Source organism: Canis lupus, chromosome 4, assembly GCF_011100685.1.
Source record: "Canis lupus familiaris isolate Mischka breed German Shepherd chromosome 4, alternate assembly UU_Cfam_GSD_1.0, whole genome shotgun sequence".
Lineage (NCBI taxonomy): Eukaryota > Metazoa > Chordata > Mammalia > Carnivora > Canidae > Canis > Canis lupus.
Genome location: NC_049225.1, coordinates 45,171,465 through 46,324,897, shown reverse-complemented (window position 1 = coordinate 46,324,897; position 1,153,433 = coordinate 45,171,465). Strand labels below are relative to the sequence as shown.

Here is a 1,153,433-nt window from a genome sequence, read left to right as displayed (position 1 = left end):
TCAGAAGCACTATTATACAGCTACTGGTGGCTCTAGAAAAAAGCATAAAGGACTCAAGAGACTTCATGACTGCAGAATTTAGAGCTAATCAGGCAGAAATTAAAAATCAATTGAATGAGATGCAATCCAAACTAGAAGTCCTAACGACGAGGGTTAACGAGGTGGAAGAACGAGTGAGTGACATAGAAGACAAGTTGATAGCAAAGAGGGAAACTGAGGAAAAAAGAGACAAACAATTAAAAGACCATGAAGACAGATTAAGGGAAATAAACGACAGCCTGAGGAAGAAAAACCTACGTTTAATTGGGGTTCCCAAGGGGGCCGAAAGGGACAGAAGACCAGAAAGTGTATTTGAACAAATCATAGCTGAGAACTTCCCTAACTTGGGAAGGGAAACAGGCATTCAGATCCAGGAAATAGAGAGATACCCCCCTAAAATCAATAAAAACCGTTCAACACCTCGACATTTAATAGTGAAGCTTACAAATTCCAAAGATAAAGAGAAGATCCTTAAAGCAGCAAGAGACAAGAAATCCCTGACTTTTATGGGGAGGAGTATTAGGGTAACAGCAGACCTCTCCACAGAGACCTGGCAGGCCAGAAAGGGCTGGCAGGATATATTCAGGGTCCTAAATGAGAAGAACATGCAACCAAGAATACTTTATCCAGCAAGGCTCTCATTCAAAATGGAAGGAGAGATAAAGAGCTTCCAAGACAGGCAGCAACTGAAAGAATATGTGACCTCCAAACCAACTCTGCAAGAAATTTTAAGGGGGACTCTTAAAATTCCCCTTTAAGAAGAAGTTCAGTGGAACAGTCCACAAAAACAAGGACTGAATAGATATCATGATGACACTAAACTCATATCTCTTAATAGTAACTCTGAACGTGAACGGGCTTAATGACCCCATCAAAAGGCATAGGGTTTCAGACTGGATAAAAAAGCAGGACCCATCTATTTGCTGTCTACAAGAGACTCATTTTAGACAGAAGGACGCCTACAACCTGAAATAAAAGGTTGGAGAACCATTTACCATTCGAATGGTCTTCAAAAGAAAGAAAGCAGGGGTAGCCATCCTTATATCAGATAAACTAAAATTTACACCGAAGACTGTAGTGAGAGATGAAGAGGGACACTAACTCATACTTAAAGGATCTATCCAACAAGAGGACTTAACAATTCTCAATGTATATGCCCCGAATGTGGGAGCTGCCAAATATTTAAACCAATTAATGACCAAAGTGAAGAAAAACTTAGATAATAATACACTTATACTTGGTGACTTCAATCTAGCTCTTTCTACCCTCGATAGGTCTTCTAGCACAACATCTCCAACGAAACAAGAGCTTTAAATGATACACTGGACCAGATGGATTTCACAGATATCTACAGAACTTTACATCCAAACTCAACTGAATACACATTCTTCTCAAGTGCACATGGAACTTTCTCCAGAATAGACCACATACTGGGTCACAAATCGGGTCTGAACCTATACCAAAAGATTGGGATCATCCCCTGCATATTCTCAGACCATAATGCCTTGAAATTAGAACTAAATCACAACAAGAAGTTTGGAAGGACCTCAAACACGTGGAGGTTAAGGACCATCCTGCTAAAAGATGAAAGGGTCAACCAGGAAATTAAGGAAGAATTAAAAAGATTCATGGAAACAAATGAGAATGAAGATACAACCGTTCAAAATCTTTGGGATGCAGCAAAAGCAGTCCTAAGGGGGAAATACATCGCAATACAAGCATCCATTCATAAACTGGAAAGAACTCAAATACAAAAGCTAACCTTACACATAAAAGAGCTAGAGAAAAAACAGCAGATGGACCCTACGCCCAGCAGAAGAAGAGAGTTAATTAAAATTCAAGCAGAACTCAACAAAATCGAGACCAGAAGAACTGTGGAACAGATCAACAGAACCAGGAGTTGGTTCTTTGAAAGAATTAATAAGATAGATAAACCATTAGCCAACCTTATTAAAAAGAAGAGAGAGAGACTCAAATTAATAAAATCATGAATGAGAAAGGAGAGATCACTACCAACACCAAGGAAATACAAACGATTTTAAAAACATATTATGAACAGCTATACGCCAATAAATTAGGCAATCTAGAAGAAATGGACGCATTCCTGGAAAGCCACAAACTACCAAAACTGGAAGGAAGAAATAGAAAACCTGAACAGGCCAATAACCAGGGAGGAAATTGAAGCAGTCATCAAAAACCTCCCAAGACACAAGAGTCCAGGGCCAGATGGCTTCCCAGGGGAATTCTATCAAATGTTTAAAAAAGAAATCATACCTATTCTACCAAAGCTGTTTGGAAAGATAGAAAGAGATGGAGTACTTCCAAATTCATTCTATGAGGCCAGCATCACCTTAATTCCAAAACCAGACAAAGATCCTACCAAAAAGGAGAACTACAGACCAATATCCCTGATGAACATGGATGCAAAAATTCTCAACAAGATACTAGCCAATAGGATCCAACAGTACATTAAGAAAATTATTCACCATGACCAAGTAGGATTTATCCCCGGGACACAAGGTTGGTTCAACACTCGTAAAACAATCAATGTGTTTCATCATATCAGCAAGAGAAAAACCAAGAACCATATGATCCTCTCATTAAATGCAGAGAAAGCATTTGACAAAATACAGCATCCATTCCTGATCAAAACTCTTCAGAGTGTAGGGATAGAGGGAACTTTCCTCGACATCTTAAAAGCCATCTACAAAAAGCCCACAGCAAATACCATTCTCAAAGGGGAAGCACTGGGAGTCTTTCCCCTAAGATCAGGAACAAGACAGGGATGTCCATTCTCACCACTGCTATTCAACATAGTATTGGAAGTCCTAGCCTCAGCAATCAGACAACAAAAAGACATTAAAGGCATTCAAATTGGCAAAGAAGAAGTCAAACTCTCCTTCTTTGCTGATGACATGATACTCTACATAGAAAACCCAAAAGCCTCCACCCCAAGATTGCTAGAACTCATACAGCAATTGGTAGTGTGGCAGGATACAAAATCAATGCCAGAAATCAATGGCATTTCTATACACTAACAATGAGACTGAAGAAAGAGAAATTAAGGAGTCAATCCCATTTACAATTGCACCTAAAAGCATAAAATACCTAGGAATAAACCTAACCAAAGAGGTAAAGGATCTATACCCTAAAAACCATAGAACACTTCTGAAAGAAATTGAGGAAGACACAAAGAGATGGAAAAATATTCCATGCTCATGGATTGGCAGAATTAATATTGTGAAAATGTCAATGTTACCCAGGGCAATTTACATGTTTAATGCAATCCCTATCAAAATACCATGGACTTTCTTCCGAGAGTTAGAACAAATTATTTTAAGATTTGTGTGGAATCAGAAGAGACCCCGAATAGCCAGGGGAATTTTAAAAAAGAAAACCATATCTGGGGGCATCACAATGCCAGATTTCAGGTTGTACTACAAAGCTGTGGTCATCAAGACAGTGTGGTCCTGGCACAAAAACAGACACATAGATCAATGCAACAGAATAGAGAACCCAGAAGTGGACCCTGAACTTTATGGTCAAACTAATATTCGATAAAGGAGGAAAGACTATCCATTGGAAGAAAGACAGTCTCTTCAATAAATGTGCTGGGAAAATTGGACATCCACATGCAGAAGAATGAAACTAGGACCACTCTCTTTCACCATACTCAAAGATAAACTCAAAATGGATGAAATATCTAAATGTGAGACAAGATTCCATCAAAATCCTAGAGGAGAACACAGGCAACACCCTTTTTGAACTTGGCCACAGTAACTTCTTGCAAGATACATCCATGAAGGCGAAAGAAACAAAAGCAAAAATGAACTTTTGGGACTTCATCAAAATTAGAAGCTTTTGTACAGCAAAGGATACAGTCAACAAAACTAAAAGACAACCTACAGAATGGGAGAAGATATTTGCAAATGACGTATCAGATAAAAGGCTAGTTTCCAAGATCTATAAAGAACTTATTAAACTCAACACCAAAGAAACAAACAATCCAATCATGAAATGGGCAAAAGACAGAAAGAGAATCTCACAGAGGAAGACATAGACATGGCCAACATGCATATGAGAAAATGCTCCGCATCACTTGCCACCAGGGAAATACAAATCAAAACCACAATGAGATACCACCTCACACCAGTGAGAATGGGGAAAATTAACAAGTCAGGAAACAACAAATGTTGGAGAGGATGTGGAGAAAAGGGAACCCTCTTACACTGTTGGTGGGAATGTGAACTGGTGCAGCCACTCTGGAACACTGTGTGAAGGTTCCTCAAAGAGTTAAAAATAGACCTGCCCTACGACCCAGCAATTGCACTGCTGGGGATTTACCCCAAAGATTCAGATTCAATGAAACGCTGGGACACCTGCACCCCAATGTTTCTAGCAGCAATGTCCACAATAGCCAAACTGTGGAAGGAGCCTCGGTGTCCATCCAAAGATGATTGGATAAAGAAGATGTGGTTTATGTATACAATGGAATATTACTCAGCCATTAGAAATGATAAATACCCACCATTTGCTTCAACGTGGATGGAACTGGAGGGTATTATGCTGAGTGAAGTAAGTCAATCGGAGAAGGACAAACAGCGTATGTTCTCATTCATTTGGGGAATATAAATAATAGTGAAAGGGAATATAAGGGAAGGGAGAAGAAATGTGTGGGAAATATCAGAAAGGGAGACAGAACATAAAGACTCCTAACTCTGGGAAATGAACTAAGGGTGGTGGAAGGGGAGGAGGGCAGGGGGTGGGGGTGAGTGGGTGAAGGGCACTGAGGGGGACACTTGACGGGATGAGCACTGGGTGTTATTCTGTTTGTTGGTAAATCGAACACAAATAAAAATTAATTTATTAAAAAATATATATCTGATCTTAATATGCTGGGAAAACAACAATCACAAAAACAATAAAGAACAAGAACATAAGTACACTACTTTTTCTATGAAAAAGCATGAGTGTGTTAGATTACCCAATTAGTCTTTCTGCTTCCTCTCTGCTTTGTAATTTAGCCACCATATTTCTTCCAAATTAGTTGTCCTAGTGCAGTGTTTTTTATTTTTCAATTATTTAAAAATATGCATAACAAAATTTACCATCTTCACCATTTTTCAGTGCTCAGTTCTGTGGTATTAAATATATTTGCATTGTTGTACATCCATCACCATCATCCATTCCCATTACTTTTTTCATCTCATAAAGCTGAAAACCTATACCTAAATCTGTATTACATAATAACTCCATATTCTCCCAAACCCCAGCTTCTGGCAACCACTTTTCTATTTTTTGTCTCTATGATTTTGTCTACTCTAAGTATTTCCTATAAGTGGAATAATACAGTGTTCGTCTTTTTGTGACTCACTCATTTCACGTGGTATAATCTCCTCAAGATTCACCCATGTTGTAGTGTTTTACAGGATTTCTTTCCTTTTTAAGGCTGAATAATATTTCATCATGTGTATACCACATTTTGCTTATCCATTTATATATCGTTGGAAACTTGGGTTACTTCCATATTTAGCTGTTGTAAATAATGCTCCTTGAACATGAGTATAATATCTCTTCAAGATGCTGCTTTCAATTCTTTTGGATATATGCTCAGAAATGGAATTTCTGGGGGGATCTAGGTGGCTCAATCAGTTAAGCATCCGACTTTCCAACTCCGCTCAGCTCTTCATCTCAGGGTTGTGAGTTCAAGCCCTGCATTGGGCTCCATGCTGGGCATGGGGTCTACTTAAAAAAAAAATGGAATTGCTGAATCACATGGAAATTCTATTTTTAATTTTTTAGGGGCTTCCATACTTTTCTTTTACAGTGGATGTACCATTTAATATTGCCACCAAAAATGCACAGCATTCTACTTTCTCTACATCTCACCAATACCTATAAGTTTCTGTTTTTTTCATAGTAGCCATCCTAATGGGTGTGAGATGGTTATAGCACTAATGTTTATCACATTACTCTATTGCTCAAAAACCTCCCATGGCTCCCCATTATCTTGAAATAAACTACAAATGTATGGCTTGTATATATTGTCAACAGCAAAGCTTTTAAAAGTTACATCCCCCTAATGCTGTATATAAAGCCCCCTGCAATCTTACTGGTTTCCCCATTAGCTCCTAAACTATATACATGTTTCCTCTTATTTGCATACTATAATTTGCAAATTGTATCTTCCAAAATACACATTTCCTGTCACCTAACCCATTTTTTCTCTAAGAAGCAATATTGGCATTTAAGGCAGAAAAATTTTCCCTTCTGCAGAATATTCTTGCATCTCTACAAAATGTTAAAAATCCCTGGTCCTTGTCCATTAAGTGCCAGTAGAACTCTTATATTGTAGTAACAACCAAAATGCCTTCACACATTTCCAAACACTATTATATTAGTCAGGACTCTCTGGTCATAAGTAATAGAAAATATCAATCAATCCGGCTTAGCAAAAAAAAAAAAAAAAAAAAAAAAAAAGTGTGAATTAGCCAATAGAATTGAAAAATTCGAGAGAAAGTATATAACTAAGGGTACATATGGACTTATTAATGCCTAAAAGATGTGCTTTCACTCTGTATAACCGTTCTACAGTTCAGTATGTTTATAGATGGGTCTTCCTCTATGTCAGCTTAGGTCTTGTCATAGGTCACCAGACCTATGCCCCCATAAGCTCTACTTCAGGCAGAGAAGAGATTGTCTCTTTCCCAGTCACTCAAGTAAAAATTCTACTTATATTTGAAATTGTCTTAGCTGGGATCATGATCCTTTATAAAGGCATCACTACGGACAAAGAACATACTTTTTTTTTTTTTTGCATGATCCTCAAACCTTGGATAGGATATGGGCTACCATTTGAAAGAGGTAGTTTGCCAAAGAAATACAAGGTATTCTTACAAGGAGAAAGAATAATGGATGTTGGATAGAAAAATGGTAAAATGAAGTTCCATATAAAAATATTAGTTGCTTAATTTTTGGCAAAGAGTTTCAATTCTGAGCCACCTCTCTAAATCTATAAAATGTAAATAATGGCAACTACCTTATATATAGATAGTGTGAGATTCAAAATGTAAAGTATATAACATAAAACCTAAAACATCTGTGCTTAAAACATGCCTCATTCCCTTTACATTTCTTCCTAAGGTGCTAATCAGAGATGATTTTTAAAATAGCAATCGGTAAGCGTGAGTATTATCTATTCAGTTTGAGAACTTGACCTGTCAGGCTAGAATTCAGCCAGTACACTACACTCTCATATACAGCTGCTTATCTGCTTTGGTCCTAGTGATATTCCTTCAGGATTACTTTTATCTACACTCATCTCTCTTTTTCCTTCTAACTCAAGGTGGAACTTCTAGTGATTCTGTACAAAAATCTTATATTACCAAAGATTTTTATTATCCTTACCCCTTTGATTTCATAATTTTACTATTTTACGTACATGATACTTGAATTTAGTCTGTAGAGTCTGTTTTTAATCATTTAATTTCTTGTTTTGAATAATAAAAGACATATGCCAGTAAGAGCTACAGGAACATTTAGTTCATATCATTCTTCCCTAAAACAGTGTCAGACACAGAAGATAGCCTGCCCTCATTACACCTTGTAAACCAAGAAGGCCCTGGTTGAGGAGCCCTGGGGGGAAAGTGGCTGGGTATATGGAGCTGCACATACTAATCATATCCAGCCCTCAATGTTCCAATGGCCTCTGTGCACAAAGGTGGAAAACTGTTGATAGTGGATAAAGATTGTAGTTTTTAAGTGTTGGAATCTCAACTTTGCAGTAATGAGCTGTGTGATTTTGGACAATTTTCTTTACCTTGTTAATCCTCAGTTTCTTCATCTATAAAATATAAATTATAATCCTTGGCTTTCAGGAAGAATATAAGAATTGAAAGACAACCAAAATTCCTGACAAGTAGCCATTCAGAAAATGCATCTTCACATTTCATGAAGGTGATGGTTTTTGTGGCATTTCTGCCACCTTTGTTGGTAATTTAACTATTAGCCAGATGTCATTATTGACACCTCAGTTTACTGAGAAGTATTTTGTGCTTGTGAGCTCCTATTCTCTGCTTTGCTTACCACAATGCTTTATAAGCATTAAGCTTTTAGTAAACGAATGCATGAATGAATACGTTTGTTAAGAAGATCCTTGAAAATGAGAATGGGAATAATTTGAGAAATCTTATATGGGATAGATAAAGCTGTGGGGAGTTTTTTATATGTAAGCATATTTTTTTTCTGGAGAAAATCAAGTTTCTAATCAGAATTTCAAAAATTAAGTTATATCTAATATTTAAACATTTTGATAATTTTAGACAAAACTGAGATTTTTATTAAAGCCTATTTAATGTTAAATCTTCATAATAGGCTCTGATATGTCTGAGAGAAATTTGAAATGGGAGCCATAAATGAGAGGCTAAGCACGCCATTTCAATTCAGCATTTAACTTTAAAACAAAGTGGTTGGACTAGGTAGTTTTTATAATTCTCTTATTCATAGATTCTCTGATCCTCGCCAAGATACTGAAAATACTTTTCAGTGCATTTCCAAGTGGATATGCTCAGTGGAAAGCAGAATATTCTCTAAATATATCAGGATCAGAGCAACTTTTTTATGATACAAACCAGGGCAGACAAAGGCTACTGTTCTTTGGAGTTCATATTCTTTTGGAATAAAAGTAAGCAAAAAGCATAATATATGAAGAACATAAATCAGGGCAATATGAAAAAGAGTGAGTAATAATGGCCAAATTAGTTGAATGGTCCAGGAAAGTCTTTCTGAGGGTAAATCTGAGCTATGCCTGGAAAAAAGAAAAGGGTCCAACCATATGCAAAGATTGATGGCAGAAAGAAACATTGGAAGAGAAGTATCTACAAATGTCAAGTTCTAGAGGCTGGCTGGGATTAGCATGTTAGAGCCAGAGAAGAAGATTATTTGGATTATAGTAAGGTAAAGGATAGAGATGGGAAAATAACTGGGGTGAATTAGAGCTTGTCTAAATCAGAGAATTTCATAAACAGATCATAGAACTATAAGACTTTGATTTTGGATTTTATTCTAAATGCTTTGGGAGGTGATGGGGTATCAGATTTATGTTATTAATCCTTGCTTTGTGAATAATTCACATTTATAAAAGCTAGATTTTTTTTTGTAATGGTAAGGTCCTGGTTCAAATAAAAAGAAACTGTTGAAAAAGAATGATTTTATATTAAAAATCTCTTCCAAGTATCTACAGTAATTTTATTCATACTCTCTAATCAATACTCAAGGAACAGGTTATAACGTCATTTAAACAAGTCAGTTCCTGGCTAGCATAGTTATTGCCGGCATGTTCATGCGTTCCAGTTGTTTTTTAAACTGCATTTTACACCAGGGGAAATTGCACACAGTAAATGTCAAGGATTCACTAGGGGCATTACAGTTTCCGAGGCATGAAGCTAATACATATTTGTCTCATTACTGTCAGCCGATCAACTTTATTCTGTGGATGGCAAGGGCTCGGAGCTCATAGGAGATGTAGTTACAAATGACCTTGGGGAGGTCATGGGGACCACAACTTCCAAAATTCACAGTAGTGTCATGTCATTAATAAGAAACTAGGGAAATCGTGTTCACAGGCTTTTTGATACTTGACTTCCTCATAGAAACAGGTGTGTGTGTGTGTGTGTGTGTGTGTGTGTATTGGGGGTGTCACACTTTTTAGCTCTGATTCATCAAACCTTAAATTGAAGACAACATACAGCGTTTGAGTGGGCAGCTTAACCCACTCCTGTGGATTCCATATTACCCAGCAATTTTCCTGAGGTAAACATGTTTTGCAGGATCATCAGGCTGTTAATAGTCTTTTGCTTGAATAGTTCCAAAAAACAGAGATAAAAGAAATCCTGAGTTCTTGGTGAGGGCAGTTATGCAATATGGGAATCAATTTTTTGTGTGTCCAATCTACATGGGTTTATTTTCCATATTTTAGTTGAGTTTCATGATTTTTTGGAATAGATTGTTATTTTCTTATTGTATTTTCATTTTATTTGAAACTACAATTTTCAAAGTCCTTCCTCTCCAAGGTATTTAGCAGTGGAAAACACCCATAGGTAACTTTTTAAAAACTATACTAGAATAGGGTATAATCATAATCATAGGGTATAACATATCATAAACCTTCAGCAAATAATCATTCCTAAGAAAAATAAATAGTGTGAGGGATATTTTCAACTGCTTCTGTTTAGTTCTCTCCTATCTAAATATAGTACTAAGAGACTTTCTCTCTGTTCTATGCCCTCCTCTTTGGCTAGAGCTCTACCACCTATACAGAGGAGATTACAGGCAATGGTGTTTGTGGCATTCAACAGTGTTCATGGTATAAATACTCTACCATGACTGACAACAAGAGTCTTGCAAGATTCTTGAAAATTGTATCATCATAAGATAAGCAGAAGAGATAAGAACAAATCTGACAGTTACTGCTCAAGAAAATCCCATGGCAAAGGCAAGTAACTATGGGGAAGGGAAGAATGCTTCCACAGGACACACAAAGGGAAGGACAACTAGTATGACTCTGAGCACAGGCAGAATGAAAGTGGCCCCTTGAATGGCAAAGGACTCACTCTGGGCATTGGATAGGTTTCTTTGCAGCTTCCTGTTTGTGACTCCAAAGGGTTCCCATTGAGGCAGGAGCTGGAAGTCTCTCAAAGCAAGTTCCACTATTGTCTTTCCGAGGGTAAGTGGCTTCACGGGCCTCCCATCTCATGCCCTCTCTGTCTTCCTCTGTCACAGCCATTTAGTCTCCTGTCAGTTACTGTTTATAGTTAGGTTTTTGCCTTGTTATTTCATAAAACCCCGACTATGCTTATCTTCCTCCTAAATAATATTTAAATTCTTGCACATTAAAATATTCAGTTTTTCACAAATGTTCTCCCTGATACAGAGTTAAAGGGCCTACTTTTAGAAGCCAAAACCTTATTATTGACCCATCTTTGTCTTTGATTTCCTCTTATGTCAATCTCATTCTTCCCTGAAACAAAAGATAATTATGACCACACCGGAAAAACATTCATATAAAGGAAAGAAGGGAAATGAAAGGTCACATTATTTGATATTCTGAAATAATATCTCACTACTAATAAAAAGTTGATATTCAAAATCTTTCATATATTTTAAATATGATGTTTTGGCACACTGCCAGAGAAAAATGAATTTAAATCTTACATATCCTAGACATCAGAATAACTATGCCATTCAGTGGAAAAGCTCCCTTACCTCAACCAGAACTTAGTTTACTATTTATAAAAGAATAAAAGGTAGATTTCTTAATGCCATCAATCATGGTTCCAAGACTCATAATCACCATTAGTAATCAATGTCAACACTACTTATTCTGAGCCAGGATTCAACTTCAGACCTTGTCAGCACATTAACCACTATGTACCTCTTGGATTTGGCACCAGATATGAAAGTATTTAGCAAATCTAAGCTAGCATATGTAAATATAATTTTCTTACAGTAGGAAATTTGTCCTCTCTTATTGTACTCAATAAAGCATTTCATTTTGTGTGCTATTTTGTGATCTATAGTAGTGGGATGCCTGTGTGGCTCAGCTGTTGAGTGTCTGCCTTTGGCTTATGTCTTGATCCCGAGATCTGGGATCGAGTCCCACACCACGCTCTTTGCAGGGAGCCTGCTTCCCTCTCTGCCTGTGTTTCTGCCTCTCTCTGTGTCTCTCATTAATATAGAAAATATTTCAAAAAAATCTACAGTAGTAAAAACAATGTATATATTCAGATAACTAAGTCTGGATTTAAAAGTGGAAGAAATAAAGACCTAGTGATCTTGATAGGTATTCACAGAGAGATCAATGATGAATTTTTTAATGTAATTTCATTTTTCCTCAGAACTCTAATACTTGGGAGTTATTACCATATGTTTTTGGGGGAGCAGTTTAAAATCTTATCCAAGAAATGCCTATCTATGAATCAATAAATTTAATGCTTACTAATTAAGAGTTTTAGCCTAAGAACCAGTGATTGGTGTTAGGATTACAGTATTTAATGGTTTTCAGATAACTGTTGGTTAAATCCATTGTTCTTCAAAAAGTTGTTGCTACTTGAGAACCCAACTTTATATCAACCTCTTTGGCAATTACTATAAGAAGTTAAACATGTGAAAGCCAATAAAACCACTGAAAGGTATTATATGTTATGATTCAATGTGCTTTCTCCACTCTGAAATAGAAGCCCATTTTAATGTTTATCTTAAATCAGTGTCTTTGAAGTTTATTCCTATGACTAGTAATTAAATTATATATAACCCATGAAAAGCTGTAACTGTGTAATTCCTCACTAATGAATGTGAAAGTGGCTAAAACAATGATGATTGGATGCTCACATTTTCCAGAAGTTCAATATATATGATGTCTAAACAAATAACAAACTATAGTATGCATAAGTCAAAAAACTCAGAGATGTGCCTGAATAATGCCAAGAATGTGCCTTAAAAAAAGTTTCAGTTGAATAACATTATTTAGATTTTTTTTTAATTGGATGCATAGTGGAAGCAAGACAAATAAGGTTATGGGAAGATAATTCAGGATGGCCGTTTTAATTTAGCAGAAAGAGTTCTGCTCTCTGCTCCATGGACCCATTCTAGGACCTAAGATGACAGCAGTTTTGCCATTTTCAAATGATGACTTCTCAGTGAGCTCTAGTGTAATTGTCATATAGTCAACAGGAAGTGTGAGAGTTTAGGGAGGGGTGCTCAGTAGAGGTTTCATGGGCCAGTCCATTAATAATATACATCAGATTGACTCACATTTCATTGGGAAGAACTTAGTCATATGACCACACCTAACTACGAGGAAGGCTGGGAAATGTGATCTATAACTCAAGCCTTATTTCCAACTAATTAGAAAGACAGAAAAGACAGATCATGGTTAGCAGTAGCTCTATCATTGGGCAGTAGAAAGACTAGATGGGAAATGAGGCTCAATCTGCTTAACTATGTTAACGTAGTGTTTTCCAGACTTAGTTCACCATGGAATCTCCTTTTAGAAGATACCTATTAAAACATTTTTAAGAAATGCTAATCTAGAGCAACAATTTTATTCTATATCAATGCCCTTAACATAACTGCAATTTCTCTTAAAATTTATGTGATGAAGCAAAACCCATGGCATTACAATGTTGAAACCCCTACATTTGTATATTCCTATAAATGAATGTCACTTTCACCCCCGAGATTTGGACAGGTTTGGCATTAAATTGCAGGAGGGTTTCATCTGTGTTAGGAATCACTAACTTATTTTCATCCAGAGCTTTCATACAACATAGATAGATACTTTTTCTTACTATCCACCAAAAATAACAGCACTGAAAAAAATGACAGAACCCGTTTTATGAAGGCATAATATAACCTACTGCTGGGAACATGTCACTCCAGGCAAAAGCAGTTAGATCTGCTGGCTGGATGCTCTTCTGATGTTTCTCCTTAAATAACTTCATTATTCAATGAGAAGTGTTTTAATTATTTAAGTGACATAAAAGATAAGGTTGTAGTGTTATATCTAGATTGTGTTTACTGATTTTAAGTCTTTTCTGTCTATTTATATTGGAGTTGTAAGCACTTACCAAATTCTATCTGGTAGGGAATCTCTCTCCACATTGAGAAAAACAAAAGATTTCTATGTCCTGAAAGTTTCTGTTTTCCCAACAGGATCCCTGTGATCACTCTTTTGCTGTCAAATATGGTCCTAGCTTTATTAAAAAGAACTTTGTCCTTCCCCTTTGCAAAAACATTTACTTTTTGTTACTGATCCTCAGACATGGTGCACTGATAATGAATTTTTTCCTCATCAATGTAATGTACTATCATTAGGGATTGCTCTCATCATGACAATAGATATAACAATAATTAATCAACATCCTCATTACCTTCATTTATTTAGTGTGCACTATGTGTTAGACACTGGAGAGTTTCATTCACTAAATTTCACAGCAACCTTGATATATAGGGATTATGATCTCTGTGTCATAGATGTAGAAAATGAGGGAATGTTAAATTTAATATTTAAACAATACTTGGGATCCCTGGGTGGCGCAGTGGTTTAGTTTAGCGCCTGCCTTTGGCCCAGGGTGCGATCCTGGGCACCCGGGATCGAATCCCACGTCGGGCTCCCAGTGCATGGAGCCTGCTTCTCCCTCTGCCTATGTCTCTGCCTCTCTTTCTCTCTCTCTCTCTGTGACTATCATAAATAAATAAAAATTTAAAAAAAATAAAAAAATAAACAATACTCAAACAATAAACACAGTAGCAAACAATAAACACAATTGAAATGTTTTTGAACATCCAAGTCAGGATTCTAACAGAGGTCTGATTAACTTCAAGTTATGTGCTCCCTTTTTGCATTATCCTGTGTTTTTCCTAATGCAGAGTTGATAGATATGAAAACATATCTATGTCCTTCTTTCTGCACACCTACTATCTTTATGTAGAGGTTTTGATTCTTGCAACTGTAAATTGTTCTTAGAACTGTGAAGTAGTGAAGCCTTGAACTCAAATAGCAATTTATATATAACATGGAAAACATAGAGCATGAGAAAGAAATGAGAATGTCCATTATAACCTCAGCATGATCTGAAAGAGATCAGTATTGTCTTTAGCATTCACAACCACTGAGCAATGCTCAGCAAGGACCTAACCTTTAGGGATAGTGAGTAGTAGGTCATGTAGGCTGCACTCCATGCACTTCATGTACTTTGCATTCCCTAGAGCAGTGTGTAGCAAAACTCCTCAAACTAAATGCAGACATCTCATTTACAAGTCATTGGTGGGCCAAAGGTGTGGCCAGGAATTATGTCAGGAAAAACAGAAATGAAGAAAACAGTAAAAGTAGGCGAAAGAAAGGTTAATAGAAACAACACAAGAAGGCTCCATTAAAATATTAAAATCTATATGTGCTGACCAACAAATAAGTAGATAATTAGCTGAGAGAGAAAGGAAAAATAAAATGAAAAGGGGGAGAAGGGATGATAGGAAAGGATAAGAAGGAATACATCTCTGTGCTTCCCCTGTCCTTTATTATACATATAAAAACTAGCTGAGTTCCAATCTTACATTTACCAGTTATAATTATTATATTGCAAGCAACAAAGAGTGGGTAATGGTTAATGTAAGAAAAAAATAATAAAGGAAGTGATGAGGGAAAGCTATAGGAATATCCCGGTAGTTCAGCATACAGAAAGGAACAACTCAGAAACCATAGTCCATTATGCATCTGGAGCAGAAAGACCTCTTGTACTCTGGCAAGTGAAGAGCGATGAACAGTCTCTTCAAGCTGCTGACACTGGGATGAATTTGCTTCAGCCTTTTTCTGTCCTGAGTCGTTCAAATAAAGAGGCAAATACGTTGAGTGTTTCATAGGATCAGCTCCTCCCAGGTCACAGGTTCATCACTTGGTAGGGAATGGGAAGGGGAGGCAATGCGCATTAATGGCAGTTTCCACAAAGCCAAACAAAGTAGGGAGGTAGCTTCTTAAAGCAAAATCCTGGTGGTGGTATGAGAAAAACAGTTAAATAGATGTCAGGCAGGCACTGCCAACTGAGGTCTACCATAACACGCAGCTGTGCCAAGTCCAAAGCTCTCAGTTTTCTAACAATTCCTGTGATGGCAATATCAAAAGAAATTACACTGGACACTTGTAGAAAATGGCAAGGAAGAGTTTATCTAAGACTATTGCAGCAGGAGAAAGAGATTGGAATCACCTCCACTGAAACAATAAGCAGATTTTTTTTTTTTTTTTTTTTTTAACACTGAGGTAAGCTAATGGAAAAGTCCTGAGGACTTTAGGTGGGTGGTTAGGGAATGTGATTAGACCATCTATGTTTGTTAGTTGGTGCTCATTGAAGTTGGGTTCCTACCCTTGCACTCTGGGAGGTAGGAGCTCTGTCTTACTTGATTACATTTCAAAAAGAAAAGATCCCAAGTCCTGAGAAAGACATTCCTGTGTAAAGCTTTCAAGAGGTTATGAGAAGATTTACATCTAAAAGGACCAGGGAAGAATTTATACTTGAATGTTTTTTCAAGTAGATGCTCTAAAGAAAGAGAGGTCAGGAACCTAGAGTCAGAAATAAACTTGTCTAAGGTTTAATCAAGCCGAAGGAAATGTTCAAGGGTTCTTGGTCAGTAATCATGTGCTCTGCTGATGAAAACCTATATCTGTTGCTTCCAAGTCCTCCTCCTGTGCTTCTCCCGTCTTCCTGCCCCTGCGTGCTGCTGCCTCTTACTCTGGTCCTCTCTCAGAATTCTCCAGAGCAGCAATAAGAAGCACATACTCCAGTGCTGGTGTATGTGCTTCTCCTGGAAGACCTGCAGGTAGAGACAGGGAATTGCAGCATCCCGGAGGGGAGAGAGCAACTGAAAAGTGAATGTCAGACAGCAGTACTTTTGAATTTAGTTACATGTTCATTAGACTTTCTAGGAACTTCTACCATGTTGGACCCCAGTCTGCTACTGCATTGTTCAGTCCCCACCTAGGCATCCTTCATTCTCTGGCTTCTCTTTCTTCCAACATTCCCCCACTCCCAGTACACACAAGCCTCCAGGGAAAAGTAGAAAAATCTCATTTCATTATTATGCAAAGCAAATCACCCTTTCTTACTTTCAACCTCTCCAAGCCTGGCCAAGCCTTAGGACCTATCTGTGCATATTCAAATAAGAAGTTTCCTAAACAAAAGGGCTTTTGGGCCTGGTTTTCACATTTGAAAGACTAGCAAAAATTTCCTAGTTATATTTCTTCTGCATGCCTCAAATCAAATTCTTATGCTGGGTTCAAAATCCGAACACCAGGAGTTTCATCTGAGGATATAAAAGAGGAAAGGGGGAAAAAAGGCAATAGAAATTTTAGTTTTGCTCCTTTGCCAAAAAAAAAAAAAAAGGTGAAGGTCTTGCTTATTTATTTATTTATTTAGAACCTGAAAGAAAGAGGAAGATAGACAGGGATAGAGCAAGAAATCCTCCAAACCAAAATAATTACAATGGACATAAAGCTACTGTAACTGTGAGATTTATAAAATATTAATTCTTTTACTTACCTGTGTATCTTATATTCTATTTATTGTTTTCATAACTAAAAAAAAAAAAAATAAACCATGGCAAGGTAGGATACCAAGTAAAGGATATGAGATGCTCAAAATATGAAACTGTCATTGATAGATAAACAGATATAAATAGAGATTTGATAATCACTTGCTGGCATCTAAATCATAAAATTCCTGGACATTAAATAGCATGTGAAGATTATTGACTAGGCAAGTGACTGAATAATGACCTAAAAAGCATACCATGGAGAGTACCAAAGAATTGTTTTATATTACAAAATGGTAAAGATTTAGACCAGAAAGCAAAACAAAAGGCTTACACCACAGCAAATATTCCTAACAAAGAATATAGCTAAGATATGAATATAGAAGACCTTACTGAAATGGTATTACTGATACTAGAAGCACAAAATGTTGTGCATGAGCCATATTTGGTCTGTAGGAATATTTAATTTGCTATGCAATTAGTAAAATTTGTTAAATTATATTTTTAACTTAAGAGTACAAACAATTGTAAAATTAAGATCAAGGTTTTCCTTTTATTGTTTTTAAGATTTTATTTATTTGTTCATGAGAGACACAGAGAGAAAGAGAGAGGCACAGACATAGACAGAGGGAGAAGCAGGCTCCATGCAGGGAGCCACTCAACCACTGAGCCACCCAGGTGTCCCAAGCTTTTCTTTTTTAATTGGAAAATACAACCATAGGCTTTTCTTTCTGCATAATGACCACTGGCTAAATACCATTCCTCCCAACATAGACAAGGCAAGTGGCAGACTTGTAGTGTGGCACTGATGACACAGAATGAGGCAGATTTTCTCTCTCTCTTTCTCCTAAGGAGGTATGTCCTGTGTTTCCTTGGAGACTTGGCTACTAGCAAACTGTGCTCTGGATTAGGCTTCCTCCTCCATTTGGCCTCTTACAACTCTCCCTAAGCCACTGGCTTTTAGTGGTCTACCTCTTTGGGGTCACATGGAATGTGATTTTTCATGCATAGAATTTTTTTTAATTTACTAAAGTTGGCTCCCTTCCTCAGAGTCTACATCTGGCCTTTCGTCTGCTATCAGAAGGGCAGTTTGCTTTGCCCCTTCTCCTGGTACCTATTGTTGCTGGCCTTGGCGTGTCTATAGATACTCCTAAGGACTAGAAAAAGGTTACATTTAACTTCCTCTTCATTGGAAGACATTGGATATCTTTTTTAGTGAATATACTCATCCCCTGCCCTGTGAGTATATTTCACAATACAAATATAGTTACTTGATCAAAGTACCAATATTTGGTCCCGTCTTAACTCTCTAGCTCTTGAGCATGGGTCAGCTGGTCTCTTGTCTTCTGACATTTGCTTCAGAGTCCACTGGCTCCAGAGGCACAAAGAGGCAGAAGAATTATGACTATTTCTCCTGTGCTTTTGAGCCACCAGAGTCTGGCACAAGCTTCCTAATGAACAAAGACCCGAATACAATTCATTTAAGAATATGGGAGGCAAAGAGAGGGCTTGTTTGCAGAAATGATGATCTGTGCCTGGTTAACCACCTAAGCCACTTGTGCTGCTACATAATAACGCACCACTTCTCTGTTGAGTAAAAAGTTGAGTTGAGCTGGTAGAGAAAAATGTGCCATAGCAAATTGACCATGAATAAAACAAATTTACAAGTTTCTCCTGGGTGTCTGATTATCTAAAAATCTGCCAGGAAATTGGATTGCCTGTCAGCTGCCTAAATTATTTTACTCACTGCTATTGAAATTCTTGGTGGGATAGGTGTTTTAAAAGGAAAAAATAGGAAATGAGTTGGAAATGATTGATCAAACTTGAAAATAACTGTATATAGAGTCGCTTCTTTCATGCAACAAGGACACATTCCATTGCATTCTTTTGTCATCCATCCAAAGAAGAGAGAATCAAAGACAGGGACCAATTTCAAATGGTACAACTCTTTTACCTGGGGTTTATGATTTTTTTTGACATGATATTGAGAACTAAGCACTATAATCAATCTAGGATCTGACTATATTGCTCACCTATTTCAAAACTAAGAGTGAAATTAATCCATCAATGAAATATGAATTAATGTAAAGAAGAGTAACACAGAGAGTACAATAGCTCTAACGTATACTATATTTAGGTCATAATGTTCAAAATCCACCAACAAGCATTTTTTTTCTTTAGATGGTTCCATTACCTTCTTTTATTACCTGTCTCTTGAGGGCACTTTGGACCTCATGGTTGTATTTTCTTTCATATGTCTTGTCCCATACATGAGACAGATGTCCCTCATGTTTTTCAATACTACTTTCAGACTAGTCTTACTCACATTTCCCTAAAAATTCCAATTTTGAAAATCAATCAGATTGAATCATCAGCATTTCTTATTATTCCTGTCAAATACAGCATCTCAGGTCAATTCTTCCTGTTTTTAGATAACTCTACCCCATGGTTTAATGTCAACGTCTTCAACACTACTCCTGTCTTAACTCATGGTAATAGATGTTCCTTCTAACACCTTAGATCCTCATTTTTAAAACTAATCTTCTTCAAAGGTTTGCATCTTCACCTGACTTCGGTTACTCACTCTCAAAGTCAGACCCTGTGACTATGTCCTCATCATATATAATCAACACCAGTAACTGCTACCCTTCAATAATAACAGTTATGTGCACCAGTTCTCTGACTTCCACCTTGAATCTCCCTCTAGCACTCTGCCCTCTTTAAGAACACTAGCATCTCCACTCCATGGATTCTGTTAACTTCTCATTGTTCTTCATCATTTAAAGTCATTACCTACCCCCTCTTCTCCACATGTAAATGCTATGGTCAATTGTTACAATCATTCCCTTGCTAATATTGACTTTCACTCCTCTTTTAGCTTATACTCAATTGGTAAAGCCAAAGTCCTATAAAAGCAAGCCTTCTTCCTATTTCATACTTGTACCTATGCAATTTAAATGCAATAGAGAAAAACAGATGATCACTCTGATTGGTCTCATTTAAGCTTCACAAACAAAAATCTCAGTTAAGATTATAATGGTGCCAGTTTAACTTCCTAGTCTAAAGGTTCTCCCATTCTCTTGGAAACCTCACAGCTTCTCTCTTGAATTCTCCAGTATTCCTTTCCCATGCTCATTCCCACCTAATTATACTGCTTCTTATCTCACTGACAAAATTGAACCACAAAAAGAAAATCTCCACACACTTCCTCTACCTCATCTACATACCTTGTAGCATTTCCAACCTATATTCTATCCTGCTGCCTGTTACCATAGCCTTTAGAGGAAGCTAGTCCCTGTCTTGGGTGTTAGAACCTGCTGCTGCCTTCCCTGTTTCTTGTCTCCTCTTTTATTCATCCAGTTCATCAGGAAACTTTCAAATCTCTACCTCCAAATATATATCTAGTATCCCACCATTTCTAATCACCTCAAAGGCTGCTAGCACCTTCACCCTAGCCACTACAGCCAATATCTCTAATCTGAATTACTGCAAAAGCCTATTCTTCTTTCTTCTGTTTTTGCCTGTTACCCATCTGCTCCCCTCCCACTATTCTCAAAGTCCATTACTATTCAAGTCTGATCATGTTGCTCCTCTGTTAACATCCTGCAATAGTTTCCTATTTTGTTTAAATGCTTTTATTGTTAAAATGGCCTAAAATGGCCCACTTTGTTTTCTTACCTCATCTTCTTTGCACCCCGACTCCTCCACTTAAAGCTTATGCCTTGGATGCTTCCCTACCTGGAATACCTCCCCCTAGATAGCTCCATGGTAAATTGCCTCACTTCTTTCAAATCTCTCTTCAAATGTGACTTCTCAGTTACCACCTATCCTGACCATTCTCTTTGTCTCACTTGCCAAGTGTCTTTGTACCCTCTACTTCTATTATCTATTATTCTGGTCTACTTAAACATTTTTTGCCATAATATTTGTCAGCTTCTGAAGTATCAAATACTTTACTTGTTTAGGTTATTATTTATCTACTCTTTTTAACTCTAGAATATAAATTCCTCAGGAATTGTTATCTGGTTTACTCACCGATATGGCCCAAATGGTCTAAGGCATCACTTGGCATATGACAGAAGATCAATAAACATTTGTTGAATCTATAAACACTTTTTACTGCTGATGCTCTATAGTGTTGCATGTTCAACTCTTGTTAGTTTGATTTATTTTTATTGTAAATATAAGGGTATTCATATTCTTTTGCCATTTAGTAAGTTGAGTAGTATTTATTTTTCTTAGTACAATTATGCTTTATTTATATGCCAGTTTATGTTTTCTTATGTTAAAACACCTGGATTTTCTCTTATTATCACTCTTTTGCTTAAGATTATTACTTCCTATATAACTTACTTTGTTTTGAAATGCCTCATTGGTCCAGAGCTTCTTTGGCCCACCTTATAGACTACCCATATAGAAGGAATCTTTGAGATAATATACTCTAACTGCTTTATGCATAGGTGAGAGCATTATGACATAGAAAGATGAGCAATTTTCTATTATTTATTAGTGATAAAACTCAGCTTCAATTCTCCTGGTTCTATTCTCTTTTCACTATAAGCCAAGATAGCATACACATGACTCATTCCATCTTCCCCTCCATTGACTTAAAAGCACAGCAATCTTTTGCAGGAGCAAGGCAATGGGTTTGGAGGAAGCAGGTAATAGAAGTAGGGACCAAAGCACAGATTCAGTCTTTTTTGATGGAGGAACTCAGACAATAAGCTCAAGACAATATATTCCTTGATATCACCTCAGAATAATGATGAGGAACTATGCTGGGACTCAGAGGATGATGGTGAAACCCAATGACCTCGGGAATACTAAAGCATTGTTTTCTAGGTCAGATAGGAAAACTTAAGTTAGAGGATGCAAGATGAATGGTGCCTATCATACAGCAGAGCGTTCTAGGTTACTATTATATTGATGTTTATTTCCCTGAAGCTACTGTTACTTGAGCCCTTACTCCTTATCAGGTGTTGGTTGCCTTAACTCTCTCAGTACTTACATTAGATACTACTCTTACCCTCATTCTACAGATGAGAAAAAGGATATCAAAATAATTTAGTCATTTGTCATTTGTTACAAATATAGTAGGTGTGAGCTTAGCATAAATTTGAACACAGATCACTCTGTGAAAATGCCCTCCCCACATTCACTAAAAGAATGTGTTTGGGACTGCTGAAGTATTTCCAGTTTCAAGTTGCAGTTCATTTGAAAATTGAGACAGGATCAAATCTATACATAGGATGAGATGCACACATTGATAAGGAAAAGCTAGAGTAAGTAGGGTTACCAATAAAGTGGGATGATGATTTTAAAAATATCTTTATTTTTTAATTCCTCTCAAGCTGTACAGTTTTGAATTAGTAATATTATTTTGATTGAGAGACTCATGCAATCAGATAAGACCTAAGTGATATTAAAAGTAACATTATTCACAAATACCATTTGGGATCAGTGATTTCACCAACAGAGGCAATTCTTAATTTTGTCAATAAATCAATTTTGGGCCATCAGAGAACTTTTGGGAGTGACATATGTCTTCCAAAATCAGTGTCCTTTGTCACAGAGGGGCCCATCTAATGAGAGGTACTGTGTTCCCACCAGAAAAAGCAGTTGGTTGCACATCAAACTGAATGTGGAATGATAGGGATCGCTGAAAATTTGCCGGCCTGGCAGTGAATTAGTTTTTCCGTGTCCTCAGGGATAGAGTGCCCTGTGAGAATTTGAACCTATCAGTTAGCTGTCAAATTTCATTTGACACCTCATCCAAAATTTAAAAGGGGCTGCCATCTGAAGTCAGAGATGTTCTTGGAGGAAAGGAAAAGGCTATTTTTTTACGGGCTAGCAGGATCGAAGCTGCCAAGTGCTTCTACTGAGGGCAGCAAACTGGCAGCCCTACGCAAGCAAACTTCACAGATATTATGGCTTCCTAATGTAAGCAATTCTTTCTCGGCCCCTAAACTCATTTTTACCCCTCTCTTTTTAAGACAGAGGGCCCCCAGAGGCATGAAATCCCTCAGGGGACATTTAGCACAAGTTGCAGAAGTGCCGCTGGAGTGTCAGTTGGCAGAGGTTACAACTTGTAACTCCTTTGTTTCTTAACTGCAATTGAGTTTTCTACTCTCTCCTTGTCTTCTTCTGGGCATTGCTTTTTAATTTTACCCAGAATATCTTGCATACCCACCCCGTCCTTTGAAATGTGAAGATTTCATTTGGTTTTTTATTAGTGAACCTCACGGTAAAGTTGTTTCTGCATGTTCTGTAGAAGTGTTCCTCACTGGAGATGTGCTCACACTTGGCTGACAGATCACCCCCTGAAGTTGACGTTCTCTAATGCCCCCCATGCCCCACTTTCACCCTGTTCTGCTAACTGCTTTAAATGGCTTCTTTGAGTGAGGGCTTCAACAGTTTGGAAACTGCCCTGAGACAAGGACCCCTTGATGGATTCATGATTGACCTCTTGATTATCCATGGCCATTCGAGGAAGATTAAAAGGGCATGGCATGAGAGGAACATTAGCTGCAATCAATCTGCTGCTCCCTTCTCCTTCTTCCTTTCTCCTTCACACAGACTGATTCATCAAAGGACATTTGCAATGCCTCATTTCAGAGATCCTGGCTTCAAAGCCAGGCTTTATTTCACAAAGAGAAAAATACTAAAGTCTCTCGCTAGATCCCTTCAGGGCCAAAGGAAAAAAAAAAAATCACCCTCTAATTGTCACATCTATGCTGGCTCTGGTAAAAAAAAAAAAAAAAGTGCATATGTAAGGGCAATCATTTGAAAAGAATAAAGGAAAAGCTGCTCACTTTTGTTTTATACCACCTTAATTTCTTTGTTAGTTTCTCTGTGCTAGTCACCTGTACTGAATCTGGACTCTTAGAAAACTACAGAGGGCATATAAAGGTTTTAATTTAAACATTAGCTTCTTAGGTAAATGAAGCTGCGTTCCTGCCTTTGCAATCTAATTCACACAGGGCCAATTTTATTCTTGTTCCATTATTTCATCGAGCTTCTGTGATCATAAGTCTCCCTTTGAAGTTGGTTGGAACTCTGAGCACAGATAGATTCCCTGGGTCTTGGAGTAAAATGAGTAATAGATCTGTAACCTCACAGTTCCTAAGGCTTGCTCACTTTCTCTCTCTCTTTCCCTGTGGTCTTCATTCGTGTTCTGGAAATGACTGGAATTTGTACAACTTCTGAAGTTTGATCTGCCACATGACTAGTTAAATGATAGGAATGTGGTGAACAATAAAACATATGTACAAAACAAATTAAACTGAAGTTGTTTTATACATATATTGCTATATATATATATATATTTCACAAAGAGAAAATACTAAAGTCTCTATATATATAGGGAGAGAGAGAATGGGAATGAGAGAAAACAGAATGAGAGAGATAGAACATTAAACTGAAACCAAAGTTTAATTTTTTTCAAGTTATCTTTTTGGATAGATTGAAGCTGTAGGTAAATATCTATACTATATCTGTCCTTCTCTATCTATCTATCTATCTATCTATCTATCTATCTATCTATCTATCTATCTATCTATCTATCTATCTATCTATCTATCATCTATCCATCTATCTATAGAAAGAGAGAAAAAAATCAAAATAACCAAAATAAACCAAATATAACCCAATAACCATATATAATCCCCCATAATATGTGGCACTTTTGAAGATGTGATTGGTTGAGAGATCATAGAAGCTAAATTTCTGCACCAGATATAATTATTTAGTCAATCTTACTACTGGTCCCCAATTTGTCCTATCTCTAGTTTGGTGAGCAATGCCCCAGTTGATGTGATCAGTAGCCACTACGGGGGCCTGGTCTTCCCATCCCACATGAATTTATGAAGACAATAAGCTTATTATATGTTCTTATGATAGGAATAAAGAAAGATGCAATGAGGTGTGGTGAAAAAGAAATCACTCACACAAAAGTCTAGAATAGAGTGCCAGTTTCAGTTTACCCAGATCTGAGTGGTATCTTGGTATGTAGAATGTCAGTGCTAAAACTATGAATCTCTGGAAAATAAGAATAATTGATCTGAAAGCTTAGATTCTAGCACCTTTTCTTGTATATTTTTATTATCGGCCTCCATGTCTGTTTTCTATATTCTGTGGATAAGACTGGATAAGAGGCTTAAAAGTTGGTAGTCAGAAGCCAAATCCAATTCACAAATCTGTTTTGTTTGGGCCACACCATGATGTGTGAGATTTTGCATTTAGATCTTGATTTCTATTTTATTGTTGGTATCTTGAAAGTAAGAAGGTATTGTAACAATGGGTCTACTACAGGTGTACCAGGCAATGGTAGTTATCTGATGTTGAAGAGTATCTGCCCATAAAATATGGATGGAATGTATATTTTTACTCATTTACATTGGCTACTCAGCTCCTTTAGTCATTGGATCATGCAGCCACTGGACTAGACTAGTGATTGTCAACAAGTCTGCTTGAGGCCTACCTTGCATTGAGTAATAGCCTTTCAGCCAATGTCAGGAAGAAAGGTTGTTGCTTTTAATTCTTAGGTGTGCCCACATATTAAAATCATAGTGGCCTACAAAAATGCCCATCTTCTCCTTGAAATCCCCCAATGAGACTTAATAAAGTTTCAAGGATCTGGAAGATCTCTTGCAGCTCTAAGACTCTGTTAACTAAAAGGTGGAAATTGCCTATTTATCACCTCTTATTGAAAATACTTGTTATTTTATTCTTTTAATCACTGAAATACTTCCTACTTAAAATATGTCAGAAGTATAAGCCTAACCAGTTTACTCTGATTGCAAATCAAGCATTTCCTCCAATATGCTTTTCTGAATTGGGAAAAATGGGGCTCTTGGAGATCAATATGTGGTATTCTGCATGTTGTGATCAATTGGTGATTAAATGAAAACGGTTTAGCTTAATTTGCTTTGAAAAGCTGTGCTTGTGCTGATAAAGTGTAGAAGTGTTTCTGAGATGAGATACAAGGAACAGATGTTTAGTATAAAATATTGATAGCATAGAGCAGAGATAAGCTCAGTATTTAATTTGTCTTAATATTTCCATTGCCACAAATTCAACAGCTTTTATCTTACTGGGTAATTACAACTTTTTTCCCCCCCAGCATAAGATAAGATACGCTCTTCCCCATTTTCTGTCACATTTAAACTCTTTATGCCCCCCTTCTCTCTGTGTTCTTTTTTTCTTCCCCTAGGTCGTGGTTCCTTTATTTTAATTTCAGTTACAATCTTCAGTTAAATGATTAGAGAACTTGTTTGTAAAAGTCGACATTTTCCTTGCCTTAGAGTTTTTAGGTTATCTATTCATGTTATCCTGTAAAAAGGAAGTGCCTGTGTTAGGATATAGGTTGGTGGCTTCAGAGGGCTACAGACTATAGAGATTCAAACAATAGAGGAGTTGGGTTTGGTCCTTCTTTTCCTATAACATTCAGGTCAGGTACAGGTCTCCACTCCATGCAGTCATTTAGGGATCCAGGCTGGCCTATTTTGACCTCTTCAGTGTATAGCTTCCTTCACTGATATACAGCTCGTGCTCCATTTCTTAATGTTTTTCAGGCATATGGAAGGAGGTTGGGGACTGAATAGGTAAGTCCAAGGCAAGCAACTTGTCTTTCAGGAAGTGACCCAGAGGTGTATACATTAGTTCTGTTCTTTTACAATTGGCTTTTTGCAAACATGTTCACATCCAAATGGAAGGGAGGCCAGAGTCCATTTTCCAATGAAGAAAATTAATCTTCCTCTTCTAGGAGTAAGGCAAAGCAAATATGCTGAAAAACAGTCCTTCAAAAATCAAAATAGGCATCATAAAATAATATTATTGTGTTGCTGGAATAAAGGATATGAAGGAATGTCCAAGGAGCAAAGGAAAGAGGAACAGAGATTAAACAATGAACAGAGAAGAAGGCTGTGATCTGTAAGCACATATATTGGCCCTCCTGGGTGAATATAAACCCTTGGCCTACCTCTCATAACTGTTTAAGATGAAGCCAAAATGGGACTGCACTAGGCTCAAGTCAGTAGTGACCCTTGGCTCATGGAGAAAACTAATGAATGAAAGAGAATATCTGAAGAAAAACACCATGAATTTAAGCATTCAGATATTCCACAAATAAGAACAAATATGAACTTCCATTCAGATATTCCAAAATCTGCTGGAAAATGAGTGGCAAGGGAGCAGAAATATTAAACGAAAGATTTAGACCCTTGAGTACCTTGGATCTCACAATTATGAAATAGAGAATAAAAAATGATCACATAAAAATATGTTAATATATAAAATATAAGGTGGAATCACAAAATAAGGAACCAAAAAAGACTAAAAAAGAGCAGAGAAAAAAATAAAATAAAATAATAATAAAAAATAGAAAAAGAGCAGAGGGACTCCTAGGTGACTCAGTGGTTGAGTGTCTGCCTTTGGCTCAGGGCATGATCCCAGGATCCAGGATTGAGTCCCACAATGGGCTCTCTGCATGGAGCCTGCTTCTCCCTCTGCCTGTGTCTCTGCTTCTCTCTTTGTGTGTGTGTCTTTCATGAATAAATAAATAAAATCTTAAAAAAAAAAAAGCAGAAAGTCCTGAAAAAAAGAACCAAAAAGAATTTAAAAGCAGTAGACAATTCTTTTTTTTTTTTTCCTTAAGATTTTACTTATTAATTTATTTTTGGGAGTGAGAGAGTGCAAGCAGGGAGAGACGCACAAGGGGAGTAAAAAAGGCTCTCAAGCAAACTCTGTGCTGACAGCAGAGTCTGGTGCAGTGCTTGATCTCCCAAGGCTGAGATCATGACCTGAATGGAAACCAAGAGTTGGACATTTAACCAACTGAGCCACCCAGGGGCTCCAAGAAAATGATTCTTTATTTTAAAACAGATTTTATTGATTTATTTTGAAGAGAGAAGGAAACCGTGTGCATGTGCAAGTGAGGGAAGAGGAACAATGGGAGAGGGGGAGAGAGAATCTCAAGCAGACTCCCCTCAGTGAGTGAGTGCACAGCTGGATGCTGGGCTTGATCCCAGGACCCTGATATGGAGACCTGACCATAAATTGAGAATCCGATGTTTAACCGTCTGAGCCATCCAGGTGCCCCAAGAAAGCAATTCTTAAAGTTACAAAAATAACTCAGAAAATACAACAACAAAATAGTAACAGCAACATGTATATAAAAATGAGGCTAGCTTCTATATAGAGATAGGAAGTAACTTTGGCCACATTCATTTTTTGGGATCTCAAGTAATTTTCATGTGGGCCCTGAACATCACATATTGTTTTATGAAAAAAGTTTTCTGTGTCTCATTGAAGGAAGTGAAACATATTCTTTCTTGGTAAGGCATTTTCAACTAAAACAACCCAAGTAGACAATTTTTACATTCTTACTCAAGAAACAGTTTTTGATCTTTGGAACTCCATCTCCATTTCAGAGGAAAGTATTTGCTTTACATTTGCATAACTAAAAGGCTCAGTTAGATGGTTTTCACAGAACAAAAGAACATTCTGCCTAAAGAAATAGGCACTGAAGTTTCTGACACTTGAGAGTTAGAAATCACTTGGCTCCTTTTAAATGTCATTTTCCCTTTCCCCACCCTCATTTGTATCCATCAAAGCTTGAAAAATCCTGGGTCAGAAGCCACCCGGACACCCCACAAGCCTTGGTTTGAAGCACTGGCCACATTACTTTAGTGGTTCCTTGTTCTCAGTTGCATGAAATCTGGTAAACCAGAAAACTCAAGTTTAACAGGGAGCTTTCCTCCTCCTATTCTACATGGTACAATTGTGAAACTGACCAAAGGAGGAAAGTCAGGGATTTGTTTGTTTCAAAGGAACAATGAGGAAAGTATTCCTTGTGCTGTATTTAGTAAATGCACTCAGAACTGATCATTGTTGACTCAGTCAGATACTTCATCACCTTAAAACTACCCCTAAATAGTCAAATAGAGATCATTGATCACTCTTTGTATTTGCAGCGTGCCAAAATTGTGTTTTGTCAGTTTTCTTATTTAATCTTCATGAACCTCTCTGCTACAGGGTTTAGTATCACCCTTAATTTATAGAAGAGAAAATTGAGACTCAAGGCATTGCTAATAAATTTGAGAACCACGACCTGAGTCTTTTCCTTCTCCCTATAAAATCTGTTATTTACATTGCACAATGGTCTCTTCTTTACTTATAGCAGAAGTGCTTAAGTACAATGTATTTTTTTGAAGTAGTGTAATTCATAGTTTATATAGTGACTCTCAGTTGTCCAGAATAAATAAAAGTTTATGGATAATGAATAGTTACATATAGGAAGTCAGGAAACATGGTGGTTTATGTAAATCTCTGCAATTAACCAGCTGTGTGACGTTAAACCAAACATTGGGATCCAGGTTGCTTATGTGCATTTGAAGGCTTTAAACATTTTTTTTAATAGATTATTGATTACTAGTGGTTCTTCTGGTTTAAAAAATAGGATGCTTTTTCAGTTCAAAACAAGTTGTCTCAATATCAGCATATATGTATGTGTGTACGTGTGTGTATACACACACACACATATATATGTCAATTTGTGCCAATTCCTTAGTCCATTCAGGATGCTGTAACAAAAATGCCATATACTGGCTTAAACAATATAAATTTCTTATAGTTCTGGAAGCCAGGGAATACAAGATTAAGGGATTTAAGATTCAGTTTCTAGTGTGAACTCTCTTCCTGGTTTATAGACGGCTATCTTCTCACTGTGTCCTCATATGATGGAAGGAGTAAAGGAGCTCTCTGAGATCCCTTTTATCAGGGTCCTACTACCATTCCTGAAGACTCTACCCTCATGACCTAATCAACTCCCAAAGGGCCCACCCCTTATTACCATTACATTAGGTGTTAAGATTTAAACGTATAAATTTTGGGAGGACAGAAACATCCAGTCCTTCAAAAGATTTTTCTCTTTGTTTTTCAATACATGACCACTAATGATTCTCCCTGTTAAACAAATTGTAGACATTTATGTATGATTTTATGTATTTATTTATTTATTTATTTATTTATTTATTTATTTATTTTATTTTATTTACTTTTAGAGAGAGTGAACACAAGAGTGGGGTTGGGGCAGAGGGAGAGGAAGAGGGAGAGAAGCAGACTTCCTGCTGAGAACAAACCTGGAGCTCAGCAACCTGCGATCATGAACTGAGCCTAACAAGAGTCAGATGCTTAACCAACTGAGGCACCCAGGGGCCCCTAGACATTTATATATTTTATCTTTAAAATATATGTTCATGATTTTTCATTTCAAAATTAGTTGTCTCAGTGTTGCCTTAATTTTTTTATATTAGTCAGTACAAGTCACATTACATGCCTGTATCTAAATTTTGCCAATTGTTAAGAAAAAAAAAGGTATTGTACCACATTCTTCAGAAATTCTTTAAGAGGAAAAAAAGAAAAAGAAATTCTTTAAGCCTTGATACTCCTATTTGAACCAAATGAGGTCTGGCCATATCACAGAAACTCTCTTTAAATAACACCATTAAAGTATAAAAAAGAGCACTTTAAAACACCCAATTAACTAAAGTTCATAAAATGGAATATAAAATTGAATCTTAAGTGTGTTTAAAGCTGACACTCATATTTTATTTAGACTTCACAAAAATATAATTTGTTTATTTTTTCCTATTTTTTTTTTTTTGTAGAAGGAATAGAACTGGTTCTTTCAAAGGAAAAAAGAAGCCTATAATTTTATCTAAAGCATAAGCTGTTCCTGAGTGAAAGTTTTGTGATAAAATGGCCACAGACTTCATTTTGTAAATTTTGTCATCCCCTCAGCAATGTCAGTTGCCTCCACGTGACTTCATTATTTTCTTCATCGCCCCCAATGAATCATATTAATATTAACACCTGATTATCCTACATTGAAGATCTATGAAGAAAACGGGCGAAAAGCTTGACAGTAGCATTTATTTAATGTAGAATAAAACATTCTTTAATGACTTCCCAGAAGTCAGAGATGAGAGGATTTTCTTCAGTTTATTTGCGTCTATGCTCCAAATGATTTTTTTCTGGTTTCTGATTTGGTGAGAAGTTTCCCGTGTGAAATTTCAGCTGAGCACAGTATGATACTGCTGCAAACATCTTTGACTTTGGATTGAAAAATTCAGGCCAGTTTTAAGTATTCTAAAAGGGCATTCCAGTGACTCTGGAAATGTGCCATATAACTTTCTTCTGCAAAATGGATAGGTATCCATTAATTAGACATTATTATTAATGTAATCTTCAGCTGCATACTAAAGGGCAGTGTATAGAACTGAGGGCAGGCCTGATGACTTTGGTGATATATGGACAGCTTTCATAAATTACTTACAAAAGATTCTCACTTACCCTACTGCATAAAATCATTAGAAGGTACTGAATAATTGTGAGAAAAGAAAAAACGTACATGGATTAGGTGTATTTCTTGCCCCCTTGTTATTTGTTATTTTCCCACAGTGGTGGGAAATCTCTGTGATGTTGCAGAAGGTTGGGGAATCACATGATTTAAAGAGTGTCATGACCTTTCTTTATGTCTATTTGAACATTCCCTTCCCAGAATTCCCAGGAACCATACTTAGGTATTTCCTAACTCTGTTTATTACTTAACCATGCCATATTGTGCCAGGGTAGAGTTTTCCAAAATATTTTCTATGATATCCTAAGTCTGAGAACAATGAAAAGGCTCTGGGTTCAAATAAGTGTGAGGAAAAGTATTTAGGTACAGGTAATCATTTCTTATTCTAGAACACCTAAGTGTCTTTAACATGCGACAGCATATTCTGAGTTTAAAACAGGGATATTTCACAAACTTAGGTGAATTATATAGTACTCTATAGTGGAGTATTGAGTGGGCCTACTTTTCTTTGGAGCACATGCTGGACATCCTATGTTAAGTGATTCATACAACAGACATATGCCACAGTCCTTAACCTGAAGAAGAACTTTCAGAAGAATAGGCATGTCTGGGTGGCTCAGTGGTTGAGCATCTGTCTTCCGCTCAGAGTGTGATCCCAGGGTTCTGGGATCAAATCCCACATTAAGTCCTGCATCACGCTCTCAACTCAGGAAGCCTGCTTCTCCCTCTGCCTATGTCTCTGCCTCTCTGTGTTTCTCATAAATAAATGCATAAAATCTTAAAAAAAAATTCAGAGAATGGATACATTTGAATCAAGTTTCCAGGTAGGATCATACTGATATATCATATGCTATTGTGCATTATTTCTGCACTAAAGATCAACTTTGGTGATAACAACAGATAAAACAGTCTTAATGTAGGTGTCCTTCAGACACTAATACAAACCTTATAAATTAGTTTCTTTTTTTTAAATAAAAGATTTTATTTTGTTTGAGAGAGGGAGAGAGAGAGCATGAGCAGAGGGGAGGGGCAGAGGGAGAGAGAGAAGACAATTCCCTATTGATCAGGAAGCCAATACTGGTCTCTATCCCGGGACCCTGGAATCCAGACCTGAGCTAGAAGTAGACCCTTAACTGGCTGAGCCACCCAGGTGCCCCTAAACTAAGTTTTCTAAGGGTGAAGGTGCTATGAGGGACTGGTCAATAAAATCTACTGCACCTGATTTTTGTATTATTAATACATAATCAAGTATGTCACCAATCTAGTAAAATCATGATGGAGATTGGTCTGCATGTGACTAAATAATTAAGGCAAATTAATTTACATAAATGATACATCAAATCAATAATTGATTGCCTTTAACATTCATATAAGTATTAGGTTGTAAAATTTACATATTCAAAAGATTGCTTTAGTTGAAAGGTAATAATGGTTTGGGATTAACAATTCAAATATCATGCTTGTCTATAAACAGATGGAGAATATTGAAAACAGATACTTTCTCTGTATTTTTTCTCCATATTCTTATCATAATACCACCTCTGAAGAAAATGTTGCTATCGTGTGTGTGTGTGTGTGTGTGTGTGTGTGTTTATGTTGGAAATTTTACAGTGTTGTGTTTCCTTGAAAAGAATGAGTATCCTTCAGGAGAAAGAATATGTACCAGATATAAAATTTTTATTTACATCAAAGATAGTCAGAAATACATACTTTTCTCTCGTATAACCTTGTCTGCACATCCTTAGGTCACCTGCTATATTGCATGCATTATTCACAAAATGCACTTCAATACTTTTGTTTTTAAGACCTTTAAAATACAATGATATATAATGAAAAAATCAGAATCCCTTCATTTTAAAGTAACTCACAACTTTTATGCAATAATAATATCTATATTATTTTAAGGCAGATTACATTTGCTAAAACATTTTTTGTCTCTGAACTAGAGTTTACATATTAGGTCGTTTTTGTTCAGATGTGCCATCTGAGAAATTTCTGCCTGGTCAAGGAAGCAAGACTCTGTAAGAGAAGGAATGTAACAGTCTTCCTAGCACAGTGCCTGGCACACGGTTACCCTTCATCAACATAGCTCTTAGTAATGCAATTACCCACTGATCTTCCCTTTGGCCCAGTTTTCTTTTGCCCATCATCAGAGTTGAAGGAAAAAGAAATTATGAAAAATGTGGTAGTAACCTTTTCCTGTCTCCATCCCTCAGCTTTAAAGTCTGAAGGCTTTTACTGTCATTTCAAAGATTTGCCCTTCTATCTATTTCAGTAAAACTTAAAACAAACAAACAAACAAACAAACAAACAAAAAACTAGGTTTATCTCATTCACTGTTGGAAATATTTTTAAAACTCCATTAGTGAACTTGAGATGCATGAGGTTTGGGCTTCTTTCTTTTGCATATTTTGCATCTGTAACTAACTCAGAATTACTATTACAAGCAGCAGCATGGAAAAAAGAAGGAAGGAGACTGCAGAATTTGAGATCTGGGCTATACTTTTCTCCTGCTATGCAACCCACAGGATTCACAAAGCTTCTCTGATATTTACATCTGCTGATGGAATTTCTTTAATGGCCAATTTCTTTAACTCCAGTTCTTAAATCTGTTGATAGAATCCCTCTTAAATCCAGTTAGCCTTTGCCAGAGAAAACTTAAACATCCATGTCGTCCATCTTGCCTATGATGGCTACTTTTTAAGGAAAGTGACTAAAATCAGTAGGTGATTCAAATTTAACACTAATATTATATAAAATAATAACACTTGCCCTAATGATAGTATAATCAATAAGGAATGCCTATTTAATAATGATTGTATTGTGGCTGATCTGGTGAAACAAAAATATCTAACTTCTAAGTAAATGTTAGCGAATTGCAGTTTATTTTATTGGTTAAACAGCACCGAGCCTGAATGCTGGCATGTAATAACTTAATCTCAAAGGGTGCACACTTCTCATTTTTAGTTTCCTTGCATAGAAAAGACTTAAGGTCATGATTGCCAATTGAAATTTACAAAAACAAACTGCTGTTTCTCTGCAAAGTTACTTTTACACATTCTTTGCCAGAAAACTACAGTGTAGGGATAACAAAGACACAGGGATCTGTTAAATTATGCTGATTTCTTTTTGTTTCATGGAACGTGTATGTATACTCTGAGAATAGAAAACTCGCACACAGCACGTAACCTTTTCAACTTTCCACAGATTAAAAAACACACTGTATTGCTTTATTGCATTTTCCTACAACAAGGGACATATTTCAGTAGAAAAGGGCAAACCAGGAAATTTACTCATGAAAACCAATTTATATAAGCATATGAATAGTATAACTATTCCCATAGTATGTCTGGTATTCATCTTTAGAACTCTTGGGGACACATGAATAATCCTTAGTGCAACTTCGATTTAGCTTGTGCTTAAATATAGAAAGCAAATGAGGTTGGCTCTGGATTTATTATTATTATTATTTTCTCTCTGGTATCAAGTCAACCAGTGTGATGGCCTGTGAACTCTTTCAGCATTCTCCCTGCAAAATCAGAGTGTGACAAGGTGTCAGCATTGACAGATCAGTAGTGGAGATTGAGCAGACCTGAATTAATAAAGGTCAAAATTGTCAGCAGGAAGAGTGTCCGGTGGCATGTGAGGACTTGCTCCTAACCAGCATTTGAAAAGCAAAAAGTGATTCCAGAACAGAACCCAAGGCACCTAGACAAGCCAGGAGTTTGCTGAGAATCTTCCCTAAAATAAATACCTATACTGAAATGATTTTAAAATGCCCCCCTTCCTCCTCATTTCTTTTCTCTATCTTTAAATGCTCAAAAACATCTCAGGTCCTAAAATGACCCAAGGTGTTAGAGGGAAGAAGTGGCAGTTTGTGAGTAGAGTAGAACACAGTCACTGTGTTTCTTTGTAAGAGGAATAGATCCTCCCACTGCCCCACCCTCTACTCTGCCTCTGTTCCCCCCTCCTTTTTTTCCCCTTTCCTCATAGTTTATGATGTTTTCACAGCAATTTGTAAAAGCAAAGTGCTTTTTCTCTGCACTGCATAATTTGATCTTTGATTCTATTTTGCTGGTACCATTATCTTTTCATTATATGTAAGTTTCATCTCTTAAGCAAAGTATGTAAGAAACTCAAGAGGGGTATCATGTATTTCTCTTACATCATCTAGAGTGTTAGCTGAGTCCACATTAGATACATAGTACATTGGGGATAATTTCACTTTAGTTGATGAGGAATGAAATTTATATCAGTTACATTTGGGGAGGAAATTCAATATTTTTTTCCGGCCCTTCAGTTATATTCTTCAAAATTGCAAGAGTGTCAGTGTTGTTTCAAAATAAATAAAATCAGGGGAAAGGAAAGAAAATGAGTGGGAAATATCAGAGAGAGTGACAGAACATGAGAGACTCCAAATTCCGGGAAGCGAACGAGGGGGTAGTGGAAAGGGAGGTGGGTGGGGGTTTGGGTGACTGGGTGACTGGCACTGAGGGGAGCACTTGACGGGATGAGCACTGGGTGTTATACTATATGTTGGTAAATCGAACTCCAATAAAAAATGTACATATATGAACAAGCAAAATAAATAAAATCATTTAGTACTTATGCAGGAAAAATGAAATTGTGCAACATAAAATTTTCTTGAAGATTTAGAATTCTCTATAGCGTTTTATTTTTCTCATTAGGATTATCTTTGTCAATTTTCTTATCTCTTGATTTTTTATTCAGAGGGCAGATATAGATTCTCTTATAGTGGGAAATTTATCTGTGTGTTTCCAAACTGTATCACTCTCTATGTTCAGTTTTTTGAATGTGTGTGTGTATGTGTGTGTGTGTGTGTGTGTGTGTGTTGTCCTTCTGGCAAGTACTTCATGATGCCCAAACAGCTTCCAAATTATTTGAATGAAAAATAAAAATGACTTTATAGCCACTTTTCTCTAGGAAGTGTGTTCATAGAGCCACATATTAATCTCCCTCTCTCACCCTGTCTTTGAAAGTAACCAAATTCCTTCAGGGCCTCCCAATTTCCTTTTTTTCTTTTTAATAGCATAATAAATGCTATTAACCAGTTTTTTTTTTTTTTTAGTAAGAAATGGTTTATTCGAGAAGTCTAATGTAGCAAACACATTGTTTTCATTCTCTGTTAGAGAAAATATACTAATTAGCTAAAAATATAAACTGGAATATGTTCTGTACATATTTACCAGATTGGTTTAGTACCAGAGTCTTTTCAACTTTCTTTCTTTCTTTCTTTCTTTCTTTCTTTCTTTCTTTCTTTCTTTCTTTCTTTCTTTCTTTCTTTCTTTCTTTCTTTCTTTCTTCTTTCTTTCTTTATTTTCTCAAGACTTTCAGTCCTATGTGACAACACCCTGCTAAAAGTTAGGCAATCTCCTTTCACTGCCGTTTGGAAGGGATAATTATTTTATAAGGCAAAACAATCTAATGATGCCATCTCAGTGACTAAGTAAAATTGCAATCCAAAAGCTTCTATATGATTTTTTTTTCTTTCTTAGCTTATTAAGGTCTCAGGGAATGAAAATGTTAAAACATGGTATCCCCCTAAATTCTCTTTTAAGCTTTTATCTTGTAGCTAATTATTATCTACGGTTAAATGGGTTAACTGATTTTTTGAAATTGCATAAATTTACTTTGGCTCATAAGGCATTTTTTTCAAAGTTAGTTTCTTTTATTTTTTTTATTTTTTATTTTTGTTTTACATTTTTATTTATTTATGATAGTCACAGAGAGAGACAGAGAGAGGCAGAGGGAGAAGCAGGCTCCATGTACCGGGAACCCGACGTGGGACTCGATCCCGGACCTCCAGGATCGCGCCCTGGGCCAAAGGCAGGCGCCAAACCGCTGCGCCACCCAGGGATCCCCAAAGTTAGTTTCTTAATAGTAAAGTCAGATAATATTATCAGCAGCCAAGTACTATGTGATCTGGTTTCAAAAGAAAAAAATGAGTAAACAATTCAACTCTGTTATTTGTAAAATTCAAAACACTCTCAGATCCCAAATGGTTTTATGTTAGAGAATGTGAAATTTTCTGTAACATAAGAAACTAATACTGTCCACCACAATACAGTGCAAAATGAAGGATTTAAATTGAAGAAGATAGTAAAAGTTATCTACAATTTTAAAAAAATATATTATATTCCTGATTAAAAAATAATAGCTTTTGAGGTGAAAATATATTGCCTGTGATTTTAAGAGAACAGAATCATCCTACTCTGGTTAGTGAACATGTTTCTGGTGTGTAATAAAAATGAAAACAAACTCTCAAAAAAAATAATAGCTTTTGGTGAAGAAAATAATAAAAAAGTTATAAAGAAAAAATACCTGTCATCCTATTAATGTCAACATTTATAAAAATATTACTAGCTTTTTTATTTTCACACAGAACTGTGTGTATTTTTACTTGTGTGTCTTGTGTGTGTGTATAAAATATTGGATTGCATTTTTGAAGAATGAAGATTATAGAATGCATATTTGGAAGCCTATTTTTTTTAAAGATTTTATTTAATTATTTATTAAAGACGCAGAAAAGGGCAGAAAGAGAGGCAGAGACAGGAGAAGCAGGCTCCATGCAAGGAGCCTGATATGGGATTCATCCCAGGACTCCAGGGTCACACCCTATGCGGAAGGCAGGAGCTCAACCGCTGAGCCACCCAGGCATCCCTGGAAGCCTATTTTTATATTTAAAAATATACAGAACACGCAATTCTGTATGTCATCAAATATTTTGTTATAAAAATAAGATTTCTCATAGCTGTGTCGTATTTGGAATTTTATTTTTAAAATGGCATATTTGAATACTTTTAGGCTTATGTCTATGTTGCTATAATGTTCTAACTTTTTTCTATAAAATTATGTCTTTATGTGTAGCTTTGCTCTTTTTCCCCTTATATTCCTTTGTTATAGGTTAAATTTCAAGATCTAAATCATGTACATTTTTACAGTTTTGATAGATAGTGACATATTATATACCAGTAAGATTGATTCAAATCACATTGCTCCATTGGTTTATGATCTTATCTCACTGTTTATATCCATATATTTTTATTGTGATTTATTTGCATATTTTCATGCCATTTATATTTTGGTTATAGTTTGTTGTATCCATTTTTTTGTTGAGGTATTTATTGTCTTCCTAGTAAGGTAGTGTACTAATATTGTGTTTAAGTATTTTATGAGTATTTTTCTCTCCTTTTCTAATTTTGTTCAGGTAACATACTAAATTTTAAAGAAGTTAATTTTACAATATAGTATAAAGACTCCTCTTTAATTTTTTTCAGAATCAGTTCTACTTTTTTGACTAGATACAATGTGTGCATATATATGTTTTTGTATTGTGTGTATACAGAGAAAGAGATAGCTTTATAGACACAATTTCTTCACATCTCCTTTTCTTCTCTCCTTCCACTACTTCTATCTTTGCTTACCCTCTTATCTCTTTTTTCTGCCCTGATGACCAGTTTCATAGGAAATCAAAATAGAGAAGAAACTGAGACAAATAGGTTAATTTCACTTTTTTTTTAGTGATCTCATCTTATAATGGACATATTCACTATGAAATTGAATTGCATTTACTTCAAATCTAAGAAACAAATAATCTTAATGTACCCTATTTTAGGATTCTTATGAAATGGAAGAGGAGAAAAATTAATTCTAATATTAAAAATGGTACTTCTTAATTTGCTTAATTGAAAATACAATTAGGAAATTAGAAGTAAAAAGTATATAATGATCTACGAAAATTTGGTAGCATCTTTCATTAAGTGTTACTATTATTAGCTAGGACATATAAACAATAAGAAAGATTGATCTATAGGAGTTAAAAATGAAAAATAGAAAAATATACACTGTTAAAATGTATAATAAAATTGAGTTAGTAATATAAAATTTTAAATAGTGATATAGAATCTATATGAACTAAATATTCTATTTTTTACTCTTCAATTTGCAAGATATGCAGAATATTCAGTGTATCAGTTCTAGACCAGTCCTTAGAATAAACCAAATCTTTCAAAAGACAAGATCTCCAAAAGATATAATAAAATTAGGGTTGACTATTAATAAATTTGTTTTCACTTTTCTTTCTCTTCCTTCTTTTTAATATTATGATCACTCAGTATTTTACTAACATAGATTCTAATTATTGAGTTGTAAGAGTTTTAAAATTTTTCAACTTTTTCTTTTTGTTAAGTAAGGAAACTGAGACATTGTATGCATGAGTTGCTTAAATTCACTTTGTAAATTAGTGGAAGAATTTTTTTTTTTTTTTTTTTTTTTTTTTTTTTTTACCAAATATTGGGGGAAAGAATGACTCTTCAAGACAGAGCTCGACAGAGCTTGTCCAATTTCCAGTAGGTATGTCACTTTACCTTTGAATACAGGTTTTTTTACATATGTAATTAATATAATTAAGATATATACCCCTTTATAGATGTAATTAATATGATTAATACAACATACCAACAACAGTATAATTGGCATAATTAATAAGTCATTCATTAATTTAGAAAATATGTATTAGGCACTATGTGTCTGATTTTATGATTTATTAAAAAATTAGAGGGCAACTTGGTGGCTCAGTTGGTTAAGCCTCTTACTCTTGATCTCAGCTCAGTTCTTGATTTCAAGGTCATGAGTTCAAGCCCCATGTTGGGCTCTGTGCTGGGCATGGAACCTACTTAAAAATTTTTTTATAAAATTAAAAGGATAGGTCAACAGGTAGGCATACAGGCACTTAGACAGTCAATTCAACAGATTTACTTATTTTTGGAAGTTACCATATGTATTTGTCAGGGTTCTCCAGAGAAACAGAACAGAAGATATTTATGATATTTATAATAAAGGACTGGCTCACATGTTTATTGAGGTCAACAAGTCCAAAGATCTGCAGTCAGCAGACTGGTGACCCAGAAGAGCCTATGTTATGTTTCTAGTCTGAGTCTGAAGACCTGAGAGCCAGGGTTAGCTGATGTTTCAGTTAGTTGAGTTAGGCGTAGTTTTCTTCTAAACACAGTAGTCTCAAGATCCAGAAAGAGCTGAAGTTTCAGCTCAGCAAAGGTAGGAGAAAACTTATGCCTCAGCTTGAAGGCAGTCAGGAAGGAGAAATTTCTTCTTACTTATAGGAATGTCAATCTTCTTGTTTTTATTTAGGCCTTCAGCTAATTGGATGGGGCCAACCCACATGAGGGAAGCAGATTGCTTTACTCAATCTATTGATTTAAATGTTAAAGTATCTAAAAACACTCTCAGAGACACAACTGAAATAATGTTAGAACAAAGGTTTCATCACAGGATGCCTGAGTGGCTCAATTGGTTAAGCATCTGCTTTTGGCTCAGGTCATGATCCCAGGGTCCTGAGATGGAGTCCTGCATCAGGCTTCCTGCTCAATGGGAAGTCTGCTTCTCCCTCTGCCCCTCCCCCCAACATATGCATGCTATCTCTCTCTCTCCCTCTCTTTCTCCCTGTCACAAAACTAGATGAGATCTAAAAAAAAAAAAAAAAAAAAAAAAAAAAAAAAGTCTGGTCACCCTGTGGCTTGGTCAAGTTCACACATAAAATTAACCATCATACCATGTTTTCTTCATTGTTCTTGCATCATGTCTATACAGATGCTTTGTAAAGACATAAGCCAGAGTTAAATGGTGCAGTCTTGTAAAAAGAAATATTATCATGAATATCCTTCGAAACACTAAACTTGGTGCATTTGATTACAATATTACTTTAATAATCGGTTAATAAATTACTATTAAAAGTAGGACAGTGATTGACAGTAGAATGACCAACTAATGATTGATATGGGTAATATCAGTCAAGCTGATGGAACACTTGGGTCCTTAGGAAGCAAATATGGATTAAAAAAACAGCCTGAAGGACATTGCACTCTATTGAAGAAATCAAAATAAGAGGCCACGGAAGAGACAATTTACTGTAGAAAGCTGGTGATCTTCGAGTATTTAAAAGCTGCTGATCTCTGTATTTTCAGTGAAATTTTGAAGGACATAAACCAAACACTCAATTGTGGAATGCGGCTATGAAATCTGCAATGAAAAAAGATACTTTTAACTGGATATTCTAGAGGGTCCCTGGAAAGGTTTCATTTGTCTTTTCTTTCCTTTTCTTTCTTTTCTTTTTCTTCTTTCAACTGGGAAAAACATTTCTCCCATCTTTATCTAAATATCTACAGAAAATGTCTCTTTCTGTACCAGGTGACCCAAGGCAAGTATGTGATATAAAATATGTCTTCTTGAACCTTTAAAGCAGCTTGCACTCCCTCTTTCCCTACACTTTCAGGTGGTCTATCTCTTCAGCATTCTCCTTTATCTTCCCCTGCTGCCAGCACAGGTTGTCATGGAACTCATTTATACTTTTCTTATTCTGGATAAATGCTACCAGCTGTTGCCAGGAACTACCTGCCATTAGTAATAACTCATTAGACTTGACAGTGAAAATCTCTCCTACATGGCAAATGCTAGCTGGTAGACTGTATACTGATGAATCCATTTGAATCCATTTTCAGCCAGTGGGTGAACATGAATTAGGGAACTATATAGTGCCTAAGATCAGCCCATTGTATAACTCTCATTACTTTTTTATGGGCTCATCCAGCATGAAAATCATTCATTAGCAATGAACATATTTAATTGTTCTTTCCAGTTCATCCCTTTGTACATTTTAAACAGCTTATCCTGGCTGGCTCCAAACCTGAAATCTAAAAGCAGATGCTGCCTCTAATTGTGAGACTCAGGTACGGTACTTAAAAAACAAAAGAAATACACTATTTTTATGATTTTATGTCAAACTTTGTGTTTGGAGCATGATGGAATGAATAAATGAAATAATACATGCATTGCATGCACTCATTAATAAATTAATGGATAGATGAGCAAAAAATTATCCAAAAAACAGTACCTCCATTTATTATTTAAAAAGAGAGAAAGCAAAGAAAGGTGATGATATAGTTAAAAGGAGGAATGTGTGTCAATTGGCAAACAGTAGCAGATGCAGAAAGATAGAACTGGAACTTCAGACCTCTACACTTATTTGAGGCACAGTGGACAATCAAAAATTATTACTCACTGCTCCCATCAGAAAATAAGGAATTAGGAAGGGAGGAAGGAAGCAGGGAGGAAGTAATAAAGAATTCATAAAGAAGGAAAATGGCTCTAACATTCTGAAAGTTCCACAAATAGAAATATAAAATTAGAGAAGGTTCTTGTAAAATCATGCAATATTTAGTATATTAGAATACTTCACATATTTTGCTAACAAATATTTGAACTACTGTCAAATGATTGTAGAGATGTTTGAACTTCAAGGTTACAACCTTGACATGGCTATAATGAAAGGAATTTAAACTTCTTTTAGATTTCTCATTAGTGCTTATGAAATTATTTAAAAAGATAATTGGTTTTTATCCTAACATCAGATATGCTTCTTGAACAAGCTATGTATTATTTTTCTATTATCTTAATTACAAAAATAAACATACCATGTTTTGCCAACAACCAAAAAATAAAATCCCTTGCTTCGAAGAAAATGCTCAATTTTATTATTGAAGGAAATTAATGCAATCAAATTTTATGCCCAAATACTTTGGGGGTCAAATTTTATTTTGACAAGTGAATTTTCAATGTGCTTCAGGGAGGGGAATCCTGAAATCCGTATAGTGATAAATATAATAAAAATCTACACATGATCACAGGAGGGTAATTGGTAGATAAATAAAATTTCATCAGTTCATGTCACCAAGTTATTCTGTCCGCTAGGGAGATAAAAAGTTTATTTTCAACATTGGGGAAAAGACCCTGTAACTTGATGAAAACTCTAATCAACTGAACCCCAAATTCATGATTTGGAGCCTATCACACGAATGTTAACACAGATACGAAAGATGCTGGTGAATCATCTTTTATTAGTTTTGAGACCTACACAAATGGCAGCTGATCGACATATTTTACTCTTGGAGAAGGGAATTCATATGAGCAAGATAGACAAAATTGAGGAAATAGAGTTCTTCAAGCTTAAGAAAGGAGGTAGAATATTTCAAGAGTGGTTTTCAAGTAAATATGAGGTTATTTAGCAAAGGGTAATAATCAGTTTTTCAACACACTTGTGTAAAATAACAAAGAGCAGAATTATCAGAAGTAAAGTTTCAGTTAGATAAGAAACAAATGTAGTAGTGATTACATGTATCTTTCATTTGGCATTTATTTGAGAACTATAGTTTTGACCTTATTTTTATGTGACATTTTTTAATACCTCAAGAAGAGTACAAGCTTTTTGAGGTTTGAGGTGTTGTTTCTATGTGTATAAGAGAGGGGAGGACACAGTGGGTAGGTGTATCTTGATTATAAGAGGTGTTAAATTGAAACAAGTTAATTTGTGTGTGTTTTTGGCATTGAGCAGTTTTAAGATTCAAAGAATTTCTGCTTTTAGATTTCTTTTTTTGCATTTTGTTTGAAATAATTTTGAACTTATAAAACATTGTCTAATGGTGCAAGGAATACTTATAACCTTTTTATCTAAACTTGCCTATTAATATTTTTCTTTATTTGCTTTGCCATTTATGTACTTTCTCAATCTTTCTCATGGACTCTCTATATATATGTATAGATATGATTTTTCCTGTATCATTTTAAAGTAAATTTTGTATATGATGGCCTTTAACACATAAATTCTTTAGCATAAGATTTCCAAAGAATAAGGATATTCTCCAACATAACCACATTGCTGTTGTCAACTTCATTAACTTACATATGTACAACACCTTTACCTAACCTACCATTCACATTCAACTTCATCAGTTGACACAATAGTATCCTTTATAGCATTTTTTTTCTCTTCTAGTACCGAATCCAGTTTACAGGCCAGTATTGCATTTAGTTGTCTGGTCTCTTTCACATCTTTAGCCTTTTTAAATCTCAGACATTTCTATAGTCATTCTTCATCTTTAAAGACATTATCATCTTAAAAATATGCTCTCCCACCTTTTCAAAAATCGCATATTTCTCATCATGTGTTTGGTTTGGTATTTCCTTGTTGACTAGAAATATTATGTTTATGCCTTCTCACTGGAATGCTGCATAGGAAGTATTTTGTCTTCCTGGAGCCACATGATGTCCATCTGTCCTCGTTGGTGGTATGAATCTTAACATCTGGTCAAGGTGTTGCTCATTTCTCCTTTTTCCATTGTGTACTAGTTTCACCTATTCTTTCACCCCGCCCCTTCCTAGTTCATAGGCTTATAATAAATAATCTCCTAAAAAGGATTTAGGATTTGTTTGCTCTACTGCCTTTCCATCAAATAGCCCATTCTGCCCAAGACTGAGTGTGTAGAGCTGAATGCTCTGTTCGCAAGTACTTAGATTTGTTCTTTCTTTTCTAATCCTTTCAGTATGGTTATGGTGTTCACTTAAAATATGATTAAGGCTCATTTATTTCAGTTTGCTTGCAGTTTTTTCCCCTTCCCATTCTTGTTGGTTTAATTAATATTTTTAACCATGTGGTATATTAACGTGCTTAAAAATTCCCAAGTATGCATAAAAGAATATTCAGGGAAGTATCTTTGTTTCTTATACCCCTTGTAGTCCATTTCCTTGCCTCACCACATGAAGTTAACTTCATTTTATTTTCTGGTTCCTGCTTCCCATGTTGCTTTTTTCTTAAAATTATTTTATTTTTAAGATTTTGTTTATTATGGTGCCTTGATGGCTCAGTCAGTTAAGTTTCTGACTCTTGATTTCACTCAGGTCATGATCTCATGGCTGTGAATAGAATAGAGCTCCAAGACTCTGGTTCCTGTCCACAAGCATGTTCACTCTCTCTATCTTTATCTCTCTCTCTCTCTCTCTCTCTCAAATAAATATGTAAATCTTTAAAAATCATGATCATGATCAGATCATGATCTGAGCCGAAGACAGACACTTAACTGACTGAGCCACCCAGCTGCCCATGTGTTACTTTTTAAAATGACAAGCAGGTATATGCACGTTTTCTTACGTTCTGTTCTCATACAACATATAGTATTATATGTATTTTTTTTACACTTAGCATTTTTCACGTTAGTATATCTTGTTAATAGAGTCCTTCACTTGCTTTACAGAAGCATAGCATTCCGTTATATTCACTCACTCTCCTATGCTTAGAGACTTAGATATTTTCCAATATTTTGTAGTTACCCATAATATTTCAAGAATAATCTTGTTCATTTGCATATAGCAAATACATTTTCATATATTTGAAGGTATATCTTCAGGGTAAGTTTCTAGAAGTAGCACTGTTGTATCAAAGAGCAAATGCACATGAAGTTTGGTAAAAAAAAAATTTCAAATTCTCCTCCATAAGAGTTGTACCATGTTTCATTCCCACTTGCCATGTCAGAGAGAGTCTCTTCCTGCACAGTCTTTCCAACAGAGTGGATTGTCAAGCTTTTGAGTTGCCATTCTGGTGGTTTATAAATGGTACCTCAGTAGTTTTAACTACACTTATCTTAAGAAAATTAAGATGAGTATCTTTTTATATATTTAGAGAACATTTTTATATCTCTTTTTATGCATTGTCTAAGACACGTCCTTAAAAATACCATAATCTTGATTTAGGAGTGCTTTCATACCAACTCAAAGACAGTGGTAGACAATAAGTAAAAACTTAATGAAACAGAAGTCAGAAATTAGGATGTCAACAGGACATTATGTTCATAATATCTTCTCTTCTGTATGTCTGTCTGATCTCCTGCCTCTCTTTTATAAGGACATTTGTGATGGCATTTAGGCCCTACCTTGATAATCCAGCATAATCATCTCTTCTCAAGACTCTTCATTTAATTATGTATTTTGCCATACAAGGTAATATTTACTATTTTGCTATATGAGATAATAATCACAATTTTTAGGGATTAGGACATGAACATACGTTTTTGAGAGCCACCACAGAGCCCACTACATATGGATAGTCTTATAATATGAGGAGGAAAGAGAATATGAATTTCTTGGTATCAAATAAGATTTGTTGTTTGGAGGGAAAGCATTGAGGGAAACATGACAAGGTTACCCTCCTGGCTATCAGTCTTACCATTTCTAGAATAGAAGAGTACTGGAGACTATTCATGCTTCTGGCTGAAAGAGATTTAGTAATTGTTTATGTGTTTTAACTGGCTTAATTTTTTGTTGTTGTAATGTGCCCTAATAGGAGTAACTGCATTATACATTTATATATAAAAAAAGAACCCATCCGAGGATGTCTACATTATACAATAAACAATTTTAAAAAGGAAGAACAAGGCACTTGAAAAACTTTAAGCTTCTAATGAACTTTATTTGTGACTTTGGCAATAATAACAAAACATGTGATTATAAAACTTTCTAGAAGGGTGAGATCACAATTTTCCAGACTTGATTCAACTGAAGATACCATTCAGATATGGTGTCAAGACCGAACATATGTTTGAACCACCTTGTACTTATAGCTGTTGTTTTACACAGTTGATCTTAAACCAAAGCCCAACTTTAAATGTCATTGTAAAGGGCTTTCTCCTTTGTTTGGAGATGAGATCATACAATTGGTTAATATTATTGCCTTGTATATTTTCATAATGCCTGTCCATCAGAAAGGTTAGCATTGTATTGTATATTGTGATTTAAACAAGATGTTATTAGTCATGTAAAGATTAACATTACATTTTACAGTATATCCTAAGGACATTGAAGATAAAATGATGAATCATCAATCATATAGTTGGCAGAGAATGTAGAAGTAAACTAATACTTAATGCTTGAGTAGTTTTCCTACAAATACTTTGCAAAGATAGCATCTAGATTTTGCTAAAATACTTTCAGTTCAGGGAACTCACTATCTTTCAGGAGACTCTATATTATTTTAATGATTCTGCATTAAGAAAAAAAATCATCTTACATAAAATATTAAGTTAAATGTTTTCTGCATATACTTTGCAGATTGATCATTTACCTTTCTGATCTCTTTGCTATACTGACAATCCTGGTTTTTTTTTTTTTTAACTTTCTAGTGGTTTCCTGTTTTGAATTATTTTAGATTTTGTCTAAACATATGGATATTGCTACTGTCTTCATTAATATTGACTGCAACCATTTTTGTTTCCATGTTAGTTTAAAGTGGAAAGCAACTATAAAATCAAAGAGTAGGAGGGATTAATGGGCTGTGGACTTTGGCTAGTGCTTTGGGCCTGAAGAGTCTATGGAGTTCCTTAAGACCTTGGGTTCTTGGTGTTTTTGCTTAAGCCAAACAAGGGTTTTATGTCATAGAAATTAAAAAAAATTCAGGAGCACATGGGTGGCTCAGTTGATTAAGCATCTGCCTTTGCCTCGGCTCATGATCCTGGGGTCCTGGGTTGGAGCCCCAGGTCAGGCTTCCTGCTCAGTAGGGGAGTCTGTTCCTCTCTCTCCCTCCTCTCCTTATGCCCCTTCCCCTGCTCATGATCTCTCTCCCTCTCTCAAATAAATAAATAAAATCTCAAAAAAAGTAATTACAAAAATTCAGAATTGTCATGGAACTGAATTTTAGAAGTGTATCCAAGCTTCAAAAAGGAAGTGGAACAAGGATCTGTAGAGCTTAAAAAGAAAACAAAACAAAACCCTAAAGTCTGTTCATTCATTTTCTCTCTCTTTTTCTTTCTCTCTTTCTCAGTACCCATCTTAAGTCTTATTTCTCCTACGTGTCTTCTGATTTTGCTTTATCCTTTTCTCTCTATACAGACTGGCTTGTGTGACATTCCTGGCTGTCAATTTTACATTAAGATTATCTTAGACCAACCAACGTCTTCAGTTACAATTCCAAATCCCCGAAGAGATAACCCACTTGCCCCAAACTCAGCCCAGGTCAGGCATTTTTCCTCCTCTAACCAGTTGAAGCTAAGGGGCAGAGAACATGGAGTGATGTTATTCAACATTGTCTGGAGGTTAACACCTGTAGATCAAGATCAGGAAATTCCAGGAGTAAGGAGATGGCTCTAGACCAGGACAGGCAATCCTCTAAATGTCTGTAACAGAGAAGGGCAAACTTAAACTTCAAATTTTCTGGAATTTGATAAAACAAACTAAAATATTTTCTGTAGGGGGTAACTATATTGGACACTGAGGCTACAAAATTAACAACTGGGTTGTTTAAGACATTTCTTTAAGCTATTGAGAAAAAAAGAGAGTATCTTTAACCTTTCTTGTCTGGATCAGTTTAGAGGGGGACTTCGGGGAGACCATATATGCAGAAATATTGTATTAATTTTTATGAAACCTGGCTTGATAAACTCAGGAAAGAAGGAACCTCAACACAAAACTCTCTGGATGCATTCCAAGAATAGTTGGTATTGTTGGCAATTAGGTCACATTTGGTGGGGAGGTCTATGCTTATTATATCCTACTAAAATCTAAGTCTTTTAGTAGGATTGCTTTTGCTGTTTTATGTTCCAACTTACCTATACTTATCCAAAATCCCTTTGTACAGGACTTGACATTTATCTTGAACGAATACGTGACATAACTCAGTATTCCAGTCTAATAGGACTTTTCTGAATTCTGATTCAGTACGGCCATCTGGTAGTTATTCCTTAAGCTTCATGTCAACTGAAAATATGATTACATGCCATCAGGTAGTAATAAGGTATTTAAAATAAGTTGGCAACTGTGGTAAAATGTATATTGGACAAGGTCTTAAGATCTATATTGTATGAATTTGGGTAGGCTACTTGGATAGGCATTATACCTTGTTCTGTCATAAATAAATGGAGCAATAAACAATTTGGTAATTATAAATTGAAACAGCATGAAGACAGTTGGGCAATTGCTTGAACTTCTATATAAATTGGTAACATCATTGAACATCTCTAGTCTTAAGTACCTACCAGGAAATGCCAGATGGGATGAATTGTTTCAGTTTTGGCCCTTGGGCAGGCTGATCTGAAAAGCCAGTTGAATTCTTCTCTGCATCTTGAGGAGAATATGAAGTTGCAGCTGTGGAGCACACCTTCACTGGAAGGGTAATTTCTTCTATCCCTAGCATCAAATGTATTTCAAGTGTCAGATAGTGCCTTTAAGGCAGCAGTCAGTACATGCATCAAGGCTGTTAAAGGTGATGCCCGTTAAAGGAATTACATTAGTTTGATTCTGAGACAGCTTCACTGATTGCAAGGTGGCTTCTATACTGGATACATGCTGTTTCAACTCATGCAGCAACCTCTATCTTTATTTTTTTGAACAGCATCTTTATTTCTCTTCAAGTAACCACACTTTTAATCTCTGTCCATGGAGTTCACTTATCTGAACCATTGTCCCAAAGGTAGACATAAGCTACATACTTGGCCAAATAGGGATCCATTTCTACTCATCACAGCAATAAAGTCAGAGACAGGTATGCAAATCAAGTTAGTCCAATCAGACTCTGCCCCAGAAATTGTAGATATTGAATAGAATGACAAAGAGAAAATTAAGTGGCACATGGTCATTGGTTCTTGCAGTATATCCTCCAGACTTTCATAGTTTCTCTCATTGCCAAGGCCTGTGCTGAATTTTGTTACTTGTAAATGCATAACTGAAAGTGATACATACCATGATTTTAGAAAATAAATAAATATGCATTATAAAATCAAGAAAATGTAACAACTACATGGCCTACAGGACTCTCACTGAATCTAAGTCCCAATGAGTTTTGTGCTTTTCCCATTTATGCCAAGAGCACCCATTATCAGCCTGGGCTCTCCCATGATCCCCATAGCTCACCATATAAACCAATCACCTTATCCACTCTGTATCCATCCACACTACCCCCCTGCATTTCGAATATCAGACCAGATCATGCTTTCCCTTGAATATTGGTTTATTAGTTCAATTGTGATTATGATTCATGATTACTTGAAATAATTTGCCTGGTCTTGACTCAGTCTTGCTTCTTTTGACTAAATTCTTTCCAGATCTCAAAGTCAATATTAAAGTAAACTTCTGGGGGCACATGGGTGGTTCAGCAGCTGAGAGTATGTCTTTGGTTCAGGGTGTGATCTCGGATCCCAGGTCCAGGGATTGAGCCCTACTTTGGACTCCCTGAGGAGAGTTTGCTTCTCCCTCTTTCTTTGTCTCTGCCTCTCTCTGTGTGTCTCTAATGAATAAATAAATGAGAACTTTTAAAAAATTAAATAAATTTCTGTATTATTTTCCTTTAATCTATGACTGCTCTTAATATAATAGAGACATTAGGTATTTGTTAGAGACGTTTGATCACAGAAAACAAAGGTTTGTTTGTTTGTTTGTTTTCCTAATGTAATTGTAGTAAAAATCTCCATAGTACTACCTAGACTTGTATGGCATTAAGAAATACATTATTTATCTATTGCTGGATAACAAATTATCCTAAAGCTCAGTGACTTAAACAATAACACATCATTTCATAGTTTCTATAGGTGTGGAGTACAGACACAGCTTAGCTGGGTCCTCTGCTTCAGAGTCTCTCAAGGGATGCAGTCAAGGTGTCATCAGTGTCTATGATCTCATCTTAAGGTTCATGCAGACAAGGATTAACTTGCAAATTCACTTACATGGTTGTCAGCATGATTCAATTCCTCAAGGATATTGGACTGAGGGCTAAGTAACTCATTGACTATTGGCTAGAGGCTGCCTTCATTTCCCTGATGTCTGGGCCTCTCCATATGGCACCAGGCTTCATCAGAATAGGCAGGTAAAAGAGAGAGAGAAAGAGAGAGAGAGGGAGTGAGAGAGAGAGAGAGAGAGAGAGAGAGAATAGGAGAAGATAGGAGTCACAGTCCTTTATTAAGTTAAGTTTGGAAGTGACATCCCATCACATTTGCATATTCTACTGTTACTAGCAAATCCTGTTGCCTGGCCCACTTTCAAGAATAGGGGATTTCACAAGCTCATGCATACCAGGAGTCAGAATCTGCTTTCCACAGTAGGCTTGACCACTTTTTTGTTCATTTATTGATATCATTGAGGAGCTTAATTGCCAAACATTGACAGTTGTAAGGCAGGATGCTACATAGCATTTAATTCACAATGTCCTCAAATTTCTGCACTTTATGCAGTAGTACCTCTGAGCTTGTGAAGAGAAACTTCACACACATTTCTTACTGAAATCGTCTCATTGTCACTTTTTTTATAATAAATTTATTTTTTATTGGTGTTCAATTTGCCAACATACAAAACAACACCCAGTGCTCATCCCCTCAAGTGCCCCCCTCAGTGCCCGTCACCCATTCACCCCCCCACCCTCCTCCCCTTCCACCACCCCTAGTTTGTTTCCCAGAGTTAGGAGTCTTTATGTTCTGTCTCCTTTCTGATATTTCCTACCCATTTCTTCTCCCTTCCCTTCTATTCCCTTTCACTATTATTTATATTCCCCAAATGAATGAGAACATATAATGTTTGTCCTTCTCCGATTGACTCATTTCACTCAGCATAATACTCTCCAATTCCATCCACGTTGAAGCAAATGGTGGATATTTGTCATTTCTAATGGCTGAGTAATATTCCATTGTATACATAAACCACATATTCTTTATCCATTCATCTTTCGATGGACACTGAGTCTCCTTCCACAGTTTGGCTATTGTGGACATTGCTGCTAGAAACATCGGGGTCATTGTCACTTTTAGTTACACAGCAGTGTGTTCCTTTAGAACTCATGGCATTACATACCCCAGTGGCTATGATACAATATGCTTTAGACATACTAGAGACAATATTCTTATTTACTTATGGTGCAGTACTATACAGGGTCCTCACTGACAATCAGCTGTTCAGTCATTGTTCTCGAGGGAAGACGTGAATTTAGTTAACTTGATTCTTTAGGGATGACAGTGACTCTTGGGCTCACTTTTTTTTCTTAAGCAGTTGAATATCTTCTTACAGAAGAATGTCTGGGTTTTTTTCATGTATCAAATAGCCAGTCTTTTTCTTTTCTATTGTCTTTTTTAAGCATATTATCTTAATATGAGAGTTCTCAGTTACTCTTAAATCTAATTTTATATATCTGATTACGGAAAGTTGATTCCGTACATACATGTGTATGTATGTATGTATGTATATGCATTGGAATGCATAAATCAAATGATTTTGTATTTGGTGCTTATTTCTAATTAGTCTCATGGTCGTAATCACCAGTGATCTAGTTTAAAAATAAGTAATTTAGATGTACTATGATTTTTATGATAGAAAACTTAGAATTTGAGTCAATATTAGCCTATATCATACATAGAATACAGGCATTAAAATACCTGTGATTTGGAAAACAGTACAGGCATTCTGATTAACTGAACCTTCTAGTTAAAAGAAAATATCACAAGGTATCCAGAGGCTGTATTAATTGTTTACTATTATATCTGGAATTTTCACACTATAGTGATATAAGTTATGATGCTAAAATATTGTTTTCTTTAAAGGTTTTATTTATTCCTGAGAGACATAGAGAAAAGAGAGAGGCAGAGACATAGGCAGAGGCAGAAGCAGGCTCCTTCTAGGGAGTCCAAAGTGGGACTCGATCCCAGGACCCTGGGATCACAACCTGAGCCAAATGCAGACACTCAACCACTGAGCCACCCAGGTGCCCAGATGCCAAAATATTGTGAGAGCACTGTAGACACATGTAACTAATGTTTTTATTCATTCATACTTGCATTTATTCAGTCACTCAATAAACAGTTGTGGAATCTATGCTTTGTGCCAGATGCCACACTCATTGCTGGTGAGCATAAATAACACATAGTCCTCACACTTTCCATATTCACAGTTTATTTAGATAAATGTAAATGTATTTATATTTATTTAGATGTAAATAAATATTTATGCTATTTTATACAAAATAGTGATAATAGAAGAATGTAAATGATATGGAAATTGTTTTGGAGCCCAAGTTCTCAAACTTCTGTATTTCATTAATCAGAAAACTTAAAAAGAAATTGTAAGAGGCTCAAATAGACTTATTTTGCTAACTTTGTGCTTAGAAAAACAAAATAGATTATTACAATCAAATCATAACATATAGGCAATTTTTTACTAAAAATATAGGAAAGGAAAAATATATAGGAAATATGATCTTAAGTTAAAATACATTTCTTCCAAAGAGAACTAATTAGTTGTTTATTTCTGTTAGCAACTGTATTAGTTACCTATTTCTGCTTAACAAATTACCCCAAAGTCTAGAAGCTTACACATGGATATATTCTCTCCCAGTTTCTGAAGATTAGGAACCTTGATGTAGCTTAACTGGGAAACTGGCTCTAGGTCTTGACAAGGCTATAGTGGATGTGTCTGTTGTAGTTGCCATCATTTCAAAGCTCATTTGGAAGAAGATCTGATTCCAAACCACTCATGTAGGTATTGGCAAATCTGGGGTCCTGATGAGCTGTTGGCTGGAGGCTTTCCTCCATTAATTCTATTGGTGCCTTTACTTATCGTGGAACATAGCAGGGAAGCTAGTTTGCTCACTCAAAATGAGTGAGCAAAGAGAGGGGTGGCTAAATGGAAGCTAGAGTCTCTCATAATTTACTTTTGGAGGTGGCAGCCCAGTATTTTTTTTCTGGATCCTACTTATTTTTTTTAAAGATTTTTATTTATTTATTCATGGAAGACAGGGAGAGAGAGAGGCAGAGACACAGGCAGAGGGAGAAGCAGGCTCCATGCAGGGAGCCCCATGTGGGACTTGATCCTGAGACTCCAGGATCATGCCCCAGGCCGAAGTCAGGAGCTAAACCTCAGAGCCACCCAGAGATCCCCTGGATCCCACATATAAGAAGTGTGATACTAGGTGTTCCATCCCACATGCAAGGGGATGAATACCAGGAAGGAGGGATTTGTGAGCCACCTTAGAGGCTCCCTATCATAGGAAACTTTTAAATTTTCTTTCATGTTATATTGCACTTTATGTTGATGAATCTCTGTAATTAAGTAAAAGGAGAAAAATAAAGGAAAACTTTCTCAGAAGTAATACTGGACAATATATTCCCACATAAAAAAAGAAATTATTAGAATGACTTTTAAATTGATATAAGCAAAAGCTATGGGGTAAGAAACAGCAAGGTGAATTACTTGAGATCAATGATAACATACAAAGTCAGAGCAAATAGCACTGCAGAGGTGCTAGAGAACCTTATATACCATGCTGAGAAGTAGGTCTTATTTTGTAAAAAGTGTTTCAGAAGACATTGTGGGGAGTTCTTGATTTCTTATGATCTTTATTAGTATAATATTTGTGAAATTAATATCAAAGTTACTTTGATAACTATATTAATAAAGTCATTTGGGAAATGTACATATATTTGTTGCTCAATGGTTAGATTCCTGTAAAGAGTGAATCACTTGGGGATCCCTGGGTGGCTCAGCGCATTAGCGCCTGCCTTTGGCCCAGGGTGTGGTCCTGGGGTCCCCGGATCGAGTCCCACATTGGGCTCCCTGCATGGAGCCTGCTTCTCCCTCTGCCTGTGTCTCTGCCTCTCTCTCTCTCTCTCTGTGTCTCTCATGAATAAATAAACAAAATACTTTTTTTTTTTAAAGAGTGAATCACTTAAAATTAATTTTCTAATTACAAAATAAGAAAAAAATCAGAGCCCTTTTCTGAGTTTTTTTTAAAGCCAAGTATGTCTTTTAAACAGTCTATCCCTATAAAGTGTTTAATGGAACTATTAAGCTTAGCCTTCTATCATTAAAATGGTTAATCTCCATTCTCTCCATTATGAAAATTATTGATATGAAATCTTGGTAATAATCAGTAAAGTCCCTTCCTCAGAAGGCATTGTCACATATTGCTTTGATGGTGATTTCATTAAGGAGCAACAGATATCAGTGAAGTATCACTCTTAAAAATGTCTGAGAAACTCTAGCTGGTTCCATTGGTGATTCTTTTTATGGCTTCTCCAATAACTCCATAAAATGCATGTGTGTACAACCTGAACACACGCACACACACACAAATGCATGTGCCCATACATAAAGGGAAACACAATTCCATAGAGAATAGCTTCAGAATATCTCAATACAGTACTCCTGGGAAGGTAGATCCTGGTCTGCAAATCACTTTATTGCATTTTGCTATAAATATGGTCCTATCACCTTCAAACAGATGTCCTGGGGGGTACTTCTGCATGTGCTTCCAGTATGTGATATAAAAACATTTGGCAAGCAGTTTAAATATTAATCCAAGCTTATAAATGTTTCCACCTAAATTTTTAATGTTTTCATCATATAACTAGTTTACTTTGTTTCACATTTCGAGGGCACAAAAATAAGATAACATTTCTTTGTAAAATCCAGATTGTACGGTATGGTACCTTTCTCACAATTAAGGAAATATCATCCTCTCTGCTCTGGGATAACTTTGTTCTAAAATGATCAAGAACTCCTGGGATTATGCTAAATCCAAGTGGTCAGCATTCCTGGTTAAAAATATGAAAACTAGAAAATCCAATGTATCAACGAGCAGAGATCATGATGAGTAAGTTAAGGTAGAAGGGAGTAGGAGTCTAGACTAAAAGAGAGCATGTGCCAAGTCCCTCTTGCAGAAGGGACTATAACAGAGATAAGCAGCTGAGTGAGACTGAGCCTGAAAGAATAAGAGAAAGTATAACTGGAAATACAACAGGGAGATTCCTCAGAGTATTCGTAAAGGTATAGGAAGTGTTGTGATCACGAAGGGAGACTGTACAGAGATAAAAAGAAGTATAACTCAGAATTGACCTAAAACGTCCTCACCTACAGTCTGGGTAGAAGTTAATCTTGCAAATGATAAGAAGCAACCAGACAGATTATCGGCAAACACAATGTTCCAGGGAATATAGTGTTTCCAGAAAAAGGAATTGATTAACAGTGCTTAATGCTGTGGAAGCAACCAGAGACTTTAATAATAGAAAGCTGGAAATTGTCAGTGACTAATGAAATATGTTTTTGCAGAATAGAGGCAGAAGCTAAAATGGAATGAGTTTAGGAGAAAGCGAAGAGTGAATAAATGGAGGCAGAAATAAAGACGGTTCTCCCTAGAAGCTGGCATACTACATGGGGGAAATAGATTGGTTGTAGCTAATAGCACTTGCCTGGTTGAATAAAGGTAGTTTTAAAAATGTGGATGGTTTGGCTGTTTATTAAAAAAAGAAATAAACAATAATTCTGCTCCTAAGTATATACCCTAAAGAATTGAAAACTGGTACTCACACAAATTTCTATACATGCATGTTCATAGAAGCACTGTTCACAATAGCCAAAAGATGAAAATAGTCCAAATATCCATCAATATATGAATAAACAAATGTTGATAGATATGGTGGATTATTTTTCAGCCATTAAAACTGATGAAAAACTGATATGTACTACAACATGAATGAGCCTCTAGAACATATAATAAGTAAAAGAAACCAGACTCAAAGGATTACACATTTTATGGTTCTTTCTATAGGAAATATCTAGAATAGGTAAATTCATAAAGACAAAATGCAAATTGGTGATTACCATGGACTGTGGAGAGAGAGAATGAGGAACAGATCATTATAGGTATAGGGTTTCCTTTTAGGGTTTTGAAAATATTTTAGAACTCAACAGAATTTGGAGCTGGATAGTTTGTTATTGCTCAGCATCATGAATGCACTAAATACTACTGAATTGTTCATTTTAAAATGGTAAATTTTATATTATATGACTTTCACCTCGATTTTTAAAAATAAAACTAATCAATGATAAAGATCTAACAGCAGGAAAAAATGAAGTATGCAAGAAAGAGAAGAGATATCAAAGTACAATATTCCTCAGAAGTCAGACGGGAGTTGGAAGGAAAGCAGAGATAACTTTATTTCTGTAATTATCTGTATTTTTTGAAATTCCATTTTAGGATATCAGTGTACAGAATTTAAAAATTGCAAAGTAAATAAATATAAGAGACATAAATATTTGAATGCACTCTTTTTCACATTTTCCAGAGAGCTTGTATATATTTCAGAAAAATTTCATTTCACTTTGAGTCTTTCTAAGAGCTAGACCTATTAACTTTTGTCCAGGTTTGAATCCTGACTCTGCCATTAGGTGTACCAGTTTGGGCAAGCAATATAATATCACTTTGCCTCAGTTTCTCTATCTGAAAATAGATATGATAAACATGTACTTCAGAGTGTTACTTTGAAGAATAAATTAAATAATACTTGTAAGGGTTTAGGGAAATGCCTGGCACATATTAAATGCTCAATAAAATTAGATATTTTTAATAATCATTCACAGATGAAAGCAATGTTATTAACCCATCATACTTAAAATCTGTGTTAACATCACTTTTCCTAAAGTTGTTCTTTGTACTATACTAAGCATTTTATGCTATGTCCAGCACCCCTTGAGAATCAGGTAGGAAAAAAGGTATTTGTCTTTTGTGTCAGAGTTATAGAAAACTTGTTGTCTAAGTAGAAATTTACTTCAGTCTCATTGGTACTATCTTCTGAATCCAGCTAACAACTAAACATAAAGAGAATCTAAAGCTATTATGAGATGCTATATATTAAAAATAATATGCTGATTTATTTTCTGTGGAACATTAAACACTCAAATAATACAAGTAATCAATATATTACTTTAATAACAAAAAATCAAGTTTCAAATGTTCGTAATTTTCTGTCAACCTTGACAGAAGCATTGAAATCTTTTTCTCTAGTAAACTTCAGGTGAATTAAGATGCATTTTGGTTTTTGTTTGTTGTAATTGAAAAAAATCTATTACGAGTTTGGTTTCCTGGGGATAAGAAAGTCCATCAGAATAAGTAGATTAATCTAAAAGAAAGGGAAAGATTGAGATAGAGAATTTATTCTTTCAGTGTGCATTGGCTTTTGATTAGTCAGTGCTAGAAGCTGTCATGAGAAAAAGAGTTCAAATTGTAGTAGAATATGTATTTGCATCAACTTTTCATTGAGCCAGGATAAAGAAGCTTAATATTATAAATTTTTTAGCACAGTTCCATGATATGAACACATTTTACCCTTAAGAAAACTATAGAGGTAAGAACATAACTTCTTCATGGTTTGTTGTGATGGTTAAAAATATATATGTCTATATCTATCAATGTCTGGCACCTGATAAATATTGTTACTGTTAACTATTATTTTTGTATTATTTGCTTTTTTGAAAAATGTTGTTTACCAAGAAAGTGACACATGATTCAAGAGCAACTGTAGATTGATGAATATATTTTTTTTACTTTGAAAGGTAATGTGAGACACATGACCATGTAAAATCTTTCTCCATATAGAACAATTAAGGAAACCAAGTAGTTTTGATGGACTTCTATATTATAACTCAATTTAAAAGGAAACCAAAACCACATTTTTTTCATATATTCACAATCCTTTTTTGAGAATTATTTTAAATAGCATAAAATGTAAATTCTTTAATCTTCTTTTATATATTGGATGAACTACCTTGATCATTTATCAGGGAATATAATAAATCTGGACTGATGTCTAAGATTACTTTGGAAAAAAAAACTTACATGATTCCTAATTTTCAATATTATTTTCTTATTTACCTAGAGAATAGGGATTTTATTTAACAACATACAAATTTGTCAATTATAAGTCAATATTTGATCTAGCAATCTTAGGGTTAGGAATTTACCAATACACAAGGAGTTCATATTTAAACACAAATGCATAAGATGTCCATTGCAATATTTTTAATAATGAATACTGAAAACAACTGAAATGTTCACCAGTAGAGATTGATTATACCAATTCTGGTTCCTTTGTACAATAAAGGACTACTCAGAAATTAAAATAAATGTGATAGACATTAATGTATTAACATAGAAGTCATTATAAGTTATATTATTTTTTAAATGTCTATAGATTAGTTCATTAGGTCACACACAAGTATGTGTATGTACACATATAGTGGAAGCTTTTGAAATATAGCTTTATTGGCAAGGTTTTGGGTTAAGAGCTAGGGGCTTTCACATTATATTTGGGACCTTCTGATAAATCTAATAATATCTGGTTCTAGTAATGTCAACAACTATATCTGGTTGATGCTATGATGGGTCATTTTCACTTTATTATGTACTTCCCTGTATTTGAAATTAATAATACTTTCTAATTTAAGGTAACATATTGAATATCCTGATAAAATAATACATTTTCCTTAGTTCATCTATATCATTGTGTACTCTTCTTTTTAAATCAATTGTAATTATGTACTTATTTATATTCTCCTTTAAACTATGAGTTTTTGAGAGCTCTGAGAATTAGCATAGCACCTGATATGAATGGTAGATATTTAACAAATACTGCTTATATGATCCAAAATATACATTTAGAACATAGATTTCAAAATAAAATAGACATGGATTTAAATTTTGATTTTTCCAATATTTAGCTGATAGTTATGGGTATGTTTCATGACTACTGAATTGCAATGAAAATAAACAAGAAAACAATCATTCTTTATCATATAGAACTTTATTAATGATTACATGATACACCATTTTTAAAAAGAATGCTACTGTGATTGTCATATAGTAAGCCTTGAATAAAAATAAGATCTCTTTGTTATTTTCCTTTTTCTACTAGTCATTTAATAATCCTCTATAAGCCATCAGGTTCTCCTTGCAAACATTTTAACACATTTATTTTTTTATATCTAAGTCATTTCCTGTTGGAATGAAATAGAAGTTTAAAACTCCAAAGGTAAGTTGACAGAAGATGTGGAAAATGTTCTCCCATCTATATGCAGTAGGGAGTGGCTATGGGACATTAATTTTTGGAAGATATTTTTTATCAAACATTTTTATCATTAATCATGTATATAAATATATACTTAAGCAGAAAAAAATATGATATATCAACTTTGCTTCCAGAGGAGATCCAAGCAATGGCAGGCAATATGAGTAATTTAGGAGACAGTACAAAAAGCTTTAGGATAATATATAATTCAGTTATAGAGAGGCAAGTCATTGTTGTTAGTCTGAAAGAATTATAGTAATTTTTACTGCCACCATTTATTACTTTGGATTCCTCAAGGTGAAGGGTTAAGGGAACTGCTCTTCCAGAGACGTTGTTGTTGTTCATGAAAGTCGAGGTCAGCTTGTCTTTGTTTTATTTTTAATTATTCATTTGTTTTTAAGTTGAGTTCAGAATTTAAGCTTTAGCTACTAGCTAAATTTATTTTTTTCAATGTAGAATTAAATCATGAATTTAGATTAATAGCCTCTTTGTAATATTGTCATTGCCCAGTGGACTAATTACAAAACCACAAGCAGTAGGAAAGATAAGAAAATACAGTTACTCATTTTTTTTGGAATGTTGACATTTGGCATACAGCTCCAAAGTGGATGTTTACACAGTAGCTGTCGTTAATATCCTTTTCCAATAGGTTATATATTATTTCTGACTTGACTGTCTCATCCTATATACAGCATACTAAACAAACATCTGTTAACCTATGCATAATTAAACATATTTCACAAGGCATTTTAGATATTGTAAACATTTCCATTCACTCATTTGCAGGGAATTGTGCCACTGTTTGTTATTGGATTTGAGGAGGTCATCTGATCATAATGAAGTTCAATGAAATCTGAAGACTGGTTAGAAAAGGCTTAACCATAACCACTTGCTATCTATTGAAATATGTAGGGAAGCACAGATTGGATCATCCTAAATTGTCACACATGGTGCAACTCCATTTGCTAACAGTCACAGAGGGTGATACTTGGCATTTGAAACTCTACCATAGTATTAAACTCATTACATGAAGTGATAATATCTAGTACAGGATTTTTAAAAAATGTCTCATTGTTGGTTGTGATTTTTATTAAAGTTATCCAATTTTGATTTTTCAATGTAATAGTTTACTTCTTTTTTTTAGATCTGTGTTCTATGAATCACATATAATAATTTTAGTCATTACTGTTTCTGAGATCAGATCTTGTGTAGCTTGGAAAGGCCAAATGAAGCCAACAGGATAAAGTTTCACATAGGTGTGGTCTCATAGGCCTAGGAGGCTGGGAACTGGCTCCAAAATCAGAAAGACCCAAGTTAAAATCCGTATCGACTACCTCTGAGCTGAGTGGTTTGGAGAATATTAATTCACCATTGATTCATTCCATCAGTCCATCAATAACATTTATAGAGTGGTAACTTTGAGGCCAGCACCATTCTAGGCACTGGGGAAATAGCAATGGACCAAGCAAAATGTAAAGAAACAAACAACGCACAACAAATATTAAGTACAGTGAAACTCCAAAGGGAAAATCTAATCATGCAGGGTTAGCTGAATCATGTCTAATACAGCTGGTGTCCAAGCTGAAGGCAAAGAGTGAATTGGCACATTTGGAAGTAAGAGAACTCAGGGAACCCAGGGCAGGCTGCCAGACCAGGAGCAGTATGTGAGGGGTCCCACAGACTGACTTGTTCGTTTGAGGAATTGAAATGAAGCCTGATTGGTCTACATTGTGGTGGTGATAATATGGGGGTTGCGTGTTTGGAAAGGACAATTGTGGCTAGATTCTGAAGGGCTTTGAGAGGAATGTCAGGAATTTAGACATTTTTCCTAAGAACATTGCTTAACCCTTCTAAATGCTGGTCTATTCAGCTATAAATGAAGTTAATATTATCTAATCTTATAAGGTCTTTATAAAGATTATATGAGCTATATGTATATCATTTGCTGAGGAACAAGGTCTGGCACATTATAAATAATTTATCATAATAACTATGATTCATTTTGTTAAAGGCTATTCCTAGGTTTATTATTAAGTAAGTCAATTTGTGAGTAAGCACACGAGGGCATCAGGAGTAGCAGATCAGAGCTCACTGGGAGCCTATTTGCTAGTGAACAGTAGTAGCATAGGTAGATGCTTTCCAGGAGATATCAACTTCAAGAAGAAAGTAAGAAGCAAGCAGGCATCATGGCTCTAAATTGGTGGGGTCTACTGCAGTGATTCTCAAGCAGGAATGATCGTACTTCTCACAGGACATTTGGCAATGTCTGGAGATATTATTGCTTGCTACAACTGGGGGTAGTGGGTAAAGACCAGGAATGCTGCTGTCAGTGCACAAGATCGCCACCCATGGCAAAAACTGGCAATAGTGCTGAGTTTGGAAACCCCACAGTGTGCAGGCCAAAGTTGCAATACGGGCAACTGCTGGCAAAAGATGCCAATGGTGAGTTCCTGTCTTTAAAGCTCTTTATTACATGGTTGTCTCTCTTAAGTTTGCTTCCTTCTTTTATACTGGAATACAAAGTAAACATCATGTGGTGCATTAGTCATAGAGTTTGTTTATTCTCAAAGCTGCTGAAACATATATACCTTTTCTAACTAATCAGCTTAAGCAAACCTCTGCAGTGGGTGGTAATTGTAGCTGACAATAGCAATCATGTATTTCTGAAGTGGCTGTGGAGAAACATGAAGATTATATGGGAGTGTCAAATCTATGACTTAGGCGGGGAGGTGTCAAACATCTACAAACAATATTGCTAGAACATCCAAATTTAGCGAAACCGTTTTTTAGAAGAATGTAAAGTTAGTGTAATATATAGAATCTGGAAAACATTAATGTAAGAAATTATTATCTAAACTAAACTCAAGGCTTATCAATACATGTTATTGATGGTGCTGTGAGACTCTATATACAATCTCCTGAATTTCTTTAGGGACTTCTATATTTGTTTTTATTGCAATATTACCTTAATTAGATATCAAGTAATAGTAGTGCCTGGGAGTGCTCATGGTTTAATTTGGGCTTTTTTTTTTTTTTTTTTGAGGTGGGCAGTGCTCATGTTTTAAAATTCCTAATTTCAATATTGAATAAGAACAAATGCTTCTGTGGTGTTTTATGTGTAAAATTTGGCAAGTTTATAGTATTAAAAATTATGTATACTAAATGTTAATTTACTTAAGTAGTCCAAATTTATTTTAAATATAAACATTTGAAATTAGTAAATACATTCTAATAATGTATGCAAAGTCAGTTATATGTATATTAATTTTTGTGTGAGTACATTTTAATTTTGAATGAAGCACTTCCTTAAGTGATAATTACTAGAATCTATTAAATTCAAACATTACTTTTCACAATGCATAAGTAACAAGACTCCCAGATAAAAAAGGTATTAGTATTTAACAAATTTCATAGGTCAAATGAAGTTAGGAAATATAACTTTTAAAATTTTAAAAACAATTACTGTTGACCCTTGAACAAAATCTGGGTTAGTGGTACCATCTCCCTAGGCAGCCAAAAATAACAGTATGGGGGGCCTGTGTGGCTCAGTTGGTTAAATATCTGCCTTCAACTCAGGTCATGATCGTGCAGTCTTGGGATCAAGCCCTAAGTCAAGCAGCCTCTCCACTCAACAGGAAGTCTGCTTGCCCCTTGTCTCTCTCCCTCTTCCCCTCCCTCTTCCTCTCTCTACCTTCTGCTTGTGCTGCTCTTTCTCAAACAAATAAGTAAAATATTTAAAAATATTCCTGTGTGATTTTGTCTTCACCAAAACTTAATTACTATGGCCCACTGTTAACCAGAAAGCTCACTGATAACATAGTTGGTTAACATATATTTTGTGTTGTATGTATTATATACTATATTCTTTCAATAAACTAAGCCAGAGAAAAGAAAATATGAAGAAAATCACAAGGAAGAAGAAATACATTTACAATACTATATTTATTGAAAAGAATCCAAGTATGAGTGGACTCACACAATTCAAACCTGTATCGTTCAAGGGTCAATGATATTACATTTTTAACCTTATAATTCAGAAGTAATAAAAACAATCAAATATCAAGATGGGGTAGCTGTATAAAAGCCACAAGATTTGGGGTATTATTTCAAAATACCAGTCTGATTAATGTCATTCCTCTATAGAACATCTTTTCATGATTTCTCACTACTTTTGGTTAAAACAAATGAGCAAACAAGCAAACAAATAATAATAATAATAATAACTCCCTAAGAGTACAGTCTTTTTCTAGGTCTCTGGTCCCCCATAACACCAGATGCCTACTGCCACAGGACCTTTACATATGCTATTGCCTTTGCCTGAAAGTCTCATTCCAAGTAGTCTCTTATACTATGCTTATCAATCAGAGTAAGTCAAATCTCTAGATGATACATACTCAAGGAACCTTAATCTCTTTTTTTTTATATTCCGATGACTGATCATTTTCTATGTACTTATGTGCTGATTTAATAGAGGGAGCAGAGAAGAATTGCAGCCATATTTCTAATGAATTTATCACAGATTTACAGGGTTTACCAGTCTTATTTCCCAGTCATTCCTTGTAATGACACATTTGTGGAAAAGATGAGGCCACAAGAGAAAAGAATAATAATTATAAATAAGATTCATATTTGTATAGGGCTTTATATTTTATTAAACCTATTTTAAGCCTTATTCTCATTTGATCCTTGCAATAATCCCATGAGGAATATAGGAAAGTTATTTAACAAACATATTTTAAACATCTATTATGATGCTGAGTGCTAGGGATACAAATACAAAAATAAGCAGCAATTTTACTCCCCTACCCTCAGGGAGATCCTTTTCTGAGAGGGGTGGGGAAGAAATACAAAAATAACTAACTATAATGGAGGGTAATTAGGGCTATGTTTAATAATAAGAAAAGATTGTCATGTGAATGAAAACAGGAAATTGTTAATTCTGCCTGAAGAAAGAAGTGGGAAAAGCATTGCAAGCAGAGAAACAACTTGAATAAATAACACATGATAGATGGTTTGTGTTGCACAGAATTCAGAGATGTGGAGAAATACTAGTAGAAGACCCATCTTGGTGTCTTCTCCTATCTCTGTGTTGGCACCATTATTAGGCAGGCTCTCCTCTGTTAGCAACAAACAGTTCCAATCTCATATTTGTTCTCTCAACATTTCTAATAATTGTGTCAAAATTGTGTCTTACGGATTTCATTTGGGTAAATCAGACACTTTTCTCAGAGGTAGGCAATGTGTTGATTGTCCATATCTGATTAAAAATTCTACTTCAAAAGTCACATCTAGATTGAAGGTATCCAAACCATGTGCTTTAAACTAGTGGTTCTCAAATTTTAGCACACATTAGACTCCCCTGGAAGGCTTATTAATACAAAGATGCCAGCTAGCACTCCCCAGAGTGTGTTTGATTCAGCAGGTCAGGGTGGCAGTTATAACGAGTTTTTAAGTGATTCTGACACTGCTGATCTGGGAACACAATTTGAGAACTTTGAGACTTTTGAAGAATAGTTTCTCATGAAAAATCTGAGTGATGTTTCCTAAAGATACAGACTGGATTCCAAGCTAGCTAACACCACGGAATTAAATTCTGACTGTGCAAATTTGGGAAGTCTATGATAACTGCTCCCATTTCAGTCTTTTTCCTTTGTCCTTGACCCTTTTTACGTTAGCTGTTCAGTAGCCCCATGATTCTCTTCTGACTCCGAAAAGTTGCTTACCTTCAGGTACCAGATCTTTACCGTTATAAATCAAAACATGTTCTTTTTTTCTTTTCCTCGGAAGAACCTGACCCAAAGATCTGATGGCAGCATAGCCATTAAAAGCACAGGACAGATCCAGAGTTCTTGGGTTAAGCACCTTGTTTTATCTTTTATCTGACTTTGGGCATGTTACTTAACATCTATGTACCTCAGTTTCTTCATATGTAAGATGTTGATAATAAATAATAGTATCTAATAATAATAACACTGTCTTAAGTTATTCTGAGGATTCAATGAGTTAATATATGTAAAGTGCTAAGAACAGCTCCTGACACATACTTAAGGAGTATATAAGCCTTAGCTCTTATTAAAATCGTCCATTGTCAGTGGCTTTAAATAATTAGACTTGATAGATTTTAGAAGAGAACGGGTACTGAAACACTGACAGAATTTAATCCCTTCCTTTAACAGTCAATATGCATCCCTACAGAGAATTAAATGATCTGGCCAAGGGTAAAGAGATGGTTATTGGGCTCAATACTCATGGTTCTTCTGCTATTGCTACTATACAATATAATTTTGACTTTTTTTCTAATGAAAAATGACTTCTCATGGAAAGAACAGGAATTTCAGAATTATAGGTTCCCAATCCGAATCATAGGTTGGGATTCCATTTTTCCATATTCTAACCAAAAAATTATGAGCAAATTAGACATTCTTTTGAGCTTCTATTTTCTTATTAAAATATTAAAAATGATTTGTGTGTTTGTGTGTGTCTGTGTGTGGGGGAGGCTATATACAGATTTGTGTGTAAGGTGCTTACACACTGTGTGTGCTTAGGAAAATATCAGTTTCTTGGTAAATTTTCAAGTCCCTTCTTCTTTTCTGTTTCCTTACATAAACCTATTGCATCTAACATGAACCTTTGTTTGCTATGTTGAGAGGATGACTATGGTAGAAACTGTCGGTTGTACATAGATTATATGAATATGATGGGGAAAATATTCTACAAGAGGGTTTTCTTTTTCTTTTTCCTCTTTTTTACAAGAGGGTTTTCAATGCCCTACCAAGCACTTTTGTCAGTGACTATCCCCTTCAATTATCTATAGAACTATGAGAACAATTATTAATAGCTACCATTTATGGAATGCTTAAATATGCCTGGCATTGTGCTAAGTTCTGATATACATACAGTGATATACATATTCCCCATCAAATGCTAGGGATCTGGCACTACTGTTAGGCAAGTTTTGCAAGGGAAAGTATTTTTACTGAAGTCTGAATGTCTTCTAAGCCCTCATGCAACTTGGTTTATACCTAAATTACTAGGACTTTTGTGCCATGTGCCATGTAAGGGTTAAACACAAGGCAAATGTAAATGGTAGATCTTGATTGAAATGACTGACACCCTATTTTGCAAATGAATTTTAGTTTTTAGAGTGGCTTCATGTATGTTCATACTTCTTCATGGAGATGATTTGGGAAAGGTGAAATATATGCTCATTCTGAAGTCTGTGATATGGGGACACCTCTCTTCATATGGCCTATTCATTTTATGTACTGGCCTGTATCTGGTGAGGAAAATTGGCCCATGCTGTCCTTAGAACATGCTCTGTTTTCTTGCCTCTGACTTTGCTGAAAGATTTTCTCCTCTAAGTAGCTTTATCCACCTTTTCCATTTGCCTAAATCTGATAAATTCTTCAGAATAGCTCAGTTGCCTTCCTTCATGAAGTCCTGCCCAGAATACACTTGATTAATCACTGATCTCAGAGTTCTAATTTGCAAAATGTCTTAAAAGTATTTAATGTACAATTAATACATGTATAAATTTGAAAAATGAAAGAGATAAAACAAATAAAAATAACTGCAATTTCACCAATAAGAAGTTATGCTTACAATTTGCATGCATGAATATGTGTACATGTGAAGTTACATATATATGTAAATATGTGTTTGAGAATTGTATAGGCATCTATTATTCTATATTTTGCTCATCTACTAAACATCATGCTATAAAAATGTTAAAATATAATTCATCTATACATGTTAAAATAGTATCTTCCATCCAAACATTTACATGAATTTCATTAGTCAGTTTTAAGTCCTCTATAAGGCATTCCAAATGACTATGTAACAAGACATAATTTGTTTTCTGTCTACTTATTTAATATAAGATCTTGAGCAAATTACTCATTCTGTTATTTTCATGGAAAAGTATTATCTTATAGAATTGTTTTGAGGACTAGGTAAAATAAAATAAGATGTGAAAACTCATTAATACAAGTTTTCAAAAATATTTATTGTTAGTGTTATTTTCATGATTATTATTTATTTATTCATTCAACATATGTCAGCTATGTATCCAGAAATACACTCGATCGATCTAACTTAACTTCTAGGGGCAGCCCAGGTGGCTCAGTGGTTAGCAACTGCCTTCAGCCCAGGGTGTGATCCTAGAGACCTGGGATCGAGTCCTACGTCGGGCTCCCTGCATGGAGCCTGCTTCTCCCTCTGCCTGTGTCTCTGCCTCTCTCTATCTCTCTGTCTCTCATGAATTCATGAATACATAAATAAAATCCATACAAAAAATCTGTTTAAGGTATTTTCATTAGATAACAGTACTTCCACAATTAACAGAGATATAATGGATAAGCATGTGGCAAATTAGAACAGCCAAGACTTTAGTCTTAAAAATGAGGTAGTGATACAAAAAAATTGCAGAGAACAAGATTTCCCATATTCAATGGAGATTTCATAACGAGCTATCCAAACTTGTAACCTGCAACCTCAGGAATTTTCTTTTATCTTCCAGATTCTATAGTAAAAAAGCAAAAACCAAAATAGCTCTGCCACATCCAGCCACTGTCAATTAATGCCTGGAACTGAATTAACTACGAGAAAACCAATTCAAGTAACAGGAGACTCACCAGCTGTCAGGCAGGGTTAGTCTCCTTGGAGGGACCACATACATATCTTGTTGCCAAGGAAAACAGCCTATAACATCATCTTTTTTCAGGGCACGGGTAAATTCCTGCTTCATCCATACAAAACCTTCAGACCTCCAAGAGGCCAGAGGGTACAGATTAAAATTCATGCCTAGCAGAAATAGCTTCCACCCTCCTCACTATACTCTTGTACACAATATTCAAAAGAGGATCCCAAGGACTAAGCTATTGTCTCAGCTCTGCATTTGAACTCCGTTCATGTACAAGCATAGAGCGGCTAGTGTTTTACAAAGGGCAGGGGTGGTTACATTGAAAGTACTTGGCATTATCAGAAATCCTTGTTTATATCCTTTTTATGGGAGCCACAAAATGTGTTTGCTACATTCTTTTTTACCTTAAGTCTTTGTTGTCAGGTTGGGAACACTGCTGAATTCTGTTAAACAATGGGGAGTGGGTTTTTACAAAACAACCGTGTGTGTGTGTGTGTGTGTGTGTGTGTGTGTGTGTATGTGTGTGTGTGTGTGTGTGTGTGTTCCAAAGACCTGTAAAGCAAAGGAAACTATTAAGAGAAAATCTTAAAGCGAATCTGTGGCTTACCGGGCCCATCTGGGTCTTTACTGACTGTGTTCCACTGGTTTATTTGACTGGAAACACCTGTTGTTTTCTCTGCAGAGCTGTTGGGAAGAAAAGGTGTACAGCCGGAGCTTACTGATTAGAACATGTGGCTGGTGCATGAACCTTGGTAAGTCATAGTAAAGCAAGAGTGTAAATACTGGAGTATGCATTCTTTGTCAATTCCATGCTACTTTTGGAAATTTGTTGGCATTTGTTTTTTTGTACTTGGCACTATAGACTATTTTAATAATGTTTACACTCTTGTTCTGCTCCCTATCGCAACAAGCTGTTAAGAGAAGCCACATTTAAACAAGCATCCCTGCATCTTTTGCTGCTACTTGAAGAGGGTAGCAGGCTGTTCCTCAGAATAGTCTGTAAAAGATCTTCTCCAAATAAACTACTTTAATGCTAAGCAAAATGCCACATATGTAAAATAGGTAATGCCGGATTATGTAAAATGCTTTTTTTTAAGATGTGGGAAAAGGACTTAGCATCAAATAAATCTGTCAGCATGGTGAGTTACAGAAATAGTTTTAAAGGTAGTTTGAACTGTTTAATATTGCAATTACTATTTACTTCTTCAAATTAGCCTCCATTATCTTATGAACAGATCTTAAGAATGATTTACTTGACCATCCAGGGACTTGTGGTCATATTATAAAAAGATGTTTAAAGAGTGTTCTAAGAATCTTCTGAAACCTAATTTAATCTTTGTATCAAACAATTTTACTTATTGCTTATCCCCTTCCAAACACTTCCACTATCCAAATTTCTCAAGGAATCCTTTTTATACATTAGTGTTAATGCATTGGTACGCAGTAGGGAAATTAGCCTTGAGTTATATGTATCAAGAGAAACAACAAAGGGAATGTGCTTTGTTCTTAGCAAGCTTACTTAATCTCTCAGATATGTAAAGATGAATCAGAAGACAATATGAACCAGCTCATGTCCTTAACTGCAATCATAGAACGAATGTTGAACTAAAAATGTATTTTAGAGAGTACCCACTTTAGACCTTTCTTTTTCTTTTTGAGAAAAAAACAGGTTCAAAATGCTAAAACAATTAACCTAAGGCCCACAAGAAGGTATTTGGCAACATGTAAATAATCCAAACGGAACTTTGCACAATATAATTTTATGTTTATCAAAGGCCAATATTATCATTTAAGCCTCTCTAACAATTTCTAAAATATATGAATTTATTTTGGGAGGAAGCCGTACATTTAGACCTGTGTGGTGTCTATTTATAAGTCAATTTTCTTGGAATCTGCTTTTATATTTATGGTATTTACACATCTGTCTTCCATAATATTGCTATTTCTTAGAGTCTGTCTAGAGCTTTGACCATTCAATCAACATTCTATTTAGTAAGATATTGAATCCAAAGATGCACTGAAACAATCCCAATGAAAGACGCGCTTTAGGAACTAATGTCAGGCAGAAGCAGTTAAAATACTTGGCAACTGACTGAACTGCTATGCTTGCCATGTATGAATTTCCTAGAGATAAGGCAAATTGTGCTTTGGCAAGAGATTAGTACCTTTTTTTTTTTTTTTTTTTTTTAAATCATTTCCTCTGTCTCTCTCACACACAGAGGTTTAAAAAAAAAAAAATTAAAAGGCGACTGCTGTCCATGGTGCTAATTGAGAGCTTTACGGGAGAAAGGCACCTTGTACATAGCTAGCTTGTGAAAAACCCTTAACAGATACTGATTTTAATCACTATAATTTTGGCAGTGCCAAGCATATTTAGATACTAGATTCAACACCTACAGAGTCCTCTCCTAAGTCAAATGAGTTAAGGGTACCTGCAATCATTTAAATAGACACATTTGACTTTCATGTAATTTTTAGGGAAAAATAATGGCAAATGGACAAGTGTTGAGAGTTACTCTTTAAAAAGACAGACTTAGCCTCTAAGCTCACATGGTTTATTTTAGCAATTTCAGAGGCTGTGTACTCAACTTCTAGTGTGAATTGTGCTTTATACCATTCCATTTGACAATTAAAATGAAAAAAATGTGGAAAAAGCCATTGTTTGTTTTTTCTATAGTGCCATCAATGTGCACTGCACTGAATAATAGTCAGGGCATGACAAACAAAGGCTCTGCCCTGTGGAGCTTACAATCGAGCAGCATGATACAATACAGAACAATACAATTCAGAACAAGCATGTGGTGATTAACAAGCTTTCTAAGTGACATTCTTTGCAGAATAGGAGTTTTTTTTTTTTTAAATAAATCAGTGGGTGAGGGGGTGGACATACATTAATTGAGAAGCAGTTTCATCTATAGGGACTTCAACAGAAGACACAAATCAGCCTTGGGTGAATAGACCAAGGAGGAAAGATTAGGAGGATGGTATGATCAGTAATTAAAGATTTCAGGGTAGAATATCTCTGCAGTGAATGAAGAACTGAGGAGCTCCTAGAAATAATCAGTATAGCCACATTATAAAGAAGAGAATAAGAACCAAGGTATTTAATAAAGAGTCCTTTTCTAGTATATCAGGAAAGAAGGTAGGTTTGAAAGCATCCATGGAGAGCACATAGGGATGGGAATGTGTGGTGTGTGCTTTATTTTTTTTTAAGATTTTATTTATTTATTCATGAGAGACAGACAGAGAGAGAGAGAGAAAGAGAGGCAGAGACACAGGCAGAGGGAGACACAGGTTCCATGCAGGGAGCCTGATGTGGGATTCGATCCTGGGTCTCCAGGATCACATCCTGGGCCGAGGGCAGGCACTAAACCACTGAGCTACCCAGGGATCCCAGGTGTGTCCTTTAAAGTTAGAAATTTTACTTGAATCATACAGAAATTCTGGCAGGTATTTGATACATGAACTCTAAGTTGGTTATGGAAGAAGAAATGGTGCCAGATAGTTAGAATTGTATGTTGTGAAGTCATGAATCCATAGCAGTAGCTGTGTAGACTCAGCATATTCTGGAATGTAAATCCATTGTTCTGTGTGTACAATATTTCAGTAAGGTAGAACAACTATTGGAAGCAAGAAGGTATTTATTTCACCCCAATAGCAATGGCCAATATTCATTGAGTGCCTACTACAGCAAGGTACTATTCTCAACACACTTGTATTATCTCCTTTATTCCTCACAGCAGCCCTGTGAGGTAGGTAATATAATTGTTATAAAATCCCCTCCACAGATGGATAAATCAAGGCACAGAATAACTTCTGAAAATGGAGTCTGGCTTCAAAATCAATACTCTAAGCACTATGTATAAATTCCTTTCAAAATCCAGATTACCATTCTCAAGAAAAACTCTCTTTGAAGGAATCCTGTATTTTCATGAAGGTTAGGAAACACTGATCTCTTTTGTGCTTTTGTAATTCCATATATCATTTTCCCTATACAGTTTGCATTCTGCTCAAGACTACCTTATGAGTCAGTAGATTAAGATGAATGAGATGCTATTGTTTATGTGGAGTGCAATAGACTTAATATCTAAAATTCTAGATTAAATATTAAGAGACTGGAAAAAATATTATGAATCCTCTCAGCCCCCATGAAAGAATAGAGTTAAACGGGTAAATAGAACATGTAAATTTTGAGCCACTGGAAAGTATTTGCAAATGTCTTTTTGCTATATGTGCTTCATTGCAGGAGGCCCCAAGTGGCTTATGGCAGCCTTGGTTCACCAGTAGCACATCCAAATAGATTATAGCTAAAGTAAGAACTTAAATAGCTTTCCTATTGTTTATCCCATATGTAGCAGTATCAAAGTCATTTCTTGCTATGCAAAGATCCCTTATCTTTCTATTTTTTGTGACTTTGTCACATCCAAGCTATCTCTTTACTCCAGAAGACTTCATAAAATTCTTGAATGTGAATTATTTTAGGTGATATTTTATTTTAAAATACAGTGAGCCCTAGAGCACCTTTTGCTTCAGAAAGGAGGAGATGAAAACCAACTGCTATAGGAAACTTCTGCTATGGGAATTATTGTGACAACCCTATTGAGACCACTAGTTTAAGAACATGAGAGCAAAATGTCAAAGACACTTAACTAGTTGCTTTTCTCACTAAATGTAAATTTGCATGATATCTTTGTTCCTTGAGCTTAAATAACAATTTTTCTTCAAATCTTCCCAACTTGTAACAAGTAGTTTACCAAATAAATAAGAATGGAGAACACAATAAATTTTGTCAAAAACTCTATTTGCACAAGATTTTCTGAAACTCCTGAAATGATTTTCAGCAGCTGTGCTTTAACTTTTAACTATAATAATATAGGCTAGAGTCAATATGAGGGGGGGAAGACCCAATGTAATTTAAGGGCCCAAACATGTTTTCTTCAATGATACAGATTTAGACACAAAAGGCCTTGGATTATTTAACTTTATTCATGAGTACTATTACCAATTTTTAGTTGTTCCTTGATCTATTTTTTCATTCTCCATCCTGTTTATTAATTCTGTCTCATATGCTAAAAAAAAAAAAAATTCACCAGATCTTTCGTAAATTAAACAGTAACAGTAAAACTACCATGTTTCATTCCAAATAACTGTGGGGTCTTTCACCTTTCAAAGGCTGCATTTCTTATTTACAGTGTGTCCCCTGGGCCCCTGAAATAGGAGTCTGTCATTCCACTCCACTGAAATATCTTTTTCAAAGATAATTAAGGATTCCGTTTTTTTGCCTTTTATTTTTTTCCAAACTGAGATATAATTTATTTCAGTGAAAGAGCAGAGAGTTCTAAATATTTTTAAAAATGTGTGCACTACATAAACCATAGACCTTAGTAGATATGATAGTATATTTGCATCATTCTAGAACATTTCCCTTTCCGCCTTACAAATGTGATGAAAGAAATTGGAACGGTTATTCTCTCTGGGGGGATGGCTAATGCATTCTGATTTCTTGTACCATAGATCGTTTTTTCCTGTTGTAGAACTTAAAATAAATGGAATCATACAGTGTGTACTCTTTTGTATCTGGTTTCATTCATGTGAATATATTTTGGAATTCATCAAAGTTGCAGCAGAAGTTCATTCTGTTTTACTACTAGGTGGTTTTTGTGAAATGAACAAACCTCAATTTATTAATCCATTCTCTTGTTTATGTATATTTGGATTGTTTCCAATTTGGGTGCATTATGAGTAAAGTTGTTAGGAGCATTCTTGCACATGTTTCTTTCTGAACATGTTTTCATTTCTCTTGAGTAATTGTCTAGAAACAGGAGTGCTGCTGAATCATAGGGTAGATATATGTTTGACTTTATGAGAAGCCTCCAATTTTCCAAATACATTAACTATTGTACATTCTTACGAGCAATGAATAAAAGTTCTAGTTACTCTATATACATACCAATATTTGGCATTTTCAGGCTTTGTAATTTTGACTCTTTTAGCACATAGTACAATATCTCCTTATGATTTTATTTTGCATTTTCATAATGACTAAGGATATTGAGCACCTTTTCTTGATTTTATTGTTCAATCAATCATGAAGTGTTTGTTCAAGTATTTTGTCCATTTTATTGAATTGATTATTATGATTAGTGTTACTATCATTTAGTGGTGGGCAACCCCTACCTCATAACATACACACAAATTAATCCACAATGAGTGTAACATCAAAGTTACCACAACTGCAAACTTTTAGAAGAAAACATACAGAAGTATCTTTACAACATAGGCAGAAATTTCTTAGAAGGGACAGAGAAAGAACTATCCATACAATAAAATACTGCCATATTAGATTTCATAAAAATTAAAAGCTTTTTGCTCATAAGTTACCATTAGGAAAATGAATAGGCAAGCCACAGACCAAGAGAAAATATTCACAATGCATATATCTGACAAGTTCTTGTAGGAAGAATATATGAATGACTAATGATCTTTTAATTATTAAATATATGGACTTTTCATTTCTCTTATGGCTTATTTTTTCATTTCATTTGGTCTTCTTTGACCAGCCATTTCTTGAAAATTTATTCTTCTTAGTTGTTGGTGCTTTTCTTATTTGTTCATTTTTTAATTTTCATTAATTCATCTATTTTTATAATTTAACTGCTTCTTTTGGAATTTTCTTCTGATGTGTTATCCAAGATCTTTTTATTATTATAATTTCATGTTTTTAGAAAAGAAGAGCTAGTCTATTTTTTTTCCTCAGTGGTCTAAATTCTTGCTACTCACAGTATTATCTGTCAACTAGCAGCACCGGCATCTGTGAGCTCTTTAGACTTGCAGAACCTCAACACCTGACCCACTATATCAAAGCTGCAGTCTAACAAGATCCCCAGGTGATTCCTATATACATTTATTAAAGCTTGAGAAGAAGTAGTATTGTAACTTATACCTATGGTTTTAACTGTATTCTCTTCTGGTAATTCTTACATATTTAGTAAATGCCATTTTAATGTAGTCCAGATTTATATTTCAGTGTACTGAGTATCTTCAGATGTCTGATATTTAAGTAGGTGTGTAAAACACAATATGTTCAAAAACAAACTCATTATCTTTCCCTTCTTTTATTTCAATATCTCAGTTAATGAAGAGGTAGTCAAATAATTTTTATTTTAGAATACTAATTACTAAAGTAAAGTTTCTTAAGTAAAGAAATCTTACAAAAAACTAAAATGGTACCGCACTACTCAATTCTTAATTCTATATGGCTTTGAGGGTATAGGCTGAGTTATTAGGGAAGGAAAAGTAAAGAAGCAATGGAAAAAAAACAATAATAGTAAAAACAATAAAAAATAAATAAATGAGGATAACATATTAATTCCCTAAAAGAAAGACAGTTATTTATGTTCTTTCATCCTAAATACTTTTTGATTTCAAAACTGAAACACCTTTTCCTTCATGTAACCAATTCAGCAATTCATTTATAGGAGAGGAATATAAAATGCTATGAATTTTGCATATGTTATATGATTTCAGAACATCAACAATATTTTTATCCTGTCAAAAATGTCCATCAACAAAAACAAATAATAAAAGTTATGTTTTTATTCAGTTATTCCCAGTAACCAAGAAAGCAAGCTGTTAGACTAAAATGAGGAGGAAATGCAAAGAATTTGATTTATATTATATAAAGACCAAAAATGACTATTGAATTACCGGTATTGAATTACACATATCCCATAGGTACTGAGTCCAATGACAGTTAAATTTTTAGTGAAAATACTTCATTTCATCTCATATGTCAGAACATCTTAATAATCATGTCACAAAAAGGATTTTTCTCACCCTTTCTTGAAGGTGAAGATCCAAATTCATGCATTCTACTCTGACTAAGAAAGAATGTTCAAGAAGTTTTATATCACTCATGGCTCTTTTTAAAAAGGGGAAGGGGTAATTAATTCTCATACTTCAGCCTGATCCTAAACTAAGTTCTTAGCATAAAATATCCATGAGCATGGCTGAAAGATGGTGGTGTCTCCACTGTATTTGGGTTATAATAATGCCATTAGATAACAATTACAGAGAGCTTCTCTTTACCTTGCTTTATGATCATCATTTCATCAAATTCATACAACAGCCCTATGGCACTTAGAAAGTTATCGTGGCTTTCTTGAGATTTCATAGAGAAATGCTACTCAGGATTGGTGGCTAATTCCAAAGTCAATGTTATTAACCACTCCAACATAGAGGGGTAGAAATTTATCTTCATCTTTCTCTTTCACTTCTCCTATTTGGAGAAATAATAAAAAAGAAGACAATCTATCCCCTCTGCACCTCTGGAGGGTAAATTTTCTGCTCTGTGGAGTCAGAAGGAGAGAATCAGTCAGAGAAATAATAAAAATGATGACAACTGTGTCAGTTCTATGGAGGAGAGGAAAATGAATCATTTCATGGCATCAGGGTGCATTCGGAAAGTAGGACTTCGAGTAACCCTAGGAAGAAGCTTTATTTCAAAGCAAAGTGTGAATGTGTGGTCCTCTCCCAGGCCCCAACCTGAGGCCCCAAAGTACCCACTCATTCCTAATAGGGGCAAACATTCACCTCTCTCCTCCTCTATCTCTCTCTTTCTCTCAGCTTCACTGTTAGTCTGGACCCCAAACTTACTACTTGTACAACTAGACACATGAGTGTTTCCAGCTGAGAAAACGAATTTTTCACACATTGCTGGAATCCTAACCCTGAGCAGACACAGCATCCTCCCAGCATATAGGCTTTCTGAGTGAAATCAGTGCTGCTGACAGGATCCACATTTTCAATCTATATTCATCCACACGGCATCATATCTTCTTGGGGAGGGCATTGTCATACAGTTGAAGCTAATGTTCTGTCAGGCTTTTATCTTGCTAGTCTATCATTACAATCCCAACTGAACCAGAAGGCCTCAGGGGTTTTCTGTTGCTCTCAGTCAATCAGTATGGCAGTTACCAACACACTGATCCAAGGGAGGCAGTCCCTGCATGAGATTTCCACGTTTGGCATCTTTTCCTCTTCCTACATAAGAAATCTGCAATCATTAATTGGAAAATACTGGAAAACATTAGGTTTGCAACATTTCACAAGGCTATGAGTTTCAATTAATATTTGTAAATTTCCAACCTTCTTTTTAGCTGCTATTAAAAAAAAAAAAAAGGCTGCTAAAATGTAAAGTACAGGAAGAGCTTTTCAAGCTAAATACTGTTAACTGTGTCTTCTTAAGGAGTTAATATTTAGATTTTTTGGGATAAATGACTTTAATAATGTTAAATGCATATGAGACTATTTAAAAATATATATGTTATAATATGTACATTTCCCCATAACTGGGATTTTCCCCTTCATTGTTTTCCTTTTAATTTTATGAGAATTATTCCAGATATGTATATTCTGCCTTTTTATTTATTTATTTATTTATTTATTTATTTTTATTCTGCCTTTTTAAACATAATACATTGAGCATAATTTAACTTTATTCTAGAAAACTCAGAATCTCATTTATAGATATGCATTGTTGCATTACGAGATAGTGATACTGTGTTGGATTCTATATAATTTAGTAAGTCAGGTCTTCCTATAGACATATGTCTTTCTTTCTTTCTTTCTTTCTTTCTTTCTTTCTTTCTTTCTTTCTTTCTTTCTTCCTTTCTTTCTCTCTTTAATTTTCTATATCTGCTTATCAAGTTCCAATTATTTGCAAATATGGTGCTCAATAAACATCAATAAAACAAAACAGATAAGATCTTTGTCTTCTTGAATTTAGTCCAAGGTGGGTATAGATAGAATAAATACACACAAAAAATACATAATTTAAATCTAATCAATGCCAAGAAGATAAAGAACAGGTTGTCATTATAGAGAGAAGCAGAGATATCTAATTAGATTAAAGAGTTAGGGAAAGACTCTGAGGAAGTGAAGTTTTTCCAATGAGATTTTCAAAATTAGGAATTAGCTACAAGAAAGGAATAGCATGTGCAAAGGATTTAAGATCAGGAAGATATCCGAACACCCAAAACCTGGATTAAAGTTTAATATTGTTGTAGGATAATACAAGAGGGGGATTTCAGAAGGACATCATGCTCTCTAAATGTTTACGAGAAAGAAGTTCTAATAACTTCCTAATAAATTATTTCAAAATTTGGGGAAAATAGCTACACAGTTCAGGAAAATTTGATACAAAAAGAACTCAATATTCTTAAGAATTAATGAGGATTTAGGTCAAATGCAGATATAATCCACAGGTTAACTTTATGTTTGTTATTCATCATCAAATTTTCCCTTAAGTTAATTGAGGATTCCCCATAGAAATTAAAATGAGTTTTACAAGGGATAAAACAAACAAAATGATTAATGCCAATTTAAACCCCCAAGTCATTGTTTCTCAGATTCCTACCTCATTAGACCTCAGGAATCTCTATAAAGGGATTATTAAACAAATGAATTGTTATTTTAGCCCTGTTGTACTTGTTAGTGTGAAAACAGTTTATATGTAAAGCAAAGTAAATTACGGTAAATTAGCATAAAGTTTAGTATTATAATTGTCAGCAAATCTCAAAATAATGGAAGTGTCTATTTGGATTATTATTAAAATCAAGAGTAAGATGAGCTTCCTCAAAGAACCTCCATGCTTTATTTTATTATACCATAGAAACAATTTTCTTTTGGAAAAAATGAGCAAAACAAAAACATATTGTTTATAATTCACTTGAATTATCAATTACTTAAATAAGCATGTAGAAAATATTTTACTTCCTGGGAAATGATTTTCTGTTGATTAAAAAAGAAGAGAGAGGGACCGAGAGATTCTTAAGATACATGGATTACTTCTTAAATTCATCTGGCGCATTGAAATTCATTAGCCAATTAATGACACTCAGTATGTGTTATTCATAATATACCCATAAAATTGATCATTAAAACTCAGAGCAACAGATCTTCATACTAGAATGTATGTGTACTCAAGACAAAACTAATTCTAGTGCTTGCTAATATCAGCATTATTAGAAAATCTTTTCCTTGTTTTACTTTTTAAAGTAATTAGAAATTTGCTTAAAAATCCCCACTGACATGCAATGTTAATATTAGTGCAATTAATGAAATGCTAATATTTATGAATTAATTGGCAGGAATCTTGATGAAAGGAAGCTAACAGAAATCGCTTATGCAGAATCTACCAGAGGACAAGATTTGTCCTTGGTGACTTGCTCATTTTGCTTTCAGATTGTTATTTAGTAAAATAATCAATGATATTTTAGTAAATTTTTGGCTGAAAAAGTTCTCTAAGCCAAATTTAACAAGCTAGCTTTTAACATAGGTATGTTCACCGAAGATATTGGAGATGATATTTCTTACCCACTAACTCAGATATGCAAGGAAAAAATATAATTCTTATTTTCTATGACTTTACTTTGTCTCTATCTTAAGCTTCCATTCTTCTTGATGGTCAGACATATATAGTCTTATTACAATTCATGTGGCCTTCATTATTTTAGAATTAATCTAATTAATATGGTATTTACATCACTATTCTCCTACCAGCATCTTCTGTAGGTTCATCTGATTTTCTGGACATTATATCAGCATTTGCTCAACATTCCTTGTTTCAACCTATTTTCTATTCACAGTGACATACTATTTTCTATTTTGGCATTTTAGCATCGCATCAGAAATTCCTCCCAGTCTACCATCTCTTAATGTCACAGAGTCACCATCTTCAGTCCCAGAAGGAAACAAATAGCAGCCCCTGCCATGTTACAAGGGCTGGGGCTAATTTGTTTAGGCATGTTCTGTCCTCCCAAACTATCTTGGTTCTAAAAACTCTCAGTGGGGTTGGATGCCTACTAAGGCACATAGGCAGGGGTCAAATCTTGCCTAGTGTCAGTGATCCTTCTGTCATAGAGAGGTCATAGCTGAGGTAACCATTTTGGCAAATTTTTCTTCATAAGTTTGTATGTGTGTGTGTGTGTGTGTGTGTGTGTGTTGCCTGGATTTCAGATTTTATACACTAATAAACACAAATTGACCCTATTTTTTTTCTGGTCTCACCACAAAATCTTTTTTGGACAATGATGGCTTTATCAGGGTTCAGGCAACACGTAAATAAATTTGCTGATGCCAAAAGGCCAAATAGCAACTTGGTCAACACTTCACATTGTGCCATTATTATATACTTTCTTTATCATTGTAAAACTTAACACTAAACATAACTTGGAAATTAAGAATTTACAGATGAAAGGGTCAAAAAAAAAAGGAGGGAAGAAGAAGGAAATAACTTATGAACATGGGATCCAAAAACCAGGCCTTTGCAAAGCCTTTAATATAAGCTCCCCTCCCCACATCATTAAACTTAGGGAAAGGAGGGCAAAACATTAAATTGAGGAAGAGGTCTTCTCTCTCTTCATTACTTCTTTCTTGAAAACACTTCTCTCTTTTTGCACAATCTTCCCATGTATCTAGGCCCAGCTTCAGATGATTTTAGCCCTATGTTGTATTAACATCTTACTGTTGAAAACCTTTTCCTTTAGAATCTTTCTCTGCAGAGCCAACCAATATGAAATTATGAGTCAAATGTGGATTTCAATAAGGGCCTCTAGAGATGAATTCTTATCACAAATGTACCCAAGTTATTTTAAAGCACAAAGCAAGTCAATGGTGAAGACTATTTGTGTCAGGCTGGCTACTATGTTGATCACCCCATGGAAGTGGAACAGACCACATCCCAATTAACATGTAAGATGCTGAGAATTTGGGAGAATTTGAAAGAAAGTTCATTACTCACACAGGGGATTCTTGGGAAGAAAGAGTTGGCAATTGGCACAGAGAGATCTGGGATGTTTTGAATAGGGCAGAAGAGTGGGTTGGGGACTTTGTTGTGGCATTAGGGAATTTGCTAGATTTGGGTTGGCAATTTTCAAGTTTTGAATATTCCACAGGGTCCAAAGGAAGGGACATGAGGCTTATAAGAAGTCAGTGATTCAACATTAAAAAAAAAAAAAAGGTTCAAATTCTACTGTACTCACCTTTCTCTGCTGTGAGAATGTCCAGTGCCCCTTATTCTACAGAAGCCAAGGACAGCTGCCTCACAGACTAAATGAAGATAAAGCAAGAATTGCTAAGAGACTAGGTTGACTAAAAAACCTTGTGGAACAAATATTAAGAATGCCAGAGTCTAGTCCCTTCTTTTCTTTTGTAACTATTTCCTAACCAAATGTGGGAGATCATACATAGAAGAGCAGTGACATGCTAGAACCTCTTGATCCTCTTATACATCTTTTCTAAAGGGCTATAAATTATGGAGAGTATAAAAAGTTTTTTCATTCTTTTAACACTATGTGATAATAGAGTGATAATATTTGTAGGGCAGGAGCAAATATAAAACATTAACAGTAAATTTCAAAATCAGACCTCCATGTATTTCCTCTTTCCTTTTTTTCTTTTCCTTCCTTTTTCCAATGATTAAGTGCCTATCTATTTATGAGGCTGAGTACGTTTTCATGTGCTGGGACACATTAATAAGAAAGAGAAGTCACTTATCCTTATGGAATTTGCTTTTTGTGGGTGGTGATAGAATTTTTTTAAAAAAGCAAACAAAGCAAAACAAAACACACAGCTTCAGCTCTATTAAGTACTATAAAGGATTCTGAGTGCCTAATCTAGTCTAGGTACAAAGGAAGGCAGCCTTTGGGAATGATGGTTAGCCTAAAGCCTAAAGCATCAGTCCACAAAGTCTTTGAAGAAGTTAATGCTGGGTGCAGAAGTTCCTATTTTCTAATTCTAGTAGTTATTCAGGACTATATTTAATTGGTCAGATAGAAATAGGGCAAAAATTGAAATGGGCCTCTCTGCCTCTGTAATGAATTAAATAGTTTTCCATAGCATTAGCTGTAAATTACACTACTGAACTGACAATTTCTTTCTTGTTTGGGCTTCATTTAAACTTCTGAATGGTATTAAGAGGTTATTAGAGATTAATCTCCAATTAGGTATTCTGATAGCCCAAGAAATTGTCCAAGGGTCCCTCTGGCCATACTTTCTTAGCATTAAAGAGATATTGAATTAATAATATTTTGCCATCTCTTCAGACCTTTAAACTCCTGTGACTGATGTCCAATCATTTAGCCCACTTAAACAGAATGTCACACTGTGAGTCTTCCATTCTGAATAGGTCACCATAGGCTAGTGCTCATTAATGTTGAGTGTCCATTTCAGAAGCTGCAGCAGCCACTCAGTCCCTATGTTTTAAGAAAATAAGTAGAAAATTGTTTTCTCACAAATGAACGGGTTATAAAGACAATGTCATATGTCAGTATTATTGTGACTAAAAAATATCATCTAGGCTCTGTAGTGCTGTATAATGCTCCAATATTAGGCCATAAAATCAAGTCGGGATAGTGAGTGAAGTTCTTGGCATAGTTCCCAGACCTATCCAAAGTGTTGTGCACTGCACAGGATAAAGTCCAAAGTCTAACATCGAAAGCAGGAGGGGCCGAGCAAAACAGTTGTGATATACCTGGGATTCTCATCCACCAAAGCAAGACTTGAATGAATTAATCAAGTACTTGCGCTGAAAATTTAAAGGGATTAGTTGGTAGAGAATAACCTGAGAAGATACTCCCTTGTTTTGTTGTTTTATTACACTGAAAAGTTAAGGGTTTCTTCTCTTTCTTTTTTACATTTATTTTTATTTTTCTATTTAAAAATTTTATTTATTCATTTGACAGAGAGAGAATGAGAGGGAGGAGAGAGCACAAGTGGTGAGGAGGACAGATGGAGAGGGAGAAGCAAACTCCCTGCTAAGCAGGGGAGATTCCAGGACCTCAGTCCTAGGACACCTAGATCATGACCTGAGCCCAAGGCAGATACTTAACTAAGTCACCCAGCCGTGCCCCTCTCTTACCATTTTTTAAAAAAGCTTACATTTTTCTTTACTAGACTATGAAAAGATATGTCATAACTTAAGAACTTATGTGTTAGAACTTATGTTGTAATTAGCTTTCCCCTTCCTTTACTTCATTTCTGTAACTACATGGCATACACAGGTTATGTGCACTTTAATAATAAGACAACTAATGGTATACATTTTGAGGATTGAATAATTATAATTTCTAAATTGGAAATTTCTAAGGAAGGGAGATGTGGCAGAAAGAACTCATTAATTGGTTTTGATGCAATGACTTTTGGAGACATCTATTGTTTTTGACTCCCAGCATTGCTTCCTCCTGGTAGGAGCTCTTCAATTTGATTTTCCTTTGGGGAACTACATCCTTTCTTCATGCCCACTTGTCTGCACCTTTGTGAGATTATCAATGGAGATAACTCACCTTAAGGAGCTAAGGGTGGATGAACCTGTTATTCAAATTACACCAAGAAATTACTCTCTTTCTCCTATATTTAGAATAGAAATACAAGAGAGGAAAAATGGTGGTCTGATTCATCCCAATGTGGAAAATTGAAGAGAATTCCTGTTAGGTTCCTCTTCTTTCCATTGCTGAAGCTGCCCTGTGTCCTGTATAAATTAAGGCCTGATTGTATGGATTTCCTCATTTTGGAAACTATTCTATTTCTTTATAATATACTTAATTTTAAGCAAAATTAATTCTTTGGATTATGGTCTAAGAGTATGAACTAATACCTTGATATTAACACTTCCATCCAAACAGATAAGCTAAAGAAATAATTACTAGGCCAAAGACATTAAGAATATAGTAAATATATGTGATTGTGTTATAAGGGAAGAGTGTATATTGGGAGGGGCATTATAAAGTTAGCTTGGACCTTGAATTTGGGAGACTTTAAATTCTAGACTCTGGAATTTTCTGCAATGTAGTAAAAAGGAACAGAAAAAAAAAAAAGAAAGAAAATCAATATCTAAACCATGTCCATGACATCCATTGCCTTGTATATGACATCTATGAATTGCAGTTATCTATAAAATAATGGAGGCAGGCTATATGATCTGAAGGTCTTGTTCTTTTTTTTTATTATTTTTATTTATTTATGATAGTCACAGAGAGAGAGAGAGAGAGAGGCAGAGACACAGGCAGAGGGAGAAGCAGGCTCCATGCACTGGGAGCCCAACGTGGGATTCGATCCCGGGTCTCCAGGATCGCGCCCTGGGCCAAAGGCAGGCGCCAAACTGCTGCGCCACCCAGGGATCCCTCTTTTTTTTTATTTAAGATTTTATTCATTTAATCATGAGAGAGGCAAACACATAGACAGAGGGAGAAACAGGCTCCCCAAGGGGAGCCTGATGTGGGACTCGATGCCAGAACCCTGGGATCATGACCTGAGCCAACTACGTAGATGCTCAACTACGGAGCCACTCAGGTACCCCTTGTTTAGTTCTATAACTGTGTAACTATGTATTTCTATTCTGTTTATTTGGGTGCTGTCTAGTATTCCATAATAGATATGCTACAATTTATCTATTATATTAATGGGTATTGGAGTTGTTTATACTATTGACTATAAATCATACTTTACAAACATTCACATACATGCTTTTTTAAGCTCATGTTACTTGAATTTCTACTGAGTAAATATTAATGGGTGGATTTCCTGAACTATGGGTTATATGTATATTCAACTTTAGGAGGTAATGCAAAGTCATTTTCTAAAGAGATTTTAGCAATTTATGATCCAGCCATCATCGTATGAGAATTTTCATTGGTCCACATATTTGACACATGTATATAGTTGATATTTTTAATTTTAACTATTCTTATGCTTGTAAAGTAATATTTCATTGTGATTTTAATTTGCATCTCTCTAATTAATAAGAGGTTGAGTACCTTTTTATGTTTATTTCCATTTTCATATCCTCTTTTGTGAAGTGCCAATTCAAATCTAATTTCTTACATCCTTGGCTTGATAATTTTCATTATATTTGGAAGGTTCACAGCTAGTATCTGTTCAAATATGATGGCTGCTTTTTTCTCATTCTCTTATTTTTCCAGATCTTCTTACTGTATATTTCATGGTTGTCATCCTCCTCCTTGTACTCTCCTTCTTTTGTCTCTCTGCTTCATTCATTATTCTGAGTTATCATTCAGTTCACTAATTCTTTTGTCACCTATTTTTAACCTGTGCTAATCCAATCGGCTGAGTTCTTAATTTCAATTATTGTATCTTTATGTTATGAAATATCCACTTTTTATAAAAAAAATTCTGTCTCTGTCAATATTCTACCACTTTGTCTTTTATTCTATTCGAACAGAATAAAGTGATTACTTTTTAATTCTATGACTGGTTACTCTAGTACCTGGACCATGAGTAGATCTCTTTCTATTTTTTAAATTATTTCTGCTGATTTGGTTCATGTGGTTTTGTCTCCTAATGTACCTGGTTATTTTTTTTTTATTTAGTTGGGCATTATTTTCACAGAATTACTTATAGAAAGAAAATAATTTCAAGTCTCTGACATTATCTTCTTTCAGATAAGATATAAGGTTTGCTTCCTAACCTGGGAAGTAGTGGGAAATAGCAGTCTTTGATACATCTTATTTGGAGATGAGTTGCAAGTCCTTGAAGAGGTCTGTGTATTTCTCTTTTAAACTTATTCCTAAGATGTAGTATATCAGTGTCCTACCCAAAGCAAGGGAGATTCCTTAAGTTTCCTCCACTTGACACCTTAGACATAATATTTATTCTCTTAACCCAACAGGGCTACAAAAATGATGATCAGCAAATAATTTTTAAAAATAAGATGGCCTCAAATTCCAACCTAACCTTTCTAAGCCTATATCTTCCTGGCTCACTAACTCTTTATTATTGTATTAGCCCTTTTATTCATTTGAACATTTTTAAATATACATACATATGTTAAATATTATAAATATAAGTATGTGTGTATTTTTTTCTTCGGTGGAAAGCTTTCCCAAAATATTATACCATTTCTGGAAGTGAAAATCCCTGATTTGGTTTAATCCATTTTTACACTGCTACTGTAATTATAATTTTAGAAGAGACCTTTCATTTGATTCCATTCCATTCAATTCCACTGAGAAAACATCTAAACATCTTAGCTCATAATTTGTAGCTTTCTGTAATCTAACTTTAATCTTACTTTCCAAGTTTATATAATATCATTCCCTACCACATGCATTATTATTCTAAGGCTATGAAACTACATTGTTCCCCAGTGACAGGGGACAATCTAATGTTCTTGTGCCTTTAACTCATGCTGTTTCTGCTGTCAGAGTATGCTTTCATTGTTTGGTGGTAAAATCCTATTCATCTTTCTAGATGGCTTTAATGTCAACTCTTCTGTGAATGTAGGTCCTAAACCCATCTCAAACACACACAAAGACACTACAGAACTGATCATTCCCTCCTCACTTTCTGATATGATCTCCCATGTAGCTTGTAAGTAAGCCACACTAACCTGTTTCCTGAAACTACCCTATTTCCATATCTTCACACCTTTGATCATAATAATCTCTTTGCCTAAGGAAGACCCATCTCATGCCTCAAAGAGATTCCATTGATTCTTTATGGCCCACAAAGGTGAGTTAATATATCATTCCTGCTTATTATAGTTTGTCCATATCTCACTTTGTCCTTACCTCAATTATAGCCATCGTATTTATTTTCTAAATTGCTGGTCACATGTTTTTCTTCCTGGAGGAAGAGATCATATCTAATTCATCTTTTTTTTTTGCCCAAAATTTAAAACAATAACTGATGTACTCATAATATGTGATTGATACACAATTGATACGTGATTGATATGAGTAAACGCATAAATGAATGTATATAACGTATCTCTATTTCACTAGTTATGAAATAGTTTTCCATAAATGGGTTGAGAAATTCAGTTTATATAATGGGCCCAAAGTTCAGGTCATCACATTTTCACTTTTCATGATGGTAGAGGAAAATGGCAGGAATTAATAAAAGCCAGGCAGAATTCCAAAACCTCATTAGCTGGTATTTTCTCTTGTTTCCACCAAAGTGTGACTAACAAATAGAATGATGCTTTATTCTCTCCATTTGGGTTTTGCTTGTTAGCCTATAGTAGAGATATTATTGAGCTGTGAAATTATTGAAAGCACTCATCTCCAAACATTAGTAGACATAAGAATCAACTGAGAAAATTGCTAATATTGAAGATTTATGACCCTAAGTATCTAGTTCAGTAGGGCAGTGTTGGATACCAGAAAATAATTTTTTTATTAAGTGTCTTGGGTAATTCTATTTCAAGATATTCTATTACTGCCATTTAAAAACCTCTAGTTTCCATGTAGTTATTGGTCTACAAATAATCAAACCATTGGGCACAAAAGTAAAGCCTAAATAACCAGATGCTGAGTTCTGGAAAGCTGAATAGAACTGTCTTAGCTATGTGCATCTGACATGATGAGCAAAATGAAACTCCATTTTTCAATATCTAAAAGGGGCATAAATACCAGGCAACAGTAGTGGTGGGAGGGAATTTATCAATTGCCTTAGAAACAAATTAAATATTGCTTACGAAAAACAACAAGTCAGAGGGAGAGACAAACTTAAATTAAGAACATATGTTATCCTGAAAGGTATTTCTTTGGGCTATAATCTACCCCAATCCCCACAGATACTTTTCTTCTAATAATTCCTCTCTTCCTTTTGTCTGCCTGCAATTCTTCTAAATGATGATAACTAATAAAGATTATAATCTGGCAACTGTGATTTGACAGACCATGAAATACTTTGTGGAATAGATGGATATAATATAGAGTAGAGATTTTGATTGACTCAAAGGAATTTATTAATTGATTTCAGAAATATTGTCTAATCAAATAAATAACTTTATTTAGTTCTTTGAAAATGTCTTTTGAGGGCAGCTGGGGTGGCTCAGCAGTTTAGCGCCGCCTTCAGCCCAAGGCCTGATCCTGGAGACCCCGGATCGAGTCACACGTCGGGCTCCCTGCATGGAGCCTGCTTCTCCCTCTGCCTGTGTCTCTGCCTCTCTCTATCTCTCTGTGTCTCTCATGAATAAAAAAATAAAGTCTTAAAAAAAAAGAAAAGAAAATGTCTTTTGATTGGTTTGTAATGGGGCATATTAGCACTTTTTAACAGATGGCTTCTCACATTCATGACCTTGATGGGACTCATTTGATCAAAATAAAAAACATACATGCATTTGTAAGTATGGGCTAATATATATAATCTTTCTACCTAAAAAGAGAAACTGTATCATATTTTACAATTAAAAGGACTAACATGCAATGGTATTTTTGCTGTTTTTTCTAGATTTTTATAGCATTACTTTCAAACTATACCTGCCATTTTGAATTAGGAGCATGTCTCAGTATTTGGAAAGAGTAACATGTTTAAGTATGGACTGAACTCACATGCTGTGTATGTGTAGTTGTTAGCACATTCTGGCTTTCTGAATCCACCAAGTAAGCTGGCCAAAATGGAAACATTAATTGGAATATGTGGGTGTGCTCTGATTTTTATGGTATATGCATAGAAATAATATGATTGGCCAATAAAGCATATTTAGGATTCCTGTTTTTTTTTATTTTTATTTATTTATTTTTTTTATTTACGATAGTCACACACAGATTGAGAGAGAGAGAGAGAGGCAGAGACACAGGCAGAGAGAGAAGCAGGCTCCATGCACCGGGAGCCCCATGTGGGATTCGATCCCGGGTCTCCAGGATCGCGCCCTGAGCCAAAGGCAGGCGCCAAACCGCTGCGCCACCCAGGGATCCCCGTGGATTCCTGTTTTAATTATTAAATATAATTTTCTGCAGGTCTCATTTTTATCTCTGTATATTATTTCAGTTCTTTAAAACTCTATTAATTAGCACATTTAGATGTCAATTGTTTTAATCTGGGTCATTTAGTTTTGAGGGGTTTATCATAAATGAAATGCAAAAGATATCAAGAAAAGAAGAAAGATTTTGTGATTGTTTTGTAATTTATCATTGTAAATAGCAAACTCCTAATTTTTGATGGAAATAATCACTATACATTGTTTTTTTTTTTCACCATTAATTATTTAACCAGTAAGGGCCAGAGAGACTGTTTGAGTTGCAAATAGTCTTTCCTCCAAGATCCAACTAAATATACTTCTAAAAATGAAAGTGTGAACATGATTTTTATTTGTTTATTTTGTTAAGTTTATTTGGAGACTAATTTATTTTCACTAACAGCAGTGGAAAATAAAAGGCATGAGAAAGAGAGATTGAGCCTGAGACTGACAATCTAACAGAAATACTCACTTGAGAATTCTAGACAAGCATCAAAACCTGCAAGAACTTCTAAGAATGATTTTGGTTTACATATTACTATGATGCTCCTCCTTTTCAGCTAGCAAATATATGTATGTTTTAAATCATAGGCCATATTAAAAGCCCAATTCACACTGGTATTTACTTGGTTATCAGGGCTGTATTAGCATAAAAAGAATGATGTTTGTTGTTTCCAGCCATGTGTCCTGAAAAATTGCCTTTATAATAATGACAAGCAACACAATCACACTTTACACAGGGCAGCCTGGAATGTCATAGTCCCTGACTTGAGATGTGTTGTTCAATTAAAACAAAAATGAGGGATATTCTAAAGGATAAGACTTATTTTTGTATTTGTCTGTCAACTTGTTCCTGCACACAAACACTCTCTTCCCCCTTTATCTCTCTGCCCTACTATATAAAAGGATTGATGTAGGTAATAAACCTGACCTACTTCCTAGACTTAAAACTGCATCTGTCGGTAACTTGCTAAAGAGTTTGATCTCTGATGAGCTAATCAAGGCTTATACTGTCACCCCGATAGGGCACACATGGAGTCATAAAATTGTTTCACCCTATTATGTGTTAGTTGGAATAAGAGGGCATTAGCACACTGTCAGCACAAATGCTTCTAGAGTTCTTTCTCTTGAAGAAACTGATCTCTTCCTAAGACACAGGACAAAAGTGAAGAACGGGACACCTAAAGCACCATTATCTACCTACTTCCTTATAGTTAAACACACACAGGCATTTCTCAGTCCTGATAGGTAAGAACAACAGGAGATCATATATGATTTTTAAAAAAACAGGCACATCTTAGTATACAGTCAGCAGCTTTAAGAAGAAACAAAAGAAATGCTTTAATTGGCCTTTTTGGATGCATGACACACATCACTTCTTAAACAGAATAAAGCTCCTGTACGAGTGCTTTTTTATTTATTTTTTTTTATCACTTATTAGATGAAATACCAGCGGACTAACAAGGATGCTGGCTAAGCTAGATCCTGAACCATGATCAAAATTAATCATGCAGTCTGGAATTTAGTGACAAGCATTCGAATGCCACATTGAAAATGGCAGCATCTGCTTAATACCATGAGCCCATTCAACATTGATGTATAACAGCGCTAAGATAGGAAATGTTTTCGCCTGAAAGAATGAGTGTTTATGTGATTAAATGATGAAAAAATGAGCTTTAAAACTGAAGAATTTTAGAAATTATTAAATTGTATTATTGAAATTATTATTTTTAAAAACATTTTATTTATTCATGAGAGACACACAGAGAGAGAGGCAGAGACACATATAGAGGGAGATGCGTGGGACTCGATCCCAGAACCCTGGGATCATGCCCTGAGCTGAAGGCAGATGTTCAACTGCTGAGCTACCCAGGCATCCCTGCATTATTGAAATTAAATTGTTAAATTGTTATTCCTGTTTGAGAAAAGAAAGTGAAATTGCTAACTATGAGTTTACTGATTATATACTTACCTACATTTGATTCAACCTCTTAAGTATCCATAGAGACATTTAGATAGCAAGGTGCTGTATATGTTAGGCAAGATTTGAGTAATTAATACAAATGAAATGTGAAACTATTAACAGGGAATTCATACTAACCTTCTACTCTACCCTTCCATCCTCCAATTTTGAATAAATGTACATGTTACATATACTAGATAATGAACTAAATGCTTATGCTACAGACAAATTAAACTTCAGAAACAAAGCAATTAATCTTTTTTTTTTTTTCCTGTAAGCATAAGCTTAGGTCAAAATGGGAAATGTGTGCTTTTACTCTACAGTCAGTTCTGCTGAAATGCAACATATTTACTTCTAAAAATTACTTTTCTATGCAAAATCACAGTGTAAAATCTGGAAACTTATGGGGAAAATGTGGTTACAGTATAACATTCAATAACTTTATTATTGACATTATTTTATAAGTATGATTATAAATAACCTTAAAAAATAGGAACCCAAAAATACAGTAACAGTTTTACACATATTAAGTGGTTAAGAAATACATAAAAGACACAATAATTATGGTACTTTTCTTGAAAAAAAAAACCTGAGGTGGAAGTATTTGTGGGAGTAGGTGTCAGAAGAGTTTCAGTTTATTTGGAAGGAGGGTTATCTTATAAGGAATGTTGTATAACCGTATAAGGTTCAATATGTCTCATATCAGAGGCGGGGAACTATGGTAGTTGTAGATGTTTGAATGTGCATCTTGTGTATTACAATGAAACGAGTCAGCTGGGTGCAATTTTCTGTATTCACCTAGCATTTCATCCAAATGAAATAGCACATAAGTAAACACAATTCACATTACACTCGTTATTCCCTAGTATCTAATTGCTTGGGTCAAATTTACATTTTTAAAACAAGTGTTATAGCAGACTGACTCTACTGGAATCTGTGAAATTTTTAGTTTTAAATTATATACCCATTATGTCATAAACCTGTCATGATAAAATTCTAATATTCAGAAGTATATTTCTATGGAACACACTTTTCCTTAGGCTGAATATTTTTACTAGGCAGAGGTGTTGGGGGATTTTGCACTTTTGGCTTTCTCAGGCCCACTTACAGTCCACCCTATTGGAAGGATAACAATATTTGTCAACTCTTTGCAAAATCGTTTTCTAAAGATACTTTTACAAACTGGAATCTATTAAGAAAAATCCATGGATAGGAAAAGAGTTAATTTTAATTAAATACACACTATGTACCAGAAGTAGTACTACAAATTCTGACTGCATCATATCATTTGTTGTTCACTTTGAGCCCCTGTGGTTGTTTTGTTGATTTGCTAATATACCCCATTTTATAGAACTGGTCACTATAGCTTGAAGTGGATAAGTAGTTTCTCAAAGTTCATGTAGCAGATAAGTGCAAGGCTAAGTATTTTAGTATTCTGATTCAGACTCTTTAGCACCACTCACTTAGAGATAATTTTAAGTTCTTGGCGTGGAGAATTGAGAGGAAGAGGCTGTAAAGTCTCCCCTCCCTTACCTCATAACTTCTGTATAGTAGAACATTATGCCTATTAACAAATTTATAGCCCTTTTTATCTTTTGTGTGGTTTTAGTTTGTCTTACCAGAGAATTTAGGAGACCACATGTAGAGATACTTAATCATTATCCTTCCTTTAATTCAGAGGAAAAGATGTCCCTTGGGTCAAGAATCTAATTAGCATGAGTGTGGGGTGGGAAGCAGAGCATTGCAAAATATATATTCAACTCAGGGTTGGTAAAGTTGTGGTCAGATAGGGGATCTTAACTTATTACCCATTCTTTAAGAAGCTGATAGAAAGTATAAACTCTCTTTTCTGGTAAGTGCAATAGACACTTGATTAAAGCCCCTTAAAATAATGTACCACCCATTTCCCTCCTTCATTCAACAGCAGTATCCTCAAGTGCTGCTTGCTTATAAGCACTGAAGGGTGGCAGGAGGGAGGAAAGCAATTGAAGATTTGGCCTAAGGAAAAGTTGGTCTTCTGCCCAGGAAAGTTACCTGGCTACTGCTAATTCCCAGCTCCATGATGCCTTATTTTGCTCTTTTTAAGGCCTCATTTCTGCTATCATTCTACCTCTTTATCCACCCATCAAGTGTCACTTAGAAAAACACGGCAGGTGCTCTGAGCTTGTTTGTCAGAAATACAGATGTTTATATATGGTCGCCAGATTTTGTAAATAAAAATACAGGATATAGAGTTACATCTGACTTTCAGATGCACAACAAATAATTTTAGAGTATAAGTATATTCCAGATATTTCATGGGACACACACTAAAAAAATCATTTTTTAAAATCTGAAATTCAAATTTAATTGAGGGTCCTGTACTTCATACAGCATCTCAACATGTATAAGTAATGTATTCCAAGAGGCAGGTGTCTTCAGCAGGGCCCTCTGACAGCCTTGCTTTAAAGATTGTCTTGGTTGACAAGCCATTGTCATTTCTTTAAATTAATTAAAAAAAAATTAGTAAAATATTTTGCTTCAGCTTCAGCCCCTTAGGACTCATAATATCCTATGAGAAGAGTTGCCAGCATCTTGAATTATTGCCTAGCTTCCATAGAGCAGATAAAGGCAGGGTTTTAAGAGCTTTTATTTCCTCTTCTGAAACTGAAGATAGATTCAAACATTCTTTATGCCTACATTTATGAATGCCTATTTATATGTGAAATAAAAGATTCCATATTATTTGACTCTTCTATGTTTCTGTCTTGTGAGCACTACAGTCATGCCGGTATTTTCCTGAACAAATAAAGAACAAAGCCTCAATGTATGGCATCCAGAAGAAGTTAAAATTTTCATATCAGCTCAAATTTAGCTAAGCCTATTCCACCTAAATGTCTCTTTTCAAGACTTTTCAATCTTGGCCTTCCAAAAATATTCATTGAATAATGAACTTCAGAAACCAATTCCTGCTCTATGGCATTTATTCATGCGATAAAGCCCACAAAGCTATCTTTAATTATTACTGTATAGGATATCCCGTTATCTTTAATTATCACTGCCGAATGGTTGCAAAATCAAATACTGCTGGCAATCAAGAGTCATTATACAATAGCATGATTGCATCTGTTCATATTAACAGATAAGCACAGAAAATCAAAACAGTGTCTGATTTAACCACTAAAACTGTCTGAACAAAATATTGTATCTAGCTCTCTTAATATCTTGCGGTGACTTTGATCTGATTAAAATCCAAAGAAACATAACCACAGATGCAAATGTTCTGGTGTTTCTGAAATTAATATTGCTGAATCTTTCACTGGACTGAATTGCTGGAATCCTAGTGAAGCAGAAGTGATTATAGGCACAGTATAAACTTATGATAGGAGGATATCTAAATCTCTGAGGCCGCAGGTGCAGGATTATAGCAAAACCCCAGTGAAACATTCAGTGTTCTGTCTAAATACCCCAGTACAAAATTAATTAGGCAGTTGATCACATAATAAAGCTATGATGGATGATCTAATGGAAACTAGCATTTCAGAGTCAATAACGAACTTGATTCTCTTATTAGATGCAGCTGATTTTCAGTACTGCCATTTACAAGATTGTGTGCATAATAGAAGATAAAAAAGGGGGGTTCTATTTTGAAAATGAGAACTCAGTTACAGTATTTATCTCTGTTGGAAACTATAATATGTAAGCAATGTAGAATTTGTAGATAGACATATCTGCGAGTAATTCTCTAAGATACTTGCCTGAAAAGCACATCAAAGAACAGGGAAATAATGAGACAGGCTCCAGCTGTTGGATTCCTACAGCTTTTGATTTGTGCTCTACTAGAAACTCCAGGTTTTGATCCTGTGTTGATTATTTCCATGGTACTGAAGTTGATTTGTGCATTATTTAAAAACAGACAGTAGGCAGCAAACAAGGAAGAGTTTGCAAACTACATCTTAAAGGACATTTTGTTTCTGTCTTGTCATTTCTAGCATTCCACTTAGGGGCTCGGGTGATGTGCATGGCTACCTGTAGAGGAACACACATTAAAAATGAAGATGGTGCAGAACAGAGCTAATCAAAGGTTCTAAAAAGAAATCAGGATAATATTGCACCTCAAGTGACCATGGCCTTCTGGGACTAGAGGATGTAAGAGTGCCACACGTTCCATGTCGATTTTCAATTCTGTAAAACTGTTCAAATGAGAATGAGGGCGAGAACAGCTGCCCATTTTGAAACAAGGAATATTTACTCAGCATAGAAACCTCATAGTTAAAAATTACTAAGAAGTCTGTCAGCACTGGGCAGCCCTCTTCCTGACCCATAGCTACAAGAAGTATTTGCTGAAAAGGCAGCTCATTTTTTAAACAGCTTATTAGTTATTTCCTAACAGAGGTTTTATCTCCCAGTACAAAACAGTGTGAATTTTTTTCAAGTTTGGTAATAAGGTTTTCTGGAGAACTCTGCCCAAAAGTGTTTTTTGTGTTCTGATGGTAATAGAGTAATGTAGGTCAAGGAAGAGCCCGTAATTTCTGCTGCTGTTTGAGTTTTTGATGATGTTCTTCAGCTGTTTTGGATTTTTGTTTGATTATTTTGGGGGTTTGTGAGGCTGTTTTTTTGGTTTGTTTTTGGTTGAATACAGGTTTATACAAGGTGATCCGTGTTTGGTGTGACTGCTCTTGAGAAAAAAGTGACCCGATTTGACAAGTGACTTGGTTTGGTTGTTTGTGAGCTCCTTTCAGCCCTTCTTCCTTCTTCCCTTTCTGATTTTGCCACCCTCTGTGGGCACAGATATACAAATACATGTCAGCAAGAAACATTGGAACAGCTGCTTTATGGACCAGTGAGAAATTCTTTAAGGGTTATTTTTAGAGAAGCCCTCACAACAGATCAGCTTATTGACTCAGAAAGATATCATTAATCAATATACAACTCTGAGAGTCTCTTGGAGGCCACTGTTTGATTTGACATTGACTCAACCTTCTTCTTATCAACAATCACTTCCTCCCTCTTCATTTGGTCCCTCTTGGTTAGGTTGTCAATATACAGTACTTGGAGACTTCCTTAATCAAATGCAGTGTGAGAATTATAACAAAGATTTCTGTTTCATAGGTAAAAGTCATGAATATTTTTAGTCGCAACTATACCTAGCCCTATGTGAAATAACACAAATTTTAAGACAAGTTTCCTGTATTCTAAAAGCTGTATATGAAGCTAAAAACAGTGAAACAATGCAGTCAGAAAATATGAAATAAAAATATGCAGAAACATTAAAGGAAAAAATATAGTAGTATGGCATTTAATAGGAAACTATATGTTCCAAGAACACAGATATAAATGAAGATTAGTATAGTCTTATTTATTGTTTAAAGATTTATTTATTTGTTTGTTTGTTTATTTGAGAGATAGAGAGCGAGAACAAGTAGGGGGAGAAACAGAAGGAGAGAGAGAGAGAGAGAGAGAGAGAGACAGGAGAGAGAGAGAGAGAGAGAGAATCTCCAGCATTCTCCCTCCTGAGCACAGAGCCTGACTCAGGGCTCAATCTCATGACCTTGATGAGTTCATGACCTAAGCCAAAATCAAGAGTTAGTTGATTAACCAACTGAGGCACCACAGTGCCCTAAAGATTCAATTTTTTAAAGTAATCTCTATACCCAACACAGGACTTGAACCCACAACCCCGAGACCAAGAGTTGCATGCTCCAGTGACTGAGCCAGCGGCACCTGGCAGGGTCAGTTGGTAGAATATGTGACTCTAGATCTTGGGGTGATGAATTTGAGCCCCACACTGGGTATAGAGATTACTTATAAAAAGAGTTAGATGGGCATTGTTTTAAAAGACTTCAAATAATAGGACAGATGAGCTGAGATTAAAACCAATGCTAAGATGACAAAGAAAAATAAATTTGAAAGATTCCCCAAAAGCAGTGAAGAAAATCTCTCTGAAATAGTGAGTCTGCCTTGATTCATAACTATAAAAGATATGTACGCAATTCCCAAAAATAATTTAATCATATAATAAATAGGTATTTTTGAAAGGAAAATATAAAATGCAAAAAGAAGAGGGAAAGAAGAAATAAAATGACAATCTCAAAAGAGAAGGATAGGATTACATATTTTTCCTTGGAGTTCTGTGTAGTTTGCAAACACAGAGAAATTATTAGTCAGATTGGCTGGGTTACACAGCAGTGACAAATTCCCAAATTTCAGAGGCTTAACAGAACAAAGGTTTGTTTCTAATTTGCATCATATGTCTAATGCAGGTTGGCAGGCCTTCTGCTTCCCATAGTCAGAGCCCCAGTCTGTGGGAGGCTCCACCGTATTATAGCTAAAGTCTTTGAAACACATGTCCTCCAAGTTTGCTGGAGTTGATTAAGAGAAGACAGGAGGCTCGTGCAGGATGTTTATAAGATCCAGGCATATAAGTGGTTTATATTACTTCTGCCACATGGTCCCAAATTTACTGCAAAATAAATTGACAAATATAGTCTTTCTAAATGCCCAGGAGAAGTAAAATGAAATAAAGATTTGGAACAATACAGACTTGTTTCTGTCTCCTCCCACACTTCCAGTTTTGAACAAAATTTGAATCATGATCTTTTACAGTTTAGCTTTATTTGAATTAATGAATTATGAATATATGTTTCCAATGTGTGCAGAATATTTGCTCGTGTAAATATTACACCCTTTACACAATGTATTTTTTTTTGCTGTTGTAAATTGAAATACATTATTTTTTATGTAATGTGTAGCAGTAAAGTTGTGGTTAAGAGTGGAGCTTTTCTGTCAGAAGACCTATATTTGAATCTATGACCCCTTTCCTTACTAGGTATATGACTGGAGGAGATTCTTTAAGCAAGTTATGCATTTTCAATGATCTATTAGATGGAAACAATAATGTCTTTCTCATTTACTACCTTGAAGACTAAATAAGATAATAGGAAGTTCTTAGTTCACAGCTCACTCAATATTAAGAGTATAAGCCCAGAATAAATGACCATATTGGAGGCCTTTATGATGATATTGGTGATGGCTTGTGTTACTGCATAGAGTTCTTACATGGACACAAGCATACGAGTTGAGGAGAAGAAATTTTCTGTAACACAGCAGGTCTGAGGCTTACAGGAATTTTGCACAATTTAATCCTGAACAGAAGGATCATCTATATTGCCAATGCTACCCAAGTACCTTTTTCGGATGAGGTCACATTTGAATGGAACCTGAATGGTTTCAAAACTATGGAACAGTACCATATTTTTATATAGGGATCACCCTGCACTGTTCCTCCATAGCTAGCTCCTGCTCTGTGAGATAAGATGTATGCCATCTGGTGCTTTAAAACAAACAAATAAACAACCCAGCCCTGAATCACAAAGACATCTGTAAGGATGTTTATCATAGCAGTATTTATAATTACAAAACATGGATATTATGTGAACAATTATCATTGGTGGTAAATTAAATTATGAAATTTTACAATTGAATATAATATAGGCATGCAAAAGGAAAATGTAGCTTGTACCTATCCATTTATATAGAAAGATTTCCACAATGTATTGTTTTCTGTGTCTCCTCTGTGTGGTTCCTCTATTCTTCCTTTCCTGCCTTCCTTTGCATAAAGTGAATATTTTCTATTGTAGTCCCCACACATCCCCACAATATTTGGGCTTGTCAGTCCTTGTTCATGTGAACCATTCTAATAGGTGTGTAGTGGTTTCACATTGTAGGGTTTTTTTTTTTTTAAGTTTTTATTATTGAAGTATAGTTGACATAGGATGTTATATTAGTTCCAGGTGTGCAACATACTGATTTACAGTTGTATACATTATGTAATGCTTACCACAGTGTAGTTATCATCTATCACCATAAAATGTTATTACAATGATATTACTGTATTCTCTATGCTATACTTTTCACTCCCACGATTTTAATTTATTTTATCACATTGTAGTTTTAATTTGCATTTCCCTAATACACTAATATTTAACATTTCCATATGCAAATATACATGTATATATACATATATATTATTGTTGAGCTATGTATATCCTTTTGTCTATTTTAGTATTGGACTGTTTGGTTTTTGATCAGTGAGTTTTGAAAATTATATATTCCAGATAGTAGTTATTTATCAAAAATATAATTTACTCGTATTTTCTTCCAGGATAAAATTTGTTTTTACATTTTCTTATCAGTGTCTTTTGAGGAGAAATTTTTGTTCTTTATAAAGTATAATTTTTATGTGTCATTTTATGAAATATGCTTTTGATATCATACTTAAGAGACATTTGCCTAAGCCAAGGCTAGAAAAATTTTTTTAACACATTTATAGTTTTAGGGTTTACATTTACGTTTATAATCCTTTTTGATTTAATTTTTATAGATAGTATAAATTTAGATTGTAGTTCTTTTTTCTTTTTCTTTTCTTTTTTTTGCATATGCAATGTCCAAAGATCTAGTACCATTTATGGATGACTACTATCCTTTCTCCACTAAATTGTCCTTGAATATTTGTCAAAAAGCAGTTACCATAGTGTGGACCATTTCTGAAGACTTTAGTCTGTTCCATTTATCTGTTTGTTGCTTTTCTTGTTTTGTTTTGTTTTCTGTTTTGTTACTTTGTTTCATTTTGATTTGTGTACGTGTGTGTGTTTATTTTGCTGCTAGCACGCTATCTTAATTCTGTAGTTTTATAATGCAATCAAAGAATGTTAGCCCTACAATTCTATTTTTTTTTTAAGTTGTTTTGGTTACTCTAGGTCCTGTGCCTTTCCCAGTGAATTTTAGAATAAGTTTGTGAGTTTCCGTCAGGAAAGCTTGATGACATTTTGTTTGGCAGGTGTTGAATCTATAGATCAAATTGGGAATAATTGACATTTTAATAATATTTACTCTTCCAAACATGGACAAAGTATATCATTCTAATTATTTAATTCTTCTTTCATTTCTTACAGCAATATAATTTTTGTGTCTAGATCTTTTTATCTCCTGTCATATTTACCTCTAAGACTTTCATATTTTGATGCTAATACAAATATTATTTAATTGTTTTTGCTACTATATACTGATGCAGTCTTTAAAAAAATATTGATCTTATATCCTCCAATTTTGCCAAATCACTTATATATACTTTAACATTTTTCATCAAATTTTCAACATAGACTTTCATATCATCTGAAAATAAAAATCATTTTTACTTATTTTTTCCTTCTTTATAACACTGGCTAGAACCTCTAGTAAAATATGTAATGGAAATGGTAAGATTGGATACCTTATCTTGTTGATCTTAGTTTGGAAGCATTCAGTCTTTTATCATTACTATTGGATTAACTATGGATTTTTGTAGACATATTTTTCCAGGTTGAAGAAATTTCCTGCAATTTCTGATTTGGTAAGAGTTATCATCAAGAATGGATGTTATATTTTGTCAAATGCTATTTCTATATCTGTCAAGATGTTCATATACTTTGATTCTTTTAATCAGACTTGTGTTTCTGAAATAAAATACTTTTAATAAATTTTTAGATTTGATTTTATAAAATTCTATTAATTTTTTTCACCTATAATTATTAGTGATATGGGTCTGTAGCTATCTCTTCATGTCACACCTTTGTGCAATTTTGGTATCAAAATAATGATATCCCCATAAAGTGAATTGGAAAATATTCCTTTATAATTTTCCTTGAAAAATTTGTGTAGAATTTGTTATTATTTCCACCTTAAATGTTTTGTAGAATTTTTTGTTGTTGTTGTTTTTGTTTTGTAGAATTAAACAGTGAAGCCTAGCATTATAAATTCATTTCTTTAATGGGTACAGGGCTCTTCAGATTATTTTTGGGTGAGTTTTGGTACTTTGTGTCATCCAAACAATGTCTTATTTCTCTAAATTGTCAAATTTTGGCTATATTTCCTTATTATCTTTTCCATACCTGTAGAAATTATAGTGATGCCATCTCTCATTCATGAAATTGGTGATTTCAGTTGTCTCTTTTTATTCTGATTAGTCTACCTAAAAGTTTATCAAGTTTATTGATTATGTACAAAAAACAAGCTTCTGGTTTCACAAATTTTCTCATTTGTTTTCTATTTCATTTATTTCCATTTTTATCCTTTTTAATTCATTTTTTTCCTGCTTACTTTAGGCTTAATTTGCCCTTCTTTTTCTAAATTCTTAAGTTATAAGTTGAGATCTTTTTTTAAAGACTATTAATCTTTTTGGGCTTTTTAATGGACTTTTAGTTCTTTAACTCGGCTACCCCAAATCTTTGATATGGTTTGTTTTTATTTTTATTCAATCCAAAATATTTTCTAATTTCCCTTTTAACATTTGCTCTGACCCATAGTTTATTTAAAAGAGTTTCTGGTTTCCCACATATTTGGAGTTTTTCTGAGTTTATCTCCAAATATTTGTTATTTTGAAAATTTAGTTCATATTTAAATAATATTTGTATGACTTGAATACTTTTAAGTTGACTGAAGCTCATTTTTAGGTTCAATATGTAGCCTCTCTTGGCACATATTTCATGTGGCACTTGAAAAAACTATATTTTGCTGTTGCTGTATAGAGTATTCCATAAAGTTCATTAGTTGTTATCTGTTTTCAATTGTTTTATAACTTTACTGATTTTCTTTCTACTTATTTTTTAAATTGACAAAGTTGTATTGCGATCTTTGTAGATGTGGGTTTGTCTATTTGTCCTTGCTATTTTATTAATTTTTGCTTCACATATTTTGAAGTTCTCTTATTAGGTGTGTAAAATTTATCACAGTTATATCTTCTTAGTGCATTGAAACTTTATACATATCAGGAAAAAAAGTAATTTTATCACTGATAATATTCTTTGCCTGAAATATAATTTGTTTTATAGTTAACAGCTACTCCAATTGTCTTTTGAGTAGTGTTGGCATTGTATATTTTTGTCATTATTTTACTTGACATTTCTATCTTTAAAATTGTATCTTTATATTTGAAGTATCTTTCTTATACACAGCCTTCAGTTGAGTATTGCTTTTGTTTTTATCTAACTGTATAAACTCATCCTTTTTTGGGAGGATATTCAGAACATTTACATTTAATATGATTAATGATATAGTAAGGTGTAGGCCTATCATCAATCTGTTTACTCTCCATATGTCCCATCTATTCTTTTCTCCTCATATTATTTTTTTTCCTGCCAACTATTGGATCAACTGAATGTATTTTGTAATTCAAATTTATCTCCTTTGTTGATGTATTAACTAAAACTCATTGCTTTGTTATTTTAGTGATTGTTTTAGTGTATATAGATTACATTTCAACTTACCACAGTTTACCAATATTATTTATTTTCTTTCTAAAGAACTTCCTTTTTAAAATTTTTTTTTTTAAATTTTTATTTATTTATGATAGTCACACACAGAGAGAGAGAGAGTCAGAGACACAGGCAGAGGGAGAAGCAGGCTCCATGCACTGGGAGCCCGACGTGGGACTCGATCCCGAGTCTCCAGGATCACGCCCTGGGCCAAAGGCAGGCGCTAAACCGCTGCGCCACCCAGGGATCCCTCTAAAGAACTTCCTGTACTATTTTTTGTAGTGCATATCTGGTAATAAGGAATTCTTTCAGCTTCTTTATATCTGAAAATGTCTTTATTTCACCTTTGTTTCTGAAAAAATTTTCACTAGATAGATTTCTAAATTATCTCTGTCTCCTTCCACAACACCCAGGATTTTTAAAATGTTGCTCAACTGTTATTTGGGGTGCAGGTTTTTTCCATCTAGAAGTCTTCAGTCATCATTATATTTATTCCATGTAATTAGATTATATTTTAGAATTTCTTTCTATTACTGGTTTTGAACAATTTGATTAAGATGTGGCTTGTTATAGTTTTCTTCATCTCTTGTGCTTGAGGTCCATTGTGATTTTTAGATCTGAGGATTTATAGTTTTCAATAAATTTGGAGAAATGTAGTCATTATTTTTCAAATTTTCTTTGCTCTCTCATACTCTTTCACATTTGTTGGGTCACTTGCAATTGCCTCAGAGTTCTCTTTCTGGTTTTCCTTGTTGTTTGCTTGTTTTTTGTTTTGTTTCTGCTATTGTTAATTTTTTGCTTCCTTCAGTGTTTGATTTCAGATCATTTTTATCACTATGCCTTCATGTTTTCCTGTTGTTGCTGTTGTTGTTGTTGTTGTTTTAATGTAACATCTTCTCTGTCATTGAACCCGTCTAGGCTATTTTAAAATCTCACACATTGAAGTTTTTATCTTCAGGATTCACATTTCTTAATATCTTCTATGTTTGCACCCAATTTTTGAATATATGGAAGAAAATTTAAATAACTAATAACCTCGTGTATAGATTGTAAAATCTGTGTCTGTTCTGGTTCAATTTAATTAACTACTTTAATACATGAGGCATATTTTTTTGTAAATTTGTACTTTTTTAGTAATTTATATTTGAGTGTGAGACTGTGAACTTTATTTTGTTGGGGTTGGTTTTTTTGTTTGTTAGTTTCCCTATAAATATTACTTAGCTTTATTCTGGGATGTAGTTAAGTTACTTGAAAATATTTTGATCTTCAAGTGTAATGGTTTTAAGATTCTTTAGATGGACTAGAGCAGTGCTCACCCTTGGGGTAATTATTCCTCAGTACTGTGGCATCATTCTCTTTGCTCTACTGAGTGCCCCATGAATCATGGAAACATCACTACTCACAGCTCTGTGTGATGATTCCTTTCAGTTGGTTCTTTCTCTAGCCCAGGTAGTTTCCTCTCATGCATTCACTGATCAGCATTCAGCTAAATACCTGAAGGAACTCTGCAGACTTCTGGAGTTTTCTTTGTGTTGGCCTCTGTTACTCTGTCCTGTTAATTGGAGTCACCACCTAACTTCTCTTAGAATCTTAACTCTATCTCTCCAACTTAGTCCTCCTCTGAGCATTGCCTGGGTTCCCTTTCTTTGCTCTGCATCCAGAAATTCAATAAGCTTCAGTAGTTGATATGGTCTGAATGTTTGTATCCTCTAAAATTTATATGTTAAAATCTTAATGCACTAAGTGATAGTAATAGGGGTACATCTTTGGAAAGTGAGAGATCATGTCGACAGAGCCCTCATGAATATAATTAGTGTCTCATAAAAGAAGCTTAAGAGTACTTCCTTGTCCCTTCTGCCATGTGAAAGTACAATGAAAAGTCTGCTATCTGGAATAGGGTCCTCGCTTGACATGGCTAGCATCCTGATCTTGGACTTCCAGCCTCCAAAACTGTGAAAAATAAATTTCTATTTTTTTGTAAGCTACCCAGTCTGTAGTATTTTGTTATAGCAGCCTTAACAGTTAAGACATTAGTCACAAGCCTTACCTCACTTGTTTCTCATCTTTCAAGGATTACTTACATTGATTGCCTGATATCTAGTGTCTTAAAATTTTTGTTTCACATATTTTGTCAGTTTTTTATTGTTTCTGTAGAGATTGCAAATGCATTCCTTGTTAGTCCATTCTAGTCAGAAGTGAAAATCTTATTTATTTGTAATTACATGAGAAAGTTTTGTAAAAATCAAAACACTATGGATTAATATAGTAGAAGTCTCCTTTTAATACTCTGTAATGTCAATTCCCTTCTCAGAAATAACCACTGTTTTGTATCTTTAAGACTATTTTCCATACATCTTAACATATATATCTTCAAATAGAATAAGATATTTCATGTCAGCATTTTCACAACAAACAATGCCATATCTTTCATATTGTTCAGAAAACTGCTTTTTTCAACCAGTGATGTAAGACATTTCCATTCCCATACATAGAAGTCAATCTCATTCTTTTGAATTTCTTTGTAATGGAAAAATAGTCTGTTTAATCATTTCCACATTGATTAAGACTTGTTTTTTTTCCATTTTTTTTTTCCTCTACTGAAATGGTAGGTCCAATGAGTGGCCTTATATATTCCTCTTTGTGCAGTTGTACAAATATTTCTCTAAGACATAATACAAATAGAGTATCTAAGCTTAAAGGTAAGCACATTTTAAAATTTTATAGATAGTGTCAAGTTTCCCTCTAGAATGTTTCACAATGAAATTGTGTATATTAAAGAACCTCTTCTCAACTCTTGCTAATATGTAACATTTTAAAATGTAATCAATCAGATAAATGTAAAATGTTTTAATATTGTTTAATTTTCTTTTAATTTCTGTAATTATTGGGAAGATCAAGCATATTTTCATATATCACCTATTATATTTTCTTTCCTGTGAACTACTTATAGTAGCTCAATGTATAAATACTTTGTCTATTTTTATAAAGATATCTGTGTTATTGATTTGTCAGTGGTTTGTGTGTGTGTTTATAAACTTTTGTAATCAACAAAATGTCTCATTTTGGAGGGGAAAATATCTGAAATATATATCAGACCATTTCCCATTTCCCATTCCACCTCTGCATCTTTGATAAACTACTCTCTCACCATGGCCAAGTCCAGAGAACTGACCCTCCTTTTGTTCCAGTCACATATAGCTTTTATTCTATATATTGTATTTTTAGGATTATTATTATCTTTCACAATAAACTGTAATAACGTTATTAGTTTTTTTCTGCATGTTAATTTTGGATAGATATTAGATATTGTGTTTAATCTGGAAATTTTCAAACATCCTAAAAGCTGTTTTTATGGCCACTTAGTCTGAATTAGAAATGTGGTAAGAGAAGCTCTGGAATGCAGATTATATTTTATATTTTTCCTTTGCAAATAGCAGAGCCATGGCTATAGATTGGCTTATACAACTTGCTTAGAGTTATATAGGAATTTGTTTTCTGAGACCCTGCTTCTGAGAATGTAGGTAAGACTATGTCAATTTATCAAGGAAGAAATACAAAATCTTACTTTCTAATTATATTGTAACTCTCATGAGTTTATGTAGGGTAATCTGCAGCAAGTTTGAGGCAAAGTCATAATACAAGTGAAAACTCTTAACTGGTTAGGTCTAACTGGTTATATGAACATAAAAATAGTTTGTTTCAATTTCTTTGAACTGACAAGATACGTATTACATGATTCTTTGAGTGACTCTTTTTTTTTTTTTTTTTTTCATTTACTATAACCATTGGCCTTTTCATATGGATTTTCCTGGTGAGCTCCTTGAGAATGCAAGACTTTTCATTACTCTTTGAATCCCTCTCAGCCTTTAGCACAGTGCCTCTAGGCACACTATGCTCAGGAAAATGTTGATTATTATTAAAGAATAGTATTAAATATGCTACTTATATTGACAATAAAAATAATAGTGATAATAATAACTAGAATTGAGTTCATGTTATATATTAGGCAGTGCCCTGTTAATCCATTGCTTTTTCTTATCTATTTATTATTTTTAAAAAATATTTATTTATTTATTTGAGAGAGAGCAAGAGCAAGCAGAGGGAGAGGGGGAGGGAGAGAAAGAATCTCAAACAGATTCACTACTGAGCATGGAGCCTGATGTGCAACTCAATCCCATGACCCTGAGATCATGACCTGAGCTGAAATCAAGAGCCTGATGCTTAACTGACTGAAGCCACCCAGGCTCCTCAGTTCACTCCTTTCTAAAAGTGAGGAAACTGAGGCACATAAAGGTAAGGCAGAGGTTGGGCCTAGATTCTGACTCACGTGTGCTGACACAGAATACTGGACTCCAGTTGCTGTGCTATGTAAGTCAGCCAAAGTGTATAATTTTATAAAACACTGCTTTGTTTAGAAATCTGTCTCCTTCTACTAGGCCTCATGTTCATTGATGTCAGGTATCTGGTTTTGTTTTGTTTTGTTTTTTGTTCTTCCAGGCTATAGCACAGTGTTTCTGGCACAGAGGAAGCTCTCAATAAATGGTATTAAAGTAGTGATTGGATGAATGTCATGTACCTCCACCAGAACCTTCCAGAAAAATGTATAAAATTGTTATGCCTTTTATGGCTCTCAGAATGCATATATCTAGGGCACCTGAGTGGCTCAGTTGATTAAGCGATTAAGCATCTGCCTTCAGCTCACATCATGATTTCAGAGTCCCAGGATCAAACTCCATATCAGGCTCTTTGCCTGGTGGGGAGTCTACTTCTCCCTCTTCCTCTGTTCCCTGCCCCTCCTTTCACATGCTCTCTTGCTCACTCTCAGATAAATAAAATATTTTTTAAAAGAATGACTATTTCTATATGCATTAAGTACTATATGAATGTTAATTGATGATACGACTGAAATTAATAATATTTTTTCTCCTCATAGTCATAAAAGTGGGTGGTTGTATTAGTCAGCCATTACTGCATAATAAACATTACCAAAGCTTGATGATTTACAATAATAACCATTTATTCCTTATTTCTTGTCTGTTGGCTTTCTTAGCTAGAGTGGGCCACAAGGTGGTAGTTGAATCCAAATATGTTTCTGTATCTCTCATCTTCCTTGGGCCAGAGCATGTAATGGGGCAGACTCTTTTAAAAGAGATCATAGAGTTACAGGAAGACAAGTATATCACCAGCATTATTGGCTAAAGCAAGACACATAACTAAGCCCAAAGTCAAAGTGGAAGCTGAACACTCCATCTCCAGTGGAATAACTGCAGAGTTCTATGAAACAGAGCATGGATTCTGACAGTGGTAAATAATGGAGTCAATAATTCAGTCTATCACATTTGTACTGACCAAGCAAGTGATATAGACAAACATTTAGAAACATCAACAGCAAAATTTTGATTAAGCCCTTAAACAAATGTAGTAGAAGTCTGAGGCAAAATCCAAGCCAATTTTTATTTAATCACAGTTTACTTCCACCCTTCCAACAAATGTAGATAATATTACAGTCATTTCTAGAGTAATCAACTGTGGTATCCCAAACAGAAGATTATAACATCAGCTGGAAACTGAGCAGCAGGACAGTTGAAGGCTTAAAAAAAAATCTCAGACTCAAGTGATACTTCGCAATAAGGAGAGAGGGTAGGGGTAGGGAAATTAAAAAATTAGCATCACGAACAGAATTGTATCCCAACAGAAGCCTAGGTTTGTCATTAGAGGAAGCACCAGAGAGAATCTGAATAGCAGAAAATGAAACATGAAGTAAATGTGACTGGCCATGAACAGTAAACACTGAAAGGAATCTATAAAAATAATGAACTAGTAAGTCTAGGAAATTGAAACAGAGAAAACAAAAATTTCCTTTTGCTTCACACCAAGAGCATTATCTTGTATGTTTCTCTTAAAGCTTCTTACCCTTATGGCACAAATGGTACAGAACAATGTAGGAGTGATTATTCCCACGTTTCAGTCTTTGAGAATGAGAAATGGGCTGTTCACATCCAGGCTCTGTACTCATTTGCAGATTCACAGGTGGGTATGGCTCATTCTCTCTTGAGACTGCCCCAGAGCATCATATTGCTCTGTCAATGGCTAGGTCCAAATGAGGATCAGAGAGCAAAGCTGAGACATAAACTTGTACATAAACAAAACACTTCATACTCTACTTAAAGATAAAAATGAAAAGGGGAAATGCCTCATGAAGTAGCAATCCTTCAGCAATAGCTTAACATTTCCCTGTAACTTTTCTGTGTTTTTCAAGCAATTTTCTTTATTTTCCCTTATATGAAATGACATAGACCTGCAATTTCTCACCCCTTGGTGTAAATTGTGTGTCATTTTCTAGTCTCTCAGGCATTTACTGTTTTATATCTGTATAAATGTGTGTATACTTATGTATACACACAGACAAGACAAAAATGTGAACATTGTCTTGACAAAATGTTCTTTATACCCAGTTTAACAGAAAGGACAATAGGTATGATCTTAAAAATACATTTTGATAAATATAAAAACAAGATACGATAACTTTTTCACAAGAGAAAATGTTCCTCAGTTCCCCATCCATACTACATCAAAGGTAAAGTTGTTATAAAATAGTATTAAATTGGGATCCCTGGGTGGCGCAGCGGTTTGGCGCCTGCCTTTGGCCCAGGGCGCGATCCTGGAGACCCGGGATCGAATCCCACATCAGGCTCCCGGTGCATGGAGCCTGCTTCTCCCTCTGCCTGTGTCTCTGCCTCTCTCTCTCTCTCTCTCTCTCTATCATAAATAAAAAAAAAAATTAAAAAAAAATAAAAAAATAAAATCTTTAAAAAAAAAATAGTATTAAATTTATCAAAATGTGATGAATGTCAGACCAAAATCTCCCAAAATGTCCCTACTTCTCAGGCCAGGAATATATTAAATCTGTTCTTGTATTTCTAATGGAAAAGCAGATGCAAATTCAAACACTAGAAGCTATAGGATAATTTTTTTTAAAAAAGGCTGTGGTATTAGTTTCTGAAAAATCAGATTACAATTATAGAAATCCATGGCATGTCAGAAGGTAGAGTGAATATTCTGACTTGACTGTTTTTCCAATATTACATAGAAATTATTCACATACTTCCCATTTCTTTCTTTTTGCACACATAAACCATGGGAGTTTTAGTGTATTGGTATATACCTAGTATAGATTGGCCCAAGAGCTAACAAGCTCAGTGGAAAGTTACTACCTCCTGCCCAAATCATTCACGTAACACAGGGAAGAGATTGGGCCTTAACCTTAGGAAATGCATCTGTCTTCCATATTCTACTTTCTTACATTCATCTCTTCATTCATTCAAATATGTGCTTATTTAGTAAGTATTGTGCAGGCCAGATATTCTGATAAATACCAATGATTAGATTAATGAGGCAAGGACACCACTGTTGAGAAACTCATAGTCTAAAGTAGAAAATAGCCATATAAACAGTTATAAATTATAAGAAAATATCAGTTATTATATACAGAGCACTGTGGAAGCAGGAAGAAAGCAGTTAGCTTTGTCAACAAGAGTCCAGAAAAGCTGCACATGTGCTAGATCATCAAGGATGAGCAGAAATCTGCCTACTACAGATAAAAATGGAGGATGTACCCAGGGAAAGAGCCTTTGCAAATTCACTGAGGCAATCTCTACCTGTTGTGCCTGCTGATGAGTAGCCTGTAGTGTAGATGTGATTTACAACACATCCACAGGGAGCTATTTTCATAGAAATGATCTTCTCCTATCTGTGCCCTAATAAGGCTATAAACAAGTAGAATAGAACAGAACCTGAACTGGATGTACTGTTTTGCTCTGGGATGTCCAGGTGGCTTAAGTGGTTAAGTGTCATACTCTTGGTTTTGGCTTAGGTCGTGACCTCAAGGGTTGTAGGAGCCAGCCATTCAGTTGACTCCATGCTCAGCAGGGAGTCTGCTTGAAGATTCTCTCCCTCTGTCCTTCCGCCTACGCTCATGTGCATTCTTTCTTTCTCTGTCTCTGTCTCTCTAAATAAATAAATAAACAAACAAACAAATAAATCTTTAAAAAAAATATCTTCCTTCCTGCTAAAATACATTTCTTTTGGAAACGTGATTATTCTTATCTTGGTTCAATTCAGTGTGCAATCAAGTAAAAATTTCTTATAATTGATACAGGTAAAAATTTTCAGAAGCATATATAAGTAGATGATATTTGCAAACTTGCCAGTTTGAACTATATTTCATGACATTGTAGTGTTTGTGGGATGGGGTTGGAAAGGAGCAAATTCTTTCTTACTTTTATTTTTTATTTATTTATTTTTTAAGATTTTTAGTTCTTTATTCATGAGAGACAGAAAGACACAGAGAGAGAGAGAGAGAGGCAGAGACACAGGCAGAGGGATAAGCTGGCTCCATGCAGGGAGCCCGATGTGGGACTCGATCCCAGGTCTCCAGGATCAGGCCCTGGGCAGAAGGTGGTCCTAAACCGCTGAGCCACCCAGGCTGTCCTCTTTCTTGCTTTTATTTTATTTATTTTTTACTTATTTATTTTTTATTTTTTTATTTTTACTTTTTTTTTTCTTGCTTGCTTTTAAACAAAGTATTTATTTCATTGGAGATAGTGTCAATGGGGGCTTCTTAAGTAGTCTTTCAAAATATGAGTTCTCATTTATAGTAAAAGATCCCCTTAAAATTCTCCATATTCTCTATTTGTCATATGACTATATTTCCATTAAAACATAGAAATAGGTGGGTATGGCCATAATTTTGTCTGTTATCTTGGCCAATTCCCAGAAGAAGGATGAGAATCCCTTGTGTATCTTCCTTCATCTCCTGGCAATTATTATCTTCTGTGGCCAAAGAACAAAGTTATTAAGCTATATATTTTTAAGGAACAGAAAGAAATAACCTTAGACTTGGTTGTGCCCTTTCCACTAGTTATTTTTGCCTTCCTAATCAAATACTATCCCCTTACCTATTTTCAATAAACACATTTCCTTCCTTTTTAATATTATCTTCCTGTATCCCATTTATTGTATTTATCCAATATTTAAATTTTCCCCTGTCATTTTGATACATAGCATTTTGCCTGCTTAAACAGTGAAAGACCACTCCTTTAACCAGACTTCCAGACCTGGCCTTACCTGTCAGTGCTTTGACAAGTGGGACCCAAGCAGTTCAATTCAAGAGCACTGTAACTTCAACTCTCTATCATTTCCTCATAGTCTTAATTGGATATCATAATTCACAGTGATATGTGTGATTCCACTGATTACCAGCTATATGACCTTGATCAAGATCATCATGGCAGGAGTCCATCATGAAAGTCTACTTGCCATCTAATCAATCCTTTTCCACCACAACCCTTACCTTTCTTACCTTCACCCCCTAGAGATATTGCTTTTCTCTAAAACATAGCATAGTTCATTTTGATAGCCTTCTCACAAAATTTAGTCCTCCAGACTCAAAATCAATCTCTCTCTTTCTCCTGTTTGCTCTTTCTGTCCCCCTCTTTCAGTCCCTCCCTCCATTTCTATTTTGTTTTTTATAATACACATTTTAAATTGTAATGTTTATTCATATTGAATAATTGATTATGCACACATGTACAAATTTAGGTTAGCTTTCTATTTTTTTCTTGACCCTTTTTTTTTTTTTCTAAAAGGGTTTTGTTTTTTCAAGTTTGATACAGTTCCTACTACTCACTTTTTTCTCCTAACTCCTAGATGCTATTTAGCAGCTTACTTTTGCTATTGTTTTCCCTTATATCTGTCCATCAGCATTCACTGGTGCTGCCTATTTGATCTCTGTAGAGATTTGAGTTTATGACCCTTGGCATAGATTTATTTATAGCCACAAGCAAGATAGGATTTATTTCTAGAAAATTGAGGCCAAATAGCTAAGTAATTTTCCCAAAGTCATGTTACTCAAAGCCTAGTCTCTTAATTTAATTCAATATCTTTCTCTTATACCAGTGTTTCTCATTCTTGAATGTGCCTCAGAGATACTAGGAGATCTTGGTAAACAGATCGTTAGACCCTATCCCAGAGTTTTTTATTTACTATGTCTGGATTTGGGCCAACAAATTTGTATTTCTAGCAAATATCTAGTTGATGCTGGTTGGGTGACCACACCTTGAGAATCATTATGCTTTGGCATTATGTTTTTTTTTTTTTAATATCTTTCCAAAGTCTTTTCAGCTTACCTTTATAATTAGATGAAGAATATTTACTATGTCTTCCTCTCAAGATTACTGTGAGTTTCAAATCATTGTAAACTGCAAAAAAAAAAAAAAAAAAAAAAAAAAAAAAAAGGTATAAAATAAATATAAAGCTTGTTTCCTTCACTAGGGCATATGCTCCACGAAAGTTGGAACATGTCTTGTTCATCTCAATATTTTGTTTTTGGTAAATAGTGAGCACTCTATAATATTTTGAATAAATTAGCGAACAAAAGGTAAGATCTAGGGCTTGGTTAAAATTAAATAGAAAAAGAGAGAAGGTAGAAGTAGAGACCTGGTTCCTACCAATCAATGACTATTTAAATTCAAGAAAATAATTCCCGAGGAATGTCTATGCTTCTCTGATTTATTTGGTAGCTTAGTCATGCTTGTGTTAAGAATGCAAAAGGAAGCAGTGTATCATTTGCTGATAGTGCTTGTTGTAATAGTTTCTCTTCTGGGTAGGAAGAGTTTCTACATAAACATTCAAAGGATTGTAATCACTATCCAGAGACCGAATCCTCTGCCCTGACAGTTGGAAAATGACTCTATGCACTGACAGCCCCACAGGATGGGAAATGCAATAGCTCTGCTACTACTGTGTAATGTTGCTAAGCTTAATTGACTGCACCCATAAATAGTGAGAGAAAGTGAGAGTGTGAAATCTATACTACTCTTAAATTATTGTGTGGTACCAACTTCTAGACCTCTGTGAGAATCTCTTGTGAGATAAACCATGAATTGTTTGGATTTTAGATTTTCTTGTCATCCATACTCAGTTTTATTCAATGTTTTTTCCTTTTGCTAAGTCTTTTGTTCTTACTTTCTCAAACATATTTTCCTTTTCTTTTATTTACCTTTGTATCTTTATGCAAAGCCACTCTTATTCCTCTTTTCTCACCTCTCCTTCTTACTGGATTCTTTGCTCGGTGTTCAAACATTAATAATGAAGACACTACTCTTATCTTTTCATTCCTTTCCACATATAGTACTGTTTACTTCTAATTTGCCCTGAAGCTTTTCAGATATGTTGTTTATAAGGCTGTCACACTTTTACCATCATAATTATATTACTATTCATTTTATTTCTGTACCCATGACTCAAAAACAGCTCTGTTAAGCACATCAATAATACCCATTTTAGAAATCCAAAGAACGCTTCTCAATCTTCACCTTACTGAACCTCTCACGACAATGTATCCCCTTCTTGAAACTTTATCTTGGCTTCCATATTATTACAATTCTATGGCTTTGTTCCTTCCTCTCTGACCACTTCTTTTCAGTGTCTTTTACAAGGTACTCACTCTGCCTCACTCAAAACATCAGAGTTCTGCTCTTCTTTTGCTACTGTCTTTCCTTAAGTGATCTTCCGCACTCATGATCCAAATGCTAAAATTCACTACTTCCTATTACTTCTCTCTGCTTCTCATCTAATAGGTAGGTTTATAGATTCATTGTCTTCTGGGGAGCTCTACTTGAATGTCTCTCACATATCCGCAGTTTGAAATGTCCAAGGTTCTACTCTTCAATTTCCATCTTCTCACTTCGCCAAGTGAGAAGAGATTTTTTTTTAAGTGAGAAGAGATTTTGATATTTTCTCTCTCTCTCCCTTGCTGTAACTAACTCACAAATCATGCCAACATCTATATCCACTCTATCCATTCATCTTCAGCTACACTGTACACTCTCTTGTCTGATTCATCATCATTGTTGTCTCTGAAACTTTACCCCTTTTAGTCATCTGACTGAAATGCTCTTCTCTCCAGATAATTTCTATTGATATACAACTCTTAATTTAAATATCATTTCCTCAGAGATCTTCCCAGACCCTTTAATCCCACTGGTACATTCTCAGAGAATTTATCCAAGTCTTTGGAGCAGTTACTATATGAATGCAGTATCCTTGATTGTTTTTCTTTTTAATTATTGTATCACCAGGATATAGCTCAGAATGTTAGGCCCTGAATAAATATCTGTTGAGTAAAACATATCCCTTAAAAATTTTCTTCTCACTAGATTTTTTCTTTCTAGCTCCCATCTCCTTTTACTATTTATCTCAGATTGATTCCTAACTCCCTCCTTCCCTCCCTTCCCCTCTTCCTTCTTGTCTTCTTGCCTTCCTTTTTTGCCGTCTTTGTTCTTTCATGGAAAATATGGACTTGCCAGTTAAAACTAAATGTTCCTACCTACTTATCTAAAGTTCATTCTTATTTAAGGTAAGACAAGTAGTTTAATTCAGATAAATATATGCTCAATAGCAAATTTTCATTTCCATTTATTCTCTCTCTCACTCACTCACCTTCAAATTTAACTTTGTAAACCTAGACATTTTGAAAGCGAGAACTCCTGGTTAACCAAGATACATGATTATGTCTTAAATACCCAGGACTAACTCTCTATATTGATTCATTGAATCTTTTGTGTATTCATTCATTTAATCATTTATGCATTTAGCTAACCAATTATACAGATCCTACTGTGTATTGTGCACTTTTTTTTGAGAGAAAGTATGTGAGTGGGGCAAGGAGGAGCAAAAGGAAAGAGAGAGAGAGAGAGAGAGAGAATCTAAGCAGGTTGCATGACCAGTGCAGAACCCAATGCAGAGCTTGAGCTCACAACTCCGAGATCATGATCTAAGCTGATACCAAGAGTCAGAAACTTAACTGACTGAGCTGCCCAGGAGCCCCTATTATGTACTTTTATAGCCTAAATCTCAGGTCCCCCATTTATTTGCTGAGTTGTCTCTGTGACAAATAAATTATTCATTCCTCAGTTTCCTCATCTCCTAAAATGGGTAAAAATAGTAACCAACTTATAGGGATGTTATGAATTATTACATGCAGAAGTGTCTAACACATACTAAACTCCATGTAATGATTAGCTAACATTATTTTAAACATCACCATTAATTAATCATTACTTTTTCAAGCACTGTGTTACATATTATTGAACAAAATAAATTTCATACCTTCACATAATTTACATTCTAGTGCAGGGCTCTTTGACTGAATCTGGCCCACTAACCAGCTTTGTAACCAACATTTTAATGGAATACAGCTAGGTCATTTCTTTATAATTTGTCTAAAGCTACTTCATGCTGCAACAGAGACTTTGAATGGTTGCTACAGAGATCATATGCCCTGCAAAGTAGGGAAAATTTACTGTTTTTCTCTTCACAGAAAGTTTGTTGACCTTTGTTCTGATTTAGACACCCTTTCTTTAGGAGATAGCCTAAGTTATAGAAAATCCACTGGAGTCAAGAAAAACTGGATTAGCATTCCAATTTTTCCATTCTACCACTGTCTTCTTGCTCGGTTTTAGCTTGCCACTTCCCTAAGCGCCAATTTCTCTCTTTTTTTCTTTTAATTCAGAAATAAGCTCAATTCTTTTCCTGATGTATTCCTGCAAGATCAAATAATAAAATGGATATGGAGTATCTGGAATTGTTGGTGCTCAATAAAAAAAATTATTTTTCCTTTTGGAGAATAAAGGATTTATTTTATACTGATATTATACATATTAACATTACAGCTTTAAAACCAAATGAAACCATTATACATCAGAGGTCAAAATAATCATGGTCTGTATAAAACAAAGTTTGGTAAAAGAAAAATAGATTTTAACTGTAGTAAATGCAAACAAAAGATGTGTTAAACTCTACTTTCCATTGTAGTTCCAGTTCTATTTGACCATTTCATCTCAGTTTAAGTATGTCATATTTAAGTTATAGGTTTAAACCCTTAGATGCTAATGATTTTCCACTTCTATTTAGGTTTCCAAGGTGCTTCTTGTCCAAAAACCAAGTGAAAATACTGTGTAAACGAAATTAGTTAGAAAGAAGAACAATCATGTCTGTAAGAGGGAAATAATTTGTTTTTTTTTTTTTTAAGGTGCCTCTTTACTAATAGCTCAAAACAATAAATCTATGAAGGTTTGTTTTTTCACAGTAGTTAACCAGTCAGTAATGTTGCCTACAAAATTCCAATTTAAAAAATGACCTTTTAAAGATGGCATATAAAATTAAATTTTAATGAGTGATAATAAATGGTGATACTTTTCACAGGAGGAAACACAATGCTTGCCTGGAGCCCTTGCTACATGTCATCCACTTTAGTGCTCTATTATTGTATCTTCCCTTTCATTATTTTCAAGGGAAGATGATGGGACAGCACACTTTGAAGAACTGAAAACAGTTTTAGTATTGTGCTTACCAAAGGCGATCTTCATTGCTAGCTAATTAGGCAGATGGCCCTCTATTGCTTTAGTGATGATTCTTTTGTAGAATGCTGTTCCATCCCTCCACAATGACAGTCTAAGGTGTTTAAACATTCCTTTGATTATGTGGCCTGATTGAAAAATAAATCTTCACGATTGGGGAAAAAAAAAAAAAAAAAAAAAAGCTTTTCACTTTACCAGATGGGGACTCCACTGCAGTTCTGTAGCAAGAACAGAAAGGTCTTCACAATGGTCAGCTTTCAGGTGGAAAACACATTTGACGGCCAATCAAATTAAATCTAGGAAGAAGAAAGTTTAAGGACGAGGGGTCCCAACAAATGACTTGATGGCTTTCTTAAGAAAACAGGAATGATCACCAATGATTCTTAGACCAATATAAGCAGTCTTTTATTAATCCTCTAGGCCACTAGAGTTCATTGTCCCATTTACTAAATGAGAACAATTTATCATTAATGTTCAATAATCATGGCAAACATAATTATTAATTTATTGTTTCTGGCTTAAATTTCAAAATATTTTGAAGCTTTCTACTTTTTATGACGATGCTTTCTCTACCCTTTTTTGCCCTGAGGATCCTATTAGCAGAGAGCTGAGCAATTCAGTTTCATCCCAAATAAATTATGCCTTCATTCTTAAAATATAAGTACTGAAGGACTGTAAAGATTAGAAATCTGTTTGAAGCTCCCATCACTTGAAGTTTTTTTTTTTTTTTTTTTCCTTGATGCATAGAGCTTCTGGTGTTAACGTAAAACAACACATCTTTCTAAAAGTTCAGAGCCAAGTCACCTTAAAAGAACCCTGACCAGGATGGTGGAGGAAGTACAAAATGAAATACATTACCACGGAGGGCGGAGATGTTCGGTTCACCAGAACCTGTTTCTAAGAAGGGCTGCTTGTGTATTACAGAGGGGGGAGGTGACTAGCTAGTCACCCTCCATTCAGAATGATTAAAAAACTGCAATTCTCAAGAAGCAGGAGGTGAATTCTCACTTTCCTCACCAAGGATCTGGGAATGAAATGACACCTTTAATTACGAAGGGCTGTTGGTACCACTCAGGTAACAGGCTGCTATAAATGAAAACCTTAATTGCCTCAGAATCAAGTATTTCATGTAAATGCATTTTCATCTTAAGTACAGTTGTTGGTGCCGGTTTCATTATTTTTCCCTGTCAGCATATGATAGAAGGAAGTAGTTGTGCCAACTTCTTATTATACTGCTGTTTTATCGTCAGTTGTGCCCAATGGCTCAAGAGCTAGTGTGTCTTTGCCAACTATAAATTGTTATCCCAACAGCAGCAGGGCCCCATGGGGGCGCTCAACTTTGACTTAAATAAAATTGCAATTAGAAAAGGAGGTGACTCTCCCATTTTTAACAAACCTTGATCTTTACTTATTTCTCAGAATTCTATATCAAACTGCACTAGATATCAACCTTTTTTCTGATTTATTATTTTTAAAGTATTTAAAATTGATACAAACCAGTTATCAGATACACATGCTTGAATTTTTAAAATTAACTTTTCATGATCTGAGCATTTACTCAGCTATTTCTCTTTCACATCCTCCTCTTCCCTTAATGCTGAAAGATGAGAATATATATAGTTAACATGTGAAATTCCCATGACCTCATTTTTCTTATTTCATATTGAATTTGGCTGCCTGATTGTTTCTTCTAAGTTAATGTAGACATATTTAGAGATGAGATAATTACAGAACTAAGAGTAAATGGGTGAAGAGTGCTGACCTAAATAAATAACAGGAAAGGGAAGATTTGTTCATGTATTCTCTTTGCAATGTGGTTAAAGAAAACAAATTTTCTTTTAATTCCGAAGTGAAGTATAGATCAAAGAGCTACATTTAACTAAAAGTTTAAAGACAGATGGATTCTGAAGAAAAAGGGAGCAGTCTTGGTTTCCCAAACAGATGTGTATTTATCTATTTTGGTTTATAGCAAATAAAGTGGATAGTTAATGATAGCAAACATTAAAACGATTTTCAGAAGAAACTTTGGAGGTGATGGATATGCGTATGGTACAGATTGTGGTGATAGTTTCACAGGTACATACGTATCTTCACACTCATCAAGTTGAACACAGTAAATATGTAAAGTTTTTTGTATGTCAATAATACCTCAATATAGTGTTTTTTATAAAAACAACAACAACTTAACAAAGATAAAAAAGTAAAGCTGCCTTTCAGCAGTTAATTTTTGAATTATATTCTAGATTAAATTATATAACTACTAGGCATACTAACAGTAAGTGCTTCTTGCTTTTTCTTTCTTTAGAAATGAGGAGTAAATGAAGACAGAAATTACCGGAAAGGAGGTCAGGGTAAGTCATATCATATTTATTTCTTTTGAAGTGTGCAGAATACATTGTGTAAAACTTGTTCAGGAACTCTCGGGGGCTCATGTATCAGATAAATTAGACAAATTGAGTTTTTCAAGGGAAATGAAATGCTTGCTATAGCTATGCAAGACAGAAAAACACCACTTGTCCATGACTTTTGAGATCCTGTTTTCTGCATGGCAGCCACCTTACTGTTCCATATCGTTAAGTGTATCAGAGCCAAAGTGGCAAAAGAAACTCTGGATGAATTCCCATTTTAAAATTGTGAGTCTCATCTGTCTGTGTAGCTTTTTGGTTGTTGTTTTCATTTAATCTGGTATGGCAAAGGGTGTGCTCAAAATCACAGGACAGTACTAAGATAGGCTTCTGAATGTGACTGACATTCAAGGCCAGATACAAAACATCACAGACTAGAGTTGATTATAATCATGTTTCTGTATTTTTGCATCATTTAATTATTGCTTTTCTATGAAGTTTAAATGTATTTGCCTGTATGAAAGGATAGAGCATTGGTTATATTATCAATAAGCATGTAAAATCTGAAGCTGTGGGTATTCTTACTGATGACTTAAATGGTTTACTTCACTTCTGAATGTGTTATAGATAGATATGCAAAAAATCATTTTCTTCAGGTAGAGAATTAGGACAAAATGTCTTGAGAAATTTCCTGAAGTTACTATGAACAAAAATGAATAACAAACTCAGAACAAATAACATTTTCATGTGTAATAAATAATAATAAAACCAAGAGCTCCTTTAAAAGAAAGAAGATAAGAAGGGGAAAAAAGGAAGAAAGAAAGAAAAAAGGAAGAAAGAGAAGGTAAGGCAGAGGAAGGGAGGTAAGGAAGAAAGAAGGAAGTAAGAAAAATATGGTTATAGACTTATTTTTTCTACTTGTACATTTAGGTCTAAATTCTGATAATGGTAGTCATTTGTCTTTGATCGTCGATGCCTTATTAAATCTTGCCAATTCAATGTTCCTCAGAACACTGAAGGTTTGTGCGTATTGGGTATTTTATAAAGGATAGAATTCTGAACCTTCCTTCGTCTTCAAATAACTCAGTTCTACATGGTCTTTGCATAGTGGGATTCTCTCTAAAAATTGGTTTTAAGAAAGAAAGAAGTTATATAGAAATTTGCCGATATCAGTTAAATCCAGCTGGTGGGAACATGGGTGTCTATAACATTGATTATTCTGCTTTTCTCTGTTTTTGAAATTTTTAAAAATTAAACATTAAGAATTCAAAAAATATGTTTTGAAATATCTAAACATGTTTAAAAAAAGTTTTTGAATTTTATTGCTGTGGCATGTCACCAACAGGTTAACTGAGAATGAATGAATTTATCAACACTATGGTCAAGTAGACTGCTTTCTTTATGATGAGAATTCTTGGTGGAAATGACAGTGATGGGAAAGTGTTATTGTTTCTTCCTTACAGCAGCCATATAGATAACGGCTGCCCATTTGTCTTGGACATCCCCCAATTTATGCTCAATTCTTATTTCAAAATAATAGTATTTTTAGATGGACAAGAGAACAATCAGAATGAGGACTATATTTCTAAGGCTCTTTTATGGGAAGTTATAACCATGTGACTGAATTTAAGCCAGTGGTATATATTTGCAATATCAGGTGGTAGCTTAGAGAAAACCTTCCTCAAGAGACAGCTGCTTCATAATTTTGCCCTTGGCAAGAAGAACGTTCTATCTACAATGTAGAGAATACTCCGCTGTCTTTGACATTGTCAAGTTTCACAGTCCTGAAATGTGGATGTGATATTTGGAATTCAATCTTGGACTATTAAATGTAAGCCATGCCCTAGGGAGGGGAAAGACGAATATTTTGGGTTTATACAAGCTGAAAAAGAACAAACATCACCATTTTAATTGGTTTTCTAAAACAGCGATTTCAGCTAATATGTATATCAGGGTTTGCAAACTGGTAGCCCCTATAACAATGTGACTCACAGACATTATTTTTTAAAAGGGGGGAGACATTTTACCTAAATATTTAAATTTGGGTCTTCTCTTGAAAAAAAGAAAAAATAACTCTAAGAATACTGAGCACATGTTCTCACATGGCCCACATACTGTGAAATTAAATAGCTGCAGATCCACTTGGAGATTGCAGGGCTCCCACACTCCCCATGATCTCTCTCTCTTTTTTTTAAGATTTATTTATTTATTCATGAGAGACACCGAGAGAGAGAGGCAGAGACAGAGGCAGAGGGAGAAGCAGGCTCCATGCAGGGAGCCCGATGCAGGACTTGATCCCGGATCCCAGGATACCGACCTGAGCTGAAGGGAGCCACCCAACCGCTGAGCCACCCAGGTGTCCCTCCCATTATCTCTTCATATTTCCCCCTTACCTCATTTCACTCACTTGCTCCACCTGATTCCTTCAAGTAAGGAACTGTGCACATAGGGCAGATGCCAGATGGACCTCTTTCAAATGAAAGTTATCCACTGAATTCCAGGAAGAAGTGACTTGACCCTACTGCAATTCCACATTCCACAAAATACCAAAGTTCTTAGTATAATTTCTGCAAACCTCTAACAAGATCAAAGTTTTTGTGATGTATCTTCATTCGATCTCTGTTCTTTACCATGTTGATACAGACATAAAACTTATCCCCACAAATCAGACCACTTATAAAACATAGTCATCTTTAGAGCATAAGGCCCTACATAACAAGATATTATCTTTTTGTGTTAAAGTTCTCCAAAAACTTTTTCATCACCCTAAAGGGTATTGCTGTTGGCACCCTTGCCATCCCTGCTGAAGGAACCCATACAGGGAAAATCTCAACTTACACACTAAGTAAAGTCAGACAAGGCATGACTACATACAGAGAGCCATAAGTGGTTGTTCTCTTCTCCTTGTGGTGTTTGTTTAAAGGAAAATCATGAAATATCTGAAGAAGATGTAGATCCCAAAAGTGTGCTGTATGGGAAAATCTGAAACCTGAGGAATACAGAAATGAATGTTAGACCTGAATATTTTAACATGTGACATTTTGAAGATAGAATTTTTTATTCTATCTTTGCAGCAATGATTGCGACTTCTTAATTTGCATCTCTAAGAAATGTTCTTTTTTTTCTTTTCTTTTTTTTTTTTGCCAGCAATGAAGGCAGCCTGTGTATATGATGATATTTGTGTGTAGCCCAGGAATTTTATCTTGGTGAATTTTGGCAAGAGCATTTGTCTGATTTAGCTAAAAGCAACTGGACTCTGTTTTTCTGAAACCTAGCATTATGTGAGGAATGCCAATTTAAACCCATTTCATTCTCCACAGTGTTCTTCTAGGAACTAAGATGATAAAATATGTCTCACATCAGCCTCCCTATACAACAAAACAATCTAGCCAGATTGTACAATAAGTACTGTGTTATAAGTTATGTAGCATGGAATGCCAAAATGAGGCGTAGCCAGCACACATGATTAACCTGGAGTAAACATTAGGTGCATCTACATTCTCAGTTCAGATAATTAAGGAGACAAAAATGAAAGGGAGGATTTTTTAAAAAGAATTTTTACAGTTGAAAATGGTGTGTTAAACCTGGAAGTTTACATCCTATTATCAAAAGACAATTAATAGTTTCCTAGAATATAAATTTCCTGGTAGTTCAACCTAACTACTAAAATTAATACCAGTTTTATAAAATATCTAATTAGTAAATAGTTGTAGTAGTAGCAGTAGTAATAGTAGTTACTGCTGCTGCTGTTGTTGTTGTTTGTATGCCTCCCAAATTAGCAACTGAAGAGAGCTTATCCTACAAACCTATCGATCTCAGAGCAAATTTGAGTGGGTATCTAAACCTTCAGAAGTTATGGTATACCTTAAAGCTCCTATTGATTTTTTTTTCTTCTTCTTTCTTGTCTCCTACTTTTCTTTCTACCTTCCTTCTTCCTTCCTTTCAAAATTCCATGATTAATGCTTACTCTATCTTTAAAGACAAAAGCAAAAATCCTGCTAATTGGTATTTTTTTATTCTTTCATCCCAAGAAAAATTGTCATCTCCGATAGACATTTTTGCTTTGCCAGATGACTTTCTGTTAGGATGTGGGCACAAGTAGTGTGCTGTTGTTTCACCCTTAGCTGAAATGAATACATTGCTGACTTTTGGTAAAATTAGAAATCATTTTCAAATATCAAAATGTCTGGAGATGTCTGGGTGGCAAAGTCAGTTAAGCATTCCACTCTTGATTTTGGCTCAGGTCATAATCTCAGGGTTCTGGAATTGAACCCCAACATGGGCTCTGTGCTCAGCAGAGAATCTGCTTGAAGATTCTCTCTCCCCAGCCCCCTCTGCCCTCCTCTTGCACATGCATGTGCATTCGCTCTCTCTCAAATAAATAAATCTTTAATTTTTTTTTTAGAATATCACAATGCCTGCTATGGTTTCTAGCATTAAACATCTTGCAATAACTTATTTGCCCTGTTCTGACTTTCTTGTAACAGAATGTATAAAAACTAGTGTATGTATATATATATAAAATTATATTGGCCCCAAATTCTAACAACTGTATACTCAATGACAACTATTTGGTTTGATACCTATATTTATTTATTTGTATCATTCTAGAAGTTATTCAGTAGACTTTCTTCCCATTGTTGACTTGCACATTATTTTTAAATTTGTTTTGTATACATTGAATAAAGATTGGTAAGAGAGACAGATTCCAATTTCTAGTTAAACTTTTTTTAAGTTCTACTTCCAGTATCTAATAAGTTTAAAAAGATAATGGAATAAATATTTAATTCCAAACTAATACTTAACTCTGCTAAATGCATTTCTCAGCATTATTTCTTTTCTCCTTAACTTTTTGGATAAATGGGAAATAATGCTCAAAACTTTACAGTAATCAAGACTTGATTTTGAGAAATTTGAAAAGAACAAGGAGAAGAATTTGTTAAAATTCTATCTTGCAATTATTGTGCTAATACACTATCAGGAGACAAATATAACTCATATGCCAGAGCCCTGCTATTCCATTATGATCAAGATACATACCACGATACTGAAACATATTTATAGTAACCTTCTTTTAATATTTTGGGTAATGCATACTGTAGACATAGTCAACAGAGATCCCCCTTTGCTTGAATTCTCAATTTAAAAGATTTTGAGATGCTAGTGCTCCAGTGCAGGTTGAACATATATTTCCTATTTGAAAAAAAATCTCTGCTTTCTCCCAGACAGCTATTAATCAGTAAGTCAGGGCAATAGATACAAAAACCACATTTTGACATGCTCTGTCTGGTTAGAGTCCACCAATTAGCAGAATTTTTAATCCAGTTGTGATTATAAAAGAAAGAACTTCAACTCTTAACCAATGCTTTTAAGCCACACTATAGATACTAACGTGGATACTCTGAAATAGAAAACAGTTATAAACTATAGCATATAAAACGAACAGGTACCTTGTATTTCTTGCTAAGTCAGGTGAAAAAAAAATGCCCTCCAATTCCACACCCCCTTGAGTTAAAATTACTTAGACATAGGAGGCCTTTTGATATTTGCAAGTAGAAATCTGATACATTTTTAAAAAGTAAGGTTTTCACCCTTTTTCAGGAAAGTATTGTATTATTAAATAGGTTCATGAAATATCCCATTCCAGGAGTTAAGGATTTCGCTAATAACAATGAACATATCCTGAAAACTATTACAGTGAACCTACAATGCAATTATAAATCACAATAATAGTTACATTAAAAAATTAAGAGAACATTGTCTGGAAATGGATACTCTACAGGAATGCTTTCCCCACTCAGTTTCCGAGAAGAGAATCTCCATTAGTTACCATAGAATTATAAGGAATTAAAGACTCAACAAACATGATGCTACCTTATGATATTGCATAATATGAATGACAAGGTTACCTATGCCATGATTTGGAAAGTAGATTACAACATTATTGGATTTAGGCCAAAATAAGATATCCATTTTGTAGCACTTCTTTTATCTTAGCTAAAAGATGTTCATTTTTCAAAGGAAGTCAGCACTGAAAGATAAAATAACAGTAAAAAAAGATAAACTAATATTTTGATAACTTTTTAGAGAAAATTAAGGGAATATTAGTAAAAATGTGAATTAGAATTTGTCAGATTGACTGGAAGTGTTTAAAACTTCAACTCTTAATCCTAGGTTTTATTAATGAAGGCAAAATGAAGAGTAAGAGAATATCAGATGTGGCTACTAAATCTAGAATGTTTGTATTTGTTTCCCTTTCTTCCACACAATGAAAATAATACATAGAAGATGGTATTAAGCCTAGGTATAACTAAGCATCATGTTAGAAGTTATAGCTTAGTGCTGTAATACTTTATCTCTTTAGCCATAGAATGGTCATCAGCACAATTGTCCATTGTGGTTTATTGCCTTTTCATGTGATACTTTGTAGTTTTGATCTAAGATTTCAAATGCATAGAAAAGAAGCAACATATCTACCACCACATTGTAAGTACCTGACAATCAAAAACATCTCTGGATAGTTGAAATCAATAAACCATTTTATTTTTGAACTCACGAAAATATGTCTATTTTTCAGGACTCTAAAATTATAAATGTAATAGACAGCGTATCACTTTTCTCATGAATTGATATCGAATTCACAATAGGTGAAAAATGATCATCAATTTAAAAATATCAGGGTAGAATGAGTCAAATCCAGCCAATTTTTAAAAATTTAATTTGTGAGGGTTACTGTAAAATTATCTTTGTTTTATCAAACCTGACTTAAATGTGTGCATAAAACAAAAGCTACTTAAAGTTCTTTTATTTCCATCTTCTTTTTTCTTTTATAAATACTGACCTGGGATATATTTTAATGCACTGCTGAAGTGGTGGCCTGAATAAAAAATCATTTTTTCAATTTTAAAATAATCATGTATGGATGACACATACTGAGGTTTATGATCACAATGGGTGACACCAGCAAAAGAACCAATTTTAGAAGAAAATGTAGAGACAAATGTTGGGTCTTAGTAAAATAGGAACCATGTTGATCTTCTCAAGAACATTATTTTGATTATTGTGATAGAACATAAAAAATGAGAGCATAAACATTTTCATGAGATTTTTATTACTTTTGTCAGTCAACGAATACAATTATGTGCATAAAAATGTGCAGAGGCTTAACTGACCAAGGTCCTTGCCTTTAAGGGTGATAAGAAAGAGACAGACCCATGGTTCCAACCAGAGAACAATTGTGAATGTATCTATGTCTCCCTACTCATTTAAAAAGGGAGAGAAGCTATGCATTGATGGGTTAAAATATGAAGCTTGCAGGGAGGCAAGTGATATAGAGAATTATGTTCATAAATTAATCAGAAGTCAAGAGAGAGCTATAGAGAATAGAGAACTATAATGTAGCCTTGAAGAATATGGTGTAGAATGTCTTGAGGAGGGAAAAAAAAAGTATTTGGAGAAAGGGAATAGCGAGGTAGCATGTATCCAAACATCTAGTAAAATATCAATTCCTATTTCACTATTTTGGAATTGGTTTAACTTGACACAAAATAAAATTTAAAACTCTGTTATCTCAATATTTTGCTCATTTATTATGTATAGACAGGCCACATCAGTTTTTAAAACCACAGTATATTGATTCTGATAGATTTTCAATTCTAAAAGGCTTTTTTGGTGATGAGGAAATTATTTCAATCTGCTGTCCAAAATCAAGACAAAAAATTTCAAATTAGACATGGCAAGCCTAATATTGAAGACATGTATTTCCCCCTTGAACTTAGATATATTCTCAAAGCTATCTGTGCAGAAAATAGGAACAGTATTTATTTTAAAAAGGAAAAAGAGTAAAAATATGTTGAAATAATCAATGGTTGTATAATAATGTAAAGAAATTGGATAGATTTGTCAGCATGTCAGTCAGAAATGAATTACAATTGTGGTAAAGAAATCAAGGTAAAAGGAATTTCTCTGGGGAAAAGTGGCATGCAAAATAAAAGCATTAGTGTGACATACAGTTTACAGAAACTCTCTTTGTGGAGATTAAAGTTTATGTTTGTTGACAGTGCAACAGGAACATGTCACACAATATAGAAATGATCATGTCATAACCACTTCTTAGTTGATGGCTTGATTTTACATGCAGTGTTTGACATTAGATAAAATTCAACATGCATTTCCATCCACTGACATTAGCTGCAGCAAGTGCCTGCATGCATAGATGCAATTATTTAAGAACAAAACATTTTCTGCCATGAGGTATTTTATGCCATGAAACCATAAGGACTAGTACTTTCGCTCATACACTAGAATGACTAGGGAAAATGAACAGAAATTGAATTATTTATATTTTATTTTACAGACATCATTTATATCCATCTATGGAGCCTTGACATGGGCTTCATAGATTCTCAGAAAATTGAGACCTCCTGGCAAAATTAATAATTACATTAGTAATAATAGAATTAGTGGGAGTGATTATTATAATGTGCATTTATTTGGTGCTTATTTTGTGAAGAACGTTTTTTGTGTTACCTCCTTTAATTCTCATAACATTTACAGTTAGTAGTATGTCAATAATCTTTAAGAGGAAATGAAACGTAGAAAGGCTAGCTATACAAATGAATCAATACCCAGTGAGCAACAGATAAGAAAGAGAAGAGAGGCCCAAGTCATTGTGTACCAAAGATGTCACAAGTTAAGGTGTGATTCAGTTAGTCATTGCAACTTTAAGTCATTTCCCTTGGGTAGTGAGCTGTGTTTTACAAAGTTTGCAGAAAGAAATAATAAACTATCTAATGAGAGTCTTGATTTTAATCATTATAGCAATGCAGATTATTCTTTCGTGTATCTTTCTCTTGGGCTCTAGTTTCCTAATCATGTACATTAATACTAATGGAAATATAAGGGGTGCAGTTTTGATGAATATTAGGAAGTAGTAAAGTGTTTTACTATTCCACTCTCTTTGTATATTTTAAATTATATCACCATGCTTACCTTTCCAATATATATACTGCCATTTGCAGGAATATTTACAAACCTCAAGTGTTTGGGTAGTGGTATATTGGCAAAAGTTTGACAATTGGCTCTTCAGAAAAAAAAAAGTATGCATAGGTATGCATACATAAGTTTATTATAAGTTTTATAATGTACAGGACCCAATTTACAAAAAAAATATTGTAAATTCCACATGGTAAATTGATTCTTGAAAAATTTTTCCTTGATTTCTGCCAAACTCTTACATATCTAACTAATGGTTGCAATTAATTGATTAATGTAGTAGTTCTTTAACATTGGCTTTTATTCTTACTTTAATGAGTAAAATAGAAAACATGTATTTTGGAATTTCACTCAGTCATCAATGACTTGGCAATTTCTTTGCAGAATTGAATATTAGTTTTCAAATACCAAGAGAATATTTCCTCAGGTTTTGTGCTATTAACAATGTAATAGCTACAGATGTAACACTCTGAAATTTGTCTGCATTATTAACATTTTATAATTACTTTCTTAAGTCTAGACTAGGGGTCAGCCAAACAATAACCAAAAGGGTAAACCTGGCCCACTTCCTATTTTTGTAAATAAAGTTTGATTGGAATACTACCAAACCTAGTTGTTTATGTACCACTTATATCTGCTTTTATAGTGTATCAGCAGAGTTAAGTAGTTGTTACAAAAGTGTATATTATACAAAGCCTAAAATATTTACTGGCTAGCCCTATAGAGAAAACATTTACAGTCAAGAAATGGTAAATCAAGCCCTGATTTGTAGTGTTTGCCAATTTATTGTAACGTTTGCTATAGAATAAATATGTACACTTAAGCTCAATAACATAATAGTAAAATGTAGCAGTTAGGAAGTTGTGGATTGAATTGTTTTCCTAAAGAAAGATAATGTTAAAGTTGTAAAATTCCTGGTACTTATGAATATAACCTTATTTGGAAATAGGGTTTTTGCAATTTAAGATGAGGCCATACTGAGTTAGGGTGAGCCCTAAAAGCCAATGATCGATGTTCTTATAAAGAAGGACAAATACGAAAACATAGAAGAGACACAGGGAAGAAGGCCATGTGAAGACAGAGGCAAAGAATAGTTATGATGTCACAAACCAAGGAACATAAAAGGTTACCAATGACCACCAGAAGTTAGAAAAAGTGAGGAAGAATTCTTTCCCTGAACCTTCAGAGTGAGCATGAAAAGAACTTGGCTTTCGACTTCTAGCCTCCAGAAATTGTGGTAACTTTGTGGTCATTTGTTATGGCAAGCCTCAGAAATTAGTACAAAACTATTGAATTTTGAGTATTTATTACCTTTGTTTTACACAGAATCAATTTCATTTTAGGTTTATATAACTTAACTTTTAATGATGTCTTTGTTTAACAAAAATTTCACAAAATTTCTAAAAATTTCACAAAATCGAGAGCTAGCTTGGTCTTGTTTCAGTACATCACTCTTTTTTAAAAACTTTTTAACATATAATAGTGATAAGATTATATCTGTCTGTGAAGGAAAGAATAAATTCAGAGCCCAGGTTTGTATCCAGCCGTCCATGTTTCCAGAATGCCAATTTTGTAAAAGTGGGACATAGCAGCAAGAGATTTTAGGATACAAAAGTGTTGAATCTTGCTGTCGAAACTTTAACTTTTGGATCTGATTTGCCTGAAAGGAACTTAAGAGAAAACTCATGTTCTGGGCCCGAGGGTTGAGGTTTGATTTTAAATTCCACCTGATAGTGTTGCCTCAACTTCTGATATCTGCCCTATTTCAGTCAAGACTGGCTTAGGTACTATATTGGACCGAACCACAGGTGTGAATATCAGTTGGCTCCGTCTTGCACTGCAAAATGGAGAAGCAAAAGAAATAAAAGTTTAGAAATTTAGAAATTCCTCATATGAATTATTCTCTGCCTAATTATCTTATGTATTTCCAAAGCACGTTTTCCCCAAATTTGGGCTTAGTAGCATGTGTCTTTGTGGCCCATATCTCATCTATCTATATGTAAACACTTAATTTTAGTAGTACTTTGTGTTGTAACTATTGCCTCCCCTGCCAAAGGAATTCACATTCTGTCTCATTATATTAAGCCTGAAGAGTGAACTGTTAAACATTTTGCAATGGGAAGATATGTTTACTAATAGAATCATGTTAACCATAAAAATGCATTAGATATGAAGGTCAGTTGAGTAAAAATAAAAGTTCTTTATTATTAATTAAACAAAGGACACAAGACCTTCCTCTCACCTCTGTATCCTTTTCCATGCAGTGGTGAGAGAAGTTGGTATTTGCTGACACCTGCATTTGCCTGACAGATTTCTGGTTTCCTTCTTACTCCATAAGGTCAAGAGCACTATTTTAGATTCTGCCAGTAACCGTGAGGGATTCTAATCTATAGGTTATCTCTTTACAGGAAAATCATTTGGTATACTAAGTAATTGGACACTTGTCCTTGCTCTCCATTTCCCTGTTTAACCAACAATATTATGAGTTCACTATCATCATCTCCCAGATTGTTCTCCCAGGTTAGTTTGGACATTTAATGAAACACCCTCGGTTGCATAATTATTGTCTATAACATAGAGTCTGCACTGTCTTCATAATGAGAGATGCCTGTCTTGTAGTGCATATTGGATGTTGCTCTTCTGGTTGCTCAGTGATAGCAATGTTATAGTCCTAGATACCAGGCCCAAGTTAGTCAGAAATATTTGATGTGAAATTATATCATCTGTAAAATTGTGATGCACAAAATGAAAATGCTCTATCTCATGGGGTGAATAAAAGTATATCCCTAACACATAACATTTGACTTTTTTATGTTGACTTGAATTAATAAGAAATTAATAAGAAAAGTGCTAAATTACTCTGCCTCCAAGTTGTACAGCCAAAGCCCTGTTATGGAAAATGAAGCTGAGAGAGGCATCTTTTTCAGAACTGTTAACTGGTAATGTCACAGACTATTTCAAAAGTTGTTGAATAAACTGATTAGGGAAAAGTCTGTTTGAGCATTTTTTTCTATCTTTTAACCAAACTAGGAATAAAAGCAATAGTATTTTTATATCATGGGTATTTTGTGGTTATTTTGTTTTGTACAAACTGAAATTTAATAATGGCATTTATGTGAGAGCATTAAATTAGTTTCCATAGTTTAATTTCCATTAATTTTAGGACCTGTAGGAATAAATAAATGGGAAATTATGTACAGACATAAACACATACATACAGGCCCATACCCATTTTCACCCTTGCTCTAAAGATATATTTAATCAACTCTGTCAAACCTATATTCTTGCTTATGTTTGAAGCGCATTATCCATTTAATGTGCGGGTCATGACTTGTAGTCCGTTTCCCTTGTGTTCTCCATGTGGGAGGAGCTCGGAGGAAGGAAAGTGGCCACTTAATGAAGCTTATTCTCGTGTTCTTTGACATGATATGTTCCCCTTTTGAAAAACAACCATTGCTTCAGTGTGAAATAAAGAGTTTTAGAAAATAATATTTAAATTTCAGTAGGTTGGATATTAAAATATTCAAGACTCTTCAGGTCTAGGTTCAAATTAGATTCTTGTAAAGTAGTATGGTACTCCTAGGAGCTTATCCAAGAGAAATGAAAACACATGTCACCAAAAGTCTTGTACAAGGATAGTCATAGCAGCAAAACCCGGAAACAATCTTTCTGTCTATTGTCTAACTATATTATTTTTATATAATGAACTACTTCTGGAAATAAAAAAGGAACAAACTATATTGATTAATTTTAGAAACATTATGTGAAAAAATTCATACCTAAAATACTATGTATTCTATGCTTCCATAACTATAAAGTTATAAAGTAGGCAAAGCAAATCTATGATAATAGAAATCAGAAGAGTGGTTGCTTCCATCAAATTATTTGGTTTTTGCTATTGTAGGAGTTTCTTATATATTTTGCATATTAAAATTTCAAATACATCTCTTAGTAGATCTTTGGTTTGCAGATATTGTCTCCCATTCCATAGGTTGCCTTTTTGTTCTGTCGATTGTTCCCTCTCCTATGCAAGAGCTGTTTATTTTGATGTAGCCCGACTTGTCTATGTTTGCTTTTGTTGCCTGTGCTTTTGGTGTCATATCCAAGAAATCATTATAAAGACTAATGCCAAGAAAAATTTCTCTTATTTTTACTTTGAAGAATTTTACAGTTTCAGGTCATACATTTAGATCTTTCATTCATTTTGAGTTGATTTTTGAGTATGGTGTAAAGTAGGGGTGCAGTTTCATTTTTTTGTATGTGGATATCCAGTTTTCCTATACATTTGTTGAAGAGACTACCATTTCTCCATTCTGTGTTCTTGGCACTTTTGTCACAAATCAGTTCATCATATATGTGTTGGATTGTGTCTGAGCTCTCTACTCTGTTCTTTTGGTCTATATGTTTATCTTTATCCAATTACCATACTATTTTAATTACTGCAGCTTCATAATATATTTTGAATCAGGAAGTGTGATGCTTTACTCTTCTTTCTCAAGGTTACTTTGGTTATTCTGGATCTTTTGTGGTTACACATCAATTTTAGGATTTTTAAAATTTATGTACATTATGCCATTGAGATTTTGATGTGGTTAGCATTGAATCTGTAGGTTGCTTTGGATAGTATGGGCATTTTGACAATATTAATTCTTCCAATCTCTGAACATGGGATGTCTTTACATTTATTTGTGTCTTCATTCTTTTGTTGTCTTATAGTTTTCAGTGTACAAGTGTTTCACCTCAGTAGTTTATTAATAAGTATTTTATTCTTTTTTGTGCTATCATAAAAGAGCTTATTTTCTTAATTTTCTCTTCAGATAATTTATTGTTAATGTTAGAAATGCAAGTGAATATTGATTTTGTATCCTGTACTTTTATTGAATTTGTTAATTTTAATGGTTTTCTTTTGTGAAAGTTTTAATTTTTCTATATATAGAATCATGTTATCTTAAAAGAAAAGTAATGTTACTACTTCCTTCTTTATTTGATTTCCTTTTATTTCTTTTATTTTTTTAATTTTTTTTTTTTGCTTAACTGCCCTAGATAGGCAAAGGATTTGACATTTCTCCAAAGAAGACATACAAGTGTCAACAGGTATATAAAAGATGCTCAGCATTATTAATAATCATGGAAATACAAATATAAATTATAATGATAGCCATATTAACAGTTGTGAAGTGGTATATCATTATAAAAAATAGAGAAGTGTTGGCAAAAATGTGTAGACGTACATTGTGTACACTTGCATAGTCTTGATGGGAATATAAATTAGTATAACACCTATGAAAAACAATGTAAAGATTCATTAAAAATTAAAAATAAAACTTTATCATATTATCTAGAAATCTCACTTCTGGACATATATCCAAATAAATTGAAATCAGAATCTTGAAGAGATATCTGTACTATCATATACACTGCAACATTAGATATAAAAACAACTGAAATGTTCATCCATAGATGAATGGATAAAGAAAGTGTAGTACTACATAAAATGCAGTGTTAGTCAGCCTTAAAAAAGAAGGAAATCCTGCCATCTGTGACAATATGGATGAACCTGGATGACATTATGCCATGTAAAATAAGACTGTCACAGAAGGACAAATATTACATGTACCTAAAGTAACCAAACTCATTGAAGCAGAGAATATAGTGGTGGTTGCCAGGGGCTAGACAATGGGTGAAGAGGACAGTGTTCAATAGCTATAAAGTTTCAGTTATAAGTAAGATAACTTTCTTATCTCTAGTAAGTTCTAGCGATCTGCTATACAGCATGGTGCCTATAGCTAACAATATGGTATTTTGCACTTCAAAATTTGTTGAGAGAGTAGAACTTATGTTATATGTTTCTTATTACAAAGCAAAACAAAGGGACACAAGGAAACTTTGGGAAGTGTTAGATATGTCTATTACTTGATAGGGGTGATGGTATCATGGGTGCTTGCATAAGTTCAAACTCATCAAATTGTGTACATTAAGTATGTATGGTTCTTTGTATCAGTTTTAAATCAGTAAAATGTAAAAAAGAATTAAATAAAGAAAAAGAGTAGTTGCTTTGAGTAAGTGGAGGAGACTGGCTGGGAAGAGGCATAAGGAATCTTACTAGGATGACACGAATGCTGTATATCTTGAAGGTGGCATGTAGGTTACTGAGTGTACATATTTGTTAAAACTGATTGAGCTGTGTTCTTCAGACTTATGCACTTACACTGTGTAAATTATACCTCAATAAAAAATAACCAGGTGCTTTGGACAAAATATTGACTTATTAATAGCTACTTTCTATTCATCATGACTTGTCTTCTAATTCTCTGAATTTTTCACAGCACAATCTCATCTACTATATCATTTTATTCCATGGTTAAGAAATCATGGATATTATCTCTGTATTTATAAAAGAAACTATCTTTGAGGAGCCAGAGATGATTGCTCATATCATAAATTTCTAGCAGAACTAGAGATTAAATTATGATTCCTAGGTCTCTGATTTACACTTTAATCTAGACTGAATCTGCTAAAATGTATATACCTCAGGTATAAGTAAATGATAGGAATATAAGGAAGTGCTTTTTCTGTCTGACTCAACCCACAGCTCCTAGTTAAAACCTTGAAAACAAATGCAGCAGTGTCATAAAAGCTTGATTTAATTTATAGTCTGCTCAAGATGTGTACATTAATTTAATGACTGAAGAAGTTTTATTGAGTAAAAAGTATGCAAAATCTCTCTAAGCTAAGCTATTGAATGATCCCAGAAACAAAGTTAAGTGGATTAGTGGTGACTAACAATTTATTTTGTGCCTTTTGTGGGGAATATCATTCTTTTTCATTACTTGATTCAAAATCCTATATATGTATAATTTCTATGCTTTTTTAAAGTTTGGGTTTATATTTAAAATCTAAATGTAGAGTATTCCCTGAGTTGAGATGTAACTTAAGAAATATGTACAGGAGCTGTCCAAGGTATCCTCAAATAAAAATCTTGAATATGTATTCTGATGCACAGAGAAAGTTTATAAATGGCTATTCCTGCAACATAATAAATATAATACTTCTCCACAAAGATGAAGATATATAAATGCTGTTGGCTTTCTTCATACAAGAAGTCAACTCTAGTATGTTGATCAAAACTGTTAGGTCAAAAAATTTAAAGGAAAATATAGACTTACATTTCACTAGCTATTTGTTCTGTATGTCATAGTTTAAATAGAATCTAAAAGAACCACTTGATGGTTGAAATGTGTTGACTACAAACCATTTAACTCATTGTTTTGTGTCAATTTGACATTTTTTACTTTTAATGTGTTGAGTATTCCATGTGAATTAGGAAGTCTGCTAAGTACTTTACATGTACTGTGCCACTAACTTACAAATGCCCATAAGTTTAATATAAGTATTGTTCCAATGATTCACATAAGAATATTGAGTCTTTAAAAAGTTGCCAGTTAGTGCAAGTTAAACAGATGGTAAGCCGAAGGACCAGGTTTTATATCTAAGCAGTTTGATCTCAGAGCATTTATCCTGAAATATTATTTTATAGTATTCCTGAGCAGAAATGTTATACATACATAGAAAAATGGGAGGTATTTCCTGGGAGAATCTCTTTCCATCACTCCTTTTTAAAAAGGAGAAGAAATCAAAAGTTATCATACTTCACTCTGACTCCTAAAATACCATGAGCCCTGTTTCTGGTTGGAATTTGTTTCAGCACATGTTTGTAATAAGAGACACAAACTTAAATGCTGGCCTGGTCTTGGTAAGTAGCTAATAGAAGTAAAGCAGGCCAGGGCTCATATATGAAGAGATACTGCTATGGATATGTAGCCATGCACATGCTGTGTTAATCCCCTTAGTCACTTTTGTTAATCACAGGCTAGCAGAAACTATTCAAAATGGATGATGTATTAATATTGAGCATCTTTTCATGTTTGTTGACCATCTGTATATCTTCTTTGGAGAAAAATGTCTCTTCAGATTCTCTGTGATTGGATTGTTTGTTTTTTGGTGTTGAGTTGCATAAATTCTCTATATATTTGGTCATTAATCCCTCATCAGATATGTCATTTGCAAATATCTTCTGCCTTGCAGTAGGTATCTTGTCATTTTGTCCATGGTTTCTTTCACTGTGCAAACGTTTTTTATTTTGATGTAGCCCCAATACTTTATTTTTGCTTTTGTTTCCCTTGCCTTAGGAAAAATATCTAGAAAAATGTTTCTGTGGCCAGTGTCAGAGGGATTATTGCCTATGTTTTCTTCTAGGAGTCTCATGGTTTCAGATTTCACATTTAATCTGTAATCAATTTTGAGCTTATTTTTGTGGATAGTGTAAGAAAGTGGTTCAGTTTCACTCTTTCGCATGTAGCTGTCCAGGTGTCCAAGCACGATTTGTTGAAAAGACTTTTTCCCCATTGTATTGTTGAAGATTAATGACTTCCTCATTGTTGAAGAGTAATTGACTCTATAAGTGTAAGCTTATTTCTGGGTTCTGTTTTCTGTTCCATTAATTTATGTGTCTATTTTTGTACCAGTACCAAACTGTTTTTTTAGAACCGTTTTGTAGTATATCTTGAAGTCTGGGGTGGTGATACTTCTAGCTCTGTTCTTTCTCAAGATTGCTTTGACTCTTCAGGGTCTTTCATGGTTCCATACAAATTTTAGTTTTATCTGCTCTAATTCTGTGAAAAATGCTGTTGCTACTTTGATATAAACTGCATTAAATCTGTAAATTGCTTTAGGTAGTATGAATATTTTAATAATATTTCTTCCAGTCCATGAGCATGAAATATCTTTCAGTTTGTCTGTATTGTCTTTAATTTCTTGCATCAGTGTTTTACAGTTTTCAGAGTGCAGGTCTTTCACGTCCATGGTTACAAATACTCTGAGGTATTTTATTATTTTGGTCTAATTGTAAATGGGATTATTTTCTTAATTTATATTTTTGCTACTTCATTATTAGTGTATAGAAATGAATATATTTCTATATTAATTTTGTGTCATGTGACTTTATTAAATTGATTTATCAGTTACAGTTTTTTTGTGGAATCTGTACCACAATAACACCTTATACTTGTTAGAATAGTGGGAATCAAAAAGACAAAACATAATAAGTGTTAACAAGGATGTGGAGGATAGAGAAACCTTGTGAACTGTTGGTGGAAATTTAATTTGGTGCAGCCACTGCAGAAAGCAGTATCTAGATTCCTCAAACAGTTAAAAATAGAAATACTGTATGATCCAATAATACTAATGTGTATTTACCCAAACAAAACAAAAACAAAAAAAAAAAAAGAAAAAGGAAAACCAAAACAAAACAAAAGAAAACAAAACACTAATTCAAAAAGATATATACACACCTGCATTTATTGCAACATTATTTACAATCGTAAAAATATGGAAATAGCTTAAGGGTTCATTAATAGATGAATGGATAAAAATGTGTGAGATATATATATGTTATATATATACTGCACATATATATGTATGAATATTATTGAGTTATAAAAGAAAAATGAGACTTTGCCATTTGCAACAACACGAATAGAGAGCATAATGCTAAGTGAAATAAGTCAGAGAAAGACAAATGCCATGTAATTTCACTCACATTTGGAATTTAAGAAACAAAACAGACAAACAAAGAGACACAAAGCAGACTCTTAAATACAGAGAAAAAAACTGGTGGTTGCCAGAGGGGAGGTGGATAGAGATATGGGTGAAATAGATAAAGGGGATTAAGAGTTATGAACAAGTTATAAAATAAAAAGTTATGGAGATGAAAAGTACAATATAGGGAGTATAGTCAATAAGATTGTAACAATGTTGTTTGGTGAAATATGGGAACTGTATTTACCTTGGTGAGCACTGAGTAATGTACAGAATTGTTGAATCATTATGTTGTATACCTTAAACTAATATAACAGAGCATCCTAATCATACTTCAGTTAAAAAAGTGAAGTAAGCATCCTAATCATACTTCAGTTAAAAAAAAATGAAGTAAAGGAACTATTAATAGGCTTACATAGAGAAAATTCCAAACTTCATAAGTCATGAATAAATAGTATCCAAAAAAAACAAAAACAGAAGAATGGTTTGGCAAGCTTCTCAGAAGATTAAGGAGGAATAAACTTTTCTAGAAGCCCCAGAAACTACCTCCTTAGATCTCATTAGCCCATATTTGGTCACATATCCTTGAAGAAACACATTTCTGGCAAAATTGTGAGGGAGTCACTTTTCCTGGAGTCATAGCAGTTATGTGCAGTAGTGTAACTGAACCAATAAAGTTCAATCAGGAAAGAGAGAGGGGTATGTAGATCCACTGTCTCCTACACCCTTGCTTAGGTCCAGCCAATTATTATTGGGACTCAGGGGTCAGGTCTTTTGGTTTTCTTTTTCAGGAAAAACTGGAAATTTTAATATTTATGAGAATGACTTCTGTATTTTAAAATAATGTACAAAGAAAGAAGCATCTTCAGATAAGGTATACCCTAAAGGCTACAGTGACATCTGCTCTAGGTTGTGTTCTAAAATTTGGTGGTATTAACCCTAGATTGCTGAGAACCAGAAAACTATGAAGAGGCATTGTTTTATAAAGCATATTTAATTCATGAGATTGCCAAGGGAGGGATTCTCATGAAGCCAGAAATAGAACTGAACTAATACCTGGAGGAAATGACCAGAACGACTAGAAGGAATGAGGTAACTTGGGGAAAACTGACAATATCAACTTTTTTTTATATGATGCTTTTAAGTAAGCTATTTCCCCCCACTTGCTAGCATCATTCTGAATTTAACATAAATCCATAAAGTTCTGTAGAAACTGAAATCAATTCTTATGTCATTAGTCATTATCCCAAGTCAGTTTAACAATCCACAGTTCCAATGACCCATATGATCACTACTGGTCTTATTACCTCCTTCTATCATTTACTGAGCTCTTACTATCTGCCAGGCACTGCCCTAAGTTTAACACATATTAACTCATAAATCTTGTGAGAAGATCATTTTTCTCATTTTACAGATGACAGCACATAAGTTCAGAGAAGTCAAATGACTTTCTAAGGTCAGAGGCCTGGGAAATAATAGAGCCAGAATTTAGTTCCAAATCTGTTGGACTTCAAAACATGGATATTTTATTACAAAGCTATTCTGCTTTTCCTGCCCTTATCCATACAGAAACCATCATGTAGTAAATGAGCATGATCCCACCATACTCTTTGAGATGAACTCATGGTATTAGCATAACATTAAACCCAACTTCTGGGGAAATAAATATTGATAGCTAGATAAACCGCATTATTTAATTTTTACTTAGATGTATACCATGCATGCCTACCTGCCTTATACCTTATCTGTCTTTTTTTTCCATACTCATCTTTGCCTTGATTAATCTGCTCTAGGGTTAGCAGGTTAACCAAGTAGTTTGACCAGACATTTGTTAAGGGCCCAGTTCTAAGAATTATGATTTTTTCAGTCCTCATTTGTATGTTTCTAATACCCCTCCTACTTATTGCCCAGAAATCTAAGATATCTTTAAACCTTTTTTTTTTCTCCTTTGTACCTTTAAATTAAGATAAATTGGAAACTAAAGGAAAAAAAGCATCAAGAGTTTAGAATATTTTCCTAGATTCTTGGACTTTGAGATTAATGGTGAAATGTGGATAAAATACCTAGAGTTGGTGTGTGTGTATATGTTTGCTTTTATATTGACTTCCATTTGGTGTTAATGTCTGAAGCAGTCTACTTTCTTCTTCATTTTCTGTGTGGTGTATACATGGGGAAGCATCTCATTCTAGTTAGTCCCTGAAAATAGAGCATATTTCCCTCATCTCTCCATCTTTCCAGCACTCAGATTTTGTTCAGATTTTGAACAAACATTTGTGGGATAGTTAGATTTCTTGTACTTCAAAATATGTATTTATTATTCAAAATTAAAAATATCAACTGTGAGATATCATTCCTAACCACATGTTTTCTGAAACCTATTCCAAAAACATACAAATTCTTTTTTTCTTTAGTGTTTTTCGGGGTGAAATAGTACAGTGGAAACTTAGAGTCATATTTGATGTGGAAAAGAAAGCTTTACCCTGCTAGGAGGCCATCCAGAGAATCTTTAATGAAAACACAATAAACCACCTCATTCTGGGCTCTCAGCATCATGACTCTTTGTGACTTAGGATTCCTTCAAAATCAAGTACAAATAAGTCTGTGTCTTTAAAAAATAAAGTGCATCTTTTATATGAGACAGTTTATAGTTTATCCAAAAACTATACATTAAGCGCTTATACATTAAAGTGCTTAATAAATCATGCTACATACAACCCAGGGACAAGAAAGCACAATTGTATAAAATAAAATACATAAGGAATATATGAAAACCATATATTCTTATTATGATAATCAGTGTCCTTACACATCAATCAGAAAATGTTTATTAATTGCTTACCAATTTTAAAGTAGTAAATGAATAATTTTTAAAAAGACATCGTCTTTTCTCAGTGAATATGCAAGGTCTGGCTGCTAGGAAATTAATGGCAAATCTTAGTATTTAACCAGTTTTAATTTTTTTGTTATGACTTTGTAAGAAACACATCAACATTGCAAAACCAAATTTATTTGTCTTAAGGTAAGAGATAGTCCCTGTAGGGGCAATATTATAGAGTCAACAGAAATGAATCCCAACTTGTGTTCTTTTCAGCAGATGGTCACTGTCACTGTCCTACTCTCTACCATTCTGGTTTTGCCATTTCCTGCCCCATCTTGATCAGACTTCCAGAAGGCAGATCTAAAAAATATCTCAGAGGCTGGGACTCAGATGTTAAGGTGATCAAGGGAGTCACATTCCTGACTGAATGACTCTAATGGATTTATTGATTAAGTCAGACAGTTTATGGATCTAAGAAGGTTGTCACTCAAATGATCCCTTGGCTCCTCATGTGGCCTAGAGGAATCCATCCAATCATGTTTAGCTATCTCTCCTCCAACTGCAAGGAGCAGAGGAAGAAGTCAGCAGTTTGGTGAAAGAAATATCTGGTAGTGACTGCTTCAATTAGAACACTGTTTGGTGTCACAGAGGCCAAGGGGACAAGGGAGCAAAGGTTACTAACTAGAGGATAGGGGAACTTAGCCGAGCAGCACTTTATCTTGGGCAGAGAGAAGGTCTCTTTAAGCTCTATAGACAGAGAAACAGACTACTTTTTTTATTCAGGAGGCATTTAGAATGTCAACCGCCAGGTACTTGTGTTTGTGTGTGTGCACGCACATTAAGTATTTGGAGTGGGCCTTGTGGACTACTCCAGGGAACGAGCAGAAGATGGAAGAATTTGTTTTGGCTTTGCAGTTAAATAGTCAGACCCAGCTTATCCACTTATTAGTTCTGTGATTTGAGACGAGTCCCACTAAGAATATTAGTTTCCCAAGTATTTAAGATGGGAATACTAACCTCTATGTCTCAGTATTGTTGCCACAATACCTGGCATAGAAATGGAAGCTCAGTCAATAGTGATTCCCTTTTTTCCCTTCAAAACCTTCTAATCAGGGATCCCTGGGTGGCGCAGCGGTTTAGCGCCTGCCTTTGCCCCAGGGCGTGATCCTGGAGACCCGGGATCGAATCCCACATCGGGCTCCCGGTGCATGGAGCCTGCTTCTCCCTCTGCCTGTGTCTCTGCCTCTCTCTCTCTCTCTCTCTCTCTCCCTCTCTCTCTATGTGACTATCATAAATAAATACAATAAAATAAAATAAAAATAAATAAAAAAAAAACAAAAACAAAACCCTTCTAATCATGCAGTGCCCTGCCTAGAATTCTACATCCCCTTAGCCCTGTAGAGATAGGAGTTACACCTATGGGTTAAGCTCTCTGTGACTCCATGACTCCACCTGTTTCAGAACAGATATAAGGAGTCCCAGGCAAGTATCTGTCAATTCACTATCAAATCAGCAATGCTACCAATTCTTTTCTATTATCAAAAACCAATACCTAAGTTTTTTTCTACTTCTTTATTTTTTGTTTTGTTTCATTTAAAGATTTTATTTATTCACGAGAGACAGAGAGGGAAAGAGGAGGCAGAGAGAGACACAGGCAGGCTCCATGCAGGGAGCCGGATATGGGACTCAATCCTGGGGCTCTAGGATCATGCCTTCGGCTGAAGGCAGGAGCTAAACTGCTGAGCCACCCAAGGATCCCCTTTTCTACTTCTTTGTGATCATGAAACTGCCAGGTACCCTACCTAGCTTCTTTCTCCATTACTGTTGTTGTCTTGATTCTCTTCTCCAAGGCTAATATTTTAACTAGGAAGTCGAACAGATATTTGTGGGAGTCTACTATTCCCTAAGACTAAAATACAATTTCCCAATCCTCATTTATGTATTTTCCATATCCCTGCTTCTTATTGCTTTGAAGTCTTAGACATCTTACTGGTTTCTTCTTGCCTACTATTAGGAACCAGTCCATAGTTCCACTGTTACCTCCCTTTGTCAGTTATCTCTAGGTCCTACACATCTCCAGTTTGATTCACCCTGGATTTAAACAAGAAACGTTTTTAAAAATATAAACTATTTGAGAAGTCAGATCATCCACATGTTTTGTCTTTATAGACATTATAATACAAGACATTCCGTGACAAGAACACATAATCAAACCTCAGAATAATCTTCAACTCTTCCCTATCTCTCGCTGTGTACATTCTTTTCCTTACTGAGTCGTGCTGTTTTTTTTACATAGCATTTTTGTAAACTCACTGTCCATTTTCCATTTTATTTGCTACTTCATTTGTGGCTTGCCCCCCACCTTACTCCTAGCTATCAGAAAACCTATTTCCTGGGCTGTCTTTTAAAAATCATTCCTCTTGATTTCCACTAGATTTACCTTTCTAAAATCCAGATTACTCCTCTGTCTATCTCTTGTAGAACAAAAGAACTCCTCAACATGGGATTGAAGGCCCTTTAAAATCTACCCTAATCAACAGCCCTGCCTTTCCCACTTTGTATTACTTATTTTTCCTTAAATATACCATATATGTTATTCTCTTGGGCCTTCTCCTTGGTCTGGTACTTAGAAAAAACCTACTTATTCTTTGCACTCCTGTTCTGTTTTTAAAATCACACATCTAGTTACTTTACTTTCCTGGATTAACTTTTCCATGCCTCCATTTACCTAATTGGATACAATTTTATAGTCCCTAGTAGAAAAGAGTACTAAGGGTATTATGTTGTTGTCAATACTATGTTGATCATGCTCTGGCCTGACCAGACCCATGAGACTCTCTCCACTTCCACTATGGCCTCAGATTCAACATACCCATATATGCAATGATATTTTAAGCCTCCTTGTCTTTTTACATGCTGAGCCACAGATGAACTTCACTCTGGCCATCTGGCAATTCCTTCTTGTTCTTTAGGTCTCAGTAAGACTTGTCTTTTCCTTGTGAAGCCATTCCTCAAGTACTCAAGCAGGTGCCTGGCTCCCTGTTGCCCACCTTCCATATGTCTGTTGCTACCCTTATCTCACTATTAATCATTTTTTAAGGCTATCTTCTCTACTAGACTGTGAACTTTTTAAGGGGAGACATTGTCTCTTGTTTGTATGTGTGCTTCTAGCATTTAGCATAATACCAATCTAACATTAGATATCTGATAAATATTCTAAAGTAAATAGAAAAAAATATTTCTATGAAATCTTTTTCCTCCTTATTCATAATTAATTTGTCTTTTGCCTCAGTTCCATAAGCATCTAAGTACTAAGAATTTATAATTATTTTGGGGGGGCTCAAATTACTAATCTTTTATTTACTAATAAATAACTTTCTGAATTGTTAATTATCAGTTTCTTCCTCTCTAAATAATGATATTTGATTTAGGTTATTTGTTGAACAAAGTAATGCTACATAGTAATCAGCAGTTGTTAGATGTTGTTATAAATTTTGCTGTTGGTAATGGTGAAAGTAGTGACTATTGTGTTATTAACTTATAATTAATTCCATGTGCCTTGTTAATTTCATGTACCTTGTCCTGCCAGGGCATGACTACTTGAGGGCTGCCACTATTTATATTTATCTTTCTATTCACAGAATCTAGAACACAGCCTGTTAACAGGCTCTCTCATTCTCACGAGAGAGAAAGAGAGAGAGATAGAGAGAGAGAGAGAAAATACATATACATATATATATATATCTTTGAAAGGAATTTTAATATGACATAAAATGCAAGAATGAAATCAATTCTATGTATATTTAAAATGCATACTACATATTAAAACTGCATACTGAAGACCATTTGAAGAACTAACTAGATCTAGAAAACAATATAATTTGACTCACGGAAATATTGACATTTTCTATGAATATATGTATAACAGAGGTATAGTGAGGGAATTTGAAAAGTTTAAAGAGAAATTATTTGAAGTTCAGGTACTTAAAACTGTGCCAACCAGGGGAAAGATTTAACTGTGTCCAATTATGACCAGGTAGATTGTCATAAAAAATATGTTGTCTAGCTTCGGAATTATGGAAAATGTCACTTACTCAAAATTGAGCTCTTGATCAAAATGCAAAATTCATTGATGTGTAGCTTTGACTGCAACAGTGAATCAAAAAGAGTCTGCATAGCTCTGCCCCTTGGCTTAAAAGCACTCTTCTAAGCCCTTGGGATGAATTTGTACATCTTAGTCAAAAGACCTATATCATCTGCCAAAACAAGATTTCCTAGGTTTATTTCTAAATATAGCTTTAGTTTGGGTAATTTGCTATAATCAATTTTGAAGAACATTTAAACTCAATTTAATGTTTATTTTCTTTGCCAATTTTTGGTGCCTGCATATATGATGACTCTCATTCAAACTAGAAGATTACACACCTATTAAATATGTACATGCAAGTGAAATCACTGTACATCATAGAAGCACAAATTTAACTCTGGAAGATGTATTGCTTTCACTGATGCATTTATTCATTTGCTGAAGGTTTTTTTTTCAAGTATGCATGTATTAAATATAACATTTAGAGAGCTTCACTTAGAAAATTCCTTAATTTCCTAACAAAATAGCACAATTATGAAAATTTCACTAATCTTATATTACCATTGCCAGTACATTTTATACACAGCTTTGAGATCTGTGGTAACTTTATAAGGGCCATATTTATTTACGAAGTTGTTTACCAGTTTTGAGTTTACTGATATAGGACTGTAATTATTTTATGTTTGCCAATAGTCTTATAGTTAGCAAATTTGACAAAGGTAACTTTCTGCCAGAGAATAGAAATACCAGTTGTAAAGAGCGTCTTTCCTAAGCATCTGTCATTAATAATAATAAGATTGCAAAGGCAAGGCTGAGGTTGCCTCATTTGGAATGACCAAAAGTAAGACTTGCCCTAAACAGGGGCCCAGAAGTGGATTGCCAAAGTGGAACTGAGAAATAGTGGAAGCATTTCAGGCCCTAAAGATGGGATTTAAGATATGGAATGGATAGAAGTCATGTTCATATGTACCAGAGTCAAATTAGGGCATCAAAACAAACAAGGAACAAAGAGAACAAGGATACCTACTTGGAGAAAGAATAAGATATGATATGAAGCCATGTAGAAGTCTGCAGAGGGCAAGATCTGGCTGACAGATCTGGCTGGATGGAGGGTTTTTTTTTTTTTTAATAAGACTTAAAAATTAAGTTATCATTCAGTGTTTAAACATTAGGAGGTGTTCCACAAATGCCCATTTCTACTCTTCATGAATCATAAGTTCTTAAAGATTCTATGTGAGCATTGTTGAAATCTGAGCATTCATTACCATACGAATGGTAGAGATGACCATATATTCAAGTTTGTCCCCTTTTATACTTATTAATCTAGTGTAATTATTAATAGCACTCTTTTTCATTTTCATAGTGTTCTATCTTGAAAGATAAATTTATCACTCTCCTATAAGAAGGGGTTACACACTATTGCATGCCCTGCAGTCTCTATCCTTTGCTAGTCTTTTATGTCCAATCCACTTGAAATATTAGCTTTAAATGCCTTGCTTCTGGAAGTGTTGAGTTTGTGATTCCTATTCTTAGCCAATAATTAGGAATTATAATTGGAAATGCATTGAAAGACACAACTATTTTGATGACCAAAAAATTACAGGTCGAGAGGAGCGGGTTGAGCTTTAGAATCAAAAGAGCAGTGATAAGACAGATCTTATTCTACCATTGTGTGGTTCCCAGAGGATGGATGGAGGAAACTAGGTTCCCACAAAACACAACTGGCCTGCACACTTTTGTTATTTGATATATATAGGCTATTGCATTACCAATTTTTAAAAAATGTGGTATATTTCACATATAAAAGCTGATCTCTAGCTTTTCTTGAAATATTGAAAAACACAGTGATGCTAGCGGGGCCTACAATCTCAAAATGGCAATTGATGACAGGACTTGCTAGAATTTCTCCACCTTTAGAAGGCACACACATTCTCCCAATTACCATAGTGTAAACAGTGATTCATTCATTTATTGTACCGGCCTCACTGAGTTTTTGTCTTCTGGGGGAAGACACACATTAATCCCTATATATCACACTTAGATCCAAAAGAATTCTTTAAAACCTGATTGAGATGGAGGAGTGGGGTCTAGATAAACAAGGGATTTCAGGCAGTCTCACCTTTGCATGCCACTATGGATGCCATCCTACTTTTAATCATAGAGATGACACAACCACATGGAGGGAGTCCCGATAACAAAATTAGTCTAAAGTAATTATTGCTTTTCTTTATTTGATCTGATAATGTGCTGCAACATGAACATGACCTTGTATCTTTCAGCAATAATTAGGTATAAATTCTATTAATATACAGATTAGGAATTAAGTTGCCTGTGTGAGAGCCAACTCCAAAACCCAGGCCCAAAACATCAGGCTGAGGAGTTTCTACCTTATGTAAAATACTGGAGGATCCACACAGCCTGGAACTTTTTCCTTAAGAATTCTTTCTTTTTCTTAAGTTAGAACATAGGTACAATATTCTCTCTAATCCTCTGAGCAGGTTCATGGAACTGTAGCACTATATAGTAGTATAGATGGCCACAAGAATATTAAATCCGGGGTTTGTCTGCATTCTCATACCTTAATTTCTCTTGCAGAAGCCAAAGGCAGTGAAGTAAAATTCATGGATTGTTCCTGACATTGCTCTTAAAATTACAGTAGTCACCTCTGTGCAGTTTGTCATCAAGCTGCCTCTAACTTCGATCTCATCATTACTTCATTTAAATTAGCATCAAATTCTGTGCTACTATGTGGTAACTTAACTCTTTTCTGTGTTCCTCATACTTGCTTTTACAAAATTAGTGATGTTGTTAACTGCTCTATGGGTTATAAGACAAGTAGACTATGATCATGTATGTGCTCCCTAGGTAAATGTAATTTACTCCCCACTTGCCCTACCACTTTATGATACCCACAGTGAAATTAAATAGCTCAACTGAAACATCAAATTTATTTTTCCTAAGTTCATAATAACTCTTTTTTGATTCATACAATTTGAAGAAAAAATATACAAGAAAAAGAGTGGACACCTCTTGGCAAAATTTAGAGTTGAGATTGTATTATACTTCAGGGAAATTATTTAAATATCTATCTCATACAACAGTCCTCAGTATTGAACATTGAGGTTGTGTTCCTAGAATCTATTCTACTACTCTATTGTGTATAGCATTAGTTTTTAGTGTGCAAGACCACAACTCTGGCTGCAGATGGACCCTGATTGATATAAGTTGATTAGTACAGCCCCATCTCTCTTTCTTAGACATTGATTTTACAATGGGCATATCATCTACATTGGTTTGATAAAAGTGAAATACAGAAATTTTAGTCAATTTGGAAGATAAAAGTATGTCCTTTTCTGTGTGATAGTTTAAGAATATAACATGTGAAACTGGCTCAGCTATTGCTGATGGAATTGAAAATCAATCTGAACATAAAGTTAGCACCTCGAGGAAAGCAGAGTTAAAAAATAATATAAACCTCTAGATTGAAGTATACCTGAAGCCAATATTATTACCACATTACTTCTCAAGCATATAAGCAAATAAACTATTTTTCTGAAACCATCACTGATATACCTTCTAAAAGCTAAGATAATGGTCATAACTCTTAAAAGTTGTTGAATGCCATTAAGAGCCTAGAATAATCAGAAAATTAAATACAATCTTAACTATAGGCTTTTACTCATATATTTTCTGTCATCCTCTTTATTAATTCATTAATTTGTATATCAAGCTTAATATTTATATGAAACATCAGCCTTTTTAATATTTGGGGGGGTTAAAAAAAAGAAATAAGGTTAAGATTTGCATTTTGGACCACTAATTCTAAAATTCTGTTGTACATAAAGATTACTTAGAGGACTTGTTAAAAGATAGATGCTCAGGATTTGCTCCTGCACTATCCTAATCAGAAATTCTGGATTAGAGGCCCAGGTATCTCTGTTTCTCAAAACCACTAGACAATTCTGAGATGTATAAAAGTTTGAGCAACTCTGACCTAATCTTACTATACAGCATCAGGATTTTATAGAAGGTATTGAATTGTATTTCATTAGAAGTTTGGAATGTTGACCGCTATTACTAAAACCCATGAGGGAGGAATTATGCTTCTATTACTTTACAGTATAATGAATAGGATACAGTATTCATGTAGAGATCTAGCAAAGTAGGTGTTCAGTAAATACATGTTAAATTAGCATTTGGTCAAGTGAGGATGTTACAATTTTCACACAGAAGATATATTTATATAGAATATATGGAATCCAATTGGCATGGAAGAGTTTGATGACATTGCATTATATCCAGTCTCAGGGACTATATTTTCTTTTTTTCTAATTTTTTTATTTGAGAGAGAGAGAGTCAGAGGAGGGGCAGAAGGAGAGGGAAAGCATCTCAAGTGGATACCGTGCTGAGTGTAGAGTCCAATGTGGGGCTAGATCTCAAGACTCCAAGATCAGGACTTAAGCTGAAACCAAGAAATGGACACTTAAATGGAGCCAAATAGGGGCCCCAACTATATTTTCTTTTTTGAAAACAAATATGAACTAGCCAGAACCTCCTGGCAAGGGAATGTATCAATTGAGCTCAGAGATAAAACCTAGAGTGCATATGGTGAGTGCTTAATTCTTATCAAATTGACTTATGAATTGTTCCTTATAATCTTTCTTACATTTAACTGAAGGATAAACCAGCTAACAACAACAACAAAAAAATGAGTGAATTTCTCAACTAAAGAGTTTAAACTTAATAATTAAAATGATACGTAGAAAAAAAACCTGATATATGATCCTGACCTCAAGAATGCATTTATATTGTCAAGGTATGAACCAAGTATAACATTGCCCACATTTCACCTATATTCAAAAATATTTGATAATATTTAAAATAGCTGACAGAATTTTCCTGTGCACATTTATTCAGTAGGGAAGAAATAAATAATTTAAGTATCATGCAAATATATATACTATTCTATAGGTAAATTCTCTTTTTAGATGTAAGGAAAGAATGAAGACTATTATTTTAGAGATATCCCTCTCTTTAAAATTCAATTTCTGAACATATTTTTATACTCTGGGTACATTTTGAAACATTGGTAACTTTTCAGAAATGATGACATTAAAACCCTCAAAAATAATCCTTCCCAGTGAATTCAACAAATAATACAACATCAGCAAGTTTAAATTATATATATATATATTTATATATAATATAAATATATATATATCCAGCTACAAGATACATCAATACATATAATGTTCTATGTGTATATGTGTGTATGCATACATACATAAAATTTTATATAAAGCAAGAGAGTTGAATCTGCCCTGGTATCTAGGGAAATGTCTAAAAACTGACACCAAAGCTCCTGAGACAGGTACAACCACAAAGCTAGAAACCTTTTATCTTTCTGTAGGAATTTGGCACTGGATCCAAGGGATTCCTTTGTAAACATCCTCCCAGATAAGTTAGTAATATCAGATGAGACTTGAATACTCCTAGCAGTACCACATGAGAGAAGGTGGCAATTTGTCTCCCCTCCTTTCTGCTGCAGAGATAAAGAACTTAAATCAATCCACTCAAGCATATGAGGAAGAGAAAATTTAGTTTCACAACTAAAGCAATCAGATTATTATGCTGTGTCTCGTGCCACTACACAACAAAAAGCAAATTGCTGCTTCTGTTTTTAAACTGAAATATGGCAAAAGTGAAATTCTCCCCACACCTACTCTGTTCCTACACAACACGAACATATATAAAATGATTGCTAATGAAATTTCCCTCTCACTTACTGCACAAATTCACTTTCTAGCAGAATTTCTGAGAGAAAATAGACCCAGACAATTGTCCAAAGTTTAAATCTGAATCATAACTATGTTTCACATTCAAGGGACCCAAGAATCTAAGACTTCTCCCTTGCATTTATGGTGAACTTAAATTACAACGGAGTTAAAATAGTATTTTTCTAGGCATCTTATAATAAACATTCCAAGTGAGAAAGGTGGAATAGATCATTATTCAGAACAATTTACTTCTAGATGATGAATCAAAAGAATTACTGCTGAACAGTCCCTTATTCTCAGCCAAGATGGGCAGCATTTGGGATAACAGGTTGACAAGTAAGTCTGAAGTGACATTTGTGCCATGCCAATGCCACGATCATCATGCGGGGCTCCTTTCTCATTTTCATATAGCAGTCATGGAGACTGAGCGCAAAAAATAAATGACTTGAGAGAGATGAAAAAAAATATGTTGTCAGAGCACCAAAGCTGGAACAGGGTGCTTAAGACAAATATTAATGTATTCATTCTGTTGGAGCAATGAAAAAAGAGACTGATTCTAAAGACTTGGGATGTCGTCACAATATTAGGAGGTTAAAAACAAGATCCAAGCCAAAATTGCTGAGAAATGCACCAAGAAAAAGTAGATAATTTTGTAAAAGAAAAGGCCTCATCCAAGCTAAACTTTGGTTCCCATTCTTCATGAAGAACAACTTTTGGATCAGCAATCAGCTAGAACCAAGGGTTCAGATCCCAAATGGGTTGATGCTGCACTCTCTTTCTGCCAAGTTAGATAAATTGAGTTTGGCATGGAACACAGGCCTTTTGGGAAAGACCTTAAAACCCCATCTGTTCTATTTATTCTAAAGATCCCAGTGCAATTTTTAAGAGTAGGCATTTATTCTGAGACAAAATTGGGGTACCATGTGAGAATTCAAGGCTGATAGCCATAGTGCTAGTGACACTTCATAACAATGATTGATACTATTCACCATTACTACCATCACCACCACTGTCTTAGCATGCTTAAAAATTAAAAACAAGCTATCAAAATCAAGCAGTAGGGAAAAAGAGAACAAGCCCTTTTCGATATTATAAGTCATGACCAAAAATGAAATCAAACCTAATACTATTCATATAGCTTTGTACATCATTTTATTATCTTTAAAAAATTCAACTTGTTGACCAGGTTGCACTTAAGGAGAGAAGAAAAGGAAACTTTGAAAGATTAAGTGTGCCCACTGCTTGTGTGGTTTCCATCATCCCCTTACTTCCTCTGCTAATACAGAGGTACATAGAGAATACATGCTTTAGCCCAAACGCAGCTTTGAGGTGCGGTGGCACTTACAGGACACAGCTAATAATGGCTATGGCTTTTCATGACATCTCTTTGGTACGCTTCAGCATGACCTTGTCAAAGTTAAAAGCTCATAAAATTCCTATTTACTTTTTATGGCATTACGATTCTGCATAACAGTGCTTAAAACAAAAACACAGTATAATTATACTGTCAATCAAGCAGCTAAGAAAGGCATTTTCCACCAGCCTCATACCTAGCAAACTGTAAATAATTTATAAAACCAGAAGTCATGACTAAGTGGCAGTGTTCGGGGGCTAGTTAAGCACTTGTCATAATGCTGTGGTTTAAGAGAGCTGGGCACAAAACACTGCTTGTTTACTTTTATCCTGTGAGTGTAAAAAATTGTTGTTTGTGCTTGTCGCCTTTCCATGCGGGCTCTAATAAAAATATCAAATTGTCAATAGAAATTTGAACAGGTGTACAGTGAGAGTAATAATGATGTTTTATTCATATGTATTTCCAGCCCATTTAACTTCATCCAACAAACAACAAAAAATATTTTCTTCATTACCTCCAATTAATGTAAATGTCAAATGTGTTGAATATATTATCACACTGATAATTTGTTGTGTTGATTGATTTGTGGAATGTTTTGGATTAAAGTAACAATTTTTCTTACTTGACTCACAATTGCATGTTGTTATCCGTCACCTCTGGATTATGTAAATAACAAATTTGTTTTCATTAGATCTAGTGCTAATTCTGGTAAACAAGATTTTCAAAGTGTCAACGATTTCTGAGATTTCCAGCTCCTTCATTATTCTGTTATTTTATTTATTATTAACTAGAATTTATCAGCTCTAGAGAAGTTATATATCTCCCTCATGCTAATGACAAAACAACCTTTTGCAAACCCTTTGTATTTATAAAGCAGAAGCAAAATCATATCAAAATAATTAAATTCTAGGTTCCATATCCCTCTTTGTGTTTTGAATTCTATTTGTCTCTTATAACACTCCTTCATAATAATCAAGATTATGTAGAAAAATATTTCTGTAATTGATTTTGTGCTATTTTTTTCTTTTTTTTTAACTGCTTTGGCCATTATTTAATCTTCTTGTTAAATATTATTAGAATGAAAAATTTGTGGTCAATTTTCATAACCAAGATTTAATGGTATGTTTAATAGGTTTCTTAATATGATAATGAGAAATATTTTTAAGTTTAGATATCAATATATTTTATGTTCATATATAAAGTTAAGTGAGAAATTTAGATTTTTTTGCATGATTCAGGAAAAAAAATCTAGTGGTGTTTTGTTTTGCTTTGTTTTGTTTTTACTATCTTCCATTATCTAGTTATTTCAATTAACCTTTCTTTGTTAAGTGGGAAAGATAAAGAAGGCTTGAGTATATATGAACATAGCACTAAATTCTACCTTGGTCATTTTTTAATCACCCTGAGAAATGATTTGTCCTCCCTATGCCTTGTTTTTCTATTCTGTGAAATGGGGATAATATTATTTATGATATGGGGCTTATGAAAACACTAAATATTTCTGAAACATCTAGCTCACACATGGCAAGTAGCCAACAATTTTTATGGGTCTTTCTTCCTTTATTTTATTTTTCATATGTAAATATCATCTAAATATGGACACTGCATTCTATAGAAATGTGATATTTAAAAAAATATTTTCTTGTATATATGTAGCTGATAAGGACTGAAGCCTAACTTAAGAGGTAACAAAAAGTATTATTTAATATTTGAAGAACTAGCTTAATTTCTAATATGAACTCTTATGCATTTTCAAAACGGAACTGACTCTTGATTTTCTTCTACCCTCCCCCCGCTCCGTGGTCTGGATATAAATACTTCAAAGCTTATGTAAGTGTGTGGGTGAAAGGAGCTTTTTTGATGGTGGAGGGATTTTTCCTTGCAATGGGCAAGTACTTCTCACTGTTAGCATTGCTGTGTGTCTGTCATTCATCCAGCTTACACATCAATTGTCCAGGCTGAGTCAGCTTTCAGTTCTGTCTTCACAGATTTTTCTGGTTAAGGTCCTTCATCGCCATGTTAATACTATTTTTCTATTGCACTGGCACAGAGGAAGTCATTGAGACTCTTTCAGATCTTCTTTATCTCAACATTCTATCCTGCCTTATGATTTCTGGCATCTTCTAACTCTCCTAGGGTTCTACCCAGGAAGGAAAGCACAGTTTCCTCTGGTAGCAGATCCCACAGACTTCTCAGGGATTTTCCTCTCATCTCTTCTCAACTTGGAGCTTGATCTAGAGAGCAGAGAACAAGCTCTCTTTCTCAGGGACCCACATCCATTTACTCTTAGCATCCTCTGCTTCTTTCTTTTTCCCCCTATCTTTGAGAAATATAGGTCACTGTTTCATGTCAGGTAGTGTCCTGAATGTATTGTTCATGCCCTGCATTTTATTCCAGGCTTCTAAGGCCTAGAACTGAAACCTAAAGACCAAGAATTGCCTCTTAGCTTTCTCCTCACTTGCTGAGGTGGAAGGTGGCCTTCCTGAGGCAGTTCTGTCAGTTAAAGAGTTCATATAAAATACTGAGCTGATGACATGGGAAAATAGCCACATGGTATAGGGGGAAAAATATATATATATAAAATATTATCTTGCTATATAAAGTTTTAAAAATAATCCTACCACTAGAAAGGTATGAAAAATAATTGCAAGGGTGAATAACAGAGTAGCATTCATTCTTTGGGAGTCGTTTATTTTAGCATCCATTCTCATCCTACCTTACCTGAGCCTGAAAACCACAGAGTAGCAAACAGATTGGGGTCAAGATTGAGAGTAGGGAGATAAAGAGACTGAGAGGAGGAAGGAACGGAATCATCTGGGCAAATAAAAGGTAAGATATTGAAAAAGGAATCTATCTCTGTACAGCAGAAAAAAGCACACTAAGGAAGTAGACACTGGTTTCTTGCCTAGGACATCCTGGACACATGACATGGCATATTACAATATCACAGGGACAGATATGGCAAAAGTCACCACTTACTTGCTATAAACACACCCAATTTTTTGAAGAGTGATTCTAAAATTGTAAGAATACTTCTCGTTTCCATTAAATAAAATTAAACATACTTAGAATTGTTTAAGTGCCTGCTTGCCTTCATATTTCATGTTAACACACATATTCCGAGGTATATTTGTTGCAATCTCTTTACCCCAAGACACATTGCTCCTGTTAGGCTTAAGTTTAAGAGAAGGGCAAAAAAAAAAAAAAAAAAAAAAAAAGGAAAACCCAATAGCTAAGCTAACAGAAAACTCTGGCAGTGGGCATAATGTCTTTCATGACTGGTAGCAGCATTAGGATTTCAGTGGAAATGCCTTTTGTAATCAGTGTAACTTATTGAAGTCTGGTCAAATTTTCTGTCACTGATGTAGTCAGTCAGGAAGGCATTCTAAACACTTAGAACCTCTATGTATTCTCAAAGCAATATTTCTTCAAAGAATTCTAGAAACAGAGGCCAGTTATAACCTCTAGTCAGTACTATAATACTTATAAGAGCATTGTGTAATGAGGATGTTTATCTCTGGTCCACATCCTGAGATAAGGGATGAACTGAGAAATTCAAATCTCATGTTAAGAAAAAAAAAAAAAACTATGCACCTACACATGTGTGTATATGCACATGTATAAATACACTTAATAATAAGCACACAGCTAAGACCATATTTTATGCTTCTTAAAATATCACCTTGGTAATACTTAGCATTACTTTGCATTTTTTCTACATTGCACATCATCATCTTTTGCTTGTTATTCTAGGTCAGTGTATGGATGCATCTAAGTAAATGGATGGGCTGCCATATATCATGTCTGTCTTATGTATTGAGAAAATCTTTCTGTTCAAGAGCACTTGCCTACCATAGGCAAAATAGTCTCAAAATAGAGATTATGATAAAACAAATAAGTAGTTCTTTGTCACACTGAAAGAGAAGTGGTCTGAATAATCAGTATTGGTTCAAAACAACAACCAAAAGCAATTTTCCATTATCAATAAATAGAATAAAGACTATTTAATAAATTAATGAGAAACAAATCACTTTTATTTATTGCCTAGATTGGGGAGAAACCCAAGGTTTATCTGGAAATTGACTACTAGGGTAAGCTTTCTATTATAGCCAACCAAGTGGAAATATTCAAATGCTCAAGCTATGATATCAGTAAGCTGGCCTGCAGTTGAGACTGAGCATATGTAGTATTAGAGTTGAAGTACAGTTAGAAGACACTCTGTAGTAATAAATATTATGTTCCAAGCTATAGGCCAGCACTTCGATAGGCTATTGAGACTCGCTGTAAGATTGACAGGCCCTGGTGGCTCCTTACTGGAGGGCCACTCTGCAAACTCCAGAAGTGTTTAGAACAAGTCAGGAACTTGTCTTTAATTTACCTTTTATGTACAGATTAAAAATAGTCTCAGAGTTTTGGAATAATACAAAATGGCCTTTAGAGGCTGGAACTAAGTCACAACTTATTCATTAGGCCTGAGTCAAAATTTGCACTAAAGAAAACTGTGTGGAGGTTCCTCAAACAGTTAAAAATATACCTGCCCTATGACCCAGCAATTGCACTGCTGGGGATTTACCCCAAAGATACAAATGCAATGAAACGCCGGGACACCTGCACCCCAATGTTTCTAGCAGCAATGGCCACGATAGCCAAACTGTGGAAGGAGCCTCGGTGTCCAACGAAAGATGAATGGATAAAGAAGATATGGTTTATGTATACAATGGAATATTACTCAGCTATTAGAAATGACAAATACCCGCCATTTGCTTCAACGTGGATGGAACTGGAGGGTATTATGCTGAGTGAAGTAAGTCAGTCGGTGAAGGACAAACATTATATGTTCTCATTCATTTGGGGAATATAAATAATAGTGAAAGGGAATATAAGGGAAGGGAGAAGAAATGTGTGGGAAATATCAGAAAGGGAGACAGAACGTAAAGACTGCTAACTCTGGGAAACGAACTAGGGGTGGTAGAAGGAGAAGGGCGGGGGGTGGGAGTGAATGGGTGACGGGCACTGGGGGTTATTCTGTATGTTAGTAAATTGAACACCAATAAAAAATAAATTAAAAAAAAAAGCCACACACACACACACAAAAAAAATTTGCACTAAAGAGAATTTGATTACTTAGGAAATTTCCACCATGACAACTAAAATAAACTGTATTTAAAGGTGACCAAAAATTGGATCCAGTAAGAAATACGATGATAATAACCAAAGCCAGCTCCCTAAAAATTACATTTACTCATGGAGAAATTTGGAAATTATTTTTCCTGACTTGCATACCATGTGGAATCCTTGGAAATCACATACAAGTCTTAGAAGTCAACCATATACTAAACGGGTTCTGTAGTTTCTTAATAGCATATCACTTTGCTTAATAAAGATGAAAATGTTTAAGTGAGCATTAGAATTTTTTCTGTTCCTCAGTATATTAATACAAAGTTATTAATCATCAGTGCTTAATACTCTGCTAGAGCTTGTGGTGGGGCCCATATAAATAAAAGGGCCACTTCTTTTGAGTGAATTACAATAAGGTTTAAAAGGCAGGAGGTCAATTCATGGGGAAAATCATTAATATGTGACATATGACAAAATGGTAAATTATATGCTATTTCAGATAAGAAAATAATCTAGAGAAGTAAAGATTATAAGGAGCTAAACGTGATCAAGAAAATATTCAGGAAAATTCTATTAAAGGAAATTAAGAAATTAAATTTTCAAATAAGTGGATGGGGACAGCTCAAAAAAGGACAACATGAACCAAAACATTTTTAAAAATCACACTGTATAGCAAATATGATAATGAGAACCTTAGCACTCATTAGGCTATAATGTATACTTAGTGTACAGGTATACTTCACAATTTCTGGCCATTAGAAGAAGGATGACCAATCTGGAGTGATGAAAAACTGTAAGTTCATATAATTTCACATATAAGAAAAAAAACAAATGAAAATTAAAAAGCTAAAGAAATATTTTGTGATAGAGCTTTCTGTTTTTAAAGATTTTTATTTATTTGACAGAAAGAGACTGAGAGAGCACAAGAAGAGAGAGCAGCGGGCATAGGTAGAGGGAGAAGCATGCTCCCTGCTGAGCAAGGAGCCAGATGTGAGGCTCCATGCAGGGCTCTATCCCAGGACCACAGGATCATGACCTGAGCCAAAGGCAGATGTGTAACTGACTGAGCTACCCAGGCACCCCTGATAGAGCTTACAATAAGACTTGGTATTGGTATTGGTTTGTAATAAAGAGGAAACAATGCACAGAATGTATGGTACCAAGTTTGTTGAATCAGGTGAAATGTGGTCCCATAGAAAAAAATGGAATAATAATAAATTAATGTTAGATATGACTCATTGTAAGGGATATTTTTAAGAACCTGGTCTGGGTGGAGTTGAGTACTAATAGAAGCCTTCCTGGGCAACAGGAGTATGATCAATATTATTATTATTTGAACATTTTGCATCTAAAATATGCTTTAATAATAAAAAGTTAACAATTATTCAGTGCTTAGTCGGTGCTTAACCACAAGGTAAACATTGTATCCAGAATATCCCATCTAATCTAATTATACAGTTCTGGGGATTTATAGTGAAGGAGTAGTCAAAGTAATTTTCTGGTTAAGCCTGATCTTAGTTTTATAATAGTCAGCAGTCTCCTAGACCTTAGTGTATATGGTCTGATTTGCATATGGTAGAGATTGAGAGGGCATAGGACAAGGAGCTTATGAGCAGAAGTTTTTGCTTCAAGGAGCTTAGAGTCTTAGATGAAAAAAGAAACAGAAGTAAAAAGAGTGGTATAAAGCTTGTTCCCCACCTTGGGCCCTCAGAATGCATTTGAACCCGTTTAAAGGAGAGGTTTTATGTAGAAACAGAACTGTTTAAACAATGATGTCCAAGAAACATGAGGCAATATAATTTCACTTAGGTGTTGTTAGGTATTGACCCAGAATGGGACAAGATGAGCCTTCCACTCACTACAGCTGGGCACAGAGAGCTTTCTGGTACCACCACAATAGTTCTAGAACACCTCTGGCATTGCTGGATTATGGAAAAGTCATAGCAGAGCACTGGTGGAAATGAGATGCCAGTATGAGATGACAGATGCTGGTAGTGGGAGGTAGGAAGGGAAAGTATCCATTTGGTGCCTGATATTGCACCAAAATATTGCAAATGCCTAGTGGGAATAGACGTTTTTGTTTATACATGAGAAATACCCTCTTAAGACTCCAAAAAGTGTCTGAGTGGAGATGAAGGAAAGAGGACATTGCAAGGGGATAGAAAGTCTGTGTTATTCAAGTGAGGGCAAGAACAGATAAAATTTCATCAATTCATTTATTTGGTAATTAACTTCTGTATACCTGAAATGCTTCTGAAGTTATTTTGGAAATTAGAATAAGCACAGTGAGCAAGCAAGACAGTGTTAATGGTCAGTATAATGGAGATACACATATATTAATAAATAAATGGTGATATAAAAATTTTATACAACTCAAGAGCAAAATAAACAAATAAGCAATTCCATTAAAAAAAAATAGTCAGAGGAACTGAACAGAGACTTTTTTCCAAAGAAGACATACAATTAGCCAACAGGAACATGAAAAAGGTGCTCAACACCACTAATCAGGAAAATGCATATCAAAACCAAAATGAGATATTCCTCCCACCTGTTAGAATGGCTATGATCAAAAAGACAAGAGATAACATGAGGATATGGAGAAAAGGGAACCCTTGTGCACTTTTGATGGGAATATAAATTGGGGCCACTATGGAAAACAATATGCAGGTTCCTCAAAAAATCAAAAATAGGTAAAAATTCTACTCTTGGATATATATCCAAAAGAAATGAAAACAGCATCTGGAATAGATATCTGTAATACATGATTATTGCAGCATTTTTCAGAATAGCTAATATATGAAAACCTAAGTGACCATCAACAGATGAATGAATAAAGAAAATTACTATATGAACTGGTGCAGCCACTCTGGAAAACTGTGTGGAGGTTCCTCAAACAGTTAAAAATATACCTGCCCTACGACCCAGCAATTGCACTGTTGGGGATTTACCCCAAAGATACAAATGCAATGAAACGCCGGGACACCTGCACCCCGATGTTTATAGCAGCAATGGCCACGATAGCCAAACTGTGGAAGGAGCCTCGGTGTCCAACGAAAGATGAATGGATAAAGAAGATGTGGTTTATGTATACAATGGAATATTACTCAGCTATTAGAAATGACAAATACCCACCATTTGCTTCAACGTGGATGGAACTGGAGGGTATTATGCTGAGTGAAGTAAGCCAGTCGGAGAAGGACAAACATTATATGTTCTCATTCATTTGGGGAATATAAATAATAGTGAAAGGGAATATAAGGGAAGGGGGGAAGAAATGTGTGGGAAATATCAGAAAGGGAGACAGAACGTAAAGACTGCTAACTCTGGGAAACGAACTAGGGGTGGTGGAAGGGGAGGAGGGCGGGGGGTGGGAGTGAATGGGTGACGGGCACCTGGGGTTATTCTGTATGTTAGTAAATTGAACACCAATAAAAAATAAATTAAAAAAAAAAGCCACACACACACACACAAAAAAAATTTGCACTAAAGAGAATTTGATTACTTAGGAAATTTCCACCATGACAACTAAAATAAACTGTATTTAAAGGTGACCAAAAATTGGATCCAGTAAGAAATACGATGATAATAACCAAAGCCAGCTCCCTAAAAATTACATTTACTCATGGAGAAATTTGGAAATTATTTTTCCTGACTTGCATACCATGTGGAATCCTTGGAAATCACATACAAGTCTTAGAAGTCAACCATATACTAAACGGGTTCTGTAGTTTCTTAATAGCATATCACTTTGCTTAATAAAGATGAAAATGTTTAAGTGAGCATTAGAATTTTTTCTGTTCCTCAGTATATTAATACAAAGTTATTAATCATCAGTGCTTAATACTCTGCTAGAGCTTGTGGTGGGGCCCATATAAATAAAAGGGCCACTTCTTTTGAGTGAATTACAATAAGGTTTAAAAGGCAGGAGGTCAATTCATGGGGAAAATCATTAATATGTGACATATGACAAAATGGTAAATTATATGCTATTTCAGATAAGAAAATAATCTAGAGAAGTAAAGATTATAAGGAGCTAAACGTGATCAAGAAAATATTCAGGAAAATTCTATTAAAGGAAATTAAGAAATTAAATTTTCAAATAAGTGGATGGGGACAGCTCAAAAAAGGACAACATGAACCAAAACATTTTTAAAAATCACACTGTATAGCAAATATGATAATGAGAACCTTAGCACTCATTAGGCTATAATGTATACTTAGTGTACAGGTATACTTCACAATTTCTGGCCATTAGAAGAAGGATGACCAATCTGGAGTGATGAAAAACTGTAAGTTCATATAATTTCACATATAAGAAAAAAAACAAATGAAAATTAAAAAGCTAAAGAAATATTTTGTGATAGAGCTTTCTGTTTTTAAAGATTTTTATTTATTTGACAGAAAGAGACTGAGAGAGCACAAGAAGAGAGAGCAGCGGGCATAGGTAGAGGGAGAAGCATGCTCCCTGCTGAGCAAGGAGCCAGATGTGAGGCTCCATGCAGGGCTCTATCCCAGGACCACAGGATCATGACCTGAGCCAAAGGCAGATGTGTAACTGACTGAGCTACCCAGGCACCCCTGATAGAGCTTACAATAAGACTTGGTATTGGTATTGGTTTGTAATAAAGAGGAAACAATGCACAGAATGTATGGTACCAAGTTTGTTGAATCAGGTGAAATGTGGTCCCATAGAAAAAAATGGAATAATAATAAATTAATGTTAGATATGACTCATTGTAAGGGATATTTTTAAGAACCTGGTCTGGGTGGAGTTGAGTACTAATAGAAGCCTTCCTGGGCAACAGGAGTATGATCAATATTATTATTATTTGAACATTTTGCATCTAAAATATGCTTTAATAATAAAAAGTTAACAATTATTCAGTGCTTAGTCGGTGCTTAACCACAAGGTAAACATTGTATCCAGAATATCCCATCTAATCTAATTATACAGTTCTGGGGATTTATAGTGAAGGAGTAGTCAAAGTAATTTTCTGGTTAAGCCTGATCTTAGTTTTATAATAGTCAGCAGTCTCCTAGACCTTAGTGTATATGGTCTGATTTGCATATGGTAGAGATTGAGAGGGCATAGGACAAGGAGCTTATGAGCAGAAGTTTTTGCTTCAAGGAGCTTAGAGTCTTAGATGAAAAAAGAAACAGAAGTAAAAAGAGTGGTATAAAGCTTGTTCCCCACCTTGGGCCCTCAGAATGCATTTGAACCCGTTTAAAGGAGAGGTTTTATGTAGAAACAGAACTGTTTAAACAATGATGTCCAAGAAACATGAGGCAATATAATTTCACTTAGGTGTTGTTAGGTATTGACCCAGAATGGGACAAGATGAGCCTTCCACTCACTACAGCTGGGCACAGAGAGCTTTCTGGTACCACCACAATAGTTCTAGAACACCTCTGGCATTGCTGGATTATGGAAAAGTCATAGCAGAGCACTGGTGGAAATGAGATGCCAGTATGAGATGACAGATGCTGGTAGTGGGAGGTAGGAAGGGAAAGTATCCATTTGGTGCCTGATATTGCACCAAAATATTGCAAATGCCTAGTGGGAATAGACGTTTTTGTTTATACATGAGAAATACCCTCTTAAGACTCCAAAAAGTGTCTGAGTGGAGATGAAGGAAAGAGGACATTGCAAGGGGATAGAAAGTCTGTGTTATTCAAGTGAGGGCAAGAACAGATAAAATTTCATCAATTCATTTATTTGGTAATTAACTTCTGTATACCTGAAATGCTTCTGAAGTTATTTTGGAAATTAGAATAAGCACAGTGAGCAAGCAAGACAGTGTTAATGGTCAGTATAATGGAGATACACATATATTAATAAATAAATGGTGATATAAAAATTTTATACAACTCAAGAGCAAAATAAACAAATAAGCAATTCCATTAAAAAAAAATAGTCAGAGGAACTGAACAGAGACTTTTTTCCAAAGAAGACATACAATTAGCCAACAGGAACATGAAAAAGGTGCTCAACACCACTAATCAGGAAAATGCATATCAAAACCAAAATGAGATATTCCTCCCACCTGTTAGAATGGCTATGATCAAAAAGACAAGAGATAACATGAGGATATGGAGAAAAGGGAACCCTTGTGCACTTTTGATGGGAATATAAATTGGGGCCACTATGGAAAACAATATGCAGGTTCCTCAAAAAATCAAAAATAGGTAAAAATTCTACTCTTGGATATATATCCAAAAGAAATGAAAACAGCATCTGGAATAGATATCTGTAATACATGATTATTGCAGCATTTTTCAGAATAGCTAATATATGAAAACCTAAGTGACCATCAACAGATGAATGAATAAAGAAAATTACTATATGAACTGGTGCAGCCACTCTGGAAAACTGTGTGGAGGTTCCTCAAACAGTTAAAAATATACCTGCCCTACGACCCAGCAATTGCACTGTTGGGGATTTACCCCAAAGATACAAATGCAATGAAACGCCGGGACACCTGCACCCCGATGTTTATAGCAGCAATGGCCACGATAGCCAAACTGTGGAAGGAGCCTCGGTGTCCAACGAAAGATGAATGGATAAAGAAGATGTGGTTTATGTATACAATGGAATATTACTCAGCTATTAGAAATGACAAATACCCACCATTTGCTTCAACGTGGATGGAACTGGAGGGTATTATGCTGAGTGAAGTAAGCCAGTCGGAGAAGGACAAACATTATATGTTCTCATTCATTTGGGGAATATAAATAATAGTGAAAGGGAATATAAGGGAAGGGGGGAAGAAATGTGTGGGAAATATCAGAAAGGGAGACAGAACGTAAAGACTGCTAACTCTGGGAAACGAACTAGGGGTGGTGGAAGGGGAGGAGGGCGGGGGGTGGGAGTGAATGGGTGACGGGCACCTGGGGTTATTCTGTATGTTAGTAAATTGAACACCAATAAAAAATAAATTAAAAAAAAATAAATAAAATAAAAAAAAAAAAACAAATGCTGACTTGCATCTCTACCTAGATGTCTGATGGACATCTCAGATAGTTATCTGAGTTTTATTCAAAGCTGAATTTCTTCTCCCATATCCACTTGTTTTTGTCCTATTGAGTGGCTTCCCCTATGTTCTAGGTCCTTTCTGGTCTCCCTACTTCTATCCTTGCTCTTTGCTAGCAAAGGGACCTCAGCATTGAGTAAGTAAGGAGACCAGTTTTAGGGCCTTGCAATAAGCCAGGAGACAGGTTGGTGGCTGAACCATGGTGGTAGAAAAGTGGGTGGGGAGCTGTGGTTGGATTGTGGATAGATATAGTTTGAATTTATGAAACCTATTTCAGAGCCTTTGCCTGGTCCCTTTGATTTAATCCATTTCCAGCAGATACTCCCAGGGAAAACTCCCTTACCTTCTAAAGGCTTCTAAAGGCCTCCTTATCTTATATTTCACCTTTTCCCACATTTAATATTCCTTTTTGCTAACATATTTCTTTCTATTATCATGGTCACTAACATTCTATATATGTCATCTACCTACTATGTGTTGCTTATTGTACTCCTGGAACATAGTAAAAGTTTAATACATATTTGTAGGATGAATGGGTGAATTAATTCCAAAGCATCTGAGAAAGTATATCATTTAGAAATGATAGACTATCACTGGCAGACATTCATTTCTCAGATATTAAGGGACCATTTTGAGAGATATACTAAGGCATTTTCATACCAAGAAACTCTAGAGTGGCTCAACAAAGTCTAAGCACCATTTACGACATTGGCATGTTAAGAATTTTGGAATAAAAATCTATCCAAAATTAAGAAAAAGATTTCTAAACAATGTAATTATATATTTTTCCAAAATACAAGAGAATGGTTATATCTTTAGAAACAAAATATCAAAACTCTTGATCCCAAAGAAAAATAACTGCTAAGAAAAGTAAAATATTTCTGCAATAATGTTTTATTTTCCTTCTGTGAGATACCATTTCTCTCTCTAGCAATTCAGTAGATTAGAACAACAAAAGCACTGCCCTCGACCTATTGTATAGAGATATTTTGTATTCTAAGGGCTTTGTTTAATGAAGCAAATGTTTAACCGCTTACAAATGTTAAGAACTTAGACTTTGTCCAGAGACAATAAAACCATTGACGTGATACATCATTGAATGGACATGTCAAGGAAGAATCAAGATTTTCACATTTGTTTCTTTTTACTGGGATTTCCTTTGCTTTCAAATAAATGTAAAAAGAGAAGAGAGTGTGGAAAATATTTTTTGCAATTGTAAAATCATAAAATCTATGAATACAAAAAACTAATTGCAAATTAAGTATATGCGGCTTATAAGAAAAATATTTCTGGGTGCTACTCAGTTTCTCTTTTCTATGTAGAGTACAGATAATGAGTCTCAGTTGTTTTCTGTTATACTCTATCATTTTCCAGGGGTTCATAAATTATACAATACTCTGCTTAATCTTCTACACCTTCTTTTGCTTCTCTGTTCTCTGTTTACACATTCTGAGTATATGTCAGCCAATATCAGCATTTTGATTATAAACAGACTGAAACTTCTTCTAAAGCCTGTTAGCATATAGAACAACACATTTTGTAATGTTTTCTGTCTTTTTTTTTTTTTTTTTTGCTCTCCACAAATCCATAAGTGGTATAACATTTCTTTTGCCATTGCATGAACTTGGCATTTTTAACTAGCCTGGGATTAGCTTTTCTGTGTGTTCATGAAGCATTAAAGCTTTGCTGAACAAAACAGTTCCTTCTGACCTCTGCTAGAAAAATGGAATATCTTTAAGTATGCTCTTTTTATTAATGGATTTTTTCATTTGTAATTCTTTCACCAAACCTCTTCCTCATGGCTCATGCAACAGCAAGCCCTGCTTGTGTGACAGTGTCTAGAAAAATCATTACTTGTGTCCAGGAAAAATTTTCACATCAGTAAAATCTGGGGTCACAATGAAATTAAATTATACTATATTTGGCTAATAAGTAAATTATTTCATTAGATAGTTTATTAATGCAAAATCATCAGGGTCTGGCCAACTTTAGATTTAAAAGGGGATCCAGATACATGTTTCACATTCCTCTTCAAGAACAGGGAAATATTAAGATTGTCATTAAGATATGAAGCATTTTAAATGGAACCAACGAAATATTGTGAATTAAATGAAAAAAAAAGGATAAATGCTCAGCCTGGTGGGTAAGTAAACAAAATATGTATATCTATATGGTAAAAAAGAATAAAATACTAATGTATGATACAAAATGAATGGACCTCAAAAACATTATGCTGAGTGAAAGAAAACACAAAAGATCACATATGAGTCCTTCTGAATGAAATTTCAAGAAAAGGCAATTGTATGATACAGAAAGTAAATTACCGGTTGCCTGAGCTGGGCATGACTATGGGAATTAAGTATAAAGAAATTCAAGAATCTAATTGGGGTGATGAAAATGTTCTAAAATTAGATCATGGTGATAGTTGCAAGACACCTAAGTTTGCCAAACATCTTTGAATTGTACAGTTAAAATGCATAATTTTATGCTATATAAATTGTGTCTCAGTAAAATTGTAAAAAATATACATACATGCATACATATGTACATACTTAAGTCTATGTACTATTAAACTATATGCTATTTTGTAAGGTCATCATGCTTTACCATGACAATAGCATCCCAAATGGCAATAGCATCCCAAAATGGCAACCAAAAACTACCATCAAAAAGTATAATGCCTTTAACATATATGAAAACAATAGGAAGTAGTAGACAATTTGTCTACTTTTAATGAGAGCAAAAAACAAATGAAAAAAGAATAGTGAGTTCTCCTTGACCATTGAGTTTCAGAAAAGTGTTACTTTGCTGACTAAATGCATAAATATTATCCTCGTTTATTCTATGCCAACAAATACTAGAAACAGTCCCATTAATACTTTTTCCATATTATTTTTTCTCCAAAACATGAGTTGAATAAACATGTATTATTCCTTCAGAAATCACACTAGCAGTTGCATCTCTTCTAAAATACGAAATGAATAACTAAATGTATTTTCTACATTCAAATAAATAACACCAATAAAATTGCCCGCCTGGTTTCAAATATCTTAGTGTAATTTGATGATTTCATAAAAATGAACTACTTTGGGGAATTTTATTTAAGATTATGAATAAAGTTAGATAAATAATTAAAAGACTTTTTTCCCCCTTTCTGAAAATATGTTTCAGCACTTAGTATATGGAACTATCTTTTGACAAAGCTATCTTTGTCATATCTGTACCCATTTGTACCATCTATAAAAAGGGTACCCATCTGTACCCTTTTTATACTCATTGTTACATATGAGTTTTACTCGGGGATTATCTATATGTTTTCCACTTACTTTCTTACTATTTTTATAGAAATTTGAATATTAATATAGATAATTACCAATTGACTTACCTGAATATTTTATTTTGAAATTTATGTATTTCTTAAAATTTTAAATGATAGCTTAATGGTAATGATAATCATAGATCAAGTAAATTGACTTGTATTCAAGGAGATAGAACTTGTGACTTTGACCTTTTAGGTAGTAGACAATAATCAAGAGAAGTCCTCACATCAAAATACATCTTGTTGGAATCAATGACTGACTTTCTCAGAAAAAGAAGTATTTAGAAAATAGGTCACTTTGATACATCCTCCACTGGCCAAGAATTTCAGGTTCTAAGCAGCTCAGTGCTGTTCAAAGTTAAAAGTAGAAAAGATATAATATATAAGCTGCCTTGGTCATAGATTTCAAAGGCCTAAAGGATTCATGTATACATCGATAAGAATTTGAGTCTGAGAAACAGATAAACCATTAAAAAGGGACACCCATCACCTAGTTCTAATTAAGCTTTTCTACATGGAGGAGCATATCTAGAATGTTAATTTTTTTCTGAATTTAAAAAGGAAACTAAAAAATAGTATGTTCATGTGAAAATTCCCAAATGTTAGATGTTGACAACTAACTCACAAATTGTAGAACATCATAGATGGCAATATTTACAGAGGACTGGACTGGGTCTCCTAATGGTGAACTCAATCCCTCTGCTTCACAATGCAATCTCATCTATTCCAATCCTTCATAATTGTGTACGGTATATATATATCAAGCTCCTGCCACCATTGCAATCTGACTTTTACCTTTGCTCATGTTGATCCTTCAGCTTAAAATATTTTCCTTTCTCATACTTACTTAACAAACTCTGGATTTTTATTTAAATTTTAATGAAAGTTTCCATTTACATTTCTGATGCTCCTTCTTTATAGCCACTACTCCTTTATTAAAGCAAGTTTTATGTATACTTTTTAAAATGCCCTTGTAGTGGAAAACAGTTCTTCAATGTTCCTTGAAAGCAAGGTGTCATATGTTCTCATTTTGTATTCACAGCATACTAACTACAATGCTTTAATGAATGAATGGGTGAATTAATGAGTTAGTTGTATGAAAAAGAGATAAAATTCCTACCTCAGCTCACTACTGATTTGTTATGCAATCCTGAACAAGTCATTTCCACTGCTGGGCTTCAGTTTCCTCACTTATGTAGTAGATACACTAGTCTGGATTTTCCCTGTGGTCTTCAATATTCTATTTTGATGATAGTAATAATAGTATTTACTAGTAAATAAGTAATGTCCCTTATTAAATTCTTATTGTGTGCAAGGTGCTGTGATAAGTGCCTTCAACACAGTATCCCACATAATCTTTACATACTGTAAGGTAGGTATTTTTGGTCCCATTATACAGATTATAAAAAATAGGTTTGGAGAAATTTATTTGTTGTCATTCATCAAATAAGAAATGCAGCTTATTGTCCAGTTCTCTATCGCTTCTTTCTTCTCGAAAGTTTGTGAATTATCATAATTAAAGTTCCTACGGCTTAAGACTTTAATTACAGCAACTGGCAAGGCTAGTGATTATTGGCCCAGCTCTGTATAACATGCATTTTTCCTACTGCAGATCACACAGAACCATGCTACTCTAAGTGTGGTCCGTGGACAAGTAGTATCAGCATCATCTGGGAACGTATAGCAATGTAGAATCATTATCTCCACCCCCAACCTGCTGAATCAGAATCTAAATTTTAACAAAATTTTTATGGAATTCCCATGCACGTTAAAGTTTCTGAAGCACAGACATAGAGAAAAATTATTCCTGGTTTATCACTAATCCTATCAATATAGAGGTAGATAAATAGGTAGTGTCTTCAGAAAGGAGATCTTCAAAAGTAGAGAATAAGAAAGTGTAAAAAAGCAAAACAAAAACAAAAACAAAACAAAAAGCATCTGCCTCCGGCTCAGGGCTTGATCCCAGGGTCCCAGGATTGCGCTCCGCATCAGGCTCCCCAAGAGGGGCCTGTTTCTCCCTCTGCCTATGTCTCTGCTTCTTTCTCTGTGTCTCTCATGAATAAATAAATTAAAAATCTTTTAAAAAAAAAGATTTATAAAAAAATGTAGAAAGAAGTGTCAGCGATGTGATCCTGAAGTCATGAGACTATATCTAAATGGCAGTTAAATTCATATTTTACAGAATACATAATACCCATTTGTGTCCATTTGTACTTTCCATAATAATATCTCTTGATAAAACAATTCACCTCCCAAATTTAGCATCCAATTGTTGGTCACTTATTTTCTTTGAGAGTTGGTTCTCCTATTTTACTGAAGGTTTTCCTTATTGTGATTTCATCCTATGGATTGTTAGGACTCACTGTAATTGAAGTTGTATTCTCTTCAGAGACTTTAATTATAGATATTACAAAGAATCAGGCTGTTTTGAAGCTGAGCCTTCTGGAAGTTGTTTTTTGTTCTTTTTTCTGTAGACACTTGTACATCCTACATCAGTTTTAAACCAAGATAACAAAAGGTCTTCAGTTGAAATCATTACTAATAATTGCTATTGTGAAGCCTGAACAAATGCTATCTTGAGTGGTAACAGGACAAGAAAAGGTTAGGTGCTTCACTGTATTCAGTAAGTTAGAGCAACAGGTATAATGTGAACTTGAAAAAATGATCGTCCTTTTCAGTGAGCAGAATTTACTCTGTTTCTTTTTCATTTGAAAAAATCATGTTTAGGTGGCTGAGATAGAACAATGGGGATATGCATCACCTCAGTATCATGTATGTTCTAAAAGAAATGATTCTTCCTTTATTCTTTGTCTCTTCTAGACTAATTGGGTATATGGGAAGAAACTTCTCTTGTATAATTCTACAGTCTTTAAAAATGTTCTCAGTGTTATTTTAAGAACCTCTTTCTTTTGAGGATCATACCTCATGCTTATCAATGAATTATTCCTGGAAGCAATGGAAGGAAAGAGATTTATTCAAGGGGGGTCACAATCTTACCTTAGAGTAAGGTTGTACCATTTATAAATATATGGAGGTATGCATTTCTTCTTTCTGCTTTATCAATAAGGAATAATTATATGTACTTGTAGAGGATAAATCAAAACCATATTATACTGAAATTGACAAATGGTGTCAAGGTCACCTGGACAAAATCTAAAATAATAGTAGTTAAAATTTTTTGTATACTCTAATCCTAGAGCTGATCATTGGAAGAACATTAGTTATTCCCTAAGTATTGTTATTAGTGTGTAGTCACAGGGTAGGGGGAAGTTTTTAATAATACATGTTACAAATGGGCAGGCGTAGTCTCGGACAGGATATCCAGCTGAAACACCAGCAAAGATTCAAAGCTGAGCTTATCCATCTCAAACATTTTCATTATCATTTAATTTGCCTATTTCTGAGAGTATTTGTGTGGTAAAAGCTGGGAGAGTAAGTTTTCCATTCTGACTCTTTTTTCTTCAATGATTCCTTGTTCTTACAATCCAATAATAACTTTTTTATCGCTGAGCATTAAGTGAGACTCTAATAATTTATTTGTCTGCTTTATAGCTAAGTTTCTATTTTTCTTCCTTGGCAATGTAGCTATTTAAGATCCATGATTTTTCAAAAATGATATTTTAAAATAAGCACTTGTTATATGCAAATACTTTCCTAGTCAGCAAGTTCAGCTGACTTTTCTGAAACATTCTTCAGCAAATCTTGATATTTGCATATTTGCTCTGTCTTATGGTGATTATATCCAGCTGATTCTTCCTGAAGAATAACATTCTTGTTTGAGTCAAAAACAGCAACAATAACAACAAACAAAACAGTTCTTACTCTTGATACACTAGCTCTTAAGTTTTTGAAAAGCTGATGCCTTTACCAATACCTTCCCTTGGCTCAGAAGCATATACATAGGTGTGTAGAATCTAAGAGTCTATCATCCAATCAAAAGTTTGTTTCCTCACTATTCATGCCATTATACATATATACATACATATCTATGCACATGCATATAGATATAACTGCATACATTTGTAAACATATATCATCACTGCTGATTGTATTCATCTGGCACTCTCCACTTTCTCCATATATTTTACCTTGCTCTTTAAAGTTCTGTTTATAATGGAAACCAACTATATAAACTTGTAGTATCTCATCCCAAACATTTTGCCTTAAAATAGGATGTTTGCTTCCTAAATTTTCTACTTTCATGACACTCTGTTGACATATTTTGCATTAAAATTTATTTTAAAAATACACAGTATAGAGCAAAAATTGAATTCCAAATTTTAAGAAAATTTACAAGAATCTGGTGGTTGTTTTAAGAGTAGCTGCATCTAATCAAATGAGTCAAGTTAGCTATCCACAGATTTGTCAATAAGAGCCAATCATTCAGGAATTTATAGTCCTAAGCGTGTTTGGAATGTTGATATTTTCTTACTTTTTAAAGATTTATTTATTTATTCATAAGAGACAGACCAGAGAGATAGAGAGGCAAAGACATAGGCAGAGGGAGAAGCAGACTTCTCACAGGGAGCCTGATGCAGGACTCGATCCCAGATCCTGGGATCACACCCTGAATCAAAGGCAGACATTCAACTGCTGAGCCACCCAGGTGTCCCTGGAATATTGATATTGATGTCTTATTTCAAATAATAAAGATTTTAAAGTCAGAATAGAACACAGTCACAACTATTAATCGTAAGTCAGGGGACGCCTGGGTGGCTCAGTGGTTGAGCATCTGCCTTCAGCTCAGGTCGTGATCCCGGGATCCCAGGATTGAGTCCCTCAATGGACTTCCTGCAGGGGGCCTTCTTCTCCCTCTGCCTGTGTCTCTGCCTCTCTCTGTGTGCCTCTCATGAATAAATAAATAAAATCTTTTAAAAAATCATAAGTCAGATATTTCCTGTGGCAATCATATTACTGTTTTTTTCTAAAAAATGATGCACCTATACATGTATGCATACCTGTGGTGGAGGTCAAGGCAAGGGACTTTTCATCTCTTTCTGCTTTACTTCTCACAAGAATAAGAGTTACTCATTCATATATTCATTAATATTTTTGCTTCCTGCTGTGTATGATCCATTGTGCTAGCTTAAAACAAACCAACAACCAAACCCTGGAAACTAAACTTGAAGATAACAGTGAAATTAGTTTCAGTTCAGTACATCAAGCTGAAGGTATACTTAATGGCTTCCAAACTATGTGCTAGCCTTAAAGTTAGAGGAATAAAATATAACATCTTTGTCAGAGAAACCATAACATCTTGGGAAAAACAATACAAGAATCAAATGCCAACTGCCAACTGTTGTTCTCTGCTGGTGATAAAAATTAAGTGCACACACTAAAAGGAGTCATTAGCTCTTTTTAGAAGTGAAAGATATGCAAGGAACAAAGTGAGTGGGGATTCTCTGGAGATGATGACAATACCTCAGACTTGAAGAAGATAAAAGATCTAAAAATTTTGGTGTAGTGACATTTGCCATGTGGGAGTTTGTGAAAAAGTATATAGCCATGGAAATGCAAGGCATGCTCAGATTATTTCCAATAGTCCATTAAGGCTACAAAAAAGAGAGGCAGAGATAAGTGGCAAGTTTGAAAAAAGAAATGTTAGCACAAACATCTCAAACACTTTGTTAAAGAATCTGTCAACTGTTCTATAGAAACCAGTAATAATTTCAAATCATGTTGCTTTGTGATCTAACATTGATATACAACTTAAAGCAGCAGTGGGAAGTTCTGCTTCAGATAGCTCTAGGAAATAATTAGTAAAAACTCTAAGTGTCTTTAAGTGTAGAAGAGGCCAAAGAGAAATTGTTGGTATTTATAGTAACATTGGCAGAAATGAGTATTGAAAATCAGATCTGTATAGCCAGATCTATCATCAAATCCATAATCACATCACTATTGTAATGTACATTAAAAATTTAAGTTTACCTTGGAAATCATGAATTTTTATCTTTAAGGACAAAATATAATGCCCTTTTGATATGTCTCTAGACATGTTTATTTTTCCCTATGGTATTAGAAATTAGATTTAAGTGTGAAGATCATAAATATAATTGTTAATTATAACAATTTTTTATGATATTTTCAATAAATATTTACTTTGTGCAACCAACCAATGCTGTATTGGTACATTTTATTACAAGTGGTGAATTATAGAAAAGTCTCTGTGATATAGGTATATAACTTATGTTTCACAAAGGGGATTTCAAAAGTTTTTACCTTATTGTTGTTCACAGGTAACTATCAATGGCAGTTCATCAACATACTGATATAATTCTCAGTTTTATTTACCACTGTGATAGATATGATATAATTTTCTCTTTCTTTTTCCTATTTTGGTAGTGGTAGCAGATAATAATAATAAGTTAATGATAATAAAAATTCCCATTAATTATATAGCTGATAATATTGAGCTTTTATTTATCATGGGCCCTGTGCTACTGCATATAATGGTACTGACCATTATGTGCAGAAACCCACTTAGCCTTCAAATCAAGGAAAAGTCCTGCTATTTCCTTCATTTCACATATAGTGGCTCAAGGATGTTTGGTAACTGTTTGAAACCATAAAGTGAATAAATGGCAGAACAAGGATAAAAACGCCAGTCAGCCTGTCTGAGTCTAGTACAGACTTAATTTTCATGTTAAGAGAAGTATATCCTCTATCCTAGATAGCTGGTTTTATCATTTAATTCATCCTTCATCTTCCATAAAATATATCTGAGAATTATAGCCCATTTCCGCATTTCTGGTATATTTTTCAAAAGGATCTTGTCTTACATTTGTGTTGTTTGTTTTTTTAACCAACATCTTTTGTTATGGCTATTTGACCCTTCCTTCAACTCAATTTAAACAATTTATAAAACTACAGATTATTTTATTAGTAACAGAGGGCATTGCCATAAATGGAATAAAAGAATCTCTATGTACAATGTCATATTTTACAAAAATTTTAGATTACATATGTTTTCATTTTAAGACCACTACTTAATTCTTAGATTCACAAATCTGTAGCTCAAACTTACTTCAATATTTTTGATGCTACTTTACATATCAAAATTTAACATTTGGTGACTTGTTATACTATTCAGCCTTTTAAATGATAATAGGAAATTTTATGGATATCTGTGTCTATATTCTAATCATCAATACTATTCTGTGAGAACCCTAAAGATGGAGAAGACATGAAATATTTTATAAATACTGGAAGCTTTCTCTTTCATTTGTTTCTTGCATATATCTAAGATGACTTCACTATCTATTAGATAAAGTCAGCCCCCATAAATCTTAAACAGATACAAAATCATTTAAAGAAAAATTTGAAATAGATATTTGAGTGAAGTTCATAACATATCTACGACTTATCTATTATATTCTATTTTTCATAGTCATTTTCATAACCTAAATATCCTACCAATAATAACAATTATAAATAATAATTATTTAAAAAAAACTAAACTCTTATGGATTATATATGTTCCATAAGTTATGGAATCTGTTAATAACTTATTTAGCAAGTGTTTATTGAGTTCTTACTAAATATAACACACTGTGATAGATACTATGGAAAAGAGAAGGATAGAACCTCCCCTTAATTTTCAATTTTACTGTGAAAACTATAGAAAACTATATACTACTTTGTAATTAAGTAAGAAATGCAACAAATTTTTAAATAGAAAATAAAGGGTAAAGGATAATATACTTCACTTGGAATGATAAAAGAAAGCCTCTTTGAGGAGGTGACTTTGAAACTGAGAAGTGAAGAAAAGGAGAAAACAAAGACCAAGAGAAGAGTAGCTTAGGTGTCATATTAGTTATCCATTGCTGCATAACAAATTACTTCAAAAATAATTGGCTTAAAACAATATACATTTATTAGTCATGGTTTCTGCAGGTCATGAATCTAGGTACAGCTATTCTGAGAACCTCTGATTCGTGTGGTTTCTGAAGATTCTACTGGAGCAGGATTTGCTTCTAAGCTCACTCATGTGGATATAGTCAGAATTAGTTCCTCACCAGCTATTGGACTGAAGACTTCAGTTCTTTGATGACTTTTGGTCAAAGACCTGCTTCAGTGCTCTGCCTCATGGCCCTCTCCTTAGCGCAGCTCACTACACTGCAGCTGGCTTCTCTTAGAGGAAATAAGAAATAGTATTCAGTCTTTTATACCTAATCACTGAAGTGGCATTCCATTATATCGCTGTAGTCTATTCATTAGAAGCTGATTACAGGATCCAGTCCATACTCAGGAGAAAGAACTAAACAAGGATGTGAATTTCAGGAATTAGAGATCACTGGAGGCCATCTTAGAATCTGCCCACCATAAGTGGAAAAAAACAGTGTGATATCCACAGTCCTGAGTGAGGAAATAGCTTGGAATATTCTAGGAATTGTCAAGAGACCAGTGTAACTAAAAAGTCAGGAGGGAGACAAGAATGTGTAATGAGATTGGAATAATACAAAGCAGATAATTTAGGGCTGTGTGGGTCATGGTAGGAAGTTGTGAGTGTAAAAGTGAGAATACCTTTCCAGAAAATCTTCCTTTTAATAAAAGATATGGGATTTTAAAAATGAGTAAAAGAATGTTGAATATATTCAAATTTATACTTTCAATGAACTAGGGTAGCAGTGTAACCCTGAATCCTCACACGCATACATCCAGTGATGAGGGAACTATGAATTATGCATGTAACATTTCTCAGCTTCTCACAGTTTTCACTGGAGCCTGCATTTCAACACTGATTGCAAACGGTCCATGAATCTACCCAAAGCCAGATATGCTGAACAAAAGCTGCTGTTGCCTGGGACAACCCTAGCCTTTAAGCATGTTAGGACATAAATTGTGTTTCTAGGAATTTTACACAGGATTTTTTTTTTAAGCCTGTCCTTGCAAACCAAATGTTTCACATAATTTGAAGTTTCTTATGAATTTTTCCAAGTATGTTGTTTGTAACACCACTAGAGAGATGAATTTTAATGTACAATTGGAGAACATATTCGCTGAGATATTTGATCCTGTAATTTACGGTATTGTTCTTTGTATAGTTGACTTTTTCTGCCATGGAGGCAGTGTTTCTTGGAAATTTTTCTACTTCCATAAAGTGGATAATGGAACCTAAGTACTTGCTATACATATATAATAGAGTCTAGAGATTTATTAGATATAACCTGGAGAGAGAGAAAATGTCAAAAAATTGAAAAAATATTCATCTGTAGGGAAATGAAATGGAAAAGAGCAATAACTTCCCATAATAAGTATTTTTAAAAACATCCTACCTAAAATCATTCTATTGGAGAAGCCATTCTCTTTGATCTATCATCTAGGTTACAATAATATTTTATTAAGTAAGTCAACATATACGATTTTTCTTAGCTATTTGACTATATATCCATGCATGTATCCAGGAAGACGGAGATCATATTTTAATTTTATCATGTGCACAAAATAAAGTTATACCATAGTTATAAATGGAAATATCATTTCATTTTAGGTCATGGCTCTTTATTTTGTTCAACATTAGTGTTCAAGCTATTAATTATTTTATGTCTTAGCAATACATTAACAAAGAGCTAATTGAAGAACACAAAATAAGTATCAAGTAATTCCCCTAAACCCCCTTTCTCAGTAATTGTTTCTCCTTTTAAGAGAACATTATCTTTCTCACAGATGGTTGAAGTGATGTATTGTGGGAAATTAAACACATTTGGCTTTTTTCCTGAATTTTCTACTTCGCAACTAAGGCCGGTAACCCCAGAAGTACTATTTAACTCTTCCCCAGATACCTTCTTAATCAACAGCAGTAGGATTCACAGTTGGAAAACTTTTTTCTTTTATGGTCCCCAAACACTGTTTAACTTTCTTTTTATTCCTCTTTTAAGGATTTGTAACATTTTAGGATAGCATGTGATAAAGAATATTTATTTTTAATCCAAAGGTAGGATTTAAAACAGACTTACTTGTAATCATCTAAAAATTTAATACTGTTAAGAATGTAGAGAAATGTCCCTAGAGATGGATACGTGAACTGATGCAACCTTTCAGGAGAACCATCTAGCAATATCTCAACATTTTAAATGTGCAAACCTTTTTTTAATCTATTAATTCAATTTCTGTTAATTAAAGGGGAAAATATTTTTACACAATAATAAATATAAGAATATCTATTTTAGGTGTTTATGTGATGAAAAATGAATCTGTATGCTCATGCATAATTGATAAAATAATAATAATAATTAATAGTAGATCACTTTTACCAGGTTCTTACTATGCATCAGCAATATACTAAGTACTTTACATTTGTTAAATCATTTAATTTTCTCTATATCCTAATAATAATGTAATTGTCCCAATTCTTTGGGTGAAGAAGATGAGCTGTAGAGATACTAAATACTAGCTCAAAGTTAGATAGCGAGTAAGTAGCAGATTTAAACATATTATGAATTCATATTATGAAATAATTAAGCGAAAGATAGGCTTGACATTTATGTACTGGTGTGAATGATAGTTAAGGGTTAAAAGCATACAGTAGAATAATATGTTCAATATCACATTTATAAATAAATGTATTTGCATATGGACTATAAATAAAGGGCATCCAATCAATTTCCTATAAGTTGTGGAATATATATCTGTTTGCTTACTCTAGTTCATATCTCTAGTGATGGCCCCTAATCCCACTCTCCTGCTGGCTCCCATGTTTTATAAAGATGAGACTGAATTTGACATCCAGAAAGCAGCAGAGAGAGCCAGGGTGAGGGGGGCAGAATAAGAGAGTAAGAGGCATTATTGGCAATACTGAATTTCTAGTGTAGAGAGGAGAAATAATTTTTCCTCCAGCCTTCCAGATTCCTGGCTGAGAACTCCTCCCCACTCCTCTCCTGCTAATAAAAAGATTAACAGGAGAGGAACAAACACAAGTTTAATAACATAAATACCTCTTGTATAATGGGAAATATCCAAGAAAATGAAGTAACTCTCCAAAATGACCTAAGTCATCGCCTTAAATACTATTTCCAACTAAAGACAGAAGAAAAATATTGGAAGTTGGTGGAAGGCCAGTAATGCAAGGTTACCAGAAAAGCAGAGTAAAAAAGGGTATTGTTGTTACACAAATTTGAATCTGCATTCTTATTTTTTTTTTTTAAGATTTTTATACTTGAAAGACAGGGAGACATAGGCAAAGGGAGAAGCAGGCTCCCTGCAGGGAGTCCGATGTGGAACTCAATCCTAGGACCCCGGGATCAAAACCTGAGCCAAAGGCAGATACTCAATCACTGATCCACCCAGGTGGATGATGACACTATTTTTAAATTCAAATGTGCTGTTAATGAGTTTTTAAAAGAAAATACAGACAATGACAAACTTATTGGTGTTCATTGTACCCATGGTTTAAACAGGACTGGCTGTCTCATCTGCGGATATTTGATTGATGTACAAGGCATGAGGCCAGATGATGCAAATGAATTATTCAATAGGTGCCGTGGACATTGCTTAGAAAGACAAAACTACACTGAAGACCTTCAGAAAGATCTCATCTCATCAGAAGGAATAGGGATTCCAGTGTATCCAGATCAAGTGGTTTTAAAGATACAACACATATGATGGAACCAGTCCACACCACTATTAAATCTGTTCATCAAGGACATTGGTATAACCTACATCAGACCCAAGGTTACCCAGTACCTTCTCAGCATTTCCACAGTCAGACCCAAGATTTGTAGCAGTCAGTAAGAAAAATTTCACAGAATCAGAACATTTACCAGAGAGGCCATATCCCTCCTCCTGGTGCCACTGTAGAGGACTATTCACAAAGGAGGTACTCTTGGAACGTAAAGCCAAATGCCAGTCAAGGAGCCCAGAATGCAATGTGGTATCCTGGCAGTTATTACAGACTATCCTGTCCAACCTATTGTGGGTGGACTGAATGACACAAACCTGTCCTGGAAATCTTCCTATAGGCAGAGCAGGACTGAAGACAGCTGGAGTGACTTCTTATAAGATCAGGCCAAATGAGGTTTATAATCTATTTTATTGCTCCCTTATGTGTTCATGCTTAAAGAAAAATGACTCGATACTTACCTCTTTGCTGATAAATTTACATTATTTGCAACAGTAAAGGAAATAATCTGTCATCCAGTTTTAAATCTTTTTTAAGGAAGATGATATTGTAGAACTGATAATATAATAAAGAATTTCCCGTGTAATTTTTTTTAAAGTACCCAAATCTGCATTCTTCATTAATAAGAGTTTCTAGAGATGGTGTAGAGAAGGACACCCCCTTACAAGAGATTTCCCTCCTAAGAGTAACTGTGTCTTTTAAGAGGAAAAGTTCTACTCTGTTTTCAGAGCCTTTCAAAAATGGTTAGCCCCAAATAAGTTTTATGGCACAGAGTCATATTGTGGGGTGACTAATTCTGCTCCCCGGTTCCAGCTCCTCCTCTGTATTTACCAACTATTTCAATCGTGAAGGCTGACTTTTTCTTAAGCTACTTTGACCTGGAACTTTATCATTTGAAATAGTGCTTTTTAGCTGTTGAAGGGTCATTTGTTTGATCCTGGGACATTGTAGGTTATTCCATTCTGGGTTAGTTTTTATTGTATGTGGGTATTTTTTGTTTGTTTGTTTCATCTTTTTGCTTAGTTTTTTATTCTGTGCTTTCATTTCACATACAGATTTCCTCCATTACCTGAAAGTAGAGGGCTCCTATGAAAACTTTTGTAAGTTGAAATGGCATGAAGTAAAGAAGCAATTACCATTAATTTATATGGAAACATCTTTGAGAGTTCCCAAACCCCAACACTAACCTCTCTTAGGCTTTTCTGATATCTTAAGATATATCTTGCTAATGGATTCACAACATAACCAAGATAAAACATAGATGTTCATAGGCAATTCAAAGCTACAGCAGCTTGATGCTGAGATGCCGAGTATGGTTCCTCAGGAAGAAGCCACGTGGGCCCCTCAGGATGCTGCTACCTGTAGAGTGGCTCTTTGCAAAACAAATGTTGAACACTATATTTACTATATTTGCTTTTTGCTCTTCTTTTTTTTGTAGAAGTAAAAATCCTCTTTGGATTTATTTCAGTTAGGAAAGACAGGTACTAATGTAGGTCTTTCATAAAAGTTAGTGGCATGACATGAACTTTAAAAAAGCAAGGGATACCTGTATGTGTATTTTAAACATTTTTATTGCAAATATACTAACAAAGCCACACAAAGTATAATTCTTGGTTAATTTTCATTTCTGGTTCACTTGTTACAATTAGCTGGCAAAAAAAGGTAAAAAATGGGTCTAGAAAGGAACATAGTGATGCTTATGCATGGTCTATGATGTTTACTTGTTACATTATTAATTTCTTGATTAGTGATGGCAAATCATAGCTAAGACCAATGGTTTCAACATTATTTCAATTGTGATCTCTACTAGCCAAGAATATTTTTGTTAGATTCTATTTATGTGATTTGTAATGAGAAAATAAGAGATGTTAAAAAATATTGTGATATAAAATTTCTCATAATATCAAAATACTTTCTCAGAGTACATATACATATACACAGACATATATACCACCTATGTATAGGTGCCTATGCATACACACATTCTTTTGCCTCGGATATCACAAGTCATTTTCCTGCTAGGCAAAACATTGATTGGAAGTTATACCAGACAGTTTATGGGTTCACCAGCACTACCTAGAGACCATTAGATCTTATTTAAATACATCAGAGCTTCAATTCATAGTAAGTGACTCAAGTAGTCCTTACTAATCAGATTCCCAGAATACTTCTGGGAGCTTGGAACTCCATTATTTCTACTTCATAGGATAACTATTTTGGAGGAAATATCTAAATTGTGAAATATTGACTTGTTTTCTAAAACAAAAATGAAAGCAGCAGCAATAGTTAGAAAAAGAATACTGCTCCAAACATTCTAAAATCAATATCCAACAGAGCCTCAGTGGACAAACAGAAGATAGCTATGTTCCAGTCTTCTGGGGCATTTTTCTCTACCATTTTGGGTATAAATTGCCTTGTTATCAAGAAAAAGAAAACCAAAACAGCAATGTCTAGGAGAGAAAGAAAGACGCATCATACTCCCCAGTAAATTATTAACAAAGAAGATAAATCAACATGTTTTGCAGGCCCTACTACAACATTTATGAATTGCTCTCAGTCCTGAAGAGGAATATAATAATTTAGTTCTTGGATTTCAAGAGTTGTATTTAAATGTATTTTAAAGATTTCAAGACAGATTTGTTTTTGCCTTTCAGGTGTTACTTAACAATCATTGCCAAAATTCTACTTGCTTTGGTTATTTCCTTCGAACAATTTACCATATTATGTACTTATGCTCTAAACACCTGTGTTTTTAATTTGCTTAAAAACATTTCTATTAAATGTTCTTTCTTAAAATTTTGTTGGAAAAAAGTACCTTTTGATATTTACTAATTTTGTATTTTAAGTGAAGATGGCCTCTCATATGGCTCATTTGTATACTCACTGATATTTCTAAGTATTTTTTTAGATTCCAATCTTTGCTACAAGTTATGTTATGCTCTGCCAAGATGAACAATGAGAAGTAAAGCTGAGAGGAAGCTTTTCATATCAGGTTAAATTTATAACTTGTTGAAGAAAATTAATACCTAAAACAATAATTTTACTAGAAGTCGATAAGGGTTATAATGCTATGACAATAATGCTTTGAGGGAACACATAGGAAATCAAATCTATTTGCCTGAGCAACTTGGGGAAAAGCACTTGGTAGATGAGCAGGAACTTGCTTTCTCTTTTTAAAGATGTATTCATTTATTTATTTGAGAGAGAGAATACAGGGAAAGATCAGAGGGAGAGAATCCCAAGCAGACTCCCTACTGAGTATGGAGCCCAACATGGGGCTACATCCTACAACCCCCAGATCATGACCTGAGCTGAAACCAAGAGTTAGATGCCAGACTAACTGAGCCACCCAGGTGCCCCATGAGCAGGAGCTTTCTTTTTTTTTTTTTTTTTTTTAATTTATTTATGATAGTCACAGAGAGAGAGAGAGAGAGAGAGAGAGAGGCAGAGACACAGGCAGAGGGAGAAGCAGGCTTCATGCACCGGGAGCCCGACGTGGGATTCGATCCCGGGTCTCCAGGATCACGCCCTGGGCCAAAGGCAGGCGCCAAACCGCTGCGCCACCCAGGGATCCCTAGCAGAAGCTTTCTATGAGCTGTTATGCCACTAATATTTCCACCACAGGGACTATGCACCTGCTTTTTTTTTTTTTTTTTTTTTTTATCTGCCTGGAAAGCTGTTCCCTTCCATTCTACCTTCCTCCTTCCTTTACCTTATAAGATACTCTCCATCCTTTATTTATTAGCAAGCACTACCCTTATCCTCTCAGGGAGACTTCTGTGGTCCTGCAATTTGAATGTTTTCTTCATCTGCACTTTAGTCAGATGAGTGACTGAATGCAGTTTACTAAGGTTTACCATCCTCATTCATCAAATAGACTAATATCTACCCTATCCCCAATAAATGATAAAACGGGAGGTGTTTAAAAAATGATTGCATTTTATCATCATGCACACTGTTATAGTTAACTATTTCATTTTAACTCGATATTCAATCCAATTTTGCCCATCTTTTAAAAATCTTTATGTTGGCAGGCTGAACTTCAATAAAAAATATATATTAAAAAAAAAGAAAAAAGAAAATTCATTAGTGTTAAGAATATTTTATAGTCGTGTCTCTTAGGATTAGTAAACTAAGATCACTTGCCCTTTTACATGTAGTTTATATCCTTAGGATTTCTTTATGATATTTTTTATAATCCTTCTTCTTTATTATCATCAGAATTAACAGAGGCACATTACACCTCAGGATTTCCTACTTATATATAAATCTACAGTGTAATCAGTACTTTGTTTCCATTTTTCTCTCAAATACCAAAAAATATCATCTAACTTATTCTCAGACAATTATTGAAAATAAGTCATTATTATCTTTTATCATTCTTGGTCATTTTTCACGTTTGGTTTAATGTCCCTATATTTCTTCAATAAATCGTAATTGTCTAGCACATGCAAAATAATGTTCAATGCATGTTGTAGGTTATGGTGTACTTTGTATCGTCACGGGATAAAACATCGTAAAACTCAGGTAGGGATTGCTATCCTTTAGACAAAACACAGGTAGAGAATCCTTTTCCTTGTGAACACTAATTAACCTAGTCTGTGCCATTGCTAATACTTTCTCCCCTTCCAGTATTACCACCAATTCAGAACCCAGATATATTTACCTACTTTTCTCTCCTTTAAGTCTTTTTTCCCCCACCTCCTCACAATAAGGAAACCAGCTTTCAGTTCACATTTCTAACTCTCCTCATTTACATTTCAGAGCTAGAATGTTCTGCCTTCGCACATGTAGAGATTTTTTTCAGCAGTCTGACAGTTTTTAATTTGATCTTGTTTTGCAGGTCATGAATTCAATTTCTAAATGCTTTACCATTTTTCGTTTTCTCAAATAGAATAATGTTCCATCCATCAATTGTTATCTCCTTATCTTCAGGGTTTTGGTTTTGTTTTTTTTTTGTTTTGTTTTGTTTTTTTCCATTTCCCCTGAACCAAGGTCAATGTTTGTAAAATCTGCTTTTTACTAATTAAATCTGACATCACTTGATAATATCAATGATACCTAAATAGCATATGAAATTATCTTCAAGGGAATCCACCCTGGTGAATTGGAAGGTATTAGAGATTACATTTACAATAATAAACAAGGCATGTACATTATTTTCAATAATTTTTGAATTATTCAGACTCTATAACTGGTCTGTGAACTGGTCAGACATGTTCTCTCTAGCATTCACCAGAGAGAAAAGGTCTGATCACCTTTTAAAATGGTGTGTGCAAATTTTATTAATTATGTGTCTCCTTAGACTAAAATGTGCTGAATACTGCTTCTTTGAGACAATTTCTGCTTTGTTACTCAGAAACCTGACTTTTAAAGGGGAATAAAAAGTAGCTTAAAAGCATGTAGATTAAACTAGCATAAATTTTATTGGAAGACTTCACCTAACTTTATAAAAAATAATCAATTGGTATTGATGAAAATACGTATAATGAGTAAACAGTATCATGTAGTGAGAAAAACCTAGATGTCCTCCCCAAGGCATCTGGGGAGGCTCATCGGGGATTAAGGCCCATTTTCTGCCGGGCTTTTATGTGCTGATAAAATAAAAATGCAGACAGCAAGGAGATGTCCTTGACTATATGAAAGTTCCATCAAACATGAATTTGAAGATACTAAAGAACAATTATGATATTAATAATAAAGGGACATGTCTCTGTGTTTTATATTTACAGGGTAGAATCTGATACTAGTTAGCAGAACTGATAACCAAACGTGGTAGATATTAAATAGAGCTTAATATACCTTGCCTTATGCCTTCTTTCTTTTAGACCAATCCCAATTTTACATTCAAAGAGCCACGTAATCAGACTATAATACCATTGCTCTTTGGAAGTTCATAATTTACTTAGAATTAAAGCCACAATCATGCTCTATGCCTCAGCGTATTCAGCAATAAGCCCAGTCACTCCCCATTCTCGGAAGCAAAGCTTGGCTAGGGGGCTAGGGCTAGTCATTTGGCTCCAAAACAGAACTGTGGCTATGACTCAACATCCACACTCCATCATGTTTGTAGATCTAATAGATTCTGTGTGCCTGTATAAACTCTAGAGCTATCTTGTAGTTTCTATCTGTGGAAAATAGATGAGTATGCATAGCCAGGTTGAATACAAGGGAGCAAGATTTAAATAGAGCATCTTATCCTTAGCATGATGCTCTTCTCTCCAGTGCCTAAGTGTGGCAGCAAGGAAAAGGAGATTTAAACTTCAATTGAGAACAAAACGGGCATCTGGGTGCCTCAGTTGGTTATAGGTCTGCCTTCAGCTCAGGTCATGATCCCAGGGTTCTGAGATCAAGCTCCACATTGGGCTCCCTGGTCAATAAGGAGCCTGCTTCTCCCTCTCCTGCACACTTGTGCTATCTTGGTCGCAGTCTCTGTCTGTCTCTCTAAAATAAATAAAATCTTAAAAAATATTAAAAAGTTGAAAACAAAAGTTAGTCATGGGTAACAATCCAGTAGGGTATGGTTGAGAAAAGCATTGATTTAGAAATCAAAAGACCCAGTCTTCTCTTCTGGCTCTGATGCTTACTAGCTCTTTGGTCTTAAGCAAGATACTAAACATTTCAAAATTCTCATTCCTCATCTCAAGTGAAAGGTCATGAATTTCCTCCTGTTATTCACACATAGATTTCTTTTTTTTTCTTTTTAACGATTCATTCATTTATTTGAGAGAGAGAGAGACAGAGAAACAGAGAGAGGCAGAGCAGCAGGGAGGGGCAGAAGGAGAGGGAGAAAGTCCAAGCAAGCTTCCCAATCAGCACAGAGTCCAACACTGGGCTCAATTTCAAGGCTCTGGAATCATGACCTGAGCCAAAACCAAGAGTCTGTTGCCCAACTGATTGTACCACCCAGGTGCCCCCATACGTGGATTTATATAAAAAACAAATGGAAATCCACATCTGAAGCATCTTCTTTAGAATTGTGTTAATTGCAATGGAACCACTGAGGCAAAAGGATTATGAAAGGAGGCTGGGAGGAATTGGATTGCAGCCATGCCAGGGCCCCTGAGGCATGGAATCTATCTACACCTCTGACTATTTTTCCAACTGTAACTTTTGGAAAGCTTCAGATGCCTCATCCATAAAGTGAGGCTTTAATAATATGTATTTCTGAAGAATGTTGGGCAGGTTAAATGACAGAAGTGATGGAAGCCATTTAGCAAATGGTGGGGCACATAGTGCATGAGAAACACTTGCTGCCTCCTTTGTTACTGTTGTCATTAAACTTAATAAAAGCCTTCACCTTGTTCCCTCCCAGGCACATTTCTCTCATCTGTCATATACTTGACACTGAACATTGCAATTTTACCACCAGCAGAAGCCAGTATGAGAGACTGGGACATCTGGTGCTCAGGAGAGGCTAGGCTTTGACAGAATATGTCTCTCAAATCTTTCAAAGAAGAAGAGAGTAAAATTGAAAAAAAAAAAAAAAAAACAGTACTATTAACAGGGTTCTGCAAACTACAGCCTGTGAGCCAAATCCTGCCCACCATCGGCCACCTGTTTTGTAAATACATTTTTATCAAAGCACAGCACATCTATTCATTTCCATCCTGTCTCTGGCTACCTTAATGCTGCAGAGTTGAATTGAATGGTTGCAAATCAAGACCCTGTGGCCCATAAACATGAAAGCATTTCCAATCTGAACTGTCACGGAAAAGGTTTGTTGACCCTGGTATAGTTCAGGGGGCTGTGTGGGAAGACACAGCACAAGAAGTCAAGGAACTACTATTAACTAAAATACCAAATACTGAAGTAATTCATCAGAAAACCAAAATTCATGCAAGCAACATTAAGATTCTGAAATGGATTTTTAAGTAAAAAGTCTCACAAAATCCTGCTATCAGAAGACTGACCCTCAACACAAGTCTGGCTTAGAACATAGAGCTGGACAGAGGTGCCTTAAGCAGCCAAAGGGAAGGGAAGCATAGACATAAGGAAGAACACTGTGGGCTAGTGGTTATATGCCAGCCATAAACATCCATGATGCCTCTCTGAAAATGAGTCCAAAACTCAGTGTGTAAAGGTCTAACAATAGATTCATAGAATATAAAGGAGAGTTCTATAGCCTGAGAGCTAAAGAAAGTAAATGCTTAATTGCACCTTACCTTTTAGAGTGAGTCCATGATGATACATATTCAATATTTTATAAGCAAGTTTTATTTTTATTTTGTTCTTTCCCATCACAAATGTGTGTGGTTGACCAGCTAAATATACTCTTAGAAGAAGCTAATGATTACTATATTCCTCTTAAATGTACTTCATATATAAGACCTAATATATAATCACTTAGGGGCCAAATTGAATAAAGTATTTAAATGATTATGCAGATATTTTTGTACAAACACAAATTGTGGTAATGTTGAGACCGAACCAATGGTTTGTGTATGGGAGCCTCTGATATTGCTCAAAATGTTAATTGCTGATTGACTTGTGAGAGAACAAATCCATTGTACATACATATCAAGGAGTGTTAATTGTGATAAACCAAAGAAAGGGCTTATTTTTCAGAATTGAAATAGGTTTTTAAAGTTGAGGGGCATCTCTGAAATCATTCCATTTGTCTGTTTGCAGGTATTTAAAAGAATCTCAAATGCAAGCTAATAAGATATAATGGATAATCACTCTTAACAATGTAATTGTTATACTCAAGTTATATGCCAAGAAAGGTCTTACTAGTTGTGATAACACAGACACAGGTAGATACTGGCAAAATGAATCTTTGAAGCCATCTTACCTAATTTTCATGGTCCTTTAGAAACATTCTAACTTAAGCTTTTTTTTTTTTTCCTTTGACAAGAGTTAGCCTTTAAAAACAGTAAGCTTAAATTTCTATCTTTGCCTTTCTGAAATTGATTTATTTTATTTAACTATATATTTCAGTTATCTCCTTTGTGTTCTTAGAGCCACATTTAATTGTTCCCATCTCCAATAACATATTTTAGAAATACCTCTTATTTCTGAAGCTTTCTATCATTGTGATATTGGTCAGGATTGGAGGGACATACCATATTGTCTTTTAAATCTATTTTACTTAAGTTCATCAGTAAAACCCCAATTATGACATTTTTATCAAGCATTGTCAGAGTATATGGACTGAATTTGCACAATCTGCTTACTAGATTGATGGTTTATATTAGTAATTGACAGAAATGCCGGTTTCTAGATTTCCCTGTATGCTTTGCAGATCAAAGCATACAGGGAGGATAAAATTATTTTATAAAAGCCTCATCCATCCATTATCACTAGACAATATGCAATGGGAAGACAGGAGAGGAATGCCAAGAATCAGACCTGCAGGAACAATTGTGGAATGACTCTCTTCCCACCTCCAGAATCAAAGGGCACCTTGGGATCATCTCTGAACAGCAGTCTGGGCTGGTGTCCAATACTGTCAACTCCCAATTAGATACAGCTGCAGAATCTCCTAAAAACTCTACTGCCAATATATATTTTTAAGAAAATAAAACAAATACAATTATATCCATTAAAGGATATGCTTATTTTCTGAACCAATTCCATGAGAAATACTTCCTGTGAAGGCCTCAGGCAGGTTCTCTGCACTAAGACACATGAGTGGACTGAGCCCCATGTGAAATGCAGAAACAAATCTGACTGTTAAAATGTTCATTACACCCATGGTCACGATGACTCATCATCTAGCCTGAGACTGTATAGAGGAGGAAGAGAGAGGACTAATTATAAATGGAGTTTAATTAAATCTCTAGAGCCAAACTGAGTAAGAAAGAGAAAAAAGATTCTTTCACAGAGGTTAACTTAAATTTGACCTCTATCCTAGACCTATAGTTGCAGGCATGATTGCCCCATTTTGTCAGAAAGAAAAAACCTCAAAGCAGAGAGGCCAAGGGGTTGGTCCCACATTAAACAGCCAGAAAGAGGCAATGCTAGATTCTGAGCCCTGAGTTGTCTGTTTCTACCCATAGCCTCTCCATTAGACCATCCCTGTGCTGTGAAGGAGGATGAGGTAGGAGAGCAAAATGGGGAGCATAGCGACCTGTGTTTGAATCCCACTTTTTAGCCTTTCTGTGCTGCAGCTTCCTTATCTGTACAATGGGGAAAATAATAATAGTGTTAAAATTAGTGTATATAAATAACCTGTTATTTACTACTAAAGGGTGTGCTATTATCATTATACGCTATTTACTCTCCAATTCTAAGCATTTTTTCCAGAAAAAATTTTTAAAGGAAAATTGCATAAATTTCCTGAATAATCAAAATGTTCAGACTTTACTTGGCTTGTAGAGATAGAACACGCACACATACACATTTATACATACATGTGTGTTTATATCAATTTATAAAGTCAAGAATTAATTTTAGAAATAGTAACTCCACTTAGACTATGCTGCATTTTCTTTCCCCAAATTAATGCAAAATCTACATTAGAATGGCTTTCAGTGTTTGAAGAAATGAAACTATTCAGGAGTTTACATAGGGAAGCAATTTGCTTGGATTGAATAAGGTAATACATAAGTATGTAAAACCCTTTCTCTGTAAATGCTGCTTTTAATTAGGAATGGAGCTCTGAAAGAAATCCTAGTTATTATACCCACGAATTGAACTCAGGCAACTATTTTAATTGGAACAGAAAGAACCAAAATGCAGAAGATTTATCAAGGAGGTTTAAAAAAAAAAAACTAGTTCATAGAAAACAACATTTTGTGTTCTTTTTCTTCACTCCAGCACAGAGATTGGAATAATCCCCTTGTCAGAGGAGATGGATGGCGTACATTCGGGATTCTGCAGGGCATTAAGTAGTTGTTGCCATGTCAAACAACTCTCTCCTGTTATTAATACTGAATAAAATCAACATTCTTCTCCTTATTTCCTTGGCTGGAGCATATATGCATATACATGCTCATATATTCCCCTCCATTCTCAATCCTCCTTCCTATCTTTTCATTCTTAGCATTTGTTGTAGTACTTACTCTATCGGGGGTTTTCTTTTCAGCAACTTCTCTCCCTTTTTAGATGTTAGCTGAAGAAACCCTGACTTCATTTCATTTTTTTCCCCTTCCTTTGGCCATTTTATAAGGGAAAGAACATGTTTCTGTCATTCTCCCTCAAGTGGACTTATTTGCTAGGAGCAGTCTGTTCCTGTGATAGCCATGTCTGGATGAAAGGGAAAAGGAGCACTCAGTATGGGCAGATATAAGTCTGGAGAGGGCTGTAGTGAGGATGACTTCAGCTGCTACTCAATTGAGCCTCCCCTGCATAACACTTGATAAGACAGCAGAGCTGATCTTGTGGGCTTTCCTCTTGATCAGCCTCCTCCAGTTCCAGGAGGGGGACTGGGACAGAGCTAATTAGCATGCTACAGGAAGTGTGTAATGACTCAGTGAGCTAAGTGTCCAACTCTTGATTTCCACTCAGGTTGTGGTCTCAAGGCAATGGGATCCAGCCCCACATTGGGTTCTGTGCTCAGCAGGAAGTCTACTTAAGATTCTCTCTCTCCCTCTGCTCCCCCTGCAAAATAAATAAATAAATCTTAACAACAACGACAAAAAAGAATTGTGTAATAGTCTAACAATGATTAAACCAGTAGTTCTATGTCACTTGGTAATGTTTGGGGCAGGTAGAGCACACCCTCCTCAATGAGTTCATGAAGAATGCAGTGGGGGCACCTGGGTGGCTCAGTCAGTTAAGCATCTGCCTTTGGCTCAGGTCATGATCTCAGGGCCCTGGGATTGAGATCATGCTCAATCAGAGATCCCTGCTCAGCAAGGAGTCTACTTGTCCTTCTGCTCCTCCCCCGGCTGGTACTCTCACTCTCTCAACTAAATAAACAAAATCTTAAAAAAAAAAAAAAAATGAAGTGAAAGTTTCTGAAAATACTGGAAATGATTTTGAGGTAAATGAGGTCTAGAATAGTAGCAGCAGCAACAATGGTAAGACTAAAAGCAAAATAATTGGTAGTAGTAATAATGGTAGTAGAAGTGCTGGTGATTGTAACAGTGGTAGCAAGACTGAATTTCTATTGAATATTTATTATATGGAAGGCACTATTCTAAGTGCCTTATGTGAATTCCCTTGTTGAATCTCTGTAGCTATTAGGAGACTACTACTATACTTCACAGAGAAGGAACTGAGGTAAAGAGAAATAATTTGCTTTGTTAAGGTCACATAAAGTAATATGTATTTGAGGAGGGATTCAAACAGAAGTCTTTCCTACTCCAAAAGTGAAGCTTTTTTCCCTGATTCATACTGTCTTGTATTGTGTTATGTAAATTTGTGCAGAGTTTTGTGAAAATCTTAAGGAATTGAGATTCTTCCTCACTAGGAGAGTCTGTTTTAGAGTTCAGGTTTTGAACCACCATAAATGTAATCTTTCTTAAAACTAACATTTTGTAGTATTGTATGAAAGATACTGGAGAGGAGTATGGCAGGGTCTGTGTCCATTCAGTGTGACACATTTGCATGGCATATGCCTCCAGGATTACTTAAAAGGAGGACACCGAGTTAAGATAGCCTTACTGTTGTTAGCCTATGTCGATTTAGCTTCATAGTTCTCGCCTTATTATCATTTTACATATTCACTGAGCAAATTTCTGATCTTTATTTAAGTAGGCCTTTCTCCTGGGAAAGAACATGCTGACCAGCTGTTTTAATATTGGGCTCCACAGCCATTATACATTCTATTACTCATTATTTAATTGACTTGCTTGTACCAATTAATTTTGGGTTTGAGATACCTTGAGATGATTGTCTTCCCCCTCCAAGGAATTAATCACATATGGATATATTGATGATCAAAAACAAAGATCTATAGAAGCAACACAGACATTGGAAAGGTTTTTATACATATTAGTGGCATTAGAGTTATCACCTTATAGTCTATTAAATGTTCTTACATATATTACACTTATTTAGATGGTCTTTGTTGATATCTATGTGAAACTAGGCTATTAAAGCACAAGAGCATGGACCATGTCTTTATTCATCAGTAAGTCCCCCAAAACTGGCATCGAAGCTGGCATATTATAGGTTTTTGATAATCATCTGTAAAATGATCAAATGCTCTTGTCTGATCCTCACCAAGTCTTTAATATAGGTAGAGAAGGTTATGTTATCTCTATTTTACAAATGAGCTAACTAGGGCAGAGGAAAGTTGAGCAATTTGATCATGGTTCAATATAAGTGATCAATTACTAAATCCACAATATTTTCATTTTTATTATTTTGCACTGTAGCAAACAATGGTGAGTATTATGAGTCCCCAGACTTATAGTTTCCAGGGCTCACTTTCCAAAACAAACAAACAAAACAAAACGACGCTGCCAAGTACAAAATCAGGTAGAGTTTAAGAGACTTGTGCAAGTACTTAAGCTTGAAACTTAAGCTTTATTTGGTTCATGTTTTATCTGTCTTGGATATGCTAGTTTTTCATTGTTGTTCTAATAATCAGTTGTTAAAGGCTCTGCCAGACCCCAAGAGAAATGTGATTTTTTTTTTCTTATAGAATTTTTACAAAAATTTCCTTCTTGGAGAAATGGCAGTTCTTTTATCCTGACACACTTCCTTAAGTCAGGGCATCAGATGCAGAATAATCATAAAACCAAGATTCCCTATGGCTGGGGTGTTTCATGTAACATCTTTAGTGATGTGTCTGATTTAGATATGTGGGAGTTGAGGGATTTAGGGGAGTAGAATCATGTCATTGAAGGTCCATGAATAGTAAAGCATAAAGAATATAGAGAGAACCCAGAATCAGAGAGATTAATGTGGGCTGTGGAGAAGAAAAATCCAGGATGAGGTGGGAGGGTAGGTTTGGTCTCCAATCCTTAAAGACTGATGAAAATGTCTGGACCTTAGATAATAGGCCCTGGGAAGTAATAGATTTTTGAGTTAGGTGATGATACGATAAAAATTATATGTCAAGAAGAAAAACCCTAAAGCATTGTTAAGATGCAATATGTTAGCACTACATTTCAGTCACAGAGTAAAGGAAAGAGGAAATCTTGGAAAATCAAAAACATTATTACTCCACCAGGAATAATCACACTGAAATTATCAGCCAAAAATCTTGTCCCTTGGCACCACTGTTTATGTGGCCTTTCTCATACCATACCTGGAACTCTTTCTCAGACTCTTTTTGGCTTTTCCTCTCTGAGTTCCCTAAATCTCTATGCTGAGTCATTGCCTTTTCTCTGACTACATAGTTTCATCACTTTCAATATTATCCATGTGTTGATGACTCCCCAAATCCATATCTCCAGCCTCCACCTTTTATTTAAGATCTAGACTCATTTAACCAAGAACCCCATCTACATGTCAGACAAGATTGATTGATTGATTGATTGATAAAGATTTTATTCATTTGTCGTGTTTGACAGTATTTTTAAAATCAGTATATCTAAATAAAATCTCTGAATTTGTGTCCATGTGTTGTCTCTGCCCCCAACCTATAACTCTCCTAGCTTTCCCTGTCAGAGAAAATACTTCCGCATTAACTCAGCTACCCATATCAGAAATCTAATAGTTAAACTGAATTAATTACTTTCCTTCATTCCTTCATACCCCACATTCAATTCATTAATAATTTGCTATTGATAAAATATATTTTGATTAAAAAAAAGCCATCCTCTAAGGATTCTGGATATACATTAGCAGCAGAAATAGCAGAGGTGTAAAATCTCATGAAACACCACATTAAAAACAGACAAAGCACCTAGAGAGCAAACCAAAAATCCATAGATAATATTCACTATAGATTTAGACAACAGTGTCCCCTGATCTCCAAAATATAGTGAGAAGATTATAATCTGTAGGCAGCATTTCCCACTAAATTAAACCTCCTACAGAGCTCATTTTAGGTCTGGGGCAGGAAATACACAAGCTAGGCCTGGGTTATTTTGTGATTCCAGATACCAAGGAATCTATCCAAGCCTGCTTTGGGGTCATGTTGAAATAATGCTATAACCATTCTGAATAGTCATTGGCTAAATATGGGTCTTTGAACTTCTTTGAAATAATAATTGCAGAGGCACTTCGGTGGCTTGATCAGTTAAGCATCTGCTTTCGGCTTGGGTCATGATCCCAGGGTCCTGGCATCCAGCCCTGCATCAAGCTCTCTGCTCAATGGGGAGCCTGCTTCTCTGCCTATTTGTGCTTTCTCTCTCTCATCAGATAAATTTTTTAAAAAATTTAAAGAATAATAATTGAAATATATCAAAATCTAACAAATATTGTTTAAATCCATGAGTTGAAAATGATATTTTTTCAATTAGTCCCACCCCTTTCTCTTGCAAAATGAGTAGAATAAAGAGCAGTCTCTCTATATATACACTGCCTTTCTTACACAGACATGTATAACCATACTTCCCTGAACATGCCTGATCTCTATATACATTGCCCTTCTCAAAGATAATTATTGACCAACCAATAATTTCTTTTTTTTCATTTTTTTATTTATTTATTTTGAATCTATATATTTTAAAAAATCACTTTTTTTGATATATAGTTTTGGCAAATGTATAGACCCGGGCCAGCACTTTCATCATCAAAATATAGAATAGGTCCATCAACTCAAAATATTTGCTTGTTGATGCTCCTCCTTGCCATCAACCCCTGGAAATCACTTACTTGTTTTCAATCCCTATTGTTTTGACTTTTCTAGAACAGCATGTAAATGGAATGATACAGTCTGTAGTCACTTGAGTCTGGATTCCTTCATATACCATAATTCATTTGAGATTGATCTACATTGTGTTTATAAGGAGTATGTTTTTTATCATTGCTAAGTAAGATTATATGGATATACCATAGCCTGTTTATATATTCACCAGTTATAGAACATTTGGATTATTTTCAGTTTGACTTATTATGAAGAGAGCCACTATAAGTATCCATTTATCCAATGAAAACAAAAGTTTTCATTGTCTTATGTAAATACCTAGCAGTAAGATTGCTAGGTTACATTGTTGTAAGTGTATGCTTAACTTTATAAGAATTTCCCAAACCTGCTTTCTAAAGTGGCTAAACCATTGTAATATTTAAAAAGAAAGAAAGAAGAAAGAGAAAGAAGAAAGAAGAAAGAAAGAAAGAAAGAAAGAAAAGAAAGAAAGAACAAAAGAAAGAAAAAGGAAGGAAGAAGGAAGGAAGGAAGGAAGGAAGGAAGGAAGGAAGGAAGGAAGGAAGGAAGGAAGGAAGGAAGGAAGGACAAACAAATGTGTCATGTTTGGAAGATGATGAGGAAGCAATTTGTTATCTTCAAAACTATCATATTAGTGGTAACTGAACTATACCATTGGGTAACCAAATAGCAGATAAGAAGTGTCTCTTACTAAAGTATTTCTGCTAAGAAATGAATTATCAGATTAAAATATATCACCATTTTTCAATTTCTAATTGAATATTAGGCATAGATTAAGTATTGAGCATTAAATATAAATAATTATTGGCATCACTAAAAGAAACATATCAGACATAATGTGCCTCCTAATGAAAGAACACAAAACTACTACCAATCTTGATAAAGGATCAAATCCAAGTCTGATGAAGCCTCTAGATCCAGCTGCCAATTTTCAGGAAGAACAGAGGACAGAGGATCACAAGTGTCCAACTGCACCATGTTTATGCAATCAACAAACTCCAGATCAAGGAAATCTTCATTTTAAATATCTCAGGACTTTTAACAAATATTTTTAGAAAGGATGAGGAAAGCTATAATTTCAAGGAGGCTTGTAAGATGCATGAACTTTAAGAAAAAAATTGACCTAGTCCCAACTAAGTTGGCTAGGGATGCACACTAGGTGATAAAAATATAAAATTGGGAGGAAGAGATAAGGGTAAAAGTGAGAGTAGTGCTAATTTTAAGAGAGGAAAAGGATTTTGAGAATGTGAACATGAGATTAGCGAAAGAAAAATTATCTGAAACAGACCCTTGCACAATATCACTCTTTATAAGGTAGGAGAACAAATAATAACTAAAGAAGGAATATTTAGAAGTGTTGGGGGCAGCCCCGGTGGTGCAGCAGTTTAGCGCAACCTGCAGCCCTGGGTGTGATGCTGGGGACCCAGTATTGAGTCCCACATTGGGCTCCCTGCATGGAGCCTGCTTCTCCCTCTGCCTGTGTCTCTGCCTCTCTCTCTCTCTCTCTCTCTCTCTGTCTGTCTCTCTCTTTTCTCTCTCTCTCTGAATAAATAAAATCTTTAAAAAAAAAATAGAAGTGTTGAGCAAGAATCCTACGTGTTTAGTGTTGCAGTCGTTTCAGCCAGACAGTATTCTCAAGAAAGTACTCTTCAAGCTATAAACTTCTTCATAAATCTCTAGTAGGATCAACCTGAAAAGGAAATTTGGGGTTTGGACTTTGGAGAGACCTGGGTGACCAAGAAGCTCTTTTCCAGAAGTGGTAGGGGAGGCAAATTGAGAATAAAGATAAAGCAACCAAGTATCTTTTGTTTAAGATGTGTTCCAAATTTTCCTTCAACACTCCATTAAAAAAACAACAACAACAACAACAACATGAAATATATTAGATATTGGACCAGATATACTAGGATCTTAGTTATTTATTGAATAAATGAATGAAAAAGATCAAAGATGTTTTGGAAGAACCTGAGATAAAGGTTGTAGGAATGATAACACTGGATAGAGTGTGAATTGGTACCTGCTTAACAGGATTTTGTGAGCCATGTAAGACTTCCTCCCAAAAGTCAAAAATTAAACTTGTGAAAGCAATCAATATAAATTTGAGGGAAGGCAGAAGCATCAGCTGATGCTCACATTAAAACAAATACTTTCTCAAAATTAGTTCAGAATCTACTTTGTGCATATATTTCTAGCTCCAGCAATTAGTTGTTTTATTTGCAAATAAAGCACTTTCTACAAAGCACATTTCCATCCACATAACAAAGCTCAATAAAGTGTTTTATTCCCTGCTGGCCACTATTACAGTTCTATTTTTTAATCAGCAGATGTTCACTTATTTCTAACTAGGTATAAACATGGCATTGAATGATATCACTGTGGTTCATAGATGTGTGCCTTGCTTATCTGAGGTTTAGCACCCTTTTCTCTTCTCTTCTGAGAAGTAAACAGCCTGCAAAGTACTGAAGTACAGAACATTTGATTTAAGGTGGATACATTAGTTTGCATAATGGATTAAAACTTAGAAAAGTAAAAGTGAAACTCATAACCCTGCCATGAGAAATCTACTCATTGCTGTTGATGCCTACAAGGGACTTGCCATTCCCGTAACTTTTTGCTTCTTTGAAAATATGGATATGGTCTAGTGAATTGAAAAGAAAAAAAAATCTATAATGTCGATAGAAAAATCAAACACAAAATTTAGGATAAAAACATCAAAGGAAATAGATGTCTGCTTTTATCTCTTGTTATAAGAAAACACTTCAAAGAAAATCAAACTACTCTCTTTTCACTTCATTGCATAAGGTTTCCATGGATAATTCTTACATAGATCATGCCAGCCATGTTTGGACATGATATAACACATTTGGTGGACATTTCATTCATAAAACTTCTCTCTCAATATACACTACACAGGTGGTTTCTTTGGATATTGGGGTATTTATTTCAACCCACTGGCTTATTCATGCTTTCATTAATGTTTCAAACTACCTGAATTACATTTTTTTTGCAAATATTTCTCCCAACTTGATATATTTCTGGATAAATTGATTCCTAGACAAAGAAGCTGCAACAAAACCAGAATCACATCTCTATCTCAAGTCTCTATTCTTCCTCCTTCCTTTTAATGCAATCTACAGATGTAGTAGCTTCTACTTAGCCACATGTAATGCAATATTTATTACAAGTAAAGCTTTGATTCCATTAATCTGGTGTGCTCATCAGCTTCAGTTCAGAAAACTTTATCTTTTAGACTATCTGAAATTGTGACAAAGATTTTAAAGTCATTAGCATTTAGGTCTGTGTTTCTTAAATTTGAGCATATTTAATTATTATTCGGCAAACTCCCGTAGAGCGGCAGGACTGTTCTCAGTGTATTACAATTGTTAACTCATTTAATGTGCATAACAGTCGTATGAGGTAGATACCATTAATATCCCCATTTTGCAGATGAGGAAGCTGAAGCACACATCTAAGTAATTTGTGTATGGTAAATTGTTGAGCTGAGTACAGGAACACAGCCAGATTGACTCCAGAATCTATAACTATTATGCTAGTCATAAGAATATCTGGCCATGCTTGTTTACATACAGATTCTAGGGTCACATCACTAGGAATTCAATCCCATGTGCTCGAGGCCCAAGAGTTTATATGATTTCCTGCATTTGTTCGCTTAATGAGCAAGCACCTTCAATGTAGCTAACCTGATACAGTTATTTCATATATTTCATTTTTAAAGGGAAACACTGGTTTCCATAAGTCCTCTAGTCCTGGTTCCCTGCATTTTAAATGTCACTGTACACCTGCATTTATTTTACCCGTGGGCAGAAGAAAGGACTTACTACACTGTGTGAGTTTTATAGGTGCCAAGATCCCATATGCTTCCCAAGCCCTTTGGTTTCAAATGTAATTCCAATATTTTTCTTCACCTAAACTGGTTTCTTATGAAAACGCAACATCTCTTCTTAAGTGTAATAACACTTACAGTGTTAATCTATCATTTGTGCACTTAGTGTAAACGAAAAATTAGAAAACAAGCACTGAGAACAGGGTTTAGAGTGGGGAGTGTGAATGTAAGGGTTGCCTAATAAGGGAATGGGAGAGAAGGGCCTGGCAGATGCCACCAAAAATATGGAATGAACAGCCCAGGAGGATGCTAAGGATAGCTATGGATCCTTGGTTTGGCCAAGGGTTGGCTATGTTGCTAATACAGATATGTGGTTTTTAAAACCTTATCAGTCAGCTTCAGGTAATACCTGTCCTTAGAATCTGCCTCTCTGGGTGACATACCTCTTTGTCAGTAACTCATTTATAGATTTTGCTGCCAGTGAATTTCATTATCTAAACTCTTTAGGCAAATAGGTTGTAAAGTAGCCCAGTTTGGAGATGCATTTCAGTATTGATCATGCTGAGGCTATGTACAGTAAGGAAGCTAAAAATCTTCATGTCAGATCAAATGCTTTTGAATCAGTTGGGAAAAGGGATGGAACACAAAGATCCTGAGTACACTTTCTTTCCATTTAGCACCTCTATGAAATAGAGGGAGAAACAGAACCTAACTACTCAACCATTCCTATTTTAGCTGGTTTTAAGCCAGGGTTGATTGTGAAATTTGACAGTTATAGTGTTTCTCACATGATTAGTAGTAACAGTCCCTAAAAGCTAAATCTCTTTAAAAAGTAACCACTACGCTGCTGTTATATGGCTACGTTTAGCCAGTTGTAAACTAGTCCCATTTCAGCTCAGGTTAAATTTTCAGTATACTGCTATAGGATAAGAAGTGTAATTGTTCCAGTCACTGTAATTTGAAATAATTGATTTCGGCGTTACATCATAGTTTTTGCAAACCAGCAAGTAAGAAGGACACTTGTAGTATTACAGTAACTATAGTTTTTCACCACCAACTTGTAAGCATTTCCCCCACTCCTGGGAGTACTAATGTCTGGCTATGTCTTTGAAAGTAAATGCTACCTTTGCTCCAGCATGTTCCAAGTCTTTTTCACTGTAGTGAATAAAGGGAAGGAATTAAAGAGCATTTAGTCATCCCAAAGGTCAAAAAGAATATTGTAATTCCAGAAAACTTCACTTTGCAGCTAAAACCCTTCATTGTTTTGGCTTGGCAGCTTTACTGGAGGGGACAATTTTTGAGACTGAATTATAGCACTGAACATGCATTAAACACAACAGGCTTGCTATTGTCAAATTATTTATGCCATTTATGAATTTTAGCAGTTTGACCATAAAGAACAAATACTCAAGACCTTTATGAAAAGAAAAATTCAGAAATACTGAAACTATTCATTGGCTTCTTGTAACTCAAGCCCAAATTTTTTATTGAGTTAGAGAAAGAATATTAATAATGGAGAATTAGAAAGACACATCATACCTTGAACATTTGTATAGGGTTCTATTTAAGTTTCTATGGCATAATGCAGAACTGCATGGCATAGTGTGAAGACCATTATATTTTTTTAATAACACGGGCCTAGGCCCGAAACCAGTATATCCTTACTGTAGGACTATTATCAACTTCTAAGATTCTGTGGCTCATCTTTGAAATAGAAATAAAAATATTACCTATCTCATGTTTCATTGTATAAACCACAGTAGAAACAGCCCATAAAGAGGGCAGCATAGTATCAAGTACTGATTTAGAACACAATAAATGTCATCTATTATTGTCACTATCATCATCATCATCATCATCAGCATCATCATTATTGCCACAGTTTTTATGGTAATTCAATTAATTTAATTTTTCTGGAAAAATTTGATAAATTGAACACTGTGGCAAAGAATGAAATAGAGGTGACATATCTGTTTCAAAGTCAAAGCCAGGGTGTGTTCAATTTGATGAGATATTACCTAATTTACTGTAATGCTACTATGATGTAACCCCTTAGCCAATTATGTCGAATTTCGGAGACTGGAACAATTAGACTTTTCTTCAATAGCAATGTTCCAGCTACAGAAGTTTCTGTTTATGATTGTGCACACTAGACTATAATTGTAATCTTCTTTTGATATTAGTTATAGCCATTTGACTGGGTTCTAGCAAATGAAAAGTGGTTGAAAGTGGCATATGCCACTTATGGTTAACACATAAATACCTTTCACCATACTATGATCTGTCTCTTTCCCCATCTGCTAGCTGGAAATTAGCACCCATCCATATACTAAAGATAGATCCTAGTACCTAGTTCCTGAATAATACTTGAGCAGAGCTTCCCTACAGGAGCAAACATAAGATACCATCAGCTGTAATTTATGTTAGAGAGAAACAAATTTATGTAACTTATGCTACTAAGCTTTGAGAGTTAATTAACTAGGGCAACAATTAGTGGCTTGAGCGATACAAGCATACTTGTTTACCTTTCTTCCTTCTGAAACATACATTTAAAAATCACAATACAGGAGGGGACCTGGATGGCTCTGTCATTTATGATTTTGGCTCAAGTCGTTATCTCAGGATGTTGGGAATCAGTTCAGTGGGGAGTCTGCTTGGGATCCTCTTTCTCCCTCTCCCACTGTTCCATATCCCCTACTTTCTCTCTCTCTCTCTCTCTCAAATAAATAAATCTAAAAAATCATAATACAGGTATTTTTAATTGTAATATTGAAAAGCAGGAAGTGCAAGGTGATTGATTTAGTAGATTAGGAAAAATATCAAACCAAGGGAAAATTGTTTGTAATCTAGAATTCTTCTCTTATTCAAACTATCAAGTAAGAGTGAAAAGCATAACATGCACATTTTCAGATTTGTGGTCTTATTGTAATATCCCCCAAAATGTTGAAGAATATTCTCTATCAACAGAAGGAAACAATTAAGAATAATATCCATGAACTAGAACGTTGAATGTAGGAGAGAGGCAATGGGAATTCCCAGGATGACATTAATGAGAGGTACCAAAAAGATAACTGTACAGCAGTCCTAGAAATCAGCCAGACCACAGTGAGGAAAGAAACAAATGTAATTATTAGTCACCTTAGTCTCTGTGTGTGAAAAAGTACTAGGCACATAGGAAACTGGTCACATGGGACGCCTGAGTGGCTCAGCGGTTGAGCGTCTGCCTTTGGCTCAGAGCGTCATCCTGGTCCCGGGATCAAGTCCCACATCTGGCTTCCTGCATGGGGCCCAGTTCTCCCTCTGCTTCTGTCTCTGCCTCTCCCTTTCCGTGACTCTCATGAATAAATAAATGATGGAAACTGGACACATGAAAAATGAGACAATAAGGCAAAATACTGCATGAAAAAATAAATGCATTCACATCATATAAACATGATTCTACTGTGGTTAATATTTGCATAATAAATGTGACATAGTTTTAAATAATCTAATAAAAAATTATGACGCAGTTACATTAAAAGTCTGGGAAGGTGTGTGTGTGTGTGTGTGTGTGTGTGTGTGTCTGTTAAGAGAGTATTTAGATAAGGTGCATCCTGGGCACCTAGGTGGTTCAGTCAGTTGAGCACCCAATTCTTGGTTTCAGCTCAGGTCATGGTTTCAGAGTCGAGAGATCAAGCCCCACCTTGGGCTCCCCATTCATAGGGAAATCTGCTTGACATTCTCTCCCTCCTCTCACTCTCCCCCAACTCACTCGTGCTCTCTCTCTAAAATAAATACATCTTTTTAAAAGGCACATCTTTATTTTTCAAAGTAGGGAATACTTAGAAAATATTTAAAACTGAAAAATTATACCTAAAGCCATAGCTTGACAATGTTCTCTAGAAAAGGGAAAGTAAATGTCACCTGAATGTAAGGTAAGATAACATAAGGTAAGGCAAGGTAAATGTAACTTGAGAAATAGATTAAAGCATGGAAAACTGTATTCTTTGGAAACAGGAATCAAGGTTGGGATGGGGGAAATGGGGAAAACTTGCAGAACTAGTGAATTTGTAACATTATATACATGTAAATTTGACTTGAGAAATTAAATATGTTTGTCGATGTCACATACCTTTTCTTGTCCAAAGATCTTGTTTTCCTTTGCCTTCTTTAGTCCAACTCTCTAGCTCTCCCTGCACTCTGCTGATGATATGCAGGAATTACCTACAGGCCTTTTAAAATACAGCTTCTCTGGCCCATCTAGAACTGGATTTTTTGATGGTAGACCAAAGTGTTAGTGTTTTTTAACATCACTACTTAGGCCATTCCAACACTTACTTGGTTGGGAATTGTTCCACTAAATTGTGAAGAGGGTTATTAACATGACTTATACTAGACAATGTTTATTGAGCATTTATCATGTATCAGGAACTATTCCAAGTACTTTACATGTGTCTGTCTATTCCTTAAAGTATCATGAAGTGTATATGATTTTTCTTTTATTTACAGAAGAGGTTCAGAGAGGTTAAGTAAAGTCACATAGGTCAATAGTGGTAAAAGCCTGATGCAAACCCATAACTGATTATGGATTTGAGAAATGTTTAATCACTATTCTATACTATTATGTTCTGCTGGTCTTACAACATTCCCCTCATAATTGTGATTACTCTATGGTCTGGAAGGGCCTGGCTCAACTAGATCTTGAAAAATGTTGTCAGTGATCATCATGAATTATGTTAATTAATGTCTCCTAATACTGTTTGCATTCTTAACTATAGAATGAAAGGTTATAATTTTCTGTTAATGGAATTCCATATTTAGTGAGTCGGTTGACAAAGCTATGTCAGACAGAAAAAGACCTTCAGGAGTCCTGTATTTATAATGTGTAAGTCATCTCATGTACGAGGCATTCCTAAACCTGGCTGATTGGAATTCCCTTGGGGTGCTTCATAAAAACTACTAAACTCCCTGGGAGTATTATTAAAAAAACTACCAAATTAAAATCACTGAGAGTGTAACTTGGCAACTGTAGTTTCAGAACACATCCCTGGCTATTCCATAATCAGCCAGATTTGAAATCATACCACCTATGTAGACAGTCATACCAGTCTTTCATGTTTCTTTGTCATGTTTTTCATCATTAGTAGGAATAACATTCTTATGCTTAGAACAAGGAATTCTAATTACAAATCATCCTCATACTCTACATGAGGGCCTGGTACCAAATATGGAATTAACTAAAGTAGAAAGGCCATATTCATGCATTGAAACAAACATTATTAGAATAAAAATTTGTGGCATTTCTCAATGTGTTCAGAAGATTTTTCAAAGCATTTAAAATGATCTTAAAAATGGTCTAAGTTTTGGTGCTACTTAACAATGAGAGTACATGGTGAAATTTATTTCTATTTTTGTCTAACCACATATTGGCTGTCAAGTTGAGACCCACAACCCGGAACTTCATTTAGAATGTCATTCTACCTTGTTTTGTTCTTTTTGAATATGACCTTTACTTTATCCAAATATCATTTTGTCTGTAAATATTAAAATGAGTTTCTGGCCATTCAGTGTTGCAAAATACGTGAAACACTTTAAAGGATTTTCTGGCTGGCACAGAAGCTCTTATTGTGCAAAGTTAATCTCTTGAAAATGTTTTACTATTGACAGCATTGCTTGCCATAATTAGGCAAGTAAGAGAGTCACTCATGAAGCTGTAACAATTGAGTATTATGCTTTCATCTCAAATAATTTCAAATATTAAATGTTCATAGAATCGGATTTAAAAAAGGTTTCTGCATCTTAAAGGCCACTTAGGCTATAGTGGAATTGCCTAGGCCCAGCATGTGCCAAAATGTTTTTGCATCCTTAGGTAATAAAATTGTGAACTCCTGTGGCTACAAGGGAATTTGAGACATTATCCTGTCCCAAGCTCCCAGTCCAGCTTTTGGTAAGGAGGTCATTTACCCCATCCCAGACATTTAGGCATTATTACCTGCCTACTGTGGTGTTTAATAACCTCTTCATCAGGAAATGCTTCTACATATCTGAAATTTACTGATTTTTTGTTGTTGTTGTTTTGTTTTTCCAGAATTCTGGTGAGGAAAAATTAAAGGCTGCTTTAAGGTTGAAGGCTCAGGCTGCATAGTGAGTCTTAGAATTTGTTCTCCCCTTTGGCTTGTAGTCCCTCTACATTTTGGTTCTTGGCAGCATACCCAGAGCCATCACATACAGTTATGCAATTTATGCACTGCACAAAAGCACCAAGGAGAATGGTAATGGTGGGGTTGAATTCATAGGCACTGATGTCTAAACTCAACACCTACCAGTGTGTTAGGTCTACCTCCCCACTACCACCACTCCTCCCAAGAGGCATCTTTCCTAATCTTCTGCACCAGGGAGAAGTCCCACAGGGAATGTTTCTATTTTTGTGTTTCTATTTTTGTGTTTGCTTTACCCAGCTTGTTCAAAGGTGCCCTAATAGGAACATTGAAGACAGTGGCTACAATAGTGAGTCTCAGTCCTAGAGGGCCTAGATTTACCTAGGATACTGTGTTGTAGTTGTTGTTGTTATTGTTGTTGTTGTTGTTTTGTATCACAAAAACAATTCTGATTCAGTAAGTCTGGAACAGGATGTTCTTGTTTTTGTTTCATTTTGTTTTGTCCAACAAACACTCCATGTTACTCTGATGAAGGGGGTGCAAAATCATGTTTTCAGAAAAAGGAATTGGGTAGTTTAGCTTTATTAGGTTGGCACCTGGTTGTCTAATCATGCTACTTCCATTGGGATCATAGAGGCTTTGGCTATCTAGTTGGATCTCATTTGATTTGTAGTCAGAAACCAGTAGGAGTATTTCCAGCTATCAGTGAAGTTAACCAGTATCCTTCAATATCCATATAATTCTTGTCATTACAGATTTCACTTTACATATGTATTATTTACACTTTAGGTATTTCCTGCATATAATCTTTCTTTATTCAAAAAGCATTTATTAAGCACAGTACAATGCACTGTACTGCTCAGTACAATGCATGGTATTTGAAAGACACTGATGATCCAGTTACAGTTTAGTAGGCTGCTTCAAATATGCATGAAAATACCCCAAATTAAGGTGTAAAGTAATACATTTCATAAAAATTTCAGTGCTTTAGAATATAGAGAAAATGAATCCTATAGAAAAAAGGATATAATACCATTCACGTTATTGTTACGTGATACATGATTTTATACTATCTACAGAAGCAAAGACAGGATTCAGAGATATTAATAATTGGATTTTTTTAAAAACTATATTCTTCAGTTCATATATTTGATCACTATTTTGCTTTTGGGTGTTATAATAGCACACTGATAAGTCCATTGGCCATCACATTTCATGTGTGCTATATAATTATAAATTTGAAAGTTTTCAGTTAAGATTTTTATCAGATAGATATAAATGCATAGCACAGATTAAAATGATAATTCCTCACAGAGTATGTCTACTCAGGAGCCACTAACTTTCAATTTAGATATTTGTTCCAATATTGATTTTTGTATTGCCATACAAGAAATAAATTCTGATTTAGAGTTGACAGCTTAATGCTTTAAAGATGTTAAATTATTTTGGCTCCAGCAGTTTGTTTTTTAGTTGTTTTGGTGTTTAACAATATGGCCTAGGTTATAATCTTTTTAGACAACCAGTATTTATATTTATTTTTAAAGATTTTATTTATTTATTCATGAGAGACACAGAGAGAGAGAGGCAGAGACATAGGCAGAGGGAGAAGCAGGCTCCATACAGGGAGCCCAATGTGGGACTCCATTCCAGGACTCCAGGATCATGCTATGAGCCAAAAGCAGATGCTTAACTGCTGAGCCACCCACGTGTCCCAAGACTACCAGTATTTAAATAGGGAAAGAAAGGCAGGTTGATTGTTGACCCCTGGGCACTAAAGTAAGAAATCTCATCATCAGACTGTTTTGTAGTTTGTAACCATGTAAGAGGACACCTGTATCTCTCACCTACACAATTGCTCCTATATTACACATGAGATAATATGAGTCAATGAACAATCCTTTAGAAGTTGTATGTAATAAATTTGGACATTTCCTTAACTGATCACAGAATTAGACAAATAGATAAAATTGGTGAGGGTAGGAAAGGTGAATTTGAAAGTTCTTAAAAGCTTTCCTTTCAAAGTACCTGAATTTCTCCTTCATTAAATGGGGATAATAATAGAGGTTTCCTGATGGATTTTTATGAGAGTGAGATGATATGTTGGTCAGTACAGGGCTTGCTAAACACAGAATACATGCTTCAACTTAACCCAAGAGATGTATACTGAATATGTGCTATGTGGCAAGCACATGTGTTCTAAGTGCTGGGGGATCAGAGATAAACAAAACAAAGTTCTTGACCTCATGGGCCTTAAAGCAGGGGACACATAATGCCAAGGTAACTCCAAATACAGAAAGTGGTCTGAAAGAACAACTGTGAGAGGCTTATTTATTTCAATTGGTACCTTTCAAATATGCTTCTTTCTTCTTAGTCACACCAGATTTAGTAGCTCCATTTATGACATACCCAATAGTATTCATTACCTGTCAAACAACAATTTAAAGATAGAATCCCATTTGTTCAACTCACACTTGTTTTTCTTTCTACAGCTTCAGATAAACTCTATTAAGGAGATGATGTAATAGGAAAATTACCCACAAGAGTATAATAATTATCTCCATTCTCATTTCAGCTTAGATCAATTTTGAATGACAACTGGAAAAAACACTTAGCTTTTCTCGGTTTCAGTTTCCTCAGTTGTTTCCATGAGAGGTTACACTTATTAAAATAAGGAGGCAAGGCATCTGGGTTAAGACGTCAGTGGTTGAGCATTTGCCTTTGGCTCAAGGCGTGATCCCTGGGGTCCTGGGATTGAGTCCCACATCAGGCCCCCTGCAGGGGAGAAGGGAAGAAGCAAGGAAGTAGTGGTTGTGAAGGGGGCTGTGTTTTTGCATATGGGTTGTCAGGAATAGCTTCCTTGAAAAGATGCTGTAGGAACAGAGAACAGAGAACAAAGGAAGCCAGGGGATAAGAAAGTGGAAGAACTTTCCAGGCTGACGGAACAAGAAGTATAAAGGTCCTAAGGCCAGAGGAATGGGGGACAGGGAGTGATCTTAAAAACCACAATAACAGCTTTTTGTTTTTCTCTGGGTGAAATGAGAAGTCATCTGGAGAGTTTTCAGCAGAGAGATGACTGTTGATGTCAGGAGGAACACGGTGGAAAGGAGACTACAGAATTAGATTGGGTGTATTTTTCTTGATCATTTAACCTACAGCAGGGAACTGACAATCTGAATGATGGTATAGGTTTTCCTTTGGAGAAAAAGAAATCACATTATTTCTATATGCAGAATAGTTGTGTCGGGGCATAGTGTTTTAAGTTTTCTGTATACTTTGATCAATTCTGGATGTTTCTATTTTTTTTTTTATCAATTCCTTGTGATTTTCTTTTAGCTGTAGAAAAATACTTGATTGAGACCATATATCAGACTTAATGCTTCAGACCAATTGGAAAACTGAAAAAAAAATTAAACCAAGTCATAATCATTTTAAAGATAAGAGTCAACCTGGCATTGCAATATAAATAGAGACCAATTTAGACAAGAGACATAAGGAGAAATCTGGAAATCTCTTTCAAGATATGATAATATATCCATGTGTGAATATCATTGCATGCAAAAAGCTTCATTGGATAGAAAACTTAATGCCGTTTTCCCAGGGTTAGAAAACTATGGAATTACATTAGATGGAGGTCCTAATAGAGACACAGAAATCCTTAGAAAAATATTAGTGGTAGGGGTTTTATGTATTTAGACTTTTAACTTTTGATTATAGACAATCTCATGTATTCACTTTGCTTTAGGATTTCAAAATGTTTAGTAATACTATTATTATTCTTACTGGGAGATGAAGTGTAGCCAGCAGTCATATTGTCCTGAAAATTGCACTGTCTCTTTAAGAAGATTGACATGCTTTGTGAATTGTGAATCTCTGCTTTGTTTTCAAAAACAAATGGACACATTTCCCATTTAAATAGTGGTCTTCACTGTCTGCCCTTTGAATAAATGCTGGGAAAGTGTCTGATGTGCATGTATTTATCTTACAGCTTGACAAATGGAATTAATGCCAAAGTGTTAAGCCATTACTGTGTAGGGGAATAGAGGTCTTACAAATACATTTGCTATTTCACTTTCTCTGCATGTTCTGTGTATTGAAGCCTGGGTTAATGATATCCTCAGAAATTGTATGGTCTGTTAAATGGTAGTGGTGATGAAATATGGTTGGTCATTGCTTCCAAAAAGAAAAGTTTTATTTGGCAATAAATCCACAATGTTGGAAGGGAGAGGATAGGAGTCAGGGATGGATATGAGGCAAAGACTCAAAAGGTAGAACCAATTAATATCCTCCAACTTCTGGAAGCATACACTGTGGTCCTAGAGTTTCTCTCTTTCAGACTAAGAACCAGACACTACCAGCACCAGTTACCTTCTCTTGAGGGTTTTTTATCATGAATGCAAAGACATGGCCACCTTGTAGACCACATCTCCCAAGATAACACCTGAAGCTGAGACTTGGTTTCATCCTCAGCAAACATTAGAACCAACATAAAGACATAACAGAAATATACAATGCCCTCACGAGATTTCAAACTCCACATTTTGGAGAAAAATATAAGAGAAAAAGAGATAAATTCCCTTCACCCCTCCTTTCCTCACATCATACCCCCTGCCCCTCCTCCTTGCCCCCATCTCTTCATATCATCTCCCTTCTCCTTTCCATTTCAAAGTAGACCCAAACCTCCACCATCCTTAGGGATAGGAAAGCCTCAGGGCAAAATGAAACCAAAGTACTGTTTTTAATTCTTTGCTTTTGAGCTTCCTGGAGCCCAAGTCCTCCAAATATAAAGAAGTTTCAAGGATAATTTTGACAATCAGTAATGTTTACCTTAATTTGCATTGTTGAATTGAGAACCTAGCTCTTGTATTTGAAGAAACAATTTCATTGCATATGCAGTCTGCTTCCAAATTAGCTGTTTGTTTGTTTTTTAAATAAAAATATCCTATTTTCTTAGAGTAGGGACTTTCTGTTTTCATCTATAAAAACTCACAATGTCTAGATCAGTGCTTTGGACAAAATAGACTCATATTAAGTGTTTCAGTTGAATTATGTAAAAATCTCCTGCCATCTTTTAAAGAAATTTTAGTCAGCAATGTATCTCATACACTGCCTATCCAATCTAAGAGTATAGATGAAAGGTTTTCCATATGCTTTTTATTTAAAATTACTATTTTTCCTTGGTGAACAGAATAGAGTTATCTCTGAACTTGTTTTTTTAAATTGGGACACTAGAATGATTAAAGTTTGGTATTATTTATCAATCAAAGTTATTCTCTAGTGAATATGCTTCCTTAAAAGTATTTAAATTTTCTAAAGCCACTGTGCCAGATAATCTAAATCCATAGGACACAAAGTAGCAATTTTATTTGATGCTGACATCTTCTCTTTAGGTTTTCCTTTAAAAAAAAAAAAAGTCTATGCGAAATCCACTGAGCATAAAAAAAGAACCTCTATTTCTACTACCTACTGATGCCTTTTTTGAGCTTCCCTTGGTTGGGAATTTAGCATTAACAAAGGAATTTGTGATGTCTTATATACTCTGTACTGTAATCTAATATTCGTCTGTGATATCATTCATAATTACTATATATTTAAATCTCAGTTTGGAATTCAGGTGTCAAAGGAGAAATAGAACTGGGAAAGTCTTCATTATCAGTTATGAGCTGCTGTAAAAGTTACAGTGTTAAAACATCCCTTGAAATAGACATTAGAGACCTGAAAAAGGGATAATATAAAATTGATCAAAACCTAAATTTCAAAGCAGCTTTCCCCACCGTCCAAAAAAAAAAGGCTGTAGATAGAAGTGGTTTAGGGTTATTTCATACCTGAACACTTAAAATCAGGCAGAATTTTCTGTCCTTTATCGGAAAACTTAGAAAGATAGATAGATAGATGATAGATAGATAGATGGACATATGAATAGATGGATACACTAGATCAAGAATAAACTCCAAAAATAAACAAACTCACCATAAAACTCATCTCTCTAGGGAGAAAAAAAATCAGAGGCTCATTGACTGCAAAGGTTAATCAAGATTCTGGGGGGACATCTCCTGTGCAGCAACTGACAAGCATTTCATTAGGGAAGAAGTCTGAAGCTTCAATGAGATTCTGGAGAACAAACCCACCAGGAACCAGATTGCTGGGAGGAGGAGAGATCAGAGCTGGTTGGGGTGAATGGACTTGAATATTGACAGAGCTCTGAGTCTCTTCCTGAAACGGAACCTACTTTACTCCCCCAAGAAATCTTCCTGCTCGGTACCACACAGCACTTAGCAACAGCATTACCTATCAGTGTGATTGTGGATTCCTGCACTTAATAACTTAATACATCATTACTTTTCCCATCAGAAAATCCACACTAAAAATCTTACTCCTGTGCATATGTTTTATGTTCATACGCAAATTGTGAATAATATATTTTGGTTATTATTTTTGTTTCAGGTATCACATATTTCCTCTGGCAATATTTTATCATTCCCACTTTCCATTTATTCCACTTGTTTGGGATAGTAAAAAATAAATGTATGTATTTGAATATATGTATATATATATATTCAAATTTACCTTTAAGGGGATTTTTTGTTGTTATTTGGCTTTATTGTTGTGTACATTGACTTATCAGATCCAATCTCTGTGTTGAAACAGGTATGTTTTTTCATTAGTACTATTGAAAATTAGGGGCCACTCTTAATTGTTCAAACAAAGAGATTGAAAATATCGTGACTATTTTAGAGACCATAAAAATGTAAAATCAACATTTGAACCACAGCAGAGTGAAATCACAGCTCAGTAACAAGTTCTTATGGCAAGAATTATTTATAATAATTAAGGCCAGTTTATTAACTGGAGAGAAAAATAGAGGTAAAAAAGAGGACCTTTCAAGACACATATTATGGGGAGTGAGCCAGAGTTATTTTTAGATTTATTTTTGTACCATCTGTGTGTAATGTTGTTTATCTGTGAAACCCAGGAACAATAGAGTTTGGCGATTTCTAAGTTGTTACTGGTGTCTTGGGTAGGCCTATTACGGTTATGTTGTTAGGTAGAGGAGTGTTATAATAGTTTCCAGTTCTTTTCCTTCCCATTGCCTTGTTTTCCTGCACTTCTTTCTGAAGGTAAATGCCCAACACATGACATGCTCTCATAGAAAACGTCTTATGATCTGCAAAGCCAGTCTCTAAAGTAAATAAAACACCAGTCAAATCCACTTTGTCAGCAGCTTATCAGGAATCATTTTTGTTTTGGTTGGTCACATTTTTTTTTTTTTTTTACGCTGTGTTTGAAGGAAACTTTTATATTTGAAAGACTAAATGAACACTTGGATGGCAATTGATGGTCCCCATCACATTCCTGCTGGATATGCATCCAGCTCATTTTCCAACAGCGCAGCAAGGGTTCTGAGTTTTTAGTATTAGCACAGATCCCCAAGGATTGGGTATGGCGAAAAAGCTGACAAACCTTTGTTACCCAGAGCTCTGGCCATCAGAAGCAGATGGAGACAGAATCTGCTTCTCTTGCTCTTTCCCTGATCCTCCGGATAAATTCATTACCTTGATCCTTAAAGCAGTAAATCTGACACTTCTCAGCAATACTAAATTCACTTCCTCCCCATTTTGAATAGCGAGACGTTGATAGCAGTCGTGGGTCAGCTCCTCAGAATCACAAATCCAGGACTGACAGTGGGACTGGCACCCCTGACTGTCCTGCCAGTATCTGTGGCCCAGTATGGAGACACATGCATATGGAACAGAAGGCCTTTTAGTGGTGAAAGCAGCACGTCACAGCCGAATACATTTATTATAACATCAAATGGCTAAAACTGTTTATTCTGTGAACATAATGGTTTTCTGTGTCTTTGGTTCATCTTAATCTGTTTTAGTGCCCAGCTTCTCTCAAAAACCTCTTTTGAATGCAGAGTTATTCATTTCAGAGAACAGCTATAAGAGGAAGAAGAATAAAACAAAATTAGCAGTTGATCAAGAGTACTTTAGGCTGCCACCCTTTCCATTAACGATTTGATTTGATGTGAGTGCAATGCTTTCCCTGATACATTATGATAGAATAACACTGACAGAGGGTAAAACCAGAGAAAACTAAAACTTGATCGGAGCTACAGCAGCCTGCCACCCTCTCGATTAGCATTTTAATTTGTCGGAACTTCATCTCAGTTCCCACAAAAGGCTTTCTCATTGAACAGTGCGTTATCCCTATCAAGTCATCCTGAGCTTTTTAAAGAATTTGTTTGTTTATTAAGGATCACCTCTGCTTTCCCGTTAACAATGGAAGTAGTTTATCAGACACTGCTTTACAGTCGAAATCTAAGGCTGCCTCTTGATGACAGATTGTAAGTCTTCATCAGGACTAAAGTATGCACTTAAAGAAAAAAATATTCTGCCGATAATACCTTTGTTGAAGTGGCTTCCTACAAGAGAACCATGTTAATAGTCAAATTTTCATTCTTTTTGCTTGAAATTATCTGCTGCCTTAAAAAGGAAGTGAATAGAAAAAAAAATTATTCTTAGTGAGATCAATCCATTCATCATTAATTGAAGTCACTGCATTATTCCTACAGTATTTGGTTAAGGGGGGGGGAGCTTAAATTTCTAAACAGACATTTGTTCCACACACATGGGAATGAAGATGAAATATTTATTTGTTAATCCCAGCTCCGCCAAGTCCAATGCTTTCCTTCCCCTTGAGACTTCCCAGAACTGGTCTTAGTGACCTGGCTTCCCATGGAAGATGTGGAGTTTGAGAACCAGTGACTTCGATCCATCGAAAAGGAATGTTTTTCTTGTTCTGAAGTCTTAACTCAGAACATTTTATTCTCTTGCCTGCTTCATCAGTTATCAACCAGAAACAAACTATGTAAGAATCCAGTTTGACCCCCGTAAGGGTGATGGAGTGCTTTTTTTTTTAAATTTAAATATATATATATAATTTATATAATTATATATATAATAATATATATTAATTTATATATATAATTTATATATATAATTCCCACCCCTCTCAGCATCCACAGAGACTCAAAACATTTTCTATACCTCGACATTTGGAAACTCAGATCTGAAAATCTGAAAACAAAAAAAATGAATATATATAATAGTATTTTATCACTATCATTTTATCCGAAGGGAAAACTCCTGTTTCTTTGAATTTCTTAAGTTGCCACCCAGTACAGATAGGGTTCTGGTTCACTGTATTTTTCTATTTTTCTGAGACTTTGTGTTAAGGCTTCCCTTTCAAAGTCATTTCTCATATGCATATTCCCTAACTAAGAGTCATCCACATCAAAGTTACACTTTGAAGCTTTCTAGCAAAGTAGCAGCTCGGCAATCTATGACAACAGCAATAATTTAGTTGCGTAGTTTTATTGAAGAAGAAGTTTCATCCTTATTTAAATAGTGGTTTTAAAGCCTAATTAACTAAATTGATAGCTTTATGTGTGTAAATTGCCATGACAGAAAAAGGGAATATGCAAGATGGGGTGGGGGAAAGTGAGTGCAGTCTGCCCTTGTCCTATAATGCTGTTTTATTAAACAGATCTGTATGCTCCCTGGGTATTCAGAGGCCTGTCTGTGGTGTTGTAATCTTTAACAGAGGGATTGTACGGAGACAAGTTCTTTAAACGTTCAGAAGCTAATCTAGCCACAATCTTAGGAGGATGAGATGGGCTCATTATTTGGAGATTTATTGCTTTGGTACACTAATGCCCTTTAAAAATCAGATTCTTGAAAATAAAATATTCTTACCCAGTCAGCCCAGAGACCAATGGTAGGATACACAATGTCACCAAAGTTTTTCCATTACCCTGTAAACACCTGTGTGTCTGACATATGTATCGTAAAGCTCTAATAACAGCTTATATCTGAATAAAAACACAGCCATGTACAAACACATTTACCATATATTTATCAATTACTATTTAAGTATTACACCATTAAACATACTATTTGCGTTATATTAAAATGTTATTTTAACTCATATAAAATGTATTTATCTTTGTAAGCTTATAATATTTATTAGATTAAACCAACTGAAATTCATGGTACTCAGCTGTGTTTGACCTATATAAAATGGTCATTCTATGTGATTTGATGTACTGTATACAAAGATAAATATAATTTCAGTTGATATACATTCATTAAATGACAATTTGGGATCGTTTTTCTTTGATCACAAATCTGATAAAAGCTATGGATTTCTCCTTAGAAAAATTTAGGTTGTTATAAAAATTTTGCATATAAACTTAGGGTGTTCACTGCTTTCCAATGAGCATCGCATATTTTATCCTCTGTCTCTTAACAACCTTCACACATTGTCTGAGATTGTAGAGAAAGGCAGACCCAGAGAACCAAACGGTGTCTGGCTGATTCGCGGCCTAAGGGAGGGTTAATATGAAAACAAACTACAGGCCTAGGACCCACAAGGATTTCTAAATGACCACTTTGGGGAGAAAAACTGCAGTCTAAGGATATTAGAGTTTATTCTCTGGATAAATTATGGCCCCCCTTTGGCCTCTTCTGGCTTCTTTCTTTGAGGCTTGGGTTTTCTTTTGGCAAGGAAAGCAAGAACAATTGCTCTTTCAGACCTCCAAACTGTAGACCGTAGACTGAATTTCATCTCTGTCTTAATCTGCCAATTTTTCCTAGTGTGTTATTTCATCCCTGAGACCATTTCCTTGGCAATCAGAGTAAACCATGGGCATGAACCTAAATGAAGTACTCTAGGAAAACCTTAGGAGAGAGCCATGAGTGCCCAAGATAAAAATCTTTTAGAGTTAGTTTACCCTGGAAGAGTAAATAATGTAATGGGCTCTTTCAGTTTCAACAACTCTTACAGACCGCCCATCTCCATTCACCTCTTTGAAATGCATGGTGACAACACATTGATATTGCCTAGGTTAATGACTGACTGATTAACAACAGAGAGCACATTTGCAGGCAAATGAGCTGTAATAATTGTTGTAGGAACTCCTTTGAAGAAAATGTCTTAAATAGGTTTATAAAGGCTCTTGAAATGGCTTTTTCCGCTCCATCCAGACAAGCTGCTCCCTATTCCTTTTTTGCCTTCTGTGCTCTTCCCAGGAGATTGGAAGAGAAAACTCCATCAAGCTTATCCCGAAATATCTAAAAAGTGGTACTTGTTCATCCAGTCTGAGGGATTTCAGGTAGCAGTCACCTTAAAAGGGTAGAATTGACACTTTAAGCAGCCTTGATCTTTAGCTTAGGTTTGCTGATTTAGAAACCATGAGTTAGAAGTTAAAATCCACGAAGACTCAATGTGCCTGTTTTCCTGTGCCTTCAAAAAAGGAGTTGGGCATTTATTTGAAACAGTGAAAAAGAAAATATTATGTAATTTTTCCTGCAGGTATCACATACATGGAGTTACAAAAAGGAATATCTCTCAACTTCTTTTAAACTCATGTACTGTTTTGTTAGGAGAAGTTCTTAATCTTCATGGTTCCCAAATTCTATCGGATTTAGGATGATTCTCACTGTCTCCTTAGGATTCACACCTTTGGCCTTGTGTAATTGCCAATGTGGCAGCAGCCTTCAAAATTCAGCATGCATCGAAATCACCTAGAGGGCTTTTTAAAAAGGGAGGGAAAGAAAAGAAAAAGACTTTGAGGTCCTCTTTCCAGAATTTCTACTTCAGTAGGTCTAACAATTTGCATTTCCAACTCAGGAAAATTAATACACATAGTGCTTGTCCAAGGACCTTCCTTTGAGATCATTGTTCTTGAATTACCTCTTCAGGTAGAGATGCCTACAGCTGGTCCTAACCCTTCCCATTCTCTTACCCACCGTCCTAATCTTTCCATACACACAGGCAGGTCAACTGGTTGGAGTAGACAATCAATCACTCTGCCTTTCTTATTATGCTCTATGGTTTTCTTTTTATCCTTGTTTTTAGTCATTCACTTAGTCAACAAGCATTTGACAACTTACTGGCCTGGGCATTAATCTAAAAGATCTTGGAGTTACAAAAGTAACTGCTGACAGTCTGCAGTCCAGTTAAGGACCTTACTGAAAGCACTGCCATAGGAAAGAAGGCAATAAATTCAGGTGCCTCAAACAAATGGAATCATTATGGCATCAAGGGGATGGGGACACAGTGATCAAACTTCACTAATCCACACACTATTTCTGTAGTATTTTTCTTTTAATTCTTTCTCTTTAAAAATATATTAAATGTATTTTTCAAATGATCAGAATATTATTACCACAAAAATTAAAACAATACAACTTCCCATGAATAGAAGGCAACCAAAAATAAATAAAGATGCCCTACAACAAGACAAGTTCATTAAATTCTAGCTAGACACTATTACCTACAGAAAGTTCTGTGGCTGGGGTTTTCTTAGTGAAAAAAGGGAGATGAGCAAATGCTAGGAGGATATTACAGATATTTTAGCAAGACATAGAAGTCCACTTGTATGTTGGAAGAAAATGGGGAAAGGGAGACTTTTTCATTATGTAATATTTTGTTATTTACTGCTATTTCAAATATGATGTCTATAATGTTATTAGGACCCCCAGTATGATTTATCTCCCTTTCCTAGAAAATAAACAAAACAAAACAAACAAACAAACAAACAAAAAAAACCTCAGCTAGAAAAAAGCAGAAAAGAGCAAGAAAAATGGGATTGACAGGCTGGAGTGAAAGTCTTTAACAACTAAAAGACAGAGACAGAAAAAAAAAAAAAAAAAAAAAGACTGAGACAGCCAGGATGAGGAGGATGTATCAAAATGTGGTATATAAGACAAAAAAGATGGACTCATAACATGAACTGTACCTTCTTTATGGAGTCACCTCAGCTCCTCTGTATTGCCCCAGCTTGGAAAGGTACATTTGAATCTAACATGTTTGGGTTTTCAGTTTTATTGAGATATAGTTAGCATATAACATTGTATCATTTTGAGGTGTACAAAAGTGATTTGATTTATGTGTATAGTGAAATAATTACCACAATAAATTTAGGCACCTCACATAGTTTTTTTTTCTTATCATGAGATATTGAATATCTATTCTTATAGCAACTTTCAAATATACACTATTGTTGACTATATTTATTATGCTAGACATTACATCCCTAAAACTGATTAATCTTATAACTGGAAATTTGTACCTTTTGACCACCTTTATCTGTTTCCCTCATCTCCCACTCCTTGCCTCTGGCAACCACCAATCTGTTCTCCGTTTTTGTTTTGTTTTAGATGGTAGATTCTCTATATAAGTGAGATCATCCAATATTTGTCTTTGCCTTCTTTCACTTCACATAAGGCCCTCTAGGTCTATCCACATTATCACAAATGGCAAGATTCCATTATTTGTTATGGCTGAGTGATATTCCATTGTATATATGAATACCACATTTTCTTTATCCATTTATCCATTGTTTCTGTGCCCTGTCTATTGTAAATAAATTGTAAATAAATCCAATAGATCAAATTATAACTTCAAATCTAATATTCTTGATGCAAAACGATGGCCAGCATTTCATGGGAAACTTTAGCAAGCAAATATTTCGAAAGGTGTTCTCATTGCCCGGAGTATCTATCAAACTACTAATGCAGGAAACTGCACCTAGAAGAGCAGTATTAGGGATCACATTTTATTATAGTGACTGTTTATGTGATCCATGCTTCTGATGTAGGAATTGGACAATATTGTATTATGTCAGAAAATGCCTATGAATGAAGTTATCACCTTAGGTAGGCAGAAAAATAAAGAAATCAACTTCTTTTCTTGGCCACTGATGCATATTGTGAGTTGAACATAGAATGGGAAAAGCAGTTTGACATCAAAATGGTAAGAGTAGCTACTAACAAATAATACCATATCACTCTACCTCTACCACCATTGCATATAATTTAAATCCATATTTACTGGATGAAAATAAGAAGAAGAAAAATAAAACTTACTTTATACTATTTTTTCTAACTTTGACATACATTATCTCAATTTATCTTTAAACTCATTTAGCAAATAATGAAATTTGATCCGAGAGTAACTTAATTTACAAGGACACATTTGAATTGATGGCATAGCCACTATTTGAAGCCAATTCTGATTCTCAGTAGCCATTCACTTGTAACTAGTTGTAATAACTATAGTATTTGTAATAATAATAGTAATAATAATAATAATAATAGCATCTGTTGAGTGCTTATGAAGTCTTACATGAATTATCTAATTTAATCTTGACAACAACCTGTGAATCAAATATTATTATTTGTCTCCTAATGTGATAGCTGAGGAAAAGTTGCTCAAAGAATTTAAGTAATTTTCCTGAGGTTATATAACTAATAAATGGCAGAGCTGGGGCCATACACAGACTCATTTTAATTTTGTGAACTTTGGAGTTCTTATATATCTGTTCTCAAACCATCTGGAATGTATTTTGAAAGTATATCTAATTCTTGGAGATAGACATTGCTACAGAATAAATATCAGCTGCTAATGTTCATGTGGACCCCCAAGAACCAGAGCTCTAAAGTTCTCTTTGAATCACCTGGGGCATTATCCTGTCTCTAACTTCCCCTGCCACATACTCAAGGAGACATTAACTCCTTTCATTAAATGAATTCCTGCTACAGGGTTAATAAGATACCATTATGGCTTTGTAACATCATTTGCAAACAATATTTTCATGTAAGGACTTTTTTTTTTTTTTTTCCTGATCCCAAGGCAAACAACTTCAGGTACTCCTAACTTGATGGTGGGGAATAGGATCTTCTATCCCATATTGCTTTCTGTGAGGTCAGTCCCTAAATGTAGGCTCTTAACTTGTCTACCATACCATAACCAAAATACTTAAAAGCCCTGCAAAATATGACTTCTGAGTTTTAACAATATCTATCTCCAAGGTATAGCAATTATATTGCTTTCTAAAAATATCTGATTTTTAAATAATCAAGTACTAAATGAGAATATCATCCGGTACAAAAAAAAAAAAAAAAAACAAAAAAAAAACCTTAAAGGTAAGGTTGACATCCTCATAACTTCATTCTTTGAAAGATAATTACGTTTTTATGGTGGGATGTGTGTGTGTGTGTGTGTGTGTGTGTGTGCGAGTGTGTATGTTTTATTTTCCCTAGGCCATTTTCTACCTATTTATATGTATCTATGTATCCATAGGAAATATACAGTATTGTTTTCATTATTTTCACATCAGTTGTGTTATAGAATATACATCTTTACCATTTGCATATTTTTTTCCTATTCTAAGTGATTTAAGAAACTTTGTATACGTATAGTTTTTACTTCATTCTTTTTACAGCTCTCTGGCCTTCTGTAATTTGGATATGCTATAAGCTTGCCATTGTCTTACTGATGAATGTTTAGGCTGATCAGTCTTTTACTATTATAAACAAACTTGCAGTGAGTATCCTTGCCTAGCACATGGTTGTCCATCAGATCCTTATCCCTTTATGTGAAGTTTTTTCTATGAATGAGGAGTGAAATTCTGGATCATAAGACATGCAGGTTTCAAATTTCAATAGCTAGTATCCAATTGCTTTTGGCTGTTCCAATATTTACTCATACTAGCCAAATAAAAGAGGGCCTCTTTTCCCCACCCTCAGAACCACATAGTACTTTAATGCGGCATCTACTTTCTTGTGAATATTCTAAAGAAAGGGAGGGAGTGAGGGAGGGAAAGAGGAATCATAGAAGATTAAATATACTAGTGTTGCCCTAATTGCCTGTATTAGGGCTGTGATTCAGAAAGGGTGAGGCTCAGTTGGTCTGAAATATAACCCTTTTAACTTCATCATTTAGCATATTCCAGGCTTTTCACCTCAGTTGCCACTTCAGAGCCTGTCTCATTTATCTCTGCTCTCTCTAACATTAGCACCCATGGAAAAAAGACTCCACGAGGTGGGAGACCTGACAGTACAGTGCAGTTGAAATGTTAGAGACAGAATTCTGTATTGCCAAGGGAGATGTACTGTGCCTCTGAATATTTAAAAGTTAACTTTTTACTTTTCCTGGAAATGCAATTAAAATGAGTTGTACACCACCAACACCCCCAACACCCCCTCCCCCATTACCACCCCCAGGCAGCTCCTAAAGAATTAATGACCAGCTGAGGTTAATGAGTCCCCACTCGGCTCTGGGCCATCAACTCTCCCAGCTGGCCATTAATCCCTTAGAAATGCCCCACGCCTTGGTAGTTACTCCTTAATTATGGAAGGCATTAAGGATCAGGAGAGGATCCTGAGCCAAATGAAAAGGCCATTTTTCACTGGTGCTCAGCATGGGACACTTCAAGTCCAGGTGGCACCAGGAGACACAACCAAACTGCGATTAAACCAACTGCTTCCGAAGAAGTGTCATCAATCTCTATTTTGTCCTTTGATCATCCAAATTCAAGGAGGCGATTCAAGGCTACCCTAGTTCTGAGACCAAGCAAATAACTTGTTTCTAATGAATTCTTGATTAAACTGTCTGAGGACCAATACTTTGGACTCATTCAAGCCAGAGATAACTTTATTTTCATGTCTGGGAGGAGTAAGTGGTTGTCTATATGGTTTGAAATTTTTAAAGGAGTCTAGGAGTTCTACTATGCATCCATCTATTTATCTCTACTTGCTTGTGTCTTAAACTAATCTGTTAATTATTCCCTTGAGTCTGAATAGTAGATTTTAAAATGGATTACTCAGAAAACTAGAATTATTTTCCCATGGCCTTAGTAAGTTTTTTTCCCAGCTGATTAGGTTGAAGGCACTAGCCATTACCATTTTATTAAGCAAAGCAGGGCATCTGTGTTTAATGTGAGGGTCCCGGTGCCTGCAAATGTTGAAATTTGTTAGATGAATGTATTAAGTTTAACATTAAAATGAGAGTTTGGGGATCCCTGGGTGGCGCAGCGGTTTGGCGCCTGCCTGTGGCCCACGGCGCGATCCTGGAGACCCGGGATCGAATCCCACGTCAGGCTCCCGGTGCATGGAGCCTGCTTCTCCCTCTGCCTATGTCTCTGCCTCTCTCTCTCTCTCTGTGTGTGTGACTATCATAAATTAAAAAAAAAAAAATTAAAAAAAAATAAAAATAAAATGAGAGTTTGGGGGAAAGGCTGATTAATAAGCATTAACACTTTAGTCTGAATTAAGTTAGTGCACAACTCAGTCCAAAGTGCTTGCGGGAGCCCTCAGAGTGAGCCAGAGACAATACTGAGTGAGAGTTGAGGGAACTGTACAAATTAAGCCTAAAGCAAACTTTACCTGCTTAACCATTTTGTTCCAGTTGAAACACGCCCCATTATTTTTTCTAGCATGAAGATAATATTAGATTAATTTGAAGTTAATACTGTATCACACAGTAAGCCTACCTTTAAAACAGGACATGCCAAGTAAGACAGCTCTGTCGAGGGCTTCTGAGACAGAGAAACTGGGCACGAATCCTGATTCTGCCCCTTATTTAATGATATGACTCTGGGCAAATGCCTTACCTCCTTAGGGAAAAATAATGCCTCCTCTGTTGTGAGGCCAAAAGAAAATAATGCTTATAAATAATTGTACTGTTCTTCACAGTTAATTCTTAATAAATGGCATTTTTAGAGATGTTTAATCCAATGTCTTTCATGAAAAATAACACTTTCATTTACCCTCTAAATCTAATCTGTCATAAAATCCACTCTGTGTGTTGTGCACATGTGTCTTTGCTGCCCCCACTTCTGCCAATGAAACTTCCCAAACTAATGACTCCTCTAGCTTCTCCATTTGGACCACTTAACAACCTGGTCCGAGTTCATATCTATTGCTTCTTCTGATCCTACTATTACCCATCTTCAACTGATCCTCTGGCAATTCTAATGTCTCTTTTTAAAGCTTTCTTCCAAATGATAATGTTAAGTTTTGTGACACACTAGGAACAATCCAGAATTATTTTTTCTTTACTACTTATTGAAATCTATCACATCTTATAAGACTCAATTCTAACCCCATCTCATTCTTGCCCTTGGTCCACAGCACACTGCCCTCTTCGAAACTGCATTAGCCTGTAGTATTCCTTCACCACCCATCTCACATTCACTCAGATTGTTATTTTGCTTTTCTTTCTTTCTTTCTTTCTTTCTTTCTTTCTTTCTTTCTTTCTTTCTTTCTTTCTTTCTTTCTTTCTTTCTTTCTTTCTTTCTTTCTCTTTCTTTCTTTCTTTCTTTCTTTCTTTCTTTCTTTCTTTTTCTTTCTTTCTTTCTTTCTTTCTTTCTTTCTTTCTTTCTTTGTTTCCTTTTCTTTTTTCTTTTCTTTGTATGTGTGTACAAGCCTTGAATGTTGTACATTCAAGCAATTGTTTACATTTTTCATTCATTGATTATTCTCTGAATATTATTTTTGGCATGTCCTTCATTTTCTAGGCAATACAAGTGGCCCCAGGGATAAAGTCATTACAAAAGAAAGGCATGATTGAACTCCAAATTAAAAAAAAAAAAAAAAAAAGGCATGGTTCTTCCTTCATGAAGCTTATGGGTTGAGAGGGAAATATACAAAGTAGATGTCAATGAAATGATCACTAATGTTTACATAACCTTTATTTGCAGAAGGAACATATAACAAAAGAGTCTGAGCTTTGAGGATCAAAGAGCTTACTTGAAGAAAATATGGAAAAGGAGTTATCTGATTAAGAGTTACGTATTTGAGGAGGGTAGTAAGAATGACCGCACCAAAGAGAACAGAGATATCAAGGGTCAATAGACAGGAGGAACTGGAATGGATTGGAGGAAATGGGAAGCCAATGGGGTTTCAGCCAGGGAATAATGGAGAAAAAGTGTGAGATAAGGCTGAAGAAAGAGATAGTCTATTATGGTGTCTGCCACTTCTCCTAAGAGAAATGGTATATATTTATAGTTTGTAAAGCCCCCATGCCTTCCAGGTCCCTGGTGAATATCTGTGGAATGAATGCCTGAATGAAATGGTGATGTTTATATAAATGCTATTTGTTCCTCATGTATAACTGGAGAATGAGTAGGAAATCTGTAATGATTTATTGGCAGGATTTTCAAGGGCTTAGATTTCTGACCCAGCTTCTAGACTGATAAAAATACTATGAATTATGTGGGAAAACAATGAAATAAAAAGGATAAAGCAAAGGGAAGGTATTCTACTTAGAACTATTGAATGTTTAGTTCCGGAAATGAATGATTTAAAATAGAATATTTCCTTTGCTCTTATTTTTTTAAGCTATGCCAAGTGAAACATCTCAAAATTTAAATAAATTCCCACTCCAGCTTCTATAATGATCTTATACAGTGTCTCTATAATCGTAAAACATAAATCTTTGTGACTTTGCTGTATTTTGTATCAGGAGCTTAGCTTCTTTAGTAATGAAAGCAAAGTTTAACATGACTTGACAAGAGGTCCTACTTTACTATAGACAAGTATTGCTGGTGATGACCATAAACATACTGAAGTATATAAGTGGATCATCTCCCTATAGGATAGGTAAAAAGAAAAGCTTAAGAATGATTTATCCGTGTTACCTGAAAGTATAACACACTTTTTGGTTAAGTCAAGGCAGAATCTTGACTTAGAATCTGCATGCTTCACTCCTTGCCTCCCATTCCAGGAAGCTTTATTACACAGAATGGTATTTCCCCCTTTTCCTCCTGCTAAGACATCATCTGGTCTCTATCAAAGATTAAACTCAGTTCTTTAGTCAGTCCAGGGCAACACATCTATTTAAAGCATTAATGGATAATCAGACTCCTCAGGGAAATTTAATGTGGTTAAATAGTAATAAAGGAACTTTCCAATAGAACATAAACAATACCATAATGAAGAATATTAAATCATATGTTTTGTCACTGAGCCCATTATAGAGCCAATTTAAAATTATAATAAATTTGCATTTGGCACTTGCTAGAGATTGGCAAATTTATTCATGTGAAAAATAGAGAATATAGATTAAATGTCTTTGGATATCCCCCTTAGGGAGAACTAAAAAATAATCACTCCTGTATAAAGATATCTCTATCTATCTATCTATCTATCTATCTATCTATCTATCTATCTATCATCTATCTCCATTTATCTTTGTTAATATATACAAACATGAAACACACATACCTTCTTAATCTATTAAATGTCCTTTACTGACTCAAAAGATATATTTTAATTGAAACATTTTTAACACTTGAAAATTAATGACAAGCAACAGAAAAATTAGTGATTTGATTTTAAATGCCTCTTTCCTCCCAGAAACTGGCTAGCATTTTGTTCCAACACATGATGTATGATGTATGAAGGGGACTGGACAAAGAGAGAAGCAGCGTGAGCCAGGAAGAGTGATTCAGAATTGGCTGGTGCAAAAGCCAAAATGCACCCAGACTGTCTCTTCAGCAGCAAACAGAAGACAATCTGGTCACCTTTAAATGACTGGCAACTGTACCCTGCAACCAGTTGCTGGCATTAGTGCAGCTGGTTTTTATATCATTCCCTCATTTCCTAAAAGGTCTCCTGACTTTTTTTCCAAGACAAACAGCAATAATCCTGGACACCCTGTCCCCTTTGTGACCTATAGTTTCTTTTGCCTTCTAAGAAGGCAGTACCAAAAGTTACTAGCTTGTTTTAATGCCATTTAGTGATGACATGCTAATGGCTCCAGAAGAATAGTACAATTTGGTATTTTTCAACAGTATTTTTACCCAGAAATTCCACTCCCAAGTACTTGTCTTGATGCATACTGGGATGCTTTTTTTTTTTTTACTGTCACCTATTATATAAAGGATTAGAAGCATCCTAAATGTCCAACAGTAGGAAATTGGTATATAACAAATGAAAGTGATGTATGTTTATTGAACTGAAGGATACTTGAAATATATCATTAACAATGAAGGTAGCGTATAAAACAGTATAAGTGTGCACACACATAAATATACATATACGTATAAATAGTTATATTTGATGTGATGGGGAGCTTTTAGACTTTTCTAGGTTTTGTGTGTTTTGTTTTGATAGTAAACATGTATTATTACTTGTATAACCCTGGATAAGAGTGGCAATAGTTATTTTTTCTCTAACTAAATATGTCTAATAGTTATAGAATTTCCAGTGATCAAAGGAGACACATTTTTCTTACACAATGTGCAATTGATTAGGGTCTTCCAGAGAAACAGAAGACAGACAAAGTGATAGAACTGGAGAGGACAGAAAGAGAGGGAAGGAGAGAAGGAGAGAAAGAGGAAGACAGAGAGGGAGGAAAAGTGGGAGAGGTTTATTATAAACCTCTATTCTATTACATAAGAATAATGGAGGGTGATAAATTCTGAGATCGGCAGCCAGCAAACTGGAGAGCCAGAGGAGCTGATGGTATACTACCAGTAAGTTTAAAGGCCTGAGAATCAGGAAAGCCAACACTTTGAGTTCTGTCTAAAGGCTGACAGGCTTGAGAGTCAAAAAAAGATGATGTTTCAGTTTAAGTCCAAAGGCAGGGGCAGCCCGGGTGGCTCAGTGGTTTAAGCAACACCTTCAGCCCAGTGCCTGACCCTGGAGACCCAGGATCGAGTCCGACATCAGGCTCCCTGCATGGAGCCTGCTTCTCCCTCTGCCTGTGTCTCTGCCTCTCTCTCGCTTTCTGTCTCTCATGAATCAATCAATCAATGTTTAAAAAAAAGAAAAGAAAAGCATTAAAAAAAAAAAAAAAGTCCAAAGGCAGGATAAAACTGATATTCCAGATTGAAGACAGTCAGGCAAGAGAAATTCCTCCTTACTCCTGGGAAGGTTTATTTGCTCTATTCAGACCTTCAGCTGACTGAATGAGGCCCACCCACATTAGGGAGGACAATCTGTTTTACTCAGTCTACTGATTTAAATGTTAAACTTATTCAAAAACTTCTAACAGGAACATCCAAAATAATGTTTGACCAAATATATGAGCACCCTGTGGCCCAGTCAAGCTAGCATATTAAAGTAACCATCACACAGAGAATTTCCCCTAGGCTTTATCAATCTTCCATGCTCTGGGACCAGAGAAATTCTGTGGATTACAGAATTGTTTCATTCAACAACAGAAAATGAAGAAAGAATTTTCAGCTACAAGGCAACCTTTATGTCACCTATGCTCACTCTGTTAAGTAAAATTTTGAATGGTTTGGTTCAGAGAAAATCTAAAGAATTGAGGGATTTTGTGAAATAATTTAGACAATATCTTTCTACTGAGTCATTTTCTTTGGGATAATGGGTTATTCTCTATTACCATGATGGACTTTTTTTTACATTAATTCTAGGCAGTGGTACATTTCTTATGTCACCTTTATGGCTTCTGAATAGAACAATAGTGGAAACATAAAAAGCATAATATAAAATCAGAAATCTTATTTTGGTGGGATAAGTACCATATATATATATGTACATACATATATATATATATGGAGAGAGATATTTTAATTTTGATTTTGATATTATAACCATCAAACGTTTATTATAATTTTAATGACCTTTTTTTCCTGCTAGGTAATTATATTCATCTGCTATTGCTGCTTTAGTAAATTATGGCTTAAGCAGTTCAAATATATTCTCTTTCAGTTCTGGAGGTCAGAAGTCCAAATAGTCTCAGTGAGTTAAAATCGAGGGTTTGGCCAGGCTGCATTCCTTTCTGGAGGCTTTCGAGGGACAGTCTGTCTCTTTGCCCTGTTGAGAGCATCTGGGAGCCACCCCTATTCCAAGGTCCCTGTCCCTTTCTTCCATCTTCAAAGACAGCAGTGTTTCATTTCTCTGTATCTTTCTTTCATAGGCACATCTTCCTCTAACTAACTCTCTCCTCTGCCTCCTTCTTCCAGTGTTAAGGACCCTTCTGATTACATTGAGCCCATGGAGATAATTCAGGATAATCTACCCTTTTTAAGGTCAACAATAAGCAAACTTAATTCCATCTGCGATCTTAATTGCTCTTTGCCATGTAACCTTGCACACTCAGGGTTCCTGGGATTAGGGCATGGGACTCTTTGGAGGACCATTATTCTACCTAACACAATAATTACATCTTTTCCACTGAATACAGCCTCATGGGGACTTTAATCAAGATGTCCTGTACTCCCTAGTCTAAGAGCTGTCATGTAACTGAGGCAAAGCCAATTGTGCTTTACTCTACAAATTCATACTAAGAAAAATGATCAAAGACTGATAAAGTTGGAGCATATTAATTTCAATGGTAGAACCTGAGACTATCATAGAGTTCCTCTTACAAAGATTCTCTGGAGCTACTGCCCCCTGTTGTTTATTAGTTTCATTGCTTTATTCTTTATTCTTCATTTATATCTGAGAGCTCTGATATATTTCCAGTTAATTCTGTTTTTCCTTAATGTAGCTAGGGCGAATTTCCTTGGCTTACAACAAAATAATCCTAATGTTACAAAAAAAGACAAAAAACAAGGGAGATCGAGGATAATTAGAACCACCTCCAAGTGAAAAATATGATTTATTTTACGCCATTGTGCTTAAATATTATAAGTACTTTAGATAGTAAGTGGAATTTCATACTTTTCTAACAGCACACATGTAGAATTACAAAACTGCATTATTGTTCCATAGGACTAATCATAGAGATGAATTAGGGTACAATGTGGTTATTTATGTATTATTTTTATTTGTTTAAATGAACTCATTGCCCCAAGGCCTATGGGCATGTGTACAAAAATTAATAAACACAAAACTAACTTCTCACAGCAGTTTCTGGAAAACTCCCTGGCTTTTGAAATTCTCCACTGAGTATAAAGAAGAAAACAGCTATAGAATTCTAGGGTGCCTAGAGGGCTTGAAATCTATGCAAAACAGATTTTATTAAAAAATAAAACTAAAAGTCGTGTATTTTCTTTTTTTGTGTGTGTGTGTGTATTTTCTTTTACGTGTGGTTTTTACTGAAGTAAACTGTAATGGAATTTCTTTAAATGCTACACAAAGAATTCAAATAAGATAAATGGCTGCCTTAGTAAGAGGGTGTCAAGAAAGAACCAATCATAAGTATCTCCCCCTTTTTTAAAGTTTGTGTTATGCTACTTTTATAAAAGACTTATACCAGTACCTGTTTTTTTACCCAAATGAAATCCCAAGAGGATTTTCACTTTTACAGAAAAACGGGAGAAGCGTAAAAGAACATTTGGTGTTTGTTTTGCAGTGAGCTTTTAGAGAGGTAGCTCACACCCTGAGCATTGAGAGTGGCCCTGTCAACTTCCTTCCCCAGGAGCTACACTTCACTTCTCAGCACCAAGCCACCATGGCTTTGAATTGTGTCTGTGAGCCTCTGTGGTTTACCTTGATTTATTTTGTGCATCTGTTGGCAAGATGTGTCCTAAGGTATCAGGAAAGCCTAAGAGAGGTTATTTTTATTTATTTATTTATTTATTTATTTATTTATTTATTTATTTATTTATTTATTTTTGGTATCTAGGAACATTCAGAATTTATTTCCATATAAATTAATGGTAATTGCTTCTTCACTTCATGCCATTTTGCCTTACCAAAGTTTTCATAAGAATGTTCTACTTTTGGATAGTGGGGGAAACCTGTGTAGGATTTGAGTCTTTGTTGGGTGATTTTTTTTTTAATTTATTTTTTATTGGTGTTCAATTTACTAACATACAGAATAACCCCCAGTGCCCGTCACCCATTCACTCCCACCCCCCGCCCTCCTCCCCTTCTACCACCCCTAGTTCATTTCCAGAGTTAGCAGTCTTTACGTTCTGTCTCCCTTTCTGATATTTCCCACACATTTCTTCTCCCTTCCCTTCTATTCCCTTTCACTATTATTTATATTCCCCAAATGAATGAGAACATATAATGTTTGTCCTTCTCCGACTGACTTACTTCACTCAGCATAATACCCTCCAGTTCCATCCACGTTGAAGCAAATGGCGGGTATTTGTCATTTCTAATAGCTGAGTAATATTCCATTGTATACATAAACCACATCTTCTTTATCCATTCATCTTTCGTTGGACACCAAGGCTCCTTCCACAATTTGGCTATCGTGGCCATTGCTGCTATAAACATCGGGGTGCAGGTGTCCCGGCGTTTCCTTGCATTTGTATCTTTGGGGTAAATCCCCAACAGTGCAATTGCTGGGTCGTAGGGCAGGTCTATTTTTAACTGTTAGAGGAACCTCCACACAGTTTTCCAGAGTGGCTGCACCAGTTCACATTCCCACCAACAGTGTAAGAGGGTTCCCTTTTCTCCGCATCCTCTCCAACATTTGTTGTTTCCTGCCTTGTTAATTTGCCCCATTCTCACTGGTGTGAGGTGAGGTCACAATTCTCATTGTGGTTTTGATTTGTATTTCCCTGATGGCAAGTGATGCAGAGCATTTTCTCATATGCATGTTGGCCATGTCTATGTCTTCCTCTGTGAGATTTCTGTTCATGTCTTTTGCCCATTTCATGATTGGATTGTTTGTTTCTTTGGTGTTGAGTTTAATAAGTTCTTTATAGATCTTGGAAACTAGCCCTTTATCTGATATGTCATTTGCAAATATCTTCTCCCATTCTGTAGGTTGTCTTTGAGTTTTGTTGACTGTATCCTTTGCTGTGCAAAAGCTTCTTATCTTGATGAAGTCCCAATAGTTCATTTTTGCTTTTGTTTCTTTTGCCTTCATGGCCAGCATCACCTTAATTCCAAAACCAGACAAAGACCCCACCAAAAAGGAGAATTACAGACCAATATCCCTGATGAACATGGATGCAAAAATTCTCAACAAGATACTGGCCAATAGGATCCAACAATACATTAAGAAAATTATTCACCATGACCAAGTAAGATTTATCCCTGGGACACAAGGCTGGTTCAACACCGGTAAAACAATCAATGTGATTCATCATATCAGCAAGAGAAAAACCAAGAACCGTATGATCCTCTCATTAGATGCAGAGAAAGCATTTGACAAAATACAGCATCCATTCCTGATCAAAACTCTTCAGAGTGTAGGGATAGAGGGAACATTCCTCGACATCTTAAAAGCCCACAGCAAATATCATTCTCAATGGGGAAGCACTGGGAGCCTTTCCCCTAAGATCAGGAACAAGACAGGGATGTCCACTCTCACCACTGCTGTTCAACATAGTACTGGAAGTCCTAGCCTCAGCAATCAGACAACAAAAAGACATTAAAGGCATTCAAATTGGCAAAGAAGAAGTCAAACTCTCCCTCTTCGCCCATGACATGATACTCTACATAGAAAACCCAAAAGCCTCCACCCCAAGATTGCTAGAACTCATACAGCAATTCGGTAGCGTGGCAGGATACAAAATCAATGCCCAGAAATCAATGGCATTTCTATACACTAACAATGAGACTGAAGAAAGAGAAATTAAGGAGTCAATCCCATTTACAATTGCACCCAAAAGCATAAGATACCTAGGAATAAACCTAACCAAAGATGTAAAGGATCTATACCCTCAAAACTATAGAACACTTCTGAAAGAAATTGAGGAAGACACAAAGAGATGGAAAAATATTCCATGCTCATGGATTGGCAGAATTAATATTGTGAAAATGTCAATGTTACCCAGGGCAATATACACGTTTAATGCAATCCCTATCAATATACCATGGACTTCCTTCAGAGAGTTAGAACAAATTATTTTAAGATTTGTGTGGAATCAGAAAAGACCCCGAATAGCCAGGGGAATTTTAAAAAAGAAAACCATAGCTGGGGGCATCACCATGCCAGATTTCAGGTTGTACTACAAAGCTGTGGTCATCAAGACAGTGTGGTACTGGCACAAAAACAGACACATAGATCAATGGAACAGAATAGAGAATCCAGAAGTGGACCCTCAACTTTATGTTGGGTGATTTAAGGAGAGTCTAAAGAAGTAGGGATTTTCTCTAGAGTAGATAGTGTCAGAAAGTGGGGGCAGTTCTAAGATTGGGTATTTCAGTAAATCTTATCTAGAGGAGGGGAGATTAGCAGAAGGATAAATCTGCAATAGGTAAAGAAGTAGCAGTCATTTTGAACTAGAGGGGGCATTTGTTATTTTGTGAATGGTACAGTGACCTTGTTTTTGTCTGTGCTTAGCCAAATTATGAAATGGCTTGCTTTGTCTCACTTTCTCATGATTTTTAAAAAATATTTTATTTATTTATTCACGAGAATACACAGAGAGGCAAAGACGTAGGCAGAGGGAGAAGCAGGCTCCCTGTGGGGAGCTGGGTGTGGGACTCGATCCCAGGACCCTTGAATCATGACCTGAGCCAAAGGCATATGCTCAACCACTGAGCCACCCAGGTGCCCCTCACTTTATCATGGCTCCAGAGTCACCTGTTTTGAGGTTGGTATTCTGTGAGAATTGTTTGTCTAGGAAGAGAATAATACAGTCTAGCTCAAGTGTCAGGCCAGGTTCTAAATGTCAGCAGCTACCTCTTTTCTTTCTTTCTTTTTCTTTCCTTTCTCCTTCCTTCCTTCCTTCCTTCCTTCCTTCCTTCCTTCCTTCCTTCCTTCCTTCCTTCCTTCCATTCTTCCTCATTTCTAACCCCCCCACTAAAAAGAAGTATTCAACACAGAATGTCAATAGGACTGAGATTGAAAAATATTCTGCTAACTGAAAGTAATAATAATAATAATAATAATAGTAAATTTGGGGATTATATTTTGTGAGGTGATTTTTCTGAGGCTTCAAGAAAGAAAAAGAAAGGTGGAAGGAAACATCAAATTTCCTAAACTATTCCTTCTACCAGTTACTTCTTGCTATAAATGGAGGTAAATAAGCACTTCTCACTGGGTACCACAAAAAATTTCCAGATGGATTTGCCTGAGAGCTGGGGCACCCAGAAGAGAGGATAGTCCAGAGGCAGAGGGAATCCAATAAGGGTATTCTGAAATGGATTTCAGGATGAAGTGTGTTTCATTTTTAAAATGGCAAAGTGATCCTTGAGTTAGACTATGAATCCAAGTCCCTCACTATCTGTCCGTGTTATCCTCAAGCTTGGACCTGCTGGTTTCTGTTGCTTAAGACACTCATATACCATCTTCAAAGAGCTAGCTCCCTCTTTTCATTTGATTATGCACACCCTACCTCCACTCACTCCTATTACTATGTCTTAATTATTTCATAAGGATTATACTAAGTGTAATTACATTATTTATTACTGCATTTACCTATATTTTCTGGTAGAAAGTAAACTCCATGAGAGTGGAAGCCTTGTCTCTTTCACATCCATATCCCCCATACCAATAGCAGTGTCTGGCACGTGACAGTAAGTGCTCTGTGATGCTTGCAGAATAAATGAAATGAGTGAATGAATCAACCTTGGCTCCATCTCTGTTTCTGTGAAGCTCTATGGTCAGAATGACAACCAAAGCTACCCTGGGAGAAAGAGGGACATTTTGAGACTATTAGCTCTTTAGTAATGGGAGGTAAAATTCTCCACACAAAGAGTAAATTAAAAGAAAAAAAAGTAGAAGAGATACTGGAGAAGGATTTTTCAATTCTATAAAAGCAAAACCAAATCAAGCAAAACATCAGGTACTGATAGGAAAAGAGATATGTTTGATAACAGACAAATTGGGGGGGGAACCCCTGAAATGAAAACTTCAGAGATTTCATTGTTTTTGTTTTGGATTTTTTATATCTGTCTTTAAGAATTTTTTTTTTTTCTTGAGAGAGAAAATCAGAGAAGTGCTGCCAATAAAGTCAAAATGAAAAAAAAAGGAAGAAGCCAAAGGATAAGAAGATAGAAAACGTTTGAAGATACTTGACAAATCATTGTATATTTAAAATCAGTGGGGTCAGATGGCATGACTTCTACATGTTCAGAGATAGATACACATTTTTGCAGAATATCCTACTATTAATTGCTAGAACTTTTAAAAGACAAAGGAAGGTTTCAAAAAAAAAAAATGCTGCATTTAGACCTTGCCTTAAAGAATAGGTGTTTGGAAAGGCAAGCACCCAGCTAATTACAGATCGGTCAGCTTAGTGGTAACAATCAAGAAGATACTAAAGGAAATTACCTTCCCCACAAAAATCATATTTCAAGCCCCTAGAGAGGAGCACAGTTCTGAGAAGCAAACAAGATTTTGTGAAGAGTGAATCATGCCAGACCAACTTAATTTTCTTCTATGATAGAGTGGCAGGCCGAGAGATAAAGGGGAAGTAATAGATGTAATCTACCTCAAATTCATTGAGGCTTCTGATTCTGTCCTACAGAGCATTCTCATCAGTGGGCTAGGAAGACTGCTCTGTGCTGTACCATTATTAGGAAGGGGCATAAATGCCAAAAGACAGCCCCAGAAGAATGGTTATCTGTGTGTCAGGATAGAAGCATGTTTCAAGGAATGTAGGGCATTATAGCCCACAGTATGTTAAGAAAAAGCAATGGTTAGTTTAGCAAGGGGGGACACAAGAAGTCTTGTGCCCACCTTTATCATTAATCATTGTATCTTTGAGCCTTTTGTTTCCTTTCTCTGGAGCTCAGTTTCATAATCTGTAAAATGGGTGGATTTAGAGTAGATATTTCTAAGGTCCCTTTGAGCTTCAAACTTGTATGATCCTTTGGATAATAATATTTTAGGGACTTCCTCATGACTTGGGTAATAAAGTTGAAGGTTCTCATAGATATGTTGGCTATTTCAACATTATCTACAACTTCCAATTAACAACAACAACAAAAATTACACAGGGGAAGTTGCCCTTTTTCTCTAACTCTCATATCTATATAGTTTATTTATTTGCATAGTGGTTATTTGCATGTTTTTTTTTGAGTGCCTAATACGTGTTCAATGACAGGAAATTAAGGAAATCAATTTTACAAAAGCAGCAACTCTCACCTTTTAGGTATCATACGTAATATCTATATCAAAGTTTTCTGAAAAGCAATAATTACAGAAGAATGTTAAAATGAAGTATTTGCTAACAGATTAAAAACAAGAACTAATATAAACCATAAGTTAAAAAAAATTGTGTTTGGAGTCATACAAATTAATTATGTTTGCTACTTAAATTATAGCAAAACGGTTTATTGCAATAAATGAAAACTCAAATGCATAAAATCTAGACCTCGCTTTCATTGACTTAAAAGCTACTTGCTTATTAAAAGCCTATGTGATTTTCTTTTTCATTAAATAGTTTATTCAGAAAACTAACCAACCTTGGTCAAATCCAAACTATTCTTAATTCCTGAGAGCTGATTGATTTCTTATAACGTTAGCTAGTTTATATGGAAAGCATATCTTTAAATTTCTTGTAAAAAGCGCCCAGATGGAATAGCATCCTAAGGTGGTAATATGCTTATTGTTCATTACTTCACTTTTTAAGTTGGCATTTCAGATTAGTTAAGCATTTGATAAAGTTCATGTTTATGTAAGTGTTTACAAATTAGGAAAGCTGTTAGCGGCATTTAATTTGTTTGAATATATATATTTAATTTACTGTTTCTAATGGAAAGAAGCTTAAGGGAATTTAAGAGTCATAGGCTTATTGATAGACATTAAGCATATGCAAAATGTGGTTTTTATTGCTAATATTTTACATTTGCTGCATCCCACCAGTTAGGTGCAGTAAAGAAGCCCGTGTAATTCCAAAGGCAAGAAGGAACGTGTGCTGAACATGCAGAGTGTTTATATCACTATATGTATTTATCTTTTGTGGGCTTTTTCACTGCCCTCTAAATGAAATGTGTTTTCCTCCCACTAATTTCCTCACACCAGTGTTATAATGAGAATGGAATGCTCCTCTGATCCTTTGGCATAAGATTTGTCTAATCACACAGAAATTCTGGACACAGCTCAGATCCCATCATGACAAATATCATTTCAAGCTTTTGCCAATGGCCAGTTTATCTCCAGGAATATGTGATTAAAATGAATCATTTAGAACAAGATATCATCCAGCTATCTTTCTGAAACCCATGCAAGGGGTTGACGTTGATCAGGATTCCTGCTGATCCATCTATAGACATGCTGTTTCTGGCTATGGATCTATGAGTAATGATGACTTGATCTTTATTATTTTTGGAAATTATCTGATTTCAAGCTGGCCAAAATCATTTATTCAGACATGATTTAAGCACCTACTTTGTGTCAGGTTCTGAGTGGAGAGCTAGAAGTGCAAAGGTGAATAAGAAAAGGCTCTTCTCATCATCATTTCCAAACTAGGTTAGTAGAGGCAGCCTTCTAATTTCCCCAATCCTGATTTTACTGGCCCCTTCCGATTTATCCTCCACCCAGCCACTAAAAGCAACCCATCTCAAAAATAAATCAGAGCATGTTGGACCATACATTTAAGGCCTCCAATGACTGCCCTATCTACCACCAGATAAAATCTGGGCTTTCAAACATAGCATCAAAAGTCTTTCATAATTTGGCCTCTTGCAGTGCTATTTGTCACCCTCTTCACTTACACTTTTTGCTTCAATAACACTGAACTGCCTTTCGTTCCTCTATACACTGTTTCTTGCCTTGCTTATTCTACCTCTGGCAAAAAATTCTCTCTATCTGCTATCTTCTATTCTTCCTCCAAGGCTCAGTTCAACTACATCTAATTTTCTGATCTCCTTTCCAGGCAAGGGTCAGGCAAATTAGGGCCAATTGTGTTAAGGCACTTGTCACACCACCTACATATTTCCATAACTGCATTTACCACCTAGTTGTGTAATTACCTGTTTATTGTTTCAACCCCACTACTAGATTGATGTTTTTGTCTTTGTTTGAAATAAACGACTGTGCTTTTTCATTCCAATAATACTAGCTGGTTCTTTTTAAAATTCCCACCTGCTTTTATTTCCTTTGTACATGAATTTTTTTAAAAAACGCTGTTCCATGTTTTGAGTGTCATTTCTTCACTTATCTTGAAAGATCCTAAACATATTCAGTTTCAAGTCACTTTTTTCTAGACTCTTAAGTCATTTCCATTTATATTAGAGTGAATTAATCACCTGATTGTCAATTTTGTGATCCTACATTTTGCTACTTTCTCAATCAGTTTCAGAATTGTGGCTTCAAGTTTCATCATCAATGGAAAGCTCCCTACAACATTCAGCCCTTAAATAGGCCCACCTGAGCCCCATGGTCCAAACCAAGTCCTTATAGTCTCACAGCTCAGGATTTCTGTCCTATGGGGTTCAAATCCAGTCATAAAACTCATGAGCAGCCTGCCCAGGTTTGATGGAGAGAGAGAGAGACAGAGACAGAGAAAGAGACTGTGCCTGTTCTTATCCTTTTAATTTAGTGTCATATAAGCTTTAACTGCAGGCATCACTCAATCATATTTTGTTTCCCAGTCAGAAAAGAGGTGTGTCACTCTGTCATTTTTAAAAATAAACCTGGGTCCAGTCTATATGAGGTATGAGACAATTCTAACCCCTGCTATCTCACCATATACATACTCTACTTCTTCTATTCTGAGACTCAATGCCCAAGAGACTTTGAGAGAGGTCAGTCTTAGTTGAACACTGAGTTTCTGTTCCATTTCTCATCTTCAAATTATTCTTCTTTGGGCCATGATTGTGTCTTTTTAATTTTTCGTTTCTTGTATTTTATTTAATAATCTTATATTTGTCATGAAAGGAGGAGGAGTCAAGGAATGAACTAATATGTTCACCTGCCATCTTCACTTCCCTTTGAGGAAATAAGTAAAAATGGGACATGGGCGCATTAGGAGGCTAAAGGAATACAATAAGTCAGTTCAATACATTAAATGAAAATATTCTATGATAAGAAACAGTGTTAAAACCCAAGACAATGGAAATACTAATAAGATAGAGGCCTTGATCTTCAAGGGTTAGGATGATATATATTTATTCTTATCCATTCATAAAACAAACACTTATTGACTACCTAGTCTATGGCAGACATTGGTTAGATGCTAGGAATTCACTGGGAACAAAATAGACAAGATCCCTGAGCCCAACAACTGTTGGAGAAGATTGCCATATACATTTTTTAAAAATTAATAATATAGAAATGTGGGCCATTTTGAGGAATCTAAGCCATCCAGAACACCAACCTTATGATTAAGCTGACAGTGGATGAGGATTGAAATTAAGCATTCATCAAGTTAGGGTGTTCTCAAAAGGGGTAATAGCATTCAGGAGGCCCTAGAAGTTGGAAAGAGTATGGTGTTATGGAAGTACAAAACTAGTTCACCGAAACTAGAGCAGAGATGGCAAAACTCGGGTCATCCAACCCCTTCACTGTACTCAGTTCCCTCTACAAGAAATCACTTTCAGTAATGGAGAATGCGTCTTAGACACTGCAAGTCTATCTTTGGCAATGAATGTGTTCCCTAGGTATTCACAATGATACCTGGGCACCTCCTCCTTTTCATTTTCCATTAGCTCATTTGATATTACACAGTCCAAACTGAAGTTTTAAGAGCTGATATAAATTTCCTTCCAAAGGTCTCATGTCAAGTATCTCCTAATTGTTTGAAATCCAATTGAATAAATTATAATATGTGTGACTATCTTTTTTCTCCCAGCCTATCATGAACTCTGAAATGATGTGATGTCTCACTCCCAAATCACTTAGCACTGTTGAAATGCCAACTAATTCCTCCTGGTTGGTCAAAAATGAGTACAGGATGGCAGTTCCCCCAGGAAATTTTCTCCTCTGGGAAATGAAGCTGTTAACAAAGCAAGTCAAGGACCTGTTAGACATTCTGCTGTTAACCAAATGAGACTTCCAGCAGATGTCTGGAGAGTTGAAATCCCCATCACTACTCTGTCTTTTCTCTGCACTGATTTTGCAATCTGTGTCTAGTAATACACCATACATTTCCTCCATGTGTCCCAGTGTACTCTCATAAAGATAGCACTTCTGTATTCTTCATTTGTCCTAATCCATATGCTCCTGCCCTCAGGTCTGGGGATTTCCATATGAATGTATATCTTCATGACATTTACCCCTGTTCTGCCTCCTGTCTAAGCAGTATGTTTATTTAGGAGTGGGTATATCCTTCTATTACAAAATTGTAACACCCTTCCATTGAATAATTATAATATAGAACCCACAAAATCCAGGTAATAATTACAAAATCACTCTACTCTTTCTGGCCTATCTCCAATGCATTCTATACATTTTTTTCCCCCTCAACTGATTTCCAATCAAAATCACCAGGAATTCGGTGTTGAAACTTTCTGTGTTCCTTGCTACTCTGGACCAGCAGCCGGGACCTCTTCTCAGAGCCTCTTAGAATGCAAAATCTCAGCCATCATCCCAGACCTACTAAATCAAAATCTGCATATTTACAAGATCCCCAGGAGATTTACATTAAATGCATTTTAAACTTGCAGAGCACTATTCTCTAGTACCAGATTTCCCCTATATATCTAACCTTATTCTCACTTCATCATGCCATAAAGCCTTCTGGATCAGCTTCATTTGGCCTTTCTGCAAGCTCACAAAAAATAATCAATCTCCGTCCAATTCATCCTTATGATATAGAGAAGACAACTGATCCATTGGGTATTTAAATATTGTGACACTGTTTGCACCATGTTTTCTCCAAATAGCATACATGAATGTACGGACCACTTTCTTGACTTCAACATATCTGGGTTCCACTGCATGTAACCTCTGGAAAGATGCCATCTCACATAACCTACTACCTTTTTTGTAATGTTTACAATACATTCTTAACTATTATTAAGTGTTTTTATTTTTTAATTTAACATATTAAAAAACTTAATTTTATCATCAGTTGTTATGAATAGAAAATAACTTCATCTCCCCCCCCACCAAAAAAAAAACCCACAAAACTAGAAACAAAAACAAACCACTATAATTAAATTCTAGTTAGATATTGTTATCTGCCAAAAACTCTGAGCCTACAGCCTTTTCTTTGTTAAACAGAGATTGTGAAATATTAAAGGTATGCTAAAGAAATAGAGCTCCATGTTTTTGTTTTTTTTTTTCTCTCTGTTGTAATGTGAAGCCCTGAAAGACTAGAAAAGGAAACTTTTTGGATGCAATGTGTTTAAATGTTATTACAAACCACAATTAATCTTACCATTGAGTCTTTGGAAAATACCGTGCTATTCAACAAAGACTACCTGTCACTTAAGCCCTATTTTAATTAATTGGATCAGAGGAAAATTTTTAGCCACTTCTCAAAGATGATGCTTCCTTGACGTATGTATGGTATTCATAAGTAACCAGTGGTCATGAGTCATAAGTGACTTGTATTGGTCTATTTGCTACCATAAAATAGGGAGCCTCCTTATCAAAATGAGACTTACAGTTTCAAATTCAGTGTGAAATCTTTCTTTGTGCCAGGCACACGTTTGGAAACAACCTCTCTATTCTGCTAAGATCTCAGTGTTTATACTGATACATTTTCCACAGTGACAAGTAATGTACAAGGGCAGAACAAAACATCACCACAGCCTTGCAAAAGCTTTATAATAACATTGTATTGCTTTGAACCATTCAATCAATTGTAGACATGGTTTAAATGTACAGAAAAACTAAATGCAGTACCATGGGAAAAAATGAAAAGTATTTTGCAGCCTAACCTCAGCATAAAGAGTTTGGGAGCATATTTTTTTTTAAGAGAAGAAAGTTACACCTAGGTTCCCTGGATTATTATATTTCTAGTATGGCCATAATAATTTCTCTTTAAAGATTCAGAAACCCAGTATTTCACTCAACAAAGCATGTTTTATGCTAATTAAAAGTGCCCAAGAAGTCATGAATTCAAAAAAAAAAAAAAAAAGAAGTCATGAATTCCCTATGATCTTTATGGAGAGAAATCAATACCTGTATCTATTTCTATAAAACTCCAGGGTTTTACTGGTAGATATTAGAATCCAGAAAGGTAGGCTTTTATGTTGTGTTTCTTATAATAATGAGCAATCTAGGGTCAAATAGAAGTCTCATGCAGAGTACAGAATAAAAGAGTAACTATGAACCATTGAAAAATAAATGCAGAATCAGATATTTGTAATGCTGCTTAAAGTGAGGCTAATCTTTATTCAACATTTTTACTCACATATAAGACTCCCATTGTGTGCTGTCTTAGCAATGGTTATATTACTGAGGTTCTAAAAACTCAGTATTAATGCAAAGAATTATGGTTTTATAACTCCGTGGGGGAATGCAGGTACGCACACAGACACACATACACATAGACCCCAATCATTGCTATCTCTAGCAGCATTTATTACAATAGGAATCCTTGAGGAGTCTTGGTTTTGCAGCAATTCAAAACTACTGAAATGTGTTGAGGAGGTGGACTGGCTGATATCTACGTGTTCACCCGAGAATAAATGACATGGATAGTTTTAAACTGTGCTAAAATATCTCACTGCAAGACTCTAGTGGATATCATTAAGATTGGCCACAATCATAATCCTAATCATTGTTACGAAAAACTTAAAAGTCTATTTAATCATATTTGATTTTGTGGCCAATAAAATTACAACATAATAGTCTATCTGCAGCATTGACTGATATCACAATAGAATGAGTTTTATTGCTGCAGATTCCTAATGTGTTTTCAGCAGATTTTTCAGTGGAAAGGGGCAAGATTTAGTGAAGGAATGTGTTTCAAGAGAGCTTCCCATTGCATATTTATTTAAATATTAAGTTCAGTATTATGACCGCTGTTCTTCCTCAAATGATGTTGTTTTTTCCTGAAGTGCAAGGGTTTCAATATAACAATGGAATTATTTCGGAATTCCAACTGTAATAACTCATGTATTACCAATTGACTGATAAAACTGGTGACTCCATAGGAAAACATGGGCATATGAAACATGCACATCCAAGCAACATCAAAAATAGAGTGAAACAATAAAATGTCATACTGATTTTGGAAAACTAAAAGCAATTCTGTGTTAGTTGTATAATTGACAGTTATATCCTCTCACAGGTAGTTATCTTTATTTGACATTGCCAATAAGCTGGCAGTAACTCATATTAATCATAGATGAAGGTAGTATTCAGGATTTTTTTTTTTTTTTTTCTGATTGCTGTCCTAAGTTTACCCAACAGAGGCTATTGTTAGTACCTTAGTGCCTTAGAATTTATTCACAGCGCTGGGCTGTGTTCTGAAGTCCTCCAGGAAAAAGGGCTTCAAAATATACCTCTCCCTGTCCCTCTTGTTGAGAGCTCTTTTCTTGTGAGCCGGTAGGAAGTAGCATCGACAAATCTGTGCTCTTTGATAATTGGCATATACAGGATCCCTGTGCATTCTGGTCCCTGCTGACTCAGGAGAAAGAAGATGACAGGGGGCGGTGTCTTGGGCGGGCCTTTTTTGCTCAGGCTGCATGCTGAACACAGCTCCTGGGCAGCCATCATTTGTAGACTACCTTTTTATTGGAAAGTAGGCCTTCACCTTTGGCAGGTGGCTCTATTATACTAAGCAGCTCACAAATCTGGTGGGGAAGCGCCTCAAACTTTCTTTGAATGGTTGTGTTCCACATTCATAGGTGGTGTTCAGAAAACCTGCATGAGAGCAATAATTGTGCTCTATTTAGAGGCAGTGGTATGTCCTGAAAAAGCTCGCATGGATGAGCCATGTGTGGCCCCTAAAGCCATCCACCACAGTTGTAACAGAACACACCAGAAGCCATAATAATGAAATGCTTGGTGGATTTTTCTCTCAGCTGCCTAATTATGAAGCTTATATTTTACAACCATTTGAAGTTTTTTTGTTGTTTCTTATGGTGGTATGTGTGTGTGTGTGGGGGGGGTTGTTATTTGTCTCAGCATGAAGGCATCCCACGTGGGTAGTTTACATAGTCATGAGATATAAGGTTTTAGTTTTATCTTATTTTTAAGTTAGATAACATTCAGGGATAACTTTCCCAGCAGGCTTTGGTCCAAGAGATATTGAAAGGAATGCACCAAAATCTCCTGCCTCAAAAATGTCTCTCCTTATCAATGTTTGAAATCCACAGTTAGGGGATCCCGGGGTGGCTCAGCGGTTGGTGCCTGCCTTCGGCCCAGGGCATGATCCTGGAGTCCCGGGATCGAGTACCGCATCGGGCTCCCTGCATGGAGCTTGCTTCTCCCTCTGCCTGTGTCTCTGCCTCTCCCTCTCTGTGTCTCTCATGAATAAATAAATAAAATCTTTTAAAAAAATAAATCCATAATTAGAGATTGTCTTTCAAAATGTACAGATGTCTACAACCTAAAGATTTATTTATTAAAATAAAGAGTACCAGAAATGAGTAAGCCATAAAATTGTTCCTTAGCTCAGTTCAAAAGCATGTACTGAGCATCTCTTAGGTATCTGAAACTCTGCTGGGCAGCAGAAATCCAAGGAGTGGATATATATTTACTTCTCTTTCAAGCAGCTGACATGAAGTTTATGCTGGGTTGGAAATTAGGCTCATGTTTGGAAAAAAAAAGTAAAGAGAAAGAAATTTAACTTACTTCACAATCTTCACAAGAAATAGACTCAGTTACATTCAGTTAAATTGTGTGCTTGACAGCTGCTTGTCATATGTCATTCGGTTCCTAATATGCTTTATTTACATTCAGCAATAAGCTTAGGCATAAAAAGATAAAAGGGGTGAGGAAAAACACACTTAGAATTATAGAGCAGTTATTTAACATTTAGAGGGCTGATGGGAATATATGAAATACCTAATGTTTAGGGATGACCCCACTATCAAGCCATATTGCCAGATACCATAAACAGATATAAATTGTCAGAGCAGCAAAAGTACACAGTGACCCTGTGTTCAACTAAGCACAGCATTCACGATAGTAGTTAACCTTTGACTGTAGTAGTAAATTAATGCAGATCTCCAAAAAACACTCCTGTGCAAAAATCACTCTGGAAACACTGATGCATAATAATAAAAGTCTAACAGTGACTTGACCTCCAAAGCTTACGGCTAGGGGAGGTATCATGTGGCGTTGAACTAGGGAGGAGCATATGTTCATTAGGAAGGTTGTTGAACACTAGACGTCTTATATTTCATGGTTAAATTCTGCCACCGCCAAAGAACAGCAACTTGTGTTATAAAGACAACAATGTCAGGTGTTCCAAGCTATTTTAGTAACACCCCTTTATTACTGAAAGTGCCTCCGGTAAATGCCCAAATTGCCTATTTGCACTAAATAAAATGTCACTTTGTGAATAAATTAGGCATTTTATGCTACCTTCTGTATGTCTAATGACATCCGTTGTAATATAATGTTTGCTTGTCTCTAGAGGCTGGCTCTAGAAATCAGCTTGCACCTGTGGCTTTTGGGAGATATTAAGCAGAGCTCTTTTGTGCTCACTTCCCCTGGCAGAATGTCAGCAATATTCAAGGAAAGACTTGAAAAATATTACCAGAGTATTTCTCGATACACCCCTAGGGCTTAAAGTTTTGAATTTACATGGACCTTTTGACATGTCGCGGTCCCTGTCCAATGGGAGTTACTAGCAGCTTGTAGTTCATACTCTTCACCTTGATTCTGCCTGTGAACAACTCGAGTCAGATTAATGCTGTGTGCTTGGCATAAGTGTGACTAACTCCACCAGGTTTTGTTTTGTTTTTTTTTTTTAATGGTCTGGTTTTGCTTTTATCTGTTGTTGCCTCTATCCTTGAAACAACTCAATTGGGATCCCTGGGTGGCGCAGCGGTTTGGCGCCTGCCTTTGGCCCAGGGCGCGATCCTGGAGACCCGGGATCGAATCCCACATCGGGCTCCCGGTGCATGGAGCCTGCTTCTCCCTCTGCCTGTGTCTCTGCCTCTCTCTCTCTGTGTGACTATCATAAATAAATAAATAAATAAATAAATAAATAAATAAATAAATAAATAAAAATTTAAAAAAAAAAAAAGAAACAACTCAATTTCTGCTTTCTTTTTTTTATGCACCTTGATTTCAACAAAAACTGTAAATTTAGCATGACTACCATGCATCTGTAGTGTATAGTGATCCAAATAAATCTTCAGTTGCAAAAGTCATTCAAATTTTGTGTCATTATGTCAACACTTAAAAAGGTTTCCTCTGGTGGCTTTCTTTACCCTAGATAAACCAAAACACTGAAGTTGTGAACTGAGTTATTGAAAGACATTCCCTTAAAAGAATGGTCCAGATAGAAGTTTCATCCAAAAGTGTAAGGTATAAAGCATTTGTATTCAGCATTTCTTACCTTCCTCTTTTGTTTGATTTGACAAGAGGTAGTAAAAGTGAAGACCCAGGTAAAAAGAACACTTGACTCTATAGGAATTTCAAATAATAGCAATTGTTAACATAAATTGAGTATTTACCATGTGCCAATAATTATCTAAGGCATTTTACACACATTATCTCTTTGAGTAGTTACAACGACCCACTGAGATAGGCAATGTTATTATCTTTGTTTTTTAACAGAAGAAATTGATACTGTAACAAGCTAAGTTAAAATTAGGACAAGTCCTTTAAATAAGTCATATTCTTTGTATTAAAAGTTCTCCTTTAAGTTGAAGAGTTGTACAGCATATTATTTAAAGGAAGTGAAGGAGTCAGAGAATCTTAGTTTGAATACCCTTTTGCCGCTAACTCTTTAGTTGACTTTAGGTATTAGGATATCTTCTGTTGCTAGTTACAGAATAACACTTGCTCACACACAGAGAAATATTGGGAGAAGAAAAATTTATTCTTCATAGAACTGAATTGTCAAATAATGCCATTTCAGGCATGGCAAGTCTCGAGATTTCAACAATGTCACCAAGACCCAGTCTATATACATATTCCAACTTTCTTCTCTTTACTATTGACTTCGTTCTTAGACTTCACTTGGTGATATGATGGAGGCTGGTAGTTCCAGTCCTAAATGCTCCCAGGTTCAAGCTCAGTGGGGGAAAAAAAATAAAAACAAAACAAAAAGCAAAAGAACAAAATTATCTTAGCCCATCAGTTTGAACAAAAGTCTTAAGCCTCATAGATTCATCTCTGAGCCAGTAACTAAAGCCAGGAGAATGGAATGCATTGATCTGACAGCATTAATTCACATGCTCTTTCCAGGAGCTCCAACTTAAGCACCTATAAAAAGAGTGGATGCGAGTGGCTCACCAATAGAAAATTGGGCTATTCTTATTGGGGAAAAACGGTGGAATGGAAATGGAGGAATTGATTCTGAGCATCAGAAACAAATGTCCAGTACAACTTGGGAGATTTTCTTCATCACTCTAAACATCACTTGTTCATAATAACTACCTCGTAGATTTGTGAGAATCCAAAGATTATGATTTGTGAGTAGATTTGTGAGTATCCAAGAGTACAAGGTATGGCATCTAGCAATTTAATTGGCTTCTCCAGCTCTTGTTTCTCTTCTTTTTCCCCTTTCTCTTCCTCTTTTCCTTCCTTCCTTCCTTCCTTCCTTCCTTCCTTCCTTCCTTCCTTCCTTCCTTCCTTCCTTCCACTTTGTCATCATCACCATCATCATCATCATCATCATATTCATTACTCAATTACTACTGATCTGGCCCCAGATCAAGAACTACTGACCTAGCCCATGGCAAGACTTACAGATGGAATTGAATACAGAAAATTCGATAGTAGGTCAGCATGTGATACCTGGAAGTCAAACTCCTCAAAAGAGGTATCCCGGGCTTCAGTTAAATGTCACATCTAAGTATATTTACAATTGCCTAAACAGTACTGCATACATCATTACTGGCTTAGAGATCATCGAGACCTCTATAAAATCCAGCTTCTGGTGTTAAAAGGTTATTACATTCCTTGTGTTGGAGCAGCAACCAGATAAAAATGTTCCATCACACCTTATAAGTTTCTCCCAGAAAAAGGAGTGAACCCTAACCTAGCACATGCATCTCTCTTAAGCTTGCACTGCACATCTGCATGAAAATTATACATTTTGTGATTTATAACAAAATTATAGAAGACAATCATGTTCCCTGTCTTTATCTCTGATTGGATCCATCACATAAGCCATGCTTTATTACCAATCCCCAAATGATGTGATTGGATTATAAATGCTAAAATTCACAACTTCTTCATCATTGCAAAATAGCAAGCTGATTAGTAAAAATATACTTAGTGTTTAAACCGAGTCACCGCCTTTTCTGAACATTAAAGCTCAGCATACATTTCAGTTCAAATTAACAAGTGTACAGTGAGTGCCTGCTTGACTTCGTTAATTTCCAAAATAAAATTCTAGGGCAGGGATTTACTGTTCCAGGATAGATCAGTTGCATACCTCAGGACAAATGAAGATAGTCCCAGGAAAGTGACATCATATCATCATATCATATCATCATATCTCCCCATGGTATCATGGGGGATGGATTGAAAGCACAATTCCAACAAAGGAAAAATAAAAGGCTTCTGGAAAGAGTGTTCTATCTGTATCTAGCCCCAATAAAAACCTCTCAGAGCAGCTAGAAATTATATATATAATTGAGGTATGACTGACAAAATTATGATACTTTTTAAAATTATAAGATAAAGTGTACATCTTGATGATTTGACATGTGTACATTGTGAAAGGACTCCTAGTCTAATATATATGTATTATATACATATATACATACAATATATAATACAACATATTACTACCAATATAATATATATATGAATATTTTAAATTCTACCCTCTTAGCAAATTTGAATTATACAATATGTTATCAACTCCAGTTATGACGTTATACATAGATCATCAGATTTCATTAATCTTATAGCTGAAAGTTTGTACCCTTTTATTAACCTCTCATTTCCCCTAACTTCAGCCCCTGGCAATCATGTTCTTACTTTCTCTGTCTATGAACTACACTCTGTTTTATATTCTATCTATAAGTAATACCATGAAGTATTTGTCTTTCTCTGTTTTATGTTTTTTAACATAATTCCCTTAAGATCCATTCATGTTGTCAGGATTTCCTTCTTTCTCATGGCTGAATAATATTTTATCATATACACTCAGAAATAGACACATGTACACACAGGCACACATATCATGTTTTCTCTATCCATTCATTCTTTGACAGATACTTAGGTTGTTTCTATGTCTTACCTGTTGTGAGTAATGCTGCAGTGAACATCGGAGTGCAGATATCTCTATAATATTCTGATTTCATTTTCATATACCCAGTAGTGGGATTGTTAGATCATATGGTAGTTCTATTTTTACTTTTTTGAGTTACCTCCATATTGCTTTCCATAGTGGCTGCACTAATTTACATTCCCACCAACAGTGTACAAGGATTCCTTTTTCTCCACATCCTCATCAACACTATTTCTTTTTGATAATAGCCATTCTGACAGGTGTGAGGTGATATCTCATTGTGGTTTTGATTTGCATTTTTCTGATGATTAATCATGTTGAGCACCTTTGCATGTATCTGTCGACCAAGTATATTTTTTTCTGGATGTTTGTCTTCTTTGAAAAGATATCTATTCAGTTCCTCTGCCCATTTAAATCAGACTGTTAGGGTTTTTTTCTTATTGAATTGTGATTTCTTTATATATTTTGGATATTAACCTGATATTAGATATATGATTTGCAAACATTTCTCCCATTCCATGGGTCGCCTTTTCAGTTTGTTGATGACTGCCTTTGTGGTGCAGGAGTTTTTCAGTTTGATGTAGATTTTTGTAAGTTTTAAATAGCTGTGTGTTTCTTTAGGGGAAGACAGTCATGAATAAAACTTACCACGTTCCTTTCCAGATGCCCATTCCTTCCTTCACCAATCAGTCCAACTTTCATTTGCTCTTGGTGTCAAAAAAAAAAAAAAATTACTGCCAAGATCAATGTCAAAGAGCCTACTCCCTATGTTTTCTTTTAGAGTTTTCATGGTTTCAGACCTTGAATTTAAATCTTTATTTTAAGTAGATTTTTGTGTATGGTATATTATAGGAGTTCAGTTTCATACGTTTGTATTCAACTTTCCAATTTTCCTATTACCATTTATTGAAAAGACTATCCCTACTGTACATTCTTGGCTCCTTTGTCATGAATTAGCTGATCACATATGCATGATTTTATTTCTGGGCTCTCTATTCTGTTTCATTGATCTGTGTGTCCTGTTTTCATGCCAGTATCATACATTTTGATTACTGTAACTTATCAATGTATTTTGAAATCAGGAAGTATGATGCTAAACTTTATTTTTATTGTCTAGTCAAAATACCATTTACATCTTCATTTAGAGTTATTCATTCAGAGTTTATGATAATCTAGAATTACCTCAAAAATAATTTATTTTTTATCTTTGCATGAAAGATGTAATTCTAAGATTTATGTATTTTAAATAGTTGTGGGTTTTCTTTGCCTTGGGACAATCTTGAACAAAACTTACCACCTTCCTATGTGTCTAAAACATGATCCTTTCTTTAAGATTCAGCTTGACATTTCCTTTTTCAAGCATCTGTAGCTAGGAATGTAGAACACAAATACTGTGTTGCCTTTTTAATTATTTTTTTTTAATGTATTTGTCTTACCCTCTGAACTGGATTATAAATCAAGGGAAAACAGTGAGTTCCATTGTTCATTGTGACCTTGGTATTGAGACCCAAATCTTCTATAAAGACTTTTCTTTAGTTGCAGCGCTTGTTGGAAATAATAATAGTGACTGCATAATGAGCTTCAAGAATGTGTTGTGCACTGAGGTGAGCATTTGGTAGTCATTGATCTATAATTCTCGAGAAATGCTGATCAGGCAATTGCTATCATCTCTGTTTTAAGTATACAGAAACGGAAACTAAACAATAAAGATACCTATCCAAGATAGCATATGGAACTCCATGCTCGGTTTCTTTTTTAATATCCAGAGAGTATTATTAATTACCTATTAATCTAAAAGCCTTCAAATATGTTTCTTCACAATGTGAAACAGTGCATTTGTCAATATTAATACACTGAGGGGTATAAGATGCTTATATCACAACATGTTTTCAGGCCTACATTGAACCCCTAATATCTAATTCCTTCTATGAATTTCTCTAATAACCTTTACACGCCAGTATTATTGCATTGTTGGGAATCTGCTAAACTGTGAACAAATGATGAATGAATACTATGTTGTATTTAACTTTTTTTTTCCTGAAAACTTGGTATAGCACCTGACATATTATAGCAGGTATTAAATAGATAATGCTTTCATATATAACTTAAAGAATGAATCAATCCATCCATCCTTCTATCCATAAATGCAACAATGAATAAAGAGGTTAGTGCTACAGAGATTTGTCTACAAAATATCATGCAATTTGGTAAATAATTAGCAGTATGTGACTTTCCTAGACTCTTACCATGTTGGACCTTGGTAGAGCACAGCATAGAGCAATCTCTAGGACTGATAGCCAACACACTGCTGCCAACACAGCGCCAAATTCCCTTGACTTGCATTTGTTAGTACCTTATTCTCACTTATTCAATCTAAAATATAGTTTAATATTAATTTATGTACTCGAATCTTGAGTTTTGCTATCAGCAGTGAACATTTTCACGTGACATAAACAAATGTGAACATTTAAACAAGCAACAGATTACCCAGCGGTGAAATTTATTCACCACTGCTAAAGCAGGGATCAAATTCAACGTCTGCTGTGCATTGAGTTAGCAGATTAAACTCAGCTAGAGTTGTCAGAGTTTGCACATGCACCCTTCCTCATAAGCATATGGGGGACCTCCTATGTTGCCACCAGCCCTGGACCTGGTAAAAGGAAGATGATATGACTGAGAGAGGTCATTTAATACTGCTAATAGACTCAACTCTTGAAAGTGGTTTCCTCCAAATATTCTTAAGTTCCATTTTATTTACTCTATCCTTAAAAATCTGTAATGCAACTCAAAACATCATTATCCCTTTAGTGACTTTTTTAGTTTCTACTTTAACAACATGTTTCTTTGTAACACCATTGTAATGTATCTGAAAAAGCACAGGTTAAGTCACATTACCTGATCTTAATAGATGGAAGATCCATTTACTTTTGTGTTTTTGTTTTCTTTTTGCTTAATGTGGAGTTACCATATCCAAATTCAAAGCCTGAAATGTTTCAGATTATTCAAAAGATTTTGAATAATTACATGAGCTAATAAATGTGGCTCAGTATTCTCATTCATAAAATGATGTATTTTTACCATTTTATACGTGTATATAAGTATAAAAATTTATATATCTTTATAAAATAACTATTTCCTGATTACACATAATGCAAAATTTGCATCATGCTTTAATTGATCTAAACATATCTGACCTCTAGCTAGATAAAAGAGAATTATATTGAGCAACACTGCACTATAAATGAACAATATATAGCACAAATGTATTATCATTACTAGATAATAAAGCAATATTTGCCAACATCACCTAGTGTAGATTGATACACAGACACCAAAAAATAAATATGATGCAATCCTGATGTTTCTTCCTCCTCTGGTCTCCCCTTCCTTCTCCATTTCTGTTTCTGTCTATCTCTGTCTCTTTCTCTTGTGCATGTACATACACATGCAGAGCTTATTTATACATAGTTGATTGACAGCTGGATTCAACTGAAAGAAAAATTTTTTCTTTTTAAATCAGTATCTTCATAAAATTAAAAATGTTTGAACACACAACCACAAAAGCACATGAAAAAAATATTGGTTATACTTGTGTGGCTTTGTTGCTATCATCTTACAGTTGCAGCCAAAACTTCATTAGGGATGTAGCTAAATGTTCATTTGGCAATGACTTCCTATTTGAATAGTATAGAGTAAGACTTTCAGGATGTTGTGATTTCTATGCTTTTGCTGATAGATATACTTGCTGTCCTCATAATTGGTTTATCCCAATAGATAACCTCCTCAGAGACCATGCAGTCACGGAAAATATCACCCAATTTCCTTCCAAGAATTGTTGGAAGGTTTAATCAAAAAATGTTTGTGAGGTGCATTGGGGAGGGAAGTACTCTCCAGAGGCAGAGAGAAATGATTATTACTGGAATTAGTCTTTACAAAAATCTCTAATCGTCACCCAAACAAGATGAAGAGATGATGAAAAAATCCGACACAAATTAGGAACGAAAATTTCCAAATACATTTTTTTCTTTAATTGGAGCACAGTTTTTTTTTTTTCCCTTTTAATGTTAGTTGCCACAGGGGGTCTAATATTTTAAATGAGTTTTTAGAACTAAAAGAACATTAAAATTAAGGATTTGGACTTCATTCATTCTATGCTTCTACAATTCTAAATTGCCTATAATTTCCTTCTTTACACATGCAGTGTAGGAATGGTTGTTTTTCACACACCCTGCTTTTCTACTAATTAGTTGCCAGAATTAAGTTTGCAATTACCCAATTGAAATATTTTAAGAAAATGTGTCATGTATCAGAAAAATAATTAAAATGCATAATTTGAGGAGGAATTTGGAACTCATGGTGTATATTGTAATAATTTGAGTATTCATTGCAAGTGAGAGGGATCTGATTCAAACTGACTGAAAAAAAGAGTATGGATTTATTATAAGGATCCTTAAGTCACTCATGAAACCCAAGAAACAGAATATAGCTGGGTCTGAACACTCATTGAAACAACAAATTCCAACGTATCTGAGATTTGCTTTTCATACCTTGTTTCTTCTCTCTACTGTTTCTCTCTATAACAGGATTTTCTGTTACTTAGTCCTTGTGGAAGAAAACCTAGTTGCCAAGAATTGCATCTCACATTCTAGGCTCTTCGAAAGAAACCAGCACACTTTTTCCTGTTTCAGTCCCAGAATTCCAGAATTCCTATGACTGGGAGTCATTGTTCCAGTGCCTACTTTTAACTAATCAACTGTAGTTAGATGGGGGTCTCCCTGGAACTAACCTATTAGTTCCTAAAATAATCATGTGGATAAAGATTGAAGAGCAATCGCCAGAAACAAGTCTTTGGGAGGCAGTTCTCTAAGGACCTCCTACATACATTTAAAAGATAACATTTCTAAAACAATCCACAGGTTGCTTTTTTAAGTGTAGAATAGGTTAAAGAAATCATACAATTAATTAATATTGTATTTAACCTTATAAAAATAACCTGATCTAACTTTACTCCCAAAAGGGTAAGAGTGAAATTTTTCAACTGGATAAGACATCATCACTACACAAGGGTGATAAACTTAAAAGAGTGAAAAACTCAAAACTATTCATGGATGATAGATATTCTCCTTAGTTCAAGCATATAGTGAATAATGAATCTATGGAAACCTTTGCGCTAGGAAGTGGGAATACAACAATGAGCAAGACAAGCTAGTGAAGCAATTGACACATTAACAGATAACATACAGTAATGCAGAAAATGCAATGATGGAAACATCTTCAAATTATTATGGGAGTACTGAGGAGGAACAAAGCCCTGTTAGGAGTGAAGGGCAAGTATAAGTGTCTTCCCAAAGGAGTCAACTCCTGAATCACATCTACAGTGACAAATAAAAGTTATTCAGATAAAGAAATGGAAGATGAGCAAGGAGAGGAAAGCAGGGACAGATGATATAGGAGCTTGAAAACCTAGCTACAGAGCTTGGGTTTTCTGAAAGTTCCTAAGAAGAGACCATGGGAGTGGTGGCACTATCAAATTTGCTCAGAACTAGGTCTGAGTTACATTTCCCACAGTCCTAGACAGTTGGTTTCTAAGTGACTTCTCAAGTGATTAAGTAAACCAGGCTAATTTTGGAAAAAAAAAAAAAAAAAAAAAGATAATCCAGCACATTCTGTCATGCCCTAATTATACAACACCCCTGTCCTACACCCACACACTTCCACAAGTGGAAGAAATCTACTAGTTTCAAGAAATGATTGCGTTCAATCAAACAACAACAAAAAAATCAACAGAATTAACTATTTGGATACCTTTTTCTTCTTTGTTCTAGGAATGAGGAACACATATTCCCTTGCTTTGTATCACTCACCCTCACCAGACCCAGGCTTTCAATTATAGTCAGACTAAATTGCCTGCCTTCCTCTGCCTTTACTCATCATAAAGTCATTTGAATTTGCTCTTGGGAATTTTCATGCCCAGGAGTGACTCTTTCTCCCTATCTTCCAGAATCTATGGTTCTCATTATTAAAAACTCAGTTTGAACAAGAATGTTGAAAAAATACTCAATCACAATCTCAAAAAACAAAATCACGGTCTCTGGAAACTCATCAGTTAGGACACTTAGGAGCTGGGTGACCTAAGGCAAGAAATTCATACTCTCTAGGATTGTCTCTTTCTTTACACTAAATCAATGGTTTTACTAATGCATGTTTTTCTTTCTTTCTTTCTTTCTTTCTTTCTTTCTTTCTTTCTTTCTTTCTTTCTTTCTTTCTTCTTTCTTTCTTTTTCTTTCTTTCTTTCTTTCTTTCTTTCTTTCTTTCTTTCTTTCTTTTCTTTTCTTTTTCTTTTTCTTTCTTTTAAGCAGACTTTATTTCTTAAAGCAGTTTTAGGTTCACAGCAAAGTTAAAAAGATACAGAGATTTTTTTTTTTCCTACACACTCTGCTCCTATATATGCATAGCTTTCCCCATTATCAGCATCCTTCACCAGGGTGGTGCATTTGTCACAACCAATAAACCTATATATCATTATCAACCAGAGTTCTTAGTTTACACTAGGATTCATTCTTGGTTTTGTACATTCTGTGAATTTGGACAAGCGTATGACATCTATCCACCATTCTAGGATCATACAGAGTAGTTTCACTGCTCTAAAAATCCTCCATTGCAGATGTGTTTCTTGTTTCTGTTTCTCTTTACCGTGTTATTTTTATTTTTTGTTTCTGTGAGTGACACTATCTCTTCATTTTAGTTTTAACCAAATCTTCTGTTGAGTATGAATGTTTAAATCAAAAAAGGAGAATAACTCTGTTTAATGAAGAAATAGAATACCTGAAAACCTGTCTCCTATGATCCATCTTACCACATCACCCCAGACTCCTTGTTTATGCTGGCCACAGATACCACAGCAACATAGCCTGAAAACCACTGCTAACTCACTCTTTACATGGCTTTCATTCATGAGATATACCTGGGATGGAGCTGAGAAAGTGAACCCTTGTCCAAAACAGTGCCTCTTTAACACATTCTCATGGCAGTTGTTGAGATGATATTAGAAAGCCACTAGTGTTAACAATTTAAAAGGCTAAAGCCAAGCTGCTCAACAGACTATCAGATCCATTCAGAAGATACTCAAATGTTGACACTATTTTGTGTGCTGGCTAATTCTCCCAACCATCAAAGAATAAGTATCACAACACTCTCAACCCAGTGGGTCCTGGCTTGTCTTGTTTCCCACGCTGCAGAGCTGGCATTTGTTTTCTATCATCTGTCCTGCATCAGCCCTTCTCAGTTTCCAAAGTTGGGGATTTCAAGGGACATGTATATGCTTCTTAGAGACCTGGCTCTGCCTATATGATCTGGACTTACACGTAACAGAAAAATTGTCTTTCCTGTTATAAAAAAGAAAGCAAGACAAGAATATCAAAAGAAAGTTACTTCACAGAGTTACTAAGAACTCCAATTCAACTATGAACTACAATTTCATATAGATTTTACTTTCCTTGTTTAGTAACTATAACCTGTGATTCATTCTTAAAAGCATTTGCTTAGACCCCATAGCTGTTGAAAGTCAAACTTGATGACAGATGCTGCGTACTTATATATTCCATTCAGATTTGCTAAGAAACTTGTCCTTATGATATCGTACATTTTGATATAGTAATTAACCACACAAAAAGCCACAGAGAATGTATGAAGAGTTAATATAGACATGTGGGATGGACAATGGCAAATGCTTTATTGTGACATGTGCAGTAATTCTCATTTCAAGTAAACTAACTAAATGTCATTTTATATAACATTTGAGGTTCGAATGTTTATGGCAGATATACATAATTTTATTTGATGTAAAGCCACAGACAAGTGTCAAAATTAGGAGATCCAGAGGGAAAAGCTTTATTTTCAAGGCTCAGTGCAAGTTTTAAGAGTACATCAGTCTTCAGTATCATAAATCTCCAGTGTCCCCTAGTCCATACACTGAAATCTAGACTCAGTCTGGCTTTGAGGCAATGAACAGCTGTACCACAAACACCTCCATATTTCCTTTACTTTGGTTATCTAATTGCACCTCTTGTCTTCCAAAAGCCTACAACAATTAATGGTTGATATTATGCAATTTAACAATCGATGTCAGGGTATCTTTTGCAGCTCTCTAGTTATTTAACATCTTATTTTCCTTCTCCATAGCCTATGAACAACTAAACATATTTATATATATATTTTTTTCTTTTCCTTGTTCCACTCTTAGAAGGATTCTAGAAAGGGTCATTGGGCACAGTCACTGAAGGAGTCCTTCACAATTTAGTGAGGATAATTGATTGGAAAAAAGTAGAAATAGAAATGAGGATGAGGTCCAAGAAAATAAAATAGGAAACATTGAAACAATTGGGGGGAACCACTATCTCAAGTTTAGAGCATGTGCTTCAGTTCTGTGCTCTGGGATCTCACAGAGTTAACTATAAGACTTGAACATCATGTGTTAGCATTTCATAAAATTTATGTTGAGGGAAGTCACTATCATTGCTGTTGCTGCTATCAGTGTCATATTTGTTATGGGATCGGCAACTTTATTATTATTTTTTTAATTATTGACTACAGGCCACAAATCCAGAATGATTAAAGTCTTTACCTTCCATCCATTGTTTTGTTTTGCTAGAAGGTGGAGTGAAACTTACAATATTGATCAATGCAGTGTCTAAACAGTGAACTCCCCTCTCAGCAGCCCTGAGTAATGTATTTGTGAAATTTGACTCAATTAAATAGTCATTTAAAGACTAAAATTATAAGACTCAATTAAATAGTCTTTTAAAGACTAAAATTATAAGAATTTAAATTATAAGAATTAAATTATTTATAATTATTTAAAAATTATAAGAATTATAAAATTATAAGAATTAAATTATTAAAATAAAATTACATATATATAAAATATATCTTCCTGAGATAAACTATTTTAAGGTAACTCTACCTATAAGTCTTTGCATACCTGTGTATGTTTTAATACAATTTTTTGTTGTTTAAAGAAATAGAGGCTACTGTGAGTTTATGTGATAAGCTTGGATTGTGATCCAAAAAAAGCATACTTGTGCCTTATAAGTGAAATGATTGGTCTTGCATTTGTGCTGTCTCCCCCCATTGAAATGAACAGTAACTGTGATAATTACCGAATGTCTATGTTTATATAAAACATACCAAATATAGACATTTGCTAACTATCAACATATATGCCGGCTTTTATAAATGCATTTGGCATGTTTAGCAATTATCACTGAAAGTATTTCCATGAACTTGAATGTAGATGTTGAAAATTCTATTTAACTAACAAAATAAAAAATACCATCTTGACATTATTAATGTCTCAGAAATGTGTTTGTAATTCAGTGAATTCAAAGTAAAGGTAGTTTTTGCCTTGAATGCTTTATTCATTTATCTTTAATTTTTATCTTATTTAAATTCTGCCTTAGCCTATTTTGATCACAAAAATCCCCCGTTTAATTTCATTTTGTCAACTTCTTAACTATTAAGCTCAAAATACCACTGTGTCTGTCACACGATCAGCAAAAACTTACTCCTTAGGATGAACAAGATGTTTTTATTTTTTATTTTTTTATGCTGACTGACAAGCAAAAGCATAGGCCTCAAAAGACTTACTTGCCACTTCACTCCACTTTTTCTCCACTTATTCTCCACTCTTCTTTCCTCAATAAAAGTAGATCTGACATTTATGATCACTTTCGTAATGAGTGGAGGAGTTGATTATTACTGTTTGGTTGTCTGTCTTACCACATACGGGTTCCTTTACGGCAGACTGTGTATATTTTCTTCACTATGGCCCTCTGGTGTTTGCCACAAAGCCAAGTCTTAACAAATATATTAGTTGAATGAACCAGTATTTTATTTTATTCACTTGTGTTGGGCCAAAACTGACTTCCTAATGGAGTAAAAATCATACTATGCTTCACATGATGACTTTCTTTTTTTTAAATCGTGCCACATGTTTATTTTATGCTCATCGGTATCTGATTTTCCAATACAGTAGCCAAGTTTCATTTCTCCACTTACCAGAGCTGCCCTCTGAGGTCCTCATCATTAATTGATATTTATTGAGCATTTGCTAGCATGCGGTTTTACACTGGCCCCTCTGTTTAAAATATTCCTCCCGAAGTGTAAGAGTCTATCTTTCACATTTGACACAGTCCACCATGAGATGCATAGGAGTTTCAAAACCAGCATTAGCTGGCCCCTAAATAATCAATACCCAACACTGCTGCTCCTCATTTGGGGCTGGGTGCCTTCTCAGCCCTGACGGGAAGGCCCGGAGGAGCGTTGATTATAAGATGTTCTGACTACAACTTATGCCGCTTAATAGCCATCATGCGGGAAATTTACAATCCTATATCACACTTTAGGGAAGCTTCTGCAACTTGCCAGCGCACTTTGTTTGCAGTAGTCAAAGCCCTGGAGGCATCAGCATTTAACTGTGATTTGAAATTGCTGAAGTGGGCCGTTCCACCAGGCTGGGTGGCCTACACAGCAAGTCTAATAACAGAAAGCGTCTGTTTGGGGGGAAATGGCCAGACATGCTGTATTGAGATTATCCTCAGTGAGAAGGCCTTAAATGCCTGAAGGAACTGCTTTTCTCCTTTACCCCCATGCCACCTCTTTTTCTGTTTTAGGATGGAGCACATATGTAACCTGAGCTGACCTTGGGCTCAATGTATTTATTCATGGTTTGTTGAACCCTTGGTCAAGTTTCTGCCACTGTTATTAATCACTCAGATTCCAATTGTCAAACAGACAATTGGAACCCTTCTACACAAAAGCTGAATAAACAGGGTGCAGTAGGGGGGAAAGAGAAAGAAAATGAAAACAGAGATTAAGGCAAATAAAATGGATTAATCCTTGACATGATCAGGACTAGGAGTCCAACAGAAGAGCTGTTGTAGATTATGTGTGTGATTAATTGCTGCTTTAGTTTCATCAGTGACAAAATGATTAATAAAGTTTAGGACAAAACCAAATCCTTTTGGATCTGCACCTAAAGTGTGTGAAATCTAGCAAGGGCTTCTCATTCAGATCTTGGGTCCCTTGCAAGACAGACAAACTTCTAATTCATATATCTGAGCCCTCATTAGAAGACAGCTCCACCTTTACAATAGATCCACCCTTTATTTGCTTGCAAAATATTAAGGGGTTAGAAACAAGAACCCATTTCTGAAAAGACTTCCCAGGGAGAGGTTTATTTGTGTTCAACTACCAAGAAGCATAAATAGTGCTAGCCAGCATATTAAGTATTATTCCCTCTAGCCCTTCTTTGCCCAAGTAAGCAATTGTGCATTTCAATACAAAATCGGAGAGCAACCTCAGAGATTGCACAGGAGAATGGATGGATGCAAGAAAGGATTTAAGACAGTATTTTATTTATGATTTTTTTAAAATCATACTCTTCAATAGGGTACATGTCAGCTTATCACATTCTTTCATATACTTCATACCCTTCAACTCCTTAAGACTCGGGATAACAAAATTTACTGTGGATAAAAATCAGAGGCACATACAGGTATATATATGCAGATTCCTAAGTCCCTCCCCCCACTACCCCCCACCCCCTTTGATTCAGTGTCAGCAGAGGAGGGGGGAAGAGGGGGACTATGGGTAACTTGCATCTTAATAAATCTCTGCAGATCAGTCTGATGCAGGCAGATCTAAAAAGGCTTCAAGGAATGCTGCTTGAAGGCAAAGTATGTTATTATTATTTTTAATTGCTGAAGAAACTAAGGATCAGAGAAACTAACTTAAAATCAGAAAGCTAGACAGCAACTTTGATGTTTTGACCACTGTCCTTTCTCTCTGCACTGAGCATTTTGTATGCAAAGAGTTCCAACAGTCACAATAGATAACCACAGAGAAACATGGTGTAAACAATACAAAACAGGGCTTTCCAACCTTGACTACACATTGAAATCACCAGAGGAGTTTCAAAAATATGGATGTGTCCATATGTGTCCTACTCTTATATACTTGATTTTATTGGTCTTGTGAGTAACTTGGGAAATGGGGATTTTTAAAGATCACCAAGTGATTGAAAGTGCATCTAAGTTTTGGGATTACTGGTGTGAACCGATGAATTAAGACAATATTCCTACATTGACTCATCATGTCATATGATATATGAGATGGCTTTCTGTAGTAGAGGAACATTTTAGTTTTAACAGTTATGCATTTGTTTTATTGCATTTTTGAAAAATGTATTAATAAACCAGACACTTTATTTGATACATATTCCTTAAGACAAAGCTAAATTAGGCATTTAATTTTTTAAAGTGAATTAATTAAAAATCTATTAACCAATTAATAGGATAACTGTATGTGGAAGTAGCAAAAATATGGAAGTGGTATATAAATAACTGAAATTTAGAGAAAACTGGGTTAAATTATTTTGTCTCTAAAAGGGATCCATTCAATAAATGCAAGGAAGTTATGAGACAATGTCTAAGCCCTTAATTATTTGATTAGTGTATTAGTATATGATAAGTGAACATGTTGTCAGCAACACACAGAGGTCAGATTCAGGTAGGCAAGACTGTGAAGCATCTGGAATGACAGGATGGCAGAGGCTTGACAGGGAATGACTAGAAACAGTTTTACCTTCTTTACAAAAAAATGAGCCACATAGACATGAATTAGCTACAGAGATGAAGTAGAGATGCAGAAGGAGATAAGATATTCCTCCAAGTAACTCAGGACTCAGGACTATTCTTATAGAACTGAAATGATATTATTGAAAATAATACTGGAAATTATCTGATTTCTAAATATAAGATAGCAGAGAAAATCTTATAAGGCCAAATGGATGAGAAATTGCCCAGCTGAATATTATAACATAAAATCACAATCATCACCATAATAATAATAATATTGATAATAATATGATATAGTACTGGCAAAGAAATATCTGAAAAAGATCAATAATATAAGCATAGTATCTAACAGTCTGTCCCAATATATTAATATTAAATATGAGGTAAAGATAATGAATGTCCAATACCTTGGCAAATGGCATTGGGATAGTTAGCAAATAAAATAATGTTATATCTCTAATTTGTCACTTATACCAAAATAATTTCCAAATTAAATAAAGATATGCATGTAAAGAAAAAAAGGTAAAAGCATTGGGAAAACATAGTAAAATCTAAATATGTATAATATATTTGAATAGGGAAAATTTGCTTTGATGAAAGAGAGACAAAAACCATTAAGGAACATGTTGGTACATATAAGTAATTCAATTCTCATAAAACAAAATTAGTCAAATCAAAAATGGATAAAAATATTTGCAATCTATATTATAAAATGTTACTATATTTGGTATATAAGTAGGTCAGTAAGCAAAGACAAATATGTCAATAAAGAAATGGTCAATAAACACTACTATGCAATTCTCAAAGAAAAAAATATATTTATTAAACATAAAAAACACAAGTAATGAAATGTAAATTAAGATAATGATAAAATGCATTTTAATCAGCTTAGCAAAAATATTAAATTATAAATAGATTATAAACAGTCAAATCAACTTTGGAGGGCTATTGGACAATAAATAGCCAAAGCATAATTTTATAATGACCTAACAGTTCTACTCCTAAAACCATCATACCACAGGGTGAGGGTGGGGGTGGGTTAGGACTTGAATATATAAATTGAGGAAGGGCAATACATTCAATCCATAGTAAAGTGATAAAAATATATAAGTATGGGAGACTCAGTGAACCAAGAATGGCAAAACATTGCTAAACTTGGACCTGAGACACATTTGGGATCATTATACTATTTTCTCTCCTTCTTTTTATGCCTAAAATTTTTCATATATAAGGATATATATGAAATATATATATATGTATTAAATGTATGTGGTACATTTAATGTATGTGGTAGGATAATATATAATGACATGGAAAAGATTTTAGTTAAATGTATTTAAGAAGCAAACTAGAGAAACTTACACTGATCAAATCTGAAATTTTGGAATAAAAAATGGCAAATATCTTTGTGATCTGTATGGGGGGAGAAAATCTCATAGCATAAAATACCAGGAGGTTTACAAATTAAAGCAATGGTATTAGGGCTACATATGATTTTTTTTAAATAATCCATATCTCCATCAAAAAACATGTTACATTTTTAACAAGAAAACGTGTTATAAAAACAGTGCAAGCATTTCACCTTGATATTTAAAAATATAAATATAAACTTATAAATTTTCTTTAAGTAGTCAATTATTTTTTGACATTTATTAAGCACCTAATATGTGTCAGGCTTTGTGCCTAGAACTGTAAATAAAAGTGTAAATATGATATAGTCTCCTGTCCTCATCATATTCACATGGAAGTTAGGTATACAAATCAAATAATTATACCATTAGAAATACTATCACACCAGGGTACATAGACAACTATGAGAACTCACAGAGAAAAAGGACATTATTTTGTTTTTACTTTAGGTCTCCTAAAAAGCAAACAAGAGAAAGTTATCAACTACTACCAGTGAACTACAAGATTTCCTGTCATGAAGAGGTTTGAGTTTTAAGTAGACCTTCCTATAGCCATTCCTTGTGAACTGACACTTTGCCCAGACCATTCTACCTCTGAGCCGCTCCATATTTTCTTGATTCCTTGTCAGGTTCCATCAAGCCGGGAGACCAACCAGTGATCTTGGGCAAGTGGAGGAATTAGTATAGGCCTTGATTAAGCCTTCATATTATTAGAATATCTATAGTGACCCTACATTCCTTATAGTTATTATCAGAAGGATGTGAAATGAATCCAGTTTTAATAAACCTTATCTATGTGCAGAGTATTCACTCAAGACTGAGAGTTACCTATTATAGGACTACTAGGCCATAGAACATATAAAGTAAGTGCAAACTGCACTGCACTGTAACCAAAAAATACGCTCCAAATTTTGAAAATCTTTTTAAATGGGGGCTACCAGGAAATTTAAAATTACATGTGTGGCTTACATTTGTAACTTCACATTACAGTTCTATTGCGCTACAGCACTGTATTAAAACCTTCAAGCAGATGAGCATCAGGGTACTTCCGATGCTGACATCTTATAAGTATTTTATTACATCTTCATAACAATTCTGTCTGGTGAGGATGGTATTTTACAGACGAGAAAACCATTAATGCATGGCCCATCAGCTCAATTCCCAAGTTCACTAAAAAGCATTAGATAACTTATTTCTTTTGTTTGTTCAGTTAAGCACTTAAGTACCTAAATATTGTGTGGAAATGGGAAATATACACCATTAGATCGCTTGGCATGTTGCTTTGTTCTGGGTATTTTCTATGTGATAAGGAACATGCAGATAAACAAGGTAACTCATCAGTTCAAATAATCTCTCTCCAGATCTCTCTTACATACACACAAATGCATGTTATTTACACACACACACACACACACACACACACACACACACAGCCTTTTTGCCATTTCAAACAGTCTTTGTAAAATGTATGATTTTTGGAAGTGAAGGGAAATTTGAAGACTTCTAGCCCAGAACCTGCCTCTCCTTTGCCCCACCCACTGAATTCCCCCAGCTATGGAATCTTTTCTTCAAACTAGCTTTCATATAGAGTGCCCCTTCCAAATGCAGATAATAATTTGCAGTTCTGGTGGACACAGGAAGGAGATCTCCAGGAATCCTACTTCCTCCACTTCCCTCTTCATCTCCTGAGGTAATTCCAGATTTCTAGCTTAAAAAGGAAAGTGAGGCCCAGAGAAGTCAATTTCAGAAATAGTACTTGCTATTATAGCACTGAAGACGATACTTTCTGTATCATCAGGTGCATTTCCAGAGCTCATCCAAAACTCGATTGAGAAAGCAAGGATACACTTTCATTCTAAGAAAAGAATTAAATAAGGATCTTTCTTGGTTGTGTAGCCTCAGGAGACTGGGTAGATAAGATTCCTTAAGAGAGAAACCAACTGAAACAAGTCAAATTCACAGTACTTTATCCACTTCAAAATTTCACAATAATACCCTTCCAGAATTAACTTTTACATTCTGGAAAGGCTAAATGCATTTTTATCTCAAGTTTGAGACATAGTTTTCTTTTGGAGCTAAGTGAACACTGAGCTTCCCTTTTTCCCCCTTTTTTCCTTGTCTTTACTACAATTCTTAAAAACACTCCATGGCCATGGCCAGCCTGCTCTCACTTCACCCTCATGCTCTTCAAGTTTAGGATGGTCACATCTGGAATCACAGATGGCTATCACTGAAGGCAGACAGAAGGTGGAGACCTCCTTGGGTTTTCAGCTACCCCATGTGTTTGTTGTTTTAGCCCTAATAACTCTTTCTTTGAGTACCAGTACAGCTCAGCCACCTAACCTTTTCAGGGAACTTACTCTCATTCCTCAGAAATCAATGATCAGGAAGACATCAGGATTTGGTTCTGAATGAATACATGTCACTCTACTCGGAAGAAAAACCAATGTTTACATTTTTATCCGTTGATATTTTAATTAACAATATAAGTGCAATGTTTGCCCTGTGAGTTCAATGGGAAAAACTCTGCAAATAAACAGCAGTTCCCTCTTGGACAATCACTCTGTAAATTAGCTTACTTTGTCAATAAAGTGCATGCCTATCAGGCTCTTCAAAGCAGCAGGGGTAAGGATGTTCATTTACTTAAGCAGTAGGTTCTACCATTAGCGTTTGTGATTGGTGTTAATTAGAACTGTGTGTGCATGTCTCTCCGCCACAGAGCCCACATTTTCAAAATCCTAGTAACAATCAAGCTATTAATAAATTAAGTACCCATATTTGTTTGTGTTCTTTTTTAATCTAATTGAACCTTTCTGAGCAATACCATCTTGATAAGCATTTGAGAACCAGTTCCTCAGTGCTATGATGGCTTGAATCACGCTTGGTTTCTGTTTTTTAAAAGATGATACAGATATTTAATATTTACGTTGGATTTTTTTACAATGGGTACAGTTGGAATCCTACATATTTTCACTATTTGAGGCAAAAACTTATTGATTTAATTTTAAACTTTTTTTTTGCATTAAATGGGCTTTGATAAACTAAGTGTTTTATTTTCTCAAAACCAAGCATTAAAAGCATGTAAGTTAGCTTTACCGGCATCCAAAAGAATTTAGAGGGTTTTATGAAGAATCTAAGTAAATATTGTTATGTCAACAAAGTTAAGTAGTTAGAGCCACTATGTAGGTAGCTGAGATGATGTAGATAGAGACATAGGTAGGGAGCTCTGTCATCCAGTGGGGAAGAGAATATTTCCCTTGGGCCTAAAGTATTCAGACTGGCTAGATTATTTGAGGCTCTCTATCTCACTTTGCCTCAGGAGATATAACCTTAATGTTTCTCACTTACCCTGAAACTGGACATCAAGTGAGCCAATGCAACTCAAAGCCATTTACAATAGTGCTAGCATTACAATGAAGAAAAGAAAAAAAAAATGGTTTATCTATTACTCTGATGGATTTTTTTTTTTTTTCAGTTTTTCTTTTATCAGCCAGCACATATTTCTCTGGAGAAGTTCAGCCACATCTCAATCCAACTTTGTGCTTTGTATTTGCATCTTAAAGAGAAACATTTTAAAAAATATTTATTTATGTATCTTAGAGAGGGAGCATGCACGAGTGTTGAGGAAGGGCAGAGGGAGAGGAAGAGAGAGAGAATCCTCAAGCAGACTCCCCACTGAGCGTGGAGCCCAATGTGAGACCACATCCCATGACCCTGAGATCAGGACCTGAGGTGAAACCAAAAGTCCGACACTTAACCGACTGAGCCATCCAGGGGCTCCCTCCTTAAAGAACATTTTAAAACTTATGCTCCTTGAAAAATCCCCAATGGATCAAGTAGGAAAATCACAATTGCTGTTTTGCAGTAGTTTACGTCTGGTTTGAATATCACCAATCACCCAGTGAACTGTTTCTTGACTTACTATCTTAATGCCAGTGGTTTGATTCTTGGCTATCTGAGGATCAATTGTGCCCAAGCTTGTGAGTTCTTCCATCTTTATGGTTATATTTTGTGAAGATTAGAAAAGCCAAAATAAATCTTACAAAAAAAGGAACTTGGGAACAATTATACTTTAATATCTAATTTTCTTAAAAATAATTATGGCATTTAGCTTGAGACAATGCAATTTGTTATGTTAATAAATTTTAGCCCATTAGCTCCTGATTCTTATGTGTGCTCTTGAATTCATGCTTGTCAATTGGTAGCATCCCTGTAATTCTATGGTAAACTATGCAGCATGCTACAAAAGGATGATTACAGTTGGCAGAAGAGTAGTCACAAGTTGAGGACACTTACAGTAATATGAAAAGGAAACTAGAAATGTCCAACATGCATGGACATCGAATTTGTTTCTAGATTATGTGCTCTGGCACAAAAGGAGAAGAATTTTCTACATGTTAACACACTCTTTATATTTATGTATTCCTTCTAGGTGGCATTTCTGTATTTAAGATTGTTTTATTTTTCCTTTAATTGTATTGAAGTCTGTGTGTAGACACTTAGGAAAAGCAGAATGTTGCCTACCCCACATTACATTTTGCTTATTTCCTAGATTTTGAATAGTATCTTATTACAAGGGAGACATTTCTCATAGAGATACAACATAAACTCTTCTTAACTGGTAATCAAGATATTCAGTAAATTAAATTTCTAATGAAAATGTTTTGTGAAGAGACAACCAGACTATTGTTCCTATCACTAGATACTTAGAATTTGCGAGCTATATTTATATTTTTCTTTAAAAAAAAAATTAAAGGCGGAATTTTAAAAGAAAACTGCCAGTTATTTTCAAATATATGATTTCCTTTTCATAAAAAGACCAATTCTTTTTTAAACAATAAGCAATTTCATGTATGGTATACTTCTGATAATAATAAAAGATAATGTTAAACGTATATATATCTTAAACATTTCATGAAAAGAGAGAAAAAAAGAAAGAGAAAGAGAAAAGCTGCTTAGGTCTACTGAGAATAAGTGTACTTCTATATAATATCAGAGATTTGCAGGTTTTTCCTGGCCTGAGGCATGGGAAAGATAAAGCATTGATTTGGTTTTAAAGGATTTTGTAAGCAAATGTATACAAAGTGTTTATAAAGGCCCTTGGAGTATGTTGGGAAAACATACTGCAAAGATACTGCTGAATTTATAAAAATAGCCACTAATAGTAGCCAAGATCACAAGTGTTCCTATTTATTGTATAAAGGTAAATTCTATTTTTTATATTGTAAAAAAAATATATGTTTAGCCTCAATGACATCGTATGGATCTAAGAGTTGCTAATATTTGCAAGTTAATGCATGTTCCTTCACCATTGTAAAGGTACATCTGACTCATACAACCTTTGGAATAAGAGAAAATCTGACTTCATTTTTAATTTGGCATTCAGTAGTATGCAAATATTTATTTTCTTAATTTTTAAAGAATATGAGTTTTCTAAATTGAAGCAGACAGTCTCAGTGCCTTGCTTATTTCCTCCCACCTCACAGGTCATTTGGAGCCTGCAAACTGGACTTAAGAACTGTCAGTACAGGAGAATCTTGGCCTGAAAGAACTCTGTACTCTAAAGCCCAACTCTACCTGTGGATAAGACAGGCTGCAAATGCCAGCGTACTAATGCTTTTGAGAAGCAGTGCTCCATGAATGACTGAAGGGGATGTGTTCTGAGGCATGTGTTCTACACTGTTTCCTAGAGTCTCCCCATGGGATTATGCTCACAGTGGCCGTCTGTTATTGTAGACTTATTGGCTTCCTGCCCTTTCCTGTCTTCCTTTCCTACTTCTCTACCACTGAATCTTGCAATAGTGCCTCAATAGACTGTGTAAAAAATAATTCTTGTTTTAGGATCCACTTCTAGGAAAGCCCAATATGAGTCATACATTTTTCTTAATTTAGTTACATATCCATGCAGTTAAAAAATTTATAGGATAGACTACATAACATATAGTAGTGCTGTATACTACTACCCTTGTCCCCCAACAGTAAACTACTTAATAGGTATGGGCAAGAGGAGTCTTTGTCTTGTTTCACATGTTTTAGAGACTCATGTGTGTCTCAAATACACAAAAAAAGTTTATTAAAAAGACAAGATGTTTTTACTCTCAGGTTCTGGCATTTAATGCTGGCACAGGGTCCGTCCACCCTTAATATCATAGTTCAGACCCCATGAAAGTACTTGTTCATATCTCTTGCCTGAAGTCTTGAAATAAAAGGCAATTGTGTTCAAATGCTCTGCAAGTTGTGGATTTTGTTACAGTCGATGTTGAAAATGGACACTGCTTCAGAGGACAGGGAGGTTGAAGATGAACACTTAAACAAAAGACAAATTAATTAACTCAAGTCCTTTCACTGAGTATAAATGTAATAGATTCCTGAATGATGAAATATTATTTCCCAGTAGTGCTAAATATCTGTTTCTTGTTCTCTCTCTGTTCCAATTTGTGGTCCTAAGGTATTCGTGAATTAACATGGTGTTCACCACACTTACACATAGAAACTGAAGAAGTTTTGGGCAGCCCGGGTGGCTCAGCGGTTTAGCACTGCCTTCAGCCCAGGGCATGATCCTGGAGACCCGAGATCAAATCCCACGTTGGGCTCCCTGCCTGGAGCCTGCTTCTCCCTCTGCCAGCGTCTCTGCCTCTCTCTCTCTCTTTCTCTGTCTCTCATGAACAAATAAATGAAATATTAAAAAAAAAAAGGAAAGAAACTGAAGAAATTTTTAATTTTTTAACAATTTAGATTCTTATTAAGTTTGTATATATTATGCAAATCTATACAAATATATTTGAAGTATATTTGGAAGTTAATGCATGTTCCTTCTGATACAATTGTTTTTACATTATCTACTAGAGAGACAATGCTGAAAGTATTTTTTTATAAAATTGTCTTTAAAACATTAAGTTTCAAAAAACTAAATAAGCATTGCAATTTTATTTGGCTGACTTGGTTAAAATTATGATATTTGTTAATTCTAATTTATTTTTGCTTTTCAATTTTTAATAAATAGTTGAGTTTTTAGAATAAGGTAATTTTGAAAGCATGAAAAATGCATCCATTTTGGTATGCATATCCCTTAACTTACATTTTTAATAAAATTATATTCAAATTTTGCAAATAATGTAATTCAATTACTTTTTATATAATTAAAATTGTAAGTCAAGATTGGGACAGAAATAAAAATATTACATTGGCATTCAGGGACATGATTGTAGAAAGTTAAAAAAATAGACACATTTTCAATGAGGTGATCTAATTAAATTGTGAAATTAAATAGACTTCTGTCAAATAAGACCCAAGAATTCATGAAAAGGGCTTTCCACATTCTTTACTTAATAAATATTTAATTACCGCTCAAAACAAGGAAGGTGAACAAGAAAACTATTTTTATCCATTCAGCAAGGTGAACAGGTTTGAATTTTCACATGCTTTACTAAATAAAATTTTAAGAACTTATAAGTACAATGAGAGTGAAAAAAGGAGTATTTACATCAAATTCACAATTCAGAAGCAACAATTATATCTCCTTCCTGCACATTAGAAGCTAAGGAAATTGTATCCACAAAATTGTCAATTAGACAAGAAATATAAAATAAACTGGAGCTATATCATGCTTATAAATGATGGTTTTAGAGCACAGTCATCACAGTTCTCTGATAGTGCAGGAAAGGTTTTCTAATCAAACCCAATCCAATTCAAATTAAGAATTACAATTTTCCATTGATTTAAGATGGCAGAAGAGTATTAAATTTTACACAAAATTATTTCAAACTGATAAAGACTTTAGATTCTAATCTAAATGTAATCTAGAATGTAACCTTTTACATTCTAATTTCAAAGTAGATATTACAAAATATTTGGCCAAAGATTATCTTTTGCAAGAAATCATATTTATAATTAGAAACATTTAGGCTCTTAAAGGAATACAAAATATCACTTGCACACACATACACATGCATATACCATATGAATCCTTAGAACTAAAGAAAAGATTTGATAAAGAGCAAAAAATTTTATTTCACAAAGACAAGGAAACCTTTGAAACACAACATTTGCGTGATTGGTTAAAAGAATATTATATGCCCAATATTTATTTATTTATTTTTAAAGATTTTATTTATTCATTCATGAGAGACAGAGAGAGAGAGAGAGCCAGAGACACAGAGGGAGAAGCAGGCTCCATTCGGGGAGCCTGACGTGGGACTTGATCCTGGGACTCCAGGATCAGGCCTTGGGCCGAAGGAAGGTGCCAAACCGCTGAGCCATCCAGGGATCCCTATATGCCCAATATTTAGCCAAGCATGAAATTTTACACAATATAGACAAGAACATAATGCTGAAAATTATGTTTACATAATAGAAATATTTTGAAAAGTGATACTATCATGGCCAAACATGTAAAATGACTAACAAAATTGTTATGATATACAATAGTACGTTCAAAATGTGAAGATTAACTTAATGGGTAATAAAGTGAGAAATTAAATCATACAATAAATTTTTAATCAAAAATAAACATTATTTTTTAAAAATAAACCTTATTCATGGAGATTTCATCATCGGAAAAAGTCATGTTGAACATTTGGTATTCCTCAAGAATAGATATTATTGAGGTTTCCAAAGAATAAAACAGAATAATAGAAATTATTTCATTGGGTTTACCCTTGTTCTTTTTAAGAAGCACTTGTTTTGACTTAGGTGAAGATCTGAAAAGACACTTAAGTATTGGCATTGATTTAAAACATTGTCTAATGCTTTTGATAAGAAAACTAACAAGGCCAGTAAAGAAAGAGGCACAAAAGCCAGAATTTTGACTTAAAGTTCAGAGCCATTCTTTGTGTAAGGCATGGCACATAGTCTAAATTGGTTACTAAGAAACATGGTCTTAACTGTGAATAATCTTTGAAGCAATTCAAGTAGTAAATATGGCATTTTCTGGATCTGCTATAAGGTGGAAGATCTTGATGAGACATTTTTCAAATTCAGCCTTACACTAAAACTCTTGGCCAATTGAGGAAACTAAATTATGTTAAATCATTAACAATTAATTTAGACAATACTTGAAATGTATTAAAATGTAAGAGTTGTGAACCAACAGCATATCTTTAAATAAAGAATGTATCAGGATCTTTAGTAGAAAAGGGAATCATTACTCTCCACACTTTTTGATGATTATGAATAGTGCTAGCAAAAGATTTGCAAGAAAGCCTAAATAGATCTAAGTTTGGCAATATCACTTGTTAGTACAGTTTTATTTCTTTAACTGAAAAAAACTCATAAATCAAAAGAAACTGTGAAATATGCAACATAACTGGCTCTGCCCATACATTCAGATAGATAATGTCTATGGATGCTTTTGCACTACAAAGGCAGAGTTGAGTGGTTGCTGCAGAGACCAAATGTCCCTCCAAGCTTAAAGTATTTACAATTCGTGTTTTTACAGAAAATCTGCTTCAACCTCTGATGTAGAGAGTGCTTAAAGAGACAGTCATCTTTGATATTTTGTCCATTTTTAGTTATAAAACCATAGCTTCCCACCGATTTTTAAACTTTATTATTAGAGTTAGATTTGTCAAAGGAGAATATAAACTATTTAATAATTTTGTTACCTTGATTTATAACTTTTAAACATTTTTTAAAAGATGTTATTTATTTATTCATGAGAGACACAGAGAGAGGGAGAGAAGCAGAGACACAGGCAAAGGGAGAAGCAGGCTCCGTGCAAGGAGCCCAATGTGGGATTGAATCCCGGTCTCCAGGATATACCCTGGGCCAAAGGCAGGCACTAAACCGTTGAGCCACACAGGGATCCCCTAAATATTTAAACAAATAGTATGTGGCTTTCATTTTAGTCCTCACCCTGGGCCTGCCAATATAAGGACTGGACTTGTCCCTCTGTTTCCCAGTTATCTTCTCCCAGCCTACATTTTCTGCGACATCCTTGCAAACATACATATATGTATGCACATACACAGGAATATGAAGTTTCATTTATTCTCCTAGCTTGCCATTATATTACCCAAAAGGAATCACAGCATCTCTTTCACCTTCTTCCCTACTGAGGATGACAGAACCATGAGGATGACAGAACCATCAGAAATGATGACGCCAGTGGGAACTACAGATGCTCATGATACAGATTTCTAAGCTGTGTTCAAATGTTCCCCAAGTAAATTATATTCTCTCTCTGGCCTTTATATAGTTTCATCTGTACCTATATTGTAAGCTATCTGTGTCTTTATTTATTTTTGTCAGAATTCTTTCTGTATTTTTTTAGACAGCTGATATAGCCTTCAGGGGTGATAGATATTTCTTCACTCTTAGGAGTAAGATAATGAGCATAGAGGCATAAGTCTGAAGGTAGAGGCCACAGAAGGGATGAATTGGTTTGCACAATTAGTGAGGAAAGAGGGAAATCAAGGGAAGTACACAGATTAGAGGAAATCAGAACCAGAGAGCCCTATATCCAGAAGAATGGCAGAGAAAAACATGACTGCCCCTCATTTCTAGTACCCTTGCCCCACCCAGTGGGAAAGAGGATGTCAAAAGTACATGATACCTGATGGAGGTCTTTAAATTTTGGGGAGTCAGATGTGGGGTTAAACCCCTCCTCCATTTCTGCCACCTAATTTTAAGCAAAAGACTACAGACTTCACTTATATTTCTGGCAAGGGAAACCCTTTCTGGAAAGTACCAAGAGATGTTTTAGTACTACATGGAATTTGAAACAGAATAAAATTGGACACAGCATGTGGGGACAGCTGACATCTGGATTACTTTTTTTATATGTCTGTTTTTCTTTCCCAGGTCTGTAGTTTCAGATCGCAAGAGAATATGTCTTATTCTTTCCTATTTCTCCAATTCTAAAAAGGTACTTTGGTTGTAGTTATGCAACCATTAATTATTTGGAAATCTTCATAGGTGAATCAGTTTCTAATTTCCAGAAGGTATGGCTATTAAAGTTGACTTTCCATACATCCCAAAGATATAGTGAAGAATCTGAAGTTTTAAGTTGGATGATACCCAAGCTCTATCTCCCCTTAGTTAAAATAGAAGCACAAGTGTTAGCTGTTCTCTAATTTAGTGTGATGCTGAGGTTAAAAACCCCATTGTGATAAAGGGGTATCCCTAAGCATCTAATTCCCAGGAACCAGCTTACATAACTGAAAAGACTCTCATTTATTTTGTAATTTCTGTTCCTTTACAATATACTAATAAGAACCACTTTGGAAGAATCATACACGATTCATTTGAGTCTTTGCAATGAATTGAAACTGAGGCATTATGAAATCCTTGCAAGGATTCCTCGTGTTTGAATTTGATGCTCTCAGTGTTTAAATGACACCCCTTGAAAAGATTCATACAGTTTTTGAAAAAAAAAAAAGACCAATTTCAGCTCTGTGAAGAGAATATGGAGAAATTAATTCCTCTGCAAGACATCTTGAAATGCAAGATTGGTTTATAGAAACAGATCGTGTAGCGCGATCTTATTTCTATTCCATAACCTTTTTTTCTGTAACTTGGATTGTTTTTGATAGAACACTCTGTTGATGGAAATGCAAACATCCAAGGAAAAATAGATTTTTTTAATGATCAGAAGGAACAGCTTTCCCATAAAATATGGGGTTCTCTGAATTCCCAGGCACACAGAATTTTTTTTATTATCTGTGAATTTTTTATGAACCAACATTCAGAAAAGAGGTTCCATGGGCCTAAAGGGAATAAAAAGTGTCAGATTATATTGATTGAGTGAGCAGTAATAATGATAATAATAATAGCTAAAATTTATTTTGTATTTTTCTTCTAAAAAGCTCAAAATAATTCACATATATGCAGCTTTCTTTTCACCCTGTAGAAGAGTATTTTCAGGAGAATGCTGACCCATCAGGAGGCCATAGGGAAATAGTTTCATTACCCTTTAGTGCCAGCCTCTGTAAGAAGAATATTTATCTTTCTGAGGCCTGAGATAAGGTAAAACATACGTAGTCATTCTCATCATATAGTTTTGAAGTCCCTGGGGTCCCATTTCATGGTCTGCAAGTAATTTAAGTAAAAACACTGAAAGTACATAAATATGGAAATTCTGCTAAGACATTTCCTCCTTTTGTAGAATTCTCAAGGTTCACTTTTCTTAGTCTTAATGATCTATCTTTGTGGGTTTTGTTTTGAGCGGTGGTGTGTAGGTGATACTGAACTAAGGACATATGTGCTAGCCATGTTCTAAGATTGGCTGCAACCTGGGCAGTATGAAGAAGACAGATTCATAGCCAAAAAATTACAGTATTTAGAGTGGACAGTACAGTATTTCTCAAATAATCCACTACTGAGATGAGAAAACAAACTAAATAAAGGGAAATGACTTGCTTAACATCAATCAAATCTCTAGTGTTCAAGTGAGAAAGAATTCAAATCTCCTTCCTCTCTCCTTGACAGTTCAAAAGGGCAAGGCTTTCAAAGAAAATCACAAGCCCTATTAGCTCTTATTACATTTGAGCTGAGCCACTGATAAGGGATATATTAACGTCCTTTCCATTTTTTCAGAGCAAAGTAGGAAAAGCCTGTGAAATTCGTCCTCATTCCTTCAGTTCTTTCCAAGTTCTGCCTGCCACATTCTTACTGACACACCATTCCAAAAGGGCTACCCTTTTCTTCCCTAGAGGGAGAGTTATTAATCACATTAATTTATTTGCCATTGTCACTTTCAATTCTAAATGAGTAAATAAAGAACTTTTCCGTAATAAAGAAGTAATTTTGTACAACCTTAGTACAAGAATCTTTTCTAGAATATTCCTGACATCTATCCTCCTTGTCTCTGAATGAAGACCTCCAGGGATTAGCATTCTCTCCACTACAAGGAAGTTATATTAATTACTAGACCATTCTTAATGTTCATGTTTAAACATTCTTCATTATAATAAACTACTGCCTGCCTTCCTCTCTATTATAGCCACTAGCCCTAGTTTTGCCCCCAGAGCAACACAGATTAAAATGAGTCCTTCCTGTGACAATCATTTTCATATCTGAGGAGAGCAACTTCATCATTCTTCAATTCATCTCTTTTTCAATATAATATATCTTCGAAGAACAAAAATAAGGTGCCTCCCTTTAATTTTGAATTAAAATTTGGAAAAGGTAACTAAGTCATATATATATATATCAAAAGTCTTTAGAAGTGGAAAGTGATCTAAAAGTCTTTCAGCATGAAGCAGGGGGAAGACATCCAATATCCAGCCATTTCTTTGTTGCCATGAACAAGTTTCTTTCCTTTATGAATTACTTTTTGAGTAATATTTATAAACTGAGAAGATTGGATTAGATAATGATCCTGTCTCCCACTTCTAAATGTCCTATTCTCACCACATATTTTGGAAAGAAAAAACAATATTAGGCCTACTGCTCCCTTGAAATTCTATTGGTGGTTGGTAATTTTAATCTACATGTCAGGTAAATTCTAAACCATGTAGTGAGCTGAAGATGAATGTCTTGGACAAACTATACTAGAATCTTAAGAGCCCCTAGTGGTCCAAAAAACAAATAACAGAAAACACCTTAGTTTTGTAAATTTCCTGGAATTTTAAGCAAATCTGTGACAAAGCCAATTAAACAGGTTTTCAGACTTGTGAAAGCTGTAAAATCCTAGTCTGGTTTGTTTAAGATAACATACCTTCTTACGTTAAGTGAATAGTATATGTTGTTTATTGTTTTGTAAGGAGGAGGGCAAATTAGATTTTTAATTCTATCTTATATAAGGACTGGATCTAGGTTATTTGTAGACTAAAGGTTCAGTGTAGTCTCTAGGAGTGCCATGGTTTGAGTAAGGCTAGGTCTGGGAACAGTAGCTAGCTCTCCTTATATAGAAAAAAAATATTGTTTAAGATACAGAAGGCACAGACTTATTAAATTTAATAAAATTCAATAAAACCAATAAAAAATAAATATCTAATTTTAAAGCAGCCAATAATAGTTGTAAATCCAGATACAGAACTCACAAGTCTTCTCATGGAAATGCAGTTGTTCCTATTACAGTAAAAGGCAACCACCTGGAATCTATACATAATTCATTATTATTCATTATACAATTATTTATATCATTTGAGATCATACGTTAACATTTCAAAAATTATAATTCATTTGGACCAATCAGCTGACGTTACAGTTGTGAATATTTTTGATTCAGAAAAACAAATTGATGGGCAAGATATGTCTTCTTCCTCTTCTGAAAAAATGCTGTTGCAAGGTTGAGGGAGAAAAAAGTAGCTCTGTGGTCTCCAACTGGACACTCCAGTATCTCTCACTAAGACTTATTTGCAGATTTGGGGGGGGGGGGGATGTGCATGAATGTATGTGTTATTTCTTCCTACTACTTTCCTACGGCACTACTAATAATCTCATGAACACTGCACAGATGTTTTCTCCATTCTGTGGCATACTTATTTTTCAAGTGGCTTCTGAGAGCAGATGTTCCCATGTGTCTTTGTAACTTCTTTTCAGTTGATGCTTTTACAACAGTAAAAAAGGGGGGGTGGAGAGTGTAGGGGTAGAGAAGAGGAATACTAAGCACCAATTATAGAAGGAAATAAAAAACTATGTATGTTTAACCTTTTTTTATTGTGAAAGAACCTCCATTCAATTTAGTTGAATTTAATAAGTATTTATTGGAAATCTATGTGTAAGGCCCTTGGCTCAGTTTTGGGAGGGTTCAAAGTAGACAGATGTCACATAGGTTGGAGGAAGGATATTTGTAAAACAAGAACACATTCACAAGGCATATATGAGAGCTGGTATCTCAGGCAGAAGGCAAAAATAAAGTACGAATGCTTAGAACATATGCAAAGAAAAGTAAAATTATCAGCAGGATCTGGGTATTGCCTCATGTGGTGGAATAATTGGGAATTTAGATTCAGGAGGTAGTTTAAGGCCAGAGTATAAAGAACCATGAACAATAGACTGAGGAGTTTGTGATTAAGTGGATTTGTACTGGTGAATGTTTTTGAGTAAAGGAATAACACAATCAGAGCCATGTATTTTAGAAGATTATTTTGGCAGCCATGTATAAAAAGGATTGGGGAAAACAAAGACAACAGAGATAAGAAAACGCAGCTATTCATTCTATTGGTGATGAAATAATAAGGTAGGATGTAATCTATAAAAATAAGAGAGTTATAGATGTGAAGATATTGAGGTAAGAGAGTCATTGTTTATAGAGTGTTACTTTTGTTTCTTTCTCTTCCAAAAGGTGTGAGTTAGGAAGATAAAGAAAATAGTGCCATTAATAGAAATTGGGATGTAAAAAATGATAATGTAAGGGTAGAGATTATGAGTTTGATTTGATTGTAATATATTCAGTTAATGTCCAATAGGTATGCATATCTGGTGTCAGGAAGAAAGCTTCAAGGAAGCGATAGATACATAATGTGGCTGTCTGCATAGAACTAAACAGTTATTAAGAAAGAGGCTGAGGAAAGCTGGGAAAAGGGACCTGAACACATCGTTGGCAATTAGTGTGCTACTGATAAGAGAATCAAGGAAGAAGAGGCTGTTTAGTTGACTGAGGCTGTAAGTTCAATGAAATAGCAAGAAAAGCCCTAATAATTAATTTGAACAAGAGATCCCAAAAGAAAGGAGAATCTAGCTAATTCCATATGGTAGGTAGTTTGAGGAATAAGTAAAGATTAAAGGATTTGCCTGTGGAAAGGTTTTGATGACAAAACTGGGTTAAATATTGGTTGGTGGTTGGATTTAGGAATGAGAACCTCAATATGTGGTTTAATTAGCTGATGTTTAATGGATAGAGAAGGCTTTTTTTTTTTTTTAAATAAAGAAACTTGGTAAAGAAGATTTGTTTTACATAAGAGACTGGGTGCTACTGTCTCGCTGGCTGAAAATCTGTTACATCAATCAGATAGACCTGAACTCCCAAGCTTGGTCCCAGAAATTGCATAATCTCCCATTGTCCTCCCTGCAAGATACTCTTCATTGCAAATCTCAGCCAGACTTCTCTGTTAATCTATTTGTCACTCATCCATATCAGGAAATGACTTCTTTTTCCTACTCTCCTAATTTGCCTAATTATAATAATATTATAACCTGACAAAGGCATTGCTTCCCAGAATCCATAAATTGACTTTGACTTTCTAGGGTAATCTTCCTATGAGGGAGTTTTTGCTTCTCCACTTCTGTTCTGGACTTTTTGCTTTAGAAGCTTTTGAGGGCGTAGCTTTTCCTCTCAGCAGGAAAAGTGCTTTAAGATCTCAATTCTAATTGGTTTTAATTGTTGAAGATCACCATTTCCAACAGAATTGGAAAGTGTATGATGGTTAAGCCCATTGTTGTACTCTTTCTGATTTTAGGAATCCGTTCTTTATATTCAACCTGAGTCTTCTTACCCCCAAATTCAAACTATTAGTCTTTTTCTCCCTTTCAGAGAAAAAGAGAATAAGAGACATCAAACAAGTCACTTAATGTATGTTATTGTTACTTTTTCTTCTAAGATTGATATGATTATATGTGAAATTGGTTATGGAAGTGTTACATAAAATTGTAAAGCATGAACAGGTTTTTAATTGTTAGTGATATTAATTATAAGTAGGAAAACAAGCAGTTAGAATAAACAACCATGGGGTGTGACAGCTGGCTGTAAAAAAGACAAAAGTTATATTAATTATGAGAATATAAAAGCAAATGTGTGTGGAACCATATAGTGAAGGGACAGCTATGCTAGATACACAGTGATCCATGTTAACATTAATAAGTAATTTACAGTACCTCAATCGGGCATGAATTAATTAGTCTTGGCATACTAACATAATAAAATATGAATTGTAATAAAAATGTAATATTTGTAATATTGATCCAAATTTATCAATAAAATGTTAGCAAGTTCCGTAAGAAAATTATATTCAGCATATTCTGTATAGAAAGAGGGAAGAATGGAATGCATTCAGAAATATTTTCAACTCAAATATTTGAAATCTTTACAAAAAAAGTCCTATACTACAAATTTAAGCCTCAGTTATTTGTAAAACTATTTTTCATGATCCTGATTTTCCTAGAAATGCTGGGTAAACCCAATCATTCAGCACATTCATTGGACCTAGTCATGCACAAGCCCTTCTCCAGCAAGATGAAAAATAGAGGTAGCACAATCCTTATAAACACAGAGCATCTCTTTCAGGACTCTTCACTTTTCTCTTGATCTTTTTCATCTTCTCATTTCTATTGCTACAGTTGCAGAAAGTTTTATACACACACACACACACACATACACACACACACACACACCATTTCTCCTCCCTGGTGTAAAGATGCACATTATGGCAGCAAAAAGCTACTTAATCCTTGCTCGAACCATTACATGTTTGAAATAGCTAAGGAGAAGTAAAACATACCTGGAGTTCTCCTTCATTGATTAAATGAATGCATAAAAATGATGACTTCAGGGAAGTCTTCTCAGTGGAAGAGGAAATATGTGATAAAGAAAAACAAATACTTATTTGTTTCTATAATAGTACCTACTACATAGCTATGTTCCAGCAGGTACCTGATAAATAACATGCAGTTATCTTTTAATGAGTTTCTACCCAACGTTGTTCTCCAATGAGGAAGTTGAATGCATTCCTTGCAAATGTTTAGCTCTGAGTTCTTTCTAAACAAGAAGTTATATCAGGAGAGAATTATGTCTTATTTTTAGCTTTTGTCTTCTTTAAAGATGAGATGTTGTATACTTAAAGCCAAAGATTTATATTTGTAAATCGTCTGGAAGGACACTTTCATTCTTTCCAAGGGAAGTAGCAAAAACTACTTTGTGCCCAGGAAAAGGTAGTCAGATTACGAACAATCTCTGGTTAGAAGTATTAGAAGGAAGACCCCCCCACCATCTGATAGTCTACTAAATGAACAAGCAAAATCTAGCCCTGCATAAAATAACTTCTACAAAGAATATATGTCAGTCATGAAAAATCCCTTTGGACTGAAGGATATATCCTTCAAAATTGATGAGAATTGACCTTCAATTATTCAACTTTCTTTTGATTTAGATTATATGTTTACAATATTCCTTCTCCTCTTATTTCTTTAATGAGCAAAGTTTTGATATTTGGTAACCTGAATAGACTTCTCAGTAGGGTATTATTGTTATAAAAACTAGCTAATAATGTTACAAGGATCCTCTTGCCCTACATTAACTTATGAAACATAATCAACTCTGTCGATTCTATCTATGACATAATTTTTTAAAGATTTATTTATTTATTCATGAGAGACACAGAGAGAGAGAGAGGCAGAGACATAGGCAGAAGGAGAAGCAGGCTCCTCACAGGAGCCTGATGCGGGACTCGATCCCGGATCTCGGAATCACGACCTGAGCTGAAGGCAGACGCCCAACTACTGAGCCACCCAGGTGTCCCTATGACATACTTTTAATCTGCCTTAACACCCTCTGCCACTTTACCACTTTATTATGTAGGCTATGCTGAGGAAATGAAGACTGGCATCAGAACCAGTAAAACACATAAACAGAAAGGAAAACCCATCACATTTAAAAGACATAGAAGACCAAATAGAAAGCCAAATGAAAAGCAATTGGTTATGGTTTGTTTGTTAGACCTATTCATGATTCTTAAGCCTATCCACTGATGCATACATCAGACACTTGGCTATATTATTCCTGCTTATTCTTATTCTAAAACATTAAGAAAACTCCTTACTTAGAAATTGTAACTGAGGAGATGATTTGCTTTTACCCCGGCAAAGCAGTGATACCTATCTGTCCAACCATAAATCTACCCAGTCATCCATCTTTCATTCAAATCTTCCTCTATGCAAGCCATGATGTTCTCTAGTTCCCACCAAGCAAAATATTCTATAGGTATTTCTAAACATTTTACAATTAATATATATGGTTTTCATTAAAAATGGATAGGTGTTTAAAATAATAAATAGAAGACTTTGTAGTACATTGCCCATTCTTCCCCCAACACTGCTGATTCATATAGTCAAATTGCGTCATCTCTCTCCACTCCTTTAGATCCATAGAACAAGTTGCAAGATGAGCAATTTGGCCACTCAGACTGGTTGTTGATATTATCATTCTTATAACTACTATTATTATCATAATATACACTCCCATCTCTCATCTCTAGATACTCATGATCTATCTTGCCCTGTTCTATGCCATGTAATTTAGGCTTTTTAATTATGTTTATTATAAGTCTTACCAATGTTAGAACATAAGTTCAACAAGGGCAAGAATGTTCCTTGTTTTATTCTCTGATGTGTTCCAAACTTTTAGAAGTGTTCTGTGCAAAACATGGGCACTTAATATTTGTTTAATGAACCATTTATGTCCTATTAATAACTACTACTATATGCTTGCTTTGAAGCTCTGTGAGTGCTTCTTATGCACAAGGGCAAGCCCACCACTATAGGCTTCTGGATATACAAAAGGAAGATTCTGGAAGATTTCAGTTTGCAAAGTGGAATGAGGACAATCATTGCTGACAGTATCTGCATATGAGGAGCATAGTTGCCCCATGTGCTAGACACTATGCTAAATGCTTTGCAAATAGTATCATCTCATTTATCTAATCTCAAAAAGCATGTTATACGATGTTTTATCATTCTCCTGTCTTATTGAGGAAAGAAGGTCCTTACCCAAAGTCACAGACCCAGTATGCTTAATTGAAACTGAATAATACACTGCATAATCCATACTTTCACTCCATTTTGATATATTATCTACATGTACCATGTTAATAAGTCTTTCTCAACTCTTTGAAACAAAAGGAATGTGCAATTTTAGAGCATTACCCATTTTTAAGAGACAAGTATTGTGTTTCCCTTTTTTAGAGGAAAAAAGAGAAAGAGAGAAAGAGAAAGCTGTCCTCAGCCATCCCTGGTAAAGCCTTTGTAATACCCATGTAAGTCAGTAATTCCTTCACTTAACTGTGGCAGTTAACAACCACAAAAATAAAACCAGTCAGGGCTCTCAACAACCCTTTCCCTTTATTCAAGTGAGGTTTTTGCCATAAACTGTCTTTTAAAAATAATCTCTGAGGTTCAGGTGACACTGTCCCTTTGGATTGTTTGTGTCCTGGACTGTGGAGAAGCTGCTGACTGCAACCCCATCATTACCTGCCATAAATGGAATCCAGAGGAAAGCAAGGCTCCAAATGAGTGAGGAAGTGGCTTCTTTTATAGTCCAGTCATTTTCCCTACGAGATCATCTGAGTATCAAAGAGAAAATTCACTACTTCTCTCAAACACCAAATAAAACAAATGTCATTGTATCTGGGAGGTGGTGCTGCTTTAAACATATTGATGAAACTTAAGAACTGATTGTAACATAGGTAGAGCTTGTTTACATGACTCACAACTAAAAGTGATTGAGATCACCTGAACAATGACAAATGCAGGGTCAGAGAAGGACAACAAGAGATTTATTATGGACAAGTACAAAGTAATATATGCGTGTGGCAAAAAGGCATCAGACTTTTACTTCATAGAGGGAAGCTGGCCAATCTGTGTTTCCAGTGGGGCAGAGAACAGCCTGGGTCTGGTTTAAGGAGACATTAAGCCATAGAAATTGCAGGATCAGACCTGGAGTCCTGGGAAAACATGGTCTGTGAAAGAAAGTTGTGGGCATGTGAGATCAGACTTAGGTTCTAACTACATTTTACCTCCAACTGGCTGGGTGACTTTAGACAAATTGCTTCATCTCTCTCCACTCCTTTAGTTCTAACGTGAATGAGGGGAGAAGCATGCTCTCCCTGCTTACTTTGCATAGGTTTCATTGATATTAAATAAGAACAAAAGGACTTAAAAGGAGGTACGTTGTTAAAATTGTTTAAAATTAGGACACAACAGTAAAAAATACCATAATCCCACAAAACACACTGATCATAAGCATATTTAAAATAGCAATTTTATATTTTTCCTTTTTCTCTGATTTCTCTTTGTGATAAACATCTTTTTGTTCCCAATCATTTATATTTTTGTAAGAGAGAGAAAAGAGAATAGAGAGAAAAAGAAACCTTTGCAAAAAAAAAAAAAAATGAAAATTGTAATGCTGTAAAAAGGGAGAAAGAAAAGAGATTCCAAGATTAGCTTTTTAAATTTGTACTTTCTTATTTTTAAGTTTTTATTTAAATTCTATTTAGTTAACTAATTATTAAATTCTAATTAGTTAACATATAGTGTAATACTGATTTCAGGAGTAGAATTTAATGATTCATCACTTACTAAGATTAGCTTTTCTTTCTTTCTTTCTTTTTTTTTAAAGCATAATTCTTCACATTAGAATCTTGAGAAAGATTAGAAGTAAGAATTGCCACTTTGTTAGGAGGGCACATGTGGTAAGTTTGGGGCAAATATTGATTAAGTGAGTGTATCATATAGCTTTAAGCCCTGACTTTTGTATTAATGGAATAAGGGAAAAACTGCTTTAGACTCAGAGGCTACAGACTTGACTTGAGTGAAGGTAGCTTTGACAAAATATCCAAGCTCATTTGAGGGTAGAAGAGAGGAGTAGGAAATTTAGTTTTCATTATATACCCTTGCTCTGACGCTTAGTGTTTTCAAAGATGCAAAACAGTATCTTGGAGCAGTAAATAATGTAACTCATCTCTCCTCAGACCCAGGTGTACTCTCTCCTTATACTTACCTTATGATTAAAAAGAACACACCACTCGACCCAGCCTGCTAGTCAGACCTAAATCTCTTAATACAAATCTTGCTCCTTCTTGGAGAATAAGGGGAGGTCTATGAACTCAAAGAGGAATTTCAAAGTTTTTACTAAACTTTGGTATAAACAGAATCCTGTAGTTGACATAACTAGGAAGTGGTTGCCTCTCACTTATTTGTCAAAAGCTAAGTAAACGTCAGCTTTTGTGATTCTCTTAGTTTTACAGAAAGTTTAAATAGTAGGAATTATTCTAATTATTCAAGACCGAAGTTTTGAAAATAAAAGGTATATTACTTTTCCACTTTTTTGAAGTAGCTAGCTCCCCTGGTGACTTTAAATCGTTAATACTGACCCTTAACTACTTCCAGGAAGGCAGGAAGGGAAGAGACACAGGATCTGGAGGTAAAAGAGAGGTCCTCTTGGCAGTTGTTGTTCAAGCATAAGTGAAGATAAATCATCTTAGAGATATTAATGTGAGTCAACAGTCAGATGGGGCTCTATTTGCCAAAACAATAATCAAAAACAACCAAAAGAAAGTGTCTCTACAACTTTTCTGGAAACCAATGACAGTTGAATTTGCATTGCTTATCAGAGTGAGAAGCCTCTTACACTGGGATGCTTTAAGAAGCCTCTTACACTGGGATGCCTGGGTGGCACAGCAGTTTGGTGCCTGCCTTCGGCCCAGGCATCCTGGAGACCTGGGATCCAGTCCCGCGTCAGGCTCCCTGCAAGGAACCTGCTTCTCTCTCTCTGCCTGTGTCTCTGCCTCTCTCCCTGTATCCCTCAAATAAGATCTCAAAAAAAAAAAAAAAAAAAAAAAAAAGCCTCTTAAACTAGTAGGTGAGACTCTTCCAACAATTGGATAGAAGACAAGATAACAAAGTGATAGCTAAATTGCTCTGTTTTATATGACCTAGGAGAGGAAAGGAGGGATATGGGGTATGGCTAAGTAATATATCCAAAGACATTTTTAAAAGGAATGTTCTATGATTTCTAGTCAGTTTTCTTGCTACAATATAATGCCTCCACCATCCTTCTGAAACCCTCAGAAAAGCTGCTATATTGAAAAAATCTTGTGTAAAGATCACTGTTTTGATAGTAGTTCAGAAGACAACTGTGTTCCACACCTGGGTCAGTGTCATAGAATAAAGGCAACGTGTGTGTGGCATTTGGGTGATCCACAAATTGAACTTCGGGGAAGGTGCTGATATCAGCCCCGAGGGAACTGAGGAAATCGGATTTTCCCCTCCAGAAGTTTATCTATACAAGTGATTGGGAAAATAAGCCCAGATGACATCTGTGTTACAGAGAAGTCTAGGTTTTTGCAGAAACAGCATTTCTTTTGATGTGCATACAAAAATATGGCCATTGATGCAAAACAGAGGATTGCATGCCTCTGAATCATAGAACTCCAGCACTCACTCTTTGAGAATACCTCACCCAAGTGACTCATTTTACAGATGAGGACAAAAGCCATGCAGAACCAAAAGTACTGAACTGGCCTATCTAATGCCAAGCATTGTTCACTCTACTAATTTCAATTTGGAATGATACTGACTTTTTTCTTAAGTACTTATTAATCACTATGCTAAGTTTTATGTGTTTGAGCACTTAATATATGCTAATTTATTTTATTTAGATCCTGAGAACCTATTAAATATCATGGAGGGAAAAAACAGAGAAAACCAAAACTGAACTTGAGTAAGAGAAATTGTAGAGTGAGGAGACTATTCCAGAATTAAGAAAATAAGGCATGTATGAGATCCCCCTCTCTCAAGAGCAACAAGTTGATCACCAAACAGGATCTGTATTTGAATGTCTAAAGACAGTCACAAACTTTTCAAGCTCTGCAGGGATGTGTATTTTGAGATGTAAACATAAGAAATGGAAACAGACTCTGACTCAGCAGTGAAGTTAGTGGCTTGAGTTCAGGAACGTTTCACAAGATGTCTTTTCATTGCTCTAGAGCAGAAGTGATAGGAAAAAAGCATCTTTCTTAAACACAAATACAATTTAAAAGTAGCAACAATAACTGAAACAACTATTTTTGGTCCTTCTGGAAAATCTATGCCAAAACCTTCAAATATAGGGAAAGTCAAGTAGCATAAACTATCTTAATTGCAAAGAAAAGTAGCTATATTCTGCTAAGTCAATAATTACTAGATGTTAAGCATTTAACATATACTCTCTCATTTAATAATTATGTCTCTTAGAAAGGACAAAAAGTTCACTCAAAGCCAAAAAGATGACATAATAGTAAAATAAGCCGCATGTCAGAATTGGACTCACTAGTCAGCTTCTCCATTTTTATATACATGTCTTTCTTGAAAAATCATGAAGAGCACCAAAAGAAAAGAGGCTTTTGGCAGAAAAGGCTTTTATGGCCTTGATTCACTCTCACATCATCTGGATTAGAGGACATTCAAAGATTATAGGGCACCATGACAAAGCAGAATGTTTTGGTACTAGATTTTGACATATGTCTGGGTATTCTATCATGGCAATGTTATAACTTTAATAACTGACAGTAATAATGGTCAGATATTTGGGGAAACTCAGAATTGTAAAATCAAATCAGTACTAAGCTGCTGATGATACATAGAACATCATAAAATAAGGAGCAGAAGCTCTGTTTTGGGATTTTAATCCTATATATTTTATAAATCCTATATATTTTTATCTTGTATATTTTATAAATTTAAAAATCCTGAATGTTTTTAATATATTTTAATACATTCCTTGAAGGCTCCAAGCTTTGATCTTTGGCTTTCTCTTCACTCTGTAGAATTGTGTACAAAGCAAGTTCTAAGAGTAGAATTTGGCACCATTTGTTGCTAGTCTTAGGGAAACCAAGTCCAAAGCCAGAGATAAACATTTTTCTACTATAAAATTTTGAAAGCAACAGTGCTTATCTCACTCTGTTTGATAAGCAATGCAAATTCAAGTGGCTCTCATTTTATCCACGTTTGCTTCAATTTAGAAGATTCTCAATAGCATATGTGTGGAAACTATATTGTATATTTAAAGAACATGATATTTAAATTGACTTGAATACATTTTTAAAACCCATTATAGGCACTACACTTTCTACCTTGGAGTATTAAAAAATTATTCTTATTTCCCTTTCTTTCACAATGAGTTTTTCCTAGTGATAGTCCATCTTTACAATACTGATGTAACCCTGTAGATCCATGGCTGCACATGGCCCATCTTCTTTCTGGACTGGGCAGTGAAAACACATACTGAGATAAGTTGACAAAACATTATCTTTGGATATAACTGCATGGAAGCTGACCACAGTGCATATTTGTCAGTCGGATATGAAATTTTTAAGGAAATCTTGATGGAAAGATGGATTAATACAAAGCAAATTCTAAAGTATTGCAAACATTAGAATTCTGTTTGGTAATATCAGCAAAAGTCCTCCCTCTGCTATGATCCATCCTAACCAGATGAGCATGTGTCTGTCCTGTGTTTCCAGCAAGTGTGATGATCCCACTTAATTTGCCTAGATTTCTCTGGTACTTACTCTAAATAATTGAGATGGGGCCTGACCCAAGCTCCTTTTCCACCTGTGGATTTGGCCTTTTCACTCAACTTTAAGGAAAGTTTAAGTACTTATTGGGATGACTCCTTGGAGGGCATTACTCATTGAGGTACTTTATATTATAACTACGTATATAATTCTTTCTGGCTTCTCTCACTAGGAAAAAAAAAAGAAACAGAGAGTGTTGGCATTTTTAAAGCCTGTGTCTCTGCATTTTATTCTATAAATCAGTTTTCTTTCTGGAGTCAAAGGTCACTCCTCATGCTGCATAACAATACTTTTCAGCCTAATACTAAAAGCTGGCTTCATTTTACTTTGTAATATGACAAAGCTTCACTTTAGCATTAATATCATTCAAAAGTCAGCTGCTCACATAATAGGTTCCTTTTAAGCAAAATGGGAAAACACACATTTATCAAACAATTTTCAGTTTGGAGGCTACAGTTTCAATTACATCAAAAAACCTCAGCCAATCAGGCTATTACTTCTGAAAGATGTCAGATCCATGCATCTGACAGGCTATCGAATAGTCAATGAGTTTATTGTTGCATAACATATTTATAAAATCTTTTATAATGTGGAGAGGAGGGAAGAAACATGGCTTAAAAAATATTTTCTAAGTCACTTTTAAAGAGCCCATGTCAAAACTGAGACGTACTTTCTGTAAAAAAAAAAAAAAAAAAAGTACTTTTCTGGGTACTATATAACATGATGAATGGTTAAAGCAAAACTGAATTTATCTCAGTATTAGTGCCACTTAGTAGCGTGGATTTTTATGTTAGTGATGAGACTAGAAATGGAAGCATTCTGTTTTGCTTTTTGTAAGTTATTGTAGTAAAATCCGTGTCACTTGAGCACAGCTGAACCTAGATCCAGCCTGGACATGAACTATCCTACCAGAACTGATGTGAATTTTAACCATTGGGAGACAAATTTTTCCTGTGTATTGCATTTCAACCATATACAATGTTAGAATAGAGTTTGGTTTACAAAGTTATGTAAAGCTTCTTTTCATTATCTATACATATATTTTTCTTTACCTTTTCTGATATATTCCAAAGCATGCAGTATTCTCCCTTAGCTTATGATTCCTGAGAGCATCATTTTCAAATAATTAATGAAAGTAGAAAAATAATATGGTGATCAATCCATCTAACATGCCCACTTGCAATTTATTTTTTCTATTGCATTTGACATTTAATTGCAAATACTGAGATGGAATTGACCCAGAGAAGTCTTGCCAAACCAACCCACAAACAAAAGCCATAGTCAATTCTATCTGTCACTATGATTGATAAGGAAACCAGTGCATTAATTTCTCAGGTGATTTTCCTCTCATCCTGATGAATCTGCCAATCAAACTCAAGAGATAGGCAAGAAAAGATATATGTTTCAAAAGACGGTGTAGTGTTGCGCGCGCTGCGGCAACACGATCAGGGTCCTGAGGATAAGGGGATGAGGAAAATAAAAGAAAAGAGATGGGGACAGGAGGGACACAGTGGATGATGTCCAAGCAGTGTCAGCTTTATTCAAGGTGCTACAGCATTATATAGCATAAGCAAAGCAAAGATAAGGAAGTGTCCTTTCTTAGCATATTTGTGAATCCCTCCAAGCTTTCCCTTTATCAGCATACAAGACAGACCCACAGGCGCCAGAAGATTTAGGGTCCTGGTTAATAGATAAGCTTGTTGCTCCAGGTGTATGTACCTCGAAGGAACATTATATATGGTTAACAGATCAGCAAGGACAGCACAGACCCCAATTTAAGTTTATGACCAGGCCAGAATAAATTGTATCTATTGTGTTATGTGAGAGATCCCGTAAAAGCGAGCTCTGAAAACCATTGCTCAAGCCCTTTCTAGAGCATCTACCAACTATTCACCCTTTAGGCTCCCGAGCCTTATGAGTGAACGAGGGACGCAAGTCCGGGCCTGATTTGGTTTAGTAACTCTAGCTAGTCCGTGGCCGCCCACAGTGTAGCAGCTGGTGAAGGCCTTCATTGCTACCACTTCTACTTTCATTTTTTTCCTATTTCTTCTTCTTGGTATTCTTCTTCTCCTCCTTTCCTTCTTATATCTTTTCTAAGATATTCACCTCTTAAAAATATCCAACCTATTGCAAAATACTTGCATATGTCACTTAAATGCCACAACTGGCTATGCCAGGCTATGACCCTCCAAGCTCTTGTATCTTTAGGTTTCGGTGCGAGTTTTTTTTTTTTTTTTTAATATAACTTTTTAACATCAGCACCTCTGACATACAAGTCTCATGATCCTCTTTCATATCACAGAATGATATTCCAGAACCATCTGTGTTTAGATTGCTGTGTGTGGTAGAAGCTAAAAACATGACATGCATTTCCAGGCACCCTAGCACTCCTCTCTGGCATTTTCCCCTTAAACAGTAAACACATATACACGTGCATGCATACACAATTCTAAATGGAATTCAGAAGACACAGCACTGGGAACAGCTCACTTCTTAGGAATTCTGGAGAGCTAGATTAACGTCCTCCCCCACCATCAGAGACTCAATCAGTCTCCACTGAGGGGAAAAAAAAAAAAGACAGAATAGAAAGTGGCTGCAGTTGTAAGAGACAGCCTGATCTAATTGATCCCAGCCCCTTAGGGAGGATGTTCTTCACTTAATTAAGAGCACAGCCACCTGCTTGGTGTATCGGTGTCTAGCAATTCAGTTGAGCAGGTCCATCCGCAGATTAGGACACGAGCTTTTACTGATGCATGCTACAGAAACATTAGCATATTAAGCTCTAAAGCTGGTTCTTAAACTGTCATAATGCTGGCTGAATTATAGCTGATTGGAATACCGAACATGAGAAAGCTGATTGGCTGAGAGCAAATCAAATCTGAGTGAAACCATACTGCACTAATAGAATAATAAGTCAGAATGCTTGAGAGAAATTATTTATACCATTGCTTCGCAAAAGTCCTGATCATTCGTTTAGTTTATGTTCTCCAGGAACTATTCTAAGATGTTTAATCAAAACCAGTGTTATCTGTTCTTCCGAGTGGTATTGGTACACTGTTGCCCAACACCATATTTTACGAAAGAACATCAGCTCCTTTAGGCTTGTACTATGCGTGTGTTAGCTCACACACTTAAAGCTGTTTAAGGGAACAGGTAAAAATTGGCATTTGCAGATTTTAAAAAACCCAAAATATGACCAATTTCTAAACAAATTTCAAAGATTCCTTGAGTTTTGGGGTAGCAAACAAAAGCCCTAAGTGAATATAGTTTATTTTTTTAAGGAAAAATACGGGTTCTACCTCTTGACATTGTGGTGGAATTATAAATTCACTAAAGCACTAATTAGAACTAATTATCATATGAAGTTAAAGGGCACCAACAAGCCAGCTTAAACCAAACTTGCATTTGTTTTACATGATTTAACTGTTCACCATTTTTCTTTCTACTTTTTATTACTGCTTGGGCTCTATGTAGCAATGACAATAGTTAGTAATATCAACAGTTAATAGTATAGTAGACCTAAAATAAAAATGTATAGCATTCTTTAAATATTAAGAAAAATCAAAACTATTTTTGATCAAGTGTGTAAAGCTACTATCCTCTACATTCTAAAATACACTCTTTAAATTCTAAACTGTATTCTCTTTATGTAGTTGTTCATTACCTTTAAAAGTTCTAAAACCTTTTACGTTACAGGTACTATGGGTATACAGAATGATGTTTGGATTTTTTATATATTTTGTTTAACCACTCATGTTGGTAAGAACAATCATATGATAAAATTATTTAACATATTTACAGATTATTCAAGAATATTTTTGTCTTAAAAAGTCCAGCACTAAAAACGACACCAGTTACATATTTTTAGAAAGGACCTTTTTGTTTTGATTATTTTTCATGAAAGTTAATACATGGATTTTTATAGTAGTATATTTAAAGTTTCACAATACCAACAAAAAGCAGTAGTTTTCTCTTTGCTCTTAACTCATCAACAGAGATGAGATGATTACTTTTGTAATTTTTATAAATATCCAGTAATTTTTAAGTTTTATATATACATATATATAATGTGTGCTAGTTGTGTTTTCATAAATTTTTAGCATGAATAAAGTCAAGTTCTAATTTTTTTTTTTTTCTGGGACGCCTGGGTGGCTCAGCAGTTGAGCATCTGCCTTCAGCTGGGGGCGTGATTCCGGGATCTGGGATCAAGTCCCACATCAGTCTCCCTGAGAGGAGCCTGCTTCTCCTTCTGCCTGTGTCTCTGCCTCTCACTCTGTGTCTCTCATGAATAAATAAGTAAATCTTTAAAAAATAATAATAATTTTTTTTTGCAATTAAGTTTTCAAAAAGCAGTATTTTTGGAGATGTTTTCATATCAGTTCATATAGATTAACCTATTTTTTCAAGTGCTACTGAGTTTTTTATTGTGTAGATAAGTCATAATGTATTGAAACAACCTGATGTTGCTAGAGCTTTAGGTTGTTTTTAACATTAACATTCACTCTTTTAATGTTGCAATGAAAATAGACGTAGATACAAGAATGTTGACCATATTTGATACCTAGAAGTGGAACAGCTGTGTTCAGGAAAATGCATTTTGTATGTGATGGGGATGTGGGCCCTTAAGTGAGGTGAAAAAGCACATCAGTTTTTCACTATTCCCTCTGCCTGAAGAACTTTGCCCTCTAAATAGTCCCGTAGCTTTCTTTCTCACTCAATTAAGATTTCTGAATCTTCCTACACTCTGTCTGTAATAAGACTACTACTCTTTCTCCCTCTACTACCTAACCTTTAGGTTTTTTTTTTTTTTTAATTTTACTTACAACCATCTGATCTATAATGCATTTATTTGTTTCATTATTTATTGTATAGATTTATCAGTTTTACTCTCTGCTATAATCTGTTACCCAGATCAGTGCCTAGTGCTTAATAATACTTGTTGAATAAGTGGGAGAAATAAAATAAATTAATGATAGCTTTGCCTCTACCAGCTACTATCTTGGTATTTGGCTTTCCATCTTGAAAGAATAGGCACATGGAAAATCAGGATGTGAAAATTACATACTTTTTAAAAATCATATTTAAAGCTTTTTGTAAAGTTACTGTTAAAAATGCATGCCAGTTCCTCTGCTGAGGGAAACGTAGCCTTTGTCTCTGCAAGAAAAAGCACATAATCATTTACGAACTCCACCAAATGAGAAAAAAAAAAAAAGTAGTCACAGAGGTTTTTGTGATCATCTGAAATGTAATCCACTTAAGGTATTAGATATTTTAACACAAGGCAATTTATCTACTTTTTGATATAAGTACAGAATGGAGTAATCTCCCAGGGCCTCTTATATCATGTTTGGTACTTGAACAACAGGAATCTTATTGACTGGAATTAATATTATGACATCAAAGTCTATTCCTTGGTGTTCCCCGAAGCTCTGCCCTGAGATACTTCTTTCCAATTACCACCATGTTTCTCCTTTGTCTTTTCTTTTGTGTTCCTGAGACTTCAAGTGGGATGCTTATGCAGACTATGATATTACTTACCACTGATAACCAAATAGAAAATAAGAATTTAGAACATTGTTGTCAATCTATCTTCACTGTCTTTGGGTGCCTGAGTGGCTCAGTCGGTTCAGTCTACCTTTGGCTGAGGTCATGATCTCAGGGTCCTGGGATGGAGCCCTGCCTTGGGCTTCCTGCTTGGTGAGGAGTCTGCTTCTCCCTCTCCCTCTATCATTCCTCCATTGCTCATGCTCTCTCTCTCTCTCTCTCTCAAATACATAAAATCTTTAAAAAAAATTTGCCTTCACTCTCTTAATTGAATTTTATCTGGTACTTCAGAATAGAAAGTTTGGAGGATTTAATTTGTAAAAGCTAATATTCTTTTTCTGATCATTTTAATACCTTAACTCCCTAAGTAGAATTTCATGGATTGAACAACTTATCAACCCAGAGATACTTCGATGAAAGTAATTCAGGAATTTCAACGCATTAAAGGTCAAAGGACATAAAATTATAGAATAAAGCTAGTTTAAGAGAAGAAAAGGCAAATCCAGTGTTGATTTCTGAGGTAGGATTTATTGCCTTCTAGAACAATGTACATTTTCAAAAAATATTTTTGGAAAAAATCCTTCTATTAAATGTACACTCATCATGCACTTAGAATTGAAAAGAAGCCAGATAAAACCTAATGGAGGGATCCCTGGGTGGCTCAGCGGTTTAGCATCTGCCTTCGACACAGGGCATGATCCTGGGGACCCGGTATCGAGTCCCACATCAGGCTCCCTGCATGGAGCCTGCTTCTCCCACTGCCTGTGTCTCTGCCTCTCTCTCTCTCTCTCCCTCCCCGCCCCCCCCCCCATGTGTGTGTGTGTGTCTCTCACACGTAAATAAGTAAAATCTTAAAAAAAAAAAAAAAAAAACTAATGGAAACTGGGGTGCCTGGGTGGCTCAGTTGGTTAACCATCTGCCTTTGGCTTAGTTTATGATCTCAGGGTTCTGGAATCGAGCTGCACATCCAGCTCCCTGCTCAGTGGGGGGCCTGTTTCTCCCTGAGCGCATGTTCTCTTTCAAATAAATGAATAAATAAAATCTTTAAAAAAGTTTTGGAAGCTAAAGCAACTGATGAGAGTTTCAATATTTTGGTCTCTCCTTTTTTTATATTAAAAGGTTTTTTTAAGACTTTATTTATTTATTCATGAGACACAGAGAGAGAGAGAAAGACAGGCAGAGACACAGGCAAAGGGAGAAGCAGGCTCCATGCAGGGAGCCCAGTGTGGGACTCCATCCCGGGACTCCAGGATCACACCTTGGGTGGAAGGTAAGTGCTTAACCGCTGAGCCACCCAGGCATCTTTTGGTCTCTTCTTTTTAAATCTCTTGTATGTGGGATGCCTGGCTGGCTCCGTAGTTGAACATCTACCTTCAGCTCAGGTTGTGATCCTGGAGTCCCAGGATCAAGTCCCACATTGGACTCCCTACAGGGAACCTACTTCTCCCTCTGCCTATGTCTCTGTCTCTCTCTGTGTATCTCTCACGAATAAATAAATAAATAAAATATTTAAAAAAAATAAATCTCTAGTATGTTGTGGTTTTCATTGACATCACTGCTTATAAGAAATTATAAATGACAAACTTCAGGCAATGATTGAGATGGCTTGTGGTATATTAGGGTTATGTACATTCAACCTCTACAATTAGAAAATATTCTAAAATATTAAATGAGTAATAAATTGTTATACCTCAGAATATAGAAAAATGCTGTGCATTTCAAATGCTTAGGTTGTCACTAGCTAGTAGGAAAAAAACATTTGTGCCAACTTCATGCATATTAAACAGATACATGCCATGTGGCCCAAAAAAAAAAGAGAGAGAAAATTGGTTGGAATGTAAAAGTAACTTTTTTAAAGGCTACTCATGTATGTCTGCACTCCCTTTTAATCTCTTTGGCATTTTATAGTTGGCACTTTTCTTTCAGTTTTAAAAAGAAATTAAATGCTTTCCTCTGAATAAGAATGAATCACCAACTTATTTCCATGTTTACCAAGAGCAGCTCAAAAGTTAGTGTTGTTTTTCTTGTTGGCAATAACTTCAAAGGACCTTGCCTCTTGTGAAAGTCATTACAAGATTTCAATTTTTTTTAAGTTAGGTTTATAACTTAGTTATATAGTTAACTTATAGTCAAATAGGTTAATTGATTGCTCAGTCCACTCCAAAAAAAAAAACTCTTATCTATTTTATGACACCTCGATTTTGTGTTTTTGAATTACAGAAAAAGAAACTTTATGCTTGAATCAGGGGAAAAAAGAAGACTCAAGTCAATAAAAAATATTCCAAGACTTTTGGAGTTGAGTCATTTTTCTGGACTTAAAAGTCCAATGTATTTTGCAGATTATGTTTAAATTTGATCCCGAGGAAAAAAAATTTTTGTCATTATTTCAAGGACCATGCTAATGTGATAACTTGCAGATCAGAAATCAAACTGTTTTTAGTATTTTTTGAGGTTTTATTAAAATTCCAGGTAGTTGACATACAGTGTAATATTAGTTTCAGGTGTGCAATATAGTGATTCAAGAGTTCCATACATCACCCAGTGTTCATCCTTGGATGTTGATTAAAAAAAAAAAAAAAAAAAAACTAATGATTGTGTGAACACATTTTATTTAACTCATTTATTCCAATTTACTCATTCACATATTCAGCAGATATTACTGAGTACCTGCAATATGATCAGACTCATGCCAAATTGTAACATCATGGTGATTCAATGATGAATGATAACAGATAAAGTTTCTTCTCCTGTACCTTCAGAATCCTATACAATAGTTTTCAGGAGGGAAATCATTCCACAAGAAAAATATTTTTTCGCCTGCCAACCCTCCAGAAGTTTCTAATCAGTCTATGGAGATACTAAAAATTTAGTTACAAGAAAAATTTCTTGACTCCATCCAGGCAAATCTTAAAAAGTAGAGAATTTGGTTGTACCCATGGTTACAAGGTTATTGCTGATTACAGATGGAAACAAAAGTTCCAGGTAAATCTTGTGACACTTTCCAGTTTAGGATTAACAAGCTTTTGCCTCACAAGAAGTGGCTAAGGCTTACAGACAACAATCCTTCCTGATAGAACTTCACTTTGGCTGCTAGAAGATTTTGGCCACAAAGACTAACAATTAATTCAAGAATGGAAAACAATTAGAAAATTAAGAAAAATTCACAAGGTATATTCAAGGTTGTATTAACACTCAGATTGACCACCAGGTGAAATAAAGTAATTATTTTAACTGTAGGAGAATGAGAATGTTGGTAAAATGGCAGAGAGACTTCAGACTAAAATAAAAGTCCAACTGCAATGAGGAAGAAAAATATTGCCTTTCAAAAGAGAGAGATTTGGGAATTTGGGATGGTAACTTGTAATAAAGTGATTTTATGATATTGCAAGGTAACATAAGATGAAAACTGGGAGATCCACATTTTTCTGTTTCTCTTTGTGTTCATCTTCATGTTTAAAGGTTTAAGTCACTTGAGGATCAAAACACCCAAGTTAATCTCTGAATACTTTATGTTCGTCCAAGGTTGCAGTGCTCCCCTTTGAGGAAGACAGAACAGTCTTGCCAGAAGAGGTGGAAAAAGCAGGGTTTATAAAAAGGTTGAAGAGGAATCATTTAATTCGCACCATACTTGGCTTTCCCAGGAACGATTATGCATTTCTTATGAATGTGACATTGAAAATCTGTACTTTTTATAGTACGCAGTGGGAAAAAATGTAAGCTGTAAAACGTTGCTTTAAAAACGTGTTTAAAAACAGTGTTCTGACACTTTATTGCACAATGAGCTCTTACATTAAGCATTTATGGCAGCTACAAATTCACAGCATGGTTTTGATGCAGTAATAAAAAGCACCAAAATGGGTCCAACTGACATTTTACAGCCAGAACAAAGGGTTGAAAGTTTAAAGCTTATCTATAGCTACTACATGTTACATATTAGCTACATTATCTATAGCAAGATTACAGGTTACTCACCCTAAAAATATTTCTAACAGTCGGTTATTAGTAAATTTGGTATTTCAACTCCTCTAAAAGACAAAGAATATAAATTTATATGGTCAAACAAACTTAAGATAATTAGGAGGGACTGGGTTTGTATTTGTGACCACCAAGTGCAAACATAGCTTATCCAAAATCCATCCTTTCCCAAAGAATGAACCAATCTCATGACTATACTATTCTGTAATTTTAGAGGGTTTTTTTTCTGTATTAGTGAATACTAACGGTAATTGAGTCAAGAATTCTTTAGATATTCTGAAATTTGGCAAAATATTGAGAATGTGTTTTTTACTTTCAATTAGCCAACAAAATCACAAACATGTAGTGGCATCCAATCTTCCTCCCACTCAAATTCCCCCACCTACCATTACCAAAGATATGGCTCTTTATCAATATCAGATTAGTATTTTGGCTGAGTGATGGTTTGCCTAGACTTTATCCAAAATATATGACAATCTTAAAGTTGCAGTTTTGAAACCTTAAGAGACTTGATATTTGAAAACAGGTGTCTTATATAACTCTGGCAGCTCATGAACAGGGTTTCCCAAGTGCATTTAGTCTTAAAAGATACACAATTAACTAGGTAGCTACCTATCTACCTATCTATATAGATAGCATTTTCAATGGGAGTGAGCAATCTGACATTTTACTTAGTTCATGAATTTGTCTATGAAAAAAGAACTAGAATTATTTTCCCATGCCAACATCTGTGTGTGTGTGTGTGTGTGTGTGTGTGTGTGTGTGTGAAATTTCCACTGCCAAAGGCTCATGACTTGGACACAGCACAGTCCAGTTTCTTAGTATTGCAACAGAAGCCAAGATGTGCTCTTCCCCAATGACTGGTTGCATTTGCCTGAATGCCATGTTCATCAATTTTAATGTTGGACAGACATTTTGGGATTGACTTATATAAATATATTTACCAGCCAATCTATTCTTAATATTCTGGACAAATCAAGTATATGCCATCAGTAATCAAACTTTTTAAGATTTTTTGTAGTTGTTTTATGGATCCAAAATATATAAATCCATAAATATTTTATCACATTTTATCATTTTTAGAACACTTTAACAAACTGTGCTTCATTTGATTTATGCCCATGCTCTTTGATAACACAAGTGTCATTTAGATATATGACAATGTATACCTAAAATCAGAAAACTTGGGGCAGCCCGGGTGGCTCAGTGGTTTAGGGCCACCTTCAGTCCAGGGCCTGATCCTGGAGACCTGGGATCCTGTCCCAAGTCTGGCTCCCTGCATGGAGCTTGCTTCTCCCTCTGCCTGTGTCTCTGCCTCTCTCTCTCTCTTTCTCTGTGTGTGTGTGTGTGTGTGTCTCATGAATAAATAATAAATAGGAGATGAAGTGCAGAAATGTCTGAGAGCTCAATAAAGTTACCAAATTACATTAAAAAAACTATCCAAAATATATATTCTGTCAACACAAGAATTATCTAATTCCATTAATGTTTTAAAAAGTCAGTGTACTAAAAAGAGAGAGAGGGTATCAAGGAGAGTGTATATAGGGCTAGGAAAGAGAGAAGGGAAGAGAAACAGTTAAAAATATAGTCTACTTTGGGGTGTCTGAGTGGCTTAGTTGGTTAAGCATCTGCCTCTGGTTCAGGTATGATCCCCAGGTCCTGGGATCAAGCCCCACATCAGGCTCCCTGCTAATCAGGGAATCTGCTTCTCCCTCTTCTGCTGTAGCTCCCCCTGCTTGTGCTCTCTCTCTCTCTCTCTCTCCCTGTCAAATGAATTAAAATCTTTAAAAATATATATAATCCCTTTTAATGCACGATTGTATTTCCAGATTCTTTTTAAAAACCAACAGTGAAAATATTTTCCAGGTGTATAGTTATAGATAAGAATGGAAAATAATGTTTGAGTCATTGAAATGTTAAATCAACTAATTCAAGTCTCGAAATTTGGATATTTACTTAAAAATTCTTACAATACTGGGGGCACCCAGCTGGCTCAGATGGAAGAGCATCTGATTCTTGATCTCAGAGTCATGAGTTCCAGCCCCACCTTGGGTATAGACATGACTTAAATAAATAAACTTTAAAAAATAAAAATAAGAATAATAAAATACAAAGAAAACTTCAGTGGTGGTAATGATGATAACAAATAAAAATTAAGTGTCAACCTTAACAACATCCATTTGAGCAAGTTAACATATCAAATTGAAAGTAATATTGCTGGGATCCCTGGGTGGCGCAGCGGTTTGGCGCCTGCCTTTGGCCCAGGGCGCGATCCTGGAGACCCGGGATCGAATCCCACGTCGGGCTCCCGGTGCATGGAGCCTGCTTCTCCCTCTGCCTGTGTCTCTGCCTCTCTCTCTCTCTCACTGTGTGCCTATCATAAATAAATAAAAAAATTAAAAAAAAGAAAGTAATATTGCTATTAGATATCAATAATATAATATCAAGGGATCCCTGGGTGGCGCAGCGGTTTGGCGCCTGCCTTTGGCCCAGGGCGCGATCCTGGAGACCCGGGATCGAATCCCACGTCGGGCTCCGGTGCATGGAGCCTGCTTCTCCCTCTGCCTGTGTCTCTGCCTCTCTCTCTCTCTCTCTGTGACTATCATAAATAAATAAAAAAAGAAAAAAAAATTTAAAAAAAATAATAATATAATATCAATAATATAAAATTAATTTCAGTAATTTTACATAAATTTCTTTAATTTTAAAGTTATTATTGAAGTAATAATAAAGAAGGAAAAAATTGGCATTTGATTAGATACTCAAAAAAGGAGAAGGAGGAAGTTGAGTGGAGAATTGAAGCCCGCACTGCCTTTTTAGAAGATTCCTCCTTATAATTCAAAATAATAGTCTCGAAGTGCCTGTGTGACTCAGTTAGTTAAGTACCTGACTCCTGTTTTATCCAGTCCCATGTTGGGCTCTGCAATTCAGCATGCAGTCTACATGGCAGTTCTCTCCCCCTACCCTTCCCCTGCTTGCATGCACTGTCTCCCTCTCTCTCTCTCTCTCTCACAAATAAATAAATCAATCTTTAAAATAATAATAATAATAAAAATAATAATAATAATAATGATAATCTCATATTACATAGGTCTGAAGTTTTTAACTTAGGGTGCATTGAACACCTAGGTATCATGGAGAGGTCCACAAACCCCCTGAAATCATATGCAAAGTTCTGAAGCTGCTTGTGGTGGTGATATGTCCATGTGTGCATTCTTTTCATATAAATCACCTGTGGCTTGTGTCACAATTATAAAGGAATTCATGATCCCCAAAGGTTAACAATCAGTAATATAGACCTTCAGAGTGTACAAGGCACTTTCACAGTTATTAACTAGTTTGATCCTTACAACATAGGAGCAGACTTGGCACTAAGCCCCAGGACGCTTAATTTTTTCATGTGGTCCAGAGAAAAGTGGCCTGGAAAAGCTATTTTTGCTAAACTACACTTAGTAAATGTAAAAGCCTCTCCTATAGTACTTGCATTTGCCACTGAAGGAAAATGATGCAAAGATGTTTTATAGATCCTTAGATGAGGACAAATAATACTTTTTGTGGGATAGGAGGATGGGAGCCTTCCCAGTTTTTCTTATCTAGCACCCATTAGACAAACTTACCATCAGTGAGTGAAGAAATGAGTAACACATAATAATAAGCACTTCAGTTCCATGGGGCTATTTGAGGGGGAAAAAGCTTCTTTTATATAGTTGAAGTTTTGTGCATTTCATTGAACCCCAACACTTGAATGCCAAGGCATTAGAGACAAGAGAGTTATTACCCTTAAATTCTAATTCAACTATTATTCTTCAAATTAGTTTATTAAAACACATCAGGGGGAAAAGAACCTACCTTTAAAACAAACAAACAAAAAGCTCAAAAATTTTCATCCTTATAAACATCCGTCCTTTCTTAGAAGAGTAATTTTCTTCACTTCCTTCTCCTGAAACACACATTCAATCATCTGAACTTCAGTCAAGTTAAAGCAGAATGAATAAGCTGAAATCTTTTTTAAATGTCTAAATTTTAGCCATTTAGAAACCTGACCATCTATCTATCTAAGTCTTACTCAGTGCTAGTGGCCAACTTGAAGTACTTCTTTATAGGACCACTTTTAAAATGTTTAGCCCTAACTGATCTCCTCCTTCAAGATCATAAAACATTTACCAAATCATTTGAATATGGACTTTTAATGTCTTCTTCTATTTTTTATGTTATTATTAGAGTTTCTTTAGAATACAAAAAAACATGTCTTTATACAACATTGTGATAAAGAGCACATACTCTGCCTGGAGCCTGAAAGCTTGAGTTTTATTTTCAGCTCTGCCACTTAGAATGTAATTTTGAGTAAGTTACTTAACATTTCTGAGGCTCAATTTTCTTATCTGTAAAATGGTAATAATAGTCCCTATGCCATGGGATAGTCGTGATGATTAAATGAGTTATATATGCAAAAGTTAGTCAGTGAATGATATAACCTGTGTATATATTAGCTCTTGTTGTTTACTGCTTTCACATGGTTGACACTAAGAAAGGATTTGTGCACTGATGAATTTCAGTTTTTATGTTCTACAGTAATTCCTGAACCAAAGAAGACGTTGAGCTTAATTGATTCCTGTGATTTTTTTTTAACCTTTTGTTGTCTTTGGTAGTATTGTATTTATTTATCGAATATTTTAAGAACATGATTTCCCAAATGGAAACAAATACAGACTTTAGGACTTCTAAATTCCTTACCCTAAAGTATTGAAAACAAGGGAATTTAGCCTGAGAGACTTATTTATAAATGTTAAAGATTACATAAAAACATAGATCTCCTTATTTCTAGTGAGTTTTTTTTTTCATTTCAGAACTTAATGATTCAATGTCTGTGTAAACTACATATAATATTTGATGCTATTTGTTATACATTTACTGTAATAAGATGAATCAAAGTGTAAATTAGTAGCTTGGCCTACACTATTACAGAAACTACACATAGTATAATAAGTTATGAAGAAGTTCTAAAAATTAGAAGGTAGATTATAGAGATATGCTTATCATCAATAGTTACCAAACAAGCTATAGTACTGGCATATTGAAGAAAACACTTTGAATACATAGAAGAAGTTTTTGAATCAGGTAGACTTAGGTCTAAATTCTCCATTTACCCTGACTTGGCAGCTGTAAGTCGTCATCTAAATTATTGGATCTTTTTGAGCTTTAAATGTGGCAGGTGCTCACAAATTGGTCACCTATCTTCAAAATTTCATGTTATCTTCCCATATACTAAACTGAATTAGATTTTCAAGATCTCAAGTCTCAAGAAAAACAGAAAAGAATATATTTCCTTATAGAAGTCATTTGCCCTCCTAATTTAAAATTTATATCATAGTGTCTAGTGTACTATACATACCAAATGAATATTAATTTCCTCTTTCCTCTTGTCTTACCCAACAGTCCTAGGCTAGGTAAATAAAATACAGCTGGTGGTATAATGCACTTAGCGCCTAGGATATACAGATATAGATAGAGCAATTTTGTATTACTTCATTATTTTGAGTTCCCTTTTGCCATATGCATGTTTTACAACTTTCAGTGTGCAGCTTACATTATTATGTGATCCTAATTTTTAAGTGGCCTCTATTTTAAATTTATTGGGAGTTTCTAAATTTAAAAAAATTAAGGGATAGAGAACCTGTTAGTTTTTTTACTTGTATCAGTTATGGTAGGTTCTGTTTTATAAGAAATCTATTCATTTTATTAGATTATCCAATCTATTGGCTTAAGTAGTTATTTTAATATCTATATAACCTGTATGATATCTTTTTTTTAATTCCTGATATTTATAGTTTGTGGGGTTTTATTTTTCTTTTTTGTTAGTCTTATAAGGATTACAAATTTTAGTAAACATTTCAAAGGACTAAATTTTGTCTTTGTTGATTTTATCTATTGTTTTGTTATTTTACAAAGTTGCCTTTAAAGATTGTGTTAGCAGTATCCTACAGCTTTTGATATGCTGCATTTTTATTGTCAGTATTTGCTCGCTTTTCTTTCTTTCTTTCTTTCTTTCTTTCTTTCTTTCTTTCTTTCTTTCTTTCTTTCTTTCTTTTTCTTTCTTTCTTTCTTTCTTGAGAGGGCAGGGAGAGACAGAGAAAGAATCTTAAGCAGGCTGCATGCCCAGCACAGAACCCAATGCAGGACTCAGTCTCACAACCCTGAGATCATAACCTGAGCTGAAATCAAGACAGAGCCACACAGGTGCCCCATCAGTTCAGGTTTTTAAAGAATCCTTGTGATTTCTTCTTTGGCCCATTGGTATTTCAAAGTTTGTTATTTAATTTTCAAATTATTCCTAAATATTTCAAATGACTTCCTATTATATGCTTCGAATTTAATACCATTGTTTTTGGCCAATTTATTGTGTAGATTTATGATCTTTAGTATTTTTTTGATCTTTATATTAAGACATTTTTTTATGTTTGAGCATATAGCCTACCTTAGGAAATATTTTATATTAAACTGAGGAGATGTATTCTATTGATGATTCACAAGAGTACTGATGGGTTGAGATGGTGTTATTTGAATCATCTATATCCTAATTGATATTTGGGCTTCTGTTTCCATCAGTCCCCAAGGAACCAGTGTGAAGTTCTGAAAATGGATAATTTTTCAATTTAGCCCTTCAATTCTGTTAATTTTTGCTTCATGTATTTGGAAACTGTGAGATTAGGTAATTAAAATTATTATTACTGTTTAAGATCATTATGTCTTCTTGATGATTTCACTCATAATTCAAAATGCTTCTCTTTTCTGTTGATAATACTCTCCATCCTGAAGTTGGCTTTTTAATATGGCCACACCAGCTTTTTAAATAATTTTTCAATGACATACTTTTCCTTTCCATTTAGTTTCAACATAGCTGTATATTTATGTTTAAATTGTCTTTCTCCTAAAAAACATACAGTTGAGTGTTTCTTATTCATCCTGTTTGACAGTATCTCTCTTTTAATTTAGGTTTACTTTATTAACATTTAACATAATAAATTTAGGTTCAGGTCTCATATCAAGTTTGATTTTTCTTTCTTCTGTTTGGTTTTTATTCTTCCATTTCTCCTTTCTTGCTTATTCTATTGAATAGAATAGATTGAGTGCTCCATTTCTTCTTCTATTGATTGCTTAGTCATGGATTTTTTTTTTTTGGTACTCCAGATATTACAATGTACTTCTTTAAGTTATAAGTCTGACTTTAAAAATTCTATTTTGCCCATCAGTAGTAATCTTACAATGATAGATTTAGTTATTACCTTCCTGCCTTTTTTCTCTTGTTTTCATGTAGTTTACCTTAAAATATGCTATAAATACCATATCACATTATTAACACTTACACAGTCAATAGATTTTAAGAGAGATTTAAAATATCTGTCTAGCTACTAATCTAGCTATCTCAAATTCCTTTATGTTTATTGATATAGTTACCCTAGATGTTTGTCATTACATCCTGAAAAATTTGTTTTCTATCTGATAGCATATTCCTTTAGGCTAGAGAAATTTTTTTAAATTTCTTGTAAAACATATCTATTGGAGAAATCTTTTCAATATTTTGGCTCTGAAATGTCTTATTTTGCCTTTGACTTTAAGGCATATTTGTGCTAAGTATAGAATTTCCTTTCTTTTTTCTTAGCTTTTTAAAGATGTCATTTTGTTTTTGGTGAGAAGTCAGCTGCCAGTCTCATCATTTTTTCTTATATGTAATGTATTTCTTCCTCTGGCTAATTTTGAGATTTTTCTTTTTGTTTTTGCTTTTCAGTAGTTTGACTGCAATGTCCTTGATTTGAGTTTCTTTGAATTATCCTGTTTGTAGTTTACTGAATTTACTAAATCTGTGGGATGATTTCTTTCATATATGTTGGAGAAATTCATGGTCATTATCTCTTCAATAGTTCTTCTGTCCTATTTTCTTCCCTTCTTCATCTATAACATATATATATATTTATATATATATGGAAAGAATTTAAGTTATATATATATATATATTAGACTATTCAATATTATCTTTCAGATCTTGTGTATCTTTTATTGTTCTTTTTTATTTACTTGCTTTGATCTGTCTTCACATTTACTGATCTCATCCAGTATTTTCTCTCTCTGCTGATGAACCCACACAAAAAAGTTATCTCTATCACCTTTTTCCCCCATTATTTCTAGCATTACCATTTAGGTCCTTTTATGGTTTTCATCTTTCCATCTGCTTTTGCATGTTGTGAACCTTTTCCAACATATTCATCACAGTTGTTTTAAAGCTACTCTCTAAAAATTCTAACATCTGGACTATATCTTGTCTAATTCATTTCCTTTATTGATAGATCACATTTTCTTGTGAATTTGTATATTTCATAATTTTTTATTGAATGTCTAACATAAAGATAGAAGTCAATAATTCTACCCCAGCATTAGTATGTGAGTTGCCAATCTAGTACCACTCTAATCTGTATTTGAAATAAAATTGGACTTTGTGCTACTTTAGTTAGATTCATTTTGCCATGAGCTTAAAAATTATTTAATGAAGGATATGAATGTTTAGAGTATCTCTTTGAGAGGTAGAGGAACACTCTCCGCTCTTCTGCCCCTCCCCCACTGGTAGCCAGCAGCTCCTAGTTACTCAGTGCAAGGACTGAACTATCTGCAGTTTCTCAAAGTTCTTAACTCCACTTTTAGATATTAGGGATCCACTGTTCCTGTGTCTCAGAAAGTGCCTCTTTCAGCTGCCTTGCACTGCCTCCAGTTTTCCTCATAAACATCTGGTGAAAGCCTGTTGAAAAAAGTGTGGGGGTACAGATTTCAATTGTTTCTGGAGTTCCTGGGATTGTAAATTGCCATACCAGTGTATATTCAGAGTTCATTTTTTTTTAAATAAATGTAGATGCTTTTTACTCACATTATGGATTTTTCCCCCCTCTTTCTGATTATCTGTCAAGGAGGAAAACAGAAATGGCTTTCTTTTGTTTTAGAAGCAGCTTGGCATTTTTTGGATTTTTACTTAGTTTCTTTGTGACCCCTGCTTTCTAACATCTTTAATAAACTGTGCTTATATATGTTATTTAGCTATTTTTTTATTATTTGGGTGGGAGGAACATTCTCTTGTGACTTTCTATACTCTACATGGAAAGATCGGCTGGTAGATTGGAATTCTCATTCAATTTTATTCTAGCTACTAATTACTTTTTTATCTAATATGTCTCATAGAAGAGATTAGTCATAGCAAATATTTACTTATTAAGAATATACTAACTAACTCTCAGTTTATGCCAGGCAATAACTTAAGCATTTTAAAATCTATTAGATCATGTATTCTCCACGACTAACAATTAAATCCTAATATTATCCTCATCTTAATGCAAGGAAACTGAGCTTATGGAAGGAACTTTGAGTAAAAGTTATAAAGAACTCAGATGATTCAATGAGATAAGACAAACAATGAAATGGAAAAATGGGGTTAAGAAATGAGTGGCAATACCACAAAAAAGGAAATGCAGATGGCTCATGAGCATATGAAAAGGTGTTCAACCATATTAACTATATTAAATTAAAACCATCATTTCTTCTAGATAAGCTTAAGTCAAAAAGTCATATAACATCAAGGGTTGTCAAAGATATGGGACAATGGGGACTCTCATCCAACACTGATGTGCTTATCTACTGACACAACCACTTTGGAAGTTAGTATGATAACATCAATAAGTCAAGTTGAACATTTGAGTATCCTGAGCCAAGAAATGCTACTACTTGATAAATACTTGTGAGAAATCTTGCACAAAGGCAACAGACTTGCATATGAAAACGTTTTCAGAACTGAGATTCAGATCCAGATACTCTGTCTTTTGAATTCTTCCTTACAACTACTACCATATACCAAAAGTAACCAGAAGTTCAGTTGTACTCACCCAAACAATGTGCCTGCCAATGTAGAACTCTTATTAAGTTCCTAAGAGGCCTTTGAAGGAACAGAAATGTGGAGAGCAGATGATATGTTCAGAGACAGTGAGGCATCCAAGTAGACACTAATCACCAGTCAGGATTCACTTATTTGGTAAAAGATGTGTGGATTCCAAAACAACAGAGCAATCTTATTAAGAAATAAATGACCATACTGACCTTCAGTGGATCTGTGTAAGGTTCTGATTAAAGCAAAGTAAACCCCTCTTTTGTGAGTGTTGCTTTTGGATATTAACAGAGTCCTCTTCTCCCTTAGAGATAGATACTGTATTGGGAATTAGAGAAAGGTATCAGTTTTACCCAGCGGAAATATACAACCAATGCAGTTCAATTTATTTAAACATAGAAATCATTCCTGTTTGTACTTCCAAATGCAGTATCAACATCTGTAGTTAATAGGTCATCCAATAAGAAACACTCTTGGAACTAAATTCACTATATATGAATATCAAACCATTCCAGCCAATGTTGCCATTCAAAATATTACTTTAAAACAATCTGTTTACAACTAATAAAATTCTTAAGGGGTTCCAGGAGCCATCTCTTCAGAAAATATTGGTAAATCTTCTGTCAGAGGAAAGCCCAACAAAGTATTTCCAATAATGTCACAAGACTATAGAGGTTTTTTTTTTTTTTTCAAGTTTTGTGCTTAATTATAGGATTATATACCTTATCACTAAACAAAATTATTTTCTTTTCCTAAAATTTCTTTAAACTACTAAGATAAGTAACAATAGACTGGATTTTGCAACATCAAAGAAAACATTCTGAACTTAATATTGAGTAAGTAATTTGTATGCAATGGACTCTATCCAGCCATGGCACTATAGCATGGTACAAGCATGTGTCAGTGAAGATCAGTGTTTTTAATCACGATCAATTCTAAAATGATGCTTATTGGTATTGCATCTATGTGTGTGAAAAATGTACTGAGTGACAGTGCCATGTCAGAGCCACCATCTTCAATGTTACTACTAATCATCTAACCTTTTTCATTAGGCACCAACTCCAGTACGGGAGGAGTTGGGGGGGGGAGGGACAACAACAACAACAAAAGAATTGCATTTAGTTGTGTTCTGCTCCACTGAGCCCATTGAAAATGGCTTTTCTGCCTCACTCTAATGGTTTCATGGGGGTGGGGATTGGTCTGTGACTCTCTTGCATGATATGATTGAAATTTTATATGAATGTGAGGTGTCAGGTGGTGTCAAATTCTCTCATTACCAGGCAGCAGAGGGAGGCTGGGTTGACAAGGACTTATCATTTTTGTAAGATATGGCTCTGTTTTGATTTTTGTGGACAGCAGGTTTTGTGCTTTTTTGCATGATGCAGTCAAAGAAACTAGTGTTGAGTACTTGACTTAAGTATTGTGAATGGTAAATAAAAGCTAGTTTTATTGCATGCTGATTCCCTTAAAAGCATCCAGTTCAGGAGACTTTCCTTAATATATTTTCCATGTGTTTCACTATATCTTACAGATTGCATTTCCCTTAATAAAATCAAAGGGAATATCTGTCACTTGTCTGTTCAATAAGCTACATCTTCTCCTCACCACTAACAAGGTCAGTCCTTTCTCCTCTAGCACTCGAGTACACATTTCAAACAGAATTGGTCCTTAAGCCAATAGTAGAAGAAATGCATCATGGGACTACCATGTTTGAGCATTCATTTCAAAGTCCCTCTCTCTCTCTCTTTCTTCTTCTTCTTCTTCTTTTTTTTTTTTTTTTGAAGATTTATTTATTTACTTGAGGAAACAGAGGGGAAGAGGGAAGAAGGAGAGGGAGAGAGAATCTCAAGCAGACTCCCTGTTGAGTGAGGAGCCCCAAGCATGGCTCAATCTCATGACCTAAGCTGAAATCAAGTCAAGTGCTTAATCAGCCACCGAGGTGCCCCAGTCCCCTTTCTCTTAATTCCACAAATTCCTAAGCAAGAAATGAAGCACCAATTGAAATGAGACATGTTGATTTCCTAGATGTTTTTCTGTTTACCGTTCCTATTGTCACAGTTCATGTGGCAAAAGCCTACATTAACACTGCTAAACCCATGCATTTCTGTATTTTGTTACATTCAAACTTGACAGAGACATTTTTACATTATAAAATATACAACACGTTGTGCTTCTTAAATGTTTTCATTGCCTGAAACTCACATCTTGTAGCTGTGGGAATAAGAATGTTATCTTGAGGTCAAATTATTGTGTGGTGAAGCATGGACCAATTTTCAGTTTAATGCAAATTCTATTTTGGGATTCTGCATGAAATACCCATTGCCTTTGAGGTGATTATTTACATTTTATTAAAGAAATGCAGATTGCAAGTTATGAGATGCTATTAAGTTGAAATGGCTTTATTTGGAAGCATCTCCACTTATATGATGATATACCAAGATCAGAATTCCAATTATGGGGCATGACAGAAGTAATATTACACAAGCTTTTCATATTGCAGATACTTTCCTTCATGCAATATTTTAAAAAATATTGGCACATTATAATTTTCTTTAATTTTCATGATTCCTTAAAATAACCAACCATGGCATTATGAACACATTACTCCTGAATCTTCAAAATTTGATAAGTCAGACAGATAAAGACAAATACTATATGATCTCACTTATATGTATAATCTGAAGGAAAAATTAAAAACAAAAAACCTCAGAGATATAGACAACAGATTAGTGTTTGCCAGAGGCAGAAAGTGAGAGAAGAAGAAATGGGTAAAGGGAGTCAAAAGGTACAAACTTCTTGTTATAAAATAAAGAAGTCATGAGGTTGTTATTTACAACATGGCAACTATAGTTAATAATACTGTATTGTATATCTGAAAGTTGCTAAGAGAGTAGATCTTAAAAGTTCTCATCACAAGAAAAAGAAATTCTGTAACAGTGTATGGTGACAGATGTTAAGTAGATGTATTCCACTGATCATTTTGCAAAATATGCAGATATACACAAACCATAATGCTGTACACCTGAGACTAATAGAATGTCTTATGTCAATTATACTTCAATAAAAAAGCAAAGGAAAAGAATTTAAGTAATTTCCAATTAATCCTTGGCCTCATTATGATACTAGAACTCATTTTCTGAGAGTGGGCATGTGAAAGTTTAGAAGGTCTCTTTCCACTAATTCATGAATTTAATTTGTCCAATTTATCAAACAATAGGCGGCATTTGTTCCTTCCATAACCTTCAAGTTCTTTTGCCGTGATCAACCCATAAGAGACTTTGCCAACTTTTCAAAGTTACTTTTTATGAAACCACACAGGTAATAATTAAAGTCTAATTCAGAGATTTGTGGCATAGTAGCAAAAATCTGTTGAATAATTTTTCCATCCAAGTGGCAAAAAAAAAAAAAAAACAGTTTTGGTGTTTGGAAAATCCATTTCATGTTTTATTACTTTTTTTTCTTTATACTGCAAAGATGGTTTTTTTTTCCTGAGAAAAAAATAGAGCTCTTCTTTGTGCATTTTCCCAAAACACATGAATGCTTCCTTTAGCTTTGCATTTTATTAAATTATGAACACATCATTGAAAAGTATTTTAACATTATAGCCCAAGCCCATTTATTCAAATGTCCACAAAAACAGAATAAACAAAAATTGAAAAAGATTTAAAGAACTCTTAGTCTTTAAGTAATTATCTTTGGGGCATCTGGGTGGCTCAGTAGTTGAGCCTCTGCCTTTGGCTCAGGTTGTGATGCCAGGACCTCCCCACAGGGAGCCTGCTTCTCCCTCTGCCTATGGCTCTGCCTCTCTCTGTGTGTCTCTCATGAATAAATAGATAAAATCTTTTTTAAAAAAAATAAGTAATAGTCTTTTTCTTCAGTGTTGGTATGAATTAAATATATAAACTGGAAATAAGAGTGCACAGGTGGTTCAGGCATTTAAGTGTCTGACTCTTGATTTCAGCTCAGGTCATGCATGATCTCAGAATTGTGAGATCAATATCAGCCTGCATCAGCCTTCATCAAGCTCTGTGCTGGGCCTGGAGTCTACTTAAAATGTTCTCTCTCCCTCTCCCTCTGCCCCTACCACCCACTTCTCTCATTCCCTTTCTTTCTCTTTCTCTTTGTCTCTCTCACAAACACACAAGTATAAACCAGAAGCAAGAAAGTGCTTGAAGTATTCATGAAAATATTCATTTTTAAGCTCCTTAAAGAATTTAAGAAGCACCTACTGATGTACAAATAATTAGAAATCTTTTTTTGGCCTAGTTCATTCCATCCTTTCTCAGCCCTAAAGCTTCATTAGTGAAATTCTTTACAGGTTTTGACATTATCCCAGCTTTAGAAAACATAAACCAAATGTCATGTGTCTTTTTCAAAAGAAACACAGCATGCTTCATAGTGAACTGGACTCCTTCTGATTTTCTGTGATTTCTGTGATGGAATTTTTATTTATGTCAAGACCAAGGTCAAGGAAAAAAATGATTTTGCTGCATAATCACACTTGTGTGCAAAGAAAAGTTTACCAGTCTATTTATGCTTTGATATATCCTGCAAAAAGGGAACTTAAAAGTATAGAATTATGACATTTTAGAATTGCAAAGGTCTTCAGAGATAATCAATCCCATTCCATTTGTTTTAGAGTAGATTTGATCTAGAGGAAATTGAACCCTAGAGAAATTAAGTGACCTAACCACATTATTAATGGCAGACTTTAGAGCAGCCATTGAATCTTAGACTACAAATCCCAGTCCAGGGTTCTGGCTACTATGATTTAAATATTTTCCTTTGTCCACTTGTAAGTTTGCTTAGATTTTATTTCTATTAGTTAAATTTTCCAGTTTGGTTATATTGGGTAATAGGAGGTGGGTGTGTATCTCTCTGTAAGATATTTTACAATCAATTCTTCTTAGATTGTATATATGCAATACAAAGGAAAGTAAAATGTAACATTTGCATGGAATTTGGAATAAAACACATATAATTTTAGCAGTATATTGCTTATATTAAATGAACTAAAAAATGAATTTGAATTATTTGGAATACCTAAATTCACTTTACTGAAATATCATCCTTCTAAAATTATAGCATTCAGTTGCATAGTAAAACTGTCTGGCATCTTTTAGCTAATTTTCCCTCTTTTTCTGTTTTGCAGAAATGCAATTTATTATTATTATTAAGATAATAAAATTATTCCCTGTCTTCAAATATGTCACATATATTTAGTGCCTACCATGTGTCAGGCATAGTTGCAGGGTTTTCTCCCAGTATTGTTACTTAGAACAATCTAGAACCCTACAAAATAAGTTTTGCTTTGTCAAAAGAGAAACCTAAGGCTTAGTAAAGCTAAGTATCTTGTCCAGGGTCGCAAAGCTAGTACGAGTTAAAGCAGAAATTCAAACCTGGCAGACTAACAAAGGAACCTCTAGTATCATATTTAAAATATGATCTTGTAGGGGTGCCTAGTGGCACAGTCAGTTAAGCATCTGACTCTTGATTTAAGTTCAGGTCATGACCTCAGGGTCATTGGATTATAACCCCCTGTCAGTCTCCATGCTCAGCATGGAATCCATCTAAGGTTCTCTGTCTCCCTCTGCCTTGGCCCCTCCCCCTCTCATGCTCTATAAATAAACAAACAAACAAACAAAATCTTCAAAATAGAATCTTATATGATTCCCAAAGTTAATTTCTTTCTCAAGGGAGGTTATATCAATAATGGCACTCTTTTATTCATTTCTCCTTTTATTTTATTTTATTTTATTTTATTTTATTTTATTTTATTTATTTTATTTTATTTTATTTTTTTACCTTGTAGAAACTACCAATAATCATCAGGTCATTAGAAGTGTTCAAACAGAAATGACAGTCATCTTTCAAAGATATATGCAAGTGCTGAAGAGTATAAATATGACTTCTAAGGTTCTATGAATTTTAGATCCCTTCTGAGATGAATTTCATTAGGATACAGTTTTGAGAATAATTCTTGTAGGTTTTTTAGTTAGAATAATGTCTGCATTCCCACTAAAATTTTAAATCGGAGTGTTTGTTGTTGTTCAAATAGTATTTCAAAGACACATATTTCTCTCCCAATTTCTCCTCTTTGTTTAGCTTTTATGGATTACAGCATGGTAGAGTATTTGTAAGATTGCTGTCATTTGAAAACCAGATATCAGAATACCGGTGTCTTTAGATGCTTTCTAAATTATATATAAATATATATATATATATATATATATATATATATATATAGTTTGTACTGTTCAGTCTGAGTTTTCCCCATCTTCCAAAGCAGAAAATGAGGCAAAGATTTATGCATAGGTAGTTGATTTGGAAAGACCAGAGTTGTGAAGGATGGAGTAGTGGAACAGAGAAAGAAAAGAAGAGAAAAAAAGAAAAGAAAACTAGTATACCTGTCAAGTTGGCCGCAGAACTCAACGGCTATGCAGACTGAATTTAATCTCCCCTATGACCTTCTGAAGAGCCATATGAAATGCTTTTCAGAACTATCCACCTGGGGCAAGAAGGGGGAAGTATTTGTTCACCTGCATTTGTCTCTTATTGTCAAGTTGCCTGCACTTATTGTTTGCACAAGCATGACCACTGAGATAATTCCCACAGGCTCTAAACTTTGCATTCAGAAAAGCCCCAGGACAAGGAGAAGGTTGAATACCCATATGAGGTCAGAGCAAAGCCCCTTGTGGATGCATCTGCCCAAAGCTGGCCAAAACCTGCTCAACTGGTCACTGTGCCATATGAATGAAGTTCAAGAGGAATTGAAGTAGCATATAAGAGAGGTCCATTTCAAGGGCTATTAAGCCTTCCAATTTTATACCTTATTCCATATTTCTGATAGACAGAGAAGCACATGCAGCACAACAGGAAAAAAAATCCATAGTTTTAGAATAATAAGTACCTTCAAGTTCAGAGCATGACCTAGTAACCTAAACTCCGATCTAACTGGTCCAATGGTAAAATTAGTTAGAGATGTCCTGAGGAAAGGAAGACAGCTTTACAGACTCATGGAGTTGTAGATAGAGGGATCATGAAATATCACTTAGTCCATATGCTGCCCTGAAGCATTAATTTGTAACATATTTTATTGTCTTGACATTTAAATATGGTCAATTGACACAATTATTTTTGGAACAAAGTTTCACTTACTCTCTTGGAAAGGGTATCAGCATTGACTACCGGAGCCACAGGAGGAATTAAGAAAGTTATTCTTGTGTCTACTAAAGGTAATTTAGTAGCTCTGGGCACATCACATTCTTACTTATGGCTAAGATTATTCAATGACTAGAGATTCAATAAATAGGAAGCAGCCATACCTGAAAAGAAACGTTGCATACATCTTTCCCAACAGAAGTGTCTGTTTTCCTTAGTTTAAATATAGGCTTATTGTAAGCTGGTTCTTAGATTTTTTTTTAACCCTGATCTCTAGACTTATATGAAACCATCATCTTCACCTTTGTTTTTGATAGGTTATAAATATTTTATATGAAATCTCCTTTGGAAATCTTTTGCTGCCTCCTCTTTGGGACCATGTTCTTAGAACTTTTTGTTTGCAGTATATGGGTACCAATTCAAACTACAACAAACAAACCCATGCATACATTCAGGCAGGTAATTATATATATATATATACACAAACACACACATACACACACACACACACACACAAACAAATATCTTTTAACGGCCCGAATAAAAAGTTTATAGATTTTCTGGCTATAGTAATGACTGGATTCAAATGTTCAAGTGATATCTTCAACTCTTAATTCTGATTTTGCCATTGTAGCTTCATTTCCAAATGTGAGCACCAACATTTATGCTCTGTCAGCCTAGGAAACTCAGGGGAAAGACTTGTTCCTTCCCACAAACTCTAGAAAAATTTCCAGGAAATTCTCTGGTTGTTGTGATACTTACCCATTGTTGTGGGTAGGAGGATGGAATGCCAGTTGCCCAGAACTAGATCACATTCTCACTGTTAGAAGGAGGGGGTAGAAACAATTTTTCCCTAACTGCGCAGATTGACATTAGTGGAGCCAGTGAATCTTTAAAAGTTAATCTATGTGCTGGTACCAGAAGAAGGGATATTGAGACTGAAAAAATAGAAGATATATCTTCCATGTTTCTCTTTGTAAACTTTAAGAATTTATATAGTCTGTCTCCCACTGGTCCAGAAGCATCTTGAGGCCAAAGGCTGTTTCTTGTCAATTTTATTGAAACTATAATCTGTCACAGTGCGTGGCATTTACTACAGATTAAAAATTGAAATGTTCATCTAATAAAAAATATCCCATGAACTTCAGTTTGGTTTATTCATGGACTAAGCCAAACACTTTAGAACTATATATGACAAGGAGCAATCATCATCTAATTCAGATTACACCATGCAAAATAGATCAATAATTAACATTCTACCCAGCAGAGAGGATCAAATGCTTAAAAAGCAGTATGGGTAGTGCTGTTGACGTCTGGTTCCAGTTTTATCCTCAAACATTTCATGATCAGTAGTAGTTCTGTGGATTTTTATGCATGTAAATAAAGTAAATGTGCAAATTAATAAAATTGTATCATGTTTCATCATGAATAATGAATAGCTGCAGAGTCTTCAATGAGAAAACTAGATTTGCTTCATTTTAAGCACTTCAACAAAAAGCAGAAGTGGGAATCCATTAATATGTAGTCTAGGTGTTTTTCTTTGTGTTTAATCTGTTACAGAAAACAAACTGTAATATCATTAAATAAAATTAAGGCAATTGCATATCTATTCAGGTTTGGCCATTCTCTTACCATTGCATCTTATCTGCTACGCACATGGAGATAAAATAATATCTCCTGCTTTAAAAGAAAAATTTCCAAAGTGCTGAAACAATTTTACACAATTCATGGTGAATGTAAAAATAACCTACAATAGGGTCTTATGCCAAATTAGGCAGCACTTTAGAGAAGCAGGGAATAAAGGCTCCAAGTGAGAGGGAGCTAGGAAGAGAGCATTCTCCTCCTTGTCAGAATAATTGGTTCATTAAATGGAAGGAGAGAAGGGGAAGAGATAAAATGGGAGGAGAGTTCCCACTATTAAATATGTATTGCACAATGTCTCTCTCAACTTGCTTTGCAGCATCACGGCTGATATACACACACCCTAATAAGCAGCAAAGTGAATAGGGAGCTGGACTCCCAATTGTTCAACCTGTTTTTCCCCCCAGTGATAAAGAGGAGGGTGCATTGGGTCCCCTAATCCCAGGGATCAGGCCCTGAAGCTAAGCAAAAGGAAGAAAGGGCTGATTAAAGCCACAGCAGTCAAGACCTTTGTGCAGTTGTGATGTGTGGGTGTGTATAGACACATGCCTGTATAAAGTGCACACATGTGGTCAGTGGAGTGCTGTGAGTGAGCCTCTAGGATGAATAGTGCCATTATAAACATAAGTCATTATTAGTAGCCAGCATAAATAGGTTGGCCTGTCATGGGGTTAAGATCTGTGATCCACTGAGACTTGCTACTCTTCAGAGCGAGGGGATGCAGCTGCTGTTAACAGAAAAATCTGTCTTGAGAACATATCCAAGGGCCCATGGAAAAGTGGTTGCTCGTAGATGTGGTCTTTAATTAAAGTGGTTGTTGTAGAGAGAAGGTCATCAATTGGAGGTGACCCTTGGATCGAGTTTTGATCTCCAACTCACTGTTCAGTTTTATTCAAGGGACAAAGAGTCAGGAGGGAACCAGAGGGAATAATATCAAGGCAGGAGACACATTCACTTGTGATGTGTAAAACCATAAAGGGTTCAAAGTTTGGGTTTTGGTTCAAATAAAATTCCAAGAGTTCAGATGGTTTTCTAAACCCTCTGAACTCATCAATGCAGAGAACCAGCTGAAAGAAATCTTGCAAGAGCAAAATGGTCCTCAAAACGTTTGGCTACTTGACTAAAAAATCTGGCCAGAAAAATACCATCAGCAATATAGGCAAGTCCAAGCAAATGGCATGGAAAAGTATGCTTTAAATGTCCTGCAAGGCAGATTTCCCAGATTTTAGTTACCACTTGCCTAAAGAAAGTGAGATCACGAGTGGAGGCACACATGATGTACCGAACATTTAAAAGAAGTCTTGTCAAGAAACAAACAAACAAAAAAAAAAATAGAAGGGTTTACAGAGTCACAGATTATTGAGATTAGAAAACAAATCATAGAACCACAGAATGCTCAAGATTTGGTATAGCAACATGGTCACCCAACACAAATTCTGTCTTGCATGTGTCCCAACTTTTCTCCTCCTAGAATAGAAGCTTAGGAAGAACAATGATGGAAGAATCAGTCAGTGAGGAAGGCGGTAATCTAAATTTTCATAGCTGCCTATTCCATTTTCATCACTTCATCTCCATTGCCATTACTTATCCTACAAAGATGTAGGACTGACCGTGGGTGAATCTTAACAGAATTTCTTCTCTTAGCATCCTCTCTTTATCATCCATGAGATGATAATCTTCTAGATTCTTTTTACAGTCTTTCTCTACTGTGATTACTCAGGGTTTCTCAATTGTGGATTCTTCTCACCTTCTATATCCTGGCCTTTTCTCCTTTTTTACCCATAAATATCCTCTTAGCATTGTAGCTGGCAAGCACACAGCAAGCAATAATCAGGTACACATGTTAGAGAATAGCTTTATGTGTTTTCTCTTCTGAGGTAAATTCCCTTTTGTGAAAATAATTTCCTAATGAAAATGATGTCCATTGGAGAATCTTTAGAAGAAAGAATCCTCAAATTCCATCATGTGTACAACTGTAATGGGTAATGTACTATGTGGATCCTCTCACCCTTTCCCCCAGCTTCCGGGATATGCACCCGGGATGCATCTCTCACTGGAAAATGCTCTTGAATCTGGCTTCACCCAAGAATACCCTTTCCCTGGGACAGCTGTGACCAAAGATTGGCAGATGGGGGAATGAAGAGCTTTTCACCCCTCCCCCCATAATTTGCCCTGATTTGTGACAACTCTGAAAAGCCAAGATCATTGCTTTGTTTTGGGATCACCTAAGGATTTAGCCACAGTCACTTGTCATTCATCTCCTTCCACCTCATCCTGCCTTACTCACTTGTTTACAGATGTGTCTCCTGAGATCATTCCATAATAAACCTCGTGCATATAGCTCTCTGGTTCCAGAAATACTCAGTGTAAAACAGTACTTCTTACATTCTCAAGTAGGCCAGTCAGCTTCCCATAAATACTACCGTTTAGTAGAATCCTGCTGCAGATAGCGGAGTGGTTTATATCTTGCATTAGGAAGAGGAGGGTGTTGTAGGGGGAGCTGCCGCGGAGACAGCAGGAGGAAGAGTGAATAGAGGTCAGTGCGGGCCTTGGCAATTATGGGTGCATAATAATGGGTCTTAGCATACTAGAGGAAAACCCTCGCCTCTGTCAGACAAGCTATCATTCCATTTTCACCTCCAACCTGCAAATTTCAAAACTGATCTTTACTTTTTATATCTGCCCTCCATGTTGCAGGTACAAAAACATTTCAGAACAAATGTGATCTGATCATTTTCCTATAAATAGAGATCTTAATTATCACATTTATCCATTTTATTTCTTTTGAAAGGTTTTTAGAGGTTGTATATCAATGACATCCCTTCCGAAGGATTTGCATTTGAAAGGCTGTTGTTCAAATTTAATTCACATTTGACACAATGTTTTCTCTTGCAGAACATTATGGAGTATCTGAAAATCAGTTTTCAGCAGGCTCTATTCTACATCCCTCTGATCATTTTCCTTTTTATTATGAGTATATTCTAAGTGAATTTCATGTGTGTTGTGGAAATGAAAAAAAAAATCAGAAAATGTTCATATCCTTTATTCAGTTCCATTTTGATTTTTAACCTGCTCTTCCTATATTGTCTTCCCCACGGGGCATGCTGCCAACAGGAGCCTGCAGGACAGTGTCTCCGGGCTTCCTGGGATTTCTGGGGGCCAGAACAAGCATTAACCTGAAGGGAGCACAGTGCCTTGTTGATGGAGAGTCGCGATTAATTTTTATCTCTGACTCTTTGCTCTTCTCCTGTGAGAGCAAGTCTGTATGAAATCACTCCACATGCCCCGATGGTTTGTTTTGCACGTCAAGCTCCAGCAGTTCTCAGTGAAAACTAAGGTTACATCCCACAAACCCAAGCTAGAGTGAGGACTCTCTATAAGGGTAGCAGGATGTACAGTTTTGCTCTTGGCTAATCCCATTATCTCCGGGGGGTGGGGGTAGAATAATGTTGGGTATTGATAGGAGAGGTACCCTTCTTAAGGAGAGCTGTCCAGCAAGGAGATTAGAGACAGCAGGAATTAGCAGCTGTTTGTTTTGTATGTTGTCCTCATACTAGGAAATCTTATCGCTGTAGTGAGATCCCCCCCACCCCAATAGATGCACAGCAAAATCAGATGCAAATGCAGGATAACAGAGTAAACTGCAGAATGGTATGCTGTCTTCGTATCATTGCTCATTTTGCAGGTTTTGTCAGTTTCTGAAAAACGGTGGAGGATAATTGGCCTGAGATGTAAAGCCACACTCGGCTGTTCCAAGGAACAAAGAAAGACAGCTTTAGCCCACAAGGCCATATTTTGTGAAACACACTCTTCCTTTTTAGTAATGAGCAGATACACAGTGCTCCTTCTCAGCTCTGAAAAATCTGTACTTTTCCCCCTGCAATGTTGTACAAGGCACTTAAACCGGTGCCATTTGTAATGCTGTGGTCGGTCTCATTGAACCGAGAGCCTACACTTGTTATCTTAACGAAAGGCGAAGGACTGTGGCGCTCCGGCGAGGCTGTGTGAGAGCCGCAATATCCTTCCAGCATGTTTGACCTCATGACGATAGCATCAGAAACAGGGATGGCAAATAATCAGGACCCAGAAGCTGCCGTCCCGGCCGCTATCGTGATCTTCTAGATGCATTCCATGTTTCCTGTTTAAAAGTGGGCAAATATTTGTCAAGAAGTATAAATAGGAAAATATCTGACTGGGGAATTCAGGTCACACGGAGAAGACAGAACTAGTAGCCGGTCCTCCCCGGGGAATCGGACACATGTTGTCATAAAGGAAATGCGTCCCCATCCAGACTTGGTCACCCTGCTGCACCGCTGGCACCGTGGCATTGCCCAAGGTGACTGTGGTAACCCCTTCACTTTTTGTTCTTGCTTTCCTATTTGAACTATGTCACCATTCTGACTTTTTTCTTTAAAATCTTTAAAGTGCCACATGTCACTTATGCTGTAATTTACTTAAGCTACTCTGGATGCAACAGTCAGAGTGATCTTCTTATGGTAAATTTGATTATATCACCTCCTTAATAAAAATTTCCAATCACTCCCATCGTACTTAAAACATAATCAGAACGCTTCAGCAGAGGCCAAGATTGGGCATGATGTGTGCTTCCCTCTCAACTGCTTGTCCCATCACACTGCTCTTCTTCTCCCTCATTATACTCCAGCAACAGTGCCTTTCTTTTCTTTTCTTTCCTTTTCTTTTCTTTTCTTTTCTTTCCTTTTCTTTTCTTTTCTTTTCTTTTCTTTTCTTTTTTCTTTTCTTCTTTCTTTTCTTTTCTTTTCTTTTCTTTTCTTTTCTTTTCTTCTTTCTTTTCTTTTTTCTTTTCTTTTTTCTTTTCTTTCTTCTTTCCTTCTTTCTTTCTTTCTTTCTTTCTTTCTTTCTTTCTTTCTTTCTTTCTTTCTTTCTTTCTCTTTCTTTTCTTTCTTTCTTCTCCTAGGACACACCAAGGTTTTTCCTTCCCCAAACCTTTCTTCAGGTTTCTGCCTCTCCCTACTACTATTTACTTAACAGGCTTATTTACTTCCTTAAACTAATGATTTCTTCTCACCACTCAGGTCTCAATAAGTGTTACTGTCCAGGTGAAGTTTTTTTTTTTTTTTTTTTTTCTCTCCTTTTTACAATGCTATAGTAGTCTCAGGTGCACAACCTAGGGATTCAACAACTCCATACACTAAGTTACGCTTAGCTCCATCCTTGACCACGTAACACCATTACAACTATACTGTGTATATGTCAGCTATTTTTGCCCATGCTGCACCTTTTGTGCCTGTGACTTATCTGTTCTATAACTGGAATTTTGTACTTCTTAATCCCCTTCACCTATTTTGTCCAGCCCTCTATGCCTCACCCCTCTGGAAACCACCCATTTTTATTTATGTTCTCTGTATTTATGGTTCTGTTTCTGTTTTGTTTGTTGATTTGTTGTGTTTTTTTTGTTTTGTTTTGTTTTGTTTGTTTTTTTTTTTTTTTTTTTAGATTCTACATAAAAGTGAAACCATACGGCGCTTGTCCTTCTCTCTCTGACTTATTTATTTAGCTAAATACCCTTTAGGTCCATCCATGCAGTCCAAAATGGCAAAATCTCATCCTTTTTACAGCTGAGTAATATTCCATTATATATGCCACATCTTCTTTTCCATTCACTTATCAGTGGACACTTAAGGTGCTTCCATGACTTGTCTTGTATAAATAATGATGCAATAAACATGCGGGTACATATATCTTTTCTAATTACTGTTTTCACTTGGGGGGTTAAAAATCCAGTAGTGTTTTAATTGTTTTAAGGATACTGTTTTAATTGTACTGTTTTAATTTTTTAAGGAAACTCCATACTTTTTCCAGAGTGGTTGTACCAATTTACATTCCTACCTACTACAGTGCACAAGAGTTCCCTTTTCTTCATATCTTCACCAACACTTGAAATTCCTTATGTTTTTCATATTAGCCATTCTGACAGATGTAAGGTGCTATCTCATTGTGGTTTTGAATTGCATTTCCCTGATGATGAGTAAAGGTGAGCATTTTTTCATGTGTCTATTGGCCACCTCTATATATCATCTTTAGAAAAATAAATGTTCATGTCTTGTACCCATTTTTAATTGGTTCATTAGCTTTTTCTGGTGTTAAGTTGCATAAGTTCTTCAGCTGAAGTGTTTTTTAACCAACTGATCTGGAGTAGTTTTCTCCACTTCAAGCGGAGTGAGAAAGCTTTTACATCTAAGCTTTGAGATTATTCCTTACAGGTTAACAGGTATAATCATTTGTAATATTTCGAATGTTTGTTTTCTGCCTCCTACTCTAAACTATAAACGTTCTGAAATCAAGGACTGGTCTTTTTTCTCCCATTCCCTTTTTCCCCCCATTTTCTGCAGAGCCTACCACAGTACCTGTCACATATTCCATATTTAGTAAAGGTTTCTTGAATAAATAAATGTTTTCACATGGCCTATTTTATTTTAGTACTTATCTTAATTTTCCTCCTCATTTGACCCCCTAAAGAGTGGAGCTTAACATCCCATCCTGTCCTCATCTTCAACAGTTTTGTGGACTCATGGAACTCCTTCTTTTCTCCTCCTTTATCTTGTATGTTTCAATAGGGAAAGACAAAGCCAAAGTAATGTCATTGAGCATAGGAGAGGGCATCACAGATGGGAAGGAGAGATAAACATATGATGGAGGGCATCAGCATGGTTCCGTGTCTTCTCAAAGGGCTCCTGGCAAAATGAGAGCAGAAACAAGCTAAGCAGATGGTAGGAGTCATCTGCTTTTGCAATTCAGTTGTTTATGTTTTGCCTGCCTTCCTGTCACTTTCAGCTCTTGAGCCCTTATAGGCAAGATCTTGTCCATGATTATTATTGGAGGTGTCACCTAATGAAGGTTGCATACTTTATAAACACTGACCAATTAGTAGTAAACTTTCTAAGGCAGTGCAGGGAAGTTCAGGAATTATATATGATAAACTTGACTTGAACCAATGGTGTTTCAAATTAGTTAGATGACCTTGAATAGAATTGGCCAGAGTTTCCTATGTACATTTTCTCAAACAGCGTTTACAATGCTAATTACTCTAGTGATATCAGGTAGACTCACCATCTGAATGTGAAAAAACAAACCATTTTTTAAGTAATTGAACAGTCCTAAAGCATAGCAACAGTAGGAGCTTTTAACATACAAAGTTCACTCATTCGATTCGCACTTATTATAGTGGACACTATTTGTTGATGATATAGAACACAAGGAGAACTAGTCCTTGTCTTTTCACCTTATTCTATTTAAACTAGAAAGATGAACAAAACAGAATATATACATACATATATATATATATATATATATATATGCAACTATTTAGTTCTCTAGCACAATCAGATTTGTCTATGTTTAATACTACCCTTGCATAGTCAGTTTTTTCGTTTTTTGTTTTTTAAAGATTGACATTTTTTCTTGGATTGGGGCTTACACTGACCAAATGTGTTGTTCCTGGGTTTTTACCAACACAAAAGCTTTGAGCTTGATAATCATAGGGAGGCCAACAAATCAGACAAGAAACCATCAGAAAAGGCATTTATAACTATGATTTTGTGGTTGGGTTTTTGTTTCCTCATTTTTTTCTATGATAATAAATTCCAAGCATATATAGGTAAATTTATTTTTTTTAAGATTTTATTTATTTATTCATAGAGACAGAGAGAGAGAGGCAGAGACACAGGCAGAGGGAGAAGCAGGCATCATACAGAGAGCCTGACGTGGGACTCGATCCAGGGTCTCCAGGATCACGCCCTGGGCTGCAGGCGGTGCTAAACCGCTGCGCCACAGGGGCTGCCCAGGTAAATTTAATATAAAAATAAAACTGTAATTTTTAATATTTTGAAACTATTTTTTATAAAAAATAGAAAGCATGTAGGAAAACTCTAATTTATAAATAAATGTCAAAAATGATGACCATGGATGAGCAGGATGCGCATCATATCTTAGTGGGCTATTACAATTGTAATCATAAATGTTACATATGTCGATTTGGCATTGTATTTTTAAACAGCATTTGCATATTATGTTTAGAATATCCACAGTGTATTACTAACACATTGTGTGAGTTTATTGTGTGTTTAGAAGCTAATTCTGTCAATAACTGTAAAAAGTTTGAGATTTTACCCTACTTTCAAATTAACAAGGTAGCTTCCCACAGTTTCATAGATGCTGGCAGAAACATGAGACTTATGGATTAGAGACACATGGCTTTATTACTCACAGTCCTGCAGGAAGCATAACTTTATGTTTGTATTAGTCCCTCTTGACCTGCAAGTCCCAAGGAGGCAATGAAACATGGACCCAGGTAGATGCTGCACACACAGTAGGTCTGTGTCATTCCGAAGGACACTGACATTAGGAAACCCCAATCTTTTAAAGGCACTGCTAGCAAAGCTACCTCGTCTTTGCTCCAGAGGGAGTAATTATTATATTCCTTAGGTGTATGTATGGGCGGTGGCGTGGGGAGAAGTACCCTTTACCTCTGAGGGAGACACTATCTCTATCTTCCAAAGTTCTTGAAAAGATAGTCTGAGACCAAAGCTGTTATAAGACACACATCATAAAGAATTACCCTGTAAAAATATCTCTCACTCACTACTAAATAGCATGCTAAAAAAGATTCTCAATTTTAAATAAAACACTTGAAGCAACAAACCAGAAAACATAATGAGGGCAGTTTATGTTTACAATTTGAATGGGAGTTTTTTGCATGAAAAATTGATATTTAAATTTCAAGTTTGGGAAGTCACATTCTGACATTTTTTGAAGAATGTGAGCCCAGCTTTGATATACGATAAGCCATCATCCTGACACAGAGAGATGAATACAGTTTTCAGAATGTTTAGTCCAGAAATTTTGAAATAAAACATTTAATTTCTGAGAAAGATAAAATTGCTTCTTTAAAAAAAAGTTAAAATTTCAGAATATTAGAATTTAAAATTCTTAGAGGAACTCTGTCACAACATAAAAATTTTGATATTCAGTAGCATAATTTAACTCTTACAATCCCCACATGCTACACAAGTACAATTAATTTCAGTATACGGAATATGCCTCAAAGATTAAGAAACACAAGTCCACACATTGCTATGGCCTTTGGATGTTTAGGATCTGCCTAAAGTGATGAAAAGAGAGAAAATTCAGATTCCCAACAAACTCAGGCAACTGAAATTTGCCTCTTTACATAATTTTCTGGTTTAATTAATTCTTTACATTTCTGTCAAATACCTCCTATATGTTATGCCACTTACAGTGAGCTGGGAAATAAGCAATATATAAGATAATGTTTGTACTCTCTAGGAACTCACAGTCTAGAAGAGGAGTATAGGTGAAACTTATATTGATCCAACCATGCTGCACTGTACATTTCCTAAATAGTAATAAATCATATGGAGCCAAGGGTTACTTAAGATTAATCAAGAGGAAGAAAAAGAAAATACCTTCTACACATAACTACACTTTCTTTGCCTTAGAAACACCAAAGTTAAATCCCCTAATGAAAAATGGCTTGATGAAAATGTACAATAAGCTGAATTTAGCCTTTCAAGCTTTGTTTGTGATCTTGAGCAAGTTAGCTAACCTCATTTTCCCATCCACAAACATGGGATGTCTTTTCATTTACTTATGCTTCTTGTAAAATCTTTCAACAATGTTGAACAATCTTCACTTCTTCTGCTAAATGTATTGCTATTTTATAATTTTTGATGATATTATACATGGAATTATTTATTCATGTTCAGACTGTTCATTACTAGTGTATAGTAATAGAAGAGATTTTTACTTACCCCATATACTCCAACCTTGCCAAACTCATCTATTAGTTCCAATTATTTTTTAAAGGATCTTAGGATTTTCTATATCCATCATCTATGTTCAAGATTTCATTTATTTCACTTACTTGCCTAATCTTCCTGGCTAAAGCTAATTGTATAATGTGCACAGAAGTAGTGCAAGTGGACATCCTTATCTTGTTTGTAATCTTAAGGAAAAGCAATCAGCTGTTTCATCATCATCATCATCATCAATATCATGTTGACTGTAGATATTTTTATTGATGCCTTTTAGCAGACCGAAGAATTTCCTTTCCATTCTTAGTTTTGTTGTTCTTGCATGGATATGCGTTGGATTTTGTCAAATACTTTTTGTGCATCTATTGAGAATATCACATAGTCTTTTTTATTTTAAATATTTTATTTATTTTTTCATGAGACATATATAGAGAGAGGCAGAGACATAGGCAGAGGGAGAAGCAGGCTCCCTACAGGGAGCCTGATGCAGGACTTCATCACAGGATCCCTGGATCACGACCTGAGCCCAAGGCAGATGCTCAACCACTGAGCCATCCAGGTGCCCCTATCATGTAGTTTTTTATCATTTAGGCCATTAGTATGGTGTCTATGAAAAGAGAGAAAATTCAGATTTCCAACAAACTCAGGCAACTGAAATTCGCCTCTTTACATAATTTTCTGGTTTAATTAATTCTTTACATTTCTGTCAAATACCTCCTATATGTTATGTCACTTACAGTGAGCTGGGAAATAAGCAATATATAAGATAATGTTTGTACTCTCTAGGAACTCACAGTCTAGAAGAGTTGACTTTCAGAAATCACAGCACCCTTAAGTTGTGGCATAAATCCCATTTGGACATGTTGTATAATTATTTTTATATGTTGCTAAATTCAATTTGCTAGTGTTTTGTTGAGAATTTTCACATCTATATTCATAGGAGGTATTCATTTGTAGCTTTATTTTCTTGTGAAGTTTTTGTCTCATTCTAGTATGGAAATAATTGTGGCCTCACAGGAATGTTACTTCCTGTTACTTCCTATGCCTCCTCTAGAGCATATGATTAGATCTCTTTTTTCCCTTTCCCTTCCTTCCTTCCTTCCTTCCTTCCTTCCTTCCTTCCTTCCTTCCTTCCTTCCTTTCTTTATTTCTTTATTTCTTTATTTCTTTGTCTTTTTTTTTCCAATCTGGCAATTTCAGCCTTTTGATTGAGTTTCCTCATACTTAATATTATTATTGACATAGTTAGATTTATATCTCTCTTTTTACTTTCTATGTTCTACATGTCTCCTGGGTTTGTTTTTTGTTTTTTGTTTTTTTTTTTTGGGGGGGGGGCAGTTAAAAATTCTCTCTACTTTCCTTACTGCATTTTTTGGAATTAAGTAACTATTTCTAGGGTAACATTTTAAGTCTCTTAATGATCCTAATTTTTTTTTTTTACTATTTTCTAAGTTCTTTGCATAATGATTGTTCCAAGCCTTACCACATACTCAAATTGTGAGAATATAGTTCAGATTTATGCTAGATTCAAATGAAATATGGAAATGTTGCTTCTCTATAACTCCATCCTTTCTTCCCAGTTTTTGCTATTGTTGCATACATATTATATCTGTAAATGTTACAACCAGCAATAGCATATTGTTATAATTATTACTTTATGTAATTGTATGTTTCTTATGGACTCTGAGTGAAGAAAATAGATTAAGTAAATGTTTACAGAGACTGTTATGTTAACTTTTTAATTTACCATCTCTAGTTCATTTAATTTGTTCCTATGGCTTGGTGTTAGCATCTGATATCAATTCCTTACTGCAGTACAGCTTTGTTCCTGCCTTCCCCCTGCTATTATTGTCAAGTATATTACATTTCTTTATGTTATAGGCCCAACAATAAAAATGTATGCAATTGTTTTATACACTTGCTCTTTAGATTACTTTAAAGAATCAAGGATAAGAAATATGCCCTTAAACTGTGTTTTATGGGGCAGCCTGGGTGGCTCAGTGATTGAGCACCATGCTTCAGCCCAGGGTGTGATCCTGGAGACCTAGGATCGAGTCCCACATCAGGCTCCCTGCATTCTCCCTCTGCCTGTGTCTCTGCCTCTCTCAATCTTGGTGTTTTTCATGAATAAATAATAAATAAAAGCTTTTAAAAAAACCAACTGTGTTTTATAATTACATAGTTACCTTTACCAACACTTTATTTTTGTGCATGAATTTGAGTTACTGCCTGTGTTCACTACCTTTTGGCTTGAAAAAAAAATCCCTTTGGTAGTTCTTATAAGTCAGATCTGCTATTAAAAAATATGTTTTTGTTCATCTCTATTTTACTTTCATTTTTGAGAAATGGCTTGTTGTGTATATAAGATTCTTGGTTGACAGTATTTCTCTTTTAGCACTTTGAATATATCATCCCAATGCCTTTGGCCTTTATTATCACTGATGAGAAGTCAACTGTTAATCTTATTCATATTCTCTTGTACGTTATGAGTCATTTTTCTCTTGCAGATTTAAGATTTTCTCTTTGTCTTTGTCTTTCAGTGTTTTTACTATTATGTGTTTGGGTATAGAGCTCCTTGAATTTATCTTCCTTGGAGTTTGTTGAGCTTCTTGGATGTGTGGATAACTTTTTTTTCATCAAACTTGAGACATTTTGAGCCATTATTTCTTCAAAAAAATTTTCTTTCTCCTTTCTCTATCTCCTCTCCTTTTTGTACTCTGACTGCACACAGGTTAATGTGTTTAACAGTGCCTTACAATTCTGTAGTATGCTCATTATTCCTTATTCTTTTTTCTCTTTGTTCTTCAGATTGCATAACTTCTATCTACCAATTTTCCAGTTCATGATTTCTCTTTTCCATTAGCTCAAATCTAGTCTTGAGCCTTTCTAATGTAATTTCTATTTCAGTTTTGTATTTCTAAACTCCAGAATTTCCAATTGGTTTTTTAAAGAATTTTTATAACTTTATTGATAGTCTTTACTTAATGAGGTATTATCCTCATATCTCCCTTTATTTCTTCAAACATTGTTTCCTTTAGTTCTTTGAAGTCTCTGTCTGCTAAATCCACCATCTGAGCTTGATCAATGACAGCTGCTATTATCTGCTTTTTTCCCTGTGTATAGATCTGACATTCCTGTGTCTACACATCTAGTGATTTTTTGTTTAAAACTGTACATTTTATAAAATGCATTGTAATTCGGGATATTGACATCGACTTTTGGAGTCTTGTTTTTGTTGTTTTCTTGTTTATTTGTTTAGTGACTTGGTTGGACCATTTTAGTGAAGTTTATATCCCCTTTAATGCAGCCTTGGCATGAACACAATCTCTTTGGCATGGCAGTGGTTGTAGCAGGGCTCTCTTTCTTTTTCCTGGTTTCTCAAGTAAGTTATCTGCCTTTGCTGATATCATACCCAGCTAACAAGCCTCCGGTATTTGCCAGCTGATTGCCATATTGTTTTCAACAACGCCTCAGGGTATGAATTGCCCTAGTGTCTGATACAATTGAGTTTAGTCCTTTGGGCAGGAGGGAGCTGGTAGTGTTTGTGTAATTGAGGCTCACTCCAACCCCAAGAGAAATCTTATCTGCCTTATGCCTGGTTCTCCCTTGTCAACTTCTACTTCATTTATAGTTTAGCTTGTTGCTCTCATGGGACTATCTGCCATCTCTTAATTACTTAGCCAGAATCTCTATTGTTTTTGAGAACACTCTTTACTGCCACCACACACACACACACACACACACCATACACACTACTCTAAATAATGATTTTCTTGAAAAGAACTTTGAAGTTTCTTGTTCTCACTGCCTACATCTCCCCCTAGGTAAAATTTCTGTGCCACTGCTCTATAGCTGTGGAAGGGAAAAGTAGCTTTCTTCTCTCAACATGATTTTGTGCTTTAGGAGTGTGACATTGAGTGGAGGTGGTAGATATTAGTGTTTGCATTTTGCTTCTTCTAACAAAAAACTTACACCCTATTAGTGAGCTCTGGTGAGGGCAGGTGGTACTCCAATGTTCTCAGTCTGTCTCTCCTATAGTAGAGTTTCTGCCCTAAGAATGGAAGTTGGGTAGAGGAAGACAGCCCTAGATTTCTCAGCTGCTGTTACTTGAAATAGAACTTCTTCTGCAACACAATGCTGGGGAGGATGAAAAATACTGGTGATCTAGACTGGCTGCTGAGGAGAGAGGATGTTCTATATTCTTGGCTTCACGTATCCTGGGGAGGGCTTCCCTTAGGCTAGCTCAGGTGGAGATAGGATTCTTGGTTCAAATGTGACAGGCTCTTGTTCTTAACAAGATATGATAAAATATTAAAAATAAATATTCTTTTCATTTGCTGTATGCCTTTTGACAATTTTCACAGACTCTATATGGTTGCTGTTGTTGATGTTTTTAATAGTTTTCACTAGTTATGACTCTTCTGCTGGAGGATGGTCTGCACTGCTCCTTACTCTTCCATTCTTAAACTCATTCTGCACTATACTTTTCAATAATAAATTTTAGCAATGTACAAAATAATCTCAATGTTGTACATTTGGGAAGAAAACAACTAGCTATTGTCTGATTTGTCTTACTCACTATAGCAGGAAATGATGTCTTTGTTATACCTTCTATAATAAAGGTAGAGATGTATTCTAACTGGTTTCTCAAGCATCATGCATTTCAACCTGACCTTGGAATAACCATGGGACTTTCGTGGGAACAACAGTAAGACCTGCATTGCATTATAAGGTCATGTTTATAAAGGACACTTGACTTTTCCCATAAGGTTTTTTTGTTTTTGTTTCTGTTTTGGTTTTTAATACTACTCCTAGGCAAAGTTTCTCAGGATATGGGTCTCTATTCTGTCCTACCCTGCAATTTCATGTTTACATCAATTTGATAGTTAAAGAAGATCAGATCGTGCCTTTTCTGGTCCAAAAGTCCAAATTATTAGAAAGAGCTTAGACTGCAGGCATTCAATTTCTGAAGGCTAGCCTGACATAAAATTTTATTTCCATTTTTATCTGAATGTGTTTCCTGCTCTGTATTTTCAATTGAATTAGAAATTATTTTTTCTTGACAACCATTGCCTTTTGAGCATGTGGTTAATCACAAGATTTCACCAAATTCAGATTTTAATTTTAACATAATTTTTGCAAAGCCTTTACCAATAGAAAAAAAAAAAAAGCTAGCCAAAGATGTTTAGATCAGTGATTCTCAACCAAGATGATTTTATTCTTATCCATTACCCATCTCTCCTATCCCTCCCCACCTTGAGGGGACATTTGGTAATGTCTAGAATTACATTGCTTTCACAATGGAGGGAAGGCGCTACCATCATCTAGTGGGTAGAGGCAAGGGATAGTGTTAAATATTGCACAATACAGAGGAGGAGAGCCCTACATCACAAAGAATCAAAAAATAATCCCACCCAAAATGTCAGTAGAGAAAAGTCTAAGAAAGTTTTGTTTAGAAAGAACCAGCAATTCTCATATCATGCAACCCTAAACTTTTTTTTTTCTCTAATGATAATAACTACTAAACAATTCTTAATTTCTACACTTTGGATATGCCTTAGAGATACAGACATTCTAGTTTTCATTAAGTTGTTGAAATACTTGGTTTTATAACAATCCCTAGGATACATTTCCTTACCTTTCTTCAGAAGATGATACAAATTAACAACCTCACTGTGATCTAACAAATCATACCAGTGACTTTCCCTAGAGAAATAATCATTGTCATGTATACATGTTAACAAATACTCAGCAGGAAAGTGCAAATGCAAAACACTTCTAAATAAAAGCAATGATGCTGTCAAAAGTCAGACTCCTGAATTTCATATTTGATTTCCCCATTCCTTCTCATATCCAAGCTGTCAATAAATAAAACTCTTTGCCTTTTCCTCTGTCATAGTCATAAAATGTTCCCCAGTGATTTTTGTCTCCTGATATATGATACAACACTATCATCTCCTCATATTGAATTGAGAAGCCTCTGTGAACCCTAGGTATTGCAGAAATCATGGTTTGTGGTATCTACGCCTGGGTCCTCTTTGATCTCTTGGATCACTTGTTCTGGTGGAAACCAACTACGCTGTCATGAGGACATTTAAGTAATATTATAGTGAAGTACACATAGCTATGGCAAGGAACTGAAGCCTGCTGCTAACAAGCAGTACTAAATTGCAAGGTATGTCAGTAAGCCATTGTGGAGACAAATTCTCTAGCCCTATTCAAATCTTCAGGTTGACTGTATATTGTTGGTCAACATCATGATTCGAACTTTTGAGAGAGCCTAAGCCAGAGCCATTCTGCTAAGGTGATTCCAAATTTCTGTGAACTATATAAGATAGCAGAGGTATGTGAATTAATAAATGTTAATTTCAGCTGCTACATTTTGTGGCAATCTGTCATGCAGCAATAGATAGCTAAAACAACCTCTTTGAACATCTCTGAAAGCCATGTATTTTCCTTCATCCTGACTATCAATGTTTTTCAGATCACAATCTTAAGCAGTCAAAAAACCTGTGAAGACAGCCTGTGTTGCCAGTCAAACTGCCTGGCTGCTTGGACCTTAGCACAGCCATCTGTAGTTCTCTTGGATAAAAGTATCCCTATGAAGTAAATGTTCCTCAGCAAACTTACGTGGTCTCCATAGTATGATATCTCTTAGTGGTACATATGTGTGCACACATACACACAAACATGCTATGAGTCATTTTCTCCATGGTAAGAAAAGATCCAATTGGAAAGGGTCAGGCACATTCAGATGGTTCTATATTGTTCCAAGATCAACAGGAGACCAAGAGTTGGTCTGTGAGACTTTGGTCCTCAAGTGGGAAAAAATATTCATATTCTATTTTCTTTTATATTCTATTCCTCTTTACAGACCTTTTTCTCCTATCTTCAAACTTTTCAATCAGAAATATTTCAGACCTTCATTTCTGACTCACACCTATTTTCATTGATTAAATTATATGAGAGATCAGCTTCATAACAATGAAAATAGACATAAATAAATGTGCATCTTAAAATTGGTATTATCCAGATCCTATCACGAGCAATATTGAAACTCATTTTTTTACCTTAGCAAAATCTGCTCTTAACTTGGTACTTGTATCACCACATTGTAATCATATGCTTGCTGATGTATCTTTCTCATGCTATTATAAAGTCCCTGAGGGAAGGAACTATATCCTGTTAACTTTTGTATTCACACTAACTCAATTCTTGGCATATACTCTATGATTGGTACTTATATTACTGCATGAATGAATAGATGAATTGATTAATTAATTAAGCACATAGATAATAACACCAGGGCTGAAATTGTTAAAAATCTTGTTCTCCTCTTTATTTTTGTCCTTTTTTTTCTTTCTCAGAGGTCACAGATTCTAATGTAGTTACTGACAAAGAATCATACAATTTTTGCTTAAATTTCAAACTGTTAGTGTCCTGGGCACAGATATTTACATACATCAATCTTCTAATGATACTCACTGGGCTTCTACGAGAAACATATTTTAGCTTAGATTGCCTAAGAAAGTAGAATTAGAGCATGATTCTTACTGAACTAACACTGTAGCATGTCTGGAAATATAGCATCATTCTAGAGTGGAACAATTTTTTTTAACTCTTTATAAAATAAATAGCAAAAGAGTTTTCTCAAGGATCAAGCTGTTTTATAAGGATAAAGAGTATATAGATGTCAAAACATCTCCAAATCAGAGTAATACTCTATTTACTGGGTGCCTTGTTTATGACCACACTATGGTTGAAACTTCAGTCTTATGGATTCCTCTATTTGGGCCTTTTTTTCATGTTCCTGGCAGGGAGCTGTTATCACTGCTCCAGGGTCTTATATGCTACCTAGAAGCCCTCAAATCATATGTCTATAGATTTTTTTTTTTTTAATTTCAGCTACTGACTTTTAGAAGTGATTTATCTGTAAGTTCTTCTAACCAAATGATCTTGTTCTTCCTGTTTTCTGAGCCAACAGAGTATCATAGCTACAGTTAAAACTATTGAGTTATCAATTAACCTTCTGCTATCAATCTAATAAAGAGTTAATGGGCTAATTGTCCATTTCCCTTTCATACTAAGTTGAGTCTGTTTCCTTCAGTACTGGGGTCCTCTTAACAGTCTGAATATTATCCAGGTTATCAATATATCCATAATTCACTTCAGAAAAAGAAAAACAGTTAATTTTGCAGTGAATATATCTAATTCTTATGGGGGGGGGATAATAGAATTTCATTGTTACTGTTTAGAGGAAAAGCTAGATAGCACAGTACTTTACAATATTGAGTGCATTTTTAAGTAAATGAATTAATGAATGAACAAACATTGAAATAACTGGCTTTTCTCTTTGGGTGTTTTACTATTTGTCCTCATGTTTGTTTGATATAATTATTATCTTTCAAAAATAAAAAGTGAGAGTTGGATCATCAGAAAACATGCATTAACTTTCACAATTTAGTTCTCTAAATTGTCCTATGAATCAGATATAAGGAAAAAGTATTAATCTGAGTCTCAGTCTCTTTCATCTACATCCTCAGTGATTTTAAAGGACGACTTGTTATTTGACCAACTGAGTCTGTCTCCAGTATTTCCAATCACGGGAAGCTGGATGTATCACCATACCCTCTGAGCTTCAATTAATTCATTTATTAAATGGAGATAATTATACCCAGTTTAGAGAGTTAGTGTGAGATTTAAAATAATTACATTAAATAAAGCATTAAATAAAGTATTTATATAAGTAGCATGAATACTATGTAACTAATATTGGTTATTGTTATTAATACCTTTAAATTTTAAATAATTTCACTTAAAATAGATTAGTTTTCAGTAATTAGCTTCTTTATAATCTCTGTAGGTTTTTTTTTTTTTAAGATTTTATTTATTTATTCATGAGAGACACAGAGAGAGAGAGAGGCAGAGACACAGGCAGAGGGAGAAGCAGGCTCCATGCAGGGAGCCAGATGTGGGAATCAATCCCGGGTCTCCAGGATCACGCCCTGGGCTGAAGGCAGCATTAAACCTCTGAGCCACCCAGGTGGCCCTCTGTAGTTCTTTAATAGATAATGGAACTTTTCAAAATGTCCATTCTTCTCCAAAGAGACTACCTCAATTACAATAGATTTATGGATTTGCTGGTGTGTATAGCCAGCATGGCACACCTTGGCTTTGCTGATTGGCTCCATTCTGGGTTAGTGTCTTTTCTTCTGACCAGGGGAATTAGCAAAATGGATTTGATACCTGCTGAGTTGTGGTTCATCCTGTGCCTGTCAATACTGCTTAGGGACTTTGTGTATGTTTTCCATAAGAATGCTTTCAGCTTGTAGTTCAGCCACTAGTTGTTCCTATTCTGATTGTTTCTGTTTGTGGCTTAAATTATTCCCATCCAAATACTGGCTTCACATCTACCTTCATCTCCCAAACCAATATTATAGTTTAGTCCAGTCTCTCAACAGAGTAAAACAGAAACTTGGTGTAGGTTTTTTCTGTTCGTACTTCCTGAGTTCATCTCTCACCACAAAGGTACTAAGTTTGACCAGTACATGTCTTTTACATTGTGAGAAAAAAAAGTTTTTTAATCTTCCAAATATGAACTATAATTTCAAAGAATATAATTTTATTTTATGTAGCACAACCCCACATATAGGAACTTAATTACTGTTACTCAAAGGAATAACTTCTGATTCTTTTATTCCTTTAAAACATAATGAAAAGGGTATAGTTAATGAAGCCACGGGATTCTGAGATTCAAATTAGTTCTCTATTACAGAGTACACCAAAACAAAGAATGTTTAGAATCTCTATGAATTTCTAACAATTTGATGACTGAACAGTAAGAGTTTAAGTTATCAGTCAAAACCATCTCAGATAGCCACACTCATACATTTTGCTTTAATGTGAAGTAAAGAATAAATAGATTGGTTATTACATGGACAGTGCACACCTCAAAACCAAATGTATCGGAAGAGAGTTTAGATACTCATATGAGTGTAGGCATTCTTGCAACGTTTATTTTTGTTGCTATTGATTTGTCTTAAGATAGATATATTACCAGAGTTTTTACCTAGGTGTAACAATTGCTTCTCCTTTCCTTTTTTCATTTCCATGGAAAAAAACTCAGATAGCAGATTAATCAACTAGTCAAGGGAGAGTAGGTATTCAGAAACTGAATAGAGTCATAGTCTTGTGTGAATACTAGTCAGAATAGGAAAGTGGATTTAAAAAGTGATTAACCAGGGGGTTGATAGCTCAACAGTAGATAGGTAGCTCAGTCAGTTGAGTGTCCACCTTTGGCTCAGGTCATGATCTCAGGGTCCTGGGATGGAGCCCCACGTTGGGCTCTCTGCCCAGTGAGGAGTCTGCTTTTCCCTCTGACTGCTCATGCTCCCTCTCTCTGTCTTTCTCAAATATAAATAAATAAATAAATAAATAAATAAATAAATAAATATGAATAAATAAATAAAGAGTGATTAACCAAAGCCATGAATGAGAAGGCAAGTCCATATTCAGAACAGCCTTCTAAAAGAACAAACAGGTTGCCAAAATTTTCAGCCAAGAGTTCAGTTAAGAGTTAGTTCCTATTGTATGGAACGTCCAAAGGGCAAGGAGATTAAACGAGAGAGTTTTCAGATTTAGCAAAGTCAGATCAGGCAGCAAGAATTGAATGCCTCAAGCAGATAACAGGATAAAGATAGCCATACATTAAGACTGTTACTGGTAGAAAAATTATACATGATTATATCCCTCCATAATGCCTTTATATTCTAATATCAATAAGCATATAGAGACTTACAAATATATATATATATATATATGATATTTATGTTTGTGTATGCATCTGTGTGTATATTTCCTATCTTCAGGTAACTTAAACTTTGGATAAGAAGGTAATATGTATACTTTGCTGGAGTTCTTTAGGAGAGAGGTCTTTGTATATTAGGTTATTCTCTCTCTCAATATTGATGTGTCTGGTCTCCTTTATAGTTCTGTATTGAAAATGCCTCTTCTCTAGGGTGAATTGAACAAAAGGTGATATACTGAGAAATAAATATTTTTCTGCTTATTGTAAGCATTGTTTAGTGAGGGGGATGGCCTTGTTAGAATGGAACTAACGGGCTTCATTTTTATCCCTCAGTTTTATTTGTTCTTCCCTGACCAGGCTATCTAAGGGCATCTATCTCAGTCACCAAACTGGGGCACCACAGTGGTTCCCTAGAGATAACTCAATCCCAAACTTTTCTATTTTTAATAGGTGTAGACTCACCTATTTTACTCCTAGCTCTTAGAAATCTAGATCATATTTTTTCAAAGGAATAACTGTTGAAAAACAAAGTAGATTTTTAAAAATCTATCATCTGATAAAAATATATAATCTTACGGAATCCAGATCCTCTCTCTAATTTCCTACCTGCTTCATCACAGACCACTTTGCTTGGTTCCATTTGTGGAGTTTCAGGCTTTAGTTACTTCTCCACAATTCAACTTCATGTGGGCTAGTTTGCTAAACAAACGTAATAGCTATGTTAGCCTGAAATAAATTTCAGTTGTACCAATTTTCAATTGGGGGCAATAGGCAATTGGGGGGCTCCTTAATACCTTCCAGTATCTATAATTAGTAATGGTGCCTGGGAGTTGGATCCCAGGAGAGCTCAGCTGGTCTGTATTAGTCCACACATCCAAGACCTTGGTGAAAAATTTGATCATTCTGCAGAACAGCATCCTGAATAGATCCTGAGTACCTGTGGGATTTCACCTTTTAGCTCCTGATAAATGCCATGCCACCAATCTCTCAGATTCCCCATGGTGATGAGTTTGTTCCTCTGGTATACCACCAAAGGACTGGTGTTCTTCTTCAGATCCCTCTTATTACTTCCTTCAATATGTGACACTTTCGGTCCCAAAACTATATAGCAAGTAATTTCTAACACAATTTCTAGCCTTCTAACACAAGTACTTGATCATATTTCTTAATGAAAACCTGTTCAGTTTGAATTCATAGACTTCACTATAGACCAAAAAAAAAAAAAAAAAAAGTAACCTTTCCTCATCTCTACCACTGCAATAAAAAATTAACTATTAAAATATGTTGTTAGATGTCTTATTTCTCTTAATTCCCTGTGGGTTTATTCTAATCCATTAAGAGAAATCTTGAAGGTAAAGATTGGCCCTCAGTGTCACTATAAGAAAACTCCTACCTGAACCCATTGCAAAAGGGTCGATTATTCCCAACTAACAATATATTATATTAATATATGTAATATATATAATAAAATATTTATTATTTATTATTTTGTTTAAGTTGTGCGTGGATGTGGGTTTTTTGTTTCTTTTAATGTTTATTATTTGGAGGATTATGGAAGAAAGAAAAAAACAACTAACAGCATCAAAGGGCTTATCTCCTAGCAGCTCTGAAGAAATGTATGCAGAAATAAAAGTATCTATGTGGAACTTTAAAAAGGATACATTTGAGTTGAACCCATTAATTTCTTAACTTGTCACAGGAAAAAAAATCTGTCAAATTATTTTTGACATTCTATACAGTTTACTTTTATAATTAGTGCTTCTATATTCAGGTTGCTGAATTAGGTCCATTTCTGAGTATTTTATTCTTATAGAACATGAGTGATTACAGTGGAAACCAGCAAGGAAGAAGAATTATAATTGGATAAAAAATTTAAAAGACTGAATTAATTATTGGGAACTATAATTAATCAGGGTTATTCTTCTCAAGGTTAACACTTTAAAAAGTATTTTACAGGTAATATAAAATGTTTCACTTAGTTAAAACCTATTATAATGATGATAATACACCTTATCACAAAGATGGAGTGAAATCCCTTTTACACAAAATCCCTGTTTTGTTTCATTTTCATACCTTTGCCCTAACATGAATCCAATGGTCAGCCAGCAGCACAGAAGGCAGGATAATTGGTTTTGGAGTATTATTACTTGCTTATGGAACTCAGAGGGCTGCGGGCACAAGTGACACAGTTTTTAGAACTGTTATACCAATTCCTAATGGACATCTGTCCACTTCCTCAAAGGCTTCCACCTTGCCTTTGAACTGCCTGTCTAACATATATTCAAGAGAGGCCCTTTACTGGAGTGCCCAGGTTTTTTTAAACAGGTTTACATCTAGAGTCTAGAATCTCTTTTCTTTTTATTTTAATTTTATGTTACAGGGAATTGCACATTTGCCTAAAAGTAGATAGGCTCTGTATATATGGAGGCAGACATATGTGGGAAATCTCTGTGCCTTTCTCTCAATTTCACTGTGAACCTAAAACTGCTCTGAAAAGAAAATCTTAAGAAAAAAAAAGTAGATAGATACTATAATGAATCCACCTGTGTCCTTTACTCAGTGCCAAAATCATCCATCTATGAGCGATTCCACCCCATCTACTCCATCCATATCCTTTTGAAATTAATTTGGATAATGGCAGACATGACTTAATTTAACTATTAATAATTTCAGTATGTAAGTCTAAAATCAAAAACCCTTTTTGTTAGCATAACCATACGTACCATTCATAACTAAAAATGAGTCATTCTTTAGAATGATCAAATACATTTAATGCACTCAAAAGGGAACTAGAATCTTTAGTTTAAAAAGAAACAGTTTTCCTAAAAGTCAACTTTTTTTTTAAAAAATCTTACTTTTTTTTTATAGTCAAGTAAGCTCATATATGTAATGCTTTTCGTAATTTCATCTTTGGAACTATTTGGTCTATATGCTTCTGTCTACCTGTTTATCTTTCCATTTGTAAATATGAATAAAGAGATACTTCAACTTGCATTTGCTAATGTAAGCTGTTGCTAGAGAGTGGGATTCAAGTTTATTTTTTTCAAAAATTGTATGTCTGTGTATATGTACACACACCTGCTTTTGGATATTGTCTGAACTTCTAATGAAATATATGTACGTATGTGCATATATATGTTTTCTTTCAAAAATAAATTCATTTATAATAATATAATGGAGTTACCTGTCATTACTAAGTTCAGGGGTATAATTTAGAATTTTAAAAATGTATTCCAGAGATGCCTGGGTGGCTCAGTGGTTGAGCATCTGCCTTGGGCTCAAGACATGATCCCAAGTCCGGGGATGGAGTCCTGCATCGGGCTCCCTGCGAGTAGCCTGCTTCTCCTTCTGCCTCTCTCTCTCTGTCTCTCATGAATAAATAAATAAAATATTTAAAAAATAAAAAGTATACTCCATATGACTAAATATATTGTATATACTTATCAGAACAGTCTTATTATCCAACAGTGGCAAATGACTCCAAAATATCAGTAGCCTAAAATAACAAAGGTTTATTCCTTGATACTTTTGTTGAAGATCTGCTCACTGTAGTCCTTTAGGGCTCCAAGTGACTGAGCAGCCAGTATCTTGAAAGTTATTGGTTGCCATCCCAAATGGAAGTGAGAGAGAGAGAGCTTTGGAGAGGCTTGTGAAGGTGAGTAAATGCTTACCAAGTCACTGTAGTTCAAAACACATTGGCCAGACCCAATCGTATGGTCAAATTCAGAAATAAAGAGCCCGAGACGTGCTTTGTATCATACATCTAAAAGCAGTTAAGAGCCAGAAATATTTGTTAGACAGCACTAATGTTTACCACAATAATGCCATAGTTTTCTACACGAAAGAGTTACTAGTTCAGATACATATTTTTTTCTCTTTATGTCTGATTTTTCAAATTTTGCCTACCAAAGCTGCTATGGCATGGGCCAGGAATAATGAAATTTTCCTCAAAAGGACATACCAAAGAAAGACACTAAAAACACTTGGGAGCAAAAGAAGGTGGACACAATTTCATACATAACCAACTTTCATGGAACCAAAGACTATTGTGTGCCAGACACTGGACATAAAGACTGAGTGAGACACAAATTATTTCCCCAAGAGCTTCATGGGCCAGTTGAGGCACTATAACTTTCAATAAGAATATAAGAATTTATCTACTCTTACCATGTGCTGTCTACCTGGAATGGTAAGTTAGAGCATCAATGCTGTATGAATCCCTGCCAAAAGGAAGTCAAAGAAATTTGTCTCCATTCCATTTGGAAGTTTTTCAGACATCTCCTTTTCAGTCATACTGACAAAAACTGAGACAGATTCCATACTTAGTAGAAATCTTCAGAAGAATCATAGTGACTTCAATTCTCTAACCTATTTCTAGTCATGCTTCAATTTCAGTAACACTGAACTTTTTAATTAATTTTTCCAACTTAGTTTTTTTTTCTTAAAAGATAAGGACAGATGTTAATTATCATTTTTTAAGATAAGCTCAGCTATAAATTACTCAATACTGAAACCCCTAAAGATAACTGTCACCTTTTGGGCATATGTCCATGCAGGTAATTTTCTTTGTGTATGTGTGATTTTTTATGGATTACATTGTGAGTATCATAAGGCACATCTTGGACACTTAATGTACTTTAATTAGATGTATGATATAATGTAAATGTCTACAATGTTATAAATATTACACAAATCACTTTTAGTGTGTGAATTGTGTACAATTTTATATAATTTCCTTAATTTTTAAAAATTTTTACTGAGCACTTATATTGATTCAAATATTCCAGCAAATGTAAATAATATTGGGTTGATTACAACTATAAGTACATATAACCCTCAATTCTACTTCTTTTAGATAAGTTACTAGATGTGAAATTTCTAAGTCAAAATGTATATGCATATATAGACTTTTGCTGTTGCATGCCAATTTATCTTTCAACCTGTATAGCAGTGTAAATCCCACCAGAAATAAGAACACTCTTTGTCTTAGAAATTTTGTATTTTAATTAGCAAATTGTATGTGGCTGCTAGTAAAATACCCAAAATTATAGGGCTTCTGTTGCAAACAACAAAAATAATAATAATAAAAAAAAGAAGGTTGGAAATATAATTTTTAGCTGGATATATTGCTGCTTTCAGCAGTATAAGGTACTCCCTAATAAGGAAGCTGTGGTAAATTAATAATAGGAAATTTACAGTTTCTGTTAAAACATTGCATATGCTCATACATAAAGAAAAATATATTTAAATCTTTATCAATAGGTTAAAATTATTTGCTGTTTTTTAATTAACTTTTTGATCAAAAATTATCAATAGTTTATAATTATTTTTTGGCAAGTTTAAAAAAGACCATGAGATTAAGTAAATTCAGGCTACAGGAATAGATATCTAAAATAAGAAGAAATGAGTATCCAATAATTTCATACAGAGATAAATTCAAATGTATATATATAACTAGATTAATTATTGACTGTACCTTTATTTTCTCTACTGAAAAATAATAGTAATTTATCTATTTAGCAATCTAAAAAATGATAATTTTTAGAGTATTTTGAAAAATCACTGGGAGAAATGAACTGAAAGTCATGATTGAAAATGATAAATGATTTTTCAAATTACAAAGTCACTTGTGGCAGGTTCCCTAATAGTTTAATCTACTCTTATAGTACCTCTCATTATACCTTTTAATAATAAAATATCCCTGAAAGTAATTATACCTTCCATTTGGTTTCTTAGAGCCCTATCTCTGATAAACCTGTTAAACACAAGAAAACACACACACACACACACACACACACACACACACAAGCCACATAATAAGTATGGGTATGTGTTTTTCAAAATTATTAATTTTGGGAGTTTCAGCATGGTGGAGCCATCTTGAAATTCCCATGTTTTACAACATACTTTCTATGGAAGAATCAAGTTAACAATGGAGCAAAGCAAAGTGGTACATAGGTGGAAAGTTCTGAGATGTAAATAAATATAAGATCAAGTGCTACTTTTTACTTTAGATACTGGGTAAATTCCTAAATCCTTCGGAGTTTAAGATTCTGTAAAGGAAAATGTAGGAAATATCTGATTTATAGTCTTGGGTAAGAATATGGATAGTGAGAGATACAAAAATACTTTGTGCATAATAAAACTATTCAACATGAGATGATAATATAAGTATCATATTAATGAAATACTAATAAAAGGAGAGTCATTTGCTACACATTATTTTTCTTGGAGGTAAGGGGCAAAGTAATATAGTTTGTTATTAACTATCTAAGTAAATTTCCAGAAGACCTCAAAAATTATTTATTCTCACACTTCCTGGGTGACTCTTAATTTCAGCTCAGGTCATGATCTCAGGAATCTGAGATCATGCCCCATATTGGGCTCCATACTCAGTGGGGAGTCTTCCTCTCCTTCTGCCCTTCCCCTGGCTCATGATCTCTCTCTCTCTCACTCTCTCTCTCTCTCCCCCTCAAATAAATAAATAAATAAATAAATAAATAAATAAAATCTTTAACATAATTAACCATGAAATGCAGAAATATGAAGAAATGGCTTACCTTCAATTGCTCTCCTGGGAGCCTTGGGACTCAATTATAGAAATCTATAAACAAGTTTTAATTTTGCATAAAATTTGATATATTTCACAAATATGTAACTATATTATGAACAACAATACAATATTAACTTTTAAAAGCACTCTTGAAATATAGAAATATATAGCAAATTGAGAAATATATAGTAAATTGAGTTAATTTTTCACTTAAACTACCTTCATTTGAACTTAGAATTGGGTAGCTGTTTTTTTTTTTTTTTTAATTTTTATTTATTTTATGATAGTCACACAGAGAGAGAGAGAGAGAGAGAGGCAGAGACACAGGCAGAGAGAGAAGCAGGCTCCATGCATCGGGAGCCCGACGTGGGATTCGATCCCAGGTCTCCAGGATCGCGCCCTGGGCCAAAGGCAGGCGCCAAACCGCTGCGCCACCCAGGGATCCCGGTAGCTGTTTTCAATAGTAATTTTCAAGATTCTGCCTTGAATTTCAATTCCAAACATGTAGTATATCTCCTCCACATTAGAGTGTGGAGCTTTTCTAGTAATAGTCCAGTGATTAATGCTTTTAGCATCTTCCAATCCCGTTTCCATCCAACTCCAGTGAAGAAGCCAGAAAACACACTAGATAGTTCTACAGGGGGAATTTAATATAAATAATTAGTTATGCAGATGTTAGAGAACTAAATCAACACAAAACGACCACTGAGGTACTCCAGAGACCGTAATCGCAAGATGTAGCCACCATCTCATGAGCTGAGTGAACAAAAAAAGTATTTGGGGATATCAGAACTGGGAAAATTGGAAGCAGAATTCCACAAAACTGGACTCAGACATATGAGAGGTAGTTTCTACTCACCTGCTGCTATTTTCTTGGGGGCCCTTAGAGCTGAGAGTCAAGACTTAGAGGGAGAATGAATACTGCCCAGGTGATGCTAGTATCTCTATGGGATATGAGGTTGGTTAAGGTTTCTTTGAAAAAATTGGAAGCTGGGAACTAATTGTTATTGCAAAACCAAGAATAACTTATCAAGAAAGTTTGAGAGTCTTGTTCTTATTGTTGGTGCGCTGAAATACGATTATTATTGTTTGAGTAGTAACTGCTTCCTCTCTTCTCCTGTTACCCTCCCTCCTCACTAAAGTAAAATGCTGACCAGTACAGTTCTAGAACCTCTTGTGATTCAAAATTAAGAGAATGGGAGGAGGTGGTAAGAACTTTAAGAAATGAGGAGAAAAGGGTAAGATGCTTCTAAAAAGAACAATTCTAACTACAACAAAGAGGATAAAAAAGCAGAAAAAATATAAGCAGACCAGAATTGAGGTAAGAGGGTTTTATATTTCAGGGTTCGAAGGACTTTAGAATGGATATGAGGTAAGAAAAACTGAGATGTTGGAAGGAAGTGTTTCTAGCAGTACTGGTGTGGGAACTTCATTGTTCTTCGAGAGATGAAAATAAAAGTTAGAGTTCCTTTTTAGTTACTATCTTCTAGACAGAGTCAACTCCATGCAGAAATTAAGTCACACGCATCTCAGTATTTATTTAGCTTGCAATGAATAGAAGCTTCATTCATTTTTAAAATTCTGTATAAATACCTTATATATTCCTTTCTATGTAATGTTTACATGGTATTTCACACTTATATTAACCACAGACAGAAGACCACTGGAATGAAATTCTTCTTCATGTTAAGGAAAAGAGGTTAAAATCATGGAAGAGAAAGGATGAGTTTCACTAGTCAAAAATAAAACATTATTAAAGTTTCAAAACAATTATGCTTATGTGTGTCCTTTAATTAATAAAATGTGAGCACAATTAAAAAGAAAATATGATAATATTTAAATGTTAGTAAATGTCACAATGATTAATCATATTGATTATTTCCTACTGACATCTCAAAAAAATTTTTTTCCCACTGACATCTCAATGAAAGAAAACATTGACTCCAATCATGTTACTTAGAAATAACAAACACCTTAAAAACCTATGTTCAAAAACACGGTTAACAAGCAGTTTTCAAACTTTTGAAAAGCAATTGAATGGAAAGTAGACGCTGGGTCTAGCTTGTGTTGCCACTATAGAATCTTTTTTAAAACTCCCTTTTTTGCTTTTGCCTTGATTTTTAAGCATACCTGTGACTGACAAGGCTTTCATCTCTGTACTCTTGTACAAATGTACATTAAAAGTAAAGTGAGCCGGCAAACAATGGTTGTAATTTACTTTCAATCAAAGAGTTTGCCTGACTTAAACCATTTTAGGTTTTTTAGAACCTTGAATAAGATCTCCTAAGAGGAAGCTTGCTCATCTAGACAGCAAAGCCTATGACAAATGATAATAAATTTGGGAAGTGTTTTGATACAACGTTGTAGAAAAAAAATGTCACTCTCCAGTTCCAGCTTTATTCTACTAAACATAGGACTTTGGGATTGTTACTGACTTTTCCTAAACTTGAGTTACTTCATTTGCTTAATGAGGAAACTAATAATGTTTCTGTTATGGATTTGCTAAAAGAATTAAGTGAAATAATGGTTATTTTAACTGAAACATAACTACTACTTAGAACTTTAGTTCTATTATGTACTCAATATTTTAAGTAGTGTATTTTCTTTTGTATGTATGTCACCTATTCTATCTGTATAGAACAAGAGAATTGCTGGGATTCCTGAAGACTTCAGAGTAATTGATCATTTCTGTTCTTAAGAAATGTCTTTCCCCACAAAAATTGGTTATGGAATTTATTTCTTTTTAAAACTTAAAATAGGTTTAAACAAATGTTTTCATATTCAATTATACACCTCAAAAATTGCTTATCTGCTTGATATTAGTGAGGTTTGAAATTACTTATGTATCTTTGAAAACAAGACTATTGACCCTAAATATTTTAAGTATTGTTATTATTACAGGATAATCTTATACTCAAAAAGCAGTGCTACTAATAATAGAAAAGCTGTAGAGTATGAAAGTTCTCCATGTACCCACTCCATAGGAGCAACCATTTTTCACAAAGACTCCCATAATATTTTCCTCTCACTTCAGCATTATTTATGGCAGGCCCTCACTCCTCCAACCAACCAAGTGAAATATTTTACCTATACTCTTTCTTTTTGCTTTCTGCTTTCTATTTCTTCAGCCTATAGTGCTTTCTTCATTTTAAAAATGCATAGCATTACTGTTTTCTACGCTTCAGAAAATACACATATGTACACACATGCAAGCATGAACGCGTCTGAAAAATTTCAGATTACCACCTGTGATAGAATCAGAAAACATACCTGGAAGAGGTGTTAGTGAATGTTAACTTACACCCCTTTATCTAGAAGAAATCAAGAACCCAAGGTCACTAAATAACAAACCCAAGGTCACTTGAAGACTAGACAGAGGACTGCTTTGCTTTCTTAAACCTGACTGCAACTCTTTCCAAAGTAGCATGTTGAACATTGATCTAATAAATCTTGTTCGAGCACCTTCTATTTGCCTGGCACTTTCTCAGGCACATGGGATATAGCCATAGAAAAGAAAAAAAATAAATGACAAAAAGTCCACCTTCACATTGTTTAATGGGAGAAAATAACTAAGCAAATAGATATTTAGTATCATGTCAAGAACATTCACATTAAATGAACTACACATCACCCAGGATAATTTGTAAATGCAGAGATTCAGTGAGGTGCCTGAATCTCTGCATTTCGTTTTGACTATAAACTCCTGGGGGAGTCCAGTGCCTATCTCTAGCTCTCTTTCTCTCCATCTCTTTCCCTGTCTCTGTCTTTCTGTCTCTATCATCTATCTATCTATCTATCTATCTATCTATCTATCTATCTATCTATCTATCATCTATCTATCTATCATCTATCTATCTATCTTCTATCATCTCTCTCTCATCTATTAATTCATTTTCTATCTATAATGTCTCTTTCCATTAAGTGTTATATTAATAGAGCACCTATTATGCCTATTATTCAGAGAATATATCAGTGAGCAACAATAAAAATTTCCTTCCCTTTGGAGCTTACATTCTAGTGGTAAACTGACTTTCTCTCATCCCTTCCTTTCTTTTTTTTTTCTTTTTTCACTTTATCTAAAATGAGAATTAATAAGTGAAAAAGCTGTCACAGGAATGCACATTATCATTTCTTTAATTAAAAACTAAAGTTAGAACTTTTCTTTTCTTCCAGTTGAAGGTACATTTGATGTGAAGGACTGGTTTGACAATAAGGATTAACTTTGCTAATTAACTTATTCAGTTCATTGAACTAACTCTGAAGCAGTAAACTTTTGACAAATGTATATTTAAAGCACATATGTAATATACCTCACTTCTGGAAAATACATAATTTGTAACTTTAAACAAATGATAATTAAAAATTTAGATATCAATTTAAAAATGTATGAAGACATTTTCCAAAATTCTTTTGGAGAATACTCAAAACTACCATTTTGAAACTCACTGTGCTAGAATTCTTCCACTTTAAAACTAACTGAGGAGGGGGAGGAGGGGCTCAAGGCTCCCTTGAATTTACTTCCTCCCTTACTAGGAGATCAACAAACATTCCGTAAAATTGTTTTCTAATGGAATAAGTGAAAGAAAAGAATGTATTAAAAAGATTTGAAATTTACAAAGTTTTTATATTCTTTACCCTTTGTTTATAGTTCATGCTGTTCTTCCCCATGAGAAGGGCTTCTTACCCTCAACATTATTGACATTTTGGAACCGGAAATTCTTTGTTGTGAGAGTAGTCCTGTAGTGTATATTCAGCAGCATCCCAGCTGTGAGATATCAGCCACAAACCCCTCTTGGTTATAACATTTAAAAAATGTCTCCAGATAGTGCTAAAATGTCACCTAGGACAAAATCATCCCAGGTTGAGGGTTTACTGTGCTATAGGAACAAGATATGTTGACTTTCTTCCTGATAAAGTAATGAGTAGTCCACTTGGATCTGCTTATTCCTGGAACTAAAATGTCAGCAAACTTCTCCACTTACATTCAGTCATCCCAGAACAAAATAAACCTTTTAAAGATCTATTGTCTTGGCATTAGTGACTGAGTGTCTCACACGGGGAGGCAACTATTTAATGGAGTCTCTTCCTTTGGGAAATTTCCTCACATTCTACATCTAGTTAGTTCATTTATTCTTTCAGAGATATGTAATTGTACTTAGCATGCAACTGCTAAGCAGATTAGTTTCCTGAAAATTAATTCTAAACATTTAATGTATACAGTCAGGGTAAAATTAATTACTTATTCCTATCACCACTATAGACAACTATAGGTTGATTTAACTCTAGAATATGATTTTTAAAATGAAAAATGCTATGACATTTGGTGAAACTGTTTTGAGTAGAAAAAATCCACATCAATAGGCTGTTTAATGTGATGCAGATTTAATCACAGCTCTAAGAAAGTAGGTGCCAACTGTCTAAATTCCAAAGGGAGGAGCTAGACTATACAAGCAGGACTTACAAAGAAAGAGACAGCTTAGAAACTAGTCTTGCCAATCTTATAAAAAGTTTTATTTGGAGGGTCCAACAGGTTGGAAGTAAAACAACTTCTTAAAAGAGTTATTTATGATGGAGAATGGATAGATAACTTTCACTTCCTCTCAAACCTAGATAGAATAACCATATGAAGATCCCAGAGATGTGACTCTTACAGCTTAGTGGGATGGTGGATGGTGTCTAATTAGCTCCTGAATAAAAAGGCTACCACAGAGGATGCCTGGATTGTCTTATGGCCTCAAAGAACAGAGCTGTGTTTGGAAGAAACAGGTAGATGCAGGTCAAAAGTGACTACATGACATCCCACTGTAGGAATATTGTCTTAAGGCTGATTTCCTAGACAGCATATGCCCAGTGGCAACTGACCTCAGCAGAAGAGACTGAATATACATAATGAGGTGCAGAACTGAGGTGAAATGGCAAATGACAAACTGAAGGAAAGGTACCACCCAAGTAACAGGAACCTCGAGGACAGGAGGTAAAAGGGCACTCATGAGGAAAAAAACAAACAGACAAAACACCTTTAAATAGCTGCCACCTCCAGAAAAAACCAACACCCCATTCCACATTGTCAACCCTAAAACATCTTTCCTAATGTCATCCTTAATCCCTCTGTTTCAACCCTGGAGAAGCCACAGGCAGCCTAGAGAATGAGGGAAGAGGAGCAGCAGTTAGGGAATCAAAATTACAAAGCCAACCACATGTCCCCATCCCAATATTGGGAGAGGTAGAGGAAGGTGGAAGCTGGCAGAAGAAGGTCCATTGGGAGGAACTTATAACTTTGACCTTCTGAGATTTTGATCAGTACCAGAGTGGGCAAAGTCATTACTAAATGGAGATGATTTTTATGACTGAGATTGAATGAAAAATGGCTTGTTGGGTCAAAGGAAGGAGCTAAACTGAGATTTGCCCAAGATTTCTTTTCCCTTTCTATTTTTTTTTCTTTTTTTAAAGATTTTATTTATTTATTGGACAGAGACAGAGAGAGTAAGCACAAGCAGGGGGAGCTTCAGAGGGAGAGAGAGAAGCAGGTTCCCCACTGAACAGGGAGCCAGACCAGGGGCTGGTGGATCCCGGGATCATGATCTGAGCCAAAGGCAGACACTTAACCAACTGAGCCATCCAGGGACTTCTATGTGCAGAAGAACTGGTTGCATGGAAGGGATTTGAAGAAGCAGTCAGGGGAAAAAAATCAAGTTGTTTTCTGATTACACTCTCTAAGTCCTGCTTGCTCGACATCCAAGCTATGTACAAGCAAACATTGAACAGCTTATTCAGTGATAATCCAATTGACAGCTTGATAGTATAATACAGTATCACTTTTATGTTGCTATAAATTACATATTGCTTGCTCCTTCATCACTCAGACAAAAACACTCTCGGTTCTTTTTCATCATAATATAGTGAAATTTTGCTGTAGTGCTGTACAGGATTTATCAGTCTCTACTTTCAAAGAACAAGAAAAGAAGAGAAGACCACACACAGAAACAATTCAGAAATGCTTTTTTTATTATTATAATAAATATTCCCTAAACACAGTATAAATAATTGATTCAGGTACACATTGATGATTGATGTTATAATTCAATCTCTGCGTTTTGATTATAACATAAACCAACTGGATTTCTTCAAAAGAAAAATAATACTCAAATCAATCTTGCCTTATTGGTATCCTTAATACTCTACATGCAATTACACAGCTTAGAAAAATGTCACATTCCAAAAGCATTTATTCTTCCAATGGATATTCAAGAGAGAAAATTCTCTAGAAAAGCAAAATAGGAATGAATGCTCAGGTTGGAAGTATATTTCAGCCAAAGGAGAAACAACTGTCATTTTCTAAGGAGGTAGCTTACCTAGTTAGTGAATTTTATATACTATTTATTGGTAAACCTAAGTTCCAGACTTGTAGTTAAGACTTGTACACTTGGGCAGCTATTATTACTATCAGATATTATTATTATTATTATTATTATTATTATTATTATTTTGACTACAAAAATTAGTTAGAGGCAAGTAGAGGAAAGAAGAGGAGGGAAGGTAGGAGAAAGAGAGAAAATATATATTTTTTTTATTTTGTTGATTGATTGATTGATTGATTGATTGGATTGGTTGATTTTGAGAGGGATAGGATGAGAGGGAGGGTAGAAGGAGAGGAAGAAGGAAAGAATCCCAAGCAGATTCTATGCTGAGTATGGATCCTGGTGTAGGGCTGAATCTCACAACCCTGCGATCATGACCTGAACAAAAAATAAAAGTCAGACACTTCAACTGACTGAGCCACCCATGCACTCTGAGAAAATCTATTTTAAATGTGGCTGAAAAATTCTAAGGTGGTCTCATTTAAGTATAGCTGGATCCAGGTGCTCAAGTAACATGAAACTATCTCTACATTTCACCTTTTCTCACTTCTTGTTTTGACTTCAAGTTCATTCATCATCTATGTTGACCTATGCAACTAAAGCCTTGCATTCTTTAGCTCCAGGTTTAGAGGAGGAAAGTGTTTTTTTCTCCACACTCTTCTGTCTCAGATTAGTCCTTAATAAATTGGCATGGATTGCATACCCATTTTGAATACATCAGTGTGATCAAGTGCATGGTATATGATAATTTTCCCGGTCTGGAACATATGCCCACTGTGAGTTATGATAGGTAGAACCAGCTCCAGATAAACCATAGGGAAGGGGAGTCTCCAAACAAAATTGTTGAGGGAAGAAAGGAAACTAGGTAGATGAAAACAAGTTCCATTTAAAATGATTTATGTAATCTCTTAGGATATATTCTTTGTATCAGTAAAACAAACAATATATATAAACTCTACATGTTTCATAGGGTCATTATTATATAGCTTGAATTAGATCATAGTTGTAGAAATATATCAAAGAAGTGTTAAGAAAAATAATTTTATGTAGTATGGTAAACTAGCCCACAAATCAAAGAAAGCTATTTTAAATTGCCCAAATGTTGAGACTAACTAAATAGTTCTTCAATGGAGGGTTTTGTGATATTTCTCTCTGTGTATATCAACAATTATTTTGTTTATTGGTTATAAATACTGCATTAAGATGATATATATTCAGTTGTTACAGTTCCTCAAATATATAAAAACTCTATGACATGAATAAGCAATAATGAAATATTGGGATTCAATAAATTTCTGGGCAGTCACAAGGCAAATATTTTTTGGAGGGTGGGAACACTATTTCTTTTTTCCAAGGATGACAGCTGGTACAATGAAAAAATATAAACTTGAGATTTGAACAGAACTGCATTTGAGTTTCTGCTTTACCATTATTCATGTCTGAGATGTTGGACAGTGACATAAGAGATGATAACCAGCTTGTGGGTTGTTGCTGAATTTTAAAGATAATGTATGCCATAGAAGTTTTCACACAGTAGGCACTCAACCAATGGTGACTTCATTCTTTTTTATTATTATGTAGTTATCAGTACTCTCGCTAGTAGTTCTAGTTAATGAAATGCTTTCAAAGGGTAAGGTAATGATGTGGGACTCGAGTTGAGATGAACAGGCTAAATCCTTGCTAAATGACCTTTGCTGTATTTCAGAAAAGTAGGAGTTGGAGTTTGATAGGAGAAACAGAGCCACTGTAAGTGATGTAGAATAAGGGATTTTTAAATAGGGATTAGACTTTATACAACACTGGGAGCTAGTAGAGACAGTTAAGGAAGAGTTCTGGGTGTGGAGAAATGAAGAACACATGGGAGCCCATGTCTGTCTCTCACCACTTGGAGTTGCTGCCGCAGTTGCTGTGCTCTGGTCTTCACCAAGTTGTAACACATTCGATCCAGGACTAGCAGACACTGAAGAAGGAGATAGGGTGGGAGGTGAAGGATTGATGGGTCTAATTTATGTCCCATACCAATGGAGTAACCTATCAGATCAGTGACAGTATGTCCAAACAAGGCCACTACACCAACAACTCCAAACCAAAAGAGGAACCGAAAAAGTAGCACTTTGTGGTTCACATTATCAAGGGGAAGAGCAATTGGAAATGCTTTCATCCTATTTTTTTTTCGACTGTTTACTTTTAAATAATTTCAGTTTACAAAAAAGTTGTGTTGTACAAACAACCTCATTGTATCCTTCACTCAGATTCCCCCATTTTGTCAATTTGCGTAATCTTTTCACTCTCTCTCTCTCTCTGTGTGTGTCTCTCATGAAAAAATAAATAAAATCTTTAAAAAAAGAAAAAAAAACAGAAAACTAGCTGTGTTACAATAATATTGTCTAATCTCCAAAACTTATTTAAATTTTACCTAATTATTACAATAATGTCCTTTATGGCCCCAAAATTTAAAAAGTAAAGAGATCTGGCCAACATTCAAGTCCAGGATCACCTGTTGAATTTTGTCATCTTGTCTCCCTCGTCTTCTTTGCTCTGAAGCAGTTCTTCAGGCTAACTTTGTCTTCCATACCCTCATGATTCTTTAAAAGGATAGTAAGTACTTTTGTATTAGTATTAGTATTAGTCTGAGGAGTTTGTAGAAGAGCAAGAAATGATGTTGTGTTTTTTCTAGTCCATTAGATGAGCTGCTTCTGCCTTCTCTCATTTTTAAGATCTATTCCTATACCTTATATTCACTGGTGGTATTATTGCAGAAGATTTCTGTTTCCTTGAGACTACTGTTGGCAACTGTTTTCTGTAAAGAGCCAGAGAACAAATAGTTTTGACTTTGCAGACTGGGTCTCTGTCACAGTTACTCAATCTGCTTTTGTAGCATAAATATATGTAAACCCCATAGTCAATACATAATGAACTTGTGAGACCGTGTTTCAATACAACTTTATGGATATTGAAATTTGCCTCATACGATTTTCACAAATCACATCTTATTACTCTTTTTTTTATATTGTTCAGCGATTTTCAAATGTGAAAATGCTTATTTGCTCCCAAGTCATACAAAAATAGATTGCAGTCCATCGTTTGCTAAACCCTCCTCTAGACCCGCTGGTATCAATACTTGAAGCTGCTTTCTTCCTCATCATAGCTTCTGTATCACACAGATATCTCAGCTGGAAAGGCCATCTTTGAATGTTCTCTTTGCCATTGAATGGCCTGAAATGTGTGAAGGGAAATCAGAGCTGTTTAACTTATATTTATAGAAACTGATTTTTTTATTACTCCATATTTTTTCCTCTAGTCCTCTTCTTGTACGTGAGTATTGTACTTAGAACTAATTTTCATCTATTGCACATTAAACAATACTATTAGTTTGATTAATTAATGCATAATACATCCTGGAGACTAATTTGTTTACTCCTAGTGGACTCATTAAGACTTGCTCTATGAATGTGGGATTAGGTTTAAAAAGGGAATCACCTTAGAATGATTGACTCCTGTGTCTGTTTGGAAAGAAAAAAAAAATCTGACAAATGAAAATCAAGTAATCTATATCCCTCTCTTTAACCATAAAAGAATATTAAAGGATTTCTAATGTTTCATGCATATAACTTGACTTCCTATGGTGATATTGTAGAGTTGCATGATTTACTTTCAAAAATTGATCATAGAAAAAGCCAATTAAAGCAGTGTGCTAATATTTTCCTCCATAGGTGAATAGAGCAATGAGCGCTTGCATCTCGGCTTTAATTCTGCATGCCAGTGCATATTTTAAGTTTAGTATCTTGCCACCCATGTTAACATTATTGCCCCTCATGCAGGAATAAAGTAGCTTCTAATAAACAAGACTGCTGTTAGGTGAGCCCCAGCCAGCAAGCATTGTCAAAGGCAGGAGAACAAGTTTCTCGATGATATATTTTTGTACTATATTTTGCCTTTTAGGAATAGTTTATGCAACTTGGTAGGATGAGATGGTGGGCATAACAAATTGTAATCCTTCCCCATTTTTGTTTCTTATGCACTATTTTTTGGCTGAGTAATTAGATATTCTGACAGAGCCACCATTAGAAAATTCAGAGACACATAGACCTCTGCACCTGTCCTGTGCATTTTTCACTAAACCCTTACCTGTCCCCTAAAACCTCTTCCAAGGTCTTGCCCACTGAAAAGAGCAGAAATCCAGTTATCAGTGCGGGTTTCCACTGCAGATGTGTGCCTGAGGGTTATTTTAGTAAGAGCAGGTTTGGTAATTAGAAATCTTGGTGCTGAGAGTGTACTACAGGGCTGAATACGCAGACACTTCCCTTTCATTGAGAAATCTCTGTAGAAGGTTTGAGGCAGATCTTCACAGCTTATTTTGCAAGAGAGCAAGTGTATTGTATTTTTATTACTTGTGCAGCTCTGGGTCATCTCTGAGAGTGGCCGTGGCGTAGTTTATAAAGAGTTGTCATTATTGCCTGGCTTTGGGTATTTATGCTTTCGAAAATGTGGAGTAAACAGTTTGTGATAAATTCTCTCTGGGCCAAGGTTATTGGAACTCCTTCACTGGAGATATTTAGGTATTGGATAGGAACCCAACTGTCCTATGTGGTTTGGATGCAATCAAGTCTGCAGGCCTGGGGTTGAAGAAGATGACCTCCATAGATAGGCTGGCCTTGGGCTAAATTGTTAAGTAGGCAAAATTCCCAGTTCCATTTGTCATTTCACCAGAATGCCCTCAGGCTGTTCCCTGCCTCCCCAGAGTTCTTCCATCCCTCACTTCATCAAGCAATCTCTCCAGTCTTAACGCTTCGCTCAAAATTTACCTGGTCAGTGGCCTGTTCCCCTGGGACCTCCATGATTGTATAGAGGGGTTATTTAAGTGAAATCATTTTAATAACTTAATAAGTGATTCTAGCTTACTCTCCTATTGCTCCACATCCTGTTCCTTGGCCCTTCATTCACTTAGCATAAGTGCATTTTAGAAGAAGTCTACTAGAACCTCAGTGTCTTCATGTAAAGGCATAACTCCAATGACAAATATTTCAGATACTATGGCAGAGAATGAAGAAAGTATTATGGAGGGCTTTTCACTCTTAAAACCATCTCATAAGGAAATAGTTCCTGAGAAGAACCAACGCCTTCTCTAATAGTATTATGCCTTCCTTTGTTGAAAGGTTAACAAATATTAATGCTGACATTCAGAATAATTCTTCAGCAGGTCTCCCTGACTCCTTACAAACCAATGCGTGGTAAAGGGACAGGAATGATAAAAAATAATCATAATACAAATTTCAAAATTAATTAAAATAACAAAATAAAAAAGGCTTCCAAAGGCAAATTCGGAAGGAGAAATGAGTGACAAGAAGCAAGAGGGAATACACTTACACACGGATTTAGTTGGGCGAAGCTGCTTTTTTCAACCAGAGAGGAAAAGATGAGCAGTTAGGGTTTGTTATGCTAATACCTGTTTTATATGAAATGCTTCTGATACGCTGTAGACTAAAGAAGAAGTTGTGGAAGCATAGAAGGGATCCTGACATTCAACTAAGCCATGTATTTGGCCACACATGTATTTTAGAGGTGAGGAATTTGAAATACACAATATAAAACTGATTATGAAATACTATTTTGCTAAACCAAGCTTGGTACACTTACCTGTAAAATTCAAATTATTAAAACAAATGAGGACCCAACAGTATAATCTCAGCACAAGGTCTGGCATAATGTAGGCAATTGATCAGTAACATGTGATTTAAGAAGCAATGATTCTCTTCCCACAGATAATACAGGAGGTAGCCCCAGAGTGAAAAGCAATGTGAAATTATTAAAGCTTGTTCACTGTATGAAATATCTATAATCCGTTCATATGTAGGTATACTCCAAAATGTCACTGATAGGAAGGTTTTGTTTTTTGTTTGTTTGTTTTGTGAATGACTGCACTCTGAAGGAAGATAACTGAAGAGAAGAATTAGGAAAGATCTCGGGGAAGAAAATGCCTACAATTGAATTATATTTGGGTGGTTTAGGACAGCAATCTTCAATCTGGATAACAGGAACTCCTGGGTCTACATAATGATTGTTCAATCTTTCCACAAGCATGGAAAGTTTAGAGACTTGATTCGCAAATCCCAACTTATCTAAGAATCTCTTCCTAAAACTGATCTGCCAGGGAACCCCCCCTCCCCCCCGCTGTTATCCTTCTTTTCGTAATTGCCTTGTCCTGAAGTCACAAAAGAAAGCCAGATATCTTATCCATCCCAAATCCTGAATCCTCTAATTGCATTGCTCCATAGGGAAAAAGCAAAAACAAACACTGCTGGGGTGATAAAGGACTTTTCCAAACATACTTGTTGATGTTGAGAATCAAAATGACAGCTCACCCTCACTGTCCATGTCCTGGAGAGAGAGATTCTCATTAAAAGTTTACTCTAGGGACACCTGGGTGGCTCAGCGGTTAAGTGCCTGCCTTTGGTCCAGGGCCCGATCCTGGGGTTCTGGGATCAAGTCCCCACACAGGGCTTCCTGCATAGAGCCTGCTTCTCTCTCTGCCTCTGTCTTTGCCTCTCTCTCTCTCTGTGTGTCTCTCATGAATAAATAAATAAAATCTTAAAAAAAAAAAAGTTTACTCTGTTTAATAACAGTTTTCCAAACATTCATGATATGTGTATTTGAATCAATCATATACAAATGATCATTGATGCTACCTAAATCCTGAAGACCCTGTTTAACCCTCCAAGCCATATATTCATGACTATATACAATATCCCTAGTACAATATAATTTTATTGGGTTTCTTTCTTGAGTTATTTAAATATTTTTTCTCTTATGTTAAAATGCTTGTTTCCTAACATTACTCTATCCACTTTTAAAATTTATTCTGCATTTCATAATTATATCAACAATGCACTAAAAATAAAACCACTAGGTGAAGTTGAAGACGTATTTAGAGTTCTTTTTGTCCTAGAATATATAGTATTATGGATATATTGTCAGAGTAATGTCCTTATTATATATTTAAACTATATATTATGATGAAATCAAATTTTATACAAAATGTTACTCATATTTTACTTTACTTTGGATTTTGAAGTTCTAATGATTCACTTATGTTTTAATACATAAATAAAATCATTTACATGGTTTATTTATTTATTTTTTTAATTTATTTTTTATTGGTGTTCAATTTACTAACATACAGAATAACCCCCAGTGCCCATCACCCATTCACTCCCACCCCCCGCCCTCCTCCCCTTCTACCACCCCTAGTTCGTTTCCCAGAGTTAGCAGTCTTTACGTTCTGTCTCCCTTTATGATATTTCCCACACATTTCTTCTCCCTTCCCTTCTATTCCCTTTCACTATTATTTATATTCCCCAAATGAATGAGAACATATAATGTTTGTCTTTCTCCGACTGACTTACTTCACTCAGCATAATACCCTCCAGTTCCATCCACGTTGAAGCAAATGGTGGGTATTTGTCATTTTCTAATAGCTGAGTAATATTCCATTGTATACATAAACCACATCATCTTTATCCATTCATCTTTCGTTGGACACCGAGGCTCCTTCCACAGTTTGGCTATCGTGGCCATTGCTGCTATAAACATTGGGGTGCAGGTGTCCCGGCGTTTCACTGCATCTGTATCTTTGGGGTAAATCCCCAACAGTGCAATTGCTGGGTCGTAGGGCAGGTCTATTTTTAACTCTCTGAGGAACCTCCACACAGTTTTCCAGAGTGGCTGCACCAGCTCACATTCCCACCAACAGTGTAAGAGGGTTCCCTTTTCTCCACATCCTCTCCAACATTTGTTGTTTCCTGCCTTGTTAATTTTCCCCATTCTCACTGGTGTGAGGTGGTATCTCATTGTAGTTTTGATTTGTATTTCCCTGATGGCAAGTGATGCAGAGCATTTTCTCATATGCATGTTGGCCATGTCTATGTCTTCCTCTGTGAGATTTCTCTTCATGTCTTTTGCCCATTTCATGATTGGATTGTTTGTTTCTTTGGTGTTGAGTTTAAGAAGTTCTTTATAGATCTTGGAAACTAGCCCTTTATCTGATATGTCATTTGCAAATATCTTCTCCCATTCTGTAGGTTGTCTTTGAGTTTTGTTGACTGTATCCTTTGCTGTGCAAAAGCTTCTTATCTTGATGAAGTCCCAATAGTTCATTTTTGCTTTTGTTTCCTTTGCCTTCGTGGATGTATCTTGCAAGAAGTTACGGTGGTCGAGTTCAAAAAGGGTGTTGCCTGTGTTCTCCTCTAGGATTTTGATGGAATCTTGTCTCACATTTAGATCTTTCATCCATTTTGAGTTTATCTTTGTGTATGGTGCAAGAGAGTGGTCTAGTTTCATTCTTCTGCATGTGGATGTCCAATTTTCCCAGCACCATTTATTGAAGAGACTCTCTTTCTTCCAATGGATAGTCTTTCCTCCTTTATAGAATATTAGTTGACCATAAAGTTCAGGGTCCACTTCTGGGTTCTCTATTCTGTTCCATTGATCTATGTGTCTGTTTTTGTGCCAGTACCACACTGTCTTGATGACCACAGCTTTGTAGTACAACCTGAAATCTGGCATTGTGATGCCCCCAGCTATGGTTTTCTTTTTTAAAATTCCCCTGGCTATTCGGGGTCTTTTCTGATTCCACACAAATCTTAAAATAATTTGTTCTAACTCTCTGAAGAAAGTCCATGGTATTTTGATAGGGATTGCATTAAACGTGTATATTGCCCTGGGTAACATTGACATTTTCACAATATTAATTCTGCCAATCCATGAGCATGGAATATTTTTCCATCTCTTTGTGTCTTCCTCAATTTCTTTCAGAAGTGTTCTATAGTTTTGAGGGTATAGATCCTTTACATCTTTGGTTAGGTTTATTCCCAGGTATCTTATGCTTTTGGGTGCAATTGTAAATGGGATTGACTCCTTAATTTCTCTTTCTTCAGTCTCATTGTTAGTGTATAGAAATGCCACTGATTTCTGGGCATTGTATCCTGCCACGCTACCAAATTGCTGTATGAGTTCTAGCAATCTTGGGATGGAGACTTTTGGGTTTTCTATGTAGAGTATCATGTCATCAGCAAAGAGGGAGAGTTTGACTTCTTCTTTGCCAATTTGAATGCCTTTAATGTCTTTTTGTTGTCTGATTGCTGAGGCTACGACTTCCAATACTATGTTGAATAGCAGTGCTGAAGGTGGACATCCCGTCTTGTTCCTGATCTTAGGGGAAAGGCTCCCAGTGCTTCCCCATTGAGAATGATATTTGCTGTGGGCTTTTCATAGATGGCTTTTAAGATGTCGAGGAATGTTCCCTCTATCCCTACACTCTGAAGAGTTTTGATCAGAAATGGATGCTGTATTTTGTCAAATGCTTTCTCTGCATCTAATGAGAGGATCATATGGTTCTTGGTTTTTCTCTTGCTGATATGATGAATCACATTGATTGTTTTACGGGTGTTGAACCAGCCTTGTGTCGCAGGGATAAATCCTACTTGGTCATGGTGAATAATTTTCTTAATGTACTGTTGGATCCTATTGGTCAGTATCTTGTTGAGAATTTTTGCATCCATGTTCATCAAGGATATTGGTCTGTAGTTCTCCTTTTTGGTGGGGTCTTTGTCTGGTTTTGGAATTAAGGTGATGCTGGCCTCATAGAACGAATTTGGAAGTACTCCATCTCTTTCTATCTTTCCAAACAGCTTTAGAATAGGTATGGTTTCTTCTTTAAACATTTGATAAAATTCCCCTGGGAAGCCATCTGGCCCTGGACTCTTGTGTCTTGGGAGGTTTTTGATGACTGCTTCAATTTCCTCCCTGGTTATTGGCCTGTTCAGGTTTTCTATTTCTTCCTGTTCCAGTTTTGGTAGTGTGTGGCTTTCCAGGAATGCGTCCATTTCTCCTAGATTGCCTAATTTATTGGCGTATAGCGGTTCATAATATGTTTTTAAAATCGTTTGTATTTCCTTGGTGTTGGTAGTGATCTCTCCTTTCTCATTCATGATTTTATTAATTTGAGTCTTCTCTCTCTTCTTTTTAATAAGGCTGGCTAATGGTTTATCTATCTTATTAATTCTTTCAAAGAATCAACTCCTGGTTCTGTTGATCTGTTCCACAGTTCTTCTGGTCTCGATTTCGTTGAGTTCTGCTCGAATCTTTATTAACTCCCTTCTTCTCTTGGGTGTAGGATCTATTTGCTGTTTTTTCTCTAGCTCCTTTATGTGTAAGGTTAGCTTTTGTATTTGAGCTCTTTCCAGTTTTTGAATGGATGCTTGTATTGCGATGTATTTCCCCCTTAGGACTGCTTCTGCTGCATCCCAAAGATTTTGAACGGTTGTATCTTCATTCTCATTAGTTTCCATGAATCTTTTTAATTCTTCCTTAATTTCCTGGTTGACCCTTTCATCTTTTAGCAGGATGGTCCTTAACCTCCACGTGTTTGAGGTCCTTCCAAACTTCTTGTTGTGATTTAGTTCTAATTTCAAGGCATTATGGTCTGAGAATATGCAGGGGATGATCCGAATCTTTTGGTATCGGTTCAGACCCGATTTGTGACCCAATATGTGGTCTATTCTGGAGAAAGTTCCATGTGCACTTGAGAAGAATGTGTATTCAGTTGAGTTTGGATGTAAAGTTCTGTAGATATCTGTGAAATCCATCTGGTCCAGTGTATCATTTAAAGCTCTCGTTTCGTTGGAGATGTTGTGCTTAGAAGACCTATCGAGTATAGAAAGAGCTAGATTGAAGTCACCAAGTATAAGTGTATTATTATCTAAGTATTTCTTCACTTTGGTTAATAATTGATTGATATATTTGGCAGCTCCCACATTCAGGGCATATATATTGAGGATTGTTAAGTCCTCTTGTTGAATAGATCCTTTAAGTATGATATAGTGTCCCTCTTCATCTCTCACTACAGTCTTTGGGGTAAATTTTAGTTTATCTGATATAAGGATGGCTACCCCTGCTTTCTTTTGAGGACCATTTGAATGGTAAATGGTTCTCCAACCTTTTATTTTCAGGCTGTAGGTGTCCTTCTGTCTAAAATGAGTCTCTTGTAGACAGCAAATAGATGGGTCCTGCTTTTTTATCCAGTCTGAAACCCTACGCCTTTTGATGGGGTCATTAAGCCTGTTCACATTCAGAGTTACTATTGAGAGATATGAGTTTAGTGTCATCATGATATCTATTCAGTCCTTGTTTCTGTGGAATGTTCCACTGAACTTCTTCTTAAAGGGGAATTTTAAGAGTCCCCCTTAAAATTTCTTGCAGAGCTGGTTTGGAGGTCACATATTCTTTTAGTTGCTGCCTGTCTTGGAAGCTCTTTATCTCTCCTTCCATTTTGAATGAGAGCCTTGCTGGATAAAGTATTCTTGGTTGCATGTTCTTTTCATTTAGGACCCTGAATATATCCTGCCAGCCCTTTCTGGCCTGCCAGGTCTCTGTGGAGAGGTCTGCTGTTACCCTTATATTCCTCCCCATAAAAGTCAGGGATTTCTTGTCTCTTGCTGCTTTAAGGATCTTCTCTTTATCTTTGGAATTTGCAAGCTTCACTATTAAATGTCGAGGTGTTGAACGGTTTTTATTGATTTTAGGGGGGGATCTCTCTATTTCCTGGATCTGGATGCCTGTTTCCCTTCCCAGATTAGGAAAGTTTTCAGCTAGAATTTGTTCAAGTACATATTCTGGTCCTCTGTCCCTTTCGGCGCCCTCGGGAACACCAATTAAACGTAAGTTTTTCTTCCTCAGGCTGTCGTTTATTTCCCTTAATCTATCCTCATGGTCTTTTAATTGTTTGTCTCTTTTTTCCTCAGTTTCCCTCTTTGCTATCAACTTGTCTTCTATGTCACTCACTTGTTCTTCCACCTCGTTAACCCTCGTCGTTAGGACTTCTAGTTTGGATTGCATCTCATTCAATTGATTTTTAATTTCTGCCTGATTAGCTCTAAATTCTGCAGTCATGAAGTCTCTTGAGTCCTTTATGCTTTTTTCTAGAGCCACCAGTAGCTGTATAATAGTGCTTCTGAATTGGCTTTCTGACATTGAATTGTAATCCAGATTTTGTAACTCTGGGAGAGAGGACTGTTTCTGATTCTTTCTTTTGAGGTGAGGTTTTCCTTCTAGTCATTTTGCTCAGTGCAGAGTGGCCAAAAGCAAGTTGTATTGGGAAAAGGAGAAAAAGAGAGGAGAGAAAGAAGGAAAGAAAAGAGAAAAAGAAAAAAGAATAAAGTAAGAAAAAAAGAAAAAAAAGATAGAAGAAAAAGAGAAAGAAAAAGAAAGGAAAAAAAAGGGTGGGGGAGGCAAACAGAAATCAAAAAGAAAAAAAAAAAAAAAAACCACGGGGGAGTATCTTCTGATTCTGTGTACTTTAAGTCCCTTGACTTCCCTGGAACTTGTCCGTCTAGCTGGTCTTCTGGGGGAGGCCTGTTGTGATGATTTTCAGGTGTTAGCACTTGGGGGAGCTGCTCTGCCCCTGCCTGGTGCAGGGCTCAGTGGGGGTTGTTTACCCCGTGAGGCCCCAGGAGGAACAACCCCAGTGGCGGGGCCAGCTCTGGAGCCCTGGATTCAGCCCCCGCAGTAGCTCCTGAGCTCTCGGTCTGCAGGGCCTGGAGGCTCCAAGGCGGGGCCGCTGATCTGCTCAGCTCGGGGCAGGAGCGTCCTTGCTGTCCTGGGCCCTCCCGGCCTCTGCCTGTCCCGGGGGAGGCCGGATCCTGGGCTGTGTCCCGGCGCCCTGTGCCCCGGTCTGCGCTGTTGGATTTGCGCTCCCGGCCCGCAGGCCCCTCCGCGGAGCCGCCCCCGAGCCCCCAGAGCTGCTCCGGGTCCCGCCGTGCGCGCTGCAGCCCTTAGGGAGCTCGGCGCATCTCCCCAGGGCGCAGGTGTCTGTTAGTGTCCCAGGGAGCCCGAGGGCATCCCCGCCATCCTGGGTCCTGCTCCACCTCCCTGCGAGCCCCTTTCCGCCCGGGAAGGTCGGTGCAGCTCCTGCGTCTCCGGGACGGGGCTCTCCTGTCCTGGGGACACTCGCCCCGGCCTCAGCCCGGCTCCTCGCGGGCCCCTCCCCCTTGGAGGCCTTTTGTGTCTTTATTTCTTTTTCCCCGTCTTCCTACCTTGATAGAAGCGCGAACTCTTCTCCCTGTAGCATTCCAACTGGTCTCTCTTTAATTCTCAGGCCGAATTCATAGATTTTCAGGATAATTTGAAGGTTTTCTAGGTAATTTGGTGGAGACAGGTGATTTGGAGACCCTACTCTTCCGCCGTCTTGCCCCTCTGGAGCCATTTATATGGTTTAAAAGAGAAAAAAAATGTTTTAAATTCTCAGAAAACTCTTGCTTTTGTCCTAATTTCCACTCCCTTTTAAGTAAACATTTTTATTATCTCTTTTTCTTTTCCAGTGTTTATTTTCTTAATGAAAATGAACACATCCTTATATATGTGTATTCTTATTTCCACTTCTTTAAAAATTTCATTTAATGTGACCTGGAGATCTTTTAGTACCGGTACATAAATACTGGTCTTCATTCTTCTTTACAGCTGCATCATACAGAAGAATAGTGGTTCATTAGGTTGGTCCTTTCGTGTTGAACATCTGAATAATCTCCAACCAATCGTTATTTCATATAATTTTGTTATGAATAATCATTTGATATTTCATACTTGGGATGGCTTTCTCTCCTCAATGAAATCCTTACAGTCAATGCTTTGCCATTCTGTTTACTTTTGCTAAGTCCTCCTCTGTAGGAGTTCGGGCACTTTTCAGTACCCCCAGCAACACTGCCGAGAGCCTCTTTCTCCATGCATTGCCAATAGAGCATATGGTAAATCTTTTGGATTTTTGTCAACTTAATAGGTGAGAAATTGCCTCTCTTTGTAGTTTAATTTATATGTATCTCATGATCAATGAGATGAATCATTTGGGTTATTATCTGCTTTTTCCATACTCTTAAGTGTTATTTACTTTTTCTAGAACTCACTAAACATTTTTTTCCCAATTTTATATTAGGATTTTTAACCATTTTCTTCTTCATTCTTTAGGAGCTTTTTTATATATTAAGAGGATAAACTGTTTGCCTGTACAATAATTACAAATTTTGTTTGTAATTTATTTATGGTGTTTTATTTTTCTTTTAAAAATTAATGTATCAGTGTCATCTCTTGTTGCTTCTGGATTTTGAATGCTAAAAAGCCTATCTCCATTCCTTGATTACAAAGTAGTCCATTATGTTTTTGTTTACTACTGGTAGTTTTAAAAATTGTTAATCTATTTGGAAATAGTCTGTTGTAAACCACTGGGATCTAGGTTCAGCTTTATCATTTTGTAAATGTTTATCCAGTTGTCCCAACATTATAGATTAAAAAATTTACTTCCCCTAGTGATTGAAGATGTTACTGAAAATATACATCAGGATTTTGGACTTTTCTAAAACATTGCTATCCACTTACTCATGTGCCAATACATACACATTTTGGAAAAAAGTACATTAGAGAGGGTTTTTGATGTGTTTCCATTTCTGATAAGTCTGTCCTCTCCCTCCACCTCCCAACTGTTGATCTTTTTCAGGTTTTTCTCCTATCATTTTTATTTAGTATATTTTTTTCAACAAGGCCATTATAATAAACATGTCTAGCTCCAGATAATAAATTGCTATATTTATTGTGATTTTAATAAACTTACTAACTTGGAGATCATTGCTATTTTTATGATACTAGATTATCGTATCCAAGAATAGAGTTTGGCCTCACTCACATTTGTCCAATTCTACTTTTGACTTTCAATCTTTTGGATTTTTCAGGTATATGATCTTATGACTTATACATAGAAATAATTTTACATATTCTTTTCAATTTTATGCCTCTATTTTCTCTGGTCTGGCTACATTGATAACATCTCTATCCAAATTTTAAATAGAAGTGGAGATAGTGGGTATTTTTGCAATGTTCCCATCTTTAGTAGAACATCAGCCATCATTTCCTCATTATGTAAGATGTTGGCTTTTGGCTTAAGTTATCTATTTGTCCATTTAGATAGATGGTTGATAGATAGGAATAGATTCATATAGGTAAAAATAGATGTTGTATTAATGAAGCATCCATTAATTCCTCTTCCATCAAATAATTCTGAGAATTTTTTTTCTGAATATATCAAAATGATAATGTGATTTACCATCTCAGATCCATTAACATGGATATATACTCCTTTTTGGATATTTTCCTCCCACTCAGATACAAATTGAAGTTGTTTGCCATGCATGTGTAATAGATGATTCCCTTTACTCTTCCTGTTTCCTGTTCACTGTTCTTTTGCTTTGTTTTGTTTAAGATTGCAGAATTAAATTTAGTCAGTGATCATTATACTATGGTCACCTGGAATGTTTAATAGACTTACTTTTGTGAAGTAATATATTTGTAAATGTTTTTGTTTGTTTTTAAAGAAAAGAGCTCTTTCATTTCATTCTTTAGAGGTTAAACTTAAAAAGATAAATCATCCAAGCTAGTATGTAAGACTATAATAATGTCGTCTTCCTAGAAATTGTGGCATTATGGTCTTCTCCCCATGTTGAGTCCCAAACAATTTGTATTTGCCTTTGAAATATTTCCTGCCTTGCAATATCTCTACTGGGGTTTTCTAAAGGGTGCTCTACAGGGTTTTCAACTGAAAGCCGCAGTATAAGTGGGTTATCTCCTCCAAGAGAAATCTTCTCTAAGCTTCCTTAGTGATTATCTCTCTCCTGAGTACTTACAGTATCTTAGACTTGTTCTTGTTTTGTTTGTTTTTGTTTTTACTTCCAGTAGATAAATACCCTTTCAAAAAGATAGATTGAAAACTTTTTAAAAGCTCAGAGTCATGCTATTAATTTCTTTTTTACCAAATGACTATGGTTTAAAACTTACATTCCACAGATATTTCTGTATGCAATTATCAACCATATTTTTTGAAATTGGAAAGCTAACTGACTTCTTTTAAAGTGTTTTGCAAACAAGCCTTTGGTTAAATATAAAAATACAAGTCTCAAAAAATCCATGTACTTGATAGAGGGAATCATTAAAAACTATGCAAATGTCCCTCTATTGAAATTATTACTGCTTCATTCAATTATTACATAGTTTTAAGCCAAATAATTCCATATTCCCACAAAAACATGTTTTTTACTTATATAGATAGTTCAAAAAGTATATGTAAATTTTAGAACCACTGAATTACAGCCCTTATAAAAAATTTATCACTGATGAGTATTGAAAAATTGCTTGAGAACTATTCAGTATTACTGGAACATTGCTCTGTTCTCACTGACAGTCAATTTTTTTTTTTTTTCTAAAAAAGGCAACATGTTTTTCATTTCTTTAAGAAGTTAACCTCTTGTGACCCAGCTTCTAAACAGCTATTGGAAAATAAGAGTGGTCAATTCCCATCTTTCAAAAGAAACAAAACAGCTTAGAACAGATTTTAAAAGATTTTAAGGTTTTTTTGGTTTTTTTTCCATCACAATATGATTCCAGAAATCTTTTGAGAATAAATCTTGTTTTTGAGTCCTAATAGAGGTTATCTTGTGAGTCAAAAAAGAAGAGGTAAGAATGACGAGAAAGGAAAACATCTGTAGACCTGAATCCACCCATAAAGATTACTTAGTTTGTTTATTATTTTATCAGTTGGGTGTAGGAGGAAGAAAGGGAGCTAAAATGTATTAGTTACCTATTATGGGCCTTATCACCTAGTTATATTGTTAGTCCTCACAAGTGTACGTTGAGAAAGGCATTCCATATTTTTGGATTAAGAAACTGAGGAAGGCCACAGAAATTAAACTAATTTTGTCCCAGGGGACTCAGTTGATGAATCATCTCATATCTTGGATGCATGAGTCTGTTTCCTGCTTTTATTGAGTATCTTGATCGCTGTGACAATGCTTTCTAGACTTCTGTCATCCACACAGTACCATCATGTATTACATTGCTATGCACCACTTATACAATTACTCAGTATTTTCCACCTTTAAATTGACTAGGTCTACCCACTTTGTCAACTTCACATTTCTGTAAGATGTTATAGCTAAACACTGATATAATAGACTATTTGTGCTTTCTGTGCTATATATTATAATATATGTATAACTTTAAGCTTGTGTTATGTTCATCCAGGCATTACCTAAAATATTGTCACTGTTTTGTGCTTACGACCTTTTCAGAAACACTGTACTAGAAGAAATGTACTGTTACTAAGATGCATTTCTCCTTAGTCCATTTTCAAGAAACCAATCTTTCCTTGGTTTGGGGCCATCAACCTCCCTTGGGCTCTTCCTCCTCTAAAGAAACTATTAAATAGAATAGAGTAAAAGCAGAAATATCAGTAATTTAGTAGAACCTCAAGACAATAGACTTAAAAGGTGAAATTTAAGAAGGTGGAATAAAATAAGCCTAAGGCTGTAGCTAACTCAACTGTGGACAATTCTTGAGGTTCTGGCAGGAGGAGAACTGACCTATGACTTCCCTGAAGCAAGAGAAAACATGCAGATTATGCACTTTTCCCCCAGGTTTAAGTGAGGAAGATGGCAGAGAGTTTCCAAGGCTAACTCTGGAGATCTTTAAACAAATGGCTTGAATTTAACTCAGTTTAGGCCCTAACCATTGAAGTTCTGGGAAGCCAGTTCAAGCAGTCCTTTAAATCAAATGATTTATAGATATTATTTAATGTTTCCATGAAGAAAAATCCAGGAAAAAAAAAGGGATAAGCATTCATAAAATTGTAGATTTCTTGTTTGCTAGTATTCTGTTTCTGAGAATAGTAGCAATACCCTGATAACAACAACAAAAAGGCACTCCTGTATTTTTCATTTAGTTGATGTTATGGACTAAATGTATGTATATTCCCAAAATTCATGTGTTTAAGACCTACCCCACAATGTGATAGTATTAAGAGATGAATCTTTGGGAGATAATTAGGTTTAGACAAGATCATAAGCATGGGGCCTCCCATAGGATTAGAGTCCTCTAAGAAATTTCACTGTCTGTTATATAAGGATACAATGAGAATATAGCTATTTATAAGCCAAGAAGAGAGCCCTCACCAAGAACCAAATTTGCCAGCACTTTAATCTCAGAGACTCTTTCCTCCAGAACTGTAAGAAATATATGTGTGTTGTCTGAGTCACCTAGTCTATATTTTGCAATAGCAGCTCAAGTTGAAACAGGTGGCAAGGAAATTACCTGGGGAGTAACAAGGGTTTAGGAATTCATTGACTAGTGTCCTAGAAGAGATATAGCCAAGGATAGATGGCTTTAAAAGGAAAAGAAATCTAGCTAAATGGTTGGGATGGAGTAGGATGCAAAAGGCCAAGGATAGAGAAAATTCTGAAAGGTTTAAGATGATGGGAGTTCTTAGGGGTTCCTGGCAGCTTATGTGCAAATTTGAGATGTCAGAAAATGTGAGAAAGTATGGCATAATGGTAAAGTACATGGACATCAGACTCAAACTGGTTTTGTACCTTAGGTCCTTCACTCGCTAGGTTTGTGATGTTGGAGAGTTCATCTCCTTACTATAAATTTTCTCATCTTCAAAATGGGAAGAATTAAGATCCCTAATTCAATGGGTTCTTTCCATCAAGTGAGGTAATTCTTGTAAAATATTGAGTTTATGTGACCTCCTTACAATCAGTATACATCTGTTACATAATATAATACATGTGGAAATATTCTTGCCACTATACCTGGACTACGGAATCAAAAGTTCATGAATAGAAAACTGCCTGGAAAGAATAGATATTTATGACCTTTCATAAATGGAAAAAGGCTACCACATCTCTTTAGGGATATCAAGTTTTTATGCATATTCTACATGACAGTAGTTAATGGGAACAGAAAAGGAAAACATAGTTTACAGATGGTCTTGGTTATTTGGAAGAGCTACTGGTATTTTTAAAGGCAACTTCATCCATCTGTAGCAGATGTGACTGGATTAACTTTTTAGTTAGTGGTGATAGGTTTCAATATATTTATTTCCCACTGTTTCTAAGGGCTGGCACTTTGTCTGCAGCTGCCCAGAGTTTATGGTATTGTGAAAGACTAAAGCCAGTTTGGGTTTCCAACATCATACTCTTTAACTACCTGAATCAGCTAGCACCAGATATTGTATGAATAGCCCTCCTCACTGTATAGGCAAACCTTCAGATAACCATTTTATTTTTTTTCCATACTAATATATGGGCTCATGAAGAATAAAGATACACTATTGCTTCTTTTCCTCTTCTTTAGTTTGTAAGAAAATAAAAGAACCAGGTGGGCTGGGGGCTATTTTAGGGTTAGAGCATTGGAAACTGTAGTTGGTTGAACACTCTTCCTGAAGTGCTCCCCCAGTAAAATTGCATCCACCCAAATAAACTTCTTACTTAGAAATAAGGTCTTTGCACATTTAATGAATTAAAATGAGGTTTACAGTGGGTTAGGATGGATCCTAAATACATTGATTCGTATCTTTATAAGAAAAGGAAAGGACACACAGAGAGACTCACAGACTCAGAGGAGACAGAGAAGAAAGCAAAGGAGGTAAAGACTGGAATGATATGTTAACAGGTCATGGGACAGCAAGGAGTGCCAGGAGCCACAGAAGCTAGGAAGAGGGAAGGAAGAATTCTTCCCTGAAGCTTCAGAGGGAGTATAGCCCTGTTGACACCTTAACTCTGGACTCCTAGCTGCTAGAACCGTGAAAGAATAAATTTCTGTTGTTTTAAACTGATAAATGTGTGGTCACTTGTTATGGTAGCCCTGGAAAACTAATATAGAAATAGATACCATTTCCCCTCCATCCCACATTCTTATAGATAAGGAATGAAAGGTACAGCAAGGTAACATAAGTTGATAGCTAAGAGTTACAATATATTCAGAATAGATTTCTTATCTAGGTCTTGTGGCTTCCTATATGACTTACTGATTATCAAATATCTGTTAAATGCCTTTAATTCCCATAAGGAATGCTAAAGGTCTGTGTGTTTGTGTGTGTGTGTAACACACTTTTTCATTGTATTTAACTTAGATCTAAATTATGGCTTTCATTGCAATGCATCTATGATCATTTTAAAACAATTTCTCTTCATTTCCCTCCATCCATGTTATTATGGTCAGTGAAAAGAAACCTTCAAGATACTTGTTGTTATTTAAATCCTTTCTGTTATCCCCTAGAGGCCCAAATACTCTGATACTTTGTCATTGTGAATCATTTGCAAGGACAACTTCACAAGATAAGGAATAGTCTTAAAAGTGCTTGAATCTTAAAACATAACCCTGTTTAAAAATTCTGTTTGATGACAAAGAGATTCTTAGAACGTTATCTTTAGTAATCTCATTTTGAAGAGATTGAGGTTATTTGTTACTGCCTTTGCAAATTAGGAATAAATTGTTTTTGATTTGCTCCAGTTTTATTTAAGGAACCAAACAATAAATCTTTTAGTAGCAAAAGATAAATATAAAAAATGCTGTCAGAATAATTGAGTTATGCTGAGCCATAAGTATGCATTTTGACAGTAATTTAGTGTATCCTTTCAGAGAGGCCCTAGGAATGGAAGTTCCAGGAAATAGTAACATATGTTATTTGGCTGGAGCTTGCCTTAGGAAAAGTTACCAGATACTATAGTGACACTAATCAGGGAAATACAAAGGCAGGCTGAGTAAATGTGCATTGTCTTTGGGGAAAATGTATTGCATTTCCATAATCAGCGTTAGCCACAGTGCTAACATATCCACAGGAGAAGATTTGTGCCTCTAGTGGTTTGGTGTGTATGAAATGCACTGACATCTTTACACTTATATCATGTCCACAGACTCTCTAAAGAGTCTGCCAAAATTACTCCCATGAATTTTTTGAAATCTCTCACTTTTATCATGTTATCTTGAATATGGCCCTTGAAGAACATTTCCTTTGGTTTCTAAGCCCTCTCTCTAACACATCTTGGCAAAGGAAGGCAAGGAGTGAATGAGTGAAAAATGTGAAATTTAAGTGAGTAGGGCAAAGCCATTTGGTTTTATTTAACAGCCAGGGTCTTCTGAATGCTAAGGAATCCCTTTTTTCTAAGCTCACAAATTTTCTCAGAAAATTTAAATTAACTATAATTATCCCTAAAGTGGTTTTCTAGGGCTGCCATAACACATTACCACAAGCTAGATAGTTTAAGACAACAAAAATGGATTCTTTCACAGTTTTAGAGGTCAAAACCATGGTGTCTGATGGGTTGATTCTTCCTGGATGCTCTGAATAAGAATCTGTTCCATGTCTTTTACCTAGGGTCTGATGTTTGCCAGCAATTCCTGATAATCCTTGCTTTGTAAAATGCAGTAGTGTAATCTCTGCCTCCATCTTCAAATGCCTTCCCTCTGTGCTTCTGTGTCTCAAATCTCCTTCTTTCTCTTATAAGGATACCAGTCACTGAACTTATTGTCCATCCTAAATCTAGGATGTCCTTATCTTGAGATCCTTAATTAAATCTGCAAAGACCCTATTTCCAAATAAGGCCACATGCACAAATACCAGGAGTGAGGACCCAGATACACATTTTGGAGGGATGCTATTCATTCCACACCAATGTCCTATATTCAAGGCAGTCATATTCACCTATGGTCAGATGAATCCTATAATGTATCACTGGTTTATTCTAGGTGCCCATACAATCTAAGTAACTTGAGATGACATGCCTTATTCACATGAATATTATAAACACAATATTCAATAGCACACAATAAAATGAATGAAATTAGGGATAAATTATTTAATTTAGAATATTATAATACTTGAAACCAGAATGCACATTTTTTTTTTCTAATTTTTTTAAAGAGAAGGAGTGGGAGAAAGCGTAAGGGGAGAGGGAGAGAGAGAGAATCTTAAGCACACTCCCACATCCATTCTGAGCCCAATTCAGGGCTTGATCTCACAACCCCAAGATCCTGACCTGAGCCAAAATCAGGAGTTGGATGCTTAAGTAACTGAACCACCCAGGTGCCCCTCTAATTTTATGTTAAGGACAGGACACTTGTTTCCATCTCTTTACCACTAATCTAAACTGTGTATCTACAATGTAAAACAGGTAGGCTGCAGAGTTGATGTTATACCTAACCTTCAAAGATTCATATGAGCACCCAACTAGAAGGTCTCTGCATCTCGCTTGAATAGAGATCTCTAGTTAGAAAGTATTTCCTCCCATTTGGCTTGCTTTTCATAGTTAAAGAAGGAATCTCAGCTTCCCACTCTACTATTCACTAAAAACAAATGGTAATTGTAAAGAATATTAATTATAATAAACTCTAAAACTCACCTTTTCAAAATGGACTTTGGGTGAAATTGGAAAGCAGGGGTGAAGGGCATATCAGAGTGAGCAAGCTGTAACTCCAATGCTTCATTGAGAGCAGATGGCGTTCAGAACCAGTCCACTTATGATTACTTCATAATAAAGATTAAAGTTGCATGTCCCCTTCCAGAGGTATGCTCGGCAGCCTGCCAATGTTCTGAACAAGTTCTTGGCCTACCTTGTTCTGTGTTAGATATTTCTTTCCTCCATTTATCTAAATCACTTCACATTTATGCTAATAAATCTGTCCATTAGAAAGTTAATATTTTTTTAAGAAGCTAATTTTATATCATCGTTATATTTGTTATACTTGGTTGCTAACAGTGACGGGAGATTTTTTATTGTTCCAGCTTTTAATCTTACAATGATGTTTTGAATCATACATATTTGAGCTATAGTCTTTGTCCAAGGTATGCAAAGTTGATAATTAGACAATGAATACAGGGCATTTTTTTCTGTAAAGCTGGCCTTGTGAGTAAAGAAATGTGGGTGTTATAACAAGGTGGCAGCTGTAACTGAAATGCTAATGCACAGCAGGGAGTCTGATCTCCGAGCAGTTTCATTCTTCTCCTGAGTTGGCTGCAAGCCATTATTTCCAGAGGATAAAGTAGTGCATTGTTCCAATCCATGACCACTTGTGAGTTCCATGGACAGCCCACACAAGACCTTGGAATGATTATAGGCACACGAAAAGCAACCAGTGGACAATTTTTTGATACAATTTGTGTAAATCTAGATTCTTAAAAGCATGCAGGTGACTACAAAGTCAAAAGAATATATGTTTGAGGAATCACTTAAAACTAGCCATGCAGTTCATCCTGGGAGAGCCCATTTGCTTCTTTGTCTTATTACACATAATGTTACACAGAGATAGGCTTAGAGTAGGCCTGTCTGAGAGATCCAATGGCATTTGCTCAGCAACAACCCATTTCCTTGTGACTATTACTTTTTTTTCTACTCTAAGTGTAATTTTTAAACATTTTTATTGAAGTATAATACAAATACAGAAATGTGCCCTACATAAGCATCATAAGGGGACAGCAGATGATTTTTTCAAACTGATTATACTCGGGTAACTCACACACAGGTCATGGAACACTACCAGAGCTCCATAATTCCTCTTCCTATGTTCTTGTAGTCATTATCTCCCCCACAATAACTATTGCTGTTGTCTAACATCATAAAATTGTTTTCTACTTTATAACAATGGACTGTATGCAGCTTCTACTCTTTTGCCCCTGGCTTTAATCTACTGTTATTTTTACAAAATTTATCAATGTTTCCATGAGGTTATAATTTGTTTATTCTCATTGATGCATAGTATTCCACTCTGAGAATATACTACACTTTCTGAATTCTCCCAATAATAGATCTGAACTTTTCTATTTTGAGATTATTTTGAGTAGAATTACAAAGAATATACTAGCATATGCGTCTTGATGACTACATATTTTTTGGGTATGCATAAAATTTTAGGAGCACAGGCAATGTTCTGTTCAGATTTTGTAGAAATCAAATATAATTTTAATATGATATCTTCTGCCTGTATTTCAATGAATACATGATTTTTGTTCTTGTTGACTTCCACATTCACTTGGAAAGCTAATACTTTTCATGGTAGGACTTAAAATTATCATTCACAAGGATGATTGTCCCAAAAATTATTGGTAGATGAATTTTGATCATTCCATTGAATATTAATTAGTATAGTTATGACAAGTTGTTTTATCTTCTTAATTTCTCTAAAATCTTTGCTTCGCTGTTATTGTATGCCAAGCCTTTAGTTCAGACTCTTATCTCTCACCTATACTACACATTAGTTACTTAGCTGTTTCAACTGCTTTCAACCAATGACACCTGAACCAAATCCCCACTGACACCCTCACCATGGGTTTGAAGTCAATACTGGATAAACTACACTACTTCTATAAGAGTTATGCTTATTAACTGGGTGTTGTGCTATACATTGGCAAATCGAACTCCAATAAAAAAATACAAAAAGTAAAAATAAAAAAGAGTTATTAAGACGGAATCATAATTTTGTAGTTTCAAAATGTTCAATGTTACATCACATCCAATTTTTTTTTCCCACCAAGTTCCTGCCTTTGCATATAGTTCATAACTTATTGATTTACCCCTATTTCAACAGTAATACTTTCTAGGTTCCAATTTGTTATCTTCTTGTCTTTATTCTTTATCTCAAAGGTTAGGTACAAGAGATATTAATCATACTGTCTTCTCTGATATTTCCTCTAAGTTTATATAGTTTTGTATTATTCTGAGTGCTTCCATAAAATTTGTTTGTTTTCTCTATCAAGCTAAAAAAAAAAAAAAAAAGAAAGAAAGAAAAGAAAAAGAAAGAAAATATACCTGGGCGAGGACTGTCCTCATTTTATACCCCCAAGTACCTTGCATGGTCTTTGGTACATTATATACACTCACAGTAAAACTAAAAACAATGTTGACTGATACTTATTGTGCAGTGTGTGTGCTGCTATTCCCAAATATTTGGACACTTGAGTTGATTATTTCTTATTTTTCCTTGTTATAAATGTCATATACATTCAGCTCAGCTGCTGATATGCAAAATAAAATTCTTAACCAGGATTGATTCTTGATTGTTTCTCTTGCTATCTTGCATTAAGTATGGGTGTGCTTTTAAAAATCAACTAAGCTGAAAATATTGCCCTAACCAGGAAAGAGGCATTAGTCAGTTTTTCAGAGGGGCACAATATTCTAATCTTCCAAATGTCAGAATTTAGTCAAGGTGGAAAACAGCAGCTTCACATTACTGATCAAAATCTTTGCAAAAATGCAAGGTCTCCCTTCTACAAGCTGGTCAGTGACCTCCCTCCAGGCTGATTGCCAATGCATGGTACTTTGCTGACTCTGCATAGAGGCTTCTAGAATGCTCATGTAACTGCAAGATAAATTATGTTTCAATTCCAGATGTGCATTTTCAGAATGCTTAGCATCAAGTCATATGCCATGTTCATTTCCTTCAGCTTTCTTTTTACTTTTTAAAAACTGAACAGCACATGTATCAAATGTGTTAAATTGATGATTTCACTTGCTGTTATAAAGTACCTGTAGTGCTTATCCCATCAAGCCCCAGGGCCTGAATTTACTTCACAAGATTGTAAGTGCTGGAGGTTTAACTAGCACATGTGCAAAGTGTTTGTCTTAAACTTGAAAAATCCTGAACTCTTGTTCTCTTCCATAGCTATCCATTCTAAATTACAACTTCAGTTTTATGACACTGAAAAGGGGGCTCTTGTAAAATACAATTGTTGTACAGGTTTTATCCTTTCTACAATGAAAAGGAAAAATGTGTGTACTAGCCTTCAATAAACATTTAGAAGATTATATTGAAGGCTCTTCAAATCTGTAGAAATCTGACAGAAGCATTGCTGAGTCCACAACCTACAGGAGAGAACTAATATGACTGGCACAACTCGTTTCTTAGTTTCTAAATCCAGGTAAAGATTTCTTGCAAAAGACAAATACACTACTGCAAATGTAAGGGAAGCCCAAAGAGATTTCTGACTCTCAGTACAAAGATGTAAAAAGTAAAATAAGAGATATTATCATCACATTATGATTCAGAAAATATATATATATTCTGTACTCAAGCATTTGAATTCAAGGGGTTTAATAAAAGCTGTTGGACTCTGGACTAGGGTGTTATGAGGTTTTCCGTGGCCAAGCCTATATTCCCTTTCTTAGCCAAGACTACATTTTGTTGGCTAAGTCTTACATTCTCTTTGTGGTTCACAGAGCAAGGTTTTTTTTGACATTTATTAGTCAGTCTCACATTCTTTCACAGCACCTAATGAGGAAGTCCCATCAGCAAGTAAATAAAGAATACAGTCCAGCCAAAATTGGCAAATAAACTACTGATTGTGAGTGTGGATATTGCAGAATCTTATGTGTGGGCTTAAAATAATGAAACACAAAGCCATGCCAGGCCCAGGCAGAGTCCCTGCTGCCTATGGTGCAGCAATACTTCAAAAGTCCAGGGCATCATCTTACAGTACATGGCAGTTCTATTCTTCAACTTTGGCCACGAGAGCTGTCTTTCTAACATCTTCAGAATTCTGAGCCAAATGAATCAAAAAGTAGCAGGCATATGGAAAGGAGGAAGCCAAAAAATAAACAAACAAATGAGGCCATTGGAAAGGCACAACTTCTAAAAAGAGAAAAAAGATGAAAACATCTTCCTTTTAAAGGAAGCTATAAGGAAGTGATATCTGAGCACTCAGTCTCAGGGAAACAAACCACCATTGACCAACCTGAGGTGGCTCAAGAAAGGCAAAGGAGTAATAAGTAATATTATTTTAAAAGATAAAGGTTCTGGGGTGCCTGGGCTGTTCGGTCAGTTAAGCATCCAACTCTTGATTTCTGCTCAGGTCATTACCTTGAGGTGGTGGGATCAAGCCCTGGGTCGGGCTCCATGCTCAGCACAGAGTCTGCTTGTCTCTCTCCCTCTGCTCTTCCCCCTTGAGATCACTCTTCCTCTCTCTCAAATAAATAAATAAATACATAAAATCTTTAAAAAATAAATAAAAGAAAGTTCTAGAATACAGAGAAAGGACACTTTCTCTAGGCAAAAATATATTATGGATGTGCTGCTTGAATACTCTTAGTTGGTTTCTGTCTTTCATGTATTAAAAATGTATTTTCAATTGTCCCACTGTAGTAAAAAATTATGTACATTTCAAACTGGGTACAGTTAATTTTATGTACCTTTTGACATTATTATCATATTTATCATATTTCTGATTGTTACAGGTGTTTGGTGTTACAGGTGTTTCTGGTAATTTTAATGAGTGTGCTCTCCTCTATTGGCAATCCTGCTTATGCTTGTGGAGCTTATAAACTTGACTAATAAAATAGAATTAAGTGTACAACTCAAGGTGAGTTTGAGTGAAAAATCTTTCTTTCTGGTTTATAATTTCCACTTCACAAAAGGAATGCAGATCAATGAGAATAAAAATGTTTATAATTGCAAATTTCTGAAATTTTAAGTGTTTTGAGATATGGTTTGGGTAACAAGAAAACTGTTGAATATGGCTATCTTATTTGTGAATTGATTCAATTCATCTTTCTCTCCTCAAACCCAGTCTTGTTGAGCTCATGTGGAATGCACCATTTGTTTTTGAATTTTGGAAAAGATATAAATACCTGTTGTTTGAAGCAGCTGTTTCTGAAGTACCCTTGCTTTTGTGGATTGAAAAACAGTTCTAGGGATGTTATTTGGTTTGGTATTATGCTTTATACTTTTAAATGTTACTATTCACATTTCACATACATTATCTCATTAACTCTTTCCAACTAGGTTGCAAATTAATTAAATTAATTTACTTACCATTGAACAAAAGGGAAAATAGAATTCAGGAAGATCAAGTGACTTGCTCAGGGTTACTAAGGTAAATGTTGACAGATCTGAAACTAGAAATTAGCTCAACTGAGTCCAGTGTTTGTTTTACAATTCCAGAAGATGAACAAGGCTTTCTCTACTATTCTATATCAGATTTAATGAAAGCGAAATGGACTCTCATGTCTAATTTATTGAATGGAGACTAAAACTTTTAGATGATAATCTAAAAGTTAACTGCATTACAGTTACCAGATTTTCTTGCATGACAACTATAAGCAGTCCCCTCAGTTATGGATTAGCATCCCTTTGGCTATTATTTCTAATACTTTTCAGGAATCAAGTTTATTTCTTAAAATAATCCAAGTGTTTGTTCTCTATTTTTTCTTTTTCTTTTTATTTTTTTCTGCAGAAGAATAATAGTATTACCCCTTTATATCGGAAAGTACTTCTATACATCTAAATTATTTCCACATCAATCTCACATTTATTTGGGGACACTCTAGTTAATACATAAAATAAGTAAAATGATCATAATTTTCTCAATTTTAATAAAGTTTGAATCTTAGAGAAGTTCAAGAATCATTGAAGTTCCCAGAGGAAGCCAATGATTGAGGTAGGACTAAAGTAGGGTTCTTGAGCCAGGTCCTAACCTTTAACCTCTGGCCCTGGTAAAGCAGTTATTCTTGAAGGGAGGGTTGTATTCAGCCTTACAGGGAACATTCAGCAATTCTGGATACATGAGTGGTTGTCAAAACTGGGAGTGTAGTGCAATTGTCATCTAATGAGTAGAGCCAAGGTATGCTGCTTAACATCCTATAGTGATAAGATAGACCCCACCCCAACAATGATCCCACCTGAAATGTCAATAATGCCAATACTGAAAAAGCCCTTCCAAAAAAAAAAAAAAAAAAGGAAAAATCCGTCAGTGTTTCCTCACTTTCCTAACATACACCAAAGAGTAAAATGATGATTTAAGAATACCAATTGAAAATTTGAACCCAATCAGATATAGACCAGAAATTACCAGATGGCAAAATGAAAAGTACCCAATCCACTTTGGAGGTGAATAAAACTGCTTTAAAATTCTAATTCTTCTGCTAAGATATATATTCCCTTGGATAGGCCACTTAACCTCTCTGCCCTAGTTTCCTCTAGTATAAAATAAAGATAATAATTCCTACCCTGTAGGATTTTTGACAAGATTAGAGATTATTCTCATTATTACTATTATTATTATCATTATTATTATTTTCTCTCTTACTCTTTGCAAGCCTTTATCTCACTTGTATCTTTTGTAGCATAATGCACCTAGTATTTTTCCTGTGTGGCCAAGATCCCTCACTTTAATGTCTCATTCTCTGAACATTGATATCATTAACATGACCTGTCTAGTAAACCCCTTTTATTGGTAGATACACACCCCAGTAGGAGCCTGATTCTTTAGTCAGTGCCTTGTTTTCAGAGCTTCACAAGGATCCCCTTGGAGGGATAGTATAATTGACAGAAATTATGATTTATTGATTTACTTTACCCTTATTTGTCTCCCTCAGAATTCGAATGAGCTTAGGGTGTGTCATGTCTCCACTGAAGTCCCAAAAGGAATGAATAAACCTTTCCAGGGAAGAGAATAGATTTGACAATTAGTAAGATTTGAGTTCAATCCTATTTGCATCTCTTCTAGCTGTTTATTTCTATAAATCACTAATGTTTCTGAGTCTCACTTATCTTGTCCATGAAATAGGGTTGTCTTATGAGTGGAAACAAGCAATAACATGCACCTAACTACCTGCTAAATAAATGGTGATTATTTATTTATCAAAATGTATAAATATCATGTACATGCATTATGCTTAGATCATGAGTTTTAATGATCCAACCTTAGGTTTACTCGAAGTCATCTCCATTGCACTTAAAAAACAAAACAAAACAAAAATACTTACAAGCATGGTTTTCCGATGATATTTTTGTACTTCTTTTTTTATGTTTAACTTCTTTTTTTCCTGAAACCTCCAAATTAACATGGCATTATCATTTGATAGAATGTTTGTTTTGTTTTGTTTTGTTTTGTTTTTTAAATCTGGAGCTCCTCGGTGGCTTGGTTTATTGAGCAGCTGCCTTCAGTTCAGGTCATGATCTCAGGGTCCTGAAATTGAGCACCGGGTTGGGCTCCTTGCTCAGCAGGGAGTCTGCTTCTTCCTCTCCCTCTGTGCTCTCTCTCAAATACATAAAATCTTAAAAAAAAAATATAGAAATATATATATATATATATTTTTTTAAGATTTTATGTATTTGAGATTTGTATATATACAAATCTCAATCTCAAATGAGATTTGTATATATACAAATTTTTATGTATTTGTATTTGTATATATATATATATATATATATATATATATATATATATATATATGGGCATCTGTGTGGCTCAGTAGGTTTAGCATCTGACTCTTGAACTCAGGGTCATGAGTTCAAGCCTCGAATTAAGGCTCCACACTGGGCACTACTTTAAAAAAAATTTAAATTAAAATATAAAATTAGCATCTACTATCTAAAATTCAGTAGTTTACTTTAATAAGACAGCACTTTTCCTTTTAGTAGCTCTGGTCCTTGAGGGTTTTGAGGTAATGAACACTGACCAGAATTTAGTGATATGACTACCAGAATAACCCAGGCCCATTCTGGAAAAAGAGCTATAAGAAAAAGTTAAAAATCCTCTCATTTCAAAGACTCTGGTTTTATCCTCTCCCGACTTCATCAAAATCTGTTTTCTATGTGTACAACAGAGAAAAATATTATTATTAGAAATGAGAAAAGTGAGTTTGCCTCTAAGATCTTTATTCTTAATTCAGTGATACTTCTCCTAAGGAAATCTATTTTCTTCAGTACCTTGACACATTTAGTTGAGCAACTTCACAATTGAATCTAGCAGAAGAGATTGAAAGGATAGTGCAATGACATCAATACTACATAATCTAGAGAAAAAGAATAGATGAAATATCTTAGTGTAAAGATATTCCAAAATATTCAATTTCAATTCTTTAATCCATAAGGATATATAGGAATCTACAAGAGCATGAAGAGTACATATTAAGTAGAATAGCTTCACGATCACTTACTTGCTACCTTAATGAGTTGGAGAGACCAGGGCCACCCAATTCTAATTCATTATTTTTTGTTTTAAACAGTCTAAACACTAATGCCATTTGAGCCATCAGATCTCCAACTTGGGATTCTATTCATTTATCTGTTTCAGGCTCTGTGCTGAGCAGGGACTCCTCTTGAGTTTCTTTCTCCCTTTGCCCCTCCTCACCTACTTATGCACTCTCTCTCTCTAAATTTAAAAAAAAAAAATGTATAAGGGAATAACTACATAAGAAGCATGAAATATTAAGCTGAAAAACTCAAACATTGACCTTATTTTGCTAACAAGAAAGAATAGAAGGAGAAGGAGGGGAAAAGGAAGGAAACGAGTTTTGTTAGAAACTTTCAAATTTTGATTAAAATTATTACTTTAACTGATCTCCCACTTTTCCTAAAGTAAAGAAGAGTCTATCTTCTCTCTTTGACTTTCTGTTCCATCTCTGGGATCCTATACCCTACATTGACAAAAGATCTTTTATTTCCTCATCTAGAAGGGTAGAACATTGGAAGCAACTAAAGAAGTAGGTTCAGAATATTTATCAATCTTTTTTATTAGAGGGGAAAGATGAAGAGAGGACAGAGGGTAGAAAAGGAGAGGTGTAGTCTGCTGCAAGTCCAGACTTTATTTTGAAATCCCTCCTCTATTTGTGGAAATGTTTATAGAATCTATGTGCATCCATTTTCCTTTTAATAAAAATATTTTTCTCAAATCTTCAAGTAAAATGGACTTTCAAGTAATATACAATATTTTATTCCATGGCTTCACACACCCTCTGGCATCTTAACTCATTGTACCTCCTTTTTACTACTTTGAGAATCATGTACAAGAATAAAAGTACATGTGTACATTTTTGCTAGAGAAAGGGTATATTAGAATCTCAAGAAAGTCTTTCTTAGAAAATGAATAGAAGAGGATAAAGACTTATATGGTGAGAGCTCAAGCCAGTAAATGAATACAAATATGAATGACTAAAGCTCTAAAACTGACCATATTGTCTTTAACAGACACTCTCTTCTATCTTGAAGCTTTCAGATATTTCCAGGTGTTTGCACTGGATAGGATATTTTCTGCCAGTGCTGAAATGTAGACATTAAGAGTATTATCAATGAAGGTTATTTTTCATTGTTTTTGATTGCTCTAGAAGAACACACAAGCCTACAGCTGAGATTCATTGAAGCACCGTTCCCTTCCTCGGGGAGCTGTTATTTCAATAAAAACAATGGAATCAGTTAGCATAGGTAATAAAATAATTATAGTAATTTATTTTGGCTATTAAATGTTGCATCCCCTTAGCTAATCATCCACTTCAAGCTGTTATTCAAAGTGTTCTGCTCTTTTTGCCTTTAAGTTAAACATCATGAATTTCTATGCACTGATAAATCCAAATCTAATAAATTCCTGATGCGTTTCCTTGTGCTGTGACTACCGACAACTCTCTCTATCTTGTTAATTCAATGTTACTCAACACCAGTAAAAGATGTTTTCTAGTACAATATAAAAGCAAAGAGTTACTTGCCCCTAACTTTGTACCAAGTTGCAAGTATATTTAGCTTTCATTACTTTAAGACTACAGAGCTGCATTGAAAATGATGTATGGGCACTCAGTTACAGAAACCTAACTTACAGAGAGGCAGATGTGGAAAAGTGCTGGTAAAGCCCAAAACTCCTAAAAGAGAATAGCCCTATGGTCTTAAGAGGATTAGAATTAGAGGTTTCAGGGATCTCTAGTGAGAGAAATTAAAAAAAATAGGCAAAGGAAGTATCTGAGATTTTAATCATAGGACCTTAGGAAGCTATACTCTTTCAAATGACCCTAAACATCTCCTGCTAACATTTAGTCCATGGAAAGAGATCTTTCAGGATTTAAAGAACCTAATGCATGTTTTAACATATGACTGAGGTTTCTAATTAATTTCAGTTCTCTTCAGTTTCATATCCATTTTATTTTGATAAACTTTATTTTTAAAAAAAACTTTTATTTATCCATGAAAGACACAGAGAGAGAGATAGGCAGAGACACAGGCAGAGGGAGAGGGAGAAGCAGGCTCCATGCAGGGAGCCTGACGCGGGGCTTGATCCCGGAGTTTCCAGGATCAGGCCTGGGCTGAAGGTGGCGCTAAACCACTGAGCCACCTGGACTGCCCTATTTTGATAAAGTTTAAAGCAGGCATAACAAATAATCTGAAAGTAGAGTTGTTTTCCTGTTTTGTAGGCATGTTATGTGAATTGTTCAGAGAGAAGCCAACTGTCATTCCCGATTCTCATTTTCAGACTCCAGATAATTAAACAAAAGAAGCAGCATAAATACCTTCACATGATTCCTGTAGAGATTGCATATTCAGAGTCTAAAACTCAATCTATCTTTGTACTCTGATCAATGTACTTTAAAGGAAACAATTCATTTTTTAACCTTCCCCATCCTTCTGCTTTTGAACCTTCACATTTCTAACTCACCAAATAAATCAATACAAGTTTGTCTTCATTTTGGAAAAATAAATAAATAATAACAGTTTTTAGAAAACCTTGTTCTTTTGTATGGGCACTAAGAATAAATTCCAGGGATCCCTGGGTGGCGCAGCGGTTTGGCGCCTGCCTTTGGCCCAGGGCGCGATCCTGGAGACCTAGGATCGAATCCCACATCGAGCTCCCGGTGCATGGAGCCTGCTTCTCCCTCTGCCTGTGTCTCTGCCTCTCTCTCTCTCTGTAACTATCATAAATAAATAAAAATTAAAAAAAAATATTTAAAAAAAGAATAAATTCCAAACTGAAAATAAAGCATACTTGGGAAGGTTTTTGTCTGTTTATTTGCTTAAATATTTATTTAGTTAGTTAGTTAATTAGTTATTTGAGAGAGAAAGAGAGAGAGAGCAAGCATGTGCATGAATGGGAGATGCAGGGGGAGGCAGAGGGAAAGAATCTTAAGCAGACTCCCTGCTGGGTACTGATCCTGGTAACCCTGAGATCCTGACCTGAGCTGGAATCAAGAGTCGAGCTCAATGCTTCACCTACTGAGCCACCCAGATACCCTGAGGAGTTTTTTAAAAATATATTATTATTAATCATATCTGGGTTTTAAAAATTATTTTGAGTTTATGAGGACTATTGAAAACAATTGAAAAGCACCTTAAGAACTAATGACATTTTGGGCCCTAAAGTTATAAAATCAGAAATTGCAAGAAAATAGTGTCCCAGTGGACAGTTTCTCATTGTTATTCTACTTATAAAAAAATATTCTAAAGAAATGAATAACAAGCTTCCTATTGAACAACACAGTTGTCAGTTGACATTGAAAACTTGTTTATTGGCTTTTATTCCAGTTGAGATCTCAGTTATAGCCATCTAACTTGTTAGCATCTGAAACTTTACTTAGGTAAGAGAAAAGAAACCTCTACTAGGAGGTAGGATTTCTCTAACAATTTTGAACTAGTGCCCTTGGATTAATGAGGTTTTTCAATAAAGTAATGCACACGTACAGGTGTACACACAATACCCATTGAAATGGATCAATTCTACATCCTGAGTTGTCTTAGTATTTACAGTACATTAGAATATATTGCACTTGGTATTATCTGTAATTTCGTAGAGTAGGAAGAAAGTGTCAGCCAGTGTTGGATAACACTACTTCTCTAACTATAGAGTCACAACACCCTAAATAGCTCTGAACCTTCTGTTTTCCTTATAAAGACATCAGTTATTCACAGTGATGAAAAGCAGAACTTGCAAAAAAATGTTCTACAGGGCCTTCTGAAAGTTATTCTCATTATAGTTTATTTTCAATTATATCTAATAAAATTCTTTCTTAAAAATAGATGGGCTTTGTTTGGTAACCAGAATTGTCTTTATTGAAATATGGTTTGAATATTTTGATATGTCAGGCTTATACTATAGAAGTGAAACAACTGAATATCCATTCAGAAAGGGTGCTGACATGAGAGATGAGCGGCAAGATGGAAATTAAGGTGGCCATTCTGCCAACCATAAGGGAAGGAATTAGAGGGGAACAATAGGTTATATGCATACATCCCCCCATAAGACCTAAAACTACTCCTCTACATTGGCACCAGAGTTAAAGGTGATATTTTTTTTTCCCTAGACATTACTAATAGTATGCCCAATCCCCCTTCCTACTATTTAATAAAATTCATGTCAATTTGCTCTGTCTCATTTCTTTCAGGTCCCTCAATCCATTACGGAGAGCTTTGGTATTACCTAATAACAATGCCAGAAAATATTATTCACCATGTTGATAGTGGTCTTGAATAAGTGATCTTTCCCAACCTGTGAATATATTCTACTAGACAGAAATATGTTTATAAGGTTTTATGGACTCAGTTGCTGAATTAGAATTGGCTTATTGGAAAAAACATTTAAATTAGATTCTTTTGTTTAAAAAGTTATGTGTTGAATAGCTGGGAGCCAGGAAGTGATTTCACAAAGGAAATATAAATGCATTATGATGAATTTAAGTAGTACAAAGAATACAAAAAGCTTTACATGTAAATTGACTTTATAAATTAGATACCATAAGCCGGTAATAGAACATAGTAATACCCATGGACAAATTCCAGTCAACATAAAATTTGAGCGCTTTGAAGATACAGCCAAATCTGTTCTGTTAGAAGTAATAGAAATTTTCTGCCAGTGATGGACTTAACACAGTGGATAACCTTTTCATTAGGCAATTATGTGTTTCAGTCCACAGGATATTCAGTATATATTTTTGTTGTACTTTTTTAGATGTCAGTGACCCCATTTCATAAAATTTAAGTCACACTGAGGTTTTAAACATCTGAAGAAAATCAATAGATGAGACATTGAAGACTATTATATATCCACTGAAAATATTTTTTCATTCTCTCTTTTTTTAAAAAAAATTATTGCTCAAAGCTCCACCTAAACATCAAAAAAATCATTGAAAAACCTGGGTGATAATTACCCGTGTCTTGGATTTTACAGTAAAGCGCTTTTGTATCTTTGTAGCATTTGAAGTTCTAATCCACTTGGTACAATACCCTAGGAAGGGAGGCAAGGAATGTAAAAGCACGCTAATCCATTGAGCAAGGTTAAAAAAAAAAAAGAAAGAAAGAAAGAAAGAAAGAAAGAAAGAAAGAAAGAAAGAAAGAAAAAAGGTATTACTCTAAGTCCAGCTTTATTACCATCACAATCAATAGAAACAAATTTGTAGTCACAGTTCACCTTAAGTGACACTAATTAAAGAGAAAATGGTGTGTAATTAATGTGTAATTAAATTGCAATTCCTAATTAGTTTGTTTGGGTTATTAGGAACTTACCATTTAGGTTTTCAAGAGAAGATAGTAGATTTTGTCTAACTTAAAATGTTTAAACAGTACAGAGTTCTGTGTTACTTTAGAGAATACCTAAGACCACTGAATAAAAAATAAAAAATAAAAAAGGAGCTTACAAATCAAAATAGAACATTTAAAAAAAGGACCTATCTAAAAGGGAAATGAGCTGCCTGCTATAGATGGATGATCCCCACCATTGAAGATAAGCATGGAGAGGTGGGATGACTGATACGCTGACCATTTGAGAGGCAGGCTACAGAATGCATGGGTAGAAATTTGGAGCAACACGTTTTAAGGCTGCTTAAAGTATCAACTGCTCTTGCTGTATGGTTCTAGTAAATATCCCAGGGATATAGGCATTGAACCAAGAGCTCCTAAGTATGTTCTGTCTCACTTGAACTTGTGTCTCAGGTACTTGCTAAAGTTATAAATGAAGACATTTCTGTGTCCACCTCTCACTTAAAATAGCCCATGTATCTCTTCCCACTATCTTCACTGACAAGCTAGAGGAAATGATCTTAAGGATAATCATTTGTGCTTCATTTTGTGCTATATCTAGATCTCATTCCTCTTCTTTGGAAATTTCCAAGAGCAGAAAGAAGCAGGGATTTGTCACATTATAAGGGATATGTAAACAACTGTCCTAATCTGGCTCTAGATCTCAGAAACAGGGTTGAGCAGTTTGCCAGCATCATTCTGTAACTCCCCAATTGGAGAAAGCTATGTAGCGTCTTAATAAATTAAGTATCAGAATTTTATTTGTTTGTATATTGAAGATGTCTGCACTGAAAATAAAGTATGGGTACTCAGTAACAGAAAACCTATATTACAGAGAGACAGATCTGGAAAACTGCTGGCAAAGCACAAAACTCCAAAAAGAAAATGGCCCTATTGTCTTGTGGAGGATTATAATTACCGGTTTCAGGGAGCCTGGCTAAGGGCAGTCTACAGAATGCTGGCTTGAGTGGTAAATCATGGCCATCCCAAATTGTCAGTCTCCAAGATATCCCAAATAGTTCTTCTTCAAAAGTTCATCTGTTAGGTTTCTTTTGTTTCCACAAAAATTGAGAACAAAATAGTGAGGTTTTGTTGTTTTGTTTTGTTAGTTACTATGGGGGTATAATTAAAAGAAGAGTTGGGAAATGCCAAGCAATTGAGCACTGGGAAATACAGGAACCAGGATGACTCTGATGGAACTAGAAAATATGATTTGATGGATTTCCACAACAGGGCAATAGCACATGAGAGAGTCAGTTTCTACAGTTTCCCTCTTTTGCATTATCCCACTCAGAATTCACATATCCAGGAGACGCAGTGCAAGGGTCTGAGGTCGCATATGTATCCCGTTGAGGTCCAGAACAACAACACTTACTTACAAAGGCAATTCTCCCAGAAAATCTGTATACTCTTATTAAAAGAGGGGAAATTGGATGTTGGGCAGGAAAAACAAATGACTACCAAATAAATAGGGAACAAAATAAAAACAAGAACACTTGTATACCAGTAGTTGCAGAAAATAGGCTTTCAACATTCATTCCACAATTATTGATTGTCTGCAGAGTGTGAGACACTCTGCTCACATTAAAACAAGCTTTTCTTTCACACTGCTGCCTGTCCAGAAGGGATACATTATGAAAAGAGACCTTTAGCTTTTAGTGGTCATTTCACATTAAGACTAAATATCTGCATCTGTGTTCACAGTGTTATTTTTTTCTCCATTTAAAGATCTTTCTTCCCTCATTTGAAATTTATTTTTTAAAGGAACTTTTCATGTGTAGATGACTATAACTCCTAGGAAACAAAAGGCTTCAGTCTCAGCCTTAGCTCCAGTGTGTTTTTTGTTTCCTTTTTTTTTTTTTTCAGTAAGCAATAACAAGATGCACAATGTATTCATACACACACACACACACACAATCATAATGTTAAGATATTAGTATATCTACACTCCAGTTTTCTAATCTTAGTTTGGTTCTTCATCTACAAGAAATAAAAGAATACACTTGGTTATGATACTAAAAGAAAAATTCATTCAAATTAGATGAAACGCAAAAAGAGAAATTACTGAAAGGCTACGAAGGTCTCTCATGGCAAGGAAGGTCAAGAACTTAACCTAGTCTCATGACAGACAAATTGGGAACTGAGAGGAATATCTCAAATTACTAACATCTAACATCCAAGCATACTTATGCCTTTATCTTCCCTGAGTCTTAAATGAAATGACACCTCAATGTGGGCTCACTTGATTTCTCTATTAAAACCCAAAATACTCCATCTCCTACTGTGGCACTCCCTAATCTACCCTATTTTCTCTCTCTTCTAAAACATTTAACATCTATATCAGTAATTACGGGCTATGCTTTGCTGCAGTAAGAAATGAGCTTAAATATATTATTTTTTTAAGATTTTATTTATTATTTATTTGACAGAGAGAGAGAGAGAACAAGCAGGGGGAGCTATAGGCAGAGGGAGAGGGAAAAGCAGACTCCCCACTGAGTGGGGCCCCCCCAGGGCTTGAGTCCAGGACCCAAACCAAAGGCAGATGCTTAACTGACTGAACCATTCAGGTGCCCCAACAGTAGTTTCTTATACCACATGTCTATCTCAGCCCATCACACCTCTGCCTCATGTAGACACACATACACACACAGCCCACCACACCTCTGCTTCATGTGGACACACACACACACACACACACACACACAGACATCTCAATAGAAAATAAATTTTAGTGTAATTAATTAAAATTAAAATTTATAGCATTTGTAGCAAAATGTTGACTAGGACTCTCCTGGTTATCCAAGGGTTGTGGCTGAGGATAGCCTGAGTGGGAATTCAAAGAACTGTGCACCTTCTGTATTAAAAAGAGCTTCTAGTAAGCTTCTTTCCTGTGGGGCAAGGCAAGTATAAACATAATTTGTACTTCTCTTATCACTTACTCCCTCCCCAGCCTCTTTCTTACTCTCAGTGGATATAAAAGTAGATAGGATAAAGGAATAGAAGCATCAGGGTCCCAGGATTTGTTGAGAGTATAAGATTGGTGAAACAATGTTTTCTTCTCTTCTTCACAGTGTGCTTTTTCCTTTAAAAACCAAGTATATATGTGTTTGGGATGGGGGAAGGTTGACTTCAGCTAAATCACTCATAAAGTTTGCAAGTGTCAATGGGAAGTAATTAGAACTCCTTGTTACCTGATTAGATTGCTTAGGTAATATGCTTACTGGTCTGTGTCCATACCCATCTGAGTAAAAGAAAGAAACTTGGTAGGATACTTTAGGTGAAATATTGTTGAAAACCTGCATGCCTATCATCTTAGCAAGGATGTGAATTTCCAATGGGTCAAGTAGACACCACTAGCTGGCTTAAGCTATTGTGTTGGCTGCCCACCTTGGAGAGCCACAGAAACTTGAAGAGTGGTGGGAGGTGGAAGAGTGGAAAAGATGACTATGAGCTTGAAGGTCCCATGTCAAGGAATGAGGCAAATGTTGAGACTGCCTGAGCCCTTCTCAAGATTCAACATGCATGTACTTATGAAAGCCAGATTAAAGATGCCTGCCACACAGGAGCACAAATTTAGTGTTATTCAATCATGTGATGGGGTTATGCCTTCAAGGACTTAAAAAAAAAAAAAGATTTGATTGTTTTCTCTCTCTCCTTCCCACCCTCACATGCTAAATGCATTTGTGTCTACAAGTAGGAGGAGGGAACTTCAAGCTTTGAATCAGTTAAGAAATAACTGATTTTAGGCTAGAGAGTCTGAAATTGTAACATCAAAATATATCTAGAATGTTACAGAATCTTCCCAACATGAAATAGCCAAATAGAAAGACTTGACAATTAGGGTTGAAATCAACAACTAGAGAAATATAAAATAATTTTTAAAAATGATCATTTTATATAAAATTTTAAAAAAGATTTGAGAGTAAGGTAGAGATAGCAACAGAGATAGTGAGAGAGAACATGAGCAGGGACAAGAAGGAGAAGCAGTCTTTCCACTGAGCAGGAAGCCCAATGCCGAACTATATCCCAGGACCCTGGGATCATGACCCGAGCCAAAGGTAGACACTTAACTGATTGAGCCACTCAGTCATCTTATTTTTGCACACCAATGATTTGAGGATTTCCCAGTAAACTTGTTAAATACAAAACCAAATAAATTCTATTGTGTCAAAGTCTCCTAAGACATTTCCATTATCATTGGAAGGGTATTTTCCAAACTATATTTCTAAGTGGGCATACCATTAGAAAATGTTTCATGATATGTTAAAACAAGTCATTGTGCACGACACCCTAAATCCAGTGCACATTGGCTTTTTCAAGGCTATGAAAGGTCCTGTAGCTAAGACATCTGTTAACTTGGTTTTAACCCACACTTTCCCCAGTTATCGCAGAGTCTATTGTTGCAATATTGTTATTGACATCCTACAAAAAGTGTATTTCACAAACATCAGGCACTTTAAGAATTCAGTGTTTAGTGTCGTATAAGGCATCCCACTCTTTGATGGCTCCTTAAATTCATAACCTAACCCAGGTCCCTTTGTTCTACTCAAATCAGAGTGTTTCACTCTTCTAAGAACCCACCCTTCATTTCTACATCTATGACTATTTTTCCTCTGATCTTTTCTTTTCTTTTCTTATTTTCTTTTCTTTTTTCTTTTCTTTTCTTTTCTTTTCTTTTCTTTTCTTTTCTTTTCTTTCTTTTCTCTTCTCTTCTCTTCTCTTTTCTTTTCTTCTCTTTTCTTTTCTTCTCTTTTCTTCTTTTCTTTTCTTTCTTTCTTTTTTTAATTGGAGTTCAATTTGCCAACATATAGCATAACACCCAGTGCTCATCCCATCAAGTGTCCCCCTCAGTGCCTGTCACCCAGTCATCCCCACCTCCCACCCTCCTCTGATGTTTTCATAATTAATATTATTTATTCCTACTAACATCCTCCCCACTCCTATTTCAGGTTCTATCTAATAATTCATAAAGACTTCCCTAATCTTATTAGAGATCACTGTCTCCTCCTCTATATTTACACCTTATAATGCCTTCTTTTAATCTGTTTAACTTGGACAACCTTTGATTATTATTACTGATGTTATTTTTAACAATGTATTACAAATTTACAGAGTGGTTGCTATGAATCAGACACTGTGTGTAGTCCTTGTCCAGACACCCTATAAGTAATATTATTGGCATCTCACAGATAAGGAAACTGATACTTAGCAAAGATAAACAACTTGATCAAGGACTCATAGCTAAGAAATGTAAGGGGCGAGATTCAACTCCAAGTCTGTCTCATCTCAAATTCATCCTCTTAGCCACTGTATGATAATCACTGTGCCTCTTTGTGTGCATGCCTTTCTCCTCCACTTGATTATCAGCCCTCAGAGGCAAGGATCATGTTGAGTTCATCTTTATACACACTCTGTGCTTAATAAAGTGCCTTCCAGATACCCAGGAGACATGTTTAGAATTAAATCAAAACTGTGTGCTCTCAGCATCATGAAGCAATGGGAAGGCGTCTCCATGAGAATCATTTGTCTGTAATTTCAATGTGCAGAGTTCTTTGCATTCCACCTGTCATTTCCTCCTTTCGAATTCTCCTCCTAGGGTTTCTCATTATGATGCATCACCTAAATTCCTCTTAGTTACAACATCTAATGCAACATGACTAGCGCAACATGAGCACATAAGCCCTAGAGAACTGAAGAGCAGGAAGGTTGTTTTCGCCACACTGTGGATTTAAGGGAAGTTATAAAAAATATATGTTAAAGGTCAGCAGTGAACCTCCAAGTTAAGAGCCCTGCTGTGGAAGGGTTCCATCCTTCTTCGTAATGCACCAAACCACTGTATTCCCATAGAAATTGAGTTGAATGAGCCATGTGAGCATCCCCGTTTATTTTTCCAAGAAAATTGCCTTATTAATGTACATTATGGAAATAGCGCTCCATGTCAGACCTAACAAGAAGAATTTGGACTGCATGTGCACATTGAAAATTGCATCCTGTGCCTTCTATCCCAGTGGAACTCGGGGAATTTTCTGAAACTTATTTTCAGCCTTTACTTGCTTCTTCAATACTCCCTTCGTCTGAAAACAATTCCCTCTGAAATGACCTCCTTCCAGAATACCCCAGTTGTCAAACAAACATGGCAACCAGATCAGCAGTTCAGTGACCCCAAATAAATGTTTCATGGGGACTAGGTCTCTAGGCCAGAACAAAATCAACCTAAAATAACAGGGAAGTCATTAGAGTGCAGTGGTTAGCTTAGCCACATGGATTGTGGCATCCTGTGGATCTGACCTAAGATTCTCACTCTGTTCCTTAATAACTGTTACGTGAGGGATTAATACATGCTTTCTAGGAAGAGGTAATAATAAAATTCTCCCTTCCTCTTCTTAGAGTTATTACAAAATTAAATTAGATGATATTTATAAAGTGTTTAGCACAATGTATGTTTAACACAAAATAAGCCTCAATAAATAATTGCTAGCAATAATAAAAACGTGTACCAAAGTTTATGTTATATAAGGTACTACCTGCAGAGTGTCTCCTTTTAAAAAAGATAATGAGAGAAGTTAGCTTAAAGAAGAAGCAGCCTAACAAATGAATCTAAGTGGCAGAGTTTCATATTGGGGACACCACCCAATTTTTAACATTGGGAGAGGGGTGATTTTTCAGGTTATAGAAAGCAGACTGTGAACTACCTGCCATTCACTATATAACTTACTACATCAGTTTCTAAGGCTACAGTGGATGAGAATTAAAGGCTAATTTGACATTTCAAGGGGAAGAAAACATTTCTCCAACACAGGACTATTACTACCTTTCGTCTCCTTAGGGCATGCTGGCAGAAACAACCTTGTAAATTGCAAATTCCAGAGGCTATAGATTTTTGCTGTCTCTCTCTCTTTTTTTTTTGTTTTTTGTTTTTTGTTTTTTTTGTTTTGTTTTATGGCAAATCTTCTTTGTCCATTTCCCTATGAAAGCAAGAAGGTCATTAATCACATTTTTATTTAAAAGATACTATCACAAGCATCTTTTAAATATCCAATTGTATGCTGAGTTTTATACATCTGGAATTAGAGGCTTCTTCCCAGGTAGTGTAGATAAATGTTTTTTTACTGCTGTGCTCTGATATTGTGAAACCGACAATCTCCACAACAGTGGCAATCTATTTTTTTTTTTATTTTTGGTTCATTGCTTAACATCACAATTTTTTATTTTGAGTTCATCCTTTTTTAAATTTAAAAAAAAAATTTATCTTGCTTTAAATTCCAGCATAATTAACATACAGTGTTATATTAGTTTCAGATCTACAATATAGTGATCGAACAATTCCATACATCACCCAGTGCTCATCATGACAAGTGCACTCCTTAATCCTTATTGCCTATTTTACCCATCCCTCCACCCACCTCCCCTTTGGTAACCAACAATTTGTTCTCTATAGTTAAGACTATGTTTCTTGGTTTCTCTCCCTCTCTCTCTTTTTCCCTTTGCTTGCTTTTGTTTGTTTGTTTTTTGGGGGAGGGGGTGTTTCTTAAATTCCACATGAGTGAAATCATATGGTATTTGTCATTCTCTGACTAAGTTACTTTGCTTAGCATTATACTCTCTAGCTCCATCCATGTTGTTGCAAAAGACAAGATTTCATTCTTTTTATGATTGAATAGTATTCCAGTGTGTGTATACCATATCTTTTTTATCTGTTCATCTATCAGTGGATACATGGGCTGCTTCCATAATGTGGCTATCATAAGTAATGCTGCCATAAACATAGGGGTGCATGTATCCCTTTGAATTAATGGCTTTGTATTTTTTGGGCAAATGCTCACTAGTACAACTACTAGATCTTAGGGTAGATCTATTTTTAACTTTTTGAGGAACCTACATACTGCTTTCCACAGTGCCTGCATCAATTTCCTTCTCATCAACAGTGCAAGATGGTTTCCTTTTCTCTACATCTGCACCGGCACTTGTTTCTTGTGTTGTTGATTTTATCTATTCTGACAAGTCTGAGGTGATAGATCATTGTGATTTTATGTCTTTAGGTCTGAAATAACTCTTTTGTAGGCAGCATAGAGACGGGTCTTATTTTTTTTTTTATCCACTCTGTCACTATGTCTTTTACTGTAGCATTTAGTCCATTTATTTTCAAAGTAATTGTTGATAGTATGTATTTATTTCATTTTGTTACTTGGTTTGTGGCTGATTTTGTAGTTTTTCTCTGATTATTTCTTCTCTTTCTCTCTCATGGCTTGCTGGTTTTCTTCAGTGATATACTTGAGTTCCTTACTCTATTTTTTGCATATCTATTACAGATTTTTGACTTGTGGTTACCATTTGGTTCATATATAACATCTTCTGCATATCGCAGTCTATATTAAATTGATGGTTGCTTATTTTTGAACTCAGTTTTTACTCTTCTTGCCTCCTGATTTAAAGATTAGTATCATCATTTACATCCTTTTATTTTGTGCTTCCTATTTTCTTATTCTTACTTATGGTTTTTGTTTTCTACTCATAGAGTCTCCCTTAACATTTCTTGTAGTGCTGGTCTAGTGGTCATGAATTCTTTTAATTTTTGTTTGTCTAGGGAATTCTTTATCTCTCCTATTCTGAGTGATAACCTTGCTGGGTAAAGTATTCTTGCCTGGCGAGTTTTCCCTTTCGGTACTTTGACTATATTATGCCACTTCTATCTGGCCTTCAACGTTTCTGCTGAAAAATCAGCTAATAGCTTATGGGGTTTCCTTCATATGTAACTGTCTTCTTTTCTCTTGAAACCTTAAAATTCTTTACCACTATTTTTTTTTTCCATTTTAATTACTGTCTTTCTTGATGTGGACCTCCTTCAATTGAATTTCTTGAGTATCTCTGTTTTTGTCCCCAGATTTGAGAAGGTTTCAGCTATTATTTCTTCAAATACATTTTCTGCCCCCATTTTCTGTCTCTTCTTCTAAGATCTCTATAATGCAAACATTATTTTGTTTGATGAAGTCATTGAGTTCTCTAAGTCTATTCTCATTATGCAGTATTGCTTGTCTCATACCTGCTCAGATTGATTGCTTTCCATCTATTCTCCAGTCAGTGATATGTTCCTTTGCTTCCTGTAGCCTACTATTTATTCTATCCATTGTATTTTTAATTTCATGTATTGAGTTCTTCATCTTTGACATGCTATTTTTTTTATTTCTTTGTCAAAGGCCTCACAAATGTCCTTCACCTTTTTCTGAAGTCTAGTGAGTATCTTTATGAACATTACTTTAAATTCTGTATCAGGCATATTATTTATTTCTCTTTCACTTACATCTCCTGCTGTGATTTTGTCATGTTCTTTCTTTTGGGACATATTTCTCTGTCTTGTCATATTGTCTACCTCTCTGTCCATTTCTCTGTGTTAGGAAAGTCAGCTACATCTGCTCATGAAAGTAGTGGCTTTATAAGGAAGAGATCCTTTAGTGCCCTGTAGTGCAGTGTCTACTATTCACCAGAACCTGGCACTTCAAATGAGTCTCCTATATGTGTTGCTAGTGTCCTGCTAGTGTACCTGAGTTGCTTTTCCTTTCAGTACAAACATCTGAACTGATTTTCTGTCTGTTGTGGGCTGTGATTGTTCTCAGTGATGTTAGTGACATTCAGGCAAACACATTCTGAGAAAGCATGACAGCAGAAGGACTTGAGGGTGGTACAGAGGTGTTAGCAAAATTTGCACTGAGCCATTGGTCCTAGGTTGGGTACCCCACTGCTGGGTGGCCACCAGGGCATGATACACAGAGGTGGTGGTGGCAGCTGGAGTGCACGGCATCTGTACACACAGTGGCTGGGCAGGACACATGCAGAGTGTTAGCAAAATTTGCACTGAGCCACTAGTCTTGGGCTGGCTCCCCCAGAGTGTGGTGGTGGCCAGAGGCACAGCATAAAGCAGTGGTGGCCAGGGGTTCACAGCATCTCTGTGAGGGCAGCTGGGCATGGAACGTGGTGACTGGGTTGCACAAAGTCTGTGCATGCAGCAGCTGGCTGGGCAGAGTGTGGGCAGTATTAGCAAAATCTGGACTGAGCCACTAGTCCTAAGCTGGATCCCCTGAAGCACAGGGGCATGGCCCTCAGAAGTAGCAGCTGGGCTCAGTGCACAAAGCCTTAACAAAAAATTGCACTGAGCCCAGGGTCAAAGCCAGCAGGTTTGGGGTGGGCAAGTCCTCAGGAGAACTCATGAGCAGTGCTCACTGTTAGCAGGTTAAGTAGCAAGTATCTGTGCAGTGCCACCTCCCACAGGTGGCTCTATTTATGCTGGAGGGTGGAAAAGGAAAATGGCACCTGCTAGCTCTTTTGTTTCCAGATAAGTCCCCCAATACACTCTGAAATCAGTATAAACGGATCTCCCTCCTGTTGTGCAAGCTGTCCCTTCTACTTTGCCTCTCCTCTGGCTATTGTCTCTTCATGAGCAGGAATGCAACTATCACTCTCCCTCCCAGGGGTGAGTCAACTGACTTTTGCATCTACAGGCTCCAAGTCCCATTGGTTGGTTATACAAACTCACAGAATTCAACCTCTCTGGTTTTCAAGGCTAGATAATATGGGAAGTGGTGTTTCCCTGTGTGGGCTCTATGGTGTTTCCCCTCTCCATGACCACAGCTCTCTCTCTCCTGTGGGCAGCTCCTGACCACGTTTTCTGTCCTTCCTAACCTCTCTGATGTGGCTTCTACATTAATTGTGGAGATTTTTCTGCCAGTTTTCCCTCTCTGGATATTGACTTGGATGTGAGTGATACCTACTTGTAAACATGGGACTGAGTGACTTACAGACCTCCTACACTGCCATCTTCCTGGCACCCACCAACCTATTGTTTTGGTTATCTACCCCATATTTAAAATTTAAAGGTAGATAGATCATAGGAGAAACATCATTCAGGATGATTTCACAATTACTTGTATTATTAACTGCTGGGCTTTCTATATTCTCCCCATTTTCCTATCAGTTTACTGTTGAAAAAATAATGAAGAGACAGACAGGCTAGTAGAGCTAAGAAGATGAAGATGATATAACAGAAAAGAAAAGGATGGGAAGCAAGAAAAGGAAATAAATTCAAAGACTTTAAAAAGAAAAAGAAAGAAGTGAAATTGAACTGTATGGGACATAAAAAGGACAAAGATATCAAGAAAAAGGACAGGAAAATATAGGAGGAAAATTTACTCAACAAATTGACATCCATATTTCTGGTGACTGGTGATAAAGCTCCTTTACATTGTCTTAGGAAAAAGTTTCTCAAGCCCATTTTCCTCAAAGATTTTCCTTGTGCTTATTCAGTGGATCTAACAAAATAAGGATGCTTTTGAGCTATTGATTGGTGCAAATGTGGTTTAATAGCAGAATCATTACTTTTTTAATCTTGGAACTGCCAGTCTCTACTATTTTCAACTGAACTTCAAGGTGTTTGATTACAGGCTGCCATTACTAATTGTTTTTAAATTTCATAGGCATATCTAGTTCAGGAAGTTTTGTTCTTCAGCAATAGATTTTTTTTAAGGACTCAGTTTTTAGAACTTTATCTGTTCAGGCTTATGAGCATCTAATTTTGGATGTCTTAATCTTGAAACAGCTTGAACTTGGTTGATCACTTAGAAAAATGTGGTCTCATTGACTCCTGAGTAAAATATAATTTGGGTCACCATCTCCATTTGCTCAGTAGTATTAAAATGATGCATTCCTGTAGGTTTATATGGGCTGGTATCCCTGCCTGTCCTATAGTTCTTTACTGGAATTGAGCAGAAAAGGTCAAATGGGGGCTAATATGTCAAAAGGCTGTAATTAAGATTTAGAAAGATTAATACCGATGGTATTTAATGAAATTGGCTTTTAGACGAATGCTCATCTATTACTTTGATATTTAACTTTTTTTTTCTTATTAAAATGTTAGTGCTGAATAGAAGCACCCAATCAGTGGCAGAAATATGAGTTTATATAGCCATCTATGAAGGGGGTTGCAACTAATAAACAGAGGGGTTTTTTTTCTGCGTATGGTACTGATGATAAAAATACTAAGCTTTTCTACTTAAGGTATAATTTTGTTATTTTTTTTGTTTTTTTCCCAGAGTTTTCAAAAATAATATTTTAGTGTGGCAAGCAGCAAATTGACATAGCTATATCACTTCAGTACACAGATACAAGGTTTTTTTTTTTTTTTTAATTAGTCATTTCAGATGTTTATAGTAATCTCAAATACACATGGAAAAAATCTATCAATTTTTTACAGACAGGAGTAAAGTTTGCCTCTAAAGGGAATATACCATGGTTAAATCCAGCATATCACATTGAAAAAAGACTCTAGTCTAAAGTAGCTGGCTGATGCCTTTTGGTGTTTTGAAGAAGGAGCTGTTTCAAATTGTAAGGAAATTTCCATTTCAAAAATAGCTACTGAACGATCACAATGACTGCTTTGCATATATTTTTGGTCACAAAAATACCATTGTTATTTTTTACTATGGATATGTAAATGAGATGTTGATAGGATTAAGTTCTGTCACCTTCTGAGACAGTCTTATGCTTGCACTATTGAAGTTTTCCTCCCCCCCCCCCCCCCACTATTTCCTTTACATTTAATTAAAGCCATCAAACTCATTTTACTTTCTATTTTGCATGAGGTTTCCCTCTCCCTTTTCTTTTTGGCTTTTTCCCTAGTGATCTTTTCCTGAATTCTATTTAGTTCTTCATATTTGCTCCAGGTTGTGACATTTCATTTCATGACATCTTTTTCTACTTTCAGTTCAGGAAATTATTTTTCCATTTTATATTTAAAATACAAGGAAAATTCAAGAGTTTATTATCATAGGCCTATTTGAGCTGATTATTTCCCAATTAAATTTGCTGGGTGGTTTGACATCATGCAAGCAATTTATTGCATTTGTTTATGAATGAAAACTAAAATACGCAATTTGAGAAGCTCATGATAGTATCAAATGTGCATGTGGGTGTGGATATGTGAAAAATAAGGAATTTTTTTTTAAATAAGGAATTCTTAAAGTTGTTATATCTGTTTCTGTGTTTCTAAATCCTACCAACCATTCACTTTTTAAAAAATGCACACACAAACACATACACATTCACACATGCTCCAATAATCAGTGTTTAGGCTTAATAAAAGTGTTGCATGCTATGTTCCGTTCTTGTAAACAGGCTAAACACGTATTCATAAAAAAGGCTTGAATAACCAGCATTTAAAAAAATTTGTCATTTTTGTTGTTTTTAAATAAAACCAATTTAGGTGTGAATGGAATAAGATAGACTCATTGAATTAGGTAAAATGAGAACTCCCACCCTTAGAGTGGGAAGAGCTTTCGCAGCTGAGGTATTTCATAAAGGATTTCCTTCTGGGGCAAAGGAAGAGATAATTCATGTCCTGAAAATATTACCATATTTCCTATGTTAGTTATCCGCAGATCATAAATTGATGTAATTAAATGAGTTGTCACATTGCATGTTCTTTATATACATACCCACACATACATTGCTATCATCCTATCAAAGTAAATATATTCTTTTACGTTAAAAACTATTTTATAGTCCCTTTATAAATAACAGCATAAACATCTCTATCCTTAAATATGTTTTTCCTTAATTCAAGTTAAGATCAAAAATATTATCAAAATAATTCTTTATATTAAAATCTTATATGAATATGTACATTGATAAAATCACTAACTTTTGAAGTTTTACTGCTCTTGGCAAACTGTTTTGTACACGTTGACTTTTCCATTCATGTTATTTCTTTGGAAATGGGATTTGGTAGATATCTCTAAAATTAATTTGCTTTTGAATCCTCTTTTCTGCTCACAAAGCAAGAAATTATCTGTAGATTATTTTAAAAGTCAAATATATACATACAACACTTAAATATTAAAATATGTGTCCAACAAGGAAATTGTGACAAGTGGAGACAAATGTTGTTAAACCACAGAATGAATAAGAGTGCCTCATCAATTCAACTGAATGTTTGATCTGGAAAGGAAGAAATTGTGAACACACATTCTTAATTAACATTTTTTCAATTTTGAATATTGATTTCATTATCTCTGGAGACAGATGAACTATATTATAGGAAAAATATAATTTTGAAGCATTGCAATATAATGTAAGAAAATGCTATAAAACTTAGTCAAATGAGCTGTTTTGAAAATTAGTGAATTATAGTGAAATCTTTTTCTTTGGCATGTGTCCTTCCTACCTTCATCCCTTCCTCTTTCTCTCCTTCCTCCCTCCTTCCCTTCCTTCCTCTTTCATTCCTTCTTTTCTTTTCTATCATTTCTTGAAAGTTTTTATATGTGAGTGCAGCATATAGGACAGTTGTATAATTTGAAGCAAAGACAGTAAGCAGTTTAAGGTGATGTATGAGAGCCACTGATTTGAAATTGGGCTCATAATTTATTCAGTTACATATGGTGATATGGAAAATCAGATGGCAAAACAGTATATATGGGTAATTAGTTTTGTTATCAAATATATAGTTGTAACTATATATATATAACTATATATGTGTGTATATGCATGTGTATGTGTGTGCATGTGGATCTAAAAAAGATTAAGAGATAAAAAGAAAACATTATCTATAGCGGTACCTGGATGGCTCAATCAATTAAGCAACTGGTCTTGATTTCAGCTCATATCACTATGTCAGGGTTGTGAGACCAAGGCCCACATCAGGCTTACACACTGAACATGGAGCCTGCTAAAGATTGTCTCTCTCCCTCTCTCTCTTCTCTCTAAAAAAATATAAATGAATAAATAAATAAATAAATAAACAAACAAACAAATCGTATCTATTTTCTGTACTTAAACCTCAGAGTTCTGATTCAACAGGATGAGAAAGAGTCTTGGAACTCAAGATATCTGAAAGCTCTCTGAAGTGAAACTGCTGCCCATTCAGATATTTGAAGCACTGGTCTAAGATACTGGCATTCAAGGAGTGGGAAGAGAATAAATTCTCTAATGGTCTCATTCAAAGTATTCCCACTGGGATGTGAAGACAAAGAACTCATAGATAGATTAAGCATCTGGCTTTAGCTGGGGTCATAATCTCAGGGTCCTGAGATCCTGCTCAGCATCAGGTTCCTTGCTCAGAGGGAGTCTGCTTGTCCCTCCTGCCTCTGCCTCTATCCCTGCTCATGATGTTTCTTTCTCAAATAATAAATAAAATCTTGAAAAGAAAAGAAAAGAAAAGAAAAGAAAAGAAAAGAAAAGAAAAGAAAAGAAAAGAAAAGAACTCATAGATAATTGGCTCAATGAAAGAAGATTATTTTCAACTTTGTATCAACCATTTTAGTGGCCAGAGATTTTTAGGTGTTCTGCCAATATATCCATCAAAGCAGGTTTGTGCCCAAAGTATATACTTCAGTATTTCACAGGTAATTTAATATGTGGCATAGGACTTTGTATTAAGGTTCTCTAGAGAAACAGAACAAATAGGGGGAGAGAGAGAGAGAGAGAGATTTATTATAAAAATTGGCTCACAGATATTATGGAGGCTGAGAAGTCCCATGATATACTCTCTATAAACTGGAGAATCAGGAAAGCTGGCAGTGTAATTCAGTCTGAATCTGAAGGCCAGAGAACCAGAAGTACCAATGTCTGGAGCCTGGAGGAGATAGATGTCCTACCTCAAGCAAAGAGAAGAAATTTGCTCTTCCTCTTGGATAATGCCCACGCATATTGATAAGGGCAATCATTTTTATTGAGTCTACTGATAAAATTTCTAATTTATTCTTGAAATACCCTCCAACAACCCAGAAATAATGTTTTACCTTAGCACAGTCAAGTGAACATATATAAAGCATCAGCTCTGAATGTCATATTAAATTTTACTGTTGTAAGTCTGAGGACATAATCTTTGAGTTATTTCGGGTATCTTACATTTAGTGCATTCTAATCAAGCCTTACAGTTTCCACCAAGATTAAGTTGACAAAGAAAGGAAAATAACCATACCCACAAGCTTTTTATAGTTGATATGATATCATATATTAGTAATACATAATTGGTTACTATTAGGTGATAAGAGTCCTACCTGAGATACCACAAACTACTGAGTGGGCAATGGGTATTTTTAGCTTTTTGGTTTTATAGAACTCAAGAAGGCAGTCTTAAGGATATCAAATTATCTTTATGTGTGTCATCCGATCATGGTGCTTTACCTGACAATGAATTTTAAACCTTATCCACAGAGCAAATGAAAGGATTTAAGTTGCTTTACCTTCTTTGTTTGTATCATTCTTTGACACCTGCTGAATGACATCAGTGGGCCTCATTGGAGATATTTACTTTAGCTTTGGTTTAAGGTATTAAATGTGTATATTTCTTCTATTAAAGCCCACCACACTTATGTGAGAGTAATAAAACAGCAGAGTTTGGCGCCATCCATCTTTTGTTATAGATTGCTGAAATGATGTTGGAGAGTGTATTTATAAGTAGTGCATACCAGTGTTGCCAAATATTGACTTTGCTTGCTAACTCCATCACATAAAACTTCTGACGACAACCTAAGTAAAGTTCAGTTGAAGATAAAATATTGCAAAATAAATGCCAAAAATGGAAACCATTTTTCAAAACACTAAATTAGGAAGTTAAGGAATCGGGGCAATTAATCAATATTTCAAAATGATGAATATATTTTACAAAACACCACTTGAAATAAAAGCTCAAAAGGGAGGTTTTTCTGTATGTTTAAAACAATGTTTGTTTTAGGCTTCTGTGGCATATTTCAGATAAAGCTTTTGAAAAACACTTTACCTAACATTTTTGCCATAGCTATAGTCTTCATCAAAATGATCTAGAGAAATACATGTAAATCATTTAGTATTTGAGGCTAATAAGTATATATGTTTGAGGGACTCCTGGGTGGCTCAGTGGTTGAGCACCTGCCTTTGGCTCAGAGCCTGATCCCAGATCCTGGCATCAAGTCCCACATCGTGCTTTCCACAGGGAGCCAGCTTCTCCCTCTGCCTGTGTCTCTGCCTCTCTTTCTGTGTCTCTCATGAATAAATAAATAAAATATTTTTTAAAAATTATATGTTTGAGACCCTATGTTCTAAATGCTTTACCTACATTTATTCTGTTCTCTTTACAAGTCTTTATTATTATTATTACTATTATTATTATCATTATTATTATTATTCTGATTTTAGAAAATATACTAATGGTAAAACAATATTCTCTCAGTCATTTCACAATGTTTTGTTTTGTGCTAGACAATTCCATAATTAAACAGCAAGTCAAAGTTACCCAAACTCATGGGCTTACATTCCTTCAAGGTAGGCAAGGTGAGGAGAACAAATGAGATAAATGAAAAAGAAAATGTGTTAAGACAAATCAGGAGATAGGATAGTAAATGTGAAGTTGTCTGGAAGATAAGGCGAGGCAAAGAAGGGAGGAAGTAAGGCAAAATATCATTGTTTGCATGCAGAAATCCACCTGCAGGCAAACTCAGCATGTCTAAAATAACCAAAGAAAACAAACAAGACATTGTAGCCAGAGTTGAATTTAAAATATAGTTGTGAAGATATAGAAATGTAAAAATGTAGATATGAGTTCAATAGTGGCCTTAAATGCTATCTATATGCTAATAGTCCCCTATATGTTATCTCCAGCCCAGTCTAATTCCTAGACTTAAAAATCCAAGTGTCAATATGATGACTTAGATGCCACCTAGCCATCTCGATCTTTGACATACCTATTGATACATCTGTATCTTATATGTGAAGCAAAAGCAATGAAAAAAAAAGTCAAGATAAATAAAGTATATCTTATCCCAGCAAAGGAAAGGGTCATTGGGAGATGCTATAGCAGGAAGGACTTTAGGAAGGATGCTGGATATAAATGTAAAAGTTTGTTTAAAAATGTAGTTAGATGGGGAGTTAAAATTACATTTTTTGAAAGGACCTAAACATCATAAACCAAGTTTAGTATGAGCCACTATTTATTATTATCCTTCAAGCTTTGTGCTATATAACAAGTTCGTTTTGCCCACCTCCATTTCTGCCATGTGGAATTTTGTGTTGTCAACGGAGGTATGAAAGTGCAAGTACACTTTATCTAAAATTTCACTTTTCTCCCTAATTGGCCAACAATAAGCAGTTCCCAAATGACTACTAATTTAGACATTAAACACACCACTCTCATCATTCTTCCCTTTGAGCAATCATCCACATATTTTTTAATGGTAATTAGCTGACTTTTATTGTTTAGCACTTTGTAATTACAAAATAGCTTCCAGTCATCATTCAGCTATTCCTAGCAGCAGCAGTCCAGTGAAGTTATTGGAAACCTATGCCTGTGTGTGATTGGAAAAAAAAAATTAAATATATCCCATACTATTTTGCCATTTTCAATGAGTATCTTTATATCTCACTTCACTTGCTTTATACCTAACACCTCCCTATTTGAATGTGAAAATCTTGCTGCAAAAATTACCAGTTTGTAGCTTTATCTCTAATTAGAGAAACAGAACTTTAAAAAAAAATTTTTTAAAGATTTTATTCATTTATTCATGACAGAGAGAGAGAAAGAGAAGAGAGAGGCCAGTCAGAGGGAGCAGCAGGCTCCATGCAGGGAGTCTGACATGGGACTCAATCCTGGGTCTCCAGGAGTTAGGCCCTGGGCTGAAGGCAGCACTAAACCACTGAGCCACCAGGGCTGCCCAAGAAACAGAACTTTTTAAAAATATTAAGATAATTTATTTTGGTGGCATTCAACATTTAGTCATTAGTATAACTGTACATGTTGATTTTATGGCACAAAGTTCTGGGAAAAAGGAAGTTTCCTTTTTCTTAATTTTATGTTTTCACTTCTAGTTATACCAGTTCAAAATACATGACTTATCATGATTTAATTGAAAGAAACCCAGCTATAAAGTGAAATCAGCTGATATAATTCAAGCTCAGGAGAAATAATTCTAATTAAAAATTGGACAAAGAAAAATCTTGATATAAATGAAATTACCAGAGACTTATTTTGTGTTATCTTGGAGGTATGTGTGATTAAGTTCTTATAATTTGGAATCAGTTTACTTGAATTTTACTTTCCAGATGCCGGTTGACTCCACTTGTGCTCTTTCTAAACCTCAGTGATGGGGTCTGTACAGTGGAATTAAACAGAGTAGTTAATGTAAACAATTGCCATGAGGATGTTCATGGCTGCTCTATGAAATGCTTCTTTAATGCCTACAGAGGTAAAATTCTCCAGAATAGGGAAGACCTTTTTCCAGATAAAGGATTTGCATGTGCGGAATATATCTTGATAGCAGATACTTATCATGAGGTTGTTTCTTAGAGAAATAGACAATACGTAAGACACTTTGAGAGTAGTATCCTGAAAAAAACACCGCTCTATCCTTAAACAAGTTGCAGAATTTCCAATTCAGTAATCTCATAGGCCAACCTACACTCTGAATGACTTTTATTATAGAAGAAAAGCATTTTAAAAGCAGAATCCATCAGTTCATTGGATCAGTTAAGTTTCTATTATATTCATAGACCTTTACAGCTCTCTTTGTAATCAGCCACTTCCATCATTTAACTGCCTTGTTTTGGGTTTTGGCAACAGACCCCAACTGAATGGGCCTAACTGGGGATGAGAAGAAAAGAAGCCACCCAAAGGCCCTTTTTTGCCTTTGCAAACTGATGGTTTCCAAGCAGTATCTGGTGTTTGGAAACACTGTGTAGTAACTGGGGGAAGAGGCAGCTGTGCTTTGGCCCACATGAGGTAATTTGCAGACACATTTTAATTGCCTTTTAGGGAGCATGAAGGAGTTCCAAATAGTCTAATGAGTTCCAGCAAACACCTGTGAAATGCTTTTAGACGGCCATGTAATACTGAAATTAAGAATGTAATGCAGCAATTGGAGGCATGGTGGTTTTTCTTTTTTTCTTTTTCTTTCTTTCTTTTTTTTTTTTTTTTTTTTGGTCTTCTCTGAAAAGAATAGTGAGAGATGTTTGAAAGACCCCTTGACTGTAGTAGGTTTTCCACTCACCAAATTATCTTTGATTTCTTGGGCTAACATAACAAATTCAATAATGTTTGATAGAATCTTCCCATCAACTTTATATTTAAGAAAAAAAGACACTTGATTATACAGTAAAATTCAAATTAGAGGGATATTAGACAGATAGTTATGAATCTAAAACTATGCTTCTATTAGTCAATAAATTGTATTAAAGGGATAGATCTGAAATTTTTAAAAAATCATAATATGGTGATAGATGGAGATTGTGCAAGATACCTACAGCTTCTCTCCCTCCTCCTTCCCTTCCCATTCATTCTCTCCCTGCTGCTTTCCTGCCTCCCTTTCTCTTTTCTTTCTTCCTTCCTTTTGTTAATGGTTCATTGTCAATTTAAATAAAGATATTTTGAGAGATAAATGACATTCTAATCTTCCTCTTAGGCACTTGGGAAAAAATGAACTTCAGCAGAGGGAAGATTAGTATAATTTGGAGATTTAAAAAAAGACAAAATTCAGAAATTATAGCCTCATTCTAACTTCAAACCCATATTACAATTTTATGAGTGTTTTTTTGTGTGTACCACTGTGTAAATACACCTTCTTCCTTTTCCTGAGAAGTAACAACTCTCTTAAAATGTGTGTTCATCATTTGAAAAGATTTCTTTATACTTTTAATACATATGATACATAATACTATACATAACAAACACACACACCCAGTCCAACAAAATAAAGTAAAATACTCTAAAATGAAATCATACTGCATTGTTTTTTCTGCAGGTGATCTTTTCTTCTTAGCATAGCTGTAAGATACATCACTTAATGGATGTAGCTATAATTTGTTTATGTTCATGGCTGTATAATGTACCACTGTAAGAATATTCACACTTTATTCTTTTGTTACTGACACTTAGATTGTTTTTTTTTTTTTTAACTATTATAAGCAATGCTTCACCTGTCTATGGTTGTAGATGTATTTCTTTACTCAGAATGGATTTGATAGATGACAAATTATATGTATTTTTTAATTTTTTTTTTTTATTTATTTATGATAGTCACAGAGAGAGAGAGGCGCAGAGACACAGGCAGAGGGAGAAGCAGGCTCCATGCACCGGGAGCCCGATGTGGGATTCGATCCCGGGTCTCCAGGATCGCGCCCTGGGCGAAAGGCAGGCGCCAAACCGCTGCGCCACCCAGGGATCCCTATATGTATTTTTTACTTAACTATATTCTGCTGAATTTCTCTCCAAAGTGATTTTACCAATTCTTTACCAGTGGTGTGTAAGAATTCCTACAGATCTGTACTTCACTGGTTCCTGAAATTGCCAATCATTTTCAAGTTTGTCCTTTTGATGGAGAGCAAATTCCAATTTAGTGTGTTTTGTATTTCCTGGTGATTAATGAGATTCTGTATCTTTTATATGCATTGATGCTTCATGTACAATATTCTGTGAATTGCCTGTTAATATCTTTCTTTCATTTTGTTCATTTTTTTAATGGATTTTAGGAGTTAATCTACGTGGGCCACAAAAACTTGCTTGGTTATATGCATTATAAATACCACCTCCTTGTCTACAGTTTATCTTTTTTACTTTGCTTATGTTCACTTTTGACAAGCATAAAATTTAAATCCTAATGCTTTATAATTTGTCTTTTTATGTCTTATTTTAGAAAACATTTCCTAGTCTGGTTATATAATAAAGGTACTATATTACAGTCTCTTCTATATGTAATAAGATTTTGTTTTTCCTATTTCTAAAGTTTAATCCACGTGGAGTTTGGGCTGTGTATTTTGTCAGGTAGGGATCCATGCCTTTCCCATACGGCTAACCCATAGTGTTAGCATCTACTAACAGTAGCACCTATCTTGCTCATTTGCAGTGACCTCTGTTACATATTAAGTTTCCATATGAATATGCTTCAAGAGCTGTGCTGCCTAATGTGGGAGCCTATGACTACAGTAGATATTTACATTTAAATGTGGTTAAAATTAAACACAATTTAAAAATGTAGTTACTTAATCACTCTAGCCACATTTCAAGTACTCACTAGGGATATGTGACTACTTGCTACTTTATTGGACATTGAAAATAAAGAATATTTCTATTATCACAGGAAGTGGAATTGGACACTTTATTGGACAATGCTGTTAAAGAATTAGGCTCTCTGTTAGCATTAATTCATCTCTTTCTACTCTTGCCTCTGTTACTGCCCCAGTGCCACAATATCTTAATTAGTACAGTGTCTCTATGATTTTAATATCTTAGAGGGCAAGTCATTTTTTGTTCTTATTTCTCAGAAGTTTCTTCACTAGTCTTGACTTTTTATTTCTCTATGTAATTTTCAGTATCATTTTTAAGGCTGATTGGAATTTCATTGAGTTTACATAGACATCTGGTGACATTTTATGTCTTTATGTGATTACATTTCTAATACTTAAATAGAGCATATTTAAAGTATATTAATAGAATATTTTCCATTAATTTAGATTTTTAAAAAGATTTTATTTATTTTTTCAGAGAGACGCAGAGGGAGTGGCAGAGATAGGCAGAGGGAGAAGGGGAGCCTGATGTAGAACTCAATCCCAGGACTCGGGGATCACTGGGATCACGACCTGAGCCAAAGGCAGATGCTCAACCACAGAGCCACCCAGGTTCCCCTAATTTAGATTATTTTTTTAATTTAGAGTTTTCTCTACAAACATCATGTACATTTTAAAAAGCTTTAATTGCAAGTGCCTTAAAATTTTTGTTGCTATTCTAAATTGTATTTTCCTTTTATATCATCTGTTTATAATTTTAGCATGGTAATATCATTAATTTTTATATATTGATCCTTTATCCAACAATCTCACTGAATTTTTATTAAACTTCTTTTGTTCTATAAAATCTCTCAAGTTTTCAACATACAATCTTAATATTTGTAAATAAGGCCACTTTTTTATATTGTTTGAGTTTTTATAACCTTTATTTTGTTTTCTTCTTTCTTTTTTTATTATTGATTTAGCAGAGATTTGTAGTACCATGTGGACTAGATTTTATAAAGAATGATAGTGCTAAAATCTCATGTACTTTTTGTTTTTAGTAGATACTTTTTTATAAGGTTCAGAGTTTTTTTTATTCCTAGTGTTTGTGTTTTATTTAATTATAAATTACTATTAAATTCTGTCAAATTGCCTTTTTATAGCTATGTTACGATATTGTTTCATTATGCCAATTAACATGGCAAATTAATAGTAAGCATTATGATACTAAAATGTTTTTACATATCTAAAAATATCCAACTAATCATAAATTATTACTATTGTTATTATACTGCTGGATTTAGTTTTCTAACATTCTGTTTAGGATTTTTTTTTCTAAATCTAAAAATAAGACTGGCCCATATATTTTCCTTTATCAAGCCACCTGTCTTTAACTTATCTTTAAAAGGTGTACTAACTTGGAAGCATTTGCTTGATATATGACAGAGCTTGTGAATATCTATTCTTTTACCATCTCTTGAAAAAGTTTGTATTTCAGTTATAAACTATTCCTTGAGTATTTGTTAGAAATTATTATCTAGGCCCTGTGTATCTTTTCCTGGTATATATTTGATTTAATAAATAAATTTCTTTAAGAGTTAGTGGTAATCTTCTGATGCCTTCTTTTGTTTCTCAGTCAGGTTTGGTAAGTTAAATTATTATAGGAAATTTTTCTTTTTTGTCTGTTTCTGAAAATATTTGTTTGTTATATTGTTACTTTCTGCTGTGAAGTCTTTCATACTTAATATTGTTCATTTTGTTTTGTTTTTTTTTTTTTCATAGTTATCCAACTAGCCCTCTCAGAAGTGTATTTTAGTAGTCTTTTCAAAGAATCACCCTCTGTTAGGGTGGTTATTGCTAGTTCATTTTTCTCTTACCTTTTATTACTATTATTTACTATTTTTTCTATAGTTGCCTTTCTTCCTTTTCCTTTGGATCTATCCCATCATTCATTTTCCAGTTTCTTGAGTTGGATAAATGCTTAGACAACTTTTATCTTTCAGCATTTTTTTATTCTTCATGTAAGCATTATGGCTCTATTATACAATTTTCATTTTAATTTCCCTCTTAGCCCACTATATGTTTAAAATAAGGTGTTGAAATTTCCAAATGTTTTTGGAGACTTCATTCTTTTTCCTTTTTTTTTTCTACCTAGATTTCATCCAATTGTAGAATTTGGCAGTATAATTCTGATGCTTTTAAATAAGCTGAGATTTGTTTTATAGCTTAGAATGTATCTGATTTTTAAAATTCTGCATTTATTTGAGCAGAATATCTGTTGTATAATTGTGGAAATGTTCTAATATATGTCCATTTAGCTTAGCTAGATATTGAAATCTTATCTTTTCTTACAATATTTTTTGTTTTTTAAATTTTTTGTTCTGTTTGACAAATGACTTAATAGCAAAGATGTGTTAAAATCCCTAGTATGATTGTGGATTTGTTGAAATCTATACTTTTTTTGTTTATATTTTGAGGTTATATTATTAGGTTTATGCAATTTTGAATTTCTTTAGCTTCCTAGTGAATTGAATATTATACAATTAGACAGCAACCTTCTTTATTTCTAATAACATTTTTAAACTTATGGTTTATTGGTCTGATGTTAAAATAGTTACAAAGTTTCTTTCTGACTAGTAGTTATATAGCATATGATCTCTCCCCATTTTTTTTTTCAATCTTTTCACATTTCTGTTCAGCTTATATGAATAGGGTACTCCATAGAGTGTTTGTTTGTTTGTTTATTTTAGTGCATTTTGACAACCTCTACATTTTAGTAATCACAATAACTTATAAAGGTTAGTTTATTTTTAATCACAATATTTTGCGTTATTTTTCCTCCTTTTTAATTCTCTTCTATCTTTCATTGAGTTCATTTGCTCCTCCGTTCATTTATTCATTGGAAATGATTTATTAAGTACTAAGTGAATACTAAACACTGTCTTATATGTTGGGAAAATAGTAGTGAATGCTTTTGCCTTCAGAGAGCTTACAATGTAGTGTGATGATAGACAATAAACTCACAAAGAATCATAAGATCTTTGACAAACACTAAGGAGAAAAATAAAGCAGGAGAATATCTGTGAATAAAATGATTATTGAGCACCTATTATTTCAAGATTTTAAGGGGAAAAAGGCAGTGATCCCTTTCAGTGAAAATAGCAAAGTTTTATGTTAGTGTGTAGACATAGATTTGGCAATCCACTCTGTGGTAAAATTGGGCGCTGGAGGCAGATCTTCTCTTATTCTTACCCTCATTTTCTCTAATCTTCTTTAATAAAAACATTATAAAGTTTATCCATTCAGTCTTTCTATCATCTGGAGCATTTCATATGGGAAGATGATGGCTGCCCCCTCAGTGTTCTTTAAGAATGATTATGAATGCCTACTGGACATCACTATCTTTCCTTTGTCAACCTCTATAATTTCAGAAATTACGAATTAACTTCCTAAAATATGCCTCATCTATATTATAAGAAAACTATGAGTGTTAATGAGATTATTCTGATAATTATGATGAATCATTTGAAATGCTAGTATTCAGTCATTTTGACTTTGAAACATGGACATTTCATACAGATCGACATTATTCAAAGCTTCATAATACATTGCGATACTCAGATCTGTTGCTTAGTGTGATTATTCTATATATTGGTATTGTTTTTTTTTAAACAATACCTTATCTTGATTCTCCAGAAAACAATAATGCCATATATCTTAAATTGTGCTTACTGCTTTATTTGTGCAATGTGACTTTTTCCCCATCAAGCAACAAGCAATGTTCTTTATTGATAGGTTACAATAAATAAATAAGTATGTTAAGGGTCACCTGGGTGGCTCAGTCAGTTAAGCATCTGCCCTTTGGCTTAGGTCCTGATACCAGGGTCCTGGGATCAAGCCCTGCATTAGGCTTCCTGCTCAGCGGGGAGTCTTCCTCTTCTTCTCCCTCTGCTGTTCCTCCTATTTGTGCTCTCTTGTGTCAAATATATAAATAAAATATTTTTTAAAATAAATAAATAGATATGTTAAGTACATAGCTAATATTATCATTTTAGCAGATAGAATTGTAGATTTGACATTTTCTATTTTGTCACTTAATCTTACAGATTGATTTACGACAGACAATAAAGCTGTCAGAATCCTTTTGTGGTTGGCAATGTTTTAGTTCTCAAACTATGAGAACACAGAGTTTTGCTGTACATGGAGGAGAAAAGTAGTTCTTTGATATGAATGAAATGACAGTTCAACCTAAGAATATGGCTTGGTGCAATGACTGGGATATCACTACTTCCTTAGCCATAAAAAATCCCATTAAAAAAAATCGCTCCTGCTTTCTTCCCCTGGACGCCGCGGAGTAAGCATCGTTAAAGTCTCCCCTGCCACCGCCGCCCTAAGTCAGAGTCTCCCAAAGAGCCCGAGCAGCTACAGAAGCTCTTCATCAGAGGTTTGAGCTTCGAAATAACCGATGAGAGTCTGAGGACCCATTTCGAGCAATGGGGAACACTTACAGACTATGTGGTAATGAGAGATCCAAACACCAAGTGCTCCAGAGGCTTTGGAGCAATGGAGGAGGTGGATGCAGCCATGAATTCAAGGCCGTGCAAGGTGGGCAGAAGAGTCCTGGAACCAAAGAGGGCTGTGTCCCAAGAAGATTCTCCAAGACCCGGTGTCCTCTTAACTGTGAAAAAGATTTTTGTTGGTGGCATTAAAGAAGACACTGAAGAACATCATCTAAGAGATTATTTTGAACAGTATGGGAAAATTGAAGTGATTGAGAGCATGACTGACCGAGGCAGTGGCAAAAAGAGAGGTTTTGCTTTTGTGACATTTGATGACCATGACTCTGTAGACAAGATTGTCATTCAAAAATACCATGCTGCGAATGGCCACAACCGTGTGGTAAGGAAAACCCTATGGAAGCAAGAGATGGCTAGTGCTTCGTCCAGCCAAAGAGGTCGAAGTGGTTCTGGAAACTTTGGTGGTGGTTGTGGAGGTGGTTTTGGTGGGAATGACAACTTTGGTCGTGGAGGGAACTTCAGTGGTCAGGGTGGCTTCGCTGGCAGTCGAGGTGGTGGTGGATCCGGTGGCAGTGGAGATGGTTATAACGAATTTGGTAATGACGGAAGCAACTTTGGAGGTGGCAGAAGCTATAACGATTTTGGCAATTACAACAATCAATCCTCAAATTTTGGACCCATGAAAGGAGGGCATTTTGGAGGCAGAAGCTCTGGCCCCTATGGTGGTGGAGACCAATACTTTGCCAAACCACAAAACCAAGGTGGCTGTGGTGGTTCCAGAAGCAGCAGCTATGGCAGTGGCAGAAGGTTTTAATTACTGCCAGGAAACAAAGCTTAGCAGGAGAGGAGAGCCAGAGAAGCGACAGGGAAGCTACAGGTTACAACAGATTTGTGAACTCAGCCAAGCACAGTGGTGGCAGGGCCTAGCTGCTACAAAGAAGACATGTTTTAGACAATACTCATGTGTATGGGCAAAAAACTCGAGGATTGTATTTGTGACTAATTGTATAATAGGTTATTTTAGTTTCTGTTCTGTGGAAAGTGTAAAGCATTCCAACAAAGGATTTTAATGTAGATTTTTTTTTTTTGCACCCATGCTGTTGATTGCTAAATGTAATAGTCTGATCATGATGCTGAATAAATGTGTCTTAAAAAAAAATAATCGCTCCCATTACACATTTGGCTATAACATGTAGTCAACTTGACTATCACAGCAGTGCTATTTAGGAAATGGAAAATGAGGAATGGAGTCATTCAGCACAGGCCCCACATAATGAAAACTCTGTCTTTGGAAGATTTAAAATATCTTGTCTGAATAATCTAAGAACATTGTTTTACTTAATTTCAGGTATTTTAAAGATAGATATTTAATATTTTATTTTCTTCCCCTGAAATTACTGCTTTTGAGCAAGATAGACATTTTTATCTCTGCTACATTTATAAATAAATAAAAAACAAATACAGTTCTATCAGATCCTTTGTGCCAGTGATACTTCACCAGAACCAAAATATTCTAATACAAATAAGAGGATCTCAAAGTAGCTATCTAGGAAAATCAAGACATGTTGATAACCCACAGAATGACTGGACTAATACCAACTTATTAGAAACTACCTGATAGCACAACATAGCTAAAATAGAGGGTGAGGCATAAAAAATAACATTTGGAAGATGATGGAAAGATCTTTTGACTCTTCAGGGTGAAGAAGGGGAGGGTCAGAGGCCACCACAGTAGGGAATCTGAAGACAATTAGATTTTTTTCCTATTATGAAGGTTAACAATAGCTTAGAATTTCTTCTGTATCTATCTTATTTTACTAAATTGCTTACTTCCCTATCAGATTGGAGTCAAATTGAAAAATTCCTCCAACCGCACCCTCAAAAAAGAGAGTGGGGATTCAGGAGGCAAAAAGGGGGAGGTTATTTTTCTTTTTGTATGCAAGGATTACAATAAAGGAGGTAGTAATTATAAAGGAAATAGATGTAGTTATTTTACTAACTCTAGAGGAAATTGATCTTGACAACCGTGAAACAACCCCATGATACTATATGAAATAATCCAAACTGAGAATATCAATTCTTATATATTAGCTAGTTTCTTTTTAATTACTGCATTCTACTCCATAAATGTCTCTTTAGAATTTTCAAAAGTAAATGTTTTTCCTCACGTAAGTCAAGCTTGCTCCTGTGATTCTTTATCCGGAATAGGTCTACATTTTAATCAAGTCTCAGATGTCATTTCTTTTCACAATTGGTTTGTAAAGCACACAAAATAGGACTCTGAATTGCAACAGTGTCTGAACTCTGTCATAATGTCAGTATAAAAATGCTATTAAGCTTTAATAGCTTGGAATAATTTTTCCATAAGAAGTTGATATTATCTCAAAATTCAGAACATGTAAGATAGAGTTGGCAATATTTGTTCCTTTTCTGTTGGCATGTCATACATAACCCCTTCCTGGTACTGTATAATATAGACCTAGAAGGGAGAGTTTGTGTCAAACTTATTCATTCTATGAGCTTTAATTAAGCGTATTAACATGTGTACTCTAGACCAATTAGTTATATTTTCTTTTATCCCCATTTGAAAATCTTAGTTTTTAATTTGTATATTTAGTTCACTTATATTTAGTATAATTACTGATAAATTTGCATTTAATTTCAATATTTTCTATTTTTTCCAACTCTTTTTTCTCCATTTTTTCCTCAAATTTCTTTCTCTTAGAATAATCAAACATTTTTATTAACTCATTTCATCTCATCCATTTTAAAGGATTAATCAGAAATTACAACATATGTTCTTGTTTATTATTATTATTTTTTATTTACCAGTTTATTAAGTGATATGATGAAGGATATAAAGTAATAACTACAGAGAGCAAGGTATGGGGAAAGGGTGCAGAGCTTCCATGCCCTTTTTGAGGATGCTACTCTCTCCACATCTTTGTGTGTTCACCAACTGGAAAACTCCAGTCTGCATTCTTGAATTATTAGCATCTACCTTCATATAACTTTATAACTCCCTGTACTTTAAGGACCTTATATTTTAACTCCATTCATATCCCCACTTCCTTTTGTGCTGTTTTGTCATATATTTTAATCATACATATGTTTTAAACACACAGTATTTTATTATAGTTTTAAGAAGTCAATATTAATTTAGATTTAACCCAGAAGTACCTTTTTCAGTGCTCCTTATTTCTTCCTGAAATACTATTTCCATCTGGGACTATGTTTCTTTTGCCAGCATAAATAACCTTAGTATATTCTGAGTATGGTTCTGTTTGGTGACAAATTCTCATTTTAGTTTGTGTGAAAATTTTTATATTTTGCCATAATTATTGAAGAATATTTTTGTTTGTTATAAAATAGTAATGTGGCAGGTATTTTCCAATAGCATTCCATTGTTAGTTAGTTTCCAGTTTCTTTGGAAAAGTCATCCATAAGTCTTTTTTGTTTTCTTTGAAAGCAATAGATCATTTTTTCCCCATGTGTCTTTTAATTTTTTTGTATTAGATTTCAGAGTTTTTTTTATTGTTTGCTGTGTTTTTTTAATTCTTCTTCATATTTATTGGTCTTCTCCAAACTATGGCTTTAGGTAGATTAATGGAGTAATTTTAGCCAGTACCATGTCAGTCTGGGTCTTCTAAGAAGCAAAACTAAGGAGAGATTATGTACAAGAAATTTATTTGGAGAAATGTTTTTGAGAGAAAATAGAAGGGATCCAGAAGAAGGTAGAAGAGCTCTTAAATCAAAATTCACATCTGATCCTAAGTGAAGGAAACCAAAGAGGATGTTTGAATGAATGCATTTTAGACTGCTGGGAAGCCCAAGTTTGTCAAGGTCATTGGATACTCCCTGAATCAAAGTCACCCAGAAGAGACTTGTCTTTTCCAGAAACATGCCTGTCTTAGCATCCATGCAGGATGTAGTTACTATCTGGGGGCAGCCTATTGAAACTATAGCCTTGGCACAACAAGGTGATATTTTCAGATGAGCTATAGGTCAATTATGTTCCCTGAAGTTGGAACTATAAGAAGCATGTTCTCATGCCCTCCCCCTATGGTATCTCATCAAATTCTACTTATGTTTCATTCTTTCTGGCAGGCAGCCTCTAAAAGGGTTTCCAATGATACCTTCCTTTGGTATTCATGATCTTATGTAACTCCCTCCCTTTGAGTGTGGGTAAGACATAGTGACTTGCTTCTAATGACTAGAATAAGGTCAGCATAGTGGGAGGTCACTTTGCAGATTAGATTACAAATAGACTGTGGCTTTGGTCTTGGTCTCCCTTCTCCTTCTTCTCTTTCTTTTTTTCCTTTTTCTCCATAATAGAGGCCCTTCTCCTCTTTCTCTTCTTTCCTTCTTTCAGGGGAGCTCCTTCCTCCTCTCTTCTTTCTTTCTCTGGTTCTTCTTTCGAGGAGGGTCTCTCTTAGCAGGAGTCTGATTCTTGTCTTCTTCTTCTTCTTCATTCTTCTTCTTCTTCTTCTTCTTCTTCTTCTTCTTCTTCTTCTTCTTCTTCTTTCTTCTTCTTCTTCTATACCTCTCCCCCACCTCCTCTTCTTTAAGGAACAAAAGTGAATTGTTCTATGGAGAGGCCCATGTGGCAAGGAATTGAGTGATATCCAGCCAATAATGAGAAAAGAACTAAATATTTTCATCTAAGAACCTATGAAGGATCCTGCCAAGAGCTCTATTTAAAAAAAAATCCTCTCCTAGTAAAACTTTCAGATGAGACTGTAATGCTAGTTGTTAGTGTGACTAAAAATATAACTGGAGACCTTGAAATAAAGATATACAGCTAATCTTTGTCCAGATTCATGGCCCAAACAAATTGTTAAATATTCTAAATTATTTTATCAAATTGTCCAAGGTAGTAGGAAAAAAAAAATGTCATGCATGAAAAGACCTGCATCATTCTATACCTCTAGCACTATTTTGTTTTTTCATTGGACATAGTAAATAACTTAGTTTTCTTTTTTTAAAGTCTATAACACTGAATGTTTTCTAGCATATTTTCCATAAATGTTAGTATAAGAAATGACTTTACAATAATGACAATATAAATTGATGAACTTGAGTCAGGCTAAGAAGTTACTAAACCAGTATGTTATAATTATGGGTTTTGAGTTATGCAGTCAATTTTCAGTGCCACTTTGGCCATTTAATACATTATGGTCTTGTTAAGTTGTTAATGTATGCTTTAGTTTCCAAATCTGTATGTTGATAATAATAATAATATCTGTCTGCTTGGGTTGTTTTGAATAAATGAGAATTCATGCGAAGTAATTAGAATATGTTGAACTTTCAAATAAATCAATAATTTTATGTGATAATATTACTAGTATTATCAATATTATTATTGTTATTATTAGGTGCTTAAGTATTTCTTATACCTGAAAAACCCTTGAATATAGTTAATTATAAAAGAAAAGGAAACTTCTTATACCTGAAAAACTCTTGAATATAGTTAATTATAAAAGAAAAGGAAACTATCATGGAATGAGATTATCTATATATTTCTGCATTGATTTCATTATTCTAAAGAAGTAAAAGGAGGGGCACATGGGTGGCTCAGTCAGTTAAGGGTCTAACTCTTGATTTCAGCTCAGGTCATGATCCTAGGGTCCTGGGATGGAGCCCTGAATGGGTACATTAGGGAGTCTGCTTAAGGAACTCTCCCTCTTCCTCCCCCTCTGCCCCTCCCCCTTCTCTCACTCTCCCACTGTCCCTCCTCCTGCTCTCTCTCTCTCTCTCAAATATATAAATAAATAAACTCTTAAGAAAAAAGAAAGTAATAGGACCTTGACAAGGCTATGATAAAAAAAAGTAATATGAGAACTGTGCTATATATTCTCATTATAACTAGGCTCATGTCTACATCTTAATCTTCCTATTCTAAGACATTTGCACTGTAATAGTTTATAACAATTATAGGCTCAATCCTAAGCTAAATTTTGTCATTCTAAACTATGTTGAATAAATGGTGACTTGTCCACTCACATACTCTTCTATTTGCAGAGTGGGATGTGCACAAATAGTGCAGTACCCATCATTGATAAACTAATTACAGAATCACTCCATCAGTAAATCAGCGCAACATCTGTGACCCTATATGTCACCACCACAACCCCCTTGTCTATTCCCTTGGAGCTTCACTGAGGCGGTTCTACTGACATAATATATTCATTATCCATTAGATCTGGCACACGCTCTGCAGTGCTCAATTACGATACAATCGAGCGAAGGGTCTGGTGTCGGCCAATGTAATGACTTTCTGATTATCTGTCTTTAAATGATGAATGAAACGAAAATGTACTGCTCAAACCAAATATAAGATTGTTGGGATGCCAAATGAAAACTGTACATGGTCTCCTTTATGGGAGAATGGCAGAGGCCTGCTTTTATTCAGCAATAGCTCCCTAAAGATAGCGTCCAGGTTATTCTCACCTTTTGGTTATAAGATTACTATGAATCCACTGAATCTAAGTCCTAAATTGACATTTTGGGGTCATTGCAATACCCTGTGATTAAGGATTTAATTCACGAGAACTTTCAAATACTTTTGCACTTGCCTAGTCTTTTGGCTTTACTTTCATAAACTGACCTCCCAGTACTAGTCTTATTGCTTCTAGTTTGTCTCCTGAATCAGATTATTTTTGAGCTGTTTTTGTCTCATGGAGAGCTGAAAAATAATTAAGTAGATTGATACATAGACAGGCATTTAAAAAAAAAAAACATGCCAGGATTATAAATAAGTGGGAGACTCAAAAACATTTTGTTGTTCAAATAATTATGAAGCAGGTGTTTGATAGTACAATCATTTCTGTTTCTGTTTACATCTTTAGTTATTATTCTGTTAATTATAATTGAAAATCCAATAAAGCTTCATATTGGAGCACTCAGAAATCTGACTTAAATTACAGCTACTCCATTTATTCCCTTTAATAGAACACATTGGACTTTTGGTTATTAAAAAAATTTAAATTCCAATCCCCTTCCCAAATCTTTAAATCCCGTATAAAAATTGAGACTTTTGAAAGATACAAGAAATGAACATAAATGTATTAATTTCACATTTTACAGTTAGGCTTATAGGATGTTTGTTGTTTGCCTATCAATCAGGAAAGTTCCCATAGTGGCCCTACTGTCATAAGCTTGGGTAGATATCTGTCATACTCTGCTTCAGTTATGTAAAGAAATTATGGAAAATAACAGATCTTCTGATTAGAATTTCTAAAATGAAGTTTGTTCTCTTTTTTTCCCTGCTTGGGAAGCTGACCTGAAATTCAGCCTCTAGATCAAAATAGAATTCATTTGTATCTCATTTAATTGGAGCAAAGAGATAGTCTTTGTGCTTGTAGGAGATTGACAGCTCCAGACATAAAGGATTGATAGCTCAAAGACCATCGAGGATAATTTGAGAGGTAATGTTCTCCCTACTTGTTTTTATTTGTAATGATTTAAATCTACTCAAGTGTGAAGAAATGTGCATGTGTCTACCAGATGCTCCCATTCCTAGGATTATGACTGCCTTCTTATTTTTTACTGTAAAGAATGACTACACTATATATTGGTTAAGTGTCTTGAGGCCTTTTAGGTAAAGTAAAAAACAAGGGAAAATCGTCTCTAAGGGCACTATTAAATGAGCTCACTAATTAAGTACATCTCAACATTCTTGATTTGTGAACTCTAACAAGAATTTTATGAACTTGTAGTTTGTAAAACTAGATAGGATAGATAAATACATCTGTATTTTCCTCTTGTTTTCACCCAGGATGGAAACTGTATAAGTGGAAACATTAGACTCTCTAGAGAAATGTGAATTAATTTTAAGATCATTACCGGTCTTATTTTTGTTTTATATTTTTTTATTTAAAAATAAATACTGGGATCCCTGGGTGGCGCAGCGGTTTAGCGCCTGCCTTTGGCCCAGGGCGCGATCCTGGAGACCCGGGATCGAATCCCACGTCGGGCTCCCGGTGCATGGAGCCTGCTTCTCCCTCTGCCTGTGTCTCTGCCTCTCTCTCTCTCTCTCTGTGACTATCATAAATAAATAAAAATTTAAAAAAATAAAAAATAAAAAAAATAAAAATAAATACTAACTTAAGGATGTGCTGATTTTTATTTACATGAATTATATAGTAGCAAGAACGTCAAAAGTTCTTTTTACTTTTTCAAAAGAGTACAAGTTTATAGCATTCTCTTCATCTTATTCAATCATTTTTTGGCTAGGAAATAAATACAAAACATACAAAACTCAGAATCTTGCATGTGTTTTACTTTTAATCAGAAGACTTCAATATATTGGAAGGTGATAATTTAATCATACCAATAAAATATCTAGGGCACCTGGGTGCCTCAGTCAGTTAAGTATCCAACTCTTGGTTTCAGCTTAGATCATGATCTCAGGGTTGTGAGATCAAGCCCTGTATTGGGGGCTCAGCACAGAGTCTGCTTGAGATTCTTTTTTCTTCCCTCTCCCTCTGCTCCTTTCCCTGTTTGTGCTTATTCTCTTGCTCTCTCTCAAATAAATAATAAATAAATAAATAAATAAATAAATAAATAAATAAATAAATAAAATCTTAAAAAAATAAGAAAATATCTGAGGCCATGTAGACTCTAGCTTTCTGTCTTTAGGCTAGATTAAATACAAATTTTTTCAGAAAAATAGATGCCTACTGTAAAAAAAATGCCAATTATCATTTACATAAAAATTCCGGATCAGAGAGAAAGAATTTTATTTATTATAGAAATAGGGGTATCCAGAGAGTCAGCATTTTTTATGCCAGTTATTACTAATGTTCAGCAGAGTGATACCATGTCTTACCTGCCTACACACTGGCTTAAATTACAGGATAGGAACACTGATCTCAAGGAATCCAGTTTGTCTTGGTTTTTTTTTTTTTTTTTATAATGAAAAGTTAACTTATCCTTTACTCTAAAGGGAGATACCACCTCTATCTTCCAAAGTTTTAAGGAAACCTTTCCCTTTGCTCTAGCAAAAACATTGTTTCTATGTTCCAAGGCTGTTTACTATACAAACACTCTTGAAAAGGTATTCCAAAGCAAAAGCATGTATCAAGACATGCTGAAATATAACAGATCCATAAAGAATTTTCTCCCAACACCTATAGTTTACATTTTCTAGAAAATAATAAAATTCTTTATATTTCTTTGAAATTCATGGCTTTAGAGAGTATATTTACAAACATTTTATATTTCTTTGACAGCATACCTGTAGATTAGATTTTAGATTTTGACTAATTGTAGATTTTACTAATCCTGTTTTACAGATAAACAAATTGAGGTCAACAGACTAAGTAAGTCCTGTAGCATTAATTGGTGAAGCAGAAACCTCAAGCCAGGTCTTCTGCATCCAAATACATTATATTTTCCAGTACAAGGCCAGAGTACTTCCTTCACTCACCATACTTATTGGCGACTGCACGTAGAAGAATTGGTTAATTATATAATAGGATTTGAGAAATGTTTTGGGAGGTCTGTCATCAAAGAAACAAACAATATACCTCTTTGTTCTGTTGTGTGTGCATAAAGTCTACTCTTAGGGATTTTGTCTTTCATTTGGAATACTATCCTAGGGCTCTTCAAACTTTGAAGATCCTTGAGATTCTCTTCAGTTCCTCCAGCAATATTCCTAAGTATAAAAAGTCACGTGAAGGGATCCCTGGGTGGCGCAGCGGTTTAGCGCCTGCCTTTGGCCCAGGGCGCGGTCCTGGAGACCCGGGATCGAGTCCCACATCGAGTCCCACATCGAGCTCCCGGTGCATGGAGCCTGCTTCTCTCTCTGCCTGTGTCTCTGCCTCTCTCTCTGTGTGTGACTATCATAAATAAATTTAAAAAAAAAATTAAAAAAAAATTAAAAAAAATTAAAAAAAATAAAAAGTCACGTGGAAACAAAGGCTAGCTCTGCCCAGGTATTGATCACACCAATGTTTTGTTCTCTGGAGACAACCAGGAAACAAGGATTTGGAGAAAAACAAACTGGGAATGGAGATAAAGTGTGCTCATTCTTTGCCCATTTTATAACCATTTTTAGTCATGACTTGCATCTAATTCTTGACCTGATCAGTTTCCTCTAGAGTTTCACTTGCTTGTAATCAGGAAATGTTTTTCTACTATCTTTTATGTAATGTCAACTTCCCTAGGTATCCTCTAAAGTTAGAAAAAAAAAAAAAAACAAAAACAAAAACAACTTTGCCCTCTGTTACAATACTGCTAGTACACATACTTAAAGAATAAGTGTATTTAACTGAAATACGGTCGTTTTAAAGCAAACCAAAAAAAAAAAAAAAAGTATGAGGTGATATCTCATTGTGATTTTTTAAAAAGATTTTATTTATTTATTCATGAGAGACAGAGAGAGAGAGGTAGATACACAGGCAGAGGGAGAAGCAGGATCTATGAAGGGAGCCCGATATGGGACTCGATCCCGGGACTCCAGGATCACACCCTGGGCTGAAGGGAGGTGATTAGCCACTGAGCCACACAGGCTGTCCCTTTATCTTTGAATTTTGTTAAAACATACGACACTACCACATTTTCTTTCTTCTTTCTGGTTGTTGTAATCAGATGTCTCAGACATTTGTGTGTTTTTTTTATTAAAGGACTGGAATAATTAATTTTTGGCCATAGAATTATATCCAAAATGTCACAAATCACCCATATGTAATGTTTACTTGGTTGTGTTCCCTAGTTATGAAAAATGTCTATCTTTACCACTTTGTTTACTAAATCACATTTTTATTACATGCCTTCTTTTCCTCTCCATTCTTTTCTTATTCCTCCAACATGCTCTATTACTATTACTATCATTATATTTGTTAGATAAAAAAATCACTGTGAATTTGATATATGTCTCTAAACCTTTATTTTCAATTTCTTTACTTCTCTTACTGTAGACCAGTAGCAAACAGCTTGGTTCATGGACTACACCTAGTGTGGAAATGTTATAAGTTTCATCAAATGAGAATGATATGGTATTCCTAAAGAAAAAAAGTCAGCTACATGATATTAACCTCTATCTACTGCAGACACTGACTCAATGTTCTAGTATCACTATATATATTTTTTTTTCAGAATTTAAATACTGGCACAGACAGCCACTTTGGAAGCCTATGATGAGTAGAAATTAGTTTCTATATCAGCAACAAACTACGTTCTTTACTTTGAAACTAGAAAGAGAAAGTAAAAAAGAAGATGATTTTACATGTGAAAGCAAAGATACATGAATGGTGTTACCCTTTAAATCCTGTAGGTCTGAATGATAAGCATACCTCTTTTTCTGGAGGATTAAGCCTTTGAAGACCATAAATTCCTATAAGAGCACACCATTCTTTTCTCTGTAAATAAAGTTCATTTACTTATTAGCTCCAATATATAGTGCCAGGTAAAAGTCCTGAAATAATAGGAGCAGGAATGGTGCAAAAGTCATTCCTGAGAGAAGGAAGTGACCAAAAAGCCTACTTGTAGGAAAAACTTGTGTTGGCATATGATTAAGCCAACATCCCATTGTGATAATGGTTTGTTAATCTTCACAGTCCAAAGAAACAGGATCTAAAAACTATTTCAGAGGTGATTGACTGGAGAAGAGAATCTCTATGAGACCCCATCCAGTTTTGGAAAGAGAGCTTTGTGCAGAGTTACACAGCCAGGGCCATCAAGGAAAGATTAAGGAACAAACAGCTAAAACCTTAGGATTTTCCTAATTTTGTAATCACCTGATTAGTGTAGGTTGAATTACATAATTGCACAGTGAGACTTGACATTTCAAGACAGAACATGCCATTCAAAAAGGGAAGTAGGGAGGGGTATGGAGATGGAGTTCACAGGGAAACACCAAGGCCTGGCTAAATACTGTATACCAAGGAAAGCTGCTAAACACCACCGGAGTTGTCATCACAGCTTCTGACTTCCCCTTTTGCCAAGTGAGCAGATCACCATGGCGGCTGTTTCTCCACTTAGTGAACTTAAGAAAAGTTACCTTAATTTGGGGTCTTAGGGAGTTCTTTGCTATTACAGGAAAGAAAAGTCTCTCTTTCTCAATATCCCTTCTCTCTTTTTTCTTATCTATTATCTATCATCTATCTATCTATCTATCTATCTATCTATCTATCTATCTATCATCTATCTATCTATCTATCTATCTATCTATCTATCTATCTAATCTCTGTATGTCTTCTTACCACGATTAAACATCCTCATTGTGCTGAATATAACTGGTACGGTACTTAGCACTTTATACACTTTAAAAAATAAGCTCATTTGTGTTTTGCCTTTCTTTTTGTGTGCTTTGCATCTCTTCTTTTTGTCTTCCTAATGGCCCTCTCTTCTAACCATATTATACTTCCATATGTTGAAATGAGGCCAAGTTCGTGAATATTTGAGATTTAGAGTTAGATTTATTCTTATTCAGGGTCTTTGACTTTTTAAATAGCTTATCACCTCAATGGTCATTTTTTAAAAAAGATTTATTAAATATATTTGAGGTGAGGGGTAGGGGCAGAGGGAGAGAGAGTCTTAAGCAGACTTTGTGCTGAGTATGGAGCCCAGCATAGGGCTTAATCTCAGGACCCTGAAATCACGAATAAGATGCTTAAATCTACTGTGCACTGAGGTGTCGCTTTTTTTTTACTACGGTATATAATATGTGTTTTAATTATCTGACTTCCTTCCAACAAAATATTGTGACTCTTAAAGAGTCATTAGTATTAGTTCAAATACTAATACCCAAGAGAGACTTCAACAACAACAAAAATCACCTTTTCTTTGAAATTAATACTGAAATATAATTACTCTCAATTTATTCTCACTTCTAGTAGAAGAAATTTGAACATGCATCTGTATCTATTGTTGCTAAATATTACTTGTATAATATACCTTTTCTCTATTTCTGTTGTACAAGATTCAGGTTTTTAGATTTTTCATATCCATGTTTTTATATCCAATAAATGACTTGTTGAGCAAAGCCCATATTTTAATGGGAACTCATAGTTATTGCCCTTTAAAGAAGGAATTGTTGCAGTCAACTTTAAGTTCACTAATCTGGGAATCTCACTTGCTCCTAGCTAAATTTTCTGAGCCATATGTCTTCAAACATGCATGCACACACTTCCCTAAGGTATCACAGGTATCTCAATCAAGATACTTTTGCTTGAAAAAAAAAAAAAAAAAAAGATACTTTTGCTTGCAGAAGAAAATTTCAACTCAAATTGGCTTAAACAATAAAGGTGTTTAGAGTCTGCATATGTGGAAGGAGAGAGGCAGTGCTAGCTATAGGCATAGTCCCTCAGCTTTAAACTCCCCTCCTCTGTGATTTTCTTGACTTTGTTTTCCTCTCTGTGTCGGCATGATGCTTAGGTCATTATGTGACTGCTTCAGTATCATTAATCACATTCAGGCATAAGAATGTCTACAGGGGAACAGAAGTGACTTTTTCTACTTGTTTATGCTTCTTACTAGAAAGAAGCCTTTTCTAAGACCTCATTTCCACTCTCAGATAACTATACTTCATTTCTCATTGGCCAAAGTTAGTTCACTTTGGCCAATGTCTGTTCCTAACCCCTTCAACTAAAAGAGATGGGATTATATTTGGTCTAGAAATGTCAGGATTTACTCCTGGGCTATTATGAATAGGATCACTGTCCCCTGAATCACATGGAGGAACTTAATATTTTAATAAAATCAAGGTTTATGTAAGAGTTGGGCAGATGAAGAGAATAAATTTTAGTTAGATAAGTAACAACAGTGATCTACAGATAGGACAAGAAAAATTAATAAGTGAATTTAATTTCACAACAGATCAATAATGAGATTTTGGCCCCAAATGGTCCAAATGAAAGTCAAACTTGGGTTTTTTTAGAGGGAAATATTTGGATCTGTAAGTTCTCTATCTATCCCATTATGAATAAAGCAAAGCAGGTAATACAAACAGATAAAGAGAAGGGGAGATTCATATCGATGTCAATGAAATCCTGACTACAGCCAGGTCCAAGGCTAGCTTTAAATCTAGACTTCTAGGTATTTGAAACAATAAGTTATTTTTTGTACAGTCCCTGTTTAAATTAGGTTTCTGCCATCTGTAACCTTCTCCCATGAGAAGGAAAAATGATGATGGACCCAAGACAGCCAAAAAAGGTGAAGCCCGACAGGAACTAATGTTTAAATTTTGCTGCTACATGAACAAAAGACAGTATTGAAAATGAAGCAAAAGAAGACAAAACCTAGAAGAATTCTAAGCCAGAATTCTATTGCTAACTTGTTATGATTTTAGATAGTGACAGTTTTGAATGTAGACATGATAAAAATATTTATTTTTTTAATTTTTATTTATTTATGATAGTCACAGAGAGAGAGAGAGAGAGAGAGAGAGAGAGTGGCAGAGACACAGGCAGAGGGAGAAGCAGGCTCCATGCACCGGGAGCCCGATGTGGGACTCGATCCCGGGTCTCCAGGGATCCTGGAGCCAAAGGCAGGCGCTAAACCGCTGCACCACCCAGGGATCCCCTGATAAAAATATTTAAAGGATCCTCAACTAATTGGACAAAGGAGAATTGCCAATATGATCCAAGTTTGGTTTAAGAAAAATCAGTCTACAAATTGTTTAAGATTAATTACAGTAGGAAGGGACTACAGGTAAGGAAGCAAAAAGGACACTTGCATTATTCTAGCCAGGAATGATGAGGGTGGACCTACATACTAACAGAAAGAAGGAGAAAATATTATAAAGGTAAAATTTATTGAATTTGTTGTAATAGGAAGATCATTAAAATTATTGCCAGATAATTTGGTTTTTACTTCTGGTTCTGGTAATGGCTATATGATCTCAATCAAATGTATAAGAACAAGAAATAGTATGCGAATATCCATTAGGTTACCAAATTTATGAATTCTTACATTGTGTTTTTCCCTGTTTATGATGGTCTTCCAATAGAGATCAATTGTTACATTTCCTGCACAGAAAAAATAGCAAGTAACTCAAATATTATGGCCCTGCCCACTTCCATCTACAGTAGAATAGCAGGGCAATTTAGAGCTATTTAATGTTAGCGTGGCAAGTATAACTATTCAAAAACTTTCAGTGTACTAAGAATAAATGCTGCTAAAATAAAAACACTTAAGAGAAAAATATGTTGTTAAATGAGTTCATTGGTACTACCATATTAATTTACATCTGTCACATCTACAATCAGATGCATTTCACAGAAGCCAAATGTAATGTGACTCCATGGAGACTGTTATTTTTAAAAATATTTATTGTTTTCTTTTTTTGTTCACATGTGAAGTGAATAAGCTGGCAGAAAGCAACTCTGCCAAAATTAATCGAATAAAAATATGAGAAATGTGCCTTTTCTTGGCTTCTCATAAACTAAAAGCTGCCATCTGATCTCTTGAAACTTAGATATAATCAAATATGTGCTAGGAAATGTGTGTGTGTGGCGGGGGGGGGGGGGGGGAGCTTCTCCAGCATAAACTGGAAAGCTTTAAAAGACAGTGAACAAATAGGGTATAATTAAAAGCTTTTTTTTTTTTAAATACATACCAAGAATCAAAGTGTTCCATGAATATACCACATGTTAAATGGAGGATGCTTATGCAAAGTTATCTGTTCTATTGAAATTAAATTATTAATATACCACTGTTAGTATTCTTCAAAATAGTGATGTTTGTCCTAATGAAATTACTACTGCTGATATACATCCAAAATTCTTTTTTTTTTAATTGTTTCTAATGCCTCATCACCTTCTTTTGAATGTCCACAGGAATGGTAAATATTTAATTTAAAGGGAAGGATTATCACATAGAATAAAAAATGAAAACCTAACTCTATGCTGTTTATAATACATGCATTTTATTTAATTAAAGATTTTATTTATTTATTTGAGAGAGTCAGACAGAAAGAAAGAGAGCAAGCAAGGAAGGGGCAGAGGGAGAAGAAGCATACTCCCCACACCCAATGTGGGATTCAATCCCAGGACCCTGGGATCATAGACTGAGCCAAAGGCAGACGTTTAACCAACTGAGCCACTCAGGAGCCACTATAATACAGCATTTTAAATACAAAGATATAAGTAGATTGAAAATAAAATAATAGAAAAATTATACCATACAAACTGTAAACATAAAGCCAGCACAGCTAAATTAAAATCCAACAAAGTAAATTTCAAATCAAAGTATTATAAGATATAAAGTAGAATATTAAATAATGATATGAGAAACATTTCTTTGAAGGACATAGCAGTCCTCAATATATACACATCTAATAAGTGGGGATTAAAATTCAGGAAATAAAATTGGTAGAGACAACAGGAGGAATAGAAAAAAATGTAGTCAGATATCATAACATCTATTTTTCAGTAGTTGATAAAAAAAGCAGACAAAAAATCATTGAGATATAAAGTAAACAACACTATCATTCAACTGGATCTAATTAACATTTACAAGCCCCCAAACACATATTAACCCACATCAAACTCCGAAACTATACAGTATAATTTTTCCAATAGAAAAACTTCATAAAAAGACTTCACTGAGATTGACTACATGCTGGGTCATAAATCTCAATAAATTTCAAAAATAAATGAAATTTTATAAAGTGCATTTTTAACAACATAAATCAACGATCAATAATAATAAGATATAAACAAAAAATACCCAAATAGTTGAAAACCAACTAATTTATAATAACCCATGGGTCAAAGAGAGAATTGCAAATTAGGAGATATTTGAACTGGATGTCAATGAAAACACCATATATCAAAATTTGTGGGACAAAAGTAAAAGCAGTGCTTAGAGGAAAGCACATAATTGTAAATGTCTATATTAGAAAATAAGAAAGGTATAAAATCACCAAGTAAATTTATATTTCACAAAGTGAGGGAAAAGAGCAAGCTAAGTAGAATTTGGGAAATAATAAAAGATAAGACCGGATATTAATGAAATAAAAAAACAAACAACAGATAAACTGGCCAAGCCAAATTGGGTTATTTGAAAATATTTTTAAAATTGATAAGCCCCTAGGAAAAGTTTTCAAGAAAAGACAAAAATCACAAATAGCCAATATCAGGCATAAAAGGAAAAACCTCACTTTAGATTTTACAGACATTAAAAAGAATAAAAGAGTATTGTGATCAATTTCATGTCAATAAATTTGACAAAGTTGATGAAATGTACAAATTCCTTGAAAATCACACCTTACTAAAGTGATTCAAGATTCTCCTCAGTCATAGCTAATATTCATCTCGAAGATAAGATTTGATTGTTCTCCAAAAGCAGTCAGAAGAATCAGGGTGATTATTAGATTTAATAATAACATTTTGTCTCAAAATAGTGTGATGCCTATTAAATAATTATATTGAATTTCTTATGACATTCAAAAGTGATTACTAATCTCCAACTGAAAACAAATTCAAACATATTTTGAACAATAGCATCTTTAAGGAAGAACATAGCTTTTCAATACAATTAGTTTAAGGGGCATGACATTATTATGTATACATCTTATCAAAATTATTCATAATTTCATGGTGATAAAATACATGGCATTTTCTTTGCATTTATGCATGGAGCATTCAGCTTCAACCTGCAGATATTTTCTACAGTATTCTTTAAAAGAAAAGGTCCTCTTTCCTTTTGTCCTATAACCTTAAACTTCTTTATCTGCTCTTCCTCATGCCATCAGAGTTGGAGAATTAGTAATAACACACTTATTCATCGATACAAAGGATGTACATTTATGAACGGTAAATGTGTTTTTCATTGTCATCTTAGTAATTAAAAAAAAAATGAATGCCTTTATGGAGCATGCTGTCTTCTGCTTCTCACAGTCTTCACCACTTGTTCTTATTGTACAATCTAGTATCTTACATATGTTAGTTTACTGTCTGGGTCTGTAGGTATTTGAATTTAAATATATTTCTTCTCTCACCACCACGCTAAAACTGATCCCTCAGTGGTTGCTAATCAGCCCCTAATTGTCAAATAAAAAGGAATTTGTTCAATTTTTATGCTCAAGGATAACTCTATGGAATTTAGCACTGTTGATCATTCCTATCCATCTTTTCCAAACAGTCTGATTTTTCTTTTTTTTAGAAAGAGTGCATATGTGTGTGTATGCATGCACATGTGAGCAGGGGGGAGGGGCAGAGGGAGATGGAGAGAAAATCTCAAGCAAACTCAGTGCTGAGCACTGAACTTATTTGGGACTTCATCTCATGACCCTGAGGTCATGATGTGTGTCAAAATCAAGAGTTGGACACTTAGCTTACTGAACCACCCAGGGGTCTCCGAAACAGTCTGATCTTGCATGTATGTAGTAAATGTGTGTCTATGTGTTTATGAGTATATGTGCGTGTGTTTTCCAGTAGAAATTTCTTGATTCTGTATTATTTTTCTAGGACTACTGAAACAAGGTATCGAAAACTAGGTGGCTTAAAGCCAAGAAATTTATTTTCATAGTTCTGGAGGCTAGAAGTATGAAATCAAGGATTTGGCAGGACTCTCTCTCTCTTTGATAGCTCCAGGGGAAAAATAAATCCTTCCTTGCCTCTCTTAGCTTCAGGTATTTGCTCTCAATCTTTGGCATTCTCTGACTTGTAGATACCTCATGTCCAGTCACACATCTGTCTTTTCCCTGTATGTCTTCAAATTGCCTTCTGTCTATGTGTCCAAATTTCCCCTTTTTTGTAAGGATATCAGTCATATTGGTGTTAAGGCCCACCCTAATAACCTCATCTTAACCTGGTTAAATCTATAAAGACCCATTTTCAAACAAAGTCTCCTTCTAAGGTACTGGGAGGTAGGACTTTAACATATCTTTTTATAGGAACACAATTCAACTCATAACACCTTCCATCTCTTTGATACTCCTTGGTTTCATTCTCTGCTTGCCTTTTCTCCTGCTATTCTATGAAAACATTCTCAAAGGATTGGTCCTTGGCCCTCTGTTCTGATTTTCTATACTCTGTCTCGGCAATAGTGTGATTTCAAATATTTCTGCTGTGCTCACACTTTCTAAGTCTCCATTTCTAGACTGTCTTTTGAACTTTACTCTTACATTTCAAGTTGCCTGCTGGAATTCTCCATTTGGATACCCTGGAGGCATCATGGACCAGATAGATTCTAAATCTAAATATATTTTTTTCTTTGATTATTATTATAAATTTGAAATTCTACAAGTAACATAGTAGGAAACCCTCTCCTTTTTTACTCCATCTAGAGAATCACTTGGACTTTATTTATTTATTTATTTATTTATTTATTTATTTATTTTTATTTATGATAGTCACAGAGAGAGAGAGAGAGAGAGAGAGAGAGAGAGACAGGCAGAGGGAGAAGCAGGCTCCATGCACCGGGAGCCTGACGTGGGATTCAATTCCGGGTCTCCAGGATCGGGCCCTGGGCCAAAGGCAGGCGCTAAACCGCTGCGCCACCCAGGGATCCCTCACTTGGACTTTAGATTTAACTTCTACATATCTAGGAGTTGCTATAAGCTTAGGTTCAGGAGAACATTATCTGGTTCATATTCTAGGGCTACTAATTACTAGATGTGACCTGGGTGCTTCATGTTCTCAACTGTAAAATAGAGTTAATTTTATATAACTCATAGGGTTGCCTTGTGGAAAAAATAAAATGATACGTTATTGCTCTTAGTATAGTGCCTGGAACAATAAATGATTGTTGTGGTTGTAATAACTGCTAATAGTAAAAATAATTACTATATGTCACTATATCTCCATTCTCACTCTCTCTGCTTTGTTTTCAGACTTTATTGTTATTCATTTGCAATTCAAAGCTAACTTGTCCCCTTACCTCCAATCTCTTCATATTCTAATCCATTCTGCAGATATCTCCCAGATTAATCATCCTGTTCCATAGCTCTGTTCATTCCCCAGGGCACCATCCTTCACTGACTCCCCATGGTCTACAAAATAAAAGTAAAACTTCTTAGATTGAAATAAAAGGCCCTCTGGCCCCAAACCTCTTTTCCAACCTCATTTTCCATAACTCACCTTCATATATCAAATACTTCAACCAAACTGAGCTATTTGACATTCTTCACACATGCTGCATATTTTGGCACCTGGGTGCTCTTGTTTATGTGGATCACCTGCCTCAAACTCAATCTCTTCTAAATCCTGACCAGGTTTGTAGGCCCAGGTGGAACACTTTCTGCTGTAAAAAGCCTTTCTTAATCATTTGAGCTAGAAATAATCTCATTCTATTTCAAAATTGAGTTGTGCCTTTCATTTATGTATTAGTTTCCCAAATATTTTTTGAATACTGATATATTTATAGATCGGGCACCAAAGTAGTGACTGGAAAACAATGGTAAAGGTAATAGACATGGCTCCTATGCTCATAAAGCATGTGATCAGAGAGACATATGTTAAACACATTTAAAAATGAATACAATTTCAATGTGTGACAACTACTATGAGGTATCATTAATTTTTATTGTACTAATTCATTTATTTATCTTATTTCCCTAGAGTGTAACTCACTTAAGGACAGAAACACATATTAACTATATTTAGATCATGGAAACCTTTTTTTTTTTTTCATAACCAAGACATTGACAGCAACATGTGCATCTACTTATTTTCTACAACTAACTTTCATATGTCAAATACTTTAACCAAACTGCACTAGTTGACATCTCCAAATATGCTGCATATTTTTGCACCTATGTACCCTATTTATTCCCCTTCATATATAGTTGAATTTTTCCCTTAAGCATGGTTGAATTTCTTACCTAAGAATTAATAAGGAGAGACTGTCACTAGGTAGTATGTAGAAAGTTTCAAGATATGATAATACTCACCTTAATAATAACTATCCAGATAAGCTACAAAATCCTAGGGTTTTAAAAGCATCTGAGAGCAGAGGACACAAAGACATTTAAATTAACTAAAATTAAAACAGCAACAAGTCATATCTAGGAGGGAAAGACTTTCAACTGAAAGAGAATCTCCTGGAGGAGCAAGACAGCAGCTGATTGAAAGCTGGGGAAAGGCATGATAGCTGAGAGGAAACTTCTTAGAACCTCCAGGTTTTTACTGAGTGTGATCCAGTGGTTTCCAAACACTAGAGATGGGGCAAGAGGACTGAAAGAAATTCCACTGAGGTACTCTAGGCCTTTGTCAATGGTGCTGAAAGGTCATTCAAAGGTTGGGGCAAGGAATAGGATAAAGAGAAGTTTCCCTAGGCACAGAAATATGGGAGTGGGACTGAAGAGAAAAGAATACTAACTTCCCAGTGGTCCTCAAAACATTTGAAACCAGTAGTGAACTGAATCTGTTTAAAGCTGCAACAAAACCTAGATTCAGTTACCCTAATGTTTAGATTGATTAACCCTCCATCTCCCCAAGACTATCACCTGAAATAATAAGAAACATGCCATGTACTAGAGATGAATATTGTTTACTTCAATCTTTACTGTGTCTATACAATGCATAGCATATAAACCCCAATTTATGAAACATGTGAGGAAACAAGAAAATGTAAACGGATAAAGAAGATGTGGTTTATGTATACAATGGAATATTACTCAGCTATTAGAAATGACAAATACCCACCATTTGCTTCAACGTGGATGGAACTGGAGGGTATTATGCTGAGTGAAGTAAGTCAGTCGGAGAAGCACAAACATTATATGTTCTCATTCATTTGGGGAATATAAATAATAGTGAAAGGGAATATAAGGGAAGGGAGAAGAAATGTGTGGGAAATATCAGAAAGGGAGACAGAACGTAAAGACTGCTAACTCTGGGAAACGAACTAGGGGTGGTAGAAGGGGAGGAGGGCGGGGGGTGGGAGTGAATGGGTGACGGGCACTGGGGGTTATTCTGTATGTTAGTAAATTGAACACCAATAAAAAATTAAAAAAAAAAAAAAGAAAATGTAACCGATAGTAAAAAGAGGAAATACTCAATAGAAGAAGATCCAGAAATGGCCTAGATTACCACACAAGGACTTTATAATCACTATGATTAATATGTTAAAGGATCTCATGATGATAAATATATTAAAGGATTTAGTGGAAAATGTAGACAATATGCACTTAAAAATGGGGAATTTCAGCAAAGAAATGAAAACTGTGATGAAGAACAATATGGAAATGCAACAAATGAGAAATACAGTATGGAAATGAAAAATGTTGACAGATGGAGCAGACTGTATGTAGAATTAAAAAGATTCAGTGAATTGGTAGATAGATCAGCATAAATTATTCCAAACTAAAAACATATAGAGACACCGCATTCATTTGCTAGGGATAGCATAACAAAGTTCCACTGACTAGGAGACTTAACTGAAATTTATTTTCTTGCAGTTCAAGAAGCTAGAAATCTGAAATCAAGGTGTCAGGTTGGTTTCTTCTGAGGCCTCTCTTCTTGGCTTGTAGACAGTCATTTTTCTCCCTATATCTTCACATGATCTTCCCTTGGCACATGACTATGTGCACATTTCCTCTCCACATGAGGACATCAGTCAATAGTGAATTAGAGCTTACCCTAATGACCTCATTTTAACTCAATTATCTCTTTAAAATCTTACCAAGGAATACAGTCTCAATCTGAAGTACTGGGGTTAGGACTGCAACATATACATTTTGGAGGAACAAAATTCAGTCTATAACAGATTTGTGGGGAAAATATCAAATGGTCTAATATATAATTAGACTGATTAATTACAATTTTTGAAGGAGTGGAGACATGTAGTGGTGCACGAGAAATATTTAGAGATTATAGAGAATTTTCCACAATTAATGAAAGACATCAACATAAAGATCCAAGTGTAGAGAATTGCCTAGATGATAAGTATACCCTGATACATCATAGTCAAACTGTTAAAAACAAAAGAGAAAGAGAAAATTTTAAAAGCATACAAGAGGAGATACATTACATGAAGGGGAACACTTTTAAAGTGAAAAATGATGGCTAAATTCTCATCATAATGGAAGACAAGGAGACAATGAAACAGTATTGTTAAAAGGTTGAAAGGGGGTAGGGAACTGTCAACATTTAATCCCATATTCAGCAAAATCATCTTTGAAAACTAAAGGTGAAATGAAACCTCTATTAGACACCATAAGATGGAAGAATTTGTCTCTAGAAAACTGCACTACAAGAAATCTTAAGATAAATTCTTCAGGCTGAAGTGAAATGACAGCAAATGGAGCCCCAGATCTGTAGAAACCAATGAAAAGCATCAGAAATAGTAAATATCTGGGTAAGCCTTTTAGGCTACTAGCTATTGAAGTAAAAATGATAACGGTGAATTGTGAAGTTTATAACACATCTAGGAACAAGCACAGAAAGAATTATCTAGCATCAAGGTGGTTAATGACTTCAGTACCTAACTATCATAGTTTCTTTTTTTTTTTTAAGATTTTATTTATTTATTTGACAGAGAGAGAGAGTACAGGAAGGGGGAATGGAGAGGGAGGTGCAGGCTTAGCAGAGACCCTGACATGAGGCTTGATTCCAGGACCCTGAGATCATGACCCAAGCTGAAGCCAGACACTTAACTGACTGAGCCACACAGGTGCCCCCATTGTAATTTCTACAAGACAAATGTTATTGCTTTAGAGTACCACTGAGCATATATCAAGAAAGAATTTCTTCTTCCAAATTAACTAAGAAGAAAAGAAATATTCATCTTTCACTGCTTTATTTGATTTCCTTGTAAAAAATGTCTCTCCTTTAAGTTCTTTATATAATGATATAATCATATATATGACATATTAGAAAATAGATGTGTACAGACACACATACATATTTGATGAGTGGATACCAACCAATACTGTCCAAATTCTCTGATCAATAGGAATTTGAGAAAAAGTATGGAGACAACATCAATACCAGCTACAGAGAAGAATTTGAGCACACCCAGTTTTTTATAGAAGTCTTCTGTGGAAACACTAAATTTCTTTGGGTCAATTATCTTTCCCTGAGCCACAGGTTTGCCTTGCCTTGGCGCAACAGAGGCCTCATCATCCCTCCTCTTACACTGGGCACAGATTATCAAACATCCTCTGTTGTGCTGCTTGAACGACCATGCAATTCCCCTGCAGTCAATCTCCGGTAAAACTGAAAGGCTATGTTAAAAGAGCATCAACCTTCAAAGTTGCATGTGGAAAATATTCATTTTCGCACTCTGTGATTGAAGTCGGAGATGTCTTACTGTCAGAATTCTCAAATGTCACTCCTTCTATAAGAGAGTAGAGGCCATAGGAAGTGTGTGAAACTTTCCTTTAAAAAGAACTCCAAGTGAATACTTAGTGGCAACAGAAGGTGCCAGGTTGAAAAATGAAAGCTGCGGGGGCCTTGTGAAAAAACAGCACCAGGATCTGGTTCTGATGGTGATGATATCACTGTACAATGTGGCATTAATTTCCCCATCCCAATTTCAAAATGGGAGGTTGAAATGATGACCTGGCTCAGAGGTCACATGTTGAAAGACTTGACAGGTAAGTGCTATGAATTAGAGATGATAACTGGTGCTGGTACCCGGAGATTTGACTCCCAGTCTCAGTTCTTTCACAATCAGTCTCTATGCCCATAGATATTTTACATCTCTGAGCTTCCATTCCCATGTCACAAAATGAGGCATTGGAATTGATGAGGGTCAAGATTCTTTTGAAGGCTGAAATTTTATGAGTGAATGTCCTGAATTTTCTTCTTGTAGAGTTACTTTTACATAAGGACTTTTACATAGAGCAAAAAATGGCTTATAGTCAAAATCAACCTTGAAAATTCCATGCTGGGGATCCCTGGGTGGCGCAGTGGTTTAGCGCCTGCCTTTGACCCAGGGCGCGATCCTGGAGACCTGGGATCGAATCCCATGTCAGGCTCCCGGTGCATGGAGCCTGCTTCTCTCTCTGCCTGTGTCTCTGCCTCTCTCTCTCTGTGTCTATCATGAATAAATAAATAAAAAAAAAATCTTTAAAAAAAAAAAAAAAAAAGAAAATTCCATGCTGGAGAACAATTTAACATCTACCATTTTTATATCACTTCAACACAGGCTTTTCTTTGATGTTAAGAGATTTATCTATCATCTATCTATCTATCTATTTATTTATTTTTAATCTATCTATCTACAGGTAAACACAAGTTGGTAGTTGGCTTGTGTTGAAGGGTCTGGTGTGAAAAATACTAGCCTTTATATACTCTGTCCAGAAATGTCATTTTTTTTTTGTTGTCTACTGTGTATATTTGGACTATACAAAATATTATTAAAGTGATCATTTAATTTAAATTAAAATTCAGTTCACTAATAACAGATTCATAAACTTGGTGCTTCCTTAAGCTTTTCAATTCAGGATATAACAGTTACTATTCTATTTATAAGTATGACATATTTTAGCAATTACCTTTAAGGAAGTCTTTGATTACTGTGTGATCCCATTTACAAATTTAGTTAATGAAATAATTTCAAACTTTAAATTACATGTATAAATTTAATATATTTGATTTCCTTTTAATTACTTCAATTGTTTGGTGAGTCTCAATAAGAAGTTAAATATTCTTACATATTTTACAAATAAAACTACTTTAAGTTATATTTGTCTTTTTATGTACTTTTATGTCCTAATAATACATATAAACACAATATGATTTTAGCTTAAACACATGCAAATTAATTCCTCAATTCCATTTTAAACTGGAACCGCAAAACTGTCATGTTATTTTATTGGGTCAAAATCTTGTATACATTGTAAACACGTGAAGAAGTCAAACACAAATAATTTCCTTAACACAAAAACTATTAATACTATAACTGTATTATTTTTAGTATTATTATTTGTATCTCATTGTTAATATACCCCGGATTAAAAATATTATCCATTAAGAAAAGAAATATGTCACCTTATGCAATTTAGGGGTTATCTTCTTAGCTAATGAAAAAGCTACTACTAGAGATACACAGATGTGAAGACATGCAGGGTAATTTCTCCTGACCTCAGTTGCTGGATTGAGCCCATTCCTATCGTCACTATACCTTCAACACTGTAACTTAGAAAAGAAGATGATCCTAAACTTCACTTCCCTCAGTTTGAGGTCTATTACTATCTAATTAACCCAATCATCTCACAGAAATCTGCTATTCTATCCAGACTACCACACTAACTTGCTTGAATTTGCACCTTTATGCCTCTTATGATTTTGAAATGCTTTTCTATATGGTTCCAAAAATACATTTGGAATAATGGAATCTTGCACAGAAATATTCCTCCTATTTGGTGGGACTACATAACTTTTAAAGATATTATAAACACTCCTGACTGACTCTGTGGGTCAAACATCTTTACAGTCTTACCAAAGACAGAGAAAGCATTCTTACTATGAGAGTTATATGAAACTAAGACTGAACAAAGACACATCCAATTTTTCTCATAATCACTCTGGGTAGTGGGATGCATGTCTGTTGAAGGGATGAAAAACAAAATCACCTGCTTTATATTTTTGTTTTTATTTTCTCTGTTTCCTCACTTTCCTTATTCACATAAACTTGAATTACTATAAAGTAAGTGCACTTGCAATACAATCCTTTTATACTTTCTTAAATACAGTACTATAGTTCCCACATGCTGCTCTAGGAACAGTAGGGCTTTAGAAAAAGACATATCCCTAGGATTCTTCCCCAGAGATTCAACTTTATAAGATCTCAGTTTTACTGAAGATTCTATTCATTTTTAAAAACTATGTTAGAGCAATGAAGATAAGAGTTTGGAATATCTGGTCTATTGGGCCAGGATCCAGGAATTCTTAATACTCACGTTTGGCAACTATCTAAATATATACCCTGAACAACTTGCTTGGTCTCTCTGAGAGACATAACATCTTCATGTTACAACATGAGGAAATCGAGGAAAAGATGCCATTATGATCTATGCCTAATTTCTTCTCCCAGTGTGTAAGCTACAAGCTTATTGCCAGCAAGTATTTCAAACAAAGAGGAATTAAAACCAAGGAATTAATACAGAAGTATGGGAAAACCAGGAAGTATGATAAATGGCAAGTTGCTGTCCTTCCATGGCCAAAAACAGCATACTCCCTTCAGAAGTCTCAGAATCAAAGTGAGGACTCTGGATGTTATTTGAGATGTCTATTCTAACTGGAATCCCAGAACTGGGGAAACATTTTCAGGACAATCTGTCCCCCCCAATCCCTTGGATATCTACAAAATATAAACATGACAAACTCCATTTGTTATCTAACTGCCCCTCTCTTGGTGACTATGGCATTTTAGGTCCTTAAGAACTCAGCCCGTATCTAGTAATTCCCCAAAGATCTGAGTTTCCTTTTTCTTAGTACACCCTTATCTGGCCAAATGAACGCAGGTCACTTTACAGATCATCTGGAGGGTAATATTTTCAGTATATACTATTGCAGGATCACTTGGAATAGGTGGTATTTCTGCAAAAAAAAAGGGTTCATTGAAAAGGTTCCAGATCTGCTAACCTGTTCAGGTCTAGGAACAGGGTAACAGGCCATTACTCTACAATATGGTAATTCAAGTAAAGTCTCTTATACCAGACCTAGATATTTGACTGATTTTGTATACAAATAAATTCAGTAGTCAGTTAACCATTTAATTCATGGTCAGCAAATATTTTTTCTGTAATTAGACAGATAGTAGTTTTCTTACACTTTGCAGGTCAAATGGTGTCTGTTGTCATTGTGGTATGAAAGCACTCACAGAAAATACACATGTGAAAGGGCAAGATAGTGTTCTAATAAAACTATTTTTTAAATGACTGACATGCCAGATTTGGCCCACGGGCTGGTTTTCCAACCTCTAATCTAATTCCTTCCAAAGGAACTTTGATTTATTAGCCACTAACTAAAATTTCTTGAAAAAAATAGTCTAAAAGACATTCCAGCCTTGCTGCCAGTTATTGTAACTACATTCTCTTTCCCACTAAAATCAGGGAGTTCCTTCAATGTTGTCACCTCCCATAATAATCACCTGCAGAGGTCAGCTACCACAAAGCTTTTAAAGGATCCTAGTAATCCTAGTGTTTGGGCTTCCTCAAGGAAAGAAGAATTGTCCTGACTCTATCAGGGAACATGGAAGGCAGTGAGCAAGGAAGTGGGTAGCGTATAATAAATTCACTACTGCATTTATCTCCTAATCTTTGGATTTCTTCTTGAACATTATTCCAGGGAAGTTCTGTCATCTCAGTCTCACTAAATATGTATCACTGTTGAGTCAATGTTTCAGTCAACCAATTAAGCAACCTGTTAGAGCCACTTCAATCTAACACATTGAATCCACTATTGTGTTCTGTCATTCTTGGCCTAACAATCTCAGAATCCTGTCATATATGTATTACCCAGGTTCTAACAATATAAATTAATGTAGACTTATAATTCCTTCAGTATATGAGCTATCTCCTTCCAGGTCAAACTTCTTATAATCCTGGGCCTACAGAGATCTGACTCAAGTTTTGGGCATGAAGGCAGTAACTTGGGATAAGGGTGTACCTTGAAAATAACTGCCATAATCTTGCCAAATAACTGCCTCAGTTGAGTTTATTTTAGGTTCTTAAGACAAGGGAAGGCGAGTTTCCTCTTCCTTGGGCAACAAGAATGGCTTTTTCTGGAAAAGGAGGCTCAGAGGGATTTGGATTTGCAAAGCTTTCAGAATAATCTAAATTAACTCACAGATCTTCATTGCAATTTTCAGAGTTCTAGTCCTTGTTAACCAATGCTCTGACATTTATATAAGAGACATGCTGAAGTTATGAATTCAACTTTTATTACTATTCTACAGCTTATAGGATCAAATTTTGGGTTTGATTTTCAATGGCTTAGTTCTGTGACTTCATGAGAGTTTCTATTGAGGCCATCACAGAACTTCTCTGTTTATACTTTGGGCTAAGAATTTAAAGCCAGGAGATTGCCATCTTCTTTCTTTAGCATAGTCAGAAGCTACCTAACTGCCCTCAGTCCTCATGCCCACCATGAGGCAGTCACTTGGCATTTACAAGCCCGGCATTAATAAGTGTATCATTCCAGGAGATGAGAGGCAATAATTTCAACTACTCTGTTGTCCTTTTACAGAATGGATTACCCATTTCACATTTTCTACTAGTAATAAGTAGAACTATATACAGGCCTGATCAGATTACATAACCAATTCCAGGTGTTTGTTTCTGGGAACATTATCAGTGTAATACTGCATCAATTAGTGTCCAGTAAGGAAAACATAAACCATTTTAGACATTTCAAGAAGAAAGGTTTAATACAAAGAATTGGAGATAGAAGCTAGAAAAGCAACAGAGAGAAGAAAGGAGGGCTAGAGTACCTAAGGAGCTGTTCCTTATTTGCCTGTAATTACTGCTCTGATGCTCCTGATAGCACTTTTGGGATCACACCATTGCTGTTAAGAAAGCCTGCACTACATGATCCTGCCGAACCTGACACCTATAATGCTTGCTGCCTGTGGTCACACTCATTGGCTCACTGCTTCTGCTTTACTGCTAGACACACTGAAATAAGAAGAAAGGAAGGGAGAGAGGGAAGGAGGAAGGAAGGAAGGAAGGCATGAAGGCAGACAGGCAGGCAAAACCCCTTGTCTTTTACTATCATCTTCTAATCTCCAAGTGGTACCTTAAAACAGTTTTCTGGCTTCCTGTTCTAGGGATAGAAAGAATAGCACCAAAGGTATGCATGAAACAAACAATATCTAGAATTACAAAGAACCTTTGAGAGTTGTATGGACTAGAGTTGATGGCCTAAGAGTTTGTATAGTTTTACAGGTATAACTATCACTGGATTCAGTTGTCTTAACATTTTTACTTTCTACGTATTACTGGATTTTTGTTTTATATGTGGGAAATAAACATTTTGTTATTTCATTTTTGTGATAACTGAAGCAATGAATTCATTATACATATTCTAGTTGGCTTTGTGGAATTCATTTTCCTATTGTAACCAATCACTACAAATCTTCAAATGACAGACTCTTTCACCATTTCAATCCCCTGAGTCATTTATTATGGCTGCAAATGAATAAATTGCTTGGGGCCCAATTCTGCTGGTGTTATGTTGAGAGATTTAGACTAGTCAATGTAAATCCCCTGCATATTGACAAAAAGTGGAGGGAGAGAATAGGAAGGAAAGAAAGAAATAGAGAAAGAGATCTTGTTTTTTGTTAGCTTTTTGCACTGTTAATCAAAACTAGTTAAAATTCAGTGAATTACAAGAAATAGTACCAAGTTGCTGTTTCATAATGGAGAGTATGTAGCTGCCTGTACAGAGGGATTTAAGCATGTGTGGCCCAAAAATACAATATTGAACCATTCCGATGGAAATTCTTACTTTATTCTGAATTCATTATTACTATGTGCAAGTAAATTTTCTATTTCCTAGGGAATTTTATAAAGTGTAGAGTATCTTCCTTGACCTCCAAAATCTATAATTAACTAAGGAGGAAAAATGTACAAAAAGAAGTAACAATAATAAAAATATAAAAATAGATATTTCATAAGAGCTGTATGAGGATTTAATGTCACCACCATTTAGCTTTTGCTTCTCCATCAATCCCTACTTTTGTAGGTATGACCCCCTGAAGCCCTGAGATAATATTGAACAGAAAGAAACCCATGTAGTAGTACATAGTACATTCTATGTAGTACATAGAATTTTAAGCTATTTTGTTGAATACATCTTGTACTTCTCCAACTCTACTTTAAAAGTATAAACTTTCCCCAAAGTTTATAAAACAATGCTTTTTCCATAGTTATATGGAAAAACTTTCCATAGTTATGTCTCTGAACTATACTTTCAATTAGGGCTCTGCCAGCATTTCAATTATCCACTGTGTTAGTTTGCTAGAGCTGCCATAAAGTACACACATACAAAAAATGGGTGGCTTAAAACAACAGAAATTTATTCTCTCACAGTTTGGAATATAGAAGTGTGAAATCAAGTTATCAGCTAGGACATGCTCTTATGATGATTATAGGGAAGAATTCTTCCTTTTTCCTCTAGCTTCTGATCTTTGCTGGCAATTCTTGCTATTATTTGCTTATAGATACATTATTTCAAGTACATGGACTATCTTCTTCCATGTGTCTTCAATTTGCATTCTTCTTTCATGTAAGAATGTCCACAAATCTGTCTTTGTGTTCATATTTCTCCTTTTTATAAAGACACTAGTCAGATTAGGCCCAACCTAATGACCTCGTTTTCACTTGACGGCTTCTATAAATAACCTATTTCCAAATAAAGTCACATTTTGAGATAACAGGGATTAGGATTTTGACATATCATTTTGGAAGGACTACAATCAACCTATAACATCCATCTTCCAAAGTCAGTGTTCAGAACCATAATTTTCTCATAATCCTTGGCATATTTGATTTACTGTACTACCAATTAGGCTAAAGATATTCTAGATTCCTCCAGGTACTACTTTCTTGGCATTTGCTCTGGCACTAAAATCCAAGGTATCCTTACCCCAGAACCAGCATGTATTGTAAAAATACTAAGGTATGTAAATGATATATAACAAATAAGAGAGCTAAAACTAATATATTTATCTGTACTTTATATGATAACGTTTTAATCATGAATTATCTTTAAAATTTCTAGGCAAAGCAAAAACAAAAACCTAAGCAAAAAAATTTTTTTTTGAGATAATTTCCATCACCATTTTATGTGCAGGTCCATTATCCACATTAAAAAAATAGTAGAACTGTCATAGAGAAAGCATCACTGATCATAGAGGACAATGGCTAGAATACAAAGAGAAGAATCTGGGCAGATTTTAAAATTTTCTTTCTATTCTTTAAGCTGGATGTTCAGTAAAACTTACTCATTCCCTGTATAAGCACTCATCTATCAAGTGAATGTTATTGATATTAAGTAAAAGGAAAATAAACAATTTAGTAAAGTGGGCCCTCTCTCCCATCTATTCCACCTGTCCTAAGTGCCTCAATTACTAGCAATGAACCACAACTTACAAAAGTGTCTATCAGAAGGAGCTCTGCCAATTTTTAGTCCACAGTCTCTCCCATGAAACAATGACAAGTAGGAGAGGTGGAATACAATACATTTATATACATAAATGTAACCAGATCATTGAACAAACAGGATTTGTAATCATTAGCAACTTTATTTTTCACTCTCACTTTGTCTTTAAATTTGTTCAATGGATTTGCTTCTTTTCCTGCCCCTCTACTTACAAGGCACGATGACTTTTCTTCTTATTCTGGAATAGTTAAAAACAAAAAAAACAACCCCCCTATGGTCATTTAAACTTCAAAAGCAATTTTCATTCAGAAATTAAAATATATATCTTCTTAAAAGAAGAAAATCACCACATTTAATTAAGTTAAATCTTCTTTTTCCTCCTCCAGGTTGTCTTTAATGGGTAGAAGTACCTTTTGTAAGAGGTGTTGTAGGAGATGGAGAGGGGGTAGGTGGGAAGATAATACATAAGAAAATTCATAATTTACTTTACTAATACATTTGGGAGGAGGCCTTACACTTAAGATTCGAAAGTGTCTTTTTCTCTTATAAGGTGCTTTTGTGAAACTTTCATAGAAACTCTCCTCTTCCTCACCACTGGCCCCTCTCACCTGCAGGTCTCTTGACGATGGAAATACCCTCTTATCCAGCCTGTCTTTTGTAGTTTCTTCCTCAATCTCTGGGAGTGTGGTGATCCCTACAGCCTCTATCAATTGAGCAACACATGCTAATCTAGATGGTATTTGGTCAAGACTTAATAGCCATGCTAGTTCTCTTACAATTGTAAACGACCTCTGATCTATAGGACAAGTTGCATAACCTCTACTCCAACAGACTAGGAAGGCAGGCTTTCCTATGCCCTTTCTTGCCTCTGACTTGTCATTCAACAACAGCAATCCCATTTCTTGATCTTTAAATATCTCAGGTGCAAGTCTGACCACAGAACTCACCAATATTAAGCATATGATACATACCAAACTCCCTGAAACGGTCTCACTGAAGCATCGCCCAGGGAAGTTGAAGTAAGAATATTCCACACAGTGTCTCTCATTGGTACAAGTGGGACCCATCACAGACAATAACTCAAGTCACATATTTCTTTTCTCAAGGCACTTTACAATCCTGGATACTGATAAGGACATTTGGGCTGATCTCATAGATTGACACAAATTTACTTTCAAAAATATGCATCTTTATTTAATATCTCACTTGGGGACTTGCTATTGATTTTCTTTGCTTCTTGGCTGAAACTTCCATCTTAATATCCTGTTATACTGCTAGAGACTTAGTGCTACAGAAACTATACCAATGGGAAAAGAAGACACAGGAACAGTGGCCAAACAGGTCTTCAGTTTGTAGTCTCAGCATTTCCATTTACTGTACCATCTATAACTTCTCCATGTGATTTCATGCTTTGCTGAGAACTCAAACTCCTCCCCAAATCGACCCCATATCTCCCTTAGAGAGGAGCCCACAAGACCACATGTCTCCTCTGACAGAGGGAAAGCCCAAATACAGTGCTCACCAGTCTCCGTCCCTGAGAACATGAAAGTCATCCACAAATCTGTGGCAAATCAGATGTCTGCCCCTTAGCCTGATGCTCCAAGACAAGTAGATGGGCTTTTCCCACACAAAGTCAAAGTTGTATGTGACAGTGAGTAGACTAGTGGAAAGCCATGTCTGCCACATGTTGGTAATGCTTAAAAGAAATAAGTGTGCTGACAGTATCTATTATAAATGCCAAAGTAAAAATACCCTGACATTTATACTATGATGTCCTGCTCTCACTAACCACAACCATCATAAAAATCCCTGTCATTTGTCCTGTTATCTAGTTTTTGGTCTTTTTCATCCACTTCTGAACTCTAATGTTCAACTCCAGCTCCCCACAAATTCCTGGATAAAATCAGTTTGGTTTGGTTTTCTTTTCCTTTTTTTTTTTTTTTTTTTTTTTGCTTTAATTTACCACTTTCATATCTAAGAGTCTATGAATACTCAGTCTGGAACATCATAGAAAAATGACAGCATGACCCAAATGTCATGTCACATGACAAAATGTCATGACCCAATGTCTCATGTCACATCAAGTCTTATGAGAGCAGAGATAATGATTTCTCAAATAAATACCAAAATGGATAAATTGCATTTGCAAAACTAACTGAACAGACAACAACAAAAAATGTAAACAAACAACTATTTATTTATGTCTTCTCTTTTATCCCAGGGGCCTATTTTGACCAGAGAATACTTTTTGTCCCATAGTTTTCCCTACATTCAAAGTACCTTGGATAGATATTATGCATTCCCAACCTGTCAGCTTTGGCTGAATTACAGAGTGCTCAATTATTCTCTAATTGAATAGCTGCCCAATGCAGGCCACGTAATGACTTCCTGATTATCTGCCTTTAAATGATGAATGAAATGAATATGTAACATTCTGTTCAAATATAGCATACTTAGCATGCCAAATGAAAACTGATTTTGTGCTCCTCTCTCTGAAAAACGTATATTTTATTGTAATTCAGTTCAATGGTTGTTCGGCTGCTTGTTTTCTAGTCATCAAGATAAACATTGAATGAGCTATCTAGGAGAACATTAGTCTTCATTTTTGCTTTCCAGCAGATGCTAAAGGTGTTAAACATTGTTTAGATTATTTGGGTTCCTCTCTTTACATCATCTCATTGGAAAAAAAATGAGGAAGGTCATATTTTTACGAACAGTTCTTGTTGGCAAAGTTCCAATACACATTGGCAAAAAAACAAATCTGTTATGATGAATGTGTTGCAAAGACAACACCATTAAAATATGAATAAATTATTTATTGGCAAGAGTGCTTTTTATAAAGCAGCAATTTACAGTATTAGCACCAAAAAAAGAGTACATGATTTGAAAACTGATTTTATGCCTGGTCAATAATAATAGCTGCTTCACGATCACAATAGTTCATTTTATTTTCTTTTTACATGACTTTACCTTCAATATACTAATTTATAAATACCAACCTAAGAAACTGTATCAGAGAACTCATTGTATGTAATAGTAACTTTTAAGAGACAACTTTTCCCACTCACTTGAAAGAAGAGGACACTCAGGCAAGTAACAAAAGAAAGAACTATGGAGAGAGAAGGAAGGAAGAAGTGACGGGGTAAGGAATTTTATTACCTCTTCTAATATGTGGTTGATATTGCACAGGTAAATTGGTGCTTATTTTGCATCCCTAGGAATGGTTTTATATGATATGTATCCTGGACCAGCTTTTATTTATTTTTATTTTTAAAGATTTATTTATTTATTCATGAGAGACACAGAGAAGGAGAGGCAGAGACACAGGCAGAGGGAGAAGCAGGCTCCCTGCAGGGAACCCGATGCAGGACTCCATCTCAGATCCCAGGATCAAGCCTTGAGTCAAAGGCAGACGCTCAACCTCTGAGCCACCCAGGCATCCCCTGGACCAGCTTTTAACAAAATGCTTTCTGAGATAAAGAAGAGAACATCCTTTAGCAGCTTCTTGAAATTTTCCCTAAATTTATTTTATTTTTTAAGATTTATTTATTTATTTTAGAGAGAGAGAAAGAAAGCACAAGTGCATGAATGGGAGGAGGGGAGGAGGGAGAGAGAGAGAAAATCTTTAAGCAGACTCCCTACTGAGTGTGGAGTCCCATCCGAGGACTCTGAGTTCATGGCCTAAGCTGAAATCAGGAGTCAGTGACTCAACAGACTGAGCCACCCAGGCACCCTCCTAAATTTCATTTTTATCAAGAGAATTTCTTAATTAAAACAGGAAAAAAAAAAACCTTTTCACGTATATTTATTTCAAGATGTTAAGATAATTAATTTAGTACTCTCTTCAGAATATGCTTCTTTGCCTTCTCTCTTCTTTTTCATATTCTTTTATTCTTTCTTTTTGTCTATATGTTCTCTTTTACTGTTAGTTTAAAAAAAACCTGATGGTTCTATAGATAAATCTAGCCCCAAAATGTTTTTGGTTTGGTCCACTAACATTTTACAAAAACTTTGAATTTATTTTCAGCATTTAACACAGGCCAGTTTCATATAAACATGTGGCTATCCAATTTCTCATTAAAATTCATTTCTAGGAATACAGTCTAATAAGAATTACCTCCTTTCATGAGCCAAGCACTGTCAGGTTTGCCAAAATCCAGCCCATTTTTCTCAAATGCATTCTAAAACTTGCACTCATAGTCTTTTAAGTTTGCAGTCTCTAGGAAACATTTCAAAATCCGGTGTTGATCCAGTCATATCCATGAAAGGGTGTGCTCAGCTCAGCGAAACACAGAGCCACTCACTAGTTTTAGAAAGCAACATTAGAACTTCTGCCAAAAATTATTTCTATATTAGGTTGAGAGAGAAATTGTGCTTTGCTAAGGTTTAATATACCCATTGTCATGGTTCCCATTTTTATTGCACATATCAGATAGTGATGTGTCTTAAGTGGCTCATGGGCTTTTTGAAGAATGGTAAGCTTTCCACATTGTGGAGTAGTGAACAGTTCAATTTTTTTGGTCACTTTCAACATGGTGTGATGTTACCATTTAATTAAAAATAAGAATTATATGATACACTTTCAGAAAATGGATAGCTGCCATTAGAAGATGCCTATAAAGAAATAGAGGTAATAAATGACATTAATAGTATGAGTACAAGTAAATATGACATAACTGTCAGTACTCTTACTCTCCATACAATCTTTATCAGCCATATTATGAGCTAAAACCATTATGATCTAATAAAGTCTAATAAGTTGTCCACTAAAAATGAATATTTCAAAGTAAAGGTTACATTTTAGCACTCACTGTGAAAGTGACTGTTTTTGTGCTACGAAGAAAACATCATGAAAAGGGATGCTCAAAAATCCTTTTATTCATTTTTGAAAACTATAGTGTGTCATGTAAGAAACAAAATGTCTAAGATTAACCTTTCTCTTAGACATACATGAGCACATGTGCACATATACAAAAAGCTTCAGAATCATTGGACTTGTCTTAAAAATCTCCCAAATATGAAGCTTCTGTGCATTTTTAAGTCATTTCTAAAAATTTTAAAATGCATTCATTCCTTCCTGAAAATTTGCAGTGTGGTAGTAAAACCTTTCACTTAAATGGTAGATTGGATTAAAAGGATTTTATTACTGAAAATGATCCAATGTTTTATTCCTTATATTTGGACCTCTGTCTCTCTACAAATACATATATATGCTAAAAAGGCTATATTATATATTATGTATAACAGATACATATATTTACATATATGTATTGTAAAGTCTCTTTCTCCTAGTTATGACAGCCATGAAATCTAAGATGAGAATTAAAAAATCTTTTTTAAAAGATTTTATTTATGTATTCATGAGAGACACAGAGAGAGAGAGAGAGAGAGGCAGAGACACAGGCAGAGGGAGAAGCAGGCACCCTTCAGGGAGCCTGATGCAGGACTCAATCCCTTATCTCAGGATCACGCCCTGAGCTGAAGGCACTCAACCGCTGAGCAACCCAGGTGTCCCAGAATTATAAAATCTTATAACCAGGTAAAAAGTTCTATTATAATTTAAAATATAATCTTCGAGACTAAAAAACTATTCAATTGGATTTTCCCTTAAAAATTTACTGCATTTCATTAGTCATGAAGTATGTGTGCTAACATCTCTGAGATTGGAGGTATACCTTAAAATTGATGGGTAGCCTATGATAAACTAGATATTTTCCCTTTTTTAGTAATATATGAAATTAAACAACATCTTATATTTGGTGGAATATAGTACTAATAATTATGCTAATGACACTATAGTTAATGGGAAAAATAAATTCTGCACAGTATGTGAATATAATTTATGAAATACTTTGCTTTCATCTTTTTTCTAAAAGTTGTAAAATAAAAACACTCCATTTCCTTATTTATTAGACTTTATAATGTATAAAATACATTGCATAGTAAATATATATATTTCATAAATATTTACATAATGAATATGATAAACATATTCATTAATATGATATATAATCATAAAAGTTTGGATCTACAGTTCCAGCCTATGTACCACATTGTTTAATACCTTTTATCTTTTGAGTATCTGGCCACTTGAGAAAAGAAAGCAAAGAAAAGAGAGACCATGCTTAGAGACGGGGATGGATCTATGCTGCTTTTATGGGTTGGGCTTGCCTTTGTGGAAGAGAACTTCAAAGATAACATCAATGTTTTATTTCTCAAGACAGTTGTAGTCAAATGGATTTTCATTTTATTATTATTCAAACTACATATACTTTTAATCTGTATACCTTTAATGTGTAATATATTAAGTTGTATATTTATTAATAGAATATCAACATATATTGCAGTAAACTCAACTGAAATAAGGCATACCATTTAAGATATAGTTGTTGTTATGTTGTTTCTATAGTTTGCTTATTGCTTAATAGTACTGAACACTATTCTTTAATATTAGAGACATAGGGGTAGAAAATCCATAATATTCTTTTCTAAGAGCTTACATTTGAGTAAGCAATGAAGATATAAACAAAATGTTTTCATAATTGATAAAGGCTAAGAATATAGAATCATGGTAATGTGATAGAATTGATTGGGTTTAGGCTTCAGTATTAGGATTGTTGATAGAAAACCTAAGGTTACGGTTCCTCAAAATATTTGAGTTCCTCAAAATATTTCCCAAATCTGCCCACTCCTGTTCCTCTCCCAAGCAAGATAATCTGTGTCTTTAAATCAAGAGCAGGGACGCCTGGGTGGCTCAGTGGTTGAGTGTCTGCTTTCCACTCAGGGCGTGAGCCTGGAGTCCTGGGATCAAGTCCCACATTGGTCTCCCTGCATGGAGCCTGCTTCTCCCTCTGCCTCTCTCTCTCTGTGTGTCTCTCATGAGTAAATAAATAAAATCTTTAAAAAATAAAAAAAAAAATAAATCAAGAGCAGCTTTCTCCCTGATAGTCCTGCTACCAATATATCTCTACCTATCATCTGTCCTCCACCCAGAGTCTTTGAGTTAGAAAACTTCAGGTTTCATGGAACTTTGGTCCTAATTGTCTTCAGACTCAACAGCCTATGTCTTCACATCTGTGATTGGGAAGGTTCAAGTGTAACATGTTCTATCAAAATGAATGAAGCCTATCCATACTCACTATATAAAATGGAAAAGGACAGTAAATTCCCTCAAGGAACCAGAAGTTCCCTTCAAAGAGAAATCTTCATGACCTGTTAAGAATCTGCTACATTCTTTAGTCTAGGCTCTACCTTTTGCATTTTCTATTACAGTAACTTCCACATACTGGGAATGAGAAAGAGATAATCCACCATTTGCTCTGGCATTTTGGCATTAGTGTTACCTGTTTTTGTTTTGTTTTGTTTTTAAATGATTGTTAATAAAAAAAATAGAGATATATAACTTTTAATCAGATAATTTCCCTTGACAACATGTTTCCTGATACCTGAGCCAGCACCCTAAATGGTGATGGGGTTTTCCAGCATATTCCTGGAAGAAGAGGGCAAGTTAAAATTGGTCAGCCATGTTTCCTACTTCAAAGGAAACTTCCCTTTCTTTCTTTCTTTCTTTCTTTCTTTCTTTCTTTCTTTCTTTCTTTCTTTCTTTTTCTTTCTTCTTTCTTTCTTTCTTTCTTTCTTTCTTTCTTTCTTTCTTTCTTTCTTTCTTTCTTCTTTCTTTCTTTCTTTCTTTCTTTCTTTCTTTCTTTCTTCTTTTTTTTTTCTTTTTTTTTTTTTTCTTTTTCTTTCATTCCTCAGTGTACCTGGCCTCTATGTATAGATCACAGATCTGTGACTATTAACTTTTCTTTTGAGTAGACAGCTCATCATATACTGTTTAGCAAAGCTAAATGGTATTAAAAAAAACTTTTTTAAAAAGGATTTTACTTATTTATTTATTTGAGCAAGCGAGAGAGTGCACAAGCAGGGGAAGCTGCAGGAAGAGGGAGAGGGAGAAGCAGGCTCCCTGCTAAGCAGAGAGCCCACCCCAGGGCTTAATCCCAGTACCTGGGGATCATGACCTGAGCCAAAGGCAGATGCTTAACAAATTGAGCCACCTAGGCACCCTGAAAGGAAGACATTTCTAAGAAGTATTTAGCTTTACACGTATAGCTAAAACCTGAAGCTCCTATAATTCGAAAGTATTAACTGTAGGCTGAGATATCTGTGTTGTATAACCACTAACAGAATTTAGGGGACTTTGTTTCATTTCATTTCCTTTTCTTTTTCTTTCTTTCTTTCTTTTCTTTCTTTCTTTCTTTCTTTCTTTCTTTCTTTCTTTCTTTCTTTCTTTCTTTCTGATTTATTTATTTGAAAGAGTGTGTGCAGGACAGTGAGAGTACTAGCAGGGGGAGGGGGCAGAGAGAACGGAAGAGAGAGAATCCCAAAGCAGACTCCCTGATGGACAGGGAACCCACCCCATAAGGCTTGATCCCAAGACCCTGAGATCATGACCTGAGAGGAAATCAAGAATCAGACAGTTAATGGACTGAGCCACAAGGCACCAATAGGAGGTTTTGTTTCTATTTGTCAGTTCACAAACTCCTAAGAAATTTGTTGGTTGTGACTATTGCTAGCCTAGGTATACCCTGGTGTCCATCCTAACTCTTTAGCCTATTTTCTACCTCTGTCACTGGACTCTGGATTTTGCCACCAGCAGAAGCTTGTACCTTGGCTCTGGCAGTATGATAGCCCCTATCCATGCTAAGCTTCTTAGCATTTCATTTGTATTGTTATGAAAATCCATGGCCTCCAGTTTCCCCCTCCTCATCCTTTGTATCTAACGCTACAATGATGTTTCATTTTTATAAATAGTAATGAATTCACTGGAACTTGCAAAGCACCAAATCTGGTCATAATTTTTGGAGGAGATTCCTTACAATGCTTATTGACTCCTCTTTTACTTCATTTTTAAAACATTTTTTACATTAATGGAATATTATCTGGTCAAAGATAAACCAATAAACTAGGATGAAATTAAGAAATTTTAAAAACTTCTGTTGACTTTAGAACAGTATTTAGTAACCAGATTTTTAATATACCATAATAATAGCTACTCTTCCCTGAGCTTCGACAGATCCATGCCTTGCTGAAAGCTTTACATATAACAACGTATAATGTTATCATTATGCTGTGTGTGTGTGTGTGTGTGTGTGTGTGTGTGTGTGTGTGTGTGATTGAAAGCCCTATGTTATCAGAATCTCCATTTGGTAAAATAGAAACAATACCAATCTCCCAGGGCTGTTGTCATAACACCTAGGTAATGCTTGTTCAAAGCACTTGGTACATGGGTACTACTTCAGGAGGACTGCTATTTCTATGATTTTGATTTATTTTTATTTCTGTCATTCTTACTTGATAGATAAGGGACCTATTTCACAGAAATTAACTTGCTTCAAAGAGTTCACCTAATATGACAAGGCTTAAATTTGAATCAAGGACTGAAAGCCTCCTGCAACCATTTTCTTTCCACCTTCCACCTAGGCATTTTGATTGCTTTGCTTTGTTTTTATTTTATTTTGTTTCACGGAATCCTGTGCCTTCTTGATTAAGGTCTTTGCCTTACACATGCTATATTTCTTTCTGTTTATTTTTTTTTTCTTCCTCCATTCCACTATTTTTTTCTCTAGCACCAATGACTTTGCTTCTCTACAGTGTACCTCCTGGGGCAAAGATGAAGTTAGGAAATAAGCTGCAAAACCATTCACTTTTCACACTCCTCTCATTTCTTACCACTTCTGCTTACTAGATCTTTGCATTGACTTTTTCTATTATATATGTCAAAACACGTTTTCTTATCTAAATTGCAACTGCGGAGAATATACTATTTTATGATTGTATTAAACATGTGGAAAATATTTTTTTTTATTGTTGTTGCTTTCATGTCTATCAATAAAACTTTAAAATTAAATATCATCACCACAAGTGCCAGAAGACTCAGGGCAAGAAGCACAATGAAGTGAATTAGGCGTCTAGGGTACAGAATTTAAGGAGGCACTTTATCTCAGCCTCATGCAGGTAGAGTGAGCACCTCTGAGTGATGCCTCCTTAAGATTTGCATCATAGGAGCTTCACTTGCTTCACTTAAGCCAGGGCTCTAGGAGTATCTAGATATTCTTTCTTAGAATCACAGTTTTCTTAGATTATTCCTGGATTGAGAAGGAGGACACTTTGTTATGCTGGCTTTTTCATAATAATGGGTTTAACTTCTAGCCCTCTTGGAATTTGCTGTGGCATGATAACAAGTTTAAAATCAGGCAACGTTCTACTAAAGGCCAGGTGTTCAAAGTATAATAAACAGCTCCCTAAAGATTAGAAAATGAATATTTAACTAGATGACTACATTTGATTTCCTTCATTCATTTTTTATTATTTCACTGAAAACCTTCTTGATGGAAATCACATTGACAGGATTTTAATATCTTCTGGTAAATGAAACCTGTCATTCTAATAGGTATATTTCTTTGCAGTACTGTCTAGTAAACTCTTGGTGGCCAGTAATTTTCTCCATAATTAAGATATAGAAAATTTCATGCAGATTGTACCTCAAGAGTATAAAATTTATCATGAGAGGTTGATAGTTAATGATGAAACAAGTTATATTAATTAGGTCCTATTTACAAAGAGCTTGTTTTCTTCTTTTTAACACAGGAAAAAAAAATAACCATCTATGGAAGTTTTAAGTGCTTAATTGTTTGTATTTTCCTTTCAAAGGCAAAGAAAACCATCCTGCCCATCAAAACAGAATTTTGTGCAGAGTTTCAGATTCCTTCTTTAAAAAGTAGACCCAAGAAGCAAAGCTCTCTAAAACTGACATTTACTAAAAATTACCAGTTAACACAGTTACCTTGGAAATCGAGGCCAGGGTATCTGCCTTTACATTTCCACTGTGTTTATCTTACGGTTGTAGTTCCAGAAATTCTAATGTATAAGAAACGGTTTAGAGCTCCAGTATCAGACTTTGCTAAGTAAGTATTTTCCAATTATCACAAATGACAGTTTTCATCTGATTGCCTATCAGAACTCAGAGAAAAATCCCAAAGCAATGCAAAAAGCTGATAAAATCATCAGGTTTCTCTATACTTGTACATATTCCTAAATATTGTCTTGTGACCTTCATTCTCATGCTTATGCTTGGAGAGGGCCCAAATGCAATTTTATTGTTGTTATTGTTTTTAACTTGTGCTACTAACATTAAAGGAGATTTGCAAGTGTGTTATTGTTGTTTGTTGTAAATTCTCTAAGATTCTCATGGAAGATTGAACCCAATATAAAGGTATACTCATGGGATAGCCACACAATATAAGCTGTCCTGTTTTGTAACTTTCATAATGCCTTCCCATTTCATTTCTTTGAACTGAATTAAGTCCAAACCTAAGACAAATAATGACTTTCTGATAATCTCTCTATAAATGATGAAATGTAATGTATACAGTCACCCAACAGAAAGACAAATAAATAGTTACTGTGACCTTTGGGAAGAAAGTGAAACTATTAAAAGCTAGAGATCTTTTTTCTTCTTTTAAGTTTGCTTTTGTCTATTTTAAAATATTTTTTCTGTACTTTTCATATCATGTTTGTTAATGGTTATAGTGACAGGCATTGCATTTCAGAATCTACTCAAATCCTCATGGAAGCAGCAACTGAGACTGAAGAAAAACTGGTTCTATCGGGTTAATCTAGGATTTCCAAACTGAGTTTAGATCAAAAAAGAAACCCAAGATTTCCTAGTGAATGGGGATCTTGGTTTTATTCATATAAAGCTCTTCCATCACCCACTCCAGCATGATGCTTCTGAAATGCAGAAACCTGTCACTTCTGAGATAAACCCACTAATCCACCTCTGTCCTTGGCATTCTCCGTGTTCAGTGGGCAGATCTTTTTGGTGTGGATATTTCCTATCACTTATTCTCAGCGCTACCTTTGTGTCATAAGCTGATAGCTTTAACCGATGCTTTTCTTGTCTTCCAGATTCAACGAAGACATCCAGACGGCTCTGTGTGGTGTTTTGAGAGCAGCCCCTGTTGAAGCTCTTCTGTAGGTAATCCCTGGGAATGACAGCACATGTGTCATAAACCAAAAGAGTTGCTACTGTGTTCACCCCATCAAAGCATCTGTGAATTCTTGTTCCTAAGTGAATATGCAAATCAACAATAGCTTCATTTGGTATTTTTCTTGTTCTTAGTCAGGATTCTAACCTTCCTTGTTGTTCACATACATGAAAAAGATGCATATGTTTATCAGAAAAAAACAAAAACAAAAACAGAAAGAACCCTGACTGCTCTTCTTTCCTTGTGAGCTAGTTAGTTATCTGGGGCTCTCATTATACTCTGATTTGCCACTTATCATAATTCTCCTACTTGTTGGTTTCATCTCTAGGCCAAAAGCTTCTTACTGATAAAGACAACGTCTTAATCATTTTTTAACCCTCAGGACCTGATGTGTTGGTGCTTAAAGAAAGTTGTTTAAATGATTGAATGAGCTAATGATAACAAAAGTTTTAAAATTATATCAATATCCATATATAGACCTCTCCATAAAATCTATCCTCTCCCATTTCATCATGTTTCAGTTTTATGTGTTCACACTTTTCACTAGTATGGTCTTGCTTTTCAATCTAAGTAACCATCGTGACTTGGCTAGTTTGTTAAATGAGCACACAACACCATGCTATCTCCTTAGTGGTCTATGCTATACCTTCACACTGAAGAAAAAAATGTCCATATTGGAGGAAGATTTGATGTGTTGTAATGAGGCCAACTGTCTTAGAACTGGTGGCTCTCACCCTAAGAGCCATTCTTGTCACCCGGTGTGGTTCCATCTAAGTGTTAGCCAGTTGGTGAGTGAGATTTTTGGAAAAATTCCAAGCTATAGTTAATTATGTGCTTTTTTCAAAGCTTGACTTTGTTGTCTTCATGCATGCCTTTTCTCTATTTAGTAAGTGGCTTGTTTTGCTTTTTTTGCACATCTAATCTTATTTACAGTTTTCTTGCATAAAATAGAAACACGATGTAATACTGAGGCAAATTGCACATTGCATTTGCTTTACTCAAATGTTTTAAAAAGACAGTGAGATGATGCATGTGCACTCTTAAAACAATATATTAAGAATCCTACAACTAAAAGGAATTTATCATTTTTATTGTCATTCATTTCACTTTAAAAATAACATGAGAATGTCTGACTTTTGGCGGTTGACATGAGACATTTTCAGTACTTTTTGGGTTTGATGTTTTTTTCTGGTATTTTTCTGTTTTTTACACAAGATGAGTTGTGTGTGTATATGCTTTCTAGAGATTTACAGTTTTTTTTTATTTTTTGTTTTTTGTTTCTTTTTCTTTTCTGGGGCTTTTCAGTTGATTCCTTTCACTTTGGTTTTGCTTGTTCATGCCTACCGAGAATAAACTTTATGATAAAGCTGATACATCAACTCTAAAAACGACAAGTCTGTGGGATTTAGGGGGTGGGGGCATTGGAAAAAGAACAAGCTGAGGAAAATTAAATACTTCCCAAAGAGCATTTTACTTTCTGAGTTATAATCCCAAAGAAAATTGCTATAATGTAAAAGGCTTGGAATAAGAACTCTTGATACTAGATACATGTAAACTATGGTCAAAGAAGCTAAGAAATCGACGAGCTGCAGATAATATTGGCTGCTGTGTTTAAGACATTTCGTGGCTGTATTCTGATGTGGAGTCTTCAGTCGGTTAGATACTTTGGCAGCCTGGGTATTATTGATCTATTGAAGACAAAAGGGAAAACGTTCTGATCGGTATGCTAAGAAGAGTTTGCTTCCTAGGGAAGGCAGGCAGTTTCATGCTTCCTAACTTTTCACTGCAATTGTGAAGCCCACCTAGGAAGACAGAGGTTTGAATTATTAAAGAAACTGAGTTTTCTAGCCTTGAAGCAGAATTTTTAATATTCTGCAAATTTTATAACATCTTGTTTGGAAATACATATTTTCCCCTCATGTTTAGAGACAGACAGAAAGAAAATTCACTCAGGGGTAAGAAAAGTTAACCATGACGCTGAAATTCAGTTGAATGTATTAAGATACAACTTGGGTTTTAGATACTTAAAGATTGGTGATTTAGAATTTGAACAGCTGGACTGCTGTTATTATGATCCCAAAATCATCTGTGGGGAAAATTGATGTTTTTTATTTAATATTTTAAAATATTTTTATTAGAAAAGCTGGTATAATAATAATTAAACTTTCAACTCATACCTGAAACTTTTTTCCTTGAAACAACCTCTCTTTGTATTATGACATGAATTAAATCTTTCTTAAACATAAGAAAAAAAGCACAGTACATAACATGAATAAATAAGGTTTTGCTTTCTTCTTTGCTGGTTAACACTAACTAGCAGCTTAGGGTGAGGGTTTTAGGATAATACAGACTTGAAATGAATTGTCTTTACCATTTTTCTAAGTATAAGCTCTTGGCAACCTATTTAACATCTTCAAATTAGCCTCCCAACCTGTAAAATGGAAATTATCAAAGAATCCATTTTATGAGCTTATTACTGGAATATATTAGAAAATAGATGGAAAACATGTAACAGTGTCTGAAATACAATAAATATTTTAAATATGTTGTATATTCATATGATTCTAGTAGCTCTATGGAGGGTATTGTGAAAAAAGATAGAAATCTGTTTGATTCAAACTCCCACTTCTCTTTGGGTTGGAAGTCATGCCTGGCAGTACAGAAGTTCCAAGAGAGACAGAGTTGTGACAAGGTCTTTCTGTTTTGACCGAAGTGCTCATTAGTGCCTGCTAATGAGAAAAGCTCAGGTCAGAGGCCAAAGAGAGTACACTCTCATGGTAAGAAATGGGAGAGGTCTAGAGGCCAAGGTCAGAAATCAGGGACCCAAGTTACATCCTGAGAGTGGATAACCCAGTGTAGAGAATCAGGTGGCCATAAGTAGAAGGCAGACTGTCTTGGACAAGAGAAATAAGCACAGATTTTCATAGCAATTCATTCCTTAATATCAATCAGAATAGCAATAGAAGACTTTCCTCTGGAGTTTAGGAAAAAAAATTAATCTGAAGCATAATCTTTTTGATTAGACAAATATTGTTTTCAAAGCAATATGCTTATATAATATGAAAATATTTGCCTAATGGTATGGGAATGACAGATAGAATTGTTACAACTTAGAAATCAAATCAAAGGATCCTATTTCAAAATAGATATTCTTTGGTCTACCCATGATGCCTGTAGGCCTTATATAAACACATGCCTCAGTTTATGTTTGGGTTTGATTCACTCATTCATTCATTTGTTTGTTCATACATTTTTAAAATTTTGCTTCTGTTAGAGAATATGATCATGCCATAATCTTTCTGGCAAATATTTCTCTCTTATCTCAGTACGTTGACATGTTTGTTCTGCTTTAGTTCATTTTTTCCTTATAGCCAAGACAAAGAGACACTTTCTCTATTTACAGAGCCATATGATCATTGTGTGTCTTTCCTGCTATCATGCTTGTCCCTCTGCAATGCACTTTGTCTCCACCAAACATTCCAAAAGTCTTGGTGAAACATATACTCAAAGAGGTCATTCCCCGCCTACGACCCTTCATCCACTTCCACTTGGTCTCAGAAGACAATCTAAACTCTTTACCTAGATCTAAATGGCCTTGCATACTTTTTCTTGCTTAACTCCCAAAGCCCCATGACATATTTCTCTCCTGCTTGTTCACTACTCTTACGTCAATAGAAGCCTCTAACTCTTCCTGGAGCATCCCAGCCCTTCCTCAGCCAGAGATTTCTGTGTCTGGCTGCTCTTAACTATGCTTCCCAAAGCAGACTTGTTCTTTTCCTTTTTCATATTGCCACTCAGATATTACCTAATCAGGGAGGGTTGTTTTTTTGTTGTTTTTTTTTTTTAACTAACATATGTTATTTTCATCACTCCATTTATTGTCTTTACAGCACTTACCACAGTCTATTAATACTTTGTTTAGGGATCCCTGGTGGCGCAGTGGTTTGGCGCCTGCCTTTGGCCCAGGGCGCGATCCTGGAGACCCGGGATCGAATCCCACGTCGGGTTCCAATGCATGGAGCCTGCTTCTCCCTCTGCCTGTGTCTCTGCCTCTCTCTCTCTCTCTCTCTCTGTGTGTGACTATCCATAAATAAATAAAAATTGAAAAAAAAAATTGAAAATACTTTGTTTATTAAATTATGTTATTATGGTCTCTTTTTAGTCCATTAGCATGTATATTTGCTAAGATTAAATGCTTTCTCTTTCATGATTGTGACTCTTTCTCCTAGAACCAGAAAAAAATAAAATAAAATAAACCACTTAGCAGTTGGTAGGTGCTCAGTAAAAAGTTTTGAAGAAATAAATGAATAAATCATACAGTAAAAAAATTTGAAGAAAAAAATTTGAAGAAATAAATGAGTCAATCATAGACTTATTATGTTATCACAGTCATAGTTTTGGTAATCTTTATTCATGCTTTGAGTTATACGGTGTTTATTGAGGACTTATCACTTGAAAGGGACTTAAAACTTGGGGACATACAGGGACACCTGGGTGGCTTAGCGGTTAAGCACCTGCCTTTGCCTCAGCAAGTGATCCTGGAGTCTCGGGATTGAGTACCACATCAGGCTCCCTGTAGGAGAGGGAATGCCTTAGTTCATTTTTTGTCTCTGCCTGTGTCTCTGCCTGTGTCTCTGCCTCTCTCTCTCTCTCTCTCTCTCTCTGTCTCTCATGAATAAACAAATAAAATTTTAAAAAAAAGAAAAAAAAAACTTGGGGACATACAGATAAAGACTTGTTTCCTCCCCTCTATGATAGTGCTAACACATATATTGTCACTTGTATTGGTGAATTCCTGGAGTGCTGTGTATAGATGGATTCCAGGGCTGAGTCTCAATTCATAAAAGGATGCTAGCAACACAGAAGAGGGGAAAATAAATACTTATATCCTAGATTTGCCATTTTTGTTTACCTAACAGAATAGGCACTTTTCAAGATACTGTTCTTGTAGAAAAAAAAAAAAGGCTTTCTGTAAGTCCCTCTTAGGTGCCATAATGCCTTTAGCCATAGAACTTTTTTGCATAGTCAGAAATTACTCTGCTATCTCCACCTCCACCTCCTTTCCCCCTTCCACTTCCTCCTCATGGCTCCTTTATCTGGTTGACAACCTTCAGGTCTCAGCAAACGGCTCTTCTTCAGGCCTTCACCCTCTTACTACCTTTCCACCCTCCCCAGACTGGGCTGATTCTTCTGCTCTATACTTTTCATGGCCCCTAAGCTTCCTTTTCTAGCACTTAGCACTGTTGCTATTGTACATGGATTAATGTCATTAGTGGATTAATGTCTATTTCTCCAGCTGGACTGTGAACTCCATGAGGACAAGTCTGTCTTTGTTTTGCTTGCTATTCCCAGTACCAATTACATGGGATTACACTGTGTTTTTCTTAGAAGCTCCCTGTCAATACAATATGATGCTAATTCTGAAGCACTGAAGCTAATATGACATAAGTATTTTTAACATTGCCTTTAATGATTTTGTTACATTCTCAATTTGTGCATTTGTGCTTGTATCTGGACATGATGATTTTATCAAGTAAACAATTTTCAACTGTACGACAGTGAATGGTTATGCAACTGAGAAAGCTTATGGCATTAAACAGATATTTTATCACCCAGGCACAAGTGGAAACGTTCTACACCTAATCAAACATTGCCTCTGCCATTTTACAATCCAACTACTTTTGCCTACATTATTCACCTCCTGTTCCATAGTTCTTTCACATCTTATACTATGGAGATTAGAAATGAAAACTTTCCCTATCTAGTTAGAAAACACCATGTAAATAGCCATTTTCTTTCTCATGCTGTCTGTGTCCTTTCTCTCCCAAATGTTGTAGGCATAAAAAAAAATTTAATATTGGCTGAGTGATTTGCTTCACTGATATTATTGGCTGATTTTGCTCATTTTTAAAAAAGTCTCCAAAAGCCCCTCCCTACTTTTTAAAGAGTGAAGAAGTAAAATGAACAAGATACTTACACTTTGAGAGCCAGCTACTTACATTTATAACCTTGAGGTTGCCTTTGATCCTAAATCAGCTTTTAATTACCATCGTAGTTACATTGGTGAAAAAAAACGATTCTATTATTTCCAGAACACAGCAAGGATATGACCAATACTATCTCATGAGTACAGTTATTTTAAGGCTTTTATTACTAATTATAGTTGGTTTATTATAATTCATTGTTCACTGGCCTTCTCGGCTATTTACTTAAGGTTCTATTCAGCATTACAGCTGCTGCTGCAGCTGCTATTCCTCTGAGACTTGACGACTTCATGAGAGTAACAGGGCTCCTATTTGGAAGAGGGTGTAATTGGACTCAAGGGAGATACTTAACTTGGTGTCTCCTGGAATGTACTACAAGAGGGTGCATTATTTCCAACTTCAAGAAGAGGTTAAGAATGTAGAGAATGGTAGATGAGCCCTTATAACCATTACAAACTGACATAAGCAACAACGAAACTGTTCATGTATCTGTTTACTTATTTATCTAGCTATCCATGCCCACTTTTTCCCTTTGTATTAGATTTCCACTTTATAAATGAATTTCCTTTTTTTCTTTTTTCTTTTTTTTAAGTATGTTCCACACCCAAGGAGCCCAAGGCAGGGCTTGAACTCACGACCCTGAGATCAAGAGTCAGATCTGAGCCACCTATTCTTGATTGTGCAATCCCTAGTCCAGCCTTATTTCCTCTTTTGCAAATGAAAGATAGTAGGTTTTTTTTGGTTCTTATTCAATTCATTTATTTCACAAACATGACTGAACACTCCCACTATGTGCCTGGAATGAATTTTGCATCTCCTGCAGACATTTCTTGGCCAGGAGATAACAAATATAGTCATTAGACCTCTTTCTGTAAACTGGAGGAATCCCCACTCTGGCCATTAAGTACTTTGACAAGTGGTTGCATAAAAATTCACAACAACATTCTGATGGGATGTTTGCCCTATTTTCTAATTGAATCAAGTAACAGAATCCTTAAGTAAGTTTGAAATTGGGGGAAGGGCAAAGGAGTATGTAAGGTGTCACAGATTGAAGATATTTTTCTAAATGTGTGAGCTCTGAGGTTGACCAGAATGCTTCTGTTTTACGTTTATGCAAGGACAGACATTTTAGCCACACCTATGTTTTAAACTTCACTCCTTTCATTAATAAAAAAATATATTTTTATATAATTAATCCTAGTTAACAAATCCGTTAGTGAAGCTTTAGACAGGAATATTTAAACTATTTGTCTGAGCCATCTGTAGATCTCTGACAGAAACCTTCAAATGCTAGCTAGCCTCCAATGGACTGAGATTCTGATTATAGTAAATCAAATGTAAACTAGTATTTCCAAGAGAGTAAATTTAGTGCAGAGGTCATCATACCCCATTGTCTCTACTGAAGTATTTTTAAATAAATTACAGATAACGTTAAAGAGAGACTGTTATCTTGCTCCCTGCTTGAATACTTCCTGAGTTACAGAATCAGCAGTCCTGCCACAGGGCTGCAATGGGAGCAGAGCCAAGAGGAATGAGAGATATCTTGGGAGAGCACACACCATGTGAAAATCATGGTGTATGAAAATGTGAAATACACAATACACATGATGAAAATCACGTATGAGTAGAGGCTACCAGCAGCAGTCATATCAGACCAAACCAGAATGAGACATGAGACATCTCCCTACCTGAATCAATTGGTTTATACTATTAAAATCAAACCTATTGCTCCTTTCTCCCTTATCCTTGGCTTTAGCCCTGTGCAGTTAGACATAGAAGAGGGATAGGGGAAGAGCTAAAGCAAAAATAAACAACCAAAAATAAACACAACTTGCCTTCATTACCGACCTACCCTTGTTTCAGGACCTGAAGTTTGAGGTTTACATAGTGACCAAGAGGAGGACATCTGTATTCTGTTGGATGATACTAAAGATATAACTGAATTGAGTTTGTGTGCATATGTGTCTATTGTAGTAGAGTATACCTAACAAGAAATTTACCATTTTAAAGTGTAAAGTTCAGTGGCAGTCAGTATATTTCCATTGTTGTGCAGTCGCCACCACCATCCATCTCCAGAAATTTTTTTATCTTCCTAAACTGAAACTCTATTCATTCAATACTAACTCCTCATTACCTTCATCTACTTCCTTACCCTACAAATTTGGCTACTCTAAGTACCTCATATAAATGGAATCAAACAATATTTGTCCCTTTATGTCTGGCTTATTTCAGTTAGCACAATGTCTTCATGTTTAATCCAAGTTAAAATTTGGGGTCAGAATTTCCTTTCTTTTGAATAATATTCCAGTGTGTGTGTATCACATTTTGTTTATGCAGTCATCTATCAATGGATCGTTGAATTGCTTCTACATTTTGACTATTGTGAATAATGCTGTTAAAAACAGGGATGTACAAAAATATCTGATGGAGTCCCTGATTTCAGTTCTTTTCAGTCCATACCTAAAGTGGAATTGCTGGATTATAAAGTAATTCTATGTTCAATTTTTTCAAGAACTGCTTTGAAAAACACATCATTTTCCACAGAAGCTACACTATTTTACATTCCCAACAGCAAAGTACAGGAGTTCTAATTTCTCTACATTCTTGCCAATATTTGTTATTTTCTGTGTGTGTGTGTATGTGTTGTTTTGTTTTGCTTTTGTCTTGGTAGTGGCCATCCCACTGGGTCTAAATTGATATCTCATTGTGGTTTTGACTAGCATTTTCCTACTGATCTGTGGTGCTGAGCATCTTTTCTTGTGTTTATTGCCTATTTTTGTATCATCTTTGGAGAAGTGGCCATTTAAGTCCTTTGCCCATTTTTAAAATTGGATTTTGTTGTTATTGAGTTCTAAGACTTTTTTATGTAGTCTGGATATTAATCCCTTATTGGATAATTGATTTGCCAGTTTTCTCCCATTCTATGGGGTGCCTTTTCATTTCGCTGATAGTGTCCTTTTATACACAAAAGCTTTTAATTTTGATGAAATGCAATTTATGTGATTTTTTTTTTCTTTTCTTGCCTATGCTTTTGGTGTCATATCCAAGAAATCATTTTTTTCTAGTGTCATGATGCTTTCCCCTTATGCTTTCTTCTAAGATATTAATTTTTTGCTTTTATCTTTAGGTCCTTTATCTATTTTGAGTTAGGATTTATATATGGTGTAAGGTAGGGTCCAACTTTATATTTTTGAGTGTATATATCTAGTTTCCCGACATCATTTGTTAAGAGACTGTTATTTCCCTATTGAATAGTCTTGGCATCCTTGTTGAAAATCTTGTGACCATAAATACGAAGGTTTATTCCTGAACTCTCTATTCTACTCCATATGTCTGTCTTTATGCCAGTACCACACTATTTTGTTATTTGCTTTTTAATATACGACTAAAAAGAACAGTTAGGGAATTTTACCAGGATGTCTGAGATAATGGGAAGAGGACATTGGGCAGTATGGTTAGAGTCAATGATTTGAAGCAATAAAAAGTTATTTTAAAAAGTAAAAATTGGGACAACTGGGTGGCTCTGTGGTTGAGCATCTGCCTTTGGCTCAGGTTGTGATCCCTGGGTCCTGGGATTGAGTCCCACATCAGGCTCCCTGGCCCCCTGCAGGAAGCCTGCTTCTCCCTCTGCCTATGTCTCTGCCTCTCTCTCTGTGTCTCTCATGAATAAATAAAAATCTTTAAAAAATAAAAAATAAAATAAAAAGTAAAAATCAATTTTAATACCCCAACAAGTTGGAACCATTTGTATTGGTCAGCTTATCTCCACTGAAACTGCAAAACAAACAAATATAGACCTCAGTGGCATACAACACTGAACATTTATTTGACACATAATTCTGCAGGTTCCTTGGGTATTGGCTGGTCTAAGTTATGCTGGCTCAGCTGTGGTGGCAATACTCCATCTGTCTTTCATCCTTCTCTTGAGACCAGAAGGCTACACATGATTATCTCATGAGTATGCCAGAACCATAAGAGGGCAAGTAGAACAAAGGAGCCTCTTAAAGCATCAAGCTTGGCACCATCACACTGCCATTTCTGCCTCAATCTGCTGAACACAGCAAATCCCATGGCTAGATCTATTGCTAGGGGTAAAGGAATATTTCTGTCCTTTTAATTGGAAGAATGAAAAGTCATATGGCAAAGGAGTGACTTTAAAACTATCAAGGACATTGGTCTAAATGACTTAAAGTAAAAAATAAACTTCTTTTATTATTTATGTTTCACTTATGACTTTCTTTTAGGGAAAAATGGAGACTAAAATCTAAAGGAGAAAGTTTGGGAGGTGGTGGAATTTAAAAAGATAATAAAAGATGTATTTTACCCCTTCTTAGGTATTTGTTTGGATTCATCTTCATTAAATGTATGAGTGCTGCTTATTCCATGCCTGCATGCCTGGTTTCCTTTTTGTGAACTATTTGAGGCCAGGTACCTTATTATTATTAAAAATACTACTACTAATAAGCAATATTTATAAAGCACTTACTATGTGCTGGACTCTGTGCTCAATGCAGCACAAATACTTAATTCTACTTAATTCTCCAAACAGTAATCTTAGGTAATAATAGAATCATCATTTCACAGATGAGAGAATTAAGGCATAAATAAATTTAGTTACTGGACAGATTAATATAACTGCTCTCCCTGGTAGCTAACCATGAGTAGTAGATCCATAAGTGTACAATGAGGGCAAGACTGCCATGATACAGAGGCGTGGGACACTATTTTTGCCAACTATGCTGAAGTAAATTTTCTATAAGGAAAAAAAACAAATTTGTCAGAAATATTATACCAAAAATTACATTGAAGAAAAATAATCACTTCTATTCGATCCTCACCATTGTAAAGAATTCACAAATTGTTCATTGGAATAAAAGTAATCCATTGGTATAAAAGTAAAGACAGACTATAGACTTCCTTAGAGGGACCTACCACCACTATATATATATATATATATATATATATATATATATATATATATATATAATTCTCACTTCTCAAGTTTTTCTTTGAATTGTTTCATTTGTTTGTTTTCACCTAAGCTTTGGGTACTTGGTAAATTTTGATTGAATGAATAAGTGTCACAAATAATTTAAATTATGAAGGCAGACTCTTAAGACATATAAAACATATCTTATGAGTGAATGTTCTTATATTTTCTTTCACTAAAACAAAGTTATACTAACTTTCCATTGAGTTATAATTTAGTCTTTGGGTCCAAATGTAAACTGTTTGCCTTAGTCCATAAATTAATGCTTAATGATAAAAAAAAAGGTAGAAAAAGATTCTGTGACCATTTTTACATGGCCTACGTTTATTTGGATTCAGAATAGATATAGGAATTTTAACATTTATTATGAAAATAATATGGTGGCATAGAATAAGATGGTCTGAATGATTAATTTCATATGGCCAGAACACTGTGCAAATTTAAATGATATTAATGCTTTTGTTTCTTTCATAGTCAATATTTGCATTTTTTAATAGTGAAAATCTGCTAAAAAAAAAATCAAACGAATCATGATCCTGAGGCCATGAGCATCTGAGGATTATTTTAAAAGCAAATTTCAGGCTTAGCTATACATCTCTTGATAGAGGTCAAAATTTTGAACATTGAGATGTTAGAGGTCTAATTCAGCTGTCCATGGTTTCTAACATGTTTGAATGTTAGCAATCTTTATACTTGGAACCAATAAGTATCTAGAGCTGCTCTTTTTTTAGAACTGCCTTTGATCTTCAGAGGACAAACAGGAGTCTCAGTTAAGCTTTTAATAGGGTTATTTTTATGATGTGAATTATTTACACAATTATTCTTTATGAAATGATCTTCTTCCACTCTCTCTAAAAAATAGTTCCTCTTCAAAAAAAAAAATCAATAAAATGGAAATAGAAACCCTTCTAAACATTATTAAAACCTGAAGAAAACATAGGTAATATCAAATATCATTGCTAGAGGTGATTATGATCACAAAGTTTTTTGGTTTTTTTTTTTTTTTTTGATCACAAAGTTTTTCATGAGACCCTATTTTCTATTGCAAAACAATGGAGTACTAAAAGAAAACAATACTGTAAGCCAAATACAGAACTAGTTAATATTTTTCTATGTATTGGAAATAAGTCATTAAATTAATTCCAGAAAAAAAACATTGATTTTTTTTCATTAAAGAATTTTTCTCTGGAAAATTTCTCCACACATCAAAGATCTTTTATTCTTCCTTACAGAATAAAATGTAAATAACACCTTCAAAAACTGACTGGCATTGTTTGAAAGGCACAGTGCAGTGCTTCTAACTTTCTCTAGGTTAACAAAACAAACAAGAATTCTTGTTTAAAACAAGGATAAACAGGCTGTAAAAAAAGACCTAAGACATGAACCCCATAAACATGGAACACACTGTGTGATAATTATTTTGGCCTTGTTTCTGTACTTATTCTTCATTTCCCAGCATTTGCTAAGTTATAAATAGTGCAGTATAAGAGAAGAGTATCATTCTTAACAATAATGGAACCATCAAGACTGGGCTCTAGAGAAGCATGTTTTATGAAGCTGAGTGTGTGTGCTTGATTTAGGACAGTCCCTAAAGCCCTGCTTGGACTCCTTGTACCCAGATATAATTATTATCATTTCAATCCATTTTGTTAGCTAAAATTTTCTACTTCAGACCTATCTTAGAGAATGACCAAAATGTCTGGGCTAATTCTCCATCTCTCCCTTCCTCTTGCAGAATTTAACGGACTTGTCATGGGTACATATTATGTTTGTGCTGGTAGTGCTGACTTCATGTAATTCAGTTTGTTGATTTCAGGGATATAATTTTATGTCAAACTCTTATTTAAAAAACAAACAAACAAAAAAAAAACCCAGCTTCAGTAATTTGAATTGCCTCAAAGCCCACATTTCTTAGCAAGATCTTCTGAAAAGGTGTTACAAGATACATGGAAAGTTTTTGGACACCAGAGATATTTGCAGACCCCTCCTACCCACAGGTACCACATAAAATGTCCCATCTTTTCTGAAGCCTTCCCTGAATTCCCTGGTTAGAATTTGTGGCTCCATGCTATATCTTTTGTTCTCTTGATCCCAAGTGTGTAATTATCATGGGATATTTATTTACCGATTTTTTATTTCTTACTAGATATTGTAGGTCTTCAAAATATGGACTATATGATGTTCATTTTTATCTCTAATGATTATCCCCCCAAATAAATACCTGTTTATTAGCTGAAATGGTGCTTAAGTAGTTATTAAGTGACTCTAATTATATGTTTGGTTTTGTTCATTTGTTTTTATATCTCCAACCCTTATACTAAGTTCCAAGGAGTGAGAATCCATAAATATTTTGTTCACTACTGTGAACCAAGACCTAATTAATGACTTTTAATGTTTAAGAAGAGTTTCTAAAAATAAAATCATTTAACTCAAAAGAACAAACTTCAAGTGATAAATATTTTGGCATCATGGAAAAGGCGGTTTTAAGATATAGCTGAAATTTTCAAAATGTGGGTTGTGGCTCATATTTACTTTATATGCTATCCATTTACTTGACTGTGACCACCATTTTAGAAAAAGAAAAATGAAGTTGGATTGTATTAGTTTTCTACTGCTGCGTAACAAATTAACATAAATTTAGTGGCTAAAAACAGCATTAATTTATTATCTCACAATGGGTTGGGTTTTGGGGCACAGGTTAACTGGAGCCTCCGCTCAGGGTCTCACAGGTCACAATAAATGTGTATGTGGGGACTGGGTCTTATGTTAGTCTCAGGTTTCTCATCTGTGATATTGTGATTTATAATAGGAAATAAATATTTGGTCTCTGCCTCATTTCTGCTAGAGTTCCTGAAACTCTTGGAATTTCCTGAGTAATGAGAGCACAGAGGTGGCTTTTGTTGTGTTAATAGGTGATTTTTTTGGACTGCACCTAAGAATAGGGGCTGGTTGCTGGTAGAACCAGTCACGTGATTAGAGTTTTAGAACTTTCAGCCTTACCTACTGCCTAACCTCTGAGGATGAACTTGAGGATTAACTAGAGGTTGAATCGGTTGCTACTGGCCATTTTATCAATCATGCCTATGTAATGAAGCTTCCATAAAAACCCAAAAGGACTGAGTCAAAAATTTTCTGCGTTGGTGAACATGTGGAGATTCTTAAAGAGTGGTATGATACACCTGGAGAGGGTGTGGAAGCCTTGCATCCTTTGTCCATACCTTGCTCTATGCATCTCATCCATCTGACTGTTTCTGACTTCCAACATTTTGTAGTAACTGTCAATCTAGTGAAAAACAAGATTGTTGAGTTCTGTAAACAGCTTTAGCATATTAAATAAATCTAAGGAGGGGGTCATGGGAAGCTCAGATTTATAGCCAATCAGTCAGAAATGCAGGTAACATCTTGGACTTGGGACTGGTATCTGAAGCTCCAGAAGGGAGTCATGGGGATCTTCAGTTTATAGCAGGTCAGTCAGAAGCGCAGATGGCAACCTGAGCTTGCAATTTACATCTGAAGTGTGGAGTGGGGGTCAGGCCAGCATGGGAAGCAGTCTTTTAGGACTGTGGAATCTCATACTAGCTCTAGGTAGATAGTGTCAGAATTTAGCTAAATTGTGGGATAACCGGCTCATGTAGTGTCCAGAGAATTACTTGGTGGTCTGGGAGAACCTCGCCCATCCCATGTTGGAATTAGGACCAGAACCCTTTATGTTTCAAGATCTCCTATTTCTTCAAGCCTCAGACCTCTGGACCCTCTTTTAAAGTGATCATCTGATTAAGTCTGGTCCACCCAGAATAATATCCCTTCTGATTAACTTAAATTCAGCTGACTTGGGTCAAGAGACTTTAATTACATCTGAAACCTTTCTTTACCTCTTCATATAATGTAACCTAATCAAGGAGTAGCATCTCATATCATATCCACAGTCATTGTCCCTACCAAGAAAAGGGGATTACACAAGAGCATGACTCATTGGGAATCATTTTAGAATTTGCCTACCATATTGCTTTAGTGATATGTGTGCATACATGTGTACAGGCTTATTGTCTAGGTATGTGTATGTCTGTGAAAGTAGTGAGTCCTAATGTCATAACGCAAAATCCATTTGCACTGTGTATCACATTCAAAAATTTTGAAAACACTGGGCCATAGGATAAATTTACAATGCTTCCCGTAATTCCCAAAGTAGGGAAATGCTTACTCCAACCATAAACAATGCTAAGCAGCTTTAGAAATCCATTGTTTTAATGTTCATTCCTGACTATTGCAATGTTTGCATTCATTCATTCATTCAATCATTATTGAACACATTCTGTATGTGAGGTTTTGCATTAAGCAACAAAAAGCATAAATTTCTTGAGATCAGCAGTCATGATGGAAGATCTATGTATATGTAAATAAAAGGCCAATGTAATACGAGATAGGAGGTGGGGGGGAAGGGGACTGTTAAGAGAATTTTGAAAAGACAATAGTGGTAAAGTTCATATTTTGAAGAAGTTTTAATATTATTGTTTCTCTAAAGGGCCATGTTTCTTTTCCAGCTTTCTAAAACTCAAACTCATAGCTCAATAATAGAAGTAAGACAAGTAATTAAAAGGAGAAGAAAGGAAAAGATTAAAGAATTTATAAAGGAGCCTGGATCTGAAATAGGATTCTCACACATTTTAAAGAAATAATATCATTCTACTCAGCAATTAAAGAAATTAAAGTGCGTTTCTAATATAATATATTTTTTATGTTTTATTATTCCCCTCAAGTCACATCTCAGGTATGGAGTGAGCACCCATTCAAATTATTATTGATAAGGCTTGTGAGTGTTTGCATTTGCTGAGCTGGCAGTTGGTTTGACACAAGCTGTGAAAACCCCCAAATCAAGCATAAACCCTGCTCTCATCTGTCTCTGCCACCAAGCAAAAGCCAGTGGCAATGAGGAGATCATACACATTATACTTTGATTGTTATTTGGACATGCAGACTCCCCAAATTGCTCATAAATGAATGTCAATTCCCCTAAACGAAAGCATATTTTGATTAGCTAGTTTTATTGTGACACACCATCCATTGTTAATGAATTGGAATAGCATTGTACTTCAAAGCTTAGGTTGAAATTTTAAAGCCTCTGTTTCATTTTCTAATATATCATCTGTGGAAAGGGCTTCTCTGTTTCTAACATTGAGGTATTGTGTGCTGCGCAAAGAAATGTTTTTCCTTAGTATTTTGAGACTTCCTGTTTCCAAAAAGTACATTCAAGGTTAACAAACAACAACAGTCATTCCTGGGCAGCTAGATGAAGATATGTTCAGTTTAATGATTGTGAACCAACTGTCAGAGGACTGGGTGTCTGCATGTATCATAAAGTACCCTCTATTCCTTTATTGCCTTAAAATTTCTACCAGGGCCATTGTCTTCCATGATCCTTTGCTATTTCTCCCTTAATATGATAGTATTTTTCATGTAAAGATCTCCAAGAACTTAATGAATGTGTCTAATTATTCTTTTATTAGTGTTGTTGATTAGATTTATGGATTTATGGATTCATAATTTGGGTTCATGAAAGATCTGTTCCTATTGAGACACAAAGCCCAAGAGATAAATTAACTTCCCTCACCCGCATCCTCATTCTTCCTTCATGTCCCACCTCTATTAGAAAAAAATAAGCTTAGAATGCAAAACAAAAGAAAGAATTATAGTTCACTAATTGATTGTTTTTCAGCATTCATGTGCAGTGTATAATTATCCAAAATTATGTTAAAATCCATAATTTATGTGAAATGAAAGAGAAAGTGAAGCCCCATCTAGAGGTAATCTAAATATTATAAACTCTATTAAATCTAACAAAGTACCTAGAATGACAACCTTGAAATACTTGATTCAAACCCTTTATCTCCTGCCCATGAGTTCTGTAAAGATAGCTAAAAATAAATTGTTTACTCATTTTCCTGTAATAGAGATTTCAGTTCTCTATTTGCACAGCTTTCTTAGTGATGTTGCAGCTATTTCCACTTCTGTGTGTATTAATGCAAAAAGAGTTCAAGGGTAGATGTCCTTCAGATAATTCAAAATACATGTTATAGTTGCGAAAGTTCAGTTTCAATTGAATAACCTCCACTTAGCACAGAGTGACATTTAATTTAGATGTTCAGTAGTATAGATTATTGGTCCTGGGGGTTATACCTTGGCCAGTAATGAGTACAAAAGTGACATATGACTGATGTTATTGTTTGCAAATTATTATACTGCTAGTGAAGGTAACTATTAAAGACAATCAAATATAGCTCTGCTGTATAGTGAAATCATTACTTTCTGCAAATATCTTGTGATTTATTCAAAAGCTTTTGCATTATGAAGCACCAAAGAATTTGAGAGACTATCCACCATAATCCAAGGAGGTTGTGACCTCATAGATTAAATGGAATGATGAGTTTCTGTTGTCACAATGACACTACCTTGAGGATGCAGCCTTGGCAGTACAAGGTTAGCTTGATGGGATTAGAGCAATGATTTACATAACATTTGAAATGTTGGTATATGATCTTCTTTGTCAAGCACAATATTGACTTAGCAGAAATTGATTTGCTGTTGAAAACATTAATTTCTGGTGTAGAATAAAATTCTGAAAAACATTTATCTTACTAATAGCTCTTACTCTCCAAATATTTTTTTAAGGGCAGCTTCTCTTTAGCTGGACCACAGTTTCATCAATATCTGGGTTCCTACATATTCAGATTCCTTATCATGATAATAATCTCTTACTACTTCCCATTTCCTCTCCCTGAGGTTCACAGAATCTTAGCAAAGATGGTGATTGGCGACTTTAAAAATGATCTCAGGTTGTTGGATATTCTTTTCCAGTGTAACTTGAGTTCTTATCTGAAGTTCAAGACTGAGTAGCTTGACTCATGAAAAGAGTTAAAAAAAAAAAAAAAAGAAAGAAAGAAAGAAAGAAAGAAAGAAAGAAAGAAAGAAAGAAAGAAAGAAAGAAAGAAACGAAATGACTCCAATTCTCCAGTCCACCATTTCACTGGAAGAATTAATGGCATATTTAAATTTTCAGTTTTCCAAAGAAGCTCTTTCATTGTTCCCCATCCTACCACAGTGCTGAGTTTGTATTTAAATGTTTCATTTTGTGCATTTCAAACTGTCAGGCTGAAGAAATACCAATAAGTGTGTTAGGTTTAGATAATCGAAAATTCCCTTTACTCAGCTTCTTAGTCTATATTTATCTGTCTGGCTGTGAAATCTATTCCAAGAGTATTCATCTACCACCCAAATCTATTCACCAAGCATCAAGACTCATCAGTGAGATGGAATAATGCCATTTAATTAGTCTTTGATATACAGCTTAATTAGGTCTTAATAAGGGGTAGTGCATCCTAAAATCAATTATCTTGCTCTTTTTAATAAGAGCAACTAATTAGTAGGAAAATCACCACAGTTCTCTTTTTATCCTGAAGCTTTCCATGGTGCTAGGAAGAAGGTTATGAAGAAGAAAAAAAATACTCCAAAATATTTAGAAGAAATGTCATATTAAACCTAAAAGGATATATTCAAAATAGTTGCAGTAGGTTAGAAATATTTTACAGAAAAACTAATGCCACCAATTCAGCATCCTTGCATATTTTGTGGTTTTTTAGTTCATGCAATAAAGAAAAGTTAAGTACCTTCCTACCTGTATGTCTAGCTCTTTCCTTAGCATTGCTAAGTATCTTAGACGTAGGTCCACTGCAACTATGTCTACAGTGATTAGGGTGGCACATTTTCATTGAATTATCTTGATTAACTGGTGTCTGTTTTAATCTAGCCTAGGAAGTGCCGCCATGAGCTGCTGAAGACAGTTACTACTTGAGTGGCTATGTGTTCTAGGTCTTTGGATTTTTCTGTTTATATTTTGTTTTCCACAATATAGTAGATTATACTTAGTTATGCAAAAGAAGGATTGCCTTTTCATGATACTCATAAATTTACTCAACACATATTTATTCAACTTCTATGAACTAAGTACTACTTAGTAGTCCTTCTTTCAAGCCACTGAAATTTGGATGTGAATAAAACAGACAAGGTCCTTGCTTTCAAAGAGCTCACATTTTAATGGAATGAAATAGGAAGTGAACACAAACACAAATAAGGGAATTTCACAAAATGGTCTGTAAATGCAGTCAGTTATAGTACTGTGGTAGAGAGTAACTGGGGGCAGAAGATAGATGTAATTCAGATGACGGGAAGGTCAAGGAAAGAGTCTCTGTGAGGTATGTTTAAGCTGAGATCAGAAGGAAAAGAAGGAAATGGTCAGGGGTAGGTCTACTAGAAGCAAAAGTAAAGGTCCTGAGTCAGGGAAAAACTTGTATTTGAAGAATATAAAGAATAGCACTGTTCCCAGATATCAATAATGGAGAGGAGGAGGGGTAAAAATGAAGTCGTATAGAAGTTGGATATCAGCTCAGGCTGAGCCTGGTAAACTTCGGCAAAGAATTTGGATGTCATTCTGAGTCGAGTAAGAATGTGTTCATTGCGGGAATAGTGTGATTGACCTAACTTACATATTTTCACAATCAGAATAAATATTAATTATAGAATCTAGGTGGTAAGTATATAGGTTTTTACTGTACAGTTGTTGCTTTAACTTTCTGTATGTTTGAAGTTTTCATAATCAAATGCTGAGAAAAAAATCAATACAGCCATTGAAATGGAAGAATTAGAAGTGTGGGATGATCTAAACTTCAGATGAGGTTAGTTTAATTTAGGATTTTAGTGGGAGAAATGGAAAGCAAGACCTATCTCCCCAAATGAGAAGGCATAGTGACTGTATTAAAAATTAAAGTCAGGTTATGTTGGCTCTCTGGAAAAAAAAATGTCTAGTGATTATTTTATTGCACTTAGAGTAAGTTCTCTCCATGGCTTAGGGTCACGCAGCAGAAGATAAATCCATTAACAGTCAGAAATGCCTGCCTTGTCAAGTTTGTCAAGAGTTGGGAGAGGACTTCTTGGGGATCAGACTGAGCCAGTGGAGTGTACTCTGAATTATGCTCCATTACTTATGAACTGAAGCAACACTGTACCATCTGTCCAGGTGTATATGACTTGTTTTAATTCAGGCATATTTATGGATACAATAAGGAACTGGATTGAATACAATCACTTACCTCGGCAGGAGGCTTGCTTCCAGGAAAGTCCTTCAAAGAATCCATTAATACTAGCTGCTTGCTACTAACTATTTCCTGGGAATGCATGCTTCACAGGAGGGACAACAAATGAGGGACTTTTTTGAGGAGCCTAGTAATCAAGCATAAGAAGGTATAGGTTACAGACTTTCTGCTTGGTCCCAACCACAGTTGTGTACAATTGGACTTAATAAAAACTACTCTGTGATGGTAAGGGCACCTGTACCAGGAAAGCAAATACATTAAAAGGTTTTTTGTTTGTTTGCATGGTTTTTTTTTGTTGTTGTTGTTGTTGTTGTTTGTACTAAGAGCTGTAAGCATCCTTTCACTCTTGCTTGCCTCAGCAGTACGCAATCAAAAGATGCACTAATACACCTACAGATTGGGTATATGTCACATTTGAGGAGCCCTTACTGGACCAAGTCCTTCAAGAAATTTAACTTATATTTTTACCTTGAGCACTTTCAGAGAGCGTAATGATTTCTCTCACAGAACTCATTAGGTCTTACCTGGGAGATTTAAGAAAGCAAAAAGCTGAACATATACATGGTCTGCAATAAAGGAAGTGCTGTAGCTTTAGTTGGCTGCTCAGAGTTCTAGACTGTGTCATAGCAATGAGCAGGTGCATTCTTGCTTCAGTCTCCGTCACTTAACACTACATTGCTGTGTCTTTTTGTCTTTCCTTCCCATAGTAGGCAGTGATCACAGCACACCACCAGTACTTAACAAGTCTAACATGCTCTCTGTCTCTTTGTTTTTCCCTTCAGTGTGTTAGTCATGCTTTTTTGAGGAAGAATTGTTTTGAAAAGCCAATCTCCCTCATGAGGCCTAGTAAATTGTTGCCTTCCTTTGATAGCTAATCCTGATTCAAATGTTGATCCTGATAGTTCAGGTCTCAGCTTAACATCTTGTGAGTAGTAGCTGCTGAATGGGAAACGCAGTAGAGCTACTGTGAGACAGACTACATCAGAGGTGCCACGGAAGAGAAGAACAGATGTTTTGGTCTCATTTTAATCCCAACACAATGGGATTTGGGGAGGGAAAGTGAGTAGGATGGAGCTTATTGTTGGAAGAAAAGGGTAAACAGCTCCAAGTCTTTCTAAAGAAAAGATTGGATTGAACATGGCATTTATACATTCAGAAGGAACTAAATGTCTGACCTAATCAAGAGCAAAGGATTTAGGGAGAATTCTTTTTTTTTTTTTTTTAAAGATTTTATTTATTTTTTCATGAGAGACACAGAGAGAGGCAGAGACACAGGCAGAGGGAGAGCAGGCTCCATGCAAGGGGCCCGATGTGTGACTTGATCCTGGGACCAGAGGATCACACCCTGAGCCAGAAGCAGAAGCTCAATCACTGAGCCACCCAGGCGTCCCTAGGGAGAATTCTTAATACAGTTTTAAAATTAGAAGATTATCAGACTGAGGTTTACTACTCACAGGTTCAGGTTTATGAGTGTTGTGCCAACACACATATACAAGTGATACTCACATTTAGGACCTATAAAAGATGGACTAAAGGTAGGATGGATGGACTGATAGAGAGGTGAAGGAAGGCTCTCGGAATGAGTGAACACAATTTCTGACCCTAAAATACCATTATTGTACATTTTAGAGATGAAAATCAGAGCCATACTTCATTATTACAGCCATATGCAGGAAACTAAGATTTATGCCAAAGTCTCCAACCTCGTCTCTTCCCAGGCATCTTGGTGAAATGTCACGTTTGCTTTGTCCAGAGTAAGCCATGGAACTGCTAATACTGGAAACCCTAGATAATCAACACACATCAACTGCATAGAGGAACTTGGCTCTAATTGTAAACTCTTAGAGGCCTTCAGTTGACTGAAGCCTTAACAGTTGGCTCTGCGTTACTGCTGCCTCTGCTGCTAAAGTCTCACCCTCAAATGAAACCTCAATAATTGCCTGTTCCACACCAGCTATCACTTTATTACAAGCTTTTATGCTCATTGTTTTTATACTGAATTGGTGTTACATCTCTATGTCTTATCCTAGATAATAGATGGATAGGAGGTACAATTAAATATAAAGAACTGGCTGCAATATTTCAGATTCAGGTTCGTTCATTTTCCTTTGCTTTGTGAGTCTGAGAAAGGAGTTGAGTTCTCTGAGCCTCAGGGATTGTGGTGAGGAATAAAAAGATGCTTATAAAACTCTTAGGATAGGGACACTTGGGTGGGTCAGTGGTTGAGCATCTGCCTTTGGCATCCTGGGGTTCAGGGATCGTGTCCTGCATCAGGCTCCCTGCAAGGAGCCTGCTTCTCCCTCTGCCTATGTCTCTGCCTGTCACTCATGAATAAATAAATAAAACCTTAAAAAAAAAAAAAAAACCTTGGGATAATATTTGGCAATAGTAAGCCCTCAAATGTTTATTATTATTTTAAGGTTTAAAGAATATTTTCCCTCTCTTTTGCATTATTATATTCTATAATTGAGCATGTAATGTTAAGAGCTGAGGTGCTCCAGCCCTTTTTATATTTTCTGTAGAAAATATTTTTTCTTCTTTCTGTTATTTTTTTTTATAAATTGTGTTCTTTTGATATATATTTTTTCATATCCGTATATAAACCTTGAAAGTTAATACATCGTAGTACTTTCACTAAAACCTCTTCTTCCCACCTCCATACCAGGTTGTTACAACTAAACCTATTATTATCATTATTACGTCTCCCTACAAATTAGTGAATTGATGCACCATGATAGCATTTAAGTCCAGCAAATGTTGCCAAATGACCAATAACAAAATTGTCTGAGGTACCTGTTTTGGCCTCTGTGAATTCTCAAATAACATAATTTGAAGCAAGAGTAAAATAGATATTGATTACAGTGATAATAAGAAGCACAACAATGCCTCTGCCACTGTTTTAAGTCCTGTGCAGAGATCAATGAAGATTGGAAGCCAAAAGGAAGCCTTTTTCTCTATATGTTTCACTTCTATATAGTTCGTATAACCATTTATAGCTTCTTTTGCTATTCTCTTTAATTGATTCCTTATTCAGCAAATAGAAGCAAGATACAATTAACCTTGTGAATAGTTCTTTAGGGGGGTACATATTCAGATTTGATTGGGTCTCAGTTGGGTCACTCTCATTGACCTGAAGGTCAAAAAAAGAACATGCTTGCTGCTTTTGGGTAAGTAATATTGAATTAAATCTCTTTAGAGACTAGTTTTAAGCCTGGAAAAGTCTTCTGGCTTAAACAGTGAGAGATAATTGGAGTGTCTTGTGGCATCAAGTGTTTGAGTGCAAATTAATATTTCGGTGTGATTGCTTGCTATATGTTTTTAAAGGACTCCCAGTGAAAGTGAGTTTAGTTTACATACAAGCCTCACAGTTATCTATTGAGAACAGTTGCAAGTAGCCATTACAGCACTAATTACTGGACAACCATTCTTTTAGGATATGAAGGTCAGGTCATGTTTTCCTGACACGTTAAACAAATATCTACATGAGTCAGGGTGTTTCAAAAGTTAAATACCTTCTGAAGAGATATATTTAATTGAAATTCCGTAGAGCAATATTTCTATTTTTCTCTTGTTTTGTGATAAAGATGTCCCCCTCTCTTGCTAATGTATGAGTTGTGAAATTTGGGGTTTGGAGAGTAAATAAATTAAGGGCAAGAGGGATCTTTTTGAAATCTTGGCATACAAATGTCTGTGAAACTACTCCAAATTGAAATACTCTTATGAAGTTTTTAGCTCCATAGAAACACCTGCATCATCTTCCCTACACTCCGATTCTCCTAACTTGATGAATGGTTTCAATTTATTTAAAAAAAAAAAAATAGTTGCTCTGTTCATTTTCTGACCCCAGCACATATTCTAACTTTAAAATATTCCTGTTCTTCAAGGTAACACTCTAGAAACGCAACACTCAGATATTACCATATCTAATTTGATTTATTTTCTTAAATACCATAACCTTGAGGCTTAATTTTTACATCATTTTAAAGGTGGGATATTTGGTCCTCAGGTGTCTTTTATCCATTAAATACTGTGTGCTTAGGACCTATGATCTTATTGAGGGACTTAAAAAAATGCTTGAGACATGAAAAAATATATACATATATCTTAAATCTGGAGAAGAAAAAAACTGATTTTGAGATCAATGCATGCTTAATTCAGCGTGCATAACATAGCATATCAATTCCATTAGTTATTAAGTTTAATATCACCAAAATTTCCTGACATTAAAAAAAAATTTACAGGTTAGATAGCCTTGTTTTATAAGAATTCCTGGTGTGCACGATTACTGTTGAAGTATCGCTGCCAGTCATAAATTAGGTCAGTGACATATAACCAAATAATTTCCAAAACAAAGTTGAAAACAATAACTGTTCATCCCGTGAAAATCATTTTCATGTCAGGCACACATGCTTGTTAATATTTTCAATATGGTTTTGGAAAAGTGCCTCCAAAAAGAAAAGCAACTTGAAGATCTAAGGAATGATAAAAGTGGCCCTCTTGGCCCTCAGCAAATGAAGATATTTTCTACTTACCTCTTATCATAAAATGTATATATTTGGAACTGAAAGCAGGATCTTGAAGAGATATTTGCACACTTCTGTTCATAGTGGTAATAATCAATACAGGCAAGAGGTGGAAGCAATCTAAAGGTCTACTAATGGGTAAATGGTTAAACAGAATGTAGCATATATGGAATGGAATATTATTCAGCCTTAAAAAAAGAAAAAAAGAAATCCTGTTGTATGTTATAACATGGTTGAATCTTGAGGATATTTTGCTAAGTGAAATAAGCCAGTACAAAGGGACAGATATATAATTCCATGCATATAAGTTATTGAAAGTAGTCTGTAGAGATAGAAAGTAAAATGATGGTTCCTAGAAACTGGGATATGGTGAGTTATTATTTAATTGGTATAGATCTTCAGGATTGCAAGAAGTTAGAGATATCTGTTGCACAAAAATGTGAGTATATTTAATGCTACTGAACCACATACTTAAAAATGGTTATGATAGTAAATTTTATGTGCATTTTTTACAATTTTTGTTATAACAAAATTTGTAGCGCTGTAGGTTCATACCTACAATTTTTTTGACATCTATTCATATCCTTCGCCCATTTTTTTAAACTGGATTATTTGTTTTTTGGTGCTGAGTTTGATTAAGTTCCTTATATATTTTGGATGCTAACCCTTTCTCAGATATGGCATTTGCAAGTATCTTCTCCCATTCTATAGGCTGCTTTTTAGTTTTGTTGACTGTTTCCTTCACTGTGCAGAAGCTTTTTATCTTGGTGAAGTCCCAGTAGTTCATTTTTGTTTTTGTTGCCCTTGTATAGTAACCTGTATAGTAAGAATTTGCTAAGGCCAATCTCAGAGGTTGATACCTGTGTTCACTTCTAGCACGTTGATGGTTTCCTGTCTCACATTTAGGTCTTGCATCCATTTTGAATGTTTTTGTATGGTGTAAGAAAATGGTCAAGTTTCTTCTGCATGTGGCTGTACAATTTTCCCAACACCATTTGTTGAAGAATATCAACAAAAACCATTGAATATTATTTCCTGCTTCGTTGAAAATTGGTTGGCCATAGAGTTGTGGGTTCATTTCTGGGTTCTCTATTCTGTTCATTGATTTATGTGTCCGTTTTTGTGCCAGTACCACACTGTCTTGATGACTATAGCTTTGTAATAAAGCTTGAAGTCCAGAATCATGATGCCTCCAGCTTTGCTTTATTTCCCCAAGATTGCTTTGGCTATTCAGGGTCTTTTGTTTTTAGGTATTAGAAGCTTTTGAGCCCCTTATTCCTAGGATTGTGCTATATATAGAAGTACATTGATAAATACAAATTTTTGTTTTGTATTCATGTCACTTTTCTCAATATAGTGGGAAGAAAATATATATATTTACATACACATGCATATATACACATATATCTACATATATATGATATTTCTCAAACTCGAGTAATTTAAAACCCACTTAAATTAAAAATAAAAGTAACAAAAAGGTAAGACATAAATTATTTTTGTGTAAGTTTAATGAGATATGTGCATAAGTGAAACCTGATTGAACAGATAGTATCTAACTTTTGGACAATTATAAAGCAAACAAAAATTAGATATGACTATTCTGTTACTTTTGTTTCCTTTAAATATGTGAACCCTTCTTTGTATAACAGTGTAGAGATGTTTGTTAGGCCTAACTTAGAAGTCATTTTTACATTGTTTATCCCATATTATTTTATTAAGCAATAATGACAATAAATAAAGTGTGATATGTCCAACATGATTAAAAAGGTAAATGCAGGGAGCCTGGGTGGCTCAGCGGTTTAGCGCTGCCTTCAGTCCAGGGCGTGATCCTGGAGACCCAGGATCGAGTCCCATGTCGCGCTCCCTGCATGGAGCCTGCTTCTCCCTCTTCCTGTGTCTCTGCCTCTCTCTCTCTCTCTGTGTCTCTCATGAGTAAATAAATAAAATCTTAAAAAAAAAAAAAAGTGAATGCAAATTTCAGCATTTAAATAGTACCATAGGGGATCCCTGGTGGCTCAGTGGTTTCGTGCCTGCCTTTGGCCCAGGGCGCGATCCTGGAGTCCCGGGATCAAGTCCCGCGTTGGGCTCCCGGCATGGAGCCTGGAGCCTGCTTCTCCCTCCTCCTGTCTCTCTCTCTCTCTCTCTCTCTCTCTCTCTCTATATATATATATATATATATATATATACACACACACATATATGTAATGAATAAATAAATAAATCTTTAAAAAAATAAAAAATAAATAGTACCATAGTATTAGTTACAAATGCTCAATTAGATGATATAAAAATGCTTATATATATATATATATATATATATATATATATATATACTTTTAATTATTGATGAAGTAAAAACAACGTAAAACATTTTCAAAAATAATTTAAAGACACCATCTGATAATACAAGAGGAACCCCAGTTTTGGAAAATCTAAGTTATAATACAAAGTGAGAAGAGATCTTAAAGAGATATGTATAAAATGATATTGGAATATGAGAAGATAATTTATTTTGCTAAAGGGCATCAAGGAAGGCTTCAGAGAGAAAGTGTCAATTAACATTTAAATTGGGCTTTGTTAGAGTATGAAATGCCAGTAGGATAAATGTGTGTGTGTGCATGTGTGTGTTGCCAGAGAAGAAAATTCCAACAGTAGGAGTCACTTTAGCAAAGGCCAAAGCGTAAGACAAAAGTGTGGTACATCTGGGGGAGCAGCATGTAGTTTTTTTGGGAGTGTAGCTGAAGATAGAAAGGTACAGAGGGCCAATTTATAAAGAACTTTGATGCCATACTTAAGAATTTTGAACTTTATTTAATAGCAATGTGGCACTATCAGAGACTATTAAATTACAAAGAAAAGGTTGATCATATTTGTGCTTTAGAAATACACAGATTAAGAATTACATAAGGAGAGGTTGTAAGCAAAGAAAATAACTGCCATCAGGAGTTAAAAATAAACCTAAAAATTTTGTCAAGACTGAAGATAAACCAATGTAAAGGCAATTATTTTGTTTAAATGTTAAGGAAACAATGATTTTTTTTTTCTTAATGATGGACCAAAATTGCAAAAGAAATTTGTATATTACTGTTATCTAGTTTTTGAAATACAGTAAATACTGCCACAAAAACTTTTAAAATAAATAACTGGAGTTTCCATCTGAAAGGACCTAAAGGAGATCTTATATTTGTAAATATTTTTCAAGTGAGAGCAGGTCACTGAATTACAGATGTGGGAGAGATGAGGAACCCAACATTTTAAGACTACCAGTGCTGTGTTTTTCCCAATGAGTATGATTCATACTTCCTTCAAGAATAGAAGTGAGATCTATCTTTTTGTGATAAGCCAAGTTGAGGTAAGAGCAGGCATGAGTATTTAGGTAAGGGCCATAATAGATTGATTTTGGTAGCAACTTGAATTGGAAAGAGAACAGATGAAAGAAAGGTTCTCATTCATTCTTTGGTGTTATAAGACATCACTTAGAAGTTCAAGTTGAGGCAGTCATTAAAAACATGGCATGCCTATTCCCTATTGATACTCCTTCCTAGTTACTGAAGCTATAACCCTGATAGTCCTCTAAAATCATCTCTTTCCCAGATTTCCTTGCCAAATTTCTTTGCTTCTGTATTTATAGAATCCATCCACCCTGCTCTGTAGTAACTACAAGTTACTTCCTCCATTTAATTTCTTACTATCTCCAGCCTCTATTCTTGCAGTATTCTTGTCTCTGGTTTTGCCTTATTCTCACTACATCCTTGACAAATCTACCATAATAATATTTTTTAAAGATTATTTATTTATTGGGATGCCTGGGTAGCTTAGTAGTTTAGCGCCTGCCTTCGGCCCAGGGTGTGATCCTGGAGTCCCGGGATCAAGTCCCACATCAGGCTCCCTGCATGGAGCCTGCTTCTCCCTCTGCCTATGTCTCTGCCTCCCTCTCTCTCTGTATCTCTCATGAATAAATAAATGATCCCAGGACACCAGGATCACACCCTGGGCTGAAGGCAGGCGCTAAACCGCTGAACTACCTAGGTGTCCCCATAATAATATTTTGAACTAAAATATAATCAGTCCCTAATGTTTTGAGACAATATGATTTCAGTATCATGAAGTATTATAATGGGTTTAATATCAAGCATAACACTTACAGGCTGAGGATCATGAGACAATATTATTTAGCTTTCATGTCAGTTCGTCTCACAGTAAAGCTGTGAGAATTAAATAACATGTAGAACAATACATGGTACGTAGTGAATGCTCAGCAGTATTACTATGATCTTTGTTGTATCCTCCCACACACGCACACACATTCCTTATCTCCATCACAGGAAAATCCAACGTGGTTAATCAAGGCCTTTTATAATCTAGTCACTGCTTATCTCTCGGGTCTTATCTTTCTTCTATGATATTAGGAATGTGGGCTTCAGACACATAGAGGGACCCATGTTTCATGTTTCCCTGAATGAACCATGGTTACTCATCCCATTAGGCCCTTACACATTCTGTTCTCTTTGAGTTAAATATCTTTTTTCCTTGTCAAAATAATTTGATTTCTAATTTCCTTCCTTGTTCATATTTATGCTTCTGGAGAGCAGTTCCCCAGCCCTATCAGAACACAATAGCCCTAATGCTATACTGCAACACCTCTCTATCATGTATGTCTATCATGACAGTTATTACACTGTTTGGTCACTTATCTATCTCATCAGCCAAGCTAAACTTTCTGAGGCCAGGGTTTTAGGTCTTACACATATCTGAAATCTCAGGATGTAGGCCAAATGTATCTTGAATGAAAGTGGCATGAATTATGTTAATAGCCTTCTACAATTTCAGGAGATCCTTAGAAATCTCTCTGTGGAGAATAAACCCATTTCAATGATAGATTATTCCTTTTTTTTTTTAATTTTTATTTATTTATGATAGTCACACACAGAGAGAGAGAGAGAGAGAGAGGCGCAGAGACATAGGCAGAGGGAGAAGCAGGCTCCATGCACCAGGAGCCCAATATGGGATTCGATCCCGGGTCTCCAGGATCGCGCCCTGGGCCAAAGGCAGGCGCTAAACCACTGCGTCACCCAGGGATCCCGATAGATTATTACTTATTTATACAGATCAGAACTATATATTTGGAAAATATGTATGAACTATTTAAAATTAATCCTATTATTTTAAAATGTTACAATTTAAGACTTGAAATTGTTCCCTGAAACTGTTGGTAGTTTGTATAGTTAAATGTAATGGATGGACAAAGTATATAGTTTTCAAATGAGAAAAAATAAACATACATTTTTAAAAAGTGGCCACAAAATATCTGCAAGGAAAATTTTTCTCAGAAGACTCTTGGAAGCCAGTTAGAGAAACTAAAATGTCTGGTAACCGGAACAATTGAAATTAAGTAAACTAATTCCATGGTTTTCCTTTTTCAAAATGGTCTATCATTGCTTTGGTTTAGTTTGCTAAATATTTTTTGTTTGTTTGTTTGTTTTCAAAAGATTGTATTTATATTAGGAAAAACAGTTGGATTTGTAATTAGATTGTGGAGAGGAAATTATTATAATGATTCATCTTCTCTTATCCAGTATATTAGATTTGTTTTCCATTTTTCTTTTGTTCTTCTTGGGTTATCAATCTTTTCCCTAGCTTTCTATTTTTTTTTAAACTACAATGTTCAGTGAAATCCCCCAAATAGTCTATACTCTGAGGAATTTATATTCTTCTAAAAGAAAAGGTTCTAAGTTAAAATTGGGACACTGGCAGTGCTTCATAGTCCCAAACTAATTCCCAAAGTAATTCTGAAGTCATTTTTGACCCCCTACAGAGGATATGGCATGAAATGCATTGAGACTTTTCTCTAAGGAGAGAATTTAGCATGGAACCTTATACATTTATTATCCTAGCAATCTGCAGTTCTCTTTTTGTCATTCTTTTTGTGTATGCTTCTGTCTTTGTTTTGTATGTGTGTGTGTACACACACATATATGTATATGTACATGTATATGAGAAAGATATGAAAGATATTTAATATTTTACCCATCTTCTCTATAATGTGCTCCAGTGAAGATAAGTCTATCTGTCCCTGAAAGACTAGATAGGTGACTCAAGCTCAATCAGGTACAACATCAAAATCCACTGACTCTAGATTTTTTTTAACCATTTTATTTAGTAAGAATAACTTTAGTCTGGAGAAGATGCAGTTAACTTGTCACCACAGGACAAGAGCTTGACTGAAAAGATAAGTTCATTTAAGGAGAACTGAGACAGAGACAGAAACAAGGTTATCTTTGAGCTTTTATATCACTTCATCCAGTAGTAGTCACAGCCCCTTGAATTTTCAATTATATGAGCCAATAGATGTTGGGTTTTCGGTTGTTTTTGGAAAAAGGAATCTATACTGATAGATGAGTATTAGTTTCTCAGGTTCCAAAGTCTTGCAACATGTAAGAGGCCCTCAAAAAAGATTTAAAACAAACCTAGATTCTCAGTCCCCAATCAGAGACTTTGGTTCATTTAGAAGAGAGAGAGAGAGGGAAGGAAAAAAATGCTGGATTCTACATTTTTAAGAAGCATCTTCAATTTTTTCTAATGTGGATAGTCTGCACACTACAAATTGGAAAAACTAATGTAATGATTGCCTATTTTCTTTTTCAGAATTGTCCAAAGACTCTGCTAAGGGACTGTTTTAGACTAAGACTAAAACCAAAATGAAAAGACCTTGAATTTATATCCCTTAATCAATTACCTTTGAATTTCTACCCTTTAGTTTGAGTTAACATCATCCCATGTGGACTTTATCCCAAGTGTCTTGGGATAAATTTTTACAATGTCAGCAGCTCTACTATAGATTCTGAAAAACTGACTGTACTTATACTTTAGTATAACTTAAGACTTAAGGGTAATTATTATTATTTATAAACTTAAAGAGCAATTTATTGATTTACCATCAGAGTTAATATTTATGTGAGCCCCAATATTCCAGTCATCTGACTAGCCAATTCTTTGGTCAGCTACCAAAGCCAAAGAAAATTTTACTGTCTAGGCTAATTCTCTAGACCAGGCTCAGATAACAGAGTTTAAAAATCTGCTTGCTTTTTTTAATTCAGGAAAAAGGGAAAGAAAAAAAGGAAGGAAGGCAGTAAGAAAAAATAAACTGAGAAAGAATGAAGGAAACTATTGAGAATTAATTATTGAATCTACTAAGAAGAATAGAAACTATTCCCCTAGCAATTCCATTCCACTAATTTCATTTAATTTACTGATTTGGTCAGTGAAAGTCTGTGGAGTGCTAGCTATGTTCCAAGCATTGCATTAGGAATAAGAAGATGCAGATACATGGTACTGCTTTCAAATAGCTCCTAGCTAATAGAGAAATCCAAATATATTCAATGAATATTTATATTCCATGTTGTGCTAGACATGGTGGTGTTACAAAATGGAACTTTACATTTGTAGTAGAAATGCACTTCTTAACACTAGAGCTGTATTAAATAAGTGATTCAAATGGTTAACTGAGCATACCTCAGAGAATTATCTTACATAATAGGATTGGCCTGGAGAAAGTATAATTTCAAAAGATAAAAACACAGAAAGCAATTTCTCTATATTGGTTAATTGAAGGAGGGCACCCTAAAACACACTTAGAAGAACCCACGGACCTATTTGTATGTCTTACCAAAGTTGTATGAGCTCTAATAGCAGCTCTGTATAAGAGTCACTGAAACTTTCCAAACCACAGTCTCCTAATTTTGAAAGAATGGTAAAGTTTGTTGTTTATATAAGGCATTTGAAATGTTCCTATTCCTCCTTGTAGATCTGTATTTTCATTTGGTTTTGTTTTACTTCTGCCTAAGGACTTCTTTCATATTTCTTGTAGCATGGGTCTGCTGCTAATGAATTATTTCAGTAGTAATTGCATAAGTCTTCACTCACTTTTGTGAGGTATATTTGCTGGGTATGTATAAGCTTCCAGGTTGACATTTGCTTTTTACTATTTTAAAGATTTTGTTCCACTGCCTTCTCACTTATGTTGTTTCTGAGAAAAAATCTTCTGTCCTCTTTATCTTTGTTGTTTTGTACATAATGTCTTTTATCTCTGATGGTTTTAAGAGTTTCTCTTTATTACTGGATGCTGGAAGTGTTATTATGACTTGCCTTGATGTAATTTGCTTCATATTACTTGTATGTGGAATTTTCTTGAGCCTCTTGGATCTATGGGCTCATAGTTTTCATCAAATATGGAAATTTCTACAATATTTTCTGCCCTTTCTTCTTTTATTTATTTATTTATTTATTTATTTATTTATTTATTTATTTATTTATTTTGCCCTTTCTTCTTTTAGGGACTCCAATTGCTTATATATTAATTCACTTAAAATTATCTTACAGTTCATAGATTTTTGGTTCATTTAAAATTTTTTAAAAATCTGTATAGTTTTTTGTAACTTCCTGCTCTGTTTTTAAGTTCACTGATTATTTCTTCCCAATATCCAATGTGCTATCAAGTACCATCCAGTGTATTTGTGATCTCAGAAACTATTGTTTTCAAAAAAAAAAAAAAAATGAAAGAAAGAAACTATTGTTTTCAACCCTAGAATTTTGATGTAGGTTGACTTTATATCTTTCACATCTCTACTTTTTTTGATAATTATGTATATGTATATGTATATGTATAATATGTATAATTATTTTAATATCCTTCTCTGCTAATTCTAACATCTAACATCTGTGTCAGTTCTGTATCAGTTTTAATTGACTGATTTTTATATTCACTATTAGTCAAATTTTATACTTCTTTTCATGTTTGTTACTTTTTATTGGATCTCAAATGTATTTTGCTATGTTGAGTGATGGATATTTTTGTATTTCTATAAATATTCTTAAGGTTTGTTCTGAGATGTAGCTCTGTTACCCAGGAACAGTTTGATCCTTTTAGGTCTTGTTTTTAAGATTTGTTAAGCAGATTAACATGGCTATAGATTTGTTAGCCTAAGGCTAATTATACTCCACTACAGAGGCAAATTCTTCTGAGTATTCTACGCAATTTCTTGTGAATCTTGAGCTTTTTCCAGTTTGCCTATTGGGAACAGGCACTTTTCTGTTTCTGTCTGAGCACTGGGTACTGTTTCCTCTAAACCTTTTGGTCAGTGCTTTTCTTGGCCACAGCTAGTTTTCTTGCCCACCAATCATCACTGCCAAATATTTGAGGGGTACCTGCTACAGATTCATGATTTTTTTTTCTCTCTGGGAAGCTTCTTCTCTGCAATATTCTAACTTGCAAACTCTTGTCTTCCTTAGCCTCCTTGTACTCTCAGAACAATCTTCTTAACTTACAGGTTCTGCTTTAGTTGGTTTCCTTCTCTCTGTGCCAGTATAGTCTCTTTTTCAATGTAGTAAACTGGGGCAATTGTCAGTCTCACCTTGCTTTCAGGAAGCTTTACCGTTCATTACCTGGTATCCAGTGTCTTGAAAATCATTGTTTCATTTCTTTTATTTCCCTTTTTTCTTTTCTTCTTCTTCTTCTTCTTCTTCTTCTTCTTCTTCTTCTTCTTCTTCTTCTTCTTCTTCACGTTTCTAGATGAGAGTAATTCTGGTCTCCATTTTTCCATCTTGGCTAGAAACAAAATTCTCTAAGGGTAATTTTTAAATACCAAAACATGTTTACTCTCAGGGCATAATAGGGTCCATTTTCATGTTTCATATTCCTAGGAGGGCAGGGAGTGAGTATTGCCCTATTCAATCCCTGGAAAAGTGCCCTTACAGAGAGAGATCTCATTATTTGGGTAGACTCTAGAGAAGATTGCAATAGCCCAGCATTCGGTGACTTGTGTGAGCTTGCTTCTTACAAAGAATGGCACACATTTTGGGAATCTTAGGCAAGGCTTTAGTGTTGTTTTGCACTATACCCTGTTGATTGCTGTAATGGTCTGAATTGTCTTCTAACTTCTCACGTGATTCATTCAAGATACATAGAAGGAGAGTTTATTTTGGTTTCACATTACTCTACTAGGTATTGGCAGAACACTGAAAGAAGAAGGAAAATCATTTCTTGATTTTCAGAAGGTGAAAGTCTGGTGGATCATAGAATTTATCTTATTAAATAAGAGAAAATTGAGAAACAGTTTAAATTAAAATCAGCCAGAAACTTCATTTTAAAAATGTAATGGAAAACTTTATTTTTATTAATGTCTTAAATTGAATTACACTAACTGAAACTCATAGGACTTGGTATAATTGATCATAGTCTTAATGTTTTACATTTATATCTGAGTATATATGTGTATGTGTATATATATAATTTTATTGTATGCACATGTATGTATATATAATTTATATATTTATATATTTATATACGGTTGGCTTATTGTTAACACAAATAATATATACGTAATGTATATATGCATGTATATATCCATATACATATGAACAAATATATATATGCACATACATACTACTGTATACATTTTAAAATATAAGTGTCTCTACCCATTCACCCCATATTCTTCCTATATAGTCTAGATGACTCAATTTATTTAACAATATTTTTAATGATGACATTTATGTTCCCCTAAGTTTTCTCTCTTGCAATTAATGTCTTGATAAACATTCTTGTTCATATCTTTACAAAGCTATATGAATATTTCCATGAATTAGACTTTTAGAAGATATAGAATGTATACAATTTTGCTCTGATTATAACTGAAAGATTGCTTTCCCCAAATAATTGTTCTTGGTTTTTATTATAATGTATATTTAAAAAATAATAATGCTTGCCCTTTTGATCTGTCAGTTCTGGTTTGAAAACATTTACTTGATATATCTAACTGTACCACATAATTCACTATACATTTTTAGTTGATTTACTATTATTGTTAATAAATATATAAGGATAAGGTGACAATTACTAATTTGTAACTACTCAACTAAATTGGCAGTCTAAATAATAACTATTCATTATGAATCTATAATTATATGTAATTAGCTTATTACAAAATAGAAGTATGACTCCTCCATGTCAATGTCTTAAGAGACCAAATGAGAACATTTACCTTCATAAATCGGTTTGTGTGCCAATGTATATACCAAATACTCCATTACTTACAGTTTTGTGTTAAGAGCAAATATCATGAACAGTTCTCTTCACTTTGAGAAATCTGGCCTATAAGGAGGTGAATTTCTGCATATAATCCTTTACATATCTTTGTCAGGGGAAGTAGTCAGAATTAGATAAAATTATATTGTGAACTTGCAAGAAAGGAAGCTTGCAGAAACAAAATGAACGACAATGGAATAAAAACAGAGTTGTCTGACTAGCCCTTTTGCATGTGTAAGAGGAATCCAGACCATATTTCTTTTCAGTTTAAGTGTGGAGGAGCAGACATTACTGACCATAATGTGGACAAAACATGCCAAAAAGAATCCATAATATTGCTACAGATCCTTCTGGGACTGTTACTCAAGGAGTTTTTTTTATTGGTATTACTAACTTATCTTAACTGTTGTATGGACAACACCCTCAGGGATCATGTCTTTACTTGCATCTGTTACTCTGATTGCTAATCATAGGAATAACAAACACAGAGAGACGAGAATAGACCCATTTGCTCTTTTCCTTTCAGAGTATTACCAACAGTAATATAGATAATAATCTGAGGAAAATAGGGTTGTTGCAATTTATTGGACATGCTACAGTAATGCTTCCTATGGGCACAGAATGAAATAAGCCAACAGTCTGCATTTTAAACATTGAGTTTTCCTAGTAATGGCAGATGTGGGTAAATAGATCATATCCTCTTAATGAGGACATATTAAACTTTAGCTCTTCTGCTTCATCTACATGCATTGTGAGCCTTTATTTTATTTTATTTATTTATTTTTTAGCATTTCCAAGTGCTACTTATGAGGAAACTAGTTGTGAAATCATCAAAAAGATCTTTTGTTTGGAAGCCGTGAGATGCATAAACCTTTGAGCTACAGAATTAGCATGGAAAATTCAAGGAACCTATACTGTAAATGTTGAAGCATCCCTCTTTTGTTTGTTACTCTGGTACTGCTTTAAGGAAACTTGTCTAAAATGTTCAGGTTGCTGTTTATCTTTATTGTATGGACCAGCTGCTGTTTGTTATCAGTAGATAAAAATTTCATTGAAGCTGGATTGCCATCAGGAGGTATTATGAAAATATGTTTTTTAAGATTTTATTTATTTATTCATTCACTCATTCATTCATTCATTCATGAGAGACACACAGAGAGAGGCAGAGACACAGGCAGAGGGAGAAGCAGGCTCCATGCAGGGAACCTGATGTGAGACTCGATCCCAGGACTCCAGGACTGCTTCCTGGGCCAAAGGCAGGCGCCAAACCACTGAGCCACCCAGGGATCCCCGGAAAATATGTTTTAACATACAATCAGGACAGTTGTCAGTTTCTTTGTATTTCCTAAGTTTTAAATTATAAGAAATATCTTCATTTAATAAACGTTTTTAAAAAGGGCATTATTTTGTAAAAGGGACCCTCTTGTAAAATGAAGCCACCTACATTATTCAAAAGAAATTTTATGTCCCATTTATTAATGTGAGAAATATTCTGAGACCCAATTCTGTGTACATGTTCTAACCATCATAGTTGAAACTTAGAACAGTAGACTCATGAAGCAAACATTATTTGCATGTGTGTATTCAGCTGTCATTCTGATAGTTACGTTGCTATTTTTTTTAGATTTGTGGGTGGCAGAAGGTCCATCTCTGACTCAATCAGGAAAAAAAATAGCCTATCCAGAAATTATCAAACACACTCACATATCCTGTGTTAATTTCTGCAATAAAATAATCCCTCATTTTGAATACAATTCAGAAAAAAAATTTTAACATACCTTATACCAGCTAAGATGCAACTATCATCCTGGAATGTCAGGAAATTCATCAACACCAGTAAATTTGATTAAGTAGAAGCCTTAGAAGCAGGCTTAGGTGAACTATCCCACTAGGCAATATACACCAATCATTTATATTCAGTAATAATTAAGGAATTGTCCCCCAGATCTTTTTTTCAAGGCTCTCTTTTGATTTCTGCATCTTCAGTGTTATGATGGCAAGCCATTGCATGTATATATCTATAGGAACATTTCAAACAGCTATGAACTTTCCTAGGAGAAATGAAGGGAGAGAGTCATCGAACTGTGAGACGGAGTTCTTGTTTTAGGTATTTTCCTTGGAATAATTGAAAACACCACTTATTTTCTCATTAACTTTCATTTAGTGGTGAATTTTTTTTAAAGATTTTATTTATTTATTTATTCATGAGAGACACACACACACAGAGAGAGAGAGAGAGAGAGAGAGAGGCAGAGACACGGGCAGAGGGAGAAGCAGGCCCCATGCAGGGAGCCTGATATGGGACTCGATCCCAGGACTCCAGGATCACACCCTGGGCCAAAGGCAGGCCCTAAACCGCTGTGCCACCCAAGGATCCCCTAGTGGTGAATTTTTATCAAAAGTCTGACTTCTCACGTTCTGAGATATATGTTTGGAATTAAGCATCAAGAAAACCCTCAGCTGTTTCCCAGTGTCCAGTAACTACATACTCTCTTCAAAGAGCCTGCAGCCATGGGACCCAAGCACAGTATACTTGGCAGGTAAATACATTACAGCCTGAGAAATGAAAAAAAGCTCATCAAAATTTATGGACAAAATAATAGATAAATTGATGAAGAAAAAAAGTTCTGAAAGTTATTTTAAATCTGGAAGAGATGAACAACTTGAGAAATATATGATAGTCTCTATCACCAGCAAGTCAGTAGGCAAATACTGACATCAACCATTCCCCCAGATTTTGTAGGGAAAACAGAATTTAGCATTTATTGAAGACAAAATTAATTAGACTTTTAGGGACATGTTATGCTTTCTTTCCATAAATGTCCTCAATTTAGATTCTGTGGTCTATGACCCCCTAAAAAATATCAAGAGGAAAATTGATAGAAACTAAGTAGAATGTTGGATCATATGAATTTCCTTTTAGAAATAGAATCATATTTATAAATCTTAAGGAATGGACTGAAAGCTTAGTTTCATTTTTCAAGAGAAATTCAAGGAAAACTTCACTTAAGGAGTGAAGGGAGGCCTGTTGATTGACTTAAGATTGATCTTGCCCATATAGGTTGACAATATTTATGTTCTTATAAATTAATTATAAGATGGATTGCTAGGGTCAGACTTTAAGGGTATTTATGTCTATAAGAGTGAGAGCTGATGGGAAGAATTAGCTGAAAAATAGCTTTTTTTTTTTTTTTTTAACTTTTTCTTTTGGTTGTAAGTGCCTGTATTTTTTTATCTTTAAATGTTCTGGTAAATATCTTCCAAAGGATAAATCCTCTGTTTCCTTTAAGAATGGGTAATGAATGCATGCAGAAACAGGGACTTCCCTTAGAGGACACTCTCTGTTACTCAAGTGCCATTTTGATTTTCTAACCATGCAGAGTTTTTCTTCCCTTAATTCTCATTTGTGATGGTAAGTAGATATCCGAAATAATTTTGACCAACAAGACATGTCTTTGCAATATGCTGATGTTTCCATGAATATAAAAAGACATTCTCCTGCAGGCGGTTGCATTGGTTTTAAAATGCTAGAACTATCCATTTTGAATGTGATTATGCAAAATAAATGAAAGAAATCTACCCTGCTGATATTTATGTAACAACGTCTAGAATAAATCTTCTGATTTACAAATATACTGGGACCATTAGCTAGAAGCCACACCACATCATTATTTCACAGAACTTTAGGCAATTGTGATGACTTTTTTTCAAATCAGCATTATTTTGCAGAGTAAAATAAAACAGAGAAAACCAATTGACTTTTTCCCTAGCATTTCTGAAGAAAACTGCTTAAAAATCAATGAAGGTTGTGCTTTCAGAAATATTTTTAGAAGTGCATTTTATTTTTTGAAACTGATTCTTTTTCCACAATTCATCTTGTTTTTTTAGAGCCACTTAATATTCTTGAATCGTATTTAACTTCCCTGGGAAACTAAAGAGTGGGTTGAAATCCATAATTGTATTAAAGCTATGAGTCCCAGTAACAATAGCTATTCCAACAGGTGGTGGTGAATGCCTTGTCATAGGTATAAAAGAAGAGAGAAAGTGAGAATTTTTTTCTCTGCTTACTTTTAAGAAGTACCAATCCAGAAAGGGAAGGTGAGGGACTTGGGGAAAAAGACAGAAAGAAGGGGTTTTGTCCAGAGAAGTGTCGCTTGTCAGGTTTGTTTGTAGCCACAAGCATCACAACAAGTTGAAATATTCCATGGCAGCTTTCCTGGGGAATATCCATGCTTTCTTGCCCACTACAGGCATATCTGATATCCTGCCCACTTTACACATGAAACATCCCTGTTATATCCTATTCCTTGAACATCTTAATTCTAGGCCAGGTAGTCAGTATTTAATTTGATGAAATGCTCCCCAATTATAGTTGTTTATAAAAAATCATGGATGACACATTTGCATTTTTAGAAGAACTTAGAAGTAGTGTCTTGACCCAAAGGAATGTCTCCAGGGGTACAAATCTCAAACACAACTTTGTGAATAGATAGGGCATTCATTAATACTTTAGTCTCACCACAGATAATGACTGTGAATAGATAGCCTTGGAGATGACAAAGAGATAATATGAAGGTATCAGGGTAGACTTTTAACTTTTTTTTTTCTTCTAGTAATATAAAGGTGTATATATGTGCATGTTATGAATTCAAAAAATTCATTCAAAAATTCAAAAAAAATCTATTCCTGAAATAAATAAATATACATGTAACTACATATAAATATATATGTATGTGTAAACTCTATACCTATATATAGTTTTCTAGGAATAAAATTGGCCTTTTGAATAAAAATTTTTATGTCTAAGTATCTTTTTTGATATCTCAGAGTTTAAAAAACACAACAAAAAAATTGAAAATATCTAATATAAAGAGGGAATCCAGGAAAATATTATTTATTTCATGTAAAATTAAATGTTTAAATTAAGTTCTCCCTACTCATAACAAAGACTGGGTAGAAATAGCTGTCTGTTTCAGTGAGTTCTATGGGGTGCTAACGTAATGAGAATAGGTATTTTAGAAATTAGAGACATAATTCTTGGAGTAGTTAGTTATTATATGTGTTTATTATGTGCCAAATTCTGTTTTAAGCATTTCACACATATTTTATTTACTTTCTAAAATAACCTTCAGGACAACATTGAGATATGTACTATTACTGGTCCCCCACTTTTCCTGCCTCCAAATGAGCAAACTAAGGCACAGAGAGGTTAAGTAACTTGGCCAAGGTCACGTAGCTGACAAGTAGTGGAGCTGGGATTCAAAAACAGGCGGTCTGTCTGGCCTTAGAGATCTTGCTTTAAAACCACTACAAGGTTTTGTCTAAGGTCTAAGACAGTGCTTCTCACACTTCAGTGTACATAAAAATGGCCCAGAGAACGTGTTTAAAGCATGGACTCCCCAGAGATTCCGATTTGTTGACTCTGGCTGACTTTTCCCCTACTATTCACTTTTTGTCTAAGCCTCATCAATGGTTTCATTTTGGGGTTTAAACTTCTCCCAAGATGATTGATGGAGGCACATCTTTTCCTTTCAAGAGAAAACTTTTATCTTCAAGGATGTTTTGTAACCCTGTGACCTTAACAAGATGATCCTTTGAACAATTTAACATTTAGACATCTCTCCTTATCTGAATTACTTAGCCATGTCCATTGTAACCTTGCTATAAGGAAAACCACTTCCCAAAATATGAGCTGGCTTTCTCTCCTGAACCCCCCAAGATCCAGAACTTTCTCAGGATTTGCTGTGATTTCTAATCATCAATTAGCTTGGGAAGTATAAATTTAAGAAAGAAAGAAAGAAAGAAAGAAAGAAAGAAAGAAAGCAAGCTATCTCACTGAAGAAAGTAACTTCTTGAGCACAGAGGAAAAAAACATCCTATAATTGGTTTATGTCATTTGACATTTTTGAAAATAAAATATACAGATGCCATTGTTTAAAACAATTTTTTAAATTATGCTTTCAGTATGTACAGCAATAGGCTTAGTGAGTAGATTAACTTACATATTCTATTCTGGGGAGAGTTTGTTTATCGTGTGTGTTTATTTTAAGGTTCCTGATATACAGCTGTAATAAGCAGTCATGTACTCTATCAGATTATTAAAAATCACAGCATCTAAGTACCTGTTACTAAGCCCTAGATAGACCCTTGTTGATACCTAGTTTGCTCACGAATTACATAAAGATATAAATTCCATTTTCTCCTGAAAAATTAAGAATCTCATCCAACAAGTTCATGTCCTATTTTTTGATTTTTTAAAAAGTTATATAATCAGTGATATTCAATAACATGCTTTTGTTATAGTATTAAAAGCTCATACAAAAGAAAAGACAACCCTTTACCAATTCAAAGAACAAGTAATCTTAGGAGATACCTATGCCTCTTATTAATACATTTATCCTACTGGAACTGTTTTCTCCTAAGATTTTTTTTTAAGGATTTTATTTATTTATTCATGAGAGATACAGAAAGAGAGAGGCAGAGAGAGAAACAGGCTCCATGCAGGGAGCCCGACATGGGACTCGATCCTGGGTCTCCAGGATCAGGCCCCGCCAAAGGCGACGCTAAACCACTGAGCCACCAGGCTGCCCTCTCCTAAGATTTTTTAACATTATTTTTTTCTGTGGAACACAAGGAGAATATACAATAAACCTATTGTTTATTTGATGGATATTTTCCATAGTTCTTCCATTAAAATATCTAGCTTTGTCTCTCCAGGACTGGTTCTTGGGCTTGCCTTGATAAATAATACAGGTTAAATAATTTGATTTATATCTAGTGAAAATGCTTGCTAGAACATCACCATCAGAACTATACTATTTAGTTACTTCTTGGGATGATGCCTGAGGATTACTTTAAGACTGCAGTGGGCATCCCTAAAAATTTTGCCTAGCATCATAACAAAGAACAAAAAATAAAAACCTTACTTTCTTTCTTTCTTTCACTTCCCATTAGAATTCACCATTTTGAATATCTTGACATATCTATCTCTTCATCCCTCCACTCGTACAGCACTGAGTATCTGCTATCTTACCTAGCCAATTATCAGTCATGTACAAAACCCAGTGGAAATATGTGGTCCACATTTTCTATTTCCTCTGTATTCTGCAGGCTTCATTCTCTGAATCTTAAAACATCACCTTCCCTACCCTGCCATAATCCAAATATAATTTTAAACTGTTTCTATTAATGATACCACAATTCTTCTGGAGTATACAAGTTCTAAACTACAAGTGTCCTTGATAATTCTTCAGTCCAATATATGAAGATGAAGCCTGTGTTCAAATAAGAAAAAGAAAAAAAGAAGAAGACAGGATTCTTGTCCAAGGAAAGTTGGGTGGGGGGGAGTCTGTGTTCACTTAGCCTTCCAGAAATCCTCCAAATGTCCAGAGAAGTAATTTGGGAACCTGTTCCTAAACATGTACTATGAGGTTTTTACAAAATTACTAATGTAGAGCTAGATTTTCTTTTTACATTGAATGCTACATTCTATGCTGATAAAACTAATTTTTCTTTCACTTTGCATTTCTGATCTACCAGTGGCTATAGGGGAGGAAAAAACTCATATAAAACAAACTCAATATACAAGTACTAATGGACTCAGTAACATTTAGTATTGGCAAATTGCTGAAAATTTGTCAGGTAATGTGATTTTGTTTTCAATTTATGCCACTGAAAGCAATGTAATGTCTAATGCTAAGAAGAGGGAAAAAAAAAACCCTATACTCCATAAAACTATATTACTGTATATGGGTTTGGCATTTGAGAAGCAAATGAGAGCAAGTTGCCCTTTTCTCTATTTCTTAAACAGTGTGTAAAGTTGTTAGATTATACTGTAACATTTTAAGAAATCCTTTGTGCTATAAGAAAATTGCTTTCAAGAGCATGGTGATATGCACCAAATGTAAGGCATATGAGTGAGAACTGAAAGAGTAAGGAGTAAAGACCTGGAGCCGAGTTCAGAGGATAGGAGCATCCAGTGATCAAAAATTATGACAAGCTGAGAGTTTAGTTTCTTGACCAAGAAAAAGAGTAATGGTTAAATTCCTTTTACATAAGTGCAATTCTTAGTAATGCAGATTTAAATCCAGTTTCTACTTAGGGCAATTCTGTATTCTTTCAAAATACTGCAAATGCAAATTCTTTACACTAAGATGTTAACTGTTTAAAGAACATAATATGCTGCTTTGAGGGAGAGATATGAGTAAATTATTTGGGGGTAGGTAGTTTTTCTAGAAGTTCTAGAGAAAGTCTAGGTTTTAATTTTTATTGTCATGTACCTGACTAATTTGAACAGCTTTCTTACCTTCTTGAACCGATTTCCTTATTACAGATAATTGGGATAATAAGATCTTCTCTACATATTCCATAAGGTTATTATAAAGATCAAATTAAGTATATGTGTGAATGCTTTAAAAATAAGTTATTAAAGTCATGTATCTCTAAAATCTCATTTCCTGCTACAAACAACTGTCTAGACCTACGGCTTCAAGGGATGATATCCCATTTGATGTCTGACTTTAGATGTGTCAAAGAAGAGCAAGCCATGGACTGAGTATCAAACCACTTAGGTTCTACCCCTGACTCTGTCCTAAGTTTATAATGTCAGAATGACCCAGTGAAAACCCAGTGAATAGAACTCTGATTAAATGATAATGAAGACATAGTTTGACTCAGCTCCTCAGGTAATTCTGAAAGGCAACTCCTGCCTTTACTTAGTGAAGCTCTCTTCAAGGCATATAGAATTCAAAGATGACATTTTGGCAGTTTCTACCAACTGCTTGGTGAAAGTGGTGACATCATCCCATTGAAGAATTCCAGGTGGCCCATATAAACCTGTGAAAAGTGATTCAAAATGTTGCCCTGAAACATCTCAAACATGGTTTCGAACTTTCTCTTTCTTCTTATCAAACTAATATGTGATATTTCTTTTCACTTTCTGATTTTCTTTTCCTTCAACTTTTTTTGTCATCTTTCCTTAGGTAGTTTTTCAATGATTACTTTCCACGATCTCAAAAAATGTTAACTTTCCATACTGACTTTGGTATTTTCTATGTCCAAAGTCTATGTCCAAAGAACTCTGCCTTGAATTTAACAACTTTGTTAACAATTCAAAATAGAGGAAAAAATTAACATCGTGTGAAAGGCATGCTTTCCTATTCTACTGTTTTCCTATTTTTCTCCACAAAATTATCAGTTGGCCTTATTTTCTACTTTTATTCACTAATACTTTTTTCATGAATATTTCAGCAAATAAAAAGAAACTATCTGTTTGTTTCTGTAGATTCCCAGTGTGCTTTTTTATATTGTCCACTTTTGTTTACTATATAAATTTTCCATGTTTTACTATCCTTAGATCACCTCAAAATATAGTTACAACAATATAGGAACTTGAAGTCTAGTTTATGTATACAGATGGGGAGCTCCATGCTCAGTAGTACCAACAATTGATTGTGTTTTATATGTTAAACATTGAGTGTGTATTAGAAGTGCCGGGTACTAATTGATCCAAATTTCTTCTTGTCTTTAATTGTGATGCTTAATAATATTTCAGTCATCCACATTTGTAGAATTTTATTCTCTTTAGCATCTGATGCTCTTTGAATTCATTTATTGCTTAGATTTTTGAAAGTCCTGAAACTTCTAAATTATGTTTTATATTATTCTCAATTTAGTAGTATTCTCTGTACCAGCATCTCATAACAATTTATTTCAGAAAACAGATAAATTATTGAGAAAGATGCCCTTCTCAGCAGTTCCTTCTCTTAGTAAGCTTTTTTCCCCCTGTATCTTTCAGCTTTCTCTTGGCCTTTTATCTTTTCAAAAACATTTCTCCAATTTCTCTATTGCTCTTTGACTTACCATTAAAGGAAGCATTTGTTTCCATGTATTTCTTTTTGGTTTTTTAGTAAGATGCATATCTCACCTTATTCAGCTTAAAAAAAAAAAAAGTCTTCCTGAAGCTTTTCATTATTCATTTTCTTTGTAGAGTTCAATCATTCATTCTCATTTATATGTTTCAATTTATAACAGTGAATCGTTAACTTAATTCTTCAGAATCACCCAAAATCTTTTCATCTTTGCCTTGTTTTTTAACCATTTTGGGTGTTTTGCACTTTTGTCATTTGCCTTTTCAGAATTTCATATTATCCTTTTGCCATGTTTCAATTTCATGCTACACTGAAGTTGTGACTCTTCTCAAGTCCCTTTTCTTTTTGTCATTATTTACTTTCCTTATCTATTACTGTTCTATTTCAGCTTTTCATCTTACACCATTCCAAAATTACATGGACATTTTCACCATTGTACAAGTTTTTGTTACCTTTTTTCACCTTCTTCTTTGTTTTTAATAGATAGTTCTACTGCCACTTTATATACTACAGTTATAATTTAGAATTTTTATGGAATCATACTTAATACTTAGTCATTATAACTTCACTTACTTGCACTTTAATTTTCCACTTATATCTTAAAGTCTAATTTTATCTTCCTATATTTTATTTCTATTGTAAGTTGTTATTTCATATTCTTTTGATATTTCTTCCAAGACTATTTAAATTAATTTTACTGTCTTGACAATTGTCATTCATTTATATTTTGTCTCTTCTTTTGTTTAACATGTAGCACATAGCCCCTAGTCATAATGTTGTTTCAGATTTTCCTGCTTTAATTCCAACTGTTGCTATCTCTCAAATGACATATGATAACAAGAATAGACATATTTTAGGTTTGAATCTGTCTAGATCTGCTATATCTACAACATAGAACAATAAAGGCATATGAACTATTTGCTTTACCAGTGTCATTTAAAATGTTCCCACTAAATAACCCTTACCATAATACATGTCCCATTATGTTTTATGTGTATCTTCTGATCCCTTTGCCTATAACAAAAATAATTGCACTAACCACTTAGCATTTCTGTAGCATGGTGGCGGAGTAAAACTGTTGAAGAAGAATTAACATTTGTAGCATCAATAGATCTTTTTCTCATGAGTATTTTAAAACAATAACAACTATTTTAATAGGGAGGATCTTTCTTGAAACCACGAGATAATAAGGTTGGTTTTCAAAACCACATTATTGAGTGAATATGTCATCTCAGGGCTAGCTATGATGTCATTTATGGAAGATGAGTCAGAAGTTCAAGAAATTTAGGTGTCTCTTTATTTGTATCCTAATTCTTGGCTGTGTAGATATGTTCTCCTTGAGTCCATTGCTTCTCCTAAGATTTAATTATCTTCAATGTTGTTTTTAATGACCTTTTGCTTTCATTTATAATTTTGCTATCTAGTTATCCTTAACTAATAAATTGTTTGATTTTGCCTGCTTTTGGATTTTACAAAGAAATGAATCTCCCTTTATCTGTTCTATGATTTGCTTCTGTCTCAGAGTAGTATGTCCAAGATTCATCCATGTTCAGGTATGTAGCAATAATTGGCTTATCTTCACTGCTGTAGAGTATTCCACTGGTTGGAACTATATATGGGTTTGGACACTTTTCTGATTTTTTTCTTTAAGATAAATTTCTAGAAGTGGTTTGCTAGGTCAAAAACAGACTTATTTGAAAGACTTTTGATATTTATTGAAAATGTATCCTCTAGTTAAGCTTCTAATTGTTTCTGAGAACACTTGTTTCTCTCCCACCTCACCAACACTGTGATTTAGAAAATTCTTTAGATTTTAGAAAAATCTTTATTTTTTCACATTAAATTCGAGACTCATAGACTTAATGATTGGTTCATTACAACATGGATGAAATTTCCCACAAGAAAATGGTGCATTTGAGCATGAAGATATGATGTTAAGGTTGTTTGATAATTTCTGCCTCTGGAGAATACTATTTAAATGTGACCAATGGGGATCCCTGGGTGGCGCAGCGGTTTGGCGCCTGCCTTTGGCCCAGGGCGCGATCCTGGAGACCCGGGATCGAATCCCACGTCGGGCTCCCGGTGCATGGAGCCTGCTTCTCCCTCTGCCTGTGTCTCTGCCTCTCTCTCTCTCTCTGTATGACTATCATAAATAAATAATAATAAAAAAAATGTTTAAAAAAATAAAATAAAATAAATGTGACCAATGAATTGATAGTTCTTGGACATTTTCCTCAAAAGGAGACTATCAGACCTTGGGTTTTTATTGAAAGGAAATTGTTTCCACAAATGTAGTTTTGAGAGACAGTAATTTTGTTCAATTTTAAATCTGTGCATATAAAACTCAATTGCAATGTGTGACTGGCATCTATTTTCTGGTTAGGTCTGCCTTCTGCTTTCCTCTCTCACACTTTGACCCTTGTTAAGTAAGTGGCATCTTTCCAGAGGAAATGATTAAATCAAACAGCTGGTTTGCAATCAGGATCATTCAAAATAAAAGTTTAGCATTCCTGTTAAAGCTAGGACAAAGGGGGAAAAATCTATTGATGATGAACTAATGTTTTAGGAGAATTGATAGAATTTTTTCTTAAAAACTTTTTTTTGGCATGTATCTCTCAATCTAATACATCAAGTCTTAAATATATTTCTTTTTAAATTTCTCTTCCTCCATGTAAGATTAAATTATATCCTAAAATTTGCATTTATTAATACTTTTCTTATAACTTTGAACCTAATTTCCAAAAAAAAGACGCCAGCTAATAAGTTATCTAAGGAAAGAGAATTTGAGAAGACATCGATTCTTTTTCTTGCCCATCTTGGAAATCTTAGGGAAAAAGAAAGGAAGCATGACAGAAGCAATCACCCTAGACCTTTCCCCAGGTAAGAATCAAAGTGATGTTACAGATCTTGATCTTTTGCTTTGACTATTAGATTGAAGTTTTCTCTTAATCTATGGTTGACATGAGTGAAAAACCTCCTCTATAGATAAGTTTAGCATTTGACTCATTCTGGCAGGTAGGAAAGGAAAATGGCAAGTAATTCTATCTCTAATCTCTGTGAATTTCTTCTCCAAAATTACTGTAATGAATGTTTACATATGACTCTATTTGGGCAGCCCGGGTGGCTCAGAGGTTTAGTGCCACCTTCTGCCCAGGGCATGATCCTAGAGACCTGGAATAGAGTCAGGCTCCCTGGATGGAACCTGCTTCTCCCTCTGCCTGTGTCTTTGCCTCTCTCTCTCTCTCTCTCTCTCTCTCTCATGAATAAATAAATAAAATCTTAAAAAAAACTACATCTCATTTATTGATATTTCTGTTTTAGCCAAATAATTAGATGCCTCAAAAATAAAAATTATATTCACATTTAAAGTACTTTGTTATCTAACTTCGATGCACTAGCTTTTCATTTGTAGAGAAATCTCCAATGACCTTGCCTATATTGATCAAATGTAAGTTGGAATATAATAAATTTATTATTGTTAATACATATTATGTGTGTGTATATATGTGTGTATATATATATGTATATATATATATATATATGACATATGGAAGCACCTAGAATGTGGCACAGCACATAAAACACACTGAATACATATTTATTTAATAAATGAAAGAACATTGGGAGTTCAGACTATATTTTTCTGTGAGGACAGTTAACACAGTTGTTATAAAGATTTTCCGATCTTGAAGTTTCAGTTTTCTAAAGTAGGCTTAGTTAGCCTACAGAGGACTACATAACACTAAACATTATTTTGCACTGGTCTTTGGACTAAATGGACCAATTCATCCAGGTCTGAAATTTCTGTGGTATAGTATGCCTACTAGGTGAACTTATCCCCTTGCAAACCTTGATCTTTAATTCTAATTCTGGCTTCTTTGCTTGCAAACATAGTAATTTTTAGGTGAGATACTTATCTGAGTCCCATTTTCTTGATCTATAAAATAGGGATAAGATGTTCAAGTCAGTGATGAAAACTGATATTCAAGTATGTAAAACCCTGCAACATAGTACCAAACACACAGATGTCCAAAGCATGTTAATTCCTCAGCATCAATAATCAGATAGATACACTGTGAATATATTTTTTCCTAAATATATACACAAAACATCTGGTTTGATTAAAGTTATTAAGATTGCTGAATGTAAGCCTTGTCCTAGATATAGTGAAGAGACATAAAGACCATCGTGGTGTCAGCTCTACCCATAAGTGACTGACAGTTTGTAGATAGGGAAAAAGGGAGATCGAGAGAAATACAACTCTTTAGAATTTTGGCATAATGCGAGAGTTTATTAAAATACTTAGAAGTGGGGATATACTTGAGCTAGAATTGCAAAAATGAGTAGAATAAAGGAGGAATGGATTTTTGATGCAAGGAACTATTTCTAAAAGCATAAATAGAGAGGCAGCAATGTATAGGCTTTAGGGATTGACAGGCCACAAAGTATAACTAACTATGATATTTATGAAAGTTTTAATAGATTACCTGATAAAACTAATTAGTGCACATATGAGTTCACAAATTTTAGACTATGAGTAACAGAATATGCAAGTGGACTAAAAGAAATGTATTGGTTAATTTTGCTGCAGGTAAGAGTTGATCTAATGGTTCAACAAGATCAACTGAAAAAAACAATAACAAAACTAGTTTCTTACAGTTTATATCACTGTGTTCTACCTTCTAAGGGTATCAGTCTGCTATCTCTTTTTTGTCAAAGAATGGCTGTCAAAAGCAGCAAGGTTCCATGCTTTCTCATTTTTGCCTCCTGAAAAAGAGCAATCTTTTGAATTCAATGATCAAACAGAGTTATGCATTTTATCTCAATTTAGCTGATATATCACATACTCATCCCTGAAACCCTGAAACTAACACTGTAACTTGGGAATTCCATTCTTATTGGCTCTGGCCTGATTGACCATCCCATCCTTAACCCAATGCTGTTTAAGGGAGGTAGAATTCATTAACTGTCCAAGGCCTCTCCAGCTGAATTGTGGGTGGAGTCAGCCTGCCAAACGGCCAGGGTGCAATACAGTTGGGAAGGTGAACTAAGATGCTGCTCTAGCAAGAATCATGTGCTCTCCAGAGTCTTAGCAACAAGGGCCTCCAATGCCACATTAGGGGTCTAGAATTTATTTCACTATAAAGAGAAACTATCATTTCAAGTGAGCATTTTATCTAGCTGTACTTAGTCTGTTTGTGGTGAGCTGCAGGGGTAGAATTAGACGTAAATAGCTATTATCCTGCTTTCAAGGAAACCATATTCTCATGTTACTCATGTGACCCAAATTTTTTGAGCTGATATTGAGTCCAAGCTATAGATCAAGTGTAGGCATTCATCTAGTTTTTAATGTGTTGACATTAATGCGATATTTTCCTGACATTTTTGGAAATGATAAGAATAATAGCTGATACTTACAGCTCTGTTCCAGATGCTAAGTTTTGTACATAGATAGGTCATTTAATCTTTCTAACAATGTTATAGGTTGTTTTTGTGTGTGTGTGTGTGTGTGTGTGTGTGTGTGTGTGTTTCCTCATTTTGCAAACAAGAGAACTGAAGCTTGGGGAAATTAAACAATTTGCTCAAACAGTAGCAGATCCAGGATTCAAAGAGAGCTTTCTGATGATCTAAAATCTGTACACTGGGCAGCCCTGGTGGCGCAGCGGTTTAGTGCCACCTGCAGCCCAGGGCATGATCCTGGAGAGCCAGAATCGAGTCCCATGACAGGCTCTCTGCATGGGGCCTGCTTCTCCCTCTGTGTCTCTGCCTCTCTCTCTGTGTGTGTGTCTCTATGAATAAATAAATAAATAAATCTTAAAAAAAAAATAAAATAAATCTATACACTAAATATGGTGACATTTGTTGAAAAATAATATATATGAGGTACAGCTTCACATTTGGAAGAAAAAAAGATAAAGTGAACCATAAATCTGGCACAGTATACATTTGAAGGCTCATGTAAAGGGCTTAACAGAACATATCTATAATCTGCATGAAATTTTCAAATGTATAGGTAAGCGCTGGTTAGTTTCAATTATTTTTCAAGCATAAAGAAATTTCTGATATTTTCTCTAAATATTTAAAAGTGAAATTATTTGGATTGAACACATCCTGGAGAAGTGGAGAAGGAGGAAAGAGTGGGACTGAGTGAAGAGATAGGCAGTAGCTTCCTCTTCATTAGTCACTGCTTTCTTGAAAGAGGCCAAGGGGAACTAGCAAGTGATGTTGGCACACTCTACTAAATTATTTTGGTTGATGGAAGCTTGGAATTTTGGATAAACTCCAAGTGGATGTAAGCACTTTAGGGAATTGGATAGTACATGAAATATAACCTAGAATAATGTGAAAAATAATGGATATTGGCAAAAATAGTCTTGAAACCCTTCTGTGCCCTGATAGACTCTGATTTTGAGAGCTCCTTTGAGGAAAAATGTTGAGGAATCATCCTATCATGGGTTCTTTGGACTTTTTGCCCAGTACATGTCAGCAGTTAGAGCCAGAAATAAGATTCCAAGTACATTAAGAAAGGGATAGAAAATACTTAAAATATTATAAATTAATGACATGATTGAACAATGGCAAACTTCAGTATCTGGAATAGATATCCCATTCCAGTTGCTTCAGCTTATTGTCATCTAAGATGCATATTTAATTTTCATAAGCACATAATCTTTTAGACAAAATAAAAACCTTAGAATTTACCTCTTGTATTTAAACTTGGCAAAGTATATTAGTCAAATTCTCTTAGCTTGTAGAAAGAGAGTGCTTTTTCATATAAAAACTTGTATGGTTACATTAAAAAGATAGATTTACGTTTTCTGAGGGTTTGATTTTTCTGGCCAGAAATTCCAAGTTTACATACTAAAGGCGTCCATTAACATTCATCTGTGTTTTACTTTTCAGGCCAGAAAAACTGTTAGAATGATTATCCTTATTTTGTATAATATGTATCTTACTGGAAGGTTTCTTATATTATTATTATTTTATTTTTTACTTCTTACAGGTTGCATTCTTTTTCCTTTTCTCTTTAAGATTTATATTATTTTAGTCACCATTTTGAGTGATTTCTACTCTGTATACTCAAATTTGAGTGTGCCAGTGAGCATAGTCTCTTAGTCCTTAGTCCAAATTAGAATCTAGAATATTTCCATAGTCATTTAAAGGTCCAAAGGTTTTGGATTTCATTTTGAACCATTCCTAGTCTCAGATACATGTCTAAATGCTTTGCAAGTATCAAGACAGACTGGTAAAAATTTGTTGTACATTTTAAGTTTCTGTCAATATGACATGCAAATAATTGAATGAATTTTTTTAACATCATCTGCATACTTGGCATTGAGCACCCACAGTCTTGCTCTATTATTAAAGAAAATGACTTCACCATTATCATGTGTCATGCTGGGGCTTTTTCATGAGTAATAAATTATGTATTGTTAGAGGCCAACATGATAAATTATGTTGTTTTATTTTTAACGAGGGTGTAATTCTAAGACCACTAATAAGACTAATGATTATGCAAGTTGATATAATGCTGGGTGTAATCAATGTTACATTGATGGTAGATGGTAGTAACTGTGATGTCTCAGTTTATGTCCTTGCTTCCATGTATAACTGTTATGGCAACAAGAAACTTAAAATATTCACGTATGTAACAGATCTGTATTATAGTGTTGGATTTTTTTTTTTTTTTTAGTTTTTCAAACTCATTAATGGATGATGTCATAGACTAAAAATACTGATTTCTTTTAGCATTGGATTTTTTTTTTTTAGTTTTTCAAACTCATTAATGGACAATGTCATAGACTAAAGATACTGGTTTCTTCTGGCAATAACCATAAATGTGTCTTTAAGACAAGGCCATGGCACCTGAGTTCATAAGGCCAATGAGTTAGGAATTCCTCACTTTGGACATTTACTCAGTTAATAGTTTCTTAGTCTTGAAATCATTCAAAAGGACACAACTATATGGTATGCATGTATATAGCCAGAGACAAAGCAGGATCTTTCCTTTAAAAAAAAAGATTATTTATTTATTCATAAAAGACACACAGAGAGAGGCAGAGACATAGGCAGAGGGAGAAGCCATCTTCCTATAGGGAGCCCAGTGTGGGACTTGATCTTAGAACTCTGGGATCATGCCCTGAGCCAAAGGCAGACACTCAACCACTGAGCCACCCAGGTGTCCCAGATCTTTCCTTCATTTAATTTTATTTCTCTGTGATGTATATATAAAAAATATATATATTTTACTCTTAGGCTTGAGGTCATACCCCAATAATAAAAACAAATGCAAAAACAAAGATCTGTCACTTACTTGGTGTCAGCCGGTTTCTGTGGAGAAATGAAAAATTAAATAGCATGGTGGTTGAGAGTGTTGGCTACTTCTATCATCTTAAGAATGGCTTCTAACCTCTCTGGGCCTCAGTTTCCTCAACTTTAAATGAGAATATTAACAGTTTGGATTGTTGTGGTAATAAACGATAATGTGTAAAGTATCTGGCACATGCTAAGTTTTTCATAAATATTATGTTATGATAATATTTTTAATTGCCACAAAAACACTGCAAGTAGATACTAGAAAGAGGGTTAGATGACTTAAGACCCATAGCAGGGCTGCAACTCAAATCCAGATCCAGTACCTGATGCCTGAGTACATTTATTGCTCCTACATAGCATTCAATCAAAGCCTAGAAAAAAGGAGGCCTGTCAGTACCATTCTACAAACGGACGTTTAGGAGCATAATGGAGAAAATAACTGGTTACTAGTTTGATTTTTCTCCATTTTTTTTCTGTTAAACAAATACTACATAATTTTATCTAAAGTAAAATTTAAAGGGATTTTAATACAGTCTTTACAACATGCTAGGCATTTCCCTAAAAACATTATAGGAATAAATTATTGAATCTTCACTCCACTGAGTACTTAGTAAATTTCTCAAAATCACACATGAAGAAAATGACAGAACCTGCATTCTTCACTATTATATATATATATTTTTTAAGATTTTATTTATTTATTCATAACAGACACACAGAGAGAGAGAGAGAGAGAGAGGCAGAGACATAGGCAGAGGGAGAAGCAGACTCCATGCAGGGAGCCCAACGTGGGACTCCATCCTGGGACTCCAGGATCATGCCTGGACTGAAAGCAGGCACCAAACTGCTGAGCCACCCAGGGATCCCCAACACTATACTTTAAATAAATGAAAATACATTGTATTCCTGGTTATGAAAACTCAGAATTAATATAAATCTATGAATTTAGTGCATTCCCAATCTTTTTACCAATTATATGAATATTTTGATGCAACTTGATAAAATGAGATTATTAAAGAAAAACTAATAAATTTGTAAAAATTCCCATGATTTGATTATTTTTAAGAAAGTGTTGTTATTAAGCATAATACTCCATACTTACAATCCTCACACTGATTTCATTATACTGGTTTTTAAAAATCACTTCATATAGAAATGACTTTTTATTTATCTTGTTTGATCAAATATATTATCCACAGTAAAAAAAAAAAAAAAAAAGAATAAAAAGGCAGCTAATTGTTGATGTGAAACATAGAAATTCCCACTTTCTATAGTCAACTGATAACATAATGAGCTTGATTCTCTACCACAGGGTTCATGGACGTAAAACTTGTCAGAATTATTAGAATCGTAATATGTTAGGTATCTTCATGATCATCTACTCTAGTCATTTCTCCAAAAAAGTTTTGGCTTCTAGCACCTTTATCAGAGTTCTTTATTTCTTCATACAGCTTTGAGTTACTGTCTAGTGTCCTTTCATTTGAGCCTGAAGAACTTATTTACTTATTTTAGCATTTATTGTAGGACAGGTTTACTAGCAGTGATTCTCCTTCAGCTTTTGTTTATCTGGCAATGTTTCCATTTCTCCTTCATTTTTTGAAAGAAAGTTTTGCTGGTTATAGTATTCTTAGCTGGCAGCTTTTTGTTTCTCTTTTCTTACTTTTCAGCTGATTTTTACTTGCTGTTTTCTGGATTAAGCGTTCTTTTGGCTGCTATAAACTTTTCACTTCTTTACAGACTTCTGACAAAGTAGATCCTGACAATTTTTGCTTGATTTGTTAGTTTGTCTATGGAAAGGTGGGATCTTGGAGCTGCCTGCAATGCCATTTTTACTGACATCATTCTGGCTATATAGATTTTTAAATTTGTATATGACAGAATATAGTATAAAGAGCATTACAAGGTAAGAAACACACTGAAGGTATTTGAAAAATATGTAATGGACAAAAGATTAATATCTAGAATTCGTAAATTAGTTCTAGTAAGAAAAAAAGCAAACCAATAAAAAAATGGGCAAAGGATGTGAACATGCAATTTACAGAAAAATAAATACTAAAGGTTAAAAGCATATAAAGTCTTAATGGGTTGGAGGATAATTGAATAGTTTATGGGGCATCCATACTGTAAGAATCTTTTGCTGGTTTTATTTATTTTTTTTTAAAGATTTTATTTATTTATTCATGATAGTCACACAGAGAGAGACAGAGAGGCAGAGACACAGGCAGAGGGAGAAGCAGGCTCCATGCACCGGGAGCCCGACGTGGGATTCGATCCCGGGTCTCCAGGATCGCGCCCCGGGCCAAAGGCAGGCGCCAAACCGCTGCGCCACCCAGAGATCCCTTTTGCTGGTTTTAAAAAGAATGGATTCTACATATTGACAAGGGATAGCAGAAAGCAATACATAGAAATGTGTCCCCATCTTTGTTTAATAATGAAAAGTCATAGCAGTGATACCAGCATCACTCTCTCTATCCATATGCACCTACATGTATATGGAAGTATAGAAAACGCTCTAGAAGGTAGTAGAGAGTAGAGATGAAGGTAGTAGTTGCCTTTTACCCGAAGGAATAAGACTTGGCAGTTAAAAGGAGATGTTTTCATTTTTTATTTTTGTACAAAAATACAGAATATATTATTTGTAGGGCTCTTGGATGGCTCAGTTATTTAAGTGTCCAGCTCAATTTTAACTCATGTCATGATCTCTTGGCTCATCAGATCAGGCCCCACATTGAGTTCCATGCTCACTGGGGAGCATGCTTGAGATTCTCTCCCTCTGCCCCTCTCACCCACTCTCTCTGTCTCTCAAATAAATAAATGAATATTTTTAAAAGAATATATTTAAAAAAAGAATATAGTATTTGTTATATAAAAACATTCTCAAAAGTTTACTGAAACTTATTAAAAGTAAAAATATGGGCAGCCTGGGTGCCTCAGCAGTTTAGCACCGCCTTCAGCCCAGGGCATGATCCTGGAGACCCGGGATCGAATCCAACGTTAGACTCCCTGCATGGAGCCTGCTTCTCCCTCTGCCTGTGTCTCTGCCTCTCTCTGTGTGTCTCTCATAAATAAAAAAATAAAAAAAAAAAGGTGAATGTTGAGCACCATCTTTAAAAGTAAAATATGACTCACTATCTTTCCATTCCAAGTATCTATTTTCAGAATTTCATGTTCCTTTCCAATCTTTTGCTAACTGATTGACCAATATTGTATTATTGCAATCAAAATACATGTCCAATTTTATTCTGCCTATATTGCAAATATTCCAATATTTTTATTATTAATAACTCTTTTTACATAGCCTAAAACATATTTGGAACTATGCTAGAAATAAATAATTACCAAAATTACATTTGAATGTCTCTCTGCTGAGTGAAGTAGTATACTCCTTTAACTCACCTATTTATTCTTGGACAATTGGGTGTATGGCTCAAACTTCATTTAAAATATATATATATAGCACATTTAATATATATAGTAGCATTGAGATACAGAGAGGATATGTCTCTTATCTAATATTACACACTCTAGGCATGTCAGAGGCCAGGGCCCAGATCTCTTCATTCTTTTTTTTTTTTTTTTTTTTTTTTTGATATTATATCACTAGTTAAGTCTTAAGAGAATAGAGATTGTTAAAATAAGAAGAACTTCTAAAGCACAGTGCAGGTGAAAAATGTAGTGTTGGCTTTTAGTGATGGAAAAGATTTCTGTAAACTAGCTTTATATTACTGGGCTTGAGGTCTAGAATTCTAGGAGGATTCTTTGAGCACTTAGAAAAGGTAGTGATAGAAAAAAGAGAGAAAGAAAGAAAAGGTAGTGATGGGCACCTAGATGGTCAGTTAGTTGAGTGTCTGACTCCTGGTTCTGGCTCAGGTCAGGATCTCAGTGTCATGGAATAGAACCCCACATCAAGCTCTGCACTCAGCATGGAATCTGCTAGAGATAATCTCCCTATCTCTCTCCTCCACCTCACTCACTCTCTCTAAAATAAATAAATAAAATCTAAAAAGAAAAAAGCAAGAATAACTTAAGCTCAGCATTGTCTCACTAACAGCTTTTAACATCAAACTAAAACTTTTTTCTTAGAATAATAGGAATGCTAGTGTAAATTCCCTTTGGCATTCTTGAGGACTGAATAGAGGAATAAGGATCAGGTATCAGATGGATTAAAATGTGGCTTCATCTTAAAAAGAAATGTGGCTTCATGTGTTAATAAAGTAAATCTCTATAGTAAGTTAATTTAAAAAAAAATAACATTAGGATAGGTTGGAGGAAGGCATGGATTTCTATCATACATATATCAACTTAGGAAGCATCCAGGAAGACCTGGCTGGGAAATGAACAAATGGGCTAAGATGGGAAGGAGGTCAACCATAGATAAGATATCAAGCAAACTTCCTTGGAGCACTTTGGCTCACTTTTACAAAGGACCTTTGTAGACAGTGTAGATCATAGTCAGAACTATTCCTCACCAGGGCAGAGGAACCATTCCATACCTGTGGTCCCTTGGCAGAGAGAGAAAGACCCTTCAAACAGTCTCCCTGCTGAGTGTAGAACCTGATGCAGGGCTTGATCCCATGAGCCAAGAGCAGAAACCAAGAGTCAGATGTTTACCCCACTGAGCCACTCAGGTACCCCTTGATGATATTATTAATAAGATGAGCTTGATAAAGGTAAATGTAAGCTTCTTTACTTGTATTCTCCCTAGGCCAGATTGCTCAGGAATAGGACTGTACAGAAGAAGCAGTCATTAACTATATAATATGAATGAGTCAATAGTGTCCTTTGTCTGCTAAAAAAAAAAAAAATCTTTGGAGTTTGCTGATTGAAATATGGAATATGCATGTCTCTTCACTTTGCTTATCAGATTAAACTTGGGTGTCTTTGTTTAGTTCTTGATTATGGCAATTAAAGAGGAATATAAACTAAAATATGCTCTGAGAATGATGTTTAGGCCTTGATAAAGGTAATCATTTAATTGATATTTATGATCACTCTGATGATGTGATGACCTTTCTTACTCTTTTTCCCTCTATATGCAAACCTCATAGGGCTCCTAGAAATTCCTTGAGTAACTCAAGTATTCTCTAGCCTCAGGACCCTCACACTCTTCCTTCTGCATGGGATACTCCTGCTCCAACTATCAAAGCTTGCTCCCCTCCTTTCCTTCAGGTTATTTGCACAAAAATCTTATCAGAGAGGCCTTCCCTAGTCACCATATATAAAGTTCCAACATCCACCTGCACTGACACACATATTTATTAAACTCATTATCCTGCTTTACTATTTTTATTACCATCTGACATATTACATAGTTAGAAGCATACTTGTCTGTTATCTATGTCTTTAAGACATAAGCTTCTTGAGGACAGGGATTTTGTCTGTCTTGTTAACTGTTGTATTGCCAGAATCTATAGTAATTACTGGCATACAGTAGATAAATTACACAATAAATGCTTTTGAATAACTGCATGACTGAAAAAATCCAAATATGAATACGACATGCACTCTCTAGAAAATCAGAAATTAGTAGAGTATACCTGCATAAACAAACACAATACAAAGCATAGTAAAATCTCTAAAGAGTTATAGAGAAGAAATGATGCAAGGGAGAGGGAAGCAGGGAAGGTTTTACTTTGAAGGTAAGTTTTAAAGAATCACTATGCCTTTTCTTTTAGATGGTAGAAGCACCCAGGGGATAGGGAGTCGGTGTGAGAAAAAGCCACTCAAAGCATAGAGAATAGCATATGCAAAGACCCTCACATCTGAAACAGCTAGCAGATATTTCAGTGTGACTGGGGTGAGTTATGGAAAGTGATAGAAAAGGCCGGCACTGGCCAGATTATAAAGTCTTCGATTGTCATGCTTATAAGTTTAGATCCATTCTGTCCTGAAGGCAGTAGAGAATTTCAAAGGAATCTTAAGCAAGAGAGTGATGCGTTCCAAATTCTCTGTGATAAAGAGGAGCATAAGATATGTTGGCTTTATCATTTGGAAATCTAGATGGCTACCAGTGTACTTAGTCAAGATAGACCAAACACCTTATGGAACAAATTTGGATGAAAATATTAAATGAGGTATTTAATTCTAATCTTGTGAGTTTGAAGTACCTTTAGGCCTTTGGTGGGAGGCGATCCCAAATAAGAGGCAGTCAGAAACACCTGTGTACAGTGTCAGGGTCATAGAAGCTGTGAGTGAGATGACCCAGAAAGAAGATCTAGAGTGAGAAATGTGAGCAGGGGACAAAGGTACTGAAGATAGTGAGAATGTTTTACCCAGGAAAGACAAGAATCAGAAAGATTTATAATCATCTGGAATTTCCTATCATATGAAAAGAGGATTTCACTGATTTCTTAAGTCTTCAATGGGTAAACTAGGAATAATAAAAAGACTTTGATACAATTTACATTAGTCATTTACATATTCTGTATTTAAAAAGCCCAAACTAAATAGCTTTAAAAAATCAGTGCACATTTGTTATTCACGTTTCTGAGTCATGGAGTCAGGAGGGGCTTAGGCAGGCGGTTATGGTTTGGTGTCTCTCACAAAGTTATAGTCAAGTTGTTGACCAAGGCTATAGTTTTCTTAGGGCTTAACTAAGGCTAATGACCTACTACCAATGTGGCCACTTCATGTGGCAGGCAAATGGCTGCTTGTTGTTGGCAGGGGTCTTATTGTTTCTCCACAGGTGCCTCCCTGCATGTGGACCTCTCTTGAGGGCTGAGTGTCCTCGGGCTATGGAGGCTGGCTTCTCTAAGATCCGGTGATCCACAGGATAGCAAGTTGGAACAGTTACATCTCTCTGACGGACTCAGTCTTGAAATCACATACTGTCACTTCCACAATATCCTATCAGTTATAGAGCTAGACCTTAATCAGTGTCAGGAGGTGGAGACTACTAGGCAAGAACAATAATACCAGGAGGTGAGCATCATTGGGGGCTACCTTGGAGGTCAACTACCATATAGAGCTGACAACAGAATAAGCTGCTTCATGAGATGGTAAGTTTCTGGTCACTGGAGGTACACAAAGCCTGGACTGGAACTGGACAAATGAAGAGGAGGGCATAGAATATGTGATAATTAGATAAGCTTCCTCCTTTTATCACTGTTCTCCTATGAGTATTTAAACTGACTTGGAAAAAAAAGAGAGAGAGAGAGAGAAATTGTGTTGAAAACACCAAAACAGTTTTCATTTTTATAGCCAAAACATTTGATAAGTTATTTGAGGGTTGCAGTTATGAAGTGAGCCTGGACGTGAGGGCAGACCAGAGCGATCCCCCACGATGACATGATTGGCAGTATACCTTGGAGAAGGTAGCAAGAATTTAAACACTGAGAATTGTTTAATTAGCCTAACTCCATGCAAGACCTCTCAGCCTAATTTTCATTGTTTGTATTACATACCATAACATCTTTCAGTATCAGCCCATCTTTTGGCAGCATCAAGCCCCAAGACTCTGAAACAGTGTTTTAGATAGCCTACTAGGCATTTCATTCTCTAAAGAAACCAATTATATATGAAATTAATAATTAAAAATTATAAATAGAAAGAACAAGAAAACATGCATACTCCATGTCCTCCGGGTAGATTTTTGCATGGTGTGTAGGGAATTAGGTGCAAAAAAATCCATTTATGTTAATGGGCAATGGGCATCGCATGTCTAATTTCTCATGCACCAAGCTGCCGATTTCCCCCCTGTGTCTTTGTCAGTACATGGGACCAATGGAGGGGGGAAGAAAAGTGAATGATTTATTTGATGGTCTGTCAATCATAATGGCAACCAGAGAAATTCCAAAGCTGTTTTTAACCTCTATAGAAAGAGTTAGTTAGACCATATGCTTTTTTCTTCCTGCCAGATGCTGTCATTCATCAATTTCCTATTAAGAAAATGGGATTCTGCAAAAACCACTGAGTTTTTTTCTCATTTGTAATAGATATTCCACAAAGTCAGATTGCAAACGTATTCTGCAGCTTCTGCAAAATAACTTTTGACACCTGATAACCTCCATATTAATTTTGACTGACCCATAATGATGTTTCTTATGTGTGGTCAGTCCATCACCCAAAAATATTATTTTAAAATTACCTTTTCCCTGAGTTTAAGCCTAGAGGTTAAATAGATTTGTTTGTGATTATCCAGCCCATAAAAAGGTGAAAATTAAATGATCATTTAAAAATATCAGTAACCTAATAAAATGCCCTTTAGAGAGTGAAGAGAGGTAATAAAATGTTTGAAAATTAAAGTAAGCAGCATGAGCCAAACATTGATTACCCAAAGATGTCAAAGAAAGTAAAAACATAAAAAAAAACACACCCTATATTCTGTTCTTCCCCTTCCACCAAGTAGAAAGATCATTTTGTTTAGAGCAAAAGAAATACTTGATTGCTTAGTCCTGAATGGATTTTTTTGCTTGTTTTCAAGGATGAAGACACCTATGATACCTCAGGGCTCTTTTTCTCAGGGACAATAAAATTATTTCATCCTATACTAGCAACACTGTGTCTTCAGGCTTCAGCACACCTCTCTAACAACAATCATATTTTGGTTTTTAAATTTGAATGCTCTAGGTAGTCGGAATATATTGACACTTGCCATCATTTCTAACACAGATTTTCTTGAAGTATTCTTATGATAACACAGGTAACTTCAAATGTTTGCTTGTCATGCTGAATTCAACTTAGCAAACCAACACAGAAGTTTAGGGGAAAAGAATATCGTTGCCTAACTTTGAATCTGCAACATTTTGCATTGCCTTATTAATAGGAACTGACTCTTTGACAAACACTGCAAATAGCTTATAGAAGAGAGGAATGCTCTAAAATTCCAGGCAAATTTCTTTCAATAGATAAGCACTGATCAAAATTCTGAATTTTCTTTGGCTGTCAGCCAGAAAGAAACATGCAGGATCTGCTTATTGTTTAAGATTTTGGTAGCAAGCCACTCGGGAAAAAAAAAAAAATCTATAACTTTACAGCTGTCAGACTTTGTTGCATCCACTCCAGCCTAATATTCTCATCTAATTTTTTTTAAAGGTCACAAATGAGCTATAATATAGTTTTTAACATTTTAATTTTCCCTCTTCTTCCCCTGCTGTTTTTTTCCCCTGCTGGGACAGCTCCATTCATGAAGGTCAGGGGAATGATAATGCTGAGGTAGCTCTGTCTTTTTATTCATAGACCAGGTAGAGAGTGCATATAGCCATAAACGTGTACCTCCATCACGCGGCATTGCTATTGACCCCTGCCCCGAGCAGAAGATTGTACCTTCTCAGGGTATAACAAATGATTCACTTTGCAGGTAGGCAGAGGCCTGGAGCTCGTTTAGCCAGACACTGCCAATTTTCCTGAATGATCTCTTGTGATTGGTGTTCTCATATGAATAGACTATTTGTGAGTACACCACTGAACTCTGTTTATTTAGGAATATGTCTTTGACAAGAACAGCTGTCCTAGAGTTAGATGATTAGTACTTTATCTGCTAATTCAAGTTCCCATTCAGCTGTTGTCTAAAAACACATTTTTATCCTGGGAAAACATTGCTGTCACTTTTGGCACCAAAACAAATTTTTGGTGTTTGATCAAGTGGAGCCATTAACAAAATAATCCATTTTTAAGGTCACTGTGGCTTGGCCTCTAACTGCCAACTAAGGTTCCAGTTCTGTAAGGTGACCTAGAAAAATGAGCCAGTTATATACATATAAATAGTAGCCACATTTCCTCTTCCTTATCCATTCTCGACTGGGTGCAAGGTTAAAAGGATAGAAGTAAACACAAAGAGAGACAACATCCTGAATCTGGCTTGACTTGAGGAGAAAGGTCTTCAACAGGTCCACTTTGGATGAGGGTAGATGGAGCCTGAGGTCCATGGCTGGAGAATTATTTAACCTGGAGCTAACATTTTTAAGACTTGCTTAGAAGCATGATGTTATCTTCAAATGCAGTGGTACAAATAGTCTGTTAAGTATAATATTAAAAAGCAAACACTATCTTTTTTATTTTTTGAACTTTATATACTTGAGTGCCTTAAAAAAATATTGAAACTCAAATCTCAGAATTAGCCCACCTTGCTCAGTGTATTCCAGCTACATTCTCTCTCAAAGGAGGTCCATGTCTTGAGGGACTTTTTTTTTTTTTTTTTAACATTTTTTTTAATTTTTATTTATTTATGATAGTCACACAGAGAGAGAGAGGGAGGCAGAGACACAGGCAGAGGGAGAAGCAGGCTCCATGCACCGAGAGCCCGATGTGGGATTCGATCCCGGGTCTCCAGGATCGCGCCCTGGGCCAAAGGCAGGCGCCAAACCGCTGCGCCACCCAGGGATCCCCTTGAGGGACTTTTTAATTCTCAGCTCAGAATTCTCCATTCTGATCACCATCCGTTATGTCTTTACTTTTTTCTTCTCCCAAAATCTAGTAAGTCAGCAATCTCTTAATTTTTTAAATTAAAAGTGCATTGATTCCGCTTGAATTGAACCCTTTATTTCCATTTCTGCTACACTGTCCAAACCCCCATACCTTATACTTGAAGCAATTTAAGCTAATAACTCATTTTTCTTGGGAGTATCCAGGCCAATCCTTTCTACCCCTCTGTATTGATTTCCTAGGGCTACAGTAACAAATATAACGAATTATCACAACTGTATTGCTTAAAATGACAGAAATGTATTCTCCCACAGTTCTGGAGACCAGAAGTTTGAAATCAGCATTAGTAGGGTCATATTCCCTCTGAGGGCTCCAGGCAACAATTCTTCCTTGCCTTTTTGTTTCTTGTGGTGTCTCCCAGTATTCCTTGGCATTCTTGCGTTTGTGGATGTATCACTCCAGGCTCTGCCTCCATCTTCACATCTTCTTTGGGTCTCTGCCTCTTCTATGTCTCTGTGTGTCTTCTGTGTCTTCTTAGACATCAGTCATTGAATTCAGGGTTTACCAGAATCCATTATGACCACATCTTAATTAATTACATTTGCAAAGATATTTTTTCATCAGGTCATGTTCTGAGGTTCTGAGTAGACTCAAATTCTGGAAGAGCACTTCAACCCACTTTATCATCCCAGTGTCTCTTTCTTCACATGGCCTACAGGGATCACGAGCCTTGTCTAGGAGAACAGCAGGATCAGTGGCCTAGCTTTTCCTGTTAAAGGCATCTGAAAACCCAACAGTTGTGAAGACCACAGCAAAAGCATGTAGAATAAACAATGTGAAAGTAAGACTGAGAAACAAAAAGGTAAAGTGGTGTCTTCCTGCCTCCTTTGTAGAGACTGCATATTTCCCAAACAAAAGGTTCAGGTGCACTTCACATTTGACTCCAAAATGGAAATTGTCCCCATCATAACCCAGGGCACAGGAAAATATGCTTCCTCAGCAGGGTCTGGAAGCCACCATATAAATATGACATATTTTGTAGCCATCAGTAGTGACTGAAAATAATATTTTAGGTTAACATAATCGTGACTACTTCTTAAACACTTAATTTTAACGTTTAATTATTAGAGCTTCAAAAATTTTAAGCATTCAGAATGTTCATTCACTCTCTTCTGACATAAGAATGATTTTATTGGAGAAGTCTCTATCCCTTCAGTATGACCACAATCAAATTAATCTCAATATGCTTGCCATGTAGTGAAACTTCAATAAAGATTTGTTAGATTAATAAACCACTCTAAGAAATTGCTGCATTTCTGTCAGTCCTACACCAGGAAAAGCTATTCCAGAGCTTTTCATTTTTTTCTTAAATATTTTATTTATTCATGAGAGACACAGAGAGAGAGAAAGAGAGAGAGAGAGAGAGAGAGAGAGAGAGAGAGAGAGAGAGAGGCAGAGACACAGGCAAAGGGAGAAGCAGGCTCCATGCAGGGAGGCTGATGTGGGACTGGATCCCGGGTCTCCAGGATCAGGCCTTGGGCTGAAGGCGGCGCTAAACCACTGAGTCACCCGGACTGCCCAAGCTTTTCATTTTTTTACAGAGGCCCAAGTCCCTTTTCCGACATCCAGCTTTCTTTGCAAGCTTGTCTGTTATCATTTCCCCTGAGTTCTTTAACCATTATTTTACTGCCCAAATCAAACAGGAATGAAATGCTTCTGTTTGCAAGAAATCCCTTTTACTCAGAATTTGAACACACTGCATTGTAGAATCTGATTGTAGCAGTACCTTAGAGAACTACTGGGTAAAAATGATTTTATTGCCTACTGTTTGGCCCAGAATCTAGTAATTCCCCCACTGCAAACTCAGACTATAAACGTAGTAGATTGCACACAGCTGTCTTTGAAATAATTCTTTATCACCATCACCTTCTCCTCCTGCACTTTCTCCTCTTCTGCATTCCCTCTCTTGCTTTTTCTTCTTCCATGTTAGAAGTTCATCGATTCTCTAGCCAATTCATTTGTCTTATTTAATAGCTTCTTAGATTATTGGTTTGTACCTTAGCTTGAATATTCCTAACTCCTGGCTTGGATTCATTCTACTGACTTCTTCCTCTTTACTTATCTAAATACAAACCAATGAGCATTAGTTGACTGCCTCATCTCCTTGTCCCTTTAGCAGTCATCGGTCCCTTAACCAGACTGGTTATAGCCTGGGTCAATATAAACCAGAGGAGTGCAAATGCAGGGGCTCTGACAATAGATAAGTTATATTAACTCTCCTATAGCAATCTGGAGGTAGGTGGAAGTTCAGGAAGTTGTGATTCTGTAAGGTCATTCTTTCAGGGACCCAGTTACTCCCATGTGACTGTTTTATCACCTTTTAGAAGTGTTTTTTTTTTTTTTTTTTTTTTTTTCCTGCAAGGTAAGAGGAGCTTATCAGCTTACCATGAAGACAGTCCAGCCTTTTGGATGGAAAAAGAGGGGATGTAGAGGGCAAATATCATCCTTTAATAGCTCGATATGAAAGTTATGCACATCTCAGTGTCCAAAATAGTCACATGACCTGACTTTAAAGGAAATACTATCTCTAACTGGGAGTTTTCTTTCTAAACAGAAGAGAGGGATACTGGAGCCAGGTTGCAGTTTGTAGTACCTGCCTATTCTCTATACACTTAACAATCCCAATCTGGTCTCAACACCATCAGGAGTTCTCCTTGATGATTTTAGTAATGGTTTATACCCTTCATTTGGCATTTACTGTACAATGCATTTAAATACTAAATAAAATATGTATCCTAATTCTTAACTCTAAATGAAGTCTTAAAAATTAAAAATATACTTCATAGCGATTAGCATACAGTAGGCACTCGTAGAATTTCTTCCTGGTTCAAACGTGTTGTAATAACGTTGGAGATATTATGCAGCCTCAATTGCTTTTCATGATACTTACCCTAATGTGTTTCAAACTTGAGCTTCTTCATTAATATTCAAGAGAGAGAACTATTATCTTAAAGCAAACTAAACTTTGCTGGCTTCAAAGAAGAGATAATAAACTATGGAACCCACTAAGGGCGAGTGTCTTTGAAGTGAGTATATAGGAAAGAGGAATTAATCACCAGCATTAACTGTTTCTTGGAGGCTTAGAGAAAGCACTGTACTTGCAGAAAAGAATCATTCACTTAGGAGAATGAAAGAGAGATTGGTTATGAGAATCATAGAGGTCAATGACTTGTGCAGCCAGCTCTGGATACTGAAGCTTAAAAGGATGTAACCCAGAAGACCTAGGGCTGGGAAGTTAAAGGACTGCTGCACAGGAAATGAAGAATATGAATCGAGAGGGTATAAGCCTTCATCAGTGTGAATGATGAGAGTTGGGTCATAAGCTTTTTTTCAGATTCAATTCATTTCTTTCTCTCTACACAGAAGACTTTTCAGAGCTTCATTCAACTTTTCTCTACAGTTGTGGTACATGTACAGTACTCTGCATTTTACTTGTCCTAATGGACAATGTATTTAAAGAACAAATATGTCTGCTGACCTAGAAGATCAGACTATCTTTTTGTCACTGATTAAGAGAAACTTCTCTGAGAGGGGAATAAATAAGAACAGCAATTTCTGTGCAGTCGAAATCGTTTTAGGGTGACTTATTAACCAGTAAGCGGAGATAATGTTCTAATAGTACTTTTAGCTTCTATACCTGGTATATGCAAAAACTTTTACTGTGGCCACACTCTAGTTTCCATAGTTTGACGGGATACTCCTCCCAGAAGGGAATTCAGGAAGCAGAAATGCCTCTCTCCTGTTCCACGATGGGAGATAGTATAGCATGTAAGAATGCGTGCCCTGTAGTCAGACTAACGAGGCTGTGATCCTAGCCCCCAAACTTGTACCTGTGGAATGTTAGGCGAATCACTCAAAGTTTCAGTTTCATCTCTTATAAAGTGAGAGAATAATAATACTGACTTTTGAGGTACTACCCCAAAACAAGTGATCACTACCTCATGGAAATCCATACTCCTGTGTGCCCTCTTCTACCTTGTTTTGGTGTTTGCAGACTTCTTAGACCCCTAACACTACTTGCTGCTGAATAGACAGATGATCTTTTGAAATGATAAATCAGATAATGTTACTGATCTACACAGGGCTATCTAATGAGTTCCCATTTACTCAGAATAAACTAAATCCCTATCCACGTGTATAATGCTCCAGATTTGTGCCCTCCCTGACCCAGCTCCAACTGTACTGGATTTCCTTTGAACATGTGAAACTTACTTTCTCCGTGTGGCTTTGTGCCTGAAGCCCTCTTTTCTCTTCTTCCTATGCCTGGCTCCCGGTAGCTTTCAGACTTGAGCTTAGCTGTCACCACACCTTTGTCAGACCACCCATCTAAACAATTCTTTCACATTTACCATCTCGTACATCACCTTGCTTAATTTCTTCCAGAGCATATATCACAAACTTAAATGATCTGGTTTACTTATCTGTTTCCTCATTTATTTTGTCTCCCCCTACATGGAAGGTAAGCAGTGGTTTGTTCAGTTCTCTACTTTGTTCAGTTCTGTTTACTTGATACTTAGAGGAGTACCTGGAACATACTAAGCACTTACTAAATATTTGTTCAGTTAAGGAGTAAGTAAATGAAGGAATTGACATCTCATAAATGTGCATTATAAATTAATTGCAATAGTGTATGAAAGCATTTCTATCAGCGTTGAACACACAGCAAGTGCCCAAGAAATTCTACTAACTGTTATTATGAACCATCAGTATTGTACAACCATCTCAGCTCCCACCTGCAGGCACTTCTCATCCATAGTTCTTTCCAATCCTGACTACGCTCTTTCCCTGAGCCTAAGGATTCACAAAGTGAAGCCTAGTTTAAAGAGTCTTGGCTTATAGGAATTAAACGGCAGTGATAGTCATGACCCATGCTTATTAAATCAGTCATGTGGTTGGTGGGGGGGTGTATCTATAGAAATAACTGCTATTGGGGGTAAAGCATTGGTGGGAAGTAGGAAGAGTTAGAAGCTTTGGAGTAATTTCAGACATAGGTTCTAATACCTGCTCTCTTGACACTGACATTTTCTCTCTGTGTGGGTTCTGGAAATGTACCTAACTTCCCCACTCTTTATAATGTTCCTTCTTAAGCTTGTTTTAAAGGATTGAATTAAAAGAGCTATTTACATACATAGTATCAATGACACATAGTAGGAACCCAATATCTAGGGCTATTAATAATGTTAAATAATGACGTTCATGTGTTCAATCAAACTTCTGAACTTCCAGATGTGAACATTGTTTCAAGTACCTTTCTAGGTATAAATGGCTTCATGGTCCCCCTCCCCAGAGTAGGTGCCAGGTGGAGTTAAGTAAAGGTAGAAAGATAATTGCTCACTTTTGACAGTCTCACTGACTGTGAGGCCAAACCACCAACCTGCTAAAGAATGAGTTTACTCACAAATCAGAAAGTTGATGCAAACCAGCATTATGGTCACACAAGTTTCTCAATCATGGGAAGTACAGACGTGCCATTTTCACTTGAGAGAACTGTACCCCTGACTGTGTGTGGAAGAGAGGAACCGGGAAATTGTGTAAAATGAAATCATCACCTCTTTAGATCTCCTTTGTGCACAGTATACCAGAGGCTTAGTTTTGACTCCGTGATATAGCATGTGCTGAATGGGAACTTGGAGCTAAGATTCCCTCTAGACCACACCAAACTGATTTTAAATGATATTTTTATCTGTGCTGATGATACTTGAGAACATTTTTAAGACCAGCTCGTACTGAGGGAGCAGGTGCTAAATTCAGACTAGTATTTACCCAATCCAGGATTAAAAAATATCAACCCTACTCTTGAGGAGGATACTTGGGAATTTAAAACACACTTTGGAGGACCCATAAGGAACATTTGGAGTCCACCTATGCGGTGTGAAGAGTGGTCATTCATGCCATATTTATAGGCATTTACCATGGGCCAAGATGAAAGATGAGTGAGATCTGGAGAGTGCAGTCACAGTTGGTGATAGTGATAGGGAGAAGAGAGTTAAAAAGTGAAAGGGAAGTTTCAATAAAAAAACAAACAGTAGAAAGCAGATGTTGTGTAAGTGTCTATTATGATGATTCACAACATTCACTGAACAGATAGATATTTGAGTGCCTTCTATATTCAAGCTACAGTAGTGAGACATGTATCCCATCTGGAAACAGATGGATTAACAATTAATTATGTCATGGAAATTGTGTTAAGTAAATTCTGTGAAGGAAAAGTAGGGGTGCTGTGGGAACATAAGCTAGTCACACAGCATTCAACTGCTTACTTCTTCTGTTAGTAATGAGAATAGAGGTATTCAAGTAAAGACTGTTAGTTCTTTAGGCTGAGGAAAAGAAGAGTGAATGATGAACTGGCTCAGACAGGAAAACCTACCTCCTACATACTGCCTCTAGCCCTCCTCTTTTGCATAAGAAAAGCAGAATCTGCCCCAAGGCAGAATTTTTTCTCTTGATGCCAAAAATTGATAAGCTTTTCTTCTTTTTTCATAAAAGTTCATGGTTAATACAATTAGACACATTTATATTTTTGAAAAAGATTTTTAAGAGATATTCAGTATCACCTACATATTTAAGTATTCTTCAGCTATTCAATTTTAAATTTATCTTTTTTTTTTTTTTTTCCAATTGAATCTTTTCTTAGATAGGCAATTAAGGAATGGTTCAGAAGTGGCATTTGAAACCCACTGTACTATTTTTCAAAATGGAATTCATCATTCCCTCAGCTAATGTGTGTGAGACATTTAAATTTTAGAAGATGGCCTTGCTGGTTGTACATGACACCGAGAGCAGGCCAAAGCTGAAATCCTGAAAAGTAGCACACCATGTTATCAAATGCTCTTTTCCCTTCTGGGTAGTATTACTTACATTGTGCAACTGTGTTATGCAAAATAATCTTAAAACTGATTCTGCATCTTTGCCTCAGGTTCATACAATATTCATTGAAAGTTTTACAAAAAAAGGAAATTAATTTAGTATAAAAATCAAGCATTTTAAAGTGTCCACGTATATCAATGCAATTCCAAATGGAAGTTCAGAAAAAGGAAGAAGCAGCCAAGTCAGAATTTCATACATCTTACTTAAGTACCTATGCATATATGTATATGTTTCTAGCACAGTAAAAGGGCATGAGAACCTGACATGAGAAATTTTGACTCTTCCTAGTTTCACAGCCTTGGACAAGTCACTGTGTATCAACCAAGTTCATTTCTCCCTGTCATTTAAATGGTGCTGCTAATGCTGATGCCAGCTATTTCATAAGGTTGTTTTAAATATGAAATCAAATTGTTTTGAAAATTAAACATGTTTTACAAACCGAGAAAGTGCTATGTAAATCTAACTCAACTAAATTATCATGAGTCAACTTCTCTGACCTGAGGATAAAGGTTTGGAGAATCTGATAAACATACTTATGTTTATACATTTAAAGGCAAAAGCAAGTCATGGAGAATTCTGGCCTCTCTGTATATGTGGAGATTATGATTTTTGTCATTTGGCTAGGTCAGAGAAATGAGTTAATATTTTTATTTGCACACAATAATGTATATTTTCTAAAGTTTTTGTAATTTCAGAATTTTTCTTCTGTGATTTATTAGACATATATCATGGGCCCCTGAATCTTCCACAATTTTAATATTTGAGTCTTGTAAGCTTAATATTTCCACTGTTGCAATTATATGGGTTGGAAAGGATTACATGATTGTGAATCACCTTATGTAAGCAAATTTTTAGATGAATTTTCATTGTGTATTTTATCTTATAATCCTGAGATACAAAATTACATCAGAGGCCTCATCCTTTGGGAAGAGATTTTTTTATTATTAATCCCTCATGCAAATCATAAAATGATCTTTTCTTTTTTTTTTTTTCCATTTTCAACTAAAGCTGCTTTGCTCGTTGACTTTTGTGCTTTACAAGTTCGTTTCTATACAGTTTATTTTTATCAATTAGGGAATTCACATTCTTTGTCCAGTGTGTTACTCAGTTACCAGCTCCACTGGGAAGTCTTGCAGGTTCTGTCAATTCTTTCTCGTGACCTGATTTCATACTAATGGATTATTCTGCCCTTTGGCAATTAGATATGTTTTGGCCTGAAAGCAAAATTGTCACTAAGTAAGTAAATATTACTAATTAACCACTATTAGTTTACATCAAAATGTTTTGTGACAGCCCATGACATTGCTAACACAAGTACTTCACAACAGGTTTCTTGTTTCTTGCATGTATTAATAGCAGAATAAACCAGATTTAATTTACACAATGAGGATGGAGAAAAATTACATGGGCAAAATTAAATACGTTGGATTTTTCATAAGACTGCTGGAATCTAAGTTAACAAATTTATTCATTCATGGAATTTGCTTTCTTGAAGACCACACTTTTATATTTATTTGTCATTAATTGATACTTGCATGCACATGATTCAACAGTTGTAGGATTCACCTGCAAAAGGAAATGCAATAATCCGCATGCCCCAGGTAGCAAAGTACCTAATTGAAATGCACTACAAGGAAAAGTCAAGTTTATTACCCTTGCCTACAACTTGCAGTGTGACATTTTGCTTTATAGCATTTGGAATCTTTCACCTCCCAAGAACAATGAACTTCAAAAACATAATACAAGTGGGAAAATTGCCTTAAAAATGTAATTTTAAAAATGATTCTTTGAAAATACTGTTAAATGAGAAAGTTTGGTGAAAAGATGAAACTAATATTTCATTCATCTTCTATTGATTCATATTTAAACCCAATGTAAAGTTCAGATGTTTAGGGGAAAGAGAGGAAAAAAAATAAGGTGATTGAATAAAATAAGTCAGGATGATTCCTCAAAGTTCAACTCAGATATTGTCATTTGAGAATCTTTGGTATATGGCTTGTTGTTTCTTTGGCTAAAACATCTTTTCAAGGAAAAAAGCACAATTATTAAATCTGTAAATTCTTTGGGGGATTCTATTTTCATTTAACATGGGATAATTCAACCATATGCAACACAAAAAATAAATAAATTTTATTATAAAGGAGGGGTAACATAATTGAGCATATGTGCAGGAGTAATCCTAAATATTAGTCTGTGGGTTGCAGATGGGGCTTTCATAATACAGTGATTATAATAGGTAATAGTTCTTAACTGTGATAGGCACTAAGGACTTTACATATATTAAGTCATTTCATCCTCACATCAATATTAGGAGATGAATATATTTATTATCCTCATTTTATACATAAAGAAATTGAGGTTTGCACTATGCCTATGATCTACATTTTAGCACAGACTTCTTCCTATTAGAGTCCATCACTTCAGACCCCAAAGAAGCCTGTAACAAACCACTTCAAGGAAATATATAATCTAAATAAAAGTAGCCTGTTCTCTCTTCATGCCCTGTTTTCAAACTCCCATACTCCTTGTGGCTCCCACCTATCCCCTTCTCCATCTTAGAGTAAACTTCCTTTTATTCTATTGACATATTCAAAGTATAGAGCCAACACTGAAGAGGAGCTACTTTAACGTTTCTCACTACTGAGGAAACCTACAAATTCCCCATCTTCCACAGGGTCAGCTTCTAAGTTTTTTGTTTTTGTCTTTTATAACCAGTAGGAATTTTAGTCTTTTTTTTTTTCCTTCTACTGAGAACAAAAGAAAGAAAAATCAAAATTCTGATATTCACCTCTTAACACCATAACAAAGATTGACCTGAATTGTAGCATTCAGTCTGAGTTCTAAGGAGCACAGGGATTAAGAGAGTGCCACTCCACAACTCCAAACCCCCTGTTTTTATAAATTGATTATGTAAAAACAAAACAAATAAATGTTCAGGGAATCTGTCAGATTACTTCAAACAACATTTATAGTTTCCTGCCTTCTCCCAATATTTTATTTTTGTATGTGCATTTGAAAAATAAACTGAATTCCAAAACACCTAAGGGCCAAAGATTCAAAATGGAACTGATTCAGAGAGGCCATCCCCTCCATTCCTGCTGTTTAAGGAAGTTGCTAATGGTACTGCTGCTTGGGAGGAAGAGCTACCTAAAAGTTTCATGAGATGAAAAACCAAAGAAATGTTATAAATAAATCAAGAAATCAAGAATGAATAATCTAACCATTCTCACTGTTTACAATTTCAAAAATATAGACTGTAAGTTATTATCAAGTCCATAAAGTAGCTTATGAATTATAGGGAAATCATGTGGAATTTGAATTTAACTGTTATGCTTATACCCAGGGGACAAAATTGCCTGGGACTATCTGATAATTAAAAGGATTCTTCACTTCTATAAAGATGGGGAATATCAAGCTCTGTACCTTTGAAGTAAATAATATTATTTATATTCCCCCCATCCAGAATTTTAACTATTCTTCATACAAAACCTTGTAAGTGTCTCCACAATTCATGCATTACGTGAATACCATTTCAGCCAAAAATGAGATATATTTCAAGGAGAATGTTATATTTAGTTAAGAACTGACACAATGAATCTATGGGAATGTTAGAGGTGAGAATAAAAACATCATCTGTAGGTTACATTGCACCATAAGAATTTTGGTTGCCAATGCTAACACTCCTTTCTCAGGCAAAATTACTGAAGTGGTCAATGAAGAGATCTTAGAAAGTTAGAGGAGCTGTAGAATTTTTTAACGGGGACCATAAAAATCTATCAGAACCAGGCATAGATTTCTGTAAAGAAATGGACTGTCCAAGTAATGTGGCCCAACACAATCCTGCTGCCTAGAGCACCAGATGCCATGTTGCAAAGAGAATGAAAATCACCCACTGAACTGGGCAAGTAGATACAACCTGACCATGCATATTCTGTAGCAAAGGATTGGCTCTGTTTAAGAGTCTACAGTCCTAAAATTTCATGAAATATGCATATAGTTATTATTTACCAACCACTTCCCAGGCACAGTATTAGACTGTGGGGACAGAATGTTGTGAAAAGATAGCCCATAGTCTCTGCTCTTAAGGGATTTATATAATAATGTGGGAACAACAAAGGCATAATAATTCAGATAGTAAATGCTATGAAAAGAACTAGATAAAGCCTATTTACTGGGAATCTACTTGAGGTATATTGATAACTTTCTGAGAAGAGAGGGCACTTGAGCTGAGACCTGGAAGATTGGATGTGAGGTCTGGAAAGATCTGGAGAGGAGACTGTCAGGCAGTGATCTGCAGTAAAATATTTACACAAGAAGATACTTTTGTTTAAAAACGGGAGATACAAACATCTCTCTCCTTGTTACTCCATCTTTGACCAACAAGCAAACGTGGGTGCATATTTAGGCATAATAGGATAAGAAAGACCGGTTCCTGATTCAGCCTGGAAGGGGTTTGCTTTCTTTCACTTTGAAAACGTGGGTTAACAATGATAATGCCCTCCTCAACTTTCTCTGGAGCGTTGCTAGGGTGACACTGTAATTCAAAGAACAGAATATCAATAAAGCCAGGATGTACAGGAATGTAAACAAGCTTTAAAAAAATAGTCCAAGTGTTTGTTAAATAGACCACAACGGGACAGGTCCATTATCATTGCAGAAAGCTCTGTACTTAGTATGTCCAATTATCTAAATAGCTCGAAAACATAATCAATCCATCAGTAGTATTCAGCTTTCTAGCTCTGATATCTGATTGTGAATTCTCTGTGTTTATTCATATTTCTGCCAAATGTCGATCCAGAAATGTATTAGCATCTGCCAGTGATGAATAAACATAAGATTGTGCTCCTCCTGCAATTCTTAGGCTGATGAACAAGGGCTAGTCCAATCCATACCTCATAGATGTTTCTGCACATCACAGACTGTGTTCTCTTCTTTAATAAAACCAGCATAGTTAAGGAAGACTCTAACCTTGAATCCTTGGCCTTTAGCAGCAGCTCCTCTCTTTTTTCCCCTCACTCAGCCTACTCAGAGTTATGCATTTTAAAAGACCAGTTCGATTGCTTTCTTGTCCATCAGTTTCATTAACAGACAAATACTTGGAGGATTCCAGAGGTGTTGGCTCTGCAAGTGTCTGGGAGCTGAGAGCATCCAGCAGTACTTGGGTGGAGGGGAACATGAAGGTGAGGAGAGGAGCCAGCAGCAGTGCTTAGCCACTCTGGCTTCTGACTGTGAAGGTGCACAACACCCTGAGTCTTCCTTTGCTCCCGTGCCATGCACTGTGGTATGCCAAATGCCTGTTAGTCCCTTCTGTATGTAAGTTGTGGGATCTGATTGTTCTGGTGACGGTGCCAGAAGAAGCCCGCAACTGTGGTAGAGATGAATGAGTCACACAAGGTACTGTGTGAACATACCAATGTCATTCATTTTCTTGAAGCCCTTTGCAAGGGGAGTATCAGCAAGTCTTCACATATCCGCAGGTCCATGACGTTTGCTGTGCTAGAGCGAGCCATGCACCGTCTTTGATCTCAGTACTATTGTTTTTGTGGTGCGTGTTCCACAGTACAGATTAAAATGTAGTAGAAGAGAATTGAATTAATTCAGTTAATTAAGTTCCATCTATCAGCCTGTTTTTTGGTCCGTCTGAGTAGACAAAGGAACTTTCAGAATCGTTGCCAAAATTGGTGCTTCTATTTTTTTAAAAAGATTTTATTTATTCAATGGAGACCCAGAGAGAGAGAGAGAGAGAGAGAGAGAGAGAGGGAGGCAGAGACACAGGCAGAGAAAGAAGCAGGCTCCATGCAGGGAGCCCCACGCGGGACCTGATCCCGTGTCTCCAGGATCACACCCTGGGCCCAAGGCAGGCGCCAAACCGCTGAGCCACCCATGGATCCCGAAGTTGGTGCTTTTAGAGGCACTGGGGTTGCTGACTACATTTTGAGGTCTCTAGGTTACAATAGAAAGATCTGACATAGTTATCTTGGTCATCCAGAAAATTCAAGAAAAGTGTAGTCTTAGAAGCATTTCCTTGTCCATAGGTGTGTGTGTTAAGAGGGGAGTCTTTGCATTAAACCAGTGTTGTTGCGTATCAGTTGTTTATTGAACTGAACTACCTGCTCCTAGCTATTAACAGAGTATTAGAAAATAAGTCATTATGATAATAACCCTATCACTCTGGTCATAGGTCAATAGTGAATTCCTGCTGTTTCCTGAGCATTCTAACATTTTTTGTATCTTTTTATTTTGCCATTCCACCTACTGGTTACCCCTTTTCCAAATAATGAATTTCTTTTCTTTGTCCTTTAGGAACAGTTTAAATGATATGACTTCCCAAAAGCCTTACAGGTCCTCAAAGATGATCCACTTTTCTCAGAGTATATTTTTATATACCACCACCAAAGCGCTTAACATTGAATTTCATAACTATTTGTTCACGTATCTTCATTTATAGACTGAGCTCCAAAGTCAGGTGGTAGGCAAGTTAGTGAAATAGTTAGGCAGGAACTTTCTAAAATTGTCTATTACTTAGCAAGAAAGCTAGTTTATAAAGAATTGAAAAATATTTTTTGGCTAAATTGTTTTCTGTTAGACTTTTTATATTCTCAAGTGCAAGTGTTGTATCTTTTTCATCTCATGTCCTCAGAAACCTAGTGCCATACCTGAAACAACGCTTGGTAATTTGGTTGGCTCAATGAGTGAGTGAATGAATGAGGGAATGGTTGTCACTTTCTAGCTGAAAATATTTCAGTGACGCATTATACCTGCTGGAAAATATTCATTAGTCTTATAATAAGAAATTAAAGAAACTAGGAGTATGTTAACCTGGTGTAGATAATGCATTCTTTGCATTGCAGAGCTATGTCTTCTGAAAATAATAAAGTCTATTCTTTCTCTAAGTCCCAGCACAGAAGTGGTCAGGAGTTTGAGTTTTATCTCTCTTTTTCTCTCTGTTTGTCCTTCTCCCTCTTTGCCGCTACCCACTTTCTCTTTCCACTTTGTTCCCTGGCTCCCTTATTGTCACTTTCTGTGTCTTCATTGTGTTATCATTTGTTTAATAGTTCTTAATTATCAGAATTTTTAGACTGGATTTCAAATATTTGTGAACACATTTGCCTCCTCTGCTAAACCAGTGATTCTCAACCAGGATTGTTTATCCCCCTCCAGGGACATTTAACAAAAGAACTGGGGATATTTTTTGGTTGTTAGAACTGAGGAGGAGGATGGGGGATCTAGTGAGTAGAAGCCAGGTTGACATCCCTTCAATCCACGAGACAGCTTCTCACTGCTAAGAATTATTAATTTTGTGCGTGAGTTGTGCTGAGTTTGAAAAATTCTGCACTGGACTATGAACTCTTTGAAGGTAGGGAATGTGTCTCTATTCACTGACAATTTTTTGAATTACCAGAGTTCAATATAAAGCTTAGCCTATCTATGTTCAGATGACATTTGATAAATGAATAATTTAATGAATGAATTACTGATTGTGAATGGATGGATGGACGGACGGATGGATGGATGGATAGATGAGCAGGCAGATGGATGAATCAACTGATCAATCTGGGACCATTTTGCAGCCCTTTAAATTCTTGGCAGCATTTCCTTTCCAAGTCAGAATTGCTATTTATTATCCAAATTACAGAGTAATCAAGCCACCAACCAAGATGTTGACCTGACCAGCTCTCATTTTGAGCATGTACTTGACCACAGATCTTGAGATATTCATTCTCAGCAAATATTACTAGCCCTTTTCTGGTTGTTTGGTAACTGGGTCATTTGTATGCTCACCCTTTGTGCTGATCATGTGTTTCTCCTATTTGGTCATCTGTATTAGTGTTATAATACTTCTTATAGCTGCATTAATCTCTGCAGCTGTTGAAGAACCTGATGTAACTCTCACTTAAAAAGTCCTCTAAAGGGTATCCTATTTGGATTTCTCCTAGGCATTTGGACTTGGTCATGATCTCTGAGGTAAAAAGGAAATGCATTTTCTTTTGGTCAATCTCATTGACTTACCTTTCAGTCACCTACCTTATATTTTTGTCTGTGACTTTTTTTAAAAAAATAATCAGGCATAATGGGATGAAAAAATATTACTTCACTTAGTCTGAGAAGGTCCCTCAAACAAAAGTTATCCACATTTTGTGATGTCTTTATACTGTTTTTTTCCCCACTTGTATTATTTCTGCATTTGATACAGCAAGTGCCCTATGGATTTTAGGTAAAAAATATGTGAGTTGCATTTCTCTGATATGCTTCTGAAGTGGTTTCCATCTGTGCACATATTCACTACATTATGATCTGGCTCTGGTCAATGAATACCGTGACACTCCACAATACCTGAGTTGCTAGCCTTCCTTTTAGTTTGGTTCTGCTATTTAAAACAATAAAAATATTTCTATTTATTTTTAGACTTAAACTTTAAATAAAAACAAATTCACACACACACACACACACACACACCTTCCTTAGAATTCACCAGGAATGATGTGGATTGCTTGAAATTTTTGCTACTAAGTAAAAATGCTGAGGAAAATTCTCCTTCAAGGGACACTATGTCTATACTGACAAAATCTAAATTAATTGCATTAACAAATAATACTTAGAAATAAGATGATGGAAAATATTATTGATATTTAGGTATCTTGGAAAATTTACACTCTCCTCATCCAGAAAGCTTTACCCTCCTTTTTTTATTGTGAGATATATTGTACATGAATTGCTGCATAAAAATATATATGTATATATTATTTAAAGAACAAAATAAAATGATCACTATGTACTTACACAAGGCTAAGAAAATAGGACATTGTCACATCTGAGAGTTTTTATGCTTCTTAAATTCATGTCTTTTTTCTTCCCCGTCTCTCATAGTAACTGCTATCTTAAGTTTTGTGTTCATTCTTTGCTTTTTTAAAATAATTTTTACCCCATGTATGCTTCAATAAACAATATATTGTTTAGTTTTACCTCTTTTTAAAAAATTGAAACCATACAGTATATTTTCTTCTCTTTATTATTTCTCTCAATATGATATCTTTGAAACTTGTCTTTTGTTGAAGTGTGTAGCTGTAGATCATTTATCCCATTGTGTGACAACAACACAACTTATTTATTCATTTCACTCTTGATCAAGATTAAAATTGTTTCTTTCTTTCTTTTATTTTCTTTTTACAAATAGTGGAGCTACCAATATTTTGAAAAATACATCCTGGTGTACATTTGCAAGTTTATATAGTTAGTATACCTGTTAATAGCATTATAGGGTTGTAGTGTAAGTTAGAATATGCTGGATATCTAATTAAATAAGGACAACGCCAAATCTCAGTGGCTATAGTAATGGAAGTTTATTGTTCTTTCTTGTTATATGAGCATTATTTGTAGGCTGGGGATCTGCCCCCTGACTTCGTCAGTCTAGGACCAGTCTGAAAGAGAAGCCTCAAATGGTAATATTGCCATGATTGTGCCAGAGGAAAAAGACTGGAACATACAACAACTTGTGAGTAAAAGCTTCTACTTTTAGACAACACTATACCCAACACTTCCATTCATATTTTAAATGTTAAAGTATGGCCAAGTCTGAATTCAGCAAGGTGGCATGTAAAATGCAGAGAGGAGCACTGCAGACAAATGTGAGGGTACATTTAGTGACAGTAATACAATCTACCAATACAGTCTGTATTTAACTTAGTATTTTACTAGTGATGTCAAGCTGTAGTCAGAGTAGTTGCATTAAATTTCACTTCCACTAAAAGAATCAGAATTCTGTTGTTCACATCTTTACCGGTCGGTGATCCATATTATCTCACTTCTAAATTTCTATCAGTCTTAATGGGAATGAGTGATGTCCCATTGTTGTTTTAATTTGCATTTCCCTGATTATTAATGAGATGAACATCTTTTCAAATGTTATAGGCCATTTGAAAAATTCTGTGAAGTTAGTGGTCATTTTGCCTATTTCTCTACTGGATTGGATCCTTCTTTTTTTTTTTTTTTTTTTTTACTAACTCATAGGAATTCCTTCTCTGCTTGTTAATATCGGTTTTGTATTACAAATATCTTCTCCCAAATTGTAGCTGCAGTTATGTCTTATGATAAAAGAACTAATGTTTTTCAATTATTTTGAAATAAGCTTAGATTTGCACTTAAAAGTTGCACAACTATATACAGAGATCAAATATACTCTTCACTTAGAATTCATTTTTCTAAACCATTTGATAGTAAGTTGGGACATGATGCCCCATTGCCTCTTAATATTCCAGTGTGTATTTTTTTATGTAAAAGAATAATCATAGGACATCCATTAAGATCAAGAAATTAACATTGGCCCAATTATCACCTTTAGTCCAAAGATACCATTCAGGTTTTGATATAATTAATAGTGTTCTTTATAGTCCCAGGATCCAGTCCAGGAGCACATTTGTTTCTCATGTCTCTTTAGTCTTCTATAATCCAGAACAGTTCCTCTGTCTTTGTTTCTCTTCATACCTCGACATTTCTAAGAAGCATAAGCAAATTACTTTGTAGACTGTCTCTTAATTTGGAATGTGATATTGTCTTGTCATCCATGCTTTTTGCTTTGAATTCTACAGAAGTCATATTGTGCTATTCTTGATGCATCATATCAGGAGGCATACTATATTGATCTGTCCCATTACTAGTGATGTTAACTTTTATCATTTGGTTAGGATGTTGAATGGCAGAAACCTATCCTCTAAAATTAATTAATTTGGATGTCAATGCCAATTAATTATTGTCAATTAATTTATTGATAAGTCACTTATTAGTATATTATGAGGATATTCTTTGAAATTTTATACAAATCCTTTTCCTCTTTCACCTACCAGATTTAGGATCCATCAGTGATTCTTTTCCTGACTTATGACACAGGTGCTTGACAAGTGGTGATTTTCTAATTCTATCTAGATTTATCGGTTATCAAACTACTGCAAGGTAGAGTTTTTCCTTCCTTTCCATTTAATTAATTAATTAATTGATTAGTATTTGTTTACTTATATCAATATAGACTTATGCATTCCTATTTAACTCAAAGGTTTGCAATCCTTTACTACCACTATCTATTTCCATAGTAAAATTATCCAAGGGTGTAGCTGATGGAAGCCCCTTCAAACCGGCTTCTGTGACCTTTGACATGGCCTTGTCATTCTTTGTGTATTTCCTTACATTCTAGCTCAGGTAGTTTTAGCAGGCTCATTTTATATTTTTCCTGTCAAGTCAGCCATTTCTTTCTTTCTTTTTTTTTTTTTTTTAATTTTATTTATTTATTCATGAGAGACAGAGAGAGAGAGAGAGAGATGCAGAGACACAGACAGAGGGAGAAGCAGGCTCTACGCAGGGAGCCCGACATGGGACTAGATCCAGGGTCTCCAGGATCAGGCCCTGGGCTAAACTGCTGAGCCACTCGGGCTGCCCAGTCAGCCATTTCTTTATGGAGTCTAAGTTCTTTTAGTGAAAGATAGTATTTAGAAACTCGGATTTGGGTATTCAGTAGGTTCACTGCTACTGAGGTATCATCACTTCTAGGTTCTTTTATTAAACACAGATAGGAAATACAGATCTATATGTGTATGTGCTTGAATGTGCACGTGTACACACACACACACACACACACACACACACACACACACCCCTATATATGTAGGTAGACAAGTTAAAAATCTTGGTATTTTCTTTTCTTTTTTTTTTTAATCTTGGTATTCTCTGATGCTTATCGAGCACCAGAGTTTAGTCTAGTCTTTTTTGTTCCAAGTTCCTAATTCCTTTCTCCAACAGTGAGAAATCTGGCTCCCATTACCCTAGTCTATTTATTAGAACAATTTCTCCTGTATGTAGCTAAACTTACGGATGAGTCAGCCCAAAGATGATTCCTAACTCACTGACCATCCTCTTTCACTGGTCCTCACTCCTTTTTGACATGTAATCCAAAAGTTCCACAAAAGAAGGGAAAGCACTTAGGAAAGAAAATAAGTCAGAAAGCTCAGCTCTGGACATGAACCCTGCCCATTTGGGCTACTAATCCAAGATCAAGGCCCTGACATTCATAGGTACGATTTCAAATTTCACATCTCCCCAAAGCAGAAGGAGTACATGCAAAAGTAGTACTTAATTATAACATAGATGAATTTATCAATTTTTTAATGATTTCTGTTTTTTTACAACTCATTCAAGAAGTCTCCTATACCCAAGAACACTGCGATATTCTCAAATATTGTCTTCTCAGTGTAACATATTTCTGCTTTCTCATTTAGGTCTTTTAATGTCCTTGGAATTGATTCTTTAAACTATGGTATGTATTTGGGCTCCAAATTAGTCCTGTCTTTCCATGTGTATAACCAATGGTCTCAGCAACATTTATGAAAATGTCTGTTGTTTCCCTACCGATCTGAAATACTATCTCTGTCATATTTTAGGCTCCACACTCTGTTTTATTAGTTTATTCAATAACTCCTGTACTAACACCTATACTCTTTTATTATTAGAGCCCAGATTAGCTACCTAATTGGAAGGCCCAGAGTGAAATGAAAATATGGAGACCTTGTTCAAAAACTATGAAGAATTTCAGAACACTGAGAGCAGAATATTAGACCAAGCACAGGACCCTTTCAAGAGCAAGTCACACACCCATATGCCAGCCTTCACTAGAACTGAATATGTCTTGTTGTATTGTTAGGTAATTGTGCTACCAGCATGTCTTTCTTCTTTGAAATCACTGCAAATTCATTTTCTTTCTGTAGGAATCCACTAAATATCACATGTAAAGATTTCATTCCTAAAATAAGTTTACTTCTTATATTATGCTTTTCTAGAAGATCTTTTTTTTTTTTTCTTTTCCAAGGGCTGCCTCAACAATGTACCACAAATTTGTGGCTTAAAATAACAAATACGTGTTGTCTTAAAGTTCCAGAGACTATAAATTTAAAACCAGGATGTCCCCAGGGCCAAACTCTTTCTGAGATCTGCAGAGAAAAAGAATATCCTTGCATTTTCTAGCCTCCAGGGTGGCCATCCATTCTTGGAATTCCTTGGCCCCCAGATGCATCACTACAGTCTCTGCATCAATCCTTTCATGGTGCTTTCTGTGTGTCCCCTGTCTTCATGTAGCTGTCTGCTTATAAGGACATTAGTCACATTAGGAGCTCACCCTCCTCCAGGATGATTTCATCTTAATAAACCGTATCCGCAAAGACATCATTTCAAAAAAAGGTCACATTTTGAGGTTCAGAGAGTTAAGGATTTCAACATATCTTTTTCTGTGGGGATCATGCATTTCAACCCATATCAGATACCAGAAAATTCAGAGCTAAATAACAAGGTCAGTGACAATACCTGTAATTTCCATAGTTGTATTTTTTTATTCCTATTTACTACTTCTTAGTCATATTTTATCTACCTAATTATTCACTTCCATTTTTGTTATATTTGGTTATATGTATCTTTGTTAGAGCTACCTTCTTTTTTTTTGTGAAATGATGTGACTAGTGAATGAGTTTTTAAATTTTCACAGATAAATCTTGTGGTGCCATTCAGCTGCCACTCAAACCTGCCAATCTATCTACAAGTTTCATTATGAGGAAGGAGAATACGTGATGGTTATCCTTTCAGGTGTGTTGTTATACTACCTGTTTTATGCACACGTTTAACCTTCTTAAAGTTATATAGCCTCCTTAGTTCTCACATTTTCTAACTTTGAAAATGAGAATAAAATTTGTAAGTATTTCAAGTGCCTGCCGCATGATAAGTACCCAATGAATATTAACTTTGATTAGGTATTTTTGTAACTTACTATGCTTAACAACAAAGGCTATGTGCAGTTTACCTTAATTCTGGTGCAAGTGGCTTAAAAGGGAATTCATTCATTTATTTATTCAATAGATACTCATTGAATGCCTAGTGAATGATAGCCATTTTCCTAAGTAAATCCATGTGTCTTCTACTCCAAAAATAGTAACCAGCACACAGTAGATGCTCAATAAATCAACGTTGAATAAATGAAAACAAAGTCCCTGATACCACAGAATTTATAATCTAGTTGGAGAAATGATGCATTGAGTAAATACATAATGTAAATTGCTATTAAGTTCAATGAAGAAAGATAAAGCAAGATGAGATAAGAGTGATGGAGTGGGGGTAGAAAGCAGTTTTAGAAAGTGAGGTCAGAGGATGCCTTGCTGAATGGGAGATGTTTGAAGAAAACCATGAGTGACCTGTCTGACAGGCTGCAGAAACAGTATGCCAAAGCTCTGAGGTGGGACTGTGCTTGGCAGGTTTGAGAAACAGCAAGAGGCCATTAAGTTAGTAAAATAGAAAGTTCCTTCCACTGGAGTTATCTACTAAGGCCAAATACTATTACAGAAATGTAAATCAAGCCCTGTTTGTTGTCTAAGAGCTCAAAGAAGGGACAGAGAATTTGTTGTGGCTGGAATAATGATTGAAAATCTCTCAAAGGAAGTCTTTAAACCGGGGTGGAAGGGAGTCCCTTAGTGCTTTTTAAAGTGTGATTAAATAAGGGCAGTGTCAGCATCTCTGGGGAATTATTAGCAATGCAAACTTTCAGGCCCCACCCCAATCTACTTCCTAGGGGTAAAACCCGGAAATAGGTATTTCAGTAAACTCTTAGGTGATTCTTATGCAAGCCAGAGTTGAAAACCACTGCTCCATCCTGGCTTCTTGAAATTCAAGGAATAATCACATCACTCATGGAATCAGTTAAAATATAGATTCTCATTCAGTGGTCTGGGGTAGAGCCTAAGATTCTACATTTCTAACTAGCTCCCTAATAAAGCGGACACTGTCAGTCAAAAAAAATGATACACCAGGGCCTGAGAATTGATATTAGCCAACTTCTGTAAAGGACCAGATAGTAAATATTTTAGGTTTTGCCAGCCATTCAGTCTCTGTCGAAACATGAAAAGAGCCATAGACAATACATAAATGGATGGGCACATTCTCGTAAAACTTTATTTATGGACACTAAAATTAGAATTTCATAAAATTATTATGTATCTCAAAATATTCTTCTTCTTTTGGTTTCTTCCAACATTTTCCCAACATTTTTAAGTAAAAATGTGAAAACCATTCTTAGCTCAAAGGCCATAGTTTGCTGACCCATGGCCTAGAATAATGTTGTATAGGGCAGGGCGATTCCATTTGCTTGCCCCCCAGTTGTATAATAAGTGCCTAGCATTTGTACAGGAAAAAGTTAAACAAGATAAATTTTTGCAAATGAGAAAAAAAGGCCTTCAGGAAATTATGTTGTCATTGTTAATGGCATGCAAAGAATCATTGCGTATTAATTATTTATGAAAATACAATACACATTTCATGTAACCATATAAACTGCATGGCCAGAAAAAGTGGAGAAGGGCTAACCTGAATATGACAGAAGATAAACATAATAGTTGGTTTCAAATATATATAAATACTTGATGTATTGTAGAAGAAGGCCACATAGTCTGCTTTTCTACAAAAGCTAAAGCTAGCATCAGGGGAACTTACAGGGAAGCAGATTCCAGTTCAACCGGGGAAAGAACTTAGACAGTTAAAGTTGTGCATCCACACAACTGGTTTTCCCAGGAGGTGATGTTTTCACAGTCACTAGAAGTAAAATAGAGAGTCTGATGAACATGATGGAAGAAGAAATTGTGCATTGTATCTAGGGCAGATTCCACGTCCAATATTTTTCTCAACTATATTCTCTTTTACATTCTCTCCAATTGTCTCTGGCTTAATTCATTTTTTAAAAGATTTTATTTATTTATTCATGAAATACACAGAGAGAGAAGCAGAGACATAGGCAGAGGGAGAAGCAGGCTCCACGCAGGGAGCCCGATGTGGGACTTGATCCCGGGACCAGGATCATACCCTGAGCCAAAGGCAGATGCTCAACCGCTGAGCCACCCAGGCGTCCCGTCTCTGGCTTAATTCTTTTTTTTTTTTTTCTTTCTTTTTTTAAGATGTTATTTATTTATTCATGAGTGACACAGAGAGAGAGAGAGGGAGAGAGAGAGAGAGAGAGAGAGAAAGAGAGAGGCAGAGACACAGGCAGGGAGAGAAGCAGGCTCCATGCAGGGAGCTCGACATGGGACTCCATCCCGGGTCTCCAGGATCACACTCTGGCCTGCAGGCAGCGCTAAACCGCTAAACCACCGGGGCTGCCCTCTGGCTTAATTCTTAAATCTATTCTGAATAACTGTGTAAAAAGTCTCCTGCCTAGCCCCTTCATTGCCAGGCTTACCCACTTAATCCAATTCAACAGTGCAGTGTGAGAGAAATCCTTTGATATCTCACCTCTGATTTTTATTTCCCTCTGCCCAAACCTTCAGTGATGTGACCTTCCAGATTAATTATTCAATAGTTTTCTTATTCTGGCATTCAGTCCCGTCAGAGCCTTTACAAGTTTTGTATTTCCCAGTTCTTGCTCACCCACTTGAAATGGATCACTTGTTAGTCACAGAACTCCCTTATACACTCTATTTTCCCTTGCACAGACTCTTCGTACAAGCTGCTAAACCCTTTGATCCACTTCCAATTCTATTTTTCATTTGTCTAAATCCTATTCATCTTTCACTTTTAAATTTTTATTTTATTTATTTATTTATTTACTTATTTATTTACTTACTTATTTATTTTAAGTTCCAACATGGGGCTTAAACTCAGGACCTTGAGATCAAGACTGAGGAGAGATCAAGAGTCTGATGCTTAACCCACTGAGCCACCAGGTGCGCCCCCCCCCCCCTCATCTTTTAAAGCATATCTCTTATGACCTCCTCCATGAAGATGGGTATTATTCATATACATATGTGCACACACACACAAGCACACACACTCATTTATATCTCCACAGCATTTTGAATTATCCTCATGATATTTAACAGCCAGTAGTTATCTGAGCTATTTTGTTGGTAACTTGTCATGATCTGGGTCCTTTCCATCTCAACAGTTTCATACCTTCAAATCCTCCCTCTCCTATTTTTTTTTTTTTTTTTATTCTGGCCTCTGTGGGCTCCTCATATTCTCTCAGCCCATTTCTAATTCAAAGCCTCTGTGCCTCTAATGCTCTTCCTCAAGTCTAGATCTCAGCATGGCTGATTCTTTTCATCACTCAGATGTTTGTTCAAATTGTTACATCTTTTGACTATGCCATTTGTTGTCTCTTCTGTCATCCCGGTTTTATTTTGCCTTTTTTAAGAGCTTGTATTACTCTCTGGCACTATCTTATTTGTTTACTTGTTTATGATCAGCTTTCCTGCAACATTACTAGAAAGTGAGGCCTATAAAAGCAGATGCTTTTTCTAATGCATGACTGCAGAAAAGTACTAAGAACATGGTGGACATTGAAGGGAATAGATGGTTAAATAAATTAACTATTAAATTATATGTGCCTTAAGGACAGATATATCACCTGTACATCTGTTCATTCCACTCAGTCAGCATTAGCTGAGAATGGGCCAAGATGGCTAGTTCAATGCCATGAATAAACTTTGTTGTATGGAATATTGCCATCAGATTTCATTGCCTATCAAAGCAATGAACATCAATGATAAAGAGCTATAGAACAATTGAGATGAAAAATACTTGATAATAAGTACTAAAAGTTTGTGAGTAAAGCAAGATACGGAGCAGGCTGTAGAATATTATGTCTTTTTTTCGGGAGGTTGGTAAACAATGACTAAAACTTGAGCTATGTAGAAAAATATGTAAAATGCATGTTAAGTTACTTTGGCAAGGACAATGGATAGAACACAGTGTGGGAAATACAATAAAAGTGGACAAATAAAACAGTTTTATAAAACACATGGAAGCAGAAGCACTGTTGAACAGCACTCATGGAAGAAGTTTTTTTCTATAATGCATGGGTAAAGGTTAGGGAATATGAGGGCTAGAAGGTTAATGTAAATCTAACTTCAGGAGTATAGGTCAAGCAGAGAGACTGTGGGAATAGGCTTTAATTTGTCCAGTACTCATCTGATTTGATGTTTCCTCAATAATATCAGTGACACTTGGGCAGAAATTACACTGCTGGACATCTGCTTCTGCTGAGCTTAAATGCCTTGGCAGGGAGGAGAGTTCTCTTTTGGTGTGTGCCTTCTGAAAAGTTATGATGAAAGTCATAGCAAGAGAATAAATAAGGCAAGCTAGTAGGCCACAGTTTCAAGAGTCACTTTCCTGATTCCTATGACAATTTTAAGTACAGGGAAGAAGAAAAAAAAGAAAAGGAGGAAATATTGTCAGAAGCAGAAAACTATATTTAAAATATAATAGAGACTCCTCCTCATAGATCTCCGTTACAAGTCATCTGAGGGCATGTGCCACTGCCAAAATCCTGAGGGCTCTCAAACTTGAGAGGCAAATGAAATGTCCACATCAATTCCTGTGGCATACATATCAAGCACTCTCAGCAAATGCCCAGTGGATGGCACACGCCTGGAAAACAAGGAGCCATCCACATTATCTCTAATTGCATACCATGTGCTTTGAAAACCACCCACAAAAATATCACACTGGAATTACAAAGGAACAGTCCTCATTATCCTTATTATCTTCCTCTTATGGTATTAAAGAAATCACAGTGTGCACAGTAATTTACCATTTTTCTTAGCTTTATAAACACATCAAAAACAAGCTTTGTTGAATCAAGGCAAGTCCAGGAAATAGGCAATGTAGGTAAACTCTTAGGTACTTGCATTTTAACTTTGCCTTAATATGGTGTGTGGTTAAGAGTGGAGGCTCTGGACTTGCAGAATATGTTTGAAACTCTGTGATCTTGGATAAGTCTATCAACTCTGCACTTCAAAAAACTCACTATAAGATATTCATAATACCAGTAGACACATCAATGAATGGTTGTTAGGAATTATATGGAAGGGTAGATATAAAGCCTTGGCCATATGCTTAGTACATAATAAGCAATAGATCCTAGCTATTCTTAATGTTTTCTTATTGACAGAATAGCACTCAAGTATATCTCTGTTAGGTTGGCTTGATAGTTAATGACTTTCAGAATAAATGAAATGTTGGTGTAGGACAGTGTCATTTTATGCCAAAGGTATATTCCTGAAAAGGTCTCATAATTAAAAACTGGCATAATTCAACATTAATTTTGCCCTAGTAACAAACAGAAAGTAATTGGAGTGAATTCTCAAGGTGCTTGAATCTGTAATCATTATAGTTGAGGACTGATTCTGTGGCCATGTCACTGGCATTTTTCCACCTTATTTACTTTGTTATATAAGACAATTTTTGCAAACCCAAAGTATAGCTAGATTAGAGTTGCCTTTTATTTTGCCGGCATCATCTCTAATAATGTGCATGGTATCCTGTCCTAAATTCACAGCATTTATAATGGTAGCTATTTGGCCTTCATAGCTTTCATCACACCTGAATTCTTTCCAAACTTACTACTTTCCAGCTGGAGCACTATTTTTCCTAGAAAATAAACATTTCCTTGACATTATTAAAGCAGATTTGAAGTTATAATAAGAGTGAATGCTCCTCATGGTGCATTATAATAGTTGCATAAGTTGCCAGATCATTCAAAAGTTCTGTTACTTGTAAATAATACCTTGGTTCACCTGATGTTGCAAAAGAATAGATGGTACTTTCCTTTATCAGCCAAAGTGGAGCCAACACAAGTCAATAGCATTAACATGATTTATAATCCACTTGACCTAAAATTTTAAAATGATATAAGGATTGACAATTTTTTTCTTTAAATGGTTGATAGAATATTAATTTATTTCAAAGTTTATGTATATAATATATTTAAAACTAGTATTCTGTTCAATATTTATAAAAAGTGATCAAACTCTAATAGCTTCACATAGCTGAGTTAGTATGATGACTACAGAAACCTGTTACATAATTGTAGGCCCACAAGGTCTTTTTGCCTGTAATTGATTCTCATAAAGTCTCCAAACTCAATAAATCCTTACCATAATGTTAATGTGCCAGCAACTGTTAGGGCTTAATTATTTTATAACATTCATAAATGTGCCTGTTGTCCTAGCTATGTTCAGAATATGGGCCACACTGCATGAAGTTTCCTAGCCTATGAATCTTCATGAGGTAAAGCAGTTGAAAAAATCTCTTAACTTCTACAGTGATATGCAGGTGAATCTGTGAACCTTCCTTGTGGTGACTGAATTCCGTAGCTCTTCACACTAAAGTGTATGGCTCCAGATGCATTCTTTCCTAGGCATTCTCTCCATACTCTTTCATAGACTGATGAGAGATTCCTTTGGTATCATCCTCTTGCCCAAAAATCTTCTAACAGAGTAAGCTGCCTGTCTTCTAACAGGTTATAGTAATTTTGAAATGAGGTGAAATTTCCTATAATTATATAGCCACATTTTTACTAGTAACCCTATATTGGGAAGATGCTTGTTTATCTAAGGGTTGACAAGGAAATTTCTAGAACGTTTCAAGTTTGTTGGTTTCAAATTTCTGTCTTAAATTGGAGTGCCAAAGGGTTAAAATTGGGCAAACTAAATTTCAGTGAAGGGCAGGTTTCTCACTCTTGTTCTTTCTTTCATGTGTGTCTCTTTGAGTCTTCCTGAAACCCAGCTTTCTCTCTCAGGAGAACCTAGAAGAACTGAAGAAAACTCCATGCTTTGATTCTCTCCTTTCTCACTCAGTAAGAATCATTCTACAGTCTTCTTAAATCTGACTCTAAATTTCTGTTAGTTGACAATGGTTGCTAAAGCATTTATTCACTTAAAATAGCATTCCCAAAAGATGTCCCCTGGAACCCACATTCTGTAGGATACTCTGCAGAAAACAATGTTTTTGTGGTTCCATCAGTATGGGAGATGTAATGTAAGACATATTAAATAGTCTGAGCTTTATAGAAGCTGTCCAGCTTTGCTTAAGCTAATTATTTCCCAGAATTTCAATTTTCCACTTACCCAAATCCACCACTATTTTTGTTGTTGTTGTTGTTGTTTTTAATACTATACCTTTAGAGACACTGAGCTAAAATAATCCTTGCTGAGGCCCTGGTTAGCCTTATTGAGGAAGATGGGTAATTCATAACTGTCATTATCTGTAGTCCCAAATTAGCAATTATCAGATAAACCCCTGAGTGTGAGTGTTTGTATCTACACGTATATATTTATCTAAGACAGGTGCCTCACATTCTTTACACACAAGGTTTTATCATTTTAATTGCCTGGTCAGTATTGAAGCATCATCTCAGTAGCTACTAAATTGCAAGTGTTTATCTTTATTTTTTACCTTTCATACTATGTTCTTATTTTTTTGTTATCTTAATTTTCTAAAGACTTCTTTGTGGTTTCGTGGCTGGCTTCCAGCATTCTGGCAAGGGTGGGTTTTAAAATTATTTTTCAAAGATCCACAGACAAAAATCACCCACGTTAAGAGGAGCCATCTCCAAAGTAGGCGATGTTTTACTTTGCAAGAGCAAGTTTGAGCTGAAAGAAGCAGCACTGTATTTTTTTCATGGGTCTGTCCTTTGGCTCACTTTGTGGGAAAATCCTTCTCTCTTCAGATCAGAAAAGAGCACTGACTCCTGAGGAATTACAATATAATCCACATTTGCCCACCCACAATAACACACAGTGACTCCAGAAATCTGAGTTTGTTCACATCTGAGTAATGATGGCAAAAGACCCCTAGTTAAAAGAGCTTTCCAGGTAAATGTGGAGGATTTTGATTCCCTGTACCTCATTTTTCATCTTTGCCTGACTTGATTTCTTGTTGTTTTCCGCTTCACTCTTGTAAAAATCTTCTTCCCCTGCCCAGCCGTTCCTGATTCTCTCTCCTACACACACGCATGCACATAAGCATGAACACACACACAGATACACACACTCAGACAAATCACAAAGAAAAAGTGAAAGGGGGAAAAAGTGAAAGGTCACCTTCACAACGGGTTTTCCAGGATTATTTAGATGTAATGAATAAAATTGCAAATTCTATTGAGGCTTTTAGAACTAATGAAAATTATCAATGTGTTACACAGCTGCATTTCAGTTTTGTTTGTCTGAGCCTGGAACAGAATAGATTTTATAAATAGAACTTAAATGTGACCACAGAGCATGCATACTAATCAGTTCATTTTAAGATATTGTTTTGCAATACTTTTAAGATGCACACATGCTGGGAAAAATTACTTGTCAGAGGAACAATGTGGAGCAATTTCTTACCAAAGTTGCTAATGGAACTACTTTTTTTCTTTTTTCTTTTTCTTTTTTCTTCTTCTTCTTTCTTCTTCTTCTTTTTCTTCTTCTTCTTCTTCTTCTTCTTCTTCTTCTTCTTCTTCTTCTTCTTCTTCTTCTTCTTCTTCTTCAACACGAAGCATCTATCCTTATCCATCTCTTTTTTCAGGTAAATGGTAAAACGCAAAAGATTTAAAGAGAAGGCTTTGTTCAAGCAAATTTCTATAGGAAATATGACTTGGTGGGAAAGTGATTGTTAATTTGGGAAAGTTAGGATAAAGGTAATCAAAATATATTGGTTAGCACATACTGTGTTGTATAGTCTTTTACACACTTTCTTGGCTCATGTAAACGTAGAGGGCCTTTTTTTTTTCCTGGTTGGCTCTAAAGAGATTGGATGCCTGTGGGATTGAGTGCTAAGTGGTCCCCCACTGCAAGTATTCTCTGTTAGCCACTGATTTCCTCTAAGTAGGCAATCCTATCTGAATAGTTCTGTTACCTGGATAACTTCACTCCTCTTTTGACAGCACGCCCCCCTGCGGGAATGCATTTGTTTCACTTGTTTGAAGGTGGAAATCCCAGGGGTGAGTTTTGATGTGGGATGAAGCACTAAGCCCAGAGCTTCCCATAAAGGTGAAATGCAGACAGGTGGCTCAAAGGAAAGCTTCACTTCCCCAATCATTAGCAGAAATGAATGTGAAATTGTTAAAACTCAAATGTATTTTAAAAGCCAGCTGTGGCCTCTGTAAAGGTGTGTCTCCTCCATGTCCCCACTGTGCCTCATGAAGGGGTTTGGAACTTCTGGGTACCAAAAGAAGCAATGAGCCATGAAGAGTTTTGAGGTATCTGTCTTACTGGTGGGGGTGGAATGGAGTGGGGGTACAGAAATGACTTGGATAATTAAAATCCATGGAAAACTGCCATTTCCTATTAGCCATTTTTTACTACCCAAACTGTCACTAAAGCTGTTGACAAGGAGAAGAAAGTAGATGTATGAATACCAATACCTTTCCAAATCAAACCAGCAAATACCTACTAAATACCCACCATGTTCAAAATACTATATTTTTACAAAATTCTGCAGGACAAGCCATTTTTGCATTACAGGGGTCAGCAGCTATGGCCTCTGGATCAAATCTAGCTCACAGCCTCTTTGTGTATGCTTAGGAGCTAGAATGGCTTTTACCTTTAAAGCACATTGTAAGAGAGCCTGGGTGGCTCCATTGGTCGAGTCTCTGACTCTTGGTTTTGGCTCAGGTCATGATCTCAGGGTCTTGGGGTCTAGCCCCACGTAGGGAATTTTCCCTCAGAAGGGAGTCTACTTGAGATTCTCTCTCTTTCTCCCTCTCTGTCTGTCCCTTCTTCCTAACTCTCTCAAATCAATCAATCATCAATCAATCTTTTGAAAAATCGTCAAAAACATTGTAGAAGATGATGAAGACGAAGGAAGGGAAAAGGGAATGACAGAAACAGTCTACAGTTTAAAGATTTACTATCTGGCCCTTGATGGGGAAAAAAATTATGCTACCCCTATACTGTGCAATATTCAGTAATCAAGAAAATAGTCTGCAAATTTGCACAATCCTGAATTATTAAATACTACCTAAAAAAACAAGAAAGTTAAAAAAAATAATAAGGCAATGCAAAGAACCAGGGTGCCCCAGTGTTTTCTTTATAGAACTTGTAGAATCTTGGGGCTGAAATGAATCTCAGGGATTCTCTAATCAAAGGTTTCCAAAATGCAGCTCCGTATAAGATTGTGCACATTGCAGCAGTACCTGAAGAACAGATTTTTATTTCAATATAACTAAGATATCAAACACATGATTTCCCAAGTTTTATTGCTTGGAATGAAGCTAAAGTATTAAATAAACAATTGTGCAAATGCTAGTAGGTATGTTAGGAAGCATTAAGGTGGCTTGTGAATAAATCTAGTCTACAAAGTACAGATTCTAGTTCAATCTCTTTTCTTTCTAATTTTTCAATTGTGAGGGCTAGATTGAGAATATATCTATCTTAAAACCAAAAGAAACACATATCACATACACCTTTATTATAAAACAATGAGTGCACTCTATTTTAAAAATCAAATATTATTAAAAATATATAGCATAAAAAATTAAGTTTCCAATTATCCACTTGCAAGAATTACCCACTATTAATAATTTGCTTTATATCTCTCCAGATCAAATTTTTTAGTCACATAATAACATACTTAATATCTATTATATCTAGGCATGATTTTTTAGTTTCTGACATTTCTAATCTATAAATTATTATTATTATTGGCATTCGAATCATGTTTAGATTTTTAAGGGAAAATAAAAGGGGCTTTACTTAGAATATTGATTGCATTCCAAGTAGTTGCATATTGGGAAGCAGGGTGCAAATTGGGAAGGATTTTATCCATTAAATCGAGACACGGAGAAGGTTGGGAAGCTAAATGAGTGATTGTGAGTCACTTATGTAGTTCTTTCCCACATTCTTCATTTCTACCTAGGCTGTAGGTTAACCTGAAAGGTTAATATAATTGCTGACAGCTTGTGGGCTCTGGGTGATGATAAAATTTACCACCTCTTCCTAAGGAGTTCCTGCTTCTCTTTAAGCTCTCCTCACTTCATATTAACACTAGCAGTTCTCCTAGCAGTTCTCAAACTTTGTAGGTCACAGTCCATTTTTTTAAATAAATTTATTTTTTATTGGTGTTCAATTTACCAACATACAGAATAACACCCAGTGCTCATCCTGTCAAGTGCCCCCCCCCAGTGCCCATCACCCATTCACGCCCACCCCCCACCCTCCTCCCCTTCCACCACCCCTAGTTCATTTCCCAGAGTTAGGAGTCTTTATGTTCTGTCTCCCTTTCTGATATTTCCCACACATTTCCTCTCCCTTCCCTTATATTCCCTTTCACTATTATTTATATTCCCCAAATGAATGAGACCATATAATGTTTGTCCTTCTCCGACTGACTTACTTCACTCAGCATAATACCCTCCAGTTCCATCCACGTTGAAGCAAATGGTGGGTATTTGTCATTTCTAATGGCTGAGGAATATTCCATTGTATACATAAACCACATCTCCTTTATCCATTCATCTTTCGATGGACACCGAGGCTCCTTCCACAGTTTGGCTATTGCGGACATTGCTGCTATAAACATCGGGGTGCAGGTGTCCCGGCGTTTCATTGCATCTGTATCTTTGGGGTAAATCCCCAACAGTGTAATTGCTGGGTCGTAGGGCAGGTCTATTTTTAACTCTTTGAGGAACCTCCACACAGTTTTCCAGAGTGGCTGCACCAGTTCACATTCCCACCAACAGTGTAAGAGGGTTCCCTTTTCTCCACATCCTCTCCAACATTTGTGGTTTCCTGCCTTGTTAGTTTTCCCCATTCTCACTGGTGTGAGGTGGTATCTCACTGTGGTTTGATTTGTATTTCCCTGGTGGCAAGTGATGCAGAGCATTTTCTCATGTGCATGTTGGCCATGTCTATGTCTTCTCCTGTGAGATTTCTCTTCATGTCTTTGCCCATTTCATGATTGGATTGTTTGTTTCTTTGGTGTTGAGTTTAAGAAGTTCTTTATAGATCTTGGAAACTAGCCCTTTATCTGATACATCATTTGCAAGTATCTTCTCCCATTCTGTAGGTTGTCTTTTAGTTTTGTTGACTGTATCCTTTGCTGTGCAAAAGCTTCTTATCTTGATGAAGTCCCAATAGTTCATTTTTGCTTTTGTTTCTTTTGCCTTCATGGATGTATCTTGCAAGAAGTTACTGTGGCTGAGTTCAAAAAGAGTATTGCCTGTGTTCTGCTCTAGGATTTTGATGGAATCTTGTCTCACATTTAGATATTTCATCCATTTTGAGTTTATCTTTGTGTATGGTGAAAGAGAGTGGTCTAGTTTCATTCTTCTGCATGTGGATGTCCAATTTTCCCAGCACCATTTATTGAAGAGACTGTCTTTCTTCCAATGGGTAGTCTTTCCTCCTTTATCGAATATTAGTTGACCATAAAGTTGAGGGTCCACTTCTGGGTTCTCTATTCTGTTGCAGTGATCTGTGTGTCTGTTTTTGTGCCAGTACCACACTGTCTTGATGACCACAGCTTTGTAGTACAACCTGAAATCTGGCATTGTGATGCCCCCAGATATGGTTTTCTTTTTTAAAATTCCCCTGGCTATTCGGGGTCTTTTCTGATTCCACACAAATCTTTTTTTTTTAAATTTTTTTTAATTTATTTATGATAGTCACAGACAGAGAGAGAGAGAGAGGCAGAGACACAGGCAGAGGGAGAAGCAGGCTCCATGCACCGGGAGCCCGATGTGGGATTCAATCCCGGGTCTCCAAGATCGCGCCCTGGGCCAAAGGCAGGCACCAAACCGCTGCGCCACCCAGGGATCCCTGATTCCACACAAATCTTAAAATAATTTGTTCTAACTCTCTGAAGAAAGTCCATGGTATTTTGATAGGGATTGCATTAAACGTGTAAATTGCCCTGGGTAACATTGACATTTTCACAATATTAATTCTGCCAATCCATGAGCATGGAATATTTTTCCATCTCTTTGTGTCTTCCTCAATTTCTTTCAGAAGTGTTCTGTAGTTTTTAGGGTATAGATCCTTTACCTCTTTGGTTAGGTTTATTCCCAGGTATCTTATGCTTTTGGGTGCAAGTGTAAATGGGATTGACTCCTTAATTTCTCTTTCTTCAGTCTCATTGTTAGTGTATAGAAATGCCATTGATTTCTGGGCATTGATTTTGTATCCTGCCACACTACCAAATTGCTGTATGAGTTCTAGCAATCTTGGGGTGGAGGCTTTTGGGTTTTCTATGTAGAGTATCATGTCATTGGCAAAGAGGGAGAGTTTGACTTCTTCTTTGCCAATTTGAATGCCTTTAATGTCTTTTTGTTGTCTGATTGCTGAGGCTAGGACTTCCAGTACTATGTTGAATAGCAGTGGTGAGAGTGGACATCCCTGTCTTGTTCCTGATCTTAGGGGAAAGGCTTTCAGTGCTTCCCCATTGAGAATGATATTTGCTGTGGGCTTTTTGTAGATGGCTTTTAAGATGTTGAGGAATGTTCCCTCTATCCCTACACTCTGAAGAGTTTTGATCAGGAATGGATGCTGTATTTTGTCAAATGCTTTCTCTGCATCTAATGAAAGGATCATATGGTTCTTGGTTTTTCTCTTGCTGATATGATGAAACACATTGATTGTTTTACGAGTGTTGAACCAGCCTTGTGTCCCGGGGATAAATCCCACTTGGTCATGGTGAATAATTTTCTTAATGTATTGTTGGATCCTATTGGCTAGTATCTTGTTGAGAATTTTTGCATCCATGTTCATCAGGGATATTGGTCTGTAGTTCTTTTTGGTTGGGTGTTTGTCTGGTTTTGGAATTAAGGTGATGCTGGCTTCATAGAACGAATTTGGAAGTACTCCATCTCTTTCTATCTTTCCAAACAGCTTTAGTAGAATAGATATGGTTTCTTCTTTAAATGTTTGATAGAATTCCCCTGGGAAGCCATCTGGCCCTGGACTTTTGTGTCTTGGGAGGTTTTTGATGACTGCTTCAATTTCCTCCCTGGTTATCGGCCTGTTTCTATTTTCTTCCTGTTCCAGTTTTGGTAGGTTGTGGCTTTCCAGGAATGCGTCCATTTCTTCTAGATTGCCTAATTTATTAGCGTATAGCTGTTTATAATATGTTTTTAAAATTGTTTGTATTTCCTTGGCGTTGATAGTGATCTCTCCTTTCTCATTCATGATTTTATTAATTTGAATCTTCTCTCTCTTCTTTTTAATAAGGCTGGCTGATGGTTTATCCATCTTATTAATTCTTTCAAAGAACCAACTCCTGGTTGTGTTGATCTGTTCCACAGTTCTTCTGGTCTCGATTTCGTTGAGTTCAGCTCAAATCTTTATTAACTCTCTTCTTCTCCTGGGTGTAGGATCTATTTGCTGTTTTTTCTCTAGCTCCTTTATGTGTAAGGTTAGCTTTTGTATTTGGGTTCTTTCCAGTTTTTGAATGGATGCTTGTATTGTGATGTATTTCCCCCTTAGGACTCCTTTTGCTGCATCCCAGAGATTTTGAACGGTTGTATCTTCATTCTCATTAGTTTCCATGAATCTTTTTAATTCTTCCTTAATTTCCTGGTTGACCCTTTCATCTTTTAGCAGGATGGTCCTTAACCTCCACGTGTTTGAGGTCCTTCCAAACTTCTTGTTGTGATTTAGTTCTAATTTCAAGGCGTTATGGTCTGAGAATATGCAGGGGACGATCCCAATCTTTTGGTATTGGTTCAGACCCGATTTGTGACCCAGTATGTGGTCTATTCTGGAGAAAGTTCCATGTGCGCTTGAGAAGAATGTGTATTCAGTTGAGTTTGGATGTAAAGTTCTGTAGATATCTGTGAAATCCATCTGGTCCAGTGTATCATTTAATGCTCTCGTTTCTTTGGAGATGTTGTGCTTAGAAGACTGGTCACAGTCCATTTTTAGACAGGTAAAGAACACCAAAACCCAACTCCCTGCACTCAAACCCAAGGGTACTTTTGAATGGAACATAAACTTGCTGATGAACACTTAGTTCCAAGAGACAAAATAAACAATGGAACACAGTTTTGCCAGTGATCTACAAGAACTAGGTATAATTTATCTGCTAAAAAAAAAATGCAACCTTATTTGCAAATGCAGTGTCCTAGGAGTTTACATTTATACAGCAATTATAAACCAGTGTCCTATGAATTTAAAATATGCACTCACTCTTAGAGTTTTCACAAGCTATTTAAGTATCACAAAAGTGTCACAAATACATGGGTGGCACATCACTACTGTGACACTACTACTTTACCAATAGGAATATAAGTGGTCTTTGAATGTGTACTTGAATCAAGTTTGATTATTATAGGTGAAAGCCATGGATAATGTAACCTGTAGACTTTAGGGTTAACCAATTAACACAAACTAAATCAACAGTGATGAAACTAACAGTGATTTATAATTTTTTTTTTTAAAGAACAACAGTAAGTGAAAACCACAATCAAATCAAGTCAGTTCTGCTAATAGATTGCAAATAAGATGCCTTGCCCGAAGATTCCAACCATAAATAAGCCTTTCAACATATTCAGCGTATGTCCTTTGCAACATTGACACAGGCTGCTCTTAAAAAGAGAGTATGTTAATCTGCCAATTTTATTTTATTTTATTTATTTTTTATTTTTTTAAGATTATATTTATTTATTTTTTATTTATTCATGAGAGACACAGAGCGAGAGAGAGAGGCAGAGACACAGGCAGAGGGAGAAGCAGGCCCCATGCAGGGAGCCTGACGTGGGACTCGATCCCTGGTCTCCAGGATCACGCCCTAGGCTGCAGGCGGCACTAAACCGCTGCACCACCGGGGTTGCCCTAACCTGCCAATTTTAGCTAACAAATACCAAATTTTGTTAAGCCCTAAATTCACTTATTATACAAATTAAGGTTGGTTTCTCTCTCTCTTTCTCTTTCTTTCTTGCTTTCCAACCCTTCCCTCTTCACCTCACATAAAACAATGCAAAGTCTCCTCAGTGGGTAGGAGCTCCGCTTTAAGAACTCAGAGTTGAGAAGGGCTTCTCTTCTTCAATGTTCAGTGGTAACCTCTGAGATTCTCAGCCCCAAACTACTTGGGGCTGGTAGAAAGTGGGAAATTTATCTATTCACCTATGCCAAATTTGGTCCCAAGACTTTTGCTAGAAGCCCAAAGTTTCAAAGATTATTTTTCAGCACCTAGGCATTTACTTCACCTGGATATAGCTCTGGCTTCTATAGAAATAATTCAGACATTTCCTGGAATTTGGCTGTTCTCCATTCAGAGTTCTCTCTCTCTGTCTCTGTCTCTTAAAGATTTTATTTATTTATCCATGAGAGACACAGAGAGAGAGGGAGGCAGAGGGAGCAGCAGGCTCCCCATGGGGAGCCTGATACAGGACTCCATCCCAAGACCCAGGATCATGACCTGAGCCAAAGGCAGACACTCAACCACTGAACCACCAGGCATCCCAAAAGTTCTCTCTTTTGAAAATAATCTCTTTCTTTTCATTGTAGAGCCTATGCTCATAAAACAAAGAGAAAGTAAAAGAAAAAAAAAGAGCTATTATTTTCTCCTCTAGAAATGAGAGAGCTTACACTTTCAAGGCTGCTCTGGGAAAATTGGGAGTGGAGAGATTATATTCCCTTGTAATGGACCTATAACAAAGAAAAAAAAAACGACACCATTAATTTCTCCACCTGAACTCCTGCTACACTATAAATTGCCCTCCATTTTATACAGAAGTTTGATCACTTGATTACTTCAGACGAATGGACTGCAGATAATATGGTAAGTATTACCAATCTTAATGATTTCAGAAGCTGGCTTCTAGGTCCCTTACCCCATCACTCTTCTCTTCATCTGCTTGAATCAAATTGTCATTCTTTGAAATAAAACCATACAATAGAGCATCTCCCTCTGCCCACAAGGTAAAGAAACCATAGACACTTTCCAAGGGTAAATGAGCCCAACTATTTGTGAACACATATATTTCTCCTGATTTACTTTCCAGATGATACCTACAGGGCAGCTGTGTTCCAAAAAAATGACTTGCAAATTTCTCAAATGTTCCAGGCTTCCTCAACCAGCCTGAAATATATATATTTTTTACCCTCTGGTCCACCCACCAAGCTTTAGCTTTGCCTAACTGGCTAATTTCTCCTCACCTTTATTTTTACCTCAACTGCTTCTACCTCTGGGAGTACTGTCCTGATCCCACCTTGGCTGAATTGGCTTCTTCTGTGTTCCCATGATATCCTGGAAATACCTCATTTAAAGTACTTTTCAGAGTATATTTTAATTTTGGGTTTTCTTACTTGCCTTCCTCACAAGACCATGAGCTCTTCAATGAGGTGACTATATCTTGTTCATTGCTTTATCTTTCAAATTTAGCACAGTCCTGGTACCCAACAGATTAGCAATTATCATTGTATTTAACAAATGATACCTGTTAGCATGGCAATTTAAAGAAATAGCAGTACTAAACATAGTAGATATAGCAATAAAAATCATACTAATATTTATTAAGTGTTACACATACTATCTCGGTTAAACTTCACAACCACCTTTCTTTAAAAAGCTAATGTTATTTAGAAGTGACAAAGTTAGCCCAGGTGACAAAGTAGTAAAAACAGGGCTGGGATTTTAACCTAGGTGTACCTGACTCCTAAGCTGTGTGTTTAACCTCTATAATACCCTGAGCAAATGCTAGAGGTTACTTCTGTGCAGATCATTTTAATCATTAGTTTCAAGCTCTACCACCCTGAAAAACAAATCTGTAGTATCCAGTGGTGTTACTAAAGGGATGAAGAGAATAAATGCCTTTTCCTAAGAATCCCTTCTGTGGGAAGTTCTTCGGCTGAGGACTGTATACTTTACTCTGGCCCTCAGGTCTGCAAACCCCCATCCAAATACTTGACTACTTTACCTGGAACATATTCAAACCATGGTGTAGTTGTTTTATAGTAGGCAATACATTGAACTGAAGAAGCTGTTTAAGAGGTGACTGGATGTTCTAGGAAAGATGACTTGGTCAGTGTTTTTGCCAAATACTTAATGAAAATAGAACCTTGTGTAGTTTTATTCTGAGTTCAAAACCAGATGAAAAATTTAAATAAATTATGTGTGGGTCAGCACAGTCATTATATTAGACCATCAGAATCCTCATCTACCTACAGATTGTTGAAAGCAGTGACCTCACCCCTTAACTCTCAAATTTATAAAGAAAGTTTATAAACAGAATGGAAATTTTATTAAAGTTCTGGGTTTTGTGGCATCTTTTCCCGTGGACTACAGCATGGTTGTACACAGGATGCTAAAACTTTGTTCTGAATGCTGTTAATCAGTTTTCTATGAAGGAAATATTCCGTAGTAGAATCTAGTGTGGAAATGGGGAGTTTAAAAAGTGAGGCAGATTTCTCTCTCTCTCTCTGCTTCCCTCTCTCTCTTTCTCTCTTTTACTGAAAAGCCTCTTGGACCTTTCATATGCTATGCATTGTGACATTCCGAAAAGACGATGCAATTTGGGAAAAATCGATTCTGACTGCATGACTTTTATTTTGGTTTCACTGGTGTTTACTAGAAGAGTATGTATGAATCATGGAATTAAATATTTCCATTAACAAAGCACTTCTATTCTTTGTCAGAACTCCTGTAGCACATACCAATATATCATATAAGGATGGTTTTGAATTCTTTAAAATGTAGTTCATGATTAAATTTATTTTCTCTTCCAGTTGGGAAAATTTTAACAGTCACATTTTCTACAATATAAACCATCCATACATGGCCTATCAACTGTAGGGTTGAGAGAAAGGAGGATCTCTCCAGATGTGGATAATCAGAGGAACTTGTTGTAGAATAATTCAGACGTGAGCTTAGACTAAAAGGTTTTTAGTCAGGGATTGGTAGCAAGGCAGAAGAGAACTTGCTGGAGGGGATACAGTTTGAGCAAAGGTATTGAATCAAGTGTCAGAAATGTCTAGGTAAAGAGAAAATCTGATTCTGATGTGACTGAAGTATTTATTGGGGGTTCAAAGACAAAGAAAATTGGAAGCTAGATAGGTCAAGTGTTAATGTCAGAATATTTTTAAATATCTGAATGCTAGGGTATGACATTGAAAAAGTATCCAGACATCTTGCTAAGTTTTTAGTGCCAGTGCATAACCGACTCCTACTTTTCATTGTTGTTCCTTAAAGAGAAAACTAATACAGACCACCAAAAAGTGATGTGAAACAAAGCTAAATTTTTATTTCCCTAAGTATCACTCAGTTGTGGGGCTTCAAAGCAAGAATTAAAAGATCCATATACAGGGCAAAAAGGAAGACACAAACAAATAAAATGAGATTTTAAGTGCAGATTGATTCATGAAAGAGATCATAGATCCTTCTTTGCCATTAATCATCTTCAAGTTTTATGTCACAAAGCTGATTTCAACCAGGCTAAAGCCTGATTCAGAATGGACTGCCTATGATTTCAGCAGGACCAGGTAACTCAGCAGACACTCTCCAACATGTCACTTGTTCAACAAGCTTTTCCTGAAACTGAATAGTATAGTAATCACTAAACTGTACAAGTACAGAACTGGGGTTGGATCCTAGTTTCCCTGATACAAGTTTCATCACCATGTGCAAGTTATTTGAACTCTTTGAAACTCAGATCTTTCCTTTGGAAAATGTTTATATTCCACTTCTTACCCTGTAGTAGTTGTGGAAGAATTAATGAAGCTCTCTGAGCATACTTCCTAGGATAGGGTAGGTGCTCATAAATCTTAACTGTTACTTTGTTTTTATTGTCACCCTGGACCGTTCAGAAGAATGCATGAATTTTGTTCCTGCTCTTAAAAATCTCAAAAAGTAGAATCTTACAAAAATATGAAAAACAAAACAATTGGAATTGTTTTATTCCTGGCAAATTAGCACTCTCCTTTCCTTTCTTTTCCTTGCCTTGCCTTTGTCTTTGCCTTTTTCATTTCTTTTCCTTTTCTTTCTTGTTTTCTTTTCTTCTCACTCTCTCTCCTTCCCTCCACCACGCTCGCTCTCTTTCTTTCTTCTTTCTTCCTTTCTTCCTTCCTTTCTTTCTTTTCTTTCATTCTTTTTCTTTCTTCCTTTCTTTCTCTTTCCATATTTTGCCATGAGCAGAAACCTAAAAAAAAAAAAAAAAAAAAAAAAAAATCACAGTACCAGCATCTTCAAGTCCAGTAAAGAGTTACCATTTCCTTTAAATCTCATGTTGCCTTAATCCTGCTAATAGCAAGCATATATTTAACATGTTCAAACAAAATACAATCCTTAAGTATATTAACATAGTTTAGGGTAATTTTCAAAATCTGAACACACAGTTACAGTTGATATAGATTTTTACTTATTAATATATGTTTCCTTCTTTCTACTCTATGACCATAACAGTTATTAATCTCAATATTTATATTTTTTTTATTCTTGGCTACTTTTCTGATATATTAGTTCTTAGCAAGAAAAAAATTACTCAGTAATGGTAGACAGGGATTCCACTGTCTCTTCACAGCTCACTATTTCCAGTAATAGGTAATGGCATAATTACATTTTGAGTTTTAAAAAATCCACTTGTAATGCCTACATCTTATATGTACTTTTATGTGGTTCGAAACTTTTTTTTTGGCATAATTCATTTATTGTATTTGGTATGATAGCTTCAAATGAAATCAAACATCTAAAGAAAATGATTTTTAATATAGATTCAAAACCCAAGTATTAAGAATAGTTCTTGCTTTTTCTTTTTTTTTTTAATCAAAGGCACCAAGGCAGTTTTTATCCTCAAATTTATCATCATCATCCATCAGGAATATCTTTTTTTCTTGATTTCTAGGTGATATACTTGTACCCATCACTCAATACCTCAGTGAAAATGTACTGAGTATTTTGTACCAGGCACTATTCTAGGCATTGGGGATTCAACAATGAATACGAAACAGATAAAAATTCCCATATTCACAGAGCTGTTAATCAAGTGGCATTTTATTACTACATTACCACCACATATACATAAGCTTATAAAAAGACTGAATCCAAGATGCATTTCAAGTTGTATATAACATTTCAAAAGGTATATACACATGTTCCTTAGGGGGTCTTGTTCTCTTTTTTTTTCCAGGGCTGCCTGCTTGTGGAAGCATTCCTAAGAAGATTATGTGCATATAGGAATTACTGAGCATATAGGAATGCCACACATTCTAGAGAAATAATTCCCAACAATATTTAAGTTGATGGGAAATATTATAGTCTAATTGCTGCAATAAGATTTTAAGCCCCATGAGAATAGGGATGGTGTTCTATTTCATATACCTACAATAATGTTGTGCATGTGGTAGGTGCTTAATAAATATTTGTTGAATGAATAGGATTGATTTTTAAAGATGGGCTGTGATGCAAGATATTAGCCAATAGGATCCAACAGTACATTAAAAGGATTATTCACCACAACCAAGTTGGATTAATTCCTGGGCTGCAGGGATGGTTCAACATTCACAAATCCATCAACATGATACATCACATTAATAAAAGAAAGTACAAGAACCATATGATCCTCTCAACTGATGCAGAAAAAGCATTTGACAAAATACAGAATCCTTTCTTGATTAAAACTCTCCATGGTGTTGGGATAGAGTGAACATATCTCAGTATCATAGAAGCCATCTACTAAAGTCCATGGTGAATATCAGTCTCAATGGGGAAAAAGTGAGAACTTTTCTCCTAAGGTCAGAAACATGACAGGGATGCCCACTCTTACCACTTTTGTTCAGCATAGTACTGGAAGTCCTACCTTCAGGAATCAGACAGCAAGGGGAACCCTGGGTGGCTCAGTGGTTTAGCACCTGCCTTCAGCCCACGGTGTGATCCTGGAGTCCCGGGAGCAAGTCCCACGTCAGGTTCCCTGCATGAACCCTGCTTCTCCCTCTGACTGTGTCTCTGCATCTCTCTCTCTCTCTCTCTCTCTCTGTCTCTCATGAATAAATAAATAAAATCTTTTTTTTTAAAAAAGGAATCAGACAACAAAAAGAAATAAAAAACATTCAAATTGGCAAAGAAATCAAACTCTCACTCTTCTCAACTGACATTATATTTTATGTGGAAAACCCGAAAGACTCTATCATCAAATTGTTAGAACTCATACAGGAATTCAGCAACATGGCAGGATATAAAATGAATTAACAGAAAGCAATTGCATTTCTATACGCTAAAAACAAGACAGAAGAAAGAGAAATTAAAGAATCTATCCCATTTACAATTGCACCAAAAAACCGTAAGATGCCTAGGAATAAACCTAACCAAAGAGGTAAAGAATCTGTACTCTAAAAACTACAGAACACTTAGAAAAGTAATTGAGGAAGACACAAAGAGATGGGAAAGCATTCCATGTGCATGAATTGGAAAAATAATTATTGTCAAAATGTCTATGCTACCCAGAGCAATCTACATATTCAATGCAATCCCTAACAAAATATCATCAACATTTTTCACCAAGCTGGAACAAATAATCCTAAAATTTGTATGGAACCAGAAAAGACCCCAAATAGAAGAATGTTGAAAAAGAAAACCAAAGCTGGTAGCGTCACGATGCCAGACTTCAAGCTCTATTACAAAGCTATAATCATTGAGAAAGTATGGTACCGGTACAAAAACAGACCAATAAATCAAAGGAAGAGAATAGAGAACCCAGAAGTGGACTCTCAACAATTTGGTCAACTAATCTTCAGCAAATTGGGAAAAAATATTCAGTGGAAAAAAGAGAGTCTCATCAACAAATGGTGTTGGGAAAATTGGACAGTCACATGCAGAAGAATGAAACTGGACCATTTTCTTACACCATACACAAAGATAAACTCAAAATAGATGAAAGACCTAAACAGGAATCCATCAAAATCCTAGAGGAGAACACAGGCAGCAACCTTTTTGACCTTAGCCACAGCAACTTCTTGCTAGACTCATCTCTAAAGGCAAGGCAAACAAAAGCAAAAATGAACTCTTGGGACTTCATCAAGATAAAAAGCTTCCACAACACAAAGGAAACAGTCAACAAAACTAAAGACAGCTTGTGGAATAGAAGAAGATATTTGCAAATGATGTCTCAGATAAAGGGCTAGTATCCAAGATCTATAAAGATCAATACCCCAGAATTAAAGTATCCAGTCAAGAAATGGGCAGAAGACACGAACAGACATTTCTCCAAAGGAGACATGAAAATGGCCAACAGACACAGGAAAAAAAATGCTCCACATCAGTCATCATCAAGGAAATGCAAATCAGGGATCCCTGGGTGGCGCAGGGGTTTAGCACCTGCCTTTGGCCTAGGGCATGATCTGGAGACCAGGGATCGAAACCCACGTCGGGCTCCCGGTGCATGGAGCCTGCTTCTCCCTCTGCCTATGTCTCTGCCTCTCTCTCTCTCTTTCTGTGTGACTATCATAAATAAATAAATAAATAAATTTTTAAAAAATCCTTAAAAAAAAAGGAAATGCAAATCAAAATTACAGTGAGATACCACCTCACACTAGTCCGAATGGCTAAAAGAACAAGTCAGGAAACAACAAATGTTGGGATGGATGCAGAGAAAGGGGAACCCTCCTACACTGTAGGTGGAAATGCCAACTGGTATAGTCAATCTGGAAAACAGTACAGAGGTTCCTCAAAAAGTTAAAAATAGAGCTATCGGGGATCCCTGGGTGGCTCAGCGGTTTAGCGCCTGCCTTTGGCCCAGGGCGCAATCCTGGAGTCTCGGGATTGAGTCCCGCATCGGGCTCCGGGCATGGAGCCTGATTCTCCCTCTGCCTGTGTCTCTGCCTCTCTCTCTGTCTATTATGAATAAATAAATAAATCTTAAAAAAAAAATAGAGCTATCTTACAACCCAACAATTGTACTACTAAGTATTTACCCCAAAGATATAAATGTAGTGATCTGAAGGGGCACTGCATGCACCCCAGTGCTTATAGCAGCAATGTCCACAATAGCCAAACTGTGGAAGAGGCTGAGATGTCCATTAACAGTTGAATGGATAAAGATGTGGTATGTATGTGTATATATGTATATGTATATATATATATATACATATATACACATATGTAATATACATATATACATATATTTACACACATACACACACACACACACACACACACACACACACACACTGGAATATTACCAGCCATCAGAAAGGATGCATACTTACCATTTACATTGATGTGGATGGACCTGGAGGGTACTATGCTGAGTAAAATAAGTCAATCAGAGAAAGACAATTATCATATGATTTCACTCATATGTAGAATATAAGAAACATTGCAAAGGATCATAGGGGAAGAGAGGGAAAAAAGAATGAAAAGAAATTCAGAGAGGGAGGGATGCCTGGGTGGCTCAGTGATTGAGTGGCTGCCTTTGGCTCGGGGTGTGATCCTGGGTCCTGGGATGGAGTCCCACATCAGGTTCCCTGTGGGGAGCCTGCTTCTCCCTCTGCCTATGTGTCTGCCTCTCTCTGTGTGTCTTTCATGAATAAATACATAAAATCAGAAAGAAAGAAAGAAAGAAAGAAAGAAAGAAAGAAAGAGAAAGAACGTAATAAGGAATGACAGAAGGACAGGAAGGAAGCGTGAATGAAGGAAGGAAGGACATTAGTGGCCGCCTCACGGCCCCTCCTCACGCTACCACTAACCCGCCCCCCCCCCCCCTCACGCTCCTCCCCCTCCCTCCCTCCCCCGCCCCCTCCCCCTCCCGCCCTCCTCCCTCCTACCTACCCTCCCCCTCCCTCCCTCACGCCCTCCTCCCTCCCTCCCTCCATCCCTCCCTCCGCCCTCCTCCCTCCTCGAAAGAAAGAAAGAAAGAAAGAAAATCAGACAGGGAGACAAACCATGAGAGACTCTCAACTATAGGAAACAAACTGAGGGTAGCTGGAGGGGAGTTGGATGGGGGAATGGGGTAACTGGGTGATGGGCATTAAGGAGGGCACATGATGTGATGACCACTGTGTGTTACATGCAACTGTTGAATTATTAAAATCTACATCTGAAACTAATGATCAAATCTATAGCAAAACAGAGAGAAGCCCAACAGCAGCAACTCTAAGCACTAATAACAGAAAAGAAAATGCAGCTTGAAAGGTATTGGATTGAATATGAAGCTTTGTGTAAAGTAGAAGCAGAACAAAATGAATTTATTGACCAATTTATTTTTCAGAAATGAACTGAAAATTTCATTTTATAGCAGGAGGGCAAAAAGAAAAAAAAAAAAAAAAAAAAACCTCTGCGCCGTTCCAGTGACTTGACTAATGACCCACGTTTGTCCTGAGAGATGGTGTGTAAGGAACACAGCATCTCTGAAGGCAGTAAACCAATATGGGGGAGCTTATTGCAGATGACCACGTGCATCTGCTGGTGAACACCTAGTAGCCACGGTGGTCCAGGCTCTCACTTCTTGGCATTCTTAGCTTGAACTGAGCACTCTGTACACTCTGATCCTTTTGTCTTTTTTCTTTCTTTCTTTTCTTTCTTTCTTTTTTTTTTTTTTTTTTTGTAAATTCACATAGCTTTGGAAAGGAAGAGCAATAAATTATTGTTTTCAAAAAATAAAATAAAATAAATAAAAATAATAAAAAAATAAGTTGGATAATTGTATTTAAATTAAAAAAATAAAGACGATGGTGATGATGATGGTAATGTTTTTTTCCCCATCTCAATGTTCAGAAAGAAATTAGTCTTTTGAGACTCAAGGCAAAACATTCTGGAGAAACCACAGACAGAATAACCAGAAGCTGCTAACCGTGTTTGTTCAAAAATATGTCTAAGCACAATAGATTGTTATCTTTACTTCAAGAAAACAGTGGTTCCCAAATTTGTGGAGTTTCCTTATTGTTTTATGGTTTTATTATTTTTTTTCTGTTGAACATTACAGCTATAAGATGTTCAAGTTAAATATAATATATAAGAATAATGAGGAAATATTAAATATTATACTCCCCTTCTTGGAGAACACATTGACATTTTCAAAATTCTGAGAATTTCTGCATAAAGTAATAAATAAAATCGACATTAACAAAAAATGGAAAACAAATGAGCCATTTAATTTTTTAAACCTACCTTTTCCAAATATACTTATCTTAATCTGTTTAAAATTTATTAACATCTCATTGAATATGTGAACAATAGATTGTATTTTGAGAAAGATAGCTATCCTTAAAGTTCTTGAAACATGGCAAGATATTTTACCGATCAGATTTCTAGAATCTTGGTTCTAGAAATATGAACTTCTTGTCAGCCCTCAAGCCAGGAAATATTTTCACTTTACTCTTGGACTTTATTTATTTTTTGCATGTAAGTAATGAAAAAAGGCAAAAAGGGGTAAGAGTGGCTTTCATCAAAACCATGGCTGGTGACTTAGCCCCGTATATTGATTGCCTTAGAAGAAATTTAGAAAGTTTTTTAAGGCTTTCAAGGGTACACATTTCAGGCCAGTAGTGTCATTGTCATGGTCCCTCATTGCCTTCTCCCAGTTCTTTTCTCATATTTGCAGGAGTTGAGTACAACCACACAGCATTTCCATTTGACAATAGTGGTTACAGAAGATGAAAGAAAACTTTTCCTAGAAGCCTTGACAAGATGTCCCATCAAGTCTCACCAGCTAGGAGAAATGGTACTTATATTTAAAGGAGTTATTAGTAAGGAGAGACCATTTAGACCAGACTAATCACCAGTTATCCCCTGGAGCTAGGACTGCCTCCCTTGAAAACATTATTTGTTGCCCTGAGGATAAGGCAACATAATAGAGTTTTACTGCCAAGGAAGAAGACAAAGGCTATTGGTTGGGCTTTTGCTTATAAGAGTTCTAGGGAAAGAAGTTGGGTTGGAGTTTGGGGATTTTCAATTTAATTCACACAAAATCTTAATATCCAAACATGGAAGCCCTTTGTGACAAATTAATATTCCATGTTATGTTTACAAGGTAGGTCAAGTAAATACTATTATAGACATTTGACAGATGAGGAAGCTGAGCCAATGCCTCCAAAGCTTTGCTCAAAATCCCATAACTAGTGATAGTATAGAATTACTGAAGTCTGGATGGTCTAACTTCTAGAACCATCTGCTCCCCCATGTTCCTAATGGACTCTTTTCTAAGATTTTGAACTTTGGTTATATCTTTTGGATAAAAGGAATGGGGTAGAGGTGGGGTGGGTATTTGTGGTATCTTTAAATAGAAATCATATTTATAAATAGTCACCTGCATTTGCTCATGAAATTAGCCAATGGTTTAAGCCAAAGAGCACAAGTTTATGGCAGTCTGTGTTAGCAGGGTGAACACCTGGAACAACGCCAACTCTTCCAGCTAGCAAGCCAGTGTGAAATGAAAGCAACTCCGTGTTGACGGCTTTGACAGAAGGTGCCACATACAAATTAGAGTTAGTTCAAAAATTAGCTGCCAGATTATTAATTTGAAAGGAATGTGCATGGTGTAGTTTACCCCTTCTAGTTCTCTGGCTGAGCTTTCTCATCTGTTGGTGCTTATCTCCCTGCTTCCTTTAGCTCCTATCACAACACTGGAGACTCTAGAAGTCCTTGCCAGGAAAGTGTCAGAAGGCAGAAAACAGCCAGGCAGGTTCTTGCTCTTTTTTTTTTTTTTTTAAGATTTTATTTATTTACTCATAAGAGACACAGAAAGAGAGGCAGAGACATAGGCAGAGGGAGAAGCAGGCTCCATGCAGGGAAACCCGATGTGGGATTCAATCCCAGGATCCCAGGATCACACCCTGAGCCAAAGGCAGACGCTCAACCGCTGAGCCACCCAGGTGTCCCAAGTTCTTGCTCTTTTTAAGTTTCTAGTGGGTCTTGGCAATTTATGTGGCTTTCTGGCCAATTACCTCACTTGTAGAATTCAGGGTAGTCAATTTCTAGACCCTGGACTGCTCATCTTTAAAAAGAGAAAATGAAAGATTGGAATAAATAGGACTGGTAATCTATCTGGATATTTTACAAAATATTTTTTCTGTTTTTAAAAATAATACATGATTATTAAATAAGTTAATATAAAACTATACATTTGAACTGCCCTACTCAAAAATAACTCTTACCAAGATTTTATGGCATATTCTTTGAGATTTTTTTCCTGTTCACATATTGATGGGTTACCTATTATGATTCATATATTCTGTTCTGTAGCTTTTTTTTCTTTTGCTTAGTAATTGGGAATACTTTTCTGTCAGTAAGCTAGATTTTTCTTTTTAATGACTGTATAGTATTCCATCATATGGTTATTTATAACCACTTTACACAATCTTTTACCAATCTATATTTGCATGGGTACCAATTATTCACCAGTGCAAATAAAACTGTAGTCAACAGCCCTCTGGACACATTTTTGAGCTCTTGTCTGTATAATTTTACAGGATAAATTCTTTGAAAAGGAATTGCTGAGCTGAGGGCCCAAGATCCTCTTCAACACTACTTAAGATGCAGAGTCACCTAGGCAACCACCTCATATCAGATCTTGTCTTTTAGTGAGAACTCCCTCTCTATGTAATGGCCCCCAAATTAGCAAATTTTCAGAATTGCACTTCTGTTGGGTCTTTTCACTTTTTATCCAGCATGCAAGCATAAAATGATTCCTTTCTTGCTCATTTTTATGGGTGATAATGTGTTCCTCCCACCCAGCACTTCTTTTTATTTCACTACAGCTGTAACAAGTGCTTATAAAAGCAGCAATCTAGGTTACCTGAAAACCTTTTCCTTGTTAACTTGTCTCAAAAACCTAAGACTAGAGATAGAATCAGAAGGCAGTAGCTCAGCCCTGATTATATAAAGGTGCTTTTGGGTGTATCATTAACTTTTCCTCTTTGATTTATCTGTTTAAAAAAGGAGGAGGCACAATTTATTTGTTAAGTTTTAGTGGATGAACTCCTAGGCCTTGTTAGGGCAGACCTCCTCTGTCACCCTCCCCTCACACAAATGAAAGCAGTTTGCTTTAGAAAAATGCTAAGTGAATGAGATGCTTAATAATAATAAACAAGTATCTTAATACTCTGTGATTAGCAGTCTGTAGTGACTAATGTTTAGACCTCCCTGTTTCTGTCACAAATCCATTTTATCAGACACAGAAATGGCCTAAATTATTTGAGATGCATTAGCTATGAAAAAGACCTCTTGCAGAACTAGATATTTAAGTCTGTGACCCTTCTGAGCTGGAGCAGCAATTACACGAGCTATCTGTTCCATTCAGACCCAAAAAAGAAAGTATTCAGTACCAGCAACCCAAAGCACAGTAGTTTCAAACTCAAGATACTCTCATTTCAGTAGTGACTTATATATTCTGCTTCACCACCCCTTACCCCCAAATTGCTCTTATTACCCTCCAACCATCTAGTGATTCTCAAAGACTTCTCAGGACCACCTGCAGAACAATCGCTTACTTGTTAAATTGCAGACTCCTCGGCCCTATCCTGCCCTAAAGAAAGGATGCTTGAAATATGCAATTTAAAAGAGTGCTCCCCAGGTAATTTAGATGCACTCTAATGTTTGAGGACCTCTGCTACACTACATCATGAGTCTGAAACGTCACATGTCTAGGAGGCACCTGGCAACTAGTTAAGATGTAATTGATTGAGATCTGAGCTGAGCTCTGAGGTTCTGCATTTCAAGATCTCAGATGTGCTCATGCTGCTGGTGTAGGGACCCTACCTTAAGTAGTGAGGTCCTGCTGTGAGACACTTGAAGGACAAGGCTCTGTCACTCATTTTTATAACCCCAGTGTGAGATTAAACCTAATGAATGGGATCCCTGGGTGGCGCAGCGGTTTGGCGCCTGCCTTTGGCCCAGGTCGCGATCCTGGAGACCCGGGATCGAATCCCACATCGGGCTCCCGGTGCATGGAGCCTGCTTCTGTCTCTGCCTCTCTCTCTCTCTCTCTCTCTCTCTGTGACTATCATAAATAAATAAAAATTAAAAAAAAAAATTTTAAACCTAATGAATGTTTTCTTTGGACAAATGAATAGGTATCATATCAGTGGAGGTGAGAACACTGGAAATGTTATCTAGTCTACAAATAGTATTGAAAAAATTTCAACATAGTGTGATATGTATGTTTATGTTCCTTTTCATGCATAGGGCATAGAGTTGGTTAGTTGTCCTAATCAGGTATACATATCTCACACAAAGGGCCACATTCCAGAGGCAGTTATCACAGAACAGCTATGTTTATCTATGAACAACAATGGAGTTTTGTTAAATAACAAAAGAAATGTTAGTAAAAAATGCCATTGGGAAATCTATGATGTTCAAGACATGTGCAATGATAAAATATTATACAAGTATTTTCTGCTTTTACAGGAAATTAAGAAGTGAGAGAAAATAGCAGACTATATTCCCAGATTACTGGGCTGTTGGTTAATGAGGTCTTCTGACTCCATGGTTAGCCAGATCCTACGAAAGCACCTGCCTTAATGATACAGTTTATGCAATCAATGTACTCTTGGAGTACATAAAAGGGTGGAGGCCTGGCATTCAAATATATGATTGTTCTATGCCTGCATGCTAATAAATGCTTGTATTTAGGGCTGAATTGCCCTGACACTTGTTTTCACTGAAACCTGTTTGTGTAAGAAATAGGTCTATAGATCACTTCTAACCACAGTAAATAACAAAATTGGCTTAGGTATGTAGGCAACAGGAAATACCTGGGTTCACGTTCACTGCCACCTTTGTATTTGATCTGTCCACAAACCTTTAAGATAATCAAAGTGACTCACAAAGAATCACATTACCAACACTGGCTATGTTAATTGGAATCTACATCCATGTAATGCTTGTCCTCTGTTTAGTAAATCCTTGACACAGGAAGGTAAATGACTTGTAAAAGACTAAAAGTTTACATTGAGATCTCTTTTCAGGACATTTCACATATGGATAGGGAGAAGCAGAAAGGACCAAGAGCTGGCTCTGTCCCAATTATACTAGTGATATGTCCTTGTAGGATTGGAGATTTACTGTTGGACCAGTAACCATGATCCTCTTCCAAGCTCCTAGAGAAGAAAGGAGCAAGCTTGATGTAAAGGAGTGAGCTTGGACCCATCTCATCCTAACATTTTCTTTTTCAGTTGACAAATAGCAAATTTATCCTTTAATGAAAACTTTTATCTGGGGAAGTGCATATTGAGAATGTTTCAGGCTGTAATAGGAGTGTATTTTAAGCAAATCAGTAATAGTATTGATAATGATGATGATAGAAACTTAAATCCTAAAATATAAGGTGAATATAAAATATTACACTTTATTAAATATTAGGTATTAGATATCTTTTTCTTACAAAACCCTTAGTGATTATTGGCTGATATTTGTGATAGTATGTACAAAGCTAAGAAAAATGTGAAATAAATTTTAGTTATGTTTTAGGGGACAAAGTTCTCATGTGTCAGTAAAATGTTAGGAGATTTTGCTTGTGAGAAGAGATTTTGCCTTGTGAGACAATGCAAGGTATTTTGAATGATTCCTGAGAACATGGCAGTCTTATTTAAGCAGAGCTTAACAGAGAAGACCCATGGAGAATTTTTCCTTTCCTCTGGAAATTCAGATTTGTGGGCACACATGAGAAGGCAGAACAGGGAGGACATCAGGGAATTTTAAGGTTCACAGAACAAATTGCATGAATGCTTTCCCAAAATTTACTCAATTACACATAGTCTAAACGAGAAAGGGGAGGAGAATGTATTTTGATCATCAAAGTGCAAGTTCAACTTTGGTCCCAGTCAAAATTCTACTACATGTTCTACGAAAAGGAGTCAGGCTTGAAAGATCAGGAAGGAGGATAACTGCTGGTTACTTTTGCTTCTCCTTTTCATTCCCCAAGTAAATCCTGGTCTTGTGCAATTTAGGCCATTCTTGCTGAGTTAACCTACAGAAATGAGTATAGAATGACTTGAGCACCTAAGGCCCAAATTCTGTCATAAGAGTGGTCAGACTTTCTATGAACGATCAGACAATATGTATTTTAGTCATTGGGGCCATCTAGTCTCTGTCATAGTTACTCAGGTGTCCCGTGGTCGCACAAAAGCAACTATAGACAATAAAATGAATGAGTATAACTGTGAGCCAATAAAACTTTACTTTCAGAAGCCAGTGGAGGGCTTAGTTGGCTGTCTGCTGTATATCAATGGAGTATGTATCTTTGCCTTAGTGTTTCCTGTGAGTCAAACATCTTTTATGATAGACTTGTCTTTAATGATTCTTTATTAAAAGTTTAACAAACATTTATTTAGCACCAAGCATGTGGACTACACTATGTTAGTACTAGGTATTGGGGGACCAGGAGGCAGTTTGGGAATGGGAAGAAAAGAAAGTGGATAATGTCAAGTTTCTTCAACCTAAAGTGGCTTAAAAATATTTCTAGGGAACACAGGCAGGAAAGTTAAATGGGACAAGTCAAGGAGCAGAAGTAGTTTTTTGTAAAAACAGCTAGGTACAGGTACAAAACTGTATTTATTTATCTCTTGGTATATTCCATTGCCCCAGGGGTAAATGGATAGTAAAGAATTCCCCCAGAGCCCAGAAGATCTCTAGTTAACTGGAGCGATTATGCATACATCTATGAAATTCAACCCATTGTGATTAGAACATTACCTGCTTCATCCTCTTCTTTGGAAAGGCAATATTACTACCTGATATATCACCTTTTCTCAAAACTTTTTTTTCTTATTCTCAAATTTTAATGTTCTTAATAATCATCAGCAGGTGTTCTTGTTACAATGCAGATTCTGGTTTAGTAGGAGTGGTGTAAGGCTTGAGATTTTGTATTTCTAGCACCATCACTGGTGCTCATTACCAGGACCTATTTTTCAGTGGCAAAGTCTGAGGATACTTATCAGGTCTACAAACAGCATCTACATTAGATGAGGAGCCCAGCATGCCAGACTAACAATATTTTCTACTAGAGGAATTTCAGAGTGTAGATGTTGAATAGATAAATGATCTTACTTCCCTAAAAAGTTTTGCCAACTTTCTTCCCCAAGAGTAAGGTGTCTATAAATTCCTCATTTATTTATTATGCATTTTTATAATGTGACAGCTGCTGTGAAAATACAAGTAGATTATACAAGTTGGTTAACACTTTATACTAAACCTTAATATTACACTATAGGTTGAAATAGCTTGTTAGATAAACATGAGAAACTGGGATAAAAGAGTGGGGAAGTTTGGTGAGTAGATAAAAGATCACAGCTGTTTCAGTTATAGAAGCTGTCTAAGGCAGCTAAAAGCTGGATTGAAACTGCTGGAATAGCTGTGGACACATAGAGGGATTCCAGACCCAGGGCTTAAAGAGCAAGATGCAGACAAAAAGGTCCAGAGGAAATGGGTAGGGAAAGACACTAGAGTTTCATCTACTTCATACTGAAAGGGACATGAGGGATGATCTAGTTTCTCACTTTCCTGGACCCATGGTCCCATGTCTCTAAAGTATACTTAACCAAAGCTACTCTGAACCTGTGGATACCACATTATGCCTTCTGTCTCCTCCCCATACTAGCCCCCAGGCTGGTATATTAGATTCTCCAGGAGGAAGTTGGGGATTCTGATATCTGATAGATCCTACTGTTTTGAGGATTCATAAAGCTTACTTATTTTACAGATGGGAAACCCAAGGTGTAGGGACAATTGACTTGCCAAAGCTTAGCTAAGTCATCTCTCTATAGTTGGTCTTCAAAATCAGATGTCCTGACACTCAATATCTGGTCACTCTACTATAGTCGCTAGAGTTCATGGAACTTTTTTTTTTTTTAGAAAATCAGTGATGTTGTGTGGGCCATTTATCAATTATTTATAAGTTTATTTTTTTCAATATTTTGTAGTTAGTTATCATAACATTTTAGAAAATTTCTCACATTTTCATGACAATGCCAGAACTATTGATTGTATGATCTCTAGTAAAGCTTGATGAATTAATTGTTACTATCTTACCCACTTAATAGCAAGATCAACTTACTCAAAATGTTTATTGACAAACACGAGAAGCATCCTAGGAAACCTGTTATATGATAACACAGACCCTATCCTTAAAAGGCTTGCATTTTTAGTGATAAGACATATTCATGAAAGTCTTAAGAAATGCTCAGTGAGGGGTGCCTGGATGGCTCAGTCAGTTAAACTTCTGACTTCTGTTCAGGTCATGATCTCCGGGTCCTGGGATTGAGCGGTGTGTAGGGCTCAGCGTTCAGTGGGAAGTCTGCTTTTCCCTCTTCCTTTGTCTTTAACTCCCATCCCGTGCATCCTTGCTCACTATCTCTCTCAACTAAACTCTTAAAAAAAAAAAAAAAAAAGGTCAATAATTTGCCCAGAAAAATTGGATAGGATTTCTGATAAAGTATGAAAAAAAAATGACATGTGTATCCTATTAGAATAGTAGTTTATCACACTGAGTTTTAATTGTCTGTTTGTATCTCTTACACATTATAAAAAAGAAAACAAAGGTTAACCATTGCCTAAAATAATGATTATGCATGTTAGTCACTGAACAATGTTTTTTAATACATGGTATATATTTTTATATGTACAAAATACATTATTTAAGTATACATAATTTATTTATATAGTGTATGCTTCATATATAAGGTTAGACTCATTAGGGCATTGTAGGTTTTTTCCATTTTGGTAAAATAATTTGTCAGTATAGATTTTTTTCCTTCAACAACTTAATGCTTCTCAAACTCAGTGTGGAAAATTATGCTATCAAAATTTTAAAACTAATGTTGAATACCAAATATTTTGCATGTATATACTATATATCTATAAACATCAATGTATTCCTCCTACAAAGAAGACATACCCTATTATAGCAAGTGATTTACATAAATTTCTTCATTTTTATCCTCACAACAACCTTACGAGATAGGAAGTGATTGTTACTGCTATTTTAAAAATGAGAAAACTAAAATAAGTCACAAACTTGTTGAGTGGTACAAGGAGGTTATGAGGTACAAACTCCAGAATCTCTTCTTTGAGCTGTGAAAGTACAACCCTGGGTCAGGAAACTATGTGCCCCTCCCAGGCCAACAGAACTCCCAAGTTCTATTGAAACAGACCCACATTTATTCCTTGAAGTGTTGTCTATGGGTCCTTGAGAACTACAATAGCAAAGTTGAATACTTGTGACAGAAACCCTATGTCCATCTTAACCTTAAATATTTACTGCTGATCCTTCAGAGAAAAAAATTGTCAGTCTTCTTATGCCATTCAACTTTATGAATTAAACGAACAGTGGTGTCTTATAATTTTGAAATGTGTGTTAATATAGTACATAAAATGCATAGGTGCACTCCCAACTTTTCTTATTTCCAGTTAGTATATAGGCAAAATTCATCATAGTTTTTTATATTTTCTGTCATTTTGATGAATGAGTTATAAGCTGATTTAGAACTATCTTGCATTTACTCTTGGCTAAACATTCTTAACACTTAGAATTGTTCAGGGTGCATTGGAAATGTGTGCCTATTAGGATTAGCATTCTAACATGTGGTTTTCTTAAACAGGTTATAAAATATTTGTAGTTTAGAAGCCTAATGAAAGTTTGGTGGTATTTTGGGATAATAACTTCAAAATATATTTATTTTAATTATATTTTCTTACCAAGCTCCGTTTTAGAAGCTATAGAAAAACATATATTGTAAAATCGCTAATAAATTGTAGAAGGGTTGTGCAGCATATTTTTCTTACTAATTTTAAGGAGGAGTTTTTCAACATTATTGTGAATCATAATTATGTCATTATATGTTATAAATATATTACATGTATTTACACTACATAATTAGACCTAATTCTAATTATGTAGATTCATGGTAATCAGCTAAAATTTGCTTTAAAAAACCAAGATAATTCCTCTAACAGATGCTACCTTAATAGAATATTAATTTTGAGAAAATCTCATGAAAATAGGAAAATTAATAAGTAATGATTAAACTTCTTACATGCAAGCAGAATAAGATGCCATGTCACCACTCTCCTAAAGCTTTATTATAAGAAAAAGTGTTCTGAAATGCACTCATAAATTCTGTAAATAATGTTTTGGAGAAATCATTTCTTAACTTGAAAGAGAAAGCAATCCAATAATAAAACCTCAAAGTTTTAAAGATTTGTTTTGGTTATAACATAAATACTTGCTTTTCAAAGCTCCTTATATAAAAACCTTTTTAAAGTAACAAAGAGGTAAATAAAAACACTATTTCCCACTGGAATCTTGCTCTGTAGATGTTAAATCTAGCATCATTGCTGTAAATTGCTAGTTGTAGTATTTGATTGACATGTTTACCCAGATAATGTAACAGTTTTTGTGAAAGAAATCTACTTAGTGTCTGGATGACATGAAACATGTTTCTTGTGGAAGGAAAAGCCCCAAAGTGTTCTTTCAAATGGGAGCCTTTTCTCTCCAAATCTTCAGAGCTGATAAAGAATCGTGTAATTTGTTTTACTCCCTCATTTACCCAACTAGTAGTTCAGTTGGCAATGTGCATCTAAATATACTTCTAAAATCCCCTTGGTGACTGTCCTTGATTTTATTTCAGATTAATTTTCAACTCAGTTTCAGAGGACTCCATTCTGCACCACAAGATGTTTGACCAGGGAACCCATGTGGTTGTTTTGAGTGAGCTCTGTCTTTTCTATTGGGTTTTGACCCTGGCTCTATTTTCTAGATACTTTAGCAACTTGTCAGTTTGCTTCCAATGAAGGAGATTACTCATTATTTTTAATTTTTTTTCCACCAAGTATAAAATACATTTTTTTTTCTTTTTCCATTTAGTATATTCTTTCTGTTGAAGCTACTACAGATGTCAAATTTGCATGGGGAGGATAAAGTATATTTCAAAAGCTTCTTGAACTTGTGCAGAAGAATTTGATCTTTACATGGCCCAAAGCCTTGAGGGTATAAAATAGCAAGTGGTCAGGACATGAGAAGGAGGAGGCAAAATGCCCAGTTCTCAGAAAACTGGGGAGAGTGGGCAGAAAAGTTTGATTGTAAATGGTAGATTACTCAGCCACCAGGTTTGAGGCTCAGCAATTGGGCTGTGCTGAGCTCCTCTATGGCCAGTGAACTCTGTAGACAAGTCAGTTTTCTATAAGCCAATGACTTGTTTAAATGGGCCAGTTACATTTCCTAGTGAATTTTTATGGCCATTGTTTTTAGAAGCCCCACCTTATCTCTAATTTGATAGCCACCATCCCAAGGGGCTATTCCTGCCCTTTCATGTCCATATGCATATCAATTCCCAAGATTTACTCTTCTCTTCAACAGTCTGAAATCCCCAACCCGTAAAATCAAATTTCTGTCTTGGGATAGATTTTTGTAGCCTTGGGCACAGTAAAACTCAGGTTCGCACTGTCATTATTTTACTTGTGCCAGGGAAATTAAACTAATGCTGACCAAAGAAATCAAGTCAATAAAATTTTAAGCCAGTCTTATCTACAGCTGACTCTCAGTAGTTAAGGATTTAATCTGTGTAGTTTAGATTACTCACATGTCATTTGCAATTTTTTGTGGCGATACAAATTTAATCATGCCCTTCAAAGCTCGGTTATCTTAGAGTCATTCCATTCAGCAGGGAGCCTGGAACCCTCATTTGAGAAGAGCTCATTAATTTAATTCTCATTATTTGTGCATCAACTAAGGAAAAGTGAGCAGACCTTTATTTTTTTATGAGCACTGGCTACTAACCTAACAACTAACTACTAGTCCTAACCATGGAAATGGGATGGTTTAGAACTCAATATTATGTTGTAAATTAGTATCACGTATTATATATTTAGCATTGATCTAAAGGAATTATTTACAACCATTTGGTTATAACTTATTTTTGTGGGAAGAATAATAAATACAATGTTATTTGAAAGGGAGCTCTCCAAAGGATCATTAGCATGTCCATATATATGACTGGCTATTTCTTGTTTACATTCTTTTTTTTTTTTTCTTGTTTACATTCTATAAAATATTATCTGTATAGCCATTCTTAGCGCTGAAGAAACACACAAGTTGCCTTGTCCTCAATCTTTTTTCAAACTGTTTCTAAAGACTAAATCCATACCATCTTCTAAATGCAAAGGGAATTGGTCTAAACTTTGTTCTTGGCAATTCAGAAAGTAAGAGAAATATTAGAAAAACATTCGAAAAGAATTATACAGATTTTAAAAGAAACTATATGTTCCTAGGAAGTCAGTACGTTGTGACTATTTTTTAAAATAGGAAAATGGCTTGTTTTATTTTCACTGGAGACCAGACCACTAGGCCATTTATTCTGATGTAAAACAGTTTGTTTTGTTTTTTAGTTCTGTTTTTGTTTTAATCTGATGTCATGTCTATAAGAGCCAAAATAGTGCCTTGGGAAGAGGAAATGCTTCAGTAATACTTAAAAGAGGCCTTTATTTCATTCGTTTTTTTCTTATATGTATTTATTTATGCAACACAGCAGCATAGTATAGTCTTATCAGGTGCTTAAGAAAATCTGGAGAGAAAGTCAGTAAAAATGACTTGGAAGGAATGGGCCAATGTGTGAAATATGTCCCATTACTCCTCTTGCCATGTCCAAGGCAGACATCACTAATTTATCACAGCTCTTTTCTGCTGAGCCTGGATGCAGAATCCTTCTCAATAGACAACTACCATCAGCCACTGCCAATCAGTTGGCAACTATTTCCAACCTACTGTCATTGTTGAACTAGATTGTATTTTTCTAAAACCTTAAACAGAAGGTACAATCTTATAACACTCTCTTGCCTTTCAGACTACCACTATGATTAATTCCTACTACCTGTTTCGTATAGTCGATTAATCTCATGCATTTAAAATGCTCACCTAGTTGCAGGCATTTTATAGATACAGTACATCTTCATTTTTACAGTGAAATTGAAATTTTCTAGAAAATGCCTTGAAAAGCATCATTATCAAGAAAATTGAAGCATCCCCTTCATGAATCTCCTGGTTCTCAAACAGGAAGAGTTTTATCTACCAGGAGACATTTGGCAATGTCTAGGTACACTTTTGCTTATTCGAAGTGGGGAGGAAGTACTACTGGATCTAGTTGGTGGAGGCCAGGAATACTTCTAAACATCCTGTAATATACAAGACAGCCTCCTACAATAAACAATTATCTAGACCCAAATTCCAATACTGCTGAAGTTGACAAATCCTGCACTAAGCTATTAAAACACTTAGTTCTAGCATAGATGTTGAAGGAGATAATTTTGTAAGTGAAATCTTAAAGCTATTAATTTGATCTATAAGAAAAAACTACTTACATACTCTTTTATTTTTATTTTTTATCTAATTTTTGTATAGATGAAAAATAATGGAAGGGAGGAGGAAAGACTGATGTAAAGATAACTAGAGGACCCTATACTTCCTGATTTTGTTGATTGATTGAGTTTTGAATATAATTGAAATACAGTGTTATATTAGTTTCAGCTGTAAAATAAAATGATTCAACAATTCCATATATTTGTTAGTGCTCATCAAGATATGTGTACTCTTAATTTCCTTTATCTATTTCCCCCACCTCCTAGCCAGCTCCCCTCTGGGAGCCATCAGTTCTTTATATTTAATAGTCTGTTTTTTTGCTTGTCTCTCTCTCTTTCTCTCTCTTGTTCATTTCTTTTGTTTCTTAAATTCTATAGATGAGTGAACGTTCTTTTTAAAAGAGAAGTATAGTTATTTGCAATCTACCTTTGGGTCTGGTGTTACCAGTTTAATGAATGAGACATTCCCCAAAGACAAACATTCAGTAGGATGCCATGGGTTCTACCCAGAGAGTACAATTGCAACTCAGCATTGTACTTCTTTTTCATCATCAGTGAATGAGCAAAGTGTGAGTTCTTCAATGTTTCGCACTGTGTTGAATCTCACACTGAGAAACCGCTCTTGTATTACAAGATGGATTTCAAGGGTTCTCCATTTTTTTTAAGTGTTAAGTTTAGTCTAGCAAGATTTTCTTTTCCCCTATGAAAGCTCAGTGCTTTTTCCTAAGCAGAGTAGTTCTTTATTTATGAAATTTTCTTATTACCAGATGTGGTTACGTTTCCCTAATGAGGTGATGGGAGTGAGGTTTTTACTGATACCACCCCAAAACAAAACTTTACTTTCTGAGGATTAAATCCACCCCTCTTCCTCCTCCCTTTGCCAACCAGAAATAGTGAATGTCTTTTAGACTAAAAGATTCTAAAGGCACAGTGGCTGAGAACATTTCATATTAACTCAAATATATAAGCCTTAATAAGCCAATTTCCCATTCAGTTTAATCTATTTTCAGCAGATCAAAATAATTAAAAATGCTAACAGTTATGGTAATTTTCAATACACTGTGAGAGAAGCAATTTAGATAGCACCTTCCCGACGAATCTATATTTGTATAAATGCTGATCAAGAATATTTGTTCAATTTTATACAAATCAAACATGAATAATTTCTTCCATATTACTCCTTCCATTGTTGTGTTTTCCCTCTATCTAGTTATCCATTTGCTGCTGGCATGCTGCTCTAGGAAGATTTGATTAAAATCAATAAGTTATTGGGAAGATGGCAATTAGCAGTCTTTCACCTATAATAGCATTGTCTGTTAAGCTTCCTTTGTGTTAATCACAATATTTTAGCAAGACTCTCCTATCCAGCCATGCAATTTAATGAAATGGAAGGTTTAAAAAGCATCCTTAATTTGGGGACTGGAAATACGCTTCTCTGTTTTTCACTGTTTTGATAGGAATACCCAGCGTTTCTGCAGTACATCAGAATCTTTATCTCCTTTGAGAGTTTCCCAATTTTAAGATCTCAGAAATAACTGCACAGAAGTTTATATTGCATAAACCTTATGTCAGTTCAATGGTGCATAAAAAGATACCAGCAAATATCAACATATAGACTTGTTTACTTCTTTCAAAGTGACTCAATAGTTTGTTTATAATAGATAATTGGCATGGAGGAATTCTTCACTTTTGCTGTATGATATTGAGTGGTAAACACTTGAGTGGTAAATGCCTGGGCTAAAGGCTGAACCTTGACTAATGCCCTTTGACAGCAAGTAATGATTGGCAAAGTCATTAATTAGAAAGAGGTCATTGTACCCTTCTTTTTACGTTAGTTATCATTTGCTTCTTTGTCTGAAGACTCTTCAGTTCATTTTAGTGACTCTTTCTTTAGAGGAAACACGCATATACACAATTAATGTGCTTGCTATTTAACCATGCTGATTAGAATAGCCATTGTTATCCAAAATTTGTACGCAATGGCAGTTGCTATGAAAACATAGACACTTGAGGTAGTAAGTGAATGTTGTTCATTCAGACCTGTAACTAAGATGCTAATTCACAAATTTACTACCATTCTCTAAAGAATTAGTACCAAAAAAAAAAAAAAAAGAAAGAAAAGAAAGAAAGAAAAAAAAAACAAAACATTGAATTGGAGACATTCAGATAAATAGTGGCCATTTGGAAACACTTTGATTTTGTAGAGCATTGCCTATTCAGTTTTTGCCTAATATAAGACTTGCATTTGTAGCTAGTACCTCTAAAGATGCAAAGTCCCAAACAAATTGGGTATGCTAATTGTATAAAAGGATTTTTTTTTTGTCTATAAAGCAAAATAAATAAAGGAGGGGATAATGGGTCATTCATAGCAACTCATTTTTGGAGGAAAAGAGAAACTATAATATTAACTAATTAGATTTTTTTAATCTATGGTGTTCAGATTCTCTAAATAACTCTACATTATTCCATGATATTTGCCATATAGACATGGCCTAATATAAATGAAGCAACTCAAGACACCCAACATTGCCTTAACTCTTTCAAAAAAAAATAATCTACCTCTACACCAGCAAGATTTCAGGTACTTGGTATCCTTTTTATGCACTTAATAAATTCAATTGATTATTTTTAATAATAGAGTCTTGTTAGACTCAAAAGAAAGTTGAAGAATTTTTTTCTAGCTGACATCTGAAATTCTTGTTGTAAAATCATTTTGCAGATGTTGACATCTAAGTAACATTTATTACAATATGAAAATTCTGCAAACAATTTTGTAGTAAGAGGACCATGGCAGTGGGTAAGTATCTAGACAGGTAAAAGGACTTTAAATAAAATTTTTGTTCAGTTTGGATTTTATCTTGAGCACAATTGCTTTTAAATTTGCAAACAACAGCAGTGACCAAAAAAACAAACAAAAAGCAGTGAGAACTTCTGAGTTCTGTCCATAGAAATTCTTATAAAATATCTAATAAATGGGGCTAAGGAATGTGTGATTTAACAAACATGTTTGTGATTCATGTGCAGATTGTCTGAAGTCCACAGGTTGGGAAACACTGGCTCATGGTTAAAGAAAATTCAAGTTCTCTGTCATATTTCCACCATGTTGCAGTTAACCACCACCTCATCAGTATTATTATTACTGAATAGGATGTGACTGAAAGGTTTGCTCATGTTTTACTCAGATCCTCAAAGTTCTTGAATGCACTGTAGGGTAATTTTGATGGGACTCTATTTTTATTTTTATTAAATTTTAAAGATTTTATTTAGTTATATTAGGGGAGGAGGAGCAGAGGGAGAGGGACAAGCAGACTCTGCACTGAGCACAGAACCTGACCTGGGGCTTGATTCCATAACCCTGAGGTCATGACCTGAAATAAAATAGTCAGTTGTTTAACGAATTGAGTCACCCAGGTGCCCTGATGGGAATCTATTTTTAAAAGTTAAAAGCATTATTAGATTCAGGGCCAGTTTCAGGTACTACTACTTAGGCAATTCTCCAGAGCACTTCTCTGTAAAGGGTAGTAAAGGTTACTGAAGTATTACTGCATGTGTAATGAGATGGAAGAAATTGTATTTTCTAGAACTTTTCTTTGAATGAAAAGATTAACATGATTAACAATTTGGGGTTTAAGGATGGGGTCAAATGATATTCCCTAAATAAATTATGCTTGAGAAATGTCAATTCCATTCCAAGAAAGGAAAATCTGGTTAACTGAAAGAAATTCATTTTGTTGAGTGGGTGATGGGTTTATGGGAGTGGAGGTACGCAGAGCTAAGTCTCTTGGGACAATAGAGACAGAATTTCCTACTTGATACATACTCTGCAATAGAGTAGAAGTCATTTCCAGAATGCATTGACTTCTTTAGGGATTTGTACACATTAACTATTTTTGCTCACTCATCATACATATTTTAATCATCTCTGGTATGTCGGTGAATTAAAAAATTAAAGACAATTTCTTATTCTTAAGGATTAATAGTGTATTTGGAAGACAGATACATAGGCAAGTGCAAACCATTGCATGAGTATTGTATTTAAGGTACAAAGCATGGTAAAAACCTAAAGAAAGCCAAAGCTTTTTGTGCCCAAAGACACCTGATGAAGCTTCAGAAAATAGCATGTGAACTGACAAGATATTAGAAGTTTGACAAGAGAAGGCAGGGCATTCTCAGCAGTATGAACAACATATGTAAAGGCAAGGAGAAGCATAAAGAAAATAATAAATGGCTAATGTCTTCTGAGAGTAGAACAGGTAGGGAGGAATAGCTGGGCAGCTGAGTACTAGCCAAATTAAATCCTAAACTTTCTGCTAAGAAATTGAGATTTTTATATAGAGAACTTATAGAGGAGCATCAGTCTGCATTTTAACATGTTTTCAGTTGAATTTACTCAAGTTGAAATATTTTGATGCTCAATGCGAGGAAAAATTCAAGGAATTCTGAGCTGATGCTTGCATGGTCATATTGGCCCCCTCTTCTGAGGGAGGGGAGAAGGTGAATTGAAGATGAGAAGACTATAGGGAGAAAAGTTAAGAAACAACTGGAATAACCTAGATAAGAGATGATATGGTTCTCAACCAGGCTAGTAGTAGAAAGGATTGAAAGAAAGGGATGGATTGAGGGGGACACTTGATGGGATGAGCACATATACTATATGTTAGCAAATCGAACTTCAATTAAATATATATATATATATATATATATATATATATAAAATAGAAAGGGATGGAAAAGGGAATAAACTGGAGAGAAAGAAAAGGAAGCATGTTTTAAATGACTTGGCAACTAATGTGATGTGAGGAGTGAGAAATAAAGAGGCTAAGGGAATGCTTAGGTTGGCAACCATGTCAATTAAAGTGCCATTTGCTCAGATAAAGAGGAGAAGCCATTTCTTTTCGGTTGGCAGTACAGCTTTGGAAAAGGGATAAGATAATAAGATTGCTGTTGAGAATTTTGAATAGAATAAGCACTTCTAAAATTGATTAGGCCTTTATTAAAGCATTAAGCATATACTTAATTAATAGCTTCTGAATGTTCAATTCTAAGTGAAAAAATAGCTTATCATCTTCTACTTTAATTCTGTCCCAAAGAATCACTGAGCAAGGAAAGATATTAGATAAGGGACAGTTGAGGGAGACCCTGTTTTGGATCACAGAAAGAAATATGTTTAGAGACCAACATTTCTTGCGGTTTAAGCATCAGTTTCTCCTCAAAGAGACAAAGCCATGTAGCACATGTAGCCCAAGGCCAGTCCTCCAAATAAGATTTGCTGTTCTAGAGGCAAAAGTATGTTGAAGCCAGGGGGCATTTATGAAAGAGATAAAATGGGATCTAAGGGGATCTGGGTAGAATAGAACACATTCTCTGCTCTGTAAACCTTCTGAGAATCTCTCCAGAAGACTTCTGCTTAGATCTGTCACTCTGAATTTTGTTCACAAGAGTTTTCATAGATGTAATAAATTAACTGTCATGTAATATTTTGAAAATACATTCTTTCATATATAAGTTGTAATGTCCATTAAGGCAAAAATTATAATTATCTTAAGCTGTCAGGGTTCAGAGTTCAATGAGAGAAGCAGAACAACTAGCAGATAAATCCATGTAATAAAGTATTGCTATAGGCATTTGACCTTACACAGTGTAGGAGTTGGTGAAGCAATCTCTGAAAGGCTATAGATTAAAGTTCATAAGAATGCAGACAAGAGTAGAAGATGGATGTAAAATTAAGATCAAGAGCAGGCTGGAACCCACAAGCACGGACTAAAGGCCATGTCAGTTCTTGTTTCCTCTAATGATAGTGACATGGATATCCTGTAGCAACCTTCCATTTTGATGGAAATAAACACATACATCTGGCTTATGAGTCAAGCTTAAGGAAGATCCAGGGAAGGTGAAGCATTATAAGCCCAACTGCTGGGTCACACAATTAAGTGAGCCATTGACAATGTGAAATTCAAAATGGTTCTTGCTTCACTTGCATCCTACAAATCTCTCATAAGAAATATCTCTTGCACCCCACTCTAACCAGAACAGAAAAAGGAGTTCTGGGACATGGTGTTCAACCTGGCTAAGTGATTATATTACAAAGCTGCCACAATAGCTGTATCTTCAGCAACTTCAGAATGCCCATCACGCACTAGGCACTAGATTAACATTTACAGAGTGAATAAATAAATGAATGATCCTTGGGAGGGGGAGGGGTATACAAAAGGCTGATGCGAGTGCAAAAAGCAAGGATGAAAACAGTGTTTAATCAGTCCTTTATCGCGCTGCACAGTGGAGTTGAAAGCCAAATGAGAAAACACACACAACTCTCTGTCTGTGTTTCTGTCTGTCTCTTTCTATACTCTCTCTTTTCTTCCTTAAAATGTGTGAAGTATTGGTAATAAATTAGTTGAAACATCAGTGGCCTAGTTTCCAGGCTATAAACTCATCACTGTAATAACTACAAAGCCTTTACAGTAATGGCACATGAGTAGGAATTTGTGAAATGAAATTTTTGGCAGTTCATTAGTAAATTTGGGTTTTGCCTCAGCCTTAGGGAACAGAAGGGATCCCAGAAGGTATAGCAATCAGCAGATGAACTAACCCTCCCTTCAATAATGTGAAATGCTATTTTGAAAGAATTAAACAATGAGAAATAAAGCCTGGAAAATGAAATAATAGCTCATTAAAAATAATCTTTTTGAGTTATGTGGGATGGGAGAAAATACTTCCTAATCACCACTGTAATTCAAATAACTAATGTGGTAGTTTTAGAACAATAACAAAGAAATTTTATTGTGTGTTCCTAAAAAGTCCTTTTACACTGGTTAGCTAAATGTTTTAAAGTCTGTATCATGCTTTAATTCATATTGTGTCCTTGGAACCTATCAGAGTGCCAGCATGTCTTAATTCTAAATAATATGTGTTGAAAGAATAAATGAGAGAATGAATTTAGAGCATTAAATAAGAGACCTGGAAAATATTTACTCCAAAATTTGGCATGATTGGAAGAAGAGTCTGTAGTTAATGATACAGACTTGAGTTGTAGGCAAAATACAACTTAGAACACCTAATAATGAGTTCTTATTGAGGCAAAAAACTGGCCTGGAATGTTGGGATGTTGATTCCTCCATCAAGGTCACTCCTAAGGAAACTATAAAAGCTAGAGGAAAACATGGATTTGAGGAATGAAAAGTTAAAAACCAGAGGACTTCTGGGGGTCTGAGGCCTATCCTGGCTGTTTGAGAGTTTGGGGTAAGTGATGATTTAAGTATGAAGCAGAAGCCAAAAGGGGTTAGCCTTAAGGATATAGGTTGTAGAGTCTTATGAAGCTTTTTACCTGTTCTTTACCATAGAAATTGGACACAGTACTCTAGGCCTCCATTGTACAGTAAGACCAAGGATAAGATAAGAACTATGTCAAAGCCATATTGGTATGACTAGATTAAAACTGCAGTCTGTCCAGACATGCTCAGGCATTCACATCTTCATTCCTCCAATCCCAGTAAGAAAAGATTAGGACTCAAGGGCCCTGCCTTCTCTTAGCATTGCTGCTTCCTGAGTATTCAAAGGTGAAACAATGATCCTGAGAGTTGCCTAACGATTGTAAATAAATGAGAATGCTTAGCAGTCTTTCTGTGTTTCTGAAGTTCTATGTTCAGGAGCTTTTCTCCTTCCAACTCCTTATATTCACCTGGATGCATACCATCTGGGCTCTTCTGCCCTTCTTATTACAGATTCCACTTAGAATATCAGGTATTCCATGACATGAGTTAAAATATCCTAAGATACATGCAGCAAAATAATAAACACATATTGTATATATTATATCAAACTGTGATTGCCAGACTTGGCAAATAAAAATGCAGTAGTAAGTTAAAATTGAATTTCAGGTAAACTATGAACAATGTTTTAGTATAAGAATGTGCCACATATTTAGTGTGAGTATGTGCCATATATTTAGTATATTTTGAGATATACTAAAAATATTTTGAAATGTACGTGAAATTCAAATCTGACTGGGAGTACTATATTATTATATCTGCCAACCCTACACCAACAAGACATAAACACATTAGAATGGTTGCCTTTTGAGGGTAGGCAGAGGGATAGGTTTGGGAAAATTCAGATAAGATACAATAAAACAAAACAAAAATAAATTTAAAAAGATACAATAAAACAAACAAGCAAAAAGAATAACAAAAGAAGGCATGTATAGATCAATGATGATAAAGTGCCATACTCTGAGCATAACTAACTAGCAGATTCTTAAAGAGAAACAAACTACAGTAACTCTTGGAGAAAAAAATGACTCTTCTTCCACAATTTATAGGAGCTTTATTATAGAAGAGATATGGAGATCACAGTGTGGAATTGACTTGTGAGATTTCCTGATAAATTAAAAAATGCTTAAAAAATAAAAAAAAATGCTTGAGTTTGTAACTATTTTTAGATAAGCAAAATACCTATTTTCATTCTTTCTGAAATTTTCATCATTAGTGAACACAAATGTTTAATGAATGTTCAGTGCATTAAAATGATTAGTTCAGGGTCACTGTGTGATAAAAGCATATTTTGAAGTACCACACTGAGCTTTAACACACACACAGCTAAAATGCGTGTACAAAATAATTACTTGAGCGGCAAAGAGTGAGTTAAAGCATAACATGTTTTGGTCTTCTGCAATTGCCACTTAAAGAACATACCCCCAGCCAAGATAAATAAGACTCCTGAATCATGAAGCCCCAAACCTAATATAAGCCTAAGTATTTTAGCAGCAAAGCCATTCTTACGATCTTATTGGTCCTGAGACAAGCATAAATAGTTCCCTCAGATCCACCATGGCAATCAGAACACTGATATTTTGTACCTTGCAAGTCTGAAACAATGTACAAATCAAAATGTTGGATTAACAAGCTCTTACAAGCAGCCAAATTCAAACAAGTGAATTCACTCCTGGGGATATCCAGGTGAGCAAATTGAAGAATTCCTTGTTGGGTTCTTCTTTTCTTCCTTAAAACAGCATTTGGTGGTGGAAATTCTCCCCTCCTTTGCAACAACTTGAGATGTTGGCCTCAGATAGAAATGAGAGAAAAATCTGTCAACCTAAAAACCCGGTCTCCTCCAAATTCCCCACACTCATGCGCAGGAGACATCAGTTTCCTTTCACTCTTTCTTTATCTTACCCTCCTTTTGCCCTCCAAATTCAGGTCAGCCAAAGTTGCTACACTGTTCCTTTTTGCTTTAGGATACAGTTGCACTGGGTCTTCAGGGTTTACCTGTATTCCCACTTCTGGCAGAGTCTGTTTCTAGAACTCTAATCTCCCCAGTTTATGTTCATGAATTTATCACTAAAGTTTTCAACTGAGTAGCTGACCGTTTATTCCTGAGAACAAAGATCTTTGAGCCAATTTCATATTTTCATAATAAGCAATTAAATAGCCCTCTGTGATTTGGCTCATATCATTCACCGATAGCCTAGAAGCTGTAGTGTAGGGTCTGAAGTAATACTGGGTGCTTTCAAATCCAAACTCTGATGGCCAATGGCTGTGTAATATGGCAAGTCTCAGCTTCTCTTAACTGCGTTTTCTGAAGTACCAACCAAATATAATCTTTATTTCTTAATTTGTCTCTAACTTTTCCATTAAAGTTCTTCAGAGAAAAAGCTAAGCTGCAAACCCATTTCTATCGGAAAATATTTGAGGTCTATGCCATTTAATTGGCTTGTGGTCATTGGCAGGTAATTTCCTGTTTAGGTTCATATATATTCACTTATATATGAATAATAATTGTACCTACCTGATGATATTATTGTGGACGTTAAAAATTCAACAAATATTTTTTGAGTGTCTGTTATGTATGCCATCAGTAGAACTTATATTCTAGTATGGGGAAACAGATAATAGGCAAATGTTAAACAGGATAAATAGCAACAAAAAGGTGATCCATTATAACATATAATGTATGTTCAATTTCAGAAATATGTGGCTTATTTTGTACTTCATTTAATCATATACTTACATATTAAGAAATTGAATTATGTGTTTGCTCTCCTAAATACTCTACCAGATAAACCAGGATTGGTAAAATTTTTCCATAAAGGGGCAGACAATATGTACTTTAGGCTCTGTAGGCCATAAGGTCTCTGTTACAACCGTTCATCTCTGTCATTGCAGTGCAAAAGCAGCCATAGATAATACATCGACAAATAGGCATGCTGTGTTCAATTAAAACTTTATTTATGGATGTGAAACTTTGAATATCAAATAATTTTCATGTGTCACTAAATATTAATCTTCTTTTGATTTATTTTCAGCCATTAAAAAATATGATAATGATTCATATTTGGTGTGCCATTCAAAACAGGCAGCAGACTGGATTTGTCCCCAAAGACCCCTAATCTAGACTAGTTTCTCAAACTTTAATATGTGTACAAATTACTTGAGATCCTGTTAAAATGCAGATTCGATTTAGTAGGTCTGGAATGAGACCTGAGATTTTGTCCTTTCAACAAGCTCCCAGGGAATACTGCATACATACAGAAATTCTCTTTATAAACACTGAAAAAGTTCTGTAAGAATACAGAAACAAATGCTGCAAAATATATCTCTGGACGGGACAGCAGGACAATGAGGAGTAAATAGAACCTTCCCTATTTTTCCTTAAACCCTTGTGTTGCTTGATTTTTTTTTAATTTAGATTTTATTTCTAAAATAATTTTTTTTTTAAGAGTACGGAATTCAGGGCAGACAAAACAAACTTGGCCGAGGCATAGAATGGAATTTTAAGGAGCTCTTCAACTCATTTTTAAGAACAGTAGCAGACATCAAAACGTGTATATTGCATTAATAGAATAGTAACAGACATGAAAAATATTTTAATCATGTTAATAGAAAAAATTCAGCATGCACATAGCACATATTGCACCCCACACACTCATATACATACCCACAAAAAAGAAACAACACAAAATGTTTCCAATGATTATAGATGGGAAGGAGAGATTTTTATCTTTTTTTCTTTCTTTCTTTTTTTTTTTGCTTTCTGTATTTTCTAAATTTTCCATGGTTAACATGTATTGTTTTAAAATCAGAAAAATGAGATACTTTTTATATAAGATGAAGAAATAAATTAAAAATTGACATGCTAAAACAGTCAGTTACTCTTCATTCTCAAACAAATTTAATTAATTAATTTATTTAGCAAATGCTCCTTGAGCATAGGCCTATGACCTTGAGAAAACAGTAGTAGCATTTTTGGTCTACAAGGCTGGAAACTTCCAGTCAAGTCCAAAGGCTGACGGTGGCAAAACCTAAACTCCAACTGAGGCCTTCTTACTCGAAGAGTTGTGTTCCTTCTCCTCTTCACTGCTGCTCTCTGAGCAGACCTGGAACCATGCATAGCAGCTCACTACCCAGTCAGATCTCTAGACAGAACCACCCTAAAGAGACTTAGAAGTATACAAAGGCGTGGCTTAGGCAGTGGTAGAAACTAAGATGTATGAAGGGGACTGGTATAAACTAAGGTGTGTAAAGGGGATTTTAACAGATATATCCAAAGAAGTGTACTTCACATGTTGAAATTTGAAGATGCTTATAGTTTGGGAGGAAGGATGATTTTTCATCTAAGAACTAGGCAACGATGCAAAACAAAGTCTTAATTATTCTTGCTTTGGAGAACACAAATGCTGCATATTTTTGTTCTATGTGAGGCAGATGAAAGGAAATATGAATTTATGAAATAAACTTTAGAAAATAAATCATGTGACTTCTGGATGAATCCCCACTATCCTGCTAGGTAGCTCATGCTTTCTTTTGACAATATTTACTCCCACAAACATTTGACAACTTACTCCCAGTATGTTGTTTAAATCGTAAAACTTCCACCTTGTTGTCTTCTCTTCCTTCCCTGGGAACACCTGGAAAAGTCTTGAGATTTATAAGGCTGTGTGAGGAATCAGAATTTCAGAACATCTTTCCTGCCCTGCTTAGAAGCCGATGTCATGATTTTGCTCTTTCCATTTCAATACCCCACATCTGAGTCCAATTTTAAAAATGTCAAAGGCTTGGGTACTCTATCTCATTTATTTCTAACATCATTTGATGTAGGCTGGACAGGGTCTCTTTCTCTCACTCTCTCTCTCTTTTTAAAGATTTTATTTGTTTATTCACGAGAGGCACAGAGAGAGAGAGAGAGAGGCAGAGACGCAGGCAGAGGGAGAAGCAGGCTCCATGCAGGGAGCCTGATGTGGGACTCGATCCCAGAACTCCAGGATCACACCCTGAGCCAAAGCAGGCGCTCAACCACTGAGCCACCCAGGCATCCCTGGGCAGGGACTCTTCAGGCACAATTTAGAATGGTTGCATGACTTGCCTAAGGACACACAACATGTAGATGGTAGAACTTAAATAGAAGTTAACGTCTTCTGATTCTGGGCCCAATTTTCTTTCCATTAAAACTTCCTGTCGATTTCGTGGAAGAGTTAAACTCAGAGCCAGATGATAAACAACTAGGATGTTTTACTTTGTTTCAAGTTAAAGTTTCTGTATTTTTTTGGATTCTACAGTGAATCCAATGTAAGTAAAATAGGAATTGAAGTAAACTAGGGCACATCTAGCCCTGTTGTTATATGTCAGAATACCATTGGATTTGTCTATTTGAATACATCCCAGGATTTTTCACAACAAAGAATAAATAAATGCAATGCATTCTTGAGTACAATGCTTTATGAATTTGGGAGTTTCATTTTTGAGATTTTCTTGGTATCCTGATTACTATTAATATCAAGCTTATCTTTTGATCTAAGATAAATGATATTTTTTAAAAGAAATTGCTGTTGAAGTTGCTACTGTTTTGGCTTTGATATGTTGCCTTATTCACTTTTTCTTATTTTTCTTTATATTACATTTCAGGGTCTTTGAGAAACAACCTTTTCATTTGCAAAATTCCAATTATAGATTTTTAATAAAAAGGGGTGTAGTTGGAATTATTTGTTATTATAGATTGAGTAAAAATCCATTAGTAAATTAAACTGAAATTACCTCTTTCACAAAGGAAGAAATTTATAAATCAAGAAACCCCAGGTTACCATAGCAATCTGTGGCATCTAAAGATTAGAAACAGAGGACTATATTCTACTTTCTAGAAAACACTTCATTAGAGGAAAGATATATAATATAGCTTTAGGGTGGAATATGACAATAAAAGTAGATCATCACTTAACAAAAATACTTTCATTTTTTTCCTCAACTAAAAATAATACAAGGTAATTTACAATAATTTTTATAAAAATATGTATCATATTTCTGTCTTTGGCACTGTTTGATATTTATTCAATAACAGGAATGGGGGAGGATTGCATACTTAGCTGACTATATTCACTGAAAACACCCTAACTGTAGCAAAAATGTTATGTGGAAAAGTGGAAAAAGGGAATGAGATTAGAGAGAGGGAGGCATTTTTTGAAAAGCAAGAAGAGAATCAAAAGGGGAGCCAAGTCAGTCAAATCTGAGGTGGACTTTCTCTAGGAATAATCACAAAATTTATGTGTGCGTGTGTGTGTGTGTGTGTGTGTGTGTGTGTGTGCTATATGTGTCTTTGCATGGTTTCTGGTCTTTTGGCTCATCAAAGACATACCAAATAGACCTGCTGCAGTGGACATCTGTTGTTTTTGCCTGCCCAGCATCCATTCCCCCTTCTTTTGGTAACAGCATTTTAATTTTCCTTTGAAAAACTACACTTTGCCTACCATGTAGAATCTTTGTGTGATATTCATTCAAGATGTCTTGCTTTCTTCTGGCCAAAGGGTAGGCACCTGACCCTAATAGGCCAGCCAGACTCTCCCACGGGTGTCTGAATCTTTCACGAATGATATATGGGCAGGAAATGGCTGGCAGGGATCCATCTCAACTGTAATACCTTGAAGAGATTCTCCTTCGTTTCCTGCAATTTTGATACTCAGAGCCACCCAGTTTCTATCTTTTCAAATGCCTGATTGCTCATGTTTTCCTTGCATTCAGATTTTTTAAAAATTAGCTTAAGTTAGCCAGACTTAGTTTCTGTTACCTATAACCAAGCCTTAACTAATATTCATGCTAAATGGGGCATGAGACACTACAGATTGCTAGATCATGTATTTTACTATTTTCTGTTTTACAGTTGAGTATCATTTGGGTCACAATGATCTGAATACCAACATTTTCTAGAGTTAGATTTTGTACTTTTACCAGGAACTTCATCTTCAAGGCAACTGCCAGTATCCAATTTAACTGATTAAATTTGAGATACTGGATACACGGGAGGAAGTAAAAGCATGGGAGGAAGTAAAAGCATGGCCCGGTAGTCCAGCAAAAAGGAAAATGCAAAAACATGCCAATATTCCAGATACTAACACACTCACAGGTGGGATTTTGTGTGCCAAAGACAACAATAGATATTAGCCACAGACTGAGACTCCAGGACATGAAGAAGACAGATGAGAAGGAAAGCCACTCAGTCCTCTAAGTATTTTATTTAAATATGATGATTCAAAAAAGTAGTTTAAAAAGACCTTAGTGGAAAGAATAATCAGCTTTTTATGAAGGACATGGGTACAAGGACTATTGCTGTGATTTGGATGCACAATGGCAGACCCTGAGAGTCATGCTTGTTATTTTTGTATTATTTTTTCTCAGAACTCATTTCTTTTAATGAGTTAGACAGAATTAGTCCATTTTTCAGATGAGAAAAATGTGTATCTTTGTTGAAAGACTGAGTCACATAACAAAACTAGTAAGTAAAAAAGCCTCCTCAAGTTTTTGTTCTTGGCAATCAGAACTTCTGGACTTTCTATAATTTAAAACAAATTTCAAATTCTATAAGTTTCTATAGTACACTATAGCTAATGTGTATGGTATTGTAGGAAAGGCATCATATATTGGGATATACTCTCCATATTGAAAGATTGTTTCAATCTCAGAAAAGTTGTCAGTTTTTTTTTCCAAGCCCCCTCTAGGATTAGTAATTAATAGTAATGCTACTAATAATAATAGTCACACATTATAGACCACTTGTTATTTCTCAGTCTAGGTATTAGCCTCAGTGTAGGGATTATTTCATTTAATCCTCACAGCTGCATTTCAAAGCTGTCATTACTGTTACTACCATTATCTTCCTTTCATAGAGGAAGATACAAGCTTGGAGAGGTGGATGTGAGCTGCCTGAAGTCTCCCAGATACCAGGAGGGGGGGAGAGGGTACAAACATCAAGTTTCACTCCCAAGTCTGCCTGTCCTCACACCATAGTTCCACCTGCACAACTCAAACTTTAGTTTTGCTTGGTGGGCTTCATTTTTGATTTGTCATTCCTTAAAGAGTTGTGTTAATAGTTACTAAGAACAATATGCTCCTTTCTTAACAACAACAAAAAAACCTCAAGTCTGATAAATTCTCCTTTATTTTTATTTTTTTTTAATATTTTTTTCTTTTTTTTTAAATTTATTTATTCATGATAGTCACACGGAGAGAGAGAGAGAGGCAGAGACACAGGCAGAGGGAGAAGCAGGCTCCAAGCACCGGGAGCCCGATGTGGGACTTGATCCCAGGTCTCCAGGATCGCGCCCTGGGCCAAAAGCAGGTGCCAAACCGCTGCGCCACCCAGGGATCCCTAAATTCTCCTTTAGCAGTCAGATATCATTCCCTTTTTTAAAAAGAATTAATAGTAGTAAGCAATTCAGAAGGTACTAGGGTAAGCCTCCTTTCTACCCAGTCTCCCAGGCACCTGGTTCTTCACCTGTTTGCTCTGTTTTAAGCCCCAACTACAATCTATCCTTAGTTAAACTTCCTGGACATTGATTGCTTCCTCCCATGTTCTCCCATTGGACTGGTGACAGTTAAAATACAATTTTTTGGTTATATAGCTCTCTTCCTCATTAGACTATGTATCACTCTCAGTTTACAACTCAGTTTATTCATTACTGTGTTCCCAGAGCTTTGCACAATACCTGGCACATGGCAGCACTCTGTGATGTCAAGGAATAAATGATCTAATGAAATTAGTCTTTATTTGAAATCCAAATTGACCTCCACTTTGCAAGTACATTTTTAAAAACAGAGCTCCCTACACTTAATGTCTTCCCCTTTCCCTGATTTTAATTATTTACATTACAATTACTTAATCATGTGGCAGATAATGAAGGGATACATTATTTATATTAAATAAATTAGCCCGCCATTGCTTTTCTCCTTCCCCTTGGCTGCAGAGCCTGAGCTTCAGTCATCCCACAAGGAGTTCTGGCACCTTCTGGGCCCACACAGCAGCACTGTCATGGTTGCCTGTCCTTCCAGCTTCTTTGACAAATTTGCCTGTGGGCACTTATGCTCCCATTCTCCTTTCTCCATCCTGTTGCTTCTCTACCTCCGTTGTTGGTCACAGAAGCTGTGTGACCATAGGCAGCCCCTTAACTCAGTTGAGTCTCAGTTTCCTCATCTCTTAATGGTTCACAGAATGGTGGTGAGGATTTAATGATCTACTGCCTTGGACCTCTTAGTAAATAAAATGCCAGCTTAAATGATTGTATGCTCTAAAAATGCATTAGTGTCCTATTACGTGTCTGTAGGAGGCATCTATATTTACCAGCAATAAATTGGAGTCACAAATCTATGGAAAGCTAGAGCTGGAAGCATTTAATCTTCATAATCTATTCCAATTTCTCTTTCTGCAGATGAGAAAATAGGCTGAGTGCATAAGTCATTTCCCCAAGATTTACTAAACTATTAATAGCAATGATGAACATTTATTAATAATAACTAACATTTAATGAGTCTTGGTCTGTACAAGGCATTGTGCTAAGGGTTTCACATACTTTAATGCATTTAATGATCACAAAGATACCTGAGAAAAACCATTACTCATTTGACTGATAAAGAAACTGAGGCAGAGTGTTTATATAATATGCCCACAGGCATGGAATTAGTAAGTGGCAACATTAGGGCTCAAGCCCAAGCTCCACTTAGATCAAGAACCCAAAGTCTTGCTCATTGTGCTAAATTACTTATTACAACAATAGCCAGTCAGGAGTAGGGCTCCGAGTAAGTGAGTTTGAAATCGTTGAATCTTTGCGATACTATCACTTAGCCTATCAAATCCCAGATACACACCTCATAGGTGTACAGCTCGTTTTGCAAAGAATACCTCCGTGTTGCAGAAACAAAGCCACACTAGGTCCCCAATGAACTTGTGAATGAGTTGCATGGCTGCGCTCTAATGTCAGCATCCATGCATCTATTTAGATATCTTTTTGATGTCAGCATTTGTGCTTATGGAGTTTTAACATTTGTAGGAGCACTTGTTCTTTTACCGCCAAATGCAATGTGTTCTCTGAAATATTTGGAGGATTTTCACACTAAATGGATCCTTCTGAGCCCATTGGTTAATAATGTGTTTAATCTCTAGACAATGGCTATTCCCTGTGATTTAGGCAGGCTCTTAGTTGTGTGGTATGAGATACTCCAGTGTTCTGTCAGCCCCCAGATAGAGCTTTCTGATTTCAGATGTTGAATATAACTGTTGATTCTGGCTCAGCAGTGTTCCATTTCTGTCCAGTGTTTATGTGGAAGCAGTTGAACATTTCAGGAAATTTACGTAGCATGCCAATACTTTAGCTCACATGAGGGAAGACAGTGTGCCCGTATTTGCTGCGTGAACTATGTGTTTTATTAAATCTGCAACAATGGTTGAACATGCTGTGTTGCACAGAAGACATTGTTTTCCCCAGAGAAGAGATCCTGTGCCTGATTGACAGGGCAGGTGACTGCAAGGTCAAGGTTGCTTAGTGGTATGGCCATCTGTTATTTTGGCAAGTATTTGACTGGAGGGCATTAATGTGCTTGTAATTTCCCACTTGATATGAGAGTAAGGCTAAAAAGACATTGTCGCCATTGGGAGCCGCAGGGTGGAGCAGCGCCAGCAGTCTACCCCAGCGTGGCCCAGGCTGTGCCCAGCTTTTATTCCTGGGTCCCCCCTCTGACAAACCATTGAGAGGGCAGCTCATTTTGTCATACTGCTTAGAGAGAAAAATAAAAAGCAGCTTTCATCAGTGGGATTATAATAAATAGTTTAAAATCACTCCAAAAGGTCTTGATCATTTATAAACCTTTTTCTAAAGTAAAAGAGCCAACTCTTCAGTTTTGCTAGAAAGCAATGAAATCACAATATCTATTCATGTGTTCATTTCACATTGACCCATTTGGCTGAAATGTCTGCGCTGAAACAGAAGATTTTTATTAAGCACTTAATAGGCATGGAGATATTTACCTATTGTTAAATTGTGATGCCTGCTCTATAGGTGAGAACAAAAGTGATAGCCCTGGAGCTTTTGTGGTAAGTGGTCAAGTAACTTCTTTGAACTCTCATCAATGCCAAATTCTTAACAAGTAAAACATTTCAAAGAAAAATCATTTATAAAAATGTCCTCATAGCCAACATGAAAGCATAGGTGAGCCATACTGACTAACAGAAAACGAGATTTTAACATCCTAATAAATACATTAGTCTATGCTGCTATCTATTGATTCCCTAAGTTTAGGCAGCTCTTCCTTTTAAATTAAAACAGGGAATAAAAGTAGATGGAGAAGAAATTCTTAAGCAGACTATAAGCGAATAAAAAAAAATAACATTTTCAGACATGGTGTACTTTGAGAAAGAATAAAGTCACTCAAAGAAGTAGGAGGATTTAGCAAGGAGACTGTGCTTGTTGGAGTTTAGTTTTTGGTAGGGCACTTCCAACTCCCTTGAAATGTTAGTCTAATGGAGGACCAATCTGTAAAGTTAAACTTTCAGAAGATATGTAAAAAATTTAAGACATTATGAAGATAAATGCACATCTCACTTTCCTCATGATTTGTATCTGTCAAAAGTGTGGCTGAAGACATTGAAGTAAATGTGTATACCTTTATAGACTATAGACTAGCAATAACTGCAAACAATAGAACCTAGCCAAAAACACAAACTCTAGATTTTCTAATTTCTGAGAGATGAAGGGATTTGAGGTATTCTAGTGGAATTTGGAATGGGAGAATCTTAGCTGTTTTTAGCTGTTGTGATAAAACTGTTTGGCCTTTAATTGATAGGAAGAAAACCATTCCTCAAAAGTACTGCTTTTCTCATGTTTTGGAACATAGATTTCTTTGGGTTCTTTTCCTGTTTGGGATTTGCTGAGCTTCCTGAACTGAAGTTTAGGTCTTAACCAATTTGAGAAGCTTTTACCATTATTTTATTCAGAATCTTTTTAGTGCTGTACTCTTTCTCCTGTCTCTGAGACAATTGTAGACATTTCTGCTATCATCCTATAGATCCCTGAGACTCTTCATTTTTAAAAAAATATTTTATCTTTGCTTTTCAGATTGTTCTTTATTCAGTTTCATTCTTTCCTTTGTCATCTCCATTCTACTACTGAGCCCATCCAGTGAGTTTTAGATTTCATTTATTTTTATTTTTTTCTTCATTAATTCAATTAATTCTTCTTTCTAAACTTATTTTCTTTGAGTAGACTATTTTCCATTTGTTTCAAGTCTATTTGCAATTATTTGTTAAAGCATCTTTATGTATTAAATTCATCAAGTAATTCCTATTTCTGTTATCTGGGCATCAGTGTCTGTTAATTGTGTTTTTCCATATAAATTGAGATTTTCCTGGTTTTTGGTATGTCTGATAATTTTGGGCTAAGTTCTGAACAGTTTCAACATGATGTTATGAGATTTTGAGCCCATTAAATACTAAGGAGAATGTTTTACATTTTTGTTGTACAGTTGATTTCCAGCTACAAGTTACAATGTACCTTCTTTGGGATGAGGCCAAACACTTTAGTGTTCAAATTCTCTGTTGTACTGTTCAGGTCTGTTCTACCTGTATGCCACATAGTGGCCACTCTGGGTTCTGGATAGTGGTCTGTTTGTTAATTCAGCTCTTACATTATGGAAGGTACTGGTTAGAATCAGACACATGAATGCTGGGTGTTGTTATAAGGAAGTTTATGATGTTACTGTCTCAAATTTCTTTCATACAGTCTTCTTAGTGTTTCCCATTTCCCTGAAGTGCCACTTTGTCATGTTCTATTCAGAATGGTGGGGTTTTGGTAATCTAACATCCAACTCTGCTGCATACTAGCATAACGATGTGTGCATCCTGGGCCAGGTTATATGAAGACAGACCAAAACAAAACAAAATAAAACACCAGTGTTTTCCTCACCATCTTGGAACCAAAGCTCCACGAAAGAGGGAGGAAGGTACTCCTCCCTCAGATCTTTGGCTCCTGGGGGCTCCCATGTCTGCTGTTATGGCTGTAGCACAGGATTATTTATGGGCTGGAGTGTGAGAAAATGGAGAAGATAAAGAAAGAAGAAAAATGAGGATTTTTGCCCTCTCTCTGAGTGTTGGAAGTTCTTCATTCTTCTTTTCCATGCAAAATTAGAGGGAACTTTCTCTGTGCCTCAGTGGCCTCCTTTGGGTGTCAGGTTACTTTGAGATTAAATTGAAGAAAACAAGAAAAACATGGATAAGCTCATTGCCACTTTAGTGGTAATATGATTTTCTTGGCTTCTTCCCAAATATGCTTGCTACTGTTCATTTTTCAGAGTCCTTGAAGAGTTGCTTCATTCATTCTCTCCAGGTTTTACAGAGTTTACAGTGCAAGGGTGGAGTGTGATTATTCCATCTAATCTGGCCCTAAAACCAGTTTGCTTAATGTTAAAGTATTAGTAGTAATATGACTAGTCTCATGTGAAGCTTTTCAAATACTCAGAGTTTTTGGTATTTATAATGCTAAATGCCATTAATTCAGCTTTAGTATTAATACCAAAAGAAAAGACTACAACTATAAATCAGGGAATTTTAAAACTATTTTGTTTTGTTTTTTGAATGCTGTCCTTGGAGTGAGTAGCAATCACAAAAGATTATCCCTTCTTCAAGCCCACAAATTGTCTTAAGTGAAACTTCAAACTTGCCACAATAAGTACTTTTAGTACTCGTGACTCATCATTCTTTTGTGGACTGAAAAACAGTACTTTTAGACAAAGCTATAATATAATATTCATCTTGTTAAAAAGAAGAAGGGGGAGGATCAATCTGTGGCTCCCCCAAAAATCATTATGTAAAACTCTTTCATATTATTTGGATTCTACATAAATGCATGTCTAATAAAATTTTCAATTGCTTTGTTTCAGGGAATGTAGAGTACCTTTGGGCCTCTGGGGAACATGGTCCATTTTAACAGATGTTTTAGGTAAAATTTCTTTTTTTTTAATATTTTTTAAAAGATTTTATTTATTTATTCATAGAAACACAGAGAGAGAATGAGAGGCAGAGACACAGGCAGAGGGAGAAGCAGGCTCCATGCAGAGAGCCTGACATGGGACTTGATCCAGGATCTCCAGGAACATGCCCTGGGCTGCAGGCAGTGCTAAACCGCTGCACCACCGGGGCTGCCGTTAGGTAAAATTTCTTAAGAAAAAAAAAAAAAAAACTGAAGCAAAAGGTTTTGGATATCCAAGATACAGGCATTTCTGGCAGCCTTATTATTTTTTCCTAAGTGGCAAGGTGGATGCAATTGGAAATTTGGTCCCTTGTAATATTGCTTGCCATTTTGGGCAACTCTCTACTCTTTTTTCCCATTTCTATAGGGACATATTGTCTTTTCCTAGACAAGATGATGAGTGGTTACTTAGTAAATTTTCAGCTAAAAATTCTGTTGTATCTTTTATAATGGTAAACCATTAAACAATAGATAGAATGAAAGGATGAAATCCAATGGTAGAGTCTTGGTCATGGCAGCTGGCAAGAGAAAAATTCTCAGTTAAGGGCAATCCCATTTCTCTAAAATTAAACTATGCATATAAATGGTCATTTATAATCTTTTGTCCACCCTATGACTCTTTATTGTCTTTGAAACACATTGTTTTTTGTACTGTCATTCTTAGAAAAGGTGAATGGTAAGTAGTATCACCATATGAAAGAGTAATTTAATAACCATTTATTAGTGTATTAGTAAATGAGGGCATAAGTTCCTTTAACAAACTGTAAATGTTATCTGTGGGTGTTCTTTTTCTCCCAGTGACTTGGAGCTTTTTGTTCTGTGATGACAATATTCTACTTAAAGTCATGACTCAGTCTGTAAAACTATCTTCTTAATTGCAGAATCAGATCACTAATATTGAAAGAATGCATCCATTCCCTTAGAGGTTTGCTATCTCTCAGTTTTCCAAGTAACAAAAAATATTTTATGCTTCCCATGACATAATACTGCTAATAACTAAAATTCATTAGGTATTTTAATGTGTCCTGCATTGTGTTAAACACAGCACATGCATTAACTAATCAAATATTTACCATGCAGCCTATGTGGGCAGATAATGTTTTTGTTCATATTTTACAGATATATTAAACTGACACTTGGAAAGGTGAAATAAATTATCTCAGAATAATTCAGGTGGCAAATGGCAGAGCTGGCATTTAAACCTAGATTTTTCTAACATCAAAGCCAGTATCTTATCCAGTCTGCTGTAAATAAATAGGAAACAGCTGTTGCTCATAACCTTTTAGTTTATTTTTTATTTTTCTATTAATCCTCACCCACTTTTGCAGTCTCACTAGACCTCCCTTACCCCCACCAAAGCAACACTAAGTGTCTTAGAAGTTCCCAGGCATTTCTTCTAGGTTCCTGAAATAGTGTTTGTAGCAATTACACTAGGTTTTGCCTTCTCCTCTGGCTTCCATGGAGCTACAGGAAAGAGGATCTCCACTGCCTTTACTTCAGTGACCTCTTTGCTACCCTCATGGGATCCCAGAAGTTCCATTGTCCTGACACCTTACTACACCTAAAAATGTATCCTTAGAGAGAATAGTGTTGACTCTCCCTTTCCTACTATGATCTAACTGTATTAGCTTTGGTTGGAGACCTCTTTTCCAATTCTTGACAATACCATCTTCCTCTCATCTTGCAAGTCTCCTCAAAGAAATCTTCTTTGATCATACCATTTAAGTTTTATCTGTACTTCCACTCATGTTCACTTCCATTGCGTCACTAATCATAATCTATCTATGTATAGATAAATATATAGTTTTTTTAAAAAAAACTTAATTGCTTTGTCTTCCATTGGATGGTAAATTCTATGAAAACAGATCCTTCTCTGAGTTTTATGTTTTGGATTGTTAATGATTAGCATTATGCTGGCATGTGGTGAACATTGAATAAACACTGAATGTGTGAATGAATTTCAGACTGGATTTGAGCCCTTAAATTAGGCATAGGATTTAATATAATCAACATATAAAGGCAGCAGCATATACCCCAAGGCATAGGACAAAAATATTAGAAATTATATTTATACTTACTAATTATATGAATTTGGAGGATAGAATTAACTTTAACATTTTATATACAATTTAATCTGAAGAATCCTTGGGAAGAACAGGAAATCCATGTGTTGGGGGTGTTGATGGAGGCCCACTCACTCCTTTGTCTTTATTGAACACATTGAGACATATTGCAATTTACATATGCTCTGCTAAATGGATTTGCAGAATATATTGCCAAGTTTTAACTAAACTAAAATGGGCAAATAGCCTAAGTGTATTCTTTTAAAGAAACTGTAGGTTGGAGATGATAAAATACTAATAATGGAAGCATAAATGAGCAATTGAAAATGAAAGGACACTTCTAGTAGTAGAATGACATCTTCAGACTCCACAAAACCAGGTATAAAATAAGCAAACAAATACTGATAATCTAATCACATTGACAGATTGAAAAGTTAGTGTCTGTAGATTTAATTTATCAAGAAGAATATCTGATATAAAGATTTATATTTACTGTTGCCAAGGATCAACTTTGCACTGTGTGTTGTGCCTTGAGATATTAGTTAATGTCGGTAAAATGAAGTCATCACAATTAGTGAGACATTTAAAAATTAACCATCTGGAACGTGAAGGTAAACTTTAGAGTTGCTTGAAGGCATACCTTAGAGTTGTTTAAGAGATAAGATGTTTAAAGATACAGAATGCTCATTCCAGCACCTTACAAAATTGTATTGCACTTAATGATTAATGTTGAGAAGCCTTTTCTGAGGTTTCTTAAAAGCAAGAAATAAAAGCCACATACTTGTTCTTCCTGCTACTGTAAAAATAGCTGAAATAATATACAAAAAGTAATATAGAGTATAAACTAAAATACTTAACAACTTATCAATACATAAACTATCAATAACTATTTGAAGAAACAACTATTTTTTAAAAAGATTTTATGTATTTATTCAAAAGAGACACACACACACAGAGGCAGATATATAGGCAGAAAGACAAGCAGGCTCCATGTGGGGATCCCGATGTGGGACTTGATTCCAGGACCCTGGGATCACAACCTGAGCGAAAGGTAGATATTCAATCTCTAGGCCACCCGGGTACCCTGAAGAGGTAACTATTATTTTGAATGAACTGTGAAACATATCTAAGCAGTTTATTTATATTTATTTATTTGAGAGAGCACAAGCAAGGGACGCTGGAGAGAGAGAGAGAGGGAGAAGCAGACTCCCTGCTGAGCAGGGAGCCTGATACCAGGCTTGATCTCATGACCTGAGCTGAAGGCAGACGCTTAACCAACTGAGCCACCCAGATGCCCCTTGTCTATGCAATTTAATAAATGTTCAGATACTAAAATTTGTCCCAGTTTATGGTATTTGCTAAATTTTCACTCAGTAACGTTTTACAAAACTAATCTTTTTTTTGAGCCATTAAGGAATGATGTTCCTAAGAAGTTATTTTTCACTCTTGCATGGCTTCTCTAATACAGACTGTGTTTTATGGAAAAGTGTGGGATTATATCAGTAGGTGGAATTTGATGACAAAGCTTCATTGACTAGAATAAAAAACTATTCAGGATTAAGGTTATAGAAAAGGCACTTCATCCAGGGGTAAACTAAAAATGCACATATTAACACAAGTTAACAACAACATAGCTAATTTTATAAAAGCAAGATGATTAAAAAATAGAAGACTCTTTATACACTAAATAATAAAATAGAGATTAATCATAAGGACTCTTGTTACTTGAGAGATTCTCAGAGTTTTTCTTAGCAAAATTCTTAAGAATGTTATTAAATTGAAATATGAGTTATGTGTTAGTGTGCTACCTAGCAGTTATAGATTTTAAAAAGGCACACTTAAAGGATCTCTTTGGTGATATTTTCACAATGAATTGAAAGAAGTACATATTTTTAAAACCTCTTGTCTGTGGAAATGCCTTTTGAAATGCAGTATTTTTAAAAGTTTACATTGAAAGTCAGTTTAGTTGCTTTTGAAAACAATGTATGTGACATTTAAAAAAGAAACAACTCAGGTCTGAACACTTAAAAATTTGGATATTATATCTTCACATCTATTTAAAAATCTTCAAAATAATACTTTATGTTTAGTTTTGAACTAATATTTTATTTCATTATTATTATTTTTAAATATTTTATTTATTCATGAGAGACACAGAGAGAGAGACAGAGACATAGGCAGAGGGAGAAGTAGGCTCCCTGTAGGGAGCCCGATGCGGGACTCAATCCCGGGACCCCAGGATCATGCCCTGAGCCAATAGCAGGTGCTAAACTGCTAAGACACCCGGGGATCCCCTGAACTAATATTTTACAAATAAAATAGTAGTAACATCTTATGAATAGTTTGCAAGAATAACTGAATGACATTAAAGATGATTAAAATTTATGAACTACATTTAAGCAAAAAATACCCTTCTGTAATTGGTGGACGAAATTGAAAAAATATGATTATGATTTAGTAACCATAGTCAATGATTTGTGAGGTCTTCTTTTTATCAATGATTAAGAACACTTAAAAAAACACCACCTAAATTAAACTTGGAACCAGAACTGTGAGTCAATGTAACAGAAAGAGAATATTCAGACACTTTGCCTTCATTAAAAATACAGTAAAGATGATGATGATACTATTCTCATACTTCTAGGCCCTGTCATATAGGAAGGAACAGGGAAAAAAAAAAGAGTTAACTAATGCACAATATATTTTGGTTTTCCTAATATCCAAATACAACCATTTCCTCATTCTTAAACTTTTACTTACCAAACACAAAAGAAGTACGATGCTTATTTGTCAAAATAATGCTACTATCTACAATATAAATGGCATTAATAAAACTTATTAATACATTTTAGAAAGATCATGATTTTTGGATCATTAACAAATAATTACAGTTTGGGGCACCTGGATGGCTTAAGTATTCGACTTTTAGTTTTGGCTCGATCATGATCTCAGCATGCTGGGATCTAGTCCTGTGTCTGGTCACACCAAGCCAGGGAGTTGGCTTGAGGATTTTCTCCCTCCTCCTATACCCTTCACCCTGCTTATATGTGGACTTGCACTCTCTCTATATATATATTTATTTATAAATAAATGTTTTTTAAAATAATAAATAATTGCAATTTTAAATGCTTTTAATTGCCATAATTTAAATAATATAATATTTTATGCTTACCTCATTATTCTAAATTTCTGTTTTTCATGAATTTCATGATATAAATTAATTGGTTCAGTGTTAAATGCAAATAATGTGCATTAAAATAAGAATGTATTGGATTCATGCTCAACAGATCTCCAATGGAAAGAGTGCTCCATTTAAAATGTTGAGGGGCCAGTGGAATGAGTTTTCTGTCTACAGGCAGCGGTACAGAATGGTGGTTTATTGCATAGATTTTGGAGTTACATCTATGTTTAATGATCAGGCCTACTCTGTACTTGCCAGTTAATTCAGTTCTCTGAACCCCAGCTTTTTCTTCCTTACAATAGAGTCTACTTTAGACAATTACAATGGGAGGTATATTATGTAAAACATAGAGCACTATGGTGGTACCTGATAGGAGTGTGATACATTTAAATTTTCTTGCAAGTGACATTGTAGGTTTTCATAGCATATGTAGGAAGGTAACAACCTATATATTGACATATTTGTCCCAAGCAGGTAAGAATTTATCTGTATACCTGAACAAGAATGATAACACCAGCATTGCTTATAATTGTACCAAAAATGGAAACTAGGACTTAGACATTTAAAAACAGAATATAATTAAATTGTGTTATATTTATTCAAGCAGACAGTATATGAACTGAAAACAAATGTGTTAACATGGGTAAATCTCAAAAACATAATTTTGAGTTCAAAAAAAAAGCAAGCTGTAGAATAAAATAAGTTGTACAGTATAACAACATATAAGTTTGAAAACATGAAAAACAATATTGTTTACAGATGCATATAGTATGAAGATGTAGAGAAATGTTTGGGAATGATATACATCAGGTTCTAGGGAATGGTTACCCTTAATAGCATGAAAAAGAAATGCAATTGAGAGGTAAAAGCATGTAATTCAATAGCATTTGTAAGGTTTTATTCCTTAACCTGACTTATTTGAAACATGAAAGTTCAGTATACTCTTCATTTTACTTTTTTATTGCTATGTTTTTCACCATTAAAAAAAAGTCAAAGAAAAATATTTGTACAAAAAGTAGTGAATGGCTAACCATTTGAGGCTGCTGTCTTTTAAGGAAGGGAGGGAGAGAGGGAGGGATGGACTGAGGGACAGAGAAAGGAAAAATATTTTGAATAAGAGTAATTTACTTGACATTTTCCTTCAAAAGACTTCTTGAACAAGCAAGCCAAAAAAAAAAAAAAATGATGGGGGGGCACATCTGGTTAATGGGCTGGCATTGAATGCTTAATTATTCCACTTTTGACACAAGGATATGTTTTAACATCTTGAACATCCAGGTAACTTTCCTTGTGTGAAGTCTGAGCGAGAAAAGGAAATGCATTGTTAGTCTCTCTCTACCTTTCTTCTTTTTATTTTAATAAGAGATGGTATCATTGTAGGCAGACAATTTGATGTCATATTTTTCTATGATATTTTCACAGTGTGCACCAGGGCGCCTGTACTCTGCAGCTATATGACATGCAGGATTTTTTTTTTTTTCGCCTTCACATCAGAGCCTCAAAAACAAGCTCCACAGCATCAGGCACAAAGACTATCAATAACCATTCTATCTTTTCATTTTTTCTTTGTTATTTCATAAAGAAAAGGCAGAACCATGATGTTTGGCTGTCAAACAGCAAACAATTCAGAAATTATTTCTCTTCTCATGGGTGGGTCTTTGATGACCATGAGCTCTCCCACCTCCAGCCTCTATGCTTGACCCCAGGGAATGGGTCCAAAGCTGCTCTAGGGAGTGCATTTGAGAAACTTGCTGAGCGCAGTGACTGGCCTTCCCATTCATCAGACTGCAGGCAACTTGGTGGATTATCTATGGCTCTCACACCTGTGTGTGTCCCCTCCCTGACCTTACGCCATCCCTTCCCTCCACGGTTTGGCTATCGGTGGGAGTGGCTTGCTGACACACCTGGCACAATGCAGACCACTCGAGTTAGCATACCAGCAAAGCAGCCAGGTTGCTAGGGAGCTGCCCTCGGAGCATCCCTTGATCTATTTTTAAATTTCCATGCTTGTTTCCTCTCTGAAAGGAAGCAAAGAATAATACCGCTTGGCTTTCTCCTCTCTTAAGAAATAAAGTAACCAACAAGGCTAAGACCTGTTGTGAAGTTAAAAAGCATTTGCTAATTAAACTTCAGAATGTTACGGTATTTGTGCCCATCTAGTTTCTGCTTAATTAATTTCCAGATAAGGCAGCATCTCAGAAGAGATAGAGGTAAGTGTCTGTAAGGAGTGTAGGTGAAATTTGCTAGTGCTTAAAAAAATTCTATTATAAAGCTCTCCAACCACTATTCCTCCAAGCATTTAACAATAACCCATTATGAGACACCTAGAATCCCCCCACCACAGGGAAAAAATGAGAAATTTGGTGGGCTATTGAACAGTGAGTTCTCACAGCTGATACACAGAAAAGCATTTAGCACAGGTGTTTCGGTAACTGTGAAATACCGAGGAAATTCAGTCTTCTGTGACACATAGATTCACTGTCTTGTGTGGGATGGAATCTTATGGAACTTGCAAAATATCTGTAATATAAATAAAAGAAGAAGAGGGACAAAATTAGCTTTTACAGAACTCCAGAAATTGTTCCTTGTATGGAAAAGTCTTCCTTTTTGGCCACTGATAACTAGCAGTTTTCTTGGTATTTTTTTCCAAGTTAAAATGAATCCAATTTCAAATGTTGTTAGTGAATTTTTAAAATGATGTGTTATATGCATGCAGGTGTGGAGAAATCTGGTGGAATAACAAGTGTGCTAGTCTCCATGTGTCAGGATTTTTTTTTTTTTGAAACTTTAAGAGATATTTCTCTCCTTCTCCATGGCCACTTTCAAACCTTAGCAGCTGATCAACAAAGTTAGGAACTGATCCCTCTTCCATTTACAATTCTAGATGTAAGTTACACTTTCTAGAATTCACAGGAATATTCCAATGCCACCATTTGGGAATTGTGAGCTTGGACGTTACAGTTTATATACCAATATAGGGTTCAGGAAAATAGATACACTTAAAGGGGACTATTAGTCTGTATACATTTCCATATGCTCTTGGTTTCTCTTTTATAACTTTCAGTCTAATGTATTTTACCAGATGAAATATTATTTAAAAAAAAGAAAAGCATGAATCTGTAGGAGTTTACCTAGAATCCATCTGAAGTACAGTGGGATTTCTTCACTTAAACCTCAAAGTTTAATTTCTAACATATACTGACAACTTTCTAGGGGCCAATCACTTTTCTAAACTCTTCATTACCTTTAATATTCACAAAAACCCTAAAAATAAAATACTGTTATTATTTTCATTTTAGTAGCTGAAACAGTTACACTTTCTTGAAAGTTATTTCTTCTAGATCATTCAAACCCAGGGCTATCAGATCCCAGAATCTATATACTAAGCTACTGTCCTATGTGATCTGCCCTTTTATGGATATATAGTACAAGTTACTGGTGCAACTTGAATCTTTAAAACGGTTTCTCAACTAACTAGTTTAAGGCTAGTTACTTCCCAATATGGACTCCTGAAAAGTTGCATGTAAGGTAGATCATTCTTGGGAAATTAGCCAGGGAGAGGCATATTGGCCTTGGCGGGCGGGCGGGTGGGGGGGGCGGTCATCAAGATAAGGGTTTTAATCCTGGTCCCTCTACTGACTGTTTTGACTTGGGCCAGTTACCAAAACTCAGTTTCCCCATCTGTAAACTAGTAATGATATTATCTCCCTCATAGGGTGAGAATATATGATAACAAATGAGATGTTTTACATAAAAACACTTGCCATGTAGTAACATTCAGTAAATAGCAGGTAAAAATTAAGATTGCCACTGTCAAAGTGTAATTTGGAAATGGTAATCTCAGACTACCTTAGGATTTAAAGGCTCTGTGTTATTCTTCCAAGCTCAAAAACAAATGCTTAGTTTTAAGCTCTGAGCACATCAGAGCCCACTTCCATATTTGCGGTAACATACGTTACGATGTAGCTCTAGTCTTAGAGGGTAGAAGACAGAAGAGCAGAGGACGTAATCCACCAAACTGTCAGGAGAATCTCAAAGTGTGCCCTCTTTTGTCCATCTCTTCAATGTTTTGGTGGGCAATGGTATTCTGAGAGAAATAAGAATTGTCCCTCATTGCCATATGTTTTTATGACTAAGAAATTCTTTGATATCATAAAATGAAATATCACTGGTAAGAGATTGGTTTTCATTTTAAAAAATATTCTGGCATGGCTTTGAAGCCAATGACTGTTTGACATTCCTAAAGCTCATACTGATAACATGCCATTTGTAGAAAGGGAGTACAGAAAAACATCAAGTCTCCCCAGTGAAATGTGAACTTCTTGCTCTGTTTTTGGTACAGATCTATCAAGTATTATATATTATGTGGAAAGGGGCAAAGATTCAGATGTTACTGCTGCAGTGACAAACTAAGAAGGTGCTAAGAATCTCTGGGAGTTACTTGCATTCTTTCCTTTACTACCTGTTCAATATGGGGTACTCAAAACACAGTACTGTGTCCTACGTACCAAACACTGATGAATACCAAAGATACAGACACAAATTGGCTCCATCCCTGGCTTAGTTGTGTGAAAAACAGGCAGGTAAAGAGGAAAACGAGTGCCCTGATTGTTCTTTAAGAATATTGCTGAGAGAGGTAAGGGAGGCCGGTGTACGTTTTTTCAGGACATGCTTATTATTGACTTCTCCCCTTTGGCTTCCAAACCACAGAGAAATGAATAGAAGAGTGAGATAACAGTAAAATAGTCAGCTTCATTACAGTAAATCTGATGGGAGAATGTGACTAGGACTAGGGACCAGTGTGGGTTCCTCTCAGCCCCTGAGCCCCACTGGCCAGCCAAGATGAACTGATCATTCCCCTAGCCCTTGGCAGAGGATCCAGACTACTATAAGCTCCCTGGGCTTTGGTAGAGCTCTCTTAATGCCTCACCATGTGAAGAAAGTAAATAAGTGTGGATCTTCAGGGAGCTAGTTTCAGAAAGAGCCTCAGAGAGGAAAATGAATGTGCAAGAGCACTTTTCCTCTTACCATGAAACTTGTCACTCTGCCTCCCATGAACATAAGTGAGAACTGGGGTTGGAAAGAAGGGTGAACACTTTTCTTCACCCAAGAAGCCAAAGAACTTATATTTTGGCTCAAGAAGGAAACATGTTCAGAGGAGAAAATCTGTTCCTCTTAAAATCCTTTTTGAGCTGAATCATGAAGGATGAAGAGGAGCCTGCAGAAGAAGAAAGGGAAAAGCATTACAGACAGACAACATGGTAAGTGCAAAGAAGAAGATAAAAGAGCCCAGCATGAGATCCAGGTGAATAAAGAGAAGAAAATAGATTTACTTTTGGATTTATGTTTACAGCTCCCAATGTGCTTTACTATCAATATCTCCTTTTGATCTTCACAATAATGCTGTGAGAAAAAATGTGATAGCAATTGATATTCCTTTTTTATATGACATCTGTGATTGAATGAGCTAAGATATTTAAAGTACCACGGATAGTATGTAGAATACAATTAACAAATATTAACTATTATTGTTACCACTGTAATTATGTTTATTATTCTTACTACTATTATTATGATTTTTATTGCAATGGTTACTGCCAAATTCCCTTAGCTAGTAAATGGCATAACTAGTAAATCCCATTGTTAATGACTTAGCTAGTATGTGGTGTAGCTTGTAAGATGTACAGTTAGTCAGAGGTAGAACTGGAACTCGTGATATGGTGTCCAGTCGATTCCAGGGACTTAATCAGCACTCTGAAGAACTGTGAAAGGTTTATGGTTTTGCCCTATTATATTCACAAGTTAGTTTGCCACTATTGCATGGGCACTGGCACACAAGGATCCTGGCTCAGAATTTTTTTTTTCTTACTCATGGCATACAACAGGAGGCAGAAACTTCATATTCTCCCTGGTTCTCTTTGACCCCAAGGTGAAGTGGAGTGGCCCAAGTGGATGTTGCCACACAGGGGGCTCACACCACAGCAGAGGAATTCAAAGTTTAGAAAACCTCCAATTTTGGGAGGCTTCTGGGTGGCTCAGTCTGTTAAGCATCTGACTCTTGATTTCAGCTCAGGTCATGATCTCAGGTTACTGAGGCTGAGCCTTGTGTTGGGCTCCGCAGTATGCTTGGAGCCTGCTTAAGATTCACTCCCTCTCACTCTGCCCCCACTTCTCTCCAAAAAAAACAAAAAGAAAGAAAAAGAAAGCCCCCAGTTTTATAAGGAGTTGGACGTTCTTAACCTTTGCCTGGAAGGAAGATGTTATCTTTATTAACCTAGTCAGGAAATGTGTCTGCCTTCTGCTCCAGAGAAACATAGGATCTCTATCTTCTCATTCTCTTGCTGCATAAACATCTTTGAAAATGATAGAACAAAAATTGATAGAAAATGTGCAGAAACAGAGAATCGTCTCTCAACAAGCATGTTGACAGAAAGTAACATTTTTTTCCCAGGCCTCTTGGTCAATATAACAGTGCCCAGAGAAGGCTAAATTAATGCAAATAACAGAGAGATCATAGATTAGCTTGAGGCACAGATTCCATTCACCTGAAAGTTTCTTGCAATTCTTCCTTTAAGATACTGGCAGAAGACAAGAGAACTTTCCCAGGGAGAAATCCAGCAAAGTCTTAGCTCTCTCAGAGCATGTGTTTCTCAGAAACCCACAGGAACAGAGTGTTTCCAGTGCTTGGAAGGAAGCATCATCTTGAAGGATTGTATGTTCCAGAACATTAGAAGCTTGTATTACAAGATGGAGACATGGTCCAGAAAAAAGTCACTGGCTTTGGAGAAAGCAGAAATGAGGTAGTACAGTTTTCTGGACAGAAGTATAGATTCAAACACTGAATTCTCTTTCTTCCTTCAGGTATATATATTTTAAATAATTCTTCAACTTTTAGAAATACACATTTTGGGCTCTCATCCCTAGAGTTTGAGTTTCTCATTCAATATGGTCTGTAGAATCTTTTTTGAAAACTTTCCCCAGGTGATTAATGCACAGCAAGGACTGGTGTCTGTTCTCTTTGGACACATTTTTAATATTTGGTTTCATATGTGAATAAGTTAAGTGATTTGTAAACTGTTATTACAGCTTACAATTTAAGAAATATGTGTGTATAATATATATATTATATGTGTGTATAATATATGTGTGTATATGTGTGTATAATATATATATGTGTGAGTATATATATATATATATATATACTCCCAAAGTAAGAATTAAATAGTAATTTCTAAATTCTACCTCACATTTGACACTTGGTGTTGTTTCATTAGGTACTCCTCTTCTAAGATAATAGGTTATCATACTAAAGAAGCTACACTGGATATATACTTAGGTTTTGCTTTTCAGCTTTAGAAAAATTAAGCATCTCTAAATATACTCCAGAAGAGAAATTCATGTCAGTTTTGCTTATTTTTGGTGCCACTCTAATGCACAACTTCATAATTCATCTTGAGTCTGTCAATTTTACCATCTAATATCTAATCAAAATTAGGTTCTAGGTTACTGTGGTTGATTGTAAGCATAATCACATGCTAATGTGACTTTCTGTTTTTCCTAACACCATCTAACAATGTCAAGACCTTTGATAACTCTCTTCCACCATTCAGTTTTTCCAAAGAGTAGGCCTATCAGCTAGGGGCCATGAACTTATCTTCATGTCTTCCACACTTACAGATCAAAAGCAAAGACAACTGACTGCATAGGCACCTCTAGTTCCACATTGAACTGCATGGATGGAATTTTCATCCTTCCCCAGTTATGAATATTAATAGGAAATGAAGACGTATCACTATATGTATATATATATATATATATATATATATATATATATAGTCCGAAGAAAATGCACTCAGAGGCACATTTCAAGCATATCATGAAGGAAGATTGGATTTTTTGTGTGGTTAAATTGATATAGTTTTTGTGTGGTTAAATTGATATAGTTTATTACATGTTTTATTAGGAAATTTCATTAGGTTATTTCATTCAACAAATAATTGAATGCCTCTTGGTAACAAAGCAATTGGCACTAAGAAATATACAAAATAATAATCTCGTTATTTTATATAACACTTGTAGTTTAAATACCTCTTTGAAGCTTATTGTTTCATTTTGAAAAGATTGAGGACATACTGCCTTTTTCTTCAAGGAGATTATACAGTTTGAGGGTGGGGAGGGGGATTGAAGGAGTGGCATATAGTAAATAATAAATTAATGAGCTACAAAATAAAATTTAATCTCTTAGTAATCAGAGATTATATAAAACATAGCATGGTAATGGAATTTATTTTGACTGATAATTCACAAAGACCCTAATCAATCATGATTAGTGGGCTCAAATTATGAGCCTAGGCTATGCAAAGTAGTAGGATGAAAATGGCTGCTCCAGATAATACAGTTTGATTTGGCAAAATATGTCCTAACCAGTTTCACTTTCATTCTTGAAGGGCCTCTAGATTTATATTTTTTGAGGAAAAAAAAAAAAATGGTTTCTGCTCAAAGCTGAATTCAACTGCTCACCAGCAGTTGTAGCAATGGATCCCTAATACGAAATGTCAGCTTCTTCTGTATCCGATCCTGTAAAGGCCAGAAGGAGAGGGGAACCCCTAGGATTTGGAGACCGACTCAGTATCTATAGTTCTATCTAAAGGATGAGGAATAAAACATCAAAATCAGAGTAATTTTTTCCTTAAACTATCAAACTTTATTTTGCATCCAAAGACAACTACAAATGCTCATTAAACACCTGTCAAAAGAAAAGAACCTTAGAAATAAAAGGAAATACTATGTTATGTGTAGTTATCTGTCACCATATGAAAAATCACCTCCAAACTGTACTGCTTAAAACAATAAGCATTTATTAATTTATTAATTTAAATTAATAGAATCCAGGCACATTTAGCTGACCCTATGCTCAGTCTTTCACAAGCCTACTAAGTGTTGACTGGGAATTCAGTCATTTCAAAGCCTGACTTCAGGAGGAGTCATTTTCAAGCTCACTAACGCTGCCATTGGCAGGAGTTAGGTTCTTACTGGCTGTTAGCCAGATAAATCAGTTCCTTGCCATATGGACCTCTCTGAGGGCTATACACAACTTGGAAGATTCCTTTCAAAAGAGAAAAAGCATGAGAAAGAGAGAGAGAATATGAATGAGACAGAGAGAGATCACAGTCTTTGTGCCATAATCTCAGAAGTACCACCTATCACTTTTCATTTCTCTATTCATTACATGTGAGTTGCTAGGTCCAGCCCACACTCAAAGAGAGGGAATTAAAGAGAGGGATTTACACAGCATTTGAAAAGGAAGAGGTAGGTCATTGGGGGCCATTTCAGAGAATGCCTGCCATTTATAGAAATAATCTCATTGAGCCTTTCATTTTATAGCCAAGGAAACTGAGGTGCAAAGTTGTTAATTATGTGTCCAATGTAACAGAGCCTGCTGCTATTGTTGCAAGAGCCTAGATATCCTAACAGTTCAAAACTCTCTGATAAGAGAAATGGACAGAGGTGAAAATATAGAAGCTATTTTCTACCAAAATAGTTTTCAACCTCTCTTCATTGAGTAAAGTGGGCAGACTTCTAATGGCTCATCCAGCCCTTCAAGCAGACAAACGATTTCAATTAGTTTTGTATATTGGTGTTTCTCGTAGGATGCCTTTAAATAGAATGGTTCTGTTTGTCGAATATAACCTGAAAATAATTGTTCTTCATGAATTTTATTTGATAAAATTATCCAGGTTTAATATGGCAACTGAGAAGATACTCTGTTCACATTAATGCATTTTTCTCTGACCCTTACATTATTTTACACAGAAATTATTTTGTCAGTTATAAACAGATAAAGATTTTTAATAGTTTTTCTGTAAGACTCAATATGTTTGAAAATGTTAGTTTTTAATAATTTTATCAATTACTTAATTAAGTCAATTCAAAGTTAACAATTTTAAAATTGTATCATATCTCATTACAATGACTAGATTGGAGAGACTTTTGGAGATCAACGATATTACATATTTGAATTAATTTTGTCATCCAGTAAAATAAGTGTATACCAAAACTATTACATGTAAGGTGTAAGCACCTATTACATGTAACTAAGTCTTTCATATTTTTTTCTGTCAAAATCATTTTATATCCTATCATATATACACAGTAAAATAGATACAAATGCTAGAAAGACATACAAAGAAAGAGAAAACTCCTCATTGGAGGTTTATTTATTTATTTATTTATTTATTTTGCTAATTTCTGGAACTTTGACTAAGAGACTTTGAATTTCTTTTAAATGCATCAACTCACTAATTTTTTAACCTGCTTTTTTCGCTTAAAATTTTATAAACCCTTTCTAATTTCTCTAAAAACACACCTAGATCACTTTAATCCCTCATTGTCATTTAGAATGTTTTCCAACTTTAAAAATGTATTATAAACGTCTCTGTGAAGACTATCTATGTATATTTATCTGTGTATCCTTATTGGAGTATCTCCTTTTAGTAATCCTCTAGGAGCTAGATCTCTGAGTGAAAGGGTGTATGAAGACTTTTGGTAAAAATCCATAAGTCGCCTTGAAAATTTTACATTCCCAGGAGCAGATTAGGAGAAGAGAGGAATCTAAATATAGGTTTCTGCAACAACCTTTCTTTGCAACAGACCTTTTGTTTAATTTCTCTGTATTTCTTTTTCTGAAAAGGAAGCAGTCACCATTTTGTGGGAGGAAGGAAACTTGTATAGCAGGAAAACATGAATTTAGGTTTTCATCTCAATTCCCAAGAGGTCCAAGTGGATTCTTCTCTTGGCCAAATGCACTCTTGCATTCCTAATCATCTATGTTTTACACCAGGAGAAGGTAGTACTCGATTTTGCTATCTCTCCCAACTCTATCTATGCTACTTTAGGAAGTATTAAAAAATATATCACAAATATTTAAAGGGGAGCAGGGGAACTCATTGATTTTCTGAAAGCAATTTGTTAATTAACATCAAAGGAATGAAATCTGACTTGCATAGCCTAGTGAGTGGCATTTTTCCATAGTCCTGGTTGCTATGGTGATGAAGGAAACTCGTTTGTTCTGGGTCACTCCTAAATTTGTGCATGAAAGCATAAGAGATTATTTCTGTCTAATCAAGTTATTTGGAAAAGTTGAAGGGGAGGTGCAGTGTTTTACAGCCATCAACCCTCAACAGAATAAAACACAATAGCTGAGAAAAAGGGATTATATCTTCCTTTTAAAAACAGAACTGAGCATTTTCTAACTGACCCCAAAGCCTCTTCCAGCAAAATATCTTCCCCCCACTTTGCACTCATATGAGGAATGTGGAATCACATTTCTTAAAGGGAATTAGAGTACATATTGAAAAACTCTACAACCCGACTTTGCATAATGAATAAGGAGTAGGGTGTGCATTCATTAAACAATTTTACTTTTGAACTTAAATTTTACAGTGTGTCAAATGCCTCACTAGGTCTGCATTGCCAGGAAGCCAAGTTCTGTTACAATTAACATAATTGGGAAAGCTGGAATAGAGAAGGAATGGCTCACCTCTTTTTTTTTTTTTTTTTAACAGATGTCTTGGCCCCTATGGTATATAGATTTAAGCATCTCTTGCACATTCCCCTGCCGGTGCTACACCTTAGTTACTCCTTAAGCAGGTGATAGTTTTGTATATCATCATCAGCACAAATACTATTTTTATAAAAGATTGTGGCTTCGGTTATATTTTGATTTTTATTTATAAAAAAAAATACTTTTTTTGTTTCTTTCTGAGACACAAAGATGTAAATCCAGATCTTTATCCTGACATTTATTTGCTGTGTGGGTAGGAAAAATCCCTTAACATTTTGATACTTCAACTTCCTTATGTACAGAATGAGTATAGTAAGATTTACCATATACAGGATTGTTTAAGGGTTTCCTCTTTATCAGTCATCCATTGCAGCATAACAAATTACACCATTTTTTATCTCATAGATTATAAGGGGCACGAATCTACAGGAACTAAGCTGGGTGATATGGCATAGGATCTCTCATGAGATTGCAGTCAGACATCAGCCACGGAGACACCACTGAGGCTCGAGGTCCTGCTTCAGAACTTGCTGTGAGGTTGTTGGAAAGCTCCAATTCAATGCTGGCTGTTGGCCTTCAGGCCACTAATTCTCATCATGTGGCTCTCCTCATAGCAGCTGGCTTCCACCAGAATGAGTGATTTGAGAAGAAAGAGTAAGAGCACAAGAATAAGAAAAAAACACCCAACACAGAAGACACAGTCCTTTTAATAACCTAACCTCAGAAGTGACAACCTATTATTCTTGCTGTATTTTATTTATTAGAAATAAGCTACTGACATCCAAGAAGCCCAATAAGCACACATTCAAGGAAAAGGGAATTAAGCTTCATTTCTTGAAGAGATGAGTATCAAAAAATTTTGTGAATTTATTTGTAAAACCACCAAATCTTCTTTAGTCTGCACTTTGTATTCATCTCACATGCAAATATGCATGCCTTCTCAAGGCCACAAAACTCTCATGCCACTGTAGCCTCTGCTAAATCCATAATCTTTTATTTAAATTGAGTCCAAATGTGGATAAGACTCTTAGGAATTACTTCCTTAAGTACAGCCCCTCAAGTACAGGTTTTTCTCCACTACTTACGAAACTAAAAGCATATGTTATCCACCCCCAACACACAATATACATATATGTATACACATAGAATGGTGGGGCAGGCTTTGTATAAGCACTATAGGCATTCGTGACCTAAATAGGCAAAAATAGGAGGTGCAAAAATGTCATTGATCCATGGCTATTGTGAAATCCAGCTAGGCAAATGTTGGATATTCATTGATAACTTTTCAAGGCCTGGAAGTAATTTCCTATGGCTCTCAGCTCCACCATCTGACCTCTTTGTTCTTCCTCCTTCCTTTTTCATGACATGTTGTATGTTTATAGTTGGCTAGTTTCCTCAACCAGCTTTCTGCCAGTAGAATTTTGGAGGTCCAAAGGTCATTCTTTCATTTTATTTCATTTGGAGGTTCTCTTTTCATTTTATATTTTATTTATCATTTTCAGTTCAAGCTGGCAATGCTTTTGCATATGTAATTCTTTTAAAAACCTTATTGGTGTGACTCTTATGGAGGATTACACTAGTAAACAAAAGCACATCCCCAATTTCCCCAGGATAAGTCCTTTCTCTACCTGAGGATTCTACTGAGACTACTAATGAACAATGCTCTTAGGACCCCAGTACTACTATTGTTTGATTGAAAGCATCTGCAAGACAGTGGATATCTTGAGTGGGTCTTTTATCTGACCAGAAGTAACTTGGATACACTGCTGTAACTTTTTCTGAGATATTATGAAATAACTGTACAGTCACTTCTGTGGCTTCATATCTGGATTCTTTTTTTCTGGCAACAGTCTATATATGCTCTTTGCTCAGAAGTCATTTCTTAATTTTAGAATTATTAGCTCTCTGAAATGTCTGAGAATTTTCAAAACTGTTAATTCCTGATTCCTTCATTTTTAATAGTTTTTCCTTTATTTTTCTCCCTTGATATTTTATCATAAGGGACAAGAAGAAATCAGGAAGTACTTGAATCATCTTTCTTAGAAATTATAAGGTTGTTGTCAATTACCAGCTATGGCTGTAGTCATCTCAAGGTTTAAGTAGGGTTGGAGAATCGACTTTCAAGTTCACTATACTGTTTCAGTACCTCACTGGATCTTTGATAAAGGCTTCTGTTATTCATTATGCAGGCCTCTCCATGGCAGTTGGCTTCTCCTTGGATCAAAGGACCCAAGAAGGTAATATGTAGAGTATGAAATTGAGATAAAGCATGTTAAGTTGAAGCTGCAGCCTTTTTATAACATAATTTTGGAATGACATTTCATCACCTCTGCCATATTTTATTCATTAGAAGCAAGTTATAAATCTAGCCTACACTCCTGTTCTCCCTCTCTCTCTTAAAAGGAGGGGTGCCTGGGTAGCTCAGTTGGTTAAGTGTTCGACTCTTGGTTTCAATTAGCCATGATCTCAGGGTCGTGAGACTATGCTCCACATGGGCCTCTGTGTTGGGAGTGGAGCCTGCTTAAGATTCCCTTTCTCCCCTTACATCTCCCGCCGCCCCCCACCATTCCTGTTTTTTTTTTTTCTCTCTCTCTCTCTTTCTCTCTCTCAAAAAACAAAATTAAATAAATCTAGCCTATACTCAAGATGAAAGAAACTAAGCTCCACCTCTTGGAAAGAGGAGTATCAAAGAATTTTTTTTTTAATTTTTATTTTTATTTATGATAGTCACACAGAGAGAGAGAGGCAGAGACACAGGCAGAGGGAGAAGCAGGCTCCACGCACTGGGAGCCCTACGTGGGATTCGATCCCGGGTCTCCAGGATCGCGCCCTGGGCCAAAGGCAGGCGCCAAACCGCTGCGCCACCCAGGGATCCCTCAAAGAATTTTTTTACATATTTGAAAAACCACCATTCCCTACTCTTGTGGACTGACTTGCATCATGCCAAAAGACATATGTTGAAACTGACCCACAATATGACTATATTTGGGGATAGAGTCTTTAAAGAAATAATTAAGTTTAAATGAAGTCATAAGGGTGGGGCCCAATCCTTTAGAACTGAATTCCTTCTGAGAAGAGGAAAAAGCATCAGATATCTATATGTGTGGGTGCATGGGTGGGTATGTACACACATGCATGCACAAAGAAGAGACCATGTGAGGACACATCAGAAAGCCTAGGTGAGTGGTCTCACCATAAAATGATCCTGCTGATACCTTCATTTTGGACTTCCAACCTTTAGAAATGCGAGAAAATAAATTCCTGTTCTTTAAGCAACTGTAGTATTTTGTTATGGCAGCCTCCATACTAATATATTCACAAAACACTACTGGTATATGAGGGAACTCAAATTTCTGAAGGTCAGAGAATCTAGCCACAAATTCACCTGTATATAAAAAACTTATTTGCAGTTTTTATTTGTAAAGTTCATGAAAATATTATACATTATGAGATCAAGTAAAATTGATGTTTTAGAACAATCTGCTATGATTACATTGTGTTGGCTTTAAGTAAAAGACCTATTGCACATAGTAGGTTTGTAATAAATAGTAATTTTTTTAAACATAGATTTTATCTGTATCAGTTATTCTAATCTGCATAAAATTCCATGTAGAATAATATTATTTTCCTACTTTACATATGAGAAACTTGGGCTCAGAAAAGTCTGTGGATTTTTCCCATGTTGGCATTCCCAATAAGTAACAAAACTGAGCATATAGCACCAAAGCTGTGTTCATTCCACTATACAAAGTTGCCTTTCTAAAGAGATCACATTGGTTTTTTAAACACTTCAATTCTTGGAATTGTTTAAATAGGAAAACTTGAGGGTCTTCTAGTGACAAGTACCATAAGTAGAAAACCCAGTACAAATTATTTTATCTTATAAATATTTAATTACATGAGATCCATGTATTTTTATTGCAAGCCTAATATAGCACATTTGGGGAAATAGAAAAGAAGATACACATTTATTCATCCAACAATGTTTGGACACTAGCACTATGTAAGACATTGTATTAGTTATTTTGGAAGCTTATAAAATGATTTGCAGGGGCTCTGAACTCTGGAATATATATAATCTGGTGAAGGCAATTAGATATAAGTACAAAGAATAATCATTAAGTGTATCAGTTACTCTTGCCATGCAGTACTGCATAACAAACCATGCCAAAACTCAGTGACATATAACACCAATAATTTATTCTTGCTTACTTATTTGCAGGCTGCCTAGGCAGGCATTGTCTGACCTAGCTTGCTCTTTGCTGGCTTGGTACAAAGTGATTAATTGCATGAATATTTGCTTCAAGTGTCTCACACTCTCTTTGGTTCAGTATACTAGCCAGAGCATAATATTCTTATGGTGATGGCAGAATGATATGATGGGGCAAATAAAAACTCCCAGTGCTTCTTAAAGATTAGGCTCCAGAAACATTTGTCACTTATCCCATATTCCATTTCCAAAGAAGTCACCAGTCAAGCTCAACATTAATGGGGTAAGAAAATAAGACTTTGCCTTCAAAGGAGGAGCTATAAAGTCACATAGCAAAACACATGAGTACAGGAAAGGGTAATAAATTGACAACAATAATACAGTTCACCACAATGATAACAGAATAGTAAATTCTTTAAGAGATATTTAAGAAGGTGAAAAGTAAGCCATGGCCAGAATCATTAAACTTTATTTTAAACCTATCCTCCTCTCTTCTCAAATGCGAATTAATTGTTTTACTGTGTAGTGCCTCAATTTCCTCATTTTAATAGTGATTTATGAAAAGTTGAAATCCAATCACATCATGTAAGTGAATGCCTAGCAGATAGCAAGAACTCAGTAAAAGAAAGAAATACAGAATTAGGACTGTGAGAGATCCTATTCCACTGAAAGAAGCCAGACATGCATTTGTGAAACAACTAGAGAATGATTATAGGCAACCTCTAAGTAAGAATAAATAGCATATAAAATTTGATCCATGTGGAGAAGACTTAGGAAAGTCTTCTTTATCCATGTAGAATTTTTGCTCACCAAAGGAATAACTTTAGTTCTCTCTCTCCTTTATTTCTTAACAATTAACTTCAGGAGAGCATGCATATATTTCCATTCATCTTAACTGTTTATAAGATATTCTGGTAGTGAAATAATATGGTTGTCATGGAAGCAATCAAGAATCAGGAATCAGAACTCAGGAGAGTGCAGGCAGCTGACCATGGCTAATTTTTATAATACAAAAGATTTTAGTTTTTTTTCATTATAATAAGTCACTCATGAAAGAATGTGTCTATCAATAGCTTCATTTTATGATTCCAAATCATACTCATTAAATAAGTGTAGTCTCGTGACTAAATACACACACACACACACACATACACACATATATATATACTGGTGTCTATATGCATCTTATACATTATCTGTGCATTTTAGGTTTGACTAATTATCATTCCCTCACTGTCTTAGTTAGGTTTGGAATTTTCCTACTATCCTAGACATTGAGACCAAAACCCAACTCAGAGATCCTTTATATTCAACTTTGCTTCCCTAAAATCTCTACTCTCAAGAAGTTTCCAATTTATTTGAAGGAGCAAAAATTATTAAAAAAATAAATGTTCAAGAAAACAGATAAAGATATATAGAAGGAATAATTGGGTTTCCCCAAGTCCTGTATGTGTCTTTCTATGCAATAATGCTATACTTCCTTCACATTTTTAACTTCAAGTAATTGAACAGATATTTTCAAACGTATCATCTTCATTTGTTCTACTAAAATCTTTATTTCCATCAGTTGAGTGGTGATCAAGAAAGTTCTTGTTGCAGGGGACTGTGTTATGTGGTTTGGAAGGTATAAAATAAAGACACCATGGATATCCGTACAGATCCCAGCAAATGGAAGAATCAAATAAACAATGATCTGTTGTTTTGAACATATAAGGAACAATGAAATTTTGTGTGTTCCTTCATGTTAAGGGAAGGAAAATTCACAAAATAAGTGACATTTGAGCTGCTCTTAAATCTTGAGATTTTATTAAGGAAACACAAAGTGGAAACAACATACTCTAGAAATAAAAATATGGAGATGTCTTTCAGTCCTTTGGAAACTCTGCATCTTACACCTAGACAGAATACCAATGTTGGAAATGTAGCTGTGGAAGTTGTAAGAATAGCTGGTGTTATATGAAGATATATATCTCCTATATACATATATAGGAGAGAGAGAGTGTGTGTGTGCACTATAGAGATAGACTATAAACAGAGGAAAGAAAACAAAAAGGATCATCAAGAATGAGCATGAAGGGCAGCCTGGATGGCTCAGCGGTTTAGCGCCACCTTCAAGTCTAGGGCATGATCCCGGAGACTCGGGATCGAGTCCCACATTGGGCTCCCTGCATGGAGCCTACTTTTCCCTCTGCCTGTGTCTTTACATCTATCTCTCTCCGTCTCTATGAATAAATAAATAAAATCTTAAAAAAAAAAAAAAGGATGAGCATGGAAAAAACCACAAACAGCAATGGAAACTAAGAAATTATTGTAATGTGAGTGCAATATGGCAGAGAAGGAGGGAGTATCAAATTCAAAAGAAAAATCAATTGGAGAATAAATAAGGACCATGAGGAGAAAGTTGGTGAAAATTAATTTTCTTACTAGTGAGAGGATTCTTCTTACAGGTCATGAGAAAATAAGGAAAGGACAAGTGAACAAATAGTAAAATTTTAAGAATAGGGGAGTAGTTGAAGAGGTTCATGTTAAAGGGTTTTAGTGTTATTTTACTGAGTGATCTGGAACTGGGTGAAGTCATGTAATGAGTTTATTCTTTCTCTCACTGGCCCTTAAACTGGATCTCCAAACTCATTCTTTCATAATCTGGATGAAATCTTAGCCCAGTATCACGAATAATCTGGTGTCTTTAGTTCCCAAGAACACCTTATTTTGCTAATTTTGTAGTTCCAACCAATGTAGTATTGAATCTCAACAGACATTCAATTTGAAATTGTCTCTACTCTCTTACCTCAGGCTTACTTTAGGCTTAGAAGCTTTCTTTAGGTTTAGAAGCTTGCAGGGGGGAAGATGCATGGATTTCTTCTTCTCGCTCCCTTATTTACCTGTTCCCCCACTTCCCTATTTATTTTTTACTCTTCCAAGATCTCGTTATGTAGTGAGTGGACTAAGGGGGAAATTGCTCATTCTATGTGGCTGGAATAGTTGTCATTATCCTATTGAGATAGATACATTTCAGGCTCCATGTTTCTTTCCTTGAGTTCCTTAGAGCTACTCTCACGGAGAAGCACCAATTGCAGCTTCTACAATCCAGACAAAGACTCTAATCTGGCTGTCTGCTTTGAATTTCACCCTCATCCTTTGGCCATCTGATTGCCTACTTCTTTACTGGGTCACTTCATCCTTTCACTCAGGTCTTAAGATGATCTCAAGCTGACACTCTATCTTGAGGTCCATTTTGTTTCCCAGATAATGTCTACCTTTTCCAGTTGGTGGAGGGGCAGTTTATTCTCAGTGCACATCACTCCATGCACCAACTCTTGCCTTCAGACTTTCCCAGCAAAAATTAGATGCCAAATCTAACTCCTAGGGGGCATATGTTAAGGTGTCCTTTGGGTCCTTTTGAAAAGTTTTTCACTTGGTATAATGTGAGGGGTAAGGACAATATATAATAGTATTTCAATTGTTCTTTCCAGTGAGATTTCCCCATGGATTCTTAAACCTCATTGTCTTATACATTCAGAAGTAGTGATGGTTCCTATGCTAGCAGAATTGGTTTTGAGCCATCTCTTTTGCAAGTCCTGTGTAGCTGGTTTAGCAACTTATTTTAGAATGGGGGAGTATTTGGCAACTATTGTGTTGTTCTCAGCCAAGGACCTATGCAGAAAATTCAAGACAACAAGAAGAGTTGAATTTAATATCCTGATATATCAGTAAAATAGGAGATTAGATCATTTATTGAGAATGAACAAGAACAGTTAGGGATTTTTGTGGTTAATAAAAGAGAAATTGGGACTGGAAGGAACCATATTTAGGATCAAGGTCACTATGGGAATGTATTTGAATTATAGGATTCAATATTGCAAAGACTTTTTTGGGACTTGGGTGAACTGTGGATTCTTTACCACCTGTGACTCTGACTTCAGTTGTTTGTGACTGAAGAAGATAACAAAGACACTAAATATGGTTCCTTTTGCTTCCCATCTTTTTTACATTTATTTTGAAATCACAGAATGATTCTTTGGTGATAAATAGCAGAATGTTTTTTTTCAGGTTAAATGAAGTGGAATGTTGATGTTATTCATAAATAGTTTTGTTTCTTAAGAATGAAAGCTACTAGGATACCTGGGTGGCTCAGTGGTTCTGTCTGCCTTCAGCTCAGGTCATAATCCTGGGGTCCTGGGATTGAGTCCCACATCAGGCTCTCCTCAGGGATCCTGCTTCTCCCTCTGCCTATGTCTCTGCCTCTCTTTCTGTGTCTCTCATGAATGAATAAATAAAATCTTTAAAAAAAAAAAAAGAATGAAAGCTACTATTGGAGAAGTATAACAGGAGAAAAGAGGCCACAAAATCATTTCATTTACTAATAGTGTTTCAAGTGGTAGAGGAGAAGGAGAAAATAGTCTATTTTAGGCTATGATTATTTCGATGATGCAGTTCAGAATAGGCAGGGGAATTAGAGAAAGGGGGCAAGGAAAGAATCCGAAAGCTAGCTTACCCATCCATTTTGAAAGCAAACTAGAACCTGGACTAGATGAACAGTACAATTACTAGACTACACTAAATTTGCTTGGGGTTCTACATAGATTAACCAGAACATCCTCCAAAATATCTGCCTGAAAATGGCTACTTGACCTTTTGTTTCAAGGGAGTGAGGTGATCCAATGAAGCTTTGTGAACTCCCTGCCACATAGAACTTTCTTAAAGAGTCTGCTCTTATGGTAGTCTAAAAAATCAAGCAGGGGATCCCTGGATGGCTCAGCAGTTTAGCACCTGCTTTTGGTCCAGGGCGTGATCCTGGAGTCCCTGGATCAAGTCCCACATCAGGCTCACTGCATGGAGCCTGCTTCTCCCTCTGCCTGTGTCTCTGCCTCTCTCTCTCTCTCTCTCTCTCTCGTGTCTCTCATGAATAAATAAATAAAATCTTTAAAAAAAGAAAGAAGTTGTATTTTAAAAAATCAAGCAAAAGGAGTTTACATTTGCCACTTATTTAGACCTGAACTGACTGAAGAAAAATAAATCACCCAAATGCTTAAAAAAATTGATTCTCTAAATTCTGACCAAATAGTTTGGAATGGTAGTTTATCCTAATATATTAGAGCTCATTAGATAAAACACAAGAATTGCCAGAGAAGATTAGTGGGGGTTCTGTTTGTTTGTTTGTTTGCATTTTCTTATTGGGATTTATAAATTCAGCCATGGATAAAAGGAGGGATACAGCAGTGTCTGATCTGAAAAGAAATTAATTAAAATATTGGAAAACGAGGGATTTGGTAAATGATCCAGATTAAAACCAAACAAACATGGGAGAAATTCAGAGAACAGACATAAAATTTTAAAACATGGTGCGGCAAAAAGTCTATCTTTATAGTCTCCTTATGAGAACATGAATAGGAGCTCTTACAAAGCTCCAGGAAGACAAGGTGCCATCACTGTATGTCTATGACATCAGAGACTGTGTAATATAATGGTTAAGGCTGCTGTGCTCTGTAGTTATCTGGCTGGATTCAAAACCAGCCAGATCACTTCTTAGCGGATTTTGGGTAAGTTACTTTTGCTTCTCTGAACCTTTGTTTTCTCATATCTGAGCTGATAATAATAGAATCTACCTAGGATGGTTGTGAGGATCAGATGAGAGCATGATTAGAACAGTATCTGGCTTTCTATAAATATTAATAGGTTTTACCATCATCATCATCTTGTGCCTGTTACAGTGTCTGACTCATGGCAGACTGTAAACATGTGATGACTGACTGAATTTTAGCCAAAATGAAGCTTCCTACCTTTTGTTACTATGCTTATAGTCTAAGATGAGGGGCTAAAGTTGAGCCACAAACTTAATATGTATAGGAATGTTCATGAATAAAGCACAGCTGATGTAAGAAAAAGAAATGTTGGTGCATGTGGATGACTCAGTTAAGCTTCAAACTCTTGATTTTGGCTCAGGTCATGATCTCAGGGTCCTGGGATAGAGCCCCATGATGGATCTCCCCTCTCAGCAGGGAGTCTGTTCTAGGATTCTCTCTCTCCCTCCGCCCCTCCCCCTACCTCCTTGCTTAAACTGTCCCTAAAATAAATAAATGAGTCTTAAAAAGAAAAGAAAAGAAAAATGTCTTTTTAGTCTATCTGTTACATTCTCGTTTGGGATAGATTATTTGGGTACTGAGAAATACTCTTATAGTCTCAGTAAAATAAAAACTCAAACTCTGATAAATGGCATTTGACTATTCCTCTGTGTTAAGGATATGACAGGGAGAGGTGAGAACTGTGGCAACCTGGAGACCTATAACCTTGTTGAGTGGATAGTCTCTACACACTACTAGCTGATGCTTGCATTAGAGAATGCAAACCCAGTGTTGCCAACTTTTTTATTTTTCAAAAAAAGAAAGTAGAAACTTAAAGAAAATTGTTATATATTTCCTCAATAGTTTTTGTAATTATTACTTGTCTTTTAAACAGTGGGCATGCTGAACATTCCCTGACCACGCACTGAAGATCTAGTGCAAGGGCCTGTAGGTGGGAGAGTAACCTATTAAAATGCAAATCCCCCTGGAATGCAGAGCTCCTAACAACACTGTTATCACCAAGTGTCACTAGAGAGAGGACTTGGGGGGAGTGGAGAACATCTGGGGGAGGTAAGATAAAAGGAGAGGTGGGAGGAAAGCCAGAGGCAAGATCTGCTTACTTTACCATTTCAACTAAAACTGGTCATAATATAGAGAACTAAAGGAAAGTGAGAGGCTATTTTTGAGTGATCATGAAGGGAGAGTTAAGGGGAATATTTCAAAGTAAGAGTTCTTAGGAAGGATGAATAAATAAAAATTAAAAATACTATTTTCCAGTCAACATAAGAAGTACATGGCAGTTTTAAAACCTCCTACTTAGGAAAAAAAAAAAAAAAAGCCCTCCTACTTAGAAATGTAGTGTTGTTTTCCTTGCACCTCTATCTATCTCATGTTTGTTTCTTAGAGACCCAAGTACCTCAGTACTTTTTAATCTGTGAAGCATTTGGGGAAATTGAGAATTCTGTTTGTACCACTGCTGAGCACATTTTTGTTCTGCCTAAGCTTGCTGCTCTTGTCATTGATAATGGCCTTGTTGTATATTTGCAGAATGTTTGTCTTTGATTTTGTCCATGAACTATACTTTTGAAATGTATCCAGTAGCTCCCATCACTGCAGAAGCTAGCCATACCACAGGTACTGGTTTCCTGTCATTGTCCACATCAATAATTTAGAACCCATTGCATTTATTTCCCTATTCAAAAAAAGCAAAGGAATAAAACAGAAATAGAAGATACAATTGTGGCCCTTTAGGGTTTTAAAATCTAGTAGAGAAGGCAAAACATTAAACAATAGCAATGTAAGATATCCTCTATAATATTATAGTATACTATACTGTATGTATAGTATATAGTTATGTATCTAATATTCGGTAGATTGTATACAGTATAGTATTGCTAAAAAGTATTGTCTTGCAGATAGAAAAATCAGGTCTTGAATCTTATTGCTCTACGACCAGCTGGTTGATTTTAGGCTTATCTGTAAAAAAAAAAAACGGGATAAAGATATCTACTTCTCAAGTGCTGAATATAAAAAGAAATAGTGTTTGTTCAGCAGTTAGCATGCAATTGCTATCTCATAGTAAGTACTTCAGAAAGGCAGATAGATGAAGTGTTGCTTGCCTTCAGGTAACTTATAATCTAGGTAAAAAGGTAAAATATATATTATATGAAGACTTAAACAATTCTATTGCTACATAACTGTGGAGTAAAATAACAAGATGTCTCAAGTCAATAACTGATAATTTATAAATGATGGTAAGAGGGACATTGTTCACAATTTTTATCTAGAATACTAAGGTCTGTCAAATTATATACACTTAAAAAGTATTGCTTGAGGTATAGCGTATGTATGGTAAAGTGTATGAACCTTAAGTGCACTGCTCAGTGGATTTTTTTCTATGTATACATCCATGTAACTACTACCAGGGATGATATAGCACATTTCTATCATACTGGAAATGTCCTTTTTTCCCTTTCCTGTCTATATTCCCTGCCTTCTATCCCCAATTAACACTCCATCCCCAATTAATTATACTGATTTCAATCACCATAGACTAGTTTTGCCTATTATTAGCTTCATGTAAATAGAATTGTACAGTATGTACTCCCTTTTATCTGGCTTCCTTCATTCAACATTTTTTTCTATGATAGTCATCCATTAGTCTGTATGAAAGAATTCCTGTTGGCTTTACATCCTCACCAATACTTGAGATCCTCAGTTTTTAAATTAAGACATTCTGGGAGAGGATGTGCTAGGATTTGTGGTTTTGATTTGTTTTACTCTTATGTCCAAGAATAATATGATGGTTGTTTAAGTGCCCTGCCCATTTTTTAAAATTGATTATTTTGTTAATTGTCTTTTTCTTATGGATTTGCTTCTGTAGATTCTGGATGTATGAGTAGATAGAATTCTTTCAGTCTATGACTTGCCTTCTTACTCTCTCAGTGGTACCTTCAAAAGAAATTCTTAATTTTACTGAGCTCCAATTGAAAAAAAAAATGTTTGTGTGTAAACGTAAATCTTTGTTGACCTAAGAGTCTAACTAATATTCTAATTATTGTGAGATGGCTATTTGAAACTGAAAGGGTTAAATGCCTCTAAAAGTTTGCACATAGATATTATTCCCAATCAAAAGATTTATTTAAAGTATATCAGATCTTATTACTACTTATTTCCAACTCTTTAATTTGTCCTTAGATGGCTACACATTATTTTATTGAGAATCTGTCCTTTATTTCCATTCTCTAAAATTTTCTCAGTGTTAGGAGAAGAACATCTAGACCAAGAGGGGTTCTGCCTCATTTTAATTATTTTCAGGACAGAAATAATAGGTCCATTGTGATTCCAACTCCAACTTCCTTTTAACTTATACAGAATACCAAGGGGCAATTTTTTCCCTAATCTATGGAGGAGAGATCAAAATAGATTGCTTAATAAAGAAGTTTAAAATAGTTTATTTAAAGATATTATTCTCCCTTATAGCTTAACTTTCAGTGTTAATAAAGGATTGGGATTTAGATTACTATATTAGTTTGCTAGGGCTACTGTAACAAAATACCACAGACTGAGTGTCATTAACAAAAGAAATTTATTTTCTCGCGGTCCTGAAAACTGAAGATCCAAGCCAAGGTATCAGCAGGTTTGATTCCTTTTGAGGCCACTTTCTCTGGCTTGCTGATGATTGCCTTCTCACTGTATACTCACAAAGTCTTTTGTCAGTGCTTGTGTACCCCTGGCATCTCTCTGTGTTCAAATTTCCTCTTAAAAGGACATCAGTTGGATTGGATTAGGGCCCATCCTAACAGTTTCATCTTAACTTAATCACTTTTAAAGACCCCCATCTCTAAATATAGTCACATTTAAAGATACCTGTGGTTAGGTCTTTAACCTATACATTTTGAAGGGGACATAATTAAGCTCGTAACAATCACTGTTGTGTATTTTAGAAGAGTATAATAAAGAAAAGTGCCAGATTAGAAAGCAGAAGATATGTTCAATAATCTGCAAATATGAAGTTCTCATGGAAGCTGAAGGTTCAACAATGGAGTAGACATAGAAACCCCACAAAATATTATCCAGATGTACAAATGAGTAGACAGTAGATGAAACAGGTCAGTGCTGAGTAAATCCAGTTTAGGGTCACACACTGAGCTAAGAGGAATCATGAAGGAAGATTTTCTGATTAAGATTGGGTAGCTGATTGTGAAGGAAATAAAGATCATGAATTTTCTGAAAGATGAAGGACATTATCTCAGAGGAGAAAATAAAGCACTAGACCTAAGATGTCAGATACAGATGGGTGAGATATAAATGATAAGATAATGGGTGTGTTTACTTAATTCTTTTCAGGTCTACTTTCATGGAACTCAGTTTGATGTGTAAAATCCTGTCATTGGGATAAGAAACATTTATCAAAGCACCTGTTAAAACCAAATTCTCATGAGGCGTAAGCTCTTATTTCCTGAATGGGGAAAATAATCACCTTATTATTCCCTTTAATACCAGCCAAATTCTGTCACTATGTTCTTACAAATGCTTCCAAATCCTAGGACTCAGATATCTTGTAGAATATCTTTCACTTTCTCTGGATATGTCAGACCAATAGGCTACTATAACAGATCATATACAAGATAATATCCAAGAAAAATGGAACAGCCAGCTCCCTTCTGGTAAGGCCTAGGATCCATAGGTTGTCTCTTGTCTACAGAAGACCCAAGTGAGGTAGTTATCGGCCATATCCAAGGAGAAGAACTGCTTACCTACTGAGCTACAGTTTAAAATTAAATTAGACTATCTATATCTATTGAAAATAGAGTTTTCTTCTTTTAAAATCAGAATTAACTAGATTTTTTAATTTTTCTTCCCATAAAACTATGTATATGACTTAAAAGAAATCAAACAATGTAGTAAAATATAAAGAAGAAAACAAAATTACCTGAAATATCCCACTCTGAATTAATGATTGGTATCTTTTTGGTGACTATTATTTTCAAAATCTCTCTGTGATGAAATATTTATAAAATCTTACATAATTGAGATCATACAATGCCAATTTATTGGCAACCTGCTTTTGTCATTTACTGATATGTCATGGAAACCTTTTGATCTCAACATATTTAGATCTACATCATTATTTTTAATGGCTGCATGGTACTCCTTTGTGTGGATAATCCATCAGTTCTTAACACTAATCCCTTTCTGAAGGACCTTGAAATTGTTTCCAACTTTTTTGCTATTATAAGCAGGTTTTAATGAACATCATTCTGCATTGGCCTTATTATTTTCTTTAATAAATTCCTAGAATCTGGAGACATTCTTGAAATGTCAGTTTATGGTTAACATGCAAAATTTTCCTGAAATAAGCCAATATCATCTTTTATATTTAATTATTTTGCATAGAATATTTATGGCTTTTTGGAAATAGCTTTCCTGTTTACCTTCAAAGATTCGATAGTGTGCTCTTTACCCTCAGACTTTCTAGGTTGCTTGGAACAATAGAAGATGCATTGCTGTTTCTATTTCTATGTTCAAGATGCCATGGACTATTATTAATGGGTGGACTGGTAAAAATACAAAGTAGTTCAGTGAGATGCAAGAGTTCTGTGAGATGGGTGATTTTTTCATGGGCATTAAAAGGATAGAATTTAGGTAAAGCATTTTAGAAATTAAAAAAAAAACTAGAAGAATGGGCAAGATAATTATAATGTGCTTGACAATTGAGAGGAAAAAAAGAAGGAAATTGTGATTAAAACATTTGGATCAAGATCTGTCTCTGTTTACTACTCTGAACACATCTGTCTTCATTTTCCTTCTTGAATGCTACCCCATTGAGTAAATGTCTTTCAATTCCTTGAACACGGCAAGCTCTCTATCTCTGTTTATGTTATTTCCTCTGCTCTGTGCTTGGACACCCCTACACTGCCCCTACTTGACTAAGAAATACCTATAAAGGTGCTCATCTTATGCCCAATGTTGGAAGTCATTCTCATTAAAGGGCAGCCTGGGTGGCTCAACAGTTTAGCACTGCCTCCAGCCCAGGGCCTGATCCTGGAGACCCCGAATCTAGTCCCACGTAGGGCTTCCCTGCATGAGGCCTGCTTTTTCTTCTGCCTGTGTCTCTCTGTCTCTCTGTCTCTCATGAATAAATAAATAAATTCTTAAAAAAAAAATACTTCCTGCATCACTCAGGCTACATTAGTCCCTTCTATTTGTATTAATGCTCTAACTAACATTGTATTGATCTCATTAATAGCTTTTTAAATTATCTATCTTTCCCCATTTAAGGTTGTGTCTGCCATATTCATCACTGATATTATTGGGCCTAATCCAGTGCTTGGGAAAACATGGGAATGAATGAATGTTTTTCATGAATAAATGAATTAGTGAACAGACTGCAATCAGAAGAATAGTTTTGATGGAATGGATCCATACAAGATGATAGTTGGAAATGAGGCTGGAGAGTCAGATAGAGCTTCTATTGAAGAGTCTTAGAGGTAGACAAAAAATAGTATACCATTAAAATCTTAATCTGTAGACTCCTACAAAAATCTAGCATTTAAAGCAAGAAATGCAGGATGCCTTGGTTGTACAACCGGTTAAGTGACTGACTCTTGGTTTCTGCTCAAGTCATGGATTCAGGATCATGAGATCAAGCCCCGGTTTGGGCTCCACACCCAGTGTGGAGTCTCCTTAAATTTCTCTCTCTCTATATTCCTCCTCCCCCACTTGCTCTCTCTCTTGCTCACCCTAAAATAAATAAATCTTAAAAAAAATAATGGAAGAAGAAATGCCAAAAGTTTTCAAAGCCTGATTAAATGTTATAATTATCTTTTCTTACAAAGTCCATGTTGACCAATGGCAAGCTGCAAACTGGCCACTTGGAAACAAATTTACTGCAAGCAACTCAGTGATTTGTTGGGAAAATATTTTCTTCTCCAGAAATCTGGGAAAAGTGAAAAGATACAGAAAGCTATACAAGAAAGGATTATCTCCTAAGTCATGGTTAACTTAAAAGAACCTTTTTAAAAATGGTATTTTGTAGAAAACAGTTTCAAATTAAAAGAATAGATGTGCACAATGACATTTAAGTTTGGAAAACATTGCCTATAAAATCTACTTAGTGGGTATTCACCACAAAAATTAACATACTGGATAATTGGAGAACGCCTACAAGAAAGAAAATTGTTTAACTTTTTTTTACTCATGTTTTCCTTTTTTTTTTTTTAATTTTTTTCTTTAAATTCCAGTTAGTTAACATACAGTGCAATTTTAGTTTCAGGTGCACACTACTGTGATTCAACACTTACATATATCTCCTAGGGCTCGTCACAACTGCACTCTGTAATTCCCATCAACTATTTCATCCATTCCCTCTCCCATCCCCGCCGTCCCCCCTCCCATAACCATTAGTTCTCCAGAGTTAAGAGTCTTTCTTGGTTCCTCCCTCTCTCTTTTTATCCACTTTGCTTGTTTGTTTTGTTTCTTAAATTCCACATATGAGTGAAATTATATAGTATTTGTTCTTCTCTGACTTATTTCATTTAACAAAATACACTCTAGCTCCATTCGTGTATATATATACCCACCCCCACATCTTCTTTATCCATTCATTAGTCAATGGACATCGGGCTTTTCCATAATTTGACTATTATTGATAATGCTGACATAAACATCAGGGTGCATGCATCCCTTTGAATCAGTATTTTGGTATTCTTTGGGTAAATACCTGGGAATGAGATTGTTGGATCACAGGGTAATTCTATTTTTAGCTTTTTGAGGAAACTCTATAGTGCTTTCTAGAGTGACTGTACCAGTCTGCATTCCCACCAACAGTGCAAGAGGGTTCCCCTTTCTTTGTATCCTTGCCAAAACCTATTGTTTCTTGTGTTGTTGATTTTAGCCATTCTGACAGGTGTGAAGTGGTATCTCATTGCAGTTCTGATTTTTATTCCCCTGATGATTGATGATGTAGAGCCCAAACTTAACTATGACACAGAATACTTTTCAAAGACTACCTATTTATTTGTTGCATAAAAACAGCATGAGAAACATTGTCCTAATAAGTCAAAGGAAGAATTCCTGAGACTGCTCAGGGCTAATATTGTTGATACTGCTTGCAACTGTGCTTCTTAGGACTTATATGGTCTTAGGTGTAATGATTTAATTGAATTACCTATTTTTTCTTAATCTTTAAATTGAAATATAATTTATATACAATATTCTCTTAGTTGTGAAGTGATCACCACAGTAAATCTAATTGCCATCTATCATATAAACCTAATACGATATTACTGATTATATTCCTCATGCTGGACATTAAACCTCATGACTTTATTTAATAACTAGAAATTTGCACCCCTTGATCCTCTTCACCTGCCTCACCCCCTCTCTCCTTGCCCCAACTCTTTGCCCCTCTGTAAACCACCAATCTGTTCTCTGTATCTGTAAGTCTGGGTTTTGTTTTGTTTGTCTTGCTTTTTTTTAGGTTCTACATATAAGTGAAATCATGTGGTATTTATCTTTCTCTGTCTGACTTACTTCACTTGGCATAATACCCCCAAGATCCATCCATGTTGTCACAAATGGAAATATTTCTATATCTTTTATGTCTGACTAGTTTTCTATTATATTTTTAGATTTAGATTTAGATTTAGATTCTATTATATATTATTATATTTTCTATTACTTTTTTATTAATTCATCTATCAATAAACACATGCTGTTTCTATATCTTGGATATTATAAATAATAGTGCAGTGAACTAGGGGTGCATATATCTTTATATTTCAGTATTTTTATTTTCTTTGAATAGGTACCTAGAGTGGGGGAATTGCTGAATCATATGGTACTTCTATTTTTAATTTTTTGCAGAATCTCCATACTACTTTCTATAATGCATCAGTTTATATTCTCATTAACAGTGCCTAGGGAGGTCCCTTTTCTCCATATCCATGCAAACATTTACTTCTTATCTTTAAGATCATAGCCATTCTGACTGGTATGAGGTGAGGAATGCAATTCACAATTCATTGTGGTTGTGATTTACATTTCCCTGGTGATTAAATGATTAATGATCCTTTGATGTGCCTGTTGGCCATCTTCCTGTCTTCTTTGGAAAAATGTCTTCAGATTCTCTGCTCATTTTATTTATTTATTTTATGAGAGAGAGAGAGAGAGAAAGAACAGTGGGAGGGGCAGAGAGAGAAGGAAAGAGAGAATCTCAAGCAGACTCCCTGCTGAGTGCAGAGTGACACAGAGTTCAGTCTCAAGATTTTGAGATGACCTGAGATGAATAAAGAGTCAGACACTCGAACTGACTGAGCCCCAGGCACCCTGTCTCTCATTTTAAAATCAGATTGTTAGGTTTTGTTGTTGTCATAGTTGTTACTGAGTTGTGTGAGTTCTTTATGTATTTTGGATGCTCACCCCTTATTGGATTTATGAATTGCAAATATCTTTTTCCTTTCAGTAGGTTGCCTTTTCATTTTGTTAATGGTTTTCTTCCCCATACAAATCCCTTTTAGTCTGATGTAGTTCCATTTGTTTCTTTTTTCTTTTGTTGCCATTGCCTTTGGAGTCAGATCCAAGAAACTTCACTAAGACTAATGTCAAAGAACTTACCACCCATGTTTGCTTCCAGGATTTTTATGGTTTCAGGTTTTACATTCAAATCATTAATCCATTTTGAGTTTATGGTGTAAGATAGTGGTCTAGTTTCAGTTTATTTTTTATATGTAGCTGATGATTTTTTCCATTACCACTTATTGAAGAAACTAGCCTTTCTTTATTGTATATTCATGACTATGTTGTCATAAATTAATTGACCACATATATAAATTTATTCCTGGGTTCTTTATTATGTTCCATTGACCTGCTTGCCTATTTTTATACCAATACCATATTGCTTTGATTACTATAGCTTTACAGTATATTTTGAAATCAGGGAGCAAAACTCTGGCTTTGTTGTTTTGTCTCAAGATTACTTTGGCTAAAAAAAAACAAAAAACAAAAAACAAAAGATTACTTTGGCTATTAGGGATCTTTGTGGTGCCATACAGATTTTAGAATTATATGTTCTAGTTCTATAAAAATGCCATTGGAATTTTGAGAGGAATTGCATTGAATTTGGAGATTGCCTTGGGTAGTGTGGACATTTTGACAATATTAATTCTTCCAATCCATGATCACAGACTATCATTCCATTTATTTGCATCTTCAATTTCTCTCATCAGTGACTTTTTGTTTTTAGTATACAGATCTTTAACCTCCTTGGTTAAATTTATTTCTAGATATTTTATTCTTTTCGATGCCGTTGTAAGTGGGATTGTTTTCTTCATTTCTACTTCTGTTAGTTTATTATTAGTGTATAGAAATTCACTAGATTTTGGGACACCTGTGTGGCTCAGTGATTGAGCATCTGCCTTTGGCTCAGAGCATGATCCTGGTGTCCTAGGATTAAGTCCCACATCAGGCTCCCCATGAGGAGACTGCTTCTCCCTCTGCTTATGTCTCTGCCTCTCTCTCTCTCTCTGTCTCTCCTGAATAAATAAATAAATATCTTTAAAAAAAAGAAATTCACTAGATTTCAAAGTATTTATTTAAAATTATTTAAAGTATATCCCAGACTCACTAGTCTAAGACAAGTTTATGGAGACAAAAGTCTAGGGTAAAGAAGATGAATAGTAAATATATGTTTATCATTCTTGGGTATATATAAGACCAAATAAACTGAGAAAAAGTAGTGATACTAGTCTACTTTTAATAATGATATAAAGCTCATTCAAGATTGGCATACTGTTTATAAACAGCTACAAGATTTGTGTGTGTGTGTGTGTGTGTGTGTGTGTGTGTGTTTTAAGTGCCCCAACTGTGCTTTCCTAAGGAGGATAAATATTCCGACTGAACTCCTACTTATCCTTCTAATTTGCTCATTTTTAAAATTCTATAAGTCAATGAATTTCAAATTGGCAGAGTTTGAATTAATGTGATTTAGATCATAGATCAAAGACTTAGCATTTTAAATGAAAATACATTTTCTATTGTACTTCTATGGCAGAGATTGGTGAAGTGTATAAAGCACCCTTCATATGAGTAAACAACCCTAAGAATTATCTATTCCATTCATTTTTTAGACTTTTTTTGAGAAAAGATTTCTACTGTGAGCAAGTTTTTCATGTGTAAAGAAGCCTGATAAATAAGAGCAGAGAAAAGTGAAATGTCTTCTTTTGAAGTGTGGGATCATCATTAAACGATGACCACAATGTAGGACACAGGAGGATTTTTCTTTTGTTTGTTTGTTTTTTAGATTTGAAATGCATATGTATTAAGGGTAGAGATTACTGCATATGCAAGGGTACATTACAGTGGTAGAGAATGTGTAACTGGGTTCAAATTGCAACTCTACCAGCTATTAACTCTGTAATCCTACGCAAATTTTTGTGTATAAAATCCTATGTATAAAATTACATCCTCTTTGTGATTGTTGTGATATTTAAATAGGTTAATTAATATGAAGTTCTGGCATAAGCTAGGTACAAAGAAGTGCTCAATGCATGTTATTATTATTATTATTATTACCTAGTAGATCATTTAGTTCTAATTCTTTAATTTTCTTAGCTTTCAACTGCTTCAGGAGACAACTGTCTTATTTAAATCCAAGTTGTTTTTTTTAAGATTTTATTTATTTATTCATGAGAGACACACACAGAGAGAGAGAGAGGTAGAGACACAGGCAAAGGGAGAAGCAGGCTTCATGCAAGGAGCCTGATGTGGGACTTGATCTCGGGACTCCAGAATCAGGCCCTAGGCCAAAGGCAGGCACTAAACTGTTGAGCCACCCAGGGATCCCCACACCTAAGTTTTAATATTCAGTGATACATTTTGTATTTTGTGGCCATTGATTTGCTATTTATTAGTTGAGGTATTAGTATTCATTGATTAGTTGATTTATTAGTATCTACTGATTTACTAGTATTCAGCTGTTTATATCCCTAAGGTCTGTTTTCCTGGCTTTTTACCAAGTCTTTATTTTCCAAGAACTAGGAGGAAGTCTGTCTCATCTTTTCTTCTCTCATCTCATGTCATTACTAATTTCCCTCTCCTAGCCCAAAAGAATTATTCCTCCCTCCACCCCTCTCACTGCTTCTTGTTTTGATTTCATTTAATTTTGTTTGAAAGGAAAGAAGAAAGCTTTTTTTTTTTACCACCTTTACCAAAATGTACTGTCCAGTGAAGGGTAATCCTTAAAAAATGGACTTTGCACACAAACAGGCCTTGGGTTCATATTGCCCACTTTTTCCCGTACTAGCTTTGTCAGCTTGGGCAGGTTACTTCACCATGGGGAACCACAGCTTCCTTATTTGTATAATGAGCATACTGCTAACTTTGTAGAATGGTAAGGATGAGAAAACATATATGTCTAGGATGGAGGAAATCCGTAAATGTTGACTCTGATCATGATCATTTCCTGTTTATTATAATTCGTCATTCAGTTAACATATCAAAAGCCATGATTTATTTCAACATTTAATTTTTAGCAAAACTGGAGTGTGCTTAATCATCACATATAATTTGAAGCTGGCAGAAGCTAACTTCAGAATTTTTCCCCATTTTAGCTGATGAAGCATTATTCAACTCCTTTTCTGCATACCAAACCAATAGGATATTAACTGTGAATTTTAAAAGATCTTATTTTAAAGATCCCAGTCATTAAAGACTCCATGGTTTGTCAACATTTTAGGTAAAGATACTTTGAAGAGTATGAGGAATACAAGGCAACCTCTGGTATATATAATTTAATTTTCACTTCAGTTAGAATCATATTTGAAATTTGATGCAGTGTAAATGAACAAACACAAAATTTTATGTGTGTATATATATTTATACATCACATATCTCTCCTCCTCCCTAAGGAGAGACATAAATCCTGCCAAAATTAGAGCAAAGAAAGCAGACTTTGAGAAGCCAAGCAATTGAGATGATACAAGTCAGAATCATTCAAACACTCATTCACAAATTCATCTTTTGGAAGAGTGCCCGGGTGGCTCAGTTGGTTAAGCGTCCCACTCTTGGTTCCAGCTCAGGTCGTGATGTTACCTTCTGAGATCTAGTCCCACATTAGGCTTGCCACTCAGTGTGGAGTCTGGTTTAGTGCAGTCTGCTTCAGATTCTTTCTCTCTTTCCTTCCCCCTCTGTTCCTCCTCATTCATGTGCATTTGCACATACACACTCTCTCTTGAGTGAAAGAACTTGGCTTTGGAGTATTACCCTCCTGAATTCAAACCCTCTTTGCAAAACATTGGTTTTGTGAACATAAGCAAATTTGTTAGGTTATTCGATCATCATTATTACCTTTTTCCCCTATGAAAATACTAGTACCTGTTCTGAGGTGAGAATAAGGAAGATTAGATGCTTGCCATATAATGACAACTATCCAATTGCTCATATACCTTTCCCCAAAGTTCCCCCACTATGTTCCAAGAGTAGATAAAACAACAAAAGATGATTAAGAAACAGCTCCTGACCTTATAGACATCCCATTCTAACTCCTGCTGGAAGAGTAGACCAATATTTTTTTTTTAAGATTTTATTTATTTATGAGAGAAGAGAGAGAGGCAGAGACACAGGCAGAGGGAGAAGCAGGCTCCATGCAGGGAGCCTGATGTGGGACTCAATCTGGGGTCTCCAGGATCACGCCCTGGGTGGAAGGTAGATGCTCAACCACTGAGCCACCCAGGGATCCTGAGTGGGCCAGTATTAATGCTCCATGTGGGGCTACAACCAGGCACTAATTTCACATATTGGCAAAGTGTGAGCTTGAAAATTGACTGGGCTGGGTAATTCCAAGCTCTACCACCTACTAGCTCTGTAATTTTAGGAAAGTTACTTAACTTCTCTTAGCTTTAGTTTTCTCACCTCTAAAATAAAGTTAATAAAGATAATAGGAGTACTATCTTTTATATATTTTCCAAGATTTTATTTATTTGTTTGTTTATTTATAGCACACAAGCTGGGGAGGGGCAGAGAGAGAGAGAGAAAATCTCAAGCAGACTCTGCACTGAGCTTGGAGCCTGATCCAGGGCTTCATCTCATGACACTGAGATCACATCCTAAGCTGAACTCAAAAGTCAAATACTTAACTGACTGAACCACCCAGGTGCCTCAGTAGAAGTACTTCTATCATATATTTACATGCATAGTCTAAGGACTCAATAACAGTTTTATTATATTTACTACTTAAGAATGATTCTCAGAGAAACAGCAGATATACTTGAGTCATTTTTTTAAAAAAATTCTTCCAGTTATCAGAAATTCTGTGCAAGCTCATAAAGAAATTAAATAAGCATAGGTAGGAATGATCTTTATTATATTCCTTCTTTTTCAGACATTCAGACAATGGGTTCTCACTGAGCACCTCATTGGGGGCACTGTAGTTAATATTAATAAGAAGGATAATGACCTCTCTGTAGCCTCAGAGAAAAGACAAAGTCATCAGTTTTTAATGCTCCTCTCAAGGAGCCTACTATTGCCTTCTCTAAGTGCTCAGAACATTATCTTGCTACAGATATCTCTACCCTTGTGGCAGAGTCTACATTATTGTGGTATCTAATCATAACACAGTGAAATTCATATATTTTACTCTAATTAATGTCATCTTAAAGGGTGTGCTGTGATGAATATATGTAAATATCTCATGAATTTGACCATGCTTTCAGCTCTGAACTCTGGCTTCCAGGAGTCAGTGTGAACTAATTGAATAACAGAAAACTCATAATTTAGCTACTGTAAAGAAACTGAAAGTGTCCTATAAACTATGCAACTGGGTCAGGATACATGATTATCTTTAGAATAAAATTTGAAATAATTCTCCCATTTCTTTGTGTCTTCTGAATGTTAGCTGAAGATATTAAATTGGAAGAATGGACATGTACAAGTTTGGAAATTGAAGACACATTTTAAACATAACTCCTTTGGTCCCTAGTGTAACATACTTCTTAGGTCTTGGGTGGGTGCTCTGTAAACACTTGTTAACCCCAAGAAAAACACTGTAAGGTCACAAAGGAAACAAGTAGGACTCCTCTGTGCTCTTTTTTAAGTTTTTTATTGCTATGTATCCTCAGGCAATGTCCTGGATTTCTCTCTGAGCTGAGAGGGAGAGCAGTCATGTCTCCTCTCTCCTTTAAGGACAGACCTTCATCAAGTCCCATTTAGATTGCTGCAACTGTGTTTTGCCTTGTCTGGCATCTCCCAACCTGCACATATATGCCAGACTAGTCTCCCCTAGTACATGGCTTTCAGCATATTAACTCTTAAAAGTCTTCTGAAGTGCTCTGAAATACTCTCACCTAGTCAATAAGATTATAACCAAAGATTATAGTAGTGAAGCATGATGGTAATAGTTGTTGAAAGTAAGGAAAAACCCAAATTAAACTGACAAAATAGGCAAACAGACTTTATTGGCTAGCTCAATTGTAAAGTCTAGCCCAATGTTTGGCTTCAAGTGCTCTGGACTGTCATGTTAGGAAGGTCTGGTTTCTTTTGATTTCTCATCTCTTGGCTCTACCTTCCTCAATGGATTGGCTTCATTTGCAGACAGATTTTTGCCTTTGTGATTATATAGATGGGTTATTAGCTACCCTGGACATGTTTTTGTCCAGAAGAAATATGTAAGTCTCTTTTCTGATGATATCCACAATGTCTTAAGATTCCCTCTCACTGGATAGTTTTGGTCATATGACCATCCTGAACAAATGGCTGTGACTGGGGAAATGAAATTCACTTATAGGCGTGGGTCTAAATTAGCACATTCCATTCTTGGAGTTCCCTCAGAAGGTGGAGAGTAAAAGCACTGGATGGAAAAAGTCCCTTAATGATGAGTAATTTTTGCCTGAAGTAGGGTGAATAGTGGCTAGGAGACACAGCCAACAGATGTGTATTAGGTACAACTACCAACAGTTTAACCCTTTGTACACATTGTTAGCACAGCTTTTAAACTGAAACTCTGTGGAATGTAGAGATTTAGGTAGATACAAATATCAAACAATGCATAGCATGTCCCTTTCTGTGAACTCTTTGAAAAAGAGATTTAAAAATATATATTCTGAAAAAATGTATATGTATTTTGGGTGCCCTGAGAACGATCCAAAATTTGCCTGAGAAGAAATAGAAGAAACCACAGAGGATTCTCTGCCCACCTCCTCCTCCATCACAACCCACCCCACCCCCCAAGAAAAAGAAAGAAAAGAAAAAAAAAAAAAACCCTTTAGCTTCGATGTGTGATATTTTAAAAGTTAAATATATTATTCAAAAAGGGTAGGAAAGGATAAGGTGGGAGTGCAAGAAGATAAAAACTTGTTTATCGTTAGTATGTAATTTGAGAAATGTTTTTAAAATAAGATCTAAAGATTTAATTTTTAAAGCATGTTTTAACTTCAAAAGCATAAAGTATATGCAACTTCTAATAGTTTAGCTAATATATTTTTGTTTGTGGAATTAATCATATCCCAATGATGGTGCTGGTAATTTTAGAAGAGAATGTGATTTTTAAAAATCCCTACCAGGTGAAAGTTGCCATCTTTAATTTTCAGTCAGCTTTCCTGCCTTCTCTGCAGAAGGCTATCTTGCTAGTGTAACCTACATGAAGTGGACTGTGCAAGGTTAGATATGAAAGTGTACAATATCCAGAAGATTCCGTTTGAAGTATTGCCTATGTGTGCCTGGAGATGTTTTAAATCAAAGAAACAGCACTAGAAAAGGAACACACTTTTTTCCCTGGAGCTTTATGTTCTTGGAGATGCTGTTTGGAAGCCAGACTTTTCCCTCCAAAATGCTAATTTCCTGACAGTGAATGAATAGTTCTTTTCACTATTTGGAGAGAGTCAGGGAAAGAAAGAGACTACAGGACAGTTGAACATGAAATGTGGTGTAGGCTGGTCTTGCCACAATAATCAACAAATCAGATGGAGGGAGAAAAGGTGGAGGAATAAGAGAGAGAAAGAGAGGAAGTAGGAGAGATAGAGAGAAGACAGGGAGAGAAAGTAAGAGAAAGAAGAGAAGGAAGTGGTAATTTTATGTTCAGGGTTAGAATGGAGACTGGCAACACCAATTAACTAAAATAAAAGAATCATATGGTATAAAATATGAACAGTGAAGTCTGTAACAGAGGTTGACAAACAATATTCCATAGGCCAAATCTGACCAGTCACCTGTATAGCACATGAACTAAGAATAATTTTACATTTTTAAATGTTTGACAATTATCAAAAGAAAAGTAATATTTATGATATGTGACATATATTATATGAAATTTCAGTGTCTAGAAACAAAATTTGATTGGAACACAGCCATGCTCTCTTATGTACATATTATCTGTGTTTTCATGCTACAAAGGCAGAGTTGAGTAATTGTGACAGAGACCGATGAACTGCAAAGCCTAAAATATTTACTACCTGGCCTTATTTATTAAAAAAAAAAAAAAAAAAATGTCAACCCTGGGTATAGAGGAAAAGGGACAGTTATAAGACAACAGAGAATAAAGCTAAAATCTGGTTATACTCAATACTATACTGATAATTTCAAAATTAACTGCTTGGTAAAATGATCTTGTTTACAAATGACTCCCCATTATTAAAATAACCAGTTAAAAAAAAATCTCCAGTTGTTTTATTGTTTTTCATAGAAATACAAGAAATGGGGGAGACAATAAATAATGTCTAAGTTGGAATGGACAATACCTAACTGAGTCTAGCTTAAACATCTATCTTTCGGGTGGAGAAGATGAGCTAAACTCCCTCAAAGGGGACATTTTTCTACATTGCTTTCATCTTGTGAGCAGGAAACAGAACAGAAATTCTCTCCCTCTGTTTCTAAGTAAAACAGATCTAATTCCCTGAGCTTTGGGCTCCCTTGATCTTTTATGTCAAGGATCCCAGCTTGACATGGAAAGTCAACTTGACATAGAAAGTACTTCATATGAGATATATGAAGTATACCACATATAAAGTATGTATGAACTTATGAAGTGTAGATTTTGGACAAATTCATAGCTATAGGGATATAAGTGAGCCAGTTTTTAATAATGAAACATTGCTTAGATTTGAAAGGAGAAGCCCCAGATGTCATGTCCATTAGCACTCTTGTTCTATGACCAACATAAGCCAATATTCACTGGAGTGAGGGCATTAGCCTTCTTTTTTTTCTTTCTTTTTTTTAATTACATAGGAAAGTTATAGACCTATTTGAAGTAAAGTGAAATATAGACAAATAGATGTTACATAAGTCTTTTTTCTTTAACACATACTTTTTTTAAAAGATATTATTTATTTATTCATGAGAAATACAGAGAGAGGCAGAGGGAGGAGAAGCAGGTTCCATGCAGGAGCCTGATGAGGGACTCAATCCTGGAGCTCCAGGATCATGTCCTGAGCTGAAAGCAGACTCTCAACCACTGGGCCACCCAGGTGTCCCTCAACACATACATTTTGAATGGTAATTGAGGATACAATAGTTTTACCCAGCTGGACAGTCTCAGAGTAGATACCTATATAATTCTTCTTTATTTATTTTTCTAGGACTATTATATTTTAGTGTATGAAGACACATGAGTGGACAGAATTGCAGAACTGCTTGTTTTAGTCAGTCACTTCAGATTCTTATGGAATACTTCCTAATTACTAGTCCATTAAAGCTCCTGGCCTCAAGGTTTTATACTCTAATAGGAGGGACATGAACAAGTAACATAAAATTAAGAATCTAGAGGGAGATATGGATGGATTTCTTTCTTTCATTTGGAGATTTGATAATGATTCATTATGCTTTATCATGTATAATTATAAGAATAATGGAAATTCCTAGTAATAAAGTATTAGAAATAATTATTGATAAACTAATTTCATACATTATTCACCAATAAAGGGAGAATATATAAATGTGTTTCTTAGCAATTTATATTTTAATTTTTATAAACTTTGAATCCCTTAAATGCATACAACATTTAAATTTCGGAATACTAAACAAATACGTTATAATGCTTGATATAATTCAGTAATCACAGGTAATTACTAAAAAAATAAAGCTATAATACTTATTAAGTCATTATGTCATGGAAAGTAAAAACTTAAAGTAGGGCTTCTAAAATGTGAATATTTGTTGTTCTGGTTGAAATATATCAATTTTTTAATAAATATATCAATTTTTGACTTTGGAGTAAAACTACATAAAATCAGAAATTAAAAAGAACATTAAGTTTTAATCATAGCCTTGTGACCACATCAGTACCATCGGACAAAAGGGAAGAGCTATATGGCTCCATTTAAGCTACCATATATAGCAGAATGAGTGCTGATAATTCAGTTTTGATAGTGTAAATCAGCATATGCTGCATAACTCTAAAAAGAAAAAGAGTATAGAATTATATACACAGGTATATAACATATATTAAACAAAACAAAAGCAGAAACTCTTTTTCTGCCTAAAGTAGGTGTTGACAAACTATAGCCCAAGGACAAAGATGATCCACTTATTGTCATGTAAATAAAGTTTAAGTAGAACACCACCTGGCCCATTTCTTTGCATACTGGGTATGGCTGCTTTTCCGTTACCAGAGTAGAGTTGAGGGGTAGTAATGGAGATCATAGCCTGCAAAGCTTAAAATATTTACTATTTGGACCTTTACAGAAAAGTGTGTTTTTCCTGGTGTAAAATATCCAAGATGCTATCTTTATTTTCTCTATGGCTTTTATAGGAAAGGTTTAGTTTTTCTGAATTCTTATTCAATATAAAAAATATCGATTTAACAATTTTGATTTCTTTTGGATTATCTGTATTTATATTAGTAACTACTTTGGCACCTATAGAGATATTACTAAGAACTAACAAGGAAAATAAAATCAATAAAAAAAATGAGCAAAGGATTTAAATAACCAATTCACAAGTAAGGAAATCATGACTCAAATTTGTGGAGAATTTCTCAACATCATTAACTATCAGAAGTTGCCATTTAAAACAAAAATGAATTGTCATTTTACATCTATCAGATAGACAAAAGTTAGATGGTTGATATTATCAAGTACTGGAGAGGATATTGTCAAACAGGAAGCTTAATCCCCCATCTTTTATGCATTTGAGCTAATTCTGGATGGAGTAAACTGGCAATTGGTGAATATAAGCTACTATGTACTTCATATCTCAGAGATATGCTTATGAGTACTTATCCCAGGAGAAGGAAAAAAAAAACATCTCTCAGAGGTCCATGACAAGAACTTGTCACAGGTCAGTGCTGAAGTGAGACATCTAAAATTCAAAACAAAATACAAAACAACAGCCACAAAATACCAACCAAAAGAGAGGAAGAACACCTGGGTGGCTCAGCGGTTTAGTGCCTGTCTTTGGCCCAGGGCATGATCCTGGAGCGCATTGGGCTTCCTGCATGGAGCCCGCTTCTTGCTTCTGCCCCTCTCTCTGTGTCTTTCATGGATAAAAAAAAAAAAATCTTAAAAAAAAAAAAAAAATCTTAAAAAAAAAATTCTTTTTTTTTTTTAATTTTTATTTATTTATGATAGTCAGAGAGAGGCGCAGAGACATAGGCAGAGGGAGAAGCAGGCTCCATACACCGGGAACCCGATGTGGGACTCGATCCCGGGTCTCCAGGATCGCGCCCTGGGCCAAAGGCAGGCGCCAAACCGCTGCACCACCCAGGGATCCCCCCCCCCAAAAAAAAAAATCTTAAAAAAAAAAAAAAAAAAAAACAGAGGGAGAACCCAATCATAACACACTAAAATAGATGTTGATATGAGGGACTCATTGAAGCTCTCTAGGCTTCAACCACCAACTAGGAAATTACATAATTATTACATAACTTATTTTTTTAGTATCCATATAGTTTAAGGAGCATTTGACTTCTGCTGAATTCCCAGTGACTTGTATTTTTAACCTATATGTAGGGGCCAGAATTCAGTATAGCTATCACCCAGCTGTGTTGTTATAAAAAGAATCCTGAAATGTAATCCTCTTGCCCACTCCCCTGCAAAAAGTGAATTACACATTAATGAAAGTTCTTCTATGATAGAAAACAAATTCAGTTTCATTGTTTACTCCCCTTTCTGATTGTCCATTTGAAACTCTTTAATTTTTTCTAAAATCATTTTGTGATTCTTACAAATACCCTCTCAAAAATACAGGGGTGTGTGTGTTTCTTTCAGAGGCTATGAAGACTTGGAGAAAAAAACATTTTCTTCCATCATATTTATTTACAGTAAACTTTATCATTTCCCAAGATAAGATGATGGTGGATGATCCTCTTCTCAGTGTATCTTTCCGCTTGATTCATGAAGTATCTGGCCTGTACACACACATTCCCATTTGAATAAATATGCTCAATTTCACATAGGAAGAATATCTTGGTCTAAGGCAGAGATTCAGTGGTCCATATTCCCTAGTTTCAAGGGCAATCTGCCTCCAGTAACCTTTTCACTTCCTAATGATTACTTTATGTGTTTGATGTTCTTTAGGAGTGACCTTCCCACCAGTTATGCTTGGTGAACTCTACCTTTTTCACAGAGTTTGCAGCAGAGCCCTCTCAAAAGTCCTGACAGTTGGCTTTCTTGCATACATTGCCAGGAATAAGTATTATTGGTTTGACACGGTTCAGAAAGAACTGCGGTCTGTATGTGGTAAATTGTGGCAGTAAAAAACTTATGATTAGTCAAAGATACTTATGTACCAAAATTTAAAGAAGAATTCTAGAGCTCTCAGGAACAGTTTGTGTTGATAGTACTAACTTTGGAAAATTAGGATGAAAATTTACTGACTTTGTTTTTGTTTTCATTTTTATCTTTTGTTTATTATTTTTTTAAATTTTGGGGTAACTAAAGATATTTAAAGAGATGCTGTCAATTTCTATACTTACATGCTCTCTAACCCACTTTTAAGATTTGTGATTTTACAATTTTTAGGGGTTTCCTTTATAGTAATGAATGATATGACAATAAAGCAGGAACAAAGTGATTATCATGCACAGCTAACAAATTGAGAAACTGTTGCAACTCATATTTTATTCCATTGTCTTGCTATTTTATTTTAATACTGTTTCATTGGAAGTCACGTCCATGCAATTGCAAATATAACTTGCCTGCATTTCTAAGTGGTTCCGAGAGGCATTTTCTACTTTTCTGTGTCTTGCAAACTTAAACATAGACAACAAGGTTATCATTTCATAGCTGTTGAAATACTGCCATTCATCTTCTGTGATGTAATTTTACATAGTCAGTCTGAACCGTAGCTGTGCATAACTATTTCATTGATATTCTGTCAAATGTCACAAGCTTTCAAGTTCAGTACCTACACATTTATTGCGTTGAAGCTGGAGATTACCTGAAAATGGTCTTGTCAGGTACTTTGTCCCATTAGGTATAAAGAATATATAGAAGGCAAGGGTGGAGGGGAGCTGCTGTTTTTAAGTGTATGTTAAAAAGAGTTTTCTAAAGACTAGCAGTGTTACAAAATAATGACTGCAACTTAGGTCTTTTGTCTTTTGGTAGCTCGGTGTCTTGGATTTTTTGAGAAATGAATAAAATGAATGAAAATACTTTTCATCAGTCAGTCAAACATGGCTTAGCAATGACCTCACAGCCCTCATTGGCCTTACAGCTAACCACTAGGTCAGGAAATATAAAAGGAATACACAAACAGAATGAAGGAGGAGGAGGAAAAGGAGAGGAAGAGGAGAGGAAGAAGAAGTAGAAGAAATTGTTGTATTTATATCTGACAGTGTATCATAATCTTTAGGAACACAGATTTTGGGGTCAGACAGATCAGAGTTTTGAGTCCTGAATATGCCATTTTCTTGTTATATGGCCTGATTAACAACCTTGTATTGAATTCTTATTTTGTGCCAGAAGCTGTTTTAGAGATATACCCACATAAGCTTATTTAATCCTTACATTAAGGATTGTGATGTGTGAAGTCTATGTGATGTGTTTTAGTATTACTATTGTTATCATCCTTATTTTATAAATGAGGAAATAAGGCACAGAGAGTATAAAAGTTGCTCAGCTAGTAAGTAGCAATGGTGGAACTGAATCTGTTCCTCACTCTTAGGAGGATTTAACCACTGACTCTTGCTATAATGCTACTTCTTAAACAATTGGACTTTTCTACTTGACAAACACAGAAAGAGATTTGTTATAACCTACTCATATAGGCTTGATGTGAGAATTACATGCAATAAATCACAAGGAACAAAGTGTCCCCACAGCTCCAGGGACTATGGATTCATTCTGACCAACAATTCACATTTCCTGTGTTTTTGCCTTCACTGCTAACTCAGAGTCTCTCAACCTTCTACAAAGTCACCCCTCCTCCATTGGTATTTATGGAATTCTTCAGTTATGCTTCATAAGACTTCATGAATCTTCCCATTCAGGTATACCTACACCCTCTTTCTCCTTCTTTGCTCTACCACTTCCTGATAATCAATGACCTGTCTTCATGGAAATCCTTGAGGAAAACCCTAAGTGAGGACAGCCGATGGCATCATCAAGAGCATGCCATCAATTTTGCCAAATACATTGTCTCTAGACCTGCTCCTGCAGCCACCACTCCCATAGGAAATATGGGGCTCTTCAAGCACAGTCAGCATCTCTACCATAGTGTGGCCTAACAACACGATGCTTCAGGTTTAGGGCAGCTTGACAGCATTATCAGAAAGTCTTATGAAAATTGCCCCTTGGGTTTTTTTTCACTAACCCATTTTCTAACCCATTCAAGCCACATTGCTGGTGCTTAAAACCAATTTTAAGGATCTGGGCAAGATGATGGCACTCTTCCTTTCCCTTCAGTGGTTTCCTAGGTTCTCCAGAGTATGGACATATGTACAGACTTTTCACTTAGCATTCAGGCAAAGAACCAAGAACCCCTAGGCAAATCAACACATGCAAATAGATTCTACAGATTCTTGAAGTGCCAAACAGTCATCAGTAGACTTACTCAGATAAATCTAAATTATTTTACATTCAGCCAGACCAGATATACACAAATACTTGTATAAACATATTAAACATTCATTTATTTATTACCATTAACCTAGGAAATAAATACTTTAAAGTTAGCTCTCCAACCATATATAAAGCCATTCATTCAGCAGTTTTCTTATTTAAAACATAACCTACAAAGTTTACAGAAGGAATAGAGAAGAAACATAAACCACAATCTATGCAATCCAGAAATCTCTTTGAATAAAGGAGATGAACTTACTAGAAACACTAAAGTAGTTAAGTAAATAAATGTGCAAGTGTTAATATTCATTCATAAATCCAGTCACTGAATATGTATTGAGTGTGCCATGTACCAACACTGTATTAAGAATAAAAAGTACTGTAAGGGATAAAACAGATGTACTCTCAGTCCTTATGGAGCTTACACTATAGTGAAATAAATGAAAAAAATATATAACAAGATAAAGATTATGAAGACTAGTATGCAGGAAATGAGTATAGACTAGAAGAGTAGGATTTCAGAGAAGGAGGTGGTGTTACTTTTCTAGAGCTGCCATAACAAAATACCCCAGACTTGATGGTTTAAGCAACAGAAATTTATTTCCTACGGTTCTGGAGGATAGAAATCCAAGATCAAGGAATTCCTAGGATCGATCCTTCTGAAGCCTCTCTCCTTAAATTGTAGATGGGTGTCCTCTTCTAGTGTCTTCACATTGTCTTCTTATTTGTGTGTTTGTGTCTTGTCCCAATTTCCTCTTCTTATAAGGCCACCAGTCATATTGGCTTAGGGCTCATCCTAATAACCTCATTCTAATTCAGTTCTCTTTAAGTATAGCCAAAATCTATGTCAAAAATAGTCACATCCTGAAGTACTAGAGAATTAGTATTTCAGCAGATGAATTTGGGGGAAATACAATTCAGTCTATAATAGACATCTTCAGTATTATATCTTACAGGACTCCCTAGACTGGTCCAAGACTAGTTGGACCAGCATCATCTGGGAAAAAAAAAAAAAAATTAAATAAAATAAAGCAATCTGGACCCTCCTCCTAAAGAGATTGGAGCACAAAAAAGTGATACTATTAAGCTTTAGGGATGTTTTTGATGTGGATTTAGGTCTGGGAACTCCTAGTAGAACAGTCAAGAATAGCTGGAAAGACATGTACATGGTCAGTCTTGAGTTAAATGCAAGAGTGGCATACATCTAGATAGCAGTAGTTCTTAAACTTTTTGATCTTACAGCCTCCTGGAAGATGGCTGAGAGCTTATATGTATCTGACTTTTATCTCTCAATATTTGCCTTATTAGAGTTTAAAATTAGGACATTTAAAGAATAATTAACATACAAAAATGATAAACTATTATGTGTTGACATAAATAATGATTTTTATCGCTATGTTTTCTACAAGAAAAAATTAGCAAAAGGATGTCATTGTTTGACATTTTTCCACAATATGCGACTCAATACAGGATACCTGGTTCTTATATCACCCTCTGCATTCAGTCAGTTGTGATATCATTCTTCATGCAGCCTCTAGCAAATTTGACTATACATTTATGAATGAGAGTAAAAAAGGATAATAATGTCTTCATAGCATTATTAAAATAGTTTTGATATCACAGACCCCTGAATGAGTCTTGGGTATTTCCAGGAGCTCTTGGAGCATGCCTTGCAAATCACTGATGTAGATTAGAAATGAGTATTTTGTGCTTTTGTTAGATGAACTATGTGAGAAAACACTTCCTAACAGAATGGCTGTGACCTATTTAAGGATAACATGGTTATCTTGGCTAGAATATAGTGGAGAGCTTGTTTCCTTTGGACCAGATTGTTCTCCTTGTGCCAGATTGTTGCTCTTGAACATGATTCTCCACTCATAAATGGAATTCTCCCTGTTTTGGAGGGATACATGTTTGTCTTCCCATATAGCTGCTGTTTTTATTTTTATTTATTTATTTTTTTTTAAATCCCAGTTGGTTTTTGTTGTTTTCTTTCTAATTATTAATTTTGGCAGGCAACATAGGCTAATGATTAAGAACAGGGACTGGCAAACTCTTTCTATAAAGGGCCAGATCTTCAACACTTTAGGCTTTGCAGTCAATATGGTCTCTGTGGTAACTACTCAATGCTGCTATGGTAGCATGAAAACAGCCACAGAAAAATCTAAACAAAGGAGTATGGCTTTGTTCCAATAAAACTTTAGTTATGGACTGAAATTTGAATTTCATATAATTTTAAGTGTCATGAAATTATATATATATTTTCCCATTTAAAATGTAAAAACTGTTCTTAACACTGGCTATACAAAGTAGGCAATGGGCCAGCTATTATGGTTTGCCTCACAGTTAGGAGTGATCACTTTCAACACAACCCCTCTAAAGCTGCTCTTTCCCCCTCTGCAAAATGGTGATCATGATAACTTCATGAGGTGTCTTTGGTTTAATATGCACAAAGGATTAATCAGAGTGCCTGAACCACTGCTAGTTTTTGTTTTTATCAACTGGTGTAACAACATTCTCAGTTCTTGATTTTGAGCTGAATCTTATCATGAGCTTACTTTTTGAACTTGTAATGAAAAATTATACAGTTTGTTACAGGAGAAAGACCTAAACTAGTTGTGTGTAAGTTTGGGCAAGGCGTTTTTCTTTCTGGATCTCATTTTCTTCACCTTTAAGATAAAATTGGTGGGAGGCCCGTCTGCTCTAACATTCTAAAGACTCTGAACCCAGAAATGCTAATTGGCTTGCTTGTGTCCTTATTTTCCCATCAAAAATGAGAGTAAAAAAACAATATGGCTATTCCTCTGGGAAATATATGAATTTTTAATATCCCCCAAAGAAAGAAAGTTCAACACTTGAGGTCATTTTAATTAACTGACAAATACAAATCCCCATGAGACCGTGGATACTTGTTGACTTCTCTTCCGTTTTTAGTTGTTTACTCATGCTGGTTACAAATTTCAGTTGTCTAAATTGACTTTCACGTTTCTCTGAATAGAGCATATATATTTTATTTTATTTATTTTATTTTATTTATTTTCTCTCAGCATAAAATAAGCCAGTCTGAGTTGAAAAATAATTCTGGAACAAAAAATTTCTGGTTGTGTTATTTAAGCATCTTTAGTAGGAGCAGAGATCCAATCAGGCCAATTAACTTAAATGGGAATTTATTGCATGAGTGTACTTGGAAGGATCCTGTAACTCAAAAGCTTAGACTTCCTAAGAATTAAGCTCATCACATCTTGATTTTGGCATAGTGTCTGATGAATTTTTCTCTCACAACCCACCAGTACCTATATATTATTTAGATCAAATCTTCAAAAGAGTCATTTGTGCTGGTTTAGACACTGTTAAGTAAAGACCTTTACACAAGGCCACACCATGGGGCACCAATTCAATACTTATTTGGTACCTACAATATGTAAGCTTCTCCATTAGGCACTGGAAATGTAACATCGGGCAAAACAATAATACCCTGCTCTATGAAGAGGGGAGAAAGGAAAAAAAGAAAAAGTGGTAAGTACTAGAGAGAAAATGGTTTGGGGACTTTTTTAAGTAGGTTGGTCAGTCAGTGCAAGTCTCTAGGAGAAGAAAAATCTGAACCAAGACTGCAGGATATGAGAGAGCCCACCATGCAAAGATGATGATGTGTTGATGATAATAAACATGATAGAAGAAAACACATATGATGCTGCCCTTTGTAGGTATTGCTGTAATTGCATTATATATATATCTACTCACTTAATCCTTAAAGTCACCTTAAAGGTAGGCAGTATTATTTGTTTTATAAGACAAGAATCTGAAACACTAGAGATTATTTAATTTGCACAAGGTCATTGTTTGTAAATGTCAAAAGCAGAATTTGAACCCAAATCTCAGCCTTTAATCAAAACACTACAATGTTCTTGAGAAAACAGCTTTCCAATCAGAAAGAACAAGTAAATGTAAGATCTGTTTTTTTGAGACAGTCTTGCTGGGACACAGGTAATACCCTGATTATTGCTTCCTTGAGCTAGAGATTATTGGTGAAGGAGTTTCATTAAGAAGAGGAAGCTGGTTGGACTATCATCATAGCCAGCATGTCAGCCTGTGTCAACCGACTCAATCAATAAACTTCTTATAAGTTAAAAAAAAAAAAAAGATAAAGATTAGGGGCTGATATACCAGCACATTGAAAATGATGTATTAGTGCAAACTATTAGTTTCAATTATCTTCAGAAAAACTGATTTGACCATTTTTTTCAAACAAATTCGACCATTTGAATTCAGACTTAGATATGATGATGCTTTCTGTTAGCTTATTTTAGTATGTTGTTATTTTAACGATATTGTTATTTGTTGTACTATACTTGTTTCTAGAATTTTGGTATTCTTTTCCTGCCTTTAGTTTGTATTATAGATAACGAAACTATAGAGGTTCTATTAGCCAAACCACCACAAGAACCAAAAATGTCCTAGAATCTGTTTGTTGGAGATGTTTACATCATTGCATTGTCAGAACAATTACATGGCATACTTTTGAAATGTCTTAAGTATTATTGGAAGGCATAGCAGGAAATCCATTTTTCTGTGGCCATGGATGTACACTGGTTTAATAAGAATACTAAACATATATTAAATAAAAGAGATATACAATAAAAGAGAGGACAATTAATTAAATAATTATTTTGAAAATAGCAGTTAATGATGAAAATAATAATAAATAAAATGAAATAATTTTAATTTCTGAATTTTTCCCCATGCGAGTTCTTCCACTGAAAAATCAGTACTGTTTTTATATACAGGATTGAATTTTAATTTATTGGCAGAGAAATGTCACCTTCTTAACTCAGATTAGGTCATTATATGACATGAACTAGCAGAGAAAATTTAAATAACTTGTTACTTTCCTGTATGTCACCTTTCTAATGTATATATCTACACACCATACGTTGATCTCAGTATTTATGGAGCAAAACAAGGTATGAGACATTCTACCAGGAATATGTGTCATTGAAACTTCAGAATATGCTGTAATGTAGCACACATAGGGCTCATACATAAACAACTAACTATAATGCAATGATGATAATGGCATAGATGGTTCTAACATTTATGGTGCACTTATGGTGTGCTAGATATCATGTGAAATTTATTATATATGTACTCTCTAATCCTCAGAATATGGTTTCAAGGTAATTATTAATTCTGAAGAAGTTGAAGCTCTGAGAGGGTAAGTAGCTTGCCCACAGAGCTAATAGGCAGCAAAATCAGGATTTGAACATGTTTGTCAGACTCTGCAGAAAATGCCTATTCTGTTATGATGACTTTTCCCTATGTGTTCTACAGGATGTTATTAAAAATGGTGAATGAAATATTTAGAAGGTCAAATCAATTTGGGAACATTGGGTTAAACTATTTTAAACAGGTTTATTAACTGAAGGGCTTTTCAGAGCCTTTAATATGCTAATATGTAAAGTAGAGCTCTAAGAAGATAACATAGTGTAAATATTGGCCATGAATATTTAATTGCTGGACCCCAAATCGATCCCAAATACACATACAGAGTATGGTATGAGTATCGATCCTTGAATACACTTTTGACAGGCCTATTCTACCCTCTATTTTAATGTTTTAAAAGGAGAAGAGACATAAGAAACATTAAAGAGATGATGTATAATGAATAAATGACCCTACAGACAAAAGTAAATTCTAAACTTCCAACTCCACACTGAGGAAATACAGAATTTTAAGAGGGAAAATGAGAGTGTGAAACTATGAAGAAAGACTAAGAATAGACATGAAGAAAGCACCATAATAACAGAAGAACAAAGATGTGGAGACATCTTAGCTAGGAGATGAAGTTGAGCTCCTCCTCAGCTGGAGGAGTCAAAGAATAGAGAGAAAAACAAAAAAGTCGATAGCATTGGGGAATGAATATACATTGAAAACTTGTGGAAGAGGCAAGGATGACTCTGAAAGGAAAAATGTCATTAAATCTATTGATTAGAGAAACTTCAGTAAACTTTCAGATAATGTGTTGTTGTTGTCGTTTTTAAGTTGTGAGGGCTGAAACCTTATGTAGGATTAAGAAAAAAGAAGAATTTTTCCCCCCTTACATTGGCAGATACCTTAGTAAGCAACAGCAGTGTTAAGAGCAACTTTATGAAAAAAAAAAAAAGAAAAGAAAGAAAGAAAGAAAAAAAGAAAGAAAGAAAGAAAGAAAAAGGAAAAGGAAGATCTGAGTTGTTTTGAAGGCAGAAATCAAGGACATCATCAAGTAGTGAAGGCAGACGTGAAGAATAATTAAGACCAACATTCCAGATGAGATTCCAAGGCTTGAGAATTAAAGGTGTGAGTTGGCCTTAATGGATTTTAAAGGTGTGAGTTGGCCTTATTGGATTTGAAGCCAGTGGAACTTTTCTGAGGTCACAAATAAAAGTGGATATCAGAAAAAAAAAAAAAAAAATTGAGAAACCATGAAGAAGTAAGAAGAAACATTGAGTGGAATTCCTTCATCCAACTTATCTGGTGGATAAAAATGAAATAACTTATGCAAGGAGAAAATACAAGTGTCAGATTGCCAATTTGAGGTCAGTGAAAAGATTTTTAAAAACTCTATTGGAAATATTACTTGAAACTAAAAAATCAGTTTTGTCAAACTTTATAAAATTGCTTATAATTTGACTATTGTGTGTATATGTGTATACATTTTATTTTGACATATAAAAATTTCATGGGCTTTAATGTATTGACATAAATGGCTCACAGATGTGGCCCAACTGAGGCCAAATAGCACAAATTTGAGCTCCACACGTATTCTCTGTAATTCTTTGAGGACAAAACAGTGAACAAGATCAGAAAAAAGAAACCAGAGAACAAGCCTGACAGAAGGACAAATCAAAATATTTAGGATTAAATAGTGTGCTAATAAGAATCTTCAAACAATTGATCGATTAGTAAGGAGGTATTTGAAGCCAGAGATGGGCTAGCTTGAGGGATCAGGACACATATAAAGAAAGGGGTTTGAAGGAAAGAAGTAAAATTTAGAAATTAATTTCAAAATGAAATATACTTTAAAAATAATAAACATAGTTGTGGTTTCCTGAGCCAAGGATACCACTGTCCAGGGGCCTAAAACATCAGTGAATGTTCAGGCAAGGTTGTTCTTCCCTAACCCTGGAGGTTAGGTATCCAAACCTGGAATGGGAAGAGGCAAAAAGCAATAGTGGGGAAAAAGAGAAAGAAAAGAAAGAGAGAGAGCAGATTAAGAAAAATAAGAGTTAAAAAAAGAGTTTATTTATAAATAAATAAGTTTATTACTTGTCAAATACTACTATCGTAGATATTTATATATATATTATATTATATATTAATATTATATATATATGTATATATATATATAAAGGAATTTTTAGGGAGAAGGGAGATATTTTACCTCATTTTCCCAGAAGAAACATGACAAGGGGAGGGCATACAGGTAGCATATACTTTCATGCGATCCATGTTAGCTACCCCCACTCCACCTTCTGCTACACTGTAGCTAAGGTTCTGAGCCCAAATTCAGACCTTGGTATTGGTTCTTGGAAAAGAAAGGAATTGGAATAGATTTATGTTATGAATTTTGAGAGACTGTGAGGCCAATGTGTTAGAAGAGTAGATTTTTGGTTCAAAAGGAGAGGTTGGTAATGAGAAAGGTGCATTCTAACTACTCTTTGTCTCATGAATCAAAAGAAAGGAAAGAAGGAGAGTCTAGCTAGGATTGTTCCAAAGAAAATTATATTAGATTTTAGTTTCACTTAAAATAAAATAAAAGGGGGTTATATTTTTTAAAAGCTTTTTTTTTTTTTTTTTAAGATTTTATTTTTATTTATTCGTAAGAGACAGAGGCAGAGGGAGAAGCAGGCTCCTGCGGGGAGCCCCATGCAGAACCATCCCAGGACTCCGGGATCATGACCTAAAGCCAAAGGCAGACGCTCAACCACGGAGCCACCCAGGCATCCCTTTTTAAAGGCTTATAATGTAGTGAAATATGCTCAAGGGGAAATTGGAAAAGGTTAGTATTAGTTTTCTATGGTACTGTAACAAGTTACCACAAACATAGTGGCTTAAGGTGAATTTTATTGTTTTAACAGTTCTATAGGCTAGAAGTCCAAGTATCAGTCTCACTTGGATAAAATCAGGTGTTGACAAAGCTGCTTTCCTTTCTGGAGTCTCTAGGGGGGTGAATCCATCACCTTTCCTTTTCTATATTCCAGAGTCTGTCTACATCTCTTGGTTTGTGGTCTCCTTCTTCCATCTTTAGAGTCGGCAATGTTGCATTTCTCTTACTTTCTTTTACTGTAACATCTCTCTCTGACTCTTCTGCTTTCCTCTTCTACTTTTTTTTTTTTTTTAAGATTTTATTTATTTATTCATAGACACAGAGAGAGAGAGAGAGGCAGAGACACAGGCAGAGGGAGAAGCAGGCTCCATGCAGGGAGCCCGACGTGGGACTCGATCCCGGGTCTCCAGGATTACACCCCAGGCTGCAGGCGGTGCCAAACCGCTGCGCCACCGAGGCTGCCCTCCTCTTTTACTTTTAAGGACTTTTGTGATCACATTGGCCCCACCTGGGTAATCTAAATAATCTCCTTATCTGAAGGTCAGCTGACTAAGACCCTTAATTCGGTCTACAATCTTAGATTCGTTTTGCCAGGTAACCTGACATATTCAGTTTCTAGGGACATATTTGAGGATTACGGCATTGGGACCTTTGGAGTCAGACACTATTCTGCCTGCCACAGACCAGGAAGAAAGACATGCTTATATCCTATTTCACTTCCTACAGGAAGTTTTCCGTGATTCCACCGTGCAGATACTCTGCTCCTTCCTGAGAATAAAATGATAACAGGCATAAGTGGTTAGAACGGTGTTTGGCAGTTGGGAAACTGTGCTGGGTATTTTTCATTTTCTTCCTCAGACAAAGAAATAGTCCATGGAGACAGAATTTAGGCCCAGGTCTGTCTGACCTCAAACCCATGCACATAGGCATTATAAGCTCTAACAAGATGTGATCCTAAGAAGAGATCATATACTGATGTGCTATTATTATATTTCATAATGAAAGATGGGAAAAGTACTAGGATTTGTGGAGAGACTGATTAAATTCATTTTGCATCAGATATTTATAGAATACCTACACTGTACCAGGCCTTCTTGTAGGTACTGGGAGAAATGGCAGTAAATAAGACACATTTCAAGCTTTTAGGGAACTTATGTTCTATTTGGGTTTTGTTTTTGTTTTGGGGGGTAGCAGGGGAGGATTTGGGGTATTCAATAATGCAAGTATAAACATAATATGTTTTGGGTGTTAAGAGACAGTGTGGTAGATAGAATAATGTCTCTCTCTTAAAAAAAAAAAAAAAAAAAAAAGTCCATATCCTAATCCTCAGAACCTGTGACTATGTTCCCTTACATAGCAAAAGGAACTTTGCAGATGTTTTTAGGTTAAGGATTTTGAGAGAGGGAGATTATTCTGGGCTTTCTGGGTTGGTCCAATGTTATCACATAGTCCTTAAAAATGGAAGATGGGGGCAGAAGAGAAAGTCATAGTGATGTGATGTGACAAGGACTCAGCCCACTGTTCCTGTCTTTGAAGATGGAGGAAGAAAACTATCAGCCAAGGGATGTGGGCAGCCTTGAGGAGCTATAAAAGACAAGGAAATTCATTCCCCCTTGGAATCTCCAGAAAGCAATACAGCCTCACTAATACCATCATTTTAGCCCATGGAGATCTATGTCAGACTTTTGACCTCCAGAACTCTGTAAGATAACAAATCTTGTTTTAAACTACCACATCTGACATAATTTGTTACAGCAGTGATAGACGATTAATACAGGCAATGAGAGATATACAACAATTAAACTGACAGTCATCTTCCCTGAGATACTCTGCGTGCCCAAGAACACTTTTTTTCTCCTGAAATGATTAGTAACATTTTTGTCTTAAGTAACAAACCAAACTGCGCTAGGTAGAACAGAGAGAGTTCATTATAAGAATATAGTGATATTTCACAGCACCCAAGGAAATCAGCGTTGTCAGTCCCTTAATATAGGTCTTGAACCATAAGCAGGAAGACCGTCTAGACCTTTCCCTTCATATTTCCTTTCTCTTCCTCTCTAAATGTCTCTCCAAACAAGCTCCCTTATTCTCTTGAGTCTGCCGGATTAAATATAGTTGTTGGCAGGTCAAAGTTACATGCTACGAATCTGGTCACTCAAAGGCCGACTCTCAATGGGAAACTTCTCTCTATCTTCTTCTTCACTCTCTTCACTTTTAGAAAGGAAATTCTCTGTGTTCCAGCTTGGGTTAGGTACCTTGCTCTGTACCCATATGTAGGGGAATGGGAAGAACAGGGAAGGGGAGACGGCTATAAACTGAACATACACCCAGTATATTTATTCTGTGATGCTTATTCTATAACGGTAGAGATAATTTTAGGAAAATATATCATTCTGTTTAGCCAATCTCATTTAGTTTCTGTTCATAACAAAAAATTTATGTGAGGCAATGTAAAAGATACAAAGGCAAGCAACAAACATTTATCTTGCATCTATTTTTATGCCAGGAACTCTGCTCAGTATTTGGGCCACAAAGACACAGAATGCTTAAGAATGGAGGAGAGAGAACAATTGAAATTATTATATGATGTGTGCTGAATGGAAGATATGTGCAACGTGCTGCCAGGGCACACCCAGGGAAATATCACATCTTGCTCAGTTGGCCAAAATGGGATAGGACTTGGGCATATTCCTAGAGAAAGTAATTGGAACTTCCAGGTGAACAAGGGAGGAAAACATCTCTAAGGAAAAAGAAGAGCATCTACAAATCCTAGAGTCATAAAAATAACCAATGAGGTCTGGGGCCAGTGAGTAGTTCAGAGCAACAGGGTTTACAAGGAGAGAGGATTCCAGTTATCCAAGGCTCACAGTCTAATAGAAGAGTTAGGATAGGTAATAAACAACTGTCACAAGCCTGAATTCATCAGCATGATAATGAAGTGACAAAACACACAGAGTTTGGGAGGTAAGCATGGGGATAAGAGGTCAAGTTAAAATCCAGTTGGGAAGACTAGATGTTTTCCTGGGATAAGCTAGCTTTTAAGCGGTTTCATAAGTAGTCTGTGGTTAATAATAATGAGCAAAATAGAACCTGAAATTAATTAAAATACTCCTCTTTGGTTCAAAGCCCACAAACATTATGCAAAGCAACTTAACTTACTACTATGTGCATCACTAAAGCATAGACATGGCATTTGCTTCCCAAGGTGACATGGTTCCTGCAAAACTAAAACTCTGTAATGATTTCTATGATCTTTTCTCCTTCTTCAACTATTGTCTGGTCTTTTTAGAAGAGAAAGCTGTCCTATGTACTATACCAGGAAAAAATATGAGAAAAGCATCTTGAATATCGAGTGGCAATGGGAAATCCCAGAAGAAAAGAATTTCCATCACAAAGTATTCCCTTGTCATGGAATCTTTGAAGTAGGCCACTGGACTGCACATACTACATTCCTCTTGCTTTGTTTCGTTTTTTTTAAATTAATCATTTGAACATGTTGGGGCTTCAGATGTTTACTGGGTGATTATAAACACACTGAAGTACTGAAGGAAAGCTCCCAGGACACCATATTCACCCTCATTCAGTTTTTTAGATTTTATTTTGACACATCATCAATTGGAATTTTTAATTCAGACTATTCTCAAATGCTACAGCAATTTTACATAGTATATTATCAAAGTTCCAAGTCTTTTGATAAGGGTAATTAAACATGCCAAGTTTGTTGCTATAGCCCTGAGTCTGCAGTCACTCATCCTATGTTGTGTTACTATACTATGTTTACTGCTTTCTATATATTATTTTTATGGTTTTTGAGAAATATATTCACTTTTAATTCCTTGGAAGCTTAGCTCTAAACCTATAGAGAAAGGACCCAGTCACTTACGACCTATGTAGGTGAAATTCCCAAAGACATACCATGCTTCTGAGGCATTCTTTAAAAAGTTGTTTTTCTTCTAAAGAAAAGACTCCATCTTTTAGGACTCAGGTATTGATTATATCACTCCTTTTGACATAATTCTTTTCTCTTTATGCAGACAAAAACACCATTGATTTTTATAAACTAGTGGCATTTTTTTTCCCCCATCACTAGAAGTTTTGTTTGGAAAAAGGAGAATGGAAGCCAGTTCAGAGTAATCTATCTTTCTACATAAGTATTTCTGTGGCACTTATCACAGCAGTCCCTGGGCACTCAAAAGCACCATTAGACTAAAACACATACACTGGAGGGGAAAAAACACACACACACACACACACACACACTAGAAGCTAAGAAAACAGAAAGTTTAAAACATCAGGAAAAATAGGAAAAAAAATTGTTCTTTGTTCATGGGCAACCAATGGGGCTTGAATTCTCAGGAGCAATTAAAAAAAATATATCCTTCCTCCACGTCCGTTTATTTGTTTAAAAGCTTATAAAGGATTATTCTACGCCTTTGATTTATATACAAAATACCACTGAGACTTGCTGTGATAAATCAAGGATGGAATATGACACTTATTCTAGCACTCTGGATACGAGACAAAAAAGAAAGATATATATCTTAGGTACCAGTTAACCTCAAGGATGTTTCAAATTCTCCAGTAGGACAATCCTTTTTTTACCCAGGTACTCAAATGGACTCCATGCTAGTCCAGTGGAAGATGCAGAGATTATGGTATCCGAGATACACTTAGGAAATGAACTGTTGGATGGTGAAACTTGCCAAGCTAACTACTTTAAAGAGAAAGGGACAGATGTCATAAATTACATTCCAAACTGTCTTTGTAACTTAAGTATCTTTTATCTCTTTCTATAAGATCAGTAAAATTATAGTATTATATACCAGATGTCAATTAGGAGGGCAGAATAGTTTGCAATGTCAAAGGCTATGTATTCTACTCTTTTTAATATGTAAAAGAGAAATTACTGAATAATTGCCTATTTGTATCAAAAATATAATCTACTATAAAATTGTTACATATGAAAATTCAAATTTGAAAATAGGCCAATTTTCTTTGGCACTTGTAATTTACAGATTTATATTACAATTCAATCCAACATATTGAGAAAAAGCACGTTAATGGGAAAGGAATAAATATCTAATTTATAGGAGAGTAACCGCCATAAAGTTTTATTTGTATCATGATGTAATTTCAGAGTAAAAATACTTTCTGCTCCATTTCATGGTGGGTAACCTGTCGATTCCTATGATTTCCCTCCTATTTTAACAAAAACGACTCAATTTTTTTATGTGACCTTGTTATACAGTCAGAAACACTGCTGATAGAAATTACATTTCAACGAGTAAAGCCATCTTCACCTCAGATTTACATAGAAGTTGGCAAATTAAAAGTATTTTAATAAGGCTAGCAGTGATAGTTCAGGAATGAGATTTAAACTGAGCTTCTGTGCCAATGAGTGCATTAACTTTATTCAAAAATAGTGTATGTAAAATGGCACACAACTGACATGAGCTGATTATGATAATGTCTTAGTGCAAATTTTTGAAAATCAGGTACTATAAAAATATACCATTAACTTTATGTTAATAAAATATTTTGCTTGATGCCTTTTAAATTATTCATTTGAAGTAGTCTAAAAATATAAAGGAACTCTTATTATCATTCAATTTACATGATTACTTTTAAGTTCACTTTTTTGGTTTAACATAAACAGAGTGTAAAATTCACATCAAGCTTTTGGTATTTAAAATGTGTAATTTTTATGCAAAAATTGGATGCTGTGTTACATTTTTAAGGTTGTCATTAGTATAAATATAATTTTGACTTCTGATTTGAAACAATTTAACCCTTAGGAGAAATTATCATGTTTCCCAGGTTGACTCATTATTACTGCTTTGATTATAGATGAATTCCTTTGTAAAAACACTTTTTAAAGAATCTAAGCACTGACTTGAAACCCCAGGAGTTCCCACAGATGCATTTGAAGAAATGATGAAAATTATCAAGAAAAGAGGATCATTTTTTCCCCAAAAAGTTGTTTGATTTTAAGGATTAAACAACCATTATGTGCTCAGGACTGTGTTGGGTTCTCCATGGGTTTACACAGGAGGACAGCACACTAGTTGCCTGTCATTGCTTATAGTCAAATGGAAATTCCTGCCATTAGTTATAGTTACAGCACAGTGTTGGGCATCCCACACTACCCAGGAAAATAGATTTATGTTGTCAAAATAAATAGAAATATGAGACAGCAAAAATGGATAAGAACCCTAAATATGGTGTGTCTTGATGTGAGTAGGAGGGTTCTAATCTAGATTTTTAAAGAAGAGAGGATGCAGCCCTTCAAATGGGAGATAAATTTGAATGAAAGATCAGTTGTTTTCTTTAGAGTATTTAGAACATGTCAGCATCTAGTTCTGTTCACAATAGAAATAATTTAAATTTTGAATTGACATATATACTTCAGTCCATATGCAAATATAAAACTAGTTATATAAATAATTGCTTCAAGCCATATGCAATTTTAAAACTAAATAAATACATGGAAAAGTTCTCCAAATGCCAGACAATGGCTTACTTATTTCAAAAGGTGTTTCAAAACTCTATTCTTGGGAAGGAAGGGAGAGAGGAAGAAAAATGAAACAGAAATTTGACTTGTATGTGCTGTGAAAGAAGCATCAGGCTTCTTTCCTATATAGACTCAAGTTGTGATTGCCTCATTCCTACATATTTAAGAGATTGAGTCTCTGTTGCATATCATTGCCGACAAACCTGCCATCATTTAAAACCTTTGGCACAGTCAGAGAAGGGTTTCTGACTTTTGTGTGGCTCAGTACAATCCTGTCTCCCAAGAATGGTACTAATTTGACATGACTGGACAAGGTACTGAATGAGGTTCCCAGGAGTTTGGTAGTACTTGCAGAATTAGAATATCTCATCCTATCAAAATTGCAAGGAACCTTACAAGCTAGTCCTCTCTCCTCCTACCCAGTTGAAACTTCTTGTACAACATTCTGAAGAGATGTTCATATAAGTTCAATTTGGATGGTTAAAGAAAAAGAGGGGGCATTATTCTATGCACATCAATTGCTCGTCCACAGGCCTTTCAAAAATTTAAAGACAGATACCATAATATTCAGTATCCTTCTCCAAGCTCAGCATGTCTGTTCCTTCATCTTTCTTTTTTCATGAGAGTTCCCAAATTATCTTCCATTTTCCTCATCTTCTTCAGGATACTCTCAAATTTCTTTTTTTCCCTAGAAAACGTATTTGTTGATGCCACCACTTGGTGATCCAGTGGTAACACACAAACCTACACACACACACACACACACACACACACACACACACACCTATCACCAGACCATGCCTTCAGGAAAATTTTATTTGAGAAGAGGGAGGGAGATAAACGTGAATCATAGAACAGCACAAATATATAACTGTGAACTATGTTAAGCATGTAGAAGGAGATTACCCCAAATCAAAATGGAATACCCAGAATGCTACATAAGTTTTGGATCAGATAGAACCTATACAAAAGGGGAAACTGTTACTGAACTTGATCTGAATACTACATTATACTGAAGCCAAAAGATTGCTTTAGCTGTCTTACTTTGAGCTTGTGGTGACTTGAGTTTTTTGTTTTTTGAAACAACTTCTGTCACATACACTTTCTATACCTTCTACTTATATAACTGATTATTTGGACGTCAGCACAAAACCTTTCGCTTAAGAATGTAAAATTCCATCATCTTGGTTTTAGCCCATGGATCTAACATGTCAAGGTCATTTTTGAATCATAATTAAGGCATCCAACACATTTAGTAAACTTTTGTATCAGCGGAAAATATCATAAACATTTATTCAGTGACTTCAATAAACTGCAACACCAAATATAAAGACCCAAGGTGTGCATCAAAGATTTCTCTATGTTGATATACTGATACATATATAAAATCTTTCAATACCTAACCATAAGTATAGACATCTGTTGTTTGTGCTAACATCCATTTCTCCTTCCTTTAGAAATACATTTTTCTTAAGGAAACATTCTTCTGCCATTACCACTTCATATAATTTTGATATAAATGTTGAGTTAAGTCTATCCCTGGTTCCCAGAGTGTCATATGACCTAACTTGGTCAATGAGAGTACTGACTACTGCTGGCTACAGAATTAGGCACATAATCTAAGTCATTCTAGTGAGATTAAATTCTTGACCTTTTGTGGAATTGCTGGGAAGAGAGACTCTTTTGCTGAAATTGAAACCGGGAGGGCTTAAGATTGGAATTGCTTGGAGTCACCATATGGAGAGGGCCTAGCTAAGCATTCAAGTGACATATGAAAGTGGAGCCAAGAGATAAAGAGAAAGAGACCAAACCCTCACCCAGCTGTTCTAGATTCAAAGCCAGGTCTAGATTTTTCTGTTGCAAAAGCCATAACATGAACTCTCTAGCTTTAGCCAACTGGCATAAGTTTCTCTCATTTGCCAAGTGTTCCAACTGATACCCCATATTATTATCTAGTCCACATTTTCTTTTTGCCCACAAGAATATCAGGAGAGTCTTTGTCATCTGTTTTATTGAAATCTAGATAAAGAGTATCTACAGTACTTTTTCGGCCAATCGGTGTAGTAACCCTTTTGTCAAGGGAAATTAGATTTGTTTGTTTGTAGTAAATTTATGCTGGTTCACAGTGATCATCTCTTTTCTGAAACCATCTGGTTAATAATCCACTATAGAAGCTTAACTAGTTTAGAAGATAAATTCCATATGTTCTTTGCATCACTAACCATGGAAAAATATATATTTTTTCCTCTTATATTTTGGATGTTTTTTTCTAAAGTCTTAGGCACATGATTCCCAAGATTTTTGAGTATGAGTATCTTTTTAAAATACCAAAACCTATCTCAAACCTCCAAATTGTTTTGGTTGTACTTCGTTAGTTACTGTTTATTTAAAACATATATAAAGGCGAAAATTATGAATGTTTTTAAATGAAATTCTGTTTTATTAATCATGGTATCTGCAAATATTTGACAAAATACCCTACCTATATATGGGAAATATTGCTTATTTAATCTATGTATATAGCTAAGTAAAGATGACTTCCCAAGCCCTTTCAATCTGCCCCCAAGGATAAGTGGGCCAGATGGCAAAGTCCTGTTAGAGTGTATTTGTTTGATGACGCCTAACATTTTATCCCTGGCCCTTTTCAAATAAATGCAAGACCCCATGGTCCTTTTCTTCTGAAATCCCTTTCACTTCTTCCTGCCAGCCTCTATGGAGGTTGCTCTTTTGACTCTGCTCAATAGGACTCTTGAAATGAAAAGTGATGACCTGATAGGGAAGAACATTTGGGCTCTCAACCCCCCAAAGATGCTGGGGCATAGACTGACCCCAGAAAAACTTCACTTAGAACCAGAAAGTGGGGTGGGGCATGGGGCAGTTCCCTTGGCTTTCCCTAGCACAGAAAGAAAGAGCAAGTACAGTCCCAATACTCTCAGGCAATAATTACCAGACAGACTGACCTTAATGAAAAAGCACTGCAGAGCACCTTCTTAAAAGCTTTTGGTGGATGATTTTTTAGATAGTGGTGCTCAAATGTGGACAACTGATGATGCCCCAAATTTCCATATTTGTTTAGCAGTTTATTTTTAAAATAAGGTTAAACAAACTGCAGTTTAAGGGAAAGCACATTTATTTTTACCTTAAATGGATTGTCATTTTGCCAAATCACCTTTATGGTTGACACAAACTTGACAGTGTGACACATTAGCTCAAACAAACAGATTTTTCAGAATCAGAGTCTCAAATACCAAGCCCCAATGTTTTTCTTTAAACATTTTGTTGCTGTTGCTGTTAGGAGTTGCTACCTATAAAAGGTTGTGGGCTATAGTCTGACACTCTATGACTCCAAGTTGGTAATTAGTGCCTCAGATGTCAAACCTTGCTTTTTTGATTCTCATGCAACAGTGAGATACAAGCTTTGTCCAATCTCTGCCTTAATTTTTGAGAACATGAGACACAGTGGATATAAAACTGATGACTATATTCAATGTCTCCACATTGCTTATGACTGAAATCTTGGCAGAGGTTGTCTCTAAATACCAAGGCATGGACTAGTTGAATGAAGAGCTTTGCAGTGCATAGTTTTGAGTCAAGTTTATCATAAGAGGTGTATGTAGCACATGAAGTTGAGGGATTTTGGAGAATGGTCCCCTTAACGTTAGGCTTAATATAAATAGATTAAGAACTAACATAGGTTAAATTTCTTTGTTAAGTAGCCAGTTGTTTAAAACCTGGGTAGGTAAACACATAGTTCTCTGTGATAATGAACACTTAAATATAAGAACAGGCCACTTATTTATTTTCAAATATCCTTCTAGAGAAACAGTTGGTTTCATGACTCAGATTAGGGGTATAATGATCATTCCACAAATATCCCAGCAGCTTGAGACTTTGACACCTGATGCCTGAATCACTGAAAGTATCCTCCAAGTTGTCTTGCCTCAGATCCATTTTACTTTTTATTCTCCCAGAAAAATCTTCATAAAATACTACCATAGCACATTTTTTTCCTGTCACTCTGCATTTGCATTTCAGTGCCGCAGCCGAGAAGAAAATAAATAGCCTTCAATATGCCAGTTATTACACATCTGAAATTAAAAGTGATGGAGAAATGTCCCCTACTTTTTGTGGTGTTCTGTTTGCTCTGTCAGATGTGTACATTTTAGGGATAGAACAATACACTGAAAGGCAAAAGATAGAGCAGAAAGATCATGATTCAGGACAGGGTCAGCAAAATTGATCTATACAGAGCCAGATAGCGGATATTTTAGGCTCTGCAGGCCAGTCTCTGTCACAACTAATCAACTCTGTTATTGTTATATGAAAGCAGCCATAAACACTACCTAAACAAATGTGCATGGTGTTCTAGTAAAACTTTATTTATGGACACAGTGATTATAATTTCATATAATTTTCATGTCTCATAAGATATTCTTCTTTTGATTTTTTTGACCATTTATTTATTTTTCTATTTTTTTAGAGATTTTATTTATTTATTTATTCATGAGACAGAGACAGAGAGAGAAAGAGAGAGGGAGAGAGAGGCAGAGACACAGGCAGAGGGAGAAGCAGGCTCCATGCAGGGAGCCGGACATGGGACTTGATTCCGGGTCTCCAGGATCACGTCCCGGGCCAAAGCAATGCTAAACCGCTGGGCCACCTGGGCTGCCCTTTTTTGACCATTTAAAAATGTAAAAATTGGGGTGCCGGGGTGGCCCAGTTGGTTCAGTGTCTGCCTTGGGCTCAGGTCATGATCGCAGGGTCCTGGGATCAAGTCCCAAGTCTGGCTCCATGCTCAGCATGGAGTCTGCTTCTCCTTCTGCCCCTCCCCTCTACTTGTGTGCACACGTACTCTCTCTCTCTCTCTTAAATAAATAAATAATTTTAAAAAGTAAAAATGTAAAAATCATTCTTAATTCATGAACCATACTGATGCAGGCTGTGGGCTAGATTTAACTTGCAGGCTATAGTTTGCCAACCTCTTGTTTAGGAAAGAGATTGATTTGGATATGAATTCAAGCTCTGCCAGTCTATCTAGCTTTTCTGTATATTAGTTTAATTATTGATTATGTGTGTTGGGGGGTCTACTTGCAGGGGTCTGCAGTATTTGATAAGTTATAAGTAAAACAACTAGTATGGTCTTAATCTTGTAGGGACTCGAATTATGACATACCTCTCTGGGAAATCATATAACATGTCTCTTATGTGTAACCTTAAGAGCAAATAGCTTCTAATATGCACTCAGTAATTACTGCTGCTGTGGAAAACACTAGATTTCATCTTTCTCATAAGTTATGAGGTGAAATATCTTTGATCCTCTAGCATGGACCTAAAGAATTTTCCCAAATTCTTTGACTTTGTAATGCTTCATCTTAATATGGAAATAATGTTTCCTGTCATATAAGTTGTTGGGAAAATTTTAGGAAGTAATGCATACAAAATGCTTAGACAGTGCCTATTATCTTTTAAGGATTACTTAATAAATACAAATTATTTATTAGTAATAATGCTACTATTAGTATAATTAAATGGCTTTAGAGAACCCAATGGATAAAGTTCAAATTATACAACTTTATTCCACCTGTCTCATCAACTGGCTTATCCTAATATCTCAAAATTCTTTCTGTGTGCCACATACTTCTCTTCTGCCTGTTTTACTTTATCCTACTCAGAACTTGCTCATTCCAACTTACGTGTCTTTGCTCATGAGTTTTCTCTTATGTGAAAATCTTTGCCCCAACTTTTCCTCAATGGTGTGCTATCAACTTTTACATTCTTCTCAACTTCCACTTCTGTTGGATCGTCCCTCAGAACTGTAGACCTCACTGATTTTTCCTTCACTTTTAATACCAGTAGCACTTTTATAGCATCTAATATAATTTTGCACCTGATTGTATATATTTGTTTCATATTCTTATAATTATAAGTCTTATGGAATCAGCTTGTGTTATCTGTAAAGGAAGGAATGGTTAGATCTACTTGTTCTGTGTCCCTCTTCTCCCTAAAATACCCTGTGCTCCCTAAAATACCCTTTTTCACTTTGAAAACCTATCTGCTGACTATAGAATAAATCTATATTGTTCCTGATCCTGGATCCTATACTGATGCTGATCCTCTTGTAAAGGTCTCCATATGATGGAATATTCTCTGTCCACTGGAGGTTGTAATATACTGGCTATTTTTTCCTATTGCTTACTTACCTGTAATATCACACTGCTTAAGCTCTGCTTTCCTGCTGCTTCTGGTGACAGAGACACATTTTACTCTTAATATCAGTTTATTTGTTCACAATTTTAAGCAAATTTTAACATTGCACCTATGTAAAAATGAATTCTTTTAAAAATGTTGAGACTTGGGGTTCCCTTTTGAGTATTTCATATGAATTCTGAATTATTCACTGTATGATGCCTGATTTTTTCACTGGAGTTAATTAGGCACCCAGTTAATTGTGATTCACTGGGTAGCATTTGGCAAGACTAGATGAGATCATTCAAACAAAGATTTTTCACTTCTGGACACATTGTCTTTTGTTGCATTAGAGATTAGGAAGAGGTATGTTTTCTTTTCCTCACCTTGTCTTCTTTTTCAAATATTATATATGCATTTTTTTTTCTTTAAGGAGAAGAAGAAAACAACAAAGGGTGGAGCTGGGAGATGGGTAAGAATATGACGGGATTGTTAGGTTCTGCCAGTAAGGCATCCCTTCTTTTCAGTGCCTCTAGCCAAGGAGGTTCCAGTCAAATGCCCTTCCAAGCTTGTGATTTCCTCTACCCCATCAGCCACAGGGTGCATGGCAGGGTAATGCATAATGCTGCTCTGCCCTGCAGACTAGACCTTCTGGTTTCACAATTCCAAAGCTCCATGCAAAGAGCAGAGGAAAAACTGCTTGGTATCAAGTCGTAGAGTAGAGAAAATGGGAAGAGACTTAAATGGAAATGTTTGCCAGCTCCTCTATTGGCCTTCTCCTATCTCCTTCAGCAGGAGAATATTTCAAGCTGCTGAAACTTAAAATGATAGGAAAATCAAGATCTGCATCTTCTTAATGAATCCAGTTCCCTTGAGCACCAGAATGAATGATATTAAACCCAACATTGATCAGAAAGACTGGCCCTCTTTCTGGAGGCTCTAAAAGGGAAAAAGAATTGAAAAAGCAAGCATCTCTTTATTATAACAAAAGCAACAAGGAAAAGTATTTTTCAGTTACAACTCTGTCCTACCTTGCTTTATCCTTTTGTTTGGGCAGCAATCATAGATCCATATGCTAAGTGGTGGAAGATATTTTTCAAAAACATTTGTCTCCTTGGGAGGCTTCTAAGCTTGTTTTATTGGCAACTATGAAATCACCACTGGGTCTGTCGTGTGGTTATTCTACAGATGGTTTGCATGGGTGGCTTGTTTCTACTGGATGAAGTCTCCCTTTGGACTCCAGTTTGGATTTGAGAAATTCATGCACTATTAGTCTTTACTTTCTTTTGATAAAATTCTTGTACTATTTCACCTATAGATGTTGCCTTTGGAGTTTTTGATGGGTAAGACAAAAGTAGCATGGTGGAAATCCAGTCAAGTAGCACTGGTGCAGAGGAACAAAGCTTCGCCAGCCATCGTGGTCAGTTCTAGTTTGGATGGGTGACAGGTGCTCTGGCAATTTTCTCAGTATATACAGAAACCAGCAACTATAGGAAGCTCAAAATAATTTTACAGAATTTTACCTAAAGGCAGATGGCAACATTCCTTCTTCTTCTTTTTTTTTCTCTTCCTCTTCTCCAAAACAATCACAGTTACACATGCAATTCATGCCAGGGACATTTATATATGCCCAAGAGAGTGTGGTCCTTTCAGATACATTCATTTCAGTATTATTACTTTAAAAACAGAAGGCAAATGTATAAAAAGGATCATTCTAGTTTGTAGAAAAAGGTAGGTTATAGTAACTTTTTAAAGGCTTTGGTTCATTTTCATGTCTTCAATCGCCAAAAAAAAAAATATTCTATTGTACTTTTCCTGAAAACCAAATGATAACTGACCGCTGTGTGATGGGATTGGCTTTTTAGAGTTATGCAAAAAGGGTTTTGAATGGCTACACAGTCGCATACTGATGGGTGTTCTCTGATAGGTTATTTAACATTCCTGAATCTGTTTTTCTATCTGTAAAATGGGAATAATATGACCCTCTACTCAGGGGTTACATGAGGATTAACAATATAACATGTAAATTCTTAGCAAAGAGTTGTCACCTAATTAACTCAGCTATTGTACATTGAGTACACTCTCTCTGCTAGGTTCTGTTTCTTTGGACTTGACGTGTCCTAACTCAGCTAATTGTCACAACTTAACCTGCTAATGTAAACTTTACCTGCTAGGCCCCCTGCTCAGATGAGGAAACTGAGGGAGAAAAAGGTTGACTTTATCAAGCAAAGGGAGCCATTTGTGGCAGTGGGCCTTGTTTCAATGCTTTTAATCACTACTCCATTCTGGATCTCCATGTAGTATGTAGATGACCAAGGAATTTTAATTCTCCTGCCCCCAATTTTCTAGGCCTTTATTTACCTCATCTTCATAACTGATGTGATTAGACCAGTGAACCCCCACAGAGAAGCCTCCTAGAAAAACCTGAGGAACGTTTTGAAACTGAACAAGTCTGGAGCCAGTCATATGAAGATCCTGATTTTGTAATATTTATTTATTTGGGGTCTTGAAATATGAATTGTTCCATTGCAGAGGTTATTCTGATGCAAGGTACCAAAAAAGATAATCAGGGAAGAAAGAGGCATAGTAACCAACAAAACATTCTCAACCTTCTGTTTTTTACATTTTTTTTTTGCATTAATCTGGATGCAGAAGAAAATTTCTGGTTTTGAAACAGAGTAACTGGAGTCAAGCTATGACTATAATTTTTGCCTCTGCAATGTTTCACCACCTGGTTCTCCTTTGTAAGTGACCTTGGGACTTTAAGATATTCACATGGAGCTGTCATGCTTTTTGTAGTTTAAACAATTCTCATTTCAGCAATATGTTTGGCAGCAGCCTCTCCCTTCTTACGTGGCAGTAGTACAATACAGGCTTTTAAGCCACTCTTAACAGAATTACCCCCATGCTGCTTTCTTTTCCTGATATGTCTTTGCCCTTTGTTCATTTTTAGCACTTATAAAGTGTTGTATGTTTTCTATTAGAATTCATCTGCATCAAGTGTAAGTTGTGATCAAATTCCTCAATAAGTGATGAATAAAAGTTTTGGTGGCATAGGAAAGAAAAAATGTAGTTCCGCTGTGCTTCTAAACATTAATTTGAAGGCTGTCTTTCATATTATATCAACTTGCTTATCATTTTTACAGATACAGATGTGCCCATTCTAACTGAACGTAACAAGGGACTGTTTGCTGACCTAGAACAACAAATATGTGTTATGTGAAAGTTCATTGTCCTTCAAGGACATGTATAGATTAAAAATAACATATGCTATCAAAAATCATTACAATAGATGCTCAGAGTATCTGAAAAGATGATATCAGGCATCATCAGGAAATCAAAACCTACAAGTGGTTGTCTTTTTAAAACAATTCCTTGCACAGGTAAAAAGGGAGGCAAATCTTGAGCAACATACAACATAACTTTTTAAATAATTAAGACAGTGCTTATCGTGTCATTGTTTTAAACGCTTCAGTTTAAAAAAATATAAATAAATAAATAGATAAATACTTTATTTTGTTTAATCAACATGGTCACTGTATGGAATAAGTACTGTTACTTCTATTTCTAATTATCACATGAAGAAACTAAGTCTCTGAGATATTAAGCAACTCACCCTAGGTTATCTAGCTAGAGATGGTAAAGCCAAGATTTAATCTGATTCCATAGACTGAGTTCTTTATCATTGTGTAACATGACTTCCTGATGGGTAAATTATTAGGTCAGAGGTTCAAATATCCAAGTGTTAAGAAGTAAAATGCTGTTCCTTACATGACTAAGAGGAAGCATAGAAGAATCTTTTATCTGCTATGAAAATCAAGTTGCTCAAGTAGAAGTTTGAGAGTCATGGAAGAAGAAAGGAAAAACCATAAAAGGAAGAAAGCTAAAGAGGAACAGAAAAGAGAAGCCACAGGTAACAGAAGCAGCCGTGAAGAAGCAAAGGAGCTTGACAGTCTGAAGAGTAGTGGAGAAAGCTAGGTAGAAGGAAGGAAAAGTGAGGATGGACAACTCCTTGATAGGCCGCTTACATCTCCATACCACCTTAGGGCCCTGGGGTGCTCCATTAGAGATTACTCTACCATTGGACAGATTTGCAGTAGAAGCAGGTGCCAGGGCACTTAGTAAAAGAATCAGTCAGGTTGCGCTTTCTGCCATAGCTTCTGAGACTGTGAATCATTGTTTTCACCTAAACTAGTTTTGTGTTCACCAGGACAGATGATGGGAAGGATTAATTGGGAATGACTAGAAGTCATTCATTTTACTGCAATGGAAAGCTAAGCTTTGTTATAGTAGAACATATAAGTTATAACTTAAGGCATATAACATAAAATATGTAGTTTAAAATGCATTCCCAAGCATGTAGTCCAAACCTGAAGGAAGACTGTAGAGTACTGCTCTAAGGAAACTAATTTTAATTATTTCTTTGAGTAAGCCCAGACAGGGTGACTTTTATGTAATTGACTTTCAGTAGGTGAGAGAAATAAAGAAGGAGAAAATAAGAGGAACAGAAAGTGGAACGAGAGATAGATAGTAAGGAAGGAAGAGGTGGGGAGAGGAAAAAAGTATATGTGTATAAAAAAAAAAACGTTGTGTTCTCGTAACTTTGGTGCCTATAGCTTTTAAATGGGACACAGTAGAAAGCTAAATACAACCAGTAGAAATAAACCAACAACTCATACAGCCAAAACAAAACACTTAATGGATATTTCAGAGCAAAGACCTGCATAAAACCAACACTTAAACAGTTTTATTTTTAAATTTTTTTGAACAGTTTTAAATGACTGATTAAACCTATTTTAAACTAGTTAAAATGAACCTCAGGTAATTTACCATAAACTCTAGATTTCTATAAAAATAATGAGTGATTGGTAATTACCCATATTCCTGAGCTTTTTAATATGCCAATTTAACAAAGTAAGAATCCTTTGATTTTTTTTTTTTTTTTTTTTTGGTACATTCAATGAATGATCTTTTCAGAATGGTCCTAAAACTAATCTGCTGTCACACTAAGGAAAGTTTACCATGAGAGAGAAGAGATGGTGTCCTGTACTTTTTTTTTTTAACCTTCTTTATAGGTACTGATATTGCTATTTACTTGATTTAATCTTTTTTCTTTTAATTTTTATTTATTATTTATGATAGTCACACAGAGAAAGAGAGAGAGAGAGAGGCAGAGACACAGGCAGAGGGAGAAGCAGGCTCCATGCACCGGGAGCCCGACGTGGGATTCGATCCCGGGTCTCTAGGATCACGCCCTGGGCCAAAGGCAGGCGCCAAACCACTGCGCCACCCAGGGATCCCTTGATTTAATCTTAATAAGAATATTGAAGTACTGTATTGAAAGAGTGTTGAAGCCTGTTGTAACTTTAAAGGTCAAATGATTACATTTTTACTCCTAATCTCTTTGAATAGTTTTTTTTTTTTTAATTGAACATGCAGTCTAGCTCTGTGTTATCAACTTGTAGTTATAAATAATTTGCAAGTTTTAAGGCTCTCTTTAAGACTCTGTTCAATGGTGCTGGACTTTTGACACTCCATCACCATCAGTGGGTTCACTGTGAGTAAATCAGAAAGCCCTATAGATGTAGACTTATAAGAAGAGGATTTAATTCCTTGTGTCACTAATGCAGAGATCCTATACTACATTCTGACTCTTGTTGACAAGACAAAGGAAAAGTAAAGCACTATGAAACAAGATCATTTTCTAGAGGAGGAGGAAATTGCTTGGAGATATTTTGAGTATTGATTCTTTAATATAGTTTGTACAAAGTTCGCTGTATGTCTTTCCAGAGGTTTGATATGCAAATACCGTTTTTCCCCTATTTTTTTTTTATAAAGAAAGATGCAAATGTCCTAAATAAAGTCAGCTATCACTAAAGGATCTTTTGAAGAAAATAAATTCTTACTATAGAGGTATAATTCATTTAACTCTACAACCTGCTGAGTCTCACACCTGTGAAATGGTACTATGACTAATGATTATAATGAATGCTTTATGCTATCAAGAAAATGTAAACCCTTATCTACTGTTCTCTACTAAAGATTGCAGAAAGACATACAAAAATTTTGGGAAGAGTTCTACTCCTTAACAATTAACAAGTTTAAAATTTGGTTTCCTGAAGTGTTATATTAACTACTTGGGAAAATTCATTTATCTATAAGAACTTTCAATGCCCATTAAGCCAGTCTTCTGCTTCTTAACCAAACAATCAGTTTTGGACATAAGTTTCAGAGTTTCAGTCCTGGTTTTGCCATTTCCAAGTTGCCATGACCATCAGCAAAGTTACTCAAACTCCTGAAATTTCAATTTTCTCATATAGAAAATGGGGTTAATGCTTATCTCACAATGTTGAGGAATGTGCAATGAATATTCAGCACAATGCCTAGCACAATGGACATTCTTAACAAATGGCAAATATTTTTACTTTAAATATTTTACTTTACATGTGTTTGAAAGCAATGCATGGATTTCTAAATATTAATTAATGGCAATATGTTTTCCAACAAATTGGAAGTCATATCCTCAAAATATAATTAGGATGAAATTCTCAGCACAAAGGTATGGGTCCATCAACGTTCATTAGTCCTACTGTCTCCTTTCATGAGTTCCAGCAGTTCAAACAGCCTCCAAAAATCTCAATCGCTAGATCAGATTATTTAATCACATGGTCTCCAGGTCACTTTTTGTCCCCTGCCTAAGCCATATCAGAGTCATGCATGTTGTCTCAATTTATATAGCAAGAAATGGCAGTGGGAAAGCTTATGTGTTTATAACAGTGAATAGAAAGTCTCCATTCAATGAGTACATACTATGAATCAGGCACAAGGATGAAGGCTATGAACACATGATTTGATTAACACGGTGTTTATGACAATGGCTTCTGAATCAGATAGCTTTAGATTAAGGTCTTAGCTCTGCCCTCATTTGCTGGATGACCTTGGTATGATTTCTTGTCCTCATTTTTAAAAATGTGGTTGACAGTGTACTTCAAAGGGCTGTGTTAAGGTTAAATGGAATAATGAATGTTAGAAGTATTTAGTACATTGTAGGCTTATTCTTGAGCCTCTTCCTCTTCCTCTTCCTCCTCCCCCTCTCCTCCTCCTCCTTCTTCTTTTAAGATTTTATTTATTTATTTGACAGAGAGATAGAGAGAACCTAGAGAGCACAAGTGGGGGAAATGGCAAAGGGTGAGGAAGAAGCCGGCTTCTCGCTGAGCAGGGAGACCAAGGCTCAATCCCAGGACCCGGGATCATGACCTGAGCTGAAGGCAGACACTTAACCGATTGAGCCACCCAGGTCCCCCCTTAAGCCTTCTACCTTCTTTGTCTCTCATGACATTCTTTGGTTTTTCCTCCAACCCCATAGTCTGGACCTTCTTATTTTCCTGCTCTGTTTGACTGGGAGTGGAGTGCCTAAATGTTCTGACCTTGCTCCTTCCCTCTACACACTCACCCTAGGTGGCCTCACCCAATCCCATGTCTTAAAACACCACCTCATTCCCAATGAAAGCTCTAACTTCCCACATGATGGTCTGCTACGGTAGTTTAGAGAGGTTAAATAAATTGGCCCAAGTCATACATGAAGGGTCAAATTGGCATAAAGCCAACATGTGTCTGACACTGAAATCCAAGTTACCAAAATTATAAGGAGAATAAAAAACAGATGATTTATTACCAATCATCCAAGTACCAACTTCCAAACTTAACAAAAAGAAGCAATGTTTGAGTGTTTACTTGACTTGCTATATATGAAGAGATCATGCAGTTTTTCCATACGATAGTTCAGCTCATCCTTTAATTAAAAATTTAAAAACAGTTTTTGAAGGTTAAGAGTTCTATCTAAAACTTCACATCATTTTCAAGGAAAATTAATGAAAATTATTAATTGTTATAGCTCATTTATAAGAAGCTAGATGAGAACATTATGAAAAATTAGTGAAATTATTATCAGATGGAATAATTAAAGATCAATTGTGAAATAATCACATAATTCTAGCTATACGCTGTATTGCTCTTCATTAATCAAAGATAATCTGGAATTGCAATACTTAATTAAATGCAAAAAACTGTTTGTGTGTTCTGGCTCTGAAAGGAGATAATTGGAGAGTACAGAAGCTGTACAGTTATCAGCTTTTGCTGATTTTTTGAGAGTCTAGAAATGTAAATTCTGCAGTGTAGGGGCTGGTCATTTTGTGGTCTATTGAAATCTGATCTTAGATACTCCTTTTTTCCCCATGAGATAATAATACTCTTCTTTTAACTCTGAAAAAGGGGAATTTTAGTTCATCAATAAGAAAAAAATAATTCATCTAATCTTGGCAGATGTATTAAGATCTCAAAGGCCTGTGAACAAATTCCATTGCATTGCGCTTTCTTTGCTGCCAAAGTAGTGACCTATTGGCGAAAATCCTCAAGGCTACTTGAAACAGGAAGTAATTCATTCTTTCTCTCATTTGTAAAATAAGTTTACACTTGATACTCATGTCAATCAGGGTACCCGGGTGGCTCAGTTGGTTGTGTCTGATTCTTAATCTCAGCTCAGGTCTTGATCTCAGGGTCAGAGTGCAAGCCCTGCATTGGGCTCCACATTGGACATGGAGCCTACTTAGTACTCATGTCAATCTCTTTTTCTCTGTAGGAACAACAGTGAAGTCACACATCAATTTGAAATGCACTTTTTAAAATTTTTAATTAGGGTAAAATTCATGTACAATAAAATGTACCCATTTAAGACATATATCATGACTTTTGACAAGTATATATGCTCATGGTATCACTACGACAATCAAGGTATAGAACATTTCAATCAATTCAAAAAAGTCCTCATGTCCCATCCCAATCCTGTTCCCACCTTGGGTATCAGGTAACCACCAATCTGCTCATCTGATACTATAGTTGAATTAATCTTTTCTGGAACTTTATCTAAATGGAAGCATACAACATGTATTTTTTTTTTTGGGGGGGGGGTTGGGGTGGTCTGGCTTCTTCTGCTTGGCATAATACTTTTGTGATTCATTCCTTCTGACTCATTCTTGTTTTACTCCTAAGTAGTTCTTCATTGGATGAGGATGGTACAAGTTGCTTATGATTAACCTGTTGATAGATGTTTGGTTTATTTTAAGCTTTGAGCTATTATGAATAAAACTACCTTGAACCATTCCATATAGTCTTTTGTTTGGTCATACTATAATTCACTTTTCATATTGTTTTCCATTATTTTTCTCACTTGCTTACTACATCAGCCAAATAAAAATTAATTTTAAAAATATCTCCATGATCGAGGAAGATAGGTTTCCACACTGTATATAGAAATATGTTAAAATATGGAAATACCTTTTTTGGAAAAGAAAAACACTTTTACATATATTATTTAATTCCTTCTTCACATTATGCTTTTGTAATAGGCAAGGAAAATACTGTTATTACCCCTAGCTTGCAAATTTATAAAGTGAGTCTTAGAGAAGTTAAGTGATTTGCTCAACACTACACACTACTATACTACTACCTAGAGTGAAGACCAGACCTGTTTTACACCTTCTTAATCTGGTGCACTTTGCACTCTGCCATGTAGAAAATGTTTCACTTCCTCTAACACATACTTATTAGGCCCAGTCTGCTTGCCTAACACTGTGTTAGGATGTAGGGAATCATGTGACAACAAACAACATGACAACGACAGCAATGAAAATCCATGTGTTCCCTCATGGAATTTTTTATTTAATTGAGAAGCCAATACATGTACATGAAAAAAATCGAGTGCAATTGTAAGGCAATTAGTTAAGGTTGTTAGAAACATGTATTCTGTGCTGCATTGAAAACAGGTGTTGAATTAATAGGTAGCTAAATAAAGGAGTAGGGAGCTACCTGTAAGAAGTTCATTAAAGAAGTGATTTTGTGCTAGACATTGAAAAACAAAATGTATGGATTGAGAAAGAATAAGTACAAGGAAAATCTATGTCTGTCTATGTGATAAGGGGGAGTTTGGAATCAGTAGGACTGAGGGGATTTACTTTCAGATTGAATATATAGGATGGGGACAGTTGAATTCCCCATTGAATTATATGGGATTTACTCAGTGGACAGCAGGGAGACTTTGTAGATTCTTAAGCAATAGAGGATAATGAGTGACAGGGTACAAGTGATATTTTAGAAAGGATCAATTGGTCAAAGCTTGCAGATGGGATAGATGTAGGAATGATTATCAAAGAGGTTAGTTAAAAGACTATTGTAACTTAAGTATGAGGTGATGAACACCCAGACCAAGGAAAGGGAAATACAAGTCTAAATGTTTTTATAGAAACAGACATGCTATTACAGCTCTTCCTTGAATGGTATCCTAATTTAGAGGCATTCAAACAAAATTTCTCTAGAAACTAAATATTCTTGTGCTAACGGAACCAGGTTTTGCAGCCATAGAAATGATTATAAAGCTATGCTTTATTGGACTTAATTTTGGCCTGGAGCTAATTCCCCTTGCTACAATTCACCACCGCCTGTCAACTTACCGAAGGATGCACTAACTTGCTTATTTCAGCATCTCTCTTTGGAGTATAATTTAAAATAGCACCCATCAGTCTTAATCTCAACTATTTTTCAAAATGTTTCCCAGATTAATAAATTCTGTATTGGAAGTAGTGACCCTGTAGGAGAATATGACAAAAATAGCTTACCCATAATTAGAAATGAAATCTCTTTTCATTGAGCAATAGGAAATTGGCCAAACCCAGCAGCATTTCATACTATGCTGTGTTAAAGGTTCCTTAAGGCAAGTGTTCCCTAAATTCTTTCTCTGGTTACTCGGTGGTCTGGTGGCTGCTTTTATTTTGTTCCCCATTTTCAAGCTGCCAGCTTTAGCCTCATTCACCATGCCCTGTGTAACATGTAGGTTGGATTCTAGTAATTAAATGAACCATCCTCTTAAGCAGACCTCAATTAAATGTTTATGTGGGTCATGACAAATCGAAGACACCCACCCACCCCCTGTCCACACGCACACTCTCTAGAATATAGACTACAGGTATAGCTTTTGATTGATTTGGAAGCTAAAGAATCCCTTAACCAGAAATTTATGGTAATGAAGTTAAATAACTCTTGTCTTTCTGAAATGAGGCCTTTTGGTTCTCAGTTTAGTGATCATTTCTATCTGGGGAGGATCCCATATACTTGGAGAGAAGATAAACATCAAATCCTACTCAACGTGCATATGCTCTATATATGATAGTCATTTGATATTAGACATGTCACTTATCTTTCTCTGCCTCAGGTTACTCATCTGTGACATGAGAATACTACTAGTACTTGCCCACAAAGTGAGGAAATATTAAATAAAGTGATCCATTTTAAATACTAGTGTGCCTGGCACATAGTAAACACTCAAATATGATTATTTTTGAGTTGGTGCTTCTGCTACTGTTGTTTTGTTGTTGTTGTTGCTTCAATCCAAATTTTCAGTAATTCCTTTTAAGATATTTTCAGTATAATGGGGAAAACAGAAATATAAACACCCCAAGGTCAAATTTAAGAAGTTCTACGTATAGGTACAAACAGTATGCTATGGAAAGAGTAGAAGAAAGGATAGTTCTGCAGGGATAATTAGAGACCATTTGATAGGTCAGATACATTAAAGCCAAGGTTTGAAGGTAGAATTTTTAATTTAATTTCAGATAAGGGAGGGCTGCTGAAGATTTTTGAAGAGAGAATCCAACCTGTGTTTTAGGAAGTTAGCTCTGGCAACGATGTGGAAAAGTAAAAAAAGTAGACAAATAAGAAATATAAGATAAAAAGTAGAGGCATGGAGAGGATAGCAAAATGGAATGGTTACTCTTTGTCAATTGTTTTTGTGAGATTATAGACCAAAAGTATAAGTAAGGGAGGCAAGGAAATAGGAAGGAGATGGGAGTGATATGGGGAAGGGCAATGGTCCACTCTTGATCTGGGTCCACATTAAATCAAGTTCTATGATTGAATATTCCTTGAACATAAATCTTAGAACTCACCCACTTTTCTCCCTCTTACCTCATCTGAAGGTACCTTAGCAGAATTTCTCACATTGGACCACCTCTCTGCTTCTTGAACAACTTTCTTCTCTTGGCTCTCATGACACACTCTGGTTTTCCTCCAACCCCATGGATTTTCCTTCTCATTCTTCCAGATGCCTGCTACTCTGCTTGACCATAAGGTTCCAACCTTGACCCTTGACCCTATATACATTCATTCATCTAATTTCATGCTTTAAAACACTACATATTTCTTAATATCTCCCTTTTCTTGAACTTATAACAAACTTCATGCCGATAAATTCTAATCTGACAAGCCCCATGGATATTGTAGTAGACTAACATCCTCTTTGAACTTGTTCTCCTCTGAGATTCTCCACCTCATAAATGGCATCACATCCACCTAATTGCTGGAGCCCAAGATCTAGAACTTTTCTTTGATTTGTTTTTTGTTTTTTTCGTTCAACCTCCCTATTCAGTTCATCAATAGGGGCCATCAGCATTACCTCCAAAATCTCCCAAATCTTGCCTCTGCTCTCCATCTATACTTGTCCTCACCTTGGATCCATCACTGTAATTTGTGCTAGAGTAAAAATTTATGAACTGATCTAGCTATTTTTTTTTTTTTACCTCTACAGTCCATAACCTACTCAGGAGTCAGAGTGATCTGTTAAAAATCTAACTTCAATCATGCTAGTTTCTTTTATAAAAGACTTTACTTAACATCTTAACCCAACCTCAACTTAAAAAGTCCTGTTTCTCTGAGGTCATCAGCTCTTATTTTCCTCTCTCCCATTCTGCTCCAGACATAGCAACTTTCATTCCCTTGAACATATCAAGCTTATTTCTGCTTATTACATTTCATGGCTACTTAAAAAAAAAAAAAATCAGTCAATGCTTTTTTGATGGTCTCTCTTCAGAGAATACTTCTTTTCTAATCTCTCAATCTGAAATCTCCTCTAACTCCCCCTGAATCACATTACCTCTTGGTAACCTGACTTCTTTTGCCTATATTTATTCATTCTTCCTCTCAGCTACCTCCAACTAGAAAGTAAGCTTTAACTAGAGCAGCAAACTTCTCATTTGTTTTAAAATGTTTTTGCCAACATCTAAAATAGGGCCTGGGCAGCCTGGGTGGCTCAACGGTTTAGTGCCACCTTCAGCCCAGGGCCTGATCCTGGAGACCCGGGATCGAGTCCCATGTCGGGCTCCCTATGTGGAGCCTGCTTCTCCCTCTGCCTGTGTCTCTGCCTCTCTTTCTCTCTCTCTCTGTATCTCTCAATAAATAAATAAAAATATTTTAAATAAATAAATAAATAAATAAATAAATAAATAAATAGGGTCTAACAATAGGAGCTGCACCGTAGTGTTTAAATGAATAAGTCTCTAATACCACCATTCTTTTTTTTTTTTTTTTAAGATTTTAATTGTTTATTTGAGAGAGAGTGAGAGCAAGGAGGGAGGGGTAGAGGGAGAAGAGAATCTTAAGCAGACTCCACACTGAACAAGGAGCTAGACACAGGCTCAATCTCAGGACCCTGAGATCATGACCTGAGCTGAAACCAAGAGTATGATACTTAACCAACTGCACCACTCTGGTGCCCCTCTAATACCACCATTCTTTGTCCAAGTCACTATCCTTTCTTGCTTGGAATACAAGAAGCTAGCTTATAATTTGTGTCTTTTTAATAGCCACTCCTTCTAATTAACTCTATTCTTAGAATCTTTTAAAACTGCAGTCTGATCATCTAGCCTCCTGTCCCTCATAAACACATCCCATATAGGGTAGTGACTCACATCTACTTCTCCAGCTTGTTTCTTGCTAATCTCTCCTTAGCTCAATGTGCTTCTCTGTCAAATAGTGGAGGAAGATTGGAGATGGTTTCACTACATTTTTTAGTCATCAGTATTCAGAAGTGCTGTTAGTTTTCTACTCTCGTAACCTCACCGTATTGCCTGTGCACCTCGCACCAGGATGTTTTTTCAGGCTTCCTTTTAATTTGTAAAGAGAAAGAACAGGAGGCCCAAAGGTGATTACCAGTCAGAGCAGTTCATCATTAAAAAGGTCTGAGACTTGTGGCAAATGGATAACTGTAAGACACAGGTCAAATGGATTTTGCACTATTCAGGCTCAGGCTGAATTACAAAAATTAAATAGCACTCTAATTAACCAGAGTAGTTAGCACATAATTCAGATCTCTAGAACTCCAGCTGATTGTGGATTTAAAAAAATGTATAACATACAAATCTAACACAACAACAATAACAACAAAACCCTGCTCTGGTTGGTTTTCCATATACAGGCTTCAAGGGTGGAAAAACATTACAGATTTCTGCAAAAATGGAAATATTTTTACTCTATAGAAGAAAAGGTGGATTCTGTTTTTTTCAAAGAGAATAAAATATTAACCTACTGAGGGACAAAAGAAGTTTTGCATTCTGTTGTTAAATGATGCATATATCCTGATGTGGGCATTTTAGGACTGTACCAGACTAATGAAAAAACAATGGGAATTAGGGTGAAAATATTATATGCAAGTTGTAGAACTAAATCTACCTCACTGATTGCTTTTTGAAGGTGTAGAGTAGCCTTTCCCTACTAAGTACAAGTTAGCACACTGGTGTGCAACCTGGGTGAACCTTAGATTTGCTAAATAAAGAGAATGATTACATCAGCAAAAATTACTTAAACTCATCATAAATAGCTGTGGAACATATTGGGAGCCTTCTAACAGAGACTTAAGATATGAGAGGGGACTATTATAACCTCTGCTCATAAGATGAAAAATAAAATGAAGTCTGATTTTACTCTTGCACAAAAGCAACTTTGACAAATCACTGTGCAGTGTGGGCAAATATAAAAGCTGAGACATGAGCAGGTAAGTGATTGCTTTAAAAATTAAAGAAACATTACACAGGGTAAATATAACGAAAATCCTGTATTTTCGAATATCTTTATTTCAAAATTCAATTTAAAATGTCTTTATTTAAGGGTTAATTTCACACTTTTTGCAATACATCACTCGCTTTTTAATTTTTTCCTAAAAATAATGAGGCTAATAATAAGAGCTAACATTTCCTGAGCTTTCACCATGACTCATACATGATGTTAAACACATTCATTATCCTATTGGGCCTTAGGACTCCAGGGAAGTTAAGAATTACTATCTCTATCTTTTAGATGAGGAAACTGTGATTCACAAATGCGTGTAAATTGGCCCAAGAACTCACATATAGTAAGAGTGTGAGTTATGAATCTAGGGACTTCTTGCTCCAACACCTGTATTTTTAACTGCTACCCTATGTTCTCTTCCTACTTTAAATTGTACCTTTTCCATGGAAATGAACAACTGACTAAAATCTTCTCATATGAATCACACAGAGGTTTGTAGTCACTCATAATGTATTGCTCACCATAATAATATATGATGCTAAAGGTTGGAGAAGTAGTAGTTTACAGTTCCCTAAACATAAATGAGAGACTCATTGGATAATTTGTTCATTTATGTAGTAAACAAATATTTACTGAGTACTTGCTATATCAAGGCACTCCTTTAATGATAAGCAATATAATTTCCTTCTCTTTGTGGACTAACAGTCTAGTTGTGGAGCATGGGAGGAAATACAAACAATAAGAAAATCTCAAATAAGAACTGCTGTGGAGACAATAAGGCAGGATGATATAATAAAATAATACTGATGGAAGAATGTCGCTATTTTATAAAGGTGATCAGTGAAGTCCTCATTGAATATATGACATTCAGTCTGAGAAGTTTGTAAGAGTGAGTCATGAAAAGATCCAGGGGGAATAGCATTCCAGGCTGAGAAAAAGGGGCAAAAGCCCTAAAATGAAAACACATCTGGTATGTTTGAGGAACAAAAAGTAAAGCCAGTGTGCCTTTAGTATGGAAAATGTCAGATAAATAATGAGATGAAGTGGGCCTCAGTAAGAATTGAGATTTTATTCTATTACAGTAAGAAATCATAGTAGGGTGATTTACAGTTTGGAGGTTTAATTTTGGGCTGTATGATTTATCTAAGGTTGTTTTGTTTTCTGTGCTAAAATAAACATTCACAGGGCCACATTCTTTTCTGGAGGTTACCATACTTGTGAATAAGAAAAGTTTCTTGCCTTATATTCTAGGTAACAGAACAGAAGGAACACTGAGTACTCATAACACTGAGTACTTATTGACCGTTCTTTTTAATAACGTCTTCCTTGCTAGTCTTTTAAGTTTCAGGACTTTACTGCATTATTCATCAATTATGACTGATCTAGAACATTAAAATGCTTAACACATAGTAGGTACTCAATATCCTTCATTTAACTGAATTGAAGATTATCACATTAGCTTTCATCTTGTTGATATAGTATTCCATTGTGTGAATGTACCTTCTCTTTTTTCATAGCTGTGTCCTATTTTTGAACATAAACATATTGGGAAATCACTTTTTTCTTTCCAAGAAGGCTTTGTCTTTTTTACGGTGCTTTGCTATATTAGTCACTATATTATCCTCATTCTGTGCAATGCAGTCTATCTTAATCTTGTGAATTTAAATCTATATATCTCTTTTGGACTTAAGTTGTGCGAAGTCAGTTAACTCCCTACTTTTTTCGTAAATAAGGTTTTTCATAGCTACCTAAGCATAGTTTGTTTTCACACATCATAACGGAAGTTATGAAATGGAGAACCTTTGTCTTTCCTAGTTCCATCTCTACATCCTATTACAAAAACCTCACAATTTTCTGATCGTTAAAGAAGGCACTTTAAAATGCCATTTTATTTTGGTCTTTCTCTGGGCTTTCCCTTTACTCTCTGTGACCTATGGACAGTCCCCCAGTCGTGTCCTATTCTCTTTGATGATGCCCATTCAACAACATTGGGATGTCTGTCTTTCTTCTCATTCTCCTTCCTGTGTAATTTATTTTCAACCTTTGGGACATAGCTTAACTTGACCATTTCTGAAAGTCTTTGTTTGGCCTTCCACATCTGGGTTAGCTGCTTGGGTTTCTCCTACTGCCAGCTTTATCATATGCTATTGTAATCTCTATTTACTCCCACTTTATTTTCCTAGACTATAAACTCCCCGAGGGCTGGGACTAGATTTTAATTACATCTCTAATTCCCACCCCCTAGCCCAGTGACTACCAAACAGTGGACTTTTAACACAAATCTATTAAGTAAAGGAATAAATGGATAAATTAGCTGTCATTTTCTGAGGCAGATCATAATTTAATTTGTTCTCATTGTCTGGTACATTAAAAAAAAAAGGCTTTGTTCATACTGTGACTTTCTCAGTCTCCTGAGTTCTATTTTTATAATTTTCTTTTATTTTGTATAGTTTGATACTTAGCATGTTACTTTAGAGCAATATAGCTTTTAAGTCTGAGTAGAAAAGAAAGAAAAGACAATCTAGCATTGGTATAAATCTGCCCTTAGGACCCATTTCTCAGGAAAAGCAGACAGGAGTGAATAGTGGTTGAGGATCTAAGAGCAGGCATGTGTCATTAAGAAAGAGAACAGGGCATCATTTCCGCATTCACTTTCATTCCTCTCATATTTCGGCTCACAAAAGCTCTGGCTTAGATTGTTGACAGTCAGTGTGTAAGAACTGGGGTTTCTACTGCCTTTATACAGGAAATCAGTGTGGCTATATAAGAAGGAGTGAGAAATGGTGTTTCCCTCTCATGAATAAAAACTGTGTATCTAGATGTTGCTGACAAAGAGCTGAAGTTACTAAACCAATGATATACTCCCAGGGAAATATAGGTGAAAAAGATACTATTTTTTTTTCTTCTTTTTCCCTTTCCTAGCTCTTTATCAGCGTTCAATTCAACCCAAGGAACCAGGAACCGAGGAGGAAGGAAGTAATTGACATTCAAAGCCTCTATTTTTAGACACCTTTACACTTTCTTTTGCTTCTAACTAGCAAGGATTTTTCCAAACAAGCTTTTAATTAGCAGGTGAGTTTAATTGATATGTGGGTTTCTCAGAAGGGGAAAGGACCTCAATGTAGAGAAGGAGGGAGGAGGGACTCCAATCACTCTCACTCACAATAGAAGACCATTAATTCATTTGCACCTGGATGTTTTAAAGGATCAATTTACTGTAGCAAAGAAAGAAGGCAGAGAATCAAAAGGTTGGAATCTGTCAGAGAAGAAAGAGAGGCACTATAATTTAACATGCTATGTGGATGATTTAAAACTTGGAAAAATATTGCTACTGATGTCCAAATACGGAAACGAACCTATTTGCATTTAGTCAGGTTCTGTCCATGTGCTAAGAAAAGATTAATGTTTCAAAATCAATGAAGTTATTTTGAGTTTTTAATCTGCAGGAAAGTAAAAAATAAAACAAAATACATATTTAAGTCACTTTCATTACTCTTAAAGGAGTATTTAATTAATGTAATTGAACATGAAGATGTTTTAAAAGTTAAATTCAAAGTACTCTTGCTATTTATAGGGGCAAGAGAGGACACATATTCTGTGTCCAATTATCTTTTTTTTTAAGATTTTATTTATTTATTCACGAGAGACACACCCAGAGAGATTGAGAGAGAGAGAGGAGCAGAGACACAGGCAGAGGGAGGAGCAGGCTCCTTGCAGGGATCCCGATGCAGGACTCGATCCTGGGACTCCAGGATCATGCCCTGGGCTGAAGGCAGCTGCTAAACCGCTGAGCCACCCAGGGATCCCCTGTGTCCAATTTTCTAAAGTAGGGAAGTTGTAGGAAGTGGGAAGATGTATACATCACGAATCAGAGACCATTGGTTGTACACAACAGAGAGTACCAATACTGACTAATGTAAGGAGACAAAATGAACAAATTGAAAGCATATTGGCTTTTTCACAGAATCAAATGGATGGCTCAACCATCAAGCCTCACAAAAGGACAGAAACTAGAGGAGCTCTGAAATTTAGGTAGCAGAAACTAGTGGAGAGTCTCTTCAAGGACCTGCCAGAAGAGTGACTCAGGAAAGAAAAAATGATCCTTGGAACTTGACTTTGTATGCCCACCCACTGACAGGGGAGGTGAGATACTTTAGTTCTACCCACATTATCTGTAGTGAGAGACAAATAGTTCATCAAGTAAAAAATTCTAGATGCTGATACAGTTTTTGGTCTACTCCAAAACTTTATGTATATGAATAAATACACATGTAACATATAATCTATACATGTATATGTAGACATATTGTTACAAAATGGTAATTAACCAGTTTTTTTCCAGTATTCCGGGACCAGTATCCCCTGCTTGCTTCATGGTGATAATACGTGTTGAACAGGCATGTTGAAACTCTGTGCCATATCAGATATTGTTAAAATGCATGTTCTCCATTAGTCAGAGTGGAAGTCTGCCTTCCAGAGGAAGAAAATTTCCTTTGGTTCCCTGCAGTCAGCAACTAAAAAAATGGCTAGGCTTTCACCCTTTAAAATGCCTTTTCAGGTTACTTGATATTATCCTTAAAAACAAAACAAAACTTAAGTAATATACTGGACCCTGCTGAGTTCATCATAGAACTGTTAGAGACTTGTATTTATTGGACAAATGATAATTACAAAGAACTCCAAAAAAAAAAAAAAGAGAGAGAGAGAGAGAGAGAGAGAATTACAAAGAACACAGAGTCCTAGAAGAGAAGCTGACTACGAACACATCTCCTACCCCTAACTTTATGCTTTAATGAGAGACTCAAACTAAGATTTTTAGTGAATATTATTAAATTAGAAAATAATTATTCGTTCATGATAGGAAGGGATAGTTCATTATTCTCTTCAGGATAAATTTTGGGGACTTTTGAAATTTATTCTAAAGACTATACAGACTGATCTCTGACTTCTTTAACTCTACCATGGCATGAAAGTAATATACATTTAGTAGAAAGTGTACTTTGAATTTTGATAGTGCCCTGGATTGGTAATATGCATAAAGTACTTTATCATGATGCTGGACAGTGGCAGAAAGCTACAGCTCCCATCAGCCACATCATTGCAAGGGTGAACTAATACACTTAACAAAAATTTTGTACCCAAACATTGTGTTTATTACCTTCAGTACAGTATTTAATAAATTACATAAGACGGACGATGCTTTATTTTTAAATAGGCCTTGGGTTAGATGATTTTTGCCCAACTATAGTCCAGTGCAAGTGTTCTGAGCACGTTTAAGGGAGGCTAGGCTAAGCTACGATCTGTGGCAGGCTAGGTGTATTAAATGCATTTTTGACCTAGGACATTTTCACCTTACTCTGGGTTTATGGTGATGTAATCCCATCATAAGTCGAGGAAGATAAGTGTTTTTTTTTTTTTTCTTTATTAGGAAACAGACTATGTGAGGATGCGTTGAAAACTATTGCCTGACCTCATGGTCAATCCAAATGGAAATGCATTACTATTTTTGGCAAAGTAGTTAGATTCATAACTTGGCTAAGTGGGCTTATATATAGGCATTTTGTATATTTGTAAGAAAAATCTGAAGTGAACATTATATCCAATTACAGTTTTGCCTTGTGTGATTTGTGGCTCCCTGCTTGTATCCTTCTCTGGAATGTTAGCTAGCAATATAAGCTCTCATAGCAAGCAGCTACCCAAGTCCAGTGTGTGCTGATGATAGGAAGGTAATAAAAACAAGAACCCTTGAATGCTGTAATTGGTGATCCAGCCTCCTAGACTACTGAAAATTAATTGGCCAGATGTTCCCTACCCAACTGTAAATGGGGGATAATGTAGGAGACTGAGTTTTCAACCTTCCCCAGGTGTGCACATTTGAGCAGAGAAAAATGATTATGAGTGACATGATGACAGGTGCGGTGCCCATGTTCCACACTGCCCTTGTGTATCTGTTATATATTTAGGATTTTTCCCCTGAGGCGCTTCAGAGATATGAAAATAGACAAGGAACAAAACCGAAAGACCTTTAAAATAGAAGGAAAAAAAAACTTGGAAGTTGTGAATATTATATCATGTGTCTATTAACTGTGTTGTTATTTAAGGTTGCATTTGAGCCTGTCACTGTTAGCTGGTGTTATAATTATGTGCCAAGCCCTGTACTAAGCACCTTACATTTTGTGATTAACCTTCACAGTTTTACAGGTGGGTACGTATATCATCTGTGCTTTTTAGATGAGTCAACTGTTGTTCTCAGAGATGGAATCAATCTGTCAACAGTTACAAAGGAAGTGAGAGAGTAGCCTTGAGTATCTAACATCAGAGCTCATAGGCTTACCTACTAAGCCATATTGTTTCCAAAATAGAAGGTCTGTTCACCTCTCCAAAGCACACTGTGATAAGCCCATTACCTGTATTATCTCATTTAATCCTTACCACCAAGAGAGGTATAAAAGACTGTTCTGGTTTCACAGAGGATGATAAAGATACTTTAAGAGTTTGATCAACTTGACCAAGGTCATGTGACATTTCAGAACAGAGAAGGTGCTCAAATATACTTTACTCTGATTTCAAAGCCCAGGTGTTAACCACAATGAAGCAGTGCTACAGAAAGGATAGGTCTTCTGAATGTGAAAGTATAACATCAGCACTTTAAGTCTGATTTCCTTTATTGTCCTTATTCACATGTTTGTATTCACAGCAAAAGTGATTATCCTGCCATCTTCTCCTATGCAACATTTCCTTGAGCTTTAATTTTGAATGGGGCCCAAAGCATCCCTTGATTATTTCATGCACTTGCCCTCAAGGACTATTTAGGAAGAAAATGTTGCTCTGCTAATAAAACAGCACAGCTGTCTCAAAGAGCTTTTAATCCATCTTTTTAAAAGATGTGGACTTTCTAAAATAATGTCGCCCCCATTTGTCTTCTATGAAAGAAGATATTTCAAACCCAGGAACACCTATCATAATAAACCATTAAGATGACTCCAGCCTTTCAGTGTATTTTTAGAATTTCATATTTCACCAAATGTTGTTATATATAATTCATGGTAGTGGGATATGATGGGATATGACAGTTATCTCATTTGTGAAGAAAGACCAAATAACTCATTGTCCCACATCCACAAATAAATTATTCTTGTCCCCAAGCGTAAGATTCTGTTTTGTTCGTTTCCTTACCTTAGTGGATTTTCTTTTCTACATTAATATTTTTTGCAAAAGACTATGACCCTTAAAATATCAATTCAACTATTATGAAAAAAATAAAATTCTTAAAAATTAGCCTCACTAATTTAAAAATGAGGTATTAACAACATAGTCCATACCTCTAGAAGTTAAAGCAGGCCTTGAGTGATAATTATTTTGTACAATTTCATTCAGTGTTTTTTGTCATATGTCAAACATGTGAAGAGAAAGTCTAATTTTTCCCTTTGAGATCTTTTGAGTGGATACCATCTGTTTCAGCTCAAGGAAGGTCTAGGGTTCTATTTTTCTTTCTTTCATCAATTTCAAGAAGTCCTATATTTGATTCTAACATTACAGTGCTATCCTGTCTAGAACTTCCAAAAATTAAATTTGGGGTCTTAATGTAATGCTTTAGTTCACAGGGCATTTAAACACATACATGAGTACAAGTAAATGAAAATTTTCCTTAATTAAATTGCATCAGTGTTTGAGAAGATGCCTCACTGAATTTTGCCTGTATTTTCACTTCCTATTCTTCATAATCATGTATATTTCTTATGGTGTTTAATCTGAACCGGTGTGAATTTTAGTCTATATAGTTTTAGTTGATTGATCTCCTTAAAGAGATTGTTTCCTACTCTTTCTTATTTTCTCAATTTTTTGGAAATTCTTAGAAGCACTCAACTCGTTTTCAGGTAAGAGTGAAGTTAATTTAATGCTTTTTCAAGAAACAGTAACAGTCCCATGTTGTCTCCTTAAGGGTAAAGGTCAGTGTCGAAGGAGAAGATGGCCAGTAGGGAAGTGTTTGGAGGAAATCCTAACTTATGCTTTCATTATTTTTTCCTCAGAAAATTTTCCATGAGAAATAGTGTGATGTTATGCTTTTAAGCCTTTTATAATGCAAACTTCTAGGTACATGTTCATAGAATAACTAAAGGTGTATGTACATTCTTGTCATAAACAACCAATATATGCTATATGAGTAATAGAGAGCACTTAAGTTTGTATTTATATATATACATAAGCTAGCATAAAATAGCTTGATCAAAGCATTATCACATATATATTAATGTAACTATCTACCATTATCCAGTTATGACAGGTAATAGGTAATATATGATTGATACATAGATAGATCTTCGTTGTAGCATGTATGTGTGTTCTGTCTGCTATAAATGTGAGTCTCTGTGTGTCTGCTATTTTCTAAACATTATGTGTGTACAAATGCTCATTTTATCAGGCAGCACCGATAGCTTAGTCCTAATCTTTTATAAGAATATATGTAGGGCAGAGGAAAAATTATCCAATTAATAGTCCCAGTATCGTCAGTAACCATACTTCAGCTGGTCTTCCTGAACTTGGATATCATCTGAGTGCAAAAGTAATAACAATTCCAAAAATTAGATGGCTACTGGTCTCTACTAAGAGTTTCTCAGAAGGGGCCTGTTAGAGCCCACCACAATCAAGAGTTTTAAAGCAATGTGAGAGTCCTGCTAACATCCTTTTAATAACATCATTTGAGACACCCAAATTGTTAACTACTTTAGCATGTTGCATTAATTCTGGTTGCTTTTCAGTAAGCAGATGATTAGGACAAATATACAAGCAGTGATTCTTCAACAGATTCTACAAAATCTGATTGTTCATTTGGGCCTACAGTAATCTATACTGAATTCTGTTTACTGGCTTCAATATTTAACACAAAAATGAAGAGGTAGAAAATAGCAGGAATAGAACAAAATGCAGATATAAAATCAGAGCATTTTAGAGAGGATGGCAATGGAGCTGAACACATTTGGTGTGCCTTTAAGATGTCAGTTCCTTTGGCAGGTGTGTTACATCCCTGATCTCATTTGTTTTCCTCCTTAGGGGTAGAATGGTTAAGTCCAGTTTCCAGATAAGGAAACTAAAATTCCAAGGGATTCAGTGACTTGCCAATACAATGACTTCTAGGAAGCCTTTCTTTCCCCATCAGAATTGGAGACAGGTATCCCTAGTCACAGACTTCCCTTCCTCTACCCTCAAATTTAAGCTCCAGGAAGTAGTTAACAAAAATAAACAACACTCTCTGTCCTCAAAGAGCTGATATTCTGGTGTAGAGGGACACAGATAAGCACAAAAATTATATAAAATATATAGAATGTGAAATGGAGAAAGGCATGGTGAGAAATAATAAAACAGGGTAGCAGACTAGAGAGGAAGTGGTCAGGGATGTCTTTCCAGAGAAAGTGGCATTTGAACCAAGATCTAAGGAGGCAAAGGAGGGAGACATGAAGTCAGGTCAGAAGGAAGAATGTTCCAGGCAAAGAAAACAGTTCAAAGAGTTTGTTGGTGTGGGGCAGAGATGAGCCTGATATATCTGCCTGCAGCAAGGAAGCCAGTATGGCTAGAGAAGAAGGAAAAGAAGGGAGAATAGCTCAGTATCAGGTCAGACAGGTAGTGGGTAGAGGAGGGTGAAAACTTGCAGGCCCTTCTAGGCAATTTATTTTGAGTGAGATGGGAAGAGAAAGGCATATTTGAAAAATGGGTTTGATGTGACCTGATTTACCTCTTCCTAGGATGATCACAGATTGCTGTGTTGAGAACAGCAATGTTGTGTTGACTGAAAGAGGTCAAGAATTAAAGCAAAGAGAATTTTTAGAAAGTATTAAAATAATTCAATGAAGCATAATCACATATGACTTAAACTGAGGATGGGTGGCAACAAAGGTGGTGAGTAGTGTGATTATGGATATATATATTTTGAAGGTAAATATGACAGTATAGATATGGAATGTGAGTGAAAAATACAAGACAAGGGTGACCCTTGGGGTTTTGGTCTGAAAAACTGGAAAGACGGAGGAACCAACAATGGATAGCTAGTTTATTGTAAGACAGCATGTTTTAGGAGAAGGGTTTGGAGCTAAGTTTTGGACGTGTTAAATTTGAGATGTTTATTAAATATCTTACCTGAGAAATTAGTCTGGTGATTGGGCATCCAAGTCATCTGGAGTCCATAGGAAAGTTCACAGCTTGGAATATGAATATGGTATTATCACTGTAAAAAATATGGTATTATCATTAAAAAAAAGTTATCAATATGTCAACTTTAGCAACAGAGTAAGAATGGTGATGGTAACAATGATGTCAAGGAAAAGGGAATCCTTTTTGAAAATGCCTGCCATGTTGCAGATCATTAGCTCATTTATTCCACACATCACTTTTGTGAAATGTTTACTGTTATTCACATTTTATGGATGAAGAAACTGAAGATCAGAGATGTTACTTAATTCTTCTAGGTCACCCAGATGATGACTACTAGAGTCTGGATTCTGTTTGAGATTTGTCTCATTCCAAAAACACGTTTCCAATTTACCAGACTGCCCTTTTAAGGCAAGAAGTAGGTACAACAATTCAGAAAGAGCTGCAAATTCTTTTCATAATGCTGTGAGGTAGACCGGGCTGATGCTTTTGCCTATTTAATAGAAAGGAAAACTGGAGCTAGATGATCTGGGCCAGCTTGACAACTATAAAAGCTGACTTGAGATTTGGCTCCCAGTCCACTAAATGTGAGTTTGAACTTTCTCAACATCACTCAGAATTAAGTTTAGCAAAACTAATGATGATCCTAATAAGAATATCTCTATCCTTTTGGAAAAGTTTTTACAAGTTACCGATTGCCTTCCGTCACAAATATATGTGAATGTACTAAAGTCCTATATTTGTTGATTGTAAAGTTGGCTTTTATTTTGATATTCTCATGTTAACTCTTTCTGCATTTCTGCTTAACTTCAGTCCTAATGGTGATTTTCCCTCACTATCACAGAATTGCTCTGAATTCTTGATAGTTTTCACTTTTCATTTTTAAAAAATTATTATTATTAATTGCTTCCCTCTTCCCCAACCATTTTTGTTTGGAAATAAGAAGCCCTCTGTTCCTTCCTTAGGTTCTGTCATTCTGATGTGGAGAATCAATCTCTTTCGTCAATACAATATTTTTCTGCCTGCTTTGTCATTTATTTTTGTATTGGATTGTCTTTCACTTTATTTCTCTGGTCTCTTTCCTTTTGACTCTTTTAAAAATTTATTTCTCCCCACTGAATCACTTCAGTTCGGCGGAATGAGATTTTGCTTGCTTTTACTCCCTCAACATGTTATGTTTATCATGAGATTAACATCTTTATTTTTTGGCTCTGAAGTCTCTTGAACATTTTCTCTCAGTCATTTTTATTTTCCTTCTTGTCTCCGTGGTTCTGTGTTGTTAAAGTTCTTCATGGCCTGTTCTCCACCTATCTTTTAGTTTGTCCTGTTTTCCTACATCAGCTTGTTGGGAGGTTTTATTCTTCAATTTTTCGCATGATGATATCAGAAATATCTGCTACTAGGTACGGTCAAAGAATTATAAGTCCTCTACTCTGTTCCGCTCTCTGCACATGTTTATTAGTAAGTGGATAGTATTGGAAGAGGTTCCATTCTTATACTAGGCTTGTCCAGAGTTATATTTATTTTAAAAAAGTAATTCAATCTTAAAAGAAAGTGTATCTAAAAATAAGATTTAGTTTTGTAAAAACTTACTGTTATTCACGTGTTCAATTGGTCTTGGCAACCTACAACAAATATTTTCCTGAGTTATTACTTCATATTGAGTTATTTTAAGTTTTGATTAATATTTTGAAAATAAAAAGTACAACACCTGCATCCAAGAAATATTTTATAGTTTGCGTTTAAGTGCGTTGAAAAGAATTGATAAAGTTGGGGCAGCATTCTCTGTAGAGAACAGAGTTGAGCTTTGGAGTAACAGATTTGAGTTTGGATCCTGCTTTCACCTCCTTTCCGTATGCGGCCTTGAGCAAGATTACTTTTTCTCAGCCTCTAGTATCTCTTTATTCTTAATACTGGGGTAATTGTATCTGCTCTATGGATAGTTAGAAGATTCAACGTGATACCATTTTCAAATGCTTTAATTCAGGGGCTAAAGTGTAGGTGCTTGATAACTTATAGCCATCATTATTATTATTTTATATGAAATGTCAACATTTCTAATCTTTTTTTTTTAAATGTGAGATTATTTCCAAAAGTAGCCATGACCTTTCTTTCATCTCCAGTTTGAGAACATTTGCCTTCTTCCATCAAGTATTCATTATTTTATAATTATAATTTGAATACATACTTGTCCTGATGGGAGAAAAAATACATGGCGATGTAGAGAAAATTTGAAAGCTATAAGTATCAAGTAAATTTTGGCTTAGGAAGAAAAAAAAAAAAACACCTTAAAAATGGTTAAATATTTCTGGATTATATCATAAAAAATAGGAAAGTTATAATTGAGGGAAGTCTGAGTAAATCCTTTAGAATAAAGGCACCTTAAGAGCCAATATAAGAAATCTAATGAAGCAGGAGGTTATGTAACCTCATAGAGTTTTTAATGATGAAGATAAGTCACATTTTCTTAGTTCTCAGTGGAGTCCTCTGCAGATGGCATCCTCAGGAACTTCAGTTAAAATTAGCTAGTGAAGAGTACATACAAGTAAGAGTCCCATTCTCCTAAGTCAAGGTTTTGTGTAGAGAATTCAATTCTGACTCTGAAAGTATTTGCCTTCCAGGTCAACTCCATCTATATCCAAAACCTTTCTCATCTGGCCTGACCTCCCTCATGAGAGTTGCTGTTCTACTAGCTGACTGAAATTTGATGTATCCTCTCACCTCAACTTCCACAAGTCAAAACACGTCTGTGCTTTCTGGTCACCCACCTACCAAAGCAATCCTCCATTTGCTAATGTGTGCCAATGGTCGCTTGACTTCAGTGAGTTCCTTAAGTCATCCTTGATTCTATCATTCAGTCTCTCTGACCTTGTATTTTAATCCCCTTGATTTCTTCTTTAGGCATTTGATATTCTGCTTGCTTTAGTGCTTTTTTTAAAAAACAAAAACAATAACCCCTGGTAAATGTTTACAGATAAGTATCTGGTCTAATGATCAAAATCACAAACAAATCTATTAGCATGTATAAAAATGCTATTGATGTTATGTTGTAGTTTTCAAAATTATAAATATTATTAAAATGATGCTTAATATTAGCATAGAATGGCATCAAACCAGCACGTGTACAGAAACATAATATTTGCCCCTTCCGTTTACTACTAGAGACTCATTAAACATTTCTTCTAAAGGTGAAATATTTTGGAAGCCTGCAGACACCTACACATCAACTTTAGTCTACCTATAATTGTTCTTTCCTTAGTTTAACTATAGTTCTAAAAATTTTGTCTGGTAAGGAATTTATTCTTTTTTTTTTTTAGGAATTTATTCTTTATGGTTGTATACATAACTGTCACATGTGGTGCATCTCCCCCATGTTACAGATACTGAGAGATTTAGATGATTTTCATGGCTAATTTTGCCTTACATGCTACTTTAAAAAATAAGGACTGTTTAATTTGGGACTCCACAGTCCAATTTCATACCTACTTAGATGACTATTTACTAACTACAGAATAAATCTCAAGTTTGTTAATCTCTTACCTAATCTTCAACCTCTGCTTTTATTCTTCCACAGATATTTAAGATCATCACATTAGGCTTGTTCATTTTTCCCTATTACAGATTGTGCTTCTGCTTTGAAGAGTTGGCCCAGTCCCCTTTATGTTTAATAATCTCCCTCCATTTCCACCTAGAGAATTCCTACTTGTCTAATAATTTTCATTTAATCACCCACTGCTGGAAATAGAGTTTCCTTCCTCTGAACTCTGACTCTTAGTTTCTAGCACACTTTCATACCTTATCTCCACCATGCTCACTGTGAAAAATGAGCAATGCAGAAAACCAAGAAAGAAAAAAAAAAAAAAGAAAAAGACTCATTATCTCACCCCCTGAGTTAACAACTATTAATATTCAATAATAGGCTTTTCTTGCTTTTTTTCTCCTTCTTATACCTCATCATCCTTCTCACAATTAAAAGGAGAAAAGTAGAAATTCTATCATGACTTTATTATATGTCAGATACTAATTTAAACTTTTACAACCATTGATTGCATAATCTTCCCAATGACTATAGGAGTATCTTATTTTTATCCTCATTTGATAGAAAAGAAACCCAAAATTTAGAGTTGTTAGGCTACTCTCCCAAGTTCAAAAAGCTACAAAGAGTTAGAAAGTGGATATGAGCCAACATTTGCTTCACTTTACAAGTCTTCAATCTTAACTACAACGTGATGCTGCCACTGTGTACATATATGCTGCTATATATAATCACACAAAATTATTTTTTCTTATGTGTATACATGTATAAAGTTTAAGAAAAAATGGAAAAATGACATTTCTAAGACTAAAAGTAAAATTCTATATTAAAGAGACTCTATGAATTATTATCTTAAAAGGGCAGATTTAGTCATAAGAATAATAATTATGGTTTACACCTGTATGATTCCTACTACCACATGCCAAGCAGTGTTCTAAGTATGGTATATATTAACTCATTCACACTCACATAACTCCATGGGAGAAGTACTGTAATTGTCACCATTTTACAGATGTGCAAACTGAAACAGATGAAGTAAGTGATTAACCTAAGACTATCATGATGTCTCAGCTTATAAAAGAACATTACACTGTGTGTGTGTATACACACACATATACACATATATGTATATATATCATTCATAAATAAATTTATGTAGAAACATGTAATACTTCTACCTCTAACCTTCTGTATTTATATTTTTTTCTTTCTTAATATAATGACAGTGTACTTACTTTGGCCATAACATGGCATTTAATATGTAATCAGTAGCTCAAAAACGGGGAATGAGTCTTGAACTAGTTTTGTTTGTAGAAGCAAGGCGCTAACTTTAATTAACTTTAACTAGGACTGCTTATAGCTGCATGTGAGAAGAGACACAAAAAGGCCCATTAACTCTGAACATCATTTCCATGTTTTTGCCTCTGTATGCCCTCAAGATAGTACTTTTTCCCTGCTGTTCTTTGATTTTTGCCTTTTTCCATTTTTTAAAAAATGTATTAGCAAAGGGTGTGAGTCTAAAATTAGTCATGTATTGGGCTATAGCTTTTTAGTTCATCTAAACACATTATTTCTGGGAAAATGGTAGAAAATTTTGAGGGAAATTATATTTTAAAGGTTGAAAAGTCTTGTTTTTAGGAATCCCCTCACCCCATTCATGGGAAATTATGTGTGGTCTCAGTTTTTTTTTTTTTTTCTGAGTATATGTGAGCCTGTATGTTTTAAAAATATTCTTTGCCAACAGAATCTCCTTTTCCCTGTAATACCCGCTTACTTGCTTATGGTTTGGTAATATTGAATGAATATTGTTAACTTTCAAATATTTAATGTGCAATTGTAAAAACCACTGCATGATTCCACATGTAAACATGTTCTGAAAACTAGCATTTAAAATTACTTTTTACTATTTTCATGACCCTAGACTTTGAAAGAATCCTTCAATGACAGCTGAAGCGAGACATTTAGCAGCCACTGTCCTTTCTGTATTCTGTGCCAGGCACAAGGACTCCATTCCTCTTGAAAGTTTTATCATGTACAAGGCTATTAACATTATGAGGATAGGCTGAAGCATGAATAAATCCTGAGACTTACTGATGATGTCATTATACTGGTCAATAAAATACATAGAGGGAAGGGCTTCCCATGCTACCAGGTTCAGTTAACTAAATCAGGATACACGAGCAATTAAGTCTTTAATTAAGATGAATGAGTGACATTAGCCCTCCTTAAACTCTGCTCGTCAGCATTTACAAATAGAAAAAGACGGATGCCTCCTTCCCAAGAAATGTGGGTTTTATTTTTCATTCATTGACATAGTTTCGTTCTTACCACTTTGTAAACAAAGTCACCAAAGTAAAGGTGGTCAGAGATATTTTAACAGATTCATTTCATCAGTTATATCTCTTACTATTTAAAGATGCCATTTTAGAATTTATTAGGGTTTTTTTTTTTTTTACAAAGCTAACTTTACCATTATTATTATTGAACACAATTGCTTTGCCTTTTCCCCCATAGCACACAAGGAAGATTCATGTCAGAATTTTTTTTAAAGAGTTTGTTTATTTATTCATGAGAGACACAGAGAGAGAGACAGAGAGAGAGAGAGAAGAGAGGCAGAGGAAGGGAGCCCAACATGGGACTTGATCCAGGGTCCCCAGGATCACGCCCTGGGCTGCAGGTAGGCACTAAACCACTGAGCCACCCAGGCTGCTCACCACGTCAGAATCTTACAGACGAATACAACACAGCATGGAAATAATATCTGTTTGTTCTTCCAACAGCTATTCATTGTTATCTGCTACTTTGCCACTAACTTAGCTTAGCAGTGGAAATCTAGGGATACACGTATGGGTTCTCTTTGGTCCTAGCTAGCCTTATGAATGTAGACAAGGTGAGTGTTTCTGGACCTCCATTTCCTTATCTGTAAAACTTGATTACTGGAGCAATTGGTCCTGTAATTCTCTCAGTGATATTTAACACAGGATAAAGGAAAACAAAGATATGATTCATTCTAGGAACAAAGTTTCTAAACCATAACTGTGCAAGAACAATATGAGGTGATCTGTATTTGCAATTTAAAAACCTCTAATAGCCACATTTTATAAAGGAAAAAATGGAATGTGCATATTTTATTTACCTAGTACATAAAATATTTCAACATATATTTATATATACATATGCACAAATATATATACACATAAGTTATATGATCTATTATATTTATATGACCCATTTTATATTATTCCTTGTACTAATTTTTTTAGATTTTAGAGCACACTTCAATTCAGATTAGTTCAAAAACTACATGTGGTTAGCAGCTACCATATTGGACAGTATAATTCAAATGTTAACAAATACAAGAACAAAAGCATATCTCTTAAATATTTGTCAATTTAGACTAAAATTTTTTTTTTAATTTATTTTTTATTGGTGTTCAATTTACTGACATACAGAATAACACCCAGTGCCCGTCACCCATTCACTCCCACCCCCCGCCCTCCTCCCCTTCTACCACCCCTAGTTCGTTTCCCAGAGTTAGCAGTCTTTACGTTCTGTCTCCCTTTCTGATATTTCCCACACATTTCTTCCCCCTTCCCTTATATTCCCTTTCACTATTATTTATATTCCCCAAATGAATGAGAACATATAATGTTTGTCCTTCTCCGACTGACTTACTTCACTCAGCATAATACCCTCCAGTTCCATCCACGTTGAAGCAAATGGTGGGTATTTGTCATTTCTAATAGCTGAGTAATATTCCATTGTATACATAGACCACATCTTCTTTATCCATTCATCTTTCGTTGGACACCGAGGCTCCTTCCACAGTTTGGCTATCGTGGCCATTGCTGCTATAAACATCGGGGTGCAGGTGTCCCGGCGTTTCATTGCATCTGTATCTTTGGGGTAAATCCCCAACAGTGCAATTGCTGGGTCGTAGGGCAGGTATATTTTTAACTGTTTGAGGAACCTCCACACAGTTTTCCAGAGTGGCTGCACCAGTTCACATTCCCACCAACAGTGTAAGAGGGTTCCCTTTTCTCTGCATCCTCTCCAACATTTGTTGTTTCCTGCCTTGTTAATTTTCCCCATTCTCACTGGTGTGAGGTGGGATCTCATTGTAGTTTTGATTTGTATTTCCCTGATGGCAAGTGATGCAGAACATTTTCTCATATGCATGTTGGCCATGTCTATGTCTTCCTCTGTGAGATTTCTGTTCATGTCTTTTGCCCATTTCATGATTGGATTGTTTGTTTCTTTGGTGTTGAGTTTAATAAGTTCTTTATAGATCTTGGAAACTAGCCCTTTATCTGATATGTCATTTGCAAATATCTTCTCCCATTCTGTAGGTTGTCTTTGAGTTTTGTTGACTGTATCCTTTGCTGTGCAAAAGCTTCTTATCTTGATGAAGTCCCAATAGTTCATTTTTGCTTTTGTTTCTTTTGCCTTCGTGGATGTATCTTGCAAGAAGTTACTATGGCCGAGTTCAAAAAGGGTGTTGCCTGTGTTCTTCTCTAGGATTTTGATGGAATCTTGTCTCACATTTAGATCTTTCATCCATTTTGAGTTTATCTTTGTGTATGGTGAAAGAGAGTGGTCTAGTTTCATTCTTCTGCATGTGGATGTCCAATTTTCCCAGCACCATTTATTGAAGAGACTGTCTTTCTTCCAATGGATAGTCTTTCCTCCTTTATCGAATATTAGTTGCCCATAAAGTTCAGGGTCCACTTCTGGATTCTCTATTCTGTTCCACTGATCTATGTGTCTGTTTTTGTGCCAGTACCACACTGTCTTGATGACCACAGCTTTGTAGTACAACCTGAAATCTGGCATTGTGATGCCCCCAGATATGGTTTTCTTTTTTAAAATTCCCCTGGCTATTCGGGGTCTTTTCTGATTCCACACAAATCTTAAAATAATTTGTTCTAACTCTCTGAAGAAAGTCCATGGTATTTTGATAGGGATTGCATTAAACGTGTATATTGCCCTGGGTAACATTGACATTTTCACAATATTAATTCTGCCAATCCATGAGCATGGAATATTTTTCCATCTCTTTGTGTCTTCCTCAATTTCTTTCAGAAGTGTTCTATAGTTTTGAGGGTATAGATCCTTTACATCTTTGGTGAGGTTTATTCCTAGGTATCTTATGCTTTTGGGTGCAATTGTAAATGGGATTGACTCCTTAATTTCTCTTTCTTCAGTCTCATTGTTAGTGTATAGAAATGCCACTGACTTCTGGGCATTGATTTTGTATCCTGCCACGCTACCGAATTGCTGTATGAGTTCTAGCAATCTTGGGGTGGAGACTTTTGGGTTTTCTATGTAGAGTATCATGTCATCGGCGAAGAGGGAGAGTTTGACTTCTTCTTTGCCAATTTGAATGCCTTTAATGTCTTTTTGTTGTCTGATTGCTGAGGCTAGGACTTCCAGTACTATGTTGAATAGCAGTGGTGAGAGTGGACATCCCTGTCTTGTTCCTGATCTTAGGGGAAAGGCTCCCAGTGCTTCCCCATTGAGAATGATATTTGCTGTGGGCTTTTCATAGATGGCTTTTAAGATGTCGAGGAATGTTCCCTCTATCCCTACACTCTGAAGAGTTTTGATCAGGAATGGATGCTGTATTTTGTCAAATGCTTTCTCTGCATCCAATGAGAGGATCATATGGTTCTTGGTTTTTCTCTTGCTGATATGATGAATCACATTGATTGTTTTACGGGTGTTGAACCAGCCTTGTGTCCCAGGGATAAATCCTACTTGGTCATGGTGAATAATTTTCTTAATGTACTGTTGGATCCTATTGGCCAGTATCTTGTTGAGAATTTTTGCATCCATGTTCATCAGGGATATTGGTCTGTAATTCTCCTTTTTGGCGGGGTCTTTGTCTGGCTTTGGAATTAAGGTGATGCTGGCTTCATAGAACGAATTTGGAAGTACTCCATCTCTTTCTATCTTTCCAAACAGCTTTAGGAGAATAGGTATGATTTCTTCTTTAAACGTTTGATAAAATTCCCCTGGGAAGCCATCTGGCCCTGGACTCTTGTGTCTTGGGAGGTTTTTGATGACTGCTTCAATTTCCTCCCTGGTGATTGGCCTGTTCAGGTTTTCTATTTCTTCCTGTTCCAGTTTTGTTAGTTTGTGGCTTTCCAGGAATGCGTCCATTTCTTCTAGATTGCCTAATTTATTGGCGTATAGCTGTTCATAATATGTTTTTAAAATCGTTTGTATTTCCTTGGTGTTGGTAGTGATCTCTCCTTTCTCATTCATGATTTTATTAATTTGAGTCTTCTCTCTCTTCTTTTTAATAAGGCTGGCTAATGGTTTATCTATCTTATTAATTCTTTCAAAGAACCAACTCCTGGTTCTGTTGATCTGTTCCACAGTTCTTCTGGTCTCGATTTCGTTGAGTTCTGCTCGAATCTTTATTAACTCCCTTCTTCTCTTGGGTGTAGGATCTATTTGCTGTTTTTTCTCTAGCTCCTTTATGTGTAAGGTTAGCTTTTGTATTTGAGTTCTTTCCAGTTTTTGAATGGATGCTTGTATTGCGATGTATTTCCCCCTTAGGACTGCTTTTGCTGCATCCCAAAGATTTTGAATGGTTGTATCTTCATTCTCATTAGTTTCCATGAATCTTTTTAATTCTTCCTTAATTTCCTGGTTGACCCTTTTATCTTTTAGCAGGATGGTCCTTAACCTCCACGTGTTTGAGGTCCTTCCAAACTTCTTGTTGTGATTTAGTTCTAATTTCAAGGCATTATGGTCCGAGAATATGCAGGGGACAATCCCAATCTTTTGGTATCGGTTCAGACCCGATTTGTGACCCAATATGTGGTCTATTCTGGAGAAAGTTCCATGTGCGCTTGAGAAGAATGTGTATTCAGTTGAGTTTGGATGTAAAGTTCTGTAGATATCTGTGAAATCCATCTGGTCCAGTGTATCATTTAAAGCTCTCGTTTCTTTGGAGATGTTGTGCTTAGAAGACCTATCGAGTATAGAAAGAGCTAGATTGAAGTCACCAAGTATAAGTGTATTATTATCTAAGTATTTCTTCACTTTGGTTAATAATTGATTTATATATTTGGCAGCTCCCACATTCGGAGCATATATATTGAGGATTGTTAAGTCCTCTTGTTGAATAGATCCTTTAAGTATGATATAGTGTCCTTCTTCATCTCTCACTACAGTCTTTGGGGTAAATTTTAGTTTATCTGATATAAGGATGGCTACCCCTGCTTTCTTTTGAGGACCATTCGAATGGTAAATGGTTCTCCAACCTTTTATTTTCAGGCTGTAGGTGTCCTTCTGTCTAAAATGAGTCTCTTGTAGACAGCAAATAGATGGGTCCTGCTTTTTTATCCAGTCTGAAACCCTGCGCCTTTTGATGGGGTCATTAAGCCCGTTCACATTCAGAGTTACTATTGAGAGATATGAGTTTAGTGTCATCATGATATCTATTCAGTCTTTGTTTTTGTGGACTGTTCCACTGAACTTCTTCTTAAAGGGGAATTTTAAGAGTCCCCCTTAAAATTTCTTGCAGAGCTGGTTTGGAGGTCACATATTCTTTTAGTTGCTGCCTGTCTTGGAAGCTCTTTATCTCTCCTTCCATTTTGAATGAGAGCCTTGCTGGATAAAGTATTCTTGGTTGCATGTTCTTCTCATTTAGGACCCTGAATATATCCTGCCAGCCCTTTCTGGCCTGCCAGGTCTCTGTGGAGAGGTCTGCTGTTACCCTAATACTCCTCCCCATAAAAGTCAGGGATTTCTTGTCTCTTGCTGCTTTAAGGATCTTCTCCTTATCTTTGGAATTTGCAAGCTTCACAATTAAATGTCGAGGTGTTGAACGGTTTTTATTGATTTTAGGGGGGGATCTCTCTATTTCCTGGATCTGAATGCCTGTTTCCCTTCCCAGATTAGGAAAGTTTTCAGCTAGAATTTGTTCAAATACATATTCTGGCCCTCTGTCCCTTTCGGCGCCCTCGGGAACCCCAATTAAACGTAGGTTTTTCTTCCTCAGGCTGTCGTTTATTTCCCTTAATCTATCCTCATGGTCTTTTAATTGTTTGTCTCTTTTTTCCTCAGTTTCCCTCTTTGCTATCAACTTGTCTTCTATGTCACTCACTCGTTCTTCCACCTCGTTAACCCTCGTCGTTAGGACTTCTAGTTTGGATTGCATCTCATTCAATTGATTTTTAATTTCTGCCTGATTAGCTCTAAATTCTGCAGTCATGAAGTCTCTTGAGTCCTTTATACTTTTTTCTAGAGCCACCAGTAGCTGTATAATAGTGCTTCTGAATTGGCTTTCTGACATTGAATTGTAATCCAGATTTTGTAACTCTGTGGGAGAGAGGACTGTTTCTGATTCTTTCTTTTGAGGTGAGGTTTTCCTTCTAGTCATTTTGCTCAGTGCAGAGTGGCCAAAAGCAAGTTGTATTGGGAAAAAGAGAAAAAGAGAGGAGAGAAAGAAGGAAAGAAAAGAGAAAGAGAAAAAAAAGGGAAGAGAAAAAAAAAACGAAAGAAAAAAAAAAAGAAGAAAAAGAGAAAGAAAAAGAAAGGAGAAAAAAAGGGGGGGTGGAGGAAGGAAACAAATCAAAAAGCAAAACAAACCAAACAAACAAAAAAAACAAAAAAACAAACAAACAACAACAAAAAAACAAACAAACAAACAAAAAAAAAAGAACCACGGGGGAGTATCTTCTGATTCTGTGTTCTTTAAGTCCCTTGGCTTCTCCTGGAAGTTGTCCGTCCAGCTGGTGTTCTGGGGGAGGGGCCTGTTGTGCTGATTCTCAGGTGTTAGCAGTTGGGGGAGCTGCTGTGCCCCTGCCTGGTGCAGGGTTCGGTGGGGGTTGTTTACCCCGTGAGGCCGCAGGAGGAACAGCCCCAGTGGCGGGGCAGCTCTGGAAACCTGGATTCAGCCCCCGCAGTAACTCCAGAGCTCTCCGTCTGCAGGGCCTGGAGGCTCCGGGCGGGGCCGCTGATCTGCTCAGCTGGGGCAGGAGCGTCCTCGCTGTCCTGGGCCCTCCCGGCCTCTGCCTGTCCCGGGGGAGGCGGGATCCTGGGCTGTGTCCCGGCGCCCTGTGCTCCGGAGCCTGCGCTGTTGGATTCGCGCTCCCGGGCCGCGCAGCCCCCTCCGCGGAGCTCCCGCCCAAGCCCCTCCGAGCTGCTCCTGGAACCCCGCAGGCCCCTCTGCACGGAGCCTCTTCCTCTGCCCGAGCCCGGCCGAGCTGCTCCCGGGGCCGCGCAGCCCCCTCCGCGGAGCCGCCGCCCGAGCCCCTTCAGTTGCTCCGGGTCCCGCCGGGTCCCGCCGTGCGCGCTGCAGCCCTTAGGGAGCTCGGCGCACTCTCCTGGGCGCGCAGTTGCTGTTACTGTCCCCGGGGAGCCCGAGGCATCCCCGCCCTCCTGGGTCCTGCTCCAACTCCCCGCGAGCCCCTTTCCGCTCGGGAAGGTCGGTGCAGCTCCTGCTCCTCCGGGACGGGGCTCTCCTGTCCTGGGGACACTCGCCCCGGCCTCAGCCCGGCTCCTCGCGGGGCCCCTCCCCCTTGGAGGCCTTTTGTTTCTTTATTTCTCCCCCTCCCCCTCCCCCCCCCCCCGTCTTCCTACCTTGATAGAAGCGCGAACTCTTCTCACTGTTGCATTCCAGCTGGTCTCTCTTTAAATCTCAGGCCGAATTCATAGATTTTCAGGATAATTTGAAGGTTTTCTAGGTAGTTTGGTGGAGACAGGTGATTTGGAGACCCTACTCCTCCGCCATCGTGCTCCTCCCCCCTAGACTAAAATTTTTAAGCAAAAAATACTCAATGTATAAGTTTTCATTGATTTTAAAACCGAAGATAATCAACCAAAATAAATAAATAAATAAATAAATAAATAAATAAATAAATAAATAAATACTTGGATTTTCCATAGGAAACAGAATTTCTCTGAATGAATACAATTCCTTATAAGAGGAATAATCAGTATTAAACAAATCCCCGTGTCACAGTATGGCATAAAATGAGAAGACCCAAGCAAGGGTAGAAACAAAAACTGTCCCATGATAAATGGTAGTTTGCACCTACCCTCAGATACACGGTTTGTGATATAGACAGTCTAGTGAATCAGATATTCTAATTAATAGAAAGATACTATCTATACTATATAGAAATATACCATTTAAAATGAGTGTTTTAGGGATGCCTGGGTGGCTCAGCGGTTAAGTACCTGCCTTCAGCTCAGGGTGTGATTCTGGATTCCCAGGATCAGGTCCCACATCAGGCTTCCTACATGGAGTCTGCTTCTCCCTCTGCCTATGTCCCTGCCTCTCCCTATCTGTGTGTCTCTCATGAATAAATAAAATCTTTAAAATAAAAAATAAGATGGGTGTTTTATTTCTTAACTTTAAATGGAAATCATTGGATTTTAGGGATAGTGACATATCCATCTTTTCATAGCATATTCTTCTTTAGTTGATCCCCATTTTTCTTCTTTAACAGGCTTCAATAAATATTGAATGAGCCAAACAATAAATTGAAATGTAAAAATATTTTGTTAAGAGATTATAGATTTTTATTTTTACAGCTTGTCACCTCACATTATTTGGTTAAGTGTCCAATTCTTGATTTGATCTTGATCTCAGGGTTGTGAGTTCAAGCCCCATGTTGGGCTATGCTGGGTATGGGGCCTACTTTATTTTTTTTTTAAAGATTTTATTTATTTATTCATGAGAGAGAGAGAGAGAGAGAGAGGCAGAGACACAGGCAGGGGGAGAAGCAGGCCCCACGCAGGGAGCCTGATATAGGACTCCATCCTGGGACTCCAGGACCACGCCCTGGGTCAAAGGCAGGTGCTAAATTGCTGAGCCACCCATGGATCCCCTGGAGCCTACTTAAAAAAAAAAATCAGTCACAGTAAGTTTTCTGGAGAAAGACTGAAATCATCCCAAATGTTCCAGAAAATCTAAAAGTCCATGAGAATTTTAATTAGGGAACATAAAACAAAGCTATGTGCTTTTTCTCACCCCTAAAAAGTTTGGAGATATCAAATGACTATCTAAAACTATCCCTTTGCAAATCTTCCCAAAAGAAAAGACAATTGAAAGGTCATGTTAAGCAACATCACAAATTGTCCAATCTCTATTTGTGGTAATATAGAAATAAGTCCTCATTATATTCCTAACTATATATTATGATATTACACTTGAGGTTGTAAGTAGTTATTAGCCATATGACCCTTTTGGATTGTGGGAATATAGACCAGTGGCTCTTAACCAAGAATCATTTGCCTTATAGGAAACATTTGGCAGTTTTTGGTTGTCATGACTAGGGATTGTTGCTGGAATCTAGTAGGTAGAGACCAGGGATGTGCCAAAATGTTACAATGCATGTCCTTCCCTACCACCACCAAAAAATGATCCAAAATGTCAGCAGGGCTGAGGTTGAAATTCTGACATATACCATATGTGAAGCTTCTTTGGTGTCTCTGAGATGTATTATCATAGCTTAAAGAAAACTGTTTAATATTTTAACTTACAATGTAACCAAGTAGGACAGTTCATGAATAAAGCACTCTGTGACACTCAAATGGAAGATAGGAATGTAAAGCTCATGTTACTCATATTCTCTGTCAGTAAGCATGTTTCCCTTGCTTATAAGACCAACTCTATTTGAAGTTGTTAATATGGCATTTAGCATTTTCCCTGGGAAACTGCTTTTATAAAATCCAGGCTGAAGTTAAAATATCAGGAAAAATGCAACAAATACATTGGCCTAGTATTCCACTTGGAAGTGATGCCCTGTGTGGTCCACTTCTGTCTTTCTGCTCACGAAAGTGAATTTCACCTAAATGTAGGACCACATTTAAATGCTTAAAGCAAGGCTGATATTCAGCAACAGGTGCACCAGGTACCATCACATCCACAACAGTTGGAAAAATAGCTCTGTTACAAACTCTGCAGGGACCCAGGAGCTGTCCCTGGTGGTCCAAATTATTTCTTAGGCCACTTCTTACCTCTATGCATGCAGTCCCACAAAAAAAAAAAAAAAAAAGGTTAACTCACAGCATAGCAGGTAGCCCCAGACACAGCTTCCAGGGCCTGCAATAATTCCAGTTGGTTGGGGGTCCAAGCTATACCTGCTATTAAGTAGTTATCAGCCTAGATAACGTAAATGGTGAAGTGGTCTAGGTGTAAGATGTTATGGGGATGATGACATTGAGCCTTACTGAAGAGTAAACACTCAGGAGTGGTGGGGACAGTGGGGCACTGGATAGCACATGCCACTGTAAATATGAGCAGCCCCTACTCAGATTCAGCAGATGGTTGCCATGTGGGAATGCAGGTCCAGAGTTGCCAGCTTTTTCAAGAGAAGCAGTGAAATCTAATGATTTTTAAACATTGACAATTAATTCAAATGTAAAACACTATTCAGCCCCCACTGCAGCCTATATAATCCCTTCTGGGGATAACCCGTGGGCCAGCAGTTTGCAAATTCTGCTTTAAAAGGATGGGGAGAGGAATGTCTTGATTCTCAGTTCCAACACGAAATTATTTCTTAGACTACTGGCCTCCTCTCCTGCCACTAAAAAGGATTTCTCTGAAACACCATTCCAGGTGAATTCAAACTGCAGCTGGTATTTGAGACAACAATGGGCCTGCCTCTTAAGGAGCCAGATAATTGACACTTTTGGTTGTGCCTTTTAAGGCATAAAGCTCCTATCTCCACGTGACCAAAGACAGAGAGGCTCCATGTACTCATATGTTGAGATTGCGAGAAAACATTTCCTATAGATGGCTTAAATATGAGCTTCATGTTATGCTCAGATAGGTATGAAATTCAGGGACTATATTTATGATTTTACCTAAGGAAATATATCAAGTAAAAAACAGATGCTAAATACTCTTTTCTGTGTAGATGCTCCTAATGAAAATGCCTCATGAAACAACTTAAAATGAACCTGTCTAAAAGTGACACATTTACTTAATGTTAAAGTCTGGAAAAGAAATGATTGCATAATTCTGTTCCAAAACAATTGATCCTCTAAAGTGCCTCGCTCTTTTGCTTTTATTGATAGTCATTTTTTTTAATATTGAGGGACATTTGGATCACTTAAGCAAGTATTTACAGTCCCATTTCCAATTTTAGGGTCTTTATCCCAGAGTACTAATTTATATAATGACAGAACTGAGGATAAACATTTCAGTGAATATAAAGAGCATCAGGTTTTCAGCTGGGGGCCAAAATGTGGAATCTCCATATGAAGATGAGCCTGTGAGGGAACAGGAAGAATGTGGCAGGTAGGAAATGAAAAATTTCCTGTAGTCAGGTATGAAATTCCAATAAAAGTGTTAGAAGAATAGAGAGGGTTCAAACAAGCAAGGGCCGTTCAGTTCACAGCAACAATCATATCACGGATAGTTACTCCTGGAATTTCTTTAGAAGAAATAAACCTCCACCTCTTTCCTGCAATAGCAGAGGACATTTAGGCCTAGAAAGGTGATGTGAGATGAAACCTATGGAGGAGTGTGTATGCTCACATGTTATTTGTTGATAATTCTGTTCTTATGATCAGGGAAGAAGAAGCTACACCCATCTTTTCATTTTACTTCCTGGCTGAAGCTCTCAAAGTCACAGAGCTAGTTTTCTGATGACTATTCTGTTTACTGTATTTCCCTCTGCCACCATCCCTGCTACCATATTTCTTGGGGTCATATCATTTGATAGAAGTAAGAAAATGTAAGATAAAACCCATAGAGGGGCGTATATGCACGCATCTATTTGTTAATAATTCTGTTCATATGTTTAAGTAAGAGGAGGCTACACCTAGGGAATATAGTGAAATTTTAGTATTCTAATCGTTCTCAACCCTCTTTTATGCTGCCTAAGTCAAGATTGGTTAATATTCACAATAACCTATACTGGTTCTGATGAACTCAAAGTTTTTAAGAGGAAGGAAGGAACACATACTGAAGGCCTATTATGTGCCGTCTCTTAACATACATTATGTAATTGTAACCTCACAAAGCCTGAGTCTGAGACTCAGAAAAATAAAGTTGCTTTCATAAAGCCATGCTGTTGATCACTGACAAAAGCTGGAAGTATGTTGTAGAGGATATAGCATGCCACCATAGCTCACTGCTTTGGTTTGAACCATAGGCTCCAACATTCCCAGGATGGAAGCTGTTGGGTTACTTATTTGAATCTCATAGTGGGAGTCTCCTCATCTGTAAAACAGGAATAAAAATAGTTCTCACATCATTAGAAAAATGGTAATGAAAACTCATAGTACTAATTGTTAAGGTTTTTTAAAAGAGCCAGTAAAAAATTCGTGGAAAACACTTAGCTCATGTGTGGCCCCATAGTAAATGTTCAGGAAATATTAGCTGTATTATTATTGTTACCATTACTCCTGGGGCTCCTGGGTGTGTGTGCATTTCCAACTAGAGCACACATTTTTTTCTATACTCCTAATCATAGTTTACCACCTTGCATGTTATACTGTTATGTTAAAATTGTGTAATGAAGATTTCCATTTTTCAAGTATCTACAGGCATTTTAGCAATAATTTATCTTCATAATGGGTTTCTAAATGAAGAAAGTGTTAACAAAGCTCAGCTGAAAATTAGGCTGGATGATTGAACCCAGAATACCTGAATACCCCCTACCCTTTTACTAATCATGTACACCTTGACCACTTTCCTAATGTGATGCATGCAGATTAAGTCTTTTGTTTATTGATTGGCCAAATATATGCAGGGCGAATGTATGCTACTTCATCCTTGGCTCTTCCGAGGGAGACTGTTACCATAGTAACCAAGGCATCCTTTGACTCCTATTTCTACACAGAGTTATAGAAATGCTTCTTAAAAAATACTTACGACAATATTTAATGTCGAATCTAAAGTAATTTTTCTCATTGTTTGGGGAGCAAAATTGATTTTCTCTGGGCAAAGTTTGTTTGGCTGCCCAAATGTACTGTTTATAGTAATGTGTTCCACCAAATTTCTTTAAAAGCCAGTTAAACATATTTTGTCTTAACTTCTAATCTAATTTCATCATTTGGAAGTGCCTCTTGCTGCACTGTGCCTATTTTGATTTGGAAATAGTACACATTCCATCTTTGCTATGTCAGGGTAAGGTGGAAGGGAACAGAATGAATCATTTGATTTCTTATATCAAAGAACAGTATGTGTGGCATGTGGAAAATACCACATGCTTGGGTATGTTCAGGAGTCTGTGGCTTATTTTAAAGCCGAAATTTTCAGGTGGCAGCTGGTGCCTGGTTTATGATTCCAGGGGTTCAAAACCCATTCTTCCCTGAGGCATCTGCTTCATTTTTTTTCAAAACTAAAAAAAAAAACCCCAAAAAGCAAAAAAACTTGTTCTCATTATAAAAACAATACATAATCGTTTCAGAAGATTCAGAAAATATAGATATAGGCCTCAAAGAAAGAGGCCCAGAATCCTACTGTCTAGAGAAACTGCTGTTAACTATCTAGGTTTATCCTTCTGGAGTCTTATGTATTTATACATATATTTAATTTCAAAAAAACAAGACTATAACTGTTTATTACTCTGGAACCTGCTTTTTATATAACCATGTATTAGTATTCTGACATATTATAAGATCACTTCTAAGCATCGTGTTTAACGGTATAACTTATAATGTGTAGTAAGATCTTGGTAAATTGAATTAATACTCATTTGTTGGATTTTTAAGTAGTATCCAATGAATTTGATATCAGCTCATCCTCTGTGACTCTGAGCCATTCAAATGCTGGACCCTAGTTTCAGTTTCCTACGATTTTGGGAGGAATTTTAGCTTCTCTGTGTTATTCATTCCACAAACATTTATTAGGAATAAATTATATTCTAGTATTATGCTATCTTTTGTGAATTATATCACTTACCCATACCCTACATCTGACCCCATCATGTGCTAACATGTACACAAGCATTTAAGTTATAGGATGTTGGAAAGTAGCATAGGCTTTCACTTCTGATAATCAGGGGTCTGAATTCCAAGTCTCCTAGTTAATAGTTCATTTATATTTCTGACTCAATTTTCTCATCTTTAAAGTGGTAAAAATGAAAGTTATTTCAAGGTTTTTGTTGTTGTTTTTGCAGGATTCAGTAGCTTCATATATAGAAAGTGCTAGGCACAATGCCTAGCATACATTAAGACAGTGGCAATGGTGGTGCCAATGGCAATGGGAAAGCATAGAAAAGGGAGCCACTCATCCTTCTGAGGGGGTTCAGGAAGGCATCCAACTTCTAGTTCTTTGCTTAATAGACTAAGCAGAGAGCTGCAGGTTTAAAACTCCATGTCTAAGTGCCAGCTCTCCATGACTCACGGCCTGACCTTGGGTTAACCACTTAATCTCTCTCTGCCTTGGTTTTCCTCTTCATAATATGAGCATAATAACTCTTACCCACCTCACTAGGGCAAGGATGATTAATCAGTGTTTATAAAACTCAATAAATCCTTTGGGTATGAAGTGTAGTGAGATTGGAAAGCATTATTACTATTAGCTACTTTCTTAATATCTAAACCAGCATGCCAGGATGGAATACCACAGTTATACCCTCATCCTACATCATTGTCAAGAATCTCAATTCCTTTAGCCCTGCCCCTGCAGATACCAGTTTTTCTACTACATCTAATGCTTACTGTTCAACAAGGAGCAATCAATTTCCTGCTTATACCCAAGTGTCTATAGCCACCCACACCCGTAAGCAATGTTTGTTCCTTTAACAAATATTTATCGAATGGTTGGAAGGTACTGTTCTGGATACTAGAGATATGAGGATGCATAAAAATCAATATGACACTTACCGTCAAGGTATTTAGTACCTGGTGATGGACCCAGATTGGTAGCCAGCAGTCCTGTTACAGCCAAAGTGCTCTGCCAGAAGAAATACAGGGCCCTAGGGATATACAATATGCATGTGCGCAGTCAGCAAAATCTTTCTGCTAGAAGTGATCTGGACATCAAAACTGAGAGGAGAGGCCACCTTATAGCCAGAGAAATAGAGGGGAAAGAGGAGAGAAAAAGGAAAGAATGTTTTAGGAAGAAGGCAAATTATTATTAGTGACCCACAGTGAGAGTGAGCAAGATCTGTTAAGGAAATTGAAAGAACTTTCAGAGTATTGAAGCTAAAGAAAGGTGAAATATTGTATAAAAGGATATATCTGACACCATCTAATCCCATCTTTGGATCAGGCTAGCTTCTTAACTGACCATTATTGTTTTTCATTTAATGCACTTCACAGCCTGGGATGCTGACTCCAACTCCAGCCTAAACATCTAAAGTGATTGCTTCCTTAACTCTTGAACTTCAGTCTCCTGGTCCTTTAACCTCTTGTGAGTTTCCTAGTATCGATACTATGAATATTATTAGTAATAGTAGTAGTAGTATCTTGTCTGACTATTTGCTATTGCCCAATCCCGGCCCGACTTTCCCTGAAGCTATTGCTTATTCTTTTAGTAGAGCTGTCAACCTCAGGGATGACATTGGTGTAAAGCAAGAGCCCAGTTTTTAAAAATTGTGACTTTGTGCACATAAATGAAAGGACTAAATAAGAGAGCGAAGCGTATCTGAGAAGAGTTAATTTGAACATTACTACGGTATTCCTATGGTTAACTCTGAAAGGAATATGCATGATTTAGAGTCCTCCTGTGCAGTGCGTATTATACATTAATTTTGCAAGCATACAATAGAAAGTCCTTGAAAATAGCACCAGTATGTTTGTATATCAAAACGTAAATGACATAATGAAAATCTTAGACATGAGGTGAGAATTACATTGAAACAACTAGACCCCCAAAAAGAGAGAAAAAACTTGTCAGTAATAAAAACATGGTATAAAACTTTAATCAGCATCAGAGTTAATCACCTCATTTGGTAACTGGCAGTTCAATGAAGTTTCTGTTTTAAAATCATGGGCAAAGCAGACTGCCAGGTTTTATTTGTCATCTGATATAAGTTGAGCTATAGTCCGAGATGGTGGAAAACCTTTTTTGTTGGGTTTTACCTCTTTAATCTCAAATGAAAACTGGCACTCCATCTGGATAATGTCCAATGTGACACATTTTGGGAGCCATCAACTACCTAGCCTTACAAATCAAGAACACTGATTAAATAATCAAGATTTCTGAAAAGCCTTGAGGGAGCGATACGTTTTTTGCATCAGTAATTGCCATTCTGTTTGTAGCGCAAGATGTTTTTGAGCTCTGGATAAGAACTTGTGTTTGACATACTGGCATTGAATATCTTACTTGTGGATTAGCAGGAGTTTGACATTCTTAGAAGTAATGTGATAACAAATAGGTAAATTGTGAGATTTAAAAATGTCTTAAACTAATGAAATTTGTCACTAAGAAAATGGAACAAGGTAATTGGTTATATATTTTTGAGGGATGAAATAAAGATAATGATAGTTTGCCAAGCATCCATTTAATAAAAGCTGTGATTGTTCACCTTGGTGGTATGTAATATACAACATGTATTATCTACATAATTATAATCCTCCATACATAAACTTAAAATAAAATTGTAAAAATTCTGTTTGCGACACATGGTCAAACATGCCTTTATGGTGATTTAAAATAGCCACTGCTCAAATTAGTAAGACATTGATTAGAATAATAACTGATTTCCCAGAATTGCATGCATGAAGAAGCAATTCTTTCATCTAGAGGTGTCAAAATCAGTCCAGAAAATATCAATGAACACTATTAATATAATGTTCAGCTTTGGCCCTAGGCAAAATTGTCAATTTGGTAAAGTTATTCTTTGCCATTTCTCAACATCCTTTTGAAGGATTTTTTTTTTATGTTGGTATTCAATCATTTATTCATTCAATAATTTTTTATTGAGAGCTTACTAGATGGCAGGCACAATCATCAGTGCTAGAGGTATATAGTGAAAAAGGCAGCTAATCACCTTATTTATATAGAGCTTACAATGTAGAAATTAGAATGCAGTCAGACAATAAAAAACTAAGTTAATGAACTTTGGATTATAATAAATAACAATGACAATGATATTATATATAATTAATAAAATAGAATGGTATGTTAGAAATCTTAAGTACCTTAAGCCTACCTTAAGTGAAGTGGTGAGGAAAGATCTCTCTAACGAGCTGACACCTTTGAGCCAACCATGGGAAAATGTTGGGCTGCACCATTACAAACTGAAGGATTCTGGCAAATGCGGAAACACCGAGGCCATGAAACTGAGAGCGGGACATACTTGGACTTTGATGGACAGAAAGAAGATCTGTGTGACTGGAATGCAATGAACAAAGAGAAAATAGTGTAAGGCAAGAAAGCCAGACAGGGGTTTCTTGCTTATGTAGATTCTAAAAACTTAATAGAAACTCTTCTCAGTCTGATGGGAACCCATTTAGTAGCTATCCTCTTCTTTTCTTCTCTCTTAGAACTATTTTTTTTTAAAGATTGTATTTATTTATTCATGAGAGATACAGAGATACAGGCAGACATAGGCAGAGGGAGAAGCAGGCTCCCTGCGGGGAGACCGATGTGGGACTCCATCCCAGGACCCCGGGATCACCACCTGAAGGCAGCTGCTCAACCACTGAGCCACCCAGGTGTCCCTCTCTTAGAACTTCTGTTCCCAAGTTTTTTCTTTTTTTAGAATCTTCTACTATTGTAGCTCTCATGATAGTTTCTTTGCTCAAGATCTCTTATATCTCTCTTAATAAAATGTACCTTTCAACTTCCTACTCTTTCAGGTCTTGCCAGGTAATTTGTAAACTAATCTGATAAATCAGTATGAATTAGAGCATTCGTAGTAAATGTGGCTTAAAATGATACCCCTCTAAGATAGCATTTTTTCTTTAAAACAGCCTGTATTATCTAGACTTCAAGGAGTAAAGACTTTGGAAATTATAGCTATTTACTAGAGAGAAAAAAAAAAAAAAACGTTTAAGCAACTGCTTTTCTTCCTCATATGCAAAGGAATATCCTTATCATATGAAATCTTTAGATGAGTAAGAATTCTATCATCCTTGGTTTTATAATCATTATGATTTGTTAATCCTCTTTTGTGTGCCAGGCACTATATTATATATTTTATATACATATTTTTACTTAATTTTCACTACCAGTCCTATACATTCCCACTTTATAGATGAAGAAAGTAAGGCTCAAAGACTTATCTACCTTGTTCTATATTGTAGACTCAAATGAGAGCAAGGTCTAGAAAAATAAAAGGCAATCAATAACTGTTTTCTGGATAAATGTATGATTGATTAAAAATAAAACAATAAAATAAATAAAATAATAATGGCCACTCAACCTGGAAAAGTTAGTGTGTCAGTCAAGCTGAATTCAGCCCTTACAGACTTGAAGCCCACTCTATATAACAAAGCCTTCCTCATTTAGTATGTAATGGGTTTAGCTTTCTAATCTAAAGCTCAAAGAAGAGTTCATTCAAAGGCAAGATACACATCCAGTGAGGCAGAGTCTTCAGTTAGTTAGAAGATCCCCTCCCCTTCTATTTTCTAGTTCTGAGGAGCAATTTGTTGTATCTCCTGGGAAAAATCAGCTTGTTTAGATAACTGAAGTCTGATAATTTTGTTACTTTGATAAGAGCAAAACTTGCCCAAAGGTGTTTTCCAGGAACACACATTCACACATGTGTACAATCTCATATATATATATGAGATATATATATATATATATATATATATATATATATATATATTACACTGCAAATGGGAAAATGCCATTTGGAATATAAAAGCATTCAGGCTTCACCTCCAGTCAGTACCTATAACCAAGTAAGCTTGTTTTTGGGTGATGTTCAATATCTTAGCAGTTACAAAGAAAATACCCCTGTGGTGTCTAAGAATGTGATAAGAGTTATCTTCAAGGAATACAATTTTGTTCTTTGATTTTAGCAAGATCTACACATCTCTGTCAGAAGCTGAACAAGTGCCAGAGTCTTTAAAATAGAAACAAACAAGTATGTGGCTCTGATTCATTCTTTTCAGGAATAATACTGAACTCTTGGATAGGTACTCTTCTGAAGTTATGATGCTTCTATTTGTATTATAAACTTGAACTTAAGGATGTTAGAGATTTCCCAAAATAATACTCTTGCAAAACATCCATTCCAAGGATTACCATGTGGGAAGAAAATGTTCCCTGATTATATATGTTTAGGAAATAAAGTGAATTATCTGATCTCTTAGAAATTCACAAAGATCTTTATTGAGGAATCAAACAATTCCTAAAAAGACAAATAACAACAATGATCTATATAACTGTGTTTGCCCAGTATATCTTAAACTAACTTAGCAACTATAATTTAATAATTTAATTTAAGGTACCTAAAAAGTCCATGTAATTAGTTGAGTGTAGAATATCCTTTGAGAAATGCCAACTAAGGAACTTTAAGTGGTTCATGATATGTAGAAAAGTAAAGTTCTCATGTGTAGGTAAAGCTTTCATAACCTCTAATTTCTTATGGGGTAATTTATAAGATTTTACAGGAGAAACATCTTTGGGGTAATATAGGCTAGTTATATATGGTGATATTGCTTCTGACTTCTTAACCGTACATGGCAAATCATGGCAGATGGGAATACAGGCTGTTGGGTTAAGTCCTAACCCTGCCACTTAGCAACTTATATGACTTTGTATGACTCACTTAAATTCTATGAACCTGACCTATAAATAGTACTTAGCTCAAAAGAAATTATGGAGATAATATACACAAAGAGCTTAGCATTATGCTGGGCAAATAGTAAGTGCTCAATAAGAGGCAACTATTTCACTTTTTTTCCCCTGATGCTTCTTATGGGTTTGTGCAGAACCATTCACACTCTCTTATGCAGCCCTCTTCTTGTCAGGGCATGCATTTGTAAGAAGGCCAAGTGGGTATTAACTATCTCATATATAGACCTCATTAGTGCAATTCACAAACCAAGACCAAAGTTTTATGGATACAAAATGCAAAATTATTTCTTGCAGTGTTACCCACATTCTTCTTTAGCTATAATATTCATTTAAGTGGCACTTTAAAAAGCTATTAGCACAAAAGTCATTCACATCAAAACTAGTCTTAGCATTAAAAATCAGTTTTCTATAAAAAATCTGTGAATATCCCTTATACTGTTACTAAGCCTGTACAGGGATGTCTCCTTAAAAAACCAAAATGAGTATCAGAGAGTAACCTCCCAAAGAAATTTATAGTATGACATGATGGACTCATGTTTACCCTAAGTAAGGCCAACAATTGCCAAACAGACATTTGTGTTTCACAGATTTACAGATTATTGCTAGAACTATAAACAAATGTTTCAAGTTATCCATAAGAAATTTGCGGCTCACACATCTGTAACCTACATTCATAAGGGAAAAATCCCATTGCAGATTGATTGACTGATTTTTTTTTTAAAGATTTTATTTACTTACGAGAAACACACACATAGACAGGCAGAGACATAGGCAGAGGGAGAAGTAAGCTCCATGCAGGGAGCCCGATGTGGGACTCAATCCCGGGACTCTGGGATCACGCCCTGAGCCAAAGGCAGACACTCAACCGCTGAGCCACCCGGGCATCCTCCCATTGCAGATTTATAAAAAGATTTTGCTACCTATAGACTTGAGTTAATAATGACTTAAGTAGGATTTCCATACTATACTGTTGGGTTTATTGTTTATTTTGGAGGCAGAACATGACAACATTGCTTAATAATTTAAAATAACTATATATTATTAATCTTGTTATTCCTCTGCTACAATCCTAAGGTGTCCTATCTCATTCAGAATAAACGTAGAAGTCCTCAAAATGGGCTGTAAGGACCTCTGATGTCACCGCTCCTCTCCACTTGCTCATTCTGCCACGGCTACACAATCCTTCTTGCTGTTCCTGGCATGCTCCTGCCCTCAGGCCTTTGTATTTTCTGTTTCTTCTTTTCCTCAAATTCTCTTCCTACATACATTCACAACTGGTCCTTTAGTTCCTTCAGGTCTCAGATCAAATGTCACTTTAGTACTCTACACAGACTAATACTGCTTTCCTCAAAATTTCCTCATATCCATCCCTGCTTTATATTTCTCCACAGTACTTAATACTGTCTGACATAGTCAGTAATACATGCTCATGAGAACCAATAATTTAATTTTCAAAAATTTTGTTAGTATCATTAATTGTTAAAACATTGTTAAAATTGTGGCACTTGGGTGGCTCAGTCAGTTAAGTCTGACTCTTGGTTTTGGCTCAGGCAGCTCAGGTCATAATCTCATGGGTCAGGAGATCGAGCCCTGTGTTGGGGTACTTGCTCAGTGGAGAGTCTGCTTGAAGATTGTCTCGCTCTGCCCCTCCCCCACTTGTGCTTCTGGATGTATGTGTGCATACAAGCTCTCCCTTTTTCTCAAATAAGTAAATAAATCTTGAAAACAAAAAGAAAAACCATTGTTGGGGTACCTGGATGGCTCAGTTGGTTAAGTATCTGCCTTCGGCTCAAGTCCTGATTACAGGGTCCTGGGATCAAGCCCTTGTTGGGCTCCCTATTCAGCAGGGAGTCTATCTGAAGATTCTCTCTGTCTACCCCTCCTATGACTTATCCTTATACATACATTTTCTCTCTCTTACTTTCTCTCTCTCTCTCAAATAAACAAACAAATAAATAAATCTTTAAAAAGTTGTTAAACATTGGAATTGTTTTAACAATTATTAAAACATTGGAAGCTTAAAACTGACTATGATAGGAATATTTACACCATGGAAATTGGCAAAATGCTTCCAATCAGAATTTTTATTTTTTAGAGAGCTGTTTTACCAGAATACCATAAGATAAAATTATTACATTTAATAGTTTTATTTTTTATACAATTTTTAAAGATTTTGTTAATTTTTTTCATGAGAGACACAGAGAGAGAGGCAGAGACACAGGCAGAGGGAGAAGCAGGCTCTCTGTGGAGCCTGATATGGGTCTCCATCCCAGGACCCTGGGACCCCAGGACCTTGAGCCGAAGGCAGATGCTCAACCTTTGAGCCACTCAGGCATCCATTTTCCTTGTATATTTTTTTTAAGATTTTTTTTTAAATTTATTTATTCATGAAAGACAGAGAGAGAGAGAGAGAGGCAGAGACACAGGCAGAGGGAGAAGCAGGCTCCATATAGGGGGCCTGATGTGGGATTCAATCGTGGGACTTGATCCCAGGTCTCCAGGATCACACCCCAGGCTGAAGGTGGCACTAAACCACTGAGCCACCCAGGCTGCCCACATTTACTTGTTTTAATATCACTCTCATCCACTGCTAGTGGATAAGTTTAATGAGAGCAGGGAGCTTGTTTTGCTCACCACTATATCTAGTGTCCTGCAGTGTCGGATACAAAATAGGTGATTAATAAGTACATGTTAAATGAATGATTAGTGAGAATGGGTTTTTATGGCCTTTAATGCTTGTGAAGAATGAGATTGATCCTTTTATCCATTCACTAATTTAAACATTTATTAAATATTTTTGAGAGCCCCTGTGCTGGGCTGTTTTAGGACTTGGAGACATTTTAATGAATGATAGAGAAATAATTCCTGCCTCCATGGAACTTACATTATAGTGGGAGGGAGAAAACCAAACAAGAAATAATAAAAATAATAAATTCAGATATTGATGTTTGTTAGAAAAAAATAAGTTCAAATATTGGTAATTATTAGTAAACCAACCAAACAAAAAAATGCAGAACAAGGTAATGGGGTAGAGTGAAACGGGAAAAGGGGTTGATTTTTTAAATAGAGAATTCAAGTGAAGCATGTGTTAAAGGTATATTTGAACTGGGATATGAATGATGCAATTAAGCCAGCTAAACTTAGATCTAAGGAAAGAACATTCCAAGCAGAGGCCACAACATAGGGCAAGGTCCCTGAAGTATGGATGAGCTTGGTGAACCTGAAGAACAGAATGAGGGCTGCTAACCTTGAAATATACTGGGTTAGGGAGAGAATGGCAGTGGACGAGGTCAGAAAGGCAGGCAAGGGCAGATCACTTGGGGCCTTATGGGCCATAGGAAACCATTAGAAAGTGACATGATCTGATTTAAAGTTTACAAAGATCAGCCTGGCAATGGACGATGCTAAGAGAGCAATTAGAGGCTCCTGCAGTGGTTCAATATATATGCAGTAAAAATATAAAATATATGTGAATAGAATGGACTTTATGGGTTTTAGAGGGGAGTTTAAGCATCTTCCACAAGCATGAAATCTTTGGCTTTACAGACTATTAAATAAGAGATAAAAAGATAGAATATTTTGCAATTTTAATTTAAAGGTAATAGAACCTTGATAACCAAAGAAAACAAGAAAAGTAAAAGGAGAAATTATAGCCTTCCTCAATTAAAATTCTATATGCAAAGAATATTAGCATGTCAAATAAAGATAAGTGTAATAACTACTTTGTGACCAGAGAGGATTTCCTTCAATAATTCATGGATGGTTTAGCATTATAAAAAATATTATTGTAATTAAATATTCCAACAGGTTAAAGGAAGAAGGATTATATGATCATCTCAAAGGATACCGAATAAAATAATTTGACAAAATTAGACAACCATTCCTCATTAAAAAAAAAAAAAAAAGGAAAAAGAGAAGAAGATCTGGGAAGTCTAAGAAGACATCCTTAATATGATGAAGATATCTACCAAAAACTTGCTGCCAACATCTTAATGATACAAGTTAGAAATATTCTTTTGTTTTTTACATTAGTTTTTTTTTAATTGAGATATAATTGACATAAAACACTGTGTAAACCTAAGGCCCATAGAGTGTGATGATCTGCTATTTTATATGTTGCAATATGATTGCCACTGTAGCATTCACTAAAACCAAAATATTCATCTCAAAGTCAAGAAAAAGTCAACAGTGTCCTTTGTTCTCCTGTTAAACGTTGTATAGTGATTCTAACTAATGCAAAAAAAAAAAAAAAAAAAAAAAAAACTTTTAATGTATATATGGAGTGGAAAGGGAAAAAAAAAGCAATACATTCATTATTCCTAAGAGAATCTAAAGGCAAATTATTAGAACCCAAATAATTGGGCTACACAAAATCTAATAATATCATATATATATATATATATACTATATACTTACAACAAACAACTAGGGACATAACTCCAGAGAATATATGATTTAAATCCATGAGTCACTTAGGAATAAATATTTAAAAAGATGACTTAAATTTTTTTTTTTAATTTTTTTTTTATTTTTTATTTATGATAGGCACACAGTGAGAGAGAGAGAGAGAGGCAGAGACACAGGCAGAGGGAGAAGCAGGCTCCATGCACCGGGAGCCCGACGTGGGATTCGATCCCGGGTCTCCAGGATCACGCCCTGGGCCAAAGGCAGGCGCTAAACCGCTGCGCCACCCAGGGATCCCGATGACTTAAATTTTAATGAAAAAAATAAAGTATCCAAAATTCAGATGATAATCACAAATTTAATTATATTAAAATGTAAAACTTTTGTATTAAAATATATACCATGAACAAAATGAAGACAGAAGTCTCAGAGACAATTTTGCTACCCATGTAATTCTCAAAGGACTATAATCCCACTTATGTTAAGAACTCTTACAATAGTCAAAGACTATCATAGAGCCCAATCCTTGGTTCTATTCTTCTATTTTACACCCTTGCTGATTTTATCCAGCCTCATGTCATCTATGCTTTTGATAACTACTAGGCATCTCAAACAGTGATCCACCCTTAGCATTCCCATCTCAGTTGATACACCTCCATCTTTCCTGTGTCTCAAGACAAACTCTAGCCTGGAGAAGTTTCTGACTCCTCTTATCTTTCACATTTCACATCCAGTCCTTTATTTTTAAAGTATATCCAGAATCTAAGTACTTTTCATCCTGTACATTATTACCATCCTGGTTCAAGCCATCATCATCTTTTGCCAGTGTTACAACAATTGCCTCCTAACTGGTCTCTCTGCCTTGTATTCTTACACAGCAGCCAGGTGATCCTTTAAAACCTTAGAACAGATCACAGCTCTCAGAAGTCTTCAGTGGCTTATCTCCATTTCAGCTTCTTCCTCCCTTGCTCACTCTGGTCTAGCCACGCACCAGCCTCCTTTCTGCCCTTAAAACACGTAACAGTCATGCACCCACCTTACAGACTTTGACCTAGCTATTTCTTTGTGCTGGAAGTGTGTTTCTTCACTTCTTTTTTCTTTTCTTTTCTTTTTTTCTGAGGGATGAGGAGGGGGACGGGTAGTGCAGGAGTGGATGGAGGAGTGAGTGGCGTGGGTAGGGAGGGGGGAGGGAGGGAGGGCGGGGTGAGGGAGGGAGGTGGGAGGCGGGATGTTTTTCTTTCTTTCTTTCTTGGCTTTCTTTCTTTCTTTCTTTCTTTCTTTCTTTTTTCTTTTCTCTCTTTCTTTCTTTCTCTCTTTCTTTTTTTTTTTTTCTGTGAGAAACCGTTTGACTAACTCCCTTGGCAATTTCAAGTCTGATCGAATTTCCCCTCAGGATTAAACTGACCACAATATTTCACACTACAACTTGCATAGTTCCTTTCACTGTGCACTGTTTTTATTTTCATTTTAGCTATCACCTTGCAATCCACTATATGTTTTACTAATTTTTCACATTCTTTATTTTTGCCTCTTCAGAAATGACAGCTCCACAAGGGCAGCCATTTTGTTTTGTTCATCGATGTTTCTCTAACACCTAAAAGAGTGCCTAGAATTAGTGGATGTTTACTAAGTTGTTGAATAAATTGAAATCAATAATGAAAAAAAAAAAGTGGGCAGTCATATAAATAGATAATTCATTGAGTAGAACACTCACCTGAGCAATACACATAGGAAAAGCTGCTCTATGTCATAATAATCAATAAAATGAAAAACTAAACAAAGATAACATTTTGTTTTCACCTCACTGGCAAAACAAAGTAAGACTGATAATACAAAGTGTTGGTGAAGGTTTATGGAAACAAGCAGTGATACACTGTGTGATTTGAATGTAAATTTGGACAATTATTTTGAAGTTCAATTTAGTAATTGTGTATGAAATTAACCATATTCTTCAACCTGGCACCTTCACTTCTAACTGCATCCCCCAAATAAATTCTACCACACAAACAAGGAGATATTGGCAGCACTGCTCATACTGGTAGAAAAAGGAAAACAATATAAATCCTTCAGTGGGAAAAAGGTAAATAAATTGTGGCTTATCCATACAGTGTAGGTTCATACAGTTGTTAAATTTAATAAAACAGAACTACATGTATTAACACAAATTATTTTTAAAAACAATGTGGGGTGAAAACAAGTTGAAAAATGTAACCCTTTTTGAACTCTTTAAAGACACAAAAACCAATAGTACATATATTTTATATATTAGATATAATTATATTATTATAGATATATATAGATATATATATTATTATAGATATATATAAATTTTAGGCCATTTTCAATTTTTCTTTTTTGCCCTGACATAATAATGCAAAATAAATTTTATTTTCAAACATGCTTTATTATGCACTCATGAGAGAATATCTCTAAAATATTTAGGTAGAAGGGAAATTTCTAGATCATAAGGATATACATCTTAAATTGAAATATGTGAGTTGCAGAATGACATGTACACTAAATGTCATTTTTGTAAATTTTTAAAATACAAACCAGGACAAATACTCTAAAGAAGGAGAGTTAGCTATTTATTACCTTTTTTATTATGTTTAAAATATTTTATAATAAAGAGATAAAACTAATATGTTTGCAAAATGATAAAATTCATTGTAGAAATGAGATAATACAATGAAAGAAGCAGATGAAAATAAAGTAAAATAACTTTTTATCCCAAAACTCTGAAATAAGAATTATTAGTATATTGGTATATATTTTCCATTATAAATGCACTCATGTAAATATAAAAAAAAAACTTACACTTTATATCATGTTTTAAAACATACTTCTATTTCACTTAATGGTATATCATAAAAATCTTAAATTTCAGATTTGAGCTCTGATATGTAAAGGCTTTGGAAGTTATCATTCCTATCCTTAAGAAAAAGCTGACTAAATTAAAAACTGTTGTCTTTACTTGCATCCATTATTGAACTGATATTTCAGAGTAAACCACCACTGCAATACATAAAAAGAAAGGAAAAATCCAGAAAGGTATAACCACCATCTGCAACTGGAGCAGAAGCTGGATACTGGATCCATAAACTAGTAGAAACATTTACATGGTCATTATAACAAATTTTTGGAGGCTAAGTATGGATGCACTTGACAGTGAGAAACTCCTGGGGGTTACAATCAGGGGCACTCCACACATTCATGAGCTTTACCTCCAGGAACTCCATCAGGTTTTCATGGTGAAGAGGCAAGAAGATTCCTTCATGGCTCTGGCAGGGGAACAGAAGAATATCCACTGTAATATATGCTCAATGCATTTTCCATGATGAAGGCCTACTATTCAGGGGAAATACTTCACCAGAACCTTGTCTAATATGGGGAAATAGCACTTCACCAAATCAAGCCCCTGAAGAGGTTGGATTAGGGATCTAAAGTTACTTTGTAAAGGTCACAGCCCAGGAACATATGACTACTAGAAGATTGAAATCTATTCATATGATTATAAAATGCTTCCTCTCTCCTATACCTCATTACCACATGAACAGGGCTCCAGTATAATAACAATGAATTAAAGCTGAAAGAGCTATAAGACACAGACTTTATCCGAGGAAGAGTTCTTAGATAAGTCCAAAGAGAACATGAGAATCAAAGTTCAGGCCTCCAGAAAAACTTAAAGTCTCTTACCTACAGTTGTAATAAACATAAAGCACAGACCAGTTCCTATTCAGATTACTGTGAAACTTCACACAAAAAGCCTATTAACGTCAGTTCCAGTTACTTACAAGGTATGCTAAAAGGAAGGAAAAACATAGCCTGAAAAGACAAAGAAAATGTGAGAATAAAACTCAGACATAACAAAGACTTTGGCATTATCAGAGAATTCAAAATAACTATGGCCAATATATTAAGAGCTCTAAAGGAAAAAGTAGACAACATGCAAGAACAGATAGTCAATATAATAAGAGAGATGGAAACTCTAAAAAGTATCAAAAAGAAATACTAGAATTAAAAGATACTTTAACACAGATGAAGGATAACTTTGATTGTCTCATCAGTAGACTACACATGGTCAAGGAAAGAATCAGTAAATTTGAAGATAAATTAATAGAAATTTTCCAAATGGAAATGAGAAGAAAAAAAAAGAATGAAAAACTAAAACAGAATAGGAATCCAAGAACTGTTGGAAAACTTCAAAAGGAAATCATACATATAGTTGGAATACCAGAGAGAAGAGAGAATGGAACAGAAGAAATATTTGAAGAAATTATGGTTAATAATTTTCCAAAATCAATGAAAGACACCAAACTACCATGAAAGACACCAACTAAAGACACCAAGCTCAGATATCATGCAGAATGAGTACTCAAACATCTACATTTAGGCATATTATATTCAAATTTCAAAAAACCAAAGATAGAACAGTTTGTAAGATAATGGGGTGGGCATATCACTTATCTATGGAGGCTTCAGTGGACCTCTCACTAGAACCATGCAAAGAAGAAGACAATAGAGTGAAATATTTAAAGTACTGAAAGAAATAAACCACCAATCTGGTATTTTATATGCAGCAAAATTGTCCTTGAAAAGCAAAGGATAAATATTTTCTCAGACAAACAAAAATCTAGGGAATCCATCTCCAACAGACCTGCTCTGTAAGAAATGTTAAAAAATGATTTTGGGTTTTTTGTTTGTTAGCAGAAGGGAAATTTTAAAGGTAAGAAATGTGGATCTACTAAAGAAAGGATAAGTGTTGGAATAAATTATGATAAAATATACACTTAAAAAAAATTTAATGGTGCTAAGTGAAAGAGGCCAGTCTGAAAAATCTACAAATTATATGATTCTAACTGTATGACATTCTGAAAAAGGTAAAACTAGAGCAATTCTATAAAAGTCACTGATTTCCAGGGATTCAAGGTGTGAGAGTTTGTTGAATAGGTAAAGCACAGGGGAATTTTTAGGATAGTAAAACTATTCTGTATGATATTACGTATTAATCAAAACCCCTAGAACTTTTCAGCACTAGGAGTGGCATGGATGCAAATTAAAAAAAAAATCATTTAGGTGTTCAGGAGATTCCAAAGTAGAAATTAAAATGTGATAAAACAATTTAAGGGTATTACAAACCTATAAAATAATCTTACTGAAGCCTGTGGGAGAAAAGATGCTGACTAAATAACATTGGAATTGAGTCTGTAAGATTAAAATTAAAACAAAGTACTGTACTGTAGCTGGGAAATTTGAATCTCACAGGTTTATGACTTGATAATTTTGAAACTACTATCCATGAATCCTGGAATAGAACAATTAAATAAACAGATGGCAAATGAAGGGAAGCAGGCTGGTCACTGTTGAAGTGGGAATTTACAGATAAGTAAAGGGAGATATCTAGAATGATCCAGATAGTAATGGTTTATAGTTGGAAACATTAATATGAACTCATTTAGGTTAATATAATTACAAATGGCTAAATATGGAAATGTTTATATATATGTAAATATATATTTATTTATTTATTCCAGTTAGTTAACTCATTTATTTCATTGTTTTATTAAGCTCAGAAGCAATAATATTTCAGTAGCAATAAGCACACCTAGTTTCCAGATCTTGGTTTCCAATACCATACTCCATTAAAAGGAATGAGGCCTCCTTGGAGGAAGGATTGATTCTAGGACTGGGTCAAAAAATGTGCAAGATGAGCTTGGAACACCTTGATGGTGTAAGACAGTAAGACAGTGCTAAAGACCAACCTGAAACCAAAAGCAAAACATAATCACAGTGGTATATTAAAGGAACATAAGAGTCAAATGTAATAACATTCAGTGGCTAAAACTGAGAATATCTGAGCAGTAAAATAAAATAAAGCATAAATTAGAATCTGACCTAAAGTATAAAATATCTGTAAGTCTAAGTTTATACTGATTCAAATAAATTATTGAATAAATAAATAAATGGGAAGAAGAGATAAATTTCTCATCCAGAATAATTATAAACAATTTATGCAGATATTCCACTCTCAAGGAGTTGGAATATAACTCCTCACCTCTAAAGTATGGACTCTGTATAGTGACTTCTATCTAAAGAATACATCTGGAAAGAAGGAAAAAAAAAAGAGCAATTTCATAGCGAAAAAATCTAACAAACCCTACTTCAGCCAGGTGATCATATTCAGTGTCACCTATGATAAGCTATCATTGATATGATCTGATTAAAATGGTACTTTACTGTATGGCTCCTCCCCCAAACCCATAACAGCAGCTTGTTCTTTGAAATTGGAGAAGGTCTTCCTGAGAAAATAACAACTGAGATATGCACTAAAGTCTGAGTCTACCTCCATAAATTGAATTCCTTTTGTAATGTTAGCATCTTATCTGTCCCTGTTTTACATGGATGAGACTTGCTTATCACAGTGACATAAATACAGTTCCTTTATGTGCTCCATGACAGGAGTGATTGGAAGCCAGGGGTCTGGTGGCATGGGAGGCATCAGGAAGCACCTATAAAACAGAAGGCAGTCATCAATAGTATTCTTGAATCTACTTGCCTTCAGTAGGCTGGCCAACACTTCACTGCCCACTTAGATGAAAATCTCCCTTATCTATGACCCAATTCTTGGTACCACAAAAATGCCTAATGAATCCTTAGTGGGGAAAATTGCTTAATATTTATTTTATTATTCTTACTCAGGTCTTAATTTTAAAAGGTAGAAAGTACAGTTTATAAAGTATAATTTATAAGGAAGCATCTTCAAGTCAGAGAGCACAGATGTCTATGTGTGCTTGTTGGAAGGAAGACAGGGAGGGAAGAAAGAATAGAAGAATGAAGGGATGGAAATGAGAGAGAAAGAGACAGGAAAGCAAGAGAGGGAGGAAGGAAAGAGAGGAGGAGGGAGAAGGGGAAAAAGTATAATGAAAAAGCAAAACAAAATAATTCCAATTTGTTTTAATAGGTTTATTATTATTATTTAGATATGGCAAGACTAATATATCCAGAAATGACTGCCACTGAAAAGATAGTTCATTCTATTTCATAGTTCCCATGGTTGAGCATACAGGCCACACCTGCAGGTGGTAGGTGGCACACAGGGGATTACTGGGTTCTATTACAGACAGAGGTAAGGGGTCTCTGGGCAAGCATCTTTACTGTGGTTTCCAGGGGGAAAGAATGACTCAGCAGTGTAAGCAGGCCTAGGATTGGCTAGCCTGAATAATTTCCATGAGTTCTAGGGCATAACGGTTGTCTATAGTTATCTGGTACCTGGCTCATGTATAGTGGCCAGGGCTGTGAGAACCTGATAAGGGAGGTGGCTGGTGTATGGACTTAACTGCTCAAGAAGAAGAATTGACAGGACTCTAGCCAGGGCCTCAGCATTAGATTTATGCAACATTTTAAAAATATATATGTACAGTGAATACTACCATACCCAAAGAAGCAATTCATATACTCCGTATTTTATTAGCAGGTGAAGAGGAGTAATCTCAATTTTGGCCACTAATTTTCAGATGATTGAACAAGCACAAAATCCAATCTAAAAATAGAGAATTTATTATATTTATTTATTTATTTATTTATTTATTTATTTATTTAGAGAATAAATTTATTTATTTATTTATTATAATTTATAATAAATTTATTATATCACTCTGCGTATTAAAAGAAGTGAAAGGAAGTTACAACATATCAATTAAAATATCTTTATTTTAAACATATATGAGGCAGGATTTATCTGCAAGAAAGGTGGAAAAACTGCTTACTATTAATTTTATTAATGTTTGTTTTAGCACTGTTCACAAATTTGAGGCAATCTATGCATTTTTATTCACCAGTAGCATTTTATAAATCATGGTCTGCTATTACTAATATCAAAGGAGGTTTTGTGTCAAGATTTAGGGTAGAGGAGGATGAATCTGTGTGCCCAGAAGTCTAACCTGTAGGTGATATAGAAAGTGTTGCTGGAAAGCCCAGTGATGTAAGCTAGCTTCATGCTCATTAATTCTTAGATTTACATAAAAATGGTTCCTTAATGAATTGGGGGAATTAAGAAAACAAGGACAGGTAGTTAAATTCCATAGTTAAGTATATGACTCTCCATCTGCCCAAATGGCTTGTATTGACATAATTTTTAATATGAATAAAACATCACTAAGATCAATATATAGTGTGTTTTCCAACCAAAATGTGATAATAATCCATCCATGGTAGCATTTATTTGATCAAAGACTTTATGGTTATTCAATCTATTTAACAAAAAAAGCAATAACATTTTAGTGAAAATTAAATTAGGGCTTTAAAAACAAGCTAATATTCTTCCTAAAAGTATTTTATCAGGAATCACTCATTCCAACAATGACATATTTAATATTATCTAGCATGCATTCATAAGTCATTCTCATCTTCCAAGTGTTTTACTAACACTGACTAATTACTTTTTAGTATATGCAACAAGACAGGTAAATACAAGTTAAGGGAAAAGCTGTTTTTTTAGAGATTTTATTTATGTACTTGAGAGAAAGAGCAGAGAGCGCAAGTGGGGAGGGAGAGGCAGAAGCAGATTCCCTGCTGAGCAGGGAACCCTTATGTGGGGCTTGATCCTAGGACCCCAAGATCATGACCTGAGCTGAAGGCAGATGCCCAACCAACTGAGCCACTCAGGCACCATGAGAGGCTTTGTATTGTTTTTTCCCCAGTCAAGATGGAAAACCAAAGTCAAAATTCAAATTATGCTTAAGATTTTGGCTTCAGCCCTTTGTCCCAGTTATTAAGTAAAACATACCTATCTCAGTATTATAAAATGCTATGAAATCATGTCTTTCAGGAAAAAGAGAAAAAAAATTTACAAGCCCAAGGTCCAAAGTTAAATGGATAATTTCAATTTTTCAAGACTCCCTCTATGCTTTCCTATGGGAGAAAAAAGTAAAAGGAAAGAAAGAAGAAAAGAGTAGTGCTTTTCCTCTCTCCCTCTTGATAAAATAGCTTTATAGTCCTGATAATGTCACACTGTAGTCCCTACAATATGAAGTATGGTAGTTTTCAAATTATCTTTAAAATAACAAGAGTATTTTTCATAAAAGCGTTGGTGAGAAAATACTGAAAAGAATCAGATGTGCAAACTATGTTTCAGCTCAAGGATGTCTGCATAACAATGTGAGAGAAAGAATTCTTTTCAAATACACTTATACTCAAGGTATCTTTATATACCGGAGACTTAAAAAAATTATTACAGTTTGAATAATGCATACATTCTTTAGTCACAAGATTGCATTCTTTAAATAAATAATAAATATCTCACAGTGCTGGCCATAAAAGAAAACCACATGAAGGTTTCAAACCATGCTTAATCGAAAGGAAGGCATTCCCTTTGTAAGAGTGACTGAGATACAAACCTCACATTATATAAACTAAAGAAATGTTCATTTTCCCAAGTCAGAGTTGTAAATCAGTGCAATGTTAAATTCAAAGAGGTCTCTAGGCTATGCTAAAAAAGTTTGACCTTATGTTTCTTTTCAGGGGTTGGCAAACTATGCCCCTTGTGTCAATTCCAGCCACCTGTCTGTTTTCATATGTAAAGTTTTGTTGTGACATTGAAATGCCTATTTGTTTACACATTACTTATAGCTACTTCTGTGCTTCAATATTAGACTTGAGTAGTTTCAACAGAGATCCTGTGGCACACAAAAGTTAACAGACTCTCTTATCCTTTATAGAAAACATTTATCAATTATTTCTCTATTAAAAATGATATGCTGAGTCCCTGAGACAAGTCAGACTACACTCAGGGCAAGAAAGAGACTATATATGTGAAAAAAGAAGGAAATTTAAGGAAATTTAAATACATATATATATATATATAGAGAGAGAGAGAGAGAGAGAGAGAGAGAGAGAATGTAATTTCTGAGCAAGAGGTAATCCAAAATGCAATTTTAAGGTATTTCCTCATCACTTCATCATACTCATTAGCTCATGATATGACTTACTAACCTACAATATAGTACAAACTGTGTTTATAGACCAGATTATGAATATTTAAGCATTGTTTCCCTTTATCTTTCAAGAACTTCTGTGGGTCCTGAAGTTACTTAGAGAAGATCAAAACAAGCCCTATTCAGAGTACTTCATCCCCATGAAGCCAGCAGATTCACTGGGAGGGAACAGTGTAACATGTCTAGCTTGTTTCAAAGGAGTTCTGTAGAGATCACAAAAATTATTTCTTCACAATGGAGAGCAGGAAGGAGACTTTTGATATCCATTTTTTTCTGGAGTTGTATATGTTGTATGATATTCTTATAAAATAGAGACCTCTGATGTTTCTGATCTTCTCAGACTTTCTGAAGCCATGATAAAATCTTCACATTGTCTAACTTTTAGGGGTGATGATGATATATAACACTTGGCGAGTGTGTCCCGTGTTCTCTTCACTGTTCTAAGCTTTTCTATGTTGTGAGTCAATCTTCAGATAACAACACCAATAAGTAGAATTGTTATTATCATTACTTTACAGGCAGACAAAGAAATGAGTAGTTTCTAATAGGTTACACAGCTATAAGGTAATAAAAAGAAAATAGGTCTCTGTCAAAGGTTTAAAGTTGAGCTGATTTCTCTCAGCCTCATAAATCTCTCTGGAAGACCTCCTATAGGTTTATTGTAGTCCAGACAAGTTCTATATGTTTAAATTATCTTTCAACCCAATTATCTATTGATGTAACTAGAAAGCAATACTTATGATGTCTGAGTTTTACTCTACATCCTTCCACCCCTGCCTCAATTCCATTTTCTATTGTTTTATGATTATTTTGAACCAGAAGCTAGAAAATAGTGCAAGTTTTTAGTAATATTTGGGAGGACTGGGTTGGGGCACAGGAGGGAGAGTGGAAATTTAAAACAATCTGGGGCAGCCCGGGTGGCTCAGTGGTTTGGCGCCTGCCTTCCACCCAGGGCGTGATCCTGGAGACCAGGATCAAGTTCCACATCGGGCTCCCTGCATGGATCCTGCTTCTTCCTCTGCCTGTGCTCTGCCTCTCTCTTTCTCCGTGTCTCCCATGAATAAATAAATAAAATATTTAAAAAAATTAAAAAATAAAACAATCTGTTAGAATTATATCTTTTGAAGAATGGGTATATAGATTTATTACCATTTCCCTCAAAGATAGTTGTACTTTAATTGTGGATAAAAGTAATAAATTCTTGCTGTTTTAATACAACAGAAGAAACCAAAAGCACTGAAAATGCAATCAGTACTATGCATGGTGGGTTCATTCAGCTTTCAGCATCTGCTTATAAACTCAGAACCAAATAATAGGATCTAATGAGAAAAAAAAAAGTATATGATATTACATATTACAAAATAAAAATCATATTATTACATATATATACACATATATATGAAATATATATAAAATATGTATTTTCTCAATCAGCAGACCATATGTTAGTAAATACTGCTTTTTTGTGTGTTGTTTAACTACTAAGATTAGTTCTTTTATCACTTTTAGTAATATTAATAGTGTATTAAGTTTTTCTTCACCCTTTTCTTATATAAATGATATAAAACTATTTTTATAGAAAAATGTATTATTTTATATTATTTCAAAGATTATTTGGATTTCAACTTCTAATAAGCTCTAATAGATCAGGTGGAAGTATTGAGAAAGGAAAACATATGGTTATTTTTCCCTGGGATATTTTTTGGTCACTGAGCAGATGACCTGAGATACTGAGGATTTTACAACACTGATAAGTAGCTCATGGATCTAAGATATTGGGAGTCTAGAGCCCTCAAGGGGAGGGGAGGGGGCTGTTGTCAAATTTGATTCACTTTGGTTTGTGACTCTAAGGGATCTAATTCTCAGAATAGCAGAAAGTTGGTAAATCCTCAGAGGGACTGCAAATCAGCTTCCAACTAACCCAAACTTGAGATTGGATTGAGGAATTATAGATTAGCTGCACCCTTGGGCATCTTAAACAAACATTAATTTCTGTACCAAGAAAAAATATCAACATCCTAGTCTTTAAGTAATTTCTATTAAAAAAAATACTGTTTAGTACACATTATTTTTAAAAAGCACACAGTTATAATAAATAAACCTAGCACAAATAACTTACAATATGAATAAAAATCAACACAAAGATAATAAAAACAGGTTTACTGCAACTTTAAATACTGAAGTTGTGTGATGTAGATCTAAATTAAGCATATTTTCTATGATAAAAGAAGATATTAAAATTATGGAAGTAAAAGAAGAAAAACGGATATTTGAAAAATCCAATAACCACAGTTAAGTACTCATTGAGTAACTTTATCACAGATTAGACACAAACAAAAAGAGACTTAATGAATTAAAAAATAGGTAATAAACTGTAGAGAGACAAAAGTATGGAAAATCACAAGAAAGTATCAAGGATAGAGGATATGACAAGAAGACCTACCATGCATGCAGTTTGAGTCTCAACAAGAAAAGAAAAACAGGATTAGGAGAGAAGTAGTCTGTAAAGAGATAAAGACTGAGAACTTCCCCAAATTAATGAAAGACATCAAGCCTCAGATTTAAAAACTCCTATGAATTTCAAGCAAACTATATAAAAAGTAATCCAAGCATAGGCACATAATATAAAACTTTTGCAATCTAAGACAGAAAAAAAATTAAAGCAGCCACATAAAAAGGATAGATTCCCTTCAAAGAAGCAAATAAAAGACTCACAGCTTACTTTCCAACATTATGACACAGCTAGAAGATAAACTATAAAGTGTCAAGAGAAAATAATTATCAAATGAGAGATCTATAGAAAGAAAAAAAATCCTTCAAGATTGTAGAATAGAAATAGATATTTTCAGACAAATGAAAATTGAGGGAATTTGTCACCAACATGCTGAAGGAAATCTTAAAGGGTATCCATTAGGCAGAGGAAAATGATCCCAAATAGAGATTAGAGATGTGGGAAAGAATAAGAGTAGTAGAATGATAAATATGAGGGTAAATGTAAATGAATACTGACTATATAGTAATAATAATGCTAATACTACTTACAATACTATATACTAAAAATAGCAGTATTAATATGTCATGTCTTATTGAGTTTAAATATACACACAGAATAAAAAGTTGTTAAACAATAGTAACAACCAATTAATGTTAAACTTTGGTAAGCCAAGCATATAGTTATAGTTTCTAGGATACCCAGTAAAAGAATTGTATGTAACTTCACAAATAATAGAGTGAAAATGAAATAATGCAAAATATTCAATAAATTGAAAAGAAGCCAGGAAAAAAGACACATATGAAAATAAAATAGCGTAAAATACTTAGCATGTTTTTATATTTAAACCTAAATATTAAAAAAACAATAGGAATATAAAAAATTTGAATAGCATGAGCAAAAGATCTAATGAGTATATATAGTATATCACTCCCAGTTAAATTATAAAATGCATGTTCTTTACAATGCATGTCAAATATGTATAAACCAATCATTTGCTAGGTCATCAAGCAAGTCTCAACAAAAGATTGAAATCATGCAGAATATATTCTTTGACTATGAAGAAATTAGTTATAAAAGAATGCAAAAATACAACTAGAAAAATGTTCTCAGAAGATGGAAATTTTAAATATACTCTTATAGACAATCCATTCACGCTAAAGAAAAAAAAAACAGTAACAGCATTAAGCATTTTGAATTGATTGATAATGAAAATTCTATATTGAAAAATGTGTAAGCTGCAGCAAAAACCATTATTAGATGGTAATGACATTAAATGTATTTATCAGAAATGGAAGCATACTAGTGTGCCTGGGTGGCTCAGTCAGTTAAGCGTCCAACTCTTGATTTTAGCTAAGGTCATGATCTCAGGCTTATGAGATGGAGCCTGGGGTTGGGCTCTGTGCTGGTCATCGAGCCTACTTAGGATTCTCTCTCTCCTGTGGCCCCTCTCCCACCTCTCTTTCTCTCTTTCCCTCCCTCTCTAAAAAAGAAAGAAAGAAAGAAAAGAAAGAAGAAAGAAAATTAAAATATAAATGGAAGCATGCTGAAAATAGCCTTTCCAGCATTTAAAAAATAATTGCTAATTGACTATAAAGTAGAACAATGAAAAAAATGAACAAAACCAAATTAGTAAAAAATAAACAATGCTGAAAGTTCTGTCTTTGAAAAGTCATAAAATTGATAAACTTCTATTTGGACTAAAGCAAAAAAAAAAAAAAACAAGAAAAGAAACAAGGCACAAATAAACAATTTCAGGAATAAAAAATGAATCAATACTACAAAGCTACAGATATTAAAAAATAATTAGAGATTATGACAACTTTGTGGCAATAAACATAACCCTTTTGATTAGACAAATTCACAAAAGAATTACATAAGAATAAATTAAAAATGTAAGCATACCTGTCTCTAAGTAGTAAAAAAATATAAACTCATAAATTAAACCCTTCTCCGAAAATAAAATAAATACCATGCCCAGGAAATTCTGTCAAACATTTCAGAAAGAAATGATACTAATCTAACTCTTTTTTTTAATTCATGAGAGACACAGAGAGAGAGAGTGGTAGAGACATAGGCAGAGGGAGAAGCAGGCTTCCTGTGGGGAACCGGATGGGGGACTAGATCCTAGGACCTCAGGATCAAGATCTTAGCCAAAGACAGAAGCTCAACTGCTGAGCCACCTGGGGGTCCCTAACAAACTCATTCAAGCCCTGAAAAGTGGAACAAAATTTATGTGTCCAACACAAATAATCTTGATACTAAAAACATGAAAATGTCATTAAGAAAAATAATGGTCCGTATAATTTACAAAGTTAGGTGAAAATATCCTATACAAATTATTAACAAACCAAATCCAGCAATTTGAAAAAGAATAATGCATCATAAGTAGGCTTATGCCATGAATGCAAGGTTTATTTAATATTTGAAAATCAATGTAATATAACATACTAACAGAAAAAAAGAAACTATTACATAATTTCCCTAAAAGACACAGAAAATTTTTAATAAAGTATAATATTCCTACTGCTAAAAATTTAAGCAAAGTAGGAAGATTTCCCTGATTTTCTAAAAATTATTCACAAGAAAAATAAAGAAATAAATAAAAATATAAAAAAAATCACACCCAACATCATCTTTAATGTATAATATTATAGGGTTTCCCTCTGAGATTGAGTACAAGACAAGAATGTCTAATAAAATAACTTCTATTCAATATTTCACTAAAGACTGTAGCTAATAAATCCAGAAAAAAAGAAAAAAGACTAATGACTGGGAATCAAGAAATAAAGCAATTTGCAGACAACATGATTATCCATATAAAAAGTCCAAGAGGGATGAAGTAAAAATGCTGGAATTAATAAGATCAATATAAAATTAACTGCATCAATTAAACAAAGCAATTGGACAATGAATTTTATAGAATCGTACCATCTATGAGAAGTATCAGAAAAACAAACCACCTAAGAATAAAACTAATGAAATCTGTGCATAACTCTACAAATAAAACTATAAAATATTTTTGAGAGAAGATAAAGATGACCTGAATAAATTTAGTGGATGTTTTAAAATTTTTCTTTTGCTTGGTGTAACTTGACAAATTGATGATAAATGCATGTGGGCCAAGAATAACCAGTGTAGTTTGGAAAAAAAGCTAGAGTATATACTCTACCCAATATCAAGATTTTATTATAAAGCTATAATAATTAAGACAGAACAGTATTTTTATAAACATAGACAAACTGAGAAATGAAACAAAAATTCCAGTCTCACCCATCATTCTCGATTTATGCCAAAGTTGATACTACAGAGTTGGATAAGTACGGTCTTTCAACAAATGTTGCTGATTCATTTGGAATTTCACATCAGAAAAAAAATAAAAAATAAAAAAAAAATAACTTCCCTATTTCATACACAAAAATTAATCCTAGATGATTTGTAGCTTAAATTATGAAAGATAAAACAATAAAAGAAGAAAAAAACTCAATAACGCTTCTAGAACACAAAATTTGGTGTAAGGGGAAAATTTTTAATAGAAACAGTAGGCATAAATATGAAGACAAGCATTGGTAATTAGATGGCATGTATATTAGGATCATTGGGATATTAAAGCACATGATCAATCATGTGAAAACTTAAGCTACAGAGTGGCATAAAGCAAGACATACAGAGAACTCCTATAAATCAATTAGGAAAAGAGTTTTAGTTTCAAACTAAAAGTGACAAAAATGTCTAGGAGCAGTAGAATGGATAAATAGTGGTAAATTAACCAAATGTGATATGATATATAACAGAAATAAGTGCACTACAGTCACACATGACAAGATGGATATAAAAGAATGCATTCTGGGATCCCTGGGTGGCGCAGAGGTTGAGCGCTGCCTTTGGCCCAGGGCGCGATCCTGGAGACTCGGGATCGAATCCCACGGGCTCCCGGTGCATGGAGCCTGCTTCTCCTTCTGCCTGTGTCTCTGCCTCTCTCTCTCTCTCTCTCTCTCTCTGTGTGACTATCATAAATAAATAAAAATTTTAAAAAAAATGGAGTTTAAAAAAAATAAAGATAATTTAGTAATTCTTAAAAAAAAGAATGCATTCTTTATTATTTCACTAATAAAAATTTAAAATAGGCAAAATCATAGTGTTTAGAGCATACTTGGTAGGAAAACCATAAATACAAACAGGGAAATGAGTACTAAAAATGTCTGGAGATTGATCATCTCTGAACAAGGATAGAGGACTTATGATTGAAAGAAGCACAAGAGAGGCTTCCAGGAAATGTAGTATTGCTTCACCAGGAAAGTGGTTCTATCACTACTCACTCTGATAAATCATTGAGCTTTACATTTTGTTTTGTTTTCTGTAGGTGAATATTTTTACAACAATAAAGGGTTAAATAAGATGATAGACTTTAACAGCTAATATATATACCAAAGTAAAAAGGGAATATTATCTCCCCAAAGTATTATCAAAGAGGGATTCAACATATCTGATTTGTTATACTCACATCATGGGGAGCTCTCTGTATTTTTTTTTTGAGAAGTAGGCTAATTTATTCAACTATTTTATTCATTCAGCTAATACTGAGTGCCTATAAGTGCAAAGCATGGTTTCTAGATGCTATGTTTTAGCCATGAGCACAATCCCAAAATCCTTGCTTGTCATGGAGGTTACAAGGTTACAATCTAGTGGGTAAGATAAATAATAAAATAAGAAAATATATCAGATTATCACAGATACTAAGGATATGATGACCTCTGTGAAATTAAATGACAATTCAATGAGTGAAGGGTCCAGCTATATGGATATCTGGGAACAAAGAGCCCAAGTCAGAGAAACAGCAATTGCAAAACCTAATGGTAAGACACTATTCAGGTGTGATCTCAATCAAAGCAACTTTCATATTTACAGAAATCAATGATGAAACCAGGAAAAAAATAAATTTAAGACAAAATTAGTGAGTATTATTGTGGTTTAACTTCACATCTGTAAGTGTTACATTCTATTGTAAATAAATCTTTGAATGTACCTTTCAACAGCAGTAGATTAAGTGGTTACATCTTGGAGATCATATCTATGACCTTTCTATATGAATGGGAAAACAAGCAAAGAAAACAAAGTGTTCAAATGTTACATGAAAGAGGCTTGTGGACTAGAATAAAATTTCTGGTGAGATCATTATATATGGAGTATAAAATCTCTTTAGTTTCAAGAAATTAGAATAAAGTAAAAGCAAAGGGCTCTGGAAAACTGTTAAGTCAAAAGGTAATTTTATTGTTGTTGAAGATGCTTGCAAAGAGTTGAGTAAAGGTGTTTTAGGAAATGTGAAAGTTTGGAATAATTCATAAATTAATACTTTATAAAACATCCAATTCTAGGTATATGTCCAAACAAAAACTCTACATGAATGTTTAAAATAATAGTAGCTAGAAAGTGGAAACAATTCAAATGCCCATCAGCTGACTAATGAGCAATCAAAAATGGCATATCCATACAATGAAATGTAATTAAGCCATAAAAAGGAACGGAGTACTAATCAACATAGCTGAACTTTGAAAAAAAACATCATGCTAGGTGAAATAAGCCAGTCCCAAAAGACTCTACTTTTTCCTTGGTCATGTTTGAGTGTTAGAAGATGGAAGCAGGAACAGATTCAGACCTTAGTGGTTCTAATCAGGGAATGACTATGTTGCCAACAGCTATACATAATTCAAAATAAAAGAAAACAAAACCTAAACCCAGAACTTACATGTAGGTGGAAATTAAAATAGCTTTCCAGTTTTTTTGATTGCAAAAATATATAAGCCTTCTCTCTCCTCTTCTCCCCTCAATTTTTTTTCTCAGATGGCATACTCTGCAATGATGCCAGTATCCTAACTAATATTCCGTTTGCCTGTTGGGTGACCTAACATGGAAAGTAGGAAAAGGCAGATGCTGAGCACCAGGACATATCTTACTTTGGCTCTGAGTAGAAAAATTAGCATGTATAGAAATACAAGAGTATAACTATGCGATGTTGTTAGCATCTACAAAGAAGACATTTTCTTTCTTTTTGGAAATTAATTTGCTTCTGCTATAAATCCCTGACTTAAATCTCCCTGTCTCTGGCACTGGAAAAGATACCTGAAGTAATCATGAGAGGGTAGGTCAAAGAGTTTGACTTGATGTGGGCAAAAAGTGGCAGGAATTTATTAAATTGACCAACCTGGTGTTTCTCTGTATCTCCATAAAAATGGAAGAAGCTAATAGAAAAATACAATCAGTGTACACAAGCAAGCATAAACCATGTCTGCCTGGGTTCTCACAATCAAATCATTACAGGTACCATATTGTATAGGTATCTTCCACACTGCCTTGGGCACAAGAGTCAAAATGTTACTATGCTATCCATTGGCAGTTTGACAGTTTAAACTTGAATCAAAATCCTAAGACAAGCTAGCCATTTTAGAAAGGAAGTACCATGGCAAAATTAAACCTAAAAACAATTTGCAAATACATCAGCAGTTACACATTAAGCAATCACTTTACAATTAGCATTTTATGAGGCTTTCAAAAAAGGATTTTATTGGGTTATTAGTTGTTCTTTTATTTTTTCCCCCACAGTATGTTAAGAGACTCTTCTTAGCACAATTAAAATTAAAAAGAAATTCTAGTAACATAAAAATATTAGGATGACAAACATTCACTAAAATGGAGGAATGTTAAAATTCATCATGACTTAAATGTAATACCAAAAAAGAGACTATTGAAAAAATTAAAATATATAGAGGGATTTTATCTGTTACATCCATGTGTTTAATGTTATAGAAATTCACTCTTGATTTTATAATTCTGGAGCCTTTTTCAGTATTCTTTCTCCAGTAACCTGTATTTACTCAGAATATAAATCAGCTGCATTTTTGTAGTGCATAAAACACTCTCTAATTGAGCTTTATTTAATTTGTTTTAACTCGGAGTGCAAAGGAGATGACACAATGTGAATTACTCATTATGGTAACCTCTCTGCAAAACTACACATGGGTATGGAGTGATGCCTGTGTGTGTTTTTGTACTGTAACATCACTCACAGAACCAGTTCCTCGGAAAGATGGTAACAATAATGATGATACTTAGCATTTATATAGCATTTTCTGTCTTCACAACACTTTATACACCTTTCCTAAATAATGGTACTTGCCAGAATGAGGTTATAACACCAATGAATTATCATGGCCCTTGGTGTAACTTTAGTCCTCAGAAATGTCACCTCACTGTGTCTCTTCCCGTGGGAATGATTGCCTCTCGTGATGGATTAAAACCAGATACAGTTGATTGGCTGATCTTGGCCTGCACTCTGAAGGAACCTATGTAGCCTTTGGATGTTTATACTGATTAACTCAAGCAAAGGCATCTTTGTTTTTTGGTCACAGACCAGTCCTCCATTGACATAGCCAAGTGGAGAAATTAAGATAATTATTTGGACAATCCAGTCCCAAATCTCCACTTATTCTGAGTCATTGAGGTATTTGCCTCAATATTCTATCTTCTATTCTATTTCTCAGACTCGGCAGTATTGACACTTAGAGCTGGAAAACTTGTTGTCCAAGCTGTCCTGTGTATTGAAGGATATTTAGCAGCAATGTTGGCCTCAGTCTGCCAGATGCCAGCGGCCCACTCCCGACACCCCCTAGTTATGAAAACCAAAAATATCTCCAGATATTGCCAAGTCCTTTCTGGGGAGCAAAAATGCCCCCAGTTCAGAGCCACTGTTCTATGCTTTGCTGATGACTAGCCATCCTCATTCCGTATCTTAACAGGACCTGTTTCTCTACAGTGCCTCCAATGGCCGTGACTTTCAGGTGAATTATTTCAGTTTGATTCCCAACCAACTAGGAAAACCCCCATGTGTTGGTTTAGGAAACCTTCTTTTCAAGTCTGTTTGGCTGACATATGGCCTCACTACCTACCCCCCAATAACTTCGAGTCAGGAATTCTTCCACACTGAGTGCAAAACAGCGGTATAAACATGCCCTGAAAATCAGTTTAGCATTACAGGTTATGAAAAACTTATTTCACAAGGTTTTGAGATAAGTTGACAGAGACTAGTTTGAAAGCTCAGCCTTACACATTTTGCTTCTCAGCTGGGCTTAGAAAATTGTTGCGACTATAGTTGTAAGGAAAATACTACCTCAAGGCTCGATCATAAAAGCTTCTAACAGACAGATGTCTGCAGTTATTTTTGGTTCTGGATTCAATAAGTTTTATATGGACCTAATTCCCAGAAAAACTCCCCAGTCTGTTTACATGGGCAGGATGAACTGGCTGTGTTTTCTTTGTATTCCTAGCATGAGCTGGTAATTATCCATCTACTGCTGGGATATTTCATGTAACTGGTGGACATTTTAGATGCCATGTGCATCCTTAATCTCCCTAGGATTCTCTAGGAACAAAATTATTTGATATGAAAACCTTTGATATTACAAGTTGTGTTTAACATTTCAAGCCTCATTTACATCAGTTCAGTTCAGTGAGCTGCTAAGCACACCGGATGACATATCATGGAGAGAAGGAAACCTATAGATGCGCTCAGTAGCCTGAAGGTATATTACACCAAATAATAAAAATGAGCTTCTGTAGAAGTATCTAAAATTTATTAGCACTGGGTGCAGTTAGTGAGGCAGTTGAATATCATCTCAGATTATTTCTACAAATAAACAAATAAATAAACAAACAAATGAGAAAATGAGTGGGTAGTGAAATGATTAAAAAGTGCTTGATGTATAGATTACATATACTATGTATATGGCATAACCAACTGTAAGTTAATTATGGGAGCATGAATGTATCCAAGTCCTCTATTGATCTAAATTCTACAGTATAAAAGTCTTGTTTTCTTTCCTGCAAATCACTAAAGGCTTTGACAATTTCCACTTGGGCTAGAACTAAGCAAGCAGTCAAACAGTTACTGTACATCAAGGAGGTACTAATGGCTGTAGCTGAAACACCTGCTAACCTGCTATTGTGAGCATTTATCCAGTATTTGCCTGAGGCAGAAATAAATGAATAAATAAACTTTCACTAGTCATATTACATGAGTTAATGCATTATAGCATTATGTAAAGTAGCAAAGCACATTCTTCTGGGGCTTTTTAAAAATCATTATTTGTGGCAGGTTAGAACATATCTGCTGGTTTCTCTGCTCCATTTTCCTCACTTAGGTTTTTGTCAGAGCCCTCACGACTACAGGGCTGGTTGGCCTTTGCTCTCTGAGGAATACCTTTGAGACAAACAACCTTACTAATCCTCAAAGAGTTTCAAATGGCATTAAAAAGAGGATGGCTATATTAAACACCTCAGCTGTCAATGAGTAGAATCAGTAATGGTGGGGATATAGCTTACATTATATCTACCTACACAGGGTTTGTCCATATTTGGAAAGGAAAGCTTTTCTTTTGACAAGTTGGCACCAGCTGTTTCAAGAAATAACACAGCTGTATATCCCCAACACACCTGGCTCTCTTTTCATAAGGTAAGGGAAAAAAGGCATGAAGCAGTGACCAGAGAGGACAGACTACTGCTAGAATCCTCATTTTCAGATATATTTTCATTTGAATGTTAAAAAAGTATCAAGGCTACCATCAACCAAAAATAAATGAATCCACTCCACCCCACCCCACCCCCACAAGTGTTAAAGTTAAATTAAACAATTAAGATGAAAAATAAAAATCTAGAGTCAGTTCTAATCTTTTAAAGCTATAAGGGTATAATACTTCAGTCAATAAAAATATAAAATATATCTCTGGACAATAAGATTATAAACATAACTATCATAATGAATAGCATCACTGAATATAGTATGAATAAGAATGTGTTATGCTTCAAAATATCCTGTCCATAGACCTGTCTTGATTTATACTCCAAGGTTAAATTTATTTTTACATTTTTATAGGATTTGGTCCCATTTTAAATATGTCTTTCCTTTTCTAATGCTGAAATCCTATTAGGAAAATTGGGAAAATTGGGCATGTCAGGACCTAACATAAGACCATGTTTCGAGAGATAGATGCCCCTAAGAAAAGGAAGAAGAGAGTTTAACCCTGATCATTTTTAGCATCATCTTTAAACATTTGGTATTTTACTGCCTAAGAGAGAAATATTCTTAATTTAACTTCTTCAGTTGTTGCCTAATTTTCTTGTACTACAACAGGAGTACAGTGGTAGAATTTAAAAATGAAAACTATCCTTGGCATTATACAAATTTGCATAAAATCAGCCATGTGCCATATTCCCCTGCAAGACAATTGCCTAAATCATTTATGCTTAATGCATTACATTTTGAATATATCTATGAAAATGAAATTAAGAAAACAGTTCCACTTATAAGAGCATCAAAAAAATAAAATAATTAAAAATAAATGTATCGAATGAAGTGTAAAATGTGTACACTAAAAACTACAAAACTTGAGAGAAATTAAAGCTCTAAATAAACAGAGATATTTAATGATCCTTGATTAGAAATCTAAGATTGTTAAGATGGCAATATTTCTCAAATTGATCATAGATTTGATACAAATCCTGTCAAAATCGCAGCTAGCTTTTTTTTTTTTTTTTTTTTTTTGCAGAAATTGACAAACTGATCCAAAAATTCATGTAGAGCTGCAAGGGACCTAGAATATACAAAACATTTTCAAAAAAGAACAGAAGTGAAGAACTCATACTTTCTGATTTCAAAACTTTAATATTCAAAACAATGTGGCACTGGCAAGAAGACAGACATATAGGTCAATGGGATAGAATTGAGGTTCCAGAAATAACCCTTACATTTATAGTTATTTGATTTTTTACTAGGATAGCAGGCCAATTATATGGGGGAAGAATGGTCTTTTTAAGAGATAGTGCTGAGACAACTGGATAGTCACATGCAAAAGGATCACATAACACACACAAAAATTAACTCAGAATGAATCATAAACTTATTTTTTTTAATTTTTTATTTATGATAGTCACAGAGAGAGAGAGAGGCAGAGACACAGGCAGAGGGAGAAGCAGTCTCCATGCACCGGGAGCCCGACATGAGATTCGATCCCGGGTCTCCAGGATCACGCCCTGGGCCAAAGGCAGGCGCTAAACCGCTGTGCCACCCAGGGATCCCGAATCATAAACTTAAAAGTAAGAGCAATCGGGATGCCTGGGTGGCTCATTGGTTGAGCATCTGCCTTCAGCTCAGGGAGTGATCCCGGAGTTCTGGGATCAAGTCCCACATCAGGCTTCCTGCATGGAGCCTGCTTTTCCCTGGGCCCATGTCTCTGCCTCTCTCTCTGTGTCTCTCATGAATAAATAAATAGAATCTTAAAAAAAAAAAGTAATCTGTAAAAATTCTAGGAGAAAACTTAAAACTAAATCTTAGTGACCTTGGGTTAGGCAATTTTTTTTAGGTTTGACAAATAGGAAGCAGATAAATTAGACATCATCAAAATTTCAAACTTTTGTGCATCAGAAGACAATTGAGGAAGTTAAAAAAAAAAAAAACAAACTCTATAGAGTAGGAGACATATTTGCAAATCAAACATCTAGTGACTTGGATCCAGAATGTATAAAAAACTTTTAAAATTCAATATAAGTAAAAACAGTTCCATTAAAGAATGGGCAAAGGATCACAACAGACATTTCTTTAAAGAACATGGACAAATGGCCAGTAAATATATTAAAGATACTCAATATCAGTAGTCCCTTGGGAAATGCAAATCAAAACCATGATAAATTACCACTTCATACCTTCTATCATGGATATATTTAAAAAGACAAATAGTAACAAATGTTGATGAGGATGTTAAGAAATTAGAAATCCAATATATTGCTGGTGGGAATGTAATTTGGGGTACTCACTTTAGAAAACAGTTTGCCAGTACCTCAAAAAGCTAAACATGGAGTTATCATGTGACCCAAGTTATCCTATAGTTAAGATAAATGAAAACATACATCTACACCAAACTTGTATGTAAATATACAAAACTGGTGGATTCATGTTCATCACAGCATTATTTATAATAGCCAAATGTATAGACAAACCAAATATCCATCAACTGATGGATATATAAGTAAATGTATAAATAAATGGTATATCCATTCAGTGGAATATTATTCAGCAATAAAACATGAAATATTGATTCCATGCTAATACAGAGATGAAACTGGAAAATATTATGGTAAGTGAAAAAAAAAAAAAAAAGCCAGTCACAAAAGACCACACATATTCTATGATTCCAGATAGATTCACCAAACATGTAATAATGAAGGATAACTAGACATAAAGCCTCTGTGTTTTCTTCAGTTTTGTCAATAACAAGTCAGTTTTTCAATACCCATAAGATACCATGAATAATAATTTATAGTGTTACCAAAGGTGAAAAAAAAATCATTCCCACTTATGAATGAAAGAAGTTTTTTTTCACTGAAGGGGAGAGGTCAGTGACTTGGGGTAAAACACCAATATTACTGGATGTTATGTGAAAAATAATTTGTATGAAGGTAAAAAGGTTGCTAGGTTCATTTCTTTAAGCACAACTATGGATTGAACCCCTACAATGTGTCAAGTGCCACTTGAGGCCAAGGGTCTTTAGTGGTGAATAAGCTTCTGTGAGAACAGATGCTAAACAAGTAAACAAATTAATAAAGTGCTTGCAGATGGTGATAACTGCTATGAAGAAAATCAAAGGGGATAATGGATGGCGAGTGAGGACTAAATGAGGGAAAAGGTCTGCAAAATCCAAGGGAAGAGAGCTTCAGGCATGTGCAAAAGCAAAAGGTGAGCAGAGAAAGAGAGTAAGTTTGACGTCTGCAGGAGCAGAAGAGAGTCTGTGCAGCTGCCCTATGGTGACTCCCATGGAATGAAAGGAGGGAGGACAAATGCGCAAGGCTAGATCATTCTGGGTCTAGCATGACCACCTAGGAATCTGGAATTTATTCCGAGTACAATTGCCAGTCATTAGAGGGTTTGATGTTGGAGGGTGGGACAGTGCCAGGATCAGAAAGCGTTTTTAAAATTATACTGACTGTGTAGGAAGAAAGTGGAGACAGGTGGCCAGGTAGTGGCTCTTGGGACAGAGGCCACTGGTATGGGGTGGACTAGGGTGGCAGCCACAGAGATAATGAAAATGGCTCAGATAGGAGCTACTTAAGACATTTCTTTTTCTGCTTGGTTTTCTTCTTGTGGGATGTGAGAATATTGAACATTGTGTTTAGAGTTTAGGAGTGAATTTCTGACTGATTATCTGGCCTTGCCAAAATGAAAGGCGCACAATGGCATCTGACTATGTTTCTGGGCAGCTCCAGCCACCTCTACCTCAATAGTTAGGGTGTAATCAATAAACATAACAGAGGCTATTCATTCCACCAGGATGAATTCCAACAAAAGGGCTCTATTCACACTGGTAATAGACAGACTTTACTTGTTCCATCACATTATGTATTATGTCTTGCGTCTTCAGTCACCTACCTTCTTTACTGCTCAATGATGATGAAATGCTCTGTTGGCATAAGAATGACTATAAAGCTGAGATGTTTACACTTCTAGTGGCCAAGTCACTGTTCTTCCAACTGAGAGTGAAACACAGATCATTACAACAGGACAGATACTTCGCACATGTTAAAGATTTTGAAATTTGGTGCTTGGTGAGGTTTGGATTGGGTTTTAAAACTATTCTCCGAAGAATATTTTCAATTGAACCTTTTAATTTATGTTAATAAGTCTAGTGAATTTTAGTGGGCACATGCCACTGACAATGTTTCAAAAAAGGTGAGGGTTTTTTTTTTTTTTTTTTTGGTCCTTTTGTCCAGTCTCTTCTATTGTGTAGAGACCATCTTTTCTTTTCTTAGATCTGAATTCAGCAGCATAGATACTTACAAGCAATAAAAAGTTAACATTCATTAACTTGAACTTTTTAGTAGAAGGCTGGTGCTGTGGGTTTATTTTAGAGCAATTACATATGATTTATTCTCCATCATTTATTGACTTATTCAACCAGCAAATGATTATTGACTGCTTACTGCTATGTTATACAATGTGAGGCAAAGAAGGCTAATTAATAATCATGGCTAGCTTTTGTTGAGTAGATACTGTGAGCCAGCACTCAGTCCGTGCTTCATATGTTTTATCTCACTTATTAAAAATACCTGACAATACAGCTGCTCTTATTATTATGGAGAAGACAAGTGAGACAGAGAGAGCTTAAAAAATAAGCCCAAGATGGTATGTAATAGATCTGGAAATTGAGCTCAAGGACTGTTTCAACAGCCCTTGCTTAGGAGGTAAGATATTCAGGCTGCCAAAGGATGGCAAACATTCTGTCCTCAAGAAGTTTGCATGTTAGTAAGGGAAATAGGACATTTATACGGAATAGTTCACGGTTAATTCAAATACAGAAGCAAGTACAAAGAGTTATAGGTATGGAAAGAAAAAAAAAGTCCCTTCTACAAAAAAGCAGTGGTGTTCACCTTTGGCTGTAGGTTGTAATCACCTGAGGTTTTGAAGAAAAAAAAAAAAAATCCTGTTGCCTTGGCCCCAACCCCAGAGGTCCTCACTTAATTGACATGGCAGCTGAATTTTTAAAAGTTCCCTGGCTATTCTAATTTGAAAATCCTGGACCAGAGAGGCTAGGACAAATGTTAGGAAGGGGAGGGGTTCAGAGTTGATTCGTTAAGAATAAGTAACTATTTTAAAAGTCAGAAATGTCAGGGGTATAAATGGGAGTAGATGAATATGTTTATTTGTTTGTTTGTTTTTGAATATGTTTGATATGGAGTACATCCTTGTTGTGCAAAATGTGGTCCTGGGACCAGCAGCATTGGCACCACCTTGAAGTTTGCTAGAAATAAGGAATCTTAAGCTTTCCTAGACTCCATGAATCAGAATATGCATCCCCAAGTGATTTGTATGTACATTACAGTTTGAGAAGCACTGGCACAGAAAAAAGGGAGAGGGGGACCATAGAGCATATTTGGTGATTAGTAAATAGTACCAATGGTCAATGGGTGAAATAGAGAGCTTAGCACATTTGTTGGGAAGGTGTAACAAAGTAGAGGCCAAATTACCAGGTGTCTTGATTGTCACAATAAGCAGTTAAAACTTGTTCTGGAGATGGTCAGAAGTTGAAAAACTTCCAAAAAAACGTGATGTATGCAGGGGTGGTTTAGGATAATAATCGGGTGATGATTTGCCAGACAAGTTAGGAAGAGGGAGAAATGTGGAGGTACTCAGAGAGGCCTCCGTATGAATTCTCAATTCACAAATACAGAGTGAAACTCAGACCAGGGTGCAATTCAGTAGGCAAGTTCTTATCTTCAAAACACATTGTTTTACTTTGAGGAATTCTTATCTCCTTCAGCAGCCTGACTTTGGAGCTACATTATGTATTTGAATAGAGATATAGACTACATCTTACTCTGAGTGGCAACCAGTGTGTGTAGGGCATCTTTGTTATTTCTTTCATAATATACTCCCCACCCCCATAGTAGAAGACTATAGAGGAAAAGGAACAGAATTCTAATGGTACAAGAAAGACATGTATGTTTGTCCAGCAGCAGTATGATGACTGTTGTACCATCAATTTTCTATTTGATCATGAAACAGTGCTTATTGTGTTTGATAAACTATTCTGATTTAGAAGGGTTACTAAGGATTCTTGTGAAATTATCTTTAGATATTATGCCAGCTGAAAACACTTAATCCTGAATCTATATTGAGTGTAATTTTTTTATTTGATGATTATGAGATTCTTTAGGATCAGTAGCAACTATATTCCTAAAGATCATCATTAAAAGGGGCAGTAATCATTTTTTACATATAAATGAGCAAATTTATAGAAATTTTTGGTTTTCCAAATGCTGGGCACATGCGATGACATTATACTCTTTTAATCTTAGAGAAAACTTTTCATTATGTAGTATCTAATATGTTGCTTTGCATGTAGTAGGTTCGTTTGTTAAAGGAACAAATGCAGACTTGACATGAAAAGGTACTGTATTATGAATAGAGTTTTTAAAAATCAATTTTATAAAGATATAATTAATGTAAAATAAATTGTATACTTGTAAAGTGTATAAATAGATTTTAAAATGAAAATAACTGGAGAAACTGAATAATCAAATGCAATGCAAGTATCTTTGAAGTTATCTGTTAATAATAAATATAAGAGTATATTACTGAAGTTATCATATGGTGTTAACTCTTCATGTAGTCATATTTTTAAATTCAAGCTTGCAGGTAGAAATTTCCAATATGTTTGTTACCTGTCTTAAAACTTGATACTGCAATTTGCATACACTGCCACTAGATGGTGGTGTTTGCTTTAGGCGTGATCACATGATCTTGGCCACTGTTCACTTGACCGAGGTCAAGTGTAGGGATGTTCAAACAATGAATACCTGAGTCTTTTTTGTCGTTTGTGGAAAAGAGACTAACTAATGGATTGCTTTATTGTTCGCAGGCATTCCCAGTATAAATAAAAATATAATCTGGGCCTAAATAAACCCTGAAATAACTCAACATCCTAGTGAGGTATTATAGCTGTAAGATAATTAGTATGATATCAGAAATTACATTGTAATCTCATAGAATTACATAGAATCGTTAAGTTTAAGAGGTGGTACAGAAGCACTAAAAGACATGCTGAATTCTTCCTGGTGGAGTGCAGGAATAATTTAGAATGATGTTTTTCTCTTATGCAAAGGTTTAAAGCTAAGTAGTTCACCCAAATACAGAGAGGAAAGAGAATACTGAAAGGGCAGGAAACAAGACATGCCATGGTTTATTTTTAAAAAGATAGTCTTTGTGACCAAACTTTGGGGTCCATGATTGAGAAGTGGAGGAAGATAGTACTTGATAGTAGATTAAAAAAAGATGGTCAAGGGCAAGGTATGCCTTTGCTGTTTGGTTTAAACCCATTTTTCATATAATAGGGAGCAACTGAAGGTTTTTAAGAAAGAGATGGCATGATAAAATTTATAAGATAAAGATATTTTTAAGAAGTAAATTCATAGATACAGTTTGTCTTATCAGGAAGAAACACATCTCTTAAGGATGTCCTTGTGAGGAAATATTCTCCACAAGAATTTTCCAGCAATCTCCTACTTCTGTGGTTTTTTTCTCCCCCTTGTTAGGTTAGCAAATCAGTTTGCTCTGCAGTCTTACCATTTGCCTTAATATTCAGGGAAGGGGGTGACAAAGATTTCTTGTTAGAGCCACTCTCCTATTTCTTCCTCACTACCTTCTCTCTAGCTGAAATGTGAATTGGAATATGTTATTGGCTTTCTTCCCCTCTTCTCTTGTTTCTTTCCAATGACCGATGGCTGTGCCCTGGGCTGTTAGAGCTCTCTATAAAGGTTTGCAGCCCATTTGATATGAGGTTGGGGTAGGAATGGGATAATTACATTTCCTAATCTAAATCCTTTAATGGCTACTTTGTTTATTACTTGTCCTTACCTTGACTGTTTGGTCTTTTTCATAAAATGGAAGTGAGGGCAGTGCGCCCTATGTCCGATCTGTTCTAAGAATAGGTGGTCTGCTCCTATGGGGTGTTAAATGCTGCCTAAGTCTGGGTACCCTGGGATAAAGGCTACTTCTCTGTTTTCCATAGAAACTGCTTTTTGGAACTGGCTCCTGTCTCCACTTGGCTTGCCAGAAGACCAAAGGCTCACTGATAATACTAATCCTCTCTGACAATTAGTTGGCAACCTTTCCTATTAGAATATCTTTGAAGTGTTCCTGGTTTCGAGTGGGGGGTGGAATTTGGACTGGCAGGAAAGGACATGGGCCTTTTAATCTCAGAAATACTCTTCTAGCTCCCTTATTTCTTAAACATCATTGCACTGTGGAAGACATTCTGCCCCTCTAAGTCACTGTAGCATAATCACGTGGAACATCCAAGTGCCTTTGGAAGCAAGCTCGCAGTGGAGGTTGTCTCCTTACCAGAGAAATACAGTCAGGGAAAATGCAGTGAGGACTGCGCTCTTGTTATAGGTCCCCTCCTCACAGGTTTCTGGGCAAAGCACTAACCTGCCCTTAACCTGTTACTTTTCAGAGCATGTTTGTTGATGGCTGTGAACCGTTCAAAGGCTTCGGGGAAGGAAAAGAAAGAAAAATAGAAAGCTGAATTCCAACCCGTTCACTACCTCCTATTTGAGCTGGCGCAGTGTACACTGTGCCTCTCAGAACATGGAGCGTGTGAGGGGACCGCAGCAGCGAAGGTTCCTGAGGCCTCTTGAAAGCACGTACGAATGAGAACAGCTTCTGAACCTTTTTGCTGCTCCTTAGCAGAATTGCACACTGCAAGAAAGATCTTTCTTGATATTGCTGCCATCCCTCTATTCCTTTGTCCCTCCTCCCGACCCCATCACGAACAGCTTATTTTAAGCACCGTCTTTTCTGCTGGAGAGGGCTGACTCTGAAACCACCTCCAAACCACTACCAGTACTTAGGAAGTGATCCATGTCCTCTCCATGGGTTAGTTCATTGGCTGCTCAGAGCACCTCCGATTAAGGGTTGGTCACCATTTCTTTGAGGAAAAACTGAGGCTTAAGGAAGTCCCATAACTTGCCTGAAATTACTGAGCCAGTGCTCAGAGAGGGTCAGATGGGCTCTTCATTTCTCCCTCGTCACTGTGACTTTGGCATCCTTGTATCTCCCAGCTGCAAAGAGTTCTTTTTTTTTTTTTTTTTAATACCAACATTAATGAGATCCCTGCAGCAAAGAAGACAATAAATTGTGCATACTGGGTTCCAGTCCCTGTACCAGACACCTGTTCTCAGAATAAGCTTGTTCATTTCAGAGACTACGCATTTTGTTTATCTCATTGACATTTTAATTATGGCAGGAGACGCAGCTGAATTTCAGCAGTAGACACAGTGAGTTTCAATGGTATTACCTTGCTCCTCCCACCATTTTTGGCAATCTGGAACCTGCTACTTGAGAATTTTTTGGCATGGCTTTCAACATGTATGTACCATGGATATGTTACTTTGAGAGAGAGAGGAAGAAGAGGAGAAAAGAAAGGAGAAAGATAATATTTTTATTATTATTACAATCATTCTTATTATTACTGCAGCACCTACTATATTCTGACCATTGTTAGTTGCTTTCCTTGTATAGTCACAAATAATGCTCGCAGCGAATCTAAGAGATTTTTTTTTTTTGCCTCCATTTTATAAATGTAATGATTGAGGTTCAGAGATGTTAAATAATAAGGACCAAGGTCACACAGCTAGTCAGGGGCTGAGATGATCTAACGGTATCATCTGAAGCCTTTGCTATTTCATTCTATCAAGAAGCTTTTAAAGAAATAATATGACAGTTGCTTTTAGCCAAAGGGAAATGGGAGGTTCATGACCCAGGACTTCATTCTCACAATGGTGCCATGCCATTTGATGGTAATGAGGATTTTAGGGGCCTGGGTCTCTGGTGATCTTGTGAGTATTAAATATAGATCTTCACTTTGGAAATGAAGCTAAATCACCCTTGCTATGTGAATTGGTTTAACCAATAGGACGTGTTGGCTCATTTACTTTCTAGGTATTAATCTATTACCAGGTCATCAGACATACAACCATAAGATTTAGCTGGAATTTCTCCCTCTTACTTCCTCTCGTTTTCCTTTTCTTGCTCTCTTCCCCCTTTCCTTGCTCCCAGCATCATGGCCAAGTGTTGGGTGTGCCACTTACAAGCTGTTTAATGACCCTGGCTGGTAGCTTATCCTTTCTAGACCTTGGTCTCTTTATAAAATGTTTATAATAATAGTTCCTCAAACAGTTGTTTGGAGGAGAGAATGAGTTAACGTGTACAAAGTAATTTAACAATATCTAGAATATAGTAGGCCCCTAATAAAAGGTGAAACAAATAGTTGTCAATATAGACCTGGTGCAAGCTGCTTGGAGTTCTTTGCTAGGAAGCAAATAGAATCTCTCTGGTAGAAGACGTCACTAATTTTCATCAAGATGCTCTTGTCTTGTATGATCATATTTCACATAAAATTCTAAAATTTGTTTTCAGGGTCTTTGTTTCTTATTCCTTGCACACTGGCATCCCATCCCTCTTTTCTCTGAGGATATTCCTCACCATATCTGTGTGAGGGCATGGGGGCTTGTGAACAACCTGGGAGAAAAACAAGCCTGGTAACGTGGAAGACTGAGGTTCATTGGAAAAATAAATAACAATTATGTAGCCCTCACCAAATGCTTTTCATCCTGAAAGTGCTTTGAAAACATTAACTAATTAATTAATCAAAAAATTTCTACCAATCAGCGAAAATGCTCCTTACAATGTTTTAAGCCTCTTAAAAGGTATTATTTATTCAATGATGTTTTCTCTTTAGTCTTAAAAGAATCATCAGTTTCTTTCTTTTCTTTCTTTATTTAGAAACATTTTAGGAGATTTTGTGGAATCTCTGCACACCTCTCTCACTCTGTGCATCCCAGCAAGCATGAGTACGTGAACATACACATGCAGACACAAAATGTTCTTTTACGATGATGCCCTTTGACATTAAATGCATTAAAATATTATATAAGATTCTTTAATCTATTGTGCTTACCAGCTTTTTATTGACCTGCGGGCAAAGTCAAGACTACAATTCCTGTTGAGTGTCGAGTATCAGTGTCACCTGTTATATCCATCTACTTTCCTGTCTCTCTTCCTGACCTGGGAGCCCCCCTAAAAGCTACAACTTTATTGCCATATCCTCAGAGCCTAGCTACTCTTAGGACCTCCCCAACATTAGCCCTATTCTCTAGCCTACAAAATGTAACTTAATCTTTTTGTGACATAGCAGGAGAGCAGTAATAATAATCTTATGTTCATTAATTCAACAGATATTGAGCATCCGACGTTCATTTATTTATATATTCCTATAGCATAAACTTTTTCAGTGCAAGTCTTTGTGCAAATCATGGTGATGGATTTGAAGATGATCTAGACAGGGTTATTGCATTCAAGGCGCTTGTTGTCCAGCAGGAAAAAGAAGGCAAGAACATAAATAACTTTAATAGAAAGAGGACGTGAAGTACACCTGCAATGAGATTCCTATAGAGATAGGGGAGAGGATTTCTGACTAGGGTATTCAGGGAGGAATTTGGGGAGGAGTTGGCACCTGATTGGGTTACTGACAGAGGAATTGGCTGGTGGAAATGATGAAGGAGGAGGTACTGCCCCAGACAGAGAGAAAAAAAGTTGGGAAACCATGGGTGAAGGATAAATATAATTGTATGGGAATCACTGATTTTGGACTAGAGCCAAGGTCAGGGAGAAGGTTAGAGAGCATAATCTAGGATATGAGGATTGGCTATATTTGGAAAATTCATGGCATATACAGTACTCTCTTGTGTTCATATCAGCAAGAGCCATCATTGGTCAATCTTGGCACTCAGAATCATGGAGATCCTGTGGATGTGGCCTCCAGATCCCTCTTGAGGACCTTTGTCCAGGCAGTTGCTACTAATCAAATGCATCAAAGTGCATTTGTTCAGGAGAGGAAAAACACATACCACTTCTGAACCACAACATGGAAAGCCTGAAAACTCTAGGCTTTATTTTTCTGGCATCAGGTAGTAATCAAGAATAGATTCAGACGTGAAATCATTAATAACATGTGCTGGTCTGCAGATTGTTACCCAGAGATACTTAGAAGGTCTGCTGGAGTTCGGTATTTGGAGACTTATATGTATATTAAATTAAGCCTTTCAAATATTTTATGTAAAATTTACATTTCATGTCCTTTTTTATTCTTTGGTTATTTTCTAATAAAAGCAATTGGCCTGCCATTTGCTAATTCTGTATGGGTTTGTAAATTCAGACCTATTAGAATACTACATAAAACTAAGGTACATAGGCTCTGAGCAACTCTATGAGGGGTTTTCAGAATTGAAATTCAGATGCCATTATGTGTTTGTGAGCTGCTCAGACATCATCTCTTCTTATCTGATTTCTGGAAAGATGAATGGTTACCATACATGGTACAATCTCTACCCTTAGGTTAGAACCAAGACTGTCATTCCTTATCCTTCTCTATACAAGGTCCTATGCAAAAATGCACATGCCGGCCCACGTGTGAATTACTCGACACTAGATTAATTCAGTGGGTTGAGATCACATTCTGAAGGGTCTTTCCTGGTTTCTTGTAAAGGCATAAAATCATAGCTTCTACTCAATCTCCAAAAGGATGTTGACAGATATTGGAAACAAACATGGCAAACTACAGTGATTTTCAAAAGCTCAGTTAGTCTCTACTTCTAAATTTCCCATCTTTAGGAAACTACAATCTCCCAGAACATACCCCGTAAAGGGTTCTAGGAAATCGAAGAACATATCTATCGAGAGAGAACGATCTGGGGAATGACTGACCACTATGTTGCAAGGCTACTTCAAAACAGAGAGAATAAGGCTTCTTTATCAAATGAGACTCTGAATCCTTAGCTCCAATGACACTCATTTGGATTAGTCCCTCACATAAACCCCACATGCATCAGTCTTCCAATTTGTAAAATAAGCTAAATAATGTTCCTTTAGAAAGGCTATCTTAAATGCACCTAGTTTTCTAGGAGGATGGCAATATTACTACACATGGAGTGTTGAGCACACCAAGTACAAATAAGCCACCACCCTCACCTCACCCCTTCCCACATCCAGCTCCACATGCAAAGGAATGTCAGAAGTTCAGGGCAGCAGAATGTAGAGTTCGCCACACAGGTTTGGGCATCAGATAGACCTGGACTTGCACCCGAGCTTTATTACTCCCTGCTTGTACGATTTTGCCATAAGTAGTTGGTTCTTTCAGACCTTCAGTTTCTTCATCTATAAAATGGGAATCATGACTTTACATCCCTCAGACAGTCGCTATGGGCAATAACAGTGGCAACCTCTATGAAAGCATTTACCATTTGAATTATTAGGGGTCTCCTCAAAAAGCTTTAAAGTTCATGTCCTGGGGGCTGTAGCGAAACATCTACCAACATTCCAAATTTTCAGCACAATGTTCCTTGAAGGTTGCCCTTCATGACTTTCCTAATGGGTTATTCTCAGCACGAGTTAAAGATTCTAATGCTCTCATGAGAAAAATCAACCTAATGTATAGGTAGGATGGGTTATCAAGAATTCTAGAGAGCTTTCTCCCTTCTGAAACATTCTCTAGGGAAAAATTTATTCCTAGGGTGAAGGAAAGAGGGGGTAAATATTTAACAACCTCTTAGCCATCCCTAGCCCATTTTATTAATCAGATTTCAGTGTAGGGCAAGTTGATAGCCAAACAAATAGAGGAGACAAATCCATAGTCAGGGGCTGGCTATAGTTATAGCTGGCTCATATGTCCATAGGTGCCAGGTATGTAAACAGATGGATACAATTTGTGGATGTTTTTTTGTATGCATCTACAGATAGTACAGAACAGGGAGATGAATACTAGAGACAGGGGAGAAAAATGCATGCAATTGAGCTGTTTTTTTCATATCTAAGCATCTCATTCTTCTAGACTACTAAGAATTCCTACAGGCTGGGAATTTCTGCAAAGAGCTACCCACCTATATCCCATTTTGTGGTAATATTCCAAAATGGAAGGTAGTTAACAAAAGCTTCCTATTTGTAATCAAAGCCTCCCCTTGTCATCGAGCATGCCCAGTAGTCTGCAAATAGAAGTATACAAAATGCAGTTTTTACTTTCCTGTGGTTCGTAAGCGTTGCTGCTGCTAAAAATTAGCAGGGAGGCCGTGAGGCGTTGGGTTCAAGATAAGGCCTGAAAAGACATGGGAACAGGGACCTGAACAAAGGTGGAACCCAGAGGAATGGTCACAGGTGGGAAGGGTGGTGCCATGAGATTTGCTTGGTTCACTGCAGCACTTCCTTTCTGAGTGAAGACCCCTTGCTCCCCCCAGCCAGAAACCTCTGAAAATCTTGGATATTCTTTTCTGCCACTCAGGTCATTCTGTACCACAATTTTGCAGTGAGGGAGGCCTGGGTTCAAAATCTAGCTCTGCATTATGACATTGGCTGTGACCTTGATCAAGTAACTTTCAGTCTCTGAATCCCAGATTCCTTATAAGAATTGATAAGAGAGAACAAGCACAGCAATGACTCTCCCTCTTTATAGACCCAGATAAATCCTCAGGCATGGTTAAGCTGTGAATCCCACAGTGACCATCTCAATCTTCATTTCCCCTGAAATTCTAAAGTCGGACCTAGGCTAAAATCCCAGCTCTGTGACTTCCTAGCTGTGAGATACTTGGCAAATTGCTAGTATGTATGTGTGTGGAAGAGAGAGGGAGTTTACTGTCAGCCAGGTACCACTGAATAAAATGTAAAATAAAAAATAGACATATCACTTCCCCCCATGGAATTTACAGTCCAGTGGATTTGTTTCTGTTGGGGAGCCTCAGTTTTCTTATCTGTAAAATGGGGAATAACAACACTTGGCCAGAATAACTGTTGGTAAAGCTAAAATGAGAAAAGCCCGAGCAAGGTGCCTGACATATGATAGGTGCTCAATCACAGATTACTAAATCCTATTGCATGCCTTTTCTGTTTTTACAATATTGAAGTGTCTCTATCTTCTTTCATGCCGTCCCCAGCAATCTGTCTGCTTTATTTCCCATGAGCTGCTTTCTTATAGTCTCATTGGCTCCTGGATAATACTGGGCAGTCAGTGGAGCCTGTAGGCTAGTCAAGTGGATTTCAGTGCCACACAGACCTGTGCCAGAGCCCTTCTCTGCCACTTATCCAGAGGTGTGACCTTGGGCAAGCTACTTAACCTTTGTCTGCCTCATTTCACTCGTCTGTTAAATGGAAAGAAGAACAGTTCCTACCCTAAGAATCATTATTGCTATTCCAAGAATTGTGTGTGTGTGAAAGAAGGAGATGGATAAAGAGTAACAAGTACCAGACACTAGGAGATTAATGGGAAATTAAAACAGATAAATTCCTGTCCAATCTAGAGGGCTGTGTGCTTTGAGGAGACAAACACTATTGAAATCCCAGCACAACTGGCAAATTAGAACCTACAACATCTTTTAAAAAGAAGAGTTACACGATGCTATGAAAACAAACAGTAAGGGGGATTTGACTCAACCAGAGAGATCACAGATGGCTTCCTTGAAGAAGTGGCCCTAGAGAGCTGAAGGATGAGTGGGAGTTTGGTAGGTGAATACGGGAAGAAGATCTCTTCCTAGTGAAGCTCTCCCTCAGCATCATTAGCATATGATCATCATCTTCGTGCCAAACTGTACAGAGTACTGGCATGTGTCTTTGTCATCTTCGGTCACCTCTAAGACAGGGACTTGGAGGAAGTAAATGCTTAGTAAACATAAATATTTGTTGAATGAGTGAATGTCAGTAGGAAATCAATATGTATTTGTTGAGTGAAATAAAAAGTAACTGCTACACCCTCATCTCATGGCTTTATCTAGAATGCAGTTAAAGAAGACACATAATTTAGTAAAAACAACATGCACGTAGGAGTCAAACAAACTACTCCCCCCTCATTCAGACCCCATCACCTTGGGGAAGTAACAGGACATCTCTGTTTCTGTCTCCTCATGTGTAAAATGAGAATAAGCGTAGCCTCTTTACAGGGTGATTTTTAAAGATTCTACTGTTAAGTATGCAACACCTAATAAAAAGGTGACCCAGGGTACATAGCCAAGAGATGAGTATTATATTACTAGTGTTGGACAATGGCAAATTGAGGGCATGCAGGTTTTCAAAGATTTGTTGGTTGCTGGAGACAGGACCGGTACAGCTGGAAGGCCGGAGGGTGTTAGCACCCAAACATCCGGCAGACCTTTCTCTTGTTGGAAATGCCTGGAGTTCATCAGTGCGCTGCCTTCTGTCTCTAGGGTCTGAGTCAGAGTGCCAGGTTTGGATTCCCTGATCCACTGGCTAAATTTTACCACTGAACAGTTGGTAAAATATAGTGGGGCCTCGGTTTCCTTCTTGGGTTGCTCTATGGTGTTTGGAATAAATAAACAAACAACCGCAGGTATTTCGCGGGCATCACGTAGCACAGAGCCTGCACAGGATAAGGAGCCAGCATGTGCTAGCTCTTGCCATAACCACTGCCAGGCCCTCTGGATTTTCTCTCAACTATCCTGCAACTGAATGCTCCTTCCTTTCCTGGGCTGGGTATTACTTCCTTTCTTTGGAATTCCCTTTAGGAAAGGAGGAGAGGCAACTCCTCTGTCAGGTCTGGACGCCTCGCTTCCCAGCACCACGCCCTCTCGGGCAGGTTCAGGGCCACTGAGCAGTCCAGGTGAGGCAGGTTAGCCGGGAATAAAGGCTCTGGAACCTCTGCTTCATCTCTGGAAGCCACCAACTGGGCTCTGCCCCTTTCAGCGTTCCTAGCCCTGGAAGGCGTGTTCTGGGTTCCAGCCGAGCTCTGGGCATGCTCGCCAGTCAAGACAAGCTTGGGTCGTCCGCAGGACGCGCGGGCTTGCTCTCGTCCCCTGTGTGCAGGGACACGGGTGCAGCTGCGGTGCGTCAGGTTTCGCAGAGCTGAATCCTGGGTGCGTGCAGGCAGGGAACCGAGCCACTCCCGGCCAACCCCAGCGCGGAACTGAACTCTGCACCGCCGGGGCTTTGCGCACGCAGTGTCTGGTCTCGGAAACGCCCGGTTGGGGTTCTCTCTGCAGACAAAGGGGTGCACGTGCCCCTAACGCCCCTACCCGGCGGGCGGGAGCCCCTCCCCGGCCCTGCGCTCCGCAGCCCCGGCAGCGACGGCCCCGGCGCCACCACCCAGCCCCGGCGGCCGCGGCCTGGGCGCGCGCTCGGGGCCCGGGGATTGGCTCGCACTCCCCACCCGGGGCCGCGCCGGCTGGCTGGCGGGCGGTGAGCGGCGCTCCGTGTGTGTGTCCGTGTGTGCTGGGGCGGGCGGGGGGCGCGGTGCGCGCGCGCGTGTGTGCATGTGTGTGTGCGCGTGTGTCTGTGCGGCGCGCGGGCGGGCGCGTGTGTGCGCGCGAGGACTCGCGTGCAGGAGCCACTGGTGTGCGTGCGTGTGTTATGGGTTTGATTCCAGAGCAGGTTGCACATTGGTCCTGGGTGGCTCGCAGGCTCAGGTCGTGCTTGGGCGTCCTCCTCCTCCTAATCGTTTCCGAAGTAGCAGCACCGGCAGCAGCACCGGCGGCGGCGGCAGCAGCGGCAGCAGCAGCAGCAGCAGCCGAGGCGGCGGCGGCGGCGGCAGCAGCTCAGCTGCACAGCGGGCAGGACTGTGCAGGAGCGAGCACCGTTTGGGGAGTCCGGGGGGCGGGTAAGAGGGAGGAGGGGGAAAGCCTGTCTTGGTCTGTGGGATTATTTTCCCCCTTCTTTCCCTCTTTCTTGAGGGTGTGTGTTGCCCCCTCGAAGTGAAGGAATTTTGCTCCAAAGCGAGCTGGGACCGAAGACTCTAGGCTAAGTTATCTCTCTATGTAGATGGTGTCAGGGAGCGAAGCTACTGACCGAGCCGCTGGTAAATGTTTTTCACTTCTTACTCTTTAATGCTAAAGGCTTTTTCCCCCCTTTTCTTTCTTTCTTGTTTCCTTTCTGTTGCTTCTCATTCTGCAATCGCTCCTGAATCAGCTGCAGTTCTCTTTCCCTCTCTCCTTGCGTTTGTGCAGTTTGCAACTTGTTTCGTGGTTTTCTATGTATTTTTTTTTTTCCTCCTTCATCCTCAGATGAATGCTGGAACATTTAAAATCGGCACTTCGGGAGGTCATCATTAGTTGCATGAGTTTCAAGGGGGAGGGGAAAGATTGGTAGAGCAGACTGTTATTTCTCTGCAGAAGGACTGCCGGTTTCTCTCTAATGTTCATCGCAATTATAGGGTTTTGTTTTTGTTTTTGTTTTTGTTTTTTTTTTTAGGATGCATTTTAACGTTGCATTGATGTTTAAGGTTATCCTTCTCCAGGATTACAATGCATTTTGACTCAGTTTTGACAGCATGACAGATGCCAGTGATTCCAGAACTGCTGTATGGTACATGCTGGCTAAAATATTCACAATTGGGGGGCAGAATCATTTGCATTCCAAAAGAGAATTTCTTAAAAATGCTGTTTTGCATCACATTGGTGCAGATTTGCAGGAGGCAGTATAATCGACAACACTACTTAATGTTGCTTGCAAAGATAATAAACATATAAGTGGTTTAGTGCATCACATTTTGTCCTGTTCTCCAGTGATTGAGCTATTGCTAAATTTACTTAATAATAAATTTAGGGCTATGGAGAAGAGAGATTGCTGGTATTGTTTTTATTCAAAACTGTGAGATGTGTACAGCAATTGCTAATGCCAAACCAGCCCTCTCTTAGATCTTACTTGAAGTGGCATCTTGTCAACTGGGGAGGGGATGGGCAGTTTCTGCCATACACATGGAATAAAATTATTTAAAATAGCCAGCATAATACATGCAAATTGAACTCTTAACTCTTTTCTTAAAAATAGAACTGACTCTGTAACTCTTGCTTCCAGGATCTGTTTTAAATATTATTTAAAAATTAATACACAACAGTTCTTTAATGTATTCATATCATTTAAGTTCCTTGGAACGTTCTTAGCAGTTACCATGTTTCATTTGTTTTGCTCTCCCCCCCCCCCCCCACTAAGTTTCCAGTTCCAGTTCAGTAGAAAAACTGAAGGGTCAATAAGTAAAGGCAAATCAGCAGTTTAAAAAGAAATCAGTTTGGAGTTGTAAAATTTCTGCTAAGCCATGGGAAAAATGAGCTACAGTAATGGCAGCATAAATGTAGCGAGGGAAGTCTGGGATAGAGCAGGTTGTATTTTCAATTTGTGTATTATTATCTTGACGAGCTCTGAACTCTAGACTCAGATGAGGATATCCAGCTCAGGGATACACTGAGGCACATAGATTTTAGAGAAGGAAAGTATTGTTATTTAAGGAAGCCTGTTTCTGCTTTGTGGTTGCCACATCATGGAACAGCAGGTTACCTATGTACAAAGGGTATATTTGGGATGATACTGTAAAACTTTGTTTTAATGTAAACTTACCTGGTGTTGGAGGAACAGCACAGAACAGTGCATGCAGCCCGTTCAGCACTGAAGAGGAAAACAAACTAAATTACCTCAACTAGTCAGACCCTCCTTTTTGTAGAGGAAAGCCTACTCCAAGATACCATGCAGTTCACCTGTTCTGGGTTGCCTGTGTTGACAAAAGCTTTTCTTGAAATTGTGGACAGGATTCCTGAGATCTAAAGCTGCTTTCTCCTTTTGTAGTTTGCTGATGGTAATAAGGCATTTTATTTAGAATGAAGGCTCAGCTTACCCATAGGTCCCTTTAGATGGCAAAATTGCTATTTTAAAATATTTTCGTGGACCCGTGCTTGCATTTTCCGTTTTGATCAAGTTTTGGGGGGAAAAATCTCAACTTCCATTAATTAGGATCACAGCTATTTTTGAATGAAGTATTTGTTTGTCTGGATACTAAAGAAAAACGAATACATATAGCAAGCTACGATCTTGAGAACCTAGATCTTCTAAAGCATCATGATTTTCTCATTCTAGGACCAAAACCATAAAGCAATATACCCCATGCTGAGCAGCTGTATTATTTCTCTGGCATATTCTACACACATGGACACAAACAACTAACTGACCAGGCGAAGGACTCGTTTTATGCGGCCTATGGGGCAAGATTTCTAATTGTTATGTAATATATTCAGAGCATGAATTTACTTTATGAAACATCACAATTAGCTTCAATTTCAGCATCTTCATTAGATGTGAAGACCAAGAGTACATTGATTTAAAGAACATACTCTTTCCTGCTGAGGTTGGTTTTTACCCACCCACCCCTCTTTCTACTTCTAGTTTCCTGGCAACTTCTGAAAAGCTCCCAGAATTTATGTTAAAATATTAACCATATCTACATTTTGGGTGTATTGCCTGGTTAGATGAGTATTCAAGCAGTGGGATTTGTAATTACTCTTAGATGGTTCTGTGTAGTATGTAGTCTTTGTGGCCGGTTGGTGGTTTTCTTATTTCTTATTGTTATTATTAAGTTTTCCATTGAATCTTAACTAAGCTCAATTTAATTATCTGTGCCTGGTGTTGATCTCAGGTTATGTATCAAAGCAATTCCATATTTTTGCTATGCTGTTGATAAATGAGTTAGTTTACTTTCAGTTGGTGTTCGTGTTGAATTTCAGCAGTTCCAAAAGCATGGCATCCAACATCATGGGGAGACGGTAACTTATTTGGGGGGAGAAGTCTATATAGAAAGAGACTATTGGCTCATGGAACTTGACAGTCACATTTGCCTGTATTATTAGGGTTCCTATTTTCATTTTGATAGGAGTGGAGGTTTCTCTGCATGTATGAGGTGTTTATTACACTAGAGCTACTGAATGTTTCTTAAAAGTAATTCCTATATTTTTCATTGTGTAATTGAAAGGAACTTTGAACTACTTGTGTGTTTTTAAGGAAAACCTATATTGGCAAGCTTTTCCTTTGTTTTCTATTCTGTGTAGACTAATTGTGAGAAGTGATTTCTGGTGAAATATGGTCAAGGTCATTGGCAAGGGCCTTTTTATCCCTCCCCACTTAACTCAAACTTCAAATGAAAAGTCAGATTTAAAGAGGCAAAACTTAACCTCAAGCTACTACCTCAAAGGGGGCTATGTGAAAAGTATATCTTTTTTCTCTCATTACTTTGTGTAAAGCAAAAGTTTTATTCCTTGAATTACTGCTTCTTAGTAGAACTGATACACTCAGAGTCAGAAACCATCCATTCTGCCCTCACAGTGCAATACAACAGATTCACAACCTTCAGAGGAAATTGCAAGAATATATTTTTTTTGCAGGGGGCTAGGGGGTAGGTGGGTGTCTTTTGACATGTTCTGAATGGAAAGGGACATAGCAATATTTCATAAAATGTGATATAGTGTCTAATTAGATAATACCTCATTTAAAATTTGTGAAACCAACAGAAATTTTATAAATCTTGTGTGGTGAGGGCAAATAGTAGCTTTGTCAAAGTATTTCTTTGTACTGCTGGTTTCTATTTTGCTTTATAAACGGAACGTTCACATTGCTGAAGACTTTGTTCTATTATTAATTTGGGTTATTTTCTCTACCTTAGCAAGGATAAAGCACTACTTAACATAATGATTTTAGCTGTGTTAAGAATATCTGGCTCTTATTTCTGAAAGATTTCGTAAAGTTGAAGAGGTATAAAATCTTTTCTCTAAAATTCATATTGCTTACTGTCCCAGTTGACTTAATATATTGGATACTACAATGTGATTTTGAACTTGGAATATTGACGTTTTTTTTGTGTGAATTCCTAATGACAAAAAAATGAAGCACCTTGAAAAATGGTTTGCAAATAAAGTAGCTTCATTTTTGCTGAAAGACTTTAATTGGCCCCCTTTCCTAAGTGTAGAATTATGAGCCTTTCAGACAAAAAGAATTATCAGAGGAAAAAGTACAGTTATGTGCCTTACGGCAGCAGTGTGAGTAAAAAGAGAGCAGGTGTTTCAACTCTTTTCATGTAAGTTTAGTGAATAGAAATAGAGACTAAATAATACAGTTGATATGTTAAAATAAAATCTGTATTCCCCGGTAAAGATCCCCCGTCTCTTGCCCCGGACAATATGAATTGATCTTTGATGGAAAAATTGCCTGAGGTCCTCATCTCATCACTATCCTGTGGCTCCCAGCAGAAGGTTGGGGATGGGTGCTATCGATACCGTATCTGTCTAGGGAAAGCCATGAGTGTGTGGTTTGGAAGGACGGAGATGGTTTCTTTAAAAGTTTTGACTTCTCGGGCCTTGGCTGCAATTCTTTTGGAGGAGGCTTTGCTCTCTTGCTATTTATTTAGATCACCGGATGAAGATTCCCCAGTGCTACTCCTTTTACTATAATATAGTTCTGTCACAGGTTATTGTGAATACAAATATAATGTCAGATTTCTCATTAGGCTGTTCTTATTATTGTATTGGTTGGTGATTTCTGAAATGTGATGAAGTCTATAAAAGTTTGGAACTCAGCTTTCCAGAAGACAGTCTACTTAATTGTTCTGATGACTAAATTATTAAGGTATATAGGCTCAAGCCTGTTGAAAAAATATTAGAAATTTTGTGTGATCCATATCTGTTAATATGGCATAGGTAAAGTACTTATTTTGAAGATATATAAAAGAGATTAGGGACCCTATAAATTAAAGGACTTTATTTATGAATTTGATTCAAAAGAATAAGTCATTTCTTTTATTTAGGTTCCCCCAGTCTTCAATTTAGGAGGCAAAGGCTAACATTGGAGATTGTAATTCATATGATGAAGCTCAAACTGATACTAACAATAACATACTGATTTAAAATCTTTAGAGAGGACAAATCTCCAGAGGATTCTTTTGGAAAAAGCCTATATTTAAATGTCATTTTTATTATTGCTTAGGATTTAACTGATACTCAATGTTTTGACATTTCTCCTACTTTAATTACAGGAATAAGGGTCTATGTGTAGAAAAGAAATAGATCATTAAGTAGAAATGATTTTGGCAAAGATTAAAAAAAATCTCATAATGTAAAATAACCATTTCATGAAATTGTGTAAGCCACTTGCTACATTTGTAACATGTTTTTTAAAAAGCGCCACTTCAAAATTTTGAATGTTAGAAATAGTCATGTTTCTCGATTGTTTCTAAGAATGAAACTGAACTATTAGAGAAGATGGCTATGTCCATGCATGTGGCTAGTTCAAACAGTAAATATCTACATAGCTAAAATCATAGTTATTATTAGAGAACTCATTGCAGCAGACTTTGAGATCTTAGCTGTGATAATGTTTCTAAACCATTTCAAATGTAAGAGTATATGGTTATGTACAACACATTTCAGTAGATATTACTTAGAACATACGCAAATTAAAGCTGAAGGAAAATATATTTTAATCTTTCAGTCTCTCTCTCTCTCTCTCTCTTTTTTTTCCAATACCATTTTTGGATTCCCAAGCCAGGCCAGGTACTGTGCTCAGCTAAGAGCTAAATCTTATGGTAAGAGTAATTTGATATCAACAGGATGTCTAAGAAAATAAATAGGAATTGGGGGGGGCGGTTATTCTTTTAAACGGCAGGACAAAAGTTTGCTCTTTGTGTTACTCAAGAGTATATTCGAAAGGTGATTTAATTTGATTTTGCCTTAGGATTTGTTCAGGCAATAATTGTATACAAATATCTGCTCATTCTCCAACCTTCTAGTATGGCCAGCTCATTTTTACTCATATAGTCTGGTGTGATAAGGCCCCTGGAATTAGAGACTCAGGTTAAAGTTTGGCACTATCTGCATGGATTTGATGGAAGCACGGGGAAGGACAGTGTGAATGGTGGGAAGAGAATGCAGACCAGAGGGAAATATATTTTGTAGGTGGCTACTCTTTCCTTATGGTAATAATCATGCTGCCAGTTTTATTTTTAGCCTCACCTAACTTCTTGAGAAGACACAAACTGCTTCTCTGTATTTTAACCCCAGGAATAATAATGTAATTATTACAAAAACATTTCACAGTGGTTAGGGCTCTGCAATTTGTGTGACCCAGCATCTAATTTTTCTCCTCTCTAATCCTGTTTATATATCCCCACACATAATCAGACTCAGTCAGATGAAACCAATTACTAAGGGGAAAAAAATCAAATTTATTTATTATATTTATTGGATGTGTCTGTTGCTTAATTATCCATTGGCGAATTTACATGTGGCCACAGAGAGGGCTGTGGATGAGTGTGGAAAAATGATCAATCATCACTTCTCACAGTCCAGAGGAGGCTGCCAAGAAAACAAGAAAAAAACAAACACCAAGAGCATAAAAGCCTATCTTTTCTCATTGATATCAATGTGGGGAAGTAAAAGCTGAAAAGTAAGCATTACCCCCAAAATGTGTTTGGTCTGACATAGGAAAATCTGGAAACTGTTGGTAGTTACTACGTTCAGACTGTTTCCTAACAACTTGATAATAATGTTGGGAAGAAAAGTAAGGAGTTCTGTCATACTTTGAAACAAATAATGATTTGGCTGTTCAAAAATGAGTGTTGGAAAACTGGCTTGAATGTTTCTACAAGGCAGATGAGCAACCCCACCCTTTGGCAGTGTCCCGGACTATGGTACTCTGGGAAGTATGGTGGGGCGGGAGCAGGTAAGGTGACAGTCCCGGTGGTTGGCTTGGCACAGTTATTGACCAGTACGTGTAACTCTCATGAGCACATGCTGAGACAGTACTCCTAAAGCAATGAATTAAAATAGGTTTTGTGGTTGGCCTTTGATGGTAAAGATATATATGAACGTTTATTTTGATCTCATGTGTTTTTGTTTAAAAAAATTCCGTACCTCAACCCAAAATGCTTTTATTTTTTTTAACCCCCCCCACCCCCTTAAGTTTAAGGGGACTGATCTTCACAGTTTATTTCTTATTTTTTCCCCACCTGCTCTCATCATACATTTTTGGAAGTTTATCATTGCGGAAGTAGCTTTTCAAAACAGGTAGCAACTGAAATAGCCATCATTTCAAGTAAATGTGGCAAGGCTAAATTATTAACTGAAACACCATCTTATTTCTGTAATTCTTCAGTTCCAAAGACCACTAAATTTTTAGAAATCTGTCCTGTTCCACACCCCCAACATAGAACATGTATATGAACCTCAGGGAGGAAAATAAACCACTTTTGAACTTCAAGCATTTGGAGATTGCCTGCAAGGAGACACTGAATGAAATGTGTTTTAGGAATTGCAGTATGCCATTAATGTGTCATTTAAAGAAGACAATGGGTAAATTATGATTTATTGCTAATTACCATTTATTTGAGGATGCTTCTGTTGAAGAAGCTATTTAAGTATTGTAGATTATGCTTTTGTTATCCTTGGCTGCAGAGAAATTAAAATGGGAACATGAATATCGAGAATTCAGAGGGAGAGGTAGTTTTATACCTGTTGACTTAGCAAGAAAGCATTAGAGATGCGCTAAATTTTGTATTTATTCTAACCTATGTTTTAAAAGTTATTCTGTAATAGATTTATTACAGAATAGAAGTTACTCTCAGCTGGATTCACTGCAGAAGCCAAACAGTAGCTAGATAGAGAGCCTGAACTTCCACTTCCTGCAACAGTGATTTTTCACTAAGCTATTCCCTAAGGCCACTCTAGGTATATGAGGGGCAGCACTTCTTTTTATATGATTTGTGTATGTTCCCATAGATTGTGAAAGTCTATTCCTGGGCAATTTTCAAGTTAAAATTGTGTTACGGCTACCCTGAAGGTTGTCATTTCTTGATTTTTCTCTTGTCAGTCAATTCATAAGTGTTTATTAATTCCCCATGGGGTATACACAGAGTCGTACACAGTTTGGGTATTGTGTATGTGTATGATTGATCTCTAGTCTAGAAGTTTACAAACTATAGGCTAAAAGTGCCATGATGTGTATGTGCATGTGTGCGCGCGTGTGCATATAAAATATTTTAATTACAGAAGTTAGTTGTTTTCTTGGTTTTTCTTTTGTTTGTTTTCTTTTGTTTTGTTTTGTTTTGAATTGTGTTGCCCTGGAACTCCAAATGTATTTACTCTGAGGAAATCATAGCTGCAGGCGAGGTCAAGGATATGTTTTTGGCTTGCTTTTCTTTCTTTCTTTCTTTCTTTCTTTCTTTCTTTCTTTCTTTCTTTCTCTTTTCTGGAGGGAGGGGGAGGTTTCTTTCTTTCTTTTTTTCTTTATTTATGTCTGGATTATGGTCTTCCTTAAGGAATTACCTTCATTTCCTTTTCCTTTTCTTTCTTTTCTTTCTCTTTCTTTCTTTCTTTCTTTCTTTCTTTCTTTCTTTCTTTCTCTCTTTCTTTCTCCTCTTTTTTAATTCAGATGTCTAATAACAGATGTGTTCAAATAAAAAGTGAAGCCAGAAGGTGCATATTAAACCGTGGATCTTTGCCATGAAGAATCAGATCATGGTTAACATTTAGGTTTGAGAGTAAGGACAAATTCTGATGGTAGTCATTTTTAGGATGTGCCTGTTACCTGTGTAAATCCAATCAGTGAATGGATGAACGACTCCATGCCCCACAGCTGTCAATTTATATTTTTCATGACCAATGAATCAATTTATGATTTACCTTTCTTTTATTAGGGATTTCTTAAAAATGATAGGAACTGGGAAGGAAAGAAAATTTTCAAGTGTTCCTAAAATGCCATGGATGAAAAATGTTCTCCAAAGGAATATTTTTCCCTGTTGAACTTAAAAATATATGGTGAATATGTAGGTTCAGGGAGTTAATTTTCAAAACTTATTCACTCTCTTAAATTCATCTTTTATCAATCATTTGTGGGAAGGGTAATATTCTTGAAAAGTACCAGATGAATAGCTCTGAAAGTAGATGGAATAGGAGGAATGCACAGAGGTACTGACCCTTTCAACAGCCCCAGGTAATAGCTTCCTGGACTTCAGGCAGTCAGCTCTGACTTTTGATATCACTGGTCAGGCTCTTGATTAATGCTCATTTTTACTGTGAGTTTCAAGATGTGCATATCTCATTTCCAGCAAATCATAGATAAACCATCAAAATTTCTTTTCCATCTTCTGTTCCTTGTTGATCTGAATCAGAAAAGCAATGGTTGAGAAAAATAGGAAGAGTCTTCATTGATGGTGTTCCTCATTTAAACTTTGATTCTTGGCTCTTTTCCTGTTTGGTACATGAAATTCCAAGGATTTATGAGATTGTTTACCATTTGGTGCCGGGGTCCTCCTGGATGGGAAGTTTCCTAGTGTTTGTAAAAATGGAATGTTCTTTACAACTCACAATATTGCAGGAGTTCTTAATTTTATTTTCCAACAGTTTTTAAAATTATCCAATGCAGAATAAAAGCATAATTTGAATTACTACTTTTGGTTGTGGGATCGGGTTATGTTCTTGCTTGTAATCTACATAGACTAATTCTGGCTAATGTAAACAGTAAAGGCATATGTTAGGAAGACATTGGGAATTACTAAATCACCGGGAAAAGATGTGGAACCGGGCACTTCTGCTTCTGCCACTGCATCCTGGGTACTCGGCTCCCTGATTTGAGGCTCTGCCACTGCCATTAGTATCAACCAGCACTGGCTGCCCTGGATATGTGGCTATTTGTACCAGGTCTGGAAGGAGCCCCCATCCTTTCTTCTTGCTCTCATTTCAAAGTTCTGGGCTGGTGCATCCATTTGATTGGCTGCGTCCTGATAAAGCATCACATAGCCATAAAACTAGGAAGTCTGGGAAATCCATAGTCTGGTCTCTAATGAAACAAAAAGACTTTGACTTCCAGTAACATGTAAATGGTGGAATTCCCTCAAAGTAGAAAACAGGAGGAGGAGCTGTCAACAAAACAGATAAGTGAAAAGCCTCCAGCAAATATTTACCATTATCCCATGAATGATCTTAGAGTCCTAAGGGAGGGGTAACAGTTGCCTCAGTGTATAAACTTAAAAGGCTGGTAGCCGTGAGAACTTTTTTCTTGCTCAAAATCAAATAGAGGGCATTTTTGGCTATCAAGATATTTTAAACATAACGCTTTAGATTTTAGCACACACCAATTTCAAATATTACAAGGAGTTTATTTTGTTATCACCAAGTACCGTATTAAAAAGTTAGCCATTTGAATTCCATTCATGCTGAAGTTAAAGATAATTTACCTAAAAATGAGCTGAAGTTTGCCTATGTATAAATATGTAAAGTTGATAAATGGTCTGAGGAAAAGGTAAATGGGATTTGTTTAAAATACATATGGAGAACATCTGGATGTCTGCGCAATCGCCTGTAAGCAAATTAATAGGAATTCTGGATAATAAATCAGACCGACTTTCTACTTCTAAATTGTTAATAATTGTGGTACTTGAGAGAAATAAAACAGCAACCCCCTCTCCCAATAATTTAGACTCTCTGAGGTTTATTCTTTTTTTTTTGAGTTTTTTTTTTTTTTAAGATTTTATTTATTTATTCATGAGAGACACAGAGAGAGAGGCAGAGACAGAGGCAGAGAGAGAAGCAGGCTCTGCAGGGAGCCCGATGTGGGCCTCGGTCCTGGGACTCTAGGATCATGCCCTGGGCTGAAGGCAGATGCTCAACTGCTGAGCCACCCAGGCATCCCTCTCTGAGGTTTAAACAGTCTTCCTCACAAAAATTATGAGTAAACCTAGAGAGGTGTATCACCCATGCAAGTAATCCGCATCTCTAGTACAACTGTTGCATCTAAAGGCTAGTCTTTTATTCTTCAATTCCAAATTAATATATTTATCCTCCCATCACTGTCTCCCAAGGATTTTGAGAATTAATTAGAAACAAAATCACTTTCAGTCCTTGGATGTTACATTCTGTGCTGAAAAAATATGAGATACTCAAATGTTATTAATAATGACAAAGGTTCATCCAATAAAATAATCCAACCGGCTGAATTCTCACATGGTTGGTATTTTCTAATATAAATTACTATAGGATTAGATAGTTAAATATTGAATATTGTCTCATTTAATGCAGTTCCATGAAATATTAATGATAATGATGGTTCTCCAGTTTGGGGAATAGGGAGATTTTTTTTTTTTCCTAATAGCTTTGGCTGGTAACATAATACATTTTACAAAATGATAATGAAGATATTTAAATGAAAGTGAAACAGGAAATAAATGGCCACTGAATGGAGAGATTTCAAATAGGTCAAACATCACAAAAATTTTTTAGCCTTTGTATTAAGTAGTTTTCTTTCTATTCTAATGATAGCACTGTGATCACTGTGGATAGATAGCTTTGAGAATTTGTTAAAAGAACAGATTTACCCCATTAGGCCTGAGAAGAGGAGTACTGTTGATGTTGTTTAGTTGGCATGAGGTGTAAAAGTCTGAAAATTGAATTGGGCTTTGAAAGGAGAGCTGGCTCTGTTGAGTGTGACAGTTTGAAATAGGATTGTTCAGGAAGAAAGAAAGAAAGAAAGAAAGAAAGAAAGAAAGAAAGAGAAAGAAAGAAAGAAAGAAAGAAAGAAAGAAAGAAAGAAAGAAAGAAAGAAAGAAAGAAAGAAAGAAAGAAAGAAAGAAAGAAAAAGAAAAAGGGAAAAGGAGTGGGGGAGTGGAATGAAGGAGAGAACGAGAAACATGGACCAAATAGCCCAACTAGAGAAACTTAGGCCTGCTTACAGTTGACTCATGAATGCAGCAAAAACTTTAAGATTTTTGATGTCTCAAGTTTTTTATTTTCTTTTGTTTTTAATATTCCTTATTTTGACTTCCCTTCGTGATCTTGATTCTGTGTGCTTATATCTCAAATTAGGGAACTCAAACTGGATGATAAACAGGGTGACTATTGTTGAAATATTTTGTCATGAGTACAGAATAAGAACTTATGCTAGTGCATCAAATTGGTTTAAATCGGGTGTTTTTTTTTTTTTTTTTCTTTCTTCTTTTTCTTTTCTCCAGAGGGGAACTTTAATGTTTTGTGAGATAATTTTATTTGAAATTGCAGTTATCCTTGTTTCAGACCTAGTAATTTAACAGTTGAAAAAGCTCCCGTTTTTGTTCTGTATAGTTAATGTATGTGGTATGAGTGAATACATTTTATTTAAAAAAGTGTTTTGGGGGTAGCATTCTTTTAGCAAACTTATTCCTTGATAAAGATGCTGGCTGTAATTTACCGAAATGACTGTTTCTTTTTCTTTAGTTGTTAGATAATTGCTCTTTGTATACACTGTGAAAATGTTCATATAGACCAGTGACAAAGCCTAGCAGATGCACTTGCAATTATCTGGAATTTAAGTAAATTTTGCATCTGATACACACAAAGCAAAGGCTTTGTCCAAGCAGGCTCGCATAGTGGCATGTGGATTGCTGTGAATACAATGAGTAGATTTTTAATGGAAAACAAATGGGACTATTAGTAAGTCTTGTCTTTTACTTGAAAAGACACCCGCTTTGGGCATGGCTTACAAGTTATTCATATTCATAGTTGGTTCAGTTCTAAATATGACCTTTGAAACTGAAAAACATTTTTAAATGTTTAAAACAAAATGTGTAGCTGTGTTTTTATAGGAGTCACATTCATAGTTTTTTGGAGAAAGGATGGTAAAATAAATATTTGTTTCATATTTCAATGTTATTTTTTTCTGACTGTTAAGGAGAGCGTTCACTTACTAAAAATCTGTAGATATAAAAGGGTATTTCATATTATAAATAAATCATGCTATAGATAAAAGATAATTACAATGTTACTTTAACAACCTCAATTCACAAGGGGGACCATAAGAAAGAATATATAATGGGTCCAAATTCTACTTCATATTGTAAACAAAAGAGATCTAGCCAGAGGAATAGTTTTCTGCAAAAACCTCTTTTCCGAGTTTTGTTTGAGATTAATCCTTTCCACTGTATGTTTTTTTCTTGTTGTCAGGCTTACATAAGTGGGATATTTGAGGGCTTAATCTTTTCCCCCATACTTATTCTTAGAAAATATTAAATGTATGGAGCTTTTTGGATTCTCTTAAAGGCCTTCAGGTCTTGGGCAGGGGAGGGAGGGATGTTAAATCATTTTTACTTCCAGTGAGAGGTTACAAATAATTGGTCCAGTGGAATTCTTATTTTATAGTTTGAAGGTGCTCCATGCTATTCTGGCCTTTGAATGAAGCAAATTTCAAAAGTAACTCAGGCAACATAAAGGCGTGCCTATCTTGCTCACTTTCTGCTTTCTTCTCAGTCTAAAATGGAATCTAATAATAACTGGAGATATTTTCTAATTCTTTTAAGAATCAGAAGCCTCCAGGGGGTCTAAGGTTTGAGTAATTGTTTAAAAAAAAAAGTAGATAAAGTAGATTTGGGAAGAAATTTTTAAGAAGGAAAGGGTGAGCCTGACAGCAGTATTTTAGGCTTCGAATTAGAACGAGACAGATGTGCCATTACTGGAATATCATGCCTACAAACTATGCCTCCACCTTTAGCCACTTTTCAAAAAACAAAACATTAAACTTCCCAACTAAGTACTTTTTATAGAATCTCAAAAATGACAGAAATTACTCAGACGTGCACTGCCAGATGAGTCGTGTGTTCTGAGATCTCTCCAGTGCTGTCCATAACCTCCTCACTGCCCTCTCCTTTCCCCCACCTCTGCTTACATTTCTTAAACCATCACAGGCTATCTTTAGGCTTGGAGAGAAACCAGGTGCTTTCCTTGGTATTTAAGCAACTTGCTATTTTGAAATTCCCTTAGAGAACTGTGGGCATTTTTATTTCTGTGTCTTGAAGCATCCTTTTCCCTTTTCTGAAGGAGAAGCTGCTTACATAATACCCAGAAGCAGACCCTTGGGAACCACCAAACTATTTTATGGATGTTTTGCAGGAAAAGGAATGCAAGTGCTCCTGTGTCATGCATGCAAGTCCTCCCATGGGGGGGGGGGTGTCTCAATTTGAGATATTTGAGCAATAGCAGATTCTCCGAAGGATAAATATATACAAATCCATCTTTCAAATTGAGTGGAATCAGTAGGAAGCTGAACCTAGGAGGATGAGAGCCCACTCATAGCTCAGCCCGAAAAAAGATTCTTGAACAGTTCCAGAGCCAGGACCCAACTGTCAGCAGAGTTTGCCAGGGAGACAGATGCTGTGGTTGGAAGACAGTTTTCCTCAGTTAGATATTGTGTTCTTGTAGATGGCCAACCATGACTCATGGGGGAGACCAGAGAGAGAGAGAGAGAGGAGAAAAGAAGAGTAAATTAATCATTTTATTAATCCCTATTTAGAATTCAGTCATGTAACTAAATGTCAACCTGGTGAACTTTCCATGAAACCAGAAGGGTTGTAAAGACAGTTGCAGGATTTGAAAGTTATGCCAGGTGGTAAAGGCATCTAATTGAACCTGCAGATGAGATAACTGACACGGTTTCAGAAGGATACCTGTGGAAAATAGTAATGCAGGAATTATCTAATAATCCAGGCTCAAAGAGAGCATGCTTTCAAAGGACTGAAAGGACTTGACTCCTTTTTCTGTGACAGATAAATTAGATCTCCGTTCACTCTTTCTGTGTCTGTGTGTATTTATGTATCAAAGGTGTGTGTGAAAGATAATCTTTTCTTCACTGTTCTTCTCTTCCCTTTTCTACCTCTCTTGATACATATGTGTTACGTGTGTGTATGTGTAAAATAGCATACCTACACAGATGTGGTACATTAAGCTAAGCCCAGGTTACTGGTGTACCCTGAAATACCAGCTTTCATGCACATTTATCATTCACCTTCAGATCTCCTAACTCTCCATCACGAGCAGTTGAGGAGATAAGAGCGTTCTCTCTGTTGTCTGAAAGACAGGGAAACTCAAGTTTTTGAAACTCCCCTGTATAGCCAGATTGTGAGTTTCCTGCAGTTTCCCAGAAAGGGGTTAATATTGGAGGTAATTGCCATAGCTTTCCTCTGTTTTCCTTTCTTAAACTTTCCTCATTTCCTTTGAAAAGAAACAAGTTTGGTACAGTTTCCCCCACTCTCCCTTGTTTGCGGCTGAGTACTTTAGGCTCCCTTTGAGCCAAGTTTATTTCACAGATCTACTCTGTGGGTCTCCAGAATTGGAATAAGTTATGTGTTTGAGTGCCTGACAGCAACCCTTCTGCCAAACTTTTGATCTACCATTTTTTTGATAGAGTCCCAGAAGTGTCCCTTTTCAGATCTGCATGTCCTTCATGAGTTGAGATGGCAGATGGCCAAAGGGTGTGTGTTTGAGGAAAATTCAGGCTTTTATTTCTTCCCCCACAACCAGCTATTTGGAGGGTACTCTAGGAACTACAAGTCACAGCTGTGGAGCCAATTTAGAGAGAGTAATTCACAATCGACTTGTGGAAGAGGTAGCCTGCCTTCTTGAGCCACGGTGCTTGTCTGGCCAATATGGAACTGTGTGAGATGAGGCTCTTCAGCCTGAGGTTTACGTGTCTTTCACTTTATCTCACGTCAAATCAAGCGATGAGAGAGGATCCTGTCAATCTGTAGCACTCTCTGGAGAACTTTGAGTCTCGAAAGCACTGGGTCATATTGATCCTTGAGTAAAGGTTGTTGCATTTCTTTTGAGGTTTATCAAAATAATGATGACAGTTTTCATTTAACTGTTTCAGACACTTATTTGTGAATGCACAAAAAGATGAATCATTCTCATACACGTGCCAGAGAGGTTGCTCTATTTCATATTGTGTTGCACGTAGTATGTGCTTGATAAATATCTGTTGAGTAAAAACAACGTGGATTTCTTTTCCTTGGACAATATGGGAAGAGTGCTATGTGATTTTTTTGTTTGTTTTTTTAACCATGGCTGGCTGAATGAGTTATCTTGGTCTCAAGGATGTATATTAATATTTTATTATTATACTTTATTTTCTCTTATAAATTCAGAAATTATCACAATTAAAAATAAAGACCAAATTGAAGTATTGAACAATAAGTTTGTGGCAGAATTAGGATTAATGGAGTCCTGAATTAGCTGTCCATCAAATTATTAACATGAAGATATTTTAAATAATTATTTTTACTCTTTATCTTTCATGTTAATTAAAAGATTAAAAGATGCTAGAGTAGTTACTGTGTAGTACTTATAAAGTAGTGATCTTTTTGGCATGAGAAAATATATCATTACCACTTTAAATTTATGAAAGAAGCCAGTTATATCACATTTTGCTTGCAGTTAGGAAAAGAGCTAACAAAATTGGTATAATGTAGGGGTGAGCAAACTATGAACCATGGGTCAGTTTTGACTGAGGACCTGCTTTTCTGTACTCAAAAGCCAAGATTTGTTTTTATATTGGCATGTGGTTGGAAAAATTCAAAAGAATAATATTCAAGGACACTTAAAATTATGTAAAATTAAAATGTCTACATCCATAAATGAAATTTTATTACAACACAGCAAGGCCCATTCAATTGCATGTTTTTAGTGACTGCTTTTATACTACAACAATGATTTTGATAAGTATGGCCCATAAGCCTTACCATGTACTATTTTGTCCCTTCACAGAAAAAAGTCTGCTGGCCCTTATCTAATGTTGTTTTGCAGTGGTTCAAAGGCAATGCAACAAAATTGGTGTTCTTTTTTTATGGGTTCATATATATTATTGAGTTTGACCTGCTTTGGGATTTTTGAGTTTATGGGTTATTGAATATGGGAGCCAAACTAAGATGTGCCTGAATAAAATGATGCAGTTTCTAATGTTAGTTCCTGGTTTTACAACAGAATAGACTGAATCTTCCCTGTAAGATGGGAAAGAGATGTGTTCAAAGGAGGAGACTTTACATTGGGATTTGAACTTTGCATTCTTGGTTTTTACGATCCTTTTCAGGCCAGTTAGATTAGCTACCTGAATGCCTCCCTTACACACGCACAGCTGTTATTCCTGACAGATTTGTTTTTTATCCATACAATTACTGGGGGCATGTATTACTGGTTTTTATTCACATACATTTGGACCCCAATCGTACACCCCGAGGGTATTTCTGGCTCAGGGAAACCAGATTCATTTATTGTCATTTAAGAAGTATGAATGAAGTAATACTATGACATGTCAGGAGTTGTGCCTAGCCTTGCAATTAGGTAAATGAAAGAAAGAAAAAAATCTATCTCACCATATCGTCAAAGACCTTCCAATAGTAATAAGCAGACACAAAATAAATTGTTTTAGTGTGAGATGTTAAAGTACATAATTACTATTAAGAATAAGAACAGATACTATTTATTGAACAGATATTCTAAGCACTTTAAATATCATATCACGTAATCCTCAAAAAGAGTCCCATTCTTTGTAAAATAAAGAAACTGAGGCAGAGATTTTATGGATCCATCTGTATACCTCAGTGATGGAGCAGAGATTGGAGCATAGCCCATGTTATTCCAGACCTTACTCTTGATCTCTATTTTACAAGACTCTCTCTGAAGTACAAACAGCATATTTGATATATAGAGTATACTGTGGATGTGCTGTAAATGAATGACTTTTTGTTTTATGTAAGATATAAGGAGTGAGTCAGAATGAGTAAGACTGAAGAATGGAGGCAAAAAGAAGGCATACCAGATATCACATACCAAGGTGTATTGCCCAGAGGGAAAGTAATGGATTTTGGGAAAACAGGTGTCTTCATTCACTTGATCTGAAGCAGAGCATTAGTGAAGGAGAGTGCTAGAAATTATAGGAGTCAGATCAGTCATGAGTTATTAATGTATCTAGCAAACACTTATTGAGATTATGCTGAGTATCAGGCACTTATTTCAGCACCAGGGTGGTAAATGGACATGTAGTTTGTGGTCTAGTAGGATAAGAGAGACAAAAAATAAGTAAACAAAAGTCAAATAATTTCAGAAAATGATAAGGACTTGGAAGATGAGGGAGTGTGATTTATGTACATAAATGTATGTTTCTGTGTACACATACAGAGAGCAGTCTTCTCTGATGGCATGGTATCAGAGCTGAGACCTCACTAGCAAGAAGGAATTAGGCACTTGAAGAGGCATGGGATTCTTTCAGACAAAAGGAGTAGTAACTGCGGAGGCCCTGAGATAGGAATGAAAGTGGAGTGTTGGTAGGATGGAGAAAAGGCCAGATGTGGTTACAAGGAGCTTAAGGAGGAAGAGAATGATCCATGGTGAGATCAGGAAGATGGTCAGTGACTAGATTGTGAAGGATTCTATAGCCACAGTGAGGATTCTTCAGATTTGATTCTCAGTGAAATAAGAATTTATTGGATGATTTTAAGCAGAGTGCTGTGATCATATTAATATATTTTTAAAAAGAGCACCCTTTCTGAGTATTACTGTATCTAAATTATGCCTTAGTGCATCTGACTTGAAGAGAAAAGCTATCAAACTTGTAGCTCCAATGATTGGTTTATAGGAAAGACGAGGAAGAAGGAATATGTTTACATGGACACTAAAGGGATATATCAGCACAATTCTAACTTTGTCTTGTAACTGTTTTCCAGACAGGCAATGATGAACTCTGGTGAAAGTGGTATTGATAGTAAGATACAGATAGACATTAGGTATGTTTCCGAGGTAGAGTTGACAGCTTTTGCTGTTGTATTGGGTGCAAAAAGCAAGATGTTAAGAACCAGGGATGACATATAGGATCCTGGTTACAGCATTGGAGTAAACGGTGGCCCCATTTACTGAAAATGAACATCTTTTGGGAAGCAAATGCTAAAACCACACCTAAAAGTAATGGGAATCCATTGAAGACAGATTGAATGTGGCAAAATTAAGAATAAATTTGCAGGTTGAAGCTTGGGGTCAGAGGGTCTGAGGTGGAAGACCATTGTGGTGATTCTGGTGACAAATGCTGGACATATTGATTCAAGTGATAGAATTCAGAATGGAGAGTGGCAAGGGTAGCATATTTAGGAAGAAGAATCGACGTGACTTAATTAGAAGTAGGAAGGAAGGGAGAGGGAAGGGCCTTATAGTGCCTTCAGATTGATGGTGAGCATATGGTGGATGGTGAGCAATTTTAATTAAAGATGAATTTTGCAGGAAAAAGTTAGAAGCCCAATTTTGGCCACCTGCTTTTGAGATGCCTGTAATAGTGATGCCCTGTATGGTTAGATGCATAAGTGTGAAGCTCAAGGAAGAAATATGGAGAAGAGCCCTTTGAAGTAGCAGTGTGAGCAAAATTTCTCCGGTACTGAAAAGAGGAGGAGAAAACAGGGCTGGGGAGGGAGTGTTGTGAAGTACCAGCATTTCCAGCATAGGCTGTGGAAGACTGAGTGTGGGGAAACATTGAAAAGTGACAAGAGAGCAGCACCTTGTGAAAGTAATGTACACTGAGGCAGGAATAGTTTCAAAAAACAAGACATTGCAAATGGCGTCTTGCATTATGGAGAGGTCTGTAAGATTTGATTTGGAAAGTATCATTGGATTCGGTCATGAAGAAGCCATTGTTAAATTTTAGCAAAATCAGAGTCAGTGGAAAGCAGGACTACATTGAGTCAATCAGTTCATGGGACTTCAGAAAATGGGAACGGAGATACCTAACACAGCCAAAAATTAAGTGAAACCAAATAGAGATTGGGAAGACCAGAAAAGAAACATTTCTGTCAAATATCAAGTGGTAGATGCCCAAACCTATTTGAGTTGTTAGAAGTTTCCCCTATCACCATTAATAATCGAGAAATTAACTAAAATTTGCTGTATGGTGTTGGACTACTCATATGGAGATTTTGTGTTGTAAGTCACATTTACAAGTTTATAATTGGGAACATATTTAAGAGCAATCTGCAGCCAGACCTTTAAATTCAAAAGTAATCTCTACCTACTAAATTCATTTGTGTATTTGTTGCTTAAAGAAAAGCCCACCAGGGATCCCTGGGTGGCGCAGCGGTTTGGCGCCTGCCTTTGGCCCAAGGCACGATCCTGGAGACCCGGGATTGAATCCCACGTCAGGCTCCTGGTGCATGGAGCCTGCTTCTCCCTCTGCCTGTCTCTGCCTTTCTCTCTCTCTCTCTCTCTCTCTCTCTGTGTGTGTGTGTGTGACTATCATAAATAAATAAAAAAAAATAAAAAAAAATAAAGAAAAGCCCACCAAAAACATAGTGGGTAAAAGATTTCTCTTTGCCAAAAATAATAGATGTTTGGGTCACATTACAGACTTTTTGAGTATATCATTATGTATTTGGTCTGATTGCTTGATAAGAAGCTACTTGTTTAATAAAATGGAGAAAATAGATTTAAAACAGGACATTTTTATACACAGAGATATCCCAATACCTTATCCAGAGCTAGTTTTTGGAAAGAAAAAATGGCTAAGTTTATTATAAATGATAGTGTATAAGTAAATGATTATGTATATAGGTAGGCTTTTTGGAACTCTTAGCTTTCTTAATAGAAATTTATTCTTTCCAAAATTTAATTAGGTGGTTTTCACAGATTTTGTAATTTACTCATGGAAAGTACTCTAATCCCCAGACCTTTTTGAGGGAAAGTAAGTTATTGTGTTTATTCCAATTTTATTTGTGCTGTTGCTGTTATTTCCTGGATTTCTATTTGGCTTGTTACAAGCTGACAGTTTAGTCCATTAGCCAGTTAGTTAGTTGGCTTGTCATGTGGAGGTTTCAGGATGGAAGTGTAGGCTGGTGTGAAAGTTACCTCAGGTTGTTCTGAAATCCAGAAGTTCCACATTTCTAAATGAAGATGTTGTTTTGATTTGATGAGAAACCCTCAAGTTTTCACTTTATGTGTGTACATTTTCAGGGAAAAAGTTTGGCCTTGTAGCCTTCACGCATAATCCCTGGTTAAAGGCACCTGAAGTCTGATTGTGGAAAGACCACCTCCTAACATTAGCATTATCACGAGTTACTCTCATTTGCTTCGAGCTTATAGAAAAATCATCCTCCGGGATTCATATTTTACATTTCTTATTCTCCAGAGTGTAGGCAGTAAGTAATCTTGGATCTTGAATCTTGATTTCTCTCTCTACAGACCAGTATTGACCTGATTTATGGGGCTGGAGAAGTTACGGTGTGCATGAGTATCTGCCATTATACTTCATTGGATGTAAAGAGCACTATCTAAGACCTATGGAAAATGGAATAAAAAAAACAATAATTGAACAGTAACAATACTAACAAAAACAAGTAAAATATCCTTTTCTTTTGTATAGTCCTTGACTCTGAGATTCAATCAAATTTCAGGCTTTCCCGAAGCTGGCTGCAAAAACCTGCCTGTCACATTTTATTGCAAACGTTGCTCTCCGCAGTATTTGTGAGAACAGCCCATTGCATCAAAAGAAATAATATTTTATCAGTGGCACTGATTGTTTTACTTTATTTTATTTTTTTTGCACTGATTGTTTTATACAGCAAAGCACATAGTACACGCTTGTTGAGAGCTGGAATTTGACTGCCCTTTTAGTTCTCCCTCTTTCCATCTCTCTCTGTCTCTCTGTCTCTCTGTCTCTCTCTCTCTCTCTCTTTTTAATAGACAAATCTCTTTGGAGTCTCCAAATGCTTATTTTATTTTGCTCTCTGCTGTTCTCACCTTTTATGTATTTAGTGAGTTACTTATGGAAAGAATTACTTGCTTGAGTTGATTTAATTCATATCACAAAAATTATTTTTCCACTTATATCAAATTGATTCTATTATTCACAATACTATTTTACCCTTCTTGTAACAGTAAAATGACAAGGGATATTTTTGGAGAGACTCTGTAGTTCATATGAAAAAGAACTATGGAAGAACGATCTTTTTCAGAAAAATATCACTGGAGTAGCAGAGCCATTTTGGCTCTGTAAATCACGTAGGAGAGCATGTAGTTTAACCTCTTAAAGGGGTAAATTTGAGCCAAAAAGCAATGAAACAACTTGCAAAAAACATCTGTAAAACCTGTTGTATTGCCTAAATGAAACTAATCATAAGCTACTGAATCATATGTTAACTCTTTGTCCTTAAAATAGAAAATTAACACTACAGTTGAAATCTCATCTTGAAAGAAGTTGAACTATCAGTAAAAGCAATCTAAAGTAAATTATAAGCATTCAAAATGTGTTAATAATCAATGAATAGTAATAATTATAATTGTCTTCTAATTATTACAGGTAAGAGTTTCTGTTTAAAAAGTAATAAATATTCGAGGTCATTTTGCAATGATAGGGATTTATTTTCCCTTTAATTTAAAATTACTCCACATAGAAAAAAATAGTTAAATACAGTTAATATATTTAAAATTCTTTTTGCTTGGTGACATTTTTTCATCAAACCCTCTAGGACTCATTTGAAAAGCTGCTTTGAAGTTAATTTCATGCAGATCTTCCTGATTTGTACTTGTAGTGAATTATTGTTAAACTCAAAGAAAAAATATCAGAAAAACCCAAATCACCCAAACTTACCATTTATTTCATCTTTTGTTTAAATTGGTTTACTTTAAACCATGCAAGTGATACTAAGTACTTCAAGTCTCTAATAAATTAAACAGACGTGATAAAATCTTTCTATGAATTAATATAGGACACAGAAGAACTGCTGTTTAATAATCCAGGTGTCTTCACCCAAGAACACTTATTAAGATACCTATCACCTCATTAAAATGTCCCTTACAAATAAAAACCTCTTCTAGAGTGTTCTTTTCCTTTTAAGCTGTAATTTGGATAATTGGGGGAAGGGTATTTTCATTATGCAAATGATTTCAGGTGCTCAAATCAAAGTTGCTTAATTGTCAGTGAATAGGTCAGTTTATCATTCCTCATTAATATTTGAGGTTTTAGTTGAAACCACTTTATGGCACAAATGACAAGCTTCTTTCTTGTACAATAATCTAATTCATTGTGACCACAGTGTCAGGTTTACTTTAAACTCTCTGTGATGTGTCTTTGTGATTGACAATCACCATTTGTTGCCTGGTTGGTAAGGTAGACCTTGTTTTGTATCTTAAAATTTTGAGGGCATCTTAAAGATAAATATAATTTCAGGGCAAGACAGTTAACCCTACAAGTGTCTCATTTCTAGGAATAGAAAAGTCAGTGAATAAAAGTGTCTCATTTCTAGGAATAGAAAAGTCAGTGAATAAATATTTAGACTGGTAATCTTGGAAGAGAGACCGACGTGGTACAAGAGACTGTACAACACTTTACATAACACATGTACTCTTTTTAGACGGTTCATTATTAACATGGAGTGTGTCTAATGAGCTTCTTACTTAGAGAATACACTCAACTCTCAGTTATAGGCTTTTGGACTCTCTAGTTTGTGGATTATCTGTAACAAAATGTTAATCTCTGCCATGATTCCAAGTCAATTCCTTTGCTCAGGAATTGTAATTCATTTTTAATATTAGCCTTAGGGGTAGAAACATGATTAGAAATGCAGAATAATGCTTTCATTCAAAACCAATTAAAACGACTTCTGGATTCTCCAACATAATGGGTAATTCACAACGCTGTACTTCTCCATTAGGACAGATTGAGTTTGATGTATTGAAAGATGATTTAAAACTTAGTCACTGAAATATATTTCAAGAAAACATTTAATTCTAGTTTTTACTGATAAGGAAAATACTTTGTTTTGTGTCTCATTTGAAAAAATATGGAATTACATTGTATCTCGGCAAAAGAAAAGTTCAGTTTCTTTTTTTTATCTGTTATAGAAATCGTGTTTCATATAAACTATACCATGTTTACCTTAAGCTAGCTATTTGTTGCCCTTCGATAAAGTATCATTTTGCCGTATATAGAGAAATCATCTCTTATAAAAGTTATTTATTTGCAGCAGTATTATGTAATCTGGTCCTTTTTTTTATTTCAAGCAGGAAAAACAACAGCTGAAAAGAAGACAGTAAAAGGCGTATTCTATAACTATTGTATTTGCTAGATTCATTGGCTTTGCTTTTTAGAATTCTTTCTATTTAAAACCAAACATGGGGAATATTATTACTCTTTGAATAGGTGTATGGTTAATTATTTTGTTATGAGTAGGAACGTCAGTAAGGAAATAAAACTTGCTATGTAAAAAGATTTTAAATAGTTTTCTGGCTTGCAGCACATGTTCATTTTAGGCACTGTGCTCCACTGGGTTAACGGCCCGGCATGCTTGAATGTCACAGACGAACTTCTCTTTTACCACGCAGCCTGCTTGTGTGAAAGGCATGTGGGAAGGAAGCCTGGCAGATGTACTTTAAGTAAAAAGAATTTAGTCAAATCATATTATTTACTTAGGCCTCACTTTTGAAGTGACCTTTCTTTCCAGCTGTTTTCCAAGATGATTGGAATACTGAACTAGGAAAAATAAATTAATTCAGTCATTCATTTATAAAATTTAAAAGGTCAAAAAACTTCTACAATGCAAGTCATTAAGAACAATTTTATTAGGGATTTTTTTTTTTATTTTTATTTTTTTAAATTTTTATTTATTTATGATAGTCACAGAGAGAGAGAGAAAGAGGCAGAGACACAGGCAGAGGGAGAAGCAGGCTCCATGCACCGGGAGCCTGATGTGGGATTCGATCCCGAGTCTTCAGGATCGCGCCCTGGGCCAAAGGCAGGCGCCAAACCACTGCGCCACCCAGGGATCCAGGGATTTTTTTTTTTTTTTTTTTTTAAACACAAAGTCTAGAAAGGAATTTGTTTTGTTTTGGTTTGGTTTTTCTTTTTATTGGAATTCTGTGAGTCTCTTTGGTGCCTTACTGTTTCCAAGGCAATGCAGTATTGGAGGGATTCAAGGTTTTTTTGTTTGTTTGTTTGTTTGTTTGTTTGTTTTTTCCCTATAGTGTCATTTACTGTTTCTGCATGTTGTATGTATAAAGTTACAGAAAGATTTCTTGAATGTTGGGAATAGTCTGTTGATGGTAGGTAATGTTTGAAACATGGAAAGATTTGTCACCTCTCCCTGGGCATCAAATACATGCATTTCAACAGAAGACAATGTACATACCTTTTTTCCATTATTAATCTGTCAAAATTGCTGTGCAGATGGGAGCTTACTTCTTTATGAGTATCTTTTTTTTTCTAAAGAAGCAAGTTGTTTTATTACTTGATTTGGTTTTACTTAAAAAATCTAGGGGTGCCTGGGTGGCTTACTTGGCTGAGCTTCAACTCTTGGTTTCTGCTCAGGTCAAGATCTCATGCGTCCTGGGATCTAGCCCTGCTTTGGGCTCTGCACTCAACAGGGAGTCCGCTTGAAGATTCTTTCTCTGTGCCCCTGCCCTCACTTGTGTGCTCTCTCTCTCTCTCTCTCTCTCTTTCTCTCAAATAAATAAATCAATCTTTAAAAAAGGAAAATACTAAAGCATGACATTGAAAGAAAAACAATGCAGAAAAGTAAAAGAAAAGAAACTTTTAAAATCAGCCATATTCCCATATACCTAGGTTATAATCTAGGTATAACCACTATTAAAGTGTAGATGACATGTGTTCTTCCAGAGAAATGTATTCTTACTTACACGTATGTATATGTATACATGCAGAAACGTAGATACCCGATATATTTATGTAAGAAGAATCATTTATCTATACAGTACAACACATTCCTTTTTTATTTTTTTATTTATTATGTATTTACATTCCTTTTTTAAACCTCACATTGTATCATGCTTCTGTTTTTAAGCCAGCACTGATTTTTCAAAAACATAATTTAATGCCTATGTAGTCATGATTCTGTTTAATGGATTTTAATTCATTTATGCATTCTCCTGCTATTGATTCCTTGGAGTTTTATAATTAATGGAGATGCTTGCATTTTGAATATCATCGTTGCAATGCCTTAACATACAGATTTCCATTTCTTTCTGCCTTATTCCCCCATTGCCCAGAATGTCTGTGTCTGTTTGTCTGTTAATTTCAGGTCACATATGTAGACTTAAGTCCCAAAGGCATTTCTCAGCTTGCAGTTAAAAGGGCAAGCCTATTAACTCTGAGAAAATATTTTAATCTGAGCATTTTCAATTAAAGGAAAAGAGCTTATGGAAGTTAATTTTGATGTGGCATATTTGATCTTTTACTTTATTTGTCTATTAATTTACGGGTGCAATGTATGCACAGGCCAAACAAAAGTATAAAAGAGCATACACATAAAAGGTTGCTAGTTCTTTCTGTTTGCCATTCTTTCAGGCTACTTCTCCCCTACGATTCTACAGTAGCTTTTATGTTAACATCTTGATATTTATCATTTCACACTTTAGCCTTATTTAAATAAATAAATAAGGCTTCCCACTCCCAGAAAAGAAAAACCTGATGTCTTATCATATATCACGGTCAACTCTATAGTTAAATGTATGTCTCTAATTTATTCTTTTTTTTTTATAGCATATAATACCCTATTGAGTAGCAGGTCTTTCCATTTTGTGCCCACTGGCTCCTTGGTGCACTTTCACTCCCAGCATCTTCTTCTCTCTGAAGGACTTGATTCCAGCTGTCATAGTCTGTTTCATATTCCCTAGGCGGAGCCCGGAACCATGCCTCACAGGGGTGGGCATCTGTCTAGGACAGGGTTGAATGTGATCCCAGTAGTCTCCAGAATCTCTCTGTACCACTGACCCAGTTACCTACTGTGGGTCGCTGCTGGAGATCGCACATTGACCTCCCTTCCTCCCCCCCCCCCTTTTTTTTAATCTCAGCATCAGTTTCTAGGCAATTCAGTCTAAGACTTATTTGCACATCGTGTTTTTCTTCCCTGTTAATAGATATTTAAGTAGTTTATACTTTTGGTTCTTACAGACTTTTCTTCGATGTTATAGTTGTACATGCATCTTGACACATGGCTGTTTTTTTGTTGTTGTTGTTGTAGGATAGAAGCTTCTTAACACTAAGCCGTTGTAGTTTTTAAATTTTAATAGACAGAGCCAGAAGAAAACCCCGAAAAAAGTTGGCAGTAATTCATACTTTTCCAGCAATGGATGAGTGTGCCTGCCTGTTTTCCTGTACCCTTAATCGTACTGGATATTAACAAATTTTTACATTGTTCTTAATCTAATAAGTCAGAAATGTTTTTTTTTGTTGTAATTTCCATTTACCTGCTTACTAAAGAAGTTAGACTATCTTTTATACGTGGATTTCATTTGTAGTGCCATGTTTTTCCGTTTGCATTATCTTTGTGAACAGGCAGTCTATTTCATATTGGGTGTGCTGCCTTTATGTTAACAATTTGTAGGATATGTTTCTACTGGGATGTCTTAACTCTTTGTCTACATATATGTTAAAAACTATTTTCTTCCAATTATTTGTTTAGAATTTGTTTCAAAAACCGCTTAGAAGGAGAGGCAGATAAAAATACTGAGGATGTTTCTAAGGAAACATCCACGTTTGGGAACGATGCCTGCCCATTTGATTCCCAGCGTATTGATGTACACATTTGTGAATCATATGCATCATTCCTATTTGGGTCAGTGTGCACAACTTGAGTGAATGCAGACCATCCTATTTATAGGAATACGCTTTAGGAATTCCCACAACAAAGCTTTTAGCATCGGTCCTACAGGCTGTCCCACTTACAGCTTTGTGCTTCACATCGAGACATGAGAGGAGGAAGCGGATCTGAGGCCTGGCTGTTCAAGTGTGTGGTTATCAAGCACTTGTAAGAAAATGAGCTTCCACCAGAAAACGTGAGAGGATCAACTCCATTGTGCCATTCAGATCAACTCATTTACACCCTTCAAAAGAGAAGTGAGCTCCAAAGTTAAATTTTAGGCTTGAATTATCTGTTGTGATAGTTGATATTGATTAAATGATCAGGTGCCTGCGTGTACGCGTTCACACCCACACACCCACACACACCCATCCTACTCTATTCCTTGCTCTCTCATGGTTAATATGAGCAAAGAAATAGAAACATTCTTCCCTGCACTACTTGCTCCTTTGAACTGTTCACCTTTTATTTCCTTTCTAACCCATTCATTAATCTTTACATATGACTATATCTTTCTTATTTTTAATGATTAGAAATATATTTACTGTTCAAAACAAATAAATGGCTACATAATTAACAGACTTTTTGTGAAGTACACTTTGTCTTTGGAATAAAGTGTTAAAATGTCTAATTATTAATATTTAAGCAAAGGATTTCCGTTTCTAGTTTGTAGCCCCAGTGATAGAATAATTAAGTGGCGTGGTCCCAGGTTTATGGAGATAATCTTCTAAATCTCCAAATTCCTCAAAGCTTCTTTGGTCTTGGTGTTGTCAAACTTGATTTTTATTGATCTCTGCATTTCAACACACGCACATAAAAACGTTTTCTCCCCGGATCACAGGAAAGGAGCAACCCTGTGATATATACATTTCCTAATTAAAGCTTAAATCTAGTTCCCAGCAATTGCGCTTCTGAAATGTTGGAACCACAGAGTGAAATATTTTTAACTTTTTCCATCCATCACACTGGTTTTTAGGTTGCTGGTAATGTCAGCCAGAAAAGTATCTGAATTAAGAGCATTTTTCATAGAGACTTCTACTATACTTCTTAAATGGGTAAGTTAGTATTAAAGATATCACTGGAATTTATCCCAAAATGTAATTGAATTTTTTATTGGTTTTAGGAAACAGTTCTCAGTTCAGTTCGGTTATGAACCATAGAAAGTAAAAAATGTGGCACAAGTTGGTGTCAGAACAGCAGTAAAATTTTACAAAGAAACTAGATCTTTAAGGAAGTCAAACCATTTGCCTGGAGATACTGTCCATTTGGCATTTTAATGGACAGCTTCTTGGATGTATGAACGAGGATGGCCATGCTAAGTGAGAATATATGGAGTGATACATTTTGGAAAATAATTCATTTTTTCCTAAGGTGAATAAAAAATTTCCTGCTTGGCTACCTGATAGAGTTGGCTATTCTGCTGCTTTATGGCCATTTGGGCAAAACCACTATTTCACTATAGCTAATAATTTTTACTTAAAAATTTCACCATGGTATTTTGTATCTCTCCCAAAAGAAGCACTCTTTTTATTTTAAATGGGAACAAATATTTAGATTCTATTTCTTGTGACTTTTGTTGTTTATGTGTGCCACAACTTTTATGAGACTAGGGTTATTTTAATATGACAACAATGAAGGCCATAGCTTTTTGGATGAATGATATTAAAGTGATAAGACAGCAAATGAACAAGTGTGAGGTGTGAATATGTGCCTGGTGTTTTGCCCAGCACTTTATAAAACATTATACCATTTATTCCTCATAACGCCCATATGCACAAGGTAATATAATTATCCATTTTATAGATATCAAGAAACAAAACAAAACAAAAAAACAGGTAAAATAATGTGTTCAGAAGTTTAGGACATTCTGAAATATAAAGTCTTTGGAAAGCAAAGTTAATGCTTTTTGGTTCCTGCAGTAACTCACACTTACTGCTTGTTACTACATTCCTGCTTTTCTCATGCAAGGGAATGGTTAACACTATCTTGAGAAAGAGCCATTGTAACTGAAAAAAAAAAAAAAAGGTGAAATTCATTAACTTCTAAATAAGGAATTATACAGTCTGTAGTAATCTGTACTATTATTACCTTTTAATAAACCCTGTCTTCATCACAGAAAAGTGAATTTAAACCAAGCTGTGGGTTATAATGTCTGCAATTCCCAGCATGAATGCTTGAATATTTTGGTTTTATTCTGAACCGGGACAAGAACAATTTCAGCACTTATGGGGAGTTTAAAAATGGAGTGTTACATATAAATAATAGTAAGTCTCCAGGTTCCTTGGTCACTTAATGCAAGAGGATGAGAAAGTTGTCCATAGGGGAGACTGAGCTAGAACACCTATGCCAGGATAGGCTTACTTTATGGAGTCGTTCTTGTTTTTTATATGGACTTGTCTTGGCAGCCAAGGTTAGGGAATCCCTCTTCTCCTTATTAACAGTGGAATTTGAGGCTAGACAGGGAGTGAGAGATTTGTCCCTCTATTCAGAATTGAGAGTTATGTTGATTTCTTTGGTGAACTCACTTGGCAGGTGACATAGATTATGATTTCACTTCCTATCCAAGAAAGTAATATTAGTATAGATTTATGTCACAAGATATGATTTGTTACTAGATTACGTATGCCTTTGTTGTGGAGATCAAGGTTATTGACTTGTAAAAGTGCAATGTTCTGTTGGTTGTGAATCAACCAAGGTTTATTTTCATAAAATGAAATGATGGCCATGAAATCTTTCAGCTTAGTCTCTTCTTCTAATAGCTCTGTTGCTATTTGGATTCTTCTCCTTACAGAGTTGTGACCTCTTAGTAACTATAAAAATTAGGATACCTAAGACAAAAACACTTTGGCTTAGTTTCTTAACAGATTTTATTGGCCTTTTACTATCCCTTACTTTATGGAAGTCTTGCAATGGCCCAGATCAAACACACTCCGAATGAAAAGCTTTCACAAAGATTATCACTAAACTTCTGTATATGTCTGTCCGTTGATTTCATTGTCCTTCAATGATAAACTCTAGTCCCTGCATCTAGCCATCATTTCAGCACATATTTATCAAATGCTCACATATCAGGCATGCCATTGGTTCTGGAGACACAGTAGTGACTAGGACCGATGATAGCCCTCAGTCTTGGAGCTCATATTTCAGGCAGGGGAAGACACATGATCATATAAACAACCAGAAAACAAGATAATTTCAAATAGTAATAATGCCAAAGCATAGTGTGCAGAGAGAGTGGTAAGGCTGGGCAAAGAGTTTCTGTAGTCAGGGAAGAACTCTCAGAGGAGGTGATATTTGAGATCTGAGTGATGAGAAGGAATCAGACATGAGAAATTTGGAGGAAGAGCTGCCAAATGAAGAGGTTCCAGGGCTGTCACAGAACGTGATGTAGTGTGTGCACTGCACAAAGGCACCTGACCAAGGGGAGAAGGGTAGCTGAAAGCTCATGCTTTTCTTACATAACATGCTATCAGAGATGGGGTTGCATCTTCCCACAGGGTAGTGAGATTTGTTTATTTGTTTATTTAAGCCACAAAAGCTCTTCCTTCGGCCAAGGCAAGTAGCTGAGGGAGATGGGACTATGTCCACCAGGGAGTGTATGTGTATGAGTTTTATTTTTCTGCTGTTGTTTTTAGTGAAGACAACTTTATAAGCTAGTAGAGGTCTTGAGTTAATGAGGTATATGAGGTTGGCCTGATAGTGGGTACAACTGAGTGTAGTGTAGGAAGTTATGAGAATAGAGTGGTACAAGGTGAAGTTAGAAACAAAATCTTACTTGAGCAATATTCCACCCTCTCATCTACTCTCCTTCTATTCTGACCTGAAAGATTTCTGATTCTGATTTTCAATGGCCTTGCCTCATCTTTTAATCAAAATAGGTCAAGACTAGAATCTTGTAGTAGCCCATGTCAAAGAATGAAAACATAAGGACTCTATTCAGAAGGCATACATTTTCCATCTTTCCCATCTATAGCCTGTATCCACAACTCATTTATTTGACAGTGGTATTCCGCATTGTTGGAAATGAGTGAAATAAATAGATGAGCTATTTTCAGGAAAGCCAACCCACATTAAAAAGTCCAAGCAAATCTGCAAGAAGAAGGTGGCTTTGGCTATAATCTCATTGCTTTTATTTTCAACTCTGGGTAGTATTAAATTATAAGATTCTTAACATGAGGTATCATTGTAACTTGTGTATGATAAAGTTTCCCAGTATGATTACACTCAATAAGGAAATGCTGAAAAATTTCTCCTGAAAACCGCAGGTTGGTAAACTGGTGTACCTGGATTTGTGAAACCCTGCTACCATGAAATTGGGAGTGAAATCTGAAGAACAGGTGCACTGTTGTCACCTAAAGGAGTCAGGATTGAAATGCCTTATTTAAGTTTGTGAAAAGCAAGCATTACATTATAGGAACTTGGGATTATTTACTGGCATTTGATCATCTAAAATGACCAATCATTTTTCCCCAAAATGATCATGAGCTTTATAAGAGGAAGACCTGGATAGATATTTTGAAACTCATCATTTCTGAGTGTCACAGAATTTGAATTTGATGCTGCTTTTTGGAGAAACGCAAAATAAGGAATGGAATATTTTAGGTTTAGCAAGAGAGAAGAATTTAGAGATCTGCTCTTAGCCCTAGAGGAAGGAAATGGAAGAACAGTTCAAGTCAGTGGGTCTGAACTCTTTCCCTCCTCCTTTCCTCTTTACTTAGTAGATCCAGCCCAGTCAGAGTCTGTTTAAGGATCACTTCCCTATTCACACTGTCTCAGGGAAGGTTATAATATGAGCAGGGCTGTGTCCTGAATTTTAACATTTTTTATCCCCTCTCTTCTCATACCCCACTTGCTGAGGAGTGGTTAGGTACAAATAGGCCAAATACATGAAAGGGTGCAATAATCCTACAGAATCGTGTTGCATGAAGAGAAAGAACCCAGACTGACTACTCCACAGTGAACAGATGTGGCTGGTTAATTCACTCACCCTGACCAAGCGATAAAGGGAATTAAACCTGGCCCATTTCATTACGCTGAGTATTCTTATACCCACTCTTCTTTCCAGATACAATGCTGCTTGGATTCTAAGAGTTATCCTCAAAGACCAGGGTGAAACCAAACATTATCAATCCCACATGTGACATTTCACCTTTTCCCCTAAATAAATGCATTTGTAAATGCAGGTGGTTTCTGCTGGGTCTACCGAAATTAATCCCTTTTTAAAAGGGTACATAAAAATGGTTGTAGCTTTGCTTTGTGACTTAGCTGTCTTCTGAAAGGGTTTAAAAATTTATATAAACTATCCTAATACAAACCTCTTCTCTAGCTTTAATGCAAGGCTTTCTTGGATACAGTTTACTATATAAGGCGTGTAGTGGTTTAAATGTTTTTCTAGCGCATACTAGGCTCTCAAATATCATTAGTGAATTTAAGAATGAATGGCCTCATTTATCTTACTGGTGTCCTGTAATATTTTTAAAAATCTTAATACTTTTGGTTATTTCTGCGGCTGAAATAAAAATTATTTTTTCTTCAAAATGCCATTCTATTCTAAAATGTGATGAAACTATGGGGAATGTAGTAATTCTTTCTAGTTCTTTCTTTGCAGAAGGGAACATTTATGATCATTTTTAGATGTAAGTAGGGATGGTAAAAATTATTTGCACAATGATATTTTAGCATGCAGGTGTTTGGCTGAGGTTCCAATCTGGAAATCACTTTTTAAACGTAGGCATTTGTCCAAGGAGCATATGGAACTTCATTATCAGAGTTTAGGAATATATTCTGTGGTACATTTTACTATCTATTCATATACTTCCCTGGATTACTGGTTGGTTTAATTATTTATAAAATAAACTTGAAAAAATTCTTATCCATTACTTAGACTATTGTTATTACATAATAATACATGACTTCTGTAAAATATTTATAAATTGTTGTTTGTTTATTTGTCTGTTTGACATCTTTCCATTTCACAATGACTCTGTTTTCATGGTGAGGATATTGTTGTTCCAAGTGGATAAATCAAGTCATTATGCTGTAAGGACAAGATGGAGGATCCCCCCCCCCTTCAATTTGAATAGACTGTTGTTGATTTACTAGTCTGTGATGTTGAGTCATCATGGTACTTACTCCAAATATACTAAAGGTATTTCTTTTTCTGTTTCTCATACCAATTTACTTTTCCCTCTTCTGCCTTGAATAATCCTCAGAGGCCTACAAAGTGAGGAGAACAGAGATGGAAGATTCCTGTCTACTTTCTTTCCTTGAAGAATCATTAGTACAACTCTGTTAATCACATTGACTAATGCCATATCTCAAAATATTCTGTTTAATTTCTATTTTTGAGTGTATTAGAAAGGAGACAGGACCAAAAAATTAAAAAGAAATGTTCTGAATGTAGTTAAAATAAAAATCATATAAATTGAGTGTATATTGGCAAGAAGAGTTTTTCTTCTCTCTAACTTTTAGGTTGAATGAAAGATTGATAAACCAAGCCAGTTCTTGTCTGATAAAACTTAGGCCTTGATAGGGTGAATTCACTTTCTATGGCTATAAATTCTCTCCTAGTTATTGTGACTGTTCCAGGAAGCAGGAAAAGGAAAATGTTTCAAATCTTACTAATATCATCACTTATCTGAATGAGGTCACAATAGACTACCACTATGAGAACAAGATACTTTCATTGACTCCAAAGCCTATCCCACTGCTACATAATGAGAAAATGGCATTTAGTGATATCAGGATTCCAGGAGATAATCTGTCATGGATATTTATTCAAAATATGTGTCAGCTGCTTAACAATGATGCCTGGATTCAGATAACTACTCATGCTCCAAACTGAAGTCCCTAGCTTCTTCCCTAGCTCCCTGATCCCTCATTTTGACCCTGTGAGGTAGCAGATGTATATAAGTATTTCCTTCAGAGCTTTGATTGAGTGGTAGATATTTTTCCCTTCTGGTCTTGTTACAAACAAAAATTCTTCATCCTGAATATTATACTTGTGGGATTTTTCATGAGATGAAAAAAAAAATTCAAGTAGGTTAATTTTGACAAGAGAAACAGACCAATTTCCAATCCAGTACTCTTATGCTCCTTTGGCCATAGAACTAAAGAACCCCAGTGGAATTCTGAATTATTTATCTGGAAACACTACAATATAATTATTTATATTGCAACAGAGAAGTTATATAATTTATACTATAAATATTGAATGCATAGCCCATCATATTTTATAAAATATTAGTAAATATGTTCATTTTCTGGTATTTTGTCCAGTGGAAATTAATATTCATGGATATCAACAAAAGTAATGAACATTCATTGAATACTTACTGTGTGCCAGATACTTGATACGTTATTTTGTGTAATCCTCAGAACAGCGCTGTGAGATAGTTATATTCTTATTCTAAAATTTAGAGGAGTGATGTTTTTGGCTATAAGGAATAGTGTGATTGAAACTGGTGAAAGCATTAAGGAAATTTTGTCTTACGTAACTGGGAATTGGGAGATATAACAGACTCAGGCAGGCTGTGGTTAGAGTTCTTGTTTACTCTTTTTGTTATTCTACTCAATCTGTCCTAATCTCTGCCTCAGCATTATCCTTAGACTATTTTTCTTAATGGTTAGAAAAGAGCTGCCAAGATTGACTGGAACAAAATACTTTCTTACTTATGTCCAGTGGTAGAAAGAGAAGGGGGCTTCTTATTAGTCTTTGGAGAAAGAAAGAGTTCTCCATGAAACCTCTATACCAAGCCTTCATTCAAACCACATTAGCCATTCCCAATTTCCTGTCCATTTGTGAACCAATCACTGGTAAGAGGGAAGGGATTACTATGATAATTTTATGCAAATCAGAGCTCAGGCCTGAAGGTGGAGGTGGGGTCAGCTTTCCCTGCTCACTTCTTTGATTACAATGGGGAGATGATAAGTGAACACAGGTGGTATTCCATGAAGAAGAAGGAAAGCATAAATGGATTCTGGGTAAAGATGTCTGTTTACTACAGAGGGACTAGGTAATCTCTAAGGCCTTATAACTACTTACTGGTGGTTCCTAAATTTATATACAGGTCTGTTTCATTTCAGAAGCCCAGGCTTCTATACTTTCTTTTGTGATGAATATCAAGGCTTATTATTTTTTGAGAATATATTTCTAATAAAACTTCAGAAGTAATCTGTGCAACCTTAGGCAAGTCATTCTTTCTTGGCCTCAGCTTCCCTATAACACAAAAAGAGTAAACTGAAATATTTTAGGCTTTGTGGAGCATGAGGTCTTTATCACAGTTAACTACTCAACTCTGCCAATACAGCATGAAAGAAGCCCTGGACGACATATAAATGAATGGGCCTGTTTCAGTAAAACTTTCCTTACAATAACAGGTAGTGGCCTGTGGTTTCTGTTTTGCTAGCCCCTGAACTAGGTGATCTCTAATGTCCTGCCCTACTCTAAAATTGTAGGCTTCTGATTTTATCCACTAGTAGAAATTTTAATATACATTTGCAATCAGAAACTTTTATATTAGCTGCATTTCTGTATTTGATTTATCATAGATTTAAGATATATATTAAAATCCATGATTGTTAAAACTTTACATCCTACATTTCCTCGTATAAAATTTTAAAGTGTATTTTCTGTAATATGAATACATACAAGAAATATGTCTTATTTTGGGTTGCTACTGCATTCTAGAACTCTTTTTTCCCTGGATCATGTGGACACTTGTGTGAAAGTAATGGTCTTAACTGGCATGCTAAAGTGTCAGAGATGACAACAAGTCAACGTCAATGAAGGTAGGATAAAAGGCCTAGCAAAGGCAAAAATGTGGGAGAGACCCTTCAGAGTTAATCAGCATATGATTATCAGGTGTTTATCTCTTACAAAAAAACAAAATTGCTCATGGAAAGTAACACTTAGTCTTTTCTTAACTTTCTTCATAATATATTCTTAATTAAAAACTGTGAAAGTAGATTAAAAGTATAAAAGCCACTCAATCACCTTCATTAACATTAAATGAGCTACACTGCATATAAGAAGACTTGTTCAGTCAATTTCCACTGAAATAATATATCACAATTCTTGTTACTCCAAGAGTAAGATAAATTGGTTTTAGTATTTCCTTTTAGTTGGGTCAGTGTTACATGCAAAATAAAGAGGCAGGTGCTCAGACTAGCACTTCAGGTGCACTTCAAACAACAATAAAGCTAATTATCAGAGAACTTGATACCTGAAAAGCCATCTTGCCTATTTTTTTAATTCCACTTAAAAATGTATGTTTAATATAAAATCTAAATATATATATATGTTTGTATATATATATAACATATAACACAAATGAGACATCATCTTTGAGTCATTGAAGAAGTAAATGAAAGTTCATTGTAATCAAAGGTATTCCCTTTGCTTCTATGAAGAACAATAATTCATGTAAAACAAAGACTTTAATTGTAGGAATGCATGCTAGTAATTGCTCATTCATGGCTCCGTGTGTATAAAATCGCAAATAACATGTGAGAACATGAGATTTCTGCCTCAATGGGGTCTCTGTCTCCATTCACCCTCATTGCTATGGAAATACTTTGGAGAAAATATGTAGAATGTCACAGGCAAACAAAGGTGAAAGCAAACTTAAGAATGATGTGAACTTTTAAAGAGGGCAACCATGGGATAGAGGTCTGGGAGACTATACACAACTTAGTTGATCTTGAAAAAAAAAAAAAAAAAGCTAATTCATTCTTGCAGCTTCAATTCTCACTTTTGTAAGAATGAGATGAATAATATCTTTCCTGGCTGCCTCAGAGGCTTGTTAAAATCAAATGAAATGGTACATGTGAAAATGTTTTGTAATCTAATGTGGTTAAATGGAAATGAAAAATCTTGCCCAAAGTAGATTCCTTCTGAGGTCTATTGAGCACATTAACTGCACACTCTGCCTTACTGTTTTCTTTCTACATTGCCTATTCTCTTTACTTTGATTGACCTTGCCTAAATTCCACAAATCACAGGTTTTGATGAAGGAGTATTCTCTTTTGTGTATTCATCCATCCATCCACCCATCCATTGATTCACTCAGTATTCATTTCCTTCCACTTAGGGGGGATTGGAATGAATCTCCAAAAGACTAGCAGTGGTTCAGTAGTTCTTGATGGTTGTTTTTCTTTTTTTTTTGTAAACATTTTATTTATTTATTCATAGAGACACACACACACACAGAGAGAGAGAGAGAGGCAGAGACACAGGCAGAGGGAGAAGCAGGCTCCATGCAGAGAGCCTGACGCAGGACTCGATCCAGGGTCTCCAGGATCACACCCTGGGCTGCAGGCGGCCCTAAACCGCTGTGCTACTGGGGCTGCCCCTGATGGTTGTTTTTCTGATGGAGAAAGGCCTTGCAGAAAAATTGGCATAGGCAAGCTCAAAAAAGAACATGACTGGCAAACCATTTGCTTGGGTTAGATCATTGAGTGGGTAGCAAAATGGGCTGGTGAGGTTAGTTTTGGAGAGATTGTGAATGACCCTGCTGACCAATTTAGGTTTTTTTACAGAAGGAACAAATAGCACAGGTTCTACAAATTTAGACTACTTCCATGATGATTTTGGAACTCTCAAGCCCTCAAAATTAGATTAAACTAATTTAACAAGCTTTCTTTTATTCTTAAAGAAAAGAGGAAAAATTATATTCAGGGCCAAGGGCAAGTAGGTAATTTACCAAATTGTAATGCTTTGGAGGAGGGATAGCACAGGTCAGGGGGAAAAAAGTGAATGATGAGTAATGGAGGAAGAAAAATAAAATATGGGAGAGCATCAAAAAGATTTTCCCTGTTTCTAAACTTTATCTAGATTCTGCTCTGTGCTCTGAATGAGAAACAGTCATCTAGTATTAAAGTTCTTTATCTTCTGGCCCACTTGTCATGTAACCACATGTAATACATCTTCAATAGGGCAATTATTCCATGTAAAATTTTACTTGCAAACACTTCTGGAACATAATGGATCTATGAGTAGGTAGTCAGCATTGAGTTCAGAAAAACTGTGCTCCGTGCACCAGGACACCTTTTAAAAGTCAACATCCTATATGCCTAATGACTCGAGCAACTAGAAATCATTTTGGAAGTTAACAATGTATTAAGAATGCTAGAACAAAATTTGCCATTTTTTTTTTTTCCTTTACAGCTGAGGGAAGAGGTTTGCAGATGTGCAGTACTTGGGCATGTCTGTACTTGGCCCTGTCCTAGGACTATGGGGAAAGCATGCCCCACTAGATAAAACAAAGGAAATCTTAAGGAATCTTTCCAAAATAGGGGAAGCAGTTATATTAGTGATTTCACTCCTTTGGACCTCAATTTCTTATGTGTAAAATAAGGAGTGTAAACCAGATGAGTTGTAAGAGGCCTCCTGATGGGGTAATTGAGTCTTCTTTTTGGAGATACAGGGTTTGTTGATCTGAGTTTGAGGCAAGATGATTACCTTTCTGTATGTTTACCAAAGTTTGCTAATGGCTGATCTTTTAGGGAAGCACCCAAGAAGAGGAAAGTTTCTAAGTATCTCACATCTGTGTTACATCTTAGTCATTGCATGAAGAGGTCTTTTTTGAAACAGGCATTAAAGGAATAGGGCACACCCTTTAAAGAATACCTAAGCTTTCTTCTACTTTAAAGTATAAAAGTGGCCTATACCCCATAACCTTTCACATAAATTAAGATAGGTAAGTGAGTTTTCATGAAGAAGTCAGGAAAAAGTGACTATTTCTTTGATTTGGGGGAAGGTATTATATATATATATATGAGTTAAATTTATTTAAATGCTGAAGAACTAAAATACAGTGGAACAGGAAATTAATTGTGGTAAAAATTTAAAATGCTATAAAGAACTGTGTTAATTTAATTTCCCATTACTTTGTGGAATGCACAGAACATAAAATTCACAGAACGACTCATAAAACCAGCGCCATACTTTACTCTTCTGACTATGAGGCTACAGTCTCACCTTTATATTATTCTACTTTTTTTAAAAAAAGATTATCTTGAAAGAACTTTTTTTTTTGGGGGGGGGTTGTTCACATACAAAAGGGCAGCACAAATTATACCATACATTGCTCTCCTGGATCTGGCAAATCCTTGTTCGTGAATGTAAACCTGAATCAAATTTGTCTCAGCTTTCTATAAAACTGATGGGTATTTTGCCCAGAGTTGTCTGTCTTTGACAGGCTCCTGTCCATTGATTTTCATTATTCTTATTGTTTGGGATTTGTTTGTTTGTTTTTAAGATTATGGAGTAGATACTTAGGCTCTAGGGCCAGAACACCCAGATTAGAATCCTGGTTCTGCTATGTACTAGCTGCATGACCCTGGACAAGATACTTTATCCTCTGTGTCTCTGTACTTCATCTGGAAAATGAGGATAGTAAGAGTACCAACAATTCATAGGAATGTGAGGGTTAAGTAACTTAATGCATATAAAACACTTAGAACAAGACCTGATACATAGCACATGCTTAATGAACTTACCTCTATGGATCTACTTTCAAAATGAAGAGGAAGTTCTTGCATTCAAGGAAACTTGATAACTACTTGTTTAAACAAAACCCCAAAGAAACAGAACCATTGAATAACAAACTCTAACATTTGAATACCCAAATGAAGTGTCCGTTGCAATTCAACAATGCAGTATTTATTTTAAAACTTTGGTGCAGCCCAAGTGATGAATCTAGCCTACAAATTTGCTTCACACGTGAGATTGCCAGATACAATAGAGGATGCACAGCAAATTTGAATTTCAGAGTAAACAACCAATCATTTCTGGTATAAGTATGCCCCATGCAATTCTCAGGACATTCTTATGCTAAAAGATTCACTCTTTATCTGGAATTCAAAATAAACTGGATGTCTTCTAGTTTTATTTGCTAAATCTGGCAACTCAATTCACACAATGTCTTTATACAAGTGGGTATTAGTTCCTTGTAAAATTTGGAAGATTTTACATAAAGATGAAAATTATCAAGTTCTTTTGAGAAATCAGAAGATTTAGTAAAACTGGATCTTGAGGGTAATAAGGTCCACCAAGATATGTAGCTTCTCCTCCCTTTACATGATGCATGTGTCCTATCAGGTGCCTCTATCCTGTCCATTTCTCATCGTCCTTCTCTGTTCCTTTTACCCTCATTTATAGCACTTTCTCCTAGAGGCCTTTGGCTTTGGGATCTTCACCATAATGGCTACATAAGAATTTGGAATTTTAATATATTCTGTTCATTTCAGCACAAACAGCTTTAATAAAGATTCAAATGTACATTAAATTCGTAAAGACAAAAACAGTCTGTTGACTTTAAGATCAGTAGATACTTTTCCAAGACATTAGTAGCTACAAGGACACATTTCCTCAGAATTGCTATGTACTAATATGGCTTCTGGGACTTCCTACACACTGGCCTTCTTAAGTGTTCCATTCCCCTTTAGATAATGTTAGCCTCCATGACTCTGGCCATTTGATAAATGAGGAATAATAATTCTCACATTCTGCACTACTGGGTTCAATCCAAGGGTAGTAACAGGAGTTCTTACACTGCCTTGCAACTAAACTTTATTAGCAATTTCCAGCTTACTGCATTTTAATTCATGGGATTCTACATTGGTTAAAATGAAGTGGAGGATATTAACTTAGATTAGTAATATTTTGAATTAGGCTTGGTCTAATATGTGAAGAGTATTATTCACATTATACTTGTCACAGATGAGGAAGTCATGTACCTGAATGAATGTAATCCTTTTATTGATTTCTGTGGATATAAACCATCACAGGGTTCTTTGAAAATATTTTGAGATTCAGAGAAATTAGATGTGATATCAGTACTGTGAACTCACTGTGTGAATAAAAAAATGTAGGTGATTTTGAAGGGTAAAATGCATCCAATAGAAATGTTATTTTTTTCCTCCCTATATCCCTGAAGGCTGTTTATACTTACCATTGTTGACAAGAATGAGAGTAGCATCAGAGAGTTGATGAATTAAAATTGAGTCTCTTTTCAAAGCCACCTTCTGTTATCTTTTCATTTTTATGCACCCCAAGCCAACAGGTTCACTGAGAATGCAACTAGAGGTCCAAAATAGAAATTGTACCACAAAAACCTCCAAATTATTAATCAGGAAGCAAATGAGCCACATATTAGTGTTAAGTCCACAAATCGAGCTTTAGATGAATTTTTCTGCTCTTCTGAAGGGATGGAAAACACAATACGCTTAGTGAATTACCCTCTGGTCAACAATTCTAAAAGCAAATCATTCAAGAAAGCTTACTAATAGGAAACACCATTAGCAAACAAATATATATTTATTTATTGGAATTTTTTAAAAGTCCTGCATTTCACTGAAGGAAAACACATTTAATTTAAACTTTAGTATATCTACTTTCTAACTGAGGTAATAGGTTATTGAAATGAATCAGAAAACAAATTAGCCTTAAGAACAGAGATTTATCAGAATTGAATATTAATCAATATTCCAATGATCCCTCTTTGATTTAGTCATTTGCTCTAAGATTTTGAAAAAAATCATCTAAAAATGTGGCAAACTTTCTGAAAATTAAAGATTCATTATTAGAATTTGTTGTTAAATACCATCTGTGCATTCTTTTATTCATTGAATACTTACTGAGGTCCCTACTAGTTGCTGGTCACTATTCTAGGCAGTGGGATAGAAGAGTGACTCAAAAACACAGGCCTCTTCTGCAGCTCCTATTCTAGTAGGAGAGACCTAAGATAAAGTGAGAATGAGCATCAGGGCTGGTGACTACTGGATCTTATGGAGGCAAGTTTGGGCAGTAAAACATAGCTAACAGACTGGAACTATCCATATAAGGATCTGTGCAATGAGCTTTGTAGACAGAGGCAATAGCAAACATAAAAACTGTAAGGTAGGACTAGTATGGCTAGTTCCAGGAGCCAAAAGAAATCATCGTGACTGGATACTAGTGAGCCAGGGGGAGAACAGTGACAATGAGGCTGACAGGTGAGTGGGCTAGACCATGTAGGGACATCCATACGTACATCTTTCAAGTCAGGACTCCTAGATTCACCTTTCCATAATTTCTGAAAGCATTGTTACTTCCTCTTAAAAACCTTTCAGCATCTTCCACCTCTCTGGGCAATGAAGTTTGATCACCTTATCATGGTATCTCAAATACTGGCTGCACATTAGAATCTTGGGGACATGTTTAAAAATATAAGTGTGTAGATGCCACTCTCAACTAATGTAATCAGAATGGACATTGATATTTCTATCCAGTTTACGGTTGATTCTAATATACAGCCAAGGCTGAGAGACATTGATCTAGGCCCGTGCAATCCAACAGAATGATAATATAAGCCACATGTATTCAAATGGCCTCATTATAAAAAGTTAAAAACCCAGATAAAGTTAATTTTAATAATATATTTGTTTAATCCAGTATGTCCGAGGTATCCCCATTGCAAAATGTAGTCAATACAAAAATTAAGAAATATGCTACATTCCTTTCACACGCTAAGTCTTTGGAATCCTGTATGTATTTTATACTTAGAGTATCTGTCAATTCTGATGGCAAATATTCATCAGAAATACTTGACCTATATTTGCTGTTTATAAAGCTTATGGTTGAAAAATTAGATTCTGGGGGGATCCCTGGGTGGCGCAGCAGTTTGGCGCCTGCCTTTGGCCCAGGGCGCGATCCTGGAGACCCGGGATCGAGTCCCATGTCGGGCTCCCGGTGCATGGAGCCTGCTTCTCTCTCTGCCTCTCTCTCTCTCTCTCTGTGACTATCATAAATAAATAAATAATTAAAAAAAAAAAGAAAAACTAGATTCTGAAACACAAGTTGTTTATCACATACTTAAAAGTTTTCTAAAACTAAATTTAGTATCATTTTCAAAAATTTAATTATAGACCAGTTAAATAAAATGGACAGCTAAATTCCTTACATTAACTACATTATATGTGCTCATCAGCTATATGTGGCTGGTACTACCCTATTGGACAATGAAGCTCTAGACTATAAATCCAATTTACTTTCCAGCAGGATGTAGTACTGGGTAAAGTGCTTGGTTTTGTAGTGAGACATTAATGGGATTCCATTCCAACTATGTGCTGTGGGATTATAGACTGGCGAAGGTCTGCCAACCCTTGTTTTCACATCTACAAAGGAAGAATAGTATTGCTTCCATATTATCATTAGAATTAGATATGAAAACATAGGTAAACTACCGAGTATGGTGCCTGCTATATGATAGGCTTTCAATTAGATGTTTCTTCTACCTCATAGGACTCCACCTCTCTTACACGTAATCCGTCAACTCTGTTGAATCTTTATATTAAAATAATAATAATAATGTAAAAGATGAAGCCTTTCATTACCTTTAGTTACATCCATCTTTCCCTCTAAATTTCATTAATCCCTATCCTGTTTTTCCTTCTTTTTCTCCTCTGTCATCTTATCCATGAAACCCCCAACCAAATAAGTTGATGTGCATATATTAACTAATATATATTTAAAGGCACTTTACTTTTGTCACTGATTTGAATGTAATTTCCCACCAGGCTGTGTATTTTTTATTTGAGTGGTTATACACTGGTAATAGCCCTCAGGCCAAATCTAATCCACATCCTGTTTTATTTTGCCCAATGCAATGTTGGTCTGTATAGTATTAAAACATTGGATGTTGGCATTTAAGAATCAATTAGATTTGTTTAGAATTTACATTTGCAGCTTCTCGTGAAAAAAACAACCAACCAACTGTTGACAGCACAAGGCCTGCATTTCCACATGATGATAATCTACTGTGTCGAATTGAAGCTTTCCCCTTCAGCCTACATGAATTCTTCTCTGCCATGCTTTCTTGTGCTTCTGACTCTGAAGCTGAAAGTCAGTTACTGTTTATCATCACTCATTCTTGCAATTTTATTATACCTGTCACCATGATTTCTCTTGCCAAAGTATGCTAATGAATTTATGACTTCTGATCTCTTTCAATGTTAAGTCTTCTCTCTTCAACTCCACACCCTTCCTGGCCCTCCAAAAACAGCTAGGGTCATTACTATTCACAAACATTAGATCATTTGCTTTTGATTGCCAATGCTTACTACAGATTTTTGGAGGTAGGTCTTGAGTGCTGTATTTGAAATGAGATATACGGGTGTCTTGAAATGTGTCTTTTTGCCCTACAAATGTGAAAAGCTTCCACTTACAATAAAACCCTCCACTAAGTGATCTTCAAGCTTAAAGTACAAGCCATGTTCTCATCAGTTCTAAACGAGATTTTTTGGAGAATGGCAGTAACATAGTGAATGAGCTACTTGAAGCAGAGCCCAACGATGTTTGTTTGTTTGTTTGCAAAACTCTCAGGAAGCAGAAGAACTGGTACCATTTTATCATTGGAATAAGATCACCCAAGTAGGAGTTTATATATTAGTTCCTTAGTTCTTAAGGATCTCAAGGACTTCTGGAAGAATTTCAAATGTCCATAGCTCCACTTAGGAACTTTGAAATATGACTTTATCTTCTACAATCTAGAGTTGCATTGAGGAGTGTTTTGGAGGAATATGAATTACTAAGGATTTTTGGGTTTGGGGAATTATTATTATTATTAGAGGTATAAATACTTGCAGGGGTCATCAAGTTCACATTTCTCATTTAATGCTTTAGAAAATGAGATCTAGGGAGTGTTCACTGGCTGAGTCTAGTTTACCCAGATAGATACTAATGAAACTCTATTTGAATTCAAATATCCTCTCAGTAAAGTCCTGGAGGTGCTTAGATCTCTATTAGCACTTACTTTAGATGCAAAATTATGTTAAGATCATAGATAATTCTGCTTGTTTTAAAAAAAAAAGGTAAATAGTAGAAGTTACTTAGAAAACCTATGGTACTAGTATAGATCTTGTGCCTCTCTTTTGTGTGTGTGTCTGTGTTTAAAGTACTTTTAATTTAGAAAAAATAAAAAGAAATAAATTTTTTTCCTGATTACATTGCATGGTCATTTAAATTTGATTTAAATAATTCAGGAACATATAGAGAAGAATGTACATATTCAAAATCTTATATTCAATTATCACTAGTAATATTTGGTGCATATTGTCCCAGACATCTCTTTATTCATACCATATAAAATGTTACATAAAAGGCATTGTGTATTTATATTTTAAGCATCTTTTCCCCCTTCTCAGATATAAGAACTTACCATTATGCCCATGAATGAGACCAATATAATTTTTTCATGCTAGTGTAAGAATGTCATAGGATAAATGCAGTAGAACTTATTTTACTAATGCAACATTTAAGTTGTTTCTCATTTCTTACTAGACACATTAAAATGAAAATCCTTATTCATACACTTTTGAACAACTCTCAAATTTTCTTAAAAATGAAACCCTAGTATTACAATTAGTTAATCTGAAGGTGTGCATACACATTATATATTTTGACACACACCGTGAGAATTCTCTGAGGAGAATTTTCAACAGTATGCTTTGTGTCATTTGACCTGTGCTTCACCAATAATGTGTTTTATCATTTTTTTATTCTTTGCCAATCTGAGTGAAAAGATGTATCCCTTTGATTTTCATTTGTCGGATTATTATTTCTTTTCTAAATTTCTTTTGCCAATTTTTGTAGGCAGATGTTTCATTTTTCTTATGTCTAAGAGCTCAATATATTAAACCTGTCAAATTATGTATATATAGCAAATGGGTTTAGCACATCGTCATATTTATTAACTTTTTCTTTCATGTCTTTTTTTCCATAGAAAATGAAATCAAATTCAGTGGGTGCACTTATTAAAGTAACAAATGACTGTAGGTTGGTTTTATCTCTGAGGTGGTCAATAACATCTGTCCCAAGCTATCCAAGCTCTACCACTAATGAGGCAACGTGATTTGAGGCTTATATTGTCAAACTTATGGATTTAAATTTCCTAACTTACTAGATGAGAGAATTATACAACGTTATTTACACAGACCCTTTCAGGTTTAAAATTCTTTGAATCTCTGTTTGCATTGTACTGGGGTTTTCCATGTTATCAGTGAAGCTTTGAAAAGTATTCCTTAAATTTTTTAATAGCAGGACATGAAAAATAGTAACTCAGCAGTCTAATCTCATCAGTTAAGCAGAGTTATGTTTCATTTTAATCTTTTCATCCACATCAGCCAGGTCATTTTAATTGTATGGCTTATATTTATCAGTCATAGGATGAGCTCCCCAGGTGAATACATCTCTTTGTTGCATATTATCTTTCAGTGTAGGATGCTGAGCTCAAGTACTTTGTACTTACCTAATTTCCCATCTAATAGTATAGACCCTTGTCCCTGTGAATTCTCATAGTCATAAATATAGCAGGTATATCATTTTCTTCATAAAAAATCATAAGGAATAACTAGCATTTTTAAACAGTCTCTTTTGTGTTCCAGTGAATCAATAGATACAATATAATCAATGTTTTGATTTATCTGGAACATTTGGAAGTGTGGGAGAGGAGTAGCTAACCATCTCCAGTATGTTGGATGTTTCTACTGTACTCCACACTTAGCACTAGTAATGTAGATTAGTGATTAGATGTTCCCAGACCTCACCCACCGCTTCCTAGGTACAGGGCAAGTCTCTTAGTAAACTCTAAGTCTATTTTCCTCATCTCTAAAATCAAGATTACATTAATTCCTTCCTCCTGGACTTATCAGGGGTGTTTGAGATGTTAATAAAGGATGACATTTGTCTGCTGCTCACAACCCTTACACACTCAACACTTGGTCATGAGTGAAGGTGTCATTATTATTTTCACAAGTGAAAATATGAAACATTTTATTTCGTTCATATAAGAGTTTCCATTTATAAGGAATGTGCAGTGGGTGCTTTTGGGGTCCCAGCTGGACCTTGCTAATTACCTGAGTAACTGATTCCTGGGAGCAGCCCTACAGCTAGTGCTCCAAATCCTTACCAAGACAGAATTACTGACAGCCACATGGATGTTCTTCAGATTTGGGCAATAATAGTGATTTCTTAAAAACGAACCTGTGATTCTCAGGGGCGGACTGAACATCCTGGCTAATCTTTAAAATTCCCTGGTCCTTTATTCAAGAGTTCCTTCTCAGTCCTCATACACCCTGTTTTCTCTTTCTGGCCTCTTTCCTTCATCACTGGTTGCCTTCTCACAGTTCATGTATCTCCTTGGATAATGATTCAGGGTGGGGATGAGTTTAGTTGGTGGAGAAATATATATTGATATCCTAATGAGTTGTAAAAACTTAAATGTTAAGAATTTCTGATAAAATTGAGAATTCTGGCTTTTTTTAGAAAAGAAAAATATAGATATGGCAGCCCTGGGCTGTTATTCCCACATAACTGCAATTGGCTGACAGCCCTCTTAGATGGGTCACATGCTCCTGCCCCCCATTTACCCAGCTTCATTTTTATTACTTGTGTTTGTGGACTCTGCCCTTTGAGGATTTGTTGTTTTCTTCTTAACTCTCATTCACTGGCCTCTCTGTTCTGACCTTTCTCCTTTCTTCCTCACTCTCAGGAACCAGCTCTGGTGTTTGCATCATTGCTGCTTTTTCTGGCTTGTCTCTATAGTAACAGGAATGTAGCAGGAAGTGAGAACTTCTGGGTTGTACCAGCAGGGGGTTAGGAGAGTCCTGAGAAGGGAAGGAAGGGAGGGAGATTCTCCATACAAAGAGGTGCCAACCTATGTTTAAACATGGTTGATGCCCACCAGGCACCCTTTATTTATTTACCACTCCTTACCCACTCATTCCTGTTGCCGAGGGCATTTCTTCTTGCAGGGGCTTCTTGGAGTATTATAGTTCCTTAGAGCTGAAGAGCCTTAAACCAGGGGCATCTTGTTGGATGCCATACCACCTTCAGGTCTTGCCTAAGGAGCTTTTTTGGGATTACTCCTGGCAATTTTGATTCAGTAGAACTGGAATGGGACCTGGGAACATGTAATTTTTTCACATGATCCAGGCCTTCCGAGAGGCTGGTTCACAGTTTAATAAAAGCTTCACTGTGAAAGTAGGAAGACTGAGAACCAGACAAAAGGCAAAAGTTTCTAAGAGGCTCATCCTACCAACTGATGCTTATGTCCAGGATCCAAGGTATCTACCTTCTGTAAACCTTCATTGCAAGTAGCGGAGACCATTTCTTTTTCAGTTTAACATGCAATTTAGGCTAGCTTTCATTTAAACCAAGGTAAAGAGAATTTTAATGTGAGAAGTTTCATATTTAAAAAAAATTCTAGCTATTTTGGCTTTCCTTAAGACATGGCAATGCTGTGTTCCCACATAACATTACTTCAGTTAGTAAACACAAACACACAGTAATCTGAGTGCTTGAGTCAGTTGTTGATTCCAAAATAGGACAACCTCATAGATATACGTAATTAAACTTAAGAATAAAAGAATGACTTGTTAGGCTTGGAAAGATTTCTCCCTCCCCTTCTTTTTATTCTGTTGAATTCTTATTCTGAATTCTTTAAAAGCTTTGTGAATTGTTCAGTTCCTCTTCCTGTTAGAATGACCTCCATACAGGTTCATTTCATAGGTTCAGGCTGTGAGCAGCAGGATATTTTCTAATCTTGCTTTGCCATAGTTAGAAGATAGATAGCCATGATTGCTGGATTAAAACAGCTAGGTATGTGAACATTAAATTCAGTGTTTTGTCAGAATTCCACCGAGAATCAAGAAAAGGATATTAATTTTAAGTGAATAAGTACAATTTTATTCACAGTCTGGGGAATATTATAAGATTACAGGTATAGCTAATTTCAAGAATTTTATGAGCTTTTGTAGAATACAAACCCAAGGGTAGAACCACCAAAAAACTGCATGCCTGTAATTGAACAACAAATAAGCCACAATAGAGATGCTTAGTGGCACAATTTGCAAGTCTCACATTAGAATTCAGGTTGAATAATGTCTTTAGGATTCAGTGGGATATATTTTTGCTGCCTTTGCTTCTGGGTTTCTGTATTGTCAAGGGTGGATCACAAAACAGTTCTGATCATTAGTGGGAGAGATTTTGTGAAGGGGGTGAGAAGCCTAGAAAGTAAAGTCTTGGAAATCAACTAAATGCCCTTGTGTTTTATTAGCTAGCACTTTTTATAGCTCATAATAAAGTCAGCTCAGAAGGTCACTTCTTGAACACAGCTATGAATATTGTAGTGAATGAGTTCTCAAATTGTTTATAAGCAGACCAGGTAAGGATTTTTAATAAATACTTGGCCAAGAGAACTATTCCTGAATCATAGAATAAAAAGTTGAATGAGATTCCTCATACCACCTCCACTCCCCACCTTACTCCAGGGCAGCCAGATCCATCCATCTGCATTGAAGCTGTGGTTACTCTATTCTTGTTTTTCTTTTCGCATTTCATATTTGTAGAAATTGTGGGTATTGCAGAGCTATTTACATAGTTTATTTCTAACTCAGCTGAAGGATTTTATCACCTTTATTTCCTGCCATCTTATATCTGTTTTTTTTTTTTTTTTAAGTTTCTCTGTGGTGACTATAAGGCTCCTACAGATAAAATTCTCACCTGAATTCCTTTATTTTTCAGCTCCAAATATTGAGGTGTGATTATTGGAAGCAATCACGAGTAGATTCTTATAGGCAAGGCAATGGGAAAACTCCAATGAGGGGCAGAAGTTAAAAGTAGAAAACAGAGGCTTGCTTGCTGGAATAATTTTCTCTGTGTTCCATGCGTGACTAACAAGTGTTAGAGCAAAGGACTGGGATGCAGGTCAGTAATATTTGCAGGAATAGTATTAAATTTAAAGTCAATAGTATATTGTGGGGAAGCACATATATAATTCACATCTCTTTATTCTTACTATTTTGGGGGGTTCACTTCATGAAATAATGCACTCAGTCCAATAAAACAGAACTAATACACACCACTGCAGATGGACAGGCATTCTGTGTACTTGACTGAGAGAACGAGGTGAATAGAATGATGCAGGTTGGCCCAACTTCAATTTTCACCCACTTGAGCTTCATCTTTGAAGCTGTAGATTTGTACATGGTTTTGTCTCGGATGTTCCCCTTTCCTAGTTTTGAAGTTAATTATAACAAGCTGATTGTTGTCTTCAATACTGATGAGTCACCTTTGAAAGATGCCTGCAATTTTATATGATATTTATTTTCATTGAAGGTATGTTTATTTTTTTTTTTTTTTTTTTTTTTTAAATTTTTATTTATTTATGATAGTCACACAGAGAGAGAGAGAGGCAGAGACACAGGCAGAGGGAGAAGCAGGCTCCATGCAGGGAGCCCGATGTGGGACTTGATCCCAGGACTCCAGGATCGCGCCCCGGGCCAAAGGCAGGCGCTAAACCGCTGCGCCACCCAGGGTTCCCTGAAGGTATGTTTAAAAAGTGAAAGCCAGCTAGTCAGTTTTGGTTCATTTTATGGTGGTTTTATAGTTTCTCTTCCTGGCTTGTATATGAAAATATGTTATGAACTTTTTGTCCCTAATATTAAAAAGAGATGACAGTGAAACTTTTAAAATTGCATCATTGGAAAGAAGATAAGCATAGGAACATAAGTAACTTAACCATATTATTCTACATGACATTGATACTATCATTAGGAGAAACATTTTTGTTTTTAGCAAATATAAGTAGACACACTGCAGACACATAACTGTCATTTTACATTTATAACTCCATACAATTTGGGGGATTGGGTATGGTGTTCATGTTTTTTAGATATAACAAGTGTACTACAACATCAGATTTTTATATTATGTTGTAGAACTTACAGTTTTCTCTAATGACTTTTCCACTTTCAATAAAACAAAAATTGAAAGTAACCAGAGGAAAATCTCTTGGATGAATCTTTTTTCATGTGCATTCTTTAAGTTCATATGCATGTCTTTCTGACTATACATGTACCTTAACTTTCCTAAGTCCATAAGAGTCTCATGAAACTAGATACTTGCCCATGTCTGAAAGTAGCCCTTTGATAAAATGGAATACTGGAGTTGGGTACTACAGGTAGAAGCTTTATGCATCATGGGGGGAGGCACAGGAAAGTGAGGGAAACCAGCTCTGAGTTCCATGGGGAAATCTAGAGAAGTTTTTGACTGTTCCAGGGAAATAGGAAAATGATGCTGGATATTTCTATGTGGTTTCCGACTCCCCAGGCCAGCCCTAGTACCCCCAAAACACTACCGATGACTCTTCTGCCTCCCTCAATCTTGACAGGTCAGCAGCAAAACACTGGTTCATCCTTTCAGAGGTTTGTGTTTAGATGTGTTTGAAATTGGGTGATGAGACAACTGATTGTCCTGGAATGATACCCCAACGTGGAATTCCTTCTGACAGTAAGGAAGAAAAGGTAGTGAAGAGAGAGGCAGGTGTGATAGTATTTTTGAAGAGAAATTATTTTACATCAGTGGTTTAGGAAAGTGAATTTGAATTGTTATTATTATTTTCCTCCAGTATTTGTTACAAGAGACTCTTTATCTGTGTTGATAATTTCTGAATCTCTTTGAGGCTCATAGCAGTGGATTAGCTATTCACTCTGCTTTGCTTGATTTAAGGTTGGCTACTCCAGTCACATCAGAGGGTCACAGGGATCCTTGCTGCAGTAGGAATTATTATTCTTTTCTAAGACTCCAAAATTCCTCCTCAAAAGGGAAAATATTCTTCTAGAGGAGGTTAAAAACCTTTGTGTTGGTGATTTTCTATTGTAAATGAAACTGCTTTCATATTTCTTGGTTTGTGGGCCAAGCTATATTTCCTAATGAATATACAACGAACCTACATCCATTTTGTAATGTTTAGGTTGAGTGGGGGGACATTAAACAATCAGGTTTTCATAGATTGACTTTGCATTCAGGTACCCAGCTGTAATTTGAAATCTAATAGCAATTTAATTTTGTTTTTCATTCTTTCCATTCCTGAAATGTCACCACAGACTCTACTTTATTTGAAACATATACACGCAGAGATATTACTATGCATAGTACTTCTTTAATTGCAGCATATTTCATTAGGTTGCACACATTAATTCCACTCTATTGGAAAAAAAAAGGAAACTGGAAGTAACTACATGGTAGTTAACTTCATATGAATTTTCATGAGTAAATATACACATTGGTTGGATGCTATTAGATGAGTGATCCTCGAAATTTCATTATTTGAGGCCTAATATGGCCAAATGTGTAATTACAGAGTTGGCAATTTAACCACGCTGAAGAATTTATTTTAATGCATCTGCTTATTTAAAACCTTAATCTAAATTTAGATTCCTTGGTGGGACACACTGATAACGATGCTATCTACCTCCCTTTCCTCTGCCTCATCTGTTTTCTTCTACTCTTGGTGGTATTTTTACAATCTACGACCTATGAGCCAGGTTTTTTATATATATGTATATTACATATATATATATATATATATATATATATATATATTCAGTGATCATAGGTGGAAGAAGCTATTTTTGAGGGCATAGTACTGAAGGAAATGAAGAGACTGCCATCGCAGGGCTTATATTCAAGGGGACAAAAAGATTAGACACGGGTAAGCAAGCAAACAATGAATTGATTATAGTGGAGTTTTAGGTAGTAATAAGTCCGCAAAGAAAAGCAGAGATGAAAATGAATTACTGACTCAGCAGGAAGACTAGCTTTAAGTGTGACAGTCAGAGAAGGCTCTCGGAGGAGAGGACATTTGACCTGACACCAGCTAGGGGAAGACCTGGGAGGAGGAGTGTTATAGGGTCAGGGAAGAGCAAGTGCCACGCGAGGCCAAACCTGAAGTTCGTTTTAAGAATCACAAAAGTAAGGTTGGAAAGAGATAAAGCTCAATGGATACATGGGGTCTGGACTCTTTCAGGCTTTATTTTATCCTTGTTGTGACTCACTTGCTTCATTTTGAGTAATTGCTAAGCATTTCCAAGAGAGCCTACTTATAAACAAATCATACTCTTCAAACTCTTCATTTTTCTGCTCTTTAGACCAATAAAACAATTATTACATTTCAAGTGGTAGTATTGATTTCTTCTCTATTTAACTTGTATCATGGGTTCTCAAATTATATTAATGAAACATCCTTGTTTTGAGTTGTTATATTTAGACATAAATATATATTTTTTTCTAGAATTGAGGTATCTGTCCATGAAATTCTTCTCCCCCTACCTATTATTTTATGACTCTGAGTTGGAAGGCCAAATGATGTTGGTGATTATTTTCCGGAGGTACTGAATCTAGTATTTACTTAATTGTTTGCATAATCAGTTGAATATGGTTTGAGCCATCCTGTTTTCCAGGGGCCTTATTCTGTTAAATATATGCGCCTTCTCAAATTCTTTTTTTTTTATTGATTGCTCTGTTCCTAACCTCTAAAGACTTCTTATTATCTCTCACCAGTCTTTGCCCCTTTCCTGATTTAATATTACCTGTAGGTTTAATTAACTTGCTGTTTATTTCTCTGGCCTGGACCATTAATGAAGATATTAACTGAGAACTGGCAGGCCCTCCCACACTGAATATGCTTTGCCATTTAAGTTCTATTTTACTTTGGGATCCTCAATTTCATTTTCAATGAAATATCTCTCCCTTGGTCTGAATCTGGTTTGGAAACCAGATTTTATGAAACCTTAGTTTCTATTTAAAAACAAAAAAAATAGTGCAAAGGAATACATTTAAAGACTTACTGTTTTCTTCAGTTCTTGTAAGGACATTTTGTGTTGCATTTTCAGGAAGATTTTAACTAACCACTTTGAAGACATTGCCATTTTCTTCCTGTTAAAAAGGCAACCCCTCAGTATTATAACTTTCAAGCTTTGGAGTTATGTTTATAATAATTCGGTTAGTTGAGACACTTAACTGATCATTTCAGGAGAAAAATCAGGTTCTATAAATCACTTGTATTTATTACCATTGTTTTTACTAAATTCCATGATTTTGAGCTTTTTGTTTTTAAGGTCTTCACTTAGATAGTTGTTCAACTATATTTATTTATTTATTTATTTTTAAAGATTTTATTTATTTATTCATGAGAGACACAGAGAGAGAGAGAGAGAGAGAGAGAGAAAGAAAGAGGCAGAGACACAGGCAGAGGGAGAAGCAGGCTCCATGCAGGGAGCCAGACACGGGACTTGATCCCAGGTCTCCAGGATCACACCCTGGGCTGAAGGTGGCTCTAAACCACTGAGCCACCCAGGCTGCCCTCAACTATATTTAAAATAAACAGTGTTTTATGGCTTCATTGGCAACTTCATTGCCAAGTTATTTCCAGTTTATAACTATCACGGGGAATTACATTGGGATTCTTGCTATCCCCTTTCCATTTTAGGCCTCATTACTCACACTCTAATATAGGGTCCTAGCCCAACCAAACAAAATTTGCAAAAGAGGTGCCTAAGAACCAGTTTTTCCACCCAGAAATGACTACTGTCCTTTCTATCAAAATAGCTAGAGAGGCTAATGAAGGAGCTGCACATGGAGGGTGAGAATTTGTGGAGGGGCTTGCAGTGTCTTGCGAAGGGATGAGGTGTAGGCCTCTCCCCTGAAGCCCACTAAGCTAGTCTTCAGCAAGTGAATGATCCAGGTCAGGCATGGTATGGTGATAGGACTATTCCTGGGGAAGAAGAAATGAGTGAACATGGCTAAGATTATGGAGCAAGATGAAGGACTGCTTTGTGAATGGCCTATTCTCCCAGATTCTATAGAAGGAAAAATATGTGTTACCTCTGGATATTGTGGGAGAAACTTCCCCAAAGGAAACTTCTTGGAAGGCAAGACAGATGCAGGAGAAAGAAACTGAAGATGCACTATGAGATGAAGATGTTGGGCATACCTAGTGGCATTCAGTAGATACTTTTATGTCCCTGAGGGGTCTAGTCCTCAGAATGACAGCAGATGTGGGAGGAGGTCCTTGAGCAGTTGGGCATTATACATTTTTCATGATGTACAAAGGCCCATCATATCAGTGCTAGTCAAGTAAGCTCTTTTATACCCTGGACTTCTGACCCTTCTCTGCTTCCCTGTGTCAATCCTGGAAGGATCAGAAATCCAGGCAGAAGAGCTAAGAGTGAGGAGAAAGCAGTAAACAGAAATGCAGGACACCATCACTCTTCTCCATGAACATGAAGTTTGGACTTGAACCAGGGCTGCCTAGGAGGACAGAGGTAATGAATAATGCACTTTAAATGAAGTACTTTTAACTATTGTCTTAGACTGGACATTTTAATTATGGAAGAAGAGCATTTTTGTTAACCAAGAGTCACTTAAGGATTTTTATTATCTGAGAGCAATTAGAAGAGCCATGGGGTCAGGGTAGATAGTACTTAAAGGAGAGAGAACCATCTCTGTAAGAATGAATGTGAATGGATGTGGTGGTCAGGCTCAGTATTCTTTTACCTACATCTGGTGTGGTCTTAGTCTTTCAACCTGATATTTACCTATTTGGTTTTGGAGATAAAGCCTATAAGACTATAAACTTAGTGATAAAACTTGCTTTCAGCAAAACAGTTTGGAATCTCCTTGAAGTTGACACCTCAGACTTTATTTGGTATCTGCTTTTTGTCTCTTTTGCTGTGGAAATGATGCCCAAATTTGGCTGTGGAGAAATTCAGTAGGAGATGTAAACATCAAGAGAACGGTAACACGATGATAAAGGATCTGAGATCCTGACTACTAAAGAAAAGATAGAGACAAGAGAGATAAGACATGTATGTAGCCTGTAAAGGTAAAAGATGTAAAGGGAATTTATTTGGTTCATGTCTTCATATGTCATAGTTGAAGGAGTCCAATTCTGTATGTCTTCACAAAACTAAACTATGAGTATTTCAGGGGGAAAGATTATGTACTAAATTATATACTAACCTAATTTACAACTTTGAAATGTTCAGAGCTGTTTTTAAATACTGGAACAAGGTGTTCCTATGAAAGTGAGCTACTGTCTCTAGATTTGCTAGCAGATGCTACTAGCTATGTGTTGGAGAGGACCCATGCATTGGGAAGAATCTTGGATTTCATACCCTGGGTTTCCTTGCCAGTGCTGAGATTTTAAGTGTTGACCGGGTGAGTCAAAGAGGCACTGGCTAGGAACCTCAGACCATCATTGCTCTGTAGTCATTCCTATAATTATCAGGTTAGGCACTTATAGAAATAGCACTGGTAATAACATGTGTGTTCACTTAAAACCAATATGGCTACTGCCTGAACCACAGTTATGTGGCTGGATTTTGATTTTCTTTCTGGGTGTGATAGCAAGTGGACACAAAACAGAAGATGAATATAACGTCAATTATAAAAATAGAAGGTCGAATCATCAAATTTCGATTGATGCTACCAAAACCATTTGCACATGTATGCAATGTAAAGCCTTAGGTCAGTGTCACCATTGGTTTTACTTTAAAGACTTATTTTTTTCCAAAGTTATAAGCATATCTGTAATCAGAATAACAAGGATTCTGAAAAGAATTTTCTGAATAAAGAAATTAATCTCTTATTATGATAAAAGAAAAACACCAGTGATTACCTTCTCAATTAATGCCTCACCAACATACATCCTGAGGGCAGTCATGTTTGAAGACATGGTTGAGTTTTGTATATCTCTTTGAGTATTTAGTATTGAGATGCTAATAATCTTCTTCATCTGCTGTTTACAATAGGAGTTCATCTGTCACCATAGAGAGATAGCCTTCTCTCTGGAAGCAGAAATAAGACTTATAAGATTCATTAGTTCACCCAGGAGTATTTTCAAATATGCCAACATGCTATTATTTTCATATATTAAAAAACCAAAACTCACTACTGTACACTCCTATTGTGTTAAATTCACCTGCCCACCCCCATCTATCTGCTTATAGCAGAACTTTCAAGATCTGTCTGTACTCAACACTCTTCTCATGCCATTCTTGAACCCTCTACTGGAGTGATCTCAAGTTTTCTTATAGTTTTAAAATGCTAACCATCCCTAATTTATATTACCAATATATATTTACAGATCTCTCTCCTGCCAAAGTTGAGGATCAGTGATGATTCTTGGAGGGTAAGTCTTGACTTGAGCTTCAAGATGAGATTAAGAATTTAGACAAACTAAAAGTGGGTACAGGCTGGAGTTAAAAGTTTCTAGGTCAGATACATGGCCTCATAAGCCTAAACACTAAACTGAAATAGTAAACAGCAGTCAACCTATGATATTAGGGTCAGGAACACAGAAGCCAGTAAAAGAATTACCAGAATATAGGTCAAATGCCAGATCTCCTGGGAGAAGAAACACTAGCAGGTAACTAAGGCAAGTATTTGAGACCTTAAATGTTTATTTAACCTTGTAATCTTCATGTCTGCATCTAGTTCTGAAAAAATCTTCTCTATCAATTCTTTTTTCCTTGTAGAGGACTAAATGGCCTACACTGTGAAGGGAAAAAAATAGGTTTCTATACAGTGTATTTTAATATATGTTAAAAATTATATGAATAATATTTCCCCCGCTGACAGTTTCTAATCCTGCTTTACTGTAGTTAGAAGGCTATAAATACATTGAGTTTTAATGAATCTTTGAAATAAATTATTGATGATCGTGAATTTTCTCACACCAAAGCCAACTAGAGCTATACCCCTGCAGTTTTATGAAAGTAAGTTGTGCCTGTATATTATAAGTCTATTAGGAGAATCATGATTTCCTGCTGTTGAGAGCTCTGAGTAGAATGATTTAGCAACATGGTGGTCAGTTTTCAGTAACCCTTGGGTTATTAGATACCAATAAGATGCCTTTTCTTTTCCATGACACACCAGGGATTTTAGTAAAAGGGGAGCAGAACACAATAAACAAACAACCACGTGCATATAGTGAGCCATGTAAACATATGTATTTCTTTAGCAATTGGCATTGAAGTTGTGATGAGACAGCCTTGACTGCATGCGCTCTCTAGATGTATTCAACATCTGTCTGGCACTGAGCACTAATATAAGTGCAGATACAGATCTCATTAGAGCAGTGGAAATAATACCTTAGAAATGTCTGATGGGATGCCTTTTGTTGGCCAGATACCTGCAATAGGCCATCATTGATACAACCAGCCTTAACTGAAGATCTCAAGAAACTACAGCTGCCACAAATGCATAAGGAGGCAGAGTTCCTGAAATTGATTCTGATACTTTGGATTTGAGCAAGAGAGCCACATTTATGTTGATGTTTTTGGCTATGAGCATAATTCATCTTTATTTTGCCCTCCAAGTGTTCAATTGCCTAATAGGCAAATTGTGAAAGTGCTCAGAGTCCTAGCACATGAGGGACACCAAAATATTTTAAACAATTCAGCTTAAAAAAAAAAATTGAATTTTGTAACCAAAGGAATCTGGGGGGAAAAACATTTTTAGCTTCAGCATCTACATGAAATCATGGGTTTTATGGCTTAGAGTTTTTCTTTTCTTTTCTTTTTTTTTTTTTTGTTTTAAATTACAAATGAAGAAGAAGGTACCATAATCTTTTCTGCTTTGAGGGCCTTTTAAAGATCTTTGGCTGACCTTATTCTCCACTGAAATGGAAGCAAAGCCCCCTCTGAAAGTGCACAAATGACCCATGCTGTGTGCTGGTCCAGCAGTGTCTTTGTGAGGTAATTAGTCTGAGCCCAAAAGGATGACTGGATTACTCTTATGTCCGTGTGAGCTTGCAGCACGACAAATGTTATTAATGGTCATAAAATTATCTGATCTTTTTTGAACACCAGCCTTAGCATTTGTCTCTCTGACCTCATGTGGCAGTTATTCCCATGGGCTGACCGATGTGCTGGGTGAAGATGAATTCCTTTTTATTTGTTCAAAATTTATTGTCTGTTAATTTCACTGATCAAAAGGAAAAAAAGATCAAAGAAAGGATAGCCCATTACATGATGATACAAATCATTATTACTTTCTTTAATATTTTTGACATTAACATTAATCACCATGTATTATGGTGGGGTTCCTTTGGATGTAGTATGTAACTCCAAACACATTTTAGCACCACATTATTGCTCACCATGTTACTTAAGCAAGTTTTCTTTTAGCATACTTTTTTTCCTTGTTTGCAACCAAATGGGGGGAAAAGCATAATGTTTGTATCTCTAGAGGCCGTGATCACACATCTGTGTACCTGTATCTGCTTTTGCAGAAAAATACTTAATATTTAATAGACGTGACTGAGCTATGTTCTTTCCTCAGTAAACTATACCAACTTGAAAGGTATATAAATATTCAGGATCTGTGGAATCAAAGACAAATTTAATATTTTTGGGAAAAACTTAGAGCTGTGAATGATAATAGTATTGTGTATTTGATTTGAAAATATAAGGAAAAAAGATAGAAAGATGCCTTTGATGAATCTATTAAGATCTACATTTCCTAGCCAAATGATTGTTTCCCAGGGCAGTTTTACAAAGGATGTTTTGGAACTAAGTATGAAAAATTTCAGTTATACATTACTTTTGAGAAGATGGTTGGAAGTAATTTGTTATGTTATTTTACTCAGCAAATATCTTTGGTTATTTACAAGAAACAGGTTTATTGTTTTGTTTTTATTTTTTTTTAGATCACCTCAGTCCTTTTCTTTGAACGTTCACCACATATAGTTGGTTATGACCTCAAATAACAAAATAGATACTTGAGAGCAAGAGAGATTTTAGAAAGTATCCTGATCACCTCACTTTACAGGTGGAATGCTTAAACAAGGCAGAGATGAAATGATTTGTCCAAAAACTTATAGTTGGCCAATGATACCACATGCTCTAGAACTATACATTTCTGACTTCTAATTTACTGATCTCCAAAGCAAATCTCCTTTGTTTGATGGCTAAATTGCTTCTAAGAAATAATGATTATTTTCAAAATAATTGAGGTTGCCTGTTTATTTGCTTGAGATTGAAACTGAAGGTTTGGACCATTAAATGGGAAGTTGGGTTCAACACTAAGCATCTAGTGTATGGTAGGCCTTGTGGCTATGTACTGGAAATACCAAAATGATTGAAAAGGTAGCTTTTGATCTTAAAGTCTAGTGAGGTACATAGACTGAGGTAAAAAAAAGTCAGCAATATAGTATAAAGTCTCGGTGCTAGATGCCTCATGCACTCAAGGGAAGGGCTTACCTCTAGGAAAGATCAAAACCTATTTCAAGAAGAAGGTAATTGTTGTCCATTTGAGATCATGAAGAGAAAATACATTTTCCTGGCAAAAAAAATAAGGTCATTTTAGGTGGACAAAGAAAAAACCGAGTATGCAAATATCCAAGGTTGTGAAAAATTATAGAATGTTCAGAATGCTCAGTTATGCAGGAGATATGGGGACAGTGGTGCCTGTGGCTGAAGAGGGAGACAACAGCCAAATCCTACACAGGGATAAATTCTATGCAGATATAAAGCATCCTCTGATCTGTGTATTAGAAACACTGCTCCTAGGACACTGAGGAGAAAGACTGATTAAAAAAGACATGGTGGGGGATGCCTGAGTGGCTCAGTTGGTTAAGCATCTGCCTTCAGCTCAGGTCATGATCCCAGGGCATTGGGCTCCCTGCTTAGCGAGGTGTCTGCTTCTCTCTTTCCCCCTGCCCACTCCTCTGCTCATGCTCTCTCTCTTTCTGTTCTCTATCCCAAATAAATAAATAAATAAAATCTTTAAAGGGAGCAAGGCAGGAGTGGGACCAGAGTTCAGTCCAAGGACATAGACTCTTTGGTCTAGGCAAGAGTAACAAGGTCCCAAATAACAACAAAGTGAGATGGTTTATGAGCAACAATTTGGTAGACTGAGTAACTATTTGGAAGGGGAAAAAAGATTGAAGTGTCAAATGTGATGTCCAAGATTTTGGCTTCAGTGAATGGAACACAGATAAAAAGTAACTTTGGAGTGGGTGGGAAAGCGTGGTAAGAACACAGTGAGCTCGGTTTTCAGGATTTTGGGTTTAAGATTACAGCCTGCATTTATGAAGTCACTATGTCCAAAATTCAGTGGGATCCACAGCTCTGGTTTTCAGATGAGAAATACTGGCGATATAAGTAAAGGAACCATCAGTTTACACCGTGTTGTTTAAGTCTGTGAGAGCTCGTGGGGCATCCAGAGAGTGCCTGGAGAAGTAGCAGAAAAGAAGAAACTTGGAGTGCCACCACCATTTCCAAGAAATTTAAAGGAAGAACCACTGGTGAAAAAACCTGCTAAGGAATGGGGAGCCAGCAGGCTGATAGTTCAGCAGTTAAGGGCATAATGTTTCAAGGAGTAGATATTCGAGCCAGAAGCCTCAGGTCATGGTAAGATGAATGTTGAAAAGTGTCCATTTGTCTTTCACCTGGTGGAATACTGGTGACTTCAGCAAAGGTGGTTCATGGTGCAGCAGAGATCTAGTCCAGAGGCAAGAGAGCAGAAGGGCAAAGCAAGCATAGACAGCTATTCCTGCACAAAGCAGTTGATGTTCAGAGAAAATGCAGGGGTCAAGGAATGAGGATGGGGGGAAGAAGCATATTTGAGCAGTTTAGAGACTGACGGGGAAGAAGCTGATAGAATGTGAGAGGCCCAACGTATATGTGAGGGGACCAGTGGGAGGAGAACATTCCTGGATGCCATGTGTTCAGCAGCACAGACGGAAGCTGTTCTTGATAAGGCAAAGGGAGGGGCAAGCTTACAGGCCTCAGACACCGATATCATGGATATAGACTTGTTGGCTGGGGGAGAAATGACATGGAAGAGCCCTCCACAACTGCACTATTCTGAATATAAATCCTGACTTACCTTGTCAGGTGTGTCCGTGGGCAAGTTTTACTATCTCTCTGATCTTCAGTTTTCTCATCTGTAAAATCGCAGCATTAATTATCTATACCTTATTGAGTTCTATGAATTAAATGAGATAATGCCCATAAATTGTCAGCTTAGTGCCTAATATGTTAAAAATGCTTACAAGCGGTAGCTGTTATTAAGGCTAGCCAAAGAACTCCTTTATTCCTACAGTCTGCCTGATTTGTACAATTCCCTTCTATAGGTACAACTACTCTCCATTCTTTTTCCTTCCTCCAACTGGTAGAGCTGTCCTGGCACTTGCTTCAGCCAATCCTTTGGAGGCTATTTAGAGCTGAACATCAATTTGTTACGAATGGCATCTTGTTCTTCTATACCTAAGTTTGTACCTGGTTCAAAGGGAAAGCACAGCTAGTCTATCATTATCAAGCTGTCACTTCTTATCCAGTTCATTCATTCAACTCATTTGCATTAAGCCACTCTAAGCCAGGTGGAGGATATATTGCAGTGTTGAGACAGACCTGCTTATCCATGAGGAACATACAGAATGCTGCATCAGCAGAAAAATCAATGGGACATAAGGAGTCCAGTCTGTACTTTCTGAGACTGATGGTTGCTTGGTTTTTCATTTGTGCCCAAGGAGAATTCTGATGGCTGGGGGATGAGTGGAGAAAGTAGAACATACTCATCCTCTCTAGTCAGCTTCTTTTAAAGTGAAAGATCAATTGTCTTCAACATGATGCTTATCTAACTTTCTTAGTTCCAGTCTCAAAATTTATTGAAGTTCCTTAGAACATATCAGTATAGCCGCTTAAAGTGTTGCTCATGAGCATACAGAGCAAAAAGGTAACAAAGAACTCACTAGAAAATAGGCAAGGCAGTCACCTTCCCAGTCAGAGTCACATGGAGAATAACCATGTGTGGACTCCTGTTATCTCTCTGCATGCCCATTTTCTCACACACAAACACTCCCAAGAGGTATAACGTGATTTTTTTCCTCAAATATTTCGTTTATTTCCGTGTTGAAAAAAAAAAAATCTTGTGATTTATTAGTCCATTTAAAACCCATTAAAGATCTACTTGCTTTGATTAAATGGCACCATTTTAAAGGTTAATCAGTGTCATTTTTTATATTTAAAACTTAAAGGTACAGTGCTTCTTACTGAAAATTACTACCAGAAAAGGAATGAGAGCAGTCATTGAAATGCATGCTTACTTAAACTGTGGAATAAATACAGTGTGAATCATTTCTTGGTCAGATCCTATGGGTCACTATGCTACTAATAATATACATTTTTCTCACTTCTAGCAACTACAAGGTCAGTATGACTGTCCTTGTTTATAGTTTTCTCCATGCATCTCTACTCTAAGCAGGCTGAAAAATGCCCCTTCTGTCTGCCCTTTGATTTCTAACAAACTGTGTTGGTAGACCTCTCGCCACCAAAGCAGAAAACTGTGTTCTAGACTAGTAGACAAATACTCTGTTTTTCTTTATGAATGCTGTATTACAATTTGCTTTTCTCCCTTTCGTGTTTTATTTATATATTTAATATCTGAATTTTTTCCTGTAAGTAATATTGGAACATCACAGATAAGACTAAAGTCATCGTGACCTTCATCCCCCATCCAAGTTCCTCCTCAGCTTCTCTACTTAATTTGGTATATATGTAAACATTTTGTTTTCTAATATAAAAGTATCCTACTGTAGGTATTCATTTATACCTTGAGTTTTTCAATCTCTGATGTATCCTTGAGATACCTTATTTTGCTTTCTTAATTAACTAATTAATTTTTAATTTTTTTTTATTTATTTGCAAGTGAGAGAGAGAGCAAGCATGAGCAGGGAGAGGGGCAGAGGGAAAGGGAGAAGCAAGCTTGGCAGGGAGCCCGACTTGGGGCTCGATCCCAGGACCCTGGGCTGAAGGCAGAGGCTTAACTGAGCCACCCAGGAGCCCTGTTTTCTTAATTTATAATGTGAGACTTGCAAAGAAAAGTTCAAATTAGTTTTAGAACTATTGAAAGGAAGAAACTCTTCGTATGCAAATCAGTTAATAGTTGGTATTAGGAAGGTAGATCCTGCAACTATTTAAATAAACTTCTTGGTTTTATTAGGTGATAAGAGAAAGGTTACTTTATATTTTCTCTCGAGATTCCCACCAATCACCTATCCTGAGATTCTCTTCTGAGCAGAACTTATCATCATCCGCCTTTGTCTCTATAGAGCTCCTTGCTTATGGTTTCTCATTATAGTAAGTCTTTAGCTTTAGAGAACAAATTGAATGGCGATGTTCCTTATAGTGATTGCCTGGATTTTACTCTCCAAAGAATCAGTGTATCAGGAAATAAGCATCCTCTTAATATGATGCACGCACATTAATGTTGGATAACTTATCTGTGCTTCATCACTGGAGAGAGAAAGAAGAAAGACACTATAGCAAAAACCTGTATACAGCTTGCTCTTTTTGCTCTTTTTGTGTAGAACATATTGAAGAAGCAATGCCACTCTGACGGTAATATGCTCCGTGGCTTTGCCACAGATAGAAGAATTCAATAAGAAATTAAAAAAAAATCTAGATGAATTTAATCTGTATTCATGAATAATTATTTGGCTATGATTCCCTTGTTTACCAAGTAATTATGGTTTTAAAATCTGTTTGGGTTAGCATTTAGCACTTTCTCCATTCAAGGGAATCATAACATTGATGGAATATCTATCAGCCCATTCTTATGAGCTAAAGTAATTTAAAAATTCTTTATTATTCTCTGTATGATAGTAACCTATAATAAATTTGGAATGAGTTGTTCAAATATTGACTATCAAAGCAGTGTCCTTCTGCTTCTATGAATAAAGGAGGGAAAGAATTTGATGGGTTTTCTTAGGTGTTAGTGAAACTCATGACTTCAGAATCACCATACATTGGAAAAGAAACATTTAAGGCTTAGTCATCTCACACATACACAGGACTAGCCACAAAATTATATGCAAATCTGATACCAATATTAATCAGACCATAGAAATGAACTGCAGAAGAGGATATGAACTGCAGAAGAGTGAAATTTTAGGAGGGATATATTGTAAGTTAAGATTTAGTACTATTTTCTTTGGATTAAGTTTAAACCAGGAAACTGACCCTTTCGAAAATGTGCCACATCTCATTACTATGTATACGTAAGCAACCAGTATAAAATTGTTGCTGCTAAACAAAAATTCTTATTTGTTGTACTTTTTAATCTTGAATTGCTTTCTAAATTAGGAATAGAAATTATAAGAAGTTAAAAAAAAAATCCTTCCAAGAGAATGAGTGCATTGGACCAGAAGATGTCTGAGGTCTTAATGCTACCATTGTATAATAATTCTAAGACAACTATTATTCCAATAAAGATGCTTGGATTTGTTTTCTTTTAAAAATGTTATTTGTGGCTATTTAAAATTTGCAAGTGAGGATGGTGGAGCAGAGATAGGGGTTCTCAGCAGGTACTGAGAGAACAGTGTACTTTTTTTTTTTTTTTAAGAACCACAATGTTGAAACTACGTAATTACATAGTAACTGTTGACCTTGTAATTACACTGTAAGTACCTGTAGTGACAAGATAAATGCATGGTTATTTCAGTCTTTTAAGCTATAGGGCTATCATGCGACCCTAACAATGTAAGCTACATAGTAATTTATTTGTAGAGTAAATAGTGCTTACCCACAAGTAATATCCACACATGTGCAGTGCTTGCTACACAGATCCAGAAAAATATGGCAAATCAGTGCCCTCTAGGTACTTTTATTAAAATAACATGCAAACCGCATGTATGTATATCACTAGGATTAAGTTATTTGTGGAGCATTGCGGGGGGTTTTCATCATTGCCTTTTGTCCTCAAATTTCCTGTTCTCTACATAAATAGAGTTATAGGTGAGTTCTTTTTAATGATAATTATTTTTTGTTACAATCATATGTAACCATATGATTTGTTGACTCTGAGTTCTCTTGTCCTTACAAATTTCCTTCATTTAAATAAAGCTGCTTTTGCAAGAAAGGTACATACATCAAACTACATTTATTTTAACAAGTTTTGTTGTTTAGAGACAGGGGAGGGTAGGAAGGGCAGAGGGAAAAGGGAAAGAGAATCTTAAGCAGGCTCCACACCTAGCACGGAGCCCAATGAGGGGCTCGATCTCACAACCCTGAGATCATGACTGGAGTCGAAATCAAGATTTGGACATTTAACCGTCTGAACCACCCAGGCACTCCTATTTTAACAAGTTTTAAGTGATAATCTATATGAGTTTGTAGTAGAAAGGAAATAATAGTTGTGAAGAACTTTCTGAAACATAAATGCTTTTATAATATAAAAAATAATGGTGGCTACTAACATTCATTGAATTTTTACTAAGCTCTAGGACATAATAATAATCATCCATAATTTTGTCATGTCTACACAAGTTCAGATTTCAACATACTGTATGTTTTTGTAACAATTTAATTTTAACCAAGGAGCTAGATGACTTGTTTTTCAGTCATTTATTCATTCAAAGTATTTTTGCCAGTCTCTCTATGTGCCAGATACTATGCTAGGTAGTCTTTAGCAACTATTAGTGTTTATAATGAGAGGGAAAATTGACAAGTTATTTCAGTCTATGGTATAAAAATAAGGGGGATCCCTGGGTGGCTCAGCAGTTTGACGCCTGCCTTCGGCCCAGGGCATGATCCTGGAGTCCGGGGATCAAGTCCCACATCAGGCTTCCTGCATGGAGCCTGCTTCTCCCTCTGCCTGTGTCTCTGCCTCTCCATCTCTATCTGTGTCTCTCATGAATAAATAAATTAAAAAATCTTAAAAAAAAAGACTAAAAATAATAGAAAGCATAGGATGAAATGGGAATGAATTAAAGTTACTGGGTCATGAGAGCGAAGTTGGGATTGTGATGGAGGAGGAGAGTGTTCAGGCTGAGGAAATAGCATGGTACAAATACCTAGATACAAAGGTGAAATGACATAGAAAATTTAAAGCCTCAATGTCTGTGACTTGGAGTTTGAGAACGTGAGCTGATGGAAAGAAGACTCCAGAAGAGAGGCGCCATACTTTCAACAACCTTATGATAAAGAATTTTGATTTCATCCTGTGCTCATTGAAGAATCATTTAAAGAATTTAATCAGAAGGACAATGGACAGTGTAGAGAATGGATGTGAATAAGCAAAACTGCCACTCGAGGGACATATTATTGAGGTCATTGCAGAAATCCAGTGGAGAGGTGATGCTGCTCAGAATTTAGCACTAGACTTTTGGAAGCTCCTAATATTTTGTCCACATAGTTCTTTATTCTAAAGTGTTTAGAGCCACTGCCCTTAGTGAATATTATACATTTGTCTGGCTGCAGTGTAAATGCAAGAAGGGAGGTAGATTGATGGCACTGGAAAAACCAGTTTGGAACTATTAATTGGCCAGGGTTTAGCAAAGATGCTTATAATTGGACTCTGAATGTAATGTATCATATAGTAGTGTTTATAAGTTCTGTAGGTGGAAGTTTGTCAGCCTGAAGGTGGTTTCAGCTCATGAGACATACTTCAATCTTTCCTTGTCTAAAACGTTGAATCATTCAATAAATAAGCCACTGGCACTTTTTCCCCTGTGGCCTCTGTGTTGATCCATTTCCTCTAACCAATGCACAGTTTTCACATGGCATATTTGTTCCTTTTTTGACAAGGGTTTGCAAGTGAACCTCCCTAGGAGAGGCTATATATGTGAACCACTCCGAAGGGCTTATGGGAAGCTATATTGGTGCTGTTTTCCTTAGCACATCAGTGTATAATCAGGAGAAAAGAAGAAGAAGAAAAAAAAAAAAAAAGCAAAAGGCAAACTTTTGTTTGGATTCAAATGTCATCTTTGCCTGTGCCACATTTATTTTTATTTTCTCTCTGACAAGGAATGTTAACTTTCCAGGAAAACTCAGCTTCTCTTAGAGAACAGCCAACACAAACAATTTTTTTAAGGTGTGATTTTCCTTGAGGCTGTGATTTTATCATTTGGAGTGAATGGTGGGTTGGAAGGAAAAACAAAAAAAAGCTTGGGAGTATACATTTTCTTTACTAGGACATCAGCTTGAATCATGACTTGGATATTGTGGCTATGGTTTTCCAGGCCTTTGCTTCTCAGGGGACCCTGATGTGAAACAAAATGGAAAACTCAATCCACATTCCCTTTGGGTCAGATCTCTGAGGGACCCAGATAAGGTGAGAGAAACCTCTACTTGCTCATAACATATTCTAGACAGATACTCTCCCTGCACATATTTGCGTCGGCAGATTTTATATTGGGGCAATGTGAATTTTATAAAATGAAGGTGGTTTTCCTTTTCCTAAAAGGGAGAGATTTCTCTTTTCAGGTAGGACATTCTCAATATATATCATATATATATATATATATATATATATATATATATATATAATATAAAAATATATATTTTGTATATAATATATATATGTATTTTTTTAACTCAAAGTAGTCAACCATGCCCTACAGTAGCAGAATCCCCACATTTTTGCCCATGCTCCTTCCATATTGCAGATAAAAGATAATATATTTTTATTTTTTTCAATCCATTTAAAGCATGAATAGATTACTCTCTCTGTGTTAGGAGATGTCTTTATTCTTTTGCAGCATTTCCTTTGTGCTTTTGAGCTTGAATGGTTACCTTGTTTGTAATATTTATATTTTTAAATAATTTGTAACATAAACAATTGACAGGCACAGCCATTTATGTCCTCCATATATTATGACAAAAGATAAAACACATTTATAGATGATGCTTTGCATTTTAACCCCATCCTACTGTTTCTTTTATAATCAACTATATCAGTGATGGTTATTTAGAAAATAGGTAGAGTAGGAGAGATGGAGAATACCCCAAGAACAGAATTACACTAACATTTATGATTATGTGACACCTTGAATTCCATCCAATACTTCAGTTTTACTTACTCTCTGAACTTTCACTATTAATGATATTCAGGCTGAAAAAAAAAAAAAGGTTGAAATGCCAACATCATATTGGAAGACAAATTTACATTTCATTCCCAACACCATAATTTAATAAAACTTTTATGGTGTTATGGGTACTTAATTATGCTCAAAGCAGAGCTGGAATTTAACAGTGTTCCACATACAGAGGAGTTGGTGGTGCTTTATTTTAAAAAGTTCCTTTGAAAGAGCATTGTAGTATATGATACACCAAATATGCTGCATTTGAAAGACACTTTGGAAAATGGTGAATTACTTAAATTGTAGTTCATTTCTGTTACAGAAAATAAACTCCCATAATTCCTTACCTAAGGTGATTTAATATGCTAGGTTACTGGATTATCAGGCTTTTAAATATTCATTCTTCTTTGAATTGAGGCTATGTTAATGTTTCTGTGTATGTAGCTTTTACATTTTAAGTCCAGACATGAGTTTTCTGACTTTTTTCCAAGTAAGCATTATTAATTCTCCTGGGCACTCTTGGAGATAGTTTTTATCACCCCCTTCCCTCTTTCCTTACTCATCACAGTCCTGTTGATTAGATCTTTTTAAAGCTCATTGAGAATCATGTTATTCTCCTCTACGTAAAATTGTTCGAAACCTCCTTCCCCAGTGTTGATTGAATCTAGTCTAAACTGTCATTTACAATTCTGCAGTCTGGCTTCTACCTACTTTCATTTGCATACCTTACATCCCAGCCAAACTCCAGTCCTCTGAACAGGACCCTTTCTCACTCTTTACTTCACGCTGCTCCCTCTGGTAGGATTCTCCTTCTCCCATTTCCACCTGGTGAATTTTTTCATCTTTCAAAACTTGGTCCATATGCTACCTCTTTCCAGACAGAAGTTTTTCTTCAGCATTGGCTTCCTTTACTATATATTTTCCTTTACATTTAGACTTGCAAAATGTGTTTTTTTCTTATACACGTGACATTTCCCTATTAACTTCCACAATCCTTGTTGGAAGGTTCTACATCTCATTCATCTCCCGAAGCTCTTGTATAGTGTCTTGTACATAGTAGCTACGTAATGTTTGTGGAATGAATAGATTCGTTTTTGGAGAGAATGAGTGGTCACACTCCTTTTTCTCTGAATACATTTTATTTAATGTCCCAATTTAAACTGGTTATAACCTCAAAATTTTAGCTGTAAACTACCACCCATGTTTATCCATGAACTCTTCAGCCATTAGGAATTTCTACTTGATTGAAATTATCAAGTTTTCCATCCGCTTTAGACAACAGGATATTTATCTTTTATGTTAACCACCTCATCATATTGTAGGGTTGCGTGAGTAACATAGGTATTCCCAAGTGTAATACTTTATTTTGAGAGTAAAAGTTGGGTTTTTTGTTTATTTGGTTTCATTAACTAGCTGTATTTTGAAGAGCTATTTCAGTTTTACAACAAAATTGAGTGTAAAGTACAGAGAATTGCCAAAAACTCCCTGTCCCCACATATGCATAGTGTCCCTTTGCTATCAACTTCCCACTCCAGAGGGGTGCATTTAAAAATCCATGAACCCAGACTGACCTATTACCACACAAAGTCTGTAATTTATATTAGAGTTCACTCTTGGTGTTTGAAATTCTATGGGTCTTGACAAATGTATAATGACACGTATCCTTCATTATAGTATCATGCTTACTGTCCTAAAAATCCTCTGTACTCTGCCTATCTATCCCTGTCTCCCCCACTAACCTCTGAAAATTATTAATCTTTTTGCTGTCTTCATAGTTTGGCCTTTTCCGGAATGTATGTGAAAATGTGAAGTTTTTTCAGATTGGCTTCTTTCATTTAGTAATATACATTTAACATTCCTCTTTGTCTTTCCATGGATTGATACCTTATTTCTTTTTATTGCTGAATAATATTCCACTGTCTGGATGAACCACCATTTATTCATTTACCTACTGAACAATGTCTTGGTTGCTTCCAAGTTTTGGCAATTGTGAATAAAGCAGATGTAAACATTTGTTTCAGGTTTGTTGGGTGAATATAGTTTTTTGGTTCATCAGGGCAAATATGGAGGAGTGTGAATGTCAGATGGTGATTGTTTGGTGAGTATATGCCTAGTTTTGTAAGAAGCTGGTAAACTGTCTCCCACAATGTCTGTACCATTTTGCATTCATACCAGGCATGAATTAGATCTCCTATTGTTCCATATTCTCACCAGCATTTGATAGCATCAGTATTTTAGGATTTTGGCCATTCTAATAGGGTAGTGCTATCTTGTCGTCTTAATTTGCAATTCTCTAATGACGTATGGCAATGAACATTTATTCATATACTTCCTTGCTGTCTATATATATTATTGCCATATATGTATATATTATTCGGTGATATGTCTAGGTCCTTTTCCATTTTTAAAAATCAGGTTGTTCATTTTCCTATTGTTGAGTTTTAAGAGTTCTTTGTATACTTTGGATAATAGTGTTTTATCAGGTGTGTGTTTTGCAAATACTTTCTCACTGTGAATTCTCTGGTCATGCTGTTGATGCTGACTTTCATAGAGTATAAGTCTTTAATTTTAATAAAGTCCTACTTTTTAACTCTTTCGTGGATCATATCTTTGGAATTGTATCTGAAAAGTCATAGCCATACTCAAGTTCAAGTTCATCTAGGATTACACTATGTAAGCCTAGGAGTTATATAGTTTTGTGTTTTATCGTCAGCTTTATGATCATTTTGAGTTAATTTTTGAAGAGAATAGATCTGTGTCTACATTCTTCTCTTGCATGTGAGATCCAGTTGTTCCAGTACCATTTATTGAGGAGACTGTCCTTGTTCTGTTGTATTGCTTTTGCTCCCTTGTTAAAGATTAATTAGTTACATTTATATGAGTCTTATTTCTGGCTTTTCTATTTGGTTCCATTGATCTAATTGTCTTTTCTTTCACAAGTGCCACACTGTCTTGATTACTGTAACTTAATAATAAGATTTTGACTGGAATTCCATTGATTCTATAGAGTGAATTGGGAATAACTGACATCATAACAATATTGAGTCTTCCTACTAATGAACATGGACTATCTCCCCATTCAATTAATTCTTTTTGGGTATCTTTTAATCAGAACTTTGTAACTTTTCTCATATAGCTCTTGTACATATTTTGTTAGATTTATACCTAACAATCTCATTTTTTTGAGGAGGATGCTAATGTAAATAGTATTGTGTCTTTAATTACAAATTTCAGTTGTTATTTGATTGTATATAATAAAATGATGGACTTTTGTCTATTAATCTTATATCCTGAATTCTGGCTATAATCACTTATTAGTTCTAGGAGGTTAGTTTTTTCGTTGTTGATTTATTTGGATTTTCTACTTAGATGATTGTGTCATGTCATCTGTGAACAAAATTTTATTTCTTCCTTTCCAATCTGTATAAATTTTTTTCTTGTCTTATTTCATAATCTATGACTTCTAGTATGATGTTGGTAACTAATGATGAAAAGGGACATCCTTGCTTTGTTCCTAATCTTAGTGGAAATACCTCAAATTTCCATTAGAATGATGTTAGTTGTAGGGTTTTTGTAGATATTTTTTTATCAAGTAGAATTTCTCCTTTGTTCCTAGTTTCCTGAGAGTTTTTATCATGAGTGAGTGTTGGATTTTGTCAGATGCTTTTTCTGCATTTATTGATATTATTATATAATTTTTCTTTAACCTATTGGTAGATTGCACTAATTGATTTTGAATCTTGAACCATCCTTGTATACCCAGATGAGTCCCATTTCATTGTGGTACACAATTAATTCTGTTTATGTATTGTGAATTCATTTTGCCAGTATTTTAATGTACATTTTCACATCTATGCTCATGAGCAATATTTGACTAAACTTTTTTTGTAATGTCTTTGTCTGATATTGGTATTAGGGTAATGTTGGCCTCATAGAATAAGTTAGAAAATATTTTATCTATTTATATTTTCTGGAAAAGATTGTGGAGAATATAATTTCTTCATAAATATTTTGTAGAATTCACCAGTGAATTTATCACCTTTTCTTTTGGAAAGATTATTTGGAAACCTTCTTTGGGAAGGTTGTAAATTATGGCTTCAATTTCTGTAATAGAGATAGATCTATTCAGATTGTGCATTTTTTTGTGTGTGTGTCCAAGTTTTGGCAGAATGTGTCTATCAAGGGATTGGCTCATTTTATATAGATTATCAAATTTGGGGGCATAGTGTTATTTATATTGCTTTATTATCTTTTAAATGTCCATGGGATCTGTAGTGATGTCCCCTCTTCCATTTCTAATATTAGTAATTTGGGTTTACTCTCTTACTTTCTTGTTAGCCTGGCTAGAGTCTTACTGAAATTACTGATTTTTTTAAAGTGTTTTTGTTTAGTTATTCTTCTCTATTGATTTTTCATTTTCAATATCATTGATTTCAGCTCTAATTGTAACTTTTTATTTTTTCTACTTATTTAGAATTTTATTTGCTCTTCTTTGTTTGGTTTCCTAAGGTAGAAACTTAGATTATTAATTTTAGATTTTTCTTTTCTGATATATGTACTCAGTATTAAAATTTAACTTTAAACATTGTTTTTGCTGCATTTTAAAATCTTGATAAGTTACAGTTTCATTTCCATTTATTTCAAAACCAGGGTGAATCTTGAACAACATGGCTTTGAACTACTTATGACCCATTATATGTGGATTTTTTTTTAAACAAATACAGTATAGTACTGCAAATGTATTTTTTCTATGATTTTCTTAATAACATTTTCTTTTCTCTAGCTTCCTTTATTGTAAGAATATAGTATGTAATAGATATAATATAGAAAACATGTGTTATTCAACTGTTTATGTTATATTATATTATGCTTCTAGCCAACAGTTGGCTATTAGTAGTTAAATATTGGGAGAGTCAAAAGTTATATGCAGATTTTCAAGTATTTGAGGAGTAAGTGCCACTAAACCCTGTGTTATTCAAGGGTCAACTTTACTTTTCAATTTCTCTTGAGATTTTTCCTTTGATCCATGTGTTATTTAGAATTCTTTTATTTAACCTTAATGTATTATAGGATTTTCCAGATATCTTTCTGTTACTGATTTCAAGTTTAATTCTATTTTGGTATGAGAGAAGACATTGTATGTTTTCTGTTCTTTTAAATTTGTTAGGATGTGACCCAGAATGTGGTCTATCTTTGTGAATATTACATGTGAGCTTAAGAACAAGGTGTAATCTGCTCTGGTTGAATGAAGTAGTCTATAGGTGTCCAGCTAGTTGATTGATGGTGCTGTTGAGTCCATTTTTGTTAGAAGGATGTTAAACCTCCAACTATAATAGTGGATTAATCTATTTCTCCTTGCAGCTCTAACCAATTTTTGTCATGTATTTTGAAGCTTCGTTGTTATTCACTACACATGAAAGAATGTTATGTCTTCTTGGAGTATTAATCTCTTTATTGTTATGTAATGCCCTGCTTTATCCCTGATAACTTTCTTGTTCTGAAGTTTCTTCTCTTCCTCTCTCTGAAATTAATATTATTACTGCCACTTTGTTTTTATTACATATTAGCATGGTGTATCTTTCCACATATTTATATTTTATATAAATTTACATATTATGTATATAATATGTATATATGCATATACTTAATATACATATATATTATGTTTACTATATATATGTATATATGTGTGTGTATATATATGTGTGTGTGTGTGCATATATATATTACCATATAGTTGAGTCTTGTTTTTTTATTTATTCTGGCTATTTCTTTTACTTTGTGTATTTAGACCATTTACTTTTAAGGTAATGATAAATATAGTTAGATGAATATATATTTTATTTGTTGCTGTTGTTCTTTATTTCTTTTTTTGTCTTCCACATTTTTCTGCATTTTGTGGTTTGAGTTGAACACTTACATGATTTCATTTTATTTCCTTACTTAGCATTCTAATTGTGCTTCTTTTTTTAAACCTTTTTTTAGTGGTTTCTCTAGAGTTTGCAGTATACATTTACAAAATTCAAGTCACTTTCAGTTAACACTGTGTCCCTTCATGAGTACTGTGAGCACCTTAAAATGTTTGTGTATTTTAATATATATATATTAAGAAAAAAAATATTTTCTAATCTTTCCTCCAGTTCCTTGTATCATTGCTGTCATTCATTTACTTATAAATAAACTTACATAAAGACCAAAATACAGGGATCCCTGGGTGGCGCAGCGGTTTGGCGCCTGCCTTTGGCCCAGGGCGTGATCCTGGAGACCCGGGATCGAATCCCACATCGGGCTCCCGGTGCATGAAGCCTGCTTCTCCCTCTGCCTATGTCTCTGCCTCTCTCTCTCTCTCTCTGTGTGACTATTATAAATAAATAAAAAATAAAAAAAATAAAAAAAAAGACCAAAATACATATATATGTGTGTGTATATATATATATATACACATATGTACATAAAAGCAGACATAATCAAATGAATTTTTGTTATTATTATTTTGAACAAACTATTATTTGTTAGATCAATTTAGAATAAGAATAAATGTTTTATTTTATTTTCATTTATTAATTCTTTATTACTTTTCTTTTCATGTCAATACAATTTTCTAACTTATATCGTTTTGTTTCTCTATGAAACATTTCTGTCTTTTAACAATTCTCGCAAGGCAGATCTACTGGTAACAAATTCTTTCAGTTTTGACTTGATGAAGTCATTATTTCTCCTTCATTTTTGAAGGAATAATTTTGCAGAGTATGGAATTCTATATTATTAGTTTTTGCTCTTAAAACGTCAAGTTTTTCACTCCAATTGATGCTCACATGGTTTCTGTGGAGAAGTTGGATGAAATTCTTATTTTGCTCCTCTATAGGTAAAGTTCTTTTTTTCTTCCTTCTAGCTTCTTTCAGGATTTTTTTCTTTATCTTTGATGTTTTGAAGTTTAAACATCATACGTCTAAGTGTTATTTGTTGGGCATTTATTCTGTTTGATATACTCTTTGTTTCTTGGATGTGTAGTTTGGTGTGTGCCATTAATTTGGGGGAAATTCTTAATTGTTGCTTCAACTACTGCTTTTGTTCATTTCTCTCTTTTTCCCTTTATTCCCATTACATATATGCCTTTTTAATTGTCCTACAGTTCTTAGATATTCTGTTCTTTATAGTTTTTTCTAGTCTTTTCAATATTGTAGTGGTAAGATTTGAGGGGAGGGAGAGAGGTCTATAGTCCTATGATTAGGTCTCAATAAACTTGGGCTCTGAACTTTACCAGTGCTTTTCAGTTTTCCCATCCTAGTTGAAACAGGATGGCTATGCAAGATTAAGCTCTGGTAAAATACTCCTGAGGTCAGGCCTTTGCTTTTTAATTTTGGAAGTTTCAATTGTCATACCCTCAGGTTTAGAAATTCTTTCTTCAGGTGTGTCCAGTGTGCTAATGAGCCTATTGATGGCATTCTTCATTTATGTTAGTATTTTGTTTATTTTTAGGATTTCTTTTTAATTCTTTCTTAGACTGTCCACCTTTTTGAATACATGAATCATCTATTCTTGCATATTGTCTATGTTTTCCATTATAACTTTTAGCATATTAATCATATTTTTATTTAAAAAATCATGGTTTAATAATTTTAACATTCTAGCCATATCTGACTCTGGTTCTGATGCCTATTCAATCTCTTGGAAGTATGCTTACTTTTCAGTTTGCTTTATGATTTTTTTGTTGTTATTGAAAGGCAGATATGATGTGCTAAGTAAAAGTGATTGTGGTAAATGGATCTTCAATAGTGTAGTGGTAAGATTTGAGAGGAGGGAGAGAGATCTATAGTCCTATGATTAGGTCTCAATAAACTTGGGCTCTGAACTTTACCAGTGCTTCTCAGTTTTCCCATCCTAGGTGAAACAGGATGGCTATGCAAGGTTAAGCTCTGGTAAAATACTTCTGAGGTCAGGCCTTGTTAAGAAGTATAGAATGCTCTGGGATATTTCAAAATGGTTCCTTTGCTCTACCTTGCTAGAGCAAGGAGATTTTTCTTCTATATTCACTTTGAGAACCTGATAGAGCTCCTAGAGGTAAAACTCACAAAGGTGTGTGAGACTTTTTATGATTAAGTGACCCTGGAGTTTTCAACTCTAAGATCTGTCCACACTGAGCCTGCAGCAATTTGTTAATTTCAGTCAAAACTTCTTATCCTGGCACTGGTTCCCATGGAAGTTTCTGATTGTGGGTTCTGCTCTGGTAAGTGGTGATTCTCTATATCAGCATGTCTTGTTTTTTTTTTTTTTTTTTTTTCCCAATTTTTGAGGGAAATGGTTTGCCTTTGACCTCAATTCTTTGATATATCTAAGAAGAGATGTGATTTTTCACTTTGTTCACATTCTTACTTGTTGTCAGGACAGAGTGGTTACTTCTAATGAAACTACATACTAGAGAGGAAACTGGGGTCAGTTTTTAATTTTTGTTGAGGTTATCATCATTTGAGTTATGACGTCTATCTGTGCTCTTAAGATGAGAACGACATTATGTTGAAAGTATTGTATTTTCAAGGGCACCTGGGTGGCTCAGCTGGTTAAGTGTTTGCCTTTAGCTCAGGCCATGATCCCAAGCAGGTCTTGGAATCTAGACCTGCTTTGGGCTCCCTGCTTAGCAGGGAGTCTGCTTCTCCTCTCCCTCTACCCCTCCCCCACTGGTGTGTGTGTACACTTTTTCTTTCAAATAAATAAATAATATCTTAAAAAAAAGAAAGTACTGTATTTTCAGAATTTCATAAAATTTCTTAGCCATCACAAGAAATTGTAATCATACATTAATTAATAATAATAAATATAATAAATAGAAAAATTTAGATGACAGTAATCATTTGAGACCCCTGTTTGAGAAAGCATGACATTAAGGTATATCTATAGATAAATTATAGGATGTAAGCTATTTGAGAGTAATGACTTGGATATATAATAGGTATTCTATAAATACCTGTTGACTGATCAACTGATTGATGCAGTCTATGCTAAATGTCACTTATCTAGTGGTGCAATATATGATGACTTTTATAACTCTAATAATTAAAATGTGTTAAAAGAAACAAAGCTTTAAATGGCTATTAGCATTAGGAATATTCTTTCCCTTAGGAGGTACGAAATTTTGCCTTTTACTTTCTATACTATTTAAAACTATACAGTCCTACAGTTTTTAAACTGAGCTGAAGTTAACTGTGTGAACCTTTCAACAAACTCACTTGGAATCTGTGAGATATTTTAAATATTTAAAGGAAAGTTAGAAACATCTGCCTAAACTACTACTATTAAGTTGTTTGAACCTAACTCCTGAATAACTGCAACTGTTAAGTAATTCTCTTGCCCTAGGGGCATCATGAAAATATTACCAAGACACTAAGGTTACCATGAACTGAGAATGTTTGGTGACATCTAGTATAACCTATCATCAGAATGTGATTATATAGCATATAAGTCAGAAAAGTCAAGATTTAAATTCACTTATCATCATTCAAACATATAAAATTCTATGAAACTAAGTGTATGGACCTCATTTTAGTAGAATGATAATGGATAGTTTAGGAGTATTGGTAGTAATTCATAACATGTTGATTTCAGATACTTTAATTTATGTCAGCTCTTTGGAATTGATAATACATTGGTCAATAGAGAAAATATTAATAAAGGTGATTATGTTCCCACCTACCCATACAAATCGATTTATCTCATATAGTTATTGCCAGTTTCAATAGTATTAGATTATATTTAACAGATTTCTTGCTAAATGTTTCTATTATTTTGTGAATGAGGCACAAAATGAAAAGTCATACTTAGTGATAGGCTGTATAAACAGTGTCCATATATACAAATATACAAACATACATATATTATGCACCAAGGAAGTTCATAACTGAATGCAAAAACCAGCCACACATGGGATTTGATAATCATTGAATGCTGCTTAAGGATAGTTAGTTAATGCTTTGTTTGTTTGTTTCACTAAAAACTATAAATTTGATGTATTTATTGATGTGGCAGTTTAGTTGATGCATATATCTTTATCAGATTTCTAAAAATATTCAAAGAAATCTTATGTACTAAAATTTTTATTATATGCACTTGGTCCTGGTTTTAATTTAGAATTATTTTACTACCTTTGCCTGGGAATGAGAGTGTCAACTAATGTTGCCCAAAAGAAAGATAAGTCCACATAGAAATATAATGTCCAATAGAAATACCAATGTAAGTTACACATATAATTTAAAATTGTATAGTACCCACACTAAAAAAGATAGACATGAGATTAATTTTAGTAATATATTTTCTTACAGTTAATATATCTAAAACATTAGAATTTTAACATATAATCAAAATAAGTAATAAGATATTTCATATCCTGGTTTTCATACTGAATCTTTGAAATTCAGTGTGTATTATTTTACATTTAATACATGTCATTTTAGACTAGTTGCATTTTATAAGCTTAATGGCTACCATATTGGACAACACAGGTATGAACTGTCTGTAGTAGAATTACTGTTGTTGCTTGTTAAAAATCCACTTTTTGAACCTTACCCCACAGTTATTGAATCAGAATCTTTTAGGGAGAGCCTAGTGACTTGAAATTTTAAAATTTTCCCTGCAGATTCATTTGCATTTTAATATTTGAGAACCATTTTGCTTCTAAGGGTGGTAAATTTTTAATCCTTTCCCCTGTCATCTTCCCACCCAGCCCCCTCCCCTGCCACACACACATATTATGTTAATCTCTTGGAAGAGAGAGTAAATGTTCTTTCTTTCTTTTCCCCTTCCCCAAATATGTAGTGGCAAAAACAATCAAAATTGTGTTGGCTACAGTGATAAAAAAAAAAAAAAAAAAAAGACAAGTAATGTGACAATTGATAAATGGAAGGAATACTAACAAATATTTCTAAGGTCAACCTGAAATTGTGAATCCATTTTATGTTTTCAAAATTTAAATCCATATATATTTTATTATAAGAATACATGACAGTCATTAGATGACTTCATTGAAGTGCTTTAATATTTTAACTAAAAACTCAGAGAGAATAGGCATCATAGAACAGTGGCTAAGAACCTGGGGTATGGGTTCAGATCTAGATTCAAGGTCCAGCTCTGTGATATGTCCTTAGACATGATGTTTAACAGTTCTGTGCTTAGATATTCTCATGTATAAAATAGGAATGGTGAGAATTCTAATATCATAGATATGATTGTATTAATTGATTGGTATAAAATGAAGTTGTGCACAGTGTTTAATGTATTATTGTTCTTAAATGGTTAGAGTATCATATATATATTTTTTGCCAGAGGGTGAGAAAATAAACCCTATTCCTCTTTATATATGTAGTTATTATTTGAAATATATTTGTTTGTAGAAAGAATTCACTTGTTTTCTTGAAAGAGTTCAAATTCTGAGAACCTCTGCTAGGCAAAAGCAGCATCTTGGCCATGCTCAGCTGCTACTAATCCCGATGTTGGGCAATTCTGTTCTAGTCAGTCGGTGGCTACTGAATGGGATTAACAATAGGCACAGATAATTTAAGAGGTACAATTTATTATACTTTTTTTTAAAGTTAAAGGCATTTTCAGTCAATTTTATGCTTAAGGGTTGACGAGACATTACTCAGTACTTCCTTAATGGGTTTGGGACACTCAGAGAAATGGTAAGGATGGTCATACTATTTTTTTTTTCTCACAGAGATAATTGATTATCACATTTCAGAAGTGACAAATGGTAATGAAAGTGAAAGAAAAGAGTAAAAATATTAATGTCTCAAAAGAATCATCCAGTCACTTTTCTAGAGGCAGGTGACTTTTTACACACTTCCTATTGGTGAAGCAAATACAGACTGAATTCTTGTGTTAAAAATGTGTTTACTTTTGCACCAAAAACAGTAATACCGACAGTGTGTTTCAATTAAAAGGAACCCTGGAGCAAAAATGTGTTCTAGTCAGGGGTAGAAGCAGAGTGTATCATTATCTCGTAGGCACAGCAGTCAAGATAATGAACAGCTAAGAAGACTGGACAATGGAAGGTGAAGTATGACTTGTCATGAAACTGTCAATAGAATCTGAGCTCACTTTCTATTAGTAGGTGCCGTGAAATTGTAGGGATGTGCTGAGCAGCTGAAGAAAAAAAAAACCTCAAGTAAAAGTGGCCTGATGGTACTTGGTAATTTTAAGCCTGATTTAATATTTTGCCATTGTTATTAAAAGCCTTAAATCAGTGATTTCATTGTTTAATTCCTCTTACTTTGAGTAGATGGCCTGTGTTTATCCTCTTAGACTTGACCTCGAGACAGAAATTCCTCTAGCACTTTTTCCTTTGAGGGGATTTTGTTGTTGTTGTTCTTCTTGAGTATATAGTGGAAGATTTGAATAAGATTTGGAATTCTGTCCCTGCTGAGGGGCAATAGGATATTTTATAAATTACAGGAGAGATGGGCTGAAGATATATTGGGCTTGCATCAAAATGGATTGTTGCTGACTGAGTCCAAGTGTAAGCATCCTCAGTGAATAAAGTGAGATAGCATATAGACCACAATAATCTTAGAAGAGAGTCAGGTTGGGTTTCAAATGAAAACAATCACTAATAATATAAATCCAAGAACATACAGTGAAAAATATCCATGTTGGGTGATAGAAGGAAGCGAGAAATTTTAAGAAAAACTATTTTTGTTCACTAATTTATTCATTCAACATGTACTTGGATACTCATTTCATGCCAGGTGTGGCTCTAGGTCCTGGGAACAGGTGAATAATAGGCAAGGGAGACAGATAAGAGACAGAAACACACATGAACACAGTAATTTCACCCAGCAGTGAGATGAGGAAGATGGAATGGGGAGAGGGGAAGAGTGATGAGGGTCCAGGGCAGCTGCTCAATGACACTCTCACTGAGGAGAATATTTTCATTACAGTGGTAGAGGGAGCTAGAAGAAGGAAGAAGGTCTAAACTGATTCTAGTGTAAATAGAGGAAGGAATGCAGTAAGATGCTGCAGGCTTCCCAGCTTCCTCCTTGATGCTTAAATTCAACCTTCTTCCCCTAAACAAGTCAGAGCCCCTCCTGGGCATAGATACTGATATATTTTGTAGGAGGTCTAGTGGTTTCTTCCTTCCCAGACCTTCTTGAAGTGTCCAGTTGGTAGACCCCTTGTAAAATTCTGGAAAGCGTCTCTGGGTTTTTTCATTTCTTTTAGTTTGTATGTAAGAATCTCTCTGCTCTCATAATATTAGGCAGACTTCTCTCTGTACCTAGAGCCATGTATTGACTCTGCTGAGATAAATCCTGGTGTCTTACGGAGTCTGTGAATACCAAATGCCCAGTGCCAGGCACAGAGTAGACGCACTACAAATATTTTCTGTGTAAAACAAAGAATGGAAAAGAAAGTCTCAAAAAGTCAAGCTGTTAAGTCATGTTCTCATGAATAGTTCCTGAATATACTGCCAGGATATGCTCAAGGTCTAGGATTGATTTCAAGAGAATTAATACGGGCATTTTAAAATTCCTGGGTCTCATCCTTGGAGACTCATCCAGGGGCTGTGGACTGATACCTGTGCATACGATCTTTTGTTTTAAGTTCTCCAGTTGACTCTTATCAGTAAGCAGTTTCATGAGTGCTGTTAGACTAGGGAGGGAGGCAAGGAAGAAATTAAGATTTACTCTTTCCATGGCTTCTTTGACTTCTGCTGTCTGTTTACGAGTTTTCCCTATGTGGGGTATTTGAATTGCACCCAACAAGCAAGATTATTCTTACTGTATTTAAGGATATAGCAGATAACAGGAAGGTAAATTTTGTTGTTTAAGTTAAAAGTTCAGAAGCCAAATGGGGCAAGATGCAGGTCTTCTCTTGAAATATGTGCGGAATCTGTCCATCTGTACCAGTTTCCAGTCCTACGATGAGCTCAGTTCTCTTAATAGCCAGAAAGTTAGACTCATGGAAACACACTTAATAGTATATATGTTCACATCCTGAAAGCTTTAGATAGTTAGGATTTGAGATTAGAATTCCATTTTTCCCCCCTATTAGATGCCAGCCGGGCTAGTTGCATTAATGACTGTGGTTATGTTTGAATGTAAATGGGGGACATCTGGCGATATCAGGAGATCAAACGTTGGGAGTCTGCATGATGACTCTCATCTGTTTGTCACCCAGCAGGTGTAATGGATGGCAGGCATGTGGGCTCTTTGCCCAAGTTAATGTACAGACCTAATATATTGAGGGGAGAAGTTTTTAATTTGCAATTTTAAAGGATCACAGCTCAAGATAGGTGTTGGGGGTGGGGGCAGGTGGGGTAGATATTTTCCACTGCGCCAATTTCTTTAGTAAAATCGCCGCTTTCTAGCCTACGGGCATTTCCCTTGTCCCGTTTCAACAAACTTCCACAGCCCAATTTGTTATTCAAAAATTTATGGAAAATGTATGTTAAAGTGAAAAGGGTACATTGTGCAGAAAAGGGAAGCAGCTTGTAAGCATATCATTATGCGTGAGCCATGGGGCCCGCAGATGGCACTTCTACTCAGAAACGAGAGTGGTGCCAAAAGCTAAACTCTAAATACATTTAAATCACATATCTTTACTTAAAAATGGAGTATTTTGGAAGGAAAAGCAGATGATATTTAAGTACACAAGTGGTATTCTTTTGTTCCTCATATAATAGAGCCCTTTACAAAAGTCCTTGCCTTCTAAGTGTGCAGTAAGCCTTTGATTCCTCAAATTCCCCAGAGGATTTAGTCGCAGTGCATGGCTCAGTTCTTAATAGGATTAACCATTGAGGTAGTACCTTGCTAGGAGAACAACTCTTCAAATATCCTTACAGTTATTGAAAATTAAAGGATTTGTTTTGATTACTATGTTCAATGCTAACAGCAAACCTTTGTTTTGCACATTAGAAATAGTAACAAAAAATTATCATGACATACGGACTTCTTTTTTTAATTGAAAATAAATTTAGTTCTTAGACTGTGCCAATCTTTAATTAATTAGGGGGAGGGTAACGAAAGGGAAAAAGACATTTGTTTGCTACTTAATATAATGATTTTGTGGAAATATATGCTTTTTAATATAGTAATCATGCTGATTGCTTGTTTAGAGAGGGGTTATATTTACACTTAGTGGAAAAATTATATTTTAAAGGGCACAGTTCATGTTGGTGAGACTAACATGGGAAATAACCAGTTTGTTTTTATTTCTTCTTTTGCAAGAGTGGCATTACTTCTACTAGCATCTAATACAATGAGTCTTTTACCTCTGAAATTGATTGTGAATGTGCATCCTTAATTTTTATTGATGGCATTAGATCTGACAGCAGTATGATTAAAACAAGCATTACTTGTATTTAAAAATTTAGAACAACCTTTTATTTTAATATTCTAATAGCTTCATCTGTTTAATGATTGTACTTTTAGGAAATCAAAAAGTATAATTATTTCTGTATGGCATTTGGTATATGGGATCTTTAATTTTCAAAATACTGCAAACACATGTTATTTCCTCCTTTCTCTACCTCCTTTTCCACCCTCTTATTCTGAAGTGCTGAACATAGAATAAATCCCTTCCAATTTTAGTGACCTGTATTGAGTTGATGTGTATGTGTGAGGCAGAAAATATGTGTGTGCACACATATGCATATGTACACACCTCTAAGTAGTGTGAATGAAGGAGAGAAGCATGAATTATTTTTTAAAGAAATACAATTTCACTATTTTCAGCCTACTACAAATAAAAAATAATGATGGTTGATAATGTGATGGTAAATAGAAGTCCAATGGCAGTTATTCTTGATGCAAATATATGAATCAATTATGAGTTTTAGCATATTGATCATTTCAAACTGAGTGCTGATAAAGTAAATTTAAAAGTGCTTCAAAAGTTTTTCTATGCAGATGGGATAGCTATATTGATTCTGTTGATGTTTTTTTTTTTTTTTTCCTGCAAAAAAATTCCTTGTCTTTACTGTGAAAATTTCTCATAGACCAGCACTGGTCAGGTCAATGTCTATGTATTTGGCAACCAAATTCCTTATTCCCTAATGCCCTAAGCTTTTTTCTTTAGTTTCTTTTATAGTTTTATAGCTTTTGACGTAATGCTATGATTTGTATACTGTGGTTATTCAGTGTTCTGGATCATGCTCTGGACTGTTGATATAAAGGTTTTTTTTTTTTTTTTTTTTTAAGGTTTTATTTACTTATTTGAGATAGAATGAGAGTAAGAGAGCTCACAGGAACAGGGGTAGGGGCAGAGAGAGAGGGAGAAGCAGACTCCCTGATGAGCAGGGAGCCCAACACGGGGCTCAATCCCAGGACCCTGGGATCATGACCTGAGCTGAAGGCAGACACTTAACCAAATGAGCCACCCAGGTGCCTTGATATAAAACTTTAGATGGTTGGCTCACTTACCACTTGTTTATATGCTCACTTGAATAACTCTCCCTGGATGGTGAGGATGTAGAGCCATGAGTGAGGAGGAGAGGTTCAGCTGTCCCCATAGCAGGTAGTAAATATGATGAATAGGCATATTGGAAAGTATTGTGGGCTATAGTTGATATGAACAATTAAATAGTTTGCTCATGGACAGAGGTCAAATATGATAATTACTGTATCACAAAACCAGCTGAGTAGGTGGGATATCAGTTAAGAGAGGGCTACCATACACAAAGGTCAGATTCTTTTTATGATTTCAAAATCATTCTTATTCCATGGGTTAGTTCTCCATCTCTCCATAATTAAAAAGAGATGATGCTAATTTTACGAATCTCTTTATATGTTTCAGTGCAAATCTAGTGCCCCAGAATGATTCAGTGTAAATGAAATCCCATGCAATGTCTTTCAGCAAGTTTTAATTTTTCTTAATGATTAAAAATTTCTCAAAAGGACCCATGTACATTCCTGAAAATAAAGGAAATAATCAGTAAGAGATTCACAGTTTCTGGTGAGATCTGCAAGTTTCTGCTTATATCATTTTATCTTCAAAAACAGTCTATTGTATCTTAAATCTATTCAGCAAATAAAAACAGTCCTTATATGACCCGGTGCTTTTTAGCTTGGACACTGGACTTCCATATGAGTACTGTTACATACTTTAGCCAAAGCCAATAAACCTCAACTGTCCATGAATTAATTATAATTAGTGGCTGATTTAATGTTTTCTTTTGCCTTCCTTTTTATACATATCCCTTTGAAACATGCTAGGCTGTAATACACAATTATTATTAGTTCAAGTTGAAGTGATTCTGTATAAAATTGGCCTCATATTTATTCATTCAGAAAATGAGCAGGGACAGAGTGCATATTTTATAAAACTCCAGTAATTTCTGTATCAGATAACCCTTAAGCAAAATAAGATTTGACCCTTTCAAAATTACTTAATGAATTGGTATTACATGGAGTATCTTTTTAAACTTCTATAAATTATGTTTCCTTTCTTTAAAACCTTTGAACATAAGCTTTGTACCACAAATCCTGCATTCTAATATTGAGAATATGATTGTGTTTTGATTGTTTTAGTGCATCTTTATGATAGAAACCATTTATTTTGAGCAAAATTATGCCTGAGTTTGACAGATAATTGTGGAAATCTCTATGTGAGAGATAAAATGACTTAAATTAATTGAAATGTTATCCTAAAGAGTGAAAATTCAAAGATTCCATATAGTTAAGAAGACTTCTTTAGCCTGAAATGGCTTTGGAGGGAATAAAACATACTGTAAAAATAAAGATAAGCTATTTTAAATTTGTTCTAAGCATACCTGGTTTGTAATTATTTGGCTCCTGATAATTTCTTTGTACTGTTGGTCAGAGCCACCAAAGATAATACTCTGTTAATTAATCTCTACCATATATTTGACAGTTCTGTAATCTCTTTGTCACAACCACAGTGGGCCTTCAGATCCTTAGGGAGGCTTTGGGGACCTCTGGATGTTTTGAAATGTTTTCTCCTGGCTCCCTCCTAAGATCCAACTTAGCTAGCTTGGGGATATCAGTGAATTTCAAATAGCATTTGTGATGAGGCCGCTCTCTTGATCCACTGTACAAATTTGCCATTAAAAGCAAATAAAATATTAGCTCCTCGTCCCCCTCCTGATGCCTGAGAAGCACATCCACAATCCCAGCAGTAGGTGCTGAACAGCAGATCAGCTTAATGCTCCCCTTGTGATAAAAGAAATGAGATGTATTGAACAACCATAACTTTATTAGAGAGATTTCTTGACATAAAGCAGTGTTATATTTTAGGTTAGCATATATAATGGCTTTGTGATTATGTACCTTTTCCCGTCTTTTTGATGCATACTGCTAGATGGCAAAATTTCAGAGGTTGGCATGCTCCTTATAATGCACCTTCCTCAGCATCTGACAGGAGTCCTTGAATGGCATTTGTGCCTGACTCCAAGCACACAAACGTGAATACAAAGACCTGTTTCCTCATTAAACATTTTTATCATCTGGAGAAGTTCTGTCCAATAGAAATATAATGCAGGGGTGCCTGGGTGGCTCAGTTGATTAAGTGTCTGCCTCTGGCTCAGGTCATGATCCTGAGGCCCTGGGTTCAAGCCCTGTGTTGGGTTCCCTGCTCTTTGGAGAGTCTGCTTCTCCCTCTCCCTCTGCTTGTGCTCTCCCCCTGACCCCGTCAAATAAATAAATATATATTTTTAAAGAAATATAATGCAAACCACACATGTAACTTGAAATTTGCTAGTAGGCACTTTAAAAGTAGTAAAAAGAAGCTGGTGAACTTAATTTTCTTAATCTATTTAATTTAACTCAATATATCAAATAGCGTTTTTCAGTGGGTGCCCAATATAAAAATATGATTGAGATAGTTTAGATAGTTTAAATCTGTGAAATCATATGTGTTTCACATTTATACATTGCAGACTATCCACTTTTTAAGTGCTCAATAGCCCATGGCCATATGGCTGGTGGCTCCTCTGTTGGACACTATTAAACCTAGGGCTTGAAGTAGTTTCTAATATATGGGCACCACTCAGATATTAGTCAAATAAATAAGTGATACTAGCTGACTGGTTTTTGTATATCCAGGTCAATGAATCATTTTCTATGTTATAAAATCATTTTATTGCTGATCTAAATGCCTCATTATCAAATGTCCTTGTTAAGAAACAGAGAGATATTTTATTTGGACTTAGGATATTTCTTTGAAGAAGGCTACAGTTCCTAAACAGTTACATGAATAGTAGAATGCAAAATGACTTGAGTATTCTGAAAGTCATTCATTCTAATTCATCATTTTATTTTCTGTTTTGTGGAATGAAACTCATATTTTTATGTCTCTGAAATCTTTATTTTTATTCATTAGAAAGAAGTCAATTAATTTGCATTTACTAATCTCCCATTCCTTACACTGTAACATCATTCTCTTTATATCTAAAGGGAAAATTGTTAATATTTCTTTTAAGCCTATAAACTTAATTTCCATTAATGGAGCTGGTAGTTTGAATGAAAATAACAACATCTTGCAAGTTTTATTCCTATTGTCTGGCTTTTTATAGGTTTGTCTATATCACTTCATTTTGTTGCACTTCCTATTGTGTAAAATATGCAGTCTGGTATTTGCTTAATTTTTCTGATTCGTATGTTTAATGATAGAAAAACACATTTAAAAAATGCAAATTGAGACCTTCCTAAGTTATTCCTCAGATGTCAATAATATTAATTTAAATAGGTCATTTTATAATATTCTTGAATCAGATATTTAATATCTCAAATTTTTGATAAACCTTAAATGAAAGGTTAAAATAATTTGATTGAATCAAAAGTGGGCCCAGATTAACTGCCATCAATAATCTAGAAAATGCATTTCTATTATGGAAGAAGGTTTGGAATAAAAAGAGGCGGCTGGCATTGTCCTATTTGTGCATAATTTTGTCTATTTCAGGTGAATTTATTTATAGAGAGATATCTAGAAGGATGTCCATCAAAATGTAAGCAGCAGCTATCACTGGCTCATGTGCTTCTGAGTGGCTTTTACTCTATTTTTATTTAACTATATAATTTTTTTTACAATGATACTCAAAAGAATATTTGAAAATATAGGTCTCATTATAGTTATATAAATATAGGTCTCATGTAGTCTCATGTGTTACTCTCATGTGTAAAATATGCCAGAAATGTATATTTCAGAAAAAATTCAAGTCTGGGTTTGTTAGTTTTATTATAATTTAATAATGCATTTAAGTTCAATCAATATATGTTTTATCTGATCTCTCTTAATGTAGATGAAAACCTAATAAATAGTAACACTGGCAATAAATGTATGCTTTAAAGCATGCCTCATTTGTTACTGAATATTTAATGAGTGACACACATTGATCAAAAAATCACTTCCATTTATCCATTTGACGAATATCCATAATGCATATAACAAAATAGGGAGTGAGTTTCATCCTTCAGAAATCAGTATTTTGACGTAATTCTATTTTACTAATAAAAATAAACAATAATAGCTAACATAAATGTATGTGCCACTCATTAAGTGAATTATGTATGTAGTCTTTATAATAACTCTCTGAGTTAGATATTGTTATTATCCTTATTTTATTCAAGATTCTAAGGAACATAGACGATTAAAGCTTGTCTTGGACCATGTGGCCATTCAGTGTTTTTCTTTGCTAGGCTTTGGAGCCTGGAGAGTGGATCATTACATTGTATCAAATATACTGTGTAAACTGACCATACCTGTTTTTATTTTACATTCATTCCATCAGCAGGCTTTTCAATTTATAATCAACACAATATAAAATAACAAAGCAAGTACCAGATTTGTTGCCTGAAAATTACAGTTGTCTTATTATAGTCTTGTTATTACAGAATTCTAAGACCGTTGTGGTCTAGGGCAGCCCGGATGGCTCAGCGGTTTAGCGCTTGCCTTCAGTTCAGGGTGTGATCCTGGAGACCTGGGATCGAGTCCCGCATCAGGCTCCCTGCATGGAGTCTGCTTCTTCTCACTGCCTGTGTCTCTGCCACTCTCTCTGTGTCTCTCATGAGTAATAAGTAAAATATTAAAAAAAAAAAAAAAGACCTTTGTGGTCTAGCTGAGACAAGTATCTGACTCAAGTGCAGGCTCCTTTACAGGTCCAAAAATGAAGATCAGTGACTAGCCTAAGATAACACAGCAAGTCAGTGGAAAGGCATAGAAACTGCCTGGGCTTCTACTATTGAAGCTTCCTTGTATGATTTTGTGCTACTTCTAATTATAAAAGAAAATGTTAGATCCAACTTGTTGGTGAATCTTCTTCAAAATATTCTTGCAATTTTATGTAGTAATAAAATTGTTAAATTGTGGCTTTTTACAGCATTAAAAACTAATATTCAGTAGAGATTAAAGGATCAGAACTGCACGTGTCGTAAACAGACTTGATTATAAGGACACCTAATTATTACAAGGTAGGATATAATTAGGTGCCAAAGTTGTGCGATACAAAGACAATAAAGGCTGTACAGTTTCTCAGGAAGAAATCAAAGAACCATATTGCTTTTCTGGGCTCTGATTGCCAAATTGAAAACTTCAAAAAAAAATTAAAACAAAGCAAGTTGACATAGGTCTTATCATTCTGTCTGGTCTTGTCAGTTTGTCTTTTAAAGACATGCAGTCTTGATTAGATAATTCTGTTTCATTCCCTTATAATCAGATTATCAAGCTACCATAATAAGCAAGATAGCAGCAACAAGGAAAGCAGAAATTGTGATTAATGTTAGTTGTATGCCTACTGTATGCCAGAAACATTCTTTCCTTATTACTCAATTTAATAGGTGGTTTGTCTCTGCTCCCATTTTATAGATGAGAAGACTGAGACTCAGGGGGTCTGAGGAACTTTGTATGAGGTTGTACTTATTAGTGAGAGAGTCACAATTCAAACTCAGGTCTGCTGTGATTTAAATTCCATACTCTCCACTGCATTGTGACAAGTCCTCCTACTGTCTGCAATATCAGGATGCTAGCACCTAATATTTGTTCCACATTTCCAGGAGTCTTTGAGGAGGGCAGAAAGGCCTTTCAGAGTGTTTAGGAAGATAGAGTCATCAGTTTGAAAATGTTGCTTTTACTTGTGAGGAGGGTATCCAGGAATGTGTTATCCGCCTGTGGCCTTATACGGGTGCTGGAGATTGAGGCTCCAGCTCACCAGAGGATCTCACACCCTGCTTTAGAAATGCTGGTTGAGGAAGGGCTCCTTTGTCCTACACGTGGAGACGTACATTTAATATCCAAGATGAGAATGACTTGAGCAAAAACCTCTGTGATTAAAGCTATTTGTTTTCAATTGCAATCATTCCTTCTTTGTTGACCCCTCTCTTTTTTGCACTAACACAATCCCTTTGTGAACCTACGAAATCATGCTTTGCCTCCCTCACTGTCCTAGTTCTCCTGGCCAGGGGAAAAGGGAATGTAATAAGGAACAAACATCTAAGTGTGGATTTGTTTAATTATGTGGACATTTTTGGTGTGTGTGGGGAGATGTTTGTATTTTTCAAAAGAGTTAATCATTAGGAGGTGAGCTCAAAATCTCCGTTGATGACATTCCAGGTATATAGCATTTTAGTGTTGGTAACAATAATGACAATGGTGACATGTGAAGTGTATTGAAGGGATACTATGTGCCAGGCACTGTACTAAGTGCTTTTGATGGATTTTTATGCTTAATCATCATAACATTTCTGTGAAATAGGGGTTATTATATCCCCATTTTAGATAAAGAAAGCTTAGGTTATTTGCCCAAAGCAAGTTGTATTGGAGTCGGGGACTTTCCTGGTATATAATACTACTCCTGTGTTCTATTGACCATGGTACTAATTAGCAAGAATTTGAATTTTAAAGTTGGCAAAATCATGCTTAAATTGTATGGATGAGCAAACTGTAAATTTGAAGATGAAATAAATCATTTGGAAATGTGAAGAGCAAGCTTAAAATCCATGTATAGCTAGAAAGATGGGCTTAAACTGTTCTTCCATTCTAATACTGTGTATTTCAGTGTTTAGATTACAAACAGGGGATCCCTGGGTGGTGCAGTGGTTTGGCGCCTGCCTTTGGCCCAGGGCGCGATCCTGGAGACCCAGGATCGAGTCCCACATCAGACTCCCTGTATGGAGCCTGCTTCTCCCTCTGCCTGTGTCTCTGCCTCTCTCTCTCTCTGTGTGACTATCATAAATAAATTAAAAAAAAAAATTTAAAAAAATAGATTACAAACAGCATCACAGTTGAAGGATAACAAATGGGAACAGTATTGTGGTAATTTGGTGTCTTAACGATAATGGTGTGCCATAGTCAAAATGACTGATTTAATTAATATGTTTTATACCATATTTTACATTTCTCTATTGAAAGATATTCTAAAGGGTAAGGTGTACAATTTAGCTTATTTAGCTCTTAATTCCAACTTTCCTACATTTTGAAGATATATGGTATTTATTTGCATTTTTATTCTTTTTTTTTTGTTTTATGCGCTCATTTGAATCTTATCTATTTTCTTTTTTTTAACAGTTACATCCCGCTTTTTATTGCCTAAGCCGACTGGGGCTTGCTTCATCTCTTGGCTTTGCTGTGGAGCACTCCTGTAAAGCCAGCTGAATTGCACACTGAAGATCCACCCTTTGGTGAGTGGAATCTTTGCTACAATTTTGTGTTTTGCTCTGCCTCATGTTGTTTGTATTGTTGACCAAAGTGCTTTGATACAGAGCACAAAATAGGGCTTTTCCAGCTCTGTGCAGGAAAACTGGCTTCTTTTCTTTTTCTTTTTTTTTTTCCTTATGGACACAAGTAATTTGTACTGTCATTTTCTCTCTCAGAAATCTGCTATTGTCTTTCTCTCCCAACCCAACTGAATGACTACAATTCTCTGGTCATGCATCTGCCTCTTCTCTACCTAGGTGTGTTCCCCCTGGCACCCTCTCCTTATCCCTTGGCCTCTACAAATAATTTGGTTATCACACTTCAGATTTGCTCTGTGTGCATGGAAATAAAAGGTAAAGGTTGTGGTTAGGTGGACCACATAGCATTCCACTGTAATGTGTAAAACATTTTAGATTAAAAAAAAATAATAATAACCTTACCCCCCTCCTCCCCCCTTGATCTGTTTAATGTTGCTAATCTATGCATGTTGTAAGACAAGCAAAAAGGAAACTGGCAAGCCTTTCTGATGTTTCTAATAAAATCCTCTCTGTTTTTATTGCCCCTGAACTGGCATCCTCAATATATTTCTACAGCATCTAGCACCATATATCAAAGGTTTTCCTAAGCCTTTTTCTTGAACCTCTGCATCCATTTTTCCCAAGTCTTGTGCTTTTCAGATCTTCTTTTTATATTTTTATAGGTTACATCTTACCAGGATGGTGCACTTTGGGGGGTGAGACAATTAAAGGACCCTATGGGGACAATTAATAATATATTTTGCAATTCTAATTTGGAGAGGGATCATCTGACTTAGCTAAAACCTCAGTTATAGAATAATTGTAGTAATTTCAGTACATATGGAGATATTAGGACCAAGGATAGGGTATGAGAGGAGGGATGGTAGAGACTTAGAAGTGGTTAGATGGATAAAAGGAACAGGCATCTGGATTAAATCTTTTTTTTTTTTTTTCTTCATTTCTAGCAGAAGTTTTGTGTGTGGTTTGTTTTACTTTTTGTTTTTTTCCTATGAAAGTGAGGCAGTGGCAAGGGGAGTGAGAATGGGTTTAAGGGCAAGAGTGTTGATGTGAATACTTTCATGAAGGAGGTATGCATTATGCAGTAAACAGCCTGCCTGGAACAGTCAGTTTAGAAAGTACTTATGAAACAGATAATGTAATGCCTGGATGGGAATCTCATGAGGCTGTGGGAGAAGTAGATGATGCAATTAGGTACTTAACCTGGCACTTGGACTTGTAGTCGGAGATAAATGAATGTCATCAGCAGTTCTGGCTCCCTTTTGCTGGTAAAGAAACTGAAGTCCATGCAACTTGTTTGAAAACTACCTTTCCACTGTGGCTGGTGTTCCACATTTTTTCTTGCTGTCCCCATGTTCTCTTGGGTATGTAGTCTGAGCTGGGAGAATTTTCTATTAGGGTAGTAGTGAATTCTGTTTGAATTATATTGTCCTTGGATACTGAAAAAGGCACTCAATGGGATAATGCTCAGCACACTTTCACTTTCTCTGAAGCATAGATGTTCCTCATGTCTTGGAGGTCAGATCCAAACTAGGTTGTGTAAGGAAGGCTCAAGTTTATTACAGCACACCTCTGACTTCAAGGATGCTAGCACAGAAGTCAGGTGCTATCCTCTCCTAGAAATATCCCCTGGCACCACTTTCTTTCTGGGAAGCTTGGGTCCATCATTGTTTTGGTTCTTAAAGAGCTATCACTGAGTGCTTAGGAAATCCATTATACTATAAATGCAGAGTTGTCAATTTTGGAAAAAATGGGAGGGTGTATAGTGACACAGACCTAAGACTCTGACATATCCTATGCTAATCAATTTGTCCTCTCCCAGAGCAGGTAATAGATCAGAATACTGCAGAGGAAGAGGAGGTAGCTTAGGTGGGGCAGGACCTGGAAAAACTGAGCCTCCCTTAAAGAATGAGTCCCCTGTTTCAGATCCCTAGGGGCTTTTCCTGTAGCTTTAGATTCAATGATCACCTGCTGTTTTTCTCTTTGTAGCTAATCACCCTAATCTTCTCTCTATTTTAATTCTCTGATTCAGCTTCCTGGAAAAGATGGTTCTTTGATACATTGTAGTCAGGAAAATGGGTAGAGGAAAATGAGGAGTGTTGTGTTGAGGTGGGAAGAGAGAGAAATGGCTACATGGTATGAGGAACCACCTTGATAACCAAAGCAAATTTTAGAATGTCAGTGATTTGCCTAACATGCTGGCCTGAAAACTCATTGAGTTTTCTCCATCCTCTCATTAGGTTTTGCCATCATTTAGTTAAGATAATTTACTATTGCAACCACAAATATTTTGAATTTTGGCTAAATAACAAGACACTCAGGGAAGCTGGGCTGGGCTTGCAGAAAACTGCTGTCAACTTTCAGAAGTTCTTCACTGTGTTTGGCATTGTATTTTACATTCTATGGAACCTGTTCCCAAGAAATACCTACCTGTTTTGAAAAGAACTCTGCAAGGCTTTTGCCCTCTGCTGTTCAATTGAAAGTGTCATTTTCAGCCCTTATAGAATAAATGACAGTGCCTTTATTAGACAATAGGCTTTATCAGCATAAATTAGTGTTTGCCCAAGGTTTTAGTTCCTGTCCATACCATCTCTGGTTCTTTTTCTTTTCACTTAGGCTTATGCGTGAAGTTTTAAATGCCACTCTCTTTGCTCATAAGAGGCAATAAATATATTTATTATAATTTATGTAATTTACTAGATCATAGCTCATAACATATTCATAATAAAACCCAGGCTTTCACTAGAATCACCCCATACTTTTGCTTGTTCAAAATATTTCAATTAGTGGATCAGTACCTTAAACATTTCTATGCAACTACTTTTGCTTAGCTAGAATGAGCGTATAAAGTGGTTTATACTCTCTTGAAGTAATAGAAAACATTAAATTTAAATGTAGATTCTCATAGTTCTAGGATGGTCACATCTGCTTTCAATCTGACTAGGATGAAATTTAAGATGCAGTTCTGTCCTCACTGAAGTATTGGGGGGAGGGGCTATTTTTCACCATTTAAGATATGAAAATAAAAGAAAAAGAAACTTAAAAACAATAGAAAAATCCCTGATACTTCAAAAGATCGCCATTGATAAGTGCCAAATAGAACAAATGTTTTTTCAATTTTTGATAGTATTAAAATGAAACCCAACTTTAGGTAGAAATTTTGGGAAAATTGACAGATCTACATGAAGGCTGTGTTTTCAGCAACACAGCCTGCAGTGGGTGATGTGTGGATTTAATTCCCTATCAGTGGAATACAACTTGACATTTTTCACTCTCCTTCTCATTTAAAGAGTTTGTAAGAATCAGTATGTACTGAATATATAAGTGACCTAGTCTCTTAAAAAATAAGATTAACACTTTTCTTCCCCCTCTAATTTAAAATTCACTTCTATGTAAGAACTGGAACTATTAGCACCATATTGAAAGTATTACACTGAGCTCTTTTTTTTTTTTTCCTTTTCCTTTTTGGCCAGCATAGAAACACCTTTTAATACTCAACATCTAACCTTTAAGATGAGAGCATTTTGAGAATTTTTTTCTTACATGCCTACTACATGCCTGACTTGCCTCTTAACGTCGAGAGATTTACAACAGGTTTTCGTTAAGTATTCCAAATTCTCTCATATAAAGTCATGCACCATTATATATTTCACAAAATATTTCCTTGGAGATTTAAAGTCTAAAATAGAACTTCTAAAATAGAACTAATATATGATGTATATGTGGTGTGTTAATATAACAATTATGAAAGGATAAAAAGTAGAAAGAAACAGTTATTAAATACATGCTGTGTGCTACATATAAACATTTTTTTCCATAATGTAAATCATTTTATTTAACATAAAAACAAAGTTCTCTTTAATCCTGAAAGCTGGGGATCCCTGGGTGGCTCAGCGGTTTAGCACCACCTTCGGCCCAGGGCGTGATCCTGGAGACCTGGGATGGAGTCCCACAATCGGGGTCCCTGCATGGAGCCTGCTTCTCCCTCTGCCTGTGTCTCTGCCTCTCTCTCTCTGTGTCTCTCATGAATTAAAAAAAAAAAAAAAATTTCTATTAGATGTATAAAAAGAGAAAACATTAAAAAAAAAAAAAAAACAATCCTGAAAGCTGAGGTTCCAGGAGGTTACATATCTTGCTCAAGTCTGCACAACTAAGACAGAGAAAAAGCATATTTTTTAGTCCAATCTATTCTTCCAGATACTGATCCATTAACTGAAATATTTTGAACAAGCAAAATATGGATGATTCTAGAGAAAGCCTAGTAAGTTTTATTATGAAGAATATGATATGATGATAAGCTATGATCTAGTAAATTAATTATACGAATTTTTAAATTATGGATTTTTTTTTAAACTCCTGTTGTCACTTATGCTGAAGTGTGAATAATGTGCTTATCGATGTTTGCCAACTATCACTGGATGTAGATTTTGGTTTTCAAATCCCTGAGTTCATAAATCAATGAGTTATTTGTAACACAGAATATGAAAAGTAATTATAAAATGCTATTTAAATTTTTGAGTAGGTTATTTGGAAAATTGAGTGGGAATATCTTTGAAAGGCTTAGTTTATTATAAAACAGTTATAAAAATAAGAAACATAGTCTATAGAGGTTTGTTGTATCATTAGAACTATGCAAACACAGTGAACGAATAGAACAGAATTTGGGTAAAATCAAGCATTTTAATGAGGTACTGACATTATTGGTCTATTAAATGTGCAATAGCATACTGTCCAAATAAAAACAATGTACATACCTGAATTTAAAAATACTTTATTGCTGAAAAATGCTAACCATTATCTGAGCCTTCAGTGAGTCATAATCCTTTTGCTGGGGGAAGGTCTTGCCTCGATGTTGATATGTCCTGACTAATCAGGGTGGTGGCTGGCAAGGTTGGGTGGCTGGCAATTTCTTGAAATAAGACAATAATTTTTGCTGCACTGACTCTTCCTTTCCCAAACAATTTCTGTGTTTCACGTTGCATATTATCTACAGAACTTCTTTCAAAATTAGAGTCAATTCTCTCAAACCTAACCTTACCACTGCTTTATCAACTAAGTTTATATAATATTATAAATGCTTTATTATCATTTCAACAATCTTCACAGCATCTTCACCAGAAGTAGATTCTATCTGAAGAAATGAGTTTCTTTGCTCCTCCACAGGAAGCAGATTCTCATCCACTGAAGTTCTATATGAGACTGCAACAATTCACATAAAATAATAAAGTAAAAGCAGGGATCCCTGGGTGGCTCAACAGTTTAGTGCCTGCCTTTGGCCCAGGGCATGATCCTGGAGTCTAGGGACCGAGTCCCACATCAGGCTCCTGCATGGAGCCTGCTTTTCCCTCTGCCTATGTCTCTGCCCCTCTCTCTATGTCTCTCATGAATAAGTAAATAAAATCTTTAAAAAAAAAAAAAGCTTGAAATATGTCAAGAATTACCACAATTTGAGAGAAACAAAATGAGCAAATTTTATTGAAAAAATGGCAACAGTAGACTTGTTAAATGCAGGGTTGCAACAGCCCTTCAATTCATAAAAAGGTGGTATCTGTGAGGTACAATAAAATGAAGCAGAATAAAATGAGGTATACCTATATAAGGAAAATAAGTCCATGATGAGTCCAATTTGACTGAAAAGCCAACAGATAAAAATATCTTGCTAAAATGTCAATTTAATATAAATTAAATATCATCATAAATAATATACATTATAAATAAGCCAAAATATTATAGCTAAGATATTTGAATGGATATTTGCTTGTGTTTGTGTAGGTCTGTCTGTGTATTGTATACCTGCATACCCTATATATGTCCATATTAAATGAGGTACAAATGTCAGCATCTTAATAAAGAATGTAAGAACATAGAGCACAGTCATACAAGGAATAAACTATCGAGAACATAGGGAAATAAATATAACAGTTGATTCTCCTTACTTGGGGTAGTCATGTTCTATCAAGTTGCTGGGAACACTGAATTAGCAAATACTGAACCATTGCCCCAAGGGGAAATACAAGATTAGATAAATGCAAGCCTCAGTCCCAATGTTTTCATCAACCAATCAACAGATCAATATGTAACCTTGTTTTACGTGTGTTTCTGTTTAAGAACATCTTATTTAATATATGTTGTTGATTCATTAACATTGGACTCCTGGCAGACAGCACCATAACTCCTGCCTGACCAAAGTTTATCTAGCACGTGTATTTTCTCTGTTAAGGCACATAAGAACCTTCTTGCACTTGGGATCACTAGACAGCACTTGGGAGTCATTTAAAACAGCAAAATCAGCAAGAAAAAGCACAAAAATGTATAAAATGTGGCACTGTATAGACAATGAAAGGACTTGCTTGTAATATAAACACTGAAATAAGAAGGCAGAGTGTCTCATTATTACATCTCAGCTAGGAACGTGTACTAGGCAACTCAAATTTTTCACTGCTTGTGCATGACTGTAAAACTGCCAGAATCTGGATAATGGGATTACAAATAAAGTAAGCCAAAATTGGATAAACCTATGTTCGGTAATTAATGTTTCAACTATGTTCGGGAATTAATGTTTCAATATTTTATCTTATTTGGGAATAATCTAGATATCAATGAACATCCAATTATTAACTTATCCCAGTATACTTTTAAGGTTTTCAGTTACCAAAAAAATTTTGAAAACTATTTTTAAGTAGACTTACCATAAGCATAAATATTACTGAAAAGTATATTTAAAAACTTTTATGTTACATATTTTCCTAAGAATTATGGTTAGATTTTGAAAATTCCATGATATGTTAAATGTCTAATCATCATCTTACCTCTTATCTCTCTTATATCTCTTATTGCCTGATGAATCCTTTAACAGACAACATGAAATTGACTTTTAATAAATCTGGGTAGAATAAAAGTATTATATTTAGTGCTGATAACTCTAATGACATGCTTGTTTTAATTAAACCAATAAACTTAAATTAGCTTTTATTTACCAAATTTTATACTAGATTACATGATTTGGAAATCATTTGGATTAGTTTCTATATTTATGAGAATATACTTGATACATATAAATGTTTTTCTTTACAAATCGATTTTGGTAATATGATCTGGAGGTGGAAAAATATCACAAATCTATAACATATTTATGTATAGCCTACCTAAATCAAACATACATATGTAATATGCAGACACATTTAGGGATCTTTGAGCTTTCATTTTAAAATTTTAGCAATAAGACAAGTGTGATAATGGAAAGCTCATTAGTTTAGAAAAGAACAGTTGGATCCAAATTATGTTCTCTCAGATAGAATGAGTTAGAGTTACCTGCTCAGGTGGCTAAAAGCTTTTACTAATATTTGTGGAAAGACTTAAAAAGTTTTAATCACCTAATTTCCATATAGCTTTCTCCTCTCTCTTTTCCTTTTCTTCTCTTTCCTTTCCTTTCCATCAATGATCTCCTTGAAGTTTGCATATTAAGAGATGGCTCTGGGTTCCTAGGGAAGAGCCCTGAATACTCAAAGAATATCTCAAAGGCACCAAGAAAGTATGTAAATTTTTCCAAGAAAGTCTTTGTTTCTTAAATCTAGATCATTCACAGTATGTGAAAGCCTTTTGAGATGAAGAGGGGAGGTTTGGGGATTGGCAAAAAGATAGGTGGTGTTTGAATTGTTTCTATAACCATGTTTCTGTTCTTAAAAAGACTCAATTTGTAAGACAAGTACATTTTTTAAGTCCTCAGAGAATTGGGTTGCAACCTGAATGATATCCAGAAGATGACCCAGCCATCTAACTACATTATCCTTAATTTGCTTCTTCATATCAGGGAGAAGATCTTCAACTAAGATTACAATCCAAAGATTCCTATATTCTAGATTTAGAGCTACAGTCTTTAGAATAGTTTGTAAATCCTTCCACAATGGCTTCAGAATGTTTTCCGTTTCCTCTGGGTACATACTTTTGAGTTAGCTTTGGGGAGAAGGCCTTAAAAAAAAGTTCCTATAAGGCTCTGATATCAGCTTCTAATTTAGTCAACTTCTGATTATAGAGCTACTTAAAAAAATCCTTTCAAATGTCTTGTTAGGTGTTAGCCAGGACCAACAGTAAGTGTTCCTGACATTATTGAACAATCCGACGGATGCAAGAAGGATCTTCAAAGAAGGTGCAAAAGATAACTACCCTCCCAATGAAGCAGGAGAGCAGGGTTCTTGTCTCATGGAGTCTAAGAATGAATTTTACAGATAAAACAGAGTGACCAAAGCAAGGATATAGAAAAAGCTCTCAGGAGCGAGGGGCCCTAACTAGGTTGCCAATGAGAGCTTTTCATCTCCGGCCTTTTGTTAGGACTTTACCAGGAAACTTGCCTGTGGTTAGATCAGTGGCTTAGAACTAGATGTGACGCTTATACATTGTGTGCGAGTTTTTTGTTTCTGTGACATCTATGTTCTATAGATATGTTTTGCTGAGTCTGGTTAATCTTTATGAATTTTTATGGTGAACTTTTCCTTTGAGGCCTGATTAGTTTGTGGTTATTTTTATTTTCTGTGGTTACAATGTAATTATTAGAAAAACATTTTTAACCCTAGTAATTGAGACAGGGTGGTCTAAATTTTCTTCATCTGTCTTTGTTTTGTCTTAGTGTCTGCACACCTGAAATACTTGCAGAGCCTAGTTGGAGCTCCTATTCCTTCCCTGCCTAAAGTCCCATCCTTTCCCCTGTTCACCAAGATCCAGAGCCACTCCCAAAGATAACCAAAGAAATACTTAATTCCCCTGAGATCTGGCAACACTTGGTAGGACTCCAGCCCCATTTGTAGTGCAACCCAATCTTTTTCTAGCCATATTTTTAGAACCATCCCAGCCTCCAACCTCATGGTTGACAAACCAAGTTCTTAGGACACAAAATTAGACAAGGCAGTGGCTGTTTCTGGGTAGGAAAGGATTGATAATCATTATATTTTCCTGCCAATCTGAATTTGGAAAGGAACGGACATGAGATTTTACTTTCTCTCTACCAGGTGCCACAATAGAAATCTGGGAGAGCTAAATTTGTTATTTATTCTTACCCTTTGCAGGCTTCTGCCTATTTTCCTAGAATGCCATCTTCAGGTTTCAGAGAGAATCGGGGTGTCCCAATGAGTTCTTGTCTTGGTCATCAGAAACTATAGAGGAGGAAAAAATAATTTTCCCTTGGTCCTTTATAGTGAGTACGAAGCTGTGACCCCTTTTTCCCAAGGGTACCTCATAAATGGATAAACTTATCTAAGATAGTTAAAAGTTCTCTACCGTGGCCACTGTATTCAAGATTATTTTTGATAAGGTTACCTACTGGTTCAACTTTGAAACACAATTGTATTCACCTGAGCCCTAATGCTCCCCCTAGACCAGCTTAATTCAGACCCAGTCCAACTCCGAGGTCAGTCAGACCTGAGATCCATGGGGTTTCTAAGTTGGACCTGGTCCACTCTGATTTTTGGAACTAGTGGCACGAGTAGGGGTAGGGGGAAGAAATATACGAATGAAGTCTGAAAGCTCCTAGTGCAGAAGCTGCAGATCTAGAATCCAAGAGGGACATTCTCATCATCTCTGCAGCTGCCAGAGCAGTGAGAAAAAAGCAAGCTCAATGGGCTGAGCGGGTAGCTATGCCTTGTTGCTCGCTGCTCCTGGGGACTGTCGGGGTCTCCTTTGGTTCCCTGTTGTGACATCAGAACTGTTGAAAGATAAACTGAGGCCTATTAAAAACTTTATGAGTTTGTGTAAAAATCAGCTTGTACTGGGCAGCGCCCAAGCAGAAGTGGTTAGGAGCACTCTACCAGCTGGAGCTCGGGCAGAGACTTTCATAGAGAAAAGGTGGAAGCAAAGTAAGGAAATTATTGATTGGCTATAGCTTAAAGCCTTATCCGCTGTTGGTGATTAGTTGTCCTTAGCATTTTGATTTTGTCACCTGAGCATTTATAGGCTTAGGTTTTGGTTTGCTTATGTCAGTTGCCACAGCATTAGAGCCACGTCGGTCTTATGTCCTTATGTAATTAATTTCTCACTGGTTATCTTCCATAAATGCAGTGTTTTTGATTTGGAGTTTTTGTACGCTGAGCAGAAGATAGAATGTCTAGAGCATTGATATTGTCTGTTCATGATTAAGCAGCATGTTTTTAAAAGTCCATAATGTATATGATACCAACATTTGTCTTCTAGGCAAGGTATAAAAGATTTTTAAAACTCATTGTCCTTGGTATTGGCAAGTGTGTGGTGTTGGGGAGGAGGTCACTAATCACTGACTTATGGGAGTGAATAGTGCTGAGGATCTTAAGAGGCTTATAAGTTTTGAATGTCTTTTTACACATTAAACATTTTATACTGAGAATTATCATTGGACAGAAAAGTATATTTGGAAGGATATTATTTAATGAGTCATTTAAAACAAGGGCAATTTTAAAACAGTTGTCTACCAATAAGGGTTTAACTAATGACATCAAAATGCTGAAATATTCTGTAGCCCTGAAAAATTAATCTTTTTTAAAGAACATGTAAGAATATGGAAATAATGTATTTTTAAAAAGTATATATAGCTTGATCCTAGTATACTTTTTAAATGTACCAAAGAACATTAAGAAAAAGGTGAGAGGGACATAAGAGGAAATGTTAATAGTGGCTGTTTCTGGGAAAAGAAACAGCAGATCATTTGTATTTTTTTTCTGTATTTTTCTAACTTCCTAACATAATTTTGTTACTTTTATAATTAGAAAATAAATAAGGAAAAAACAACTAAGCAGATATTAGAATGTGATACTTCATCTCCAGTTGGAGATGCTTGTCTTGGATGTTAGGTGACACTGCTGACCTCACTGAAGGTTAAATAGCTATTAAATTTTGAATTAATTCACTTTTTCTCTCTACGTCAATCCTATCAAAGTTCTTACCAAAGTTCTTATCATCTAATTCTTACCAAAAATGTGAATATCTTCTTGTTTATGAGGATTTAATATCCTCCAGCAGAAGGTGGTGCTATTTATATCAAGTACTACGAACAGCCAACATGAAGGGGAAAAAAAAATATCGTCAGAAAACAAAAGACACTATATTTTTTTCCACTACCACTTAGATTACCTTTTTAGATTCTGTTGATGAAACATTTCTCATTTCATATAATTATTAATTTTAAAAAATTACTAAATTTTTTTGGCCTACCTTTTAGGGAAGTACAAGGTATGAAATAATATGTGGTGAAAAGAAGTTCGTAAGTCTTGTTTTCTAAAAGCTTCAATTACTTTGGAAGAAACAAGTTGGTTCTTTAAAAAAATGAAATAAGTGATATGAAATTCAGAGGAAAGAGTTATCATTGTAGTTGTCATTGTGGGCAGAACGCATAAGGGAAAGCATCAGAGAATGGATGGCACAGAATGAGCCGTGAATAATGGCTAGGGATTTGATAAGCACACTACAGAATAATAACAAGGACTGCTTATTGAGGGCCTATTTCATACCAACTACTGTGCTAGATTTTCACTGTAGCCACTTCAAAACATTTACCACAGTGTTATCCAGGAGCTGATATCATCTCATTCTACAGATGAAGAAAAGTAAGACTCAGAGATACTAAACAACCTTCCCAAGGTTAAATAGCTAATGAGTAATGGCAGAAGGATTCAAATACCACTCTCTTCCTGCCCCTCTCTTTTCCTCCCCCTCCACTTCCTCCTCCTCAGTGAGGCCTAATGCCAGACATATGATGTTCGGTTGTCACCTTTCAAACTGTTGGTTTATTCTGTGCAAAATGGTGTTACAATGGCTTACCCAGGGATGCAAAGTATTTGGTGGTGCTGGGAACAAGGTTGGTTTGACTTAGAGCTGAGGTTGGATCAATGACTGTTTTAAATGTGACAGTTCTGTGAGCTTCAGCAAGTTACTAAATTTTACAGGGCTACAGGATCCCACATGTAAAAGCGCTTTCTTCACGGGCTCTTAGAAGAGTCAATTCATTATGTGTAGAAGTGCTTAAAACAGGGATACAGTAAGTACGTGACTACTTTTTAAGTGATTATTATTAGCAGCAGCAACAGTAATGTTATCATCATTATTAATGTTTTTACTGTAGCTTTGTCACCAAAAAACCAAAATAAGTATCACCAGTAGTACAAGAGGACATTTCAATAGCTAGTAGAACAGTGAAACAAAATAGTGAGATGTTGCTCCCATTTCACCTTTCTCTGATACAACCATTACTCCAAGGAGAAAGTCTCCAGTTTGTGTCCTTGCTGACATTAACCACTTGCTTACACTTGCTAATTTCTCTGTTCTAGAAAAAAGATAGCAGATTGGGACTCAGCTTTCATTAGCCAGTAGTATCTACTTTGAAATTAGGAACATTTTAAACATTAAATTTATGTCTACAGCTAGCTTCTAATCATAGCAAATAATTTTTTTATATTTAAGGTTTTTATAATTGAGTTTTAAAAGAGTGTGCTTAAGAAACAAAATTTCATTTAGATAAAAATACTAAGAAATAATGACAATGGTATGAGCTGGTGGCCATGGGGAAGGTAATGATGGAAATAGGATTGGAAAATACTACACCATAGGAAGCTGGCAAACAAATGGAGTGAGCAAACTCCAGGGAGGAACCACTGTCATCAGAATGGAGGGTTTACATAGAGAATGAGTGAGACTGAAGGTTAGTAAAGCTCTCATTTTTCTCATTTCACTATGGTGTGCTGAAAACATGGGTCCATGAGGCAACACTTTCTGTAGGCTATATCATTAGGGAATCTTGTCTCCAAACCATAGCACTCAGGTGAGAGCTATAAGGGACCACTTTTCTTTGTGACTTAAGTTCAAGGAATCTTTTTGGAATAGCCAATTTTATTCAGGTTTTCCACATTAGGAATCGAAGCTCCTAGAAGACAACAGCTGTTTCTGAGTCCCTTTTACTTGTGTCCTCAGTGCTTAACCAGATGCTTGGGACACCAACAGGTACCCAGTAAGGATCTTCTGAGTGAATGAGTAAATCCTATCCATTGAGGGTCTTTGACCAAGTTCATTTTACATTTGTGTGACTCTAAGAACTTTGATAGGATTGACATAGAGAGAAAAAGTGAATTAATTCAAAATTTAATAGCTATTTAACCTTCAGTGAGGTCAGCAGTGTCACTGTAGAAGTGTTTTGGAGATCCACCACTGAAACATCAGTAGCACAAATTGAGATATTAAATCAATTCAGGAGCTGAAAGCACACATAGTTGTTACTCTTGGCATGATGTATAAGGGGCTTCAGGAGAGGAAATGTTACTGACCACTGAGTTTGCTTAAAGTACCAAGTCAGTTTTAATCATCAGGAGTCTTCATGGATTAACAGCAGTGGGGTGGAAAAATATGTCAATAGGGTAATGGAGAGCAAAAAGATTATGCTTCTACATAGTGACATTGCTATTTTAACCAAACTCAAAGTAGGATGATTCATGAAACGATTCTGTACTCTACTGTGCATGTGTGTTCCAAGTTACGGCTGTCAAGGGAAATTCTTTCAGGAAAGTTACCTCAGGGCTCTAGTCTATCCTTCTAGAGCTTCCTCTTTACATAAATCACATACTAAGGATCATCAATTTAGATAAGGACATGTGAAATTAGCCATTTATAGGATAATTCTGCTTTTGGTGTGCTTCCTAATTCAGGTATAAGAAATGGTAGTGACTTATTGTAGGGGGAGAATAATGTTACAGATATTTTGTAATAAAAGATGCCATATCACACTTTGCCAAATTCTTTGTACAGTGGTAACTTCCAACTGCCACTACGACTTTGTCAAGCAAAACCCCTCTGCCTGTCCTGAGTCATATTTTGAAAGTGTATCTCTATGACATCCAGGATTTTGCCTCCCCCTATGCATATGCTCTGAGTGGTGAGATTGCTTCAGAGAGCCATTTCAGCGCTTATGTATATGAAATAGATTGAGACTGTTCCCAAAATGTAGATATTTTTTTGGACCAAATGTTGAAATTCAATGACAACAACAATAGCAATAATAAATTCTGGAACTTAATAGCTAACAAATAGAGACCACAAAATATCATGGGCCAGCTCTGATAAGGATTTAAATGTAGATCTCATTTGATTCCCACAACTCTTGATGGGATATTCCAGACTCAAAACTTCCCTACACTCTAAAGCTCTTAATCAATGACACTTACCTTAATTTTTGTCTCAGCTTCTGTTTCCTGACTAAGCTGGACCCAGCATTGAAATAGCACTTATTTCATAGTATAATTCAAGGTAGCATTATATTTAATACAAAACAGAAAGACCCAAATTTGTGTCACTGTCAGAACCCAGACCGATATTATATATTATGTATGGCAACTTTCTAGATAAGTGATACTCATTTAATGAATGTCTTGATCAGATATTCTAGAGGACAAAAAGTATTACACATGCATTTTTATTGTATGAGGCTCTTAGTCATAACATCATCTACAACTTCTTCAACATAAAGGTCCTAGTAAATAATTTGCCTGACTCAAATATGATATAATTATTTATTATAAAATTTATCAATTCCAGATCATGAACTCCAAATTGCTCTTTCATATCCTTGAAGGAGACCTTAAGTGATAAAGAAATTCCTCTGACCTTGAAGTGACTCCAAGAGACAATTTAAAGGCAAGACACAGCAGCATTCAAGGAAAGCTCACCATAAACTTGAATACACTCCAAAGAGGGGGTTGTTCTTGTCACCATGGTGATTTTATTCTTTCCTGGACTGAGCTCAGAATGAAAGGGGAGGAGTTTTCAAAGGAAAGATACTGACATAGGTGAATCAAAAATGTAGATACAATATCGAGCCATTAGTAGAGATATGGTGCTTGAAGTTTTCAGCCCATGTTTGGGATCAGATGCTCAATTAAGATAATTGACTCTTAGGTAGCCTGAGAAAGCACCGTTTTGTTGTAAAAACATTTTAAGTGATTAGAGAGTTATCTTATTATTATCAATACTCTGCTGAAAAGCATTACACTGGTATTTCCTCAACAAACATTTGCAATGTTTACTATTCCTATGCAATGTGCAGAGTGCATTACATCCATTATTTCACTTAACACTTAAAAATCTATGAGGTAAATACTATGATTATTCCCATGTCAAAGATGCAGAAGTTAAAGCAAATGAAACCAAGAAAAATTCTTTTGGCTTTTGCTTTTGGTCTGATTTTAATCTTTTTGTTGTTGTTGTTCCCCAATGATGTATCCTTAGAAAAAATGAGGTTAAAAAGCCCCATCTTCATGGAACCTGCATCCTGGTGGTTCGCCTAGGTCACACAGCTAGTAATTAGCACAGGTGAGTGTCAAATCTAGGTTGGCATTTATAAACACTACCATAAATAACTAGAACCTGTGTATCAAAGCATATATAAATATTATATGAAGCTCTGGTTAATACTGGCCAAATCTGCAGGTCAAATTTTTGCATGATACAGTTAGGAAGACCCCTGGCATGAGTCTGGAGTGCTCATAGCTATCATTAGTTGTGTGCCCTATTGTGAGAATTTCAGGAATCAACTACCAAGAAGGTAACTTCTTTCCTATTACATATTATCCAGAAGCCTGTCTAGACTTCTGGCAATTTCTGTCTGCCACAAGTGGAGGATGATTCTGTTGGAGTTAGGAAGGGCCTTCTCTTAAACTGAGCAAAAAAAGCAGAAATTTATCACAACCAACCCTGGCTGCCATTTTGGTGACAGATGCCACACCTAGGTCTTCCCCAAACAGTCCTGGAATGGCTCTCTGGAATTCTGTATGTGCCAGCAGTCATTTTCAGACATGACAATCTTTTGCTGATGCTTTCCCTCTTGCTCTCCATGTGACCTTCATCACCTATTCTTTCCTCAGTTACTCTGATTTCTGACCTTCACAATTGTGGGGGAACAATTATTTCCTTTTAGAGAAAACACGGAGACTCTGGCACAATGAATATCTAGGTAATGTTTATCAGCACAGGAGCGTATGGACCCTCTTCCTCATGGCCCAGAGGTCCTAATGTTGTTGACCTCTTGACCCAAAAACAAAGAAGCCCCCCAAAGCCTCCAAACCCTCCATTGTTTCTTTTTCAAATACTTTGGAGAATTCCTAGCCACTTTCTTCATTTCCCTGAAGGAAATGCATGGGAGCCAGCTGCTAAGTGCTGGTGTGTTTGCACACACCTGTCTGTTTATTTTTTAAAATGTAATTGGGAATATGCCTAGAACCATGAGTCTGTTTCTGTAGTGCACTCTAAGCAGATTTAGGCACGCAAAAGACAATCACAGCCTTGTATTGTGCATTTATTGCACGCATAGTTCTCTGGTTGGCATTTTGCAAAGATATAATGATCAGAAATGCCTGGAACACAAACTTTAAATGGGGAGATGAGGTACTAAAAAGTAACTGAAAACATTAATGAAAAAAACAATATAATCATAACCCTTTATCAGGAATTACGACACTCTTTATCATTGGCTTTTAATACCGGCTGTACTTTAATGTCATCTAAGAAACTTTGGAATACACACACACACAGCCTGGAATCTACCATTAGAGATTGTGATTTAATTGTTTGGGGGCATGGCCCATAAATTCACATTTTGCAAAAGCTATGCAGGCAGTCTTATGGAATTGGGCCTGGAGCCATCTCAAAGCCTACCTTTCTCATCTCTGAGCACCTGCCCCCATACTCATATACTGCAGTCAACTGTCCTGCTTTCTGTTTGAGCATACAGAGCTCATTCCTTCTTTAGAAACCTTGTTCTCTCCTCTCCTTTCTATAGAAATGCTTGTTACCTAGATCTTTGCCTGACCACTCCATTTGTGGCATTTGGCTCTTAGCTCACATGTCATCTTATTGGAATCTATATGAGCAGGACCTTCTGGACCTGTGCGGTGCTGAATGAGGGTGGCCATAAATGGGGCACCATCTTTCCTATCAGTACTCTCTCCAATTCCTCTCAAATCAACTGGTGTTTTTTTCCTTTCCAAGTTACTAACAGAAATCAATTTGTTTACTCATACCATTCGTGCCACTAAAAGATGGGCCAAGAGAACAGGGACTTCCTCTAACTTGCTCAATATTGTACTTCTGATACCTAGAATAATATCTTGCACCCAGTAAACATTAGTGAAATGAATGGTCTGTGTGTGGTATAGGAAGCTGAGAATCCTTGCTATAAGGCAATAATGTAAGATAGTTGAAGTTCATCAGGAAATCTTAATAGCTAAAGTAGGGTTCTAAGTATATTTCAAATAGAAAATGGTCTTTAAAAAAAATTATTCATGAGAGACACACAGAGAAAGGCAGAAACATAGGTGGAGGGAGAAGCAGGCTCCCTGTGGGGAGTCCGATATGACACTTGATCCCAGAGCTGGGATTACACCCTGAGCTGAAGGCAGACGCTTAACCACTGAGCCACTCAGGCATCCCTAGAGAATGGTCTTGGGAAGATGTTGGATGGATGTTCTTTGTTATGGGAGCAATATCTCTTAAAAGCTGAACCAAATCACCTCAGAGTAGAGCAAGCTCCTTAGCTTGGCTACGATGAACAGGTTATGATTAAAATTAACCTAATCTCATGATATGGTGAAATCATCCAAATGAACACAGTATTTGGAAATAGACCACAATTGATACCTAATGAAAATATTTCTAAGTAATAGGATCATAACTGTCATGGAAAGCATACGGTGTCCCCAGTTCTCATGTAAACTTTGAAAGCTGTATCTTGGTTTTTAATTAATATTCTCAGAAAAGTGAGAAGCTACTAATGATGATGATAATAATAGATAATGACTGCCATTGATGGAGTGCTTCTCAGTGCTGTGCATTGAACCACATACTTACATTTGTCATTATTTCAACCCTCATAGCAGACATAGGAGGTAATTATATTGAGTTTACCACCAACAAAAGTGAGACTTAGGAAAGCAAAGCAATTGACCGAAGTCCCTTCCCATGTATATGATTGAAATGTGACTTGAGCGCAGAATTGTGGCCTCACAAGCTGCTATATTCACCCAGAATACCACACTTCTCGATTTGGACCTACTCTCAGCCAGTGTGACTCTGATGATCATCTGTCTTCCATACTAATTGCATCTCACTAAGTTAGAATTTAAATAAAAAGCACAGAAAGTCCTCACATTACAATTTCTTGTAATTTTTTTTAAGGCCATCATTCAGAGCTCAAAATCTGCATTCATAGGGAAGATATTAGGAGGAGTGCTTAGGTCACCAGAGGCCACGGAGGCCAAACATTGTATAACTTGGAACATTAAAAAAAAAAAAAAAAAAAGAAAGTACTTTTATCATGCATGTTGTTCTGTATATTATGGATGATGTTTAAATATGGCAATAGCATATAACATTTAAAAATAGAGTTTGCCTATGTTTTAATATACTATGCTGATATTTAAGCAAAATATTACTAACAAAAAAGGGCCCCCAAAAGTCTCATTCAATTTTTGTTTTATACTTAAATTGAATACTGATTCCTGCTTAATGATTTAATTTGAGCAAGTAAAAAAATATGTTTGAGTAATTTTGGATAGGTGCCAAAGGAGATTAGGGGCTCTTTCAAAGAATTTAGGTAGATTGCAATTATTTTCATTACATATGATTTCATTTCAAACTGGATTATTTTTTTCTTTTCCTGTGAAGGTATCCTTCCACACTGATAGGACAAGTAGGATGGCAGGAGGGTTTGAACAGGTTGTGCATGTCCAAGATCTATCAAAATGGAAGTGCATGAGGTGTATTGTCAAGTGTGAGGCATTAAAGAGGAGAGATGAGCATGGGGAGAGATTTTTAAGAAGAAATTTGCTTGAATTAGGCCCAGTGGCCAAGCTGTGTTGGCTTGGATCACTTGTTTTCCAGAGTCTGGATTATTGGCCAAAGGTCTGCAGGTGAGACTGGAGCTAGGCGAGGAGAGGGCATGAGCTCCCACAACTCTGCAAGCAAGGCTCTCAGCAAGGACCCAGGTGTTTCTAACTCAGGGGAGGGGCTGCTTTCTCTTTAGTTATAGAGGATTGACAGATTATATAAAAAGGCAATTCCTGTTGAATTCAGGTACCAGTACAAAGAAAGTACCAGTTTCTGATAATCAGCCTCAATTGATATTGAGTGCACAGGTGGGCCTATTTTTCTTTTCTTTTTTTTAATGATTTATTACTGTCAGAGAACAGTAATAAACCATTCTAATGTATTTCCTTTAAAGAGTGGAGCTACTGCTGGTTTGTTTTTAAAACAAATAGTTAATTCAAAACTAACAGAATTCTCCTTTTTTAAAAAAAGATGGTAGTTGCTTATTTACTTCATTTCAAAGGTTTTTTTTTTTTTAATTCAGTCTCCCTAGCAACAGAGACATCTGTCTCTATTCTCTTAGTCATTAAAGCCAAAGAAAGTAGCTGCTTCAAAAATAATAAAGGCAATTTCTATGAATTGGGTAACTGTTAATTGTTGCCAAGAAATCTTAGTGAGATAATGAGGCATACAGCAATTGACAAAGATCTTTTCATTGATGTATGAGCTTCCAGCTAGCCCATGGTGGTTAGCTAATATATACGGTACCATCGATGAGGTATTGTGTGATTCACTATGTAACACACATAGAGAAGTGATCTTTACTCTTTCTGATTTCTTTCAGAAGTATGCCTTGCTGTGATTTTCCTGATTGCTTAGTAACTAATCATAACTAGGGATTCCAGGGAATATATTTGCCCATTACGTTTCATGAAAGTAGAAAGGTTTGAAGCATTCACAATGGAGATCAATGCGGCAAATAGTATAGTAGTTGGTTGTGGTGTTAAAACACAATATACTTTTTATTTGAGTTGTAGATTCTGCAAAACCATTTGAGTAAAAATACTTAAAATTGCACTCGATTCTAAAATGTATATTGGCATTTGTGCTAAAACTGTTTGCAAGCCCCTTATAATGAAACCCCAATCACCCTCTACAATAGCTTCACTAATAAACACAAAACAGTTTGTCAACGCTTTCTGCTTTCCCAGCAGCCAAGGAAGCAAATTATATTAAGTCAGTATTTTTTATTATTGGCCCTATGTTTGGCACATGCCTGGCTGTATGTGAAACTACTGTTAAATGGGTAATAACAGAAGGAGAAACCAAGCATATAAAAACAGCTTTTTGTGATTTTTTTTAAATCAGGAAATATGCCTTCAATAACCAGATGTGGAATAGCTCATCGTGTTATTGGCCCCATAAGCCTATTTTGGTTTCTTAAAGTAGGGGGAGGTTATGAATGCAAAGTGTAAAAAATGCTGAATCTTGTTCCAAAATTAGAATGTTTATAAAATTTATATATGCAATGGATAACTATCAAGAAAATATAATGGGTATTAAATGAATATCAATTTTGGTGGAAACTTGAATAAGAGTTTTGCTTCTATTGGAGCATGTTGTGGTATGCTTATAGTACAGATAAGAAACAGAGGAACTAAAACATGTTCTTAACCTCACAGTGACATTTGTTTCATGTCAAACTGTACATATATATAGTTTGGTGCATTATACAAGTAATTAAGGCATTGCTGGTTGGAAATTGGGTAAGATCTTGGAATAAAAATGTAGACATAGTTAAGGAAATCTGTTTAGTTTAGGGATATTTTTATCATTTCTGAAGTATTTTCTTTATAAATCCTCTAAATACAGATATTTCTAGTAAATGCTTATGAATATAAATGAATAAAAGACATTATCTTTTATAAATTACAGTATTCGTCTGCATAATTTTGCACTGTTACGGTGACAAACTGTTAATTTCCTTTCAAGATGCCTTTAATATAATGAAAGTAGAAAGAATTTTTCTAACAACCAAGTAGAAATAGACTTGACTAGCTGTTGGTGACTTTTTATCAAAAGTTTAAAAAATTCAGTGTAAAGAAAATCTTGGCACTTGATGTAGCATTTATAACATACTCTGGAGGATCTCAAAGTTATAGTACTGGCTTTGTTGATCAAGTTGTACCATATTGTCTATCAGCATGTCACTTAACAGCAGGTGGAGGCCTTGAAATGAATATTTGCCTCACAGAATGTCCATATATAGGATTATCTCTTTCTCCAGATAAGAGATTAGGAAACTGTGGCCTGTGGACCAAATCTGAACCACTGTCTGTTTTTAAACAGTCTATGAACTAAGAATTATTTTTACATTTTTCAATGATTGGGGGAAAAAAAAGAAGAAAAACATTTGTAAAATGTAAAAATTAGAGAATTAACATTTTAGTTTCCAGAAATGAGATTTTATTGGAACAAAGCACACCCATTGGGTTATATATGGTATGGGGCTGCTTTAATGTTGCAATAACAGGTGAGTATTCGGGGCAGAAATGATTGGGGCTATTGGGGTACCTGGGTGGCTCAGTCAGTTAGGCATCTGAGTCTTGATTTCGGCTTAGTCTTGATATCAGGTTCTGGGATTGAAACCCCCCACCTAACCCTGCACTGATGGAGCCCTCCTCCCTACCACCCCTCAAGCACCACCCCCAGGTATAGCTCCACATAGACTCTGTGCTCAGTGGGGTGTCTGCTTGAGCATTTCTCTCCCTTTCCCTCTACTCCTCCCCTGCTCAGATGAATGAATGAATGAATGAATGAATGAATGAAAAATAAAAAAAAAATAAATGACTGGGGTTACAAAGCCTAAAAAAAATGACTTTGTGGCCCTAACTTGAAAGTTTGCTGAAATCTGCTCTCGATTTAGGTTATAGTGTCAGAGTGAAATCTAACAAAATATGACTCATATAACATATTCTAATAGCTAATATTAATTCTTATTAGCTTATTAGCTAATTCTAATAAGCTAATAAATACAGCTAACATTTAATGAGAATCATGTTGCACCAGGGAGTGTGCTAATATTTTGTGTGGCTCTTCCCCCTGAATTTGAGCTGCAGTATTTACCTCAGGTAGATACTGAAATTATTCCCATAGATGAGAAAACAAACATAAAGGAAAGGTTCCCATTTCATAGATGAGAAAACAAACAGAGGAAAGGTTTACACAAAGCGATATAAATAAGATGTGATGGAGCTAGGATTCAGAACTAGGTTTGTCTGAGAGCAAAAAGCCATATTTTAACAAGGGTACTGCAGTCATTCCTAAAATTAAGAGCCCTTACAGATCACTGCCAAAAAGACAAGCATTTCATTAGAAAAAACAAAGGAAATGAACAGATATTTCCTTAGTGAAGAAATGCAAAAGCTATCTTTCCTACAGATAGTTTAGGGAGGAAGGTGAGAGAAACTATTGAAGTCCTACCTAGTTTTCAGACTTGAAACCTGAGATTTGGATTTCTTTTCCCCTCAAACTATGATTAATAATTTGGCAGGGTCTTGTTATGACAAGGAGAAAGAGTGGTCCTTAGTGGTTCATGACTCTGTGGTGCTGGGAAAGTCCCTTAACCCAGATTTACTTTTATGACCTAGGATTCCATGGAAGCAAGTGCTTAGTGGGAGGTTTTAAAGGTTGTAGGCCACTCCCTTACTTATCCCCTTTTTTTGGTCCTGTGTTTTGTGCCAGATGGTCTTTGTATGAACAAGGATTCTAACTTATAAGCAATCTAAGCAGAAAGGAAACATATTGGAAGAATGTTGGATAGTTTCTAGAATCACCGGGAAGCCAGGAAAATGAGGTTGATAAAGGAGATAAGAACAGAAGATTTGGTAAGAAGAGTCATAAGATTTAGCCTGACCAAAGAAATTGGCTGATTGGGATAATGTCACTAGTATTAATGCTGCCAAATGCTGCCTCCTTGATCAATTTTTGATCTTCCCTTCATCTTTGTGTCTTTTGTGAAAATGCACAGTCATAGATGCCCAAGTTGTTGACTAAGTGCCTTATCTTACTAGCCAGGTGTAAGAAGGAAGGATCATGTGGACTCCTTCCACTCCCAGAATGGGAGAAGGAGGCTTTGGATAACCTATAGACAAAATGCAGGTGAATTTATCACTATATTTGGTGAAAGCCTGGAGTGAAAAAAATTTTCTTATTCCTTGCTCTTAAGAGAGGTTGATCCATAGTCATCAAAGTGTTGTGGTATCTCTGGACGGTGTTTTTTGGAAAGTGCAATCAAGGGACTGTTCACTGACCCTGTGGGTGATAAGAAATGCCCTCTAACATCTTTATAAGAGTAGAGAATGGTGATGCCTCAGCTGAGTTTCATAGGGTAAATAAATATATATACAGGTGAAAGGAGGTAGCAATGTTTTGCCATAGGCTATTGGCGGATATCTGGTGATTACAAAAATGAAAATGCAACTAATTTGATGGTATATCAAATGATTTAAAAAATCATTCCAAATGGAGACTTTGTATTTTATTATATGTTATGGCTTTATTGAGGTATAATAAATTATACCTATTTAAAGGGTACAATTTGATGAGTTTGAACATATGTATACTCCCAGGAAACCATCACTGTAAGAAATTCTATTACCTTTGAACTTTCTTTCTGCCCCTTTGTAATCTATCTCTACCTGCAGCTTCATTCAAAAGAAACCATTATTCTGCTTTCTGTCACTGTATATATGTGTTTGCATTTTCTAGAATTTCATATGAATGGAATAATTCACTATAAACTATTTTGGGGGATGTGTGATCTGGCTTCTATCACTTGTGTGAGGAGATTGGCCCATGACATTGTGTGAATCAATAGTTCATACCTCTACATTGCTCTTACCAACACTCATAGAAGAAATGAAATAGGAAGCTACATCTCTTGTCACTATCCAAGATTTAGCACTAATTTTTCAATATGTTTATACAGTCCACTAAGAATGAATCACAAAACTGATCATTTGAAATGGTTTGATTAAGCATTAGGCTATTTGTGTGGGTCACCTGGAAGGAACCTAAGTGAATTCACTGCAGGTTGATTTTCTTATCCTTTTAACTCAGGAAGCCAAATCTAATCCGCAGGTGGAGAAAGTCCTTGTAAACCTCAGCTGCTATGATTTAAAATTAGCTAAGTCAGTGCATTTCTTAGGGTCAAATAAATTTCCTTACAAAATGAAATGTCTTGGAAATTATTGGAGAAGGTATGTTAAATCTAAATTTAAACATTTATAAATTCAGCAAGCATTTCATGGCTTTCTAATATGTGCCAGGTTTTGAGTTTGCAAAGATTCAGAGATGACAAATAGATGGTCCCTGACCTGGAGAGACTTCTACTGTAATAAAGTTACATGGTTAGAAAAGGTGCATGTATTAATTCACAAACAACTATTTATTGAGCGTCTATTATATGCTAGATCCTGAGCTACACTCTGTGGAAATGGCCGCCTCCCTTCAGTCACAGAGCTTGCCTTCTAGTGTAAGAGACAACTGATAAGTAATTAAGCTCATGAATGAGCAGGATTAGATTATAGAAATTGTGATGGTAATAAACAAGGTGGTATTTTATGGAAAGAAATCATGACGAGTTTTACCAAGGAGCAGGGAGTTAAGGCAAGAACATTTCAGGAAGCACAGAGAATTCCAAGCACAGAGATTGATGCGGTCAGGGCTTTCCTGGCTAATGGAACAGAGAGAAGGAGGATTTGGCTGTGAAGAATGAACAGGTGAAGATAACTTGAGGTGAAAAGTTAGGCAGGGGGAAATCCTGTAAATATTTAGCAGCTATGAGCCAAGACTTCTGTTTATTTTATTTTGATTTATTTTATTAAGGGAACCAGGGATACCCTGGAGGAATTTAAAGGAGAGTACCTGACTCCCCCCTCCTTTTTTTTTTAAAAGATTTTATTCATTTATTCATGAGACACACAGAGAGAGGCAGAGACATAGGCAGAGGGAGAAGAAGCCTCCCCACAGGGAGTCTGGATCCTGGAACCCCGGAATCAGGACCTGAGCCAAAGGCAGATGCTCAGCCACTGAGCCACCCAGGTGCCCCTTTCCCTCAATCCTTTGTTATTTCACAAACAACTTCAAGGTAACACAATAAAATCAATCCTAATCATACAATAAAATTAACAGATCTTTTGTGATCAGATTGAATTTTGATAGTCATACACAACTTACTCAATAACCACCATCTAAACCAAGATACAACACATTTCAATTCCAGGGAAGTTCCCTAGTTGCTTTTCTGATTTGCTTTTGAAAAGATCAACATTGAGAACTTCTGGCTGTGTGGCTCATTCACCTCTGTATCATCAGCTGACTAGCATTCTCATTTTTCCTCTCCACGATTATAACACTTTTCCAGGGTTGCTGATCTTTTTCTCTTTCTCTCTCTTTTTTTCTTTCTGGTCTCCTTGGGTCACAGGCCTTTGGCTTTGATCACTCTCTTTTAGACATTCTTAGGTATTTTACTTTCAGGGTCACTTCCTAGTGAAATTTTGGTCTCCACCTGACCAAACTCTGTAAGCCTTACCAGCCTCAGCTCAGATCTTACCTTTTCATAAAGCCTGAAGCCTATCCTTAATCCATTCCAGACTGTTCTGAGAACATGGACTGTGTTTCTCAGCTCTTCCCTACTGAGTTTTTATTTAGCCTATCTACGGGAGGAGTAAAGAGAAAGAGATGGCTACAATGAGAATGAATATAGTAAATACTTTAGAGAAAATAATAATGATAACAATATAGAGAGGAAAGGCAGGCAAATTCTCTCAGAGCAGCCTTATAATTGTTAAAGGGGGAGTCGTATACAACATGGGTAGACCTGGCCCGAACACATAAAACTGCTGAAACTGTTTGATTTTTTTCTTTATCTTGCACTGTGAGTCGTTTTTGTCTGCAATCTAGGCAGCCAGTCATGAAGGCTTTACACACTCCAGAGAACGCTGGATGCTTTTCTGCCGGGTTCAGACTTCACTGTCTGCTGCCTTGTCATCCATCTAAATGCTAACTAATGCCTTTCTTCTAGAAAGTCAAAGGCTCAAGGCATTGGCTCGTCAATGGTGGGTGTTTGCCTGAGCTAGTCCCGTGGCCTGCTGAGGTAATGGATCGGCAGGATTTACTTATTTTAAAGATGATTTGATCTAGTATATCTGTGTGGGTTGATGTGTTCAGACTTCAGGATGCTATTTACAAAGAATTGCAGAGAAACCAAGGGCAAGTGGGGCCTTGGCCAAGACTTTCTTCTTTATTGATGCTGCCATCACAAATATTTAATTGGCGTCAAGGTAAATATTGAAAGGTTAATGTAGCATGCCTGTTAATGGATAACGAAGGTGTGCAATTCTTACTTTGCTTACTGCCTCACTTTGCTCTTGGAATGTAATTACCAGTGTAGGGGTGGTTAGATGTGGAAGCAGTGCATCATCTTTTGGCATTCACCTACAAGTAGTGTACACGAGAAATGGTGGCTATTATGATCCATTTTGTGTATTTTGATGCATTAGTCACAGTCCATTGTTTGCATTTCTGTGTGTTTAAGATCCAACATCAGTGAATTAGATAGTGCTTTTTGGCAGCAAGACAACAATGCTGAAGATTTATACATTAAAGTGGAGTCAAATTTATATCTAATGCAATTCCCATCTTTTGCATTTCAGGGCAGAGGTTGGAGGGGTGGTGGGGAAAGACCTTTCTAAAAGTTCTTTCTCATGGCGTGTATTTTTATTTTTCATGTTTCTCACATAACAAACTTAGAGAAGAACTGGCACATAGTAAGTGTTCAATAAACACTTAGGCTACTCCTATTTTCTTGCTTTACTAGGTGATTCTTTTTTTTTTTTTTGAGATCCTCTGTGCAAATTATTTGTAATTTTTGTTGGTGTTACAATTGCAGTGACAACTTTTGATTGATGATACTTAACATAAAAATGCCTACATTGGTCCTCTATCTTCCCCTTTTGAAAAATTCTCTTAGTCTTAGAATTCTATTCCACACAAATGAATTATGCTGAAATATATTACTTTTATGTGATCATCATCTGGAAAATAATAGAGTTAACCTCTGCTATTATTTCTTCACAAATGCATTATTTTTAAAATGCTTAACAAGCCAGGATATATAACATATGGAAGTAGGAATATGTGATCTGATGTACTCTACAACATCTAAATGCAAGTCACACAAATGACATGTCAACAGAAGAGAATGGTTATGACCGTATAATTCGCATTCCTTTGCTTCTTGTTTTCCACTTATGTATTGATAGTAAAGGAGAACTGGTTTTGAATGATCAGTAAGTCTTAGCTATGCCTCTTTAAACTTAATATTTATAAGAAAGCATTGAAATTTGAAATTTGAGGTTCCATGTTTGGGCCATCTACCCTGTTAGATCATCAACTGGGGCTCCTGCTTCCATGGATTACTCCAGCCTTGCTCTCATCTCTCTCAGAGCTTGTCATCCCTGTTGTTTCTGCCTGGTTTCTTATTAAAGAAGAGATTAGCAGCTGTTAAATGCATATTAGAACCCAGCTGTGACTTTATTTGAGATGAAAACAGAAAACTTGAAGACACACTGAGCAAAGGGGAGCCCCTTAAGGAGGGCATGGTCAGTTTTAGAAGCATTTTGTCGAAAATAGATTGTTTCTAAGGCCCAGTTTTCATGCTTGGGGAAGTTTCTCTATCAATAGATATGAACCAAAGTGATGCAAATTAATTGGAAACAACAACTGCATTGGTAAGCTTGACTTTTTTCATTCTGTATCAACTAAGCAAACTCACTGGTACTAATTCTCCAGCCCTGTCTGTGTAGTCGCTCTGCATTAGCAGCCCCAGGGGTGCTTGTTCCCATACAGACTTCTAGGCCCACACCAACTGGTGGAAGTAGGAGCCCTGCAGTCAAGGCCGACGGCCCTCAGCTGCTACCTGAGATGTTTTCTAGAATTTCCATTGACAGACTTCATCACCAAAAATGCTTCTTTTGACTTTATTAATGTGAAACCGTTGACAGTGGAGCCTGTCTAGCTGGTTTTGTACCCCTGGCTCGCTGAGTGTGTGACCTTGCTCCAGTACCTGGCCTCTCATTTTCTCATCTATAAATGGGAGATGCAATAGTAGCATCACTTGGAGTTGTTTGGCGACTTGGGTGAGCCAACCCCTGTGAGACAGTTTGCACCGTGCTTGGCAAATATCAAGTGTGCTCTTCAATGTTCATTATAACCATTACTGTACTAGTACTAGTCCAGGTGTTGTTGTTTCATTAATAATAGTAAAAATAGTCACATTGTAGCTCACCTGTTACAGACCTGTGGGACACTAACAGAAGCTTCATCTTTTTTTGAAACATAGAAGTTTCAACCTTTGTAACTTGAAAATATCAAAAGGCACTTAAACATATCAAAATAAAAGTGAATGAGTTTTCTGCAGTGGGCATTTCCTTTCCGTGGCTTTCAGGAAAGACATTCTAGGAGCTAGCCTGTAGAAGGCTGCCTCAAGGGCGGGAATGGCCAGCATGGAGTGAGCCCTGCTGTATTGTTCATTGGCTGAACCATCTGGCAGGTTCCCTGCACTTCATCATCCAGCGCCTTCACCTTTGAGGATGGCTATGGCCAAAACCTGTGAGCAGCCTTCCACCACCCCCTCACACCTGCAGACGGAAGGCTGTCTGGTTCTGGCAATTTAAAACGTGCCCTTCACCTTCCCCCCCACAAAGATGGCCTCCTCGCACTTTCCCTGTGTACGTTTTCAGCCAAGCTCCCACACACTGGGTTTTTGGCGATTAGAGGGCTTTAATTACAGCTATTAGACAGACATTCTGAGCAAATGACAGTGTTTTTCCTCTGGTCATGTAGCAAACACTTGAAAGGGGGAAGGCACAGATGGAGATGGTATGTGAGCGATTCCTACTGTTCAGATGCCAGTGGCACCTGGGTGATGTGAGTTGGAGACGCTGTGTCTCTTCTGGTCCCAGGAGACCTGCTGAGCTCACGTGGAGTGCACAGGCCTCTGTGTCTCTGTTACAACAAGCCGATTGTGACCACTTCCAAAGACTCCCTTTTTCTCCATTGTCCTCCTGGCTGGTAGACCACTTTCATTTTCCTTGATGCCTGTTTAGGAAGACCTGGAGGGCCCTCCAGATTATTCTTGATAAATATGCATTGAAGGCTCTGATCCTTTTGCTTTAATACTTGAATATTTTCTCTTTTCTCCATGTAAATAAACATCTTTCTCTCTTGCCATTTCTTTTGCTTCTGCCACATTATTTTTACATACCTAAGGCCTGAGAAGTAACTTCTCAATTTTTCTTTTTTTTTTGGCAACAAAATAAGTCTTCCTTTAAAATTATAAAATGCTTCCCTTGTATATCTGTTATAAACAGCAATCCAGAGAATTAATTCAGGCTATTTTCAGACCTATTTCAAACATTTTGATGACTCAGAATCTGAATCAGAGCAAATAGAACGCGATCTAAATACTACAAGGTGACACAAATTCAACACGAGTAGGAAAGGATTAAAAAGGCAGTAATTGCAGTTATTCATCTTTAATTAGTTTATATTGAGAGAAGTAATGCTGCAGTTCTGGAGATAGATGTTTAGGTATCACTTGCATCATTTTTCAAATATATAGCCCTAGGAATATAAAAATAACTAAAATTTATGGACCCTGTAACCAAAATACAGAGGTCCTCTCCCCTTGCTTGAAGTTTTGAATGTCGTTGTTCTACAGTTAGTGAACTCAAGATTTAGATTATGGTCCCAAAATAAGCACCAATTATAATTGACCTGCCTTAATTCTATTTTTATTTTTATTTATTTATTTAATTAATTTATTTATTTATTTATGATAGTCACACACACACACACACAGAGATAGAGACAGAGACACAGGCAGAGGGAGAAGCAGGCTCCATGCACCGGGAGCCTGATTTGGGATTCGATCCCGGGTCTCCAGGATCGCGCCCTGGGCCAAAGGCAGGTGCTAAACCGCTGCGCCACCCAGGGATCCCCCCGACCTGCCTTAATTCTAATAACTTTTTTGGCTTTATCTGGTATATAGAAAGACTATATGGGTATAATCCCTGCCTTCAAGAAGACTCTAGTTCTGAGGACAAACTAATATGAAATTGAAACTAATGTGAAATTGTTTGTTTATTTAGCAATTATTTATGGAATACCAACTACATTCCAGGAAGGATTCTGCTACTATTTATGCATGAATAGAATGCTGAAGACAAAATGACACAAATATCACTTGCTGGGAGATTATCTTTTACAAAGATAAGGGCAACAGTAATATCTCCCCCCATCTCACATACTTTTCTGTGATGTGGCCTGGCCACTGCCTGTTAAAGAGGTGGAGTGGATTTCCTATCCCCTTGATTTGGGCTGGTCTTTGGGACCTGATTGTAAGCAATGGGCTTTGGAGACTATGTCAGAAAAGGTCAGGCAACATTTACCTGGATCTTTTGGAATGCTTGCTTGCCAGACACTCCTGGTCAGGGAACCTGACTACCATACCATGAGACGTAAGGCCAGGTGAAGGGGTCCTATGGAGGTACTCTGCCTGTAGCCTTTGGGTCACCTCTACCCCACAGACACCAGTGGAGATAATTTCAGACCCCAGACTTATCAGTCTTCCCAGTAGGGGTCCCCAACATTGTGGAACAGAGACAATCCAACCCCTGTGCCCTGCCCAAAATCTTGGGTCACAGAATCTGCTGTTGTTTTATACCACTAAGGTTAATTTGCTCATAGTGATAGAGTATTGAGCAGAACGGAGATTGATAAAAGAGATGCTGGTAATAATAATCAACTACTAAAAGTTCCTATTTATTATCGCAGTGTGCCAGACTTGACCCGATGCATATATAATCATCACAAGGACCCTGAATTTGGCATGATCGCATGTCCCCATTTTCTAGATGACAGAACTAAGGCACCAGGAAGTGAAATAACACACACATTCACGTAGTAAGTGAAGGAAGAGGATGTGGAGCCTCTGTGCTTAACTGCTTGGGCAGATAGTATATCTAAGGGCTAAATATGGTACAGTCTAGTGCTGGTGCGTTCAGAGACTGTATCATTCTGAGGTGGGGTGGTTTTAAACTTTGGGAGGTTTTGTGAGGAGATAAAATTTATACTGAGCCTGGTCAGGTGTGTAAGGTTTAGATAAGCAGAGTAGAAGAGGAGAGGCAGGCATTTAATGTGGAAGTAACCATGGGAACACAGATAGATGTGAGAAAATAATTCATGAGTGCATAGATGGAGAATAAACAGGTAATAAGAGAAGCTGGGGAGAAGGTTAGTTCAGGGTGTTGGATGTCTCCTTTAGTGATGTAAGCATCTGGGACATTTGACCTGGAAGGAGTATGTCTAGACTAGTACTTCAGTAGGAATTTACCCTAGTAACAGTTTGGAAACAAGGCAAAACTGAAAGGGGGGGGGGGGGGGGACAACCAGAAGACGAAAGAACAACTTAGATGCTGTTAATTAGTCCATGAGAATAATAGGCAGGTGGTGATGGTAATAAAGATGAAGGGTAAATTTAGAGAAATTTCAAAGAAATCAATGGAATAGCTTTATTAAGCTATAAATTGAATATGAGGGTTGAAAGAATAGGAAGTGGCAAAAATAGCTTCTAGCCATTGAGGTCAGAAGCATCATAAAAAATCATTTACATTCAAATATTGCCAGAAGTAATTAATGCTACTGAAGGCACTGTTAAAGGCATTAGTGTTAGAATTGCAAGACTCAAGTACTACTGCAAAGTTGAAAAATCTTACACAATAATATCATAATATTTTATTATTATATTGCCTGGTATCTAGAGGGCTCTTCACTTCACTGAAATATTTAATATTCCCCATAAGACTATATGTAGGACAGGTTGCTATCCTATGTGCAGAGGCTGTAACTGAGTATCATAGAGGTTGAATTACTGGTTCAAGACCCCATGATAAATGAGACCTCATCTTGGGACCAGGTCCTTTGACTTATAGCCCACTGCTATTTCCTTTTTTTTTTTAATAATAAATTTATTTTTATTGGTGTTCAATTTGCCAACATGCAGAATAACACCCAGTGCTCATCCCGTCAAGTGCCCCCTCAGTGCCCATCACCCATTCACCCCCACCCGCTGCCCTCCTCCCCTTCCTGCTATTTCCATTCATAATAAAAACTGCCTTTTTGAAAAGATTTTGGATTTGGGTAGGTATTGTTTTTTTTCCCCAAGACATTCAGAAGCATGAATATTTCTAACTCTTCTGTATTTTATAGTATCTTATGGTTTATGACTTAGAAGATCCGTCTTATACAAGTTCTTATTATATAAGTGGACTTGGATTAGTGAGTAAGTGAAAGAGTGAGTAAGTTTTGAGAAGGTTTTGTGAACTCATTCTGTCTACAGATTAAATTCTGAGACTTTAAAAAGCTGTAATTTTCTAGTTTTCAAATTTGGTTACTCAGAGCAAAAGCTCAGGAGACACTTTATTTCTTAACTCTTAATGTGCAGTCCTATTCAATTCACATCCAAGTTACATCTAGAATCTTTGCATTCTCGTTATTCATATTACTACTACTTTTGCTTACACCCTCTACCTGTTTCTTTTGTTTGTTTGTTTGTTTTAATTTTTATTTATTTATGATAGTCACAGAGAGAGAGAGAGAGGGAGAGAGGGAGAGAGGCAGAGACAGAAGCAGGCTCCATGCACCGGGAGCCTGACGTGGGATTCGATCCCGGATCTCCAGGATCGTGCCCTGGGCCAAAGGCAGGCGCTAAACCGCTGCGCCACCCAGGGATCCCCCTCTACGTGTTTCTTGGAGTAACTCAGCAAGCTTTGAATTTGTGCTCTCTTAACTTGGCACACCTGTGCCATCCATTCTTTCTGCAAACCTGACTTCATTTGACTTATCAATGTTTTTTTTTTTTTCCCCCAACATTTATGTAAGATTTTCCAAGCTCTTTGGCATAGAAGTCCCCACAAGTCCCCGTCAATCTTTTCAATGTCTTCTCTGGTAGGTCCCCCTCATATTTCACACTACAGTAATACTGGTAGAATGGTGGATTTACACACACACACACACACACACACAATTTCTTTCTTCTCTATTAGAACACATGTTTTTCCCTTCCTGGAATGCCTTTCTTCATTCCACTGGAGAACATCTCTTCAGTCTTAAAATCTATTCATGTTAGTTTATCAAACACATCCTGCTTTCCTCCACTTTAACTATGTTAATCCCTCTTGCCTTTGTACTATGTATGGACCCAACACAAACTCCATTTGGTTTGTATCAGCCTGTATTGCAATTACTTATCTTCATTCCCACTCTGCCTTCTAGATTGTGAACCCTTGAAAGCAAGGATCATGATTGTCGACTTCTGTATCCCTTGAAATGTTTATGGTGTGTGGCATATTATAGGTTCTCATAAAATGATTATTGATGTGAAAAAAGGCAGAATGTTTTGGCAATTAAAGTTTTTTGGCTGGAAAAGGTCATTATCATTGTGCCACGGCCATCGATTGATTAAACGCCTATTTTCATAAAGCACTGTGCTGAGTGCTCCTCAGAACAAATTATACAGATCTGCTTCTTGACCTCTAAGAACATATTTATAATTTAATACGTATACCAGGTATAAGGGCAAATATGAAAAGGAAGACAATAATTGAATTATCAACATTAAACGGATATACAAATAGGTTAGATTAAATATTTACTTTGTATGTGTGTTACCTTGTAAAGGGTAATTGCATTTTAGCAGCTGGCGAATGTGTGTGAACCATTTGATTTTTATGTTTAGACAAAAGGAACCTATCATAATAGTTACAGTGTAAACTGAATTTCGATGTTTCTGTGGTGAAGATGGACATTAATATTCCCTTTGAGGTTAATTTACATTATATTGAAAGAGGAAGTCATATATTTAGGATAGAATCCAAATCTAGACACCCCTGGCCAATTTAGAGCAAATGGAGCTTATCTGTAGAACTCCACCATTTAAAAAAATATGGATTCTAAAAAATATGTGTTTTTCATCAAAGGCAGGAAATAAGGTATTTGACAACATGCATTTGTCTACTGAATGTGATGGAATATGTGATGAAATATGTTTTGCCAATAAAATAAATTGTCAAACAAAATGTAATCCTTTCTGCAAGTGCATTTAGTCACCAAAATGAAATAAGTGACTTCCACGAAGCACATTTTTTTCCTTTGAATTCTTTTAGATTTGCTGCCTATAGAAAACTATGGGAAAAATGTGTTTCGTCAGACACTGTATTTCCAGGTATATAGATATAATATATTTAATTAGGAAAAAAGTTGCCTCAGTAGTGGAAGGTCAGTAAATGTTTGTAACACATTGATGTAGTTTAAATGAATCCGTAAGTTTTGGCTGAAGGGGCCAAATCTTCATCCCAGTGTTGGTTATATTCTTGAGAATGTTCAAGTGATACCCTGATGTTCCTTAAGCATATTCATAACACTTATATTGTATCATGTTATCACCACATCACTGAAAGAGTTAATTACATGACTAATTAGGTTCTTTTTGTTTCATTCTCCTCCTGCTCTGTGAATTGGTGCTTTGCCCCAAGCCTCCTGAGGAATCTTAACTTACATAATTAATTAATACAGTTTAACCCTTCAAATGTGACTCTAACACCTCATCTAGTTGAACATAATTTTAGATTTCTGGTTAACAACCTGTGGTGCTATATAGTGGACAAGTTGAAGTCAAGTAATTAAATGTTGTTAAGTTAGGAAAAAATGCATTTTTTAGAAGTGATCAAATAATAGGTGTGGAAGCAGTTTGGAGGAGAGGGGAGTATCATAGATGGGTAATGATGTGAATAGGAAGGTTTTCTGTCTTTTTCTCTTGTTTTTGTTTTTGCTTTTCTTTTTGTTTTTAAATAAGAATATACTTACTCATGTACCTGCTTAATCTTTAAGGATTGAGTAAGATAATGTCCATGAAGCTCTTGGATCTATGCCTGCACTATTTCTATATTGATTTATAGTTTTTCAGTATTAAATAAGCATTGTTCAAACTGTTCTTTTTTTCTGGGTAGGACTCATTTATTTCCATTTTATGGACAAGTAAACTAAGTTTCAGAGGGTCGTAGAGTGATGGACCAAAAAAGGGACCAATCTCTATTACTAGGTGAGAAGGACCATCTTAGAGAACAAATGACTTTGAATTATATCCTGAAAAATAAGGAAATAAAAAGGCAGGAAATGCAGGGAAATGATGACTGTAGGTAGCATGCTGACCATATTGGCAATAAACTGTACTGCTAGAGAGAGGGCTTAATTTACTGGGAAATGGGACTAGAATAGTGATTTGGAGTCCTAAAGTACCTTATGTGCTAAGGAATTTTGGCTTCAGGGTGCTTGGGTGGCTCAGTGGTTGAGCATCTGCCTTTGGCTCAGGTTGGATCAAGTCCTACATTGGGCTCCCCGCAGGGAGCCTACTTCTCCTTCTGCCTATGTCTCTCTGTGTCTCTCATGAATAAATACAATCATTAAAAAAAAAAAAAAAAAAGGAATTTTGACTTCATTCTAGGGGTACAAAGAAGCTATTGAAAATGTTTGAAGCAGGTAGCTGACACAACTCAACTTATAGAAAATTAGCTTTGGTGATGTGAAAAGGGATTAGAGGAGAAAGAATCCGGGGGGCAGGGAGTGTTTTGGTTTATCAGTGCTTTGAGTCCACGGAAGACACCGTGAAAGCCCAGCTGGGGCTGTGGCAGGAGAGATGAAGAAAGTGGGAGGGACTTCAGAGATATTTTTCAGGCCTAATCAGTGAGAGGACATGTGTGATAGGGTATGGGAGAAATTGGGAATAACTGCAAAGCTGCATGGGAAATGAAGGCCCTGATACAGGTAGAGAATGCAAACAAAACAAAACAAATTGATGTTGCTGAAACAAATGCATTTGGTTTTGAATATGAAGGGTATGTCTGCAGGATCAATAGATGTGCTGTAAATGTGAATCCTGTGTCTGGGAGAGAGGTTAGAAGGAGAAATAAAGATTTGAGGGGGGTTTATGTTGCAGTTGTTTTTGATATTGCTCCAATATATGAATGAAATGCCTTTATGAGAATTTCAGTTAATGTTCAAAATAATGTATTGAATGAAAGTTAAATATGAAGGCCTCTCTTGTGTTCCTCTTGGTTTTACTAGGTAATAATTCTTGAGAATGGGCCAGGCTCAGGCTTAAGATGTTCATGAATTACCTCAGTTAATTAAAACAACTTGGAGAAAACAAGAGGAATAGTTACCAAACTTCCTCTTTCCCAGTGACAAAACTGAGGCTGAGAGATGAAATTAAGTGCCTGCTGTAGAACAAGAATCTAATCCTTCTTATCTCCACAGTGGTACTTGTGGACCACACCCAAATGGGAATGCTCCAGTCTGATTCATCTTTAAGGCATCCAGTTCTTGTTAGTGATTCTTGTCAGGCTTTCATGGATAATCTAACCTCTTCTTTGATGTGAAGTTATTCACAACTATGCAGCAGAGGACTTGACCTACAGAAGGCAGCCAAGGGATTTTTATTTCTGTCGTCTTTATACCCTTATCCTTCCTTCTCTTTTAAGCCTTCCAGCACCCCTTCTGGATATCATTTAAGACTGATCATTCTCTCTACCTTCAATGTAGACATTGGTATACATTATCTCTTTCCTACTTGTCTGTAGGCATTTTGAATGTGAGCATAATCTTTGCCGTTCCCATAATAGCCTTACACTGTGCTAAATGCTCTACTTGCATTTGCCTCATTTATAATCCAATGAGTTATATCTCCATTTTTAAAAGAGAAATACGTAGCTCAGTCTGAAACATGCCCAAGGACCTGCAGAATTGAGTCATAAATGAATATATGAACATCTGTCTAAGCAAGCAGAGTACTTGGTGACTAGTGCCTTGCACATAGTAGGTTCTCATTTTTGTGAGGATGAATGAACAAAAGCAGTTTCCATAGGCAAGATTTTGAGGGCATAAGCATAGTTCCATTATACTGTAGGCTTTTTTTTTTTTTTTTTAAATCGGTGCCCATGGTAATGGGATTCTGCCTAATATGACTCATTTCAGAGAAGGCTTGAATAAAGGAGCTCCATAATAATGTTTAAAAAAAAAATTTTAAGTCAGTCTTCCAGAGTATCTGAAAGGCACACGTTTGTTCCTTAATCTCACCAATCCAAATAATGAACAGAGGAGTCCACAACAGAATTACAGAGATTGTTCCAAAGCTTAGTAGCTAATTTGATTTTGTACGGAATGTTAAGAAAGGATTGTAAAGAATTTTTAATGAAAAGGCAATTAACGTTGAAACCTTCATTAATGGATAGTTGAGAGGAAAAACTGGACTTCTTGCTGAGTTTTTGACTTTTTAACTAATAGCGAAAGTTTATGGTATTTTTACTGTATATTAGAAAATGTTAAGGCACTATCTATTTAATACAGCTAAACCTTATGGGCAAATAGAACACTTTTAAAGGCTTTTAATTTTTTTTTTTTTTTTTTAGTAAAGAGGACAGAACTCCCAAGAACTAATTATAACTGAACAGCTCTCATTTGATAAAATGGATGCAGAGTAATGAAATGTTCACCAAGAAACAGTAATTTTGACTCAGCTTAAAAGATTCTTGAAACTCTTATTTGTTCCCCCACATTAGCATACGCTGACCAATGTTGCATACAGCAGAGAGTGGACATTTTATAAGAAGATATAAAGATCAGTCCTGAGCGTCAAATAATGACAAAACAAATATTACTTATAAATATTGGTTTGCCAGAATCCAAGTCCTCTAAACTCTTTAAATATGATTGATTTCTCACTTTAACCCTAGTGATTAAAGTGGATAGAACACCCATTCTTTTTTTTTTTTTTAAGATTTTATTCATTTATTTATGAGAGACAGAGAGAGAGAGAGAGAGAGAGAGAGAGAGGCAGAGACACAGGCAGAGGGAGAAGTAGGCTCCATGCAGGGAGCCCGATGTGGGACTTGATCCCGAGACTCCAGGATCACATCCTGGGTATGAAGGCAGGCGCTAAACCACTGAGATACCCAGGGGAGGGGTCCCCCTTTGGTTTTTTAATATTTAATTTTGCTACCAGCATTTCCCAAACTTTGCTCTAGAAATGCTGGTAGCTATCATGTTCCCCACCCCCTACCACATTGGTCCGTAGGGGCTTAAAGTAACGGAAATGAAGACAGAAGTCTTTTGGCTGACAGATTATTAGACTTCTAGTGGCCATATGGTATACCCTCATTCATGGAGTTAGGAAAAAAATTTATTTCTTGTCTTTCAGAGCAGTTTAAATAAAGGATTTTTATGAACTCTAGAATTAGAATAATTTTTTAACTTATCTTCTACCAGCTTCTCTTATCTTACCTGGATAACTAACTACCATATGGCAGGACCAGGGTAGGAGAGGTGAGGAGGCTGAGGGCCCCCAAAGGAGAGGTAGTTTGTTACCCACCTTTTGCCCAATGACTAGTTTTTTAACACGTCCTATTGCCCACCACTGCATCTGGTGACAGATCTCAAATATCCTAAATTTTAGAGTTGACACATCAGAAAAAGTAAAACCATCTCTTTGCCTTTTTAAAAATCTCTAACCATGTTTACTGGGGGGTAGCAATGTCAAAGGACTGGAGGGATGTTCCTTGAACAAAAACAGTCTAATTCCATTTCGTGGCAATAAAGAGGTAAAACAAGAGACATGTGCCTAACCAATCAATGTCATCCCATCTTGAGAGGGAAATAAAGAAAGAATGAATCAATGTTTGAAAAGTACCCCCTCCCTCTGAGTTCACTGCTCAGTTTTTATCAATTCTAGGATTTATTTGATCTAATTATGTTTTGACCCAACATGCATGTTTTGGGCATTCAACATATCTATTTCTAGATTATCTGGCTAATTGATCAGTTAAGTATATCAAATCAATAAATTTTTCAGGATAAATTAGAAGTAAAAAGTTCTGTGGGCACTGTCTGTGCTACTTACCAGCTTTATTACCTTGGACATTCTTTAATATATTTTTCTTTTACTTGGGATCTTCATTTTCTAAATCTAGGTTCTTATGAACGGAAACTAAACTGTCTTTTTTGATTCTAACCAAAGCAGTTTTGGAGGCTCAGAAAAAGACAAGGGATCTCTCCTCAGTGGAAAATTTGTATACCACCATTTTTCATACACCTGTTTTCCTGTATTGGAGAATTTGTGCTTTAATTCATTAAGAAAAGGAAAGATGGCAGAAAAGACAGAAGTGTGACAGGCAAATGCATTCTTTCCTTTGATGGGTTGTTTTGGCCTAGCATAGATTCTTCTCTGTTCTCTCTTCCATATTTTCATTCTATTTCTCTCAAAAGAAAAGGATTAAGTCCTTGACTAGCTTTTTTTTGAGGAGATGCAAGCAAACAAAGAATTTTGGCTGACAAAAAATTGCTGAACTTAAGTTTTCAAAGAATGTTTCGAATGCTTTATATTAATTTAAATAATTTTGCAGGAATGTTTCTCTACACACACACCCCTCCTATTTTGGTTTATTTAGGTATAATTCTATGTACTGCTCTCACTTGTGAACAATATTACTAATTTATGTGCTGTAGTTCTTTGATAACTCAAAAGAGGAAAATATTGCACATTGGACCTTGGGCAAGATATCAGTCATGCCAATTTGAACTATTGATAAGTCTAAATTGTTGGGCTATAATCTGTACCAAGGTATAACGCTTTCCCTTCTAGATACAGTTATTAGTATTTACATAAAAATCTGGCATAGATTTTGCAAATCTTTACAAAGACCAAAAAGAAACCAAAGTGGTATCTTATGTTGTCAGTTCATTTGAAGATCAGTGTTGTGGGGAGGGCGGGCTTACTGAACTAAGAAAACCAGTAGGAGTTCATAGCCATTTTCTATGGATGAGGGATTACCTAAGTCCTTTCTCTGGGCTCGTGTTTGTCACCTATCCTATGTTTGGTGTCGACATTCATTGTTGTTTGTATTAACATATATAGCCCATCTGTACTTCAAACAACAAATGTAGATTTGAATACTTTAGTTTCTTTCATAAATCACAGACTTTATAAAACACAGGCATTTTGAGTGAACCTTAATGCTCAAATATAATTCACTTAGGTGGATGAGTGTGATAATTTTATGAGACTGTTTTATACACTCATACAATATAATTACTAAATTAACTTGTCTGTATCATTTATTATTGATTTTATTCCCTTTTACTATGCCTTATCCAAATTACTAATGTAAGAAATGTGTCCCTTTATCTCTGAATTAGATTTATTAATTTGTTCACTTGGCCATATGTTTGGATGCCGTGACATGAAACGGGTATCAATTCCCTTGTCACTTTTTTCTTTATCCTGCCATATTGTGAGGTGACACCAAAATACACACTGCAAAATGTATGTTAGGCTGAGACATTAGAATGATTGACAGTGAACTTGCAGGGCAAGGAGGAGGCTAATCCATATATGACACACAGAAGCTGTTTTCCTGGCAACAACTTCATCATTGTTTCTAAACATGAGAGATGAGCCAATGTACCTAAAAAATCATTCAGGTAAACAGCAGAGAATTTTGTTTGGCAGGGCATGAATACCATAGTCTTCTCCTTCTCACTTCACTGTGGTAAATGGAAATAGATTGTTCCCACTTAGATTAATAACTGTTTTAACTCAATAAAAGATGTGTAAATCATTGGCCGTTTCCTATTGAGTCATATTCAGTTCTTTTATATGTCTGTAATAACATCTCAGAGTAAAGATATAAGTCAGACCCTTGGGAAAAAAATGTTCGTGTACATTCAAAATGTAGGTTAGCTATGTAGACACATTTTGAGGGGGTAATAAATTGTTTTGAGAACAAGCTGAAATCTGATGGTAGCCTCTATCAAATTTTTAGGTCCAATATTTCATAGTATTCAATAGTTCACATTACATGAAGGAAAGAGAGGCTTAGGAGGCTAAGTTGGTTCAAAACATTATATGAGGCCTAAGAAAAGACTGTTCCCAGATGGAATTCACTGAAGACTCTGTTTCTGTGCATTTTCATTATAATTAATTCTTTAATATTGCCAGTTGAATCTCATGAATTGAAAACGTTCCAATCTATACAATCTGGCATCATGCTGCTCTTCTGAAATTCCAGGGAGCTTTCCTAAGGGAAGATTGGAAAATTCACAGTATGAATGGAGCAATTAGAGCAGAGGTGTGGCACCAAGAGATATGGGCCAAACTGATATAACGTCATGACAATGGCCTCTTTCCAAATGCAGCATAGTCAAATTAGCACATGGTAATAAGAGTAGAAGAGAGAGAGAGATGCTGCTCTTTGGAAAACAGTATAAATTTAAAATTTCTTAATTCCATGATTTCCAAATCATATCCTGAAAGAGATGTGCATATTAGGGGGTTGGAAGCAACATTAGATGAATTGTCAAAATATGCAGTTTCAGGTAAGGGTGCATGAGAGTCAGGGAGTGGGAAACAAGGAGAGAGACAAGCCATTGCCTGTAAGATAGCTTATTGATCAAGGACCTTCAGGCCTAACCTGGATGGAGAATTAGCAAAAATGGGAATTTAATGGCATATAATCCAATTATTTGGGAGAAGAAAAGTGTGAATCACAAAGGGGCACACGTACGCAGGTGGTGGCAGAGCCAGAGTCTATTATTTTACGTCTGTCTCTAGTATTGCCTTGAAGGTTTAGAGTATTCACCCTTTTAAGAAGTTAAATACATACAAAGTGTCAGCTTCCTTAAATCTTATGTAAAATTCATGTAATCTTTTATCTTACATATGACATTTTAATTATAAAAGTAATACATACTTATTGTTGCAAATTTATAAAACTTTTAAGGGGATTTTTTTTTTTTTTTTTTTTTTGTCCCCAAAGATAACTATGGTTAACTCTCTTATCCGTGATCCTGGAAAACTGGGAATGACCACAAAGACAGTAGGAATAAAACTCATAGACAGCTATCCAGTTTTATTTACAAGCTTTATGAGGCATAAATAAGGTTCTGAAAACCAGTATCGAGAAAGGCTACATCTGAGCAAGCTTGAATCCCCATTCTGCTCCCACAGAGGTGTGGTCAGAGGCATGATTAAGAAGCATGATTAAGATCCGTATGCTTTGTTAGCCCCAAACAAATGATCCCCAGTCTTTAAACATCATGACTCTTTCTTTCCCTCAACCACCACTGAAAGAGCCACAGCAGTTCCCAGAAAGACCATTTTGTTTATTTCCTATTTCTGTCAAATGTTTTCATTTTATCTATTTATCTATCCATCTGTCCACATTGACAAGATCAAGCGAATAATGTTTATGCCCTAATGGACTCTGCCCTTTTTGTTCATTTAATACTTTGAGTATTTCCTATTTCAGTATGGGGAAACTCTTCAGAAACATGATTTTTAAATTATGAGCTTGATTTTACAAAGGCAGAGGTAGATCCAATTAGATTTTTACTTACTTGGGAAAAATCAGGAGTTAATTTAGAAAATTCTCATATTTAAAAACTCAATTGCCAGGTTGTGAGGGCTAAATTTAATGAACTTACCACTTATATTATCAGGAAAATAATCACTAAGTCTGCTAGAGAAGACATCTGTTAAAATTGACTGTGGCTCTGAGAGTTTACCTCTACAAGAAAGGAACAAATATACAGAGGTTTCGCTTACCTAAGTTAGAATTAGCCGTGAAAAAACATTCCACACCTAATTGTTTCTAATTTCTTTTTTGCTTTTTAAAATTTTTTATCATTTTACTTGCTTTCTTTTTTTTTAACTTTATCTTCTCTCCTTTTTCTTGAACCCTCAACAGCATCTGTATTGTGTACTAAGTCATGTTAATGGATTCCATAGATAATTTCCAAAGTTGAAAAGGCCTTTGATTTGAGAGAAATTGAAGCAATTTTGAAAGAAGCCGAAGAGGTGTATATTAGAATCCTCCCCATGCACATGAATAGTGAGTGACATTTGAATTTGACAGAAAGAGTGAAAAGATCAAGTTGAAATGTGGCACTAGAGAAGGGAATGCCGCTTTACCCGTGCCTTCTCTGTTTGCTGAGAGAAGATATTCTGAAACTTTGAATGAGAAGTAAAGGGCATTAGCATCAAGTGAGAGTACAGGAGTCAACCTGCATTGGCAAATAACAAAGTCATACGGCTAAACTCCAGGAAGACCTTGAAGCTAAGATCCAAGATCACAGGCTTAAAAATAAGTAACTTTTGTTAAAGAAGAGTGTGTAGGTGACCAAAGTTGAATTTGCACAATAAAGGAGAGATCACAGAAAGGAGACTCTGAAGGAGTAAGGCTACCTGGACTGGTTCCGGGAGTCTAACTCAGGAGGCTGGGCTAGTCTCAGAGTCTATAAAAATGATTTTGGAGAAGTGAGCAACTTACACTTCGGCTTTAGAAAAAAGTGTGAGGACACCTATATAGACATTTATTTCCTTTAAAGGATGGACTCATCACTGCAGTTATATATATTTATTCTTACTAATAAGGGCTGTGTTTCCCCTTTGATTCTCTTCTTAAAATGTAGGGCACCTATGGCTCACCATTTATTCATAGCTGAACACCAGGATTCAAATTGTAGGTTCAGATATCACAGCATTAGACTCACTTGGAATGAAGAATAATTAGATAGGGAAGTACTCATTGAATTTACCTCCTCGAAAGCCATGGTCAGTAGTTAGTTGGTTATAAATAGTATTTCTGCCTTAGATTTGTTTGATTCTGTTAGAATAAGAACGCGTTTGTGTTTGGAAATCTAAAAATGAGTTTAAAAATAGAAAATAAATTATAGTGTGAGAAAAAAATAGCAGAGGCGATGTTGAAAAAAGAATCTTAATTAGGGAATAAATTAAACATGCCTAATAGTAGTGTTTACCTGCAATACATAAAATTGGTTCAGAAAGTGTAGCACAATGGTTATGAGAACTTGGATCTACTGGGTCATCCTGCCTAAATTGAAGCCTAAGTTTGCCAGGAAATAGCTGAGGGATCTTGGGACAGTTCTTCATTTATAAACTTAGAATAATAATATATGTACACCTAATAGGGTTGTTTTGAAAATTACATGAGCTATTTGTAAAGCAATTAGCACATGGCATGGCACTTGGTAAGCCCTCTGACAATGCTTATTCATTTATGAAGCAGAAAAGGCCTGTGTTAGCTCAGGTACTTTGAGAAGCAGATGCCAGAGATGGGGATTACACACGCAGGAGATTTATTATAGAGGAGAACATCTGTGAAGGATAAAGAGAAGGAAGCAGGAGTAGCAGGGAAAGGCTTCGGACCATAATATAGGTCTGACACCTATGAATGAAGGGGAAGAAGGAAGGTAGATTGAGTAGGAAAAGACTCAGACTACTGCACAGTTCCAAGAAAGTTTGGGGCAAGTTGACTTAGAGGAGTGAAGCCAAAGTCATCTGTTGGAGGAGTCTTGTCCCATGGGAGTGAGCCTGTACAGTCAATTGCTGGAAACATTCCAGAAGTCAGGGCTCTGTGTGAATGTGGTAGTAGATCCAGAGAGATAGCACCCGGAGATATTGGGGCCTGCAGTAGGAGATGCAAGTCGTTCACTTCTGTGATTGCCACAGGGGCATGTTTGAGCTGGCACTTTGGCACAATAGCTGTAAGTCATTAGTATCGACTGATTAAGGCATTCCATCATTCTAGTTCTCTGGCCGTGTTGGTTCAGGGTACTCTGTCTCTGAACCAACATCTTATCACTTATGAAATGGGTTACATAAAAAGCATTATACACTTATTTCAGGATGGATTTAAAGATGGGAGATATTACATGTAGAAGCTTCTCTTTTAAAATGAAATGTGCTTAGGGAATATAAAATAGCACAAAAATATTTCCTTTAGGTATTTTATAATTCAAAAATGTCTTTCTACTAGTCTGGCCTTTCAATTAGCCTAACCTTTTAAGACTTTATTGTAATTAATTCCACATGAAAACACGCATCTGTGGAAACAAATAGACTCTCTTATCTTTGAAATTACTAAGAATTTAAGGTTTACCCCCAGAATGTTTTATTTGACAATTATTGTAAATATACATGATAGTGAATTGCCTTCACTATTCAATATATAGATTGTGGAACCTGAAGAATTTAACTCACTGAATTCCTGGGACTCAGGAATACTGTTAAGTGATATGTAGTTGTTCATAAGTGTATCATGGGGTCTCACAAAATGATCAGAACACAGAAGGCTCTCAATAAGTATTTGTTGAGTGATTCAATGAATCAATTGGCTTCTTATCTTTTTTAGGTTTGTCTCTGTGACCTTTCCTCACAGAGATTAGGGACCCTAAACATAAAAGCCTAGAAGGAAACATGATGGAAGGCCAAATCCCTGATGCTTATAGAAATGAGAAAGGGATGGGTCTGGTATTTGGACCTCATTAAATCATAGACATGATAGAATCTTTGGAGCTTATTTAATTCTACTTTGCTTTATAGCAGATTTTCCCAACATGGGCCAGATAATTCTTTCTTGTGGGGAGCTACCCATGCCTTGAGGGATGTTTAGCGGCATCTCTGGCCTCTACCCACCGGATGCCAGTAGCATGCCCTCTATTCTCCTATTGTGACAATAAAAATGTATTCAGAATTGCTACATGTCCCCTGGGGCACAAAAGTCATCCTCAGTTGAGATGGCTGTTCCAGCTATCAGATGACCAATGAAACCTTGAATAAGTTACCAAAATTTTTGGCAAGCGAGTACCACAACTCATCCTAGGACTAAGTGTCCATCTGCTTCTTTTTCAACTATCTGACACCGCCTCTCTGGCTCAATATATGACTAAATATGCCTCCAACACAATTGCTGTTATTTTATCATGACTATCCATATTTATTCATGGCATTCTTCCACTTTGTAGGCTGTTTGATATTATACACATTTTACTGCAAGAAAGGCAAGGCTTGATATTTCTTTCAGTACTGGGTTAAAAATGAAGTTCCTTCCGGAGGTGCAAGGGGCATGTTTTGAAGCCCAGAATTGACAGGGGAGAGAGAGTTCAACAATCTTTCTCTTAAGGACTGACTTGGAAATGTATTATGCTTTCTTTGCCAAGCTTACACTAAAATAGAAAAATATATCTTTACCCAGAGATTTATTAAAAAAAAAAAAAAAAAGCCCACCAAGTCCAGAAGACACCTCTCTAAAGTGGCAGAGAACAGAATGATCTTGTAGGGATGGTCGAGTGTAATTTCAGATAATTCTATATCAGGTTTCTGAGAACCCTTTTAGAAAGCTCTGTTATATGTTAGTGCTGGATCTCAAAGAAATGGAAAATTAGTATTTTCTTTCTCAGCCTACAATTTATTGATCAAAGAAAACTTATTTTTGGCTTTGTAGTGTTGCAACAATCTGAAGCATATTAATAAAGAAAGAGAGTTGCTTCTTGGGGAGATAACCTTGATGACTGTAATTTTTCTCATGAGTATCAATGCTGCTTATGTGCCAATATATCACAAGTGAAGGGGAAGGGAGGGGAGCAGATGTTGCCTAGCAAGGGAGTGCAGAGTTCTGTGTATTTTGCTTTTCCTTCTTCCAGCCTTTCTCAAAGAGCTCTCATCCTTCACTCTTTATTCTGGAGAAGGTCTTGAAGAGATCGTATTTTAAGAAAGGCTTTTGAATATAGAGGTAAAAGAGTGACAAGGAGTTGCCTAGTTCTGATCATTGGTTCTGCCTGATACAATAATCAGAGGACTCAACCATGGTTTATTCCTATACATACTGCATGTGTCCATTCCAAGAGCTACCTGGGTCACATCCTGCTCCACCACCTTTTCAGTGTGTCACCTGGGCACATTACTTGGTCTCTCCTTGTCTCACTTTTCTCATTTGTAAAATGAGGATATTAGTAGTACCTAATCCAAATACAAATAAAATTTAGTGAATGAGGGGTGCCTGGGTGGCTCAGTGGTTGGGCGCCCGCATTTGGCTCAGGTCGTGATCCCAGGGTCCAGGATCGAGTCCCTCATCAGGCTCCCTGCGAGGAGCCTGCTTCTCCCTCTGCCTATGTCTCTGCCTCTCTTTCTCAGTCTGTATCTCTCATGAATACATAAATCTTTTAGAAAATTTAGTGAATGTTTTAAAAGCATATCAAAAATTGGTAAATAACTTTGTTTTTATTACATGAAAATAATATGTTTAAAATTGATTAAGTATATGACACATAGTGAGTACTCTGCTAGGTGTTGGTGACTTACTACAATAAAATAGAAAAACTTCAAAGAAAGGCTGACTCCTAAAGTAGAAAATCTGTCACATTTTAGAAATTGACTTTTTAGTTCATATTTATTAAACACCTGCTTCATGAAGGCCACTATGCTAGCTGCAGAGGTGCCAGTCACCATTTCCGTTCTCTAAGAACTCTGTCTAGTGGAGGAGGGAAAATGAAATATAATTATAAGATAATGTGATACAATACCCAAACTGTGGAAGGAGCTACAATGTCCTTTGACAGATGAATGGACAAAGAAGATATGATATATACTCATACATACAATGGAATATTACTCAGCCATCAAAAAGGATACTTACCATTTACATCGATGTGGATGGAACTGGAGGGTATTGTGCTAAGTGAAATAAGTCAATCAGAGAAAGACAATTATCATGGTTTCAGTCATATATGGATATAAGATATAGCGAAAGGAACCATAAGGGAAGGGAGGGGAACTCCCTTTATTTAAATTTAAAATTTATTTAAAATGAATTTAAAATTTATTCAATTTTAATAAAAATTAAAGAGGAAAACAAACTATGGGAGACTCCTAGCTCTGGGAAACAGACAAAGGGTTGCAAAAGGGGAGGTGGTAACTGGGAGACAGGCATTAGGGAGGGCACATGCTGAGATGAGCACTGGGTGTTATATGTTAGCATATTAAAAAATATTAAAAAATTAAAAATTAAAAAATTAGGTAATGTGACAGATGATAAGCACAGACACAGTGTCAGGTGAGTTCATAGAAAGACTCACCTTTCTGCCTGGGGATGGAGTTAGAGATGGAGGAGACTTGAAGGGGAAGTAGCCTGTCAGTCTGGTCTCCTTGGCTGGGTCAGCCTGGTAGGACACAGAAGAAGACACTGGATAGAGAAGTGAGCCTTGGAACATGGTAAGGAGGGATGGAGGTAAGTATCAAGGTATGCCTATATTGGAAAGGGCTCAGGGAGTCAGGGTCAAGAGTGTAGGCACCACCTTGAAAGAGAAAGGAAGACATCGAAACATTTTTAGTTGGGGAGAGATATGGTCACAGAGGCAAGGATTTTATTTGATAAACTCTAGACTCATGCTATGGGGGAAAGGTTAAGGAGAGACCAGACTAGAAAAGGCTGAAAGCCTAAATCGGTAAAGCTCCACTGAAAAATGATGAGGCTTAAGCCTCATCACCTTGAGAGAGATGAAAATGTAGAGATGGATATGGAAAGAGCCACTAGTAGGACTCTAACAAAGTCATAATGATTGCTATCCCAGAATGGGATGTGAATTTAAAAAGAAAAAAAAAAAGCATGAAAGTGACTTTATTCTTTCCTACAATATTGAAGAGAGTCTTATGTGGCCTTTTTAGAAATTCAGAAGATAAGGAAAATTTGTAATTAGTTGTCATCAGGAGATGTCTTTCTGAGACATTCATGTCATCTTACAATGTTATGAACTTAGACTTCCTATTGGTGCCTCTTGCTGCCCACTTTCTAGGTCTTGTGATCCTAATTTCTTGGCACTCTTGATTTGGGAGAATTTTCCCATCTTACTTTTATATTAGACACAGAAGCAGAAGGGACTTTAATGTATGATTTTCTTTGGCCCTTTTCTTAGATCATAGATACCTGAGCAGAGCCTGAAAGGATCATTGGAGATCATCTAGTTAAGTGGTAGCAGAAAACTTTTTATCTCAGATGCCATCAGCAAAGTCTTAATAGTGGCTGCTCAGAGTGCTGTGTTGACAAAGAATGTGAGGCCCATATGGTTTGGTGGAAAAGTGACAAGATCAACTAAAGATGCCCATCATGGGTGCAGCAGGGCGGAGCAGAAACACATATGCTTCATGCATCCATTTCTGGGGTAAAAAATCCAAGCTCTTAGCATTAATGGATTTGACAAAGGTCACAGAGTTAGTTAGGAGTATAGCTGCAAAGAAAACCAGGTCATGTGGCTCCCAGTGCCAAGATACCTCTTTCATGTCTTCAGTAAATATTTGCTGAGGTTGGCAGGGTCCAGATTACTTTTTCTTGTGTTTTTGTTTCTAGTGCTAGATTTCCAGCCTTTAGCAATGCAGACTAGGTCCCTTCTTTCATGGAGACCATCTTCCAGTGGGAGGTGGATGATGAATAAATGAATAAGTAAGATAATATCAGATGGCTGTTGAAGATTCGGGAAAAAATAAAAGCCCGGGTGTAGTGATATGAAACAAATAAAACATGGCAGTAGGGCAGCCAGTCAGGGAAATTGCTTCAGAAAAGAGGACTTTTTAGCTGATACTTGAATGAGAAGAAAGAGCCAGTGAGACCAAGATCTGACAGAGGGATAGGCCAGGTGGTACAGACAGCAGGTGCAAAGACACGAAAGCTGAAAGTAGCTTGAGTGTTTGAGGAACAGAAAGGAGGCCTGCAGGGCCAGGGCACAGTGAGTTAGCGGGACAGTAGTTCCTGGGAAGATGGGAGAGTTACACAGGGGCCAGATTACGTGTCACCATCTCTTGGGGGAAGGGAGTCCTAGGGTCCTGCAGAGTAGCCCCAAGCAGTAGAAAAGTGAGAGGGCTAGACTGTAGGTCTCCAGTTTCTTAGTGCAGTGTTTTTGAAAGTCTCTATGAGTGCGTAGCCCTTTCTTTCTTTTTATAGGAAACTCCTTGATTATAACTGCCAAGATCAAACAGCTGATAAGATCAAAAACTTTGCTCTATATAGATTAGAGTGGAAAATAGAAACCTGGAATAAATGTGTTTCCTTCAGGTGACCTTAGTAAAACATTCATGGGGTGCTGACAAGTACTTTGAATTTATACAATGGGGAACACAGTTTAAATACTTTGATATATTGCAAGCAGCTTCTACGGAATCTCAAAAAAGATTGCGAAGCTCATTTAAATCTTGTACCAACCCTGTGAGAATTGGTAGGAAATAGCTATAGCTATTTTTTTTTTCCAGATGGATAAAATGAGGCAGAAAGATTAAATTATTTGATTTCAGATTACTTCTCATCGTCTTGCATTCAACCTAACAGATACATTCTACACACCTTAATTTATAAATAGATCTGTGGTTGAAATCCCAAATTGGGAAAGCTTCGTTAGACTCTTTGAGTTTTTAGTTCTAAGGTCCTGATTTATGTATTTACCTTATTAATTATGAGTAATAAATAAAATAAAATGAATCTTCCAAGATTCACTCATTCTTGAGCAATGTGCTGAGCCTGCTGAATTTAATTTTATTTGGCAACTGGTTCCTAAATATTTTCTGCTAGGATTTAGGATGGTCAAGTTTCAGGCTGACCCATTTGATATTTGCATATATTCCATTAACTGCATTGTCCTTTTCCATCCCTCCCTTTCTTTCCCACTTTTCCCCTCCCGGGACTGATTTACCTGTTCTATGCATTCTGTTCCTTATAGGCTGTGCTCTCAAGCGACAGCTTATGGGCTTAATAAATCCAGGCAAATGTGTAAATGGATGTTAATGGTCCACACTCCCCTTCAGCATAGCATGTATACACTTTAATGGTGACCTTTGATGGTTAATACCCAACTCAAAGGAATGACTAATGGCAGAATTAGGAAGCCAAGTAGATTTGGAGGTCAGCATTGTAGCTAATTGAAAGTAATACATTTGGGGGAAGTCAAGGACTTTGTGTGCCCCTCAGATAATCAAGATATGCCTATTCCCAGAGCAAGCTGTCCTCCTGAAAGGTGGGCCTCATTATACAAGATTTCATGGACCTCAAGTTGGGTTTTTCTGATGTGAATATATAAAGGTGTGAGCTGTATCTAGAATGTTTCTCAACAAATTAACAGAACTTAATATTGATGTACAAAGTATTATCTGGACAAGAAGTAAACTTTAGGAAGAATGTAATTATCATCAGCAGAATCATTTCTACCTCTCCTTAGAAAGTAATTGTGTTTTTTTTTTTTAATAATTGTGTTTTTAATGAGTCTTATTTCCTACTATATTCTTTCTACAAACAGGCCAGATTCTGGTCCTTACTTCTCTCTTGTTGACCCAGATCTTAAAGCCTAATTCAAGTTGCAATGAACTGGGGATATAACTTAAAAGGGTATAGTCCAGAATGAATAGACCTTCAGATTTTTTTTCAGTGTATCCCTGATGTATAGCACAGGATTGGATATGTATAGGAAAACTCATCCTAAAGGGACACCTCACATTTTGCTTTAAAAATATATCTATTTAACTAAGCTCTCAAAATATTGAATTCAATAATCTCCCTGTGCAATATTTTCTTCCTTAAAGGAAGATAAATCTTTAAATCTGCTTTCTATATAAAGGTATATGCAGGTATATGCAGAAAGGAAATGATTCTGCCAAAAGTACAGAAAAAGAAAAATTATATTTATATCCAGAACAAGTTAGGCCATCTTCCAGAGCTTTTAAGATCAGCAATGCATTTTCTAATTCTATTGAGAAAGGTAGATTTGCTAGATCATATTATTCTGAATAAATCTGGTTTGAGCCCTGAGTTTGTAAAAGGATTTTTTTTTTAAATTTAAACAATGTAAATATGTATCTCTAGGACTTCTATAATTCATACCAGTAGTGTCTGTCTGGAGAATATGCCACCACTTTCACTGGTTCGAATAACACCAGTCTAGGAGTCAAGCAATGTGGTTCTAAGAAGATTCACTTTGTAATCTTTGGCTCTTTATTTTTCACAGGACTTTGAATTCCTCATCCATGGACCAAATAGTTAGGGAAAAGTTTATTTTCAGGGTATGTCTCATTGATAAAATTCTAGGATGCCAAGAAATAAAGGCAAAACGTAAATGTTTTTGTAAGGACAGAGGGAGATTTTGTGATGTACTATCTTGGGTCCATCTCCTTAATATTAAGTTGTGACTCCTATAGCAATTTGTCTATATTGTTTTATTTTATATACATCTCGGAATATAATTATTTATATACTTGCCTTACTTCCCCTCCTAGATTGCAAGTGAAAATTGACATTAAATATGACTTTATATAAAATTTTGCCCCGATAGACATTCAACACATCTCTCCTGGAAGGTTACCTCCCACATTCATATGTCTTATAGAAAGGGGCATCATTGCTTTATTTTTAATTTCCACTACTTCCTTTGGTAAAAATTTCCTGAACATGTGTTATGAACAGAGCACTGTGCTAGGTGTTGTGAGGATTATAAAGCTTCTATCTCCTATCCCAGCGAGTTTATAATACAGTGGTAAGACATGAACACCTGCAAATGAGTCACATGTGTCAGGGGCCTTGGCAATTGCCTAGAAATAGCCAGTATTTAATAAATGACAGCTGTTTTCTTCATTGGCTGCAAATACAATTTCTAATATTAATAATAGTGCTATTATTTTCAATATCTGTAGAATCTAAGATGGTTAAATGTGAAAAACAATAAGAATATCATATAGCGATTATGTAGTGCTGATATATCATCATCATAGGCATCTGGATTTGGTTAAAACTTGTTGATGGTACCTTGAAAAATATATATTTCCTCAGAGTGGAACTAAATAGCTGTACTGCTTTGAGGACAATGTACAGTGTGGTTCCTAGAATAGTAATAACAATATCACCTAGGAAATTGTTAGAAATGTAAGTTCTCACTGAGTTGAATCAGAAACTTTGAGAGCGGAGTCCAGCAGTCTGTGTTTAAAGACATCCTCTGGGTGATTCTGATGTGACCTAAAGTGTGAAAACCATCTTTCCAAAATGTCTCTAGAGACTTGGTAGTTGTACCTTAGGATAAGCGTGTGACAGTGAGTTGCCGAAGATAAAAATGGGTTAAAGGAGAGGAATTTCATAACCTCTGCTCTCATAGAGTTTATAGCTTCCTGAGAAAGCAAGTAATCACTGATAAGTACGCAATCACAAACTCAGATACATGTTGTAAATGCAAAGAGCCCATGCAATCATGACTTGGACTGGAAGAATTTAGGAGTATAATGTTTAGGCAAGACCTACTGAAGAATGAGTTTGAGGAGAGTTGTGCAGGTGATGCTATGTGGGTGTTAGGAGGTAGCCTGGAATCAGTTATGGAGCCTATTTAATGATAGGCTTTTGTGTAGTTCTTTTTTCGGTATTTTATATTTTTCTTGGAGTTAGAAGCCATATTCTGTTGGATTTTTCTTAAGCTGGCCCAGTACTTTATTTACACAGATATGTATAGATACACATAAATACAGAAATATTCAATGATGATTATATTATTCAGTACAGAACTTGCTTTTTACTATTTGGAGACAATCTGTGTTAGGTACTGACTATACTAGGCATTGCCCTAGGTCCTTCACATATGACTTCTAAATATTTCTTCAGGTAGGACTATTGACTCTATCTATGGTAAGTAAAATGGCTTTGTGAGATTAAATCAGCTGCTCCAGGTCACATAGCCAGCAAGTGATAGATTAGGGTTCAATCTGGCAGTCTTGTTCTAGATTTCTTTCTTTCAACCACTACATGGAGAATTCATGGGACAGAATGTTTCTTATTAAAAGCATGTGCACAAAAAGGGAAGCTCTGCCTCACGAATTTCTATTTCATCTTGACCTGTAATTTTCCTGTTCCCAGACTTCTCATGACTAGAAGAGAAGATATCAGGTGCTATAGTTCATTGGATTTGAAGCAACCTCATAAAACCTCAAAAAACATCATATGCACATTCAGAGAAGCTGGGAATTTTAACTTCTACATATATAGAACTAGAGCCATTTCTAAAAAATGGCAAACCAGGACATAGATATGAGGATATGAGCGTGGGTTTGGGGAGAGGAGCAAATATAAATAGATGATCGGGCGTATTTCAGGGCAGCCGCCACTGGAGAAGAAGGAGGTGTCTCTACCAGCTGGCAAAAAATGGATCCTACATCTTCCCTCTCCAACTTCCAAATTTTTCTCCATTTCTTGGCAAATGGTTAGGGTGTCCTTTCTATTTTCACATATTTCCCTCAACTTGCCCTTTTATGATTTCCTCCCTTTCTTTAAATACCCTTAATATTAATTTCATCTTTATGTTAAATGATATAAATAAGATTAGAGGGACACCTGGCTGGCTCAGTCAGTAGAGCATGTGACTCTTGATCTCAGGGTTGTGAGTTCAAGCCCCACGTTGAGTGTAGAGATTACTTAAAAATAAAATCTGTTTTTTTTTTAATATTTTATTTATTTATTTGAGAGAGAGAGATAGGAGAGAATAAGCAGGAAGGAGAGGGAGTAGCAGGCTCCCTGCTGAACAGGGATCCCGATATGGGGATCCTGAGATCATGACCTGAGCCGAAGGCAGATGTTTAACCAACTGAGCCACCCAGGTGCCCCGAAAAATAAAATCTTAAAAAAAAATAGAATTAGAAAAACATATGGTGTATATTGTTCCAACTGCTAATCCCTCATAAAGAGGGACTTAAGATGGAAGAATTATAAACTAGAAAATAACAAAAGGAAATTTATTTATCTCTAATAGTAAGAATGATGATTACATAATAATAATAATAAAAATAAACACAATGGTAATGACATTACTTTATGGAACTGCTTTGAATGCCTTGCAAATTATATTTTTTAATTTAATTTCCAAGGTAACATTTATCTATTTTATTTAACCTTAAACATTGCATTAAGGAAAACCCCAAAGATTATCACTTTAAATTTCAGATGTAGAGTTAAAGAAACTTTTAGGCAGTTAAGGAAAATTTTAGGCAGCCAAGTTTTTCTGCAGTTTCTAACTTACTAAGGTATTTGTGTAAGATCAACTTCTGAAATGGGAATAGCTCTAGAGTATTGTATGAATATTTTGACTTATGTTTTCATGCATTGTTATTTTGATAATCTCTAAAATCAGTGTATTTAGAGTGGAACCATAAATTCACTAGATATAGCAATGAATTTGCAGGTGCATTTGCTTTACCTACCTTAACATGTAACTGAGAACTGTCCTATGGCCTGAAGTTTCTCAAACAGGGTGACATGTAGACACCAGAAAGGCATCTTTGACCAAATAAAATTAGTGATTTTGATTTGGGCTGATAATAAGAATTAGGCTAGCTTAGCGGAAGCAGAAATATTTCCCAAATTTGTACCTTCTATATGAATGGTCCCTTTTAAAAACTCAGCTCACAATAAGAAGTAGAGGTTTTTGAAATGAGCAAAAGCAATTGTCTATAGGGGATTCAAAAAGCAGTTTGTATGCACCATTCCCTACACTAAATAGCTCTAGTGAAAACAGCACTGCTTTTATTCTGTTTCTTTATTTTTTTATTCTGTTTCTTTAAATATGTAGGTTGTTAATACATTTTCAAATTAATAGTTTAGAGATTTTCATACCCTTCTATAACTATTAGTTGAATAGTACATCTCCACCTGCAAGAGTGACTTGATGCATTCATTTAACTACAATGAAAGTGTCATTTAGAAAGCCATTAAAACATAACCTTAAAATTAACATTGTGACCCTACAAAGAAATGTTAAATAGGTTGAAAAGGAATGATCTTGAAAAGGAAAGGCCTGCCTTTAGAATCCAAGTGAAAAAAAAGAAAAAAGAAAAAAAAAAAGAAAAAGCCACTAATGAATAATTACTTTAATGAGCTTCTGGTCTCAGAGCTACTCATATTTACTTGCATTAATGGTATAAAATGTTGGATGGTGTGAACACATTCATTTTACTGTTTTTTTTTTTTTGTACAACAAAGCAATGGCGTATCCTAAACTCCTCCATGAGGCATCTCTTTGGCAATTGACCTTGTCATCAAAATACTTACGCTATCCAGGATCCTTCTGGAGGAGTTTCCTAAAACAGTAATAGGACATGGATCTACTTGGACCCATCTAGTATCTTAGTACCCTCAATTGAGACCCCAGTGCACAGGGCATCTCTCCACAGAAGGCATTTTATCAAAGCAGTGAATACTGAAGACAGAGGGGTACAAATATTACTTTTGCAACCTGAAACAAATTGCACAGCCTTCGTGTGCTTCCCAAGTTCATATATGCTAAATGAGAGAAAACATAATGCTAGTATACGGAGTTACTTTGAAGGGTGAATGAAAAGACCTAGGCACAAACTTGGCATAGTGCCCTCTTAATAAGAAAAGGGGGGCTATGATTAGCTTAAGAATGACATTTCTCAGCAAGACTCATAAGGTCCACTGTGAACTGGCCCCAGTTTATTATAGAAAGTTATTTCTTGCCATTTTCTTTTCACTTCTTGCTTCTTCTTTTATGTTCCAGCCCAGGAGAGTCTTCAACTTGAGTATGCATCACAAGTATGCTGGAGGGCTTGTTAAGCACAGATCACTGGTCCCACCCTCAAAGTATCTGAGTCAGTAGGTGTGGTGATGGGGCTCAAAAGTGTATGCTTCTGACGGGTTCATGGGTGATGCTGATGTTCCTAGTCTATGGACCATGCTTTGAGAACCACTAGTCTAGTCTCCCGTTTCTAGAAAATGCCATTCCTCATTCTGTCCCCTGGAAAATTAACACAAAGGCTTTGCTCATAGGTACCACATCCAAGTCTTCTCTAATTCCTTTAGCTAGAATTGACTGTTCTGTGCTTTGTACCTTTCCAGCTATTATTTCCATTCATTTTTATAGCACTAGTCACTTTGTGCTGTAATTGCTCAGTTTGCATGTTGCATGTTTATCTACCCACCTGCACCATGCACTCTTCCAAGGGCAGAGACCTTATAAAATTCATCTTTGTATTTTTAGGGTTATATATGTCACTTGGTACAAGGTGGCTACTAAGTAAACATTGCCTAAATGTTTGAACAACAAAACATAACCCCGTGACCTTGGTTATTCCCTTGCCTCTGTGAGAGTAGTTTTGTCCTTCAGAAATGATGTTATTTATTAAGCCTGATAGTCCTAGCCTGTTTTTCTAAACTAGACCAGAATATGTGCTGATACATATTCTTGAAGTCCCAAAACCCTTCCTAACTCACTAGAATAGGCACTCCTTCCCGTAGGCACTTGTTGCTCAAAAGTTTGTTCTTTTCCTCCTCATTTTGACTGAGTTTTGTTAGGGCTGCAACTATGCCTAGTTGATCTCATTGACTCCAGAACCTGCTAAAGTGGCTGGAATGTAGGAGACCCCAGGGAAATGTGTGTGGAATGATGGAATGTTGAGAGAGCATGCTCCAGGCCAGAGCAGTCTAGTCTGGGAAGCTGAAAAGGAAAGGCCTTTCACAGCTCTCCACTCCTTTCCTGGGACCCTTTCCAAATATCTTCCAGAGTCTCACTTTCCACTGACTCTCTGGGCCACATGAGACATAGAGTTCAGTTAGGAAGCTACCACCATAGCTCAAGCAAAATAAGACGAAATCCCAAACTAAGCCATACTGTGAGAACAAGGTAGAGAGGCTGATTGTGAAAGGAATCCTTGGAAAGTGAATCTCTAAACTGACCAATTTGGAATATTGAGCCTCAGGCTCTGGGATGAAAGTGACCTGTGTTTGAATCCCAGTTTTTCTACAGATCTTATACTTTAACTTCCTGAGTCTTGATCTCCTTATTTGTAAAGTGGGAATAGTAAGTTGGTATGAGTATTAAATGAGATGATATATGTAAATTAGCACAGTGCCTGGAATATGGAAAGTATTTAAGATAGAGAACTTTATAGTGTCACTGCAATAAATTGTCAGGTGCTCACAGGGCTCAGGCAGTGCCCTGTACACAAAAGGCAAATGATGTTGTTTTTTATTCACAAAGAATTTACAGAATAGTTGCATAGGAAAAGCTGAGCACAATCACAAAATCCTTTGGTCATATGTCATCTAGTATTTATTACCAAGGAAATAATAAGGTGCAGACTTTAATGTGGTTGGAGTTCGTAAAAGATAGTGACCGGTGTTGAACAACACTTATACTCTACAGCTATGTGGTAGTCGGAGAGCTGAAGTTTAACAATTAGTTAAAATATGGGAAATAAAGGAAGGATCTGGGACATCAGTAGAACTCTTTTTATATGTAAGGTTCATCGTATACTATAGCATATTGCTATAGGCATTTATCTTTTAAGGCTGAGCAGTGTAAATTCAATTAGATATCTAGGGCACAGCTAATAACTGAGTTATTTGAACCCAGTGTATGAACAGTCACCCCATGCGAAGAATGACACAGGAATTTTAATGGGCTTATACAGACAGAAATATAGATCAGCGTGTGTATGTGTGTGCTTTTATAATCTGCAGATGGTGCTGCTAATGAAGAGATTTCCTAAACATCTTAGTTTGGGCAGACAAAAATAATAGTAGCTAACACATGTAGTGATGACTCTGTGCCAGGCCTAGTTCTAAGTGCATTTACATTTATTAAATCCCCGAATCCTCACAACAGCATGTGATAGGTACTGAAATGGTTCTTAATTTGCAGATGAGCTAACCAAGGCACAGAGAGGTGGGTCATTCACAAGGTCCCATGTGACCTCAAGGCTATGCTCTCAGCCAAATGTCATTGGCAGTGCTGATTCCATTCCTGTTTCCAATCTGAAAAAGTCGACCTGCAGCCTGCCAGGGTTAGCTCAGCCAGGGTTAGCCCAGTGGGACCACACTCTGGCCCTGTCTGTCTCTAGCCACACACTCACTGTCCAAGGAGTGACCGTGATTCAGTAAATTCTGTGATGAGTTCTTATCACTACCTTCCTGGGGATACCAGCACATTCCAAATGCTAGTGCCATCCTCTTATTTACTCAGACAAGTAGATTTGTCACTTGAAACAATCTTTTAATTGTTTATTTTCCTCTGGCTTCTTTCCAGAGCTTTGTAGCAAATGTTAAATGCTGTTTAAAAATGTTTTTCTTCTTGTGGAATAGGTTAGCATGTGTGTTGGTTAACTGCTACATTTTGAACTTCCCACTTGGTAACTGACAGCCTGTAATTAAGCATAACTTGAACTCTGACCATGTCTGCATGTAGTTTTGTAGCCTGTCACCAAATTTCTGTCAAATATTCTCTGTGAAAACGGCATACAACAAAACGCTTCCTCGCTTAGCAGTATCTCAGTGTGGTTAGGTTAAAACACTGATGAAGGGTTAGATATCTAGAAATTCTCTTTCCATGTTACCAATGTTTTTATTTCTTCTTGAAAATACAGCTTTTATATAATGTGTCAGTTATTTCTTTTCGATGGCGACACAAAAGTTCAAATCAAGGAACAGAAGAAGGTGAAGAGAATGACACTTACTGAAATACCTACTATATGCCACGCTGTGGGCTAATTGTTTTCCTGACTATAGGATGGGGTAATGGTCACACTAGCTAGCTGGTCATAGTCCTGATTGTGAGCCTGTGTGTCCTAGCACCTTTGACAGAGTATATGGCTCTGACTTAGGGATTTGTCTCAGATATCACTGTGATTCCTAGGCCACAATTTCACCTATCCTGCATGATAGGGAAGCATACAGGCCAGCCAGCTCTTTCCTTAGGGGATGCCCATCCAAGTTACCAAGACTTCTAGAGTCGCACAGATAAACAGCATTTCAGAGTTCTGAACCAACAGAGAAATAAAAAGGTGAGGAATGTTAGATCAAAATATCACCCTATTTACTGATAAAACTGATTTTAGATAATAGAAATGGAAAAACATGCCCTACTAGGCCATAGACAGAATTTGGAACTGCATAGAAATGCCTTAGGGGGAAGAAGTACCAAACCACCAAACCCCTCTCTTTTAAAATAGTAGTTTTTTGTTGTTATTGTTTTGCCTTTTTTTTTTTTTTTTTTTTTACTTTTGCAGTGATTAACATACAAAAAGCCAAAAACAGTCTACAGCTTGGTAACATTTTATACATGTATGCACCTGTGTATGCACCTCCTAGATATAGCACTTTCCCAGCTTCCCAGAAGGTTCTCTCTTGAAGGTAAACCCTACTCTGTTCTCTATCACCATGCACATGCCCTTTCAAACACTATGATCTAGAGAAAGTAGCATTGTGCATATTGTGAGAAGCTTGCTTTCAGGAGAGAGAGAAAAAGAGACAGAGGCAAGGAGAGAGGGAAAGAGAGAGGGAGGAAAGGAGAGAGAGAGAACAGGAGAGAGAAAATAAGAGAGAGAAAAAGGAACTGAATGATGGCTGAGCAGTTGTTCCTTTAAAATTTACCAAGCAGATTAAGACCGCCTAGTCTCCCCTGGGAAGAAACTGGGGAAGGGGAAGTGTTTATAATTGGCCAGGGAACTTATGCTAGTAGGTCTCCCTTCACGTGGGAAGAAATACCAGGATTGGAGAAGAAGTCAATCCCTAGGTGAATATGTAAATCCTTAGAAGGTAGATGATGCTATAACAATACGCACAAAATATCGTAGGATTAACATGACACATCTTCCGGGAGCATCAATTTTACTCAACAAGTTGGGGGAATATTATTTTAATACTAACACAAATATGGAGATATTTATGGAACAGAATTTAAAATTCACATGAATTTTTAAAACAAAACATAATACTTTAAAGCTCTTTTAAGCTTGCTTTGGGCTGCTTTGGGCTAAGCCCCCAGGTCCCCCCAGGGGTATATGTTCATTCCTCTGCCTAGGGTAACTTCAGTGAAAAAAAAGTCTGGAAGCTCTCCTAGGACACTGAGCATGAAACCTTTGTTAAAGCACCGGCATGAACTTGGCAATGCTCGCAGATTGCAAAGCAAAGAAGAGAGGGATTCAGAATCAGGAGAGACAGTCATCAAAGTCACATGGCCCAGGAGACCGATAAACAGCACAGCCCCAAATGGGTAAGCTGACTAACGGCCAGCAAAGAGGGAAGGAGGAAGGGAGGATGAGAGGAAGAACATGAAGTCTAAAGACAGTGGCCAAGATAACAAGGGATGGCAGGACTTGAAGGTCAGGGCTGAGGCAGAAACAGGCATTCCAACCTGTCTCCTGCTTTTTCTGATCCAGGGAGCCATGCCACACAACTCTGCCCAGCTTTGTCAGGGATGTTCTCTGAGTGAGATAGGTCACATGGGATTTTGTTTGCAGATGGGTGGTGCTCACTCTTGTTCCCTGGCAGTTTAGTTTAGGAACACCTGGTGATCATAGCCAGCCACTCTAGAGACTAGAAGAGATGAGAATCCTGAGTCTATCAAGTGGGACTTGCTGCCAGAAGTTATAACGCTGGTACCTGTGGAATTGAGGCAGATAGAATATGGTATGGCTGTCAGGTGTTATTTATTATAAATGTAAGGGATTGTGTAAACTTGAAGGCGGGTGCATTGTTTAAAAGCACTCAAATGGGAAAACAACAACAACAACAACAAACCTGACTGGCTAGCCAGTCTAGCTTTTCTGCTGTATTTGGTTTGCTGGATATCCTTTATGTCTCCCTGTCACCTCTAACAGAACTTTTTTCCCTGTAATCTCAACATATAGTTTTTTTTTCTTTTAATTCCCCTAATAATCAGTAGAAGCCATGCTGTTATTCACATTTTCCAAAAAGAGAAGTCAAGGTCCAGAAACGAAGTAATTTTCTCAAGGCCACAAAACCAGTAGAAGTTAGGACCAAATTAGAAACAAAGATTTTTTTTTTTTAATTTTTAAATTGTGACATCCACTTTAGAGCTCCCAAAACTCTATAGAATGTGTACTACAGACCAAAGAGGTAGAAAGCTATGATCCTCTAAAGAAACGTGGTTTGCAGAATATTTATCCATCGAATAGTTATCAAATATAATAGTGCTATTTAACAAAATACAGTGACAACTTTGCTATTTTAAATAACATGTCTCAAAATAAACAATAACAGCAAAGCTGGGACTCTTGAAAGTCAAGAGAAGAAATGGTTATTGATTTGGAAAAAAATAATTGCTTTAACAGCAGAAACATTTTAATATGAAACTTAAAAAGAAACTGTCAGCTGATGTGGTCAAAGACTCATTAATAGACAGATATTGGACAGCTTTTTCACTAACTGTTATCTTGGTGACATCACTTTATATAATGAATTTTGATTTTTTTTGGCATATGTGTACAAAATCCAATGAAACATTGAAAAGAAAAATGATAAAAATTAGTGAAGGTGAATGACTTCTCTAACTAGGTGATTGTTCACAGCATTCATTATTAGCAGCAGAGTTTTTACAACTTAGCACTTTTGTTATGTTCTACTTCTTGTTTTATTTTTTTGAGAACGCTGTCATGAATGTTGATTTCACTCAATAACTGGAGAGTTCACAAAATGCCTGTCAAAGCAGAATTAGATTCCGAGCCTGACCTGACTGATGTCGCAAATTTCTTTGACTTAGAAGTTAGAGACCCACCATTATTCAACGTTCTTTGACTGCCTTTCCCACTGTTTTGGTAGCCAAACACAGATTTCTTTGCCTAGAACCATCACCATTTCAGTTAAAGAAAATAGTATCTTCTAAGTGCATATGTCCCCTCTTGATTCCAGGCTTTTGGTAGCTAGAATCGAGGCATAATGGTATAACTCCACTAGCCACAGAAGCCTCAATAATGACTTTAAAACCACCCACACAAAAAGCTACCTCTCTCCTGGCTGTGAAGTCACAACGGAAAAACATTATTGTACCCTCACACTTGTGAACAATTCTATTGTTAACGATGGTATATTAAGCCGGTGGCCTTATTCATTAGTACAAAATACAGCAGAGTACATTTTCAAGTGTGTGCTGTGAATTGCATACACGCTGCACATTATTGTCATCAGCGCTGTGCTGAGGGAATTTAGCAAAAACTGTTTAGAGGCACCCCATAATAGTTGTCTGTAATTGTTTCAAAATTGGTTTTCTGGGGTTTAGAGCTCAGTTTTTATTATTGTTGTTATTTATTAATCTCATTCTATGACTGTCACAACTGATCCTGGTTTTGCTAACGCTTTCAAGACAGGAACACTATATGATTTCATTTCATCGAATCATTTCTGTACTACACTTCACCTTTAAGTGAGTAGAACCTTCATATACTTTGAGCTATTAACAGAATTCCTTAAATTTGGCAGAGTTATAGGTCCACTGAGATCAAATGTTCGCCAATAAATAGAAAATGGCATTTTGTCTCATGTATATCTGCTTACTTGCTTTTATCTTGTTTAAAAGATAAAGAAACAAATGGCATGCATTTTCACAATTCTTACAGAAGCCTATAATGAACTTGGTTATTTATCCTGGTTCATTGTCAGTACTGTGAAGCACAGGTAAAAAAAAAAAGCATGGATTTTATTTCTAGTTTATTTCTAGTGTTTTATTATTAGTACATAAGGGTTTTTAATTTTTTTTAAAGAATTTTTATTTTTAAGTTATCTCTACACCCAATATGGGACTCAGACTTACAGCCCTAAGATCAAGAGTCACTGCTCTACCAACTGAGTCAGCCAGGCACCCCAAGAATTTTCTACTCTAAATGAGAGAGCAGGTAAAAAGCAGCTTCCAACCTCATATTCCACTCCAGTCATTATTACACACATATGGATAACTTCTAAGCTCTGTATTTGATGAAAGAGGGTGATTAACCTTTACATGTATTTTTTAAATTATATTTGATGCTTTAAAACTTGCCTTTAAGCCAATATTTTCTAAATTTAGGTCCTTAGGTATTGCTTTAAATATTTATCAGATCTGCATATCAATACAACTGAGCTATTATTTATTCAACTTGTGGTTTTATCTCATTCCTCCTTATGGTGATCCGAACCTTACTGGTTGAACTAATTAACACATTGCTGCCCTTGCTCTAGTCCCCAGCTTTGGTCCTCAGGAGAGTGAGCCCCAATTCCCTCCCAGGCATTGACACTAATAGAATGGAAGATAAATAATAGAAGTGCCATTAGGTTGGTTTCTTGATACTGGTTGTGAATAAATCACTGGAAGAAGTAATGGGAACATGATGGTTCAGAAACTCTCAGGGATATAGCCATATTAAATTCTTTTACTCACTTTTTTTTCCCTTGTCCAAATTTCTCTCCAGTCCTGCCCTTGCAATGGAGCTAATTAAGATCACATGTTGCCCCACCTCTATTTCTTCTTTATTTCCATGTTGCTTTTTTAATTGTAAGGGGAAAGGGGTCCTGCTATGAAGATGGCCAAGAGTTGTACAGGCTTAGTACAGCCTCAGGGAGTTCTTCTTCTGTCTAATCAAATTTCATTTGAATTCCTAGCTCATCCCAACATGGTGGGCAGTTCTCTTCCGCCTGTTGTGTCCTTCATCTCAGAGTGTTCGATATGTTTCTCTTTTATGTTTCTCTAAATTCTCTAACCGTATCAGTCTTGCCAGGCTGCTATAACAAAATACCACAGACTGAGTAGGTTAAGTAACAGATACTTATCACAGTTTTGGAGGCTGGAAAACGCAAGATCAGGGTGCTAGGTGATTGGGTTCTTGGTGAGGGTCCTCTTTCTGGCTTCCATTTGGTTTGTGTCTTCACACGTAGACAGAAAGGATCGCTCTCTTGTCCTCTACTTATAAAGCCACTAATCCTATCATGAGGATGCTGCCCTCATAAACTCATTGAATCCTAATTATTTCTTAAAGTCCTGCCTCCAATTTACCATCACCACACTAGAGGTTAGGACTTTAACACATGAATTTGGGGAGGGGAACACAATTCAGTCCATAGCACTGACCTCCTCTGTCTTCTTGGTGTTAACTAACCTTGATCTCTTCCCTGTCCCTTTTCGACATTACTTAGTGGTTTTACTAAATTGACTCACTTCTTTTTTACTTGGAATCCTTTTGTTGTTGTTGTTGTTGGAATACTTTTAAAAGGAAATTTAATGCTAATACCCTAAGTAGAAGACCAATATCATTTGTCCTAAATAAAAGGTGAATTCATAAGTCTAAAATTATGGGGACAAAAAAAAAAAAAGAAAGATGTGAATCTTTATCTTACTCTTACATACCATACTTGGGGAACACTAGTGAATAAAGAAAACATGTGCAGGTTCTAAATTTAGGAATCGCCCCAGGTGTCCCTGATGTTGGGTTACTGATATATCTTGATAGTTGGCTCAGGCCATGAAGTTTCTGTATGAATATACTAAAGACTTTAATCTAGTTTAGAACATCCTAGAGTAGGGGAAATGAGGAAGAATTGTGATTCATATTAATTCCATCACTTTTCCTTTCTGAGTTCGTATTTATAGTTGTGAGTAATATATATTTGTTTCTTGATATGAACTGTAATGGCTACTAGCTTGTTAACTTTAATTGGTGGAACTGTGATCATTTAGGTTATTAACAGAAACTAGTCATGTGTTTTCAAAGAAACTGATATAAATTAGAATCTTTCATTAAAGACCAATCAGCCATCTTCACATTTCAAAATTTGATGCCATTGCTTTCTTGATGGGGTAGCAAACTGACCAGAAAATTCATCTAATCCATTTTCTAAGAGTAAGAGTCAAGAAAGTAAAAGTCTATTCATATTAATAGCTTAAAATATTTATATTATCATTTCTGGAATAACTACTTCAAGAGTAAGATTATAAAGTGATTTAGCCAATGTTGCTTGAAAGTTAGACATAGGGAAACAGCAGCAGAGTCAGCTTCATTACTGTCTGTTCAGATCTCTAGTGTTTGCTTTCAAAGATTTTGAAAAGAATCAAAGAAGTGTTTACCTAAAAAAGAATCAAAGAGGCATCTGGCTGTAGGTAAAATGGCATATCTTGTGTTTCTAAGAATAAGATATAGCACTTAAAAGACAATGAAAAAAATTCATGATTTTTTTTTTAATTGACTCAGAACAAATTTTTCTTTTTCTTTTTTTTCTTTTTTTTTTTTTTTGTCTCAGAACAAATTTCTTAATGAAGCCCAGCAGTGACCCAGTGCTGGCATGATGGATAGGGAATTCAGTGACTTCCTGGAAATGACTTGATGTTTATATAAAAGACAACTTGGATAGTTGCAAGAACCTTGAAATAGTAGTAGACCAATGTCTTATAAATCCCATCTGCCACTTAGAAACTCTGATCTCAGGCAAGGCATTGAACCATACTGAGCCCCAGTTTTTTCATCCATGACTCTACTTGTATGGTCAAGTTGCTGTGATCCATTTATTTTCCTTTTTTCATTTCTGCTTTATGTGATCTGCCTTTAAGTGTCAACATTTCCTCAGTCGATACCCAGAGGAAGACAATAGGAATTAAAATGGATAGTTTTCCTATACTGTAGTTGTTTTGAGAGAAGAGTTTATAGAATATGTTTTATGTGTTTGAAAATCTGTTTTTCTGTGATCAGTATACCCTCAAATTGTATGATATGTAGATCTTCATCTTAGGTGTCTAACCAAATGTCAAAAAGAGTTTAGGGCATAAAGCTCAGAACTTCAAATAAATTCATAAACTTCTGAGCATATGCCCTTCCTTGTTTATCTGTAATGATCTTGGTAAAATAAATTTTAGGAGACTTCCTGACATACATATATTTTGTATGGGAAACAATTTTCCCTGAGTAAAGTCAATCACCACCTAATATTAGTGCATTATTTTTTGTCAAACAGCAACTTTTATTGAAATGCTGTCTGTAATTTTTTATGTATAATTTATCCTTTACATAATCTATAAAAGATTTAATGCAACTGACATAATGAAGATACACAACAGAAAATACAAATATGAAAAACAATGATTCAGGATGAGAAAAATGTAAGACTGAAAATATAAGACCAGGGATTATAATGACCTCAGAGATGCCATTGATTGCGCTCATGACAGTTGGTTCTGTATTGCTATTATTGGTTAGAAAGAGAGATGCTTGTCACTTGAACATATATTTTTACATTTCATCCTAACACTGGCATCATGAAAAGGATTTCACTCTTTCTTTTCCTCAGGTGATGAGACTTATTTTTATAAAGGTTGAATGACTTGCCTCAAGTTTTTCAGCTAAACAGTGGCAAAATTCTAAACTGAATACAATGCTGATTCCAGTGCTGATTTGACACTTGACACACAGGATTACACGGTATCTTATTACTATTAATTCACTCTTTATTTGCCCTCTTTACTCCACAGCTAATACCTGCCCCTCGCAATCCTGGTTCCCTTAGGTAGTTTTATGTTTTTAGTAGCTGGGACTAAATTTCTCATAATAACAAATTCTCAGATTTTGCCTGAGATATAAAATGCTGTAAAGTATTAATTGGAGAATATTGGGGAGTCTTGTAATAAAAAAATACTTTTTATGGTATCTAATATAGGATGGGGGGTGTGATAGGTATCCTGACAGTACTGCTACTGGCTCTTATAAATCAGAGTGAGCGTCCCTGGCTCTGCTTTCTGATTCTTTAGCCAGGCACCTTCGGATTCTTGAGAAATCAGGTGACTGAAGGGCAGAGTGACACCAGGTGGGAGCAGGATGGATATGAGCAGTGGAAATTCTTTTAAAACGCTTGTTATTAATGGCTTAATAAAGACAAACACTTAAAATGAGCATTCAAGCTTTATCCAATGCCTGCCATTAAAACCAGGTGAATTGTAGAGGGTATCAGGGCAGGACTGCGTGTGATAGGGACCTTGGCAGCTGTATCCCCTTCCGTATTTACACTGGGACACCTGTTCTGTCTGTTTTCTCTGTCTCCTTTAGTTACTGTGTAATGTAGTTTGTAGATTTCTCCATTCAGTTGATTCAGGCTGCCTTTAGAATTTGTATCAGCCAGCTTCTCCCCCTGTGGAAATGTGATCAGGAGGGAAGGGAAACCACACACTGCGATTTGCTTCATGCATACACAGCTCTATTTTTATTGTATATCAGTCAATGGAAATTAATTGCTAATTATCCAAACATTTCTATGATAATATTTCAAGCTCTCTTGTAGCAGATGTGGCCTGAACAATATTTGGAAGAGAGTAGATGGCATTGTGTTTCTTGATGGGAATGACTGGGTAGGGCTTTAAAATTTTTTTCACCATTTTTTTTTTTATTTTACAATATTTGGAAGAGAGTAGATGGCATTGTGTTTCTTGATGGGAATGACTGGGTAGGGCTTTAAAATTTTTTTCACCATTTTTTTTTTTTATTTTAGAAAGAAAAATGGTTATCATTCTTTTGAAACATTTGTTAAATATTCATACTGACCAGAGTAATTATGCACTGACTATATTAGCAAACATATAACTCTGTCAGCTTTAAGAAGTTGGGAAATTAAATTAAATAGGTTGTGGATAATGTATTCAGTTATATGCTCGTACAGACATATAGCTTGTTTAAACACTCGTCACCATACTGCATTTACAGTCATCGGCAACGACAGACTTCTCTTATTTGGGGGCTCTCATGCTGAATTACTCTTTTTTTATTGTGTTAGATGTCTGTCCTTCAATGTCTGAACATTGCTTTTTCATTTCCCCTTTACGAATGCTAATAATATACTGGATAGAGCACTGGCTATTTTTAGTAATTCAGCATTTCCTTGTATTTATGCTGTGAACAAACTTGAGAGAGTTTAGCTCTGATTAAAACAGATCATTTTCTTCTTTTTAAAAAAGAATAACGTGGGACTGATACGTAGTGAGGACAAAAGGAATTTGATGGGCACAGTGTCGAAGCTTAATCGTGTCAATTATTATTTGTGTATTAGAGCCAAGTTTTTAATGAGGAGTACTCACTTGTGTGTAATCATGATCAATGACAAGTAGTTAAAATATCTTCATGAAGTGGCAAATTGGGGGAGAAAAAGAAGCAATGTTAACACCGCTTACAGTTCCTTATATATTAGCACATCTGAACTGCATGAGCAGAGTTGGTATTAAAGCACAGAAAACCCTGTAAGCATATTGCTGTGAGTATATTGATACATGTGTTTATATAAGATTTTTCCCATGCATTCTAAGCTTGTTACGGCCTCTTTGGGGAAAGGACTCTTGCCACCTTGCTCACCAAGCTGTCACTCCTGCCCAGAAACCTAGCCCTCTCTATGTATAACCTCACTCCTATGCTAGGATAATGGCTCTTCTTCCCTTTGCATGTTTGCACTTTCCAAGTCATTCGGACTTGTCGCCCACCATTCTGAGAACCTTTGGTCCATTTTACTTAAAGTTCTGCCACTTTCTAAGTGTCTTGCTCTTAACTTTCATCCACACTTCAGCTGGCAAATCTGATTGACCCACAGTGCAATGAGTCTTGTCCAGAAGGGATGAAGGAAGTCACAGGAATCTGGAGCACCAGTGGAAAGGTGGAGCTCCACGCTGGCCCAGATACCTGTTTTCCGCCTCTGCAAGGTGTGATGCCAAGTGTAAGATTCAGTAGTCACGTGGCAGAAGCCCAGAAACTTGTTCCCTTGAGCATTGTCCATACTAACAGTTTGTTTGCTGTCATTGTAAGCTTTAGTTGTCTGTATCAAGTACCCTCAAACTGTGAATGAGAGAAATCCAAATCCACAGTGTCGTCCTGTGGTACTTACAGGCATTGAATGAACTGCTTTTTACTGATGAGCATGATGATGCCTAGGTATGACATGGATATGTGTAACTGAGACAATAGCTATAAAATGATTTGCTTGGCAATGATGTACAAACAGACACACAATTTATGGATTTTCCTAATTGTGTTTGCTTTCACCTAGAATTCAAAATTAGCAGTAGTGGGAAATCATTAATGGTTTTTACATGCCTTACTGCCATTTGGTAGAATGCCTATATTTTATGTCCTTTATTATAATTTCATTCAGTCTGATTTTCCTTTGTGAATATTTTCTGGAGTTGGAAATCAGTATCTTATATATTATGGGATTAAAAGGAAGAAAAATATTTTTTTCACTTCATTTGGTATCTTAACAGTGAACTCTTTCCTGTATGAATATTCACTGAGGGGGAAAAAGAAACCCACACCAGCCACGAAGTGGTTGCTAGTAGCAGATTTTGAGTAGGCCTTAACCACTGAGTTGAAGTCTGGAGACTTGCTGACATTTTGAAAATAGTTTTTAGAACAAAATGTCAGATGATGGGAGCTTTACATCATGCAAGAGTAACTTGTGCAGCTGATACTAACGAGGCTGATTCTTACAAAGCCATATGAGGATGGATGACCACTGTGCTTTTCAAAGAACCAAATATATCCACATATATATTCAACACTTCACATTTCGCACATGCTTTGCTTTGCCTGGCTTATATATGAGCCACAGTTGACCGACACCTTTGAGGACCAATGCAGTGCTGGCAAATGAGCGTTATTTTTAAAAAGGAGCCATTGATGATGAGACGTCATTACATATTCCAACTTTGAACCAATGGCACTGCCACCCTTCTGTGATCACTCATCAAGGCAGCTGTGCTGTATTCACATTGAAATTAGGAGATTTTTAAAACCCAAGCAGCTGTATTATTCATACTTAAAATAAAAGCTTAGTTTCCCCAAATGGGTGTGACGTAAACATCTCATTAAATATTTTTAATTTTGAAAAAAAAAAATTTAAATGGCAGTGACTACACTGGTGGTGGCAGCACTTCGCATTTGTGTGTGAGCTCGGGAGAGGCTGTCTCTATACTTTCTCACCGCTGTAGCATGTACTCTTGCTACAAGCATGAGTCTGAAGGATGAAGCTCTGTGCCGCCAAGTAGGAAGAGGATTCAGGAGCATAGCCTGCACATTCCAGCTGTTTGACTACTTTTGAACTGTTGTCTTAGAAGGAAACCAAGTGCTTGGTGCTGGCCCCTCTTCATTTTCTTGAGTTACAATGTACAATTAAGCTAGGTCTTTAAAGGGTAAGTCTAGAAGGTTTCTGTTCTCTTATTTTTTCGTTTCTCTTCTCAATCCATTAGGTAGCCTTATATGCTGGTCATGATTTGCTAAAAGGTTAACACTCCTAGGGGGGTGACTCAGGTTCCATAGATGAAGAGATCAAGGGGATCCATGAGGACCTCACTTCTTTCCTGCTACCTTCATGGTTTAGTAAATATTAGTCTCCACCCACCCACCTCTATGCTGTTAGTTAAATAAAGATGGCAGAGAGGACTTTTGTCTCTCTCTCTCTCTCTCTCTCTTTTTTAAGATTTTATTTATTTATTAGAGACAGGGAGAGAGAGGCAGAGGGAGAAGCAGGCTCCATGCAGGGAGCCTGAGGTGGGATTCGATCCCGGGTCTCCAGGATCACGCCCTGGCCTGAAGACGGTGCTAAACCACTGAGCCACCGTGGCTGCCCAGGACTTTTTTTTTTTTTTTTTTTTTAAGTTTCTGTATTTTATTTATTTATTTTTTATTTTTTTGAACATTGTATTTATTTATTCATGAGAGACACACACACACAGAGAGAGAGAGAGAGAGAGACAGGCAGAGGGAGAAGCAGGCACCATGCAGGGAGCCCGATGTGGGACTCGATCCTGGGTCTCCAAGATCACACCCTGGGCCAAAGGCGGCGCTAAACCGCTGGGCCACCGGGGTTGCCCTGCCCAGGACTTTTGTCTCTTAATGCCAGAGCATCCTGTTGGCCCCTTCATTGGTTAAGAAAACATTGCCACTTGGGGTATTCATTCTCTAGCATATAACAAATCATTGCAAGTTTAGTGGATTTAAATTACACAGATGTATTCTTTTACAGTTCTGGAGGTTAGAAGTCTAAAATGAGTCTTAGGGAGTTAAATCCCAAGTGTCACCGGGGCTGTTTCCTTCTGGAGTTTTCAAGGGAGAATCTGTTCATTGGTTCTTGAACTTCTAAGTGCTGTGGGCATTCTTTGCCTCTTGGCCATGTCACTCCCACCTCTGCCTCTACCATAGCAGTTTCCTCTCTCTGGAATCTCCCTCTGCCTCCCTCTGATAAGGACTCTTGAGTTATTGAGCCTTCCTGGATAATCCGTGACAATCTACCTTGTGATCCTGATCACATCTGCAAGGTTCCTTTTATCACATAGGGTAGCATATCAACAATGCTAGGGATTCAGAACATACATTTTTGGAAGACCCTTATCCAGCCTACCTTACTTAGGGTATGAACCTTGGAGGGAGTGGATCTGGATGGGAATTCTAACTTTGCCACTTGCTGTCCTTATATCCTTGGGAAAGTTATTAATTCTCCTAGTTTCTCACCCCTACAGGGGGGATAATACTGCCAACTCCACAGATAATGTATGTAAAACAAAAGGCTTTATGTAACAGATGTTCCACAAATTTAAACCACCTCCCCCGCCCAACCTCCAAGAACTGAAGGGGGAAGGAATGAAAAATCTCACAGGTTCTATCAGGCCAAGTTATCGGTCAATAGAAATGGCTAGTCTTTGATTGTTCCTTCTGGGGACTGGATAGTTAGAGAAGTATTAATGCACATAGGAAGCTTAAGACATTCTCATTTTATGAGTGCTACTGTGAACCAGGGCGTTTTCTCAGTGCACCTCCCTATATTGGGTCAAGCACACTAGTGATTTTTGACAGATTCTTTCTGTCACCCAGCTGCCTTGTGTCACAGGATGCCAATGGCACTGAAAGTCCTATGACTGATTCTGCCCCTGTTGAGAACAATAGCTATTTGAATTTGATTTGCCCATCTTCTGGGAAGACAGTCAAAGTTTCCCTTCAGTACGGCCGAGTTGACAATAGGCACCCCTTGTACTCTTTACAGCTCGTTCACCTATTATTATGATGATGTCATTATTCACATTATTGCTCTCATCATTATTATTATTATCCGGTGACCTCTGTCCTGGGGTGGAACTCCCTGTGACAGATGGGAGCTTCATTTATCGGACTGCTTTATGCTGCACAATTCCCCTGCCATTCTGAGTTTATATTGAGACGGGCTGCTTTTCGAACAAAGGCAGCCTGATCACAATTTGTCAGTGTACTTGGTAGCTATATATCACCAAAGCTCTCTGCCAGTCCTTCTGGGACCCAATTATTTATGGAGCTGACAATATGGGCTAACTTGTCTTGTTATGAATGCCACTATTACAATGAAAGCTTTGCTATCTTGAATAGTTCTGGTTGGCCAAAAATTCTATTAACTAAGAGTTAATTGACACTGCCCCAGGTGATCTCCTGGTGCCCCAAGTGAGTTGGTGAGATCCATGGGGAAGGTTCTATTCCAATATTCTTTTCTGTCCAGACTTGGGAGATCTCTTGATAATTTTAGTTTCTGTGGTTTCTGTGTAACACAGGTTTGTTTTTTAAGTTTGGATAGAACCTTTCTTCTGAGTACACTATGGACACAGTTTACCAAGTTCTGTGGGGAATGGAAATGGAATGAAAGACTTGGGCTATCTCTGTAAAGTGCTTATAATTGAATAAGGGAAGGATCCAACTCAAATCTATATTTACCAACGCAGATGATAGGGAAAGAAATATCAGCCGTGTCCAGCTAGACTGCCTCAAGCCTGAAAATGGACTCTGATGCCCCAAATGCCATTCCAGTGAAGTGACTCCTTTATTCTCCAATATCCTTCACTAACTCTTGTGTCACGCTGATTTGAAATCAAATCCCTCATCTCTGCTTTTAAGATGCCTCAAAAGAACACTGAGGAAAAAGGAAGCTAATTAAACCTAAAAGAAAAAAAAAAAAAAAAAAGACAAGCGCAAGGAAGAGATAAATAGAAAAAGTGGAATGGTCATAATTTAATATAAAGTATTGTTTGTAGGACACTAGCTGGTACATTTGTACATTATGAGGAGTGGAGGAACCCATTTTCAGTGATACATCATTTCAGTTTGATTTTTCTGACTTAGTGGCTGGACAGAACCTATGTATCACATCTGTATTTCAAATATAGAACATATTTACAGGCACACCTTTTCCTGAAACATGTGCTTCCACAGCTTTGGTTGTACACAGAATTATTTTTATCCCTTTCTCTTTTATTAAAATAGTCTTTGAACTGGGCATAGTGCTTAAAAGATTAGATCTTATAGGGAAACATAACATATTGTATTTAAATATGCTAATCTCTTAGAGGAAATGAAAGATCTGAGCCTGCTCATTAAGAAATAAATTAATTCATCACCATTGCATTCATCATCAATCATCATCCAGTTGTGTCCAGTTTTCAATTAAGTTTTTCCAAACTGCTTTGTGCCTTTACCAAAAGAACTGATTATCTCTGATGATGATTTTTTGTGGGTATTCGGATGTTGATGGCAGTTGAATTGGCATAAACATGCTGAATGTCTTTTTTATTCAAGTGGTTAAGCAGTAGCTGTTCAGTGCATACAAATACATTATGATGACAAGTAAAAAATTTTTACTTTTTAAGATGTATTTTAGTGGCCAAATATCCAACTTCTCAGACTCACAGGGAATAGTTTACATGAGCAACGCTTACACTAACATATACATAAAAAAATTATAATTTATCTATTGTTAGTTCATTCCTCTATGCATCATTCACTGAAAGAATATTTACTAAACACCTATAAGTTTCTAGTACTGTGCCAGGTGTTCAGTATACAACTATAAGTGCAATGGACCGTACTCCTGTCCTGATGGAGCTTCCGATCAATTTTATTTGTTTTCTTGTTCTGAGACATATTTTTTTCTAGATAGCACATGATCAATTTTAGTGACTATACACTCTTTCCCTTGGGTTATTCATGAAAATGAATACCAAAAGCCTTGATTACTTCACCAGCAACCCTTCAGGTGTATACAAGCCTCCTTACTCTTGGAGTTAATGAGCATCGCATGCCAGAAGAGAACAATTTCTGACTATCTCTTTAAGGTTTCCATGCAGAATGAGGATGTATGAAAATGACTCACCATGCCTGCCACTTATCTCTAGATTCCTATAACATGAAGATGATCACAATCTGCCATCGTGCTGTTAAAATGATGCATAACCCTACCAGCACTCTGAAATGATCGAGTATTATTGCAGCCTCTTACAAGTTGGGCACTGAGATAATTTGGCTAGTGTTGGAGAAAGAATGTTCCACAACCCCTGTGGCTCACCCTTCATTGAATAAATATGGCATGCTGCTGCTTTGTTCTCCTTATGTATGGAGGAGCAATTAATGTGTCAAAAAAGAAAAATCACAAAAATGTGCAGACTTTTTTCCCCTATGATAATTGCACGACTAAGTTCAATCTGCCTTAAAATTATTGTACAACATTACAGGATGTTGTTATCTCTGAAATATTAGATAACTTGTGTTTGGCATTACATTTCTTATTGTGGTTTCATGACTTCTATGTCCATTAAGGATCCCACATTGGGTTTATGTATTTCTTTAAAAATGCCACTGGGCTATACCAGTGTTTACAGAGACACCCTGATTTTTTTTTTTTTTTTTTTTTTAGTTTAGATAGTTTAAATGAATCATTAAAAAAGTGCAAACATCTGTAGATTTTAGTTAAGAGAAAGAATCATGAATATCATCAGACTGCTGTAATTCTTGCTTTCTAATCAATTATTTTCCTGATACTCAAGTGCATTCTTAGATTCATGAAATCTTTATGATGAGACAGGAATCAAAGATTGTTTTCCAACTGCTATTATCAGAGGACTGAAAGGGGAAAAAAAAGAATTCAAAGTTTTTTTTTTGCCCATTTTGTTTGTGGATGTAGTCCAAGCAACTTGATTAATTTAATATTCTGTACTATAGTAAGTGCTCAGTGAATACGGGTGAAATGAATGAATACATGAACTGCATCACAACAGAGAAACTCATTACTAAGCTTAGGAAGGAACTTAGTCCCTGATAAATATTAAACTAATTCACTAATTCCCCTTGATAGCTTAACTTAGGACTAGTTCACTATTTTAAAATGACAATGAGTATTTTCACTTTAGCCTGTTGAATTGTATCTATGTATTTTTCCTTTCCCATTCTAGGTTATAAGCTCCCATCAAGCCTGTCCTGTTTACTCCTGGATCTAGTGCCCAGGACAGTGTGACACAAATTAGGCCTTTATTATTTATCTAGTGGAGTTTTCAACCATAAATATAACCTAGTGTGTTTCTGAAAAATGTTTATGTTCAAAATACTAGGTAACGATTCTACGTCTATAGTATATAATGTGGAAAATTTTAAAGAACAGTGCATGTTGTCTAAAATCTTGAACAAGTTCACAAATTATAGACAGTACTGCAACATCGGCCTGATTCTTAGTCCCCTACACAGATCACATGGCTCCTCAGTACCCTGCCTTTGTGAGCTTTACCCTATGTGTGGATTACCCGTCATTTCCTGATCCCTTTTCTCCTGTGCCCACAAGCTAGTTTCTACTAATTCTTGAAAACTCAACTCAATCAATTCCTCCTTCAGAAAACCTTCAGATCATTCTTTCCAACCCTCCTCAGTCTACTCCTTCCACATTTTTGCTTCCATCTGTGATTATCTGCGTACTAATTGCATTGGCTGTGATGATCTGCTTATGTGCCAGTCTCTTCCATTTAGACGTGTGAGGATCTTGCAGGCAAGGATTGTGTCTGATTGACTGTCGTAGCTCTAATGCCTAGTGGAGTGCATGGCACGAGGCAGCTATTGTCAATGCTCTATGGAAGGAAGGAAGGAAGGAAGGAAGGAAGGAAGGAAGGAGAAGGAAGGGAGGAAGGGAAGGGTAGAAGAGAAAAACAAAGAAAACTGCGATGGCTATTATAAAGAAGTCTCTACTGGAGAACAACCATAAATTGAAAAGGGATGGAAAAAACACAGGATTTAAAAAAAAATTACTCTAGTGTTATGTTTTTCTATATGAAACACAGTGTCCATTTCCTTCTATCTTCTCTTGGGCCCGCTCATTTTTATCATGCTGTTCCCTCCCCTTTCCTTGGGCACCTTTACCATAAAATTGCAAAGCACTTGAATCATCACCTATATTGTTAAACTAGTGGTGCAGTCTTAATTTCTGCTATTATTAGGACTGTTACAAGCTTGCTTCTGACAGTTCAGAGAAAAATCATCATTATAGGGGGAAATTATTGCTATGTAATAAGCTTAAATATTCAAGCTTGGGTTCAATTAAATTTAATTAGCTTATCGTCTTGTTTTCAAAACACATCTTAGGGACAGAAGAGTGTTCTGGTCCTAGAACTGAAAGTTTCTACAAATCGACTTCTTTAAGCTCTCACAATCCTATCTGATACTTCCACAGTGCTCACTTACTAGGCCAGCAATTCTTTAAGTGCTTACTTACACAGCAACCCAACCAAATATAGTTTTTGTCTTTTGTGGATGAGGAAACTGAGGCAAATAGAGATTATGTGATTTGCCCAGGGTCATCCTACATCTTATCTGAGGTTTAGTTGAAATTCTAACTCAGGTTGTTTAGATTGCAGACTAACCCTGTGAAACCTCTCCTAGGATTTTATTCTGCACCTGGATGATGTAAAAGTTCTTTCATGACAATGTTTGTAAGTACAATTATGTGTAATATAATAAGCCAATATAGTATGATTAAAGTGTCATTTTCAAGAAAATGATGGGTGAGCCTGGCCACATAAACACATAATTTAATGTAATTATTGAACAGTCTTCACAGATTGGTGATAATCTTCCCCCCCGCCCCCCAAACTCATTTCAGAGTAACTCAAGTTCTGTCAGGTGGTTGAACCAGAACTATAACATGGATATCCTTGGAGTTTCTCCTAGCTCATTTTTACTAATCTAAGGATTTAAAGTTTATTTCAGTGAACCTCTCCTCTAATAGGGATCACTAAGTGTTGGAAAATCTTTTATTCCTAGAAAGCAGATTGGGAGGATGGAGAGCAATAAAAGAGATCTTGGGATTATATGCCAAGTGGAGATCAATTAAAAATGAAAAGTAAGGGAATTTCTGAACAGTATTTTATTTTTCATTTGGGGAAGTCTTATAAACATGCCTTCTTTCAACAAAATGTCCATTGAGTAAAGTGAGGTGTACTAGTAGATAAATAATTAGTTGACCACGTAATGCTCTTTTGCTCTTAAGGTCTACTTTTTACCTACACAACACTCATCACCATATGTGTGGGTTTTCCACATCAAACAATTCTCTCATTCTCTATGGATGCAAACAGAAGTATTACAACTTAATTCCATTCTGACCCTAACCACCTAGAGTTAGCACAGACGCCATAGGTTAAGGACTCAGTCCCACAATACTGTCCCTCTCTTCAGGCGTCAATGGCGGTTCCAGGTCTGACTGACAAGGTATCAGTTAAGAGTTTCACACAATCTCCTCCTTGGGATCGATAGTTTGCTAGAACAGTTTTCAGATTGCTAGAACAGTTCACAGAACTCAGGAAAACAGTTTACTTACTCTTACTGGTTTATTATAGAGGATGCAACTCAAGAACAGCCCAGTGGAAGAGATGTATAGGACAAGATCTGTGGGTAAGTGTTTGGAGTTTCCAGGTATATTTCCTTCACAGCACTTCAATGTGTTAACCAACCTGGAAGTTCTCCAAGCCCTGGTGTTTAAAGTTTTTATGGAGATTCCATTATATATGCATGATTGATTAAATTGTATCACTGTGATTGAACTCAAATCTCCTCTCTCCCTTCCAGTTTAGAGTGGGGCTGGAATCCTGTGGTTGTTTCCCTTGATAACCAGCCCCACCCCATCCTTAAAGACTTTCCAAAAATCACCTCATTAACATAAACTCCTAAGTGGTTGCAAGGTCTTGTTATGATTAACAAAAGATACTCCTCTCACCCTTATCACTTGGGAAATTCCAAGGGTTTTGAAGCTCTGTGCCAGGAACCGAGGACAAAGACCAAATACAAAATTCTTTTTATATCACAATGGCACAGCAACATTTGGCATTTATGACTCCCGAGGATAATTTGGGGGAAAGTGGAGGAGCACTTGTGCTGAAGCTGCTACCTAATGACCACTTTCACAACTTCCTAGCACTAGCTAAAAAAAACAGCTCTTTCTTTTTCTTCAAAAAATGTACCTCAAACCCTTTGGTAATATGCGGTTTTCCACTCTGTGGGAGGTCAATAAATCCCTGTTGACTCTCTTTACATTCAGCAGCTCCAAGTAAAAGAGAAAGACACCATGTCCATTCAGGCATTGCACACACTATGGCTTTTTCACATGCTCCATTTAGATGCCTAATAGTTAAGCCAGTGTAGTGTGTGGGGCTCAATTTTGAAACACTGGCAGAGGCACTTGTATACAACATATACAACATTTGCTACTTTTTGTCCAGGAAATAATCACATTGGAAAAGCAAGACACTAGTGATACATGCTTTCAAGCTGTTCTGATTTCTTCTACTTATTTATGTACCATGAACTCTATTTTTTTTAAATTATTCCAAGGAAACTTACATGGAATGGGGCAGAAATTTTATTATGAAGTTTATTCACTTTTAAGAATCTGAGTAAGTCTTGGCGACAGCATAACCAAACTTCAAATATCATCATAATAATAATGTTATGTACATTTACACACATGTGGTTGAGATCTGCTTGTGCACTTGTCCATAGATTTTGAATGAAAGACTTTATGTAACAGTAATGTGAAAGCTAATAGGAAGGAGTTTCATGCCTCTCAAGTAGGAATTACATTGTTCAGTTTTATGGGTCCAAAATAGGGATACAGCTTTAATACAGGCCCAGAAAAATTTTCAGCTGTTTATACAGTGTCTAACTGAAGAGAAACCTCTCAAATAGAGTCTTTGTGCTAGACATTTCTAGACAGGTCTGAAAAAGTCCCAACACAAACAATCCTAGTTACCAGAGATTAGTTTGCCTTCTCTTGGGAATATTTAGTGACTTGGACTACATTGGAGTGTAGTTATTTTGAATGATTTGGACATCACAGTAAATGCATACACAAGTGTATTACTTTTAGTTGCAATATACATATTTTTAACATATCAAAATCTGGATCAGTTAGACTTTAAGAATGAAGATAGTATTTTCTTTCTGTATTTAGTAGACATTCATTAGATAATGAAATATATGTTTAATCCTCTTTCCCAATTTGAAACGAACTTAATTTTTTTATTGTTGAAATTAATGCAATTATCAGACTTTCCAGAAATTTATAACATTTCCCAATTTTCATCTATTCATCTTTTCTGTTTTAAAATCTAAGTTTTTACTTTTAACTTCATAGTATCTCCAAACAGTGTTTCTGCCACTGCTGTAGAAACTATAACAAATTCAGTCCAACGTGAAATCAATAAAAGCTGCTTTCAGCTCAGTGAAATACAAGGGCAAGGTCTCTTTGTGCATGAAATGAGACTGAGTGCTGAATTTCTTCTGGAGATGAATATTTCTGTTTATATTGTCCAGACTAGGCATAGCCTGCCAATAATCAATTGATCTAAAGCTAAATGATAAAGATGATAAGTGGATAGGGTTCTTGTGTCTATGTGCTAAAGAATAGGGCCCTTGTTTTGTATGTGAAAATTACACTTATTGAAGCAAAATAAGCCAATGACAGATTTTCTTTGGAACATATATTTAAAAACTTGTAAGCATTTTCCATGAGCTGAAAATATTTATACTTTTGTACTTTACTGGTGGGTCATGAACCACACAGGTAATTATAGAATTGACAACACCTCTCCATTGCCTTGTTAAGTTATGCAATTCGGTATGAATCTGGGCATGTGAATGAAGGGAATACGTGTAAAAGCACAAAGGATGGTGATCTGTCTATTATTGAAAAATACAAATTAAAAAATCACAATAAAGCATAGTTAGAAATTATCTCAGGTGATAGTAAAAATGTTTCACTCTGATAAACCAATGATAAAAATCAGATGATGTCTTCCAGAAAGAATAGAAAATTCTTAAACTAGGGATCCCTGGGTAGCTCAGTGGTTTAGAGCCTGCCTTTGGCGCAGGGTGTGATCCTGGAGTCCCAGGATCAAGTCCCGCCGGGCTCCCTGCATGGAGCCTGTTTCTCCCTCTGCCTGTGTCTCTGCCTCTCTCTGTGTCTCTTGTGAATAAATAAATAAAATCTTAAAAAAAAAAAAAAGAAAATTCTTAAACTAAAATAGGAAATTTTCTTTAGGATTAAAATATTTGCAAATTCAAATCCATAATCATGTTCCAACTAGTCCTGCATTATCTTTCTCCTTTGTGTTATTTGCTAGCTGTGTGACTTTGTACAGGTTACTTAACTTCTCAGTTCCTGAATTGCATTATTTGTAAAATGAGGGAAAATTAGAACCTAATTTGTATTTTGCCTTTAGAGACAAATGAAATACTATGTACAAAGTAATTAGAGGAGTTTTGGGCACATAGAAAGTGCTGAATAGATATAGGCTACTTTTATTAAATATTCCAATTCTGTTTGCCTTATAAAAGCATAAAGGTCATGCATATTGCCTTGTAATCTGTCATGGTTTCTTATTGGAGGAACGTAATTATACCATAACCACCTTTGATAGTAAAGCTTTTGTAATATTCTTTGATATTGCTAACAAAGTGGTAAAGATATAATTCACTAAAATGTACATAGATTGTGCTCTGTCAAGAAACCACTGTAAAAAAATGAAACAAGAAATGTTTAATTATTTTGAGTCCTGCCCTGTTATGATGTGCTAAAATACCATTAAGCTTTATAGAGCCAAAATTCCCAAACTATGGTCTAAGATTTATTGTATCCAAATATAATACGAAGTCCCCAAGAGTTTCATGGCCAAACAATGTTGGGAAAGTAGACGAAACAAGCAAGCTCCTATGCTTCAAGGATTCTCAGAACCTTTTAATGTGCTAGTGTGCCCTGAGATGATTCAAGAAGAGGAGGTAACAGTTTTCAAACTTGCCCTGAAGCCTTTTTTGAAGGGAACCTGTAGAGCATCTTGTGCTTAGTATAATGAACAAAAGGATTTGGGAAGCACTGCTCTAAATCCATGACCATGACCAGCGGAACAATACTGGGCTTCATCACCAGTGATTCCACAGTGCCTTGACCATGTTCTGCACTCTGAGATTTCCTCAATTAAGTATTGAAATTTTAGAATGATTTACAAAAAATAAAATGAAAACCAACTCAAGGATATCTCTGTAACTCTGTCACTATTATTAATTTACATTTCAGTACGTTTACTCCTTGAGTGAAAAGCAGGAAGCCTTGGGAAACTGACAGGGATTTTGCTGCACTTCTGTGGTCGTGCAGCATGTGTGGAAAATGACAATATGTCTGAGCAGCACTGGACTTCCCAGGCTCTTTCCTTTCGGAATGATTCCCTGGGCCCTGCATTTTACTAACTGCTTCTGTTGTCACTCTTGCGTTGTCTGGGTAGAGCTATAGCAAAGCACTTTAATTTTATGACTTTCAGCTGTCTTGTTAGTGGGCAAATGAAGTGATGGGACAAGTGGGTTTTGTCTAGTTGCTAAGGAATAAAAATAACAAGTGCCTTTATTACTTTGCTGACAATCTATTTATAAATTTCTGAAGGAGGTGCCTGCAGAGAAAAATATGCATATGTTTTGGACATACCTGAGATTTCTCAAATAAAATGATTTATTGATAGCCCCTGCTCTACACTACTTAGGTAGCATGCACAAAGATTGCTCCTACACTTAAGGTAAGCTTCAGGCCTGCCTGGTTGTCTGATGGCCATTACAGAAATGACATCTGGCAAAGGCTGTTCCATTCACCTCTTTTTTGGTGTTACAAGTACTGAACTGCATGTGGGATTCCCAGATACTGTAGTGTTGTCACTTCAACCACACAGGATAGAAAAAGAAAAAAGAGGCAAATCGTTTTTGTTTTTGTTTTTGTTTTAAACATTTGCCCTGGGCAGCCCGGGTGGCTCAGCGGTTTAGCACCACCTTCAGCCCAGGGCCTGGTCCTGGAGACCCGGGATCGAGTCCCACATCAGGTCTCCTGCATGGACCCTGCTTCTCCCTCTGCCTGTGTCTCTGCATCTCTCTCTCTCTCTCTCTGTGTGTGTGTGTGTGTGTGTGTCTCATAAATAAATAAATAAAATCTAAAAAAAAAAAAAAAAGGAAAGAAAAAGAGCTATAAAAAAATAAATAAATAAAATAAACATTTGCTCTAACCAGCGGTTATTCTATAATGGGAATTAACCCATGAAGTTTTTCTATAAAAGCTATGAGAGTTTTCTTGGTTTTCATTTGTTATTGTTCCTTCCAACATCAAGCTCTTCTTGATATTCAAGTCATGAAGCAGCCCTTCAGAGATGAGTGTATCCAAACCTTCCACTACATTGTCAGAGGTTGAGGCCTCACACCGTGGGGAAGGGGCGAGAAGAGTACAGCGGGTACTGGCATGCCAACTGCACTTCTGGCCGGGTTCTCTCACATGCTGAAAGACTCAGAGTGCAAAAGATGCTTTCCTGGCTACAGACCTCACCCTCTCAAGCCCTTATCCAGAGTAAAATGACTAAAAATTCCCTGGTCTGTGAGCATTTTCAGTACAAATTGCTAGACTGGACACCTCTTGGTGTCTTTGAAATATTTAAGTTTTGTGTTCGTTGTATTTTAAGGGGGCTTAAAACTTGAGGGAAAATAAATGATAAAATATGGTAACCTGTTATCTATAAATGAGTATTGTAATATTTCTAACTTCTAAAAATCCCCATTCTTTTATGAACTAAGCATTGCCATTTGTTTTCATGCAGATGTGTTTCATAATATCCCAGCATTCTGAGTTAATAAAGCAGTTTTGTAGACTCACATACTGTTGATGCTGTGATAATTTGGCAGTCTGTTACAGTAGGAAAAATATCTTATATAGTAGCCCCAGTAGTTCCATTTACCTTGTACAAAGAAAACCTTCCATCCTACTATTGTTCTCTAGTGTTTAGATTTCAAAAGGCGTCTCCTTGTTGAATACAGAAAGATACCACATGTTCTGAAATAGAGTAAATCAAAGTGAAATGAGGGTGGTTTGTTTATTGATGAGCCCCTCATTTAGAGTGAGTTTCGTTACCTGCTAAGCAAGATTTATGTTTTCCATAGAGGACTCAAATATGAAACATCCCAATTTCTACCAAATTATTATATTATGAGGATACGAAAAGAATTTGTGCTCAGATAACTAAAGATGACATAATCAAAGAACCTGGAAATTTTCCACAAGTGAAAGGTCTTTCATAATCAATAAGGACTTTGAGACTTTTTTGTGTTCCCTTCTGATGTCTGGGATGGAGAAACATAGTTTAGGGAAGTTTGTGTGTGTGTGTGTTTTTAACTTTATTTTGCATATATACACTTGAAAGACTAGAGTTATTCATTACTTGTTGGCATATTAAAGCATATCAACTGTACTATAGAATTACTCCTTAGAAATTAAAAGAGGGAATCAAAATTAATTGTCCAGTTTGGGAGGTAAACTTCTTTATAATCAATCCTAAAAGTTTTATCAACAGGAATGCTTTCCTGCTGCTCATTTAATTTATACTTTTGTCTTACTATATCAAGATATGGGGGCAGCTGAGTGACATATAATTAAAATCTATAATGAAATAACAGTTTAAAAAAATAACAGTTTAGTGATTTATGATATTCAATCAGAAAGGAGAGAAAAAACCCACAGAAAATATGACACTATCATTATTCTCTCTCTCTTTTTTTTTTCCTATTGCAGGACAAATCAGGTCATTTTGTGAAACCCAAGCTCTGTTTTGTTCTTGACTTTGAAAATTTGTGCCAATGGCCATGTCTGAATTAACTGACATGTAAAATTTATTATTTGCCTGCTCTTAATTTTTTCTTCACTTGTTAATCATTTATTTTAAAGTAAAACATAGATACAGAACTGAATAAAACAAACATATAACTTAATAAGTTAATAAAAATCCGTACCCTTGTAACCACCACTAAGATCAAGAAAAAGAATTTGTCCAGCACCCCCCACCACTCCAACCTGAGTCTTATATATAACATACCATCACATCATAAATCCCTGGCATTCTTCAAAAGTAACCATTTATCTGACTTTATAATATCACTTGCTTGTTTTTCTTGATCACACAGAGATGTCTTTCTAAATGCTATGGTTGAGATTTGTCTGGGGATGATTTTTGAGTCTCTTAAATCCAGTTTCCCCCTGCATCCTTTTATTGCCCTTGCAATTTATTTGTTGAAAAAGTGGATCATTTAGTTCTTTCTAAATCAGTGGTTTTGACCTTAAAAAGGCAAAGTATCCCAATAACCAGCATAGAGACTTTCTAGGAGGTGCTTTGTAATTAATCAGTTAGTCTCTGTTGTTTCCTCTACCTCACACCCCCTGCATTTCAGTTTTGCTTGGATGGCCAAGCACATTCGAACCCAAAAGTTGCCATGGTGACACCCTGACCGATGATGGGATTCTGAATTGATGGGGGGAAAAGCAGGTGTTGCTGCCTCCCAACTGTGACTGGGGAGGAGTGGTGAGTAAAGAAGGCTTTCCCTCTGCATTTACTCACAGTGTAGCCCATTTGAAATACAAATAGTCTCAAGAGGCTATCATTCGAAAAGCTGGATGAAATGCACAAGGTGGGAGAGGGCCGATCTAATTAGACCTATGGGAGTCTCTAGATGGGTTAGGCTCCATGTTTTAGGAGAGAACTGTGAGCAGGAAGCTCTATTTGGGCACCTTTTCTGTGCCAAGCTATTGTACAGGTTTTAACTCTTTTCTATGACCGTAAGACTTAAGAATTAATACCCTAGTTTTGCAGATGAGGAATCTGAAATCCTTATCAGGAAACAATCTTCTCAATGATAATCCTTGTTTCCATGTACAAACTTTTAAAAAACTTTAATCAGATGAAACCACTCCAGTATCTTTTGCACTTAGAATGAAACCCACATTCCTTCATGTGAGACCTGGGCAACTGGACTAGGTCTGACCCCTGCATATTTCATGGCTCTCAACTGCCCCTACAGCTCCCACCTCTGCCCCCAACACTGTGCCCCCGCCACACTGGCCTTTTGCTACACCTTGGATACAACAGGCTCACACAGCAAGATTAAGAAAACTCTAGCTTGGTAGGTTTTATGTTTCATATCTTCACTCCGAAGGACAGTGAGCACACACATATTCAACATTGGACTGGAGGCTTTACATTTGCTTTTTTCTCTTTCTGAAACATTTCACTGCCACATTTGCTTAGCCAGATCTTACATCTCTTTCAAGACTCAACTTAATTGTCACTTCCTCAGAGAACTTCCCTGCCCACTCAATCTACATTAGCCTTTCCCTGTAATTATTTCCTCCACTTACTCTTTTTTCCTCTCTGGCACTTATCAACACTCTAATTATACATGTATTTGTTTAACATCTATTTCTTCTACGTGACCCCAAATTACCTTGAGGGTGGGGTATGTCTCTTTTGTTTACTATGGTGTCCCCATGTCTAGATAGTTCAGGCCCCTGGCACACCATAGAGTCTCAATAAATATTGATTGGCATGTAAAACTGAAATGAGTGTTAGAGAGGTTAAGTAACTTGTCCAAAGTCACATAGCTAGTCTGTATCTGGGCTAGAGATTTGAAAAACCCTTGTATTTCTCACTGTAATTGGTTTTTGCAAACTGTTCCTTTAACACTAGTGTCCTGATAAGCCTTAATAGATGTTTCAAGAAGACAAGAAAGATCTATGACCAAATATATAGTGGATATCATTTTGTTTGTTTGTTTGTTTTATTTGAATATATTTCTTTCCTGGGGGACATCCAAGAAACTTTAGTATTCAGATAGACATTGTGACTCTCCAAGAAACTGATAAGGTATTCAACACTTCTCACTAGAGTTCAGCCATGATTTATTTCCTTCAGTGAAAATAATATCTGGTGGGACACCAGGATTCAGCAAAAGCCAGGATGGGAATCACTCTATTATGCACTATTCCTCCCTAAGAAATGGGTAAATAGAACTTTCTATTGTAAATGGAGTCTAAATATTCCAGTATTTTAAAAAAAAAGATTTTATTTATTTGAGAGAGACAGAGACAGAGACAGAGACAGAGACAGCACATGTGTTAGAGAGAGACGAAGTTGGAGAGAAGGAGGGAAAAGTAGACTCCTGCTGAGTGTGGAGCTCAATGCAGCTGGACCTCTGGCTTGATCCCAGGACTCTGGGATCATGACCAGAGTTAAACATTCAACCAGATGAGCCACTGGGGGATCCCCTCCAGTATTTTTTTAAGTTTTTGCTTCCTGCCTTCTTCTTCCACTATAAGTATTGGGGAGATTGATCTTAAGGAAACAAGATTAGAAAGTAGAAATTAAAGAAAGTGAAGTGATTCGTGATTTGGATTATTGCAGAGGAGATATAAAATGATCTATTTTAAGAAATAACTGATTAGAAAATAAAAACTAAATAAATTGTCTGATAACTTAAAAATGGTAAGCATTTTTTTTTCCCCCACCTCAGCATGCTATTAAAAATGACTGAGATGATCTTAAATGCTGACTTCCCTTAATGGAGAAAGTATGAAATTACAAAATAACCAATGTAATCACACCTTAATCTTGTTAAATTGAAACACTGTAATCTACATTCAAATTTCACATATGGTCAATCTTGCAAGAGCTGGGTGGATGAGCCAAAGCACTATTTGGAATTTTAAACAGAGAGTCTTTCATACCTCTCCAAAGTCCATTTACTTTTTGAATGAAAAATATTTCCCTGGGACTGGGGGAGGGAACCCCTGCCAAAAACAAGGAAATAATTTTTTTTTCTTTTTTGTAATTGAAAGAAAAAAAAAAAAAAGTTTATTTCCAGAAGCCTGACACCCATGATCAGTTCCATCATAAAGAAAGCTCAGTGCATTTCAGAAAAATGTGGAGCTATATGAGGAGAAAAGTGGTTTTAGCTTCTTACAAGAGCCATATTACAATCTGTTGATAGACATCATTTCTAAAAATTATAGGTAAAGTGAAGCATTTTCATCTAAAGCTGGCTGAATGTGCCTGTCAATTGAATGGGCGTGATATGTACAAAGCCCTCATCTGGTCACAGAGCACAAATTTAGGGGGAGTTTCAAGAGTAGAGGTGACCACATCTGATTTGAAAAATGGTAGTTCTTATTCAGTGGTACCACTAAATGAAAGGCATTTGACTTTCTGGTGGCCCTTCTAATGTGACTACATACACCTCTCTGATACAATTAAATCATACTGGAAATGTGCACAACATAAAAAAAAAATTCTTCTGGAAAGGGAAAACTTGAGAATTATCATAATGGAAGAATAAAAGATAATTAATTTGTGAATTATCTGGACTTTTCTTTTCTACCTGTTACATGCCACCATACTGGGTTTTAACCCTTCGGCTGGTAACTTGGAAAGTTACTTTAAATCAGCCCTTCCATGGGGATTTCTGATTATGGTAACCACAGGCTATGCTACTGAATCTCCCAACTATGACATTACCAGGAAGATTTGGCTATTTCATTCATTCCAACTGGCTGCTGCTTCCCAGCGAGTCACTTGTCTCTGGAGTATTTTATTCTATTATAAGAAGAAAACAAAGTTATTTCAAAGATTTCAGTAGACATAGCCTCCATGGCCAAGTCCTCTGGAGACCTGGAGGGAAAGAAAGATGAGACAAAGCTATGTCTCCAAATGCTCTGTGAAATAGATGCTCATATCCTAGCCTTCCTCCTTGAGCCTTCTACCTGCTGAGAATTTTCAGGAGTTCCCTATGGTTGTGCATCCAGCACCCTTTGCTTTTGTGTGCAAGTGCAATTGCATGAAGTGTGCTAGAAACAGCAAACTCTTCTTTTCCAAATCAGAAAGCTGTGCATACTAGTGTGGCAAGTATCCCTGCTTAAAATAAGAACCTCTGTCATCTCAGTGGTCGCAGGGATAAGCAGCGGCCAAAATGGGATTCAGAAGATGGCCTTCTCATTTTAGGAACGCCATCTTGTGTGGCTTTAGGTGAAACACATTATATCTCAGACCCTTTGTTTTCTCTTCTGCCAAGTGGGATTGTTGGGACTTCAAATTTTATTCTAAGAGGACCTTAGAGATTATATTTTTATGATGTATCTTCACTATATTTGTGACTGTAAAAGGCATGTAGTCAAGTATGGAATAATAATAGACTCAATTTCTGAATTGAATGAATGTGTTCTAATATTCTTGCTATTATGCTCTGAGGCTAAAATATCCTATTGCTTTTGAGCTTACATAAGCTGACCTCATTTACTATGGGAACATTTTAAGTATTTAGGAATATGAGGGTAAGCACCATAGAAAGAATAATTCAATCTAGATGTAAGAGACTCTTTTTTTTAAGCTTCATTAACTGATAATTATTTGAGTGCAAAACAATGCCCTTACTGTTTGATAAATGAATATTAGCCACATGCCATGCTGATAAAAGTCATGAACAGAACTAGACCCCTTTGCATTGGGGGGAATTTGTTATTTTGATGCTAATGGATTATGTTCATTTTGGGTAGATAGATATCTGGAATGACTCAGCAGGGCTGCCTTAAATTAGATTTGGCCATCCATGCTTTGCTTATTAGTATGTCCTGAATATCTTGATACCAGTCTTATATTACAGTGCGTGCTTCATAGAATTTATCTATCATGACCTAAAGATTTTTATGATAGGAAAATTTGATCATAAAAATCATTATTTGGAGGGTTTTTATTTGAAAGGGCAGCATTGTGGGGCTCCCCCCCCAAAAATGTATTCTCAGAATCAGCAATATGAAATAGCTTATTAAAATCTCCTCACAATGTATACTCTTTTGGATCTGTTGAATATTAGTTCTTTGTAGATATTAGCTTTTTATAATGGAGAGTTGTATTAGTCTGGGTAGGCTAACAGCTGTAATAAATAACTCCAAATCTCAGTGGCATAACATCATAAGGGTTTACTTATTGCTCATATTACACAGTCCAGTACAGGTTGGTGGGAGCAGGGAATGAAGTGGGGGATGCAAGAGAAATGGACTGTGCCTATCATGTGATTTAGGGACCCACATTCTTTCTTTATTATGGCTCCAACCCTTTCTAAGTACTTGGGGAGTTATTAAATGAGCGACTGGGAAAAAGAAATGAGGATTATAGATGGGAAGTTTCTTTAAATTTCTCGGCTTGGAAATGGTGGGCCTCATTTACACTCAGTTCCCATCCCATTGGCTGGATCTCCGACATGAACTTAAGAGAGGAAGAGCATGTGGTCTGGCAGACCGCCAAGAAGAGAGAACAGACATACTAATGAGCATTACCTGTCCTTTCCACAAGACCTAGACATCAAATTAAAGTCAATTAAAGATAGGTTTGGTGAGTACAATACATGAAAACCTTACACTGGGCCTAGAAGAAGTTTCTTGTTGTTGGTATTTTCCTGCCAGGTTAGTGAAGAGAATAAGAAAAGTAAGGCATGGAAATAAAAGGTAGAGTATGGCTTTGCATACAGAAGGGTATGAATACAGTTTAAGGGAGATTAGGGGAGGAATAAATTCTAACTAGATGGGAGAACTGGGAAGTTTTCCTACAATGGTACTGACATTGGGCTGCAAGTACCAGGACTCTAGCTGCCTCCACATTTGCTCACTGCACAATCCTGAATGAAATTTCCAAACCTCTCTTTTCTCTTCTGTAAAGTAAACATCATAATGTCTACCTGTTTCATGTTATGAAAATGAAGTTTCTATTAGGCAGTGAATAGAGAAATATTTTATAAATGGTCGTTCAGATATCAAAGCTGTTGCTATTATTATTTTAATTCAATGGCTTCAGATAGGACTTATGTCTACAAAACAGTGTTTTACACACACACACACACACACACATTCATATAGAAGGGTAAGAATAAAAAAAGATGTTCTTTTTTTCTTTTCTGGTCTTCAGAATGAAGTTGCCAATGAGCGTTTATGTATTTGGTTTCCTAATCACTGATTAACTTTTACATCAATACCAATTTTATAACCTGTCCTTGGAAAGTACCTTCAGTTATCTGCGTCTGCTAAGATAGACTGGACATCAAAATCTGTCCTTTCTTCCACATAATATTGTTAAGAGCCCCAGGCAAAATTAAGTTTGCGATTGTGTTCTTTAAATTGTAAATATGTATATATATGTATATATATATACACACACACATATATATATGAGTTATTATTATTTTGACAATGTTGGCAGGTGCCAAACCGCTGCGCCACCCAGGGATCCCCTTGACAATGTTTTAAGTCCAAATCTTTTTCTAGTTAATTTGGGTAATCTGTATGAAAAAATATTTAAATCACACCTCCATATAAACTCTTTGCTGAAGTGTAGTATGCTTTAAATAACACATTAAAGCAGCAAATATAGAGGAGGAATTCAGTATCCAATGTGCATCATTTTGTTAACCTTATTACTGATCATTAAATACCCAAGTAGCCTGTTCTCAGTGATATTATAATGTTCCTCTCTAATAATTTCACATTTTTCTGGAGGTGCAGGGCACAGGGAGTTAGAGTTAGGGAACAGACATTTTTTTTTTCTTTTTAAGATTTTATTTATTTATTTATGCATGAGGGACAGAGAGAGAGAGAGAGACACGGAGGAGCAGTCTCCATGCAGAAAGCCCGATGTGGGACTTGATCCCGCGACTCCGGGATCACGCCCTGGGCTGAAGGCAGGCGCTCAACTGCTAAGCCACCCAGGTATCCCAGGGAATAGACATTTCTCAGTAATCTCAAATCAGCTTGCTGGTCCTCAGAGCCTAGAGTCAGTAGAGACATGTGTTTAAAGTCATGTACCAGAGTCTAGATTAATCAAAACCAGGTCATGGATCTGGCCTAAAATTCCTATAATTGACAAGACCAAACCTTCCTTATCATTTGTTCATTTTCCACCTGGGGCCACCTGGACGACCGTTTTTGACTGTTAAGATGTCCAAGGTAACACCTAGGGAAGGGGAATGGCAGTTCTTTAGCTGGCATTAAGGACCCCTCAGCTCTGGGTCATTCTGGCAGTTGCCCAGATTCCCAGGCATTTGGACATTCTTCACTCTCTGTTAGGAATATCTTTTCCCTTCTAGGCCACCTGGAGGATGGCTACTTATTCTTCATGCCTCAGTTAAAAATTCCTTTCTCTGGAGCACATGCCAGAACACACCAGGCAGAATGAAGGCTTTCTTATGTGTGATCAACGAGCACCCTGTATATGGGCCTGTTAGAGCACTTCAGCCAACATATTGTGACTGCTCACTTCTTGGTCTCCCTCAAGCAGATTGTGAGCTCTTTAAAGACTGAAGTGATACTTTATTTTTATATCTCGAAAGCCTACCACCTGGCCTGGCGCTTTGTAGGTATTTATTAAACAAAGCAAGAGAAGGAAGGAAAGAAAGAAAGAAAAAAGAAAGAAAGAAAGTCCCTTTTAGTAGGAGCAGGGGAATTATGAGATCAAGTGACTGGTGTGTGTGCCTGCTCTGAAAAAGTTAAGAGTTACAAATTTAGATCCACACCTTGAGTACAGTGGAAAAGAAATACGTGGTAATTGCAGAGGGAGGGCAGCTAAGCATGTGGCTGCTTTGGGTATTTACTCATCAGACCAGACTGAAGCAGCCTTAATCACAGAAAATCAATCTGCCTGTTTTTCAGTGTAAGCATAAACATGCTGACAGGGCTGCCATATAGGTGTTCTGAAAAATCTTACATCAACCCTCAAGATGGTTAAAGCTCCATTTACTTTCTCTGTATAAGTTTGAATTGTTTTACTTATCTAGAACAGAGAATTTGTTTTCTTCAAGCAGTGTTTCATATCACCTTATGGCTGAGGTCAAACATCTCTTCATTTATAGAATGCGGTCCACACTCCACTGACAATTGAACTTGTCTTCAGTTTGCACTGGATCCTCTCTGTATTCGCCACTTGTCTTTGCTAAAACTGTCCACATGTCTTTCTCCATATTCTTCTTTTGTTTTTGTTTTTTTTAAAGTCTACCTCTTGTCTTGAAGACTGACTGAAGCTTCATTCTGGAAAATTGTAGTACAAGCAGACAGTGATGTCTTCATCCCCTGAAATTTCTTCTCCATTCAAATAATCACATGTTTACTTCTGATATGTTTTGGATATTTTTTTTAATTATGTGTAATGGAATCAAACTTTAGATTTTTTATGAGCTTTTGTGCTTTGTTTTCCTAGCTTTTTAAAAAGATTAATGAGAGAAGGAACTTCAGTTCTTTGCATTCAATTTTAGCAGCTAGCACAAGGCCTTGACCATAGTAAGTGTGCTATAAATGTCTGTTGATATTGAAAATAATGCCTATGTTTAATAATAACATTAAATTAAAATTTGGAATGGAAGTGTCTGGGCAGTGAGATACGGTGCTTTCTTTGGAGTTGGAAGAATTGGGTTTAAATTGCCATTCTGTTCTCTTGTTGGCCTTGTAAGCCAGGGCAATCTACTTTGATTCCTTATGCCTTGATTTTCTAATCCAGAAAATGGGATGATAGTAGCTGTAGAAAGGAAAATATGGAAATAAAACCATGTCAAGGTTATACTTCATGATAAGTATCCATTAAGTATGGGCTACTATTGGAGCACCTGGGTGGCTGAGTCTGTTCAGCATTGGGCTCTCAATCTCAGCTCAAGTCATGATCTCAGGGTCCTGAGATTGAGCCGTACATCTGGCTCCATGCTCAGTGGGGAATCTGCTTATCTCCCTCTCTTTGTGTTCATCCCCCCGCTTGTGTTCTCTCTCTCTCAAATAAATAAATAAATCTTTAAAAAATTCACTCGTCCATACAGACATTTCTATGGAGAAAATGTTATTATCTATTATAAGCAAACTATTTTTCTGGGTGATACAGTTGATTAAACTTCTGAGTCCTAGTTTTAGCCTTGGTAGTGATCTCAGGGTCCTGTGATGGAGCCCTGTGTTGGGCTCTGTGCTCAGCAGGGAGTCTGCTTAAGATTTTTCTCTCCCCCTTCCTCTGACCCTCCGCCCTCCATATGCATTCACCCTCTCTCCCTCTCTCTCTCAAATACATACATACATACATACATACATACATAAATCTTTGAAAAAAATTTTCAAAAAGAAATTCCCATGATGACCCATATTCCTTCCTCTCAGTGTCATGGTATAAAAGTCAAATGGGCCATTGTTAGAGTTCATATGAAAAGTGTTTGTTGCTTCATGTGTCTGCCTTGTGCAATTGTGTATCTGTAGGAATGAACTCTCTTTAAAAGGAGTAGCCTTGCCTAATGGATTGGTGTGTACTTATGTATTTTATATGATTTATATGCTCAGCATAGCTCTTGGTGGATAAAGACATCTGTCACCATGGAAGGTGTGTAGACTTACAGCAGTGTACCAGGTGTGGTTTGTCTTGATGCCTCCTCCAGTGCCCCTGGCACCCACCTATGACAGGGCTCACACATACTGTTGCTTACCGCTCACATCAAAAGAGTGTGTATCTTGACTGCAGTATTTATGTAGAATCTGATTTCCTCTTCTTGGAGAATAGCCTATATCGTTTTCAAGGAGGGATAAAGACACTATAGAAGTCCTTATAGGGAGATTAGCAAATATGATTCTTTTCAATTCCTTCTCAGGGGAAAAATGTGCAATGAAGTTGTTACTACTCTTTTAAAGACCTAGTAAAGCTGCATTGGCTTGCCAGTCAGTCAAACCAAAATAGGACTTGGTTTGAATCTCAGATGCAGCATGGCACCCTACTACATAAATGCTACACAGGTATGATGGCACCATTCAGTAGTGTCTTCCCATTTAAGTTAATTTACCCCAAGATTCAATAGGATTAATCATGCCTCCTTCAAATCCATTTTCCTTTTGACTTCTTGGATACCGTTCTGTCTTGTTCTATTTACACCACGCTGGTTTCTCCTTTTCAGTATCCTTTGCTGGTTGCTGGTTCATTTCTTCCTAGCTCCTTCTTAAGCCCTCCTATCTTCTTTATCTAAAGTTCGATATCCGGGTGATCTCACACTGACCCATATCTTTAATGCCACCTAAATGCCACCCTTTAACTCTGTTCCAGTCATACTAGCTTTCTTCCCTGCCTTGAAAACTCCAAATCTTTTGAACACCTCATTATAAAATTATTCTCCCTAGTAGCTGCGTAACTCACTCTATCAGTTCCTCCAAGGTTCAGTTGTTATTTTCTCAGTGGAATCTCCCCTGACCTGCCTATGGCTGTGATCTCCACAACGTACCTACTCACTCTAATGCTTTTTAAAGTAATTCAGTCAGGCAGGGACCCAATAGAAAACAGGTGGCGCACTCTAAAGGTCTCACTAAGGTGAGGTTAATAAAGGGACTAGGTATAAAGGCTTAGGCAGGGTTAGGCAAATCGGCACAGAATGGTGAAGCACCCACTGAAGAGCAACTATGGGGCAGTCATTGCCACCCCAGGCCTGGGACAAGTGAAGGGAACCCTATTACCAGAGCCTCTCTGCAAGCTGGCGCTAGGAAGGAGGGGCTGCTCCACAGATGTGTGGCTGAAGAGTACAGCCAATATCAAGACCATGAAGACTCAAGGGAAGCGAGGAGAGGGAAGGCAGAATGGGAAGAAATACCATGTCCTTTCCTTCCCTCTGAACACTCACTCTTGCCTCCCCTTAGCTGAATCCAGTAGGATAGGGGTAGCTGGTTCTAGAGCTCAGTTCAGGGCTTCTTTTCATTTGGCACTTGGAATTGTAATGTCACACCCCAGGGAATTACAAAATTGACATTAAGTGTTGTCACCTCCATTCTGGTAAATCAACCTCCCCACAAGCATCTACAATGAACATTGGCTGAAATCACAAAAAGCCAGCATATCTTCTCCCAACAGCAGGAGTGATTTTCACAATATTTAACAACATTATAAAACAGGCACTCGCAAATCAAAATAGTAGCCCAACAATTGAGAACAGTATAGCATACTGGAATACATAGAACAACGTTCAATATAGAGCATTTGCAAGAGATACCAAAATACAAATATTGAAAGGGGAAATCTTTTCTAAGGATATTTGAGAAAAGTGTGCCTTGTATCTAGGATTTTTTTTTAAAGATTTTATTTATTTATTTATGAGAGACACAAAGAGAGGCAGAGACACAGGCAGAGGGAGAAGCAGGCTCCATGCAGGGAGCCTGACGTGGGACTTCGATCCCGGGTCTCCAGGGTCACACCCTGGGCTGAAGGTGGCGCTAAACGGCTGAGCCACCAGGGCTGCCCTGTATCTAGGAATTTATGTGATGCGTGTAACATAGGCACTGTGCTAAGCTCAATGTAGAGACTATCTCATTTAAACCTCTAACAAGCAGACTCAGTAGGTCTTTGCCATTTTTAACATTCAGGGTTTGGATCCTGAGCCTCAGTGAAGGGTAACTTTGCCTAAGACCTCTCATCTAGCTGTGGTGGAATGGACTCACATCTAGAATGGAACTTACCATCCAAAACTCTAGTTCTTGACTAGTCTTAATATTGGGACTGCCTTCTAGATGGGATAGTAGTGATTTGGGGGCAGAAACTATTAATATTTTTAGCCTTCATTTTTTATTTTTGATATTAAGAGACATCCCTAAGAAAGTCTCTTTTTATTTCCTGCATGATTTTATCTTTGAGAAAGTAATTTGAATTCATTCCTGGATTCAACCAAAATCCACAGCAGAGTCTAGGGATGTGATGTGTTTCTCCCTCTGACCACATCCCTTGCCTCAGTCTCTGTATACAAAAGGTACCTAAAGTATATGTGTTAACTGTGGAAATAGATTTCCTTTTAGCTTATTGTCTGTGATGTGGGCTCAGATTTTTGAACTGTGAATATTTATAGCAGGTGGCACATAACACTGTTTTGACAGAGGTACCTATGAAGTGTGATTGCTAGGTAGCTTAGAAAGTGCTCTTGTAGAATCTATGTGCCACCTACATAAAACAATTGACAAACCCGAATTTTATTACTTCCAGTGTTATTGCTACCTTTTTAAACCCAAATCTCTGCTGCTTTTCTCTCTGCTTTACTACCTTAGGTGGTTAGAATACCGAAGAGAAATCACTCATTCAAGTACTTCCTTTGCAATAATTATTTCCAATCCTCAAATCCTGACCCATACCTGTTGGGGGTCCCAGATGGGCTAGGCTACCTGTGTGGATAATTGGAAGACTCCTCTGGGTACTGGTTTTTCCATCACAGCTTATAATATCTTTGTAAAAATGAACAAACTTTGTGGACTGGAGGAAGCGAAAGATGATTATTATGACCAGGAGCATGTTGGAACCTTGATTTTTTTTGGTGTGTGTAGATCACACTTGTCTGCCTAAGTTAATGAAGGAAGAGTGAAGACTTGCTACTTATCATTTTAATACAGTTTTGAGTTTCCCAAGAGAGAATTTCTCGTTTGTCTCAAGGTGATTTGTGTGGGTGTCTGTGTGTGTGTGGCGTACTTAAGTTGTCCAAATGATAAATAGTGCCCTAGGTAAGTTGCAGGCTGTATATGTAAGAAAAAGTAATATTGCATTGGAAAGTTTTCAGATAAAGTAGAATTCAATTTTGTTTTGAAAAGCTTTGATAAATGTTAACCACTTTTTTGCTGAAATTCTTTTCAGACATATCTTAATCTTTTTTAATGATCCATATGTGATTTTTTAAAATATAAAATGCATAATAAGGTAGAAAAATTCTGTTATTAATAGCATTTGAGGGAAGGGTTTGTTCTTGATTTCTTTTCTCCACTCCTTTGAAATAAAGACAGGGCTAAGCATGCAAGGCTGTAAAGTGAACCGAGTTTTGTAGTTTTTTTCTTTGTTGCTAGAGTTTTGCAACTGAGAAAATTATTTCCCTGGTTTCCTCACAATGAAATGCCGCATGCTTCATTCAAAGCAACAATAATGGAAACATACCCTGCATGTAATATGTCTAAACACCCACAAATAAACAGTGATTGAGATTAATGCCACCTCGACTTGGGCTTATTCTTATGTACTTATGTAGGCATGAAGATTTAATTTTCTCTGTCACACGAAGCAAATGCTTCCTCTCATCAGGCAGATTTGTTTTGGGGTACTCCCTAGTGCCCTCACTTCCAACACTGCTGTTTTGACACATTGTTAGTACTGTTAAATACAAACCTTGTTTCATGAAATACTGAAAAACAATGACTAGTAAATAAAACTAACACGTGGCAAAGTTTTATTTTGCACCCAGTGTAAATATTATAGATGCCCTGTTGCTTTGTTTTAAAATGGACCCTGAATACTTTCATGATATTTAAATTAAAAACAATTTGTTTTTCAATTTTTTGGAAACTATTTTTCCTGTATCTTAGATTCTAAATATACCGTGAAAACATATTAAGCATCAAGATATTACACTTATTTGGAAGTTCATCATCAGTAATTTAACTTTCAGATGGCCAATGGTAGGACAATTTGCTTTTTAAGTTCTCAACAGTGTAATGAATTTCACGAGAGCCAAGCTAACTTATGTGATCCAAGAGCTAATAACATCTCCAAAACTGATGACTCTTTTTTATTTAACATTTTGTCACATTCTTAGATGTCCACACTTGAAATGCATGTCTTTTTTGCTTGTTCTCCTTCTTCTGTCATACCCCACATCCAATGAATTGCCACGTCCTGCACTTTCTACAACTTCAGTATTTCTCCTGTCATTTTATTTTTATTCTGACTGTCATTATTCTGATGAAGGGCCCCTATTTCCTTAAGCTTAAACTATCACTGTGCTTCTACCTGTTTGTTTGAGGTCTTTCTCTTGCATGTAGAAATTCAAAACTCTTGCATGAAGTTGCCAGATTACCTTCTAAAGATCTGGTAAATATCTAAAACATTCAGAGATCCTCATTGAAATAAATATTCAATCTTTAGTGAAATTCCCTCAATGAAGCTTTCTCCTAGTTTCCCAAACTGATCTTCTAGAACATTCTTATGGGCACTTGACACTAACATAAAATATAGAATGTAAAATAATGAAGTTATTTTTGAATGTGCCTATTCTCCTCCCCCCTACCCCAACACGCACCCCCCCACCCCATTCTATGGACCCTTTCTTTATGACTAAACATAGCCCTTTATCTTCTGTGGTGTCTCCCTTGAACTACCAGCCAGGTAGGGCCATCTCTGAACTCACAGACCCGCTGAACTTTTTCTGTCATTTTACTATTCCACCTCACTAGGCTGTGTGTTATAATACCTTTAGTTATTTAAAATAGATGCTATTTATTAAATGTGTATTATTTGGGAGCACTAGACCAGAGGATTCACAATTGGATCTCATTTATTCCTCAACCATCTCTGAAAGGCAGGTAGAGGTGTAACTCAGAAATCCAAATTAGCCCCATGCTTCCAAAATAGCAGAGGTACTGTGCATATCTGACTTCAAAGCCTCTGCTCTCTGAAATAGCCAACTATAATCATTTGTATGTGTGACTTCTCTTCTCTTTGTCATATTTTATGTCCTGTGAGGGAGGGCAAGCCTTACTCTTACAATTGTATCTTCTATGTAAGGTGTCTTACTCATAGTTTTACATTATCTGAAAATCCTAAAATAAATTATCAGTTTAATAAGTAGGAGAATATTAGCTATCAGAATGGAAGAGGAAGCAGTCTCTGTGTGTTCCCTGTGGCTTGATCTGGATGGGGGAATATATTTTTAATACTTCCCCTCTCAGTTTCAGAGGCTGTAGGTAGCTCAACCTAAGTATTTTATCTGGGACATGGTAAAGAGAAACTGCAATGTCGAAGTTTTGCAAGTTCTTAGTATAGCTGAGGTGTTGGCTCAGGGCAGCTGTCTCTTTAGTTAATCATATTAATGATACTTTTAGTTTAAAAAGGCACAACCAGGTGTAGTCCAAGAGAGAGAAGTTTGAACAAAGGGGAAATAAATTTGTTCTACATGATAAAGTGAAGCCTTTTTTCTCTGGTTTCTCATCTGGCAGCCTATAAGATTTAATGAGTGGATTTTGCACTGGACAAATGGTTATAAATTATAGTATAATTTGAGATATGTGTAAATATGTGTTATAAAATATTACAACAAGGGGAGTCATTACTAATTGATAAAGGAAATGGGTAATTATACTAAAATCCAAGACCTACCTACCCCTCTCTCCTTCTAGAATGGAGAAGTGTTCCTCCAGTTGTTTGAATCCGAAAATGACATATTTAAGCTGGTTTTAAATCCCTTGAAGTTAGTTTGCTTAAAGAGGCGGGAAGTAGAATTCTTCACAGTCCTTTTTTTGCTTATTTGCATGTATTCTACAGTAGGGCACCTGCCATTGTTTGTGTCTGTTATGAAAAGATACAAGTGCCTTGGTTTAACGTAGGGGCTAGGATGGGTATCAGGGTTCAGAGAAAAGGTCAAGTCTGATAGGAGGAGTATTTGATGTGAGGGTGGACAAGTGGCAGGCAGCTGCCCGTATTCATGTTAGAGAAAGTAGTTAAAATGTAGCCTAAGAGATAATTGGGGCATAGAAAGGGCCTGAAGTTGGCTGTAGTGTCACAAGGCCCTATGCGTGAATGTGTATTACTTATCACTCACTTTGCCAGAATAACAAAGTGAGGTCTATTGAATTAAATGAAATTCTCAGGACACTTGTTAGAAAAAAGAAAAGAAAAGAACTGCAGCAGATCCATATGTTGTCCCTGCTGTACAGCACGTGAAGCCTCAAAGTCTCCAGCCTGAAGAGCATTAGCTTCTCTCTGTTCACATGAATGAGAAGAATATGATCATATCCTTACACCTTACAGCATTCGTAACCGCAGAGTTTGTAATTTCACTCTTACAGTGACAAATGAAAAATTATAAACATTTCATTTGGAGGCAAATTTAATGTATTATTCCCTAAGTCCACTTGGCAAGTGAAGGAGGCAATTAATATAAGCTCATTACATTGCAGTATTGCCTCCCTGCAACCACAATAGTTAGCTTTTTAAAATCACAAGTGACATGTTGAGGTTGAGGAATTGCTGCTTTTATAGGCCTCCTGCCAAAGTGAAACTTCCTGAATGATGCATACACTTGTCTGAATGTCAAGGCCTATGCCCTCAGACTTCAGGGTGTTTATACATTTGTCTTTCAAATTTGAAGCCCTTTCTTATGGCATCCAGATTTTCTCCAGCTTTTATTAAAGCAGCTCCAGAACAAGGTGAAGGAAGTGAGTTTCTCATCCACGTTGGAGCTCTTGGTCCGTAGCTGTGCTTTAGTGCACTCTCCCAGTGGGTAAGGATGGAGTGTTAGCGCAGACGGCAGAGTTAAGCCGGAATGTCCTGCAGAGACTCACCATCACAAAGGGTAATACTACTTTATCGATCCCTTCCACACTGTCTCCAACCGTTGTGTTAAGCCTGTGGCGAGTACAACCTTTACAAAACGAGATCTGGAGATATGACTTACTTTCTAACTTGAACGCAGACTTAAAAAAAAATGGATAAAAGTGTGTTTTGTAGGAATGGCGTGGTGTTGGCATTTCAGAGCGTAAATGATAAAAATAAAATCAAAGTCAAGTATCTCCACAGAGGGGAAAAAAAGTCACATTGAGACTTGCACACATGTGTATAAAATATGGCCAGACTCTACCATTTAAAGCAGAAATAACTTAAATCTGACCATGTTTTATTGAATAATCCAACTTCTTCTTGTTGCTTTTACAAAGACAATACTGTTATCATTCTTTTTTAAGATATTGGATGGTTATTTTAGTCTCAGGCATTTAAACAGCAAACATTATTATGTCAATGAGGTTAGGAGAGGTTCTCTACATTTCAAGTGAGAACAGTAGATCGATTTCACCAGAAATATTGATGATTTATAAGCTCTAGATTCTTTTCCTCTAAATAAGGCATTCCACTATCAAGGAGTTAAAAAAAAAAAAAGCATTTGCTGAGAGCTGCATGGAAACATGTTTTTAATTGGCACTGTCACCCTTCTAAGAATAATGGGAAAAAGCTTATACTTCGCTTGCATGATTTTTGATTTTACCTTTGTTTGTTACAATGCAGAATTAAGGGGGAAAATGGCCGTGAGGTACCTTTTAAAAAGGCTTTTCCTTTCATTGTACGTACTAATGGGATGAGAGAGAAGTAAAAGACAGATTTATTTTTATGTTTAATCAAGTCCAATAATTATTGCATTGTGGTTACTGCTTTGAGCATTACGTTTTCGGTTAAGTAATTTATCAGCTGCATTCTTTTTATTTTATTTATTTATTTCTTCTGGAGAGGATTAACAGTTACCATAGGATTTATACACTGCAGGCATTTTTCTTCCCCTTTAGTAAATAAGGCTTATTGATGGCATAGGCTTCCTAAGGCCTCCCTGAACTTCTGATTATATACTTAGGATATCAGTTTTGAGTCCTTTCTATTTCTCATCCTGATTTAGGTAAGAATGTCTTTGTGAGTGTTGGGACCTGAGCACCAGAGTAGAAATGCATGCTTAGGTAGGGAGACCACCTTGCCCCTGTTTGGCTGTGACACTTCTGGCTTTAGCCCTGAGAGTTGCAGGTCCCAGGAAGCTCCTGTGTCCTGGGAAGTCCAGGACAGTTGGTCATCCTGTGATTGGGGCATAGTATTGAGGTTTGAATGCCCTGGTAGCAGCTTCATGTGGAATTTGTTAACATAATAAAGGTGATGTTCTTCCTAGACAGGAGGACAGAAGTGCAGGATGAGACAACAGAGCAGATGTGAAGGCTGCTCATCTAAGGCAGGTTTGGGAGAGCTAGACAAGGAAGTGCTGGAGGCCATGGCTTCAACCTGGGAACCATTTGACTAGGTGCTCTCACTGTTTCTCCTCACCTTTCCTCCTTCCCTGGCACTCCTCAGATTAAGTGCTTATCTAGAAATCTTCTGCTCCTTCCTTTCCTCGGCTATCCTTCATTCCCTAAGAGAAATAAATTGCCTGAGCTGGACATGCCCACTTACCTCCAGGCTGGTTGAGTTTTGTCATCAGTAGGTATTTCAGGTTCTCAACCCTGAATTTCTTAGATGCACTAGGAGAGTCTCCAGGCAGATCAGCAGAGATTGGATGGAAATAATCATGGGCTATATGTGAGCAATGGTTTTCCTAAAAGATTTTGTGGGAAGTTTGAGTACAGCAGCCGTAGTATTTTAGAACCTGAGACAGCAAAAATGCTAAACTGGTTGGCCTGATTTTCCCTGAAATGAGACCATTAATGTTATAGAAATAAATCTAGTGTTAGCCTTTTACTCCTCTCTGTTCCTTATCATAATGAATTTTCCTTCCTCCTTCTTAACTTCCCCTTTTCCCTTTTCCTTCCTTCCTGTCATTCTTTCTTTCTGTTTTGTTTGTTTGTTTGTTTTTTAAGATTTTATTTATTTACTCATGAGAAACACAGGAGAGAGAGAGAGGCAGAGGCACAGGCAGAGGGAGAAGCAGTCTCCATGCAGGGAGCCCAATGTGAGACTCAATCCTGGGTCCCCAGGATCATACCCTGGGCTGAAGGCTGTGCTAAACCACTGAGCCACCCGGGCTGCCCCTTCCCATCATTCTTTTAAGTCAGCAGGAATGTTTGCATTTGAAATCTTTGGATTTTCTTGGTTCTCCAGTTCTTCTAGGGAGCAGCGTATTTATATGTGCGTGTGTGTGTGTGTGTGTGTGTGTGTGTGTGTGTGTGTGTGAGATCTATATATCCTACCTTTAGGTTAACGTGGGTAACTGACATACTGTGTGTAAAGCAGGAAGCATCTGTATGTGCCTTTGGCTCAACATGGGTAAAAGAAATATTACTGCTTAGATGAAACAAAATATCTAAATGAGTTCCTACTTTTGCCTATAAATATATTGATGGAAACATTAAAATTCTACACAGTCAATTCTGTATGTAATAAAAATTGTGAGGTATGTGGTTTCAGTAGAGTGAAGGACAAGCATGTTGAAGTAATGTTTCATTGTAAAACAGCACACATACAACAATATTCATGGCTTGCATATTTTTTTTGGTCTTGTTTTGACATTCAAGAAATCTACATACTGCATTTTGCCTAAAATCTTAGATTTATTTAGAAGGGACTTAGAATTAAAACACTTCTCTTTACTCTTCATGTCTAGCTATTATGTAAGGTAGTCTGTTTATTTCTCAAAAAAAAAGTCATTTTTAAGTGGCAGATCTTACTTGGGATTTCACTCATAATGCAAGTTAAATTAAGGAAGATTTTGTAACTTCTGATAACCATAACCCCTATCAAATTCAGTATGTAGGTACAGTTTGTTTTCTTATCAAAATTTAAAGTGGCACACACTTCAGTTAAACATTATTTTAGCATTTGATGTTTGGATGCTTAGATGGAAAATAGCATTGCTAGTGATGGTGATTTAAGTGGGGAAAAAAATTCCTGCATGGGAGAAAATTCTGCTAATATCTATATATTTGTAATGACTTTTTTCAAAATTCATTTGAGTGAATGTGAAATTATTCTTCCAGTAGGCTGCTACAGCAATTCAGTGCATCCATTAAACATTGCATAAATCTCTCTTAGTTTCTTAAAAGACTTTTGTTGCTTTTTAAAAGTACTCTCTGAATTGTGGGGTTTTTTTTTCTTTTTGCATTTAATTTGGAGCTTCATTCTGATACTTTTCTTCCATTTTCCGTGACACTATTTTGTGACAGTAAAGAGAAAAACTTGTTCTTTAAAAAAATGGCTTTAGAAGTCTTTCCAAAATATTTTCTAAACTGTTTATGTCCTTTATTGTTTTTACAACTTTAGAATATTCCTAAATTTAAAAGAATGCAGAACTTCTGGGATGCCTGGGTGGCTCAGTGGTTTAGCACCTGCCTTTGGCCCAGGGTATGATCCTGGAGTCCCAGGATCGAGTACCACATCAGGCTCCCTGCAGGGAACTGGTTTCTTTTTTTCTTTCTTTCTTCTTCTTCCTTCTTTCTTTCTTTCTTTCTTTCTTTCTTTCTTTCTTTCTTTCTTTCTTCTTTCTTTCTTTCTTTCTTTCTTTCTTTCTTCTTTCTTTCTTTCTTTTCTTTCTTTTTTTTTTTTTAAGATTGTATTTATTTATTCATGAGAGATACAGAGAGAGAGAGAGAGAGAGAGAGAGAGAGGCAGAGACACAGGCAGACAGAGAAGCAGGCTCCATGCAGGGAGCCCGACGTGGAACTCGATCCTGGGACTCCAGGATCACACCCTGGGCCAAAGGCAGGCACCAAACTGCTGAGCCACCCAGGCATCCCAGGGAACCAGTTTCTGCCTCTGCCTGTGTCTCTGCCTCTCTGTGTCTCTCATGAATAAATTAATGAAATCTTAAAAAAAAAAAAAAAAGAATGCAGAACTTCTAATTTTCCATTTGCCTTTTTACTCTGTCTCCAAATAAACTGTCAGAAAGGTATCTTCTTATTTTTTTAAGTGGAGGTACGTAAATAAAGAGTTTTCATACAAGTATGCCAACTTCCTATGTTGATGATATCTCAGACATATGGTAATCTATGATTCTGTTTCTCCTCTGTCACTTTCACAAGGAAATCATCCTCAAAAATAATAATAACAGCTTTAGGCTTTCTTGAGGTCAAGATTATTTAGGTGTGCAAATAGTGAAATGTATGAACTATGTGCATTTCCATTTATATGGATACATTTAAAAATATTTTTACCTAATTTTAGCAATACTAACATTTTGTTTCAACTCAGAAAGAATTGTCCTTCTGGTTTTTGTTTTTGTTTTTTTAAACGTCATCTCCCATTAGATCTTCATTTCCGTCCTTCTGCCTGTTTACCACAAAATTCAAGCAAGGACAACTAACATTATTTATACAACTTAGGCAAGGTTGCATTTAAAGACCCATTATGTTATTTTTTTCACTGTGATTTGCTGTAAATCATCACTCATTGTTGTCTGTTTTATACCTCACATTCACACACATGATTACAGGTGATGATACAAAAGGTCAAGCATGAAAATGATGCTGTTTTGATGATGCATTCAGCTTCACATAGCTGATATTTATAGTGGTCCTGACTGTACCTCTTACTTGATATACAGGTTTTAGGATAATCATCTCCCCTCAATTTCTTGGTGTGCAAATCTGATAGGTATAATACTTGTTAGTAAACAGCTGTTTACATTGAAGTTGCCTTGTTAGCATATTTATTTACATAGTAGAGACAAGAACATGTTGTTAAACATCTTCCTTGCCAACTAATATCTTCCTTAATTTTGATCATTTATGTGGCCGTATCGTTGTCTTTGAATATAACTCTCTATCCAGACTCAGGCCAGTGCTTCATACTCAGCAAATATTTGTTGAATAAATATACCATATTTAGGTTTCTTGTTATTTACTGACTCAGCTGCTGTTTGATTTCCCATTTTGGGGATCCTTTTTCCTCTTCTCAAAAATAAGGGATCAGTAGCTTATCTTAAAGATTTTTGCCAGCCTTCAGATTCTGTGATTCTGTAACATATGTATTTTACATGTAAGTGGCTCATATCCAAGCAGGCTAACTTGCAGAATCAGCAATATGAGCCACCTGAACCATAAAGAAAAAAAAAATGGCCAGTTACTGAATTTTAAAGACATACTTCAGATACAGAGTTCAGAAATGGAAATGTATCAATATAATTAATTTACTACAACTAGTATAAATTATTAAGTACCCATCTTATTTTACACATTAAAGGTAGTTTTGCATTTCCTTTTTGACTTTTAAAAGGACAGAGCCTTCTCACATTTATTCTTTGCCCAGAAGCACACATATCTTTGAAATCTCCATGTTCAGAAAAATAGGGTATTTTTTAAGGCCCATTTCTGGCCATTCAACCCATGTACACAAAACTTACACAAAAGAACAGGTCACTTGGTGTTTTCAATAATTATACTAATTCCTGTTGTTGAAACATATCTTTTGAAGATATCCAAGAAAATGAATTCTTGGCTCTGAACATAGTTTTGAACCAGAAAACAGCAAAGAGAACGCAAGGTGAGGAAGTCAAGTTTATGTTGTTGTAATCGAGGATAGGCAATTTCCTTTCAGCTTTTTTAGCCCTGACTGCAGAAACTGAGGTATACATTTTTCCTCTAGCTGAGGCTTGTTAAATACAAACAATAGTTAGCATTTAAATAGCACCTTACAGGAAGATAGGAAAGTGCAAGAAATACCGAAAATGCCATTTATAAATAATACATCAATATAGTGATGGTAACAAGTTTTTGTTTTTGTTTTTTGGAGAGAGGGTGGAGAGAAGTATCTCATTTTCCATATTTGAGATCTGGAGCACTTAAAAGGCTGTCCATGGTAATAGTAGACATGATCAATTTGCACTGGTTTGGGATCACTGCATGCTGACACGTAACTATACATATTACTGTACAATATTTGATATTAGAAGAGCTGCTCTGAACTGACACACGACCCATGTTCCCTTCTTATGTCTTCACCTTATTTATGCTTTCTGATAGAACACTAGTCTATCCTACAGTCCTCTGGCTACCATCTGGTGACTTCTGCCAAAAGCTGAATTCAGAACGGTCGGTCCTGTCTGGTTGTAAAGTGCAGACCTTAGAGTTAAAATCTAGAATGCTATCTTGGTTATGCTGGATAAGATGTGCAGAAATCAGTCGTCCCGTGTTTGGTTTCCTTGACTCTGTAATGGGAATAATGATTTAATACAGCCAGGAGATCAAATAATATTGCCTACATAAAAGAACTTGCATATTAAACATTTTTGAGTATGCACACCAAGCAGTAAAACAATTAAACACATTCTAATTGTGTGTGTGTGTGTGTATATATATATATGTGTGTGTGTGTGTAACTGTACTAACGTATTTTGCAGATTATTAAACAAAAATGATTTTTTCAAAAACAAGATAAAGAATTGTAAGCGAATAGTAGTTTTCATTTTTTTCTTCCCTCCATCCCAGTGATTTTCTTGTACCCAAACTTGAGGCACACAATCTCCTTTGGAGATCACTCTTTTAAATAATTTGGAAAATGCAGAGTATAAGTGACATACTCTTGACTAGTTTAGCATGGCTACAGATTGAATTCCAAACTTCAGCTGGCTTCACTGATTTTGTTGGGACAAATAACTGTGTGTTCACTTCTTTAGCCCTTCAAACAGAGTTCAGAGCACATATTCTGCAGGCGGGTCATTAAGCTAATGTAGGAGCAAGCAAAAGGGATTCCTGGACCTTCTGAATTTTTATCTAATCTGACTATTATTACAAGTCTGCAGCCTTTTGTAAAAATAATAGCTGACATTTGTACAGTACCTAACAGTCTGCAAATCTCTTTCAGACACATTAACTCATTTAATCTTCCATATCTGCCTGTTAGGTACATTCTACATACTGATTTTATAGGTGAGGAACAGATTCTTCCTTGTTTTCTGAAATACCATCTAGTACCTATGGAAAAGGTACTTCCTATGGCATCTTGTTGCTTAATTTTTTGTCCCCATTGATCAACTTTCAGATATAAGGATCAGAGTCAGAAATCATTTCTTTGATTTCCTTCCAACAGTAGCAAATTGAGCAAAGCAATATATTACTCTTTACAACTACTCTACTTCCCTTCCTCCCTTCCCCCTTTCAGTGCTTCATGATTACAGCTTTGGACAGAAAAGGGTGATAATTAGGGCTCCTTTTCTTGTGTCCACTAACCCACTAATGTACCATTTTCCTTCCTGCATCTTGAAGTTTTAAGATCAAACTAGGCTAGTTTGATTTGGGGATTTTAGTGTGTTGGTATGACATCATAAGCAAGAAAAATATATTATTTATATTCCCTACGGTAATTCTTATCCTTGCCAAAAATCGTGAAGTAATACACCCATCGTTATGTATTTGTGAATACCTGCAATTTTCTGGAGTGAGGTTTTTATATGTTTCTCCAGATTCTCCAAAGCTCTATGACCCACAAGCAGTCACTATCTTAGGTTTCAGACTCTTCCATGAAAGTCCTACCCATTCAGTGTGGCATAAACTTTATGAGGTAGAATTGCATAAAAAGCAAGACTGGAATTTCATTTAGTTCCATCTCTTGAAGATCATTTGTGGGCTGCAGTTGCTTAGAAAAATGGCATGTTCTCAAATTAACCATAAACATTCCTTTCTTCCCCCTCAGAAACCTCCAGAGTGTCTATGAGGGGCACAGGTGAGGCCTCTCTCACTCCAGAGTTGAGGGTTTTGCTATTGTGACACCTATGTTCTCACCTGTGCTTTGTATACACGAAATGGCTCCCTGCTGTTCCCAGTGAGACTGCGTCGGCTGCTGTGAACAGATCTTCAGGCCGCCTTGGTGGTGGCAGGGGCAGTTCTCCAGGGGAACATTGGTGAGGTCTGGTTTCTTCCTACTTAATAGTTTAGGACATTTACAATTTGGAGTAAGAAGATGAAACATTTGACAGCCTGGAATTCAGCGAATGTCCCAGAGTGTGGCTTTTATGAGTATAGGTTCAGTCAACCCTTTTAAAGATTCTTTTTGCTCCCTCTGAATTTCTCTTTGAGTGTCTGTTGCAAGAGGAATCTTTACTTCATGGAATAATACTTACGGAAATATTCCAACAGAGAAAACTATGCATTCTTATAGGTTGATTTTCTGTCATACACTGCATTTCAAGGAGGTATCTCTCACCTTTGACAGATAGGCCTAAATTCGACTTCAGGGGTGAGGGACCAGACACGAGGTGAAGGAAAGGATTTCTAGTGTGATACAGATAAAACAACAGCTGCTTCCTTCCCCCTCCCCCCCCCCCCCCCCCAGTCCACCTTCAGCAAGGCTCGCTGAGGCAAAAAAAGGAATCAGGTGTTAGAACAAATGAAGCTGTGAAAATGGGTCGGTATTAAAGCAAGCCTCGAGGAGTTTAGCGAGCTTCCCTTTGGGAGACCAAATTTGGAAACAGCCCTTGGGACAATGTGTAGTTGGCTTCTCTGTCAGTCACGGCAGAAAGCGTGGGTCTTCACAGGCTGACAAGCCAAATGTGGGGCCATGGCGTCGTGTCCTCTGTGAGGAAATAACCTGGATAAAAAAAGAGACATGAAATCTAAATTGATGATCCGACCCCTGGAGAGAGATTAAGTTACAGAATTAAACAGGTTGTGACTGGGAAAGTCCAGTTGTGTGAAGAGAAACGGTGGTTGTGAAGAGCAGCGGCAAAGGCGGCCTGACCTGCCTTGTTTCTTCGAGAGGCCGAGCGTCCAGCTCCTTCCCGTGCATCGGATTGTGTTTGATAAATTCCGGGAGAATAAATGCTGGGTCGTCTGCTAAACAAAACAAAACAACAACAAAAAAATATTTTCTTCTTCCTCGGCCTGCATAAGGCTCCTTCCCCCTCGGCTGCGGCTTGTTACCTAGTTGTCATTTAATTGGATTTTCTTAGTTTTCTAGGTTTGTCGGTGAGGGGAGACAGGCTCCGCGGAATTTTTAAGCAGCCGAAAGAGAATCATTCTAACGCTTCGGTACCTCAAATCTGCTAAGATGTCAAAGTGCTATTTCAGCATACGTTTTAGATGTTCTGTGAGACTGGCCTATGCTCGGTTGGGTAAGTGCTTTCGGACGTAACAAAACAGGTCATGATTAGTGACTTGTCTTTCAAGAAGTGAAGGGCCAAAGGGGTGACTGACCACAGAGCACGCTGGTCTTGGGGGGCCGCCTCCCCGGATGCCGATTAACAGCACTGGCCGACCTGGCCCTCCCTCCCGTGCCCAGTGAGGAAAGGCAACGCCAAGTATGTTTAAAATGTACAAGATCTTAGCTTGCTTTGACGTGAAACGTTTGACTGTGTCTTCCTTCCATCTTAGCTGTTCATGACAGATGTTAGGGGCTTGGCATTTTCTCCAGATTAATTTAAGTACTGGTCTGGGGGCTTTTGCATTTCTTTACCTTGAACCTAAAGGTAAGAAGCCAGACCTGATTGTTCCCTGGGAGAGGGTCTGTCTTCAAAGAAGGCTGTGATTCCACAGTCCCATGGGCATTAGCTGTTAGGATTCCTCCTCCCCTATCCTCTGCCGAATCCTTCCCCCACCTTCTCCCTGCCACCGCCCCCCCTTTCCGTCTCCCTCCACCTCCTCCCTTTAGCTGATGTAAGTTGAATTGAAAAGTTAGCAGCAGTGGATTTCTCATCCAGTCTGTCCTCCTGGGAACCTGGTTGTTTGGAATTCAGAGCCATCCCTGCCCTCTGTCCCATTATAAAGAGGGCCTGGGGTGGGGTTGGGGGAGGATTGCTGCTGCTTGTAATTCCCAAGAACAGGTGAGATACATCCTGTGGTGAATAAAACACCCCAAGCCATAACTTTTGAGGCTATTTCACATTCTTCCCCCTGGCAGAGGCTGTTGTGTTTTGTTACAGCAGCACGAGGAGTTGTTATTAGAGTGTTATGGAAACCAGGTGTTAGAGCTGATTAGTCACTAATCTTCCATCTCTGGGAGCTTGGCTCCAATCTTCTGTTCATCAGAATCATTCTGTTGCGTTAATTTATTCATCCCGGCTCTAAGAACCTTGTCAAATCAACATGGTGGTCTCTGCTGGGTCCCTAATGCACTATAGCTCAGATCACAAACCTACTATATGACACATAATTCAGGATAATTGGCAGTCAGTGCTCAAACAGCTCTGCGATTAAATGGGTATGGAGATTGAAATAGCCTCTCACCTATTAGAAGATAGTCTCACTAGGCCGATGGCATTCTTCTGCAGAGGCTACTGCTAGAAAGGGCTGCATTACTTTTCCAGCGTTGTGTGGTTTGTGTGATTGATGAGATAGCACTTCTTTTTCCTCTTAATATTTTACCTCTCAAAACACAAAATGAGCCACTTAACTTTATATTTCCTATTTTAGACTCCATCTCAAGTCTTCATTAGTAAATCTTAATGACTGCTAAAATTATAGGAAACCCTTCACTTAGTATAAAAGGGAAATAGACCATTATTTCCCCCCCCCCTTTTTATGCTTCTTTTGCAAACAGCTCACTTTTGCAACTGTTTATAATGTTACAAAGGGAAGAGTTTGACAAGGTTTTTAATTTTTGACAAGTAATATGACCAGTGCTCTAAGCCTTGAAACAATTGCTCGTGATAAAAATAATTTAGTCCAGCCGGAAGGGACTTTTAGGTGGTAAAGCCAAGTTTATGCTCACCCTGAACATCATTTCTTATGTCTGTGTGGGTTTTTTTTTTTTTAATTATAGGAATAATATACTTTTGGAAGTTTGGAAGATAGAGGCAAATAAGATGAAAAACCCACGATACCTCACTATACAGGAAAAAATATTTGGCATATTTCTCCTTAGTCCTTTTGAACATAAAGTGGACCTTTAGGATTTGTGGGTCAGGTCTATTGTGAATGACCCAAGGATCCCTAACATTTTTGTTCTGTTGTACATCCTGGCATATTTGCTTTTTAATTTCACCACTTGCTTGTGTTATTCTTTACTCAATTTCATGTATGAAGCAACTCACATCTATAAAAAGTTTGTCTCTTTGAGTTATTTCCTCCCCACCTGGGAAAATGACTATAGTAAGAAAGCTACTTGCTACAGCTTGAGATGGAAGTGACAATACAATCAAGAAGTCCAGGTAAATAAATAAATGAATAAACTGCTGCCCTCTTGCCAGAATACTACTTTATAAATTACTATATAGTTTATAGAATCACCCATGATCTGAAGGAGACTTTAGGTTTCCCATTTACATTTAATACTAAATGAAGGAGGAAAGTAACTGTAATATGTGTGAGTTTAGTTTTCTAGAACCACAGGATACAATTAGGAATCCAGGGTTTGTTTGTTTGTTTGTTTACTTATTTATTTTTATTTTAGAGCTTGTTGGATTTTCTCACTTTATGTAATAATGTTCACACTCTCAAATCACAGAACCTTAGATAGTAGGATTATTAATGGACTCATAGTATCTACCATATATAAATGCCAAAATTTAAATGCCCATCCCCCTATTTAGAGATGTGTATTTCCTTTTATTTATCTTTTTTCATTGTTAAAAGTAATACGTTACTAGGAGCCTGGGATATAACTTTTCATTTGTCATTTGAGTTTTTTCTTAGCACAAATGCTCCACGTTTGCACCTGGTGAGACATGATAGTCCTACCAAAGTCTAAAATTAAAATAGATAATTACTGGAAATAAACTAAAAAGGACTTCCAAAATGGCACTCTTTACTTAAACTTTGTCCAAATTCTCTGAAGCAGGCTGGCTTTGGGTGTTTGGCCTTTGCCTAGTTGTAACAATTTTACATTGGCATGCTTCAGTTCTACACTTTTTGGCTAATTGAACTAGAATATCTCTATTAAATAATCATGCACCAGATTTTGGAGTTGGGTGGTTATAGCCTCGGAAAGTTGCCTTGGATGATCACAGCCCTCGATCAACAAGGGTATTAGTGGGAAAAGAGGATAAAAATGGTTTCCCTGGGGCACCTGAGTGGCTCAGTTGGTTAAGTGTGAGACTCTTGGTATGGGGCCCCATGGGGCTCCATGCTTCCTCCATGCTCAGCAAGAGGTCTGCTTCTTTTCTCCCTTTCTTTCTGCCCCTCCCTGTTTGTACACTCTTGCTCTCTCTAAAATAAATAAAATAAAAATATCTTAAAATAGTAATGGTTTCCCCAATCTGACGTATAGACCCTGTAATTTAGGATTTCTAACATATAGCATATGGTATCAGGGTGAGGAAATTGTTTTTTGAGTAAGACCAGGGTTGTTTTTGAAAGCCATAGCTCTTGTTAAGGTTAAGAGTCTATCTACTTTTCAGAGAAGCTCCCCAAACCCTTTTCTCATGCCCCCTTTATTTTTTTTTATTTTTTTTAAGATTTTATTTACTTATTCCTGAGAGAGAGAGACACACACACACACACACACACACACACAGAGGCAGAGGACACAGATAGAGGGAGAAGCAGACTCCATGCAGGGAGCCCAATGTGGGACTCGATCCTGGAATTCCAGGATCACTCTCTGAGGGGAAAGCAGACGCTTAACTGCTGAGCCACTGAGACGTCCCCCCATACCCCCTTTAAAGAGGGGTGCTAGCAAAGGTGCAGCAAGAGAGGAATGAGATTTCTAGGAGGGAAATTTTTAACCTACTGTTATGTTTTGAGCTTTTAAATTTTTTTAAATATGTTATTTATTTATTCATGAGAGACACACAGAGGCAGAGATAGAGGGAGAAACAGGCTCCCCACAGGGAGCCTGTTCTGGAACTAGGTCCCAGGACCCCAGGATCACAACCGGAGCCAAAAGCAGACGCTCAACCACTGAGCGACCCATGTGCCTGAGTTTTTAGTTTTTGACAAAGTAATATCATTAGTTCTATGTGCCTTGAAACAATTGGGTGTGATGAAAATTATTTAGCCCAGCCAGAAGCGATCTTTACATGGTAAAGCTAAGTTTATATTCACTGTGAACATTATTTCTTATGTCTTCATGTTTTTTTTTTAATTATAGAAATAATATATTTTTGGAAATTTGGAAGGTTATTATTATTACCAAAGTCTTTATCATTGAGGCAGGCTAGAATCTGTATTTTGCTTGATTCTCATGGTGTTATATAAGCCATGTGCCCAGTAAAATCTCTAAGCTTTTATTTAGGTAACATATGTTTCCCCTTAATATTTTACCCCAGGCTTCTAAGGACCGTGGCATCAGAGGAAGAAGAAGCCAGATAGCTAATACAGTTTCTAGGTCAAAAGCTATAAATATTTTTAAGTCCCACTCACTTCCTCTTTGCTTCACTGTCAGCATCAGTGTTTGAGGGGGCCCATGTTAGCAACTCATACCAATCCATATGTGCTCATTCTTAAAAAATTGCTAATTAAACAAGTAGGAAACACTGTCTAGTTTGTATTATTACTTGAAGCTTGAATCTTTCTGCATGAACTTATTAACTACTTGAGAAATATTTGTTGTGCTTCAATTTGAAAAATCTATACATGTAGAGATGTGCTTAAATTACTTTTGTGCTCCTCTATTATATAACTGGTGATTATTTTTCTGTGTTTTTTTTTTGTGTGTGTGTGCGTGTGCTTTGGGCACATTACTACATCAACAAATGGTGCCAGGAACACACATATATAATATACATATACATGCATAAGATATATAAATACATGTATACTTTTGTGAATGAGATTGGTTGCTTATTAAAAACTCTATTCCTGATCATTCCTGGAATTCTTTACTTAACTACTCCACTTCTTCATGTGAATGACTGTTCATGTGCTTCCACATACACCTACAGTAGGTAGGTTTCTAAGATAGTCTTTAAAATTCCTGCCCCCTCATATACACATCTTGTATAATCGCCTCCCCTTAACTGTGAGTGGGGCCTGTGAATATAATGGGATTTCACTGTCATGTATAAGTTACCTTCTATGAAAAATATGAGGACTTTTTCAGACATAATTAAACTCCCTAGTACTCTCTCTCAAGTAAATAAATCAATCTTTTAAAACATTAATTTTAAAGGAGATTAGCCTGTGTGGGTCTGACCTAATCAGGTGAAGCTTTTGAAAGAAGATCAGGAGAGCAGACATTCTCCTGTTGCCTTGAAGGAATAAAGTGCCATAATGTGGAGAAGGCTAGGTAGAAGGATCCTGCAGGTAGCCTCTAGGAACTGAGGGTCTCCTACAGCTTCAAGGAACTGAATTCTGCCCATGACCTGTGAAATTGGAGAGGACCTCAAGCCTCAGAGGAATTTCTGGTCCAGGCACCACTTTGACCCTGGCCTTGTGAAACCCTGAGCAGAGTATCCAGGTGATTCCCAGACTCTTGCCCCATAGAAACCGTGAAATCATAAATGTTTTGTTTTAAGCTGGTAAGTTTGAGTAATTTGTTACACTGGCATAGAAAACTAATATAATTGTCATCCTTAATTCTCCTTTGAGCAATTTTTTGATTAAAAAAATTAAATTCAGATACCTGAAACTAACTCATCATAATGGTTCCTTGATAAATTTAATGGTTTTTGTACTTAGAACAGAATGATCAAGGACCAAATACAGGAAGGTGGAAGTCCAGTAAAAGGAACCTTTTTATTTGAATAGAATTCTTGCATCAGTGTTTTTTTAATAGCAGCTAATATTCTAGGATAAGTTTTTTTATCATTTATTTCTTTATTTGAGAGAGAGAGACAGCAAGCAGGGGAGAAGAGCAGAGGGAAAGTCTGAAGCAGATTCTGCGCTAAGCATGGCAGCTGATAGGGGACTTGATCTCAAGACCCTGAGATCATGACTTGAGCTGAAACCAAGAGTTGGACCCTTAAATGACCATGCCACTTAGGTGTCCCTCTAGGATAAGGCTTAGATGCTGAGCACCATCATATTAATTTTATTGTCATCTTGCCATAGAAGAAAATAATGCATATAAATAATAGGAGAAAATTATCATTTTGATAATGGGGAGATAGGTAAAGTTGAAGTCTATACAGGGTAGGCAAGGTGGTAACAAACAAGACATGAAATATTTGTATATGACATTTACATGCCTAAATGTATTTATATTATGAAAAGTATACGACTATGACAGTAATCTATTCATTTTAAGGACTCAAAATATGCACTTCCAATGGGCTCAGGTAGGTAATTTGCTTAGGTGTGCTTATAAAGCATAGGAGAATTAGGTGAAACTCAACACTTGTGAAAAACTATTCTACCTCTTAATACTTGAATTCTGATTCTTTTACACAGAAATAACATGACAATGTATCAGGGACAGGGAAGGTGATCTTGCTGGCACATGGACATGTTAACAGATCTATTAGTGACAGACATACACGACTTCACAGGATTGAAAGTAATAAGTTTATTCCCAAGAAAATTTCTTTAGTAGCCTTCAATGCTAAAGTTGGATAGTACAGGGATTCCCAAGTGGCTCAGCGGTTTAGCACCGCCTTCAGCCCAGGGCGTGATCCTGGAGACCCGGGATCGAGTCCCACGTTGGGCTCCCTGCGTGGAGCCTGCTTCTCCCTCTGCCTGTGTCTCTGCCTCTCTCTCTCTCTCTCTCTCTCTCTCTGTGTGTGTCTCCCATGAATAAATAAATAAAATCTTATAAATAAATAATAATAAATAAATAATAAATAGTTGGATAATACATTTTTTCTGTGCGTCATTCAAGTATAACCTAGGTACTGCAAAGCTGATGCTCACTGCTCCCCCCCTTCTCTCCCATCTCAGTACAGGTAGTACCCCTCAACCTCGAGGGCATTTCTGCTGATTGCAGGATGCACTACTAGAATCCATTCAACACAGTGATCCATAGAGTAACTATCAGTGGATTGGTGTTGTTAAAAAACATGAAAACTTAGGAAAAAAAATTCTCATCTGCACTTATTCTAAGTGTGAGGTTTGGGTATGATAAGGAATTTCCCCACAGCTAACCAGGGCAGAGCAAGGAATCAAAACGGATTCTTTAGGCTTCTGGCACAACTTACCATAGTCAGGACAAATCACATGAAAAGTATGGTCTTTCACTGTATCAGTGAGGGAGGATTACAAAGAAGGAGCCCATCCCTCTTCTGTTGGCTATGACCCCTTCCACCATGGCTGGGAAATCAAAGTGCATTAACACTTTGCTGCAGTGTGAAGGGGAATGATGACTTCTGACTCTCTCGGTTGTACCAACATGGAGTTTTATTCAGGATGGTGATGGATGCTGATGTTCTTTGTACCAGTCAGACATTACAGGAGTTGAAGGAAGAAAGAAAAACAGTGTTGTAGGACATAAGTACATGCATGCAGTGGATGAGAGGAGGAAGGCGTGTATGGGATCCAGCTCCCCATTCAGGAAACTTTGAGATCAGTAATGGAAAATACCAACATTTGAATCTGTGCTGTGATCACAGAATAGAAGCCCAGACTGAATGTTTTTCTCTCAAAGGGGAAAATGCCACTGTTGTGGGGAGGAGTGTGGAATGAACATGTAAGAGATCTGTTCACAAAAAGTGTCATTTTAGTGTCAGTTCCTATTTCTTTTAAAGCCATTAAGATTCGTACACTGCGGTTGTAGCCAGGAAAGACAGACATCATTATACACCTTTGTTCTTGACACCTTGGGGTACATTTTCAGCATTGTGCCCCTGGGAAATCACTGTAGGTGTGCAAGTTCTGCGACTGTTAAATGGAAGTGTGAATCTGATTCCCTATCTACACCCAGGAAACTTAGAGGAAATCTTTGTTTTCTTAAGTGTTTCAGCTCACGTTAAGTGGAGCCTGTGAATTCCTTCCTTTGTACACAGCCGGAGAAGTCTCTCTACTACACAATTCAGATCAGACAAAAGGTGGGGGAAAAATCAAAACAAAAACATTCTTCTCAACATATAAGAAAGGCTTCTCCATTTTCACATACAAATCCCTCTAACCTTAGTCAGTCAAAGGCCCAGGGGAGGTAGAGTTATTTGTAGGTGTGGGTTTAACTTGTGAAGTTCATACTGTCATTTGAGCCTATTACTGTTTCTATTTGAGGTGTGATAGACGATGAGGTCTATAAAAGTACTTTTTGATCTTGTCGGCCAGCTTTTGATGACAACAGTGACAACGAAGGTGGGGAGGATGATGAGAACTGCCCTTTACTGAGTGTTTACTGTACTTAAAGTACTCTTCAAGGACCTTCACAAATAATAAGTTTATTTATAGCTTATTTGACAGAAATCGTGCAATGTGCTTTACAGGTACCATTCTTTGTCCTGGCAACCATTATTTCTAGCTTGTTGGGTGAGGAAACTGAGAGTTAGAAAGGTGAAGTGTTTTGCTCAAGACTATTGGTGAAACCAGGAGCTGGCTGAAGGGCTGTCTCATTTCGAATTCAAGTTCTTTGCACGCTGTCTCCAGGTATGATCACCTCCCTGCTTTTATGTCCAGTGGGAAGGTTTTACCAAGTGTTACCTCAGGGGGTGATGAAATCATACTGGCCCCCACCACCCTTTGCTGAAGTTGGGCACAGGACGCCAGAGTCCTGGGAAAAGCTACTCTCCTGGTGATCTCTCAAACCATTATGTACCAGCGATACATCAGAACGCATATCAGACTCATCTGATTCACAGCCATTCCCCTCATCATAAATAATAGAAGATGACACATGAAGCAAAATACCTTCCCTCTTCCCAAACTCTCTGAATTTCTTCTAGTTCAGCATGACCCACTTTAAGCAAGATTTCCACTAATGAACACATAAGCTAGTTTCTGATTTCTAAATGTACATTAAAGCTCATCTAATGCAAAATTAACCTATCTTTATTACTGGAACTGTAGACTATTAAGATAGCATGCAGAGTTACCAAATTATAAATTTGGAAGAGATTTCCATGTGAGGCACCTGTGACTTTATGAAAGCTGTTCCCCTTCTTCTGAAATTGGGTTTTGAGTCAAGGATTAATGAAGGTGAGAAGGAACAGGGGGATGGGACAGGGAGCAGCTCGTGAAGGTCACGTACACTAACTTTTGGTCCTTGGACAAACCCAATTTAGCAGGGATCATTATCCCTGGGAGGTACTGACATTTGCAACACAAGGTGTAAAAATAGTAATGCTCCATAAATGTTAGCTGTGATAAGCACTTCCTTTGCAATTTCTTATTAATCCTCACAAAACCCTGAAGATGAATGCTGTCCTCATCCGTTACATTGGGGATGGGAATACAGCTATTTACTAACAGAGCAAGGAGTGAGGTCTGTTAGTTGCTAACCATCACGCTCTTAACAACTATACTATATTCCCATTGCTTATTTCCTAAAAGGGTTTAACTCTTGTAGAGAATTCCAGCTAGCCTATGTGGGCTTATGATATATTTATGCTGATCCATGAAATTATAAAAATAGAATAAACACCAAGAGCAGCTGGTGGGATGTATTGGAGGAAATCAGTAAAGACAATCTCAGTGGGGGAAAAAAAAAGTCTCCTACCACAAAAGAGCTCTGTAATCTCCCTTCCTGGAATTGATTTATTAGCTGTATCCTTGTGCTAACATTTGCATTTTAAGGGGGGCTTTTAGTGTCTTATCTGGGAGTGGTGACATATTAAACCATTATCAGCCATTAATAGCTTAAATTAATGTGTCCAATTAGTTCTCAGTCACCTATAGGAGAACTGAGGGTACTAGTCTTTCATAGAGGAAAAGTGAAAGCTTTTATTGAGCATATATTATGGCAGGAATAAAGGTAGACCAGGAATCCGCAAATTATTTACGTAAAGGATCAAATATCTTAGGCTTTGTGGGCAATACAATCTCTGTAGCTGCTACTCAGCCCAGCATTTGGGGCATGAAAGTGGCTACAGACAATACATAAAGGAATGATGTATTCTGATAAGCTGTTAGTTACAGAATTTGGCTGCAGACTTGGTTTTGATAAATGATAACTATTATTAGTAATATCATTATTATTATTTTATGAAAGAATAGATATTTTAATATTCAAAAATAAAAATCACCTAGGACAAAAATATATGATCTTTTATTTTTTTTATTTTATTTTTTTTAAAGATTTTATTTATTTATTCATGGGAGACAGACAGAGAGAGAGAGAGGCAGAGACACAGGCAGAGGGAGAAGCAGGCTCCATGCAGGGAGCCTGACGTGGGACTCGATCCTGGGTCTCCAGGATCACACCCTGGGCCGAAGGCGGTGCTAAACCACTGAGCCACCTGGGCTTCCCTATATGATCTTTTAAATTAAAGAGTATATTTAACTTCATGAAGGCCTCTTTATATTTCCTTATGTTCTTGGTTTTCCATAGTCCAATCTGCACACCTGTATTTGGATACCTATGATTTTTATTATTTATTTATAATTTTTAATTGCAAAAAAGTTTAAGTATATTCAAAATAAACTGCATAGAATACTGAAACTCCATATGCCCATCATTTAACTTCAACAATTATTAATATTCTGCTGTATCATCTATATCTCCACTTAGTACCAATTCCTTCCACAAAATTATCATTATATATTTAGAGTATTTTATGTATATATATATATGTGTGTGTGTGTGTGTGTGTACATACATATATGTATCCAAAAATCTTAACTGAATTCTGACTGCATTCAATAGTAACTTGCACTACTCTGATGTCTATAGCATGTGTTATCATGTACCTCATGAGATTGTTCACTGACTTGAGATCCTAAATGCTAAGATAGACAGCAAGTTCAGTGAGGTCCCACCTGGAGTCACCAGGGAATGGGGCAGTTGCTTCTTTTTCTACTTTTCTAATAGAGATGAATATTATTTGACCATTTTCATTAGTGTGTTCTATGTAAGAGCCAAGGTATGCAAACTCAGAGAAATTAAGTGACCTGACAGGCACACACAGTTCATAAGTGGCAAGACCAGGCTTCAGACTCACATCTGTCTCATTCCAAAGCATAGTGTTCTTACAGGGTACAGCAAGGTTTGCTAGAAGCCATAGGTGGAGTCCCATGATTTCTGGTGGTGGAAGACCAGGTAGGTAACTCATTGAATCTGTATTTCTAGAACAGACAACCTAGCTGTAGTATTTGCTCAATCAATATTAGTGAAAAGAAAGAGAGGTTTGGTCTTTGGAGGTTACAGAAATTGGATTAGAAGGGACAGTGACCCTCTTAATATTTTTTGCCTGGTACTGGCACACTGCAGTAGACAGGGTATTGGGGAGCAAAAGCTACTCCTCGTTGTAAGGAGCACTTCTGCTGCATCCCCAGGCAGCACAGAACATCAGGACATGGACAAGAAAAATGAATTAGTTGTGTCTTGGGGCTCGTCTGGTCAATAGTTCAGTACTGTGTACGCTGTGAGAACATATGAATATCTGTCTGTCCATGTGGTTATGAGCCAGGCAAGCTCAACCCAATCCTCTGGGTATCTTTAAAAAGGTCAGGTCAGCTTGGACATACTCTAAGTCCCATTCTGTATTATCTATGATGAAAAGGACTCTCGTTAAGCACTTGTTCCTTCCTGGACTATGAAGAGCAGGGGGAAGCAAGGAGGGACAAAGGAAGAGGGAAGAGTAAAGGAGGAGGGAAGACAGAGCCTTGAAAGAGTCTGAGAAGGAAATTGCTCGTATTGGAATATTTTCGCGTGACTTAGATTGATCTGATCATGGAGATGATCCCTGCAAGAGACTGCCCCCTCAGGGGCCCGCGGCGTGTGACCTTCTCGGGTGGTGTGAGCCAGAGAAGGCGTGCATTTCCAGAAGGGACAGTGACTCCCCGACTCTGGCCAGTTCCACAACAGGCCCTGAGGTCCAGTGTTGTGCATGCATCTAATTTTCAAATGAGAAACCAGAGAGCCAGATGTTCACATGGAATATTCTGCTTTCTGAAAGTCAGCCAATAATTTGTGTTTTCAAAAGTTGCATAAGGTTTTCTGCAGCTTACGGGGCCAAAGTTATACCAGCCAAAAGAAATGCACTAAAAATGAGAGTTAAGCCTGGGAGCTGCCAGTGGACAGTCTGCGACCGGCGCTGTGACTCCTCCCTTCTCCCAGTTCTCCGTTTTACACGAGGACTGGAGGGGGACATGGCTTGCAGGAAGCCACACAGTAAAGTGCCTGAGTCAGGCCTGGAATCTGGAGGGCTTGTCTTGCCACATTTTCTTCCTTACAAACAAACAAAAAGCAAATTTGTGGTAACCAAAGTTGGCCGAAAGCATGGAGAGAGGAGATCAGCAACAACATCTTATTCTGTGTCCCCTGCTTTGCAAGAAAGATCACCCCCACGTTTCACACAGGTGGGGACAGAACGCAACTCCCTGTCCCATCCCAGCTGTGCCATTGATCATCCGCCACCAGCCTTGTAGCACACACAGTTGAATTGCTTTTCCCTGAGGGAAGCGATGCCTCCAGGTGTGCTAATAATAAAATTAATAGCTTAGAGAAACTGCTTGCTACAGCAACAGCGGCAGGAGAAAGGCCGGATCGATTTCAGTGTTTAACTGTCCTAATTCCACAGTGTATACCCCACCTCAGCCCCTGGTGAGCTGCGCTGGGTCTCACGGCTAATCAATAGATGCCTGATTTAAAACAAAGAACCAGTCTCCGGATTGGAAGTCTTTGTGAATAAAAAGATATATGGTAAAACTGTCAAAATCCTTCAATCTCCATCTTAACACTGCAACTTAGAGGGCAGTCACTAGCCGATATGAAAGGGAAAAAAATCCTGTGCGTTGTGTCCCCTTCTGCCTGTAGACAAAAGAAGGAAACTATCTAGGCATTGCTGCTGCTGCTGCTGGCATCGCATAAATAAGAATTTATTGAGTTGCTCTGTGTTTAAAGGACTGTGAACATAAAGACATGTGAATACTTTCAGTTACACGGAGAGTAATATGTTTCTGCTTTAATCGGCCTGCTATCTGGCGCTTCGATTTATGCCTTCGTGTAGCTGGCATTCTCATCTTTTCCCTGGAGGAAAGGATCAAATTCACGATCAACTTCTGGGCCACTGTTTGAGTTACCAAGATCTATTGAGTTTCCCAAGCCCAGCGCTTAAAGAGGCTTTAATTCCATATTCCGCAGTCTCCTCCCATGCGCTGAATCTGCCTTCCACCTCTATGATGGTACTGATGATGCCTCTGCCATTTGCGAGGGGGGGGGTGAGCTCCCCGGTTCTCTGTGTAGTCCTTCTCAGTATCTGCTCTTAATTCTAGTGGCCTGTCCAACTCTTCCAAGGTGTGTCCTTTCCTTTACTTCACATTTTCTCCCTTCTGTGAAACAAGCTCACGGAAGGTGGTGAGGATCACCTTATCTCCTTTTGACATGATTCTCAACTGGCTGTCAAATAAGTCCTTAAATTATAATATGAGCTCCGAGAAAAAAGGGGATGCAATTTTTTTCTGGTCTGTTTACTGTTTTAAATGTCAGTGAAACTTCTTTTAGGCTGCCCTAAAAATAGCCCCATCCCTACTTTGTCCATGGTATATAAATTGTACTTGGGTTGAAGTATAAATTCTTTCCTTTGCACACTTCTGAGTAGGAAGGGGGAGAGACCACTGGTCTGGAAGGTGCTGGTACTTTGAAGTGCTTTCTTGCAAGGCTGGTTTACACCAGGTTCCATTTCCTCACCACCTACTGCCTCCTATGATCTTGAGGCAGCCATGAAAAGGGTTGAATCTTTTCCCTAATTCAGAGAGAGTAAAGCAGAAATGCCTTCCAGCAACCCACTCCCCCCAACGTTTTTCTTTTGTGTGAATTCTCCAAAGGCAAAGCATTTACTTTGAAACTAAAAACTGGCATTACGTTCAGTTGTTGTTGTTTTTCATATTTATTTTTTACAGTGGTGGTGGGAGTTGATTCCCAGTATGGGCTCCTTTCAACTCATTTTCCCAGCATGAGAGACCTTGCCATATTAGTTCAGTCTGAGTGGAGCCTTTCACTTTATAGTAAGTCCTTATTTCTGTCACCATTTTATTGCATTAAGTTCTCCCTCCTTCTCTCCCTCCCTTCTGTACAGGAGGGGTCCAAAGGCAATGCCAGAGAAACTTTCCTGGAATCTTCTCTCTGCGAAAAGTATCTCCTAAATTTGGATAAAGAGTAGGAGTGGAGAGTTGTTACATAGAACCAAGGTCTAAGAATAAGTCTTCCCCCAATATATAGGATCTTATGGAGATTTAAATCTCCCTTTTTGTTTAATGTGTTTAATTAAAACTTGCCTCCCCAGTGATGCCAAGCAGTGAGAGGCAGAGCATGAGAATGAGTGCATGGGGCAATCTAAGTACAGCAGGATTGCATTTTTGAGATTTTTCTATCAGGTAATATCCGTCATAGGGTGTACATTTCCTTTTCAGGATCCAAAGACTTGTGAAGTTAAAATTAAATTTGCAAAATATCTTCTTTGATTACAGAACCCATTGGCATATTGAACCAACTTCATTTATGCACCAAATATCCAGAAAAAGTGGGAAGGCACTGAATTCCAAGAACCATGCACATTATATCTCAAAGGAATCCTGAGACAAATGAGAAATTCTAGGGAAAGAGGGAAGGATGGGGGAGAAAAGCACAGAACATTAATTATGTCCAGCATGCCTTTAACCTTCCTCCTAACTTCATTTCTTCTTCACATGTGGTTTTCAGTTTCTTTTGAGTATTTTTTTTTCCCCTCTGTGATGAAAAAAGTCAGAGTGGAATCAGGATGTACTTAACAAAAGTATTCACTTTCTAGCCAGATTTGCCAGAAAGTAGCTATTGCTTAAAGTGAGAAATACTTGTATGCAGACGATAAAGCTAATGGGACCTGAATTTTTTTCCCAATAACATAATATTCAAGTAAAGGTAAAACTGTTATTGTATGCCAAGCATTTGATTGGAATTATATTGCTTTTTAAAGACGTAATGCTAGGTAAATGAAAAAGAAAAGGGAAAGTCCAACTTTAATGACCTTCATTTCACATCCTGAAAATGATGGTAATAACCAGAAAATAGAGAAGTTCCAGTGAGTTAGGATTCATAAATATTAAATGTAATGGAGGAAAATCACAGATTTTTAAGAAATTAACTTGAACAAATGGTGATTTTAGTTACGATGTTGTCATTTTGAGTAATGGTCATTAGCACAGTGGATTGTAATGGGTATGAGCTTACTGTATAGAAAGAATGCCTTCTGATTAACTTGGGATTTTTTCTTGATGCTTCAGCCAGTTTACAACTGTACTCTATATCGCTTCATTTGGGGCTTGTGATTGGCTCCAAGGGCTCTTTGTTTAGAGATGTGTGTGCTCTATTTTCATGATTAAGCTTTTTTATGATTAGTCTCCATTTTCTTTTTTGTTTTAACTTTTACTCGGAATAATACGCAGTGCCTTGGAGAACTGATTGGCTGACTGATATAATTGAGTTCAGATGCAGTTTCCTTTCTCTCCCCACTGTTTCCAGTCTCTGCTCTGTTCTGGGTTGTTTCTGACTGCCTGGAGACCAGGATTTCAGAGCTGCTGGTTAGCATTTTCTTATAGTGAACTGGTTTCTTGCACAACCCAAATAGAATTGACTTCCAGTCAGGCAGTTGTTGGAAGGCACAAAGAGGGGCCACCCCAGGTCTCACAGAGAACCTATTCCCTACAATGCACATACTCATACACACCCTGACAGTCAATCCTAAAGATACCAGTTGAAGATATATGTTTTATTAACTTTTCATGGGAAGAAATACCATGTAGCAAAACTCTCTGAACATTCTCGTAAAGATGACTTGGATTCCCCAAATTTCCTCTCTCGATGCAGTGGTCATGGTCATGGTCGTGGTCTTGGACTATTTCCTATCCTTTTGTCTTCTTTCTCTAGATCTTTCTCCACGATCCCTTCACTTTTTCCTTCAGATTTACCCTTCCCTGCCTTTTTCTGTCTGCCTTCCTCTCTCTGGACATATCCATCTCACATGTCCACCCCCTCATTTTTCTCAGCAAAGAGCCTACCTTCCTCAGGACTCACTCTTCTCTGCAGGGGAAGTAAAGGGGTTTAAATGACTAATAATGGTTAATTATATTTCTTATCACAGTAAAATTAACGTTGTTGTTATATTTAGGTATCCTGTGGAAGAAAGCAATTCTTCTTCTTCATTTGCTGGAATTTATCCTCCTGCTTTCCTCCACCAAATTCTACCCCTTGATAAGCATATTTCAACTAATGACTCTCCCACTCTCTAAGCCTTTGGTGTGGCACCTAGAAGTAGAAGAACCTCGGCTCCCTTGCTTGGGATCAGGATATCCCTGAAGAGTAACTTGTATTAAAGAGTCACGTGGGAGGATGAGGTTGAAGCTAATCTCTTTGGCATCAGTCTGAAAACTTGTTTGGTGTGTTCCCTTCCCCTCTTTCCTGGGGAAAGGAGGCAAGTCTCTGCCAGGAGAGCTTCCTTAATAAGTCACTTACACATGACTCTTCCTCTCAGACTCTACTTCCAGAGAACTCACACCAAGACAAATCCTATATAGTATTATTATCCATATTTTATAGATGGGGAACCCGAATATAGTGATTATACGTAATTTGCCAAATGCCACACACATCTTTTAAAGAGAGAAATTGGAATTGGAATTGGAACCTGCAGCAATCCAATTCAGAACACGTATTCTTTTCACCACATGATATCCCCTCTCAGTGCTATTTGAATAATTTTCCATAGTGCTGTCTTGACTCAGCTTGAAATATTCAGGGGCTCCCTGTTTGCAACATTCCTTTCCTTGGCATTCAACACCCTCATATTTTCTGGCTAACGTGACTTCCTTGTCTAGAGTTCCACCGCATCACTTTATTACCCTTTCTGCCCACATATGAAGAACTACTCAGTGTTCTTCAGATACGGCTTCTGCTGGTCAAAATATGTCCCTCTTATTCTCACACCACAGCTTCTCTCTGAAATACCTTTCCTATTTCCTATCTTCCATAGCAGTTCAAGAACTGGTCCCATACTCCCCCTTGATAGTAGAACTTACTTTTCACCACTTTCATGAAGCAGGCCTTCATCTCCCCAGACTAAAGCAATCATTTTCTTCCTTGAACTATTGTAGAAATTCATGACTTTCTTGCATGTTGCCCAGGTAGGAAGGAAAGTCCTCTGCATTTGGAGAGAGTAGACAGTAGAGACTCTCCTTAACAAAAGGTTAGAGACCATTGATTTTGACAAAGCCCTTAGTGGGTTAGAATATGTCATGCTATCATAACAGGACTCTAGCAAAATGTTATTGGCAGTTATCTTGGTCTTTAGGATTATGGATTTTTTAAATTTTATTTTTTATACTTTCCTGTGTTTTCTAAAATATATCAAATAAACATTTTGCTTCTGTAGGCCAGATGAAAGCAGTGCACCTTACATAAAGAAGGAAAGAAAGGAAGACCAGAAAGAATGATAAAGAAAAAAGAGAAGAAAGAGGGATGGAAAGTTAAAAAAGGAGCAAGGGTGGGAAAAAAAGAGGAGAGATAATTTGAGAGCTATAAAAATGTGAGGAGTTATAAAATCCAGGAAATGAAAATTTGCCATTTTTAAATAATAATGAGGTGAGGTTAATATTCACAATGAAAGAAGTGAGGAGATAGTGTGAAGTTTTTGCCTCTCATTGTCTTCACTGTGGATGTTATGTTCTCTGTAAGTATTTGCCAATGTTAGAGATTATAGTGCCTGAGAAAGAAAAAAAATGGCAATTGAATGGAACTGAAAGAAATAAGAAGTAATGGCCTGAAGCTTGGGGGTGGAGGGAAAGAAGGGGGTGAAATAAATTAGATAATAGAAAATAAAATTAATAGTAGGTCAATTAGACAACAGAATAATTTCCCAAAGAAAATAATTGAAGCAATAGCATCCAAGCTGTTCAGAACGAGAAGAGATAAATCAGTGAGAAGATTAATGTGGGCAAACCACAGTGGAGCAGGATGGACCGGAGTATGAGAAAATCCCTTTAGCTTTCCAGATGAAGTGCACACACACATTTCCTGGAGCAGATGCCAGAAGATTCTTGCCCCTCGACACCAAAATTAGAAATGCATAGACATCCTCAGTGGAATCCCATTTAGGATTGCTAATCTGAATTCTGGACTCCAGAGGGGCCACATTTCTAGCATCAGGCACCATATGCTGCAGTGGTCAAATTTACTGTGATGCCAGGGCCAGGGAAGCCTGGTGTCCTTGTCTAAGGACATCACTGCAGAGAAAATGGAATAATTACTCAGGGAGAGCTACGTCTCCTGCAGATTAGAGTCCTATTTGCCAAAAGCTTTTTTCAAAAGCTCAAGGATTATTGTTTCAAGCAAGGCCTTTAAAGTGACCACTTTTGCTGTGTACACATAAATACAGACAACTATGATCTGAACAACAGCATACCTCATGTATGAATTACAAATAAACCACAGAAGCTTTTTCATCAGGAAGACCTGAGTTATCAGAAAGCCTACTCTGACTTGCCCACTGATTAGCTGTTGGTCTTTGACTTATCACTCATACCTATCAGCCCCAGTCTTCTCATGTGTAAAATGGGAGGAATAATGTGTCTGTTCTACTACTTTGGCATGATGATTAAATAATAATGTAAAGCTCTTTGGGAATGCCCAGTACATAGAGGATCTTTCCACTAAGTGTGTTTGTTTTCTTTACGATACCAGTTCTTCCTCTAACTTCTATCCCCACTTTAAATAAATGGTTATCTTCAACCAACACATCAGAGTTACATATAGATAACTCTCTTTTTGAATTGTCAGATGCAAGAGAGAATAAGGAAGATTTTTTTTTCCTTTCTGTTATCCCCCAAACTTCTTAAAATGCCATATTAGTATTCTAATACTACTTAACAATTTAGTACCAATTTAGTGAATTAAATGAATGCTTATTTTTTTATCTCACTGTGTCCATGGGTCAGGGATCTTGGCACAGTCTAAGTTGGGTCCTGTGTTTAAAGTCTCATGAGGCTGAAATCAAAGTGTCAGCAAGGCTGCATTCCTCTCTGGAGCTCTGGGGAAGAATCTCCTTCCAAGCTGATCCAAGGGGATCAGGGGAATTTAGGGGATTTTAGTTCAGGTGGTTGTAGGAATGAAGTTCCCATTTCCTTGATGTGGGGCCCACTTCATCTCAAGCCAGTGATGGTGACTCTTGGAACTTTTCTAGCTTCTATTTTTGCCATTCCTTTGACTTTTTTTACTCTCTTAGCCAGAAGAAAGTTCTGCTTTTAAAGATTCATGATTATATTGGACCAGACCTACCTAGATAATCCAAGATAATTTACCTATTTTAAGGTCAGATAATTAGTACCCTTACTTACATCTTCAAGATCCCTTTTGCCATGGAATGTATTTGTTGACATGACACCGGTATATAAAAGTGAGGGGAAAAGAGTTCTGCCTACCATCGTTACTCAGATACCTAGCTGCCTTGCTTAGATTTTAGTGTCCTGAAACTTTATCCCCTTAAAACTGAACTCATGATCATTCCTGACAGGTTCAAAAATGTTTCTGCCTTTGTGTTCTCTTTTTCTCCTCTTGTCCCCTTTTGTCATGGTAGCTATGATACCTTATTTTATTATTTCTCTGTTTGCTTTCATCACTAGAAAAGGTCACATGAAGAGAGGGACTCTAAGCTATTAGTTTCCGATCCCCTAAAGGCTGCCACAGTATCTGATAAAATGCTTAGGGAGTGAATGTATTAATCTACACTAGAGAGAACTGGCATATCCCAAATCTGATGAAAAATAATTTGGGCAGGGGCACCTGGGTGGTTCAGTTGGTTAAATGTCTGATTCTTTATATTAGTTCAGGTTATGATCTCAGGGTTGTGGGATCGAGCCTGGTGTAGGGCTCTAAGTGTGGCAGGGAATCTGCTTGGGATTCTCTCTCTCCATCTCCCTCTGCCCTTCCCCGTGTTCTATCTCTTTCTCTTTGTCTCTTTCTGTCTCTAAGGTGAATAAATAAATCTTAAAAAAAAAAAAAAGATAATTTGGGCAGATCATGTATCCTGGAGCAAACATATAGCATAGAATTTTAGTTCCAAGCTTTGGCCATTGTGCAATCTTATTGAAGTCTTTTAATTTGTTTAGGCCACAGCTTTCTCTTCTGTTTTCCATAAATGAAGTATTAAAAAATTGATGTTTCCCAATCTTTTCACCAAAGATTTCTTTTCTTTAATCTCCCGGGAGACTCAGGTTTGGAAATACTTTTAATACCAAAACTATATTCATAGTAAATAAATTTTCCCAAGCTTATCGGACAAACTCATGTGTTACTTTAAAGCATATATCACTGAAATATTTGATTAGCAGCAACTATAACTAATGTTAATTACTGCGACTTGAAATAATTATTGCCACGTCAAAAAATAAATAAATAAAAGAAGAGCATCTTGAAGGAAGATGTAATATGTAGAGTATTAGAATCAAGATTTTTAAAGAGATGATTTTGTATTAGAAAAAGCCAATTTAGTGCATTGTTAATTAGATTTTAATATTGGTAAACCTCAAGGAATTGACTTTTTAAGATTGTCCCCAAGCCCTGCAACACCTGATGGTAAACATCGAGATTGAGTAAAAGTCTATTGAAGTCCTAAAACTCTGATTCTAACATTTCAGTTCTGCCTTCCGTTCTCTCTCTGAAAGGACATTGGGGACACTTCTCCATGGACTGAGAGTCTTCGCTGTACTACATGATTGGTGCAGTGTCTAAATTCAGATGCCTCAAGGAGGCTGCACAAATTAAATGGGCAAAGTCAAAGTCAAAAACAAGGCAGAGAATACAGGGGCACAATGAGCACCCCTACCCATTATTCTCTTAGATATACTGGCCTGGTGGTGTCAGATCTTCTGATTTTAGAGCAAACTGGAGATAAGGATTTTATTTATGCTACAAAAGAATTTTTTTTAAGTATTGTCAAGGAATTCAATTTTTAAAAATTATGTGTGGACCCTGTAAAACACATCTGTAAGTCAGATGAGGTCTGTGGCCAATGGATTTGCAGCCAATGGTGAAGTCAGATGATTGGAGGCCCATCAGGGCTAGCAGTAGCTTAGAGTTCTACCTGTGACAGGTGTTCTCAAATACTGGCCACACAACTTCTTTGGGCTTTAGTTTCTTTTCGACAAAACGAGACAGAATGCATAAGCATGCTTTCTGAAGCTCCAAAGGGCTGCATAAGGAACTACTAAGGGATATTCTTACGTAGGTCTTTCATTGCATTTAAGAATGAAATATTTTGGGCAGCCTGGGTGGCTCAGCGATTTAGTGCCACCTTCAGCTCAGGTCGTGATCCTGGGGTCCTGGGATTGAGTCAGGAGAAGCATGGAGCCTGCTTCTCCGTCTGCCTGTTTCTGCTTCTTTCTCTCTCTGTCTCTCATGAATAAATAAATAAAATCTTAAAAAAAAAAAGAATGAAGTATTTTTTTAGGAAGTAATATAATTTGAAATCAACTCATGAGAGAGATGTGCATTCTTAGAAATGTGTGTGTGTGTGAGAGAGAAAGAGAGAGAGAGAGACAGAGAGACAGAGACAGAGAGAGACAGAAACAAAAAGGATATACAAATTATTGGTTTGTTGTCTCTGATATTAATGACAAGTAAACATTTATTCTTTGCAATGGTATGGTTGTCTAAGATAAATGACACAGCTTAATGTCTATTTTAATCATTCTAAGCTAATAGTAGATGCTCAAGCCTTTAGAAACTTAGAGTAAAACCCTTTGAGGTACCACATCCTGGGGAAAAAGCAATTGAATGGCCTCATAAATTTGACCTGCTAACTTAGAAGTGAGAAGTGCTATAAAATAAATAAGTCAGGCATGCACCAAGAACTCTAGAACCGCATGGACATAATTAATGTTTTCTTAAGGCACAGAGAATGCATATATTACCTGAAGATTTAGATGCAAGTCAATTTATTTTGGTATATTGGCATGGATTAGAGCTCATTTAAAGGTTTTCATTTAAGAAGATGTAGAGGTGTAGGGGTTTTGCTTAGCCTCACTTACCTGCTCCTCCTTTTGAAAACACCAGTGTTATTTAAGCTAAGTTAATGAAACCTCTGATGTTTTACCATGACTGGGTTTGTCTGTGTTCTTGAGAGGTCTTTTGGCCACCTAAATGGTAAGTGTTGCTCCTGATATCCAAATGTACCTCAGATCATGCTAATATTTAGTGGAACATATCACCTCTATCTTACATTTTGAAAGCCATTCCTCTTTGCTTTTTGTTCTTTTCAAGTCAGCGGTCAGAATGGGAACAAAGTTGCTCTGTAAAGATTTCCTTCAGCTTTGGGTAGGAGGAAACAGTGAACCTAGTAGCTTCTTGCTTTATCTATGGGGAGTCAACGGGATAAATTAGAAAACTATGCCCCAACTTTCTTCATAACTATTCATAACTATTTGTGTTGTTCTTACTGGATTCTTAGTAGGTAGCCACACTATCTTGGCACCTTTGGGTGAATTGCTTACTTCAAATTTCCTTTTTATCATTTGGAAAATGAGAATAAGAATAGCACCTATTTCATAGCACTATTATAAGGAATAAATGAGAGAATGCATATGAAAAGCACTTAGCTTCCCTGGCATATGGAAAGAACTCAATAAATGTTAGTTATTTTTAGTAATATTGTTATTCTTTAACTTATATTAACCGAGTGATTAAATTTCTAATTTAAGGCAGCTAATGATTTATTTTTACAGTATTTCCTGCTTTTTTGTAAAACCATTGTTTTTCCCTCACATAATTCACCCAATTCAGTCAAAGTGTCAGAATTTTAAATTCTATGTTTCTCAGGGTCCAGGAGTAATCCAACCGCTAAAGAAAGGTCTGGTTTTCTGGACAACATCTGATACTAATAAGGCCCAGTAAACATATGCTTTCTCTTCCCTTATTCAAGTATATCAACTCTTAGCAACCACTGAATTAATATGGCAATTAGTCATATGCAATAAATTTTTCATTTGTGTCTTGGTCCTTGTTATATTGCAAACTCCTATGAGTAGGAGATCATGCCTTAATGTCTTAAACTTCATGCGGTGAATAGCACAGTGCTATAAATAGAACAGGTTCAAATAAAATTGATGCCTAAATTTATTTAGAACATTGCATGGATTATCTAATTTATCTTACATAAGAACTCTATGAAGTAGGTATTATTTTAGGTATTGTTTCTATTTTACCCAGTAGGAAGCTGAGGTTTGGTGATATCACTTACCAGAGATCAAGTAGTCAGTAGTTGTGGACATCAGGCTGAAACTCAAACAATTGAAACCCGAGTCCATTTCTACCTGCCCTGCTGTACTTCTTCCTGAGAGGTGAGATGAGTGACTACATGCATGAAAGGAAGCAATCATATTGTATAAAGCAGTTCTAAGTATTAAAATATTTGTCTAACCTGAAAAGAAATAAATTTCCCTTTTCTTGAATGAATACTCATTCTTGAGCTGCCAAATCTGTTTGCACTTTCATTGCCTTTTTAAATGCCTGCCTTTACACATTTTTTCTATGAAGTTTGAGCAATATAGTTCACACTTCAATTCAGTTTTGTAACAGTATATGGAACAAACACCATGGGTGAAATTGTATGTTAGGCAATATGGGAGAAAATACATAAATGAGAATGTATTATCTTCCCTTCACAAGATTGGAATCTAATAAACCCAGATAAGTAAATAATGATAAAACAAAGTAGAGTGTGGTAAGTGCATTACTCACAAATACCTATGACAATTCTGTGAAGGAGAAGTTCCAAGGAGGAGGAGTTCCAAGAGGGTGTTCCAAAGCTTTTTGGGCTTTGAAGGACTTTAAGATTACATTTCAGTCTCTCTGTTGAAATAGTCTCTTGTCCCCTGATTAATTTCTTCCTCAAAATAAGTGTCTCACAGTTCTGCTTTTGGTTAAACCAGTTTCCTAGGCTCTTCTAGAAAAAAACAAACAAACAAAAAAAAAACAACAGTGACTATTGTGTCTAAGTTGGAAGTGTAATCAACCTACTAAGATTTCATGAATATTTTTAAATATTACATCATTTCAATCAACAGGATAAAATTTGGGTGATTGATTATGAATTCTACATTGGCCTAACTCTGAAGATAAGATTCTACAAAATATTATAAACATTTATCTACAAGTTGGTGAAATTAGATAGTTTAATCACCATCTATCACTGAGATATCCACGTAGACTCAGAGAATAATCATTTTTAATGCAGTTGGGCATAACAGATGCTGGAGCCCATACTACAATGTGAGTTTCCTTAGAAACATATATATTATTCGCAGTGCTGTGCTGAAGTGTATGTGGCTCAGGAATGTGTTTTCCTCACTTTCCCCTGTGTAATAACATAATAATCACTATTTCCTGCATCAAATGCTAAACTGATAAATTATTTCATGTCCCAAAGACTATAATCCCAGGGGCAGTAGGTGTTCTATATTTAGTACATGCATGAAAATGACTTATTATTGACAGCCCTATGCATAGACTTACTAGCCATGATGCTGTGAGATTATAGTTTGTTTCTCTTCTTAATAATACCAGTGCTAGATGACATTAGATTGATTTACACATTATAAATAATATATGTCATATATATGATATATTAGCTGGTGATATGCTTTTTAGTTACCATTACTTTGTTAAGAACTTTACATATTTTATCACCTTTTCTCCATAACAGTCCCATGAGATAAATTTTATGAGTCCCATTTTACAGAGAGGAAAACTGAGCAGCTTATAGAAGTTTTATCTCCAAAGCCCAAATTCTTACCTTCTAAATTTACAGTGCTTACACACCAGAGCCCTTTTTTCTAATATTTTCAGACATTTATGTCTCATTGGAACCCCAAGTTTTATTGATTCGAACACAGTAGAGAAGATTGCTTTTAGCTTTTTGGCTTTCTAGCCAGGAAGAACATAGCAGAAATCATTCCTCAAGAAGAATAGAAAAGAGAGAAGTAGCTCAACCCAAAGTCCTTCCTTGAAAAGCTTCCACAGATCAACCTGTAGCTGAAGCCCGCAGCAGCAGCCCTGCCATTCTCTGGGTCTCTGTTCATTAGTAGTCAAGGTTTTCATTGTGCTCAGCAAAACAGTCACAGAAAATAAATGTGCCGCACAGATGGGCCCATAGAAAATCTACTTGATGTATTCTTGAAAATTCACAGCTAAATGACTTTGAAGAGATAGGGGTTATTGTGTCCATGATTAAAATGAGGTGTGGCATGAATCTTTCAGATACAACGCTTCCCCTGTAGAGCTTTTTAAGACTGATAATGTACAAAGTGGTAACTGGCCTTTGGCTCATAGATGTACCATGGCTTATTGAACCATTCCCCAGATGATGAAGTACATTTCAAGTATATTTGCCTTATACAAAGTTAAAATTGAAGAACTGCATAAAAATAAACCTGCTTCATTTTATATAAGCTGAAGCCTTTCATTTAAGGCTTTTCAGCTTAGATTTTCAAAAAGAATAGGAATTACATCAGTGTTTCAGTGGACCACCTATACCACCCACACCAGAATTTTCTAATGTTATCTTAGCTGCTTGCCAAAAATGCACTCTATCCCATATATATGTTGGAGTAGAAAACAGGGATCTTCATTTTTAACAAGTTATCCCAGTTTATTCTTCTGACGAGAATACCACATTTTATGTGAATTTGAAATAGTACTTTTAACATAATAAAACAAAATGCATATTGTAGACAAAATTGGAAACAATGTGATTCCCTCAAATTATAAAAAATTACAGTTGAGAGTTGCAATTTTAAAGCTGGCAGGCCAGATGAATTATAAACTGCCATCAACAATGCTAGTTTAGTTGGTAATTTCAAATATCTATTTTTTTTGTATCATTGAACCACAGTGGGGTTTTTTTGTGCAAATAATGTTGGTAATTTTGGTTATATCATTGCTCTATTCATTGTTGCTTTGTATGTTGTGTATTATAACCATACCATCCAGGTATTCATTAAATGGTAATTCTCTCACTTGTGTTGAAAAGTGCTAAGCACAAATTTTGAAAAGGGAGTAATATGAGATGATAGTCTTGTTAAAAAGATCTAGCAACCACTAATGAACTCTATATTATTAATGTGGGATACTGGCCTCCATAAAATATTAGAAGCAATCTGAGAAAATTAGAAGTGGAAATAAAACCCGTTTATGCTACTAACAATTGTAGATGTATATTCCTATGGGAAAATTTATCTTGAATTGTGTCAGTTTTGAATTACATGGGGTCTTCAGGAATCACAATTTGCATAAAAGTGACCTATTAGCACCTTAGAGTTTGTGAACCACTGTAAAGCTGGTGAACAACATCTTGTCAAGTTGGCCACCATAGGCTATTTTTGTAAGGATTGATTATTTGGACAGAAATGGAACAATAAACCTACTATTCTGGCAAATAAACACCAGAATAAAGGGATGCAAGATCATCATGGTGATCAACTCAGGAGGAAAACTCACATGGTAGTTTTAGGAGGAGACATTCACATTGGAATCTATGTGGACGGATGGCATGCCAGGCAAAGCTATGCCCTCAAGCAATGGGTGCTGGGGAATGTTTAGCAACTGACTCTGGGATTGAGGATGCCCTATGTGTAGCATTTGCTAATTCTCTCTCTATTTTTTTTTTAAGATTTTTAAAAAAATTTTATTCATGAGAGACAGAGACAGAGACAGAGAGAGAGAGAGAGAGGCAGAGACACAGGCAGAGGGAGAAGCAGGCTCCATCTAGGGAGCCCGATGTGGGATTCAACCTCAGGACTCCAGGACCACACCCCAGGCCGAAGGCAGGTGCCAAACCACTGAGCTACCCAGGGATCCCAATCTCTCTCTTTCTTTTTTAAGATTTTATTTATTTATTCCTGAGAGACATACAGAGAGAGAGAAAGGCAGAGACACAGGCATAGGGAGAAGCAGGCTCTATGCAGGGATCCTAATGTGGGACTCGATTCCGAGACTTCAGAATCACGCCCTGAGCTGAAAGTCAGACGCTCAACCGCTGAGCCACCCAGGTGTCCCACATTTGCCAATTCTTATCATGCAAATATTTCTACCATGACCAACTTTAAGCTACCAACCTGACATCAGTTGGCTTACTCAACCCCTGGAAATTTATTTATTTATTTATTTTTTTAAAGATTTATTTATTTATTCATGATAGACATAGAGAGAGAGAGAAAGAGGCAGAGACACAGGAGGAGGGAGAAGCAGGCTCCATGCACCGGGAGCCTGACGTGGGATTCGATCCCGGGTCTCCAGGATCGCGCCCTGGGCCAAAGGCAGGCGCCAAACCGCTGCGCCACCCAGGGATCCCCAACCCCTGGAAATTTAACTATCAGCATTTCTGAGCTGGTGCTAGCTGGCTGCAACAGACCAGTCACTATCTAAAAGAGACTATGGATGCATGAGAAAACTGTACGGTCAATCCTCAATTATCCAGAGTCAAATTAACCCTTTTGTGGGCTAATAAAAATTATTATTCAGAACCCTTCCCCCATTTCTTGCATTTCAGAGGCACAAAATATAAGAACTCCCCCACTCTCTTTTTGACCAGCTTTGTTCCTTGTCTGTACATTGATATCACTGTTATAATATTCTGTTTGGATTCTCCAGCTCTATTTATTCCTCTAAGAGCAGATGAAAATGTGTATGGGACTTCCAATTAAGTAGATTTGACATTCTGATTTGATTAGCAATAATGCACCCTGGGGTTGGATTTGAGAATGGCATTAGGGATAGTGTCACAGACAGCAGAAGAGGAAGACTAAGGGGCTTATTGACCAAATAAGATGGATTCTTTGAAGTTGACTTAGCAGCAGACAGATTTGTCTTATGCAGACATAGATCTTAACGAGGGGGCTTTCTCCATATTGTCCTGTGCTATAACCACAGCAATGCATTTTCTTCCTCTCCCTTTCTTTTTAAGTCCCTTTCCTGGTCAACATCCTGGTCTAGATTTTGAATGCCTATTATCCCTTCAGAATATATTTGTTTCTGCTTCTCTCTTAGATTATTTGTACAGTTCTATGTAGTAACGGTTCATCTCCTACAATAAGATGTAACAGAGAGGCGCTGCCTTCCTTCATTGCATTTCCACATCCATCTCTTACTGGCCTTTAGGACACAGATGAGATAGTACCTTCTCTTCTTGATCACTCTAGATGAACACAATTTCACTAAACTCTGAACTTACTTAGCATTAGTTCACAACCTTCTTTGTGCATGGAATAGAAATCACTTGAATTTTTGAAAAACTATGTTTGGGAGACACCAGAAATTCATAATTAATTGGTCTAAGATAGGGTGCAGGTTTTGGTATGTTGTCTAAAAATGCCTTCTAAAAGGCTTTCTAAAAATGTGTGACCCTAATATACAACTAGAGTTGAGAACCATTATTCTACAATATTTCTACAATGTGATATTCTCTCTCTCTCTCTTTCTCTTTGTTTCCTGGAAAAGTCTAGGCTCTAAAATGTGCATAAAATAAGGATGTCTTTTTACATGGAAAAGAGCTTACGCATTCAGTTGAAGGTGGCAGACACCTCTCAGGCAGCAACCAGAGTGAGCATGTTCCTCCTCCCAGCAGAGCATCATTGGTGTAAGAAGTTAGGAAAGCTCAGAAACCATTTCCTGGGATATTGAGTCATCTTGGAGCCAAAATCTTTCATAGGGGAAAACAGTTCAATGCTTCACATTCAAAAGAAAGAAATTGTAGCATCAGGATGTTTTCCCAGTGTCCGAAGTGACTTTCCTAGAGTATATAACCTGTGATTGAAGGACCAAAAGACAAACTAATATTTTTTAAATGCATATACCGGTTTTGCAGAACCATTTTATACATATGCACTTTTTCTTTTGTACATCAATGGTTCTTTCCTTTTTATTATTTAGTGGTGTTCTATGGTATAGATATACCACAGTTGGTTTATCTTTAATCTCTTTTTTAACAGCTTTGCTGTTATAAAATTTATATATCATAAAGTTTACCCGTTTATATGATCCAATGATATCTGCAGGTTATATCTACAGAGTGGCACAATCATCATCATAATCTAATTTTAGAACACTTTTTATCACCCCAAAAAGAAAACGGGGACCCATTAACCCTCACAACAGTCATAGGAGACAGATTCGGTATAGTTAAGGATAGGGCTAAGACAGAGGGAGCTCAAGCAATTTTTTCAACATCACATGTCTAGTTAAAGGTAGTCAGAATGAAAAACTAAGGTGATAACATTCCAAAGCTCCCGTTCAAAACTAGAGCCAATCCCGTGTTCCTTTCTTCCACTGTGTGGGTGAGGATTCAATTTAGGCAAAAAGTGAATGGATAGATTTGTTTCCCCCTGCAGGTCATTTATGAGGAAAGGATTATACTGAGAGGAAGAAGGAACAGAGGGAAGTCTCAAAGTCTTTTAATCTTCGTTGAAGGCTTCCCCTGGCCTATTGAGTCATTTTGTCCAGGCTGCTATAGGTCCTCTTGCAAGCCTTTTTCTGTCTTGGCAATCTACTATTTAGTTTTCTCCTTTCACAGTGCAATATCCTTGAGTATAAGGACCATGAATTATGCATCTTTGTCTCCTTCATCATGCCTGTTGCTATACTTAGCCTATGTAGTAGGTCTCATAGATCCTTGGAACAAATGAATGAATGAAGAGTTCCTGGTGATGCTACACGTAGACAGCAGGTATTCTAGATTTTTCCATCATTAAAACATTACTGGTGGAAGATTCCTAAAATTACATATGCATGATATCATAGGTCACAGAAAAATATAGTTTGTTTTATTTAAATAATACATTTTTGGTAACTTATTGGTATTCATTTGGTCATTTTAAATATGCATAATATACACACTTAGATTACTCTTGTTTTAGGTTGTTTTTGAAAAATACTGACCTTCAAGTGGCAAAGGCTTTGTCATGACTTCTTAATGAGTTTCTAAGAAAGGCCTATGAGTTCCTAATGTATTTTACTCATAATTATATCTTATGATTGTGTTTAGAAAAACTGGTAGCCTGACTCACAAATTCTAGTGGAATCCTTTCAAGTTTTAATTACACAGCACTGCCACCTAGCATCAACCACACAGACTTTTTTTTTTTTTTTTTTTTTTTTTTTTTTTTTAAGAATTGAGGTTTCTCTGAATTTAAAACATTAAGGGGATCGGTCTGCAATTTTTTAAGAAGCATGGACTGAGATTACTTCAGGAAGTCTTTACAGTGGCTTCCAACCAACGTTGTTTCCTTGAAAACCCTTGTGATTGAGAGTGAATTGGTGTCAATGAAGAAAGGAGTTGAGAAATCTGCTGAAGAGTTTCAAATGTCAGAGCTGCATATTCATGAGTTGCAGGCACCTGTGGCCGTGCTGTCTTCCGGCAGATTCCTAGTGCTGCAGTCTTTAGAAGGGCACTGGAGGTGGTTTCCAAATGGCATCGTTGTTTATTTGCATATAAATAAATATATAAAGGAAATAGTGGACACTGAAGAATGAACACACGTAAAATTATTCCGGGGAGAAAAAAAAAATCTGTCTTCGTTCAGGAGAATGCCAGCTTGAGCTGACACCCTTCCCCGGAGTTGATGGTGCCCCTTTTGAATCTTGGATCCCTTTGGCTGATGGTGTGGTTAAGCAGATTTCCTTTGCCAGCCTGAGAAGTCAGTAGAAGCTGACTAGGGGGGGAGAAACAAAAGGTATTAGTCCTCTTTACCGTTTCCACTGGGTGCCTGGCAATGTGATAGACAATGTGATCACAGAATCCCATTCTCAATCTTCTCAGCTCCCAAACTGTGCTTTAAAAAACACATCAAAACAAATCAATAGTATTTAAGGGGTGGGGGAGGGAACATCACACTTAGATTGATGCTTTACATAATGAGCCCTTTATGAGATGTAATGCCAACTGTTAATCAATAGACATGCCAGAACTGCCTCTAATACAACCTTGTAGAATTTTTTTTTAATTAATCCTTATTAAAAATATTGACTTGTTGTGACTTGCTGGGGCCGCTCCTGGCTCTGTTTTTTATCCTAATTAGGAGGTTATGCTACACTGCTTAGGCTGCAGATAATAATGTAATGATTATTGTCTTGAAACCTGAGAATCAATATAAGATACTATCAAATTGTACCAAGTGTCACAATTATGAAAATTACTCGAGATTGTAAAGGTTTACAAGTGCAAGGGTTTTTTTTTTTTTTCTCTTACACATTTTTTTTTCCTGTTTGCTTATTTCTATGGTTTCCTCAGGATTAGACAGGTTCAAAAGTTTGTGGGTTTTTTTTTTTTCAAAAAGGCTTTGTTGAATCATTATATTTTGACATGCTATCCTCCAAAGGAGCCTGACATCTTCCTTGATGCACTTGTTTAAAAGAATTCCCTCTCCCCAGTACCTCATATCTCAAAAGGCACTTGTGTGTTAAACTTGGCAAAAGTTCTAGTACAAAAGGAAAAATAGAGCAACCAATGATTTTACCAAGGGGTGCCACTAATTGAAAGACAAAGAGAGAAAGGAAAATAAAAATAAAAGTGAGAGTATAGGTTGTTGCTTTTCTAAGAGACTCAGAATATAAAAATGGGAGCGACGTAATAAGAAGAATAGTTAAGATATATGTGGCACTTCTTATACAAACCATATATTGTTCTGAGTTCTTTACATACATGAAGTCATTTTAATACCTACTATAGTCTTAGAGGATTGTACTATTATTATCCTGTTTTACCAACAAGTCAGTTGTGGCATGGAGAGTTGTATTTACTTGTCCAAAGTCACTTAGGAAGTGGCAGAGCAAGAACTATGAAGCTAAACCTCTGGCTTTCGTGTCTGTCTGTGCTATTAACTACTGTGATAATTAAGACCATCTGTTAAGCACAGCCTCCTTATTTTGCCAATGAGGAAGCTGGGTAGAGCTCAGCAAATGTAAGTGACTTATCTCGAAGTGTCAGCCAATAGTAGACTGTTAGATATCCCATGTTACATAAATTAAAAATCTCAATCCCCTCCACTGTACAGGCCAACGTGTTTATCCCCAAGGGTGTTGAGGCTGGGGTGAGCAGGCAATGTTGCACAAAGCCAGTGAGTCTCAGCCTCCAGAATCACCCTGGCATCTGTGTTCCCAGTCTCCTCATGGCCAGCTCTTTACTGAGCCATTGTTCCTATGAAAATTAGGGAGGGGTGGTCATGGGAGGGAGCCCCACTGTTTAGCTCTATGTTTGTGAATAAGGAAAATGTTTTCCTTCTATAGCCTCTTTAGAGACAATTAAGCATTAGCTTTTGTCGGATGCTAAATTATGAGTGAATTTAGTTTAAAGTATGTGAACCATGCACCCTTTGAAATTTGCCTGAAAAGGCTCATTATAAAACTAATGCTATGAAAAAGCACTCCCTTTCAGATTAGGGAAAGCACCTGAATAGTTTTCATAAGTGGCTGCGCATCATTTGAAAGCATTCTAGTGTTGCCTGAAACGCTTTCAACACACCTTTCAACTAGGAAATTTCACATTCAGCATATCTGTAGTTCTACAAGACTTTCAATAATATTTAAATTGGTTAACTGTATTTCTTTTATATCTGTTTTAATGCTTTTATTGATTTGAGGTAGATAAACTTGATTGTGCATGAAATCTTATTTTTCCACACAAAGGAGATATGATTTGAGTGTATACGAGGAGAACTGTACCTCTAAATCAGGCCAGACCTCTGAAATGCAAGGGTTTGGGTCAAAGACAAGTTTGCTGGGGCCTTTGAACTATCCTCATATGGGCTCCAATGTTTGTTCCCCCAAATATCAGTGCTGCAAAAGAGGCCCTGGATGGCATCACTTTAGTAAAGCTCATGGAGAAAAGAAAAGACTGTCAAGTTTCACTATGAGAAGAATGAATGCTTCTTTTAAAAATCCAGAATTTTTTCTTTCTGTTTTTTTGTTTCTTTTCGTAGCTCATAGACACTATGATTCTTACAGTCACTAGTGTTAGATTCCTTCTTTTAGTAACAAGGAAGGTAAGAATCAAATTTGTGGACGTTTCAGCCAAGAACACAGTAGGAAGTATATGTATTTTTTTCTTCTGAAGACTGTGCATTTTAGAAGCCAAACCTAGGACATAGCTCATTTTACTTGCTGCTCACACATATAAATCCAATTAGATTATCACATCACAAATAAGAATCAATGTGCGACACATGGAGCCCTAGCTGCACACGGAGCATCTAGGTTCTTTTTTTTTTTTTTTTTTTTTTTTTTTTTTAGCATCTAGGTTCTTGGAGAACAGATACAGGGCAAACAATACACAATAGGGTCATGAAAACTCTGTAGAAGTGGGTTCAAATCTGAACTCTGTCCCCGTTAGCCTCATTCCCTTGTTCAAACCACATCACCTCTTGGAGCCTCAATTTCTTCACCTAAAAAAATGGGGATGATAATATTAGCGTTCTATGAAAAAATGAAAGAGAAACTCTGTTACAGCTCTTCATTGAATGCCTATTGTGTGACACAAACTTTACAAGGTTTAGGAAGAAGCTTCAATCCAGATGAGCATGACTTCTACCTTCCTGGGACTTACTGTCTAGGTGGAGGTCAAATGTGAATGTCAGTGCCTGCCAGCAATGTGGCAGATGGTAAGCACACGATAAATGGCCAGATACAGCAAATGAAAGGAAAAGCCATGAAAAGAATATTTTGGAGATAGTGATATATTCTGTACTTTATGCCCAGGACTGAACTAGTAAGATGAGGACTCTGAAAATAGAGCAAGCATGACACTCATGTGCAAAAGTGAGGAAAGAGGAGGACATCAGATCTCATGTACGGGTGTTTGTACCTCTAGGTGGCTGCTGCCCATTGATTCATAAGACATCAAGCCTTCTTCTTCATTCTCTGTGCCAATGTTCTTTTTGAGGCATCCAAAGTAAAATAAATACCTGTAATTAGTAAGCATTTCATACATTAGCAAAAATGCTTAGCAACAATGCTAAGAAAAATGGTGAAATAGAGTAAAATACTAATTTTTCATGTGAGGAATGGATTTACTTATGGCTGTGCAACCAGGGAGTGGTGGGAGGCAGAAATTCATTCTCCAGGAATCTTCAGCTCTATAGCTTCTCTCTTTTCTGTATCCAAGTCCTGTACTTTTGGTTTAATCTCTCAGATTAAATGTACTCACTAAAGAAAGACCAGATTTTGTAGGCAAGTTGAAGGGGACTATCACCTCTAGATTTCTATCTGAAAAGCCAAGAAGAAGAAGAAACAGTCGAATATTTATTGAAATTTCATATTTAAGGAAAATTCAGGCCATAGCTCAACTCTAGGGCATTTTAGGTTATATGGTAAACACTAGTCCAGTGTTAAAGCTGACCAAGAACTCTTTTCTGAGGGAAAATTTGGCCCACTTAAAGGGACCCTTCCTTTCCAATTGCCACTAGAGATGGGGTTTCAGCCTCCCTAGCATGTCTCAATTTGGACTTTTTTATTTTATTTTATTTTATTTTATTTTATTTTATTTTATTTTATTTTATTTTATTTTATTTTATGAATAGACCAGAATTATCCCTCTACACAGATGATGGTCAAGTAAATGCCTTTAATTAGCCATAGAGAATATTGACACAACAGACTCCATGTTTGAGGACAGTCTTAAACTTTTATAAGTCATTAAGTATAAAGTATAGTCACAAGAAATAACATTTATAGAAGATTAACTGAAACAGTCATTCTCTAAAATTTGCTTCCAGAGTAATTGCACAGTTTAGGCTCCTTGTTGAATCACTTTTGCAAAATGTGTTGTCATCGTGCTAGCAGATGACACTAATGGAAACTTTAAGAGATAATGGGAGAAAATACACTATTGTTTGTAGAAATGACTGCATGGGGGGTGTTGCCTACCATAGCTACAAGTTTTCTTTTCTTTTTTATTTTATCTCCTTCAACAAATCTTATTTATAAGGATTCATCAGTGTCTGGAAAAGTGAACTGCTTTAATTTCATGGAGACCATACAACACTTGTGTTTCTCTCTTTGCTTTGGCTGCTAGGAAACACAGATGTAAATGAATTCAGGGGCTGCTTTATGCCTTTACAAGGACACTATGCATTCCATTCCAGATTACAAACATTATCCTCATGTCTTTCTGTAGTTACTTATTTCCTACCCTCGTATCCCTTCAGCTTCAGTTCACTCAATATTTGTTCTATTCTAAAATTGTCTTGAAAGCTGCTTTAAATCTTTTGTAAAACAGTGTGGGAAAATACAGAAATCATTCATTAACATATTTTTATTTCAGTCATATTTAATGATTTAATATTTTATTAAATATTTTATTCACATATAAATTATAACCACTTGATCTCTCTTTACATGTACCATTATTTCATGTATATTTAATTAATGTGTAAAGTCTGAAAAAGGTTTAGAAAAGAGGGAAAAAAGCTGTATTGGCAAGAAAATAGTCTTTGAGTAGATTTTGCAGTGGTTTTCAAACCTGGTCACGCATCACAATTATCAGTAGCGATACTTTTTAAATGAAGATTTTGGATTCCTATCTCCAACTATTTTGATATTTTAGATCTTGGGTGGGGCCGTAGCATCTTCGTTTTATAAAGCTTTGGAGATGATTTTGATATAAAGCCAGAGTAGAGAGCCACTGACAAAAGTTTTTAAACAGCAAGATCTTCTTAGAAGGATAAAATATATACAGAAGTGTAATGTGAATTAGTTCAATAGCTGAATACCAGCTTACTTGAACTGAAAGAAAATTGCTTAAAATTTACCAAATGTGCTAAGTTCCTATGGCACACAGAGCTGGGTGGTAGATTATAGCAGAGAATGTTCAAGATGCCTTCATGTCACAGGGCACATTGCATAATGCCTCCCTATTGCTGCATCATCACCACCGTCATCCAAAAACATATGTTGAAACTACTCTAGCAAGACACTTTGCTGTGTGGTGGAGATATAAAGTGTTCTAAGATACTTACTGCCTTTACAGTCAAGGAGAGTCAGCTATTTGGACAGACAGGACATGTCCATAAAAAAGATAATTAACAAAGCTTGGTAGCATATGCTAAGTGCCAAATCAGTGGTGGCAAGGAATAAATGCTCTATGAGTTCGGGGAGGGAGAACATCATTGCTGGCTCTGAGGTTGGAAGCCTGATAGAGAAAGTAGAACATAAAAGTTTGACCTTGCTGTTTGTGTAGGAATTAGAGAACTATTTTTCTAAAAGTCCGTATAACTGCAGCTGGCTGCCAGCTCATGCAAATTTCCTGAAACTTTATTTCACAATAGAAGGACATATCGTTGTATGTGTAAATATGGGTTTTAGCAAAATAATGTCCCCTCCTTCCTCATCCCCCTAGTTATCATTGTCCTCTTCCTCCTCCTCCTTTTTCTTGTTCTTTTTTCTTCATTCTTCATTTTCTATTTATAGCTCAGTTTCTGAAGCTTTCAAACAGGAAACCAGTTGGAAATACATATTTTAGGGAGGTCATAAAGCACTGCCCTAGCTATAAAATTACATGCACTTATGAAGAGGGTCAGCAATTTCACTGGGATTTCAACTCCACCTTGGGTTGACTGCTATTTATCAGAGTTTATTGTATTTCAGTCTGAAAGCAACTCTGCTTTATTACAATTAAGCAGAGTGAAATAGTGCTTAACAATTTTTTCCATTATAAAAATAAGAAAATGCTTGTTAACATATAATGCATTCACTTATTATGATAAGAAAGCACTTGATTTCATTTTTCTCCTAAGTATAAAAAGCATTTAGAAGGAGTTGTTTTTATAGTGGCTCAGAAAAAAATATCTCAGCCAAGATTGAAAATTGTAATCAATGATTACAAGAGAGAAACATAATTTCTAAGATTTTTTTTTTTGGGGGGGGGTGGCTTTTTGCTTTTGTTTGTTTGTGTTTGTTTATTTTGTTACTCTGCAGAACTTTCTGTATGTGTATGACAGCCTGATATGGAGGACATGATTTATAGAGTGATCTGAAAATTAATAAACAATTATATCAGGAAGTGAAACAGTACCTTTAAAAAAGAGAACCTTATGGTTTTTTTATGAACATGGGTAAAAATCCTTGAAGACACTCAAGAATGCCCAGATGCTTTCTATCAAGCGAGTAAAGAGCACTTTAAAATGTCTCTGATAGAACTCAGTACAGAGAAAATAGCATTGGTCTAACTTTAATAAGTGGAGGGCTGGAAATAACACAGGAGACTGGCTCCCCCGATACCAGCTCCAGTTCTGTCTTTGTGTATCCAGATGAAACATGAAGAATTTAGTCCATAATGAGTCCTCACACCCAAGCTAAGAGCAAACAGATACAATTTTTAAATTCTGTTTCAAACAGAACTTTCTTCTTTCTCTAGCTTCACTTTTACTCTTCTTCTAACTCCCAGAGCTGAAGGACTTCATTATGGCAACAGTGAAGAGCATGTTCTTGAGCCTGGGAGGTTTTTGAAAGTTCAACAATTGAGGCTTTTTTGTCATCATTGTTTAAAGGCCAGACTATACTTTGTTTCATCAGTACTCTGTCGTGCACAGACAAAATAGAGCCACATACCATTTTGAAGCAAAAATCAACAATAACCCAATTCTTAGAAGCCAGGCTACTTGAGGAGACCAACTTGAAAATGTCAGACTTCTATCAGACTGCACATGACAATTGTGGGGCTCTTGTGAAAGAAGCTTATTCCGTAAACTTAGCAGAAAAGATTGATTATATTTAGCAGAAGTGGGTCCCTGATACATTTCAAAACAAATAAGTATTTGAAGACTTGAGTCACAGTGTCTAAAAACTAAGCAGTGTGGCTTGTCTTCCATTGTAGACAAAAATAAGTATTAAAGAAGAAAGGATGAGACAGAACAAATTGTGATGAAGGCGACATATGTCCTGTCCATTTTTTGCATCTATTTGAAATACTTTGCACTATTCCCTCTCTATCTCAATCTTTGACCACGTATACATGTACATATTTTGACAGTCCTGATCCTTTATCCATGACACTCATTGTTCCTGGCAACCTGCCTCTATTAGTTGGTAAAGCTTCCTTAACAAAGTACCACACTCTGGTGGACTTAACAGAAATTTGTGTCTTTACAGTTTTGGAAACTGAGTCCAAGACGAAGGTGTCAGTAGGTTGGTTTCTTCTGAGGGCCTCAGTTCTTGGCTTACAGATGCCATCGTCTCCTTGTCTTTTTATGGTCTTCTCTGTGTACATATCTATGTCATCATCTCCTCTTCTTATAAAGACACCAGTCATGTTGGATTAGGGTCCACTTCAATGACTTCATTTAGCTTTAATCACCTTGTCAAAGACCTGATCTCCAAATACAGTCACATTCGGTAGTACTGACGGCTAAGACTTCAATATATGAATTTTGAAGGAAATAATTCAGCCCATAACACTACCTTCTGGCTCCCCAAAATCCATCTCTTCTCACAAGCATTGCCTTTGCACACCCACCATTGGGAGTCCTTTATAAGCAGAAAACAGAATAAAGGTGAATCTGGCGTTAGTAAAAAAGGAAAGCTTTTGAGTCATGCAACTGAAAAAATTTGAGGTAGATTTATTAGTTTCAGGCATAGCTATTCCAGATACTCTAATGATTTTTATTGGGTATTGATCTCAATCTCCATCTGTCAGTTCTGCTTTCCTTTGTAATGGCTCCATTCTCAGGTTCTTCCTCATGGTTGGAAGATGGCTGTCGTTTACTCTAGATTATGATCTTTTCTATTGGTAACAGCATCAGCAAAAACAAAACAAAACAAAAAAACTGTTTGTTTGTTTTTTTTCCCAGATCTATTTTAGTAAAAGTACCAGATTCAAGTCTCATCAATCTGACTAAAGTCCTCATCCATTACTAAACCAATGTTATGGTCAGGTCAGTGAGATGCTCTGATGGGTGAGCCCTGGGTCATGTGTGTGGCTCTGAATCAAGGGTGGGATGAATTACGTAGAACAAGAGGGAGAGAGTGGTGAGGTCTCTCAGGAAATTGAAGTTGCTGCTCTTAGAGGCAGGAGGAAAGACAACAAACTAGGTAAGATCCATAGGTATTCATTCCACCAGGCTTTCTCTCTCCTATACCATAAACTCCAATTATCTCTATTCAGGCATCTCTTCCTCCCTGAGATAATCTCTGAATATCTTCAGCAGAGGAAGTATCTATTATGTTGTACCTTATCCCACATCTTAATTTTTACATGGACTTTTGGCATGCTGTCCTTTCTCTCTGAAGTATAGAATCTTTAAGAGGAAGACAAGTATCATTTTATCTTTCATATATCTAATTCTAAGACAGTGCTTGACATACAGAAATCACATATGTGTCTCTGCACGTGAGTGTATACATGTACTTGTTCAAGTTGTTCAGCTCAATGAACCCCAAATTACTATCATTTCTAAAATAAAAAGTTGCCATCTAGAAGTATCTAAGACAGAGATGTCATTGAATCAGTGGCTAAAAGACACTGGAGTTGTAATAATCAAATAAGTCCATTGTCAGAGATGCATGACAGGAAAATGCTGAGTGTTCTTAGGCAATTTGCATTCTGTCTCTGGGTCCCAGTTTCCCTATTTTTTTTTTTGAAGATTTTATTTATTTATTCATTAGAGACGCAGAGAGAGAGAGAGAGAGAGAGAGAGAGGCAGAGACACAGGCAGAGAGAGAAGCAGGCTCCACATAGGGAGCCCAATGTAGGACTTGATCCAGGGACTCCAGAATCATGCCCGGGGCCAAAGGCAGGTGCTAAACCACTGAGCTACCCAGGGATTCCCTCCCCCCGCTTTTAAAAAGATTTTATTATGGTTTCCCTATTTCTAAAACAATCTAAAGTTTGAATTAAATTTTAGAATTCCAGAATTCTTTGACAATCCTTTGAAGAAGTGCATTTGATGATTCTGTGGTGGTTGTGTAATACAGTGGGAAGTAGACAGGAGTGCCAAATCCAGGAATGTGCATGACATAGGGATTGAGTGGTCCATATATTAGATATAGGCAAGAAAGTTCTAGAATTTGGGAAGCTAACAGAAGTTACAGGAACATCCAGATGGAAGTTAGATGCCTTCAGTTCCATTCCATATCACCAGCTGGCTGTTATTAGCATGTCTCTCTCACTCAGCCTGCCTCTAATTGTACAATCTTTTTCTTAATTAAAATGTAGAAATACCTTGGTCCACTTGGTTTTGTCTCCTCTGATCTATCTCTGCCCTAAGTGAACATTATCTTAGATTAATATATCTATTTATTTTCAGAAAACTGTCTAGTTACTATTCCTCCTATTAGGAGTACATGGCATTTTGGCAGAATAGAAAAATTTCTCTTGCAATTCCTAGGACTTTTCTTGATCAACAAATACCTTGTGAGGGACTAGGAATTCCTACTTATGATTAGACCATAAACTCTAACAGTATATAATTTTAGATCCATGAGTTTCAAAGTCTGTGATTGCAAAAACCAGTCCATCCACTTCATCATTTTATGACCCTTATCCATGTGCCGGTCACATGGTAGATACTCAATAAATATAATTTTTAATGGTTAAATAGAGTAAATAGACAAACAAATAACTTCCATTGGAAGATCCATATTTCATCAATTTTAAGAAAGTTATATATTATTTTTTTACATTTTAACCTCTCTGAAACAGTTGGTGACAGCAATCACTGCAATCACTTGGCCAAAGACTATTGTAATGGCATTGTCATGGCATACACATGGTAAAAACTTCAGTCAAGTCTTGTACACCTAAAACTAATGTTACACTGTATGTTGACTAACTAGAATTTAAATAAGAACATAAAGTATGAAAAAGAACTTTGATCAAATCATGTGCATTATTAGTAATATAGGTTAAATTTAATTGCTATCTGCATTTAAATACAGCAACTTGACATTTCATTTAGTGAACATTTAAAAATGGAACATTTGTCTTAGTTGTTGTCTAATAATTTCCCATTTAAACCTTCTCCTAAGATCAAGAAAAGCATCAACAATACAACTTAGAGCTGAGAAGAAAATCACTAAGACCATAGTGGAACTTGGTTTTAGGAAATGCTGAATCATCAACTTTCCAGCATAAAGAATTTCCATGTGTGGAAAAGCACAGATATTTATCAGATATTTATGTTTCTTAGTCAAAAAACTAATTCTGAAGAATGAGATTCCATTTATGAAGCAGTATTAGGAATTTTTAAATATTTTCCACAAAATAATAATACAATAAAATCTGTGTCTAAATAAGTCTTAGGAACTCTTCCTTTTTCTAAAAGATTTATTTATTTATTTTAGGCAGAGAAAGAGAGAGAGAGAGAGAGAGAGAATGAGCAGGAGGGACAGAGGGAAAGACAATCTCAAGCAGATTCCACACTGAGCATAGAGCCAGACATGGGGCTTGATCTCACAATACTGAGATCACAACCTGAGCCGAAACCAAGTTGGATGCTTAACTGACTGCCACCCAGGCACCCGGAGGTCTCCCAATAAGTTAAAAAAATTAAGTGATAAAGCATTAGTCTATAGTTTGATTGCCAACATTTTTTATTAGTAATTTTTAAATTAATGGTAGATCGTACATTTGGTAGAGTTTAGGTCCTATGAGACGTGGTAGTATTACTAGAAGAGATATTCTGGGCCAAGAACTCAGTTATCGTGCCTTGAATCTCACCATATAGAACATTTCCTTTAGTCTCCCTGACACTAAAACAACTTATTCTCCATGAAGATAGGCTTGGATTAGACCTGAAAGAAATTTTCTCCGAAGTTAGAATATTCTCTAGACAAGAATTAGCTATGGAGGGAGATTATGAATTATTTAGCCTCTGAGATTTGCAAAAGAGAATTTTTTTTTCTCTGCCAGGGATGGTTAGGTTAGGTTCTCTGCCTGTTTATGTGAGTAGAGCAGCTACCTTTGTAAAATGGACACTTCTTTTCATGGAACGACGAGGCAAACTGACCTTCCCTCCTTCTGATTGCCTAGGTGCAAGAAAGAGAACAACTGAAATAGTAAGAGTTGAGATTTAACAGATTGTCTTAGTCATCATATCAGAAGCCTCTGAAGAATGAAAAATAGTCAAGTTGTTTGGATTCTCACTCCACTGATCAGGAAAAGATGTTCTTGATCACAGATGAAAGTTGCTTCAGTTGCTTCAGTTTCTATTTTAGAAAATAAGAGGCTGCTGTTTGCCTATGATTAGACATTCTGATAGAAACCTTTCTGGGGGCCCATTGTGCATTGTATTGAGGTATATAAAATGTAATTAGACAGCAGTATTTGCATACTTTGTTCATAAACAGAGCAATGGCCTTATGTGCCTGAGTCTGTAAGTTTTCCTATAAGCAGATGAAATAAATCCCAGAGAAACTGATATCTGAGTCATTGCCTTTCAAAATGGAAACAAAAAGATCTGGTATCTTCAAGGCATCTTTGAAATATGTCTTATCATGTTCATTTACCTTACCATAATTGATAATGTGAGAAGACCATAGCTAAAAGACAATTTTCATTTATTTTCCAATTTGAACTGAGCTGAGTGGCCTCTTGGAGACTGAGATGGTAGCATGTAAGAACACCAATTTCAACCAGAGAGATATAATCCAGGGCAGGGTACAGAAGTTATACTTCATACTCAAGAGCTATGTCATGTATGTCTCATTTCTCTGGGTTTGTTCTTTCTGCCAAGAACTTGCTTTCTACTGTGTGTATTCTTCCTTGGATATATAGTTCAGGCATTATTTCCCCAAGACTCTTCACCTAGCCCACCTCCATCAGCATTGGATAATATAGTTGACATAGTGCCAGTACCTGTACCTACATTTATCCCAGGATTAGCCAGACTGTGGTATGCCTTCTATTAGTCTATCTCCCCTACTAAGAGTCTGTGAGTGAATTGAGGGCAGGCATGTTGCCTAGTCCCAGTATTAGGAAATGCCTAGAGTAAAGGATATCTCTCAATAAAGTGTGAAACAGTTGAGAACGCATGTAAAATTACATCATATTTATTCATAGGTAAATTACTGATCTTATTCACTATATTCTTTATTAGAATTTTATTGAGGTTTCTTTCTAAAGACTAATTTTCACAAACTGACTTTTTGGCACTGGGGCTTCTCTTATATACCATTGTACTGATATGATTGAATAATGTGACTAATGTCACTCTTCTAAAGAACAGGATAAGTCACTAAGTGACTTTGGTGGGGAGCTTTTGCTTTTTGCCCTGCTTTTCCTATTTATATTATTCTTTCTAATTATTAACCATTTCTTTATATATAATGCTTGGTCACTTACTGCTTCATTTCTTCTATTACTTTTTTAATATTGCTCTTTTAGTGAATTACTTGTCCACTTTTCTTAGTTTTGCTTCCAATCATTTTCCAAAGTCCTTGCCTTACGTGTATCAGGTAAGAAGTCTTCACCTAAAAGAAGAGAAATAATTATGTATATAGTTTATTAATAGATTTATTGGGTCATAACAAGAAAAGCAAAGATAGAAGCCTTCAGGGTTTATTGACCCTGCCATTCATGATGTATTCAGGAACCTAGGTTCTTTCTATCTTCTGTTTTTATTATCCATACATTGGCTTTTTTCCATGCATGGCTTTCCTTTGCCCGTGCATGGGATAATCAATAGTAACAATTGAGGCTATGTGCTTCCTGCTTCACATTCAGTAGGAGAAAGGGCACATTCTTCTTACTGCTCTTTTAACAAGAAACTTTTTACCATATGTCTTAAGAAACCTTCTCTTCATGCCTTCTTGCATTCGGTTGGGGCTCACATTCATTTCTGAACTAATCCTTGTTGCCACTGAATGTATTGTACTGATTTGCTTAAACCTGGGCTCACAAACAAATCTCTGACAAGGGAGAATGAGAGTAACATAAGTAGCTTACTGCATGAGGGGAGGTCAAAGCACTAAGTATTATGGTTTTTACACTATGGAAAGGAGGTAGAGTGGATATCAAGAAGCCACATGTCTCTATCAGTATGCTATGTCTTTCCTCTAGATGTTTCAGTGATAGCTCAAATCAAACATGTCCCCAAGTGGCTCACAGTATTTCCTCCTAGAGCAAGTTGTCTTCCAAATTTTCCTGTACTGTGAATTTCATTAAAATTTTCCTTATTATCCACTCACTCCAAAAGACTAGGAATTACTGTCTCATTCAATCTCAAACATGGTCCAATAGAAAGGGAGGAAAATACCTAGATCATTTATTCAGCCTCAGTTTACTATATATCAGGTACTAGGTATATAATCATATGCAATGCTATTACTAGACAGATTAGTAATATATTGGTATATAATGGTAAAAAAAAGTCAAAAGTCTTATTACTTATAAAGATTAAATAAATTTGCACATACACAAATTTGTGACATAGATACTGGATGCAAAGAACAGGATATCATGAAATAAATATTGGAGTTCACATTGAAACAAGAAGATAGAAAAGACTTCTTGGAAGAAGTGATATGTAAGCTGAGTCCTAAAGAGGAGGAAGCATATAGGCAGAATAAGAAAAGGGATGAGCATTGCACACAGACAGAATTACACAAAGTGGCATAATGAAGGAACCAGAAGAATCCCAGCAACAATATAACAGAAGTCAAGAGAAGTATGCTTCAAGAAGAAAGGATTTATGACACAGTTAAATGCTGCCAAGGGGTCAAATGAGATGGGAACTGAAGAGCAGTGGTTGGTTTTGGCAACATGGATATCTTTAGAGACCTGAACTAGAAGAGTTTTAGTGGAATGATGGGAATAAGACCAATATTGGAGTGGTTTGAAGATGATTGGAAGATGACATAGTGGGAATATTATATGTGCACAACTCTGAAGAAGTTTTTCTAGAAGTGAATCAGAGTAATGGTTGGTAACTAAAGAAGACCGTGGTAATGGAATTGGATTGCTTTATTTTTATTTTTTGTTGTTCGTTTTGAGATACTTGAATTAGCTCTAGCAGAGATTAGAACTTCATGGGATTTTTTGGGGGGGAGGGGTCTGTTTTTTTTTCTTTTTAACTGATCTATCTCTGATTCATAGAATGCCGGATACATGGTAGATACTCATTTGATAGTTAAATGAATTGATATTCTAGATTGTCTTTATGTGTGAGTGAGAACTATCAATTATAGAATGTGAGACCAAAAATACTGAAGGGAAATCTTTCAGAAGTATCAGGACTCAGATCCCGTGCACACATAAAAATTTTGTCACTTAATGGAAGGAAGAAAATTTTGCTCACTGTGGTAAGAAAGCAGGGAAAAATGGTTGCAGACCCAGTTAGTATCTAGATTTGAGAAGACGTTCCAAGCTCACAGTTTCTAGAGATTCTTAAAGGGAAGAAGGCAAGATTATCAGGTGAAAGTAAGGAGAGCATGTGAAAATGCTTACCATAGTTGCTGAGGGTAGAGATGGAAGATAGCAAAGAAACATAGTAAAATTTCTGGATGCTTTAAGGCCATCTCTCATGGATTTATACCTACATACTTCTGTCTTCTTGGATAAGACCCATCATTGTTAATGTGCATGGATTCAGCAGGAGTGGGAAAAACCTGATGGCTGGTTGTGTTCATCCAGGGTTTTGCCAAATAAATTGAAGGGCAAGGAAACTGAGCCTATTTCTGAGGATGTTTTTCTGGTGGAGCAGGAAAAGGAATGAAGCCTGGAGGGGACTACAGGAGAAAAAAAATGGGTCCTTGAAGATCAGCTCAGAGATTTATTGTAGTGAGCTGAGAGGATTGGAAGTTGTGTTCATTCAGGATGCCGGGATATCTGAAGTTGTGATTCTGAAGGCTACATTGTCAGTGTCACTTAGTCACCTAGTCTGGACAGTCCATATTTTTCCCAGTATCTCTCTAACCTGCAGATTTTTCTCCATTTCCTCTGCTCCCACTGTTGCCTGAGCTCTTGTTACATTAGTCACCTGCAGGATCCTTCTAACAGACCTCCATGCCTTCAGTCTCTTTGCTTTCAACTCTTTTTTCCTAACCCACTTTTTCCACATTGCACTTGATTGATCTTAAAACAATGTCTCCATCACACGATGACCCTACCCAAAGCCTTCATTCTGTGTCTGAATGATATGTCTGAAGCATATCTTAAGGAAACCTTAGTTTGGCATTCAAGGCTCCTGTCACTTTGTCATATTTTAAATATTGAATTATTTTCTGATAATTCCTTGAGAGGAGTTCACTTTATATCCACACTGTCTCCTATATCATCCTCTCCCCATCCCCCATGACTTGCCTGGCAACTCCTTCCTCTTTCTTTCTATCATTGGAAATCACTATCGTGATTTTATTTTATTTATTTATTTATTTATTTATTTATTTATTTATTTATTTATTTATTTTTTACTATTGTGATTTTAATCTAATTATTTTTTACTATTATTTATAGTTTACTAAAGATTTAGTTAAGTGTACTTTGTCTGTCAAGGACTTATGCCATCTTTTATGTGTTTTAATGGCCTGATGATTATAAGTCTTAACGTTTAAAGCTTAAGGATCCTTTTCTTTTTACATCACATTTTAATGATAAGCAATAATCATAATTATATCTATAATTATAAAGACAACTTCAATTGTCCAAATATGGGGAAAAATTCTGTATGATTTACCTTCAACTGTATTTATCACATGTTAACCTCACTCCCACACAACAGAATACTAATTACATTTAAAGAAAAACAACACTGCTATTTTTGTTGCTTGGAACTATCAACCATATGGAAATGCATTTTTACTATGTCATCCATAAACAGTGAAATGGTTACATTTCCAGATGTGTTCAGTCAGGGATATATCTGCTGCTGTGAAGAAAGTTCTCCTCCTCCATAGGTATAACCTTCAAGGAAATGAGAAGTCTAAGAGGTTAGGTGTTCTAGGAAGCCCTTTGCCAGTGTCTGACCTGTGGAGACAAACACCCAAGAGAAGCCCTGGGCTTTCAGAATGGAAAAATATTAGTCACTATGAACTCCTCCCATGAATAGGTGCTGGACTTTGAGTTAGGGTTAGGAATAGTTATCAGAACCTCCCAAGGGACAGAGAGCCTTTTTTCCAAGGGGAGAGTGGCACTTCATCATTTATATGCACCCAGAGTGCCATCCTGTGGCCTAAAAATTGAGCTGTGTTTGTGTATAGTAACTGCCTGTGGTATTTTTAAGGAATTTTATGAGAAGCGAAAGTACAGTGGAGGTAAGATTTATCAAGGGTTCCTAAAAGCATGACCAAAAGGAAAAAAGAAGAAGAAGAAGAAGAAGAAAAATGTAAAGGAACACCTTATAATTCTTGTCAAATTGGTTCCAATTAAAATCCTCATCTGGCCTATTGCTCGTTCTATTCTGGTGTCTAATTCTTCGTTGCCATTTTAATTCCTCTGCTGGTTTCCATGGTTTCTTTCTCCTTCCTCCCTCAGATGTACATTAGCAATGATGTTTGCTTTTGTCTTAATTTCAAAACAGGTTTTAAAATGCTAATATTTGTTAATGTCAAGAGATTAGGTAACTTGATTTGAGGAAATATGGCATTTCACACTTGGGCAAACTGTAGTCAAATAGTGCCTTCCAAACAAAGGATGCACCCTGGCTTTTTCCACTACCTAAAGCATATAAAATCTTAAGAAGTGAAATATGACATATTGTTTTAATTCCATTTCTTAACTCTAGTAAATGTTCAAAGAAACAGATACTCTAATGTGCTTGTAGGGGAAGCATAAAATGGCCCAAATTTTCTAGACAACTTTGCTCTGTACATTAAAAAATATCTCAGATGTTCACATATGTTGACCTAGCCAGTGTTCTTTTAAGAATTCATCCTCACAAAAAAAAAAAAAAAAAAAAAAAAGAATTCATCCTCAGTAAGTGAACAGAATGGTATTGAAAGGATATTATAGGTTTGTATTATTTACAAACTTAATTGCAGCAACTTAATTTTTTTAAAATTTCAATTCTCTAATAATAGAAGACTGGCTCAATAAGGTATAAAGCATCATACAATAAAAATGCTGAATAGCAATTAAAGATGGTGTTATAGAAGAAATAATATTTAATGACAGGGAAAATCATTCACAACATATTAGGAGATAGGTATATTGTAGAATAGTAATTTGGATCTCACAAAGGGCATATAAAGGACCAAAGAATAACCCCATTCTGTTTTCAGGCTGAAGTATAAACCAGCAGTGAAAGAACCAGATAATGGAGCTCAAAATATCACCTTCATTACACTCTATGTCACCCCTTGAACTTCCCCTCCCCCAGTGAAAGTCAGGCACTCAGTCACAGGTAGACCCGGGCCCCCAAGGCATGACTGGAGAGAGAGTTCCCCTTGTTCATTTCCTCTTCCCATTTTTACCAATTAGATGAGTTAGTCTTCCTCCCCTGTGGACAGGTAACCAAAGGCTTGGGAAGGGGTAGAACTGGTTTCTGGAACTAGATGCCTTTCCCATGTGGGATATGGAAGTTTCTTCTTTTCTATACATATATAGATATATAATATATGAAGGAATATATATTTATATATATACTTTTATATATTATAAACAACATATAAATACATTTAATACCCCTAACCTACTCAACATCAAAGTTTAGCCTAGCCAACTTAAACATACTCAGAACAGTTGGGTACCGTCATCTAGCACAAAATCTATTTTATAGCTAAGTGTTGAATATCTCATATAATTTATTGAATACTATACTGAAAGTAAGATATGAATGGTTGTGAGTATATAGGTTGTTTATTCTGGGAATTGCAAGGTTGACTTGAGGCTGCTGCTTGTTGCCACTGTCTAACATCAGGCAAGAGTATCATACTGCATATCACTAGTCCAGGGGAAAAAAATCAAAATTCAAAGTACAGTTTTTATCAGATACGTATTGCTTTTGCACTAAGGTCAAAAAATCATAAGTTGAATCATTGTCAGTTGGACCTGTCTATATTCCTTTATACATTTCTTTATAGTATATTATATTTTGTTTTCATATTATATTAAATACATATACCTAAATCTCAATTTATTTAAGAAGAAAAATAAAAGGTAAAATAATTAAGTTAAACGGATGCATATCATGGCCTAAGACTCTGGAATGTTTTCAAATAAGCGAAGGCAAGTACTCCATGTGGAATAACAAGGCATTCTTTGTGAGGTGGAGAAAGTAGTCAGAAGAGAACTGCATGCTGCCCACAGATTCCTGAGCAGTGGGAACTGCTCTACTTACTCATGTACATATGATGGGGAGTAGTTTTGTGTTAAAGATGTGGGGTCTGGAAGAGAGGGGCAGGTGGAGGGTACTTGTAGATAGGAATGGATGATCGCTCGTACTTCTTATCCTGAATTTCTCAAGAAAGTTCCCTACTCTAATGTTGTTGGACCCACCCACTAATTTGTCCAGCCACCTATCCATCATTTATTTTGACAAGTTTATGGAAAATCAGCTAACACCAGGACAGCAAGCATTAATATACTTGTCCCTAACTGAAAGAACTTCTTATTAAGGCATCATTTCAGAGATGAGCCAGTCATTAAAATAATATCCATAAGTATTCAAAACTATGTATTAGGCGTCATGATAGACCCTTTACACAAGCTGATTTGATTGATCCTTGGTAACAATAATTCAGGAGCTAGACAAATTTCCACATATTTGCTATACATGATAAATTTTAAACATAGAGTCTGAGGGTGCTTGGGGAGCCGCGGGCTTTGGTACAGACATGGCCAAGTCCAAGAGCCACACCACACACAACCAGTCACGAAAATGGCACAGAAATGTCATCAAGAAACTCCGGTCACAAAGATACGAATCTTTTAAGGGGATAGACCCCAAGTTCCTGAGGAACATGCGCTTTGCCAAGAAGCACAACAAGAAGGGCCTGAAGAATATGCAGGCCAACAATGCCAAGGCCATGACGGTGCATGCTGAGGCTATCAAGGCCCTTGTCAAGCCCAAGGAGGCTAAGCCCAAGATCCCAAAGGGCGGCAGCCGCAAGCTCAATCGACTTGCCTACATTGCTCACCCCAAGCTCGGGAAACGTGCTCGTGCCGCATTGCCAAAGGTCTCAGGCTCTGCCGGCCAAAGGCCAAGGCCAAGGCTCAAACCAAGGCCCAGGCTGCAGCTGTGACCCCAGCTCCGGCTCCTACTTCGACTCCTGCAGCGCAGGCTCCCAAAGGTGCCCAGGCCCCCACAAAGGCTTCAGTGTAGAGGCTTCTGCCTGCCAGTGTGAGGACAGAAGGACTGGTATGACCCCTGGGCTTCTGTCTGCATGGGCCTGATGTCCTCCTGTGCTATTTGTACAAATAAACCTGTGGCAGGAAAAAAAAAAAAAAAAAAAAAAACATAGTCTGAGGAATTGCTCAAGGTCATCTAGTGAGTAAGTGACAGAACTGAATTCATACCTGTGCAATTTGACTTCCAAGTTTATGCTTTTTGCTACCATCCCAAACAGCCTTCACAGTCTAATCCTTTGTGACATTAATTAACTTTCTGAAGTTATGTTGCAGTTGGTGGATGGAAGGATACTTTTGTTTAATATTTTGAATCTTTTGGAGAAACACTGTAAAATTTCAAGGATGCCAAATGATTTTTATTAAAAATAATTAGAATGATATCCTAGTCATCAAGAATACATTTGTATTGGAGGGAAAAATAAATGACTAGTGCTTGAAATAGAAACCCCAAAGCAATATGTAATCACATACAAAAATAACATGAGGATGCCAGCCCGACTCATGTGATTCTTTCTTTCCTCTCCCCCCTTGTGATTCTCGATTTATCTTATAGTTAAAAAGAACAAACCCCTGGGATAAATCACTTCATTCCATATCATTTCTTTCTGCTTTTTTGAATTTAAATTTGAAAATGTGAAGCCTGAGAAATCCTAGAATCTAGTCTTTTTAATATGAAGTTTAATTTAGGAGATGGCACGGAAGAAGAGCTGTAGAACTTCTAATGGATTTTTTTTCTGAAGGAACATGAAATTAAATATTGGTAATTATTTGACACGCTTTTAAATGTAGATTCTAAATCCATCCTATCATAGGAACTTCCAGATGTACCAAGCATTAGTGTGACAATTGAAATGGTGAAATGCTTAAAAAATGATGAGAAACCTCATTTTCAAAACCAGATGACAGATACAAAAAGTTGGCAGTATGTCTAAAAGAAAACATAGCATGCAGAGGGAGATCTAAAAATACTATAAACAAAAACTGAAAGACAACTTGGAATCTGATTTCAGAAATGTTGTAGATTTTAAAATAGCCCCAGTGACTTCTTTTCCCCTTTACAATGAAATTTGATGCATTTTCATTTAAGAGTTTTTTTTTTTTTTTTTGGTCTGTTTTTTAATGCCTGTGCCATTCTTTGTAAATTTCATTTTAGTTTATAGTTTTATTTTTTTATCATTCTAAGATTTAAATATGCTCTCTAAGTACATTTCTATATCATGATACCCTGTTTCATTTCTAAAACTGAGTGCCCAGTGGGCTAATTCACTTTTGTTGCTGATAGTGTTGCACCCTAGCATAGGGCAAGAGGTTGGATGAGAGCAGTGCTTTTTTAACTCTGCATCAGATTGTATACCAGATTCCCCTGCAGAGCTCCATAAAACAACAGATTGCTTGGGCCCCATCCCCAGATTCTCTGATTTGGTATGTCTGGAGATGCCTGAAGATATGTATTTCTAACAAATTCCCAGGTGATGTCTATGCTCTTGGTACTTGGACCACATTTTGACAACCCCTGATCTTTCTAGAGAAAGATTAGGAACAGAGGGCTGCAGAGAGTTTCAACATTGACCAACTTAGCTGAATCTGTAGATCACTGACATAAATGAGACAATGAGTAAAATATGGTTTAGAGGATGGAGATTAAAAATAACCCAATATGTGTCATAAAACATTTTGAAGTTTTTGACTGCAACATAAATTTGAAAGTGCCTAATATGCATATATGGTATGTTCTAGCAAAAACTTAAAAAAAAAATAATGAAAAAAAATCACTGGCCTAAAAAAGAAATTCTGGTGATTGATTAAGTCAGTAAAAAGTGAATAGGCCAGTGGAAAGAAATATCAGCCTATCTCTGTAATTAGAGCTAGGTATGAACAGCTTATCACCATTCTGTTGATACTTGGCAAGATGACAGTGGTAAAGTGAGCCAGCTTCTTTTGAATGCATGTGATACAATATAAACTAGATAAACAAGGTTTCAAAATTTACTGGAGTGGCTGTAAAATATATAGCCCCTTTATACATACCTTTAGGACCCAACCAGAATTGAAACATTGTCGAAGTAAATCCAGGAAAGTAGCAAATGAAGCACAAGGTATAAATCACTGATTCTGTGAAACTTGGGAGAATTCAGAAAGGGCTGAATATAAATAAGGTAGAGAATGGTAAATTATGGCAGTTAACTCTGCTGTTTAGCTAATGAACATCATTGACAGAGTTACCTTCTACAAGTGTATATCTCTCTACCTCTCTCCCTTTCTCCCTCCCTCCTTCTCATTTTCCCTCCCCCTCCCCCATTTCCTTCTCTTCCTCCCTCCTCCTTTATGTTCAACAAATATTTTGGTACATCTGCTCTATGCCAGGCACAGACTGTGCTTGGTAGGCTTTGAGATGCCGCAATGAGTGAGATGTTATGTTTACTCTCATGGATCTTTACAGTCTATCAAGGTAGATATTTGGCAAATGATTTAAATTAGGAAACATCCTGTGAAGGAAGAGTGTGTACTATAAAAACATGTGACAGAGGGACATGTCCTATCAAGGAATCAGGCAAGGCCTCTCTTGGTGAATGTTTGTACTTCCATGCTTTGAAAGAAAGATTTTGTCTTGTCCATTCCTTATCCTTGACCCTACAGCACTACCTGGAATATTGTGTCCACTTAATAAATATGTGTTGACTAAATAATTCTGAGCTCTGAGTGTGAATAGAGCTAGTTAAGTGGAGGATTAATGGTAATGGGGATCATTCCAGGAAAGTAGCACATGATGTGCCCAAATGTAAAGTTGGTTGTCCAATATGGTAGCTACATTTGACTATTTAGCATTCGGAATATGGCTAGTCCAAGTTGAGATGCACTATGAGTATAAAATATGCAACAGGTTTTAAGGACTTAGTATGAATAAAAAGAATGTAAAATAGCTATTAGCAAATTTTAAAATACTGATTACACATTGAAATTATTGTAGTGTAGATTTGTTGGGTTAAACCAAATATATTATTAAAATAATTTTACCTAGTTCTTTTTAAATTTTTAATATGGCTACCAGAAAATGTAACATTACATGTGTGACTTGCATTTGTGGCTCCCATTATATTCTTTTGCACAGCACTGATATATAGTATGCCATCCAGATGGTTTTATTTGATGGAAGTATTATGTGAGGGGAATCTGACATGTATTACACACTCTTGCTCTCTGATCTGAAATTGGAGACCATTCCATCTTACTTGTTCCTGCACTGTGGCAAGTCCCTGTACAGAGAGAAACGTGTCTTTCTGAAAAGCTGTTGCATTGTAAAAGCTTACTGTGTTGACCTGTTATTTGATTGTCGTATTGTGCATCTCAATACAAAAATTTTAGTCTCTAAGAATGCTGCTGAGTGAATAGATTTAGTGAACAGCTTCTGAGAAGTGTGGTGATGGATGTAAATGCCAGCCATATTTCTTTCATGAGTCCCATTCCTAGTTTGTTTGCTTGAGAGGTTATGTTGATTGGACAGTTTGGGGTTTATTTGGCCAAGTGGTGATATACTGAGGCAAATTGGTTCTCTCTTCTGAGTAAGAATAAACTATGAGAAATGGAAGTAGAGTGGGGACCATTCTCAATGGATACAACTTCAGCTTGTAGGTGTTTTAAATCCCTGAATAGGAAACAGTGCCAATGATTAGAATCTTTATATTCTGAATACATTCAGAAGGAATGTAGCATCGGGAAGGAGAAGGAATGTATTGTAAAAGTTAATTCCGAGGTCCAGCTCTGTGTGCCCATAGAGCAATAGAAGCATGAGAACTGGCTGTATATTTGCAATTGCTTTTAGTTGAGAGGGTCCTTTGGTTTCCAACAAATAACTAAACTCAAGAAGAATGATAGCATGCAAAGCTATATAAATAAAACAATGAAACAACATTATTTTATAGGGAAATCTACAAACCCAAACATTAGCAGTAATAATGAAGAGTTAAAACAATTAAAATGCATCCTAATACATAATACTATATATATGCTATGCTGTTAGATGATATTTTTACTGTCTCATTCTGTCCTTCATTCACTTGGAATTAAGAGGAGCCAAGAAGTAGTATTTTGTTTAATTGTTCATGATGAGGAATGGACCCAAAATAAGGCTCTCTCACTGCATTCAGATTAGCCAATTTGGGCAAATTCATGATATCCAGTTTGTATACTCCACGGGTGCCAAAAAATGGCCAAGTGTCTGGACCTACCTCATCTTAATAAAAAGTGGAGAACATCTCAATGACCCTATGAATTTTACCTGTGAGATTTTCAGTTTGATTAACTGTTCAGTTTGATTAATTGACTTTGGACCATGGTTCGTGAGGCAACAGACTTTTTTGTCCATTGTATACATTTTTGAAATTTCGTTTGTTAGTTACACTTTACACATAATGTTATCTTGATGTGCAAAGCTATGACATTGGAATTTTATCTTAATCCTCTTGAAGACCTAAAGGATAAACAATATTTGATAAATATTTGCATACTTACTATGTGCTAAGGTAAATCTCAGTTTAGCATCACAAGAGATAAAGCATTGTCTACATTTGAAATACAGAAAATTTCTCAGGCAAGATGGCTCAGGAAAGCTAAACAAGGTGGAAAAATGTATTCAGGGCCAAGGTCAGGCCTTTTCGGGGGGCCTAGTGTGATGGAGTTCTCCTGGCATCTACTCAAGTAGGAGTTCACAAGGTTAATTTGCTCTATGCTTCTGAAACACAAAAGAGGAAATTTTAGAAGGCTATGAAATATACTCTTTGAGGTTAGGGAAAACTTTGCAGAAACTAAGAAAGCTATAGAATAGAAGTGCCAAAGGTGATAAAGAAAGGTATTGAGGAGGAGGAGCTGCTGAGCCCAAAGCTTGGGAAGGGAAATATTAGCCTTGGTATAGTTCAACAAGTATGATGGAATCTAGCTGTAGGCCAACTACTGTTGTAAAATGGCTCAAATAAATAATTTATTCCTCATTAACAATAGTAGGCAGGTGAATAGCAGTGGATGATTTTCTTTTGCACTGTTTTAGGGGAGGAAAGGACCCAGGCTGATAGAAACTCTGCCATCTTCAACACCTATCTTCCAAGATCACTTCCATTTTGGTCAACTATGTAGGGAAAGGAGCATCTAAGAGATTGTTACAGATTTTGCCTGGAAATGGTCCATGTCACTTCTACTCCCCTTCTATTGGTAGATCTGAATTATGCAGCCATGTCTAATGCAAAGGAGACTGTGAAAGATAATCTAGATGTGCACTGAGGCAGAAGAGGAGAACCTGGAGCAAGGCCAACAACTAGTGATCTCTGCTAGATTGGTTCAACTAAATACTGATTCTGTATACCTTCAACACAATCTGATTTTTACCTTTAGATCGCTCTAGAGTAGAGTTAACACAACACCTCATGCCAAGTCAACACTTGTGACACTTTGGTGTTTACATGTGTTCAGCTGGATGCTTAACTCTGACCTCACGTGTCATAGCTCTCTGGGAAGAAGTTCAATCCAGTATAATATTACATAATCTTGTTCATATCCTTATCATGCAGACAACTTGATAAATGCAAAAAACATGCTTTTTGCAGTTAGATAGACATGGGTTTGGGTCCTTGTTCTTGACTTCTTATTGTGTATGCTTGGGTAAGTGTCTAACCTCTTTGAGGCTTAGATTTGATATCTTAATGAGAAAAGCAGAACATAGCTAGTTGGTGCTCTTTAACTAAAACTTTATCATTTATTCCTTTCCTCAAGCTACAAGCACTATTTAGTATTAAATTACATTGTGCATACAGAGCTATAACTGTTTACATTTACTGAGGAATATAGTTGGTGCTCTTTAAATGCTTGTTGAATGCCTGACCTCAAATCAATATTCTAGAATTAACAACAATCTAAATTTAATGCAAGCTAAAAGTTTGAAGATTCTGCTATGACCATGATGTCTACTTTTTCTTCCTTAGATGGGATTATATACAAGGGACAGGAACTTGGATAGTCACATTTAAAGCTTGCCTGCCAAATCATTTTAAAATAAAGTTGGCAAATTATTTTATCTCTTGCTTTTCCTTTCTCTGAGATTTTTAGTACAAGTTGCTTGATTGACATATAGGGAAAAGAAAAGACATGTTCTACACTTCAGTGAGGATTAACCAGAGAACAGTTTACACTCCTAAAGATCAGCTGGCATGGTGACCATGAACTTCCGAGCTTCCAAGGATCACAGTAAAAGTGTGCAGAACCAGGGAGAGAAAGGGTGACAAGAGAGAAAGGGCAGTTTCAGGAACATCTGCTTCTTCAGATCTTTCCCACCTAAGAGTTGCCTCATTCAAAGTCTTCAAACAAAGCTCAGGAAGAAAGCCATTTGTGTCAGAACCATGTTTAGTGCTGAATGCGTAGAGAAAGGGCTCTCCTCCCTGCTGTGCTCCACATGGAGATGAAATGGAAGCTCTCTATTATGCATCTGTGTCAAAGTCATTCCTTCATCCAGCTATCCTACTTCCAGAATAGAGGAGATTCTATCTGGGTCAGCCGATTAACCAGCCCTTGTCTTAAATTTCTCTACCTTCTCTCATGCAGTCTGCAAGTATTTACTGGCCTTGGGAAATATAAGTCTTTATCTCTCATGGAAGTTACATTACAAAAAAAAAAAAAAAAAAAAGGGGGGGGGGACAGAGAGACAGAGAAAGAGAGAGAGAGAGATCTCAGAAATAAATAGAAAAAAATATAAGGTGCATTATAGGGAGAGTAATGGCTCCTACTGATGAAGTAATAATAATAATAAAAAAAAGACTCTCTAAAGGAAGTAATGAGTGAGTGTTGAATTTAGATAAGGCAATCCAGGAAGGTCTTTCTGTATAGGGGTCATGTGAGCTGAGAGCTGAATGCTGAGAAGTCCAAGGGCCACCATACATATAGCTCTGAGGTCAGACCCCTTTAGGAAGTGGGAGCAGCAAGTGCTAATGCACTGTGAGAGAGTATCCTTGGCTGGTTCAAGGAACAGAAAGAAAAAGTTTGTGTCCAGAGTGGAGTCAGTATGGCTGATGATGTGCAAACAGAAGATACTAGATTAACTAGTTCCTCTTAGGCCATCGTAATGAGTGAGTTTAGATGTGATAAGAAATCATTTGTACCTACTAAGAAATTTTTATTTTTGTTCATTCCATGTGGTTAAATATTCTGTGCTATGAAAGTTCTTTTTCTGATGTCTTGAGCTCTGCACTCAAAATCGTAGTTCGTAGATCTGTCAAATTGCAGAAGAAATGGAGAATTATTAAAAGAATTTTAATAATATTTATTGACACTTGCAAATTGCAAACTCTTGAATGGCAAACTTTATTTCTTTGTAATCTTTTCCACATTTAGAATAAAGACCAAAATCCTTCTTTTTCTAGATGATTGTAAATGAGGACTTTTATTTAATGTACCAAAAATTACACCATTATGAAGGTCCTATTTCCAAAGGGTGATTGCTAAAAGCCATGTTCTTTCTTTAAGGCATGTTTCCCATTTAAAAGCACTTATCTTTGCAAGAATGAATGAAATAGTTTAGGGAATTGGCACTAATTGGGAATGACAAGCAGACTATAAAGTCCTGTGCTCTTTTTCTTCTAGGTATGTTTTTCTTTGAGCTTTATGCAAACCATTGGCACTTATTCTTTCTTTCTTTCTTTCTTTCTCTTTCTTTCTTTCTTTCTTTCTTTCTTTCTTTCTTTCTTTCTTTCTTTCTTTCTTTCTTCTTTCTTTCTTTCTTTCTTTCTTTCTTTCTTTCTTTCTTTCTTTCATTTTTTCTTTCTTTCTAAGATTTTATTTATTTATTCATGAGAGACAGAGAGAGAGAAAGAGAGAGAGAGCGAGCCAGAGACATAGGCAGAGGGAGAAGCAGGCTCTACACAGGGAGCTTGATGTGGGACTAGATCCAGGGACTCTAGGATCACGCCCTGGGCCAAAGGCAGGTGCTAAACCACTGAGCCACCCAAGCATCCCTTATACATTCTTTCTATTTCAAATAGATTTCAATTATTTGCTACCTTGATGTTTATAGCTACATTTGTTTGAGGTTTGTCCACATACAAGAAGTAAAAGTTTTTTGAGAAAACAAGAAACTGTAGGCTGTTTCAGTTAGGGCAAAAACCTCCAACTAGCAAATGTAGAATATGGCGGTGTTGATTTTTTTTTCTTTATAGTTTCTTTTCTTTTCTTTTTTTTTTTTTACCTTTTTTCTTTTTCTTTTTTTGTTTTTTATTGTTCAATTTACCAACATACAGAATAACCCCCAGTGCCCGTCACCCAATCACTCCCACCCCCCGCCCTCCTCCCCTTCTACCACCCCTAGTTCGTTTCCCAGAGTTAGGAGTCTTTACGTTCTGTCTCCCTTTCTGATATTTCCCACACATTTCTTCTCCCTTCCCTTATATTCCCTTTCACTATTATTTATATTCCCCACATGAATGAGAACATATAATGTTTGTCCTTCTCCGACTGACTTACTTCACTCAGCATAATACCCTCCAGTTCCATCCACGTTGAAGCAAATGGTGGGTATTTGTCATTTCTAATAGCTGAGTAATATTCCATTGTATACATAAACCACATCTTCTTTATCCATTCATCTTTCGATGGACACCGAGGCTCCTTCCACAGTTTAGCTATTGTGGCCAACTTTCCTAATCTGGGAAGGGAAACAGGCATTCAGATCCAGGAAATAGAGAGATCCCCCCCCCCCTAAAATCAATAAAAACTGTTCAACACCTCGACATTTAATAGTGAAGCTTGCAAATTCCAAAGATAAAGAGAAGATCCTTAAAGCAGCAAGAGACAAGAAATCCCTGACTTTTATGGGGAGGAGTATTAGGGTAACAGCAGACCTCTCCACAGAGACCTGGCAGGCCAGAAAGGGCTGGCAGGATATATTCAGGGTCCTAAATGAGAAGAACATGCAACCAAGAATACTTTATCCAGCAAGGCTCTCATTCAAAATGGAAGGAGATATAAAAAGCTTCCAAGACAGGCAGCAACTGATAGAATATGTGACCTCCAAACCAGCTCTGCAAGAAATTTTAAGGAGGACTCTTAAAATTCCCCTTTGATTTAAATGAAACAATATCTCTGAGGTATATGTGTTTGAAAGTTGAGATCTGGTGTGATTTAAGTTTTATTTTTATTTTGTGCTTTGCTTGTTCTTCATTAGATATATATGGTGATGCCATTGAGGCACATGCTATCACAACTTTGTTTCTCTGCAGAATTGTTTGGAACTCAGGATTATTAAAGAGATGTTTGGAAACAATGAGTTTTTAATGGCAGTTCCTAAAATGTCTTGGGAAACTTGATGAGGCTTGTGATTGCTGTTTTGTTAAATGTTCTTTATTCCCATTCATTATGCATTCTTTTGGCTTTAGCTTTGGCTTTGGTTTTCCGTTTTTGGAAGTGATCCTACACTAACTGGTATCCACCTTGTATGTGATGAAGTGCCTCTGGGTATGTTTTCTGGAGCTGGCCCATTTGCACTGCCTGAGATGCAAGTGAATGAGCTGGATATTGTCTATGTGGTTTTGATATTCGCATAGTCCCTGGCTACAAATGTGACAGGCATTCTGGGTTAGTGACCCTTGGCAATGAGTGAGTTAAAACTTTGCAGAGTTAAAACACCTCTCCAGTGGTTGAGAAATAAAATTCATTGGTCGAGCATGCTTTGTCAGGAGTAACCAATTCAAAGCAAAGAAACAAAAGGATGGAGATGATGGGCACTTCCCTTAATAGAGCAGTGGGAATAATGGAAACTGCCAGGGAATTTCTGCTGCTGGCATTTATCTTTTTTTTAAACTGATTATAAAGGTAATAGATGTTTATAGAAGTTGTAATTGGGACCAAAATTAAAGTATTGTATTAACCCCAAAGTATAATGTAATATAAGGGCCATTAGTAAAGTATAATACAGATGTTGAAGAACCAATGCAATTTATTCTTTGTCTTCCTGTCCCCTTCCTGCCACATTGTTAAGGGAGGTCTTTTGTCTGACTGCTTCTTTACCAAATTTGTGGAGATATAAGTAGACTAAACAGAAAGAAACTGATATATATAGGTTGATTTACTTAGTGAAAAAAGTAGCTAGGAAGGGAAGGGGACATTAGGAGAAGAGGAAAAACTAACACGGAGATAGGGAGTGAAGTTTTGGAGGGCTTTAGAAGAAAGAAAATAAGAAGTGGAGTAGCTGCTATGTGGTGTGAGATTTGGGGGAGATCGAGTGGTAAAACAACTTTTAGGAAGTTTTCCTGTGTGAAAAGATAAGGCGGTTTGCTGAATATCCTAAGATGCAATTTTTCATTAATTCTTCCATATACTCTGAAGACATTTCAGTAAAGATATCTACATTTTTCTTCAATACTTTCAGAGTTAAAAATTGTGTTCCTTTCTCATGCATCACCATACTGAGATGAGATCTTTCTATTTGACAGGCATATAGATCAAGATTTTGATGGAAGAGCTTAAGGTACCATATCAATAAATTAGGTTATATAGATAAAATAGAATATGCAAAAAAGATAATACAACTTTCCTTTATGGCCCCACCATAAACTAAGATCAGACCCTATGTAATGTCTTGTATCCTTTTTCCACTAGCCATATATACAGATACATCTCATTGCATTCCATTTGAAGATTGCACTGTGTAAGGTATTATAATTGATTAATTCATTTTCCTATTTTTGGACAACCAATTGTTTCCAAACACTTGGTTATTATAAACAGTATTGCAACACATATCCCTGTAGCTAAGATTTTGGTTATATCCTACTTTGTTTTACTAGGACAAGAGTTGGTGAGGAATGAATTATTTGGAAAGAAAAGAATCAAATCACAAGTATCTAATATTTTCTGAGGGTGAAATGCCAAATTAATTGAGGCAAAACAAAACAAAGCAACCAGGTGACTAAAAAAATGAAGAGTTTCGTTATAGAAAAATGAAAATTAAACCAAGAAAATTCAGAAACATATTAGAAAGTGAGTTGGGAAAATGTTCACAATTATAAACTCTTTCCTCCGCTTTATGCTATAGTTAAATGGACCAGTAAGATGTAAATATGTCATAAATAAAATGGAAAAAATATGGAGTACACAGAAGTACAGAGTAATGTAGTAATTAAAACTTGCCAGGAGGGACACCTGGGTGGCTCAGCAGTTGAGCATCTGCCTTTGGCCCAGGGCATGATCCTGGAGTCCTGGGATCGAGTCCCACGTTGGGCTCCCTGCATGGAGTCTGCTTCCTTCTCTGGCTGTGTCTCTGCCTCTCTCTCTGTGTCTCTCATGAATAAATAAATAAATAAAATCTTTTAAAAATTGCCAAGAATGACAAAAAGGAGCTAGAAAAGATCAAAGAAGAGTAATCGTTAAGATCTATAAGAATGAGTTTGTGTATGGATTGCCTAGATTATACTGTTGCATTTTGAAAGATGAAGACTAAGAGATTATGTGGCCAAAATTAATGAAATTGTGAGCCAAGGTGAGGTGAAGAGAGATACACTCTTCTTTTCCATATTTCACAAAGCAAGAAATTAAGAATGCCCTTTGAAACTTGATACTGATACTTTGAAGAAAAAAAAAAAAGAGGAAATCCCATAGTCTTTTACTGACCATAATTTGGAGATAGTATGCTTTATATGGTTTGAGTATGCAAATTTTTAAATCTTTTTTTCATGTATATGGTGGATGCAGTGGCCATACCAGTTAGGAATGTGTTAAGCTGCAACTAAAACTCAAATGAAAGACCCTTAAAAAAATAGGGCTTACATTTCCTAATGTAATAAAAAGTCCAGAGAATGTGGCTGCTGATGTCAGCTCCACTGCTCATAGAGGTGGTCAGGTACTGTGGTAGTCTTGTTTGCATTGTTGTCTCCTGAATGAACCACCCTTGTGTTCTCCATGCTCTTGTGTCATCCCCTTCTGTCAGCTCTGTGCTTAGCCTATAGGGAGGTAGAGGAAGTATGGAAATGCTACAAAACATTTTTGTCTTAGACTTTGCTGTTTAGAATTCTATAATATCAAAAACAGTTCTTCCTTTCCCCCTTAGCTTCCTTCTGTCATGAAAACACCTTGCCACTTAGCAATATGTATAGCCATGGATGGAACTTGATCATCCTAACCCTCTATTAAATTTCAACTGATATAGAATACAGAAAATCTAAGCTATAAAAGGTTGTGGCTTCACTCATGAGATTACTCTCTGCCCCTCTGTTTCAATTTGTGCAGTAAAAATTTTGCTTCAACTGACAAGAACAAAAAGGGTTTTGGTAATGTCCCCACTGCTATTGATCCTTCACAGTTTCTGGATATGAAAGCAGGCCAAGAATAAATAAGCATCTTAAAGCTCAGATATGCAAGAGGAATGTGCTAGACTAGTGATTCTCAAACTTAAATGGCTATCAGAATCACCTGAAGGGCTTGCTAACCACAGAGTGATGGGTTCTATCTCTAGAGTTTCTGAGTCAGTAGGTCTGGGATAGGGCTGAGAATTTATATTTCTAACAAATTCACAGGTGATGCTGATGCTACTGGTCTAGGGATGATGCTTTGAGAACCACTATGCTAGAGATATAGTAGCTCCGTGTAAAAAATGTAAATGTCAACAGGAGTCAAGCAGGTAATATAAATGATGAAATAGGCTTGAGTGTCAGACAATAGAGAATATATACAACTAGAGATCTGGAGACACAAGTCCTGCTGAAAGGGGACAGCCCCTGACACTGTTCTACAGATTGTATGTTATGGGTTCAGTGTAGCTAAATGATCTGATTTCTAAAGAGCAGCTGGAAATATATATTTTATAAGTATAATTTCTCAATTTGCATATGTTGAACACTAGCTAAAATATGATTTAAGTAATACATATGTCAAACAAATGTTTCTTCAGGCTGGATGTGGCCTGTAGGTCACTTGTTTGAAACCTCTCCAGTGGGCAAAAGGCAACTCTGTCCACCCTGCCTCTTCACTCTCCTACCCCCATAATAACTCAAACATGAATATGCACATGCACCTGCTTTGATCGAATGTAGATGTGGAAATTTTTGCAGTGTTTGTTAGAGATACAATCTCCAATAACTCAAAGAATCTATTTTTGCTAACACTATCAAAAGAAAGAGTAGTAATAAGATCATGTTTATTACCATGTTTATTACCCTTAACTCATTTTCTTTGATGTTTATTTCCTGGCCCCTAAAATGTTTTAAAGAGAAAATTCCAATAAATTTCTTCACTAATTTCTGTTGATTTTAAAGTATTATAGATGGCTAAACATAACAACATTCTACCACCTTAAAAATCTCATGCACCTGCAAAGTTGAGAGTTGGTACCGTTTGGAAACAAAGAAGAGGAGAGCCTGTTGATTTCCATGGGTTGCATTTGTAGCCTCTTATTCCTTACCCTTTTTTTTCTTGAACCAGTTAAAATGTTTTATTAACCATCTGGTCACCTACAGACTCAGGAATAAAACAATGCCAAAATACACCAAGAAATCTTGTAAACACTTTATATATATAAAGGAATGAAATAAATACCTGGTCAGTTTATCCATCTTTATTAATGATTCCTTGGATAGTTTTCTTTCCCACTATGACTAACAAGTATCATCTAGTTATGAGAGGCCATTATACAAAATCATTAAAACATGCTTAACTGTACTGTGTTAATTATGCAATGATAAATTATTCTTTATTTCTTCATTAACAGTATTGTAGCAGTAGAATTAGCATTGTTTGTTCCTTTTTGAAGAAAAAATCATTAATATTAAAAAATGAAAATTCTGGAAACTTAATGTTGTGGAATGACAGTTTTAATTTGATTTTTAAAATCCTATTTGCTGCTCCCCTCAGCTATAAAAGTGTAACCATTATGTCACTGTAATTACATTGGCTGTTTATCTCCTCTTCCATGGCTATATCTAGGTCTGTGCAACAAACTGAGGGCTGGCATTAGAGTCTGAATCAGGAGACCTAAGGGATCTTACTAAATCTTCTGCTAAATTGATTCTAATAGTATAATTTAAATATCTTCTAGATTCACTCTCTGCTTTTGAGTCATTTAATTATTAAGCAATGAACAATTTAATAAATACTTGTGGAGCACTGTGCTAGGCACTATGGAAGATAGGAAAACAATATAAATTGGCATTATTTGCTGCCTTATAGCGTTGGCAATATATCATGAGAGCTAACCATCTATGTATACAATGTATAGTAAAATGTAATCACTGATGTGAAATGGCACAAAGACAATAAGATGTAGAAAGGAAAATTATTCTGGTTAGTTTGTTTAGAAAATTTGAACTTGGCCTTAAACAATAAAAACAACAATAATGACCAACACCACAATATGTAGATCATTTACTCTGCCTGGGGTGCTAGCTCTAAGAGCTTTCTGTGCACTACGTGTTTAAATCCTCACCTTATCTCTGTGAGTTTGGTGCTAGCATTCTCCAATTGACAGGTGGAAAAACACAGAAGATTTTATTAGATCAATGGTTCTTAAAGTATGGTCCTAGGACCAGCAGTATCAGCACCACTTGGATGGAGGGAGGAAGGCAGGGAGGGAATGTAGGGAGAAGACAAGAAATGTAGATTCTTGTCTTCTCCCTACCCTAGACTTACTGAGTAACAGAGAGTGGGGACAGCAGGCTGTTTTGACAAGCTGCACAAGTGATTCTCATGTTCACTGAAGTTCAAGAATTCCAGCGTTAGGTGAAAAGGATGATAAGGACAGTGAAGTATACAGCGTGTGACACATAGAGGTTACGGTTTCTGGCAGTTGGTCCCATCTTTGACCCTAACTTCGTGTGTGACCTTAATATGTTACTTATCCTATTTAAATCTCAGATTCATTGTTTGTAAAATGAAGAGAACAGTTGCTATTACTCTTCATTGCTGCTGACCATTAAAGGAGATCATGCACATAAAACTCTTAGCATATAGGTTCTTTTTTTTTTAATTTATTTTTTATTGGTGTACAATTTACTAACATACAGAATAACCCCAGTGCCCATCACCCATCTGACGCAAAGTAAGCTTTCAATAAATGGTAGCTTTTGTTTAGTGTTTGTTTTCACTGACATCATCATTATCACTCTCATTCAGGTAGAGAGACTGCCTGAATTGAGACAAAGAGGAGGGAATAGATAATTTACCTGGGTAGAAGACTTCTCTTTAGTGGCAGAAGCAGGTCACAAATAATGAACTGAAATACTAAAGCCTCAATATTTATATTCTTCAAATAACTTCTTTGATTTATCTTCCTCATGGATTGTGTGTTTGTGTGTGTGTGTGTGTGTGTGTGTGTGTGTGCGCGCGCGTGCTGTCCTTGAACAGGTATGGATATAGTCTGGGCTGAATAAATTCTCATTTTTTAGAATGTTATCCTGTAATTGTTCCAATTTGAAAGACACACATTGCATCTACCTGGAATAAATAGTTAAGTCCCCTGGGCCTCCCGTTTCTTTAATGTTCTCTAGAGGGAGAGGTGAACAGTTCCTATTCTAGAGTTAGACTGACTTCAAAATAACCAACCACCACTCATGAGCTGTTTGACTTTGGACCGAAGGTTCATCATCTTTAAAATGGAATGGTACTGAAATCTATTTTTTTTTAATATTATTGAGATGTTTAGTTTAATTTTCAAATTCAAAATAGGGGGACCTTTGGGTGGGATTGTTGAGGATACTGGAAGAGATGATGCAAAGGAAGCTCTTACCTCATTGCTTAGAAGATAAGAAGCTCCCCATAATGACTACCTTTTTTTTTTTTCTTTTTGTTTTCCTTGCTTTCTCTTTCTTTTGATGCCCAGTGAGTTAAAGAAGGATGCGGTTCACAGGTTTGTGAGATTCCAAAATGGTTCAATTCATCAAGGCAAGCCAGCGAGACAAAGTGTGTAAATGCTCTTTCCATTGCTTTTCCTAGGTGATAAAATGTGTATACACTGATAGTGGATGAGGATAGACAAGGATAGTATGGGGTAGATGAGAGAGGTAGAGGGTCCTGAGGCAGAATTGCTGCAGATCCAACAGGTCCTTAGCAATCCTTGGTGGAAAAGGGGGTTAAAAGAGGTATATTTTCTAGTCTCAAATACACACTGGAAAAGATACTCTGGGAACCTTACTGAATATAAGGCAAGGCTGTAGGCTTTCTGAGTAGTATTATGTCTCGTATCTGTTACAGTCCGTTACGACTTTGGGCAAATCACATTCACTTCCCTCTTCCATTTTGTTTTAAGTATATGAACAAATTAATGTAGCCTTGCTAGCATGTATGAGTGCTTACTCGGCATTAGGCATCGTGTTAATGTATTGTAGAATGGTCTCTTTAAGTCCTTATAATGCTACCTAGTAAAGTGAGGATTATCATCCTCATTTCACAGAACAGTAAAGAGAGACTAAGACAGGCTGAGAATTTTGCTCAGGGGTCACCGCTAACAAAGGGAAGTCAAGCTGGAATTCAAACCCCTGCCTGCGGAGTCAGAGACTGAACTCTTGCATATTACCCTGGGGGGGAATGAACAGACCGAAGCAGAGAATTGAGTGTTTTCACTTCAGACTAGATTTCTGTACATTCCACCCACCCACCAATTTTTACATATCCTACTTAGATTTTAATATATATTCTGGCAATTCCCCATATGCTAAAATAATAAATTTTCCATCAGTCTTATATTACCAATTCTCGAATATTTCTGTAACACCCTTTTATGTGTCAGCCTTCACCATTCTGGTGTCTGCTCTCCTGATTTATAAAACCTTCAGAAATGCGAGAGAATTCTGCTCCTTTTGCAGTAAAGAATAAAAAAATATTTTCTTAGTTTGTACTGTATCTGTAGTGGTTGGGACTAGGTCAAACACAGAATTCCTAGTAGCCTAGGAGTGTCTATTTTAGATGCAAAATTGAAGGTCTCATGTTCTCCCCAAAGGCTTATTTTGCTGAAGGATTGGTCTGAAAATAAAGAGGCAGTGTTTTTATGTTTTAGGTATTGTTATTTATTTTGCAGAAGAAATGGAAAGATTGATATTTGGCTATAGGGCTAGCATGGAAATGTTAAACTTGTGAACTCAAGCTACTGGCCCAGGGGGCATGTTCTCTCCCACCTCCACCCACATCCTCAGCTTCTCTTTTTCCGTAAATCTTGATGTGGTAGACAAGATGGGGCATACTTGAAATAATCTGGCTGTTAGTGCATATGGAAATATATTCATGAGTGATTTAGGAAATGTGACAGTTGAGTGGTGTATGTTTTTTTCCCTAAACTCCGGGCTGTTTTCCCATGGAGTGTGTGTCACATCCTCCAATTCCCCTGGCAGCTGCAAAGGAACACAAGCCCTCACTGAGGTCTTGGATAGGGAATTGTCACACCGTAGGATCTTCCTTGTGACTGACGCAAACAAGCACTAAGTCAAGATGTTTTCACCTGTATGTTTCCTATATGTCTTCCCCTATTCAGAGTGTTGCCAGGCCACATGTCTTTTCCCTCTGAATATTATTTCTTTAGCAGAGTACATATCGTGAACGTTTAATGTTGTTGACATTTGCTTAAAAATGAAACTGGCAGACAGGCTTGTTAGCATCATCAAATTTTACTTAGGCATCTGGATGTCCAAGATATGAATAGGGTCAGATAGCAAATGGGTTCAATGGCTTTTGCAGCCTAAGATTTTATTATCTGAAACAGTTAACTTTTATGTGATCCAAGTACAAAGGGAAATAGTGAAGACTTCCTAAGAAGATGAAGGCAGAGTATCGATAAACAAAGGGAGGAGGAGTGGGCACGATGACCATTTTAAAGAGTTTTTGCTAGTAGGGTGCTAGCATTTTTTGAGGATGTAGGGTGGGTTATGGGATGATCAAATAATTTTACTTCATATAAGTTCAGGTGATGGCTTCTTAAATTGAACTTCCTGGGTTCCAAATATGTGAAGCTAACTCAAAACAGTTTAAGCTGAAATGGGAGATTTAGTTTTAGGGTATAGAGATATTGCTGTGAATCCAGTTGCAGAATTATACCCAGACCAGGGAGATACTGGAACTGGGAATTGGATAAGTGTGTCGACCCTCCACCCTACATTTCTGTACAGCTTTTTTATTCTTCCCTCACTATGCAAACTGGCTTCTTCTGCATCTGCTTATCTGTTAATGAGTAGGAGTTTCTGATCTCACATTTTCCAAGTACATACATTACAGATCCAACTACCAGAAGACAGCCCATTTTAATTAGTCCTCCAAATATTTCTGTATTCCTGGAGAAGATACTCAATTCTCATCAGCCTAGCTTAGGTCATGTGGTTACTCGTGTCCCAATCAATCTGCAGATATGAAGATTGGATAACCTTGACAATATGGTTAATATGGTCTTTCTCAAGGCTCTGACATTGTAATGAACTTATATTAACAATTTGTGCATGGGCCTGTCTTCCAAGGAGTGGGTGAGATCCTTGGAACAGTCTATCTCTTACTTGTTTTATATCCACAACATCCAGCATAGTTCCAACTTTTTTTGGAGGTACATAGTGAGTGCTTGTTAAGTGAAAAAACATAGGGACTGAATGAAGTTAAGTCCCAGTTATGGAATGTCTGACTCTTCCTACTTGAACCAATTGAGCCTCTTCTTTTAGCGTTTCCTTATTACAACGATCATTTATCATGATTGTGAGATTGCAAATTGTCACTAATCATCTCAAGGAGAGGTGCAAAATTCCCCTGGAATGAATTTTAATTCACATTTAATTTTTTATCAAATCGCATAAAAACACTTGGGTATAAGGGAAAGGAGTTGACACAGAAAGAAAGGTCATGGAATCTAACCTTGATTAAGAGTTGGAAAATCATTCATTTATTTTTGAAGTGTCTTCTTACTGAAGATAAAATTTAACTTTCCAAAGTTTAGATAATAATGAGAGGTAGCTATACATGGAGTACTTTCTAAGTTCTTGAAGTTTTAGGTCATTTTTCACATTGTAGAAATTTAACCTGTTGTGAAACAATGGTGAAATACATGGAAGAGAAGCAAAAGGACATGACCTTTGTTGGGGAAATCTGTATTTAAAACCAAATATGTAGATTCACATCCAGCCTCCGCTGTTTTTGTGTAATCTTAAGCCAAGTTTCTTATTTTATTCCTCATCTATAAAATGAAGACAGGGGTACCTAAATAAAATGGTGGTTGTATTGTTTGAAGACATAGGAGATATGAAGTCCTTCCCATGGTACAGTAACTGAGACTTTTTCCTTCATATAAATAAAGAGTTTCAGATATCCAGGTATGTATATCAATAATAATTTAGTATGAAACTCATGGTAAATCTTAAAATGTGAATGTCCCATGATATGTGAATCACCTTTTATAAGTAGGGGTAATCTGCAGTCACTTCAATGGAGTTTTGTAGGACACATGTTGCTCTATTTGTTCTTCCTGCAATATATTTTGAGCTGCCTCTGCTTTTTATCATCAACTGGTCCCACCAGCCAAATCAACCTTTTACTTTTTAAAATCCTGCTGTTTCCATAAAGTGTTACAAAGTTGTGTTTGAGTTCCCACAGAAAACTGCATGTCATCCTGCTGGTGAATCTGGGAAGGCATTTGATAGAATCTGCTGGCATTCAATTCTGGGGTGTGCCCTTCTTTTGTTTGCATGTCCATGCTTTGGGTCCTTGGCTTTTGTTTCCGACAATCTTGACTAATTATGATCTCTCATAACCTCTACTAAGGACAAATACCAACTTATCAAGCATGGGTTTCTTTTCCATTTCCAGGTTTTAAGGAGTGTGTGTCTTTCTAGGGGTTTCAATGACTTCTTTGTACTTTTATTCTTCCCCTCACCCCCAAGAGTGACCCTCCATTTTTTTATTTTATTTTATTTTTTAATAATCAAAGGCCTGGAAGAAGCTAGATTCACTTTCCAGGCAGTTGTACTAGAACACAAACATTTCATAGCACAAGGGATGTTGATAGTTGCTTTGGGAGGGAACATTCCCCTCTCAAAAATCAGAAGATACTCTTATATTTTAGGCAGTTCATCACAGCCGTCTCCCACAGAGGCGTTTATCTGCATGTATGGAAGAGTTTACACTGTTGTAACATTTGATACTATATTAGACAACAGAGGGTAGTAGGCAAATGTGAGAGACTTTCATTTCCTTGAACCTCTGAGTGATTACACCATTATGTTTCTGGTGAATGACAGTGCTAATGGCTGTAAAAATATAATAGTATACCTTGAGGGATCATTAGGAAATGCAGGAATGCAAGTACATAATTTTAAGATTGATGTTATTGAGTTATTTTTAAATTTGCACAAAATTTTGTATTGGGCCTGCATTTTCTAATCTTCTCCATCAAAACACTTATTGATTTACAAGCAAACTACAATAGTAAGCACAGGCTACAAAGAGTCCTTTTAATAAAGGTGTATATAAATGAACTCTTAAGCTATAATCCAAATTCTTACTCCTTACTTCTTGATAAGTACCCCTTTCAAGTCAGAATGAATACAAGCTTCTTTTTGGGGTTTGTCTTCTTTTGGATCTTGAACTATCAATATTTTTGGTCATTTGGTTAATTGACTATCATCTTCCCATCTCATATATGCAGAATAGAAGAGACATAAAAAAAAAAAAAAGAGAAAGAATGACATAAGAAAACACTGTGATGTCATCATTGGTGCTGCTAATATTCGCTGACAAATCAAAATGCCAGAAAATAATTGGCAAAATAATAATTAGCCAGAGCAGTCAAGCAAGAACTAAACACATATTATGCAAAAAGGCCAAATTTCAAACTACTGTCATGAGAGCAGTTAAGTACAAGTCTATCTTCTCAAGAGATGCACAGCTTTGGCTTGTAGCCTAAGACATTGTATCAATGTCTAATCAACAACCTCTTAAATAAAGCATTTTTCTCCAGTTACATTGTAGTAGTTATTGTTGCCATGCCAGGAATGTCCTGTTTTTGTTATTTCCACATTGTCAGAAAGCTTCTGGTCAGGAAGTCTTCCTCTTCTGGGTGATCCTTGGTGAAACATGATTAGTTGGAAGCTAATGTTTGGCCAGAATCCCGAACTTTTCTTCTCATTACTCCCTGTTTACCTATAGCAAGGGCTGGAGTGCTGTGGTCTGATGGTCAAATCAGGCTCTCCAGTTGGTTTTGGAAATAAAGTTTTATTGGAACACAGACACACCCATCCATTTAAGCGTTTTCTATGATGGCCTTTGTAATACAATGGTAGTAACTAGTTGTGACAGACCTTAGATGTGGAAAAAATTTACTATCTTGATCTTTATAGAACATGTTTGTTGACTCCAGAAATACAGGCATGCTAGGCCTCTGCACATACTTTCCAAAACAGAAAGATGTTTTAAAAGTAGGCCATTGATTCTGACTTCTTGTCATAAGAGGGGCTATGTCCTATTTTTGAGTACTATTTTAAAATTTTCAAAGCGGTAAGCAATATTTATATTTTGTTTCCTACTTAAGAAAGTAGAGGCTATCTTGAAAGAGAATTCTTACATTGTATTTGTTTGACAAAGCAGGAGGGAATATGTCACAAAGTTTGTATGAAAATTCTTATGTAAATCATGCAAATTAACAATAGACTTGAAAAATATGTTCAGGACAGGTAAACACTAAGAAAGACCAAAATGGCCTAAGCCTTTTAAACATGTATCCCATTTTTTTTTCTTTAGATGCCTCCCTGTAAATGCATAGTGTTTTTTTTTTTAAGACTTTATTTATCTATTTATTTATTTATTTATTTATTTATTTAAGAGAGAGAGAGAGAGAGAGTAAGCGAGAGAAAGAGCCTGAGCAGGGGGGAGAGGCAGAGGTAGAGGGAAAAGCAGGTTCTCCACTCAGCAGGGAGACCAATGAGGAGCTCAATCCCTAGACTCCAGGATCATGACCTGAACTGAAGGCAACACCTAACTGACTGAGCCTCCCAGGTGTCCCTGCATAGCTATTTTTAACAAAGCTGTATTGGGTATTCTTTAACACTGGATCTCTTCCAACTGCTGCGGGTAGATTACTGGCAGGAGACAAGATCTTTGCCCTCAGGGAGCATTTCAGATACAGAACAAAATACTGTTCTTGTTATAATCCCTTTCTGGATTTTGTATGTCATTTCCTATACCATGTCATCATTGAAATAAGTCCTAATGAATGCTATCTGCTTTCCCCTAGTAGCAAAATAAGAAAATTCTGACTCCATCCTCATGCACACATGCAATCAAATTTATAACAAAAATGATGAATACAGATTGTGCTGTGAATGCCCTCCACCAATCTTTTTTTTTTTTTTTTTTTTGGTGAGGGCATGGGGCACCAAGGGTTAACATCCAGTTAGCATTTACTCTGAAAGTCCCCAGGGGAATAGTCACATTCTTCATTCCCTTTCAGAATATGTTTCTTTTACCTCCTTCCCCACACGATGTCTAGATTTCTCTGGGTTCAGTTCTTGCACCTACCTACTCCCATAAGACCTTTCTACATCTCTCTTTATTATGCAGAATACTTTAGAGCCATCCCGATTTCTCAAAGTCTCTATCTCTACATCCAACATCTGGCGGATGAGTTTTCAGTTACCAGATTCTGTTTCTCTGGACAGCTAACAAGTTCATTATAAACAATAAATCTTTTTTATGCCATTTTCTCCTTGTATGCATTATCATTTCTGTGATGAACTTAAAATGGTCTGTTTAAAATATTGGGCAAAATGCACCTGATTTGCTAAAGAATGGGTGGTGGTGTTAGATCATCTCAGTTTCACATTTTCAGTGTTGTGAACCTGTTTTATGCAGCCACAGTTGAATGCTAAATGGGAATATTAGTATCTGTGTGTCCATCCTCAGAAAGTGCTACATTACTAACCATAACACGTACTGTTTGGAGTAGTGGTAGTTAACTTGTACTTTGGGGATCCCTAAGTAGCAGCTACTATAATTTTTTTTAAAGATTTTATTTATTTTAGAGAGAGAGATCGTGCATATGGAGGGAAGGGGTAGAGGGAGAAGAGAATCTCAAGCAGACTCTATGGCTAGTGCAAAGCCTGACATGGGGCTCAATCCCAGATTCCTGAGATCATGACCTGAGCTGAAAGAGTTGGATGCTCAACTAACTGAGCCACCCAAGTGCCCCCAGCTATTGTAATTTTAATTGGCTAGGTGAAATTGATGATTGATGGTAGGGACGAAAATGATGGTGGTGAAGTCTTATCACAATTTTGGCATCTATCATTAGGAGACTCACATGTGCTGGTTTGATAGTCTCACATTATGGTGTAAGAGTAAGCATCTTATTTTCATTGTCCAGGTATGGAAACTGAGGTCTATCCCTCTCAACTTGTCATGAAATTTCTCATGATGTGTTTCTCCTTTTTTTTCTGCTGTTCATGATATATTAAGAGGTTTTTACATATACTGGTCAACTGATCAGTTGCTTTACTTATTTTTTTTTTAAGATGCATTTATTTATTTGAGAGAGAGAGAGAGCCTGAGCAAGGGAAGGGGCAGAATGAGAGAAAGAGAGAGAATCTCAAGCAGACTCCCCACTGAGCACGGAGCCTGATGCGGAGCTTGATCTCCCAATGCAGAGATCATGACCAGAGCCTGAGATTGTAACCTGAGCAGAAATCAAGAAAAATCAGGCACGTCATGGACTGAGCCACCCCAGTGCCCCAGATGTTTTCCTTAGTGAATATATCAGGACTGTGATGTGGCTAGTGACTTTCATGAAGCCATTGCACTGGGTCCTCAGACGACTACAAACCCATTGTCCAAAAGGGACATGCCTGACTATTCTAAGATTGCCTTTTACTCTAAGTTACTAATTTTGTAGTAAAGGTAGGCCCCAAAGTCAGTCAACTCTCAGTCCCCATCTCAGCATGAACATAGATATTGGGTGTAAGGAGTTAGTGAGTCCCTTAATCTCCTGGAGTCTCCATTTCCTCTTCTGTAAAACCTACATTAAAAAATAAACAAACCTATGTTGCAGGATTGTGCAATCAGTGATAACTTACACAAAGAGCCTCACCCAAGGCTTAGCACTTTGTAGTCTTTCATTAAATAAGACTTTGACCTGACAATGATTGTGACTTTGGTGTTTTGTCTAGAAACCTGTGGTCCAGCATCCTGTGCACCCTCTGCTTGTCTGGTGCTGCTTTCAGCCTCATGTAGGGGAAGGGCACACTCAAGAGGAGTTGAGGAGGGTGTGCAGTTCTTTTCTTCATTAGGTTTTCGGGCTGCAGGCTCATGTGCCTGCTGCTGCCTTTCTGAGCTCTGCACGGTAGGGAGGAGTAGAAGGGAGCGACAATCTTTCCAGTTATGGTAACTTAACCAGTGCTCAAGGTACGGCCATCCATTCAATTTCTGATCTCAGGAGACACATGGGAGAATGGCAAGAGAGCAGAGGGGTCTCTGTGTGAGGAAGGTGGAGCTGAGGAGGCAAAGACTTTGCTACACTTCCACATTTCATATTGACATTTTAGTAGGAGGTGGAACCATGCTGACTTTCTTGAATGTTAGACATCTGGACTGGAGAGAGGAAAAAAGGCACGGGATTAGACTCGATACCAATCTGACATAGACTTTTGACTTTTCATTGCTATTCAAAAAAGAATATACACAGACACGTCAGCCTGTGCTAGGATGGCAGGTCTCTGGACTTGTCAGGGTGCATTTTTCTTCTTTGTGGTTTCTGTTCATGGATTGCTAGCACACAGAATATCTTTGCATTTCACAATTTATAAAATTCATAGAGAGCAGATCTTGCTACTGCCCTCACCATGTCCTCTGCACATGGTTCTGGGGACCCAAACAGATTCTGAAAGGCAGCAACATGTAGCTCTAAAGCTAGAGAGCAAAATACAGTTGTGAATTTGCTTATCCTTTCTTGCTCTGGACATTAACCAGAGTTGGCTTTTTATCCCCAGACATATCAATATAACGGCACAGGGGAACAGAAAGCAAATTGTCTTTGACCTCTTATTTACTAGTGCATTAAATTACTAGGGCACTGTCTTCCACTTTTGTAGATTTTAAACCAGATTTTCTGTGGTCCACCCAGAGGTCACAGGAATATTCTGTCTCTAGATATGTTGGAGTACACCGGTGTTTGGAACTTGTTCTTAAATGTTTCTAGGAGCAGAAACTGTGTAAATCTTTGAGTACACACTAGTATTCACACTGTGTCCATGGAAGCCCTATGGGGTGGTGGTGGGGGCAAGTGAGTGGGGCTCCTACTCCCTCCCCTATCTCAGCCCTCTCACTTTTATATGTGAGGTTCTATATTACATTTCATTTAGTGCTTTAAAGATTTTTTTCCACAAATAAATAAAGAAATAAATAAGTAAATAAAGATTTTAGAATAAATCGCTTTCATGGAGGAGTTCTAATACACAGGAAAGTAATCTGTGAATGCACTGTTTTTAGGTTGACTTAGCATTTCTGCTTTTGGTAATCGGCAAAACTTGCAGAGGAGGTAAGGATAAAGGGATCATGCATTATCCATTATGTCTTTTTAAACATAGAAACATGGCTCCTGCAATATTTAAGAAACAAGTAGGCAATCCAATTAACATGTTATAGGAAGGAAGAAAGATATTCTACAGGAGCTTTCTGATTGAGCTTTTAAAAAATATATTTTTAAACTACAAACATGCTCACATAATGAAACTTTTTATTGGATTTCTAAAATATCTGTGACACCAGCTCAAATTAGGAAACAAGACTATTTGATGTTCACGTACTGACTCCCCACTCCCTGCTAGACAAATTTATTCAATGATATATCATAATTTGAAATGAGAAAGAAGGGTGGTCCATTAATCTGTATTTGAAATTGCCAGAGTCCCAAATCATGTGGACATTTGGAAATGGCCGGCTTTCCTGGTTCCACACCTCTCAAAGATCTGCAGTCAATTTATGAGACACACATATTCAAACAGTGAAACAATGCCCAGGGTGTGATCAAAAACCAATGATGATGAGGATAAGGCAAGTTTAATCAACTGCCTGCAATATTAGCTCTAACAGGGAAACAGTAGCTCTCCATTGGGCATGCCTAAAGTTTACCTATGTATCATTCATGCAAACGTTTACATACACACCCAGGTGCACTCACAAATACAAGAACACACACATTGGCACACACATCTCAAATGGGCTGTCAGTGATTAACAAGTCAACCTCCTTAAGTAGTAGGATAATCTGAAAAGTTAATAGTGAACAGTGTTACAGCTCATAGGATTAGTTAATTAGACAAAGGCTTGCAGGCAAGATCTCTGTAGTCTGTTCTGCTAAAGTGATGGAACCCACTTAGGCAACTGATGAAAAAAGCAGTGTGAACACTCTTCAAGGGAGGAAATGTGGAATGTAACAGAAAAAAGCCTCAGCATAGCAGTAACGAGCTGGCAAAGGCATTGCCATCCAATGATTGCCATTTGTCAGTGCCGGAAAAAGCAGAGGCTTGGGGAAAAGATTTATAATTTTGGTTACCATCTTTCCTACTGCTTCAAGGCAATTTTAATTACTTTTTAAAATCAGTCTCTAAACTTGCATTTCCCCACATGAATTGTTGACCTTCACTTTCAAGGACGACTATGCAAAGAGGGCTTGTCCATAATAGGAAATACATGCATTTTATTAGATAAAAGATGGATATTTAGCCAGATTTGGATTAAAGCTGCTATTGCTTTAGAATTGTCTTAAGAAGAAAAGTATGTTGGCAAATGCTTCCTCTTATAGTGTTACTGGCTTTTTGTGATCCTTCCCAGTGGCTACAACAGTGTTTCTTTTTTCTTTATACTAAAAGTCATAAACATAATAACCTGCATTTTCCAGAAGGGGTTCAAATAAGTGAAGCGGACTGGTCATAAAATTAAAAGGAGACATAAAACGATAATAATAATAGTAATAATAGTAATGCTAATAATACTGAGTAATCTCATAGATTAGGTATTTGTTTTCATGATGGACTTTGAGCCCAAGTTTTCTGGATTGCCTGATTAAAATTTAAGAAATTAAGCTTTTTACTTTGATAGAACAGGTGCAATTTCAAGAAGTAATACAGAGACATCCCATAGTACCCTTTAGTCAATTTCCAAAAATAGCAATATCTTGGAAAACTGTAGTACAATATGACAACCAGGTAATTGGCATTGATAAAGCCAAGATACAGAATATTTCTATCACCACAGGATTCTTCCTGTTGTCCATCTGTAGCCATACTTACTTCCCTTACACCATCATACCCTCTGTAACCCTGAAAACCATTAATTTCTTCTCATTTCTCTAATTTTGTCATTTCAAGGATATTATATAAATGGAGCATATAGTATGTAACCTTTGGGATTGGTTTTTTAACTCAGCATTATTCTCTGAAGATTTACTCTGGTTTTTGTGTATATCAGTAGTTCATTTCTATCGTAGAGCAGTATTTTGTATTATAGGTATATCAGAGTTTGTTTAACCAGTCTCCTATGAAGGACATCTGGATCATTTCCAATTTGGGACTATTATGAATAAACATTCCTCTATAAACATTTGTGTTGTGTGAACACAAATTTTTATTTCTCTATGATCAATGTCCAACAGGACAGTTGCTGGGTTCTATGGCAATTACATATTTGGTGTTTTTAAAAACCATATTTTTCCAAAGACATATGGGCACCTGAAAAAACACTCAAAATCACTAGCCATCAGAGAAATGCAAATCAAAGCCACAATCAGAGGTGCCTGGGTGGCTCAGTCAGCCATTTATGTCTGACTCTTGATTTCAGCTTAGTTCATGATCTCAGGGTCATGAGATCTAGCCCCACATTGGGCTCTCTGTTGGGTGCAGAGCCTGCTTAAGATTCTCTCTCTCCCTCTGCACCTCCCTTCCCATGCTTGCACTCTCTCTCTCTAAAAAAAAACAAAAACAAGACAAACAAATAATCATAATAATAAAACACAATCAGATATCATCTCATACTAGTCAGAATAACTAGTCAAAAAAGACAAGAAGTAAAAACAAACAAACAAAAAAACAAAAACAAAAAAAGACAAGAAGTAACAAAGGTTGGCAAGGATGGGGAGAAAAGGGAACACCCACACACGGTTGGAGGCAATGTGTATTGATGCATCTACTATAGAAAACAGTATGAAGTTTCCTCAAAAAATTAAGAAGAGAACTACCATACAGTCCATACATGCTTAGAACTCGATTCTAAGTGTTTATCACCTCCCCAAAATGAAAATAATAATTTAAAAAGACTCGTGCACCCTTTTGTTCATCACAGCACTATATAAAATAGCAAAGATGTGGGAGCAAACTAAATGTCCATCAGCTGGTGAATGGATGAAGAAGATGTGATGTACATACACACTGGAATATTACTCAACCATTTGCAACCACATGGATGGACCTAGAGGGTATTATACTAAGTGAAATAGGTCAAAGACAATGTCATATGACTTCACTATATATGAAATCTAAAAAACAAAATAAAACAGAAACAGACTCATAAAGAACAAACTCATGGTTACCAGAGGAGTGTTGAGTAAGGGGATAAACAAAAGAGGAAAATAAACAAACAATAAACTGTTTTCCAGATTGGCTTTGCCATTTTATATCAGGTCAGCAGTCCTTGAGTGATCCAGTTTTTCCACATCCTTGTCGGTGCTTCATGTTTGTAACTATTGTACTTGTTTTTTTTTTTTTTCTTTTTTAAAATTTTTTTAGCTATTCTGACAAGTCTGTAGTAATCTCATTGTGGTTTTAATTTGCATTTCTCTAATGGCTAATGATGTTGAACGTCTTGTCATGTGTTTATTTGTCATTCATATTTCCTATTTGGTGAAATGCCACTCCTTGTCTTTTGTCTATTTTCTAATTGGATTGTTTGTTTTACAGTTGAATTTTGAAGAATACTTACATATTCTCAATACTTATCTTTTATCAGATACATGGTGTGTAAGTAGGTTCTCTTAGTCTGTAGATTGTCTTTTCATGTTCGTATCTTAACAGGATCTTTTTCAGACCAAGTGTTTAATTTTGATGAAGTTTAAGGTATTAATTTTTTTTAATTTTGTAGATAATGAATTTGGTGTCAAGTCTAAAGATTTGCTCCTTTCTACTCTCCAAGCTTTATAGTTTTTTCTAGACCTTTTCTTTTTTTTCTAAAACTTTTCTAAAACTTTTTATGCTTTATATCTAAGTGACCAAATCCATTTTAAGTAATTTTTGAATTAAGTAGGGAAAAATGTCAAGGTTCTTTTTTATTTGTTTTTGTTTTTGGTTATTGATGTCCAACTATTTCAGCACCATTTGTTGAAAATGCTACCTTATCTCTGTTTTAATGCTTTTGCATTAAACAACAACAACAAAAAATGAGTTGGGCATATTATTGGTGGGTCTGTATCCAGATTCTCAATAGTATTCTCTTTAATTTATGTGTTTGTCCCTCTGCCAATAACACCCAGGATTGATTACTGTAGCTATCGAAGTCTTAAAATTGGTAGACTGATTACTTCTACTTTCTTCGTATTAAAAAAAAAAAATCCTTTTTAGCTATTCTAGTTCCTCTGCCTTTCTCTATAAACTTTAGAATAACCTTATCTATATCTATAAAATTTTTGCTGGGATTTGATAGAAACTTCATTCAATTTATATATCAATTTGGGAAGAACTGATTCTTTTTTGCTATATTAATTCTTCCAATCCATGAATATAATGTCTCTCCATTTTTAAAAATCTTTCATTTCTTTCATCAGTGTTGTGTAGTTTTCACCATATAGTTTTTGTACAGGTGTTAGATTTACATCTAAGTATTCCTCTCTTTTTTAAAAAAATCATAAATAGTATTTTAGTGTCCATGTGTTCATTGCTAGTATACTGAAATGAAATTCATTTTCTTGTATATTTATCTTGTAGCCTATGATCTCACTAAATTCATTTATTCTAGGAGTTTTTTGGGGATTTTCTGCATAGACAACCATACCATCTATAAACATGGACAGTTTTGTCTTTGCTCTGCTCTGTATGTCTTTATTTCCCTTTCATATGTTACTGCACTGGCTAGAAGTTCCAATTTTATAGTGAAGAAGGTTGACATATCCTTTAGCCTGTTAATATGGTGGATTATATTGATTGATTTTAAAATGCTGAGCCATCCTTACACTCCCAGAATAAACCCTATTTCAACATGGTGTCTAATGGTTTTTTGCTGAATTTTATTTGCTAATGTAAGGATATTTCTGTCTATATTAATGGGGAAATATTGGCCTTCAGGTTTGTTTTTGTTTATTTGGTTGTTTTTTTGTTTTTTGGTATTATCTTTGTCTGGTTTGGCTGTCAAGGTGATAGTAGGTAATAATAGTTTCATGAAATGGATTGTCAAATGCTGCCTCCTCTTTATTATCTGGAAGAGATTTTATAGAATTGCTATTAATTCTTCTTTAAACATTCCATAGGATTCTCCAGTGAAATCATCCAGGCCTGGAGATTTTTTGTGTGAGTTTTAAAATTACAAATTAATTTCTTTAACAATTACAAGATTATTCAAATGATTTTTTCACCTTGGGTGAGTTGTGATGCTTAGGTGTTTGAGAAGTTGGTCCATTTCATCTTACTTGTCAAATTTATTTTTGTAAAGTTCTTTGTGGTATTCTTAAGAGTCTTGTTAATGCCATTAGGGTCTCTGGTGATCTCCCATTTCATTCCCAATATTGGTAATTTATGTCTACTTTTTTCCCCCTTTGTCAAGTTTGCAAGAAGTTCGTCAATTTTATTGATCATTTCAAAGATAAAGCCTGTTTCATTGCTTTTCTGTATTATTTTTCTATTTTCAATTCCATTAAATTTGGCCTTTTATTCTTTCCTTCCTTCTTACTTTGAGTTTATTCTTTTTCTTCTTTACATTCTTGACATGGAAACTTAGATTATTGATTTGAGGCTTTTGCTGTTTTTCAACGGATGTATTTAGTTCTGTAAATTTCCCTCTCAGCAGTGCTTTTGCAGTTTCTCACAAATTTTGATATGTTATATTTTCATTTTCCTTCACTTTAATGTATGTTTTGATCTTGCTTGAGATCCTTCTTTTACCCATGAATTATGGGTAAGTGTCGTTTAGTTTTCAGGTGTTTGGAGATTTTCTTATCTTTCTGTTATTGATTCAGATTTGATTTCCAATATGCTAAGAGAACATATTCTATATGAGTTCACATCTTTAAAAATTTTTAATTTTTGTTTTATGACCCAGGCTGTGTTCCCTCTTGATATATGTTCCATGGATAGTTAAAAAGATTATATAATCTGCTGTTGTTGGGAAGAATATTCTGTAAATTTTGAGTAGACACTGTTGATTGATGGTGTTTTGGAGATTCTTCTATATCCTTTATTTTCTGTATAGTTGCTTTATCAATCAGTGGGACTCCAGTGTTGAAATCTCCAACTGTAATTGTGGATTTTTTTTTTTTTAGTTCTATCATTTTTTACTTCATGTATTTTACAACTTTTTTTGGTACTACCTATTAAGAGTTGCTATTTCTTCTTGGAGGATTTATCCTTTCATCATTATATAATTTCTTTCTCTGTCTCTGCTAATTTTCTTTCATGTAAAGTCAACTTTATATGATATTAATATAATCCCTCTTATTTTCTTTAATGTCTGTATTAAATATCTTTCCTTAGTTTTATGTTCAGTATACCTCACTGTTACATTTAAAGTGACTTTCTCGTTGACAGCATAGAGTTGGGTAATATTTTTTTAATTAGTCTGCAGCTCTCCATTTCTTAATTTGTGTATTTGGATTACTTACCATTTTATATAATTATTGTTATTTTAGGAATAAGGCTGTAATTTCACTTTTTGTTTTCTATTTTTTCTTATATTATATTTTTTATTTCTGTATTTTGTTCTTCCTACTTTCCTGTGGGTTACTAAGCATTTTTTGAACTCCAGTTTGATTTATCTACAGTGTTTTTGAGTACATTTCTTTGTACAAAATTTTTAGTTGTTACATTATACCTACATATCTTATCACAGTTAACTACTTCCATCATTTTACCAGTTTGAGTACATTGTAGAAACCCTTCCTCCCTTTATGTCACTTTAACCCTCCTTATTTATAATAGAATTTTGTAAATATGTCTTCTGCATACCTTTAGAGCCTCATCAGACAGTATTATAATTTTTATTTCAACCATCAAAAATAATTTGGAACACTTTAAAGGAGAAAATCTATTGTATATACCCATAATTCTGCTCACCATGTTTTTTCTTCCTTTCGGATTTCTTCTGTATTATTTCTAAAATTTCTCCTTTTATTGTTTCCTTTCTGTTTTAGAGAACTAACTCTTTAACTATTCTTGTAGAATAAGTCTACTGGTGATAAATTATCTTAGTTTTTTGTCTCCTTTTTCCAGGCATTTAATTTCAATTTTTTAGCTATTTATTCATTTTGAATCCAGTGTAGTTAACATACAGTGTTATAATCATTTCAGATGTTCAGTATAGTGATTCAACAATTCCATATTACTCAAGGCTCCTCAAGATAAGCATACTCTTAATCCCCTTCACTTTATTTTACCCACTTCTTCCACCCTCCTCTGATAACTGTTCTTTATAGTTAAGAGTCTGGTTTTCAGTTTATCTATCTTTTTTTACTTTATCCATTTGCTTCACTCCTTAAATTCCACATATAAATGAAATGTTGTGGTGATTCATTCATTCTTTCTCTGGCTTATTTTGCTTTACCATTTACTCTCTAGATCAATCCGAATTGTGGCAAATGGCAAGATTTCATTCATTTTATGGCTTAATAATATTCCATTATATCCAATGCACACACCATTAAGATTATATATATGTATGTGTATATATATACACACACATACACACACACACACACACACACACACACATATATACCATATACCATCTTACATGGAATATATATGGTGTATATAAACATCCACTCACATATACCTATATATCTCTCTATATATATGTATGCATGGGTATATACCATATATATGTGTGTGTGTGTTTATATATACCATATCTTCTTTATCCTTTAATCTATCAGCAGACACTGAAATTGCTTCCATAATTTGGCAAAGCATTGTAAATAGGGCTGCAATAAACATGAGATGCACATAACCCTTCAAATTAGTGTTTTTGTATTCTTTAGGTAAATCCAGTAGTGATGACTAGATCATAAGATAGTTCTATTTTTAACTTTTTGAGGAATCTCCATACTGTTTTCTATAATGGCTGAACCAGTTTACATTCCTACCAACAGCAGACAACTGTTCCTTTTTCTCCACATTCTCACCAACACTTGTTTCTTATGTTTTTGATTTTAGCCATTCTGGCAGTTGTGAAATTATATCCCATTATGGTTTTGATTTGCATTTTTCTGATGATGAGTGATGCTGAGCATCTTTTCATGTGTCTGTTGACTATCTACATGTCTTTTTTTTTTTTAAGATTTTATTTATTCACGAGAGACACACATACAGAGAGAGAGAGAGAGAGAGGCAGAGATACAGGCAGAGGGAGAAGCAGGCTCCATGCAGGGAGCCCGACGTGGGACTTGATCCTGGGTCTCCAGGATTAGGCCCTGGGCTGAAGGCGGCACTAAACCACTGAGCCACCTGGGCTGCCCCTACATGTCTTTTTTGGAGAAATGTCTGTTCATGTCTTCTGCTTATTTTTAATTGGATTGATTTTTTGGTGCCGAGTTGTATCAATTATTTATATATTTTAGATACTAACCCTTTGTCTGATATGTCAGTTGCAAGTATCTTCTTTTATTCAGTAGGTTGTGTTTTAATTTTGTTGGTTATTTCCTTTGCTGTGTGGAAGCTTTTTATTTTGTTGCAGACCCAATAGTTTATTTTTGCTTTTGTTTCCCTTGCTTCAGGAATTGCATCTAAAAAGATGTTGTTGGATCTGATGTCAGAGAAATTGCTGCCTGTGCTCTCTTCTAGGATTTTTGTGGTTTCAGGTCTCACATTTAGATCCTTAATCCACTTTGAGTTTATTTTTGAGTATGGCATAAGAAAGTGGTCCAGTTTCATTCTTTTGCATGTAGCTATCCACTTTTTCCAGCACTATTTTAATTTTATTTTATTTATTTTTATTTTTTTAATTTTTTTTTTAATTTATTTATGATAGGCACACAGTGAGAGAGAGAGAGGCAGAGACACAGGCAGAGGGAGAAGCAGGCTCCATGCACCGGGAGCCCGATGTGGGATTCGATCCCGGGTCTCCAGGATCGCGCCCTGGGCCAAAGGCAGGCGCCAAACCGCTGCGCCACCCAGGGATCCCTCCAGCACTATTTTTAAAGAGACTGTCTTTTTCCCTTGCATATTCTTGCCTCCTTTGTCAAAAACTAATTGACCATAAATTGTAGGTTTATTTCTGGGCTTTCTTTTCTGTTTTATTGATCTATGTGTCTTTTTTTTTCTTTAAAGAAACTTTTTTTTTTTTTTTTTTTTTTTTTTTTAAGAGACAGAGTGCAATAGGGGTAGGAGGGGCTGAGGTGCAGAGGAAGAGGAGAGAGAGAATCTTAAGCAGGCTCTACGCCCGATGTGGAGTCCAATATGGAAACTTGACTGATTTCATGACCTTGAGATCATGACCTGAGCCAAAATCAAGAATTGAAAGCTTAACCAACTGGGGCACCCAGGTGCTTGCTTCTCTGTGTCTATTTTTGAGCCAGTACCATACTGATAAATTATCTTAGATGCTATGTTTTCTCCTTCATTCTAGAAGAGTATTTTTATTGGCTATAAGATTCCTGGATTGAAACTTCTTTTTTTTTTCAGCATTTAAAAAACATTGTGGTATTTTTTTCTCACTTTCATAGTTTTTGATGAGAAATCCATTTTCATTTGAATTGCTTTCCTGTGTAGGTAAGATGTTATTTTTTTCTTTCACCGCTTTCACTTTTCTTTGTCTTAACTTTTCAGAATTTTGACTATATGTCTTGGTATGGATGCATTTGAATTCATCCTGTTTGGTGTTTATTCAGCTTTTTAAACATGTGGCTTTATGTCCTTTTGCAAATTTGGATGGATTCAGCTGCTATTTCAATACTTTCTCAGCCCTCTCTCTTTCTCCTTTCCTTCTGGGACTCTGACATAAACATTAGGTCTTTTGTTATCATTCTACAGGTCCCTGAGGCTCTTTGCATTTTTTTTTCCCTAGGCTATTTTTTAATCTATTGTATAGTTTGAGTAATTTTCATGGTCCAATTTTCAAGCTTTCGTATTCTTTATCCCTCCATTCTGTTCTTGAGCCCATCTATTAAGTTTTTCATTTTGGTTATTTCATTTTTCATTTCTAAAAACTTCCATCAGAGTTTTCTTTATATCTTTTATTCATTTGCAAGACTTCTTATCTTTTTAATGAATCTCTAGTTTTTCATTTGTTTTAAGCGTGTCCATAATTGCTCATTGAAGAGTTTTATGATGGCTATTTTAAAGTCTGTGTCAAATAATTCTAACACCTTGTCATCTCAGTATTGGCATCTATTGGTTGCTTTTTTTCCCCTTCAGTTTGAGGTCTTCCTAGTTTTCAATATGACAGGTTGGTTTTTTGTTGTTGTTGTTGAAATCTAGACATTTTGGGTATTATGTTATGAGATTCTACGTCTTACTTAAGTTTTCTATTTTAATTGGTTTCCTCTGACATTGCTGTGTCAGAAGAGAAATCCCACCTCATTACTGCTAGATTGAAACAAAAGTCCTGGTTTCCCACTCAGTCTCTGCCAATACCCCAGGGCAGGGAACTCCTTATTAGAAGCTGATAAGTGGGGAGGAGGCAGGGGATTTCTGGCTCCCCACTAGGACTCCACTGATACTTCCCTTGGTGTTTGGGGAGCAGTGCCTCATAACCCCTCATTTCTCCCACCGATACCAATATCTAGTGACACCAACAACTACCAACAAGAGGCAGAAGGACCAACACGAGGAAGAATGACAATTCCTTACTAGGCCTCCTCCTATACCACTCCAGCAGAGGAAAGTGGCATCTTGTTAGTACTCAGTAGGAGTTGAAGGCCAAGCTTCCTATAAGGAGAGGATAGCCTCATTATATTCTGGAAGGGATGAAAATCCTAGCTCTCTTCTTAGCCTTTCTGAAACCACTCTTTGAGATTGAGAGGCCTTGTCACCTCAGCAGCATGGAAATGTAGGTTCCCCACTTGGCTTTTGGTGATGAAGGTGAGACTGGGACTACAGTATTTTCCTTGTTGTTTGGCTAGAGGGAAGTGGTTACTGACTAAACATTTTCATTCTTATTATACTGCTTCTTTGTTAGTCCTCTGACTAGAGAAAGCCTGCTTTTTGTTGGAGCTTTTGTTGTTTGTGCCTATTGATGTTTTTGTGTTGCCAGTGTCTTTAGCTCCAAGTCTGGGATATATAGGGCAAAAAGAAATCTCAGGAACTTGCCACAGAATTGTTCCTTGGGTTGTAAAGGCCCTAGCTAGGTCTGCCTTTTCTTTCCACCCTTCATATTTTTTTTTCTTATGTTTGTTTTATATATAATATCTGGGTGTTTTAGTTGTACCTAGTGGGAGGAATATGTGAAGTACATTTAATACATCTTTCTGGAAGTGGACATTTCTAGACTGCCCAAATTTTCACAATAAGCTGGAGATCCAGATTGTAACATAAATTCTTCTATTTTGTCTTTTTGAATCTTGAAAACTAATTTTTAAATAACAGGCAGGCTAAGTGCAGAATGTCTTTCAGCCAACAATCTGTACTTTGCTCAGTTCCTTAAAAAATTAGCGTTCTCTAATATTTGTCCTTTTTTGTTTCTTCATTATACATAAACTTCTGTCATTTGTCCAGAGATGACATTGCTGACAAATTTACTATCAAAGGAATACCCAAGAAAGAGGAATTTAACAGGAAAAGATTGCTGGACAACCAAATTAAATGTCAAAATGGCCATTCACTATAGCTCTTGCACTTTATGAATAGATAATATACCTTTAGGCCCCCATTTAGAACATGATTTTTTAGCAGTATATGAAATAAAATCAGATGCCCACACACAGAAAGTCAGTCTGCTTTTTAAAGCATGATACAAATTGGAGGAGATAGGATTTCATGAGTCAGGAACACTAAAAACATTAAAAAGTAAAAACTTAAGGTGAAGCAGGAGAGGTAAAAATTATAAAATTCACTCAAAACACCAATTTCTCAAAGAAACACTGTAGTTCTTCAGTGTGGGTGCACAGTCTTATGTACCTTTAATAGGGGCTGAAAGTCTTTATCTGTGTGTAGTTCAAGTATTGATATTTATAATTAGAACTTTGAATTCTAGGGATTTATATTATTGTTGCCACTTTCTGTCTTATGCAAGTCTATACTTGCCTAAGAAAAAAATTTATTCGGAGGAGAAAACCTATTTCTTTTAGAGTCCCTACCATGTATTAGACAACATATTAGGAGCTTTACCACAGTAGCTGTTTTAATTTTTGCCAAAACTTTATGTAGTAGATTCTGTTATTTTCTGTATTTGCTGGTTGAGAAATTAAATTTGAAAGTCCAGGACTAATTTTGTAAAAGCTCTGGCCACTCAGTGGCCATTGGTAAGGTTAGCATCCAATCTAAGACTTCAATGGACATACTCTTAACCAGCCTCTAATATGAATTCCAAAATGTTGAGATCACATGTTGTAAACTAGGGAAGGTGATTTTTGGCATTTAGAAATTGCGTCAATGTTAATATACTTGGATCAGCTACACAGCAGCAAAAACTTCCATGCCAACATTGCCTATTTCTGTCCTTCAAGCAGGTCCTGAGGTCTTGACTAGTAACTCTCCAAAATGCTTCTCAGACTCCAGTCAGGAAATGTATGCTCCAGGAAACTAAAGATTAGCTCTTTTATGAGTGATGGTGGCAGCAACACCACTGTGTTTGATGTTCACAACAGGCATACCTTCTTTTTAATTGCCAATTTTCAAATAAAATTGCCCATGATTACAAGCTGCATTTGATAAAATATACAGGTAATGTAAATCAGGAGGGTTCCTGAGATCCAAAAGGGACTCTGAGTATAAAAAGACAAGGAAAGGATAACTTGGATTCTGCTGTCTTAAGACGGATGCCATGCCCATCGCTGTGCATATAGGCTAGTTCTTTGGTATAAATAGACATCCCATGACAATGTGGTAAATAGCCAAAGAAGAGTAGAGGGGTTCAAAGCTACAGATCTGCCCACCAAATATTTTTTGACATATTGAGGAGGCAGGGAGCAACAGTAGTCTGGAGAAAAATCATTACACTGTCTCTGGGTTGCATTTCCCATTTTAATTAAGTTTCATATTTTCCCATTCTGTCCAGGCCCTGGCCCTATGGCCCATGCTATTTTGCATGGCCAATGAAATCACTAAGAGCCCATCATTTGAAACTTGGAGGCATCTAAGCAATTTTGTTGTATTTGCTAGGCAGAAAGCTAGTGTTTTCTTTCTTTCTTTCTTTTTTTTTTTTCTTTTCCTTTCTTTTCTTTGGGCGGGGGATACCCATTCCGTTTTTTTTTTGTTGTTGTTGTTTTAAATCAATTTGCCAACAAATAGTATAACACCCAGTGCTCATCCCATCGAGTGCCCTCCTTAGTGCCTATCACCCAGTTGCCCATCCCCCTGCCCTCTACTCATATGTGGATTATAAGAAATAGTGAAAGGGACTATAAGAGAAAGAAGGGAAACTGAGTGGGAAAAAAAATTAGAGAGGAACACAAACCATAAGAGACTCCTAACTCTGGGAGACAAACAAAGGGTTGCAGAAGGCTAGTGTTTTCTGAGTGATGTTTGTGGTGTACAGTTTCGGACTCAGGATGTCAAGTGACAGACCTAGGAGCTCTCTGGTCACCAGTTCATATGTTAAAGAGGTTCCTTCCCATCAGTTTACCTACTGCATTCAGTACTCTTCCTCATTTTTCTTTTCAGCAGTGGATATCCCAGCAATGAAGGGATGGGCAGGCTTAGATTGATGATCAGGTGGTTGTGCCAGTGAGACCTCTTGTGAGGAAGATCTCCTGTTGGTAGGTGATTAAGGGAGGGAGTCACCAGGCCTGTTCAAGACACCACCGATCTGTAAAGGAAAGAAAACTGATTGGGAGTTTGCTAAAGGTTCATTAAAGAAATTGGAGGAGGATTCTTTGCATGTCGAGAATAGCTTATGTTACTATTCTCCAGACACAGCTAGACAATTGTATATTAGTCAGATGTGACTTAGTACCATTACAAAGCTTCAGTAGCATATATGTATGCCTCCGTACACCTTTCTTTTATTTTTGATTATTTAATTTGATATTTGTTGACCCCAACTTCTCTACAGCAAAAAGAGAATGCAATTAAAGATAGGCGAAATCAGTTTTGCTTTGAACCGCTTCATAGTAAAATCTTACATTAGTGACAGACTTATGTCATCCGTATACATACAGGAAAATCAAAAGATGGGTTAGTTTACTATTTTTTTTAAATCTATTAACTGGACAAATAATTAATTTACTGTATCCAGTTGTTCTGTCTTGGCTGCCTGTTTAAGTATACATTAAGCATTTGCAAAAGAGATTGTGTGCCACTGACCAAATTTCCTTTTTATGTTTTTATCTGAGTCAGAGCACGAGTCAGACCAGAAGGCAGCATTTCTTATAATCACCGTCTTGTTCTCTTCCTTTGATGTTTTTAGGTGGCAGAGTGACAAGTGCCGAAACTCAGGCCTCACCTTTCTGACATCGTCAGCTTTCTGCCAGACCCGGAATAATGGATGTAAAGGACAGGCGACACCGCTCTCTGACCAGGGGGCGGTGTGGCAAGGAGTGCCGCTACACCAGTTCCTCCCTGGACAGTGAAGACTGCCGCGTGCCCACGCAGAAGTCCTACAGCTCCAGCGAGACTCTGAAGGCCTATGACCACGACAGCAGAATGCACTATGGAAACCGAGTCACAGACCTCGTTCACCGGGAGTCAGATGAGTTTCCCAGACAAGGTAGGTAGAGCTGACCCCGCTGACTTGCTCCGAGCTGCCTTACATTCTTGACTTGCACTGTTGCGCGTCGATCACTGAGGTTGGTAAAAACTGGAAGCAAAGCCTGTCGGTATCATCCCCACTTTAGAGTCTAGTTTCAGAAAACAATCCTTTTATTGACCTGTAGCAGAAGCCTGTGGGAATTACAGAAGTGCCTCTTTTGTCCCAGACACTGAATTCCTTGACAATTTGGTGGTTGCTTTGGAGCCCCACAATGGTAGGTTTTGATAGATGTAAGGTACAGCAAACCTTTTGGTGTTGTAAGGGGTATTTCTGAGACCATTATGAATCCCTGTCCTGAGGAACACAAAATTATCTGTGGCTTTTAAACTGTTTTTCTTGAATCCCACATACAAGCCTGCAAGAGCTGGAATTTCTACTGTTTTACACATCGAGCTTCTCAGTTAGATTCTCTTTGAACAAATGGCATATTGATTAAAACCTATTTGAACCTCCCCTATCCTGTGCAATATATAATTTTTTTCCTTCTCAGATGTGGTGTTAATTTTGAGTTATGCATTGGTCCTTTTGTGTTTCAGAGCATAGGTGAGCTGATGTATGTTATTACCCAATTCCACAGATATAATTCTCCCTGCCACTTTCACCAAAAGTTATTTTTCTCTCAGTATTTTGATTTCTTTGGGGTGGAGAGTATTTTTCTCAAGCACTAACAGTTGGCACTCTCTTCATATCCAATATCCGTGAGGAGGTTTGTTATCACTTGTCAAGGGTTGCTGTAAATGTATGGACATATAGGCTAAAGCAAAAACAGTGCTGAAAGGCAGTATGGTGAGGTTGACTCACCAGCTCCATGTCCTGTGCTTCATGTACCAGCCTTGCCATGTGTGATTTACATTAACAGCTTAGCAAAATTACAAGTGAATGAACAAAAATACAGTGACTGCATCGGGAATGGTCACTCTGCCACTGCCAAGTTCCAGGCCCTGCCTGCTAGGTTATTGCATCATTTGTTCATAACATTGATCCTTGATTTCTTGTTTCATGTTCCTGTCAGTGAATATTTCAACTAATTTAATTCCTCGTGAGATGCTTTAGCTTGTGTCTTGGTCCTTTCCTGCTGCTATATAACAAAATATCTTAAACTGGTGGCTTATAAATGATAGACATTTATTTCGTAGAGTTTTGGAGGCTGAGAAGTCCAAGATAAATGTACTAGCCAGTTAGTGTCCTGGTTCATTGACAGCTGTCTTTCCCTGTGTCCTCACATAGCTGAGGAAGGAGGGAGTGTTCTCTGGGTCTTCTTTTATAGTTAAATCCATTCATGATGAGTCTACTGTCATGACTCAATCATCTCCCCAAAGCACCACCTCCAAATACCATTGGGGATTAGGCTTCAATATAAATGTTTTTTGGGGGTGTGGGGTTGTCACATTCAATTAATAGGAGCTTAGAATTCCATTCCTGTTGGGAAACCACACATATGTATTCTCTCTCTCTCTCTCTCTCTAGTTCGTTCTTAAAAAAAACAAAAAAACAAAAAAACAAACATGTTTTCACATGCCCCCAGTTAGCCTAGCTCCAGTTTTTAGATTTCAGAGAATATTTAAGTAAATCAGCAGAAAAATAGTTAAAATTCTATTTCCACTGCAACCATAGACCCTTGCAGGATACAATTTATATTTAATCTACACTCTCATTTTCTGAGTTATCATCATGTAAATAAAACACACTTCAAACAAGGGGAGGGGTTGCTTGAAAATTGCTCTGTATCAGATGTCTTTGATCTGTGAGTAACTTCAACAAATGTTTTACTTCACCAAGTTCTCTCCTGACCCCTAAGTGCATGAATGGGAATTGGAAAAAAATATGAAGAATCACAGCTTAATTAATTAAGGGACTGTTTAAATTTTCAATGTACAATATTAGGACACTTGTTATTTCCAGGAGTATCACTAATACAAGACTCAAATATTTTGAAAGGTGATGCACGTTCAGTATTGTTGAAAGCCTTTCAGTTTCTGCTATATTTTTGGTTTTATTTACGGTGTTGCTGCACACATTTTTGTTTCTTATGATTCTGTGCTGAAATGTAGACCTTTCTGCCTAAGTCTCATTAAAGGTGCAGCCCGGTTTCTGGATCACTGTGCACTGAGCTATAGATCCCAGATTATTGTTGAATTGTGGATTGTCCTGTCACCTTTTCCCTTATTAATATTTACATAAAATGAAACCCAATGCTGGGGATTTTATGTTCAAATACACCTTTATTCTTCCTGTTTAATCTTGTTCCTCTCCATTGATAATAATGGAAGTTGCTTGGCCATATCAAACTCATCGCTCTGCAATTAACAATTCACACATGCCGTGTGTTGTTACTGAGCCCATATTTGTTTGTGTAATGTGTTTGCATGAATTAAAAACTGCAGGCCAAAAGTAGAAATGAAAAGGCATTGGAAAGTATTTGCATATGCAAGTGCAGTTCCTTCTGAAGACATCTATGAATTTATGCATGAAAATGTAGTCAGAGTCTGAGTGGATCTACTTTGATGGGTTCTAAAATTGAACTCAGGAAGTAAATAAGCACATATTTAAGGAGAGGAAGAACAGGAGATACAATCTGGCAAGCATCATAGTCAATGTGAGACTTAGCCACTACAGAGAGGGTTAAAATAAATTTTACTCTCAGGAATAACAATAATTTTTAAATGTCACGCATTTCCCATTTTATTTTCTTATTCATGAAATCAAAGAGCAGGATCATCTCAGAACTTATTAGCCTAGAGGTACATTAGCAAGGATCATAGCGGGATCATCTCCTGTGGTATTCTTATTTAAAACCCAAGACACTGATCATAAAACAAACATGCTTCTCACATTCAAGCAAGTTTGGCAAACACAGTTGGATGACTCTCCAGATGCTCAGAGTGGAAAAGTATTGCCAACTACTAAAAGTGATGTGGGGCCAGGGTCAGACCTGTCTGGTTCCCTTGCAAAGTATCTTTAGGTATCAAATGTGAGAACCTGCCAGGTCCCAGCAGGAGAGGTAGGCTCGGTGTTCCCGTGAGGAGCTAATGGAAGTTCCCATCAAATTATACCTTCTTTGCTTGCTTTTAACACAGGATCAGCCTCTGCTCCTAAGAAGAGACAATGCAAATTACCTGTCTGGCCTCTATTATGCTGGATCCTCCTGGTGTGAAGGGAGAAGATTGCTGACCTTAGGTCTGTGGCCATTGGAGTAATTAGTAATTAGTAAATGACTAATTCTGCCCTGAATAGCATCCTAGTGGTCTGAGAGTTAAGGCACCTGACAAAAGTGACCAGGGGTCTGATCCCTGGTCACACCCGGCCTCACTCTAACCTGTGAAATAGATGCCACTTTGAATAATGAAGGTCAGCCAAGTGCCCAGGCAGATTGTATGAGCTTGTTTGTTGGAACCCTGAAGTTCGGGTGTAGAGCAGCGTGATGCACAAGACATTCCCCCATGGCTTGGGAGCCTCAAGTTAGATTTGAACTCTGCTTCTGCATATTTATGTGAGGTCTACATTCTGTGCTTCACTGGGATCAGTACACCATTTTCAGATGTATCAAACAGGAATGACAAGAATGACCAAAGAGGAATGGCTAACATTCATTGAGCACTTTCTATATATCAGGCGTCAGTCTGAGCATTTTGTTTATATTAACTCAGGGAAACATTCACGACAGTGCTGTGAGATGGGTTCTGTTATTATCTTCTTTTTGCTAGATAAGGAAACTGAGGCACAGAGAGGTTAAAGAAATCATTCCAAAGGTCACAAATGTAGGAATTGGTAAAGAGAGATTTTAAATCCAGGAGGTTGGATTCAAGAGGTGGGCCTTGAACTTGAAGTACTGTGTTGGATCACCTCCCAAGTAAATAAACAAAAACAAGCCATTAAAGCCTAAGTCAAAGGCTATGAAGTTTAATTTGTGAGTCTTTTTAAGTATCAACAGCTTTAAACATTCCTTACCGTAGGAACTACAGTTGCTATCTTGAATGTACAATGTGTACTACTGCCAGCACCATGGATCTCTTTTCCTCTGCTCACGCATTCGCCTCCATTCCACAACTGTCCTAGACTCCCTGCAGGCCTCTCTGCCTAAAGTAGCTCTCCTCCAACCACCACTGTAGGAAAAAGTTCCTGCTGTCAGAACGTGCGCCAGGCTGTCAGCACTGATTCTTTGCCCTCCCCGGTAGTCATCACCTTTTCGCACAACCTCTCAACCTGGAACACTAGCCAAGAAAGGTGTTGCTATCTAAATGATATTGCTCAGGTAAGCAGAACTGACTGGTTTCTGTGCTAGGCAAGGCCCAGTGGGCCAGAGAGTTCAGCCAGGCTTCTCATGCCTCAAAAAGCCCTTCTTTCCAGTTAGTACTGCAGGTCTCCTGAGAGAGGGCCAAGATTGAATTCTTTCTCTGCACCTCAGGCTGTCTCTTTGGGTCAAGGTTGAAGAAAGAATTGGGGGAAGATTGGATTTTTGAAAATATGCTTGCATTGGTTCTCTCAATCAGTTCTAGCACAGAAATATCTTTCACCAGCCCTTTGATGCACTTAAAAAAATACATAAAGACATACACACATACACATTTTAGGCTAGGTGTGATTTTGGTATTTCATAAGCCAGTTTTCACTCTTGTGATCTTTAAACTAATTGGGGCAGTGTTTTACTCTGTCTAACCTGGTGTAGCATACATTTAACCTGTGTTAATATGCTAGGGACTCATGAAGAACTGCTAATAAGCTAACGTGTTAACTGTAGTCATTCAATCAGTGTGTATAAGAATTGTTGAAATACTGTGGAAATCTGTGAGCATTTCTGCCTATACCAGTGTCTTAAAACAGTTCTTTCACCACTGTACCCAAAGCAACAGTTAGAAAGATTCTGTTGTGAAAACTCCAGCCCTTTACCCACGAAGAACATTTTTAAGTTTTAGTGAAGTTCGAAAGTTTGTCAGGTCAGCATTCATTGTCTTCTTGCTGGCTAACTGGAATTCTTCTTGCTTCATATGAGAGGCATATAGGAGAGCAGTTTAGAATGCAGACCCAAAGTTAAACTGCCTGTACCCCAGTACTGATGTATTCCATTAGTGAGAGCTTGATCAAATCCTAGAACATAGACCCACTATATCTCATTTTTTCCCTCTGCAAAAGTTCCCACACTATCGTTACTGGGGTCATTTTTTTATGATTATGCATTTATCATGGTATGCATGCTATCTTTCTTTTAATAAGTCATGAATAAATGCTAGTGGTTATCAGATTGTCATTTTAATTAGGTTACCAATAGAAGTGGTCATCATCTGCTTTCTACCTCTCTTACTATTGTGTGCAAGAGAAATATTTTTTCCTTGCCCTCGTCTCTTATGACTTGCAAAAATTTCTGACATCTTCAAATCCAGAATTTTTCTTCCAGTTGTTGGTAAAGTGTGCTTGACTTCCTATGCTCCATACCTTTTGGTACCAAAGATGAACATAACTCACACATTATTTCCCTATTTTTAGAAAAGAAGGAAGGATACCATCTAACAACTGTCAGCTGATGCCAACAGACTGTAACAGAGTTGCTAGTCAAACAACTTTACAAGGAAAAAAAGAAAAAAAGATTAGAAAAAATGCTCTAAGGTAGTGTCATTGGATACAAACATTTTTAAAGGTGTGCATTCTATGGCATATAAATAAATGTGAATATTAGGGCTGGGTTTAATTAAGGGAAGATTTTGTCCTTATAAACTCTAGAGAAAATCCATTCTCATCACTCTATGGATAATAATTTGGAGTCCTTGTCACTTAGTGATTCAGTCTTCTTTGGATTTTCTTTGTTGTATTATTCAATGCCCTTCTGGTATTAAACCTATGTTGTTTAAAATAAAATCTCTGTGTCTGCCCAATTATTACCCTTTAAGTAATTACCTAATGTCAATTTGGCTTCCTACTTTGCATCTAACTTTCTCTGAATTGTATTTCTTTTTTTGTTCTTTTTTTCTGTGGTACTTCTCCATTTTCACCCTTAGCCCTCTGCTCTTCTTTTCCATGGCACTCTCATAACAGTCCAGTTCCTATAACTTCAACATTCACTGTACCTACTTTTCAAGACTTTTTCAGTTACAAATGAAAGTGAGATAATATTCCAACTGAAATGAACTTATACAAAAGGTGTGATGCTTTGTCTTCCATCACTGGAGAATAACAATGCATCTGGGTTTATACATACCATCTCTCATTCTCTGTACTTGGCTTTATTCTTTGGAGAGACTGTTTGAAGATGTCTGTTGATAATCCTACTCTCATATTCTCTGCCCTCCATAACATTGTTGGAAAGGGTCAGATCCAGATAGGCCTGGCAGGGGGTACACACTGATGCCTCCATCACTTTGACTTTACTTGGCCATGCCTTTGACTTAGGCCTACTCTGTGCTTGGAGATGACTTATGGTGAGTGCCTCCTAAACTGGATGGAATGAATTCCTTACCAGAAAGAAAGGTTATGGTATCATAAGTGGAGAAGGAATACTACTGGCTTCATAAAAGGGGCTCCCAACTCTGCTGATACTCAAGTCTAACATGAATGGTCTTTCCAAGCTCCATTTCTACTTTTCTAACTGCTCCTGGAGTATGTCTTCTTTAATAGTCCAGTAGAAAACTTGTCATTTCCTCAAAATCTGTTTCCATTTTTTATTTCCTAGCTTTGGGGAACTGGTATCACAACTCTTACATTTTGGTCTTCCAAGAAAACTCTGTCTTTTTTTAATATTGTGTTCACCAAATCATGACAGTTGTATTTTCTTAATTTATCTTTTGTCCAAATTTCTTATTCCATGGGAAACTTCTAACATTTCAAGACTGGACAACTATTTCACCATTTAAATTGCCTCCTTCCCTTAGTCCTTCCCCTGGCTTTTTTTTTTTTTTTTTTGTATCATCAATGGTATTGAATTTCTGAAACACTGCCCTATTTTTGCCCCTTCACTCAAATTAATTCAAATATGTTTTGGAGCACCCATGAAGCAACTCTAAGTTATGGGGTATAGCAATGAATAAGGCAAATACAGTCTGTAACCACATGTAGTTGGTGATCCTAAAAAGGAAAGATCTAATAGATATATAATTAGGTATATCTGATAAACACCAAAAAGAGAAAATACCCTGTGGTTCTGGAGAGGAATCTACCCCAGAATTGTGCATTAGGAATGCCAGATGTTATGACATCCTTTCATACACTTGAAGGATGAGGAGTTGGGGGATTAGATGGGCAACAAGAAGTTTTCAGGCAAAAGATACCTTATGTGCAAAGGTCCAGAGATGACAAAGCTTGGTTGTTCCAAGAATCTACAAGAAGTTCAAGTTCGCTGAATGTGGAGTGGGGACAAATGAGCTAGAGTGGTAGGGTGAAAGTGGGTCATGATGTCCTTTGGGGAGATAACGCTACCTTCAGTTTATGGAATATATTACAGGGAGACAAGATGCTCAGTGAGGAAGATTAGGAGAGCATGTTCCATCCAGGCAAGGGAGTTTGGTAGTCTGACCTGGGATGATGAAGATGTTTTGAAAAATGTTGTTGAGCCACAGAGATCATTGACTTTTTAGGACACTGTGGAAGTGGAGGCAGACATTGTTCTGGGAATCTTGCGCATTGACTGCTTTGTCCTTTTGTAAAGAGTATTTTACCTTTCTGATGTTGAGTTTACTTAAAGAGATAGGAAAGGTCAATACTTGTATATAAGCCCTTAAATGGAAGTGCATAGATTGTTAGTTCAAGTTCTCCTGGAATGGTGACATACTGCTGAGTATTAGTAGCGTTGTTCCAAGAGTTTGGATTTTTTTTTTCCCTCAATATTGTTAGGTTCCTGACTATATAAAGAGTAGCATCAGCAACAGAGCACCTCATATGGATTCAGAGCAAGAAAAATACAGAAAAAAGATTTCATCACTCCTTTCCTGTGTGACCACAGTACCTTGTTCATTCTCTATCATTGGCTTAATAAAGCAAAGACCAAGTATGTGTGTGTATGTATGGGGAGGGTGGGTATGTTTGTGTGCAAGTGAGTCTGTATTGTATTCCTGCCAATAGGTAACTTATCTAGCAAAGCTAAGGCTGTTTAGAATATCAAGTCAAGGGATCCCTGGGTGGCTCAGAGGTTTAGTGCCTGCCTTCTGACACTCACATACTCCAGGGCCCTGGAGTCCCAGGTAGATCCCACGTCAGGCTCCCTGCATAGAGCCTGCTTCTTCCTCTGTCTGTGTCTCTGCCTCTCTCTCTCTCTCTCTCTCTCTCTCTCTGTGTGTGTCTCTCATGAATAAATAAATAAAATCTTAAAAAAAAAAGAAAAGAATATCAGGTCAATACTTTGTGGCAACTGATAGGAAAAACAAGGTAAGGAAGAGAAGAAGATTCAAGGACTGAAGTTTCTGGTTATGGAAACTGTCTAAATGTTAGTGCCAGTCACTTGGGTTTGGAACAGAGGATGAGCTGGTTTGTAAGTAAAGATAGTATGTGTAACAGTGGACCCTTTGAGTTGGAGGTGCCCTTAGGCCATGCACATGTAGATATCTAATAGGCAGTTGAAAATACAACTCTGAAATACTGCTGAGAGATTTGAGCTAGATAGAGATTTAGGAGTTGACAGCTAATAATTTCATGGGACTCAGTGTGATTATCCAGGAAAAATGTACAAGGAAAAGAAATAAGAAGCTCAGATGGGAACACAGGTAATCAATGGACAGGAAAAAGAAGAAATTCTTGTAAAGAGAGTTGGGAAAACAACAACAGCAAGAACTTCCATTGTAGGCTCTACTCAGTCCAAACTTGACTTTGTATTCCAGGCATAAATAAATAAAACAGGACTAGCTTTATTTCCCACTCCTCTACTCAGGGGTGGCCTCCTTTTTATCCCTTAAATCAGAGGTCACAAAGTTAATGCACACAGGCATACTTAGCCCCTAGATATGCTTAGTTCGGCTTACAGATTGCTTTAGAAATTTTGAATGGAGTGCCTGTAGCCAGTCCATTCACATTCCAGTTTGCCACAGGCCACATCTCTTGTTTTTTGTCTTCTACCAGTCATCTCTTCAGTCATTGACTTTATATACCCAGCCCCTGAAGGCCATAGCAATAGCAAAAAGAGTATGTACCTTCCTCTGCCCATTTCTTCTTTGTAGAATACATATCTGCCTATTCCAAATCCCTCCTTCCCACAAGGCTTAATGTACAAACCACCTCTTTGGTGAAACCTCCGCCTTCTGAACTCTGATGGCCCTTTATGAGTTGTTATTGTTACTATTATCCTCAGTATGAGTGACTCAGCAGACAGCTCATGTGGATTCTGACTCTTGTGAACAGGGAGATAAACAAAATTCTTTGCAGTTTTGTGCTGTGACTCACGGTTGCAACTCCAAGAGAATTTGTTCTGTTTAGTGGCTTGTTTCCTGTTCCAAGAAGACGAATGTAAAGCATGGCTCAGAAAAGGAACTTAGAACATGTGGGCTGTGTGTCTGTCCAGCATGATGATATCAAATCCCACCTCGTGAAATGCCAGCCTGCAAGAGTTTTCTGCAGCACACTTTGACACTCACATACTGCAGTGCAATAACATTTGCTTTTTGTGAGTATTGGTGGTTCCCTTTTGGCTTTTCCACCCTGGTGCCACGGATTGTGGTTGTGCCTCTGTAGGGACCTACTGTGTCATATGTGTAGGAGGCCTTGGGTGCAATGTGATCTGTGACAGGATAGAATTCCAACTGGGAGCTTTGGAGAAGCTGCTGTGAGAGCTGGAGTAATTGCCAATGTCGGGCTCACCATGCCTTACGCTGTGCATCCAGGAGGGACGCTGCCCCACCCACTGATGAATCATCCTACTGATATTATCAAAGGAGACATTACATTTTCAGCGTCGTGTTTTAGGTTTATAATTTAATTTTCAGGTCTGGCAATTCCAGAAGCATCCCTAGGGATGCAGGAAGAGGAGGGGGCTGGTGTGTACCCGAAATGAATTCATGTTCATTTCTTGAGCACCTTAATTGGCATGCATATCTCACAAGCCCTCTCTCTCTGCTGCAGCCAAACTCCCTTGCACCAAGTTACTCAATATTCCTTCTGCACTGACTGCTTTCCTTTCCACTCAACCTCAAGTCAGATCTACTTTCGTAATAAATCTCTGCTGGGAGCGATCAGAACAAATACTGAGTGTGTGCAAAGATATTAAAAATAAGTGCAACACAGACTTATTTAATAAGGTCCAACAGTCTCTTATATAATATCTGGAATATTTTCCCAAAGTTACCATGAGCATTATGTTTGCTGCATTTTCTCCGAGATAGAAAGATCTTTTGGGGAATTAAAACAAAAACAAAAACAAAAACAAAAACAACACATTAAAAAAAAAAGAAAGAAAGAAAAAGAAAAAGACACAGAGAAAATCGGATGAGTTCTGTTATATTCTCGGCTGAACCTGTTATTCTCCTTCCTTTTCAGGTCTTTTTCTTTGGCCAGAGCCACAAAATGTGAAGCTTCTCTTTGTTCACCCTGATTTATGAATAGTAGGCATTGGGCAGTTGCTGTCCCAGTGGGATGCATTTTATTTTAAAAATAGTTTGAAGCACTTCCTTTTAAATCCCCCCACATCTGCTGCCACCTTGACTGTATAATACATGCTTCTCAGTTCGTCCTTGTACAGGTAAAGTCCCCTTCGCGTATGGGAATTAAAACACTGAATTTACCTGTAGCACTTTGAACAAAAATGTTGAATTTATTTAGGGAGGAATATCAGTGGGTTAAATATGTTTCTATGGATATGTTTGCTGGAACATTGACAGAAGGGAAAATATTACTTTCATGTCAAAAAAAAAAAAGAAGAAAGAAAGAAAGAAAGAAAGAAAGAAAGAAAGAAAGAAAGAAAGAAAGAAAGAAAGAGAAAGGAAAGGAAAGGAAAGAGAAAAGAAAAGAGAAAAGAAAGAATGAATCCAGGCATCTGCAGGGTGACTATCCAGAGCCCAAAAAAATTCCTCCCAGAATGACTGCAAATTTGGGTGACACTGTCAATTTTGCCTTGGGTTCAAATTCTTGCTAGTTCACAGTGACAATTTAGCTAATGCTCACATTCTGACCCCCTTTTGTATGTGTAGCAAAAGCCCTGCCTGGAGATGACCCACTTAACACTTTCTGCTTCACAAACCCAGAGACTGAACAGCCAGGTAGGCTACGGAAAGTGCTGAGTTGTCTGAGCTGAGCAGTGAGGGGACAGCGAATATGGCCACAGCCCCATGCCATTCTTGTCCCTTTACTCATTAGGCCACTCATTAGAGTTTTCTGGGAAGTTTTGAAAAGTCCCTGTGCCCCAAACCTGTTTAGGACTAATTAAGTCTGAATCACTGGAAGGTTAGACTAAGGCATCAATATTTTTATACATACATCTCAAAGGATTGAGTATAACTGGATGAACTCTGGAGAATATAACCATCTCTTTGGTAACAGCCTTTCAAACATACAGGACCTCATGCTTAGCATCATGACTTGGAATCTTCCTTTTCACTCAAAAGCCCATGATTCTAGTTTTAATAGACAATTCCTCATTCCTAGAGAGTTTTGCTTAATAAATACCATGTAGCTGGGAGCTCATTATTATAGTATTTCCAAACCAACACCTGTGTATCAGGTGTTACAGGGTTGTTTCTTGGTTGGAGGGTCCACTTCTTTGTTCTGAGTCAGAAGAAGCAAGTAGACTGATTCTTTAAGCACTCCTGCTTCTTATCTTGCATTCTGCTAGACATTAAAAGTGAGGATTTAATTTGAGCATCTGGCTTGGAATACAACACGTAATCAATTAATTATATCCATTGATCTAACATTCAACATCAAAGCAATAATGATGAATTGAAACCTACTGTTGGAAGGAATACAATCAAATTATATTCATTTTGAAAGATGAAGCCAGTGAGGAAAGATAGTGTTAATAGTAAGTCCCTGCTTGGTTTTCACTGTGAATATTTATTAAGTCTAGGAATAGTTCAAGACAGGGCGAAAAGTCCAATATTCATAGGAGAAGGCAGGTAAGATCAAGGAATGAAACAAGCTGGGTTTTCAACTATGTGTCATGGTGGAGACTGTCCCAGGTTGGATTATGCATGTCTAGGCAGTGCCTCACATCTCTGATGATTTGGAGCCTGTAGAGTATTCAAGTCTAGTGTGTTCTATATCTCACAACTTATCAAGAAAATGAGAAATCTGGATTTTTTTTAAATAAAATCCTCAGGTTTTAAATGTTGCTGTAATGTACTCTTGGAGCTATTTAAGTAAGCTCTGCACAACATGCTGGCCTGTTTTCCTGCCCTGGAATTTTTAGACACTAAGGTGGTAAATTCCCTTACGGATGAGGACAACCAAGTGTGAACAATCCCAGAATCAGCACTTGTGAGGCCACCTTGACCAGTGGGTTCAGAAGCCAGTAGATAGGAAGCTCATGACATATGTTCCTCTCCTTCATCCTGAGAAGCACAGCCTAAGGCTCCTTGGAAGGTCCCATCACCATCATCACGAGGCACCCCCAGCAGTGGCCAACTCTGTCACACATCCTTATTTTGGCTCTTCCTTCTGGCCTGTCTATTCACCCTGTCCCTTACTCCTGCTCCTCTGAATCACAAATAAAGTACTTATTCACAAGAATTCTTCTCAGCCTTTGCTTTCAGGGCAATGTGGGTTAAGACCTCTGGCAGCTGAATCATTTTGAGATACACTGTGTAGGCCAAAGGAAGACTGTCTATCTGGGAGATTTAGTTCCTTAAAGATGCCAGCATAGGACTTCATGGTTGGGAATTGATTGATTTAAAAAGAAGACACTGGGCTTGTGTTAAAGATATGGCTTGGTATTTACTAAATTTTAGAATGTTTAGGATTTACTTTTTGATTTTGTTTTACATAAGAAACACTATGATTTACGTTTGGTTGGTTGGTCTTAAAAATTAGTAAACTTTTAATTTTAAAATAGTTGTAGATTTATATAAAAATTGCAAAAATATAGTGTTCCCTGGTTGGTTGTCTTTGTTGTTGCTTTTACTACATGTACGATTTCTCACTATATGCCTGGGAAACCTGGTACTGCATTTTCCCCTCTGAAAGCCATCACGTCACATCTCCATGCAGAATAGCGAGCTGTAAATATACGCTGTAAGTTCCTGGAGGATGAAGACAGTGGCTCATTCATCTTTCCATCCCCCTTAGTACCAGCTAGAGTGCCATTCACAGAGACATTTAATAAATGTTTGTTGAACAGAGATTCTCATCATACATTAGAATTTGAAGGGATCACATCTGGTCCCAAAGCTCTCCCTCCATCCTCCTTAACCCCCTTCCCACCTCCCCATAGGGCATCTGTTTGCCCTGTGTTATTTCAGTTTGGCCACAGTACATTGGGAAGGAACATTGGAAGTCACAGTTTTTTACTCAAAGCTGACTCTGCCAGACCCCCTACTCTCTCTGCATGATCAAGTGATCTTTGTTGCCAAACAAAGCCAGAGCTGCCTCTTGGCCGCCCCCAGTACCATGCGAGCTTTCTAGGACATGCCTGTGCGCTGCATGTCGGAATGTATTTTTAGCCAAACCCTGAGTGAAAGCCAACATGCATTTTTGTTTCTTTTTTATATCCTCTAAGCACATATCTCACTTGCTTTCTGGGTGACTAACAAAAACAGTAATAATAACACATGCTGTAATTTCAGCCTCAGATTTCAGAGACCTTTATGAGGTCTTTTATTAACCCTTTTGAGGCAACTCAAATGGCTTGATCTCAAAACTATAAGACAGAGAATTAATATCGGTGGGAACAACTTACTTTTTGTTCAACGTCAGTTTACATCTCAGGAGAATGATTTGTCATAGAATGTTTAATTATGTAGCAGCTTAATATTGTAAGCTACCTGCTTTTGGTCTTTAATGGAATTAGAAGGATTCAGCATGCCCTGGCAGGGATTCAGCACATTTTATAAAGGGGCTGGGGCAGGGATCAAATGAATAGAAGGAATCTTCTTTCATAGAGTTGTTTGTTTGTTTGTTTGTTTCATGATCATACTTCTCATTACATACTTTTGAAGTGCCAGGCATTCTTCAGCAATCTTAACATTTATTAACTCAACATCACCCCCATTTTTAAAATGGAAAGACCAAAATATGGAGATCATGATAATCAGAAAACTAAGGGGACAGTGGGAACTCATTTGAGGATTTTCAGCCGGAGAGCAATAGTACAAAGCTGCTGACTTCTCAGCAGGAAACAAATCCTAAGGTAGAGTGTGAGCAGGAAGAGGTAAAAACAGGTAAAAGCCATCCAGGATCACTTTAAGGGGAAATAGGAACACCTGCCGCCTAGAGGCGGTTCAAGTGTGTCTGACAGAAATTTGTGGAGTCTCTGAGTTGTCTATACACCGAAGGCAGTAAGCTCCCTCCTTGTACTGAGTTTGCTATGAGTTACACATCTGAGCAGTGGATGTTTTGTGGAGCACAAAGAGAGCACATTTCCATCAGATCATGACCCTTATCCAGAACTCTTGCTTTGTGGATCGGAAGAGTGGGTGTAACCCTTTCTTGCTTTATTTTAAACCATGTATCCACCACTAGCTTCCACGTCTTGCTGCCTCTCTCAGAAGCCACAGTGAATATTGACTTCTTGGACCTCAGTCATCCTTGAAAGACAGTGATTCCTTGGCTTTTCAAAGGTGGTTTAATTCAGGTATGTCACAGTCCTTTCTTCTTTAGAGAGAATATATATATATATATATTTTAAAGATCAAAAAACCCCCTGTCATACACAAACATATCCATCCTTGGTTGTACGGAATATCATAGCTTCTCATTCACAGATCGCTTTCACAGGTGGGTGCAGGAATGCCAGCTAAGCTAAGTGTTGAGGAAGCAAAGCAAACAGGTGGATAAGAGTGCATCTTGAAAATCATCCATTTATGGGAATTAGTTAGCCCCCAGGCCAATTATTCTGAGAACTCTGTCTTTTTTTTTATTTATTTAAAGATTTTATTTATTTATTCATGAGAGGCACACAGAAAGAGAGGAAGAGACACAGGCAGAGGGAAAGCAGACTCCATGCTGGGAGCCCGACGTGGGACTCGATCCCGGCTCTCCAGAATCACGCCCTGGGCTGAAGGCGGCACTAAACCGCCGAGCCACCAGGGGCTGCCTGAACTCTGTCTTTTTGAAGCTTTTTATCACCTTCATCTATCTCTCTAGCACTGTAATAATCTCCTTCTCTTGTCTAACACAGGGATAAAGGGTTGTAACAGTAATGTTAATAGCTAAAGTTACTGAGGTTCCTATCTCAATATGTGTGCCTCATACCTGTGAGGTTCCTAAATAAAACTCATCACTATGCTTAAGGAAAACCAAGGTTTTGAGGGGTTACTTACCCTTCCCAAGGGCAGGCAACTTGTACATTAAGTGGTGGGAAGAAAATCAAACCTAAGCAATCTACCTTTAGTGCTGCTGTTTGTAGGCTCTGAGAGATGTTTGTTGATTGACTATATAACAACCATACTTCCCTCAACATATGCTGAAGGGAAGCAATCAAGTCCAAATATTGAGATGGTCTGAATAGACAGGCTGCTAGAAAGCAGAGTATCATTACAGCTATTAAGACAATGCAGAGGGTTATTTTGGTGTACAGATCTGAGCAGCCAGATGGAAATTGTAGTTTCAACCTTAGTGTTGTCAGACAGCAGAGGCTGTGGGCAAAGGGGAAGGCATGGGTGAGTGATTTTTGACTGTTTATCTCGAATGTGTGTGGCCAGTGTCACTCCCATCTCTGATGGCTGTGATTTATTCTATTATACTGTCAGGATTAAAACACCTTAGCAGAAGAAAAATAAAGGGAGGGATACAAATGCTGTGTCACTCATGTGACAGATGCTATTTCTCTGGAAACCGTAGATGGCGAGGGTATGGTGACTCTCTCAAAAGTGCTGTGAACATAGAATATCAGAACCAGACAGACCCTCAGGGCCAATCTGTTTCAAACCACTCACTTGACAGATAAGGAAGCTGAGGCCAAGGTCACATAAGCTTCTAGGTTTAGAGCGGGATTCTAGTTCAGTATTCATCTAGCTCAACCACCTACTGACCAAGTTCATTGTTCCTTCCCCTAAATTCACAGAGTTGAGTTTACAGTGACTAAGGAATCTGTTGATATTTGACAAGAGTGAAGCAGGAGACCTGGGTGGGCAACTCTGTCCTTTGCCTCTCCAGTCCTCAAGCACGAATCATTTCAACACCAAAAGTGTGGTCTTTAGTTCTCCTCACTTTCGTTGTGCCTTTTCTTTTTCTTTTTCTTTTTTTAAACTATTTCCTTTCCTTTCTCTGAACCCACAGGAGATAGTTCTTACCTCCCCATCCCTATGAAGTGACGGGCTGGACCATTCTCTGACTGCTGCAGTCTCCAGCTCCTTGATGTGTCCTCACCCATGTTTACCTCAAGTTGTTCTTCCCTGTGTCTCTCTCCTGCTGTGTCTTGTGTGACTAGATGGGGTGAATCAGAGCAAGTCAGAGTTCTAGCCTGCCGAGAAGGCCACCCCCTGCCTCCAGCTTCACTTGTTCCCTTGCACAGATTTTCAGCAACTCAGATTTTCCAGCAACTCAGCAATTCAGGACAGAGAGTCTGAAGTCAGGAGACATGGCTTCAAGCTTCTGCTGGACCATGGTGAACCATGGGACGCTGGGCAGGAGTCTCAGACAGGACTTCTGGGGCAAAGTGTATTCCTCTGTACAGTCAGTGTCCTAGGACCTACTCCAGAGTTTACATGACTCATTCAATCATCAAATATTTACCTATGGTTGGCTTTGTCTCTGGTTTTGTTTAGGAACTGGGAAAATATAGACATGGAAATGGAGCAGCCCATGCTCTAAGGAAACCCACGAGCTAATGTGAGGGCAATAAAGAGAGCCATATAATGCTAGTACCACACAGAAACTACCATGGCAAACAGAAGCACCGAGTATCACGGGAGCAGAAGAGGTTTCCCAGAGACCACTGTAGGTAGAGATTCTACGCTGTGAGTCAGGGTTGAGTTTGCTAAAGGTTTCCTAAGATCCATTTAGGCTTGTTCTAGTGTGAACTAGATTACTAAAATAGACAGAGAAAATAGCATCCCGATATTTAAATATATGATTACCCTTTCTTTATGAGTGCTTAGCTGGAAGTGTCTTAGGATGAATACTAAAGCGCCTATCTGTGAATGTACACCATATTGGAAACAGATTTACTGTCCCAAAGTGTAATGCTTACTCAGCCATCTGATGAGTTCTGAGCACTGAACAGTTTGAGAGGGATGCATAGAGCTGTTTTATTACAAGATGCTGTTATGAGTTATAGCAGCTTTCCTTATGCTATACGGCTGTCGCCAAACAAGTTACATGAATATAAGCAGTTTTATTTGCAATTTTTTGCTTACATTTTCTTAGCATATTCGGATTATGGCTTCTCACAGCCCGACTCATGCTCCTGTGGCAGTCCCAGTATATTACTTTTTTCAGAGCCAAAAGGAGCCTTTAAAAATATTTGTAGAAAGTCCTCCTTAGAGTATGCAGTGTTTGTGTATATAGATGCCATCACCTGGCACTTGCTTAAAAAAAGAAAAGGAAAAAGAAGCATTTTCACTTTTGCATATATGTGTTTATTTCAGAGTAAACTTAATAAACACATTAATTAGCCTCTCATTTGATGCAATTGCAGTGACCTCTGAGTAGGAGGTTTTGTGTTTTACGAAAGAAATAAATAGCATTCTGAATTTCATTTGATCAGGACTGAACCCTAAACAACTAAAAAAAGGAAGAATTAAATTCATATGAGAGATGTACACCACGCTTGGTTGTCACATACAAATTATAGGCTGGAAAATTAGTGTTGTTGATTCCCCTTGAATGTGTGAAAGTGAATCAGAGAAATTGATGACGTTAATAAAAATGATAATAACAGTAAATTAGTTTATACTAAATGTAAATAATTGTTAAGCTGGGACCCAAATGAACCTTAGACAGTGAGGGACTTAGTTTAAACCCCATTTATTCTTATTTTATAAAGTATCTTTTTAATTGAATTAATTGCATTATTAATAATTAGAATATTTAGCATAAAATGCTCAGTACTAGAGTCTGTCTTCATTTCACTGTATTTTTAGAAAATAGTGAGTTCGTTATTGCCTGGTTTGGCCCACATCTCAGGGACCCTGGACATTTGAATGTGGTGGCATAACCTGGCTTCACTGAGGAGGAGAATAGGGCTCAGGTTGCTGCATGGGGCTTGGGATAATTTGGGAGTCAGTCTTTAAGAGTCTTTTTAAAGAACTTGGGTTGCATTTTTTTTTTCTGATTATAAAAACAATGCATATTCATTATAAAGAATTTGAGAATGACACATATATAAAGAAGAAAATTCAAACAACCGATTATCTTACTTCTCAGCAACAATTGCTATTATCATTTTGGTATGTTTATTTTCTAGCCTTTTAGCTGCTTCTGCGCACATATAGCGTATTTTCAAAATTGAAATTATATGTACTTTTAATACTCTGCTCTTTTTACTTATCATGTCTTGAATTTTTTTTTCTCGAAATCTTCTGGAATAAGATTTCTCCAACAACTGTATGTCATTGCCATGTGACTATATCCACACTATCTCTTACACTTAATCTTTTCATTCCAGTGGAATTTTGGTTTTCATGTATTTTTTTTGTTATTATAATGCCTCAGTGATCATAATTCTATATAAATCTTTGTACATGACACTAATATAAATGTGTATTATAAATATATATATATAAATGGTATTTTAAATCATGCTAATGTAGAGAGAAAAAATAGTAAGTAAGCTGGACTTTAGTATAACTCTAAATGTTTAGGGCATGAATCAAAAATCAAAAATACTTCTTAAGTGGTGTATGGGTGGCTCAGTCAGTTAGGCATCCCACTCTTGTTTTTGGCTCAGGTCATGACCTCAGGGTCCTGGGATGGAGCCGTGCACGGTGGACTCCATGCTCAGCAGGCAGTCTGCTCAAGGATTCTCTGTGTCCCTCTCCCTCTGCTCTCTTTACTTGTCCCCTCCCACTTACGCACATGCTAGTGCTCTCTCTCAAATAAATAAATAAACCTTAAAAATCCTTCCTAAAATTAAATTCTCTTTAAAAATCGTACCCCATATCATATGCTATAATGTATCATTTTGTTAAACCAATTTTAAGTTTTATGAATGTAGGGATCCTATGTCTTATTTCTCTGAGGCCACGAAAAGGGGGTTATACAAGATCAAATGACTACCCCTCAAACCTTAGTTTTTTTGCAGTGACATCATAATTACCAAACCCTACAGTATTTGAATTATAGCATGAATGTACTTTTATTTTTTTTAAATTGGCCGTACACATATAGTTTTATACATATGCATATGTGCATAAATATACACATATTAAATATGCATGTTCAATAAATCATATGGAACATATTACATATCTTAAACATTAAAATTTATATATTTATAAATTTGTAAGTACATAAATTTATATGTTTATGTTCACAAACATACACAAAAATCATATATACTAAATGTGTTAAATTACTTAAAGAGTTGTACATGAAGTTAATGATTTGATTGGATCTGATTGTGGTATATTTTAATCAAATGACCATTAAAACAAAGAAAAATAAATACTGTAGGCCATAGAGTAATCTGGTATACTATTCACCTCCATTTACCCTAACTGTAAAATATTGCTTAGACTTATCTAAAAAGGAACTCCTGTATCTCGGTCCAAAACACACAAATGCCCAGAACAGAAAAGATGGAGTCAAGAGACAAAGGCAAGACTTGCTGGATTTTTCTGTCCATTTTGGATGTGTCTGTGGACAGCTTTCCACCTATACAACAAATCATCCCTAGGGAGGACAGTGTCATGATATGAAAAAGGAACAAGAAATGATGTCTGATTCCCATGAGAAAAATAGGTCTTATGTGAAAATTAATCTCAGTGTGTTACAACGTTTGCTACATAAACCTGAACAAAAGGAAAAAAAAAACTTACAAGAGATGCTTTTTCCCTCTGAATCTATCTTTCATAACCATCTCTAGTTTTGGGTGACACCACCAAGGTGATGCAGGATAAAGCGTGACATTTTTGGTGGATTCAGCAGCTGAGCAACGAGCATCTATGCTGCCAAACAGGACCCTGGCAGGAGGAAAACACCGTCCTCATGGAGCCTCAACCCTTACTTGGACTCTGACATTAATTTACTTTGTCACCTTGACATGTCACTTACCCTCTTTAAGCCTTAGTTTTCTCCTAAAATGAGTCCAAGGAAAGCATGAATGATCCATAGACCCCTCCCAGATCACTCTCTCTCTCTGCTTCTGTGTGGAATCAGTCCTGGCTCTTCTTTTACTTGCTAGATCTTTGAATACGTCTAGTTATATTTAATTTCACATTACTAATACCATAGTTTGTGAGATCTGCTGAGAGAGAACTACAACTATATTTAAATATACAATTATAGTTGAATGCCATTTGGAGTGAAGAACCTCCAGACTTACCCTGAAAGGAGTGTTCTTTCTTCACCTACTTACTGTCCTGATTGTCATTTTCATGTGCATCAAGATCCTCTACAAGATTATGTCATCCCCCGTTTTTGATCCAAGTCGGTTATGTTTATAAATACTGTGAGACTGATATAGCCTTTTAGTATTACCTTACAGTGGCAAATGGCATTGTAAAGACATTGAGCATTTTAGAAAAAATTATATGGATACTAATTATACATATGAGAACTCAAAAATCTCTTTCTTTTGGATTTTTACTTCTTGCACTCCTGAGAAATTGGATGTTTGTTCTCCTATTATGCTTATCAGTAAATTCTTAATTTTGTTAAAGAAAAAAAAATCCAGGGCAAGTGCTTACATTATCACCATCATCTGCTCGAAGCCTGAATTTCATTAAGTAGATTGTTAATAAAATGAGGAATGATATATCACAACTGCAATGCTGTGTCTCCCAAAGTTAATGAAGAGTTATAATTTTCTAGACGACAAATTAAAAGGCTGTTAAAATGGTTGGTAAGACTGTCAACGGATTTAGCAACATTCCAATTAAAATAGGGCATTAAAGAGAATTAAAATCTTGAATTTGGAGAAATGAGAAAATATGTTTAATATGTGATTTAATATAGTTAGGAGCCCTGGAATCTTTACATGAGATAGATATCATCTTAAAGATGACATGACACACTTAACAAAAAGTGGGACATCACCGTCTAATATAATTTCCTGAACTTGATCAATAATTTGTGTGCCTCAAACATTAAAATTATGTGTTTAATTGTAGAAATGATATTGGAATAAAAATAATATTTTAGTACCTGAAATAATTTTAGTATATAAATTATTACATGCATATTGTATTGTAATATTAATATATATTAATGATATAGACATTTATATGACACTCCTTCATAACAAATCAAGTTTTTATTTTTTTGTTTTAATTTTAGCTCTCCTCTCATCCACGTGGGTACATTTTTACATAGAATAGTTACACGTTTGTGTCCTTTTATTCTTCACTTATCCTTCAGACTTACATACCCTCAGTGATTTCCTTTCTAATCACCAAATGCCATACATTGGATTTATATATGAAATTTTACTTAACCATTCTTTGCATATTGAATAATTAGATCATTGCTATTTTTTACTAAAATAAGTAAGATTCAGTAAACAATTGTCTATACATTTAGAGTAAGTTTCTAGAAATAGGATTAATGGGTCAAAGAGAATGAACACTTTTGTGCCTCTTGAAACATCAAACTTCTCATCAGATGGCTTTTCTCATTTTACACTACCACTTATAATTTAACTCCAGTTGTAATTCAACTACAACCTGGACAGCATTAGATGTCATCATGATTTTATAATTTTTGCAAAATTAATAGGTAAGATGGTACCATATGGTTGTTAACTTATTTTTAACCAATCTGCCTTAAGAATTTCACAGGTAATTTGAAAACATGACCATTTTTCTTCATCAATTTGGCTTTGTCTGTCTTATTCTTTGACAAGTGGTAATATGTAGGGCGATCTGCATATGATACCATAATTTTTTGTTAGCAGATTTGAGATATTCACAGAACTGAAATTAAGTTTAGCTCAAATGAAGGTACTCATGGAATGAGTAGTTGCTCTGTTGGCAGGAATATTTAATAGACTAATGCAGGGGCGCCTGAGTAGTACAGCCAGTTAAGCATCAGACTCTTGGTTTCAGCTCAGGTCTGATCTCAGGGTCGTGAGATCTAGCCCCGTGTGGAGATCTGCATAGAGCCCCACTTTAGGCTCCATGCTCAGCATAGAGTTTGCTTGGGTTTCTCTTTCCCTCTTCCTATACCCCTCTGCCCTGCACTCATGCACTCTCTCCTCTAAAAAAACAAACAAACAAACAAAAAACAACCCAAAACCCAAAAAACAAAACACTGAAGCAGAAAGTGTTTAGAGAACTAGTTAAAAAGTCAGTAATGGGCATAGTGGGGATAATGTTTTTTCAGGTGGTACTAAACTTAAAAATTGACCCTTCTTTGGTAGAGGGAAGTAGGTAGGGGGTGGGCTAGATGAATGATGAACATTAAGGAGGGCATTTGTTATGATGAGCACTGTGTGTTGTATGTAAGTGATGAATCACTGAATTCTACTCCTGAAATCAGTATTGCACTGTTTTTTTTTAAAAGATTTTCTTTATTCATGAGAGACACACAGAGAGAGAGAGAGGCAGAGACACAGGAAGAGGGAGAAACAGGCTCCCTGAGAAGAGCCTGATGTGGGACTTGATCCTGGGTCTCTGGGATCATGCCCTGAGCCAAACTGCTGAGCCACCCAGGAGTCTCAACTGTATGTTAACTAGAATTTAAAATTTGAAGAAAAAAAAATGACCCTTCCTATTAGTATTTCAGAAGCTATACAATCCCTCCTATTCCCAAGCAAAGAGGAGAGAAAAACAAAGGAAGACAAAGAGGCTAACAAATGGAGGGCAGAGCGGAAGTGGACAGACTATCCCTGGGTACATGCCTGCCTACTAATACCTCAAAGCTGCACTAACCCACTTGGTGCTCATTCCCTATTCCTCTTTCTGCTGCTTCATGCTTTATATTTTAATGTATGATTAGTCTATATACCACAGGAATGAAAATTCCATAAGGGCACAGTTTTTAGGGGTTTGTTTTTATCTTTTTTTTTTTTTTTAAATCTTATTTATTCCAGAGAGAGAGAGAGAAAGTGTGAGTAAGGGAAGGAGCAGAGGAAGAGAGACAGACTACACTAAGTACAGAGCCTGACATGGGGCTCCATTCCAGGACCCTGAGATCATGATCTGAGTCAAAACCAAAAGTCGGGTGCTGAACTGACTGAGCCACCCAGGCACCCCTTGTTTTTATCTCTTAATCACTATTGTACCCTTAGGGCTTGATGTAGCAATGCCTGTCCTCTAATGCATGCTTCAAAAATATTTGCTGAGTGAAGGAATGAAAGAATGAATTGTGGAAAACTGCAGATGGAGAAATTGCCTAAACTCTAGTTGTCATATCAAATTTGATACAAACAAATGAGCATTCCAATATAGAGTCGTATATAAGGAGATGCAGTTTGGGGACCAAGACACTGCCCACCCCCCCACTCCCACCCAGCAAATGATGCAGGTTAAGAGTGACCAATGAAATGGAAGATAAGATGGATCCTGTAGCCACCTCTAAGTGTCCCTTCATTTCTTTCTGAGAAAGGATCAGACGTAAATTGGAGAAGCTCACTGTATACTATTTTCAGTAACATGTGGATATATATATGTCTTCACATATACTTATGTATGTCTAGGAATGCACCTAGCTACAAGTATATACCCACAAGCAAACACGTACTCACACATACATACTTTCTCGAATGTATTGTTCAAATTAACTTTAGTAAATCCTGTGGGGGCTATCTGGTTGAGTGGAGTTAGTTAATTCAAGTATTTTCCGATATTGTAAAAGTTTTTAAAGCATTTTTTGGGATATTGCAATGAAGAGAAGCACAGGACAAGTGAATTTCAACTGATAATGGTAGTCTGAGTTCTGGATGCTCATATTATGTAGGCCAGAGGTAAAGCATCCTATAAATAGTTGTGCTTTATTGTGGTAAATGATGCTTCTCCAAGAGTGACACAAAAATAAATAAATAAATAAATAAATAAATAAATAAATAAATAAATAAATAAATAGTGCCACATGATGATGCCCCTCTTCCTCTGCACACCCCTTTTTATCAATGTGTTTTTATATCTGTCTTCTTCCTTTCATCGTCCACTGGCTACTTTTTAGGCTGTTTTTTTCCATTACATCACTGACTTGAGGTACCATTAATCATTGACTTTCATCCTATCTATAAACCCCTTGACCTAGTGGACTTCCCTAACTTAAAGTGGCATGGTCATCGACAGCAGATAATCTCCTTCCCCTTAACAGTCAATAAACCAGAAAGGATCCTTTCAGTAGGCCCATGATTCTTCTAAACCAAGGAATAGCCCTTGGTACTTTGCCTTTAAAATAAGCAGATCTTATTTTAATATTTGATTCTTACTCATTTTTTTAAAGTTTCTTTTTTCCCTAGTAAGCTAAATCAGCAGTAAACTGTCTCTGTGGTCATTCTATATCTCAGCTCTTCTTTTATCCTCCTGGAATATTGAGAATGAAAATGCTGGAGGAGACCAGTGACAGATCAACTCATCAACCCTACTGTTAATCACAAAGTGAATTCAGCTCTTTTACCATCTACCGTTCTACCAGGAAATGGATCCCTGAGCGTCTGTCCATTATTCCTTTTGTGTGTTGTGCTGAACGGAAATTCTCCATACCTCCGTTTCTGTGACTCTGCTGTCAAGGGCAATCTCTTAGGCACTGCCTGTCATTGTGATTATTGCCAATATCACTGAATTAAGGTAATCAGGCCACATTCATTGCATGCACTTTGAGCAGAAGCTGAAACCACAGGTAAAATTGAAATGCCCAGTAATGGCCATTTCAGTGTCGGTTTCCTGTTCTTTCCTAAAGTGCATTTGCTTTTGCTTTTTCCTTCTTGCCTGCTGAGATCATTGTGTGGGTGTGAGCGTCTGAGGGCTCAGGTTGATAAGTTGCAAAGGGAAAGGGTGGGGGAGAAAGGCCACACAGCTTGAATAAATAAATACATAAAAATATATGGTACTCTAGCATGCCCTACTGCCATGTCTCCATCACTACACAAGGATGTCCTCACATATTAACTTCAGCATCAGAATTCTGAAGGCAGGGAAGCAAAAGTAGCAGCTGTGGGAGCTCCCTAAAGTGGAGCCAGGCATGACATTCTGAATTCTGAAATTGCAAACCCACAGTTCAGTAGGTTGCAGCAACACAGAATGCAGATGGCGTGTTCCTTTGGATTGTCAGTGTAGTTCTACAGTATATATAAATGGCTCCGGTTCTCTCCTGTTGGCTCTGTCACTGCCTTTTAACACCAATGTGTCAGTAAAGCCATGTTGCAGTGACAATCATATGTTGGTAATGGGGCTCAGAGGAGACTACCTTGGGAAAGTTTTAAATTAACCATTTCAGAATGGAGGAGTCTTAAGTCTGTTACATGTTAGAGAAATAAAACAAAAATGCTTTACTGCATACATTAGGTGACTGTGATAACATGGATTCACTTAATGTATATCATGAAATTGAAGAATAGATGAAGTAGTTCATTATTTTCCTTTCTAAATACAAACGTGTGTGTTTTTCCCACAGCATGAATAAAATGAGGTGAGTGCACATTAAAACCACCTCAGTGATTAAACCATCTTCTTTTCATCTGTATAATAGAGTCAGAGTAAATATAAGGCTGTAATTAACTTTAAGGCCTCTGCTGATGTATTGTGAGAATAGGGCCTAACTACTTTTCCAATGACAGATGAGCCAAAAAGATTTCTATTTAGAAATCATGTTTAGAGGCTTCTCATTCCAAGGAACTTTCGCCTTCTTTCTCCACACAGCTTCACTGGTCAGTTGAGAGAATTAGGTCCCTGACTATTTGTGATATCCCATGTTCTTCTGACTTAAATCTTCTGACTTCTGCTTTGGGACTTAAATCTGACAATTGGGACCTGTACATGGGAGGCTTATTTAGAAAGTGAATTTTTAAAAAGATTTGTAAATTGCATTTTTGAGACTGTCAGCTTAGAGTTGTCTTCCATTAAGGTGAGGAAGAGAGGAGCAACAGGAGAATGAATAAAAAAGTAGTTTCCCAGTAGAATAATTAGCTATGTCTTATAAAGGCATCTTGTTCATTGAGGCTTTCTTCTATGGGAAAAAGGAATGTCGGTACCCACACTGCTACTATCTGTGGGGGATTCGTATGTACACACATACCTACAAGCAAACCACACTCATACATGTTTAGAAATGTAAAAATATCTATTTCTCACACTGTATACAGTTGGCTAATTTAGAATGATGACTTTACTTCATTAAGGACCAGTGAAAGGAGATTAGGACCAAAAGTATTTCTGTGAGACAGGCAGAATTTTGTTTCACTGTTGTAAATCATACTGTAGTTACTTACATTTATATGAAGTCAGATGTGTCAGATGTCCTAGATTTGTTTTTTAGCTATAAGTCTACAGATGAGTTAGTAAATTTCTCTAGGTTTCAGTTTGTTTGTTTGTTTATTTATTTATTTATTTATTTATTTATTTATTTATTTATTTATTTATAGATTTTATTTATTTATTCATGAGAGACAGAGAGAGAGAGAGAGACAGAGAGACAGAGAGAGAGAGGCAGAGACAAGCAGAGGGAGAAGCAGGCTCCCTGCAGGGAGCCCAACGTGAGACTCGATCCCAGGACTCCAGGATCATGCTCTGGACTGAAGGTGGTGCTAAACCACTGAGCCCAGTTTATTTATTTTTTAATGGCGATACTAATAACACAGATCTCCCTTGACTTACAGTGGGGTTATATCCTGATAAACACATATTAACTTGAAAATTAAAATATCACTAAGATGAAAATCCATTTAATACACTTAACTTACTGAACATCATAGTTTCACATGGCCTACCTTAAACTCAGGATATGCTCAGAATACTTACATTAGCCCACAATTGGTCATGATTATCTAACACAAACCCTATTTTCTGATAAAGTATTTACTATCTCATGTAATTTATTGGATGTTGTGCTGAAAGCAAAAACCAGAATGATTGTCTAGGTACCAAAGGGTTGTAATTGTATTGGTTGTTTACCCTTGTGATCATGTGGCTGACTGGGGGTTGCAGCTGCTGCCCAGCATCATGAGGGAATATTGGACTACATATCACTAGCTTGGGAAAAGATCAACATTCAAAATTTTAAGTATGGTTTTTTTGCTGAATGCTTTCTCACCATCATAAAGTGGAAAAATTGTAAGTCAATCCATTGTAAGTCAGGGACCATCTATATTTTTATTGGCTTGTTGTTAGTGTTAAATGAAAAAATGCATGGAAAGACACTTAACTTGCTGCTTGGCATTTAGAAGTCCTCAGACCATGTTAGCAATAATCATTATTGATCATTACATAAATGTAATTATGCTAATTACATTTACCCATACAGGCTAGGAAAGCCATGGAGGGAAAACCAAAAGCAGATTTAACTTACCCATCTGCATTTTGTAAAGGCCTTACAGAATCTATGAAAATGAGTTAGAATTATAGGCAATTAATGCTGGAAGGAAACCTCAAGAGTTAGTCTAATCCTTCTCATTTTACAGTTGAAAAAGAAATGTTCAGGTAAGTCTAGGAAGTGACTTCTCTAATGTCCTGCATCTGTTTGGAGGAAAAGATCCTGTCAGGTGCTGAGTTTTCTCCAATCTGGTGTGATTTGTGCCATTACACATGGTTCTCATAAATACCAACCTAAAAATTAATTGGATTTTTCAAAGTGTTTGAAAATAGAATGACTTCAGTGTCTACCTCACTCTATATGTACCTACTCCAAACCCATTAAATGGCTGGACCAAGGGACTATTTTGTGCCACATAACCAGATGTAATGAGCAAGGTCACTACCATGTTAAATGCTACATGCAACTAATCTCTGACCATTTATTCTGCAAATACCTATTAAACCCCTGGTGTATGCCAGGCACTCAGCTAGCAATAATGATAGTTAATATGTGTTGAACACTTATGATACTTCAGGCTGTAAACTAAGAGGTTTGCTTGTATAATCTAATTTAATTCAAACAGAAGCCCTAAGAATTAAGTACTGCTCTTATTTTCTTTTTATCATATGAAGAAAAATAAAAATCAAATAAGATTCAAGTCCTCAGTCTATTTTAATAGTGTTTGTCTTCTGGTACATAGGTGATGCTCAATAAAATATGTATTGAATACAAAACAAAAACAAAAAATATGTATTGAATGGATAGGCTTATAGTCTAATGGAAATACTATATGTATGAAAAAAAATGATGCATTGAAACTGTTCTAGGCAGTATAAAAATCAACACACCACAGTGTAGTTAGGGCTTAAAATAGGAAATGGACTTCATTCAGGAAAAAAACCTGCCTAAATAGACTCTTAAATATGCAGATGAATCCTGTCTTAAAGCATATCCCAATTCTTTTTTTGGACAAAGAAGCAGACCATTCAGGGTGTAGCCCTGTAGGAACAACCTTTTTTGGGGGGTGGTTCAAACTTTCATTTTCAAGTATCCCTTTTACTTTTAGAGGGACCTCCTCCTATAAAGACAAAAAGACATCTGGAACACATCTGCAATGCTGATTCCCTGTTTTGCTCTTTTAACTCACTTCCTTAGGATAAATAGCTCCTACTCTCTGTTATTTAGGACCACTGAAATAAATTCTCCATTTTCAAGTGAGAAGGAACTAGAAAGTTGCTACGTAAGTAAAAAAAAAAAAAAAAGACTTTTATTTTTTAAAAATTGATGTTCTTTACTAGAGATTGTAGGACAATTCTAGCTGTTATCTATATGCACAAAGGGAAAAATATTTAATCCAAGAGTAAAATGCAAACTCATTTATTTGGCCAATGTATCAAAACAGGCAAGGAAAAAATAAGAGGGCATTTCGGGGGCATTTGCACCAGCATGGGAAAATAAATGGGGGTCCTTCTGAAAGCTCCTCTCTCTCTCCAGCCTGCTTTTTCCTGTTTCCTATCTGGAGGCTGACAGGAAGGGATCACCCAGAAGTTATACTGAAGTGAATGTTTTGTGGAGTGGGGACATTTTTTTTCCCCCTTCTGCCTACATGAGCCTTACAGGATTTATCACAGTTCCCCGGGGTGAGAAAATTCTTTGCCAGGAATTTGCTCTAACTTTCTTTGACTTTGGTTCCTCAGCCAACTGCTTGCACCTTTTTTCTAGGCCAATGATGAGGTTGTTTGCTAAGGTAGAAGGGAATAAAGGCAGCTGAGGCTGAGATGGCCAAGTTATTCTGTTATCCATGCCTTCTTTGTGTTATACTTTTCTCATATTTCAGGTCCAGGTGGCATTTATTTGTTTATTTCCACTTAAAGTCTGCCTGGACATTGAATCTCTTGCCTTTGCTTTTATGTCTTCTTGACTCTCTTTGATTTATTTGTTTATGATGCTCATTTATTTAAGTGCTGAAAAATATTTGTGAAAAACAAATAAACTAACACACATACACACACAGAACCCAAAGAACCTTTCTAAAGAGGCCACCACGTGTTATATGATAGCTTCAGCTGACTCGGGATCTTATCCTGTCCCTTTTAGCCACCTACATCACAGAGAGATAAAGTCGTTTTTCTCTTTCTGGAAAACATCGTGAAAACACTTGGGCTCTAGATGCAGATAGATCACATTCAAATTTCACCACCTTACTCCCTGGCTAAGTGACCTCAGTTATGCAAATTCTCTTTACCTTTTCCTCATTTGCAAATGAAGATTAAAATTTTCTTCTTGGGATGCCTGGGTAGCTCAGTGGTTGAGTGTCTGCCTTTGGCTCAGGTACAGGGATCAAGTCCCACATCAGGCTCCTCACAGGGAGCCTGCTTCTCCCTCTGCCTATGTCTCTACCTCTCTTTCTGTGTCTCTCATGAATGGATAAATAAAATCTTAATAAAATAAAATAATAAAATAAAATAAAATAAAATAAAATAAAATAAAATAAAATAAAAATTTCTTCTTCTGTAGTGTTGTGAAGATCAAATACCATGGTTCACATCACATGTTTAGGCCAGTTCTCAAGAAATTTTAATTTTCTTTTCACTCCCTTTGTTACTCTTCCTATTCCTCCTTGAAGGTGGAAAATACAGCACTACTGTCCAAAAGAAAAACAAGAGGGGATGAAGGATTTGATGGTTCAAGCTAGAATTTTCCTTTTATGTACTTAACTAGTGGGTCATTCAAGGTACTTCACAATTTGTTGAGAGAACCATTAAATACCATTAGTAGGTCATCTGCCACTGACTTCAAAACTATAGTCTTTAAAATTCAGCCAAATAGGGAAATCATTTTAATAGCTCCGATCACTTTGATTTGGGCCATAAGGCCATGGTGACAGATGCACTAAGCATCTCATAAATACCAGGGTATTTCCTTTAGCTGGCATAATTTGCAGAATGGAAATGGTCATGTGCTATCATTATGTAATATGATATCATTTAAAAATGCAAAACTGTAGTGGGGGCATTTTGACCAAGTGGCCCCGCAACTTCAAGCACCTTGGTGAACACCCTTCAATCTGTTCTGGGCTCATCTAAATGACCCTCACATAGACAAGTGCCTGATATTTGGCCTTTTTCTCCTTCAAATCCTGAAAGGAGGATTTACATTAGTACAGTGTATAGAGCTGGACTGAACTTTTGAGACTATCTAGTCTTTTAAAAGTCCTTTAACTATGAGATCTGTGATTCTAGCCCAGTCTTCTGAATGTACAGATAAAGAAAGGGAGATTTGAAACAGTGAATTTACTAGACACAGCTAAGTGGGTAACCAGGTTGGGCTGAAAACTGAGCTTTTATCTTTTTTTTTTTGTAGATAAGGATGTGTGTGTGTGTGTGTGTGTGTGCACCTGTCACGTGCACACACACACACGCACTTGTATTGCATTTTTATGTATAAAGCATGTGTGTCTGTGCATATGTATATTCTCCTCCCTGGAAAACGTGCTGAGATGCTGCTACCTCTGTGTCACAATTCTAAGAGGTTTTTTGTTTTATTTTTTTCCTAACTGCAATTAGCTTTCTGTAGGCTGATAAAAATCATATGTGCTCAATTTTTAAGAGTCAAATAACTTAGAAAAGTATTACAAAAGCTAAAATTCCCTGAAATTCCAGAAATGATATCTGTAAATATTTTGATAAATGTTATATTGATGTATTTTAAATTTCATTAAAGTATATATAAGACTCCTGGAGTAAGACCAGTATTCAGTGAGCTTTACTACCAGGCTACTAGGACTTACATTCTAATCAAGAGCATTATGTGATATAGGACAGTAGTTCTCCAAATGTCGTCTGGGACAGGCAATGTCATTACCTTTAAACTTGAGAAAAATGATCAGAAACTGTGGAGATAGGGCCCAGTGATCTGGGTTCTTCTTCTTTTTTTTTTTTTTTTTAAGATTTTATTTATTTATTCATGAGAGACAGAGAGAGAGAAAGAGAGAGAGAGAGAGAGAGAGAGGCAGAGACATAAGCAGAGGGAGAAGCAGGCTCCCTGCAGGGAGTCTGATGCGGGACCCCATATCGGGATCCTGGGATCATGCCCTGAGCCAAAGGCAGACACTCAACCACTGAACCACCCAGGTGTCCCTGATCTGGGTCTTAACAGGCCCACATGACTTATTCTGATACAAGATCAAGTTAGAGAGCCTTTGGTATAGTGGAGAGATCTGAGTTTGAAAGCTCTGATCCTCTTAGATTGTGAGTGGAGAAATCTGAGTTTGAAAGCTCTGATCCTCTTAGATTGTGACCTTGAGTAAGTTAGTCACCCAGCTATAAGCTTTGACTTTTTTCATGGTGAAGGTAAGATAATATGTACCTTGAAGTGTTGTGGAGGTTAAAGATAGATTATGAGAAGTACTGAATCAAGTGACTGGCCCATGGTGGAAGTCAATCAGTGTTAACCATTATATGAGGCCATCATAGCTTTCATCTATATTTCAGTTATACAACTTATTTTTGAGTGATACAGTTGTATATGCTCTAGGAGAGAAGCACACTATTGTTGATATTTAACATTTACAAACAGCAGCGTAGCCAGAGATATGTGATTGCTTTCTATTTCACAATTTGTACGCCTCAGAAACAAGTGATTCTTCTTTGCCAATTAAGTCTTCATTGAAAGAAGGATAGCTATTTTTTTTTTAAATACTCTAACCTGTACATTTTGAGCTAATAATCATGGACATGAGATTCTCCAAGGAAAACTCCGATTTGATCATAAAACTAAACTGCAGATAGGGGAGTGTATGGGATTTCATCTTTCTCTGTCTGCCACATACAGGAAGACAGAAATGGGATCATTAATAGTTATTTGAACCACACTGTGTTTGGGTAGAACCAAAGAAATATTACATAAGTAAATAGGAAATAGAAATGGAAATAAATATGACCATGTTTATCATTTTGTGTGTAATGCCTTAAGATATTAATCATTTAGGTACAAGGTAAATTGATCTTAAGAAAGATGATAAATAAGTTATCAGGTAAAGGAAACAGGATGAACTTCTTAAGATGCCGAAAAATTTCTCTCTACCTCTCCAAAAGGGTCAAGATGGACGGAACTTGGCCTAATTTGGCGTAAAATGTCAAATTTCAGAAACTGTGCCTTTCACCATTATTCAAGTACAAGCCTGGCTCTAGCAGCCCCTACTGGCAACAATGTAGAGCAATGTTTATAACTCTAGAGGGTTTCCCTCCCATTTCTGCTCTATGTATTTAATCACTGTAAATTGAGAATGAATTATGATTAGAAACTTTCAACAATTTCAGAAAGATTTTTAAAAATAAACCAATAAAATGAAATAACGCAATGACGATGTTTAAGTAGGAATATTATGGCAGATAAATTCTTGGAGGTTTACTGCTAATGGCCACTTGACATTTTTAAATAGAGCATTTCAGTAAATCACTGGAAATTAGCTGACAAGAATTTATATTCATCTATTTAAATGATACTTATAAATAAGTAAACACGGTTTAAATATAGTTTGAGTGATGCTGGAGTTTATAGCAGCAAATGTCCTAGTGCAGGTTTTTGTTCTAATTTCAGATCAATTCAACAAGCATCTATTGTAGATTTCCTTTGAGCCAGGAAATGTGCTAGTTCCTAGAGACCTATAGAGGAGAAAAACCCAAACCCAATTCTGCAAATCTAGTGACTAATTGCCCACATAAGAGTCCATCACACTTTACTCCAGAAAAACATTCTTTCTTCCCCAATTAACGTATCAAGCAAGGGGACTTTTTTTTTTTTTTTTTTTTTTTTTTTTTTTTTTTTTTTCTTAACCAGTATCTTTTTTTTTTTTTTTTTGCCAGAGCTTTTTGCGCTGTGCTATGGATGGCCTGTGGAGCTGGAGTTTGAAAGACTGGGATCTAATATAAATTTTGCCACTTGCTAACAGTGTGACAAGCAAGGGGACTTATATGACTTCTAGGTTAGAGTTGAGAATTTTTCTACTTTTCTGTTCTTAATTATATCTTGTGGATTTTGGCTTACATGCAAGAGTTATACATTGGCCAACTATTTATAGTAATGCTAGTGGAGTATTTTAATTGTGTATGCATTCATTCATTCATTCATTCCAAAGGGTTGAAGGTTATACCCTGCAACTGTGTGCCAGACATTGTTCTAGGCACAGAAAATAGTAACAGCGAACAAACCAAGATTTGTGCTGCATTGAACTTATGTTCTATGGTGGGAACACCAGCCATGAATTTATCAATAAAGAAATAAGATGATTTCAGTTAGTGGTGTTAAGGGGAAAAAAAAAAAAAGAAATAGAGGTTTTATAGAACACTTTGGGGAGGGGTAAAGAAAGGACTCCTTACACAGAGCTTTTTGCAAAGACCTCTCTGAAAAGGTGGTATTTGAATTTGAACCTGGAGGAAGAGGAGCAGAGGCCTGTGCTGTGGAGATCAGCTGAAGAGCATTCTGGGTAGAGGAATGGTCAGTGTATAAACCTGAAAAGAGTAGGTGCTCAGTTCAGGATTAAAGAAAGGCCAGGGTTGGCTGAACTTTCATGAATGAGGGGGGAAAATTATGCCATACTATTAATTTGGTGAAGAAAGCAGGACCTATTCTCTAGGTTTCTGGAGGTTCTGTATTTTTTGAAATTGTAATGGGAAGGCCTTAGATCTGAAGCATGGAAAGTATATCTACTTTGTTGTTATACTTCTGTAACTGATCTTAGTAATTTTACACATATTTTACACATATCCTTTAAAGCAGGATAAAGTCAAGTCTCTCAAGACCCATTCAGTTGAGATACTGGGGAAAACCTCAAAGTTCTACCCAGTTGTCATTTCAATTCAACAAGTGTTTATACTTATAAAACTACTAAGCTAGGCTTTTTGAACGTTACAGGAATTATAAAGTAATAGTTTCTGCCTCAGATTAAGTACATGCTACCAAAGTAAGATCTATTGATAATTACCTATGATATGAAATTTTAACGAAATAATTTCTAGAAAAAAATTATTTCTACTGTAGAAGCCTAAAGGAGAAACCAATAAATTCTGAATAACATTATTCATGTATTCCACAAATATTTTTTGATTACCTGTCACATATCAGGAAAAAAAAATTCGGTGGTGATCAAAACACACACAGCTCTTACACTTATGGAGTTTGGCGTCCTCTTGGGAAGGCAGGAATTAAATATGAAATATAGTCACAGATTAGAATAAATGCAATGAGGAGAAAAAAATGTTACTTAAGATAATATCTGGTACATAGGCACTCAATAAATACCAGTTAAGTAAATGAATGAATGAATGAATGAATGAATGGTGTATAATAGAAGAATAGGGAGTGACAGGCTTTAGAAAGCATGTTCAGAAAAAACCTCCCACAGGAACTCTCTGAAACGAGAAGAAAGTGAAATCATTATCATTTCAAAAGACTGGGAGGATGGGCAGCCTCTGGGTAGAGGCACAACTGTGTGAAGGTATAGAGATGAGAAAGAGTTCTAGAATATGTCTGAATGCCAGGGAGATGATATTCAAGAGGGAGAACATGGCAAAATAGGGTGAGGCATTTCAGGCCTTGAAGAGTTCAGTTATATTCTAAATCAGTAGGTAAGCCTTTGGGGATCCCTGAGTGGCTCAGCGGTTTGACGCCTGCCTTCAGCCCAGGGTGTGATCCTGGAGTCCCGGGATCGAATCCCACATCAGGGTTCCTGCATGGAGCCTGCTTCTCTCCTCTGTCTGTGTCTCTCCCAATCTCTCTCTCTCTCTCTCTCTCTCTGTCTGTCTCTCATGAATAAATACATAAAAATCTTTAAAAAAATAGGTGAGCCTTTGCATGACCTCATATATTTAACTGATCATCCTAATTTCCACAAAATGAATTAAATGGGGACAAGAGCTAATGATGGAAAACCGTTTATGATGATACTGTTTTAAATGAAATAAAAAACGATGGTGGTTTAGGCTAAGCTAGTTAGAGTATAGATGGATAAAAATGGATGTATCCCAAGGTTTTATAGATACAGTCACTGGATGTAGTGGGATGTTGTATTTTCCTTCTAACATTCAAGCTAAAAACTTGGAGTTATCCTCGTCTCGGCATTGATTATAATCTTGTTAAAAAAAATCAGTCTTATTCCTCTGTTCAAAGCCTAGTATCATTCAATAGAATATGTAAAATCCTCAGTAAGATCTCCAAGCCTCTAAGTGCTCTTCCCCCTGTGGATCCCTGAATGATTTTCCTACTAGTATCTTCCTCTCTCATTCTGAGCTAGCCACATTGGCTTCCAAGATTTCAAAACACAGCAATCCCTCCACCTCAGGCTATTCATTTGCCTTTGCTATTCCTTTAAGATGAAATTCCATAGGTAAACATGTGAAGCAGTCTTTCACCTTCTTTGGCTCTTGGCTCAAATATCACCTTCACCCTGAGATCTTCCCTGGTTGTCTATGTGTTCAAACCCTTCTTTCCAATATAGTGTATCTTCTCTCTCTCTGCTTTAGCTTTTTTCTTAATATTTCCCAGGGTCTAACAAAGTAAATATTTTATTTAGTTTTTTTTTTTTTTAGATGTTTGCTTATTTCCTCAACAAAAGAGAAATTCATTGAGAACTGGGTCTGTTTTACCTTTTTTTTGTCTTGTTTTGTTTCATTACCATATCCCTATTGTCTGTAATAATGATCAGTTCACTTTGGACAAGTAAATAAATAAATGAGAATAGTTGCAGAAGAATAAATATATGAGGATAGTGCCTTTCAGTATAAATTTTATCATAGCTAAAATTTATTGACCATGTGAAATATGAGTTTATTGACTTTGTGCAATAACAGCCCCTCTCAGTGTGGGGATTTGGGTAAGTACATTTGGGACCACTTGAATCTTGAATGGCTTGCCAAAAAGCTTGGACATGGCCCTAAAGATATTTGGGGTTTGTGAGAAGGGAGGTAGCACATTCTGTCCTGTGTTTTATGTTAATAGTTTGAGGAGTGGTGTGACGAAGGTAGTAGGAATGAGTAGACTTTAGAATTAGGAAAAAATCTACCAGGAAATTACTGAAATAATCCAGCTATGTGGATTACTGAATTAATCCAGCTATGTGGTGGATGTCAAATGTGCAAACTCCAGTTTTGAAAATGGAAATGGAAAGAATGGGGTCTTGCTGAGAGGAGTGATCACTGTTGGTTTTAATGAGCTTCATCCTCATTTAGACAATTTATTTAGACAATTAGTTTTTCATAGCCCTAATTTCTCACAAAGCATTTAAGTCAGTCACTTGGAATATTAAAATCTACCTTATATCCTGTGATATCACTTATTATGGAAAAGAAAACCATGTTATTTTCCTGGCTAAAATACTGGGAGTTTTCCTGAATTATTTCATAATGACAAAGTCACTGGATTTTAGGATATCTCAGTTCTTATTGATTTCTGTAGCTAACCAGACATGTGATCTTGAGTGTGTCACCTCTCTAAACATTGTTGCCTTATGGTATAAAAGAACATAATGGAAAGAGGACACCAGAGAGTTGTCTTCAAGATCTGCATTTGAACTCAGTCTCTCTGACTGCAGATCTCATGCTCTTGACCACATAGTCATAACCCATGTGACCCCAAGGGTAGAAGTAGAATACTCATATGGTTCCAATTCCATACAAGGAAGAGCTTTCAAAATGCAGAGAGGTAGAGCTGTGACAAAGTGATCTCCCTGTCAAAAGAGAGATGCAAGTAAGGGCTGGGCATCGTGGGCATCTAGTATATCCACTCACCAAGTGTTGGCCACAAGATCCAAGACAAAAGAGTAGCTGACTTCTGTGATTTAATCCTTTTATGCTCCTGTCTAAATCCGAGAACAAGGAGTCAGTGGTGGTTCATGTTTCCACTACCCACCATCATTTCTGTTTCTTCATCATTCCTTTAACTTTAGGGTCCACAGCATCTTCCTGGCACTTTTAATCTGACGGTCATATATGTTTATCTGTGTCTCCACCTTAATTTTGAGGGCAGGGATTAGATTGCATTCTTCTTCATGTGTTCTCCAATGTGTAGTCCCAAACTTTGCTCCCAATAGGCATTTAAATCATACTTTGCATTTATTGTATATTGAAGGATATTATGAAAAATATAACACATTCAATTCTACCTAAATGCCAATTAAAATAAATTATTTCAAAAATGTGTACCTAGGGGCAGCCTGGGTGGCTCAGCGGTTTAGGGCTGCCTTCAGCCCAGGGCATGATCCTGGAGACCTGGGATCAAGTCCCATGTTGGGCTTCCTGCGTGGGGCTTGTTTCTCCCTCTGCCTGTGTGTGTCTCTGCGTCTCTCTCTCTGTATCTCTCATGAATAAATAAATGAAATCTTAAAAAAAAAAAAACGCAAAAATGTGTATCTAAAAGCTGCAAGGTCCAGTCAACTAGTGACTTTTGCAAGATCAACAGATAGAAAGATGGTGCATAAAAAAATAAGACCAAGCCCTTCTGACTCTCCTCAAAGCACATGTGTGCCTGCAGAAATGATGACACGGGGAGCCTGTATCTCTGTAGCCACATCTGAGAAAGATTTAGTTTCAATATAGAAAGTTCTGTCCTTATTAGATAATCAAAACTTGTCTTTTTCTTTGTTGGGAGCAGAAGAGAATGTATTTTGCTTTGGGTAAAAGAGAAGAAGGAGAACCTCTTCCATTTGAAAGATGTATTTTTAAAGAGTCTGTGAAAAGAGCAGAGGTAAATGCAACCAACAAGGGAACCATAGTTGAAATAAATGTGGTAAAAGTGAGACCCGTTGAATGTGAGCACCACTGAGTCAAGCTGCATATAATTATCATAGAAGACAATACCCAAGCAGAGAATGTTCTTAATGACTTGTCGGAACCCAAGTGGTGTGGAAAACAACGTGGAGTGCATTTACTCCTCCTTTTATATAGCCTATCACAATGTAAAATTGAGGGGGCACCTGGCATTAAATACTGTATTTACAGAAATGCAGGAAAAAAATCAAGATAGCATTTAGTGTATTGTTCTTATACAAAAGAGAAAGAAAGAAAAAAAATTGCCTTTATCGACCAACATATTCCAATTATGATGTTTTATTTAAATAATCACAAATGGGCAATTTGTTCAAACTTATTTCTATATTCCCAGCATGAAATAATTCCCTATCCACTCAAGTTTTTCTATAAATCTAAGATGGGATAAGTAGAACCATAATTACAGGAAAAAATTGGGGCGTTGCAATTGCAGTCCAAAGTATTGGGGCATTTGCTTTCATGGCCTCGGCAGTTCGTGTGTCTTTGTTGAGGCTCTATTTTCCCCTCACTTTAGCTATGGTTTCCTTATGGTATTTTAAATTAATTATCAATACCTTTTATGCTTTTTTTATGTTGTTGTTCTACATTTGTATAGATAGCTCTTGCTTTTCTTTGTCAAAATTGCTTCCTTTGCCTCTAGCGCGTCTAAACTGCACTTGAATCATGGTGAGGGCTTCTTTGCTGGTAGCTGCACCCGCCTCAACAGAAACAGGCTTTGTTTCCTGAAGAACAGCTTTGTGACAACTGAACGGAAAGCTTCTATATCACCAGGCAGGGGAAGGGGAGGGGCTGGTCAGAAGATGAGAATTCATTTTATCTAACACTGGACGCAAGGCTTTGCCCCAGTTTCACCCCCATGAGTAGCTTGCATTCATTCCATAGGATTCTAAACGTGACCTATCACTTCAGGAATATCCCATGCAGTATTTCATTTGCTTGTACTGGGCTGTGTTCATAAACACTAATCACAAAAAAACCAATTAGCTCAGCAGTGAAAATGGAAGCACTGAACATCTGAGTACTTACAAATAGTCTTTCAGGGTTGTTGATTCAAGTAGTTATTGTGTATATTTTGTGTCCTACATATTGCAGTAAAATAATAGTATTCTATAGAGATACACTTATTAGGGAGGCCAGGAATAGGAGGTACCACATATAGGCACAGTATGGCTGAGCCCCAAATTGAGGAGGCAAACTCATCTTCTGAATGGCATGCAAATACAAGTGTAACACCAGGTAAGGAGTTTGTTTAAAAGGTACTGTGAGACTGAGGAAGAAATGGATGTCAATGTAAACTCCAGGAACAACTGAGCATGCCGTAGAAACTCCAAAAGGGAGCAATAGGTCATTAACAAAGATAAAAGAAATCTTGTATCAGTAATAGCGGCAGTAAGTAAAATGGAGGAAGAGAGGAAAAGTAATTGGAGGAAGGCTTTCCTGAGGAACAGGAGAATGAGGCTGAATTCCTAAGAAATGATTGAGGCAGATCAAAGAAAATGAGAAAGGGAACATCCTAGTGACTTGAGGGCTCTGGTTTCCTCAATTTCTAGATGTGGAACCCCCACAACTACTTACTTCTCTTCTTAGCCTTAACTTCTTCATGTATAAAGTGGGAATAATGGCATATCACCTTGTAAGGTTGCTTAATGAGGTAATCTTTACATAAATTTATTAAAGAAATATCTAGTGTTTATTAAGTGGTGCTGTTGTTATTATTAATATCATTTTCTGTGTCTTTGGGCTATCTAATATAGGCCATAGTCTTTTAGGCCTTTATGGTGGTGCTGGAATTAGGTGGAGTACTTTCAGTGAGGCTAGAGAGAGGTGAGAGTACATTGCTTTTTAATTTGTGGTTGTGTGGATATGCTCAATATTTTTCCCCTTTGCTGCAAGGTCAGTGATATAGATCCATTTGCATGGTACGGAAGATAATGGCTTTAAAAGTAAGACTCTAAAAAGCGAGGCTAGAATAAGCTTGGTCTCTTCAAAAATCAAGGATCTTTAGAAAAAAATCTATGTGAAGGTATACCTTCTAGGCTTAATAATCCAGTGGTTACCTTGGCTTCGCTCTGTAAGATAGGAATATTGGAGAAAATAATTTCTAATTTCAATGGAGTTATAATAAAGTCATTAAATCAGTGATACAGATAATCAGTTTGCCTTATCTACATCTGATTTTGAGTTGATGTATATACATATTTTATAACAAAATACATAGCATTTTAAGATATTTGAATTAGAACTCTACCAATAATTATGGTTTATATTTATTGTATGTATTATGTGCCTACTATGTTAAGTACCTTTATGAATTATTTTATTTATTATTTCATCAAAGCCTATTATGTAGAACTTTCATTATCCCCCTTTGGCAATGAGAAAACTAAGCTGAAGATAGGGTAAGTAGCTTGCAAACATTCACACAGTTAGAAGAGAGTGGAGCTGGCTAGGGAAAACAGTACAGAGGTTCCTCAAAATTACAAATAGAATTACCATATGGTCCCATAATTCTATTAGTGAATATTTACCCAAAGAATATGAAAATACAAATTTGAAAAGATATACAAACCCCTGTGTTTATTGCTGTATTATTTTCAATAGCCAAAATATGGAAGCAACCCAAGTGTCCATCTATAGAAGAATGGATAAAGAAGATGTGATATATATATATACATACACACAATGGAGTGTTGCTCAGCCCATAAAAAAAGAATAAAATCTTGCCATTTGCGAAACATGGATAGATCTAGAGTGTATAATGTTAAATAAGAGAAAGATAACATATGATTTCACTCACATGTCAATTTTTTTTTTTTTTTTTTTTATTCATGAGAGACAGAGACAGGGAAAGAGGCAGAGGGAGAAGCAGGCTCCATTCAGGGAGTCTGATGTGGGATTTGATCCCAGGTCTCCAGGATCAAGCCCTGGGCCGAAGGCAAGCACTAAACCACTGAGCCACCCAGGGGTCCCTGACATGTCAAATTTAAGAAACAAAGCAAATGAACAAAGGAAAAAAAAAAAAAAGCCGAAAAAAACAGACTCTTAACAATAAACTGGTGATTACCAGGGGGAAGCAGGTTGAAAAGGGGGGGGGAATGGATGAAACAGGTGAAGAGGATTAAGAGAACACTTGTCATGGTGAGTACCTCGTGATGCATGGAAGTGTTGAGTCACTCTTGCGCACCTGAAACTAATATTACAGGGTATGTTAACTATACTGGAATTAAACAAAAGAATGGACTTGGGTTCTAGCCCAAGAAGTATAATTTTGGCCCCACAGTCTTAGCCACTTAAAACAACTGACCATAAGCAGATCAGTGGTCACCATCTGGATTCAAATGAAGGACAGTGGAACTTCCTTAAAATTTCTTAAAGGTACTCAAAGAACTTTATGCCTTCAATGCTAATATTAAAAGTTAATATTAAAAGTTTGCCTTTTGAAAATAAAATCATTTGTGCCCAGATACATTTAATGGTGTAAAATCATTAAGTAACATATTCATGAACACCATCACTTTCTTTGAAAATTGGAGTTAAGTGGCACTTTTTCGACTTGGCCAAACAGACATTGCACTTACTATTCCAGGAATTCCCATTCAATAATGCATTACCCTCTCCTCTCCTTCCCTCCTTTTCCTATCCTTTTCTTCTTTGCTTCTTTTTTTTTTTTTAATTCCCTTCTTCCATTGTACTTATAATATCTGTGAGACCTGTAACTCTCTGTTAACATGCAAGGTACATGTCATTTTAACAGTAATAGTTCCCCTTACCATACATTCTTTGGTTTGCAGGTCTTGTTAGCTGTAGTGGCAATCTCTGCTGATATTGTAAAAAGGCACTGAATTGAGGCTCTGATTTGCAAGCATTTTGCAAGTGTCACCAAAGCCGTATTTGTCTTTTGAAATCAAAATTTGTGGAGGGCTTGGAGATTTTTAAATGTAACAGGAGAGAAAGGTGACAAAATCCATTGTTGAATAGAAATTCAACTCATGTGTGTTGCCAAATTGGGGCCTCTCAGGTTACTGTGAACAGGGCTTGCCTATTTTAACTTGGTTAGCTAGCAACCTTCTGCTCTGTGACACTTGTTTTATGAACATGCCCTCTCCCTCCTACCTCCATCACTCCCACCACTTCATTTTGCATACAACATAAGAAAGTCTGGTTTATGCCAGAGATTCAAACATTAGTGCTGCAGATGAGACTGATTGCTTTAACCCTTTTAAAGATGAGGGAACAGAAGCTGGAAGGGTGGTTTGTGAAGGCTAATACAGCTGCTTAGAGGTTCGGCCATGCCTCAAATTCTCCTCTTTCAAATTCCATTCCAGCTATTTCCCCCATATTATCACAACAAATCAAAGTAGTAAAACTATTATTAGTTGCTAGTGTAATGTCAATGGTTATTAATGACAAAGGCTCTGATCCTGCATCTTCATCTAAGGGGGCAAACAACACAGAAGCCTCAATGCTGAGTGAGGTATGAGCTCCATGCCGTGTTCAACATCTCTCTGAATCAAATGAGCAGCAGTACCAGGGATCTAATCACAATCCCTTCCTCTTCATAAATGAAGGAATGAAGTTACTTAGCTTATTGGCTAAGTAACTTTCTGACATTCACAAGTGATGGAGTTTACTTTTAAGTCCCTGTCTTACTGATGCCGGCCTCTGTGCAGTGCTGCCCCCTGAAGCATTTTCAATCCATTCCTCTCTGTTCCCAACCCAGAACATGTGTAAACATGTACTTGCACTCACAACAGTCTCTCCACACTCTCATCTGATGTCGGTCCTTTCGGTTTCTCTTTTTTTGTCAGGGTGGGGGTAGGATGTAGAGTAGGTGCAGTAATTTGTAGTTCCTCTGTTTTTGCTGGCCACTGTAGCCAGCTGATCTGGACCATCCCTACTTGGGAGAGCTGCTTGGAGTGTGTGCCAAGTTCCGGCAGCCATAGCCTTTGATTAAGAGCATGAAAAGGCATCTCTGGTCCCTGGCTTTTTTTCTGCCTTTGTTCTTGCCCACAGGAGTGGTAGAGATGGAGAATGAGGAGGTTCACTAGGCTGGCTGTGAAGAAAGTTGAAGAAAGCTCCTTTATTACCTAAGGAATATAAATCACATGTCAGAAGTTTGCAAAGGGAAACTTGGACAGAACTGTAGAGACTTCTAAAGCTTCTTGTAGTCTTTCTAATCAGCGATTACAAAGCACAGTCCAGCAAACTAAAATGCTAGTATACTTAAACTTCATGTGTTATTTTTTTTTTAAAGATTTATCCATTTATTTTAGCTCACGCAGGGGGGCGGGCAGAGGGAGAGGAGGACAGAATCTCAAGCAGATTCCATGCCAAGCACAGAGCTGACACAGGGCTTGATCTCAAGACTCTGAGGTCATGACCTGAGCTAAAACCAAGAGTCGGACACTAACCTCCTGTGCCACCCAGGCACCCCTAAACTTCCTGTGTTACAATACCATGTATAACAGAACAGAAACAAGAAAAATAAAGGCAAGTAACGTGACAACCTGTTTCCCTTTGATGATTAAAAAAAAATTAAACATTATGAACATAAGTAACCTTTATTAAGTATCTAACATTTTCAGGCAGAAACAATTTATAATTTGACACTTTCACCCAATCATTCAACAAGAATATTGTAGCTACATAATACAGTGAGAGATGTTTTCAGCTCACTTAGAATTCAAAAATAAAATGAGCGGACACATTAACAGGTGAATTATAATTAAGGGAAATAAGTGCTGTAATAAAGATAGCCATAAAGTGATTCAGGAATCTAAAGGAGGAGATAATTATTGCTAGAGATTTTGGCCAAGATTTTTCAGAGCAGTTGACATGTGGGTGAGTCTTGTAGAATGAGTAGTCATCATCCAGATGGGAATGGGGGGAGTGAAAACTTCAAGGCAGAGCCTATTGTGTAAAGAATCAATGTTAAAAAATACTGTGGTCCTGGAGGGAAAGGTAGGTTGTTCACCGTAGTGAGGTTATGTCAGAAAGTAGCAATGAGGAAGGAGACCAAGTGTTAGCCTTAGGAATTAAAAGACTGAATTATAAAAGATTCACAGCAAAATATGACCAATTTAAAATGTCAATCTCAATATGTTAGGATGTTTTATCATAAATCAAGTAAGATTAATCTTCTATTTACCCTTATAAATAATAAAGACTTTGCAAATAATATTCAACAAGACCAGATGAAATCAAAATGCTATTCCAAAATTATTGTGGATGTGGATAGATATTTTCTGTAAAAGTGTTAAAACATAAAATGAAAATTTTGTGCTTTCTCAGTAGATTACCAAATCAGTTGGTAGTTAAAACATCTACACTATTACAAAGGTTAATACGTTTTTATTTAGTATCGTATCTCTAATATATGCCCACTATGGTTATTCTGTGAACTACAGCAGAGCATTCCAAAGTTTGTTCTTGTTTGCTTCTCCTTTTTCTCTCCTCTAGGACTAAGGTTTTTGTTTTGTTTTGTTTTTTTGTTTGTTTGTTTGTTTGCTTGCTTGCTTGCTTTACTGTTTTGTTTTTCTTTTTTTTCTCTTCCCTGCAGAACTAAGTTTGTTATATCAGCCTTGACAATGGAAAGTCTCAGTGACTTAAAACAATCCATGTTTATTTCTAACTCACACTATATGTCCATTGTGGGTTGACTGGGGACTTTGCTCCTCATTGTCCTCACTCAGAGTGATAAAGACTTGATCATCTGGAACACTGCAGGTTGCAGAGGCAAGAGAAAGAAAACATATGGAAAATCAGGTCCTCTTTCTTATTAAAGATTCTCACTGAAATTGATAAATGTCACTCTTGTTGGCATCTCATTGGCTACAATATATCATAGGGTTTTTCCTATTTTTGAGGAAGGTTTAGGAAGTACAGTCTTACCATATACCTTGAAGGAAGAGAACCCCAATTTTATAAGGTGCACTCTAAGTTGCCTTCATAATGTATTAGTCAACATGGGATGCCATAACTAAATACCATAGATTGTGTAGCTTAAACAACAGAAATTTATTTTCTTGTACTCTGGAGGCCAAAAGCTGACATCAGGGCTCCAGCATAGTTGGGCTCTGGTTAAAAGCTCCTCTGGCTTGCTGACAGCTACCTTCTTGCTGTGTCCTTACCTGGCAGAGAGACCTCTGGTATATTATCCTCTTCTTCTAAGAGTATAAGTTCTGTTGGACCAGGAATATACCTTTATGACCTTAATTAGCCTTACTCATCACCTCCAAGGCCCTGTCTCCAATTTAAGCACATGGATGGCACAGGCTTAAATATATGAATTTGAGAAGGGGGGACACAATTCAGTCCATGGTACGTAATATATATATTTTTTTAAATTTTTATTTATTTATGATAGTCACACAGAGAGAGAGAGAGAGGCAGAGACACAGGCAGAGGGAGAAGCAGGCTCCACGCACCGGGAGCCCGATGTGGGATTCGATCCCGGGTCTCCAGGATCGCGCCCTGGGCCAAAGGCAGGCGCCAAACCGCTGCGCCACCCAGGGATCCCCATAATATATTTTTTTTATCAAGTTTGATTGAATATAAACTTTGAGAATGACACTATCAAAATTATTTGGTGCATATAAAGGTGGATTGGTGCTACAATGGCATAAGCCGTATTATATTGACAAATTATTAAACTATGTGCACTAAAAATTGTTACTAAATACTGTCAAGATTTATAACCCCAAATATGCGTTCATAGGTTTAAAAAAAATATTTCAACAAGATTCCAAAAAAGACAAGTCAGAAGGATATAGAAATGGGAACTTGCTCAACTGTCACTTCACATCTTTCCTCCCTTCCCTCTCTGATTGCAGAATGGAGGCAGTTCTGCTGACATGCTACTGATTCTTATTCAGTACGAGGCCATCCCTGAAGATATTGTCAGTGAGCTTCCCGGATCTCTGCTATTCCTGCTTGGGTCTAACTTTAGTGATAGGTGTGCACTGTTTCCTCATGAACAGGTCATGGCAAGCTCACCTGTGAGTTGTTCTAGTTTAATCGTGTTGTTTATTTTTTTCCTTCCACCTTTGTTTTAAAATTAGAAAACGGGATTTTATTTTGTTTCACCTCAATATCTATTAGGTCTTTGGTTTGTCCTAGGTAAATTATTTCTTCTCCTGCTCCTGCTGAAATATTTTTTAGTTTTTTTTCCCCCTCAAAATGCCAAGATATCTCTGGATTTATGTATTTGATATGTTTAAGTTGAATCATCTACTATTTCAGCAAAGAACAAATTTAACTGCTTCATTGTTATTGTTGTTTTTTGATTTTTCTGTGAACGTATCAGTCTTCTATCTGGTTACAACTTTGTTGTTAAATGATTCAGATGAAGGCAGTACATGATCTTTGATGAGGTACTTCTCATTTTAGGTGATTGAGGAAAACTTCTGACTTAAATTTCATGAAGGAGTAATTGTGTATCCATGTGTTGTTGTTTAAGATGACATGTAGATCTCTTTTTTTTAACCAAAGAATGGCTCCTGTGCTTGGAGGCTAAGTAATAGCTGAGAAAATAATTTGGCTAAGGTAGCTGTGGTTTAAAAAAAAAAAAAAAGAAAGAAACAAAGTAGAATTTACATTTCACCAAGTAGTTTCTCAACTTATCTCCCTAAATAATGGTAATTTCCCTCTTTTCTATCACTTCTCTCTCTCTCTCTCTTTTTTCCTTAGATGAGATGAAATTGTAGAACACATTTGGACCAACATTTTTAAATGAACTTTTAAAAGAATTTTTTAAATAATTTAAAATTTTAACTTGTTTCATTTTACAGAATTATTGCAAAGATGGTACAGAGAGTCCCCCTATAACCCACAGCCAATTTTCCTTATTATCAACACCTTGCAATAGTATGGTATATTTGTTTCAATTAATGGACCAATAATGATACATTATTATTAACTAAAGTTCATATTTAATTCAGATTTTCTCTATTTTTTTCCCATATTGTCCTTTTTCTGGTCCAGGATCCTACGCAAAATACTACATCACATATAGTCATTGTATCTTCTCTCGCTTCTCTTGACAGTTTCTCAGACTTTCCTTGTTTTTGATGACCTTGGCAGTGTTGAGGAGTTTGGGTCAGGTATTTTATAGAATGGCCCTCAGTTGGGATTTGTCTGATATTTTTCTCCTGATCAGAGTATGGTAATGTGTTTTTAGGAGGAGGGGTAAAGGTAAAAGTGCCATTCTCATCATCTTATATCAAGAGTGTATTCTATCAATGTGACTTATTACTATTGATATTAACCTTCAGTATCATTTTACTGAGTTAGTATTTTTCAAAGTTCTCTACTGCCAAGTTGCTGTTTTTATCTTCCTTCCTATAATGCATTTTTTAGAATAAATCACTACCCTCAAATTTCTTTTAAAGTTTTTAGAAGTTACTTACACTTAAGGACTGATGAGTTATATTCGTACTTCACTGAGTGCAGAGTATCCACATAAATTATTTGGAATTCTTCTGCACAAAAGAGTTCTCATTTCTTATATTTATTTATTTATTCATTTTTTTAAAATTTATATCAATGCAGACTCCTGGGTGTTTATTTTATACTTTGGGTTATAGGCCAGGACTGCTTGATTTATTTTGTTGACCAAATTGTTCCATTTGGCCACTGGGAGTTCTTTTTAGTTGCCCCTTGGATCCCTGGGATATATACACCTATCATTATGGGGTTTTATTTTGTTTTGAGCACTTTCTCACTTTCTGGAGTTACAGGATACTCCAGGCTCTTGTATATTTTCTGTTCCAGCCTTAGAATCAGCCATTTCTTCAAGGGTACTGGATTTTTTGTTTCTGTGTTTGAGAATAGTATTAAAAACCAAGATCTAGGTATAATTTGATGTCCTCTAGTCTCTGTTTTAATTTAGCTTTAATATTGGATGGCCATTGAGAGCTTGATGTTTCTCCCACACAATATGGAAACATCATATTTTGTTTCATTCTCATTTATGTACTGTATGGATTTTAGATTCTGTTTCCAGATGTTTGTCTTTATCTGTTTGGGCCCTTAGAATCAGACTGATTTAACTATAACAAAGCTGTGCTTTTGTCATAGTTCAAGAGAACATTTCTATCTTTTCCAGTCTACTCGGGAATGAGGAAAATATCAGAAATAAAACTAGAATTGATAACTAAATTCATTTATTGAATTTTAAAAAATGAATTAGATGAATTTGTCCCTTGATAAGATCATTATTAATTAAATTAATTGTCCAAGATACTTATATTTTTGTTTCATTTTTCTTAAATCCTATGTTACAATGATCTGCCTTTTGGCAGATCTGTATAAGAAATGTCATATTGCAAAGGGCATGGAATGGCAATATCACCGAGGCAAAAGATATTTATTGTAGCAATTACTGTCATCATGAAATATATTAGTTTTAGACCTGAAAGAAATCTTAAAAACTATTCTTTAACTGAATCATCTTAATATTGAGTAAAATTGCTTATGTAAACTCATGCTTTTAGGTAGCTGTAAAACTAGAACCAGATTCAAGTGTCCTGGGATGCAGATTCTATCCAGAGTAGAAAAAGAAAATTAACTACTTCAAGAACACATATATATTTATAATTGCAGAGAGAAGAAACTTTGATTTGCTAAAGCATTTTGGTAGCTGTGGGCATGACCATCTGAGTTACATTTGCTATTTTTACCTAAGACACACTGGGTAGAATCAAGATTTTGAAAAGAAATTCCTCTCATCTTGGAACTCAAATATACAAGGGGAAATTATTATTATTAATTATTCCTTTATTTAAAGGAAAATAAAATACATAGTTTTTGATGATTCACCAAGAATATACCCCTTTGAGTGATACAAAAAATGAAAATAAAGATTTCCTAAAGAAGCAATTAATATGATTGGCAATTAATAGGGTCACCATTGCTGGGATGATTGTGTTGCCTTCACTCTTCCTGGCAATTGTCTGGGAACTTTGGATCTCATAACTCAGTTTCTCATTCCTTCCTATTCCCTCTTGCCAATTCTTAGAATTGGTGACAAAGAAAAACATCATGGAAGGTAGGGCATAGCAGAAATTTGAGGGGATTAAGATGTCATTTTTTTTTTTTTTTAACTTCTTGGAACAACAGTCCTAATCCCCGAGTTACCAGAAAGAAAAGGAGCATTGCAGATGAAAAATGAGTTAAGTGATGACCATTTTGAGCTTCCAGAATCAGCCTGTCACAAGTCTCCCTTGTCCTCCTGGTATTCCAGGCCATGAGACAGGATAGGAACTGATGTCTCATTTGAGGGGAATGAGAGAATTTCAGTTTTCTTAAGTGTTTTCCTGCTCCATTGCTGATCAGCATTTTACAAAGGACACAGAGACCCTTTCCTAAAAGCAGTTTCTCTTGGCTTTAGAGTCAGTTATTCAAAAATAAGCATCACTAAGAGTTCCACAAGGTGAGCAAAGTCAGCTTGCAGGGTCGCCAGTGCTGGCATCACTACTACGTGAGAATCAGTGTTCACAGGCCCTCCCTCTGTTCCAGCTTTAGGGGCAGCATGTGTGGTTCAGCTGTGGCTGAGTGCCGGGATCACACAGCTTTCATTGTTAGGGAACAAAAGTGTGGTCAAAGTGTCAAAAAACTCACCGTCAGTCATTTATCATTTATGTATCGATTGTGTTGGGTTTGGAGACCATGAACATATGTGATAACAGAAAATTGGAATGAAAATGAGAGAATTTGTGTACATTTAGTTTCAACTGGGTTTTTGAAATTATTTTTTGCTAAAGATTTGAAACTGCTTCTTCAGTAAGAGAGTAAATGCTTGAAGAGTAGTATTAAAATAGACATTTATTGCCTTTGGTAGAAATAAGGAATTCCAGTGACCTCTAAACTTTTTTTTTTTTTATGTTACTTTCAAAAATTGATAAAAGCCCCAGTTCTGGAAAGGAGCTAATATTCCTGATTTCTTTAAAAACTATATTTGAACAAACCAAAAGAGGGTGAATCATAGAATCTTGGCAAAGGAGAGAATGTGCTGACCCTATCACTGACCCTATATAGAATTTTTGGCAATCCACTGACCCTATATAGAATTTTTGTTTTGAAAAGGAACTTTTTTCTTATTATCTCTGAGTATAGTCTGATTAGCTCTGATCATTTAATTCAGCTAAATTAAAACATGATAAAAAATAAGTAATAAGTTAAAGATAGCATAACGTGAATTTTACCAAATATTTGGTTCTTAAGTAGATTCTTCCAAAATAATACAATAGTAAATGTGGCCCAAGGAAATGTCTTAAGACATTTTGCCAGAGGTGTAACAGAAAGACCTGTCCTAGTTGTCAAAGGACTTCTATCCAAGTCTGCCCGTCCTTCCTTCCTTCCTTCCTTCCTTCCTTCCTTCCTTCCTTCCTTCCTTCCTTCCTTCCTTCCTTCCTTTCTTCCTTGACCCATCCATCTATCCATTCATTTACATTTCTGTGGAAAGCCTTCTGTCTATACACCCAGCCCTGTTGTAGGTGCTGAAAACCTCAGAGGTCAGTTAGACAAAATACTCCCTTTGTGGAGTTTAGATTCTAATAATCAGCTCCCATGCATATGATAATGGATGAGGAATATGGCAGATTGAAACACTGAGTACTATGTGAAAGAATCCACCCCAGTAACTCACCATACATTTCCTTTTTTTTTTTTTTTTAAGATTTTATTTATTTTTTCATGAGAGACACACACACACACACATAGAGAGAGAGAGAGAGAGGCAGAGACACAAGCAGAGGGAGAAGCAGGCTCCATGCAGGGAGCCCGACGCGGGACTCGATCCCGGGTCTCCAGGATCATGCCCCCGGCTGAAGGCGGCGCTAAACTGCCCGGCCACCAGGGCTGCCTCACTATACATTTCCTAACGTCCTCCACTCCTTTTGAGAAGAGAGGAAAGGTTACCTCCCCCCAGACTCTGGTAGTAGGCAAGGAAATCTCCCCATCTGTCTTTTAAACTTTTTAACAAACCGGGGATTTATTATTCCAGAATAACTTGGTTATACTGGTCCTGCCTAGAGTTTGGGAAAACGTGTTCAAATCATATGGGAGGTGGTTCTTTGGAAGCCCCAGCTAACATGAGAAGAAAAAAAATAGGAGGTTTACAAACCGAAGCCAGACTTAATAATACATAACAAATTGCAGCTCTTTTGGGAAATCTCCCTAGGTACCATTCCTAGGGATTCCAAGTGTTTAATTGAAATTTCTTTGGGGACAGTAGTAATCATTCACTTAAGCATTATATTTATATTTGTGCATGAAGGAAGGAAGTCAAAGGGCTAATAGACCGAGGGAGCAGAATGGCTGCTTTTCAGCTGCAGGCCATGATGGGCTGGCAATTCTCTGAGGAGCGCTTATCCTGGAGACAGCTTGCTTACGTTGTCCCCCAGGGACTATAGGAGGACGACAGAGATGTGACTGACATCTGTTTCTTCCTGGACGGAGACAGAATGCATGAGCCCAGTGCAGCCTGTTTAATCAAACTCTTTTCCATCTCGGGGATTAAAACACCTCAAGATGGAAAAGTATTCTGGTATAGATTTATTCTTAGAAAGGCTATTCTTCTTTACCCTCACGGTTAGCCTGGTGTTTTACTCCCAGGAGACCTGTGCCTTCATGATTTTCAAAGCAAAGCTAATGAGTAACTATTATTCTAGGAATATTTTAGCCTCTAAAATTTGCGATGGAATCAAAATAAAAGTCACGCTGTTACAATAACTCAGCTTTCTTTGCATAGTCAGAGATCCTACCTCCTTTCAATTCATGTGAGAATAGCAGATTGGCTTCAAATAGTTCTTTCCACATTCTATAAATTTCAAGTGTTGACTCTATTGTTGTTTTCTGGCTTCTGCAGGTGCAATTTTCACCTACATCCATAGAAATACTTGCATGCAACTGGTTTAATTTTTTAACAGCTTTATTGAGGTATAATTTACAAATCACACATGCTCCCCTTTCATGTATACACTTGCATGAATTTTAGTAAATTAACGGAGTTGTACACCCGTCGCTACAATACAACTTTAGAGCATTTCTATTCTCCCCAGAGGATTTCTCAGGCTCATTTGCTCTCAGCTCCAGTCCCAGGCAGCACTGGTCTACTCATAACCTCACTTGATTAGAATGGTTTATGTTCATCACCTGAAAGCCTAGGGTTAGTTTCCTTGGATGTGGACGTTAGTCTGTATTTTGTAATATAGATAGATATTTGGATTAAAATATTCCTTATTTTATAAATGAGGAAATAGAAGCTGGGAAATTGACCCCAGATCCCAGAGCTACAAAGCTGGAGAATTTGAACTTCATTTAGTCTGATTCCAAAGCCCCTTTACGCTGTACTGTGTGATCTCTCCTTATTCAAGAGTGGGCTGTTTGTGCATCTTAATAGAAGTTGGAGATGAATCCAAGATGATTCTTGTTATTCTTAGGGATATATGTATATCACTTTGCTTTTCTAATTTCTCAATCCTCTTATTATTTTCATTACTATATATACATATATAATACATGCTATATGCACATATATATGCATATATATGCACACACACATATATATCTGGCATATCTCTTTTTTATTTTGCATTATATTAGGGTTTGAGGTCTGGCAGTTTTCTCATGCTAATTTATGTGATCATTATCTTTTTCCCTAGTAAAAAAAAAAAATTGTGCTAAAAAATTGTGCTATTATCTCTTTTCTCATATGCATGAAAACATCTCATAAAAGCATTTTGTTATTATAGAAGATAACATTGCTGATATTGAAATACAGTATAATGTTACATATTGACTGAGTAGTTCTTAATGTCTAAATGTTTACTTGGAGGTACTTGTATTAGTCAAAGCTGGTGTTTTTATTTATAATACAAATAATTAGAAATTTAATATCTAACATTAGAATGATGCTAAATTTTATTATGTTGAATTGGTAAGGATTTTTAATAAAAACTTAGTTATCAACTAATGACACTGCCACCAATTCATGACACTGCAACAGAAATTAGTGCAGGGCTCTGAGAACTTTGTGGAACTGCCAAAATCTGAATCTGAGTTCCTACTTCTTTTGAACAGTTCCATGTCCTTCAGTAGGTCATATCATTTTTCTGCTCCTACAAAATAGGTCTAATTGGATAGTAGTTTATTATCATTAAGTTCCCAATAGAAAGTCAGTGTTTTATCCTTTGAATCACATAATTATGTATGGTTCCTATAAAGTTCAACTTAAAGCTATTCAATATTGGTGGCATTATTTTGATTAAATCTAAATAATGGGAAAAGGGAATTCAAATGTATATAAAGGATTGCCCACAATCAAAATCATTTTTTTTTTTTATTACTATGAAGCCAGAACTCAGGAATGCTGATGACTGGGCTCATCTCCCAGTGACAACTCTGGGAGCAAGGCTTCTTACATCAGTGGCCCTACCATCTTGAATCTATCATTCCTGGATCTCTTGCATCACAAGGGAAAGAGAACATGGAAGGAGATCACTTGCCTTTTCAGCTCTCTGGATTTTGTTTTATTTTATTTTTTATTTTTTTTAATATATATTTTTTTATTTATTTATGACAGTCACAGAGAGAGAGAGAGAGAGAGAGAGGCAGAGACACAGGCAGAGGGAGAAGCAGGCTCCATGCACCGGGAGCCTGATGTGGGATTCGATCCCGGGTCTCCAGGATCGCGCCCTGGGCCAAAGGCAGGCGCCAAACTGCTGCGCCACCCAGGGATCCCATCTCTCTGGATTTTATTTTATTTATTTATTTATTTTTTAATTTTTAAAGATTATTTATTTATTTATTCATGAAAGACAGAGAGAGAGAGAGAGAGAGAGGCAGAGACACAGGCAGAGGGAGAAGCAGGCTCCATGCAGGAAGCCTGACGTGGGACTCGATCCCGGGTCTCCAGGATCACACCCTGGGCTGAAGGCAGCGCTAAACCGCTGAGCCACCCGGGCTGCCCCTCTCTCTGGATTTTAAATGACACACATCATGTCTGCTTCATATGGTTGATAAGAACCAGACTTGTGATCTGACCTAGATGACTTGGGAACAGGGAATGATAGCTCCTGGCTGGGAAATCACCTTTCTAGTAGTGGTCCTAGACCATGGAAAGGAAAACACTAATTTAATAGTTAATTCTCTGTGACACTCAAACTAAATCTGTAGGCAGAAAATTAGAGGTGATCTGACTCTGAAACTTAATGGAATCTTGAACCCTGGGTCCATTAGGTGTTGGTGGGGGAATGGTGTTGAGTAACTTGGTAACTCTCAGATGAGGGGATGGTCCCAATTAAGCGTTTTTGAAAGTATCCTGGCCAATGTCATTGTTTAGGTAAAAAAGCTGCACTGCTCTGGTTGAAGAGGCTTTGAGAAGGGACATCTCTAGGGACATCATCTTCTCACTACAGGCTTTCAGCAGAATATCTAGGGATCCTGGAAATGTAGAGGAAGTAAGTTAGCTCAGAATCCCTTCCTCTCTCACCATTATCTGATTTAAGGTTTTTATTCTCTCTCCCTCCTCTTTTCTTAATAAAATCTTCTTTAAATGATTACTGTAGAAAGTCCGGAGCAGCCCAAAGATCTACTTTATTGGATTGTACTTTATTTTTGATTTTTTTTTTTTTGCCATTACTTATAAATAAGTAAATATTACATAGAGTCTAGATTTCAGGCTTTTTCAGAAAAAAAAAAAGGCAACATTAGTTCTCTCTTTGTGAATGGCAGTTATCTACTGGAGCTGAATAACAGCTGCCTTATCAAAAGTCTCTCAGTTTTCTACAAGCCCCCACTGCTCCTTATTGCCCTTTACACTGGCTGACTCAGCTCCTTTGTCTGCCTAGCTTCTGTAAGTCATTTGAATTTACATAATGCGATCTTGTGGAAAATTGTATGATCTCATTGAAATTTTTATCTTTTTCAGGCAAGCAGATAATTATTAAAAACTTGTGAGCAAGATTGAATTGAATCTCCACTTTCAATTGTTCTTCAACCTATTTTTTGTAGCAAGTTCTACTGCATGATCCTTTCCTTTTTGGAAGACATTTATTTAGAAAACGAATTTTCCACAATAATTATTCCCCGTTGCCTCCCCATAGCTTTTTGGCTTACAGGATTTTAGACTTCTGCTCTGAATTAATTTAAGTAGTGATTTTCTCTTACAAACAAAGGGCCTATATAGCAACAATATATATGACAAAAGACATAATGGCACTGTCTCTCTCTTTTTTTTAAATTTGGCAATCTTTTTCTTAGAGTTGTAGCTAATAATGTCTTTCTGAGGATGTGTAGTGAAACTTTGACATATGTCATGGTTGTCAAAGTCAGCATTAACACAAAATAATAAGTTATTTAATATAGGATTCAACTTTATTATTTTTTTAAGTAAGCTGTCTATCACCAAGTTCTAAAGTGGATTTCTTTAAAGTCTCCCTGTCTCCAGAGAAAAGGGGAAAAGGCAGTGTGTCCCTGGACAGGATCTATGACTCATTATGTCAATCAAACCCCACTTCAGAAGGGAATAAAGAGATTTGTATCTCAAAGCTGTGCATAACGACTCCTCGGCTTTTCATTTCATATTTATGAGCGGTTTACTTTGAAGTGTTTATCAGCCAATGCGCAGAAACATGAGGGAGCCTTGCCTGAAACCATACTCATGCGTCTAATCTGTGAAATGCTTGCTGAGCAGACTAGCTCATCAGCGCATGCCATGCAAAAATAAATACATAAATAAAGTTTTTGTTATTTGAGGTCTTGGAGCCATGTCTTTATATGAACTATAAAAAAGGGATAAATGGTGCTGAACATTTTGAAATCGGTGTAACACAGGAAACTTGGCTCTGTGATGTGCAAAAAGAAGGGAGGGGTGGATAATTTCTTGCTTGAAATAAAACCTGGTAGAATGCAAAGAAATAAAAATACACAAATATTTACATACATTTCTCAGATGGTCTAAGGCTTTGGGTCTGTCCAAGTAACCACATGGTGGCATGAATAGTATAGGTTGTTTTGTTTAAAAAAATACACATACACACACACTGTATATACTATATAATTAGATGGCACTGCCAAGATGTCAAAAGCACTAAACAGAAAGCTGTTTTACCTATTTTATCTGAATTTGTGCCCCATGTTTATTTTAAGATGTATAAAATAGGAAGGAAAAGTTAGGGAAGGTGAAGAAGGGGGTGCAGAGTATATATATATATATATATATATACTTAATGAATATCATTGGTAAATTTTCTCTATTTTTAATCTACCTCTCTAACTTTAATTAATTTACTCAACAATTGTTCATTGAGCAGCTATTACACTAGATCCTGGCTTTAGAGTGGTAAAGATCAGCCACTGTTGCTGAGGAGGAGCTGGCCTGTGGAGCAGGGCTGACGAGTTGACAAGCCAATATTTTTTTAAAAGATTTTTTATTTATTTATTCATGAGAGACACAGAGAGGGAGAGAGAGGCAGAGGCACAGGCAGAGAGAGAAGCAAGCTCCACGCAGGGAGCCTGACGCAGGACTCCATCCTGAGACCAGGATCACACCCTGGGCCGAAGGCAGGCGCTCAACCACTGAGCCACCCAGGGATTCCCAACAAGCCAATATTATTGTCACATATTGGTGATCAAGGGTTGCTTAATTCTCTACTTCTTTACATTGTATTCCTTATATTTGTGCTGCTTACTCAATTCTTTAAGAAATAAGCCTAATTCACTTTCATAACCTACAGATTATTTCATTGATTTGAACTGTTGAATGGACCCAAAGTATAAGAATTCAGAAGCTGTTCTCTTATAAAAGAGTTAGTTTCCTGTTTTGCCCTTTTTGTGCAGATTCTTCAAAGAGCCCCATCCCCCACCCCTCAGTATGCTAACTGGGAAAAGTGGCTCTGATGCCTTGACTCTCACTAGAAATATTATATAGTCACTGAAGTTTAAAGCCAAAAGACTTTAGACTCAATTGGAAAGCATGATATGTGAGAGAGCATGCAGGCTTTTGATCCAAAAGAAGAAATGCATGAATTGGGGTTATTCTACGTATTTATCACATGGCCTTAGAAATGTTTTTTTTTTTTTTTTTCTTTTTCTTTTGAGCCTGATACCTTCCTCCTCATTTTGGTCTGAGGATTATATGAGATTTTACATGTATGTGTTTATAACCAATCTTGACACATACTACACAATCAGTAACTATTAAGCCATAAATGTTTGTTGAATGGCTGAATAAAGGATGCCAAACCTTCTGATCCCATACTTTTATTTTTCAGAGAAAACCTGAGAAGTCAAAAGATTAAGGGACTTATTCAAGATTATATGTTTGCTGTTCACAATCAGGTTTTCTAAAAGGAAAAAAAAAAATATATATATATATATGGTTACCTCCCTCACTGTATCTACCTTCCTACACAGTCACCAATGTAGGTAGAGTGAAAAATAAATTCACCAGGAATACAACATGATATTGTCATTATATGTATATCTTTATCTTATTTGTTAGCCTGTGGAGATCTCCAAAAGCAGGGACACAGTTTTTCCATCTCTGTATCCCTGGTTGGTTCCTAACATATCTTTTTGTCTATTCGCAGAACTGCATTGAACTAATCAGTTTGAAACATAAACAGCGGGTGCCCTTGGGTCTATGTGAGCCATAATGGCAATGATTCTGAGGGAGAGAGACTTAAGTACAAAGAAGGATAAAACCTGCCAGATATGTAGGAACGTCAACCAAAGCCTTTGTGGGGTGTGTTCCTGATAATGCTGATGGATAGGTTTTCTGAAAAGACTATTTTGATTTTCTTATCCGAATGGAGATTGAGTACACTGCACACAAGAGAAAATGATTTGGATCCAATTCTAAGAGAGAGGAAATTGAAGCAAGAAATAAGTGTTTGAAATAATAATCTGCTGCTGATCCCTAAACAACCTGAAATGAGAGCACAGGAATTAATGAGGCTCCTAACCCCTTGTGACATAGGCCTGTGGGACTTATGCCAGTGAAGCAGCAATTTCCCTGGTGGTCTGTTCACGGCCTATGAGCGAGCAAACAAAACCAATGTCCCCTTTGAAAGCAAAGCTATCTTAATAAGGGAAAGGTTGTTTCTAAAAGGAAGGCTTACAAAGTGCCAGGTAGTGCAAATGTTTTTCATAAAGCACGTGGAAAAACCTCAGCAAAGAGAAACCTCTCAATAGAGAACAATTAAGTGTCATATTGGATTTCATTGCCCATCATTGCAGCAAAGTAGCAGTTTTGCTAGGAAAAGTCTACTTTCTAAAAGGAAGCAGTCTACCTTGAGTGACCACTGATTTTTATTTTTAAAGCAAGGAAAGGCAAGAGAGCTGCATCTCAGTTCTCAGCTCTGTCAGAGATATGCTTTGTGATTTCTGGAAAGCTCGGGAACCTCCCTGCTTCTGTTCTACTTGGGGGAAGTAATTCTTGCAACTTTCCATGGATGATGTTGATTCCTAAGGCAGTTTGCTTTGAAAATCTTCAACAAATGTGCTCTCTGAATACCAAATAGAAGAGATAGATACTATAGTCACTGGATTCTGGGAGATATTTTGGGAAAATGAGGAACGCCAAGGAAGTTGTCTGTAATGACTGAACAGTTGTTCTACTAATTAGAAGAGGCAGGATGATATTAACTCTTGGCATATCTTTGCCAGAACACCTGAAAACGGAGACCAGGAGCTTTTCCTGTCCCTCTAAAACAGCCAAGTGGCCAGAGCATTTGATGTCTGTGTAGGAGAAGATGGTTTTTGTGCATTTCAGGATGATAACACATTAGAGAACAGTCCACATTTCTTTCTAAAATCCTCAGAGGAGATTGGTGTTTTGATTCATTGTGACTTTGGCCTTCCATACGTGTAAGGATTTCATGGAGGATGCAGTGAGGCACCATAACTTTCATGGACCTTAGGTACCTTTGCCTTGGTTGGTCCCTTCCTCCCTAAAAATATTTAATATTATAGTTTACAACCACATAGTATAAAGACAAACATATTACTGTTAAAGATTAAAAACATTTTCTACAAACTAAAGGTTCCCTCCCCAATTTTAAAAGAAATTAAACCATTTTGTGGGCCCTAAGGGTCATATGGCTCTAGTGACTGTGTCTGTTGTGCCCTACTGTGTAGGTTGGCCCTGGATCTATGGATATTGACATGTCTTTTTTTCACATTCACTCATGGATCTAAAAAAGTGAATTTTAGTGTTTTCAGATAAAGATTTCATTTTTTAAAAAAAGATTTTATATATTTATTCATGAGAAACACAGAGAGAGGCAGAGACATAGGCAGAGGGAGAAACAGACTCCCTGTGGGGAGCCTGATGTGGGACTTGATCCCAGGACCCCAGGATAACGACATGAGCTGAAGGTAGATGCCCAACCACTGAGCTACTCAGGCGTCCCAGATAAAGACTTCTTGTCTAAAAAAATGGTACAACCATCTGATGAGAAGTAGAAGTTTGTGGTATAATATGAATTAATTTCTATGGATTCAGAATTTATAGTTACCATTTATGCATAAGGAATAATTTGGTCCACATATAACACATCACCCTAATTGCTCTACTTTTCACTCTAACATAAGAACCATTCATTTTAAGAACAGTGTTTTTACATTGCATTTAATATTTTCTCATTTTTAAGAACTGAATGTAGTCACCATAATTTAATTTTTTATGTGAATCAAAGCAGCTCTACTGAAGGATGAGTTCATTGTTACATGTGCACTGTAATAAATTTGTCCCAGAAGTTTTTGAAGTTTATTAAATTTCAAGTGGTCCCTTAATTCTGCTCTGCAGTTGTACTAAACTCTCTGATCTATGCACTGTCTCACAGTCTTAGATGTCAGCTGCATCTCCTCTACTCTCTCCTAAACCTCCAGCACCTCCTCCCCATCCTCAACCGGAGGAGAGCTCTCAAATCCACATCTACCATCTGCCCACTCCCATCATCTGCACCCACAGGCTCTGCCTTCCTGTCTATCACTGTAAGTGAACAATGTCTACGCTTAACCCAGGTGAAAAACCCCCACTTGTGTGCAAGATCAGCATCCCCCTGATCTAACTCAAGAATGTTGCATCAAGAGTTCTCCCACCTTTGTTTCCTAAATGAACCATCCTTTCATTCCTACAAGCATACAGACATGCTGTGACCCTCTCCAACTTCTGTTTACTTATTTTTTCTACCAGCTATCACCACATTCCTTCACTCCTTATTGTTTCACATATCAGATGATGCGTTTGTCTTATCAGTGGCAACTGATTCTTCTCTCCTATTTTCTTTAAATATAATCCAATCAAATTATTACACATACTCCTTGACGTAACTGTTTTTGGTTTTTGTTTGTCGGTTGCTTGGTTTGATTTTTGCCAACATCACCAGTGATTACTGTGTTGCTATATCTTCATGTCACATTCTCAGTTCTCAGCTTAATGATCTATCAGCAGTGTTTGAAGCAGTTCTTTGATGCAGTTTCATTACTTAGATTCTATTCTAGCATATGCTTGTGGCTTTCCTCCTGCTGCATTGGTTATTCATTTCGTACTCCTTTACTACTTCCTCCTCTTTGCTCCAAACTCTGAATATAAAAGTGACTCAGTGCTCAGTCCTTGATATTCTTTTCTTTTCTGTGTAGTTATTCCACACTGTGATGTTGTCCAGCTCCATGGCACTAAATGACATCTACATGTCAATGACTCCCAAATCTATATCACATATATATAATATATGTGATATAGATTTACATATATTTATATTATATAATATATATTACATAGATTATATATATTTATATTATATAACATATAATTATTATAATTATATATAATTATATATATAATATATATTATATATATTATATATTCAGCTACCTACTCAGAATCTCCATTTGTATGTCTAATATGTATTTCAAACTCAGACATCCAGGATTGAGATCCTGGTCTGTGTGTGTCTTTCCCGTTACAGTTGATGGCTACTCCCTTCTTTTAATTTTCAGTTCAAAATCATTGTCACTTTCAACTTCTCTCTTTTGGCCAAACTCTACACATAGCCCTTTAGGAAACCCCACTCTGCCCACCACTTTGCTGCCTGCAACCAGAATAGTCTGTGATCATCTCTTACAAATGCATTCTGAGAAGTCTCTGATTTTCCTTCAGTATTCTAACCTAATAGAGCAATCTTTTAAAAATGAAAACTAGACAGTGTCACCCCTCTCCCCCAAAACAATGCAGTAGCTCTCAGTTACATCCTTAGTAAAAATACATGTCCTTAAAATCACTCCCAAAGCCGTTTAGAACTCAGCTCTCATTAATTCTCTGACCCATTCTTGTAGGATGGCAGCTTTGTTTACTGTATTCTAGCCACAAAGTTCTTCTTGCTGTTCCTGGCACATGCCAGGCACAGTCCTGCCTGGGACCTTTACACTGATGGTTTCTTTTTGCCCCAGTATTGGAAAAGCTGACTCTTTTAACCTCTTCAAGTCTTTATTTAAATGTCATCTTCTCAGTGAAGCCTTCCTAGATCAAATTATTTAAAATACAAAAGGCATTCACATTCTATTTTGTTTTCTTTTCATAGTACTTACCAGCTTTGAGGATACTACACACTTAACTTATTCATTATGTTAACTGTTTAATATCTGTTTGCCCCAGCTAAAATATAAGCTCCATGAGGACAGATCTCTCTCTCTCTCTCCCTCTCCCTCTCTCTCTATCTCTTTTTGCCAATATATCCCAAGCCTGCAGAACAAGGTTTAGTAGTTTGTAAGCTCTTAGTAAGTATTGAAAGGATAAATGAATGAATGAATGAATGAATGAATGAATGAGCCTTTTAACCTTTGTTCTACTTACCTAGATTCCTTTCTTTTAGGTTTATGTGTCCTCTAGTGTATTCATGTGTCTGCTCCCACATAGTTGTCTCCAGATATCATAATAATATCTATTATAAGTAGATATTATTAAACCTGTTTTATAGATGTGGACACTTGAGATCAAGGGTGGAGAAATTAATTAGCTTGAGCATCATCAAACCATAAGTGGTGGAATAGGGATTCAAATTCTGGAATACTTGTTTCTGGTCTATTCTTAACCACAAGGATCTAGAATCTTTCCCCTAGGAAAAAAATACATGAATTTTCTGACAGTATACCTGTCATGTAATGATTAGGCTACAACTACTTTTAAAAAAAAAATTAAGACTATTTTGTTAGAGCAATTTTAGGTTCATAGCAAATTTAAGGGGAAGGAACAGAGGTTTACCATATACTTCCTTCTCCCACACATGCGTAGCCTCTTCCATTACCAACATTCTTCACCAGAGTGGTAAACATTTATTACAACTGATGATCCTATACTGGCACATCATTATCACTCAAAGTCTATAGTTTACATTACACTTCAGTCTTGATGCTATTATTCTATGGGTTTGGGAAAATGTAAAATGACATGTATCTATCATTATAATATCATGCAGAGTATTTTCATTACTCTAAAAATTGCCTGTGCTTCACATATTCATCTCTCCCTGCTCAATCTCTGGCAACCACTGATCTTTTTAAGGTCTTCATAGTTTTGCCTTTTCTAAAATGTCATATAGTTGGAGTCATGCAGTATGTAGACATTTCAGATTGGCATTAGTTTCCTTCATGTCTTTTCATGGCTTGATGGCCCTTTTCTTTTTATTCCTGAATAGTATTCCATTGTATGGATGTACCACAACTTATTTATCCATTGGTTGCATTTACCTTTGCTTCATAACTTTATTCCTAATTGACTAGAAGTTAAATAGACAGGCAGGTCTTTGTAGTTTATTTCAAAATGTAACCATGAAAAGTTTGAATGACATTACTTAACAAGAAAATTATGATTTTGGAAATATTTTTAAGTATGTGATATATACTATCCAGAACTTCTATTTTTCAATTATTTTATTTTTTAGGAAAAAAAACATTAAATCACAGAAAAATACAGAGAATAAAGTATACAATACTCATTCCTTATAATTAATAAGCATTAGTATTTCATCAAATTAGTTTCAAATCCTCTTTCTTCCCTCTACTCCCCACCCACCAATGCATTCTTCTCTATTGCCAGAAATAATTGCTATGAAGAATTTGGCATATATTTTTCCAGTTCAAATTTATCTTGTTAGTATTATGTATCTGAAAACAACATAATGGCACTCATTATATATATATATATATATATATATTAAGATTTTACTTATTTTTACTTATTTATTTATGAAAGACACACAGAGAGAGGCAGAGACATAGGCAGAGGGAGAAGCAGGCTCCCTGCAGGCAGCTCAATGTGGAACTCGATCCCAGGACTCCAGGATCATGCCCTGAGCTGAAGGTAGACATTCAACCGCTGAGCCACCCGGGCATCCCTATATTTTTCTTATTATGCTTTTGTAACTTGACATTTGGATTTTGAGGTCTAGCTCTATTAAGACCAAGACAACTGTTTCTGATAATTCTCTACTCATAAAATTATCAAAATGTGGCCAATGGTGGCCAGTATTAAAGATTTGTATCTCTTCTTGCTGGTTTCTCAAGAGACTTATTTCCTCTAAAAGTAAGCAGTATATAAACTGAACTACTTGACACTTCTAACTTTCATGACACTTTTGAGTGGATAGTGTGAAGATCGTGTTTTTAAAGAGTCATCAGTTGGTACCTCTAGATATGCTGAAATCCTTGTAAAGCTGTTGTCCCCATTGTTTGTGAATGAATCCATCACATTAAAAGCAACGCTTGTAAGTCCTTTAGGTGATGGCTCTAGCCACATTGGGAATGATGTATTTTAGTGGCAACTTAGTCTCTGGTATTGCTGAAACTGATTAGTTACAGCATCACTCACACCATGAACATAATAGTGCTGATGGTAGAGTATTTCAGCTGTGATGACATAAGATTTTTTTACTCCATTGAGCAAGCTTCTGCCTTCTATTCCTGAATTTCCTTTTGACTTTGAGTTTATGTGACTCAACAACTCTCTGTAAGTCAACAGCTGCCAGATGCTAAATGTAATTAAGGCTTTACATGTACTTGTAACCTACGACATGTGTTTGGAACATAGGAAGCAAGGTGGGAAAGAAAGAAAAGGAAAACTCTTGATTCAGTTTCAATTATCCTCTCTCTGTTTAATGATGCTAACAGGCACTAGGAAACTATGGTCTTGCCATTCTGTACAAGCTTTGTGGCTGGATACTTAACATAGTTTTAGACAAGTATCTAAATCCTAGAAGTAATTGGTAATGAAGCAGTTGATTTAAAGGAATTGATTTACAAACAAGAGTATATCATTAACATTTCTCCCCAATATTTGTGGTTACAAAGTAGATTCTGATTAGTTACTGAAGTAAAATGTCTGCTATATATATATTCACCTGGTGATAGACTGCAATCTATCCATCTCACTAGATGTCGGAATGTAGATTAGTTAATTAACTCTTGAGATCCAAAATAATCCTTCAGTGATGGGAAAGTCAAAATGTTTTCAAAACATCAAGTGCGTGATAGAGACAGGGACCTTCATGAGTGCTGAGAATGCAAATGCCATGTCTTTATCAAAATTCAAGTTAATGTTGGTAATGTCTCTACTGATATATCAAATATTCTCTGTTTTCCTTTTAAGAAAATAGAATGTTACATTGCTTAATGGAATAAACACTAAATATATTTAAACAAATACAGTTTAACTGGAAAAGTATTGTTTGTATAGAGGTAGAAAAAAATTTGGAGAGGGAATCATGGCCATAATTTTGTATTTTTACGCTTGCTAGTAACATGGTAATAGAATATTAATGATAATAGCTAATATTTATTGACTTTTGACTTTTTTCTGGAATATTCTAAATATATATACTCTTTGACACAATGACTAGGTGAGGCAAGAACTGCTATAATTTCCTCCATATTACAAGTGAGGAAATTGAAACATAGGAATATTAAATAGTTTGATCAAAACAAAAATAATATAGTCCTCACAGTAATTAAGATAAGTCTCCAAGCAGCCAAAATGAAACAAGATAAAAACCAAAATTGAGCTAAAGCCAGAAATCTGAAGATTGAACTGTAAGCTTTTGGTAGGTCTTCACTGACAGCAAGGACTAATATCAGATCTGAATTTGGGAGGTTGGACTTCAAATGTAGGGCAATAAGAGGACTGAAACTAAGATTTTTGCATTAACCAGGAATCTGGAAAGAGATACATGATTAATAGTACCACATGTCTTAGACAAAAGTAAATACAAATCTTTCAGGAAGCAAAAATCTTCATCTGAGGCCCTTGCGATTTTCAAAAATTAAAATAAACTGATGTCAGCTAAAATAATTAAGTATATAAGAAAACAAATCTTCATAATTAAGAGCAAACAAATCAACAAACAAGCAATTTTGATCTTTGAAGTCCTAAAATAATATAATTTGTTAGATCCATACTTTAACTATGTATAATATGCAAATTTACAAGATGATAATAGAAAAACTGAATAGAAACACTTTAAAAGCATGTAAATTTTATAAATGAAATACACAATTGTTGAAAAAATAGCTGAGTTCGTACAGTAAATATGAGATCAGGCACAATTAAAGAGGGAATTAGTCAACTGGAAAAAATAGCAAGAAGAAATTAGCAAGAGACAGTGCAGAGAGGAAAGAGAGTAAAAATAAATAGAGATACTTAGAGTGAAAGGTAGTACTTAAGTAGTGAAAAGAATAAATAATTTACAAGTGAGTAAATAGGCAATGACTGAGTTTTTAGGATAGAGAAACGAATTCACAGAAATTGAAGAAACAGCATATAATATTAGAACTCTAAATATACTGATATAGCTTACATATCATAATGCCTAAAGCAACCACTCATAAATTATGTGAGGAGATAGCTAAAAAATCAATAGGCAAAATGAAATTTTAAAAAAATATTAACCCAAGTGAAGATGGGAAAGGAAACATAGAGAACAATTACAAAAAAAAAAAAAAAGGAGGAAAAACATTGCAAAATGATGAACCTACATCCAGACATATCAATAATTACATTAATATAAATGGACTGTCATACCAATGAAAAGGAACATTATCAGATAAATAGTAAGTCTCAAATATATGCTATCTATGAGAGACATTTTTAAATACAAAGATGCAAGAAAGTTGAAAGGTATTCATTTCTGTTGAAATGAATGCACAATATGTTTACTACATACAGTAAACTTACAACACAAGTTTCTTGAAACTTGAAAACAAGTTTCTCAATATATTGTGATATTTTGTATATATTTGTTTTTGACTTCTAATTTAACTGTGTTTGGCTAGAAAGCAAAATTTGTATGTTATTAAATCTTTGAACAATTTTGAAATTTGTTTCATAGACTTGTAAACTTTTATAAGTATTTATATGTATCAGAGAAGAACACATGTTCTCTAATTACTGAGTGAAAGATTCCAGATAATTATTAATAATGTATTCAATTTGTCTATATGGTATTAATTCTTCTCTGGGATTTGCTGTTTGCTGGTCTTATCAATAACTGGAAGATATATGATACAATTTCCTACTATAATTGTGTTTTTCCCCATAGTCTTATTAATATTTGCTTTTTGTCTATTTAAGGCTCCATTATAGATGTCTACAGGCTTAGAATTAACTTTTCTGATGGATTATTGATTACCCATACATTATTGATTATCATCAATATGTGGTGACTCCATCTCTAATAAATTCTTGAGAAAATAGCTGATTTTAATATTAATTATATTTTATATGGAATTTATCCATTTCATCTAAATTACTATACTTTATGACAATACATTTAAGTAGGTGTAGGATCTATAACAATATCCCTTATTTTACTCTTGATTTGGAGTATTTATATACTCTCCCTTTTTTATTGATCATTCTTGATAGGGGTTTATCAATTTTATCAGTTTTTCAAAGGACTGGATTTTGCCTTTAGTATTTTCTTTTATTGTTTATTTTCTATTTCTTTAATTTTTGCTCTTATCTTGATTGTTTTTCTCTACTTAACTTTACTTGTTCATTCTTTTCTAGTTTTTTTTTTCTTTTCTTTTCTAGGCTCTTGAGGTAGAAGTATAGATCACCAGTTTGAAAACAATATTTCTTAAATAAATAATCACACCTACTAATCTTCCTATTCACCTGCATCCCACAAATTTGAATATGTTGTACTTTCATTATAGTTCATTATAGTTTCATTATAGTTCAGTTCCAAATATTTCTTACACATCAATAGATGTGTAAAATGTTTAGATCTAAACAACAATGAAAAGGCTGTGAATCAAAACCTGAGAGATATAGTCTGAAATATTCATAATAAAACAAAGAAGAGTGGCTGAACACTAATGACATGAAGATTTAAATTTTAGAGATATGGAAAAGAAGAGTTGAATAAACTCAAAGAAATGAGGGGAAAGGAATAATGTCTATATATAAGGTTAGAAGTTAATAAACTAAAAAACATATACAGAATCAGAAAAGTGAAAATTTGTTTTTTAAAGACAAAATCAATCATTGCTGAAAGCAGTCCAGTTAAAGAAAATACACCCATTAATGGACATTTAGGTGGCTTCCTAAATAATAAATATAAATAAATAAATAATGCTGCAATAAACACAGGGGTGCATATATCTTTTCGAATTAATGCTTTAATTTCCTTTGGGTAAATTTCCAGCATTGGAATTATTGAATCTTATGGTATGTCTAGTGAGGAAAACCTGGTGTGTATACACACACACACACACACACACACACACCTGTGTGTGCAGGAATATTATACAGCCATTAAAAGGATGAATTTTTGGTTTTTGATTTTGCCACTTGTAACAACATGGATGGCTCTAGAGGGTATTATGCTAAGTGAAATGAATCAAACTGAGAATAACAAATACCAAATGCTTTCATTCATGTGGAATCTAAAAAACAAAACAAATAATAAACAAAAAGCAGAATCAGACCTATAAAAATAGAAAACAAACTGATGGTTCCCAGAGGGCAGGGGGTAGGGAGGATGATCAAAATGAGGGAAGGGGAGTGGGAGATACAGGCTTTCAGTTACAGAGTGATAAGTCATAGGAATAAGAGGTACAGCATAGGGAATATAGTCAATGATATTGTAACAGTGTTGTATGGTGACATATGGTACCTACACTTGTGGTGAGCAGCGCATAACAGAGATGTTGAATCACTATACACTTGAAATTAATGTAATGTGTATCAACTATACTCAAATAAAAATTTTTTTAAGTATTTTTAAAAGAAAGCACAAATAAGTAATATCAAGAATGAAAATAAAGACAATATTCTACAAATCTAGTAGAAATTTAAAAGCATACTTTGATAACTTTGTGCCCATCCATTTGAAAACATAGATGAAATGAGCATATTCCTAGAAATATTTATTTCAAAACTTTCTAAATCAACTCAAGAGAAAATAGAAGATGTCAATAATGCTATATTTAAAAAAAATAATGTTTCTGCATCTGTAAACTGATGATCATCATAATAGCTATGTTCGTTATAAGGTTACTCTGTGACAGGTGATGTTCTAAGAATCATTTTTACCTGCCTTGTCTAATTCATTGCTCACAACAGCCCTATGAAGGTGGGTGCTATTTTTATGTTTATTTTATAGATGAGTACATGGAGACTCACCAGAAGAAATAATTCCAGGAATTTGTGGTTGTTGTCTTTAAAAGATTTTATTTATTTATTCATGAGAGACACATAGAGAGAGGCAGAGACATAGGCAGAGGGAGAAGCAGACTCCCTGTGGGGAGCCCGATGTGGGATTAGATTCCAAGAGCCCAGGATCACGCCCTGAGCTGAAGGCAGACAGATGCTCAACCTCTGAGCCACCCAGGTGTCCCTGTAGTCAAGTATTTTTAAAACAGACTCTGGAATTCCACTTTAACTCTAGTCTATAGAATGACAATTTTTTAGGTAGGGCTGTCGTCCTGCTTAATTTGAAAACTGTACATGAAAACATCTAGAAAAGTGCCTGCCACACTGTGAAGCCCTCAATAAATGTAAGTTAATCTAGTAGGTGTTCTCAAACTTGGACAGCTAGACTATTGAAGCTAAGTCACTATTGTGCTTTTATTTATTTTTTTCTGTCCCCCAAAAAATTTTGTTTGAAGAGCCAGAGTCTCAGATGATCAGAGGACTCTACACCTTGGTAATACTGTTACATAGGGTAGCTTATAGGTACAGTTTTTAATACCAGAATTCAATTTTTATCTTGTTGGAATTTTTGTCAAAGGAAAGAATCTCCAGCTAGCTAGGTTACTGGGTATTTCGTTTCTATTTATGATCTGGCAGTTGTTCAGCAGAACCTTTTGTTGTGGCTGCTTTGGGTTTTCCAAATTGGGCTTTGTTCAGGCTGGAACAGTGAAAATGCCACCGTATCAGAGGAGAATGCCACATTCACCTTTCTCTTTGAAGTTATAAAGCTTACAGAGGAACCAAGGATATTAGAAACTCTCCTGTCGTCACTAGCCATTTTGATGTTTCCTTGATTCAGAAGGTGTTTATTTACACTGGAATGATTCTAGTTAAAAATTGTGAAAGTTGTTGTGTATCACACATTCAGGGAGTTTAAAATACTTAATCTAAAAGTTTAGAAATATCAAGATATTAATATTTTAGGAGCTATACATAAAAGAAAATTATTACTCTTGAAGTGCATTTTTGAAATATAAATATTTAGCTTAAACTTTTATGAATAATAATGCATGTACACCTACTCTGTAGTTTCAAGCCACAGGATTTTTCACGAACAGTTTTGTCAACATTTGGGAAAATATCTGAATGTGTAAAATCAGATGAACTTTAGAAGGGCATTAAGAAGGAGTTAATGTGAAGAATTTTAGTATACACAGGCATAAAACATTAGAATTCATAAGTAGCTTCTTCGGTGGTTTTCAAATTTGTTATCAATGCATATACAGATGTAGATTTTAGATTGCTTGAAAATAATATTTTAGATAATATCAGTAAGTTTTTGAATGGGTGATTGTTTTGGGTAGCTCGTACATATCAATAATTTCTCAAATTTCAATAGAAGGTATTTATATTAAATATAAGGTAACAATTTGATGGCACAATTTCAGTTAATCAAAAATAAAAATTATGCTTTATCACTTATAATTGCCATATTTTTCTTGATAACTTTCTGCTGCAAAAACTTAAGGTATCAGATCGAATTACTCCACTTACTGTGACAAAAAAGAACTATAGCATTTTAATTTATGTCATTTTCTGAAATCCTTGCTGGAAAATTTGGAGTTCATACTCAGTTCTGACTTGAAAATGTAGACCCTAACATTTGCTCAGGAGAAGTGACCCATGTTTATTTACAAGAGATTCTCTTTGTCTTAGGATAAATGTTGCTTAGAAAAAGGGCTACTTAAAAATGGAATCAATGTTAACAAACAATCAGTGTTTCATATTAAATAGTAAAAATAATTTATTGAAACTTTATCTTCAAAAAAGTTAACTATGGAGTGTATTTTATTTTATGTTCAATACAATTTATTATTCCAGCCATGTTATAATTATTCAAAAGGATAAAGAGTAACAGCTTTTGTGCAAGGCATTTTATGGCAACACTGCAAGAATGTACAATACATCCTTCACTTTATATTTAAACTTTACAGCACAATCACAGAGAGTTGTACTTTGAAAATAAAAAAAAAAAAGATGAATTCATTAATTTTCCTAAGGACTGCTCATTAACCTTTTATTTAAATAACTGTCAGTCCTCATTCAAATTAAGATTTTCCTGATTCTCGGTATGGTGAGTGATTTTTTTATTGTCTCCTGGCTATTTGAAATATTGTTTTGAAACTCTGGATCTTATTTAAATCTTCTATTTCAGCAGGCCTCCTCTGACACCAGGCCAGTGGGAAAAATGGGACACTGGGGCTAGGCTGTCAGGCAGAGATGGAGTCCAAACTTCTCACTTGGCCTACTTTGACAAAGCAGGATGGGTTGGTATGGTTGGAGAAGGGATACTCTATTGCTGCTGAACCAAGTTGGGTGTTTAGAATCTTCCCTAGGACTCTGCAGGTACCCACGTGGTTGAGAGGGAGAGGCACACCTCCTTACAGTTCCCACATGAATCCTTCTGTGGTAGTAAAATTAGATTTAACATTAATTCTTCTCTGACACCATGAGGGAGAGGAAGGGGTGCTTCATTGCTACTGGGTGGGGATGGAAGTCCGGGATCTCCTTATAGCCACCAGTGACACCTTTGTGAGGGGTCTCTGGGAAGGCTCATCCCTACTGGAGGAGGATGAAATTCTGGTTTCACTTGATTCCACCCTGGGATGTTTGTGGAGGTAAGGAAGGACCCTTATAAATACAGTAGGCTTTATGCTGGGCTTAGTTTGTGCTTCCACTGGTGTTTTTAATTTGCAGATTTCTCCAACAACTGAGATATAATTCAAAAGAAACCCCAGGGAACTCATAACCATGTCCTTCCTCAGGTCCCAGGATTCTAATAGGTCTGTCTTCAAACTCTTTCTATGTAGTTGCTATGCACGCCAACATGCATTTCCATTTTTCTTGTTCGCAGGTTAGTTCTGTTCGATCATGCTTGTGATCCTCGTGTTTTTTAGCATTACTTGTATTGACTTCATAGAAATCTATGTCTTCATAAGCTGTATAACTCAAACTCATGTTGGCATCATATTATTTCCTTCTATCAGCAACTCGCTGATGATACAGACATTGATAGGGTGGTTGTTAGGAGAGGAAATACTAACAGTAGGTGGGTGGGGATGATGGAGATGAATTTTATAAGTGATTGTTAGTGACTGTTTTCACACTTGTAGTAACTTTTGCTCCCATGTGTAGAATTTCATCTCTTAAGTTCAGGGGGCTTGCATAGTGAACATTTAAGTAATACAAGTTTTCTATATTATACTCCCCTATTACTACAGTTAACTTTTCTCTTCCTGCCCTCATAGTAGAAAATCTGCTCAAATGCTGACATTTCCAGTGCTATTTGTATTCCCTGGTATTACCATGACATGATAATTCTGACTTAGCGACATATGTGCTTCTCCTAGTTAAAGGTTATTTCAAAGTGTGAGAAGTTGGTAAAAACTTAGAAGATAAAGCCATGATCACAATACGCTATCTTTCCTTTGCATTGTGTCCTTGATGCAAAACTAGTTGGTTAAAGGCTGACTTTTGATATCTTTTGCAAAATTTATCTCTAAAAAAGTTCTGGAGAGGATCTGGGTTACACACTGAGGTTATGATAAAGAAAAGGACAACTTAAAGACAAAGAGACTTATCAAGAGAGTTCCTTTTAAACACTCGTGTTCTGATATCCTGATCACCTAACAGTTTTTAGTTATCAACATTCTTTCCCAATACCCTAAATTGGACTAAAATTCTATGATATAAATATGGGTTTTTAAAAATAAAAATAGTGACTTTGGCCTTGATAATGTAACATGGGGCCACACCAAGCAATTTATTGGCAGCAACTACAAAACACATGCCTGAGATGAAATGAGTTTAAAACATCATCCACATCCATTTTAATATGGTATCAGAGAGATTGGAGGCAGATAGAAGGTAAACATATTTTCCACAAAAACTGAAATATTATTACTCTTTCTACCTTTCTGCAAGAAAGTAAAGAAGGAAAGAAATGTTGACTGCTTTCCACTAGAAATCTTAGCTTGGAGAATCACACAATGACTAGTCTCTCTCTTCCATTCAAAGCTGCCATGGAGCTTAATAAAGACATATTTATACAAGATGAATTAAAGCAAAATCAACCTTCCATCAATGAGCAAAGTAAGTGCAAAACAATAAGTTGACATGGTGTTAAAATTCCCCTGTGCTATTTACATTCTGAGCAAAAGAGTATGACATGAGGGTTTTGTGCGGTAAGAGGAACTACTTGAAAAATGTTTGTCTGAAATTAGTGTATACGTGGGGGAATGTTTGGGAATGGTGTGGGAAGAGCAAACTGAAAGGGGCCTGATGACTTTGTGGAGCAAATTTGCAGTCCCTCTCAAGCAGTGAGTCTACTGCTAGATGAACATCTGCTAACCAAGCTGTGAAAGGATGAACAGTTGGACCTCTAGATGACCTTTCATGGCTCCTTGTCCTTTTCCTATACAGTATTTATTACTGTATAAATTGTACTTTGTTTATGGGATTCTTTGATTAATGTTTCTTTCCATTTAGACTGTAAATGTCAGGGGCTCCATTTTTATAAGGCTCACTGTAATATCCCCAGTGCCTAGCACAGCCCTAGAAACGATAAATATTTGTTGAATGATTTAATAAATGATATATCAGTTTTTCCTTTCCACTGTGTATGTGGCTTACCAGCTTCATATGTTAAGCCAGCAAACTTAGAAAAGGCTTGGTCCAGAATCTGTCCCAGGTACTTAGAATAAGATTCCTATTCTTTGAGTTAGTTGAGGACGAAGGGTACCAAACTTGGAATTGTGAGGAACGGATAGCTTTGGTGAACTGTGGTCCTACTGGAAGATGAAAATGAAGAGTTTAGAAGGTAGTATTTTTGAGAAAACTGTTTTTTTTTGGGGGGGGGACTTCTGAATTTAGGGGAAAACCTAGCTTCCAAAAGCCAATGTGAACAGTTACTTTTTCCTGGTGAATTCAGTATAGTACCTCCAATTTTCTTTACACTTTTGCTTGTTTATGGCTTTTAGGGCTGTAAGCTTAAAGCTGAAACTCTTGAAGAACATTTTTTTCTAATATTTGTGGTTACTTTAAAAGTTGTGCAAATTTTAACTGATTTATAATGATCTCAAGTTTATTTTAACAGAAAAATAATATTTTAATTTCTTATCATCAAGTAAATTTTATAACCAAAGAAGGGAAACTGTATTTATTCCCTGGCTTTCCATGCCCAAGGCTTATTGCCTATTACTTTGAGTACCCAGATTGAAAATCACATGGGATGCTCTGAAAACTGAGGCTTCTTCTCCTCACACAGATGTTTCTCCTTTCCTGAGGAGGTCTTTGAAGCTAGCTCCAGATAATGAGATGTGGGAAAACCATCAGAAAAGTTGCCTTAATACATACACACTCCATTTCAAATGGAATCATATAGCTAAAAATTCCCGCATGTAGAATAAAAACATGTGTGTTTTAGTTTGACTTGTTTTCATTTATTGTAGGAAAAGGAAGCATTGTATTTCATGCCTGTCCAGAGCAAACATGAACTCTAAAAACAAGATGGGAGAATGCTAATACTGTGACTCTTTTTATTTATGTAAGACTGAGAAAGCAAAAATAGGAAAGTATTGTAACATCAGACATACATGAACTTTTGTTTTATAGACTACTGAAACTAAAATATACACTTTACTGTACAATTATGAAACAATATCTAGTTACCAGGGATGTAAGCTGGAACAGAGTACACTAGGCAAGGGATTTCAGACAGCATGATAAAGTGTGCACAGGGAATAAATAACAGCCCTTAGGACCATGCTGGTGGCAGTGAGAACTTCCTTCTTCCATAAACTGGGAGGAAATCACCCCATCCCCCACAGGAAGTTTTTGCTTGGGTTAGTTCTCCACTGAATAGGTTTCACTCTGCAGAGGCAATTATGTATAAAATTGGGTTTGATCCCATTTACACAGCTAACTAAGGAAGGCTGTGGGACTTCAATGTGTAGTGAAGTCGGAAAATAAAACCTAGAATAAAAATACGTATCTATTACAAATGAAAGTCACACTATGTTAATACAAACAGTTGCTTAATGCTTTTAAAAATAAAAGCTGAGAAATGATGCCATGTAGATGGAGTATCATAATGTCATATCATAAGTTTGGAAATATGACTGTTAGGGAATGGCCCTAATACAATCTATATATATATATATATATATATATAGTAAACCATGGATTTGGTGTCATTTATAAGGTTTTCCTCACTACTAGCAGGAAGTTTATTTCTTCACTGCATTTTCCCCATTGTCCATAACTTGGTTAAAGACAAAAACAAAAACAAAAACAAAAAACCTAGCTTTATATGTCAGGAAATATGACGTACCACATGATTTCATCTAATTTGCATCAACAGCTAAAAATGTCTTGTAAGAAGCTGTAATAGTAAAGCACACAGATAGAGCATTCATTGTGCCAAAATGTTGCCAGGATGGTTTTTGTTTGAGATCATTTCACATTGTAGAATGAGCAGATGATTAGAATCTGCAGATTAGAGGTGTTATCCTGGATCTGCAACTTGCCTAGGCGTGACCTTGAAAATGGTCAATGCCTAACCTGCTAGGTATGATGACAGCTGAATGAGATGTAAAGCCTATAAACTGTCTGCTCATGCCCAGCACATGGTAACATATAAATGTTCAATAAATGCCTATCCTCTTCTGCTTCCCATGTGTGCACACACTCAACTCTCCGTGGGTGAAACCTACTTGTGGTTTTAAGTCGGAAACATCGTTTGGTATCATTTAAAAATGTGAGGACTGACTCTTCATCCCTAGGATGCTGCATTAAATAATGCATTACATAGTTTATTTTTAGAGAAAAAGTCTGTTGTATATTATCACATAGAAGATACACAGTGATCTTGAGAGGAATTTAAGAGATTAATACCCAGATTTTACAGATGACAAAACTGGGGCTCAAGGAGTAAGAGACTTGCCACAATGAGACTTACCAGTGGGAAGCTGGGACTGGTACCCAGGTCTCCCGGCCACCACTCACATTTATTGGAGGATTAAGGTTCTTTGACATGAAGACAGACTGCTCAAGGATCAGATCCATGTTTTGCTACAATCTAGATGTGTGACCTTGGGTAAGTCACTTAAATTCTCTGTTCCTCTGTTCTTCAGTCTCCTTACAACATGATTACAGTAATATTATCTTCTCCATAGAGCTGTTGTAAAATCGAAAAACATAAAATAGAAGTTGCCAAACAAAAGATGCCCGGAGCAAAGTAAGCGCTTGGTATATGTTAGCTGTTGTTATATATCCAGTGTTTTTTCAGCTCCTTGTGCTACCTAGACCACAGTACTGCTGTAACATTTTTGAAGCAAAATCTGAGCATTCTGGCCGAGGGTTAAAATAATTCTTGGATGTTTATGTTTTTTTTTGTTCTCAAATGTACCCCAGTATCCCACATACTCTTGCTCTTGCTCATATATTCCTGTACACCATGGAAATCCAATAGATTTTTTCTTTTTTTTTTTTTGGATGGGAAAAGCACCTGTCTGTTTTTTGTTTTGTTTTGTTTTGTTTTGTTTTTAAGAATCAATTTCAACTTTGTAGGGCATTTCACAATTTGTAATGAGTCTCTCTGTTGCTGTCACCTTAGGAACTAACTTCACCCTTGCGGAACTGGGAATCTGTGAGCCCTCCCCGCACCGAAGTGGCTACTGTTCTGACATGGGGATCCTTCACCAGGGCTACTCTCTGAGCACAGGGTCTGACGCCGACTCCGACACAGAGGGAGGGATGTCTCCAGAACACGCCATCAGACTGTGGGGGAGAGGGATAAAATCCAGACGCAGTTCCGGCCTGTCCAGTCGTGAGAACTCAGCCCTTACTTTGACCGATTCTGACAACGAAAATAAGTCAGATGATGAGAACGGTAGGCCTGCTTCTTAAATACCTTTTAATGTTCTGGGTAACGGCGCAGTGTGGCATTGGGGATGCCTGTTTTTCTTTAATAAAGAGGAGTGTGAAACCATTCATTTTCTTTTAACTCGACCTTGTCTACCCACTCAGAGCTCGTGAAAAATAAACCAGCAAACCTCAAGCACACAAGGAATGAGGAGAGAATTTTAAAATCACATTTTGATGATAACACAGTATTCAGGTATAGTCAGTTGGTCTTATTAGCAAGTAAATTACATTGCAAAAGAGGCGACTTGATAAACTATGACCTATACCTAGAAAATGTCCTCTCGCCACAAGTTTCTAGGTCTTCGTATTGATTTCCCCTTCACAGTAAATGGCAACCTGGGGTATTTTTTTCATGAAGATCTCTTAAGAATCCTACCTTATCTTAGACTTTCATTTCCAGGCAGCAATGCCTCATATCCGTATTGAAGATCAAACCTGGAACAGATGCTCTGGAGTTTAATAATGACAAATAGGAAGAGACTTGTCTTCAAAAAAGTATTCTCTTCTATGTTTACTTTTCTCCTTGGTACCTATGTAGGTTAATGGCTTTCCACATCTTCTATCACAAATCACTATTGCTTATCCATCAGCTTTGTAGATGGGTTTTAATGAAACTTTGAAAATTAAATGCTTCCGATCATTAAGCAGTAAATATAGGGAAGCCCAAGCAAGTCATTAAAGAGATAAGGTGCTTATTTGTGGATTTCTTAGCGACTCAGAATTGTGTTTAGTCAAAAACATCTTTTAAAAGATAAATTGCATTAGGTACAGCTGATTTATGAAGAAAAACATCAAATGCTGTGTGGTTTGTTATGAATATATCGTGTGTTTGCTGAAAGAATTGCCATTAAAATGTTTACAAACAGATCAGTTAAGAATGTTTATATAAAATATTATAAACTTCTACTAGAGCAGCTTTAAGTATTTTCTTGCATTTAAAAAAAGAAAAAGAAATTTGCAGGCGGACAGCTTGTTGTGAATGCGAAAGCATAGCTAAATATCATTTAATCTCAAAACTGTGTTGAAAATACATCATTTCCTGGGTAAGTCGCATATATCCAAAAAGATGTCACTTTGTTGCATTTAAATTTGTGTTTAATTCTGAAATAATTTATTCTACTGTGGGGACAAGGAGATGTGTCTTACTTATGCCTCCGTTCATGTAGCTAATCAAGGTGTACTCTCAAGGAAAAATCTGTACTTGACTCCTTTTGAATTTTAACAAAATTCTGACACTTGGCACATTCAACACTCTAAGGTACTTATTTGATAGGAAATTACTTTTAGAAGTTTTCATAAAGGCATACATTGAATCCATTTACTGATGTTCTTTTTCAACTCTGTGTGTGTCAGATACTATTTAAGTGGAGGCAGTTTGATTGCCTAATAAATGAAATCACTTGCAATCCAAGAATTTATGGCACATTTTAGACAAGGTATTTTGGCAAATCTTCCATGGTGGTACTCTCACTGGTCTCGTGGGAATCATCTATACAAAATTGAAGCAAATCGATAGAATCCGCACCCCTTCTTGTTAAACCTATATACATCTTAAAAACTCAGCTGATAAGGAGAGTTTTCCAGGGAAGCAAAGGGAGCAAAAAATGCTTGCCTTGAATTTACTTAGAACTATTATGGATAGGAGAATTTTGTAATTAATGATGTATTTCATAAACCAAGAGTAGTCTCTTTTTTCTAGTATTATTCAAAACATCATATTTGAGCAATTTGCATCTTTGAGGAGTTTATATAAATCCCTGTGTATGGATAGGAAATAAACCCTTAAATCTAGTGTCTCAATTTTTTCCTGTAATTTCAGTTATAATGCAGTCAGAATTGTGTAAAGAAATCTGTACTTAGAAGTACTGAGTGACTCTTTTGTGCCTACATCTGGCAGAGCACGAAGGAGGTAAGGACACCGGAGTTCAAGCTTAGGGGATAGCTAGTTATTTTAAAATGTACAGATAAAATGTGCTTCCTTTTCTCTTTTTTAAATGTTTCAGTATCTCACATATTCAGAAGATGTACATAATGCGTGTTCTATTCTCATTTGGGACCAAAAATAAAAATAAGATATTTTACATGTAACATCATAAAGCCTTTAAGCAAATAAAAAGTGAGGCGCAGGCAGAGGTGTTAACTTCAGTAAACTTCTTGCTCTTTCTCTTTGACAAATTCTGTTTAGCTCACAAAGAAATCAATGCATTTTCACATCACTGATTTTATGAAGTTTGGGAATGTATTATCATATAGATTGACAGTTGCCCCACTGGTTCCACACCACAGCATGGACACTTACAAAGCCATCATTAATTTCTCACACTTGTACCCCGCGATGGCTTCCTCCATAATAAACACTCTGTCCTTCAGAACCAAATCAATAACCTTTTAGGTATGCCTCTCTTGAAGAGGAAGTTAAAGAATCTATACTTTTAGAAAGAAGCTCTCCGATTCAATTTTAGATTGTAAAGATATGTGCTCATAAAATGAATTTTTCTTTGTATCCCATGTATTTTCATTTCATTTTTATGGTAGGATCTTGGGGTACCTTGATTTTCACAGCACTTATTTAAAATTGCCCTTAAAAAATTCCAGTTGCTTTTGCTAAGCAAAGTTAGAATGTGAAGACAGATCTCAAAGACCAAGTCCTCTTTCTCTAGTGTGAAACATGTATCCAACCCGTCAGACTCATGTAATAAAGGCTCTGCCTGCCAACAGTTCTGCCTCCATGCCACTGTGACAGGAGTGACCTACTAGTAACTTGAAAGTCCCATCACACTGAACACATGATAAATTCGTCTTTTTTTTTATTCTTTTCTTTTCTTCACAGCTCCGCATCTTACACTCGCTATATGTATGGCAACCAAATTAACATAGTGCTGGCTTTGCTCACTTTAAACAAATACAACTCTCAGGTTCAAGTGGTTTTATCAGGTTCTTTAGCTCTGTCTTTAAGTTAAAGATGGTTTAGTTAGAAATGGCAATGAGAGTTGAGAACAGCTAGGCCAAATTTTTGTGGCTGTGTAATTTACTGCATCTATAGAAAGAGCTTCCTCGATGACTTTAAATTAGAATCATCCTTTTTTGGGGGTAATAAATGTCCCACTTAAAATATATCCTTTCTGAGGCCCTTTGTATCACCTGAGTTATGGAGAAAATGGGGCAGTCACTAATACACAAGAATAACTAATTGCCTCCTTAAAAATGCAGAATAGTACACACTGTAAAAAAAATCTGGTCTATGTACACTTGACTCCCTTAGGCGATTTCTTCACCTTGGGGACTTAAAAATATCCTTGAGTGTTTTTTTTTTTTTCACATAATTCTAGTTTTAGTTATTGTATTAGAAATCCAGAAAGAAAAAAAAAAAAGAAAACACAAAGAAAAGAAGCTTGTCTATGGAATATAGAGCCAGAAATTATAGAAAACTAAATCTAGACTTTGTTAAAGAAGAAAATTAGCCTTCCCTTAGCCTCTCTGCTTCCACCGGAAGTAAATAAGAATGATGTTCATTTTCATTTCTTATCAGCTGGGAAATTTATAATTCTCACAATGTATTTTGAGGTTGGAAATATAAATGTTGTTTAATTTCATTGCATTTCACAGAATGCACTTATAAAACAAGCTAGCTCTTGGCACATAATGGATTTGTGTAAAGTGTGTTTGTGGAACATAGATTCTATTAGATAGTGAGTCCTCTTGGCTGAGGCCTGCAGTGTTCCTGCCTCCTCAGGAGATCTTGAACACACCCAGGCACTCATCACATGTTAACTGAGGCATAAGGACTGAACTCTGAGAGGAGGAAGGATTTCCTTAATACCAGGGACAATATCTATAGGTTAGTGCCACCAACCACATTGCATTCATTTGTCATGTGAGGTGAGTTTTTCAAGTCTTCTTCCTTTCTCTTCAAAAAACAGCCCCTGAATAAAGGTATTAGAGTGCACTCTAAGTAAGCACATCTAAGACCTGTGAGTGGGTTTCTATTTTTGCTCCACTCTATTGCACTAATATACTCTTAACTTTATTTTGTTTTATGATCCACTCTACTCCTTCCTTCTTCCCCATCATCTCATATGTAAAGTTTACAGAGGACGCCTGGAAAAGATATAAAAACTTACAATAAGCACCAGATAATTATAGCCAAGGGCTCATAGTTTTGCTTTTAAAGTTGGGAATAAGAATAGTAAACAAGCTACAGAAATCATGAAGTAATACTCAACTATGCTTTTGATATCAATACAGGGATGATTTCTTTTCCAGCCAAACTTCATGGGAAAAAACTTCCATGGAAAGAAAATTTTGTCTCAATTCCTTAAAAACAAAACAAAGCACGAAGAAAACAAAACAAACTTTAAATCCTTTATCATGACAATTATTTCAAACTGTGTTTTTTAAGATTCATTTTTCTTACACTTGCAAATTTGAAAGAATGATATTTGTAAGGAATGTGAAATGAGTCATCATGGATTGAAAAGTAAAAGATGTGAGAAAAAAATCACCTGTCAGAAGGTTCACAGTCTTATCTATTCCTAAATGAAAGGATAATAGGATATTAATAACCGCTGGGTTCCATAAAAGTTCAGATATTAGAGGCTGTAGTGGCACCTTATTTTACAAAAAGTTTGTTAACAAGAGTCTTAAATATGTGATCATCGCCACGCTAAAAAACAGCTAATAATAACAGCATTAGACACAAAATTTAGGAGTATCACATTGTCACTTGGCTTGGTACATTAAGAAGAAATGGAAGGACAGGTATTTTGCAAAGGGACCTATATGGGACTTTGGAGTTTCGGGTTTTTGGCAAATGGAAGCAATGCTTACATTGCTTGAAAATAGAACAGATGACTTGAAAGAGTGTCAATACTGCTTGTTCCAGATTATAAACTTTAGTGGCATGGGTTTTAGTTATTTATATATTTCTTTCTTTCCTTTGGTGGTTTCTTTCATGTTTGTTAATGCTCCCAGGGGGTATCAAGGAATGGCTCCATTCAATAAATACAATAAATAAAATGAAGCACTAAGCCTTACTTTTGGCAAGGGCAGCCTGATTATTACATGTGTAATCTTTAGGCCTTCGGGGAGACATTGGGCTGGGTGGATAATCATTTGGTTTTAAGCTGCTGAGCTCCTGATATCTGTACTTTCACTTCAGTTAAGCAGCAAAGGCAGTAACTGGGTGAGAGGCAAACTGTTTTTGTCACTTCACCATTGGAAGACTCTTCACTTGGAAATCTCTACTTTTTTGCTTATTGTTCAGTCACTTTTTAGTTTAGTTGTTGTTTGTCAAGGATAAAATTAAATTTAAATTTTGGGGAGAGACGCAATCAAGTATCAAAGCCATAAGTAAAACAAGTTAAAGCTAAGGAAGTTGATAGTATGAGTTTCCTACAGACAACTGCATCCTGATGAACCTGCACACAATAAAATATGACGACACTAAAAAAGGGGTTGCAAAGGCATATAAGAAGTAATGAGACATTTAATTTACCCATTCTGAAACTAGGACACAGTGAGGAGGAGGAAATTTCAAGTAATAGATTTGTAAGTAGGATAGAAATTGCACACATGTAGGTATTATGTATATACACTTACACCTAGAGGTAAAAATGTTACTGATTTAATGTTGAGTATTATTTGGTGCTAGCTGAAAGAAGTGCCTTGAAAATTGTCTTTCCAGTTTCCCTAAGCTCAGTTTGAGGGATGTTCAAGGTGTCAAAGGTTGAGGGAGGAGATTCACAGAATGGTCATTAACATAGAGGTTATGAACTGTAGTGCATGAAATTTGGTCAGTCCAGTGTTTAAAAAATTTGGCGTTATGAACCAACATTTTTAAGTAGAAATTTTTATTGTTGGCTTCTCTTGAAATATACAAGATCCAAAAAAAAAAAAAAAAAAAGAAATATACAAGATCCAGTAACACTTGTCCAGCTTTCCTACTGGATGAATTTGGTTAGAAACAGTAACTGCAGGAGTGCTGGATGGGTTGATGTCACCTGATTCACCTGAGCTCCCTTCCATCTACTCCACTCATTTAAAGTCTGCTTATTCCTTTGTAGCACTTGACTTACCAACTTATGTGCACACTTTGAGGAAGCCAGAGACAATAAAGATAATAGAGAGAAAGCTAGAAACCAGCAATGGTAGCTTAATTTACGTGTGTTTGAGATAGTGTTGTTGCTTGTTTTTTAAGGTTGACTCATCTGGAAGATGGGCTGAATTTCACTATACCAAATTTCTAAAGTAATTTTAAGGTGTTCTGATAAAATTAAATCAAATGAAAATCAATTTAATGTGGAGATTAGGAAAGTAATTGTATGTATGTGGGAGGGGATGGTGAGTGAATGATTTGCCAACCCAATCTTTTCAGTATTAAGACGTTGGTCAGAATTTTTTTATTTCAGTACATAAACTTAAAGCTATTCTGAAGTAAAAGTATCTAGGTGGACTTTTAGGAAAGAGATGGAGGGAAGACTTACTTTAAAAACTTTAGCTATTTCAGCTGATTGAGGAAAACCCCAGGGCTTTTTAGAGGGAAGCCATTTAAAGAGAAGGAAAATGACTTCATACTAATTATGTTCAGTTTTGATCAGGCAAAGGGTTTATGGAGTCTGTTACAATGAAGTGGAAGACAATAAAGCCAAGGTCTAGAAGAGGAAAATGCAATGATATACAAAGGCCTCCAGTGCCTCAAGGGAGAAAAACTGGGAGCGATGTTGGATAATGCTGAGTTGGGAGCTGGAAAACAGTGCTTCACACACTGAGCAATGCTCCTCTACAAGTGGATAAGCAGGATCCCTGAGTGTTATTCAGTGATGGCTCTTGCTCAGAGTGTAGTATCCTCCCAGTTCTCTTAACATCCCAAGGATATTTGTGAAGAAGAAAAAGCAATTGAAATACAAGCATATTTACTAATGGAAGGGGCTGAAATATCTGAGTTGGCATTCTTTGGGAATTCCATTCCTGGAGATTCACTCTGGCCTGAGGGGGAGTAGGAACGAATGACACTACAGCAATACCTCGCTTGTATTAAACATAAAAAAGAGGAACATGAACTAATACAGAGTCTAGGCACAAGAGGAGGCTTGGGAAGCAAGAAATACACTATCTCACATTCACTGATCCAAAAGGATCTTTGAAATTATTTTAAAAAGAAGAAAATCGGCATTTAGAAGGCAACACATATTGGTTAAATATGTATATTTTTAAAAAACACACGCATATGATGCTGACAAAACTATGTTTCTTTTTATTTAGAGTTGATGAAAAGTAGCTAAGTCATCTCAGATGAGAAGACACTTTAAGTTGGAGGATCCCTCTTTTAGTTCTGAAAAGATTTAAGGAGAAGCTACTGGAAACTCAGCATTATACAAAACCGTTGTGTTTGTCTCTTTGCATGTATGTGTCTGTTTTGGGTTCATGAAGGGTAGTTCAGTTGGGAGAAGGGCCATTACTGAGAAGAATAGACATCAAGAAATACAAACTGATCAAAGTCCAGAGAGATGGTTACATAAGGCCATACACAAAAGTGCCAAAATGAGTACTATAGACCTTTGGTAGTGTACAATTTTAGGGGAAGGAAGACAAGGGAGACCTGTGCTGTCCTTTTGACTTGAACTCCTTTGGTCATCTTAGACCAAGGAACATTCCCGTTAAAGCCTAAGCCACTGTTCCAGTTATGCTGTCCCATCCAGTCAAGTCAGAATGCATGTAAAAGGTCCCACTTTCTCTTTGTTTCCACATACAAACACTTCCCTCCTGGGAGCTCTCAACCAGTATAAGTCTCTCAGAAATATAATGTTTGATTTGGTGAAGAGCTGATTTCTTTGTAACATAAAATATATTCTTCTATGTTCTTCCTCCCTTCTCAACCCTGATCTCTGCCCTCAACACTTTAGGCTCAGTTACTGTATCAGTGAGCTAATTTCTTTATTTTTTCATTTCACTGTCTTGTTAAAATTAGCAGGATTGGGTTTTCAAAATGTGATTTGAGCATCATGGTTCACAAGGGTGTAGGAAATATTAAAATTTCTATTTCTATTTACTTTTCTGTACATTTATCCTTTAAAATTCTATTTCTGAGTATGTCTTATCCTGTATACATTAGCATATGTGCACTCACATACACACATACACACACGTGATGGATTGTATAAATGCAACAGTGTATACATTGGATATGTCTCCAAAAATTTTATATTGATATAGGCATATGACAAAATTTTAAGTGAATATTGTTTTAGACATTTTATTTCCCAGGAGATTAAGTCTAAGCAGACAGACTCTCCTTGGAATATTTGGAGAATCCATTATCTTGTGGTAACCTGTTAGACTGTCTTTCTTATTGTTCATAGCTATCTGTATGGATCGTACCTTACTATTTTTTTTATGCAGTTTCTATTTTCTTCTCTCAATTCTGTGTCAACTTTCACTTCTTATATGGATAGATAAAAATATGTACTTTGCTGTTTATTGAAGAAAGCAAGCACCCCTATACATTTATAGAGAAAATTTCTACCGACTCTCAGTAGGGAAATAAGAAAATAAACATTACATGTGTCGGCAGACTGGAATAATAGGGGAAGCTTTGAGGAGGCGGAGTTTTAATTAGGCTGTAAATGAGGGTTAGAGTTTATATGAGTGGAAATGAGATGAAGGATATTCCAAATGAAGAAGAAAACGATGGGTATGGTTGTTGGAGAATGAAGAAGTGATGTAAAAATGATGATGATTTTTCAGGAATATTCCTTTCCATCAAATTCCAATTCTAGTCAGACTAATGAGAACATAGTGATTTTTTATTGGACTGTAGCAGAAATTTATCAATAGATGTGTAGGGACCAGATGACCAAGAAGTTTGACTTTCATCCTAAGAAAATAAGGTCTGACCAAGAAGACATGAGAGAATTACTGGCAGTTTGTTCAAGCAGAGATTGTTGTGTTTTAGGAAGCATCCAATTAAAGCATACATGTACACACACACAGGTGTTTGGACAGGAAGGTAACAAAATGAGAAGTAGTAATATCAGAGAAGGAAATAGTAATTCAAGTAGGAGGCCATAAGAACTTTCTGAATTACAGAGATTCTGGTTCCTACTTTTTGGTATTTTGAGAGGAGAAATTAACCCCTGGCCACCATATGAATGGTGAATATAATTAAAATACTAAAATTTGAAAAGCATCTAATTTGAAGCTCATGGAGTACAGGTACTATTTCTGATGATCTTCTATGGTGCTTACACACACAACAGAGTGTTATAACAGCTAGACCCAGCATTTAATCATTTATCAAATGATTAAATGATAGCATCTAGGGACACCTGGTTGGCTAAGTCAGTTAAACGTCTGACTTAGGCTCAGGTCATGATCTCTGGGTCCTAGGATCAAGTTCCCTTGTCTGGCTCCATGCTCAGAGGTGAGTCTGCTTGTCTCTTCCCCTCTCCTTCTGCCCTTCCCCCTGCTCATTCTCTCTGTCTCTGAAATAAATAAAATATTTTAAAAAATTAATAGCATCTAGTATTGTTATATGCAAGGAAAATAGGTCATAATGGAACAGTTAGCGTGTTGTAGTTCATTAACAGTTTCTTGAAGATTCTTTCTGCTTCTGTGTCCTTATTGCCTTTTCTGGAGTCATATATTCATACACTTTATTTTTTTAATTTTTTTAATTTTTTTATACACTTTATTATAAGTTCTCTTGTAACTTATAATAGTGATGTTTGCCTTCTCATCCCTAAACTTGTATTTTTATCTTTCAGATCTTTTAAAAGTCAGACTTGACAGGAATATATTTATTTTTCTTTCAAGCTTTCTGCTTGTCTTTATTAGTCACTCTCACTTTTTCTTTTTTATTAAATTCATTATTTTTAATTCTCTCATTTTTGACTTTTAGAGTATATTTTGTTTTTGTCTAGCTTTTTAATATTAATACTAAGCTTTGGTACTTTCAGTCTTCCTCATTAAACAATAATAAATATATTTGCCAGGTCTAGTAGGATGTGATATGAAGTGGTATCCTTTTCCTTGCTTTTTGAAGAGTCCTAGCCATCTGGACTCCTGAAATAAATTCCAACAGTTACCAATTTTTCACTTCAGTACTAGCAATTATTGAAGACCAAATTTTTATTGTTAATATTTATAATGTACAGAGTAAGATATATACATATATATTAAATGGTTATGTAAATAACATATTAATATGTAATACATAGGTACTATATACAAATATACATATGTGTAAAAATGTAACATAAATATGTAAAATGTATGAAAAAATATGCGTGGATGATATTAATATTTCCATAGAGTTGGAATCATGATTTGCATGCCCTATGTAGCCTTAATTTTTTCAGTAAATATAAACATTTTTCCATGACATTAAATATTTTATGCAATAATTAACAGATGCATAGGGCTCCTTTAGCATAATACTTTTTTTTCAAATTTCTTTTATAGGATATGTAACTTATTTTTACTTTAGAAGTAGTAAAGAACAGTGTGATGAATAAAATCCTTATAGCTAAATTCCTGTTCACATTCCTAATTCTAATCTTACAATAAATTCATGAAAAATTCAGACATATATAGTTATACAAAATTGTAATTCTTTTCAACTAGTTTCCTGGTAGAAAAGTTTATACTTGCACCAGCACTGTGTGAGAATCATATGGGACACATACTAGTGCTCAGGAGTCACTGGAAACTATCTTAATATTTTTTTCTATTTCTTGATGAAAATGAAAATATATTTATTCTGTTTTTTTTTTATTCTGGTTTTGATTTATTTGAGTATAAGTGAGGCTGAGCAACTCTCTATGTGCTTATTAACTGTTTATATGTCTACTTGATGATTTATATTTCTTCTTCAGATGAGAAGATGTTGGATTGTTCTCATTGTTTAATTTGCCTTAACTTTTTATAAAGCCCGAAGTAATCCCAGAATAAGTCCTATTGTACTTTGTTATTTATATATATGGTTTAAAATGTTCATTTACAGGTGTGAAAATCACTTGGCTATGTTCTCAAAATTATGCAATGTATTTCCTTTTTTTTTTTAATGTATTTCCTATAGGATGGAATACTCCTATAGGAAATACTCCTATGTATGTATGTATACTCACACACACACACATATATATATGTATACCTCACACAGGTATACATATATACCTGTGTATATATGTATGTATGTGTATATATATGATATATAGATACACACCATGTATATGTTTATGTGGCATTCATATATATGTATATATGTATATATATGTACATTCATATATGTACATAAACATGTACATGGTCTTGACCTGGAGATCTCAGAAATTAATTTAATAAATCAGACTAAAACTAGAAAAGAATTTAAAATGGTTGCGTAGACCAAGGAAAAATAACTAGCTCTTTGTAGGATAAGACATTTTTTTCCATATTAAATATTTCAGCTGTTGTTCAGAATTCAGGACTTTATTTCAGATTGTTAATTTATAACAAACCAAGGATAGAATTGCCTTCCACATGATGAAAGGAATTCACATCTGCTAAGACAATCTGCAAGGCACCTTGAGGAGATAGAATCGAGTAAATGATGTATTAAATATTCTTAAAACTTTCTTCATCTATATGGTGCCTTTGATTCAATGAGGATAGTAATCATAAACACAGTGGTATCCCAGCTATTGGTATTTTTACAAAATAGGTAGCTTTGCATGCAAGATAAATATCTCAGTACATAAGGAAAAATTTCTGAAAATAATCATGTGGAAGCAATTACTATTATAATAAACATATGGCTCTACTAATATAGAGTGTTGCTTAATAATTGATGTTATAGATATAAAAGGGTAGGAAAAGTTCCGTATTCTAGGGCATCCCTTTGTACATTCAGAATGGAAAAGACCCTAGTGAAATGCACAACAATTAAGAGAATACAGGCTGTCTGCCACTTCCGCTGATACACATTTATGGCTATGAACAAAAAGGCACATTGGGAAGACAGAAGTATACAAATCAACTTAATCTGTCCCTTTTTGGTATTTCACACCCTCCACAATATAGTCCAATTTTATGTTTTTAGCCCTTGCTCCCACTTCTCCTCTAAATATATTTTCAGCTCTAACCCAACTGGGTTACATATTTTTTCCAGAGCACGCTCTTTCCTCCTCTGTGTCTTTGTACTTTTGCCTTAGCTTTGACTGCTATCCCAAAGCCACCTGTCTATAATATTCTCATTCATCATCAAAGAATTATCTAAGATGCTAAGTCCTCTTGGACTTGGACTCAAGACCATTCTAGTGTCTTTAATTGTATGTCAACACCTACCCCTTTGGACTGCTTAGCATTTCATTTATCTATTTCTTTTGGAACTTGGGGGAAATAGTGTAGCCTTTGCCAATATAAAGAAGTAAATGATTTGAAATTAATTTGAGAGGTAAAATATACAGAACTTGATAGGAGTTTAAATGTAGGAGATAATGAATAAGAGCTGTCAAGAATTCCTGACTTTTAACAATTCAATGGATACCTAAATGTTCAGATACGGAATCCTTGGAGAGGACCAAGAGTTCCATTTTGGAGATTGGTAAGTAACATAAGATATTCAAGTAGAAAAGTAATGTGGATTAAATAAGTAATTGTTAAGAATGGAACCTAGGAGAGAGATCTGAACTGGAGACATAAGCTTGAGAATGAACATCAGAATAGTGATATATATATATATATATATATATATATATATATATATATATATCTGGAAGTAGATAAATTCACACAAGGAGAAGGGCAGAGAGAGAAGAGTAGAGGGCCAGGAGCAAACTGAATAACTCTTAATACTTGGATGGAAGACAAAGAACATTCAAAAGAAACTGAAAGCATGGTGACTTGCACATAGTAGTTCTGTATTCATTCTCGCTTATGTGATTTTCACTAGGACTCCAAAGGGGTTCCATTGTTGGTGTGGCAGCAAAGTCTCTCAACCCAAAGTCTTTTTTTGTTTGTTTCTTTTCTCTCTGACTGCTGTTTTGTAATTAAAAAGGGTAAAATTGGATGAGCTTGTACATTTCAGAGGAAAGGGAGAAAAAAATTAATTTAAAAAGGGATAGTGGATCAAGAACATAAACAGTGAGACAGAATTCCCCATATGAGTGGTAAACTGGTCTCTTGGGTAATTTAAATGTATTGAGTAGTGAGTAGCAACAACATTTAAGTATAAAATTTTAGTGCGTTCAAAATATTTATTGATGGGACACCTGGGTGGCTCAGCAGTTTAGCGCCTGCCTTCGGCCCAGGGCCTGATCCTGGAGTCCCCGGATCGAGTCCCACATTGGGCTCCCTGCATGGAGCCTGCTTCTCCCTCTGCCTGTGTCTCTGCCTCTCTCTCTCTCTCTCTCTCTCTCTCTCTCTCTGTGTCTGTCATGAATAAACACATAAAATCTTTAAAAAAAAAACTATTTATTGAGCACCTACCATGTATTATGCTTAGGATTTATCATTAACAAACTGGAAAAATATTTCTACCTCTTGTAACTTTAGTTTTACTTGGAGAGATAGACAATAAAAATGGTGAGAGAGAGAGAGAGAGACACAGAGAGTGAGAGAGAGAGAGAGAGAAATGGAGAACAGAAAAGGAAAGGAAAAAAGGGAAGGATGGGAGAAAGAGAAGGAAAGGGAAAAAGAAAGGAAAGAGAAAGAAGGAAGGGAATAGAAACTCTACTAATGCTGAAAAACACTATGAGAATTTAAGGTAGTTGAGAGTCTGTATCTGCACAGACTGGAGGATGTCAGAAAAGGCTTCTTGAAAAGCTAACATTTGAAGAAACCCAAACTTAAAGGATTCAAAGAATTTAGCTGTGAAAGGATATTGATTATGCAGATTTCTGGGAATATGCCATCCCAGGTGGATGGAAGAGCTAGTTCAAACACTTTAATGCAGGACCATTCCTGGTGCCTTCAAGGAAATCAAGGTGATTGCAGAAGAAAGCAAAGTGGGAAGAATGGTAGGACATGAGGACAGAGACAAAGGTGGAGCTAGGTCATGTAGGGCACCATAGACAATTTTAAACTGTGGATTTTATTCTGAGGAAAATGGATATCCATGTAGAGTTTTGAGCATAAGAGTGACATGATCTGACTTTCCATTTAAAAATATCACTCTGGGTATTGTGTTTAGAATAGAGAGTGATAAAGGCAAAGTTGGGGAGACCAGTTAGGAGGCTATTGCACTAACCAAGACAAAAGATGATATGGTATCTAGGACCAACAGATGTGGTGATAAATGGTCTGATTCTCAGTATATTTTGAAGGTAGAGATAGTATTTCCAGATACACTGGCTGAGAAGTGTATGAAAAAGAGAAGTCAAGGATGACTCCCAAGTCCTTTGCCTATTTCGTAATTGGGTTATCTGGTTTGGGTTTGTTTGTTTATTGTTTGTTTGGTTGACTTCTTGTTGTGTTGTTATTTTCTATTGAGTTGTAGGAGTTCTTTACATTTTTTATATTATCCCTTAGCAGATTATTGGAATGTCTTGCCATTTATTTGCATCTTCTTTAATTTCTTTCATCAAAATTTTGTAGTTTTAAGTGTATACATCTTTCACCTACTTAATAAGTTCATTCCTAAGTATTTTATTCCTTTTGATGCTATTATAAGTGGAATTATTTCCTTAATTTCCCTTTCAGATAGTTTGTTGTATTTTAAAACATAACTGATTTTTTTCATGTTTATTTTGTGTCCATCAATAAATTCATTTATTTTTAACAGGTTTTTTTTTTTTTGGAGTTTTTGGAGTTTTCTGCATGTAAGATTACATCATTTGCTAATGGATAGTTTTACTTCTTCCTTACCAATTGAATGCCTTTTATTTCTTTTTCTTGCCTAGTTGCTGTGGCTAAGATTTCCAGTATTATGTTAAGGAGAAGTGGTGAGAGTGGGCATTCTTGCTTAGAGGTCTTAGATCTTAGAGGAATAAGTTTTCAGTTTCATCAAGAAAGTTATGCAAGCCAACAAGCATATGAAAATATGGTCAACATCACTAATGAAACGTCACTATGAA

At 35.9% G+C, this 1,153,433-nt stretch overlaps 2 protein-coding genes, 1 long non-coding RNA gene and 2 pseudogenes across 46 annotated transcripts; all 5 read left to right on the top strand.

Annotated features, from left to right (window-relative positions):
* The first annotated feature begins 129,728 nt into the window (after window positions 1-129,728).
* LOC111095559 lies at window positions 129,729-139,281 on the top strand. The gene is made up of 3 exons (XR_005358284.1): window positions 129,729-129,835; window positions 131,007-131,118; window positions 139,139-139,281. It is a non-coding gene; the product is annotated as an uncharacterized LOC111095559 (long non-coding RNA).
* Window positions 139,282-178,988: 39,707 nt separating this feature from the next.
* LOC100688503 lies at window positions 178,989-179,877 on the top strand (annotated as a pseudogene).
* A 232,396-nt stretch (window positions 179,878-412,273) lies between these two features.
* Window positions 412,274-413,402, top strand: LOC102156730 (heterogeneous nuclear ribonucleoprotein A1-like). The gene has a single exon (XM_038534821.1). The coding sequence runs from the start codon at window positions 412,516-412,518 to the stop codon at window positions 413,323-413,325; it is 810 nt and encodes a 269-aa protein (XP_038390749.1). The 5' UTR covers window positions 412,274-412,515; the 3' UTR covers window positions 413,326-413,402.
* Window positions 413,403-473,959: 60,557 nt separating this feature from the next.
* On the top strand, window positions 473,960-1,138,447 carry LOC119863952 (teneurin-2-like). 44 transcript variants are annotated; one of them, XR_005358241.1, is made up of 10 exons: window positions 473,960-474,012; window positions 537,131-537,257; window positions 540,028-540,065; window positions 541,284-541,381; window positions 691,235-691,384; window positions 692,277-692,455; window positions 701,077-701,276; window positions 719,235-719,325; window positions 860,567-860,679; window positions 994,084-994,258. XR_005358241.1 is itself a non-coding variant. In XM_038534816.1 (8 exons), the coding sequence occupies exons 7-8, from the start codon at window positions 1,060,932-1,060,934 to the stop codon at window positions 1,138,363-1,138,365; spliced, it is 519 nt and encodes a 172-aa protein (XP_038390744.1). In that variant the 5' UTR covers window positions 628,575-628,632; window positions 691,235-691,384; window positions 692,277-692,455; window positions 701,077-701,276; window positions 719,235-719,325; window positions 860,567-860,679; window positions 1,060,858-1,060,931; the 3' UTR covers window positions 1,138,366-1,138,447. The 44 variants fall into 44 exon arrangements, 5 of the variants coding, with proteins under 5 accessions (XP_038390745.1, XP_038390744.1, XP_038390746.1 ...); XR_005358240.1 differs by having other exon boundaries at window positions 994,081-994,258; XR_005358242.1 differs by lacking the exons at window positions 860,567-860,679; window positions 994,084-994,258 and adding exons at window positions 727,477-727,670; window positions 728,215-728,269.
* Window positions 1,020,622-1,021,109, top strand: LOC119871589 (annotated as a pseudogene).
* Window positions 1,138,448-1,153,433: the final 14,986 nt, after the last annotated feature.

What these genes read in the sequence shown, in the direction of transcription:
- LOC102156730 (XM_038534821.1), top strand. Translation starts at nt 412,516, where the DNA reads ATGAGAGATCCAAACACCAAGTGCTCCAGAGGCTTTGGAGCAATGGAG.
- LOC119863952 (XM_038534817.1), top strand. Translation starts at nt 1,060,932, where the DNA reads ATGGATGTAAAGGACAGGCGACACCGCTCTCTGACCAGGGGGCGGTGT. An exon ending in AGATGAGTTTCCCAGACAAG is followed by an intron (nt 1,061,158 to 1,138,072) that starts GTAGGTAGAGCT and finishes CTGTCACCTTAG; the next exon opens with GAACTAACTTCACCCTTGCG.